This window comes from Pinus tabuliformis, chromosome 9 (assembly GCF_031772625.1).
Source record: "Pinus tabuliformis cultivar Carrire ecotype Pingquan chromosome 9, CPIR1, whole genome shotgun sequence".
Lineage (NCBI taxonomy): Eukaryota > Viridiplantae > Streptophyta > Pinopsida > Pinales > Pinaceae > Pinus > Pinus tabuliformis.
In genome coordinates this window covers 1,346,291,331-1,347,337,963 of record NC_142307.1, presented here as the reverse complement: position 1 = coordinate 1,347,337,963, position 1,046,633 = coordinate 1,346,291,331, and the positions used below count along the sequence as shown (strand labels likewise).

At 39.3% G+C, this 1,046,633-nt stretch overlaps 1 protein-coding gene across 6 annotated transcripts; it reads right to left on the bottom strand.

The window, feature by feature from the left end:
• Window positions 1-112,364: 112,364 nt before the first annotated feature.
• On the bottom strand, window positions 112,365-859,096 carry LOC149153497 (uncharacterized). Of its 6 annotated transcripts, XM_089440789.1 has the most exons (20): window positions 858,847-859,091; window positions 858,795-858,816; window positions 858,575-858,671; window positions 840,257-840,310; window positions 839,901-839,968; window positions 793,324-793,357; window positions 753,450-753,528; window positions 753,311-753,343; window positions 722,260-722,348; window positions 673,044-673,115; window positions 651,790-651,881; window positions 636,441-636,573; window positions 554,614-554,703; window positions 524,648-524,713; window positions 490,856-490,947; window positions 425,500-425,562; window positions 425,316-425,385; window positions 361,267-361,358; window positions 274,722-274,836; window positions 274,040-274,627 (listed from the first exon to the last, which is right to left on the bottom strand). In XM_089440789.1, the coding sequence occupies exons 1-20, from the start codon at window positions 858,854-858,856 to the stop codon at window positions 274,523-274,525; spliced, it is 1,476 nt and encodes a 491-aa protein (XP_089296915.1). In that variant the 5' UTR covers window positions 858,857-859,091; the 3' UTR covers window positions 274,040-274,522. The 6 variants fall into 6 exon arrangements, with proteins under 6 accessions (XP_089296916.1, XP_089296918.1, XP_089296915.1 ...); XM_089440790.1 differs by lacking the exons at window positions 274,040-274,627; window positions 274,722-274,836 and adding exons at window positions 112,365-112,610; window positions 223,924-224,001 and having other exon boundaries at window positions 858,795-859,095; XM_089440788.1 differs by having other exon boundaries at window positions 858,795-859,091.
• Window positions 859,097-1,046,633: the final 187,537 nt, after the last annotated feature.

Sequence of the window (1,046,633 nt, the reverse complement as noted above, 5' to 3'; positions counted from 1 at the left end):
AATAAGTTTAAAAATCGTATGTGAAATTGGTAAAATAGTTATGTTTGAGTGAATTTATTATATAGTTTCACTTTAACAGTTTTAGTCTTTTATTCATAGATTTTTAAGCAAGCTTCCCAAATGGATTTAGAAGTCATATTTGCACTTGTATATATTACTTGGGATTTCGTTGAATATATATGTATATATATAATATGTTTTTCTTGTTTATAAGTGTATGTTGGTATGTGTATAATCTAACATGCATACTAATAGATTTATGAGGCATTCCCACACAAATATCTTTACCAATCTAGAAGTTGGTTTGATGATTTAGATTTATGGAGGAACATAACAAGATATAGATATACACATAAACACAGAGATGCAGCAAAAATAAAACGTCATTTCATTAATATCAAAGAATTGAAATATGTTTACATACAGAAATGGAAATAAACTAGCTCGGGCGATGGTAGTTTATCTCTGAGAAGAGATGTGGCTGTTACATGCCACTTAACTGTTTTACAATGGGGCTCAAAGGCCTATTTATTATTGAGAAACAATGGAAAACCCTAAACATCCAAAAACCTAACCCTAAAAGATGAAACGCCAAATTTGTGGGCCTCGTTTAGGTAAATTAGTACATCAACATCTTGGGGTCGTAACTTTTGCATGTGATCTCTGTTTGGCTATCATAATACCTCGTTTCGAAGATCTCAAAGAGAGGGCCAAAAACAAACCGATAAATTGTTTAGTACTTTTTCAATCTCTCTGTTTCCCTCAAAACGACTCTAGAAGTTTAGCACCCGAAAAAACTACTAAAAATAATAAGTTGTGCTACAATTAAGAAAACTGAAAAGAAACAACGATGGGGGTCCAAGCCGAATAGGCGGGTGGCCACCAATATCCACATGGATCAGTCCTCCCCCTTAAGAAGCAATGGTTCACATTGTGTTGAGTGCCTCCATGAGATGGGAAACTTCTGCTGAACTTGGTCATTGGTGAGCCACTTGCCTTGGTGCAGGAGTTGCCCAGCTTTGACAACCCGATACAGTTGGATCTTCTGCTGGCGAGTGTTCTTGATTTGCCTGTCCATGATCCGATCAGTGGTGACTTGTCCAATGTAGTATGGGTTTAACTTTGTTGGTGTGAGTTGTTCTGCAATGTCTAATGTGTCTACTGATGGTGGAAAGTATGGTTGAAGGCGGTCCACATTGAACGAAGGGTGCAGGCGAAAGAATGGTGGAATGATGAGGTCGAAAGCATTGTCCCCTACAGCCTTAGTGAAAGTGTAAGGCCCATATCAGAGTGAGCGAAGATTGCAGTGGGGCCCAGCGAGGCGCTCCTTCGGCAAATGTAACCAAAATTTGTTGTCCACCTCAAACTTGTGTGGCACCCGATGTTGATCATGACAATACTTATACTTAGCATTAGCTCTATCCAAAATGTCATGGACCTGTTGGCAGATGTGCTGAATGCACTCAATGAATTTGTTAGCCCTATCAGCTTCGAATTGGACATGAGTCAAATCTGCTTGAGTAGCTGCAAATGGTATGGCCACATCAATGGGACATAGTCATTGGAATCCCAACCCCACCTGAAAGGGGTTGTGGCCAATTGAGTTATGGAGAGCTCTATTGTAGTTGTGTTGGACATAGGCGAGGCTTTCATCCCATGTACATGGATGCTTCGAGTTATACATACGTGGAATGTGTACGATCATCCTGTTGACAACCTCTATTTTGTCGTCAGTTTGGGGGTGGAAAGTCGTGGACTTAGTGAGCTTGGTATCCAACATAGACCAGAGACTTGACCAAAATGTACTTAGGAACATGTTGTCCCGATCTCAGATAATGGATTGTGGGATCCCAAGATGTACCCACACTCGTTCAAATAAGAGCTTAACAGTTGCTTCTGTTGTGATACTCTTCTTGCAGGCTGCCAGAATGCCCATTTTAGAGAATCTGTTGACGACCACGAAAACGCAGTCGTTGCCATGCTTAGTAGAAGGAAGGCCCGACATGCAATCCATGGAGATGGATTCCCAAGTTCAACTAGGAGTGGGCAGAGAAGTATATAGGCCTTGCTTCTTGATGGTCGGTTTGGCAATGGCGCAGGTAGTGTAGGATCTGATGTACTTCCTAACATCCTGTCAAAGGTTTAGCCAATAAAAATACTTCTACAACACTGCCATTGTTTTCTCTACCCCGAAAACCCAGCAACCTGACTGTAGTGCGCCTCCCAAAGTATCTTGCCACGCTCGCTTGAGAAACACAGAGTTGTCCCGAGTGGCATAACAATACATCCTAGAGGTGAAAATTTGGAACTTGCTTTCCTTCCAGGAGCATCTGGTATGTGTTGCCTAATTATGGATCGCTCTTGTAAAGATGCAGCCACCCCGCAATCTCGTGCCCACAAGAGTCGAGCACAGTGATTAGGGCCATGACCAGTGGTCGGTTGAGGCAGTCTGCAACATTGTCGGTGCTGCCCTTCTTGTACTTAATGTTCAAATGGAAATATTGCAATAATGTGTACCATTTTTTATGGCGATCGTTCTGCAACTTCCCTTGTGTCTGTATGAACTACAGGGGTCGATGGTCTGTGTGGATGATCATTTCCTTCCCCATAATGTAATGCTTCCATTGTCGGCAAGTCTGCATAATGGAATACATATCTTTGTCATAGGTGGGATATTTTCAGACTGTGTATGAAAGTGTCTCACTGTGATATGCCACTGGATGCCCCTGCTGGGTAAGAACTGCACCAATAGCATATTTGGAGGCATCTCTCTCGATCTCAAATGGTTATTGCAGGTCTGGTAATGTGAGCATTGGTGCAGAGTAGAGGTGATGCTTTAACTCTACAAATGCTCTCTGTTGGGATTCATACCAAAAGAACTTTGCTTTCGCTCCTCCCTTGGTGACTTGACTCAAAGGCTAAGTTATATGAGAGAACCCCAACACGAACCTGTGATAGAAGTTGGCAAGACCCAAAAAGTTGCGGAGCTCTGTTAGAGTGGTTGGGGCTGGCCAATCTCAAATGACGTGTATCTTGGTTGGGTCCACATGCACACTCCGCTCATAAATGATGTACCCCAAATATTGAACCCAGGTCATACCAAAAGTGCATTTCTCCAAATTGGCACACAACTTGTGTTACTGCAGGGTTTGGAGGACCTGTCGAATATGGTGGAGGTGTTCTTCCCAACTATGGTTGAAGATCAGAATGTCATCCAAATACACCACCACGAATGAGTTGGTGAAGGGTTGCAAGATGTCGTCCATCAACCTCATGAAGGTTGTAGGGGCATTTGTCAACCTGAAAGGCATGACCAGCCATTTGAAAAGGCCCTCCTTGGATTTGAAGGCAGTCTTCCACACATTGGAGGGTTTGATTGGTACCCAGTGATAACCAGACTTCAAGTCAATCTTACTGAAATATTTGGCCCCCTTGAGTTGGTCCAGAAGGTCATCACTCCATGGGATTGGACACCTATTTTGGACAGTGATCTCGTTCAACTCTCGATAGTCAATACAAAGTCTCCAGATCTCGTCCTTCTTCTATACCAATACGATCGAGATCCCACAAGGTGATGAACTTGGCCTTATGTGCCCTTTCTGCAACAACTCCTTGATCTGCCCCTTGATTTCATCGTTCTTCATAACATAGCATCGATAGATCGGTCCATTGGGTAGCGACGCACCTGGGGTTCGATAGATCGAGTGCTTAACCTAACAGTGTAGATGTACCCCTGTGGGTGAGGTGAAGATATCACTGTACTCCTCTACAACCTTGTCCATATGTTGTTGTCATGCAGAAGAGCCATATCTGGAGGTCGTGGCCACAATATTTTTCTTCCGCCGAGGTTGAATCATAAGGAAATTATATTACTGCATTGCTTCGCAGTGATCAAATAAACAGCGATAGGTGGTGCTACCTCCGATATCCTGTACAACTTATTGCCCAAAGTAATAATAACAGTGTGAGGCCTAGACTCATACATAACATGTCACTTCCACAAGTATGGTTGGCCTAATAAAACATCACAAACTTCAAGAGGAGCAACATCACACAATACCTCATCTGTGAAGGGCTTGATGTTGTAGGGAAGGCGACATTGTTGGCTGATGCGAAGATCTCACCCTTGGTGAAGCCACCCGATGGTGTATAGCTGCGGGTGTGGTGTGGTTGGTAGGCCCAACCGCTTCACGACCTCTGCTGAAATGAGGTTATTTTAGCTCCCGCTATCGACAATGAACTGTAGTGAAGAACCCTTCACCCACATCTGTGAGTGGAAGAGTTGCTCCCCCTCCTCTAGATCTTTGGGCTCATCCTTCTGGATCTTGGTGGTGGCAATAGTGGCACTAGGCTCCACATCGATAATCTGCTTCCCTTTGTCATTCCCCTTGTCGGTTTCTGACTCAGAGTTGGAACATGTGTCTGATTCGGAAGCCTTCAGCTCGGATGCGAGTGATTGCTTGACTCGACACTCACTTGTGTTGTGAGTGGAGCTCTTATGGAATCACACCATTCCCCGATGTCCTTCTTTGTCTCTATGGTGTTATTCTTTGCTTGCGTCTTCGGCGGGTTATCCTGGGTCACCCCGCCTTGGCTTTGTCCTTTGTTATGTTGTTTGGGGACGCCTTTCCCTTGCTTCAGATTCGTAAATCCAAAGTCTCGCTTCTTCTATTTAATTTATGCTTGATCTTGACAGTGTATCGATAGGCGATGCCAAGTGACAAGATGTCCAGGAACTCCATCTCGTCCTGGATGTATTTGTGTAGACAGTCGTGGTACTTGAGTACCAAATGTCACTCAGAATCCTTGATACCTAGATTCGAGCTAAGTGTATGAAAAACATTTTTGAACTCCGGCACATCTTGGTCCCTTCCCTGTTATAGCGTGGTCCACTTTATGTATTTATCTTCATAGCTCCCGACGGGGTAATATTGTTCCTTGATGGCGTCTCAGAAAGAATTCCAAGTGGGTGTGGCTAAAAACAGTGAGGATTCCCTCTCGTCCTTTTGTTCACAGTAGGTTTCCCACCAATCCTTGACATGTGGGGCAGATTTGAGAAGTGCAAAAGTAATATTTTCCCCACTGGAAAAGTCATGAACTGAAAAAATATCCTTCCAACAAATTTAACCATCTATCTATGGTGTCAACATCTATCTGTCCTTCGAATGTGGGGACTTCAAAGTTAACTTGTACCTTAAAAGGAGTGGTGCCTCCAGAGTGGTTGCTGGATGAAGATGCATTACCTGTAGGTAACTGCCGAAGGATCTGGGTGAAAATTTTCCATCATCGCGTTCCTTTATCACTCAAGGGCTTCCTCAAGCAATATTTTGAAAGGATCTCCTGTCCCCTCGTCTTTTTTTTCTTCTTCCATGGGAGGCCATTGGGGTTTGTGAGGCTGGTCTTGCAAAGGTTCAACCAGTCCGAGCCCTAACTCCTTATACCTTGACTTCGTTGGGGACATGCAAAGAAAAACAGAGAAAGAGCATACCGCTCTGATTCCATTGATATGGACTTATGGACGAACGCAACAAAATACAGACATACACATAAACACAAAGATGCAGCACAAATAAAACTTCATTTCATTAATATCAAAGAATTGAAATATGCTTACATACAGAAATGGAAATAAACGAGCTCGGACAATGGTAGCTTATCTCTGATAAGAGATGTGGCAGCTACATGCCTCTAAATTGTGTTACAATGAGACTCAAAGGCCTATTTATTATTGAAAAATAATGGAAAACCCTAAACATCCAAAAACCTAACCCTAGGAGATGAAGCGCCAAAACTGTGGACCCTGTTTGGGTAAATTGGTACATTAACTTCCTGGGGTCATAACTTTGGCATACGATCTCCATTTGGCTACCAAATACCTCATTTTGAAGGTCTCGAAGAAAAGGCTTAAAATAAACCTAAAAAATGGTTTAGGACTTTTTCGGTCTCTCTGTTTTCCCTAAAAACATCTTTTAGTCCCTCAAAATGACTCTAGAAGTTTAGGACCCAAAAAACTCCCAAAAATAGTAAGTTGTGCTACAATTAATAGAACTGAAAAGAAACAACAGTGAGGGTCCAAGTGGAATAGGCAAGTGGCCACCAATATCCACCTAGATCATTTGAAGTGCAACTTTAACATTAGTGCAATAACAACTTCCCTTGTTCTAGTGTGCCCATTGTCACTTGTAATTGTTATTCATTTGACATTTGTTAGGATTCCATAATTATTATGCATGAGATTATTTGTCAAGATTAGTTATTATCCATGTGATATTTCATTCCATGTGAACAAATACATTGCAGGGTGGAAAAAATTTACTCATCGCCCTTTTGACCACTATAAGCTTAAATCCAAGGTAAAATATCCAATTTTTAGCCTTTTGAGTTTAAATATTAAGGACACTGTTTTCCCAAACCTACATATGGGCATGGCTACTTTTAACTCATTAATGGGTAGGCATCCTTCTTCTAAATTTCCTAGTCAATGATCTTACACATGAAACATTGTGTTATTTCTTCTTCTTTTTTCTTCTTTACTTCTATCCATCATGATAATTGATTTAAGCTAAGTGGGGACTCAAACAATGTTAGTTGCATTGCAATATATCGTTTCAACAAAGAGGTTGGTGCCATTTTCGTGTTCCCAATTATCTATTCATGACTTCTTTTCATCTCCTTCGGCGATAGTTGGAAGAGGGCTCCTTCATCGTGTATGTATTTTGATGGCCCTCTATATTTGAGCAACAATGTTGTAGCCATGAGGGTATCAACTCTAATATGTCAAATCGTACAAACTTAATAGGTATTGCACATTGTATATGCAGTTTGTAGTATTTTCCTTTCTTTTAATGCACACTAATCCATGGATGCTTTGACTTTCTTAATCAAGTGAACAAAGTGGTAATATTAATCAATTGCCACCTTATTTGGTCTAGCCTTGCAAGAGGTTAAGATTCAAGCATCTAAGTGCATAAATGAAAGTTGTAGTACATCAAGGAAAACATAACTGCATAAGTAAAAGTGCTGGAAAGTAAAGCTGCAAGAATTCAACTACACTAATGGCATTCAAGAAACTAATGTATGCTGCAAGGAAAACAATGCTACACTAATGTTGCAAAATAAAGTAAAGTAATCCAATCGGAAAAACTTAAAATAAAATAATCCAGTAGACAATGTTATAGTTGTAACAACTTCTTTCTTAGACCTTCCTCATTCACTTAATAATACTAAATAGAGTAACTTAGCTGTCCTACAAATAACCAATATGAGATCCTAAAGAATCAAACAAAAATAGTGCTCTCGAGTATGTTCTATGGGAAACCCTATATTTATGCAAGAAGTCTTGTAATGTTATAAGAAACCCCATAAATGATATAAATGTTGCAAATAAGTAAAGGAAAGATGAAATCAGACACGTGAGACTGGCAATAGCTTGTGGACACTAAGATCAATACTTAGCAAATAAAAAATGTTATCTACATTCATCTTTGGAAGCATGTAATTATGTCAATATCATTGCACATCAAACAAAAATTATAACAGCTTAGAGAAACATTTGGAAATAAGGTACATAAAGTACAATATGAGTTCCAAAGTGCTTTTGGGTGGGCCCTCCCCAAGGTGCTCATGAACCTCGAGTGAAACCAACTTAGGAAACTTGTGAAAATATTTGTCCTTTCATTAATAAAAAAATGTCATTACTCAAATCAAGTGCCTCGCCAATGGGAGGTCACAGGGTCGAATCCCGAAAGCTCTTGGGGTTAGGTCAGTAAATAGGCCGAGGGGTGTTGATGCCCTTCGGGTGGCGTCCACTCAGTGTTTAAAAACCCTGGACGTAGCGGCTACCCGCTGACCCGAGTATCCGTGAACCAGTAAGTGAAAAAAAAAATGTCATTACAAAAAATGGAAATATAGAAGATAGGAAATCTACAAAGTAAGAATATCCTTTTCTCCACATCTCAATAGTCTTTCTACTAGCTCGAGCTCCCCTTTTTATACAAAATATGAAGGAGTTTCCTCCTTAATAGGAGGGTTGTGTTTCCCTGCAAAAATATCTAAAATTGTGGTGATTGTGCAGCCATGATATGAAATGATCATAAGTTAAAATTGATGTAGAATTGATTAGCCATTAATGAATTGAATGTTAGTTGAAAGTGCAGAAACCGAAAGAACTGCCTGAGAAGAAAGATTTTACGACAACTGATAAAACATAAGTAAGATGCATAACAGAAGTGAAAACATAAAAAACATAGTGATACCAGACAATAAAGTTGATTACGGAGTTCGTCCTTGATGGACTACGTCTCCAAGTCCGCTTTCAAGATGGGCGACCACTTTATTAGGATTGAAACAAAAGAGGTCGATTACACAGAGATTTGACCAAACTGAATGTGCACGTAGGCACTTCTGGTCATTGTCAACAAATATCTCTTTGAACCAACTTTCCAACGCCTGTCACGGTTCCCAATTCCAACTTCGGATGCTCCTGTTACACTGAAAACAAAACTGCCTATGACCTCCAGAATCTACATACAAAAAAACCAAAATCGCTCCAATGTCCTCCTCTATGACACAAAGGTGCATTTATAAGTTTTAAGGTTCACTCGAACTCCTAATGCCAAATTAGGCATGAATGTGTTGCATTGAATTGTTCATTGGCCTCGGTCTGGTCACCTTGTGACACCTAATGAAGAGGTTACATGGTGGTTGATTGAATTTAGAACAAAACCATAACAAAACCCAAAAACAGACTTTGGATAAGGCCATAGCCGCTGGTGGCTTGTTGACCGTGCAGAGGAGGCTGACGGTTACATGTGACTAGCCACAGGCTGCCACCTCCGCGCTTGCCTCAGCGGTCACGGCTGACGGTGCTCCAGTGGTTCTGATTACACCTAGCGGCTTTCCACCGTTCACAACCTTCGGCGCGGTTACATAAAACTCTGCAGCAAACTCTGTCACATGTCATGGTTACTCTGCTGCGGTGAAGGCCCGCGGTTAACTCCAAGCTAGGCGGTTCACACACATTTGGTCACACGAATAACATTCCCCGTTGCGGTTAACTCTGCAGTTGTTTACATACCCTGACGGTCAATTGCTAACCCGATGACCAATCCAGGCTCTGATCACATGTCTCATGACCTTCGCGCGGTTTAGGCCTGCAGTTACATGACTGTTTTGTTTGTTTTATAATGTTTTGTAATTTAAATAGGCCGAGACTTAGGTTCTTAGGTTTTAACACATAGTTTGAAATGTATTGAAGTCCGATAGGTATAGATCTTTAAGGTTTAGGTCTTTTGATGATTTGTATTGGTAATACATAGATTTGTATTAAAATATGGTTAGGGTTTAGGTTTTAGGATAGGCTTAATGTATTTTGATGCATAGGATTAGGGTTATGGTTTAGGACTTAGGTTTAATTTGTTTTAAGGTTTGAAGCCTAGGTACATTAGGTTTTTCTTTTTTAAAATAACCCATTTACCACCTAATGTCACAAAGCAACATTAGAAACATTTGTCACATGATGACGAACCCATCGACATCAAAACCTGCGAGTGGACGACAAAACCCAGATTGACACCATATCCTGCAAATTTGACGACAAAAACACGTCGACAGAAACTCTACAAGGCGACTGATCAACCCATGTTAACAATCATATCCTGGTAGAATTAACGACAACCTCATGTCAACAACCAGGTACAAAACCATATCAACCATAGTCATTACCTGAACAATTTGATCCATAAGCAACACTATCGAAACTAAACGACACTGGATTGAATTGCTGACGATAACACTGCACACTGACGATGAACCTGTGCAACTGATCTGATGAGATCCTCCTAGATCAATCCTCTCCACTTGAAAGCTTTTGGATCACAAAAGTTTGACTAAACAAATAGTCTATTACGGTAGAGCTCCCTCACTTTCCATCTTGCCCTGATGATGTACCAATACATTCGATCAATCACCTGCAAGTGATGACCCTGATGATGCTGACCTTAGCACATTTTGAGCCGGTGACCTATTCCATCCATCTGCAGTATGAACAACTTGCGACGATGGTCAAACAATCTGTTATGAACATGGCAATTGATTTCTTTCCACGAAATACCATGAGTTAGTGATTCAAAATCATCTTTGAAAACATTCTCTATGAGATATTGTTTAGTACCATTAACACGTATTAATATTATATTTTGCGGAATAACAGAGACAATCAAAGATGTTTTTGACGTTAAACCAGCTACTTGACTTGACATATTTTCCTGATTCATGATTACTAAGTGAACTTGCTGCAATGAACCCATCAAACCATAATTTGAAAACTGTTGCAACTTAGCTTGTCTTTGAAAGTATTGAATTAGTTGTTGATTTGTTTGAATCACTTTTCCCCTATTCATTAAATTATGTTTCCATTGACGAGAAATTTCCCCTGATGTATTAGTTTCCATTAGATACTTTGACACTGCTTTAGAAAAGGCTTTGATATGAAAACAAATAGGTTTCCTCTCCACTTGAAAAGAGGCTTCCAAACTGTTTGAAACATGAATACGTGACACAATACAAGAGAAATGTAACATTGATTTTCCCCAATACTAACTTGTATCCCTGTAACTGTTAATTTCCAAACTTGGACTGAATTGATTCATTCTGACATTAGGAAGAGGAGCTTTAGGCATCAACTGTAATTCATGTTGTATTCCCTGCTTATTAGTAAGATGTTTGATTTTACATAGAACTGGAATAGTTTCTACCTCTTTGATCAAACTATCTTTAAACTGAGTCTCATGACTTGAACAAACATCATGTTGATTCTTATGTTGTTCCCTTACACACATGATTACAAATTTTTTATTTGAACTTATTAATCGCTTCATCTGATTAGCAACAATATTCAAATGATCTTTACTTCGATGTGCCCTGACAATAAATTCAACCCCATCTTTCTTGAGGTGATATTTATGTTCTCTCTTGTAAAATACTGCATCATGATCACAAAGATAAGGACTTCCTAAGACAACTCCACATATGTCCACTAGAACCACATCTAATTCCACTTCATCAATGTAATTCGCTGTTATGGCAAATCTTAATCGACACTGTTTGGTGACTTTTATCTGAGTTAATTTATTTAGCCATCCTAATGGGTAAGGTCTTGGATGATTTCGTGTTTCCAAACCCAAACTTTTAACTAAATATTCAGATATTAAATTCGCCTGTGATCCATTGTCAAACATTGTATCTATCTTTGTATGCTTAGAAGTTATCCTTATGTTAAACAATTCAACTCTTTTATCCTCATTTGAAGGATTTATGTTTGATGAAGATGCAATAGTTTTCGAACTTGAACTAGTGTTAGAAGGTTTACCTGTCGTAACCATAGCAGTTATCGTCCTTTCATCACCCGAATCTGAACCTAGATCTCGCTGGACTGCTACAATTGCCTTCTTTTCATCCTTCTCCTTAAGGAACTTTTTGGGCTTAAGTTCTGGATGAAGTTTCCAACACTTAGATTCATCATGACCGATTCTCTAGTAATGAGAACAAGTAGGTCTTTCCTTCTGAGCTATCGCTGATTTCTTTCTCTTCGAATTGTTATTCCCTCTACTGTCATTGGAATCTTTGATTTCCAACTCTTTGGATGAATGCAATGAAAAATTGAATGGTCTACCACCTGATTCAATATGTATGGCCTGAACACACACTTCATCAAAATCATCAGGATTAAACATCAATAATGTATGCTGCAAATATGAATGTAAACTGCCGATGTATTTTAACAAAGTTTCGCGTATATCCAATGAAATACCAAGTGCCAAAGCTTTCTTTTTGAACTCCTGAGTAAACTCTCGAACATTCTGCCCTTTACCTTGCCTCAGATGCTACCAATCAATAACAACTTGCTGCATGTATCCTAAAGGATAGAATTGTTTCCTAAAAGCTTTTAAAAACTTAGACCATGAAGAGATGACTTTTCCTTTTCGCTTTACATCTATCTAAGTTTTACTTTCCCACCAGATTAAAGTTTTCCCCCCCATTCTAAGTGTAGCTAACTGAATTTTCATTTTATCATCAGAAATGTTCTGAATACGACAATACACTTCTAACTGCTTAATCTAGTTATCTAACTTTTCAGGATTCATTTCGCCATCATAAATAGGTAACTCAAATTTTACATCAAGTTTCAAAAGAGATGTTTTATTAGGTTTCTTTTTTGTTTCATATTCTGCACTAGAAGAAGAAGAAGGAGATGATGGAGATGAAGGTGGTTTATCAGCCTTGCCTTTACCTCTGTCCTTCATCGATGTCTCTGAAGAAGACGCTGCATCTCTCACCTTCTTGTCTTCGTACAGTTCTCCCAACATCTGTTGCATAGTCAAGAATGCTTGCTGAAACTGTTCATCACTCATCTTAGTTTCAGTGTTTTCACCTATATCAGATCCTGTCATGGTCGACTTATGAATGATTCATCGTTTTCCAATCTCTGGATCAATCTGCTCAAGGATTCCTTCTCCTCGATGCAATTTTGACTTGGTTAACATTCAATGGAAAATTCTACAAACACAACCTGCTTTGATACCAAATTATATGATCTAAAATTATCATAAGTTAAAACTGATGTAGAATTGATTAGCCATTAATGAATTGAATGTTAGCTAAAAGTGTGGAAACCGAGAGAACTACCTGAGAAGAAAGACTTTACGACAACTGATAAAACATAAGTAAGATGCATAACAGAAGTGAAAACATCAAAATCATAGCAATACCAAACAACAAAGTTGATTACAGAGTTCGTCCCTGATGGACTACGTCTCTGGGCCTGGTTTCAAGATGGGCGACCGTTTTATTAGGATTGAAACTTAAGAGGTCGATTACACAAAGATTTGACCAAACTGAATGTGCACGTAGGCACTTCTGGTCATTATCAATAGATAGCTCTCTGAACAGGCTTTCCAACGCCTATCATGGTTCCCAATTCCAACTCTTGATGCTCCTGTTACACTGAAAACAAACTACCTATGACCTCCAGAATCTACATACAAAAAAACCAAAATCACCCCAATGTCCTCCTCTATGACAAAAAGGTGAATTTATAAGTTTTAAGGTTCAATCGAACTCCTGATGCCAAATTACGCATGAATGTGCTGCATTGAATTGTTCATTGGTCTCGTTCTGGTCACCTTGTGACACCTAATGAACAGGTTACATGGTGGTTGATTTAATTTAGAACAAAACCATAACAAAATCCAAAAACAGACTTTTGATAAGGCCATAGCCGCTAGCGGCTTGTTGACTGGGCGGAGGAGGCTGACGATTACATGTGACCAGCCATAGGCTGCCACCTCTGCGCTTGCCCCGGTGGTCATGGTTGACGGTGCTCCGGCGGTTCTGGCTACACTTGGCGGCTTTCCACAGTTCACAACCTCCGACACGGTTACATAAAACTTTGGGGCGAACTCTGTCACATGTCATGGTTACTCTGCTGCGGTGAAGGACCGTGGTTAACTCCAAGATAGGCAGATCACACACATATGGTCACATGGATAACATTCCCTGCTACGGTTAACTCCGTGGTTGTTTATATACCCCGACGATCAATTGCTAACCCGACGGCCAATCCAGGCCTTGATCACATGTCTCATGACCTCCGCATGGTTTAGGCCCACGGTTATGTGATTGTTTTGTTTGTTTTATAATGTTTTGTAATTTAAATAGGTTGAGACTTAGGTTTTTAGGTTTTAACACATAGTTTGCAATGTATTGAAGTCCGATAGGTATAGAGCTTTAGGTTTTAGGTCTTTTGAAGATTTGTATTGGTAATACATAGGTTTATATTGAAATATGGTTAGGGTTTAGGTTTTAGGATAGGCTTAATGTATTTTGATGCATAGGATTAGGGTTATGGTTTAGGTCTTAGGTTTAATTTGTTTTAAGGTTTGAAGCCTAGGTACATTAGGTTTTTCTTTTTAAAAATAACCCATTTACCACCTAATGTCACAGAGCGACATTAGAAACATTTGTCACATGACGACGAACTTGTCGACATCAAAACCTGCGAGTGGACGAAAAAACCCACGTTGACACCATATCCTGCAAAGTTGATGACAAAAACATGTCAACACAAACTCTACAAGGTGACTGATCAACCCATGTTGACAATCATATCCTGGTGGAATTTATGACAACCTCATGTCGACAACCAAGTACAAAACCATATCAACCATAGTCATTACCTAAACATCTGATCCATAACTAACACTATCAAAATTGAACGACACCGGACTGAATTGTTGACGATGACATTGCACACTGACGATGAAATTGTGCAACTGATCGGATGAGATCCTCCTGGATCAAGCCACCTTGCATTTAATTATTGATAGCCCCATTTTTCTAGTGATCCTATAGGTAGATGTAACAACCCTCGTGAAAATTCCATGTAATAAAAGTTAATAAAGGAAAAATAATAACCACAATTATGGGACACTATTCCAAGTTGAATGTTGGGCAAGACACCCTAGTGTGGGTGTTCATTTGCTTTATTATGGCTAAGGAAATTGGCAAAGGCAATGACAAAGGATTTGGAAAGGCAAAATGGCATTAATTGGCATTTTATTTATGAAAATAAAGGAAATTAGGAGAAAAGGAAGGTGAAAGGTCATAGGTTGCATGTGAGGAGGAAAAGTAAGGAAAATAATGGAAAATGAAGAAAATAGAGGCCTCATTAATAAAAAGGATTTTGAGGATCAGTTCACAAACTTTTGTCAGTTTAGTTTTGGAGCTCTCTCTCTATTCTCTCTCTCACGCACTCTTGGACACTTAGAGTTTTCTTTGAACCCTTCAACATTGGATCAAGTAAAGAAAAGAAGGCAAGAGGAAGCAAAGATCAAGCAAGGAACAACAGGATCTAGCAGCTACAACGGTATTATTTGTAGGTATTGATTTGCATGTGTGATTTTCTTGCTAGATTTAGCATGCATGGTTATGCATGTGTGTTCTTGGTTCTCTTGTTGTCATGGGCATGGGTTTTGCCAGGTGTGATAGTGTTTTTCAACCTAGCCTTTCCATTTCCGGATAGGCATGGTGTGGTGGGTTCTTTTGTATGTGGTTGAGATGGATTGCTGGATGGACTCGAAGTTGAGTGGGGTGGTCCTAGGATTATTCACAAGGCCTAGGAATCATGAGATTGGATACACGGTAAACCCTAAATGTGAACACCTTGATTGAACCTAGGAGTCCCTTTACCAGTGAATGGTGGGATGCATGACAAAGCTCAGTGGTGAGTACCCTTGATTAGGCCTAGGAATCCTAGGATGGGATACACAGTAAAGCCTAGAGGGTGGAGACCTCGTAGGCCTAGGAATCCCTTTACTGTTAATGGTGGGATGCGTGATAAAGTCGAGAGGTTGGGATGGAAAAATCCTTCATGGTGTAGGTGGAGAGATCTTGTGGCATCCATGATTTTTTTTGGTCTAGTGATTCGGTGAGGGTTGCGGCAAAGCCTAGTATTGTATGTTTATTGTTTATGGCCTAATGATCCGGTGGGGATTTTGGTAAAGCCTGGTTTTATTGTTAAGGGTAAGGTGGTGTAGCCTCGGGAAGCCCTAACTGATTTTGGTTATATGTCCCACATTCATGCTTGGAATATGGCACGAGGGTGATTGGCTGAATGAAGGATTTCGTTGAGCCAATCTATGGTATTTTGGTACTTGGAAGTCCCGAACCTAGTTGGCCTAATCATTCATTAATAAGAACTATTTCTCGTTGGTATTTTATGAGCAAATGTATTGGTTCATATGAGGCATTTATGGTTGATGTATCCTTGTTATTTTTGTTGGTTATATGTTGGTTATGAACCTGTTTTATGACAGTGATGATGTTTGGCTCTTGTCATGTTTTGATTTGTAAAGGAATGTACAATGAATATATGACCTAGTATATGATAATGCAACTAATGTGATAAGGCATCATTGCTTCTTAGATATTTTGAGATAAGTATGAGACCCCTATGCTCAAATATGTTGTTATGACCTGTAAAATGCATATTTGTGACATGTTTGATGAAATGTTTGTCATGAATAGTAGGGGCCCAGCCAAGTCTTCGTTCAAGTATTTGCATTTGCATCATTGTTTTGATGTTACTTTTCATTCCTGAAAGTTTCATGGAGTTTTGGGCAATGGCTTGAGTCTTGGCCCTAAAAAAGTGGCACAAAATCCTTGGTCGCAGGCTCGGAACTAGTTGGAAAGACCCCAGTCCCTTCATGCCCATGTTGTGAGAGCGACTGGAGGGCCCCAGTCGCATGCATGCCCATGCCATGGGAGTGACTGAGGCTCTAGGGAAGTGAAGTGTCAAGTTGTCACAAGGGTTGATCACTTAGAAGGGTTGGTTGGCTCTTGTAGGTTCTATGGTATGTGCAGAAGGTCAGGTTGGTTGTGTTTTGTCAGTTCTACTTCCTTAATTGTACATGGGGAATTGCATCAGATTGTAGTAGCCTCTCATCACATGTTTACCCTAGTAGACCGATTAACTTGGGTAAATATGGGAGGAGGGTGTTATAGAGTGGTATCAGAACATGGTTCTATTCTCCTTGGGAGGTGTTTGGTTTATGTTCTCTTTGGGTGTTATTTGATACCACAGAGTGGTATCAAAGCACGGTTCACCCCTTAGACTGGATGGGAGGTGTGCGTTGGTCATGCATTCATGTCGATTGCATATGTTATTACTTATACTTGTGGTCTATGTGCTTGTTACATATGCATGGTGTTGGTCATGGTTGCAGTGATGTCACCACGTGAAAGTGGATGGTGTGTTGTTAGATGTGTTTATCATGAGTATAGGTTTGTTATGCACTCGTTGTGCATGTCAGTGTTTGTATGTATCGTGTATGCATGCATGTCGTCCATATGTTGATTATGCATACATTGACATGGGTGTAGTTGCCATGCATGAGGTCATGATGCGTGGTTGATATGGTCATGCATTGATGACTGGACTATGGTTAGGGTGATATCTATATGCTGTTATGATTATGTTTATACATGTATTGTGCTAATTTGGTTGATCTCGCAGATCAGATATCCTCCCTGAACTATACAAAGGTATGTTGATTTGTTTATATTTTGGCTTAACTGACATGGTATGCTTTGCAGGAAGAATACGACAATATTAATAGCAAGAAGGTAGACTACAGTTACCGAGACTCTGCCTATGGATTAGAGGAGCAGTGTGGTGTTGGGAATTATTCTGATTTAGCAAGCACATTGAGAAGCTTGAAGGAATAATTAAGGAGTTGCAAGTCAGATAATGACAGAATCATGCAGACACAAGAGAAACAAGTAGAAGTCAATGCAGTAATCCTTCAGAGTTTGTCAGATTTGCAGATACAGGGACCACCTCGAATCAGCCATGGTAAGGAGAATGGGACTAATGGGGCATATGACAGTAGATCTCATGGTGGGCACAAGTCACATAGGGATGACATGGTTAGAGATGGCAGGTTCTTGGATAGTCCAGATCAGAGAAGTGATGGACACAGGTACTATTATAGTTCTGGTTCCGAAAGGCACTATGATCATCATCATTATCATCCTTATAAGAGGAGTGATAAGGTATATTTTTCGAATGAGTTTAGTAAACTAAGCCACCTACATTTTATGGACATTTGAATAAACCAAAGGATGCAAAGGCTTGGTTACTTGGGATGAAGAAGTTCTTCAAGTTGCATAATTGCATAGATAATATGAAGGCCATAGTAGCTATCTTCAGCTTGAAAGGTAAATCAGACATTTGGCGAGAAGATGTGAAGCGGGTCAGAGACATGAGGAAAAAATATTTGATTTTACATGAATTCAAGGGACTCTTTAAGAAGAAGTACTTGTTGAAGAGGTACTACAACAACAAAGCCAAGGAATTCTACGAACTAAAAATGGGATCAATGATAGATGAGGAGTATATGACCAAGTTCTTGGAGCTTTCGAGGTATGTATCGTATCTTAAAGATGAAAAGGCTAAAGTTAAGATATTTGTTAGTGGATTGCCATTAGCATTCAAGGTTCAGATTGAGTATGATGAACCTCAGTCATTGGAGGAAGTTATTGGGAAATTGAAGCATTGTTATGAGCAATCAAAACGTAAGAAAAAATTTCAGCAAGGTTGGAAAGGGAAAGAAAAATTTAAAGGTAAATGGAAGCCGAAAAGAACAAGGCCTCAAAATGCATAAGAGAAAAAGAATGTTGCACCTTACAATAAGTTCAATGTAGCTAGACAGGGACATGGGTCACAACAACAGAATAGAGGTGATGATACTAGACGGTTGGAGTGTTGGATATGTGGTACAGAGAATCTCAAGAGAGATTGTCCATAGTATTAGGGTCGTAGGCCTCATAGTTACAGTGCACAGGAGACAGAGAATGTTGGGGATGTTGGGTGGAGCATTCCTCATATCTATACAACACTAGATAATTGGCAGGCAGATCATCAGGCATCTATCATTGAGAGGTATGGTGATCTTTGTGATTAAGTTGTTTCTATTTTGATTGACCATGGACCTAATTATAGTTATGTTAACCTTGACTTGGTGATTAGTGTGGTTTGAATAAATAAGTGCATGCAAAATCTTGGTTGTTACAATTGGCTACAAGTACACAAAAAGAGAGTTCATCATTGGGTAAGAGCTTGTGCATTTGAACTCAATGGTATGGCTACATCAACACATTTGAATGTAATGGGATCATACAATATGTTGTTGGGTATGGACTGATTGTATCCGCATAGGACCAAGGTGGATTGTTATGGCAAAGCCACTGAGTACTTGGATGACAATGTTGAGCAATGAATCTTACAGGGTAAGAAGAAGGAAATAGGATGGTGACAACTATGAAGGCAAAGCATAGTCATAGAAAAGGGTGTGTATTATTTATAGTACATATCTCTAGAGACAAAGGTAAGGAAGATGAGGATGCAGAGGTATTGAGTAGGTACCCAGTTTTACAGCCATTTCAAGATGTGTTTCCAGTAGAAATTTCAGAGTTGCCACCTCATAGAGAAGTGGACTTTTCTATTGAGTTAGTACGAGGAGCAGCACTGACATCAAAGGCACCTTACAGGATGGGTACTCCATAGTTAGTAGAGTTGAAGTTGTAGTAGAAGGAAATGCTTGACAATGGATACATTAGGCCAAGTGTATGTCCTTGGGGTGCACTAGTATTGTTTGTGAAGAAGAAAGATGGTACTATCAAGTTATGCATTGATTACATGCAGTCGAATAAGGTGACTGTCAAGAACAAGTATCCATTGTTGAGGATTAATGACTTGTTCAATCAGCTAAAGGGAGCAACAATATTATCAAAGATTGATCTGAGATCCGGATATCATCATATACGCATTAAAAAAGAGGTCATCTACAAGACATCTTTCCGAATTATGAGTTTGTTGTAGTTCCATTTGGTTTGACTAATGATCCAACTATCTTTACGTGGTTGATGAATAGTGTGTTACATCCTTATCTAGACAAGTTTGTTATTGTATTCATTGATGACATCGTGATAGAGTCTGTTAGCGCTTGGAATTCACCTAGGCTGAGATAGACAAACTCTCAAGGCTACATCAAACCATTTCACCTCGTAGCTAGCCCTACGAGGTATGAGAAGGCTCTCTCGGGTCAGATTCGGTAGATCTTTCAATATGATTAGGCTGACCAATTAAGAATAAAGATATTAGGCTAGTAAACTGATGAGGGGGTTTGATTTAATGATTTTTAGGGGTTTTGGTGGCAATTGGTGGAAGTGCAATTCAGGGTGCGGGGATTGAGCACAGTTTTCACAGGGGTATCTAAGGGGCAAGGTAGGAGTGAGTGCTGATGCCTTAATCTGATGATGGATGATAAGAGATGATAGAGGAGAAGCTAAAGAGGGCAAACACACAATTCGAATCCTCTCTAGACAGTAGAAAACATTAAAATTGAACAAACTAAAAAGCTGAGCATGCTAAAACATGAGTTCAAACTTTACCACTTCATCTGTCCAATTTAGAAGCATAAGAAAGATGTGAAACACATAAACAAACTTACAAGAACATGTAAAGAACACACCATCAGCACATCAATCCACAAGAATCCTCAAAGATGTCTGTAAAACCCTGGCTTTCCTCGCTTTAAATTGCAGAAATAGATGCACAATATACAATGAAGCTTCCTTCCACCAGAGTCCAACCATGAAAATGAGAAGGAGAGAGCATAATATAGACCATCTAGACCATCTAACTCCTTTCCCCACCTCTAGGGGTCGAGCTCAGCTTCCTAGGAGCAGTTTGAACTAATTCTAAACTAAGAACTAGAAAATAGGCAGCCAAACAACTTGCCTCTATTACTTAGCTAACTCATTCATGCATTAATTATTCACTTTTTACATCAAGGAAGCTTCTAAAAGGATAAAGAGAGATAAAATCTATCAAAGTGCCATGAAAATATTACATTTATCCATCATCTACACGTAGAAATCATTAACCAATGTAAAAACAGTGTTTTCTGGGCTGAAAAGTCAAAATTGCCAAAATTCAGCTCAAATGGTCGCGCCCCCTGTTCAAATGGTCGCGCCCCTTTGCAGCAACTTTTGAGTGGGTTCCACTGGTCCAAATCAGGTGCAAGATGGCTCATTGGAAAGCTTGGTCTGTCTACTTTCCATCCCAAGTGGAATTTCTGGATTTGGAGTTGATTTGACCCCTCAAAAGTCAATTCTCCCAAGGTCACTTTCTGCAACTCAAAAAGTGGGCAGAAAGTCATTTTTTTGATGTATTTTGAGCTTTTGGAGGCTCAAATCTCAAAATCAGGCTTCTCCCAAGTATTGATAATTTTCCTCTTTGCATGCCCTTTCCAAAAATGCCAAGTTTTCAAAATTCCGAGCAATCCTCCAGAATGGTCGCGTGCGGGGCGCGACCATTTCATGAGCAAAAACCTGTAATTTTACCAAAAATTTGCAAAATGCTCCAAAATTCTCAAAATTTTCAGATTTTGATGCTAGATCAAGGCTGATCAGTACCATGATGAGTGAGGGATGCCTCAACCAAAATGCGGAGTGGATTTGTCCTTTTCTTCTTCTTCTGGGCCTCTGACAGCTTCCTTTGGAGAATTTTCATTTTTGCCTTGCAAACGTGCAACCTTGCCCAATAGTGTGTTTTCATGTTGCGTAGCAGCTCTTTGTCACGATTTGCCTTCTCCAACAATCTCTCCAAGTGTGCATTCACACTGATAAGTATGGACTCCCGGTCAGCAGGCAATGGGTCACCGGGCCTCCTACGGTTCAAAGTTCGATCATTGCGGATCCTCCATAGCTCATCAAGTTCTTTTTCTTCTTCTAATTGTTTGGTGCGCTGTTCTAGATAAGTGATGGTCCATTGAGCCATTTCGAGCTTCCGCTGCAACACGAGGTTCTCCTCCTCTCTCTGTTTGATAATCTCATAAAAATCTGAAGGAGGAGAGCGGGCATCACGACCAATGAAATCATCATGTGCCTCGCCAACTGCCTCATCCTCAACCATGGGCTGCTTGCCCTCTCGTACTGCCTGTGCCGATGAAGAAAGCGAGGCCCCTTCCACCTGGTGTGGAGATAACACTCGCTGCTCTGAAGATGATGACGAGACCCCTTCCACCGGCTGTGGAGAAAGTACTCGTCGAGCTGCTGCAAATAAGGTCCTCTGACCTCTCTGATATGTGACCCTAGGAGAAGAAACCATGTGTCTCGGAATGCTGGTCTCGGGCTGATGTGATGGCCCTCCCTCCTCGTGAACTGCCTCTGGCTCTGGATGTAGCTGTGTAAAAAACTCTCGGGAGATAAAATCTGCCCAAGGAATGCCCTGCTGGCTCAGCTGATGGGAAACTACTAGCTGGATAAGACCATGATGGCATAGGCTCCGAAGTTGCTGTACTAGGGTCTGTCTCTGAAAGATAGAGACCATCCTCTGAGTGTCATGAAATAAGTATGCTGAGATGTTCATCATCCTCACTCTGGTGAAGTGCATTAGCATGCGGATATGACCAGGACCTACCCGTGAGAATCTCCCCTCGCATGTGAAGTAGTGCATAATGAGTCTCATGATATCTACATACTCCGCTCGGAGGAACTTGATAGGAATGTTTCCTGATAAATTATGCAGATATGTAGGCCTGACATATGGCTCATAGTATACTAGGTCCAGCCACTTGCGCTTCGGTCACGGCTCACCCACATTGGGTATCCCGGTAGCCTCTGTAATAGCCTCTGGAGAAAACACAAAATTCACCCCTGCAAGGGTGACCTGCCTATCATGGAGATGTAGAACAAACAACCGGGCCAACTCTCTGTGATGTTGAATGTGTGACAACCTCTCACAAAACTGATAACAACCCATGTACTGAAAACAAGTCACTGCCAATGGGCAAGCCTGCAACTTTGCCAATGATGTGGGCTCTTCTCTCCTGTGGTAACCACTTTTGCCTCCCCTACGAGGCCTCTGCTGTGTCTCAATCTCAGAAGATGATGATCGGTCATCACCTTGCTCATTAGTCTCAGTGGTTGACATGGTGTTATTGAGCAAGGTGGAATAAACAAGTCAAAATGACCGCTGCCCTGCCTGCAAAATGCTGTGAAGTATGCTGTTTTCAAGGGGAAACATCATGAGGGATTATGTTAGGGGAGGGAATTTATATATAGGAAAGGGAAAAATATATATATAAACAGGGAATTCTGAAGGAAAACATCACATAATGCTAAACATGTCATTCCATCTTTCAACATTTGCAAATTAATACTTTATTTAGGGAAACTGTGTTTTTAAGCACCAAGGGAAAGGACAATGAAAATCTTCATCATGGAGGGGAGGATGTCATGGGCATAGGGGAATAGGGCAGCATCACTTATGTACAAGTAACAGGCAGCTCATTTCATTTTGCTTTGAATGTCTTTTAAGAGAATACTCTGTTTTTTCTTGACTTTAGAATGGCCATTTGATGCTTTGGGAAACATGGATTTAGGGTATTTGATTGCAAAAGGAAGGGAAGGTTCGCTGTGATTATGTTACAATGGAAGGGAGAGGGAATTGGTAACTTGGGAATTAGGGAAAAGAGAGGATATTAGGAATTAGGTTTAGGGGGACAATGAAACCCATCAACAAAGTCTGCCAACTAATTTTCATAACAGCAGTTCATTTAAAACAAAGGCAGCTTCATCATGTTTTTGCCATGAGTGAATTAGGGTTTCACTGTATGCTTTGACCATAGGGAGGGACATTCAATTGCATAAGGAGTTTTACATGAAGGGAAATGCAATTTGACATAGATTTTCATACAGGGAATAGATAGGGAAAAACAGAGTTTTGAGGATGAGGAAGAATACCATGTTAATGTAAAACCCTAATCACAGCAAAACTGATTTCCTTTGACAACTATGCAGCTGTATTTTTAATGAATTTTGTCATGACTTTTATTGAGCTTTCAAGTCTTTGACATATACACAAGATGACCTTTTTCTTTATTTTTTCTAAGGCTATGCAAATGGCATTTTCACTGTTTTTTTTATAATTTCTTGTGTGCATGCCTTGTCATCACTTTTCTTTTTATTTTTTACAATTTTTCTTTTTCATTTCCTTGCTGTGCATTTCATATATTTGCTGTGTGTCATAATGGTGCTTAGGGTTTTAGCATGATGCATGGAGGAACTAAGGTTTGAATAGGTTTAGAAGGGGTTAGGGTTTCATAGGATTTGGGGGTAGAGTTTGTATGATTAATTTGCAAATATGATTAATGAATATGACATTTTAACACATGTGAATCTATTATGGGAAAATAAATGGAGGGACTAAGGAAAAAGTTGCCTTGAAAAACAAACACACTACCTAACATATGCATTCAAAACAACTATCATTTCAACCTATCTTCTATTAATTTTCACATGATAAAATGAGCACAAAACAACCCTTGAATCCATGGCAGCATCATAAAAGTCGTTTGGGAGGCATACCTTGCAGAAACCGCAAGCAAATTTGGGAGAAATTTGAAGTTTAATAAGTTTTCTGAGTTTGCTGGACAAATGGTCGCGCAGCTCCCAGGTGGTCGCGCCTGACCAAAATTACAAAGGAAAATGGCGCTGGAATGGTCGCGCACCTCCCAGGTGGTCGCGCAGCCTGTGAAATGGTCGCGCAGCTTGAAAAAAGCCCGAAAATTGCCTGAACTTACCAAATTCGTATTGCTGCCTCTCTCACTTTCTTTGCTTGCTATCAAATGCACAATGAGGCTCTTTAGAGAGGGAATTAGTCTTTATAAGGTCATTTAAAAAAAATTTAACTTTAGAACCCACTTTATAATGTTTCCAACTTGCTTTTCTTTTTAACACTGTTTTAGAGTCTTTTTGTCCTGAAATGAACTCTCTTGAAGCGTTTGACTCCATTCTTTTTGCAGTTTGACCGCCTGATGGACTGTAGTGAAGGAACCAGGTTTGTTGCCGGCACTTTTACAAATATTTGAAAATTTCTTTATTTTTACAAATTTCTCATGACCTTGAATTTAAAAAAACAGGGTTTTTTTAAATCCAAGGCATAAAATTAACTGTAGATGATAAAAATAATAATGAAACATCTGTACATACTTCCATCTGGCTTGCTGGGGCACTTACTGACCATGACTCATGAGTTTGTAGTGATTTTGACTCAAAACCCTAGACCTAAGACTTAGGACCTCAAGGCAAAAATAAAAACAAGTATGACTCAATTACATTGAAGTATGTCCTGATCCAGCAAAACCAAGAAGGGAACAAAGACCAGCTCCTCCATTCAGTGTTATGGCATGCCTAATGAGATGCAAAATTGACTCTGAATGAGACACCTAACTATGCATATGCAAAGAGCTATTGATCACTGATGGAGGGCTCAAGACCGACACTAACATTGGCTCCAATGGGGATGGCAGCTCCTTGGAGGTGCCAAGAACTTCAGACCTCTTGGGAGAGCAGACCAGTGCTTTATTCATTGGGCAATGGAGTCAACTAGCACACAAAAATAACCATACTCAAAAGACTTTATTTGACTTTGACTATAAACTGAAAACTCTCAAAGGACTATGACTCAAACAAACTGACCTTTTGCAGAAAGTAAACAAACTGAAAATCCCACACCAACCAATCTTCATGCTTGGAATTATAGCCTTCACTTCGGGCCCCAAACCAAGAATGAAAGATCAGTTCACACTTGCTGTAGTAAAGTAAAATGATATATACAATGAAGATGATTTAGAGCAGCATCGCTCAAGCATGATATTTCTTGAGAAGCCGGCCATTCACCGACCCACCGGGACATTCATCGCCATTCAACTCCTTAAGAATGAAAGCGTTAGGACCACGATATGCAGCAATCTTATAAGGACCTTTCCACAGATTATCAAACTTATCGTGCTTACCTTTGTCCTCATTTCGAGCATCCCATCTCAAAACAACATCCTCTAGCTGAAAATTTTCTGATTTTGCCTTCTTATCATAGATCTTCTTGATACGTTCTTGCAGCTTCAAAGAGTTTTGGAGAACTTCTTCCCTTGTCTGCTGTAAGTGGACCATTTGACTGATTCTCCGTTGCATTGGATCCATATCTTCTCCCGTTTCTTGAAGTAATTTCGCGACCGGTACACTAAGTGATGTTGGAAAGACTGCATCAACTCCGTATACAATTTCAAATGGCGACATTCCAATAGACTTCTTTTGGCTAACCCGATCAGCCCATAATGCATTGACCAACTTCTTGTGCCAACTTTTCTTGTTAATTTCCAGCATCTTCTTGATAATGTTCACTAGTGACTTATTTGATGATTCGGCCAGCCCATTACCTTGCGGATGATAAGCGGTGGAGTGACCCAAGCTGATGTTGTACTTATAGCAAAAATCAACCATCTTATTGGACTTAAAGGCAGCTGCATTATCTGTGATTATTTTGAATGGACAGCCGAAACGTGACAAGATATTAGTTTCAAGAAAAGAGATAATTACCGAATCTGTGGCCTGCCGAGTAGGAATTGCCTCTATCCACTTTGTGAAGTAATCAGTAGCAGTCAAGATCCATCTATGCTGCCCGGACGAAGCTGGGTGGATTTCACCAATGAAATCAAGGCCCCACTGCTGAAATGGCGCACTAATCTCCACCGGTTTGAGAGGCAATGGCTGCAACTTTTGTTTTCCTTGAAATATTTGGCACTCATGGCAGCTCTTTACCGCTTTGTACACATCAGAAAAAAGAGAAGGCCAATAAAAACCAGCTCGCAAAATCTTGTTGGCTGTAGTTTTCCAAAATAAATGACCTCCACAGTCACCTTTATGGAAGTCTTCTACCGTCACTTTTGCTTCCTCTTCAACCAAACAATTTAGCAAGATGCCCCCGGGATCTTTCCAATACAATGCTGATTTCATAATGCAAAATTTAGCAGCCTTTAATTTCAAAGTCCTAGCTTTGTTTTTCGACATTCCAGGAGGCGCGGACACATTCTGAAGTACATACACTATATCAGCATACCAAGGAGAATTAATAAAAATATCTGATACCTGAACCGTTGAATTTTCTCCTTCACCATCGGATAAGGCAGCGATCAAGTTGATATCAAGGGCATGAAGGTTTGTTTCAGCCATTAGTTTAGCAAGTCCTTGTCCTTTAATCAGCTTGGTGGGCTTGATTTCAACATCATATTCCAAGAGAGCAGCAATCCATTTACCTCTCCTACCTTCCGGCTCTGTTTGTACCAAGACATCCTTTACCGCTGCACTAGGAACATAAGCTAATACATGAGAGTGAAGAATATAAACCCGGAAATCTTTCAATGCCTTAATCAGGGCCAGCGCTTGTTTCTCAATGATATTATAGTTTAATGCCCCATCTCTAATGATCCGGCTGAAAAATGCAATTGGCCTTTCAACACCCTCTCTTTTTTGCATTAATACGGCTGCTAATGTATGCTCGGAAGCAAAAGAAAACACAATGAAATCCTGAGTATAATCAGGGCTGATTAAGGTCGGGGCTGAAGACAAGATTACCTTGATTAAATTGAAGGATTTGACTGCCTCTTCGGTCCATTTGATCTCGCTGTCCTTCCGAAGCATGTTGGTCATCTCTCTAAGGTGCTCTGCAAGATTAGGAATGAAGCGACGCAGAAAATTTAATTTACCATTAAAAGATTGTATCTCCTTCTTATTTCGGGGCTGCTCTAGCTGCTGAATTGCCTCCACCCGTGCGGGATCAATTCGTATACCGTCTTTGGAAATGATATGTCCCAGCAATTTACCTTCACTCATGGCAAAAAGACTCTTTTTTGGATTTAAAGAAATGCCATATTTTCTACATTTTTGGAAAACTTTCGTCAAATGAAAAAGATGCTCCTCATCGGATTTGGAAAATACTGTTAAGTCATCAAGATATACAACTAAGAATATGTCCTTTTCATTGGCAAAAGCCATATCCATAGCTCGCTGAAATGTAGCACCTGCATTCTTCAAACCAAAAGGCATTTTAGCATAGTGAAATGTTCCCCAAGGTGTAGTGAAGGCTGTCTTATCACGGTCATCCTCATGGACTAAGATCTGATTGTAGCCGGAGTATCCATCTAACAATGACATTTTTGAGGCACCCACTACCCTCTGCAATATGTGATCCATTTTAGGCAGCGGATAGTTGTCCTTTAGCGACACTTTGTTTAAATTTCTGAAGTCTATGCACAAGCGAATCTCACCGGTCTTCTTTCTCACAGGCACTAGGTTGGAGATCCAATCTGAAAAGCGAATGGGAACTATGATTCCAGACTTGTAGAGCCTATTGACCTCTTTCTCAATCAAAGGCAGCAGCTTGGGATTGATCCTCCGCAACTTTTGCCGAAAAGGCTTTTGATTTGGCTTTATAGGAATAGTGTGCTGGATGATGCTTGTATCATATGTCTTTAAATATGAATAATCCCAAGCGAATACATTAGAAAATGATGACAGCAATCTAATGTATTGATTCTTTACCTTGAGTGGCAGATCCTTTGATAATTTCACCATCTTTGGATGTTCTACTGTCCCAAGGTTCACATCTTCCACACCTTCTTCTGTTGGCATCAAAGTTGGCTTGCGAGCCACATCATCTTGATCAAAAAGTTCTTCTAAAGGAATCAGCCCTTTAGGAATATGATTATCTTTCAGCTGCAAAACATCCATTTGATTAACTCCTTCAGGCTCCATGTCTATTGAAATTTCTTCAAATTTACCTTCTCCATGCAAGAAATCTTTAATTTCCTCATCATCCTGAAAGACTTGCCAGCTCCTTTGGTTGTCCGGGATTGTAGGGCGATGCTTTACATAGATTTCAAACTTGTTGCTCGAATTCATTGGTATTTTCAAATTGCTTGCTGCCCTGGCCAAGGCATCCGCAACTCCATTTTGTATCCGGGGTATGCATGTTAAAGTATGCTCTGAAAACCGCTTCAAAATGTCTAGAACAGCATTGCGATAAGCCCGCATACGAGGATGTTTAGCTTGAAATTCCCCCTTTACTTGTTTGATCACTAACTCGGAGTCGCCATAAACTGCTATCTTCTTTGCTTTTAATTTCCGGAGGATTTTCAAACCAGCTATAAGGGCCTCATATTCTGCTTCATTATTCGAACAATCAAAAGCCAATTTGTAAGAGCAAACTTGTACCTTGTTTGGAACTTGTTTAGAGACTGAAAATGGACTGCGGATCCATACACCAATGCCTGCTCCATCGCTGCCTACTGCCCCATCGAAATCCATGGTCCAAAGACCCTCTTCATCATCATCCAAGGGCTGTACTTGTGATGTTGTTGCAGTCATGACTTGCTGCCCATTTGTCTCAGCAATTGACCTTATGGCAGCAGTCTTTTCTTCACTATCTTTCCTCAATGTTTCTCTGAAATCTTCAGCAATGCCTGGGATATCTTCTATCTGAACTAATTGACTATCTACTTCATTAAAACTATCAGCAAATAAAACATAGGATTCTAGATCTGTCTGTACATAGTTTACAGGATGATTCACAGGTTTTTCCTTGCTTGTAATCATATACTTCATCTTTTGCTCTCGATAGACTTTCCTCATTTGTCCAAACACCGGAATAGTGGCATATGAAAAGTCCAGCTGTAAAGTACCTTTAAGTTTTGATCCCCATGACCTTGAAAGGAGCATGCCAAACCTTGGAGGAATGTCTGCTACTACCACATCCATCAAGAGATTTTTTGCGGGAATTTGATCCAAGCTAACTACCAAATCTTTAATCAAACCGATGCATCTAACTCGGCTGGAATCAAATGAATATAGATCATGGTAGTTACGAGTTATATCAAGTCCCAACTTCTCCATTATTGCCTTGGGCATTAAATTGTGTGATGCTCCCGAATCGAACATAGCATTATGAAGCACATAATCATGAATTCTTAAGCTGATATAAAATGGCGGGACATCACTTTCCGAAGACTCACCGTTTAGAGCTGGCCCAAAGATTAATTCCGGCTGATCATCCTCCACATTTACCGCATCTAACATTGGATCAGTATTGAACATCTTAGAAATTTGTGCTCTGTAAGCAGTGTTCTTCATGACTTCTGTTAGTGGAATGGACAATTTCAATTTCGAGACTTCGTTCTCAATGCTGAATGCTTGACTTCTCTCACTTTCTTTGGCCGGATTATCTCTTTTTTCTGCTCTATCTTTAGGTACATTTGATGGCTGATCCATCTTATTTGCTGGAGCTGTTGGGGCTGATGAAGAATCCATGACTTCTTTACCCTTTCTTTGTGGAACAGCAGCACCATTCTTTGCCACATTTTCTGCCCTCTTTTGAAGTGGATGTATAGGTACTGTTCGGTTTCTCAGCTGTCTCTCTTTGCCTTGTTGAGCTGATAAAGCATGTAGGTAACCTCTTTGATACTCTTCAGACTCATCTTGAAGTGCCACATCATTAGATAGAATGTAATGCTCATCTTGAGGTGCATAAGCATTACTTACCAACTCATCTTCTTCCGTGATGTAAGTGGGCATGTCATCGGGAGTGAAAAAATGATTTTCTTCACCGGGTCCTTCACCCTCATCATCAGATTCTTGAGTGACATAATTTTGCTGAAATGGAGGTTGGATTGGCTGCTGCACGGCCGCTTCTTGTCCTCGTGGCTCCCGCTGTTTTATCCTATATTGGGGCTGCTGTTGTTGACCTCTGAAATTTGGGTTTCGAACTTGAGGTTCCGGTTTGCTAAGATTAAGATTTTGGAATGCCTTTTTCATCTCTTCCACTGTCCGAAGAACTTGAGAAGTGGATGCTGCCTCTTCCTTGATTGTGACCTTCTTTTCCGCTTTCATCCTTGCCCTTTTGTCATTCAAATTAGCCTCCACACTGACTGCAATTTTCTGCATTTCCTCCAAGGTAGGTGGATCTCGGTCCCGCAGTGAATAGGCCATCTCCGGATCGAAACCATCCGGGAACTTAAGCAAGGCGGACTTTCTTGATGGTCTCAAATCATCGGGTATAGCGTTATACACTGAATTAAATCTGATGATATAATCTTGAACCGACTCACCCGGATTTCGCTTGAGGTTGTTGTACTCGGCATTGATTTGCAGCGGGTCTTTCCTTATTTCCCATCGGTCCAAGAATTGATCTTCCAGTGCTTGCAAGGTGGTGATGCTGTTAGCTGCCAACCCTCTAAACCATTTTCTTACTTCTCCGGCAAATGTCTGCACGAACAACCGCATGGTAACATCTTCTTCATCTAACTCATATAGATCAAAGAAAGTGGACATTTTATCGATATGTTGCTGTGCTGTAATACTCTGTGGAGTGCCATCGAACATGGGAATTTTGCTTTGATAGTCAGCTGGCATGTCATGAAGATTAGCAGGCAATACAAGTGGGGCAAAACGGGCAGCCATGGCTCTAGGTGGAGGAGGCGGGGGAGTAGGATGAGTTTGAGGAGGGGGAGGTGGAAGTATGATAACAGGAGCTGTAACAAGGGGAAGAGAAATTTGTGGAGATGGAGGGGTAGAAGGAGTGCGAGGTGTGGAAGGAGAACCAGCCGAAGATTCGGGGTAAGTGATTATCGGTGAAATGGAAACAAAGGGAGGGGACGATGCTTCGTGAGCCGTGATAGTAGCTGCAATATTCTCAGAGATATTCTCAAGTAGATCAGCAAGAGTAGTGGTATGCAAGTCGTTTTGGAGATGTCTCAAAATGAAATTGTCAATCAGCTTGTTGTGTCTTTCGTAAGCAAGAGAAGTTGCAAAATCAGGGTCAAGGACTAAAGAATCGAGAGCACTTTCAGATTTAGCTTTAAACAAAGATAACTCAAAACTTTCGTCGAATTCAAGATCTTCAAAATATTCAATAACAGCAGGTGATGAATTAGATCTAACAATTGATCTTGAAACAGAAGCCAGCTTGCTTTTACGAATAAACTAGGAAAGAAAAAACCGCTCAGCCGTATGAAAACTCTTAGCCTATCATCCAAAGCTTAGAGTTCCATAATGATACTGGGATAAAGATGTCAATGAAGTGCGGGTTTCAAAAGCTCACGGAGATTGACTGAAGCAGCGTTTATCTACTAACGCTGATGTAAAACAAGAGCGTTTTCGAAGGCTTCTGGCGTAACTTCAGGCTCCGTCTAAGACTTAAGAAATCACACTACAATGAACCAATTACAAATTTGGTTTTCCCCAGTATGGTCGCCAATATGTTAGCGCTTGGAATTCACCTAGGCTGAGATAGACAAACTCTCAAGGCTACATCAAACCATTTCACCTCGTAGCTAGCCCTACGAGGTATGAGAAGGCTCTCTCGGGTCAGATTCGGTAGATCTTTCAATATGATTAGGCTGACCAATTAAGAATAAAGATATTAGGCTAGTAAACTGATGAGGGGGTTTGATTTAATGATTTTTAGGGGTTTTGGTGGCAATTGGTGGAAGTGCAATTCAGGGTGCGGGGATTGAGCACAGTTTTCACAGGGGTATCTAAGGGGCAAGGTAGGAGTGAGTGCTGATGCCTTAATCTGATGATGGATGATAAGAGATGATAGAGGAGAAGCTAAAGAGGGCAAACACACAATTCGAATCCTCTCTAGACAGTAGAAAACATTAAAATTGAACAAACTAAAAAGCTGAGCATGCTAAAACATGAGTTCAAACTTTACCACTTCATCTGTCCAATTTAGAAGCATAAGAAAGATGTGAAACACATAAACAAACTTACAAGAACATGTAAAGAACACACCATCAGCACATCAATCCACAAGAATCCTCAAAGATGTCTGTAAAACCCTGGCTTTCCTGGCTTTAAATTGCAGAAATAGATGCACAATATACAATGAAGCTTCCTTCCACCAGAGTCCAACCATGAAAATGAGAAGGAGAGAGCATAATATAGACCATCTAGACCATCTAACTCCTTTCCCCACCTCTAGGGGTAGAGCTCAGCTTCCTAGGAGCAGTTTGAACTAATTCTAAACTAAGAACTAGAAAATAGGCAGCCAAACAACTTGCCTCTATTACTTAGCTAACTCATTCATGCATTAATTATTCACTTTTTACATCAAGGAAGCTTCTAAAAGGATAAAGAGAGATAAAATCTATCAAAGTGCCATGAAAATATTACATTTATCCATCATCTACACGTAGAAATCATTAACCAATGTAAAAACAGTGTTTTCTGGGCTGAAAAGTCAAAATTGCCAAAATTCAGCTCAAATGGTCGCGCCCCTTTGCAGCAACTTTTGAGTGGGTTCCACTGGTCCAAATCAGGTGCAAGATGGCTCATTGGAAAGCTTGGTCTGTCTACTTTCCATCCCAAGTGGAATTTCTGGATTTGGAGTTGATTTGACCCCTCAAAAGTCAATTCTCCCAAGGTCACTTTCTGCAACTCAAAAAGTGGGCAGAAAGTCATTTTTTTGATGTATTTTGAGCTTTTGGAGGCTCAAATCTCAAAATCAGGCTTCTCCCAAGTATTGATAATTTTCCTCTTTGCTTGCCCTTTCCAAAAATGCCAAGTTTTCAAAATTCCGAGCAATCCTACAGAATGGTCGCGTGCGGGGCGCGACCATTTCATGAGCAAAAACCTGTAATTTTACCAAAAATTTGCAAAATGCTCCAAAATTCTCAAAATTTTCAGATTTTGATGCTAGATCAAGGCTGATCAGTACCATGATGAGTGAGGGATGCCTCAGCCAAAATGCGGAGTGGATTTGTCCTTTTCTTCTTCTTCTGGGCCTCTGACAGCTTCCTTTGGAGAATTTTCATTTTTGCCTTGCAAACGTGCAACCTTGCCCAATAGTGTGTTTTCATGTTGTGTAGCAGCTCTTTGTCACGATTTGCCTTCTCCAACAATCTCTCCAAGTGTGCATTCACACTGATAAGTATGGACTCCCGGTCAGCAGGCAATGGGTCACCGGGCCTCCTACGGTTCAAAGTTCGATCATTGCGGATCCTCCATAGCTCATCAAGTTCTTTTTCTTCTTCTAATTGTTTGGTGCGCTGTTCTAGATAAGTGATGGTCCATTGAGCCATTTCGAGCTTCCGCTGCAACACGAGGTTCTCCTCCTCTCTCTGTTTGATAATCTCATAAAAATCTGAAGGAGGAGAGCGGGCATCACGACCAATGAAATCATCATGTGCCTCGCCAACTGCCTCATCCTCAACCATGGGCTGCTTGCCCTCTCGTACTGCCTGTGCCGATGAAGAAAGCGAGGCCCCTTCCACCTGGTGTGGAGATAACACTCGCTGCTCTGAAGATGATGACGAGACCCCTTCCACCGGCTGTGGAGAAAGTACTCGTCGAGCTGCTGCAAATAAGGTCCTCTGACCTCTCTGATATGTGACCCTAGGAGAAGAAACCATGTGTCTCGGAATGCTGGTCTCGGGCTGATGTGATTGCCCTCCCTCCTCGTGAACTGCCTCTGGCTCTGGATGTAGCTGTGTAAAAAACTCTCGGGAGATAAAATCTGCCCAAGGAATGCCCTGCTGGCTCAGCTGATGGGAAACTACTAGCTGGATAAGACCATGATGGCATAGGCTCCGAAGTTGCTGTACTAGGGTCTGTCTCTGAAAGATAGAGACCATCCTCTGAGTGTCATGAAATAAGTATGCTGAGATGTTCATCATCCTCACTCTGGTGAAGTGCATTAGCATGCGGATATGACCAGGACCTACCCGTGAGAATCTCCCCTCGCATGTGAAGTAGTGCATAATGAGTCTCATGATATCTACATACTCCGCTCGGAGGAACTTGATAGGAATGTTTCCTGATAAATTATGCAGATATGTAGGCCTGACATATGGCTCATAGTATACTAGGTCCAGCCACTTGCGCTTCGGTCACGGCTCACCCACATTGGGTATCCCGGTAGCCTCTGTAATAGCCTCTGGAGAAAACACAAAATTCACCCCTGCAAGGGTGACCTGCCTATCATGGAGATGTAGAACAAACAACCGGGCCAACTCTCTGTGATGCTGAATGTGTGACAACCTCTCACAAAACTGATAACAACCCATGTACTGAAAACAAGTCACTGCCAATGGGCAAGCCTGCAACTTTGCCAATGATGTGGGCTCTTCTCTCCTGTGGTAACCACTTTTGCCTCCCCTACGAGGCCTCTGCTGTGTCTCAATCTCAGAAGATGATGATCGGTCATCACCTTGCTCATTAGTCTCAGTGGTTGACATGGTGTTATTGAGCAAGGTGGAATAAACAAGTCAAAATGACCGCTGCCCTGCCTGCAAAATGCTGTGAAGTATGCTGTTTTCAAGGGGAAACATCATGAGGGATTATGTTAGGGGAGGGAATTTATATATAGGAAAGGGAAAAATATATATATAAACAGGGAATTCTGAAGGAAAACATCACATAATGCTAAACATGTCATTCCATCTTTCAACATTTGCAAATTAATACTTTATTTAGGGAAACTGTGTTTTTAAGCACCAAGGGAAAGGACAATGAAAATCTTCATCATGGAGGGGAGGATGTCATGGGCATAGGGGAATAGGGCAGCATCACTTATGTACAAGTAACAGGCAGCTCATTTCATTTTGCTTTGAATGTCTTTTAAGAGAATACTCTGTTTTTTCTTGACTTTAGAATGGCCATTTGATGCTTTGGGAAACATGGATTTAGGGTATTTGATTGCAAAAGGAAGGGAAGGTTCGCTGTGATTATGTTACAATGGAAGGGAGAGGGAATTGGTAACTTGGGAATTAGGGAAAAGAGAGGATATTAGGAATTAGGTTTAGGGGGACAATGAAACCCATCAACAAAGTCTGCCAACTAATTTTCATAACAGCAGTTCATTTAAAACAGAGGCAGCTTCATCATGTTTTTGCCATGAGTGAATTAGGGTTTCACTGTATGCTTTGACCATAGGGAGGGACATTCAATTGCATAAGGAGTTTTACATGAAGGGAAATGCAATTTGACATAGATTTTCATACAGGGAATAGATAGGGAAAAACAGAGTTTTGAGGATGAGGAAGAATACCATGTTAATGTAAAACCCTAATCACAGCAAAACTGATTTCCTTTGACAACTATGCAGCTGTATTTTTAATGAATTTTGTCATGACTTTTATTGAGCTTTCAAGTCTTTGACATATACACAAGATGACCTTTTTCTTTATTTTTTCTAAGGCTATGCAAATGGCATTTTCACTGTTTTTTTTATAATTTCTTGTGTGCATGCCTTGTCATCACTTTTCTTTTTATTTTTTACAATTTTTCTTTTTCATTTCCTTGCTGTGCATTTCATATATTTGCTGTGTGTCATAATGGTGCTTAGGGTTTTAGCATGATGCATGGAGGAACTAAGGTTTGAATAGGTTTAGAAGGGATTAGGGTTTCATAGGATTTGGGGGTAGAGTTTGTATGATTAATTTGCAAATATGATTAATGAATATGACATTTTAACACATGTGAATCTATTATGGGAAAATAAATGGAGGGACTAAGGAAAAAGTTGCCTTGAAAAACAAACACACTACCTAACATATGCATTCAAAACAACTATCATTTCAACCTATCTTCTATTAATTTTCACATGATAAAATGAGCACAAAACAACCCTTGAATCCATGGCAGCATCATAAAAGTCGTTTGGGAGGCATACCTTGCAGAAACCGCAAGCAAATTTGGGAGAAATTTGAAGTTTAATAAGTTTTCTGAGTTTGCTGGACAAATGGTCGCGCACCTTCTTCAAATGGTCGCGCAGCTCCCAGGTGGTCGCGCCTGACCAAAATTACAAAGGAAAATGGCGCTGGAATGGTCGCGCACCTCCCAGGTGGTCGCGCAGCCTGTGAAATGGTCGCGCAGCTTGAAAAAAGCCCGAAAATTGCCTGAACTTACCAAATTCGTATTGCTGCCTCTCTCACTTTCTTTGCTTGCTATCAAATGCACAATGAGGCTCTTTAGAGAGGGAATTAGTCTTTATAGGGTCATTTAAAAAAAATTTAACTTTAGAACCCACTTTATAATGTTTCCAACTTGCTTTTCTTTTTAACACTGTTTTAGAGTCTTTTTGTCCTGAAATGAACTCTCTTGAAGCGTTTGACTCCATTCTTTTTGCAGTTTGACCGCCTGATGGACTGTAGTGAAGGAACCAGGTTTGTTGCCGGCACTTTTACAAATATTTGAAAATTTCTTTATTTTTACAAATTTCTCATGACCTTGAATTTAAAAAACAGGGTTTTTTTAAATCCAAGGCATAAAATGAACTGTAGATGATAAAAATAATAATGAAACATCTGTACATACTTCCATCTGGCTTGCTGGGGCACTTACTGACCATGACTCATGAGTTTGTAGTGATTTTGACTCAAAACCCTAGACCTAAGACTTAGGACCTCAAGGCAAAAATAAAAACAAGTATGACTCAATTACATTGAAGTATGTCCTGATCCAGCAAAACCAAGAAGGGAACAAAGACCAGCTCCTCCATTCAGTGTTATGGCATGCCTAATGAGAAATTGACTCTGAATGAGACACCTAACTATGCATATGCAAAGAGCTATTGATCACTGATGGAGGGCTCAAGACCGACACTAACAGAGTCTAAGAATGAGGAAGAGCATATTGAGCATTTGGCAACAGTATTGAGATTATTGAGAGAGCATCAATTGTATGCTAAGCTCAGTAAATGTAGTTTCTTTTAGACAAAGGTGCATTAATTGGGACATGTTGTTTCCAAGGAAGGCATAACAGTGGATCCAGAGAAGATAAGGGTTATCATGGAGTGGGCAGCTCCTAGAAATGTAGAAGAGGTAAGATCATTTATGGGGTTGACAGGTTATTATAGGAGGTTCATCAGTAACTTCTCCAACCTAACCATAAAAGTTCAATTCGTCCACCAAGAACTTTGGCCTCCAAAAATCAGATTTTTCCAAGTCAAACCAAGTCAAAGCTAGTCAATGGCTCGTCAAACTATTCAAGTGGAAAAGTCAACGCATAAAATGGAATTAGCCTCTTTCACTTCACAGGTGTGAGCTCAAACTCCCAAATTGCAGACCTATATGAACCAATCAAGAGAGGAGAGAGAAGAATAGATGTGTGATGATGATGTCGAAATGTGGTGACCTTGATGTGTATTTATATGTGGTTTTGGAGACCTAATTTTTACATTAGGGTGATCTATACTTTTGTGTACTTGTGGGTTTTCCATTAAAAAAAGTATATCTTCCCTTGACTTAGTTAAATTCTTTAAGGGGCAAAGAGGGGCTTCTCTGGATGAGGAAGGTTGTCCAAAGGAGGGAATTTATCCCTGAGCTGCCATATTAACAAATTGTAGAGCTAGTTGATTTAATATTATTTGTTATACTTACAAAGCTCTAAGATATTCTCTTATTAGACCTATTTTATTTTGATTGGTGAGTTGATGGCAAGTCCCTTTTATTGGTTTGGTGTTTTTTATGACATCTTGTTAAATGTAAGTAATTATTTCTACTTGAAAGAAAAGGAATTATGAATTTGTCATTGAAAAAATGAGCTAGAAACTATTGACTCCATTGCATCCATGTATCTTGAAGTTTCGTTGTAAAGGTGTATATATATTTTACATGAAACTAAAGATTTTAAGTGTTGTACAATGACACCCATTCCTTTGATCTTCCTTAATGTGGTTAGGGATGACACTAATATTGTTGTAAATTAGGTCTAGTGTAGTGTTGTAGTGGCTACAACCACCCTCCAAAATTTAGGCCTGCACCCAATTTCGAAGCCTCCCTTGAGAGTTTCACTTGATGACTACACAGCCTTAGGTTCACTCCGTGAGCTTGTGTGAGTCTTTGCATCTGCCTTGCTTGTTCATTTCATTGAATTTTTTGTATGTTGGTGTCTAAGTCATGCTTGCGACCATGTTCTGGTTATGCTCAAAGTCTTCACTTCGTGTGTACTTGTTGTCTTCGCTATGAAAGCATCTATCGCACTCACACACGGAGTCACATTGACTGTCTTACAAGCATCGTCACGGTCTATCAATGATCAATCATGAGTATCGCGCATGTCACTTGCGTCGTTGGTTAGTCATGTTGAACATGTGTGTTTGTATGGTTTGATTCATCTCGTCGTCAAGTCATGTGAGTGTGTTTGAATGTTCACCTATGCATCTTTTGATCGTTCACACACTTAGTCATTTTGCCGAAGTTCTGACGACCAAACTCCCCGCTGATAGACCATCACCCCGCCACCGACTCGATCAAGTGTCACCCAGAACAATGCAAAAGCACCAAGCAAGTCTTTCCAAGTTGTGTTTATTGCAAGTGATTCAATCATTTTTCATGCTGGCCACCCGGAGAGTCGGATCCGATAATCACCCCGGGACTGACTCCCCTAAAAGATTGCGTAGAGGTTGCTGACCTTGCCTGCTCTGTTGACTGAGGAAATTGCGTAGATAGGTCGGACAAACACCAAGTACCCATCCCTGTCTCCCTTAGAAAATTGCACAGTTTTCTGAGTCAGTCCTCCCGACATTCGACCAGCTGCTCATCCAGGAAATTGCACAGTTTTCATGAGCAGGGCTTCTGCTGCCCAGCAGTCCACTCAGCTCAAAAATTGCACAGAGATGATCAACAAGCCGAACTCCTAGCCTCAGTGCAGTTTCCCTCGCCAGTAGCTCCTAGCAGCGGACTGCCAGTTCCCTATAGGAATTGCGCAGTTTCTGCTGCCAAACTCCCAGCAGCTGATTGCATGTTCCCCTTGGTATTTGCGCAGTTTCTACTACTAGTCACTCAATAGACAACTGCTAGTTCCCTCTGGGAATTGCGCAGTTTTGGCTCCCAGGCTCCCAGTCAGTTCCTCCAAAAAACTGCGCAATTTTTGCCTACTCATCCTCCATGCAGCCCAACCTGTTCCCCCAGAAAATTGCACAATTTTTGCCTTCCAGCCCCTGCTCCTTGCTCGTTCCAAAAAATGCGTAGATTATGTCTACCTTGCCTTCCTGCAACCTAGACTGTCCCTCCCAAAATTTTCGCAGTTTTACCTTGTAGCCAAGCTAGACCTCGCAGACAGTCACTATCGACTTGGATTGTCCATCTTCATCAGCCAGTGACTCTTGCGCAGTTTTCATCAGCAATGCCTGGAGCCATCATCCCGCTTCACAACCTTGCTGCCTCTCCCAGTCACCTGCATCTGAAATGATCATGTGTCATGGTAGACTAGGCGGTTTTTGGATTTTATGTCGTCTCTTCATGAGTGACTACAGGCACAGGTACACTAACAAACATGGTGCGACAATGAATGGGATGAACAAAGGGAGCACATGTAGAAAGATAGGTTCAACAACAGACGAACGAACGATGCATGCGAAGAGAGGTGCTCATGAACAGATGATCATGCAAACATATGTTCACGGACGAACGGACGAGCAAACATGTAAGATATGCTCACGGACGAACGAACGGATAGACATGCACCTTTTGCAAATAGACGAACCTATCAAGCCTTCCAACATATGAGCAATGTGCCAAAGAAGCATCAAGCGAACCAACGAACATCGAAGACTCCACGCACCTTGCCATGCAGAGGTGAAGCTGTGACACACCACGAAAACATCCATCACCCAGCGGCACTGCAGCTCGACATGCACTCCAGCAGCAGCACGAATGTACCAACACTGTCATGTCGAGTCATGTCACCCACATCTCTACTATGGGCTATGTTGTCAATCAATGTAATGTAACGTGGAAGTCCAAGAGACCGAATTGTTGTACAAAGAGTCATGCAAAGTTGAAAAGACATGGAAGTCAAATGCTCATGAGGGTAGTCGAACTGTCATAAGGGTTAGTTTCACCATTGGCTATAAATACCCCCTCATTTGTACATGAAAGGAGTTTTCACCTCAGGTCCTCCCACATAGCCAAGATAGTCTGTAATCTTTTCTTTGAGGAGCAAGTAGTGGCTCCAACGCCCCGCACTCGGCAGTTAGTGATGTATGGTGTAATGATGTGTCTTGGAACTTTCGCTTAATTCAGAAGCCTGCTAACAGGCTAACACGTTTTCTCACATGTATTGTAATTGTTGTAAGACTAATCTTGAACACTTCTAATGCATGTTGCTTTAACTTGTGTCGAACACTTGAAGTTATTTCATTTGTTGTAATACATAATATGTTAATGAAAATTTGTTGTATATGTTGTTAACATTATCTCGCCCGTGGTGGATACCCCTCGGACAACAGACAAACCTTTCACATAAAACTTGTTGTAACAACCGTTACACTCGTGCGGACTCATCCGCTAAGTGTTGTACGTGTTATCTTACCTTGTGTGTTGTGACTGTCGCATCCGTGTGTGCTGCTCCTCTGGAAGTTGTGCACGTCCTGTTGTGTTATGTGTTCCTATCCGAGTCGGGACTTCATCCCAAACAACTTGGGACTTGTTAGGCTCGCTGACATTAGGCCCAAAATTGGATCCATATATGTTCCAAAAGTCTCCAAATTTGCTTAAAAATCACCCCAAGGGATCCAAATATGCTCCAAAGCACTCCCTAAGTCTTCAAAATTGCTTAAGCTCATCCAAAGATCGAAACAAGCGAGGGATGAGAGCCCTTGGAAGGGCAGAAATGCACTATCAGGAGGCTAATACACTTCAAAATCACAAAAAACCATTATTGCAGGCTTAAAACTCAAGAACGCACGACTGCCGTTAGATCTCGCCGATCAACGGCCTAGATCTAAGCGGAAAATCACAAATCGGCGGTCGCAGGCAGTGGTAATCGGAGCTGGACACCGTCGATCAGCGATCAGCGATGATCGCTATAGGCGGGTCGCATCGGCGGAAGTATTGGTGCAAGTTGTGTGGAATGAGCGATCGCGATCATCGATTCAACCTGGATCGTCAATCGCCCGGGGAGATCGACGGCCCACATCGCATCGGCGGATCACTATTGTTGAAAACTGAGGGGCGGGGCCTTTTGCATATACATATGGTGCGACCCAATATCTGGACCCGACGACATTATATAGGATGTTTTATAATATTTGAAATCTGCACCAAGGCCTTATTTTAATGCATTTCTCGTGTATTTCGTTACATAATGAAATACAAAGGAATCTTGGGGTACTGACGATTGCGATGAAGCCCAGACCCGAAAGGGTCCAAGAAGGGAAATACATAATTTTTGAAGTTCGCCAAGGCCGATTTTTCATGGTTTTATGTGATTTTCACGTATTTCCAAATATAAGGAAAATACATAGGTGCAGGTGTTTTGCGATTTGCGATGGCGACAAGGGCGGACCGGATAGAACACAAAGCCATGTTTGAGGACTTTTTGAGGTCCGAAAAAAGACAAAGAGGGGCGGGAATTCTCAGCGTTGCTGTGTTTTCTGTTTAAAACATAAATATACATTTTTTTCAACAGAGGTCCACAATAGGACAACACTGTTTTTCTTTAACAGAAAGCATGCATTGTTAAAACATAGAAAGAGCCACAGCACGCGCAACTCACCCCCAAACCAACAAAGCAGTCATGGAGCATTAATAGACAACGCAACTCATCCATAACAACAGAATCAATTATGGAGCATCTTTGGCACAGGAGAACTCCCAGATAGCGCAACAAAGCGCCCAAAATATCTAAAAACGATTATTCTTCTGTTAGAAGCAGATAACTATGAGCCCATGCTTGCCTAGAGGGCATCAAATCAGTTAACAATGTAGATCAGAAAAATTAAGACTCCGAGCCCCTTAGAGCACAGGAGCATTGTAAATAGGCTATAAATAGTTGAAAGTAACATTTAATAGAGGTTCAAACTTTTGGAGATTGTAGAGACTTTGCTACTCAAGCATCTCATCTTCATTCATTAGTAATACAAGCTTCTTTTGCTGTTATATGTTCAATATTCCATTTTCTCTTCTGTTCTAAGCTTGTACTTGAACAATTTGTTCATGTTTTCTTTTGTGTCTAAGGCCAGATAACTGTCATCTTATCTCTGCTTTGATAAATCAGATTTGCAAGCTTCTTTGCTGCCTGTAGCTATCCATTCATATGTGGTCATATATGCATCTGTCGGTACAGTTAGTTTTTTCTTTTGCTGCCTGTAGCTAGCCATTCATTTATGTTTATGTATGCATCTTGTTAGTGTCGGTCTTTTCAGCCTTCCTCCAGTGATCAAATATGCTCTTACAAAGTGGTCTTAGAGTGTCAAGGTCAAATTTTGTCATTTCAAAGAGTTTTCAAGCAAAATTTGGTCACTAGGCATTAGGTCTAGGGTTTGCTCTCACTGTTTTCAAAGTTGTCCAAATGTCAGTCCATGTCACCATTCAGCTGATTTTATCATCATTCAGAGGGTTTTCATTATCATTTCAATGTCTAATGAGTCATTTCACACCTTGTTCATGCTTCAGTTGCACCTAGGCAAGGTCATTTCCCTCTCCTAGGGTTTTGAAGGCAATTTCTCTTGGATGGTCAAATCACCAGCAAAACTTGTTTCCTGATGTTCATACACCTTCCCCTATCCTTAAAGTACCTTATCAAACACTTCCCATCCCTTAGATCCGCCAAATTCATCATTTTTGCACAAACCCTAGTTTTTAGCTACAACCTGGCAATTTTCTAGGTTTGGCCTGTGTTTTGTCCTTTTCGACCCCTTCCCCTCACTCAATCTCTGAGATTCCACTTTCCCCTGCTTCCTAACATCCCTCCCCACTCCCAAAAATTTCCCCAAGAATTTAGAAGCCCTCTATCCCCTTCATTTCGCTCCATTTCGACAAAATCCCTTGTTTCACACATCGGGACAAGTTTCGCTCAAAAGCTGTTTCTGAGCAATCAAAGATGAATTTTGCAAAACTAAGAGAGGTTTTTGTCCACAACATGACAAGGAAGAAAAACCTCTTTCACTTTTTACACAGGTGTCATGGTTTGAGAGAAATGTCAAAAATACCGGCGAGAACGAAGGTGCTCCAAGGACGGTTGGCCAAAGCACAAAAACGAAGGAAAACGCCCGATCCACTCCAAATTTTGGCCAAAGCCTCTTTGACTGAGCATGGTACTTGATTGGGGACTCCCAGCCCAAATTTCAAGAAATTTGGAGAAAATTTTGTCATTTGTGAATTTTTTGTGCAATTTACAGGTTTTGGCCATTGGAGTGGTCGCGCCCCGCGCGCGACCACTCGGGAGGACTGCTCAGAATCACAAAAAGTTGACATTTTTGGAAAGGGCATGCAAAAACTAGAATTACCTATACTTGGGGTCAACTTGATTTTGAGAGTTGGGCCTCCAAAAGCTCAAAATACATCAAAATTTTGACTTTCTGCCCCACTTTTTGAGTTGCAGAAAGTGACCTTGGGAGAATTGACTTTTGAGGGGTCAAATCAACTCCAAATCCAGAAATTCCACTTGGGATGGAAAGTAGACACACAGAGCTTTCCAATGAGCCATCTTGCACTTGATTTGGACAACTGGAACCCACTCAAAAAGTGCTGCAAAGGGGCGCGACCACTCGAGCTAAAATTGCCAGTTTTGACTTTTCAGGCCTGCAAACTCTGTTTTTACCTTGGTTGATCATTTGTACTTGTAAATGATGGATGTATGGATAATTTTCATGGCACATTGATAGATTTAATCTCTCTTAACCCTTCTAGAAGCTTCCTTGATGTAAATAGTGAATATTTAATGCATGGATGAGTTAGCTAAGTCTTAGAGGCAAGTTGTTTTGACTGCCTATTATCTAGTGCTAAGTTTAGAATTAGTTCAAACTGCTCCTAGGAAGCTGAGCTCGACCCCTAGAGGTGGGGAAAGGAGTTAGATGGTCTATATTATGCCTTCTCTTGCTCATTTTCATGGTTGGACTCTTGTGGAAGGAAGCTTCATTGTATATTGTGCATCTATTTCTGCAATTTAAAGCCAGGAAAGCCAGGGTTTTACAGACATCTTTGAGGATTCTTGTGGATTGATGTGCTGATGGTGTGTTCTTTACATGTTCTTGTAAGTTTGTTTATGTGTTTCACATCTTTCTTATGCTTCTAAATTGGACAGATGAAGTGGTAAAGTTTGAACTCGTGTTTTAGCATGCTCAGCTTTTTAGTTTGTTCAATTTTAATGTTTTCTACTGTCTAGAGAGGATTCGAATTGTGTGTTTGCCCTCTTTAGCTTCTCCTCTATCATCTCTTATCATCCATCATCAGATTAAGGCATCAGCACTCACTCCTACCTTGCCCCTTAGATCCCCCTGTGAAAACTGTGCTCAATCCCCGCACCCTGAATTGCACTTCCACCAATTGCCACCAAAACCCCTAAAAAATCATCAAATCAAACCCCCTCATCAGTTTACTAGCCTAATATCTTTATCCTTAATTGGTCAGCTTATCATATTGAAAGATCTACCGAATCTGACCCGAGAGAGCCTTCTCATACCTCGTAGGGCTAGCTACGAGGTGAAATGGTTTGATGTAGCCTTGAGAGTTTGTCTATCTTAGCCTAGGTGAATTCCAAGCGCTAACACATCTGCCAGTATGGTGAGTATTCTCCATCCATTCATTGAAACTACAAACTGTTGAGCATTAGTGGTCTAAAGCCTTGTAAGCTTAGGGTGTTTATGCATGTCTTGAGTAAAAACATAGTTGAAATGGTTATTTGGCTTGATCCAAACCATCATTTATTCCAATAGTTCAAAGAACAATATTGAAGATTATATGTTACCAGGCATCTCCGATCTACAACCTAGGAGAGTTTCTTGGGGTGATAACATAATTGGCGCCGTTGCCAGGGAGAGGAAATTGAAGCTCAGCTTCCCTGGGAAATGACATCGATCCAACTTTGATGATAGACAAAGTCTGGGCACTTTTTTGGTTGTAATCATCTATTTGGCGACTCTACTGGAGGCCGAACCTCTTGGCGACTCCACATCATAGTTCTGGCTCAGTTTGTGAGGCATACTCAGAGAAATCCTCAGAAGCTACAAGCTAACCCAGTACCTGACCTTGAAAAGATCATCAAAGAAAGAAAGGTATTGCAGAAAGGAGCATCAAGTTCAGGTAAACCTAAACAATCTCCTATATCTCTTTAAGAAAGGCCTGTAATAGAATAGATATATGTTGACAGTATATCATCTAATACTAGCAGTGAAGAAAAACTCTCGGAGATTCATAAAGCTCCTTATTCTTTAGGTTCTCCTTTTGTTGTAAGGGCAAAGGAAACCTCACCTCCTTTCCATCATACTCCTTTAGTCTTATCAGTCACTCCTCAACCCTCTATCATTCAGACTGCCAGTACTCTTTTAGCCACCACAGCTATGGCAGGTCCACAAGCACCTACCAAAATGGAAAGAGTCATAACTGCTAGGTATGGACCTCTAATATTGCCCACTCCTTTGAATGCCATGCCTACTGGAGAATATCATAAATATAGGCCTAAGTTCACTGGGACTGAAGGTGTTACTGCTGAAAAACATCTTGAGGCATTCTAAAACTATGCTGATAATCTGGACATTAGTGAAGATGTTGTGTGGATGAGAGTCTTTGTCGAAAGCCTAGATGGAGAGGCTAGAAAATGGTTCAAAGAACTAACTCCAACATCTATAGCAGATATTGAGGCCTTAGATGATGCATTCCTAAGCATTGGGGGGATAAGAAGGATCTCCTTTACTACCACACTGAGTTTGGGAACTTACAGAGGGAAAATGGTGGGGTGCTGTCTGATTTTAATAATAGATTTAACTGCACGTATAGCAAGATACCAGCTGAAGTGAAACCCACCACTACCTCTGCTAGACTCATCTATGCCAACGCCTTTGATTCTGACTTCTGTTTACTATTGAGGGAGAGGTGATGTGCTTCTTTGACTGATATGCAAGATGCAGCCCTGGGAGTAGAAGCAAACATCATGGCTACAGAAATCTCAAAGGTAATGCTGATAGAAGAAGACAGAGGGGCGAGCCTTCATCATCTTTAGATCCCAAGATTGATAAAATGGCCAAGATGATAGAGTCATTAGCCTCTGAAGTTTCCAAATTAAAGGTTGAGCAACATTCTGGGAAAGGAAGGGTTCCTAATTCCTTTGCTCCTCCAAATCCAAATCCATATAGAAAAGCAAATGAGCAGTTGCAAATTTTGCAAAGAAACAAAGATGCCAATGAAGACCAAAGGGTGAAGACCCCTTTTCAAAATGCAATCATGGAAGAAGAGTAGTTTGAGGAAGATGATGAGATCCATTGTATGGAAGACAACGGCAACGCAAATTGTTTAACCAAAGCTGCCTATGAGAAGTCATTATTCAATGACAAGATCAACCAAGAGTGGGACGGTGAAGCTATTCTACAAACTGTAGATCAACACAAATATAATCTGAGGTCAAAAATGAATAATGCCAAGGAGACTCCTGTTCATAAAGCTATTGTCCCTGCAGAACAACAAGCTAATAAGCAAAAGCAACCAACAGTTGATCTTATCATCCTCAAAGCTCCAGCCACAGAGGTAAGAGGCCTTGACAAGTCTCCTTCTTCTTTCAGTATTCAATCAGAAATTCAGAAGCCAGGAATACCTATGCCTGTGATTGAACCAGTGAAGAATGAGTCCTTCAAGAAATCTATCCTTGAGGCTCTTGAACCTAATGCCATCCAAGCTTCCACTGACTATGTAAATCTGCAAGATGACCAACCAACTATTATTCTCAACCCAATGATTGAAAATTGTGAAGGCAAAGCCCCATCATTCTATGTCTCTCTAACCATTCATGATAAAATCCTTCATAATTGCCTTCTGGACATTGGAGCTAGCCATAATCTAGTGCCCAAGGCTGTCATGGATAAGCTCGGTCTCGACATTACCAAGCTTTATCAGTTGGCCTCTACGCAACTTAAAAAACAAGTTTGCCAGATCACAAAGGAAGAAGGCCCACAGATTTGGGACATGTTCTGTGATGGTACTTGCTCTAAGGAAGCTGCAGGAACAGGTGAAGTCCTTGTGTCCCCCACACAAGAATGCATTAATTCATCTTTTATATTAACTTTTCAGGTCACAAATGACACAACAGAGTATGAAGCAAACCCTATCATTCAACAGGTGTACAAAACATCCCAAGCAGAACATCCAAGGCTGAAAGCATACAGAGATGAGGTGAAATACATACCATCTCTACCTGATAATGTCAAGTGCTGGAAAGTTTTTGAAGTAGATGATCAAATCAATAGCTTTTGCAAGTCTTTGATGAATTTGCCGATATGCACATTGACCAAGACATAGAAACCTTGGATAGAAAGGTAAAAAGGGTCAATTTTCAGTTTGGTGATTGTTTTGTCAAAAGGGATACATTAAAGGAAGGAGGAGATGTTTCTGATGGCCCAGTCAATGGGCTGTACTTCGAACTTTATTTCAATTAAGGCTTTTAAGCCTTGGTATTGTAAATATGTTGCTTTCAAGTTTTATTTCATGCTAAATAGACTCCATGCCCAATGCAACACTAGGAGGAAGATTTGATCATATGTTTTACAGGAAAGGCATTGATCTGTGATCCTTGAAACCTCACAGGGAGGATTTCATCCCCAGAAGGAGACAATGTTAGCCTCGCTAAGATTAGTGCCAAAATTGGATCAATATATGTTCCAAAAGTCTCCAAATTTGCTTAAAAATCATCCCAAGGGATCCAAATATGCTCCAAAGCACTCCCTAAGTCTTCAAAAGTGCTTAAGATCATCCAAAGATCAAAACAAGCGAGGGAGGAGAGCCCTTGGAAGGGCAAAAATGCACTATCGGGAGGCTAAAACACTTCAAAATCACAAAAAACCATTATCGCAGGCTTAAAACTGAGAAGGCACAGCCGCCGTTAGATCTGGCCGATCAACGGCCCAGATCTAAGTGGCAAATCGCATCGGCGGATCTGATCGGCACAGGCAAGTAGTGGCAATCGACGCAAGACACCGCCGATCAGCGATTGCCGATAATCGGATCGACGGGTCGCATCGACGATTACAATATGAAATGAGCAATTGCGGTCGATGATTAAACATGGACCGTCGATCGTTTGCGCAGATCGACGGCCCATGTTACATCGCAGGATCGCTATCAGTGCTGACCATGGGGCGGGGCCTTTGCATATACATATGTGCGACCCAATTAGCGGATCCGACAACATTTTAAATGATGTTCCATAAGATTTCAGGTCGACGCCAAAGCTAGTTCTAATGCATTTTTCGTGTATTTCGTTGTTTAGAAACAAGGCAGCACCGATTGCGATGAAATTTTCGGGTCCAGGAAGTGAAATATATATAGTTTCAAGTCCGCCAAGGTCGATTTTTCATGGTTTCCAGCGTTTTTCATGAATTTCCAAATACAAAGGGAAGCGAGGGAACCGACTGGCTCCGATATGTGAAAGCGACTCGAAGGGTGGACCCGATAAAGGAATTAATCATTTCTTAGAACTGTTGAAGTCCGAAAAGGACAGAGAGGGGCGGGATTTCTCAGTGTTGCTATGTTTTCTGTTTAAAACAAAAATGTTCATTATTTTCAACAGAGGTCCACAATAGGGCAACGTTGTTCTGTTTTAACAAAAAGCATGCATTTTTAAACTATTGAAAGGTCCACAACACATGCAACTCCTCCCTAAACCAACATAGAGGCCAAGAAGCAGGACAACACATCAATAACCCAGCGCAGCTCATCAAACAAACATCATGGAGCATCTCTAGCACGAGACAGCTCCCAGACAATGCATCAAACTACCTGAAGGTGGTTATTCCTCTGTCAGAAGGTGAAAACCTCCGAGCCATGCTTGCCCATAGAGGGAATCAAACAGTTAAGGGACATATTAGACAAGATTAAGACTCCGAGCCTCTTAGAGTTCAGGAGCATTGTAAACAGGTTATAAATAGCTCAAAGTAAGATGTAATACGGGTTCAACTTCTGGAGATTGTTCCTCCTCTGTTCCTTCAAACTTCTCATCTTCATTCTAGCAATATAAGCTTCTTTTTCTATTATATGTTCAATGTCCATTCTCTTTGTTGTTCTATGCTTGCACTTGAATACGTTATTTAGGTTTTTTGTTGTATCTAATTCCAGATAACTATTATCTTATCTCTGCATTGCTAAATTAGATTTTACAAGTCTCATTTACTTCCTGTAGCTTGCCATTCATATGTGTTTATGTATGCAATATGTTGGTACAGTCAGTATTCTCCATCTATCCATTGAATCTATATATTATTGAGCATTAGTGGTCTAAAGCCTTGTATTGGTGAGAGTGTTGATGCATGTCTTGAGTGAGAATAGAGTTGAAATGGCTATCTGACTTGATCCAAACCATCATCCATTCCAATAGTTCTGAGACTAATATTGAAGATTATATGTTACCAGGCATCTCCGAGCTGCAACCTAGGAGAGTTTCCTGAAGTGATAACAGGACTCACTCCCACCCTCTCCCTCTACAGTAAAAGAACAATTGACACAAGTACACTAGCATTCACCAAGCACGCGAACATCACTTCTCGAAGACAAAGCATACTACTCTCTTGTGCTGACAAGCAAGAGTTGAGGCAAATCTTTAAAGACAATGGCAACCAGGCCATCGTATCGGATGGGAATCCCACACAAAACGGTGCGAGGTCTAGTTGGGACTTCATACCGAGGTGATCCCATAAATGTTGGCGGGTCCAACACTGTCAACATTTTTGGCGCTAGAAGGAGGGCCGCTAGTTGTATATGGTTAAAAATACCCTCACACTCATTCATCAACCGTTTGGTCATGGCAGTAACTTGCGCTCCCTCTCACCTACACACGACTCTGCAGTTGGTTACTCCTCACCTCCTAGGATTGAGCACGAAATTTCATATCATCAACTTCGCTTCGACCATCCCATCCCTCGCCAGTTCACGAAAGTAGTCGAACTAATCCCAGGCATACAACATCTTCCATACGCATCAAGGAAGTCAAAAGGCACTCCCACAGGAGTTGTTGTATCATCGGTGGAAGAAGCAATCCTTGCCACACTTGAAGGTCTGGCATAAGCTATTGAATATGGAAAGGAACCTCCAGTCTTCCGGCAATGCGAACAAGACATTCTTGTGATCTTGGGATCAGAATCCGGTACAAGAGGCATGGGGGAAGGCAGTGGAGGAGGCGGAGACGGAGACGAACCAACAGACTCAGAGCCGGAACCGTCAGACTCTGAGAGGAAGAGGACGAAGAAGAAGAAGAGGTGGTTGACCAAAATCTTGAATGGATGACTCGGGGACCATTGGCTCTCCCAGCTGTTCTACACAAGATGCCGAAGCGAGTAAAGAGAATGAACATCAAGTTCAAACCTGACACTATGGTGAAGGCAGAAGACCACTTAGACAACTTCTGCCTACAACTCCAGACCCTTGAGGTACGGTATGATGACGTACCATGTAGATTGTTCCCATGTACCTTGGATGGTCGCGTAGCTACATGGTATCACAATCTTCCATCGAACTATATACAGAACTGGGGTGCATTCAAACACATGTTCCTTGAGAAGTTCGCCGATGACAAGACCCAAACCACGCTACCGAAAGAGTTGGGAAGCCTCAAGATGGAGGGAAAATAGAAGGTGAAAGATTTCAATAAGAGGTTTACATGCATATTGAACAAGTTTGCAGCGGACACTAAACCTCATGACTCCATCACTATCGACTACTACACGTCCGCACTACCAACCAACATTGCGTAGTTCGTCAAGTGAGCTGCGAAACCAACACTCTTAGAAAACTATGAAGAGGCTATTTTTGTTGAGAAAGACCTACACTCAATTGGAGTCATCAAGGATGACAAATCAGCAAAGGACTCCAAGGATGCAAGCATGAATTCCCAAGCAATGGCGAGAAAGGGTAGATACAAGGAAGCAACCGATATTAAGACCCTCACTCACCTTGTCAAGAGCTTGACCATTGAAGTGTCCAAACTAAAACAACAAAAAACTAACACATTTGCAAGTAGTCATCTGCCCAGGAAAAGACAAGAAAGCAACTCATCAAGCAGCAACCGGTTCGCTTCCAAAATAGCGTATAAGCCTGTGTTCCAGCTCGAACAGTGTGCAGATCCCAAGTTCTGTTCTTTCCATGAAGAACATCATCTTGAGAACTCTTGTTCAGACTGAAAGAGAGGTACAAGCGCTTTCTGAAATCATACACTCGATGTGGAAAGTAATGTGCAGGAGCAGCTAGAAGACACTGATGATGAAGAAGAGGTTGCACCTGATGAGTCATTAAGCTCTGGGCATGTGGTGAATGAGTATCAGTGCTCGTGAACAATGTCCAAGACGAATATCGAGAAGTAGCCCCAAAAGCAAACTAATCGTTACAACCTTAGGAGTAAAGGGGCTTCCCCCACACTTGGGGAAATGCAAGAGAAGATCAGATTGTTGATGAGGAAGGCCGATCCACCGACTATCCCAAAGCAGAAAACACAAAGCAAGTTTGGGAAGATAGTGGCGGACAAAGGCACATCGATGAGCAGCAAGCAGCAAAACACTCTGTCGGACAACACGAACACCAATTCTACCCGGACACCTCGGTGAGTCTAGCACCTGTGAACTACAACATTATTGATGACATGAAGAAAACTTGAGCAAACATCAGTTTGTTCGAGTTGGATAAGATCCATAGTCAGCGAGATATCATGCTGCGCGCATTGGGACAAAGAGCAACAGAGAGCGCAACCTCTACTAGCAAGGGAGCAAGCACACAAAAGTTTGTCAATGTTCAATAGCTAAATCTCTTTGGGAAAAGCTTCATAATATCTATTCAACAAAGAAATAAGGTCAAAATGTTATTGAAAATTCATATCCTTCTGATTGCGATGAAGAAATTGGAGAAATGAGTAAGACAAAATTTCAAAATCAAGTGAAGGTGATAAAGGAACTCAAAAGTCAAAAGGAAAAGACAAGACTTTTGGAAGCAGAATTGAAGACAACAAAAGAACTCATCAAAGAAAATAAAGAGTCTGAGAAGATGATTAGCAGTCTTAGAACTCAATTGGAATAAGTCAAGAATACAAAGACAAAATACCTCAATAAATAAGTAAGCACACCTCCCAGATCACTTTCCATTGTGCTCGATACACTCTGAATGGAAGAAGCAAACTCAGGTTACCCTCCATTCTTGTTATCCTTTGATATTTTCAGCTGCAATGTTCACTATTGTTTGGTTGATTCTGGCGCGGCAGCCAACGTCATGCCGCTTTCCATTGCTAAAAGGATCAATGCACAATGGAGCAAGACATCCGCGCGAATCATCCAACTTGATCGAACATCTGTATGAACCATTGGTGAACTGCGAGACGCAATCATTCGACTATATCATGACGGTCGAGTCCACCAATGCATCAACATAGTGGTTGTGGACATCCTGGAAGCATATGGTCTGCTACTCAACAGAGATTGGTCCAGTAAGTTAGACAAATATTTTGCTACAGACTGGTCTCACATGTGGCTTTCGTGCAGGGGCAAGTGCAACCAAATCTGGGTAGTGTCCGAGAGTTACATGAAACATAATGTCACTCCTCTCAATGGCAAGAATGAACCGTTGGCCTTCACAGAACTCATGTTTGGCAACTGCCTCCTTGAGACAACATTGGGGTGTTATCCTGCACGACCAGCTCCAACCCCACTAGACGCGCAATTGGGAATCCTTCCTTGCCCAACTGATGGTAATGAAACTTGTACAACACATTGTACCAATAGTAGCAACAACAATAGTAACAGTAATACTAACACATCATCAAGCGGTCTGTGTACAAATGAGTTGTGGACCATGTACTTTGACGGATCAAAGACACAAGACGGCTCAGGAGGCGAGTGTGTTCCGATTGAGCCTTACAATAGGAAGCATCTAGTGTCAAGTCATTTGGAATTCGAGTGCACGAACAATGGAGCAGAGTATGAAGCACTCGTGTTGGCCTTGCAGAAATCCATCAACCTCAATGTGGTCATACTCAAAGTGGTAGGTGATTCAAAGATATTGGTACGACAGGTACTAACACCATCCACTGTTTATCGCTGCATCTCAAAAGTTACCAACAAGAGATACTGCATTTCATGGCCAACGCTAACGTCTTCAAAGATGCAGTGATAGATGATGACGAGCAAGAGCACTCTCTGCAAGTAGAAGCTAGTAACAGGAAAGGCCACCTTATCACAAAAGGTGTGGCAACATCAAAAAAGCTTTATGACTTGAAAGAACATTTTCAGGGGCCAAGGAACAACAAGACCCACAGTTTCACCATGAGGCACGAATTAATAAACCTGGGAACAAAACAAGATCCAAAGTTTGTCAATCTTCGTACGTGTTGTACACAGCAAGAATGACAGGCCTTTGTCTGCTTGCTCAAACAGTACTGAGATGTGTTCGCGTGGACATATGATGATCTAAAAACTTATGACATGCAGATCATCCAACATATCATCCCAATCAAAGAAGGGATCAATCCATATCAACATAAGCTGATGAAAGTACATCTGTCGCTTGAACCCCTCATACAGAAAGAGCTTATTAAGCTGTTGGATGCATGGATCATATACAAAGTTTGCCATTCCACATCAGTCTCCAACCTCGTTCCTATATGTAAGAAATCTGGGGAAATCTGCTTGTGTGTCGATTTCTAGAACATAAATCGTGCTTCGGACAAAGACAACTACCATGTGCCGTCTATGGACCACATTTTGCAAACAGTATATGGGGCACATATTTTCTCTCTTCATGATGGTTTCTAAGGATACAATCAGGTTCTAAAGGACTCAAAACTACTTTTCGTACCAAGTGGGGTACGTTCGCGGATACACGAATGCCGTTTGGGCTTGTAAACGTAAGCACAACATTTCAGTGTGCCATGGACATCGCCTTTCATAGACTCATTGGATAGAGTGTGGTGGTATACCTCGATGATGTGACTGTGTTCTCAAGAAGACGAGAAGACCACATACGCCATCTGAAGAAAATCTTTGAGCGATGCTAGAGATAAGGGATTTCCTTGAATCCCAAAAAGAGCGTATTTGCAGTGTCGGAGGGGAACCTCCTCGGACACATTATTGCCAAAAGTGGGATCAAGGTGGATCCAGACCGGGTCCAAACCATTACACAGATCCCTTACCCAGTCAACAAGAAATCCATGCAATCCTTCTTGGGAAAGATAAACTTCCTCCGGAAGTTCATCTCGGATTATGTGCAGATAGTTAAGCCCATGCAAGACATGATCAAGAAATATGTAGCCTATAGCTGGGGTAAGAAGGAAAAGTATGCATTTTCCCATATCAAGCAGGCCATTACAAAAGTGCTTGTGCTGTACAGCCCAGATTTCAAGAAAGATTTCCTACTATACAACTTCGCTTCCAATAATTCAGAAGCTGCAGTACTCACTCAGAAGGACGAAGCTAATGATGAACGTCCCATCTCCTTCACGAGTGCAAGAATGCGGGGACCAAAGCTCAACTACCTCGCCATTGACAAGCAACCTTATGTAGTTTACAAGGTGGTGAAATAGTTCAGGCCCTACTTGCTGAAGAAACACTGCATAGTCTTTGTCCCCCACCCAACTATTAGCCTCACTCTCATGTGATGAAAACAATTATAAGTCCAAAATAATTAAATTGATTAAAATCAAGAAAGTTTGATTTAATCCTACCTTTAGAGATTGAGTTTGTTCCTCATGGTTAGGAGTTAGTTTAGGCTTAGTTGGTTGAGAGATTCTCTCCGGCTAGTTAGGCTCCTAGATTTTGGTTTGGTTGAGATATTTTCTCAACCATAGTGTCCAAGATAGACGTACTATATTGAGACAAACTTCCTCATGTATTTATTTGTACTATTATCATTATTTGTATATTGCGTTGCATTATGAGAGGAATATAGTAAGGCTGAGGCATTTTTCGCCATGTCTATGTCTCTGGTATTTTTTATGTGCGTTAATTTTGTTTAAATATTCTACATGTGGTATAAGAGCCAATAGAGATTCTAGATGTATGTGAAGGAGCCACCATGGAGATCTTGAAGGAGGGATATTTTTTTATGCTCAAACGCAATGCTTGAAAATTGTATCCGGAGTCATGACTGGTTATTCCATTGTGGTTGCTTCAGCGTTTGAATAACACCATCCTGGATTTGAGTGCAATATGATCACATGTATAGACTATGTGCAAGTCCATATCTTTATAGTCTTGTGCAATTGCCATTGGTGAAGGTTTGAGCTCGAAATATTTAGAGTCATTATCTCCGCATATGTATTGGGTAATATCATTTGGTTATGAATGCGAGGAGCTTGATACTTGATAATATGTGAGCTGCTACAGAAATTGTATTTGAAAAGGATCACCGAAGGAATCTCTCAATGCTAATCTACTCCGTGAAAATCCACCCCATCATGCAAAATTGCCAGCGATATAAGCCCAAGAGATTTATTGCACTCAGCAAGGCCTACAAGTCGAGGCACTTACGACCCTGTGTGAACTTTTTTCCATTGGAACTGAAGAATCGCTAAGTAGCTTTTCCGCGGATTCTTTTTTTCCATTACTCGTGCATCTTCTGAACCATGAGAGTAATGAAGATACAATGAACCATGAGCATGAAACCAACGTGGTAAAGTTACGATCCAATGTTGAAACCACTCTGTATTAGAGGGCCTGAATTATCGGTAGGTGTGTATTCGAATGTAGCAACTCATATTGTTATAGTTGTTTTTTATCTGGTTCAACATGAACCTCAATCTGTGATTCTCCTCGTTTGTACGATTTAGGTCCTTCTGAACCACAACTAGCTCGCTATTGGGTTCACCATCCATGTCATTAGGATTTGAGGTCTTCTGTGAATTAATCGGAGCTGCATCATGCTTAATTCGCAGGTTTCTGAGAATCAAACCTGTTCGACCAAACCCATGCCCTGGAAGATTTGATTGCAGAGATTTTTTCTCGCCAGGAAACAAAACCCTCACGACAATCTTGATTGCCCAAGTCAATTTCTTGATTTTTCCCTCCAGTGATGCGCATGCCGTCTTATGAATTTCGCCTATGCTGAGTTTCTCCAACCCTAATCGACGCAGAGTTTAATCCAAGAATTCTTTTCTAACATCAGCGTAAGCTCAGAAACATTCTTGATCGTATTGGCCTGCAATCAACCACTTCGCGATGGCTCTGATTTCAGGCATGACCTCAGGCCTCACCAAGTCGAGTAAAAGCCCCACATTCCGGTAGTCCTCCCATGTGACTATCCCAGACGCCGAATCTTATTTGTTGCGGCCCAAGCCTCTATCCTCCGGCCCAGAAAGTCAGTTGTAGAGCCACTTGGATATTTGTGCATTGTGTGCAAATCCACGTTGAAGAAAATCTAGGTTGAAATCTACATGAAGCAGATGTGTTCAATGTTGCGTAGTTGGATTTTTTTTCTCTACAACAGTTATTTCACATTTCCTCTCGTGCAACACTGATATGCCATTTCTATTCATTAGCCTTGAGAAGAAGAAGAAGAAATTATTTTAACGTCCACGAGGCTAAAGATAGCCTATGGGACAGATTGCTTTTTCATCTGCTTGATGTATTCGGCCCTTTTTTTGTGAAGCTTCACAATAAATGCTCCCGTCTTCTCGACAAACCCCTCGTTAAATAGATTATCCCAAGAGTTAGCTGCCAGCGTATCTGCGTAACTTTCCCTGTTGTCTTTGAAGGCCTCACATTCTAAAATAAAATGTTTTTCTGTTTCCACTTTTCCGGAAGAACAAAAAATGCATACCCTTTCCTCCCACACTTCCTTTGGCCTTTTCCAGCGCCCTGTTTCACAACGGAGTTGATGAGAATTAGTCCTTAACTGAGCAATAAGAATTTTGGCTTTCCAAGAGATATTGGCCTCTATGTATGCTTTTGGTTGATGATTATGAGTGGGATTAAACACTTCAATATAGTAATTTTTCTTTCTTCCTAGCTCCTTCTCCCAAGTACGTTTGTGGAACTTTTCCATAACAAAAGCTTTTATCTCTTTGTTGTTTATGGGGCACGCGTTCAAGCAAATATCCCATTTACTAAACCATTTGTTATTTTGTTGCATCCAAGTTTTTTTGCTCTTGCACAATCTATCATTAAAGACAACCTTAGGCCATCTACCATCTTCCATTTGCTCAATTTTTTTTAAATAACTTATGACTCGCACCATAGCAATTGCTTCAATAGGAGCAGCCCCTGTTTCACTTAACAAGATATCATAAGGCACTGCACTTTTGATCTTAAATTTGTTTGTAATCAAACGCTTCTGAATTTTCTCAATTTGTCTCCACTGCATGTCGGAAGTACTACTAGCCCACAGTTCACAACCATATAGAATCACTGGAATCACTAGAAGCCCAAAAAGAGTTTGAGTGGTCTTCCAGTCCCATAACTCTGCCTCTCTACACCTATTTTGAAAAGCATAAAATGCTTTCCAACCCCCCAAAGTTCTTTTCTTTCTACAACCATTCCAGCTTAGATTTTTGTTGAAGTCAACTCCGAGGTATTTGTATTCCGCAACTTCTTCCAGAATGTTGCCTTCAAAGTAGAACTTATGTTGATTATGTTTTCTTTTCTTAGAGAAGACCACTACTTTCGTTTTGCTGATATTGACTTGCATCCCCACACTTCTACAAAAATGCTCAAGGGATAGTAAGTGCTCTTGCAAACCAAGCGCCGATTTAGCAATCAGAATAAGGTCATCTGCATACAAAAGAAGCCTTATAACAAACTTGCACAAATAGATACCATCACCTCCTTGCGAATTTAACCACTCCTCAAGCTTGTCAATATATAAACCAAAAAGGGTCGGAGACAGTGGGCAACCTTGCTTGACCCCGATATCGCTTCTAAAACTTTCAGAAATGCCTGCCGAAGTTCTAATTTTGACTTTCACCTCTTCATACAGTCTATGCACAGCTGCTCTCAAATGTTTAGGAACCCCAAGTTCCTCCATTCTTTGCCAAAGTTTATCCCTAGGAACCGAGTCAAACGCTTTTCTGAAATCAACAAAGCAACAGAAGACTTCTTCCTTATTCTCCCAAACTTTTTCAATGATGTGCCTTAGAGTTATGCAATGATCAACTGTTGAATGCTTAGGTCTAAAACCTGCTTGCCCTTTAGCACGCTTATTTCTTTCTTCTGCCCACTTGCTAATTTTGTTTTCTAGCATGCTTCCAAATAGCTTTGCAAACAAAGGGTTTATCATGATGGTCCTATAATTGGAGGGATTATTGATGTCACCGCTCTTGAAAAGAGGTATTGCCAGACTAGTTGTCCAATCTGTGGGGAGCCCTTGTTGTATGATGTTGTTGAAGATTTTTGTAATGTGAGGTGCAAGGATCTTTGAGCCCCACTTTAGATATTCTGCTTGGAGTTCAGCTAAGTCTTTTGCTTTTCCAACACCCAACTTCTTGATACCCATCTCTACCTCTTGTACCGTGAAGAGTTTAGTATCCGTGTTGACCAAGGGGGGAGGGTCAACCTTGGGAACCTGCTCATAGAGTTGTCTTGCATAGTCAAACCATCTAGAAGCTGAAATATTATTTCCAATTTGTATCTTTTTCGGTTGGAGCTCTTTCCAAAATAATTTGGGATTATTTTTCCCTAGGAAGATTAGTTCTTCCCTCCTTGAAACCATGAAATCAGCCTTTTTCTTGCTTAATAAATGCTTGTAAGATTTGAGCGTTACGTTGTCCTTGTTTGACTCTTTCCAGATTCTCCTTGCCTTTTTGCATTCCTCGTCAAACCAAGCATTAACCGGAAAGCAATTTGTTTCAGACTTCTTAATCTTTGTTCTTTTGCACTTTGCAAGTGCGCATTGAATTAAATGTGTTAATTCATGACTATGAAGGTTGTGAGATGTAGATCATAAAAATTATGAGATGTTTTATTTGAAATTGAAGGACCTTCCCAACAGTCAGAGAACCTTAGAAGCATAAAGGAGGACAATGAAAGTATCAGTGTTGTGAAAAAAAAAAACCAACTCAACAATCGCTAGAAGGAGTGCAAAAAAGGAATGCCTTTAGTTGCTAAATGAGCCTGGCGCACTACAATTTGCAGCTTTGGCACCTTCTAAAACCAGCGTGGACCCTGTTTGACTGATGTGCGTGGAGTACCTAGCGTTAAATATCTAAATGGAAGGTAAACGATGTGGGTTCGTTCATTCAAATTTAATTTCATGTTGAGTTGAGTCGCTACAAGTGTGGAGAGATGCTAAATATATTTGATCGCTGAAAATGTATAGCATTTATTGGAAGAGAACATATGAAAGTTGTGAAGTAAAGTCATGAAATTAGTGCTTATGAGTGAATCGCATTAAGTTCATATGGTGTGACAAGTATGAGTTTTCAAATATTATTTTAATACTCATAAAGGTTTATGTTTGGATTTTTAAAAGGGTTAGTAGAGTGAACTTTTTGTAATGGGTTGCTAAGGTATAATTTGTATTATTTTGAAATTTGGAGCGACAAGGTGTGAGTTTTATAAATCTTTGGAGTAGTGGTTTGAAAAGTTCATTTTAATTTTGAAGACAAGTTGGTTCAAGAATTTGTTAGCTTGGCATTCTCATTGTTTGAGAAATTTCAATCACAATGTTGTGAAGGTTGATGTACTTCAATACTTAATAAAAACATAATTTTTGTGTGGAGTTGAATTGTCCTAGATCTGCCTGTAATTGAATAAGGGGATATTAGGTACACTGTGAGTGTGTTTGTGATCACGCATGATTCTTGATATTGTTTTTGTTTTGTGTCTAGTTTTGACACTATCCTTCTAATATGGTACACATGGAGCACACAACAAATAAGCGAATTGCATGCACATAATATATTCCATTCAAGCTTATGTAATCAAGCAAACTACAAGCAATCAAGAAGCAACAATACATAATCAAGTTGTCAAAGACGATTCTACATCAAACATCCAATCAAGTTAATGAAGTTTTCATCTACATCAACAATATTTGCATCAATTCAAGATTTTTTTTGGAAAATGAGCTTGCACCATTTTTTTAATAAGTTGGCTTGTAATCAAAGTTAAATTGAGTTGAATTGTAAGGGTGCATTCTCGGTTGAAACCGACACACAAGATTTGAATTGATAGGGAATCAATTAAACCAAGTGAATCCATTTTTTTTAACTGAGTCGTTCAAATAATTGTAAGTGTTTCTCTTAGGTGAATTTTTGATAGTATTCGACACCCTTCTTTTGATCAATCAAGAGAGTGAGTTCAAGCAAGTGAAAAGTTCACAACATCAAACGAGCCTGAAACTGGTTGAAGCAAGCATCAAGCGAGCGAGTTCAGCTCTAAAGAAAGCAAATGTGATATTCAAACAACCATCAAGCCTATTCATATCTACAACAAGCAAGTGCGAGTTCAAGCAAGCGAGCTCTAAAAATCCAACAAGTATTAAAAGTAAGCGAGCCTGAGTTCCAGCAAGTTCACATGGAGAAAAGCATTGAGTTGTTAAAGATTCTTAACAATTTGATCCTCTCAACTGCTGAAGACATGGTGCAAATCAATAAAGCAACTCTTGCTGATATTTCAATGAATCTCCAACAGGCACATGATACAATTGATTTCCTTCAACTGGAGTCACAACTTCAAAGAGATGAGTTGCAACAGAAGAGTGATGCTTCCAAGTCTTTCAACCATATAGATGAATATAAAGATGTTGATTCCAAGTCACTCATCCAAACAACTTCAAGTGTAGAAGTTGTTCATGATCAAATTGAACATGGTTCTTCCAAACCAATAATCAAGCCGTGGGAAGAACTCCAAAGTAACAAAAATCGACGAGGATTAGGATATGACAGAGATGAAAACAACTTGCATATCCCATATTATTCTTGTTGAAAAGTGTGCAACAAGAAATGCTAAATTTAGAATGTGCTAAAAATAGCATGTCTAAAAATAGCAGTTTGGCCAGTGAGGTCATTGGCCACATTGGGTGAGAGGTTAAACTGCTAAAATAAGAAAGTTATAAAAATAGCATTTCTGGGTCCCTTCGTATTTATAGCAGTCCCTAGTCTATCTATAGGAAATAAAATTAATTTTGGTCTTAACAACAGTTGGAAATATTAATTAATTAATTCAGTTGAGTTAATTAGTTAAGGAAAAGCAAACTTGAAGTCTTTGTGAGAACATGCAATTATTTTTCCACTAATTGGGGAATGTGTCCTTGATTTGCTCTACTGATTGAGGAATTAAGTATGAGTTCTATATTGAGAGGATTAGTTGACTTAGTTTAAATTAGTCAAGTTCAGTTAGATTAATTTAACAAGTTGTTAAATTAATGAGATATAGTTTGTTAATGCTTGAATGCATGTGACAACTATTATTTTAGATAACTGAGAATTCACTCATGGATAACTGTTGCATGTCAGTTCTGTCAGAGACCCAGTTGAGATTAGATGAGGGACAGTGTACTATCAGATGCTTGGATATTTCTAGTAAGTATTCCTTGCATGGAGAAGGATCTATTATAGGAGATTGGAGGACTTGTGGCCTATATATTGAGGCTTGTGTAGTCCATGATTTTCATCTTCTGATTGAAGATCATCAGAGTACAAAGAGAGCAGGATAGTTATTGAGCTGATTCTTTTTGTATGTTGAAGAGGATTTCCATTTGATTGATAATACAGTGTTGGGGTTTTATGTTGGTGCTTTCCCCAGTGATATATTTTGTGTTATGTGTGATTGATTTCTCTTGATCAGTTATGCATGTTTCTACTTGATGTTGCTCATGAATTCGATTATGCTTCCGCTTAATGTTTTGTAGAAGTAAAACAAGTATTATGCTTTAGGACATTACATATATCGGTTTGTTCTATAGGTGGGAAATTTTTACATGGTATTAGAGCTAGCTGATTTGTAGAAAAAGTTCTACATGGTATCAGAGCTAGCTTATTTGTAGAAAAAATCTACAAAATTCTACAATTCTAAGCCGATCGAGTTCATCAGTGTAAGATTTTTTGATCAAATAACATCAACAAGCCATGAGAAAGTGGAAGACAAACCCACATGCAAACATTGTCAAAGAAAAGGTCACATGAAAGATCATTGTTTTGATCTCCATCCTTGTCACCATTATGGCAGGAAGAATCATTAATCAGAGAAATGCTGCAAACAAGACCAACCTGCCAGATTAAAGATCAATTATGCATGGATTGATCCTTGGGAATGGTCGTCAACAGTGAAACGATTGTATAAGTTTTACAATAGAATTCAATCTCACCTATTGCAGCCATCAGTCAAATGAATATGGCACTCTCATGTACATGAAAGTGGGAGTACAACAAGGAAACTCTCCTACACCTGAAGGGGGGGAGTTCAAAATTCAGAAATCAAATGCAGATGATTGTCTGTCCTTTCAGTTGACAAAGGGGGGAATTAAGGGTGGTTGTCAGAATGTAAGTCTTGACAACATCATCAAAAGCAGCCAGTGGGCATCTTAAAATCAGCTAGTGGGCATCATCAACAAATCAGCCAGTGGGCATCGTCAAATCAGTCAGTGGGCGTTCATCAACATCAAAGCAGCCAGTGGACGGTCAAAATCAAAGTAGCCATTGGGTGTTCTCAATAATTTGTTAGTGGACAAAGGATGTTGATTACAAGCAAAGGACAGATGGATCATTTTCATCTTGGAACGTGATGGAGTCGTCAAGCAAAATTCAGAGATGAATTAGACTTGCAACCAATTCATGTTCTCTTCAGATTGGAGTTTTTTCAGCATCTAGCTTTGGCGGTTTTTTAGGCAACGTTTTTTAGGATCAACAGTTTCAGCATGAGAACTGGGAAGATGGTTCCTGGTTCTTATTTTGGACTTATCATTTAGGGGGGAATGTTAGGCTCACTCTCATGTGATGAAAAAAATTATAAGTCCAAAACAATTAAATTAATTAAAATCAAGAAAGTTGGATTTAATACTACGTTTCTAGATTGAGTTTGTCCCTCATGGTTAGGAGTCAGTTTAGGCTTAGTTAGTTGAGAGATTCTCTCCAACTAGTTAGGCTCCTAGATTAGTGTTTGGTTGAGATATTTGCTCAACCATAGTGTCCAAGATAGACATACTATCTTGAGACAAACTTCCTCATGTATTTATTTGTACTATTATCATTATTTGTATATTTCATTGCATTATGAAAGGAATAAAGTAAGGCTGAGGCCTTTTCCGCGATGTCTATGTCTCTGGTATTTTTTATGTGGGTTAATTTTGTTTAAATATTCTACACCAGCAGTCCACACATTGCTTGTACAACAAGAACTGGGTGAATGACGTGCGAACTGGATGACAGGCTTGCAAGAGTATGATCTTAAAATCAACCCAGTGCACACAATTAAAAGACATGAGCTATGAAGACTTGCAACTGAAGCAATACACACTCTAGATAGCGAAGAAGGGCTAGTTGGTTGGGAGTAGGAGATTGAGATGTATGAAATAAGGCGAGCAACACCCACTGAAGATAGAACCTCTTGGTACGCAAATGTGCGCTAGTACCTCGAGCATGACACCATACCCTCTTACTTTTCCATCAGACAAAAGAGGGCATTGCGCCTGAAAGACTTAGCAGATCAGTTAGTGCACAGAGTGCTTTACAAAAAGCACAGTAATGGAGTTTTGCTTAGGTGCCTGGAGGCAAATGAATCAGAGAAGATACTTCAAGATCTGCATGATGGACCTGCTGGGGGTCACTTTGTGGGACACAACACTGCACATAAAGTGATGCGAGCCAATTTCTACTAGCCCACATTATTCAAGGATGCACATGCTTATGCCCGCAAGTGCCCAGTCTATCAGCGATGCGCCGACAGAACACGAAGATCAACAACCCCACTGCATCTCGTTGCAGTGATCGAATCATTCCAACATGGGGGCCTAGACATCATTGGGGAAATTTTCCCTCATTTGTCAAAGCAACACCGCTACATCCTAACAACAACTGACTACTTCACGCGGTGTACATAAGCAGTTCCACTCAAACAAGTGAACGAATAGGAGGTCATCAACTTCCTCCAGCAGAACATCATCTCATGCTTCGACGTTCCAGTATTACTTGTTTTTTATAATGCAACTTATTTTTCGTCTTTGAAACTCTATGACTTTGCATTACAGAATGGTATTGTGCTAATACATTCATCCAACTATTACCCACAAGGAAACGGTTTAGCAGAGTCCACGAATAAAAACCTCACCCGTATAATCAAGAAGACCTTTTTCTCTTAGCAACGCAATTGGCATACCACCCTGACGAATGCATTATGGGTTGACCATGTAACACCCAAGCCCTCTTTAAATACCTTACCATACTTCCTAGTTTATGGTAAATAATCCATCCTTCCACCAAATATCTACTTGCCTGCACTTCAGCTTTCCCAAGAATCCCAAGGCAAGCCTTTCCAACTAGTTCAGCGTAGGTTGGATGCTCTCTATAAGCTTGAGGAAGAAAGGATGAAAGCAAAATAAAAATTCACACTCCACTAGAACTGTATCAAGAGGTGGTTTGATAAGAAGTCTGCAACGAAAGCTAACTTCGATGTTGGTGACTTAGTTCTGAAATGGGATAAGCCCCATGAAGACAAAGGCAAACATACGAAGTTCCAGTCCCTGTGGATTGGTTCGTACACATTCCACAAGAAGCTTGGCCCACACACGTATCATTTGCAATCACTTGACGGGAGGATTGACAACCTTCCTGACAGTGACCAAGATCTCAAGCATTACTTTTAGTAGGTCGGGCCGTGCCCGTGCCATGTACATGGTCTGCTTGCTGCTTGTTGTTTTCATCATGTTTTTTTTGCTTATTATTTTTGTTTTTACTTTGCTTGATTCTTCTTACTATTTGTGTTTACGTTTGTTTTTTTTGCTTGGTATATTACTATTTTTGTTTCCGGAAATAAGTGTTGCCAACTACTACGTTCTGGCTTTTGAATAGAGTATGCGGCTAAAATTTGAAGATACTTGTGACATTGTAGAACTTGGCGAGTCTTGTGTCCGTCTTCTCTATGATTGGTTATAACTTTCAGCCGATGAAGTCTTGACGGAAAATATAGACCGCCTACAAGGGAAGTTTTGGTCCAACCATGAGCCTGTGTCCACACTGGGAAGCCCCATGCGTGTACTGAGCCTTTCTGCTCTGTGTGTTCAAGCTCATCCAACTAGTAGAAACAGAGAAGGGGAAAATCTAAACGAGCAAACCTATGTCAGAGGTCTTACATGATTCACTGAAGGAGCAACCTCTTCTGCTTTCAATAAGTGGGGATCCCTCTTCTGCCCAAAAATAAATAAGTGCCTATACACAGTCCTCTTGAAAAATACAAAGGCGAAAGAAGAGAAAGGCTTCCTAGGCAGAGAGGTGAAGCATGCAACTCCACCGGGGTACTGACTAGGCTCACTAGCAATGGAGCAATGTGTGTGTTCCTGTGTGACTCTGCCTGGCTACTGTCTAGGCCTGCTGGCAGCGGAGCAACACCAGAGATAAAAACTTATACTCTGAAAATCTTCAACTCGCGATCTAAACTACCCTTCCCGTATTTGAAACATTGTGATCAAGCTAGACTTTTGTTTGTGTTTGACTGAGTTGGAAAAGGGTGAACCATGTACGTCCATGGGGTGAGTGGGGAAGCCAAAGTAACCCACACATCAATTCAATACTCCCCGAAAGACCAAGGGCTTGTGCTAGTAATGAACCAAAACAAAGAAGCTGGAGTTATACCAGTGTGTCGCCAAGTGTTGTAGTGATTACAACCACCCTCCAAAATTTTGGCCTGCACCCAATTTCGGAGCCACCCTTGAGAGTTTCACTTGATGACTACACACCCTTAGGTTCATTCCGTGAGCCTATGTGAGTCTTTGCATCCGCCTTGCTTGTTCATTTCATTCAAGTTTTTGCATGTTGGTGTCTAAGTCATGCTTACGACCATGTTCTGGTTATTCTCAAAGTCTTCGCTTCGTGTGTACTTGTTGTGTTCGCTGTTGGGAACGAGATCCCCAAAGGGCAGTTTTGGGGCTAAAAGCCCATATTTTGGTCAAATTTTGTAAGAAACTTGTAAAGACTCCTCATTTTGTGGTTGCGGAGCACGTAGGTGTTATAATTCATAAAGGGTTGTCCGCCCTTAGTTTTGTAAAGTAAAGTCGGCTGTAAGAGATCTACCCATGGTCCGTGGACCATGGGATTGTATAAAAAGATCTAAGCTCTAAGTAGTTTTAGGGACACACAATGTAAGAGAGTCGTAGATCTAAGGTAAGAAGTCTAAGTTTTCGGGTCGTAGCGTAGGTAGAGGCTCTACAGCTGAGTGCGCAGAGGCCTAGGGTGGAAGTCCGCAGCTGAGTGTGCGGACCCCTGCAGCTGTGTGCACAAGGTGAATAGAGTATGTAATCACTTGGAAGAGATTAATAAAGAGAAGTATTCTGCAATTTCTGTGTCTTTGTTCTGATTAATGCATCTTATCAATTTATGTATGAATTTATTTTGTAATGCTTATGTGATGCACAAATGTGTATGATTATGTTGGATAAATGAACGCATATAATAATATCTATTTAAGCGGTGCTAAATGTGAGTAACTAATAAGATAAGAAAGACACTTGGAATAATCTAGGACTCTGCACAGTACGATGGATTAGCAGTGCGAAAGGGTATAGATCAAGGGTTAGGGCTCCGCGAAGGACAACCGAGCCCTTTCGTGGAGTTATTGAAGGACGTTAGAAAAGGCTTATCTGCCAAACCCTATAGCAAAGTGACCGGTACGAAGGTAGGAATAAAGGGAATTAAATGACATCACGACCATCTCAGGGTGCGGAAACTTGGTTCCACCATCCCCCCATACTGCTTCGTGTGAGACTTCGATCCGCACTACGCGGGCTGATGCCAAAAGGGCCAGTAGTGTAGGGTTTTGTTTGGCTAACTAACACTAAACTTGGGTGAGGCACCCTCAAGCAAACAAATGGTTCTGTTGTTGGGACCAGAATCTGGATAAGAGATGTGTGATGTTGTATCACTGGAATCCAACTAAGAAAGAGAATGGAGACAGGTTGGATAGGAAGATCCACGAATTCGCGGCACAAGAGAATAGAAACCCCCGACTAACAAAGGAACAGTGGCTCGACAGGTACTTGTATATAGAGATACACGAGATCTTTTTTTGCTCTCTAATTGTGCTATCCAAGTGGATTGCGAAGCTAGCAGATAGCTAAGGAAGGTGGAAACTTGACGGTCCTATTGTGTGGACCCCAGAGCTAGTGCGAAGGTTGGAATCATCAGAGGATAAGATCACCCACGTTGTCCATCATTGGCTCGATCGCGTCATAGGAGGATTTGTAATTGAATTTGCGGTCGACACCTTAGTCAGCTACAACGAGGCAGAGTGACGCTTTTTCAAAGGACCGCGACGTAAGTACGTGAAATCTTTTAATACCTGGATTAAGATATTATTATGTGAAAAATGGGTTGTGCATCTACCTTGATTATTGGGCTTACACAAAGCGGAAAAACTTACAAAAATGAAGGAAAAAAGGGTCTTGAATATAGTCCGTTGATTTCACGTCCGCGAGGTGATGAAGAGGGAATAACGCAAGTTTGTTTGCGAAGTGCTATTCAGTTAATAAGGCAAGGATTCTCGCGAATACCACCTCCACCCACACCACCTCCAACTTCACCACCATCACCTGTGACTTCACCCGTGCCACCTCCACCTCCACCACAGTTTAGTGTGGCGAATTCAGTGAAGCTGCCTTTTTTCAAAGGCTTGGGGAATGAGGACCCTGACCAATTCTGGTTCGTTGTGAAAGTTGTATGGGAAGCTTAGGGTGTTACAGTTGACAACATAAAGAAGACGACATTGGTTAGTGCTTTGCAAGATCGCGTACTAACCTGGTATATCAAGTGTGCTAATGATAAACTGAATGCTGGAGTGGCAGACATCGAAACAACATTGAATAGAGAATTTAGTAGGCCTAAATATGAAGCACATTCTATTGTAGGGTTCAAATAAATCATGATGCAACTAGGTGAGACACCTTGGGAATGTTGAAAATGCAACAAGATGATGGAGCTTAGTGAAAAGGAGTCGCCTTCACTAAGTGGGCCCGCAGGCTATTTTTGGTGCAAAGTCTATTTTTAAACTATGTCTATTTTTAGACATATGGATCATGGTCTATGAGTTGCAGGATGCTATTTGTGGATGATTGGTCATGTTGGTAAAAATAGATGGACTTCTATTTTTAGAGATATGGGCGGAGTCTATTTTTAGACTTCCAGGCTAAAAATAGAACAGTCGAATATTATTAGCTCTTAATAATATTTGGACTATAAACATTATCTTATCGTCTTGGAGCACTTCAGTTCGAGCTACGGATGTGGCACATGCAACTGCTAGAAGGAAATATGCTTTTCTAATGGGTCAGTTGAGCTATTGCATGATGGACTTCAGTTAGAACTCAAGTGATTGAGTTTGGTGGAGTTGATTGAGGAGTTGATGGAGTTGTGTTCAGTTTGACTTAGTTGAACTAGTTGTATTTAGTCTAACTGCAGAATACACTAGTGATGAGTGATGTGAATTAATTATTAATTAATTCACTAATTATTAACTCATAAATCAACTAAAGAATACATCAGTTAACTCAGTGCATGGACAGTTCAGTGGAGACAAGTGTTAGAGGTGGAGACTACTGTCAGTTGTGACTATAGCTGTGCATGAGATTTTTACAATCATTGATTGAGATTGCCAATGAGGATTGCGTAGTACAAGCCAAGGGAAAACGAGCTTGGATCATTCCTATTCTCACATTGGATTGCGCAGTAGAGGCAGTCAAACAGTGGAGGAGATTTGAACCTGTGACTTGATTCAGATCTGAGCTAGCTTGTGTGTAGTAGGTGGAGATAGTACTGAGTACTTGTGAGGAGTATTGTACTATGTATGGTTACATGTTCTCTATCATTATAATATACAGATAGTTGGGGGTTTTCAGCTGTATGCTTTCCCCATTACATACTGTGTTAATGTGCGCATGCGATTGACTTTTCATTGTTTTTAATTCCGCAAAATTGATGATCAACGTAGAGGAGGTTATGTATTATGCATGCATTCCGCAAATAGTGTATAATCAGGATAATCTCTGTGAATAAGTGTTATATTATTCAAAATTTCTACATGGTATCAAAGAGAAGTTGATCATCAGATCTATTATTCAGAAAGTGTTTACATTTTATTTCTTCAGGCAGAGTTTGTAATCGGGCCAGGTAGCCTCTGGATTCATCCTTCTTTTGGAAGGTGAGATATCCGGTAAATGCCCATACAGTCAATCTCTGTACGAGAAATACTTTGTTCTCACGAATTTTAGATCAGAAGCGGTTGAGTTTTGAGCTGGTGGAATTCGAATTTGCAGTAGTGTTTTCTTGGTGTCGATGTTGAAATGTCTTTCAATGGATTGCGATTGGAGTATGCCCTTGAAGGCAGCTCGAATTATATTGCATGGAAAGACAGGATGGAGGCGGTGTTAGATGACAATGGGTTGAAGGAGTTCATAGATGCTGAGGTCCCAAAGCCTACTGACGCTGCTCACGTTGAGGCTTGGCAAAAGAAGACAGCAAAGTGTCGAAGGATTCTGTTGGAGGGCGTGAAGGATCACATTGTATCCAGCCTGCATGGAAAGGCTTCTCCATACTTGATGTGGAAAGCGTTGATAGATTTATTCCAAAGCAAGAGCGACCAGAGGAAGTTGGCACTTAAGGATAAACTCAGAAACATTAAGTGTGAGAATGGAGACAGTATGCCCAAGTATCTCACGAAGTTCACCCAATGCTGGGATGAGCTGGGAAGTGTGGGGGTGACTGTCGATGATGAGGACTTGGTGAGCTTGGCTCTCCTTGGTCTTCCGAAGAGTTGGCATTTCTATCAGGACTCTGTCAATGGTCGGGAGAAATTTCTAGGATGGGAGAGACTTTGGTCAGATCTTGTGAAAGAGGAGATCAGGCGGAATACCAGGGACGGATCTTCATCAAAGGCATTTGATGAAGAAAATTGCGCTTTGGCTGCCAAAGCAAAGAAGGGGAAGGAAAAGGGTTCTCTTTCCGAATCCAGTTCTTCCAATGATGGGAAGAAGGTTGACAAATTGAAAGTGCGATGCTTTCGTTGTCATGAGGAGGGCCATTATGCTGCAAATTATCCACGGAGGAAATCCAAGAAGGGATCCAGGGAAGGATTTGAAGGTGAGGCACTTGCTTCACAGTTTGAGTTGGATTTCACACTCTTTGCATGCATGGTTTCATCCATGGTGGGAAGTGGTTGGTTTCTTGACAGTGGAGCTTCTTTCCACATGACCGGTGACAAGAGTTTGTTCAGTACTTTGTAGGAGAAAGATCTCCAGATACTCATAGCGATGGGTAATGATGAGAAGTATAATGTCTCAGGTGTAGGCACAGTTATTTTTTAGAGGGAGCATGGAGCTCGCCTTACCTTGACCGATGTCAAGTATGTACCAGGACTGAAGAGAAACTTGGTGTCGATCGCGATGCTGGAAGACGGAGGCTATGATGTAGTCTTCAGTAAAGGAAGGGTTTTCCTTAGTCACATCATCACTAGACAGGTGAAGCAGATTGGTTCACGGGTCAAGAACCTGTATGCTTTTGAGGTTCAAGATGAATGCAAAGCCTTGAGCAGCGAGGCAACTGATGGAGACTTGGTGGTTGAGAGGGAGCATATATTACCTCTCAACATGCAGAGCCAGAAGAAGTCTTAGACGATTGTGGAGGAGCCACGATTGGTGCAACAGCTTCAGGAGGTTGTGGAGCAGCCACAACAAGGGAAGCTGAGAGGAGATCGAGTAAAGACATCTACTCATGCAGAGACCTCCAGTAGGGGGAAACTTCGAGCCAAGTGGGCCGAGGGATCACATCCAGCCATACCTCCAGGTAGGAGGTGGGGCGATTTAGAGTGATCGTCCCAAGGAGGAGGGGCAGGATCCTTGAGGTACCCAACCTCTTGGATGAGACCTTGCTACGGGAGCCCCGATGTGGAGTAGCAGGAACTGACTGATTGGGTAGAGACAAATGCAGATGGAGTGGCAGAGAGAGCGACAGTGTAGGGAATCCCAGGACAGCGCATAGCTAGCAGGCTGCAGCGATGTGAGAGGCACAAGTGTTTTGCACAGTGTTAGGTGGCACAGAGAAGTGTGCAATGGTGCGAGATGCATGGAGATGTTGCAGTAGCGCAGATGTCAGAGAGGGAGCACTTGTCAGTAGCAGGTAGAGCTTCAACATCAGAGTATGTTCCTAGCCCAACAGAGTGGTCAGTTGGGAGTGTTTTTGTTCCAAGTGTTGTTGGAGCAAGTTGACCGGGCAAATGTGTTGCATGCAGAACATTCCAGAGTTGCAGGATAGGGGTTGCAGATAATCCATATCTTGTTGAGAGGGAGTGTTGAAAATGCAACAAGATGATGGAGCTTAGTGAAAAGGAGTCGCCTTCACTAAGTGGGCCCGCAGGCTATTTTTGGCGCAAAGTATATTTTTAGACTATGTCTATTTTTAGACATATGGATCATGGTCTATGAGTTGCAAGATGCTATTTGTGGATGATTGGTCATGTTGGTAAAAATAGATGGACTTCTATTTTTAGACATATGGGCGGAGTCTATTTTTAGACTGCCAAGCTAAAAATAGAACAGTCGAATATTATTAGCTCTTAATAATATTTGGACTATAAACATTATCTTATCCTCTTGGAGCACTTCAGTTCGAGCTATGGATGTGGCACATGCAACTGCCAGAAGGAAATACACTTTTCTTATGGGTCAGTTGAGCTATTGCATGATGGACTTCAGTTAGAACTCAAGTGATTGAGTTTGGTGGAGTTGATGGAGTTGTGTTCAGTTTGACTTAGTTGAACTAGTTGTATTTAGTATAGCTGTAGAATACACTAGTGATGAGTGATGTGAATTAATTATTAATTAATTCACTAATTATTAACTCATAAATCAACTAAAGAATACATCAGTTAACTCAGTGCATGGACAGTTCAGTGGAGACAGGTGTTAGAGGTGGAGACTACTATCAGTTGTGACTATAGCTGTGCATGAGATTTGCACAATCATTGATTGAGATTGCCAATGAGGATTGCACAGTACAAGCCAAGGGAAAACGAGCTTGGATCATTCCTATTCTCACATTGGATTGCGCAGTAGAGGCAGGCAAACAGTGGAGGAGATTTGAACCTGTGACTTGATTCAGATCTAAGCTAGTTTGTGTGTAGCAGGTGGAGATAGTACTGAGTACTTGTGAGGAGTATTGTACTATGTATTGTTACATGTTCTCTATCATTATAATATACAAATAGTTGGGGGTTTTCAGTTGTATGCTTTCCCCATTACATACTGTGTTAATGTGCGCATGCGATTGATATTTCATTGTTTTTAATTCCGCAAAATTGATGATCAACGTAGAGGAGGTTATGTATTATGCATGCATTCCGCAAATAGTTTATAATCGGGATAATCTCTGTGAATAAGTGTTATATTATTCAAAATTTCCACAGGGAACTCGTTCAGAGGTTGAAATTTACAATACATGAAGCTAACATGAACCTAATAGATGGATAACATCGTGAGTGGTTTGTGGCTTCGCTCCTACCACACTTAAGGGTTGCGCTGTCGCAACATAAGATAACAAATCAGGAAGAGGCCTTGGAGATCGCAATGATGATGCATGAAACACCAATGCAAGATCTAAATCTGGGGGTTTAGCAGATCTATGCACAATTGAAAAATCTTTTCCTTGAGATGCAGAGCTTGAAGCAGGACAGAATAGTTCGACTAGAGGTGCACGAAGAGGTATGGTGTCTGAAATGCAAGAGTGAAGGACATGACAAAGACCATTGTTCGGTCTTTGCCAACTACCTTACAGGAGGAGGACCAATGCCTTTGAGGCCGGAAGCTCAAGTAGGACCAAGTGGAGGGCCTGCATTGTGGTGCGCTATCTGTCAGGTAGCAGGAAAACATGCCACGAATTACTGTCACTTGTTGCAGAAGTTTGTGCAGACACTGCAACAACTGTTCTACAATTTTTGTAGGTCGGTAGGGCATGATGAATGTAATTGCAGAAATTATGAACTGATGATGGATAGAACTCCCGCCCATAGGGTTCATGTCAAAACGCGCCCCCCTGACCAGAGCTCAGGGATGGCACGGACATGATTTCATGGGCGTGGACGAGGCTGAGGCGGAGGAGGACTTGAAAAAGGTCGAGGACAGTTGATCTGCTAAATTTCGGAGGGCTAGGACACTATGCCCGCGATTGCACTAACCCAACACGTACGTAGTGCAAGTATTTCACTCTCTTTGATCATGAAATGGAAGGTTGTCCTACACTGATAGCTAGGATACTTGTGTAGAAATTTTGAATAATATGACACTTATTCACATAGATTATCCTGATTATACACTATTGTGGAATGCATGCATAATACATAACCTCCTCTATGTTGATCATCAATTTTGCGGAATTAAAAACAATGAAACATCAATCGCATGTGCACATTAACACAGTTTGTAACTGGGGAAAGCATACAGCTGAAAACCCCCAACTATCTGTATATTATAATGATTGAGAACATGTAACAATACATAGTACAATACTCCTCACAAGTACTCAGTACTATCTCCACCTGTTACACACAAACTAGCTCAGATCTGAGTCAATCACAAGTTCAAATCTCCTCCGCTGCTTGCCTGCCTCCATTGCGCAATCCTGCATGAGAATAGATGAGAATGGCTGATCCAAACTCGTATTTTCCTTGGCTGAACCACGCAATCCTCATTGGCAATACTCAATCCATTGATTGTGCAAATCTCATGCACAACTATAGTCACAACTGACAGCTGTCTTCCCCTTTCACTTACCTCTAACACCTGTCTCCACTGAACTATCCATGCACTGAGTTAACTGATGTATTCTTTAGTTGATTTATGAGTTAATAATTAGTGAATTAATTAATAATTAATTCACAGCACTCATCACTAGTGTATTCTACAGTTAGACTAAATACAACTAGTTCAACCAAGTCAAACTGAACACAACTCCATCAACTCCTCAATCAACTCCACCAAACTCAACCATTTGAGTTCTAACTGAAGTCCATCATGCAATAGCTCAACTGACCCATAAGAAAAGCGTATTTCCTTCTGGCAGCTGCATGTGCCAAATCCGTAGCTCGAACTGAAGTAGAGGATAAGATAATGTTTATAGTCCAAATATTATTAAGAGCTAATAATATTCGACTGTTCTATTTTTAGCTTGGCAGTCTAAAAATAGAAGTCCATCTATTTTTACCAACATGAACAATCATCCACAAATAGCATCCTGCAACTCATAGACCATGATCCATATGTCTAAAAATACACTTTGCGCCAAAAATAGCCTGGGGGCCCACTTAGTGAAGGCGACTCCTTTCCACTAAGCTCCATCATCTTGTTGCATTTTCAACACTCCCTCTCAACAAGATATGGATTATCTGCAACCCCTATCCTGCCTCGGTGGTATTCGAATTTGCTCCTGGTGAGCGCCTTCGTCAAGATATCAACATCCTAATCCTCCGTTGGAATGTATGAAAGTAATATGATTCTCCACTGCACACAATCTCTGATATGATGGTACCTGATGTCAATGTGCTTAGATCTATCATGAAATACTGGATTAGCCGAGAGTTTAATGCAACTCTGGTTATCATAATAAATCACAGTAGGCTCCAAGTATGACCCGAACAACCCGACTAGGATCTTCCTCATCCATATACTCGGCCTCTATTGCACTGAGTGCCACGGATCTCTGCTTCCTGCTGTACCAAGAAACTGTTGTCGACCCAATACTGAAAATCCCTCCAGATGTGCTCTTTCTGGCCGTTGGGCTCCCTGCCCAATCTACATCCGTGAAGCCACATAACTTCACCTCATCCTCCTGTTTGTACCACAATCCATATCCCGATGTGCCTCTGAGATAACGCAATACATGCTTGCCTGCCTTCCAGAAGAGCTTGGTTGGCTTAACCATAGCTTGTGAAAGTTGGTTAACAGCATAACATATATCGGGTCGTGTATTGACCAGATACATAAGCGACCCCACCAACTGTCGATAAACAGTGGCATCCACTACCTCCGCTGAAGTAGCATCCTCCTTCCTCCAACCTCCAGGAAGAGGAGTATCAACAGGCTTGCAGCCATGCATGTTGAACTTCTCCAGTATCTCCCGAGCATACTTACCCTGAGAAACAAATAGTCCATCACTGCGCTGCCAAATTTTGAATCCCAGGAAATAATGAAGGAGGCCTAAATCCTTCATCTCAAACTCCCTAGCAAGATCCTCCTTGCATGAAAGTATCAACAGCTCATCACCTGTCAAAATCAAATCATCTACATAAAGTACAATGATAAGCAACTTACCCTCCACCACAATCTGGTATAGGTTAGGATCCGCCTCACTCTTGGAGAATCCAAGTCCGGTGAAATAACTGTCTATCCGTGTGTACCAAGCACGTGGTGCTTGTTTCAACCCATACAGTGCTCTCTTGAGCCTGCACACATGCGACTCGCTGCTGAAGATCTCGAAACCTTCGGGCTGCTCTATGTACACCTCCTCCTCAATGACTCCATTGAGGAACACAGTCTTCACATCCATCTGATGAATGTGCCACCCCATCTGCGCTGAGAGAGCAAGAATCGTCTGTATGGAAGAATACTGTCAGGCCAGGGTAACTCCACATTGAACAAAGGAAAACTGAGATATTATTTCATAAGAGAACAATTGTTTATATACACAAAGTGGATGGAACAGTTCATCTTCTTGATGACTGTTCACGTTCCAGTTTACCCAACCGCCTTCGGATTAGGTGTGAACATTCCCCCCCTTAATCTGAAGGGATGTTGGTGAGTCCAAGCATCGTTCTGAATCTTTCAAGCTTTTCTCTTCCAAGCGCTTTGGTGAAGATGTCTGCAATTTGCTCATTTGTGGAACAATGACGGAGATGGATTGTTTTGGCCTCAACATGATGTCGGATCAGATGATATTTAGTATTGATGTGCTTAGTACGATCATGAAACTTTGGGTTCTTGGCCAACTTTATTGCAGAAGTGTTATCAATCATGAGTGGAGTTGATTGTACTTGTTTTACCTGCAAATCTTCAAGAATTTTCCTGAGCCACACAATTTCTTTCGTTGCTTCAGCTGCTGCCACATATTCTTCTTCTGTTGTGGAATCTGCTGGTACTGATTGTTTGCGTGATCTCCAGGAGACAGCTCCTGATCCAAGACTCATAGCATATCCTGAAGTAGATACCCCAGTTTCTTTGTCTCCATCGAAGTCTGAATCATAGTATCCAATCAAGTTGAAGTCGTCCACCTGTGTATACTTGATTCCAAGGTCTTGAGTTCCCTTCAAGTACCTTAGAACTCTTTTTGCAGCAGACCAATGTCCCTCACAAGGCTTTTGCATAAACCTGGAGAGGATTCCAACAACAAATGAAATGTCTGGTCTGGTAGTAGTGAGGTAGATGAGACTTCCTATAAGCTGTCTATACTTTGTTGCATCCTCAAATTCCTTTCCTTCAATAGATGTGAGCTTCAAGTTTTGTTCCTGTTAGCGGTTGAAATTTCACCTCAGGCTGAGAAAGGTAAACCTCAAGGCTACATCAAACCATTTAGCCTCGTAGCTAGCCCTAAGGGGCAGGAGAAGGCTCTCTCCGGTCAATCTCGGTAGATCTTCAATGGGATGAGATGACCAACTAGGTAACACTGATATTAGGCTAGTAAAATGATCAAAAGGGTTGATTTGGGGTTTTGGTGGCAAATTGAGGAATTGCAATTTTGGGTGCGGGGATTGGACACAGTTTCTGCAGGGGGTTCCTTGGGGCGAGGTAGGAGATAGCGTTGATGCCTTTAACTGAAATGAATGGTCAGGAATGAAAGATGAGGAGCTAAAGAGAGCAAGCAATTACTTTGAATTCTCTTTAGACAGAAGAAAACATTGAAATTAAAAAAATTTAAAAGCAGAGCATGGCTAGCATGAATTCATACTTTAACACTTCATTTGTTTAATATGCAGAAGCAAAGAAAGGAAATGAATCACATAACAAAGCTTACAAGAACATGAAGAAACACACCATCAACACATGAGTCCACAATAATCCCAAAGATGACTGCAAAACCCTGGTCTTCCTTAGCCAAAAATTGCAGAGATACAATGAAAATATACAATGATAGCTTCTCCCTCAAGAGTCCAACCTTCCAACCCCTGAAAATGATTAAGAAAATACATAATATAGGCAATCCAACCTCTTCCCTTGCCTCTAGGGGTCGAGCTCATCCTTCTAGGAGCTGTTTCAACTAATTCTAAACTGAGCACTAAAATCTAGGCAGTCAAAACGACTTGCCTCTATAAGCTAGGAAACCAATCCATTCATTAAATATTTACCCTTGACATGAATGAATATTCTAGAAGTGTTAAACAAGAGTAAAAGTGTCTTAGAGTTACAAAAATTACATCAAAGATAATCATCTTCAACCCCAAAAAGTCAAACCAAGTCAAACTGTGCTTTTTCGAGCTGTACAGTGAAATCTAGCAAAGTCTGCTCAACGGGTCGCGCCCCCCTGCTCAACGGGTCGCGCCCCTTTGGAGCTCTGTTTGAGGCACTTCCCGGTGTCAGAATCAAGTGCAGGATAGCTCGTTGGAAAGGTCTTTGAGTCTACTTTCCAACCCAACTGGAATTTTTCAATTTAGAGATCATTTTCCTTGTCAAAAATCAATTCACCCAAGATAGCTTTCTGCAGTTCAAAAAAGTGGCAAAAAGTCCAATTTTTCATGTATTTTGACCTTCTGGGGGCCCAAAACTCCATAAAAAATCAAGTCCATCCATGGGCATATGTAACTTTGCATAAAAAATCTAGAAATGCTGAGTTTTTGCAAAAAGGAGTTGTCATGACAAAGGGTTTCACCGGGGGTGAGACCCGTTGAGGAGCCAAAACCTGTAAATTTCCAAAAAATGCCAAAATTACCCAAAACTTTCAGAATTTTTTGGGATTTGAGCTGTGGCTAGGCTAATGAGTGCCATGATCCTTGAGTGAAGCCTCAGCCAAGATACGGAGGGGATTTGGCTTCTTTCTCTGTTTTTGAGCCTCGGTCAACCTCCTTTGAAACATCTTCATTTTGGCCTTGCACACATGCATTCTTGCCCAGTAATGGTTTTTCATGTTCCTCAGCAACTTTTTATCTTGGTTGGCCTTAGCCAACAGCCTCTCCAAGTGTGCATTGACCCGGATAAGCATAGCCTCTCGCAAATCTCATAACATGACATGTGGCGGAAACATGTGACTGCAAGTGGACAAGCCTGCAAATAAGTCAAAAAGGTGGGCTCCTCTCTTACATGGTGACCACTCTTACCACCCCTATGTGGCCTCCTCTGTTCCTCAATATCGGACACTGATGCTTGGTCATCACTCTGCTCATATGTTTCGGTTTCTGACATGTTTGAGGAGCAGAGTGGACAAAATGTACTGATGTTTCTGCCTTGCAAAATGCTGATCTATATGCTGTTTCGAGGGGACCAGGAGCACGAGGGGAATGTTAGGGGAGGGATACTTTTACAAGGAAACGGGAAAACAATGTATACAGCAGGGAATTTAGGAAAATACACTGTAAACATCATTGCATATACATCATCAAATTTCATATGTTTACATGGGCATAAGGAGTAGGGTTAGGATTTCATTTTTATTTTTAAAGGGAAAAGGGGATAGGGTTCTTTTGCTTTACAAATTTAAAAGGGAAATGGACATAGAAATATAGGGAAAATGAAATGGGAATGAGGAAAATAATTACAAGGGAAAAACCATGAAACAACACTAAACCCTAGCACTCTTTTACAATGTAACATACAACCATATGGAGGTCTTGCTCTTGAACATTTTGGTCATTAAAAACACATTCATAATATCCATCAACCATAACCAGCAATCATTCCAAGCTTAGAGAACCTACCTCAAGCGATTTGATGGCTTGGAGGGCGTTTGAGCAAATTTGAAATAGGTTTGAAGGGAAACAGCTTGATGGGTCGCGCACCTCGCCCAACGGGTCGCGCGCCCTCAACGTGTCGCGCACGTTGTAAAAATACACTGTAGGCAGCCTCCTGACGGGTCGCGCGCCTGGCTCAACGGGTCGCGCTTTTACAGGAGGCTTTTGGAGGCCTTCCCGGTGTCGGAATTGGGTGAAGGATAGCTCGTTGGAAAGGTATTTGAGTCTACTTTCCACCCCAACTAGAATTTTTCAATTTTGAGTTGATTTGGCCTGTCAAAAATCAAATCTCCCAAGACTGGTCAAAAAGTGCCAAATGAGGCTGCCTCAAGGAAGAGTGCTGTTGCATTCAACTTTTGAATGCCTTCCTCAACCCCAAATTGAGCTCATGATAGCTCATTGGAAAGCTATTTGTGTATAGTTATCATTTTACCCATCAAGCAAATCATTTGGCCAACCAAGCTAGGAGAAAACTTGATTTTACGAAGGTCACGTCAGAAGTGCCTTTGATTCTCCTGAGGCAACGATATTCTTTGACATTTCTCTCAAACCATGACACCTGTGCAAAAAGTGAAGGAGGCTTTTCTTCTTTGGCATGTTTTTGACAAAAACCTCTCTCAGTTTTCCCAAATTCATCTTTTATTGCTCTGGAACATCATTTGAGTGCGACTTGTCCCGATGTGTGAAACAAGGAACTTTGTCGAAATGAAGCGAAATGAAGGGGATAGGGGGCTTCTAAATTCTTGAAAAAAATTTTGGAAGTAGGGAGGGATGTTAGGAAGTAGGGGAAAGTGGAATCTCAGAGATTGAGTGAGGGGAAGGGGTCCAAAAGGGCAAAACACAGGCCCAACCTAGAAAATTGCCAGGTTGTAGCTAGAAACTAGGGTTTGTGCAAAAATGAGGAATTTGGGGGATCTCAGTGATGGGAAGCATTTGATAAGGTACATGAAGGATAGAGGAAGGTGTATGAACATCAGGATATGAGTTTTTCCGATTATTTAGCTGCCCAAGAGAAATTGCCTTCAAAACCCTAGGAGAGGGAAATGACCTTGCCTAGGCACAACTGAAGCATGAATAAGTTGTAAAAAGACTCATTAGACACTGAGATGATAATGAAAACCCTATGAATGATGATAGACTCAGCTGAATGATGACATGGACCGCCATTTGGACATCTTTGAGAAGAGTGAAAGCAAACCCTAGACCTAATGCCTAGTGACCAAATTTTGTTTGAAGACTCACTGAAATGACAAAATTTGACCTTGACACTTCAAAATCACTTTGTAAGAGCACATTTGATCACTGGAGGAAGGCTGGAAAGACTGACACTAACATTGGCTCCAATGGGGATGGTAGCTCCTTGGAGGTGCCAAGAACCTTAGACATCTGGGAGAGCAGACCAGTGCTTGCAACCATTGGGCGATAGAGTCATTATTTACACCTTTGACACAAAACTTTGACACATTTATTGAATGAAAACTTGACTGAAAACTGACTGAAACTTAACTGAAGCTTGACTCAAACCGACTCGATGGCAAACTAAAATAACTTGAAAAAACTCACTCAATAGACCAAACACAAATGACTCATGACTGACTTAACTAAAACAAGAGAAGGGCAGCAGTCCATCGAGATGTGAAATCATGATGACAACCACCTGTGTTTCTTACAAGACAATATACATCAAACTATATCAAAATGCCAATGCAACCAATCAAGCAGATGTCTTCTTGATTGGTTCTCCTGATCAGATCTTCTGGTCAACAATACAAACCTATCACTGAGCATCCAAAAACATAGTTGACCATATTCTCCTTCATCATTGAATACTGCAATAAACACTATCACTGCTGGCTGCAACAAATCTGCCATTGGATCCTAGAAAACATGAAGACTTGACATTGCCACCTCCTGCTGAAAGAACAAGGTATCCTTTGCTTCAAATTCTAATATGCCTTCATCATGTGTTTCAGAAAGAGTATGTTCCTGGTCCTCAAAAAATTCTAAACAAGTAGATGAGCAGATCTCCTCTTGAAATAACATTTCAAAACATGAGACATATGATGAAGAATCTGAAATGGAATCCTGAATGATCTGATCTTTTGTAGTTTGAATACATGGTAAGTCATCCTCATATGATATGATAGCCAGATTCTCTTTACATTCATCAATCATAAGAGAAGAAACTTCAGATGGTCCTTGAAGCACAAGATGATCATTTATATCGTCTACCACAAATTCATGCAGAAAAACTTTTTCACTTGCTTGAGCAAAGATCTCACCTTGTTGTTCATGAGCTGACTGAATGACCTCCTCATGAAGATCTAGTTCCGGTGAGGTGGGAGCACTTAGATTTGTAACTTCGTTTTCTTCATGCCAGCTAATCTCAACAGTCGAGTTCTTCTTTATAGGATTCAACACAAGGTATTCTTGGTCACCATGATTTGAATTTTGATCTGAAATAGCTGAGTTGACTGCATTACATTCTAAAATTGAATCTTGGCTACCCTACACGCTGTCTTCTTCTGTGGGCAGATCTGAAACAAGCTCTTCTCTTTCATCAATTACAGCCATATGGCCATCTTTAACCTGCTGATCTTGACAAGTATCCTCTAAGATTTCTATGTGCTGCTGAAACGGCTTTTCATACAGGGTTTCCATGATCTCTTCATCCATGAAATTATCATCTTCATAAAACTTCTCAAGGCTTTCAATAAAACTATAGGCATGCTTGCAACAGTCTTGAACTAAATTCAATGATGGATATGATTCTTTATACTTTTTAAAGAACACGGTATGAAAATCCCTTAAACAATAAATTGAAGCAGACGGCAAACTTTCATACCAAGATTGAGCTTTACCTTCCAGAGTGGCCAAGAATATCTTCATCAAGCAATCTTCAGGAAAATCCACCTTCAACTTGTGAATATGCATATGAAATCTAACTAGATGTAAAGCAACATCTTTCTTACCATCATCATTAAATGTAGGCAAATTCCTTGACCAATCTACCTTGGGAATTTTATTCGGAAAACCAGGAATGTGATCTCGGCTCAAGGGAGCATATCTTCTTGCAATCCGATCCATCTTGAAAATCTCACAGCTACTGATCTCTCTGCAGTGAAGTCACCATGAAGCACTGATCGCTGGATTTTTCAGTGAAAGGAGTCGCCAGGTGAATGATTTCAGCCTTTCAAGTGTCTGATCGTGGTCCACCATCAACAATCAGATCTGAACTTGATACATGTACTGGGGTAAAATGCAAATGAAGTGTTGTATTCACAAGCTCACGGAGATTGACTGAAGCAACGTTTATCTACTTGCGCTGATGCAAAGCAAGAGCGTTTTCGAAGGCTACCTGGCGTAACTTCAGGCTCCGTCTAAGACTTATGAAACAAACACATCAACCCACAAACAAGTTTGTTCTCCCCAGTATGGTCGCCAGTATGTTAGCGCTTGAAATTTCACCTCAGGCTGAGAAAGGTAAACCTCAAGGCTACATCAAACCATTTAGCCTCGTAGCTAGCCCTACGGGGCAGGAGAAGGCTCTCTCCGGTCAATCTCGGTAGATCTTCAATGGGATGAGATGACCAACTAGGTGTCACTGATATTAGGCTAGTAAACTGATCAAAAGGGTTGATTTGGGGTTTTGGTGGCAAATTGAGGAATTGCAATTTTGGGTGCGGGGATTGGACACAGTTTCTGCAGGGGGTTCCTTGTGGCGAGGTAGGAGACAGCGTTGATGCCTTTAACTGAAATGAATGGTCAGGAATGAAAGATGAGGAGCTAAAGAGAGCAAACAATTACTTTGAATTCTCTTTAGACAGAAGAAAACATTGAAATTAAACAAATTTAAAAGCAGAGCATGGCTAGCATGAATTCATACTTTAACACTTCATTTGTTTAATATGCAGAAGCAAAGAAAGAAAATGAATCACATAACAAAGCTTACAAGAACATGAAGAAACACACCATCAACACATGAGTCCACAAGAATCCCAAAGATGTCTGCAAAATCCTGGTCTTCCTTAGCCAAAAATTGCAGAGATACAATGAAAATATACAATGATAGCTTCTCCCTCAAGAGTCCAACCTTCCAACCCCTGAAAATGATTAAGAAAATACATAATATAAGCAATCCAACCTCTTCCCTTGCCTCTAGGGGTCGAGCTCATCCTTCTAGGAGCTGTTTCAACTAATTCTAAACTGAGCACTAAAATCTAGGCAGTCAAAACAACTTGCCTCTATAAGCTAGGAAACCAATCCATTCATTAAATATTTACCCTTGACATGAATGAATCTTCTAGAAGTGTTAAACAAGAGTAAAAGTGTCTTAGAGTTACAAAAATTACATCAAATATAATCATCTTCAACCCCAAAAAGTCAAACCAAGTCAAACTGTGCTTTTTCGAGCTGTACAGTGAAATCTGGCAAAGTCTGCTCAACGGGTCGCGCCCCTTTGGAGCTCTGTTTGAGGCACTTCCCGGTGTCAGAATCAAGTGCAGGATAGCTCGTTGGAAAGGTCTTTGAGTCTACTTTCCAACCCAACTGGAATTTTTCAATTTGGAGTTCATTTTCCCTATCAAAAATCAATTCTCCCAAGACAGCTTTCTGCAGTTCAAAAAAGTGGCAGAAAGTCAATTTTTTCATGTATTTTGACCTTTTGGAGGCCCAAAACTCCATAAAAACTCAAGTCCATCCATGGGCATATGTAACTTTGCATAAAAAATCTAGAAATGCTGAGTTTTTGCAAAAAGGAGCTGTCATGACAAAGGGTCTCACCGAGGGTGAGACCCGTTGAGGAGCCAAAACCTGTAAATTTCCAAAAAATGCCAAAATTACCCAAAACTTTCAGAATTTTTTGGGATTTGAGCTGTGGCTAGGCTAATGAGTGCCATGATCCTTGAGTGAAGCCTCAGCCAAGATACGGAGGGGATTTGGCTTCTTTCTCTGTTTTTGAGCCTCGGTCAACCTCCTTTGAAACATCTTCATTTTGGCCTTGCACACATGCATTCTTGCCCAGTAATGGTTTTTCATGTTCCTCAACAACTTTTTATCTTGGTTGGCCTTAGCCAACAGCCTCTCCAAGTGTGCATTGACCCGGATAAGCATAGTCTCTCGCAAATCTCATAACATGACATGTGGCGGAAACATGTGACTGCAAGTGGACAAGCCTGCAAATAAATAAAAAAGGTGGGCTCCTCTCTTACATGGTGACCACTCTTACCACCCCTATGTGGCCTCCTCTATTCCTCAATCTCGGACACTGATGCTTGGTCATCACTCTGCTCATATGTTTCGGTTTCTGCCTTGCAAAATGATGATCTATATGCTGTTTCGAGGGGACCAGGAGCACGAGGGGAATGTTAGGGGAGGGATACTTTTACAAGGAAACGGGAAAACAATGTATACAGCAGGGAATTTAGGAAAATACACTGTAAACATCATTGCATATACATCATCAAATTTCATATGTTTACATGGGCATAAGGAGTAGGGTTAGGATTTCATTTTTATTTTTAAAGGGAAAAGGGGATAGGGTTCTTTTGCTTTACAAATTTAAAAGGGAAATGGACATAGAAATATAGGGAAAATGAAATGGGAATGAGGAAAATAATTACAAGGGAAAAACCATGAAACAACACTAAACCCTAGCACTCTTTTACAATGTAACATACAACCATATGGAGGTCTTGCTCTTGAACATTTTGGTCATTAAAAACACATTCATAATATCCATCAACCATAACCAGCAATCATTCCAAGCTTAGAGAACCTACCTCAAGCGATTTGATGGCTTGGAGGGCGTTTGAGCAAATTTGAAATAGGTTTGAAGGGAGACAGCTTGACGGGTCGCGCACGTTGTAAAAATACACTGCAGGCAGCCTCCTGACGGGTCGCGCGCCTGGCTCAACGGGTCGTGCTTTTGCAGGAGGCTTTTGGAGGCCTTCCCGGTGTCAAAATTGGGCGCAGGATAGCTCGTTGGAAAGGTATTTGAGTCTACTTTCTAACCCAACTGGAATTTTTCAATTTGGAGTTGATTTGACCTGTAAAAAATCAAATCTCCCAAGACTGGTCAAAAAGTGCCAAATGAGGCTGCCTCAAGGAAGAGTGCTGTTGCAGTCAACGTTTGAATGCCTTCCTCAACCCCAAATTGAGCTCATGATAGCTCATTGGAAAGATATTTGTGTCTAGTTATCATTTTACCCATCAAGCAAATCGTTTGGCCAACCAAGCTAGGAGAAAACTTGATTTTCCCAAGGTCACTTCAGAAGTGCCTTTGATTCTCCTGAGGCAACGGTATTCTTTGACATTTCTCTCAAACCATGACACCTGTGAAAAAAGTGAAGGAGGCTTTTCTTCTTTGGCTTTTTTTGGACAAATATCTCTCTCAGTTTTCCCAAATTCATCTTTTATTGCTCTGGAACATCATTTGAGTGCGACTTGTCCCGATGTGTGAAACAAGGAACTTTGTCGAAATGAAGCGAAATGAAGGGGATAGGGGGTTTCTAAATTCTTGAAGAAATTTTTGGAAGTAGGGAGGGATGTTAGGAAGCAGGGGAAAGTGGAATCTCAGAGATTGAGTGAGGGGAAGGGGTCCAAAAGGGCAAAACACAGGCCCAACCTAGAAAATTGCCAGGTTGTAGCTAGAAACTAGGGTTTGTGCAAAAATGAGGAATTTGGGGGATCTCAGTGATGGGAAGCATTTGATAAGGTACATGAAGGATAGGGGAAGGTGTATGAACTTCAGGATATGAGTTTTGCCGATTATTTAGCCGCCCAAGAGAAATTGCCTTCAAAACCCTAGGAGAGGGAAATGACCTTGCCTAGGCACAACTGAAGCATGAAAAAGTTGTAAAAAGACTCATTAGACACTGAGATGATAATGAAAACCCTATGAATGATGATAGACTCAGCTGAATGATGACATGGACTGCCATTTGGACAACTTTGAGAAGAGTGAAAGCAAACCCTAGACCTAATGCCTAGTGAGCAAATTTTGTTTGAAGACTCACTGAAATGAAAAAATTTGACCTTGACACTTCAAAATCACTTTGTAAGAGCACATTTGATCACTGGAGGAAGGCTGGAAAGACTGACACTAATAGTTCCGTTGGAGTAGAAACAGGATTGCACTCTGTCATGCCAAATCTGTTTAACAAATCTCCAATGTATTTCTTTTGAGAAAGAAATATGGATTTTGGATGTTGGGTTACTTCAATGCCAAGATAGTAATGAACATAGCCCAAATCAGTCATTTCAAAACTTTTTCCTAATTCTTTCTTTATGGATGCAATATAGCTTTCATTGTTCCCTGTCATTAAAAGATCATCTACATATACCACAAGATATACAACTGTTTTGCCAACTTTCTTGACAAATAAAGTTGCATCATCAAGATCAAAATGTTTGAAGTTGAGTTTCAGAAGATGCTCAGTTAGTTTTTCATACCAGGCTCGTGGTGCTTGTTTGAGGCCATACAAGGACTTCACAAGTTTGCATACTTTGTGTTCATGTCCTTTCACAGCAAATCCTTGAGGCTGGGACATAAAAACATTCTCTTTTAGATCTCCATTCAAGAATGCAGTTTTTACATCCATTTGATGGACTTTCCAACCGTTCTGAGCAGCTAGTGCAAAGAGTGTCCGGATGGTTGCCCATTTTGCTGTGGGGGCAAAAGTTTCCTCATAATCGACCCCTTCCTTCTGTGCAAAACCTTTTGCCACAAGCCTAGCTTTGTGCTTGTCAAGTGAGCCATCAGCTTTGTACTTGTTCTTGTAGACCCACTTGCAGCCAATTGGTTTGGTTCCAAATGGAGGATCAACCAGCTTCCAAGTGCCATTCTTTATGAAGGCATCATACTCCTTCTGCATCGCTTCTTTCCATTCATCATGAGAAGCAGCTTCTTTGAAGGAAGTTGGTTCAAAATCTATAGACAAGTTCAATTCACAATCATAAGTAACATCCATATCAACAGGTGAATTAGAGTTATCTACATCACCTCCATCTTGTCGGTTTGTATTTCTGGTTCCTGTTTTTCCAATTTCATCAGGATGAACACTTTCAAGTGTCTTTGTCAGCCACTTTGGGGGACCTTTCTGAGATGGTCCAGGCTGCTCTGTTGATTGAGTTGGGTCTGAATCAAGATTGAGTCTCCCAATTCTATCAATTACATCACTTAAAGCATCATCCGTTGTTGGAGTGTCATGCAGGGGAGATTGTTCTTCAGAAGAAGATTCCACATGTTGATCTAGTATAGGAATCCCCCCTTCAAGATGTGGAATCTGATTATCAAACTCTTGAAATGATTTCGGTTGTGTGAATCTATCCAAGTGATCAAGTTGTCGCTCAACAACACTGTCAGATTTGGATGATTCAAGAAAAATGACATCTCTAGATAAAACAAACTTTTTATTTACTTCATCATAGAGGCGGTATGCTTTAGATGTGTTTGAATACCCCAGGAAGATACACTTACGACTTCTAGCACCAAGTTTGTTTCTATGTACCTTTGGTATTAAAGCATAATAGGTGGAACCAAAGATCCTGAGATGTTTTACCGAAGGAACATGTCCATACCACAATTCATAAGGAGTCTTGTTTCTTATAGCACTATATGGACATCTATTCTTTATATATGCAGCACATAGAACAACATCAGCCCAAAACATTGTCTTTACATTTTTGAAGAAAAGCATGGATCGTACCATATTCAAGATTGTTCTATTCATTCTTTCTGCTACACCATTCTGTTGAGGATTATAAGGCACAATTGTTTGATGTTTAATCCCATGTTGGCGAAGATAGTGTTCAAATTCATTTGATGTATATTCTTTTCTATTATCAGTGCGAATAGACCCAATATGAGATTGTGCACCATTTTCAATCCATTTATGAAAATTCTTGAATGTTTGAAAAGCATCAGATTTGTTCTTCAATAAATAAACCCAACACATTCTGGTGTAATCATCAATAAATGTCATGATATATTTATTTCCATTTGCAGAAGAAACAAGCATTGGACCACATAAATCTGAATGAATGAGTTCAAGCTTCCTATGTGCTCTTGAATGTGAATCATGAAAAGGCTGTTTACTATGCTTTCCTAGAATGCAAGCATCACATTGCTTATGTTGTCTAGGAATTGTAGGCAAACCAGCAACACCATTTTTCTTCAACAAGCGGAGACTATCATAGTTTAAATGTCCAAATCTAGCATGCCATAATAAACTTGATGGAAGTGTACCTTCTTCATGATGAGAAATATATGAGAAATGTTGTGTATGAGCAGAGGTTCCTTGCAGTTTAAGAAGTCTTTCTTCTTCTATACCCCTCATGACAAGTGAGTGGTCAGATGCCTTTCTTACCTCAAGCTTTCCATCAAACATGTGAATGGAGTGACCTTGCTGGCGGATGTGGACCAGGGACAACAAGTTTCTCTTGAGCTGTGGGAGATATAGAACATGATCCAGAAGAAAGTCTGGAAGACCAGGCAGTTTAAGCCTGATTGTGCCAAGCCCTGATGGCTTGATTTTTGACTGATCTGCAAAGTATACTGCTCCATCAACATTATCAGTGAAATCTTCAAAAAAATCTTTCCTATGAGTCATATGACAGGTTGCTCCTGAATCAAGCAACCAGTCATTTTTCGAAGAAGCAAGTGAAGCATTAAACAAATCTTCATTTACTCCAATGTTACATTGTGCCTCAATATAGTGAGCGAATTCAGGTGCTTTACCTTTGTCTGTGTCATCAGTTTTACCTTTCTGCTGATTTCTTCTCTGCTCAATTTTGTCCCATGGTAGCTTGCATGTAGAAGCATCATGTGATCCATTTCGTTTGCAGCGAATGCAATGCAGATCTTCCTTTTTTGCTTGAGAATGTCTGCCCCCCCTGCCTCTGAAGTATCTTCCTCTTCCTCTTCGTCCACCTCTTCCTCTTGTAGAATATTGAGCAGGATGCTTTTCTTTATGAGCAAGGCAAACAGTCTCTTCAGAAGATTCAGGGACTGTTTTCTTTCCAAAGGCTTTCTCTCTTTCAGCAAACTTTTTTCACAAGAGACTCAAAGGTTATGTCTTTAAGATTTCCATTTGCTTGTAAAGACTCAAGATAATTGGAGTAGGTAGGATAGAGTGCTTTGAGAAAGGCAATAAGAGAGATATCCAGCTCAACCTTAGTGGATTTAATATCATGCATTATAGACTTTATTTCAGATGCAAGAGCAAGGGGATCACTATTTTTCAGTTCAAGAGTGAAGAGTTTAATCATGAGCTGAACAACTTCAAGTGCAGAATGTGAATCATAGAGTTCTTTCAGCTTTTGTAAAGCTTCAAAGGCAGTGGAATAGGATGAAATATGACGACTTACTTCTTCATTTGCAGATGCTGTGATCAATGCATAGGCTTTGCTGTTCTTGTTTTCCCAAATGACAAGTTCTTTATCTGATGTGGGCTACACAGGGTCTTTGTCTTCTTCTCCGACACACACTCCTTTCCACAACTCATTGTAGATGAGGGTGTGTTTTACCATCCGGGACCATTTAGAATAGTTCTCTTTGTTCTCTTTGCCAGTGAGAACTATTCCGACCATAGAGATGATTGAATGCATTATGTAAAAAAAAATACTTTTGCTGATAGAAAAAAATATTCTGCTGATATACAGTACTGTACTCAAAAGGGTATTCTCAAAAATTTCAAATCTCTTCCAATAAGTACCTCAATACTTCAAGCTGCAACATATTTTCTCCAAATTTATTTCTTCAAATCCCTCCAAAAGCATCCAGTATTTCAAATATTAAGTATTACATATCACTTCAATCTTTTTAAATGTAATAAATGCCCATAAAATATTACATATTACTTCAACCCTTTAAATGTACTGTAGGACAGATTAACAAAATATGTAGGAGCTTGATGTCAATGCTCAGACAACCAATGGCACAACAAAATCGATGCCGCACTTATCGACTGCAGCTCTTAGTTATAGGACTGAATCTTTCCACACACCTTTGGTTCCGATTTCGGTGAATGCTTTTCTCGGCCACGCCTCACTCAAACTGTATCGATGCAAAGATTATGCAATGCCTTCGCGGGGAAAACCCCGAAACAGCTTAAACTTTTATTTTTTGTAAATTTGATGGATGAATGCCGAGTGAAGATTTACCTTTGCGGAACTGTTGCAAAGGCCCCCATCTGCCTTTTTGCTGTTTCATGCAAAGCATAATAAAAGTCCATTCATTTTTCATAGGAAACAAAAAATTCACATGGAGGAATATACATCTATGCTTGCTGATTTGTGCAGCTATAAAATGAGGACAGACCGGCATGCAAAAAGACACCCTGAAATGTATGTTGCATTCTATGATACCATGTCCAAAATCCGCTGCGACTGCTCCTTTGTCTGGACGAAAGTTTTGAGGGCTCCGACAATGTAAAACAATGTAAAACACTCGCACAAAAAATGAATGAATTCAGATTCAATAAACCAAGCCTTCTCGCCTCTGATTTGGTGGGCGAGCTGAATATATTTGGGCATAATGGTGACGCGCTTAGCGTGAATGGCGCAGAGATTTGAGTCCTCGAAGAGGGAGACGAGATAGGCCTCCGGATGAGCAACTCGGGGACTGGACTGCGAGAGATGAAAAGCGGCTACAGCGCAACGCTCGGTGATCTTCCTCTGAGAGGGTCTCCGGGATTTTCAACAAAAACAATGTATATACGCAGACCTTATCTCAAAATTGCTCACGGTTGGTGATTCCAGATAGCTCGTTTGACTGCAGAATGGCAAAAGTCAGAAAATTTTGAAACCCAAAATAAAATGGCAGGAAATACATGAATGTCGATAATGGAATATTGTTGATGAGATTTGGAAGAGAGAGACTCGGCGAACGGCCAAAAGACGAGAGTCAATGTCAGGTATAACCGATACATTCATGGAGGGGCAGCGTTGGCAGTGTCAGGTATTCATGCGCAGAGAGGGGCAGCGTTGGCAGTGTCAGGTAAACGTTTTAGACAGATGCGTTGGCCAGGCAAACGTTCAGGCAGGCAATCAATGTCAGAGTAGCGCTCAGGACTGAGCAGCTCTCAGGACAGCAGGAGTTACAACTATTTCTGGAACCTGGCTCTGATACCATGTCAGGCCAGGGTAACTCCACATTGAACAAAGGAAAAGTAAGATATTATTTCATAAGAGAACAATTGTTTATATACACAAAGTGGACGGAACAGTTCATCTTCTTGATGACTGTTCACGTTCCAGTTTACCCAACCGTCTTCGGATTAGGTGTGAACAAATACCTTGCGACAGGTGCAAAGGTCTCCTCATAATCGATCCCCTCTATCTGTGAAAAGCCTCGGGCAACAAATCTTGCCTTGTACTTTTCCACACTCCCGTCAGCTATCTGCTTCACTTTGTATATCCATCTTGAACCCACCACTGATTTCCCCTCCGGTATTGGGACAATCTCCCATGCACTGTTTCTGACAATCGAATCATACTCTTCCACCATGGCATCTACCCATGCGGGGTCCTCCACAGCTTCCTCGAAAGAGGATGGCTTAGTCATGACACATTTGCTCACAAGAGCCATGTATCCAGTGTACCGATCAGGTGACTCTCTCTGTTTGCGTTGAGCTTTAGGTGGTCCTACAACCTTCTCTGCATCTTGAGCCAGTCGCTCAGCTTCTGTAATGCGCTTTCGCCCTCTGATGGTTGGCGCTGCATGAGTGGTCTCTTCCACTCCATGAACTTCGTCCTGTGGCTGATCCACGTCCTGAAGCTCATCCTTAGGAACTAATAGCTCCTCATCTGCATGCAAATGTGGCTTCCTCTCAAGCGAACACTTCATGGCTTTCTCCTCCTGAAATTTGATATCCCGTCGCACAACAATCTTGCAACTGTCTGGAAAATACACACGATAGTTGTGGGGCGTATCAGTGTACCCCACAAATATCCCAACCTCTGTGGTCGGATCCAGCTTCTTCCTGGCATCCTTCATCACATGCATGTAAATGTTAGAACCAAAAATGCTCAAATTAGAAATATCAGGCCTCTTACCAGAATAAGCCTCCTCGGGTGTACTCATGCCAAGTATCCTGTGAGGACAACGGTTCTGCACATATACTACAGTATTGCGTGCTTCCGCCCACAAGTGAAGGGGTAGGCCCTGATCATGCAACCTCGCCCGTGAAACATCCACGATCATTTTGTTCTTCCGCTCAGCAACCCCGTTCTGCTGTGGGTTATGGGGAGCTATGAGCTCTCTTCGAATCCCTTTTGTGCTGCAGAAGTCCTTGAACTTGCTAGAGATGAATTCACTACCATTGTCGCTCCTAAGAGCCTTCACCTTCTTCCCCGATTCCTTCTCGATCAATGCTTTGAACTCACAGAACTTTGAGTATGTCTCGCTCTTCTTCTGCATGAAGAAGATCCAACACTTTCGAGAGAAATCATCAACAAAGATCACATAGTACCTGTGCTTTGCTGTTGAAGCTACTGAGAAAGGTCCACACACGTCTGTGTGAGTTCTCCCAAGGATCGTCGTGGCGCGACTATCCTCCTCGTGAAAGGTGGCTTTCACAAATTTTCCCAAAGTACACCCCTTGCACTGATCTGACTGCACAAGAGTGCCTTTAGGAAACCCAGTAGTAATCTGCTGCAGTATCTTCAAGGCTCCATGGTGAAGGTGGCCCAATCTCCTGTGCCACAGCTCGCCATCATCCCGGCTCACCAATCCTTCTGCCTTGCCTGCCATTGCTGCGCATCCATCTACTTGCAACTGATAAAGGTTCCTGACTCGAACCCCTATCTTCCGGGTTTCTCCAGTTGTCTTACTGCGCAGGAAAGCCTTTCCCTCGCTGAAAACAACATCATATCCCTTGTCTTCTAACATCGCCACAGAGATAAGATTCTTCTTCAATCCTGGAACATGCATCACTTCCTTCAATACGAAGGGTTTACCAGACTCCCTCTCAAAGGAAATTGTACCGATACCGGTCGCACTGTATCTACCATCATCGCCCATCTCGATGTGCACTCCAAGATATTTCTCCTCCATATCAGAAAACAAATCTCGATCTCCTGTCATGTGAAAAGATGCACCACTGTCCAAGAACCATACCGATCCCATCACACTTGATACCAAGCATGCGATCAACGAAAAATCTAGCTCAAACTGTGAGGCTAAGGCCTCTCCCGCTGCAGATCCAGCAGCTTGCTTATTTTTCTTCTTCTGCGGACAATTTGTGGCATAATGTCTGTGCTGGTGACAGTGAAAGCACTTCACCTTGGACATGTCTTGCTTCTTGCCTTTCGCACCGGAATGAGAAGCTTTCTTGTTCTTCCCCTTTTTTGCTTTGGCAGCCAAAGTGAAATTTTATTCATCAGATGCCTTTGATGAAGATCCGTCCCTGGTATTCCGCCTGATCTCCTCTTGCACAAGATCTGACCAAAGTCTCTCCTATCCTGACAATTTCTCCTGACCATTGACAAAGTCCTGATAGGAATGCCAACTCTTCGGAAGACCAAGGAGAGCCAAGCTCACGAAGTCCTCATCATCGACAGTCACCCCCACACTTCCCAGCTCATCCCGACATTGAGTGAACTTCGTGAGATACTTGGGCATACTGTCTCCTTTCTCACACTTAATGTTTCTGAGTTTATCCTTGAGCGCCAACTTCCTCTGGTCGCTCTTGCTTTGGAATAAATCTGTCAATGCTTTCCACATCAAGTATAGAGAAGCCTTTCCATGCAGGCTGGACACAATGTGATCCTTCACGCCCTCCAACAGAATCCTTTGACACTTTGATGTCTTCTTTTGTCAAGCCTCAACTTGAGCAGTATGAGTAGGCTTTGGGACCTCAGCCTCTATGAACTCCTTCAAGCCATTGTCATCTAACACCTCCTCCATCCTGTCTTTCCATGCAATATAATTCGAGCTGCCTTCAAGGGCATACTCCATTCGCAATCCGTTGAAAGACATTTCAACTTTGACACCAAGAAAACACTGCTGCAAATTTGAATTCCACTAGCTCAAAACTGAACCACTTCTAATCTAAAATTCGTGAGAACAAAGTATTTCTCGTACAGAGATTGACTGTATGGGCTTTTACTGGATATCTCAACTTCCAAAAGAAGGATGAATCCAGAGGCTACCTGGCCCGATTATAGACTCTGTCTAAAGAAATAGAATGTAAACACTTTCTGAATAATAGATCTGATGATCAACTCTGCTCTGATACCATGTAGAAATTTTGAATAATATGACACTTATTCACAGAGATTATCCTGATTATACATTATTGCGGAATGCATGCATAATACATAACCTCCTCTACGCTGATCATCAATTTTGCGGAATTAAAAACAATGAAACATCAATCGCATGCGCACATTAACACAGTATGTAACTGGGGAAAGCATACATCTGAAAACCCCCAACTATCTGTATATTATAATGATTGAGAACATGTAACAATACATAGTACAATACTCCTCACAAGTACTCAGTACTATCTCCACCTGTTACACACAAACTAGCTCAGATCTGAATCAATCACAGGTTCAAATCTCCTCCGTTGCTTGCCTGCCTCCACTGCGCAATCCTGCATGAGAATAGATGAGAATGGTTGATCCAAACTCGTATTTTCCTTGGCTGAACCACGCAATCCTCATTGGCAATACTCAATCCATTGATTGTGCAAATCTCATGCACAACTATAGTCACAACTGACAGCTGTCTTGCCCTTTCACTTACCTCTAACACCTGTCTCCAATGAACTGTCCATGCACTGAGTTAACTGATGTATTCTTTAGTTGATTTATGAGTTAATAATTAGTGAATTAATTAATAATTAATTCACAGCACTCATCACTAGTGTATTCTGTAGTTAGACTAAATACAACTAGTTCAACCAAGTCAAACTGAACACAACTCCGTCAACTCCTCAACCAACTCCACCAAACTCAACCACTTGAGTTCTAATTGAAGTCCATCATGCAATAGCTCAACTGACCCATAAGAAAAGCGTATTTCCTTCTGGCAGTTGCATGTGCCACATCCGTAGCTCGAACTGAAGTGCTCCAAGAGGATAAGATAATGTTTATAGTCCAAATATTATTAAGAGCTAATAATATTCGACTGTTCTATTTTTAGCTTGGCAGTCTAAAAATAGACTCCGCCCATATGTCTAAAAATAGAAGTCCATCTATTTTTACCAACATGATCAATCATCCACAAATAGCATCCTGCAACTCATAGACCATGATCCATATGTCTAAAAATAGACATAGTCTAAAAATAGACTTTGCGCCAAAAATAGCCTGCGGGCCTACTTAGTGAAGGCGACTCCTTTCCACTAAGCTCCATCATCTTGTTGCATTTTAAACAACATGACAAAGAGGAGCTACCAGCTCTACTAACTCAGAACCTGTAGATGATGAGGTCTGAGCCGCACGAATGCATAGCACTGGGAGTAGCACTGACATAGGCCAGTGGAGAAGATCTGGATCACCCTATCACGTTTGCAAGCAGAAGGTTATCTAAAGAAGAGAAGAACTATTCCACTACTGAGCGCGAAGGATTAGATATGGTACATGCGTTCCAGAAGTGTAGGCATTACTTGCTGGGAGGCCATTTTAAGATGTACATAGATCATTCCATGCTGAATTACCTGGTCAATAAGGCTGTGTTGGGGGGGAGAATCTACAGATGGTTGTTATTGTTCCAGGAGTATGATTTCGAAGTTATTGTGAAGCCTGGATGACTGAACGTGGGACCAGACCATCTATCGCACATCGAAATAGGAGAAGAACCCACTAATTTGGAGGAAGAATTACCTGACGTGCAACTATTTGCAGTGCGCATCGTGGATGGTCATTTTGATGATATAATACACCTCTTAACGATAAGAATTACCCTAGAAGGATACGTTGTCTAGCAGAAGAAGGAATTAGTGGTGCGTGCGACAGTTTTTTGTCATTGCTGGGCATCTGTACAAAATGGGGTCTGATGGGATATTGCGATGATATGTACCCAAGTTTGAAAGAAGCAGCATCCTCGCAGATGCTTATAGGGGTGCCACGGGAGGGCATTATGTAGAGCAATTACGCATAAGATTCTACGCGCAGGGTTGTGGTGGCCAACCCTCCATCAAGACTCAAAAGTGTATTGCAGGGCGTGATATGTATGTCAAAGGACTGGCAGGCCATCGTGGAGGGATGAGATGCCTTTGAATCCTTAGATGACGTTGCAACCCTTTGAGAAATGGGTGATAGATTTTGTGGGCCCCATTCAGCCCTAAGGAAAAACGGGGCGAGGTACATTATCATCAGAATAGAGTATTTGACTCGTTGGGCATAGGCACAGCCTGTGAAGGATTGCATGGGCGCGACTGCCGCGACGTTCCTATTTGAGATTGTACTGACGCATTTTGGATGTCCAAAGATGTTGATGAGTGATTGTGGTACGAACTTTATGAATGAGATGATCAGCGCGCTAACAGAGGAATTTCAGGTATATCACCAGAAGAGCATGCCTTATCACCCGCAGGCTAACAATATGGTCGAAGCATTCAATAAAGTGTTGGAGAATGCGCTGACCAAGGTTTGTAATGCTCAGCAAAGTGATTGCGACCTACGCATACCTGTAGTACTGTGGGCTTATTGCAACATGCAAAAAGTTGTCTAGACAAACCCCCTTTCGACTTGTTTATGGCGTTGAAGCGATAATGCCTATGGAATATATTGTGCCTATTCTGCGCATAGCAGCGCTCATAGGTATGACGGATCGTGGAGCCCTGGAGGAAAGGCTCGCACAGCTGGATGAACTTGAGGAAGAGAGATTTCTAATTAGATTTCACCAACAGGTCCAAAAGCAGCGCGAAAAGGCATGGCATGATTGACATATTAAGCTACGCACCTTTAAGGTAAATGACCTGGTTTTGTTATATGATAGTAAGTTTGATAAATTTCCAGGGAAGTTCAGGATGCACTGGTTAGGGCCTTATGTCATTAAGGAGATTACCGACAAAGGAGCGGTACAGCTGGTCAAATTGAATGGAGATCCCTTCCTAGGAAAGGTGAATGGTAGTCGATTGAAGCCATACACCAGTGATCCGACCATGTGACTAAATTAAGGTAGCACAACCTTAGCACTCCAGACAGTTGAAAGGAGGCGCGGGACTATAAACTACACTACCCGGGTTGGGGAGCTACGCGGTTGGAGGATTGTGTGAAGTAAGGAAGTGTCACAGGGTCCATGGCAACGCGGAGGGAGTTGCGCTACCCAGGGAGAAATCATGCAGGTATGTTGGAAAGTGACCGTTAAGGGCACTGTTCATGATTTGACGGTTGAAATGCAACCAAATGGAGCGGGCGACCGTCATTTAAGATGAAATTTTGGCTCAGATCCTTGAAAATTTGCTGCCAATCTGGCATTAATGAACCGAATTTGGGGGGAATGATCGGATTTGAATTCAAAATGCCCTATAAATTATGAGTGGTTGTCCAACGAAAAACACTTGGCATTTTGAGAATTGAGTTGTTGAGATCTTAGGCACCCGTGAACCAGGAATTCTTCGAGGCTTTTAAGAAGACTCTTGAATTTGCAAACTTGCTAGAAACGACGTGAGCACTATTAGAAAGCGTTATGTCGGCACCTGCATAAATGATACATACCGAACAAGCAGTAGAGGAGGCAGCACATGAAATGGAAATAAAGGCAGAAGTAACTTTTCCAAAAGTAGTCGAAGTATTGGCAGAGGTCCCTAAATCACTGAGGGCGCCGAGACCAAAGCCGACCCCAACCAAGGAAACCATGAAGGACAAGAAGGGAAAGCAGCCTACCATACTAGTGCACGCATCACCAAGAAGAAACCCACCGAATCCTACTGCATAGGAGAAGGGAAAATCCATAAACTTAGAACCAGAGGAAGAAGAAATTGAAGACATCTCGATGGACGATGAGGATGTGGGAGTAGAAGTCGAGGAGGTTGAAGCCCAGGGTACAGACCCTATTACTTGGTTACCGGAGTATGTCCCTCCACGCAAGCCTAAGTCGAAGGTGTTAAAGGACATTGACGAAAGTAAGACTCCCTTGCAAACGCCTTTGCTGCCAGACGAAATTGTTTTCGACAGTCTGCGCTTGGCACGAGTGTCACTGCTGAAACTTGAAGACTGAGACTTGGTGGACAATGAGAAGTTCCCACACCTAACGACCGAGTAGTTGATACGCTGCATCATTGACACGAATTCGGGAATAACCACATTGGAGCCGCGAAGGTGGCTCAAGCGAGTAGAAAAGGTAGGGTTGCTTAACCTGCTCTGGGTTCCGCACTACAACCACACCTCGGTGACAATTTTGGTCATCAAGCAACTGTTGTGCTTGGTGCGTGATGGGTGTCTGTGGCTGGAGGAGATGATACTCATCATAGATAGGTTGATTCACCGGATAACATGACTGCCATATACATGAGAGAATTTGGCCATGATCTTTTGCGGAAAAGGTGGCGAACACGTTCTCACGGAATCAATGAAAGAAAACTTTAAGCTGGTGAAGAAGCCGCGCAGATACGCTATATCCAGTATCTGGGACCCTGCTATGAAGGTAGCCACACAGATCTTAGCAGGGAATGTAATGAGGAAGTGTCGCGCCGATGAGGTGCCGACGCTTGTCGTCGCACTTGCAGCACAATGCGTTGAAGGAGTCCAGTTTAACTGGTCAGACTACCTTCAGGGAGAGTTCTTGGCGAACTACCGCGAAGAACAAGAGCTCAGCAAGACGTTCCACTGCACGTGCCTCTTGCTGTTAATTGTGCTGGTAGCGTGGGAGCTGCTAGAGGACAACTAGTTCCCTACGGTCGCGCCAGACGTCCCTGAAGCAGCGAAGTACACTTCGTTGTGGGTGACCAAGGATGTGCAGCGAGTCAGGGACAACAAGATCTTTTGGATCTTGATGGAAATGAACATTCAGATGGACACCAATCACAAGCCGCGATTGTCACCTACGGTGTACACCAACCTGCAGGGCTACGCCGAATTCAAAGCCAACTTCCATCGAATATCCATCAGGGCGCGGAAGGACCTTGCGCAGAAATGGTACGACTTGCCATATTTGGCAACAGATGACACCATTGATGCAGTGCTTGATCAATGGCTGGCAGAGTGGCACTCTACAATAGATTTGGCAGTGGGCAGAAGAAAGTCCACGATGCAGAAGAAAAAGCAGGAGGCCAAGCTTAAGATGACACAGCTGGCCGAAAAGAGGAAGAAGGAGGCTACTGATAAGGCTTAGGCGGAGCGCGAGGCCACGAAGCAAATAGGGAAGCAGATAGGTGGGACAGAGTGGGGCTCTGATAAAGGCACGAGGTCCCCTTCACCTGAGACCGAGGAGGAAATAGATGAACAATAAGACGCGAACCCTCAGGAGACGTCCGCCTACATTAAGCACCCAAGAGATTTGGAGAAAGGAGGGCCTAGGAAGAAATCAAAGGCAACCAAGACCTCGCTGGACCCCATTACATTAACAAAGGGTGATTTACATGATATCAGTGACACAGTGAGGGACGTCACCACAGAGGCCCTGCAACAATTTGAACAGCAGCAACAGATCGTCTTAGGGGCCATCCAGACAGGGTTACAGGAGTTGCACACCCGCGTGTCGCAGGTATGTACGGTGTCGACTAGCCTGGATATCGGCACTTCAGAGGCTGCCGATATGCTAAGCACGAAGACTTCCAGTGTGATAGTGCTGCCGGACGGAGCATTAACCACAAAAACTGAAGCTTAAAGGGAGTTAGATTGAACCTGGCAGTTCTCCCACACGAAGCACTCCACCTCTTGCAGGATGGAGTAATTGTAGAGTTGAGGGCCTGAGAGCACCGCGCCCTCTAGGTCATCAGCAAACAATAGATCAATAATGAGCAGATGGCCCTACAGAGAAATGCTGCCATTGCCACTGAGATCGAGGCGACCAATTAGAGAAAGCACATTTTGTAGGTCGTTAAGGAGGCATGCAGAATGGTCCCAGAGTTGGCCATTCTAGAGGATGAGCTAGTCGAGGTACCCATCCACAAGTTGGACACAGGGGTGCGCGACACTCAGATTGAGATGGCGCAGGTTCAGTTAGAGTCGAGCCTATAGATTACAGAGTTACAGTTGAGGGCCCAGCATTTAACTCCGCTAGAAGTGAAGGAACAACGGGCGATCGCTGTCACAGAACTAGTAGCGGCGGTGGATAGTGCAGTAGCAGACTGCACGTAGCTATTTGAGCAATCATTTGAGGTCCTGAAAAGCTTGCAGGAGGACCCCAATGTACAGAGGCTAGAGACGGAAGTGTGTGAGCTACAATAACGCTACGATGAGGTTAAGGGCACAACACGAACCATTGCGCTGACACAGAGACTAGCCAAGCTGCAGGAGGCCAAGCAACTGAAGGAACAGGTGGATGTAGCACTGCACAACAAACCAGTGTTGAAGGCGAGACTAAAGCCTTGGCTGGATGAGGCTCATGTAGTAATAGGGAATATCGAAGGTAAGCTTGCGACTCTGCAGGCAACGCAACAAAAGCTTCAGGCTGAAAATGTAGGAGCAGTGACCGAGAAGACAGTGGAAGACAAGAAGCAGGCGATAGCTTAGTGCATGGCCAAAGTTGCGGTCATACGGGTTGAGCTGGAAGGAATTCATGAAAAGATCTCTGCTCCTACCGAGTGACTCGAGGGCAAGTCATGATGTTTGTGTTGGGGGCCTGTTGGGAACGAGATCCCCCAAAGGACAGTTTTGGGGCTAAAAGCCCATATTTTGGTCAAATTTTGTAAGAAACTTGTAAAGACTCCGCATTTTGTGGTCACGGAGCGCGTAGGTGTTATAAGTCATAAAGGGTTGTCCACCCTTAGTTTTGTAAAGTAAAGTCGGCTGTAAGAGATCTACCCATGGTCCGCGGACCATGGGATTGTATAAAAAGAGCTAAGCTCTAAGTAGTTTTAGGGACACATAATGTAAGAGAGTCGTAGCTCCAAGGTAAGAAGTCTAAGTTTTTGAGTTGTAGCGTAGGTAGAGGCTCTGCAGTTGAGTGCGTAGAGGCCTAGGGTGGAAGTCTGCAGCTGAGTGCGCGGACCCCTGCAGCTGTGTGCACAGGGTGAATAGAGTCTGTAATCACTTGGAAGAGATTAATAAAGAGAAGTATTCTGCAATTTCTATGTCTTTGTTCCGATTAATGCATCTTATCAATTTATGTATGAATTTCCTTTATAATGCTTATGTGATGCGCGAATGTGTATGATTATGTTGGATAACTGAACGCATATAAGAATATCTGTTTATGCGGTGCTAACTGTGAGTAACTAATAAGATAAGAAAGACACTTGGACTAATCTAGGAATCTGCATGGTACATTGCCTTGGCAGTGCGAAAGGGTATAGATCAAGGGTTAGGGTTGTGCGAAGGACAACTGAGCCCTTTCGCTGAGGTATTGAAGGACAGAAGAGAAGGCTTATCTGCCAAACCTTAGAGCGAAGTGACCTGCGCAAAGGCAGGAATAAAGGGAATTAAACGACATCACGACCATCTCAAGGTGCGGAAACTTGGTTCCAACATCCCCCCATACTGCTTCAGGTAAGACTTCGGTCTGCGCTCCGTGGGCTGATGCTGAAATGGCTACTAGTGTAGGGATTTGTTTGGCTAACTAACCCTGAACCTAGGTCAGGCCCCCTCAAGCCAACATTCGTTATGAAATCATCTGTCACGCTCACACACAGAGTCACATTCACTGTCTTACAAGTGTCGTCATAGTTGATCAACGATCAATCATGAGTGTAGCACTTGTTGCTTGTATCATCGGTCAGTCATGTTGAACATGTGTGTCTGGATGGTTTGAGTCGTCTCATCGTCGAGTCATGTGAGTGTGTGTTTGCATGATCACCTATGCATCTTTCAATCATTCACACACATAGTCATTTTGCTAAAGTTCTGATGACTAGACTCCCCTCTGACAGCCGGACCATCACCCCGCCATCAACTCAATCGACTGTCACCCAGAACAATGTAGAAGCACCAAGCAATTCTTTCCAAGTTGTGCTTATCGCAAGAGATTCAATCAACTTTCATGATGGCCACTCGGAGAGTCGAACCCGATAGTCACCCCGGGACTAACTCCCCTAAAAAATTGTGCAGAGGCTGCTGACCTTGCCCGCTCAGCTGACTAAGAAAATTGCGCATATAGGCCGAACAGACACCAAGTGCCCGTCCCTGTCTCCCTCAGAAAATTGCGCTATTTTCCTAGTCAGTCCTCCCGAAAGTCGACCGGCTGCTCGTCCAGGAAATTGTGCAGTTTTCATGTGCAGGCCTTCTACTGCCCAGCAGTCCACTCAACTCAAAAATTGTGCAAAGATGATTAGCAGGCCGACCTCCCAGCCTCATTGTAGTTTCCCTCGCCAACAAATCCTAGTAGCAGACTGCCAGTTCCCTCCAGGAATTGCGCAGTTTTTGCTACCAAGCTCCCAACAGCTGACTTCCTGTTCCCCTTGGGAATTGTGCAGTTTCTGCTGCCAATGACCTTGCAGCCAACTGATATTTCCCTTTGGGAATTATGCAGTTTTGGCTGCCAGGCTCTTGACCGGTTCCTCCAAAAAACTGTGCAATTTCTGCCTGCAGATACTCGATGCAGCCCAGCCTGTTCCCTAAGAAAATTGCAGAAATTTTTCCTTCCATCCCCTGTTGCTCGCTCATTTCGGAAAATGCGCAGATTCTGTTTGCCTTGCCTTCCTACAGCCCAGACTGTCCCTCCCATAATTTGTGCAGTTTTCCTTCCTGCTGAGCTAGACCTCGCGGATAGTCAATGTCGACTTGGATTTCCCATCTTCATCACCTAGTGATTCTTTCATCACTAGTGCCCGAAGCCATCATCCCGCCTCGAAACCTTGTTGCCTCTCCCGGTTACCTGTATCCGAAATGATCATGTGTCATGGTAGAATAGGATTTTTTTTTGATTTGATGACGTCTCGTCATGAGTGACTACGCACAAGTACACTAACAAACATGGCGCGACGACGAATGGGATGGAACGAAGGGAGCACATGCAGAAAGACAGGTTCACCAACGGACAAACAAACGATGCATGCGAAGAGATGTGCTTGTGAATAGATAATCATGCAAAGATATGTTTACAGACAAACAAATGAGAAAACATGCAAGATATGCTCACGGATGAATGAACGGACATAAATGCACCTTTCATGAACAGACGAACTTGTCAAGCCTTCCAATATACAAGCAAGGAGCAATGTGCCAAAGCAACATCAAGCGAACCAACGACCATCGAAGGATCCGCACACCTTTCCATGTGGAGCTGAAGCTGTGACACACCACGAAAACATCCATCAGCCAACAACATTACAAATCGACATGCACTCCAGCAACATCACGAATGTACCAATATTGTCATGTCAAGTTATGTCACCCACATCTCTACTATGGGATATGTTGTCAATTAATGTAATGTAACATGGAAGTCCAAGAGACCCACTTGTTGTACAAAGAGTCATGCAAAGTCGAAAAGTCATGGAAGTCAAATGGTCGCGAGGGTAGTCGAACAACCACAAGGGTCAGTTTCACCCTTGGCTATAAATACCCCCTCATTTGTACATGAAAGGACTTTTCACCTCAGCTCCTCCCACATAGCCAAGAGAGTTTGTAATCTTTTCTTTGAGGAGTAAGTAGTGGCTCCAACATCCCATGCTGGGGGTTAATGATGTATGGTGTAACAATGTGTCCTTGAATTTTCGCTTAATTCAGAAGCCTACTAACATGCCAACACATTTTCTCACATGTATTGTAACTTTTGTAAGACTAATCTTGAACACTTATAATGCATGTTGCTTTAACCTATGTTGAACACTTGAACTTATTTCACTTGTTGTAATACATAATTTGTTAATGAAAATGTGTTGTATATGTTGTTAACGTTGTCTTGCCCATGGTGGCTACCCCCCGGACAACAGACAAACCTTTCACATAAAACTTGTTGTAACAACGATTACACTCAGGTAGACTCATCCACTGAGTGTTGTACGTGTTATCTTACCTTGTGTTTTGTGATTGTCACATTCGTGTGGACTACTCCTTCGGAAGCTGTGCACGTCCTTTTGTGTGGTGTGTTCCTAGCTGAGTTGGGACTTCATCCCAACCAACTTGGGACTCACTCCCACCCTCTCCCTCTACAGTGAAAGAACCATTGACACAAGTACACTAGCATTCACCAGGCATGCGAACATCACTTCTTGAAGACAAAGCAGAGCACTCTCTTGTGCTGACAAGCAAGAGTTGGGGTAAATACTTAAGACAATGGCAACTGGGCCATCATACCGGATGGGACTCCCACACCAAACGGTGTGAGGTCTAGTTGGCACTTCATATCGGGGTGATCCCTTGAATGTTGGCACGTCCAACATCGTCAACATGTAGGTAATGTATCCATCATATTTTGTAGAAAAAGATGGAATACCTCAATGGATACGAGAATAATATACATTTTAACCAATTGTTACATAATTATTTTTAGATATTCTTCTAATATCCAAATGCAAGAAGCACACATGTTTGCAATATTAACATATTCAATAAAGAGAAATTGAATTACAACATTTAGCTACTTAGACTCCTTTAACTAATATGTCTTGGGTGGGAGGTATATTTCATGTCAAATTTGCCTACAACTTACACCTAGCCTTGACAAAATTAACAAGCATAAGCACGTGCAAAGAACATGTCATTGAAGAGACTTGAACACTAGTGGAGAATAATGATATTCCCTTTCCTTTGTTGACCTTGCAAACTATTTTCTATGGTTGTTTTTATTTCCCAAGGAAAACCTTGTAAGGAAACCCAATATATACTTCCCCACATTCATGAATAGGTTCCCTATTAAACCTATCAAAGTAGACTAGTGTGCCTCCTCCAATGGGATTTGAACTGAGACACTTTCTAGCATGTTACTAGGAAAATACGCAACAACATTAGTGACAATTGGTTGAGTTAACCACTTGGGTTCATTATTTAATTGTTACATAAATAAATAACTTCAAAACATCATTTAAATGAAAAAAAGTTATAATTCTCACATGCTCTAAAGCAAGTCTTATATTCCTCATCACAAAAAAATTAAATATCCCCTCCCATCATGAGCAAATTATATGTAAATACAAACTACAATTTGACAAAAAAATATATATCCCCTCCCATCATGAGCAAATAATAGGTAAATAACTTATAAAAAAAATCAACAATTCACTAGGAGATCTATCAAAATAACCACCACTTCATAGAAAATTTAAAAACCACCTCAAAAGTTTCTTATCGTACCAAAATGCCTTCATTTAAACCATTAACATAGGATACCATGGCACAATTAAAAGAAAGGAGGCTGATCACATTTAACTTGTTTCTCGTCCACTTCCTTTTAAATTTGCTAAATCCCATCTTCTAACATAATCACTTACTTGGATAATCCACTAGCGAGGGAGTTCCTTTTTTTTTTATAAACATGTTGAAATGAGATAAGTTCAATATGAGAAATTAAAATTTGCTTCTCTTGAAACATGAGTCTTAGCATGAAATTATCTAAAATAAACAAACCCTTCATCCAATTTATCACAAGAGCAGAGACCCCAGATATTTGATTTTTTAGCACCTTTTAATGTCACAAGAGTTAGGACTAACTTTAGAGTGATTAATTCAACTTTACTAATGAATCCCTTGCTTAATACTACTTTGACTCTATTTGAATAAACTTCCCCCAAATATAGACTTCCTCTAGCCCCACAAATATTGGGGTTAGCTTAAGTTGTTGCATTAAAGTAGGCCCAAGTCCTTGATCTATCAACATATTCCGTGGAAACATTCCCAACATGCTTCACCTGTTTTATTTGTTTAGAGCATCTTATAATATTTAGAATTTTAGATGCGGATTGTAGAACTACAATCAATTTGTCTTCAAATAAGTTACCATTTATTGCAATCGAATACCCCATGAAAAAATGATAGACAAGGCTTCGTAGGGCTCTATCATTTTGTTCTCACATCAGGCCCTTAAGCATTCCTAAATCAATTTAAGACTCACACATCTATAACACCTATTAAAGATTCAACCTCTTTCCAAACCTAAATAGAAAAAGGGCATGATATAAGCAAATGATAAATATACTCCAAAGATTCTTTGCACCATGAGCATTTGTTGGGCTAGTACCAATTCCTCTTCTATAAATTGACCCATGTAAGCACCTTGTCTCTAAAAGATAACCACATGAAATCGTTTATTTGAGGACACACTTGAACTTCCATATGATCTTAATACATCACTCAAGGTCCACTACTAGGGCATCCTCACATGGACCTTTATATCACAGTTTATGTGTATATAATCCACCAATTACATTTTTTGAACCATGATAGTTCACCCTTAGAATCCTCAATCTAAACATGACTTATCCTTGAAGAAGAAATTAAACCATTCCAAGTTGTTGATCCTCATCGACCAACCTAGTTGCATCCACTATTACCCACTCTTTACTCTAAATAAAATATTTTCAAGCTCAAATGCTTAATTAAGAGTGAATAAAACCATTGCTAAATTATCCAAGAGCTTGTCTTCACATCCTATCCAAGGATCCATACCCATTCTCATTCTATTCCCTTCACTTGCACTCTATACTAACCATGTACCATTCAAAGGAAAGGCTAAAACCGTTGCTTTGCATATAATGGAGGTATTATGAGATGAATCATCAAGATTACTTAACTATTCTTCAAGGCTATCACACATTAGACACACACACACACACACACACACACACACACACACACATATGGGATACAAATTGACTCTATAAACCATTTCCATTCAACAAACTCCAACCAGATTTTGTAGCAAATGCTTTAGATAAAAGAGAAAATATTTTTAAGGCCTCAACCTCCTAACTCCCAAGGGATAACAAGTTTCTTCCAAATAACCCATAATTCCATATTTATCTTCACCTTTTATCCAATGAATATAAAGCGAATTCTTATAGTCCTTTCAAAATCACCTTTTGGAATGTAAGCTAGAGACATCCAATAGACTAGTCACCCCCCAAAACTAATTTGGCCAAGACAATAATTAGTCCCCTTAAGAGAGCCACTTATTGCATCACACATATGAATTTTTCTCAACCTTTTCCATAAGATAGTCCCAATCCCTTATAGAATAATTGTTGGAATTTAAATAAGAACCAAAGTATTTTAAGTCGTCCTAATGTATAGTCCAATTAAAAGGAGAAATGTTGGAAAGCAACCTTTCATTCTCATCATCAATACCTGAAAAGGAGATTGTACACATACCCACATTACACTTCGCCATAATTTCAATATATTGTAGAACTAACATCTCCATTAATTTTGAAGCATCTCTCATGGTGCCTTCATAAACAAGAAGGATATCATGCATAAACAAGTGAGATAAATATAATGAGGCACCAACCTTAATACCTCTGAAAGTAACTAAACTCTTGGCCTTCAACAGGGCCCTACTTAACTTTTTAGCATCATGAGGAATAACAAGGGTGACAAGGGGAACTCTTATCTTAGCACCTTATGAGGATCAAAGAAATCATAGGTTGAGCCATTTATCATAACACAAAAAGACGCAAACATGACACAACTCATCATCTAATTAACATAAATCATCATCTAATTAAAAACCAAACACAAAAACCTAAGTGGATTAGGATCATTCTAAGGTAAAGATAGATATCCTCATCACAGGCCTTAGACAAATCTAATGTTATTACCATAACTTGCATATTTATTGTCTCAAGAGAATGTAGGCCCTCTTGTACAACTATTATGCTCTCATGTATCTACCTACCCAATAGAAAAACAAACTACACATTTAAAATATTCATAGGTAATACATCCTTCACTCTTTTGGCTATAGCCTTGGCCACAATTTTATAAAAATGTAGATACATAATGAAATAGGACTAAACTCCTCAAAAGAAGATGGATCACCATATTTAGAATAAGAACAATCAATGTTAAATTGAAGGAAATGAGCATGTTAACATAAACTCTAGACTTTTCAACCACTCTAAAAAATTCTTATTCGCGAATTTCACAAAACCCCATAAAAAATTCCACAATCCAACTATTAGGACCAACACTTTGATCCTTTTAAAATGCACGTAGAACAATTTGTAACTCCTCACTTGAAACTTTCTCTAAGAGCCTTCTATTATCCTCCTCATTGAAAAAGGTTGCATAGAATGATGTATCTTCTACTACTTCATCAATAGTTGCACTATTTTCCTCCTTGTAAATATTTGAAAAATCTTCAACACCTATTCTAACTATACATTGATGGTTGGATTACCTTTGGAAAATCACTATGATGAATTTCTCTACCTCCAACAACTAGAGAAAGACACATTGCCTCCAGAAAATTAATCTTGCAGCTGGAAAACAAAATTGTGTCTGTGACAATGCGCACTGGTAAACTGGTATTCGCACTGGTTAATTAAACCTCCCTCTTACAAAAAATAACACTAGTAAATTTATCAATGTAAATATGGAAATCAATATGGGTATTAAACCATTGGCTTCCTCTTCCAAACCCCCATGTTTATTACTCCATTAAACCTCTATGATTCATATATGCTCTAATACCATGTGAAAAATCGATAAAAATATCGCTTATTGTAATCAAATGGTAATTATCCAATGTATTTAATAATGAGAAAATTTATTAAACTGCAAATACTGAATAAAAACATGATTGGAATATTCACAAAAATGAACTATGGAAACTTTGATAGAAAAAAATCACAAAATGGACACAATATTTTCTCACAAAACATCCTTGGAAAGACTCCAAAGGGAAAACTAGTTCTTTAGAGATGATAGTTTTATTAATCTTCAACAAATTATGTAACTGATGAATATTACAATATTGCTTTCCAAACCTTGTCAAAGCTATAGCAAAATATTTCTTCACCTCCACAAGTAGATTTGATCACTAGAAGGCTTACGACCTCACTTTGCAATTTGACATGAGCTCTCCTGGTAAATATGGCCTCTACGACCTTATATGTGCAGCTCCTATGGCTCTTTGCTGCTGACGATCTAGACAGAATTAACCTCTCAGCTATGGTAGCAACTTGTACAACCCTCCTGGCAATTTGTAAGACCTCCTACTGGAAATATTGACTTCCACAAGGAATCTCAACCTCTCTTAGAGAAAAATTGGACTCTCTTAGAACCCTCACAACCTCAATAAATCGACCTCCCTACCTGCAAAAAGATGCCCAGATAATTCTCCTCTAGATGTAAAAAACTAGAAGAATATTGTTGAAAGAAAACTCCAAAAATATTCACTACTTCGACTGTTGTTGAAACCTTACTTGTGTCAATCCTTACACGATGATCATTATGATCTCCAAAGCTACCCCTCAGTTTCCTTTAAAATCTCTCGTTGAGAAATCAATAACCAAGATCTAAATCTGAAATGATCTAATCGATGGCTAAGATCAGTTAGAAATTTTACTTGAAGTCTTTAGAGGAAAATTGACCATGCCTCAATTATTACTAATTAATTAACCTATTTCCCTATGTTAAAACTTAGTAAAATAATTAAAAACTGGTTAATTAATTTAATTAAGACATTTCCATTCAAAAGAATAACTTGACTTTGGAGATATTTTTTGTTCTTCTATTCCAAGCCTAACCGACACCACCACTTGAGGCTAGAACACATGTTTGAGCTACATCAACCAATAATTTCCTTGACAAAATATCATAATGAGCCTTCTCATGAGCTATACAAATATTTGATTTCCTATCCCTATTAGAATTCTTAATCCCTCTACCATCTAAAATCCGCAAAGTGCCCTCCACTTCACCCCACCACCACCTTTTCCATCTTTTTCAGATCATGGATTATATGTTTGACCTCCGTAAGATATTTCAACATTACTAGTAGGGATAGTCTCATTTTTCTTTCCTTGTGACATATTCTTAAAATGATCCCACTTTATTACAAGCCTAGATGAAAACTCAACATTGCACAAAAAAAAAATAACATCCCCCATGCAAATCATCCAAGGGCTTAGAAAGACCATCCGTTTGTAATATGCGAGAAATATCAAACACAATAATATAATTAATAGAAGGAACATGCAAATTTAGAGGCACAAGATGTTTTATAATCTTACCTTTATTCAAAGTTTGTGATTCCCTAACAAGGTGATCATCTTATGTTATGGAAACAATATTTGAAAATTCTTGTCTAACTTCCAGAGAACACTTCTTAATATTAACATCATTTGCCATCATCTCAGAAGCCTTCTCATATTCCCTGCTTGATGGTGCAATCTATTTAGTTTTAACAATTTAGATGCATTCTTCAAAGGCTCTAAGACGACCCCAAAAGTCAAAACTTCCACATGATTATGTTGAAATGTTGTTGAAATCAATGCATGTATATTGAAAATATGTTTTCCTAAAATCATAAAGTTTTACTGACTTGCATGTCTATGTCTATTTTTTGATTGTCAAAGATATTAATAATATTTTCAGATGCTATAAACTACCTGATATTCATGGGCTTTGATAGAATTGTGATTGCAAATGGTGTTAGTCATCCTTTTCATTCTCTCCATGTATCTATTGCAATGTCGTTAATCTATGCAACCCAATGAATGTTGTTAGATGGTTATTTTCATAAGACAATGTTTTTTTTTTTTCTAATTCTAATTCCTCTGATTAGAATATAGACTCCATCACATGGTTTGCATAAATAAATGTCACTTATTCTTCTTAAGGCTATTTTATAAATTCATGTACAATGAAATCAATAATTGATTTCACTATACATGTCAATTTCTATTTCTATTGTGAGAGAGTTATCTTCTTACTACATGTTGATGGCCAAAATTAAGCATAATCAACATTGTGGAGATCACCCTATCAAGGTCCCAATTAGACCTATATCCATTTGGGATGGTGATTCTGACTGTTTAAAATGTGTCTAATTACCCTTTGTCTAAAACTAGTATAAATTAATGTTAGTCCAATCTAACTAATCTAAAATCTAAACTAACTCTAAAATTACCCTATGCTTGCTAATGTATGATATTTCTTGTTGTCATAAGGAGACAGAAGGAAATACCTACTTGTAGCTGCTTGAAGAAGGTGATCCACATTAATGTTTTCTCTCGCGAAAGGATTATTTTGAAAATGTGTTTAATTAATCTAAATGCATAATGAAATATAATTCAATATGCAAACAACAAAAATAAATCTAATCTATCTTCACCGAGAGATGGAAAAGTCCTAATCTTAATCAAGAGTAAGGTACAAAAGGAACCACATATGAACATAAGATTCAGATTGAGCTAGCAAATCATATAAATAGTTCATATGATTTGCAACCATTCGAACATATATGCATATAAAGTTATTCAATAAATAGTTATTAAATCTTTTCATGCATATACTTATATCCAATTAATATTCGTAGAATTCAAGATAAAAAAATACTCGTCATATTGTAGAAATAGTTCATATAACATAACGTCAATTCACACAATAACCAACATGCCATTAGGTTAATAAATAATTACCAACTAACAAATACAAGTGTAGAAATAGTTCATATAACATAACGTCAATTCAAATAATAACCAACATGCCATTAGGTTAATAAATAGTTACCAACTAAGAAATACAAGTCTCCTTGAATTCTGCATTCAATTGTAATTTAATTACGCTCAATTGTGCAAAGATAAGTTTACACCAATTTTTAATAAGCATAAATTATCATGTTTTTAATAATAGTGCTAAATCAACAATCACACCTCTTTGGAACATAAAATAAATCAAATCAAATGATATCTTTATTCAATACTCAAAGTTGAACAATAGTTCTCCTATGTATTACATAATAAAGTGTTTTCTCTCTATTTCAACTCAACAAAATCCTAATCTCCCTGAAGAATTCTATTCTCATTCTCTTAAGAAAATTTAAACCTTTTCAAATGCATATCCATACTCCTTTTATAATCATGTGAGTTTGTTTTGCTTTTATTTGATCTTTGGCTTCCAATCTTCCATTATTAAACTGCAATCCAAAATTCACAAAATATTATTAACCTCAATTTTCTCTTAAAATCAAAACTAAATTATAAATAAAAACTTTAAATAAAATAAAATCTAATACAATGTTTGAATAAAAGAAAAGAAAATTAAATCTAAACAAAAAAGAAACATCTTAAATAAAAATCTAATAAAAAAAACTAAATCTAAATAACAAAATTAAACTTATATTAAATTAAATTGAAATTGAAAAATAATTAAAAAAAATTAAAATTAAACTAAAATATATCTTTACTAACTATTACTAAATCTAATCGATATTAAAGTAATAAATCTAGAATTTAAATTATGGTAAAACTATAAACCTTAAAAAAGGGGAACTAAAACAATTAAATAGAAGTACTATAACAATAAAGATTCTATAGTTTTTATTTTCGCAATAAGTTGTTCGTTATTTGATATATCTTGCTATTTTCGAGTTGGTGGTTATTTTTTGCGAGCATTGCACAAAGTGTAAATTTGTAACTCCATTTACTAATCAAACCAAAGTTCGATTTTCTTGTGATTTTGTAATGCAAAATTCCGAGACTAGTTTCCCCTCACTGAATTATAACAAACCGATTTTCTATGTATAACTTTCCTGAATTGCGAGCTTTGTTATCTGACATGCAAATTTATACTTGCATGGTTTAGATATTATGAAACTACATTGAGCCTACTATGATTTTGTGTAATCTGGAACAAACGTGGTGCCTTTGTGATTTGTACATGGTAATATTCCACTATAAACTCCTTGGGGCAATCTCAACGATTTCTTTAACTCTCTCATTTTTTTTTTCTCGGTAAAAACTAATTCTATTAAGAGAAAGTATAGTACAACAAGAAGATACAACCAAGAAAAGCAAGAACACAGGCAACCAGAAAGGATATGCTATCCACCTCGGCTCCTAGAAGAAGAGAGAAGAGAGTCGAGCTGAGCAGGAAGTAACTAGAAGAACCGGGGAGCAAAAGCAAAGCATAGGATTCTACCCAACATGGGAAGAGTCAACTATTCGACATTTTTTCCCTTTCTTTTTACCAACTTTGACCCATTCAGGAGGGCACTGCTGAGCTGGCATGATTTGCAAACTGAGCTGGGCTGACTGAGAGGTTTCCTTATCTGAATCTGAGGTAGAGGATTCATGATTTCTTTTCTGAGAGATTGGCTGGACGGACAAATTTTCAGGCTTAGCCGAGGGCGGATCCTGTGCCATCTTTGCTGCCACTCCTTCCTCATTCTCCTCCTTTTCATCCGAGCTGAAATCAAAGTCGTCCATGGGGGGACATCGAGGGACAAGAGCTCTGAAGGTGCCCTGTGTGATGGCAGTTGCGGCAGCGGAAGGCTGTGTTGTCATAATCCAAGTTCTGAGTCCAATGGAAGTCTCCAATCTTGAGATTGATCTTGTCAGGGAGACCTTTGCTCATGTCTATTTCTGCACAGATTCTGGCAAAGGTGTATAGGCCCTTTTCCCCTCTAGTAATGTCTGTGTCTAGAAAGCGGCCTAGAGAATTGCCGATCCCTTGGAATACAGCAAAGTGCCATAGATGCGCCGAGAGATTAGGAAGTCTGACCCAGATTGGGAGCTTGGTGATGATTTCTGTAGATGGATCGAAGTCTGGGAACTAGGGGGTGAGGAATAAACCTGCTGAGCCCCAAAACCATGGCCCTGCTTTTAAAACTCTTTGGTAGTCCTCATCAAAAGCAAACACTGTAATGAAAAAGCCCTTTGAGCATAACAAAACCTGACAATTGTTGGTCCAGTTAGAGTGAATCCACTGGTAGAGGTCTGCTATGCGTGGCCATAGCCCATTGAACCTGCAAATAATGCCATGCTCTGCATACTTTTGGGTTTGCTCATCCAACGTTGGATGCACTATTTCAATGGAGGGGGTTTCCTCCAGTTTGTCCACCAGAAAAGGTTTGGGAGCCTGAACTGGTGGAACTGTTTTCTCCTGCTTCTGTGCATGGACAACATCTTTGTATGAAAATGCCTTGGCTGAGGATGACTGTCCTACAGCTCCCCCTCTCAAACGAAGGGCAAGAATAATGGAGGCATTTCTCTTAATGCTGTAAAAAGAAAGGGGGTAGAGATCCTCAAGTTGTTTACCTTCGTGGAGAAGTCATTGAGCTGTAGAGGGTATCCCCAGCTTGAGATCCAGAGCATGCTTGAGGTCCTCCACTAGATCCGAAGAGTTCACCCATTGTAGCAGAGTTTTGCCAGAGATGAGCTTGATTTGGATCTGAAACGAGACAGAAAGATCAGAGTTCCTCTTTCCTCTGCAGATCTGAGACGAGAGGAGGCAGGAGCTTTGCAGGGCTTTCTTTTTCTGAACTTGCCGCAGGGGCATGTGAGGAGATGATGGGGGTATCCCATCGTCATTGAGTCTGTCGTTGCATTCCGCCCCATAAAGCATCCATATGGACCATCCAGGTAGATCCAGGGATCTGAGGGAATTCTGAAGATTAAAACCAGAGTATTGGCTATTCTTGGGGGACAGAGGAGGTAATAATAAGGTTGAGCAACCTTCCAGATCATAGAATGTCTTCCCAGTAGCCGCCATCTGAGGAGAAGCGTGAGAATAATCCACCTGTTCATCCTTAACCATTTCGTTTGCAGTCTGAGGGGGGCGACGGGTGCAAGAAGCAGCTACAGAGGGCCGCAATCTGGCAACCCCAGAAACCCGAACGAAACATAAAGGAGAGAGGGGGGCGCTCAGAAGAAGTTGGAAGACCTGCAGATCATCGTTGAAGGGGGAAACCAACGCTCCATGGCTGCGTCGCGCGCCTCCGTCAACATCAGGGCCGATCAGAGGCCAGGCGGTGGCTGAAGGAAGGGAGGCGGTGTCAAGGAAGTTAGGGTTCATCGTTCAGCCTAATCAGGGAGTCTCCACACCTAAGTATATCTTTAACTCTCTGTTTAATAGAAACTATTTACGATTTATTTTTAAATACGAATCTAACATGACTTTAGAGGGATCCAATTTCTTCATGTACAATTTTTTTATGAGCATACATTATTTAAATGTTTTGTATAGTTATTTTTATTTTATTTTTTTAGATTTTTAGATTTTTTAGATTTTTTTTTTGGTCTACATGAGCAAAATTTCAACTTTGATGACGGACAAACAACATACTCGGATTTTTTTATGAGTAGAGATTATTTTAATGTTTTCTATAGTTTTTTTTTTTTTTTGGGTCACATGAGCAAAATTTCAACTTTGATGACAGATTGACAACGTTACACATCATACTGTGCTGTAGAATGAGCCTCTCGGCTCAAACTTTGAATTGGTTGCATTATTTTTGTTATTTTGATCATATGTGGTTGTTATCTTTCCCTTATTATTGGCATGATTTTACAACTTAATTGATTTCTAATCATTGAGCAGAGAGGCTCATTATACAGCTCAGTGTGATGTGTAACTTTGTCTTTCCCTCATCAAAGTAAATTTTGTTCATGTTGACCTAATTTATTTATTTTTTAAAATTAAAATAAATAAATAACTATACAAAATATTTAAATAATGTGAGTTCATAAAAAATTTACTTGTGAAGAAATTGGATCCCTCTCGGCTCATGTTAGATCCGTATTTAAAATAAATCTACACTGGTATATTCCTACTCAAACGTTCCTTTCCTCAACTCTCGGATTCAAGCTAAATTTTCCTTATCAAAATGATACCCAATTTCGAGATCCTACCTATTTGATCAATCCCATTCAATCTCTCCCATATCTTCTATCATAACCTCTTTGGTTAATCAAATTAGACTTTTAGGAGTAGTTGAAAGGTGATATCCAATTATCCCTCTCTGTGTAATCATTATTATTATGTTTTGAAGCCATGATACTCAGGATTTGATTTGTTTTGGTGAGATTTCCACTACCTGAACGATACCCAATTTCGAGATCATACCTATTTGATCAATCCCATTCAATCTCTCCCATATATTCTATCATAACCTCTTTGGTTAATCAAATTAGGCTTTTAGGAGTAGTTGAAAGGTGATATCCAACTATCCCTCTTTGTGTAATCATTATTATTATGTTCTGAAGCCATGATACTCAAGATTTGATTTGTTTTGGTGAGATTTCCACTACCTGTAGCACATTTGAAAATAGAGGAAAAGTAAAGATTTTAGTTATTAAAAGATTCAAATAATAAAGCAAAATAAAACTAAATGAAATCCTAAATTCACATAAAAATCATGTTGAAATAATGGAAAATAGTTATACATGGTGGCAGTTCAAATGACAAATGAAAATATGTGGTTGTGCTAAAACGATGGATGGAATGTTCACGTGCAGGGTTGGAATTTAGATTTCTCTTTACCTGTCATACAATTTTTTTTTTTTTTTTTTTACGTTTTGGGTCCTTATGCTTCTCGTCAAGAAATGTTATGTTTAAATTTTTTCCCTTCAAGAGTGATGTTCTCATAATAAATTAACCCTTCACCAATAAAATTTTGATTAAAAAATTACCCTTCAGTAACATAATTATGTTAAAAAATTTCATATATTTATCCTAAGGAACAAAAACCAAAATTTGAAAAAACTCAATTGTGGAGGTTTCAACAAAAAGTGTTGAATGCCACATGAATATTTAGATGCCTAATAAGACTAAGTTCCATGCAAATTCAAAGATAATTTATGACATTATCTAATATAATGTTTGATACAAAATATAAATATATAACATCTTGAAAAGGCATAAGAACGTACCACCAACTTCCAACCATCCAATAAGAGAAATACATTTGGAAACAAATTATTAATTCATACATATACATAAATGATGGTTTACTCAAAAATCCAGTTACACCAAACTAATGTCACAACTTACAAGTTTCTAAATTCCATTGCTCCAATGATAATGAAAACAATGAAATGCTTCATGTTCCATGAAAGTTATGCATTAAAGCCAAATAAAGAGGGGAATCACATACATGTGCAAAAAATTCTCCGTGTATTTAAATGCATCATTGAGAATCATAAAGGGAGAAAATTTATTCCATAGTACCAAAATGATAAAATCCAAATGCATCACATCTTTTACCACATTTTCTAAAACGTTGGTAAGATGTGGCCATTTTTCAACCTTGATGGCATTTTTCATGTGCCATCAACCTATAACAACAACACATGAAAAAACTTTCAAATGATATCTTCAATTTCTTCTTACATCAGTGATCATCCATGTAGCTATTCATGCATGTATTCCAAATTCCATCAATAAACAAAGAACATTGAAATTTCATATAAAAAATATAAATATAGTAGAGGGCAACTATATATATAAACTTTGTGCAAAGTAAAAAAACATGTAACTTAATAATTCACACCTGTCAAAGAGTCTTCTTTCCTTTACAACTTGCCAAATCTCATAAACTCGTTCCCATTCCACATTTGTTGTGTTAGGACCTATTAATGATATACACATCAATGCATAAAGTGTGTTAATTGATAGTCTTGTTCTCCTTATATCTTTGATCATATTTTTCTTAGAGAACCCTCGTTCACATGCGACAGTGCTCGCTGGTATGACAAGCATTGCTTGCCATAATTTTAGCATATTTGGATACCTAGAGTGCCAGTCTTTTGTTTGAGAAAACAATTTCCATGCATATTTCATTGGGAATCTTTCTCAATTCAAATAAACCACGTCAATAAATTGATATAATTCTCTTTTACATGCTGTAATATCAAATGTTGGTACATTTTCACTTTCATTACATGTTTTATGCTGCAAATGTGAAAAAATTATTTGAAGCCAATGCTTTGCATTATTTTTTCTGACATAAAGATTTGGCGGATAATGAAAAGGACTAAACAACCTTGCTGCATTAAAAAGATGAAGATCTGGAAATCTTGAATTGAAACTCTCAATCAATGCTTGGACATAATTTCTTGTAAGTTGTTTGCAACTCTCAAGGGAGCCATCAATGCAAGTTTCCATTGGTTGTGGCAATTGTTCATCATGGATTGGAATATACAACAAATCATGTCTATGGGTATTCCCCTCTTTGTCAACATTTTCATGGAAATCATCTTTAGAGTTTTTCAAAAATTTAGAAAGATGTACAACGCCTTCAACAAAAGAATCTGATCTGCAGAATTATCTTTTAATACTATTTAATGCATGGTCAATAGCTATTCCAAGCAATGTGACATCCAAATTATCTTCTTGAAATTTTTTGTTTAGATTATTCAGCTCCTTCAAAACATGAGCAAGCATATTCAAACAAAATTGAACTGAAAAAATTCTTGCCTTGTCATACCATGAATTCTTTCTTTCTCTCTTCCACAAGCTCAAAATAGTGGGCATTAATGTAACTAGTCTTTCAACCACTTGACCCTAGAGAGCCATCAAATCCCATGGATTTGAAGAACCTACAAGGATTCTAATTCCATTATCTCCAATAAAGAAATGAGTTCATTGTTTCTCTTGCCAAATTTCCAACCCATGAGTATACCTTGTTTGTTATTTTCTCAACAAACAAAAACTCTGGTATCTTTTTTGAAGCATCTGATGCTACAAGTGCTTCACGATGTGTAATGAAATGAGTACCAATAAGATTTGGTAGATCATTATTTAGCAATGTGACAAATCCATTTTCGCATCCAACCATAGATGAAGCACCATCAGTTGAAACTGCTATTAGTTTCTCATTTTCAACTGCCTTGTTTCCCTTAAATTAATGACGGTATCATATATAATCTTTCCTTTTCCATCAGGAACAATAATCATTTTCATAAATTGTGAGACTGGAGGGCCCAAACCTTTTAAGTCTAGATATGAAGAATACTCCACTCGAGAAGGCATATTAGGCATTTGAGGATGCATTTGAAGATGACAAAGATCTTCATAAGTAGCAATTGAAATATCCTTTTGTGCAATAAAATATGCTAACTTCATAGTGGTTATGGCCCTTTCCTTACTAGCCTCATTTATAGTCACTATGTGTTCTGTAATGGGCTTTGCCGACCTTTCTGTAGAAATTTCTCTATAGATCATATAGCTCTGATACCATGTAGAATTTTCTGCAAATTCTCTACAAATCTACCTCTGAGATCTATGTAGAAAATCTGACTGTAGATTAACTCGATAATGCAATATACCAAAGCAAAATACTATAATCTACTTCTACTATCAAAATTGCGGAAGCTTAAAGATCGAGCTGAATCAGAGCTGAACACACATAACCATAAGAAGAATCAATACACATGAAACACATAAAATACTCAGGGGAAAGGCTCAGCTAAAAACCCCACTATCTTTATTATCATACAAGGTGGAAATATATCAGAATAATACAAAGCCTTAGCTCTCACAACTAACCAGCTCTCAGTACAATCCTCCTGGATGCTCACAAGCAAACAAGGCTTCTCACAAACCTTCTCCTTTGCCCTCCAAGCCTCCTATTTCCTTGCGCTATTTCTTCTGGGTGATCCTACTGTTACCAAGCGTAACACTGATCACACTGATCTCACACCCTGTAAAACTATGCAATCCTCAAGGAACCTTATTCCTTCTGCATGGATGAGTTTTCTTTACAGGAAAACTCATGCAACTGATAGTAACCTGTCCTTGACATTTAGCTCAACTGGGTCTTTCTCTGAATAGACATGCATGAATTTTTGATGAGAGAATCTTTAGTTATCTGGAGTACACTAGCTGGATACATGCATGCATTAACTGATTGAACTCACAATTTGTTCCTCAAATAGTTTGGAACTAATTTAACTGGACTTAACTCAGTTAACTGAGCTAACTAATTACAACTCAAATATAACTCAATCTTATCTCCTTAATTAAGGGATAATCTCCTTAATTTAAGGGATAACTGTTGCATGACTTCACAAAGACTTCTAGCTTGAATTTCTCCAACTAATTAACTCAAGATGAATTAATTAATTATTTTTCAAGTAGCTGGTGAGACTGAATTCAAATTTTAATTATCAACTTTAATTCAAGGAAAAATTAAAATTGGAATATTTTGGATTATATTTTTATCATTTCTTGTTTCTATTTTCAACACCCTCTCAACAAGAAAGGAATTCAACTTGATCCCAATCCTGAACATTTGGAATGTTCTGCATGCAACACTTCTCTCTAGTGTTGATGCTCCAGCAATCTCCAGAAACAAAAAAAAATCCAACCTGAATCAGAATGATGCCTCTCTCATCAAAGTCTCTAACTGCTATTGCCTCTGTCGACTGAAAACTCTGCGCTTCTTCTCACTCTGCCTTTCTGCACTGTTGTCAATCCTTCTCTGTGATCTTCAGTTTCTGACTGCTGTAGCCTATGTCACTTTGATCTCTGACTGCATCAATCCCATTGATTCCTCCCGCTACTATGTACTTTGGGCTCCCGTAGCAAGGTACGATCCATGAGATAAAACCTCTTAATGGACCCTGCCCAATTTCAGCCTTTCTGAGACTATCACTTCACATTGCCCCACCTCACACCTACAGGTATGGCTGCACGTGCTCCCTCTGCCCACTTGGCTCAAAATTCCCCCCTATTGGAGGTCTCTGCATGAGTGGATGCCTCCACTCAGTCTCCTCTCAGCATCTCCAATTTTGGCTCCTCCACAATTGTCTGAGACTTCTTCTGGGGCTGTATGTTGAGAGGTAATTTACTCTCCCTCTCAACCACCAAGTCTATAACATTTGCCTTTCTCCTCAAGGATTTGCATGCATCTTGAACCTTAAGAGCATACAGGTTCTTGACCAGTGAACCAATCTATTTCACCTGTCTCGTGGTGATGTGTCTAAGGAAAACCTTTCCCTTACTAAAGACAACATCGTAGCCTTTGTCCTCCAACATCGTGACTGATACCAAGTTCTTCTTCAGTCCAGACACATACTTCACATCTGTCAAGGTGATAGAAGCTCCATGATCCCTCTGAAAAGCAACCATGCCCACTCCTGAAACACTAAACTTTTCGTCGTCACCCATCTCTATGTGCATCTTGAGGTCTTTCTCCTTCTAGGTACTGAATAAACGTTTATCACCGATCATGTGGAATGAGGCTCCACTGTCAAGAAACCAACCACAACCCATCATCGATGACACCATGCATGTGATGAGGGTGAAGTCCATCTCGAATTGAGAGGCTAATGCCTCACCTTCAGATCCTTCCGAGGATCCCTTCTTGGAATTCTTTGATGGGCAATTAGTTGCATAATGACCCATCTTGTGACAATTAAAGCATCTCATTTTAGACTTGTCAACCTTCTTCCCTCCATGAGAAGAATTCGATTCGGAATGGGATGCCTTCCCCTTCCCTTTCCTTGCCTTAGTTGCTAAGGCCAGATTTTCTTCATCATCCTTGGATGAAGAACCATCTTGTGTGCTCCTCCTGATCTCCTCCTACATGAGATCCGACCACAGTCGTTCCCAATCCAACAGTTTCTCCCTTCCATTCATAGAGTCCTAGTAGCTATTCCAGCTCTTTGGAAGGCCAAGGAGAGCGAGGCTCACCATATCATCATTAGCAATAGTTATTCCCACACTGGTAAGCTCATCTCTGCAAGTGGTGAGCTTGTTCATATATGTGGAAATAGTATCGCAGTTCTCCATCTTGATTCTTCGAAGCTTATCCTTGAGCGCCAATTTCCTCTGGTCGCTATTGTTCTAGTAGAGGTCCTTCAATGTCTTCCACATTGAATATGGAGTATCCTTCCCATGGAGACTCGAGACAATATGGTCTCAAACTCCCTCAAGGATAATCCATCTCGCCCTCGCCACACACTTCTTCCATTCAGCCAAATCTTGTGCATTAGTTGAGCCTGGCTTTGGGATTTCTTCATCAATGAAATCCTTCAAGCCATTGTCTTCTAATACAACCTCCATGAGATCTTTCCATGTTATGTAATTCGAGCTGCCTTCCAAGGCATACTCGAGTCTCAAGCCATAGAACGCCATTGACCAACCTTGAAGTATGAGATGAATTCGATTTGCACTTGCAACCTCGAACTTCAAACTTCGAATTCTCTTCTCTGTATACTGTTCACAGCTCTGATAAACTCAACTATGATAAACTTGGTTTCGATACCATGTAGAAATTTCTCTATAGATCAACTAGCTCTGATGCCATGTAGAATTTCCTGCAAATTCTCTACAAATCTACCTCTGAGATCTATGTAGAAAATTTGACTGTAGATTAACTCGATAATGCAATATACCAAAGCAAAATACTATAATCTACTTCTACTATCAAACTTGTGGAAGCTTAAAGATCGAGCTGAACACATATAACCATAACAAGAATCAATACACATGAAACACAAAAAATACTCAGAGGAAAGCCTCAGCTAAAAACCCCACTATCTGTATTATCATACAAGGTGGAAATATATCAGAATAATACAAAGCCTTAGTTCTCACAGCTGACCAACTCTCAGTACAATCCTCCTGGATGCTCATAGGAAAACAAGGCTTCTCATAAACCTTCTCCTCTGCCCTCCAAGCCTCCTATTTCCTTGCGCTGTTTCTCCTGGGTGATCCTACTGTTACCAAGTGTAACACTGATCACTCACACTGATCTCACACCCTGTAAAACTGTGCAATCCTCAAGGAACCTTATTCCTTCTGCATGGATGAGTTTCCTTTGTAGGAAAACTCATGCAACTGATAGCAACCTGTCCTTGACATTTAGTCACATGCATGAATTTCTGATGAGGGAATCTTCAGTTATCTGGACTACACTAGTTGCATGCATGCATGCATTAACTGACTGAACTCACAATTAGTTCCTCAAACAATTTGGAACTAATTTAACTGGACTTAACTCAGTAAACTGAGCTAACTAATTACAACTCAAATATAACTCAATCTTATCTCCTTAATTAAGGGATAATCTCCTTAATTTAAGGGATAACTGTTGCATGACTTCACAAAGACTTCTAGCTTGAATTTCTCCAACTAATTAACTCAAGATGAATTAATTAATTATTTTTCAAACAGTTGGTGAGACTAAATTCGAATTTTAATTCTCAATTTTAATTCAAGGACAAATTAAAATTAGAATATTCTGGATTCTATTTTTATCATTTCTTGTTGCTATTTTCAACACATTCAGTTTCATACAATTTTTTCTGAGTTGATATTTGATGAATAATAGATTTTGCATGAGTTGTCATGACATCGTATTGAATGGTATTACATCCATCTCCAATAGCCCATGGAGCTTGAGCTTTGTATTTCTCACAAATTTTGCACTTCATATGAGTCTTTCCATCTTCAACATCGATACTATACACCCAAGGATGTTTTATTGTCCACTCTTCTCGAAATTCATGTTTTGAGAAAGTATTCCTCTTCGAACTACTAGATCCACCATCTTGTCCTTCCTTTTCGTGGCCAAGAATTTCTAGATCAACAACAAACTCTTCATCCACATCTTCATTAGCATCATCATTCAAATCAGGTATAGATGGAATATCTTTAACATTAGAATCTTTGGTGTTTTAGAATATCCATAAAATTTGTTAATAGTTGCTTGACCCTTTCTTTTTGGAGGCATTTTTATTTAAATAATGTACCTACATGCAAAACAATTACAACAAATTAATAATTTAAAAAACTTACAAAAAAAACAACTTAATATCTACAAATAGAACTCTTAGAAACTTAAAACCCTACCACAAAAAATGCCTTAACAATGCACCATGTCACCATCTAATCTAAATCACATGACATCAATTTAGGCTTCGGTTTCAAAGGAACTCTAATTATGGTAAAGCTTTGATTTCTATTCGCTTTTATTATTGCCAAGTGTTCGGGTTATCCCACTCTGCATGAGAAGGCATTGTTTTTAGCCATCAAAATGGAGCACGATTTTGGTTAGTTATTTTAAATCCAGTGTTCTTCCTAAAAGGTTATAAGTTAAAATTTAGGAATAGAGTATTCCATTTTGCCTGGGATAGCATGGCTATTAGTAGATAAACTGTAGTAGGATTTTGATTAATTTGCTTAATGAGTGTTTTTATAGATAAGCATAAGAATTTTGTTCCCTAACATCTTAAGTCAAAGTATTTTTTTTTAACAGAAATGGCTATGAGACTTCATTAACTGGGTGGCCAAGAGCCACAAATTCGGTTACAAAATGAGAGGTAGAGTTCTGCACGAATTTTCAACCAGCGAAATATACCACCTACCCTTAATAGGCTCCTCTTTTTACATTTAACAAAGTGTGCTTCTACTGCTAATTTCCTGAGATGGAAGATACAAACAAACTGTTGTAAAAGGAGGCAAAAAAACATGTCACTTTAGGGAATTGGGTCCCAAAGAATTTCATTGTCTCTGAGAAGGGAACCGACATCTAACTGAACTGCCCTGTTTGCCTTGTTGTCTGCTTCTTTGTTATTCATTCTCAAAATATGAAAGTACTTCAGATTCATGGACATTGTTATACCTCTGATCCTTGAAATTATTCTTGCAAGCTGCAGGTCCTCTCGATTGGATTTGTTCACCAAAGCTTGGATGATCACCTAGGAGAATTCGAAGACATTTGCCTCCTTGCAGCCCAGTTCTTTGAGGAATTTAGTTCCTTGGAAGAGGGCCATCGCTTCGGCTTGTATGCTTGAGGAATGGCCTAATCTCCAAGCGAATCTATGGACAGCTGTTCCATCTGGAATGATGATAATACCCCCGGCTCCTGCAGTACCTGGGTTCCCTTTAGCAGCCCCATTGAAGAAGAGGGAAGAGAGAGTTTGATTGGACATCCAGATTTGAAAATTGTTTTCATTTTTTCTGACTTGCCAACCTTTGCAAGGAGAGGGAGAGCTGTTTTCTTTTGGAAATTTGAAATTTAGAATAGTTCCCAGCTCTATGTCCTGTTGACTTAAATTTGTGTCGTTCCCTTTATCTTCCAGCCACTCAACTAACTGACATTTTACTGCGTTAGCCACTAATCTGAAGTCCTGTTCCTTGTTTCGAAAAATCCTTCAGTTCCTTTCTAGCCAGACTTGCCAGCTGATGAATTTTGGTAGTGCGCTCCATGCTGACCTGATTGTTTTATTTTTTGGAGAATAGCCTGGGTAATTGGCCATCCAACCTGCAAACAATTCCGAAACTGATGATGGGAAGATGAATTTATGATTCCAGGAGGCAAGAAGCTCCTGCCATATGGAGACTGCGAATCTGCATTCAATCATGATGTGGAAAGCAGATTCTGAATTTTCCTTGCAAAGAGAGCATCTAGACGGCCCATAGAAGCCCCTTTTCTGAAGCCTGTCTTCAGTCAGAATTTTCTGGTGGCAGAGGAGCCAACAGAAGTGATCTACCTTGGGGATTGAAGGGATTCTCCAAATGCCAGTCCAGGGAGCAGGGTTGGGAGGCACGTGGGGCCTCTCAAGGCATTTGACATAGCCCTGGGCTACAGAATATCCTGTTCGACTTGTTCCCCAGCCTCTCACGTCATGCTTGTTTGCTTGAATTGGAGCTAGTCCATGCAACTGCGTGGTTAACGTTTTCAGGTCAAGGCGTAGATTGGATGGAACTGCGAGCTGCTTCCAACCAGCCCACAAATTGCCATTCCATGTTGAAAGATCCCACAACGAGTTTATGCTGGCCTCTGACATCCAGCGCTGCAATTCAGGCAAGTCCTTTGTCTCTGCCAGCGGGGGTCTGTTTAGGATGCTGTCATTCCAGATTTGAATGCATTTTCCATTACCTGGTATCCAGAATGAGTGGTTCCTTATCAACGAAATGGGTTTGTTGATGAACCTGCTAAAAATAGAGTTGAAATGATTCTTGGGCTGATCCAAACATTTGGTTCTCGGCCCTCTGAAGTACTTCCTCCACAACGCAATTTGCACCCAACCAGGATTTGGAGCTATGATTTTCCAAATTAATTTGGCTCCCATGGTTAAGTTTTGGGCACTTAAATCTTTAAAATTCAGACCGCCCTCCTGAAATGGTCTGGTGACTGTGTTCCAATTTACTAGAGAATTTTTTTTCTTGTTTTGTTTGCCTCCTTTCCAGAAAAAAGTTCTGATTAATTCCTCCATCTTTTTAATGATTCCCACAGGCGCCAATAGAATCGAGAATTTAAATAATGGAAGGTTGCTGAGCACTGATTTTCCAGCTATATTTAGCCAGGAGGACCCCCAGGCCTACATTTTTTATTTAAATTTGTCTAACTGTGGCAACCAGTCTTTACTCAAAGCCCTTGAATGGAAAATGGGCAGTCCCAGATATTTGAAAGAGGACCAAGAGGTTGAGATTGCGAAGCCGAGGCAACGGGAAATAGAGCTAGCAGTTGAGGCAGGAATATTCCAGCAGAAGATATGGCATTTAGCATTGTTTAGAACACTTCCCGAGATCTTACAATAATCTTCCAGAACTTCTTTGAATTTGGACGCTGAATGAGGAGTTGCAGCCCCCAGCAGAAGAGTGTCATCCGCGAAGAGAGCGTGATTGATACTTTTAACTCCTCTAGCTATGCACAGGCCAACGATGTCTTGTTCTTGTTGCTTTTGTTGTAGGTAAAAACTGAGGACAGAGGCCTGAAGAACGAATAGGAGTGGTGAAAGGGGACACCCCTGCCTCAGCCCTCTTGTGGCTTTGAAGAAGTCAGTTGCCCTTCCATTCACCAAAGGGGCAATCCAAGGCTCCGAGATGCAGGCTCTAATCCACTTAATGAAGCTTGGACCAAACCCCATTTTTTGCAGCACCTCAAACAAAAAACTATGTCTAACATGATCAAAAGCATTTGCAAGATCTAGTTTGATAACCATACCTTTTTCCTTTCGGTGCAGACTGGAATGGATCGCCTCTTGGACCAGAACGAAGTTGTCCACCAATTGCCTGCCATGTATAAATCCACCTTGATTGTCCGGGATGATTTTGGGGAGAATTCTTTTCAACCTGTTGGCTATCACTTTAGTTATAACTTTGTACCCAATATTGCATAAGGAAATTGGGCGAAATCTACTGAAAGTGTTTGCTCCTTTCTCTTTGGGAATGAGAGCAAGAAAGGCTGAGTTTGTACAGCCACCAATCTTCTGACAGTCTTGAGATTTCTGTATCATTTTGCAGAATTCTTTTTCTACTATCTGCCAACAGGCCTGGAGAAACCTGGGCGTAAAACCGTCTGGTCCCGGGGCTTTATCGGGATCCATTGCGAAGAGAGCTTCCTTAATTTCATTCTGCGTGATTTTAGCCTCAAGAGTCTGATTCATTTTAGAGGTAATCATATTGGGGACTGCGTCCAACAGGGCAGCGTTATATTCAGCGCCTGGTTCTTCTCTGTACAACTGTTCAAAATGATCTGTTGCTGCCTTTTTTATGCTGGTAAAATCCTTCAAGACGTGGTTGTCTTCTTTTATTTCGCTGATGGAGTTGTGGCCTTTCCTGGCTTGGGCTTGTTTATGGAAAAAGGAGGAGTTTCTGTCCCCAGCTTTGAGCCAGAGGCTCCTGGACTTGAGCCTCCAGTATTCTTCCTCTGCCAGACATGCCTTGTGGAAGCTTTGCTGAAGTTTGGCCTCCTTATCCAACTCATCTTTAGTGATTTCAGTTGTTTCAATATGTAGTTGTTGTCTTTCTAACGCACTTTGAGTTTTTTTCCTTTCTGCTGCAGGGTTTGGCAGGGTCTTAGCCCAGTTTTTCAGCATGCCTTTAACTCTTCTGAGTTTTTCCTCCCACACAAAAAACGCTGATCCCTTAACTGGCTCTTTCCAGCAGTCTCTGATCTTTTCCATGAAATCTTTTTCTTTGATCCAAAGGGGGCTGAATCTGAATGGTATAGGCCCCAGATCCTTGGGGGTCAACAGCTCAAGGCTGATGGGCTTGTGATCTGAAACGCTGCTTTGAAGAATTCTCATTCTAGCATCTAACCCAAGGAGAAGGAAGGAGCTTTGAACCAAAAATCTGTCAAGTCTTGCTGCTATGTGGCCCGGTCCAATTCTTTTATTTGACCATGTGAACGTGCCTTTGGTCGGCTTTATATCTAGCAAATCCCAATCTTGCATGAGATCTTCCACCCATTCTCTAGCCAGATCTCTGACTATACTCCCACCTCTTTTTTCTGATGAGAGAAGGGTGAGATTTAGATCCCCGGCTATGATTATGTTTTCCAAATTTTCTAGATCTGCCTGACTTTTGATGGAGTCCCAACAATTTTTTTTCTCACCTGCATTGTTAGGAGCATAAACATTGAAAAGACATATAATCTCCTTTGATTCTAGATGCTGCATTTTTAAAAAAATCCAATGGGTATTCAGGGACTCAGAGATTAATGAGAACTTATTTGTGTTCCAGAGTGATCCAAGTCCTCCCGATGCTCCGCGGGCAGAAATTGCATGCACTCCACTTTTGTTCCAAAATTTTTTGCTTGCTTGGAGGAAAGTTGTGTCCTCCAATTTGGTCTCCTGGATGAGGAGGATATCCGGGGCTTCCAGTCTTATTAGGCTCTTCATTGCTTCTTCTTTAGCTGTGGTGCCCATTCCCCTACAATTCCAGGAGACTATCTTCATCATTTATTTTTGCCTTGTTGAGCTCCCTTGGAGCTCTGGTTTTGAATCCTCATCGTCTTCAGAGTTTTTGCTAGGAGCTTCTCTAATGTTGGCTGGCTACCCTGGAGCTTGTCCTTGTAGGTTTCCTGTTCTCTTTTTTCCTTTGCAGACTTACGTCCTCTTGTAGATCTTCTAGGAGAGGATTGGGATTCGCCTATTTCCCCTTCTTCTTCCGATTCCTCAGACTCTTGGGTTTCCTCCTCCTCTTCTGACATCTTCCCTTTGGATTTCTCTGGAACATTTTTGGTGGAGGGGGAGGTTTTGGAGGGAGAGGCCTCCTTGATGTTTTCTGCCTCCTGGGTGATCATGATTTCAGATCCAAGGATTTCAAATTTATTCCCTTGGCTTTCCATGGATGGTTTTTGAGCAGGGCCCGCTTGAGGGGCTTTGGCGTTTCCATTTGCATTCTTCTTGTGAGAGGTTTTAGAGCGCTTTGCCTGGTTCCATCCTTCTTCCTTTCCTTTTTCTTCCACCCCTTTGGACGGGCAGTCTCTGGCAAAATGCCCGTAGACGTGGCACTTCCGGCATTTGAATGGCAGCTGCTCATAATCCAGTTTCTGTATATGGGTCTAGGGACCTACAACTATTTTGATGGCTTCCGGTAGTCCAACCTCCAGATCTACCTCCACAAAAATTCTGGCACAATCGTACTGGTCCTTACTGTTGGCCTTGTCTATAAAATTTCCAAGGGTATTTCCGATGTGCTTAAGAGAATTCCAGTTCCAGCAATGAACTGGGAGATTGGGGAGTCTCACCCACACCGGGACCGCTGTAGGCACATCCACCGCCGGATCAAAATCTGGTGTCCATTTGTTTAAATACAGCCCTTCGGGGCCCATGAAGTAGGGACCATTCCTGAAACTGAGATCTTTGTCTTCTTTTGCAGAGAATTCAAACAAAAAATATCCTCTCCCGAGGAAGTAAGAGGTTACCTTGTTTTGAATCAGAGGTGCCCAGTTCCTGGCTACCTAGTTCTCAGTCGTCTTGGGGGCCGGCCAAAGTCTTGTAAACTGTCCAACCAGAGCCCGATCTGCCAGAGAAAGAGCTACTTGGATCGGTCCTTCTGGCGGGAGGGCGATCTCAGGAATGTCATCAAGCTTTTTCACAAACTTTGTTGCTCCTGTGCATTTCTTCTTAGGCAAGGAGGCCAGCAGGGATTTGAAGGCCTTTGCTGCGGAAGATGAAGGAGGAGGGGGCGGTGGCTCCTCCATGGAGAGCCAGCAGACCCAGCCAAGGAGGTTGCGGCCTGCAGTAGATCTCTCGACGGTCCCTCGCAGGCCAAAGCAGATCCTTCCGCGGAATCCCTCGCAGGCTCCAAGCAGAACCCTCTGCGGACTCCCTCGCAGGCTCAGAACACGCGAAGAGGGGGTGCGCTCGCAGTCTTAGATCGCGCAAAAAGCGGATCTCATAGGTTGCAAAGCGCTCGGCTCCAAGGTTCTTGATTGTTTCCCAGCATTCTTGATCTTAAGTCAAAGTATTGCTTCACCTCACGCATAAGAATTTTTTTCTCTAAGTAAAATTTCACATAATGAAAACAAGCCATCCGAATGGTTTTGTTCCCTAAAATCTTAATTCAAAGTACTACTTCACCTAACACATAACATTTTTGGTTCTCTAAGTAAAATTTCACATAATGAAAATGTGTCATGCGAATGGTCAAAAGTCAATTCCAGAGTCTCTACAATAGATATCCTTAATAACTAAATTGACAGGTGGAATACGCTAATTTTTGGAATAAGTTAATTTTGGGAGAGACGTGTAGACAAGAGGATTTGACAGAGAAATAATCAACAATCAATTCATAAAAAAATTGAATCCCTAAGAAACCATGGTCTACATAACGATGGACCACCTATTTTGAAGAGCTCCTGTTTCACTGAACATCTACCCGACTATTTGCTATATATATAGTTTCCTAAACTTGATCTAATCTTGGATTTAAATGGTGTGAGCATATATCTAGGTACAATTTTTTGTATTCATGTGCTCTTATATTATCAATATGAAAAGATGGTAAAACTAACATGTGTGACAATAAGAACGATAGAAGAAAATAGTTTGAGATTAATCACAATGAAGACTATATGTAATTGACTACATTCTTATTATTCACATTTTCTATCATTTAACACCATTATATTGTCACTTTGAATTTAAAACTTTTTACATTGTCACTTTGCATTCAAAATTTTTATTTTATCATTTTTCATCATTCAAGTTATTAACAGTTTCTATCATCTCAACAAACAAGATAACTAAGCAAATTTAAAATTAAAATGACCATATTAATTTTAGACATATTTAGAAAACAAAATATTCTAAAAATGAAGTGATGAAGTGTGTAGAGTAAATTAGAATTAGGATAAAAAGGACAAAATTAAAAAAGAAAAAGAAAAAAAAAGTGTGTTATCATCCAATGTCATAGCATATATTATCATCACACTCTGGTTGCTATTATTTTCATTCTCAAAAGCCCGAAGACACTAAATATCCTTAATCACTAAATTGACATGTTCAACAATCAACAAATGTAATAGTGTAATTTTTAGACATTTTTATCTTGGGTGTTTTTCCTAGTCAATTCTCACTAAAATCCAATAAAGATTTTTTGAAATAGTAAATTTATATCAGGGAATTTGTAGAAATTGAGTTTTCTAAAGGTTTTTTTAGGGTGTCGAGTTCATTTATAAGGAACCAATCTTGGCCACTTGGTATTTTGTTATATGGAAATCTGTTTGAAGAGTTATATATAGACTTCATTACATAGAAAACACTCCTGCAACACCACCTTAACCGAATCCAATCATGGAAAGAGGCAACAACCGATAATAGGGAATTTACGGAATAGGAATACAAGAATTATCCAGAGTTTTGCATACCGCTGCAAAACTAAGTAAAATAAGAATCACAAGAATACTTAGTAAAATATGTACTTTGCACTGAATAACTTTCCTAGTTTGGTCATAATCTTCTACACAGATTGAGAATGCGTTTTTCTTTTTTAATTGAAAAAGGTTATAAGTTTAGATCTATACGAATAAAGAATATTAATATATTTGAAATGAAATAACAATAACAATAATAACTATCATTATTATTTGTTTATGTATTAGTTCAATGTTCGAACATATTTTAATTGGCATATTAAATGGAATTATTTTTTAATTTATGAGAAATAGTATTATTTACTTTTTTGTAAAAAAAAAATTAGTTGTATTGATTTAAAGGGGATTTAAATTCAGAGTTTTATGGTTTACACAATATTTCATAATAACATAACACAGTGACTAATTGAACTACCATTATGAATTTTTTAGTTTATGAGTATTAGTACATTGTTACATATTATATAACTTATTATTTAATTATTAATAGAATTTATTTTTATTTAAAATTAAAATTTATTGCTTTTGTTTAATGAAATATAGATTAAAAAGTGATTATGTGTGGGATTAGGAATATCATTGAAATTTTAACTGTATAAGTTTTCAATAAAGTCTTTATATTTCAAATAATTTCATGTTCACACATTATTTCAACCAAATAAACTAAATGCACACACTTTATGTATGCAAATGATCAATGACATGTCACCTTTTGGCCTTTATTTAAGCAGTTGTCTATAACGCGACTTTTTGAAAGTCTTTCCGGTCGAAATCCGGCAGGAATTTATTGGAATTGCAAGTTTATAGCTAGTTTCTGCACAATGAAAGCGTCACAGGGGTTTTCCAGGGTGCTGAATCCAAATATGCAGTTAAAAAACCATTTTAACTGCAACAAATCAAGATTTAGCCTCAATTTCTTCACCCGGATTCCGTCACCGGAATCTCCAAAAAGTCGCATTATAGACAACTCCTATATTTAATTCAGTGCAATTTTTAACTATTTTTCAGCATGAAAAAAGCTAAATATATATTATTCAGATGGGCCATATACATAATATCAGCATGTTTAACAGGACGATAACCGAGTTATTCCTGTGAGAATGATGAGTCAGTTCCACAAATTAAAACATATACAGTCATATACAATCATTGTAGAGAAAACCCGACAAGTGCTACATGTGGGAAAATAGCAGGTATGAAAAAGATAATTCAAATCAACTAATGTCCACAGATAGTTAGTGATGTAACCATATCAACCCATATACAAAGTATTTCTTATAAAAGTTTGTGCATCCATCTGATATCGATCCCTATAGCATACGAAAAACAAAAATTGTTATACAAAAAAGATTATAAACCATATGCAGAGACTATCCAGGAAATGTGTATTCCACCGTGCCTATCCTCTTGTCTTCCATGATAATATCCATCTGCACTTCTCCCATGTTGCCATGTAGTCCTTTTTTGGAGAGCTCATCTGCAGTCTGGTTATGTTCTTTGCCAATGTGACAGATTGAGGGTTGTCCGAGTTGAGTCCAGAGACCTTGTATTCTCAACCAGCCATGCAATTCTGGTTGCTTAATCTGAGCCTTTCCTTTAACATGATCCATAATTATCTTTGAGTCCCCATAAATATGAATCTCTGGGATATTAAGAAATTTTATAAGCCACAACATACCCCAAAAAGCCATAGCCTCAGCCTTGTTGTTTGTTCCGAGGCCAACATTCTAATGAGCCTTGTATTGTATATCCATTGTTATAACTATTCAAATCCGCAACCACATATTTTATTTTGCGCCGCACTATCAAAATAAGTGGACGAAAATTCCATGTGAGGACAATTACTCCTTTTTTAAATTTCTTTTGGGATACATTCATGTATAGGATATAGAGCATATAATGATATATTTTTTTCATGAATCAGTCCAAAATCCTCTGTCCTATTCTAAAAAATATACTTATTTCTCCATTTCCAAATAGACCAGAAGAGAAAAAGTGGAATAGCATGCCAGGCAGGTTTTTGTTTTCACCACCACCCCATACAATCTGCGATGTTCTGATATTGTGGATATGGAAAACCAAAATGTATAACTAATTTACTCCATACCTGGATCACCTTTTGACATTTGAGAAACATATGTTCGTTATCCTCCACCGCCATTTTACAAATCACGCATATATTGGGCCCATGCCATTGACGCTTTTGTAAATTCTCCCATGTAAGATTCTTGTTATGGTATACTAACCATGAGAAGCAGATGATTTTAATAGGAAGATGGTTGCTCCATATGGCAGTAAGAGTCAGGTCCTCCATGTTGTTATCGTTGCCACCGCATAGAATAGCATATACATCAACAACCCTTATGTTGCCATCCTTGATTTTCCCAGCCCATACCATTTTATCGCGATATTCCTCCCAGCATATTCCCAAAACTTTATAGGCAACACAAACATGATTCCATTTGGTAGCCAGGTTATCAATCATCCCCAATTCATTTGAAGTTTTCCATATGGGATATCTATCATTCCATGTGCTGATCAATTGATTCCATAAAAAAACACCATGTTCATGAAGAAAAGTCAGTAAATTATCAGAAAATAGCAGTCCCTACCAGCGCCTATAATCTTATCCACCCCAATTATAATTATGGAATGTCTCGATCCCATACTCCACACCAATTGCTGAATGAAGAAATGTGACACCTTATTCATATTGTTCCATATGGCCAATCCACATGATTAACCAATGTTGTGATTGCAAAACCAAAATAGAAATTCCCGATTTTTCATATATTTATGTTTTACACCTTACTCCATATACCAGAGCCAAAAATGGCACGCTAGAGTGATTTCGCCCGTAGTGAAAATCCAAAGGAATTTAAGTTCATAATACCCCATTCCCCCCATATTTCTTGGACGAGCAATATGAGACATTTTAGTTTAGTGTATTTTGTGGTGATCATTGCTACTGGTCCATATAAACTTGGCAATAATACGATTAATGCTTTTTATAATTGCCTTTAGGATCTAATATAAGTGCGCCCAGAAGACCCCAACTTGAGAAAGTACAACCTGCATGAGAATCACATGGCCCCCAAGGGACAAACAACAAAATTCCTATCCAGCAGCCTGTTTGAAGAATCGATCAACCAACCATTGCCAATCAGAGTTTCTGTAGCAATTTGGTTTAATGCGGTATCCAAGGTATTGCATACGAGGCAACATTGGATCCGCTTCAATGCCAAATAGATTCTTGATATATTCAATGACCTCCATATCTCCAGAATCATAATATACAATAGATTTGTGCAGATTCATACTCAATCCAGATGCAATAGCAAATTTGTTAAATATATAGAAAAGATGCAGCCAAGTGAAGCAATTTAACATTGCCATAATAAGCACATCATCAACAAAAAAAATATGGGAGATTTTGATATTAATACCCGTTACCAGTGCCTGAATATGTTCTTCCTCCATCGCTTTTTTAATTCGTAAACTCAATCCATCCATAGCTAATATGAACAAGAGGGGAGATAATGAGCAGCCCTGACGCAATCCTCGTCCAGCTTGGAAAAAGTGAGTTGGAAGCCCATTTATAATTACTGCATAGTTTATATTCAAGACACATGCCATGACCCAATTTACACATTTGGGTTGCAAACCAATTTTTAACAGGACCATTCTCAAATAACCCCAATCAATGCAATCATACGCTTTTTGCAAATCCACCTTCATGATGCTGACATTTATGTGCTTGGTGTGAATAGAATGCATACACTCCTATGTAATGGCAACTGCGTCATGTATTTTCTGATCCCGTAAAAACCCAAATTGTTCTGGAGTTATAAAATTTGACAAAGTGCTCCTCAATCGAACAACCATGATTTTGGAGATAATCTTATAGATAAGATTGCAGAGCGATATGGCTCTGAAATCACTAAATGTCGAAGATGGAGATTTCTTAGGAATAAGAGCAATGTAAGTTGAAATTATGTGCGGGTGAATATCCCCCCTGATTCTTGACTCCTCCACCATCTTCAAGAGATCATTTTTAAATATTTCAAAAAAGTGAATAAAGATCTCGACCAACCACCCATCCGGACCCGGACTTTTATCCCACTTAAAGGATTTTAATACCTCCAGAATTTCTTCTTCAGTGACCTCTTTAATTTATTTTTTTATTATCCTCGGCTTCAAACATAGTTGGATAAAGTTCTACGGTCCATAACAAATGACCCCCATCAGCTGCTCCTTTACATTCGTATGCATTTTGAAAATGTGCAACAACAGCACCACTTATGTCTTCCTGCGTCTGGAAACACTTGCCCTCCACATCATATATTTCCCAAAGAGAGTTGATATTGCATCGATGGTTTGCATATTGAGGATTTTTTTTGTATTACTCCAAATTGCCCGACTCTTCAAACTCCAAGAGGCTTCAATAGCTGATAAAACATCCCTTTTATTTTTATTTTATTTCAAGTGCATGTATGCGAGACCTGATATCCTCATGAAGTGTATGTGAGGACATCTGAGGCAGTAGGGAATCCAATTCACTTTGAATATCCTTAAGATCCATCTGCTGAGCCAGTGCCTTTTTGTCTTTGCCATTTTTTTACGTTCCGTTTGAGGACATCTAGCTTAGCCAAAATATGTTCCATAGGGGGAAGCCCGATGTGAGAGACCGGGCCCATATCATGTGAAAAAAATCATTAAACTCTTTGTCATCAAGCCAAGTACATTGAATTTAAATGGCAGGCCATACCTATGAATCCCCACCTGCCAATGCAGAACAATAGGTCTATGTTCAGAGAGAAAATTACTGATGACATTCGAATATACATTACCCAGGCGATCCATCAAAGTCTCATGTAGTATGAAACGATCTAGCCTTTTCGCAACGAATGCCTCCCCTTTTCTACCGTTATCCCAGGTGGGGACAACCATTGATGGACATATATCTATGAAGTTATGCTCAATCATTACCTCACGGATCATACCCCCAAAATACGAAAAAATCGAGGTAGAACTGGAAAGTTAGCCGGAAAACACAGAGCGACCAAAGCCGAGAGTTACTGCCCATAATGGGATAAATATACCAGAGATCCCAATACAAACAACCTAAATATAGCAAAAACTAAACTCCATCACAACAACAAAGGTAGAAACAACCCTTACAAGTCCACCATATATCACCTAGACGAAATCTAAACTGTGTGCATGGCTGAGAGATATAAAAAGGATTGTTGAGCTGTGTGCAGGGCGAATACCCACTAGAAACCAGACCAGAAAAAAGTTCGAGAGAGGTAGATATACAATGGCGAAGAAAGGATTCCATGCTCGGATGCATAGGGATTTAAGGGGAATGTCAGACAATAATAAATCCAGATCAGGAAAGTTAGAAGGCCGAGATAACCCACAGATCATAAAAGGTAGATACGAGATATGGTAGAAGATATATGGCATGTGTCATTTTGAATGTGATAAATAAAGGCCACCTACCGCCCCCAAAATACAAAAAAATTGAGGTAGAATGGGAAAGTTAGCCGGAAAACATAGAGTGACCAAAGCCGAGAGCTACTGCCCATAATGGGATAAATATACCAGAGATCCCAATACAAACAACCTAAAGATAGCAAAAACTAAACTCCATCATAACAACAAAGGCAGAGACAACCCTTACAAGTCCACCATATATCACCTAGACGAAATCAAAACTGCGTGCATGGCTGAGATATATAAAAAGGATTGTTGAGCTATGTGCAAGGAAAATACCCACTAGAAACTAGACCAGAAAAAGCTTCGAGAGAGGTAGATATACAATGGCGAAGAAAGGACTCAATGCCCGGATGCATAGGGATTCCTATTAGTGGATGAGAAATGAGTAGTGAAAATACAGAATAATATATAGATGGAGATAACAAATAGCACCAATATGTGAATCAACTCCGACCACAATACCCACACACAGATTTGAAGGAACATTCCCAAGACAAGACAAAGACCAAACATTGTAAATGTCAACCGCAATCCAAGTGACTCAAATATCATAACCAACATCGACTAAAGCACATATAAACCCTGTTACCATCCGAATGTAAGCTCCAATGTCATGGCTACTGTTAGTGTCAGTCTTTCCAGCCTTCCTCCAGTGATCAAACGTGCTCTTACAAAGTGATTTTGAAGTGTCAAGGTCAAATTTTGTCATTTCAGTGAGTCTTCAAGCAAAATTTGGTCACTAGGCATTAGGTCTAGGGTTTGCTCTCACTCTTTTCAAAGTTGCCCAAATGCCAATCTATGTCACTATTCAGCTGAGTCTATCATCATTCATAGAGTTTTCATTATCATCTCAGTGTCTAATGAGTCTTTTTACACCTTGTCCATGCTTCAGTTGCGCCTAGGTAAGTTCATTTCCCTCTCCTAGGGTTTTGAAGGCAATTTCTCTTGGACGGTCAAATCATCGGCAAAACTTGTTTCCTGATGTTCATACACCTTCCCCTATCCTTAAAGTACCTTATAAAATGCTTCCCATCACTGAGATTCCCCAAATTCCTCATTTTCGCACAAACCCTAGTTTCTAGCTACAACCTGGCAATTTTCTAGGTTGGGCCTGTGTTTTGCCCTTTTGGACCCCTTCCCCTCACTCAATCTCTGAGATTCCACTTTCCCCTGCTTCCTAACATCCCTCCCTACTTCCAAAAAATTCCCCAAGAATTTAGAAGCCCCTTATCCCCTTCATTTCGCTTCATTTCGGCAAAATTCCTTGTTTCACACATAGGGATAAGTTTCACTCAAAAGATGTTTCAGATAAATCAAAGATGAATTTTGGAAAAATGAGAGAGGTTTTTGTTCACAACATGCAAAAGAAGAAAAACCTCCTTCACTTTTTACACAGGTGTCATGGTTTTAGAGAAATGTCAAAAATACGATCGCTAGATCTAAGGAGGTTGGCCAAGGCACTAAAACGATGGAAAAGGCCCGATCCACTCCAAATTTTGGCCAAAGCCTCTTTGACTGAGCATGGTACTTGATTGGGGACTCCCAGACCAAATTTCAAGAAATTTGGAGAAAATTTTGTCAATTGTGAATTTTTTGTGCCAAAAACAGGTTTTCTTCACCAACGCGTAGCGCGCCGCGCGCGACCCTTAAGATGGGCAACTCCATTTCAGGAAAACTCAACATTTTTGGATTTTTCATGCAAAAATACACTTGCTCAGCAATTTCCAAGAAATTTCACCAAGTTTTGAGCCTCCAGAAGGTCAAAAAACATGCAAAAAATGACTTTCTGCCACTTTTTTGACACACAGGAAGCAGTCTTGGGAGATTGCAATTTTGGAGGGGCAAATGGACACCAAATTCAGAAATTCCACTTGGGTTGGAAAGTAGACATCTAGAACTTTCCAACAAGCCCACTTTTGCCTCATTTGGACACCTGGAAGTGCCTCAAAAGTTTCTCCAAAGGCGCACTACGCGTTCAGAATCAGGGCGCTACGTGTTGGGCAATTTTCACAGAAATGCACCTACAGCTCAGCAAAACGCAGTTTTGACTGGATTTGACTTTTTGGAGTGGATTTTGATCCTCCTTGTTGTAAATGATGTAATTTTATGATATTTTGACACTCATTTATCTCTTCTAGAAGATTCATTCATAAAATAGCAAACATTTAATGAATGAATTGGTTTCCTAGCTTATAGAGGCAAGTTGTTTTGACTGCCTAGATTATAGTGCTTGGTTTAGAATTGGTTGAAACAGCTCCTAGGATGATGAGCTCGACCCCTAGAGGCTAGGGAATGGTTTGGCATGGTCTATATTATGTATTTTCTCAATCATTTTCAGGGGTGGGAGAGGTTGGACTCTTGAGGGAGAAGCTTCTATTGTATTACTCATTGTATCTCTGCAATTTTTGGCAAAGGAAGACCAGGGTTTTGCAGTCCTTTTTGGGATTCCTGTGGTTACAAGTATTGATCGTGTGTTTCTCTTTGTACTTGTAAGTTTGTTATGTGATTCATCTTCTTACTTTTCCTTCTGCAAATTAGGCAAATGAAGTGTTAAAGTAGAATTCATGATTGCCATGCTATGCTTTTAAGTTTGCTTAATATCAATGTTTTCATCTGTTTAAGGAGAACTCAAGGTGTTTACTTGCTCTCCTTAGCTCCTCACTAGTCATTCTTGCCCATCTGACTCTTTCAAAGGCATCAATACAGTCTCCTACCTTGCCCCAAAGAACCCCCTGCAAAAACTATGTCCAATCCCCGCACCCAAAATTGCCTTTCCCCGATTTTCCACCAAAATCCTAAAAATCTCAAATCAAACCTTTTATCAGTTTACTAGCCTAAAATCAGTGTTCTTTATTGGTTATCTCCGCCCTTTGAAGATCTTTGCCGAGATATACCGGAGAGAGCCCTCTCCTGCCCCGTAGGGCTAGCTACGAGGCTAAGTGGTTTGATGTTGCCTTGGAGTTTGCCTTTCTCAGCCTGAGGTGAAATTTCAAGCGCTAACATATTGGCGACCATAATGGGGAGAAAAAATGGTTTGCTTGTTGATGTCATTTGTTTTATAAGCTACAAACGGAGCCTGAAGTTATGCCAGGAAGCCTCGAAACGCTTTTGCTTTGCATTAGCGGAAGTAGATAAATGCTGCTTCAGTCAATCTCCGGTCTAGCTTGTAAATGTGACATCTAGCTTGTTAATTACCCCAGTACATGTATCAAGTTTAGATCTGATTGTTGATGGTGGACAACGATCAGACACTTGAAAGGCTGAAATCATTCACCTGGCGACTCTAAATCATTTTCGAGATCAGATCCAAAGACTCCACTGGAGGATGATCCCGACCAGCAAAAACATGAAAGGACAACATGGACAGATCAGGTATTCAAGTTGGAATTTCATCCAAGACATTTTGTTCTTTGTTCTAAATTATGTCAAGAAGGCTTTGCAAAGTATACTGTATTTGAGAAGAGATCCTCGGCCTGCAGTTGATTCTTTCCCTTTGAAGATTGTGAATACTAAAGATTTGCATACCTTTGAGCTTGATCAAGATCCTTTTTCCGAATTTTGTGACGATCATCTTCAAATTGATGAGCCTCAAGCAACTAAGACCGATTCTATACCTGTTGTACATACCCTTACACCTTGTAAAATTCCAGATTGGTATAAACCTCTTGTTTTACCTTCTGTTCTCCATGCTTTCCCCAAAAACTACGATCTATACCTGCTGAGGTTTGATGGTGAAAGTAAGAATGTCAACGCTGAGCAACATGTGCAGAATTTTGAGTCTTTTCTAGACCTTTTTGAAGTTGATAGCGAAGATGTTAGTATAAGGCTTTTTGCTCTTTCTTTGCAAGCCAAAGTGAAGAGTTGGTTCAAAGCCCTGCCTGATGCAAGCATCTCAGATTTCCGGCAGTTTGTCAAAGTTTTTCTCGACAGGTGGATGATCGGGCAGAACCTTTTCCTTATTATAGAAGAGTATAACCAGTTGAAAAGATTGCCAGGGGAGACAGTACAACAATTTTCTGCCAGATTTAACCAAGTTTATTATTCGATGCCAGTTGATATAAGACCTTCTCCTAGATCTGCTCTCTTGCACTATCTGGGTTCCTTTGATCTGGAAATGGAGTTTCAGCTGAGAGAAAGGGATATTGCAACACTTCACGAGATGAAAAACAGTGCAGTAAATGTAGAGGCTCATCTGCTGATCCGAATGGCAAGGATGAAGGAAGAAGAGATGAAAAACATAGATCCGGCCGAATCAACATCTCTAGAGGTGAAGCTTGACATTTTGGTAAGTGCAGTGGAAAAGATGATGGACAAGATCAACGCAAGGAATGATTATGATGTTCAAGCTCATGGCTCGCTGATTGAAGAAGAACAAGTTGTTGATCCAAAACATTTTCTTTCTTATCCCAGTTGTCATATATCTGATAATGATTGTCTTATAGATCATCTTGGAGAAGAGAGATCTATTGATATGACATGTATGATTGATGATGTGTTTTATAGTGATGATTTGCCTCATTTTGATCAGTATGATGATGATTATGTTCTCCAAACAAAAGTTAATCTTACAGACAAATCAGCAGCTAGTTTGTGCGAGGAGGAAGTTCACTTACAGCAGCTCGAGTACAATGATCAAATGATGCATAGCAGCTATGACATTGACGAGGAAAGTGCAGCAAAGTTTGAAGTAAGTGAAGGATCTTTGCCTTTTTGCTTTGATTCATGTCAGTTCATTAGAGATAACTACCATGCAATCAGAAATCAAATGTCAACAAGTCTTGATTTGAATCATCTTGAGAGCAATGAAAATTTTGTTCAAGACTTCTCATATTCATATTTGCAACCCCCAAATGCCATTGGTTGTCAAGTTGTAGATGAAGGCATGGAAGCTGACATATTTGATCAAATGATACAAGAAGGTTCCCTACCTTTATGTTTTGAATCATTTCAGTTTTTGAAGGGTAGATTGCATAGTAAATCTTCAAATGAACAGCCTATAACAAATCAGCAATCTCTCAGTGTTAATGTTGAGGATGAGACAGATAACAAAATTCTTGAGCAGCCTATAGCATCAGATTTGCAGCCACCAAATGAAATTGAAGGGCAGATTACAGATGAAGATGTGGAAGATGAAATACATGATTTGATGATGCAGGAAGATTCTATACCCTTTTGTTTCGAAGCATTTCAGTTTATAAGGCAGAATCTTCGTAAAATCTCTCAAGAAAAAGATGAACAACTAGAAGGATGTCATACATTTTCAATGGGTACATTACAGCAGTCTTTTCAAGTTTTTCATGATCCAATAGCTGATGTTTTGGATGAGGTTTGCAGTCAAAGTCTTTCTCCATTGACTACATGTGAGCTTGAAACATGTGCTGATATGAATTTGATCCGGCAGCCGGTTTCTTTGTCATTTTCAGCAGAGGTCTTGTCACAAGGCTCAGATCAAAGTTTGCATTCATGGTATGAGGAAACGAGAAGTAATCCATTAGATGAGCTAGGTTCCAGTGTGCTTGAATTTCAAGATCCTTATGCAGTGTTTTTGGAGGTGGAGAGAGAATTCATATCATTCTCCGGATCTGTTTCTAAGTTATCTTGGGAGTTGCCATTCAGTAGTTCTCTCTTGTTGTTCATAAGTGAGCACTTGCGGAGAATTCGAACAACAAACGGAATACTTACTTGGTTGCATTGGTTGTTTCATTTCACTTGATCAGGTGATGAATGAAACTGTTAGAGTAGGTTGTGATGAATAAGCTCCCCTTTGAGCATCATTTGTAGTTTGTCGGTTGTGTTTAAGTATTGAGTCAGTTTTTAGTTGAGTGAGAGTCAATTTGTGTTGTCAAGTCATCAGTTTTCAGTCATGCATTTTAGTTTGAGTTTTTGACTCCATTGCCTAATGGATAAGGCACTGGTCTACTCTCCCAAAGATCTGCCATTCTTGGCACCTCCAAGGAGCTACCATCCCCATTGGAGCCAATGTTAGTGTCAGTCTTTCCAGCCTTCCTCTAGTGATCAAACGTGCTCTTACAAAGTGATTTTGAAGTGTCAAGGTCAAATTTTGTCATTTCAGTGAGTCTTCAAGCAAAATTTGGTCACTAGGCATTAGGTCTAGGGTTTGCTCTCACTCTTTTCAAAGTTGCCCAAATGCCAATCTATGTCACTATTCAGCTGAGTCTATCATCATTCATAGGGTTTTCATTATCATCTCAGTGTCTAATGAGTCTTTTTACACCTTGTCCATGCTTCAGTTGCGCCTAGGTAAGTTCATTTCCCTCTCCTAGGGTTTTGAAGGCAATTTCTCTTGGACGGTCAAATCATCGGCAAAACTTGTTTCCTGATGTTCATACACCTTCCCCTATCCTTAAAGTACCTTACCAAATGCTTCCCATCACTGAGATTCCCCAAATTCCTCATTTTCGCACAAACCCTAGTTTCTAGCTACAACTTGGCAATTTTCTAGGTTGGGCCTGTGTTTTGCCCTTTTGGACCCCTTCCCCTCACTCAATCTCTGAGATTCCACTTTCCCCTGCTTCCTAACATCCCTCCCTACTTCCAAAAATTTCCCCAAGAATTTAGAAGCCCCTTATCCCCTTCATTTCGCTTCATTTCGACAAAATTCCTTGTTTCACACATCGGGATAAGTTTCACTCAAAAGATGTTTCAGAGAAATCAAAGATGAATTTTGGAAAACTTAGAGAGGTTTTTTTCCACAACATGCCAAAGAAGAAAAACCTCCTTCACTTTTTACACAGGTGTCATGGTTTTAGAGAAATGTCAAAAATACGATCGCTAGATCTAAGGAGGTTGGCCAAGGCACTAAAACGACGAAAAAGGCCCGATCCACTCCAAATTTTGGCCAAAGCCTCTTTGACTGAGCATGGTACTTGATTGGGGACTCCCAGCCCAAATTTCAAGAAATTTGGAGAAAATTTTGTCAATTGTGAATTTTTTGTGCCAAAAACAGGTTTTCTTCACCAACGCGTAGCGCGCCGTGCGCGACCCTTAAGATGGGCAACTCCATTTCAGGAAAACTCAACATTTTTGGATTTGTCATGCAAAAATACACTTGCTCAGCAATTTCCAAGAAATTTCACCAAGTTTTGAGCCTCCAGAAGGTCAAAAAACATGCAAAAAATGACTTTCTGCCACTTTTTTGACACACAGGAAGCAGTCTTGGGAGATTGCAATTTTGGAGGGGCAAATAGACACCAAATTCAGAAATTCCACTTGGGTTGGAAAGTAGACATCCAGACCTTTCCAACAAGCCCACTTTTGCCTCATTTTGACACTTTGAAGTTCCTCAAAAGTTGCTCCAAAGGCGCTACGCGTTCAGAATCAGGGCGCTGCGCGTTGGGCAATTTTCACAGAAATGCACCTACAGCTCAACAAAACGCAGTTTTGACTGGATTTGACTTTTTGGAGTGGATTTTGATCCTCCTTGTTGTAAATGATGTAATTTTATGATATTTTGACACTCATTTATTTTTTCTAGAAGATTCATTCATAAAATAGCAAACATTTAATGAATGAATTGGTTTCCTAGCTTATAGAGGCAAGTTGTTTTGACTGCCTAGATTATAGTGCTTGGTTTAGAATTGGTTGAAACAGCTCCTAGGATGATGAGATCGACCCCTAGAGGCTAGGGAATGGGTTGGCATGGTCTATATTATGTATTTTCTCAATCATTTTCAGGGGTGGGAGAGGTTGGACTCTTGAGGGAGAAGCTTCTATTGTATTACTCATTGTATCTCTGCAATTTTTGGCAAAGGAAGACCAGGGTTTTGCAGTCCTTTTTGGGATTCCTGTGGTTACATGTATTGATCGTGTGTTTCTCTTTGTACTTGTAAGTTTGTTATGTGATTCATCTTCTTACTTTTCCTTCTGCAAATTAGGCAAATGAAGTGTTAAAGTAGAATTCATGATTGCCATGCTCTGCTTTTAAGTTTGCTTAATATCAATGTTTTCATCTGTTTAAGGAGAACTCAAGGTGTTTACTTGCTCTCCTTAGCTCCTCACCAGTCATTCTTGCCCATCTGACTCTTTCAAAGGCATCAATACAGTCTCCTACCTTGCCCCAAAGAACCCCCTGCAAAAACTGTGTCCAATCCCCGCACCCAAAATTGCCTTTCCCCGATTTTCCACCGCAATCCTAAAAATCTCAAATCAAACCTTTTATCAGTTTACTAGCCTAACATCAGTGTTCTTTATTGGTTATCTCCGCCCTTTGAAGATCTTTGCCGAGATATACCAGAGAGAGCCCTCTCCTGCCCCGTAGGGCTAGCTACGAGGCTAAGTGGTTTGATGTTGCCTTGGAGTTTGCCTTTCTCAGCCTGAGGTGAAATTTCAAGCGCTAACAGCTACCACAGATGATTAAGCTCCAAACCATCAAGTAACCAGTGACGTAGATTCGTCTACGACCAAATTCGGTAGTAAAGAGAAGGGGAAGAACAAAAACAAACAAAATTCAAAAGATAAAACGGATAAAAATGAATCTACTGACGAAAAACAGAAACCTCGCTATCCTTGTTTCATTTGCGACGAGGATCATTTTACCAAAGAATGCCCACATCGAGCAGAGGTTTTGAAATTCGTTAAAGATTCTCAAATGCCTGCCGTCTTGAAGGATCCTTTTCCTACTTAAGATAGTAAGATGGTTGCTTCTTCCTTGAATACCTCAAAAGAACCCATTTTGATGATGTCTCATGTCAGGATTGCGACGCGATCGCAAGATTATGGTAGTGAAAATCTTGTTGATGGTAAAGAAGCAAAATCTTCTAATTCAAACACATCAATGACACCTCCTACTGGTTCTGATCCGCTACAGATCGAGAAACCCAACCCTGACTTAGTAATCAAACCGCCTGTTAAAGGTATATTTCGGAAATCAGCTTTCAATCCACATGCGAGAGCTGCTCGGAATTCTAACATTGTTGAAGACTTAGCTGTTTCCCCTTCAACAATGTCAGCTTTGGAAGTGCTGCAATCATGCCCAGCATAGCGTAAATTACTATTGTCTGCTATAGTAGCTTTCGATATACAGGATTCGAACCTAATAATCTTTGATTTAGAGAATAGTACACCCCGCCTACCTCATCAAATGGCTTTCCAGATTCCAGTTTTAGTAAAAAACAGACCTTGCTTTCGGACTGTGATTGATGAAGGGAATTCTACGTGTATTATGTCAATCTAGTGTTGGAGATCTCCTGGTTCTCCCACACTCAATCAATCTCCGATAATTCTAAAGGCTTTTGATGGCCGAGGGTTCCATCCTTTTGGTATTTTGCAGGATTTACCTATAGGGGTCGAAGGCAAAACCGTCAATCTAGATGTGGAAGTGGTTGATGCCCCTCTAGATTACAACCTTCTACTAGGTCGCAGTTGGTCTTATGCTATGACTGCTATTGTTTCATCTGTCTTTCAGCTTATCAAGTTTCCTCATAACGGAAGGATCATTACGATAGACCAGCTGACTTATTTCTCATCCAACCCAGCCTCTACAGATAGTGTTCAGCACATCAATAAAACGACTATCCCTTACAAAGATGTTGGCGTAGGTTTGATTAAAGATTTTGGTTGACTGGGAACTTTTTCCTTCCCTCCTCCTAACGTATTGCCTTCTATTGCAAATATTCATATGATTTCATCGAATACTGTTAGTTTTGATGATCCTCGGATCGTACCTTCCGATTTTGAGGTGGATTCATTTGATGGCGTGATGCCTTTGAGTCCCTTTGAAATTGCACATCAGGCTGTACAGTCGTTTTTTGATTCCTGATCAAGGTCGAGGATAGTTTTTTCCTGTCTCAACCTTGTTAAAAAATGAAACCGGATGTCTCGAGGATAGTTTGTCCTTGTGTCAACCTCGCTAAAAAATGAAACCGGGTGTTTTGAGCATAGTTCCTTGTCTTGTGTCAAGCTCGTTAAAAAATGAAACAAGGAGTCTCGAGGATAGTTTGTTCCTGTGTCAACCTCGTTAAAAAATGAAACCGGGTGTTTGGAGCATAGTTCCTTGTCTTGTGTCAAGCTCGTTAAAAAATGAAACAAGGATTATGGAGCATAGTTCCTTGTCTTGTGTCAAGCTCGTTTAAAAAATGAAACAAGGGTTATGAGGATAGTTCTTTTACTGTGTCAACCTCATTAAAAAATGAAACAACTCCCTTTCCAAATCGAGTCTTTGAGTCTTTCCAAGATCTCAAAAGTGAACTTTCATTCCATCCACCTCGTTGAATGCAATGAAGCTTGGGGGGCATGTACCTTGATTTGAGTCATTATGCCGGGGGCATGCGAACTTATAACAAGCATAGTTTTTCATTTCAAGCTTGTTTAAACATGAAACTGAATCCAAGCAGAGTTCCCCTGTTAGGCCCCTATACTACTAGTGTAACCCCTTATTGTTATTAGTACAACCCACTTATTATATTGATGTACCTATGTAGTGCCCATATTGTTACTATTGTGCCCCATAGAAGCCCACTATTGTTATTATTGTGCCCTTACATTATTATTGTTATGTCGGCTCTGATTATGTTATGACCCCTTATACTCCTATATATAGAAAGGAGGTCTTTTCATTTGTATCATCCAAGAATTGTTCATTTATGTAATGTAAAGGAGGTTGCCCCCTCGAAGAGGCTGAATTCTAAGGCGTTGATCTATCTTTTCTATCTTTCCTTGAGATGGTTTCATAACATTTGGTATCAGAGCTTTGGATTCTAGGGTTTCGCTGCTCCAAACAGGTCATCGTGGAATTTTCGCTATAACTTTTTTTTTTTTTTTTTTTTTTTTTTTGACGTTTCAGAAGTCGCAAAAAAAAACCATTTGAGAAGAAATCGCGCTGAACCTTGGGTCCGAATTTCAAAGCTTTTCGCGCGATATTTGCGGAGATATGATCTGAGGAAGTTGGTCTTTTTCCAGACTCCTAAATTACATTCAAAAAAGGTGACCTGGGGAAAATCGTCATAACTTTCTCTCTGGGGATCGAATTGAAATTTCGTAAGAAGGTACAGAAAGAGAACGGACTGTAGTTTCTTGTATGCATTTTTCAGATCCAAAAGTTGAAATGGTGACTCGTGGCACATCGTACAAGTTCGCTCTACTGAACTATTCTATAATCAGGTCATCTTGGGAGATTGTGCATAACTCTTTCTTGGAGAATCCAATTTGGATCAGACTGGTGGGATTGGAAAGAGGACACATAGGGCTACTAAAGATCGCAATTTCAGAACTTAAAGATCTGAAAGTACAGAGTTACAGTCATTTCAAGATCGAGCTCCTAAAATCAAGAAAAAACAAGATGAGGAAGTTTGATGGCAAGGATCCGGTAAATTGGATACTTCAAATGGAGCAATATTTTGATCTACATGGTGTAAAATTGTTACAAAAGGTATGTATTGCATCTTCATATTTAGAACCGGATCAATTTTTATGGTATGAAGGACTTTGTTCTCGTAAAAAACTTGTTACATGGTCAATTTTCACGGAGGAAATGATAGCACATTATGAGGATACAAAGAGCAACACCTTCTTTAGAGCAACACCACAACAATTGGAAAGAGTAAAAGGGCTTTGTGACATAGTGGAAAGCAAAATTATGGAAACCAGGAAGCATACCCCTCACAACTATAAAGATGGAAATGTTGTTTCTCCTAGCCTTCCACAACCTACAAGGGTTACACCACAACAATTGGAAGAAAAAAGAGAAAAAGGGCTTTGTTACAATTGTGATAGAAAATGCACTAAAGGTCATAAATGTGCTGAGAAGAAATTATTTTACATAGAATATGAAGAGGAGGAAGACAAGGATCAAGAAACATCAAAAGAAGAAGCTATACGCCGGGACCCCACCCCAGAGAAAGAAGAAATGAATCAGACCATATCTTGTAAAGCATTGGCAAGAATTACCACTCCTCAAACTCTCAAGCTAGAAGGACATATTAAAAAGAAAAAGGTGCAAGAAGTGAAAGATCACATCGAGAAAGAAGAAATGAATCCAACCATATCTTGTAATTCATTGGTCGAAATTACCACTCCTCAAACTATCAAGATAGAAGCACATATCAAGAAGAAAAATGTTCAAGAAGTGCAAGATCACATCGAGCATCAAGAAAGGAATCTGACCATATCTTGTAAAGGATTGGAAGAAATTACCACTCCTCAAACTCTAGAGATAGAAGGACATATCAAGAAGAAAAAGGTTCAAGCAGTGAAAGATCACATCGAGCATCAACAAGAAGTTCTCCAAATTTTAAAGGATAACGCCACTTCGGTGCAAAATCAAACGAAACAACAGGTAGATCAACATCGTAGTGAAAAATGTTTTGATGTAGGGGATTGGGTATTTTTACTGCTACATCTCAAGCAAGCTATTTATGAGAAGGAAATGTTGGCAATACTACATGCACTTAAAAAATGGCGACCTTACCGAATGGGAAGACTCTTCAAGGATGAGGATGTGGAAGCATTGTTTTGTGCTATTTCTATTATCCAACCAGATTGGATAAATGAAGCAAAGGATGAATGGAAGAAGGACGAAGAAGTATGGCCACTTATTCAAAAGTTGCAAAAGATCCCAATTCAAACAATATTGCCAGAAATTGAAGAGGAAGGAAAAATCATATTGGAACCTGGCGCAGTCACAGAAACAAGAACCCGACAGCTACGAAATCGATCAATTTCAGAGTATCTCATTAAGTGGAAGAACTTACCTGCTGAAGATTCCACATGGGAGGACAAAAATTTTATACAGAAGCATCAAGAACTACTCAAGCGTTGAGGACAACGCTTTTTGAAGGAGAGGGGCATGTTAGGCCCCTATACTACTAGTGTAACCCCTTATTGTTATTAGTACAACCCACTTATTATATTGATGTACCCATGTAGTGCCCATATTGTTACTATTGTGCCCCATAGAAGCCCACTATTGTTATTATTGTGCCCTTACATTATTATTGTTATGTCGGCTCTAATTATGTTATGACCCCTTAGACTCCTATATATAGAAAGGAGGTCTTTTCATTTGTATCATCCAAGAATTGTTCATTTATGTAATGTAAAGGAGGTTGCCCTCTCGAAGAGGCTGAATTCTAAGGCGTTGATCTATCTTTTCTATCTTTCCTTGAGCTGGTTTCATAACATCTCCATGGTTCAAGCTTGTGTAAAAATGAACCCATACCGATATACATCTCGTGATCGCCATTTTTATCCACTAAATTCTACTAGATGAGCCTTGGTTGTTTTCATTCCATTGCCACCATCTCTTTGGCTGATCATATGCATTCACTTGGTTGTTTTTCCCTTCCTAAGGGACCGCAATGATGAGTGGTTTTATTAGCCAGCCTCTTAACCATTACATGTTTTGAGCAGTTCCACCATTGTCGGAACCAGTTGCTACCCTTTATACCACTCGTTCCTCTAGGACGAGTCTTCTTTAAGCTCTTTTCTGACTTGTAAAATATGAAAAGATTGCCGAGTTTTTCCCTTTTAACTCGTTAAATAGAATAAAAAGGTGGTCCACGTACAACGCTTTTCTGACCGTATAAACATGAAAATATCGCCGAACTTTTTTCATTTCAAGTTCGATACTGGTTATGAAATGATGTGTCTTCGATCACTTCTTTAATCTTTCAGATCAGAGCCACTAATTATGAAAAGTACTCCTTGATCGTAATGGTCAAGTGGTTCTCTTGAGTATTATTTTATAGTTTTTCGAGATCAAGGGACACAAATTTACGAAAAAGGACCCCCATGGAGTTTTCTTAAGTTTTTCTTCTGACTCCCTAAAATTGAAAAACACCGAGTTTTTCCTATACTGGACTCGTTAAAATTTAACAGTAAAGGACCTGTTCAATTTTAAATAGGAACAACCACTCTTTCTTAGGGTTTGAATTTTAAACTAGGTTGGACTCATCCGAAGGATGAGCTTATAAACAAGCAAATGTTATCCTCCTCAAGCTTGTCAAAAATAAAGAGGTACTTGCCAGAAATGGTGGGGGAAGAGAGAGAAAAATGAACCTATTTGTTACACTTTGTTTTTTAGAAAATTCGTTAAACACTCTTGAACACGACACTTTTTGTTCACATGGGTTGGGAAATCCTTTGCCTAATAGTTAATCAAACCACATTGAAAGTCTTCAGCTGGTTTCTGGGTATTAGCTTTGGGTCAATTGTCACCAAACCATCTGTAGTGTCGTTATGTATTCAAGAGATCAGTGCAAACAAACCATTCATCTGCAAAATATCTGTCATCCATTTTGACCATCCCTGAGTCAGTCCTTGCCGATATATTTCTTCAAAACTTGATCTATGATTTTGTGTTGTGGGCTTCCCTACGACGGATCGCTTTCTATCAAAATCAGCTCATTATCTAGGAAGTTGATCTAGAAAGCGCCAGTACCTTGAAATTTGCATGCCCTAATGGCAGGTTTCTCGCCTTCGACGATAGGTTGCATCATTGACCTTCGATCAAAGGATTCTATGACATGTTTGACATCAACTCATTCATTCACATTTCATGGATTGTACTGAGTACTTTGAGAGCCATTGACATTACTGGTGGTTTCTCTCACACTTGTTAATAGTTCACATCATTGACTGGTAATCAAGTGGTTTCTACCATGTTCGACTTCGACACATTCATTCACATGGATAGAATCGTACTAGTTCGGGAAGCGGAAATCAAGACCCTGGATTTAGTTTCTACCATCTAGGTTGCGAGGAATTTTGTTATTCATTATACAGTGGACTATTCATAAACATATGGCTACGTCCATACTATATCTACATATGTCTATACTCTTGATGTATTACAAAATCATTCCTGTATTAGGATAGTTTAGTCAGTTTTCTAGTTAGTTTTAATCTGAGTATGGGAATGCCTACCTCAACGATGATATGTCTACGTATATATATTTTGCATTGAATGTTTTTACAGGTTTTGACTGGGGTGTCCACAGGATGATCTTGAAATGATAAAGTACTTCACTCTTCATGAATGACAGACTCTATCTTCATCTATTACAGACTTCGCACTTTAGGGGGCAATCTGTTGCACTAAAAATTGTCACCTTGACATTTTGCAATCTGTGTGAGTCCATTACCACTCATACTTTCCTCCTTTGAAAGTCTTAAGCCTCAGTTCCTCATATCAAGCCTTGAAAATAAGAGAAAGCCCTCAAAAGTCTCTAAAACTCTGGTTCCGCACTTTCTCTTTGCATTACCTGCGGTCCTGCACCTAATGGTCATGTCTCCTATGCACCTGACCGCTCTGTCTCTGTGTTATGGGTGCAGACCCCTGTAAAAGTTAAAAAGGCGTGAGTACATTCTAAAAACTCACTTTCAGTCATTTCTAGAAGCTTCTGGAAGGAATCTTGAGGTGGCAAGTTTGCTCTCTTAAGGTTCATGCATCCCATACCTTAAGGAGCTAACCCCTTGATGTGAGGAGCTTATCCCTTTGAAGGAGGATTCTATCCCTTCATAGGTGGACCTGTAACCTCCTCCTCTGCACTATAAAAAGAAGCATTGGGTTGGTTACTGGGGAGGTTAGAAGCTGAATATTTTTGAGGTGAAATGCTGTTGGAACTTAGTCTTCTTAGTTGAGTTTTTATGAGGAGAGATTACATACGTCTATGATCTCATTTGGAAGAGTGCAAGGCTTGTCAAAGTGAAGGAAATTCCTGTTTCAGACCCCAGGAAGAGCTTGTTCAACATCAAGGATGAAAATGTTGTAAGGTTCTTCTACTTTAAAGTTAATACAAATAAGTTTGTTTTTCTCAATAAGCTGTTGATTCATGGTTTATTTTATGGATTCCTTGATCACCATAATAGACATGATTTATGATATTTGCTATGCAGGTGCTATTTAATGTTTGCTTGTATGTGATTGCAGGTCTTGAAAGGTAACTATTTCGAAAGATTTAAGGATGGCTACTACGAACAAGCATTGGATCTAAGGTAGGGTCTTAACACCTTTGTAGTATTTATTTATAAATCGCATATGTCTAGAGAAAGATAGATTTGTTTGTCTGTTTGTTGCTAGACTATCTTCTGATACTAGGGAGATCGGTCTTGTCCGCAAGATGGATTTATCTGACCAACACCATGGTAAACCTACTTTTCCTTTGAAATAAGTTGTACCTACCAAGAATGAATTACAAAGATTCCATGACAAAACATCTAAATGCATAACACTATGGTAAGTCAATGTTTGGCCATTGATATTAATTTTTTTGTTGAAGATAAGTGCATTAGTTTATTGTTTGCTTTACTAAATTGATGGGACAATTGGGTTGTAGCAATTGGGAGTAATGCAACCACATTTAAGTTTGATGATGTGGTTTCATCTTTGTTATCTGAAGAAATGAGGCGGAAAACCATAGTTAGAGCACAAATTCCTTATTTTTAAGAGGCTGTCCCCTAGATAGAAATAAAAAAAATCCTTAAAAAGGAGATCAAAATTTAGAGGTAGATTTAAATCTCTAGGAAAATATTTAACGAAATGTTAGAAATGTGGTAAATTTGGGCATTATGAGAAGGATTGTAGATCTAAAAATTTTGATAAAAGCAAGAGATTTAAGATGTTCCTTCCACATGAGGGAAGACCTCCTTAAAGGAAGAAGAGGATATGTACTTGGATTCTACAAGAAAAAATTCAGATCATGATGTATGGTTGATAGACTCAAGTGCTTCTTCTCATATGACTCCTCATACATAATGGTTCTGTGGATATGTAAAGTATAATGGAAGTGATATTTTTAAGAGATGACTTGACAACGAGAATTAGAATACATGGAAGAGTTAAGTTGTTGCTCAAGTATGGAAAGATTAGAACACTTCTTGGGCTTTTAAACATCCCAAAGCTAACTAGATACTTGATATCTATTAGTAAGATGAATGATGTAGGTGTACATACTATATTTGCAATTGTTTGAGAAGTAATGATGTTGATATGGGGAGTTCAGAATGGAACTCTCTACAAGTTGTTGGGAAGCACTATCGTTGATGGGCGTAACAATTATGTTCTTCTTGAGGATGGAAATGAAGATAGAACCCCTACTCCTCTTGAGGAAAAAATACAATGCTATGGCATCAAAGACTCTAACATATTGGAGAGAAAGGTATTCAAGCATTAGATAGTAAAGGTGTGGTTGAAGGTATGTGTGATTACACATTAGATTTTATATTTTTTTTGAACATTGAATAAATGATAAACATAATTGGGTGAAATTCACACTCCACAATGAAGTTTTTTTGTGAATTTAGGTGTGGTTGGTATTAGAGTTGTACATATAGCCTCTTTAAGTTTTCAAAATATTTTTGGTTCCATCTTTAGTCCAATAAAATTCTTCCTTCTTCAATAACTTTGTTAGAGGTGTTTCTATTTGTGATCTAGGTGGATATTGGTGGCCACCCACCTATTCCACTTGGACTCCCAACACTATTTCTTTTTGTTTCCTCAATTGTAGCACAATTGACTAATTTTGGCAGTTTTTTCGGGTCCTAAATTTCCAGAGCCGTTTTGAGGCCCTAAACGATGTTTTTTTGAAAAATAGGAAAACATATAACTTGCAACATGGGTTTTTAGTTGAAAGTTGTATCCCTCGGATAAATATTTCTAACAATGTATCGTATGCATCAAACAAAGATCGTATTCCAAAGCTACGAACCTGGGAAGTTAATGTACCAACTAACCCCAACAGGGCTGACAAACTTTTGGCGCTTCATCTGCTAGTGTTAGGTTTTTGGATGTTTAGGGTTTTACCTTATTTATCAATAATAAAAAGGCCTTCGAGCCTCATTGTAACACAGTTTAGAAGGAATGTATCAGCCACATCTCTTCTAAGAGATAAGCTACCATTGCTCGAGCTAGTTTATTTTCATTCTACATGTAAACAATTTTCAGTACTTTGTTATTAATAAATTGAAGTTATATTTTTGCTATAGCTCTGTGTTTATGTTTATAATATATTTCATTTTGTTCCTCCATAAATCTAGATCAGTGGTATCATAGCGGTATGTTCTTTCTTTATTTTTCTGTGAATGTCCCTAATGAGGTCTGGGTATAAGGAGTTGAGACTTGAACTAGTTGAGCCTTTGCAAGACCGTCCCCACCGACACCGACGACCTCCCATGGAAGAATAAAAGAAACATGAGAGAGTGAAAGATCCTATCAAAATTTTGCCTCAAGAAGCCCTTAAGCGATAAAGGAACGAGATAATGAACAACTTTTCCTGGACCCTTAGGCGGATGCCCACCGACGACGCATCTTCATCCAACAGTCACTTCAGAGGCACTGCCCACTTCAAGGTATAAGTTAACTTCGATATTCCTATAATCGAAGGTAAAAAAGATGCATTTGTTGTAGATAAATGGTTGAATCTACTGGAAGGTTAATTATCTATCCATAGTTTCTATGATAGGGAAAATATTACTTATGCATTGCTTAAGGTCACCCCCCATGTTAAGGCCTAGTGGGAAAATTACTATGAGAAAAGGGTGGAGGAATCCTCTTTGTTTATAGACACACCGTCTTGGAACTCTTTTTGAGACGCTATCAAGGAACAATACTACCCCGCAGAAGTTATGGCGACAAGTACATACAATGGACCACACTGCAGAAACAAAGGGATCAAGATGTGCATGAGTTCACAAATATTTTTCATATTGTACACATAAAGCTGGGTATCAAAGACTCTGAGCAAAATATGGTGCTCAAGTACCGTAGTTGTCTACACAAATAAATTCAAGAAGAAATGGAGTTCCAGGACATCTCTTCGCTTGGTGTAGTATACCAATATACTTGCAAAATTGAACACAAATTTAAAGAAAAGAAGTGCGACTTTGGATTTGTGACTCAAAAGAAGGGCAAGAGAACCCCCAAAATTCAAAAAAAAAGGAGAGAGCCAAGGTGGAGCATCCCAGGACAACCTATCAAAGATGCAAGTAAATAATGGCACCACGAAGACAAAGAAGGACACATGAAAGTGGCGTGAGTTCCACAAGAGCCCCACTCACAACACAAATGAGTGTCGCACGAAGCAGTCATTGGTGGCTGAGATGAAAGCTTCAGAGTCAGATACATGTTTTGACTCTTAGCCAAAACCTGACAAGGGGAATAATAAGGGGAAGCAGATTATTGGCACATAACCCAGTGCCACCGTTACCATCACCAAGGTCCAAAAGACTAAGCCCGAAGATCCAAAGGAGGGGGAACGTATCTTCCACCCACAGACGTGGGTGAAGAGTCCTCTATAATGGTTCATTGTCAACACCGGGACCCAAAAGAGCCTTATTTCAGCAGAGGCCATTAAGCAATTGGGCGTACTAACCACTTGACACCCGCAACCATACACTATTGGGTGGCTCCACCAAGGACGAGATATTCACATCAACCAATAGTGTCACCTTCCTTACAACATCAACCTCTTCACGAATGAGGTATTGTGTGATGTTTCTCCTCTTGAAGTTTGTGATGTATTATTAGGCCAACCATACTTGTGGAAGCATCATGCTGTGTATGAGTCTAGTCCTTGCACTGTTATTATCACTTTGGGCAATAAGTGATACAAGAGGTAGCCTCGCCTACCTCCATTTCTTTGATCTCTACTAAGAAATGCAACAAGATCATCTCCTATACTGGAAATTTTTTATTTTTATTCACTCTCAAATAAGGGGAAGATTGTGGCCACATCTAGGGCCCCCAGGAAAGCTTCCTCCATGCAACAGAAGTATGTGGATAAGGCCTTGGAAGAATATAGGAAAATATTCTCCTCACCCACATGGGTACATTTGCATTGTCAAATCAAGCATTTAATTGATCTGAACCCGATAGCACCTCTACCCAATGGGTTGATATACCACTGCTCTATTCTGGAAAATGAAGAAACCAAGCGATAGATCCAGGAGTTACTGCAAAAAGGGCACATCCGACTAAGTGCCTCACCTTGTGGGAGCCTGATTGTACTTGTACAAAAGAAGGATGGGGCCTCGAGACTTTGTATTGACTATCGAGCACTAAATAAAAACACTATTAGGAATAGGTATCGAATCCCATGGATTAATGACCTTCTTGATAAGCTCAAGGGGGGAATGTACTTCAGCAAGATCGATTTGAAGTCTGGCTATCAACATGTTCCAATAGAACCCACAGATATGTAGAATGTTGGAAATAATACTAAGAGGGGGGGCGAATCAATATTTACAAATCAATAACTTTTTCATTTCCATAATTAGATTTATATACGCTACTTCAGGGAAGGGAACTCGCATGTGCATGCAACTGTCCTTAAGGGAACCAACGTATATTTAGCGAACTTATGATTCAATTAATTTATCATATGTTGATATTTAATCAGTGCATCAGTACTTTATTAAACATTAAACAGTAACCATGTGCAGTAATAACATAATAAACCATCACACATAAACAACACACGTGAACACCAAGATTTAACGTAGAAACCCAACGTGGGTGAAAACCACCTGCTTCTGTCGTCTCTGTCTTCTTTTAATAATAAGAAAATCTATTTACAATCTTGTACTGGTGCAAACTCATACTAGTATGTAGGCACCCACCTGCAGAAGGCTACAACCTTCTCTTGTTCTCCAACTTCTTTTGGAAGGGAGCTACAACCCCCTAGTTCTTGTACTGGCCGATATATTTACTAGTACGTAGGCTCTGACCTACAGAAGGATGCAACCTTCACTCATTCTCCAGCTGCTACTAGAAGGGATCTCCAACCCCTTGATCAAATCCAACCACTACTGGTAGGAAGCTTTGACTTCCTCACTGAAGGATCCAAACCTCAGTATCCTCCAAGGACCACGTTTCATAAATTTTCAGATTGGATGCTCCTGGTACACAACAATACACATGAAGGCCTTGTTTCATCAAATTTTCATACTGGACCCATTAGTAACATTGAAGCTCAAAATCAATCACCACTGCAATACAACCATCAAATACATCTGCATCAACCAATCACTGAAACCCAATCAATCTCTGATATAACTGAAACCCAATCATCAATCTATGATATAACTGAAACAAGAAATCACTGAAATGTCTAAACCTATGACACAACTAAATCAAACAATTACTGAACCTCTAACACAACTAAATCAAACATTCATTCAAACTTGATCAAATTCAACCAATCAACTAGAACAAACATATCACTGTAACCAATACACAAATCTGAACCCAGAACACTGCATCAAGAACCAGAACTAACTGTAACCTCAAAAGGCATGTGTCAAAATGTATACGCTCCTTTAATGAAGCAAACCTGCGTGTATATGCTACTTCCTTTTGCCCAACCTGCATATACCTCTAAATATACTAAATCATAAAACCTATGAACCACAAATTGTACCAATCAGTGACATTCTGAAGATCTACTATCATATTACCACATTCTATACAGATAGCAACAAGGATCACCCTTCTTTCTCAATCAATTAATCAATGAGACACAAACTCTTTATGCATTTAGTTTTACTTTCAGATCTAAGAAGATTTCATTGACAAACAACAGTAAAGAAGCAACACTGATCTGATAGATTAGTCATCTTTGAACATCAAAATTTTCTTTTGCGTACGCTAGGAAGAGTCGAACCAGCGTGTATATGCACTTTCACCAAAGAGAAGCAATGTATAGATCTGCAAATACTTACTTATAACTTCGCTGCAATTCCCGACTTCAAACATACCTAGATCATCACATATAAATGATAAAACATGTGTTAGCAATCAGATCTAGTCCATCCATTATCAGATCACATAATGATAAGTCATTATGATCCTGATCCATCATTAGATCTCATCCATCATCAAATCAATCAAAGCATCAGAAACCCATAACATGCATATTTTATTTTGATCTAACACTTCATAAGATATTCATTACTTGTGCACTTATCCCTTTGATCTTCTCCTCCTTATATAGTTTTATGCCTTTCTCAATACCTTGGACCAAAACCACTTAGGACCAATACCTTGGACCAAAACCTCAGACCAAATACCTCGGACCAATACTTTGGACCAAATACCTCAGACCAATACCTTGGACCAAAACCTCAGACCAATACCTCAGACCAAAACCTTGATTTTCCATCCCATATGTGCTTTTCCTTCTGTGAAAGTGCGTGCATACGTATACGCTTCTTCTATTCCATGAGCCCGCGTGTATACGCTACTTGGACAAGGTGAACCAGCGTATACTTCTTAAACCATTCTCTTTCTTCAATTTCTTGATTCTAATCTGTAGTCCTTTGTTCCTTCATCTTATTCTTTTGTACCATTACTTTGTTCCCTCTGAATAGACTTGTTATAATGTGATTTTCCATATTACTTCTGAAATGATTCCTTTGAACTGCCTTGCATTTTGTCACATCTATAAACACAACTGCCATGCATTCTGTCACATCTGATATCTCTCCTGTAGATTCATCTAGTTACCATATACAAGTGAGTTGTTCTACTACAAGTGGGTTGCCATCAAGTACAACACATGTATCATAATGCCAACATAGAAGACGCCTACAAATCCAAGGATGGCCTTTTTGAGTGGTTGGTCATGCCTTTCGGGTTAAAAAATGTCACTGCAACTTTTACGAGGCTGATGGATGACATATTATGGCCCTTTACCAACTCGTTATTGGTTGTATATTTGGATGGCATCCTCATCTTTAGCAAGAATTGGGAAGATAACTTGCAACACATTTGACAAGTCCTTCAAACCCTACGACAACCCAAATTATGTGCCAACTTGGAGAAATAGACCTTTGGCATGAGCCAAGTCCAATATTTAGGTTACATCATTGATGAGTAGGGCATGCATGTGGATTCGGCTAAGATCTAAGTCATTCGGGATTGGCCAACCCCGACCACTCTAATAGAGATTTGTAGCTTTTTGGGCCTTGCCAATTTTTATCAGAGGTCCGTGTTGGGATTCTCTCATATCAATTGGCCTTTGAGTCAAGTTACCAAGGGAGAAATGAAAGCAATTTTTTTCGGGTTCGAGCCCCAACAGAAGGAGTTCATTGAGCTGAACCACTGCCTTTTCTTTGCAACAGTACTCACACATTTCCAGACCCGCAACAACCATTTTAAATTGAGACAGACACCTCCGAATATGCTATTGGTGCAGTTCTCACCCATCAAGGGCATATGGTGGCCTATCATAGAGAGAAACTTTCCAATACAATTTGAAAATACCCCACCAATGATAAAGAGATGTACTACATCGTGCAAGCTTACTGACAATGGAAACATTACATTCTAGGGAAGGAGACGGTCATCCACAAAGATCACCAACCTCTTCAGTTTATACAAACCCAAGGTAAGTTGCAAAATGATTGCCATTAGAATTGGTCCACTTATCTGCAACAATTCCACTTAAACATTAATTATACAAGAAGGGCAACACCAATCATGTTGCAGATTACCTCAGTCATCCCCCGGTTGATGCAGTTGTTGGAAATAATACTGAGAGGGGGGGGGGGGGTGAATCAATATTAGCAAGTCAATAATATTTCATTTCCATAAACAGATTCATATACGCTACTTCAGTTAATGGAAATTGCGTGTATACGCAACTGTATTTAAGGCAACTAGCGTATATCCTGCAAACTTATGATTAAGTTAATTCATTATATGTTGCTATTTAATCAGTGCATTAAAACCATATAAATAGTAACCAGGTGCAGTAAAAACAAACAAAAAATCACACACATGAACACAAGATATAAGGTGGAAACCCAATGTGGGTGAAAACCACTTGCTACAATTGTGTCTATCTTCTTTTTACAATTTTTTTTGTACTGGTGTAGTCTTATACCAGTACACAATGTTCTACCTACAGAAGGCTACAACCTTAACTCGTTCTCCAACTTCTCCTGGAAGGGAGCTACAACCCCCTAGCTCTTGTACTATCTGATATGTCTACTAGTACATAGGTGCCAACCTACAGAAGGCTACAACCTTCTCTTTTCTTCCAGGGACCACGTTTCATAAATTTTCATATTGGATCCATCAATAACATCATTCAAACATCAAATACATCTGCATCAACCAATCTCGCTTGCACCAACCACACCTGAATCAATCAATCACTTTTCAGAATGCTGTAACTAGAATATAGTAACCAGAACCCAGAACACTACAACAACAACCAGAAGTAGCTAAAGCATATTTTATGAGGTATACGCTACTTCAATGTGTCGAACCTACGTGCATATGCACTTTTCTCAAGGCGAACCTGTGTACAGATCTGCAAATCAAATTTAAGATGTATACGTTGTTTTGATATGCAGAACCAACGTGTATACGCACCTTTTCTAAAGTGAACCTGTGTACAGATCTATAAATGATGATTAAATCTTTACAACAACTCCAGACTTCAGTTATACCCAGATCATCATATTTACAATCTGCAACATGCGCTAGTTATTCAGATAAAAGATCAAAACCACACAAAGATACTTCACTTCAAGCCTTAAGATCTTGACCCATCATTAGATCTTATCCTTCATCAAGCGCTAAGGTTCATCCTTGATTCAGATCCAGCTATGCACCATAACCCAATAACCTGTATTCTAGATCTTTCTCTTCATTAGATATTCAATACTTGAGTGCTTTTGCCTAATGATCTTCTCCTCCTTTTATAGTCTTAGGCTTTACTCAATACCATGGACCAAAACCACTTAGAACCAATACCTTGGACCAAATACTTGGAGTCAACACTTCGGACAAGATACCTTGGACCAATACCATGGATCAAAATACCATGGACCAAAAACCATGGACCAAAACTAAGTTTTCCAACATGTACGCACATTTCCTTCCATGAAAGTGCATATGTACGTTATACGCTCCTTTTGGTTTGCTAACCTGCATGTACACGTGGCTTGATCAATGAGGAACCTGCGTATGCCTCTCTTTCTTCATTATGTGAGTCTGAACTGTGATCTGTCATCTGAGTGAGTTGCCATCAAGGACAACACCTGTGTCATAATGCCAACAATCTCCCCCTTTGGACTTGATGGCAACCCCAAGTCACTCTCCCCCTTTTTCATCAAGGGAAAAGGGTTATGCTCCCCCTGAGTACATGCTGAATTCTCTGATATGCTGAAGTGTGTTGATTGAGCTCCATGCTCGAGTCCATGCTCCCCCTGAATATAAGCAAGGTCTGCAAAAAGATGTTCTAAAAGAAGAACATGACTCTATACATACATCATAAATGACTTTCCTATCACCAATGGCTCATACATATACCCATCTCCCAACCAAGTGGGGATATACCAAGTTTGACTCATCCACCCAACCAAGTGGGGATATACCAATTGTTTATACATGTCAAAACAAGAACATTACATCATCCATCCCATGCATAGTGGGGAAACAAAATAGGTCATTTCATGACCTTGACATTAAAAGATATACATGACATAGAGACCAAATATCTGAAACAAGACCATGATAGTCATCAGCAACTATCATCAGCAGCATCTGTCAATCACCATCCAGACCAGCAACCATGATCTCCCCTGAGCCTGTTCCACCTGAATAAAAAACAACTTTGAATTTGTACCAAGATCTTCTAAGATAATGCCAACAACGAATTATTAGAAGTATATGCTCCCCCTGAACCTGTGCTAGATCCCACTGCTTTTCTTCAACCAACATATATGCGACTGTATCCATAGAAACTGGCGTATGTACGTAGATATGCTTCATGAAACTCGCATATAACCACTTTTCTCTGAAACAGATAAGTTTTGACAGTATGATGATGCATCGACTACTCCCAACTTCTGTCTGAGATATTCAAATGTCTTTATGGGCAGTGGTTTGGTGAATATATCAGCAACCTATTCTTTGGAGGGAACATACTCCAATTTGACTTTTTGTTCAAGCACTTGTTCACGTAGAAAATGATATTTGATGGGTATGTGCTTGGTCTTGGAATGCATGAATGGATTCTTTGAAATACTGATGGAACTTGTATTATCACATTGAATGGAGATGGGTGGAGTACATGTGATCTGAATGTCTTGCAATGTTTGAATCATCCAAAGGAGTTGTGTGCAACAAGATGCAACAACCACATATTCTGCTTCAGCTGTAGATAATGCAATTGAACTTTATTTCTTGCTGAACCAAGACACTAATCTGGAACCCATATAGAATGCACCACCACTAGTGCTTTTTCTGTCATCAACGCTTCCTGCCCAATCTACATCTGTATATGCATGAAGTGTAAGATTTGTATCTCTAGGATACCATAAACCAAAATTCTGTGTTCCTTGAAGATATTTGAAAATCCTTTTGACTGCCTGAAGGTGTGATTCCTTTGGATTGGCTTGGAATCTTCCAACTATTCCCACTGCATGCATGATGTTTGGTCGGGTACCTGTTAGATAAAGCAGACTGCCAATCATGGATCTGTAGGTTGGTTGATGTACTGTTGCTGATTCATCATTTGAGCTGAGACTGCATCCTGTTACCATTGGGGTACACACTGGTTTAGAATCTTCCATGCCATATTTTTTCAAGATCTGCTTGAGATACTTGGTTTGTGACAGAAAAATACCATCTTTATTTTGTTGAACTTGTAGACCAAGAAAATATGTGAGCTCACCAAGTAGGGAAATTTTGTTGCATTACCAAAGCAAAGTTTTGACTCATGGCTTCTTCATTGCTACCAAAAATGATATCATCAACATACACAACAAGTATTAGCAATTTATTATTTTCAATTTTTGTATATAGATTGCTATCAGTTGATCCTTTTGAAAAACCTTGTTGATGGAGGTATTTGTCAAGACGGTAATACTAGGCCCTTGGAGCTTATTTTAGACCATAGGGAGCCTTTCTGAGTCTACATACAAGTTTTGCATCATTTCCAAGGATGAATCCGTCTGGTTGCTCAATATATACTTCTTCTTCTAAGTCTCCATTAAGAAAGGCATATTTTACATCCATTTGGTATACTTTGAATTTATGAAAACTAGAAAGAGCAAGGAACATTCTTATGGCTTCAAGTCTAGCAACAGGTGCAAAAGTTTCTTTAAAATATATACCTTCTTGTTGAGGATATCCTTTACAAACAAGTCTGGCCTTGTTTTTAATAACTTCACCATTTTCATTCAGCTTGTTTTTGAATATCCATTTGGTTCCTATGATATTATTATCATGAGGTCTAGGAACTAATTCCTAAGTATTATTTTTTTCAATTTGCTCAAGTTCTTCATTCATGGCCTTGACCCAACATTCATCTTTGCATGCTTCATTTACATTTTGAGGTTCGATGGAGGAAAGCAATGCTAGATAGCTTGAAGCTTCTGTAATAGTTCTTCTTGTCTGCACACCTACCTCTTTCTGTCCCAAAATTTGAGTCTCTGGATGATTTTTCTGAACATACCTGGATGGAGTCTTTTCTTCTGTCGTTATTTGTTCTTCTGGTGCTTCATTGGATTCTTCTTCAGAATTAGTCTGATTTGATGTGGGAGGATAATCCTCATCTTCTCCACAATCTTCGGTTTTTACCTGCTTTGGATTTTTGCATGCTTCATCAACCATAACATCAATACTTTCAACAATTTTCCCAAGTATTTTATTATAACACTTATATCCTTTACTCCGGGAAGAGTAACCAAGGAGAATGCCTTCATCTGCTCTGGGTTCATACTTGCCAATTTTTTCATCAGTCCTTTTGATGTAACATTTTCTTCCAAAAACTTTGAAGTATTTTACAGTAGGAGTCTTACCATACCAAAGTCCATGCGGAGTTTGAGTGTTGTTTACCCGAACATTTGCTTTGTTGAGAATAGTGATGGCAGTGAATGCAGCTTCACCCCAGAAGGTTGCAGGTGTTCTAGACTCATCTAGCATAGCACGAGCCATTTTTTGAACAGTTATGTTCATCATTTCTACCACTCCATTTTGCTGAGGAGTCCTTGCAATGGAGAATTGCCTTTTTATTCCATGTTCTTCACAAAAGTAAAAAAATTCATCCGAGGTAAATTCCCATTGTTGATCAGATCTGAGGCATTTGATTTTGCGATCTAATTCATTCTCAACCAATGCTTTGAAGGCTTTGAATTTTTCAAATGCTTCATCTTTATGCTTTAGAAGTCCTATCCAACACATTCTCGAAAAATCATCAATGAACAATACAAAGTATTCTTCTCCACGAGGTGAGTTTTTCCTTGATGGACCACATAAATTAGGATGAACAAGTTCAAGAGGCTTACTAGCTGATGCTTCCTTTTCAGGGAATTGTGACCTGGTTTTCTTACCAAATTGACATGATTTGCATATTTTATTTTCTGGAATGCTGATATCAGGAAGATCATGAACGACCTGGAATTTGCTTGCTTTTCTTATTTGAGAGAAGCTTAGATGCCCCAATCTTTTGTGCCATATCCAGTGTTCATCATTTTTTCTTAGATAGCACTGTTGTTGTCCTCCCTTGAGTATGTATAAGTTGTTTGGAGTTCTTATACCTTTGATCATGGTTTCTCCTGTATCAAGCTCACGAACAAAACATCCATTTGATCAAAATACTACTTCATTTTCTTGATCACACATTTGACTGACACTCAACAAGTTATGCTTTAGACCATCAACATACATAACATTCCCAGCTTTAACTTTTTTCTTTTAAAAGAACAAAACCTTTACCTTTTATGACAGCAGGAGTGTCATTTCCAAATGAGACCTTATTTTCCTTTTCTAAGGCATTATATGACTGAAGTTTTTCTTTATCACCTGTCATGTGTTTCGAGCATCCACTGTCGATGTACCATTGATTTTCTTGTCCTTATGCATACAGGGCTATACCACATCTTTCTGTTTGCGGTTATTTCTTTCTCCATATTTTGGGATTTAATGAAGTTTTCTCCTTTGAGATGTTTGCCAAAATTTACTCCTGCATTCAGATTCTTCGTGACCAAAGTTGTTGCAGATAGAGCATTCTATTTCATTTTCAAGAGGAGAAAAGTTATTGTAGGTCTGTTTCATGATCCCTGTGACATTCATTTGATTTCATGCTTCTCCATTCATGATGGTCTTGTAAGCAACACATTGAGCAGCTTTGTGTCCAAAGTTATGACATGAAAAACATTGGCCATTAAAGAAGTTCCTGTGATTATTGAATCTACTGACTTGGTGATTGTAGTTGCTATTGATATTCATTCTTGAAGCAGATTGAGTATGATTTACCTGAGGTTGGTTGTAGCTTCTGCTCATCCTTGAAGTAAATTGAGCCTGATTTACCTAGTGATCTACTTTATGCCTTTGCTGTCGATTGTCAAACTGTTCACTGCTCTTTGCTGGATCAAGATAGCTTTTAGTGGAGGTTGACGGCTTTTGTTATTGGGATGATTCTTCAGTAAATCCAAGACCTGTATTTATCATAGGAGAATGCTGCACTTTGATAATTTCATTTAAGGTTTTTGATCGTTTAGTAAATCTAAGATTGAGAGCTTTTGTTTTCTTAATATCCTTTCCTAGACCCACAATTTCACATTCTAGTTTTTCATTGTGTTTTTCTCTTTCAGCAAGTTGGAATGTCAGAGTATCTATAATCATATTCTTTTCTTCTAAACAGATTTTGAGTTTAGAGTTTTCTTCATAAAAGTCATCTTCATCTAAAGCATCCAAGAAATCATCATCTTCAAAAGCCATTAGAAGTCTATAGTCATTACTATTTTCATCTTCATCACTATTTGATAAACCATCACTATCTTCATGTGTATAGTAGCTTTTCTTACTTACACTTTGTTTTCTATTCCATTTTGTTGATTCCTTACCTTTATCAAGCTTATCTTTATGAGGACATTTGGCAACATAATGACCGACTCTTCCACAAGCAAAACATTTGAAAGGTAGTTTACCTCTGAATCTTCTGGAACCCCGTTGAAGGTTCTTGAAAAAGTTTGCTTCTTCCTCTCCTTCTGAAATATGTCCTAATTTATTGAGTTCTTCTCTTCCTGAAGCTTTGAATGCTGCTTCTCTCATATTTGATGGACCTCCTTTGTTCATTTCGGAAGTAGTTAAGATTCTGTGCAACTATGTCATAGTAATAGTATGAAGATCCTGCTTTTCTTCTATGGCAGATACTTTTGATTCAAACTTTGTAGACAAGGATCTTAAAACCTTTTCAACTAAAGTAAATTCTTTTATCTCTTCACCCAAGTTCTTCATGCAATTAACAATCTCATCTATACGTAAGAATTAACTAGCGATACTTTCATCATTGTGCATTTTGAGAGTTTCATATTGAATTCTGAGAGTTTGCAATTTTTCACATTTTATCTGATTGTCTCCTTCATAGCTTAGAACGATCTTGTCCCATATTTCTTTGGCAGTTTTGAGCTGCATAAATTTGACAAATTCTGATTGTGACAGACTCCCCAATAATGTATTGACAGCCTTGGCATTGGTTTCATATTGCTTTTTACTTGCTATATCTATAGGAATTGCTGATGGAAATGTATATCCTCCTTCCACGATTTCCCATACATCTGTTCCAAGAGATTGAAGATAGGTTGTGGTTCTTACCTTCCAATAAACAAAGTTGCTCCCATCAAATATTGGTGGTCTAATGGATTCCTCCCTTTCGTAGTTACTCATGATGATAGATCTTCCTTCAAGCAATCAAGCTTCTTCTAAAGGACCTGCTCTGATTCCAATTGTTGGAAATAATACTGAGAGGGGGGTGAATCAGTATTAGCAAGTCAATAATATTTCATTTCCATAAACATATTCATATATGCTACTTCGGTTAATGGAACTTGCGTGTATACGCAACTGTATTTAAGGCAACTAGCGTATATCCTGCAAACTTATGATTGAGTTAATTCATCATATGTTGATCTTTAATCAGTGCATCGGAACCATATAAATAGTAACCAGGTGCAGTAAAAACATAACAGACAATCACACACATGAACACAAGATATAAGGTGGAAACCCAATGTGGGTGAAAACCACTTGCTGCAATTGTCTCTATCTTCTTTTTAATAAGAAACTTCTTTTTACAATTTTTTTTTGTACTGGTGCAATCTTATACCAGTACACAGGCTTCTACCTGCAAAAGGTTACAACCTTCTCTCGTTCTCTAGCTTCTCCTGGAAGGGAGCTACAACCCCCTAGCTCTTGTACTAGCTGATATGTCTACTAGTATGTAGGTGCCGACCTACATAAGGCTACAACCTTCTCTTTTCTTCCAGGGACCACGTTTCATAAATTTTCAGACTGGATCCATCAATAACATCATTCAAACATCAAATACCTCTGAATCAACCAATCTCCTTTGCACCAACCACAACTGAATCAATCAATCACTTTTTAGAATGTTGTAACCAGAATACAATAACCAGAACCCAGAACACTGCAACAACAACCAGAAGTAGCTAAAGAATATTTTATGAGGTATACGCTACTTCTATGTGTCGAACCTGCGTGCATATGCACTTTTCTCAAGGCGAACCTGTGTATGGATCTGCAAATCAAATTTAAGATGTATACACTATTTTGATATGCAGAACCAACGTGTATATGCGCCTTTTCTAAAGTGAACTTGCGTACAGATCTAAAAATGATGATTAAATCTTTACGACAATTCTAGACTTCAGTTATACCTAGATCATCATATTTACAGTCTACAACATGCGCCAGTTATTCAGATAAAAGATCAAAACCACACAAAGATACTTCACTTCAAGCCTTAACATCTTGACCCATCATTAGATCTTATCCTTCATCAAGCACTAAGGTTCAACTTTGATTCAAATCCAGCTATGCACAATAACCCAATAACCTGTATTCTAGATCTTTTTCTTCATTAGATATTCAATACTTGAGTGCTTTTTCCTAATGATCTTCTCCTCCTTTTATAGTCTTAGGCTTTACTCAATACCATGGACCAAAACCACTTAGAACCAATACCTTGGACCAAATACTTGGGGTCAACAGTTCGAACAAGATACCTTGGACCAATACCATGGATCAAAATACCATGGACCAATACCATGGATCAAAATACCATGGACCAAATACCACGGACCAAAACTAAGTTTTCCAACATGTACGCGCCTTTCCTTCCGTGAAAGTGCGTGTGTACGTTATACGCTCCTTTTGGTATGCTAACCCATGTGTACACGTGGCTTGATCAATGAGGAACCTGCGTATACCTCTCTTTCTTCATTCTGTGAGTCTGAACTGTGATCTGTCATCTGAGTGAGTTGCCATGTCATAATGCCAACAACACTAACCACTCTTCTCAATGCTTGTGGCCATGGGACCTATGGATGGCCAAAAATATATAAAAATGATCTAGAGATCACCACCACATATAAGATGCTAATGTATGGAAAGTAAGTTCCAGACTTCCATATATAGGATGCATTATTCTTCTATTTAAGCCACCTTCATGTTCCTTCAAGTGAGCGTGCCAAGCTGATTTGGGAGGTGCACTATAGTCAGGTTGCAGGACACTTTGGTGTGGAGAAAATTGTGGCCGTACTATAGAAGTATTTTTATTGGCCAAATCTCTTACAAGATGTTGCAAAATACATCAAATCTTGCATTTCTTGTGATATCGCCAAGCCAAACATTAAGAAACGAGGCCTGTATACTCCTCTTCCTACTCTTAGCCCACCATGGGAATCCATCTCCATGGACTATATGTCTGGGTTCCTTCTACCAAGCATGACAATGACTATTTATTTATGGTCATGGACAAATTTTCTAAGATGGCCATATTGGTTGCCTGCAAGAAAAGTATCATAACATAAGCCACTGCCAAACTCTTCTTTGAACGAGTGTGGGTAAATTTTTGGATCCCGTAGACCATTATATCAGATTGGGATAACATGTTACTAAGCATATTTTGGTTGAGCCTTTGCTCATTGTTGGACACCAAGCTCACCAAGTTGAATGCATTTCACCCCCAAACTAATGGCCAGACAAAGGTCATCAACAGGATGATCATGCACATACTACGCATGTACAACTCCAAGCATCCTGAACATGGGATGAGAGTCTTCCCTATGTGTAATACCTCTATAACAGATCTCTCCATAACTCGACTGGTCATATCCCTTTTGAAGTGGGCCTGGGATTTCAACCATTATGTTCCCTTGATGTTGCACTACCTTTTGCAACTACATAGGAAGAATCTTCCCATGTTCGGTTTGAAGCTGATAAAGCCACCAAGTTTATTGAGTGCATTTAGCACATCCACCAGCAAGTCCATGAAATCTTGGAGAAAGCCAATGATAAGTACAAACAATGACATGATCAACATTGGGTGCAACATAAGTTTCAAGTGGGCGACAAAGTTTGGTTACAACTGCATAAAAAACACCTTGCCAGAGCCCATTGGAAGGTTCAAGCACTTCGATACAGGCCTTACAACATAACTAAGGTAGTGGAAGACAACACTTTCAAGCTTAGTATTCCCCCTTTCCTTGGCTTGCACCCTGTATTCAATATGGACTGCCTTCGGCTATACTTTCCACCATTGCTGGACACATTAGAGATAGTTGAGTAGTTGACACCAAAATAGCTCAATCCAGACTGCATTGAACATGCCACAACCGATCAGATCATGGACACATAGATCAAGAATACTCGTAAACAAAGGATCCAACTGTATCAAGTTGACAAAGATGGCCAGCTCATGCACCAAGGTAAGTGGCTCACTAGGGACCAAGTTCAACAGAAGTTTCCCCATCTCATGGAGGCAATCAAAGCAATGGGGACCATTGCTTCCCAACAGAGGAGGACTGATCCAGGTGGTTATTAGTGGCCACCCACCTATTCCACTTGGACCCCCAACACCGTTTCTTTTTGTTTCCTTATTTGTAACACAATTTACTATTTTTGGCAGTTTTTTTTAGGTCCCAAACTTCCAAAGCCATTTTGAGGCCCTAAATGACGTTTTTCTGAAAAACAAGCAAACTTGAATTAATAAATAAGGTTTTCCATCGAAAGTTGTATCCCTCAGACAGATCTTTCTAATGAGGTATCAAATGTATCAAACAAAGATAGTATGCCAAAGTTATGACCCCGGGAAGTTGATGTACCAGCTAACCCTAATGGTGCCCACAAACTTTTGGTGCTTCATCTCCTAGGGTTAGGTTTTTGTATGTTTAGGGTTTTCCCTTGTTTCTCATTAACAAAAAGGCCTTCGTGCCTCATTTTAACATAGTTTAGAAGACATGTAGCTGCTACATCTCTTCTCATAGGTAAGCTACCATCACCCAAGGTAGTTTATTTCCATTCTACTTGTAAATAATTTTCAGTACTTTGTTATTAATGAATTGAAGTTAGGTTTTCATTGTAGCTTCGTGTTTATGTTTATATATGTATTTACTGTTGTTCCTCTATGTATCCAGATCAATTTGACCATAATTCTTAACAAACTTGTGGTAATAACGCTTCAATCCTAAGAATACTCTAGTTTTATTCAAGGTCTTGGGGATTGGCGATTCCCTCATAGTTTTGATCTTGTTAGGGTCAACTTTAACACCTTCATGCAATACAATATGACCGAAATATTCGACTTCTTGAATCCCAAAGGAACACATGGAAGACTTTGAATAAAGTTGTTTCTGTTATAAAAGTATTAAATTACTGTGTCGACATGTTGGACGCAACCCAACTTGGTCCAAGTTTTGGTCAAGGACTCTACATTTTGAGGAGCGGAGTGCACGGAGCTGGCGAAGTTCTATTCATCACGCAATTTTTAGGGGCTTTGGGGTGGGTCAAAGTCCCTTATTTTGTAACGAGTATCGGGTATTAGTCCATTGTTTTTTCAGATCCATGGTGTGTCGACCATGATCTTGTATTAAGGAAAGCTATATAAAGAAAGATGTAATAGTTTGTCGAAGATAGCTAAGCATAGGAAAAATTCGTAGATTGATCCTATTTTCTATCTTGGGTCTGTAATTTTGGGAAGGCTTCGTAGCTGAGTGCATGGACCACTTGCAATTGGGTGCACATGTTAGAGAAGTGTATGTATTGAAGATCCTTATTAATAAAGAAGAATTTTTGGCGAAGTATTGTGCATCTTTCTGTGTTCATTATATGTTGTTATAAATATCATCATGCATGCTTTTTACTGAATTATGTGAAAGAATATATGTTATATTGTTATCTATTATGTTTATGCGTTAAGTACCAATATGTGAAGTTAATCATCAGTGCAAAGTTATTCATATATGCGAAGTTGTAGATAGATATAAGGCATAAGTGAAAACACAGGTGTCAACCTGGGTCAAGCCCCCTTAAACCAACAAATTGTTCCATTTATGATACCAGGATCTTCTTAAGGGATATGTTTTGGCGTCCGTCGAAGAAAGAAATCCAGGAGTGGGTTGAACAAAAAGAAAGAGAATTTGTAGAAAAATAGAATAAAAACCTCGATTATCATCCGAACACTGGTTGTAGAATTATGTCTTTAAAGAGAAATACAAAATTTTCTTTGGTTCATTCCACATTGAATTGTATGAGTGGGTATCTAAGTTGACCAAACATAAGACTTGTTTCAAGAACGGCGAACCTAAGGAGTGGAATCTTGAATTGATACAACGACTCAAGAATGTCAATAATAGTACCTCAAGAGTTGTTGATTTCTAGATCGACAGAATTTTGGGAGGATATATCATTGAATTCGCGATAGATGCGATCATGTCTATGATGAAGCTGAACGAAGATTTTTCAATTGACCGCGAGGTAAGTTCTTAAGAACTTTTAATCTATCGATTAATATGTTATTGTGTGATAAGGGGATTTTGTGAATTCAGTTAGATTAATGTTCGGACGAAGAGGAAATAAGTCTGAACCAGGGTCTACGCACAGTGGAAAACAATATAGAACATATACAAAGAATTTTATTCAGACTGACTATAGCCCCTTATTAGGAGGAGAGTGAAGAATAAATAACTCTACAACCTTGCGAAATTCCCCTTCCCATCCTAAAGGTGCATCGAAGTTAGGGGTTGAGAAAAATTAGGGTGCCTTTGGGATTCCCCATCCATCCACCCCCCTTACACCCCATCCCCCTCCCCATAATTCCCCTACACCCTCACCCCCTCTCCCTCCACCTAGCTCCCCGAGAAGAAAAATAGATGATGATATTAAGTTTCCTATCTTTAAAGGACTTCGATTAGAGGATCCTGACCAATTTTGGTTTGTAGTTGATGCAGTATGGAAAAGAAGATAGATTACTAGTGACGATGAAAGAAGGCACAACTTGTCACATTGCTGTGAGAAAGAGTGCTAACATGGTATATGAAATACTCTGTGACTAATATGAATGCTTCATTGGATGAAATCAAGAAAGAATTGGTATTAGAATTCAAGAAGTCAAAATCAGAATCACAGTGCATCACAGAGCTAAAAGAAATCAAACAAACAACAACTAAATCTGTGTGGGAGTTGGATCAATGAATCAAGGCGTTGATGGGTCAAGTAATATTTAATATACCCCTAGAACAACATAAGGAATGGTTCATAGCTGTGCTACTGCCACATATTGGATTACCATTGACACAACATAGGATCACGACTCAAGCTGAAGCATTGAAGATTGCAATGAAGCTGGAAGCTTCGTTGATTGGAGATACTCATGCAGGAGTACAATAGATTCAGAATTAGCTAGCCAATTTGACCTTGGAATTGCAAGATCTCAAGAAAGGGAAAGAAACTCGATCAGAAGTATGGTGTACAAAATTCAAAGAAGAGGGTAATTATAAGGATCAATGCCTTGTGTTCAAAGTTTATTTGTCAAGTCTAATCTAGTAAACCTAGTGTTGTGGTGAGATATTTGTAGAATGAGAGTCCAACATCCCTCTGAATATTTCTACCTATTACAAAATTACGTGCAAACTCTGAAGAAATTGTTTTGCAACTTTTGTAGATCAGTAGGACATGATGAGAAAAATTGTCGAAGTTATGATTTGATGATGGAGTGCACTGCTAAAGCCTACAGATTGCAAGTTGAACGACATACACACGAAGAGCTAGGACAACACGCTGGTTAAGGAGGATTTCAAGGATGAGGACGAGGACGAGGAGTTGGTCGAGGACGTGGCCAAATCATCTGTCATAACTGTGGACAGGCAGGACACTTCACAAGAGACTGTCATAACCCTACTAAAACCTGCAACTACTGTAAGTCTTTTGATCATGTGATAGAAGAGTGCCTCATCCTTATTGCGGCGATGCAGGAGAGAACGAAACATCAGTCTGCAACAAATATTCAAATGATGACCATTGAGCCAAGGGAGGACGAACCGTGCATCAGTATTGTAACAAGAAGTGGAGCTGCGACTGGAGACGATAAAGCCAGTGGGAAAAAGGAAGTTGAAGATACATGGATAAGGAAAACTACTCAAAAGGATCCTGACTCTGATATTCATAAGGAAAAGCAAGTGTTCATGGAGGCAAGGTGAAGCTTTATGGATGATGGGGCCTCGACCTCTACTACGTAGCCAACTCAGAAGGATAAATGCAAGATAGTACCGGTTGCAACACAAGATGTGGATCCGGATATCTTGAAGTCTTTTCTACAGACTTGCATGAAGTTGTTGAGAAATTAGAAGGTCGTAAAGGGATTCCAGGAATTGATAGACTCTTGTTCTTCTAAAGAGGTACCGCAGAGTGAGATGCGCGAAGTGAATAATCTCCATAGACAAAAGAAGTGGACTGGAAAGGGAATGAGGCCTACATTGCAAATTGGAGAATATGACATGGATCAAGTTATCTTGGATCTAGGATATGATGCCAATGTCTTGCCGAAGCAAACTTGGGAATTGATGGGTAAGCTGGAGCTGTAATAGTCAACTATCTAGTTGAAGATGGCGAATCAATAGAATATTGTTCCTCTAGGAAGAATGTTAGGTATCACAATAGATATTGATGGAGTGCACACTACCACTGACTTTGAAGTGATTGAGATTGTGGATGATAGTAATCCCTACCCCACATTGCTTGGATTGGATTGGAAATTTGCTAACATGGCTATAATTAACTTGAAGAAAAGGAAAATGATATTTGAGAAAAACAATATGAGAGTTATTGTTCCATTAGATCCATCGGAGGGAGCGAGGTATACTGAACCTGTCAAAGAAGAGTACATCGCGAATGACATTGATAACATTTATCAAATAACAACAAAATAATAAGAATGGATTAACCCTAATGCAGATGGAAAATTGACTTGGGAGCAAGATAGTTCTTGCAATTCAGATTCAGAAGAGGAATTAGAGAACTGAAAAAAGAGGTTGCATGAAGTGTCTACAAGGTGTTGTGCAAGGACCACTAAAGCAGTGTGCTGTATGATAGCTAAGTTATGTGATTTTCCTTTGTATGATGGTTTGGGTAATATAAACACTTTATTTAGAGATTATGAAAGACAAGTACCTGAATGTCAGAGATTGTTAGCTCTGGATCAAGCACTGAGGGCTACTCTTGCTAGATGGTGGGGTACTCATAAGCAGAATATAGGAGATTGGAAAAAGTGTAGAAAGTTGATGTGGGTAAGGTTTGGTCAAGTAGAAACAGAGCTTGCAGATAAGTATGATGGCCAAACTAATCCTAGAGACCACATACAACTCTGTATGGAAGCTTGGAGAGAAATTCCGCGAGAAGAATGGGTGCATGGCTTCATCCATACCCTGGAAACAATTCCTTAGAATTGGTATCTGGAAATAGAGCTTCAACATGGAACTGATAGCTGAGCAGAAATGGTTGATGGATTTATTATGACATTCATATTTGAAGAAGAATATTTTTGAGAACGAAGTTCCAGTTATCTGGCAACCTGATTGGGCTGTGCAGATACGTAATGTAATGGAATGCTATAATCTCACTACGGAAGAGGATGAAGATCCTCACAATATTGACATCAAATAATCAGAAGGTCATCACGAATTAAATGGACTTGAGATAGAGATGCTTGATATAACAAAGCCATTGAAGACGAAGAAGGTGAATATAGGGCCAGAGGCTGAACCAAAGTATGCAACAATAGGAGATTACTGGGATGAAGACACAATCAGCAAGATAACAGATCTCTTGCATGAATATCAAGAGTTGTTCCCCATTAAGTTTTCAGATATGAAGGGCATAGTAGGGGATTTGGGAGTCATGAGGATTCCTCTGAAACCTGATGTGAAGCCTGTCAAGTAGAGACCTTATAGACTTTATCCAAAATACAAGGAGAAAGTGAAAAAATAATTAGAAAAAATGTTAGCAGTTGGGATAATCGAACTTGTCTAAGAAAATGAATGGGTAAGTTCCATGGTGGTTTAGGAAAAGAAGGCAAAAGGGGAAATCAAAATTTGTGTTGACTTAAGGAAATTGAATGATGCATGCCTGCATGACCCCTTCCCTAAACCATTTACATATAATTTATTGGATAATGTAGGAGGCCATGAGGCCTATTCTTTCACAGATTGATTTTCAGGATACCATCAGATCAGAATTGCGCTAGAAGATAGACATAAAACAACTTTTTCTACAAAGTGGGGCTCTTACCAGTACAAGGTGATGCCTTTTTTATTAAAGAATGCACCTTATATCTTCTCTAGAGTTGTAGTTGCGGCCTTTAAATAATATATACACAAGTTTATGGAAGTATACTTCGACGATTGGACAGTCTTTAGGCTATTGAAAAAGCATGTGGCAAGCTTAAGGTTGATGTTGGATACATGTAGGAAATACCAGATCTCATTGAGCTTGAAGAAGTGCATCTTTTGTGCACCTTTTGGTATACTGTTGGGAAATGTAGTTTGTAAACAGGGATTAATGGGATACTGTGAAGATCACAGTTATTGTGAACCTGGCAGCACCAAAAAACAATGAGACAACTACCTACGACACTGGGACACACTGGCTATTACATAGAGTTTATAAAGGGGTATGCGTAGATAACTGTGTTGATGGAGGAATTGTTGAATAAAGATGTGACTTTTCAATGGGATGAAGAGTGTCACAAGAGTTTGGATGTACTAAAAGAGAATATGGTAACTACGCCTATTTTAGTTTTCCCATACTGGAAGGAGTAGTTCCATGTACATGTACATGCACCCTGCATAACATTGGGTGTAGTGCTAGCATAGCTAGGAGCAGGAGAAATTGATTATCCCATAGAATTTGCAAGAAGAAAACTGTCCAAGGTGGAAAAGAACTATAACAAGACAAAAAGAGAGGGATTATCTATGGTATATGCACTACAAAAGTTTAGGCACTACTTGTTGGGGGCACATTTTAAAATGTTCATTGATCACTACATGCTGAAATATTTGGTGAATAAGTCTATTTTAGGGGGAAATATTTGTCAATGGTTGTTATTATTCCAAGAGTATGACTTCGAGGTTATAGTGAAGAAAAGGAAATTGAATGTCGGGATTCATCATCTATCAAGAATAGAGACAGGAGAAGAACCCACAATATCGAAGATAACCTGCCCGATGCACAACTATTTGCAATCAAAGTCGCATATAATCACCTTCACAGATATTATTCAGTTTCTGGCCACAAGAATGGCGCCTGTGGAGTGGAATATGAAGAAAAAGAAGGAGTTGGTGTTTTGAGCAGCTGATTTCTCGTTGATTTCTGGACACTTGTACAAAATGGGACTGAATGAAGTATTGTGCAGATACTTCCCTGAACACGAAAGACAGAGTATTCAGACAAAAGGTCATGGAGGAGTCGCAGGTGGGAATTATGGAGGAAAGGCCATTGCACAGAAAATCTTGATAGTTGGGCTATGTTGACCCATAGTACATAATGACGCAAAATAATTTTGTCAAGCATGTGATGTATGTCAAAGAACATGAAGTCCATATAGAAGAGACAAGATGTCACTAGTGCCACATGTAACTTTGTAGGCCTTTGAAAAATGGGCTATTGACTTTGTTGGACCTATCAGCCTGCTAGGAAAGAAGACTGGTGTGAGGTATATCATCCCTGCCATTGATTATTTGACAAGATGGGCTGAGGCACAACCAGTGAAGGATTATAGTGTATAAACTGCAGTGAAGTTCATATTTGAATATATATTGTCTAGGTTTGGCTGTCTAAAGATCTTAATGAGTGACCAAGGCACACATTTCTTGAATAAGACCATTAAAGCGTTAACTGAGGAATTTCAGGTTTACCACCAGAAGAGCACTCCTTATCATCCTAAGGCAAATGGAACAATGGAAGCTTTCAATAAGATTATGGAGAATGCATTGACCAAGGTATGCAATGTGAACACAAATGATTTGGATTTAAGGATTCCAGCAGTGTTGTGGGCATAAAGAACACCATGCAAGAAATTGAAAGGGCAGACACCTTTCAGGTTAGTATATGGACAAGACATAGTTATGCCTATGGAATATATTGTGCCAAGTTTGAGAATTGCAACTATCACAGACATGGCAGACCCTGAAATTATGATGGAAAGGAGAAATTGACAGGGCAGACACCTTTTAGGTTAGTATATGGACAAGATGTAGTTATGCCTATGGAATACATTGTGCCAAGTTTGAGAATTGCAACTGTCAATGATATGGAAGACACTGAAATTATGAAGGAAAGGATGTTGCAGATACTAGCTCTAGAGGAAGACAGGTTCATAACATGGTTCCATCAACAAGTGCAGAAAGCAAGGGAAAAATCTTAACATGACAGGCATATCAATAAGAAGACATTCCAGGAAGGATATCTTGTATTATTATATGACAACAAATTCCCGAAGTTTCCAAGAAAATTTAAAACACACTGGTGAGGATCATATATCATCAAGCACATCTCTAATGGTGGTGCAGTTCAACTCACAAAGATGAATGATTAACTGATTCTAGGATGAGTGAATGGTAGTAGATTGAAGATATATAGGGATGACTCTACCCCTGGAGCTTCACATTGAAAAATGAAGGGAGGAAAGTCTTAGTGCCACCTGCAGTTGAAAGTGGATGCGAGACTATAAACTACTCTGTAGGAAGGGACTTCGCCGAAGAAAGATTACTGTGCGATACTCAGGAGTATGATGAAGTCCGAAGGAATTGCGAAAAAGAAAAGGTGACTGCGCCATGAGGGAAGGTTCATCGAAGTTGGCCAGAAATATGATAGTTGGAAGGAAAAATATACCATTAAGAGGAAATTGTTGTTAAGGTTCGCTGGAAAAGAACATTTATGAAGCACAACTAGCTGTATCTAGCCCCATACCTGCATTAATTGAGAAAATATTGAACCAATCATGAGTATGGAATTCAAATTCATTATAAAAACCATATCTCTGAGAAGAGTTTTGAGGAACTTGTTAGAATATTTGCAGAAAGAGGATTAGCGGGTATTATGTAGGCACAAGAAATGAATGTACCTATGTCCACAGGTGCGTGAGGTCACCGAGAAAGTAGGTACCCACAAAACCACAACCACAGAAGAAGCAGGAGAAGGGACCAACTAAGGTCTCCGGGGCAGAACTAAGAACATCCTCGAGGAATAAAACATAAAAGGAAGTGTGCACAAATAACAAAAAATATAAGGGGAAGAATCCTATGCATAAAGGAAATAAGCTGATGCAGCAGAAGGTGCCTCAAAAGATCAATGATAGTGAAGAGGAGGCTGAATTTCATCAAATGGAGATAGGGGATGAAGGGATTCCTGTTGTGCTCCCACCTTACATGCCACTATGAAATCTCAGCACCAAGTCGGTTAAGGATCCAAAGGATGGAAAGTTTGGAACATTCACTCCATTGCCACCAGAGGAAGTTACAATTGATGGCGAAGTGTTGGGGAAGATCCCACAGTTGAATATGGAAGATTGGGACTTTAACGATCAGAGAAAATACCCAAAATTTGAACCAAGTAGATATCCGTAGCAACTTCAATACCCAGAAAGCAGATTCATGAGGCTGGAGCCATACCAATGAGCTGCAGGATTGTAGAGAGAGGGCCTCTTGAACATGTTGAATGTGCCACACTTCAGTAGAAGCTCATCTAGTACAACCTATGTGCGACAAATCCTCGCACTAGTACTTGATGGATGCCTCTGGCTAGGGATAAGGATCCTAATCGATGAGATGTCAATCAAAAGAATCACAACATTACGTCATCAAGGAAAAGACCCCGCAAAAGAATTTATGGGAAAAAATAAGGACAAGGATATGGCACAAATGATGAAGGACAAACTCAGACTAGTAAAGAAGTCGCGGGGATATGATATCAATTCCAGCGATGATCAAGGAGTGCATTTTTCCGCGCACATCTTGGCAGGTAGGATAATGAGGAAGTACATGGCCAATGAGGTGCCTGCAACTGTAGTATCTTTGGTTGCGCAGTGCAATATGGGGGTCTAGTTTAACTGGGTTGTCTATCTATGTAAGGAAATTTTGATATATTGTAGGGAAGCACAGGAAGAGGGGAAGATGTTCCACTATGCTTGGATGATAATCCTCATCACGCTAGTTGCATGGAAAAAACCAAAAGACTCGCAGTTTCCATCTGTTGAGGTGGATATTTGTGAAGCAACGAGGTATGCCTCCCTCTGGTTTACTAAGGAGCCGACACACGCAACAAAGAATAGAATTTTCTTTGTGGTGATGTCAATGGATCTACACATGGTGGTGAATCAACATCCAATGTTGTCACACTGGAGACTTCAAAGCAGACTTCCACAGAGCCTATGTGAAGGCAATGAAGGACCCGACTAGGACATGGAATCCATTGCCATACTTAGTAACCAAAGATGATTTTATTGCAGTAATACAAAAATGGTCGGAAGAATGGATGACTCCACCCAGTGGAGCAGTTGGAACAAATAAGGGTACCTTGTAGGATGCAGGTACAAGTGGAAAGGATGTAGAAACAGAGGAAACAAATCATGAGCATGAGGAACCCCTTAGTGATGTAGGAATATCAGAGGAGTCACCTTTTATTATAAAAAAGAGAGTACCAACAACTGCGGTGGGCAAGAGGAAAAATCAGAAAGAATATAAGTCTAAGGGTGTAGTACCACTTGTCCTGACTGATAGGGACATCGACGAGATCAGAGAGAATATCCAAGAGATCACAACGGAGACCTAGGACAAAATTGACGATTGCTATAGAACGATATTGGCTGAGGTACAATAGGGCATCGCGGATTTGAAGGCTTTGCCGCAAACAACAAAACACCCAGAACAAATAACTCAACCACTGCAGGTAGAGCGAAGAATAGACACACAATTTGGCGTTAGAATTTTGCAGGTGCCAGCTGGGGCACTATAGTTCTCCACACTAGAGGAAAAATAATGATCCAAAGCATTGAATAACATTAACATGAATATTTCCATGTTGCCCATGCAGGTGCTTCACGAATTCCATCAAAGTTTAACAACCGAGCTACAAGAGCAGGAACATAGAACCTCGACGTTGATGATGCAGGTGGAAAAGGATAAAGTTGTGTTGAAGAAGGAGTTGGAGAATGTGGCTAAGGAAAGAGACGATGCATGGCAGCAATGACAACAGTTGGAAAATGCTATCGAAGATACTTGCAGCACAATCCTGTTGTGGTAAAACACAACCCCCCCATATTTTTTATTTTATGTACTCAAAATGGGGACCTTTTCTATAAATTTTTGGCTAAAGAATCTTTTTTAATTTTCATTTAAGATTGTCTTACAATTTTGTCATTTTTTATTTTCATCGGATTTATGTTTTGATTGCTTCATTGAATCCAAATTTTCACAAGCTTTCCATCGATACTTGTTTCGACTCATTTGGTCAACCAGGTTGTAAATGGCACTCTTTTGAAGTTTGATCGTTTTCTCGCGTAGACTAAAAATGTAAATCACTGTACAATATTTCAATTTTCGTAGTTAATTAAGTTTAATAGTCATTCATTGTAAATATTGGCTTTTAGTTAACTTTTATTATTTTTTCATTTTTTTGCCAACGGTCCTACAAAATGACCCAGCTAACTCATACAACAGACGAAATCATGTTTCAGAATCTTCCCAATTTACTCCAATTTATTATTTTAAGACAAATTTCCAAGACTGTATTCTCAAAAATGCAAAATAGCTATAGTTCAATTTGTAAGATTAATAATTTATGTGACCCCACACATCTTCATTAATTTAATAGCCCTGAAACCTAAATCACAAAAAACTTATAAGAAAAAACATTTCTCGCAAAAAACATATCTCATATCACAAACAAAATTTCTCGCAAAAATATTTTCTCACAAAATATTATCGCAAAAAACTTAAACTTTAAGCATGAACATTTAAAAATGCGATGTGCGAAAAGCGAGTGCATTAAATCTTTGAAATCATATTTTCATTACGATTCATTTATTTCACTTTCATTTGTTTTGAATTCATTTTGGTAAAATGGGTAATGTAATATGACTTATATTAAAACATTTTAAATATAATTAATTAAATTAATTATTATATAATATCTTTTTGATTTAATTAAATTAAAATTAATGGTTAATTAGATTAATATTAATTATTAATTAGTTTATAAATAATTAATTTGTTTTATAGTTAGATTAAAATTAATTATTAGATAATTAAAATCTAATTTAGGATTAGAATTTAATTAAAATTTCTGATTTTTTAGTTCAACAACAGAGTTTCCACAATTATGCCAAATTTAACTCATTAACTTTGGAGGCTAATAGATTGGGTTTTACTTGGCCAAATGAGGCCCAGGATAGCGCATTGGAATGATAAAATCATAAAAAACATTTCTGAGGAGGTTTTATTAATAGATTTGATCATTTATTGGGTCTAAAATTTAGCAGAAGATTAAGCTTCGAATTTTGAATAAAACTAATTTTTCTTGAGTTTTATTTTCTGCAGTTTCATTTGCCCAAGCCTCTTCTGAATGCAAATCCATTCGTCAATGATATTCTTGGCCAATTAAATCATCATAGGAATCATTAGAATGCTTGGATTTCTTTTTCAATTATTTATTTAATTAAATTTGATTAGATTTGTTTTAATTCCAGATTTGGCATCTTGATTTTATTTTTACGTTTTAATTTTGTTTTGATTTGTTTTTGCAGGAAAACAGTTGAAAAGATGAGGAGAACAAGATCTCAATTAATGAGAATGCTCCAGTAATTAAAGAATGGAATTTCAACAGATGAAAATTGATTGGGAAAATCTCTTCTTCAAAAAACTTTCTTGTAAAGAATTCCTTTGCAAATATTATACATAGCAGATTGCAAAATGTAACAAGAGTTTCTCTCTTCTGCAATTCTGGAATTATAAAAGCACTTCTGTAATAGGGATTTAGAGTTGTAGGTGAGAAGAGAGGAATCTCAAATTTGGAGATTATTGAGGTTTTTTTTTAACATTCTGAGTTATGTATAATGAATAGAGTTTGCACTATTGTAGCTCTGCTTTTGAAAGCAGAAGCTCAGACACTATAAAAGACTTTTGGAGACCGGAGCTAGAGAATGTATTCAATAAATTGGTATTTATTATACTATTATTTTAAATGCTGGTTTCATTTTATGATGACAAGATTGTGCTAATTTACTTTCATATTTGTGCACTTTTGTCGATATGGGTAATTTGTCTCAATTTTATGTTATTATGTATCTCTACTCTTATGGATTAAATTCTGATTTCTGAGTAACTATTTACTTAGAAATATGTCTTATAAAACTGATTTGTTGAATAGTGATATGTTGTGAACTTCTTCCGCATATTATTATTTAATTATTCAAGTTATTGATTAAATGATCAATATCATTTTGCGAACTTCTTCCTGAGTGTTGTTGATTGATTATTTCAGTTAAGAGGTCTCAATAGGATGTGTTTCGATATTCATAATGTATTCATAATTTCAGTTAATTGAACTACTTCATTAACTTGATATTCATTATAAACTAGACATATTTAAATCCCAATTATTTAAAATTATCTTGCTCTTAATTGGGTTAGATCTATATTTGCCTAATTGAGATAGGATTAAGATAGTTCCTTTTACTTGCATCTTAGAATAAGTTTGCATTTAGATTAATTTCTACATTCTTTTAAGTCCTCTTCCCAAAGAGAAAAACTTTAGTAGTGGCTTGGCTGAGCCCCAAATCAGCTTAAGGATCACTTTCTTCCCTGATCAACAAGAAGGTTGATATGATGTCTCTTCTCCATTGGTGAATGAAAGTCAGATTTTAAATGCATTGGAGATTGAGAGAAGGTAACTGGACCTAGTTGAACCAATCAGAACCACCATTTTAAATGGAAAAGGAGCTGCTTTAAGGTCTGGACCGGGTGGTCATCCCCCATGTTGTTGCAGCGAATTTCGAGGCTTCAACATTTTGGCGCTAGAAGGAGGGCCTGAAACTTGTTGTCTAAGTGGAGTCTTTGTAGTCTAACATCTTATTATTTATCACAATGACTCCTATTAAACTTCCAATTTGGAGTTGTATCCATGGACGTGCATCTTCCAATACTCCACCCGAAGTGGTAAGACTCTTGTCTCAGGTAAAGTTTAATGGTAAGAGAAACTCTTCTGCTTTTAATCATACCTTTCAATTTATTCAAAATTTTTCAAATTATGATTTTCAAGGAATTGATGAAGGCATTTTATGCATAATTTTTATTTTCACATTCGCGGAAAAAGCCAAAAACTGGTGTTGAACTCTTCCAGTTGCCTCAATTCATAGCTGGGATAAATTTGTTACAATTTTCATTTGTAATTTTGACGACTATGATTATGAACAGGTATGTGATGAAATTGAATATCTACAAAGGTTTGAAAATGAGTCTGTTAGTGATTTTAATATTTGATTTCGTTTGAATTGTTTAAAATTTAAAATCGAAGATAAACCTCCGGAAGAAGAATCTTTAGATTGGTTTGAACGTATTTGTTCTCTTCCTCCCATTCCCAATCCATATGAAATTAGTTCAAGCTTTGTTCCATCCCCTTCCAACATAAATGTGAATTCCAATATGGATGTGCAAATAAATTATGATGAAAATGTCTCACAAAGATTGGAAAATATTTCTATCCAAATGCAAGAAGACAACAACAGCAAGTTTGGAGAAAGAGCTACCTTGAAATCTGAAAGTTACTGTGCATTGAATTCAGAAAATCAGATCGCAAATCAACAAGTACAAGTAGCAATCAAAGTAACCAATAACTCACAAATTGTTGTACATATTTTTGAATTCTTTCATGATGAGAAAATGTCAAAATCAGAGCAGCAAAGCAACCTTCTTCAAGAAAGCATGAGTACACAAAGGAATGATTTAGAATCTGAAATTTATAATGAACAAAATGCACAAGAGTTCTCAAACAGAGAAACTTTTAAGTTCATTATTCCTGATTCTCATTTTTCCTTTTATCATGATATTTTTACTGATGGTAATTTTCCCCCTCTTGGTATTAATGATATTTCAGAAAATACAGAGGTTGATCTAAATGAAATGCCAATTAGTTTTTATTAAGATAGAGAAATAATATTTGATTATTCTTTTGGCATTAATAAACATGTACTTTATATTCCTTCTTGTTTTGATACATTGGATGAGATCGAAGGGTATTTTAATAAATATAATGAAGTCATTTATGTTAATTACTCTGACAATGAAGATGTTGATTTGTATTCTTCTCAAGTCAGTCTTCATGAGAAAATTCAAAACACATATGAGGATGAAAAATGTTTTAATTCGGTCCACATGGGGTAGCTCAAGCGGCAAGGGCCGTGGAAATGAAGTCTCATCGAACCGGAGATCTTGGGTTCAAATCTTGGGCTACCCTTCCCCCGTAGAGGGGTTCATAATGGACATGTAAATCAGAGAGTCCCACCCCAGCCTACAAAAAAAAAAAGAAAAATGTTTTAATTCGGAAATTATTCCAAATAATTCTCATTCTCAAACAACAAATTATCTTCATGATTTCGACATTCAAGAAATCATTCCAATTTATGATTCATATCATGATCAAGCTTTCATTCCTATTCATGGCCATAATTCTCTTTCCAATTCACAAGTTGGAATTAGCAATCATTCAAATTCCATTATTCTGGCCAAATCTTATGAAAAAGAAATTATTTCAAAACAATACCAATTGTGTTGTAACATTAGTTGTACTAATAGTGATTTTATTTTATTTTTGTTTCCTCACTTATTTTGTCTAAAATTAGATTTAACTTCTAATTTTATTTTTCAAATGTTTGATACTTTATGCTGGCATATTGAACATTGCACTATCAAACACTCAATTGATGCATTGCCCTGTTGGGAAATTGAAGTTTCATATTATAATCATAAACATCAAATCTATCAATATTTCAATTTAAATCGATGCTAATTTTTTATCAAAAGCTTCTATCTTCTCAAAAGCAGTATCAACAAGAGAGTGTATTTTTACAATCTGACCAACAATCTAATTCAATTAATACTCTTCCATTGTATCTGACGGATTTCCATCCATTTTTCATTAACTTATTTGAAAAATATTTGGAAAGTTTTCCTTCATGGAAGATTGTTAATAGTTTAACAGTTACACAACACTAACAATTTTTTTCAAGTCTGTGAATCTAAAAGCTCATTTCCACAATCTGGCCTATTATCTTCTCTTTTTAATCTCTTCCAATCATTAATTGAAATCCATTCAGATTTCTGTGATCTAATTGAAATCCAGTTGGAAAGGGCATTTCAAAAGAAGGAGATTTTAAATAAATTGCTAACGATAACTGTACATTTAGCTTTCATATTTAACTTTATTACTCTAATTAGATTTGTATTTCTATTACTAATGTTTGAACTGTACATATACGCAGAAATTAAAATGAGAGAGTGGTTACATTGAAAATATGACTATACCCAGTCATTTTCATGTGTATAGTTAGGAGAGGAGTAGAATTAATGTAGTTAGTTTGCTTATATAGTTAATTTATTTTTAACAATTATGCAGATAAAAATAAAGCAAGTAATCAACCATTCTCATGTCATATACATGTTTAGAGAAATATTTTCCTCTCATTGGAAACTTTTTTATTTTTGCTTTCCATCTTTAAATCAAAAATTTCTTACAGCAATACCTCTACCAATGACTACATCTCTGCCTATTTCGAATAATGTTTTGACTGAATTTAATTGAGTATGCACTTGGCACACATCACCTCAAAGTCACTTTTTTCTGTTTCGACATTTCCTTCTAAGATTTTCTTCTTAGATTGTTATGTTGAGAATTTCGATGATGCAAAATCTCCCTAATATCATTGTCCCGTAAAATATATGACTCTCTAAGCTTGCAAGCTTAATGCCAATTCGATTATTATTGATCAGTCTTACTTTTTGCTGTAAACACATGAAGTTCATGTTATCTTCCTCCTAATTTGTTAAAATAACCTTAAGGGTGTCCATTTTGTTGTGGGCACACATTTGAAGCTGTGTTGATATTTTTTCATAATTAGTGGCTTTATTCTATTATGATATTTACTTTATTATATGATGTTGTGATATGCACCATATTTATTTACTAAAGGCATTATTGAACAACCACCTTATCAATATAGAATTTGGTTAAGTTAATTCATAATGAGCAAAGGTAATAATCACTGTTGCAATTCAAAGGGGAGCATATTTTCATTTACATCTCTGGTAAATTCTATGAATTTCAGATTTCTTGAACATGAATAGCTTATTTCTTTAAGCTGATTGCACACTCTAGTTTAGAATAAATAATAAGATAATCTTGAACAAAATCCGAATTTTGAGAAACCCATGGAAAAAATTAAAGATTCATGAGATAAAATATACAGACAAATTTTCTTCCAAGTATGCATTCATCAGTTCATTTTAATCTATTCTTGGTTTTTTCCTTTTTCTTAGTTTATTTCTTATTCTTGTTCTGTTTCATTTGCAGGTTTTTATTCATTTTCGAAACTTGAATTAAGCAGCAAACCCATTTCAAATCCGCAAAAGGTTCAGGGAAATTTTGTTTGTTGTTCGTTAGAATTTGAGCATTCTTTAATTTTGCTTTCATTCATTAGAAAACCCAATAGGCCTTTAAAACATTATCGCAAAATTCATATTGCAATATTTGAACTTGACTTTCATATCACTAATACTACGATGAATATACATTTGTGATATTCCTTTCCCGTTCAACTTCATCAATTCTTTCCTTTCAATATTACAACATCCATATCACAACTCTTTGTATCGCAATATTCCATCAGAAGCGGCTCTTAACATTACTGATAAAAAATTGCTGATACTAGACCTTTGATGTTATTTTACACGCCTCTCTCGCAAAATTCCACAATTATCATATCACATTTTGCATTTCCCATATCTGATAGTTGACTTTGCCAATATTGCTACGTTCACTCAATTCTAGACCTAATATAAAATTTAAATCAAGTTCATTAAAAATATCGCGTCCATTCAATCACAATAATGGTAGGGCATAAGTTTAAAAGTCTCGATGTTCCGGATCCTATACGATATTAAATTCACATAATAAATTTATCGGGTCCGTTCTTCATTGCACATAGGCGTATCAACAATGTTACATTATGTACTTAAATTTTCCGATCGCCGATTTCTTTTGAGATCCAAAGCCGGTCCCACCAATTTGCCACGTCATCAATTGCATCTACGCAGTCGCAGAATAATATCGACATTTCTGACATGACTATTTCACAATGTCCCAATATGCCGATATCGCAGTCGCTTCATTGTAATTTTTATTATATATGCTTATATCACAATTTTGAATCTGCGATGTGTGATGTGACTATTCCCCAATATAACGATTCTTTGATATTGTCATTGCCCTATCGCATCACATATTTTCACATAGCATATGTCCATATCACAAATTTGCCACCGCAACAAATATATTGCATCACAAAACTCAAATGAAGACTTACCTTAAGATTTTCCGATGTGATAGACTCTGATACATGCCCCTTTTCCATTAACATTCAATCGTTATATCCCATATCGGCAAAGGTAAAAATCACGGATTGAAATTTAAGTATGGCAAAGAAACTTGCAATACGAAACATTCACTGAGGCATTGCATTGTATAAAATATTTTTAGGCAATCTTGGGTAATCACTATGGTATTAAAGCAATTGATCATTTCGATTTCTCTTATATTTCAGTTTTAGATATATCACTCGATATTTAATATGAAATTTAAAACCTTCCCATCTATATATATAAATTTCATTATCTCAGATTTGGTCTTAATTCTAGACAATTTATGAAATGGAGTTGATATGAAACTTATAATATTATGAGAACATTCATCCTTGCAAGAAGCATAATTTCATTCTCATTTCTGATGGATTTGTTTTACTTTCGGTTCTCTGAACACAAAGCATTATCTCCTTATAGTTTACTACTTGCTTTGGTTTAAATAAAACAAATAATGATTTTGGGTTATAAGATTACGGTTAGTTCAACTTCTTCATGCTTTTGATTTTAATTAAAAGAAGTTAGCTAACATTGGAGAAGATGATACCTCACAGGTAAGATTAAATGCAATTATCTAATGGTAAGTTTCATATACCCACTTTCAATTATTTTCATTACTTAAATTTAGTTTTATTTTTGTATTTAAATTTTGCTAATATAAAAATCTGTTTTGCATCTCTTTATAAAAGCTTTCAATCCTCCACCATATCAGATTTTGAAGCCTTATATTCTTTTACTGGTTTTCTTTCAAAAAACAGCTACACTAGGAAATTTCCGAACCTTTAAGTTTGTTTCTTTAAGCATTCTTTTTATTAGAAAATGATTAAGATGATGCTTTGAAACAAGAAGATTGACACCAGACATAAAATTTTCATTGTGGCAGAATTTTAACATCACTGGTATCTGAAGCCTAAAACGCTTATAACCCTGCAAGGTAAAATTTATCTGAATCTCGACATAAGAAGGAATGGTTACATGATTATTTTCTTTTACTTCATTTTGTTGAGACATTGGTATAAACATTCTTATTGGAGTTTATCTTTTAAAACTTGAATTTTCCTTTATGCTCTTACCTTTTTCATTTTTATTTTTGTTTGTTGATTTCTTTTGTCAATTCAGATTAGGAATTCTTTTCCTATTATTTTTCAGTTTTGATTTTGGTGACTCTGTCATAATTTATACGAAAGACTTTTTTGTTACCTAACAATGGTCGTCATATGCAGAAAAAGAATGTTAATAGTCTACTATTGGCTTTTTCTTAAATCTTTTAATAAAGATAGTTTTTCTTATTATAAAGGTAGACATACTTAGGGAAGAGATTACAAAACAAGAAAAGTTGACAAAGTATCATAAAATCTGAGAAATTTCTTTTTTTCATCAAAATTGTAATTATTTTGAGATTTCAATATTTTATTAAGATCTTTCAAAATTTTATTATCAGTAAAGAAAAGTTATTTTTAACCAAGTAAAGACACTTTACAACGAAACATCTTTAACTTTGAAATTGTCATTCTTAACTCTTAAGGAGTCAATAATTCTCCCTGTCCAAAAATTCTTGTTTTTCTAAAGTGCAATCCAAAAATATATTTAAACTTAAAAAATAAGATGTCTCATCATGAGCCTGCTTACCATGATCATAGGGGAAAAATAAGCTGACATTACCAACATTGCAAAACAAACCAGGGTAATGGCTTATGATTGCAAATAATTATAAGACAAGGAGTTGCATCACGAGCCAGCTTGTTCGGTCCAATTATAACCAGTGAATGTCATTGTCAACTATCTGGCTACCAAACCAGGGCAATGGTTTTTAAGAACTAAAAATAAAAACAAATACAAAGAAAATAAACATATATAAATGGATTTATTTCTAGATCAATAATTCTTAAATAGATGGGATTTTGAAACGTTGATGATTAAAAGGTAACTCTGTCGAGACTATAGATGTTTGTTGGCAGCAGTGGATTTACCTGTGACAAATGAGTATATTTTAAGAGCGAAGTTGTAAAGTGACCCCTGCTTAATCTCTACAACTAATTAAAGAATGATATAAAGTTATGAGATATTTTGATTTATGAGGAATTTTAAGAAAAATTACAGTTAGATGATTCTTGTTTTTATTCAAACTAATGAACCTAGTCAAACATTTCAAAAATAATTCTTTCTTCTTTAATTATTTTTACTTTAATTTTAGGAAAATCTCATTCATATAAAACAAAGATAACCAGTTCTTCTCCCGTGTGTTGCCATTGTTGTGGTAAAACACAACCCCCCTATATTTTTTATTTTATGTACTCAAATAATGGGGACCCTTTCTAAGATTGATTTTTTTTTTTTTTTAAGATTGTCTTACAATTTTGTTATTTTTTATTTTTATCGGATTTATGTTTTGATTGTTTCATTGAATCCGAATTTTCACAAGCTTTCCATCGATACTTGTTTCGACTCATTTGGTCAACCGGGTTGTAAATGACACCCCTTTGAAGTTTGATTGTTTTCTCGCGTGGACTAAAAATGTAAATAATTGTATAATATTTCAATTTTTGCATCTAATTAAGTTTAATAGTCATTCATTGTAAATATTAGTTTTAGTTAGCTTTTATTAATTTTTCATTTTTTCGCCAACGGTCCTACAAAATGACCGAGCTAAATCATACAACGGATGAAATCATATTTCGAGATCTTCATAATTTACTCCAATTTATCATTTTAAGCCAAATTGCCAAGACTGGATTCTAAAAAATGCAAAATAACTATAGTTCAATTTGTACGATTAATAATTCACGCAAGCCCCACACATCTTCATTACTTTAATAGTCTCTGAAACCAAAATCAAAAAACATTTCTCAAAAAAACATCTCGTATCACAAACAAAATTTCTTGCAAAATATTATCACAAAAAACTTAAACATTAAGCATGAACATTTAAAAATGCAAAGTGCGAAAATCTGATGCGATAAATCTTTGAAATCATTTTTTCATTACAATTCGTTTATTTCACTTTCATTTGTTTTGAATTCATTTTAATAAAATGGGTAATGTAATATGACTTATATTAAAACATTTTAAATATAATTAATTAAATTAATTAATATATAGTATATTTTTTTTATTTAATTAAATTAAAATTAATTTTTAATTAGATTAATATTAATTATTAATTAGTTTATAAATAATTAATTTGTTTTATAGTTAAATTAAATTAAATTATTAGATAATTAAAATCTAATTTAGGATTAGAATTTAATTAAAAATTCTGAATTTTTAGTTTAACAATAGAATTTTCAGAATTATGTCAGATTTAACTCATCAACTTTGGAGGCTAATAGATTAAGTTTTATTTAGCCAAATGAGGCTCAGGACGGCTCACTGGAAAGATAAAATCATAGAGAACATTTCTGAGGAGGTTTTATTAACAGATTTGATCATTGATTAGGTCTAAAATCTAGCAGAAGATCAAGCTTCGAATTTTGAATAAAACTAATTTTCCTGAGTTTTATTTTCTGCATTTTCATTTGCCCAAGCCTCTTTTGAATGCAAATCCATTCATCAGTGATATCCTTGGCCAATTAAATCATCAAATGAATCAATAGAAAGCTTGTATCTCATTTTCAATTATTTATTTAATTAAATTTGATTAGATTTTTTTTTTAATTTTAGATTTGGCATTTTGATTTTAATTTTACATTTTAATTTTGCTTTGATTTGTTTTTGCAGGAAAACAATTGAAAAGATGAGGAGAACAAGATCTCAATCAATGAGAATGCTCCAGCAATTAAAGAATGAAATTTTCAGCAGATGAAAATTGATTGAGAAAATCTCTTCTTCAACAAACTTTCTTGTAAAGAATTCATTTGCAAATATTATAAATAGCAAATTGCAAAATGTAATAAGGGTTTCTCTCCTCTGCAATTCTGGAATTCTAAAAGCACTTATGTAATAGGGATTGAGTTGTAGGTGGGAGGAGAGGAATCTCAGATCTGTATATTATTGAGGTTTTTCTTTTACATTCCGAGTTATGTATAATGAACAGAGTTTGCACTATTGTAACTCTGTTTTTGAAAGCAGAAGCTCGGACACTATAAAACACTGTTGGAAACCGGAACTAGAGAATTAATTCAATAAATTGGTATTTATTATACTATTATTTTAAATGTTGGTTTCATTTTATGATGACAGGATTGTGTCAATTTACTTTCATGTTTGTGCACTTTTGTCGATATGGGTAATTTGTCTCAATTTTATGTTATTATGTATCTCTACTCTTATGGATTAAATTCTGATTTCTTAGTAACTATTTACTCAAAAATCTGTCTTATAAAACTGATTTGTTGAATAGTGATATGTTGTGAACTTCTTCCGCATATTATTATTTAATTAGTCAAGTTACTGATTAAATGATCAATATCATTTTGCGAACTTCTTCCTAAGTGTTGTTGATTGATTCTTTCAGTTAAGAGGTCTCAATAGGATGTGTTTCGGTATTCATAATGTCAGTTAATTGAACTACTTCATTAGCTTGATATTCATTATACACCATACATATTTAAATCCCAATTATTTAAAATTATCTTGCTCTTAATTGGGTTAGATCTATATCTGCTTAATTGAGATAGGATTGAGATAATTCCTTTTGCTTGCATCTTAGAATAAGTTTGCATTTAGATTAATTTCTACATTATTTTAAGTCATTTTTTTCAAAGATACAAACTTTAGTAGTGGCTTGGATGAGCCCCAAATCAGCTTAAGGATCACTTTCTTCCCTGATCAGTAAGAGGTTGATCTGATGTCTCTTCTCCATTGGTGAATGAAAGTGATATTTTAAATCCATTGGAGATTGAGAGAAGGTAACTGAACCTAGTTGAACCAGTCGAAACCACCATTTCAAATGGAAAAGGAGCTGCTTTAAAGTCCGGACCAGGTGGTCATCCCCCACGTTGTTGTAGCGAATTTCAAGGCTTCAACAAGTCCTAGACGTGAAGGTAAGTGAGAAGGAACAACTAGCAGAGAAGGTCGCAAAGCTCACCCTCTCGATCAAGAAATCAAAGAATACACTGGAAAAGGTAAGAATTTGAGTATGAAGTGCAGATATCAGAGTTGCAAATAAGGCTATAGCCAACCACGCCACAAGAAGTGTGGGATCAGAGGCAGAAAGACTTAAAAACAACATTAAAAGGCATATTTGACACAATGGCAGACTGCAGGAAATTATTGGATTACACAATGCAGATTTGGACCTCACTGTAGGAGGATCTAAACATCCAAAAGATCGAGAAGGAATTACAGGTGAAGCAGAAGCTGCGTGGCGAGATCTTGGCAACTGTGAAGACCCTACCAGTCTTACTACCAGTCTTACAGAGGCTCGCCAGTATTACCGAAGGAAAGAACCTTAAAAATAAGATAGATGATCTTCGGAGGAAGGAGAAAATTTTGTAAGCGAGGACTCATCCATGGCAGGATGACACCCTCAAAATTTCTAAAGCAATGGACGAAAGGTTCAAAGAATTGAAAAAAATGGAGAAAAAAATACTACAAAAGGTTGCTAGCCCAACCATAAAGGCATTGTTGGAAGAGGTGCGTTGAGAGGAGAAACAAATGGCAGAGACAGTTCAACAGTATAATGTAGTCTACAATGGAATTGCAACGAAAATAAAGGGAACCGCAACTGACTAACTCGGGAGGAGTCACAGGTGAGCGTTGGGGGCTTGTTGGGCACATCCCAACTTGGTCCAAGTTTTCGTCAAAGACTTCGCATTTTGAGGAGCAGAGCTGGTGAAGTTCTATTCATCGCGCAATGTTTAGGGGCTGTGGGGTGGGCCAAAGTCCCTTATTTTCTAACGGGTATCGGGTATTATTCCATTGTTTTATCGAATCCATGGTATGTGAACCATGGTCTTGTAGTAAGGAAATTTATGTATAGAAAGATGTAATTCTTTGTTGAAGATAGCTAAGTATAGAAAAAAATCAGATATTGATCATATTTTCTGTCTTGGGTCTGTATTTTTGGGAAGGCTCTGCAGCTAAGTGCGTAGAACACCTGCAGCTGGGTGTGCAGGTCAGATAAGTGTATGTATTGAAGATCCTTATTAATAAAGAAGAAGTTTTGGTAAAGTATTGTGCATCTTTTTGTTTTCATTTTCTGTTGTTATAAAAATCTTCATGCATGTTTTTTACTGAATGATTTGAAATACTATATGTTATACTATTCTCTGTTATTTTTATGTGCTAAGTACCAATCTGTGAAGTTAATCATCAACATGAAGTTATTGATGTATGCGAAGTTGTAGATATATATAAGGCATAAGTGAACACATGGGCGCTACAACGCATATATCCCTTTGGATACAGAAACCTGGTTCTGTAATCTCCCATAACCGCTTTGTGTGAGACTGCAATATGCTTGCAGGTCATTGTCGAAAGGTTTAGTGGTTGAGGGTTTTGTTGGTACGCAGTACACTTTGAACCTGGGTCAAGCCACCTTAAACCAACATGACATGTTGTACATGCTCTTCCCAAGATTTTTTTATAGATTAGGAAGTCATCAAAAAATACTAACATCAACTTTCTAAGGAAGGGTTTGAAAATATAATTCATCAAGATTTGAAATGTTGAAGCTATATTAGTAAGTCCAAATGGCATGACCAAAAACTCATAATGACCTTCATGTGTTCCAAAAGTTGTTTTGGAAATATTTTTCCTCATTCTAATTTGATGATATCCAGAACAAAGATCCAACTTTAGTAAAGAAAATGTATCCATGCAGTTCATCTAATAATTCATCAACAAAATAGGGAGCTTATCTTTGATTGTCATTTTTTTGAGTTTTTTATAATATGGAAACATATGCTATGCCCATCCTTTTTTATAACCATCACCATTGCAGAAAAGAAAGAACATTTTCGAGGTTGAATGATGCTAGCCTCTAATTTTTCTTGAACCATATGCTCAATTTCACTCTTTTGTGCATATGGATACATGTAAGGCCTAATTTTAGGTGATACACTCTAGGTTGTAAACAACTACCATGGTCATGAACTCTAGTAGATGAAAGACCCTTGGCATGTTCCCAAATACCTTGGAATGGTTGTTGATAACTTTTTGGAGATCCACTAGAACAAAGGATATAAATGTTTGAACATCTAATAAACATAATTATGTAATTACACCATGGTATCCGTTTTTTAATAATTTTGTCATGCTATTAGAGCTTATCACGTTATAGGGTTTCCCTTGGATACCTCTAAGTTCAATTACCTTTCCTTCTAAGGAACATCTCCTAAAAATATCTTGAAAAATAAGGGCCACCATTCTTGATGATTGTAACCATTGAACCCCTAATACAACAACAACATCATCCATTTAGATTGAAATCATGCGACTATCCAATAAATACTCCCCCATATTCAACTTAATACTATGGCACTTCTGTAAACAATTTGTGGTACCTCCATTTGTAATCATTACTTAAAATTTTGGTGCTAGAATTACGAAATAGTTAAGAAGTTTTTCCATTTTGCATTTGATGATGTTATGGGTCTACCTGAATCAATAAACATTCTTACCTTTTATTTTTTTATATATCCTTCTAGTTTGAGTGTTTGTAGAGTAGAGATGCTAACCAATGCATGAAAATATATTGTTGGAATAACCTCTTCTAGCTCTAGTTTTTATGACAATTTGAATTCTTGATCTTCTTGATTTTCATAGTCTATGTAGAACAATTTCTTCTCACCACTTTCATGCCCCTTATGGTACTTTATACCATAGTTGAAACATAGTTCCTTTGATTTTTTTCATCAATTTGTTGAGGTGTCAACCTTGTTAGTTTAGGAGAGGGAGCACGATGTTCTTTATAGATATTAGCGACCAATTTTCTAGTAGCCATATTTTTACTTTAAATTTTCCTTTCCTAGATAGAAGCACACTCTAGGGATTTAGGTTCAAATAGACACAACTTATGTTGGATACTTTCCTTTAAAGTTCCCATAAAGAGGTTTAACAAATTATCCTCTAAAATGTTCTTTACCCTCAGACTTAAATTTTAGGAATTGTTGAATGTGTTTGGTAATTATCTTTTTGCTGAAGATTCACCAATTGATTGAAGAATATATTGCTCTTAATACACCCATAATTTATTGTCAATTCCTTCTATAAAACAAACCAATATATAATACAATCCTTTTTTCCTTTCACAAAACCAATGATACTGTATAAATTGATCTTGTTTTAAATACATGGATGTTGTATTTACCTTTTTTAAGGTTGTACCTTGGTGTATATCAAGGTATTGCTCAATTTGGAATATCCATGTTACAAGATTGTTATCATTAAGCTTCCTCAAATCGATCTTCAAAATGTAGTGGTTCACTAGTACTGAGTTAGAGCCCTAATGATGTGGATCTTGGATTGAAATTTCATGATTACAGTTTTGTGACTCAATATGAGTGCTCCCCAATTGTGATAAAATATTCCCCATATGTCATTAAGTATCAATATTATGCTTCTCCTTATGTCCATTATTTCCTTGGATCTCCATATCCCTTTTAGGGATATTTTGGAATAGTAGTTTGTTTCTTATTTCTTCATTACTTGCAGTCATGGATTTTGTATTTCTTCCTTGACATTTTGAATTTCTTCCTTGTTTTTAGCCATGGATTTTTGTATTTATTTCTGGAAAATTTTAGTATTTCTTCCTTGGTGACATGTTTGAAGCAACAAAACCCTCATTTTGTATGCTCTAATGCCAAATGTTATGAAACATACACCTTAAAAATGATAAGAAGTTAATAATTACAACTTATTTCAAGGAGAAACATCCTAAGGATTAATAAACAATTTTATGGTTAACTAGGGTTATATAGTGCTTAGCAATATTCATAGTCTCATCTTGTTGCACTAATTATCTTAAAACCTTAAAATTTAGAAATAATTTATACATAAATGGTGTTGGTTCAACGCATATCATTTTTGCATGACTTTACTTGCTTACTAGGAATGATTCACTTATATATATATATGGTACAATAAAATATTATATCCGACATAATAATGTAACAATCGAAATGTAAGAAGTCAATGTCTGGGGATTAATACGGGGTTTTATGGTTAACTAGGGCTTATATTATTGTTTAATAGGATCCATAGTCTCATCTTGTTGCACTAATTATCTCAAAACCCTAAAATTTAGAAAGGCTTGTATACATAAATGGTGTTTGGTCATCTCATATCATTTTTGCACGACTTTAGTAGCTTGCTATATATATTGGACACAAATGGTACAATAAAATAGTCTATCTGGCATAACAATATAACAATCAAAATGTAAGACTTTAAAGTATAGGGATTAATAAGGGGTTTTATGATTAATTGGTACTTATATTATTTCTTAACAAGATCCATAGTCTCATCTTGTTGCAATAATTATCTCAAAACCCTCAAATTTAGAAAGGATTTATATGTAAATGGTGTTTGTTCATCTCATATCATTTTTGCATGAATTTATTTGCTTGCTTGGGATGATTCACTTATGTAGGAATCAATATTATCATCTTATCACATTAATTATCTTGGAACCATAGGTTTCAATAAGGCTTATGTGAAAAGAATATCAATCACCTCTTATATCTTATGCATATTTTTTATTGCTCATTTAGAATCACTTGTGGAGGGTTCTGCATGTTAGTCTTGTAACATTAATTATCTCAAATCCCCTAATTCCAAAGAGGATTTAGATGACAATAATATCTATGCATCTCATATGACTTGTATAATGATCCATCTATGAGTTTGGGATCAGTTGTATAGTGTTTTGTGGGTTCACTTCATCTTGCTAGTTGTCTTAGACCTGCAAATTCTGAAAGGGTTTAGATGGAAACAATGTTGAGTCATGTTGTCCCATTTTTTTATCACAACTTCACTGGCTAGTTTTGGATCACTTGTGTAGGGTTACACAATCTCTACTCATCATGCCAATTATATCACACCCATAAATTATAGAGAGATTTTATACCAAAATATGCTATCTCATTGGCTTGTCCTAGAGAAGTTTTATACAAAAATATTGTTATGTCTTTGGCTTGTTCATGGATTTTCCTACTAGGTGAGGATCACTTGTGCATGGCTCTTCCTTATGGTTTAAATTCTCTTATGTAAGACTCTGCAAACTTTTATCATCATACTAATTATCCGATAACTGCAAATTACATAGATGATTTAAATGGAAATGATTGTGGGTAATCTTGCCTCATTTGTGTAGATATGTTCTTGTTATATTGGAATCACTTGTGTAGGGCTCCACAAGTTAATATAATCTCATTAACTATATAAAACCTCCAAATTCTAAATAATTTTTAAACATAAATTATAGTCATTCATTTCATTTCTTCTGCATAATTTTCCTAATAGTTTGGGATCACTTGTATATGGTTCCCTAGACTTATCTCATTACACTAATTATCTTAAAACCACAAATGCCATTGTTATGAAACCAGCTCAAGAAAAGATAGAAAATAAAGATCAACGCCTTAGAATTCAGCCTCTTCGAGGGGGCAACCTCCTTTACATTACATAAATGAACAATTCTTGGATGATACAAATGACAAAACCTCCTTTCTATATATAGGAGTCTAAGGAGTCACAATATAATCCAGCCGACCTAACAATAATAATATAAAGCCACAAAAATAACAATAGAGGGATTCTGTGGGGCACAAAAATAACAATATGGGGGTAATAGGGGCACAACAATATAAATAAGGGGTATAACTACAATAGTAATGGGGTAATCACTAGTATTATAGGGGCCCAACATGCCCCTCTCCTTAAAAAAGTGTTGTCCTCAACGCTTGAGCAGTTCTGGATACTTCTGCATAAAATTCTCATCCTCCCATGTGGAATCTTCAGCGGATAAGTTCTTCCACTTGATAAGATACTCTGAAATTGATCGATTTCGTAGCTGTCGAGTTCTTGTTTTTGTGACTGCTTCCGGTTCCAATATAATTTTTCCTTCCTCGTCAAGTTCTAGAAATATTGTTTGAACTGGGAGCTTGTTGCCTATAACCTTCTTTAAACATGAAACATGGAAAACTGGGTGCAATCGAGAAGCTGCAGGAAGCTCCAATTTGTATGCCATAGTACCAATCTTTTCCAACACCTTGTACGGACCATAATACTTTGGTGATAATTTATTATCCTTCATAGCTTGCTTTAGGGACATTTGCTTATATGGTTGTAGCCGTAGGAATACCCAATCACCTACATCAAAACTTCTTTCACTGCGATGTTGATCTGCTTGTTGTTTCATTCTATTTTGTGCCAACACGAGGTTATCCTTTAAGAGTTGGAGGACTTGTTGTTGATGTTCGATGTGATGTTCCACTGCCTGAACCTTAGAATTTTCTCTTAAATATGATGTGATTGATGGTGGTTGGTACCCATAAAGTGCCATAAATGGGGTCATTTTTGTTGCTGTATGGAAGGAAATGTTATACTACCATTCAGCTAGAGGCAACCATTTGACCCATTGTGTCTGTTTATCAGATACAAAGCAACGAAGATATCCTTCCAAACATTTGTTTACTATCTCAGTTTGCCCATCAGATTGAGGATGATAAGATGAGCTATGAGCTAACTGAGTACCAAGACAAGAAAATAATTCTGTCCAAAAATTTCCAGTGAAAATGGGATCTCTGTCACTTACAATAATCTTTGGGTTTCCATGTAGCTTTTGAACTGTTTCCATAAATGCAGTAGAAACTGTACTGGCTTTAAATGGATGTGATAATGCACAAAAGTGTGCATACTTGGTAAGTCTGTCAACTACCACCATGATGACACTCTTTCCCTCAGACTTGGGTAAACCTGTGATAAAATCCATTGAAACCTCCTCCCAACGTTGGCTTGGAATAGATAAAGGTTGTAATAGACCCGGTGTCTTAATTGTTTCAACTTTATTTTGTTGGCAAACCAAACATTCCGCCACAAACTTTTGAATATCTGATTTAAGGCCATCCCAAAAAAATTCCTTCTTAACCCTGTGGTAAGTTTTTAAAAATCCTGAGTGCCCTCCTAAGGGAGAAGTGTGCAATTCCATAAGAATATTTTGTTTTAGCTGGGAATTCTTACAGAGGTATAAGCGATCTTTGTACCATAACGAATCATTTTTCCAGCTAAATGTATCATAAGTACTGGAATCTTGTTGTAGCTTCCGAATAAGTGCCCACACTTCTTCATCATTCTTCCATTCCTCCTTTGCTTCGTTTATCCAATCTGGTTGGATAATAGAAATGGCACACAACAATGCTTCCATATCCTCATCCTTTCTTGAGAGTGCATCTGCCACCATATTTTGCTTCCCTTTTTTGTAGATGATTTCAAAGTCATAACCCAACATCTTTGTGACCCACTTTTGTTGCTCTTTAGAGGATAATCTTTGTTCTAAAAAGTATTTAAGGCTATCATGATCCGTTTTTACCTTGAAGTGTCTTCCCATTAGGTAGGGTCGCCATTTCTTAAGTGCATGGAGTATTGCCAACATTTCCTTCTCATAAATAGCTTTGCTTAAAAACTTTCCCTTGATTGGACGACTTTCAAAAGCAATGGGTCTTTCATCTTGCATTAGAACAACACCAATTCCATTTCCTGAAGCATCACATTCCACAATAAAGGTTTTTGTGAAGTCCGGTGTAGCTAAGACCGGTGCTTGGCACATTGCCTCTTTAAGATGTTTAAAGGCCTTTGTTGCTTCCACAGTCCATGAAAATGAATCTTTCTTCAATAATGTTGTTAGAGGTGCTGCTATTCTCCCATAATTCTTAACGAACTTGCGATAATACCCTGTCAACCCAAGAAATCCTCGCAGATGCTTTATGGATGTGGGGATTTTCCATTCCTTAATGGCTTTAATTTTGCTAGGGTCTACCTTAACTCCTTCATGAGATACAATATGACCCAAATATTCCACCTCCTGGACTCCAAAGAAACATTTGGATCTTTTTGCATATAATTGTTTCTCCTCCAATAGTTGTAGCACCTTGTCAACATGTTCAACATGATCCTTCCAAGACTTGCTGTAGATTAGTATATCATCAAAAAATACCAACACAAATTTTCTAAGGAATGGTTTGAAAATTGAATTCATCAAACCTTGAAATGTTGAAGGTGCATTGGTAAGGCCAAAAGGCATGACCAAAAATTCATAATGACCCTCATGAGTTCTAAATGCCGTTTTCGGAATGTCTTCGATCTTCATTCTGATTTGATGATATCCCGAACGAAGATCCAACTTGGTGAAGTAAATTGATCCATGCAATTCATCCAGTAATTCATCAATGACAGGAATGGGGAACTTATCTTTAATAGTGGGCTTGTTGAGCTCCCTATAATCTGGACACATGCGCCATGATCCATCCTTCTTGTGCACCAATACTACTGGAGCTGAGAAAGAACTTTGACTCGGTTGAATTATACCAGCCTCTAGAATTTCTGCAACCATACGTTCAATTTCACTTTTTTGGACATATGGATATCTGTACGGCCTGATGTTTGGAGGAACACTTCCTGGAATCAGATGAATAGCATGATCATGATCACGCATAGGTGGGAGACCTTTGGGAGTCTCAAATACCTTGGAATGATTGTCCAGGACTTTTTGGAGATCTGGAGAAATAGATGATTCCAATGTGGAAACATCTAGCGAACATAATTGTGCAATTACACCTCTTTTCTCCTTTTTTAGAAGATTTGTCATGCCATTAGAGCTGATTATCTTTCCTAGTTTCCCTGCAATACCCTTAATTAAACTTCCTTTCCTTCCACAGAAAATTTCATGAAAAGTTCTTGAAAATTAAAAGCTATTGTACCCATTGGACTCCTAGTACAACATCAGCACCTCCCATTGGAATGGAAAGCATTGGGCTAGTCAATACATATTCTCCCATGGATAGCTTGATATTATGGCACTTTCCAGAACAATTTATTGTTCCTCCATTTGCAATCATCACTTGACACTCTGGTGCTGGATATAGGAAGCAATTCAATTCTTTTGCTACCCTACAATGAATAAAATTGTGGGTGCTTCCTGAATCAATCAACACTATTACCTTTTTCTTCTTGATTTGTCCTTCTATCTTGATGGTTTGAGGAGTGGTAATTCCTGCCAATGCATTACAAGATATGGTCGGATTTATTTGTTCTTCATCTAGGCTTTGTTCCTGGAATATGTCCTCTTCTTTTGACCTTTCTTGCTCATTTTCTTCTTCCTCTTCACAATCTATGTAGAATAATTTCTTCTCAGCACACTTATGACCTTTTGTGTATTTGCTATCACAATTGTAACAAAGCCCTTTTGCTCTTTTTTCTTCCAATTGTTGTGGTGTCAACCTTGTAGGTTGTGGAAGACTATGGGCAACAACACTTCTGTCTTTATAGTTGTGAATGGTATGCTTCCTAGTTGCCATAATTTTGCTTTCCATTTTTCTTGCTAACCTGAATGCCTTCTCTAATGAATCAGGTTCCCAAAGGCGCACATCATGTTGGATATTATCCTTTAAAGACCCTATGAACACATCAATCCTATGCTCCTCTGGAATATCTTTTACCCTTATGTTCAATTTTTGGAACTCCTCAATGTGCTCCATTATTGAACCTTTTTGTTTGAGACTTATCAATTGGCTAAAAAAAGTGTTGCTTTTTGTATCCTCATAATGTGCTATCAATTCTTCCATAAAAATTGCCCAAGTGATAAATTGTTTACGAGAACAAAGCCATTGATACCATACAAACTGATTTGGTTCCAAATATAAAGTTGCCATACGTACCTTTTGTGTGTTTTGCACATTATTGAGATCGAAGAATTGCTCCATCTGTAATATCCATGTGGCGGGATCCTTGCCATCAAACTTCCTCATATCGATTTTTGGAATGTGGTGATTCTTCGATCCAACATTAGCGTCTATGGAATCATGATTAACATTTCTTTTGTTCTCATCATGAGTTTCCTTTACTACCTTTTCACCATTAGTAAGTATTTCTTGTAGAAAATTAATCAAATCTGTCTTCAAATCTGCCATGCCTGTCTTCAAATTTGTGTTCAAATCTATCTTCAAATTGTCCATCTTAGCTTCCATGCCATTCATCTTAGCTTCCACGCCATTTATCTTAGCTTCCACGCCATTTATCTTAGCATCTGTTAACTTTTATGAGCGTGACATTTGTTGCACTTGTTCTTGTAATTTTGATATATCATGTAGCATTTCTTCCTCTTCTTCATGAGTCATGCTAGAGCTTTCAGGTTCCTTACTAGGTGTTTGCATTTTCTTTCCTCGGGGCATCAGTTACCGATAATAATGCTCTACTATGCCCTTTGAATTCCTTCAAAATAAATTTTCAAACCAAGCTTAAGCAAAAATTTAAAAAAATCTACACACCTTTTTTCACTTTGTAGGAGCTTGATATTGCCTCTGATGTATCTCTGTACTTTCCAATCATCTAGTTCTGAACTTGTGACCTGTAGTAGCTCTCTGTGTTCTCTTTCCAATGCCACAAGTCTGACCCAAATTGGATTCTTCAAGGAAGAGTTATGAGAAATCTCCCACAGTGACTTGATTATAGACTAGTTCAGTAGAGCTAACTTGTATGACGTGCCGCGAGTCACTGTTTCGACCTTTGGATCTAAAAAACACCCACAAGAAACTACAGTCCGTCCTCTTTCTCAAATTCTTACGAAACTTCAATCCGATCCCCAGAGAGAAAGTTATGACGATTTTCCCCAGGTCACCTATTTTGAATGTAATTCAGGAGTCTGCAAAAATACCAACTTCCTCAGATCATATCTCCGCAAATATCGCGCGAAAAGCTCTGAAATTCGGACCCAAGGTTCAGCGCGATTTCTTCTCAAATGGGTTTTTTTTGCGACTTCTGAAACGTCACAGAAAAAAATTTATAGCAAAAATGCCACGATGACCTGTTTGGAGCAGCGAAACCCTAGAATCCAAAGCTCTGATACCAAATGTTATGAAACCAGCTCAAGAAAAGATAGAAAAGAAAGATCAACGCCTTAGAATTCAGCCTCTTCGAGGAGGCAACCTCCTTTACATTACATAAATGAACAATTCTTGGATGATACAAATGACAAAACCTCCTTTCTATATATAGGAGTCTAAGGAGTCACAATATAATCCAGCCGACCTAACAATAATAATATAAAGCCACAAAAATAACAATAGAGGGATTCTATGGGGCACATAAATAACAATATGGGGGTAATAGGGGCACAAAAATATAAATAAGGGGTATAACTACAATAGTAATGGGGTAATCACTAGTATTATAGGGACCCAACAACCATTGAAGGAAAAAAGTTATATTAGGTCATATGACCTCACTTGTGCATGAATATACCTTCCAGTTCATAGTCACTTGTGTAGCACTTCAAAAACTTATCATGGTGATTATATTGGATCCTCACATTTTGAGAGAGTGTTTATAGAGAATACCCTAGGTGTGGTTGGAGTGTAGAGAGAGAACATGTCGGGGTGTGCTTGGAGTCTCAAACTTGGAAGTGTATACAAATAATGTGTTGGGTATACCAAAGTGATTAGAACCAAAGTGTGTATTTGTGACTGAGTATTTAGAATATTACATGCAAAACATGATAAGGATTATATGTGTGTGAAAGTTTTCTTTGAGAAAATTTGTGTAGAAGTGAGTTTTGGAACCTAACTGTAAATCAATTAGAGACTCTGGAATATTATAAAAATTTGATTGATAGGAGTGAAGTCAAACTTGGTTTGAATTCATTATTTTCCATCAAAATTGTGAAATCTATAATCACAATAAGCATGATCATTGTTAAAGAAAAAACCATGCAATAAAATTTATGAGAAAGAAGCAAGGATGATGACCAAATCATTCAGTTGATCACAATTTCTCCATATTAGTTTCCTTCAGCAGTTGCACTCAAGAAATTTTCTTTATATGTTGTGTGGAACTATACTTGATTACCTGTAGGGTTGTTAATAAGTGTAAAGTCCTACAACATCAAGATGATAAGGATGTGGCCTATATTCAAACTTAACTGGACCCACATCCCACAGGCATGCTAGTGATTGATAGCTTCGCTACTATGAAAAGTATCACATTTTGAAGATTTTATGCCAAACAAAACAAGAACATGAAAATTCAAGCCATTGTCTAGAATATGGAACACCTTTGTTATTATAAAAATAGTTAAATGGTCTACCCCTAAATAGATCTATGTTGGTCTGGTCAAATTCGAATCAATGATACCTATTTATATCTATCATTTTTGTAAATTTCTGTATAATCTAAAGCAATCTTAACATCAAAGTCTAAGTATCATATCAACTGCAAATCTAGAGTTTATGTGATTCAATCATGGGATTTGAAAACTATTAGGAACTTGATGCATTAACTAAATAACGATATATTGTCGCAAATATTTAAATAACTATGTTAATTTCAAGGCAAAATATATAGCATGAAATGTTAGTGTTACCCTACGGTAAGTCAATTTTCCAGTGGCAGTTTACAGTTGTAGGTTTCATATCCCATGGTTTTTCCCATGGTATTTTAATGTAATATAGCCTATTTAAAGGCATGATGACTCCATTGTTAATTGTCTTTGGTTCATTGTGAGGGAATGGAAAAAGTAGTGTGGAGACTATAAAAATGTTGATGACATAATAAAAGATCCAACTATTTCTTAGTGGATGTATCACATTTGAGTAAATGACATAAATTTAAAGGCTTTAGCTACATGTAATACCACCGACTTAATACCATGAGCTACCAATAGTTGGTTCCTAAACCACCATTGTTGACCTAACAACCTTTACTCTTTTACTATGTACCTAACATGGAAGCAAATCACTTGAATTCCAAATACAAAGTTTCCCTTGTGAGCAGGTATTGTCCTTCGAGAACCATCCTTTTGTGCCTTGAACCAACAAATTGAGAAGTTGTGAGGTCGATTATGTGTGAATAAGGTTTTTTGAGGTGGTCCATAATACTATTGTGTTATGTAAAACTTAACTCAATGAAAGAGCCAATGTTGCTCGATCAAACAATGGTGGTTTTAGGTACATGGCTTTGGTTGCCAATGATTTTGTGCCCATGGATTTCATGTAATGAATCCTTTAAAATATTTTGGAATACTTCATTGTAATGTGAAAGTGATGTGAGTGGTGAAGGATCACTTGGTCATTTTTTGATAGATTTTTCCAAGTGACACTAATAGAAGATTGTTTTCCGTAGTTTTTCATGGTTTGGGGTTTTCCAGGATAAACATTATGTTTCTGTGTGTTTTTTTGTTTCCGGTAAATTTATCTATCTCAATTAATTTATGTTAATAATTTTAACATGGAATCAGAGCTAGGTTAACCCAAACTCTCCAAGGAGAGTGGTTTAATCATGGATCCATGAAGAGTTTGTTAGTCAAGAGGATAATCATCGATAATTATTGCAGTGCTAGAAATTTACATAAAGAGGAAATTCACCTACATGACGAGTACATTGATGATCTCTAATTCTTAAAGCTATGAGTAGAATAATTGTGTGAATTTTTCCGTAGAAATGGTTGATTGAAAAAAAAGCACATAGTGGAGATTCTACCCTCCCTAGTGGATATTGCCACGGTTGTTGGTTGAGAATGCAACACCAAAGGAAGCATATGACCAGGTAATTTATGCCAAGGATGCAGGAAAAGTGTTTGAAAAATGATTCAATGAGATGATTTATTGTGGATTCACAAAACGTGGTTTTACACGGGTGAGGAGAGCATTGAGTGTGCCAATTCGAGAGGATAGCAACATAAGTGCCAAGAGAGAAAAAATAATAATTTAAAAATAAAATATGATGGATTTAAAATAATGTTTAAATGCATGTAAATGGGCATATGACTGTAAGCCCTGGAAAAGAATGTGTACACCTCATAAATTAATGATAAAGTTGGGAGTTATACTAGGTGATAAGGGGCATGTTGAATTATCAGATACCTTGGATATAAATATTGAGGGTTTTAGGGCCTATAGGTGAGTGTTGTTGGCTCACTTGATTAGTTTGGATGAATTTTTTGAAAAGAAACTTGAAGTGAAGGTTTAAGGAGGGATTGTTAGGCAAAAATTGACTCGGTTAAAGAGTCAATGTGGTTCGGTCAAACAATGCTAGTTTTGGACACATTATTTTGGTTGCCCATTATTTTGTGCTCATGGATTACATGTAATTAAGTCTTTAAATGGATTGGGAATACTTCATTAGATTGTTCTAGGGATGTGAGCGATGCAGGATCACTTGGTCGAGTTTGGCCAAGGGACACTAATAGAATATTGTGTTCGTTGACTTTCCCCATATTGGGGTTTTCCAGGATAACATTGTGTTTATGTGTGTTTTTTGTTGCTGGTAAATTTATCTCTCTTTGTTAATTTCTCTTGGTAATTTTAGCATACCACTACATTTATACCTTTGTTGTTGTTTATGGATTTGGTGCATGGCTTTTATGAAGTTGTTTGTAGGTTTGTGTAAAACTGTAGATGAAAGTCTAAAGAAAGTGTACAACTTGAGTGGACCTTATGGTTAAGGTCATACTTTCTCGTAAGAGATCATAGGCTAAAAATAGGGGGGGTAGAGTTTGTACATGTTAATAAATTAATATTTTCCTAATGTGATTAGGCTCGAGAGGTAGGAATCCTCCTGGTGTTATAGACATATTTGGGCACATCAACCCCAAACTTATATGTCGATGTATTAGGGCTCATCAACCCCTAAAAGAGTTGTTTCATACCCTAAAGGAGCATATTCATCTAAATACATCATTCCCCAAAAGTTCCATCTGAGAAACCATCCAGAAATTGCCTAAATTGAACCACACTGATTGCTCCACTAGCAAAGTGCGATGCATACTGAGTGGTACACTGCCTGGGTGCGATGCATACTGTTTAGGCCTTCTATAGGGTGCGATGGGCGAGGATGGACAAATGTCCGGGACATTTGTCAATTGACTATTCATGAAATCTTCCAAAACTTTCTCCTATGCCACTTGCCTCTCTGAATTCGCCCAAGGATGAATAAGGGATCTAAGAAATCTCCAATCCCTTCTCTTGTGGAACCCATTGTAACAAGTGGAATGAAACTAATCAAACCCCATGGATGACTCACACCCTTGCACACATCTATAAATGGATCCCTCATCTAAGAGATTTGGAGGCTGGAATATTGTGAATTGCAAGGAAGTACTGATAGTTTGTAATTGAGGAAAGAGCATTGTATTGTTGGAGTGATCTTGCTATTTCATGAGGTGAATAAGGATTGAAGCTGGGAGGATGATGCTAGATCAGACAATTGGGTTGTAATTCTCCCTTCTATTAATAAAGTTCTTCAAGTTTTCTTCCATATGATTGTGCAATTGTGAATGTTATCATTTGTGAATGCTATCATTTGTTCATTATATATCTGATTCTGTAATGTTTATGTTGTAATAGATCACGATGCTTTGACGGTTCTTTGTTGTTGTACTTGTGCAGGTACTCTCCAAGCGTGTTAAGTATGGGGAGGAGTTGCAGGCTCTGTCAAAGGGGAGAGAGATCAAGCAAGGGATTAAGCGGAAGTTCCAGGTTGGTTCCATTATCTTTCTCTTATCTGTTACACATAGAAGAAATCGTTGAATTGCTTTAAACTGTTGTTTCTAGGGTAGCTTCCAAACCTAGAGGGCTAGCATTCTTTAGGAATACTAGTTTTCCCAGAAACACCTGGAATAGGACGTAGTGTCCCTAGACATCTTAAGGTTTTTCAAGTTTAACATTATATTTTTGAAATTTTCTATTTTTTTCTTTTTGAAATATAAATTGCTTTTTATATTATCATTAGTCAATCAATTTGAGGTCCTTTTTGGTTTTGAATATGTTCTTTAATATTATTAAATTTAGTGTCACTACTTTTGATTGAAGCGTGCTCTTCCTTTTATGTATTAGTAGTTGCCATTAATTCTCTACTTTGTGCAAGTGCATTGGTTATGTGAAAAGGGAATGGCATCAATCCATTGTCATGTTAGGTGACAAAGATGAGAGATAAATAAATGAATCATTTACATCCCTATCTATGTCATGGTTTACAATATAAAATTATTAGTGTTTTGACCCAAAATTAGGCCAACTATTTTCCATGATATTTTGAAACTTGAATACTCTACAACTTTGAGGATTCTAGTCATCGATCAATGCTTTGGAAGCATAATTTTTTCCACTTCATCTAAAAATGAAAAATGAAACAACACAAATAACCTTTTTGATCATTTATATATTCTCTCGAGTTGCAATGTTTAAGGAGGAATACTCTAAAACGAGTGAAGTTAATTCATGGTATCAATCATCTCTCTCATATACCAAAATCCACTTGCAAGCTTATTGTTTTGTGTTTCTTTACTTATCTTGCAACCATGAAAGATAGTGTCATTATGCGGTCTTTGTTTAAATTGAAATATGTCCACAATGACAACAAGAAGTAAAGTCATTTGGTGAGTAGTTGATATGTTACTTGGAGCAAGTTGGAAGTTGTTATGGAATCGGTGGTAGCCTTGATAATTAGTTAGAAGGGTCTATAAATGTGTGGGAATTTTTAGTTATGGGGTAAAAAATGCATGAACTTTAAAAATTATTTATTAATTTCCTTTGGAATTCACCTTTAAATTGTTTATAAATTTGGTCATTTGAAATTGTAACTCACTAATTTGTCACTAACGACGAAAATGGCTTTAGTGTATTCAATTCATGTCAATAGTGTCAAATCATGATATCGATGAATAAATTATTTTTCCAGTCTAGTGTCATAGGTGTCTTGTTGGATGAAATAGGATGATTAAGGTAGATGTCTTTATGTAGCAGGGCCATGAGCCTTGCCAATCTAGGTTAATCTAGTACTACATATGGAAACAAAGAAACTTCCCTCATCCTGATCTTACCACGCCTACCAAAAATGGAGGTTGAGATTGAGGATTACATAGTGGATCCTCTCGAAGGAACCCAGATCTAGGCATCCTATGTTGGGTTGTGTTATTCTTTCCACCACTAGCCTACGTAGTGAACCGGGGGGTTAGAGGGGGGGCGGCGCCCCCCCTTTGTTGCGCCGATTGCACAGCAGGGGGGTCACAGGGGGGTTTGAGGGGGGCGAGTTGGGCAGACCTACCTATGGTTTTGTGCATGATTTTTGCACATGGTTTTGGACACGATTGTTTTCGGTCCATGGTTTTGGACGCAATGGTTTTCGGTCCATGGTATTGGATGCTTCGGCATGTATAAATATGTATTGTAACATTGAAAGGAATATAATGAAAAATCAAGCTGGGAGTCTCGGTTTTCGGATCCAGGGGAAAATCTCTGTGTATATGTGTTTTATGTGTTATGCTCTCGCATTGTTTATTTTCTGTGTTTTAGAATTCGTATTCACGTAATTTCTGTATGGGGTTAAAACCTACATTTGGTATCAGAGCAGTTTTGGCTTCAAGGGGACGCCTTTGTTGCTAAGGGGTTTCGCTCGAGCCTGTGGTAGACCCCGTTTAGTGGGAGATCTGTGGGATCGATTCTAGTGGTGAAAGAAGATGGAGAGCATTGGAAAGATAGAGATTGAGAAACTTAATGGTCAGAGTTTTGAGTTGTGGAAACTCAAGATGGAGGATCTGTTGGTGGATAAAGATCGGTGGGTCGCGGTAAATCTGGGTACTAAACCAAGGGAACTCTCTGATGAAGAATGGAAGAAGTTGGATCGGAAGGCAAAAAGCACAATACGATTATGTGTCTCAGGTTCAGTATTGCTGAATGTATTAGGGGAAGCTATGGCGAAGGCTTTGTGGGACAAGTTAGGGACTTTGTACCAATCTAAGTCTCTGGTGAATAAATTGTTCCTATAGAAAAAGATGTATAACCCGAGGATGAAAGATGGAGACTTAGTGACAGAGCATCTGAATGCATTTAATACTGTGGTAAGTCAGTTATCGTCTGTTGATGTCAAAATTTTAGATGAAGGTAAGTGCATTAGTTTGTTTTGTTCTCTACCAGATTCGTGGGATAGTCTAGTTATTGCAATAAGTAACAATGCAATTGCCTTGCAGTTTGATGAAATAGTCTCATCCTTGCTAATAGAGGAGATGAGACGGAAAAATATGGAGAGCGAGAATGGTGATGCCTTGTCTGTACAAGGACGGTCCCAGAACAGAAACAAAAATAAGCCATCGAGTGGGAGATCTAAATCTAGAGGGAGATCTAAATCTCCAGGAAAACTTGTAAAGGTGGTGTGCTGGAAATGCGGAAAGGAAGGGCACTACAAAAGGGACTGTAAATCTAAAGCTCCTGATAAAGGAAAGGGATCTGATGATGCTCTTTCTGCAGAGGCGAAAACCACCTCAGATGAAGGTGGGGATGTGTACTTGGCTTCTTCAAGTACACATGTAGATCATGAGGCATGGTTGATTGACTCAGGTGCATCCTTTCACTTCACTCCCCATAGAGAGTGGTTCTGCGAGTATGAGAAATACAATGGTGGTGATGTCTTCTTAGGGGATGATAGGAATCATTGGTCGCGGAAAAGTAAAGTTGAAGTTGCAAGGTGGAATGGTTAGAACACTTCTGGGTGTTCTACATATTCCTACATTGGCCAGAAATCTAATTTCTGTAAGCAAGATGGATGATGCAAGTGTAAAAACAGTGTTTGAGAAGGGTACCTGCAAGATGGTTTGGGGAGCACCAGTATTGATGCGGGGAGTTCTGATTGGAACTTTGTACAAGCTGCAAGGTAGCATTGTTGTTGATGGGTGCAATAGTTTTGTGGTTCCTGAAAGTGAAGCAGAAAATCTAGTGGTCTCTGGAGAGAAGACCATGCTATGGCATCAAAGGCTTGGACATATTGGAGAGAAGGGCCTTTGAATACTTCATGGTAAAGGTATGGTAGAAGGTATGAGTAATAGCTCTCTGGATTTTGATTTCTGTGAAAATTGTGTATATGGGAAGCAAAATCGGGTGAGTTTCCTCTCGGGTGGTAAGAGGGTGAAACAAATATTAGAACTTGTGCACAATGATGTGTTTGGACGTGTGAAGGTTCCATCACTGGGTAAGTTTGTGTACCTTGTATCATTTATAGATGACTTCTTAAGGAATACATGGATATATTTCCTTAAGAAGAAATCTGAAGTCTTTTACAGGTTTAAAGAATTTAAGGCTTTGGTGGAAAACCAGACAAAGAAGAAGATAAAGGTGTTGAGGACAGATAACGGTGGAGAGTTTTGCAGTAAGGAATTTGAAGAATTGTGTAAGAAGTGCAGTATAGCATGACATAGGACTACTCCATATACACCTCAGAAAAATGGAGTTGCAGAAAGAATGAACAAGACGTTGATGGAAAGGGCAAGAAGCATGCTCAGTGGTGTCGGGTTAGGACATGAATTCTGGGTAGAGGAAGTGGAGACAACATGTTACCTGGTCAATAGAACACCTTCATCAGCGTTGGAGGATAAGACTCCACAAGAGGTATGGACTAGTAAGAAACCCTCTCTTTCACATCTGAGGGTATTTGGATGTGATGCATATGTACATGTTCCAAAGGATAAACGAACCAAGTTGGATAGTAAATCTGAAAAGTGCATCTTTATTGGGTATAAGGATGGTTCAAAGGGTTATAAGCTTTGGAACCCAGTAACAAGGAAGGCTGTGTACAACCGAGATGTGGTGTTCAAAGAGGTGAAAGATGTTATTAAACATGAAGTCCAACCAAAGGAATCTGAGAAGATAGAGTTTGAGCTAAAGGAGGAAGAATCAGACTCTACAGTAGAGGAGGAATCAGAAGATGAAGAGCCACAAACTCCAGGTGTGAGAAGATCAGTTCAATAAAGAAGGTAGCCAAAAAGGTATAGTCCATTTGCTTTCTGTTCAAATTTTTCTTTATCTATTATTGATGATGATCCAGAACTGTGAAGGAAGTAGTAGATTCAGAGGATAGCAAACTCTGGAAAGAGGCCATGGTTGATGAAATGGCATCTTTGCACAAAAATGAGGCTTGGGATCTGGTGGAGTTGCCGGCTGGAAGGAAACCCATTGGCAGCAAATGGGTGTTTAAGAAGAAGACAAATGCAGAAGGAAAAGTGGAGAAATACAAAGCTCGGTTGGTAGCAAAAGGTTATTCTCAAGTGCCGAGAATTGATTTTGGAGATTTTTTTCTCTTGTTGCCAAGGTAACTTCTATTAGATTACTTTTATCTGTTGTTGCTGCTTTTTATTTTGAGGTAGAACAGATGGATGTGAAGACAACATTTCTTCACGGGGATCTGGAAGAGGAAATCTACATGAAGCAACCTGAAGGCTTTGTGGTGAAGGGTAAGAAAGAACTAGTATGCAGGTTAAAAAAGTCTTTGTATGGGTTAAAACAGTCACCAAGGATGTGGTATCAGAAATTTGATACATTTATATCGGGACTTGGCTTCACCAGAAGCAAATCAGATCACTGTGTGTATTTCAAATTAATTGGTGACTGTGTTATTTATCTGGTCTTATATGTGGATGATATGTTGCTGGTTAGAAATGACAAGGAAATTATCCAGGATTTGAAGATCCAATTGTCCTCCAAATTCGACATGAAAGATCTTGTTGCTGCAAACTATATTTTGGGCATGGAAATTAAAAGAGATCGGGCAAAGAGCAAGCTCTGGTTAAACCAGAGGAAGTATGTTGAGACAATATTGCAGAGGTTTAATATGCAGGATAGTAAACCGGTGAAGGTTCCTATTCCTGTAGGTGTAAAGTTATCTGCTGAACAGTGTCCCAAGACACAAGAAGAGGAAGAGTATATGTCCCGTGTTCCATATGCAAGTGCAGTCGGTAGCCTGATGTATTTGATGGTCTGTACTAGACCAAACATTTCACATGCAGTGGGAGTATTGAGCAGGTTTATGTCAAAACTAGGGAAGGAGCATTGGACATCAGTGAAGTAGGTTTTCAGGTATTTGCGTGGCACTAGTGATTATGGTTTGTGCTACCAAGGAAGACCAGGATTCTACAGAGTTTTGGATATCCGTGGCTTTCTTGATGCGGACTGGGCTGGAGATCTGGATCAAAGAAGATCTACAAGTGGGTATGTGTTTAACCTATTTGGAGGTGTAGTCAGTTGGATGAGTGAGAAACAAGCTGTAGTGGCACTATCAACTACAGAGGCAGAGTACATGGTAGCCACTCATGCAAGCAAGGAAGCAGTGTGGTTGCAGAGATTGTGTTCAAGTATGGAGTTAGGACAAGGAGCTATAAGGATAGATTGTGACAGCCAAAGTGCAATTTTCTTGGCAAAGAACCGTGCTTACCATTCAAAGACAAAGCACATTGATGTTCAGTGTCACTTTGTGAGGGATATGATAGAAGACAAAAAGGTGTTGCTGGTAAAGGTGGACACTTTGAAGAATACTGCATATGCATTGACAAAATCTGTGAGATCTGAGAAGTTCTCTTGGTGTAGAGAAACAATGGGCATTGCAGGGTTGGATAAATGACTAAGCTCTCTTGTGGCCCCATGTGGGAAGAAAACAACAAGTGGGAGAATGTTGGATTGTGTTATTCTTTCCACGACTAGCCCATGTAGTGAATCGGGGGGTTAGAGGGGGGGCGGAGCCCCCCCTTTGTTGCGCTGATTGCGCAACGGGGGGGTCACAGGGGGGTTTGAGGGGGCAGATAGCCCCCCTCTACGGGGTCCGGGGCAGCACCCCGAGAATTTTTTCTTGGACCCTATATTAGGTTGGGCGGACCTACCTATGGTTTTGTGCATGATTTTCGCACATGGTTTTAGACGCAATGGTTTTCGGTCCATGGCTTTGGACGCGATGGTTTTCGGTCCATGGTATTGGATGCTTCGACATGTATAAATATGTATTGTAACATTGAAAGGAATATAAATAAAAATCAAGTTGGTAGTCCCGGTTTTGGGATCCAGGGGAAAATCTCTGTGTATATGTGTTTTATGTTTTATGCTCTCGCATTGTTTATTTTTTGTGTTTTAGAATTCATATGCAGGTAATTTCTATACGGGGTTAAAACCTACATCCTAGGCCCTCACATATTTTCAACCTTCGTAGGGATTTTCAATGGTACATTATTTGATTATGTGCTTTGTCGCCTCACGAGATCTTACAGCCTGAAAAAATCCTTGGTCAAGCAACCTACTCACCATGATTTCACCCTAAATCCACTAAGCTACGCATCCATAACCGATTTGGCTCCTTTTTTTGTTTTCATTGTGGGAATTCCGTGCTTGACCAGAACTTGCCTTATTCTCCTCATTGACTTACCTCCCCTATCACTTTTAGGATCACTACTCTAGTTTTATAACCAATATTTTGACTCTCAGTATGCATAACGGCTAGAAAAACAACCCCCAACACATTCCCCAAGCAGTTCTAGATAGTGGTGATACCCTAAAACTTAATAAAAAATGCATCAAAATCAAGGTTGAAGAGCACAGTTTAACTTTGAGAAAAGATATTTAGATCAATGAAAATCACAAAATGGATGCCTCCACTATTGTAGGTAGCTTCACCAACAAGATAATGTCAATTTTTGTTATTCACAAGTGAACAAAGGCTAATTTTCTCCCCCTACTAGCTTATTCACCTTCTTGTCTATACTAAGCAAAAGGTAGGATAGGGTGGATCAAAAAATAAGTTGAGGATGCAATAGGATCCTTTGAGGTCACTGGTCCTAGGGCTCTCAAGCTCTACTCATGAAAAAATGTTCTTTTAGATTCGACACCCATATTGAAAATCTATCCATTATGTCAATTTGTGTAAAGTTTCCAAGATTTCCACTTGTCTTTTAGCTTTGGATATTTCAAGAAAATAGGTAATAAATTGGGGTTTTTTTATGAATTTGATCTCTCATTTCAACACATTGGCTATTAGGGGATAGATCAATTTTTTGTGGGTCTAAATCTAACTTATGGATTTCTAGACTCAATCTCTATGAACTCAGGAGACCTGGTGCATTGAAAAAGTGTGGACTATGAAGGGATCCCCTTCAAATGTGGTTGTTGTCACACATACAACAATATGAGCAAGGATTTTCCCATGGGAAAATCATAGAAAAAATGGGTTCATACAAAATATTTCTTATCAGTTTCTCCACCATACTCCTCCCCGTAGATTCAGGATTCACGCAAGCCATCTTTAGACACTCAAGTGGAAAATTCAAATATCACTCCGGTGGGTGACTCTAAATCTCAGCCTTCGAAGGTTCCTACGCCTTCCCTATTTTCTCCTCAAGAGGATGTAACTACTCTCTAGCCAAACACTTTATGGGAATATTCCCCCAAGGTATGCATCCCCCCTCCCCCTTTTTTTGTGTCTTGTTTATCAATATGTACACCTCCCTAAAATTGTTGGCTTTTTCCCTATACTCCCCTCTCTTTCTTCTCCCCACCCTCAAAATATTTCTCTTCCTTTATGGCCCTTTCTCTTCCTATTACCTCAGCCCTCTTCTCCATTGAATCTCCCACCCCTCCATTACCCTTCCCCTTCCCAATTGTGGATGTTTCCTTATGTTCCAAGACACCTATCAAGCCTACTGCCCACCCCTCCCCTGCCCTACCCTACAATCTTCATTCCCTCTCCAAATCCTTATCATCTCAATACTTTGCCTCATTTAAGGATTTTATTCCAGATTCATGTTTTGTTCTAAGGTTTTTAGAGTCATAGGGATCATAATCTACCCTCTCAAGGTTTAAAATCTAATCTCTCCCATGCTTAGCTACAAGGTAATTCAAAAATTTCAATTATGGAAACAACACATTGTTCTTGGTGCCCTTAGATCTATATCCCACTACCTCATTCCAAATGATACTATTATCATTCAACTCCAAGGGATTGACTAATTCCTCCAATAACTTGGCCCTAAAATGTTTGGTTTAAATTCACCATCCCCAATTAATCTTTCTATAATATTTAATGATGGATGGAGAAAAAGTGGAATCTCTCCTTGGTAATCTCATCCCACTTGGTATTTCATCTCTCAATACGCATTTGGCCATTCGGGGAACATCATCACAAGATGGAACATTCTTTACATCCACTTCCTCTTGGCCTGGTCATTTTGATCAAGGATTATTTTGGAATTATTTGACTTAGACAAAACTTTGCTATATTATAACATAGATGGCCCTTATATTTATAGGAATACTTTTTGGGAGAATTTGTTTAATCTTCTCTAGGTCGCCCAACCTAACACGATGATCTTGGGAGGTGATTTAAATTTTATATTGGGAAAGTCAAAACAAATTGGGACCCTTGTCTACTCTGGATCCCCTCTCGGACTTTCTTGTAGATCATATAAACATTGTGGGACTAATTTATTTCATTCCTCCTAAAATCCTCCCTACTTGGACCAACAAGTGGGACATGCCAAATTATTTAAACACGTGGATATCTTCTTGATTGTGGAAAACCTGATTGAACAAAACCTAAATATTCATCAATGGTTATCAGTTGAGGTGATTCATACCACAACCAGATCCTTTTGGAGTTAGTGTTGTCTTCCACAAAACCTCATATCCCTTTCAAACTCAATCCATATTGGTTTGGGTATCCCTCCTTGCATGACATTTGAAAACAAGTCTAGAGACCTTTTTCCTTTGAATCCCCAAAGACTCTGCTCCACTATAGTTTCAAAATAACCTTAAATATGCCAAAAATTCCAACCTACTCTAGGCTAAGAGAAACAAGGCCAAATACTCCCAAGGATTGGTTGACATAGAAAAATCCCTTTCCTCTCCCTTGGATAAATTGCCCGAGTTGTGGACATAATAACATTAGGACCATTTAAAATCCTTGGAATCTCAAAGAAAAAAAATCCTCCTTGATAAGGAAAAAGAGTGGCATTGGGAGAGCAAAGCCCTTTGGCTCAAGACAAGGGATGAGAACACAAAGTACTTTAATAGCCACATAAAATATATAAATACCATACGGGAAATTAGGAGACCAGATGGATCCAAAATCACATATTTCCACAATTTGTCTCAAGAGGGATGTAGACACTTCAAGAAAATTTTCCATCAAGAACAAAGAGCCAACATAGACTATATTTTGAAAGTTGCAAGCCTCTTCTATAGGTTTGTAAACTAGGAGGAAAATGCTAATTTAATGGAATAAATAACTAAACTAGAGCTTGAACAAGTTCCACATAGCTTCTAAAAAGGGAAGGGCCCAGGTCCAAAATGTATTCCCATTGAATTCAACTTATAGTGTTATGAAATACTCATAGAAAATCTATTGAGATTTATGGAATTCTCTTGCATAATAGGGAAAATTATGGCCCCCTTCAACATTACTTTTATAGCTCTAATTCCTAAATCTGACCATCCAAAATGTTTTGATCAATTCTGACTTATATCCTTGTGTAATTCCATCTATAAAATCATTTGAAAACTTATAGCATATAGGTTGAAAGATACCTTATCAAATCACATCTCCCCAGAGCAATTTGGGTTCCTAGCTAGAGGATAGATTTATGAAGACATTGGTCTTATCGAGGAAAGACTCCACTAAATACACACAAGAAGGCAAAAAAGTTGTCATGTTTAAAGTAGGTCTCTCCAAATATTTTGAGTGAGTAAGATGACTTTACATTAAACTCCTCCTCATACACCCGAGGTCCTAGCACTCTTTTATCAGTTGCATATTAAATTGTGCTAGCACCTCTTCCTTTTCTCTTATGATCAATGGATCATTCCCCCTTTCTTCAACGTGGAGTGAGTCCTCCATCAGGGATGCCCCATATCCCCCCTGTTCTTTACTTTAGTGGTAGGATGCCTATGAAGAATCATTAAAAATGCTAAAAAGAATTACATTCAAGGGCAGGTATATCTATAGATTTTGTTCTTTAACCCATCTTGTTTTTGTAGACAACTTATATTTTTAGATGGAAAAATAGAGCATCTTCAAAACTTAAAGAACCTATTAGACACTTTTATAACCGCAACAAGCATGCTTATAAACATGGAAAATTCCACTTTATATTGTTGTGGGATGTGAATGAAAATAAAATAACATATTGGAACTATCTTTGACTCCCAAGTGTAGGATGTCTCACATAACTTAAAATACATGGAGTTCATGTTCAAGCCTAACAATGAAAAAGAAGAAGATTGGAACTAGCTACTAGAAAAGATTGAGAATTGAATCAAAATTTGGTGCAATAAGTGGCTCTCTAGGGAAAAAAGGATCACTTTATGAAAAAAATTCATAGAGCTCATCCCGATATACTAGGCCTATCTAGCCAAGATTCCAATAGAGATCTTACATGAAATAAAACATAAAACTTCTTGTTTCCTTCAGGTGGGTCAAGAGGGGAAAATAGTATTTGCAATCATGACTTAGCACAACATTGCCATTCCCAAAGACTGAGGGGTAGGGTCTACGAAACCTCCTTTGATTCTTCAAAGAACTACAAAAAAGGGGTTTGGAAGCTAATCCAAGTTTAGGTCTATAGGTGGAGGTCATTATTCAAAAATATATGTAACCTACTTTGTCTATTGAATGGATCTAATCTTCTAGGAAAATGATAAACAATGGTCCAATAATATAGAAATCCATCATCGAAGATTTCCCTTTAAGTAGAAAATATATTTAAAATGTTGGAAAGTTGGAAATGGGATGCCAATAGGAAAATATTATACCTTCCCCCTACTCTAAAAGATAAATGCAAATGGAATATACACCCTCAATCAATTTTTTATCTTCAACTATATGGGAGGTTAGCAAAATTATGATTCTTTTGAAGGCCTTGGGCTAGGAGAGGAACTTGCAAATAAGTGGAACATATACATCAAAGCTCTCATATTTTGTCATGTGACATTATATGAATATGAATATATGATGAGTTGGACTCATACTCCATATGGTTTCTACACTCCTGAATTCACATATATGAACTTGGTAATGGAGGATGCCTTAAGAGAGCCACCCTGGTAGAGTAAAAATCTCTAGAAATTATAATTTCCACCAAAGGAAAAACTTTTCATGTGGCTACTACTTCATAACAAATCCAACACTTCGGATAACCTCCAAAAATGACCCTTCCATGGTCTTGGGATTTTCCATCTTTGCTTCATGAATTTGGAAAATATTAACCATCTTTTCATCAATTGTCCTTCCACCCTTGCTATTTGGAAAGACATTTAACAAAATGGAAGGAAGCTCATATCATTGGAATGCCTCAAGCAATGATGAATGCCTTTCTCTTTAGTTCGCGTATAAAAAAAATCCCACCTCAAGGCCCTTTCCCTTATTGTGGCTTGGGGTATGTGGCTGGAAAGAAATCAACCCATATTTGATGATAAAGCTACTTCAACAACCAATATTTCTATACAAAGCTTAACCGTTGCATAAAATATCCCTTGAAAATAAATAATTTCACATTCACAAAATCCTCCTATTTCTAAAATACAAATGGACATTCCTTAGGCATTCTTTAATAGGGTAGCACAAGGGACCCCCTCGCTAGGAGGAGTACGTGGAATTCTCAATATTTCTCCTACAACCTCCATATATTTCTATGCAAATATTGGTCTTGCTATAAACCAATATGCTAAACTTTTTCCTCTTAAATTACTAGTTCAAATTTCCATCTCATAGGATATCTCCTTTATTCATGTCTATGAAGACAAGATTCCTTGTCAAAGGATTCATTGGATATGGATGGAGGCACATTTGAAATCACAAAAAATAAAGAATGTCAACAACAAAAATATTTGCTTGAACCTTGGGTCTAAGTAATATTTTTTTTCTAAAATCATAAAATTGGCTTATTGATGTTTATATTTTTCCTATCAAAAATATCTTATTTTTGTAATGATATTTTTGGATGTAATATGAGAAACTCTGAAAGTGGGACATGAAGAAACTATTTTACTGGACATTTTTGTAAACGGTAGACAACTACTATATTTCTCTCATAAAGAGGAAAATATTTTTATAGGACAAAATTGTAATGAGTCTCAAATCCAATGGAATGTATATATATATATATATATATATATATATATGAATATGACATGGTTGTCATAGTGAACTATTGTCATATAAAGGGACCTATCGTACAATAGAAAGACACACGTGAAGGATTGAATAGAATTTCACATGCAGGAGCTTATTGAGTGTACACTCTTAGCATTCGCTTCTTATGCATGTGAATGATTTTATTGTCGCACATATCTAATTTCCAATAGTCATTAATGAATGATTTGTTGAACCGTAAGAATCAATATTATTTACTAAGAATGGCCTTCATTGTGGATATCATTATATTAGAATGATAGAAGAAGACACGCCTTTTGGGCTCACTAGTGCATCTTCTACATTTCATAACTTAATAAATTTTATTTTGAAGCACTTCCTAAAAAAAACTATGTTGGTAACTTTTTGAAGATATTATAATTTACAACAAATATTGGGACAAGCATGTTCAACATGTTGATAGGTTCATAAAACCACAACTATAAGTGATTCCTTCCAAATGTATTTGTGGACTTCATGAGAAAGAGTATTTTGAGCATATTGTATCCTATGAGTGCATCAAGGTCGACCTTAACAAAAATGAATTTATGATGGAATGACTAATTCCCGCAACCCTAAGTAATATTAGGGGATTCTTAGGATTGACATGTTATTCAAGTTTGTGAAGAATTATGGTTAAATAACAACTATTCTAACAAAATTATTGAAACATGATGGTTTTTTGGAACTTGTGAAACAACAGTGGTCTTCAAAAGAGCAACAAAAACAATCCACCAACATGTTAGGTTATGATTTTGAAAGTATCTAAAAAAGGAAAAGAGAATGCGGTGGTCAATGAATTTTCAAGGAAAAAGAGTATTGAGGCCTTTGTGCTATTTCCATTTAACAAGTTGATTGGTTGGAAGAAACAAATATTGAATGGAAACAAAATCAAACTACATAGGATCTCATTCAACAATTATAACATGACCATAATGCATCCTATGAATTTATGTGGATAATGTTTTCTCTAATATAAATATCATATATGTTTTAAAAAAATATCCTAAATGAAACCAAGGATCCTTTTAGAACTATGTGTTGTTATAGGTGGACACAATAAATTTCTAGAAAGTTATCATAAAATCAATCACCTTTTTGTTTTTCTAATTTTGATTTGTGGGAAGGTCATAAAACTCATGTTAAAATGTTTGTCATAGAGTGTTTGGTTTTCCAACATAACAAAGGAGAGATGATCAAACCATTGACTTGTAAAACCCTTAGTCATACCTTTTTGGAGAATTTGGTATCTACAGATAAATACTAATTCCCTAGATAAGTAGCCATATCTAGAACAACAATATAAAGTGTTTTAGTCTTTTCCTTTAAGCAATAGATAAGATGAGAAGATGAGAAGACCTACTTGTACTTCCGCTTTCCTCTCATCTCCTTTGTATCGATCCCGTCGCTCCTTCCCGTACTTAATACGCTTGAGAAGTACCTGTAAACACAACAAAAAACAAAGAATCGATCAAAGCAAAAGATCTATTGAATATAAGTGAATGGAATCAGATACATTTCACACATATAAGCATTATAAAACAATACAAACATATGGGAGAAAGGTTCAAACACTTTATTGAATAGAAGAAGGAATTACAACCATTTGTGTCTGATTCAAAGCCATTCCTCCAGCTTGGATCCCATCCACATCACATCAAAAGCATGACAAACTTGTAGCATTACAATACTTGCTTCAAAGCCAAATCTCATAGCAGCATTATCTCCTTACAATTCAACATAATCCAACCCCTGATCACTTAGATGAGTGGTCAATTTATAGGAAGATGAATGAGGTTTTGTCATAAATGGTGGAATTGAATGGCCTTACATACTTAGAATTAGTTCCATGGAGGAAGGGATGAGAGGATAGGATGCATCTTAACTCATTCCTCATCCATTTTCGAGCTCATAGGAGTTGATAAGTGAGGGAACCTTCTAGATGACTCCAAAAGATAAGAATATTCCCCAAACCCTATGTGAATTTCGCTCAAACTCGCCCATCGCAGGTGAAAGGAAGCCTAAGTGCTCTGCGAGCACCCTGTCATTGACTTAACTTCTCTGCAGCGCACCCTTACATGGGCCTACCTGCGCTGGTCCTTCTAGAGGCTATTTCTGGATGTCTTCAAGTCATGAAACTGTCTGGGAAGGAGGCATTCAAAGGGGTGACTTGTTTAGGGCATGTAGCAATTGAAATTAGGGTTTGATGAGCCCTAAAACACTGATCTGGATGGTGGGATTGATGTGCCCAAATGGATCTGTAACGACTGCCCCTTAAAGCATGAAGTCAGAAAAACGCCAATGTCGAATGAAACGCTTTACGATGTGATGAGGAGGTATCAAAGTGGAAGGTGATCTGTATCAATTACAATACATATATAATGATTTTTTATTTTTACATGAATTTCTTAGGGAAGGCATACCCATGCTCAAATTATAAACTTTCATTACATGTACATAAATAGTCGTCTACAGATATAGACCCATGATTGGAATGACCATCAATGCAAAGCCATTGTACATATGATTTAGTACTCCTGAAATCACAACCCAGATGGATGAAGCTAGATTTGGGGTCTTCTCTCTCGTTCAATTGTTTGCTCAAGTACGAGTCTAACCATGTGAATATGTGATCTGAAGTCAAACATGGGAAGACACAATTTTATTACTAGCCGATGATGTAAGTTGTTAACAGATGCAAGAGAAATCACCGATAATGATAATGATCCTCAAGGTACTACAGTACATTCTACACGGTGTGAATGGATGATTTGATGTTGAACACCGTACAAAGTCTTTTGGTCGAAGGAAATTGATGTCAACCTATCACTAGAAGCAAGAAACCTGCCATCGATGTATGCAAGTCTCAAGGTACCAGAAGGGTGTTTCTAAGTCAACTTCTTGGATAATGTGTTGATGTTGACAAGAAGCGACTCGTCACAGGAGGGCCTTGATGTATCCCACATCAATGACATGAAATGAGTGTAGTGATTTTTAGAGATGGGATTTGATTGACGACACAAGGTTTAGGAATGGTGGTCATGAAAATGAAGGTTTATGGTATTGCAAAGGATAAATTTTCACTGAATGACTTCTCTTGAATATGTCGGCGACACTTAAATGAATTGGTAGCATTGACCCAAAACAAAATGATGGATGGTATGATAGACCAACGGTATGATAACCATCAAGCTAATAACTGAACCCAAATAGTCATGGTGATGGAGTGAAAGTGTCATATTCAAGAGAGACCTGCTACCATAAAGTGGTTTTCCCATTTTTCCCATTTTCCCCAGTCATTGTTGACCAATACCTCTTTATTTTTATCAATCTTGAGGAGGATAACATATGCTTGTTGTATAATTTCACCCTTCGGGTGAATCCATTGCTATTTGATGTTTTAACGAGTCTAGCTAAGGTGAAACTCGGTCTTGTCTAAATGGACAAGTTTTTCGTTATTTGATGTTTTAACGAGTTTAACAACAAAGATAACTCAACTCTTTTCATGTTTAGAGATTTTGAAAAAGGGGCAAAAAGAAAAATCCACAAGTTCTTTTTCATAAATTAATCTCTCAAGCCCGAAAAACATAAAATAATACAAGAGAGATATCATTTCCAATGCATTAATGAGCTGGAAAGGACAAGCATTTGGCAATCTTTTCATGTTTAGAGAGTCTGAAAAGAGCTTAAAGAGGACTCCAAGGGGTTCCTTTTCGTTTTTAACAGAGCTTGAAAAATAGATAAAAGTGTGCTCTATGGTCAAAGGTACAATTTACAATTGAGCACGTCGGATTCTGTAGGTCAGTTGCAAAACCTGCTCAAAACACTACCAAATGGATTAAAAATACTTGTTTCATAGGTAAAAATAGGAAAATAACAATGTTTACTCAATTAATGAACATGAAATAAACATAAAACAAGTTTGTACCATGTCATTTTACCATTTGGAACTTACCATTCAGTTTTGTGCTCTGAGCTAGTTTTTTACCTCAAACTTCATCTGCTGATTGCGAGAGATTCTGTGGACCATTTCTCAAGTCAACCGGACCAGGTAGGAGCTTAACCTCTATTCTTTCTTTTCAGGTCATTCTTTTTTCATTTCATGCAAGTTTTAGGGTTTTTTGGGGCCCCTGGGGTTTCATTTTTTCGCCCTGGGATCAGCACAGGCTTTCACATTGAAAACTGCGCTGAAGAACACCCAAATAGAAGGTTGCATGCTTTGCAGCACACTGTCTCTATGCCTGGGCTGCGCTAGGCGAGTTTCCCAAGTTTGATTTAGCTGTTTGCTCCAAAATTTGTCATGTTTTTTGCATGGAAAGAATCCTAACTAAGCTTATGATTGTGTTTCAGGCTTTCATCAGATTAGAATGTCGATTACATAGTGAGAAAGAGAGGACGAAGAACAAGACATGGTTGCCCTAAACAATCCGGGTATAGCTGAGGCCCTTAAAAACTGTGGGTTACTCAAATACTTCAAGTTGTTTGAAATGAGGAAACAAATAGAACTACTGCAGTTCCTTGTTCATGCATGGGATTCGACAGATCAGACTTTTCACATTAGGGACAAGATGGTCCCTATTACCATTGATGATATTTACTTTCTTACTAGACTGTCGAGGCGAGGTGCCCCCATCTCACTTTCTGGATTTTCCTGTGGAGGTGAATCGGTGAGAGATTATATTAGACAATTTTGTCGGCTAGGTACACAGCCTAGCAAGGATGGGAAAATAAACATCAGGGATGTAGGTGATTTTCCTTTGAGAACGATCCTCTTCATTGCAAAATTGGCTGGCAGTGTGACACTACATGTGGCGAACAGATCATATATGCAGTATTGATGAAGGAGCATCCTGCTTCAGAAAATCATTGTATATTGGGTTGATTAGGGGGTGTAATGTTTTAATTTATTTGTATATTTTTTAATAAATTGAGTGGAAAATTTATGTGTGAGGTTTTAATTGTAAATGTTCTCAATTATGAGAGAATATGAGTGATGATAGACTTGTAAAGATCTCATAGAGATCTTACGGATTAGGGTATCCTAGAATAGAGGATTAGTTGAGTTAAAAGTGGAATTAGAGGATTTTTACAATTTGGATGAGAGATTTTAGGGATCAAGAGAGATATTGATGGAGTTTGTTAAGGGATCTAGAACCTACATTGGGTTCTCATCTATTTGTATAAATTGAGGTGAGCCTATGAAGCATAAAGGAGGAGGAGAAGAGGGCGAGAGTGAGGAATGTGAATAATTCTCCTGTAAATATTTTATTTATAATAAATTTATTCCGAGTTTTGTTTGTGGATACATATTGTGTAAAATTCAATATTATGTGTCGATTTTATTTTTGAGGCCTTAGATTTGCTGCGTAATGGATTAAACCACAGACCCGAGAATCGTTTCAAAGTTGCAGTTTTGCTGCATCAAAGTGGTATCAGAGCCCGGAAAACTGGTAAAGGTTGTGAGCAACTGTGAATACGATTGTTATTGTACGCCTGTGTCAATTCATGTTTGATTTAAATTAGATCTCATAGCACTGGATTGTAGAATTTGGCGCGTTAAAATAATCTGGGCATTGAATGGAGCTGCGTTGAAATGTTGTGAAGCTGATCGTAAAATTGTGGAGAACAATGCATGATGTACAAACTGTATTAGTGCATGGAGACTTGCAAAGAGCAGCATTGGAAAAGTGTGTACGATGATTGAAAACCTGTGTGATATTTGGTGACAACGTGGAGCCAATCCTTACCCGTGTATCTGCATTAAAGCAGAGCTAAGAAATGAGCCTGAAGTAAAGAAAAATTAGGTGGAGTTTTGAAGTGTTGTTCCGAGAAATTAGATTGTTGGATTGCACAAGGAATGTTGAACCAGGAGTGTGAAAGATGAGCGAGGTTGTAAAGCAGTTAACTACGTTGTGACGCTGGGGTAACCGAAGGTTGAAGTGTGGAGAGAACAGAGATTACCCGTGGAAGATTTGATTGCTCATGAGACATATAGCATCGTTTCCAAGCATCACGGAGTTTGCTTGGTATTATGTGTAAAGGCTCCATGTGGTTACGTTCAAAGTTAAAATTAATGGTATGGAAGTCAACGCAATTACCATAAACCTCATGTCTCGTAAGTTATTTTAAGTCATAAAGGGATAAAAGAGATGAGAGAGAATGAGTGGTGAGATTATATTATTTTACTTAATGAAGAAGGATTTGTATAGATTTTTTATTTTAAAATTGAGGTTTGGGTTTTCCATGACATATGGGGTTTTATTATGGAGGAATGAGTCCATAATGGATATTTCAGCTTTAGTTTATTTATAAGATTATTCTAAATATATTGTAATGGTCAAGCTCAAAATTAAGACTATAATGTAATAACTTGAAAGCGAGATAGGGTCACTGAAGAGGAGTTGTAATTGAGGAGTCAATGTCTATTAGAGAGTATTTTTGAAGCTGCAGTTAAATTAAAATTTGAGTTATTGTAAAAAATGGTGCATTTTCAATCATACCCGACACCTAAGGTCCACTAATGTAGAATTGATGTAAATTAAGAGTGTGGGTCAAAAAGTCAAGTCAAAAAGTTTGAGTCTTTTAATGTAATGGGTGCATGATCGGCGGAACCCGACACCCAAAAAGGTTTGGTCATTGTAGTACAATTTGAAGAGATACTACAATTGTTGTTTACAGCAAAGAGGAGCAAGGATTGCTTAGGAGATAAAGTTCACCACAACATATGAAGAAAGAGATTGATGAATTGAAAGCGCGACTTGACATACTAACAGAATGGCTACAAGGAAAAGAGAATGAAGACCAAAGACATGGATGGAGAATGAGGAAACGAGTTAGATGGAACCTGTTGCAAAAGAGATGGAATGCCAAGCTGATAAACGAGTTCAGAGAACTTGAACAAAGACATAGTGCTTTGTTGGAGAAAGAGAGACTCAAAGGAATTGAGTCACAACAAAGAGGATTTGTTGAAACCCAGAAAGTCCATTGTGAAGGATTGGTGCTTGAAGCATCAAATGTGATCGAAAAGTCTTGGATTGTTCAAACTAATAACTTGTTTATGTATGCAGGCATGGTATGAAATGAGGAGTTTGTTGCTAAACAAAACTCAGATCAAAGGATCAATGAATGGGAAAAAGAATTGTAGCTGCTGGAGGAATGGTTGAAAGCACTAGCAGGGAAGAAAAATCCTGATGAAGGCTGCAAAGAATCCACAACAAAGGAAGAGAAGGAAGAAGTTCTTCATGAGCCTGAAGTAAATGGTTATTCTTCATTCCATGAAATTGAGTTTTCAGATAAGGAATCAGAAGTAAAAATTGATTACAATTTGAAGTGGAATAGGGAAGAATCTTTGAAGAAGATGCTAGAAGAAATTTTGATGCCTGAAACATCAAATGAGGTGAGAAATATTTATATTTTAAATTTTGATAATTTGTATAAAGATTTTGTTACAGGTGCAGGAAACCCGTCTACTACTGATGTGAAGACAGAGGAAAGAAAGATGACAACAAAACATCATGAAGGAAAAAGACTGAAGGATCAACAGCAAAACAGAGTTTGGAATCCTGGAGGTAGCAAGTCATTGAGACTTGTAGTTGTCACATTACTACAGAAAAGTGACAGACCTCATAGATAGGAGTCTATGAAATTTTATTTTCTACATCGGGAGTCTGATGCAGGAGCATCTTGCTTCAGAAAATCATTGTATATTGGGTTGATTAGGGGGTGTGATGTTTTAATTTATTTGTATATTTTTTAATAAATTGAGTGGAAAATTTGTGTGTGAGGTTTTAATTGTAAATATTCTCAATTATGAGAGAATATGAGTGATGATATACTTGTAAAGATCTCATAGAAATCTTAGGGATTAGGGGATCCTAGAATAGAGGGTTAGTTGAGTTAAAAGTGGAATTAGAGGATTTTTAGGATTTGGATGAGAGATTTTAGGGATCAAGGGCGATATTGTTGGAGTTTGTTAAGGGATCTAGAACCTACCTTAGGTTCTCATCTATTCGTATAAATTAAGGTGAGCCTATGAAGCATAGAGGAGGAGGAGAAGAGGGTGAGAGTGAGGAATGTGAATAATTCTCTTGTAAATATTTTATTTATAATAAATTATTTCTGAGTTTTGTTTGTGGATACATATTGTGTAAACTTCAATATTATGTGTTGATTTTATTTTTGAGGCCTTAGATTTGCTGCGTAATGGATTAAACCACAAGCCCAAGGATCGTTTCAAAGTTGCAGTTTTGTTGCATCAAGTATGCACTATAGTTTCTAGAGCCAAAAGTTTTCAATTGGTGCGAGGTTGTGCTTTCTTCACTGAAAGAAAAACTGACCAAGGTAAAAAGTGGTACGACGAAGAATTTTTGCTATGGTTCGATCTTAATTGCTTTTACCTTAGAGAGAACCCCATTGATGTAACCACAACATGTATCACTGGGTGTAGCTGGTTCTAGAGATCCACGTATGTAGACGTGGGTCGAATTGATGGCTCGACATGTGGGTCAGTCAATAATCATTTTTTCGACTGCATTCTTCAGTTAGCTCGAGTGACAACACCTTGTCATCGAAGAGCATACATACTCAGGGATGGATTTCCATGGAGATCCAGATTTGATTCTACCAGTTAGAGCACAATGGGGTGTTATGGGTAAATTGTTTGACCAAAAGTGTTTTTTGATTTTTCAGGTTTCTACATGTTTTTTGTGTTTTTAATGTTTCCAAGACTAAATTAAAATCATTCTTATGCATGCAGATGTGGGTATTGTTCGACCTGTGGGGCACCAATAGGTTGCAGGTGGGCCAGCACAAAGAAACATTGGGAGAGCAGTTCTCTAGGACTTAGATTTGGCTGAGACCTTAACAGAGTTGCAGGATCACATAGAGGGATTAACCCTTGATATTCTGGATGTCCGGATCAAGGAGTTACCTATGAGGCTGCAACGCCACACTATTGGTGTTCCTAGCTGCTGGGTAAGGCTTTTGCGCATGATAGCATAGGCTGTGACCTGTTATCATGAGCACCACTAGATCTACTTTGGATGTTTTGCATGCATTTTGAGTTTTTTGGGTCAGATAACCAAACATGTCATGGACACAAATTTTGTAGAAACTTTTAAAACACCTATCTATTTTACTTTCAGAGTTTTCTATGGTTATATGCAATCCTATTCAACCAATGATGTGAATTGAAAATATTACTTTTACATGTGTCAAAAATGTCTATTTAACACATAATTCACTAGAGAATCAGCTAATGTGTTAATATTTCTGGAAATATGTTGATATTGAATGTGCTCAAAATGCCTTTCCAAAATACGAACTCTAAGCAACATACGAAAAATTGTTGGATTTCAGACAGTATAAATGTTTATTAGTTGTAGTATAATGAGTTGTGAGTCCAGCCTAATGATGATTCATCGAATGTCAAGTGAAATAGCATCAGAGAGAAGTTCAATCAACGTGCTATACTCAACGATGTTTTTCGTCAATCGACTGATACAAATCCCTTGAAAACTCACTTACTCGCCACTTGGAGCGAAAATAACCCATGCTGCAGAAGACAAGTTTTGCGTACTACGACTACCACCATCGGCGTAACCAACAAAAGGTTCCGAAGACTTCGACATCTGCAAAAAATGTAAAGCGGATTACTAACCAGATAAAAACTCTAAAAGACACACACACACACACATGCAATGAAAGCATATATACAGTGAGTTTTACTACACTTAATCAAGCATAGTAATGTTTGAGGTACAACCCGTTTCAGGGCTGCGATAATGGAATCCCATCACAATCTACTAACTCGTAGGCACCTTTTGCCAGAACACGCTTGAAAATATAAGGACCCATCCACATCGGTTCGAATTTCCCTGCTCCAAGTTTATCAGCTTCCTGATCGTAAAGTAAGACCAGGCCTCCTTCTGATAAGATAAGAGGCTTGACATTTCTATCATATTGCGCCTTAATTTGTTTCTTATGTTCTTCATTAGCCAAAGCGGCATCACGGCGGGTTTCATCCAGATGGATTAATTCCAAGAAACACGCTTCTTCTTCAGAAGTGTCGGGTAACAGGTCAATCGAAAGTTTGAGAGATGAAATTTCACATTATATCGATAAGATTGCTTCCAAACCATACACCATCTGAAAGGGTGTGAATCCAGTTGTATTTCTCACCAAGGTTCGATATGCCCACAAGGAAAAGTATAGGATTAAGTGCCAGTTTCGCTTATGAACCCCTATCATTCTCTGCAACATCCACTTCAGGACTTTGTTAATGGCCTGAACTTGTCCATTCGCTTGCGGGTAATAAGGGGTAGAACTATCATGTGATATTCCTAACTTAGCAGTCAACTCAGCCATCATGTGATTGCCAAAATGCGACCCATGATCTGTAACTATGGCTTGTGGTACACCAAACTAGGCAACTACATAGTTAAAAAAGAAAAGAACAATTGTTTCGCCATTGTTGTTCAATGTTGGCATTGCCTTAGCCCATTTGGTAAAATAGTCAACGACGACTATAATATACCCATGCCCCCTGGCCAAGGTGGGGTTACATGTCATGAAGTCAATGCCCCATTTGGCGAATGGTCCAACAACAACGATTGGATGCAATGGTGCAAGTGGTAATCTGTTTTTTCAGTCATATATCTGGAATGTGTGATAGCTTCTGATAGCAATAATACAATCTTTGAATATAGTTGGCTAGAAGTAACTGGCACAGAGAATTCTCTGTGCGATTTCATATCTAGTTAAGTGTCCACCACAGGCACCTGAATGGCAATCATTCAACGCTTTCTCGACTTCCTCATGCGTGAGGCACCTCCATAAAATTGTATTGATACCACGACGGTAAAGAGTGTCGCCAATGATCAGATAATCTTTGGCTTGGTATCGAATACGTCGCTATTGCGAGCGAGAGGTATCAGGCTGGAAAGTTTGGGTCTGGAGATAGATCAGTATATCTCCATACCATGCGTCAAATGATGATATCATAAACAAAGACTCATCCAAAATCGATGGTTCAGATGTTGAATCAATGGAGGTCGAGGGAAGGTCACAAAGTAACTCTGCGAAAACTAGAGATTTCTTTGATTTGGACTTGATGAATTCCATATCAAACTCCTGCAAAATGACTATCCATTTTGAGTATTTGCCCCCCAGCAATTGATGTGACAAAATGTATGTCATAGGGTTGCAATCCGAAATGACAGTTGTTTTCTGGAGCAGGATGTAATGGCGAAATCTTTGAACAGCTTGCACAGCTGCCAAAGCTAGTTTCTCGACATAAGAGTACTTACTTTCTATATCATTGAGATTGCGGCTCAAATAATAAATCGGATGTTCAATCCCATTTTCCTCTTGGACTAAAACCATGCCAATGGTTGTATTTGCAGCGATGAGATACAGGTAATAGTCATTTTGATAATTTGGAGAATACATTAATGAAGCTCTAATTAAGGTATCTTTAAGAGCATCAAAGGAAGCTTGCGCAACCTAATCCCAATGGAAGGGTATCTCCTTTTTCAAAAGGCGCGTAAAGACTAAACCCTAAACCCTATAGCCTAAACCCTATACCCTAATTGTTTTATAACATTTTAAAAAGTGTTTTGTAACTTTTATTTAAGTGTTTATTAAAAGAATTTACTAAAGTGTTATAAACCTTAAAACCTAAACTATAACCCTAAACCCTAAACCCTAAGCATTTTTATAAACCTTAAACACTATACCCTAAACCCTAAACCCCAAACCCTAAACCCTACACCCTAAACCCCAAACCCTAAACCCTAAACCCCAAACCCCAAACCCTAAACCGTAAAGCCCAAACCCCAAACCCTAAACCATAAATGCTAAGCATTTTATAACATTTAAAAAATCGTTTTGTAAATTTCATTTAAGTGTTTATTAAAAGCTTTTATGAAAGTGTTATAAACCCTAAATTCAAAACCATAAACCCTAAACCCTAAACCCCAAAAAATAAACCTCAAACCCTTAACTCTAAACCATAAACACTAAGCATTTTATAACATTTTAAAAAGCAGTCTGTAACTTTTATTTAAGTGTTTATTAAAAGAATTTACTCAAGTGTTATAAACCCTAAACCCTAAACTCTAAACCTGAAACCCAAAACCTTAAACCCTAAAGCCTAAACCATAAATACTAAGCATTTTATAACATTTTGAAAACCATTTTGTAACTTTTATTTAAGTGTTTATTAAAATCATTTACTAAAGTGTTATAAACCCTAAAACGTAAACCCTAAACCTAAAACCCAAAATCAAAACCCAAAACCCTAAACCCTAAGCATTCTATAACAGTTTAAAAAGTGTTTTGGAACTTTTATTTAAGTCTTTATTAAAAGCAGTTACTAAGGTCTTATAAACCCGAAACCTAAATCCCAAAGGCCAAACTGTAAAGACTAAACCCTCAGCATTTTATATCATTTTAAAAATAATTTTGTAACTTTTTTTTAAGCCTTGATTAAAACCATTTACTAAAGTCTTATAAACCATAAACCCTAAACACTAAACCACCCTAAACCCTAAACCCCAAACCCTAAATGCTAAACCCTAAACCCTAATCATTTTATAACATTTTAAAAATCATTTTGTAACTTTTATTACAATGTTTATTAAAATAATTTACTAAAGCGTTATAAACCCTAAACATTAAACCCCAAACCTGAAACCCTAAACCCTAAACCTTAAATCCTAAACTCTAAGCATTTTATAACATTTTAAAAAGTGTTTTGTAACTTTTATTTAAGTGTTTATTAAAATCATTTACTGAACCCTTATAAACCCTAAACCTTAAACCCTAAACCCTAAGCATTTTATAACATTTTAAAAAGAGTTTTTTAACTTTTATTTAAGTGTTTATTAAAAGAATTTACTAAATCCTTATAAACCCTAAATCCTAAAACATGAACCCTAAACCCTAAACCCCAAACCCCAAACCCCAAACCCTAAATACTAATCATTTTATAACATTTTGAAAGCATTTTGTAACTTTCATTTAAGTGTTTATTAAAGCATTTTCTAAAGTGTTATAAACCCTAAACCCTAATTGTTTAGGCCTTCCATGAATGCCTTTCCTGTGAGTGTGCCCTTGATTTTAGCAAACTTTGACCTGTCTCTAGCCTTGGTGTACAACTTATGCTGGTAGTCTTCACACTTGACCAGTTTATCTCCTATCCCTTGTAATCCAGGGAGACCCCTTTCGTGCAGTTGGTTGAATTTCCTGTGAAATATCTGAGTGATGTTTCCTAAACTGTTGCATTTACTCTCGAATTGCAGCATTAAATTCTTCTTAGTGAGAATTTTTCTCACTTCCAAAATGGTATCTGTTCTGTCTTCGATGTCTAGTTCTTCGAACTCTTCTCTGGATTTTGAATTTAACAATCTTATTAGGGATACAACATCACTTGGTTTGGTGCCAAGGTATTTCTTCACATCTGCTATAAGTTCTTTTGATTTCTGGACCAACTCATCTTGTTCAAGGATGATTTCAATAGATGGCCATATCCTTGTGATAACTTCATTGATCTCTATCCAGATGTTTTCTTTGGCTTTTTCAATGGTATCAACTATGATAGATTGGTTCTCCAGATACTCTATTCTCTGTGTGAGCTTGTGTGTTTTTTCCAATTCTGCTAGATATACATTATCTACTTTGAGTTTCTGTTCTGACAAATTATTTAACTTCTGAGTTAATTTCTCAATTTATTGCTTTAATAGTCATATTTTCCATGGCCTTAGCCAAATTTGTTGGAGTACTGTCAGACTGTCCTCCCGTTGTGACAATTGTTGTTGAAGTTGTCGCTGATGTTGATGCCTCGGCCGTCGATGTACCTTCTACTGGGATTACAACCAATGGAATGACCTGCACTACACTAGGTTGTTGCTCTTTTTCTTTCACGAGTGTCTCCATATCTTTTTCCATCTTTGAAATCTGATTGTTTTGTTCAATGATGATCTTGAACAGATTCTACTTTTGCTTCTCCTGCTCTCCATATTCCTTGGCTTGTGGATCTTCAGTGGAGGGGAGCTTAAGTTTCTTCTTCAATGCTGCTATATCTACATTCTTGCCCCCGATAATTTCTTCAGCTGCCTTTACATCATTGGGATCATATCCCAGTTTAATGATGAAATCCTCCAAAGAATTTATCTTTGTGTCTTTGGCCTAAGAATAAACTCTTTCTAACTTTAATTGTGCTTGAATATTAGTTAGTGAAACCTTAATCTTAGCTGTTGCCATAATTGTGTTTTTAATGGTGCTGTAAAGCATTTCTCCAGACTGCTTATGGAAGTCCATCTGGTCAATGGGATGGATTGTATCTATGTCAAAAGAGAAGATAGATTGCTTGTAATCTTCTACTGATCTGCGCTGAGCAACTTTAGGCTCCAAGAAGGCAACCTGCATTTTCTTCTTCTCTGCATCAAAAGCTGACAGAAGCCTATGCTGGGTGGTGGTTGTCTGTTTCCAAAACTGTGAAAAAGTGGTGGCCTTGAGTGCCTGGTTCTTTGCTTTAATTTCCCTATAAATGGAAAAAATGCTTTTATCATTACTTCTCTGGTCTTCCTCTCTTGATGGTGATGAAATTGGGGTGTATGTGGTCATTGGGGTCATCGGAGATGTAGGAATAATCTCCTCTTTCGTTGACCCTGAAGGGATACTGGTACCTATTACAACAATAGGCTATTGTTGTTCTGTATTTTGCTGCTGAGTTTCCCATGTATCTGTAGTATTTTGTTTCTTGCTGTATACTATAAAGTATTTGGCTCAGATCTCTGTTACTGAAGGGGAAATACTTTCCATTGTTCTTTTCTCTGTCTTTTTCTCGAGGTACTGAAGTCAGTGAAGTGGATTGTACCTGCTCTTTAACCTTCTGATTCATAAAATGTTCTATTTCTAGTCTAGGAGTATGGTTGTAGAGAGCATGCTTTTGTTCCATTCTTAATTTGGAGATTATTCCAAAAGGGTCATAAGAACAAGAAAAGCTGTGTTTAAAATTCATCTTTTTCAGGATAGCCTCTGCCTCTTGTCTTGCTGACCTTGCATGCCATATAAATGGCCCACCTTGTGTTTTTATTTTGAATTGTGCCTTCTTCTTAGTTGCCAGGAAGTGCAACAGATCCATGTTGATCATTTTCCTGATAAAATCCAAGGCAAATATTCAAATAGGTACAAATTTAGGCAGTTTATAGGGAGGCAATTCACAACCATATATTATGATCTCTATGTAAGATTGGTATAAATACCAGTCCCCCCTCTTGGTGTCGTCACTCAAATGCAAAATTCTCTTTATCTTTGGATGTATTACGGGCTCTGCATTACTGTTTAGTAAATTGGCTGCCATATGTACAAATTTATCTATAAAACCACTAAATGTAAATTCAGAGTTGTCCTTCCTAACCAAGGAGGTCCAGTGAATAACTGATTGAGGGTTCCCTTGACTGTCTGCCTTCTTTAGCTGGAAAGGGAACCTATTTGACTGAGAATAAATAAACAAATACACCAAAATAGATACATATCTAAAAACTCATTCGTTTGAGAATTTCATGAATTTCTCATGAATCATCTCTGCCAAGAATTCACTGTAACAGAAAAGAGTTGGTGGATTTTCACCATTGGAAAATATAGAGAGAAATGCAAAAATGTTTTCATCTACTCACTGGTCAGAGTATTATCCTAAGATGCAAGAAACCATGGAGAATATTTGTTTGGCCTTCTCAGGAAAAATAGAAGCAGGGTAGGGAGGGTTTTCTTTAGGTAATTCAGAATTATCAGGTAGGAAAATTTCAAATACTTTGGCTCTCTAAGGGAAATCCAGTTTGTTGTATGTCTCTGTAAGGGAATATGGGTGAAAAGGCTGCCCAGGGTCTGTGTTTATTATCTGGAGCATTTCTGAAATTGATTGGCCATTAATGGCAAAGAGAACTTCACCATTATAGGCCACTACTGTTATTTGGCTCGACATGTACCAGAATTGGCACCGGGTTACAAATTTGGGGAAATAGTATGTTCGTTGGAAAATGTATTGGGGCAGGAAAGAGTCCCATAATCCCAATTCATCACTAAGGTCCAGATGCTTCTGTTTGAGCCAATTGTGAAGTTCGTAAGGGTCAAATTTACAATTGGTCTCTGTAACTTGATAGAGTTGATCAACTAAAGGCTGGTGGTCCAAATCTATGGCTGGGGGCAACATGGGATTCTGTTGGGAACATATTTCTTCTTGGACGACATAATTGAGAAAACGGAGGTGTTGGTTTTCCTGTAAATATTTGATTAGAGAGCTGGACGGTCAAGCAAGGAATTAGCGAGGACGAAGAATGTGCTGAAGGTTTTGAAAATGCCGGGGTTCCTAGAGGAGACACGATGTCGATTGAAATAATTTTTAACAGAAAAATAGCTAAGGGCGGGTCAATGTTTGTGAAATCAAACTTAAAAAAAAAATAGTTGCCATTAAGAAAAAATCGTTTATTTGGGACAGGGGAATGGAGTTAATGAGTAACGGACTTCTATAACGGACAAGTGAAAATGACCATATTGTAACGGGGGGAAAAATGAAGTCACGTGGCGTTCGAGGATTGGGGGCGATATGGTGACGTGTGAGTGCGGGAGGAAGGAGTGGGGATGAAGGGGTCAGTAGGAGCATGGTGGAGAGGGAGAAGGTACGTGGTAGTAGGGGAGTGGATAGGATGGGGATGTAGTGCGATGGATCGACGGGGATGAGAACAATGAGCGGTTAATGAAGGGGAAGGTGGGTTTGAGGGGAACCCAGAGGGGGGTAGCGGTAGGAAGTGGTTTCGGGGGGGTGGGGGGAGCGGAGGGCATAAGAGGGCGCCACATAGCAAAAAGCAGAATAACGGAGACTGCTTCCTCGGAACCCCCCCCCTTATCAGATAATATTCGAAAGTGCTAGGGGGGCAGAATGGTGTGGCCATTGTTGATCTGGTCGGGCCACATCCAATCTGTTGGTTCATGCCGTTGGGTTACCCCAAAACGGCAAAGTGTCTTACCAAGCCCATTACTTCCCGACAAAAGTTCTTTGTCATCTTCCGACTTTATAATAAAACCAACATCAACCTTTATGTGCCAAAAATTTATTACAACTTGGTAAATGTGATTAAATGACATGATTACATACTCTAAACTAAACTAATCTATCTTTAAACTTGATTAATTAACTCTGAACGAGATTAATTAATCCTAAAGGCGCATTTTAATTTGCCAACCTTTTTATTGCTTTTCCTAAGGTTTTTTAGCTTCTTTTTATGTTTTTGCTAATTAACCAAGATTAAATGATTTGGTTAATCCCTTTTTATTCTACTTATTCAATTTCAACCAAGATTACACTATATGGTTGATTTATTCCCTAACCTAGACTAACTTTAGTTAATTTAGTTTAGTCATGTTTAAATAGTATGATTAAACTAGCTAATCTATTTCTAACTTTGAGGTGGCATTTGAACAAGCTGCACACTTCCTTGAAAATTCCAAAAGTCTAATTGATGTATTATTTTTTGGAGTGGAATTTAGACTTGCTCACTTTCACACACACACACACACACACACATATATATTTTTGGTGGGGTTTCTTCATTCTTTTTATTTTTATTCTATTTTTTTTCACATAGACATTTTTTATACCCTATTTTTGTCTTTTTTTCTTCTATGTATTTATATTTTTGATTTTTGTAAATCATTTGTCGAATACAATATTATTTACAATTTCATCAACTGAAAGATAATATCCAATCATCATTTCATCCATGAATCATAAGACCCTAACAGTTGCTCCAAATGGGGATGACATCCTCCCTGTGAGGTGTCAAGAATGTTGTAGATATATAGCCTTGGTCCATTGTCTTTAGTCTTCATTCTACAGTCTGTAGATATGGTAGCAACTCATAAGGAGATTATGGCCTTCTCCTCGGGCTTTAACTTCTGATGTAAGCCACTGAAACTGACAGTAGAAAAATAGAATGGTATTCACAATGATTTCAGTAAAAAGTGGTTTATCCTCGAGGAAAGTAATGTTTGAGCATTCTACCATTAACAGGTCCACCAAGTAGTTGTGCTCCAGACAAGTCTTTCAGAAAAAATGCTTTGTTTCCTTTATAAGCATCAATTTTATATGGTCCCTTCCCAAAATTATCGAAATTACCATGCTTACCTTTGTCCTCGTTCCTTGAATCCCACTTTCGTACAATGTCTTCTAATTGAAAATCATCAACTTTAGTTCTTCTGTCATAAATCTTTTTGATGTTCTCCTGGATGACTTGGGTTCTATTGTACACTTCTTCTCTTGATTGCTGCAATTGTATAGTTTGGTTTATCCTCCTTTGTAGATCATTAGGCTCAACTTGTGACTCCTGCAGTAATTTGAGAACAAGAATTCCTAGGGATGTGGGGAAAACAACGTCTATCCCATAAACTAATTGGAATAGAGATATACCAATAGACTTCTTGGTACTAATTCTGTCGGCCCACAAAGCATTGATTAATTTGTTATGCTAAGATTTTTTGTTATCTCGCAACAACTTCTTGATGATATTGACCAAAATTGTATTTGAAGACTATGCTAACCCATTTCCCTGTGGGTAATAGGTAGTAGAGTGACCCAATATTATGTTGTATTTGTTGCAAAAGTCCACCATATTCTTTGATTTGAAGGCAGCTGCATTATCAGTAATAATCTTATTTGGGCATCCAAATCTAGAAAGAATGTTACCTTCTAGGAATTTAATGATCACTGCATCTGTGGCTTGTCTTGTAGGTATAGCTTCAATCCATTTTGTAAAATAATCAGTGGCTGTAAGAATCCACTTATGCTGGGTTGAGGAATTGGGATGAATTTCTCCAATGAAATCCAAACCCCATTGCTGGAAAGGAGTTTCAACTGATATGGGTTTCAAGGGTAGGGGTAATAATTTTCTTTTTCCTTCAAATATTTGGCACTGATGACATGTGGTGACTTTCCTATGGACATCTGCAAATAAGGTGGGCCAATAGTAACCAACCCTTAAGATCTTGTTTGTTTTTGTCTTCTAGTACAAGTGCCCTCCACAATCTCCTTCATGGAATTCCTGCATAACTTTATCTACTTCATCTTTTAGTAAACAGTTAAGTAAGATTCCTCCTGCATCTTTCCAATACACATTATTATCCAAAATACAAAATCTCATAGCTTTCAATTTAAGAAATCTAGCTTTAGTCTTAGTCAAACCTGGAGGAGCTTGTAAATTTTGCAGTACAAAGACAATGTCTTCATACCATGGAGAGGTAGCAAAGCCTTCTAATACCTATGGAGTCACACGATCTTCCTGTTCATCTAGTTCAATTATGAAATTTATATCAAGTGCATGGAAATTAGATTATGCCATTAGTTTTTCCAATACCTGACCTTTGATTAGCTTAGTGGGTTTGGTTTGAAGATCATATTCTAACATAACAACAATCCATTTTCCCCTCTTGCCATCAGGATCAATTTGTGTCAAAATGTCATTCACAATAACATTAGGGACAAATGAAATTATATGGGAGTGTAAGATGTAAAATCTAAAGTCCTTTAGTGCTTTTACCAAAGTAAAATCTTGTTTCTCCATTATATTGTATTTCAGTAAAACATCCTTTAAATCTCTACTAAAGAAAGCTATTGGCTACTATTGTCTTTCATTGTTCTTCTGCAATAAAAAAGCTGCAATAGTAGGATCAGATGCAAAAGAAAATATCATAAAGTTTTTGGTGAAGTCAAGACTAATCAATACAGGAGCAGTTGTTAAAGCTAGTTTTACCTGGATGAAAGCTTTTTTGGCTTCAGAGTTCCATTTTATCTCAATATCCTTTTTTAACATGTTTGTGATGGATCTTAAGATTTATGCTAAGTTAGGAATAAATCTCTTGAGGAAATTTATTCTCCCAATGAAGGATTGAACTTCTTTCTTATTTCTAGGTGGGTCAAATTTAAGAATAGCTTCAACTCTACTAGGATCTATTCTAATGCCTTCCTTGGAAATGATGTGGCCCAAAATATTTCCCTCCTCTAAACCAAACAGTGTTTTCCTGTGGTTCAGTGAGATGCCATATTTCCTACATTTTTCAAATACTTTCCTTAGATGCAACAAGTGTTCTTCCTCGGTCTTCGAAAATACAGTGATATCATCCAGATAAATGACAATGAACCTGCCGCTCTCATCAACAAAGGAAATATCCATGTCCCTTTTGAAGGTAGCTCCAACATTCATCAGACCAAAAGGCATATTTACATACATAAAGGTACCCCATGGTGTAGTAAATGTTGTCTTCTGTTGGTCATCAGGGTGAACCAGGATAGGGTTATAACTCGAAAATCCATCCAATAGAGAGATCCTACTTGATCCAACTACCCTTTGTAATATATGATCCATTTTTCGGAGGGGATAGTTGTCTTTAAGTGATGCTTTATTCAAGTTTCGGAAGTCTGCACACAACCTAATTTCTCTTATTTTCTTCCTTGTAGGCACTAGGTTGGAGACCCACTTAGAAAATCTGAGAGGCACAATAATTTTGGCGTCGTATAGATTCTTAACTTCCTTTTCTATCAGGGGCAATATAACTGGGTTCACCCTTCTTAGCTTTTTTTAAAAAAGTTTATGTGATGGATCCTAAGATTTCTTCTAAGTTAGGAATAAATCTCCTAAGGAAATTTATTCTCCCAATGAAGGATTGAACTTCTTTCTTATTTCTGGGTGGGTCAATTTTGAGAATAACTTCAACTTTGCTAGGATAAATTTTAATGCCTTCCTTGGAAATGATGTGGCCCAAAAGCTTTCCCTCCTCTAAACAAAACAATGTTTTCTTGGGCTTAGTGAGATACCATATTTCCTAAAATTTTCAAATACTTTCCTTAGATGCAGCAAGTGTTCTTCCTCGGTCTTCGAAAATATAGTGATATCATCGAGATAAATGAAAATGAACCTGCTAATTTCATCAGCAAAGGAAATATCCATTTCCCTTTGGATGGTAGCTCCAACATTCCTCAAACCAAAAGGCATATTTACATACATAAAGGTACCCCATGGTGTAGTAAATGTTCTCTTCTGTTGGTCATTAGGGTGAACCAGGACCTAGTTATAGCCCAAAAATCCATCCAATAAAGAGATCCTACTTGATCCAACTACCCTTTGTAATATATGATCCATTTTTGGGAGGGGATAGTTGTCTTTAAGTGAGCCTTTATTCAAGTTTCGAAAGTTTACACATAGCCTAATTTCTCATGTTTTCTTCCTTGTAGGCACTAGGTTGGACATCCACTTAGAAAATCTAAGAGGCACAATAATTTTGGCATTGTATAGCTTCTTAACTTCCTTTTCTATCAGGGGAAATAGAACTAGGTTCACCCTTCTTATCTTTTTTTTTTAAAGGTTTCTGATCTTATTTAAGGGGGATAATATGTTGAATGAGGTTGGTGTCATAGGATTTTAAGTTCTCATAACTCCAGGAAAAAACATAAGAAATTTCTTTAAAAAGTTCTATGTACTTATGTTTTTCATTAGGAGGGAAGGATTTGGATAATTTAACAATTTTAGGGCTCTCTGCATTCCCTATGCTGCATTCCTCTACCCCAGCCCCTGATGGTTTGATTTTGGGCTTCTTTGCTACATCATTGAAATAAAAAAGAACTTCTAAAGGTGCTAGTCCCTTAAGCAACAAATTATCCTTTAATTGCAACACTTCTAAAGTTTCTGAATCATCATTAGCTTCTTTTAACACTACACTCTAATTTATTTATACATCATTATCTAAATCTATATGTGTACATTCAAATTCATCTTCTAATTTCAAGAAATTTTCGATTTGTTCATCATTGCCAAAAAATTTCCAATATCTGATGTTATCAGGCATAACTGGCATATGTTTAACTTCCACAACATATTTTCTATTTGGATGGAAAGGCATCTTGCAAGTACCGACTGAAACATCCAAGACATCTACTAAAATGTTCTGGGTTCGAGATATCACAGACAAACCATATTCAAGAAAACATGGTAAAAAATCCAAAACTGCATTTCTGTAAGCCCTTAATCTAGGGTGTTTTGCGTAATATTCACCCTTAATTTGTTATATAATTAGTTTAGAATATCCATGCACAAAAAATTGTTTTGCTCCTAGTCTCTTTAGAATTTGCAACTCCAAAATCGGTGCCTCATATTCTCCAATGTTATTGGTGCGTAACCATGTCCTTTTGCCCTGTTTGTTGTTGAGTTTACCACAAATACACCTGTCCCTGTTCCATCTTACACACAACTCCATCAAAATCCATATTCCACAAAGCTTCTCCCTCTAGATTTGCTTCTTTAGTATTAAATTTTATTATTTCTGTATTACTGACTTCGGCCTCTAAGGGTGAAACTTCATTTTCTACACAATCATTATTGTATAAGATGAATGAGTCCATGTATGAATGTACTGAATAGAGGGGATACTTGTTAGGATTATCTTGACTGCTGATCATATACTTCATGAGTGTTTCCCTATAAAGTCTTATAGGATGACCAAACACAAGTATGGTGGCATAGGTCATATCCATTTGCAAACTGCCCTGCAACTTTGCCCCCCATGATCTAGAAAGCAACATCCCATATTTTGGAGGTATGTCTGCTACTACGATGTCCATGACTAGGCTCTTAACAGGTATCTAAACTAGAGTGACACATAAATATTTTATTAGACCAAGACACCTAACTTTACTTGAATCAAAAGAGTACAAGTTTTTGTATGGCCTGGTGATGTCTAGCCCTAATTTCCCCATGATAGCTTTGGGCATCAAATTGTGAGAGGCTTCAGAGTCAAGCATTGCATTGTGTAGGATTTTATCATGAATGTTTATGCTTATGTAGACAGGTGGAACAATCCCATCCTGAGGTTTAACCTCAACTTCGGGTCCAAACAACAGTTCAGGATGGTAACCAGTCAAGTTCGCTGTGTCTGACCCTTCTCCTATTTTTAAGGCTTTCATGACTTGAGGCCTGTATACACTTTTGGTCATCAATTCTGTTAAAGGAATGGGGACATTTATCTTAGCTAGTTTAGTTTCCATATTAAAAGATGCTTGAGATTTATCAACTTCATTGAAATTTGCATTACATTTTTTAGAAATTTCTTTTTGAGAATCAGGTTTTTGTTGACTAGAGGAAGGGGCATTATTTTGAGTTTTACTGGAAGGAGTTCCAATAGCTTTTTTGCTTCTTAAGTTGTATTGTTTATGCAGCTCCATAATGGCATTTTGATATCCTTGTTTATAGTCTTCTGATTCTAAAGGGATCTCTTCTGGTTTTGAGAGAAAAAAATGATCTCTCTTATTTGGTCAAGAATATGTGATCTATCTCACTTTCTTCAAGTAGATTTATTTGATTTTCATCTAGTTCTTTAGATAATTCAAGTTCTTCATCAGCATAATTTTCCTGAAATGGAGGCTTAACAGGTTGCTGGTCACTAGGGCCTCTTTGTTCCTTTTGTTTAATATGTGGTGGGCTTCTCTTAAAGTTGGGGTTTCGAATTTGAGGTCCTCCCTAAGGTTCTCTAGGAGGTGTTCTATCTACCACTGTCATCTTCTCCATCATTTTTTCCATAGTTTTAACTAGATTATCTAATTTTGAGTCTGATGAAGAGGATGCCAGTTCTTCTCAAAAGCAACCCTTCTTTCTATTCTTAGTTTAGCTCTTTTGGCTAATAAATTAGCCTCTACCTTAACAACATTGCTTTTCATCTCTTCAAGAGTGGTTGGGTCTCTTTCTCTTAACTGATAGGCCATGTCTACATCAAATCCTTCTGGAAAATGAATAAGGGCTAATCCTGGTGGGGGTTTTATAACAACTGGAATGGAATTGTAGATATGGTTAAACCTAACACAATAATATTCAACAGACTCATTTGGATCCCTTTTCAAGTTTATGTATTCATTTAGAATTTGGAGGGGGTTATTTTTAGTTTCCCATCTAGTAAGAAAGACTTGGTGAAACTGAGGTAAATCAACTATGCTCCTAGCTGGTAATGCCCTATACCACTTCTTAACTTCTCTTGTTAAACTCTGAGAAAACAACTTGGTTTTAACATCATCATCATCGACTTCTTCTAAGTCCGAGCAGTCATTTATCCTATCAATATGTTGTTGTGCTGTCACAGGACTTGTACCATCAAATTGTGGCAATCTCTATGCATATTTCTATGGCATAGCATTTAAAGGTGCGTGCAATGCCAAATGAGCATATCTACCTGCCATGACTAGTATGTGAGGCACAAATGAAACTACAATAGGTGTGGGTATGGAATGTATGAAATGAGGTGTAATAAAAGTTTGTTGTGTAGATGCTAAGATGATAGTGATTGAAGATGAAATGGGTGTAGTGAAAATGGGGGTAATTACTGGAGACATAGTGGAAGTGAAAGAAAATCCTAGGGGAACAGAGATAAGAGGGGTTTGGAAAAGACTAGTATGAACAATGGGTCCTTCAGATGAAAAAGAAAAATTAGGAGGAATTATTAGTGAAGATGGAGATGAAGAAACAAAAGATGAAGAAGGTTCAGGTGATAAATGAAGGAGGGTTCCATGCACAACTTGATCTAGCCTACTAACTAAGACTTCAAGCTTAGAAAACTGTTTAAGTGGATCATCTTTAGATTCTGGTTTAGCAGCTTGAAATTCAGAAAAGTAAGACTCTATTAGGCTTTCACCAATCACTATTTTGGGTAAAAAAACTATCAGATTTACTTCTAAACAAAATATGTTCGAAAGCTAAGTCAAAATCTATATCTTGTAAAGTAAAAAAGCTCTCAAGAAGGGAATTAACCCTAGGCAGAGGACTTTGACTTGCTTCACTCTCAACAACACTCTTTTTCCTAATTATATTTTCTGGATTATCTACAATTTTTGGTGGATTAGGATATGGGAGCCAAATCTACTACAAAACATATACAGTTATCAAACTTTATACAACTTTGTGAGTGATAGATATTCTTAGCTAAGATCTTAAAAATAGATTTTTAAGCAGTGAGACAAACTTTAATCTAGGGGATCATAAATATGAATCAAGTTTGTTCTTCCCCAGTATGGTTGCCAGAATGTTAACACTCTATATTTCTTAAGATTGTGAAAGAAATGAAAAGGTAACCACAAAAGCACTTTCAAGTCTAGAAGCTAGCCCTCCTAAACTTAGAGAGGGATCTCTTTGTTAGATTTAGCTTTGTTTGCTTTTAGAATTTTAGGCTAGATGTGAAAGTTCAAGTTTTGGTTTTTGAATTGATTGTTTAGTTATTTGGTTGATAATGTAAGAAGGGACCATTGGACAATGGAGTCAATTTTCTTTAGGTGGATATTTTCAATAGTGACAGAGTTTAATAGGGAAAGGTGGGTAGATTCGTTGGATCTTATATGCTTAGTGAGATGGGAAAGAAGAAATGACTAAGTATCCATTAAACATAGAGCAATTAAGAATTCTATTGCTTAACTTTGGTTGAAAACATTGAAATTGTTCAAAAGACAGAATTGAGTGTATTTAAACAAATTCAGATGCTTTATTTTCTATGAATAAAATAGATCAGAAACACATGTGAAATTACAGAGAAAGGAAAACACAATAACAAGAGAGAATATCATTTCACCAACAACATCTGACATAGGAATCCTGAAAAGCTTTTGTATTACTAAAAATTTGTCCACTGGAACTTGTGGAGAATATTTACATCAATAGTCCTTTTCTTCCATACAAAAATCAACCCTTACTAATTCGAAATATGAAGTATTTATAGGAAAATTACAAAGCATCTTGATTTCAGAATATCAACAGAAAAATCCTAAATGATCTAAATCTGTTTACACAAATAGTTCAAACATTTAGGAAATTGAATTTCTGCATCTGATTGGCACTACTTTTTCTGGCTTGCTATTTGCGACTGGATCTAAAGAATAACAACTGGCTGTTGATGCCCTTCTAGAGATCCTATGACTGTTTACTCTAGTAACTCACACAATTTTTCGCATCTCTGTTCATCTGGAAGTTTAAGCTTGATTAACTTTCAGTAAACCTAATTTACCTCTGTGAATTTCTCGAAGGTAGGCTTACTGAGAAACAAATGACTGATTTCATGTTTGATCAACAAGTCGTAGCTTAGGCCTTCCATGAATGCCTTTCCTGTGAGTGTGCCCTTGATTTTAGCAAACTTTGACCTGTCTCTAGCCTTAGTGTACAACTTATGCTGGCAGTCTTCACACTTGACCAGTTTATCTCCTATCCCTTGCAATCCATGGAGACACTTTTGGTGCAATTGTTTGAATTTCTTGTGAAATCTCTGAGTGATGTTTTCCAGACTGTTGCATTTAATCTCCAATTGCAGCATTAAATTATTCTTAGTGAGAAGTTTTCTCACTTCCAAAATGGTACATGTTCTGTCTTCTATGTCTAGTTCATTGAACTCTTCATCATATTTTGAATTTAATAGTCTTATTAGAGCTACAACATCACTTGGTTTGGTGCCAAGGTATTTCTTCACATCTTCTATAAGTTATTTTGATTTCTGGACCAACTCATCTTGTTCAAAGATGATTTCAATAGATGGCCATATCCTTGTGATAAATTCATTGATCTCTATCCAGATGTTTTCTTTGGCTTTTGCAATGGTATCAGCTATGATATATTGGTTCTCCAAATACTGTATCCTCTGTGTGAGCTTGTGTGTTTTTTCCAATTTTGCTAGATATACATTATCTACTTTAAGTTTATGTTCTGACAAATTATTTAACTTTTGAGTTAATTTCTCAATTTATTGGTCTTTAATAGTCATATTTTCCATGGCCTTAGCCAAATCTGCTAGTGTACTGTCAGACTGTCCTCCTATTGTGACAATTGTTGTTGAAGTTGTGGCTGATGTTGATGCCTCGGCTATCGATGTACCTTCTACAACCAACGAAATGACCTTCATTGCACTATCTTGTGGATCTTCAGTGGAGGGGAGCTTAAGCTGCTTCTTTAATGTTGCTATATCTACATTCTTGCCCCCGATAATTTCTTCAGCTGCCTTTACATCATTGGGATCATATCCCAGTTTAATGATCAAATCCTCCAAAGGATTTATCTTTGTGTCTTTGGCCTGAGAATAAACTCTTTCTAAATTTAATTGTGCTTGAATATTAGTTAGCGAAACCTTAATATTAGCTTATAAAACTATGTTTTTAATGGTGTTGTAAAGCATTTCTCCAGATTACTTATGGAAGTCCATCTGGTCAATGGGATGGATTGTATTCGTGTCAAAAGAGAAGATAGATTGCTTGTAATCTTCTGCTCATCTGGGTTGAGCAACTTTAGGCTCCAAGAAGGAAACCTGCATTTTCTTCTTCTCTGCATCAAAAGTTGATAGAAGCCTGTGCTGGGTGGTGGTTATCTATTTCCAAATTTGTGAAAAAGTGGTGGCCTTGAGCGCTTGGTTCTTTGCTTTGATTTCCCTGTAAATGGAAAAAATGCTATGATCCTTATTGCTTTGGTCTGCCTGTCTTGATGGTGATGAAATTGGGGTGTCTTTGGTCATTGGGGTCATCGGAGGTGTAGGAATAATCTCCTCTCTCCTTGACCCTAAAGGGATACTGGTACGTATTACAAAAATATGTTATTGTTGTTTTGTACTTTGCTGCTGAGTTTCCCCTGTATCTGTAGTCTTTTGTTTCTTGCTGTATACTATAAAGTATTTGGTTCAGATCTCTGTTACTTAAGGGGAAATACTTTCCCTTGGTATTTTCTCTGTCTTTTCTCGAGATATTGGAGTCTGTGAAGTGGATAGTACCTGCTCTTCAACCTCCTATAAAGTATTCTCCTGCCACTCCTCCTGATTCATAAACTATTCTATTTCTGGTCTAGCCATATGGTTGTAGGGAGCATAATTTTTTTCCATTCTTAATTTGGAGATTATTCCAAAAGGGTCATAAGACCAAGTAAAGTTGTGTTTAAAATTCATCTGCTTTAGGATAACCTCTGCCTCTTGTCCTGCTGATCTTGCATTGCATATAAATGGCCCAAATTGTGTTTTTATTTTGAACCGTGCCTTCTTCTTAGCTGCCAGGAAGTGCAACTAATCCATGTTGATCATTTGTCTGATAAAATCCAAGGCAAATATTCGAATAGGTACAAATTTAGGCAGTTTATAGGGAGGCAATTCACAATGATATATTATGATCTATGTGTAATATTAGTATAAATGCTAATCCCCCATCATGATGTCATCACTCAAATACAAAGTTCTCTTTATCTCTGGATGTATTATGGGCTCTACAATACTCTTTAGTAAACTGGCTACCATATGTACAAATGTATCTATAAAATCACTGAATGTAAATTTAGTACTTTTCTTCCTGACCAAGAAATTCTAGTGAATAACTAACAGAGGGTTACCTTGACTTGCCTTCTGTAGCTGGAAAGGGAACATGTCTGACTGAGAATAAATAAACAAATACACCAAAATAGACGCATATCTAAAAACTCCTTCATTTGAGAATTTCATGAATTGCTCATGAATCATCTCTGCCAAATATTCACTGTAACAGAAAAGAGTTGGTGGCTTTTCACCATTGGAAATTATAGAGAGAAATGCAAAAATGTTTCCATCTACCCACTGGTCAGAGTAGTATCCTAAGATGAAAGAAACCATGGAGATTATCTGTTTGGCATTCTCAAGAAAAATAGAAGCAGGGTAGGGAGGGTTTGGTTTGGGGAATTTAGAATTATCAGGCAGGAAAGTTTCAAATACTTTGGCTCTCTGAGAAAAATCCAGTTTGTTGCATGTCTCTATAAGGAAATATGGGTGAAAAGACTACCCAGGGTCTGTGTTTATTATCTGGAGTATTTCTGAAATTGAGTGGCCATTAATGGAAAAGAGAACTTCACCATTCCAAGACACTACTGTTATTTGGCTCGACATGTAGCGGAATTGGCACAAGGTTATAAATTTAGGGAAATAGTAGGTTTGTAGGAAAATGTATTGGGGCAGGAAAGAGTCCCACAATCCCAATTCATCACTGAGGTCCAGATGGTTCTGTTTGAGCCAATTGTGAAGTTTGTATAAGTCGAATTCACCATTGGTCTCTGTAACCTGATAGAGTTGATAAACTAAAGGCTAGTGGTCCAAATCTATTCATGGGGGCAACACGGGATTCTGCCGGGGAGCAAATTTCTTCTTGGACGACATAATTAAACAAACTGAGGTGTCAATTTTCCTTTAAATACTTGCTCAAAGAGCTGGATGGTCAAGCAAGGAATTGGGGAGGATAGAGAATGTGCTGAAGCTTCTGCAAATGGCGTAGTTCTGAGAGGAGACACAGAGTTGATCGAAATAGTTTTTGACAGAAAAATAGCTAATTTCCGTGAAATCAAACTTTTATAAAGAAAAATAGTTACCGTTCAGAAAAAACCGTTTATTTAGTGCAAGGAACGAAATTAATGAGTAACGGACTTCTATAACGGCAAGTGAAAACGACCATATCATAACGGGGGGAGAATTGAAGGTACATGGCATTCGACGATTGGGGGGCGATATGGTGACATGTGAGCGCAGGAGGAAGGAGCGGGGATGAAGGGGTAAGTAGGAGCGTGGTGGAAAGGGAGAAGGTACTTGGTAGTAGGGGAGTGGATAGGATGGGGACCGGCGAGGATAAGACCAATAGGTGGTTAATGAAGGGCAAAGCAGGTTTGAGCGGAACTCGAAGGGGGGTAGTGGCGGGAAGTGGTTTCAGGGGGGGGGAGGGGGGAACAGAGTGCATAAGAGGGCACCCCGTAGCAAAAAGCGGGATAGCAAAGACCGCTTCCCCGGACCCCCCCCGCCCCTTGTCAGATAATCTTCGGAAGCACTAGGGGGGGGGGGGGAATGGTGTGGCCATTGTTGATCTAGGCAGGGCACATCCGATCCTTTGGTTTGTGTCGTCGGGTTACCACAAAATGACAAAGTGTCGTATCAAGCCCATTACATCTCGATAAAAGTTCTTTGTCATCTTCCAACTTTATAATAAAACTAACATCAACCTTTATGCACCAAAACTTTATTACAACTTGGTAAACGTGATTAAATGACATGATTACGTACTCTAAACTAAACTAATCTATCTTTAAACATGATTAATTAACTCTAAACAAGATTAATAAATCCTAAAGGCACATTTTAATTTGCCAGCCTTTTTATTTCTTTTCCTAAGGTTTTTTAGCTTCTTTTAAAGTTTTTGCTAATTAAACAAGATTAAATGATTTGGTTAATCCCTTTTTATTATACCTATTCAATTTCAACCAAGATTACACTAAATGGTTGATTTATTCCCTAATCTAGACTAACTTTATTTAATTTAGTTTAATCATGTTTAAACAGTGTTATTAAACTAGCTAATCTATTTCTAACTTTGAGGTGGCATTTGAACAAGCTGCACACTTCCTTGAAAATTCCAAAAGTATTATTGATGTATTATTTTTTGGAGTGGCATTTAGACTTGCTCACTTTCATATATATATATATATATATATATATATATATATATATATATGTATTTTGGTGTTGTTTCTTCATTCTTTTTATTTTTATTCTATTTTTCTCTATTTGTTTTTGTTTTTATTTTTTTTTTCTTATTTTTCACTTATATATTTTTTATACTCTTTTTTTTTTGTTCTATCTATGTATATATATATAAAATCATTTCCAAAATACAATATTATTTTCAATTTCATCAACTGAAAGATAATAGTCAATCATCTTTGATCTTATGAATCATAGGACCCTAACACAAACGATATTCTATATATCTGCGTACCTTCTCGATGCTATATGTACCCAACATCAGTTTCCTAGCATGGGTTGGACATGGACACCATCAGAGAATGCTATGAACATTTATTACAAGTTGCTTTCTAAGTGCAGCTACCGAGGAGTCATGGTGAGGTTATCTGACCTTTTAATCATCCTGTTTTACAAGTTGATATTTGAGCAAGATCCACCTTGCATGTCCCAAGAAGCGATGCAAGCATTACTTAACATTGCAGATTAGTATGCCTCACTTGGTGGCGCCTTCATCAGGATGTTTGGTGAAGAGAAGCCTCCCCATGTGCTACCAAGGTTTTCCACAGATAAGTTTTTCATGCAAGGGGTTGCATATCACATCTCCACACGATTATCAGCAGGACTGCACAGGAGGAAGAAGCCACCATGGACCGCTCTTCCTTTGCAGATTGGATTGTATGAGATACAGAGTTTGAAGGATGTTGATGCCGAGGCCAAGGACTTAGAAAAGTTTGAGTTCGACACCAAGGACTACAATTCGTATGATTCCCACTACATATGCAAGAACCATTATGCGAAGGAATATTATCCATGGATCCACAGGAAATTTCATTGGGCAGAGGAAGATCTTTGGAGGTACTGTTACAACTCCTCTAGGCTCAATGAATCGGTCATCATGGTTATAGAATGGAAAGCTGCTCTGCAGGTAGCACCACCACAGGAAGCAACAACAACAACATCAGTGAGCAACAAATTGGTGCAAGACAAAGGCAAGAGGAAGATTGCCGAGAACCTAGAGGATGAGAAAAGCTACAAGTTCAGAGAAGATCCTCTCGTTGAGAGAGTAGCATTGGAAATACATGCAAAGCGACAGTAGCGCATAAAGAGAATAGAACGAAGGAAGAGAGATAAGCAAAGGTTGGAGGATGTAGAAAGGAAGTTTCAGGAAACAAAGAAGAAGATGAAAGAAGAGCACGAGCTAAGAAGGAGAGAGAGGGAAGAGAAGCAAAAACATGAATAGGAAGAAGGGAAAGGTGCGATTACAGAGAAAACTACACCCATATAGGTGGAGGAGTTAGAAAAACCAATAGATGAAGAAGAGGGTGAGCAGGTGTAGGTTCGGGAACTTGCTCAACAGATTGAGCAAATGGTTGAAGCAATGGACATGGAGTTGGAACAGGAGCCACAGGACCAAGATACCGACCTCATGTCGAGAACATCTGAGGTCACCCCTTAGTCTCCACCACCTCCAGAATCAGAACTAGTCTCGAGTGAGCAAGGAGAGGTTGTTCTCCTTGATGACAATTCGGTGATGGATGTGTACAATCTGTCATTTGATGGGTCACAACAAAGGATTGTACAAGCGCGAAGAAATCATCTCCTGGATGATCACACGTTGCCTGCACATATGGAGGAAAGGGTGATTGTGTCAAATGTTAGGAAACATCCAGTTTCCATGGCGGATGCCTTTAAGGCTTATGCAAAAGCCACGAGCTCAAGTGCCAAGTTCTTGTTAGCAGAGAATGATTGGATGGAAAAGGACTTGCAAGAGGCCAAGCAGGGGATAGAACAATTTGCATGATTAACTATGGCAAAGATGAGAAAACGATGCTTAAGTATCGACTCTTGAGACCACCATATGGAAAGTTTATGATGGATTTGTCATCGTGCACAAGGCAGTTGTCCATCTGCATGGTTTTTAGTAGCGGTGCATGAAGATTGCCCAAACTCTCAAAGACATACACGTTGTTATCTTGCATGTACAGGAATGGACAATGAGGTACAAGGGAGCCCCTCTTTACTTGTAGAAGATAATGAAGCCACATACAAAGCTAGACAAGAACATATTTAGATGTTGATCCATAATTATGAGCAACTCCCTCCACTCATCACTAGCATTGAGACTTCCTATGCACAGTTGTTCAAGAGTCTGGATGTCATGGTGAGGACACACAAGATCCCTTCAATCGGTTCCCTCATCTAAGCCATTAAGAAGGACCAAGTCCTGCTAGAGGTCGATAGGTACATGGAGCAGTTGATGAAAGAGGCCACCAGCTATGACATGTAGCTGAGCGCAGAAAACATGCAGAAGTACATCGGTGGTCCAACTACACTCAGGACAATGTTATGCATGCTTGAGATGAGTTGGACAAAGGTTCTAGAACCACATGCCCGAAAGCCATGGAGGCAAGAGTCTGTTTCCATAAAGACATCACCAAACAATATGGGGACACAATAGCGCAGTACCAAGCTTGGTATCAGTTCATCACTAAAGACCATCAAGAGGATGTTGTCAAGTTGTTCTTTCCCCAAGCTTCCGAGTGATGGTGTTTGTCTTGTTAGGCTCAATCCTATTTTGTCCCATATGGGTATGTGTGGAAATTGTATATTATTTGTAAATATATTGTAAATGAAATTCCAAGTCATTAGTGGAATGTGAATAGTCACTATGTAATGTAAAGACTTATTTGTAAAGGAGTTGAAGAGTCATGAGGGTAGTCAAAGAGTCAAAGGGGAATGTCAAGGGTCACCCCACCCTTTGTTATATATAGAACCTCATAACTCATAGTAGAGGCTTTTGGGAGCCAAGATTTTGGCTAGGCTTAGGCTTAGAGAAGGCTTGGGAGTATTGTGATGAGCCTTGGCTTCTCCATAGCGTAGAGCGAGTACACTTCTTTGGAGGAGCAGGCATTGTTTACTGTAATGTTCCACTATTGGGGCTAGTGGCTGTCAATGGTGTATGTATGGATGAAACTCTCACTTAATAATAATATAACTAAGCCAACACATTTTCATGCATATGTTGTTATTGTAGTTCGACTATTATGGTTACTTTAGCAATGTATGTTGTTTAACTTATGCATTTGCTTATGAACTATTTTGTATGCAATTGTATGAATCTGGTTGAAGGCATGTTGTTGGATTAACCCATCATTTTGGTTTGTGGACTATTCCACTTTCTAGCTTGTGATGTCATTCCGCTCGTGTTCCTTTTAGGCTGCGTACTATTACAGGCTTCTAAGGGACATACTTCCTTTTCCCCTCCGTGTGTTAGGACCCTCATGCATCTCACTTGATTCACTGCAAGGTCACACACTTGCTTCCGACCAAAGTCATCATACTTATCTTGCGCGCTACCGCAGTCAAGGCACTACATTACCACCCACCACTGGGACTCCTACTCCAAACGGTCTGAGGTCTAGTTCGGACTTCTTACTAGGGAGATCCCATTGAATGTTGGTGGGTCGAACACCGTCAACAAAACCTTATTCTTTGGGATTGGTAAGTGAAGGTAACGAAGGAAAAAAGAATTTGAAATGATGACAGGCAGGACAAAAGAAATTGACCTTTTCCACTGACTGGTGGCTTTCTACTGTGGTCTTGTAGGGTCTGTGCAAACTGCTACAGAACTATGTGTCTTCTTGTAGCGGTCACACAAAACCTTATAATATCATATTATCCTTCAGAGAAAGCCTCCAATAACACTGATAATTCATAATAAATCTAAGGACAAGGATCAAAAGCCTTTGCTGTGGTGGAAATGATGGAAGAAGGGGTGAAAATGGGTATTTTTGAGTGGAGAAGTGGCTAAATGGTGTGGAAGATGGGTGATAGTGGTAAATCATCCCTCATTGTTCTAAGTAAGAGGGTTTTTAGTGTGTCAAATCCTAAATGATGTAATTTTCCCCTCTTAACATTATACATGAATCTCTCTATTAGATCCTCAAGGCTCTCATCTTCTGTTTGAGTCATTGTAAATATTTCTTCTTTAAGATCATGACTTTTATACTTTTCTTGAAATATTTTTTGCATATCATTCCATGATCTTATTGAATTAGTCCCTAAACTCATGAACCATTTAAGAGCTATATCCTTCAATGTTACTGAAAACAATCTCAATTTTTGAGTGTTTAATAAGTAACGATAAGATCTACAAAGGCATTAGCGGAATTTTAAGGTATAAAATGGGTCTCCTAAGGAAATTATAAATTAATAGTGAAAATAATAAAATAAGATTATGCTACATCATCAAATTTTAGAAGGAAAAAAGAAAAAACTATTTTTTCAACTCATATTTTTAACTTATATCCCTATCAGTTCACTCAAATTTTGAGCGGAAAGGCTCATTAGATTCAAAATTTGTTTCTTCATCCAAGAAGTACCCATGTTGCATACTTTTGATGGACCTTGCTACATGAAAAATGAGAAATACATGAAAAAGGTGATTGCAATCACGTTTTTTTCATGTATTTATAATTTTTCGTGTAGCAGGGTCCATAAAAATATGCAACATGGGTAATCCTTGGATGAGGAATTAAATTTACATCCAACGAGTACTCCCACTCAAAATTTGAGTAAAACCTTGGGAGATAAGTTGAAAATATGAGTTGAAAAAGTAGTTTTATTATTTTTTAATCTTTTTACTTTTTTACTCCAAAAATGTTGAATCATCCCCCATGGTTGACATAATCATCTTAAATCATATTGGTTCTTATAAAGTTTACTTTGGTTATACATTTTTCTTAAGAGGCCCAATTTACACCTCAAAATTCCCCTAATGATTTCAAGTTAAAAGAGAAAATTTTCAAAATCCTTTGACCTCACACCATGGAAGTTGGGAAGGAAAGATGGAGGGATGTTCTTCATATGAACATTGATATCAATATCTTAAATGGGAAATCCAAGAGGATCTTCCTCATTGTCATCATCTCCATCCATTTCTTTTACCTTCTCTACCACCTCTTCTTCTACCTGCAAAAGTGGATGGTGATGTGGTTCTTACTGCACCAAGTGATCAAGTGGGGGCTTGGTGTTGGAGAAGTATTTTTTTTTTTATTTGTTTTGAATAAGAATGCTAATTCAATGAAAATTTTCTAATTTTGAAATGAAATATGCTTAATCATTTTTTTTGTTTTTGCAAAAGTAAAAGAAATGAATCAACTAGGGAAGAAAACAATGCATACTTTGACACCTCCTCGACAACGAAGCCAAAACGTGATGAGCCCCAATATTGCAACAAGGATGCTACAAATCCCGATGCTACTGACTTAAATTATCAACTTGGGGTTCCTACAAACTTAAGAGGTGTCGACACTATATGTGCAACATGCAATGTGTTCTTTTTTTTTTGATCTGATGTAATGAAATGAATGTCATGAAATCCAAGCCTAAACTAATTGCAGGAATGAAAATGCTACTCTATTTGCAGAAATGAAACCTAATTACTTTTGCAGAGAGGAAATCCTAGTTACTTTTGTAGAAAGGAAAGGGTAGAGAAGCGCTTGATTGAAGCTTAGCGATACTTAAAAAATTAATTTGCTTTAGAATGTTTAAGATCAGTGCCTTATGGAGTTAATGATTAAATAATTGTTTATCAACTGCTACAGAAATATGAAATTTGTAATCTCACGATTAAGAATCATTTATCATCAAATAACCAAAGCAATGATTAATTTCACCAAATGCAAAATATTCAATAGATGCGTAATGTTCTAGCAAATAAATTTCAAAAGATCAAATACTTCAAGAGACCACGAAATTTTAAATGCTAGCCAGCTCACAAAATGATTCACCACTTTTCAATAGCTAATCTTTAAATAAACATTTAAGCGCATTTAACTATAGAGAAGTGGAACATAGATACCACAAAAGACACCAAAATGAATTTTCAATTTTTAGTTAATCTTTTCAAAAAAATTTAAATTTTATATATTTTTATATTTTTATAAAATTCTAAGTTTAAATCAAAATAAAACAAAACTAAAATCTAAATAAAATTAAAATCTAATCTAAACTAAGACCCAAAAAATAAAAAATAAAAAGGAACCTTTTTTCTTTTAAACCTTTAATGATTTTTTATTATTTTTATTTTTTATGAGATTTTTGTAGATTAAATGAAAATCTAAACCCAAAATAAATCAAACTCTAGAATTAACTTTTTATGCCTTTATATATATATATATATATATATATATATATATAAACAAAATGAATCTAATTCTAAATGAAAATCAAACTTATAGAATTTTTTATTTCAATTTTTTTTTTATATTAACACATACCTAAAAATAATATGCTAACCTAAAACTAAAATAATCTAAAGGCAAACCTAAATAAAGAAAAATCTAAATTAACTATGTTAACACTAAGTCCTAACTATACAAAGCTTAAATAAAATCTAAATAGAACAAGATAAAACAAAAATCAAACTATAACCAAAATAAAATAAATCAAACCTAAATCTAAACTTGCCAAAATCTAAACTTACCATACTTATCACCATGAAAACCCCAACCCGTCATAAAAAATCGAATTTGTTTTGTTTGTATGTTGTCACAGGTACGCATGAGGAGCAGAGGACAGAGGCAGAGAAGGTGGGCTGCGCAAAAGCTTCGATGATTGTAGGAAAAGATGAGAGCAAGGTTCGATGAAAGGCAGGTTTGGAGCGGAGGGGTTTCGATGGTAATTGTGGCTGCGGAAGAGGAGGGAGCAGTAGCTACAGGTATTAGCAAATGGGCAGGGATGCGTGGAGGATTTAGCGCGTTTTCCCTTCGCAGGTTGGATAGGCACCCAAATTTATGGCAGCATGGAGAGGATTGATGAACTCATGGAAGGAGTAGCGTATGAGGTTGGTGGTTTTTTATTGCAGGTACGTGGGAATGGGAGAGAAGCAGCGTGAGGAATTGCAGGTGGATGTGGTTGAGAGGGTTTGGTCTGCATGAAGAGAGAAAGGACTGAAGCAAAACAACGTGTCTGGCAATGCGAGAAAGGCTTCCAGATGAGGAAGATCGTAGCTGCAAGAGGTTAACTGTGAGCAGCAAATTGAGGGCGGATACAACAGCAAAAAAAAAAATTCGAAGTCTGCCAAAATAAGAAAAATGCAGCCAGAGAGAAATAAACTAAAACGATTTTGAAACCCTCAGAAAATTATCCCAAATCCCAGAAGACGAATTTCACACTTATGCTTTCAGAAATATCAATGAAACCCTCGAAAGATTGCTTCCAGATTTAAAACATTCGAAAAAACCCTTAGACTGCAAAATTAATACCCCAGGCAAAAGCAGACAGATAGCCTGAACAGACCCTCGAATTTCTTCAGAAAATCTGAAAATCCTTTGAAGAATATCCCTGCAAAAAAAGACGCTGAGGCCAGATCTTACCGTCCAAGGCCTAGATCTGGCTTCAGAACAAGACTACACCTTCAAATCTGCAACCTGTAATGACAAAAACAAACACCTAGAAACAAAATATGCAAAAAACAAAACTAAAAACGACTAAATAATTACAATATTCACAGTTTAAAGGCTCTAAATAGCCAGATTTATCAGTATGCCACATAATTTTTTTTTTTTTTTTTTTTTTTAAGAATTTAAGTTTGATATGAGGTGCTTCAGAAAACCCTTCATGCATCCGCAATAGAAATTCTAATGATAAGCCCGAGATCAAAACTAGCTGGGCTCTTCAGAAAATGCAATCCGGAAGTTAGCTGGTTTAGCCGAGAACTTCCCCGAACGCCTGGTAAACTCAAATCAAAGATATCCTGCACAGCTTAATTTAACCATTAACAAAGAGGGAGAAACGATACTAAAATCCAGATATAATGAAACTTGCCATCATATTTAGAAATTTAACTACCATTCAAACCTTAGCGACTAAACAAGATACCTGTGTTTAAAATCACTCTTCATAAAGCTATCATCAATGGCTGAAATTAAAAATAATGCACAGAAATAAAACATCTTACAACATTTCCAGAAGAGTAACACTATCAAGATTTCAACCCCAAAGTCTTTCTTTATTGCACATGAAAAATGACTACAAGAGAGCTTTCTTTAGCACACGACTCTCAGATCGAATGATCTCAAATGACCCCTGACACCCTATTTAAAGGAAAATTTCCCAACGGCTAGTTCAAGTGATCCATGTCAAAGTGATCTCGACCATCAATGAGGATCAAAATCTCTTTTAATCTCATTCGTCGAAATTTTAAATGCATTTTAATATATTAAAAAATTAAAAAATTTGCATTTATTTCCTCAAAACTTTGAGTTATTAATATTTTATTATTTTATTTTATTTAATTTATTTTAACTTATTTATTTTTATTTTTATTTTTAATTTTTTAATTTTTTAATTTTTAATTTTAATTATTATTTATATTTTTTATTATTTTTATTGAACCTTCGAACTTAGCCTTTGGAAAACACACCTAGGACTTAGGACTTATAAGGGGATAAAACATTTTCTAACCCTCAAGACACTTTACATTATGACTTTTACAATTTTACATCTCAAGGGGGAAAACCAATTTGACATAGACCCTCACAGACTACCCAGTTTTGCGACACAAACATAATCTAGCAGATCAATCAATTTGTAATAACCTAACCAAATAGTTAGGATTATTTCCAAATTACTTTCACATAGACTTTAAGCACACTAGGATTCCCCTAAGATTCTAATGACAAAATCTATTCCAGCTTTGGGGTTAGGCTGAAGGAAAACTCTGCCGACCATGTGTCGATGAGACAACAAACCTTCCGGAACATAGATCATCAGTAGAAGATTAGGTTTACCTAGGCAAATACATACATGACACAGATCTGCTAAGATTATTTACAATTTACACATGCAGACTGGGTTTACAACATAACATGATCGGGCTGATGATGATAGTCGAATGGCATAGACACGTCGATCAAGTGCTATCCCTTTTGCGAAAAAAGGGGGTGTACTGCTATGAGTAGTTGACACGTAGTGGTCCACATCTAGCTCTACTTGGGGACACGTTGCTGCACTGTAGGAATGTGAGAATCCAGAATCTGCTTCCACGCAACACACAACAAAACATAAGTAGCGGCCATCCAAAAATCATCATATAACATTAAGCACAGGAGAGATATAAGCTCTTCATTTATTAACTATTTAGTAACATGAAAAGTAAATCTTAATCTTAAAACAAAAATGAAACCGCTGAAAAAACGAGGAGTAGGGTTAGAAATACAGAGGATGCCCCATGGCATCAGATGTGTTCAATATAATGTATACTGAGCATTTGCCTGCTTTCAGGCAAATCTGTCGGCTGCTTCTTGGATGTGCCATGTCCAATTCTGCATATGGTAGGACTTTTTCCTATCCGAAAATCAAGTTGCTCGCGGCCATCTGATACATCAAATCTTCTTCTCGTTCTCTTTCTCTTGCGTTTTTTTTGTGTGGAACATTCTGCTTCAAAACTATCAGATGAAGTATGCGTGACATGTCTTTCTTCATTTTGCATCTGATCTTATTGTTTTCAATTTTATTTGGGTCACCTTCAATTAACCACCTTTCAATTGAACCAATGATCTCCTCATAATAAGATGGAGCTTGTTGCAACAGATAAGGAGGCTTCTGATCTATTGACGTTTCCTGGTTTCTTTCATCCTCTGACCGTTGTTGAAATTTCTGTACCTGTATGGTAATGGCATCCATCTAGCTAGAGTGTTCAACCTTCATAACACTGATTTCCCTGATATGGTCTTCTTCCATATCTTTTATTACTTTAACGTTCTTTTCCTTTATAGTCATCAAGCAATGCTGCATAGAGTTTATCTCTTTCTTATGATTTGCTTGCATGATAGCCAACTGATTATTATAATCGAATGTCATCATAGTCATTTCTTCATCCATAGTTAATAACTTGTTTTGCATAGAATTAATTTCCTTATCATGATTAGCTTTCATGGTTTCCATTTCCTTATCTCGCTTTTCCAGGTGGGTGTATAAAGTTTTCATATCATTGGCATAATCAGTTACAAATTTTTCTTGATTGATCCCCATATTTTTTATCAGCCGCATTAGTTTTTATATAATTTGCTTTTGATTTTCCCTTTCATTGTCGACACTGATTTTACAATTTGTCCTTGCTTTTCCACTATCATGGATTTGATGTGCAACGATACAGGTGGATGGCACATTCTGACATGAAGAATTGTCTTGAAATCTTTCATCGACAAGACCCTTCATAAAATTACTTTCATTCTGTTGTACAATTTTAGGGGCACAAGGCGAACTATCTTGATAACCGTATCTATCTTTAAAAGCATTGACAATGTCTTGTAAAGAAATGAAAGAATCTTCAGGACAATTATTAAACCAATTCATGAAAAGATGAGAAATGAGAGAAAGATGAGGAAACGTCGTTGAAACGTCGAGAATAAAATGTCATCAGCAACGACGCCAAAAAATGTTGTCGCACAAAATGTTTAAGCATCGTGACAACGCTCAGACTGGGGGCTGTCACCTTGATCCCCGATCTCTCCGTTTAAGCCGTCTCCCTAAGCTAAGGGAGATAGACCCTATGGGATAAAGTAGAACCAACTGGGAAGCAGTTGGCTTGGGAGACACAACAAGGTAGAGAAGCACTTGATTGAAGCTTAGCAATACTTAATAAATTAATTTGCTTTAGAATGCTTAAGATCAGTGCCTTATGGAGTTAATGATTAAATAATTGTTTATCAACTGCTGCAGAAATATGAAATTTGTAATCCAACGATTAACAATCATTTATCATCAAATAACCAAAGCAATGATTAATTTCACCAAATGCAAAATATTCAATAGATACGCAATGTTCTAGCAAATAAATTTCAAAAGATTAAATACTTCAAGAGACCACGAAATTTTAAATGCTAACCAGCTCACAAAATGATTCACCACTTTTCAATAGCTAATATTTAAATAAACATTTATGCGCATTTAACTATAGAGAAGTGGAACATAGATACCAAAAAAGACACCAAAATGAATTTTCAATTTTTAGTTAATCTTTTCAAATTTTTTTAAATTTTATATATTTTTATAAAATTCTAAGTTTAAATCAGAGTAAAACAAAACTAAAATCTAAATAAAATTAAAATCTAATCTAAACTAAGACCCAAAAAATAAAAAAGAACTTTTTTTTAAACCTTTAATGATTTTTTATTATTTTTATTTTTTATGAGATTTTTGTAGATTAAATGAAAATCTAAACCCAAAATAAATCAAACTCTAGAATTAACTTTTTATGCCTTTATATATATATATTTGTATTTTTTATTAAACAAAATGAATCTAATTCTAAATGAAAATCAAACTTATAGATTTTTTTTTTTTTTTTTTTTTTAACACATACCTAAAAATAATACGCTAACCTAAAACTAAAATAATCTAAAGCCAAACCTAAATAAAGAAAAATCTAAATTAACTATGCTAACACTAAGTCCTAACTATCCAAAGATTAAATAAAATCTAAATAGAACAAGATAAAACAAAAATCAAACTATAACCAAAATAAAATAAATCAAACCTAAATCTAAACTTGTCAAAATCTAAACTTACCATACGTATCACCATGAAAACCCTAGCTCGTCATAAAAAATCGAATTTGTTTTGTTTGTATGTTGTCACAGGTACGCGTGAGGAGCAGAGGACGGAGGCAGAGAGGGTGGGTTGCGCGAAAGCTTCAAGGATTGCAGGAAAAGATGAGAGCAAGGTTTGATGAAAGGCAGGTTTGGAGCGAAGGGGTTTCGATGGTAATCGTGGCTACAGAAGAGGAGGGAGTAGTAGCTACAAGTATTAGCAAATGGGCAGGGATGCGTGGAGGAGTTAGCGCGTTTTCCCTTCGCAGGTTGGATAGGCAACTAGATTTATGGCAGCGTGGAGAGGATTGATGAATTCATGGAAGGAGTAGCGTATGAGGTTGGTGGTTTTTTCTTGCAGGTACACAGGAATGGGAGAGTAGCAACGTGAGGAATTGCAGGTGGATGTGGTTAAGAGGGTTTGGTCTGCATGAAGGGAGAAAGGACTGAAGCAAAACAACATGTCTGGCAATGCGAGAAAGGCTTCTAGATGAGGAAGATCATAGCTGCAGGAGGTTAACTATGAGTAGCAAATTGAGGGCGGATACAAAAAAAAATAAAAAATCCCAAGTTTTCCAGAATAAGAAAAATGCAGCGAGAGAGAAATAAACTAAAACGATTTTGAAACCCTCAGAAAATTATCCCAAATCCCAGAAGATGAATTTCACACTTATGCTTTCAGAAATATCAATGAAACCCTCGAAAGATTGCTTCCAGATTTAAAACATTCGAAAAAACCCTTAGACTGCAAAATTAATACCCCAGGCATAGTAGACAGATAGCCTGAACAGACTCTCGAATTTCTTCAGAAAATCTGAAAATCCTTTGAAGAATAACCCTGCAAAAAAAGACGCTGAGGTTAGATCTTACCCTCCAGGGCCTAGATCTGGCTTCAGAGCAAGACTACACCTTCAAATCTGCAACCTGTAATGACAAAAACAAACACCCAGAAACAAAATATGCTAGAAACAAACTAAAAACCCTAAAACTGGCTAAATAATTACAATATTCACAGTCTAAAGGCTCTAAATACCTAGATTTATCAGTTCGCCACAATTTTTTTTTTTAGGATTTTAAGTTCGATATGAGGTGCTTCAAAAAACCCTTCATGCATCCGCAACAGAAATTCTAATGATAAGCCCGAGATCAAAACCAGCTAGGCTTTTCAGAAAATGCAATCTGGTAGTTGGCTGGTTCAGCCGAGAACTTCCCCGAATGCCCGGTAAATTCAAAATCAAGGATATCCTGCACAGCTTAATTCAACCATTAACAAAGAAGGAGAAAACGATACTAAAATCCAAATCTAATGGAGATACCTGCCATCATATTCATAAATTTAACTACCATTCAAACCCTAGCAACTAAACAAGATACCTGTGTTTAAAATCACTCTTCATAAAGCTATCTTCAATGGCTAAAATTAAAATCATGCACAGAAATAAAACATCTTACAACATTTCCAGAAGACTAACACCAGCAAGATTTCAACCCCAAAGTCTTTCTTTATTGCACATGAAAAATGACTACAAGAGAGCTTTCTTTAGCACACGACTCTCAGATCGAATGATCTCAAATGACCCCTGACACCCTAGTTAAAGGAAAATTTCCCAACAGCTAGTTCGAGTGATCCATGTCAAAGTGATCTCAACCATCGATGAGGATCAAAATCTCTTTTAATCTCATTCGTCGAAATTTTAAATGCATTTTAATATATTAAAAAATTAAAATTTTGCATTTATTTCCTCAAAACTTTGAGTTATTATTATTTTATTTTATTTTTGAATTTTGAATTTTGAATTTTATTTATTTATTTATTTATTTTGATTTTTTTTTTAATTATTTATATTTTTTATTATTTTTATTGGACCCTCGAACTTAGCCTTTGGAAAAAACACCTAGGAACTAAGACTTATGAGGGGATAAAACATTTTCTAACTCTCAAGACACTTTACATCATGACTTTTACAATTTTACATCTCAAGGGAGAAAACCAATTTGACATAGACCCTCATAGACTACCGAGTTCCGCGACTCAAACATAATCTAGCAGATCAAACAATTTGTAATAACCTAACCAAATAGTTAGGATTATTTCCAAATTACTTTCACATAGACTCGAAGCACACTAGGATTCCCCTAAGATTCTAATGACAAAATCTATTCCTGCTTTGGGGTTAGGCTGAAGGAAAACTTTGCCGACCATGGGTTGGTGAGACAAAATACCTTCCGGAACGTAGATCATCATTAAAAGATTAGGTTTACCTAGGCAAATACATACATGACACAAATATGCTAAGATTATTTACAATTTACACATGCAGACTAGGTTTACAACATAACATGATCAGGCTGATGATGATAGTCGAATGGCACAGACACGTCGATCAAGCGCTATCCCTTTTGCAAAAAAGGGGTGTATTGCTATGAGTAGTTGACACGTAGTGGTCAACACTCCTTATACTCAATGGGGGTATCCCTAATAGGATTACTAAGACTAAGCAACTAGGCACAATGTGAAGTTGAGAGTAAGCTTAGTAAAAAAGACTTTTTGGGTTTTAACATAGGTGATGAAAGAAAGTAGACATCAATGCCAAATCCAACAAGGGAAATGGAATCAAAATGAATCAAATGGTTTATGAGGTTAAGAATAATCCCTCTTAATAATCGTCTTATTTCATTCAAGGGCTAGTGCCTAGAGATTAGAATCAAAAGGAAGAGTAATCCTTCACACAATCAAGATTAACAATGGAGACCAAGATTCAACAAGAAGGTCCCCTCATACAAATAACTTTCAATAACAAGATCAACTATGGCTTAATAAATTTACTTAATGCTTTTGTTAAGGATCCAAATGAAAAACAAAGCAAAGGAACAAATAATCAACAAACCAACAAAGGAAGAAGGGATGAATTACCCTAGAGCATCTTCCTTCCAGGTGGTATATTTACCCCTCAAATGGATCAATCTTTAATCTTTGAAGAAGAATTAAGCATTTCACCATTAATCCTTATGCGCTAAATAAAAATAAGATATAGAAGCCTTAAGAATTGACAACAATCAGCTAAAAAGAAACATTTACACAACCATATGCTCCAGGGAAGATATGTCAATTAAGCTCCAAGGAGTGAAAGCACCAAAATAGCAACCATGACTGATAATGAGGAAGGGCATCCACTTGGAATCATGGTGGTCCACAAGATAAGTCAACTTGCAAGAGACATAACTTTCACATATGAGCTTTGATTAAGGTGATCTTTGCCTCTTTGGAAAGATCTTTAAGTGTAGAAAAAGATTGAGAGGTTAGAAACTTTGTTCACAATGTTTTGATCCCAAAAATGATGGTTCAAACCCTCAATCAAGATTTGAAATCAAGGCCCATGGGGCATAGAATAGACAGTGACAAGGTGCTCTATTAAGACACTCCTTAGTGAAATGGTCACTAGTTCGTAACTTTGTGGTCGAAAATACAGTCACGCTAAGGGTTGGTGTGGCCCAAGCTGGGTGCGATTGTTGGGTCATTTCAATGGTTTAGATGCAACTGGATCACAATCACTGTAGCCGCAAGTTAGGCATGCCGGCCATTTCAAATTCAAATTACCTAACAAAAAAAATAATTTGAAAGCAATACCTACCACTTACATGGCCCCAATAATCTAATAGCTCCAATTTTTCTACCTTGAAAGTACCAAAATAGATGAAAAATTATATAATGATCCATTTTGAATTAACGCTACAGGAGACACACTTCTTATGGAACTAGTTATGTTATGTGATAGTTGACATCTTCTACATGGACACATGTTAAGGATGGGTGTTTAGTACAAGAAGTTCTTGTGGAGTGCCTATCATAAGGAGGAAGGACACTTGGCCCTATTGGAAGTAAGACCATGTGGCACACATGTGGAGGAAAATTGCTTAACTTGAGGAAGTCTTTCTTGGAGGCAACTGCACTATAGGTTGCACATGGACCTAATTACACTTGTAGAGTGTTGAGCTCAAGAGCCTATTTTGGACATATGCAACTTTGTGATGAGGAACACTTTGACATGTGCAAGCTTCACATGGATAACACTACACTTAAGTGGTGGTGCCCAACCACCTATTGATGTCTACTCTTTTGGTAGAGTGCTTTACTTGTCAACCTAGCCTCGTGGCTTAGAGTAGGTTGTTGCAAACTTAGTCCACCTTTTTATCATCTTATATAGAGGGAGAAGAAAGCCATTTTAATAATATAAAGATTTAGACCTGTACTTATAATCTTGATATACTTTTATTGTACTCTTTGTGTTACAAGAGTTCGAAGATAGAGTTTGTGTGAAGTAAACCCTAGAGAATACTTGGAGCACTAAGGTTTACCTTAGGTTTTGTCCCACAAACCTAAGGTTTGTGGGACAAAACCCTAAAGTAAGATTTGTGGTACTTAGATGCAACTAGATGTTGATATATGCACACTTTGTGAATTTCTTTAAAAAGCTTGTGGGATGCCAATGAGAGATCCAAAGGAAAACTTGTTTGTGTTGATTCTAGCTAGTTGTGGACCCTTTGATGTAGGTAGATAACATGATGAGATGCCTTGCTAGGGCCTTGTATTGTTGATTAGAATTTGTTGTTGATGATGGACACAATAGCTAGGATTTGAGAAACATTTGGAGTGTCCTTTCTTGAAATGAATTAAAGGGACTTATTATGCCAGCTTGCAATGAGCCAAGATATTGTATTTTATCTTTATTTGTGTAATATATGAAATGCACCATTGTTGTCCTAAACTTATATGTTGTAGATCTTAAAATCAAAATTTAGTTTCTCATTGTCATGAGTAGTTTCATAGTTGTTTTAATGAGATGTTTTGTGAGTATATTCAAGATGAACTCTCATGTGTTTTAACATGACTGGATGAAATTAGAAATCATATTTAGCTTGGTTACACATGTTAATATAGTTCTTCCTTCATCAAGATTTTTCTTTTTGTTCATGAAGTACTAAGGAAAATTCAATCTTGTCATTGATGGAAGGGATTGAGATTCAAGAAAAATCTAGGGTTTATATATTTATTGCAAATGACATAGATACAAATGGGTGTTGTAGAATAGGTGAATTTCCTTAAACATGAGGCATTGATACCAATTGATGAACAAATGCACATATTTTATGGAATGAGGCATGGCCATTTTAATTTTTTGCATAGGAAGCACATGGCTGGAAGGTTACCATTAATTGAATTGGAAAGTGTGATATGTCAAACATGTGTTTGCACAAAAGCATCACAAAGAATAGTGCATGAAAATAATACATAAAGAAACAATATTATTTCACAACATATATGGATCAAGGCCAACATAGTGGATGGGTAGTGTTGATTACTTTATAACATTATTGATGACTTTTTGAGAAGAAATTAGATTTATTTTTTAGAAGCATAAATTAGATAAGCTTAACTTTACAAAGTTTAAGGCAGAGGTAAAGACATAGTGTGGTAGGAAGTTAAGGGTTTTTAAAACATATGGGGAAGGCGAGAATATGTCCCAGACCTATTAGCATTATTTCAACATAGATGGACTTCTAAGGAACAAATTGTAGCATATTGTATAAAACAAAATAAGGGCACATAGAGAGAATCAAACTATAGTTTAAATGGCTAAGAGTAAGTTGAAAGGTAGATTACTCGAACAATGTTGGGTGAAAGCAATTAACAATTTTTTTTTGCGTTAAATAGGTCCCCAAAAAAAGAAAACAAAGGTAAAACCCTTGAAGATGTGTGGTCAAGTGAGAAGCTTGACACTTGAATTTTATGAATTTTGCACATAAGAGCATTGCCCATGTTCCTAAAGAAAAGAAGAATAACTTAAATGTTAAAGTTACAAATGCATATTCATTGGCTATTCTAAGATACCAAAATTTTATAAATCATTTGACCATATTGAGAAGATGATTCTCATTAATAAGAAGTAGTTATTAAAAAACTTGCAAATTAGACAACATAGGAGACAAATAACAAGGCCAATAATGAAATGAAGCTTATGTTGGGATATTTGGAAGATGTGGGAAAGCTAGTGATCACCTTAAGGTGGAGAGAATAGGAATCAATGGAAGAGGTACAACAAAAGCTAAAGAGATAGAATATAGTCCAAACAAGAAGACATTGAGACTTCAATACTCAAGGGATCTACTAGAATTGCAATAAGATTTGAGGTAAACTCTATTAACTATACCCTTGTGTAAGATAGTTGATTCTACTCCATTTGAACCCAATGGTGTTAGTGAATGTGAGAAAAGTTATAAAGGGAATGATGCAATGGATGCATAGCTAGCAACATAGCAAAATAAAAAGGCATGGAACTAGGGAAAAATTGCGTAACGGAATGAAACTTTTCGGTTGCAAATGGGTCTTCCTAGAAAAGTATAAACCATATGACTATCGACAAACATAATTTTGAGAGTGGTAGTTAGAGCATATGCACAATAAGAGGTAGCGTTTGAAGAAGCCTTTGAGCAAACAATGTAAATAATAACAATAATATTAGCGTTGGCATTAGCGAGACAATGTGGTTGGAGTACTCATCAAATGGATATGAAGAATATGTTCCTAGATGGAGATATCAAATGAAACATCTTGGTAGCTTAGATGTATGTAAGGAATACCTGGTTTACTAGTTAATTAAAAATTGCATGAATTGAAACATGCCCTGTGGACATGGTACCTAAACATGGATGAGCATATGAGAATGATCAATTTATAGAGCATTGCATATCTAAATTTGTACACCAAATAAAGTAGTAACAACATTGTGAGCCTCACTGTTTAGGCATGTGACCTAATGACATGAAGTGGTGCAAGGGTGATGAAGTGAAACAAAGCTTGAGGTAAACATTTGAAGTCATGAACTTGGGGCTTTTGCATTGTTTTCTTGGTTTAGAAGTATCACAAAATGATGACATCAATATCTTCAAGGGAAAATGCAATGGAATTGCTTATGAAATTTAATATCATTGATTACAAAGCATTGACAATGCTATTAAACATTGTACCTATCAACAAAAGGAGGAACCAAATAAGGTAGATGCTACCTTTTATAGGCAATTGGTCAAAAGTTTGATCTTCTGACTTATCTTGAGTTATAGCTTAGCTTTAGAATAAGCATTATTTCCAAGTACATGACTTGACTTTATTGAGGTATGTACAAGGAACTCAAAAGTTTGCCAAAAATGGAAAATTGATTTAGACAAGATTTATACATTTAGGTTAGTCAAGTTCATATGACAATGAATCTACTTTAGGGTGTTTTTAGTTTGAGTTCAAGGGCAATTTCCTAGATTAGCAAGCAAACTTCATTTTCATTATCATATCCATAGGAGAATACAAGGTTGTTGTGGGTTTTGCATATGTGCTACTATCATTGAGGACATTGAATGTTATAGGAGTTTCATAAAATGGAGTGACCACCACATTATTATGTTATGGCAATCAAAATGTTTTTAAGTTGGTGAAAGCTCCATGTTGCCATTTAATAATAAAGTATGTATAGATTTATTGCCTCTTCGTGTCAAAGGTCTAAAGTAAAGAGATAGAACATTTATTTTGTCCATAGAGCCTTTTGGCTATGTATTTAACAAGTCTATGTCAGGATAAATTTGTAAGGTTCCATGACAAACTTGACGTAAAGGTTAACAAATTAATGATTAAGTTTGGGGAGGGGGGGTAGGGGGGTGAACTTCTTGTTGCATTATAAATTATGTAATGACTAAATGTTAATGTTGTGAATACAAAAAAGTTGGTCATAAAATTGGGTAAAGTTAATATGCTTAACTTAAGCTAGTCAATTTAATAAAAAGGTGGATATTTCAAAAGTTTGTAAGGGTCAAGAAACACTTTTTTGTTTCATTGGGCTTATGTTTGTGATGTTTGAATGATAAATACAATTTTCTAAATGAAATATTGGCTTAGATTGTGCATCTTTCTCTCTCCATTAATATTTAACAAATTCCACATCATCCATTGAATGCCAAGTGTTCAACTCGAACCAAACCATTTTAGGACCACTAAAACTTGTAACTCTAATACCAATAATTCAGAGAATGCAAGTTGAAAACCAATTATAATTTTATTGCATAGGCACATATCATCTAGCTTATGTTGTTTATCATGAATTTGAATTTCAATCACATTGAGACCAAGACTTTTGGATAAAGGTATCTATCATTTAAATACTCTTTACTCAATGCAAAGGATTACAACCAAGAGAACCAATAACCACCCATTAAATTATTGACTTAAAATCATTAATAAGTCAATGGACCAATGGGTCAATTACAAAGACTCAACAACACATTCAATCATGATAGTAGAAAACTTTGAACAATGAGCTTATCATGCAAGGGCATTGATTGAGCTCAACAACAATAAACTCCATCTCAAGTCCACCCCACCTTTGTACATTGTGTTGTGCACTAGTGGACAAAACTAAATAGACCATTGATGGCCATTGTGTATCAACCAACTTATTGATACAATGAAGACAACATATCAATCCTAAGTCCTTCAACTTTTCATAGTCAAACCCTCAATGATCCTTACACAAGTCGAAATTACCACCCTAGTGATGTCAATGTCAATATGACCATGTTGTCAACCTATGAACTTACCTACTACCATCCAAATACTTGAAATCCAACAAAACCTAAGGCTGACAATGATGCAATCCAATATTAACACCTATTACATAAGTATAATCTAGATCATACAATAGAGAAAAGAGTGTATTTATATACATACCATCAAAATATGTAACTTTTGTAAGTTGAAATCTTGATATATAATGATGATGTTTCCTTTCTAAGTACGATTCAAACAAAACGGAAAAACTTATTCAACACAATCATATAGAAGTATGTAAATAATCTTTGCGGAGAATTATACCAAATTAATTCTCAAAATTAAGACTAATTTTCTAATTTTATATTGAAATTACCAAAATGAATAACATACATACACACTACAACGTTAAGTACATAGTTAATACAATACATCATTACATTTATCACTATTTTGTAAGTCAATGCACACTCATTCTTAAATCAACCCAATCACTTTACGATCAAAACCAACTACTGGATATAGGATGTAAGGTGGTTGCCACAAATACGAGCGGTGAATATTATAATTACCAAAGTTGATTAGCACTAAACCTCATTGGTCATAGACATAGGTTGACTACTATAAATAAGGGGGAACATAACAACGCCGTAGCACTAAATGAATTCCTTAGTTAACATAAAGAGATAGGTTTAATACTATAATTTATGGGGAGACGTAAAGATGCCATAAATAACCAGGCTATACTAATAATTAACTTAATTTTTCTTTCTTCTTGAAAGTTTATTTGCTCTCGCTTTTATGCATTTTGTTGTTTCCATCCACACATGAATTGTCTTGTTATGGGCCGTAACATGAGAGTCCAACTATTTGAGAAAAGTAGGATAAAATAGGATCACCATCAATATGCTTCTAAAAGTTATCAAACTCAGCCTCGAATTAACTCTGATTACGTTTATTGTACAGCAACGACATATTAAAGGGATTTGAAGATTGTAGTAACAAATAATAATAAACAAATGGGCATCCTCAAAGAAACAATAATACATATTACACAACCTACAACCTGGACAGCTTACTACGAAAACTATAGCTGTAAAAGGGATTATTTCCTTTGCAAGTTTTAGCAAACTGCCACAAAAATTGTTGGCAAGACCAAAAAATGATGAGCTATTGGAAACTCAAGTGATAAGTTAGCTTTTCCTTTAGCTTATGTCTGAATGAACGCCCGATTTAACTTGCTCATCAGATATGGAATCCTCCCCACTAAAAGATTCATTTTTTTGTGCAATCAACACCAGGGATCCACCCTGAAAAGCATGTCATAAAAACATTTTACTAGTTATAATTTTATAATTACACCAAAGAATAATTAAAAAAATTGTCATGGAATATTGCACGTACCTCAGTGCCTCCAACAATACTTGTATTAAGGGGATGGGCAGCACAAGACACAACAGATGATGATGCTTGAAGAAAATGTCCATCCATCTCTTCAATATCTGTTTGCAAGTCATCACTGAAACGAAAAACCTCAATTGTCAGTTCAGTATTTGTATGGCTGCTGCTTTCCTTTAGAGTGTCCAGCTGTGCACTATGTAGAACTAAAAGCAATGCGTTATTAACTGCTTATTCAAATATATTCGTTATCATGACCAATGAGATCAAGAGGAGGAAAATGAACTTCAGTCATCCCTACAATAACATGATAACATAAGGAAAGTGTTGAAATTCTAGTAGAGCAATGACTAGAATAGTTTTTACACAATTTGATAGCTACTTTGTTACGAACAAAGTTTGTACTTAAGTCAAATACTCCAGAAGACTTGGAATATAAAGATCTCCATTGAAGATACAAGAATATATATTAAAATGTATGAATGAGAATGATGATACAAATGAGAGTGAAGGCTTGCTTATATACCCTAAGCAGATATCTCTTCATGGAAGGCCATGTCCCATTTAGACATGCCTCTTTAGTACTAATTACTAATAAACTAATCATTATTACAATTATCATCATTATATATATATATATATATATATATTATTCATAAAATTGTCTTCTTCCTCAAAAAGCTTTGTCCTCAAAGCATGTTGATGAAAAGGTTTGATTTCAGTTTCCAATGACTTATCGTTTCGAGACTGTCATCTTCATCGATACAGGTTGATGTGATCCTTGGAGTGATAAATAAAATTGCCGAACTGAGAAGGGATCAAACCATCCTAAATTAATCTTCTGTGAACTTGGCAATTACTTGATACTAGGATAATTTGTTATCATCAGATTATATTGTGCTGACATTATTTTTCTTTGGAACATAAGTTTATTGTTTATGTTTTGAGTGATACAAATTCGTAGATTGATTGTGGTGTCTATCCTTGTGATTAAGATGTAGATGTAACGAACATAGTTTGTATACTCGGAGAAATGCTCTGATACCAATGTTATGAACAAAGTTCGTACTTAAGTCAAATACTCCTAATGACTTGGAATATAAAGATCTCCATTGAAGATACAAGAATATATATTAAAATGTATGAATGAGAATGATGATACAAATGATAGTGAGGGCCTGCTTATATACCCTAGGCAGGGACCTCTTCATGGAAGGTCATGTCCCATTTAGACATGTCTCTTCAGTACAAATTACTAATAAACTAATCATTATTACAATTATCATCATTATTTATATTTATATTTTATATATATATATATTTTATTCATAACATACTTCTATTGATATAAATAATTACTTTATCCCTCCACCAACAAGTAGATATACATGAAAACTTCAACCAATGATTCTTCAGTAAGAGTAGTAAATAGAGAGCACAATAGATAATGAACAAGAGATGAGACACCAAGATTAGGCTTTCAGCTAGGGCAAAACCCACTCGAGAGAGCACCCTTCTATCTTATGAGGTGCCTTGAAGCACTACAATTAATAAGCCAGATTCCCAAAGAATCTGAAGGAGAGGGCCAATACAAGATAACGCTTCTTTATCTTATTAGAAACAATATTTGATTCTTCATACCTGGGGTTCCTTGCTTTCTCTGAAGAGTCAGTGATTTCCTTGATGACATGCATTACCTATCATTCCTCTGATCATTGAAGATGTCCCTGGAATGATTGTTATCATCATCAAGTGCCGTGTCCCTGCCATTCAGACACACCTTCACATAATGACCGAACTTATTGCAACCAAGGCATTTGCCTTTCCTTCCACCCTTAGATCCGGACTTCCCAATGAAGTGATCTTTAGGTAGGCCATCATAAGCTTCCACTGTGCTATTCTGATAATATTCTCTACTTCGATTTCACCCTTGGTGAATTTGAAGAGGGTTGAGGAATCCACTGATCCTTTTGTCCCTTCCCAACTATCTTCGGTGATTGCTCTTTCACTCTTGCTTGGGCTTTGTCCTCACCTCAGCTCTGATACCATGTTAAGTTTAGGTATGTTCTATGCTTAGAGCAATTTATTTCAATTTTCATAGTTAGCTCAATATCTTTTCCAGATTAGCAATCACATCAACATTAAAGTAAATTGCAGATAGAACATAAACATATATCGCAGAAGACAAGCCAAGACAAGAGGACACAAGATGTGGCGCTAGCCAGGGACAAACCCCAATGTGGGGAAACCCTTGATCAATTCTTCTTATATGTTCTTCAATAGTTCAGTAGAGAGAGAGAGAGATAGTACATTTACAACTGAAGTCAACACTTTGACTTATCTAGATGAGAGCATAGATCATCTCTAAGAAGATGATACATGAGATCAATTGAAGACATGTTGCTTCAACTGATTCTCCAAGGTGACTCCACCTATCATTGTGTTGCATCTCATCATCATGCTGTGCCTCACCGTGCTGTACCATGTTGCACCCATCATCACAATGCTACATCTCATCATGCTTCATCAATCATGACGGTACCCATCACTGTACTGCATCATGTGCCATTGTTGCACCATGTTGCCATACTGACCTATGTGTTTGCTGCACCTAGCTAGCTTGTTGTCCCTTGCATGCTAGCTGTACTTGCTGCACTAAGTATCATGCTGCTGTCCCAATGTGTTATACTAGTAGCATTATGAACTTGCTATATCATACTGTTGTACCTCACCATTGTGCTGCCCCTCATTATGCTATGATACACTTCATCGCTGTACCCATCATGCTGCAACATTCCTCAACATGTTGCTGCAATATATCTCCTGCTTCAATATATCATCACTGTTTTCTCCATCCAAGTGACTGTACTATTATCAACACAGTCCTAACATATGCTGCCTTGCTGGACAGACTTCAACGTATATCCTTCAACACTCTTCTCCATGTCATACAAGCCGCTTTTAGACCTTCCTTCCTCCATGGCTGTGACTGGCACATGCTTGAATAGTCTTCCTTTATATCACCTGGAGGACTGCGGTTAGGGCAACATAGAGCTTCTCCATAGGGCTGCGTATAGGGCAGCGTAGGGCTCTCCATAGCGTTGTGTATAGGGCAGCGTAGGGCTCTCCATAGCGCTGTGTATAGGGCAGCGTAGGGCTCTCCATAGAGCTGCGTATAGGGCAACGTAGGGCTCCCCATAGATCTGTGTATAGAGCAGCATAGGGCTCTCCATAGAGCTGTGTATAGGTCAGTGTAGGGCTCTCCATAGAGCTGCGTATAGGTAGGCTTCCTTCATTGCATTAAAATCTCCTCCATGATAGTGTTAGGATCTAGGGCATTCTCTAGGGCAATGTATCCTCTTTAGATCTCTCCTCCAACCAAAACCCAAAGACAAGTGGAGAGGAAGAGATCACCAAGAGGATGTGTGTCCAAATGACTTTCAAGGCACCTCTATTTATACTAAAATGTTGAGCACAAGTGGGGTTTATTTGGTTGTTGGCCGACCTTAACGAATTGTCCCATAACACAAATAAATTCATATCTCCATGAATACTTATCAGAATCGGATGATCTTTAGATCAATCACACCTCTTGATGAGAGGGATCCAAGAAAAATATCAACTGCCATTAATAAGATGACCCACATGGAGTTTGGCCCTAGTTGCCAATTTTAACAAGAGCATATAAATCATGAACAAGTAATGGTATCATCCACAAGGGTTAAGCTTCATGCTGGGGTGCTAATGGCACTACCATTAAGATTTCATGAAAATGTTTAGGGATTGTGGAAGAGGATGGTAATTTAAGTTATATTAAAGTCATTTTACTTCCAACTCCTGAAAGAACTTGCGTTTAGCACTCCTAGAAAATGGGAAAATTATGGAGCCCTTTGATCATAAATGTTTTTTGAAACTCTAGAAAATTTTAACTAGCATGGATGATAATGAATCATCTGCAGACTATTATCGAAGCCCAACAGAATAAAATTAAAAATCACATCATATCAGATATCAAGTATGAGGTCTAATTTGAACTTAAAAGTTCCATTGATAACCTAAGCTTCGATATTAAAAGTGAAAAAGGGCCCAACTGTTATGTCTAGCTTTCAACAAGGACTACCAACAGAAAGTAGTCTCTCCTTGGCTAATCAGGAGCTTCTGTTATCTTGGGAAACGAGGTTGATAAAAGACTTTGAATAGATCAAATGGTTAGTTCCTTGTCCTATTGCATACTGACCTTATGCCATTCATATACTACAAAATGGATGGAAAAATACTATGGTGAATTGAATTGCAGAAGAATTGGATCTATTTATTATTAGGCTAGACTCCTTCGTGATTCCAATAAATATCTGTCATGTGGCACACTAAGGATCATTGATAATTGATTTATCCCTTATAGACCAATAAAAGTGACCAAATGCAACATTTAAGGACAAATCAAGGGTCATGAGAAACACAGTTTAAATAAATTAGAATATATGCTAGTGTTGCTTACAAAATAATGGCTGAAGCAGTGGCTCTTGTGTCCACTTGATGGCCAAGAAGGTAGCTCGTGAGGAATAGACAAGTTTTTTGCAAGGGAACTTTATTCTGGTGTAATGTCCCCTTTTGAATGATCGGTAGAGGGACGACTCATTAGCTCCTTGACTTCCGTGAGCTAGAGTCAAGAGGGAGACATTAATAAAGGGGGTCAATCAGTAAATAAAACGTCATGGGGTCATGATGACTTCATAAAGTGATGTTATAAACTTAAAGTGACAATAATAAAAGTGATGGGAAACATTAGAAAAGAAAATAAAAATTAAAACAGGGAAATAAATTCAAATTGATAAAAAAGAAGGGAGATTAGAAAAGGGGGATTTAAAAGAGAGGAAACCGATTTCCTTCTTATCATTAAGCATTTTTCTCTTTGGAGTTCGATTTGGAGAGTTGGGAGCTCTAGTACTTTCTTGGATAAAAACCCTTGGAAGCAAGACTAGTTTCGATGGATGACCATCCACCCAGGGCTGCGGGGGAGCGCCCCCCTCCCCCTCTGAATCCGCTCCCAAAATGCGCTCTTCTTAGGGGTGCATCGGGGGCAACCTCAGGAGTGCGAAAATGAATTTCGGGAGCGCACTCCCTTAAAAAAATTTCCCTACCTTTTAGGGATCATTATAGGGAGCGATCGCTCTTGCACCCAAAAAAATGATCCCTGTGAAAAAAGGGCGCATGCATTTTTTTGGTGGAGGAAGGGGAGAGGCCAAAAGAAATAAAAGGCCTCCTTCCCTCCCACAATGCATCATTTGTATGATTGAGAGAGTAAGAGAGGGGTTTTGGAGCTTGAGTTGAGGGGGTGAGTGATGTGAAAATTTCGTAAACTGGAATCCCTACTGCAACAATTGATTAAACTTCTTCTATTTGTTAATTATTGAAACAAATTATTTACTGCTTCCTACAACAAATATCGAAGCTAACACACTGCAACCTACACCAATTAAATAATATGCCCAAAACAAGAACAAAACAATAGAGAAAGATACAACACAAAGGAGACGGTATTTTTTGGACAAATGTCCCCGTAAAAACCCAATGTGGGAAAACCAGTGCAACAGATCTGAGGGTTTTTATTATTAAGCAGAAGTATTTTTGAATTCAATCTCAGGATGCCCTCTCGACAATCCAGTAACAGGGAAAACCACTTACCAGAAGAAACTGGTGAGATTACCTCACTCTACACTGCAAGTCCCCGCTGATCTGACAACTGAACAGCGAGTTCCCCGGCTACTTCTGCACTGCCCTTGCATGGGCCCTGCATCAGCGTCTAGGTCACTGCGTCAGCTCAACTGAGAATTGATCTACCTTTAGAAGCCTTTTCCAGCCCTCTCGGCTCAGAAACATCAACTCCTTCAGCAAATTCAGACCTCTGTGTTGGAAGTTGCTGCGCTGCTCTACGTGGGGCTTGCATGAGCCCTTCCTGGCTATGCATCACCCTCTCTGCCCTCTGCATTGCCTCCTATATGTGTCTCTCTGCCTCTTTGCTGAGTATTCTTGGCTCTGGAGAAGATCCTCCAGCCAAAATTCCTCTGCCCCTCTCTGCACAAGCTCACTATCAATATTCAATCAACAGTTGCTCTGCTTTAGAAAATTGAACTTTTGAACTGTTAAAATTGGCAACTAGGGCCAAGCTCCATGTGGGTCACCTCATTTATGGCAGCTGATATTTTTCTTGGATTCCTCTCATCGAGAGGTGTAGGATTGATCTAACAATCATCCGGTTCCGACATGTATTCATGGAGATAAATTTATTTGTATTTCTTGACAATTTGTCAAGGTCAACCAGCAAGTAAAACAATGTTTCTCACCCCCAGTTTATCCTCAACGTGACATATAAAAGGAGGAGACCTTGAGGCATTATGGAACCCATCTCACCATCTCATTCCTCTCTCTCCTAGTTTATTTGAGTATGTGTAGGAGCAGCAAGGCGCTCACACACGGGAAGAAGGAAGGACCCAGGACTGTTTTAGGACAACGTTGACCTAGGGTTGACCATGGAGCAGTAGGGCTGCATTTTGACTACATTGACCAGTGTAGAGGAGATCTCACTGTGGTTTTGGGTTGGGCAACCTCTCCTAGGCTAGCCGCATTACAAGGGAGCCAAGCATTGACCTGTTTGACCACAAATTTGACCAGCGTTGACTGGTTAGGGCTGACCGCAGAGTTGTAGATTCGTTGGCTGTTGTTTGACCATCTTTCTTGGTCTGATTTGGGTTGCTTATTATCGCCGTTGAAGGCCGAGTTGACCAAGGTTGACTTGAGGTCATTTGGGAGCTATTTGACCAGCTTTGACTTTGCTGGTTAGGGTTGTATTGCTGCTGTTATAAAATCATAGATTTGTGATATTATACTATCTGTCTCTCTCTCTGAATTATTGAAGAATATAAGAAGAATTGATCAAAGGGTTTCCCCACACTGGGGTTTGTCCCTGGCTGGTGCCACATCTGGTGTCTCTTGTCTTGGCATGTCTTATGTTGTTTACATTTATGTTCTATCTGCATTTACTATATCATGTTGATGTGATTGCAATACTGGAAATTGACATTGGGCTAATAAGAAGATTTGAAGTAAATTGCTCTTAAGCATAGAACATACCATAATTTAACATGGTATCAGCGCTGAGGTGAAGACAAAGCCCAAGCAAAAGCAAGAGCAATCACCGAAGACAATTGGAAAAAGTCAAAAGGCTTCATGGGTTCCTCATCACACTTCCCTACCAAGGACAAACTCCATGAGGAGTCTAACTATCACAGAAGGAAGATGTCTCTTGATCTGAAGAGCAATCACCAAAGACAGTTGGAAAGGTCAAAAAGGCTTCATGGGTTCGTCATCACACTTCCCAGCCAAAGACATGTTGTTAAAATTGGCAACTACGGCCAAACTCCATGTGGGTCATCTTTTATTTATGGCAGCTGATATTTTTCTTGGTTTCCTCTCGTCGAGAGGTGTAGGATTGATCTAACGATCATCCGATTCCGACATGTATTCATGGAGATATGAATTTATTTGTATTTCTTGACAATTTGTCAAGGTCGGCCAGCAACTTAAAGTGTGTGGCACACCCCCAACTAAACCTCAACATTGCATATAAAAGGAGACATTGTGTCTCATTTCACCATCAATCATCTCATCATCTTCTCTCTCCTAATCTAATTGGGCAAGCGTAGGAGCAGCTGATCTCTCACACATGCAAAGAAGAGGACGAGTTTCTGTTTTAGGGCAAACGTCAACTGCGTTGACCGAGCTGCTGGGTAGTGCGTTGACCAGATCTTGACTGCACATTTCTATTTTGGGTAATACATTGGCCAATGTTGACCAAACATTGACCAGTGTTGACTGGTTAGGGCTGACCGTAGGCTATGACTTTCGTTGACTACTGTTTGACTATTGGCTGAGGGCTGTTCTGGGCTGCCTATGCTTGCTGTTGAAGACTGAGTTCTTCAAGGTTGACTTGAGGTCAAATTGGGAGCTGTTTGACTAGATTTGACCTTGTTGATTAGTGTTGTATTGCTGCTGATATAAAATCACAGATTTGTAATATTGTACTCTCTCTCTCTCTGCTAAATTATTGAAGAATATAGAAGAATTGATCAAAGGGTTTCCCCGCATTGGGGTTTGTCCCTGGCTATCCGCCACATCTTGTATCTCTTGTCTTGGCTTGTCTTATGTCGATTTTATTTATGTTCTATCAACATTTTACTTATATGTTAATGTGATTGCCATACTGAGAATTGGCATTGGGCTAATAAGAAGAATTGAAGTAAATTGCTCTAAGCATAGAACATACCATAATTTAACATGGTATCAGAGGTGAGGTGAAGACAAAGCCCAAGCAAGAGCAAGAGCAATCACTGAAGACAGTTGGAAAAAGTCAAAAGGCTTCATGGGTTCCTCATCACACTTCCTTGACAAGGACAAACTCCGTGAGGAGTCTAACTATCATAGAAGGAAGATGTCTCTTGATTTGACATTGGAAGAGCAGGAAGTGTTGGATTATGTGAGAGGCAGAATTACGGAGCCTCCATCAAATGCACCTGCTGCTACAAGGAACAAGTACACTAATGGTGAAGTCAAAGCGAAGAAGATCATCCAAAACTCTATTGACAAGCGTCTGGTGGCCTACGTTTCTGAGTTGAACACCTCCAAGGAGATCTACGATAGACTGGTAAGCTTGTTTAAAGTTAGCGATGCAAATCAAGTTTTGTTCCTCAAAAATAAGTTGATGGATATTAAGAAGGGCAAGGACGAGGATATTCAATCCTATTTCTTAAGGATCACTGAGATCAAGAATGATCTCTTATCGATTGGAGAAGTCATTGCTAACAAGGAATTAACTATCACTACTCTTGGAGGGCTCCCATCCGAATGGTATGTATTTAGAACCACTCTTCTCAACAACGATCGAATTCCGGGATTTGAGGAATTGATGGCAAGATGCATTCAAGAAGAGACAAGGATGGTGGAGCAAGAAATGCCTTCAAGCAAAGGCAACCCCACTGCTTTCTCCTCTCAAGCTAAAAGGAGAAATAATTTTGGGTCTAAATTCAAAGGAAAGGCCGGATCGAAGGGTGGAAGAAAGGGAAGATGCTTCGCTTGCAATAAATTTGGCCACTATGCGAGGGAGTGTCCAAATAGGAAGGACACATCTCATGACGATGATCAAAATCACTCCCGAGGCAACTCCAACCACAATCAAAGGAATGGCAGGTTCAATAGAAAAGGAAAGAGGAATTTCGGAAATCAAGGAAGTGGTCAACCCTCCAAGAAAGCAAGGAACTCCAGATATGAATCAAATGTTGTTAACAATAAGCAAGATGAATATTATTTGATATCGGCCCTCTCCACTACCTCTCCTCCAGACTCGTTGGGCAATTGGCTTATTGATAGTGGTGCCTCAAGGCATTTCACCAGTTACAAGAAAGCTCTTTCTAATCTGATAGAGAAGGAGACAAACTTGGAGATTATTCTCGGAGACAATTCCACCTATCCTGTAAAGGGTGTAGGGAATGTTACTCTTCAATTAAATCAGGGTAACACAATTCATTTGCAAGAAGTCCTATATGTACCTGATCTCAAGAAGAACCTGGTGTCCATTTCGGCAATGGAAGACAAAGGCTACAAGGTGGCCTTCATCGATGGCAAGGTATGTGTGTGGAAAAAGAATTTTAAAGATGCTTTCACTCTTGGGTTTCGAGTTGACTCTTTATATCAAGTTGGAGGAAGTCCGTTGGGAGTCATGTCTTGCGACACATCTCTCCAGTTTGAACTATGGCACTGGAGGTTTGCCCACCTTCATTATAAGGCTCTACCCGATGTGAGACAAATGGTGACAGGATGCCCGAGTTCAAAATAGAGCATGAAGGTGTATGTCCAGGATGTGCCGAAGGAAAGCTCAAAAGGGACCATTCCCCTCAATCCATAGCAAGACCTCCGACATTTTGCAGTTGGTTCACTCCGACATATCTAGTATGATGCCCGTGAACTCTTTGGGAGGATATTTATATTATCTCACTTTTACAGATGACTATTCTCGCAAGACTTGGATATACTTGAAAAAGAAGGATGAAATGTTCTCCTGGTTCCGTCACTTCAAAGCCTTGATCAAGAATCAAACCGAGAAGAGGATAAAGATCTTAAGGACTGATAATGGGGCTGAGTATGAATCCAATGAGTTCCATGAATTTTGCAAAGAGGTCGGCATTAAGAGGGAGACCACAACACCATACACTCCTGAGTAGAATGGTGTGGCGGAAACGAAGAATCGTACGATTGTGGAAGCTGTTCGTGCCATTCTCCATGATCAAAGGCTTCAGAAATTTCTATGGGCCGAAGCTGCAAATACTGCCGTATATGTTCAAAACCGATATCCTCATCAAGCATTGGATTCCAAGACTCTCGAAGAGATGTTCACTGGTAAGAAATCTGATGTCTCTCATTTTAGAATTTTAGGAAGTCCCGTATATTTTCATGTGCTGAAAGAGAAAAGGAGCAAATTGGGTGCATCTGGAAAGAAGGGAATCTTCATGGGCTATAGCGAAAATTCTAAGGGCTATAGAATCTATGTAGTTGGTCAAAGGGAAGTCGAGATTAGTCATGATGTCACCTTTGACGAAGATATGGCTCTTAGCGAGGTTGACAATCTTCCTATTCTAAGGAAAACTAAAGAAGCTGACACCAGGAAGTCGGATGAGAAGGAAGATGAGACGATGCCCAATGTGGAAGAACCTATGGATCCTAGTGATCCCCCTCTGCAAGAGGCTTCCTCTTCTAGGAAGAGGCCCTCATGGCTTAGGCGGACACTTGATGATGCTGAAGGACATATTGCACCCAGAGGGACTTTCCGTGAAAGTAAGAAGCCAACCAGGTATCAAGGATACTTGACCATTATGAACACCATCATTCAAAATGAGCCCTCATCATTCGAAGAAGCCGTGAAGCATCAAGTATGGAAGGATGCTATGAATGAGGAATACGAGTCCATCATGAAGAATGATGTCTGGGATGTGGTCCCCAGACCTAGGACAAAACAGTTGTCACCTCGAAGTGGCTTTACAAAATAGAGCATGGAGTCGATGGGAGTGCTGAAAAGTATAAGGCTCGCTTTGTTGCTCGAGGCTTCTCTCAAAAGGAAGGTGTAGATTATGACGAGATATTTACACCTGTTGCCTGATACACCACTATCCGCTCTATCATAGCCCTTGCTGCTTCGCAAGGATGGAACCTACATCAGATGGATGTCAAGACCGCGTTCTTGCATGGTTCGATTAAAGAGGAAGTCTATGTGGAACAACCTGAGGGGTTTGAGATTTATAATCGGGAATCTCACATGTGCAGGTTGAAAAAAGCTCTCTATGGGCTGAAGCAAGTACACCAAGCTTGGTATGAGAGGATCGATAGCTACTTGATGAAGCTGGGATTCACGAGGAGTGAAGTCGACCCAAACCTTTACTTTAAGGTTGAGGATGACAAGCCTCTCATATTGGTGTTGTATGTTGACGACCTCTTCCTGACAGGCGTAGACCCTCTCATTCACAAATGTAAGAGGGAGTTGGCTTCCGAATTTCAGGTGAAAGACCTAGGACTGATGCACTATTTCCTAGGGTTGGAAGTCTGGCAAAAGCTAGGAGAGATTTTCCTATCTCAAGGAAAATACATGGTGAAGATATTGGAGAGATTCGGTATGGTGGAATGCAAGCTCCTGACTACCCCGATGGAGCTTAACTTCAAGAAGTTATGCAGTAGTGTTGCCGGACCTGCTTTGGGAAATGCTACTGAGTATCCCCAACTCATAGGAGCATTTATGTTCTTGGTGAACTCCTGTCCAGATATATGTTTTGCAGTCAACACGTTAAGCTAATATATGGTTGAGCCTCATCACTCACATTGGATTGGTGTCGAGAATCTTTTGAGATATCTTCGGGGCACAATCATCATGGGTTGAGATACACTGCTGGATATGTGAGGCTACATGGATATTCCGATGCTAATTGGGCAGGGAATGTGGTGGACCGAAAGAGCACTTCTAGGTTCTGTTTCTCTTTGGGTTCTGCCTCGATCTCCTAGATGAGCAAGAAGCAGAAGTCGGTGGCTTTCAGCACTGCTGAGGCAGATTACATTGCTGTGAGTATGGCCTCCTGTGAGGCCGTCTGGTTGAGGAAGCTCTTCAGTGAGTTGTTTGGACATACATTGGATACTACCGTGATCCTCTATGACAACCAAAGTGGGATTCGTTTATCCGAGAATCCCGTATTTCATGATAGCTCCAAGAACATCGATATCAAGTAACACTTTATCCGGGATATGGTACAACGAGGAACAATAAGGCTCCATCATATTGGGACAGATGAGCAGGTCGCCGACATTCTGACGAAGCCCCTGGGAAAGGTCAAATTCTTGACTTTTCAAGAACAACTAGGAGTCGTTGAGAGACCCTCTTATGAGGGTCCTGTATGATGCATACATTGAGCTCTAGGAGCTCCGGGGGGCTTCAGATACTTCTTGGAGCGACAAGCGACCATAGGGTGACTCATACTCCCCTAGTGGTGCGCTTTGTACAGGGTGAATGGTTCAACCTTCCCTTGTGATACCCCGTGGCGACATGTAGGTAGGATGAGTGGTTCATCCTTCTCCTGTCGAGACACCCTACCCATGCAGTCTGAGACTCATGGGAAGTACCTCTCATCTGGCCAATGAGTAGGGAAATGAGGATAGGGACCATAGTAGTACCAATGGACGCATCGTGTATCTACCGTACTCCCTATGCTAGGATGACATTGATCTAGGATCAATTGGAACTGACATCGGATCAATAAGAGTGATATAAATCACTCTCTTTTGGAATTGATCTGGGATCAGTGAGAGTGGTATGACACACTCTCTTCATTGGGTCTGACTTTAGATCAGTAGAGGAAGGTATGATACATTCTCGATCGTTTCTTCTTCTTCGTAATTCAGCAGAGCAGAGAAGAGCCAAATAGTGCAGGGCAGTGCATTTGATGTCAGAGACAGTACCGACAGACAAATGGATTAGCAGATGGAGTTCTCCCTAGTTGAGAGGGAGTGTTAAAATGGGAAACTAGGGCCAAACTCCATGTGGGTCATCTTATTTATGGCCGCTGATATTTTTCTTGGATTCCTCTTGTCAAGAGGTGTAGGATTGATTTAACGATCATTTGATTTCGACATGTATTCATGGAGATATATAATTTATTTGTATTTCTTGACAATTTATCAAGGTCGGCCAACAAGTTAAAGTGTGTGGCACACCCCAGCTAAACCTAAACATTGCATATAAAAGGAGACATTGAGTCTCATTTCACCATCAATCATCTCATCATCTTCTCTCGCCTACTCTGATTGGGCAAGCGTAGAAGCAGCGGATCTCTCACATGTAAAGAAGAGGACGAATTTATGTTTTAGGGCAAACGTTGACTACATTGACCAAGCTGCAAGACTGCTGACCGAGTTGTTGGGTAGTGCGTTGACCCTGCGTTGACCAGATCTTGACTGCGGATTTATGTTTTGGGTGATACGTTGACTGGTTAGGGCTAATCGCAGGTTGTGACTTTCGTTGATTGTTGTTTGACTGTTGACTGAGGGTTGTTTTGGGCTGCCTATGCTTGCTGTTGAAGACTGAGTTCTTCAAGGTTGACTTGAGGTCAAATTGGGAGCTATTTGACTAGCTTTGACCTTGCTGATTAGTGTTGTATTGCTGCTGATATAAAATCATAGATTTGTGATATTGTACTATCTCTCTCTCCGCTGAATTATTGAAGAATATAGAAGAATTGATCAAAGGGTTTCCCTGCATTGGGGTTTGTCCTTGGCTAGCCATCACATCTTGTGTCACTTGTCTTGGCTTGTCTTCTATCGATTTTATTTATGTTCTATCAACATTTTACTTATATGTTAATGTGATTGCTATATTGATAATTGGCATTGGGCTAATAAGAAGAATTGAAGTAAATTGCTCTAAGCATAAACATACCATAATTTAACACAAGCTCCATGAGAAGTCTAACTATCACGGATGGAAGATGTCTCTTGATCTGACATTGGAAGAGCAGGAAGTGTTAGATTATGTAAGGGGTAGAATTACGGAGCCTCTATCAAATGCATCGGCTGCTACAAGGAACAAATACACTAAGGGTGAAGTCAAAGCGAAGAAGATTATCTAAGACTCAATTGACAAGCATTTGGTGGCCTACATTTCCAAGTTGAACACCTCCAAGGAGATCTACGATAGACTGGTAAGCTTGTTTAAAGTTAGTGATGCAAATCAAGTTCTGTTCCTCAAAAATAAGTTGAAGGATATTAAGAAGGGCAAGGACAAAGATATTCAATCCTACTTCTTAAGGATCACTGAGATCAAGAATGATCTCCTATCAATTGGAGAAGTCATTCTTGACAGGGAACTAACTATCACTACCCTTGGAGGGCTCCCATCCGAATGGTATATATTTAGAATCACTATTTTCAACAATGATCGAATTTTGGGATTTGAAGAATTGATGTCGAGTTGCATTCAAGAAGAAACAAGGATGGTGGAGCAAGAAATGCCTTTAGCAAAGGCAACCCCACTGCTTTCTCCTCTCATGCCAAAAGGAGAAATAATTCTGGGTCCAAAGGACATTTCAAAGGAAAGCCCACATTTAAGGTTGGAAGCAAAGGAAGATGCTTTGTTTGCAATAAATTTGGCCACTATGCGAGGGAGTGCCCAAATAGAAACGATTCATCACATGATGATGATCAAAATCACTTCAGGGGAAATTCCAACCACAATCAAAGGAATGGCTGGTTTAATGGCAAAGGAAAGAGGAATGTGGGACCTCAAGGAAGTAGTCAACCCTCCAAGAAAGCAAGGAACTCCAGGTATGAATCAAATGTTGTTAACAATAAGCAAGATGAGTATTATTGACATCGGCCCTCTCCACCACCTCTCCTCCAGACTCATTGGGAAATTGGCTTATTGATAGTGGTGCCTCAAGGCACTTCACTGGTTACAAGGACGCTCTCTCTAATCTGATAGAGAAGGAGATAAACTTGGAGATTATTCTTGGAGACAATTCCACCTATCCCGTAAAAGGTGTAGGAAATGTTACTCCTCAATTAAATCAGGGTAACGCAATTCATTTGCAAGAAGTCTTATATGTACCTGATCTCAAGAAGAGCCTGGTGTCCATTTCGGCAATGGAAGACAAAGGCTACAAGGTGGCCTTCATCGATGGCAAAGTAACTTTATGGAAAAAGAATTTTAAAGATGCTTTTACTCTTGGGTTCCGGGTTGACTCTTTATATCAAGTTGGAGGAAGTCCGTTGGGAGTCATGTCTTGTGACACATCTCTTCAGTCTGAACTATGGCACCAGAGGTTTGCCCACCTTCATTATAAGTCTCTACCTGATGTGAGACAGATGGTGACAGGGATGCCCGAATTCAAAATAGAGCATGAAGGTGTATGTCTGGGATGTGTCGAAGGAAAGCTCAAAAGGGGACCATTCCCCTCAAGCCATAGCAAGCCCTATGACATTTTGCAGTTGGTTCACTCCGACATATCTGGTATGATGCCCGTGAACTCTTTGGGAGGATATCTATATTATTTGACATTTACAGATGATTATTCTTGCAAGACTTGAATTTACTTCTTGAGAAAGAAGGAGGAAGTGTTCACCTAGTTCTGTCACTTCAAAGTCTTGATTGAGAATTAAACCAAGAAGAGGATCAAGATTTGAAGGACTGATAATGGGACCGAGTATGAATCCAATGAGTTTCATGACTTTTGCAAAGAAGCTGGCACTAAGAGGGAGACCACAACACCATACGCTCTTGAGCAAAATGGTGTGGCTGAAAGGAAGAATCGTACGATTGTGGAAGCTGTTCGTGCCATGCTCCATGATCAAAGGCTTCCGAAGTTTCTATGGGCCGAAGCTGCGAACACCGGCGTATATGTTCAAAACTGATGCCCTCATCAAGCATTGGATTCCAAGACTCCCAAAGAAATTTTCACTGATAAGAAACCTAATGTCTCTCACTTTATAATTTTTGGAAGTCCCGTATATTTTCATGTGCTGAAAGAGAAAAGAAGCAAATTAGGTGCATCTGGAAAGAAAGGAATCTTTGTGGGCTATAGTGAAAATTCTAAAGGCTATAAAATCTATGTGGCTGGTCAAAGGGAAGTCGAGATAAGTCATGATGTCACCTTTGACGAAGATATGGCTCTTAGCAAGGTTGACAATCTTCCTATTCTAAGGAAAGATAAAGAAGCTGACACTAGGAAGCCGGATGAGAAGGAAGATGAGACGACGCTCGATGTGGAAGAACCTATGGATCCTATTGATCCCCCTCCGCAAGAGCCTTCCTCTTCTAGGAAGAGGCACTCATGGTTTAGGGGGACTCTTGAAGAAGTCGAGAGACATATTGCACTCAGAGGGACTTTTCGTGAAAGCAAGAAGCCGACCAGGTATTAGGGATACTTGACTATTATGAGCACCATCATTCAAAATGAGCCTTCATCATTCAAAGAAGTCGTGAAGCATCAAGTATGGAAGGATGCTATGAATGAGGAATATGAGTCCATCATGAAGAATGATGTCTGGGATGTGGTCCCTAGACCCCAGGACAAATTAGTTGTCACCTCGAAATGGCTTTACAAAATCAAGCATGGAGCTGATGGGAGTGCTGAAAAGTACAAGGCTCGCTTTGTTGCTCGAGGCTTCTCTCAAAAGGAAGGTGTAGATTATGATGAGATATTTGCACCTGTTGCCCGATACACCACCATCCGCTCGATCATAGCCCTTGCTGCTTCGCAAGGATGGAACCTACATCAGATGGATGTCAAGACCGCGTTCTTGCATGGTTCGATTAAAGAGGAAGTCTATGTGGAACAACCCAAGGGGTTTGAGATTCATAATCGGGAATCTCACGTATGCAGGTTGAAGAAAGCTCTTTATGGGCTGAAGCAAGCACCCCGAGCTTGGTATGAGAGGGTCGATAGTTATTTGATGAAGCTGGAATTCACTAGGAGTGAAGCCGATCCGAACCTTTACTTCAAGGTTGAATATGATAAGCCTGTCATACTGGTGTTGTATGTTGACGACCTCTTTCTGACAGTTGCGGACCCTCTCATTCACAAATGTAAGAGGGAGTTGGCTTCCGAATTTGAGATGAGAGACCTAGGATTGATGCACTATTTCCTAGGGCTGGAGGTTTGGCAAAAGGCAGGAGAATTTTTCCTTATCTCAAGGAAAATAAGTGGTGAAGATATTGGAGAGATTTGGTATGGTGGACTGCAAGCCTGTGACTACCCCGATGGAGCTTAAATTCAAGAAGTTATGCAGTAGTGTTGCCGGACCTGTATTGGGAAATGACTCTGAGTATCGTCAACTCATAGGAGCATTGATGTTTTTGGTGAACTCGGATATATGTTTTGCAGTCAACACGTTGAGCCAACATATGGTTGAGCCTCATCACTCACATTGGATTGGTGCCAAGAATCTTCTGAGATATCTTCGGGGCACAATCACTCATGGGTAGAGATACACTGCCAGAGATGTGAGGTTGCATGGATATTCCGATGCTGATTGGTCAGACAATGTGGTGGACCAAAAGAGCACTCCCAGGTGTTGTTCCTCTTTGGGTTCTGCTTCGATATCTTGGATGAGTTGGAAGTAGAAGTCGGTGGCTTTGAGCACTGCTGAGGCAGAGTACATTGTTGCGACTATGGCCTCCTGTGAGGCTGTCTGGTTGAGGAAGCTCTTTAGTGAGCTATTTGGACATACGCTGAATACTACCGTGATCCTCTGCGACAACCAAAGTGGGATTCGTTTATCAGAGAATCCCATATTTCATGATCGATCCAAGCACATCGATATCAGGTACCACTTTATCTAGGATATGGTACAACGAAAGCAATAAGGCTCCATCATATTGGACTGATGAGCAGGTCGTCGACATTCTGACAAAGCCCCTGGGAAAGATCAAATTCCTAACTTTCCAAGAACAACTAGGAGTCGTGGAGAGACCCTCTTATGAGGGTCCTGTATGATACATACATTGAGCTCTGGGAGCTCCGGGGGGCTTGGGGTACTTCTTGGAGCGACGAGCAACCATAGGGTGACTCACCCTCCCCTAGTGGTGCGCTATGTACAGGGTGAATGATTCAGCCTTCCCCTGTGATACCCGTGGCAACATGTAGACAAGAAGAGTGGTTCATCCTTCTGCTGAGACATCCTACCCATGCAGTTTGGGACACATGGGAAGTACCTCTCATCTGGCCAATGAGTAGGGAAATGAGGATAGGGACCATAGTAGTACCGATGGACGCATCGTGTATCTACCGTACTCCCTATGCTAGGATGACATTGATCTGGGATCAATTGGAACTGACTTCAGGTCAGTAAGAGTGATATAATTCACTCTCTTTTGGAACTGACTTCGGGTCAGTAAGAGTGGTATGAGACACTCTTTATTTGGAACTGATTTCGACCAGTAAGAATGGTATGACATACTCTCTTCTTTGGGACTAACTTCGGATCAGTAAGAGTGCTATTAGACACTCTCTTTTATTTGGGACTGACTTCGGGTCAGTAGAGGATGGTATGATACATTCTCGATCATTTCTTCTTCTTCATAGTTCAGCAGAGCAAAGCAGTGCAGGGCAGTGCATTTCATGGCAGAGATAGTACCGATAGGCAAATGGATTAGCATATGGAGTTCTCCCTAGTTGAGAGGGAGTGTTAAAATTGGCAACTAGGGCCAAACTCCATGTGCGTCACCTCATTTATGGCAGCTGATATTTTTCTTGGATTCCTCTCATTGAGAGGTGTAGGATTGATCTAACGACCATCCGATTTCGACATGTATTCATGGAGATATGAATTTATTTGTATTTCTTGATAATTTGTCAAGGTCGGCTAGCAGGTAAAACAATGTTTCTCACCCCCAGTTTATCCTCAATGTGGCATATAAAAGGAGGAGATCTTGAGGCATTATGGAACTCATCTCACCATCTCATTCCTCTCTCTCCTAGTCTATTTGGGTATGCGTATGAGCAGCAAGGCACTCACATGTGGTAAGGAGGAAGGGTGCAACACTGTTTTAGGACAACGTTGACCTAGGGTTGACCATGGAGCAACAGGGCTGCATTTTAATTGCGTTGACAAGCGTAGAGGAGATCTGACTACGGTTTTCGGTTGGGCAGTCTCTCTTAGGCTGGACGCATTGCTGGGCAGCCAAGCGTTAACCTATTTGACCACAGATTTGACCAATGTTCATTGGTTAGGGCTGACAACAGAGTTGCAGATTTGTTGACTGCTGTTTGACCATCTTTCTTGGTCTGATTTGGGCTGCTTATTATTGCTGTTGAAGGCCAAGTTGACCAAGGTTGACTTGAGGTCATTTGGGAGTTGTTTGACCAACTTTGACTTTGCTGGTTAGGGTTGTATTGCTGCTATTATAAAATCACATTTGTGATATTGTACTATCTCTCTCTTTCTCTCTCTGAATTATTGAAGAATATAAGAAGAATTGATCAGAGGGTTGGGTTTCCCCACATTGGGGTTTGTCCCTGGCTGGTCCACATCTAGTGTCTCTTGTCTTGGCTTGTCTTTTGTTGTTTACATTTATGTTCTATCTGCATTTTACTATCATGTTGATGTGATTGCAATACTGGAAATTGATATTGGGTTAATAAGAAGATTTGAAGTAAATTGCTCTTAAGCATAAAACATACCATAATTTAACATGAACTCACTTTGTGATGTTTTCCAAATGACCCTCAAGCCTCCTTAAATAATCTCTTCGTTGACATTCAACGACCCAAATTAGAAGCTAATCAATGGCTAAGATCATTTCTGCTTGATCCTCGTCTTCTTCTAGAAGTTACACCCACAGTTAGATTAATACCCATTAATTATTTTATTTTCCTAAGTTTAGACTTAGAGTTCCATTAATAATAATTAATTATTTTAATACAATTGTTTTTGGGTGGAATTTCCCAAAACGCTTTCTGGATTCTTTGGAATACATGTGCCTAAGCTTCCCTGCAAAATTTGAGACTTAGAGCGCATCCGATGCTACCAGAAATAAACACTCCTTCATAGTGAGGAATGTGTTCTATCAATGTGACATGCTGAAGCATCACTTTGTTCTGTAACATCTCCCATTGCGCTGCTGATGTTTGACATGCTGTCCACCAACCACTACGCAAATGCTGCATCTTTACTGCCGCTGACCCTGCCATTGTCAACATTGCATCTGTACTGCAACTCCCTTTGAATTTCTGCATCAGTGCTACTGCTGACCCTGCCATTGTCAACATTGCATCTGTACTGCAACTCCCTTTGAATTTTTGCATCAGTGCTACTGCTGCCCCTGCAACTGCACTGCAACTTGCTACTACTACTACATCAACAACTGAAAAAATCCCAAATTACTAAACTAACTATGTTCAGTATGATACCATGTGAATGCTAGAGCCTGACTGCAGCCAGTCTCTGCGCTGATCCTCTGAATCTTCTACGTTGTTGTTGACCTTTGCTCTGTGCCATTTGTACTGCTGCGAAATCTGTTCTGCGCTGTTCACTCTCTAATGATCCTAGCCACTGCCACTGTCTCTTCGACACTCCTCAACACCATCTGATACTAGTTGATCCTGCTACTTCTGATTTGGGCTCCCATAGCAAGGAATTGATCTAAGGGGTGGGCTCCTCAAGGATCCTGCCCATCTGTAGCTCTTTGGAATACATGTGCCTAAGCTTCCCTGCAAAATTTGAGACTTAGAGTGCATCCGATGCTACCAGAAATAAACACTCCTTCATAGCGAGGAATGTGTTCTATCAATGCGACATGCTGAAGCATCACTCTGTTCTGTAACATCTCCCATTGCGCTGCTGATGTTTGACATGCTGTCCACCAACCACTGCGCAAATGCTGCATCTTTACTGTTGCTGACCCTGCCACTGTCAACATTGCATCCGCACTGCAACTCCCTTTGAATTTTTGCATCAGTGCTACTGCTGCCCCTGCACTGCAACTTGCTACTGCTACTACATCAACAACTGAAAAAATCCCAAATCACTGAACTATGTTCAGTATGATACCATGTGAATGCTGGAGCCTGACTGCAGCCAGTCTCTGCGCTGATCCTCTGAATCTTCTACGTTGTTGTTGACCTTTGCTCTGTGCCATCTGTACTGCTGCGAAATCTACTCTGCACTGTTCACTCTCTAATGATCCTAGCCACTGCCACTGTCTCTTCGACACTCCTCAACACCATCTGACACTAGTTGATCTTGCTACTTCTGATTTGGGCTCCCATAGCAAGGAATTGATCTAAGGGGTGGGCTCCTCAAGGATCCTGCCCATTTGTAGCTCTTTCGAACTACAACTCCAAATCAGCCCACCTCCCTCTTGGAGGTATCTTGGCTGTCATGGGGAACTCCTCTTCCTCGATCTTCACGGGTGCAGCCTTCAGAATGTGCTTCTCATCTTTGTCCTTCTTCCTGAGAGGACATGTGCTACGTAGTGACCATCTCACCACACCTGAAGCACTTTTTCTTCGAGATGTCCTTCTTACATCTTCGTTGCTCCTACTGCCCCTTCGATGCAAGGGCTGCATTATCCTCCTCCTCCTTGGGCTTCGACCCACTATTGCTGCTTCTGTCAAGCTTACAGTTGACCAAGTCTCTCCTCTATTGAAGTGTCTAAGTTTACTTAGTTAGAAACCCTCCATGAACTTTATCTAATTTATTCCTACCTACTTGTTATTTTTCTTAACAAGTTATTTACAATGTAAATACTGAAAATAAACACAGGTGCATGCTCAACATATTACAGATCAACAACTAAAAGAAACAAAAACAAACACGCCATATGACACCATTATTTTTGGACTAATGTCCCCGGAAAAACCCAATGAGGGTTTTCTTATTAAGCAATATCATAGTACAATCTGGGTGCCAAAACTGGCCTACCCAACAAAGAATTTCCTTGGTAGTAATACCTCTCAATTTCTGACAAATCTCCTGGCTAAAACCCTGGATAATCCTTCCGGTAGCTACTCAGCACCAATCTGCCCCAGAAACCCTAGCGTCAGCCTCTCTTTGGATTGTGTCAGCCCCTCTCTGTCCCACGTTGGCCCTGTGTCACCCCGGATGGGTTTGCGTCAGCCCACTGGCCCTCTCCATCAACAATGCTGGCCTATTTGAGGCTCTGCGTCACTCTCCTCGGCTACTGCGCTGCTCTCCCGACACTATCTCTGTCTCTCTGTACTCAAATGCCCTCAGCTGCATCTCCCGATCACTAATTCTATCTCTCTTAGCAAACCCCGCTCTAGAGAATAGAATGACAGATCACTTTGGTGTATTCTCCAAGTGACCCTCAAGCCTCCTCTTATACTTTTCTCATTGACATATCAACGACTGAGATTAAGTCCCTAATCAACGACTAAGATTAGATTTGGCTAGATCCGTGTCTTTTGGACCATTCTAACATAGTTTCATATTAATACACTTTAATATTTTATTTTCCCTAAGTTTAGACTTAGGGTCTCCATTAAAAATATTAATTATTTTAATATCTGCTGAACTGTTTAGACTCTGCCCAAACCCTTTCTGGGTATTGGAGATCTCATGTGCCCCGACCTCTCCACCAAAGTTCATGGCTAGAGCACATCCGATGCTACCCCAAATCAACACTCCCTCTTAGCAAGGACTGTGCTCTAGCAATATTCCTCACTGAGTATTACTCTGATCATCCAGCATCGGTACCTGTGCTAATGCTAGGCCTTCCTGCCCAACATCCTCTGCACTACTATATCCTATACTACTGCCTATGGTTCTGCCACTGCCATTGCTACATCTGTACGACAACTCTCTCTGCATCCATGCTGCTGCTGGTCCTTTCTCCTAGCACTACATCCGCACTGCACCTCCTCTCATCATGTTGCATCGTGCTGCCCATTGTTGCATTACAAGTCAGTTACTAAGAAGTAAGTCACTGATCTCCCAATCTGACCTCCCTGTTGGGCTAGAGACACCCACTGATGCTGAAGCTACGTCTGCCGCTGACACGTGCTCCCTCTTTGACCTCTGCACTGCTGCAACAACTCCCTGCATCTCGCACCGTTGCACACCTCTCTGTGCCATCCTGCACTAGTGCAACACTCTTGTGCCTCTCGCACTATTGTAGCTTGCTAGCCTCACGCCGTCTCGGGAATCCTGCATTGTAGCTCTCTTTGCCTCTTCATTCGCATCTGTCTCTACCCGACTCAGTAAGTCCTGCTACTCCTCCTTGGGGCTCCCATAGCAAGGTCTAATCCAAGAGGCTGGGTACCTCAAGGATCCTGTCCCTCATCGCCTGTAGTCCGCCTGACTATAGCTCAATGTCCCCCACTTCCTCTCAAGTGGTGCGTGTGCACTCATGGCACAGTCATCGTCTGTCAAAAATTCCTTCTCTACCCGTGCTGGCGCTGCCTTAGTCTCGGAAGACTCTCCCTTACTCTTCTTCCTTGGACACTGGGTCACATAATGACCCAGCTCCCCACAATGGAAGCACTTGATCTTGGAGAGATCCTTCTTCTTCTATTTTTCTTGCTTTCCCTCAAATGCTAGGGCAACATCTTCCTCCTCCTGCTTGACTTTGATCCCCTTGCTACTGCTACTCGTCTTCGACTGCCGTTTGATCTCTTCCTGGTGAAGAGCTGCCCACATCTCGTTCCAAGGTGGGAGAGTCCCTTTGCTCAGTATACTCTAGACAAATACCTCCCAGTCTTCTGAGACAACATTCAACACTGTCCTCACCATCAACTCTTGATTCGGTGTCGCTTCTATAGCAGTTAACTGATCTCGGATCTCATTTAGCTCTTTGAGGAAGGTGTCAATCGGTTCTCCCTTCTTCATTTGATACGACCTCAACTGATTCTCAAGCAACATTCTTCTCTGCACAAAAGTATGCTAGTACAATTTCTTGAGAGCCTCCCACATCTCGAATGCTGTTTCCTTCTCAGCTATGTGTGGTGCTACATGATCCTTGACCCCGTCAAGGATGATGCTCTTGGCCCTCGCCATTGCCTCCTTGTACTTGTCGTTATCATTGGGGTCGACTGGGATAGCTATTACCTTCAAGGCGAAGTTCTTGACACGATTTCTGTCAAGTACGGATAAGATTCTGGGCTTCCAGACTGCGAAGTTCAACGCTCCGTCCAGTCTATCTTGGTCTCTTACTCTGTGTAGTGCCATGATGCTCCTCTACTTCCCTCCTAGAAGTTCTCTGCTTGACTCCTCTGAGTCTCTACTTCCCATCTGGAAGTTCTCTTCTAGACTCCCTCTGAGTCCTGATTTCCCTCCTGGAAATCCTTCTGCCGCTCTCAAGATGCCCCCTACTCTGATCGTCTTGTGCAACCGCACCACTGATTCGGGTTCCTCGGCTAGAAACCCTTGGTAGTAGCTCCTTTGGCCTTGCTCTGTTAGGTACTGTTCTGACTACAGTACCTCACCAACTCTACTCTGCAATATTCCCACAGCCTTCTAAACCCCAACAACCTGAAGGTGAGAGCTCCTAGGCTCTGCGCAATCCCGACACCAGCAACCCGGCCTCCTCAGCCAACTGCATCAGCCTTCGCAGCCACTGCGTGGCTCTACGTGAGGCTCTCTTTGCCTTACTCAGCTTCTGCGCTGCCTCTTCTCGGTTCACCCTTGATGACGTCACCCTTCCCTTGTTACTGCTTTGCTAGAAACAACTTCTGTCACCTCGGGACAGTGGTTTTCTGCTGCTATTGCTCCACTCGGCTGATGTCTCTAGTCCTCTTGTGATCTGCAATCACGCTCTGATACCAAGTTGAAGTTTCTAAGTTTACTTAGCTAGAAACCCTCCATGCACTTTATCTAATTTATTCCTATGTACTTGTTATTTTTCTTAACAATTTATTTACAATGTAAATACTGAAAATAAACACTAGTGCATGCTCAACATATTACAAATCAGCAACTAAAAGAAACAGAAACAAACACACCATATGTCACCATTATTTTTGGACTAATGTCCCCAGAAAAACCCAATGTGGGAAAGCCAGTGCAGCTATCTGAGGGTTTTCTTATTAAGCAATATTAAAGTACAATCTGGGTGCCGAAACTAGCCTACCCAACAAAGAATTTCCTTGGCAGTAATACCTCTCAGTTTTTGACAAATCTCCTAGCTGAAACCCCAGATAATCCTTCTGGTAGTTACTCAGCACCAATCTACCCTAGAAACCCCAACGTCAGCCTTTCTCTACACTGCGTCAGCCCCTCTCTGTCCCACGCTGGCCTTGCGTCACCCCGGATGGGTCTGCATTAGCCCTCTGGCCCTCTGTGTCAGCAACGCTGGCCTCTCTGAGGCTCTACGCAGCTCCCGGCTGCCTTTGCGTGGCCCTAGCTAGCTCTGCGTCACTCTCCCTGGCTACTACATTGCTCTCCTGACACTATCTCTATCTCTCAGTACTCAAATGCCCCTTAGTTGCATCTCCCGATCACTAATTCTATCTCTTAGCAAACCTCGCTCTAGAGAATAGAATGACTGATCACTCTGGTGTATTCTCCAAGTGACCCTCAACCCTCCTCTTATACTTTTCTCATTGACATATCAACGACCGAGATTAAGTCCCTAATCAACGGCTAAGATTAGATCTGGCTTGATCCATGTCTTTTGGACCATTCTAACACAGTTTCATATTAATACAGTTTAATATTTTATTTTCCCGAAGTTTAGACTTAGGGACTCCATTAAAAATATTAATTATTTTAATATCTCCTGAACTGTTTAGAATCTGTCCAAAACCTTTCTGGGTATTGGAGATCTCATGTGCCCCAACCTCTCCACCAAATTTCTTGGCTAGAACACATCCGATGCTACCCAAATCAACATCCTCAGCTCCTCTTGCTTGATTGCTGCCCACATCTCATCCCAATTCAGCAAAGTCGGCTTGCCCAAGATACTCTGGACAAAGACTTGCCACTCATCTGAGACAGAATTGAGGGCCAATCTAACCAACTTGGAATCTTGAGGTGTAGACCCCACAACCGACATCTCGGGTCTCTTGAAGCTTCGTGAGCAAATGGATCCACACGCTCCCCCTTCTGCATCTAAGCAAATCTCAGTTTTTGCTCAAGGTACATCTTCTGCTGCTTGGAAGATCCCTACTATAGCGTAGACAACACATCCCACATCTCCTTAGCAGTCCCTCTGCTAGCGATGTGATAAACAACATGATCCTTCACTCCATCGAGGATCATTCTCTTTGCCTTCGCCATTTCTGTCTTGTATTTCTTCAACGGATCTGCATCTACAGGCACAACCACCACGTTGTCGACATATGTCTTGAGGGCATGCTCATCTAGAAGGAATGACATTCTTGCCTTCTAGATGACATAGTTGGATGCTTCATCCAATCTATCTTAATCCCTCAAGCCACTGGTTGCCATCTCTACCACAAAAATCTATCGAACTACTCCTCTCTACTTCTTACTGTTGCTGCTCAGCCAATAAGAAAACGGACTTCTCGACGGGAAGTTTATTGAGGAAAAGTTCCCTCACTATGCTTCTCTTCTCTTCTGATGTCTTTTTGCCCAACAAAACATCCTGTAGAAAAACTGCGTCCTACTAGCTCCTCCTCACGTTGAGGCTTCAGTGTTGCTCCCTCTGCCACGACAAGATCTCGATCTGGAAGCCCTTCTCTCTGTCGACTCACTCAGAGAGAGACTGTGTTGAAATTCTGCCCTCCAGTTAGGACTGCACAAATCCTCTGGGGTTTCAAACTGCTGCCTTCTGCAGCTTTTTCGATCTCCCACTTCTACTCAGCGCTGGGTTCTCTAGCACTGTTCTTCTTGCTTCACCTGCACTGCTCTGATACCATGTGAAAATTCCGTAAACCGAAATCCCTACTACAAAAACTAATTAAACTTCTTCTATTTGTTAATTATTGAAACAAATTATTTACTGCTTCCCACAACAAATATTGAAGGTAACACACTGCAGCCTACACCAATTAAATAATATGCCCAAAACAAGAACAAAACAATAGAGAAAGATATAACACAAAGGACACAGTATTTTTTGGACAAATGTCCCCGGAAAAACCCAATTGGGAAAACCGTTGCAACAAATCTGAGGGTTTTTATTATTAAGCTGAAGTATTTCTTAATACAATCTCTGGATGCCTTCTTGACAATCCAGTTACATAGAAAATCACTTAGCGGAAGAAATTGGTGAGATTACCTCACTCTACATTGCAAGTCTCGGCTGATCTGACAGTTGAACTGCGAGTTCCCTGGCTACTTCTGCGCTGCCTCTGCGTGGGCCCTGCGCTAGCCTCTAAGTCATTGCGTCAGCTCAACTGAGAATCGATCTGCCTTCAAAAGCCTTTTCCAACCCTCCCGACTCAGAAACGTCAGCTTGTTTAACAAATTCAAACCTATGCGTTGGAAGTTGTTGCGCTTCTCTGCGTGAACCCTTCCTGGCTTTGCGTCACCCTCTTTGCCCTCTGCGCTGCCTCCTTTGTGTGTCTCTCTGCCTCTCTACTGAGTATTCTTGGCTCAAGAGAAGATCCTCCAGCCAAACTTCCTCTGCCCCTCTTTGCACAAGCTCACTATCAATATTTTCCAGGCAGTTGCTCTGCTTCAGAAAATCAAACTTCTAAACTCACTCTATGCTTTTTTCCAAATGACCCTCAAGCCTCCTTAAATAATCTCCTCGTTGACATTCAACAGCCTAGATTAGAAGCTAATCAATGGCCAAGATCATTTCTGCTTGATCCTCATCTTCTTCTAGAAGTTACACCCTCAGTTAGATTAATACCATTAATTATTTTATTTTAATAAGTTTAGATTATTTTAAAAATAGTTAATTATTTTAATAAAACTGTTTCTAGGTGGAATTTCCCAAAACGTTTTCTGGGTTCTTTAGAATACATGTGCCTAAGCCTCCCTGCAAAATTTGAGACTTAGAGCACATCCGATGCTACTAGAAATCAACAAGTGAGAGGAAGATTGAGAGGATTTGAGCTTGAGGAGCTTGCAAGGGAGATTGAACACTGCCATTTGAGAGAGTTTGGGATTGAAGGCACGGAAATTGGAGAGCCAAAGAGGTAGGGTTTAATCCAATTTCTTTTTCTTTCCATGTACCATTTGTGTTTTTTATATGTTGAATGAAAGATGTTCTATTCTCTCTTTCCCAATTCCCATTCCCCCATTTTATTGCAAGCAAGAAACTATAAATCCACCAAACATGATGGGTATATCAATATGGCTTGGCATTCTTTTGTTGGTTTCTTTTTTGTTACGATGGTGTTGCAGAGTACAAGGAGTGATGAAGATGATGAAGAAGTGGGTAGTGGTGGATTTGAAAACCTTGGAGAAGAGGAGTACCAAGAGGAAGAGGAGGATGAGGAGAATGAGAGTGGAGATGATAATGGAAAGAAAAACAAGGTAGACCAAACCCCCTTGTGGAAATATGTTACTAGGATTTCAGGAGGGAAAGGGGGTGGAACCACTAAATTTACATGCCCCCATTGTAAAATCACTTACACGGGTTCATATACCCATGCCAGAAAGCATCTCTGTGGGAAAATGGCATGGGATGGAACTAAGCAAATAGGAATCAAAACCTGTGGAATTTTGTCAACATAATACATAAGGGAAGAGCAAATCCAATACAAATCTAAAAGATCAAAGGGTGATTTTGAACATGACACCACTAGTCCACAATCACATAGACTAAGTGTGAAAATTCCTAAACCAGGAATCCCTACTGTAGCAAATTGATGTTACTTCTCCTACTTATTAATCTATACAAGTTATTTACTGTGTTCTACGGTAAATATCGAAGTAAATACAACAACAACATTCACTATTTAAAATAATATGCCGAAACAAGAAAACTGAGCAAAAGAAAAAAACATCACACAGGACACCGTTATTTTTGGACAAATCTTCCCGGAAAAACCCAATGTGGGAAAACCGGTGCAACATATCTGAGGGTTTTATTATCATGCAGTAGTAATTTATGAATACAAACTTGGGATGCATTGCTAGCAATCTAGTACAGAGAATATCACTTGGCAAAAAAAATTAATGAGATTACCTCACTCTACACTACATGTCTCGGCCAATTCGAGTGCTGAACCAACGAGTCCTCGACTACCTCTACGGTGCCCCTACGCAGTCACTGCGTGGGCCTGTGTCACCTCTTTGCTAGATCGATATTCTCTCAGGAGCTTTGACTTCAGCCCTCCCAACTCATAATTTCAAACCCCCAACAAAATATCGGACTTCTGCGTGGAAAGCACTGCGTTGCTTTGCGTAACCCTCACTGGGCACTGCGCTACCTCCTTTTCGTCTTTCTTTGACTCTCTACTGTGTATTCTTGGCTCCGGAGAAGATTCTCCAACCAAAACTCTCCTTTCCATCTTTCTCTGCCTCTTTGTTGTGTATTCTTGGCTCCAGAGAAGTTTCTCCAGCCAAAACTATCTCTGGCCCTCTCTGCGTGATCATCACGAAATTACTGCTCTCCTCTCTGGCTCAACAATTCGATTTGACTGATCAACTCTCGGTGTGTCTTCCAAATGACCCTCAAGCGGCCTTAAATAATCTTCTCGTTGACATTCACCGGCCCAAATTAGAAGCTAATCAATGGCTAAGATCATTTCTACTTGATCCTCGTCTTCTTCTAGAAGTTACACCCATAGTTTAGATTAATACCCATTAATTATTTTAATTTCCTATGTTTATACTTGGTTTTATTAAAATAATTATTAAAACTATTTTTAATGGGACCCTGTCTCCGGGGGGGAATTTCCCAAAATGCTTTCTGGTTTCTTTGGAATACATGTGCCCAAGCCTCCCTACAAAATTTGAGACTTAGAGCACATCTGATGCTACCAAAAATCAACACTAAGAACCCCATTAGCATCCCACCCATGGTAGTGGATATGGAGGCACATGCACAAACATCCCTTTAAGGCATTGAACCATATCAAATTTCCTTGATCAAGGGTGTAGGGATGATGTGGATGCAAAAAAATTTCGGTTTGTCTATGCATATGTGATACCATTCAATGTTCTTCACTCACCTTATTGGCATGAAATGGTTTCCACCATCAATGATGCCCTAAAGGATACAAGAGCCTTGGGCATGACAAAGCTAGAACCGTGGGACTTGATCATTATAAAGCCAAAGTAACAAATGCTTTGGGTAAATTCACAAATGGTTGGAATGACTATGGGGTATCCATTGTATCTGAAGGCTGGAAAAATGTAAAAGGAAGCCATTGATAAGTGTTCTTGGTGTGTCTGCTACTCATGTAGTCTTCCTTTCAGCACATGATTACTCAGAAAAGTTCAAGACCGCCATCAACATTGCAGAAATTCAAACAATTGAAAGTATTGGGTCATATCATGTCATTCAAGTCATCTCTGGTAATGCTTCTAATTGTAACGCAGCGAGAGCAATCATTGAGGATAGATACCCCAACATATTTTGGTTTGGGTGTTTGACTCACACAATGAACCTTTTGATGCATGACATTATTAAGATCACAAAACCTCAATACAAATGGATTGGTGACTTGTACAAGAGAGGCAAGAGAATGATAAAATTTATTGGTGACTTGTACAAGAGAGGCAAGAGAATGATAAAATTTATTACTAGTCATAGCAATACCCATGGGCTTTTTCTCAGTCACCCAAGCCTGGAGCTATTGAAGCTTGGGAAGACTAGATTTGTTAGCTATTACCTCACCTTCAGGTGCCTTTTGAACGTAAGAGAGTCATTGGCTAGGATGGTATCAAGTTCACATTGGCAGGTATTAAATGACAGGGCTCCAGTTGCAACTGACAGGGAAGATTTTGAATATGTGGAAGAGACCACTCTTGATGGTCTATTTTGGGCACATGTGAGGGATGTTTTGCACTACACCAAGCCCATTTATAACATGATTCGTTTTGCAAATACAGATGCACTAGTGATTGGGGAGGTGTATGAGAAGATGGATAACATATTGGGGCAAATAAAAGATATTTTTCAGCCAAAAGATCCCGACTTGTATGATCAAATTTACGAATATGTGTGTGCATGGTGGGATAAACTTAATGTTCCACTACATGCCTTGGTGTATATCCTTATGCCAAAATACTACTCTCCATCTTGGTTGGGAAAACCTGCACCTGGGGGTGGGGTTAGGACCAAATCCCATACAGATCCAGAGGTACAAGTTGGGTATATGGCTGCATTAGACAAGATGGTCCTTGACAGGGAGGAGAGTGCTAGATTGCGTGGAGAATTAAGCAAATAATTTAGTAGCACTAGAGTGTTTGGTTCTTTGCATGCAATGGAAGATAGGGACAAAATGGATGCTGTCACATGGTGGGACATGTATGGCAGCAGGGGACCTTTGGTAAAATTGGCAATAAAAGTGCTTTCATAGGTTGTTAACTTCTTCTACAGAGAGGTGTTGGAGAACCTATAGCGCCATCCATAACGTGAGAGAAATTTCCTTAATGAAAACCGAGCGGAAAGCTTGGTTTTTGTGCACTAAAACTTGAGGTTGTTGACACATTATTGTGAGTGGGCTCATGCCAATAGATCATATATGACTTGGGACAACAACCCAGAGGAAGATAATTTGGAGGATGGAGCTATACATTTAGAAGAATTGGAAGCAGAACTTTTGAAAGGTGATGATGAAGCAACAACAACAACAACAACAACCATGCCACCCCCATCATCCAGTAGCAATATTTGAGTTCCAAATGCTTTGCCTCCTGTTGTTGCTCAAATTGTACAGGCATGATGCGACAATGATTAGGGCAGGGACTTTCACTTTGATCCCCGCCCTCTCCATTCTTGTTGTCTCCCAACAACAAGCTATGGGGGATAGTCCCTATGAAATGTGAAGATGAAAAGAACTGTTGGTAACCAACAAGTTTGGGAGACACAACTGAATGGCCTAGAAACTTGGTTAATTTAGCAAGATTAATGATTAGATCAAGTTACCTTGAGAGACCAGTGCCTTAATGGAGTCAAAACACTTGCTTAATTGAATTATCTACCAAGCTATTGGATGAACAATTGCTTCTTCAGGATGCTTCATTATCCTATATAAGATGCAATACCTAAAATCTAAGTGAGTTGCAAGATCTTGCTATATTTTAACTTATATGCCTAATTAGGTGAATCCTTCCTCTTCGCTATTTTGAGGCTAGTTTCTAGAGTAAGTTGTGGAGAGAAACCAAGGGAAGCAAGCTATGGCTTATTAATGATCCCTCCCCCTGAGTTCTAACCACCCGATGCCTCCAGCGTTGTAGAGATTGTCTCTGATGGCTGCAAAGTCACCGTGTTAACCACCAAAGAGGGTTTATCCTTCACAAGCTAAAAGAGAAAAGGTGGTCCTACCTTTCTATCAACTAAGCTTATGCTTGGAGGTAAATTGTTTAGTGCAAGACTATGCCTAAAATGTAGATGCAAGATGAGAGAATGCTTCAATAAGATTATTAATTAGATTAAGTACTCCAATAAGATAAATTATTTAAATTCACACGCTTGTAGTGATATTCAATATGAGAGCAATTAAATGAAGCACTTAAAGAGCAATTGAACAACTATCTCAAGTGAAGCAAGATAAACAATTGCAGTGAAACACAAGTGCACAATTATCAAGAGATTACTTATTATTGCGCTACTTAATGTTACTTAAGAACAAACTGAAGCACTTAATGAGACAAGGCTAACAATTCAAGTGAAATGAAATTAACAATTCCAATTAGAGCTTATCAATTATGTCAACAAGACCTTATCTTATGATTAGCAATATTATTCAGTGATTAGGCAAGTTACCACTTATATCATAAACCAATGAAGCACATTAGATGACAATAGAGACAAGCTCAAAATGAGATTGCTAATAGTGATAAACAATGGATGCTAATGCGATGATGCAAAGATGCAAGAGGAAAGTCAAGACAAGACTATTATCAAGATACCAATGCAACTTAAGACATTAGAGAGCTCCTTTTGCAATAACTCACTGTTATAGATCAGCAAACAAGTTACTCAATAGCAACCCCAAAAATCACTTGAAAACAATCACTATTTCAATGTTAAACCTTTAGCAGTTAGAGAGATGACCTTTAGACTTGTTAGGTTTATTAAAATTTAGTCTTAGGGACTGATCTTTAAATCTGATTAAACTTCTTTAACAATGATAACAATCTAATATTTTGATTGCAAACGAAGAAAATTAATGACCAATTCAACCCTTTAATCAAAATGATGATTTCTGAGTGTATTAGGTTTATTTAGATGAGTTTTTAAGAGCAATATATCAGCAATTATGTTGTTGTAACACTTATATCAAACAGCTAAAAACTTATATCAGATTTCTGCAATATATATCAGACCTCAAGAATACATAGGCCAACCAACATAAATCAACAAGATTGATGAATTAAACCCCTATAATGAAAGTATGATGCCTTATATGAGTTATTAGCTTATTAAGGGGTTACTTTAGCTTATTCTTTGATTTGTCAGCCACTGTTAACAGAAATTCAGATTGTTGTAGGTTATTATCCATTAGATTGCAATTAATTATATGCCAATATGGACTCTTAAATGCAGATATAGAAAAGCCAGTGCGCAAATAATACTTTTAATGACAAGAAGAACAAGTTAGGTTAGGAAAAGACCACTGAAACCTCTAGATAAAATCTTTAAAATTTGTATCAGACCTCTGAATATTCAAATTAGTCAATTGTTAACAGAGAGATCAACATTATTTTGACAAGATCTATTCACATAAATGCATGAAAAACAAAGCCAAAACACTTATAATGTTCTTGAGATTAATATGTGATGATTTTAGAGTGTTTTTAGGCTTGTTTCTCTTGAATTTAAGGTTTGCAATAAAATGTTCAGATCTGATTTGATTTATGCAGCAAGTGAAAGAGAAAGTAAGGAAAGAGATCAAACCCTCAAGGCCTCTAGGCCTATGTCCAATGGCTGATTTAGCTAGCCAAGGAACCAATGAGGCTAGTCTTGGTCTTGAATTGCAAATTGTGGGCTTGCCAACACCTGCAACCACAAATGTAAGTCTGAAATAAAATAGATCAACCACCAAAACCCCACATCCAAGTTATAGAATGCCCTCTAAACCCAGTGGCTAGGCCAACAATGGTCTCTAGCCCTTGCGGCTAGGCCAAACTAGCCTCAAAACACCAAAAAATGCCTTCAAACTCAAGAATCCACCTGCAAAACAACTTCAAAATATAATTTTACCAGAAAAACTCTAGTTGTTGTAGCAAAAAGGCCCTCTAAGGCTAGTGACTTACACTTCTAGGCCCAACGTCCAAATTTGGTGATATGGGTTTTGTAGATTGGGGCCCAATAAGGGCCTATATACTTTGAAGCCCCACAAAATCCTTTCCAAAATAAAAACGCTAGCCAAAAAATGGGTAAAAACCCTCAAAACCCTAGTCACTAGGCAAGAATCTTTAGATTTGCAAAATAACTCACTTCTTCAAATCAATGGGGCTTTCACCTGCCAAAAGTCTTTAAACACAAAATCCTCACAACTAAAAACTAGATTTAGACAATCCACGTTAGATAGATACAAAAATATACATACAAAATATCAAAAATCCCAAAAATTCCAAGATTTACAAAAAATAAAACAAGGGTTAGAAATAATTTACAAATATTAACAATATTTACAAATTAAAATTACAAGCTCTCATTAGCAAAATAATTCTTTTTAGCCCAAGATCAAATTATTTTCTTTTTGAGAATTTTGAAGTAAAATTTATGGATGAATAATTTCATAAGACAACCAAGCCAAAATCCTGATGCAAAATAATTTACCAAAATGAAAGCTTAGAGCCCAAGGGCTAGCATAACCGTTAGCTCATACGTTGAATCAGATCACCTAAGATACTTGTATCAATAGAATGTTCTTATCACCAACAAATGTTATACTAAAATACTTGTATCAATATAATGTTCTTATCACCAACAAATGAAATAACAATGCAAAAAATCATTTAGCACAATATAGGATAAATACATAGCCAACACATACCACAGATCAATAGATAAAAGAACACCATGAACTGAACCCCAAAGTCTTTCTATTATGATAAAAAATGTTCTTAGCAGAGCTATAGCCCAGTACAAAAAATCACCTCATCCAAGGATAATCCAATAGAAGCTCAATAGCTTCTTTATATATAGAGAAACCCCTCCAAGTGGAAAATAATTGCTAGTTGGCTTGATCCTTGTCAAAATAATCTCAACTGTCGAAAATAATTTGATCATTTTTTAATCTCCACCATCGAATTTTTATTTTCGAGGAAAAATTCGAATTTTTCTTTAAAACCATTTTTTATTAGTCCAGAAATTAATATTTTGGATTAATTTCCTCAAAAAATTGACTTTGACTTAACCACCAAGGTCCAAGGGCTCAAATTTTCTTAAAATATCCATTTTTCCCTTAATGGAGGACCTTCAAAAATTGACTTCCTTTTGAACCATGATTTTTTTTATTATTTTCCACTTGGAGAGAAATTAATTTCTCTATAATTGTTTTTTTAACTCAAAATTAATTAATATACAGGCTTAAGATTTTAATTTAATGTCGCCAGAAAAATTAATTAATTGACTCTAGAGGGGATTAAGAATTTTTCCACCCTCAAATATTTTAGCCATGGTGTCTGACTGCGAGGGACCATGTGTGAAAAATCGGAAACCCAATTCCTATTGCAGCAACTTGAAATAATTCTCTTATTTGTTAAATTAATTTTAACAATTTATTTACAGTTTTCTACAACAAATACTAAATCAATCACACTACAACCTACACAAATAAACTATAGAAGAAATAAACGTTGGAAGAAATACTAGCACACACACACATAAAATGATAGTTATTTTTGCACCAATGTCCCCGGAAAAACCCAACTTGGGAAAAGCAGTGCAACAACTGAGGGTTTTATTATTATGCAACAGTGAAATAATCTGAGTATAACTGGATGCCAAAACTGGCAATCCTACAGAGAAAAAATGGTAAGAAAAATCTAGTGAGGAATTTCCTCACTCCACAGGGAATCCAGGCTCTGACCTCAGTTCAAATTGAGTCGTCCAAACTGGCTCTACGCAGTCACTGCATCACCGTAGCGCAACCACTTCATCTCTCAGCTTTGAACTACTTCTCCTCAAGCCGTCTGGTTAGCTGTTGTTTGGGAAAATGTCTCTCTTGGCCTCTGGAACCGTTGCCCAACTTTTGGCACTGAAAATCTGCGTCTCCCCAACAATTTCAAAATTGCCTCTAGAGGCTATTGCGTTGCTCTGCTTCAATCTCTTTGTGGCTCCTTTGCCTCTCTGCAAATGCACTCACTGGAACTCGAATCCTTCCTCCAACTTCATTGTCCCTGCCCCTCTCTCACTGCTTTGATTTCTCTGGTTCTCTCTCCGGCAACTGAATATTGCTACTAAGGAAATCGATCTTATCATGAAATCAAATTGTACAATGATATCTCCAAGCCCCATCGACTTCTTATAATCCTCTGTTGAGACTTCACAACCAAGAGTAGATTTTAATCGATGACTAAGATTAACTTGAAGAGATCCGTGTGAGTTTCTAAAACATTCACACCATAACTTAATTAATTCTGATTAATTAGTCATATTCCCTAAATTTAGACTTAGGAAATATTTAAAAACTGACTAATAATCTAATTAAGTCATTTCTAGGCGGAATTTCTAGAAATGATTTCTGAGTTTTGGAGATCTCATGTATTTTAGTCTCTCCACAAAATTTCAAGGCTAGAACACATTTGATGCTACAAAAACTAACACCATGCACCAAAATATTTTTTACATCAAAATAACTACAAATTCAACCCTTGAAAGGGGAAAACACCTTTAGACATAGACCCTCAATAATTTATCCAATTTTGCAACACAATATGATCTAGTATGAAACCAAGTATGTTTATAATAATATAATTCAGCCATGGTGTCTGACTACGAGGGACCATGCACTAAAATTATTCTTAAACACACTTTTACAATAGACTCTATAAACACTATGACTCACCTAAGACCTTGTCAACGGATTCCACCCTAGCTTTGGGGTTATAGCTGGAAGAAAAACTCTACCAATTAGGCGTGTTTAGAAACACACATAATTCGGGGAGGTTAAAAAATCATACTAAGATGAAATCCTTTGCCAAAATCAAAGGCTTACCTAGATGTTGTTACATAATTAAATGGTCATTTTAGCATCATTTACAATAAAACTTGCAGAAATTGGGTTTACAATGACATATTTATGTTGGCTGATAATTTTGATCCTTGAAAAAAAATTATACACTGCTTCCTTGGACTGTTGAAAAAATTGTGGATGACACTGCCACCTCCATCTGCAGCCTCATGTGGAGGTCATGTGCCTTCTAGTTCTGGTTTTGGACATGGTCGTTCCACTATGTGGGAGGAGACTCCCAATAGACCATGAGAAAAAAATTAGAAGTTTCTCGTGGCAAGAGCTAGAGGAAGCAGTAGATAATAGATTTACTTGTCTTTTCTAGTTTCTAGTAGTTTTTATAGTTGTTGACTCTTTCATATTTATTATGATATTTTTTGTAAACAATATATGGCAATTTGATTTTGAAGTTTGAAGTTGGCAATTATAACTCATTCGTAATGAATTATGAATATGATGCTTTATGAAAGTCGAAAGTTGAAGCATTTCATTTCATGTTATTCTTTGTTATAGTTTCGTAATGGTAATGGTTACAAGTACAAGTTTAGTGATGACAAATGTTATATATTGAATTTTGAACACTTGAAACTTTAAGATTGATGAATCATGAATGATGAGACTCGATATGCTGTAACATGTAACTTGTGGAAATGTGGTTGATGAAGATTATAACTTCTAGATGATTGATGTTATGTGGTTTAATCCATGTTTTTATGCTCTTTATATCTAAGTCATCATTCTACATGCTTATTTTGACATATATGCATCAAAATATATATTATATAAAAAATTGCTCTCGACCTAGGAGCTTTTGAAAATGTCATTCCCCGCTCCCGCTCCCAAGCAGCCCTGCATCCACCCTAGCTGGTATCGACGAAGGATTATTTAAATCTTTCATTTGCATTAAATGTGGAAAGATTAGCCTGATTAGGGAGTCCGGGGATCAAATTTCTTGTCAGAGAATCCTCATTTTCCCTAACGCAGGCCTGAAGTAACACAATAGGGAGCCTGGGGATCGAATTTCTTGTAAGAGAATCCTCATTTTCCCTCATGCAGGCCTGAACTAACACCTGATGGGTTGTTGTGAGCAATCACTGTGGTTGTAGTGTTGGGAGGCCATTCTCCCATTTCAAGTTTACATCTGCCTGAGGGAACTCAGACTACTACTCGTGGTCGATTTCGAGAATTTGAAGGGAGTCTAACTATTGCGTGTGGCAGCATGTGATTGCACGAGGTACAATAAGGAGATTGAGGTACTATTGTGATGATATGGGGCACTAGAGGTGCGAGTTTGATAACATAGATTGCCAACACTCAGATCAGTGGGTTCCCATTGTTAAACGTGACCGTAAGAAGGCCCAAGGGATTTGTATCACTGTAGGAGAGAAGAAAGGGCAGTGTTATGCCACTATTGAGGCTACCCAAGTATCCAGGCAAACCAAATCAACTGTTGTGCAAATAGAACATTCCATGGGTGGCCGAGGGTTCTAAGAAGAGATGTCCCCATTTTCAGTTTCCTCCATGATGCAGTTAGGATGGACTTCCAGAATTGGTAGTAGCCAATTTATAGGAGTGAGATTATGTCATCAAAGGTCCCAACGGGTTTTGGAGGAGTTTTATGGTGTCCAATGGAGTTTGCTTTGTTGTATTTCATCATTGGGGTCAGTTCCACATAGTTTGTTCTTGGTTCCGTTGTATTATGATGAATCCCATAAAATGGGGTTATTATTAGTACAGTTTAATTAAAAATGCTAAAGGTGTTGTTTGGAATGAAGAGATCTACAGGATGGGATGGTGAAAGGTGACCTCCAGTAGCTGGAAAAAGAATGGTGGCTGAATAATAATTTCTCGGGGTTAAAAAGTGATTTCTGTTAATTTTTCTTAGGGCTATGTTGTTCTTTGCTTTAGATAATTGCATTTACAGACTTTTCAACATTTACATGTTGCATTCACCCCATTATATCATATCATCGTAACAACAATAGAAATTATGTAGAAAGAACAATACTATCAACAGTGCAACGGAACAGAAAGGAACAATAGAAGAAAAACACACACAAATAGAGACACCGTGATTTTGTCAGAGACCAAGGCAAAACTCCACAAGGGGAAAAACTCAAAACTCAATTCTTCTTCTTCTATTAGAGATTCATCAATTGTTCCGTTGAGATACAAAGTACATCCATAGTAAGATACATCATCACATCAGGCGCCATGTCAACTATTGTCACCGGGCCACCTTGGACCATGCGAACCGAGCCACCCTAGGCCATGCGAACTGGGCAACCTTGGGCCATGTGAACCAGGCCACCTTGGGCCATGCAAACCGAGCCACCCCAGGCCATGTGAGACACGAAATGAGTAGGCCATATGGGCCATACCATGTAATAAGTGAGCTATCTGAGCCATACCATGTAATGAGTGAGCCATATGAGCAGGCTATTTGGGCCTAAGGAATCATGCCATGTGAATCATACTATGCCTAAAATGTATGCCATGTCATATGAATCTTCTTTGCCATAAATGTCTGATGTGTCTGCCATGATATATCTGAAGTGTCAGCCATGTGAAACTGTCATCCAAACCATGCCTATGTTGTCATAAATACATTGTAGTTTGTATAGCCACATATTTCATGATTATTGTCATAATCAAAGGCAATATTGACATATATCTTATGAAATACGAATTGTTGACCATGTACATATCAACGGTCCAGGATGCAAGGTATATAGCAGCAAACAATCTTTTTTAAGTCAATTTCATCATTGTAATCCCAAATTATACAAAATTATTGTAAATGGTTCTAGTATGACTAGTAAGAAATGTAACAACACCTAGGTAAGCCTATGATTCTTCTCAAATGGTTTCATCCTAGAGAGCCTTTTACCTCCCAAAATTATGTGTGTTTGCAAACACAGATAATTGGTAGAGTTTTTCTCCCAGATATACCCCAAAGCTAGGCCAATTTAGCTTCTAAACCCTAGATATACCCCAAAGCTAGAGACCAGTGCCTTGGAAATTAATTTCTTGCTCAATTAGGGGTTGGTCTCCAAACCCTAGATCAACCCTTATAGGTTGAATGACTTTCTTCTTTGGATTGGATGACTCCTCTTTGGAATAAATACCCCTCCAAACCCTAGCCTTCTAGGTTAGGTGAAGGTTAGGACCTTCACACTTGAATTTCTCGTCAAAAATTTAGTCCTTTGGCACTTGCAAGATGAATAAATAGAGCCCAAGACAAAAGATCTAGAATAATCTAAAGTAAAACCTCAAGATTATTATTTACAAATGAGAAAAGTGATTTACAAGGGTTAGAATATCTACAAATTATCTACAATAATTTACAAAAGAAAATAGGTTCCAATTAGCAAATAATTCATTAATAGCCCAAGAATGAAAAAATTCAAGATAATTTGATGGAAATAATTTTAATTTTAATGCACAAACCCAAACTTTGCAAAACAAATTCGTTAGATAAGCTCAGGGTCCAAACAAAATACAATCACCTTGAAGTCCATGTACTGGGTCATACCCAAGGGTTGAATATCTGAAGATCTCTAGACATAAGATAGATCATTATTCTCAAAGGGTCTCGATTCACACAATGTGCTTATTCTAACCCAATACCTAAAGCAATATACCTGTGCTAATAGATAATCCAACCACTGGCTATGGAACAAATAATCTTCAGTTAAGTAGTTAGAGCATTAAACTTAATTCGAGACTTGTTCCAAAAGAATTGAGGAAAAGGAATCACTTAGAGTAGGCATATAATAAAAAATAACCAAGAGCTTGCATCTCACATAGCCTTAAGTTTTGCATTTCATATAGGATAGAACTTGCATACTGTAGCAATTGTTCATCTGGTAGCTTGGACTCTAATCCTAATTGAGCAAGAAATTAATCTCCAAGGCCCTGGTCTCTAAAAATCTTAAGAAATTTAAGCAAAGTATGTGTTGAAGAATCTAGGGCATCTGGGTTATAGTGAGATTCTTCTATTAATGATAACAATTTGTGAAGTACTTTTACTTTTCTTATTAGCACAATCTTCTGTTAGTATTATCAGTGTGTGTTCTCTTACTTCATCAAACAATTATCAAAATAAAAGGAGACAACAACAAAGATGTTGGTTCTTAGCTAGGGAAAAACCTCTCTCACCTAGAGAGGAAAACCCTTCTGCAAATTTCTCTTATTGAAACTTCAATTGACAAATTCCAAACCCTAGACCCTTGACCAGTTGATCCTCCAAGCACAAGACAGAATCTCTCTTCCTTCTGTCCTTCAATCAATGCCTCCTTCCTTCACACTTCTTCTGGCAACTAACAACTCTTTTTCCGGTAACTGTAGAAACCCTAGATCTCCTTAGAGACCTCTTCTTTGGTGTCCTTTTCTTCTCTTCCTTGCTTGATAGTCTTCCTTTAATGTGACACTAAGGCTAGATAACAAGACTCTTCCTTGAGGTATACTTGTGATTTAGAGGTAGGTCCTCTAAACCCTATTGTAGATCTGGATTCTCGCATGTGTGGCTGATTTAGGCTTGTAATTGAACTCCTTTTGCTTCTCCCTTCCTTCGCTTGAGATGGCACCTATTTCGTTGGAGATGGAGGCCTATTTGGAGCCTCCCTTTGGCCTAATCAAACTCTATTATGTTGCTGCTCTTGTGGATCTGATGTGACTGCAAAAAAACCCTCCTTTCTTCGCACGTGTGATAGAATTAGGCCCTAAAACAGTCCCAAAACTTCGGATTTCTTTCTTCTCTTCTTCGCTGCCCTAGAAGCACCCTTCTTGCTCTTTTTCGCACCTCTTTCTTGCCTCTTCTCTTCGTTGATTTCAGAGATCACTTCATGGTCCAATGGTGAGGTCATACTGCTCTATATATAGGAGTCTGTCCCTCCTTTAGGCTAACTTGATTACCTCGTGAGGCCGACATGACATTTGTGCATAAAAATTCATTTCTTAAGCCGATTTGAAGAAGAGACCCGTCTTTGCTTTGGAGGATGTTCTTTGACATATTTCTTTGACTCTAATACATATGTTTACATAGTGTAACATGCCCACATGGGTCTTCAACAATTACATTGACTCTTTGACTTTCCTAGAAGCACTCAAACATGTGCTTGACCTATTAAATTAGCAAGAAACTCATTTTTACAATTTACAGAAACAATATTTCTTTTCTTTTACAAGTACAAAGATCAAAATTACATTTATGAAGACCGAACCTAGTTACACTTTCTTCAACACTCCCTCTTAACTAGGGAGGTATTCACAAATCATTACAAGGTGTTTAGCCATTTTCAATCTGAAGAATTCACATAAGAGAAATCGGATTGGAAATCCATTTGTTATAGCATCATAGTAACCAACATTGTTTCCACAGCAAGGCCTTGCCTGGCAGCTTTATCTCTCAATTAGATCAGAGCACAAAGTTGGCGAGACCAATGACTATAGACACCTTCATCCTTGTCTCTCAAGGTACATACCCACCAGGGTGTTCACTGAGTATGACCTTCTAGGAATATTCTTATCTTGGGTTCCCAACCCTCAAAGAATATCGGTCCTCTTGCATACTCTTATCTTGGATGCCCTACACATCCTCAAAGAGCATGGAATGCCAGATGATTACTCAATCCTCCATTTTTTCTTCCCTAGTGAAGAAAAGAATGTTGTGTCTATCTCTCCCTCTCAACCAGGGAAGATATGCCTATTCTTGGAAAGGAATGTACCCAAGCTCCTTCTGACCAGGAACTTGCCCAAGCTCCCTCTTAACTACGAACTCTCCTTTTCATCAACAACTTCTTCTTCATGCGTCCTTCAACTGCTTGATCAATTTCTTTCCTTGATGTCATGAAATTCAATCAAGCTTCTTCCTTGCAGGGCATTAGCCATCGATCACTTTCCTCCTTGGTTTGTCATATCATTTCTTTCTTCATGGAAAGTGGCCTTCTTGGTACATATCTGGAACCTTCTTCATATGGCTACTTCTTTCTCATCATGCTTCATTTAGGAATTTCCATCCACCACATGAATGCTAGTTGTACTTGTACTTACAACCCTTGTTCCAATAGCCCTAGATGAACCTATCCAGATATTGTTCAAGAAATCAAAAGATAACATTAAATCAAATAGTACCTTACGAGATGGATTTCCATCATGACATATTGTTGGCTTGAATCATTAACATCCTGCATTTTCACATCTCTAAGGCCTTTCCAGGTATCAAGGGTCCTTTGATCTTTTTCTTCTCTAATCAGAATTCTCGTGCCTTCTTCTGGGAGATGGCTTCAACAAATCTGTCAGATGTTGATTCCTAGTGTCCATGGTGTCCTTTTTATCCCTGATCTATTTTCTTATGTGCTTCTTAGTCAACCTCCTCATACTGCATATGAGGACATTTCTCATATTGACCTTCATCAGTGTGTGAACCACGCCTTCATGTACATTTTCAATGAATGAGTTCTATCCCTTTCTTCTTGATCATGCTTCCAGAGAAATTCCCCATGCTCATTAACACAGATGATGACATGACTTAACTGAAAACATAGATGCATACATACCTCATCTTAGTTCTTTCCTTGATCATCTCAGCTTCCTTTAACAACTTCCTAGATTGAGATTACCTCAATCCCCTTTGCTTTCCTACATCTTTCCTTGCCTGCATATCATCCTTTCTTGAATCCCCATAAGTGGAATTCCTATCGAGGCATCTGCTTTTCCTAAAAGTCATGAACCTTCTATTGAAGATTCCATTGGAGGATCCTAGTAGTCTTCATCCTGCAAATGCTCCTTTCTGTTGATGATAATGGCCTTCTAAGATGATTCTTCTTGATCATGATCATTCCTTTATGCCTTGATGAGGTTATCCAATGGCTACATCATTCCTACATGAATATCTTTATTTGAGTTATCTCTACATAATGCTCCTATATTCCTGAAGATGCCATTCTCATAAATCATGCATTCTATCCTACTGCTACATGTTCCTATGATACCCAAAACTTTAAAGAAGACTTATGTGAAGAAGTTGATTTCAATCATAGTAGAGATTTGGAGGGTCCTCCTTCTTTTGCTTCTTATCTTCTTCTTTCACTTCTTGGGTAATGTGAGCTTCTTCTCGTTTCCTCTTATTGTTGTCCTTCTTAAACTTAGGACAATCCCTCTTATAGTGTCCATACTCTTGGCAGCCAAAGCATTGGACTTTAGACATATCTCTTTTACCCTTTCTCTGTGGACCAAATTTTCCAAATTTCCCTTTTCTCTTGGCCATAGCAGAAAATGCCTACTCCTTTGATCCCACATCATCTTTGGCTTTGAGTTTAGTTTCCTCAATCTTGCATAGAGACCAAAGTTCATTCAATGGGGTGGCTTCCTTCTTGGCATATATACTTGATGTGAAGTTACCCCATTCCTCAAGTAATGCATTGAGCACTACAGTTGTCATCTCTCTGTCTGACATAACTTCTCCTAGTTCTTGCAGCTAGTCTCTCATCTCAGAGACCTTCATGAAGTAGGGAGCTATTCCTTCTTCCTTGGATATCTTCATTTTATATAGTTCATTACGCAACGATATCACTTCTCCAATTGTACTAACTGAGAATAGCTCCACCAGCTTATCATAGATTTCTTTAGATGTTTCAAGTTTGGAAACATAAGGAATGAGAGGGTCCTTGATGGATTCTATCAGAATCCTTTGAGCCCTTGTTTCATCCTTATTATACTTTGCTAGGGCTTGAGTTTGTTCCTTAGCAGGAACAATGACACTCCCTTTGACATAGTCCAAAAGTTCATTCTCCTTTAGAAGTAGATCAATCCTCTTTTTCCATGCAAGGAAATCAGCAGTGCCAACCAATTTGTTGCTTTCCTTGCAAAAAGACATTTTGATATTTTCAGATACTTACTTGAGAGTGTTGGTGATGAAGTGATCTTGTTGCTTTCTTGAAGATTTCATGACTTCACTTCTTAGATCTTGGAGTTCTTCTAGATGTTTACTTCAAAGTGCCTTATGATAGGTTTGCTTGTTGATGAAAACTTTTCAATGAGTAGATCTGGAGATCTTCAATGATGGGCCTGGAACTGAGTTCCTTCTTTTGAAGATGATGAGTTTTAATGCAATCCCTTCTTGGATGAACCTTCTTGTAGATACCTTTAGATGGAAGGCTTCCTTCTTTCTTTGTTCCTAGGATGGTAGTCCTTCTTGATGGATCTAGGAGAGGGGGTGTCCTCCTTGTCTTTGATGGATTTGGAACTCTTGCTTGTAGATCTGATGCTTCAACCTTTATGTGCCCTTAATTCTTGATCTTAATGCTTCAATCTTCTATGTGCTCTTGAGATGCCTTTCCTTGATGTGTCACCTTAGCTCTGATACCATGTTGAAGAATCTAGGGCATCTGGGTTATAGTGAGATTCTTCTATCAATGATAACAATTTGTGAAGTACTTTTACTTTTCTTATTAGCACAATATTCTCTTATTATTATCAATGTGTGTTCTCTTACTTCATCAAACAATTACCAAAATAAAAGGAGACAAGAACACAAGATGTTGGCTCTCAGTCAGGGCAAAACCTCTCTCACCTAGAGAGGAAAACCCTTCTACAAATTTCTCTTATTGAAACTTCAATTGACAAATGACAAACCCTAGACCCTTGACCAATTGATCCTCCAAGCACAAGACGCAATCTCTCTTCCTTTTGTCCTTCAATCAATGCTTCCTTCCTTCACATTTCTTTTGGCAACTGACAACTCTTTTTCCGACAACTGCAGAAACCCTAGATCTCCTTAGAGACCTCCTCTTTGGTGTCCTTTTCTTCTCTTCCTCGCTTGATAGTCTTCCTTTAATGTGACACTAAGGCTGAGGCTCTTCCTTAAGGTATACTTCTGATTGAGAGGTAGATCCTCAAAACCCTTTTGCAGATCTGGATTCTCACACGTGTGGCTGATTTAGGCTTGTAATTGACCTCCTTTTGCTTCTCCCTTCCTTCGCTTGAGATGGCACCTACTTCATTGGAGATGGAGGCCTATTTGGAGCCTCTCTTTGGCCCAATCGAACTCTATTATGTTGCTTCCCTTGTGGATCTGATGTGACTGCAGAACAACCCTCCTTTCTTCGCACATGTGACAGAATTAGACCCTAAAACAATCCCAAAGCTTTAGATTTCTTTATTGTCTTCTTCACTGCCCTAGAAGCACCCTTCTTGCTCTTTTTCGCACCTCTTTCTTGCCTCTTCTCTTCGCTGATTTTAGAGATCACTTCATGGTCCAATGGTGAGGCCGTACTTCTTTATATATAGGAGTTTGTCCCTCCTTTAGGCCGAATTGATCACCTGGTGAGGTCAACTTGACATTTGTGCATAAAAATTCATTTCTTGAGCCGACTTGAAGAGGAGACCTGTCTTTGCTTTGGAGGATCTTCTTTGACATATTTCTTTGACTCTAATACATATATTTACATAGTGTAAGATGGCCACATGGGTCTTCAACAATTACATTAACTCTTTGACTTTCCTAGAAGCACTCAAACATGTGCTTGACCTATTAAATGAGCAAGAAACTCATATTTACAATTTAAAAAAATAATATTTCTTTTCTTTTACAAGTACAAAGATCAAAATTACATTTATGAAGACCGAACCTAGTTACACTTTCTTCAACAGTATGCTTGATAATCATTCTTGCCTATAAATTCTATCCAAGTTACTAGGCCATTTAGTTGTGTCTCCTTACTTGTTGGTTTCCAACAAGTTGTTTTGCATCTCATCCATAGGGACTACCCCCCTTAGTATAATGCAACTAAGTATTGCATTATACAAGATGGTCTGATCCAGAGGGGGTAATACTTAGATGTGTTGATGAAGTTGAGGCAAAGAGACTTCTTACGAAGTTTCATTCATGATTTTGTGGAGGACATTATGCTACAAAGACAACTACTCACAAAATCTTGAGAGATGGATATTATTGGCCAAAAATATTTTCTGATGTGCACAAGTTTGTGACAGGGTGCCAAGGATGCAAAAGTTAGTTGCTTTTCCCTTACAGCCAATGGTTGTGGAAGCTCCTTTTCAACATTGGGGGCTTGATTTCATAGGGAAATTCAATGAGATTTCTAGTAATGGCTACTCCTGGATCATAACGCTACTGATTATTTTACCAAGTGGGTAGAAGCCATCCCTACAAAACCTAAGTTACCAGAAACTCCCTCCCAAACCGCAGAGACTTCATTCGACGTTTCGGAAACGGAATCAGGTACGAAACGACACAAAAACGACATGTTAACGACACATAAACATTTCAATTTTTTGGAAATGCAAGATCCTATTTATGAAACATTTTCGTTTTTTCCGAAATGCAGGATCATATTTTTGAAACGTTTCAACCATTTTTAAGGGTTTTGGATCCATTTCCAAAGTTTCTTGACTTGGATATGACATTGAATGCCATGTCTAATGTGACTTTGTTTGATGAGGAGGCACAAATAATTGCATCTTCAAGTGGGCATGGCAGCGATGCTCCCACTCATGGAGAGGATCCAAATGATGATGTGGATCTAAATTACATGGATGAAGACATATTTGATGATATGTAAATGTAATTTATGATGATGTTTTAAACTTTTGAACAATGAACATTGAATACCATAATATGTCATATGATAATAGACTGCCAGTCATAGTTCATTTTGCAATTTGTGCTATGTAGTGTGCATTTAGCATTATTGATTTTGGTGATGATTGAAATTGGAAACAAAAACTTGATGATATGTTGAATGTTATAATAATCACTAATGATGATGACAATGTTTATGCTGAATTGATGATGATGATTTGTTTATGTGGAATTCATGATGATGATTATGTATTTTTAAATATAGAATATAGATTCTAAAAGATGAATGGTAATATGAAAGTTTTATTTTGTCATATATATATATATATATATACCGTTTCCTTTCCATATCATATACAGATTTTTTGAAAATTTGCCATATCCATTCTCGTATCTATTTCAATGCAACTTAGTACAAAACAAGCCATTGACAAAATAGTAATGTATTTTATAGAAGATAAAATTATCACTTGATTTGGTGTCCCAACCAAGATTACAAATTACAATGCCAAAGATTTTAGCTCTTCAAATTTTTCATCCTTTTGCTTTAAGTATGGTATTTTCTAGTCCCACTCAAACTACTATCCCTAAGGTAATGGTTTGGCAGAATCTAGCAATAAGAATTTGATTACCATTATTAAAAGAAAGTAAGGGACACCAAGAGGGCTTGAGATAGCAAGATCAAATATGTGTTGTGGGAAGATAGGATATTATTGGCCAACAATATTTTCTGATGTGCACAAGTTTGTGAGAGGGTGCCAAGCATGCCAATTATTCACTGGGAAGCAAAAGTTAGTTTCTTTCCCTTACAACTAGTGGTTGTGGAAGCTCCTTTTCAACATTGGGGGCTTGATTTCATAGGGAAATTCAATGAGAATTCTAGTAATGGCTACTCCTGGATCATAACCACTACTGATTATTTTACCAAGTGGGTAGAAGCCATCCCTACAAAACCTAAGTTATCGGAAATATCCCCCCCAAACCACAGAAACGTCGTTCGACGTTTCGGAAACGGAATTAGGTACAAAACGAAACGAAAACAACATGTTAACGACATGAAAATGTTTCAATTTTTTGGAAATGCAACATGCATTTTTGAAACATTTCCGCTTTTTTGGAAATGCGGGATCATATTTCTAAAACGTGTTAGGCATTTTTAAGGGTTTTGGATCCACTTCCAGAGTTTCTTGCATTTTTAAGGGTTTTGGATCCGCTTCCAGAGTTTCTTGACTTGGATATGACGTTGAATGCCATGTCTAATATGACTTTGTTTGATGAGGAGGCACAAATAATTGCATCTTCAAGTGGACATGGCAACAATGCTCCCACTCATGGAGAGGATCCAAATGATGATGTGGATCTTAATTACATGGATGAAGACATATTTGATGATATGTAAATGTAATTTATGATGATGTTTTAAACTTTTGAACAATGAACATTGAATACCATAATATGTCATATGATAGTAGACTGCCAGTCATAGTTCATTTTGCAATTTGAGCTATGTAGTGTGCATTTAACATTATTAATTTTGGTGATGATTGAAATTGGAAACAAAAACTTGATGATATGTTGAATGTTATAATAATCGCTAATGATGATGACAATGTTTATGTTGAATTGATGATGATGATTTGTTTATGTGGAATTCATGATGATGATTATGCATTTTTAAATATAGAATCTAGATTCTAAAAGATGAATGGTAATATGAAAGTTTTATTTTGTCATGACAATGTTTATGCTGAATTGATGATGATGATTTGTTTATGTGGAATTCATGATGATGATTATGCATTTTTAAATATAGAATCTAGATTCTGAAAGTGAATAGTAATATGAAAGCTTTAAGTATGGTATTGTCTAGTCCCACTCCTCAAACTACTATCCCCAAGGCAATGGTTTGGTAGAATCTAGCAATAACAATTTGATAGATAGTAAGGGACAAGAAGAGGGCTTGGGATAGCAAGATCAAATATGTGCCGTGGGAAGATAGGATAACAAAGAAGAGTTCAACTGGAAAAAGTCCCTTCGAATTAGTGTATGGCTTGGATGCTATGCACCTTAGGCTCCCAGCTTACCAACTCCTCCAAAGTTTTACATTCGAAAAAAATGTTGTGCAGCATAGAATTAGCCAAATTGTGGAGTTGGATGAAACCAGAAGAAAAGCCTTCAAGCATAGTCGTAGAAATCAGACAAAGATTAAAAAGAATTTTGACAAATCATGGAGATATTGTTTTTTTGTGGGATCGTAGGAATGAGAAGCCAGGTAATCATGGTGAGTTTGACATCTTATGGCTTGGACCATACATCATCAGAGGAGCATCAGGACAAAATTCATACCACTTGAGCACTTTGGATGGAGAACCACTTGAGTTACTAGCGAATGGCCAAATGCTCAAACTGTTTTACAAGGAAAACATTTGAAGCCATGGGGCATCTTTGTATTGTATCTCTTGTCCTCCTCTGTCATTTTTGTTATTAAAATAGTTTCATTTTATGCTACTAGATTATTTCCCATTTTCATGTTACTAGAGTAGTTCTTTATTTCATCATGTTACATTAGTATTTCATTTTGAGTACTTGATTTTATATGATGACTTCCTAAGTGAACACTACTGATATATGCCTTTTTGTGGATGTGGATTCCAGGTTCTTGCATGCTCTCACTTCCTATCTAGCATGCATTCCTATGTGTAGCCAAATGTTGACCACTAAAATATACTTGAAGACTTCATGACCAAGGATATGTCAGAGGATTCTTCTATTTGCAGATTTCAGATATTATCAAAGCTTTTAATCTCTTTCTTCTCCTTCTTTTCTATTGTACTCAAACTCCGCAAGCCTTGCGAGGATATTGTAAAGTGATGCTAGCATGATGAAATAGAGTAATGTAACAAGCCTAGGTAGCTTAGGACTTTGTTATCAAGTGAATTCACTCTAGGGAGTTTTTTTTCTTGGTTAATTATTGGTACTTTTTAGCACTTAATAATTAATTGAGTTTTTTCTCCCAAATAGAACCCCAAAGCTGGAGTGCAGCTTGATAGCGAAGCCTTAAGAGAGTCCTAGTGTCTAGAGTCGATGTATATTACCATGTTAGATCACTCGTAAAATTTCGTGGAATTTGATGAGGTCCAGGGGTCAATTTTTACTTTTTTAAAATTTCCCGCAACACGAGAATTTTGATTATTGTCTTATGTCATTTGTAATAAGTGATGTCTAGAGAAGTTGTATGGGGTATGGGTGCTCAAAATTACACCGCTACTCCTCAACTTTCTACTAAGACAAACTTTGAGGGGTAAAAAATAAGTTATAAACCCTCAAAATCCATTTTTCTTAAATATAGGGGAAAATGTGGCAATAAATCAGCCAACAAATAAATAAATGGGAAAAAAATAAATATCCACGTATGCTAGAATGAGGTGAAAATTCACCAAGAGATAAGAGTTGAGTTCTAAGATGATGTGGACTCCACCTAAGCCAAGGATCAAGGAGAAACATGTGCTAAATTGAAGAAATATAATTTCCTTGATAAGACCACGAGTTCCAAGAGGCAAATCACATTTTTTGTGGACTGGAGCTCGAGTTAGAGGATGAGTCATGAGTTTGGTGGAGATATGGTGGAGTTGCACTAGAGTGAAGTGGAGAATGGTCTCCTACCACTGTACTTCACTCATCCACATGTTCCCTTCCATTCCCACGAGTTCCTCAATCATGGCTAGCATGGACCTTCTTGGAGATTCGAATTGCATGAGGATATTTCTTTGGGATTGTCATCATTCCACCTTGGGATCATCTCTCATTTTCCTATTTATATGAGCCTTTGCCTCTCATTATGTATTCTTGATACAAGCTCTAGTGCTTGCGGAAGATCTGCTCTTCTATATTCTTAATGCAATAAAGACTTTGGGGTTACATTTGAGATGTTGTTCTTCTTAAGCATGGTAATATCTTGATCATTTGTTTCAATTCTTCTACTTATGTTGTTATGCTATTCTTTCCATTATGCTTCTAAAGTTATGTTAATGTAGAGTTAGCTTACATTGGCATAAGGTTTTGAGATTTTCTCTAGATAGAGAATGCATTAGCTAATTCTCCTATAAATCTCTAAAATTTTCTTTATCATTGTATGTTGCTAAACCCATATAGATCTAATCAGTTTGTGTGAAGTTGTGTAGAAGACATATTTTTTGAATCAAACTTCAAGCGTGAGGGAAAGTTCTAGGAGGAACCACCCACTCTTGAACATGCTCATAGGAGAACCCACAATTGTTGACTCTCAAGGCCTCATCATTCAATTTCTTTTGGCATGAATTCTTGGCCTTGACTCATATTTCAAGATAAATTCATCTAAATCATTTACTTCAAACTATTGTGCTTACAATTGTTCATTTTGCTATTAAGAGCATGAGGATGGCTAGACAAGCAGGAGAGTTCCACTTGCATCCCTTGGTTTAGCCTTTTGTAGATTAGTTGTAAATATTTACCTTCATTCTCTTATGCATTTTCCACTAACTTGGGATTTTCCTTGCAGGCTTGTTTTGAGGATTTTGTAACTCTTTCTTGTGGTAGGCTTGAAGGAGCAAGTGCTTGAAACTCGTAACACATTCATGCAGGAACTTTAGCAAAGAATTGAGGCCAAGTTGACTAGGTCGAGAGCATTTGAGGGGCAGATTTTATGCCTAGGTTGAGAGCTCTAGAGGCAACTTTACTCCATTGACAAGGCCGCGGACTTTAGGGGGCTTAGCCTCTCTCCTCTTGCGTTGATTGAAATCTTTTTGATGGCTGATTGGTGAATGCAAGACAATCCTTTGACCTTTCATATTTCGAACCTCTCTTTTGTACTCATTATTTTCTTATAGTTTGGCTTTTCAAGGGAGAGATCTCATGCTTAAGAGAAACAATAATTGTAAATACTCCCCTTGATTTCATTTGAGGCCTTTGAGAGGCTCATTTTCTTGTAACAAGCTCATAAAAGAGCTAATTTCTTGAGGGAGTTCGGGAAGTTCTCCCATGGTATCCCATCTCCTTATTTAGGAGGAAAAACTTAATTAGTTCATTTGCATGCTAATCTAATCTACCTCAATGCATGGTTAATTCATAAAATTAACACATACCACTCACATTCTCCTAACTTTCCAAACAAACTTGCCATTTCATTTATTAGTCTCTTCTATTGTGCAATCAGTGTTCATAGTTGCTTGTGTTGAGAAATCTAGGGCATTCAATGTTAACAATTTCTCTGCTTGATAATTGCTTGTGATATGTTTTTACTTCTTAACTTATGATCTTTCTTTGTTATCTTCTTAGTGTGTTCTTTTCATCAAGACAATTATCAATAAATAAAGACAAGTGACACAGTATATAGGCTTCTCCAGCCAGGGCCAAAACCTCTCACCTCTTGAGAGGAAAACCCGATAAAATTCTTCTTCTAGATCTTCAATTGATAAGTACCAAGACCATGACACGGACCCTTGACTATAGTATCCTTCCAAGAACCTTGTCACCCACCTTGATGTTCTGCCTCTTCCTTCCTTTGCCTTTCCTCCTAGAGAAACTCGGTCTCTATCTCTTATACTGCACCTTCACAACTTCCCTAGAGAATCTCGGTCTCTAGGTCTTCTAGAGAGAACCTTGGTCTCTACTTTGATCACTTAGAAGAGTCTCTCTCTTGCTGCCTCAAGAATTTCACTGCCTTAACTTCGCACTGCCCAGATTTCACACTTCCCAGAAGAATTTGCTGCTCAGCTTCCCACTTCCCAGAAGAATTTGTTGCCCGGACTTCGCACTGCCCAGAAGAAACTTCGCTATACCCAGAAGATGATGTCCCAGAAGAACCTTCACACTTCTCTTTTGTTGCTCCTTCTTCACTCTCCTTTTTAGCTCTCTTCTTGGTGACTTTCTTCTATCTTCTCTTCGCACTTTTCCAGTGAATGCTTGTCCGAATTGTATGTCTCCAAATGAGGCCGAGTAGGGCTATACATACCCTTTTTCGTTGCCCTTTAGGCCGACTTGACAGTTGGAGTTTAGACCGACTTCATCTTGTAGGTTCTTCATAGTTTGTAGGCCGACTTGAAGGGGTTTGGTGACAAGTTCTTGGAGGATACTTTACATAGACAATATTGACCTATTACAAAGTGTAACATGACTTCATTTACATGACAATGACTCTTTTATGTCTAGATGAATAAACCCTAAAGACTCTCAACAAGAGTTTTGACTCAAAAACAAAATCCCTTGCTCATGAAACCCATGAAGCAAGTCAACATAATAATTACATTTTTCTTATTTACATCTCTTTACATAAAATCATAATTACATGTCATTATGAAGACCGAACCTAGTTACACTTTTCAACACTCCCTCTTAACTAGGGAGGTATTCATAATGGTACCTTGGACTTTCTCAATCTGAAGAATCTCTCATAAGAAGAATTCGGATTTGTATATCATCATACCAACCAACATTTATATAGCAAGGCCTTGACTAACAACTCTATCTCTCCACAAGATCAGAGCAAAATGTTGACGAGACTAATGATTTATAGACATACTCATCATTGTCTCTCTCAGAACATACCCCACCCAGGTTCTCTCAGGATATGCTCCATAAGGACTATTCTTTTCTTGGACTCCCCAGTCCCAAAAGAATATCAGTCCTCCACGACTACTCTTTCATGGGATTCCTTATCTCATCCCACAAGAGCATCAGATGCCAAATGATTACACAATCCTCCATTTTGTCTTCTCAGGTGAAGCACAAAACAACATGTCTATCGCTCCTTCTTATACCAAGAGGTTTTATTCCATTAAAGGAATGTACTCATTCCTATCATAGAGGAATGTACCTAAGCTTTCAGCTTAGGAATTTCCGAGTTTCTTCCAAGTAAGAAACTTCTTCCCGGGCTCTCTCTTAACCAGGGATCTATAGCAGCTCTTCATGTGGAGATCCTAAAACAATCAACTGCACGAACTCCTTTCTTTGATGTCATGAATTTTTTTAAGGAGTCTTCAACTTTTGGGAACTTCTATATATAGGGCACAGATCATCCATCACTTTTATCCATGAGTTAGTCATGTCCTTAACTCATCAAAAAGTGATCTATCAAATTTTCCATTTGGATTTGCTTCATGTCATTCTGCTTTCATGCCATATTTCTCGGAAGGACATTACATCCTTCTATATGGTCTTGGAAGTCATTCACAGATCTTCCCTTTGATAGTCCTACATAAGCCCAACCAGATGTTAGTTCAAAAATAATCACTGAACACTTCAAATCAGATTTACCTTTGTGATGATCTTTCACCATGACATCTTCCTGTAAGTATCAACATCTTGCATGCAGATTGACACATCTCCCACAGATGTCCAGTGTCAAGCGTCTCTATCTTTTTGCGACTTCCGTCAAAGTCTTCACATCCTTTCGGGAGATCTTCTAGTCAAATATTCTTAGACTTCGGATGTTGAATGCCTTCTACCTTCATTTCATATTATCACGATCTCTTCCTACCTTTTCACACACTTCATTCCTAGGGGCTTCCAATCAAAGTTCCTCAATTAGAGTCAACCACCTCATACTTCATATGAAAACATATTATGTTGATTTCATCTAGTGTGACTCATCCCTTCTGACATTCTTTCATAGGAGGAAATTCCTTTCCTTTGATCATGCTTCTCAAAATAATAGTGGTCCTTGTTACCTGCAACCATACAACATGACTTTATAATATTAAATACAAGTAGACATACCTCATTTTACCTTAAGGTCATCTAGGCTTCTTTCAACAACTTCATTGATTGAAGAGATCTTCAACCCCTTGATCTGCTTCATCTCTCATGTCATCATACCATCATCCCATGAACTCCACAAGTTGGAGTTCTTGATTAAAACCTTGCTTCCTTTCTAGATCGGTGAATCCTTCAATGAGGATTCCATCTCGCATTTCCTTATTCAGCGAATGTTTCCCTTTTTTAACTGATGTATGATGAAACTTATCCTGGATGACTTCTTCCTTTGATCTTCCAATGAGGTTACCAAGAGCTATATCCTTCAAAGTTGACTATCATAGATTTTGTTCCTGCGGTCCTTCATGTTTCCCTATGGTGATGTCACAAGCTCTTGCTTCTAATGCTTCTCTTCCCTAGGCTTTCTTCTTTCAGCCTCCTCCACTTCTTCGATGAAATGGAATTCTTCTCTATCCTTCTTGTAATTGTCCTTCTTAAGCTAAGAAAATCTTTCCTGTAATGTTCATAGTCTTTGCATCCATAGCATTGAATCTCAGCTATGCTCTTCTTTTCTTTCTGAGAACCAGAATTTTCCAAACTTCCTTTCCTTCCAGCAAATGTTTGAGTCCTTAACCTTCAACACTGTTTCCCTCAACGTGTCTTCTTCTATCTTGCATAGAAATCACAAGTTGTTGAATGATGTAACTTTCTTTATCCCATGGATATTTGTTACTTTGATTATCAGTTAGTGCATTATAGATCAATGATGATTATCTTATTTCCTAGATCTTGTAGATGAGATCTTATGAAGATATCCTTCATTCTTTGATACCTTTACTTTTGTGTAGATCATATCTAAGTCATGTTACCTTCTTTTTCGCATCTTCAGAGAGTATTCTTACGAGTTTATCATATACATCTCTTTGATGTCTCCAATATTGCCATATGAGGGGATCTTTCGTATGAATCCCTTTCCATGAATTCAGAGGAGACCTTTTAATATGTTCAATGACTTCACCTTCTTAGAGGACTATGTCTATCCTCCTTTTCATGTAAGGAATATCGATGACCCATCCAACATAGAGATCTCCTTGCAAACATGAAATCATTTTACCAAATTGATTAAAGAATGAAAGATACTTACTTGACAAATAAAGATGAAATCTTCACCTTGATCACTTTGATGATGGTTGAAGAAGATGTATTAGAGCTCCCTCTTGGATGACCTTCTTCCAAATGAACAAGCCTTTCTTCGATTAAAAAAGGTTGCTCCTTTTGATGAGGAAGATTTGTTGCCTCCTCAGATGATCTTCTTCTAGGGCAAGGAGAGGAGCCTTGCTTGCTTTATAACATTGAAAATGATGATAATGCCTTCTTGCCTTCAATATACTACTACTTCTCTTGTAGTGTAGATCAGAAATGCTTCTAGGGTTTCAACTTTCTCCAAGATGATGTGATCTTCATCTTTAAAATCCTTTGAGCTATCTTTGCCTTGTAGACAAGTTGATGAGGGTCTTTATGGCCTTTTGATGATAGCTATAGAAACAAAAGCTATTGTTGTTGCAGATTGCTTCTTCGATCTAGGGTTTGATTTTTCAATGTAGATCTTGATCTTTTGCTTTGATAACCTTCACCTTGCTTTGATGCCCTCCTTGAAACTTGATCCTTGAATGTCTCTTTGATTAGATGCCCTTCCTTTGACTTCAGCACCTTTGCTCCGATACCATGTTGAGAAATGTAGGGCATTCAATGTTAACACTTTCTCCGCCTGATAATTGCTTGTGATATGTTTTTACTTCTTAACTTATGATCTTTCTTTGTTATCTTCTTAGTGTGTTCTTTTCATCAAGACAATTATCAATAAATAAAGACAAGTGACATAGTATATAGGCTTCTCTAGCTAGGGCCAAAACCTCTCACCTCTTGAGAGGAAAACCCGAAAAAAATTCTTCTTCTAGATCTTCAATTGATAAGTACCAAGACCATGACACAGACCCTTGACTATAGTATCCTTCCAAGAACCTTGTCACCCACCTTGATGTTCTGCCTCTTCCTTCCTTTGCCTTTCCTCCTAGAGAAACTCAGTCTCTATCTTTTATACTGCACCATCACAACTTCCTTATAGAATCTCGTTCTCTAGGTCTTCTAGAGAGAACCTCGATCTCTACTTTGATCACTTAGAGGAGTCTCTCTCTTGCTGCCGTAAAAGAATTTCACTGCCTTAATTTCGCACTACCCAGAAGAATCTGCGGCCCAACTTCGCACTTCCCAAAAGAACTTGCTGCCCAGACTTCGCACTACCCAGAAGATGATGTCCCAGAAGAATCTTCACGCTTCTCTTTTGTTGCTCCTTCTTCGCTCTCCTTTTTAGCCCTCTTCTCGGTGACTTTCTTATGTCTTGTCTTCGCACTTTTCCAGTGAATGCTTGTCTGAATTGTATGTCTCCAAATGAGGCCGAGTAGGGCTATATATACCCTTCTTCGTTGCCCTTTAGGCCGACTTCATCTTGTAGTTTCTTCATAGTTTGTAGGCCGACTTGAAGGGGTTTGGTGACAAGTTCTTGGAGGATACTTTACATAGACAATATTGACCTATTACAAAGTGTAACATGACTTCATTTACATGACAATGACTCTTTTATGTCTAGATGAATAAACCCTAAAGACTCTCAATGGGAGTCTTGACTCAAAAACAAAATCCCTTGCTCATGAAACCCATGAAGCAAGTCAACATAATAATTACATTTTTCTTATTTACATCTCTTTACATAAAATCATAATTACATGTCATTATGAAGACCGAACCTAGTTACACTTTTCAATAGCTTGAGTTACAACATTTGCAATCTTTTGGAGCAACTCATTTTTTTCCCTTTAATCTACAACACAAGAAATTACTTTGTATTTCCTTGGCAACTTTGATTTGTTGATTGATCTAATTTCTTTTAATTGGCAATTGTTTCACATGCTTATTGGTACGTGCTTTATCATTTCTTTCATGTGTCAATTTATGAGATACCATCTTGAATATCACATTTTTCATTGACATATATATCTTGGAGCATCTTATTTTGAAACAAACTTGCAATTTGTGTTTTGATCTAGCTCATTTCATTTACAAGCAACTCATTTGGCATAAGATCTATTATATTATGATGAAACTCTCATTTGAATACTATATCACATGAGAAGATACATTCTTCAAAGCTTATGAGTTGATGTTGAACTAATTTCCATTTCATTGTTTCCATTGAATTGTTGATACATGTTATTTTGAGCACCATAATTATTAAAAGCACTTTGTCATCAACATATATCATTGGAAGCAAATCGCTCAAATTTAGGCATTCTAACATTAGACTTGCATCTCTAAAAACTACCTCCAAGCATAAGCTTGGTTGTATAAACATCTTAGGACAATTTTTTCCTAATTTTTCTTTAAGCTGGTACGAAGTAAGGTTCCAACACATGACCTCACAGTTCTCTTAGTGGCTATGTCCCCTTGCAAGAATGAAGGCACGTGGATTGTAAGGATTATGGAAAGGGTATTGTTAACAACGGACTAGTGCCTCCTTAGCCCATCTTCCTTGCAACTCACCCCAATCTTTACGTTGTGGCAAGAATTTGAAAGGGGAATTTCTCACCTTAGATTAGGCATTTAAAATTAACCAAGATAATTGTATCTCGCATAGTTTAGTTTTGACACCATCCCATAAAATTGTTTTATGAGCATTTTCCATTTCAATTGCAATATTGTTATATAAATCTTGAACTTGTCATCTAGAGATTTACTTTGCTCGTGATTATTTGATGTTGTATCTTTCCATTTGAGGCATTTCCTTTATAAGTGCAACTTCCATTTACATTTGCAAGTTTTACTTTTATTGCTCATATTTCATGTCTTAAGCTAACATTTTGTTTTGCAGGGTTACTTTTCATTGTAACTTGAGTTTCTATATTGCAAGCACTTGTTTTGAGCATTGTTTATAAGGCACTGGTTTATACTCTTTATTGCTGAATTGCTATATTGAAATATATCTCTTACATTGCTCATCATTCACTCGCTAAAATCTTGAATCAAGCTGCCTTTGAGAAGTAGTTCCCTTAACCTTAGTCTCCAAGAACTTCTTGTTCAAACAAGTTTCACTTTACTAACCATTCTTAGGGACCACGCCCCTTAGCTTAACTAGGAGAGAGCTTTTACGGAGAGAGTTGGGATTAGGTGACAACCCCTTCTCTGAGCTTTTCCACCAAGGCCACACCTTGTGGGGTTGAAGATTTTTTTCCCACATTAACGTAGGAGTGTAAGCGAGGCGACAACAATGCTAATATAACAAAGCTGAGATTTGTTGCATTTGTCTCATATTGTGATTGCCGTAATTTTATTTTCAATTTGCTAGAGTAGGAACATTATTCATTTTTGGGTTGTTATGTTATCAATTTTTCTGGCATAAATTGATGAATTTTCATGCTAATTTTGAATAGAAATTCACAACATATTTTTCAGAAGAAAAAATTCATAAATTTAACAAAAATATTCAAAAGGGATATCATAGCATGAGTACATAGGGATAGCTACGTTAGTGTGGGAAGGAGGTGGCTGGGATGTAAGGTGTGAATATATTGAGCCCAAGCTGAGTTCGAGATAGATCGTGGCCCATCTTAGCATGCAACACTCAGTTTTCATGGCTATTGGCGTCACAGGGAATCTCAAGGAGAAATACATGGGACAACAACCAGGATCGTGGGTAACCCTCCATGCAAGAGTAGTTCTGATCCATTACAATTAACAACATATAGCCTTTAAAAAGCGGGGATCACTTTCTATGTGCGTGTGCTTGAAATCTAATTTTGTGGGTAGCTAGTGACCTCCCAGTTACAGTGGTAGCTTCAACTTATTTTGATGTACTCTAGTAACCTTCTACAGGCATGTAAATAGTCTCTTTAATTGAGTAAGCTTCAGATCTGCAATCTCACTGTAATCTGAGTATTTTATTTTAGTGTCAAAATTCTTGCATATGTCAATTGCATGCAATTGTGTCACCTTCTATGAATGATACCCTTCAAAAAACTCCAAAATAATCACCTAAATCAAACCAGCAAAACAAAAATTTTCAGGACAGATTGGCAGGGGTTCTTTACAGTGGTATAAGATCCGGTAATTTTTCCAGCTTGTGGGTCAAGTGATTGAATGTTTCCTGAAGACACAACATACATGATTAACTGGAGATAGAGGGGAAGGGGAGGTTATCCTTTTCCAGCAGAATTAGGTTTCAAAGAAGCAGAGAGCATGGGGGACATGCATGAAAAGCCAAGGAAAATTACCTTGGACATGTTGAATGATCTAGCATGGGGACAACAAAAGTTGGTTCAACTGATCACAAAGTTGTTAACAAACAACCAAAACCAACATGGCAACAAACAAGGAGTAGGTGGGCCAATGGTCATAACAGGGAGCAGAGTGAAAGCAGTAACTCCCATCCACTTGTACAACAAAAAGTGGGGTAGAACACCGGTTCCTTGAGTAGAACAACCCCTAGACCTCTTCTACGTAAGTTTTTAGATGGGATGCAAATAGGGAACCAAGGACAAGCAGGCCAAAATGAAGGATTTCATGACTACCTATGGGAATATGAGTCACTTGGACAAGATTTTCATTGAGCTATGACGTTCCTGTTGATTTTTGGTAGCATAAGATGTGCTCTAGCCATGAAAATTGATGGAGAGGCTAAAGCACATAAGATCTCCAAGACCCAAAAATGGTTTGGGGAAATTCCACCCATTTGGAGAGATATTAAAATAATTAATATTTTTAATGGGGTTCCTAAGCCTAAACTCAGGAAAATTAAAATATTAATGGGTATTAATATAAAACTGGGTGAGAATGCTCTAAATGACATTGATCAAGCCAGATCTAATCTTAGCTGTTGATTAATCTCGGTTGTTGAAGACTCAACAAGAAAAGTATAAGAGAAGGCTTGAGGGTCAGTTGGAGATATAGAAAATTGATCAGTCAATTTGATTTGCTGGAGCGGGGTTTGCTGAGAGAATCGAACTAGTGATATGTTGCAGCGAGGGGCAGTGCGGCACAAGGCCGAGAATACATAGTAGAGAGGCAGAGATAGTGCCAGAGAGACAGCGCAGAGCTTGGAGAGGCTGATGCAGAGGCAGCTGGGAGCCATGCAGAAGTTGTATAGGTCAGCGTGGGTCACGCAGAGCGTCTGAGGGCTGACACAGAGGCTTCAGTAGCTGCGCAGGGGCTAGCAGAGCTGACACAGGGCCAAGAGGTAGCGTTGGGAGAACTTTTCGTGGGGCAGACTGGGTGTTGGTGAGCTGGGAAGGGTGATGCAGTCCCTACAGAGTGACGCAGAACAATAGAGAATCTTGGAGCAGCTTTCGCTGTCCAGCTAAGGAGCTGCAATTGTTGTTGAGGGATCGTTCATCTGGTGATTGATCAGCCGAAATATCTGTCTCTGAGGAGAGGTATTACTCCCGAGGGCATTCTTAGTTGGGTGAGCCATTTCTAGCACCCTAGATGTATTCAGAAACTGCATAATAATAAAACCCTCACATCTGCTGCACTGGTTTTTCAGCATTGGGTTTTTCCGGGGACGATTGTCCAAAGATAATGGTGTCCCTTGTGTGTTTGTCTCAGTTATTTTGATTGTTGATCTGTATATGAGTTAAGGTTGCATTTGTGTTTATTTCAGTATTTATATTTATAAGTAACTTGTTATGGAATGAACAAGTAGGAGAAATTAAACCAGATAATGCAGTAGGGATTTCTAACGTGTCAGACTTAGAAATTTCAACATGGTATCAGAGGATTGCAAATCACAGGAGAACTGAAGGCACTAGCAGAAATCTGTAGAATTTGCAGTAGTAGTAGCTGTCTCGAGAGACATCGATGTTCCAGAGCAGAAGCAGGAAAGAAGAAGTGACGCAGAGGGCCCGTGTCATCATTTTGAGCTAAGAGGAGGGTCAGCGCAAAGGCAGAGAGGGGCAAATCAGACCTACGCAGTGCTCGGTCATCTCTCTCAGCTAGGAAGGATCGATGCTGTGGCTGGGAGGAGCAAATTTTGCCATTGCTGGGATTGCGCAGATCCTAAAAGGCTCAATTTCTTCAGTTGCTGGGGCTTGGGGAGCTGTGGGTAGATTGTGATTGAGAAGCTGGTGGGGTGTTGTTTCTATCGATGCAGAACAGTACCTAAGGGGACAGAACTAAGGTAGAGGGAGTCGCTACCTTGACGGATTTCTAGCCAAGAAATCCAGATCCAAGTTGCAGTTGCAAGAAGAACTGGAGATGAGCGGTTCAACATTTGGCAGGAGGATTTCCAACAGGGAAATTAGGACTTAGAGGGTGATTTCTAGGAGGGAAGTCGAAACTCAAAGGGAGTCTAGAAGAGGAGTTGAAGTGGTAGTGATCGGACTGAGGGATTAGGATAGGTTGGACGGGTTTCCAACTTTGTCATCTGGAAGGCCAGGATCCTGGCAGTCCTGGATCGACATCGCATCAAGGACTTTTCCTTGAGAGCCGTGGCTATCCCAGTCGACCAACTGAGAATGAGAAGTATGAGGATGCAATGGCGAGGGCGAAGTGCATGATCCTTGACGGGGTCAAAGATCATGTCATACCACATATTGCTGAAAAGAACACAACAAAGGAGATGTGGGATACTTTGACGACCTTGTATCAGGGCACTTCTGTGCAGCGGAAGATGCTATTAGAGAATCAGCTGCGGTCGTATCAAATGCAGAAGGGAGAGCAAATAGATCTGTTCCTCCTCAGATTGCAGGAGATTTGTGACCAACTTACTTCCATAAGGTTTACGCCAGATCTGGAGTTCATGGTGAGGACCACCCTGAATGCAGTATCCGAGGAGTGGGAGACATTTTTCCAAGGCATTTTGGGTAGAGCTACTCTTCTAGGATGCAAGGAGATGTGGGGAGCTCTTCACCAAGAAGAGATCAGGAGGTTGACTAAGGCGCGGAGTAGTGGCAAGGGAAGTCGAATCAAGAAAGAGGAGGAGGAGGATGCGACTCTAGCATCTGCTAGACAACAAGGGAAGAGGAAGAAGAAGGACATCTCTAAGGTGAAGTGCTTCCACTGTGGGGAGCTGGGACATTATGCATCCCAGTGTCCTAGGAAGAAAAGCAAGGGAGAGGCTTTCGATTCCAAGGCAGCTCCAGCTAAGGCGGAGAAAGAGGTTGAGACTAACGACAACTATGCCATGAGTGCTCATGCACCTCTAGAGAAGAGGTGGGGAGACATCGAGTTGTAGTCATGAGGACTAAATACTAGGGGCAGGATCCTTGAGGTACCCAAACTCTTGGATCACATACGGCTATGGGAGCCTTTAATGACAGTAGCATGATGACAGGTGTCGGGTGGAGCAAGGTGTGATGGAGCGGCAAGGCAGTACTAGAGTGCAAAAGTCTGTAGCAGCGCAATGGAGGTTGCAGTAGTGTGAGAGGCACAGAGGTGTATGCAGCAGTGCAGTGGCAACAGAGGGAGCACAGGATAGCACCAAAGGCAGCACAGGATAGCAGCAGAGGCAACTTCAGCATCACTAGGCTTTCAGACTGATTGGGATGTCCATATTTGGGGGAAGTCAGTTACCTACTCCTCGGTAACTGAGTTGCAGTGCAACAGTTAGCAGTGGCAGTGCTAGGGGTAGCATGGCAGCATGTTGAGAGGGAGTTGCAATACAGATGTAGTAGTGGCAGTGGTAGTGTCATGGGCAGCAGTATAGGGAGCAACAGTGCAGGGGATGTGAGGCAGCAAGCCAAGCATTAGCATAGGTACCGATGCAGAAGATCAATGTGATGTTTCTATGGTGAAAAATTACTGGAGCACATTCCTCGCTAAAAGGGAGTGTTGATTTTTGGTAGCATCGGTTGTGCTCTAGCCATGAAAATTGGTGGAGAGGCTAAGCAACATAAGTACCCCAAGCCCCCTCGGAGCTCCTAGAGCTCAATGTCCATACTCCATATCATACAGGGCCCTCACAAGAGGGTCTCTCCACAACTCCAAGTCATTCTCAGATGACCAAGAACTTGACCTTCCCCATGAGCTTTGATAGAATAACGGCAACCTTCTCATTAGTCCCAATGTGATGGAGCCTTATTGCTCCTCGTTGTACCATATCTCGAATAAAGTGTTACCTGATATCTATATGATTGGAGCGATCATGAAATACGAGATTCTCTGATAATCAGATCGCACTCTGGTTGTCATAGAGGATCACAGTGGTATCCAACACATGTCCAAACAGCTCATTGAAGAGCTTCCTCAACCAGATAGCTTTACAGGAGGCCATACTAGCAGCTCTGTATTTGGCCTCGACGGTGCTCAAGGCAACCGATTTCTGCTTCCTGCTCATCCAGGATATCGAAGCAAAACCCAAAGGAAAACATCATCCATAAGTGCTCTTGCGATCCACCACATTGCCAACCCAGTATCAGAATAACCATGCAGCCTCACATCTCCGGCAGTGTATCTCAGTCCATGAGTGATTGTGCCCTGAAGATATCTCAGAAGATTCTTGGCACCAATCTAGTGTATATGATGAGGCTCAACCATATATATATTGGCTCAGTGTGATAACTACAAAACATATGTCCGGACTGGAGTTCACCAAGAACATCAGTGCTCCTATGAGTTGACGATACTCAGAAGCATTTCCCAATTCAGGTCCGGTAGCACTACCACTTAACTTCTTAAAGTTAAGTTCCATCGAGGTAGTCACAGGCTTGCAGTCCACCATCCCAAATCTTTCCAATATCTTTACAACATATTTTCCTTGAGATAGGAAAATTTCTCCTGGCTTTTGCCAGACCTCCAATCCTGGGAAGTAGTGCCTAGGTCCTTCATCTCAAATTCAGAAGCCAACTCCCTCTTGCATGAGAGGATCTCAATAAACATCATGGCTTCCTTTAAACATTGGAAATGTATGCTTGTTCATAGTATATTCATCAAGCCATCTGCACCCTGCTATTCATCCTTCGGTCTATACATCAAAGTCAGCCAATCATGCTGCCTCTTAAGTAACAAGGATATCATTTTAGAGTCATCAGATATCATATTATAATTAGCTATCATGAATCAGCACCCTTTGACATGGTTATCTTTCTTGAAAAACTCTATGGCTCCCTCTGAGGCCATACATCAGATGGTCATTTAGCTTTCAACGATGAGCTTGCTAAATGATTTCTACCATGTGCATGAAACTACTCAATAAGGATGATTTTCTCATCCAGCCATTTGTATCCATATGACCATGATAAGTGACTTTTCTTTGACTTCTGAATTTCATCATCTTCCTTTGAATTGAGGAAGTATAACATCAACTACTGCATGAGAAATAAACAGTGCTGCTATATCAAGGATATCCAGTTTCAAATCATCTTGTTGAGATGAGCGATATGTCGAAGCTGTTCCTAACTAGGATATTCCTTTATGTTGTATTCCTCCCAAAACTTGTCACACAGCTACTTTTGTACTCCATTAAAAGATGTCAAGGACAAAGAATTAGATCTGTCCTTAAGTTCATCAGACTATTTCGAACTTACACATCTTGTTCACAACTTCGATTGTGAACAAGATCCATTGCCAATGCTCCTATCATTGATGACCTTCCATGCTTGATGTTGAGTTTCTGAATATAATTGCTAATGTACTGAAGTACTTCCAAGAAACAATCTTCAGATTTATGCATCTTCAGAACACTTGTTTTAGGGCATCAAGGTAAATGACTGATTCTCCTTAAAATTGAATGAGGATCGAAGTGCTGACACTGTAGAAGGAATACATCATGATTATGAACAGAATTAACACTGCCCATGCAATACAGTGATCAATAATGACAGCAGTACTGATATGTAGCTACATCACTGTGTCATTTTTGTATGGGATTCCTGATGCCATACAACTTGAGCTCAGCAGCGAGTTAGCTCAGTGCATAAACAGTGAAGTATATATCCATTGTACTGTTGTATCTGACATGCCCTTATATATATATACACGTATTGTGCTGAGACCATCATACATAGCTAGAAAGTAATAATAACGTACTGGAGCTGCTTTAGCAGAGACAGTCATATGTAACATAGAGTACGATGAATCTTGATACCCATCGTTTCTAATATCGGAAAGCCATATCACTGTGAATTGATGACATACATATGACAGAAGTCGATGTATAACTTATTGAGTTGATAATTGTGACAATGTCACAATGCAAAGAAGCAGGTTCTTATGTCAAAAAAAAAAACGATCATATGTCATTACATACCAGGATCAAGAGCATAGCCATATAGCGAACGTCCAATCAGGAGTAGATCTAAAAGACTCCTATTTGCTGTTAGAAAGGTCCTTTAATCCTTCACGACTGTGCACAGAATGCCTCCTGGCTTTGCTAAACTGAGTACAGCTCTTGCTGACCTTGTTTTCTGTCTTTTGAAGAAACTACAGGTCTAAATCTCCTTTGCACATCTTCGCTTTCCACATCAGCATCTGGAAGATCTGCTTCTAACGTTGATGATAGAGGTGCTGGATACGTTATTACTTACGCTCCTAGCTTGAGTGACAGTGCTACTGCTTGAGGTGGCTATAGGTAAGGATCTCGCCATCCTCTTGCTCTCAACCTAGATATGAAAATGCTACTACCCTGGTTGATAGGAGAAGTTTGCATGCAAATTGTAGCAGCAACAGTCCACTTGCACCCTTTACACCTGTTGACCACTACGTGTCAACGACCGATAGCAGTACACCGCCTTTTTTCGCAAAAGGGATAGCGCTTAATCAATGTGTCCATGCCATTCGACTATCATCATCAGCCTGATCATGTTATATTGTAAACCCAGTCTGCATGTGTAACTTGTAAATAATCTTAGCAGATCTGTGTCATGTATGTAATTGCCTAGGTAAACCTAATTTTCTGGTGATGATCTACATTCCAGAAGGTTTTTTGTCTCACCAATCCATGATCGACAGAGTTTTCCTTTAGCCTTACCCCAAAGCCGGAATGGATTTTGTCATTAGAATCTTAAGGGAGTCCTAGTGTGTTAGATCGAGTCTATGTAAAAGTGATTTGGGAATAATCCTAACTACTTGGTTAGGTTATTTTATTATAAATTGCTTGATCTCTTAGATTATGTTTGTCTCGCAGAAGTGGGTAGTCTATGAGGGTCTATATCAAATGGGTTTTCCCCTTGAGATGTAAAAATGTAAAAATCATGATGTAAAATGTCTCGAGGGTTAGAAAAATAATTTATCCCCTTATAAGTCCTAGGTCCTAGGTAATTTTAAATTTTCCAAAGGTTAAATTCGAGGGTCCTTTAAAAAATTAAATTTTAAAAGGTCCAGGGACTAAAGTTAGTTGATTATTTTGCTAAATTTTATGCCCTTGGTCCCTAAGGTTAAGTCAAAGTCAAAATTTTGAGGAAATTAATTCAAAAATTTAATTTTTGAATTAATTAAAATGCTTTTAATTGATAATTTCGAAATTTCCTCAATATTTAAAATTTTGACGGATGAGATTAAAAGAAATTTTGGTCCTCATCAACGATCGAGATCGATTTGACAAGGATCAATCGAACTAGCCGTTGGAAGATTTGTCTTTAAATTGGAGGTCAATTGTTAGTTGAGATCATTCGATCTTGGAGTCGTGTGCTAAGTGAAAGCTCTCTTGTAATCGTTTTTCATGTGCAATAAAGAAATACTTTAGGGTTAATTTCTGTTTGTGTTACTCTTCGTGGAAATGTTGTAAGATGTTTTATTTTCATGCATAGATTTCCTTTTAGCCATTGATGATAGCTTTATGAAGAGTGATTTAAGCACAGGTATCTTGCTTGATCACTAGGGTTTGAATGGTGGTTTAGATTCTGAATATAATGGCAGGTATCTCCATTAAATCTGAATTTTAGTGTCATTTTCTCTCTCTATGTTAATGGTTGAATTGAGTTGTGCAGGAAATTCTTGATTTTGAGATCATCGGGCGTTTGGGGAGGTTTTCAATTGGACTAGCCAACTCCTGATCAACATTTTCCGAAAGGCCTAGCTTGATTGAATCCCAGGCTTGTCATTAGAACTTCCATTGTTGATGCATGAAGGGTTTTTTCTGAAGCGCCTCACTTTAAACTTAAAATTTTAAAAATATGTGTGGCATAATGATAGATCTGGCTACTTAGAGCCTTTAGCTTGTAATTACTGTAATTATTCACTGGGTTTTCGGGGTTTTAATTTCATTATTGTATATTTTGTTCCTGGGTGTTTTGCTTTTGTCATCACAGGTTGCAGTTCTGAAGGGGAATTCTTCGTTGAAGCCAGGTCTAGGCCTTGGAGGGTAAGATCTGGCCTAAGAATCAGCTCTTGCAGGGGTATTTATTTCAGATCTAGAAATTTTTTGTGGGGTTTTTATCAGGCAAATCTGAAGCAAGACAATTTTAAATTTTTTTTGAAGACTTCTAGAGAATTTTTTGAGGGTTTTCTGGGCCAACTGTTTGCTGCTGCCTGGGGTTTCATTTTTACAGGAAAATTTTCGAAATTTTTTTAAGCAGGCTATGTAAAGCCCTCTCTCCTGCCCAAACCTGCGTCTTTGCCTCTCTGCCATTTCCACGTTGCCTGTCAAAGCCCTCCATCTGCGTGTTGCCTATACCTTGATGCAGTCCTAACTGCTACATATTTGCAGTCCTTCTAAACCACGCATTTCTGCCCACCTACGCGCTGCCAAGACTGTCCAACGCACCCTCAACCCGCTTCTTATCTCCATTCCACTACAGCTCTCTCCAAGTAGTTTTCGATTCTGCTCGTCGTTTCTCCCTAACCCCTCAGACCAGCTCCACGTTGCCTTCACTCTCATTTCCCCACGCTGTCCAGCTGCCCTCGCCACCTGGGTCTATCCTCCTTTATCCCTCAACGCAACCATCCAAACCCTCCCACGCATACTTGCCCTTTCTCTGGTCTGAGCTACCACGATCCCTTTCATAACTCACGCCATCTCTCACGGTGCCAGCATACCCACAATTAATCTTTTCCCCTTCATCGTCCAACATCCTCACACAGTCTATCACTGTCTTACACTGCTATCCAGCCTCCAAACCGCACCCTTCTCAACCTTCCATCCCAGGCAGCAGCTTGTAACACCTTCACGCAGCCTTCCCCATCGTCCCTCTCCACCTACGCGAAGCCTTCATTAGAGTTGCTCCTCATGCGTGTTCAACTGCAAACTCTTTCCGCCATCAAGTTCAAACCTGTGTTCACCCACATAGCAAACAACATTAAATAAAAAAAATTGAAATCCTTTTGATTTGGTTTCATGTATATGCATTAAGTTATATTTTGTTTAGGGTTTTGTTAAGTTAGGTGTTTTTTTTTTTAGTTTAATTTTGTATTTTATTATAGTTAGGGTGTTGGGAGATTAGTTTTCATATATTTTGATTTTATGATAGTTGTTTCATTTGAAATTAATAAATCATAAAAAATAAATAAATAAATAAAAAATATTAAAAAAAAATTAAGAGAAGGATTTTGATTTTTCATTTCTCGCATTAGGTCTAGCTTAGCACACTGAGAAAGTTTTCCTAAGGATCAATTAAGTTGGCAAATCTAAAGTTTCTCCTTGGTGTTTTTATGCTAAGGAAAGATCTAACAACAAATTTTTGTGGTGTTTGTCATTTTACTATAGTTAAATGTGCTTAAATTTTTATATCTAGATATTAACTATTTGAAGGTGGTGAAATTTTCCTAGATTTGGTTTTTTAAGCATACATCTTTTAGTTCTGGGATCAAAACTAGTTAGCATTTAAATCTCATGGTTGTTTAAAAGCGTTTGCATCTCTTGAAATTAATTGCTAAGACATTGTGCGTCTATAGAAAATCTTTTGTTATCGTTTGGATTGTTTAATGCTTGTTACATGTTAGATGTTTTGCAAATTTTTCAAGCAATCATTAATTATTTCATAAGCAGCAACAGCTAATTGATTACCTTGGATCATTAACTCCATAAGGCACTGGTTGTAATCATTTAAAAATTAATCAAATTCTAAGTCTCGCTAAGCCTTAATCAAGTATTTGATTGCTTCGCTGTGTCTCCCGAACTGGCTGATTCACAACTGGTTCTCTTTTATCCCACAGCATCTACCCCCCTTAGCCTGCTATAGGGAGACGATTTAAACGGAGAGATCGGGGATCAGGGTGACAACCCTCGGTCTGAGCATTGTTGCGGTGCCTAGACACTCTGTGCGACGACATTTTTTGGCGCCGCTGCCGGGGGTAGAGTTTTTTCTGTCCTTGGTTTATTCGACATTCATCTCATTTCTTTCCTCTCATCCTTTCGTCTCTTACAAGGATAAGTTCCTTGTCCTTGGCTCCTTGCTTTCAGATTATTCCGTGTTAGACTTTTTGTCTGGGTGGCGGCTCCACTTCATATCAATGTCTTTAAAACCGGAACTGGTGACCAGACCGGTCCACCTAATGAACTGGTTTACCAACCAGAACTGGTCTATCCGGGACTGGTTTGGTTTAAACGAACCGGTTTTAAAAAAATACATTAAATAATTAATTTTTAATGAAACAAAACTATTTTTAAGATGTAAAACCATGATTCCAAGCCAATAGAGATAAAATATGCAAAGTTTGCTCATTTATATACCATGTAAAGGTGAGTATATCAAAATGGCACCGAGTGCAATACATATCATCGACAAAATAGCAAAATACATAAGAAATGAGGCTCTAAATGGCCTATAAAGTCCAAAAACAATGCTGCAAGCTATAAGGCCAATGGCCTACTACAAGTCTACAATATACACATGATCAATCATCAAGTTCATCACCACTACTAGACACAGGATCATCATCAGGAGCTACATAGACATCATCTGGTTTAGAGTCTGAGGATGCCTTAGCCTGATCTACAACCTTAGTATCAATGCCACCAATGACAATAGAAGTGGACCTAATGGAAGCATGAGTTTGTCGACCTGCACGACTAGTGCCTTCCATTGGTTCTTTGCCTTTCCTTGATGCCGCTACTAATCCTGGTTTTGATGCTGCCACATAATCTGCTTCATCCCCCGCTAAAGCCATGTCGATATCAAAATCAGCCTCAAACACAGGATCTTTAGTCTCCTACACCCATTCTAATGTTGGATCCATATCGTCCAACACAATGGGATCTAGATCAGGTGTTTTGCTCATCATTTGGTTCCTCCTCAGTCGAAGGTTGTATTGCATGAAAACAAGATCATTTCACTGTTTTTGTTCCAAACGGTTTCTCTTCTTCGTGTGTATGCGCTCAAAAACAGACCAATTGCGCTCACAACCTGAAGCACTGCAAGTTTGACTGAGGACTCTAATTGCAAACCTTTGCAATTGAGGACACTGGCCACCAAATGACTCCCACCAATGTGTTGCAAAGAAAAAGACATTAATTAGTAACTTAGTTTATAATTTCAATTGTAAAGAACGTAAACAATTTTAACTTGAAAGGAAAAACAAATTGGAAATTGGAATTGCTTACCTGGTTGGTCCACATCTCTTGCCATCTTTGCCAAGTTTTTGCCAAAAGTACCACATGCCATATTGAAAACAGTAAGCTGTCTATGTATTTCCCACTGGTCTACATGGCTAGGGACCATGCACTCCAAGCAATCAATCAATCCAGCTCTGACCTCCCCATCATGCAGATCTCCTAGCCGATTTTTATAATGATACTTTGGGTTCAAAAAATACCCAGCTGCATGTATAGGACGATGGAGTTGATTGTTCCATTTGTTATCAATGATCTCCCATATACGGCCATATTTAGCTAACTTGTCCTTGTAAGCTGCCCGTATCTGCTCCTTTGCCTAATCCATAGCCTCATAAATGTAGCCCATGGCCAATCTTTTCCCATCCACCATCCTTAGCACCTTAACGAGGGGCTTGGTAATTTTCACAAGCTCTAAAGACCTTTTCCAAAAATAAGTGTCTAACACTTTCTTTTTGGTGTCTTTTCCATCTGGTCTACAAGCCCACCGAGATTCAGACCATTCTTCAAAGGAAAACATTTTCTGCAAGTTTTTATGTTGACCATTGAGACATTGCAACGTGAGGAAGTGAGTTGCAAATCTCGTAATTGTAGGCCTAACAATATCTTTGCCCCCAGTGTGTTTCCTCATTAGGCTCAATACCCATAAGTGGTTGTAAGTGTATTTTGTAATGCACTTGGCATGCTCTACAGTGTTTTTTACCCACTCCACTTTGGCTATATCCTCAAGCATGAGGTCTATGCAATGCGCAGCACATGGAGTCCAAAATATGGTCTTATATTTGGTCTTAAGCATCTTTCCAACAAGAACATAGTTTGAGGCATTATCAGTGATGACCTGCACAACATGCTGCTCCCCAACTTCCTGAATAATGTTATCCAAAAGCTCAAATAGAAGGGCTGCATCCTTTACCTTATCAGATGCATCAATTGATTTCAAAAACATGGTTCCTTGAGGGCAAGAAACAAGGAAATTAATGATAGTGTGGTTCTTTCCATCAGTCCATCCATCTGACATGATGGAACAACCTATTTTGAGCCATGAATCTTTAAACTCAACCAAATACTCATCAATGGAAGATATCTCTTTTTGCTTGGTAGTAAGGTGAGCGAGCAACATTAAATGGGATATCTGAATCATACCACCATCTAGCAATGTATTGATGAGAAGTTTCTTTGCATTGTCTTTTCCAATGTTGATCCAAAGTGGGTTGAGAACTTGGCTGGGAGGAAGTGGGATTAGAAGAGGCAATGTTGGCAGAAGATGAGAAATAACTTTGGATGTTTGTTCTCTTTGTTCCTTTTGATGGTTGGCCAAAAGAAGGATGAACATAGTGAAAAGGGTCATTGGTGAAAGGGATAGAAAAGGAGTCTTGAATCTCATAATCATCATACCCACTCTCTTTCATGGCTTCTAATAATTCCCTCTTCCTTGCAATGTCATCTTGGATGGCCTTCTCCCTAGCCTTATCCTCATAAAATTTTTCAAGCTTGGAAAGCTATTCTGCCCTAATAGGACCTAACAGTGCATCACATGGCTTTACTTGGCCTCTTATCCCAGCCAAGTGTTGTTTCAACCTAAGAATACCCCCACCTCCAATAGATTTATGGCATAATTTGCATATCATTTTTCCATCAATTACATCACAATGAGCCCATGCACCGTCCTTTCCTTTTGGAGCCATGTTTTCTTGAAATAATAACAATTTGCAAAGAAATCTGCCATTTAAAAAAAAATTTGCAGCTAAGCAACATGGAAAACCAAAGATAAATGTAGGAAAACAAATGCACATGCAAGCTACAAAATTTGATAGCATAGAGCTAGAGAGTTCATAGCATAGATGATAGATCATAGAAGTGAGAAGTTTATAACACATAAAAAAAATTGTTTCATGGATAGCAGTCAAATGAGGAATTTTCAAGTGCAAATCCTTACCTGGAAATGCAAACTAGCTTCCTTAGCCTCCTCTTGAAGATGGCAACTCCACTGACAGCTACACACTATCTCCAAAATAGCTCCAACTCCAACTCCAAGATGACTACTTCAGCAAAAACTCAACACTCTCCAAGCTCACAAACAAACTCACAAACACTCACAAACACTCCAAATCAGTTGTGTGAGACAAATGAGAGTGAGAGGGGCCTCTTAAAGGCTTGGAGAGGGTGTTTTTGGAGGGAAAACACCCTTAGTTTCCCCCCAAAACCCCTAAACCACAGTCAGAAGTCCGCTTTTTTTCACTTTACGGTGGGCGTGCCTAAAACCGGCCGGTTTAGGACGGAACCGGCCGGTTTGATACAAACTGGCCAATTCCGTCATAAACCGGTCAGTTTGATACAAACCGGCCAATTCCGTCCTAAACCGGCTGATTTTCACTGGTTAGGGCAAAAAAATGGAGAAATGGGCATTCAAACAGGGTTTTTTGGCCGGTTTAGGCTGGCGGGCTTGCTAACAGGCCGGTTAGACCAGTAACCGATTTTTAAAACTATGCTTCATATATCCTCTGCAAGAGTGTATATTAGAAGACACCCAAGCAGTTTGGTTAATCCTGCTCCTGATCCTGAAAGGGCTCTCAGAGTACAATTACACAAACTCTCTTCTCGTACATTTCTTGTCAATCTCGGACAAGAAGCCCTCTCCGATATCCGCTTGCTTTTTACTGGCCTAGTCAAGCAAGACATCATGGACATATTCGCCCCTTGCGATTTTTCTAACATTCAAGGTTATCCCAATAATATCCCAAAGCATGGGATGGATAAATTGCCTATCTTTCAAGGAAATAATGCAATCAGTGCTAACTCTCATCTGAAATCTTTTAGTTCATGGCTGGGTATGTATGCAAGGGCTGCTGATTTTAATCACGAAGATGTTAAAATGACCCTTTTTGTTCTTACCTTGGAGGGCGATGCTTTAGATTGGTTTATGGAAAAGCCTCCAAATTCATTTGATTCTTTGCAATTTATTGTTAATGCCTTTAAGGAAAAGTATGGAGATAAGAGAGAAGGGAGACATCTCATAAAAGCTATCAGTATCATTAAAAAGAGAAAAAATGAGACCATAGAAGAATTTAACAAGAGGTTTAATGATATTATTAAGGAATTACCTCAAGATTATAAACCTACTGATAAATCTCTTTGGGACTTTTATATTGATGCCATTAGCCTTGAGCCCTCTTACGAGTTAAGACGTGCTAAACTTCTTGATTATAGGGATTGTCAAGCTTTAGCAGTAGAGCTTGAAAAGGATAAGGCAGCATCTGGGAAGTCTGAAATCCCAGGTTTTGATAGGGCTTCAACGAAATTGAAAGAACCCAAAGGAAAAGAGGTTCAAGAACCTAATAATGACATTGTTCAGAAACTGCTACAAAAATTTGAAAGCATGGAAATTAACCAAGCGAAATTAACCTCTAACCATGCTAAGGAAATCCTACTATGCAGAATAGGTTGGTCCAAATGGAAAGAGCTCAAACGCAAAATTTCCAGCCTAGAAATAATAATAATAATCGAAACAATAATTGGCAGAAGAAAGGTCAATCTAGTGAGTAGAGACTGCCTAATCCGCTTGAACATAGTAATTTGGTCGATGATGCTCCGCCTTACTATCGGGCTTGTGATGCTCTTCATGAGGAGGCTACTTGCCCCATAGTTAGGAGGATTTTGGATAATGGAATGTTTGGGGCAGGTAATCAAATAAATGTAGTGGGTAAAGAGTTTCCTTTGTCTATGAGAGACTGGATGGAAGTTAAGGAAAACAGTCGAGATGTTATGCATCCCACATCAGCTTTTAGTATAAATAATTTTGAGAACAAAAATGATATCATGATTAAATTATATGGTGAAAAACCTTCTCTAGAGCAAATCATGGAAATTGCTAAAGATAAGGGTTTAACTTATCAAAGAAGGGATAAAGATCAAAGTGGGAATCAAATTCCCCCTCGAATTTTTAACCCAGGTTCAAACTCTGGATTAGATGTTGATTTGGGAAGTTAGTTTAATAATGCAAGAATCTGGGTTCCTGTCTTTGAGATTGTGAAAATTCCTTCCCAAAGAGCTAAGTTACTAAAAGCTATTGAAGGTCCTCAAGTAAATGTTTCTCAACAGAAAGCCCCGGAGGTTGATTATCAGGATGCTCCTATATATTTGCAAAGTTTAGATTCAGATAACAAGGATTATCAGCCATTCTTTATCACTTTGATGGTCAATGGATATAAATTGAATAATTGCATGCTGGATTCTGGTGCATCAGCCTGCGTCATGACCAAGAGGGTCATGGAACAGCTTAATTTAAGAGTTTCTAAGCCTTACTACAATATATGTGCCATGGATTCTAAGAAGATTGAAGTTCACGGTCTGATCAAGGATTTACAGGTTCATTTATCAGTTTACCCTGACATTATGATTGTTATGGACATTGTTGTTGTTGATGTGCCTGATCCTTGGGGTATGCTTTTATCTAGAAAATGAGCCTCTGATCTAGGAGGGAGTATTCAAATGAATTGGTCATATGCTATGATCCCTTCTCCTAGGGGTGATGGATTTGTGAGACTTAATAGAGAGCCTGAGAGAAGATTCCATGTTGAAGACCCTAAGAGACCTCATAATGAGATAATTAAAGAACAATCTGACATTGGGAATTATGCTATCATGTCTAATTTCATAGTTCTTCCCGATGATAAGGTTGATAAAAAGATTAGGGATCTCAATGATAAAGTTTGGTACATGTATTTTGATGGTGCATTGTCTAGGCATGGTAAAGGTGCAGGAATAGTATTAAAATCACCCCTTGGTCATATTTTCAAGTTTGCCTATCAATTGGAATTTGAAGCAACCAACAATGTCGCTAAATATGAAGCTTTGTTGTTGGGTCTTGAGTTGGGAAAGGCTTTAAGAATTAAGTTGCTTAGCATCAAGGGGGATTCTGAATTAATTATCATGCAGCTTAAAAATAAATTTACATGTAAAAATCAAAGGTTAAGGAATTATCGAAATGCTGTATGGGATACTATGGAATACTTTGATGCCCTCGACTTGGAGGCTATCCCAAGAGAGCAGAATAATTCGGCAGATGAGCTTGTTGTAGCTGCTTCTACTTTGCAGTTATCTGATGGGCTGATTAAGGATAAGATAAAAATGGAAGTTATATTTAGGCCTTCTGTTCCAGATAACTCAGAGCATTGGCAAGTTTTTGATGATGAGAAACAGGTGATTCGTTTTCTTGACAATTTGGATGAGTTTGAAAATTTTCAGATAGATTCTAAGGAGGATGGATTTGATGATCATGAGGATACCATAATTCCTACTCCTAGGAATGTGGTTTCTTTAGAGCAGCACTTTGATCGGCATGATGCCACAAAGTTGAGAGAGGAAAATAAAATGGATCTAGGTGAATACATCGAGGTAAACATTGGTACTTCTAGGGATCCAAAGATTGTTAAAATTGGTAAGGGTACTAATGTTGAAGAAAGAAAAAAGTTAACCAATTTACTTTGTGAATATCGAGAGGTTTTAGCATTTTCTTATGATGAATTGAAAGGTTATAGGGAAGATATCGTGGAACAGACTATCCCCTTGAAAGATGAAAATGCTAAACCTTTTCGTCAAAAGCTTAGGCAGATAAATCCTAAGTTAGCCCCTCTGGTTCAAAAGGAGCTTTCAAAGATGCTTGCAGCAGGGATTATTGCTCAGACGAGGCATTCAACATGGTGTTCCAACCTGGTGATTGTTAGGAAAAAGAATGGTACAATAAGACTTTGTGTCAATTTTCGAAACCTTAATCTAGCATGTAAGAAAGATAATTACCCTTTGCCGAACATGGAGACTATGTTGCAAAGAGTGACTGGTTCTGGAATGATGTCATTGCTAGATGGTTTTTCTGGATATAATCAAGTATGGGTTAAAAAGGAGGATCATCACAAGACTACATTCACCACACCATGGGGTACTTTCGAATATATTAGAATGCCCTGTGGATTAACCAATGTTGGGGCTACGTTTCAAAGGACTATGGATTATGCCTTCAAGGGTTTAATTGGGAAGTTTATCGAAATTTACCAGGATGATCTTACTGTTTTTTTCTAAGGATGGTATTAGTCATATAAGTCATCTTAGGCAGGTTTTTGATAGATGTAGAGAGTACGGGATTTCTTTAAATCCGGCTAAGTCTGTTTTTGGAGTAACTGAAGGAAAATTACTTGGTCACATCATTTCTAAAGATGGAATCAAGATTGATCCTAAAAGAGTGGAGGCGATCCAAAAGATTCCTCTTCCCCACAATCCTAAGTCCCTTTAGTCTTTTCTTGGAAAAACAAATTTTCTTAGAAGGTTTATTCCAAATTACGCAGAAGTAGCTAAGCCTATTCAGAGTCTTCTGAAGAAAGATGTAAAATTTGTTTGGAAAGAAGACGGCAAAAAGGCTTTTCAAGAAATCAAAGGTGCTATTGCACGAGCCCCTATTTTAATTAGTCCCGATTACTCTAAGGATTTCATGATTTTCTCTTTTGCTTTTGAAGATACCATTGCTGGTGTCTTATTGCAGAAAAATAAGGATGGTCACGAGCAGCCTATTGCTTTCATGAGTAGAGCGCTTCAAAATTCTGAATTAAAATACAATACCATGGAAAAGCAAGCCTATGCCTTAGTCAAATCTCTTAAGCATTTCAAGACTTATGTGGGTTATTCCAAAATCATTGCTTTTGTCCCACATTCTGCGGTTAAAAAATATTAACTCAAACCAATTGCTTAGGGACTTGTGCTAGGTGGGTTACTAAAATACAAGAATATGATTTAGAGATTAGACCCACCAAGTTAGTCAAAGGCCAAGGCTTGGCTCAAATGATGACCGAAGGTAATGAAAAAGCTCTTGGTTTGATTTGTCTTAATGATTCATCTTCACCTGAGTTGCAAAGATTAGGAGAGCATGAGTGGTACAAGGACATTGTCTATTACTTGATAAATCTTACATGTCCTAACCATTTAGTCGCTCATAAGAGAAGGGCTCTTAGATTAAAAGCCACTAAGTATTGCCTCATGAAGGATGGCCTTGGATGGAGAAATCATGAGGGCATTGTACTTAGGTGTGTTGATGAAATTGAGTCCAAGAAGTTAGTTTTTGAGTTTCATTCAGGATTTTGTGGTGGTCATTATGCTGCCAGAACTACTACCCACAAAATTTTGAGAGTTGGTTATTATTGGCCTTCGATTTTCTCTGATGTGCATAAGTTTGTTAGAAGTTGTCAAACCTGCCAACTGTTCACTGGGAAACAAAATCTTGCTGCCTTGCCCTTACAACCTGTCGTTGCGGAGGCACCTTTTCAGCATTAGGGTCTGGACTTCATCAAGAAGTTTCATGAAAATTCTAGCAATGGCTACTCATGGATTTTGACTGCTACTGATTATTTCACTAAAGGGGTTGAAGCCATCCCTACTAAGAATTCCAATGAAAAGGTCATTATGGATTTCATTGAAAATAATATCATTACTAGATTTGGTGTCCCTGCGAAGATCACCACTGATAATGCTAAGGCCTTTAGTTCTTTAGAATTTTCATCTTTTTGTTTCAAGTATGGCATTGTCTTATTTCATTCATCAAATTACTATCCTCAGGGTAATGGTCTTGCTGAATCAAGTAATAAAAATCTCATAACCATTATCAAGAAGATAGTAGGAGATAATACGCGGGCTTGGGATAGCAAAATCAAGTATGCTTTATGGGCAGATAAGATCACTAAAAAGAAAGCTACTGGTAAAAGTCCCTTTGAATTGGTTTATGGCTTGGATGTAACCTTACTTGTGCACCTGAAATTGCCATCTTATCAACTCCTTCAACATTTTTCCACTAATAAAGATGTTGTTCAAAATAGAATTGATCAAATTGTGGAGTTGGATGAAGCTCGTAGGACAACTTTTGATAATATATGTAAAAGTCAATCTAGCATTAAGAAAATCTTTGATAAATCATCTCAATCTAGATCTTTGCAGGTTGGAGATATGGTGCTCCTTTGGGATCGCAAGAATGAAAAACCAGGTAAACACTAGAAATTTGACAGTTTGTGGCTGGGACCATACATTATCCGAGACATTGCTGGACCAAAATCATTCCACTTGAGTAGATTGGATGGTGAACCACTTGACTTAAGTGCAAATGGCCAAATGCTCAAGCTATTCTTCAAAGATGACATTTGATGCCATGGGGCATCCTTTGTATTATATTTCTAACCATACACCTTGTCTTTTCAGCATTTCATTTTTGTTTTAGGATTAGATTTACTTTTCATGTTACTAGATAGTTAATAAATGAAGAGCTTATATCTTTCCTGTGCTTAATGTTATATGATGATTTTTGGATGGACGCTACTTATGTTTTGCTGTGTGTTGCGTTGATGCAGATTCTGGATTCTCACATTCCTACAATGCAGCAACGTGTCCCCAAGTAGAGCCAGATGTTGACCACTACGTGTCAATGACCCATAGCAGTACACCCCCTTTTTCGCAAAAGGGATATCGCTTAATCAATGTGTCCATGTCGTTCGACTATCATCATCACCCTGATCATGTTATATTGTAAACCTAGTCTGCATGTGTAAATTGTAAATAATCTTAGCAGATCCGTGTCATGTATGTAATTGCCTAGGTAAACCTAATTTTCGGGTGATGATCTACAATCCAGAAGGTTTTTTGTCTCACCGATCCATGATCGACAGAGTTTTCTTTCAGCCTTACCCCAAAGATGGAATGGATTTTGTCATTAGAATCTTAAGGGAGTCCTAGTGTGTTAGATCGAGTCTATGTAAAAGTGATTTGGGAATAATCTTAACTACTTGGTTAGGTTATTTTATTACAAATTGATTGATCTACTAGATTATGTTTGTGTTGCAGAACTGGGTAGTCTATGAGACTCTATATCAAATGGGTTTTCCCCCTTGAGATGTAAAAATGTAAAAATCATGATGTAAAATGTTTTGAGGGTTAGAAAAATAATTTATCCCCTCATAAGTCCTAGGTCCTAAGTAATTTTAAATTTTCCAAAGGCTAAATTCGAGGGTCCTTTAAAAAATTAAATTTTAAAAGGTCCAGGAACTAAGGTTAGTTGATTATTTTGCTAAATTTTATGCCCTTGGTCCCTAGGGTTAAGTCAAAGTCAAAATTTTGAGGAAATTAATTCAAAAATTTAATTTTTGAATTAATTAAAATGCATTTAATTGATAATTTCGAAATTTCCTCAATATTTAAAATTTCAACAGATGAGATTAAAAGAAATTTTGATCCTCATCAACGGTCGAGATCGCTTTGACAAGGATCACTCGAACTAGCTGTTGGAAGATTTGTCTTTAAATAGGAGGTCAGTTGTTAGTTGAGATCATTCGATCTTGGAGTCGTGTGCTAAGTGAAAGCTCTCTTGTAATCGTTTTTCATGTGCAATAAAGAAAGACTTTGGGGTTAATTTCTGTTGGTGTTACTCTTCGTGGAAATGCTGTAAGATGTTTTATTTTCATGCATAGATTTCCTTTTAGCCATTGATGATAGCTTTATGAAGAGTGATTTAAGCACAGGTATCTTGCTTGATCACTAGGGTTTGAATGGCGGTTTAAGTTCTGAATATAATGGTAGGTATCTCCATTAAATTTGAATTTTAGTGTCATTTTCTCTCTCTACGTTAATGGTTGAATTGAGTTGTGTAGGAAATTCTTGATTTTAAGATCATTGGGTGTTCGGGGAAGTTTTCAGTTGGACCAGCCAACTCCCGATCAACATTTTCTGAAGGGCCCAACTTGATTGAATCCTAGGCTTGTCATTAGAACTTCCATTGTTGATGCATGAAGGGTTTTCTCTGAAGCACCTCACTTTAAACTTAAAATTTTAAAAATATGTGTGGCATAATGATAGATCTGGCTACTTAGAGCCTTCAGCTTGTAATTACTGTAATTATTTACTGGGTTTTTGGGGTTTTAATTTCATTATTGTATATATTGTTTCTGGGTGTTTTGTTTTTGTCATCACAGGTTGCAGATCTGAAGGGGAATTCTTGTTTGAAGCCAGATCTAGGCCCTGGAGGGTAAGATCTGGTCTCAGAATCAGCTTTTGTAGGGGTATTTATTTCAGATCTGGAAAATTTTTGTGGGGTTTTTATCAAGCAAATTTGAAGCAGGACAATTTTTTTTTTTTTTTGAAGATTTCTGGAGAATTTTTTGAGGGTTTTCTGGGCCAACTGTCTGCTGCTGCTTGGGGTTTCATTTTTACAGGAAAATTTTCAATTTTTTTTTTAAGCAGGCTGTGTAAAGCCCTCTCTGCTGCCCAAACCTGCGTCTTTGCCTCTCTGCCATTTCCACACTGCCTGTCAAAACCCTCCATCTGCGTGTTGCCTATACCTTCATGCAGTCCTAACTGCTACATATCTGCAGTCCTTCTAAACCATGTATTTCTGCCCACCTATGTGCTGCCAGGACTGTCCAACGCACCCTCAACCCGCTTCTTATCTACATTCCACTACAACTCCCTCCACACAGTTTTCGATTCTACCCTTCGTTTCTCCCTAACCCCTCAGACCAGCTCCACGCTGCCTTCACTCTCATTTCCCCACGCTGTCCAGCTGCCCTCGCCACCTGTGTCTATCCTCCTTTATCCCTCAATGCAGCCATCCAAACCCTCCCACGCATACTCTCCCTTCCTTTGGCCCGAGCTACCACCATCCCTTTCATAACTCACGCCATCTCTCACGCTACCAGCATACTCGCAATTAATCTTTTCCCCTTCACCGTCCAGCATCCTCACGCAGTCTATCGCTGCCTTACGCTGCTATCCAGCCTCCAATCCGCACCCTTCTCAACCTTCCATCCCATGCAACAGCTTGTAACACCTTCACATAGCCTTCCCCATCGTCCCTCTCCACCTGCGCGCAACCTTCATTAGAGCTGCTCCTCATGCGTGTTCACCTGCAAACTCTTTCCGCCATCAAGTTCAAACCTGCATTCACCCACACAGCAAACAACATTAAATAAAAAAGTTCGAAATCCTTTTGATTTGGTTTCAAGTATATGCGTTAAGTTATATGTTGTTTAGGGCTTTGTTAAGTTAGGTGTTTTTTTAGTTTAATTTTGTATATTATTATAGTTAGGGTGTAGGTAGATTAGTTTTCATATATTTTGATTTTATGATAGTTGTTTCATTTGAGGTTAAAAAATCATAAAATATATATATATATATATATATATATATATATCTATATATATATATATATATATATATATATAGATATATATATATAAAATAAAATATTAAAAAAAATAAAAAATTAAGAGAAGGATTTTGATTTTTCATTTCCCGCATTAGGTCTAGCTTAGCACACTGAGAAAGTTTTCCTAAGGATCAATTAAAGTTGGCAAATCCAAAGTTTCTTCTTGGTGTTTTTATGCTAAGGAAAGATCTAACAACAAATTTTTGTGGTGTTTGTCATTTTACTACAGTTAAATGTGCTTAAATTTTTATATCTAGAGATTAACTATTTGAAGGTGGTGAAATTTTCCTGGATTTGGTTCTTTAAGCATACATCTTTTAGTTCTGGGATCAAAACTGGTTAGCATTTAAATCTCGTGGTTGTTTAAAAGCTTTTGCATCTCTCGAAATTTAATTGCTAAGACATTGTGCATCTATAGAAAATCTTTTGTTATCGTTTGGATTGTTTAATGCTTGTTACATGTTAGATGTTTTGCAAATTTTTCAAGCAATCATTAATTATTTCATAAGCAGCAGCAGCTAATTGATTACCTTGGATCGTTAACTCCATGAGGCACTGGTTGTAATCATTTAAAAATTAATCGAATTCTAAGTCTCGCTAAGCCTTAATCAAATATTTGATTGCTTTGCTGTGTCTCCCAAACCGGTTGATTCACAGCTGGTTCTCTTTTATCCCATAGGGTCTACCCCCCTTAGCCTGCTATAGGGAGACGGCTTAAACGGAAAGATCGAGGATCAGGGTGACAGCCCCCGGTCTGAGCGTTGTCGCGGTGCCTAGACACTCTATGCGACAACAACAGCAAACCCTTTACCCTAGGTGGCCCTTCATTCAATTGAACTTAGGAAGAAGCCACAGGAGGGAGACTAGGAGCCTTTAACATTCAACCCCTTGCTGCTTTAAGGATTGAATCCAACTGAGCCTTAGCGCTTTTCACCACAGAACTGATTTTGAAAATATCATGCCAGATCTTTGAAGAGGAGATCGAATTTTGTCAATCACTTCTGGTAGATCACAAAAAAAATTTAGTGATTGCATTCTCTCTTGCTTGGGCTTGTCCTCACCTGAGCTCCGATACCATGTTAAATTTAGGAAACAATGGTATGTTCTATGCTTTAGAGCATTTTTACTTCAATTTCTCTATTAGCCCAATATCCATATCCCGATTAGCAATCACATCAACATGATAGTAAAATGCAGATAAAACATAAACATAAACATAAACAGTAGAAGGCAAGCCAAGACAAGAGGACACAAGATGTGGCACCAACCAGGGACAAACCCCAATGTGGGGAAACCCTTGATCAATTCTTCTTATATATATTCTTCAATAGTTCAGCAGAGAGAGAGAGAGTACAATGATTTAAAGTCAATACTGATTTGCCAAATAGGATATCTGACATCAAAGTTCTTAACCATGAAGTTGACTCAATGAAATTGCAATTCTGGCACCAAGGGCTGCAATTTTGAATACTTGTCACTGTTGTTCATGGACTGAGTTTTGATTACTGGTTAGGGCTTCTACTGAAACCTACAGCAACCCACTAACCCAACCAAAACTCACATAATCTATTGTGGCTTCCTTCCCTTTATCACATCTGGGAACTCGCTCTCCTAGATGACTACTCCTGCACTCCTTTTAAGCTTGTTTAGACCTCTAAACAACTGCTACAGGACTGCGGCAAGTTCACCATAGGTATGTCCCCTATTTGGAAGAATTCCCAGCCATAACTATCCCAGAACAACCCTCTTTTATTGCAGCCTCCCTTTTATAAGCTCCTATCCTCCACACTGATTGACCTGGGCACTTCTTGCCCTCAAACAAACCCACACAACCCTGCAATAAGGTGATTAAGGCCTGTGGCCTACCCACATCTCCTTTCTGTGCTGCAGCCTACATGAGACAATGGATACTCACCTACAAATATGCCCCAACAGATTTGCGGTTATACCTCTCCTTCTCGGCCTTCCTGTAGGTGCAACTGCCCTTCAAACAATCATGAGAAGGCTCCAACCACAACCTCTCTACCTCGTTGAAGTACCTTTCTTCCTACAGCCCAAACAGAAGTATGAATGCCCTAATCCGAGTTTCTCCAACGAGCTCCTTTTTCTCCCTTGCGTTACTACTAATGGATGAGTACTTGGATGTATCAAATGAGGGAGAAAGCACCTCTATATATACCAATCGGTGGGGGTCAAGAGACGTGACTATTGGATTAGGTGAGCCGACATATAGAAGAGGCCGACCTTGATAATTTGACCATAATCAAAATAAATTCATAACTTCATTTGTACATGTCGGAATCGGATGATCTTTAGATCAATCCTACACCTCTCGGAGAGAGGAATCCAAGAAAATTATCAGCTGTCATAAATAAGATGACCCATGTGGAGTTTGGCCCTAGTTGCCAATTTTAACATTTTTGGACTCTAGAGGCCATTTGGAGCCTCATTGATTATGTATTTTGTTGCTGATATGTATTGCACTTGGTGCCATTTTGATATATTCCCCCTTACATGGTATATAGATAAACAAACATTGCATATCTTGTCTCTAACGTTTTGGAATCATAAAATTATCTTTTTCATTTAAATTCAATATTTTATGTATTTTTTTAAAATGGTTTATTGAATCTGCTTTGATCCAAATTGATCCAAGTTCAGTTCAAAACCCGGTTTGATAGGTGACCGATTCGAAGACCAGTTCTGAGTTATAAAACTATGGGCAGAATGAGGTATGTCACCACTGACCAGTTGTTGGCCAAAGAGGCCTTGCTGATAAGAGATGCCAAACCCTTAGATGAAGTAGGTTATTCTGCTTTTATTTCCACATTATTAGTTCCGAGGTAGAGAACATAAGTTCCATTGTATATACCCATCAACTTTCTTGAATTTCCATTTGTAAATACTTCATGTAAATATATGACACTTTTTCTAAAAAACACATTGGGATGTATTCTATTAAGCTGGTCAAGAACTGCATAGTCAACACCAACGCCTTTCATAGCATGGAGAATAGCAACAACCTTAGCCTTTTTTTTTAGAACTTTCTTTTGAGATGGAAGAGTATAAATTCAGGGAGGCTGCACAGTTTATTGTATTAACAAAAGTAAATAGCTGATGGAGGTACTGACAGTAACAATGCTTACCTATCATAAGTCACATAACATGATGATTTTTTATCTGGAGAAAAATCCAAAAAATTGATTCCATTTCCAAGGGAAGAGCCAACTGCATAAATCTGGCAAAACAGAATTTCAATCAAGATTAGGAGATACTCAAAAAATGGATGGTGTGCTAGATTTAAAAGAATGCTCCATTTTTAATATACATGGTGCACAAAAAAGTTTAAGATCAGTGACTGAATATAAAGATTTCATAAAAACATGTAGTAACAGAAAAAAAATGTGTGCCCTTATCATTGTAGCTTTGGACCTATGTTGCAGGAAACATCCCCTTACCCTGTGTACCAGTATCAAAAGCACTGAAATGCGTTTTAAATGCCACGGCAATGCTGCTGGCTGTACCATATGACATTTCCCGATTTGGAAACCCCATATGGTATGGCCAGTGGCGTTTCCGTGCTGTTTTGGTGCAAATTCAACTCGTTTCCAAACCTTCTTTTGCTTGTGTGGGCCCATTCAAGCGCCAGAGAGAAAAGTTCAGTAAGAGGAAGACAGAAACTTGGCCACCCTTTGCAGAGTTTCCATTACCAGCTGCAATGGAGCAATTGTTTTTTGAGATTTAAAATCCAGTTTTTGAGAAGTCCATTAATTTTGTGTGTACAGTGTGGAGTAGTCAGTGTATAATTTATACGGTAGAAATTGTGAAATATGCAGCCTTGCTGCATAATTAACAACATTGGAATAGTGAAATCATGGAAATTATATTAATTGATGCCAGCAGTTCATGTCCTTGCTTATTAACTGCTGAAATAGTGGAAATCACATTAACCATGTCTATGCCCTGAATAAATTGCTTCCAGATATGTCTGTACCAATGTGATATTAATTGCTACCATGTCACTGACTGACAGGAACCAATTTAATGCTGAATTTTTGAGTTTGTTAGCTAGTTCAGCAGAATTTTGTAACTACAGTCCGTAAATAAGGATTGCAAATATCCTTCCAAAATGAACCATTGATATCCAATTTGATGAGTTGTATATTGGGGATAATAAAGAGGCAAGAAAGAAACAACCATTTGTTGATAATTATGCAGTACGAAATAAAGTAGTGATGTTGTTGTAGTGGTCTTAAAAGGACATGAGAATCGACCCTGTCCCATACAAGTGTCACCACAATGATTTTAAATATGGTCTCTAGAAGAAAAGGTTACGGACCTAAACTCTTTCAGGACAATATTGTATGTCAAAGATATTGTAACTTGTATCTATTTAGTACATTATGAATAAATAATTAAAGGAAACATAATACAAATACGACGCCAAAGAATACATTTCCAGGGGCTGCTGTTTTGGAATCTTCTAAATGTTTCCATGTTTCATGCAACTTAGCTTTGGATATTTGTGTTTTATGATAGTTTTTGGTTTGAAATGTTGATTTCTAGTAGCATTGGATGTGCTCTAAGTCTCAAAATTTGCAGGGAGGCTTAGACAAATGCATTCTCCAATACCCAGAAATAGTTTTGGGAAATTCCACCAGGAGACAGTTTTACTAAAATAATTAATTATTTTTAATAGGACCCTAAGTCTAAACTTAGGAAAATAAAATAGTTAATGGGTATTAATCCAAACTGTGGGTGAAACTTCTAGAGGAAGGCGGAGATTGAGTCAACATGATCCTAGCCATTGATTCAGAAGCCGGGAGTTGGGGTGTGAGACTGGGAGGTTGGAAATCGAAGTTTCTAGGTAGCAGAGAATCCAGAGGAAAAACAGCGCAGTCCCGAGCAGAGGTGACGCAGAAATTGCGTAGTTTTGCGTAGAGGCCGATGTGGAAGGGACGCAGAGCCTCTTTCCAGCGAGATCAAGGTCAGATTCTTCCAGTGACAGGGTGAGATTATCTCACTATTTGTTTGTCTAGTTTTTCTCTATATCGGATAGCCAGTTGGGCATCCAACGAATTGTACTCAGAAATCACTACTGCTTAATAATAAAACCCTCAGAGTTGTTGCATCGGTTTTCCGGCATTGGGTTTTTCTGAGGACATTTGTCCAAAAATAACCGTGTAGATGTGTGTGCTTATTATTTCTCTCTTGTGTTGTATTTAGTTTCCGCAGTTTATTTTGGTGTAGGCTGCAGTGTATGTATTTCAGTGTTTGCTATAGAAAACTGCAAATGACTTGTTCAATTAATTCAACAAGTAGGTGAAATATTATCAGCTTGCTGCCATAGGAATCGGGTAATTCACTTGGTATTAGAGCACAAATTGTAAGCAGAAGAGCTCAAAAGTAGAAAGGAAGAGGGAGTTCAAAATTCATGCAGAGGCAGCAATTCAAAACCCCAGGAGGCAACGCAGTTCGAAGGTCTGAAGGGCAAAGTCTGAGGAGAAATTGATTTCTCTGAGAGACTCGACAGAGAAATTCGATTTCCAATTCGAAATCTTCCAAAGGTAGAACCAGCAATGTATTTTTCCTTGCAGAGCAGGTCTTTAGCTGGGATGTAGATATCTTGCAGCAGTTACCGAGAGAATAGCGTCAGTGGGAGGGAAGGAGACACACTAAGGGAATTTCTTTCTCAGAGAATTCCAAGCCAAGGAATTTGATTTCTCTATTGTTGAGTAGCAGCAGAGAGGAGCAGATCTACTAACTCCAATAGTGAGTGTGTAGGCTAGCCTAGATTTGCGCAGAGGAGAGAGGAGGCAATTCGACATTTTTGCAGAGATGGCCACAGATGGGCAGGATCCATGGAAGAGCAGCAAATTAGATCCAATTGCTGCAAATTTCTCACATGGATAAATATCCTTGCAAATGGAGCCCAACTGAATCAGTAGAAGAAGGATCACAGTGTCAACAAACGTAGCTAGTCATTCAAATGACAATTGCAAAGCTAGTTGCAGTGAGTTTCCAGAAGACAATTGCAGAACTAGTTGCAGTGACACAGGCAATGTGAATTGCTTAGTTGCAGTATGCAAGTGCAGTCCCAACCAAGAGATTCCCAGCGTAGAGCTTCGCAGTCCAGTTTCTAGTACAGGAGGACTATGTGAGTTGCCAGGAGGGAGTAGAGAGATTTCCCATAGAGAGATCAAGACTCGGAGGGAGTCTATTTTGAAAGGGAGCTACCTTATGGAAGCTAGTACTTCGGATCTAAGGAGATCAGACTCATTATTGCAGTAGTTGTAGTAGTAGTGCAAAAGCGTCAACAGAGCAATAGCAGCCGCAGTACGAGTACATCATATTTCGCCATGTTGGCAACCAAGATACCTCCAGGAGGGAGGTGGGCTAATTTAGAGTTGTAGTTCGAAAGGATTGCAGTTGGGTAGGATCCTTGAGGAGTCCACCTCTTGGATCAATTACTTGCTACGGAAGCCCAAATTAGAAGAAGCAGGATGGACCACTATCAGTTGGTGCAGAGGAGTGCCGAAGTGACAGTTGCAGTGGCTAGTAGCGCTAGAGACTAAGCAGTGCAGATGGCACAGAGCAGAGGTCAGCAGCAGCGCAGAGACTTCAGAGGGTCAGCATAGAGACTAGTAGTAGTCAGAACCCAGCAACGAGATGAATCATACTGAACACTTGTTCAGTAATTTGGGATGCTTTTCGGTTGCTGATGCAGTAGCAGCAACAGTTGGAGAAGGTTGTAGTGCAGATGCAGTTGGCAATGGCAGTGCCAACAACAACATGGATGCAGAATTAAGAGGGAGTTGTAGTACGGATGCAGTGTTGATAGTGGCAGGCTCAACAACAGTACAAAAGCAGCATTTGCGTAGTAGTTGGTGGATAGAATATCAGACATCAGCAACACAGAAGGAGATGTTACAGAACAGAGTGATGCTTCAATAGGTTGCATTGTTAGAGCACATTCTTCGCTAAGAGGGAGTATTGATTTCTGGTAGCATCGGATGTTCTCTAAGTCTCAAAATTTGTAGAGAGGCTTAGACACATGCATTCTCCAATACCCATAAATCTATTTGAGAAATTCCACCCGTAGACAGCTTTATTAAGATAATTAATTATTTTTAATGGGACCCTAAGTCTAAACTTAGAAAATTAAAAAAATTAATGGGTATTAATCTAAACTATGGGTGAAACTTCTAGAAGAAGGCGAAGATCAAGTCAATGTGATCCTAGCCATTGATTAGGATCTAATCTGGTCGTTGATTGATCAACGAGAGGATTATAAGAGAAAAATTGATGGGCACTTGGAGAACAAAGATAGAGAGGTTCAGAAGATCGAATTTCTGAAGTAGAGAGGCCGCCGATGAGAAATTCTAAGTGAGTTTTTGCAGTGAGGGGCAGAGATAGTATCCGAAAGAGAGAAGTTTTCCTGGGTCGGAGAGTACAAGGCAGAGGGGCAGAACGACATCCAAAGAGAGGTTGACGCTGGCCCACGCAAAGTTGATGTAGTGGCAGTGCAGAGCCTAGAGGGAGATTGAATTCCTGGTGAGCAAATCGAGTTTCAGAAGCCAGGAGCAGGGGTGTGAGACCGAGAGGCAGGAAATCGAAGTTTCTGGGTAGGAGAGGATCTAGAGGAAGAGCAACGTAGTCCCCAACAGAGGTGACATGGAAACTGCATAGGGTTGACACAGTTTTGTGCAGAGGCTAACGCAGAAGGGACACAGATGCTCTTTCCAGCGAGATCAGGGTTAGCATCTTCCAGTGACAGGGTGAGATCATCTCACTATTTGTTTTGTCCAATTTCTCTCTATATCGGTTAGTCAGTTGGGCATCCAACGAATTGAACTTAGAAATTACTATTGCTTAATAATAAAACCCTCAGAGCTGCTGCACCGGTTTTCCCGCAATGGGTTTTTTTGGGGACATCTGTCCAAAAATAACTGTGTAGATGTGTGTGCTTATTATTTCTCTCCTGTGCTGAATTTAGTTTCCGCAGTTTATTTTGGTGTAGCCTGCAGTGTATGTATTTCAGTATTTTCTGTTGAAAACTGCAAATAACTTGTTCAATTAATTCAACAAGTAGGTGAAATATTATCAATTTGCTGCAGTAGGAGTCAAGTAACCGATTTTTCACATGAAATGGATGTAGTATCTTTCATATGAGCCTTATCCATCATCATTGTTTCATACATAAATAATTTTCCCCGTGTGGTGATCCAACTGTTTGGATCCATCTCAAAACAGATCCTGAATTTGGTAATTTTGGGTCCTGAACTTCCAAAGCCAGTTTCGGGACTTTCCCATTGTTTTTTGGGTCCAAACAGGGAAAGTGATCTAGATGACTTTCCTCACGGTAGAGCTCATCAACTCTTTCTCAGCTTATGCAAATCCAGATCAGGAGATTGCAACATATGCCAGCATGATGAAAGGTATTGGTTATTAGATTTCACCACTTATACTACACTTGGGGACATGTGTTCTATTTAAAAAATGGAAATCAATGAGATGTGTTTTCTATTTTAAAATGGAAATCAATGACACATGTTTTCTATTTAGAAAATGGAAATCACTGACACCACAGATCTGGGATTGTTAGAGAGGAAGCCAGATTGCTGTTTGCAGATCGAAAATGGTATAGGAGAAGGTCTTTGACTTCACAAAATTCAAGCCAGTTGGAAGCCGTGAAATTCCTTGACCATTATAGATGGTATTAAGTTTTAACTGGATATGGTCAGTTCTTGTCCTATAAACCAAAAAAGAAGCTAAGGATATTTTCCTCCCAGAGTCCACTCAAGAATTTCATTTTTTAAACCATGGAAGTAGAGACATTATAGGGATAAATTCTATAATGTTCATCCCTCGACCAATCCCAGTATGTCAGAACTCAGGCCATTACTGGCACATCATTGATAATACAACCATATCTAATAGCATTTGTTACAATAAACAATGAATCACAAAACTCAAAAAGAAGCACTTTCGACCTTGCATAATCTTCTTATGACTACTTAATAAAGAAGGAAAACTATCACTATATCTTCATTTTGATAATAGAAGATAAAGACATTAGCCTACCTCATAAGAAAACACTTTTTGCATCGCAGCAGACAACTAAATATATGGCAGAATTTGAGACAGAACCACAAAAGTTGAAACTTGAAACACAACCTACAACACAAATAGTATGGCAAATAGACTAATTTTACTTCTGAAACTCTCATTCACGTTCTTGAATTTCATTCTAAAATAGGGCATCCAGATGGATGAATCAAATTTATTGACTCTGAAATCATGGACATGGTAAAGAATATTGTCTTCATACATGAGATGCTATGCATCCAATGCACATCAATGCAACCACTTACTGCATGTCAAACTAGAGAGCAAAATAAGTCATCCATAACACCTGTGGTTTCATTTATCCTAATCCAATGATACTCTATGTAAAATGAAAAATCCCCTTTTTTTAGACAACCAACTCAACCAATATACCCAAAACCAAATATCACAGCAAATAAATTCAACCAATATAGCAGATATATTTATTAATACCACTGTGAAATCCCTTCTTGCTATTTAAATATGAAATATTCCTTTTGTTAATTTTCTAGTATTCTGTGCTTAACACAATCATTTATTCCAATTTTTCCTCAATTAGCAATCAATTTATCCAGTATAATTCAATCTTCCAGCAACAATAAGCAATTGTAGATAGAACAGTAAACCAATGCACAATAGAAGACAGCCAAGAACAATAGAGACACAGTATTTGGTCAAAGACCAGGGAAAACTGCACAAGGGGGCACTGGAAAACCCTTTGAAAGATTTTCTATTAGATTGTCATCAAATGTTCAGCAAAGAGATACAATGTTCCAATTCATCAACAATGAGTCAAAGTCAAACCTTTGACTATCCAAGAAACAACTAACCAATATCCAATCCAATGATGAGCCCAAAAGTCAAATATGGTCAACAAGTCAAATATGCAATTCTGGTGAAAGTCAACAGCATTAGCAGCAGCCCTAACCAGTCAACAGTCAATGGTCAAACCTCCTTCACAGCAGCTCAGTCAACAGTCAAAAGATGTGGCCTTATTTTCTGGTCAAAGTCTAGTCAAAACAGTCAACAAAAGCTTGGTCAAATGAGAGGGAAGATCTGCAGTCAAACTTCAGAAATTCTGCAGTCAACTGTGGTCAAGGTATGCAGTCAACCTTGATCAAACTGCCCTGAAAACTTTGGCCTCTTGACCAATCAATTCGGCCTTCCAAAATAGAGATTTTCCCAAGTCAAACAAAGTCAAACCAAGCTCCCAGATCAATAACCCAATGCTGGTCAAAGACCCAAAACAGAAAATGAATTTCAGCCAACAGAAAAGGCCCTCTCTCCTTCGCATGTGTGAAAAGAACCTGCAATTTCAAAAGTAGTCGAACCAATTCAAGAGAAGATGTGATGTGTTGATGATGCTCCAAAGTGATGTGACAAGAGGTCTATTTATATGTGTCTGAAGGGGTCAAATTAGCTTCCCCAGGCCGACTTGTACTTTTGTGCACATGTAGGTTTCACCTTAAAATACTATTTTTTCCTCGACCAAGTTAAATTCTTCCAAGGGCTAGAAGGGGCTTCTCTAGATGAGGAAGGCTTCCCAATGGAGGGAATTTTTCCCTGAGTTGCCAAATTAACACCTTTCGGACATATGGCAACCAATCTAAAAATAAAACTCAGAAATCCCCGATAAAAATTTAAAGGAGACAAAACCCTCGTTATAAATAAAATATTCCAACCAATTATTCTTATCCAACAATTAGATAAAAACACTGCAATTACAAATAACAATCAGCTTTATTTTATTTACTAGAACAAGGTTACATGCCAATACAAAACTATCAATAGCTCTTGCTAAATGGCATTGTTACTGCAAAATCTAGTAGGCCTTGGAGAGAGAAACCCTACGAGGTATAAACTAAAAAATGGGACAACAATGGGGTAGAGGTGCAATGCCACCTCGGCTAAAACTCCTTGCTCTTTACGGATTTTCACCCATGGAAGGAGTTTCAGTAAGACAGGTAGAGATCAATTCCACAATAGATAGGCTATAAATAAGGTATTAGATAATCTCACTAGGGCTCATTCAAGAGAGAGGCACAATAATGGTTCAAGGCTTCAAAGAAGCAAATTGCTTTCAAAGAAAAGCCCTAGAAAACAAGGCTCAAGACCTAGGTTTTTGAGGCTTTTGATGATAATATGTGTTCTCAAGGTCAAGGCCACAAGGGTGGGTTTCTTATGATGATAACCAATTAATCCAAGGTTCATAAGACCCTCAAGGAAATCCTTAGGTTGAGAGAATGAAGACTAGGGTTTCCCTCTTAGGGCAAGAGAATTAATGGATGAAATTCGAGTGGATGCCCACCAAATTGAGATATCTTGTGGCAAATCAAGTCACCTTGATGTTTAGAATCTCCAACCTCCAAAAGCCCTCTTCCCTAGAAATTGACACCAAGCCCTAGTTTCTCCGCTATCCTTGAAATGGTCGAAATTCTAAAGAGAGAGAAATTGGATAAATATTTAGATTGGTCACCAAAGACTTGGAATAGTGCCTTGTCCTTTGGGCATATGGAGTCATGGATGCTTTAGATAAGCCTAATTCGTTTTTAAGGAGGCCAAAATTTGCTGCCCTAAGTATCAAAATTCCAGCATTTACCCATGCAATGATAAATGGAGTTTCTTGGGAGAGCTTTTAAAAAGATTCACCAATAGGAACATTCATTAATGTCATGCATGAGTAATGTTAGTTTTTGGTAAACATTGGACAGGTGTTCTCGTCTCAATTTGTCTCAGTGAGGCTAAGGAACACAAGATCTCCAAAACCCATAAAGGTTTCGGTACAAAACACCTAGAGACCACTCAATTAAGTTAATCGAACAATAATTAAAAAATGCCTAAGTCCAACTTAAGAAAATTGATTAACTAGTAGCAATTAATTGAGAAAGATCGAGAAAGCTCTAGAGACTCACACAGATCGAATCCAAGATGATCTTAGTTGTTGATAATGATTTAATCATGATTGTTGGTGCTCCAATGAGAGATTATAAGAGTAGATCAATGGGATGGAGATAGACACATCAAGCAAGAAGGAGAGTGAGTTACCTTGGTGTTGATTTGGGGTAGCATCGAATGTGCTCTAGCCACGAAATTTGGTGGAGAGGTTGGGGCACATGAGATCTCCAATACCCAGAAAGGGTTTGGGCAGATTCTAAACAGATCAAGAGATATTAAAATAATTAGTATTTTTAATGGAGTGAAAATAAAATATTAATGGGTATTAATATGAATCTGTGTTAGAGTCGTCCAAAAGACACGGATCAAGCCAGATCTAATCTTAGCCGTTGATTAGGGACTTAATCTCGGTCGTTGAGATGTCAACAAAAAAAGTATAAGAGTAAGCTTGAGGGTCACTTGGAGAGTACACTAGATGATCAATCATTATATTCTCTAGAGCAAGGTTTGCTAAGAGAGATAGAATCAGTGATCGGGAGAGCAGCTAAGGAGCATTGAGTACAGAGGAACAGAGAAGGCAGAGATTGTGCCGGGAGAGCAGCGCAACAACCAAGGAGGGTGACGCAGAGCCAGCAAAGGCTCACGCAGGGCCACGCAGAGGCATCCGAGTGCTGTGCAGAGCACAAGAGGGGCTCGCGTAGCTGACGCAAAGGCTCCCTGAGCTGACGTAGGGCCTCCTAGGGCTGACACAGGCCAAGAAAGGCTGACGCAAGGCCAGTGTGAGACAGAGAGGGGTTGATGTAGTCTAAAATGGGTAGACGTTGGGGTTGCAGGAGTCGTTTTGTGCTGAGGAGCTGCCGGAAGGGTTTTTCGAGGTTTCAGCCAGGAGATTTCTCTCAAACTATGAGGTATAGCTGCTAAGGAAATTCTTTGTTGGGTAGGCCAGTTACGACACCCAGACTGCACTCTGATATTTCTTAATAAGAAAACCCTCAGATAGCTGCACCAATTTTCCCGCATTGGGTTTTTCTAGGGACATTGGTCCAAAAATAATGGTGTCATGTGGTGTGTTTGTTCTTGTTTATTTTAGTTGCTGATCTGTAATATGTTGAGCATGCACTCGTGTTTATTTTCAGTATTTACTTTGTAAATAACTTGTTAAAGGAAAATTAACAAGTAGGTAGGAATAAATCAGAAAAAGTGCATGAAGGGTTTCTAAATTAAGTAAAGTTAGAAACTTCAACATGGTATCAGAGCGTGATTGCATATCACAGGAGGACTAAAAGACATCAGCCGAGCGAAGCAATAGCAGCAGAAAACAGATGTCCCGAGGTGACAGAAGCTGTTTCTAGCAACACAAAAGCCAAGAAGTGTGACGCAGAGCCAAGCAGAAAAAGTTGGGAGCTGCGCAGAGCCTTAGAGAGGCTAGCGTTGCTGACGCAGAGGGCTAGAGGGCTGATGCAGGGCATCCCAAGGCTAACACAGACCCATCTGGGGTGACGCAGAACCAGCGTGAGGCAGAGAGGGGTTGACACAGTTCACAGAGAGGCAATTGCTGGGGTCTAGAAGGCTACAGGAATATAGTAGAGTGGAGCTCGTGAGGTACTGTAGTCAAAACAGTACTTGACAGAGCAGGGCCAAATGAGTTGTTACCAAGGGTTTCTAGCCGAGGAACCCGGATCAGCAGTGCAGTTGCACAAGACGATCAGAGTAGGGGGCATCTCGACAAGCGGCAGATGGATTTCCAGGAGGAAAATCGGGACTTAGAGGGAAAACATAAGAGAACTTCCAGATGGGAAGTAGGGACTCAGAGGAGTCAAACAGAGAACTTCCAGGAGGGAAGTAGAGGAGCATCATGGCACTACACGAGGTAAGAGACCAGGATAGACTGGATGGGGCATCGAACTTCGCAGTCTGAAAGGCCAGAATCTTATCAGTGCTTGACAGAAATCATGTCAAGAACTTCGCCTTGAAGGTTATAGCTATCCCAGTCGACCCCAATGATAACGACAAGTACGAGGAGGTGATGGCGAGGGCCAAGTGCATTATCCTTGACGGGGTCAAGGATCATGTGGTACCACATATAGCCGAGAAGGAAACGACAGTTGAGAGGTGGGAGGCTCTCAAGAACCTGTACCAGCATACTTCTGTGCAGAGAAGAATGCTGCTCGAGAACCAGATGAGGTCGTATCAGATGAAGAAGGGCCAATTGATTGACTCCTTCCTCAGAGGAATGAATGAGATCTGAGATCAGTTGATTGCTATAGGAGCGACACCGGATCAGGAGCTTATAGTGAGGACAACCCTGAATGTTGTCTTAGAAGAGTGGGAAGTGTTTGTCTAGAGCATCCTGGGTAGAGGGACTCTCCTACCTTGGGACGAGATGTGGGCAACTCTTCGCTAGGAAGAGATCAGATGGCAGTCAAAGACAGGTAGCAGCAGCAAAGGGATCAAGGTCAAGCAGGAGGAGGAGGATGTGGCCCTAGCATCTGAGCGAAAGCAAGAGAAGTAGAAGAAGAAAGATCTCTCCAAGATCAAGTACTTCCACTGTGGGGAGATGGGTCATTATGCAACCCAGTGCCCAAGGAAAAAAGTAAGGGAGAGTCTTCCGAGACTAAGGCAACGCCAACACGGGCAGAGAAGCAAATTTTGACAGACGATGACTGTGCCATGAGTTCACACGCGCCACTTCAGAAGAACTAGGGAGACATCGAGCTATACTCAGATGGACTATAGGCGATGAGGGGCAGGATCCTCGAGGTACCCAGCCTCTTGGATTAGACCTTGCTACGGGAGCTGCGACAAGGAGTAGCAAGACTGGCTAGGTGGGTAGAGACGGATGCGGATGGAGCAGCAAAGGGAGCTACAATGCAGGAGTCCCGAGACAACGCAGAGCTAGTAGGCTGCAGTAGTGCAAGAGGCACAGGAGTGTTGCACTAGTTCAAGAAGGCACACAAAGGTGTGCAACGTTGTGAGATGCAAGGAGTTGTTGCAGCAGTGCAGAGGTCAAAGAAAGGGAGCACTTGTCGGCGCAGAGGGAGCTTCAGCATCAGTGGGTGTTTCTAGCCCAACAGGGAGGTCAGTTGGGAGATCAGTTACTTACTTCTCAGTAACTGGGTTGCAATGCAACAGTGGGCAGCACGATGTAGCATGATAAGAGGAGGTGCAGTGCGGATGCAATGCTGGGAGAAAGGACCACCAACAGCACAGATGCAGAGGGAGTTGTCGTACAGATGTAGCAGTGGGAGTGCCAGAACCATGGGCAACAGTACAGAAGGCAATAGTGCAAAGGATGTTGAGCAGGAAGGCCTAGCATCAGCACAGGTATTGATGCGAGATGATCAGAGTGATACTCAGTGACGAGTATTGCTAGAGCACAGTCCTCACTAAGAGGGAGTGTTGATTTGGGGTAGCATTGAATGTGCTCTAGCCACGAAATTTGGTGGAGAGGTTGGGGCACATGAGAACTCCAATACTCAAAAAGGGTTTGGGCAGATTCTAAACAGATCAGGAGATATTAAAATAATTAATATTTTTAATGGAGTCCCTAAGTCTAAACTTAGGGAAAATAAAATATTAATGTGTATTAATATGAATTTGTGTTAAAGTGGTCCAAAAGACATGGATCAAGCCAGATCTAATCTTAGCCATTGATTAGGGACTTAATCTCGGTCATTGAGATGTCAACAGGAAAAGTATAAGAGCAGGCTTGAGGGTCACTTGGAGAGTACACCAGATGATCAGTCATTCTATTCTCTAGAGCGAGGTTTGCTAAGAGAGATAGAATCAATGATCGGGAGAGAAACTGAGGGGCATTGAGTACAGAGGAACAGAGAAGGCAGAGATTATGCCGGGAGAGCAGCGCAACAGCCAAGGAGGGTGACGCAGAGCCAACAAAGGCTCACGCAGGGCCATGCAGAGGCAGTCGAGTGCTGCGCAGAGCACCAGAGGGGCCAGCGTAGCTGACGCAGAGGGTCCCAGAGCTAACGCAGGGCCTCTTGGGGCTGATGCAAGCCAAGAAAGGCTGACGCAGGGCCAGTGTGAGACAGAGAGGGGTTGACGCAGTCCAGATTGGGCAGACGTTGGGGTTGTAGGAGCAGTTTTGTGCTGAGGAGCTGCCGGAAGGGTTTTTTGGGGTTTCAGCCAGGAGATTTCTCTCAAACTGTGAGGTATAGCTGGTAAGGAAATTCTCTATTGGGTAGGCCAGTTATGACACCCAGATTGTACTCTGATATTACTTAATAAGAAAACCCTCTGATCGCTGCATCGGTTTTCCTGCATTAGGTTTTTCTGGGGACATTGGTCCAAAAATAATGGTGTCATGTGGTGTGTTTGTTCTTGTTTCTATTAGTTGCTGATCTGTAATATGTTGAGCATGCACTGGTGTTTATTTTTAGTATTTACTTTGTAAATAACTTGTTAAAGGAAAATTAACAAGTAGGTAGGAATAAATTAGAAAAAGTGCATGAACGGTTTCTAAATTAAGTAAAGTTAGAAACTTCAACACTTGGCAGATTGAGCTATCCAGCACAGTGATTCAACAAGGAAGTGAGCTTGAGCTAGAGCAATAGTGATTGAGGGAGCAACAAAGGAGTTTTCAATACAGTTCCCAGCAACATATCAACGGTAGCAGGGAGGCTAAGCATTTCTGCAAAGAGGGCTGCATAGCCAGAGCGAGTGGCCAAAAACCTAGTTCGAACAACCAGAGGTCAATTCAGTTGTCGGAGGTTGGGAGATCACCTGGAAGGCAAAGCGACTTCTTTATAAAGGCAGAAGGCAAGGCGGCTCATTTAGATCCACTTAGCAGGAAGTGAGAAATTCCCAGGCCAGGTTGTGCTAATTCTTGGAGGCCGAGTTTTCGCAATGGGGTTCGAGTAGGTCAAAGGGAGGTAGAGATTATTTGCAAAAGGGAGAAAATTTCTCCAAATTATTTTGCTAATAGATTTGCCGGAGGATTGCTAGTGAGGCATCCAAATTATTGTATTTAGATTTTACTGTTGCATAATAATAAAAAATAAACCCTCATTTGTTGCACTGGTATTCCCTTCAGGGTTTTTCTAGGGTCGTTTGTCCAAAGATTATTGTGTTAATTTTAGATGTGTGTGCATCTATTTTCTCAGTTCCAACATTTTATTGAGCTTTCACAAAATTTATTTGTGAAGAATTGTAGTGTGATTTTTTTGATATTAATAAGAAAATTAATAATTTGCTAACCAGTTAGAAGAGTAAATTCCAGTTACTACAATTCAAGGAAATTTCACATGGTATCAAAGCATTGAAGATAAAATTAGAGGCTCAACACCGAGAAGAAGAAATTTTGCAAGTTTAGAGGGAGTTCTGAGCACGAATTTCTAAGATATGAGCAAGCCACCAGGAAGTGCGAATTTGCAGATGCAAAGGGTCTGATTTCTAGATCTAGGTTAGAGGAAAATTCGACCAGCCTCAGAAGCAGAGTTTGCAGGGAGTGGATTTGTCGGATAGAGTGTTCCAGTGAGCAGATCTGGGCGCAATTGGTTTGCAACAATAGATTGTTGATTTGGGTTAGCATTGGATGTGCTCTATGTTGAATTTTCTAAGTCTATCTGTTGGAAAATTAATTTATATTCTGCTGGTTTATTTCTTCTACTTGTTTAAATTCGAACAAGTTATTTAAAACATTTAAATAACGAAATAAACACAATACAGTCACAACATCTACAGATCATCAACTGAAAGAAAACAAGCACACAAGTGACACCGCTATTTTTGGAAAAATGTCCCCAGAAAAATCCAATGGAAGAAAACTGGTGCATCTATTTAGAGGGTTATATTATTATGCAGTATTTCTGAGTACAATTGGGTGCTTAACCGGCTCACCCGACAGAGAAAAATACATGGCAGCAATACCTCCATATTCGGAAACAAGGATTCAGAAAACCTATTCCACGAAGCCCTTTCCAGCGCAACTGAAGCTCAGCGCTGGCCCTTCTGGCCTCTGCGTCAGCCTCCTGTTGACCTGTGTTAGTGCTCTGACCCTCTGCGTCAGCCCTCTGAGGCACTATGAAGCCCCTGGGACCCTCTACGTCACTCCAACAGCCTCTGCGTGGATGACGCAGTCCCTCGGCCTCTGCGATGTCTTTGTTGGGCTCTGCGTAGCCTGGACGGCTTGCTGCTCTTGCTCTCTCTGCTTTTGCGCTCGTCTCTCAGCACTGTCTCTGCCTCTCTGCCGCGTACTCACTGCCCCTCGTTGCTGATCACTGATTCAACTTTGCTTAGCAACCCTGCTCTAGCAAAATGAATGACAAATCACTCTGGTGTTTTCTCCTGTTGGAATTTCTAAGTCTAACTGTTAGAAATCCTTTCTATACTTTCTGAATTATTTCTTCCTACTTGTTTTGTTAATTAATAGGTTATTTACCATGTAAATACCGAAAATAAATACAAGTATAGTCTCAATACATACAGATCATCAACTGAAGGAAAAACAAGCACACAAGTAACACCGTTATTTTTGGACTAATGTCCCCCGGAAAAACCTAATGCAGGAAAACTAATGCAACTATCTGAGGGTTTTATTATTAAGCAGTTTCAGAATACAATCCGGGTGCCAGAAATGGCTCACCCAAGAGAGAATGCCCTCGGAAGTAGTCCCTCTCAGTGGGAGACAAATATCAGCCCCACAAAACCTCCCAGCGTCAACCTTTAGGGTCTACGTCAGACTCTCTGGCCCAACGTCTGCCCAGCGTCAGCCTCTCTGGCCCAACGTCAACCTCTCTAGGCTTTGCATCTCCCGTGCTGGCCCTCCTCAGGCTTTGCGCAACTCCTAGCTGCCTCTGGCTACTTCTGCGTGGCCTCTAGTTGGCTTTGCATCAACCCTCTCCCGGCTTCTACACTGATGCTCCCAGTACTATCTCTACCTCTCTGCTATTGCATTCACTACCCCTCAGCTGCAACTCTGATCACTCCTTCAGTTTCCTCAACAAGCCTTGCCCCAGAAAATCAAATTCTTGAACAACTTAGTGTGTTCTCCAAGTGACCCTTAAGCCTCCTCTTGTACTTTTCTCGTTGACAATTCAACGGCTAAGATTAAGTCCCTAATCAGCAGCTAAGATTAGATCTGACTTGATCCATGACTTTTGGACCATTCTAACTCAGTTTTATATTAATTCACATTAATATTTTATTTTCCCTAAGTTTAGACTTAGGGACTTCTATAAAAATATTAATTATTTTAATATCTCCCAAACTGGTTAGATTCTGCCTAATCCATTTCTGAGTATTTGAGATCTTATGTGCTTTAGCCTCTCCACCAATTTTCGTGGTTAGAGCACATCCGATGCTAACCCAAATCAACATCTCCAACTGACCCTCAAGCCTCTTCTTATACTTTTCTGGTTGGTCCTTCAACGGTTGAGATTAAATCTCTAATCAACAGTTAAGATTAGATTTAGCTTGATCCATGACTTTTGGAACCTTCTAACCCAGTTTTATATTAATACCCATTAATATTTTATTTTTCCTAAGTTTAGACTTAGAAACTCCATTAAAAATATTAATTATTTTAAAATCTCCCAAACCAGGTACAATCTGTCCAAACCATTTCTAGGTCTTGGCAATCTCATGTGCTTTAGCCTCTCCACCAATTTTCATGGCTAGAGCACATCCGATGCTACCCTAAATCAACACTCCCTCTTAGCGAGGATTGTGCTCTAGTAATACTCCTCACTGAGCATCACACTGATTATCCGGCACTGGTACTTGTGTTGATGCTAGGCCTCCCTGCCCAACAGCTTCTGCACTATTTCATCTTGTACTGCTACCCATGGCCCTGCCACTGCCACTGCTGCATTCGTACGACAACTCCCTCTACATCCTTGTTGCTGGTCCATCCTCCCAACACTGCACCTGCACTGCAACCCCCTCTCATCATGTTGCATCGTGCTACTGCATTGCAACTCAGTTACTGAGAAGTAAGTAACTGATCTAGCCAACTTCTAACATCCCTGTTAGGCTAGAAACACTCCCAATGTTGAAGCTCTCTCTGCCACTAACAAGTGCTCCCTCTATTGACCTCTGCGCTGCTGCAAGGAGTTCTGCCACTAACAAGTGCTCCCTCTACTGACCTCTGTGTTGCTACAACAACTCCTTGCATCTCGCACCATTGCACACCTCCTTGTGCCATCTTGCACTCGTACAACACTCTCGTGCCTCTCACACTGTTGCAGCCTGCTAGCCTTGCACTGCCCCTGGACTCCTGCACTGTAGCACTCTTCGTCGCTTCATCTGCATTCGTCTCTACCGACATCCGCCAGTCCTACTACTCCTCTTTGGGGCTCCCGTAGTAAGGTATAATCCAAAAGGTTGGGTACCTCAAGGATCTTGGCCCTCATCGCCTGTAGTCTTCCTGACTATAGCTCGATGTCTCCCCACTTCTTCTCAAGTGGCACATGAGCACTCATGGCACAATTGTCATCCTCCTCGACTTCTTTCTCCACCCTCGCTGGCACTGCCTTCAAGTCAGAAGCCTCTCCCTTACTCTTCATCCTCGGACACTAGTTCGCATAGTGACCTAGTTCCCCACAGTGGAAGCACTTGACCTTGGAGAGGTCCTTCTTCTTCCTCTTCTCCTACTTTCCTGCAGATGCTAGAGCCACATCCTCTTCCTCTTCCTTCTTGATCTTGACCCCTTTGTTGCTACTCCTCGCCTTGGTTAGTCGTCTGATCTCTTCTTGACGAAGAGCTGCCCACAGCTCTTCCCAGTCCAAAAGACTCGTCCTGCCTAGTATGCTCTGGAAAAATGTCTCCCAATCCTTGGAGACTGTGTTCAGTGCAGTCCTTATTATCAATTCTTGATCCGGCGTGGCCCTTATGGAAGTTAGCTGGTCACGAATCTCCTTCAACCAACCGAGGAAGACATCTATCTGCTCTCCCTTCTGCATCTAGTATGACCTTAGCTGATTCTCCAGGAGCATCTTCCTATGCACGGAAGTATGCTGGTACAATGTCTTCAAAGTGTCCGACATCTCCTTTGCCGTTTCCTTCTCGGAAATATGTGGTACCACATGATCCTTGACCCCATCAAGGATGATGCACTTTGCCTTAGCCATTGCTTCTTCGTACCTTTCATTAGCTACTGGGTCAATTGGGATAGCCATCACTCTCAAGGCAAAGCCCTTGATACAATGTCTGTCAATGGAAAAGATCCTGGCCTTCCAGACCACAAAGTTGGACGCTCCATCTAGCTTGTCCTGATCTCTCAGCCCATTCACGGCCATCTCGATGCTCTTCTGTCGACTCCTCCGAGTCTCTCTACTTCCCGTCGGGAAGTTCTCGGTTTGACTCCTACTGAGTCTCTCTACTTCCCATCTGGAAGTTCTCTTTTGGACTCCCTCTAAGTCCCGATTTCCCTCCTGGAAATCCTTCTGCCAACCGTCAAGTTGCCCCTCTCCAATCATCTGTGCAACTGCAACACTGATCCAAATTCCTTGGCTAGAAATCCGCCTCGACAGCAACTCCCTCTACCTTGGTCTTGCCCTGTTAGGTACTGTTCTGACCACAGTATCCCACCAGCTTCACTCCCGCAAACTGCCCACAGTTTCCTTTGCCCCAACAACTGAAGGACTGAGCCTCTAGGCTCTGCGCAATCCCAACACTGGCAAAACAGCTCCCTCAACCAACTACGTCAGCCCACTTGGCCTCTGCGTGACCATGTTTTTGCCCTCCTCAGCCTCTGCACTGCCTCTCTCTGGCCCAGACTGACGACGCAGTCCCTCTGCGTGACTCCTTCCTTTGTCGCTTTCTACAAGGATCAGCTCTGTCACTCGGGACAGCTGAATCTGTTGCAAATGCTCTGCTAAGCTAATGCCTTCAATTTTCCTATGATCTGCAACCACGCTCTAATATCATGTTGAATTTTCTAAGTCTATCCGTTAGAAAATTACTCTGTATTCTGTTGGTTTATTTCTTCTACTTGTTTAAATTCGAACAAGTTATTTAAAACATTTAAACACTGAAATAAACACAATACAGTCACAACATCTACAGATCATCAACTGAAAGAAAACAAGCACACAAGTGACACCGTTATTTTTGGACAAATGTCCTCGAAAAAACCCAATGCGGCAAAATCGGTGCAACTATTCAGAGGGTTATATTATTATGCAATCTTTCTCAGTACAACTGGGTGCCTAACCGGCTCACCCAACAGAGAAAAGTACACGATAGCAATACCTCTATATTCGGAAACAGGTATTCAGAAAAACTGTTCCATGAAACCCTCTCCGACACAACTGAAGCTCAACGTTGACCCTTCTGGCCTTTGCATCAGCCTCCTACTGACTTCCGTCAGCCCTCTGACCCTCTGAGGCACTACGCAGCCTCTGGGACCCTCTGCATCACTCCAGCAACCTCTGCGTGGATGACCCAGTCCCTCTAGCCTCTGCGTTGTCTCTGTTGGGCTCTGCATAGCCTAGAATGGTTGTTGCTCTCGCTCTATCTGCTTCTACATTGGTCTCTCAGTACTGTTTCTGCTTCTCTGCCTTGTACTCACTGCCCCTTGTTTCTGATCATTGATGCAACTTTGCTTAGCAACGCCGCTCTAGCAAAATGAATTACTGATCACTTTGGTGTGTTCTCCAACTGACCCTCAAGCCTCTTCTTATACTTTTCTCGCTGGTCCTTCAACGGCTGACATTAAATCTCTAATCAACGGCTAAGATTAGATTTGGCTTGATCCATGACTTTTGGAACCTTCTAACTCAGATTTATATTAATACCCATAAATATTTTATTTTTCCGAAGTTTAGACTTAGGAATTCCACTAAAAATATTAATTATTTTAATATCTCCCAAATTAGGTAAAATCTGTCCAAACCATTTCTAGGTCTTGGAGATCTCATGTGCTTTAGTCTCTCCACCAATTTGCATGGATAGAGCACATCCGATGCTACCCCAAATCAACACTCTAGTTATGAAAATTGGTGGAGAGGCTAAAGCACATGAGATCTCTAAGACCCAGAAATGGTTTGGGGAAATTCTACTCGGTGAAGGAGATATTAAAAGAATTAATACTTTTAATGGGTTCCTAAGTCTAAACTTAGAAAAATAAAAATATTAATGGGTATTAATATAAAACTAGGTTAGAAGGTTCTAAATGACATGGATCAAGCCAAACCTAATCTTAGACGTTAATTAGAGATGTCATCTCGGCCATTGAAGACTCAACAGAAAAAGTATAAGAGGAGGCTTGAGGGTCAGTTGGAGAGACACTAGAGTGTTCAATTAGTTCAATTTTCTAGAGCGGGGTTTGCTAGGAGAAATTGAACCAGTGATCAGTATTGCAGCGAGGGGCAGTGAGTACGATGCAGAGAGGCGGAGATAGTGCCGGAAGATCAACGCAGAGGCAAAGAGGCAGAGGTAGTGCCAGAGGGAGGCACGCAAAGGCCAGCAGTGACTACGCAGAGGCCAGAAGGACCTGCGTGACCCACACAGAGGTTACAAAAGTGACACAGAGGGCCAGAGAGGTTGCGCAGAGCCTCAGAGGGCTGACGCAGAGGGTTTCAGGTTGACGTAGAGGCCAGGAGGGTTGATGTAGTGCTTTAGATTGTGTTGGAGAGGGTTTCGTGGGGGCAGAATTTCAGAGTATCTGCGTTCGAAGAGAGGGATTACTGCCAGATTTTTTATCTCTGTCGGGTGAGCCAGTTTGGCACCCAGTGTACTCAAGAAAAGTTGCTTAATAATAAAACCCTCAGAACTGCTGCACCGGTTTTCCCAAGTTGGGTTTTTCCAGGGATGATTGTCCAAAAATAACGGTGTCCCTTGTGTGTTTGTCTATTTCTTTTCGCTGTTGATCTGTAGATGGTTGAGACTGTATTGTGTTTATTTCAGTGTTTATATGGTTAAATAACTTGTTAGTAGTTAAAAAAGTAGGCGAAATAAACCAGAGAATATAGATAAAATTTCTAACAAGTAATACTTAGAAATTTCAACATGGTATCAGAGCGTTGCAGATCACAGGAGAGCTGAAGGCATCAACTAAATCAAAGAATTTGCAGCAGAAACAACTGTCCCAAGTGACAGGAGTTGTTCCTAGGGAGAAAATAGCAGAGAAGGGTTCATGCGGAGGGCCCGCGTCATTAGTTCAAGCCAGGGAGAGGCCAACGCAAAAGCAGAGGAAGGCAGAAGAGGCTCTTCTATTCCGGTGTTTAGAAGATTGTCTACATATAGGATTATAATGACAGGTTCATCATTTTCTATTTTGATGTAAAGGTTTGGATTTGTCGTGCTTTTCCTGAAACCCAATCTTTGCAAGTATGCATCCATTCTGGCATACCATGCCCTAGGAGCTTGCTTGAGGCCATAGAGTGCCTTCTTTAATCTGCAAACATGAGTCTTTCTATCCTTTACTTCATATCCCAATGGTTGTTCGATGTAGACTTCTTCATCTATGGTACCATTCAAAAATGTTGTTTTGACATCCATTTGATGTACCTTCCATCCCATGGATGTTGCCAGAGATATCAGAGATTGGATCGTGGTGTACCTTGCTGTGGGAGCAAAGGTTTCTTCATAATCAATGCCTTCTTCCTGAGAGAAGCCTTGAGCCACAAATCTTGCCTTGAGTTTGTCAATGCTTCCATCTGCAGTGTGCTTGATTTTATATAACCATTTAGAGGTTACCACTGATTTGTCATCTGGTCTTGGGAAAATTTCCCAAACTCCATTCTTCATGATAGATTGGTATTCCTCATTCATTTCATCTTTCCATTCTTGATGTTTGGCTGCTTCTTCAAAGGTAGAAGGTTCTTCTTCAATGAGCTTTGATATGTATGTTGCATATCCTGAGTACCTTTTTGGTTTCTTGCTTTCCCTGAAAGTTCGATTTGTCGTGTGACCTTCTGCTTCTTGAAGAGTGGTTGTTAACCAGTTAGGTCTTTTCCTTCCTTCAGGGAGAGTGATTGGTTCACTGGGACCTTCTTCTTCTTGATGAGAGACTTCTCCTTCATTAGTAGCTTCTTCCTCAAAAATAGGAAGATCCTCCTCATCAGAATCAGATGGGAGATCCTTGGATTTCTTGAAGGCAATGCTTTCATCAAAGATTACATCTCTGCTTACTTCTATTTGATGTCCTTCCTTTATGTAGATTCTGTAGGCTTTCGAAGAGTTGCTATATCCAACAAAGATTCCTTTCTTGCTTGCAGGATCTAGCTTCTTCCTTTTGTCCTTGGGAATGTGAATATATACTGGACATCCAAATATTCGGAGATGATCAATATTAGGTTTCTTCCCAGTGAAGACTTCTTCTGGAGTTACATTGCCAAGTGACCTATGAGGACTTCTATTTTGAATATATATTGCAGTTTTTGTTGCTTCTCCCCACAAGAATTTAGGTAGATCTTGATCATGGAGCATAGTCTTGACACTTTCTTCTATAGCTCTATTCTTTCTTTCAGCTACTCCATTTTGTTCAGGATTGTAAGGAAGAATAAGCTCTCTCTTAATCCCAGCCTCCTTACAGAAAGCAATGAGTTCTTTGGAAGTATATTAACCTCCATTCTCTGATCTTAGGATCTTTATCTTTCTTTCTGTAAGATTCTCTACCTCTCTCTCGAATTCTTGAAATCTTGTGAATACTTCATCCTTGGATTTAAGTAGATAAACCCAATTTTTTCTTGAATCATCATCGATGAATGTAACATAGTATAGATGACCTCCAACAGATTTGGACATGGGTCCACATACATCAGAGCGAATGAGATCTAAAATCTCTTGAGCTCTAGATGTACTATTTGCAAATGGTTTCTTTGCAATCTTTCCCAAGGCACAACCTTTGCAGATTCCTTCATGTTCTTCTTTAAGATTTGGAATCCCATTTACAATGGAATTTAGCGTTGGTAGAATTTTGTAATGGAGATGGCCCAATCTTCTATGCCATAATTCACATGGGCTTATTTCGATGTGGACAAGTGCTTGATTTTGAGGAGATGAGAGTTTGTATAGTCTGCCTTCTCTAACTCCAATGACCCTAGCCTTTCCAATGCTTGATTCTTTCACCCAAACCACTACTTTACCATCTATAAAAGAAACTCTATCTCCTTTTTCTTCTAGAGATGAAACTGAAATTAGATTTTTGTACAAACCTGGAACATATAATATGTTGTTGAGATGAATGTTTCCTCCACCTTCCAGCGTAAGTGATGTTGATCCAATTCCTTTCACGAGATAGCTCTTGTTGTCACCAAGCTCCACTGAGTAGGAGGATTTTCCTTTAGAAAAGGTCTTGAGTTGCTTGTAATACCCGGTCATATGCCTTGAAGCTCTGATGTCTATTACCCATATGTTTTCATCTTGCAATGTTTCGGAGAGAGCTAGGAGCAGTCGTTCGTTTCTTGAAGCTTTGAGATCTTGGGAAGAGAAGAATTTATTCCACACTGTTTTGAAGTATTGCTTGATTAGGCCAGCTAAAGATGAACACTTCTTCACAAGCTTTTCCATGATATAGTTGATCTCCTTCATGCCCTCCATGAACCATAGCTCTGATACCATGTTGAAGAATCTAGGGCAATTCATGGCTTAGTGATTCTTCACAGACTTATTGATAACAGTTTGTGTTGTCTTCTTCAATTAACTTTGTTATGTTAGTGTGTTCTTCAATTATCAAACAGTTATCAAAATAGAAGATCAACAATAGTACAAGTACACAAGATGTTGGCTCCAAGCCAGGGCAAAACCTCTCCTCTTGAGAGTAAAACCCTTGAATCTCTTCTTATAGATATTTAGATGATGAATACCAAGACCCTTGACAAAATAGACACAAGGTTACCTCCAAGATGTTTGTCACTATCCTCTGCTCTGTTTGGTCTACAATTCACAGTCTATAGACTTGATATCACTGTACTCCTTCTCCTTATGTCTTCATTGTCCAGTCACAGTCTTCGACTCCTTTTCTCGGCTGCCACAGTTCTTCGTTTATGTTATTAGTCCTTCATGCTCTTCGTTGGTTATAATAGTGATAAGATAGGCCACCACCGAGAGTTATATTGAACGCAGTCACTGTGTATATATACATAGTCCTTCGATGACTTCCGAGAGCTATCACAGTGAATGGATACAGACTTCTGAGAGACTTCTGAGAGCTTGACACGATGTATATATATCGTAGGCAGACTTCCAAGATATTACCCCTGCTCACTATGTATGTGTACCTTTCTTCGCTCACTGTATTATGAACTGATCCAAAGACTTGTTACATTTGACTCCACATCACTCCTTATATATATGGGTCAACAATGGTGCATTGAGCTGACAGGAGTGCCTTGAATCTAGGTCGACATATCATCAAGGAGATCAATGTATTTTTGTAGAGCCGATTTGCACGAGGATAGTGACACTTGTTCTTGGAGCGTAAACCTTTGACCTTATGACTTTTATAATACTTATGATGAAACATAAAATCCTAAAGACATCAAGAAGAAGTCTTTGACCTATGGTAAACACATCTTGCTTATGAAACCCATGATGCAAGGAATAATAATTTTCTTCATAACATTATAATTACAAGTCATAACAAAAATCGAACCTAGTTACATTTTCTTCAACAAAGCGAAGGTCACAAGAAGCCATCCACAAGTTTCAGAAATCAGAGAAACCAAGCGAAGGTTTAAGGAAGCTCTGGGAGGCTAAAAGAAGCTCACACCTGTGGCAGTAGCAACTGTAGGAGGGCCGAAAATTTTAGGTTTCCAGTACATGCTGAAATTCTATAGCTAGAGGTCGAAGTTGTGCCACTGCAAGAGATTTGACTAGGTTTGACTTGGACAAGGAAATCACATCATCAAGAAAGGTTGGACTTGATCTTGGAGGGTATTGGTCTTGGTCTAAAGGTCTTGGAATTCATCAATTGAAGAATCTATAAGAAAGAGAAGAGATTTATGAGTTTTCCTCTCAAGTGGAGAGGTTTTGACCCTAGCTTGCAACCTATATTCTGTGTTCTTGTTCTTCCAGTTTTGGTAGTTGTTTGATGATACACAAACATAATAATAAGAAAAGAAGCTAATAAGTAAGATAAGTAAAAAGACATCACAAGCAGTTATCAAAGAAAGTGAAATCACTCTAAACACTGCCATGTAGATTTCTCAACACTGTAGAGGGCTAGGACCCTGTATAGAGAGACCAAGCCCGAAATGGAGACCCACCTGCAATCCTACATAAGATCCAATGCGGCGCCCTCCAATACAACAAATCATTAGGATAATCAAGTAAAAGAGCTTACAAATCATGGAATCAATGGGGCACTTCATGGTGGCATGCCCTTCCATAGTGGGCTTTGGCATGTACCAGTGTGTCCAAGCTCAATAAGGGGGTTAACCAAGGACCCTATTAGGTGGTTTCAACCTTTAAAGGGGGTGACATGTCCATGGTACATCCATCGGGTGGTAGGTGGCAAGTGATATAGTGATGCAACAGAACGGGGATTAATGGAAGGATCCAAGCCACATGTTATGGGGCAAGGGTAGCTATAATGAGGGAAGCCCACACTAGGTTACATGAGTGCAAAAGGGAGAAAATTGTGGTACATGAGTTACCCTAGCCTTTGTTTTTCCACCCTTCTTCATATGTCTTTTGCCTTCGATTGATTTTTCTTCATAATTGCTCGGGGCTCCATGCGATGAGAGCCTAATGTGTAGTATATAGCAGTGAACACCCCCTTAAGGTGGAGCATTTCATTGCCCACTAGGGGTTGCGACAATCATGGGTCCCTTAATGTGGAGGGGGCTCATCTAGGGCCTGTGGACCATTAGAGTGGCACCTAATGATTATATGAAGACTTCATGCCCAAGGATGATCCAGATGACACTTGTACCATCAGATATCATCATTCAACAGAGTTTTTTAACTCTACTTCTATCTTCTCATCATCTTTCTTGTACCCAAATTCCACACCATGCGGGGAATTGTAATAAGTGATACTAGTAATGATGACTTTTTGAGTTTGTAACATGCCTAAGATGTTGGGACTCAATCAGCAAATGAGTACATCTTAAAGTGTTTTTTTTTTACCTGGGTAATTATCCTTTCTTTTTCAGAAGCGAATAATTTTCTAGTTTTTTCACTCACTTTTTACCCCAAAGTCGGGGTGACGGTTTGAAGGTTGAGCCCCTAACACATTTTAGTGTCTAGAGTCAATGTATATTACTATACTAAATCACACAAAAAATTTCATGGAATTTGGTTAGGCCTAGGTAGTCATTTTTAAAATTTTTTAGATTTTCCACACTACGGAAATTGCTAATAAAATTGTATTTGTAATGTAATAAGTGATGTCTAGAGAAGTTGTATGAGGTATGAGTAATGAAATTTGCATCTATCATCCTCAACTTTCTATTATGATACACTTTGATGGGTTAAAAATGTGTTTTGAACCCTCAAAACCCACTTTTCCTAGGTTTAGTGGGAAATTTGGCAATTAATTAAGCTAGAAATTAAATAAATAGAGAAAAATAAATATCCACACATGCTAAATGTTATGGAAATGAGGTGGAAAATTATGGGGAAGTTAGAGTGAAGTCCCAGGGTGATGTGGACTCCTAAAACCAAGGAAATGACATGTGCTCAAATAAAATTGAATTTTTGGCATTAAACGAGAAAGCTGCTTACTTGGAAATTCGAATTTGTGAAGTTAATGCACATTTGGGAGGATTTGGGAGAATATTTGGTGGATATTTTTGTGGGAAATTGTTCCCACATGTGTTACCACCCATATACACTTGTCATTCTATCATAAAATTCGAATTTGGCACATAAGGGAAAAAGAAAATGATGTCCACTTGCCAGAATTCGATTTTTACACTTGGCATTGGAGCTTCATTCAACAAATTTGAATTTTTCTTTGGGATTGTCACCTCATGCCACTTGTTTAATCACTTCTACATTGGGATTGGCTCTAATGCCATTTGTTATTGTCATTCTTCATTAGGATTTGATCCCACCTCTCTATATAATAGAGCCATGGGCTCTCATATTGTATCATGTAATAAGCTATTGGGCTTAAGGAAACTCTGTCACTTTGTACTTGCATGGTTTTTTAATATAATCAAGAATTTGGGGTTATCTGGCTGGTGTTCTCTTGGCATTATGAGGTGATGTCCTTTCATACTACTGCTATTGTGTTTAAATTCTTTCGCATGTTGAATTAATATTAGTTTATGCTTGCGATTTTGCTTGGATTGATGTGTTCAAACTATCTTGCACATATCATTGATTTATAGTAGTATTCTAGGGATAAGCTTGCCAATTCATTTTAGGAGTAATGTTTGGTTTATCTTATTCATTATATTGCTCTAATCTTGTGCAAACTAATATGTGTTCAACTGTGTAGGAAAGATTTTTTGTATTATGTGTAGGAATCCATCTGAAAGTGGGAGAAATCTCAATTAGATCAACTCATTCCTAGAGTCACAACGATCCAAGACTCAACCATTTTTTCGCTCCAAGTTTTCCATCCAACGAAGACCAAAAGGGAGTTTTCCTAGTCTATAGCTACCTGATCATCCATTTAAAATTCAAAATACTTCTTTGGTTCTAGTTCTTTCAAATTTATATCTCCTATTCAAGAGTCATTTCTAAAGATAGGCAAGTATGGGGGTTCACTCCCATTACTTGAGCTAGTACTTTGTAAATTAAATTCTAAGTTTAGTTTTCATTTCTTTTTCCTAATTTCACACTAACTATTAGTATTTTTTGTGTTTTGCAGCCCATAGGCTTGAGCATTGGGCAGCAAGGAGCTTGAGGAGAAGCTTTGGAAAATTACTAACTCGTGTGTAGGTAGGACCTTCTCATGTTATCTAAAGACTGATTTCTAGGGAGGCCATAAGCACTTGGGAGAAAGTTGGAAACTCATCTAGGTTGTGGGCCTTTTGAACCTTGTGAATCTCTTTTGGAGAGCTTTTTCCATCTTCAAGTTTGTTGTTGTTATATTTTCAGGGAGAGAGTCTAGCTTTGTTAGTGTCTCATCTTTGTAAAGATCTTTCTCATATTGTGGGTTGCCCTCTTAGAGGCATCTTTACCCGCTTTAAGCGCTAATAAAAGATAAAAAAAAATGTTGGATGGAGCTTGGGATTTTTCCCATGGCATCCCCCTTCCTCATTTAGAGGAGGGATTCTTATGGGTGGCCTAATCTTGCTTTTAGTTTTTTCTTAGCTTTCTAGCTTTTAATTTCATATTGTGCATGCTTAAAATCAATACATTTCACTCCACATGCAAATTTTTACTAATTTTGTATTTAAATTCCCACATGAATATGCTGTCAAGTTTTGCAAACTATTTCTCTTTAAAGCATTTGCATGAAGCATTAGTTTAATTTGGGGAATTAATACAATTTGCACTTCATCTAGGCATTTTAGTATAGGAAGGCCCCAAGCCTCATTAAAACTTACCTCCAACTTAAGTTGGTTGAATAGACTTTTAGGGACCCTCTACCTCTATTGACTCCTCATTGTGAGATCCAAACATTTGGGCAAGGATGAGGTCTGAGGGCCAGAGTTCAATTGTAACTTTGCCTTAGCGCTAATTAATAAAATAAACCAAGAACTTATTCCATCGTATTTCCATCATATTTGCTTTGTTTGCAAAGTTCTTAAATTTCTTGCTATCTTGATGGTTTAAAGTCTCACATGCAAATCTTATTTCAAGAGACACTTTGGATGCAAGCATTGTAATTCCTTTTAATTTTGCAACAAGTTTAATTTTTCTTGTACTTGGAAATTGACTCATCTTGTAGTTTAATTATTGTCATAAATAGTTGATTTCACTTTCAAGTACTATTATTTTGGGTTGCAAACTTAATTGCATGTTGTCATCTTGGTTTAACATTTGAATTATTTTGTATCCTTTTGAGCAAGATAGTTTCCATGCTTTGATTTGTAGACTTATTCATCTTGAAAGCATTTATAATATCTTGTGCTAACAATTTATTGTTTCACTTTCAGGATTATTTTGGCTCTCCATTTGAAAGCATTTCACTTCATTTTAAGTAAATACAATTTCATTTCTTAAAGAGTAATACTTTGAAGGCAATGGTTGTTTATGTATTTCATGCTTATCTTATGTATTTATGGTTATTGCTCATATCAGTTTTGCTTATAAATCTTAAAGAAATAATCTATTTAACTCTAACAATTCTCCTAGAAACTCACATTTTTTAGCTTAACTTTTCATTAAGGACCACCACCCTTAGCTAACCTAGGAGATAGCTCAAACTGAGAGAGTCGGGATTAGTTTGACAACCCCTTCTCTTAATTCCCTGCCACCAACCACACCTTGTGGGGTTGAAGGCTCTTCTCACTGACTTGTAGGTAGGAGTAGGTGGCAGGGTCAACAGGGCCCATAGGAACTAGGGTGATGGCCATAAGTAAGGGGTAGAGCTCATGTTTGGCTTTTGCCCACATGCTAAATTTGTATGTCTCGACCATCTTTTTCATTTTGTGATACATTTCCTATTGAAAGTGGCCAAATTATGCTTTTTCCTTTCTTTAACAGATCAACCTCTGAGGTATCGTTCTAGGCCCGACCAAAGTGTGGGCAAGGAGAGGGGGAGGCTAATCCCATGTGGACCCAAATGGGAAAAATGATGAATGCAGTTTGTTGACCACTACGGGTCAACTGCCCATAGCAGTACGCCCCCTTTTTCGCAAAAGGGATAGCGCTTGATCGACATGTCCGTGCCATTCGACAGTCATCGACAGCTTGATCAATCTATGTTGTAAACCCAGTTTGCATGTATAAATTGTAAATAATCTTAGCAGATATGAGTCATGTATGTAAATTGCCTAGGTGGACCTAATTTTCTAAGTGATAATCTACGTTCCGGAAGGTTTTTCATCTCACCGATCCATGATCGGCAAAGTTTTCCTTCAGCCTAACCCCAAAGCCGGAATGGATTTTGTCATTAAAATCTTAGGAGAATCCTAGTGTGTTAATCTGCTAGATTATAGTTGTGTCGTAGAATTGGGTGGTTTATGAGGGTCTATGTCAAATGGGTTTTCCCCCCTTGGGATGTAAAGTTGTAAAAGTCATGATGTAAAGTGTCTTGAGGGTTAAGAAATGTTTTAATCCCCTCATAAGTCCTAAGTCCTAGGTCCTAGGTGATTTTCCCAAAAGCTAAGTTCGAGGATCCATTTAAAAATAAAATAAAAAAATAAAAAAATTAAAAAATTAGGAAAAAATAAAAAAATAATAATAAAAAAATATAAATAAAGTAAAAAACCTAAAAATAATAAAATAATAATATTTTGAGTAAATAAATGCAAAATTTCAATTTTTTAATACATTAAAAATTCGACGGATGAGATCAAGAGATATCTTGATCCTCATCGACGGTCGAGATCATTTTGACGTGGATCACTTGAACTAGCTGTTGGGAACTTTTCCTTTAAATAGGGTGCTAGGGGTCATTTGAGATCATTGGATCTTGGAGTCTTGTGCTAAAGAAGCTCTCTTGTAAACTTGTCTGGTGCTAATAAAGAAAGACTTTGCTGGTGTTACTCTCTGGAAGTGTTGTGAGCTATTTTATTTTCTGCATATTTTAATTTTCAGCCATTAGTAACAGCTTATTGAAGAGTATTATTGAGCATAGGTATCTTGTTCACTTGCTAGGGTTTGAATGGTATTAGGTTTTCTGAAGTAATGGCGGGTATCTCCATTGCTGTTGAGATCTAGTACTGTTTTTCCTCTCTTTATTGATGGTTGAAGTGAGTTGTGCAGGAAACCTTTATTGAAGAAGACCAGTGGGCGTTTGGGGAAGTTCTCGGCTGAACCAGCCAACTCCTGCAAGCATTTTCTTGCAGAGCCCAGCTAGTTTTGATCTTGGGTTTATCACTTAGTTTATTTTTCTGAATTGCATGAGAGATTTTCTGAAGTTTTTCATAGTAAATCTGGAATTTTCGATAATATTACTGCTGGTTACTGATCAATCTGGCTGTTTAAGAGTCAAGAGTTGTAAATACTGTTTAGATCATCTAGGGTTTTAATTTTGTTTTATGCACATATTATTTTTAGCGATTTTTCGTTTCAGGTTTGCAGGGTTTCTGAAGCACCCGAAGGTTTATCAACGCTGCACAGCTGCCGGGCCTGCGTTCTATGCTCTCTCTCACACTCATCTGCAGCTACCAAACCATAGACTTCTGCGTTTTCACTCCGAGCCACCAGCGTATTCCCTTATCCTCCACGCAGTGTTCACGCTGTCGATCCAGCAGCATCTCCACCATCGCGCCTGCGTCTTCACCATTCCATACGCTGTTACATCTCCTCTCCACGCTTCTGCTTCAGCTGTTCTCATCGCGTCCATCTATTTAGCCGCTGTCAAACGTCCAACTTGCAGCATATTCAAGCGAACTCCTAGATTGTCACGCAGCTGTTCTTCCTACCCATCGAACGCTGTTGCCATTCCTTGCCGCTGTCGCTCCTTGCCTTACCCACGCACTGCAAAACCTGCACACTTGTGGTTTAAACCCCGTGAACTCATATACGGCTTCCACCAGCAGTTTTTGTCTGCCGTCAAGCTAAACCGCGTTGTTTCCTCCCCTCCTGCGGCAAATCAAATTTCTGTTTGGAAAAATATTCTGATATCGGGCCGGTTCGTGTGTGCGTTTTGGTATATGCATAGACCTCAGCGTGCTGCGTGGAACAAGCACGCATTCTCCATCAGCTCCGCCCCTCAATCCTTCAATGCCTGCCTGTGCCCGTCGCACCTGTAAGAAGTCACGCAAGCCAGCATATCTGCGTTCCGTTTTATGATTTAGCGTAAGGGTAAATCGATCTGGTTGAATAGTTTCGTTTTTCAATAGTTTCGTTTTCCTTTTTTTAAGAATTATCGTAATGTTGAGCTTTGTTTCTTGTTTTTTTTTTATATATATGAAATCGATTGCTTTAGACTGAGATTTAGTTTGATTGTTATATATATAGTTTTAGACTAGATTTTAGTTTTTGTTAAAGTTTTTTTTTTTAGATTTTAATTTTAGTTTTATTAATCATAAAAATTATAAAAAATAAAAAAGTCGTTAATAAAAGCCCTTTTTAGACTTTAATTTTTAGTTTAAATTTTGATTTCAAGTCCTTTTTATAATCATAAAATTCTTAAAAAATTATAAAATCATAAAAAAAAGGGTTCTAGATTTTAATTCTATAGTTTAGTTCAAGTTTTATTTTTTTTTTCCAAGGAAAAAAGCATAACTTTTTATTAATGACTATAAAAAGTTTTTGTACATATTGTTCATGAGCCATGCAATGGCTCATAAAGGTCCCAAGCTGCTCAACCCATAGGGAGCTATTCTGCTGTTATAAAAATCTGTAGGAGTCTTCCTCCCGGGAGGATACAAAGTCAGTATACAATCATGACATAAAGAAACCTGGGGTCACCTTCTACGAAGGATAAACAACCCCATACTACATCAAAAAGAATGTAAAAGTCTGTTATCCAGTGATAATATAGCAAAAAGGAATATATAGAGTCTGTTATCTGTATGCTATAAACCGGAAAAAGAAAACTGTAAAGTAAAATATATACAAAAGCAAAATCAGATATCAATATCTGAGAGAAAAGCTGTCAAAAATGTAGTAATAAACTGAGATCAAAGAGGCTGTGCATATGGAGGCTGATCTGTTCTGTAAGACTGCCCCTGTCTGGTCTCTTCTATTGCCCAGCTGCCCGGAACCTGTTGTAGACCAGCTTTAGAAAGCTGATCTGCCTCTTCGTTCCTGTCCCTGTATATATGGCAAATTGTAAACCTGTTAAAATAAGTCTTCAGATAAGAAATTTCTTCAACAATTGTTTTCAAAATCTGGTTTTGACATGTTGCAGTTCCATTGACCCAATTAATGACATTTAGTGAATCTCCAAAAATCTGAATGGTGTTGATGTTTCTGTGATGAAGCCAGCATAAAAGGTATCGTAAAGCCGAAAGTTCAGCAAAGTTGTTTGTGCCTGTACCCAACCCAACAGAAGCTTTTAAAGAATGTTCCGAATTGATGTGTATGCACAGTCCTGCACCAGCTCTATTATTTTGGGAAGCCCCATCAAAGTATCCACACGGTATGCCCTCCTGAATATTGATATGTGTTTGTTTTGATTTGGGTTTTTTGTCCTCGGGAGGAGGCAAGGCAGAATAAATGGCTGAGATATTAGTGGCTATAACAGAAGAAAGTGTATCCTTATCATGAAACAGGCTCTTGTTTCTGGCAAGCCATACTCCCCAACAGAAAATAAGGGGCAGGTTCCTCATATTCCCTTCAGGATAGGATTTCCACCATTTCCTCCACGCCACATCCAAAGGATCATGCCCCCACTGAGCTTTTACCTTGAGAAGAGCCGTGACCTCCTCCCAGATCTTCCTTGAGAAAACACAGGTGGTGAAGATATGGCTGGTGGTTTCCTCATCAGATTTACATAAGGGGCATCGCCCTGGCCCAACTAAAAACCTTGACTGTAATGTTTCCCATGTTGGAACCTTCCTTTTTAAGATGCACCAGAGAAAGAGCCTTGACTTGGCAGGGCATTTTAATTTCCATATATCTTTGGCCCACCAATCCGGAACTCCCCAGCCTTTCTTTCCCATGAGAAAAGAATAACCATCTTTTGGAGAATACTCCCCAGAATTGCTTTGTGCCCATAACAAACAATCTGGTTCCTCCTTAATCCTGACATTGGATCTTTGCAATTCTTTAATGAAACCCGCCCATTCATTCTTCCATCTAATGTTTAACCCTAATTCTTCATCATCCTTCCAAGCCTGTCCCCAGATAGTGGACTGGCCCACTCTTTCCACCTGATTTAGTGATGTAATACCTTTAGAATCAAGGTGTCGAAGAAGCCCTGGGGATAAAGCAAAAGCTTCATTGCATCCTATCCAAGGGTCTCTGCCAATCCTGATCTGTCTCCCATCTCCCACCTTCCAAGCTAATCCTTGCTCAATCACTGAAAAGGCTTCCACCGTGGCCTTCCAGACAGCTGAAGAATTTTTTACCTTCTTGTTTTGACTCCGGATCCACTCTTCCAAAGGCATTGGATCTATGTACTTCCTTTTCACCACCCTTGTCCACAGGTTTTCCATGGTTATTAGTCTCCATCCTGATTTAGCGGCTAATGAGATGCTAAACTCAGGGAGTCGTTTTATCCCCCATCCTCCCCATTCTTTAGGTCTGGCTACTTTGTCCCAAGCTACCCATGGTAAACCCGAGGAATCCTTTGTTCCTGCCCATAGGAATCTGCAACAGATTCTTCTAATTTTCTCCATTACTCCTTTGGGAATCCAAGTTAGGGCTGCCCAATACACTGGGATGGCTAATAGGACTGATTTAAGAAGGGTCAATCTACCAGCTCTGGACAGCCATCTAAAGCTCCAGTGAGATATTCTGGATTCTATCTTTGCTATGAGCCAGTTCCAATCATCTTTTTTGTAGGCAGCTGGCTTTAACCAAAAGCCCAGATATTTGAAGGGAACTTCCAGGGGTTGACTAGGGAAAGGAAATAGTTCAGCCATTTGATTCCTTCCCCTTCTTTCAAAATCTGCCATACAAGCTTGTGATTTCCCAAAATTAATCTGCATTCCAGTTGCTTTTAGAAATAGATCAAAGATACATTTTAATTCCTTTAATTCACTACCAGTACCATTGGTGAAAATCAAGATATCATCAACGAAAAGAAGGTGAGTGATGTAGAGATTAATTGCTACCTCGATACCTTTTACCTTTTCCTCTCTTCTGGCTTTGTGAATCAGTCTACTGAGCCCTTCTGCCACAAGGAGGAACAGGAGAGGGGATAAAGGGCACCCTTGTCTGAGGCCCCTCTGGCTGTTAAAGAAGGAGGAGGCTGCTCCGTTGACCAGTACAGCAAAGCTAACATTTGTGATGCACCCCATGATCCAGCGGACGAAAGGATAGCTGAAGCCCACATGTGTTAGTAGCATCCTTAGATATAGCCAGCTGATCCTATCATATGCTTTGGAAAGGTCGATTTTAAGAACAACTCCCTTCTTTTTCTTCATTTTGATACTGTGGATAACCTCCTGGGCTACACCAATGGCTTCATGTATCTGTCTGCCATCCAGGAAACCAAATTGTTCCATTGATATATTTCTTGACAGGATTGGTGCAATTCTGAGAGCTATAACCTTTGAAATAATCTTGTAAATGCAATTACATAAAGAGATAGGTCTAAAGTCTTCAAAACTGTCCGGCTCATCCTTTTTGGGAATAAGGGCAATAAAAGTAGAGTTAAAGGGTCTGTAGACAGCTCCTTTCAGCCTGGACTCTTCAACTACTTCAGTTATCTCTGCTCCAATCTGTTCAAAAAAATGGAGAAACAATTCTATAGTCCAGCCATCAGGGCCTGGACTTTTGTCTTTGCCCATAAGCTTCATAGCTGTTTCAATCTCCTCCTTAGTAACCGGAATTGTAAGGTCTTCTGCTTCATCTTCCTCAACGAATCTAGGAAAACTTTGCACAGTTTTGAATACTTCTGCAATAGTAGCCTCCCCCGGATCTGCAAAAATATTTTGAAAATGTCTTTTTCCTAAGCCAGAAAGCTCTGGAAAGGAACTGACTTCTCTCCCTTCTTCATCTTTAAGGTGCCAGATAGTATTTGAAGATTTCCTTCCTTTTGCAAAATTATGGAAAAACCTAGTGTTCTCATCTCCAGATTTTAGCCAAATTGCCCTACTTTTAATCCTCCACTCCTCTTCCCTTTCCAACAGAATTTTGTTTTGCTGCTTTTCTAATTGAAGGATTCTGTCCTTTGAAACTTGTGAAGAGTATCCATCTGACTCCATACTCTCCAACTGCTTCAGCTCCTCCCTTATACTGATCAACTCCTCATTTTGTTTTATTTTCCTGTCCTTTGCCCAGGAAATTGTAGCTTTCTTCAATCTTTTTAAATTCTCCATGAATAAAAAACATTTATCCTCTCCAGCATTGAGATCAGGGTGGTTCCAAGATTCTTTAAACAGATTGCCATAAGTAGGGTCTTGTAGCCATGCGGGATTGAACTTAAAAGGAGCCGGAGGTTTGTGAGGAGGAATAGATATGTCTAAGAAAATTGGGAAATGATCCGAATTCCCTATTTCCTCCACCCACTGTCTGATCAAAGGAGCTTTTGAAGATAATGACTCCGTTAACAGAAAGCGATCTATCCTTTTGGCAATCCGTCCTTCTCCTATCCTGCGATTTCTCCAAGTAGGCTTAAGCTTAATTGGGGAGGGATCGATTAAATTCTTCTCTGTGATGAGGTTATAGAAAAAATCAGTAAGGGGATCTTCTCTCGCAGATGGGCCCCAAGCTTCAGCTCTACCCATAGAAAAATTTAAGTCACCTCCCATGATCATCAAGTGTGAATTCATAATAGATTTTGTCATCAATTCTTCCCAGAAAGATTCCCTGCCCTGACATGGCCCATAGATATTTACAAGGGTGATGGGAAAAGAGAAGTCTGGGGATATTATCTCCATACCCAAAACATTTTTCATCCCCCAGTGATTTAAGACTTTAACCCGCCCTTCTCTGTACCCGATTGCAATGCCCCCCGAATGGCCAGAGGCATCCATAGCAATGAAAACCCACCCAGGCAGAAGGGTTTTAAGCATAGGTTCAATCTCAGAAGCCTTCCCCAGGGTTTCTTGTAGAAAAATAACATCTAATTTAGAATTAGTTATCCAATCTTTCAAGGCCAGTTTTTTAGGTTTGCTGGCCAAACCTCTGCAATTCCAGGATGTCAGGATCATTTAATAACACCCTCTGGGGGGTGTATTGCTCTAAGAACCCCCGTGATCGAATGTTGTTTTCCATCTGCAACATCCAATTTGGCTTTTAGCTTTGCCTTGGATATGTCTGATTTCCTTCCTCGTTTGTTTTTGGAACTGTTTTGTAAGTGTATTGGTCCCAAACCACCTACAGACCCCTGACCCTCATGGTTCCCTCCCGATGACCTCAGGTTATAAGGGCAAGGTGGTCGGGTTACAGTGAGTGAAAGTGGAGGCCATTTGTCTTCACAATTTATATCCAGGGACGGTAAAGCTTCGGCTATAGTTTCCACACTTGGACATGTCATTGTATGATCCATATTATCATCATTAATATTATCTTGCTCTTGATTTGATAAAGAAGCAGTATTTACATTAACAGAGTTTTGTTCAGGAGGATTAAGAGAAGGAATAGGAGTCCCGGAAGACATACCCTTTTCCGGTTCGTCGATTAGAACTTGTTTTGTATATTCTTTCTCAACGCACTCTTCCACCGCTTCCGCTTCTGTATTGGTCTCCTCCACAGCTGCCTCCGGATTCATGTCATTTACCACAGCATCCTCCTGAGTTTGAACTCCTTCGTCCTCTGGCTCCTTTACAATCTCCTCTGTCTCCATATTCTTTGGTACTTGTGTTCCCGGCCTTTCATGCTCCATCGTCAACTGAACCTCTGCTTGTGCATTATCTCTATTAGCAGTAGTCCTTCGGAAATGTCGTCTTCTTCTCATCTGTGGGCAATCTTTTGCCAAGTGCCCATACTCATGGCACAGATGGCATCTGAATGGCAGGTATTCGTAGTCTAATATCTGCTCGTATACATAGTCACCGAATTGGAGGTTGATTTTTTGTGCCAATCCTCTACTTGGATTGAGCATGACAAGAATGCGTGCTATTGCCCTGTTCTTCGATGTCAAAAATGTCATATCCGCTTCCAGATAAGCCCCCAACCTGTTTCCAATAGTTTTGAATACTTCCTCTGTCCATAGAAAAGATGGTAACCCCGGAGCACGCACCCAAACTGGAAACTCGTCTGTTCTCTCCTTTATTGCATCAAATAGAGGGTTCCATTTCTTTAGCAGAACTGGAATGTTCCCTATGTGCCAATTTCGCTGAAGCACCCAATCTGCCGAATCTCTATCTTCGAAACGAAGCTTAAACCATCCCTTTGCAAGTACTAATGCTTCAAACTGTAAAGGGCTATCTGTTACGAAGCATTTCTCACCCCAATCTTGTAGAAAATCAGAAGTAAGTTTCTTACCTCTGGCCCTGCCGACCAAGGTGCAATCTGCAACAGCTAGGGCTTCTACCATGGACACCTCCATCCCAAGGATCAAATTGCCTGCAATCGCCTGAGATCCAATGGGTCTCTGCGGCTTCCTTTTTGCCCCTTTGTATCTACACTCTTCCTCCGGCGTTCTTATGCCTTCTCGTCCATCGTTCCTCGCAGGTGTTAATTGTGCAGTGCCCAAATGGGGTTCTGACTCCGGCTGAGACGGGATCTGACCCAAGAGCCCCGATTCGCCATTCCCAGAGGGGAAGAAATCCGACTCCAGCCCATCATAACCTACCTGCCCCCCTACTGTAGAAACTCCGGGATCCCTTGCTGAAAAACCTATTTGGTTTTGGGATTCTCTTGGAAGGGAAGCCCTCGAAAGTGAAGTAATGACTCCTTGAGCCCGAGTATGTACATTGCCTGCCGAAAGCCCTAAGTGGGAGATATTTCCTAAACCCTGCGAGGCTGTAAACCGTGAAATCGGAGTTTTCCCTTTTGGGTCAGTGGACAGACCACCCACATTCGCTCCTCCCGGCGCTATTGCTTTCGCTACTTGTATGGGGGTTCCCTCTGAACCAGAACTGTGTACCCCGTGTCCCGAATCCTTACCATGGGGCAAAAACTGTTGGGTTTCCACCTGAGATAACGCCTCCACACTTGGCAGTTCAAAGGGTCCAAAGTAATGTACAATGTTGTGTTCAGTGACATCCTTCCCCCACATGGAAAGGAGGTCTTCTACATCCGGGTCCAGTGCTAACAACTCGGCGGGGTTAACCATGGTTGGGGCCGTTCCAATGCAACCGACAGTCAAAGGAGGTAACCTTCACGGGATACTTGTTTTTGTAAACGGAAAATACTGGCGGATGAAGGTAACAGTATGGAGATTAAACTTACAAAACAAGAGCATTTACCAAACTCGTGAAACCTCCACCTGCCAGTTGACGAAGCTGAGAGGTATTTCCCCGCGACGGCAACTGTGCAGAGCTTCTGACCCGTTCACCTAACCGAGACCTGTGCGCGGTTCCGCCCTCTGCCCAGGTATCGAAACCCTAACCAGCTCCATTCCCGCTTTCTCAAGCTGTGCCCGTTCAAGTTTTATTTTTATTAATCATAAAAAATAAAAAATATAAAAATCAGAAATCATAAAAATCATAATTTTTTTTTTTTGAAAAAAGATATAAAATTTTTCTTTTCTATAGTCTCATTTATTTAGACTTTAGTTAGCCTAGTCTTGTTTTATTTGAAAACATAAAAATATTTTGAAATATTTTGCCAGATTCAATCTTGGTTCGGGGACTTATCACGTTTTATTTTTTCCTGCTGAGGTTAAAATTTTGATGTGGAATTAATGTTCATCATTTTGATGTGATTTAATATGCTTGAATGATTATGAGTGTGATATCTAGTTAGCATTTAAAAATTTCGTGGTTGTGTATCGAGCTTTATCTTTCGAAGTTTTGAATTGCTGGAGTATCATTCTCACATTTAATAAAAAATAGATCTTTGTTTGAGTTATTTGATGATAAATGATTATTCTACATGGTTTATATTTCTGCGGCATCTGATAATTAATCGGTTAAACATTAACTCCACAAAGCACTGGTCTGTTAACTTAATAAAATCAATTTAGTGCTGGTTTCCTTTCGTGTCTCCCGAACCAACTGATTCACGGTTGGTCGTCCTTTTTCCTATAGGGTCTACCCCCCTTAGCCGCGGGAGACAGGCTTAAACGGAGAGATCAGGGATCAGGGTGACAGCCCCCGGTCTGAGCGTTGTCGTGACAATCTGTGCGACAACATTTTTTGGCGCCGTTGCCGGGGATAGAGTTTTTCTGTCCTTGGTTCTTTCATTTCGAGCTTTTTCGTGTTTCACTTCTTGTTCAGGTGGCGACTCCACTTCATATATTATCTTCAAGAGTGTATACTAGAAGACATCCAAGCAATCTGTACAATCCTACTTCTGATCCTGAAAAGGTCCTCAGGGTACGATTACACAAACTCTCTTCTCATACACTTCTTGTTAACCTTGGACAAGAAGCCCTCTCTGACATTCATTTGGTTTTTAAAGGTCAAGTTAGGCACATCATCATGGATATGTATGCCCCTTGCAATTTTTCTAACATTCCAGGGTATCCCAATGCTATTCCATCAGTTGGGATAGATAAATTGCCTAACTTTCAGGGAGATAATGCTATTAGTGCAAATTCGCATCTAAGAGACTTTAGTATATGGATGGCTAAATATGCAAGGTCTCCTGATTTCGATCATGAAGATGTTAGAATGACTCTTTTCATTTTAACCTTGGGGGGTGATGCTCATGAATGGTTTACTGAAAAACCCCAGAATTCATTTGATTCCTTAGAATCGATCATTAATGCATTTAAAGAAAAATATGGAGATAAGAGAGAAGGAAGACACCTCGTAAAAGCTATTAGCCTAATAAAAAAGAGAGAGGATGAAACTGTTGAAGAATTTAATAAAAGATTTAATGGTATTGTTAGAGAATTACCTCAAGACTATAAACCTATAGACAAAACTCTCCAAGATTTTTACATTGATGCCTTTAGTCCTGAACCATCTTATGAATTAAGGCGTGCTAAACTTAATGATTATAGAGATTGCCAAGCCTTAGCTATAGAGCTTGAAAAGGACAAGGCTGCATCTGGGAAGTCTGAGATCCCAGGTTTCGATAGGGCTGCTGCGAAACTAAAGGAACCTAAAGGAAAAGCAGTTCAAGAACCTGAAAGTGAGCTTGTTCTCAAATTGCTTCAAAAAATTGAAACTATGGAAATTAATCATAATAAGGAGATAACCACTTTGCAGAATAGGTTGATCCAAATGGAAAGAGCGCAAACGCAGAATTTTCAACCTTGAAATAATAATAATAGAAATAACAATTGGCAAAGGAAGGGTCAATCTAGCGAGCAGAGACCTCCTAATCCGCTAAGTAATTTGGTTGATAATGCTCCTCCTTACTGTCGGGTTTGTGCTGCTCTTCATGAAGAGGCCACTTGTCCCATCGTTAGAAGAATTTTAGATAATGGAATGTTTGGAATAGGTGATCAAATAAATGTAGTAGGCAGCAAGTTTCCTTTGTCTATGGATGATTGGATAGAGGTCAAGGAAAAGAGTCATGATGTTGTGAATCCTTCATCAGCTTTTAGTATAGATAACCTTAAAAATGAAGATGATATTTTGGCTAGGTTATATGGTGAAAAACCCTCTCCCGAGCAAATCTTGGAAATTGCTAGAGATAAGGGTTTGACCTATCAAAGAAGGGATAAAGATCAAAGCGAGAATCAAATTCCCCCCTCGAACTTTTAATCCTGGTGTAAACTCTGGAATAGATGTCGATTTGGGAAGTTGGTTTAACAATGCAAAAATCTGGGTTCCTGTCTCCGAGATTGCTAAAATCCCTTCCCAAAGAGGCAAGTTACTAAAAGCGATTCAAGGTCCTCAAGTCAATACTTCTCAACAGAAGACTCGGGAAGTTGACTATCACGATGCTCCCATATATCTGCAAAGCTTAGATGCTGATAACAAAGATCACCAGCCTTTCTTTATCACCTTATTAGTTAATGGATATAAATTGAATAATTGCATGTTGGATTCTGGTGCATCAGCTTGTGTAATGACTAAAAGGGTCATGGAACAGCTTAACTTAAGAGTTTCTAGACCCTACTATAACATATGCGCCATGGATTCTAAGAAAATCGAAGTACATGGTTTAATCAAAGATTTGCAAGTTCATCTTTCAGTTTACCCAGACATCATGGTTGTCATGGATATTGTTGTTGTGGATGTGCCTGATGCCTAGGGTATGCTGTTATCTAGAAAGTGGGCCTCTGATTTAGGAGGAAGCATTCAAATGAATTGGTCATATGCTATGATTCCTTCTCCTAGGGGTGATGGTTTTGTAAGACTAAATAGAGAGCCCGAACGAAAATTTCATGTTGAAGATCCTAAGAGACCTCACAACGAAATAATCAAAGAGCAATCTGACATTGGGAACTATGCCATCATGTCTAATTTTATAATTCCTCCCGATGATAAGATTAGGGATCTCAAGGGTAAAGTTTGGTATATGTACTTCGATTGTGCATCATCTAGGCATGGTAAAGGTGCTGGAATAGTGCTTAAATATCCCCTTGATCACATTTTCAAGTTTGCCTATCGATTAGAATTTGAAGCAACCAACAATGTCGCTGAATATGAGGCTATATTGTTGGGGCTTGAGTTGGCCAAGTCTTTGAAGGTTAAATTGCTTAGCATTAAGGGGGATTCTGATTTAGTTATCATGCAGCTTAAAAATAAATTCACATGCAGAAATCAAAGATTAAGAAATTATCGAAATGCTGTGTGGGATACTATGGAGCATTTTGATGCCCTTGACCTCGAAGCAATTCCAAGAGAGCAAAATAGTTTGGCAGATGAACTTGCCATAGCTGCTACTACTTTCCAGTTATCTGATGAGCTAATTAAAGATAAGATCAAAATGGAAGTAATATTCAGACCATCTGTTCCAGATAACTCAGAGCATTGGCAGGTCTTCAATGATGAAAAGCAAGTCATTCGTTTTCTTAATAGTTTGGATGAGTTTGAGGATTTTCGGATAGTTTCTGAGGAGGATGGATCTTTAAATCATGAGCATATCATAAATCCTACTCCTAGGAATGTGGTGGCCTTAGAGCAACATTTTGATCGGCATGATGCCAGGAAGCTGAGAGAAGAAAATAAGATGGACCCAGGCGAATATATCGAGATAAACATTGGTACTTCTGAAAACCCAAAGATCGTTAAAATTGGTAGAGGTACTAGTGTGGAGGAAAGAAAAAGGTTAATTGATTTACTTCGCGAATATCGAGATATTTTAGCTTTTTCTTATGATGAATTAAAGGGCTATAGGGAAGATGTCATGGAACGTACTATCCCCTTAAAAGATGAAAATGCTAAACCCTTTCGTCAGAAACTTAGGCAGATTAATCCTAAAATAGCCCCCTTGGTTCAGAAAGAACTTGCGAAAATGCTTGCAGCAGGGATTATCGCTCAAACAAGGCATTCGACATGGTGTTCGAATCTAGTGATTGTTAGGAAAAAGAATGGTACGATAACGCTGTGTGTCGATTTTCGAAACCTCAATCTAGCATGCAAGAAAGATAATTACCCTTTGCCAAATATGGAGACTTTGTTGCAAAGAGTAACCGGTTCTGGAATGATGTCGCTGCTAGATGGTTTTTCTGGGTACAATCAAGTATGGGTTAAGAAGGAAGATCGTCATAAAACCACGTTCACCACACCATGGGGTACCTTTGAATACATCAGAATGCCTTTTGGATTAACAAACGTTAGGGCTACATTCCAAAGGGCTATGGATTATGCCTTCAAAGGGTTAATCGGGAAATTTATTGAAATTTACCAAGATGATCTTACTGTTTTCTCTAAAGATGGTATCAGTCATGTAAATCATCTTAGGCAGGTTTTCGATAGATGTAGAGAATACGGGATTTCTTTGAATCCAGCTAAGTCTGTTTTTGGAGTAACGGAAGGGAAATTACTCAGCCATATCATTTCTAAGGAAGGAATCAAGATTGACACTGAAAGAATTGAAGCAATCCAAAAGATTCCTCTCCCTCATAATCTTAAATCCCTTCAATCTTTCCTCGGAAAGATAAATTTTATTAGAAGGTTTATTCCAAATTATGCAGAAATAGCTAAGCCTATTCAAAATCTTCTAAAGAAAGATGCAAAATTTGTTTGGCAAGAAGACGGCAAAAAGGCTTTCCAAGAAATCAAATGTGCTATCGCAAGAGTTCCTGTCTTAGTTAGTCCCGATTATTCCAAGGATTTCATGATTTTTTCTTTCGCTTCCAAAGATACCATTGCTGGTGTCCTGCTTCAAAAGAATAAAGATGGTCATGAGCAGCCTATTGCTTTCATGAGTAGAGCACTTCAAAATTCTGAATTGAAGTACAATACCATGGAAAAAGCAGGCTTATGCCCTGGTCAAGTCTCTTAAGCACTTTAAAACTTATGTGGGTTATTCTAAAGTCATTGCTTTCGTCCCACATTCTGCTGTTAAGGATATATTAACTCAAACTGATTGCTTAGGGACTCGCGCTAGGTGGGTTACTAAAATACAAGAGTATGATTTAGAAATCAGACCCACCAAGCTGGTCAAAGGCCAAGGTTTAGCTCAGATGTTAACTGAAGGTAACGAAAAGACTCTTGGTTTGTTTTGTCTTAGCGATCTATCTTCGTCGGAACTGCAAAGATTAGCAGAGCATGAGTGGTACAAGGACATAGTTTATTACTTGATGAATCTTACATGTCCTAACCATTTAGTTGCTCATAAGAGAAGGGCTCTTAGATTAAAAGCCACTAAGTATTGCCTTATGAAGGATGGCCTTGGGTGGAGGAATCCTGAGGGCATAGTGCTTAGGTGTGTTGATGACGTTGAGTCCAAGAAATTAATCTTTGAGTTTCATTCAGGATTTTGTGGTGGTCATTATGCTACTAGAACTACCGCCCACAAAATCCTGAGAGCTGGCTATTATTGGCCTTCAATTTTTTCTGATGTGCACAAGTTTGTTAGACCCTGTCAAGCCTGTCAACTATTCACTGGGAAACAGAAGCTTGCTGCCCTGCCTCTACAACCTATCATTATAGAGGCACCTTTTCAGCATTGGGGTCTGGACTTCATAGGGAAGTTCCATGAAAATTCTAGCAATGGCTACTCATGGATTTTGACTGCTACGGATTATTTTACTAAATGGGTTGAAGCCATTCCTGCTAAGAATGCCACTGAAAAGGTTATTATGGATTTCATTGAAAATAACATCATTACTAGATTTGGTGTCCCCGCTAAGATCACTACTGACAATGCCAAAGCTTTTAGTTCCTTAGAGTTTTCATCTTTTTGTTTCAAGTATGGCATTGTCTTATCTCATTCGTCAAATTAATATCCTCAGGGTAATGGTCTGGCTGAATCAAGTAACAAGAATCTCGTAACCATTATCAAGAAGATAGTAGGAGATAATAAGAGATCATGGGACAACAAAATCAAGTATGCTTTATGGGCAGATAGAATCACTAAGAAGAAAGCTACTGGTAAATCTCCCTTTGAATTAGTTTATGGCTTGGATGTAACTTTACCTGTGCACCTCAAATTGCCAGCTTATCAGCTCCTCCAGAATTTTTCTACTAATAAAGATGATGTTCAGAATAGAATAGATTAGATTGTGGAGTTAGATGAAGCTCGTAGGACAACTTTTGATGCTATATGTAAAAATCAATCTAACATTAAGAAAAGCTTTGATAAATTCTCTCGATCTAGATCTTTGTAGGTGGGAGATATGGTACTACTTTGGGAAAGCAAGAATGAAAAACCAGAAAAACATAAGAAGTTCGACAGTTTGTGGCTGGGACCATACATCATTCGAGACATAGCTGGACCAAACTCATTCCATTTGAGCAGATTGGATGGCGAACCACTTGATCTACCTGCAAATGGCCAAATGCTCAAGTTGTTCTTCAAAGATGATATCTGATGCCATAGGGCATCCTTTGTATTGTATTTCTATCCCTACTCCTTGTTTCAGCATTTTATTTCTGATTTAGGATTAGATTTACTTTCCTTGTTAATAAATGAAGAGCTTCTATCTTTTATGTGCTTAGATGTTATATGATGCTGTTTGAATGGACGCTACTTATTTCTGTTGTGTGTTGCGTGGATGCAGATTCTGGATTCTCACATTCCTACAGTGCAGCAACGTGTCCCCAAGTAGAGCCAGATGTTGACCACTACGGGTCAACTACCCATAGCAGTACGCCCCCTTTTTCGCAAAAGGGATAGCGCTTGATCGACATGTCCGTGCCATTCGACAGCTTGATCAATTTATGTTGTAAACCCAGTCTGCATGTATAAATTGTAAATAATCTTAGCAGATATGAGTCATGTATGTAAATTGCCTAGGTGGACCTAATTTTCTAAGTGATAATCTACGTTCCGGAAGGTTTTTCGTCTCACCGATCCATGATCGGTAGAGTTTTCCTTCAGCCTAACCCCAAAGCCGGAATGGATTTTGTCATTAGAATCTTAGGAGAATCCTAGTGTGTTAATCTGCTAGATTATAGTTGTGTCGCAGAACTGGGTGGTTTATGAGGGTCTATGTCAAATGGGTTTTCCCCCTTTGGGATGTAAAGTTGTAAAAGTCATGATGTAAAGTGTCTTGAGGGTTAAGAAATGTTTTAATCCCCTCATAAGTCCTAAGTCCTAGGTCCTAGGTGATTTTCCCAAAAGCTAAGTTCGAGGATCCATTTAAAAATAAATTAAAAAAATTAAAAAATTAAAAAATTAAGAAAAAAAAAATAAAAAATAAAAAAATAAAAATAAAAATATAAATAAAGTAAAAGACCTAAAAATAATAAAATAATAATATTTTGAGTAAATAAATGCAGAATTTCAATTTTTTAATACATTAAAAATTCGACGGATGAGATCAAGAGATATCTTGATCCTCATCGACGGTCGAGATCATTTTGACGTGGATCACTTGAACTAGCTGTTGGGAACTTTTCCTTTAAATAGGGTGCTAGGGGTCATTTGAGTTCATTGGATCTTGGAGTCTTGTGCTGAAGAAGCTCTCTTGTAAACTTGTCTGGTGCTAATAAAGAAAGACTTTGGGGTTGAAACCTTGCTGGTGTTACTCTCTGGAAGTGCTGTGAGCTATTTTATTTTCTGCATATTTTGATTTTTAGCCATTAGTAACAACTTATTGAAGAGTATTGTTGAGCATAGGTATCTTGTTCACTTGCTAGGGTTTGAATGGTATTAGGTTTTCTGAAGTAATGGCAGGTATCTCCATTGCTGTTGAGATCTAGTACTGTTTTTCCTCTCTTTATTGATGGTTGAAGTGAGCTGTGCAGAAAACCCTTATTGAAGAAGACCAGTGGGCGTTTGGGGAAGTTCTCGGCTGAACCAGCCAACTCCTGCAAGCATTTTCTTGCAGAGCCCAGCTAGTTTTGATCTTGGGTTTATCACTTAGTTTATTTTTTTGAATTGCATGAGAGATTTTCTGAAGTTTTTCATAGTAAATCTGGAATTTTCGATAATATTACTGCTGGTTACTGATCAATTTGGCTGTTTAAGAGTCAAGAGTTGTAAATACTATTTAGATCATCTAGGGTTTTAATTTTGTTTTATATTTTTTTAGCGATTTTTCGTTTCAGGTTTGCAGGGTTTCTGAGGCACCCGAAAGTTTATCAACGCTGCACAGCTGCCGGGCCTGCGTTCTATGCTCTCTCTTACACTCATCTGCAGCTACCAGACCATAGACTTCTGCGTTTTCACTCTGAGCCACCAGCGTATTCCCTTATCCTCCACGCAGAGTTCACGCTGCCGATCCAGCAACATCTCCACCATCGTGCCTGCGTCTTCACCATTCCATACGCTGTTACATCTCCTCTCCACGCTTCTGCTTCAGTTGTTCTCATCGCGTCCATCTATTTAGCCGCTGTCAAACGTCCAACCTGCAGCATATTCAAGCGAACTCCTAGACTATCACGCAGCTGTTCTTCCTACCCATCGAACGCTGTTGCCATTCCTTGCCGATGTCACTCCTTGCCTTACCCACGCATTGCAAAACTTGCACACTTGTGGTTTAAACCCCGTGAACTCATATACAGCTTCCACCAGCAGTTTTTGTCTGCCGTCAAGCTAAACCGCGTTGTTTCCTCCCCTCCCGCGGCAAATCAAATTTCTGTTTGGAAAAACATTCTGATATCGGGCCGGCTTGTGTGTGCGTTTTGGTATATGCATAGACCTCAACGTGCTGCGTGGAACAAGCACGCATTCTCCATCAGCTCCGCCCCTCAATCCTTCAACGCCTGCCTGTGGCCGTCGCACCTGTAAGCAGTCACACAAGCCAGCATATCTGCATTCCGTTTTATGATTTAGCGTAAGGGTAAATCGATCTGGTTGAATAGTTTCGTTTTCCTTTTTTTAAGAATTATCGTAGTGTTGAGCTTTGTTTCTTGTTTTTTTTTTTATATATATGAAATCGATTGCTTTAGACTTAGATTTAGTTTGATTTTTATATATATAGTTTTAGACTAGATTTTAGTTTTTGTTAAAGTTTTTTTTTTAGATTTTAATTTTAGTTTTATTAATCATAAAAATTATAAAAAATAAAAAGTCATTAATAAAAGCCCTTTTTAGACTTTAATTTTTAGTTTAAATTTTGATTTCAAGTCCTTTTATAATCATAAAATTCTTAAAAAATTATAAAATCATTGAAAAAAAAAAGGTTCTAGATTTTAATTCTATAGTTTAGTTTAAGTTTTATTTTTATTAATCATAAAAAATAAAAAATATAAAAATCATAAATCATAAAAATCATAATTTTTTTTTGAGAAAAGATATAAAATTTTTCTTTTCTATAGTCTCATTTATTTAGACTTTAGTTAGCCTAGTCTTGTTTTATTTGAAAACATAAAAATATTTTGAAATATTTTGCCAGATTCAATCTTGGCTCGGGGACTTATCACATTTTATTTTTTCCTGCTAAGGTTAAAATTTTGATGTGGAATTAATGTTCATCATTTTGATGTGATTTAATATGCTTGAATGATTATGAGTGTGATATCTGGTTAGCATTTAAAAATTTCGTGGTTGTGTATCGAGCTTTATCTTTCGAAGTTTTGAATTGCTGGAGTATCATTCTCACATTTAATAAAAAATAGATCTTTGTTTGAGTTATTTGATGATAAATGATTATTCTACATGGTTTATATTTCTGCGGCATCTGATAATTAATCGGTTAAACATTAACTCCACAAAGCACTGGTCTGTTAACTTAATAAAATCAATTTAGTGCTGGTTTCCTTTCGTGTCTCCCGAACCAACTAATTCACGGTTGGTCGTCTTTTTTCCTATTGGGTCTACCCCCCTTAGCCGCGGGAGACAGGCTTAAATGAAGAGATCGGGGATCAGGGTGACAGCCCCCGGTTTGAGCATTGTCGTGACAATCTGTGCGACAACAGTTATAATGAGCGAAAGGACATGATGTATATGGTGTCGAGAAGCGGGACCACGCAACCAAAATCGAGATTTCCCATGTAGTGCCAACCCTAAAGCTAGTGGCTAGTAAAGGAGATCCCATAGGACTAGGATACAAGGCTAACCACCCAAATCGGGTAGACGAGATAAGAGTATAGACCTAGCCCACTGTTTCTGCCGAATCCTCCCACCAATCTATGCCCAAGACTGTCCATTATAAGTAAGGAAAATTACTCAATTATATCAATGAAAAGTTATACCTTCGAGGTCGGGAGGTGCACCTTCAAACATAGAATCATAACAAGTGGGCGAGGAACCACATGGTTGGCTCAGGTGACACAAATAAGGGCACATCGAGCTATTTAGTGGCTGCAAGGGGTCATTGGCTGCTAATTGAGGACCATCTAGGAGAAAAAAATTCTCCTATACATAATACCTATCGGTGGTGGGTAACAGAGCCTACATCAAATCGACGTCAAAACTGCTTTCTTGCATGGCTCCCTTAAGGAAGAAGTCTATTTGGAACAACCTCAGGGGTTTGAAGTACAAGATAGAAGGAGACATGTCTGTCGACTGAAGAAAGCCCTCTATGGGTTGAAGCAAGCCCCTAGGGTTTGGTACGAAAGGATTGGCAGTTATCTTATGAAGCTGGGATTTACCAAACTTATACTTCAAGGTTGAAAAGGACATGCCTCTTATTTTGGTCCTTTATGTTGATGATTTCTTTTTGACCGTTACAAACACTCTCATTTATCAATGCAAGAGGGAGTTGACTTTCCCTATAGTTGATGATGTATAAATAGGATGAGTGGTTCACCTTCTCCTATGGCATATGAGTAGGATGAGTGGTTCACCTTCTCCTGTGGATGCCTCAGCATACATTCTACCCATGTAGTTCGAGACTATTGCGAAGTACCTCTCATCTGACCAATGAGCTGGGAAAAGAGGACAGGGACCATAGCACTACAGATGGACACATCGTGTACTGTCGTACTCCCTATATCTAGGATGCATGATGTTCAACAACTTGATCAGTGAGGATCAAGTTTGATTGGGGTTTTACCCCTGGTTGTGTGGACTGACTTTTGTTAGTGGAGAGTGGTGAGGTCTTGCAACTCATTCTCGATCGATTCTTCTTAAAATCTGTATCAGTGTTCCACAGAGTTGAGACAAGATGCACAGATGATACATGATGACAAGATGGCATCATGATCGATGGTCAAATATTAGCAGGTGGAATTCACCCTAGTTGAGAGGGAGTGTTGAAATTGGCAACTAGGGCCAAATTCCACTTTGAATAACTCATTTGATAGAGATAATTATTGCAATGAATTCCTCTTTTCATGAGGACCAAAATTGACCTAAAAATCACTAAATTTGGACAAAGGGAAATATGTTTTGAAGTGAAGATGTTAGTTTTTGTAGCATCGGATGAATTCTAGCCACGAAACTTGGTGGAAAGGCTAGAATACACGAAATCTCCAAAACCCAGAAATTGCTATAGAAATTCCACCTAGAGATGACTTAATTAGATTATTAACCAGTTTTTAAATATTTCCTAAGTCTAAACCTAGGGAATATGGTTAATTAATAAGTATTAATTAAGTTAGGGCGAGAATTATCTAGAAACTCTCATGGATCGATCCAGAGATGATCCTAGCCATCGATTATATTTTAATCTTGGTTGTTGGTGCTCCAACAGAGGAATATAAGAAGAAGTCGATGTGGTGATGGAGAGAACACTTGAGCAATTCGATTTCTTGGCAGATCAATTTCCAGAGTAGCAACAATTAGTTGCCAAAGAGAGCTAGAGATTGAAGCACTGAGTGAGGAGCAGGGACAGTGATCTGGAGGGAGTTTTCCAAATACGAAGAGGCAGCAGCAAGAGGGCTGAGTTATCCCAGAGAGGCAACGCAAAGCTCTACGTAGTAGCTTCAGAGAGGGCAGTTCGATTTGTTGGAGAGAAAATCGTTCTCTACCCAAAGGTCGGGAAGAGGTTCCAGAGGGCCGAAGAGACGAATTTCTTAGTAGCAGAAGGCAGAACAACTTCATCAAAAACTAGTTGGAGGCTTGACATCAAGCAGACTGCGCATAGGGTGACGTAGAATCTTCGAGAGGCCAAGTATTTTGTTGGCAAGTTGTGTCGGGATTGCTTGTGGAGGAAGCGTAAATTCCCTTCAATAATTTTTCCTAAATATTCATAATGTTTGGATTGCCAATTGGGCATCCATAGATGTACTCAGATTTTCGCTGCTGCATAATAATAAAAACCCTCACTGTTGCACCGATTTTCCAAAGTTGGGTTTTTCTGGGGACTTTTGTCCAAAAGTAATTGTCTCATATTTTATGTGTGTGCTCACATTTCTCAGTTTCCAGCGCATTATTTTTCCGCGGTATTTTATTTGTGAAGCTTGTAGTGTATTTATTTTGATATTTGTCATAGCAGATAAATTGTTAATTAATTAACAATTCAGAGAAATATTATTAGTTGTTGCAATAGGATTCTGGGATTGGAATTTTCACATGGTATCAGAGTGCAGTTGATCAGCTAGAGAGCTCAGAGGTGAAAAGAAGGATTTTCGCTGCACCGTGTGGGCAGCACGCTGAAATTCCCAAGGGCAGCACAATCTTTTGCTAGAGAGCTCGAGTTGCTTGAGGAAGACTGACTTTTCTGAGAGGGGCAAAAAAAAATTTGATCATTCCAAATCGAGTGATTCCACAGGCAGAGGGAGCAACTCAGATTTTTTGTTGAGCAAATCTCTAGCTGGACGCAGTGGTTTTTGCAGCAGTTCGCTACAACGGAGCCAACATCGAGGTGGAAGATAGAAGAGCACACACAGAGGGAAAATTTTCCTCAAGGAACTTCTAGTCTCAAGAAGTCGGATTTTCCCTGCAGATCGGTAGTAGTTGTGACCATATCTTCTCACTCTAGAAGGGAGTGTGAATAGCAGAGCAGCAACCGAGCAGAAGGAAAGAGGAATTTTTCGAGAGTTCGTTGAGATGGCCACTGTTGGGCTTCGTGATCAGGACAGGTTGGATGGAGCTTCCATCTACATCATCTGGAAGGATGTCCTTCCTTCTAAATGAATATGGCCTGAAAGCCTATATTGATGCAATGGTGGTAGTTCCTCACGATGTCGATTAGCTGAAAGAGTACAGAAAGGAGATGGCAAGAGCGAAGCAGTAGATCCTAGACGGAGTCCGGGATCATATAGTTTCGCATATAGCTGGCAAAGATACTTCCAAACAGATGTGGGATGCTCTCTCAACGTTATACCAAGGTACTTCCGAGCAGCAGAAGATGTACCTCGAGGAGAAGTTAAGGCTCATCCAAATGCAGAAAGGAGAAGGCATAGACCCCTTCCTCACTAGGATTTAGGAGGTCCAAGACTAGTTTCCAGTTGTTGGGGCAGTGCCTCAACCCACAGAGCTAGTGAGATTGGCACTCAACAGTGTCTTTGAGGACTAGCAAGTCTTTGTCCAAAGCATATTGGGGAGAGACAAGTTACCAGAGTGGGAAAAGATGTGGGTTGACTTGCAGCAGGAGGAACTGAGGCGAGCTCTTCTAAAGAGCTCCATCAATGGCAGCAGCAGCAGACAGAAGCAGGTGAAGGAGTAGAATGTGGCCCTTGCATCTAAGGGTCCCAGTCAGGAACATGGGGAGCAGAGAAAGAAGAAGCAGGACCTATCATAGGTTAAGTGCTTCAAGTGCGGTGAGCTTGGTCACTATAGTACCCAGTGTCCTCTAAGGAAGAAGGATAAGGAGAAGAAGCAGGACCAGCACCCAGCTTCATCGGGTATCGATAGGCTTTCCTCCAGGTTGGAGGAAGACTTTGCTATGTTTGTCGATGACCTCCAGGAGTGAGGTGGGGCGACTTGGTGTTGTAGCTCCAAAGCGCTACAGATGGGCAGCATCATTGAGGAGTCCACCTCATGGATCAATACTTTGCTACGGGGGCCCACAGTATTCAGTAACAGGATGGATCAATGACAGTTTATGCAGTCAGATGCCAGAGTGACAGTTGCAGAGACTAGTAGCAGTCAGATGCTGGGAAGCGCAGTGCAGAGTTGGCAACAGTGTAGTTGGCATAGTGCAGAGTCAGCAGCAACACAGATTCTTCAGTGAAAGTGCAGATACTAGTAGTAGTCAGAGACTCAGATGACAGATGCATTATACTGATCAGAGTTGATTCAGTATTTTGGAGGTTTTTCAATCGCAGATGTTGTAGTTGCAGTAGCAACAGATGAGAGGGAGTTGCAGTGTAGATGCAATGTTGGCAGCAGTATGGCAGTGTCAGCAGTAGCACAGATGCAGCATATATCAAAGTTGTGCAGTGCTTGGTGGGCAGCAGCAGCCAGACAAGCAGCGTGACAGTGTTGAAGTTTCTACGTCTACTTAGTTAGAAACCCTCCATGCACTTTATCTGATTTATTGCTACCTACCTGTTATGTTACTTAACAAGTTATTTACAATGTAAATACTGAAAATAAACACTAGTGCATGCTCAAGATATTACAGATCAACAACTGAAGGAAACAGAAACAATCACACCATATGACACCATATGACACCATTATTTTTGGACCAATGTCCCCGGAAAAACCCAATGTGGGAAAACTGGTGCAACTATCGGAGGGTTTTCTTATTAAGCAATATCAGAGTACAATCTGGGTGCCAAAACTGGCCTACCCAATAGAGAATTTCCTTGGCAGTAATACTTCTCATTTTGAGACAAATCTCCTCGCTGAAACCCCGGATAATCCTTCTGGCAGCTCTTCAGCACCAATCTGCCCCAGAACCACCAGTGTCAGCCTTCTCTGGACTACATCAGCCCCTCTCTGCCTGTGCTACCCTGGATGGGTCTGCACCAGCCTTAGGAGGCCCTGCGTCAACCGTCTGGCCCTCTGCGTCAACAACGCTAGCCTCTCTGAGGCTCTGCGTAGCTCCCAGCTGCCTCTGTGTGGCCCTGGCTGGCTCTGCGTCACTCTCCCCGGCTACTGCGCTGCTCTCCCAGCGCTATCTCTGTCTCTCTGTACTCAATGCCCCTCAGTTGCAACTCCTGATCACTAATTCTATCTCTCTTAGCAAATCCTGCTCTAGAGAATAGAATGACTGATCCCTCTGGTGTATTCTCCAAGTGCCCTCAAGCCCCCTCTTCTACTTTTCCTGTTGACATATCAACGGTTGAGATTAAGTCCCTAATCAAAGGTTAAGATTAGATCTGGCTTGATCCATGTCTTTTGGACCATTCTAACACAGTTTCATATTAATCCACATTAATATTTTATTTTCCCAAGTTTAGACATAGGGACTCCATTAAAAATATTAATTATTTTAATATCTCCTGAACTATTTAGAATCTGTCCAAACCCTTTCTGGGTATTGGAGATCTCATGTGCCCTAGCCTCTCCACCAAATTTTGTGGCTAAAGCACATCCGGTGCTACCCCAAATCAACACTCCCACTTAGCGAGGATTGTGCTCTAACAATACTCCTTACCGAGTATTACTCTGATCATCCGGCATTGGTCCCTGTGCTCATGCTAGGCCTGTTGCCCACCATCCTCTACATTGTTGTATCTTGTACTGCTACCCACCTCCTCTGCACTGCTACATCTGTAAGACAGCTCCCTCCGCATCCGTGTTGCTGCTGGTCTTTCCTCCTAGCACTGCATCCGCACTGCACTTCCTCTCATCATGTTGCATCATGCTACCCACCAATTGTTAAAAGCGCGAGCGGGATTTAATCGGCGCCGGGAAAAATGCGGAAAAAATCGGTAAAAGCGGGAAAAAAGCGTTTGGCACAAAAATATTCATTTTTTTTCAATTTTTTTAATATCTAAACCATCTACAACATAAAATAAATACATTGACACATAAATATGATAAAAAAACTAATATATAAGATGTTTAATATCATTTCTAGCGCTAAAATCACACATAACATTGAATCATGTCCTGAATAGTAAGTCCTGAGTCCCAACTCAGCCTCAAAATATCAACAAAAAATATGATAATGTATCTCATCATGTCATAATGTCATATACAATAAAATGAAAGTCTAATCCTATTGATTTCCTCTGCCCCTCTTGCGAGAAAATGGCACAACTTTCTGTTTCCCTCTAGATGTAGAAGCTGGTGCCTGTGCTGGTGGAAATGGCAGTGGAGTCTGACGTGCTCTAGAAGCTGAAGAACTAGTAGCAGCAGCTATAGGAGGCTGAGGTAGACGGAGACCACGTCCTCTACTGGTGGTAGTGGTAGCCCGGGTAGGCGGTGTCACCTCCTCCTCCTGCTCCTCCTCCTCCACCTGCTCCTCCTCCTCCTCCTGCTCCTGCTCCTGCTCCTGCTCCTCCTGCTCCTCCTCCTCCCCCTCCTCATCCTGCACTAACCAATCTTCAGTGGGATCCATGAGAGGCCTCTCGGTCTCAACCCTCCATTCAGCAGTGGTGTCAATCCCATCCAATGAGATGGCTTCCGTATCAGGTGTCCTCTCTAGTTGTCTCACCCACAATCGAAGATTGTAGTAGACATAGACCATGTCATTAAGTCTATGGGACTCCAACCTGTACAAAGTTCATGAAATAATAATTAATAATTAATATTATAAAAAAAATATTGTTTAAAACTTTAATGAATTCAAAAATTTATTTGGAAATTTGCAATATTTTAAATGTTTAAGTGTTAACCTATTGCGCTTCTTGTTGTGTATTTTTTCAAATACACTCCAATTGCGCTCACATCCCGAGGAGCTGCATGTTTGGCTGAGGATGCGTACGGCAAGCTTTTGCAAAAGGGGTACTCTGCCACCATACATCTTCCACCATGTGTCTACAACAAAATTACAAATAAAATTTTAAATAAACATAAGAAAAAAATGGAATTTGAAGAGACAATGAAATTTGAAACAAAGTTACAAAGTACAAACTAAAAAATACCTGGCATTTTAATAGTCCTATCAATGACAGCCATCTCAAAGCCAAATGTGCCACCTGACATCTTATATGTCTCAATTTGTCTAGAGATCTCTATACGTTGTTCTGGAGATCTCACCATCTTCTGGACACAGGCTAATAATCCTTCCACGACCTCAACATCAAAATCAAACCCACATGCATAAGAAAATGCAGGGTTCAGGAAAAGCCCAGCAGCATGAATGGGACGATGGAGTGTGTTGTTCCATCGCTCATCAATGACTTCCCATAGAAGGAGTTGTCTCTGAAATCCATCATCTCCCTTATCATCATAGTAGGACCGAATGGCTTCTTTGGCCCTGTCCATGGCTTCATACAAATAGCCCATTGCGGGTTTCTCACCATCAACCAACCGAAGAACCTTTACCAAAGGTTCAGTAATAGCGCACACCTCCTGCACTCCCGCCCAGAAGTCTTCCTGGTATGAAACTAGTCTGCACACGGCCTCTCCTTCTGGTTTGCGGCTCATTGACGAAGCACGCCACTTCTCTGAAAGAAACATTCTCTTCAAATCCCACATAGAATTCAAGAGGGATTGAAGAGATATGAAACTCGTCGCAAACCGTGTAATGGCGGGGCGCACCAACTCTTTGTTGTTGGTGCATTTTCTCATCAAGCTAAGCACAGATGTGTGATTGTAAATAAATTTTGTGATGCTTTTTGATGAGTCAACAATCTCTTTGACAAAGGGAATTTTCCCTATGTCCTCTAACATCAAATCAATACAATGGGCAACACAAGGTGTCCAAAATAAAGTAGGATGCCTGTCCATAAGCATTCTACCAGCAGCAACATAATTTGCAGCATTGTCCGTTATGACTTGGACAACATTTTCTGCACCCACCTCCAAAATAAACACATCCAGCAAATCACATAAAGTTCTTGCATCTTTGATTTGATGAGTTGCATCAATAGATTTGATAAACATAGTCCCCTTGGGACAACTAACCAAGAAGTTTATAAGGGTTCCCCCCTTTTGGTCAGTCCAACCATCTGACATAACAGTGCATCCTGTTTGTGCCCATGATGCCCTAAAATCCTCCAATCTTTGGGTGCAGTCACGCTTTTCATCTTGAAGAAGTCGGCCTCTGAAATCATGAAGAGAAGGGATTTTGTACCCCGGGCCAACACTGGCAATAGCATCAACAGTAGGTTGGAAAAATGGATTATTCCTTACAATGCTGAAAGGAATATCACTCCAGAGGAGAAATTTTGTCATCAACCTGTCAGCTTGTTCTTTTTCAGTTCTTTTTAGCATTGAACCGATAGTTGGTTGTGAACCAGGTGTGGTTCGAGGAACAAAATATGATGATGCAGCTACCGGATTGACTGACGCTGCAGTAGAACCAGTGCCACTTGGCCCACTTCCTTCAGCTGACCTTTTTAGTTGCCTTTTGAGTTCTTATTTGGCCTCTCTACTGTGCTCTAATTCTCCCAATGCTCTCATGGCTCTTTGGATAATTTCAGGATTTGTATTTATACAGGGCCCCACATCATGTCCAGGGATTTGTGCAAGGTGGTACTTCAACCTGTACACCCCCCCGAATATCTCCTTTCCACACAACTTGCAATACAAGTTTTGTCTATCATTCGGAGTTTTAGGTTCACCATATTCCCAGAAAGGATCCAATTTCCTTGGCATGTTTGTTTTTGAATTTTGAATTTGCAAACCTATGGAAAAATAAGGATTAGGAAATAGGAATTTAGGATTACATAATACAAATTACAATTTAGCATTTACAAAATTACAAGTTAATTATTTCCAAAATCCCAATTTCCAAACCCAAGTTACCCAACCAAATGCCAATGGCAAATGCCAAAAAACAATGAAAATTCAAAAAAAAAAACAATGTTTAAAAAAAATGAGAAAATAAAAATAAAAAATTGGTTCTCATAGTCATAACAAATTACCCATCCCAAATCAATGAAAAATTACAAAAAATTCTTTAAAAACAATGAAAAACAAAGTTTTTATAGAAGCAAAACAAAAAAAAATTAATCTACATACCTTTTTTATGGACAAATTGTTGATCTTGTCTTGGATTTCTCCTAAAAACACTTGGATTCGCTCCCAAATTCGACGGAAACCCTTCAGCTCCTCTCCCTCACCTCTTCTCCTCCTCCGCGCGGCGACAGCATAATGACATAAAAAAAAATCGTTTTTGCCTATTAAAAGCCCGCTGCCCCGCGCCTCTGCGATTTTTACCATAAAAATCGCGATTTTTTCGAAAAAATCGCGATTTTTTAAAAAAAAACGCGATTTTTTCCGAAAAAATCGGTATAAAAAAAAAGCCGCGATTTTTTGGGATAAAAATCGCGATTTAAGCGGCTGGGGGTTAAAAAATCGCGATTTTATCGCGATTTTAACAACACTGCTACCCACTACTGCATTGCAACTCAGTTACTGAGCAGTAAGTAACTGATCTCCCAATCTGACCTCTCTGTTGGGCTAGAGACACCCATTGATGCTGAAGCTCCCTCTGCCACTGACAAGTGCTCCCTCTCTGACCTCTGCGCTGTTGCAAAAACACCCTGCATCTTGCACCGTTGCACACCTCTCTGTGCCATCCTGCACTTGTGTAACACTCTTGTGCCTCTCGTACTGCTGCAGCCTGCTAGCCTCGCGTTGTTTCGAGACTCCTGCACTGTAGCTCTCTTTGTCGCTCCATCTGCATCCATCTCTACCCGACTCAACCAGTCCTGCTACTCCTCTTTGGGGCTCCCGTAGCAAGGTCTAATCCAGGAGGCTGGGTACTTTGAGGATCCTGCCCCTCATCGCCTGTAGTCTGCCTGACTACAGCTCGATGTCTCCCCACTTCTTCTCAAGTGGCGCATGTGCACTCATGGCACCGTCATCGTTTGTCAACACTTCCTTCTCTGCCCTTGCTGGAGCTGCCTTCGTCCGGGAAGACTCTCCCTTACTCTTCTTCCTTAGACACTGGGTCACATAATGGCCCAGCTCCCCACAGTGGAGGCACTTGATCTTGGATAGATCCTTCTTCTTCCGCTTTTCCTGCTTTCCCTCAGGATGCTAGGGCAACATCTTCCTCCTCCTACTTGACTTTGATCCCCTTGCTACTGCTACCCATCTTCGACTGCCGTCTGATCTCTTCTTGGCGAAGAGCAGCCCACATTTCATCCCACAGTGGAAGTGTCCCTCTGCCCAATATACTCTGGACAAATACATCACAGTCTTCTGAGACTGCATTCAGGGTCGTTCTCACCATCAATTCCTGATCCGACGTGGCTTCTATAGTAGTCAACTGATCTCGGATCTCGTTCAGTCCTCCAAGGAAGGTGTCAATCGGTTCTCCCTTCTTCATCTGATACGACCTCAACTGGTTCTCAAGTAACATTCTTCTTTGCACAGAAGTATGATGGTACAATTTCTTGAGGGCTCCCACATCTCATATGTCGTTTCCTTCTCAGCAATGTGTGGTACTACATGGTCCTTGACCCCGTCAAGGATGATGCTCTTGGCCTTCGCCATTGCCTGCTCGTACTTGTCATTATCATTGGGGTCGACTCGGATAGCTATAACCTTTAAGGCGAAGTTCTTGACACGATTTCTGTCAAGTACGAATAATATTCTGGCCTTCCAGAATGCGAAGTTTGATGCTCCATCCAGTTTATCCTGGTCACTTACTTCGTGTAGTGCCATGATACTCTTCTACATCCCTCCTGGAAGTTCCTTGTTCGACTCCTCCGAGTCTCTACTTCCCGTTTGGAAGATCTCTTTTGGCCTCCCTCTGAGTCCCGATTTCTCTCCTGGAAATCCTTCTATCGCTGTCGAGATGCCCCCTACTCTGATAGTCTTGTGCAATCGCACCACCGATCCGGGTTCCTCGGCTAGAAACCCTCGGTAGCAACTTCCTCTTCTTGGCCTTGCTCTGTCAGGTACTATTTTGACCACAGTACCTCACCAGCTCCATTCTGCAATATTCCCACAGCCTTCTAAAGCCCAGTACCCTGAAGGTGAGAGCCCCTACGCTCTGTGCAATCCCGACACCAGCAACCCAGCCTCCTCAGCCAACTGCATCAGCCCTCCCAACTTCTGTGTAGCTCTGTGTGAGGCTCCCTTTGCCTTCTTTAGCCTCTACGCCGCCTCTTCCCGGATCACCCTTGATGACGCATGCACTGTGTCACCCTTCCCTTGTTGCTGCTATGCTAGAAACAGCTTCTGTCACCTCAGGACAACTATTTTCTACTGTTATTCCTCCGCTCGGCTAATGTCCTCAGTCCTCCTATGATCTGCAATAACGCTCTAATACCATGTTGAAGTTTCTAAGTCTACTTAGTTATAAACCCTTCATGCACTTTATCTGATTTATTCCTACCTACTTGTTATGTTACTTAACAAGTTATTTACAATGTAATTATTGAAAATAAACACTAGTACATGCTCAACATATTATAGAACAACAATTGAAGGAAACAAAAACAATCACACCATATGACACCATTATTTTTGGAACAATGTCACGAAAAAAACCCAATGTGGGAAAACTGGTGCAACTATCTGAGGGTTTTCTTATTAAGCAATATCAGAGTATAATCTGAGTGCCGAAACTGACCTGCCCAATAGAGAATTTCCTTGAAAGTAATACCTCTCAGTTTGAGACAAATCCCCTGGCTGAAACCCCGGATAATCCTTCTGGCAGCTCCTCAGCACCAATCTGCCCTAGAAACCCCAACATCAGCCTTTTTTGGACAACATCAGCCCCTCTCTGCCCAGCGCTGACCCTGTGTCACCCCGGATGGGTCTGCATCAGCCTTAGGAGGCCCTGCGTCAGCCTTATGGCCCTTTGCGTCAGCAACGCTGGCCTCTTTGAGGCTCTGCGCAGCTCCTGGCTGCCTCTGCGTGGCCTTGCGTGAGCCCTGGCTAGTTCTGCTTCACTCTCCCCGGCTTCTGCGTTGCTCTCCCGACACTTTCTCTGCCTCTTTGTCTCTCTGTACTCAATGCCACTCAGCGACAACTCCCGATCACTAATTCTATCTCTCTTAGCAAACCCCACTCTAGCGAACAGAATGACTGATCCCTCTAGTGTATTCTCCAAGTGACCCTCAAGCCTCCTCTTATACTTTTCTTGTTGACATATCAACGGCCGAGATTAAGTCTCTAATCAATGGCTGAGATTAGATCCAGCTTGATCCATGTCTTTTGGACCATTCTAACATAGTTTCATATTAATCCACATTAATATTTTATTTTCCCTAGGTTTAGACTTAGGGACTCCATTAAAAATATTAATTATTTTAATATCTCCTGAACTGTTTAGAATCTGCCCAAACCCTTTCTGAGTATTGGAAATCTCATGTGCCCCAGCCTTTCCACGAAATTTCATGGCTAGAGCACATCTTATGCTACCCCAAATCAACAGACAGGAGATGATGCAGAGACAGAGTGTTGTGGTAGGATGTGCGGCAGTAGAACACATTCCTCGCCAAGAGGGAATGTTTGTTTTTGTAGCATCAAACGTGTTCTAGCCACAAAACTCGCTGGAGAGGCTAGAATACATGAGATCTCCAAAACCCATAAATCGTTTATGGAAATTCTACCTAGAGATGAGTTAATTAGATTATTAACCAATTTTTAAATATTTCCTAAGTCTAAACTTAGGGAATATGGTTGATTAATTAGTATTAAATAAGTCAAGGCGAAAAATACCTAAAAGCTCACACGGATCGATCCAGAGATGATCCTAGCCATCGATTATGTTTTTATCTTGGTCGTTGGTGCTCCAACAGAGGATTATAAGAGGAGGTCAATGTGGTGATGGAGAGTACACTTGAGCAATTCGATTTCTTGGCAGATTGATTTCCAGAGTAGCAGCAGTCAGTTGTGAGAGAGCTAAAGATCGAAGCAATGAGTGAGCGCAGGGACAGCGATCCGGAGGAAGGTTTCTAGATCCGAAGATGCAGCAACAAAAGGGCCGAATTATACCAGAGAGGCAGCACAGAGCTCTGCGCAATAGCTTCAAAGAGGATAGTTCGATTTACTGGAGAGAAGATCGTTCTCAGATCTAGAGGTCGGGCAAAGGTTCTAAAGAGCCAGAGAGACAAATTTCTTAGCAACATAACAATTTCATCAGAGACTAGTAGGAGGCTTGACGTCAAGTAGACTACGCATAGTAGCGCAGAGGGTGACGCAGAAGCTTTAGGAGGCTGAGTTTTCTGTAGGCAAGTTGTGATGGGATTTCTTTTGGAGGAAGGGTAAATTCCCTTCAATAATTTTGCCCAAATATTCTTGCTATTTGGATTGCCAGTTGGGCATCCATAGATGTACTTGGATTTTCACTGCAGCATAATAATAAAAACCTTCACTGCTGCACCGGTTTTCCCATGTTGGGTTTTTTTGGGGACTTTTGTCCAAAAATAATTCCCTCATATTTTATGTGTGTGTGCTAGCATTTCTCAGTTCCCAACACATTATTTTTCCACGGTATTTTATTTGTGAAGGTTGCAGTGTATTTATTTTGATATTTGTTGTAGCAAATAAATTGTTAATTAATTAACAATTAGGAGAAATAACATCAGTGGCTGCCATAGGATTCTGGGATTGGAATTTTCATAGCCCACACGTGCAAATTGTCAAGGTCGGCCACATCATCATGTAGGCTCATAAAAGCCAACAGACGTGTCTTTTGACCCTCAACGATTCATATAAATAAAAGAGACCTCCACCCTCATTTGGCATCATCATCTCACAACACATTCTTTTCTCTCCTCATCTAATTGGTTTGTACACCTCATTGGGCAGTTGTTCTTTTCACATGTGTGGCAGAAAATCTGAAGGTGTCTGCAACTTTTACCAGCGTTGACTTTGACTTTCTTCACAAAATTTCAATTCGATCTTTTGGGCATATTTCTGTTTGGGCAGGTCATACTATTTGGCACAGAAACTGAGGATTTCTGGGCACCTTGAACTGCATTGACCGCAGTGTGGACTTCAGGTTGACCAACTTTGACTGCAGATTTGTTGATTGTTTTGGGTTGAATTTGACAAGCAAGAGAGGCCAAGTTCCTCTCTTCTTTGAATGCGCTGTTTAGGAGAAGTTTGACCAGACTTTGACTGCTGTTGACTTTCTGGTTAGGGCTGATTTGACTGCTGTTGACTGAGAGCAGAATCACAGATTTTACAGGGCTGTTTTGGACAGTGATTTTGCAAGTCAATTCTGACTTTGACTTTATATTATTGTACTCTCTCTCTCTCTCTGCTGAACATTTCATATTTATAATAAGAAGAATTGATCAAGGGTTTTCCCTAGCTTGAGCCAAACACTGGTGTTCTCTTGTTTTGGCTTGTCTTCTGTGTTTTATTGTTTATGTTCTATCTGCAGTTACTGTCAATGTGATTAATGGTTTATGTGATTTCTATTGGAAATTAAGTGAAAATTATCATTGGGCTAATAAAAAGACATTGAAGTAATTGTTGCAAGCATAGAACATACCATTGTTATCTAAACTTACCAAAACTGCTATCCAGTTAGAAGAGTAAATTCCAATTACTGCAATTCGAGGAAATTTCACATTACTGTTGTTATTTTCTTCAGTTATTGCAGGTTTTATGGTTTCCTACTGATTCCATTCAATCACTTTCTCTCCTATGGATCTCAATAAGCGCAATTTGAAGAAGAAAACACAAGCATATGCACTAAATCTCATTTAGCATGGGTGCAAGTTAGATTCTAGACAAGTGCAGGGACTTGCAATGTCTGACAATGTCAAGCAAGCACAGGATGCTGAGATAATCATTCACTGGCACAAGGGATTACATATATACAAAATATAAACTTAGCTTCAACAAATCTGGTTGTGTATTATTTTACTATTATAGTAAAAATGCCTTCTGTTAAAAATGATTGCAAGCAGAAGTGAAACATTAACATATTTTAGTCAACTAAGTTGTCCTCACAAGCTGTCCCAACTGGGAAAGATCTAAAACCAATCAAAATTCCAAAGACAGAACTAATATACAGTATCATATGTTACCTATTATAGGTTTAAAATCAAATTTCTCAAGGAGCTCAACTTTGTGTTTGTCCAATCACAAAAGATACATGAAAAGACAGTAATGTACAACTAGAATACGTGTCAACAATACAACTTGCAGAAGCACTGCAGAATCATACCGACTCTGTATGTAGCCATGCAGGTTTCCTCTTGTGGTAGTAAACATACGCTATTGAAGAATCCTCTTTTCTGATTTGAACGTCAACAGTAAAAAATTCCAAAGTCAATATTTAACATAGGGGAAGCCAAGCCATTGTAAAGGGAAAAATTTTAGCTCATCTAACATTATAGCTACTCACTTACATCCGTGGTGGAGGGCAATGCATATGAGTCACTTTTAAACTGTTTAAATTAAGGATTCCAGACCTGTATAATGAGGATAGACCAGTCACCAATGACTTTGAGATCTCATTAAGATGAAACCAAATATAACACATAAACTAAACAAGTTTGTGCCAATTAAGAGACCAGATCAAGCAACATGACACGGTAGTTGAGTTGGAATCACATCAAATAAGAATGGAGTAATTGCATAGGTTTTTAAGTTTTGAAAGATGCTTTCAGAGCACTAGAAACTAGAGTCATAGTTTGAACATATACTACACTCTAGTCAAAAGGCCACTACACAACATAAAAACAAACAAGAGATAGAAATGAATGCTAAAATTTTGTCATTCTGCAAAAAGTACCATTTTCATAACACTGTTACCATGAAAATAAATATAATGATTCTTGCTTGAAGGACGTACTCTGTTTTTTTCTGGTTGAAAATTTTCATTTATCAGCATCATTATTAGCACCGGTTACCATTGGATCAAACCCCCAAGAACTAGTCAATTATGCATTACCTTAATATTGAATGAACCTACTTTTCTGAGGGTTATCAGTTTGAGACTGCGAAATTAATAGTTCTTTTGCTCATGTTTTATTGAACTACTATCGTATTTTGTCTATTCAGAAATGTTAAAAGTGACATCTAATGGTAAAAAAAAAATATGGTTTTAAATTTTTCTTTTTTGGTAAAGGAAGAGACAATCATTATAATTGGCAGGAATGTAATGTCCCTTCTTGAATGATCAGCAAAGGGATGGCTCACAAGCTCATTTTCGACTCTGATGGGCTAGAGTCTCAATGGAGGAATTAATAAAGGGGGTAACTTAATAAATAAACATCAACTTTATAAAGTGACAATAATAGAGTGAGGGGAAAACACATTAGAAAGAAATTAAAAAGAGAAAAAGAAATTCAAATCGTAAAAAAGGGCAGAAATTGAAAAAGGAGAAATTAAAAGAGAGGAAATTGATTTCCTTCTCAACATTATGCATTTTTCTTTTTGGAGATTGGATCGAACAGCTCAGCGTCTCATCTCTTCCTTGGATGAGAACCCTTGGAAGAAAGCTGGATACAGTGGACGATCACCCACCATAGCTACTTGGAGGAGAGATCAGTCAGATCTCTAATCAGATTTAATTGTTGAAAGAGATCAGCACTGCAAAACACTGTTGAGATCAAATTTTCTGCCAGAGGAGACCCTTTCCCGATCACTCAGAGCTGGTTAAAAAGCAGGTGGCATCACTTTATGTGTTGATCGAGGAAACACAACCTTGGAGAGGCAGCTTCCTGTTGAGAGATCTATAGGGCAGTAGTTAGGATGATTTCTCTTTACTTGATAACTGCTTGTGATATCTTTTTACTTTTTCTTACTTATTAGCTTCTTCTCTTAAAATTATGTTTGTTCTTATCATCAAACAACTACCAAAACAAGAAGAACAATAGCACACAAGAACACAATATATAGGTTGCATGCCAGGGCCAAAATCTCTCCAAATTCAAAGGAAAACCTGTAAATCTCCTCTTCTTATAGATTCTTCAATTGACGAATTCCAAGACCTCTACATCAAGACCAATACCTTTCAAAGACCAAGTCCAACCTTACAGATGATGTGCTTCTTTTGTCCAAGTCAAACCCAGTCAAATCTCTTCCAGTAGCACAACTTCAACTTCTAGCTACAATTTTTCAGCGTCTACTTCAGGTCTGAAATTTTTGGCCCTCCCAGAAGCAGTTGTTATGACACATGTGAGATCATTCTAACCTTCCAAGGGATCTTCAGATTTTCGCTTGACTTTCTCCTTCTTCTAGGACTTGAGGATGACCTAATGAGCCTTCTTCTAGGACTTGCGGATGACTTAAGGAGCAAATGGCAGATAGAAGTCAATGTGAAGCACATGAGGATGTGATTAACAATCTCTCTCCTTGAAATCTAACATACCCGGTGCCTCCGGCGCTGCAGAGGTTGTGGCTCTGATGATTGCAAGGTCACCGTTTTAGATACTAAAAAGGGTAGACTTCTCAAGAGAAGACGCAAAGGTGTTCCTATCTCTCTATCAACCAAGCCTATGCTTGAAGGTCGATTATTAAATGCAAGACTAACTTAGGATGCAAATGCAAGATGAGATTAGCGGATGATTAATGAAGCACAAACCTCGAAGCACCTAGATTACGATTTAATCTGAGTTATACGCTAAGTACTTTATCCAAGAAATTCGATAGATAAGCTCAATTATGCAGAATTCTCACAATATGAAATGAAAATACTCAATTTGAGAACTAAAAGATACACAATTTACCACAAATCCATAATGGACTGCTTATCCAATCTCAAAAAATGTCAACGATAATTATCCAAGGAATGCACAATTATATCTCAAATCATTCAATTATCTGGAAACACAAATTACTCAATGACATGCAATTGCTTTCAATGCCACTTGGCTCAAAGAGAATTAGCCTTCAACACAATTACCATTCATTAATCAGGGAAACGAGAATGCTTAAGAACAACAAATTCCATCAAATTCTCAGAGTTACTTGCTAGACCAAATATATGAGATTAAATGTTCTTTAAACCAACAAGCGTATGTGTGTGATCTCAAGCAAATATTCAAATTCAAATTCTAATACCACTAAACCTTACCTATGTTGCCAGGAAACGTGGGTGCGGGGACGGGGACGGGGACGGGGACGGCATTTTTGGAAACAGGGTGCGTGGGTTCGTCGGGTAATATAATAATATTAAATTTTAATAATTATAATTTATATTTTATAATAAATTATTAAATAGTAAATAATAAATTATTAAATAATAATTTCAGGTGGGCCCCTCATATCTTGTAAAGAGAAAACCAAGATAGAGTCCTAACAGGAAGATGATAAAAAGAATTCTAGCTCAGGGACTAAGCGACCAAGATTACAAAGACACTAAAGCTGGAATAGGGAGACAAATCAACTGAGAATCTGAATAACAGTTGGAAGGTCACTGGAATAACTCACACAAAGGTGTCTGAACAGTGAACACAAATAACCTGAAGGCTGAAATAATTGGAACTTGGAAGTGAAACACACCTTAGCAAAGTAGTCAACACTAAACAAATAGATAAAAAGTTTTTGAACCCAAATGAATGTTTCACACAGTTTTCTAATTCAATTTATGAAATATCAAATATCTGTTCATGGAATAAAAACAAAATCAATTGAAAGAATTCAAGCTACGAGCTTTCCATCACTGGTAAAGTTGTGCTTGCTGTAGGCATGCGTGCATGAGCTAAAACAATGACAAAATTTTTAAATGTTATTTCAAATGTGGGATCATCCATCCCTACACCTGTGCATTCAAGGAAACTTGTAAGCTTGGAGATGCCTATTTTATGGTGCAAAATTAAATTTTAAAATTATCCCTTACTATGGGAATGCATCACAAGTCTGACTCATCTTTATTTGCAGATTTTCCATTACAGATGTTTTGAACAGGTATATGCAGCAAGCCAGTGTGGGTTTGATCACTGCCAACTAACTCTCATGAGTCATTTCTATAGAATCTGATGATTTGTCTGATCATAAAATGTTGATGTTTTACATATTTCACAATGGTTATTGTAGGTTACTTTTATAGGCAGAATAAGTCCTCTGTAATAGATTCTAAGCAGCTCCAGTCTCCTTCTATGATGAAGCCTGAAGGTTATGTCGAGACTCGAAACCTACTGCAGCAGCAGCTCGAGAACACCGTACTTCAGATAAACTTTGTAGAAAAAAAACATTATTTACTTAGATCACCAACCCAGATTTTGAAATCCTGAACTTCTCATAAAAGTTTTTGTTTTCATGCATGTTCAGTGATAAACACTGTCAGTTATAAACAATTTCAACCAGTGAAAAGCATGTGCCCTCTTTAGTGTCGGCCAGAATTCAACAAGGTTAGAGATACTTAATGCAAGACCTTGAACCCTGCTGAGGGAAAGAATCTACATGACATCCATAACAAATCGCTGAATGCGTAAGATAATAAACAGCCTGTTGTTACAGTTATATGAAATTATATGTGGATTTCTGAGTACGAGTCAATTTATGGGCCAAACGAGATTGACATAGAATAGTATAAAGTTTAAAACCTTTTCAAAACAGGTGACCATGCAAGAGGCTGCTGTTAAAAATTTAAAGTACTGATAGAAAAACAAAATACTAAATAGAACACACGCTGTAAATACTAAATAGAACACACGCTGTAAATACTAAAGAGTAAATACGCACTGCAACTGTCCGCCCACTGCTGCCGGAAGCTGCCCACGGTCCAGACTCCACGCTGAAGCTGCCAACTGCTATGCCGCCAAGAACCTCTGCCGCCAAGGAAGCTGCCCACGGTCCAGACTCCAAGCTGAAGCTGCCAACTGCTATGCCGCCAAGAACCTCTGCCGCCAAGAACAATGCGTATAGTGTTTACGGTTTCACTTATTTTTTAAACAATGATCTTTCCCTTTAAGATTTAGGGTGTAAAAAATAATTTCTTAAATTTCATTGTTTCAATAAATTTTTTTTATTTTTTTTTTATGGAAGAACCCATTATTTTTTAATGAAGAACCCAAAGAACCCCGAAGAACCCCGAAGAACCCAAAGAACCCCGAAGAACCCAACTTGAAGAACCCGAAGAACCCAAGAACCCAAGCACCCGAAGAACCCAAGAACCCAAGAACCCGTCAAAGGCGAAGAACCCAATTTTTTTTTTTGAAGAACCCGGTTCTTCACAGAAGAACCCGGTTCTTCACAGAAGAACCCGGTTCTTCTGGGTGCGTCTGAGAAGAACCCGTACCCGTTTCCGGGACTTGGGTGCGGGAACCCGGTGCGGGTTCGAGAACCCCACCCCCGGGTGCGGGTACCCGTGCAACACAGAACCTTACTGAAATGAATAATGTGAACAATCACCTCTACAATGAGCCCAAAACAAAAATTATACTTATGGAAGCAGTGAGATTAAGATGCCAAACTAGTGTCAAATATGTCAAGAAATTTTGAATCAATGAGCTAACAACAAAGATATTATTTAGGAAAGTAGTAAGCCTTCTTATAACGCCTGAAATTTCAGACACCAAACTAATGCCAAATCAGTGATCAATTAAACAATTTTGAATTTAACTGCCTTCTCAAATGTACCCAAAAGAAAGATGCAATTTAGTATACTAATTAGACTTCAGAAAGCATGTGACAGTTATTCAAGTTGTAATTTTTATCCCTAATGATTATCTTGCTAATGTGTTTAATTAATATCACAGTTTAGATATCTTTAAAAGTCATTGTTATGCAAGTTTGTCAACTTGATTAATTAGATAGTGAAGCAAAGAAGGGCTTAGGAAATCAAACCTGAGGCCCTAGGCCTAGAAAATACTTGCTGAATTAGTGGACCAAACACCCTCAATTTTGAACCAAACCTTTATCAAAATTTTGATTTCCCTCACAGTGAATAATCTTCCCAGGTCTACGTTAAATTTGAGGGTTGCTACAGGCAACAAGATATAGTGTTAAAGACTGAAGGGTTGTTATAGGCAGCATTTGAAGGCCTTGAGGCCACGGCACAACAAGGGAAAGTAATGCTAAGGGTTGGCAGCTAAAGCCACAACAGAGTAGGAGGAAAGAGCCGAGGACTACAGTGGGTAATGCGAGGGCTAAAGGAGCAACGGCAAGCAGATTGAAGGGATGGTTTGGGACCGGTGAGAAAGGAGAGGAGGTTGGGTTAGGAGAAAGCAGAGCAGAAGAGAAGGGAAGGCAGAGCGGAAGAGGGAAGAGGCAATGACAAAGGGGTTAAGGAGCAGGGAAGAGAAGAGGCAATAGCGAGGAAGAAGGAGGAGGAATAAGGTTGTCGTGAGGGCTTTATGGGTGGTTGGAGGACCACGGTAGACAGATGGAGGGTTGCAGCAAGGTTTAGAAGGGTTTACGACAGGAAAGTATGAGGGATAAGGGTGCAATGGAGAAGGAAAGAGTTGTGGATTTAGGAAGAGGAGGCAGCGGCAAGGTTAAAGGCAGCATCAGGCAGAAGAAGGAAGGGTAATGCGAGGAAGGAGATGGAGAGCGGAGGAGCAAATGGAGACAGGTCGAGGGGAAGTTGAGGCTAAGCAGGTTGCTGAGAGAAATAAGCCAACATAAGAGGGATAGGAGGGCCAGTGAAGATCTGCATTAGGCCTCTAGGGCCCTAAAAATTTTGCCCAACATTTCACAATTTTTTTTATCAAACTCCAATCTTCTTCCTTCACTAGACAAAATTTGATTTGTGGCCTTGCAAACAATATTTGAGACAAGATTTTGCCCTCTAGGGCCTAGATCTGTCTCAAAACTCCAAAATTTCCTTGAAGAATTTCAGATCTCCACCTGCACAAAATAAAAATAAAAAATACCCAAGACGAAATATATATACAAAAGTTTTAAAAATGAAACCCCAATGTTATAAAATTAAAACAAAATTACTTCATATCTATACAATTAAAATACAAATCTACTAGATCTGAGGAGTATGAGGATATAAGATCTATCAATTAAACTCAGTATATGAAAAATAAATAATTTTAGATGAGGCACTAAACAAGAAACCCTGCAAGATAAACTTCTTTAGATAGATTTCGGGGTTTCATCGGGAAAGCTCTTTTGATCTTATGCCCTGGGAGTTGGTTGGTCCAACCGAAGACTTCCCCTAACACAAGCTTTTTGAATACAAATGATTTCTGCACACTCAAGATCAAGCAGTAAGATCAACAGAGATACAAAATAACAATGTAATCTTAAAGAATTAGAGATACCTACTAATTAAATTAAATTAAAATGCTATCTTAAATCCAATAACCTATGCAAGATACATGTGCAATAAGTTATTCCATGAAGGCCAATAATCAACAACTTATAAAAATATTATTCAACAGAACATGAAGGATAGTATTACCATAAGCAACAGAAGAGGAACACTGTCATCAATGAAAATCCCAAAGACTTTACATTATTATTATTACAGAAAAATTACAAGAGAGCTTCAAGAGTTAGTACATGATTCAATGATCAGACCCTTTCTGAGACAAATGACTCCTAATTTATAGATAAATTATGCAAACGGCTAGTTGGATTGATCCCTGTCAAAGTAATCTTGACCATTAATAAATATTTAGTTATTTTTTAATCTCCACCGTTGAAATATTTATTTTTTGAGAAATTTTCGATTTTCTTTTTTAATTCCTTTCTAATTAGCTCAAAATTAATTATTTTTACCTAGTTTTCTAAAAAATTTGACTTTGACTTAACCACCAAGGCCCAACAGTCGAAAATTTTCAATATTTCCTTGGTGGGGGACCTCTAAAAATTAATTTCTCTAGAACCCACGAATTTTTAATTTTGGAGATTTTATTTTTCCTAAAACTTAATTGACTCTAATAAATAAAATTTTTTGCTTAGGATTTTAATTTATTTTTGCCAGAAAATTTAATTAATTGACACATGAGGGAATTAATAATTTTTTCCAACCCTCTAATATTTTAGCATCATGGCTAAAATATTATTTTCATAGATAATTACATTTCAACCCTCAAAGGAGGAAAACTCATTTATTATAAACCCTAAATTATTTTACCCAATTTTGTGACTCAATATGATCTAGTAGACCAAGTGATTTGTAATAAAATAATTTAGCCAATCAGCTAAAATTATTCCCAAATCACTTTACAGAAGACTGAACTAGAACACCAGGACTTACCTACGATCTTGATGACAAAATCCACCCTAACTTTGGGGTGAGGCTAGAAGAAAAAACTCTGCCAACCATTTGTGTTTAGAAACACAGATGAATTAGTGAGACGAAAAAACTCCTAGGATGAAAATCACCATCAAAATGATAGTCTTACCATGGTTGTTACGTACATTATGGTCTTACCAAGATCATTTACATTACAAACTGCAGAATGGGTTTACAACTCTGATAAAATGATGACAGATGAGTGATGAATCTAAGATGATCTGAATGCTCGAACATGACAGAATCTCCATGTGAAAAAGTGTATTGCTATAGGGTAGTTGACACCAAGTGGCGACTCCATTTTCTTTTCATTTATTTTTCCTAGACAAGAAGCCTCCCTCATATCAGCTTGTTGGTTGCTTTTTGGATCCTAGAATTAGATTCATTGTTCAGGTGGCGACTCCACTTCCTTCATCTCTTGATTTTCTTGAGCAGAGATCTCTTTCCATCATCCATTTGGTCCCTCGTTATTCATCATGGATTATTCGTTTAAACCATGTCATTTTACTGATGATCTCCATGATTTACCAGAAGTGGCCATTTCTAAATTACCTTTGTTCTCGGGTGGTGGTTCAGTTGCTGTTAGAAGGCATTTATGGAGTTTTTATCATATAACGTTCATGTATTGTAGACTTCCTTAATATGATCATGAAGATGTCAAAATGCGTCTATTTGTCCTTTTTTTAGAGGGTGATGCTTTGAATTGGTTTAATAATTATCCTGAAGACTCTTTCACTTCTTTACAAGACATTTTCAATGATTTTAAAGATAGATATGGTGATCCAAATAGCTCGCCTTGTGCCCCTATAATTGTGCAACAGAATGAAAGTAATCTTATGAAAGGTCCAGCTGTCGATGAAAGATTTCAAGACAATTCTTCATATCAGAATGTGCCACCCACCTGTACCATTGCAGATCAAATCCATGATAGTTGAAAAGCAGAGACAAATTATAAAATCAGTGTCAACAATGAAAAGGAAGATTAGAAGCAAATTATACAAGAACTAATGCGGCTGGTAAAAAATATGGAGATCAATCAAACTAATTACGCCAATGATGTGAGAACTTTATGCACCCACCTGGAAAAATGTAATAAGGAGATGGAGATCATGCAAAATCAGCATGCTAAGGAAATTGAGGCCATGAAGACTAATCATGACACAAAAATTAGTTTTATGCAAAGCAAGTTATCAGGCTTAAAGGAAAATATGACGACCATGAAAGCTAATCATGATAGGGAAATTAATTCTATGCAAAATAAGTTATTGACCATGGAAGAAGACCATGCCAGGGAAATCAGTGTTATGAAGGTTGAACACTTTAGTTAGATGGATGCCATTACAATACAGGTTCAGAAATTTCAATAGCTGTTAGAGGATGAAAGAAACTAGGGAATGCCAATAGATTAGGAGCCTCTTTATCTGTTACAACAAGCTCCATCATATTATGAGGTCCTTTGTTCCATTGAAAAGTGGATAATTGAAGGTGACCTGGATAAAAGGGAAATTAATAATCAGGTTGATGCTCACACGGTTAATCCACCAGTCATTGAAGATCAAGTTATAACTCATGGCACCTGTGAGATTGGTCCATCATCCTTGACAGGGCAGATGCAGAATGAAGAAAGACATGTCATGCATATCTTACATACTTCATCTGAGAGCTTTGAAGCAGAAAGTTCCACGTCATCAGTGATACAGCCTGCCACGAAGAAAAAGCGCAAGAAAAAGAAAATGAGAAAAAGATTTGATGCATCAGATGGCTGCAAGTAGCTTGATTTTTGGATAGGGAAAAGTCCTACCATATGCAGAATTGGACATGGCACATCCGAGAAGCAGCCGATAGATTTCCCTGAAAGCAGGCAAATGCTCAGTATACATTATATTGAACACATCTGATGCCATGGGGCATCCTCTGTATTTCTAACCCTACTCCTTGTTTTTTCAACATTTTCATTTCTGTTCTAAGATTAGATTTACTTTTCATGTTACTAGATAGTTAATAAATCAAGAGCTTATATCTTTCCTGTGCTTAATGTTATATGATGATTTTTGGATGGAAGCTACTTATGTTTTATTGTGTGTTGCGTGGATGCAGATTCTGGATTCTCACATTCCTACAGTGCAGCAACGTGTCACCAAGTAGAGCCAAATGTTGGCCACTATGTGTCAACTACCCATAGCAGTGTACACCCCCTTTTTTTGCAAAAGGGATAGCGCTTGATCGACGTGTCCGTGTCATTCGACTATCATCATCAGCTCGCTCATATTATGTTGTAAACCCAGTCTGCATGTGTAAACTGTAAATAATCTTAGCAGATCTGTAGCATGTATGTAATTGCCTAGGCAAACCTAATTTTCTAGTGATAATCTACGTTCCGGAAGGTTTTTTGTCTCACCAATCCATGATCGGCAGAGTTTTCCTTTAGCTTAACCCCAAAGCCGGAATGGATTTTGTCATTAGAATCTTAGGGGAATCCTATTGTGCTTCAAGTCTATGTAAAAGTAATTTGGAAATAATTATAACTATTTGGTTAGGTTATTACAAATTGCCTGATCTGCTAGATTATAGTTGTGTCGCAAAACTGGGTGGTCTATGAGGGTCTATGTCAAATGGGTTTTTCCCCTTGAGATGTAAAATTGTAAAAGTCATGATGTAAAGTGTCTTGAGGGTGAGAAAATGTTTTATCCCCTCATAAGTCCTAAGTCCTAGGTCCTAGGTGTTTTTTCCAAAGAATAAGTTCGAGGGTCCAAAAATAAAAATAATAACAAATAAAATAAATTAAAATTTAAAAATAAATTAAAAAATAAATAAAAATTTGAAAAATAAAATAAAATAATAAAATAAGTCAAAATTTTGAAAAAATAAATGCAAAATTTTAATTTTTAATATATTAAAATGCATTTAAAATTTTGACGGATGAGATTGAAAAGGATTTTGATCCTCATTGATGGTCAAGATTAGTTTGACATGGATCACTCAAACTAGCCGTTGGGAAATTTTCCTTTAAATAGGGTGTTAGGGGTCATTTGAGATCAGATTCGATTTGTGAGTCTTGTGTTGAAGAAATCTCTCTTGTAAACTTTTCCTTGTGCAATAAAGAAAGACTTTAAGGTTGAAATCTTGCTGGTGTTACTCCCCTGAAATGTTGTAAGCTGCTTTACTTTCTGCATAAATTTATTTTCAGCCATTAGTAATAGCATGGTGAAGAGTGATGTTGAACACAGGTATCTTGTTTACTCACTAGGGTTTGAATGGTAATAAACTTTCTGAAAAATAATGGCAGCTATTTCCATTAGTTTTGGATTTTACAACTATTATTTTCCCTCTTTATTGATAGTTGAAGTGAGCTATGCAGGAAAATCTAGATTGTAAGAATCAACGGGCGTTTGAGGAAGTTCTTGGCTGAACTAGCCAACTCCCAAAAAGCATTATCTTGTAGAGTCCAGCCAGTTTCGATTCTGGGTCTATCATTTAAGTTTATTTTTGAATGCATGAGAAATTTCTGAAGTATTTCATAGTAAATCTGAAATTCTGAAAATATTTCTGTGGATTATTGACAAATCTGGCTACTTAGAGTCATTATTTTGTGAAAAGCTGTAATTATTTAGTTAAATTTTGGGTTTTGTCCTTACATATTTTGCCTTTGGTTTTTCTGTTTTTGCAGGTTACAGGAAGAGATTCTTGTTGGAAGCCAGATCTAGGCCCTGGGGGGTAAGATCTGGCCTCACAACCAGTTTTTGCAGGGTCACCGTTTTGAAATTCAAGGGGTTTTTCCAGGCTATCTGTTTGCTACCTGGGATTTCATTTTGACAGAAATTTTCGAATTTTTATTTTTATTTTATTTATTTTTATTTTTATGCTGTGGCATTCTGGGGTTTCATTTCATAGAAATTTTTCTTCGAAATTTTAAAAGGCAGGTTGGGTGATTGTTGTTTCACTTCCATGCGTTTTCTCTCCATGCAATCTCACTCCTTCAGCAATCTGCCCACGCATCCTCACACACTGTCCAGTTTCCACGCACACCTCCACCCATCCTTTCACCTGCAAATTAAATCAGCGCAGTCTACCCACCGTCCATGCTGCCCAGCCTCATTGCAGCTCTACGCTGCCTTTCGCCCTGATCCACGCAGCAACCTCACTCCATTCTCTGCTAAAACCAGCTTCCTTTCCTGCGTATCCTCTCCAAATCTTCGCTGTTCCACGCATCTACGTGCAGCTACCTCCCCACACTGCCGGAAATCCACAATTTTTTTTGTCCACTGCCATCATACCTGCAAACACAAAAAAAAACCTCCACGTAGCTCTCTCTCTCCCTACGTTCAGCAAGCTGCGTGCACACTTCTCTAGCTCCCTTCCTCACCTGCGTGCTGCATTTCTGCTGCAAACCTATCATCCCTTGAACGCTTCCATCCATGTCCAGCGCTCACGCAAACTTGCAAACAGTCACGCAAACAATAACCAACGATTTTTGATATGTTTGCGTTTGGATTTATGGTTTAACGGGTAATGCATCTTTTTGTATAGTTTAGTTTTAGATTTTAGAATTAAATCTTTAGTTTAGATTTTAATTTTTTAGTTTATGTTTAGTCATATGTTTGCCTTTTCTTTTGTTTCATTTAGTCTTAGATTTATTTATTTATTTTTTTAACTTTAATCATAATAAAAAAAAATTAATAAAAACAAAAAAGTTTTTAGTGTTTTGTTTTATTTTCTGAGTTAGCGTTAGTTCATATAGATCGATTTTAGTTTAGATTATTTTTTTTAGTTTTAGATTTATTAAATTCTTGTTTTAGTTTGAGACTTCTTTAAATTTAGATTTAATTTTGTTTAAAGTTAGAATTCAATAATAAAAAATCATAAAAAGTTTGAAAATAAAAAATCGATTTTCTTTTTTTAGATTAGCTGTTAGTTTCAAGTTTAGTTTTGTTTTATTTTTTAATAAATCAAAAATCATAAAAAATATAAAATATAAAATATAAAAAATCATAAATGGTTTTTAAAAAAAAATATAAAAAAGGTTATTTTTCTCATTTTTTTAGTTTCGAATAGATTTTAGCTTTATTCTGATTTTTTTTAATTTTAAAGTTTAAAATTTTTTTAAAAAAAGTTCTTTTAGGATTTAGTTTACTCTAATTTTTGCTTAATTCATTTTTGTTCTATTTAAAAAAAAAATAAACAAACTAAAATTAAAAAATTAAAATGGGCACCAAAAAAGTTCCTTTATGGGTTAGGATTTAAATTTGGTTTAAATTTAGATTAGATTAATATTTAAGATTTTGAGTTATTTTGTTTAGTTTTTCTTTTAATTATAAAAAAATCTAAAAAAATATAAAAATACATATTTAAAAAATAAAAAAAATTCTGAAAAAAGACTAATTAAAAATTGGAAATTCTTTTTAAAGTCTTTTTTCTGTTGTGGTACAGTTAAATGTGCTTAAAATGTTTATTATCTGGAGATTAACTATTTGAAATTCGGTCAGCATTTAAATTTCGTGGTTGCTTAAAGCATTCAATCTTTAGAAATTTAATCACTGGATCATTATTAATAATTAGAAGAAGTCATATTAATCACTGCAGTAGGATTTCCATTTTAGAAATTTTCACAAGAGGTATGTTGCCTGAATCACTGGAGATCCTCCAATTCCAAGTGCTAAAGCTTCAAAAAAAAAAAAAAATTATTATTAAAAAAAATAAGGGAATTTTTTTTAGAAAAAAATTATGAACAAATTTTTTGGTGAGGAGGGAAGCTTGAGGGTGGAAGTCGTAAGGCTGGAGGGATAAGGACAAGGGGCTACAGTGAAGGAGGTAGGCCAAAAATGAGACGAAGGCCTTAGGGCCCTACAAAAAAATTTGCACATGATCCTTTCGAAATTTGTCCTCAAACTACAAACAAAATGGAGATGCCCTTCGGGGCTTGAAGCTTTCTCCAGAATCCACAAAAATCACCTGCAATCTTCAGAAATTGTTCCTGCAACAAACAACAGATAAAAACCCAAAACATGTATATGCAAAAATATGAAATACCCAAAACCACAATGAATTAGAAATTTTCTATTTACAAATCTACAATGATATTCTACAGATCTAGCAGATTTGCAGATGAAGGCCCTCTATTAGCCAGATTTAAACAAATTTTGCACAATATTTAGAAATAAATTTGAAATTTTAAACAGGCACAAACCCAAGAAAAACCTTGCAAGTAAAATATTCTATAAAATGACTTCATAAATTAAAAAGACAGTGGGCTCTTCCAGATTCTATAAACTGAGAGTTAGTTGGTTCAGCTGAGGACTTCCCCAAAAGCCCAAATTCTGAATGATAATTTCTGCACACTTAGATATGATTGTTAAATTAATAGAGATTTAAAAATGATCATCAAGTCATCAAGAAATAGAGATACCTACTACTTCTATCAAATTAAAATGATACTCTAAAAACCCAGAAATCTGTGAAAGATACCTGTACACAGATCGATCTTGAAAGGTTATTAACCAGAGAAAACAAATAAAAGTAGCAAAGTATTAAGAACAATATTACCACATAAATCTGAAAGAGGAACACCACGATCTGAAACCCCAAAGTCTTTGTGTTTTATTAACCAAAAAAAATTACAAAAACTTTCTTAGAGCAAGTACACGATTTAGAAATCGGATCCAAATAATGGAGAAAGGCCTCACATTTATAGAAAAATTCTCCAACGGCTAGTTGGCTTGATCCACATCAAAACAATGTCAACTATTGATGAAAATCAAATGATATTTTAATCATCACCGTTGAAATAAAGTTACTTTTTGAGGAAATTCGAATTTCAGTTTTAATTTCCTTTTAATTAACTCAAAAATGATTATTTTGAGTTAATTGCCACAAAAAGTTGACTTTGACTTAACTACTATAGCCCAACGGTTCAAAATATCTTGAAATCTTCAATATTCCCTTGGCCGGGGACCTCCAAAAATTAGGAACTTTAAAACCCATGAATTTTAAATGTTGGAGAATTTAATTTCTCGTAGGACCTAAATTAATTAAATTTTTGGCTTTAGCATTTTAATTTATTTTAGCCAGAAATTTTAATTAATTGACTCATGACGGAATTATTAATTTTTCCAACCCTCTATCATTTAGCCATAGTGTCTAACTATGGAGGACCATGCACTAAATATTTTTTACATGAAATATTACATTTCTAACCCATGAAGGGGGAACACCCGTTCGTTATAGACCCTCAATAATTACTCATTTCTGCAACACAAAATATGATCTAGTAGACTAAGTGACTTGTAATAAAACAATCTAACCAAATAGTTAAAATTATTCCCTATCACTTTAAAGAGATTCGATAAATAACACTAGGATTCATTTAAAATCCTAACGACAAAATCCACCCTAGCTTTGGGGTTAGGCTGGAGGGAAAAGCTTTATCGATCATCTGTGTTTAGAAACACACATGAATCGGTGAGACTAAAAATCTCTTAGGATAGAAATCATCATCAGAAAAATAAATTTACCTAGGTTGTTACATACATTTGTCTTACTATGATCATTTACATTACAAAATAGAGAATGGGTTTACAAAACTCGAGTGTAAATGTAGCTAATAATGATGAATCTGTGGATCATCTGAGTGCTCGAACATGATGGAAATCCATGCACGAGGAAAAACTTTGTCCATCATCCATGTTTAGAAACACACATGAATAAGTGAGACTAAAAACCTCCTAAGAAAGAAATCATCATCAGAAAAATAAATTTACCTAGATTATTACATACATTTGTCTTACTAGGATCATTTACATTACAAAATGCATAATGGGTTTACATTGTACAAAACTCCAGTGTACATGTAGTTGATAATGATGAATATGTGGATCCTCTGAGTGCTCGATCATGATGGAAATCCATGCGTGAAAAAATGCATAGCTATAGGGTAGTTGACATGGAGTGCTCAACATCTGGCTCTACTTGGGGACATGTTGCTTCATTGAAGGAATATGAAAATCCAAAATCTGCACCCAAAGAAAACACAGAATGACATAAGTAGTGTCCAACTAAATATAATCCAAAAATTATCATATAACATTAAGCATATGAAATAAAAGATCTATAACAATTCTATAAACATGAAATGTAAACTTAATCTAAGAATAGAAATAAAATGTTGAAATGACAAGGTGTAGGGTTAGAAATACAATACAAAGGATGCCCCATTGCATCAGATGTCATCTTTGAAGAATAGCTTGAGCATTTGGCCATTTGCAGGTAAGTCAAGTGGTTCACCATCCAATCTGCTCAAGTGGAATGAATTTGGACCAACAATGCCTCAGATAATGTAAGGTCCCGGCCACAAACTGTCAAATTTCTTATGCTTTGCTGGCTTTTCATTTTTACGATCCCATAGTAAAACCAGATCTCCAACCTGCAAGATCTAGACCGAGAAGATTTGTCAAAGTTTTTCTTAATGTTAGACTGATTCTTGCATATACTATCAAAAGCCCTCTTGCGAGTTTCACCCAACTCTACGGTTTGATCAATCTTGTTTTGGACAACATCTTTATCACTAGCAAACTGCTCAAGGAGTTGGTAAGATGGTAATTTAGGATGGACGGGTAATGTCACATCCATGCCATAGACAAGTTCAAAGGGACTTTTACTAGTAGCTTTCTTTTTAGTTATCTTATCTTCCCATAAAGCATACTTGAATTTGTTGTCCCAGGACCGCTTGTTATCTCCTGCTATCTTCTTGATAATGGTTATAAGATTTTTGTTACTTGATTTAGCCAGACCATTACCCTGAGGATAGTAGTCAGATGAACGAGATAACACAATGCCATACCTAAAACAAATAGACGAAAACTCTATAGAACTAAAAGCCTTGGCATTATCAGTGGTGATTCTAGCTAGGACACCAAATATAGTAATAATATGATTTTCAATAAAATTCATTATGAACTTTTCAGTGGCATTCTTAGCAGGAATGGCTTCAACCCATTTAGTAAAATAATTAGTAGCCACCAAGATTTATGAGTAGCCATTGCTAGAATTTTCATGGAATTTTCCAATGAAATCTAGACCCCAATGCTGAAAAGGTGCCACAACAGCAACAGGTTGTAGGGGCAGGGCAGCTAGCTTCTGCTTCCCAGTGAACATTTGGCAAGTTTGGCAACTTCTAACAAATTTATGAACATCAGAAAAATATATAAGGCCAATAGAAACCAACTCTAAGGATTTTGTGGGCGGTGGTTCTAGCAGCGTAATGACCACCACAAAATCCTAAATGAAACTCGGAAATCAACTTTTTAGACTCTATCTCATCAACACATCTAAGTAAAATGCCCTCAAGATTTCTCCATTTGAGGACATCCTTCATAAGACAATACTTAGTGGCTTTTAATCTAAGAGCCCTTCTCCTATGAGCAACTAAATGGTTAGGGCATGTAAGATTTAACAAATAATAAATAATATCCTTGTACCATTCATGCTCTCATAATCTTTGCAGTTTAGGGGAAGATGAATCGTTAAGACAAATCAAACCAAGAGCTTTTACATTTCCCTTGGTCATCATTTTAACCAAAACTTGACCTTTGACTAAGTTGGTGGGTCTAATCTCTACATCTTATTCTTGAATCTTAGTAACCACCTAGCATGAGTCCCTAAGAAATCAATTTCAGTTAATATATCTTTAACAACAGAGTGTGGGACAGAAGCAATGATCTTGGAATAACCCACATAAGTCCTGAAATGCTTAAGAGATTTAACTAAGGCATAAGCTTGATTTTCCATGGGAGTGTAATTTAAGTCAGAATTCTCAAGCACTCTACTCATTAAAGCTATAGGTTGTTCGTGATAGTCCTTGTTCTTTTGTAACATGACACCAGTAATGGTATCTTCATAAGCAAAAGAGAAAATCATGAAGTCCTTCGAATAATCAGGACTGTTGTCGCGCCGATTAGCACGACAACGCTCAGACCGGGGGCTGTCACTCTGATCCCCGATCCCTCCGTTTAAGCCTGTCTCCCGCGGCTAAGGGGGGTAGTCCCTGTGAGATGATGAGGCCAACTGTCGACCAGTTGGCTGGGAGACACGAGATACGATTAAGATAAGCACTAGAAAGATTTAATTAATTTAGCAGACCAATGCCTTATGAGATTATAGTTAAGATGATTACTTGTTAGATGATATGGAAACGTAGATCGTGAACATCAATCATTTGTCATTGAAAGATATCAGCTAAATCACATGACCAAAACGATATCCGGCAACTGAAAATTTTGAAAAGATAAATGCCTTAAAACACCCCGAGAATCGCAAATCATTAACCAGATATCAATTTCGTATCTCGGCTTGAAAATTTAGATCCCAGCATGAAAGATATAACATGGAAACCACTGAAACTGGCAAAAATAATTTTCCACAAATTTTTTATATATATATTTTTTTAATTTTTTGAATCTTTTTTAATTTTTTTTTTTTTTTTTTTTCAATATTATAAAAAAAAAAAAATAAAAAAAAATTAAAAAATCTAAAAATTTAAAATTTAAAATCTATTTAAAACTAAAATCTAAAACACTAAACCTAAGCCTAAATTTTTTTTTAAATAAAATCTAACCTAAAGAATGAATTACAAAGCTAAAGTTATCAAAGTCTAACATTTAAAACAATTAAAATCTAACACCAATTAAATATATAAAAAAAACAAAACTAATACATGAAATATACATATGCTTACGTCTAAAAAAAGAAACTAAAAATACAATAACGAATCTAAAAATTAAAGCACAAACCTATAACTAAACCCTAGAGAACTACGACTCACTAAACTACGACTGAGCAAAATAAATCAAGGCTACGACAGCGGAACGCATCCAAAACTGGGCACGAAAATTGCAGCTAAACCCTAAGAACTACGGCTTGACCCATACGGACAATAAGACTCAGATTTCCCTGCGACTGACCCTTCCAGATATACGTTTTGACTCAGCATGAGATGGAAAAACGACTGAAAGCTGATGCCCAAATCGAAATAGAACAAATGCAAACGATATTGAAACACCACGCAAATATATTTCATAAATACGATACCTGTGGCAGTCTTCAAACGACGGCGGATATCTGTGGCGAGTCTATACATAAATGCAGCTATTCGAAAGAGGAAAAACGCGAAAATGTAACCCTTAGCTGCCGACGTGACTGCGTGATGGACGATTGCGGAAATCATAAAACCTTCGACCAGGGAAACAACTGAATGCCTCGACTGTCGGCTTTTCTTGAAATCTGATGATATGCGTATGTATTATCCATACACGGATTATCAAAGCTCGATATGCAGATCTATTTCCTTATACGCAAATGGTCCCGCCTTTTATGCAAGTAATCAGCGTCGAATATGCGGGTTATATCATGTTATGCGAGCTATAAGTGTTCATACGCGAATTAACATAAGTTTGGGCAGGTTATCACCGCGGATTTGCTGATTGTTACTGATCCACAGGTTTCTCAGTCTCGTATCAGTACTTTGGCAGCCTCGTTTTCAAACATCTGGTGCTGAGATTTGCATTTATGTTCCTCCAACAGCGATTTTATAAAACGCATCAACATTTTTCTTTCCTCATTAGCCAGATAATAATAGATCAGCACAATATGAAATGCCCTAGGGCATCTGAAACCTCGAGCTTAGTGCGGAAGGACTGCTGGCGTAACAAGATCACCCAAGGAAAAAATACACCTGAAACCAAAAACTGGAAAACCCTAATTAAACCTGATAAAAGCAAAACTCAAAACCCTAGATCAGCTTAATTAATGTACAAATTGTGGCCCCTGAAATGCCAGATTTAGAAATAACAGCAGTAATGTTTTCAATATATCAGAAATTTTGAACTTCACTGTGAACAGAAAGAAAATCTCTCAATGTAAAACAGAAAGGAAAATCTTAATGATTAACCCAGGGCACAATCAGCTGGGCTCTGCACAGAAAAGCCTGTGGGAGTCGGCTGGTTCAGCCTAGAACTTCCCCAGACGCCCACAAATATCCTTCACTTAAAGATTTCCTGCACACCTCAAGCAAACATCAGTAAAGAGGGCAAGAAATGCTGCTAGATTTCAAGAATAATGGAGATACCTGCCATTATTCCAGAAACCCTACAACATTCAAACCCTAGCACGTGAGCAAGATACCTGTACTCACAATACTCTGAAAACAAGCTATTATTAACTGCTGAAAACTGAAATATGCAGAAAAACAAACATCTCACAGCAATTCCAGAGAGTAACACCAGCCAGTTTTGAACCCCAAAGTCTTTTTATTAACCAGAAAATCAGATTACAAGAGAGCTTTTTCAGTACAGACTCACAGATCAGATGATCTGAAAATGACCCCTAGCACCCTACTTAAAGGAAATGCCTCCAACGGCTAGTTCGAGTGATCCATGCAGAAATGATCTCGACCGTTGATGAGGATCAAGACATCTCTTGATCTCATCCGTCGATTTATTCACTTAAAATATTATTATTTTATTAGTTAGGGTTTTTGCTTTATTTTTTTAATTTTTTACTTATTTTATTATTTTTATTCATTTTTTTAATTTTTTAATTCATTTTAAAATGGATCATCGAACTAAGCCTTCAGAAAACATCACCTAGGACCTAGGACTTAGGACTCATGAGGGGATTTAAAACATTTTTCGACCCTCAGGACACATTACATCATGACTTTTACAATTTACATCTTAAGGGAGAAAACCCCTTTAACATAGACCCTCACAAATCACCCAGTTCTGCGACACAACTATAATCTAGCAGATCAACACACTAGGATTCTCCTAAAATTCCAATGACAAAATCAATCCCGGCTTTGGGGTCAGGTTTGAAGGAAAACTCTGCCGATCCGTGGATCGGTGAGACGAAAAACCTTCCGGGACGTAGATTATCATTAGAAAGTTAGGTCCACCTAGGCAAATTACATACATGACTCATGTCTGCTAAGATTATTTACAATCAAGACATGCAGACTGGGTTTACAATCAAAAAAGATCAAGCTGCTGATGATGGGAGGATGGCACGGACATGCTGATCAGGTGCTGCCCCTTTTTGCCAAGAAAAGGGGGATGTACTGTATGGGTAGTTGACCGGTAGTGGTCAACATCTGGCTCTACTTGGGGACACGTTGCTGCTTGCAGGAATGTGAGAATCCAGAATCTGCATCCATACAACACAAAAATAAGTAGCGTCCATCCCAAAATCAGCATATACATTAAGCACAGGAAAAAAAAGCTCTTCATTTATTAACTATCTAAAGCAGAAATAAAAATGCGGAAAAAACAAGGAGTAGGGTTAGAAATACGATATAAAGGATGCCCTACGGCATCAGATGTGTTCAATATAGTGCATACTGAGCATTTGCCTGCTTTCAGGCAAATCTGTCGGCTGCTTGTCGGATGTGCCATGTCCAATTTTGCATATGGTAGGACTCTTTCCTATCCGAAAATCAAGCTGCTCACAGCCGTCTGATGCATCAAATCTTCGTCTCATTCTCTTCCTCTTGCGCTTTTTCTTTCTGGCAGGTTGAATTACTAATGATCTGGTACTTTTTGTTTCAAAACTATCAGATGAAGTATGTAAGATATGCGTGACATGTCTGACTTGCATCTGATCTTTATCATTCTTAAGTCTGTCTGGATCACCTTCAATCAACCATCTTTCAATTGAATCAATAACCTCCTCATAATAAGATGAATCTTGTTGCAGCAAATGAGAAGGCTCCTGATCTGTCGATGTTTGCTGGTTTCTCTCATCTTCCAATTGCTGAAACCTTTGAACTTGTATTCTAATGGCATCCATCTGACTAGAATGTTGAACCTTTATATCACTGATTTGTCTGGCATGGTTTTCTTGCATGTCAGCCACCTGATTATTATGATTGAACGTCATGATGGTCATTTCCTCATCCATAGTTAATAACTTGTTTTGCATAGAGTCAATTTCCTTATCATGATCAGCTTTCATGGTCACCATATTTTCCTCTAAGACTGACAACCTGCTTTGCATGATTCTAATTTCTGTTTCATAATTAGTTTTTATGGCCTCAATTTCTTTAGCATGGTGACTTTGTGTGACCTCAATCTCCCTGTTACGTTTTTCCAGATGGGTGCATAAAGTTTTCACATCATTGACATAATTAGTTTGATTGATTTCCATATTTCTCACCAGCATCATTAGGTCTCGTATAATTTGCTTTTGCTCTTCTTTTTCATTGTCATTTGTCCCTGATTTTTCACTATCATGAGCTTGATCTGCTATATTTCCAGTGGATGATGAATCGTCTTGGGATCTTTCAGCTGAACCTCTTATCAAATTACTTTCATTCTGTTGCACAATTTTAGAGGCAGAAGGCAAGTTGTTTGGATAACCATATCTATTTTTAAAAGCATCGACAATGTCTTCTAAAGAAGTGAAAGATTCCTTTGGAAAATTGTTAAACCAATTCAAAGCATCATCTTTTAAAGAAAGGACAAATAGACGCATTTTGATATCTTCATGATTAAACTGAGGGGATCTACAGTATATGGTCATGATGCGAGTAAACACGACTATATGCCTTCTAACAGCGATTGGATCACCATCCGAGAAAATAGGTAACTTAGGAATGGCATCTTCCGGAAAATCATGGAGACGTGCAGTAAAACGACATGGCTTAAATGAATAATCCATGATGAATGATAAGGGATTAAAAGGATGATAGAACTAGATACCTGCTCAAGAAAATCAAGAGATGAAAACAGTGGAGTCGCCACTTGAACAATGAATCTGATTCTAGGATCCAAAAAGTAACCACAAGCAAATATGAGGAAAGCTTCTTGTCTGGGAAAAATGAGAAAGTGGAGTCGCCACCCAAACAAGAAACAAATCCAAGAGATGCTGCTGATATGGGACGAAAATATGCCAATAATATTGAATTTGCCAGCTCAAATGAGAGATGAGAAGATGAGAAGATGCATGTCGATGAAAATCCAGGAACATAAAAACTCTGTCCCCGGCAACGGCGCCAAAAAATGTTGGCGTTGCCGACTCAAACGAATGATAGACAGATGAACGATGAATGATGAAAAGATGTTGAAACACCAAGGACAGAAAAACTCTATCCCCGGCAACGGCGCCAAAAAATGTTGTCGCGCCGATTAGCACGACAACGCTCAGACCGGGGGCTGTCACTCTGATCCCCGATCCCTCCGTTTAAGCCTGTCTCCCGCGGCTAAGGGGGGTAGTCCCTGTGAGATGATGAGGCCAACTGTCGACCAGTTGGCTGGGAGACACGAGATACGATTAAGATAAGCACTAGAAAGATTTAATTAATTTAGCAGACCAGTGCCTTATGAGATTATAGTTAAGATGATTACTTGTTAGATGATATGGAAACGTAGATCGTGAACAGCAATCATTTGTCATCGAAAGATATCAGCTAAATCACATGACCAAAACGATATCCGGCAACTGAAAATTTTGAAAAGATAAATGCCTTAAAACACCCCGAGAATCGCAAATCATTAACCAGATATCAATTTCGTATCTCGGCTTGAAAATTTAGATCCCAGCATGAAAGATATAACATGGAAACCACTGAAACTGGCAAAAATAATTTTCCACAAATTTTTTATATTTTTTTTTATTTTTTTTATTTTTTGAATCTTTTTTTTTTTTTTAAAATCTTTTTTTAAATTTTTATTATAAAAATGAAAATTAAAAATCTAAAGATTTAAAATTTAAAATCTATTCTAAAAAAACTAAATTAAACTAAAACTAAACTAAACCAAAATTTAATAAATAAATAAAAAATCTAACAAAACACTTTTTGATTTTTTTATAACAAAAAATTAAAAAAGAAACTATGCCAAAATCTAAATAAAAAGAAACTTAAACTAAAAATCTAAAAAAAAGAACATTACGAAATGAATTTAAAATCTAAAAAGCTAAACCATATTTAAATCCTAAATAAGAAAATTTTACAATCTATTTTAAATGAAATCTAAAACATTAACTATATGAAAACGTAAAACCTAGCTACCCTTCAAAATGAAACCGAGCTGAAATCATTTACGCTATCTTATCAAAAAAAATAAAAAAAAATTGCAGCCATACGCATATCTAAAACCTTGAACGCTGAGACTATTACGCCTAACCCTCAGCAAGAAAATCAAAACACAGGACGGATGGCTAACCGCAATACGACTGTCTCTTGGTCACCGGAGGAAGGGAAACCCAGCACCGAAGCTCAGCGAAGGGATTTTGCAGTCGACGGCAGAATGATAAAAACTCGAAATCAATCTCTCAGCAGAATTAAAAAAACGAGTTGCATTGTTACCTGCGTGATGGCCTGAAATCTTTGACGGATAGCTGAATGCGGATTTGTTTAAAGCTTGCCTGAGGTTTAATACCTTGTTTCCACGCAAATCTGGCACTGTCGGCAGCTTGAAAACGATGCTGGAATAACCTTTTTATACAGTCATTCCCACGAGAGATTGAAAGCACGACGTTGCACTGGACGTGAACTGTCTGCTACGCAAAATGGAGAAGAGATCAACGCTCATTTGATAATGAATCGATTGCACAGATCTGTCTGTTGGCAGCGTAAAATTTATTCAATTCTTTCAGCCAGCAACTGACATTTCATTACAGCATTCAAGACCATGAGCTAAGAAAAAGGAACCCTCCTGCTCACGCTCATGCCACGGCAGTGATCTGAAGAATTTTTGTCTTTTGAAATACTGGAGCAGAGTAATTTCACGCCATAAGATTTGATTTATCAGTGCACAGAATGCTGAAGCTACAGAAAACTGGTAAAAAGCTTATGGTCCCAATAACAATTTAACTTTCCTGCCAACATTGTGCCTGCAAGAAGAAAAACAAAAACTCGGCAGATAATATGCAAAACCTAAAAGTAAAACCCTTCACAATTAACCTAGAATCACAAAAAAATTATAGCTCTGGACAGCTAGATTTGACAATAATTGCAGTAATATTTTGAAATATCAGAAACTTGAACTTTACTGTGAACATAAAGAAAATCTCTCAATGTAAAACACGCAATAAAATTTAAAAGATTAACCCAGGGCACAATCAGCTGGGCTCTGCACAGAAAAGCCTGTGGGAGTCGGCTGGTTCAGCCCAGAACTTCCCCAAACGCCCACAAATACCCTTCACCTAAAGATCTCCTGCACACCTCAAGCAAACATCAGTAAAGAGGGCAAGAAATGCTGCTAGATTTCAAGAAATAATGGAGATACCTGCCATTATTCCAGAAACCCTACAACATTCAAACCCTAGCACGTGAGCAAGATACCTGTACTCACAATACTCTGAAAACCAGCTATTATTAACTGCTGAAAACTGAAATATGCAGAAAACAAAACATCTCACAACAATTCCAGAGAGTAACACCAGTCAGTTTTGAACCCCAAAGTCTTTTTATTAACCAGAAAATCAGATTACAAGAGAGCTTTTTCAGTACAGACTCACAGATCAGCTGATCTGAAAATGACCCCTAGCACCCTACTTAAAGGAAATGCCTCCAACGGCTAGTTCGAGTGATCCATGCAGAAATGATCTCGACCGTTGATGAGGATCAAGACATCTCTTGATCTCATCCGTCGATTTATTCACTTAAAATATTATTATTTTATTAGTTAGGGTTTTTGCTTTATTTTTTTAATTTTTTACTTATTTTATTATTTTTATTCATTTTTTTAATTTTTTAATTCATTTTAAAATGGATCATCGAACTAAGCCTTTGGAAAACATCACCTAGGACCTAGGACTTAGGACTCATGAGGGGATTTAAAACATTTTTCGACCCTCAAGACACATTACATCATGACTTTTACAATTTACATCTTAAGGGAGAAAACCCCTTTAACATAGACCCTCACAAATCACCCAGTTCTGCGACACAACTATAATCTAGCAGATCAACACACTAGGATTCTCCTAAAATTCCAATGACAAAATCAATCCCGGCTTTGGGGTCAGGTTTGAAGGAAAACTCTGCCGATCCGTGGATCGGTGAGACGAAAAACCTTCCGGGACGTAGATTATCATCAGAAAGTTAGGTCCACCTAGGCAAATTACATACATGACTCATGTCTGCTAAGATTATTTACAATCAAGACATGCAGACTGGGTTTACAATCAAAAAAGATCAAGCTGCTGATGATGGGAGGATGGCACGGACATGCTGATCAGGTGTTGCCCCTTTTTGCCAAGAAAAGGGGGATGTACTGTATGGGTAGTTGACCGGTAGTGGTCAACAAGGACTAACTAAGACAGGAACTTTAGCAATAGCACCCTTGATCTCCTGAAAAGCCTTTTTTCCATCGTCTTTCCATAAAAATTTAACATTCTTTTTTAGAAGACTTTGAATAGGCTTAGCTATTTCTATGTAGTTTGGAATAAATCTTCTAAGAAAATTGGTTTTCCTAAGAAAAAGCTGAAGGGATTTGAGATTATGAGCGAGAGGAATCTTTTGGATTGCCTCAACCCTCTTAGGGTCAATCTTGATCCCATCCTTGGAAATGATGTGACCAACCAACTTCCCTTCTGTTACTCCAAAAACAGACTTAGCGGGATTCAAAAAGATTCTAAATTCTCTACATCTATTAAAATCCTGCCTAAGATGACCTATATGACTGATATAATTCTTAGAAAAAACCGTAAGATCATCCTAATAAATTTCAATAATTTTACCAATTAAACCCTTGAAGGCATAGTCCATAGCCCTTTGAAAGGTAGCCCCAACATTAGTTAACCCGAAAGGCATTCGAATGTATTCAAATGTACCCCATGGTGTGGTGAAAGTAGTTTTGTGTCAATCTACTTTCTTAACCCAAACTTGATTATACCCAGAGAAACCATCTAGCAAGGACATCATTCCAGAACATGTTATCCTTTGCAACATGGTCTCCACATTTGGCAAAGGATAATTATCCTTCTTACATGCTAGATTAAGGTTTCTGAAATCGACACAAACTCTGATTGTTCCATTCTTCTTTCTAACAATCACCAGATTGGAACACCATGATGAATGCCTAGTCTGAGCAATGATTCTAGCTGTGAGCATTTTTGCAAGCTCCTTTTGGACTAAGGGGACCAACCTAGGGTTTATCTGTCTAAGCTTCTGACAAAAGGGCTTAGCATTCTCATCCTTTAAAGGGTTAGTATGCTCCATGACATCTTCCCTATAACCCTTTAGCTCATCATAAGAAAATGCTAAGAAATCTTGATATTCATGAAGTAAATCGATTATCTTTCTTCTTTCTTCCTTACTAGTACCCTCACCAATTTTAACAATTTTATGGTCACCAGGGCTACCTATATTTACTTCAATAAATTCACCAGGATCCATCTTATTTTCTTCTCCTATCTTTTTGGCATCATGTCGATCAAAGTGTTGCTCTAAGGCAACAACATTCCTGGGAGTAGATTTTGCAATATCTTCATAGTCACCAGACCCATCCGCCCTATATCTTACCTGGAAATTCTCAAACTCATCCAAGTTATTTAAAAAGCAAATCACTTCCTTTTCGTCGTCAAAAACTTGCCAATGCTCTAAGTTATTTGGAATAGAAGTTCTGAAAATAATTTCCATTTTAATCTTATCCTTCACTAATTCATCAGACAACTGCAAGGTAGAATGTGGCTACAGCAAGCTCATCGGCCAAACTATTTTTCTCACTTGGGGCAGGTTCAAGGTCAAGAGCATCAAAATATTCCAAAATATTCCAGACTGCATTCCGATAGTTTCTCAATCTTTGATTCTTACAAGTAAATTTATTTTTAACCTGCATGATAACCAAATCAGAGTCTCCCCTAATATGAAGCAATTTAACTCCTAAGCCCTTTGTCAATTCAAGGCCCAACAACAAGGCTTCATACTCAGCGATGTTGTTGGTTGCTCCAAATTCTAATCTATAGGCAAATTTGAAAACATGCCCCAGGGGAGACTTTAAAACAATCCCAACACCTTTACCATGCCTAGATGATACACCATCGAAATGCATATACCATACTTGACTCTTTAGATCATTTATCTCCTCGTCAACCCTAACTTTTGAGGGGATTATGGAATTAGACAAAGTAGCGTAATTCCACAAGGCAAGCTTGTCGGTGATCACCTCATTATGGGGTCTCTTAGGATCTTCCACGTGGAATCTCCTTTCTAGCTCCCTATTTAGTCTAATGAATCTGAAACCTCTAGGAGAAGGAATCATAACATATGACCAATTCATTTGGATACTTCCTCTTAGATCAGAGGCCCATTTCCTAGATAATAGCATACCCCAAGCATCAGAAACATCAACTACAACTATGTCCATCACGATCATAATGTCAGGGTAGACAGACAAATGGACTTGTAAATCCTCATTAACCCATGAACTTCGATTTTCTTAGAATCCATGACACATATGTTGCAGTAAGGCCTGGAAATCCTTAAATTTCGTTGTTCCATGACCCTCTTGGTCATAACACAAGCTGAAGCACCCGAACCTAACATGCAATTGTACAACTTGTAACGATTAACCATCAAGATAATGAAAAATTGTTTATGCTCATTGTTGTTAGAATCCATACTTTGAAAATACACAGGAGCACCCTGGTAGACAGTCTCAGGAGCCTTGTCTTCAGTAACATTAATACGAGGGTTCTCAATGCCATTTAACAACTTAGCCCTTTAGGAAGGGATTTTCAAAACTTCAGTGACAAGAACCCAGATTTTGGAATTGTTCAACCATCCACCCAAATCAATATTCATTTCAGAGGAGGAGTTAAAATTTCGAAGGGGAGCATGTCTATCACTTTGATCTATGTCCCTTCTTTGATAAGTTAGGCCCTTATCCCTCGCAATTTCTAAGATTTGAACTTAGGAGGGCCTTCCACTGAATAATTTAACTAGCATATCATTGTCATGGTCAAAATTATTGATACTATAGGAAGACATGAAAGGCCTGACATCATGACTATGCTCCTTAACCCCTTCCCAGTTTTCATTTGATAGGTGATATTCCCTACCAACGACATTAATCTAGTTACTTGCCCCAAAAATACCATTATCCACAATTCTCTTAATAGCAAGGCAAGTAGCTTCTTCATGCAAGGCATCACAAGCCCTACAATATGGAGGAGCATCCTCAACAAGATTGGTAGATTGAAGGGGATTTGGCAATTGATGTTCAATTGATTGCCCTTTCCTCTGCCAAGCATTATTATTTTTGTTATTATTTCTAGGTTGGGAACTTTGAGCTTGTGACCATTCCATTTGGACCAACCTAGATTGCAGAGTACATATCTCTTTAGCATGGTTAGAGATTAATTTTTCTTGGTTAAGCTCCACGCTTTCCAACTTTTGAAGTAACTTTTGCATACGATCATCCTCATATTCCTCAACTTCTTTACCCTTAGGCTCTTTTAGCTTTGTGGAAGATCTATCAAAGCTTGGAATCTCAGATTTTCCAAATGCCTTCTTATCCTTCTCAAGCTCTTCGACTAAAGTTTGACACTCCTTACAATCAGAAAGTTTAGCACGTCTTAATTCATAAGAGGTGTCAGCGTTAAAGGCATCAATGTAGAAGTGCCGAAGATATTTATCAGGGGGTTTATAATCTTGAGGTAATTATTTAACAATACCATTAAACCTTCTGTTAAATTCCTCAACAATTTCATTCTCTTTTTTCTTTATGATACTTAAGGCTTTAACCAGCTGTCTTTCTTCCCTCTTATCCCCAAACTTATCCTTAAAGGCATTAGTAAGAGCTTGTAATAAATTGAAGGAATGATCAGCTCTCTCAGTGAACCATTCTAAAGCATCCTCTTCCAAAGAGAGCACAAAGTGCTTCATCCTCACATCCTCATGAGCAGCATTAGAACCACCCCATTTGTTAATGAAATGCCTAAAGCGATTAAGATGATCTTCAATGTTGAAATTTCTAAGTCTATCCATTAGAAATTTTATCTATATTCTTCTAGTTTATTTCTCCTACTTGTTAATTACAAACAAGTTATTTAAACATATAGACTTCGAAATAAACACAATATAGTCTCAATCATCTACAAATCAGCAGCTAAAAGAAATAGCAAACACACAAGTGACACCATTATTTTTGGACAACTCATTCCCGGAAAAACCCAATGCAAGAAAACCGATGCAACAATTTTGAGGGTTTATTTTATTATGCAGTCTATCCTTGAGTACAACTAGGTGCCAAACTAGCTCACCCGACAGAAAAAAATAATCGGCAGTAATACCTCTCTATTCGAAAGCAGTTATTCAAAAAACTTGCCCCACGAAACACTCTATAGCAACACTGAAGCACAGTGTTAGCCCTCCTAGCCTCTGCGTCAACCTCAAAACCCTCTGCGTCAGCTCTCTAAGGCACTGTGCAGCCTCTAGAACCCTCTGCGTCACTCTTGCTGCCCTCTGCGTGGATGACGCAGGCCCTCTCGCCTCTATGTTGCCTCTGTTGGGCTCTGCGTGGCCTGCTCTGGCTTCTGTGTCTGCCTCTCCGCCTCTGCACTGGTCTCTCGACACTATCTCTGCCTCTCTGTCTAGTACTCACTGCCCCCCGTTGTTGATCACTGATTCGACTTTACTTAGCAACCCTGCTCTAGTAAATCGAATGACTAATCACTTTGGTGTATCTCCAACTGACCCTCAAGCCTCCTCTTATACTTTTTCTATTGAGTCTTCAACGGCCGAGATTACATCTCTAATCAACAGCTAAAATTAGATTTGGCTTGATCCATGTCCTTTAGAACCTTCTAACCCAGTTTTATATTAATATCCATTAATATTTTTATTTTTCCTAAGTTTAGACTTAGGAACTCCATTAAAAATATTAATTATTTTAATATGTTCTTAACCGAGGAGAATTTCCCCAAACTATTTGTAAGTCTTGGAGATCTCATTTCCTTTAGCCTCAACACCAATTTTCATGGCTAGAGCACATCCGATGCTACACCAAATAAACATTTAACAGTTACACATTATTGCCTTGGAAAGCAGGCAACTTATCCAGACCTATAGTAGGAAGATCATGCGAGTAACCCTAAATGTTAGCAAAATTGCAAGGAAGATACAAGTCATCCATGATGTCTTGCTGAATGGGATCCGAAAAAAGCGAATGGATATCAAAGAGAGCTTATTGTCCAAGCTTATCAAGGTGTGCATGGGAAGAGAGCCTATTTAATCGAACTCTAAAAAACTTTTCAGGATCCGAAGTGGGATTAATGTAATATCCCGTTTCAGAGATATCCTCCAAAACCCCAGTACACTTCAACTAAATATGTACAAATGATATAATAACCGAGAAACTCAAAATGATAAAAATGACAGTGGTGCAATATATAATAATATAAACGTGCAATATAAGCAGATACTCAAGAAATGCATAGAGAAATGCTAAGCCATTTTATTATACTGAGCAATAGAATGAGTATAGGAGGTGATCAGAAAGATGGCACTTCGACTTGCACAAAGCAAGTGAAGAATTACACTTAGAATAGCAAAGGAATGGCCTCTCTCATAACTGCGTGGAAGCTGCTGGAGAACAGTCGTACTGTTGCTGCTATTAAAAAGAAAATGAGGATTTGGGGTTGTTCCCCTCCTCGGAAAATGCTGAAACTTTGGAATCGGACTCTACTCAAGAAACCCAGAAAGCTTTCCTAGAATAGCCGACCCTCGAAAATCACCCCCTTGGGGTTCTGCGTAGTCCCTCAATGCTCTGCGCTGCCACTGAATGAAACCCTCCAGAAATCTGCCTGAAACCTCTGCCAAAACTCTCCAATATGCAAGGGCTGATCCCCTGCTCAATCTCCCAGCACAAATCCTACTGCAAACCCTCAATCCAAAACTCCTGCCAGAAAGAACTGCGTCATCCCTCTCAGTGCTGCGCAGTCCTCCAAGGTGCTCAATCCTCCTGCCAAAAGGCTGATGAAACTACTACTGAAATGCTAATGGAAATACCTTGCCCGAGCAAGCACTCGAAGTCCCCCGAGGCTAAGGGTGAGATCTCCGAACGGAGACACTCAATGCACTAAACAGTGCTGCAGACTAGCTAAACAACCAGCGTGCTCTAAGTCGAAGTGACTATCTCAAATGCTCCTAACTGAATGCTAAAATGAGGAAACTCTTTTTCCTTTATAGCCTTTGCCTTTCTCAATCCCAAGGCCCACCTTCTCCAGCATAATTCCTCTCTTGCCACGTGTTTCTTTCCTTTTGCGCAGTCCCTCCAAGTGTCTGCGTGGGCTCCATCTCTGTGTCCCCCTTTGGCCCCCTTGGCTTCCCTTTAAGTCACAACGTTGTGCTACTAGGAAGTGACTTTTATTCTAAAGGTGAGTCATGTCCCCTTTTCCCCACCTTTTTATTCATAAATAACTATAGAAGGCAAAAATAAGCAAAATCAAATATTCCAATTAGTCATGGCTAATTAGGAATATTACAATCTCCCCCAGCAAAATGTTGCTTGTCCTCAAGCAAATGAAGTGATGGATGCTGCAATATTTTCTCACTCTCCCAAGTGGCATCTTCATCCGGCAAATTCTTCCACCTCACCAAGAATTCCCGGACCGTCCTACTCCGCAGCTGCCTCTCCCTAGTATCAATAATAGCCTCTGGTTGCAACACCAAATGCCCCTCATCATCCATGGGTGGTAGCTCATCTGTCACTATCACTTGCTACCCCAATGCTTTCTTCAGGCATGATACATGAAAAACGTTGTGAATCTTGCTGCCTTGGGGCAGCTCCAACTCATATGCAACTTGTCCAATCCTGCGTATCACCCTGTATGGCCCATAAAAGTGGGGCTTGAGCTTCTCAACCCCCTTCTGCTTCAGTGACGACTGTCGGTATGGCTGTAATCGTAGGTAGACCATGTCCCCTACCTCAAACTGTCTCTCCACCCGACCCCTGTCAGCATACAACTTCTGCTGCTTTTGCACTGTAGCCATGTTATCCTTGAGAGCTCGGAGGATACCTTGACTCTCTTGGATCCAAATCTTGGCTCTCGGAGCCTTGCTATCACCAAACATCATGTCAACAAAAGATAAAGGATGATACCCATACAAAGCATAGAATGGTGACATACCAATGGACATGTGATGTGTAGTGTTGTAGCAGTACTCCCCTAGATGCAACCACTTCAGCCATGCCCTCTGCTGCCCACTGACATAGTTACGCAAGTAGCCCTCCAGCCACTTGTTAACTATCTCTGTCTGTCTGTCTGTCTGTGGGTGATAACTGGTACTCAGTGTCAACTCTGTCCCCACTAGCCGAAAAATCTCCTGCCAAAACCCGCCCATGAAACAGCTATCCCTGTTACTGGCGATGGTCTTAGGAAGACCATGTAGCCTGAAGACCTCTTTGAAGAATAGCTCGGCCACCTATGCTGCTGTGTAGTGTGCAGATATGGCAAAGAAATGTGCGTACTTCGTCAGTCAGTCAATGACGACAAAGATACAATCCTTGCCCTGTACCATGGGCAACCCTGTGATGAAGTCCATCGAAATACTCTCCCATTTCCCCTCCGGAATGGGAAGAGGCTGCAATAAACCCGCGGGATGGCTCATCTCCCCCTTGTTCCTCTGACAAACGTCGCACTCCCGGATATGTTGGAGTACGTCCTCCTTGAGGCCCTTCCATGAGAAACTCTCTCTGATGGCCCTGTAGGTTTTGGTAAGCCCCTGATGGCCGGCCAATGGTGAATCATGTGATGCCTGGAGTATCTTCTTCTTGAGTTGAGCCCCTCACTCAAGAAGACCCGATCCCTGTAGTAGATGATTTTATCGACCACCTTGTACTTGTCATCTGCAACCTGACCATCCAAAACCTCACATGCAAACCTGTCCTTGGAGTACTCAACTAAGAGTCGAGCCCTCCAATCTATGTCCAAGCTCATAAGAGACAACGTGGCTGGTCTACGTGAAAGAGCATCTGCTACCACGTTGTTCTTACCCTTGACATACTCAATGTTAAAGTCATATGCTTGGATTTTGTTGATCCACTTCTGCTGCCTCTCCTGTAGCTGCTTCTGCTCCAAAAAGAATCTGAGGCTGTTGTGATCAGTCCTCACCCTGAACCTATTACCTACTAAATACTGCCCGAACTTGGCTAATGCATGCATGATGGCCAGCATCTCCTTGTCATATATAGAATACAATCTCTCGTGCGGAAGGAGCTTCTGGCTCTCATAGGCTATAGGGTGACCTCCCTGCATCAATACTACGCCAATCCCCTCTCCCGACATGTCACACTCCAAAACAAATGGCTGCGTGAAATTTGGCAATGCAAGCACTGGGCAGCTGCTCATAACCTCCTTGAGCCTGTCAAAGGCTCGCTGTGCTATATCTGTCCAACTGAAAGCCCACTTCCTCGTCAAATCTGTCAGGGGTGCAACAAGCTGTGAGAAACTCTTGATGAACTTCCCGTAGTAAGTACAAATGCCAATAAATCCCCGGAGTTCTATCACGTTCCTTGGCTCCGGCCACTCTCTAATGGCCCTGATCTTCTCCTCGTGGACTCTCACTCCGTCCACCCCTATGATGTGCCCCAAATACAACATCTCCATCAACCCAAACTCACACTTGGAGAGTGTTGTCGCGCAGATTGACACGACAACGCTCAGACCGGGGGCTGTCACTCTGATCCCCGGTCTCTCCGTTTAAGCCTGTCTCCCACGGCTAAGGGGGGTAGACCCTGGGAAATGATGAAGGCCAACTGCCAAAAAGTTGGGCTGGGAGACGAGATGCACTAAAATGATTTTATTAATTTGATAGACCAGTGCCTTGTGAGATTGGTGCTTAAATGATTAATTGCTAGACGATATAAGAACATGAACCATAAACAACAATCATTTATCATCAAATAATGAGAACAATGTTTTAAATATCCAGTAAAACCACAAAGTTCCTCAAATAACGATATCCAGCGACTAAAAAGAAATAAATGCTTAAATCAATCACACAGTCATTGACTAGATACCATATGCAGCTAACATTCATGGACGAGTAAAAATTCATTCCACATCAGTAACTTTTGAATCTGAACATGAAAATTTATGCAAGCAAGAAAATTTTCCAAAAGTTTTTTTTTTTTTTTTTTTAAATAAATTTAAAAGAAAATGAATCTAAAATGAGACTTAGCTAAAAAAAATAAAAATAAAAAATAAAACTAAAATTTTAAAATCTAATTCTAACTAAGATCTAAAACATTAAAATCTAAAATTAAAACTAATCTAACAAAAGCCTAAGAGTTAAAAAACAAATCTAAAACTTAATCAAGCCAAAAACAAATCTTTTTATTTTTTATTTAATTTTTATTTTAGAAAAATTCCTAAAAAAAAAGGAAAACGATTTATTATAAAACTTAAAACCTAAAAATTAAAATCAAACAAAAGTTAAATCTAAAACTAATTAAAATCTATTTCAAATATAAAACAAAACTAATAAAATTTTAAATCTAACATAAAACTGAAGTCGAGATTTTAAAATATCTAAAGTCTAAATCAAAAAAACTTGAAATTAAAATTTGATATGACCAATCTAAACCTAAAATCTAATCTATTGCTAACCTACGAAAACTTATTAACATTTCATTCAACGTCTAAACTAAATAACATCAAAACCATGACTAAAACCATAAACGTAAGGAACTGAGGAAACAAAGAAAAAACGTGAAACGCAATTGGCTGAGCGTGATGGGTAATTCGACGGCAAACAAAGGATGCGTTGATGGCGTATATCGTGATGGATGCACAGTCGACCGCGTGACAGAAATCGATTTGAGACTTACAGAGATTACCTGGCTGATGGCTCACGCTGGCACGAGAGCGGCTTTCAACCGACGCTCTTTTTTACCTGATGCTCACGCTTTCTGATCACTGCAACCTGCGATGAGCCAATCCACCGATTTGACGAATGCCAAAGTCGTAACCCCTGGCTCAAACAAAAGAATTTAATGCAAGCAAAGGAAACGATGACAAAGTCGATGGCGAGAAAGAAAAATGCGAACCGGATCTCAGATGTTACCTGTCGGCGGCCAATAAAAAAAAAAAATTTCGAATTTGATTGCAGGGTTACCTGGATACGATGGCACGCAGGGATTTGAAAAAAAATTACCACACCTGATGATGGATATCGTGCGTCTTTTAAATGTTTTTTGAAGGACCCACGTGAAAATGTAACCCGACAGCACATGCGTTTTCCAGTTTTAGGAAGGAAAAATGCACACACGCAATTCAAATCCCGCTTTTCCTCTACCACTGTGTTTATTGATTGAAGGTATACACAATAGTTTGCAAGTGTTAAATCAGATTGCTTGATCTCTATTCTGAAACAGTGTTTCCTCCGAAGCTTAGTTAAAACCCTTTGACTGGACTATATTCCTTTCAGTGCACGGTTCCTCGACAGCCAGCCCAGCAGATTGGCAGACAATCAACACAGCACTAGAGAAAAACCTCTTCCCGATTTTATCTCAGTAACCTGCAGGAAAAGAAATCTGGAAGATATACACAAAATTTTGCAGTAAACCCTTCAAAATTTACCCAAAGTCACAAAAATTTATAGCTCTGGCACAACCAAATTTAACAATAATTGCAGTGATATTTTCGAAATATTGGAACTTAAATTTTGGTGTGAACAAACTGAAGAAAATTTCTCATGTAAAACAGGAAAGAAATTTTAAATGATTAACCCAGGGCAAAATCAGCTAGGCTCTGCAAAGAAAAGCCTGTGGGAGTCGGCTGGTTCAGCCTAGAACTTCCCCAAACGCCCACCAATATTCTTTACTAAAAAAATTTCCTGCACATCTCAAGCAACCATCAGCAAAGAGAGCAAGAATGTTGCTAGATCTCAGGAAATAATGGAGATACCTGCCATTATTTCAGAAACCCTAGCAACACTCAAACCCTAGCAAGTGAACAAGATACCTGTGCTCACAATACTCTAAAAACAAGCTATTATTAATGGCTGAAAACTGAAATATGCAGAAAATTAAAGATCTCACAGCAATTCCAGAGAGTAACACCAGCAAGATTTGGACCCCAAAGTCTTCTTTTATTAACCAGAAATCAGATTACAAGAGAGAGCTTTTTTAGTACAGACTCACAGATCGAATGATCTGAAATGACCCCCTAAGACCCTATATAAAGGAAATGATCCCAACGGCTAGTTCAAATGATCCATGTTGAAGCGATCTCGACCGTCGATGAGGATCAAGACATCTCTTAATCTCATCCGTCGATTTTATTAAAAAAAGATATTTTGCATGCATTCAAAAAAGATATTATTATTTTATTATTTAGGGCTTTTGCTTTATTTTATGAATTTTTTATTTATTTCATTTTTTAATTTTTTAATTTTTTTTTAATTTTTATTTATTTTATTAAATGGATCATTTGAACTAAACCTTTGGAAACATCACCTAGGACCTAGGACTTAGGACTCATGAGGGGATTTAAAACATTTCTCAACCCTCAAGACACATTATATCATGACTTTTACAATTTACATCTTAAGGGGACAAACCCACTTTAACATAGACCCTCATAAACCACCCAGTTCTGCGACACAACTATAATCTAGCAGATTAACACACTAGGATTCTCCTAAAGTTCTAATGACGAAATCCATCCCGTCTTTGGGGTCAGGTTTGAAGGAAAACTCTGCCGATCATGGATCGGTGAGACAAAAAACCTTCCGGGACAAAGATCATCATTAGAAAGCTAGGTCTACCTAGGCAAATTTACATAAACGACACATATCTGCTAAGATTATTTACAATTCATACATGCAGACTGGGTTTACAAAAAAGATTAAGCTGCTGATGACTGAAGGATGGCACGGACGTGTCGATCAGATGCTGCCCCTTTCTGCAAAGAAAAGAGGAAAGTACTGCATGGGTAGTTGACCGGTAGTGGTCAACAGAGAGTTTGGCATAGAACTGTTGCTCCTGCAAGATGCGCAACACTGTCTCAATGTGCTGGAGATGCTCCTCCCAAGTCCTGCTATAAATGAGAATTTCATCAAAGAATACCAACACAAACTTCCTCAAGTGACTGTGGAAGATGTGGTTCATGCAGGACTGAAATGTGGCGGGGGCGTTGGTGAGCCCAAAGGGCATCACCAAGAACTCAAAGTGCCCATAATGACATCTGAAGGCGGTCTTGGGAATATCCTGCTCCCTCACGCGAATTTGATGGTACCCAGATCTCAAATCAATCTTTGAGAAGAACTGTGCTCCTCTCAACTCATCCATCAACTTGTCGATCCTGGGTATGGGGTACCTGTTCTTCAGTGTCTTCTTGTTCAGGGCCCTGTAGTCAATGCACATCCTCAATGTGCCGTCCTTCTCCTTCACCAACACCACGGAAGAAGCAAAAGGACTCGTGCTTGACTGAATGTGCCCAAGAGCCAGCAACTCCTGAATGGCCTGCTCAATCTCATCCTGATAGGCCTTGGGATGCCTATAGGGGGTAGTAATCACTGCCTGTATACCCTACTCCAGCTCAATGGTGTGCTCAAATCCCGGTCTGGTGGTTGTCCCGGCGGAATCTCCCCAAACACTATGGCATACCGGTCAAGGATGGACTGTATCTCTGGATGCACCATCTGCCCTATAGTCCCTGCCTCTGATGCACACAGCTCCATTGCCCACTCTACATCTCCCTTCCGAAAGACTGCCTCCATCCGATGAGCCGAAACAGTCTGACGCAGATATGTGTGCTGTCCCCGTATCTTCTCATGCCTCCCTGTCTTCTCATCATCCCACTCCATCTTTAGGATCTTCCAATCCGTCGTGACCTTCCCTAGAGTGATGAGCCACTGAACACCCAATATCATGTTGGTGTCCGGAATATCGACCACAAAAAAGTGGTCAGTCAATGTGTAGGTGCCCATCGTCACTGATAGCTCTGGAACATAACGAGCACACATCATGGTTTGATCTCCTGGGACCAAGACTGAAAACCCATCGAAGCCCTCTGTCTGTATACCTCTCCACTCAACCATCTGTGCATCAATGAAGTTGTGGGTTGCCCCATTGTCAACCAAGACTGATACTCGCTGGCCACGTACTGTCCCTCGTACGCATAGCGTTAGATACTTGGGAACTCCTTGCAATGTTGCAAGGGTCCCCCCAGTAGGTGCAAAAGATCAATGTTCCACCAAGGTTCCGGGACGAGGGGGCGAGGGAGCGAGGGGGCGCGGGAGCGGCCTATGCAAAAGCTCCCTACCGTTTTTTAGGAAACGTGGGGGAGCGTCAGGGTCTTAAAAATTTATAAATATAAAATATAATTTATTAATTGAGTCCACTATGACAATTTGGGTTGAATTGAAAAGCTGCAAAGCATGATCATTGATATGAATTCCTGGAGCAAGAAAGCAATGAATTTGAAAATTTGCACAATCCTTCTTAGAAGAAAACTTAAGCAAAGAGAGAACTGTCCTTCTTAGAAGAAAACTTAAACATAGAGAGAACTCAGAACTATAGTGGATTATGTATAATGATTTTGAGAAACTGGACTTCTAAGTTCTTGACATATTAGTTAGGCAGGGCGTAGATTTTCAACTGATAATATTAATATATGAATAGCCTATTTGGCAATGCTTCCATAGGACTAGCCCATAGGTCTGATATACCTTCACAATTCTGTTTTAGACACTGCTAACCTAGAGAAAAAGTCTAAAAGAAATCATTTTTGGAACTTGGACTAAACGGAACTTGGATGCTTTTTCCACAGGTAAAGACCATAGGCCTAATATAGTAATAGGTTGACTGTCTATTGTTTATTCAGTTCCCAGGTAACCATTGCGACAGCCATAACCTTGTGCCATAGATTTTTCCATCGGCAATCTCATGCAAAAAATGATAGACACGTAAGTGGAAGCTACTTTCTTCTTTTCATGTTGTTAGACTACTTAGTTAGTTTCCATTTTACAGATCTTGCTAGTTTCTTTCTTTGAGTGAATATTTATTTTGAACCCTTTAAGTTCTCATGGGATCAAAATTAGATGTCAAGGCAGAATTTTGAGAAATCATATAGGAAAGTAGTTGGGTGGCTGGTGGAATATTAACATTCTGTATTTTAATCAGGTCTTATTATATCAACAATATTATATTTCAGTCAGGTCTCATCAACACAACGCATGGTAGTCAAGGAGGCAGTCTTTTAAGTTTTTACAAGTCGGATTTTTCACCCATACTTGTGGTTAATTGGTTCCTGGAAACAAAATAGTCAGATCCACTTTTCAGAACATGTGACAATAGGCTCTTTTCCTAAACCTACTATCACCATGAACGGGGAGAGCCCATATTGAACCGATTCAAGGTCTTGGTTTTCCTAGCTTGCACTTTCAACTAATTGTATTAATTCACTGACTTTTTTTAGGTAATTTACCTTTTGTATACAATTCCTAATACAATCAATAATGATGCAGGCACTGTTTATTAAAATCTGAACAATGAAATCCAACGCTGTGAGTGGAGTGCTCAGCGAACTTGCAAAGGCTGTGAGTGTGTTGTTCATGGTTCAAGGTGCCATTTTTATAACATGAAACAACGATTTCCAAAACCCTAAACGTTAATTAACTCTTAATTAAAGATTAAGTTCAGCATTTAGTTAATTAAAATGGTTTTTAATGCATTAAAGGTGTGCCACGTCCCCCCTCGTCCCCCCACGCCCCCCCACGTCCCCCCACGCCCCCTCACGTCCCCCCACGTCCCCCTTTTTGGAAACGCCCCCTCAAGGAAGGGAAACGTTTCCCTGGCACGTCCCCTCGAGTTTCCTCCATTTTGGGAGCGTGGGGAAACGTCCCCTACTCGTCCCCAAGTCCCCGGAGCGTGGGGGTGCGAGGAAACTAGACTCCTAGGGAGGGGGGCGAGTGCCCGTGGAACACTGCAAAAGATGCACCACCTGTTGCTGGCAGTGGAGGTGGCAAAGGTCCCTGCACGGCATCACTATCTCCTGCTTCCACATCATCCTCTTCCCCACTGCTCTCGGAGAAGAACTCAATAAAATGTGATTTGCCAACAGCACATCTATGTCCTGGTGCCCATGACTCTTGACAGGTGAAGCACAACCGCTTCTTCTTCAGCTCCCTCCTGGCATCATCGTCAATCTGTACTCGTCCTGAATTCCCCTTTGGAGGTGGAATCCTCACATCCTTCCCCTTAGACTGGAAAGTCTGTCTCTGGGGGTAAGGTGTCTGGGTCCTGGGTAAGACATCCTGCAAGTCTCGGGTCCTGCTAATAGCATCCTGGAGTGTGGACATCCTGCAAGTCCCAGGTCCTGCTAATAGCATCCTGGAGTGTGGTTGGTCTAGTGGATCGGACTAAACCCCAAAGTGGCTCTGCTAACCCCTCAACATACATATAGATCCTCCGTGCCGTGGATAGATCTGGCACCATCACTGAGACCCTCAAGAAATCTGCAATGTAGGTCTCTGGGCTCCCTGTCTGTTTGAGCCTCGTCAGCTCAACAAAATGCTGCTCTGGATCCCTCCGATCAAATCACTCCATCAATCTCCTGGTGAACTCAGCATATGTCGTCACTGTGGAGTGTCCGAGTGTAACCATCCCATGAAACCACCAATCCTGAGCCTCACCATCCAAATGCAATGTTGCCACCTTGATGGCCTCTATCTTCGACATTTGGTTAAGCTGGAAATAAATGTCCAGCTTCTCCACCCAAGACTTCGCTGAACTGTTTGATGAACCATCAAACGTAGGCAAGTGGAATCTACTAGCTGCATGGTGGGTGTCACCATCATGATAATGTCGATATCCTCTGTGATGATTGCGGGGTCTACTATCCTGCTGGAGCTGAACAAAGTCTCTGAATGAAAGAGCCTCCCTGAACTCCTGCCCATAGGCCTGGTACTCTGCAAAATAATCGCCCATATGACCGGACTCTGCCTCTTGCTGGGCTCCGGCCCCTGTGTCTGCTCCTAAGAAAGTGGGCATGGTGGAGCGTGTAGGGGCATGTGACGCCACCTGCTAAGTAGTATCACGCTGCTCTGGCAAATGGTGAGATGCACCCGATCCCTCACCAATATGAAAAACCCGTGGGCTCTCACGCTGTCTAGCCTCTACTGCTGTGAATCTCTGCCCCATCACCTCAATCTACCTCGACAGATCCTGCACTGATTTGAGGAGCATATCCGCAAATCTCTTCCCGTCCTCGTCTGCCATCTACTCTGCGTCCACCCCAGGCTCCTTCTGTTCTGCGTCCACCACAGGCTCCTCCTGTTCTGCGTCCACCACCGGAACACAGTCTCCCTCTCTGTAGGTGTTCTCCAACCTACACCCAGTATCTCTATATCTCTTACCTCTGTAACAGATGTAGGGTTTTTCCCTTGGTGTCGTAGATTTCTAGCTCCACACGCTGAGCCATATCTATGCTCTGATACCACTATAATATCCCGTTTCAGAGATATCCTCCAAAACCCCAGTACACTCCAACCAAATACGTACAAATGATATAATAATCGGGAAACTCAAAATGATAAAAATGACAGTGGTGCAATATATAATAATATAAACGTGCAATATAAGCAGATACTCAAGAAATGCAGAGAGAAATGCTAAGCCATTTTAGTATACTGAGCAATAGAATGAATACAGGAGGTGATCAGAAAGATGGCACCTCGACTTGCACAAGGCAAGTGAAGAAATACACTCAGAATAGCAAAGGAATGGCGTCTCTCAGAACTGCGTGGAAGCTGCTGGAGAACTATCGTGCTGCTGCTGCTGTTGAAAATAAAATGAGGATTTGAGGTTGCTCCCCTTCTCGGAAAATGTTGAAACTATGGAATCAGACTCTACTCAAGAAACCCAGAAAAACCCATAAAGCTTTCCTGGAATAGCCGGCCCCCTGAAATCACCCCCTTGGGGTTCTGCGCAGTCCCTCAATGCTCTACGCTGCCACTGAATGAAACCCTCTAGAAATCTGCCCGAAACCTCTGCCAAAACTCTCCAATATGCAAGGGTTGATCCCCTACTCAATCTCCCAGCACAAATCCTACTGCAAACCCTCAATCCAAAACTCCTGCCAGAAAGAACTACGTCATCCCTCTTAGTGCTGCGCAGTCCTCCAAGGTGCTCAATTCTCCTGCCAAAAGGTTGATGAAACTACTGCTGAAATGCTAATGGAAATACCTTGCTCGAGCAGGCACTCGAAGTCCCCCAGGGCTAAGGGTGAGATCTCCGAATGGAGACACTCAATGCACTAAACAGTGCTGCAGACTAGCTAAATAGCCAGCGTGCTCTAAGTCGAAGTGACTATCTCAAATTCTCATAACTGAATGCCAAAATGAGGAAACTCTTCTTTCCTTTATAGCCTTTGCCTCTCTCAATCCCAAGACCCACCTTCTCCAGCATAATTCCTCTCTTGCCATGTGTTTCTTTCTTTCGGCGTAGTCCCTCCAAGTATCTGCGTGGGCTTCATCTCTGCGTCCCCTTTTGGCCCCCTTGGCTCCCCTTTCAGTCACAACGTTGTGCTACTAGGAAGTGACTTTTATTCTAAAGGTGAGTCATGTCCCTTTTTCCCCACCTTTTTATTCATAAATAACTATAGAAGGCAAAAATAAGCAAAATCGAATATTCCCATTAGCCATGGCTAATTAGGAATATTACAATTAATCAAGGTATTTGGATTCCTTCTAGTGCAAACCCTTGTAGTAAATGAATAAAGTGGAGTCGCCACTTGGATAGGAATCTAACTCAAACACCTGAGGTGAAAAATAAAAGATAGAAGATGAAAGATGAGAATTGTCGTAAAGCCAAGGTCCAATAAATTGGTCCCCAGCAACGACGACAAAAAAATTTGTCGCACAAAATGTCTAGGGACTGCGACAACGGCTCAGATTAGGGTTGTCACACTGATCCCCAATAGCAGACTAGACTAAGGTGGATAGACCCTATGGAAATGGAAAAAGGAAAGATTAGTTGGGAGCCAACCAACCTGAGAAACACAGCTAAGCGACCTATACTTGTTTTAGATTGCGCAAGATTTAAGGATCCAAAATGATTTGAAGAAAATAATATCAGTGCCTTGTGGAGTCAACCATCTTGAAGAGAAAATAAGGTTCAAGTAAAGGATGGAAAACTGTTGTTGAAAAGACTCGATTGTCTCATATGAAAATGCAAACTTAAAACTATGTGAAATGCAAAAACTTTGTTAGGTTTAGTTAAATGAAGGCCTAAAATTATTTCTGAAATGTCTTAAATGATATTTAACTTAAGACTCAGAAAGGTGGCGATCTAAATCTGAAAACAGGTACTTATACCAACACTGCAAAATGCAAAATCTGCACAAATAATTACTGAAATGAAAAATGGACTGAAATGTCAAATGTTGGAAATAAAACACTTTTAAATTCAACAATTCATTTGTATGAAATACTCAATCAAGATCATTAGATGTATAAGTAAAACTAGATTAATCCTACTTGCATAAACATGTAAAAACAAATGAACTTCAGAAATTAAACTATATGTTTTAAGCTCAAGTCATATTAATGAAATAATAGTCTAGTAATCTGCTCTTAAATTAAATGTTAAAACCAACAATATATTCTAAAACAACAGTCATGTAACCATGCAATATTTAGAAATTTCTATGTATAACAACAGAAAATTTTAAATGACAAACTGATAACTACAATTCAAAAAATTTCTGAGTTTAATTATTTCTGATCTATTGATGTATTTGATCTAAAACCTCATAAATAAACTAATGAACAGCAGTAAAACAATTTTCAAAAATTAGTTTGCAAAAGTTACCGAAGCTAACTTCTATTTCTACAATTATACAATAGTAAAAATATAAATTAAAACCGCTGCTAAATTCAAAAGAAATCTGAGTTCAATTCTTTCTGATCTATTGATGTATTTGATCTAAAATCTAAGAAATAAACTATTCAACAGCGCTAAAACAATTTTCAGAAATTTGTTTGCAAAAGTTACTAAAGCTAACTTCTATTTCTGCAATTATACGACAATAAAAATGTAAATTAAATTTGTTGTTAAATTCAGAAAAATTTTGAGTTTAATTCTTTCTGATCTATTGATTTATTTGATCTAAAAACTCATAAATAAACCACTGAACAGTAGTAAAACAATTTTCAAAAATTTGTTTGCAAAAGTTACTGAAGCTAACTTTTATTTCTGCAATTATATAGTAGTAAAAATGTAAATTAAATCTACTGCTAAATTCAGAAAATTTACGAGTTTAATTCTTTCTGATCTACTGATGTATTTGATCTAAAAACTCAGAAATAAACTACAGAACAACACTAAAACAATTTTCAGATATTTGTTTGCAAAAGTTACTGAAGTTAACTTCTATTTCTGCAATTATACAACAGTAAAAATGTAAATTACATTTGCTGCTAAACTCTAGCTAATTGCAAATCTATGTCAGTATTAACCTTGTTTTTAAAATGGAACGAGGAAAGGTTAGAGGCTAAGTTGCATGATATGGAGAAACAAGTACGAGTTTCCAAAACATGAACGGGTACGGAACATGCCCCCTCCCACTCCCTAAATTTTGGAAACAAGGAAACGCAATATATATATATATATATATTTGGACATTTAAGAAATACGTGCAATCATAAAGCATACATGATACATTCTAATCTATTACATTATGATTAAATTGTCAATTGTCAATGCATAAACTTAAGTCTCTAAATTTACATCACATTTACTCATGAATGATCACATAATGAAAATAGCAATATCCAAAATCAGGCATGAGAAATCTCTAATTTCTTGTCTCGTACTTGATTGCGAGTCACCTCCTACATAGTCGAACGACCTTAGTGCTCTTGATTAAATAAAAGTTTCATACCCTAGTACCCTAGGTGCTCTTGGTTATTGGGAGTCTCCCCTACATAGAGGGATTGGTTCTCTTGATTAAATACAAGTTCCATACCCTAGTACATGACAAAATCCAATGGAAACATTGCAATCCCCCCAATCCTAAAATCCTGAAAAACAGATAAGTCTGTTGAATTTCGAGCGAAATCTAAAATTCTACTTTCTCCATATAAAATCCAATGAGGGCAAAACCATTCTCAAACATCCTGAGGCATTTCATGGTAATGTTAAAAATTTAAGTAAAAGGATGAAAATGAAAGATAAAGGCGAATGTCACTTTTACTTTAAGAATTTTACATTACCATGAACTGCATATCAACACTAGAGCCATAGGCTTGAACATTAGGTTGCCCCACTCAAAAAAACCTTCTTTTTTATAGCTTTAGAGAGGCATCTAGATGCATCCAGAAGATATTTTAGCCGCCCAATAAAAAATTAGAAGTGAAAAAAATTGAAAAAAAAATAAAAGAAAATGTCAAGTGTTAATTGGAAACTCTGTTATACGGCCTGGAAACTCGTTTCCGGTCGTACTGGCCCGTTTAACACTGGAACGTGGCCAGTACGTCCGAAAACGAGTTTCCAGGCCATACTATACGAGTTTCCTCGCTTTTGTTTCATTTCCAACTGGAAACAAACCCCTGAGCAACATTTCCTGCAACTTAGGTTAGAGGGTGTGCACCAGTCCGCCCTTAGTGGCTTCAAGCCACTTGAAGGTCTGCTGCATGAATCACTGGAGATCCTCCAATTCTAAATGGCAAGCTTTAGATATATATATAAAATTGAAAAAAAAATATTTAAAAAATTTGTTAAAAAAATTTAGGAACAATTTTTTTGGTGAGGAGGGAAGGCTTAAGGGTGGAAGCAGTAAGGCTAGAGGGGTAAGGAGGAGGGGCTGCCGTGAAGGAGGGAGGCCAAAAATGAGAGGAGGGCCTCAGGGCCCTAAAAAAATTTGCCCATGATCCTTTCGAAATTTCTCCTCAACCTGCAAACAAAATGGAGATGCCCTCCAAGGCTTGAATCTTTCTCTGGAATCCACAAAAATCACCTGCAATCTTCAGAAGTTGTTCCTGCACGAACAATAGATAAAAACCCAAAACATGTATTTGCAAAAATATGAAATACTTAGAACCCCAATGAAATAGAAATTTGTTATTTACAAATCTAGCAGATCTGCAGATCAAAGCCCTCTATTAGTCAGATTTAAACAAATTTTGCACAATATTTAGAAATAAATTTGAAATTTTAAAAAGGCACAAGCCCAAGAAAAACCCTGCAAGTAAAATATTCTATAAAATGACTTCAGAAATTAAAAAGACAATGAGCTCTTTTAGATTCTGTAAACTGAGAGTCAGTTGGTCCAGCTGAGGACTTCCCCAAACGCCCAAATCCTGAATGATAACTTCCACACACTTAGATTTGATTGTTAGAGTAATAGATATTTAAAAATGATTATAAGATCATCAAGAAATAGATATTCCTGCTACTTCAATCAAATTAAAATGATATTCTATAAACCCAAAAATTTGTGCAAGATACCTATACACAGATCAATATTCAAAGGCTATTGACCAACAAATGCAAATAAAAGTAGCAAAGTATTAAGAACAATATTACCACATAAATCTAAAAGAGGAACACCACGATCCAAAACCCTAAATTCTTTTCTTTTTATTAACCAAAAAAAAATTACAAGAGATTTCTTAGAGCAAGTACACGATTTAGAAATCAGATCCAAATAATGGAGAGAGGCTTCCCATTTATAGAAAAATTCTCCAACGACTAGTTGGTTTGATCTCCATCAAAGCAATCTCAACTGTTGATGAAAATCAAATGATTTTTAATCTTCCCTATTGAGATAAAGTTAAGTTTTGAGGAAATTCGAATTTCACTTTTAATTTCATTTTAATTAACTCAAAAATGATTCTTTTGAGTTAATTGCCGCAAAACGTTGACTTTGACTTAACTACTATGATCCAAGGGTTCAAGATATCTTGAAATTTTCAATATTCTCTTGGTTCGGGACCTCCAAAAATTAGGAACTTTAAAACCTGCGAATTTTAAATGTTGGAGAATTTGATTTTTCCTAGGACCTAAATTAATTAAATTTTTGGCTTTAGCATTTTAATTTATTTTAGCCCGAAATTCTAATTAATTGACTCATGAGGGGATTATTAATTTTTCCAACCCTCTAATATTTAGCCATGGTGTCTAACTATGACCATGCACTAAATACTTTTTACATGAAATATTACATTTCTAACCCATAAAGGGGGAACACCCATTCGTTATAGACCCTCAATAATTATCCATTTCTGCGACACAAGATATGATCTAGTAGATTAAGTGACTTGTAATAAAATATTCTAACCAAATAGTTAGAATTATTCTCAAATTAGTTTTACAGAGACTCGATAAATAACACTAGGACTCATTTAAAACCCTGGCGACAAAATCCACCCTAGCTTTGGGGTTAGGCTAGAGGAAAGACTTTACCAACATCCTTTTTTAAAAACACACATGAATCAGTGAGATTAAAATCCTCCTAGGATAGAAATCATCATCAGAAAAATTAATTTACCTAGGTTGTTATATGCATTTGTCTTACTAGGATCATTTACATTACAAAATGGAGAATGGGTTTACAAAACACCAGTGTACATGTAGTTGATAATGATGAATCTGTGGATCATCTGAGTGCTCGGACATGATGGAAATCCATGCGCGAAAAAATGTATAGCTATGGGTTAGTTGACATGCAGTGGTCAACAGGCCTAATTAGCCCCAAAAATTATAAAATGATATGCAAATAACAAATCTTGGTGACAAGCCCACCAAGTAGCTCCAAAATTATAAATAAATCATCCAATAATAGGCTGAAATGATGACATCATGATGAAATGAGTTTGTTGCAAGGCCATGTTGAGTCCTCAAAGTGCCAAAATGAGAGAGGGAGAGAGAGAGAGCTCCATAAATGATGCACAAGGGGATGGCCCCTGTATGTCCATGCAATTCATCATGTGGTGCTCCAAAGTGGCTATAGGGCACAAACACTGGTCTGACAAGTCTCCTGGTGAAAGATAAGCCTATAGACTACACCAAATGAGGGCATTGACAATGGTGGTTGCCCTCCCATGTCTCAAGAGTGCGATAAATCTCCAGGCCTTGGATCACTCGCCAAACCATGTGTACACAGCTAAGCGGGCTAGGGGCTACACTGGTCCAAGTGCATCATCTCATGAATAATGTCAAGCAATGAAAAAACTGCTAAAGGTGTTGAGGGTGCCCATGAGATGAGATAATGCTCTATCAAATGATGGAGTCCCATGGCTCTCAACGCATCCTCTACAAGTGTCAATATGATCCTTTGGTGAGCTTGGGCCCCAGTTAAGTTGCCCAACCCATGATGAAACCACCTGCCAATTACATATAAGATCCAATGCATCTTCTCACCATCAGGTACAATAATTCATTAGTACATCTAAGTGAAACAAGCTTGTTAATCCAGGGCACAAATGAGACTTCATAATGAGCTTCCCTTCCAAATTTTGGGCTTTGGGCATGTAATGGTGTTACCTCCATAGGTAAGAGTGGCTAATAAACAATCCTATTAGGTGTTCCCAACCCCTAAAGGGAAAGACATGTCTAATGTACATCCTTCAAGTGATAGGGGTCATGTGGATAATGATGAGGTGGATTGGGATACAGGGGTCTCAATGTGAAATGCCATGGGTTCAAAGGTGGTAATGATGAGGGATGCCCACACATTTGGGTGTATAGATGTAGGAGGGAGCAAGCGTGGTACATGAGTTACCCCAACTTTTTTTTTTCCACCCTTCTTCAATCTTCCAGTAACAATAAGCAATTGTAGATGGAAAAGTAAATCCAATGCACAATAGAAAACAACCGAGAGCAATAACAAGAGACACAATATTTGGTCAAAGACCAGAGAAAAACCCCACAAGGGGGAAAACCCTTTCAAAAATCTTCTTCTATTAGATTGTCATCAAATGTTTAGCAGAGAGATACAACGTTCCAATTCATCAATAATGAGTCAAAGGTTAACAACTTTGACTTATCCAATTCAACTAACCAATATTTAATGAGAGATGAGCCCAAAAGTCAAATCTAATCCAAAGTCAGAGTCTAACATTTTTGTACAAAGTCAACAACAGTCAAAGATGCCCTAACCAATCAACATTCAACAGTGAGAGTGCCTCCAGAATAGTTTGATCAACAATTAAAGAATGTGGCCTTCGAAGCTTGATCAAACCCAATGAAAATAGTAACCAAAAGGTCAGTCAAAGGAGAGAGAAATCCTCTGATCAAACTTCATAATTTTCTGCAGTCAACTGTAGTCAAGGTTTGTGGTCAACCCAAGTCAAACTGCCTAGAAAAGATCGGCTTCTTCCCCAATCAATTTGGCCTTACAAAATTGAAATTTTCCAAGCCAAACAAGAAGTCAAAGCTAGTCAATGGTTGGTCAAACTGTCCCAATCAGAAAGTCAATGCAAAAAACAGAAATGACTCCTTCCATTCACATGTGTGATCTCAGACCTCCTAGTTTCAATCCTATACAAATCAAATCAATCAAGAGAGAAGAAGTGATGAGTTGATGATACTCCAAAGTGATGTGACATGATGTGTATTTATATGTGTTGGAGAAGACCCAATTTGACCTTTAGGCCAACCTATACTTTTGTGCACATGTGGTTCCATCACTAAGAATAATATTTTTCCTTGACCAAATTAAATTTTTCCAAGGGCTAGTAGGGGTCTTTCTTGATAAGGAAGGTTGTCCAAAAGAAGGAATTTGTCCCTGAGTCGTCAATTTAACAATCTCCAAGCGTTAACTTAGTTGCCCAACTATTGTAAAATTTGCCTATGTAGTGCCTCTAAGATTGACTGCGTGGGGCAGCGTAATGCCAAATGTGGGTTGCATCTTGTCATGAGGAAGCAATCCACGATAGGAGGGAAAGTGGCACTGCCAAATGCCTCCCTAACTCGTGACTCACTAAAGTCTAATTTCAGCTTTGTAAAAAGTCAACTAGCAGCCAATTTAAATGAGGGAACCCAGCCTACTTGAAATAAGGAACTCATCCCCTCTTCTAGCAGTTGACTTGGCCTCCACATGGAAATGAACACAACCCTCTCGTGTGGCCTCCAAATCAACATTGAACTCAAACTTCCTTTGCAGGGTCACTTAAGTGATGGAGTCACTAAGTCAACTCAAAACATGTCTCTGGGTTGTCCCCAGTTTATTTATGACTTATTTTCCTTGTCTGTTTTCTCCACCCCAAATCGGGTACTAGGATGATGTCAGTACTCTAAGTATGAATTTTGAGTACTCACATCCCATATAATATTTCCTTGTGCCACTCTTTAATTATTACATACAAATTTAATTAAAAATCCCTATTCTATAGGAAATATTTAATTATTAAAAAATCCAAAAAATACCTAATGCAATTTTGTAAGACTCCAGGAAATGCCTAGCATGGTAATATACATTGACCCTCGACCTAGAAACACACTCAAGGCCCATCTATTAAGATGCACTCTAACATTGGAGGTAATGAGTGAAAAAACTCGACTCGTTATTTATCACTGAAAACCGAAAATAATTAATCAAGTGAAAAAAACACTCTATAGTGACTTCCTTACTAACGAAGTCCGAAGGGTCTAAGCTTGTTACATAAATTCATCATGCTAGTTTCTTTTACTACAATTGACCCACAACAACATAGAATTTGCATAGAAGAAGAGAGAGAAGATAGAGACGAGAAAAAGGAGTAAAATGCCTTGATGACTTCTGAAGTCAAAAGAAATTATTGGTGCCTTGTCCATTGAGCAATGGAGTCTAGTTCCTTGCTAAGTACATTTGAGCAGCATAGAATTTGCATAGAGGAGAGAGAAAGGAGAAAAATACCTTGATGACTTCTAAACTAATAAAATTTTATTGGTGCCTTGTCCATTGCGCAATGGATTCTAGTTCCCTGCTAAGTACATTTGAGCAGGGAACAAAGGTCACTATTTCCCACATGTGTGGCCTATTTTTTGTAGTCATGTCATGTTTCTGAGCTATCCTAAGATTGGCTTTTGTCCTTAGACTTGTTGAACACTTAAGAAATCTTGTTTTAGAGCTTTACTTGTAAAATTATGAAAATAAGGCATGTTGGACCTAATATAAATAGAGGAGGCCTTATTTCATGTTATCATCATCAATCACTCATCACACTCTCCTCTCTTTGGGAGTAAACATTAGTCCTTCTCTCTTCTACTTAGTTGAAATGTGATATTTGTGGAGAAAAATTCTCTAGGAGATGGAACTTTGCTTGAAGATGGTTTCCTAGATTGATTGAAGTGATTCTTGTGAGAATTTTGTAAGTTTATTGCATATTATCTATATTCTGCATGTTGCATTTATGAAGTAGGTTTTCTACAAGCTGTTAGTTTTTGTAGCATCAGATGTGTTATAGCCTTGAAATTTTGTGGAGAGACTAGAATACATGAGATCTCCAAAACCCAGAAATCGTTTCTGGAAATTCCTCCTAGACATGACTTAATTAAAATATTAGTCAGTTTTTAAATATTTCTTTGGTTTAAACTTAGGGACTATGACTAATTAATCAGAATTAATTAAGTTAAGGTGTGAATGTTCTATAAACTCACACGGATCGACTTCAAGTTAATCCTAGCCATCAATTAACATCTAATATTGGTCGTTGAAGTCTCAATAGAGGATTATAAGAAGAAGTCGATGGGGCTTGGAGAAAACACTAGAGCAATTTGATTTCTTGGTAAATCGATTTCTAGAGTAGCAGTAGTCATTTTCCGGAGAGAGAGCCAGTGAGATCGAAGCAGTGAGAGAGGGGCAGGGGCAATGAAGTTGGAAGAAGGATTCCACTTTCAGTGAATGCATTTGTAGAGAGGCAAGTGAGCCACAGTGAGGCTAATGTGGGGCAATGCAATAGCCTCTAGAGGCAATTTCGAAACTGCTAGGGAACATAGAGTTTTAGTGCCATAAGTTGGGTAGAGCTTCTAGAGCAACGTTACACAAAGCGAGGACGTTTTTTGGAAGTGGGGCCACGGAACAGTCATTTCCCAAAAATCTAGGAAACGAAGCGTCTCGGAAGCGTCTAATACTATATATATATATATATATATATATATATAGATATAGATATAGATATAGATATAGATATATATTATTAGAATATATCTCTATATTTCTATTTAGTAATGCTCAGTCTTTTAGATGTTTCTATTCTTATTCTTTTAGCAGTTTCTTAGATGAAACTGTTTGTTCGATATTCTACATAGAAACCTAATGTTTCTATTCTTGTAAATATCTTTGTATTATTATTGAGCTGTTTGCTCTATGTGAATTAATTCATTGAACATTCTTTTATGGTATCAGAGCAAGGTTAAGAGATTCTTCTTGAAACAGTAATTCTATCTGCATCGCAATCTCTTGAGTCCTTTCTAAGGTCGAGCCCTCTGTAAGCCAAGCAGCCTTCACTGAGTCTTAGCCTCGGCTTTGCTCGCTGTGATAAAAGCTTACAGTCGTCCATCTCGATACAGAAATGGATTCTTCCCTTGCATGATTTTTTTTAAGAAAATAACTTTGGGGCGGTGACTGTTTTCATGGGAGCGGAATCCGGCTATCTTCGTCTTCGCTTGGCGGCTACTCGACCACAACGTGGAATTCCTCAGCAATCGTGATCCAGGTGTTTTCCCTCAAAACTCATCCTTGAAAGTCAGAGTCGTGGTTTGAAAATTCGATCTGCAGGCAAAATCGTGGTTTTTTCAACTCTGTCAAAATCCCGTGGTTTTCATTTTAACTCTGTCAAAATCCCGTAGATGGAAATGCACACTATTTTTTGTTATATCCGCTATGCTATGAGATAAGAGGTGGATATCACTACAGGCGTCTTGATATTTGAAACCCGTGGCTAATATATATTTTTAAAACCCGTGGATATATTTTGAAACCCGTGGTCATTATATTTCAATCCCGTGGATAGATATTTGAAACCCGTGGTCAATACATATTTCTTTTTGAAACGCGTGGATATATTCTGCCGATCCGTGAATATATATTTGCCAACTGTGGCTCATTCCGTGGATATATTTGAAACCTGTTATTCTCAAATGCTGTCAATGTTGTAATTCGCGTGGATATACGCGTGTGCTATGACCTGTGCAAATGCCGTTATATTGCCTCAGTCAAACTCTGATCTGAAACCCGTGCTTTTTAATCTGATACGTAACCTGTTGTAATACGTCAAAACGTATCCTGTCATCCGTGTGTGATAAATCTCGCAGGTGGTTAATCTATGCTGTAGAACCGTGGATACTTGAAAACCGTGGTTCATTCCTGAGATATATACCTGAGACAAGAGACGTATATACTGAGACGTGATACCGTGACACGTATTTCAAACTCGTATATACCTGAGACGTATATACCTGAGACGTGACGTAAAGCTCACGTGGGCCAATACATCCGTGGTGGTTGCCGGAAGCATAGATCGTTTTTTCAGATCTGCGTATTTGTTTTGTGGGCCAAATATATCCGTGGTATTTACCAGCAGTGTAAGCTTGAAACTGAGACAGCATATGTGGGTCCGTATTTCAAAATTTGTATTTGTTGTATGTATGGTTCTGATTGCCAGCAGTGGGTTACCAATCAGTGGAAATTTTTTTTTTTTTTTTGTGATCCTGACAGTCTTCATTATATCTGACATTGCATAAGTATACTCTTATGGTAGACCGGCATTTTCTTGTGGCAAACTGTATTCTCAGAACTGTATTAGCAGTCCTACTATTGTTTTAGACAGCGGAAAGTCCGTTCTTTAAATTTTCACCAGCATAAGCAGTCAGCTACATTGTTCTTGTGTGTCATACTTTTGTATTCTCTTTGTGAAAATGGCCACACTTACCAATCTGATGTTAGAAGGAAATCAACGGTTTAATGGCAGCAACTATAACATTTGGAAACAAAGACTGCTGACCATTTTTGAGTACAGGCGTCTTGATCAACTCATTTTGGGCAAAGAGCTTCGTCCAGGTACAGCCGGGACCGATCAAGATAAATTTGATGATCGAAATCGAGAGGCTGTTATGCTTCTCAAGCTCTCTGTAGCTGATGATCAGTTACCTCAGATCCCTTCTGGCAAGACAGCTGCTGAAATCTGGGAACAGTTGAAAGAATTGCATGAGACATCTGATAAAAGCAGAGCTTTTTTTCTCAAAAATCAGTTGTTCTCCATCATGATGGATGAACATATGTCTTTACAGGAACATCTCAACAAAATTAAAGACATTCGAGATCAGCTCGACGCCATTGGTCGGACCATGGAGGAAGAAGATATGGTAGTCATTACCCTGAAGAGTCTACCAAAATCTTATGAACACTTCATTGAAACACTTAACATTACAAATGTTGATCTGAAGTTTTCAGATTTATGTACCAAACTTCTGCAGAAAGATAGGTGGAAATAGCAGTTTGGTAGTGGTACTTCATCAGTGCCCTTGGAAAATGCATTTGCTGCAAAATATCAGTCCTCTCAGTCTTTTCAGCAGAGAGGATCATCTCAGTCTTTTGATCCTAACAGGAAGAAAAGTGTACAGTGTAATTACTGTCACAAGTTCGGTCACATGAAGAAAGACTGCAGGCAGAGGATTGCTGCTGAACAAAAGAAACAGGGAGGGTCACATCAGACAGCGAATGTTGCAGAACATTCCGAGCAGACAGATTCTGCCTTTTACGCCTTTATGGCTAAAAGGTCTTCAGAACATGTACCTTCCTCTGCATGGTACATTGACTCTGGTGCATCACGCCACTTCTCTCACAGGCGTGACTGGTTTATTGACTTTTCACCTTTCAGTGACTCAGTTGTATTTGGTGGAGGTGAAAAGTACACTGTTGCTGGCAGGGGTACAGTTCAAATTCAGTCTGGTGGACGCACGCTCATATTTCTAAATGTATACTATGTTCCTGGTATGGAGATTAATCTGCTCTCTGTCAGTCAGATTATGAGGAATTCTCCTCAGCTTGATGTTATGTTCAGTGCACACAAGTGCTCCATCATTGACAGGGAGACCAGTCTGACAGTTGCTACTGGCCTCGAGGACCATGGTCTATACAGGCTACTTGACACCGGTGACTTTCCAGAAGTGGCACTAGCAGCTCGTGTCTCTCCCATCAGTACTCTATGGCATCAGCGATATGGGCATCTCAATATGCAGTATCTCTCTCAGCTCTCTCGGGAGGGACTTGTGTCAGGATTACCTGATATTCAGACTCAGCAGTTGGGAGTATGCAGCGCCTGTCAAGCGGGAAAGCAACATCGGTCATCATTCAAAAATGGAGAATCTTGGCGCGCATCCCAGGTACTTCAGTTACTTCATGCTGATATTTGTGGTCCTATGAATACAGCTTCTATAACTGCTTGCAAATACTTTTTACTTATTGTAGATGACTTCAGTCGAAAGATGTGGGTGTATTTTTTAAAAAATAAATCTGATGCTCTTAGTACCTTTCAGAAGTTTAAAACTTTAGTTGAAAACGAATCTGGTTGTAATATCATGACCCTTAGGACCGACAATGGGGGGAATTTTGTTCCTCAGCTTTTGCCAACTTCTGTGATATTCATGGCATCAAACGTCAATTCACCACACCTTACACTCCCCAGCAGAACAGTGTTGTCGAGCGTCGCAATCGCACGGTTGTTGAAATGGCTCGTTCCATGTTACAACACCGGAGTGTTCCAAACAAATTCTGGGCTGAAGCAGTGTTTACTGCTGTTTATCTTCTTAATCGATCCCCTACTCAGGCTGTTAAAGGGAAGACTCCTGAAGAAGTGTGGTCTGGTCGTAAGCCTAAAATCAGTCATCTCAAAGTTTTTGGCTCAGTTGCATATGTTTGGATTCCATCGGCTAAGCGATCTAAGTTGGATTCCAAAAGTCAGAAACTCATGATGACAGGATACAGTGATCATCACAAAGCTTATAGGCTGATAGATATAGCCACTGGTCGACTTAGCTTCAGTCGAGATGTAGTATTTGATGAAGACAGAGGATTCTTTCAGTCTTCTTCTTCTGAGCAGCGTTCTGAGGATCCGCCTCACAGTGTTCTTCTTCCAGTCAGTTCATCTGATGGGAGGGATGATGTAGCATCAAGATTTGATACTACTCTATCTGAGCTTCCTCCAGAAGCTAATCCCCCTCTTGCTATCCCTATTGCTCTTGAGCCTGCTTCTCTTCCTCCTGATATTGGTCCCTCTAATCTTGATATTGGTTCTTCTTCTCTTCGGCCAAAATGGTGGGCTAAAACCATAGGTGATCTCCGGGATGATGAGCTCCTTGAAGGTAGAACTTCTAGGCATAAGAACAGACAACAGTCTTCAGTCAATTTTGCTCTTATGGCTAACCTTCACAGTACTTTTGAGCCTCAAACATATTCAGAAGCTAAGGGTATATATGAGTGGGAACAGGCTATGAAAGCAGAATTTCAGAGTCTTCAAAAGAATCACACATGGGCTCTTTCTGATCTTCCCGCAGACAAAAAACCCATAGGCTGCAAATGGGTGTATAAAGTCAAATACAAAGCTGATGGAACCTTAGACAAGTATAAAGCTCGGCTTGTGGCTCGAGGATTTTCACAGCAGGAAGGCATAGACTATGAGGAGACTTTTGCTCCTACAGCCAAGATGAGTACTATCAGGCTTGTGCTTGCCCTAGCAGCTCAGTTCAAATGGAAAGTTCATCAGATGGATGTAAAAAGTGCTTTCCTAAATGGTGATCTCCAAGAAGAAGTCTACATGACGCAGCCTCCAGGATTCAAGGTTGCTGGTCAAGAACAGAAAGTGTGTCGGTTAGTTAAAGCTATCTATGGATTGAAACAAGCTCCTCGGGCTTGGTACATAAAAATTGATCAGTATCTGACAAATCAAGGTTTTCAGAGGAGTCCATCTGATGCAAACCTGTATATCAAGCATACTGATGATGATATCTTGTTTGTAGTTGTCTATGTGGATGATCTTATCATTACTGGCAGCTCTGCACATTTGATCCATGGGATCAAACAAGATCTATGCAGAACTTTTGAGATGACAGACTTGGGACTTCTTCATTACTGTCTGGGGGTTGAAGTATGGCAGACTGAAAATCAGATCTTTCTTTCTCAGTCCAAGTATGCCAAAAATCTTGTGGAAAGGTTCAGAATGCAGGATTGCAAACCGGCCACGACTCCTATGGAACCAGGGCTCAAACTTTCAGCACAGTCATCTTCTCCTCTTGTGGATGAAACTTTATTCAGGCAATTAGTGGGCAGTCTCATCTATCTTACTGCTACCAGACCTGACATCAGTTTTGCAGTAAGCTACATTTCTCGCTTTATGTCAGCTCCTAAAGCTGATCATTGGATAGCAGCCAAGCGGGTGCTACGATATGTGCGTGGTACTTCTGATTATGGACTCTTATATACTCACAGCTCCACTTCTACTCTCAGTGGCTACACTGACTCTGACTGGGCCGGTTCGGTTGATGACCGTAAATCTACAGCTGGGTATGTGTTTAGTCTAGGATCTGGAGCTGTTACTTGGACTAGTAAGAAGCAACAGGTTGTGGCTCTCTCCTCAACAGAAGCAGAGTATCGGGGAGCAGTTAAGGCAGCCTGTGAGGCAGTTTGGCTTCGTCGTATGCTTGCAGATATGCATGTTTTTCAGACAGGGCCTACTTCTTTGTTTTGTGATAATCAGGGAGTGCTCAAACTTGCCAAGAATCCTGTCTTTCATGAACGAACAAAGCATGTGGAAACTCACTGCCACTACATTCGACAGTTGGTTGAAGACGGCTCAGTTCAGTTGCACTATGTTCCCACCACAGAGCAGCCCGCCGATATCTTTACCAAGCCTCTTGGTCCTGATAAATTTGTAAAATTTCGCGGGTCTATTGGTGTTGTAAATAGATTGAGCATTAAGGGAGGGTATTAGAATATATCTCTATATTTCTATTTAGTAATGCTCAGTCTTTTAGATGTTTCTATTCTTATTCTTTTAGCAGTTTCTTAGATGAAACTGTTTGTTCGATATTCTACATAGAAACCTAATGTTTCTATTCTTGTAAATATCTTTGTATTATTATTGAGCTGTTTGCTCTATGTGAATTAATTCATTGAACATTCTTTTATATATATATTTGCATTTATATTAAAACAACATCCAAAATACCAAATTAGTTGTAGAAGACATGAAAACATGCATGTTTTTACATAAATCAAGATAGATATGGCATCCATTGTACAGCAATGATAAGTTATTCCAGCATCAACCGTCTAGAATCTAGATTCCCCTTCTCCTGTCTAGCCTTTGCCTCTACCTCAATTCTATAAGGATATTAGTCAACATTGCCTAATTTTGATCAAACAGCCTAATCCAAGCCTTATAATATGCTAGAGAAAGCTTAACATGTCTGATCAAGGATTTTGACTTGCGTGAAGGGTACATAATTGCTAAGGCCATGACAAATGAGTTCAAAGATCAACAACACCAACACTGGGGTACATATAGGGCTTGGTGCTCTTGATTAAATGCCAATCACATGCCCTTATACATGATATAATCCAATGAAATGCCACAATCCTATTGATCCTGAAAACTGTTATGTCTATTGAATTTTGAATGGGATAAGAAATTCTATTTTCTCCATATGAAATCTGATGAGGACAAATGCCCCCGGAAAAACCCAATGCGGGAAAACCGGTGCAACAGATCTAAGGGTTTTTATTATTATGCAGAAGTATTCTAAATACAAATCTGGATGCCCTCCTGGCAATCTAGTTCCAAAGAAAATCACTTGGCAAGAAAGACCGGTGAGATTAACTCACTCAACACTGCTGATCCCGACTGAACCGACAGCTGAACTGTGAGTTCCCTGGCTACTTCTGCATTGCCCCTACGTGGGCCCTACGCCAACCTCTAAGTCACTGTGTCAACGCAGCTGAGAATTGATCTGCCTTCAGAAGCCTTTTCCAACCCTCCCGGCTTAGAAACGTCATCTCCTTCAGCAAATTCGGACCTCTGCGCTGAAGTTGTTGCGCTAGTCTCAGTGGGGCCTGCATGAGCCATTCTTGGCTCTATGTCACCCTCTCTGCCCTCTGCACTACCTCCTCTGTGTGTTTCTCTGTGTCTCTACTAAGTATTCTTGGCTCCGGAGAAGATCCTCCAGCCAAACTTTCTTTGCCCCTCTCTACACAAAATCACTATCGAAATTCTCCCGGCAACTGCTCTGCTTTAAAAAATCGAGCTTCTAAACTTACTATGTGTCTTCCAAGTGACCCTCAAGCCTCCTTAAATAATCTCCTCGTTGATATTCAACGGCCCAGATTAGAAACTAATCAATGGCTAAGATCATTTTTGCTTGATCCTCGTCTTCTTCTAGAAGTTACACCCACAGTTAGATTAATACCCATTAATTATTTTATTTTCCAAAACGCTTTCTAGGTTCTTTGGAATATATGTGCCTAAGCCTCTCTGCAAAATTTGAGACTTAGAGCACATCTAATGCTACCAAAACTCAACACTCCCTCTTAGCGAGGAATGTGCTCTAGCAATGCCTTCAATTTGAACCATCACACCGACTTCACAACATCATCCCCTGCGTTGTTGATGTCTGCCATGTTGTCCATCAACTGCTACGCAAATGTTGCATCTGTACTGTTGTTGACCCTGCCACTGTCAACACTGCATCCGTACTGCAACTCCATCTGAAATTTTGCATCTGTGCTGCTGCTGGAACTGCCACTACCAACTGCCACTGCACTGCAAATTATTGTTGCTACTCAATCAGCAATGGAAAAAAAACATCCCAAATTACTAAATTAATTGTGTTTAGTATGATACCATGTGAATATTGGAGCCTGACTATTGTTAGTCTATGTGTTGACCCTCTGAATCTATTGTGTTGTCGCTAACTATTGGTCTGTGCCATCTGCACTACTGCCAACTCTGCTTTGCGTTGCCCAATCTTTGGTGCTCCTAGACACTACAACTGTCTCTCCAACACTCCTCGGCACCATCCGACACTAGTCCATCCTGCTACTTTTGATTTGGGCTCCCGTAGCAAGGAATTGATCCAAGATGTGGGCTTATCAAGGATCCTGCCCATCTATAGCTCTTTCGAACTACAGCTCCAAATTAGTCCACCTCCCTCCTGGAGGTATCTCAGTTGTCATGGCGAACTCCTCCTCCTCGATCTTCGTGGGCGCAACTTTCGAATCATGCTTCTCATCTTTTCCCTTCTTCCTAAGAGGACACTATGTAGCATAGTGACCCCTGAAGCACTTTATCTTCGAGACGTCCTTCTTCCGCCTCCACTGCAACTGCTGCCCCTTAGATGCAAGGGTTGCATTCTCCTCCTCCTCCTTGGGCTTCGACCCACTGCTGCTGCTTCCGTCAAGATTACACTCGATTAGATCTCTTCTCAGCTCCTCTTGCTTGAGAGTTGCCCACATATCATCCCAATTCAGCAAAGTCGCCCTGCCCAGGATACTCTGGACAAAAACTTGCCACTCATTTGAGACAGAATTGAGGGCCAATCTAACCAACTCGGAATCTTGATGTGTAGACCCCACAGCTGACAACTCATCTCGGGTCTCCTGAAGCTTCATGAGGAATGGATCCACACGCTCCCCCTTCTGCATCTGAGCAGATCTTATTTTCTACTCAAGGTACATCTTACACTGCTCGAAATATCCCTAATACAGCATAGACAATGCATCCCACATCTCCTTAGCAGTCCCTCTGCTAGCGATGTGACATACTACATGATCCTTCACTCCATCGAGGATCATACACTTTGCCTTCGTTATTTCTACCTTGTATTTCTTCAACGGACCTGCATCTGCAGGCACAACCACCACGCTATTGACATATCTCTTGAGAGCATGCTCATCTAGAAGGAACGAAATTCTAGCCTTTCATACGACACAGTTGGATGCTCTGTCCAACCTATCCTGATCTCTCAAGCCATTGGTCACCATTTCTACCACAAGACCTATCGAATGACCTCCTCTCTCCTTTGCACAACACTAGATTGCCCTACGCACTCCTTGCTGGAGCTTGTAGATCTGCCCCTTTCGCCTGCTTCTCAGCAAGTGAGAATTCGGACTCCTTGGCTGGAAGTCCTCTAACGAAGAAATTCCCTCAACCGAGCTTCTTCCTTCTCTTCTAACGTCTTTCTGCCCAGCAGAACGGCCTGCAGAAAAGACTGTGTTGCACCAGCTTCTCCTCACGCTGCAGCTTCAGCACTGCTCCCTCTGCCACGACAAGATCTCAATCTGGTAGCCCTTCTCTCTGTTGACTCACTAAAAGAGAGCTTGCCTCGAAATTCAGTGCTCCGGCGAGAACTGCACAAACCCTCTAGGGTTTTGAACTGCTGCCTCTTGCAACTTTTTCGATCTCCCTCTTCTGTTCAGTGCTAGGTTTTCTGGCACTGTTCTTCTTGCTTCACCTGCACTGCTCTGATACCATGTGAAAATTCGAAAACCCCACCCAAATCTACTACTGTAGCCACTGATTAAACTTCTCCTATTTGTTAATTACTGAAACAAATTATTTATTGCTTCCTACAGCAAATATCAAAGCTAACACAACTGTAGCCTTCACTTAATTAATTAATTTTCCCAAAACAAGAACAGAACAATAGAAAAAAATACACACAAGTGACAGTATTTTTTGGACAAATGTCCCGGGAAAAACCCAACGCAGGAAAACTGGAGTAGTGGATCTGAGGGTTTTTATTATTATGCATAAGTATTCTGAATACAATTCTGGATGCCCTCCCAACAATCTAGTTACAGAGAAAATCACTTAGCAAGAAAGATTGGTGAAACTACCTCACTCAACACTGTTGATCCCGGCTGATCTGGCCGCTGAACTATGAGTTCCCCGGATACTTTTGCGCTGCCCCTACATGGGCCCTGTGTTAGCTTCCAAGTCACAGCGTCAGCCCAGCTGAGAATCAATCTACCTTCAGAAGCCTTTTCTAGCCTTCCCGGCTCAGAAACGTTAGCTCATTCAGCAAATTCGGACCTCTGCTCTAGAAGTCATTGCGTTGCTCTGTGTGGGGCTTGCGTGAGCCCTTCCTGGCTCTATGTCACCCTCTCTGCCCTCTGCGCTGCCTCCTTTGTCTGTCTCTCTGCCTCTCTGCTGAGTATTCTTAGCTTCGGAGAAGATCCTCCAACCAAACTTTCTCTACCCCTCTCTGCACAAGCTCACTATCGAAATTCTCCTGGCAGCTACTCTGCTTCAAAATATTGAAGTTCTAAACTCACTGTGTGTCTTCCATGTGACCCTCAAGCCTCCTTAAATAATCTCCTTATTGATATTCAATGGCCCAGATTAGAGGTTAATCAATGGCTAAGATCATTTATGCTTGATCCTCGTCTTCTTCTAGAAGTTACACCCACAGTTAGATTAATAACCGTTAATTATTTTATTTTCCTAAGTTTAGACTTAGGGTCCCATTAAAAATAATTAATCATTTTAATACAATTGTTTCTAGGTGGAATTTCTCTAAACACTTTCTGGGTTCTTTGGAATACATGTGCCTAAGCCTCTCTACAAAATTTGAGACTTACAGCACATCCGATGCTACCAGAAATCAATTGGAACCGTGCATTTGATTTTTGGATCCACAGTTTTGCCAAAGGATCGGTGGCGGATCTATAGGCCAGGAGAGACATTTTCCCAGACAACAACAGACCAGACAGCTTGAGGAGAAGCTGATTCGAGCCGAGTGCAGAAGTGACTGTGTTAGGGTGACGGAGTAGCTATGTAGAACCAATTTGCACAGCTCAACTTGAGTTGAGGTCAAAGCTCCAATTTTCCTGTGGAGTGAGGAAATTCCTCACTAAATTTTTCTTGCCAGTTTTTCTTGTAGGATTGCCCGTTTCGGCATCCAGTTGTACTCATATTATTTCACTGTTGCATAATAATAAAACCCTCAGTTGTTGCACCAATTTTCCCAAGTTAGATTTTTCCGGGGACATTGGTTCAAAAATAACTGTCATTTTATGTGTGTGTGCTCGTATTTCTTCCAACATTTATTTCTTCCGCAGTTTATTTGTGTAGATTGCAATGTGATTGATTCAGTATTTTCTGTAGCAAAGAGTAAATAAATTGTTAATAATTAATTTAACAATTAGGAGAATTATTTCCAGTTGTTGCAATAGGATTGTGAGTTTCGGAATTTTGACACATGCGCCATGATTAAAATTGTCGAATTTATCTAGAAATGACATTGCTTTCTGATATGTAAATTTGTTTTCCTTGAATCCTTTAAGAGAACTCTAACTATGAAAGCCAATAGAGTTTATAAGTGGATGCCCTAGTCATCTCACCCTCTTCAACAAAGACGTTCTCATTGAATTTTACCTAGAAGACTTCATTTTCCCATTTAGAACAAGGAACTAGTCAAAATGGTGTTGATCAAACCCTGTTCTTTAATAAAATCTCCTCCTCTCTCTTAATTTCTAGATATTTAGGGTTAAGGTTTATATAAAATATTTCTAAAAATGTATTCTTCTTTGATTTGCCATTTCTCTGTAAATAGGAATTGCATTGACTAATTGCCTGAAAACAAAATCTGTCATTATTTGCATGTTAAACCCTATTTCTAGGGCTGATATCATCATTCTATTGTTGTTTTATGCAATTTCAGCAATAAAAAAATCATTCTAACCCTTAGATCCTTCAAATTTAATTGAAAGTCTTAATCATTTGTTGATCTATCCATAAGACTTTTTCTTCCAGATGTTATATGACATCACTTGCCCAATCATTGAGAATCTTCTGCAAAACCCTAACTTATAACAGCCCTATAATTCACTTAATTGATCTAAGAATAGAGTGCTTGAACTTTAGTAAAGACTATATTGGCCATCTAGGCTCTACTGGTACTACATCCCAACTAATAGGCCTCATCCTTCACCTTGAGCCATTCTTATTGAATATCTTTTAGCCAATCCTTTTAGGGAAGCCTCCCTTGTAGTTGAATCCCACTAAACAGCTGAAGAAAGGCTGTTGAGGTGACAGTGGTAGCTAATCTCTTGTTGTCGTGACGTCTAGAACTACCTAGTGAGGCTTTTCTCTATGCCTACTAGATTTTGTGGCCACAAGCACATTTGACCTGTGCCTTGTATCATGGAGAGGTTTTTGTGCCAAGTACTACTTCAAATATTTTAAGCCTGACTGATGGGTTTGTTGCCAAAAATTGCTTTATAACATATGCCCCCTGACAACTGTGCATTTTATAAAGATGAAATTCTTTCATACGCACTTGTCCAACAATTTTGAATTGGTCATTTTGCTGAAACATCAAACTGATACATTTGGTATTCAACCCCAACACGTCTATATGGTAGTTGTCCATACATTGAAATCATCTAAGCAATAGAATGGAATGCCCACTGATACCAAAAAGATGGATCAAAATCAATTTATTGTATTCTACTTGATTGCCAAAAAAAAAAAAAGTTGATAAATATGACAACGAACACCAATTTGCATGCAGTTAGTGTACACATCAAAAATTTTCAGCTTTAAAGTTAGAAGAAAAGGAAAACTACACACAATAGAAACTTACCATCCATTGCTAAGATGAAATGCCAACTGATGTTGACAAGATGGATCAATATTGATGGACTGTATACCACTTGATCCAATTTCTGTTTGAGCCTGCTCATGAAAACAATCTATCAGTCCAGATTTACACAAAAAATCATCTAGAAGCACATGTTCAATCAACATACTGGTTGCAGAAACACTTCAAAATAATATCAAGGACCCTTTTCACACTCTCAGCAAAAGTCAAGGAGTTTTTCCTAAAATTCTGAACACATTCTAGTTGACTTGTGGAAACAACCCAGTTATGCTTCTTGTTAATTTGGCAGCTCAGTGACAAATTCCAGGCATTGCATTAAATTCCTCTTTCCAACAGGACCAAAATTGACTTTGAAGCACTCAATTTGGATAAGAGAAAGTGGATTTTTGAAGTCAAGCCTACGAGTACAAAATTGTCAAGGTTGGCCTTGGGTCAAATGGCACCTCTCAAGGACAAGATGGCACCCCTCAAGTTGCATATAAATACAAGTGACCTCATGGCTCATTTGGACATCATCAAAACAACCATTTCTTCTATATCCTTCATTAATTGGTTCATAGTACGTACAGGTCTGGGGCAGCCTATTCTTCTTCACACTTGCGACGATTTGGAGACATCTTTGACTTCTCTCTTTGGCATCATTGACTTTTGATGATTGGGCATTTGGTTTGGCTTGGTTTTCTTGGGTTTTGGATCTGAGAAAGGAGGCTGAATTCAGTGAGGAAGGAAGGACGAAATTCTGAAGCAGCTAGACCACCTTTATCCAGCGTTGACTTTTCTGAAGATGAAGTTTGACCTGCGTTGACCAAGGTTCTAAAGGAGACCTTTGACTTCGATTTTCTTGGACAAGGTTTGTCCCATCAGGCCACAATTTTGGGCTCTAAGACCAAGGAATTTTGAGAAGTTTGACTGCTGTTGACCGCAGGTTTGACCACAGAACAGAGCTGTACTTTTTCTCTCTCCATTGACCAAGTTTGACCAAAGTTTTTGGAGCTGTTTTGACTGATCCTTGACCAGCAAAAGAGGCCACATTGACTGGGCTTTGACCGAATTAAATTGAAGCAGATTTGACCATGATTTGACTGCTGTTGACTTGACTGGTTAGGGCAGTCAACTGCTGTTGACTTTTTGCAGATTCAACAGTTGACCAGATTTGACTCTTCCTCATCATTTTGACATTGGTATATTGATTTGACATAAGATTGATTGGATATTGGTTTTGGATATTGGCTAGTCAAAGTTTGACTTTGACTCTTGGATGATGTACTCTCTCTGCTGAACATTTGAAGACAATCTAATAGAAGAAGATTTGTGAAGGGTTTTCCCCCTAGTGGGTATTTTCGCTGGTCATTGACCAAATATTGTGTCTCTTGTCTCTTGGTTATCTTTCATTGTGCATTTGTATAATTGTTCTATCTATATTGCTCTACTGTCATTGGCTAATTAAAGAAGTAAAATTCTTAAATTGGATGCTATTGGATATTGTTGAAGTAATAGTTGCAACATAAAACAATTGATGAAATATTAACAATTCTGCAAGTGTACATTGGTCTTATAACTTTTTCTTCTATTGCCAATGATATAGGGAAAATTCAAAACACTAACGGTTAGGGCAGCAAGAGATGACGGCAAGAGAGCATGGATTTATAAAGGCAAAGCTGTGATAGCATGATTTGGACCTCCTTCCAAAACAGAGCAGCAAGATGGTAATAAAGAAGAGGCAACAAACTCTTCAATAGGAAATCAGAAAGCAAGGTCAGTATGGGAAAGCAGGGACAAAGACTCAAATGTGAGTCTTGCATGTCAAGATAAATAGCAATCAAGTCATACCCAGGTTTCCTTAAGATTAGTTTGTTGGAACAGCAGAGGTTACCCATGGAGACGAGGACTTGGGTTAGGGCCTATTGCGGAAGATAGAGACATAATTTGCCTCATAGAAACACATGAGCATGAACAGTGCAAGACACCTCTATTTGAAGGCTACTGGAAGACGACAATGTGGAACAAGGACACAGGGAATGGAAAAGGGCACAGGGGTATCATGGTTTTAGTAAGAGAAAAAGGAGGTCATCTCATTCAGTTAGAAAAAGAAGACTCAAATAAGCAATTCATTTGGTTTAAAATATCAGAAAATGGAAACCACATCAGAATTACAGCATGCTATTTTGTGCCGCAGGTTTCAAAAATCTACAAATGTAGAGGGCTTGACCACAAAGATCCATTTGCAGCCTTAAAAGCGGATATTGCAACATATTCGCAGCTAGGAGAAGTCCTTATAGTGGGTGATTTCAATGCTAGGACTGCAAGTGAGCAAGCTAGCATTCTTTGTTGTAAAAATGATTTTGACCCTATTTGGCCTACAGAAGAAAGTAATCATCAGTGGGAAAGTAATCATATGTGGGGCTTTTGATTTAGTCATTTGTAATGGCTTGACTAGATGGGCAAAGTCTGGTAATTTCACTTCCAATACTTACAATGGAGCAAGTGTGGTAGATTATGTAATTTGCTCATATGGTTTGTGTGAGAAAATGGAGGAAGTTTTGATTGAAGATCAGCTGTGGGACTTGAAATCAGATCACAAGCCAATTTATTTATGTTTCTCTTGGATTGGAAGGAAACAATTAAAGGCAAAAATTCAGCATGTCCAACAAAATCTCCCACAAGGCAGAATTCTTTTGACCCTAGAAAATTGTAATACCTTCAAAATGACGCTAGAGACGCTCTTCGAGAAGCAGAAAATTACAATTCACAACCTTCATAGTCCTGAATTAACACACTTAATTCAATGTGCACTTGCAAAGTGCAAAAGAGAAAAAATTAAGAAGTTTAAAACAAATTGCTTTCCGGTTAATGCTTGGTTTGACTAGGAATGCAAAAAGGCAAGGAGAATGTGGAAAGAGTCAAACAAGGATAACATAAAGCTCAAAGCTTACAAGCAATTATTAAGAAAGAAAAAGGTCGATTTCATGGTTTCAAGGAGGGAAGAGCTAATCTTCCTTGGGAAAAATAATCCCAAATTATTTTGGAAGGAGCTCCAACCGCAAAAGATATAAATTGGAAATAATATTACAGCGTCTAAATGGTTTGACTATGCAAGACAACTCTATGAGCAGGTTCCCAAGGTTGACCCTCCCCCCTTGGTCAACACTAATACTGAACTCTTCACAGTACAAAAGGTAGAGACGGGTATCAAGAAGTTGGGTGTTGGAAAAGCAAAAGACTTAGCTGAACTCCAAGCAGAATATCTAAAGTGGGGCTCAAAGATTCTTGCACCTCACATTACAAAAGTCTTCAACAACATCATACAACAAGGGCTCCCCACAGATTGGACAACAAGTTTGGCAATACCTCTTTTCAAGGGTGGTGACGTCAGTAATCCCTCCAATTATAGGACCATCATGATAAACCCTTTGTTTGCAAAGCTATTTGGAAGCATGCTAGAAAACAAAATTAGAAAGTGGGAAGAAGAAAGAGATAAGCGTGCTAAAGGGCAAGCAAGTTTTAGACCTAAACATTCCACAGTTGATCCTTGTATAACTTTAAGGCACATCATTGAGAAAGTTTGGGAGAAAAAGTATTTTGTTGCTTTGTTGATTTCAAAAAAGCGTTTGACTCAGTTCCTAGGGAGAAGCTTTGGCACAGAATGGAGGAACTTGGGGTTCCTAAACATTTGAGAGCAGCTGTGCATAGGCTATATAAAGAGGTGAAAGTCAAAATTAAAACTTTAGCAGGCATTTCTGAAAGTTTTAGAAGGGATATCAGGGTCAAGCAAGGTTGCCCACTATCTCCTACCCTTTTTGGTCTATATATCGACAAGCTTGAGGAGTGTTTAAATTCGCAAGGGGGTGATGGTATCTATTTGGGCAAGTTTGTTATAAGGCTTCTTTTGTATGCAAATGGCCTTATTCTGATTGCTAAATTGGCTCTTGGTTTGCAAGAGCACTTACTATCCCTTGAGCATTTTTGTAGAAGTGTGGGGATGCAAGTCAATATCAGCAAAACGAAAGTAGTGGTCTTCTCTAAGAAAAGAAAACATAACCAACATAAGTTCTACTTTGAAGGCAACATTCTGGAAGAAGTTGCGGATTACAAATACCTCGGAATTGACTTCAACAAAAATCCAAGTTGGAATAGTTGTAGAAAGAAAAGAACTTTGGGGGGTTGGAAAGCATTTTATGCTTTTCAAAATAGGGTGGAGATGCAGAGTTATGGGAGTTATGGCTTCTAGTGATTCTAGTGATTCTCTATGGTTGTGAACTATGGGCCAATAGTACATCCGACATGCAATGGAGACAAATTGAGAAAATTCATAAGCGTTTGATTACAAACAAAATTAAAATTAGAAGTGTAGTTCCTTATGATATCTGTTAAGTGAAACAAGCACTGCTCCTATTGAAGCAATTGCTATGGTGCGAGTCATGAGGTATTAAAAAAAAATTGAGCAAATGGAAGATGGTAGATGGCCTAAGGTTGTCTTTAATGATAGATTGTGCAAGAGAAAAAAAACTTGGATGCAGCAAAATAACAAATGGTTTAGTAAATGGGGTATTTGCTTGAACGCGTGTCCCATAAACAGCAAAGAGATAAAAGCTTTTATTATGAAAAAGTTCCACAAGCGTACTTGGGATAAGGATCTAGGAAGAAAGAAAAATTACTATATTGAAGTGTTTAATCCCACTCATAGTCATCAACCAAAAGCATACATAGAGGCCAATATCTCTTGGAGAGCCAAAATTTTATTGCTTAGTTAAGGACTAATTCTCATCAACTCTGTTGTGAAACAGGGCGCTGCAAAAGGCCAAAGGAAGTGTGGGAGGAAAGAGTATGCATTTTTTGTTCTTTCGGAAAAGTGGAAACAGAAAAACATTTCATTTTAGAATGTGAGGCCTTCAAAGACAACAGGGAAAGTTATGCAGATATGCTAGCAGCTAGCTCTTGGGATAATCTATTTAGCGAGGGGTTTGTCAAGAAGCTGGGAGCACTTATTTTGAAGCTTCACAGAAAAAGGGCTAAATATATCAAGCAGATGAAGAAGCAATTTGTCCCATTGGCTATCTTTAGCCTCGTGGATGTTAAAATAATTTCTTTCTTTCTTTCTAAACAAATATTATCTAAAACAAAGTAACAAATTAATCACCAAGTTATCAATACTTGAAAGTTCACCCACTCTAGGATGACCAATATACAAGAGTTCAAAAACATCAAAACAGAGCCTTTTTTTCAAAAAAAAAACAATATATATTTACACAAAAAGATATACATCAATAGAGCAGAAGGATGGAAAGGATATATACAGGGAACATATATCTTCTTCCTCAACAGTGTTTGTTTTCTTCTAAATCTGGACCTATCAAATATTCAAGCCTAAGGAAGAGTCCAAACCTAAGGCAACTCACTGGAAACCCTGCCCAATGTCAAATTAGTTGGATTTCCCTTCACTTTAGGTGGGTTCTCCTTTGGCACAAGGGGCAATTCCCTATGTGTGATTGGTAAATCATCCTTTAATCTTCTTCAAGAATCACATATAGCAAACAGGAAAGTTTTGATGGTGAATTCAATATCCTCATGCCAAATGGAGTCAAAACACTTCAAAGCATGAAAAACAATGTTTAACAATATCAAACACAAGTTTAAAAAGTTAAAATAGTGATCAATCCTAGTCATAACAATGCTGTAAAATTGTATGTCAGCCAACCATACCACAATCATAAAGATGCACTAGCATTTTCATTGCACACTTGCCTCAATATAGAACTCAGCCGGTTCATTTACCAAATGAGTCCATGTACCCTTTAGATGGCCAAATCAAAACATGCATGGTTGACTCAATCAACTTAGCCAAGTCCAACTCTAACATGAAAAAGTTCTAAAACATTGTTATTTTTTGTAGCATCGGACAATGTTATGAATATAGTTCATAACAAAATAAATAAATATAAATAATATAAATACTAAGTAATCAAGTAATGATTATGTTAAGAAATCATTAGTTAAGTGAAAAGGCATGTCTAAAAGACATGCTCGGTCACGAAAAGACACTTGCTTAGGTATATATGCGGGTCCTCATTGTAACATTTGTCATCATTTATACATTTTTATATATAATTAATTATTATTACAAAATACCTCTTGTGTATTTTTACATTCAAGCCTACAAGCTATCAATTTTATGCTTCAGTGGTATCGGAGCCATGGTGCACAATATAATCATGCGGTGATCCAGGTGGATATTGGTGGCCACCTGCCTATTCCACTTGGACCCCCAACACCGTCTCTTTCAGTTTTTCGGTTTCCTTAATTGTAGCACAGTTTACTATTTTTGGCAGTTTTTTGGGTCTTGAGCTTCCGGCGCTGTTTTGAGGCCCTAAACGGCATTTTTAGGGAAAACAGAGAGACCAAAAACATTCCAACCCGGCTTGCTGGTTGTTTTCGGCCTTCTCTTCGAGATATTCGAAACGAGGTAGTATCATAGCCAAACGGAGATCGTATGCCAAAGTTATGACCCCAGGAAGTTGATGTACCAATTTACCCAAACAGGGCCCACAGTTTTGGCGCTTCATCTCCCAAGGTTAGGTTTTTGTATGTTTAGGGCTTTTCATTGTCTCTCAATAATAAATAGGCCTTTGAGCCTCATTGTAACATAGTTCTGAGGCATGTATCCGCCACATCTCTTCTCAGAGATAAGCTACCATCGCCCGAGCTAGTCTTATTTCCATTCGGTCTGTAAGCATATTTCAGTGTTTGATATTAATGAAATGAAGTATTATTTCTACTGCATCTTTGTATTTATGTTTATATTTGTAATTTGTTGTGTTCCTATTTAAATCCGGATCATGTGGGTCTTTGAACGTTGTTTACCAATTTAGTAAAATTCAACAAGCATTTCAGTGTTTAGAAGAATCATTTGCAGAAGTTAAAGCATGTCAAAAGGAAATCGATAATAAGGAAGATACTAGCAACAGTGAAGAAACAAAAAAATATCAAGATGATGATCCAGATGAAGTTGATGTTGAAAGTGAAGGAGAAGGGGAGCACTCTAATTCTAATCAATCTAAAATGACCACATTACAATCATCTGATAATTCCAATTTAACTACAAGTAGTTGCAACACTCACACTACCTATGACGGATGTAACAATCACAATTCCACAAAGAATAAAAATGAAAGAAAAAGACCAGTGCTTGACTATGACTCTAAGATGGACAAGGATCCCTCACCAAATGAACGTGAAGATGAAGCCAACACTATATTAAATACAAAATCTTCTTGAAGTCACACAATCTTGATGCTAAATGTCAAAAAAGAGATGTATGGAAGGCAAGATAAAGAGTCAGCTCTGTCAAATGAGAATGCAAGGAATGCTAAGGCTTTGCAAAATGTTGAAGAAGAGCGGGATAGAATGGTCAGAGAAGCACATAATTGTGCCATCGAGGCACAAAATAAGACAAGAAAGTTAAACCCATCTTTGCCATTCGGTGAGCATCGCAGAAAAACGATTCATAGCCCTTACAGAAAAAAAGAAATGGAACTGGAAGGACGATGGACAACTGAAACCTCTCACCTGCAATAGGATGGTGATGCGACTGAACCAGTGTCACTTGTTAGAGAAGAAAATGCAGGCAACACAAATTCAGCCTCTACTAGTGGAGCTTTTAATATCCAACAAGAAGAGGGAGAAGGAAGAAGTCCCAGTATTGAAATTATGGTTACCACTGATTCAGATTCAACTATTGGAGATGAGAGTTACCATACAGCGTCAATTGTTGGAGATTTTGTTTTTCAAACTACAGATCATCACTCAGAGAATGAGAATAGGAACAACAGTGAGAACGGTAATATTAGGTCCTCAGTTTCAGCAAGAAGGCACCGTCAAGATCTTCCTACTGTGTCAAAATTAACGCAACTCTATAAAGAATTAGTGATGAAGAAAATAAAATCAATGTCGCTGCCAATCGGGCAGTTCTAGGAAATAGTGCATGACAACAATGCATTCGTTGCTACCACGTCGAATGCCCCTTACTATGTGATCAAGGGGGGGGCAATTTGCAAATCGATTCAAGTGTTGAGCAGGGAACCCCTGAAGCCCTCCACTGTCATTCCCTGCACCGCCAATTGAAAGTCAAGGTCCCTTTTCTCTGACACCGAGAAAGAAACTAGTCATGACCCATCACACGAGTGTTGCATTCATTGGCGTCGAGGGGGTCTAAATTCGTTCAGATATACACTGGGGGAGGATCCCCAGATGGTTCGTGATGCATTTGTCATCGTGCTGTGAAGTCCAAAACCTGTTGCAATAAAAAAAATTGCCACCCCACCATTGTCCTCATGTAAAATGTTGTGATGCCAATACACTGGTCATTGTTCTGATTGTCGACGAGCCAGTTTTCATAAAAAACTTGGCTTCTATGACGTGTGATGAAATCATGCTCGTACCAGAAACTGCAGCAGTTGGTATGCGGTTGGTAAAGGCAGATACAATGGGAACACGATCACTGCCAAACAATGTGACCACCGTCAAAGTGCATCACTCTCAGTCAAACAGCGTTCAAGTCAAGCGTGACTCCCCGTCAAACAACGTGACAGTCAGGTGTGACGTCCATGGATTATACATAAAAACTATATATAATACTATATAGTTTCATAATAGTTCAATTATATAATTAAAATTAAATTAATTTAAATAATATATATATATAGTTACTAGCGAATTATAGATGCTTAGCCACCAGTGACGGCGAATTTCCATATGTCGAGACGACAATCGCAAAGACAATTGCCGACAATAAGCTTTGAGGACAAAGCTTCTGAAGGAAGGGGCTATGTTATGAATATAATTCATAACAAAATAAATAAATATAAATAATATAAATACTAAGTAATCAAGTAATGATTATGTTAAGAAGTCATTAGTTAAGTGAAAGGTCACGAAAGGACACATGCTTAGGTATATATGCGGGTCCTCATTGTAACATTTGTCATCACTAATACATTTTTATATATAATAAATTATTATTACAAAATACCTATTGTGTATTTTTACATTCAAGCCTATAAGCTATTAGTTTTATGCTTCAGATAGGTGTTCTAGTCTCAATTTGTGTTTAGGAGACTAAGGAACATGAGATCTTCAAAACCCAAAAAAGGTTTTGGGAGATACTCTTGTGAAATGCCTTAATTAAATTAATTAAACATCATTTAAATTTTTCCTAAGTCTAACTTAGGAAAACTAGTTAATCAATAGTAATTAATTAAAGGTGAGAAAGATCTAGAAACTCACACAGATTGAGTTTAAGATGATCTGAGTCATTGATACGATTTAATCATGGTCGTTGATGATCCAACGAGAGATTATAAGAGCTGGTCCATACGGATGGAGATGAGACACTTGAGTGTTAGTCTTTGTAGCATCAGAAAGGTGTTCTAGTCTCAACTTTGGTCAGAGAGGCTAAGGGACACAAGAGCTCTAGAACTCAGAAGAAAATACTTAGAGATGTCTCAATTAATTTAATTAATCAATAATTAAATATTTCCTGAGTTTAACCTAGAAAAAGTGATCAATTAACAATAATTAATTCAGAAAGGTGAGATTTCTCTAGAAACTCACATGGATCAACTTAGAGATGATCTTAGTTGTTGATGGGGATCTAATCATGGTCGTTGGTTCGCCAACGAGAGATTATAAGAGGTCAATGGGGTCGGAGATATATACACTAGAGAGGTCAATTTCCTTGGCAGATCAAGCATCCAGTAGTTGAGCAGAGAGAGTTTGAGCCAATGTGGAAGCAGAGACAGAGGGAGCAGAGACAGTCAGTCCGAAGGAAGATTTCCAGTTTTGAAGAGGCAGAAGCAGGAGGTTGAGTTATTCCACTAGAGGTTGTGCAGGGACTGCGTAGGTAGCTTCAGAGTAGCAGATCGATTTGACTAAGCAAGGGGTGGATTCAACTTCCAGAGGCCGGGAAAACTTTCCAGAGGATTGGAGGATCACTTATAGCAGTAACAGCAGGCAAGATGCATGACCCAAAGGCAGATTCCAAGAGTGCGAGTTACAGGTTGTGCAGTGTCTGTGCAGGGGTTTTGGACTGCCAATTTTTTTGAGTGTTGTGTCAGGATTGCAGGAGGAGGAGAGAGAAATTACCTCAATAATTTTGCTAGATTTTTTTGCTGAGGATTGCCAATTTTTCGGCACCTAGATTGTAGCCAGATTATTAACTGTTGCATAATAATAAAACCCTTATCTGTTGCACCGATTTTCCCACAATGGGTTTTTCTGGGGACAATTGTCCAAAAATAATTGTGTCAATTTTATTGTGCGTGCTAGCATTTTCTTAGTTTCCAGCATTTTATTTTTTCACAACATTTTTATGGTGAAAATTGCAATTGTGATATTATTCGTTATGTGCCGTAGCAAATAAACTGCACTTAATTTTTAATCAATTAGAAGAATAACTACCAGTTGTTGCAATAGATTGCATTGAGCATAGTAGTGAGACATAGGAAGAGAAAGTTCCTTGGCGGATCGAGCTATCCAGCTGCAAAGTTCAATCAGGGAAGAAGAATTTGAGCCAAAATGAAAGCAGAAATAAGATTGAAGAGCATCAAAAGAGAATTCCAGTAGAGATTCTTAGCAACAAGGCAAGGTGGCCGAAATATTTCAGCAAGAAGGCCGAATAGCCAATGTGAGTAGCCAAAAACCCAGAGCAATTTGTCGAAAGAGGGTTGGCAGAGTTGTCAGAGATCTGATTGAGCTCTAGAAGGCCAAGCAATTTTTTTCCAAAAGCAGAGGGAGCCAAGATGGTTCAGTTGAAGCCAGCTAACAAGTCATATGATTTTCCCAGACCACGCAATGCGAATTCCAAGAGGCCAAGTTTCTCAATGGGATTCGAGCAGGTCAGAGGGAGGCCGAGATAATTTGCAAAAAGGGGGAAATTTTCTTCAAAATTATTTGGCGAAATTATTTTGCAAGAGGATAGCCAGATTGTCATCCAGATATTGTACTCAGAATTTTTAATGTTGCACAATAAAATAAATCCTCATTTGTTGCACTGGTTTTCCCTTCAGGGTTTTTTCTGGGGACTATTGTCCAAAAATATTGGTGTCATTTTTATTGTGTGAGTGGATATGTTTTCTCAGTTTACTTTATTTTTCGCACCGTAATTTTATTGTTTGGAATTGCAGTGTGATTTATTCGTTATTTGTCGTAGCAAATAAAATGCATAGTTAAACAATTAGAAGAATAAATTTCTAGTGGCTGCAATTTCAAGGAATCTTCACATGGTATTAGAGCAATAAAGAAAAGATCGGGAACTCAATAGTAAGAGGGAGAAAATTTCGCAGTTCAGAGGGAGTTTTAAAGAACTTTTCTTCATATCTGCGCAAGCCACCAAGAAGTGTGAATTGCAGAGGCAGGTGTTCGATTTTCAATTTGTAGTCAGCAAAAAATTTGATCAACCTCAACTGCAAAGGTTTACAAGTGTCGATTTTCCGGACAGAGGGTTCTAGTGAGCAGTTTAGTCAGTTCATTGAGCAGATCTAGGCGCAGTTGATTTGCATGAAGTTTTGTAGCAGCAGATCAACACTGGGTGGAAGAGAAAAACACACTTTGAAGGAAACTTTTAGTTTTCTCAAAGGGTTTCCAAGTCCAGGTTCAGGAGGAAATCCACAAATTCCAGTTGTAGCAAGTCGTCCAAGTTTGCCAAAGTAGCCAGTTCAATTTGTTGAGATTGCAGATTGTGTGCCAGTTCCCAGAGTGGGACATCTTGAAGATTGAGTGAGTAGTCTCAGTGAGCAGCTGAAGTAAGTTCATTATTCAGAGAAGGACATTCAGATGCAAGCAGAAGCATATTTGTACATTCCTCAAGGAGTGCGAGCAATAGCAGCATGGTCGCAAGGAAGAGAGGGGGCTTCGAGGTTTATTTTCCTAGTTTTTCAATTTCGCAAGAATGGCCACAGCAAGACTTTGTGATCAGCATAGGCTTGATGGAGCCTCTAACTATGGCATTTGGAAGGCCGGGATGACCTTCCTGTTGATGAGCAAGGTATGAAGATGTATGCAGAAAACATTGTAGTTTTACCTACATATCAGCAACAACTAGCGAACTATAACAAGGTGATGTCCAAAGTCAAGAGCATGATTCTCGACAGGGTTCAAGATCATATCGTTCAACATGTTGCAGATAAGAATACAACAAAGGACATGTGGGATGTCATCGCAAAGCTTTATGAGGATACTTTTGAGAACCGGAAGATGTTTTTGAAGGAAAAGCTTAGGGCTACAAAAATACACAAGAGTGAAGGTGTTACATCCCATCTCTCCAAGTTTCAGAGTATTAGGGATGTACTTGCAGTCGTTGGAGAAAAACCAGTAGATAGCGAGCTAGTCAGAACAACTCTCAATGGTTTCACCAAGGAGTGGCATACTTTCGTCCAATTTAATTTTGGGCAAGATATGCTACCCAGTTGGGATCGTTTGTGGAGTGATTTCACTCAGGAAGAGATGAGACTTAGACTCGTAAATGGTACCAGCAACAACATCAAGATACTGAAAGAAGAGAAGGATGAGGAAAGTGTGGCCCTTGCAACCAAAGGGAAGGCGAAGGAAGGTCCCGATCAGGGACAAGGCTCAAAGGGAGGAAAGAAGAAGAAGAAAGAATTGTCAAAGATCAAATGCTTCAAGTGTGGTGAGTTTGGTCACAACAACACCCAGTGTCCCAAGAAGATGATGAAAAGAAGGGGAACAGCAAATCACAGCTTTGACTGAAATAGATGAGTTAACCTCCAGGTTGGAGGAGTTTGCATTGATGACAACTATACCTCTAGATGGAGGAGAAGCATAGTAATTCAAATTTGCAAGATTGGGCAGAGTCCAAGGAGGATACCATCAAACAAATGTTTCCTCTTGGATCATTACCTTGGCTACAAGGGCCCACCGTTTTCAGTAGCGACAAGATCAATTTTAGTAGGCGCAATCAATTCTTGAGAGACAATTGTTGAGACTAGTTGTAGTCAATTACTAGAGGGGAGCAGAGACAGATGCAACGCAGAAAGTTCCTCAGTAGACAGTGCAGATACTAGTTGCAGTCAGAGACAGTTGCTGAGCCAGTGCATGGACACAGTGGATCCATAGATCAGTTCTTAATTGCAGTAGTTGCAGCAGCAGCAGCATGAGATCAGATGCAGCGTAGTGAGAGTTGGCAGCAGTGCCGGATGGCACAGTGCAGTGTTAATAGCAGCCCAGATATAGGATGGTTCAACAATAGGGTTAGCAGATGAATCAGAGTATGTGCAAAGGCTTGATGGACAATGATAGCATGTTACAGATGTCAATCATCAACAACGTGAGGGAAGATGTTATGGGAGAGAACACCTTCCTCGCCATTCGGGAGTGTTAGTTTTTGTGGCATCGTATGTGAAATTTTATCTATTGCAGCTACTGGAAATTATTCCTCTAACTCAAAAATTAATTATACAGTTTATTTGATACAGCAAATAATGAATAAAATCACAGTTGCAAATTTCACCATAAAAATGTTACGGAAAATAAAATACTGGAAACTAAGAAATTCTAGCACACGCAATAATTTTGACACAGTTCTTTTTGGACAAATCTCCCTAGAAAAACCCAATGTGGGAAAATAGCGAAAATTTCTAACATGAAATTCTACTGCAGCTACTGATTTATTTCACCTACTTATTCTTCACAATAAGTTATTTACGAAATCCCTTCAACAAATATTAAAATAAATTAGACTGCAGTTATCAAATAATTACACAGAGAAAATACATACACAAGAACCAATCACATCAACACGGTTGTGTTTGGACAATTGTCCCGAGATAAACCCAATGTGGGAAAACCAGTGCAGCACATGAGGGTTTTATTAATCTTCAGCAACAATCGCTTTTACAAGGAATGATTTTACGGAGAAACTGCGAGAAAACACTTGAGTCTTTCCCCTGGAAACTTTCCAACACCTTGGAGACCCTTCTCCCACTTCTGCGTCACTTTTGCGTCACTCTGCGTGACTCAGCATGGCTCTGCGTCCCTCTACGTCAGCCTGCATGAGGGTTGTGTTTCCCCTGGACTGCGTCTCCCTCTACGTTGTCTCACAATGTACCTGTCTCACCACCTCCTCAGTCACTGAATGTTGCTAATGCCCTCCTCTTCCTCCACCCTACAACTCTCCTTTTGAAATCAATCTACTTCTCTTTGAGAATTGATTTTCCTTGAGATACTGAGTATTTGTCAGTGTGTCTCCAAATGATCCTCAAGTCTTCTCTTATACTTTTCTTGTTAATGAATCAACGACCGAGATTAAGTCTCTAATCAACGTCTAAGATTAAAATAGACTTGATCCTCGTCTCTTAGAAGCTTCTCACCCTTATCTTTATTAATACCCATTAATATTTTAATTTTCCTAAGTTTAGACTTAGGAACCCAATAAAAATATTAATTATTTTAATAACTCCTCATCTGGGTGGAACTTCTCCAAACGATATCTGGGTCTTGGAGATCTCATATGCTTTAGCCTCTCCACCAAATTTCAAGACTAGAGCACATCTGATGCTACCAAAAAATAACACTCCCTCTTAGTGAGGAATGTGCTCTAGCAATGCTTCACCATAGAAGCATCACACTAATCTTCTGCATCGGCCCTATGTGTTGATGCTTGGCCTGCTACCCCACATCCATTGCACTACTGCTTCCTGTACTACTTCCCATGACACCGCCACTGCCACTGCTACATTTGTACTATAGTTCCCTTTCAACATGCTGCATCATGCTACCCATAGCCCTGCCACTGCTAACTGTTGCATTGCAACTCTCGATAGCTATCCATTTCTGCTACTGAAATGGATTCTTCACCATCCCCATCTTCTCCCTGAAATAAACAAACTTTGTTCTTCCTAGAGCCTTGGTGAGGATGTTTGCCACCTGTTCTCCTATAGGAGTGTACCTCAACTATAGTGCCCCTCGTCAGACACAGTCTCTGATAAAGTGACATTTGATATCAATATGTTTCAACCGATCATCAAATACTGGATTTTCAGAGAGCTTGATGCAACTTTGATTATCACACAAAATCCTAGTCGCTTCCATCCTTCTCCTGAATAGATTCATAAGCAATTTCCTAAGCCATATGGCTTAGCACGAAGTTGTGCTAGCTGCCATATATTATGTTTTAGCTGAGCTTAGAGCCATGGATTTATGCTTTCTACTACACCAAGAGTTCATTCCTGATCCAATGTTAAAACAATACCCAGTTGTACTTTTTCGATCTACTGAACTTCCAGCTCAATCTGTGTCAGTGAACCCACTCACCCTGATGTCATTGCCTTGGGTGTACAACAATCCATGCTCAATTGTTCCTTGTATATATATCTGAGAACATGTTTGGTTGTTGCCCAGTGCGCCCACTTAGGTTCCACCATGAACTGACTGAGGGTGTTGACAACATAACAAATGTCTGGTCTGGTATTGACCAGATACATCAGGGACCCTATACACTACCTGTACAAGGTGGGATCAACGTCTTTGTCTTCTGATGCATCAATCTTCTTCCAGTTGGTGATCATTGGAGTAGCCATAGGTCTACAGTCCTGCATCCTGAATCTCTTCAAGAACTCTGTAGCATATCTCCCTTGTCCAAAGAAGATCTCACCCTTATGCTGCCAAACTTCCAACCACAGGAAATAATGCATCTGTCCCAAATCCTTCATGTCGAATTCTGTGGCTAGGTTCTTCTTGCAGTCTTTGATGAGCATGGATGATCCTGTCAGAAAAGATCATCCACATATAACACCAGGATTAGAGGCTCATTCTCTACAACAAGATAGTAGAGATTAGGATTCACGTCACTCTTGAAGAACCCCATCTTCTGCAAGTAGCCATCAATTCGACCATACCATGCTCTAGGTGCTTATTTAAGCCCATACAAGGCTTTCTTTAATCTACATACATGAGATTTCTTCTCATGTGTCTCAAAACCCTCTGGTTGTTCAATGTATACTTCCTCTTCTATCACCCTGTTCAAGAATGTCGTCTTGACATCCATAGGGTGAATCTCCCACCCCATTTGTGCTGCAAGGGGTATCTCGTTTCTAATAGAAGTATACCTGGCTACCGAGGCGAAGGTTTCTTTGTAGTCTATCCCTTCGTTCTAAGCATACCCCTTAGCCACAAACTTGGCTTTGTATTTCTCACTATCGTCTGCAGCATATTTGACTTTGTAGATCCATCTTGAACCTACCACTGACATGTCTTGAGGCCTAGGTACCACTTCCCAGACATCATTGACCATTATAGAACTGTATTCCTCCACCATAGTATCTACCCATACTTGATGCTAAACGGCCTCCTGAAAACTAGATGGTTCCCCAACCTGAGCTACTAGGGTCCGGTATCTGTCTGATTGTCTTTGCTCCCTTTTGTCATTCCTGGGTGACTCAATGAAGTTCTCTGCATTCCGTAGAATTTGTCGGAGTTCCCAGCTCATTCTTCCATTGGTAGTGGGTACATCTATCAGCCCTTCCTCTTCCTAAGATTCCTCCTATTATGAAGCTTTCCCTTTAGGAAAATTGTTGGTACTAGTTTCTGCTGGTCGAAGTGGTTGGACCAATAGATCGTCTTTTGACTGCTCCTCTGAAGGCATTTCTCAGGACTTCCTGAAATCTCTATCCTCCACGAACTTTACATCTCGTCGAACTACTACCTTCCTACTCCATGGAAGATAGACTCTATATGCCTTAGCATTCTCGCTATATCCCACAAGATATCCTTTCTCACCAATTTGATTTAATTTCTTTTTCTTTTCTTCGGGTATACAACAATACGCCAAACTCTCAAATATCCTGAAATGACTGACTTCAGCTGTCTTCCCGGTGAAGACCTTTTTTGGAGTGATTTTGCCCAATGCCCTGTGTGGAGTCTTGTTCTGCACATAAATTGTCGTGCTGCATGCTTCTGCCCACAGGAATTTGGGCATATCCTGATCATACAACATTTCCCTAGCTACTTCCACAATAGTCCTGTTTTTCCTTTCTGCTACTCCATTCTTCTCCGGATTGTAGGGAGTTGTCCACTCTCTTCTGATGGCTTCCCTAACGCAGAGATCGGTGAAGTCCTTGTCAACATACTCTACACCATTGTCTGAGCGCAACACTTTTATCCTTTTTCCTGTTAGATTCTTCACTAGGGCCTTGAACTCTTTGAATCGACCAAAAACCTCATCCTTGGTTTTCATAAAGTAGATCCAAGTCTTCCTGGAATGGTCATCGATGAAGGTGACGAAGTATTCAGCACCACTAAGAGCTTTTGTGGACATCGGTCCACAGATGTCTGAGTGTATCAATCCTAGAACACTCTTAGCTCTATTGTTACTTCTGGAAAACGCTGCTTTGGCATACTTGCCTAGAGCACACCCTCTGCATACATCATCTCGTTCGGTACTTAGTTTTGGAACTCTTGATACTGTTTTCCTGAGAATTCTCAGAGCCCCATGGTGTAAGTGTCCCATCCTCCTGTGCCATAGTTCATTCAAATATTTATCCCCATTGCTACCTATCAGTGCCATTGGAGATTCTAGCTGTAATCTATACAGTCTGTTACTTTTGATTCCAATCTGGGCCTTCTTTTTCCAACTCGGGTGTTTGACATATACTTTCTCCTTAATGAAGAAAACGTCATAGCCCTTGTTTTGAAGTTAAGATACGGAGAGTAAGTTCATCCCCAATTCTGGCACATGCAGCACATTGGTTGCTAGAAGCCGTTGTCCTGCTTCAATTTGAAAGACTGCAGTACCTCTTCATATGGGGGTACACTTTGCCTTATGTCCCATGGTGATCTGAAAATTCATCCTTTCTTCCTGATAATCTGAAAAACATTCTCGAATTCCTGTCATATGCCAAGAAGCTCTACTATCTATATACCAAACCTCAGAGGAGGCAGAGCTTGCTAGGCAAGCTACTTCTTCTTCTAGTCTGGAAGCTAACATAGAATAATCGTGATCCATGTCTCTTGTGCTATCTTTTGGAAATCTGTGTGAGTCCCTTTGAGTTGATGCCTCTAAATCATGCTCTTGACCCATAATCAATTCTTCTCTCCTGTTGTCGGATCTCTACTCTAATACCATGTGAAAAGTTCTAACCTGAAATTCTACTGCAGATACTGATTTATTTCACCTACTAATTCTTCACAATAAGTTATTTACGAAATCCCTTCAGCAAATATTAAAATAAATTCTACTGCAGTTATCACATAATTACAAAAAGAAATACATACACAAGAACCAATCACATCAACACAGTTGTTTTTGGACAATTGTCCCCGAAAAAACCCAATGTGGGAAAACTGGTGCAGCGAATAAGGGTTTTATTAATCTTCAGCAACAATCGCTTTTACAAGGAATGATTTTATAGAGAAACTGAGAGAAAACACATCAACCATTCCCCAAGAAACTTTATGACACCTTGGAGACCCTTCTCCCACTTCTGTGTCACTTTTGTGCCACTCTACGTGACTAAGCGTGGCTTTGCGTCCCTTTGCGCCAGCCTGCATGGGGGTTGTGTCTCCCCTGGACAGCGTCTCCCTCTACATTGTCTCTCAATTTCCCTGTGTCACCTCGTCCTCAGTCACTGACTGTTGTTGATGCCCTCCTCTTCCTCCACCCTGCAACTCTCCCTTTGAAACCGATCTCCTTGTGAAAATTCTATCACTGCAACAACTGATTTACTTTTCCTATTTATTTCATCAAAAGTTATTTATGAAATTACTTCAACAAACATTAAAATAAATACTGCTGCAGATATCACACCATAATACAGAAACAAACATATGCACACATTGACACAGTTATTTTGTACTAATGTCCCCGAAAAAACCCAATGTGGGATAACCGGTGCAGCGAGGGAGGATTTTATTATTCAACAATTTTCTAGTACAACAAGGTGCCAAACTGGCTTACCCACAGATAGACAAATTTCCAACACTTCTTCTGGACACTGCATAGGCCCTACTGACCTCTACGTCAGCCCGAAACCCTCTGTGTTAGCCTATTGAGACTCTGCGCAACCTCTCTAGCCTTTTGCATGGATGACACAGGCCCTTCTGCCTTTGCACAGTCTCTGATGCCTCTGCGTGGCTTCCTCTGGCTCTGCGTCTACCTCTGCGCTGATCTCCCATCTCTCTGTTCCGTACTTGTTGCCTCCTAACTGCTCTCCAAAATACTGGTTCAATTTCTCAGCAAACCCCGCTCCATAAATTGAACTGACTGGTCTCCTTCAGTATGTTCTCCAAGTGACCCTCAAGCCTCCTCTTATACTTTTCCTATTGACATCTCAATGACCGAGATTAGGTCCCTGATCAACAAATAAGATTAGATCTTGCTTGATCCATGTCTTTTGGATCATTCTAACACAGATTCATATTAATACACATTAATATTTTATTTTCCCTAAATTTAAACTTAGGGACTTTATTAAAAATATTAATTATTTTAACATCTCCTGATCTATTTAGAATCTTTCCGAACTCTTTCTGGGTATTGGAGACCTCATGTGCCCCAACCTCTCCACCAAATTTCGTGGCTAGAGCACATCCGACGCTACCCCAAATCAACACTCCCTCTTAGCGAGGATTGTGCTCTAGCAATACTCCTCACTGAGTATTACTTTGATCATCTAACATCGGTACCTACGTTGATGCTAGACATTCCTGCCCAACATCCTTTGCACTGTTGTATCCTGTACTGCTGCCCATGGTTCTACCACTGCCACTGCTGCACCTGTCCAACAGCTCCCTCTGCATCCGTGCTGTTGTTGGTCCTTTCTCCCAACACTGCATCTGCACTTCAACTCCCTCTGCATCTATGTTGTTGCTGGTCCTTTCTCCCAACACTACATCTGCACTGCAACTCCCTCTTCATTCATGCTACTAACACACTACTTCTGAAATTGGTTCTTTAACATCCCCATCTTTTCCCTGAAGTAATCAAATTTTGACTTTCCAAGGGCCTTGGTGAGAATATTTGCCACTTGTTCCCCTGTAGGAGTGTAGCTCAACTGTACAGCTCCTCGTTGGACACAATCTCTAACAAAGTGACACTGGATATCAATATGCTTCGACCTATCATGGAATACTGGATTCTCAGAGAGTTTGATGCAACTCTAATTATCACACATGATCCTGGTCGCCTCCATATTTCTTCTGAATAGGTTTACTAGCAGTTCTCTAAGCCATATGGCCTCACACGACGTTGTTCTTGTTGCCATATATTCTGCCTCAGACGAGCTCAGAGCCACGGACTTCTATTTCCTACTGCACCAGGAGGTCATTCCTGATCCAATGTTGAAACAGTACCCAGAGGTACTTTTCTGATCCACTGAAATTCCTGCCCAATCTACATCAGTAAATCCACTCAACCTAATATCCTTCCCCGTGGTGTATAAGAGCCCATAATCAGTTGTTCCCTGTAAATACCTCAGAACGTGTTTGGCTGTTGCCCAGTGAGCCCTCTCTGGTTCCACCATGAACTGACTGAGGGTGTTGACAACGTAGCAAATATCTGGCCTGGTATTGACTAGATACATCAGGGACCTTATGAGCTGTCGGTATAGGGTGGGATTGACATCCTTGTCTTCTAATGCATCAATCTTCTTCCAATTGGTGATCATTGGCGTAGCCATAGGTCTACAGTCTCCCATCCCGAACCTTTTTAGGATTTTTGTAGCATACCTTCATTGCCCAAGGAAGATTTCTCATTTCTGCTGCCAAAATTCCAACCCCAGGAAATAGTGCATTCGTCCCAGATCCTTCATATCGAACTTTGTGGCTAGATTCTTCTTGCAGTCTTTAATGAGTCTGGATGATCCTGTTAGGAAGAGATCATCCACATATAATACTAAGATAAGTGGCTCGTTCTCTACGACCAGATAGTAGAGATTCGGATCCGCATCACTCTTGACAAACCCCATCTTTTGCAAGTAGCCATCTATTCAACCATACCATGCTCTTAGTCCCTGCTTCAGCCCATACAAGGCTTTCTTTAGTTTGCATACATGAGACTTCTTCTCATGAGTCTCAAAGCCCTCTAGTTGTTCAATGTATACCTCTTCTTCTATTACCCCGTTTAAAAATATCGTCTTAACATCCATCTGATGGATCTCCCATCCCATCTGGGCTGCAAGAGATATCACAGTCCTCATAGATGTATACCTGGATACCGGGGCGAAGGTTTCCTCATAGTCAATCCCTTCCTTTTGAGCATACCCCTTAGCCACAACCCTGGCCTTGTATTTTTCAACACTGTCGTCCGCAGCATATTTGATCTTGTAGATCCATCTTGAATCTACCACAGATCTGTCTTGAGGCCTTGACACCATCTCTCAGACATCGTTTACCATTATGGAGTTATACTCCTCCACCATCGCATCTAGCCAGACCTGATGCTAAGCCGCCTCCTTGAAGCTGGCATGTTCCCCATCCTGAGCTACTAACGCCTCATACTTGTCTGGTTGTTTTCGCTCTCTTTTATTGTTCCTTGGCTCTCCAATGAAGTTCTCTGCATCACACAGAATCTGACGAAGTTCCCTGCTGGTTCTTCCTCTGCCAGCAGGTGCTTCTATTTGCTCCTCCTCCTCATCTGAGAATCTTCCTGATCTGAGGAAGAATTCTTCACTTTTGTTGGTTGAAGAGGCATGACCAACGGATCCTCTCTCAACTGCTCCTCGGAAGGCATTTCGCGAGATCTTATGAAAGCTCTGTCCTCCATGAACTTTACATCTCGTCGTACTACTACCTTCCTGCTTCCTGTAAGATAGATTCTGTATGCCTTAGCGTTCTCGCTATATCCTACCATATACCCCTTTTATGCAGTCTGATCCAACTTCCTCCTCTTTTCTTCGAGTATGTGACAATATGCTAACTCCCAAATACACTGAAATGACTGACTTCAAGCATCTTCCCAGTGAAGACTTTCTTTGCAGTAATCTTTCCCAATGCTCGATGAGGAGTCTTGTTCTAAACGTAGCCAGCTATGTTGCATGCTTCCTCCCACAGGAATTTGGACATATCCTGATCATACAGCATGGCCTTAGCTGCTTCTACAATAGTCCTGTTTTTCCTTTCTGCCACCTCATTCTGCTCCGGATTGTAGGGAGTTGTCCACTCTCTTCTGATGCCCTCCTTAGCGCAATAATCAGTGAAGTCCTTATCGACATACTATCCACCATTATCTAAGCGCAAGAGTTTTATTTTCTTACCTATTAGATTCTCCACTAGAGCCTTGAACTCCTTGAATCGACAGAAAACCTCATCCTTGGTTTTCAGCAAAATAGATCCAAGTTTTCCTCGAGTCGTCATCAATGAAGGTAAGGAAATACTCAGCACTGCTGAGAGCTTTGACGGACATAGGTCTGTAGATATCTGAGTGTATCAATCCTAGTACACTCTTGGCCCTGTGGTTGCTCCTAGGAAATGCCACCTTGGCATACTTTCCTAGAGCGCATCCCCTGCATACATCATCTCGTTCCATACTCAGACTCGGAACTCTGATTACAGTGCTCATGAGAATTCTCAGAGCTCCATGGTGCAAGTGACCCATCCTTTTGTGTCATAGTTCATTCAAGTCTTTGTCCCCATGACTGCCTATTAGTGCCATTGGAGATTCTAGTTGTGATCTATACAACCAATTACTTTTGATCCTGATCAACACTTTCTTTTTCCAGCTCGGGTGTTTGACGTATACCTTTTCTTTGATGAAGTAAACATCATAGCCCTTGCCTTGCAGTTGTGACATGGAAAGTAAGTTCATCCCCAATCCTGGTACATGCAGCACATTTGTGGCACGGAACTGTTATCCTGATTCTATCTGAAAAACTATTGTACCCTTTCCTATTGGAGTACACTTTGCCTTGTTCCCCATGGTGATCTGAAAATTCATTTTCTCTTCTCGATATTCTGAGAAACACTCCCTGACTCTCGTCATATGCCATCAGGGTCCACTATCTATATACCACACTTTTGATGATGCAACACTAGTCATGCATGCCACTTCTTCTTCCAACCTAGAAGCCAACATAGAGAAATCGAAATCTCTCTCTCTTGTGCAATCTTCTGAAAATCTACGTGAGTCCCCTGAGGTGGATGCCTCTGCATCGTGGTCTCGACCCATAACTGATTTTCCCTTTCTATCTCTACTTACTTGCTCTGGTACCATGTGAAAATTCTATCACTGCAGCAACTGATTTACTTTTCCTACTTATTTCATCATAAGTTATTCATGAAATTACTTCAACAAACATTAAAATAAATATTGCTGCAAATATCACACCGTAATACAGAAACAAACATATGCACACATTGACACAGTTATTTTGGACTAATGTCCCCGGAAAAACCCAATGTGGGAAAATCGGTGCAGCAAGGGAGGATTTTATTATTCAGCAATTTTCTAGTACAACAGGGTGCCAAACTGGCTTACCCACAGATAGACAAATTTCCAACACTTCTTCTGAACCCAGCGTAGGCCCTACTGATCTCTGCGTCAACCTAAAAACCCTCTACGTCAGCCCACTGAGGCTCTATGTCAGCCTACTAAGACTCTACGTAGCCTCTCTGGCCTTCTACGTCACTCCTGCAGCTTCTGCATGGATGGCGCAAGCCCTTCTCGCTTTGCGCAGTCTCTGCTGCCTCTGTGTGGCTTCCTCTGGCTCTATGTCTACCTCTTCTGCCTCTGTGTGGCTTCCTCTAGCTCTGCGTCTACCTCTTCTGGCTCTGCGTTGATCTCCCGTGTAATGACCCACTTATAGTAAATTAATATTTATGAAATTAAATAAAATTAATTAAGTTATAAATTATAAATTAAATAAATTAAAATAAATCATTAAATAAATAAATAAACTTTATTTCAAATTAAGATATGCAGATAAAATCAAATCAAATTTTGTTTATAAAAATCGACACGCATCATAATTTAGACACAGTGAAGGAGAATGTCGGTAAATGGAAACTTATAAGAAGGAAGGGACGGTTGGAGGCAGGGGGAGAAAAAGGAGGAGAAAAACTTATACACAGAGTTTGTTTATCATCAGGAAGAGTTGAGGCCTTACTTGTTCTGAGGTTTCTGGGCACGGGGGAACAGTCTGCTTCAACTGAGAAGTTTACTGGACTGAGTAGCGAGGTTCTGCTCAGTTTGGCTGGGTGGTTTCGGTCTTTTGGTAACCGAAGCAGGAGTAGTTTGAGGCATCATCGACCGTAGGATTACAGGTAAGTACTTTCATTGGTTCTGTCAATTAAATTTATAAAATTCAGGAATTTTTATCACAGGATCATGATGTGTAATTCTAGAAGCATTTATTGTCTCTGCAATGGCTGTAATATTCTGTTATTTCATACTCTGTTCATAGGGAATAGTTGTTTAAATTATTCACAGTTCTTACATCCCGTCTCTCTGTTTTGTACTTGTTGCCTCCTCACTGCTCTCCAGACCACTGGTTCAATTTCTCAGCAAACCCCGCTCCAGAAATTGCACTGCCTAGTCTCCCTCAATATGTTCTCCAAGTGACCCTCAAGCCTACTCTTATACATTTCTTGTTGACATCTCAACGGCCGAGATTAAGTCCCTAATCAACGGCTAAGATTAGATCTAGCTTGATCTAGTCTTTTGGACCATTCTAACACAAATTCATATTAATACACATTAATATTTTATTTTCCCTAAGTTTAGAGTTAGGGATTTCATTAAAAATATTAATTATTTTAATATCTCCTGATTTGTTTAGAATCTGCCCAAACCCTTTCTGGGTATTGGAGATCTCATGTGCCCGAACCTATCCACCAAATTTCGTGACTAAAGCACATCCGATGCTACCCCAAATCAACACTCCTCTTTGAGAATCGATTTTCCTTGAGAGACTGAGTATCTTTCAGTGTGTCTCCAAATGATCCTCAAGTCTTCTCTTATACTTTTCATGCTGATTAATCAACGGCCGAGATTAAGTCTCTAATCAACGGCTAAGATTAAAACAGACTTGATCCTTGTCTCTTGGAAGCTTCTCACCCTTATATTTATTAATAGTCATTTATATTTTAATTTTCTTATGTTTAGACTTAGGAACCCATTAAAAATATTAATTATTTTAATAGCTCCTCATCCGGGTGGAATTTCGCCAAACAATTTTTGGGTCTTGGAGATCTCATATGCCTTAGCCTCTTGATCAAATTTCAAGGCTAGAGCACATCTAATGCTACCAAAAATCAATGCAACAGTGAGGGCTTTTATTAATAATATTCAACAGCAAATCTAAGTACAATTTGGATGCCAAAAACTAGCAATCCACAGCAAGAAAATCTGGCAAAGATATACCCTAAGCAACCTCGACACTCGTGCTTCCTACACTAGTGTTCCTTGACTCGCGTATTCCTGAACTGGAAATAACTCATCCTCTTGTTGTTGCCTCTTCTCTTCCACCTACTACTCACCCTCTAGCTCTATCTTCTCTGTTGATTTGTTGCTTCTGAGAAAATTAAATTGCCTAGGCAACTAAGTATCTGCAGACTTCCTCTTATAATCCATTGTTGGAGCACCAAAGGCCAAGATTAAAATTTAATCAATGGATAGGACAATATCTGGATCGATCTGTGTGAGTTTCTAGATGATTCTCACCTTATCTCAATTAATACTGATTAATTAACGATTTTCCCTAAGTTAAGACTTAGGAAATATTTAAAAATCGGTTAATAATCTAAATTAGTCACTTCTAGGTGGAATTTCCAAAAACGATTTCTAAGTTTTGGAGATCTCATGTATTCTAGCCTCTCCACAAAATTCCATGGCTAGAACACATCCGATGCTAAAAAAATAACACTCCATCTTAGCAAGGAATGTGTTCTAGTGCTCTACTACACATAATGTGACAGTGTCGTGTCTCTGCATCATCACCTGTCACGTTGTTGATGTCTGGTCATACTGCCCACCAACCACTGAAAACCTCTGATATACATTGCATCTGTGTTGTTGTTGACCCTGTTGAACTGCTGCAACACTGCATCTGCACTGCAACTCCCTCTCATCTGTTGTTGCTACAACTACAACAACTGCAACTGAGAAGCATCCAAAATAGCTTGTCCCTACTACTAAAACAGGTTCTCCACCATACCCATATGTTCTGTAAAAGAAACGAACATAGCTCTCCCTAAAGCTTTTGTTAGTATATCTACAACCTGCACTTCTGTGGGAACATATTGTAGCTGGATTGCTCCTCGTTGTACACAATCCCTGAAGAAGTGACACCAAATATTGATGTTCTTTAACTTGTCATGAAACACTAGATTCTCAGAGAGCTTGATGCAACTTTGATTATCACAATAGACATTGGTTGCTTCCATCCTCTACCTGAACAAGCTCACTAGCAGTGTCCGAAACCATACAGCTTCTCACGTGGATGTGCTGGTTACCATGTACCCTACTTCTGCAAAGCTCAATGCTACTGACTTCTGCATCCTACTACACCAAGAAACCATCCCTGATCCAACACTGAAGCAGTACCCAAAGGTACTTTTCCTATCCACTGAACTGCCTGCCCAATCTGCATCTATGTACCCACAAAGTCTGACATCATCCCCTCGAGTATATCTCAATCCATACTCTACTCTGAAGCAAATATATCTCAGAATATGCCTCGCTGCTTCCTATGAAAATTTCTAGCCTGAAATTCTACTGCAGCTACTAATTTATTTCACCTACTTATTCTTCACAATAGGTTATTTACGAAATCCCTTCAACAAATATTGAAATAATTTCTACCGCAGTTATCACATAATTACACAGAGAAAATACATACATAAGAACCAATCATATCAGCACAGATGTTTTTGGACAATTGTCCCCAGAAAAATCCAATGTGGGAAAATCGATGTTGCGAATGAGAGTTTTATTAATCTTCCGCAACAATCGCTTTTATAAGGAATGATTTGCAGAGAAACTGAGAGAAAACACCTGAGACTTTCCCTTGGAAACTTTATGACACCTTGGAGACCCTTCTCCCACTTCTGCATCAATTCTGCATGACTCAGCGTGGCTCTGCATGGCTCTGCGTCCCTCTGCATCAGCCTACGTGAGGGTTGTGTCTCCCTTGCGCTGTCTCTCAATGTCCCTGCATCACCTCCTCAGAGATTGACTGTTGTTGATGCCCTCCTCTTCCTCCACCTTACAACTCTCCCTTTGAAATCGGTCTCCTTCTCTTTGAGAATCGATTTTCTGTGAGATACTGAGTATATGCCAGTGTGTCTCCAAATGATCCTCAAGTCTTCTCTTATACTTTTCATGTTGATGAATCAACGACCAATGATTAAGTTTCTAATCAACGGCTAAGATTAAAACAGACTTGATCCTTGTCTCGTAGAAGATTCTCACTCCTATCTTTATTAATACCCATTAATATTTTAATTTTCCTAAGTTTAGATTTAGAAACCCATTAAAAATATTAATTATTTTAATAACTCCTTATGCGGGTGGAATTTCTCCAAACGATTTATAGGCCATGGAGATCTCATATGCCTTAGCCTCTCCACCAAATTTCAAGGCTAGAGCACATCCGATGCTACCAAAAATCTAGACTCCCTCTTAGCAAGGAATGTGCTCTAGCAATACTTCACCATAGAAGCATCACACTGATCCTCCGCATCAGCCCTCTGTGTTGATGCTTGGTCGATTGCCCCACATCCATTGCACTACTGCTCCATGTACTGTTGCCCATGACACCACCACTGCCACTGCTACATCTGTATTGCAGCTCCCTCTCAACATGCTACATCATGTTGCCCATAGCACTGTCACTGCTAACTACTGCACTGCAACTCGCGATACCTATCCATTTCTACTACTGAAATGGATTCTTCACCATCCCCATCTTCTCCCTGAAATAAACAAACTTTGTTCTTCCTAGAGCCTTGCTGAGGATGTCTGCCACCAGTTCTCCTGTAGGAGTGTACCTCAACTATATTGCCCATCGTTGGACACAGTCTCTGACAAAGTGATAGCTGATATCAATGTGCTTCGATCAATCATGAAAAACTGGACTTTCAGAGAGCTTGATGCAACTCTGATTATCACACAAAATCCTAGTCGCTTCCATCCTTCTCCTGAATAGATTCACAAGCAATTTCCTAAGCCATATGGCTTCGCACGAAGTTGTGCTAGCTGCCATATATTCTGCTTCAATTGAGCTCAGAGCCACAGATTTATGTTTTCTACTACATCAGGAGGTCATTCCTGATCCAATGTTAAAACAATACCTAGTTGTACTTTTCCGATCTACTAAACTTCCAGCCCAATCTGCATCAGTGAACCCACTCACCCTGATGTCATTGCCTTGGGTGTACAATAGTCCATGCTCGATTTTTTCTTGTATATATCTGAGAGCATGTTTGGCTATTTCCCAGTGCACCCTCTTGGGTTCCACCATGAACTAACTAAGCGTGTTGATAGCGTAACAAATGTCTGGCCTAGTATTGACCAGATACATCAAGGACCATATAAGTTGCCTGTACAAGGTGGGATCAACATCTTTGTCTTCTAATGCATCAATCTTCTTCCAGTTGGTGATCATTGGAGTAGCCATAGGTCTACAGTCCTGCATCCTGAATCTCTTCAAGATCTCTATAACATATCTCCCTTGTCCAAGGAAGATCTCAACCTTCTGCTGCCAAACTTCCCACCACAGGAAATAATGCATCTGTCCCAAATCCTTCATGTCGAATTTTGTGGCTAGGTTCTTCTTGCAGTTTTTGATGAGCTTGGATGATCCTGTCAGAAAAAGATCATCCACATATAACACCAGGATTAGAGGCTCATTCTCTATGACAAGATAGTAAATATTAGGATCTGCGTCACTCTTGACGAACCCCATCTTCTGCAAGTAGCCATCAATTCGACCGTACCATGCTCTAGGTGCCTATTTAAGCCCATACAAGGCTTTCTTTAATCTACATACATGAGATTTCTTCTCATGTGTCTCAAAACCCTCTGGTTGTTCAATGTATACTTCCCCTTCTATCAGCTCGTTCAAGAATATTGTCTTGACATCCAGCTAGTGAATCTCCCACCCCATTTGTGCTACAAGGGATATCACAGTTCTAATAGAAGTATACTTGGCTACTGGAGCGAAGGTTTTTTCGTAGTCTATCCCTTCCTTCTGAGAATACCCTTAGCCACAAACCTGGCTTTGTATTTCTCCACGTTGTCGTCTGCAACATATTTGACATTGTAGATCCATCTCAAACCTACTATTGACCTATCCTGAGGCCTAGGTACCACTTCTCAGACATCATTGACCATTATAAAATTGTATTCCTTCACCATAGCATCTACCCATACTTGATGTTAAACAGCCTCCTCAAAACTAGACGGTTCCCCAACTTGAGCTAATAGGGCCTGGTATATGTCTAGTTGTTTTCGCTCCCTTTTGTCATTCCTGGGTGCACTAATGAAGTCCTTTGCATCCCGTAGAATCTGTCGGAGTTCCTAGCTCATTCTTCCACTAGTAGTGGGTACATCTATCGGCTCTTCCTCTTCCTATATTCCCACTGTTCTGAAGTGTTCGCTTTAGGAGAATTGTCGGTACTAGTTTCTGTTGGTGGAAGTGGTTGGACCAACAGATCGTCTTTTGATTGCTCCTCTGAAGGCATTTCTCGGGATTTCTTGAAAGCTCTGTCCTCCATGAACTTTACATCCCGTCAAACTACTACCTTCCCACTCCCTAGAAGATAGACTATATATGCCTTAGCATTCTCGCTATATCCCACAAGATATCCTTTCTCACCAGTTTGATCTAATTTCTTCCTCTTTTCTTCGAGTATACGGCAATACACCAAACTCCAAAATATCCTGAAATGACTCACTTCGGGTGTCTTCCCAGTGAAGACCTTTTATGGAATCATTTTGACCAATGCCCTGTGTGGAGTCCTGTTCTACACATAAACTGTCGTGCTGCATGCTTTTGCCCATAGGAATTTGGGCATATCTTGATCATACAGCATTTCTCTAGCTACTTCACAATAGTCTTGTTTTTCCTTTCCACTACTCCATTCTGCTCTAGATTGTAGGGAGTTGTCCACTCTCTTCTGATGGCTTCCCTAACGCAAAAATCGGTGAAGTCCTTGTCAACATACTCTCCACCATTGTCTGAGTGCAACATTTTTATCTTCTTTCCTATCAGATTCTCCACTAGGGCCTTGAACTCCTTGAATCAACCAAAACCTCATCCTTGGTTTTCAAAAAGTAGATCCAAGTCTTCCTGGAATGGTCATCGATGAAGGTGACGAAGTATTCGGCACCACTAAGAGCTTTTGTGGACATCGGTCCGTAGATGTCTAAGTGTATCAATCCTAGAACACTCTTAGCTTATTGTTACTTCTGGAAAATGCTGCTTTGGCATACTTGCCCAGAGCGCACCCTCTACATACATCATCTCGTTCGGGACTTAGTTCTCGAACTCCTCATACTGTTTTCCTGAGAATTCTCAGAGCCCCATGGTGTAAGTGTCCAATCCTCCTGTGCCATAGTTCATTCAAATCTTTATCCCCATTGTTTCTTATAAGTGTCATTGGAGATTCTAGTTGTAATCTATACAGCCTGTTACTTTTGATTCCAATATGGGCCTTCTTTTTCCAACTCGAGTGTTTGACATATACTTCTCCTTAATGAAGAAAACGTCATAGCCCTTGTTTTGAAGTTGAGATATGGAGAGTAAGTTCATCCTCAATCCTGGCATATGCAGCACATTGGTTGCTCAAAGTTCTCCTGCTTCGGTTTGAAAGTCTACAGTTCCTCTTCCTACAGGGATACACTTTGCCTTATTTACCATCGTGATCTGAAAATTCATCCTTTCTTCCTGATAATCTGAAAAACATTCTCGAATTCCTGTCATATGCCAGGAAGCTCCACTATCTATATACCAGACCTCGAAGGAGGCAAAGCTTGCTAGGCAAGCGACTTCTTCTTCTAGTCTGGAAGCTAACATAGAATAATCGTGATCCATGTCTCTTGTGCTATCTTCTGGAAATCAGCATGAGTCCCTTTGAGTTGATGCCTCTGCATTATGCTCTTGATCCATAGTCGATTCTTCTCTCCTATTGCCAGATCTCTTCTCTGATACAATGTGAAAATTTCTAACCTGAAATTCTACTGTAGCCACTGATTTATTTCACCTACTTATTCTTCACAATAAGTTATTGACGAAATCCCTTCAGCAAATATTAAAATAAATTCTACTACAGTTATCACATAATTACACAGAGAAAATACATACACAAGAACCAATCAGTTTGTCTCTTTTGTTGGGTTGTAATCATCTTTCCATGGCCTCCTAGTGAGCATTGTGGGTACACTGTGAAGGCTACCAAGGCTTTGGCAATAGATGGAAGTATTGCAAGAACGAAGCAAAATGTGTGACAAGGGGATTCTCCCTTGAGTGATTCATCTTAAAGAGGAAGAAAAAATGTATTGATATCTCGAATCATGTTGAAAGGCTCCTAGTTCAGAAGAAACAAGTTAGCCAACAAAATTTGAAGGACTCGTCTGTCAAAGGGAGCAACAATGGCAAAGAGATTTGCCTCTACTATAGAGGGAGCTACCTAGATCACCGAGATGACTAGAAAGCAATTGTGGTAATGGATCCAACGAAGAAAGCTTGTTAGTTTATGATTGAGACAAGGCATGTGTTGAGTACAGCTGCTAGGATTCACGGATTCCATTTGGGGATCTGCTATGATGAGCAGGAAGATGACAACACTACTGAAATAGAGTATACTGCAAGTTGCTTGGCAAGTTGTGAAGACAAGTAGCTTTAGGATTCTTTGAGCAAGTGCAGAGACAACTGTGATGACCGGTCAAAGCACATGGAGCAGTGAGGCTCCTATGTATTTCTATGATCAAAACCTTTGTCCTTGGATGAGGTTGGCATACCACTAGGACAAGCTGGGAGTGGTTGATAATCCCTCCCTTGGTGAAAGGGAGTATTGATGTTATAAACATCAAGGCCTAGATTGCTCTCTTAGGTCATGGGGTTTGATCGGGAAACCATGACTTATGATTGCAAAGATTGGCCCAATGAGCATCAAAGCTTGGATTGCTCCATTAGGTCATGGATTTTGAATGGGAAACCATTGTTTATGGTTGGGGAGATTGGCACAGTGAGCCTCAAAGCCTGGATTGCTCCCCCAATCATGGATTTTGACCATATTGTCATGGGGTTTGGCTAGTGGGTTGAGCTTGTGCCTCATAGCATTGGACAGGTGTTTACCATTCATGACATGTGATGACATATGGGAATGGTAAATGGGCCCGAGGTTCACCTTCGGTCAAGTGGGGTTCGTGACATGTCTCCAAATGACGACTTGTTGAGTTGGTAACCCTAGGACTAGTGGGTGACTTGTTCCTCCTGTGATGCTGATGCGACGGTGCTTTCCACATCGTTCTGGTGTTGAACATGTGCTGGATGGATTCATCAACATAGCTGAGCTCATTCAACCTTTTCTTGGAATATAGAAATTTTCAACAAGAGAACATTTGTGGAAGTCATTATGAAAACCTTCTTAGCTAAGAGGGAGTGTTGAAGTTTTGTGGCTAAGGTTGGTCTTCATAATTTGTTTTAGCCCTCCAAAATGACAAATATGAATTGTACTTCAAGTCAGCTTTAAAAGAAGTAAAATCTGAATTTTCAAATTGTGAATTTTTGCCTCCAAATGAAAGGTTGGCTTCAAGTCAGCCCCAGTGAAGGGACACAACAATTCGGCTCATTCAACAACTATATATTGGCATTCATCCTCTCCATTTTGGATATAAAAAATTTGAATCACATATGAGGCTAATTCGTATCATCTAAGGCAGAATTTCGGGACTTAAAGGATGAATTTGAGGTTGCCAAAAGGACAAATCTATTGGAAGAATTGAAGGACAAATTCTTTGTGGCAGGCCGAAATTTCTGAGGCACTGTTGACTGAATTTCGGAGGCTATTCATGGGAAGTTTGACTAGGTTTGACTTGGGCTTGGTCACAGGACAGTTTAATTTGATTTGATTTGGCAAAGGTCAGCCCTCCTTAAAAGGCAAGTGAACATTGCTTTCTTTCTTCTAACTATCACAATACAAGGGTATATTCCACATATTTCATCTTATTTATCTCTTGTATCTAGTTTCCTTCATTTATGATCATATATATGGTTTGTGCTTCAAGTCTAGAGTTTAAGGATCCTACAATGGAACATGGAGTGTAAAATTTGTTGGAAGCAGTTGATTGATAGTACAATGTTGCAATTTATAATCAATAGGTCCTTACTATTGTCATTGTTGTAAGGATAGAACCAAAAGGTGTTCATTGAAAGACCTAGAATATGATAAATGAAAACAGTATCCTAGGCAGTCAGGATGATAGGCATTAATTACCTCCATTGAACCTAAAGACCAAAAAGAGAAAATGTCTCATGTATGTCAATGACAATGGTTGGAATAAAACACCTCAATCACTACACTAAGAAAATCCTTACATATAAAAGATACTAAGCCAAAATAATTGAAGAAAGTGAAGCCCCAATTGCTAAACAAATGTTTAAGACTATGCAACAAAAATAGGTATCTTTAACTCCTCGATATTTCACTTAAAACATTTTAGATAGCCTCAATCCAAGTTGCTTAGGTTCATAAATACAAATTACAAGATGCAAATCTTCTAGCAATAATGCTTAAACTGCCACACCAATAAAATACAATAAAGTTAGTCACCTTCAAACTTGAAATTTTCCCCAACAGTGATCCTATATTTATTGTGGCCAAAGGTGGGTGATAGACCTGCAGAAAAGTAATTTATATAAGATTTTAAAGAATATTCAACATAAATGGTTTAAAATATTTCTGCTGCTATATGTCGTAAATTAGAAAACCAAACCCATCACCTACATAAACAAATTAAGAGTCACATCAAAACACTTAATCTAAAATGTACTCATAACAAAACAACAACAAAATAGAAGACACATACATGAGGTGCTTTTCTTGACTACATATATAAATAGTATTTGCATGTATCCAAACAATGTTAGATCTTTACACACTAATTTGGGTATGTTTCAAATATTTTGAATTTAGAAATAAGAGTCTTCTTAAGAATTAAAACCAACTAATAAAATATCAACTCTCAACAAACATGCACTCACCATTTATAATTTTTAAAATTTTATCACAACATTCAAGAAGATAGACTACACAGCTAAATAAGAAAATTTGTGATAATGGTAGATTTTCTATTTGAAGCTTCGCCTATCCAAAATTAGAATCATAATGAAAAGCAGCATATGCCTAAGGACATCTAATGCTACCTATTATCTTTCAAGTTTCAGATTACCCCTAGAGGAAATTCCTAATCTCTCCACTAGAAAAATTGAATGAAACAATCAGTCAAGTTGTCCACTGATACCTCGGCAACCATGCCCTCTCTTGTGGGCTAAGTTTCACTGAAACAGATACAGGAACGGATACGGATATGACAAATTTTCAAAAAAATCGGATACGATACGGCAAGAAAATGGCGCACACACACATATATAAAAAAAAATAAGAACTTCATATTACCATTCATCTTTTAGAATCTTGATTCTATATCTAAAAAGACATAATCATCATCATGAATTCAACATAAACAAATCATCATCATCAATTCAGCATAAACATTATCATCATCATTAGTGATTATTATTGTGAAATTTTTATCTATTGCAGCAACTGGAAATTATTCTTCAAGATGAAAAATTTAATTATGCAGTTTATTTGCTACTGCAAACAACGATTAAAATCATAGCTGCAATTTTTGCCATAAAAATACTACAGAAAATAAAATACTGAAAACTGAGAAATTCTAGCACACACACGAGAATTTTGACACAGTTATTTTTGGACAATTGTCCTCGGAAAAACCCAATGTGGGAAAACCAATGCAGCAGATGAGAGTTTTATTATTATTCTTCTGTAGAAATTCTAAGTACAATAATTTAGATGCCCAACTGACAATCTAATCTAAGGAAAATACTAGCAAAATTATTTTGAGAATTTTCTCTCACCCCACAACTATTTTCTACCTCCGAAATTGCCTCCCTAGCCTTTGCACTAAGCTCCCTGTGTCACCCTCTACGCAGAGCTTATGCTGGCCCTCTGAGAATTTCGGCCTTCCTTCCTTCCTTTGCCTCTTTTGAGGACTTGAAACCTTCCTCCCGGAATGTTCATACCCTCCTCTTCCACCTGATACTCACCCTCTAGCTCTATCTTCTTTGTTGAGCTACTGCTACTAAAAAAATCGAACTGCCTAGGCAATTGAGTATCTGCAGTGGTGTATCCTCCATCACCACATCGACCTTCTCTTATAATCCATTGTTGGAGCACCAACAGCCAAGATTATAACTTAATCAATGGCTAGGATCATCTATGGATCGATCAGTGTGAGTTTCTAGATGATTCACACCTTATCCAATTAATACTAATTACTTAACCATATTCCCTAAGTTTAGACATAGGAAATATTTAACAAACGGTTAAAATCTAATTGAGACACTTCTAGGCGGAATTTTCATAAACAATTTCTGGGTTTTGGAGATCTCATGTATTCTAACCTCTCCACCAATTTCGTGGCTAGAGCACATTCGATGATACAAAAACTAACACTCCCTCTTAGCGAGGAAAGTGTTCTAGTGCTACTGCACACCTTGTAGCAGCACCTTGTCTCTGTATCATCTTTTGTCACGTTGTTGATGTCTAGCAATATTGCCCACCAACCACTGTGCAACTTTGATATTCGTTGCATCTATGTTACTGCTGACCTGCTACCAACAGTGCATCTGCACTACAACTCCCTCTCATCTGTTGTTGTTGCAACTGCAACATCTGCAACTGAAAATCATCCAAGGTAGCCTATCCCTGCTACTGAAATGGGTTCTCCACCATACCCATTTGTTCTCTAAAATAAACGAACTTAGCTCTCCCTAGAGCTTTCATGAGTATATCTGCAACCTACTCTTCCATAGGAACATACTATCACTGGGCTGCTACACTTTGTACACAATCTCTGATGAAATGACGCCGAATATCGATATGCTTTGACCTATCATGAAACATTGGATTCTCGGAGAGCTTTATGCACTCTGATTATCACAACAGACACTGATCGCCTCCATCCTCTGCCTGAACAAGCTTACTAGCATCTTCCAAAGCCATATAGCTTCGCACGTAGCCGTGTTGGTTGCCATATACTCTGCTTCTACAGAGCTCAGTGCTATTGACTTTTGCTTCTTGCTACACCAAGAAACCATCCTTGATCCAACATTGAAGCAATACCCAGAGGTACTTTTCCTATCCATTGAATTGCCTGCCCAATCTACATTTGTGTACCCACAAAGACTGACGTCATCCCCTCGAGTATATCCCAACCCATACTCGATTGTGTCGCGAACATACCTCAAAATATGCCTCATTGCTGCTCAATGTACCCTCTTCAGCTCTACCATGAACTGACTTAGGGTATTCATTGCAAAGCAAATATCTGGCCTAGTGTTGATCAAATACATGAGAGACCCAATAAGTTGTCTATACAAGGTGGGGTCGATATCCTTGTCATCTGACACATCTATCTTCTTCCAATTGGTGATCATGGGCGTAGACATGGGTCTGCAATCCTACATTTTGAAACTCTTCAGAATATATGTCGTGTATCTTCCTTTCCCAAGGAAGATCTGCCCATCCTTCTACCACACTTCCAATCCTAGAAAATAGTGCATCAACCCCAAATCCTCCATGTCAAATTTTGTTGCTAGGTTCCTCTTGCAGTCCTCTATGAGCCCTGATGATCCTGTTAAAATGAGATCATCCACATACAAAACTAGAATGAGTGGCTCACCCTCTACCATCAAATAGTAAAGTTTGGGATCTGCGTCACTCTTGATGAATCCCATCTACTCGAAGTAGTTGCCAATCCTACCATACCATGCCCTGGGAGCCAACTTGAGTCCGTATAGGGCTTTCTTCAATCTGCGCACATGACTGTGCCTCTCATGAGTCTCAAATCCCTCTGGTTGTTCTATGTACACTTCTTCCTCTGTCACCCCGTTCAAGAAGGTTCTCTTGACGTCCATCTGGTGAATCTGCCATCCCATCTCAGCTGCCAAGGATATAACTAACCGAATAGAAGTGTATATGGCAACTGAGGCGAAGGTTTCCTCATAATCTATCCCCTCTTTTTGTGCATACCCCTTTGCCACGAACCTAGTCTTTTACTTTTCCACACTGTTGTGTCGCATATTTGATGTTATAAATCCATCTAGAACCTACAACCGATCTGTCTTTTGCCCTTGGCACTACCTCCCAAACATCTTTAGTCATGAGAGAGTTATACTCTTCTACCATGGCATCTATCCACACTTGATGTTGTGCGGCCTTCTGAAAGCTGGAAGGTTTTGCAACGTAAGCCACCAATGCTTGGTACCTGTCAGGTTGTGAACGTTGCCTTTCATTCGTCTTAGGAGTTTCAATAAACTCCTCTGCATATCTTAATGTCTGACGAACCTCACCGCTTGCTCGAACACTATTTGTGGGAGGTTCAGCCAGCTCCTCATCCTGCCTCTACAGCGCCATCTATTGAGAACTCCTCAGATTTCCTGCACCTGAGGAAATACTGCTACTGGTCATAGTACTCGATCCTTATGACTATCCTCCTGCCTATCCCACCAGCTGCCCTTGTGGTTTCCCCTACTACTGGACCAAAGGAGCTTCTGCTGATTGATTTAGATCACCTACAGGCATATCACGAGATCTCCTGAAAAGCTCGGTCCTCCATGAACTTCACGTCTCGCCTTACTACAATCTTTCTATTGCTAAGAATGTAGATTTTGTACGCCTTTGAGGTTTCGTTGCACCCAATGAAGAACCCTTTCTCTGTAGTTTGATCCACTTTGGTACGTTTATCATCTTGCACATGGCAATAAGCAACGCTGCCAAAATTCCTGAAGTGCCTAACTTCTAGCTTCTTCCCTGTGAAGACTCCTTCTAGCGTTTTCTTCCCCAAGGATCTATGAGAAGTCCTGTTCTGAATATATACTGTTGTGTTACATGCTTCTACCCATAGAAATATGGGTAGATCCTGGTCATATAACACAGCCTTTGCAGCTCCAACAATGGCCTTGTTTTTCTGCTCCGCTACACCATTCTGTTGTGAATTCTATGCAGTTTTCCATTCTCTCTTGATGCCTTCCTTCAGAAAAAAAATCTATGAAGTCTTTATCAATATATTCTTCACCATTATCTGAGCGAAGCACCTTGATCTTCTTCCCTGTCGCATTCTCCATGAAAGTTTTAAACTCTCTGAAACGATCAAATACCTCATCTTTGGTCTTTAAGAAGTAGATCCAGGTGTTCCTAGAATGGTCATCAATAAAGGTGACGAAATATTTGGCGCCGTTGAGAGCTCTAGTGGACATCGGGCCGCAAATATCTGAATCTATGAGTCCTAACATGCCATTAGTTCTGTTGTCACTTCTTGGAAATGATGCCTTACCATACTTCCCAAGTACGCATCCTCTGCACAAATCATCGTGTTCCATGCCAAGTTCTGGAACCCCTATTACCATTTCACTCAACATCCTGAGTGCTGCATGGTGTAGATGTCCCATTATCCTATGCCACAACTCATTCAACTCCTTCCCACTGCTACTGTCACTACCTATTACTGCCATTCGAGAATCAATCTATAATCGATATAATCTATTACTTCGAACTCCAATCTGTCTTACCTTTTTCCAGCTTGGGTGTTTGATATACATTTTCTTCCCTACGAACTAAATATCATACCCCTTATCCTGTAACTGGGATACTAAAATCAGGTTCATACCCAATCCTGGCACATGCAATACATCTATAGTGTTGGTGCTTGCTCCTGACTCCCTCTGAAAATTTATGGTACCTCTCCCTACTAGAGTACATTTCGTTATGTTTCCCATAGTAATTTGGAACTCCATCTGCTCCTCTTTGTAGCTAGAGAAATATTCTCTAATCCTTGTCATGTGAGCTGATACTCCACTGTCTATATACCAAACTCCTTGTGAAGTTGATCCTGCTAAGCAAGCAAATTCGTCCTCCAATCTGGAAGACAAATCTGAAGTCTCCTTAATGTTACTTTTGTCCATGGTTATGCTAAAAAATTTATAGTGTGATTTTCCTCTTTAACACCTCGACGTTGGCTCTACTCTAGCAAACTGTTGCAAAATCCTCTATGTCTAGCTAGAGATCTGCCCAACGAAGGTATTGAACTACTCCCTCTGCATTTGGAATCACTTGATATTTAAGGATCGAATTTTTCTGCCCCTCAGAAAAATCGATTTTTCCTCAAGCAACTCAGCCCCTTAGCAAAATACTGCGCTGCCTTTAGGAATTTCGGTCTGTCGCCCTTCTTGAGCAGCGAAATTCCTTTCCTTCATTTTCCTCATCTCTCTAGTTGATCAACCTCGCTCTAATACCATGTAAAATTTTTATCATTGCAACAACTAGAAATTATTCTTCTAACTGAAAATTTTAATTATGCAGTTTCTTTGCTACTGCAAACAACGAATAAAATCACAACTGCAATTTTCACCATAAAAATACTAGAGAAAATAAAATACTGAAAACTAAAAAATTCTAGCACACACACAAGAATTTTGACACAATTAGTTTTGGACAATTGTCCCCAGAAAAACTCAATAAGGGAAAATCAATGCAGCAAATGAGGGTTTTACTATTATTCTTAAGCAACAATTCTAAATACAATAATTTAGATACTCAACTGACAATCTAATTTGAGGAAAATACTGGCAAAATTATCGTGAGAATTTTCTCTCACCCCACAGCTATTTTTTGCCTCTGAAATTGCCTCCCTAACCTACTCCATGTGTCACCCTCTATGCGGAGCTTACGCTGGCCCTCTGATCATTTCGGTCTTCCCTCCTTTGCCTCTTTCGGTGACTAGAAACCTTCCTCCCGAAATGTTGTTGCCCTCCTCTTCCACCTGCTACTCACCCTCTGGCTCTATCTTCTCTATTGAGTTGTTGCTACTGAAAAAATCGAACTGCCTGGGAAACTGAGTATCTGCACTGGTGTATCCTCCATCACCACATCGCCCTCCTCTTATAATCTATTGTTGGAGCACCAACGGTCAAGATTAGAAATTAATCAATGGCTAGGATCATCTTTGGATCAATCCGTGTGAGTTTCTAGATGATTCTCACCTTATCTCAAATACTATTGATTAATTAACCATATTCCTTAAGCTTAGATTTAGGAAATATTTAAAAAACGATAAATAATCTAATTGAGACACTTCTAGATAGAATTTCCATTTCCAAAGACGATTTATGGGTTTTGGAGATCTCATGTACTCTAGCCTCTCCACCAAATTCCGTGGCTAGAACACATTCGATGCTACAAAAACTAACAATTATAACATTCATGATTTAACATATCATCAAGTTTCTTTGTTTCTGTTCCAAATTTCAATCAACACGACAACATGATCATGAAATTTAATAATGCACACTACATAGTACAAAGTACAAAATGAACTATGACTGGCAGTCTACTATGATACTATCATATGGCATATTATGGTATTCAATGTTCATTGTTCAAATGTTTAAAACATCATCATAAATGAAAAAATATATCATCAAATATGTCTTCATCCATGTCTTCTCTAGGAGTGGGAGCATTGTTGCCATGTCCACTTGAAGATCCAACTATGTGTGCCTCCTCATCAAGCAAAGTCATACGATACATCGCATTCAACGTCATATACAAGTTAGGCAACTCTGATTCTACAGCCCATAGTTTGGTGGGCCAAATTTGTATTCATTGTAATGGATGACCTACAATTACAAACAGAATGTGAATATTAACATGCATACGAGGCATCCATACAATAGCTACATATGCATGAACTGCATGTAATGCACTAGTATACATACTAGCAAATATTAGAAAATGTCTAAGTTTAGGTTAATGAATTGATTATCAAAGTAAAATAATAATCAGAATATAATAAATATATCGAGTGGGGTCCTTCATATGTGCACCAACCTTATATATATAATCCTTCAATCAAAAACATATATATATATATATATATATATATATATATATATAATGAGTTATAAATTAAATTTATTTAATTTATAATTTAATTTAATTAAAGTAACTAAAATAATTTATTTAATAGTTAAAATAAAGTGATTTGTTTAAATCTATAAATAAAGCAACTTAATTAATATGAAAAATTAAATAAGACAATATATTATTAACTCTTTAACTAAATAAATTATTTCAACACTTCATTGCAATTATGAATATAACCACCTCTAACCAAAGGGAAAAGAAGGGTCGAGAAGGTAGGAGAGTAACAGCAAAAGTGTTAAAATTGGCAACTAGAGCCAAATTACACCTTAGGACAGCTCATATGATGGAGATAATTATTGCATTGGATTCCTCTTTTCTGTTGATTTTTCTGAATCTAACACATCAGAAATTCCTACTGCATTATCCGATTTATTTCACCTACTTGTTTATTCCTTAACAAGTTATTTAACCATATAAATACTGAAAATAAACACAAATGTGGTCTCAACCATCTACAGATCATCAACTGAAAGAATAGACAAACACACAAGAGACGTCGTTATTTTTGAACAATCGTCCCCGGAAAAATCCAACTTGGGAAAACCAGTGCAACAGTTCTGAGGGTTTTATTATTAAGCAACTTTCTTGACTACAACTAGGGTGCCAAACTGACTCACCTAATAGAGATATCTATCTAGCAGTAATACCTCTCTTCAAAAGCAAATATTCAGCAAGCCTGCTCCACGAAAATCTCTCCAACGCTTCTCTGAGGCTCTTCGTCATCCCTCCCGGCCTCTACGTCACTCTAAAGCCCTCTAGGTCAACCTTCTGCTGCTCTGCGCTCTGCGTCACCCACGCAGGCCCTGTTGGCCTCTGTCCAGTCACTCTGGCCCTCTGCGTGGCTCCTGCTGGTTCTGCGTAGCCTCCTCTGCCTCTGCATTGGTCCTTTGGCATTATCTCTGCCTCTCTGTTATGCACTCACTGCCCCTCGCTGCAACTCAAATCACTTGTTCGAATTTTCTTAGCAAACCCCACTCCAGAAAATCGAACTGACTAATCAATCTTGGTGTGTCTCCAACTGACCCTCAAGCTTTCTCTTATATCTTTTCTATTGAGTCTTCAATGGCCAAGATTAAATCTCTAATCAATGGCTAAAATTATATTTGGATTGATCCATATCTTTTAGAACATTCTCTCTCAGACTTATATTAATACCAATGTTGCATTAATCGTTATCGGGATAATATCGGCGCGAGGAAAAAATTGGAAAAAAAATCGTAATTATCGGGAAATAATCAAAAATAATCGGAAATAATCGGGAAAAAATCGTTTGGTACAAAAATATTCTTTTTTTTTTCATTTTTTTTCAATTTTTTTAATATCTAAACCATCTACAACATAAAATAAATACATTGACACATAAATATGATAAAAGAACTAATATATAAGATGTTTAATATCATTTCTAGTGCTAAAATCACACATAACATTGAATCATGTCCTGAATAGTAAGTCCTGACTCGTGAGTCCCAACTCAGCCTCAAAATATCAACAAAAAATATAATAATGTATCTCATCATGTCATAATGTCATATACAATAAAATGAAGAAAATAACTAAAGTCTAATCCTATTGATTTCTTCTGGCCCTCTTGCGAGAAAATGCCACAGCTTTCCCTTTCCCTCTAAATGTAGATGCTGGTGCTGGTGGAGTTGGCAGTGGAGTCTGCCATGCTCTAGAAGTTGAAGAACTAGAAGTAGGAGCTATAGGAGGTAGACCACGTCCTCTACTGGTGGCAGGGGTAGCCCGAGTAGGTGGTGTCACCTCCTCCTCCGGTTCTCCTCCTCCTCCTCCTCCTCCTCCTCCTCCTCGACTACATCCTGCACTAACCAATCATCAACAGACTCCATGAGAGACATCTCAGCCTCAACCCTCCATGCAGCAGTGGTGGCAATCCCATCCAATGAGATGGCCTCCACATCAGGTGTCCTCTCAAGTTGCCTCACCCACAATCGAAGATTGTAGTAGACGTAGACCATGTCATTAAGTCGTTGGGACTCCAACCTGTACAAAGATCATGAAATAATAATTAATAATTATAAAAAAATATTGTTTAATGAATTCAAAAATTTATTTGAAAATTTGCAATATTTTAAATGTTTAAGTGTTAACCTGTTGCGCTTCTTGTTGTGTATTTTTTCAAATACACTCTAGTTGCATTCACATCCTGAGGAGCAACATGTTTAGCTGAGGATGCGAATGGCAAGCTTTTGCAGAAGGGTACCCTGCCACCATACATTCTCCACCATGCATCTACAACAAATTTACAAATAAAATTTTAAATAAACATAAGAAAAAATGGAATTTGAAGAGAATGAAATTTGAAACAAAGTTACAAACTAAAAAATACCTGGCATTTTAATCGTCCTATCAGTGACAGCCATCTCAAAGCCAAATGTGCCACTTGCCATCCTATATGTCTCAATTTCTTTAGATATCTCTATACGTTCTGCTGGAGATCGCATCATCTTCTGAACACAGGATAAGAATCGATCCATGATCTCAGCATCAAATACAAACCCACATGCGTAAGAAAATGTGGGGTTCAGGAAAAGCCCAGCAGCATGAATGGGACGATGGAGTGTGTTGTTCCATCGCTCATCAATCACTCTCCATAAGAGGAGTTGTCTCTGAAACCCATCATCTCCCTTATCATCATAGTAGGCCCGAATGGCTTCTTTGGCCCTGTCCATGGCCTCATACAAATAGCCCATTGCGGGCCTCTCACCATCAACCAACTAAAGAACCTTTACCAAAGGTTCAGTAACGGCGCACACCTCCTGCACTCCCGCCTAGAAGTTTTCTTGGTATGAAACTAGTCTGCATACGGCCTCTCCCTCTAGTTTGCGGCTCATTGGAAAAGCACGCCACTCCTCTGCAAGAAACATTATGTTCACATCCTACTTAGAATTCAAGAGGGATTGAAGAGATATGAAACTGGTGGCAAACTTTGTAATGGTAGGGCGCACCAACTCTTTGTTGTTGGTGAATCTTCTCATCAAGCTAAGCACAGAGGTATGGTTATATATAAATTTTGTAATGCTTTTGGATGAATCAACAATATCTTTGACAAAGGGAATTTTCCCTATGTCCTCCAACATCAAATCAATACAGTGTGTAGCACAAGGTGTCCAAAATAAAGTAGGATGCCTGTCCATAAGCATCCTACCAGCAGCAACATAATTTGCAGCATTGTCCGTTATGACTTAGACAACATTTTCTACACCCACCTCGAAAATAAACACATCTAGCAAATCACATAAAGTTCTTGCATCTTTGATTTGTGCAGATGCATCAACAGATTTGATAAACATAGTCCCTTTGGGACAACTAACCAAGAATTTTATAAGGGTTCTCCCCTTTTGGTCAGTTCAACTATCTGACATAATAGTGCATCTTGTTTGTGCCCATGATGCCCTAAAATCCTCCAATCATTGGGTGCAGTCAAGCTTTTCATTTTGAAGAATCCGGCCTCTGAAATCATGATAAGAAGGGATTTTGTACCCTGGGCCAACAGTTGCAATAGCATCAATAGCAGGTTGGAAAAATGGATTATTCCTTACAATACTGAAAGGAATATCACTCTAGAGGAGAAATTTTGCCAGCAACTTGTTAGCGTGTTCTTTCTCAGTTCTTTTTAGCATTGAACTGATAGATGGTTGTGAACTAGGTGTGGTTCGAGGAACAAAAAATGATGTGGCAGCCACCGGATTGGTTGATGTTGCAGTAGAACCAGTGCCACTTGCTTCAACTGACTTTTTTAGTTGCCTCTTCATTTCTTCTTTGGCCTCTCTATTCTGGTCTAAAACTTCTAATGCTTTCATTGCTCTTCGGATGAGTTTAGGATTTGTTTTTGTGCAAGGCCCTACATCAAATCCAAGGATTTGTGCAAGGTGATACTTCAATTTGTACACCCCCCTAGGACATTTGGAACCCACACAACTTGCAAGTCAAGTTTAGTCTATCATTCGGAGCGTTAGGTTCACCAAATTCCCAGAAAAGGTCCAATTTCCTTGGCATGTTTGTTTTTGAACTTTGAAGTTGAAAACTTGAATGGTCTTTCGGTGAAATTGTGAACCTATGGGAAAATAAAGATTACAATTTAGTATTTACAAGTTACAAACTTACAATTTAGTATTTTAATTTTTACATTGTACAAAAACTAAAAAAAATACATATATTTTAAGAAACCCCATTCCAAACCCAACCAAAAAACTAAAAAAACAATACATCAAAAACCCCATTCCAAACCAACCAAAAAAACTAAAAAAAAATTACATTGGGCAAATTTCATAAACCCCATTCCAAACCCAAGTTACCCAACCAAAAACAATGAAAAAAACAAAAACAAAAATTCAAAACAATGTAGACAAAAAGAAATTGGTGCCCGTACCGTTTCTATGGAGATAATTGGTCTCCTCGTCTTGATTTTCTCCTCCACGCACTTGAAATAACTCCAATCCTCTCCAAGCAAAATCTCCAAGCCCTCTCCAACACTCCACTGCCCTCCGCACGCCTAACTGTGCAAATGAAATGAAAAAAACTGACTTTTGCCTTATAAAACCGCACTGCTCCAACCCTCGGCGATAAATTTGGAAAAAATCGCGTATAAAAAAAAACACGAGTATTACTTGCGATAATATCGGCTTTGGGAAAAAATTGCGATAAAGCGATAATATCACGATATTATCGCGATTTTAACAACACTGATTAATACCCATTAATATTTTAATTTTCCTAAGTTTAGACTTAGGAACTCCATTAAAAATTTTAATTATTTTAATATCTCTCTAACTGGGTGGAATTTCCCCACACCATTTCTGGGTCTTGGATATCTCATGCGCTTTAGCCTCTCCACCAATTTTCATGGCTAGAGCACATCCGATGCTACCCTAAATCAACATTTTCGAGAGGTCCAATTTTGATACAATGATCATCTCATTTTGACAAGCAGAATTGGAGTTTTGAATTTATTCTTTCTAATGGACAAATTGTCAAGCTCAGCCTCAGTCAAATGTAGGCTCATGAAGCCCAATCGATGTGTCTCCTCACCCTCAACAAAGTGCATAAATAGGAGTGACCTCTCTCATTTGGACATCACTCATCTCATCACATCTCTCTCTCTTCTCTCTTGGTTGGTTCGTACAGCTTGGAGGTACCCTCTTCCTACTTTGCAAGTGTGAGAGAAGGACACTTTTCTGGGTTAGTCTGTTGACTGAAAATTTCAGGAAACAGGGCAACGTTGACTAGGACTATTTGACCAAGCATTGACTTCGATCTTGAGGGTAGAATTCCTATTTTTAAAGGCCGCATTGATTGGCATAGTTTTCGACGTGGTTGGGACAATTTGACTAGTTTGACTTTAACGTTGACTTCAGCCTTTGACTGCAAAAAATATAGCAGCATTTCACTGGGTTGACCGAACTATTTTTGGGCTGACTTTGACCCTTTTGGAAGGCCGAATTCTTCTATTGTTGACTGAGCTGGTTGAAGGACATTTTGGGGGTTGCTTTGACCACCGTTTACTTTCTGGTTAGGGCTGCATTAACTGTTGTTGACTGCTAATTTGGTAGCACTGTTTTGGGCATGTAATTCTAATATTTGTACACTCTCTCTCTCTCTGTTGAACTATTGAAGAATAATAAGAAGATTTGATCAAGGGGTTTCCCCACATTGGAGTTAGTCCCTGGCATCTGCCATATCTTGTGTCCTCTTGTCTTGGCTTGTCTTCTACACATGTTTTTATGTTCTATCTGCATTTACTGTCAATGTGTTTAAACTAATGTGATTGTTACTAGTCATAACTGGAAATTGTCATTGGGTTGCTAAAGGAACATTGAAGTGAATTGTGCTAAAGCATAGAACATACCATTGTTATCTCAAATTAACACAGTATCAGAGCTCAGGTGGAGACAAAGCCCAAGCGATAGTGAGGAAAAGCAATCAGTAAGGGAATTTGTTGGACAAGGATTTGGAACTAGTCCCAATGATGACTACATCTTTCTTCAAATCTGAGGACACACTTAAGGACAAATCCGACTATCATGCATGGAAGATGACTCTAGATTTGACATTGGAAGAAAATGATGCTATGGACTATGTCAAAGGAAGAGCAGTGAAGCCTCCTTCAAATGCATCCGTAGTTGCACAAACAAAGTACAAGAAAGGTGAAGTTAAAGCTAAGAAAATTATTGTTGATTCTATTCACAAGCCGTTGGTTGCCTATATTTCTAATTTGAAAACATCTAAGGAGATGTAGGACAAGACGGTTGGGATGTTCAAAGTAAATAATGCAAATCAAGTTCTCTTTCTCAAGAACAAGTTGAAAGACATCAAGATGGATAGAGGAGAATCCATCCAATCCTACTTTATGACGTTTACCGTATTGGAGAAGTCATTGGTGACAGGGAGCTTACTCTTATTGCATTTGGAGGCTTTACAAGAGAATGGGATGTGTTCAACACCACCATCCTCAACAATGACAAGATTCCGAGATTTGATGAATTATTGGCTAGATGTACTCATGAAGAAATAAGGATGATGGAAAGAGACAAGCCCTCAAAAGGAAACAACCCTACCGCCTTCTCCGCTCATTCTAAGAGGAAGAACAATGTTGGTCCAAGGAATCAAGGACAAGGGTTCAAACCGGGATTCAAAGAAGGAAGAAAAGGAAGTTGCTTCAATTGTAACAGGTTTGGCCACTTCGTTATAGAGTGTCCTCACAGAAAGGATACTCCAAAAGATGATGACAACAATAACAACAACTTCAAGGGCAATGGCAATCAAAGGAACAACAAGTTCAACAACAAAGGAAAGAGGAATGCTCCCACTGCTTGAAATGGAAATGATCGTCCTCCCAAGAAGTCGAGAAACTCTAGGTATGAAGAAATTAATGTTGTAAAGCAAAAAGAATTTTATCTTATTTCTGCCCTCACCACCGCCTCTCCTTCGGATACATTAGATCATTGGTTGATTGATAGTGGTGCCTCAAGGCACTTCACTGGGTACAAAAAGGCTCTCTCAAACTTGATTGAAAAGAAGACAGATATGGAAATTATACTTGGGGATAATGCCACTTATCCCCTGAAAGGAATTGGGATTGTTACTCTTCACTTAAATCAAGGTCAAATTCTTCATTTAGAGGAAGTGCTATATGTAGTTGATCTGAAAAAGAACTTGGTTTCTATTTCTGCGATGGAAGATAAAGGTTTTGAGTTTCCATTCTTTGATGGGAAGGTTTGTGTTTGGCAAAGGAACCCGAGAGATGCATTCACTCTTGGATTCAGGGTTGAAGGTCTCTATCAAGTTGGAAGAAGTATGTTGGGAGCAATGACTTGTGATACTTCTCTTCAATCCAAATTATGGCACTGGAGATTTGCTCTGTTGGCATTATGATTCTGGTTTGGCTCTATGGTACAGGTGTTGTACTTGATGGAAACTCACTCAAGTGGCAAAACTCTGTTCAGGCTCTCAAAATGATGAAAATTACGAGGTTCGCAGGTGAATGGTTCAAAAGGTGCGGACCCGCAGGTTCGTCGTTCATGAAGTGCGGTCATACCCGCAGGTTACCCGTTCAGAAAGTGCGGTCCCCAGTTCACTCACTTCAAGGCAGAGAAGTGCACTCACGTGGGGTTTCTTATGTTTGGCCCGTGGTATTTAGCCCGTCGTTCATGATCCTATGGTTTTGGCCCGTGGTATAGGATCTAATTTAGCCCCGGTTTGGATCCCTTGTATTGGTTATCGATGGTTTTGTCCCATGGTGTGAATAAGGGCTTGACTATAAATAGGGAAGGAGATCACTTCGCTGAGACATCTTTGAAATTGGAATATCTTAAGATCTGAATTTTGGGTTATCAGTTTTAAAAGCCAGATCTAAATCAAGGTAAAATTTAAAGGCGAATCTATTGCTAAGTCGTGATCTCTCGGGCGCTTGATCAGATCTATGGATCTGACTGTCTGTGGTACATTGGAGGACTGTTAATTTGGCCCTAATCAGAGGTTCGCAGGCGATCTACAGCGTGAGTGCAGGGGTACGCAGTACAGAAGAAGGCGCAGTGCGGGTATACGCAGCGCAGTTGAAGGCACAGTGCGTGGTACGCAGTACAGAAGAAGGCGCAGTGCGGGTATACGCAGCGCAGCTGAAGGCACAGTGCGTGGTACGCAGTACAGAAGACGGCGCAGTGCGGGTATACGCAGCGCAGCGGAAGGCGCAGTGCGGGTATACGCAGTGCAGCTGAAGGCACAGTGTGGGGTACGCAGTACAGAAGAAGGCGAAGTGCGAGTATACGCAGCGCAGCTGAAGGTGAAGTGCGGGTATCCGCAGGATTATATTGGTGAAGTTGCGGACCTGTTTTGAAATATTTGTTGGCTGCCTGTTTTCTATTTGCTGCTGTGTTCTGGGTTTAGGTTACTCGTGATTGGTTTTCTGTTTACAGCATTCTGAGATGTTTGGGTGGCTCATTGGATTGATTGTATAAAGAGATTGGTTGATTCACATGTACTTGATGTTTATTTGATGTTCTTGGATCCAGTCTGAAAATTAATGAAACGTGGTCCTTAAAGAAGTTAAAGAAGTAGGGGGTTGTAGCTCCCTTCCAGGAGAGACTGGAAAACGAGAGAGAGTTGTAGTTCTCTGCAGGTTGCAGCCTGTGTACTGGTAAAGGACTGCACCAGTACAAAATCATTGTAAAAGGAGTTTCTAATTGAAAGAAGATAGAGACATATTGCAGCAGGTGGTTTTCACCCACATTGGGTTTCCACCTTATATCTGGTGTTCTTTGGTGTGACTATCTGTTTCTCTTGTTTATGCTCATTATTTTATGGTACTGACATACAAAGTAACGATCAATATCTGAAGAATAATTCAAGTATAAATAAGAAAGATATATTGAAAAGAATTTGACAATACTGATTCACCCCCCCTCTCAGTATTATTTCCAACAATTGGTATCGGAGCCAGGTTCTTCTGAAGGAGCTTGATCGCTTGAAGGAAGATCTTTCATCATGAGCAACTACGAGAGGGAAGCATCAATCAGGCCACCGATTTTTGATGGGAAAAACTTCGTATATTGGAAGGTAAGAGTTACTGCCTATCTTCAATCTTTGGGTACAGAAGTCTGGGACATCATAGAAACAGGGTATACTTTTCCATCAGCTACTCCTACAGATCTAGCTGAGAAGAAGAAATATGAAACAAATGCAAAGGCGGTCAATACTCTTCTAGGATGTCTATCTCAATCAGAATTTGTGAAAGTTATGCAGTATAAATCCGCAAAAGAAATATGGGACAAGATTGTTCTGAGCTATGAAGGAGATGATTAGGTAAAACGTGCAAAACTTCAAACCCTCAGGATTCAGTATGAAAATCTCAAGATGTATAATGATGAAAGTGTGGCTAACTATTTTCTTCGTGTGGATGAGATTGTTAATTGTATGAAAAATTTGGGTGAAGAAATAAAAGAGGCTGTTGTGGTTGAAAAAGTTCTAAGATCTTTGTCACCTAGGTTTGAATCTAAAGTTTCTGCTATAGAAGAAAAGGAGAATCTACAACATCTTAAAATGTCACAACTGCATGGAATTCTAACTGCTTATGAAATGAGGAAAGGAGGTCCATCTGACAGGAGAGAAGCTGCCTTCAAGGCTTCAGGCAAAGGAGAGTACTATGAATCTGGACATGGGTCAGAAGAAGAAGAAGAATCAAATTTTGTCAGAAATCTTCAACGGGGTGCTAGACAATTCAGAGGTAAGTTACCCTTCAAATGCTTTGCTTGTGGAAGAGTAGGTCACTATGCTGCCAAATGTCCTCATAAGGATAAGATCGACAAGGGAAAGGAACCTATTAGATGGAACAAGAAACAGAATGCAAATAAGAAAAGCTACTACACTCATGAAGACAGTGATGGTCTATCAAATAGTGATGAAGATGAACGAGGTAATGACTATAAACTTTTAATGGCCTTTGAAGATGATGATTACATGGATGCTATAGATGTGGATAGCTTTTATGAAGAGATTTCTAGACTCAAGACATGTATAGAAGAAAAGAATGTGATCATTGATACTCTACAATTTCAAATTGATGAAAAAGAAAAATTTCTTGAAAAGTTAGAATGTGAAATTGTTGGCCTTAGAAAAGAAATTGAGAAAACAAAGGCTATTAATCTTAAGTTTGTAAAGGATCTAAAACTCTGGATGAGATCATCAATGTACAGCGTTCTCCGCTAAACAAGACAGGTCTGGGGTATAATGGAGAAACATCTCAAGCATCCACCTCAAAGAGCTATCTTGATGCAGCAAGAAGGAATGAGCAAAAGCACAATGGAGATCACCAAGTAAAGCAGGGACGAATTACATCAAGAACAAACAAAGACTACCAGGTAAACCAGGGGCAATCCGTCTTAAGGGTGAACAAAAGCTACAACCAGCCACAGGTAAAATCTTCTCAATTTGTTTCAAGAATGGATGACAATAGAAGTTACAATCATTTGGCCGGTAGATTTGATAACCGCAGAAGTTTTTTCAATGGCCAATGTTTCTCTTGCCATAACTTTGGTCACAAAGCAGCTCAATGTGTTGCATATAAAACAATCATGACTAGAGAAGCTCAAAAACAAAGAAGTATGACTGGTATTACAAAAGGGACCTATAACAACTTTTCGGCTCTTGAAAATGAAATTGAATGTTCTATTTGTAATAACTTCGGTCATGAAGATTCTGAATGCAGGAGAAAGTTTCAGCGGACAAAGGAACAAGCCTCAAGCACCAGAACATGGAGAATAAAGGAACCACAATCAGAAAGATGTGGGATAGCCTTTTATGCAGAGGGACAGGAAAATCTATGGTACATTGACAGTGGATGTTCGAAGCATATGACAGGTGATAAAGAAAAACTTGAATCATATTCTGCTTTAGAAAAGGGAAAGAAAGTTTCTTTTGGAAATGATACTCCTGCAGCTATAAAAGGAAAAGGCACAGCTCAATTGAAAGAAAAGGTCAAAGCTGGAAATGTTTTGTATGTTGATGGCTTGAAGCATAACCTTCTGAGTGTCAGTCAGATGTGCGATCAAGGAACCGAGGTAATATTTCGATCAAATGGATGTAGTGTTCGTGATCTTGATACAGGGAAAACAGTGATCAAAGGTAGAAGAACTCCAAATAATCTATACATATTTGAAGAAGGACAACAACAATGCTATTTGAGCAAGGATGATGAACATTGGCTATGGCACCGGAGGTTGGGGCATCTAAGCTTTTCACAAATAAGGAAGGCATGCAAATATCAGGCAGTTCGTGGTCTTCCAGATATCAAAATTCCAGACAAAACCATATGCAAACCATGTCAGTTTGGTAAACAAACCAGAACCAACTTCCCGGAGAAGGAAGGATCAGCCAGCAGGCCTCTTGAACTAGTCCATACAGATGTATGTGGTCCTTTCAGGACAAGGTCACCTCGAGGAGAAGAATACTTGATATTATTCATTGACGATTTCTCCAGGTTTGTTTGGTTAGGACTTTTGAAGCACAAAGACGAAGCATTCGAAAAATTCAAATCCTTCAAAGCCTTGGTTGAAAATGAATCAGGTTACAAAATTAAGTGCCTCAGGTCCGACAGAGGTGGGGAGTTTACCTCAAATGAATTTTTCGATTTCTGTGAAGAACATGGGATAAGAAGGGAATTCTCTACAGCTAGAACTCCTCAGCAAAATGGAGTGGTGGAAAGGATGAACAGAACAGTCCAACAAATGGCTCGTGCTATGCTTGATGAGTCTGGAACTCCCGCAACTTTCTGGGGTGAAGCTGCATATGCTGCGGTTGTTATTCTCAACAAAACAAATGTCCGAGTGAACAGCACTCAAACTCCTCATGAGCTCTGGTATGGTGAGACTCCTTCGGTAAAGCATTTCAAAATTTTTGGGAGCAAATGCTATATTAAGAATACTGATGAGCAACTTGGCAAACTTGAACCTAGAGCAGATGAAGGCATTCTTCTTGGTTATTCTCCACACAGCAAAGCATATAAGTGCTACAATAAAAGACTTGGAAGAATTGTTGACAGCATTGATGTAGTGGTTGATGAAAAAGGATACATTCCTAGGCAAGTAAATCATGAAAATATCGAAGAAAATGAAGACTACCCTCAAAGACAGAATGATGAAGAAGAAGAACCTCAAGAAGCACCAGAGGAACAGATAAGGATAGAAGAGAAGACTCCATCAAGGTACGTTCAGAAGAATCATCCAGAATCTCAGATTTTGGGGCAGAAAGAAGCAGGTGTACAAACAAGAAGAACAATTGCAGAAGCTTCAAGCTATTTGGCATTACTCTCCTCCACTGAACCACAAAATGTAAGAGAGGCATGCAAAGATGAATGTTGGGTCAAAGCAATGGATGAAGAACTTGAGCAGATCGAAAAGAATAACACTTGGGAGTTGGTTCCTAGACCAAAGGATAAGAATGTTATAGGGACAAAATGGATCTTCAAGAATAAGTTGAATGAAAATGGGGAAGTAATTAGAAACAAGGCCAGACTTGTTTGTAAAGGGTATGCCCAGCAAGAAGGAATAGATTTTGAAGAAACTTTTGCTCCTGTTGCAAGAATTGAGGCCATCTGAATGTTCCTTGCTCTCTGAAGCTTTCAAAAGTTCAAAGTATTTCAAATGGACGTGAAATCAGCCTTTCTGAATGGAGACTTAGAAGAAGAAGTATACATTGAGAAGCCAGATGGTTTCATTCTTGGAAATGATCCAAATCTTGTATGCAGACTGAAAAAGGCTCTCTATGGTCTTAAACAAGCTCCAAGGGCTTGGTACTATCGTTTGGACAAATATCTTCATCAACAAGGTTTTTCAAAAGGATCAGCAGATAGCAATCTTCATATAAAAATTGAAAATGACAAATTGCTAATACTTGTTGTGTATGTAGATGATATTATCTTTGGCAGCAATGAAGAAGCTATGAGTCAAAGCTTTGCCTTGGTGATGCAGAAAGAATTCGAAATGTCTTTGCTTGGAGAACTGACATATTTTCTTGGATTGCAAATCCAACAAAATGAAGGAGGGATCTTCTTGTCTCAAACCAAGTATCTCAAGCAGATTTTGAAGAAATATGGTATGGAAGATGCAAAACCAATATGTACACCCATGGTCACAGGATGTAACCTCAGTACAAATGATGAATCAACAGCAGTGCATCAACCAACCTACAGATCTATGATTGGAAGTCTACTTTATTTGACAGGTACCCGACCAGACATTATGCATGCAGTGGGAATAGTTGGAAGATTTCAGGCAAATCCAAAGGAAACTCATCTTCAGGCAGTGAAGAGAATTTTCAAATATCTTCAAGGGACTCAAAACTATGGCTTATGGTATCCTAGAGATACAGATCTCACACTTCATGCTTATACAGATGCAGATTGGGCCGGAAGCGTGGATGACAGGAAGAGCACAAGTGGTGGTGCATTCTTTATGGGTTCCAGATTAGTATCTTGGTTCAGCAAGAAACAGAGGTCAATTGCCTTGTTTACAGCTGAAGCGGAATATGTGGCTGCTGCATCTTGCTGCACTCAACTCCTTTGGATGATGCAGACCTTGCAGGATTTTCAAATCACTTGTACACCACCTATCTCCATCTTATGTGATAATACAAATGCAATAAGCATTTCAAAGAACCCAGACATGCATTCAAAGACCAAGCACATACCAATCAAGTATCACTTTCTCCGGGAACAAGTGCTTGAACAAAAGGTCAAGTTGGAGTATGTTCCTTCTAAGGAACAAGTTGCTGATATACTCACCAAACCATTGCCCAGGGAGACCTTTGAATACCTCAGGCAAAAGCTGGGGGTTGTTGATGCATCATCTTGTTGTTGACTCTCTTCTGATTGTTGGTTGTACGCAAGGTTCATCTGGGGTATATGCGTACATTTGCTGAGTTGCGGATTGGTCGAAGATCGAATGGCACAAGTTCAGGGGGAGCATATAATGCATTGTTGGCATTATGGAGGAAGTACAGAAGGAATATTGCTGCAATATGTCTCTATCTCTTTCATGGTCATTTATGGTGTTTGATGGATTATGGTTTTCCTTTGCAGATCTGGTTTATAGTCAGGGGGAGCATGTTCTTAGGGGGAGCATAACCCTTTGCCCTTGATGTCAAAGGGGGAGAATGATGTTGAGGATCTTGAGGTTGCCATCAAGTTCAAAGAGGGAGATTGTTGGCATTATGATTCTGGTTTGGCTCTATGGTACAGGTGTTGTACTTGATGGCAACTCACTCAAGTGGCAAAACTCTGTTCAGGCTCTCAAAATGATGAAAATTACGAGGTTCGCAGGTGAATAGTTCAAAAGGTGCGGACCCACAGGTTCGTCGTTCATGAAGTGCGGTCATACCCGCAGGTTACCCGTTCAAAAAGTGCGGTCCCCCAGTTCACTCACTTCAAGGCAGAGAATTGCGCTCACGTGGGGTTTCTTATGTTTGGCCCGTGGTATTTAGCCCGTCGTTCATGATCCTATGGTTTTGGCCCGTGGTATAGGATCTAATTTAGCCCTGGTTTGGATCCCTTGTATTGGTTATCGATGGTTTTGTCCCATGGTGTGAATAAGGGCTTGACTATAAGTAGGGAAGGAGATCACTTGGCTGAGACATCTTTGAAATTGGAATATCTTAAGATCTGAATTTTGGGTTATCAGATTTAAAAGCCAGATCTAAATCAAGGTAAAATTTAAAGGCGAATCTATTGCTAAGTCGTGATCTCTCGGGCGCATGATCAGATCTGCGGATCTGACTGTCTGTGGTACATTGGAGGACTGTTAATTTGGCCCTAATCAGAGGTTCGCAGGCGATCTACAGCATGAGTGCGGGGGTACGCAGTACAGAAGAAGGCGCAGTGCGGGTATACGCAGCGCAGTTGAAGGCACAGTGCGTGGTACGCAGTACAGAAGAAGGCGCAGTGCGGGTATACGCAGCGCAGCTGAAGGCACAGTGCGTGGTACGCAGTACAGAAGACGGCGCAGTGCGGGTATACGCAGCGCAACGGAAGGCGCAATGCGGGTATACGCAGTGCAGCTGAAGGTACAGTGCGGGGTACGCAGTACAGAAGAAGGCGAAGTGCGGGTATACGCAGCGTAGCTGAAGGTGAAGTGCGGGTATCCGCAGGATTATATTGGTGAAGTTGCGGACCTGTTTTGAAATATTTGTTGGCTGCCTGTTTTCTATTTGCTGTTGTGTTCTGGGTTTAGGTTACTGGTGATTGGTTTTCTGTTTACAGCATTTTGAGATGTTTGGGTGGCTCATTGGATTGATTGTATAAAGAGATTGGTTGATTCACATGTACTTGATGTTTATTTGATGTTCTTGGATCCAGTCTGAAAATTAATGAAACGTGGTCCTTAAAGAAGTTAAAGAAGTAGGGGGTTGTAGCTCCCTTCCAGGAGAGACTGGAAAACGAGAGAGAGTTGTAGCTCTCTGCAGGTTGCAGCCTGCGTACTGGTAAAGGACTGCACCAGTACAAAATCATTGTAAAAGGAGTTTCTAATTTAAAGAAGATAGAAACATATTGCAGCAGGTGGTTTTCACCCACATTGGGTTTCCACCTTATATCTGGTGTTCTTTGGTGTGACTATCTGTTTCTCTTGTTTATGCTCATTATTTTATGGTACTGACATACAAAGTAACGATCAATATCTGAAGAATAATTCAAAGTATAAATAAGAAAGATATATTGAAAAGAATTTGACAATACTGATTCACCCCCCCTCTCAGTATTATTTCCAACATGCTCACCTTCATTTAAAAGCCTTACCTGATGTAGGGAAGATGGTCACAGGTATGCCTGAATTCAACTTAAATCATGAAGATGTTTGTTGGGGATATGAAGTTGGAAAACATACAAGGGGACCATTCCCCTCAAGTGAAATTCAACCCACCGATATTCTTCAGTTGGTCCATTCTGATCTATCAGGTATGTTGCACGTGACATATTTGGGTGGTTATTTGTACTAAATGGAATTTTGAAATTATTCTCTCATGGACAAATTGTCAAGGTCGACCTCAGTCAAATGTAGGCTGATGAAGCCCAATAGATGTGTCTCCTCACACTCAACGAAGTGTATAAATAGGAGTGACCTCTCTCTCATTTGGACATCACTCATCTCATCAAATATCTCTCTCTCTTCTCTTGATTGGTTCGTACAGCTTGGTGGTAGCCTCTTTCTATTTCGCACGTGTGAGAGAAGGATGATTTTTTGGCTTAGTCCGCTGGCCGAAAATTTCAGGAAACAAGTTAGCATTGAGCAAGACTGTTTGACCAAGCTTTGACTTCAATCTTGAGGGAAAAATTACGATTTTTAAAAGCCACATTGATTGGCACAGTTTTCAAGGCGATTGGGACAGTTTCACTGGTTTGACTTCAGCATTGACTTCAACCGTTGACCACAGAAATTACAGTAGCATTTCACTGGGTTGACAGAACTGTTTTTGCACTAATTATGACCCTCTTGGAAGGCTGAATTCTTCTGTTGCTGACCGAGCTGCTTGGAGGACATTTTGGGGTTGCTTTGACCAGCATTGACTTTCTAGTTAGTGCTGCATTGACTGTCGTTGACTGCTGATTTGGTAGGACTATTTTGGGCACGTAATTCTAATATTTGTAAACTCTCTTTCTCCGTTGAACTATTGAAGAATAATAAGAAGATTTGATCAAAGGGTTTCCCCACATTGGGGTTTGTCCCTGGCATCCGCCATATCTTGTGTCCTCTTGTCTTGGCTTGTCTTTTGCACATGTTTTTATGTTCTATCTGCATTTACTGTCAATGTGTTTAAGTTAATGTGATTGCGACTGGACATAATTGGAAATTATCATTGGGTTGCTTAAGGAACATTGAAGTAAATTGTGCTAAAGCATAGAACATACAATTGTTATCTCAAATTAACAAAAAGGAATCGGGAAATGGTGGAAGGAGGAGACTGACATCAAAGAGGTTGGAAGACGGTGTGTTTGGGTATATAAGGGAGTCGAGGAGGCCATAACGAGGGGAAGTTATTTTTGTAGTTTTACAGAGACAGACTAGGAATTTCTAACAGAATCACAGACAGAGAGGGATATTAAGCTTGATTGTTCTTGGAGTTACGGACACGGGGGCTAGAAGATCTCCATTTAAAGTCTTTTAGATCTAGGGACCATATAGGTAGACCCTAGATAGAATGGGAGGAAAAAAGGGTGGTTTGGTAGTGGAAGTGGGAGCGACAATAGCTCGGGAAGATCTCCAAACGAAATCCCTGGTAAGTAAGTACTCACCAATGAATTGATAAATTTTTCTTAAAAAATTCATTGTAGGGTTACTAAGCATTAAATTTGTTATAATTAGGGCTTCACACACACACTGGTACATTTTGAGCATAAATGTTGTTAATGTATGTTAATTTCTGAAATCTAGGGCTTCATATTCATTAGTCTTGTGTGACAGAAAGTGAATGTACGAATGAACATAAACTAGTCCCTCAGCCTTCTTCGAGCCCAATCTATTTTGCTTCACCGAATGGATGAAGCCATATGTATTCCAAATCCTTTCTACTAAAGAGGAACTAGCCACCTGTGACAAGATCCTGATGGCCAATTTTTCGATATGTGGAATTCCCCACCATAGTAGTTCCACCAATCAATTGGACTTAATTTGGTCTTGTCCCACATAGAATCAATATCAACGTCCAAACCCTCTGATCCCACAAAATCAGAAAACTCTAAACGAATGTGAATCCCAATTTCAAGATCTACACATAGCTTTCTAAAAGCTTTCTTAAATCCTTGTGAGACTTATGGGTCTTTGTTTGGTGTGGTTCTTTCTGAATCACTTAGCAACTCTGCAGAATAATATTTTGGATTCACTGCATAGGCCAAAAGGTTCAATGGGGTAGCCATCTTGTTCCACATTTTGGTCAATACATCTTTTACTACTCTGTAAAAGACTTCATCTAGGTCATTCTACTTGGTATTTATAACCACTCTTATCTTCTTTATCACAGACTCAATGCCCTGATAAACCTCTCCAAATTAGGCATGTATGTGCCAAACATGAAGAGAAAATCCATAATTGGCTTAGTAAATGCCAAGAGGTACTCCACCCTATCCCACTATTCATCATCAACAACCAACCTTTTCACTGCTTGTGCTCTTTCAAATTGGGATTGTCTCCATTGATTCCAAAAAGAACTGCATACCATTGATTGTAATGTTTCTTTCACCTGCATAAGCCTTGTTAAGACTATGATGTGAGAAGAAAAATGAGTCTCGGCAACCTACAAGTTCCAATGTTTCAATATATTAAAAATCATAAATGATTGAACACCTTTTATGATTCATGAATCATGACATTTGAGAATCCAATTTACATATTTGAATTTAGAGCCATAGAAATTAGAATTTATGAAATAAACTTTAAAGTTTAGGTACCTTAAGGAGCTCCAACCTCGCAAATTCCCTGTAAATTCCGTGGGACATGTAGTGGTTTTTGATGAAAGCTTTGTGAAAATTCCTAAACCCGGAATTCCTACTGCGGCAAACTAATGTTACTTCTCCTACTTGTTAATTCATACAAGTTATTTACTGTGTTCTACAGTAGATATCGAAGTAAATACAACTGCAACATTCACTATTTAAAATAATATGCCGAAACAAGAAACTGAACAATAGATAAAGATACACACAAATGACATAGTTGTTTTTAGACAGAAGTCCCCGAAAAAAACCCAATGCGGGAAAACTGGTGCAGTAGCTATGAGGGTTTTATTATTATGCAATAGTAATTTCTGAATACAACTTTTGGATGCCTTCCCGGCAATCTAGTTATAGAGAATATCACTAATAGAGAGATACGTGAGATTACCTCAAACTACACTAGAAATCCTGGTTGATCCAACCCCTAGCTGCCTCTACATTGCCTCTACGCAGTGTTTGCGTCAACCCAGCATCACACTATCTAGGGACTGCATCACCCCTTCAGTTGATCAATTTGCTGCTCAGGAAATTCGATTTTCACCTCCCGGTCTCACACCTCAGCTTCCGACTTCTACAACCGATTCCTTCGGCTGATTTTCGGATTCCCTCTTGGCTTCTGCGTGGCCCTGTGTCAACCTCTCTAGCTTTGTGCTACCACTGCTCGATCTCTCTCTGCCTTCTCTATTGAGTATTCTCCGGTCGAGAAAGATTTCCCTCCAGATACTATCCCTGCCCCTCACTACAAAAGATCACTATCGAAAATCTCTCCAGCGGTTGCTCTGCTTCGGAAAATCGAACTTCTAATCTCCCCTTTATGTGTTCTCCAAGTGCCCATCAAGCCTTCTCTTATAATCCTCTCGTTGATCAATCAATGACCTAGATTAGATTCTAATCAATGGCTAGGATCATATTGACTTGATCTCCACCTTCTTCTAGAAGTTTCACCTACAGTTTAGATTAATACCCATTAATTATTTTAATTTCCTAAGTTTAGACTTAGGGACCCATTAAAAATAAATAATTATTTTAATAAAACTCTCTCCTGGTGGAATTTCCCAAAACGATTTCTGAGTATTGGAGAATACATGTGTCTAAGCTTCCCTGCATAATTTGAGACTTAGAGCACATTCGATGCTACCAGAAATCAACAGGCTTGAATTACATTTGCCTCTTCAAAAATAACTCGAATCCGCACAAATTGCTTCCCCATCTTGCTCAACATGAGGTTCAATGAATGTACAACACAAGGGGTCCAAAAGATGTGTTGATATTTGCCTTCAATAATTAGGCCTGCTACTCTACACACCGTTGCATTGTCAGTAATTACCTGGACAACATTTTCTAGCCCCACCAATTCAATTGCTTCAATCAAGATGTCAACAATGAATTGGGAATCTTTCAACTGCCCCTCACAATCCACTGCCTTCAAAAACATTGCCCCCTTAGGGCTCTAAGCAATCACATTGATTAAATGCCTATTACTTTGATCTTTCCATCCATCAAAAGTGATGGACATCCATGAAATGCGCCACGAATTACGAATGGGGCTTAACTTAGCCTCAAATCTAACTTCTCAGTGCTCAACAACGTAGTGCGGACCTTCCCATACCCAAGGCTCTTGTATCCTTTTGGGGCTTCATTCATTGCTTTAATAATCATTGCCCAATAAGGAGATCCCACAAGGTTAAAGGGACGCCATTTGCATAAATGCATTGACCTATAGCTGCATTTGCCTTCTCTCGAGCATCATTATTAAAACTATTTTCAAGTTGTCCCAAATTAGACCGCTTTGAACCAAGGTTGCGAATTCCATAATAGGAAAGTGGAGGCCTTGATGAAGATGTGAAATGTAACGTAACCAAAAGCAAGTTGTGTGGAACTAACCCTGTTGATGGAATATACCAAGTGAACATCGTCGGACCCCATAAAACCCCTCAAAACTGCTTTGGGATCTCTAATGACGTAATCTTGCTCCTCTGTCCTGACCACTATTGAAATTTCTAAGTCTAACAGTTAGAAACCTTCCATGCACTTTACTGATTTATTCCTACCTACTTGTTATGTTAATTAACAAGTTATTTACCATGTAAATACTGAAAATAAATACAAGTGCATGATCAACACATTACAAATCATCAACTGAAGGAAATAGAAACAAGCACACAAATGACACCGTTATTTTTAGACTAATGTCCTCGGAAAAACCCAATGCGGGAAAACCGGTGTAGCTATCTGAGGGTTTTATTATTAAGCAACTCTTTTCTGAGTACATTGGGTGCCAAACTGGCTAACCCGACAGAGATAAAAAATCTGGCAGCAATACCTCTCTTCGGAAACAAGTATTCGGAAAGCCCGCTCCACGAAATCCCTCTCCAACACAATCTGAAGCTAAGCGTCAGCCCTGCTAGCCTCTGCGTCATCCTGAAACCCTTTGCATCAGCCCACTGAGGCTCTGCGCAGCCTCTCTGGCCCTCTGCGTCACTCCTGTAGCCTCTGCGTGGATGACGAAGGCCCTTCTGGCTTTGAGCAGTCTCTGCTGCCTCTGCGTGGCTCCCTCTAGCTCTGCGTCTACCTCTCTCTGCTTCTGCATTGGTCTCTCGGCAATGTCCCTGCCTCTCTGCCTCGTACTCACTGCCCCTTGCTGCCACTGATCACTAAGTCTATCTGTCTTAGCAAACCCCACTCTAGAGAATAGAATGACTGATCACTCCGGTGTATTCTCCAAGTGACCCTCAAGCTTCCTCTTATACTTTTATCGTTGACATATCAACGGTCGAGATTAAGTCCCTAATCAACGGCTAAGATTAGATTTGGCTTAATCCATACCTTTTGGACCATTCTAACACAGTTTTATATTAATTCACATTAATATTTTAATTTCCCTAAGTTTAGACTTAGGGACTCTATTAAAAATATTAATTATTTTAATATCTCCCAAACTATTTAAATCTACCCAAACCCTTTCTGGGTATTGGAGATCTCATGTGCCCTAACCTCTCCACCAAATTTCGTGGCTAGAGCACATCCGATGCTACCCAAAATCAACAACCACCACGTACCCTGGAAATCCATCATGGGTGTATTGTAGAGAAAACTGACAATCGGGACATTACATCCTCAAAGCATTAAAGGGATCGGCTCCAAATAAATCTAGAGTAGAATACACCCTTCTCATCAAACTATATCCTAGATCTAGAGGAGCAATGAGAGATCCATTTGACATTTTGTGCTTCCAACCTACGATGTTAGGAGAATCCCTCACCCGTACACTCACCTGGATTTTGCAGCTAGGCTTCACAATCGTTCCAGAAGACTTCGACAATGAGCCAATGCCCCCTTGCCTATGTCACCCCATCCATCAAACTTAGGAACATTAACATAAGTGGCCCCATTGTCTCATCTCCCTCTATCTCTCTCTCTCTCTTGACAAGTTCTTTGCTTGGGTTTTCCACCTTTCTAGTCATTGGCAAACTCACTTAGTGTTTTGTAATATTGTGTATTCATCACAATTGTATACATATGTTTTGATACTACACATGCAAGTTTCTTTCTTTGTATTATTTTCGGCATTTTCTACAAATTATGTTGGCACTACCACATTGTATTCATACTAGTTGTACTCTTTAGTCCCATTGGCCTACTTTTGTGGTCATTTGTCGGACATTCATATCTCATTTTATCTTATCTCAAAGGAATTTACTTTGTCGTAACAAGGTTCTCAACTATTTGTTTCTAGTCCTTCACACCAAACTCTGAAGCCATAAATAAATAGATGGCAACAAACCACAAATCAGCATAAGAACACCATAGATACATATACACTATTAAAAAGACCAAACATTGTGATTCAACATGTACCATTCTAGCATAAACTTTTTTCACTTGAGTTGTTTCCAATAACATGAACAATGAAATAATGTAAAAACATAAATGCCGAAATAATGTGAAAACATAATATGCAGAAACAAGAAATCAAACCATTTTTTCTTGCATATATACTTCCTTAGTTTCGTACCTCCTTATGAGATAGAAAAGGAGCAGATGTTCTTCCTCCACGAAGATCCCAAGCATAAACATTACCATATTTACTTCCAACAATTGCAACCTACATAATAAAGAAACGAATTGATAAACTCATTCATATATATGATAGAAACATGCGTTCTGTAACACCTTATGATCCAAATATATATGTGTGTGTGTGTGTTAAGTATTCTTTGCCTATAAAGATTTAGCATAATTGTATTTAACATGAAGTATTCGAATGTTAAGTTATATTAAGTGCTCCTCATGTGAGAAAAATTATTGAAGTAAGATGTTCTACACTAATTTTATAAAAAAAATCAAGATCTGAGGCCTATTTATTATTAGAGCCATTGAAACTTCATCAAGCAGAAAATCCAAATGGTTAATGCGATGAGATTAATACTATATCCTGCCCTTTTATTAAGGTTTGCATTGAATGGAATCCTGAGCACTCTAGTATCATAATTAAAATTGTATGGGATGGAAAAGATGCTACATAATTCAATTATATTATTTTCTTGAAGTAATTTCTCTTATTCAATTTGTATTTAGTGCATCTGTAAAAAGAAATTTCATGCCTTTGGCAATTTTCGAAGAGATTTCATGCATCTCATGAAGTCCATCATGTATGTACTGAAATTACATCGATATAGTGTTGAGAAGTTTTGAAACATATATTTCCCTCCCCATGTGCAAATCACTAAATTAGTCCATAATACTTGATATGCACACAATGGCTATATCATAGACTTTATTCTTACTATATGTGTTTGGTGAAAAGGTTAAACTATCCAGAACTTCATAATATTCTGCTACTCATGAGAATGGTGTGCCCATGATAAGGAAATGGATATTCATTCCCATTAATAGTGGATCAGCCACATATAACTTGGAACATTTTTCTTTAGTTTGATGCACTTTAACAACACCTACAAGTATTCTGTTTTAATTTTCTATTTTAAAGTATGGTTGTGCTGTATGAGAAACTGAGAAGTTGTACACCTTAACTTTCACAGTTACTCCAAAAGTGTCTGCACCATCCTTTGAGTGCTCGATCAGAATTGTGATACATGGTGTGCACTCAGCCCCTTGATTGCCTAAAATGTATTGGCACATGAGACATAGAACTTAATGGATGCTTGTGTCATGTCCCTTTTTGAGTAATGACTACAGGAGTTGACTTAGTAGCCTATTTGATTCCCGTAGGCTATAGTCGAAAGAAGGGGATCAATTAATTTAATTATTTAATGTCATTTGGGTGAAAAAAAAAACAACATTCCTAATCTGATGTTGAGTAATTCAATTAAAATGGGGTGTTATTTTATTGAGCAAATGACCCATGGTATTCTAATGATAAAGTTATAAAAAGAGGAATTGGAGTTCACTTTTGATGATGTAATGATTATTTTTATAAATGATTTTGGTGAGTTCTCGGTGCTTTTGAGTAAAGGGCAAAAGCCCTAGTGAGGATTAGTTTTTGTGGTGAGACACATCCACTGTAGCTAGTCAAGGAGGAGGAACCATTCAGATTCTTCACATGTACTCAACGTCCAAAGGAAAGATAAATTTTGCCAAAGGAGATCAAATCTAGTAGAGGCTCATTTTAGTCTTTGGGAAGGACGAATTTCCTTAAGAAGCCGAATTTATCTTGGGGAAATCCAAATTAAATTGTGGAGGCCAAATACATCTGTAAAAGCTGAATTTTAAAGGGAGGCTAAATTAATTGTGTCAGGGCCAATCTTTTAAAACTCCGACTCGGCCGAGGGTCGACTCCTACTCCGACTCCGACTCGGTATCGACTCGGGCGGCTCAATTTCAATGACTCGGTTGTTGTAAAAACTACATTAAATATTTATTTTCTATAAAAACACATCATTTTAAAGATTTTCATTCATGTTTCCAAACACACAGCATTAGAATATAGATAGAAGACAACATATGAATATATCCATTATATCAAAATGGCACCCAATACACTGTCCAATACATACGCGATGACGATATAGAGATCAAAACAAAAACACATAATGAAGAAGGCTAGAAATGGCCTCTACAACAAAAGTCTGTGACCAATACTACTGGCTACTGCTAGAGTTGCCAACATCATCTGGCTCAGTGTTACTTGGGAGCGGGAGCGAAAACGGGAGCATGAACGACATTTTCAGAAGCTCCCGGTTTGGGAGCGAATCCCGGAGGAGTTCGACAACCAATGTCACTAACATCAAGGTACATAGAGGGATTGGTGCTCTTGATTAAATACGAGTTCCATACCCTAATACATGACAAAATTCAATGGAAACATTGCAATCCCCCAATTCTGAAATCCTGAAAAACTGATTACTCTGCTGGATTTTGAATGAAATCTAAAATTCTACTTTCTCCATATGAAATCCAATGAGGTCAGAACCACTCTCAAACATCCTGAGTCATTTCATGGTAATGTTAAAAATTTAAGTAAAAGGATGAAAATGAAGATTAAGGAGAATGTCACTTTTAATTTAAGAATTTAACATTACCATGAATAGCATATCAATACTAGGGATCAGAGTCAGACAGGGAAACCCATGAGTCAAACAAGGAAGCCCATGGAGTCCCCAAAAATGAAATTTCAAAAAAAAATGCCGCTGAAGTGACTTGACCAGCCGCTGTTACTGAGCCAGCCGATTTAGTTCGGACTCGGGCGAGCCGGCCGGGTTGCTACCAAGCTGGCCGGGTTGTTACCGAGCTGGCCGAGTCGTTAGCCAACTCAACCAGCCCGGTAACAATGCAGCCGGCCGATCCGGTTCAAAGGCCGAGTCGACCCAGTTGGGCTATGACTAGGACCAACTCAGCCGAATCGAAGTCGAAACGACTGGTTTTTAAAATAGCGGTCGAGGCCAATCGATTTTTGGAGGCAATTTTTTATTGAAGGAGTAGAGTTTAATTTGTGGAGGCTGAGCTCAGTGGGGAAGGCTAGTTTAATTTCTAGAGGCCGAGTTCAACGGGGAACCCGAGTTTTATTGGGAGGCCAAATTAATTTTGTGAGGGCCGATTTCATTAAGGAAGTTAAATTTTATTGTCGATGTCAAGTTCCTTAAGGAGCTTGTGATCTTCTTCTTGTGGGGACGCATTTCTCTGGAGGGGCCATATTTCTTCAGCCAATACTTGTCATTTTCCAAAGGTATCCATAGGTTTTAATAATTATATTTATACATCTTTGAGGAGTTGTCTTGCATGTAATTTCATGAACAAGGGTAATAAAATTTGATTGAATTACTGTTGTTATTTGGGTTCAATTATTGAACAAGGGTTTCAATTTAATTGCATGCAAAATGTTTGAAGAAATGTCTCTACAATAAAAGCCTCTTCTTGTTTGCATACAAGTGTTTGAAGAAATGTTTAAATGCAAAGTGTTTCACAAAATACATGAAAGAAAAATTAAAAAAAAAAAAATTAATAATTGCAACTTGAATAAGCCTATGTTAGCAAGGGATATTACAATGGTATTAAAGTTGGTTTTCCTACAAGCCTGTGACCACATGTTACTTTGACGAAAGGGTAAAGACCTCCCCCATTCTAAATCAGAAGGAGAAGAAGAAATGGGTGACAAAAAAGAACAACAACTTGGAAGCATTATGAATGCCTTAAATGACTTGGCAAGAGGGCAGCAAGAGTTGGTGTTGGTTATCACTCAGTCTATGGCAAGCATTCAGGGGAACCAACATAATTCCAACAAAAATGGTGCAAGAAGGTCGAATGATCACAATGGGGATCATGTTGAGGGAAGCAACACCCATATTACAGCTCAAAATAATCCTCAGACATCTAGCATAGCACAATGTTACCAGAACCAAAACGATGATCAAACTGAAAAACCTTGTGGACCGCAAACCAGTCAAAACTGGACTGGAACCGGCAAAAATACCGGACCAAAAACACGGTTGACCAAAAACACATAAAATATTCAAATTCTAAAGAAAAACATATACATACATGTGCATCCATATGAATCCAAACCATCTATACATAAATAAGCAAAAGTTATCATTTATATAACACGTAAGGGTGCACATAACCAAAATAGCATCGAGTGCAATCTATCTCTGAACCAAAAATACATCAACAAATAAGCTATAGATGGCCTCTAGCATCCAAAAGAAATCATGCTATAACAAATGCCTATATATCATCAAAATCATTGCCTATATTGGGATCTTCATCATCAATATAACCTTCTAAGCATTAAAATAAGATAGAAAAAGCGTAGCATGTCATGTTAAAATTTTGTTTGAGTGATGGGTACATTTTTAGTAGAGTCGTGACAGAGGAGTTCGACAACCAATGCCACTAACATCAAAGTACATAGAGGGTTTGGTGCTCTTTATTACATACTAGTTCGATACCCTCGTACATGACAAAATCCAATGGAAACATTGCAATCCCCCCAATCCTGAAATCTTGAAAAATTGTGAAGTCTGTTGGATTTTGAGTGAAATATAAATTTCTACTTTCTCCATATGAAATCTAATGAGGTTGGAACCACTCTTAGAGATCCAGAGTCATTTCATGGTAATGTTAAAAATTTAAATAACATGGTCATTTCATGGTAATGTTAAAAATTTAAGTGACATGGTCATTTCATGGTAATGAGAAAGTGACATTCTTCTGCTTTATCTTTCATTTTCATCCTTTTACTTTAAGAATTTAACATTATCATGAATTGCATAGCAACACTAGGGCCACAGGCTTTTATATTAGGTTGAAGGCCATAGGCTTCAATATTAGGTTGGCCTAAGAGAGACTTAGAAGTGGACCAACCAACTGAACAAACAAACAAACAAACAAAAAAATCAAAAATTCAAAAAATCAAAAAGGGATTTTTTTTATGTTGGGTCGTGCAAAACTGTACAGAACCGGTCCTGAATCAGTCGATTAAGTGAAATAGGCTAGTTCAATACCAAACCAATCGGTTTGGTGAAATAGGCCAATTCAATACCGAACTGACCAATTTGGTGAAATAGGCCAATTGATACCGAACTGGTCAGTTTGGTGAAATCGGCTCGTTCAGTACCGAACCGGCCTATTACGATTTCGAAGCCCTAATCAGACAAGTTTTGAACCCAAACCGATCGGATCGGCCAGTTCTGCCGGTTCTAATAGCATTGGCAGAGCATTGTCTAGGCGTTTCTTACCAAAATTCTTAGAAGAACAAGAAGCAGAAAATCAAGGACAGCAAGGGCAAGGAGAAGGGTCTTTTGAGTATCTAAGGGAGTATCAGGCACTAGGGGAGGAATTTCATGTAGCTATTTCCTTGCAAGATTTTTGCACCATTGAAAACAAGCACAAGACAAGACAGTACAACAGGGGTTCAGTAAATTACATGCTCCCAAGGAAAATGAGGAAGCTAGCCATTCCTCCTTTTTATGGGTCATCTAGCTACACTGTCAAGGCATGGTTATGAATGGTGGACACATATGTCCAATTCAACCCCATGAAAGAGATAGAGGCCATCAAGTATGCTACATGAGTGGTTGTGCCAAGGTCTAGTCACCTTGGGACATTCTAGCATCACCTCTTACCTTGAATTCACATGGATGTTGATCAATCAATTTGATAACAAGAAACCTGAGTTAAATTATAGAGAGTTGGCGCAACTCAAGCAGGCAAGTATGCCAAATGCATACATTTTTAGGTTTCGGAGCTTAGATCTTCTAACCTCCGAAACACGGGAGGATCTAATAAGCAATGTTCTCAGGAAATGGGAGGGTGACTTAAGACATTTGGATGAAATATTTGTTGAATAGGTTGTCATTGATGTTAAAGTGGGAGCAACTGCAAGATGCAGAGTATGTGCAGATAATGATGATGCAGGTGATGTTTTGAGGTCATGGATATTGTTGGTTTTGCAATGGGATGATCCAGGGTGTTGAAACCCTAACCATTGGTTGAAACCCTAGCCTTAGGGTTTGGGTTTCTAGACAATCAACGCACCCCGCAGTTGTTGGAGTTTTTCAAGCAACAGATCAATGAACTTGTATTGGCAACCCTTGCCAATGGATTCTTCTCGTCCTACTAATTCTGGTGGTGTGTGGAGTGTTTCGTGGGCCTTCTCGGTTTGAGAGAAACGTTCAATCAAAGTTGAAGACCCAATTAGGGGTTCAAAACCGCAAAGGGCTACTAAGGTGGCATCATAGTATTGGTGTGATAGTTAAAACTTAAAACTAATGATGTGGTAATCTTCATATTGGTTGGCAGTTGATGATATCCTCTCATCAAACATCAAATAAATTTTTATGAGGGCATTTTTTTGTTCAACCCTAAATCGGCTAGAGTTTTGGACCTTCCATACAAATTAATTTTAAAATCAAAATTCCCTCCTAAATCCGCAAGTCCGCCTTATCCTGAGTTCAAAATTTAAATTTATTTTAACACTGAATATCGACCTTCCAAATTGGTTATGTCGGCTTCAACCAAAAGTCACGTATAATATCCTCCAAGAAAACTATATAAAGGCCAGTGATTTGCCAAAGAATAATGTGTCTTGTGTTGCAGGTCTCAGATGGTCTGAGGCAAAACAGTTCAAATCAAATTCTTTTCAGTAAATATATAGATCTCTATGAGACATGTTTGAAGTCCTGAAGAGTTGGACGAAATTTCTCAAGGATTTTGTTTAAATTACTGGTTGTTCATACTCCTCCATCGAATATCAGAGATCAACGATGAAATTATTTATGTCGTCAAGGACTTCGAACGCTATAGATTTCGCATCACATTAGTTTAGAAGTGATCGTCGCCTTGAAATGCTCCCAGCCATTCTACTAGTGAAAATCGCACGGATTTCCTTGAAGGATGTAATCGTAATTTCTATTTCTCTTTATTGTTGGTAACTATTGTTGCGCGTCTATAGAGAAAGACACTGAATGTGGGCACTAGTACAGACTTTCTGTGAAAAACTTGAATGCCTACCTGTGACTTTGAGAAGGTCGATATGTTCTGATTTCTCTACAATCAATTTCGGGTCTTTTGAACAATGAATGAAGGGCAGATCTCTAAGCCTTCAAGGGTCTTAAATTTTTGTAGTTTAAGTTTTGGATTCGTTGGGTTACCCTGCTTCTGAAATGATTGATCCCTGCGGCCACTAAGAAGCAAATTCCCTCTGTGGCCAAGACTTGCATTTATTTTGGGAAGCAACGATTCTAATTCAAAGGATCGCTTGAATTTCATCTCTCCGTTGAGCCCTATGTAGAGCAACGATTCTAATTCAAAGGATCGCTTGAATTTCATCCTAGGCTTTGCTATATCTCCATGATGTCAGTGTAACACTTTGTGGCATCTCTATGGTTGCATTATGTTGATAGTGGATCACACCTATTTTGTATGGTTTGAATCTGCAATGGATTACAATATCTCTGTAATATCCCCAATTTTGATTTTCAAAATTATAGAGGAGTTTGGGAAGAGGACACAATTCTGGCACCGGGAATTAGGAGGAAAAGAGAATATTGCGGCTCTAGTGGAAAGTGTGGACCACAAGAAAGAGAAATTCGACCCAACGAGGGAACTCACACTCTTGGAAGAGAGAGGAAAGAGAAAGGAGTGCGAATTAGGGGAGAGAGATAGAGTGGGGACCACAAGGAGAGAAGGAGCCATGAATTATAAATAGAACAAGAGGCACTCATTTTGGTCATTCATTCATCTATTCAGAAACTTGTCTTTGACATAGCATGCTTGAGCAGAAGCCAAGTCTGCAAGTGTCTCCAAGCGGAGATCTCAACCCTTACTTCAGTGGACTTTGAGTGCCAACCCAAGGAGGGAGTTCCATCCATTTCCGATTGTTCCAGTAGCGGGAGTGTGAGTTTGAGTGGAGGAGAAACTAGCAGAGCAACGCAGAGACTATGCAGTGCTTAGAGGAGATATACTTGGGAGTTGAGGAGTAAAGGGAGTTCGGGCCTAAAACTTGAGGTGGAGTCCGGGAAAGTATTGTGGGGGCTTTTCCAACATTTTGGCGGAGCAGCAAACACAGCATCTACTACAGGCTACATCGTTTATTTGTGGAGGAAGGCCAAGCATTTGGGGTCAATTTTGGAGCGTCAAAACTAGGACAAACCTTTTCTAGGTTTTTCTGGGTTGTTGACAAGGACCTCTGAAATAATTTGGCTCAATTTTCTAGGCAGATTTGTGGGGTCAAACAAGGGTTCCAATCCAGGCAGCAGATAGAAAAGCTAGGGAGAATTTTGGGCCGAAATTCCAAGGTCAACATTTGGCCAATTCCTCCGTGGATTTTTGTGGGTTATTGGTGGAGAGGTCGAGGTTAATTTCCTGGAATTTTCTAAGCACCAGAGGAGGCCTAGCAGCAAATCTTCACACCCAGCAGTGTATTTATGGGCAGTCCAGCACAGAGCCAAGAGATAGAGCAGTAGCATATTTGAAGGGGGCTTCTTATTATTCTTTTGGGCTTAGCTAGCTTGCCTTGAGCAAGCCCAGGTGCACTCTTTCCAACACCTCATTGTACCCTCTTCATATTATAATAAAATGGCTCAATAATGCAGTTTTTGGATTTAAAATGGTGTTTTGATACTTGAGTATTTTTCTATGTGTTTTTAGTTATGCTTGTTTTGTTTATCACTGTATATTTCCATTAGGAATATTACAGTGGTATCAGAGCCATAATTTTGACTCAGCCTGTGGGAAACCCTTTGTCCTATTACAAGACCAAAATAAAATAAAAAATAAAACTAAGAAATCATGTGATCCAAAGAAAGGTTAAAATCAAACAACATGGCGGTAACCTTGAAGGAGGTGATTAGGATGCAACAAATGATGATTGATGTGGGGGGCGAAGTTGATTCATTCTGCAATTGGGAATACAGACATGATTGCAACTGATGTGGAGTGATTGGGAGCAAACTGGAGGGCATATCAATCATTGGGTCATGGTATTCAGGCATCCCTCTCTTTTTGGGAGTTCTGTGAACTAAGAGGCATGCACAAACCAATGGAGATTCATTGGAATTTTGCAAGGATGATGAGGAGGATTAAGGAAGAAGCCGAGAGAGTAGTTGAAGGAGAGAGTTGAGCATACACTTGTTCATGAGATGCTATCCATTGTTGAGGTATCTTGGTTTGTGACCAAGTTCTCAAGTGATAATAGCGCACCACGGGTTGACAAGGTGTCGAGGGACATCTCCACTGTTGATGAGGAACCAATAGGTATAGGGGCATCCAAATCTATGACAAAGTTGTCAGACGACAGTCACCTACAGCTGACTGGTGAGCATGTCTTGCATGTTGGGTTGTCTATGGAGTAGCAATTGGAGGCTCATGTTGAGCCCGTGATCGAGGAGGATGTGCAACCATCCCTTGGGCTAGCCATTGATGAGGGGCAGCATAGAGACCACACGTTCGGATTTCAACACAATTCGCTTCAAAGGCGCACTTATAGGATCTAGAGCGTTATCAATCCATCCCTACGCATTAGATTGAGAGAGGCGGAGTTGTCTAGGCATACCAGAGGAGATGACAATGTTAGCAACACTCTTGGGTCACCTTTGCCCATTGGAGAGAGAGACAAAGCTACCTCGTAAGATCTCATGTGTTGACCTGGGTAGCAGGATGAGACGATTAGAGTTGCACAAGGTGTAGCATCCGCGTGTTGGGGTTGTTCTATGTGCAGGAGTTCGTGCATTCGATCCCTCTCTTAGGGTTGGATGGCGAGATATTCTAAGTTGGTACCCTGTGGAGTGGGCTATGGAGATGGTGGTGGACCTGGGTGTAGCTCAACAAGAGCTTCCAGGCACTAGAGATACCAGCAGCGCAGACTGGATTAGGTTCTGGGTGGAACTACCTATCATTTTCCAGATATGTTGTCTAGCTACAACCTGGATGTTACAGTTGACCTAGCAGTTGAGCATGCATATTCACTAGGGGAGTCTCGATAAGCAGCGGTGGCCAACCAGTTTATGGACAAACTCCTTTGGTTGTCTTGGTATGATGTTTGTACACAGGATCACGAGGCGATTAGCGTACTCTGGCAGGAGTTTGTCAGAGGAGGTGGCATTGGCAGGCCACTGGATGGTGCCTTGTATGGAGTTGGGGACTATTCACTTTTGTGTGGGGCACAAAGGATGCAGAGAAGTAGCGCAGTGGTAGCATCACTGTTGACACATAGGGAAATTCACTTCTCGGATCACTCAGGGGGGATTTGGAGTAAAGATCCATTCATCGACAGGTATAGTGATGCGATGGTGGAGATGATGATGAAATCAAGTGTGGGTCGACATGTAGAGACACAACTCTAAGCCATCACATCTAGGGATGTGTGGGAGCATCTAGTATTGAGCAGTCGACTACAAGTGGACAGGGAGATGCACGGTGGTGTACCGTAGTGTGCTGGATTGCGTTGTAGAGTAGGAGTTCCTTACATCACATTGAGTACACACGGGGAGAGACTATTGCCTTGACACAAACAAGGCTTCGAGGGAGTTATCAGCAAATTTGAGGCGAAGAGATTGTCGTACGTAGGATCACTCTTGAGCATTCTGGCATACTTTTGATCATACCCTTTGGGACATACCCACCCATCATCCTCTAGTGTTGCTTACAATCACAGAGTGTTTGGTTGTTTCCCCTTGACACTCTCCATTCAGGCAACAAGGCATGGGAGGCTCATGCAGAGCATAGTGGGGTCAAGCTGTACAAGACAGTGCATTTGATGGATGGATAGCAGCGACAGTCTGACAGATTGCAGATGAAGTTCTCCCTAGTTGAGAGGGAGTGTTAAAATTGGCAACTAGGGCCAAACTCCATGTGGATCACCTTATTTATGGCTACTGATAGTTTTCCTAGATTCCTCTCATCGAGAGGTGTAGAATTGATCTAAAGATCATCCGATTCCAATAAGTATTTATGGAGATTTGAATTTATTTTGATTATAGGCAAATTGTCAAGGTCGGCCAGAAAACTTATGTAGGCTCAGAAGTCCAACAGTCACATCTATTCATCCTCAACGTTTGCATATAAATACAAGGAGCCTTCCTCCTCATTTGGACAATTTATTCACTCATCTTCTCTCTCTCTCTCACACGTGTGGCTGAAAGGAAGACGTCCTAGGGCAAGGAAGACGCAGAAAGAAGGATGCTAGTGCAGCAGGTCTTCTCTTTGACCAGCATTGACCAAGCATTGACCATCCAGAAATGTGGATTGGATGTGGTTGCCTCTCCTAGGCAGGCCATAATTTTTGGCACGAAAACCAAGTTGATCTGACCTCTGGTTTGACCGGTGTTGACTGCCCTAGTTTAGGGCTGCAAGTTGACTTCAGAAATTTGCAACTTGATTGTGCTTTTGGGGTTGTTCAAGGGTTGTTTCTTCAGGCTGTTCGAGGACAAGTTGACTAGAAATTGACCAAGCATTTTAAAGGTCAATTTCAACTAGTTTGACCAAGTTTGACTTTGCTGATCTAGGGTTTGTTGCTGCTGATATAACATTACAGAATTCAGATTTTGTATTATTTCTCTCTGTTGAACTATTGAAGATAAAAGAAGATTTGATCAAAGGCTTTCCCTGCATTGGGGTTTGTCCCTGGCTAGCCGCCACATCTTGTGTCTCTTGTCTTGGCTTGTTTTTTGTTGATCATTTAATGTTCTATCTGCACTTTACTTAATGTATATGTGATTGCTATCTATGGGTAATAAGAAGAAAAATAAATAAACTGCTCTAAGCATAAAACATACCATAATTTAACATGGTATTAGAGCTGAGGTAAAGACAAAGCCCAAGCAAGAGCAAGAGCAAGAGCAAGAGCAATCATCGAAGAGAAGGTTGGCAAGGCTATCTTAAAGAAATCATGGGGTCCTCAACACACTTCCCTGCTGAAGACAAACTCCGTGAGAAGTCTGACTATCACGGATGGAAGATGTCTCTCGATCTAACATTAGAAGAACAGGAAGTGTTGGACCATCTGAGAGGCGGAATTGTTGAGCCTCCATCAAATGCATCCACTGTTGCTAGGAACAAATGGACCAAGGGAGAAGTCAAAGAAAGGAAGATCATCCGGGACTCTATCAACAAGCGCTTGGTGGCCTATGTTTCCGAGCTGAACACCTGCAAGGAAATCTACGATAGACTGGTGAGTTTATTTAAAGTTAATGATGCAAATCAAGTCTTGTTTCTTAGAAATAAGCTGAAGGAAATTAAGAAGGGCAAAGATGAGAGTATGCAAGCATATTTCTTAAGGATCACCGAGATCAAGAACAATCTCCTATCTATTGGGGAAGTAATTCCTGACAAGGAAATGACACTCACAACTCTTGGAGGACTGCCATCTGAATGGTATATATTTAGGACTACTCTTCTCAACAATAACGTAATTCATGGATCTGAGGAATTAATGGCCAGATGCATTCAAGAGGAAACAAGGATGGAAGAGCAAGAAATGCCCATACTTAAAGGTCATCCCTCTGCCTTTTCTTCTCATACTAAAAGAAGAAACAATTACCAGGCTAAATTCAAAGGAAAGGTTGGACCAAAGGGTGGAAGAAAAGAACGATGTTACAATTGCAATAAAATGGGTCACTATGCAATGAAGTGCCCTGATAAAAGGGACTCACACTAGGACAATAATCAAAATCCCTCTCAAGGAAATTAAAGGAATGGCAAGTCAAATGGCAGAGGTAAAAGAAGTGCCAGAAATCAAGGAAGAGGACAACCATTCAAGAAGACAAGAAATTCCAGGTATGAATCTAACACTGTTAACAATAAGCAAGATGAATATTATCTACCAGCAACTCTATCTACTACTGCTCCCCCGGACTCGCTGGGAAATTGGCTTATTGATAGTGGTGCCTCAAGGCACTTCACTGGTTACAAAGAAGCTCTCTATAATCTGATAGAGAAGGAAACCAACCTGGAAATTGTTCTTGGAGATAATTCAAAATATCTCGTGAAAGGTGTAGGAAATGTCACTCTTAAATTGAATCAGGGTAATACCATCCACTTACAAGATGTATTATATGTACCTGATCTCAAAAAGAACCTGGTGTCCATTTCGGGAATGGAAGACAAAGGCTACCAAGTGGTCTTCAGCGATGGCAAGGTACGTGTATGGAAAAAGAACTTTAAAGATGCTTTTACTCTTCGATTTCGAGTTGATTCATTATATCAGGTCGGAGGAAGTCCGCTGGGTGTCATGTCTTGTGACACATCTCTTCAGTCCGAACTATGGCATCAGCGGTTTTCTCACCTTCATTATAAAGCTCTACCCGATGTCAAAAAAATGGTGACCGGGATGCCCGAGTTCAGATTAGAGCAAGAAGGTGTATGTCCAAGATGTGCCGAAGGAAAGCTCAAAAGGGGACCATTCCCCTCAAGCCAAAGCAAGACCTCTGATATACTGCAGTTGGTTCACTCAGACATATCCGGTATGATGCCTGTGAACTCCTTGGGAGGGTATTTATATTACCTCACTTTTACAGATGATTATTCTCGCAAGACTTGGATATACTTCTTGAAAAAGAAGGATGAAGTGTTCTCCTGGTTTCAGCACTTCAAAGCCTTGATCGAGAATCAAATCGAAAAGAAGATCAAGACCTTAAGGACTGATAATGGGACTGAATATGAATCCAATGAGTTTCATGACTTTTGCAAAGAGGCCGGCATTAAGAGGAAGACTACTACACCATGTACTCCTGAGCAGAATGGTGTGGCGGAAAGGAAGAATCGTGTAATTGTGGAAGTTGTCCGTGCTATGCTCCATGATCAAAGACTTCCGAAGTTTCTATGGGCCGAAGCTACAAGTACCACCATATATGTACAAAACAAATGCCCTCATCAAACATTGGGTTCCAAGACTCTCGAAGAAATGTTCACCAGTAAGAAACCTGACATATCTCATTTTAGAATTTTTGGAAGCCCTGTATATTTTCATGTGCCAAAAGAGAAAAGGAATAAATTGGGTGCATCTGGAAAGAAAGGAATCTTCATGGGCTATAGCGAAAATACTAAGGACTATAGAATCTATGTAGCTGGTCAAAGGGAAGTCGAGATTAGTCATGATGTCACCTTTGACAAAGATATGGCTCTTAGCAAAGTAGACAATCTTCCTACTTTAAGGGGATCTAAAGAAGCTGACACTGGGGAACCGAAGGAAAAGGAAGATGAGACGATGCCCGATGTGGAAGAACCTATGGATCCTATTGATCCTCCTCCGCAAGAGCCTTCCTCTTCTAGGAAGAGGCCTTCATGGCTTAGGGGGACACTTGATGATGCTGAAGGACACATTGCACCCAGAGGAACCTTCCGTGAAAGTAAGAAGCCGAACAGGTATCAGGGATACCTGACCATCATGAGCACGATCATCCAAAATGAGCCTTCATCATTCACAGATGCTGTCAAGCATCAAGTATGGAAGGATGCTATGACCGAGGAATATGAGTCCATTATGAAAAACGATGTTTGGGATGTGGTCCCCAGACCCCAGGACAAAGCAGTTGTCACTTCAAAATGGCTTTACAAGATAAAGCATGCAGTTGATGGAAGTACGAAAAAGTATAAGGCTCGTTTTGTCGCTCGTGGCTTCTCCTAGAAGGAAGGTATAGACTATGACGAGATATTTGCACCTGTTGCCCGATATACCACCATCCGCTCGATCATAGCCCTTGCTGCTTCGCAAGGATGGAACCTACATTAGATGGATGTCAAGACTGCGTTCTTACATGGTTCGATCAAAGAGGAGGTCTATGTGGAGCAACTCAAAGGATTTGAGATTTATGATCGAGAATCTCATGTGTGCAGGTTGAAGAAGGCCCTCTATGGGCTAAAGCAAGCACCCCGAGCATGGTATGAGAGGATCAATAGCTACTTGATGAAGCTAGGATTCACTAGGAGTGAAGCCGACCCTAACCTTTACTTTAAGGTTATAGATGACAAGCCTCTCATACTAGTGCTATATGTTGATGACCTCTTTCTAACAGGTGCAGACCCTCTCATTCACGAATGTAAGAGGGAGTTGGCTTCTGAGTTCGAGATGAAAGACCTAGGACTTATGCACTATTTCCTAGGACTGGAAGTCTGGCAGAAACCAGGGGAGATTTTCCTATCTCAAGGAAAATATGTGGTGAAGATATTGGAGAGATTCGGCATGGTGGAGTGCAAGCCCGTAACTACCTTGATGGAGCTTGAATTCAAGAAGTTAAGCAGTAATGCTGCCGGACTTGTTTTACGAAATGCTACCAAGTATCGTCAACTCGTCGGACCATTAATGTTCTTGGTGAACTACCGTCCAAATATATGCTTTGCAGTCAACACATTGAGTCAACATATGGTTGAGCCTCACCACTCACATTGGATTGGTGCCAAGAATCTGTTGAGATATCTTCGTGGCACAATCACTCATGGGTTGAGATACACAGCCGGAGATGTGAGACTACTTGGGTATACTAATGTTGATTGGGCAGGCAGTGTGGTGGACCGAAAGAGCACTTCCAGGTGTTGTTTCTCTTTGGGATCTGCCTCAATATCTTGGATGAGCAGGAAGCAGAAGTCAGTGGCTTTGAGCACCGCGAGGCAGAGTACATTGCTGCTAGCATGGCCTCCTATGAGGCAGTCTGGTTGTGAAAGCTCTTCAGTGAGCTGTTTGGATTTACATTGGATACCACTGTGATTCTGTGTGACAACCAAAGCGGGATCTGTTTATCAGAGAATCCTGTATTTCATGATCGCTCCAAGCATATCGATATCAGGTACCACTGTATTCGAGATATGGTGCAGCGAGGAGCAATAAGGCTCCAACATATCGGTATAGATGAACAGGTCGCCGACATTTTGACGAAGCTGCTAGGAAAGGTCAAATTCCTGACTTTCCGATAACGACTTGGTGTCGTTCAGAGACCCTCTTATGAGGGTCGAGTATGATGAATTGAGCTTTGGGAGCTCCAGGGGGGCACAAGGTACTTCTTCGAGCGACATGTGACCACAAGGAGACTCACCATCCCCTGTTGGTGCACTATGTACAGGGTAAAGGTTCAACCTTCCCCTGTGACACCCCATGGCGATTGTGGAACAAGATGATTCGTTCTCCGTGGCGACTGTGGAACAGGATGATTAGTTCTCCTGTGGGCCAGGATGATTCGTTCTCCGTGGCGACTGTGGAACAGGATGATTAGTTCTCCTGTAGGCCAGGATGATTAGTTCTCCGTGGCATCCACTACACAAGATGATTCATTCTCCTGTGGACAAGATGATTAGTTCTCCTAGTGAGGCATCCTACCCATGCAGTCAGCGACTCATGAGAAGTACCTCTCATCTGATCAATGAGCAGGGAAATGAGGATAGGGACCATAGTAGTACTATCGATGGACGCATCATTGTATCTACCGTACTCCCTATGCTAGGATGACCTCCATTGATATGGGATCAGTGAGAGTGGTTCACACTCTGAGACTGATTTTGGGTCAGTCAAGGATGGTATGATACATCCTCGATCATTTCTTCTTCTTCATAGTTCGAGCAGAGCAGAGTGGGGTCAAGCTGTACAGGAAGATCCATTTGATGGATGGATAGCAGCAACGGTTTGACGGATTGCAGATGAAGTTCTCCCTAGTTGAGAGGGAGTGTTAAAATTGGCAACTAGGGCCAAACTCCATGTGGATCACCTTATTTATGGCTACTGATATTTTTCCTAGATTCCTCTCATCGATAGGTGTAGAATTGATCTAAAGATCATCCGATTCCGATAAGTATTTATGGGGATATGAATTTATTTTGATTATGGACAAATTGTCAAGATCGGCCAGCGAACTTATGTAGGCTCAGAAGCCCAACAATCACATCTATTCATCCTCAATGTTTGCATATAAATACAAGGAGCCTTCCTCCTCATTTGGACAATTCATTCGCTTCTCTCTCTCTCTCTCCAATGCATAAAAGGAGCCTCTCTCTCTCACACGTGTGGCCGAAAGGAAGACGTCCTAGGGCAGGGAAGACGCAGAAAGAAGGATGCTAGGGCAGCAAGTCATCTCTTTGACCAGCGTTGACCAAGCGTTGGCCATCTAGAAGTGCAGATTGGGTGTGGTTGCCTCTCCTAGGCAGGCCGTAATTTTTGGCACGAAAACCGAGGTGATCTGACCTCTGGTTTGACCGATGTTGACTACCCTAGTTTAGGGCTGCAAGTTGACTTCAGAAATCTGCAAATTGACTGTACTTTTGGGTTGCTCAATGGCTATTTCTTCAGGCTGTTCGAGGACAAGTTGACCAGAAATTTACCAAGCATTTTAGAGGTCAATTTCAACTAGTTTGACCAAGTTTGACTTTGCTGATCTAGAGTTTGCTGCTGCTAATATAAAATTACAGAATTCAGATTTTGTACTATTTCTCTTTGCTAAACTATTAAAGATAAAAGAAGATTTGATCAAAGGGTTTCCCCGCATTCGGGTTTGTCCCTAGCTAGCCGCCACATCTCGTGTCTCTTGTCTTGGCTTGTTTTTTGTTGATCATTTAATGTTTTATCTGCTCTTTACCTAATGTATATGTGATTTCTAATCTGTGGGTAATAAGAAGAAAAATAAGTAAACTGCTCTAAGCATAGAACATACCATAATTTAACAACAGTTGGATGAGACACCGCGTGTCATGAGCCAGGAGGAGACTCTCCAATTGAGACCCTTGGTAGGTGCACGAGTTGTTGATAGCCGAGGTAGCATATGTTTCACCATTGAGCTCACACTTGAGCAATAGTGAATGGTGGACTTCGTCTTTAGGAGGGTACCCAGACTCCGAACAATGTCCAGGTGTACTGTCAGAAGTTGGGATAGCAGATTTCTCTGCGTAGTTTGGCAGGAGAAGGGTAAGTTCACATGCGTGGGACATACTCCTGATACTTAGGGTCCACCCAGGGGATACATACAGGGGTCAGAGATGAGGATTAGATTGGTTCTAGTAGATAGCAGCACTACGCACCGACATCCTGTGAGGAGAGGGACTTATGAGCTCCCCGTATGTTTGAGGGATCCAGGGACCTGGTTGGCAGGTGGATCACTCCCCTTTGTGATGAGCAGGGTCGTGGCAGAGGGTGATTTAGTTCACTTTGGGTTTCACACATGGGGGATCACTAAGACCTCCACGGCATGGCGAGGCAGACTTATCTTGTTATGGCTCAGGGTCGAGATTGGCAGTGGAAGGGTATATATTGGCATCATGGGGATGCCCAGGCAGAACGAGCTTGGCTCTCACAGATCTTTCACCACTAGGCCTCATGAGAGGAGGATATATTCCGCACACGGTGGGGAGTATGTTATGATCAGAGTAGCACAGCTTCAGTGTGGTGGCACCACTCTGATATTAGCAAGGGACATGATCATCACCGCTCTTCACAACTCAATAACCTTTAGGGATGAGCTGACTACTATAAGGGGAGATCATGCAGATCTTCCATTGGGCTTTAGTGAGTCATCGATGGCGTGGGGAACTTCATTAGCATGGCAAGTGGTCTAGCAAGATGATATCAAGAGAAGCTCACGTGAGCAAGATGTTGATTTGGGGTAGCATCGAATGTGCTCTAGCCATGAAAATTGGTGGAGAGACTAAAGCACATGAGATCTCCAAAACCCAGAAATCGTTTTGGAAAAATCCATCCGGATGAAGAGTTATTAAAATAATTAATATTTTTAATGAGTTCCTAAGTCTAAACTTAGGGAAATAAAAATATTAATGGGTATTAATAAAGATAAGGATGAGAAGCTTCCAAAAGATAAGGATCAAGTCTATTTTAATCTTAATCGTTGATTAGGGACTTAATCTCGGTCGTTGATTCATCAACAGGAAAAGTATAAAAGGGTACTTGAGGGTCAGTTGGAGACACACTGAGGGAGACCAGTCAGTTCAATTTTTGGAGTGGGGTTAGCTGAGAAATTCGAACTACAGGTCTGGAACGCAGCAAGAGGTAGAGGGTACAGAACAGAGAGTCAGGAACAGCACCAGAAGATCAGCACAAAGGTCAGAGAGGCTAAAGCAGAGCCTCTCAGGCAGACACAGAGGCAGCAGAACTACGCAGTCACTGGAGGGCCTGCGCGGGTGACGCAGAGAGGCCCAATGCTGAAGTAGAGCCTCTCAGGGAGACACAAAGGCAACAGGACTACGTAGTCACTAGAGGGCCTGCGTGGGTGACGCAGAGAGGCAGGATCTGACGTAGAGGGCCTAGGAGCTGCGCAGAGGCCAGCAAGCCTAACACTGAGTCTGTGAGAAGTGCTGGAGAATTTTCTCTGTTGGGTAAGCCAATTTGGCACCCAGTTGTACTGAAGAATTGTTAAATAATAAAATCCTCCTCTGCTACACTGGTTTTCCTGCATTGGGTTTTTCCGGGGACAATTGTCCAAAATATCCGTGTTGATGTGTTTGATTCATGTGCATGTATTTGTTTATGTATTATGGTGTGATATCTGCAGCAGAATTTAGTTTAATGTTTACTGAAGGGTTTTCATAAATAACTTATTGGGAAATAAGTAGGTAAAATAAATCAGTTGTTGCAATGATAGAATTTTCACATGGTATCAGAGCAAGTAATCAGAGACAGGAAGGGAAAATCAATAATGGGTCGAGATCATGATGCAGCAGCATCTACGTCAGGAAACTTGCACAGATTTTCAGAGAATTGCACAAGAGACAACGATTTCGACTTCTCTATGTTGGCTTCCATATTGGAAGAAGGAGTTGCTTGTGTGACTAGCTCTGCATCATCAGAGATATTGTATATAGACAATGGAGCCTCTTGGCATGTGACAGAAATCCGAGAATGTTTCTCAAATTATTAGGAGGAAAGGATGAATTTTCAGATCACCATAGGGAATAAGGCAAAGTGTACTCCAGTAGGGAAGGGTACCATAGTTTTTCAAACAGAAACGGGAGAACAATTCCATGCTACCAATGTGTTGCATGTAACAAGATTGGGGATGAACTTACTTTTCGTGTCGCAACTTCAGGGCAAGGTCTATGACGTTTTCTTCATCAAGGAGAAAGTATACGTCAAACACCCAAGCTGGAAAAGGAAAGTGCAGATCAGGATCAGAAATAACAGGTTGTACAGATTACAACTAGAATCACCAATGGCGTTGATAGGCAATCATGGAGACAAGGATTTGAACAAACTGTAGCACAGAAGAATAGGACATTTGCATCATGGGGCTCTGAGAATTCTCAGGAAAACTATAATAGGAGTTCCGGATCTTAGCACAGAACGAGATGATGTATGCAGAGGATGTGCTCTGGGAAAATATGACAAAGCAGCATTTCCTAGAAGTAAAAACAAGGCCAAGAGTGTAGTAGGATTGATACACTCAGACATCTGCGGACCTATGTCCACTAAAGCTCTTAGTTGTGCCGAGTACTTCGTCACCTTCATTGATGACCACTCATGGAAAACTTGGATTTATTTGAAAACCAAGGACGAGGTTTTCTATCGATTCAAAGAGTTCAAGGCTATGGTGGAGAATCTAACAGGGAAGAAAATAAAAGTTTTGCGCTCATATAATGGTGGAGAGTATGTCAATAAGGACTTCACTGATTTTTGCACTAAGGAAGGCATAAGAAGAGAGTGGACAGCTTCTTACAATCCGGAGAAGAATGGAGTAGCAGAAAGAAAGAACAGGACTATCGTAGAAGCAGCTAGGTCCATGATGTATGATCAGGATATGCCAAAGTTCCTATGGGCAGAAGCATGCAACACGGCAGTCTATATTCAGAATAGAACTCCTCATCGAGCATTGGGCAAGATTACTATAGAGAAAGTCTTCATAGGGAAGACACTTGAAGTCAGTCATTTCAGGATATTTGGGAGCTTAACATATTGCCGCATACCCAAGAAAAAGAGGAAGAAGCTAGATCAAACTGCAGAAAAGGGATATCTAGTGGGATATAGCGAGAACGCTAAGGCATACAGAATCTATCTTCCAGGCAGCAGGAAGATAGTAGTTCGACAAGATGTGAAGTTCATGTAACAAGGGCTTTTAAAAAATCTCGATAAATGCCTTCCAAGGAGCAATCAAAAGATGAGCCATTGGTCAAACCTCTTCAACCAACGGAAGTAAAGAATTCTTCCTCGGATCAGGAAGAATCACAGGAGGAGGAGCTAACAGAAGCACTTGCTACCAGAGGCAGAACGAGCAAGGAACTTCATCAGATTCTCCGAGATGCAGAGGATTTCATCGGTGCACCAAGAAACATTAAGAGGGAACGAAAACAACCAAATAGATATCAAGCATTAGTAGCTCAGGATGGGGAGGCTGCTCAACATCAAGTATGGTTGGATGCGATGGTAAAAGAATACAACTCCATAATGGTGAACGATGTCTAGGAGGTAGTGCCAAGGCCTCAAGACAGAACGGTGGTAGGTTCGAGATGGATCTACAAGATTAAATACGTTGCATACAGCATTGTGGCAAAATACAAAGCCAGGTTTGTGGCTAAGGGACATGCTCAGAAGGAAGGAACTAACTACGAAGAGACCTTCACCCTAGTAGCCAAGTATACATCTATTAGAACTGTGATATCTCTTGAATCTCAGATGGGATGGGAGATTCATCACATGGTTGTCAAAACGGCATTTCTAAACTGGGTGATAGAAGAAGAAGTATACATTGAATAGCCAGAAGGCTTTGAGACACATAAGAAGAAGTCTCATGTATGCAATTTGAAGAAAGCCTTGTGTGGGCTGAAACAGGCACCTAGAGCACGGTATGGTCGAATTGATGGCTATTTCCAGAAGATGAGATTTGTCAAGAGTGACGCAAATCCAAATCTATACTATCTAGTTGTAGAGAATGAGCCTCTAATCCTAGTATTATATGTGGATGATCTCTTCCTGACAAGATCATCCAACCTCATCAGGGATTGCAAGAAGAATCTAGCCACAGAATTTGACATAAAGGATTTGGGACAAATGCATTATTTCCTAACGTTGGAAGTTTGGCAGCAAAACAGGGAGATCTTCCTTGGGCAAGGGAGATATGCTACAGAAATTCTGAAGAGATTCAGGATGGAGGATTGTAGACCCATGGCTACTCCAATGATCACCAACTGGAAGAAAATTGATGCATCAAAAGACAAGGATATTGATCCTACCTTATACCGACAGCTCATATGGTCCCTAATGTATCTGGTCAATACCAGGCCAGACATTTGTTATGCTGTCAACACCCTCAGTCAGTTCATGGTGGAACCGAAGAGGGCGCATTGGGCAGCAGCCAAACATGTTCTCAGATATATACAGGGAATAGTCGATTATGGACTCTTGTACACCAGGAGTAAGGATATCAGATTGAGTGGATTTACTGATGCAGAATGGGCTAGAAGTTCAGTGGATCGGAAAAGTACCCCTGGGTATTGTTTTAATATTGGATCAAGAATGACATCCTGGTGCAGTAGGAAACAAAAATCCATAGCTTCGAGCTCAGCTGAAGCAGAATATATGGCCGCAAGCACAGCTTCGTGCGAAGCCATATGGCTTAGAAAACTGCTTGTGAACCTATTCAGAAGGAAGATGGAGGTGACCAGGATCATGTGTGATAACCAAAGTTGCATCAAGCTCTCTGAGAATCCAGTATTTCACGATCAATCAAAGCATATTGATATTCGGAGTCACTTTGTCAAAGACTGTGTCCAACGAGGAGTTGTACAGTTGAGCTACACTCCTACAGGAGAACGGGTGGCACACATCCTTACCAAGGCCCTTGGAAGAACCAAGTTCGATTATTTCAGGGAGAAGATGGGGATGATAAAGAATCCATTTCAGTAGTAGAAATGGGTATGATGTTGCAGTGCAATAGCGGTTAGAGTAGCACGATGCAACTTAATGAGAAGAGGTTGCAATGCAAATGCAGTGTTGGGAAAAAGGACCAGTAGCAGCACGGATGCAGAGGGAGTTGCAGTGCAGATGCAGTGTTGGGAAGAAGGACCAGCAGTAGCACGGATGCAGAGGGAGCTGTAGTACAGATGTAGCAGTGGCAATGATAGAGCCATGGGCAGCAGTACAGGATGCAGCAGTGCAGAGAATGCTGGGTAGGGAGGCTTAGCATCAGCACAGGTACCGGTGCCATATAATCGGAGTCATGCTCAGTGTGGAGTATTACTAGAGCACAATCCTTGCTAAGAGGGAGTGTTGATTTGGGGTAGCGTCGGATGTCCTCTAGCCATGAAAATTGGTGGAGAGGCTAAAGCAAATGAGATCTCCAAAAACCAGAAATCGTTTTGGAAAAGTCCATCCGGATGAAGAGTTATTAAAATAATTAATATTTTTAATGAGTTCCTAAGTCTAAACTTAGGGAAATAAAAATATTAATGGATATTAATAAAGATAAGGATGAGAAGCTTTCAAAAGATAAGGATAAAGTCTATTTTAATCTTAGCTGTTGATTAGGGACTTAATCTAGGCCGTTGATTGATCAACAGGAAAAGTATAAAAGGGGACTCGAGGGTTAGTTGGAGACAGACTGAGGGAGACCAATCAATTCGATTTCTGGAGCAGGGTTAGCTAAGAAATTCAAACTAGAGGTCTAGAGCGCAGCAAGAGGTAGCGGTTATGGAACAGAGAGTTAGGAACAGCACCAGAAGATCAGCACAAAGGTTAGAGAGGCAGACGCAGAGGCAGCAGGACTGCGCAGTCACTGGAGGGCCTACACGGGTTATGCAAAGAGGCCCAGTGCTGACACAGAGAGACAAGAGCTGACGCAGAGGGTCTGGGAGCTGCGCAAAGGCCAGCAAGCCTAACACTGAGTCTATGAGAAGTGCTGGAGAATTTTTTCTTTGTTGGGTAAGCTAGTTTGGCACCCAGTTGTACTAAAGAATTGCTAAATAATAAAATCCTCCTCTACTACATCGGTTTTCCCGCATTGGGTTTTTCTGGGGACAATTGTCCAAAATATCAGTGTTGATGTGTTTGATTCTTATGCATGTATTTCTTTCTGTATTATGGTGTGATATCTGCAACAGAATTTATTTTAATGTTTACCGAAGGGTTCTCGTAAATAACTTGTTGGAAAATAAGTAGGTAAAATAAATCAGTTGTTCCAGTGATATAGTTTTCACACGAGATGCTATCTCTGCAGGGATTGGGTGGTATCTTCAAGAGTATACTCTTGGAGTGCATGGGATGGCCTACGTGGTAGGACAGCTTCCCGAAGAGTTGGGCACGGTGCCACATTATCATGATCCCCTACTCATTGATGGTATACAGGGGACTTCTTGTACTTATACCAGGACAAGATGGATTGGGATCCTAGTATTGAGGGATTCTTTCATGTTTGGACAGTGCAGAGACCTAGGATGACTCAGTGGCAGGTTTGGACCCCGGTATTACTTATGGTGATAAGGGTGATTAGCAAACAGAGGAGATGTTGGTTCAAGCATTGCTTGAGGACAAGCAATTTTTGGCAGGGAGGATTGTAATATCCCCAATTTTGATTTTTAGCATTACAGAGGACTTTGGGAAGAGGACATAATTTCGACACTGGGACTTAGGAGGAAAAGAGAATATTGCAGCTCTAGTGGAAAGTGTGGACCGCAAGAAAAAATATTCGACGCAAGGAGGGAACTCACGCTCTTAGAAGAGAGGGAAAAGAGAAGGGCGTGTGAATTAGGAGAGAGAAAGAAAGTGGGCACCAGAAGGAGAAAAGGAGCCACACATTATAAATAGAGCAAGAGGCATTCATTTTGGTCATTCATTCATATATTCATAAACTTGTCTTTGACATAGCACACTTGAGTGGAAGCCAAGTCTGCAACTGTTGTTTAGCACACGAGTGTCTTCGACCGAAGATCTCAACCCTTGCTTCGATGGACTTTGAGTGCCAGCCCAAAGAGGGAGTTCCATCCTTTTCGGATTGTTCCAGCCGTGGGAGTGCAAGTTTGTGTGAAGGAGAAACTAGTAGACCAATGCAAAGACTGCGCAGTGCTTGGAGGAGACACACTTGGGAGTTGAGGGGTGAAGGGAGTTTGGGCCTAAAACTTGAGGTGGATTCCGGGAAGTATTGCGGGGGCTTTTCCAGCATTTTGGCAAACCAACAAACGCAACATCTACTACAGGCCACATCGTTTTCTTGTGGAGGAAGGCCAAGCATTTGGGGTCAATTTTGGAGCGTCAAAACTAGGACAAACCCTTTATGGGCTTTTCTGGGTTTTTGACAAGGACCTCAGTGACATGGAAGCAATGATCTTGTGACCTTATTGTATAGTTGATGTGACAGGTTATTGTCTAGGGCTCAACATGTATAATGAGAAGAAATGTTATTGCAGCATAACTACAGTGGATGAGCAGACGCAGAGGCAAGTTGATATGTGTAGTAGCAATATCAGCAGAGGACAGATTGGGCAGTGGTGATAGTGAGTGGAAGCAGTGAGAGTGGTGGCAGTGGAAGTCGCAGCAGCAGTCGCTTGCAGAAGAAGTGACTATGGGAGCAGTAGCATAGGGAGTACAATGGCAGTAGTAGTGGCTTGATGATATGTATCGGCAATAGCAGTGAGTGTGGTAGCAGAGGTAGTAAGTAGCAGTGACTACAGCAGCAGCAACAACAACAACAACAGTTGACATAGGCAGTAATAGTATGTTGTAGCAGTGATGAACAGCGGTGAGCAGCAGAAGTACCAGCAATGAACAATGTTGGACAACCGTGGTAGCAGCAGAGAGAGGGAGTTGTCATCAATGGCAGCTGTAGTAGAGATGGCAGCAAAAAGAAGCAGTGAATAGTGGTGGCGTGGCAGCAGCAGAAGCAGTGGATGTTGTAGTGGCAGTAGTTGAGTGACTTATTGTACTTGGGCCATTATCCTTAGTACGGGAGCCCAAACCTTCAAGAAGCTTTTTCTTCCTTCCAGCTTGATTAGTAAACCTTGGGAGTCTTGTACTTCCTTCCAGATTTCTCTGGAAATTGTTGTATGTCCATTCATATATAACTAAGCTTAATATCGAGTCATTCTTGTGTATAGTCTATTTGATGTGATGATGATGAGATGTTTTTCATGTTTGTATGTATGCTTTCAATGTTCAAGTAAATTAACTAACCAATTGTAAAAGGAAAAGGAAATATTGATTCACCCCCTTCTCAGTGTTTTAACCAATATTAAGTATCATGGAGGAGAAGTCACTACATGCCAAGGAGTCAAAAAGTGAATCTGGCATGGTAGGGATCATGTATTTGGGCCATGTGATCAAAGTGTAGTACAGGTGCATTTGGAGATAATCCAGGCCATATTAGATTAGCCAACACCGAGAACCCTTATAGAGTTACAAGGACTGAAGGATTGATTCTACTACTATAGGTCCTTCGTTAAGGGGATTTCGCAATTAGGTACACCCTTAACAGATTTGACTAAGAAAGGAGCTTTTGCATGGACAGAGAGAATTCAACAAGCATTCGACAAGCTAGACATGGCTTTCCAATTTTAGAAATTCATATTTGAGATGCTAGACATGATTTTCTAATTTTAGAAAGTCACTCCAGAATTGTCAAGAATGTAATTAAAGATAAGGAAATTCATCCCTGAGCTGCCAATTTTCAACACTCCTCAGCTAGGGAGGAATTTCTTTCTACATCAAAGATCTCTACTTTCTCTGCTCATCTTTGTTCATCTCTTCTATGCTTCATCTGAAACAATGATGTCTCAATCTAAAGAAGAAGAATCATCATAGGGGATTACCACACATGACAAGGATCGTGCACAACAAAGTCTCATCTTTGCTTGGGGGGATTACCACTTGTCAACACATGACAAGGATCATGCACAACCAAGTCTCATCTCTGCTTGGGGGGATTACCACTTGTCAACACATGACAAGGATCGTGCACAACCAAGCTTCACCACACCCATTGTCCAGATGGGTGGCAATCCCAACAAGCCTAGCTTCTGGGTAGGATCCATACTAGGGTATACTCTTGGCAAGTCTCAGACTTGATAGTAGGGGGCATTGCCACTTGCCAACACATGACAAGGATCACACACATCCTATAGTCAAGAGTTCCCTCAACACCAGGAGCTCTCCTGGATCAATTCCCAACTTGTGAGCTCAAACGAGAGGGAAGAACATAGCTCAATGTTCTCAATCATCCATGACCACCCCCGCAAGGAAGGGCCACATCCGCTAGTCCAAGTTGCTCTCTAAATACCAAAACTTCTCTTTCAGCAAAGGCTTGGCAAGTATGTCAGCTATCTAATTATTAGTAAAATATTATGGAGCCTCATTGCTCGTCTCTGCACCATATCCTGGATATTTAATCTCAATGAGCTTGGGCTTGCCATGCAACACAGGATTTTCTACAAGTCAAATCCCACTCTTATTGTCACAGTATATTACTACCGTATCTACTACATGCTCAAACAACTCTCCAAAGAGCTTCCTCAGCCATATTGCCTCACAGCTACCCATGCTAGCAAGAATGTACTTGGCTTCAGCGGTGCTAAGGGCTACAAACTTATGTTTGCCGCTCATCCAAGATATCATGGAAAATCCCAAGCTAAAGCAACATCCAGATGTGCTCTTTCTGTCAGTAGAGTAACCAGCCCAATCAGCATCAAAGTACCCATGTAGTCTCACATCTCTGGCAGTATATCTCAATCCAAGATTGATGGTCTCATGTACTCTCACATCTCTAGCAGTGTATCTCAATCCAAGATTGATGGTCCCATGCAGGTATCTCAGAACATGCTTTGCAGCAATCCAGTGTGCATGTGATGGCTTAATCATATATTGGCTCAGAGTATTGACTGCAAAACATATGTCCGATCTAGTGTCCAATAAGAACATCAGTGCCCCAATCAGTGGTCGATACTCAGAAGTATTAGCTAAATCAAGTCTTGTAGCTTCACCACATAATGTTTTTTTAAATTTATTTCCATTGGTGTATTCATGGGCGTACATTCTGTCATACCAAATCGTTCCAGAAGCTTGACAACGTATTTCCTTGAGAAAGGAAAATCTCACCAAGTCTCTACCATAACTCCAGGCCCAGAAAGTAGTGCATCAAATGAAGATCTTTCATTTCAAATTCAGAAGCTAACTCCCTCTTACACTGGAGGATACGAGGTTCTCCACCTGTCAAGAATAAGTGGTCAACATATAATATCAAAATAAAAGACATACCTTGGACCACTTTGAAGTAGAGATTTGGATCAGCATTGCTTCAAGTAAAACCAAGCTTCATCAAGAAGTTATTAATGCAAGCATACCAAGCTCTTAAGGCTTGCTTCAATCCATAGATAGCCTTCTTCAATCTACACACATGAGTTTTCTAGCCATGTACTTCAAAGCCTTTTGGTTGCTCCACAAATACTTCTTCCTTGAGGAAGCCATGTAGAAAAGTAGTTTTCACATCCATTTGTTGAAGAGTCCATCCCTAGCTAGCAACTAGAGCCACAATTGATCGAATGGTAGTATATCGAGCAACAGGTGAAAAAATGTCATCATAGTCTACTCCCTCTTTCTGAGAGAAACCTCTAGCCACAAATCTAGCTTTATAGTTATCAATAATGCCATCTACACCATGTTTAATTTTGTGCAACCATTTAGAAGTCACAACAAACTTACCTTTGGGTCTTCGAACTACTTCCCATACATCATTATGTATGACGAACTCATATTCTTTGGCCATAGCTTTTTTCCATACTCGTTCTTTCACTGATTCTTCAAAGTGCATGGTTTACCCTAAATAATGTTGCTCATGGCTACAACGTATCCCTGGAACTAGCATGGTTTCTTGCTTTCTCTTCCTCTCAGGGCAGTGTATCTATCAGCGTCTTGTAGAATGTCATGAAGCCATAATGGTCTCTTTCTAGAAAGAGGATCAAATGAAGGAGGATTCGAAGGGTCTATAGGTTCATCAGCAAGACCAGCCTCAGGTTCAGGATGTTCTTTTATATCCATGGGATCATCCCGTCTTTCAACATTAGTAGGGGGAGTGTCTCTTTCTTTTCCTGTTGAAATGTGTAACTAGGTTCGGTCTTCATAAATGTGAAATGTACTCTTGATTCTTGTATATTGTAAAAATAAAGAAAAAATATTATTGTTATTTTTGTAGCATGGGTTTCATGCTCAAGGTCATTTTATTTATAGGTCAAGCACCCATTGAGTGCTTCTAGGGTATGTCCTAGTGTCAAGAAGTCAATAGAGTCATTGCCATATGAAAAAGACCCCGTTGGGCACAGTGTTAAATGTCAAAACAATTATTTTCATATTTAAAAGTGTCAAAATACCCTCCAATACCAAGTCAACCTGGCAGCTAAGAAGTCGGCCTCATTAGGGCATGTCGTCCTCCTTGGAAGCCCATATATATGAGGGAACTCAACCTACTATGGACACTCACACACTTCTCATCATCCAAGCAAAGGTGAAGCAGAAGAAAGGCAAGCGAAGAAGGATAGAAGGACACACGACGAAGTTGTTGGGTTATTTCTCTCTCTCTCTCCCTCTCTCTCTCTTCCACACATGCAAAAAGAAGGCTAGTGTTTTGCAGCAGTAAGGTCGAAGTTGTGAAAGTTGCATAAAGAAGGTTGAAGAAAGAACTGTAAGGTCACACACAAACCCTAAAAGGAGAAGAAACCCAAGCGAAGGTCAAAGGAAGCCTTGGAAGACCTAAAATTGCTCACACGTGTGGAAGCAGTAATTGTTGCATGGGCCAAAAAATTCAGACCTACAGTGGAGGCTAAAATTCTGTAACAGGGGATCGAATTGTGTAGCTGGAAGAAATTTGATTGGGTTTGACTTGGATAGAAGAAACACATCATCATGAAGGTCTAGCTTGGTCTTGGAAGGGTATTGGTCTTGGTCTAGAGGTCCTGGAATTCATCATTTGAAGAATCTATAAGAAGAGAAGAGATTTGTGGGTTTTCCTCTCAAATGGAGAGGTTTTGGCCCTAGCTTGCGGCCTACATCACGTGTTCTTGTGTATTGTTGATCTTCTTGTTTTTGGTAGTTGTTTGATGATGAGAACAACATAATAATAAGAGAATAAGCTAATGATCAAGAACAAGTCAAAATACATCAAAAGCAGTTATCAAGCTTAAGAGAAATCATCCTAATTTTAGCCCTATAGATTTCTCAACATGGTATCAGAGTTAACATTGACCAAGGGCATGATGAAGATCACTACATCTTTGAAGTCAATGAAGCAGTTTTCTATGGTTGCAAGTCATCTTAACCAAGGCATCAAAGCATTATGGAATCTCCTATTATCTATCAAGAATCGCATGACCAGACTTCTACAAAGGACAAAGGGTCATTCTCAGCACTTATGGGAACGTTTGAGGATGAAAATATATCAGTAATTAACAGTAGAGCATCCAGACATATGACAGGTGAGCACAAACAACTAAAGACCTTATCAAGAGGAAATTCTTCCTACTTTGTTGAACTTGGTGACAAGAAGAGCTATCCTGTAAGAAGAATTGGATCAACCTCGCTGGAGCTGGAGAATGGTGTAACATTCCAAATTGAAATTTAAAGTAAATAATAGATGCATGAACTAAGCTATAGCAAATAAATATTTCTACACAGGCACCAGTCAATAAAACACAAGAAATAGGGCGAATAATTGAGCCATTTTATTAATGTGGAGATTTGGGTACATAATGAGTAAGAACAATGGAACTTGGGCTTGCTATGCAAGCTATGCAAACCTCAAGTAAAATCTCGCTGACCCAAGTGGTAGAAATGGCCCCAGATCACTACATCTTTGAAGAATTCAATGAAGCAGTTTTCTATGGTTGCAAATCATCTTAACCAAGGTGGCATTAAAGCATTTTGGAATCTCCTATTATCTATCAAGAATTGCATGACTAAGACTTCTACAAAGGACAAAGGGTCATTCTCAACGCTTACAGGAACATTTGAGGATGAAAATATATTGATAATTGGCAGTAGAGCATTCAAACATATGAAAGGTGAGCACAAACAACTAAAGACTTTATCAAGAGGAAAATATTCCTACTCTGTTGAACTTGGTGACAAGAAGAGCTATCCTGTAAGACGAATTGGATCAACGTCGTTGGAGCTAGAGATTGGTGTAACATTCCAAAATGAAATTTACAGTAGATAATAGATGCATGAACTAAGCTATAGTAAATAATTTTTTCTACATAGGACCAGTCAATAAAACACAAGAAATAGGGTGAATAACTAAGCTATTTTATTAATGTGGAGAATTGAGTACATAATGAGTAAGAACAATGGAACTTGGGCTTGCTATGCAAGCTATGCAAACCCCAAGTGAAATCTCGCTGACCCAAATGGTGGAAATGGTCCCAGAATAAACTGTGTCCTCCTCCAACAATTTTTATTGCTAACTGCTAGATGGAACTAGTCGTCCTACTCAAAATAATGCCCGGATTGCTCTAAAATTGCAGCGGCAATCTCCTCTCCTCAAACCCAAAAATACCTAGAAAAGGTTTGGCTTATCTCCAAAGCAAAGTCGAACCACAAAATGGTGTAAATTCCCTAGCTAACCAACAATTTTCCCTGCTATAAGAATGAGGATTTCAACCCTAAATATCACCCAGAAAATTCTGTAAGATTAGTCGGAAACTCCTCTCAATAAACCCACAAAAACCCAGAAAGGGTTTGTGCTTAATACACCGAGGCCCGGTGATTCCCAACAAGTGCAAATTACCCAATTTGGCCAGAAAACGTCCCACAAAACTGATATTGTTGAATTAATTCCAAATCCACCACTAGAAATCTCCCCCAACTCTAGCTAAATTCGCCCTTGAGGAATACCTTCAATATTTGGCCCTTATATCTCCTCGACCTCTATTCCTCCAGCCCCCACACAAGCCTGCCTAGAGACCCCTGCACACTTCCAGAAATGTAGAATTTTGGCCCTGAGAATTCTTTGAAACTCAACCCTGCTTATCACCACAAAATCTCTTAATAAATTAGGGGAAAACCCATGCAAATCCTCCAGTGCTCTACTCCTCCGTAACTGATCTCCCCACAAGCAATTCAAACCACTTATGCGCTTTGGAAGAAAAACGTACCAGCTGAAATAACCTACAAATACGCCCAATAGAAATTCTGAATTGGGCTCCCCAAATTGCCTCACTATGGAGACACTCAAAGTTCTTTGGAAGGAGGGTGGAATTCCCGCTTGGAAATTCCTTGTGCTGAACAGCATGGTTGTCTTGGCTAAGTATCTTAAGCGAACTAATGTTAAATTATCAAATGATCAAAGATGTCCCAATGAGAGCCTCCTTGCACTATTTATAATTGTTGGTCTCTCTCTCCCTTGGTGGCCCCTACTTTCCACTAGTTCACCCCCTTTCTTTTTCTCTCTCTAGCTCCACAAGTGCGCATTCCCTTTTTCTCTCTCTTATGGGCCCCACCTGCCAATGAGCTGCAATCTTGACTTTTCACCCAAGCTCCTCAAGCCGAAATCATCTCCAAAACTCGAACTACAAAATTGTGCTATGCCTAGCACCTCCCCAATAAACTTTGTTAATCTCCTCAAATGAAAAATCAAAATTGGGGATATCACAGTCCTTCCCACCAAAAATTGCTTGTCCTCAAGCAATGCCTGAACAAGCACCCTCTCTAGATGTTGATCCCCACTGTTACTGAAAACTATGCCAGGGTCCCAAATGCACCACTAAATCGTCCCTAACCTCTGCACTATCCTATCATGAAGGAATCCCTCAATACCAAGATCCCAAGCCAACATGTCCAACGTGAAGCTCCCCTTGCTCCACTCACTATCCTACCAAGTATAAGTACCAGAAGCTCTTTGCATACCATCAATGAGCAGGGCATCATGATCATGATAATATAGCACTCTGTCCAACTCCTCATGAAGTTGCCCTAACAAGTGGTCCACTCATACAATCCAAGAGTAAACTCCTGAAGATACACCCAATCCCTGCAGAGATAAAGTCTTACTCGCATGAGCTTCCCCTAATATCTTCCTGTTGATGCACCTGCTATGCTGATTAAGTCCCCCACACATCAGTAAATCACTAAAGCCCAATGGAAGATCTAAATGATCTCCCCTTGTATAAATTAGCTCATCCTCAAAGGTAGTTGTACTGCCAAGTCCTGTGATGCCCGGATTACATGCTAGTCTATAAAGGGTACCACCATGTTGTCATTGCGCAACTCTGACCATGACGGTCTACCCACCATGTGCAAGTTGTATCCTCCTCTCCTGGGACTTGATGGCAAAATATCTATAGAGCCCCAATGCATCTAGACCAGGCATCTCCACAATGTCACGGCCTACCCATCCGACACTCACCATGATCCTTAGCAGCAACAAGGAAAACTAGCCTTGCCATGTGACAAAGGCCTCAACTCCTCCTACCAACCCCTGCCAGAATAGGTTAATCATCCTACAATCCCATGTACACCTAACATGCCATGACATCTCATGAAATCTGCTTGCTCCCCTATCAATCCATCATTTCACTAGTGCTATCAGGAAGTCTGAAGGGGATGTGAAAAGGTGTGTGCACCCAACCACCGAGTCCATCACGTGGCTACTACCATCACCTACTAACTCCACGATGTGATGTAGAATCCCACCCCAATCCCAACAACAGTCTGGCCCTCAAGCCCCTCTAGTAATCCACAATCTCTGTTGAAATATGGCCATGGATGCATCTAACCTCCTAGCCAGCCCCACCGAATACCAACTCAATATCTCTCGCCATCCAACCCCAAGAGAGGGATCGAATGCACAAACAACCATACATGAAACAAGTCCTCCATACTGCGAATGTTGCACCCTGCGCAACTCATCTCGCCCCATCTCGCTAGTTTAGCCAATCCATGTAATCTGCTTAGTTAACGCGACCTCTCTCTTACCAACATGCAAATGTGGCCCAATAATGCTACAAGCCCCATCGATGTATGCCTGAAGGGGATTGTCATCTGAAATTATGACAGCTCTACTAGTTACCAATGGATCTGACAGCTCCTCATCGATGGCTGATGTTATGAACATAAATTATGTAAAAATAAATAAAAATAGATAATAAATAACAATCATAATAATATAAATATAATAATAAATAAAAGTAAATTAACTAATGGTTAATTAGTTAATAATGAAAAGGCATGTTTGTTTGTGAAAGGGTACTTACTTGGCTATATATACAGGACCCTCATTCTCATTTGTACTCATCCTACATCAATTATTTTATTCAATATACAATTACAATTACTATCCTACGATGCATGTCTTTGTTTACGAAGTATTTTAAATATTTCCGTTGCGTATATGACTTTTGGTCGTTACATTGGTATCAGAGCTGTTCGATCCTCTAGTTGTTCAACCGTTGCACAGAGGCGTGTTTTCCGATCCAGGTCTTTGACCATCAAATTCATCAACATTGTTGTCATTGAAGCGTTTCGCTACAAGAATTTGAAGTTTCTCCATTTCACTATCAAGCATTTGGCCATTCAAGAAAAGAAAAAAAATTAATATATATGGATAGATAAAAGTTTAAAAAGAAAAAAGATTAAAAAAAATATAGAAAAAAATCAAATTGAAAAAAAGAAAAATAGAAAATAAAATAAGTACATATAAAGATTAAAAAAAATAAAAATAAATAAATAAATAAATTTAGTCTGATGTAAATTTTGAAGGAGAACATTCATATATATAAAAAAGGTTCTACATTATTGATAAAAAGTGCATAATAAAGATAAGAGGGAATCTTTCCAAATATATTTAAAACTATACGTAATAGAAGTAAGAGAAGGAAGAGTAGATAATATTATCTTGATTCTTCATTAAGTGGTTTACAAGCGCGTGGTTATAGAAACCCATGTTAATTGCCCATGGTATTTTAAAAGTAAAAGAAAAACAAAAGGAATACAAAATCTCTTTATGTGAATGGTAAGTTTTACTTTTTATGTGGAGAAGCCCGTGGTTTTAGAAACCCATGGTAATTGCCCATGGTATTTTAAAAGTAAAAGAAAAACAAAAGGAATACAAAATCTCTTTACGTGAATGGTAAGTTATACTTTTTACGTGAAGAGTAGATAATATTATTTTGATTCTTCATTAAGTGGTTTACAAGCCCATGGTTTTAGAAACCAATGGTAATTGCCTGTGGTATTTTAAAAGTAAAATAAAAACAAAAGGAATACAAAATCTCTTTATGTGAATGGTAAGTTTTACTTTTTACGTGGAGAACATTAACGGAGTACATAAGTGAACATATATTTTATAATATACGCCAAAGGTGAAGAGCCACGTTTCACTAGGGTTGTAACTTTTCAAAAAGAAAAAAGAAAAAAGAAATATTATAAATAAAAGATATATAAAGAGAAGTATTATATTATAAAGGGGTATTTAAAGAAAAGTTCAAGTCATAAAATTATTGAAAATATATATAAGTACAAAGCGGGTATTATTATAAAAGGTTACATAAGGAGAAAATATCAGTTAAGAGTTTATGTTAAAGTGAAGTTGAATTAAAGTTTAACGAGTTATATGAAATTTAAAAAATAAATACAAAGGACAATAAGATATTTAAAAGAAGCCAATTGAAACAATATTTAAATATTCTTTTTAAAATACAAAAGGAAAAAAATATAAAATGAATACAAGGGGGTTGAAATATTAAGGATAATAGGACTTTGGATTAAAAGAGTTTTGAAGAATTATATATATATATATATATATATATATATTAAAAAGGCACTTTTAAAGGAGGTTTGAAGTACAAAGTCCAAAGGAACTTTAAATATAATACCTTAAGTCATCTCGACAAAACAAATGGGATCAATCATTGAAAAAAAATGATGGAGCTCAATTCTAAAATGATGAAGGAAGAAAGGTTTTCCTATAATGGTCTTTCAATTACAGATCACACAGTAATTACATTAAAAGGAAGTATCCAAGAAAGAGAAGTTAATGTCGCCATCAACCCAAGCAATGATAAAAATTATATCAACATCAACTTGGCAAATCAACTATTAATTCCAGAGCTAAGCATTGGTGTAAAAAAGAAAAATATTTTTGACCAAAACGAGTATAAAATTAGTGATCTACAAGTGACAATAGGTCTATTGTTGCACAGGGTGTTTGGGCAAAGCGACAACGCTCAGACCGGGGGCTGTCACCCTGATCCCCGGTCTCTCTGTTTAAGCCGTCTCCCAAGGCTAAGGGGGGTAGAACCTATGGGAAGAAGGAGGACCAGCTGTGGACCAGTTGAGTTGGGAGACACAGCATGGCAATACCAATACTTGATTGATTTTAGGAATTAATGTACTAGTGCCTTATGGAGTTAATGATTAAATGATTATTTATTAAATGTTGCAGAAATATGAACCTTGTAAAACAATCATTTATCATCGAATATCCCAAGCGATGCAAGATGTTCAATAAATGCACAACGCTTTAACTATGCTCCAACATTTAAATTTCCAAAAAAATCAAATACTTTGAACATCCACGAAATTTAAATGCTAACCAGGTTCAAATAGTTAATCTCTAGATATAAACATTTAGGCTCATTTAACCACAACAGAAAAAGACTTTAAAAGGAATTTTCAAAATTTAATTAGTCTTTCTTTTCTTTTTCTTTTTTTTAATTCTAAGCTAAAAATCAAAATAAAACTAAAATCAAATTTAAATTTTAACTAAAGTCTAATCTAAACACTTTTTTTTTTTTAAATTTTAAAAATCAAAATGGAAGAACTAAGATTCTAAAATAAATAAAAAGGAACCCTTAACTTTTATGGATTTTTTTTTTTTTTTTACGAGATTTATTAAAAAAATAAAACAAGACTAACCCTGAAAATCGATTTTTATTTTTTTTATTTTTTAAGGTAAAAAATAAAACAAAACTAAAATCATTTATATCCAATGTTAAAACTAAAACTAAAATCTAAATATCTAAAATCAAAACCTGGGCTAAACTAGGACCAAAAACAAAATTTAAATCTAAAGCGAACAAAATTTAAATCTAAACCTAACACCTAATAGAAAAAATGAAACTCGAAATTTTTTACGTTTCTATTTTTTTATTTTTTATATATTAAAACATACTTTATATACATAAACAAGATCTAACTCTAATCGCATATACATATGAAAATAGAACTAAAACTAAAGCATATTACATTTACAATGTAAAAAATAAAATTTGAAATGGAAATTTGTTTTGAGTGTTTATTGTGTGCAGGTCTGGAGAGTTCAACGGCAGACGGCTGAAGAATACTCAGGTGATGGAGCTGGCTGCGTGGAGCAAAACTGCAGGGAGAGTTGGAGTTAGAGCTGTGTAAGTCTTAAGATCGCAGGGACAGTGAAAGGGAGCTTTGGTTGAACGTTGATGGTGAAAGTCGCAGAGACCAAAAGACTGCGTGAAGATGTGGGTGTTTTGAGTTTTGATTTTGTTTGCAAGTTCGATGAAGTTTTGACGGCAGAGAGAGAACAGCATGGAGGGTTTTCGACCTGCGGGTTTGCTGGAGGATTGACAGCAGCGTGATATAGGTTTGGAGCAGCGAACGAAGAACGTAATGGATGGGCAGCAGCAATGACAGATGAAGGGGCAACGCTGGAGGCTGAGAACTAGCTGCGAGAAGCTAAATGCTGCTCGACGGATAGGAAAATCAATGTGTGCTTGCAGGTTTGAAAACGCAGAGAAAGGTGATGAAATGTCTGCGGATTCGAAGAGAATGCAACAGGATAGCACATGGAAGGGCTCCAAAGGAGAATGCGGCTAGAGAAAAAAGGCAGCGGGATTTCAATGTTTTTTGCAGGTGCGCGTGGATGAGGGCAATCATAGGGAGCTACGTAGGAACGTAAAGGAGATGGCTGAAGGCAAAGGGTTGTGACAGCGAAAGGGCGTGGGTAGTGGCTACAGCAACAAGAAAAAATTTCTAAATTTGCCAAAACAATAAAAACAATCTTGAAACCCTCAGAAGAATATTCGAATTCCAGAAAACAGATTTCACACATGTACTTCGGATTTTTTTTTATGAAACCCCAGGCAACAGTGAAAAATGAAAACGCAGGTAGCAGACCTGTAGCCCAGAAACTTGATTGAAATTTTAAATCTTTCCTGCTCCAGATTGCCTGATGGAAACCCTGAAAAATTTTCAAAAACTGTACCTGCAACGTGCAAAAAAACGAAAACCCAGAAGTAAAATGTGCAAGAAACAAAATTAATAATGAAACCTTAAAACCCTAATTAAATAATTACAATATTCACAAAATGCAAGCTCTAAAATAGCCAGATTTATCATTATGCCACAGAAATATCTTCAGAATTTTAAACTTAATGCGAGATGCTTCAAAAAACCCTTCATGCATTCATTAAAAAAAAAAATTCAAATGATAAGCCTAGGATCAAAATTGGTTGGGCTCTTTTAGAAAATGCGATCCAGGAGTTGGCTGGTTCAGCCGAGAACTTCCCCGAACGCCCGGTAATCTAAAAAAAAGGATTTCCTACACAGCTTAAAATCAACCATTAACATAGAGGGAGAAAATAACAGCGAAATTCAAATCAAATGGAGATACCTGCCATTATGTTTCAGAAATTAAACTATCATTCAAACTCCAGAGATCAGACAAGATACCTGTGCCTAAATTAATCTTCATCAAGCTATTATCAATCGCTGAAAATAAAATTATGCAGAAAAATAAAACGTCTTACAGCATTTCCAGAAGAGTTACACCAACAAGATTTTCAACCCCAAAGTCTTTCTTTGTTGCACAAAAAATGACTACAAGAAAGCTTTCTTTAGCACCAGACTCTAAGATCGAATCTGATCTCAAATGACCATTGACACCCTATTTAAAGGAAAAATTTCCAACGGCTAGTTCGAGTGATCCATATCAAAATGATCTCGACCATCGATGAGGATCAAAATCCCTTTTAATCTCATCCGTTGAATTTTTAAATATTAAAAAATTAAAATCTTGCATTTATTTTCTCAAAATTTTGACTTATTATTATTTTATTTTATTTTTCAAATTTTTATTTATTTTTTTTAATTTTATTTTAATTTTATTTTTTATTATTTATATCTTTTATTTTTTATTGTTTTTTTTTTTTATCCTCGAACCTAGCCTTTGGAAAAATCACCTAGGACCTAGGACTTGGGACTTATGAGGGGATTAAAACATTTTCTAACCCTCAAGACACTTTACATCATGACTTTTACAATTTTACATCTCAAGGGGAAAACCCATTTGACATAGACCCTCATAGACCACCCAGTTCTGCGACAGACATAATCTAGCAGATCAAGCAACTTGTAATAACCTAACCAAATAGTTAGAATTATTTCCAAATTACTTTTACATAGACTCAAAGAACACTAGGATTCCCCTAAGATTCTAATGACAAAATACAATCCGGCTTTGGGGTTAGACTGAAGGAAAACTCTTCCGATCATGGATCGGTGAGACAAAAAACCTTCCGGAACATAGATTATCACTAGAAAATGAGGATTGCCTAGGCAATTTACATACATGACTCAGATCTACAAAGATTATTTACAATTTACACATGCAGACTGGGTTTACAACATAACATGATCGGGCTGATGATGACAGTCAAATGGCACAGACACGTCGCTCAAGCACTATCCCTTTTGCAAAAAAGGGGGTGTACTGCTATGGGTAGTTGACACGTAGTGGTCAACAAGGTCATTATGACTACATATCTCAATTTCATGTTGTAATGATAGATAAAAACACTGACATCATACTCAATCAACCCTGGTTTAAGGATTTGGGTACATTCATGTTAAACATAAAGAAACAAGTTTTGACGTTTCCTTATAAAGGGAAGATGGTCATGTTTTGAAACATAACAAGTAAATCAAAATCAATAAAATCTTCATTAGAAGACCTTAAGGATATCTCAGACTTGATGTTTCAAGATAACAAAAAAACGATATCAAAGAAGCAAAAAGAACTTGAAGAAGTCATTTGCAGCAAAGACAGAGAAATTTCGCACCTCAGAGTTCACCAAGAAAAACTACTCTAACAAGTCAAGAAAGCTCAAGCATCCAAAAAGGAAGTCAAGGAGCGTTTATGTTAAAATTGGCAACTAGGACCAAACTCCATGTGGGTCACCTTATTAATGGAAGCTGATATTTTTCTTGGATCCCTTTCATCGAGAGGTGTAGGATTGATCTAAAAATCATTCGACTCCGATAAGTATTCATGGAGATATGAATTTATTTGTGTTATGGGACAATTCGTCAAGGTCAGCCAGCAACCAAATAAACCCCACTTGTGCTCAACATTTTAATATAAATAGAGGTGGCCTTCAAGTCATTTCAACACACTTGGGATCTCTTCCTCTCTACTTGTTTTAGTAGGAGGAGAGATCCTAAGGGATAACGCTGTCCTAATCCAGAGGACAGAAGCCGAAACTGCCAAGAATAGCCGGAACTGCCGGGAAAAGCCGGAACTTCCAGGAATAGCCAGAACTACCGGGAAAAGCCGAAACTACTAGGAATAGCTAGAATTGTCGGAACTACCGGGAATAGTCGGAACTGCCAGAAAAAGTCGGAACTATCGGGAATCGCCATAACTACTGGGAACTGCTGCAACTGCTGAAACTGTCGGAACTACCGGGAAAAGTCGAAATCGTCGGAACTGCCGAAAACAGTGTTTTTAAAACCAAAACCAGTGGTCGGACCGGTCCACTTAATGAACCGGTCTAACCAGGACTAGTTTGGTCTAAACGAACCGGTTTTAGAAAAATACATTAAATAATTAATTTTTAATGAAAAAAAATTATTTTTAAGATTTAAAACCGTGATTCCACGCCAATAGAGACAAAATATGCAAAGTTTGCTCATTTATATACCATGTAAAGGTGAATATATCGAAATGGCACTGAGTGGAATTCATATCATCGACAAAATAGCAAAATACATAAGAAATGAGGCTCTAAATGGCCTATAAAGTCCAAAAACAATGTTGCAAGCTATGAGGCCATTGGCCTACTACAAGTCTACAGTGTATACATGATCAATCATAAAGTTCAACACCACTACTAGCCACAGGATCATCATCAGGAGCTACATAGACATCATCTAGTTCAGAGTTTGAGGATGTCTCAGCCTAATCTACAACCTCAGTAGCAATGCCACCAATAACAATAGAAGTGGACCTAACGGAAGCACGAGTTTGTCAACTTGAACGACTAGTGCCTTCCATTAGTTCTTTGCCTTTTGTTGATGCCGCTACTGATCCTGGTTCTGATGCCGCCACAAAATCTGCTTCATCCCCCGCTAAAGCCATGTCGATATCAAAATCAGCCTCAAACACAGGATCTTCAGTCTCCTCCACCCATTCTGATGTTGGATCAATATCGTCCAACACAATGGGATCTAGATCAGGTGCTTTGTTCATCATTTGGTTCCTCCTCAGTCGAAGGTTGTATTGCACGAACGTCGAAAACAAGATCATTTAACTGTTTTTGTTCCTTAAAGGCTTGGAGAGGGCGTTTTTGGAGGGAAAGCACCCTTAATTTCCCTCTAAAACCCCTAAAATACCTTGGAAAAGCATCACTGTGGGTCCTCGGTGGGCATGGCAGGTAACCGGCCGGTTTAGGACCGGTTAGGTCAAATTTTTCGCCACACAGCCTATTAAACCCGGTTTTTTCACCGGTTCCAACCGATGGGCCTGCTAACCGGCCGGTTAGACCAGTAACCGGTTAGCTAGGCCAGTTTTTAATACTATGGTCGAGAACAGCCGAAATTGTTGGAATTGCTAGAACTGCTGGAACTGCAGTAAATATCCGGGATTGCCAGAAATGTCGGGATTGCCGGAACTACCGGGAACTGCTGGAACTGCCAGGAACTACTGGAACTGTCGGAACTCCCAGAATTGTCGGGAATAGCTGGAACTGTCGGGAATAGCCAGAACTGCCGGGAATAGACGGAACTGTTGGGAAAAGCCGGAACTGCCGGAACAGTCGGGAATAGCAAGAATTACCAAAACTGCCGGAACCGCTAAGAAAAGTCGGAACTGCCAGGAATAGCCGGAACTGCCGAGAACTACTAGAACTGTCGGGAATAGCCGGAATTGCTGAAACTGTCGGAACTGCCGGGAACTATCGGAACAGGCAAGAATGCTGATGCAGAGGGCAGAAGCCAGAACTGCCGGAACAGGCAAGAAAGTTGACGCAGAGGGCAGAAGCCAGAACTGCCGAGAACAACCGAAATTGCCACAACTGTCGAAACAGCCGGAATTGCTAGAACTGTTGGAACTGCCGAGAACAACCAGAACTCCTGGGAACTGCCGGAACAGCCAGAGCCTCTGTCTCCAAAGGAGAACAGCATGCAAGGGACAGCTAACTAACATTGGGACAGTTGTATGGTACATAGCAACAAATACACCAAGCATGCAATGTTACAGCTAGCATGCAACAGCAAGCATGCAAAGGACAACAAGCAAGCAAGATGCAGCCAGCACATAGGTCAGTATGGCAACATGGTGTAGCAATGGCACATAATGCAATACAGTGATGGGTACAGTCATGATTAATGACGCATGATGAGATGCAACATAGTGATGATGAGTGCAACATGGTGCAGCACGGTGAGGTGCAACATGATGATGAAATGCAACACAACGATAGGTGATGGAGTCACCTTGGAGAATCTGTTGAAGCAGCATGTCTTCAACTGATCTCATGTATCATCTTCTTAGAGATGATCTATGCTATTATATAGATAAGTCAAAGTGTTGACTTCTGTTGTAAACATACTATCTCTTTCTCTCTGCTGAACTATTGGGATTTGTCCCTAGCTAGCGCCACATCTTGTGTCCTCTTGTCTTGGCTTGTCTTCTGCGATTTATGTTTATGTTCTATCTGCAATTTACTTTAATGCTGATGTGATTTCTAATCTGGAAAAGATATTGAGCTAACTGTGAAAATTGAAATAAATTGCTCTAAGCATAGAACATACCTAAAATTAACATGGTATCAGAGTTGAGGTGAAGATAATGCCCAAGCAAGAGTGAAAAAGCAATCAACGAAGACAGTTGGGAAAGGACAAAAGGATCATTGGATTCCTCATCCCTCTTCAAATTCACCGAGGGTGAAGTCGAAGCAGAGAATATTATCATAATGGCGCAGCGGAAGTTTCTGATGGCCTACCTAAAGATCACTTCATTGGGAAGTATGGATCTAAGGGTGGAAGGAAAGGCAGATGCCTTGGTTGTAATAAGTTCGGCCATTATGCGAAGGAGTGTCCAAATGGCAGAGACACATCTCTTGATGAAGATAACAATCATTCCAGGGACATCTTCAATGATCAAAGGAATGACAGGTAATGCAGGTCATCAAGGAAATGGCTGACTCTTCAAAGAAAGCAAGGAACCCAGATTCTCTGGGAATCTGGCTTATTGATTGTAGTGCTTCAAGGCACTTCATCGGATAGAAGGGTGCACTCTCTAATTTGGTAGAGATGGAAACAATCGTGAGATTATATTTGGAGTCGATGCCACCTATCCCGAAAAGGGTGTAGGGAATGTTACCCCTCAACTGAATGAGGGTAACTCGATTCATTTACAGAATCTCTTTTATGTACCTAATCGCAAGAAGAACCTGGTGTCCATTTTGGCAATGGAAGTCAAAAGTTACAGGGTGGCACTCATCGATGGAAAGGTACGTGTTTGAAAATAGAATTTTCAAACATGTTTTTGAGTTCAAGGTTGTATCAAGTTACAGGAAGTCCACTAGGGACCATGTCCATTGACACAGCACCGGAGGTCTACGAGTCAGATGGTGACAAGGATGCCTAAATTCAAAAAGAGCATGAAAGTACATGTCTGAGATGTACCGAAGGAAAATCTTACAAGGGGACCACTCCCCTCATGTAGCAGGTCCACAGGTTTGGAACAACTCGAGGAGTTTGAGATTGATGATCAGGAATCTCACGTATGCAGGTGGAAGAAAGCCCTCTATGGCTTGAATCAAAACTCGCCGGGCGTAGTTTGAGAGGACTGATAGCTATCAGATGAAGCTGAGATTCACTAAGAGTGAAGCTGATCCAAACCATTGTTTGAAAGTTGTGGATGATAGACCTCTCATACCAGCACCTTATGAGGACGACCTATTTCTAACAGGTGCAGACCCTCTCATTTACAGAAGTAAGAGGGAGTTGGATTTCGGATGTGGAATGATAAACTGCAAGCCTGTGACTACCTCAAGGATATTAACTTTCAGAAGTTATATGGTAGTGATGTCGGATCAAATTTGGGAAATGCCTTTGAGTTTCATAAGCTCATTCGCGTTGATGTTCTTGGTGAACTTTCGTCCAGATATATGTTTTGCAATTAACATGGTGAGCTCATATTTGGTTGAGACTCATTGGATTGTTGCCAAGAATCTTCTGAGATATCTTCGAGGCACAATCTCTCATGGATTGAGATACATTGTCGAAAATATGAAACTACATGATTATTTGAATGCTGACTGGGTAGGTAGTGTGGAGGATCACTAGAGCACTTCTCAGTGTTGGTTCTCTTTGGATTCTACTTCGATATCATGGATGAGCAGGAAGCAAAAGTCGGTTGCTATAAGCACCGTCGAGACTGAATACATAGCTACGAGTATGATCTCGTGTGAAGCTGCATGGTTGCAGAAGCTCTTAAGTGAGCTGTTTGTACACATGATGAATACCACTGTGATTCTCTGTGACAACCAGAGGGGGGATTCGATTATTGAGGAATCTCGTATTCGATGATTGCTCCAGCAGATAGACATCAGATATTGCCTTATCTAGGATATGGTAAGTCGATGAGCGAGGAGGCTCCATCGCATTAAGACTGATGTACAGGTCGCAAACATTTTGTCAAAGCCCCGAGGAAAGGTAAAATCTGTGACTTTCCCGAACAACTTGGAGTCGTTGAGAGACCTTCTTATAAGGGTCCTGCATTTTGCATGCATTGAACTCTGGGAGCTCTGGGGGCTTGGGGTACTTACTGGAGCAACATACGACCACAGGGCGACTCACCCTCCCCTGGTGGTGCGCTATGTACAGGATGACAGGTTCAACCTTCCCCTGTGATACCCCGTGGCAACTGTGGAACAGGATGATTAGTTCTCCTGTGGGCTGTGATGATTAGTTCTTGCATGGCAACTGTGGAACAGGATGATTAGTTCTCCTGTGGGCCAGGATGATTAGTTCTCTCGTGGCAACTGTGAAACAGGATGATTAGTTCTCCTGTGGGCTGGGATGATTAGTTCTCCTGTGGGCTGGGATGATTAATTCTCCCATGGCAACTTTGGGGCAGGATGATTCGTTCTCCTGTGGACAAGATGATTAGTTCTCCTGTTGAGGCATCCTACCCATGCAGTCTGGGACTCATGGGAAGTACCTCTCATCTGATCAATGAGCAAGGAAATGGGGTTAGAAACCATAGTAGTACTATCGATGGACGCATCGATATATCTACCGTACTTCCTATGCTAGGATGACCTCCATTGATCTAGGATCAGTATGAGTGGTTTGAGACACTCTCTTGTGATATTGATCTTGGATCAATAAAACTGACTTTGAGCCAGTAAGAGTGATGTGACACACTCTTCAGATGAAACTGACCTCGGGTCAGTAGAGAATGGTATGAGACATTCTCGATCAATTCTTCTTCTTCATGGTTCAGGAGAGCAGAGGAAAGCAGAGCTCAGCACAGCAGAGTAGTGCAAGGCACTGCTGACTGAGATAGTACAGTCGGACATATGGATCAACGGATGGAGTTCTCCCTAGTTGAGAGAGAGTGTTAAAATTGGCAACTAGGGCCAAACTCCATGTGGGTGATCTTATTAATGGAAGCTGATATTTTTTTTGGATCCCTCTCATCGAAAGGTGTAGGATTGATCTAAAGATCATCCGATTCTGATAAGTATCCATGGAGATATGAATTTATTTGTGTTATGGGACAATTTATCAAGGTCGGCCAGCAACCAAATAAACCCCACTTGTGCTCAACGTTTTAGTATAAATAGAGGTGGCCTTCAAGTCATTTCAACACACTTGGGATCTCTTCCTCTCTACTTGTTTTAGTAGGAGGAGAGATCCTAAGGGATAATGCTGCCCTAATCCAAAGGGCAGAAGCAGGAACTACCGGGAATAGCCAGAATTGCCGGAATTGCCGGAATTGCCGAAACTGCTGGAACTGTCGGGAATAGCCGGAATTGCCAAAACTGCCGGAATTGCCGAAACTGCCGGAACTGTCAAGAATAGCCGGAATTGTCGGAACTACCGGAACTACCAAAAATAGTCGGAACTATCGGGAAAAGCCGAAACTGCCAGGAATAGTCGGAACAGCCGGGAATAGCCGGAATTGTCGGAACTACCAGAACTGCCGGAACTACCAGAACTGTCGGGAATAGCCGGAACTGCCAAGAAAAGTCAGAACTGCCGAGAATAGCCAGAACTGTCGGGAACTACTGGAACTGCCGGAACTACCAGAAACTGTCGGAACTACCGGGAAAAGCCAGAACTGCCAGAAATAGACGGTATTGTTGGAACTGCCGGGAATAGCCGGAATTGCCGGAACAGCGAGAACTGCCCGGAATAGCCGGAATTGCCGGAAAAGCCAGAACTGCCGAAAATAACCAGAACTGCCGGAAAAGCCAGAACTACCAGGAATAGACAAAACTGTAAGGAAAAGTCGGTACTGCCGGAACTGCCAGAAATAGTCGGAATTGCCGAAACTGTCGGGAATAGCCGGAACTGCCAGGAACTATTGGAACTACTAAAACTACCAAGAATAGCCGGAATTGCCGAAACTACCGGGAACTGCTGGAACAAGTAGGAAAGCTGACATAGAGGGCAGAAGTCGGAACTGCCAGGAACAGCTGGAATTGCCGCAACTGTCGGAACAACCAGAATTGTTGGAACTGCCGGAACTGTCGGGAACAGCCGGAACTATTGGAACTGCCAAGAATTGCCGGAACAGCCAGAGCATCTGTCTCCAAAGGAGAGAAGCATGCAAGGGACAACTAACTAACATTGGGACAATTGCATGGTACTTACCAGCAAATACACCAAGCATGCAATGTTACAGCTAGCATGCAAGGGACAACTAGCATGCAACAACAAGCATGCAAAGGACAACAAGCAAGCAAGATGCAGCCAACACATAGGTCAGTGTGGCAACATGGTGCAGCAATGGCACATAATGCAATACAGTGATGGGTACAGGCATGATTAATGAAGCATAATGAGATGCAGCATAGTGATGATGGGTGCAACATGGCACAGCACAGTGAAGTGCAGCATGATGACGAAATGCAGCACAACGATAAGTGAAGGAGTCACCTTGGAGAATCCGTTGAAGCAGCATGTCTTCAACTGATCTCATGTATCATCTTCTTAGAGATGATCTATGCTCTTATATAGATAAGTCAAAGTGTTGACTTCTGTTGTAAACGTACTATCTCTCTCTCTACTGAACTATTGAAGAACACATAAGAAGAATTGATCAAGGGTTTCCCCACATTGGGGGTTGTCCCTGGCTAGCGCCACATCTTGTGTCCTCTTGTCTTGACTTGTCTTTTGTGATTTATGTTTATGTTCTATCTACAGTTTACTTTAATGCTGATGTGATTGCTAATCTGGAAAAGATATTGAGCTAACTGTGAAAATTAAAATAAATTGCTCTAAGCATAGAACATACCTAAAATTAACAGTTTATTAGAACAAGAAGAAGAAAATTTATGTTTAAAGAACCTTAACCAAAAAAGTAGAACAAATCAAGTGTTTAAAAGACGAGAAGCGTAAAGGCCAAAATAAAGTTGACTCGGAGAATGAGGAATGCTTATGTCTCAAAAATCATAATCAAAATCTGCTCAAACAGATTAAAAAAACTTAAGGACGAAAAGAAATCATTGACAAATAGGTTCAAAGAACTTGTCGCAAAGGAAGCATCAAAATCTCCAGATGTAGCAGTCCAAACTGAAGAAACAAACATCAATACCAGTAATCTCGTAGTTCAGGCAAATCCAAACCCTATTGAAGTAAAAACGTACTCAGAGGTTGTCATCCAAATAGAGGAGACACCAAATAAGAATTCAGTAGTTAAGTCAACAACAACAATGCCTGATGGAAATCAAGGCACTGCCATAAAAACGTTTAAGGAAGTTCAAACAAGAAAAATTCCTTATCTACATCCGAATCACAAGAGTAGACACCTTAATCAATCTACAAATCTATATCACGCAGAACATAAACAAACTTATGTTCCGAAGAATATTGAAGTGAGCTCAATCCAGTCATACGATAACTATTCACCACACATCTCCAAGGATTGAAAGATTCCCCAGATGATTAATCTAAGATGGTCCGATCCATTTTCAGTACGACAATTATGTCTATCACTCAGAACATCATATCGTCTTGTATCAACAAAGATGAAAGCTCAGAACAAGAAGATATTCTGAACAACAGAAGAGATCTGATTCTTCATCAGTAAGCTTTGAGGACAAAGCTTTTTGAAGGAGAAGGCAATGTTATGAACATAAATTATGTAAAAATAAATAAAAATAGATAATAAATAATAATCATAATAATATAAATATAATAATAAATAAAAGTAAATTAACTAATGGTTAGTTAGTTAATAATGAAAAGACATGTCTATTTGTGAAAGGGTACTTACCTGGCTATATATATAGGACCCTCATTATCATTTGTACTCATCCTACATCAATTCTTTTATTCAACATACAATTACAATTACTGTCCTACGATGCATGTCTTTGTTTATGAAGTATTTTAAACATTTTCGTTACGTATATGACTTTTGGTCGTTACAACTGACTCCAAGGACAGTTGCTCATCCTCCTCCACCATGGGCTCAACATGAACCACTAACTGCCCCTCCACAGATAGCTCATCATGCATAACATCCTCAACAATCAATGATAGGTAGCTATCGTCTGAAAACTCTATCACAGATCTGCATACCTCTGTACCTATCGGCTCCTCATCAACAGTGAATATGTCTCCCGACACCTCATCAACCTGTTGTGCACTGTTATCTCCTGAAAACTCAAACATGACCCTAGACACCTCATCAATGGATCCCTCAACAACGGACGACACCTCATCTATGGGTGGCAACTCATCAACAGATGGCCCTCTTAGCATATGCTCTACTCTCTCCACTAGGGTGTCAACCGAAGCAACCAAAGGGATATCCAACAAGGGTGACTCCTGTGTCACACTAGACACATTGACATGCTCCTCACACTCATGTGTGCCCACAATCTCATGCTCAACCTCCTCCTCAAGCTCCTAATATCTAAAGCCAGGTCTCCACCAGCAAAAGCGCCTCCTAGTCTCACCCTCTAACTGTCCATGTCATGTCTGCTCCTTTTGAGGAGATCTTGTGCCCTGATTTTGTAGGCTTTCCCCACACAATGTAGATTGTTGCAGCCCCACGGCTTGTGCACCTCTAGTGTCTCTGTTGTAAGGATGAGGATGGATCTGGTCCAACACCTTCCTCAACTAGGCTAATCTCTCATCGTTTTGGCAAATTCCACCCCAAAATTCCTGCATACTAAATCTTCCTAGAGCCATGGGTTGTCTATGGTTTAACCTGTCACTATGCATGCATGCCCAAATCTTACCTGATCTAGTTTCCTACCCCACAACTGGCCAAGATCATGGCTCTGATACTACTATAATATTCCAAATTGAAATTTATAGTAGATAATAGATGCATGAACTAAGCTATAGCAAAATTAAATTTTTCTGCAGTCAATAAAACACAAGAAATAGGGCGAATAACTAAGCCATTTTATTATGCGGAGAACTGAGTACATAAGAAGAAGAAGAAGAAGAAAAGAAGAAATTATTTTAACGTCCACGAGGCTAACAATAGCCTATGGGACAGATTGCTTCTTCATCTGCTTGATGTATTCGGCCCTTTTTTTGTGAAGCTTCACAATAAATGCTCCCATCTTCTCGACAAACCCCTCGTTAAATAGATTATCCCAAGAGCTAGCTGCCAGCGTATCTGCATAACTTTCCCTGTTGTCTTTGAAGGCCTCACATTCTAAAATAAATGTTTTTCTGTTTCCACTTTTCCGGAAGAACAAAAAATGCATACCCTTTCCTCCCACACTTCCTTTGGCCTTTTCCAGCGCCCCGTTTCACAACGAAGTTGATGAGAATTAGTCCTTAACTGAGCAATAAGAATTTTGGCTCTCCAAGAGATATTGGCCTCTATGTATGCTTTTGGTTGATGATTATGAGTGGGATTAAACACTTTAATATAGTAATTTTTCTTTCTTCCTAGCTCTTTCTCCCAAGTACGTTTGTGGAAATTTTCCATAACAAAAGATTTTATCTCTTTGTTGTTTATGGGGCACGCGTTCAAGCAAATATCCCATTTACTAAACCATTTGTTATTTTGCTGCATCCAAGTTTTTTTGCTCTTGCACAATCTATCATTAAAGACAACCTTAGGCCATCTACCCTCTTCCATTTGCTCAATTTTTTTTAAATACCTTATGACTCTGACCATAACAATTGCTTCAATAGGAGCAGTCCCTGTTTCACTTAACAAGATATCATAAGGAACTGCACTTTTAATCTTAAATTTGTTTGTAATCAAACGCTTCTGAATTTTCTCAATTTGTCTCCACTGCATGTCGGAAGTACTGCTAGCCCACAGTTCACAACCATATAGAATCACTGGAATCACTAGAAGCCCAAAAAGAGTTTGAGTGGTCTTCCAGTCCCATAACTCTGCCTCTCTACACCTATTTTGAAAAGCATAAAATGCTTTCCAACCCCCCAAAGTTCTTTTCTTTCTACAACTATTCCAGCTTAGATTTTTGTTGAAGTCAATTCCGAGGTATTTGTAATCCGCAACTTCTTTCAGAATATTGCCTTCAAAGTAGAACTTATGTTGGTTATGTTTTCTTTTCTTAGAGAAGACCACTACTTTCATTTTGCTGATATTGACTTGCATCCCCACACTTCTACAAAAATGCTCAAGGGATAGTAAGTGCTCTTGCAAACCAAGAGCCGATTTAGCAATCAGAATAAGGTCATCTGCATACAAAAGAAGCCTTATAACAAACTTGCACAAATAGATACCATCACCCCCTTGCGAATTTAACCACTCCTCAAGCTTGTCGATATATAAACCAAAAAGGGTAGGAGACAGTGGGCAACCTTGCTTGACCCCAATATCGCTTCTAAAACTTTCAGAAATGCCTACTGAAGTTCTAATTTTGACTTTCACCTCTTCATACAGCCTATGCACAGCTGCTCTCAAATGTTTAGGAACCCCAAGTTCCTCCATTCTTTGCCAAAGTTTATCCCTAGGAACCGAGTCAAATGCCTTTCTGAAATCAACAAAGCAACAAAAGACTTCTTCCTTCTTCTCCCAAACTTTTTCAATGATGTGCCTTAAAGTTATGCAATGATCAACTGTGGAATGCTTAGGTCTAAAACCTGCTTGCCCTTTAGCACGCTTATTTCTTTCTTCTGCCCACTTGCTAATTTTGTTTTCAAGCATGCTTCCAAATAGCTTTGCAAACAAAGGGTTTATCATGATGGTCCTATAATTGGAGGGATTATTGATGTCGCCGCTCTTGAAAAGAGGTATTGCCAGACTAGTTGTCCAATCTGTGGGGAGCCCTTGTCGTATGATGTTGTTGAAGATTTTTGTAATGTGAGGTGCAAGAATCTTTGAACCCCACTTTAGATATTCTGCTTGGAGTTCAGCTAAGTCTTTTGCTTTTCCAACACCCAACTTCTTGATACCCATCTCTACCTCTTGTACCGTGAAGAGTTTAGTATCAGTGTTGACCAAGGGGGGAGGGTCAACCTTGGGAACCTGCTCATAGAGTTGTCTTGCATAGTCAAACCATTTAGAAGCTGTAATATTATTTCCAATTTGTATCTTTTTCGGTTGGAGCTCCTTCCAAAATAATTTGGGATTATTTTTCCCAAGGAAGATTAGTTCTTCCCTCCTTGAAACCATGAAATCAGCCTTTTTCTTGCTTAATAAATGCTTGTAAGATTTGAGCTTTATGTTATCCTTGTTTGACTCTTTCCACATTCTCCTTGCCTTTTTGCATTCCTCGCCAAACCAAGCATTAACCGGAAAGCAATTTGTTTCAGACTTCTTAATTTTTGTTCTTTTGCACTTTGCAAGTGCGCATTGAATTAAATGTGTTAATTCATGACTATGAAGGCTGTGAATTGTAATTTTCTCCTTCTCAAAGAGTCTCTCTAGCGTCATTTTGAAGGTATTACAATTTTCTGGGGTCAAAAGAATTATGCCCTGTGGGAGATTTTGTTGGACATGCTGAATTTTTTACTCTAATTGTTTCTTTCCAATCCAAGAGAAACATAAATAAATTGGCTTGTGATCTGATTTCAAATCCCACAGTTGATCTCCAACCAAAACTTCTTCCATTTTCTCACACAAACCATGCGAGCAAATTACATAATCTACCACACTTGCTCCATTGTAAGTATTGCAAGTGAAATTACCGGACTTTGCCCATCTAGTCAAGCCATTACAAATGACTAAATCAAAGGCCCCGCATAGAGTAAGCAATTGTTCACCAAAGAGATTGCAGCCCTTGTCCTCTGAAATTCTTTCCTGCTGATGATTGCTTTCTTCTGTAAGCCAAATAGGGTCACAATCATCTTTACAACAAAGAATGCTAGCTTGCTCACTTGCAGTCCTAGCATTGAAATCACCCACTATAAGGACTTCACCTAGCTGAGAATATGTTGCAATATCCGCTTTTAAAGCTGCAAATGGATCTTTGTGTTCAAGCCCTCTACCTTTGTAGATTTTTGAGACCTGTGGCGCAAAATAGCATGCTGTAATTTCGATGTGGTTTCCATTTTCTGATATTTTAAACCAAATGAATTGCTTATTTGAGTCTTCTTTTTCTAACTGAATGAGACGACCTTCTTTCTCCCTTACTAAAACCATGATACCCCCATGCCCTTTGCCATTCCCTGCTGCCTTGTTCCACACTGCCATCTTCCAGTATCCTTCAAACAAAGGTGTCTTGCACCCTTCATGCTCATGTGTTTCTATGAGGCAAATTATGTCTCTATTTTCCGCAATAGGCCCTAACCCAAGTCCTCGTCTCCATGGGTAACCTCTGCAGTTCCAGCAAACTAATCTCAAGGAAACCTGGGTATGACTTGATTGCTATTTATTTTGACGTGCAAGACTCACATTTGAGTCTTTGTCCCTGTTTTCCCATACTGACCTTGCTTTCTGATTTCCTATTGAAGAGTTTGTTGCCTCTTCTTTATTACCATCTTGCTGCTCTGTTCTGGAAGGAGGTCCAAATTGCGCTATCACAGCTTTGCCTTTATAAATCCATGCTCTCTTTCCTTCATCTCTTGCTGCCCTAACCTTTAAAATTTCCTCTCTTCTTTCCTCCTGTTGTTTTACAGTTAAATCTTCTTCTAGGAAAAAATGAGAACCCCTCAAGAGATGCTTCTTGCTTAGAATAATATATTTATCACGCAAGCTAGGCATAATGACTTTTATGGGCCTGGCTCTCTCCCCGTTAAACTTACCCACCCTCCATGCTTGGCATATTTGTCCTTGCCATAGCAACTTGTCTTTCAAGAAGTCTCTTGCAAGGTCAAGAGTACATTCATTTTTTCCATAGTCTTTCACCCCTTTAATAATTATGTTTGCTGCCCTATTTTGTCTTTCCTTGCCTTCACTATCTTGCATGTTGTCAACCTGAATATTTGTTTCTCCTTCCTTATTAGCAGAATTGCTAATAACTTGAGCCCAAGTTTTGGAAACTTTGGTAGAATCTTCTTTCATTTCTTCTCTTGCGTTCTCTTCATGGTTGTTTACTTAGACAATCATTTTCCCTTTATCCTGGGATGATTTCACATTCACCACCTCTGTACTTTCCACTACAGATTTCTTTACATTTTGCACATCTGCCTTCATGCGTTGCCATTCTGTCTTCCCTATCAGGAGAGCTTCCTGTAGCAATGCCACTTGTTCTTCTAAAATTTTATTGCTTTCTGCTAACGCCTTGTTCTCAGCCGTTATTATATGAATTTTATGATCTCTTTCCTGCCCTTTAGCTTCTAAAACCTCCAACCTTTGTTTTGCATTTAACAATTCTTTCACATAAAGATCAGATGACCAGGTGAGAGGTGTGGATGTGGGACTATATAAGGCAAAATCATCAATGGTTTTTCCTTTGGACTTCTTGTTGCCACGTGCTTGTGGAGGAGACTTGTTTGGGTGCTTTTTGCGAAGGAGTTTCTTCCTTGTTTGCTCCCATTTTAGACGAGCTATTCTTCGTTTTAAAATGCCCCGATATTGTTTGGCATTGACCCAAACCCACTTCCCAGCTTTGGCGGATGAGGCAATTTTCACTTGTCCTAAATCATTTGTCTCCACATGTTCTGAAATTTCTGGTTCCTTTGTCATGTTTGAATGCATTTGTTGTTGCTTGCTTGCTGCTCAATACTTCCGCTGCATAAAAACTCCCTGCTTTCACACTGCTCACTGTTCGCTGCTCGCTGCTCTTACTGCTGCCCAAATTGCTCTGCTCACTGTTCACTGCTCACTGTTCGCTGCTCGCTGCTCTCACTGCTGCCCAAATTGCTCTGCTTTCACACTGCTCACTGCTCACTGCTCGCTGCTCTCACTGCTCACTGCTCGCTGTTCGCTGCTCGCTGCTCTCAGTGTAATAAAAAGGCAAAAAAACATGTCTCTGCAAAACATCCACGCACATTCCATTTCAGAACAGAAAAGTGATATGTTTATTGGGGGCACAGGGATGCTAATCATTCCACAGGGATGTTTATTGTATCTGCAAGAATAAACGTGCTCTTTTGACGGAGCCAGTTAGGCGCGTAGGGCGGGCGACCTCGCGGCGACAGGCTAGGCTCAATGTGCGGAGCACTGCGGAGGCTGCCTGGTCCGATCTCAGATCTCAGCCGATATAATCCATATAGATCGGTCGGAAATAAAATTACTGTATTCACGTAATTTTACTGTAAGTAGCTTGAAATAAAGCTTCACACCCTCAAACCCAGCGTGGTTTAGTTATCAACAAGCTGACAAATGAGTAGATAAATATACAGGCGGGTCGTGCCTTTTTTATCTGAACTGGGTAGTGTAAATCAAATTAGATCTGTTGTGTACCGATGGCAAGCAGTCTTCGAATTTGGCATTAAATGCCAACGGCCATTCCTGTCCGACGAGTTAGGTGAATAATGAGTAAGAACAATGGAACTTGGGCTTGCTATGCAAGCTATGCAAACCCCAAGTGAAATCTCGCTAACCCAAGTGGTGGAAATGGTCCCAGAATAAATTGTGTCCTCCAACAATTTTTATTGTCGACTGTTGAATGGAACTAGTCATCCTACTCAAAATAATGTCTGGAAGGCTCCTAAATTGCCGCTGCAAGCTCCTCTCCTCAAACCCAAAAATACCCAGAAAAGGTTTGGCTTATCTCCAAGCCAAAGTCAAACCCACAAAACGGTGCAAATTCCCCAGCTAACCAACAGTTTGCCCTGCTATAAGAATTATGATTTCAGGCCCGAACATCACCCGAAAAACTCTGTAAAATTAGTCAGAGACTCCTCTCAATAAACCCACAAAAATCCAGAAAGGGTTTGGGCTTAATCCACCTACCCCTGATGACCCCCAACAAGTGCAAATTACCTAATTTGGCCAGAAAACGTGCCACAGAACTGATATTGCTGAATTAAGCCCAAATCCACCACTGGAAATCTCCCCCAACTCTAGCTAAATTCTCCCCTGAGGAATACCTTCAATCTCTAGCCCATATATCTCCTCAACCTCTATTCCTCCAGCCCTTGCGCAAGCCTCCCTGGAGACCCTTGCACAGTTCCAAAAATGTAGATTTTCGGCCCCAAGAATTCTCTCAAATTCAACCCTGCTAATCAACACAAAATCTCTAAATAAATTAGGGGAAAACCCAAGCAAATCCTTCGGTGCTCTATTCCTTCGTCACTGATCTCCCCACAAGCAATTAGAACCACTTCTGCGTCGTGGAAGAAAAACGTACCGTTTGAAATAACCTACAAATAAATAAATAAATAAATAAAAAATGAAAAATAAAAAAAATAATAATAATAATTAATAAAATAATAAAAAACTTAGAAATAATAAAATAATAATATTTTGAGTAAATAAATGCAGAATTTCAATTTTTTAATACATTAAAAATTCGACGGATGAGATTAAGAGATATCTTGATCCTCATCGACGGTCGAGATCATTTTGACGTGGATCGCTTGAACTAACTGTTGGGAATTTTTCCTTTAAATAGGGTGCTAGGGGTCATTTGAGATCATTCGATCTGTGAGTCTTGTGCTGAAGAAGCTCTCTTGTAAACTTTTTCTGGTGCTAATAAAGAAAGACTTTGGGGTTGAAAACTTGCTGATGTTACTCTCTTGAAGCGCTATGAGCTATTTTATTTTCTGCATATTTTGATTTTCAGCCATTAGTAACAGCTTATTGTAGAGTATTGTTGAACACAGGTATCTTGTTCACTTGCTAGGGTTTGAATGGTATTAGAATTTCTGAAGTAATGGCAGGTATCTCCATTGCATTTGAGATCTAGTATTGTTTTTTCTCTCTTTATTGATGGTTGAAGTGAGCTGTGCAGGAAACCCTTATTGAAGAAGATCAGTGGGAGTTTGGAGAAGTTCTCGACTGAACCAACCAACTCCCGCAAGCATTTTCTTGTAGAGCCCAGCCAGTTTCGATCCTGGGTTTATTATTTAAGTTTGTTTTCTGATTTGCATGAGAGATTTCTGAAGTATTTCATAATAAATCTGGAATTTTGATAATATTACTGCTGATTATTGATAAATCTGGCTATTTAAGAGTCAAAAGTTGTAAATGCTGATCTAGGGTTTTAATTTTGTTTTATGCACATATTATTTTAGGTTTTCCTTTCTTTTGCAGGTTACAGGTGCAGGTGTTTGAGAAATTTTCAGGGTTTTATCAGGCAAATTTGGAGCAGGGAATTTCAAATATTGATTTTGTGGAGAGCTTCAGTGTTTTTTCCGGGCAAACCTGTTTACTGTTGCTTGGGTTCTTTAAATTTTTTTGAGAGAAAACTCAAATTTTGGACCTGCACTTCTCCATTTCATTCCTCTTGCCTCGCGCTGTTTCCGTCGCTGAATATCCATATTACACACATCTTTCACGCTGCCAGTCTTTCTCTTCCTCTCCAAATGCATCATTGCTGATCTCTGCCATCGCCCCGTTTCCTCTTGTTGTTCGATTTCAGGGTTAACACCTGCAAAAACGCACCATAAGCTCCATACACGCATCAATCTCCACGTGATTTCCATTCCGCCGTCTTGCATACATCGAAAAACTCAACGAATTTTTTTAAAATTTCGATTCTGGAACAAGGTTAACACAGTTTATTTGACCGACGGGCCACCTGCAAACCTGCGTGGGCCTCTTTTTTTTCCACGTTGCTGCTACTCCTCGCTGCCGCCGTCAAACTCCGTGGGCCTGCACCTGATCAACGCAGAAATCATTGAAGCTTTACGTGGGTAACGATTCAAGGTTTTTCGTGGGCGCTGGTTAAATTTTTTTAGGTTTCGTTTCAGCGCTCTATGCTTTTTGTTTTTTTTTTTTTTAACTTTGTATGGTTAATGCATTCTAGCGTTAGATAGTTTCATTTAGATTTTAATTCAAATACTTCATATTGTATGTTTTAACATATAAAAAGCAAAAAAATTGATTTTCATTTTTATTTTTATTTTAGTTGTATTCGTTTTTGACTTTAGATTTAAAATTTTATTTAGGCTTTATTCAGTTTTCATGCATTAGATTATTTTTGATTTAGCTTTAAATTTATTTAAAAAATAAAAAATTCATAAAAAAATTTCTTTAGTCTTTAGTTAGGGTTTAGGTTTTATATTTTGTTTAATTCTTTTAGGATTTAAAGCTTTTACTAATTTAGATTTAAATTTTTATAGTTTAGTCTTAGATTAGATTATTTTTTTTTTTTTTCATTTTTTAGTTTTAAGTTTAAAGCTTTAAAAAAAAACATTAAAATTTTAAAATTTTAAAATCATAAAAAATATAAAATACAAAAAGCCCCTTTAGTTAGGGTTTTGGTTCTGTTTTTGTTTAATTTTTTCGAACTAAAATTTTAGTTTTAGTTTAGATTTAAGTTTCAAGTTTTTCTTTTAAATATATAACAATAAAAATTTGTAAAAAATTATAAAATTATAAAAAGGGAGTTTCTTTTCTTTTAAAGTGTAGATTTAGATTTTTAAGTTTCATTTAGTTTTAATTTTTGTTTTAAATTTGTCTAAAAAAAAACATAAAAATATTTTGGAAATATTTTGCCAGATTCAGTCTTGGCTCAAGGATTTATCACGTTTTATTTTTTCCTGCTGAGGCTAAAATTTTGATGTGGAATTAATGTTTATTATTTTTGATGTGATTTAGCATGCTTGAATGATCATGAATGTGATATCTGGTTAGCATTTAAATTACGTGGTTGTGTATCGAACTTTATCTTTCGAAGTTTTAAATTGTTGGAGCATCATTTAAGCATTTTCTCGCATTTGATAAAATTTAATCTTTGTTTGAGTTATTTGATGATAAATGATTGTTCTACAAGGTTTACATTTCTGCAACATTTAGTAGGTAATCATTTAAACATTAACTCTATAAGGCACTGGTCTATTTACTTAGTAAAATCATTTTAGTGCTTGTTTCCTCGTGTCTCCCAACCCAACTGTTTCACAGTTGGTCATTCATTTTCCCATAGGGTCTACCTCCCTTAGCCGCAGGAGACAGGCTTAAACGGAGAGATCAGGGATCAGAGTGACAGCCCCCGGTCTGAGCGTTGTCGTGACAATCTGTGCGACAACATTTTTTGGCGCCGTTGCCGGGGATAGAGTTTTTTCTGTCCTTGGTTCTTTCATTTCGAGCTTTTCCGTGTTTCACTTCTTGTTCAGGTGGCGACTCCACTTCATATATTATCTTCAAGAGTGTATACTAGAAGACATCCAAGCAGTCTGTGCAATCCTACTCCTGATCCTGAAAGGGTCCTCAGGGTACGATTACACAAACTCTCTTCTCGTACACTTCTTGTTAACCTCGGACAAGAAGCCCTCTCTAATATCCATTTGCTTTTTACTAGTCAAGTTAGGCACAGCATCATGGATATGTATGCCCCTTGCAATTTTTCTAACATTCCAGGGTATCCCAATGCTCTTCCATCAGTTGGGATAGATAAGTTGCCTAGCTTTCAGGGAGATAATGCGATTAGTGCAAATTCGCATCTGAGGGATTTTAGTATATGGATGGCTAAGTACGCAAGGTCTCCTGATTTCGATCATGAAGATGTTAGAATGACTCTTTTTATTTTAACCTTGGGAGGTGATGCTCATGAATGGTTTACTGAAAAGCCTCAGAATTCATTTGATTCCTTAGAATCGATCATTAATGCCTTTAAAGAAAAATATGGAGATAAGAGAGAAGGAAGACACCTCGTAAAAGCTATTAGCATAATAAAAAAGAGAGAGAATGAAACTGTTGAAGAATTTAATAAAAGGTTTAATGGTATTATTAGAGAATTACCTCAAGACTATAAACCTACAGACAAATCTCTCCAAGATTTTTACATTGATGCTTTTAGTCCTGAGCCATCTTATGAATTAAGGCGTGCTAAACTTAATGATTATAGAGATTGCCAAGCCTTAGCTATAGAGCTTGAAAAAGACAAGGCAGCATCTGGGAAGTCTGAGATCCCAGGTTTTGATAGGGCTGCTACGAAACTAAAAGAACCTAAAGGAAAAGCAGTTCAAGAACCTGAAAGCGAACTTGTTCTTAAATTGCTTCAAAAGATTGAAACCATGGAAATCAATCATAATAAGGAGATAGCTACTTTGCAGAATAGGTTGATCCAAATGGAAAGAGCGCAAATGCAAAGTTTTCAACCTCGAAATAATAATAATAGAAATAACAATTGGCAAAAGAAGGGTCAATCTAGTGAGCAGAGACCTCCTAATCCGCTAGCTAATTTGGTTGATAATGCTCCTCCTTACTGTCGGGTTTGCGATGCTCTTCATGAAGAGGCCACTTGTCCCATCGTTAGAAGAATTTTAGATAATGGAATGTTTGGAAAAGGTGATCAAATAAATGTAGTAGGTAGCAAGTTTCCTTTGTCTATGGATGATTGGATAGAGGTCAAGGAAAAGAGTCGTGACGTTATGAATCCTTCATCAGCTTTTAGTATAAATAACCTTGAAAATGAAGATGACATTTTGGCTAGGTTATATGGTGAGAAACCCTCTCCCGAGCAAATCTTGGAAATTGCTAGAGATAAAGGTTTGACTTACCAAAGAAGGGATAAAGATCAAAGCGGGAATCAAATTCCCCCTCGAACTTTTAACCCTGGTATGAACTCTGGATTAGATGTCGATTTGGGAAGTTGGTTTAACAATGCAAAAATCTGGGTTCCTGTCTCCGAGATTGCTAAAATCCCTTCCCAAAGAGACAAGTTACTAAAAGCTATTCAAGGTTCTCAAGCGAATACTTCTCAACAGAAGACTCGAGAAGTGGACTATCACGATGCTCCCATATATCTGCAAAGCTTAGATGCTGATAACAAAGATCACCAGCCTTTCTTTATCACCTTATTAGTTAATGGATATAAATTGAATAATTGCATGTTGGATTCTGGTGCATCAGCTTGTGTAATGACTAAAAGGGTCATGGAACAGCTTAAGAGTTTCTAGACCCTACTATAACATATGTGCCATGGATTCTAAGAAAATTGAAGTGCATGGTTTAATCAAAGATTTGCAAGTTCATCTATCAATTTACCCAGACATCATGATTGTCATGGATATTGTTGTTGTGGATGTGCCTGATGCCTGGGGTATGCTGTTATCCAAAAAGTGGGCCTCTGATCTAGGAGGAAGTATTCAAATGAATTGGTCATATGCTATGATTCCTTCTCCTAGGGGTGATGGTTTTGTAAGACTAAATAGAGAGCCCGAAAGAAAATTTCATGTCGAAGATCCTAAGAGACCTCACAATCAGATAATTAAAGAGCAATCTGACATTGGGAACTATGCCATCATGTCTAATTTCATAGTTCCTCCCAATGATAAGATTAAGGATCTCAAGGATAAAGTTTGGTACATGTACTTCGATGGTGCATCATCTAGGCATGGTAAAGGCGCTGGAATAGTGCTTAAATCTCCCCTTGATCACATTTTCAAGTTTGCCTATCGATTGGAATTTGAAGCAACCAACAATGTCGCTGAATATGAGGCTATATTGTTGGGGCTGGAATTGGCAAAATCTTTGAAGATTAAGTTGCTTAGCATTAAGGGGGATTCTGATTTAGTTATCATGCAGCTTAAAAATAAATTCACATGCAAAAATCAAAGACTAAGGAATTATCGAAATGCTGTGTGGGATACTATGGAGCATTTTGATGCTCTTGACCTCAAAGCTATCCCAAGAGAGCAAAATAGTTTGGCAGATGAACTTGCCGTAGCTGCTACTACTTTCCAGTTATCTGATGAGCTAATTAATGATAAGAGCAAAATGGAAGTAATATTTAGACCATCTATTCCAGATAACTCAGAGCATTGGCAGGTTTTCAATGATGAAAAGCAAGTCATTCGTTTTCTTAATAGTTTGGATGAGTTTGAAGATTTCTAGATAGATTCTGAGGAGGATGGATCTTTAAATCATGAGCATATCATAAATCCTACTCCTAGGAATGTGGTTGCCCTAGAGCAACATTTTGATCAGCATGACGCCACGAAGTTGAGAGGAAAATAAGATGGACCCAGACGAATATCTCGAGATAAACATTGGTACTTCTGAAAACCCAAAGATAGTTAAAATTGGTAAAGATACTAGTGTGGAGGAAAGAAAAAAGTTAACTGATTTACTTCGCGAATATCGAGATGTTTTAGCTTTTTCCTACGATGAATTAAAGGGCTATAGGGAAGATGTCATGGAACATACTATCCCCTTAAAAGATGAAAATGCTAAACCCTTTCGTCAGAAACTTAGGCAAATTAATCCTAAATTAGCGCCTTTGGTTCAGAAAGAACTTGCGAAAATGCTTGCAGCAGGAATTATTGCTCAAACTAGGCATTCGACATGGTGTTCAAATCTGGTGATTGTTAGGAAAAAGAATGGTACGATAAGGCTGTGTGTTGATTTTCGAAACCTTAATCTAGCATGCAAGAAAGATAATTACCCTTTGCCAAACATGGAGACTTTGTTGCAAAGAGTAACCGGTTCTGGAATGATGTCATTGCTAGATGGTTTTTTTGGGTACAATCAGGTATGGGTTAAAAAGGAAGATCGTCATAAAACCACATTCACCACACCATGGGGTACCTTTGAATACATCAGAATGCCGTTTGGATTAACAAACGCTGGGGCTACATTCCAAAGGGCTATGGATTATGCCTTCAAAGGGTTAATCGGGAAATTTATTGAAATTTATCAAGATGATCTTACTGTTTTTTCTAAAGATGGTATCAGTCATGTAAATCATCTTAGGCAGGTTTTCGATAGATGTAGAGAATACGGGATTTATTTGAATCCAGCTAAGTCTGTTTTTGGAGTAACGGAAAGGAAATTACTTGGCCATATCATTTCTAAGGAAGGAATCAAGATTGATCCTGAAAGAATTGAAGCAATCCAAAAGATTCCTCTCCCTCATAATCTTAAATCCCTTCAATCTTTCCTTAGAAAGATAAATTTTATTAGAAGGTTTATTCCAAATTACGCAGAAATAGCTAAGCCTATTCAAAATATTCTAAAGAAAGATGCAAAATTTGTTTGGGAAGAAGACAGCAAAAAGGCTTTCCAAGAAATCAAATGTGCTATTGCAAGAGCTCCTGTCTTAGTTAGTCCCGATTATTCCAAAGATTTCATTATTTTTTCTTTCGCTTCCGAAGATACCATTGCTGGTGTCCTGCTATAAAAGAATAAAGATGGTCACGAGCAGCCTATCGCTTTCATGAGTAGAGCGCTTCAAAATTCCGAATTGAAGTACAATACCATGGAAAAGCAGGCTTATGCCTTGGTCAAGTCTCTTAAGCACTTCAAAACTTATGTGGGTTATTCTAAAATCATTGCTTTCGTCCCACATTCTGTTGTTAAAGATATATTAACTCAAACCGATTGCTTAGGGACTCGTGCTAGGTGGGTTACTAAAATACAAGAATATGATTTAGAAATCAGACCCACCAAGCTAGTCAAAGGCCAAGGTTTGGCTCAAATGTTGACTGAAGGTAACGAAAAGACTCTTGGTTTGTTTTGTCTTAGCGATCTATCTTCGCCGGAGTTGCAAATATTAGGAGAGCATGAGTGGTACAAGGACATAGTTTATTACTTGATGAATCTTGCATGTCCTAACCATTATTAGGAGAGCATGAGTGGTACAAGGACATAGTTTATTACTTGATGAATCTTGCATGTCCTAACCATTTAGTTGCTCATAAGAGAAGGGCTCTTAGACTGAAAGCCACTAAGTATTGCCTTATGAAGGATGGCCTTGGATGGAGAAATCCTGAGGGCATAGTGCTTAGGTGTGTTGATGACATTGAGTCCAAGAAATTAATCTTTGAGTTTCATTTAGGATTTTGTGGTGGTCATTATGCTGCTAGAACTACCGCCCACAAAATCCTAAGAGCTGATTATTATTGGCCTTCAATTTTTTCTGATGTGCACAAGTTTGTTAGAGCTTGTCAAGCCTGTCAACTATTCACTAGGAAACAGAAGCTTGCTGCCCTGCCCCTACAACCTGTCATTATAGAGGCACCTTTTCAGCATTGGGATTTGGACTTCATAGGGAAGTTCCATGAAAATTCTAGCAATGGCTACTCTTGGATTTTGACTGCTACGGATTATTTCACTAAGTGGGTTGAAGCCATTCCTGCTAAGAATGCCACTAAAAAGGTTATTATGGATTTCATTGAAAATAATATCATTACTAGATTTGGTGTCCCTGCTAAGATCACTACTGACAATGCCAAAGCTTTTAGTTCCTTAGAGTTTTCATCTTTTTGTTTCAAATATGGCATTGTCTTATCTCATTCGTCAAATTATTATCCTCAGGGTAATGGTCTGGCTGAATCAAGTAACAAGAATCTCATAACCATTATCAAGAAGATAGTAGGAGATAATAAGAGATCATGGGACAGCAAAATCAAGTATGCTTTATGGGTAGATAGAATCACTAAGAAGAAAGCTACTGGTAAATCTCCCTTTGAATTAGTTTATGGCTTGGATGTAACTTTACCTGTGCACCTGAAATTGCCAGCTTATCAGCGCCTTCAAAAAATTTCTACTAATAAAGATGTTATTCAGAATAGAATAGATCAGATTGTGGAGTTAGATGAAGCTCGTAGGACAACTTTTGATGCTATATGTAAAAATCAATCTAACATTAAGAAAAGCTTTGATAAATTCTCTCGATCTAGATCTTTGCAGGTGGGAGATATGGTACTGCTTTGGGACCGCAAGAATGAAAAACCAGGAAAACTAGGAAAACATAAGAAGTTTGACAGTTTGTGGCTGGGACCGTACATCATTCGAGATATCGCTGGACCAAACTCATTCCACTTGAGCAGATTGGATGGCGAACCACTTGATCTACCAGCGAATGGCCAGATGCTCAAGCTGTTCTTCAAAGATGATATCTGATGCCATAGGGCATCCTTTGTATTGTATTTTTATCCCTACTCCTTGTTATTTCAGCATTTTATTTCTGATCTAGGATTAGATTTACTTTCCTTGTTAATAAATGAAGAGCTTCTATCTTTTATGTGCTTAGATGTTATATGATGATTTTTGAATGGACGCTACTTATGTTTTATTGTGTGTTGCGTGGATGCAGATTCTTGATTCTCACATTCCTACAGTGCAGCAACGTGTCCCCAAGTAGAGCCAGATGTTGACCACTACGTGTCAACTACCCATAGCAGTACACCCCCTTTTTTTGCAAAAAGGGATAGTGCTTGATCGACGTGTTCGTGCCATTCGACAGTCATCGTTGACTTGATCATATTATGTTGTAAACCCAGTCTACATGTGTAAATTGTAAATAATCTTAGCAGATATGAGTCATGTATGTAAATTGCCTAGGTGGACCTAATTTTCTAGTGATAATCTATGTTCCGGAAGGTTTTTCGTCTCACCGATCCATGATCGGCAGAGTTTTCCTTCAGCCTAACCCCAAAGCCGGAATGAATTTTGTCATTAGAATCTTAGGAGAATCCTAGTGTGTTAATCTGCTAGATTATAGTTGTGTCGCAGAACTGGGTGGTTTATGAGGGTCTATGTCAAATGGGTTTTCCCCCTTGAGATGTAAAGTTGTAAGAGTCATGATGTAAAGTGTCTTGAGGGTTAGGAGATGTTTTAATCCCCTCATAAGTCCTAAGTCTTAGGTCCTAGGTGATTTTTCCAAAGGCTAAGTTCAAAGATCCATTTAAAAAAATAATAATAATAAAACAATAAAAAAAAAAAAAAAAAACAATAAAAAATAAATAAATAAAAATAAAAATAAAATAAAACAAAATAAAATAAAAAATAAATAAATAAAAAATAAAAATAAAAATAATAATAATAATAATTAATAAAATAATAAAAAACTTAGAAATAATAAAATAATAATATTTTGAGTAAATAAATGCAGAATTTCAATTTTTTAATACATTAAAAATTCGATAGATGAGATTAAGAGACATCTTGATCCTCATCGACGGTCGAGATCATTTTGACGTGGATCACTCGAACTAGCTGTTGGGAATTTTTCCTTTAAATAGGGTGCTAGGAGCCATTTGAGATCATTCGATCTGTGAGTCTTGTGCTGAAGAAGCTCTCTTGTAAACTTTTTCTAGTGCTAATAAAGAAAGACTTTGGGGTTGAAATCTTGCTGGTGTTACTCTCTTGAAGTGCTGTGAGCTATTTTATTTTCTGCATATTTTGATTTTCAGCCATTAGTAACAGCTTATTGTAGAGTATTGTTGAACACAGGTATCTTGTTCACTTGCTAGGGTTTGAATGGTATTAGAATTTCTGAAGTAATGGCAGGTACATTTGAGATCTAGTACTGTTTTTTCTCTCTTTATTGATGGTTGAAGTGAGTTGTGCAGGAAACCCTTATTGAAGAAGATCAGTGGGCGTTTGGGGAAGTTCTCGGCTGAACCAGCCAACTCCCGCAAGCATTTTCTTGCAGAGCCCAGCCAGTTTCGATCCTGGGTTTATTATTTAAGTTTGTTTTCTGATTTGCATGAGAGATTTCTGAAGTATTTCATAATAAATCTGGAATTTTGATAATATTACTGCTGATTATTGATAAATCTGGCTATTTAAGAGTCAAAAGTTGTAAATGCTAATCTAGGGTTTTAATTTTGTTTTATGCACATATTATTTTAGGTTTTCCTTTCTTTTGCAGGTTACAGGTGCAGGTGTTTGAGAAATTTTCAGGGTTTTATTAGGCAAATTTGGAGCAGGGAATTTCAAATATTAATTTTGTGGAGAGCTTCAGTGTTTTTTCTGGGCAAACCTGTTTACTGTTGCTTGGGTTCTTTAAATTTTTTTGGGAGAAAACTCAAATTTTGGACCTGCACTTCTCCATTTCATTCCTCTTGCCTCACGCTATTTCCGTCGCTGAATATCCATATTACACACATCTTTCACGCTGCCAGTCTTTCTCTTCCTCTCCAAACGCATCATTGCTGATCTCTGCCACTGCCCCGTTTCCTCTTGCTGTTCGATTTCAGGGTTAACACCTGCAAAAACGCACCATAAGCTCCATACCCGCATCAATCTCCACGTGATTTCCATTCCGCCGTCCTGCATACATCGAAAAACTCAGCGAATTTTTTTTAAATTTCGATTCTGGAACAGGGTTAACGCAGTTTATTTGATCGACGGGCCACCTGCAAACCTGCGTGGGCCTCTTTTTTTCCACGCTGCTGCTACTCCTCGCTGTCGCCGTCAAACTCCGTGGGCCTGCACCTGATCAACGCAGAAATCGTTGAAGCTTTACGTGGGTAACGATTCAAGGTTTTTCGTGGGCGCTGGTTAAAATTTTTTAGGTTTCGTTTCAGCACTTTACGCTTTTTGTTTTTTTTTTTAACTTTGTATGGTTAATGCATTCTAGCGTTAGATAGTTTCATTTAGATTTTAATTCAAATACTTCATATTGTATGTTTTAACATATAAAAAGCAAAAATTTGATTTTCATTTTTATTTTTATTTTAGTTGTATTCGTTTTTGACTTTAGATTTAAAATTTTACTTAGGCTTTATTCAGTTTTCATGCATTAGATTATTTTTTATTTAGCTTTAAATTTATTTAAAAAATAAAAAATTCATAAAAAAATTTCTTTAGTCTTTAGTTAGGGTTTAGGTTTTATATTTTGTTTAATTCTTTTAGGATTTAAAGCTTTTACTAATTTAGATTTAATTTTTTATAGTTTAGTCTTAGATTAGATTAAATTTTATTTTTTTTTTCATTTTTTAGTTTTAAGTTTAAAGCTTTTAAAAATAAAAAAAACATAAAAAATTTTAAATTTTAAAATCATAAAAATTATAAAAGATATAAAATACAAAAAGCCCCTTTAGTTAGGGTTTTGGTTCTGTTTTTGTTTAATTTTTTAGAACTAAAATTTTAGTTTTAGTTTAGATTTAAGTTTCAAGTTTTTCTTTTAAATATATAACAATAAAAATTTGTAAAAAATTATAAAATTATAAAAAAGGGAGTTTCTTTTCTTTTAAAGTGTAGATTTAGATTTTTAAGTTTCATTTAGTTTTAATTTTTGTTTTAAATTTTTGTCTAAAAAAAAACATAAAAATATTTTGGAAATATTTTGCCAGATTCAGTCTTGGCTCAGGGATTTATCACGTTTTATTTTTTCTTGCTGAGGCTAAAATTTTGATGTGGAATTAATGTTTATTATTTTTTATGTGATTTAGCATGCTTGAATGATCATGAATGTGATATCTGGTTAGCGTTTAAAATTACGTGGTTGTGTATCGAACTTTATCTTTCGAAGTTTTAAATTGTTGGAGTATCATTTAAGCATTTTCTCGCATTTGATAAAATTTAATCTTTGTTTGAGTTATTTGATGATAAATGATTGCTCTACATGGTTTACATTTCTGCAACATTTAGTAAGTAATCATTTAAACATTAACTCTATAAGGCACTAGTCTATTTACTTAGTAAAATCATTTTAGTGCTTGTTTTCTCGTGTCTCCGAACCCAACTGTTTCACAGTTGGTCATTCATTTTCTCATAGGGTCTACCCCCCTTAGCCGCGGGAGACAGGCTTAAACGGAGAGATCGGGGATCAGAGTGACAGCCCCCGGTCTGAGCGTTGTCGTGACAATCTGTGCGACAACAATACTAACATCTAATAATGGAGGAGAATACACTTCAAAGGAGATCATAGCTTTCTGTAAGAAGGTTGGAATTAAGAGGGAGTTGATAGTTCAATATAATCCAAAGCAAAATGGAGTAGCAGAACGAAAGAATCGCTCGATTGAGGAAAGTGTTAGAGCCATGTTACATGATCAAGACTTGCCTAAATTTCTTAGGGTGAAGCAACAAAAATTGTTGTCTACATTTAAAATCAAAGTCCTCACAAATCACTAGACAACATGACTACTGAAGAACCATTCACTAGGAAGAAATCAAGTGTAGACCATCTCTGGATATTTGGTTGTCCTATCTACATTCACATTCTAAAAGATAAAAGAAAGAAGTTGGATCCTACAAGCATGAATGGTATATTTGTTGGCTATAGTAACACTTCAAAGGCATATAGGATCTACATAAAGGAAGGGCACCGAATTGAAGTAAGTCGAGATGTGATCTTTGATGAAAGTATTGCATTCAAGAAATCTAAGGATCTCCCGATTGACTCTGATGATGAAGAACTTCCAATATTTCAAGAATGTCCTAGGGAGGAAGAGGATTCAAATCATGAGGAAGAAGGTCCCAGTGAACCTATGTAGCAAGTCATCATCCCTAAAAATAGAAAGAGACCTAATTGGTTGCAGTCTACTCTTCTAGATGCAAAAGGACACAGAGCAGCCAAAGGAATGTTCAGGGAAAGTAAGAAGCCTAAAAGATATTCAGGTTATGCAGCCTATATGACAAAGTTAATTGAAGAAAAACCATCCACCTTTGAAGATGTTGTCAAACATCAAGAATGGAAAGATGTTATGAATGAAGAATATCAATCAATAATGAAGAATGGAGTTTGGGAAATCGTTCCTAGGCCTGAAGACAAATCTGTGGTGACTTCCAAGTGGCTCTACAAGATTAAACATGCAACAAATGGAAATATTGATAAATATAAGGCAAGATTTGTGGCTAGGGGTTTCTCCCAACAAGAAGGCATCGATTATGAAGAGACATTTGCACCTACAACTAGGTATACAACTATTCGATCATTGGTCTCTTCAGCAGCATCTATGGGATAGAACATCCAACAAATGGATGTCAAGACAGCATTCGTGAATGGTACTATCGATGACGAAGTCTATATAGAACAACCCTTGGTATTCGAAGTGAATGATAGAGAGATTCATGTTTGCGGGCTGAAGAAGGCACTTTATGACCTTAAGCAAGCTCTAAGGACTTGGTATGCAAGGATGGACACATATCTACAAAGATTGGGCTTCTCAAAGGGTTCTGCTAATTTGAATCTCTATATCAAGGTTGTGAAGGATGAGCCTGTAATCATTCTTCTATATGTGGACGATCTTCTCATAACAAGTGTGGAAGGTCGTATTCAAAAGTGCAAAAAATCAATTGGCAGCAGAATTTGATATGAAGGATCTATGGCTAATGCACAATTACTTGGGGTGGAAGTTTGGCAACAACCTGATGAGATATATCTAGGTCAAGGAAAATATGTGATTAAGATGATGCAGATGTATGACATGATGGATTGCAAACTTATGACAACCCCTATGATCACAAATTTGAAGAGGCTAATAAGTTCTTATTCAAGCCCTGTGGATCTGACAAGGTATAGGAAATTGGTTGGCTCTCTGATGTATTTGGTGAACACTCGACCAAACATTTGTTTTGCAGTAAATATTTGTTGATTTGGGGTAGCATCGGATGTGCTCTAGCCACGAAATTGGTGGAGAGGTTGGGGCACATGAGATCTCCAATACCCAGAAAGGGTTTGGGCAGATTCTAAAAAGTTCAGGAGGTATTAAAATAATTAATATTTTTAATGGAGTCCCTAAGTCTAAACTTAGGGAAAATAAAATAGTAATGTGTATTAATATGAAATTGTGTTAGAATGGTCCAAAAGACATGGATCAAGCCAGATCTAATCTTAGCTGTTGATTAGGGACTTAATCTCGGCCGTGGATAAGTCAACGAGAAAAGTATAAGAGGAGGCATGAGGGTCACTTGGAGAGTACACCAGAGTGATCAGCCATTCTATTCTCTAGAGCGGGGTTTGCTAAGAGAGATAGAATTAGTGATCGGGAGTTGCGGCTGAGGGGCATTGAGTACAGAGAGACAGAGAGGCAAAGATAGTGCCGGGAGAGCAGTGCCGGGGAGAGTGACACAGAGCCAGCTAGGGCTCACACAGGGCCACGCAAAGGCAGTCAAGAGCTACGCAGAGCCTCAGAGAGGCCAGCGTTGCAAACGTAGAGGGCCAGAGGGCTGACGCAGGGCCTCCTAAGGCTGATGCAGACCCATTCGAGGTGACGCAGGGCCAGCGCTAGGCAGAGAGGGGCTGACGCAATCCAGAAAAGGCTGATGCTGGGGTTTCTGGGGCAGATTGGTGCTGAGGAGCTACCGGAAGGATTATCCAGGGTTTCAGCCAAGAGATTTGTCTCAAACTGAGAGGTATTACTGCCAAGGAAATTCTCTGTTGGGTAGGCCAATTTCGACACCCAGATTGTACTCTGATATTGCTTAATAAGAAGACCCTCAAAATGCTGCACCGGTTTTCCCACATTGGGTTTTTCCGGGGACATTGGTCCAAAAATAATGGTGTCATATGGTGTGATTGTTTCTATTTCTTTTAGTTGTTGATCTATAATATGTTGAGCATGCACTAAAGTTTATTTTCAGTGTTTACATTGTAAATAACTTGTTAAGTAATGGAACAAGTAGGTAGGAATAAATCAGATAAAGTGCATGGAGGGTTTCTAAGTAGACTTAGAAACTTCAACAATATTCTCAATCAATAATAGGTAGAGCCAAAGTATGACCATTGGATAGTAGCCAAGCATATACTCAGATATTTGTGGGGAACAATCCACTATTGCCTGAAGTATGATAGAAAGAATGATGTCCAATTGATTCGATATATAAATTTTGGTTGAAGATGCAGTGAGATGGATCGGAGAAACTAGAGGAAGTTTTAGTTTGGGATCCTCTATGATATATTGGATGAGTAGAAAGCAATAGTTAATTGCTTTGAGTAGTGTTAAGGCTGAATCCATTGCAGCGTGTGAAGTAAGTAGAGAAGTTGTCTGGTTGAGGAAGTTGTTGTCTGACTTGTTTGAAGGACCAATGAACCCTACGATTATACATTGTGATAACACTAGTTGCATATGGTTGTCTGAAGACCCAATTTTCCATGGAAAGACAAAGCACATAAAAAGCAAGTATAATTACATATGAAATTTGGTGCAAGATGGAGTATTGCAGCTACAATATATCTCTACCAATGAGCAGGTAGCTAACATTTTGACAAAATCTCTTCCTAATAAGAAGCTTATGTATTTGAGAGACAAGCTTGGATTGATTGATATATCCTCCCTAGTTGAGAGGGAGAGATAGACACATCATTCTTGTCTTCACATTGTGAAGAAAGAATGGAGGATTGGTTAAGCATTTGGTTTCTGATACTCATTGAGGATGAGGTAGGGCATCCAATAGGTAAGAGTAGTCGAAGAAGAAATTCCTTGAGGATGTGTTATTCCAAGACAGGAATTTTCCTAAAAGGACATACCCTTTGAATACTCGGGTGGGGTATGTGCCTTGAGAGACAATGATGAAGGTGTCTATGAGTCATTGGTCTCGCTAACATTGTGCTTTGATCTTGTGGAGAGATAGAGTTGCTAGTCAAGGCCTTGCTATTTGACAATGCTAGTTGGTATGATGAGATGCAAAGAGGTAAGCTAAAATGATAGCTTATAAGATGGCTTACCAATCCGATTCTTCTTATGAGATCTCTTCAGTTTGTGAATGTCCACATACCATTATGAATACCTCCCTAGTTAAGAGGGAATGCTGAAATGTGTAACTAGGTTCGGTCTTCATAAATGTGAAATGTACTCTTGATTCTTGTATATTGTAAAAAGAAAGAAAAATTATTAGTGTTATTTTTGTAGCATGGGTTTCATGCTCAAGGTCATTTTATTTAGAGGCCAAGAACCCATTGAGTGCTTCTAGGGTTTGCCCTGATGTCAAGAAGTCAATAGAGTCATTGCCATATGAAGAAGACCCCATTAGCCACATTGTAACATGTCAAAAGAATTATGTTTGTAATTTGTATTCAAAATTGTCAAAATACCCTCCAAGACCAAGTCGGTCTGGCAACTAAGAAGTCAGCCTCATTAGGGCATGTCGTCCTCCTTGGAAGCCTATATATAGGAGGGAACTCAACCTCCTATGGACACTCACACACTTCCCATTATCCAAGCGAAGGAGAAGCAAAAGAAAGGTAAGCGAAAAAGGATAGAAGGACAAAGGACGAAGTTCTTGGGTTATTTCTCTCTCTCTCTCTCACGTGTGAAAGGAAGGCTAGGGGTTTGCAGCTACAAGATCGAAGTTGTGAAAGTTGCAAAAAGAAGGTCGAAGAAAGGACTCTAAGGTCACCTAAAAACCCTAGAAGGAGAAGCAACCCAAGTGAAGGTAAAAGGAAGCCTTAGAAGCCCTAAACTTGCTCACACATGTGGAAGCAGCAATTGTTGCAGACGCAGAAAATTTCAGACCTGCTGTGGAGGCCGAAATTTTTTAGTTGGGGGTCGAATTGTGTAACTTGAAGAGATTTGACTAGGTTTGACTTGGATAGAAGAAGCAAATCATCAAGAAGGTCTGGCTTGGTCTTGGAAGGCTATTGGTCTTGATCTAGAGGTCTTGGAATTCGTCATTTGAAGAATCTATAAGAAGAGAAGAGATTTGTGGGTTTTCCTCTCAAGTGGAGAGGTTTTGGCCCTCGCTTGCAGCCTACGTACTGTATTCTTGTGTATTGTTGATCTTCTTGTTTTCAGTAGTTATTTAATGATAAGAACAACATAATAATAAGAGAAGAAGCTAGTAATCAAGAACAAGTAAAAATACATCAAAAGCAGTTATCAAGCTTAAGAGAAATCATCCTAATTGTAACCCTATAGATTTCTCAACATTTCCAAGAGTTGCATCTTCATCAAATGTTAGATTCCTGCTAAACTCTATAGTTCTTTGACTAGGCAAATATATTTTGTAAGCTTTAGAATTTTTATAATAACCAACAAGCATACCTTTCTTACCTGAAGCTTTCGGCTTGGTCCTCTTTTCCTTTGGCACATTAAAGTAGACAGAGCAGCCAAAGACCCTAAAGTGTCCAACCTCGAGCTTTTCACAAGTGAATGTTGATTTGGGGTAGCATTGAATGTGCTCTAGCCACGAAAATTGGTGGAGAGGCTAAAGCACATGAGATCTCCAATACCCAGAAATGGTTTGGGCAGATTCTAAACAGTTTGGGAGATATTAAATTAATTAATATTTTTAATGGAGTCCCTAAGTCTAAACTTAGGGAAAATAAAATATTAATGTGAATTAATATAAAACTGTGTTAGAAGGGTCCAAAAGTCATGGATCAAGCTAGAGTTAATCTTAGCAGTTGATTAGGGGCTTAACCTCGGCCGTTGAATTGTCAACGAGAAAAGTATAAGAGGAGGCTTGAGGGTCACTTGGAGAACACACCAAGTTGATCAAGATTTCGATTTTCTAGGGCGGGGGTTGCTGAGGAAATCGAAAAAGTGATCAGAGTTGCAGTTGAGGGGCAGTGAATACAAAAGCAGAGAGGCAAAGATAGTACCAAGAGGATCAGCGCAGAAGCCGGGAGAGAGGGACGCAGAGCCAACCAGAGGTTCACGCAGAGCCAGCCAGGGCTCACGCAGAGCCAGCCAGGAGCTGCATAGTGCCTTAGAGAGCCATCATGGGTGACGCAAAGGCTCTAAGGGCTGACGTATTGCCTCTAGAGGCAGACGCAGGGCGAGCTAGGGTGACGTTGGGCAGACACTGGGCTAGAAAGGGCTGACGTAGTCCCTAGAGGTTGACGTTGGGGTTTTCGTGGGGCAGATTGGAGCTGGGAGCTGTCGGAGTGTTTATCCGGAGTTTCAGCCGGAACATCTGTCTCCGACTGAGAGGTACTACTGTTGAGATTATTCTCTATTGTGTGAGTCGGTTTTGGCACCCAGATTGTATTCTGAAACTACTTAATAATTAAAACCCTCAGATAGCTGCATTGGTTTTTCCGCATTGGGTTTTTCCGAGGACATTGGTCCAAAAACAACAGTGTCACTTGTGTGCTTGTTTTGTTTCCTTCAATTGATGATCTGTAATGTGTTGGGCATGTACTTATATTTATTTTCAGTATTTACATGGTAAATAACTTGTTAATTAATCAAAACAAGTAGGCAGAAATAAATTAGAAAAGTATATGAAGGGTTTCTAACAGTTAGACTTAGAAATTCCAACAGTGAAGACTTCTTCAAGAGTCTTGAAGTCTTTGAACATGCCAAATGGTTGACCTAACTGGTTCCACTTTTTCTTAAAGGGAAGGTTTCATCATGATCCACTCTAATCTCAAGCATTCCAAAAACTATATTTCTCACAAGAGGCAATGCTTTATAGTTAAAATAAGTGAACCTACCATGCCAAAGTTCACATTGATGATTACTATCATGAATCAATGCATGGATAGGTCTTCCATTGATTTTATAAACATCTTCAACTCTTGATCCCAGAGTGAAGGCATGTAATAATAATTATACATATTGAATCCATTGTCTGCAATTCTATTAGTTATAATCCATCTTTGATCGTTGCAAAAGAGGTTAGTTTAAAAAACTATCATTCCATCCTTTACAAAAGTCACGATTCTTTCTTGCAATTACTATTGTCAGTAAACTCTAATATCAAAGTAGTTTCAATGCCAACCTAGGGGCATGTTAAGGTTCAATGGTACATAATCAAGAATCCTCCATGCAAGGCAAGAGAAGCCCAACATTTTGGCTCCTGGGGGTGCTCTGGGATGTATATCAACTGCTCAAATCATCAAAAGGGCTAACACTCTGCCAAAAGTAGGCAACGCTCCCTTTATTAGGTCATCATGCTCTCTATGAATGTAATGCATATCATGGGCATCATGTGGACTAGGGTGCCCTCAAGGCTTCTGCTACTCCGGACCACCTAGCAAAACCAACTCAAACTCAAGTGAAAGCAACCATTCTTTAGTCACTAAGATCATAAATGCATCTAAGTGGACCATACTTAAGTGTTAAAGGCATATTAATACTTCAAAATGAGATCACCTTCAAATATCTAACTAGACCAAGTCTCGTAAAGGTGTTCCCTACCTTTTTCAGGGTGGCTAAGCAGGCAACACCAGTGCCCAAGGGGAGGTAGCATTTCCAAGGTTAACTCTTCTATCAATAGGTGTTTGTGTAAGTAACTAGCAATGGAGGGGAAGACTTCATGTTCAAGTGCCATGGTCAAGGTACCAACTAATGGGAGTCCACATATTGAGTGTATAGATGTAATGGAGGGAGCAATCGTGGATGCATGAGTTACCTTGCTCGACCTGCTTTTTCACCCCTCTAGAATGCCCTTTACTTCTTTTTTATTAATGCTTTGTATTTCGGTGCACAACACAAGGAAAAAAGCTTGCTTTTTATGATATAGCAATCAATTTGCCCCTTAACATGAGGCAATGTATCGTTCATCAACGTTGGGACATGCAACGGCTCCTTTTGATGAAATGGAGCATGAAGTGCTCAAGAATCGAGTGATGGCTAATGCGGAGGGTAGAACTCATGCTTGGCTTTTTCCCACGTGTTGAACTATGTCTCGGCCATCTTTTACATTTTGATCTTCCTTTTCTTTTCTTGTGGCCATATTATGCCTTTCCACTTTTTTAGTTGCATCAACATCCAGGGGTTTTCTAGCCCTACTCAAGGATGTGGATAAGAAAATGCCAAATCTCGAAGAACCAATCATAGTTGAACCAAAAGAACAGAGATGGTATCAATGGCTTATAACACGATATGGAGTCTTAAGTGTGGTAAAATGGAGAATGAACACGTTATTTCAATCCAAGTCTTCCAAGTAGTGTCCCTCCTATAACCCTAAGGCCTTAGGGGACGTCCCACTGGACTAGGGCTAAGAATTAATCCACCTGATAATGTGAAAGAACAAGTTTACGATCAACATCAGTCAATCATCTACATCACCCTTTTATCCATACTAAATGCCCAAAACATCAAGTAAAAGCACCCAATTGCAAAATGGTCAAATTACCTATTGAGTGCTAGCCCACCTTCATTCAAAAGGAATGTCAAATGGTAAGAGGTGTAGTGACTGGTGCAAATGCTCGAGGAGCTAGCATATCTAAGGCTCCTTGGAAACGGGAAGCAAGAGCGGAAGCGGGAAGCGGGAGGAGAAGCAGGAGTGGGGAGCGACAATTTTCAAAAGCTTTGTAATGTACCTTCTACTAAAATATGATATTATAACCCAATATAATTTTTAAAAATTCTTTGAAGACTTTTGTCAAACATTTAGTGAATAAGCATTTCATCAAACACTTTGCAAACAAAGAAATAAACACAAATAGCAGACTTTTTCAAGAGTACAACCAATACTTTTATTACTTCAACTAGAGGGTTTACATGCAAATGAGAATTTTGAAACCTATGATATAGCCCTGCCAACAAGATAGACCAAATCGGCCCTCTGAAAAGATGGTACGGACCGACAAAAAATGGACTTGTGCCTTAAGGAAACACAACTTGGTAGATATGAGAACTCAGCCCTCTTGAATAACTTAGCACTCCAAAAAATAATCTCGTCATCCTAGTGAACTCGACACCTCAGAGAATGATCTCAACCTCTAGCAATAAAATTAATCTACGATAAATATGTGAGCACGCATTCAGCTTCCAGTAAGTGACTGATCTGGTCCTCCTTTGGCACTAGAAACTCGACCTCCAAGGGATGTATAATTTGGCCTCTAAATGCCCAAATAATTTGAACCCAACAATCAAGATTTGTCCTCTAACAAATAAATAATGATTCAATCCTAGTAACAACAATATGATCTCCATGGAATGAACAACAATATAATCTGCCACAGATGAATATCAACTCAACACCAGCAATAATAATAGGATCTCCGACAAATGAAAAAAAATATAATCTCCAACAGATGAATACCGACTCAGCCCCAACAATAATAATATTATCTCTGGCAACTAATCAACAGTATAATATATGGTAGATGAATATCAACTTGGCCCCAACAATAATAATATTATCTCTGGCAAATTATCAACAGTCTAATCTTCGGTACATGGATATCAACACGACCCCAGCAATAATAATATCACTTTAGCAATTTGGCCCAATGTGTCAATGAAGTCGGCCCTCTTAAAGTTCGACCCAACAGCACAACTCAATCTTCTGGAAATAATATCAATTCAACCTTTTGGGAACTGCTACAAATATCACCTGCAATTTCGAGCACAAATGGGAAATCTAAAGAATTTCCCCGCAATGCCAACTAGGGTGGGTATGTATCACCATCGAAATTGACCGAATACTAGCTAGGGTGTAAAATGAATGTCCACCAAAACTAATTTGAGTCTCACCTAAAACCCCTGAGAGGAAACTCGCATGAGCTCTAAACTAATCACTAAAAATAATTATAAACCAATATGAATGAGAAATGCCCTTCTCTCCCCTTTTATAAGATTTTGTCGGATCTTCTCCAATCTTCTAGAAATCTCCTTTTATTATTTTATTAATAAGTCACTTAGTGCATTTTCCTCGTATTTTCCAAGTGACTTTCGCCCCCTTTTATTTACCCTTTAGATAAAAAAACTTTTTCTCCTTTTATTTAATAAGTGACTTTTTATTACTAATTAACGTCAATTTTATCTCCAGAAAATGCTTAAATCGCCACCATGATCACACCAACCTCCCAAAGTCCCTTTTCATCATTTTGTCTTGGAGATATTTTCATCCTAATTCTGAGCTATTACACTAAGGTGTTTCTCCAAGTAATCAGCCTAAAACAACACCTTAAGCATAATTAATTAAAATACGTCCATTAATAATTGTGTTTTACGGAAATCGTGGGAATGCAGCGGAACCAAGATCGAACCATGTGGAACTGATCTTGATGATGAAAAAAGGCAAGCAATCCTAGTTGGCCCCCATAAAACTCCTCAAAATCCTAGTGACAAGGCTAAAACCTAAGACTGATGTTGTTGAGAGTTGAGATTGATAACGAATGTATTGTTGATTTGAGCAGCTAGGGTTGCGAGTATAAGTTGATTTGTTCCATATTAATGCTAGGGTTTGTTGTTGATATTTAGAGGATGGTGTGGTCCATGTGTTGAGAATAGCAGTGGACTTGGCAATGAGAGTTTATGTTGCCTAGGGTTTGATCTTGAGCAGAGTTTATGTCACACAAATTAGATTGGTTACTGATAGAGATGCTGAGCAGACTTTTTCTACATGTTCAGATAGTTTTTGCACATTGACAGAGATAGCAGTTGTTTTGATTTTAAGCACAAGTGAATCCAAACTGAAAATATATGAAATGTGTTATGTCAGTGGATTAGGGTACCAGGGTGGTGCAAGGCAATAGAGTGAAGTCTCCTTCAGATTGGAGCTTAAGAACACGTCACGGCGGCAAGGTGTTGTTAGGGCAGGTTGGAGCCTGCACTGGGCATCAGAGCATCCTTCTAGTTAGAGCTGGTAAACCAGGGCATTGGAACATCCTTCAGGTTGGAGCCTGTAAACCAAGGGGTTGCAGCCTCCTTTAGTTGGAGCTGAAAATATTAGAAGTTGGAGCTTCCTAATTGATGTAAATTTGTTGAAGACAAATATTAAGAAGCGTTCGGTGGTTTTTATCCCTAAAGGGTTTCCACCTAAAAATATGTTGCAATTGTCTTGATGTTTGTGCATTGTTGAATGGTGTTGTTTATTGATGTGATAAATGTTTTTGTTTATTTAATGATAATGATAATTAATGCTCTATGAAGTTAAAAATTAACTAATTGGAAGGAAATATTGATTCACCCCCCTCTCAGTATTTCGAACACTTTCAAGTACTACATTTATCACTTAAGCATTTTCCAAGTTAATGAGCATTTATTTCATTCTCAAGCACTTGTTCCATTTGTTGCACTCGCTAAAGTTATAACTTGCCAGCATTACTTTTGGAAGCATCTATCTTGGATCACTTTGTTTTCCTTTCCAAGCTTTTGCAAAGTTGAATCTTTACTTGGAATACCATTAGCAAGTATCTATATTTGGCCACTGGTCTTATCTTGCTATATTTGTGGATGTACGTGCTCACCGAGCCTATAATTACAATTGATGTTGTATATTTGAAGGGTATATTGATCATATTGTATTAACCCCTTGAAAACTGACTTGTTAGCCTTGAGCTAGTTGAACCTTATATATCTTTTAGAGTCCACCCCCCTTGGCTTCACTAAGAGTAAGCCTAGACGGAGTAGTTGAGAATTGAATGACACCCTCAACTCGAAACTTGCTCCCAAAGCCACACCAAGGGGAGTTAAGATTTTCTCCATGATAATCTTAGGTGTGAATTAAGGCAGCAACATCTCTCACACATTGTTTGTTTATATAGAGCTATAAGGTTGAGGAGAGACCCATCAAGGTGGCTTCTCATCACAAGAAACCCCTTCACTAATGGATCCTACATCACAACTCAACATTAGACTAGAATTGTTTACCCCACTATTGGGTGAAAAACGTCAATCAATAAACAACTCAAACCCACTCTATAAAAAATAAATCTCTCCATCCTGGGGCACAATGTGACTATCGTGGGTCATTCACCCCTAGCCAAATCAGCATTGCCCCATGGGTGAATGTATCAATCTCCCCTAGTCAATTCAGCATGACCCCGCGGGAGAAAGTCTGGCCCTAGGCCATTCACTCCTAACCATCAGCATGGCCCCATGGATGAATGTACCATTCCCCCACTAGTCAAATCAACATGACCCTGTGGGAGAATGTCTGCCCAATGTGGCAAAAACATCAACAAAAACTTGTGTGTAATGTGTTATTGTGCATGATCTAATTGTCAGTTTTAAAGTTTCTGTTGTGTAAAGGTTAGGCACATCAGTGTGTTTCGGTTAATTATTTGGGTTAAAGTTAATTTAATACTATTATCAGATCTGGTGTGTGTGTGGATGCACTGAGTCTAGTGACCACAAAATTTAACAGCTACTCTGTTGGTATACATAGCTATGAGTGCTTTCCTAACATCCTGCTCAGAGAAAAGGAGGCAAGTGGAGGGGCAGAGGAGATGAGGCTGGGAGGTTATCTAGGAGTACCATAAAGGGAGGTGGTGTAGGAGAACATGGTCTGGGGATCTAAGACCAGGTGAAATGGTATGGGATCGAGGAAAAAGGGACAGATAAAAGGCTTTCAGGGAGTGGCAAAGGGCATAACAAAGTTCCCATCTCCTCCGTGAGAAATGCTGAATTTTTAATGTTGAAAGAGGTTATTGTATGTTTTGTGGAGGTGGGGAAGAATATGGGTCGCGTGTGAGAATAAGATGGAGCTTATTGTGGAAGGATTTAAGAATAAATAAATAAAATGAAAAATGAAAAGAAGAAAGGGGGAAAGTGTGTCATTAAGGAGCTTGTCTTCGTCATCTCCCTCTTTCTCCTATTCTTTCCATGTGAATAAATTCTCGCTGGTTGAGTCCAAGTAGTCTGGTATGCAGTTTGTGTATAAGATTTTTTGTGTATGCTGTTGCATTCCTTGTTTGACTGAGATAAGAAAATTATGTCTGTATGCTGTTACATGGCCCTGATAGTGACTGTCAGGCCAAGAGGGGGAGAAAGCCAGTGCAGAGTTGATTGTGACTTAGACAAAAAAATTTGGAAGACAAGGGAGATAGTATAATTTTATGATGGTAAGCTCAGGGCTCCTTGGCCTTCCTGGTTGAGGGTTTGTTTTTTGAAGGAGTTTTTTGTCCCCCACCAGTTGCGCGAACCATAGAAGACCACCCGTAGCTGAATTCAACCTTGGACTTGGACACTACTTGAACAGGTAAGTTTATTTTGTTCCTTTTTATAAATTATCAGTTGATGAAAATTAGTGATTGTATTGTGTCATATAAATTCTATTGTAAAATGTTCACAGCAACGTAGAATGGATATAATATTAATTTCTGTAGATAATAAAGTAATGTGTGACTCTATTGTCTCCTAAAATCGAACTTGAATGCATGAATAGTGAATTTAAAACAATTATGATCTGTTTCTTCTACAATTAATATCAGATTTTATGCAAATACCACAGGAGATTTAATTAATAATCTCAATCTAATAAACTGATTACGAATTGTCTACTCTGTTAAGAGCATTGCACAAGACTGACAAAAAGTGTATTGCAAGGAATGGTCTCTACACACACAACAATTTGTCTCATGCGAATTAACAAAATCAATTTAAATTAGTCATCATGTTTTAAATCAATTGAGAGTGTATAAAAGTGAGAGCTTAATCCCTTGATGCTATTTATCAATTTATCAAAATTCTTGGTATGAAGAGTTTCAGCTTCAGACCTGTTCATCAGAAGTCAGCTCAAGACTGCTAAAGGGACATAAAGGAGATGGAACAGACATAACTGAACATGATGATTTGCTAGCTCGTCTGTCCCATAGATGTAGATAGCCATCCAGACCACATGCAAGTATTCTGTTGCCAAAAAATCATTCATGTTCTAAAATCAGCATTGAACATGTACAAAAATCAAAAACCTACATCACTAGAGCTTCAGTGAATTACTCTTAACTAATGAGTCGTGCATCACCAAGGCCAAAACAATTTCTGAAAGGAATTAACAAGATTTGCAATATAGAAATGTGAGAATCCAGATTCAATAATTTTTTCTCAGGGCCTCCCATGATTCCAGAAGGAAGAAACAGATGTCTTTAGGATTGTTCAGAGAATACACAGCTTCATTCATTGTTTGTCTACATTTATTATCCACGTCAGGATCCATATTCAGGACAGTCAGCGAGAGAATAGAAGAGAAACTAATTAATTGTAATGTATCTATTTTATTATATTATCTTATTATTATTATTTATTGTTTTATATCTATTATCTTTTCTGGTTGTGTTTTCCTTTAGTTTTCTTTTGTCCTGATGTCTTCTCTATTGTATAGAGCCAACGTCTTTGTTTCCTGTATGTATTTATGTGTTTCTCTTCTCCTATTCTCTCTCTGACCTTTTGCATCCTAAAGATGGATCCTGATATGGATCCGAAACATCAACAAACAATGCGTCAAACAGTGGATTCTTCAAACAATCCTAAAGATAACCCTCACCACAGAAATATTAACTCTCTTAGAAACGGATACAAATAATTTCTCTCAAGAAGAGATGCCCGTACCTAGAAGCTAGTATAACAGAAACATAAAGCCAATCAAGCCAATAAAGCATCAGAAAATTATTAATCTCCTAACAGAAACCCATTGTATTCAAAGCCATTACTCACCAGTATCCAGTACACCACAATAACAAAAACAAAGCTAAAGTCCAAAAACTGGACTACAAAAAATGCTGTTCATAGAGCTGCTTGCAAATTAAGATTGCTTGCCATCAATAGGGTTCCCTTTTCCTGAGTCACCCATGATTTTGAGAATCTCTAATATATATTTGAATTTTGAAGTCATTACCAATTTCTATAGAGCATTTCAGAACAACCAAAAGAAAGATCAACACAAACAAAATGAGATAACAAACTGAGCTTGACGTAACACTTTCAATAATGTTGCTAGCAAATCATTCACTTTTGCCAGGTTATCTACTAGTTTGCACCTCTCAAGTGGAGACATACTAACCTACTAATAAAACTCGTATGACATATAACTCAATGATCTAAACCAATCCAAATGCCCCATTTTAGTATTTCTTGCTAGCTTGACTGCCTTGTGCCAAAATATGCATTAGTATTCAGGGTATCCAATACTCGAGCAAAAAGTAAAGGCTTGGGAGGAAACCTGTAAACAGTTTCTGACCACCAGCATGATCACAACACAAGAGAAACTGGCATTGCAACCTACCAAAACCTCTCACAGGTGCAAGTGCTCATCTGAAACACAACAGGGTTTCACAACCCAATAATCTCAAATAAGGTCAAGGACCAATACCCGTCATTCTGAGCTCAAATACCAACACTCTCATACACCTAAAATGATTTCAGCCACAAAAACTCTGAAACCGTGTAGAAATTTATGCTCTTCCTAACTTTTATTGCAATTCAAAAATTGCACCACACGAGATTTTCCAGATTTAGCTGTAGTGCTGGCATAAGGTATTAATTTATAGCAAACAATGGACAATATTTCATTTCACTCCAACCCAACACCTAGGCAGCCCAGAAGAAAATATACCAAACAACCAACAAGTTTTAACCCTTAGGGCACATTTTTCCAAACACAAGCCAGATCTGAAATCACTTATAATTGCTGCAGATTTACAGCACTAAATATGCTCTATTATCTTCAAGATCTTTCTCAAATAACTCAACAATTTCAGCCCTTAAATATCTCAAACCAACATGTACGATCAAGAAGACAATGAATGTTGAAAATCAAATCTCCAATTACACAAGTATAGAACACTTCTTATATATATATAATAGCATTATCATAAAGCTGGCATTCGAGCTCTCCAAAACCCAAGAAGGCAAAACAATGAAAAACCTAGACACCACTAAAAATTGTTAAATATTGTAGCTCAGACTGGTGTTCTAGCCTTGAGAGGTGTCATTGAGGCTACAAACATGGAGGAATTAATTATATCCAAGCCCATGTAATATATCCTAAGTTTCACCTAAGGGAAATATCTTAATTATGTTAATTAATGATTTATTAGATATTTCCTAAGTTTAAACTTAAGAAAAGTGGATAATTAATTGGCATTAGTTGGGATAAGAGATTTTCCTCTAGAAGCTTGTAGAAAGTTTCCAAGTTGATCTTAGCCATCGATTGGATCAAATGAACTTCTAATCATGGCCATTCATTTGTAAATAAGATATTATAAAGGGAGATCATTTGGCAAATTTGGAGACACATCGAGTTGGTGATTTTTTAGAGAGACACTAAGAGAGTTTTAGCAGCAGTGATTGGGAAGAAATTTGCCAGAGTTTATTCTGTTGATTTGGGGTAGCATCGGATGTGCTCTAGCCACGAAATTTGGTGGAGAGGTTGGGGCACATGAGATCTCCAATACCCAAAAAGGGTTTGGACAGATTCTAAACAGACTAGGAGATATTAAAATAATTAATATTTTTAAGGAAGTCCCTAAGTCTAAATTTAGGGAAAATAAAATATTAATGTGTATTGATATGAATCTGCGTTAGAATGGTCCAAAAGACATGGATCAAGCCAAATCTAATCTTAGCCGCTGATTAGGGACTTAATCTCGGCCGTTGAGATGTCAACAGGAAAAGTATAAGAAGAGGCTTGATGATCACTTGGAGAACACACCAGAGTGATCAGTCATTCTATTCTCTAGAGCAGGGTTTGCTAAGAGAGAGAGAATCAGTGATCATGAGAGCAGCTGAGGGGCATTGAGTACAGAGAGATAGAGAGGTAGAGATAGTGCCGAGATAGCAGCAAAGCAGCTAGAGAAAGAGACGCAGGAGCAGCTAGTGTTCACGCAGGGCCACGCAGAGGCAGCTAAGTGCTACACAGAGCACCAGAGGGGCCAACATAACTGACGCAGAGGCTCAGAGAGCTGACGCAGGGCCTCTTGGGGCTGACGTGGGCCAAGATAGGTTGACGTAGTGCCAGCACTGGGCTAGGAGAGGTTGACGCAGTCCAAATTGGGCAGACGCTAGGGTTTCTAGGGTAGATTGGTGCTGAGTAGCTGCCGGAAGGATTATCTGGGGTTTCAATGAGTAGATTTGTCAGAAACCGAGAGGTATTACTACTAAGGAAATTCTCTGTTGGGTAGGCCAATTTCGGCACCCAGATTGTACTATGATATTGCTTAATAAGAAACCCTCAGATAGCTACACCGGTTTTCCCGCATTGGGTTTTTCCGAGGACATTAGTCCAAACATAATGGTGTCATATGGTGTGTTTGTTCTTGTTTCTTTTAGTTGCTGATCTGTAATATGTTGAGCATACACTAGTGTTTATTTTCAGTATTTACATTGTAAATAACTTGTTAAGGAAAAATAACAAGTAGGTAGGAATAAATCAGATAAAGTGCATGGAGGGTGTCTAACTAAGTAAATTTAGAAACTTCAACATGGTATCGAAGCGTGATTGCAGATCACAGGAGGACTAAAAGACATTAGCCGAGCGGAGCAATAGCAGCAGAAAACAGTTGTCCTGAGGTGATAGAAGTTGTTTCTAGCAGCGCAAAAGCCAAGGAGTGTGACACAGAGCCGGCCAGGGCCATGCAGAGGAAGTCGGGAGTTGCGCAGAGCCTCAGAGAAGCCAACAGTGCTGACGCAGAGGGCCAGAGGGTTAACACAGGGCATCCCAGGGCTGATGCAGACCCATCCAAGGTGACACAAAGCCAGCGTGAGGCAGAGAGGGGTTGACACAGTTCACAGAGAGGCAATTGTTGGGGTCTAGAAGGCTGCAGGAATATTGCAAAGTGGAGTTGGTGAGGTATCGTAGTCAGAACAATACCTGACAGAGCAGGGCCAGAGGAGTTGTTACCGAGGGTTTCTAGCCAAGGAACCCGAATCAACAATGCAGTTGCACAAGACGATCAGAGTAGGGGGCATCTCGACAAGCAGCAGAAGGATTTCTAGGAGGGAAATCAGGACTCAGAGGGAGTCCAGAAGAGAACTTCCAAATGGGAAGTAGAGACTCAGAGGAGTCAAACAAAGAACTTCTAGGAGGGAAGTAGAGGAGCATCATGGCACTACACGGGGTAAAAGACCAGGATAGACTGGACGAAGCATCGAACTTCGCAGTCTGGAAGGCCAGAATCTTATCAGTGCTTGACAGGAATCGTGTCAAGAACTTCGCCTTGAAGGTAATAGCTATCCCAGTCGACCCCAATGATAATGACAGGTACGAGGAGGCAATGGCGAGGAACAAGAGCCTTATCCTTCACAGGGTCAAGGATCATGTAGTACCACATATAGCCGAGAAGGAAACGGCATTTGAGATGTGGGAGGCTCTCAAGAAGCTGTACCAGCATACTTCTGTGCAGAGAAGAATGCTGTTGGAGAATCAAATGAGGTCATATCAGATGAAGAAGGGAGAACTGATTGACACCTTCCTCGGAGGACTGAATGAGATCCAAGACCAATTGACTGCTATGGAGCGACACTGGATCAAGAGCTAATGGTGAGGACAGCCCTGAATGTTGTCTCAAAAGATTGGGAAGTATTTGTCCAGAATATACAGGGCAGAGAGACACTTCCGCCTTGGGACGAGATGTGGGCAGCGCTTCGCCAGGAAGAGATCAGACTGCAGTCGAAGACGGGTAGCAGCAGCAAGGGGATCAAAGTCAAGCAGGAGGAGGATGATGTGGCCTTAGCATCTGAGGGAAAGCAGGAGAAGCAGAAGAAGAAAGATCTCTCCAAGATTAAGTGCTTCCACTGTGGAGAGCTGGGTCATTTGCGACCCAGTGTCCAAGGAAGAAGAGTAAGGGAGAGTCTTCCGAGACTAAGACAGCGCCAGCACAGGCAGAGAAGGTTGTTTTGACAGACGATGACTGTGCCATGAATGCACACATGACACTTGAGAGGAAGTGGGGAGACATCACATTGTAGTCAAGCGGACTACAGGCGATGAGGGGCAGGATCCTTGAGGTACCCAGCCTCTTGGATTAGACCTTGCTACGGAAGCCTCAACGAAGAGTAGCAGGATTGGCTGGGTGGGTAGAGACAGATGCGGGTGGGGCGGCAGAGAGAGCTACAGTGCAGGAGTCCCGAGACAGAGCGAGGCTAGCAGGCTGCAGCAATGCGAGAGGCACATGTGTTGCACCAGTGTAGGATGGCACAGAGAGGTGTGCAACGATGCGAGATGCAGGAGAGTTGTTGCAACAGCGCATAGGTCAGAGAGGGAGCACTTGTCAACGGCAGACAAAGCTTCAGCGTCCGTGGGTGTCTCTTGCCCAACAGGGAGGTCAGTTGGGAGATCAGTTACTTACTTCTCAGTAACTGAGTTGCAGTTTAGCAGTGGGCGGCACGATGCAACATGATGAGAGGAGGTGCAGTCCAGATACAATGTTGGGAGAATGGACCAACAGCAGCACGAATGCAGAGGAAGTTGTCGTACAGATACAGCAGTGGCAGTGGCAGAACCATGGGCAGTAGTACAAGAGGCAGCAGTGCAGAGGATGTTGGGTTGGGAGGCCTAGCATCAGCACAGGTACCGATGCCGGATGATCAAAGTAGTAATCAATGAGGAGTATTGCTAGAGCACAGTCCTCGCTAAGAGGGAGTGTTGATTTGGGCTAGCATTGGATGTCCTCTAGCCACGAAATTTGGTGGAGAGGTTGGGGCACACAAGATCTCCAATACCCAGAAAGGGTTTGGGAAGATTCTAAATAGATCAAGAGATATTAAAATAAATAATATTTTTAATGGAGTCCCTAAGTCTAAACTTAGGGAAAATAAAATATTAATGTGTATTGATATGAATTTGTGTTAGAATTGTCCAAAAGACATGGATCAAGCCAGATCTAATCTTAGCCATTGATTAGGGACTTAATCTCGGTCGTTGAGATGTCAACAGGAAATGTATAAGAGGAGGCTTGAGGGTCACTTGGAGAACACACCAGAGTGATCAGTCATTCTATTCTCTAGAGCGGGGTTTGCTAAGAGAGATATAATCAATGATTGGGAGAGCAGCTGAGGGGCATTGAGTACAGAGAGACAGAGAGGCAGAGATAGTGTTGGGATAGTAGCAGAGTAGCCAGAGAGAGATACGCAGAAGCAGCCAGTGCTCATGCAGGGCCACGCAGAGGCAGCTAAGTGTTGCGCAGAGCACCAAAGCGGCCAACGTAGCTCACGCAAGGCCTCCTAGGGCTGATGCAGTGCCAACGCTGGGCTAGGAGAGGCTAATGCAATCCAGATTGGGCAGACGCTGGGGTTTCTGGGGCAAATTGGTGCTGACTAGCTGCCGAAAGGATTATCCGAGGTTTCAGCGAGTAGATTTGTCAGAAACCGAGAGGTATTACTATTAAGGAAATTCTCTGTTGGGTAGGCCAGTTTCGGCACCCGGATTGTACTCTGATATTTCTTAATAAGAAAACCCTCTGATAGCTGCATCGTTTTCCCGCATTGGGTTTTTCCGGGGACATTAGTCCAAAAATAATGGTGTCATATGGTGTGTTTGTTCTTGTTTCTTTTATTTGTTGATCTGTAATATGTTGAGCATGCACTAGTGTTTATTTTCAGTATTTACATTGTAAATAACTTAAGGAAAAATAACAAGTAGGTAGGAATAAATCCGATAAAGTGCGTGGAGGGTTTCTAGCTAAGTAAATTTAGAAACTTCAACATATTCTTCACAAAGGTTTCCAATTTCTAAGTGATAGAAAGAGGCCAAATTATTTTTGTAGAAGGAGGTCAAATTTGCCAATTAGAGTTTTCAGATTATCAATGCGAATTGCCAGATCAAATTCCCAAAGGCAGTGCGAGTTGTCAACAAGGGAAGATTAAGTTTCCAGTGGTAATGCAAATTGTCAGGAAGGTAGTGTGAATTTCAAGGGGTTGCCAAATCGCCAATGCGAATTGTTGCAGGCTATTAGTGCAAGTTCCAAAGGGTGGTGTGAATTGTTAGAAAGGGACGAGCTGATCTACAGATGGAGACAGAGAAGTTTCCCAGTTCGATTTGCTTAGAAGTAAAGATAAAATTATTGTCAGAGCTCTATTAGCATTGGATAAACCAACCCTCCCCGTGTGTTTCGCAACATGGACTAACCAACTCTCATGGATCCTTATCTCTGGCTATGCGATCTTTGACAAACACCTGCGAGTTTTGGTCTTGTTGACCACTGGAGTGGCACCTGATGATTATATGAAGAGTCCATGCACAAGGATGATCCAGAGGACACTTGTACCATCAGATATCATCAGTCAACAGATTTTTTTAACTCTACTTCTATCTTTTCATCATCTTTCTTGTACCCAAATTCCACACCCTGCGGGGAATTGTAATAAGTGATACTATTAATGATGAGTTTTGAGTCTATGACAGGCCTAGGATGTTGGGACTCAATCAACAAACGAGTACATCTTGGAGTGTTTTTTTTATCCAGTTAATGATCCCTTATTTTTCAGAGGCAGATAATTTTCTGGGTATCTTCACTCACTTTTTGCCCCAAAGCCGGGGTGACGGTTTGAAAGTTGAGCCCCTAACACATCTTAGTGTCTAGAGTCGATGTATAATACCATACTAGATCACACAAAAAAAATCGTGGAATTTGGTAAGGTTTAGGTAGTCATTTTTAAATTTTTTAGATTTCCCACAAGTCAAAAATTGCAAATAAAATTGTATTTAAATTGTAATAAGTGTAGTCTAGAGAAGTTGTATGTGGTATGAGTAATCAAAATTAAACCTCTCACCCTTAACTTTCTACTATGACACACTTTGAGGGGTTAAAAATGTGTTTTGGACGCTCAATACCCACGTTTCCTAAGTTTAGTGGAAATTGTGGCACTTAAGTAGACTAGGATTAAATAAAATAGAGAAAAATAAATTATTCCATGTGACAGAATGACGTGGAAATGACTTGGAAATTATCCTAAGTCAAAGAGTTGAGTCAACGGACATGTGGAAGATGACTGAGCACACTACATCATAAATACACCATTATTTCATAAAATCGAATTTCCCAAAGATAAAGCAGCAGTTGCACGTGGAAAATCAAATTTATTAGAGCTCATGCACTGAAGGAATATTCCATGGTATATTTGGACTGAAGATTAGGTGGGGCCTCATCTCACACTTATCTCAGGTTCTTCTACTCTTAGCACTCCACTCTGGAGGACTACGAGTTGCACATGGAGGAATCACGCAGAGCTATCTAGGGATCATCTACATATGTGGCATCACTTAGTTCGAGTTTGCATTTGTTGACTGGAGTTATCACAGTACTTGGATTCACTCATGGATGACTTTACTATGCCATATATGGAATTCGATTTCCCTTTATGTGCACATATGGAATTCGATTTTGCTCTGATGTCTCTATCTTCTCCACATCGAACTTGACTTATCTTTCCTTGGGATTTGCTCCAAGTTCAGTTCTCACATGCATTCTTCCTTGAGATTTGCTCCCAACTCTCTATATAATGAGGCTATATGCTCTCATATTGTATCATGTAATGAGCTATTGGGCTTGAGGAAACTCTGTCATTTTGTACTTGCATACTTTCTTAATACAATCAAAACTTTGGGGTTATCTAGCTGGTGTGCTCTTGGCATTATGAGGTGATGTCCTTTCATGCTACTGCTATTGTGTTTAATTTCTTTCATATATTGAATTAATATTAGTTTATACTTGTCATCTTGCTTAAATTGATGTGTGCAAGCTATCTTGCACATGTCATTGATTTAGAGTAGTATTCTAGGGATAAGCTTGCCAATTCATTTTAGGTGGAATGTTTGGTTTATCTTATTCATTATATTGCTCTAATCTTATGCAAACTAATACGTGTTCAAGCGTGTAGGAAAGATCTTTTGTATTGTGTGCAGGAATCCATCTAGAAGTGGAAGAAATCTCAATTAGATCAACTCATTCTTAGAGTCACAGCGATCCAAGACTCAGCCATTTTTTCGCTTTCAGTTTTCCATCCAATGAAGAGCAAAAGGGAGTTTTTTTACTCTATAGCTACTTGATCATCCATTTAAAATTCAAAATACTTTTTTGATTCTAGTTCTTTCAAAGTTATATCTCCTATTCAAGAGTCATTTCTAAAGCTAGGCAAGTATGGGGGTTCACTCCCATTACTTGAGCTAGTACTTTGTAAATTAAATTCTAAGTTTAGTTTTGGTTTCTTTTCCCTAATTTTACACTGACAATTGGTATTTTTTTTTGTTTTGCAGCCCATAGGCTTGAGCATTAGGCAGCAAGGAGCATGAGAAGAAGCTTTGGAAAACTACTCACTTGTGTGTATGCAGGACCCCCTCACGCTATCCAAAGATTGATTTCTAGGGAGGCCATAAGCACTTGGGAGAGACTTGCAAACTCATCTAGGCCATAGGCCTTTTGAGCCTTGTGAATCTCTTTTGGAGAGTTTTTTCCATCTTCAAGTTTGTTGTTGTTATATTTTTGGGGAGAGAGTCTAGCTTTGTTAGAGTCTCATCTTTGTAAAGATCTCTCTTGTATAGTGGGCTACCCTCTTAGAGACATTTTTACCTGCTTTAAGCACTAATAAAAGATAATAAAAAAATGTTGGAGGGAGCTTGGGATTTTTCCCATGGCATCCCCCTTCCTCATTTCGAAGAGGAATTCTTGTGGGTGGCCGAATCTTCTTTTTAGTTTTCTTAGCTTTCTATCTTTTAATTTCATATTGTGCATGCTTAAAATCAACACATTTCACTCCACATGCAAATTTTACTAATCTTGTATTTAAATTCCCACATGCATACGCTCTCAAGTTTTGCAAACTATTTCTCTTTGAAGCATTTGCATGAAGCATTAGTTTAATTTGGGGAATTAACACAATTTGCACTTCATCTAGGCATTTTAGTATAGGAAGGCCCCAAGCCTCACTAAAACTTACCTCCAACTTAAGTTGGTTGAATAGACTTTTAGGGACCCTCTACCTCTATTGACTCCTCATTGTGAGATCCAAATATTTGGGCGAGGATGAGGTCTGAGGACTAGAGTTCAATTGTAACTTTGCCTTAGCACTAATCAAATAAAATGAACCAAGAACAACATTCCATCACATTTGCTTTGGTTTAAAGTCTCACATGAAAATCTTATTTCAAGAGGCACTTTGGATGCAAGCATTGTAATCTCTTTTAATTTTGCAACAAGTTTAATTTTCTTGTACTTGGAAATTGGCTCATCTTTTGGTTTAATTGCATATTGTCATGAATGGTTGATTTCACTCTCAAGTACTATTATTTTGGGTTGCAAACTTAATTGCATGTTGTCATCTTGGTCTAACATTTGAGTTATTTTTGTATCATTTTGAGCAAGATAGTTTCCACGCTTTGATTTGTAGACTTATTCATCTTGAAAGCATTTATAATATCTTGTGCTAACAATTTATTGTTTCACTTTTCAGGGTTATTTTGGCTCTCCATTTGAAAGCATTTCACTTCATTTTCAAGCAAAACACAATTTCATTTCTTAAAGAGCAAATACTTGGAAGGCACTGGTTGTTTATGTATTTCATGCTTATCTTATGATGGTTATTACTCATATCAGTTTTTTGCTTATAAATCTTAAAGAGATAATCTATTTAACTCTAAATATTCTCCTAGAAACTCACATCCTTTTTAACTTAACTTTTCATTAGGGACCGCCCCCCTTAGCTAACCTAGGAGATAGCTCAAATGGAGAGAGTCGGGATTACTTTGACAGCCCCTTCTCTGAGTTCCCTGCCACCAACCACACCTTGTGGGGTTGAAGGCTTTTCTCACTAACTTGTAGGTAGGTGTAGGCGGCAGGGTCAATAGGTCTAATGGAAATCGTGATTCCCAACAAATGGTATCAGAGCGTAGGTCACAAGTTTGATACACATTCGACTTGCACTGGGAGGGAGATTGTTGGACATTGAATAAGCCAACACTCCCCGTGTGTTTCGCGACATGGACTAACCGCCTCTAGTGGATCCTTATCTCTAGCAATGCGATCTTTGACTAACACCTGCGAGTTTTGGTCTAACGGCAATTGTGATTCCCAACATGCTTGGATAGTTTCAGGCAAACAGTTGTAATTTCTCAATACTAGTTTTTGTTGAAGATATTAATATAAACCCTCATATCTGAAAATTGGTTTTCCCCACATCAGGGTTTTTCCTGGGACGTTTGTCCAAAAATACTTGTCTTCATGGTGGGATTGGTTTCTCACATTTTCTGCTGTAATTTAATTTCGTTAATGGTGTTGTTCAAGTTTTTATTTATTGCTTTTAGCTGAAGATTGAAACATGGTGTGTATAAGTAATAGAAATAATAAATTGGGTGAATAGCACCTTCTGGGTAACTAGCAAATTTCACAAAGATCTCCAACAAGCAAGAATCAACTTTGGCCAGCGCTCCTTCGCTTCAACAACAAGGTTGGAATCTGGATCACACAAACTCTTCACACTAGCACGATTGTCTTCCTTAAGGTTTGCAAACACTAGCCATGTTGCATGATACAAGAACATGGGTAGACAACTCTAGTACTAGCCTCCATATCTACATGTCCATCCAACGGTTTGAATACTCAAACCCTAGGTCTTCCACTCTTGCATCATCACAAACACAAACACCTTCATGGATTGTCAAGAATACAAGAATGCCATAATCTTACCCCAATATTACATCCCAAAACAACAAGTCTCTAAAATCATGCAAGGTGTCTATGTCTTCTACTAAGGTAGAAAAGCTAGAGTTACAACAAGAGGCATAACAACAATCACCATCTTCAATGTCATGTTCTTCTTTGGAGTTTACATGTATAGCTCAAATCCAAGTCTTCACAAGCAATAACCCTAGCATCAAACAAGAACAATCTCTCCAAAAACATCAAAAACATCTCTCTTTCCCCTTATCTTCTCCTAGAGTTTCCTCATGTGCCTTGGCATCTAGCTCCTAGCTTTTCCTCATGATGAATAAAAGGACTCTCTCTCTCTCTCTCTCTCTCTCTATATATATATATATGAATATGAGAAAGGTACAGGAGAACAACAACAGATATGTTCGCCTGTTGCCACAAAATCTCGCAAGCCTACTACAAAGCTCCCTAAGGCAAATTTAGACTTTATGGCAACAAGAGATCAGCCTCCGCTATCACCTCAGCAGTCTTTCTCCAATTGTTTAGTGGTGAATTAAGTCCCACAAGGGAGGCTTCCCTATCTAATTCACCTAAAGGATATTCAACGATAAACGTTTAAGCCAATGCAAGATCTATAAATTGGAACAAGCTACTAGCAAAGGCTAGAAGGCTGAGATGATCTTTACCAGGGTTCAAGTACTCTATCCTCGAACCTCTTCGATAGATTGGCAAGTTGTTATAAGTTAGGGTTTGATAGACATCCAATGATATGGCTTGCAATATGATATAACAACTAGAAAAAATAACCCTCTAGGGATGGATCAATAAAGTTATAAGGCTATCAATTAGGCATGCAAGGTTTAGGGTATGCGAGCGAGGTTTTATGGCTAAAACATGCAAAAGACAATAACAGAAAAGATGACCCTGATTAGAAGGCGTTATTATGCAATTAATGTTATATTTTACCTTTTTCAATCCAATCCCCATTAAAAGGTCAATAACACATTAGGTTAAATTAATATTTAGCATAATTTCAAAAAAAACTAACCCTAACCCTAGATACGTAGAATTTAGAGAGAAGAGAAAAAATATATAAAGAAGAGGTTGATCCACAACTACCATACTAGTTCCTTGATCTAATAGAGCAATGGACTTTTTTGGGCAAATTCAATGGAGACAGCCTTGATGAAGAGGGTGAGAAAGCAATAGTCTCCTCGTACAAACCCTAGGGACTTCCTTAAATGGGACATCATTAGCCTTAATTACATGTGAAAACCCCCAAGACAAGATGCATCTCCAAACACTCTAAGCTAGGTGCAGCTGCCATGAGAAAAGTGGTACCATGGAAAGAGTGTCTTCATGACTTCCCCATCATCATCATATAGGATAAGTGAATAAGAGGTCTCCACTTTAGCCTTCAAAAGTTAGGGGTTGTTATTATTAGTTTTGTTGAGAAATCTAGGGGCAACTAGATTAGATGATTTCTCTTTACTTTGATAACTTCTTGTAATGTATTTTTACTTAACTTGATTAGCTTCTTCTTTCACTTGATTATGATTAGTGTTCTTATCATCAAATAGCTACCAAACAATAAAGAAAAATGAGACAAAAGGACACAAGATATAGGCTATCATCCAGGGCCAAAACCTCTCCTCTTGAGAGGAAAACCCACAAGAAATCTTCCCTTCTTATAAAATTTCAAATGACGAATTCCAAGACCTACGACCCTTGACCAAGACCCCTCCAAGACCAAGTAAAACCTCTCCTTTGAAGAACTTCTTCTAGCGAAATCAACTCAATTCAAACCAGCCTCACAACTATTGCAACCCTTCTTTTGAGCTCAACTTCGGACCTGCAACTTTGGCTATAATTTTGGTGTGCAACTTTCAACCCTTGCTGCAGAAACCATAGGTAGCACGTGTGAGGGATTTATGGTGAATTTGGCTTCATTTCTTCTTCGCTAGGGAAACCCTCTCTTCCTTGATTACTTGGCTTGCAAACTTGTCTTCCTTTGCAACTCGTCCTCACTGCAATAAAGTGATACCCTAGATCTCACACGTGTGAAGATAGGTAGCCCAAAACAGATCAGAATTTCAGTTTTACTTCTGCTTTTGTTTCTCCTTCTTCTCTTCGCTCTTCTTAGGTCTTCTTGTCTTCTTGATAGAACTTGTTGTGTGTGTTTCAAATGAGGCTGAGTGCTACTTATTTATAGCCTTCCATGGTGGTCGAATAGCCCTGTCTTGAATTCGACTTGTCCTCTTATAGTAGGTTGACATCTCCTTGAAGGTCGATTTGTTGCTTGCATGTTTGACAAAGTCTTGGAGGGCTTTTTATTCTAACTTTGACTCAAATAAACTTTCTTTACAATATGTAAAATGCCCAAAAGAGTCTTCCATACATGATAATGACTCTTTATGACTTGTAGACTCAAAGACAAGCCCAAGAAGCACTCAATGGGTGCTTGACCTATAAATCAAATAACCTTGAGCATGAAACCCATGCCTCAAGAATGACAATAATAATTTTGTTTTTCTCTTTACATCAAATTCATAAAAACATGATTACATATGTCATTATGAAGACCGAACCTAGTTACATATTTCAACAAGTTTCCAGAAGTGTGCCTTTAGAGGAAGCACTTGGCATCGAGTTACCATTTATTAGCTTTTTTTATATTATTTTTTCTTCTTTTCCTTTTATGCCTGCTTGGTGCTTTCTTCTATGTTCTTTTTTTTTAATTTAAGAATGGAACTTAGGGATTAAGGCTTTTTTGCAAGGTGGCATGGCTCGTGTGTATAGTAATATGACTTAAGTTGCTTCTCCCTCAAGCATTTTAGCTCTTTGATTTGATTCAAACATCTTCATACATGGGACCTATCACAGAATTTTAGACCTTGCCACATGACATACGGTTAGTCAATCATGAAAACGGGAAATGATGCAAATGCATGAAAATGGTGATGAAATGATGGGTTGTTAAAAATGGCTAGGGAAAATGAACGAAATGATTGAAACACCTACCTAGGTCACTGGTGGTAAAGCTCAACTCATAGGACACACTTATCTAAAAGTAAATTATGAACACACCATGGAACAACCTATTAAGGGAACAATTCAACAGTTATGAAGCCATTATAGAATACACCAATGATCACTAGTGGTCATGACCCTCATCCAAGAAGCAACATTATCATATGTGACAGGCAGAACATAAGGTAAAACACTATCTGGTACAATCTCCATCAAACACCTGACATATGGAGGTTAGCTTAGCAAATTCTACAAAGGTCTTTGGCAAACATCCATGGATAATCAAAACATCTCATCTGTGGAACTACTTGATGTGATCATCAGAATCACAGGTGCACGGATCCTTCAGTCACCCCTACAACTCAGTGGGTAATATCTGGCTCCAACATAGGCGCGTGCACACAAAACCTCTTGGATTTTCCCTCCACAAATCATATAAAAGAAAAAATTGCCACACCTGAACTTGTCATTGTGAGAAAATGCCATATCAGATAAACCAGTATGATCCATATTTTGCAGCAGTGATGATTTAGGCTTCCTCTTCAATACCTGGAATAAAACAAGACATCATATTTTTTTGTCATCATACAAATCATGCAACCCTGGATATATAAACTAGTACGTCCTCTTGCAGTAAAAACCAGATCAAATATATCTGTCCAAAGTTTTATACACTAAAACAAAATAGGAGCATAGAATTAAAATTCAATATGAATGCACCAATAATAAAAAAACTGAACAATGTTCCACATGCATTCTATTTCATTTTTATCCTTCTTCAAATTCCCATCTCGAAATGACTAGATGAATCGATGACTGTTTAGAGGACATAATCAAGCTCAGCATTGACATGTTCATGGTGTTCACATCGATGATGGCTCTTCTTCTGATTTTGATGCTGACTTATGTTGCTTTTCTTCATTATTCTACTCATGAGTCATGACTAAGTCAGTTTCTGTTCCTATGGGAGCATTTTTCAGATATATTATCTACTACACTGTCTAGGGTTTACCTTCTTTGGTTCAACCCCTTTCCACCTTATTGTCTACTCATCCTACAGTCTAGATGTTACATTCTAGTTTCTCGCTTTCGGGTGATCCTCTAGTAACTCCATATTGTTGTTAATTATTGTTCTTCTAAGTCCCATTGAACTATTTTGGTCATTCCTAGACATCAATATGATTTCATTTCATCTTACTGTTATTATCCTCTTAACCAAACCTATACTAGCAGATCTGCGTCATGGCTTCCTTGAACAGTTTCAGCTCAAAAGGCTCTAACAAAGTGTACAATACAGCAAATGTTCAAAAATATGGACTTGCAATCTTCACATACTTTATATAGCAATCAAAAGGGAATGCATTGCAATTACAATTTTTTGCTAAATTTTGCTCATTGCAGATGCACGCAATTACAATCTCTGCCACATTTTGCTAATTGCAGATGCTTGGAAGTCAACCTTGCTAATATTAAGATAATGCCACCTAGCCAAAAGTGGGTTGTCAGATGGTCTATTCCCCGTTTGTTATTGTTCTGAGAATTTGAAGCATCTTCTATGTGACTATACTTTCCCAGATCATGCTTGAGGTTTGTTGCCCCATATAAGTAGAGGGAAGTCGATTTAGGAAGTTTCATTGTCACAAAGACTCATTTACTAATCTAGAGAGACTCTGCACTAGTATTATTTTCTCTTGGATGCAATAGAGCACTAAGGTAGCAAATTGTCTTGGGGAGGATATTATTGCTTGGAGGGATTTTCTCTTCGATTGATGAAGTCATACTATGGTGAATTGTCCTATTTTATTGTGAATATCTATTCCACTTTGCAACCATTGTAGAATTATGGTGTCTATGAAGTTTTCTTAATACATTGAATATTTTATGGCTCTAAAATATCCTTTGCAAAATTTGTCAGCAAGTATCCATCTATGAAACTTAGTATAGCTTTGCTTCACCTTATATCTCCAATTGATTGAAATCCGTTAGGGTTAGATTGAGATAAGATAAGATAAATTTATCAAAAGTCCAACAAATGACCACAAAAGTAGGTCAATGGGACTGAAGAAGAGTAAAAACCATATAAATACAATGTTGGAGTGCAAGTGCAACTCCTAGAAAAATGTTGAAAATAACAGAAAGAATGAAACAAACAAGTGTTATTGTTGTCGCGACGTGCATATAAAAGATTGTGGCATGATACAAAATAATCAATAGTCTACCAAGAAAGAATGAGTGAGTTAGGAGATCTAGCAATGGAGCTAAAGGTGTCAAGGGCTCCTGTGTTTGATGATGATGGCAAGGGAGGCGAACTAGACATTGGCTCACTTTTGAAATCCCCTGAAACTAGCGGTGGCTTCAGCCTTATGATCCTGGGGGGCTGTAGGAGCAAGGGATGCTCCTAGCATCTAAGGTCAAACAAAAGAAGCTCTTAATTGATATCTAGTCACTCATATGGAACTAGGAGGTAATCAGATGGGTCAGGGGTGCCCTACTATGAAACTGTAAGGACCTCGTTCTTTTGGTGCTCTAAGAACATGTGAGCTAATGTACAGTTTAGCATCATCGAATTGGTCTTGATGATATTTGTTGATCTCCCGAAGTGGGAGACTAAGAAAAGACTCGAGATCACCCTTCTATTGTCTAGTGCACCATGAACTTCTGCCCATTGCTTGTGGTTCTGATGTGGAAAATCCACATGAAAGGAAGAGGTGATCATGTAGGTCATCCCAAGGTGAGGCATGGTTTGTAGGAACTGAGATTTGTGGCTGAAAATTTCCCTGTTGAAGAGGGCTAAGCATTGATGATCCTAGTGCTTGAAGAAGGTAGCAAGGGAGCCTCTTGAACCTTGATACAGGCAATGATAGCATCCTCTGATCTCATAGTATATGGGTAATCTAAAAATGAGGTGTGTCTCTGTCTCCAACTCTTGTATGTGGCACATTTGGTGGATCCTTTCCAACAGTGGTATATCGTGGTACAAACCTTGCCTTGTATTTTTTAATGCTTCGATCAGCCCCATGCTTGATTTTGCAAAGCCATTTTGAAGTAACCACAGATTTCCCATTCAGTCTCGACACAACCTCCCATATGTCGTTCTTTATAATAGATTCGTATTCTTCGGCCATAGCATCCTTCCAGACTTGTTCTTTAATGGCTTCTTCAAAGGTGGGAGGCTCAGCTTGAATCATATTGCTCATTGCTACAACATATCACTGGTCCCTGAACGGCTTCTTGCTTTCTCTAAAGGTTCCTCTAGCAGGAATGTGTCTCTCAGCATCTTGTAATGTGTCACAAAGCCAAAGTGGCCTCTTCCTGGCAGGAGATCACATGGAGAAGGATCCAAGGGTCCATAAACTCCATGGGATCATCAACAATATCTTTCTCAGATTCTGGCACGGAAGGACATTCTAGAATATCCATGTCATCACCCTTCTTCTCAAGAGGAGGAGGCGAAGGAAGGTCCCTTGGTTTCCCAAGAGCAGCGCTTTCATCGAATGTTACATCCCTGCTAATTCAACATTCCTTTGACCAGGAATATATATTCTAAATGCTTTATAATCTTCACAATATCCAACAAACATACCTTTTCTTCCAGTGGCTTCCAGCTTGTTTCTTTTGTCTTTCGGAACATAAAAATATACGAGGTAGCCAAATATAAGGAGGTGACTAATGTCGGGCTTGACACCTATTAATACTTCTTCAAGGGTCTTATTGTCTAATGCTTAATGAGGCAACCTATTTTGAACATATATCGCTATATTTGTTGCTTCACCCCAAAGGAACTTTGGTAGCTTTTGATCATGGAGCATGGCTCAGGCAACTTCCATAATCGACCTATTCTTCCACAATAGACCTTTATTTTCTTCCCTATTTGATTTTTTACCAAAGGCTTGAAATCTTTGAATATTTTGAAGGCCTCATCCTTATGCTTCAAGTAATATATCCATGTCTTCCTGGAGAAATCATCAATGAAAGTTATGTAGTAGAAATGGCCTCCAAGAAAATGCACAGGCATCGGTCCACATATGTCAGAATGAATGAGTTGGAGGATTCCCCTGAGTCCAAGTGAAGAATTGTTCATGTTGCAACTATTACTTCAATAATTTCCAAAAGCATCCAAATTACAATTTTCACTTCTTCAATTAACCAATAACAATAGAGCAATAGTAGATAGAAGAATTATACAATGTCGACAATGAAAGACATCCAAGAAACAAGAGACACAATATTTGGTCAATGACCAAGAGAAAACCCCATAAGGAGGAAAACCCCTTGCAATTCTTCTTCCATTAAATTGTCTTCAAATGTTCAGCAGAGAGAGTACATCATTCAAGAGTCAAAGTCAAGCTTTGACTAAGCAATATCAAAAACCAATATCCAATCAAGTCAATATGTCAAGCAACTATCCATATCAGAGACAAGAGAGAGAGAGAGAGATGAAGTCAACAACAGTCAAATCTGGTCCTCCTGCAATCTTCCCAAGTCAACTACTGTCAAAGTGCGCCCTAACCAAAATTAAGTCAATGGTCAAATGATCTCCAAAAGAGCTTGGTCTTGGATCAATTAATGTGGCCTCCTTTGTTGATTAAGATGAGCCCAAAACAATCCAATTCTAAGCAATCAAACCAGGTCAACAAAGACAGGAAACCTGTGGTCAAAGTTCTGCAATTAGGTCTGCGGTCAAAGTGCCCAGATTGCCTCGGATTTTGTGTCAATAAAAGCGGCATGCTAGTACAGCGATACTCCAAAAAAAAGTAGTTAAACCATGCCAAACACACCCAAATCAATGTTCGCCAACATCCCAAAACAGAAGATTGACTCGGCCAAACAGAAAAGATATTCCTTCCTTCACACGTGTGAAAGAAAACTAGGATTTCTGAGCTATACGAACCAATTTGTTCAAGAGAGAGAATAATGTGATGTTGATGTGATGCCAAATGAGGAGGACTTGATTTGTATTTATATGTTTTGGAGGGTTGCTCATTTTGCTTCTAGGTCAACCTGAACAAATGCGCCAACGTGGCTTTTCAATCAAAAATATATTTTTCCTTGTCCAAATTGAGTGCTTCAAAAGTCAGTTTTGGTCCTCTCAGAAAGAGGAGTTTAATGCAATGGTTGGAATTTGTCACTGCACTGCCAAATTAATTGTTTCATCATGGGCTAGGCAACTTAATTGGGGCCCAAGTCCACCAGAGGATTATATTGACACTGCGGGGGATGCATTCAGAGACATGGGACTCCCATCATGTGCAGAGCACCATTCCACACCATGGGCACCCTCAGCATCTTCAGCAATTTATTTATTGCCCCACATTATTTACGAGATGATGCACTTGGACTAGTGTGCCCAAAGGGCGTACCATTATGGAGTGGCAGCTAACGCGAGGCCCAGAGGAGGTTTGTCTCACCCTTGAGACATGGGAGGGTAAGCACCATCACCAGAGCCCTCATTTGGAGCATTATATGGGTTTATCTATCATTAGGAGACCCATGAGACAAACAATTGTGCCCCAAAACCACTTTGGGGCCCCACATGATGACTTGCATGGAGCAATAGGGGTCATTCCCTACTTTGTGATTTATAGAACCCTCTCTCACACCTTGGCACTTAAAGGACTCAACGGGGCCCTCAAATGACCCTACATCAACATGATGTCATCAATTCGACTAGCATATGGATGGCTAATTCATAATTTATGAAAGCTACTTGGTCGGCTTGCAACCAAGGCTTGTTTCTTGCTCATTATTTTAATGTTTAGGGGCTAATTAGGATAATTTGACTTAGTGAATCTCAGATAAATAGAACACAAGTTCATTTGTGAGAGATCAATATCACACTTGGGAATTTCGACTTTCTTGGCAAATTTGCACTTTTTTTGGTTAGCTATTGGATCTCTTGGATGCATTTTGACATTTGGAGCTAAATTTTTCAATATTCTTTGGAGCTATCTCATGACTTCTAGATGGATATATCATATTGTCATCTTGTAAGTGTTGTTTGGTGAATATTTTCTTGGAATAATGTACAATGTATGGAATTGCTACAACTACTCTAATGCTATTATGCCCTAATTTGTTGAAAATCATTTTGGAAAGCTATTTGGTTGGCAATTGCATATGTTACTCATTGTATGACAAATTATGAATGTTCCTAGTGGCTGAAACTGTCTTTCTTCCATAAAACTCCATAAATATTGGGTGGGTAAATGTTGAAGGTTGGTAGCTAGGGCATCAATCTTTAACCTCCTTAAGGGAAATTTTGGCTAATTTGAAGCATCTTGGACTCCATAGCCCAAAGGAGAAGACACTGGTCCAAGCCATTTAGTGATCAACTCTTCTTTTCTCCATATTGCTCTTCCATAAAATTCTAGCCCCTTTCTTTTGGACAGCTAGGCTAGGGCAGCAAGTGAAATCCTTTAGAGAGTGAATTTGTGAATTCCGAGGGCACAGATGTTAGGTCCCTATACTACTAGTGTAACCCCTTATTATTATTAGTACAACCCCCTTATTATATTGTTGTGCCCATGTAGTCCCCATATTGTTATTATTGTGCCCCATAGAAACCCACTATTGTTATTATTATGCCCTTACATTATTATTGTTATGTCGTCTCTAATTATATTATGACCCGTTAGACTCCGATATATAGAAAGGAGGTCTTGTCAATTGTATCATCCAAGAATTGTTCATTTGTGTAATGAAAATGAGGTTGCCCCCTCGAAGAGGCTTATTTTGAAGGCGTTTATCTATCTTTTCTATCTTTTTGTGACTTGGTTTCCTAACATTTGGTATCAGAGCTTTGGATTCTAGGGTTTCGCTGCTCCAAACAGGTCATCGTGGCATTTTCGCTATAACTTTTTTCCTGCGACGTTTCAGAAGCTACACAAAAGCCTCATTTGAGCCGAAATCGTTCTGAACTTCGGGTCCGAATTTCAGAGCTTGTTCCACTATATTTGTGGAGATATGATCTGAGGAAGTTAGGGGTTTTGCAGACTCCCGAATTACATTCCAAACAGGGGACCTGGGGAAAATTGTCATAACTTTTGTTTTGAGCATCAGATTGAAATTTCGTAAGAAGTTTCAGAAAGAGGACGGCCTGTAATTTTCTATGTATCAGTTTCAGGTACTAAGGTCAAAACAATGACATGTGGCACGTCGTACAAGTTCACTCTGCTAAAGTAGTTTATAATCAGGTCACCGTGGGAGATTTGGCATAACTCTTCTTTGGAAAATCCAATCTTGATCAGACTTGCAGGGTTAGAAAGAGGACTCAAAGGGCTACCACATGACGAGATTTTAGTATTCGAGATCTACAGTTACAGAGATACAGCAGATTCAATATCGAGCTCTTACAAAGTGAAAAAAAGTTGTGTAGTTTTGTTTAAATTTCGCATAAGATTAGTTTTCAAAATTAGTTTCAAGCAATTCAAAGGGAATAGTGAAGAATTATTAGCATTAATTAATGCCCCGAAGAAAGAAAATGGAAACACCTAGTAAGCAACCTGAAAGCTCTAGCATGACTCGTGAAGAAAAGGAAGAAATGCAACATGATATATCAAAATTACAAGACCAAGTACAACGAATTTCACTCTCACTAAAGGTAAATGAAGCCAAGATGAATGGCATGGAAGCTAATATGAATGGCATGCAAGTTAAGGTGGATGACGTGGAAGCTAAGATGGATGGCATGGAAGCTAAGATGAATGGCATGGACGATAAGATGGAAGAATTGAAGATAAATTTGAATAACTTGCTACGAGAAATGGTCACTAATGGTGAAAGGGTAGTAAATGAAACTCATGATGAAAACAAAAGAAATGTTAATCATGATTTCATAGACTCTAATGTTGGATTTAAGACTCACCATGTTCCAAAAATCGATATGAGAAAGTTTGATGACAAGGATCCCGGAACATGGATACCACAGATGGAGCAATATTTTGATCTACATGAGGTGCAACTGTTACAAAAGGTACGTATTGCATCTTCATATTTAGAACCAGATCAATTTTTATGGTATAAAGGGCTTTGTTCTCGTAAACCACTTGTTACGTGGTCAATTTTCATGGAGGAAATGATAGCACATTATGAGGATACAAAAAGCAACACCTTCTTTAGCCAATTGATAAATCTCAAACAAAAGTGTTCAATGGCAAAACACATTCAGGACTTTCAAAAATTGAATATAAGAGAAAATGATATTCCAGAGAAGAAGAGGATTAATGTCTCCATAGGGACTTTAAAGGATAACATTCAACATGAGGTTCGTCTTTGGGAACCTGATTCATTGGAGAAGGCATTCAGATTGGCAAGAAAAGTGGAAAGCAAAATTATGGCAACAAGGAAGTCTACCCCTCACAACTATAAATATGGAAGTGTTGTTTCTCCTAGCCTTCCACCACCTACAAGGTTGACACCACAACAATTGGAAGAAAAAAGAGCAAAAGGGCTTTGTTACAAATGTGATAACAAATACATTAAAGGTCATAAGTGTGTTGAGAAGAAATTATTTTACATAGATTATGAAAAGGAGGAAGAAAAGGATCAAAAAACATCAAAAGAAGATGATATACACCAAGAACCAACCCCAGAGAAAGACGAAATGAATTTGACCATATCTTGTAAAGCATTGGCAAGAATTACCACCCCTCAAACTCTCAAGATAGAAGGACATATCAAGAAGAAAAAGTTTCAGGCAATGAAAGATCACATCGAGCATCAACAACAAGTTCTCCAACTTTTAAAGGATAACACCACTTTGGTGCAGAATCGAATGAAACAACAGGCAGATCAACATCGCGGTGAAAGAAGTTTTGATGTAGGCGATTGGGTATTTTTACAGCTACATCTCAAGCAAGCTATTTATGAGAAGGAAATGTTGGCAATACTACATGCACTTAAGAAATGGCGACCTTACCTAATGGAAAGACACTTCAAGGTAAAAATGGATCATGATAGTATTAAACACTTTTTAGAACAAAGATTATCTTTAGAAGAACAGAAAAAATGGGTCACAAATATGTTGGGTTATGACTTTTAAATCATCTACAAAAAAGGGAAGCAAAATGTTGTTGCAGATGCACCCTCAAGAAAGGATGAGGATGTGGAAGCATTGTTTTGTGCTATTTCTATTATCCAACCAGATTGGATAAATGAAGCAAGGGATGCATGGAAGAAGGAAGAAGAAGTGTGGCCACTCATTTAAAAGTTGCAGAAGATCCCAGTTCAAACAATATTGCCAGAACTTGACGAGGAAGGAAAAATCATATTGGAACCTGGAGCAATCACAGAAACAAGAACCGGGCAGTGACGAAATCGATCAATTTCAGAGTATCTCATCAAGTGGAAGAACTTACCCGCTGAAGATTCCACATGGGAGGACAAGAATTTTATACAAAAGCATCAATAACTACTCAAGCATTGAGGACAACACTTTTTGAAGGAGAGGGGCATGTTAGGTCCCTATACTACTAGTGTAACCCCTTATTGTTATTAATACAACCCCCTTATTATATTGTTGTGCCCATGTAGTCCCCATATTGTTATTATTGTGCCCCATAGAAGCCCACTATTGTTATTATTATGCCCTTACATTATTATTGTTATGTCGGCTCTGATTAAATTATGACCCGTTAGACTCCTATACATAGAAAGGAGGTTTTGTCAATTGTATCATCCAAGAATTGTTCATTTGTGTAATGAAAAGGAGGTTGCCCCCTCGAAAAGGCTTATTTTGAAGGCGTTTATCTATCTTTTTGTGAGCTGGTTTCATAACAACAGAATACAAGCCCAGGGTCTTGTATAGAGAACCTCAAGGTTTGGTGATCATCCCTTGTGTTTTCATCCATAAAATCATGTGCCCTAGAAGGGAAAACCTAGCTCGCATTTCCTTAAGGGACTTCTTTGAGGGTTGTATGAGCATAGTATTTAGTGGAATAAATCTTACGAAGAACTTGCTTCTCCTTGCCTTGACCTTCACAGTGCCTTTGTCCATGCAAACTCACAAAACCCTAGGTCTATTAAAGGAAGCAAAGAGCCTTTAGAAAGCATCAAAACATCATATAGAGCTTCCCTAAGAGGTCCTACCTCATCACCTAGCACCATAAACCCTAGAATATCAATCAAAGGTGATTATCTATCTACCGAGACTCCTCCCATCGGTGAAAGTCCATAAAGAGCAGGGGGCATTGATTTTGGTAACAGTGGGTCATTGTCCCATTGTATCACTAAGTCTAGCTCTTTGTACTGTAGGGTTTCCCTCCTTAGGGCGTGCTAGAATGTGTGGTAACAGTACCTTTCAATTATATAAATATCCCAAGTCCCCTAGTTAGGTATATATATTTACAAATTATATTTAATTTTATACACATAATTGTTGAGAAATAAAGAGAATCTATATTAGCGTGATTTCTCTTACTTTGATAACTGCTTGTGAAGTTCTTTTACTTAACTTAATGTACTTTGTAGTTAGCTTCTTCTTTGCTTGATTATTATAGTGTTCTTATCATCAAACAGCTACCAAACTGTGAATATCAATGAGACGAGAGGACACAAAATGTAGGCTACTAGCCAGGGCCAAACCTCTACTCTTAAGAGGAAAACCCACAAGAATTCTTCTCTTCTTATATAATCTTCCAATGACGAATTCCAAGACCTAAGACCCTTGACAAAGACCCATCCAAGACCAAGTCAGCTTCTCCTTTTGATGAGCCTATCCTTCACAAAGTCAACCCTAGTCAACATGCTCCAAACTTCAGATTTTGACTTTTTCTTCAGAATTTTGGTTGTTGCTTTAGGACTGCAATTTTTGGCCTCTACTGCAGAAACCCTAACTTACCACATGTGAAAAAAGATCGTAAAATATGTCTCTTTCTTCCTTCGCTTGGGGAGTTGTTTCTTCCTTAATAACTCGACTTGCAAGATGATCTCTTTGACTACTAATTTTGACCTCCTAGTATGACGGTAATTTATTGTTCTTTGTTAAAATTGGCAACTAGGCCAACTCCATGTGGGTCATCTTATTTATGGCAGCTAATATTTTTCTTGGATCCCTCTCATCGAGAGGTGTAGGATTGATCTAAAGGTCATTCCATTCCGATAAGTATTCATGGAGTCATGAATTTATTTGTGTTATAAGACAATTCGTCAAGGTCGGCCAGCAACTAAATAACACCCACATGTGCTCAATGTTTTAGCATAAAAAGAGGTGGCTTGTTAGTCATTTGTACATACTCTTCTTGTGATCTCTTCCTCTCTACTTGTCTTTGGGTTTTGGTGGGAGGATAGATCCTAAGAGATATGCTGCCTTAAGAAGAGTTGCCCTAGATGTTGGCATGGGGAAGAAGGATCTATGCAACTCCTAGAAGATAACGCCCTAGCTCTATGTACCCTATATCTAGAACGTTGTCATGGTGAAGCTACCTAAGACAAAGTCATGTTGAAGTTGTCCAAGTGACAAGCATATTTGGAGGGTTGTTTGAGGACTATTGAGAGGAGTTTAAGGCTGCCCAAGTGCCCTAACCAGAACAGTTAGGAACAGCGAAGTGACAAGCAGATTTGGAGGGCTATTCGAGGACTGTTGAAAGGAGTTTAGGGATGCCCAAGTGCCCTAACTAGAACAATTAGGAACAGCAAAGTGACAAGCAGATTTGGAGGGTTGTTCAAGGACTGTTGAGAGGAGTTTAGGGTTACCCAAGTGCCCTAACCAGAATAGTTAGGAACAGCAAAGTGACAAGCAGATTTGGAGCAGTGTTAGAGGTGTGTTGGGTCAAGGATATTGACCAGATTTGGATCAGATTCGGAGCAGCCTGTGGGAGCCACGTGTTGGGTTAACATGGAGTGTTGAATACCCCAAAGGAATGCAGCATGATGTGATGGATGCAACAGTATGGTATATTGCAGCAGTATGGTGCAGTAAGGTGCATGGAACAACATGTTTAGATGCAGCAGTTGGACAACAACAAGCAATGCAAGGGACAACAAGCTAATACAAGGGACAGCTGCAAGCATGGTGACACATGAGACAGCTACAAGCATAATGAAACATGGGACAATTCCAAGCATGGTGAAGCCTGAACAGCAGCACGAAGCTTGGGATAGTTGCAAGCATGGTGAAGCATGGACAGCAGCAAGAAGCATGGACAGCAACAGCATGGTAAAGCATAGACAGCAGCAAGCACAGTGTTGCAAGTACATTGGGACAGCAGTATAGTACTTGGTGCAGCAAGGACACAAAGCAGCAATGGTGCAGCGAGCAGATGGGTGACAGCATGGTGCAGTCGTGGCACTAGGTACAACAGTGCTAAACACTGGGACAACAACAGCATGAGGTCCAGCATTGTGATGATGGGTGCAGCAAGGTGCAACATGATGACAAGATGTAGCACAATGATAGGTGAAGGAGTCACCTTAGAGAATCAATTGAAACAACATGTCTTCAACTGATCTCACGTATTATCTTCCTAGAGATGATCTATGCTCTTATCTAGATAAGTCAAAGTGTTGACTTTTGTTGTAAACGTACTCTCTCTCTCTCTCTCTCTCTCTCTCTCTCTGTGTTGAACTATTGAAGAACATATAAGAAGAATTGATCAAGGGTTTCCCCATATTGGGATTTGTCCCTGGCTAGCGCCACATCTTGCGTCCTCTTGTCTTGGCTTGTCTTCTATGATTTATATTTATGTTCTATCTGCAGTTTACTTTAATGCTGATGTGATTACTAATCTGGAAAAGATATTGAGCTAACTGCGAAAATTGAAATAAATTGCTCTAACATAGAACATACCTAAAATTAACATGGTATCAGAGCTGAGGTGAAGACAAAGCCCAAGCAAGAGTGGAAGAGCAATCACCGAAGACAGTTGGTTAAGGACAAAAGGATCAATGGATTCCTCATCCCTCTTCTAATTCACCAAGGGTGAAGTCGAAGCAGAGAATATTATCAGAATGGCGCAGTGGAAGTTTCTGATGGCCTACCTAAAGATCACTACAATGGGAAGTCCGGATCTAAGGAAAGGCTAATGCCATTATGCGAAGGAGTGTCCCAATAGCAGGGACACATCACTTGATGATGATAATAATCGCTCCAGGGACATCTTCAATGATCAGAAGAATGACAGTGTAGGTCATCAAGGAAATCGCTGACTCTTCAAGAAAGCAAGGAACCCCAGGTATGAAGAATCAAATGTTGTTTCTGATAAGATAAAGAAGTGTTATCTTATATTGGACCTCTCCTTTAGATTCTTTGGGAATCTGGCTTATTGATTGTAGTGCTACAAGGCACTCCATCGGATAGATGGGTGCTTTCTCTCTAATTTGGTAGAGATGAAAACATTCGTGGGATTATACTTGGAGCCAATGCCACCTATCCCAGAAAGGGTGTTACCCCTCAATTAAATGAGGGTAACTCGATTCATTTATAGAATCTCTTTTATGTACCTGATCGCAACAAGAACCTGGTGTCCATTTCGGCAATGGAAGTCAAAGGTTGCAGGGTGGCATTCATCGATGGAAAGGTAAGTGTTTGAAAATAGAATTTTCAAAGATGCTTTTACTCATGGGTTCAAGGTTGGCAATTTGTATCAAGTTGCAAGAAGTCCAATGGGGACCATGTCAATTGACACATAGCACCGAAGGTCTATGAGTCAGATGATGACAGGGATGCCTGAATTCAAAAGGAGCATGAAGGTACATGTCTGAGATGTACCGAAGGAAAATCTTACAAGGGGACCATTCCCCTCATGTAGCAGGTCCACAGGTTTGGAACAACCCGAGAAGGCTTGAGATTCATTATCGGGAATCTCATGTGTCCAGGTGGAAGAAATCCCTCTATGGCTTGAAGTAATTCACCCTGGGTTTGATATGAGAGGATTGATAGTTGTCAAATGAAGCTGAAGAATGAAGTCGATCCAAACCATTGTTTGAAGGTTGTGGATGATGGACCTCTCATACCGGCACCTTCTGAGAACAACCTATTTCTGACAGATGCAGACCCTCTCACTTGCAGAAGTAAGAGGGAGTTGGATTCCGGATGTGGAATGGTAAACTGCAAGCCCGTGACTACCTCAAGGATCTTAACTTTTAGAAGTTATATGGTGGTGATGTCGAACCAGATTTGGGAAATGCCTCTGAGTTTCATAAACTCATTTGCATTGATATTCTTGGTGAACTTCTGTCTGGATATATGTTTTGCAGTTAGCATGGTGAGCTCATATTTGGTTGAGCCTCACTGGATTGGTGCCAAGAATCTTCTAAGATATCTTCGGCGCACAATGTCTCATGGATTGAGATACACTGCCGGAAAAATGGCGCTGCATGATTATGCTAACTGGGCAGGCAGTGTGGAGGATCACTAGAGCACTTCTCAGTGCTGGTTCTTTTTGGGTTCTGCTTCGATATCATGGATGAGAAGGAAGCAGAAGTCGGTTGATATAATCACCGTCGAGACCAAATACATAGCCACGAGTATGATCTCGTATGAAGCTGCCTAGTTGTGGAAGCTCTTCAATGAGCTGTTTGTACACATGATGAATACCACCATATCCTCTGTGACAACCATGGGAGGGATTCGATTGTTCAGGATTCCCATATTCGATGATTGCTCTAGCAAATAGACATTAGAAACTACCTTATCTGGGATATGGTAAGTCGATGAGCGAAGAGGCTCCATCACATTGAGACTGATGTACAGGTCACAAACATTTTGTCAAAACCCCGGGGAAAGGTCAAATTGTGACTTTCCCGAACGACTTGCAGTTGTTGAGACTCGAGAGACCTTCGTATAAGGGTCCTGCATGTTGCATGCATTGAGCTCTGGGAGTTCTGGGGTCTTGGGGTACTTACTGGAGCAACACACGACCATAGGGAAACTCACCCTCCCCTAATGGTGCGCTGTGTACAAGGTGAATAGCTCAGCCTTCCCCTGTGATACCCCGTGGCGACTTTGGGACAGTATGATTTGTTCTCCTGTGAGCCAGCATGATTTGTTCTCCCGTGAGCCAGCATGATTCGTTCTCCTGTGAGCCAGGATGATTCGTTCTCCTGTGAGCCAGGATGATTAGTTATCTTGTGGGATAGGATGATTAGTTCTCCTATCGAGGCATCCTACCCATGCAGTCTAGGACTCATGGGAGGTACCTCTCATCTGATCAATGAACAGGGAAATGGGGTTAGAGACCATAGTAGTACTATCGATGGACACATCGTTGTATCTACCGTACTCCCTATGCTAGGATGACCTCCAACTAATCTAGGATCAATATGAGTGGTTTGAGACACTCTCTTGTGATATTGGTCTGGGATCGATAAAACTGACTTCGGGTCAGCAAAAGTGATATGACACACTCTCATCATATGGAACTGACTTTGGGTCAGTAGAGAATGGTATGAGACATTCTCAATCAATTCTTTTTCTTCATGGTTCAGAAGAAAAGAGCAGAGCAGAACTGAGCAGAGCAAAGCTAAGCAGAGCTCAACAAAGCAAAACTGAGCAGAGCTAAGCAGAGCAAAGCTTAGCAGATCAGTGCCGGGCACTGATGGCAGAGATAGTACAGCCGGACATATGGATCAACAGATGGAGTTCTCCCTAGTTGAGAGGGAGTGTTAAAATTGGCAACTAGGTCCAAACTCCATGTGGGTCATCTTATTTATGGCAGCGGATATTTTTCCTGGATCCCTCTCATCGAGAGGTGTAGGATTGACCTAAAGGTCATCCAATTCCGATAAGTATTCATGGAGCTATGAATTTATTTTTGTTTTAAGACAATTCATCAAGGTCGGCTAGCAACTAAATAACACCCACGTGCTCAACGTTTTAGTATAAAAAGAGGTGGCTTGCTAGTCATTTGTGCACACTCTTCTTGTGATCTCTTCCTCTCCACTTGTCTTTGGGTTTTGGTGGGAGGATAGATCCTAAGAGATATGCTGCCTTAAGAAGCGCTGCCCTAGAAGCTGCCATGGGGAAGAAGGATCTACGCAGCTCGTAGAAGATGATGCCCTAGCTCTATGTGCCCTAGATCCAGGACGTCATGGTGAAACTGCTTAAGACAAAGTCATGTTGAAGCTGCCCAAGTGACAAGCATATTTGGAGGGTTGTTCGAGGACAGTTGACAGGAGTTTAGGGCTACCCAAGTGCCCTAACCAGAACAGTTAGGAACAACAAAGTGACAAGCAGATTTGGAGGGTTGTTTGAGGACTGTTGAGAAGACTTCAGGGCTGCCCAAGTGCCCTATCCAGAATAGTTAGGAACAGAAAAATGACGAGCAGATTTGGAGGGTTGTTTGAGGACTGTTGAGAGGAGTTTAGGGCTGCCCAAGTGCCCTAACCAGAATAGTTAGGAACAGCAAAGTGACAAGCAGATTTGGAGCAGTGTTAGAGGTGCGTTGGGTCAAGGATATTGACCAGATTTGGATCAGATTCAGAGCAGCCTATGGGAGCCACGTGTTGGGTTAACATGGAGTGTTGAATACCCCAAAGGAGTGCAGCATGATGTGATGGATGCAGCAGTATGGTATATTGCAGCAGCATGGTGCAGTAAGGTGCATGGAACAACATGTTTAGATGCAGCAGTTGGACAGCAGCAAGCAATGCAAGGGACAACAAGCTAATACATGGGACAACTGCAAGCATGGTGACACATGAGACAGCTACAAGCATAGTGAAACATGGGACAGCTGCAAGCATGGTGAAGCATGAACAGCAGCAAGAAGCTTGGGACAGCTGCAAGCATGGTGAAGCATGGACAGCAGCAAGAAGCATGGACAGCAGCAACATGGTAAAGCATGGACAGCAGCAAGCACAGTGTTGCAAGTACATTGGGACAGCAATATAGTACTTGGTGTAGCAAGGACACAAAGCAGCAATGGTGCAGCAAGCACATGGGTGACAGCATGGTGCAGCCGTGGCACTAGGTACAGCAGTGCTAAACATTGGGACAACAGCAGCATGAGGTCCAGCATTGTGATGATGGGTGCAGCATGGTGCAGCACAGTGAGGTGCAGCATGATGACGAGATGTAGCACAATGATAGGTGAAAGAGTCACCTTACAGAATCAGTTGAAGTAGCATGTCTTCAACTGATTTCACGTATCATCTTCCTAGGGATGATCTATGCTCTTATCTAGATAAGTCAAAGTGTTTACTTCTGTTGTAAATGTACTATCTCTCTCTCTCTGCAGAACTATTGAAAAACATATAAGAAGAATTGATCAAGGGTTTCGCCACATTAGGGTTTGTCATCGGCTAGCGCCACATGTTGTGTCCTCTTGTCTTGGCTTCTCTTTTGCGATTTATATTTATGTTCTATCTGCAATTTACTTTAATGCTGATGTGATTGCTAATCTAGAAAAGATATTGAGCTAACTGTGAAAATTGAAATAAATTGCTCTAGCATAGAACATACCTAATATTAACATTCTTGTTGCAATAAATGTTGCCCTAATCCTTCTACACATGTGGGAGATTCAACCCTAAAACAATCATCAAATTCAATTTTGGTTTCATTTTATTCTCCTCCTTTGCTCCTTTAAGGTCTCCTTTCCTTCCTTGATTGAACTTGTTGGATGTCTTCCAATGAGGTCGAGTACCTCTTGTATATAGACTTCCCTTAGAGTTCAAATTGTCATCATAAGGCTGACTTGTCCTTCCTTGTAGGCCAGCTTGTTGATGGCTAGGCCAACTTGATCTTGGAGGGTCTTTATCAGTGTTGCGAACATCGCGATTAAATTGCGGTTTTTTCGGTGTTTTTTTTTTCAAAAAATCACGATCCGACGAGTAAAAATCGTGAGTGGCGGAAACAGTTGGTTTTAAAGCCGATTTTTGGTTCTTTTTTGTCATTTTTTTCAGGCAATGGGCAAGTTTGAGAGCTGAGGAGGAGAGGAAGTCATCTACAAGGGCGGAGAAGGAGAAAAGCGAAAGATTTTAGCATCCCAAGCAAGAAAAATTCGAGTTTGGACCAAATTTCTTTAGCAAATCCTGGTTTCCAAGTATGAACACCAAATTTGGCCTTTTTATTTGTTTTTTTCTTGTTTTTGTTTGGGTTTCTATAACCCATTGATTATCAATGATTTTTGAATGGATTTGATTGTGTTTTTCTTTTCATTTTTGTTGCATAGAGTGGAGGGGGTTCATTTTGGTCAAAAATGTAAAAACTTGATTGTTAGATTTATAAGTTTAATTTCTTCTTATGCTCTATTTTTTTTGCATTATTTTTGTTTGGGTTTGAATGTGCATTTTTTCCATTATTGTCTCATTGAGTTGAGGTTTATTTTTGTCAAAAATTCAATGTGTTGTATGTAAAATTTATTTTAATTTTTTTAACTTGCAATTCTTCTTGTGCCCTTGGTTCAACTTCAAACTTCATCTTATAAAACTGAAGAGTTCAACCAAGTTACAAACATGCCAAGGAAATTGAACCCTCTATGGGAATTTGGTGAACGTAATGGAAGGTTTGAAAAATCAAACTTGACTTGAAAGTTGTGTGGGCATCATATGACAGGAGGGGTATACAGATTGAAGTATAACCTTGCACAAATCCCTGGACATGAGGTAGGGCCTTGCACCAATACAAATCCAGATATCATCCAAAGAGCCCTCAGATAATTGGAAGAAATAGAGCAAACCAAACCGTCCAAGTCAGCTCTGAAGAGTCAACTAGCAGGGAATAGAGCGTTAGGAGGTGAATATGAGAGTGCCACTGGTTCTACTTCGGCATCAATATCTGCAACCAATCCTGTCACTGCCTCATCATATTTTGTTCCTAGAACCATGTATGGTTCACAAACATCTATCTCTTCAATTGTTAAGAAAAAGGAGAAAGAAGAAGCAGACAAGTTGTTGGGCAAGTTTCTTCTTTGGAGTGATATTCCTTTCAGCATTGCAAGGAACAATCCATTTTTCCAGCTTGCTGCTAATGCTATTGCAATTGTTGGCCCAGAGTTTACAAAGTCCCTTCTTATGATGACTTTAGAGGCCGCATTCTTCAAAGTCAAAAGGTTGACTGCACCAAGAGATTAGAGGAGTTTAGGGCATCATGGGCACACACAGGATGCACTGTGATGTCAGTTGGTTGGACCGATCAAAAAGGTAGAAGCCTTATAAACTTCTTGGTTACTTATCCCAAGGGGACAATGTTTATGAAATCTGTTGATACATCTGCACATATCAAAGATGCACAATTATTGTGTGATTTCCTGGATGTGTTTATTTTGGAGGTGGGTCCAGAACATGTTGTCCAAGTCATAACGAACAATGTTGAAAATTATGTTGCTACTAGCAAGATGCTTATGAAGAGGCATCCTACTTTATTTTGGACACCTTGTGCTGCACATTGCATTGATTTCATGTTGAAGGAAATAGAAAAATTTCCTTTTGTCAAAAATATTGTTGATGCATCAAAAAGCATTACAAAATGTATATATAATCATGCATATGTGCTTCATTTTATGAGAACATTCACCAACAACAAGGAGTTGGTGCGCCTCGCCATTACACGGTTTACCACCAGTTTCATATCTCTTCAATCCCTCTTGAATTCTATGTGGGATGTGAAGAGAATGTTTCTTTTAGATCAATGACGTACTTTGGCATTTAGCCACAAACTAGAGGGAGAGGCCATATGCAGATAAGTTTCATACCAGGAAAGCTTCTGGGCGGGAGTGCAGGAGTGTATGAGGCCATGGACAGAGCCAAAGAATCCATTCAGACCTACTATGATGATAAGGGAGATGAGGGGTTTCAGAAACAACTCCTCCTATGGGAAGTGATTGATGAACGATGGAACAACACACTCCATCATCCCATTCATGCTAAACGGATCTACCTAAACCCCGCATTTGCTTACCCCTATGGGTTCTTATTTGATGCTAAGGTCATGGATGGATTCTCCACCTGTGTTCAGAGAATGGTGCCATCTCCATCATAATGTACAGAAATCTCCAAAGAAATGAAAATATACAGGGTGGCAGGTGGTGCATTTAGCTTTGACATGGTTGAGGTTGATAGGAAGACTAAAATGCCAGGTATTTTTTAGTTTGTTTCAAATTTCATTATCTCTTCAAGTTCATAACTTCATACTTTGCTTCAACTTTCAAATTTCATTTTTTTCTTATGTTTATCTTATTTGTAATTTTGTTGTAGATGCGTGATGGAGAAGCTATGGTGCCAGAGTACTCAATCTGCAAAGGCATGCCATTCGAGTGCTCAGCCAAACATGTAGCTCCTCAGGATGCAAGCGCAACTGGAGTGTATTTGAAAAAATACACACCAAGAAGCGCAACAGGTTAAAACTTAAAATATTCCAAATTTCCAATTAATTTTTTGAATTCATTAAATAATATTTTTTTTATAATTATTATTTTATGACCCTTGTACAAGTTGGAGTCCCACTGACTTAATGACATGGTCTACGTCTACTACAATCTTCGATTGTAGGTGAGGCAACTTGAGAGGACACCTGATATAGAGGCCATCTCATTGGATGGGATTGACACCACTGTTGCATGGAGGGTTGAGGCCGAGAGGCCTCTCATGCAGTCTGTCGCTGATTGGTTAAAGCAGGAAGTAGTGGAGGGGGTAGAGGAGGAGGAGGTGACACCACCTACCCAGGCTACCCCTGACACTAGTACAGGACGTGGTCTACCTCCTGTAACTCCTAGTTCTTCAACTTCTAAAGCACAGCAGAGTCCACTGCCAACTCCACCGCCATCTACATCTAGAGGGAAAGCTATTGCATTTTCTCGCAAGAAGGGCAGAGGAAATCAGTAGTATTAGTTATTTGGTTCATTTCATAGTATATGACATTATGACTCATGATATGAGATACATTATTATATTTTTTTTGATATTTTGACGCTGAATTGGGACTCGGGACTTACTATTCAGGACATGATTCACTGTTATGTGTGATGTAGCACTAGAAACGATATCACACATCTTATATATTAGTTTTTTTATCATATTTATGTATCAATGCATTTATTTTATGTTGTAGATGCTTTAGATATTAAAAAAAATTGAAAAAAAAATGAATATTTTTGTATTTGCCGATTTTTTCCCAACTTTTACCGATTTTTTCCGATGTTTCCCCCTCGCCGATTTAATCCTAGTCGCGATGTTTGCAACATTGGTCTTTATGACTCAAATTGACTTACATAAATTTCTTTGACTCCTAGACTTTATGATAAATCCCTAGAAGCACTCAATGGGTGCTTGAACTATAAATAAAATGACCTTGAGCATGAAACCCATGCTATAAAAATAATAATAATAAAATTTACTTTTCTCTTTACATCTAATACATAAAATCATAATTACATTAGACATTATGAAACCAGACCTATTTACATACTTCAACAATAACATTGAGATATTCCAGCTAGTATGTTAAACAACATTGCATACTATCTCCTTGAAACATTTGTCCGACAAATGAAACATGCATAGGTTTCTTGAGATCTGATTAGTTAACAGCATCATCAATACCAAGCACTTTTATTACCGATACCCTACTCTTCCAGAGCATTTAGTGTCTAAAAGAAATAGAAACATTAAGCATGCATGGAATAAGCTCCAAAGTCTCAACATGAAATCACAACCAGCAAAAGAGAATAAGAACATCAGATATTAACTACAACATGGAATTAAACAAATTTTATCATCCATGCCTTCAAGGATAAGCAAAAGCGAAAAACATGATGCAAATGAGGCATGACTCACTTCTGAAGGTTCCACTGAGTTGCCTATATCAAATAAAAGAATTTTGCTGCTTCGTTCAGATACACAACCAACCTACACAACACAAAACCAACAAATAATAAGTTCTGGATGCACTTAAAAACATGAGGTAACAATATTTGATATTATTAATTGACTCAAAATAACCAAGACAACAAAATACTGAACATGTTTACGTCAACCAGAATTCTTGACACGTAACCGTGAAGTAGAGCCAGAATATACACATATATGCCTGTCTAAACTACATGTACAAAGAGGTGATCTGATTTCATCAATATTCACTATTCAAACAAAATTAGGAATTAATAAAACATAGGCATTTCAAAATCAAGATTTTCAAGTTGATTTTAAACAAACACATGCACACCATGCATAGAAGTTAAATTGATGTCCAACTTTATGCCCCAAAAACTGAGATCCAAAAGATATTTAATACAGTACAATAAAAATAGGATAGCTGCAATGCCATTGGAGATGTTGTATGGTATCTCTTGCAGGTATTCTACAAAATTATTCGTTCACGTTGGATCACACCTTCTATTGTTAATAACATGACAAGAATGTACTAAAAGAAGTCAGGTCATCCAAAAAATCAAATCTTAAGGTAACAAGTAATAATTAATGATGCACCAATAGCATGACTATAAATAATGAATCAAGACACCGAGGCATTTGTTGAACAAGGTTATAAATTAAGTTGCAAATTGTTTATATAGCGAGCATATCATAGCCTAGCATGTTAGCAAGAGTGGTAAGAGTGATTTGAATTTCACGCAGCAAGACTTGGGCTCGATTATCGGAGTTGGTTTCCTTCGTTGCATGCCTCACTCAATGTCCCGACTATTCCCACTCAAACTAGCAGTATTGGCAAGGTTAAACCAAGACTGCTATGTGGCTTAAAGAAATAAATCAAGATACATCATAAATGAAGGCCCATGCCTATACTATAATGTTGGAAATAATACTAAGAGGGGGGGGGTGAATCAGTATTATCAGATCAATAAAACTTTTTCAATACTCAGAAACATATACGCTACTTCAGTTAAGTGAACCAGCGTGTACACGCTACTGTGTCTAAAGCAACCAGCGTATAACCAGAAATCTTATGATTCAGTTAGTTTATCTTCAGTAAATGCATCAGGACATTATTAACCATATTAAAAGTAAACAGGTGCAGTATAACAAAACAGATCAAAAGCCACAAACATGAACACCATGATATAAGGTGGAAACCCAATGTGGGTGAAAACCACCTGCTGCAAGTCGTCTCTATCTTTCTCTAATAAGAAACTTCAGTTTACAATCTTTTGTACTGGTGCAGCCTTATACCAGTACGCAGGCTACAACCTGCAGAAGGCTACAACCTTCTCTCGTTTTCCAAACTCTCCTGGAAGGGAGCTCCAACCCCCCTTTGCTCTTGTACTAGCTAAGATACTAGTACGTAGGTGCTGGCCTACAATCTTCTTTCCTTCAGGTACCACTTTTCATCAATTTTCAGACTGGATACTCCTGAAGCACAACATTACAATCTGAAGACCACGATTCATTCACTTTTCATAGCAAATCATTGAAGCATAAAACAACCAATACTAGCATCATCAATCTTTGAATCACTGAACCACTGAAACCCTGTCAACACCCAGTCACCAGAACACAGAGCAGACTACAAAACTCTGCAATAACAGTCAGACCCAACTGCAACCCCAAAAATTAAGCTTCAAAAGATATACGCTACTTCAATGAAACCAACCCGCGTATACAGGCGCTTTTATCAAAGACAACCTGCGTACAGATCTAAAAATAATTTCTCATAACTTGCAGTTGTACCAGACATCAGTCATACCCAGAACATAACATTGCATCAGTATGCAGATCTAAAGATAAGCGTAATCAACCATATACCGATAGTTTATTTCAAACCATTTGATCCCGATCTATCCTTAGATCTAGTCTTCCATCAATTGGTGTGATCTCTCCTTGGCTTAGATCAAGCAACCCAGAACCTGCATACTAGATCTCTTTGTTTTTCAGATATTCAAGACTTTTTCAGTACACATGCCTAATAATCTTCTTCTCCTTATATAGCCTTAGGCCCTTCTCAATACCACGGTCCAAAACCATAGTAATACAATACCATCAACTTCAAAACTCGGGATCAACACGACTGTCGAGATACCTTGGTCAGAAAACATAGGCTCAAGTACCGAGGACTAACTACCACGGACCAAAGGGAAGCTTCTCGACATGTACGCTCTTTTCTGTTCATGAAACTGCGTGTATACGCGACTTTGTATATAGCGAGCCTGTGTATCCGCGACTTAGTATATAGCGTACCAGCGTGTATACGCACCTTGGGCTTAATGAACCTGCGTATATGAAATTTCTCTTCATTCTTGTAGTCTGGACTGAGATCTGTCATCAAAGAGAGTTGCCATCAAGGACAACACCTGTACCGTAGCGCCACACCTGTGCCAAAATGCCAACAATCTCCCCCTTTGGACTTGATGGCAACCCCAAGATCCTTAGAATCATTCTCCCCCTTTGTCATCAAGGGCAAAGGGCTATGCTCCCCCTGAGAACATGCTGATATCTCTGCTCTGCTGTGCTGAACATGCTCCCCCTAACTGTAGGCAAGATCTGCAAAAGATGTTCTTCAAAAAGAACCAAGACTTATACATCATAAAGGACCTTCCTATCACCAAAAGACTCAATACATACATCCATACTCCCAACCAAGAGGGGATACATCAGAAATTTACATATAACAACCAATTACATTACATCATTCATCCCAGGCATAGTGGGGAAACCAACATAGGCCGTTACATGACCTTGACATCATAAAAGAGATATCACAAAAGAGATACATGACATAGAGACGAAAAATCTAGACCAAGACTTATGAAAGTCACCAGCAGCATCTGATAATCATCTTTTTCGATCAGCAACCAAGATTTCCTTCTGTGCTCCTTCTCCTGAAACCAACAACAGTTGTGAACTAGAACCAAAAGCATCTAAATGCCAACAATGCTTTATTAGACTTTAAGTTGCTCCCCGTGAAACTGTGCTTGCTGCTCCCCCTGAAACTGTGCCTGAAGGACTCTGTCATACCCATCTCAGACCTTCTCCAACCAGAATCTGCCCTTGCTGTTCAGAACTCCATATACGCGACTTAACCTGCATAAATCAGCGTATGTACGCGGATATCCCTTACACAACTCGCGTATACCAACTTTTCTTTAGAACAGACAAGCTTCAACAGCAGGATGAAGCATCAACTACTCCCAGCTTTTGTCTGAGATATTCAAAAGTCTCCCTGGGCAGTGGTTTTGTGAGAATATCAGCAACTTGTTCTTTAGAAGAAACATACTCCAACTTGACCTTTTGTTCAAGCACTTGTTCCCGGAGGAAGTGATACTTGATTGGTATGTGCTTGGTCTTTGAATGCATGACTGGATTCTTTGAAATGCTGATCGCACTTGTATTATCACATAAGATAGAGACTGGTGGAGTGCAAGTGATTTGAAAATCCTGCAAGGTCTGCATCATCCAAAGAAGTTGTGTGCAACAAGATGCCGCAGCCACATATTCTGCTTCAGCTGTAGATAAAGTAATCGAACTCTGTTTCTTGCTGAACCAAGATACTAATCTGGAACCCATGAAGAAAGCACCACCACTTGTGCTTTTCCTGTCATCCACACTTCCGGCCCAATCTGCATCTATGTAAGCATGAAGAGTGAGATCTGTATCTCTAGGATACCATAAACCATAGTTTTGAGTCCCTTGAAGATACTTGAAGATTCTTTTGACTGCCTGAAGATGAGTTTCCTTTGGGTTGGCTTGAAATCTTCCAACAATTCCTACTGCATGCATAATATCCGGTCGGGTACCTGTCAAATAAAGCAAACTCCCAATCATGGATCTATAAGTTGGTTGGTGAACTGCTGCTGATTCATCATTTGCACTGAGGCTGCATCCTGTAACCATGGGGGTACAAACTGGCTTTGAATCTTCCATGCCATACTTCTTCAAGATCTGCTTGAGGTACTTGGTTTGAGACAAGAAAATACCTCCTTCATTTTGTTGGATTTGCAATCCAAGGAAGTATGTCAATTCTCCAAGTAATGACATTTCAAATTCTTTTTGCATAACCAAGGCAAAGTTTTGACTCATAGCCTCTTCATTGCTGCCAAAGATAATATCATCTACATACACAACAAGTATTAGCAATTTGTTATTTTCAACTTTCATATAGAGATTGCTATCTGCTGATCCTTTTGAAAAACCTTGTTGATGAAGATATTTGTCCAAACGATAGTACCAAGCCCTTGGAGCTTGTTTGAGACCATAGAGAGCCTTTTTCAATCTGCATACAAGGTTTGGATCATTCCCAAGAATGAAACCATCTGGCTGCTCAATATATACTTCTTCTTCTAAGTCTCCATTCAGAAAGGCTGATTTCACGTCCATTTGAAATACCTTGAAGTTTTGAAAGCTTGAGAGAGCAAGGAACATTCGGATGGCCTCAAGTCTTGCAACAGGAGCAAAGGTCTCTTCAAAATCTATTCCTTCTTGCTGCGCATACCCTTTACAAACAAGTCTGGCCTTGTTTCTAATTACTTCTCCATTTTCATTCAATTTACTTTTGAAGACCCATTTTGTCCCTATGACATTCTTATCTTTTGGTCTAGGAACCAATTCCCAAGTGTTATTCTTTTCGATCTGCTCAAGTTCTTCATCCATTGCTTTGACCCAACATTCATCTTTGCATGCCTCTTTCACATTTTGTGGTTCAGTGGAAGAGAGTAATGCCAAATAGCTTGAAGCTTCTGCAATTGTTCTTCTTGTTTGTACTCCTGCTTCTTTCTGCCCCACAATCTGAGATTCTGGATGATTCTTCTGAACATATCTGGATGGAGTCTTCTCTTCTATTCTTGTCTGCTCCTCTGGTTCTTCATGAGGTTCTTCTTCTTCTTGAGGTTCTTCTTCATCATTCTGTCTTTGAGGATAGCCTTCATCTTCTTCGATGTCTTCATGATGAACTTGCCTAGGAATGTATCCCTTCTCATCAACCACAACATCAATGCTGTCAACAATTCTGCCAAGTCTTTTATTGTAGCACTTGTATGCTTTGCTATGTGGAGAATAACCAAGAAGAATGCCTTCATCTGCTCTTGGTTCAAGTTTGCCAAGTTGCTCATCAGTATTCTTAATATAACATTTGCTCCCAAAGATTTTGAAGTGCTTCACCGAAGGAGTCTTACCACACCAGAGCTCATGAGAAGTTTGAGTGTTGTTTATTCAGACATTTGTTTTGTTGAGAATAATAACCGCAGCATGTGCAGCTTCACCCCAGAAAGTTGCGGGAGTACCTGATTCATCAAGCATAGCACGAGCCATTTGTTGGATTGTTCTGTTCATTCTTTCCACAACTCCATTTTGCTGAGGAGTTCTAGCTGTAGAGAATTCTCTTCTTATCCCATGTTCTTCACAGAAATCGAAAAATTCATTCGAGGTAAACTCCCCACCTCTGTCAGATCTGAGGCACTTAATTTTGTATCCTGATTCATTTTCGGCCAAGGCTTTGAAGGATTTGAATTTTTCGAATGCTTCATCTTTGTGCTTCATAAGTCCTAACCAGACAAACCTGGAGAAATCGTCAATGAATAATATCAAATATTCTTCTCCTCGAGGTGTTCTTTTTCTGAATGGACCACATGTATCTGTATGTACTAGCTCAAGAGGCATGCTAGCTGATCCTTCCTTCTCAGGAAAATTAGTTCTGGTTTGCTTTCCAAACTGACATGATTTGCATATGGTGTTGTCTGGAATTTTGATATCTGGAAGGTCACGAACTGCCTGATATTTGCATGCTTTCCTTATTTGTGGAAAGCTTAGATGCCCCAACCTCCGATGCCATAGCCAGTGTTCATCATTCTTGCTCAAATAGCATTGTTGTTGTCTTTCTTCAAATATGTATAGATTATTTGGAGTCCTTCTTCCTTTGATCACTGTTTCACCTGTATCAAGATCACGAACACAACATCCATTTGATCTAAATATTACCTCTGTTCCTTGATCGCACATCTGACTGACACTCAGAAGATTATGCTTCAATCCATCAACATACAAAACATTTCCAGCTTTGACCTTCTCTTTCAACGGAGCGACGCCTTTTCCTTTTATGGCTGCAGAGATATCGTTTCCAAAGGAAACTTTCTTTCCCTTTTCTAATGCGGTATATGATTCAAGTTTTTCTTTGTCCCCTGTCATATGCTTCGAACATCCGCTGTCAATGTACCATAGACTTTCTTGACCTTCTGCATAAAAGGCTATCCCACATCTTTCTGGTTGTGGTTCCTTTATTCTCCATGTTCTGACATTTGAGGTTTGTTCCTTCTGAGTTGTCTTCCAGAACCTGCTCCTGCATTCAGAGTCTTCATGACCAAAGTTATTACAAATAGAGCATTCAACTTCATTTTCAAGAACCGAAAAGTTGTTATAAGTCCTTTTCATGGTTCCAGTCATACTTCTTTGCTTTTGAGCTTCTCTAGTCATGATTGTCTTGTAGGCAACACATTGAGCTGCTTTGTGACCGAAGTTATGGCAAGAAAAACATTGGCCATTAAAGAAATTTCTGCGATAATCAGATCTATCATCCAACCGATTGTAGCTTCTATTGACATCCATTCTTGGGGCAAATTGGGTAGATTTTACCTGTGGCTGATTGTAGCTTCTGTTTGTCCTTAAGGCAGCTTGTCCCCGAATTTCTTGATAGTCTTTATTTGTTTTTGAGGTAAACTGACCCCGATTCACCTGATGACTTTTATTTGGTCTTTGCTCGCTCCTCCTTGCTGCATCAAGATAACTTTTAGAGCTAGAAGCTTGAGATGTTTCTCCATTATATCCCAGACCTGTCTTGATCAGAGGAGAACGCTGCACATTGATAATCTCATCCAAGGTTTCAGATCCTTAGCAAATTTAAGATTAATCGCTTTTGTTTTCTCAATCTCCTTTCTAAGACAAACAATCTCACATTCCAATTTTTCAAGATGTTTTTCCTTTTCCGCCAGTTGACATTGTAGAGAATCAATAATAGCATTTTTCTCTTCTAAGCAAACTTTGAGATTATTCATTTCTTCACAAAAGCCTTCTACATCTATAGCATCCATGTAGTCATCATCTTCAAAAGCCATTAAAAGTTTATATCTATTACCCTGTTCATCTTCGTCACTATTTGAAAGACCATCACTATCTTCATGAGTGTAATAGCTTTTCTTCTTTTCATTCTGTTTCTTGTTCCATTTAACAGGTTCCTTTCCTTTGTCATTCTTATCTTTGTAAGGACATTTGGCAGCATAATGACCTACTCTTCCACAAGCAAAGCATTTAAAAGGTAACTTACCTCTGAACCTTCCAGAACCCCTTTGAAGATTTCTGACAAAATTTGATTCTTCTTCTTCATCTTCTGGCACGTGACTTGCTTCATAATAATCTTCTTTGCCTGAAGCCTTGAAAGCAGCTTCTCTTCTGTCTGATGGACCTCCTTTTCTCATTTCATAAGCAGTTAGAATTCCGTGAAGCTGAGACATAGTAAGAATTCGTAGATTTTCCTTTTATTCTATTGCAGACACTTTAGATTCAAATTTGCGGGACAATGATCTTAGAACCTTTTCAACCACAATAGCCTCTTATATTTCTTCACCCAAGTTTTTCATGCAATTAACAATCTCATCTACCCTAAGGAAATAGTTAGCCACACTTTCATCATTATACATTCTGAGAGTCTCATACTTAATCCTGAGGGTTTGAAGTTTAGCACGCTTTACCTGTTCATCTCCTTCATAGCTCTTGACAATTTTGTCCCATATTTCTTTTGCGGATTTATAGTGCATTACCTTCATGAATTCCGATTGGGATATACATCCTAATAGAGTACTGACTGCTTTCGCATTTGTTTCATATTTCTTTTTCTCGGCTGGATCTGTAGGAGTAGCTGAAGGAAAAGTGTGGCCTGTCTCTACGATGTCCCAAACTTCTGTACCAAGAGATTGGAGATAGGCAGTAACTCTTACCTTCCAATAATTGAAGTTTTTCCCATCAAAAACCAGTGGCCTGATTGATGCTTCTCTCTCGTAGTTGCTCATGATGAACGATCTACCTTCAAGCGATCAAGCTTCTCTGAAGGACCTGCTCTGATACCAATTGTTGGAAATAATACTGAGAGGGGGGGGGGGGGTGAATCAGTATTATCAGATCAATAAAACTTTTTCAATACTCAGAAACATATACGCTACTTCAGTTAAGTGAACCAGCGTGTACACGCTACTGTGTCTAAAGCAACCAGCGTATAACCAGAAATCTTATGATTCAGTTAGTTTATCTTCAGTAAATGCATCAGGACATTATTAACCATATTAAAAGTAAACAGGTGCAGTATAACAGAACAGATCAAAAGCCACACACATGAACACCATGATATAAGGTGGAAACCCAATGTGGGTGAAAACCAACTGCTGCAAGTCGTCTCTATCTTTCTTTAATAAGAAACTTCAGTTTACAATCTTTTGTACTGGTGCAGCCTTATACCAGTACGCAGGCTACAACCTGCAGAAGGCTACAACCTTCTCTCGTTTTCCAAACTCTCCTGGAAGGGAGCTCCAACCCCCCTTTGCTCTTGTACTAGCTAAGATACTAGTACGTAGGTGCTGGCCTACAATCTTCTTTCCTTCAGGTACCACTTTTCATCAATTTTCAGACTGGATACTCCTGAAGCACAACATTACAATCTGAAGACCACGATTCATTCACTTTTCATAGCAAATCATTGAAGCACAAAACAACCAATACTAGCATCATCAATCTTTGAATCACTGAACCACTGAAACCCTGTCAACACCCAGTCACCAGAACACAGAGCAGACTACAGAACTCTGCAATAACAGTCAGACCCAACTGCAACCCCAAAAATTAAGCTTCAAAAGATATACGCTACTTCAATGAAACCAACCCGCGTATACACGCGCTTTTATCAAAGACAACCTGCGTACAGATCTAAAAATAATTTCTCATAACTTGCAGTTGTACCAGACATCAGTCATACCCAGAACATAACATTGCGTCAGTATGCAGATCTAAAGATAAGCGTAATCAACCATATACCAATAGTTTATTTCAAACCGTTTGATCCCGATCTATCCTTAGATCTAGTCTTCCATCAATTGGTGATCTCTCCTTGGCTTAGATCAAGCAACCCAGAACCTGCATACTAGATCTCTTTGTTTTTCAGATATTCAAGACTTTTTCAGTACACATGCCTAATGATCTTCTTCTCCTTATATAGCCTTAGGACCTTCTCAATACCACGGTCCAAAACCATAGTAATACAATACCATCAACTTCAAAACTCGGGATCAACACGACTGTCGAGATACCTTGGTCAGAAAACATAGGCTCAAGTACCGAGGACTAACTACCACAGACCAAAGGGAAGCTTCTCAACATGTACACTCTTTTCTGTTCATGAAACTGCGTGTATACGCGACTTTGTATATAGCGAGTCTGCGTATCCGCGACTTAGTATACAGCGTACCAGCGTGTATACGCACCTTGGGCTTAATGAACCTGCGTATATGAAATTTCTCTTCATTCTTGTAGTCTGGACTGAGATCTGTCATCAAAGAGAGTTGCCATCAAGGACAACACCTGTACCGTAGCGCCACACTTGTGCCAAAATGCCAACATATAAGTCAAGCCACTTCCATGAGGCATGGGAATGACTCTCCAAGCTCAATAGTTGGTGATAAAACCCTCAATCAATAAAGTGACCTCAAAAATAGAATAAATAAATTTTCCTTGAGGATGCAACATTCCCTTGAATTCTCTCTTGATTTGGCTTGGAGAAATTGAAATAGCCCTTGGGGGCTCTCCTTCACCCATACACTTCCTTACATTTGCCTGAGAAAGGCCTATCCTTGCCCCAAGAGTAATGTTATCGAAACAGAACCAGTGATCAAACCGAAAAACCCTTTGAACTGGTGACCATTCAGAACTAGAACGAAACCATATAAAAAAATTAAAAAACCAGTCAACCAAAAACACGTAGAATATTCAAATTTTAGAGAAAAACATATATATTCATGCGCATCCATATGAATCCAAAACATTTACACACAAACAAGCAAAAGCTCTCATTTATATAGCATGTAATGGTGCACATAAACCAAAAATACATCAACAAACAGGCTCTAGATGGCCTCTAGCATCCAAAAGCTATCATGCTACAACAAGTACCTACACATCCTCAAAAACATTGCCTATATTGGGATCTTTGTCATCAATATAACCCTCTAAGCATTAAAATATGCTAGAAAAAATGTGGCATGCCAAGTCAAGATTTTGTTTGACTGATGGGTACATTTTTAATAGGGTCATGATAGAGGAGTTCAACAACCAATGCCACATACATAGAGGGCTTGGTCTTCCTAATTAAAAACTAGTTCCATGCCCTCGTACATGACAAAATCCAATGGAAATGTTGCAATCCCCCCAATCCTGAAATCTTGAAAAACTGTTAAGTCTGCTGGATTTTGAGTGAGATCTAAAATTCAACTTTCTCCATATGAAATCCAATGAGGTCGGAATTGTTACCCACCACCAGTGGGTGACACCCACAGGAGAAAATTTTCTCCTAGATTGTCTTTAGCCAGCAGCCAGCAACTCCCAAATAGCTCGATCTGCCACCATCTCCGCCACCTGAGCTAACCATTATGTGTTCTCGCCCATTCTTCCATGATCATATATTTGAAGGTGGGCCTTCCAATCCGAAAGATATGGCTTTCCATTAGTAATTGGGTATTTTTGCTTACTTATTATGGACACATTTGGACATGGATTAGTGGGGTGGTTCGACGAAAAGAATGGGCTTGGTCTATACTCTTGTCCCCCTTGTCCAATTTGGTGCTTAGTCTTGTATCCTAGTCCTGTGGAATCTCCTCTATTGGCTACTAGCTTTAGGAGTGCCACTACATGGGAAACCCTGATTTTGGTTGCATGTTCACGCTTCCCAACACCACATACATCACTCCACTCCGCTCATTATAGCCCCTCTCCACAAATTTCCCATTTGGGTCCACATTTGTCCATTGGTTCCACAAGGAATTAGCCTCCCCCTCCCCTCGTCCACACTTTGGGTCGGCCCTGGAACAATGTCCTAGAGGTTGATGCAGCTAAAAACAAAAAAAAAGCATAATTTGGCCACTCTCAATAGGAAATGTACCATAAAATGCAAAAGATGGCTAGGACATACAAATTTAGCACATGGGAAAAAGCCAACATGAACTCTAATCCCTATCATTATGGCCATCAGCCTGGCTCCTAAGGCCCTTACATGAGCCCCTTGCATCATTAAGGAACCCATGATTGTCCCAAACCCTAGTGGGCAATGAACTGCACAACCTTAAGGGGGTAATCACTGCTATATCTTGCACATCATGTTCTCATTCCCTGGAGCCCCGAGCAGTTGAAAAAAGAAAAAATCAAAACGCATATGAAGACGGGTGGAAAAACAAAGGTCAGGGTAACTCATGTAACATGATTTCTCCCTCCTTCATCTATACACCCATGTGCAGGCTTCCCCTCATTATTGTTGCCCTTGGACCATGGCATGTGGCTTGGAGCCTCCCCTGATGCCCCCAATCCATTCCATCATTATGTCACGTGACACCTACCATGTGAGGGATGTACCACGGACCTATCACTCCCTTGGAGGCTGAAACCCCCTAATAGGGTCCTCAATTAACCTCTTTCTTGTACCTAGGAACACTTGTACATTCTAAAGCCCATTATGGAAGGGCATGCCACTATGAAGTGTCCACTTGGTTCCATGATTTGTAAGCTCATTTACTCAATTGCACTAATGAACTATTGTACTGGAAGGTGATGAGATGCATGGGATCTTACAGAGGATTGCAAGTGGGTCTTCATCTTGGGATTTGGTCTCCCTATATGGGGTCCAAGCCCTCCAGAGGGTCATATTGCCAGTAAGGTGTGCGTTGAGAGCCATGGGCCTCCACTAGAGTAGAGACCAGATTGTCATGCCATGGAATCCTTCAGCACCATTAATTGCTCGTTCATGTTCCGCTTGTTTGATGATGATGATGCACCTGGACCACCTTGCCCGGCCAGCTACACACTTGCACCACACACTTGGCAATTGATCCAAGGCCTAGCTGGGGTTTTGTCTCACCATGGGAGACAAAGGGAGGGCTTGCATCATTGTTCCAGCCCTCGCAGATGGGATACATGCTTGTTTGAATCAATGGGAGACCCATGAGGTTGTTTTTGTGCCCCCACAACCAATTGGGAGCACCACAAGTCATTTGCTTGGAGACCAAAGGGCCATCCCCTTCATCGCTATTTTTTGAGCCCTTCCACTCATTTTGGCACATGAGGGACTTCACTAGGCCTTTCAATGGCCCTCCTAGCTATTGTATATATCATTTCGACCCTCTTGAGAGGCTTATTATTCCCATTATGGAGCTATTTGTTGGGCTTGTCACCAAAGTGTTGTTATTTGTACATTATATAATTATTAGGGGCATCATTAGGCCTAATTAGGCAATTTGAATCCATTAAAGGATCATATAAATTGATGAGGTTCATTTCATTTCTCATCATCACTCGAACTTGTATCTCTTTGGAGAAAAGAATTTGGACTTGCTATTGTTCGACGAATTGGATATTATTTGATGCATTTTGATGTTTGAATAATTTTTATCTTGTCTTGGAGCTTCACTCTTGCAATTCTAACGAATGGATATAAACTTCTTCTCTTGTAAGTACTCTTTTATGCAAAAAATTCCATGTTTATTGTCTAATGTATTGAAAGATATGCTGACAAAATCAAGAGGGCTACAAAAGAGGTCATTTCTCCTAGACTTGACAATTGCTTCTAATATTCTTTTACTTTTCTTGATTATTAGCTTCTTCTTTTCTTATTATTATGTTGTTCTTATTATCAAACAGCTACCAAAACATGAAGATCAATAGTACACAAGGACACAAGATGTAGGCTGCTAGCCAGGGCCAAAACCTCTACTCTTGAGAGGAAAACCCACAAATCTCCTCTTCTTACGGATTCTTCAAATGATGGATTCCAAGACCTCTAGACCAAGACCAATACCCTTCCAAGACCAAGTCAGGCCTTCTTGATGATGTGCTTCTTCTATCCAAGTCAAACCAAGTCAAATCTCTTCCAGCTACACAACTTCAACCCCCAACTACAAATTTTTGGCCCCCACTGCATGTCTGAAATTTTCAGCCCCTTGCAACTCGCTGCAACTTTGCACATGTGGTAGAATTGAGGCTTCTAGACCTCCTCCTTCCTTCGCTCGAACTGCTTCTTTTATGCCTTATGAGAGATCAAATTGTCCACCTTTCTTCTAGTGTCGACCCTTTCGTTTCTCCTTCACAAATTCAGCTTTGATGTTGCAGAAACCCTAGCTTGCCTTCACATGTGTAAGAGAGTGAGAGTGTAAAAACCTGAAAACTTCATCTTCCTTCTTCCTTCTTCCTTCGCGTGCCTTCTTCTTCTTGTCCTTCGCTTGAATGATGAGTGAATGAGTCAATGAGTCCATTGGAGGTCGAATGCTCTCATATATATAGGCTTCCAAGTAGGACGACATGCCCTAATTACGCTGACTTCTCTGCTGCCAGGCCAACTTGGTCTTGGGGACGTATTTTGACTATTTTGACTCAAAAATAGTTCTTCCGACATGTTACAAAATACCCAATGGGGTCTTTTACAAATGACAATGACTCTTTGACTTCTTGACTTAATGACAAAACCTAGAAGCACTCAATGGGTGCTTTGACCAAAAATAAAATGACCTTAGGCATGAAATCCATGCTATAAAAAATAATATTAATAATTTCTTTTTCATTTGACAATATATAAGAATCAAGAGTACATATGAAGACCAAAACTAGTTACATATTACAACACTCCCTCTTAACTGAGAGGTATTCATAATGGTACATGGACATTCTCATACTGAAGAGATCTCACAACAAGAATCAGATTGGTAAGCCATCTCATAAGCTATTATTTCAGCTTAGCTCATTGGACCTCATCATACCAACCAGCATTGTCACATAGCAACGCCTTGACTAACAGCTCTATTTCTCCACAAAATTAGAGCACAATGTTGGCGAGACAATCACTTATAGACACCATCATCGTTGTCTCTTAAGGAACATACCACATCCAGATGTTCACAACGTATGTCCTTCTAGGACAATACCTATCTTGGACTAACGCATCCTCAAGGAATATCCTCTTCAACTACACTTACCTATTGGATGCCCTACCTCATCCTCAAAGAGTGTTGAAAACTAGGTGCTTACCCAATCCTCCATTCTTTCTTCACAAAGTGAGGAAAAGAACGATTTGTCTATCTCTCCATCTCAACTAGGGAGGAGATATCAACCAATGCAAGCTTGTCTCTCAAATACACAAGCTTCTTATGAGGAAGAGACTCTGTCAAAATATAAGCTACTTGCTCATCGATGGAGATATATTGTAGCTGCAACACCCCATCTTGCACCAATTTTCGTATGTAATGATACGTGTTGTTTATGTACTTCGTCTTTCCATGGAATACAAGTCTTCAAATAACCTGATGCAACTGGTGTTGTCACAATGTATAACAGTAGGGTCCATCAGTCCTTCAAACTGATCGGATAATAGCTTCCTCAACCAGACGACTTCTCTGGTAACTTCACATGTTGCAATATATTCAACTTCAGCGTTACTCAAATAAATTGACTCTTTCTTTCTACTCATCCATGAGATGATACAGGATCCCAAGCTAAAACATCCTTCGGTAGTGCTCCTTCCATCTATCTCACTGCTTCCCCAACCAAAATTTGTATATCCTATCAATTGGATATCGTTCTTTCTATCATACTTCAAGCAATAATGTATTGTTCCTTGCAAATATCTCAGTATATGCTTGGTTGTTACCAAGTGGTCATGTCTAGGCTCTATCTGAAATTGATTGAGAATATTCACTACAAAGCAAATGTTTGTTCGAGTGTTCACAAGATACATCAGAGAGCCAACCAATTGTCTATAACTTGTAGGATCCACAAGGCTTGAATCGTAACTGACCTCTTCAAATTTCTAATCATGAGGGTTGTCATAGGTTTGCAGTCCATCATGCCAAACCTTTGCAGCATCTTAATCTCATACTTTCCTTGACCTAGATATATTTCACCAAGTCTCTGTCAAACTTCCAATCCCAAGTAATAGTGCATTAGCCCTACATACTTCATATCGAATTATGTTGCCAATTGTCTCTTGCATTCTTGAATATGATCTTCCACACCGGTTATGAGAAGATCATCCACATATAGAAGAATGATCACTGGTTCATCCTTCACTATCTTGATATAAAGGTTTGGATTAGCAAAACTCTTTGAAAAGCCCAATCTTTTTAGATATGTGTCCATCCTAGCATACCAAGCCCTAGGGGCTTGCTTAAGGCGATAAAGTGCCTTCTTCAACGTGCAGACATTAGTTTCTCTATCATGTACTTCAAATCCCAAGGGTTGTTCGACATAGACTTCTTGATCAATGGTACCATTCAAGAACGTTGTTTTGACATCCATTTGATGGATGTTCCATCCCATAGATGTTGCCAAAGAGACCAACGATCTTATAGTTGTCTATCTAGTTGTGAGTGCAAAGGTTGTTGGAAATACTGAGAGGGGGGGTGAACCAATATTTCTTTTACAACTGTTACTTTACCAGTTTAGATCACTTAGATAAAACACAAAATGAACAATAACAAGATAAATGATTTTATTAATAAGAAATTAGCGAGGACTCCAATCCTCTTTACAACATATCAAGTATAATAATGTTTACGGCTCCAACCCTAGATGAAGACACCAATCTCCAATCCACCAAGCTCCAACCTATACTTTGCCAAGCACCGACTTGGACTTCACGAGACTCCAACCTCTAGGGCTCCAACCCTCTCATTGGTACAAGCTCCAACCTTAACTTCTTGAGGACTCCTATCCTCTATGGTTCCAACCCTATGCTTCAATTCTTCAAGATAAGGTCAGTGGTTCTTCAAGGCTTCCAATGTCTTCTGCAACAAGCCCGGCAGTATCTTCAAGTTCCCCTTCAACAATGCCCTCAAAATAATCTTAAAGATACTTTATTCGTCAATGACAACTTTATTAATTGTAAAAGGTGTCTTCACTATTCTTCATGTCACTCAAGAAGTCTTCCACAAGGCTACCCCATGAGGGCTTCAACAAAGCTCATTCTACATAGATAATTCCTTCAAGATTGCCTTCAATGGTACTCCAACGCAACTGCTTCAAAGGTGTACAATATGTCTTCTCCAAACAAGTCTTCAAGTATGTTGGAAAAAGTAACTATGTTTGGTCTTCAATAATGTACTTGAGTCATCATGTAATGTACTTGTCAAAAGAATAAAGAAAAGAAATTTTATTATTATTATTGACTTATTAAAGTGTGGGTTTCATGCTTAGGTCACCATCTTTTAGGTCAAAGTCCCCATTGAGGACTTCTAGGATTTATTCTGAGTCTATAGACTTATTGTACATTAAAAGAGACCCTTCTTGGGCTTTCAAATCATGTAAAAGGGTTAAGTATTGAGTCAAATATGAATTATGTAACCTCCACTCCATGTCGGGCTAAGGATATGCCAAGTTGGTCTAAGGACCCTATCCGACCCCACAAGAACCCTATAAAAGAAAGTGAGTATCGGGAAGTCTAAGTAGACAAGTAAAATCGAAGTTTTAGTGTCTCTCTCTCCCTGTTTCGTGTCTTGGATTGGGAGATCGAAGTCTTCCAACCTTCACAGTTGTTGGATGCTGCCAGTTGTCGTAAGTTGCTGCATAGTCGAAGTTGTTGGGAAGAGGTTGAAATTCTTGGAGGCTGACTTGGTGTTGAAGAAAGGTCTTGTCTTGGTCTAGGGTGGAGAGTCTCAATTCATACTATTGAAAGGAAGAATTATCTTGACTGGGTTTTCCCCTAGAGGGGGGTTTTTCCCTGGCATGTCCCTAAATCTGGTCTCTATTGTTTTATGTGTTGTTGCTTTTGGTAATTGCTTGATGAACTGGAGAAAGAAGACATAAAGAATTGTAATAATAAGAAACATCACAAGTAATCATCAAAATCAAGAAAATCTTTACTACCTTTTTTATTTTCCAAAATAGTATCAGAGCTTCGGTGAAAAAGGAGGAAAAAGGCGGATTCATTCAAAGGCACTATCTCAGGGAAGGAATCTATTATATTCAAGGAAGATGTCTAACTCAATCAAGGCTGAGAACAAACTTGAAGGAGCATCTAACTTCAAATCCTCGAAGAAGAGGATTGACCTAATCCTCGAAAAGAACAAGGTGTTGGATTTGGTAAAAGGAAATGTTAAGAAGCCTACTAAAGAAGCCAGTGATGCTGACAAAGAGAAATTCAGAGATTTAGAATTGGTGGCTATGACTCTGATGGTAGAAGGGATAAAAGTCAATCTTGTCCCATTCAGAGCTAACATCGATCATGCACAGGAGATGTTTGAAGCCTTGTTGAAGTTGTTCACAATCAAGAACATTGGTCAAGTAGCAAGTTTGAAGAATGAGCTGAGGACTACGAAGATGACTAAAGAAGATATTGTGGCAACTTTCTTTGTGACGATAGCAAGACTCAGGGATGATCTCTTGGCCATCGATGAGATTGTTCCGGACAAAGAACTAGTGATCACTGCTCTATTAGGATTGCCACCTTCTTGGGGTGCATTTGTTGTAGGTCTCAACAGTTAGAAGGTAGCTCCCACCTTTGAAGAATTATGGACCGCCTATAGTCAAGAAGAATTAAGGATCTCAATGGTTACAAATCCTGAAGGAGTATCAAATGCCTATGTTGCTCATCATAAAGGAAAGAGATCGGAGGGACCGAGGAAGAAAGTTGACATGTCCAAGATAGAGTGTTATCAATGTCATAAGAAGGGTCACTAAAAAAGTGATTGTCCCAAGAATCCAAAGAATAAGAAGAGAGGAAGAGATCAAGCCAACCTTGCTATAGAAGGAGACTCTAAGAAAGTCAAGCCCGAAGAAACTGACATTAGGGATTTACACTATTAAGTTCTTTGCTTGTAGCTTTACATATCTTGTTTATATGTTTTAGAATTTATAGGTTTTTAACACATTTTGGAAAAGACATTTTTTGTATTATTTTAAGTTTGTAGGTTTCCCTCAAGCTTTGGAGGGAGCCCTCAACCACTCCCAAAGATAAGTATTTCATGTATTTTCAGTCTTAAATTCATGTACTCATTTAGTTGTGATTATATTAAATACTAATTACCTTTCTCCCTCTGTTTTCTTGATTAGGAAAAACATCTACAAGGAGGATCTCTCAAGACAAGGTTAGTCAAGAAACAAAGGTATGCTTTGAATACAGTGATTGAAAGGATATTCATTTGATGATCTATTACTAACTTTATTATGACTTAGCTATATTGAATCTTAGTGATTCTTGTTTGGGTGATTCATCTCTTGATAAATCTACCCACCCCACTCTTATTCTTGATTGACTATGTAGAACCCTAGACAGGTTCTGGAAAGCCCTAACCGAAGGGTATGCTATTGTGAATATCTGAAATCTTAAAAGTTGATTAGGGATATTGTGAAATGCTAGTTGAAGTTTTTATTGATGATGTCATGTTTGGGATTTTGGTATGATCAGGAAATCCTAACTTGTTAGGGTTGAGTGATAAGGTCTAAAATCCCGGAACCTTTGGATTTTTTGGTAATGTAGGGTTTGCTATGTTTCTACATTGGAACCCTAGCACATTAGGGTTTGGTGGAATGTGTGTTCTACATTGGAACCCTAGCTCATTAGGGTTTGGTGGAATGAGTGAGAAAGACCCTTATATTGTCTTCGAATTGATTTACTTGGTATGTGTGTATTTGTCTAATCAACCCTAGTGCAATCAAGATGATTTTGAGTGTAACTCTTATTGATATTTGTAAAGTTAGATTTAACTAACACATTATATGAAATGTATCATGATTAAATCTAGGCTTATATGGATATGTCCTTTTTGGTTGAATCCCTAGCTTAGTCTAGATTAGATGTATTAATATTGTAGGACATATGATATGCTTATGAAAGATTATGAATTCCTAGTTTTGTGTGTTGACCTAGTCATTCATGGTCATGAGTTTTAGGATTTAATGGAAGTCCTTGTCTGAGATTCTAGGATGATGATGTTTGGAAATCTAGGGTTTTGTAGCTAAAACCGAGTGAAGTTAAACTATTTAGTCTGTATGATATAACAATCTGAAATCTATTAAGTGATTGTTGAATATCAAAATTCTAGGAATTTGGAGTTAAACCTTAGTCAAAAGAAAAATCTCTAAAATACGATGGTTTGAGATCTATGTAAGAATGTTGAATCTGTGAAAATAGAATTCTAGGGTTGTGGAGTTAAACCTTAGTCGAAGAAGAAACCTCAAACCTCTTATATATGATGACTATATGATAATTTGAGATTTCTGAGCGATTGTTGAAATTTGAATTTTTTGGTTGAGATTGATGATTGAACGGAAAATCTAAGGGTTTGCAACTAACCCTGGTAGTAGTTGGTCATGTTGATGATTGATTAATGATCGATTCAAATCCAGGGTTTGAAACTAACCTAGTGCAAGTTGGTCAAGTTAATGACTAAGCTGTGATTGAATTTGATTGATTTGTTTGTATGAAATCTAGAATTTATATGAATCCCTAGTGAGAAGTCTAACATATGTATTTTGAAAGGTTGTTAGATGTTTTTGTATATCTATATTTGCGTGAATTATTTCTCGGGTTTGCTATATGTTGTAGTAAGGTATGTCATACCTTTGGAAGACACATTGAAACCCTAGATGGAGCGAATATCATTATGAAGTAGTCTAGGGTGTATAACAAAGTCCCTAGCAAGATGTTGGAGAGTATATGTCTCTCAATTGTAATTGAGTTTGGGTATCTTATGTAAATATGAAATACTTCCGTAATTCTGATATGGCTAACATCATGCCTCTATAGATTGGGTTGTGCTTGCTATTGAAGTTGTGCTAGTACACAAATCTTCAACTTGGTGAAGATGCATGTTGATATGATAAGCATGATGAGGATGATGATAACTCTGATGAAATGGTTGGAAGCCTCGAAAGATTCTCCGATATCAAAAGGAACAAGCTGATCTCCCAGAGGAAGCATGAATAGAAGAGATCTCCCTAAGATTAAGAGGGAATCAGGATAAAGTGGTGCTTCCTTGTTGACAAGGCAGGGCATAGCTTGGTATTAATTGAAAAATGAATTTCGAAGGATATGTTGTTGTATGGGAAATAAGAAGGAAAATGTATGATTAAGGAATCGTCTGTTAAAGATTCAGTTGATAGTCCTACTATGAAAAGTTGAGGAACAACATCAAGTTGCCTGGAAGACCCCAGAGGTTTGTATTTGATTATGTACATGTGAAAGTATATTATTGATTGGGGTTGTGTTTGTATAGGTAAATCTCTCGAAGGATTTGATAGCATGTTGGTTACCAATCAGTTTGATTGGGAGAGATTGATCATTCTTGATCTGTTGGATCAAGAGGTATTGAGGATTTGTGAGTGAAGCATTGCATCAGAGGACATATGGTTGGCACATTTTGTTGATGTCTAGAAGTTGGAAAGGTGGTGTTGATTATTGAGATATGTTTTGGACACACACCCGGATTTTTGGGTTGATGGTTAGCAAGTAAGCCTGAAGGTACCTAAAGGGGCTGAAAGCTTGAGTCCATCTTAGTCCCACCTGGATAGATTGCCTTGGTCAGGAATCTAGTCCATGGCATTGCGGTGCCTAAACTATTTTGTGACTGCTTCTATAGATTGCCCTGGTCAAGAATCTAGTCCATGGGATTGTGGTGCCTAAAGTTCTTCATGGCTCATATAGTTTGAGATCTTCCATTGTATTTGTACATTATGAACACCTCCCTACTTAAAAGTGAGTGTTGGACAAAGTAATTGTGTTCAGTTTTCAAAATGTACTTGAGTCATCATGTAATGTACTTGTCAAAAGAATAAAGAAAAGGACTTTTATTATTATTATTGTGACTTATTAAAGCATGGGTTTCATGCTTGGGCCACCATGTTTTAGGTCAAAGTCCCCATTGAGGACTTCTAGGATTTATTCCAAGTCTATAGAAATATTGTACATTAAAAGAGACCCTTCTCGGGCTTTTAAATCGTGTAAAAAAGTTAAGTATTGAGTCAAATATGAATTGTGTAACCTCCACACCATGTCGGCATAAGGGGTTGTCAAGTCAGCCTAAGGACCCTATTCAACACAGCAAGAAGCCTATAAAAGGAAACACGTCGAATTCATTTGGAGAATCATTCTCTCATCAAGTTTGAATTCTCTTGTAACTGGGCAGAAGTGCGAAATTCTCTTGTTGTTGGGCAGAAGTGCGAAGTTCTCTTATAGCTGGGAAAGTTTGTTATCGGGAAGCCGAAGTGAGTGCGAGTTTGGGGAAGTCTAAGGAGACAAGGAAAATCGAAATTTTGGTGTTCCTCTCTCTCTGTTTTGTGTCATCGATTGGGAAGTCTTTGAACCTTCACAGCTGTCGAAAGTTGCCAGTTGTCATAAGTTGTTGCATAGTCGAAGTTGTTGAGAAGAGGTCAAAATTCTGGGAGCTTGAGTTAGTGTGGAGGAAAGGTCTTGTCTTGGTCTAGGGTGAAGAGTCTCAAAGCATACTATTGAAAGGAAGAATTATCTTGACTGAGTTTTCCCCTCGAGGGGGGTTTTGCCCTAGCATGTGCCTACATCTAGTGTTTATTATTTATATGTTGTTGCTTTTGGTAATTGCTTGATGAACTAAAGAAAGAAGATATAAAGAATTGTAATAATAAGAAACATCACAAGTAACTATCAAGATCAAGAAATATTTACTGCCTTTCTGATTTCCCGACAAAGTATTCTTCAAGGGATGCTCCAAGCTTCAAAATGGTCTCCAATAAGCTGCTTAAGAGGTATTTCAACAAGTCAACAATGCTCCAACAAAGTATCTTCAAGGGGTGCTTCCAAAGAACGCTTCAAAGGTTATTACTAGCTTTTCCACAAGGTTTATCTCAATTCATAGGCTTCCTCAAGTGCTAGACCACAATCTGCTTCAAGAACTTAATTCAAAAGTGTGCTTCAATTCTCCACTCCTAAGGGCTTGCTCAAACAATGCTCCAAGTTTGCTACAATTCAACTATCAACCCAATAGATGCTCCAAGTTTGCAACAAGGAAGTGACTCTTCAATCAATTCTTCTGGAAGCTACTTCAAGAAGAATTTTATGTTTCCAGGTGATGTCTTCAATGGTGTTTTCCGAGTATCAACAGGTCCTCCAACAATTCCTCAAGCAATAGTCTATGAACCAGCTCCAAAGAGGACTTCAAACTCTGTAACAAATATGAGAGTATCTACTCCAAAAAGGTTTCAGGAGGTTGCTATACAGATGTCTCCAAGGCTACTCAAACGTATGTCTTTAGGTATGCTCATATATACCTCACATAACTCCCTAAGTCTGTACAATAGATCAATCTCAACCAGCGTCAAGTGTTCTTCAAGATACCCTCAACCTTCTCGGCCTACCAAATATGATAATCATGCCCAGAAATGCTAGAGCTCCCTTCCTCAATGAAGGAGTGTATTTGGCCTCTTGGATGATAGGAACTCAACCACTGTATAACACAGAACTCGACCCCTTTCAAGAATTTGATATTCGGTCTGCTTCAATGACTAGAACTCAGCCTCCAAATAGAAAGATATTCTCTGCATATTCTCCGCCCAATTAGAACAAACTCTAGCAAATGTACTGATAGTTTTGTTGATTTTTGGTAGCATCGGATGTGCTCTAACCTTGAAATTTGGTGGAGAGGCTAAGGCACATGAGATCTCCAAGACCCAGAAATCGTTTGGAGAAATTCCACCCGAATAAGGAGTTATTAAAATAATTAATATTTTAATGCGTTCCTTAGGAAAATAAATTATTAATGGGTATTAATAAAGATAAGGGTGAGAAGCTTCTAAGAGATGAGGATCAAGTCTTTTTTAATATTAGCCATTGATTAGAGACCTAATCTCAGTCGTTGATTCATCAACAAGACAAGTATAAGAGAAGACTTGAGGATCATTTGGAGAGACACCGACAGATACTCAATATCTCAAGGAAAACTGATTCTCAAGAGAATGAGATCTATTTCAGAGGGAGAGTTGCAGGGTAGGGGAAGAGGAGGGCATCAGCAGCATTCAGTGGCTGAGAAGGAGGTGAAGCAGGGACATTGATAGACAGCGCAGAGAGAGACGCAATCCAGGGGAAACGTAGCCCTCATGCAGGCTGACGCAGAGGGACACAGATCCATTCAGAGCCACGCTAAGCCACTCAAAGTGACGCAGACGGGATGCAGAAGTGGGAGAAGGGTCTCCAAAGTGTCAAAAAGTCTCCAGGGGAAAGTCTCAGGTGTTTTCTCTCAGTTTCTATGTAAAATCATTCCTTGTAAAAGCGATTGTTGCTGAAGATTAAAAAAACCCTCATCTGCTGCATCGGTTTTCCCACATTGGGTTTTTCAGGAACAATTGTCCAAAAACCACTGTGTTGATGTGATTGGTTCTTGTGTATGTATTTTCTCTGTGTAATTATGTGATAACTGCAATAGAATTTATTTTAATATTGGTTGAAGGGATTTGTAAATAACTTATTGTGAAGAATAAGTAGGTGAAATAAATTAGTGGCTGCAATAGAATTTCAAGTTAGAAATTTTCACATGGTATCGAAGCAGAGATCCGGCGACAGGAGAAAAGAATCGGCTATGGGTCAAGAGCATGATGCAGAGGCATCAACTCAAAGGGACTCACTCAGATTTCCAAAAGAAGGCACAAGGAACATGGATCACGATTATTCTATGTTAGCTTCCAGATTGGAAGAAGAAGTCGCTTGTCTAGCAAGCTCTACCTCCTCTGAGGTTTGGTATATAGATAGTAGAGCCTCCTCGCATATGACAAGAATTCGAGAATGTCTTTTAGATTATCAGGAAGAAAGAATGAATTTTCATATCACCATGTGAAATAAGGCAAAGTGTACCCCAGTAGGAAGAGGTACTGTAGTCTTTCAAACCGAAGCAGGAGAGCGACTTCAAGCAACCAATGTGCTGCATGTGCTAGGATTGGGGATGAACTTACTCTCTGTATCTCAACTTCAAAACAAGGGCTATGACGTTTTCTTCATTAAGGAGAAAGTATATGTCAAACACCCGAGTTGGAAAAGGAAGGCCCAGATTGGAATCAGAAGTAACAGGTTGTATAGATTACAGCTAGAATCACCAATGGCACTGATAGGCAACAATGGAGATAAAGATTTGAATGAACTATGGCACAGGAGGATGGGACACTTACACCATGGGGCTCTGAGAATTCTCAGGAAAACAGTATCAGGAGTTCCAGAACCAAGTACTGAACGAGATGATGTATGTAGGGGGTGTGCTCTGGGCAAGTATGCCGTAGAAGCGTTTTCCAAAGTAACAATAGAGCTAAGAGTGTTCTAGGATTGATACACTCAGATATCTGTGGACCAATGTCCGCAAAAGCTCTTAGTGGTGCCGAATACTTCGTCACCTTCATTGATGACCATTTCAGGAAGACTTGGATCTACTTTCTGAAAACCAGGGATGAGCTTTTTGGTCAATTCAAAGAGCTCAAGGCTCTTGTGGAGAATCTAACAGGAAAGAAGATAAAAGTGTTGCGCTCAGACAATGGTGGACAGTATGTTGACAAGGACTTCACCGATTTTTGCACTAGGGAAGGCATCAGAAGAGAGTGGACAACTCCCTACAATCCGAAGCAGAATGGAGTAGCAGAAAGGAAAAACAAGACTATTGTGGAAGTACTTAGGGCAATGTTGTATGATCAGGATATGCCCAAATTTCTGTGGGCAGAAGCATGCAACACGGCAATTTATGTCTAGAACAGGACTCCACACAAGGCATTGGGCAAGATCACTCCGAAAAGGGTCTTCACCGGGAAGACACCTAAAGTCAGTCATTTCAAGATATTTGGGAGTTTAGCGTATTGTTGTATACCCGAAGAAAAGAGAAAGAAAATAGATCAAACTGCTGAGAAAGGATATCTTGTGGGATATAGCAAGAATGCTAAGGCATATAGAGTCTATCTTCCAAGGAGTAAGAAGGTAGTAGTTCGGCGAGATGTAAAGTTCATGGAGGACAAAGCTTTCAGGAAATCCTGAGAAATGCCTTCCAAGGAGTAGTCAAAAGATGATCCGTTGGTCCAACCACTTCGACCAGCAAAAACTAGTACTAGGAATTCTCCTAAAGGCGAAGCTTCAGAATAGGAGGAATCTCAGGAAGAGAAAGAGTCGATAGATGTACCCACTACCAGTGGAAGAACAAGTCGGGAACTCCGACAAATTCTATGAGATGCAGAGGACTTCATTGGTGCACCCAGGAATGATAAAAGGGAGCGAAGACAGCCAGACAGATACCAGGCCCTAGTAGCTCAGGTTGGGGAACCTTCTACTTTTCAGGTGGTTGTTTAACATCAAGTATGGGTAGATGCTATGGTGGAGGAATACAGTTCTATAATGGCCAATGATGTCTGGGAAATGGTAACTAGGCCTCAGGACAGGTCAGTGGTAGGTTCGAGATGGATCTACAAAGTCAAATATGTTGCAGACGGCAATGTGGAGAAATACAAAACCAGGTTTGTGGCTCAGGGGTATGTTCAGAAGGAAGGAACAGACTACAAAGAAACCTTCACCCCAGTAGCCAAGTATTACTCCTATTAGAACCGTGATATCTCTTGCAGCACAGATGGGGTGGGAGATTCACCAGATGGATGTTAAGATGACATTCTTAAACGGGGTAATAGAAGAGGAAGTATACATTGAACAACCAGAGTGTTTTGAGACACGAGAAGAAATTTCATGTATGCAGGGTAAAGAAAGACTTGTATGGGCTTAAACAAGCACCTAGAGCATGGTACGGTCGAATTGATGGCTACTTGCAGAAGATGGGGTTCGTCAAGAGTGACATAGATCCTAATCTCTACTATCTTGTCGTAGAGAATGAGCCTCTAATCCTAGTGTTATATGTGGATGATCCTTTCCTGATAGAATCATCCAGGCTCATCAAAGACTGCAAGAAGAACCTAGCCACAGAATTCGACATGAAGGATTTGGGACAGATGCATTATTTCCTAGCGTTGGAAGTTTGGTAGCAAAAGGGTGAGATCTTCCTTAGACAAGGGAGATATGCTATAGAGATCTTGAAGAGATTCAGGATGCAGGACTGTAGACCTATGGCTACTCCAATGATCACCAACTGGAAGAATATTGATGCATTAGAAGATAAAGACGTTGATCCCACCTTGTACAGGCAACTTATAGGGTCCCTGATGTATCTGGTCAATACGAGGCCGGACATTTGTTACGCTATCAACACCCTCAGTCAGTTCACGATGGAACCCAAGAGGGTGCATTGGACAACAGCGAAACATGTTCTCAGATATATACAAGGAACAGTCGAGCATGGACTATTGTACACCCAAGGCAATGACATCAGGCTGAGTGGGTTCACTGACGCAAATTGGGCTGGAAGTTCAGTAGATCGGAAAAGTACAACTGGGTATTGTTTCAACATTGGATCAGGAATGACCTCTTAGTGTAGTAGGAAACAGAAATCCGTGGCTCTGAGCTTAGCTAAAGCAGAATATATGGCAGCTAGCACAGCTTCATGTGAAGCCATATGGCTTAGGAAATTGCTTGTGAATCTATTCAGGATAAGGATGGAAGCGACTAGGATTTTGTGTGATAATTAGAGTTGCATCAAGCTCTTTGAGAATCCAGTATTTCATGATCGGTCGAAGCACATTGATATCAGGTGTCACTTTGTTAGAGACTGTGTCCAATGAGGCGCAGTATAATTGAGGTACACTCCTACAGGAGAATAAGTGGCAGACATCCTAACCAAGGCTCTGGGAAGAACAAAGTTTGTTTATTTCACGGAGAAGATGGGGATGGTGAAGAATCCATTTCAGTAGCAATAATGGATAAGTATCATGAGTTGCAGTGGCAGTGCTATGGGTAGCATGATGAAGCATGTTGAGAGGGAGCTACAGTATAGATGTAGCAATGGCAATGGCAGTGTCATGGGAAGCAGTGCAGGAAGCAGCAGTGCAATGGATGTGTGGCAATAGGTCTAGCATCAGCCCAGAAGACCGATGCAGAGAATCAGTGTGATGCTTCTATGGTGAAGCATTGCTAGAACACATTCCTCGCTAAGAGGGAGTGTTGATTTTTGGTAGCATCGGATGTGCTCTAGCCTTGAAATTTGGTGGAGAGGCTAAGGCACATGAGATCTCCAAGACCCAAAATCGTTTGGAGAAATTCCACCCGAATGAGGAGTTATTAAAATAATTAATATTTTAATGGGTTCCTTAGGAAAATAAAAATATTAATGGGTATTAATAAAGATAAGGGTGAGAAGTTTCTAAGAGACGAGGATCAAGTCTGTTTTAATCTTAGTCATTGATTAGAGACTTAATCTCGGTCGTTGATTCATCAACAGGAAAAGTATAAGAGAAGACATGAGGATCATTTGGAGACACACAGGAAGATACTCAGTATCTCGAGGAAAATCGATTCTCAAGAGAAGGAGATTGATTTCAAAGGGAGAGTTGCAGGGTGGTGGAAGAGGAGGGCATCAGCAGTAGTCAGTGACTGAGGAGGAGGTGACACAGCGACATTGAGAGACAGCGTAGAGGGAGACGCATTCTAGGGGAGACGTAGCCCTCACGCAGGCTAATGCAGAGGGACGCAGAGCCATTCAGAGCCACGCAAAGTGAAGCAAACATGACGCAGAAGTGGGAGAAGGGCCTCCAAAGTGTCAGAAAGTCTCCAGGGGAAAGTCTCAAATGTTTTCTCTCAGTTTCTATGTAAAATCATTCCTTGTAAAACTAATTGTTGCTGAAGATTAATAAAACCCTCATCTGCTACACCGGTTTTCCCACATTGGGGTTTTTCGGGGACAATTGTCCAAAAACAACTATGTTGATGTGATTGGTTCTTGTGTATGTATTATCTCTATGTAATTATGTGATAACTGAAGTAGAATTTATTTTAATATTTGTTGTAGGGATTTCGTAAATAACTTATTGTGAAGAATGAGTAGGTGAAATAAATCAGTTGCTGCAGTAGAATTTCAGGTTAGAAATTTTCACAAGTATCTTGGCCCACTAAAATAGATATTACTGCTGAAGCAGCTCGGCCTTCCTGGGGAATAAATCGAATGCCTCACACCTGCAAATCAATGTAACTCTGGCAATAAGCTTTTCTTCGGCACTTGGGGACTGAAATCCAGAGATGAGAATATCGATTTGCTTCAGAAGACAATACTCGCATATGTTTCAGACATTTGTGGTTGAATAACCTCAGAGAATTATTTTTTTTTGCATTGTATCTCCAATTATTGCTTGATTCAATTGGAAAAATTGTGTTTTCATCGATTGATCCCACGTCATGTATATATATACGCATTTGCAAGGTTGAAACGACATATGGAGGAGTCAACTTGTTAGTGCTTGAAGTGGACAGGAAGACATATAAAATTTGTGTCTCATAAATTTTATAATGCGTAGAAATGAGGTAATGGTATGATTTATTTAATTAAATACTTTTATTAGATTAATTGCTTTAATTTAAAAACTTTTTATTAAATTATTTGTTTTAATATAAAGTTAAATTAATAAATTTGTTATAGTGTAAAGTTAAGGGTTGAGAGATATTTTAGGATAGCTTTTAGGGTTTTAGGATTTAGGGTTAGATTTTTAGGATTTAGGAATTACGGTTAGGGTTTTAGAGTTACAGTTTGGCTAGGGTTTTTTGAATTAGGATAGAGTTTAGAGTAAGGGTTTGGCTAGGGTTTTCTTAGAATTAGGATTAGGGTTTTGGCATTATTAGGGATTCCAAGAGATTAGGGTTAGGGCATTATTAAGGTTTTCCCATCTTCAACAATGCCATACTGACATCAATGACAATTTTATCTAGCAATCTCCCCCTTTGTCATTGATGGCAATATTCTCGCCCTTTCAACATTCTCTCCCCCTTTGACATCAATGACAAATGGGTTGTCCGACATCACCTTTTTCCATCAAGTGTTTCCCCAATCATGCTTTTTCTTGTTATGTTGCTCCCCCTGTCATCCTGCTTTCTTTCTTTTTGGCAATATGGTACAAGAGATATCTTTGTGTTTCTTCATGATAAACTAGCTCCCTCTTCCCGCATAAACTCCTCTTGTTCTTGTTTTTCTCTTATGGAACCCAAGACAAGAAAGATTGTTACCTTGTAATCAAGTGATTCAACTATGGTCTGTCGGATGAGTAGTGGGGACAAAGAATCATGTTCTTAAATGGAGTTGTTCCCCCTAAGTCTTTTCATGTTATCATGAAAAGGAATGAAGTAGATGATGTCTATATGCAGGAGAGAGACCAATGTTTCAAACAAGATTTTCTGCAAAATTTATGAGAGTTGATCCATCACGATTGTCCATGTGTGACTCATCAAGGATTTCATAGGGCTCTTCATGGACAGCCTTTGCAAGAGTGATCAAGAATCACAAGCTCCCCCTAACAGTATGCATGGTCTCCTCTTTGGCAGAATTTCATCATTGAAACTTGGAATATCATATCTGCCAGAGATGTACTTATTAGATTAACAAAATGAGTTGATGCCTTGAGTGTCCAAGACACTTTTTGATCCAATTTGCTTTCTTCTCCATACTTGTGTAACTTTCTCTTCTTGCTTGGTAGTCATGGTTTTAGCTTGTTTAGGAACCAAAGTCAAGTTACAATCATGAGCCACATGTCCAATGTTATGACATTTGAAGTATTCCATCTTGTTCATGAATGAGGAAGCATGAATTCTTCTTGCAAAGTTGCTTCTTCTTGAGATCCCCTGGAAATGCCAACAGTCACAAATGTTGTGGGCTCCAGTGTGAGATGACGACAATACACAATGAATTCGACCCAGCCTCAATGTCTCACGCTCCACATTCCATCTACCCTTCATCAGTTGAGAAATCAATAGACTTGTAGATTAGGTAGATTTCTCTTACTTGATAATTACTTGTGAATGTTTGTTGGCTTTTTTTTTTCTTTATTATGTTCTCTTCATCAAGCAATTACCAAAATATAAAAACATGAAGATCACAAGAGACAAAGAACACAAAGATGTAAGCTCCAAGCCAGGGCAAAACCCCACAAGGGAGAAAACTCAAGAAAATCATCTTCGTATAGAATCAGATCAAAGTGAGATATCCAAGACCCAAAACTTGTTGAAATATGTAACTAGGTTTGGTCTTCATAATGTCTATTGTAATCATGATTTTATGCATCTGATATTAAAAAGAAAACAAATTTATTATTGTCATTCTTGAGGCATGGGTTTCATGCTCAAGATAAGAGTATTTATAGGTCAAACACCCATTAAGTGCTTCTAGGTTTGTCATAGAATTATGAAGTCAAAAGAGCCATTGTCATACATGTAAGACCCCTTAGGGCGTGTTGTATCTTGTAAAGAAAATTTATGTAGAATCAAAAATGTCATAAAGACCCTCCACGACCTTATCAAGCAAGTCGGCCTACATGAAATATCAAGTTGGCCTCATGAACGCAATTCGTACCCCTGGAAAGCTTATATATAAGATGGAACTCAACCTCATTTGCACACAACAAGAAGCAAGTTCAATCTCCAGAAGAAAGAAGCAGCAAGACCAAAAGAAAAGGACGAAAATCAAGGATAAGAAGAAAACAAGCAAGATCGAAGTTTTTCGATCTCTCTCTCTCTCTCTTGTGTTAGGGTTTCTGAAGTTGTTAGGCAAGTCAAAGTTGCTGGAAGTTGCTACATAAGTCTAAGTTGTTGGAAGTTGTTGGGCAAGTCGAAGTTGTTGGAAGTTGTTGGGTATTAGAAAATGTAACTATGTTCGGTCTTCAATAATGTACTTGAGTCATTATGTAATGTACTTGTCAAAAGAATAAAGAAAAGAATTTTTATTATTATTATTGTGACTTATTAAAGCATGGGTTTCATGCTTGGGTCACAATGTTTTATGTCAAAGTCCCCATTGTTGACTTCTAGGATTTATTTTGAGTCTACAGAGTCATTGTACAGTTAAAGAGACCCTTCTTGGGCTTTTCAATCATGTAAAAAGGTTAAGTATTGAGTCAAGTATGAATTATGTAACCTCCACACCAAGTCGGCCTAAGTACCTTATTCGACCCCACAAGAAGCCTATAAAAGGCAGCTCGTCGAATTCATTTGGAGCATCATTCTCATGTTGATTTGTGGTAGCATCGAATGTTCTATAGCCATGAAAATTGGTGGAGAGGCTAAGGCACATAAGATCTCCAAGACCCAGAAATGGTTTGGGGAAATTCCACCCGATTGGAGAGATATTAAAAATAATTAATATTTTTAATGGGGTTCGTAAGTCTAAACTTGGGAAAATTAAAATATTAATGGGTATTAATATAAAACTGGGTGAGAATGTTCTAAATGACATGGATCAAGCCAAATCTAATCTTAGTCGTTGATTAGGGACTTAATCTCGACCGTCAAAGACTCAACAGGAAAAGTATAAGAGAAGGCTTGAGGGCCAGTTGGAGATACACCGTATTGATCAATCAGTTCAATTTTCTGGAGCAGGGTTTTGCTGAGAGAATCGAACTAGTGATTTGCTGCAGCAAGGGGCAGTTTGGCACGAGGCCGATAATACAGAGCAGAGAGGCAGAGATAGTACCAGAGAGACAACGCAGAGCCGAGAGAGGCTGACACAAAGGCAGTTGGGAGCTACGCAGAGGTTGAAGAGGCCAGCGTGGGTGACGAAGAGGGTCTGAGAGCTAACGCAGAGAGCCTAGGGGCTGACACAAAGGCTTCAGTCGCTGCGCAGAGGCTAGTAGAGTTGACGCAGGGCCAAGAGGCAGCGCCGGGAGATTTTTTGTGGGGCAAACTGAGTGTTGGTGAGCCGGGAAGTGTGACACAGTGCCTGCAGAGTGACACAGAGCAATAGAGAAGCTTGGAGTAGTTTTCGTTGTCCAACTAAGGAGTTGTCGTAGCCGCTGTGGGATTGTTCATCCGGTGATTGATCAGCCGAAATATCTGTCTCCGAGGAGAGTTACTACTACCGAGGGCATTCTCTGTTGCGTGAGCCATTTCTGGCACCATTTATAAATAACTTGTTAAAGAAATGAACAAGTAGGAGAAATTAAACTAGATAATGCAGTAGGGATTTCTAACGAGTCAGCCTTAGAAATTTCAACATGTTATTGGAGCATTGCATATCACAGGATGGCTAAAGGCACCAGTAGTAATATGTAGAATTTGCCGCAGTAGCAGTTGTCCCGAGAGACAACTTTGTTCCAGAGCAGAAGCAATAGAGAAGAAGTGGCACAGAGGGCCTGCGTCATCATTTCGAGCCAGGAGGAGGGTCAGCACAAAGGCAAAGAGGGGTAGATCAGACCTACACAGTGCCCGGTCATCTTTCTCAGCCAAGAAGGATTGACGTTGTGGCCAGGAAGAGCAGATTCTATCGTTGCTGGCATTGCGCGGAGCCTAAAAGGCTCAGTTTCTTCAGTTGCCAGAGCTTGGGGAGCTGTGGGCAAATTGTGATTAAGAAGCTGGTGGGGTGTTGATTCTGTCAGAGCAGAACAGTACTTAAGGGGACAGAACCAAGGTAGAGGGAGTCGCTACCTTGACGGATTTCTAGCCAAGAAATCCAAATCTGAGTTGCAGTTGCAAGGATGATTGGAGAGGAGCGTTCGACAGTTGGCCAAGGGATTTCCAGGAGGGAAATCAAGACTCAGAGGGAGATTTCCAGGAGGGAAGTCAAAACTCAAAGGGAGTCCAAAAGAGGAGCTGAAATGGCAGTGAATGTACTGAGGGATCGGGACAGGTTGGACAGGGCGTCCAAATTTGCAATCTAGAAGGCCAAGATCCTGGCAGTCCTGGATTGACATCGCATCAAGATCTTTGCCTTAAGAAACATGGTTATCCCAGTCGACCCAACTGAGAATGAGAAGTATGAGGAGGCAATGAAGAAAGCGAAGTGCATGATCCTAGACAGGGTCAAAGATCACGTCATACCACATATTGTTGAAAATAACACAGCAAAGGAAATGTGGGATACTTAGAAGACCTTGTATCAGGGCACTTCCGTGCAGTGGAAGATGCCATTGGAGAATCAGTTGTGGTCATATCAGATGCAAAAAGAAGAGCAGATAGATCCGTTCCTCCTCAGATTGTAGGAGATTCGTGACCAACTTACTTCCATGGGGTCTACACCGGATCCGGAGTTCATGGTGAGGATTGCCCTGAATGCAGTCTCCGAGGAGTGGGAGACATTTGTCCAAAGTATTTTGGGTAGGGCTACTCTTCCAGGTTGGGAGGAGATGTGGGCAGCTCTTCGCCAAGAAGAGATTAGGAGGTTGACCAAGGCAGGGAATAATGGCAAGGGAAGTCGAATCAAGAAAGAGGAGGAGGAGGATGCGGCTCTAGCATCTGCAGGATAGTGAGGTAAACGGAAGAAGAAGGAATTCTCCAAGGTGAAGTGCTTCCATTGTGGGGAGTTGGGACATTATGCATCCCAGTGTCCCAGGAAGAAAAATAAGGGAGAGGCTTCCGACTCCAAGGCAGCTCCAACTAAGTTGAAGAAAGAGGTCGACACTGATGACGACTGTGCCATGAGTGCTCATGCACCTCTAGAGAAGAGGTGGGGAGACATCGAGTTTTAGTCAAGAGGACTACAAACTAGGGGGAGGATCCTTGAGGTGCCCAAACTCTTGGATCACTTCTGGCTACGGGAGCCCTTAAAGACAGTAGCATGATGACATGTGTCGAGTGGAGCAAAGTGTAGTGGAGCAGCAAGGCAGTGCTTGAGTGGAAAATTTTGAGGCAGCGCAGTGGAGGTTGCAGAGTGCGAGAGGCACAAAGGTGTATGCATCAGCGCAGTGGCAACAGAGGGAGCACAGTATAGCAACAGAGGCAACTTCGGTTTCACAAGGCCTCCAGACTGACTGGGATGTCAGTATTTGGGAGAAGTCAGTTACCTACTTCTCAGTAACTGAGTTGCAGTGCAGCAATTAGCGGTCGCAGTGCTAGGAGCAACATGGGCAACATATCGAGAGGGAGCTGCAGTACAGATGTAGCAGTCGCAATGGCAGTGTCATGGGCAGCAGTAAAGGAAGCAACAATGCAGTGGATGTGAGGCAGCAGGCGAAGCATCAGCACAAGTACCGGTGCAGAGGATCTGTGTGATGTTTCAGTAATGGAGCATTACTAGAGCACATTCCTCACTAAGAGAGAGCATTGATTTGTGGTAGCATCGGATGTGCTCTAGCCATGAAAATTGGTGGAGAGGCTACCGCACATAAGATCTCCAAGACCCAGAAATGGTTTGGGCAAGTTCCACCCGGTTGGAGAGATATTAAAATAATTAATATTTTTAATGGGGTTCGTACGTGTAAACTTAGGAAAACTAAAATATTAATGGGTATTAATACAAAATTGGGTGAGAATGTTCTAAATGACATGGATCAAGCCAAATCTAATCTTAGTCATTGATTACGGACTTAATCTCGGCCGTTGAAGACTCAACAAGAAAAGTATAAGAGGAGGCTTGAGGGTCAGTTGGAGATACACCATATTGATCAGTGGGTTTAATTTTCTGGAGTGGGGTTTTGCTGAGAGAATCGAGCTAGTGATCTATTGCAGCGAGGGGCAGTTTGGCACGAGGTTGAGAATACATAATAGAGAGGCAGAGATAGTACCAGAGAGACAGCGCAGAGTCTGGAGAGGCTGACGCATAGGCAGCTAGGAGTTACGCAGAGGTTGAAGACGCTAGCGTGGGTAACACAGAGGGTCTGAGAGCTAACGCAGAAAGCCTAGGGGCTGACGAAGAGGCTTCACTAACTATGTAGAGGCTAGCAGAGTTGACGCAAGGCTAAGAGGCAACACCGGGAGATTTTTCGGGGGGCAGACTGAGTGCTAGTGAGCCGAGAAAGGTGACACAGTCCCTGCAAAGTGACGCAGAGCAGTAGAGAAGCTTAGAGCAACTTTTGTTGTCTAGCTAAGGAGTTGTCGTAGCTGTTGTGGGATCGTTCATCCGATGATTGATCAGCCGGAATATCTATCTCCAAGGAGAGGTACTACTGCCGAGGGAATTCTCTGTTGGGTGAGCTATTTCTGGCACCCTAGTTGTATTCAGAAACTGCATAATAATAAAACCCTCATATCTGTTGCACCGGTTTTCCCGCATTGGGTTTTTCCAGGGACAATTTTCCAAAAATAACGGTGTCTCTTGTGTGTTTGTCTCAGTTATTTCAGTTGTTGATCTGTATATGAGTTAAGGCTGCATTTGTGTTTATTTCAGTATTTATATTTATAAATAACTTATTAAACAAATGAACAAGTAGGAGAAATTAAACCAAATAATGCAGTAGGGATTTCTAACGAGTCAAACTTGGAAATTTCAACATCTCACACACAAGTTTGAATTCTCTTGTAGCTGGGACGAAGTGCGAAAATCTCTTATTGTTGGGCAGAAGTGCGAAGTTCTCTTGTAGCTGGGAAAAGGTCTTCGTCATGTGGAGGGAAGGTCTAGTCTTGGTCTAGGGTGAAGAGTCTCAAAGCATACTATTGAAAGGAAGAATTATCTTGACTAGGTTTTCCCCTCAAGTGGGGTTTTGCCCTGGCATGTGCCTACATCTGGTGTCTATTGTTTTATGTGTTGTTGCTTTTGGTAATTGCTTGATGAACTAAAGAAAGAAGATATAACGAAGAGTAATAATAAGAAACATCACAAGTAATTATCAAGAACAAGAAAATATTTACTACATTTCTGATTTTATAACATGGTTTCATAGCTTTGGTGAAGAAGGAAGAAAAAGGTAGTCCCAAGTATTTGATCCATTCATAGGCACTATCTCAGGGAAGGAGTCGATTATATTCAAGGAAGATGTCTAACCCAATCAAGGGTGAGAACAAACTTGAAGGAGCCTCTAACTTCAGGTCCTGGAAGAAGAGGATTGACCTAATCCTCGAGAAGAACAAGGTGTTGGACATGGTAAGAGGAAATGTAAAGAAGCATACAGAAAAAGGCAGTGATGCTGACAAAGCGAAATACAGGGAATTAGAATCGGTGGCCAGGACTCTAATGTTAGAAGGGATAAAGGACAATCTTGTCCGTTTCATAGCTAACATTGATCATGCGCATGAAATGTATGAAGCCTTGTCGAAGCTATTTACTATTAAGAACATTGGACAAGTAACAAGTTTGAAGAATGAACTGAGGACTACGAAGATGATTAAAGAAGATATTGTGGCAACCTTCTCTGTGAAGATAGCTAGACTCAGGGATGATCTCTTGGCCATCAATGAGATTGTCCCGAACAAAGAACTTGTGATCACTGCTCTATAAGGATTGCCACCCTCTTGGGGTGCATTTGCTGCAGGTCTCAACAACTGGAAGGTAGCACCCACCTTTGAAGAATTATGGACCGCCTATAGTCAAGAAGAACTAAGGATCTCTATGGTTACCAATCCTGAAGGAGTATCAAATGCATACATTGCTCATCATAAAGGAAAGAGATCAAAGGGACCAAGGAAGAATGTTGACATGTCCAAGATAGAGTCCTATCAATGTCATAAGAAGGTCACTTCAAAAGGGACTGTCCTAACAATCCAAAGAATAAGAAGAGAGGAAGGGATCAAGCCAACCTTGCTATAGAAGGAGACTTAAAGAAAGTCAAGCCCCAAGAACCTGAGATTAAGGACTTACACTATTAAGTCCTTTCCTTGTAGCTTTATATATCTTGTTTTACATGTTTTAGAATTTATAGGTTTTTAACAGTGTTGATAATATCGGTATCGGGAAAATATCGGCGAGGCTCCAGAAAATATCTTATCGGCAATATCGGCGAAAATATCGGCAAAATATCGGCAAATATCGGCAAGCATAAAAAATGCATAATATATTCATTTTTTAAGATTTTTAAACATATAAAGCAATAACAACATGAAATAAACACATTGGCACATAAATATGAAGAAAACACTGATATATATGATGTCAAATAGAAATGATACATCAAAGGCGATACCAAATCCTGCTGATCCCTGATAATTGTCCATTCAAGGACTCAAATGTGGAGAACCAATACAAAATAACATCACATATATAAAAGTATCTCATCATCATGAGTTATATGTAGCATAACAAATAAAACTAGCAGCTATCTATCTGAAATCACTGCCCTCTCCCCCTTTTACGAGAAAACATGATGGGCTGTTTGCCAGGCCTGCCCCTAGTAGTAGGAGGCCCTCACCCTGCCTCTGCACCTAATGTCAAATAATGAGTGCTAGGTATGGGGCTATGCTCTCCTATATCTATAGCAGATGGTGTTGATGCTGATGCTCCCGCAGTGTCCTCCTCCTCCTCCTCCTCCTCCTCCTCCTCTGAGCGCTGCTGCTCCTCTGACTCCGAGTCCTCCTCTTGTTGCCCCTGCTCTAATGGATCATCTGCCACTGGCTCTAACCATGAAGGTGACTCCTCCAAGAGGGGCTCCTCAGACTCCACCCTCCACAGAGACAATACATCAATATTGTCTAAGCTAAGTCACATGACACGAGGACACGAGACACGGAGGACACATAAATATGAGTATTCAATACGAAACACAACGACCTGGAAACAAGACACAGGGGACACGTTTTATATATATATATATATATATATATATATATATATATATATATATACCGAAATATAGTTTTTTATCCATATTAAATTGCAGGTTGCAGCTTATCTAATCAAATTAAAATATAATTACTTCTCAAAGTTCATAGTTCACTTTAAAAAAATAAATAGAATCAAAATTTACTATTTAGAAATTAGAATGTGAATATTCAATGTTCATTGTTCATGTACAACTTACAAGCACATAAGAAAATAACTAAAGTCTAATCCTATTGATTTCCTCTGCCCCTCTTGCGAGAAAATGCCACAGTTTTCCCTTTCCCTCTAGATGTAGATGCTGGTGCTGGTGGAGTTGGCAGTGGAGTTTGCTATGCTCTAGAAGCTGAAGAATTAGAAGTAGGAGCTATAGGAGGTAGACCACGTCCTCTACTGGTGGCAGGGGTAGCCCGGGCAGGTGGTGTCACCTGGAAACATTACAATCTCCCAATCCTGAAATCCTAAAAAACTGATAAGTCTGCTGCATTTTGAATGAAATCTAAAATTCTACTTTCTCCATATGAAATCCAATGAGGCCGGAACCACTCTCAAACATCCTGAGTCATTTCATGGTAATGTTAAAAATTTAAGTAAAAGGATGAAAATGAAGATTAAGGAGAATGTCACTTTTACTTTAAGAATTTAACATTACCATGAATAGCATATCAATACTAGGGCCTAGAACGCTCAAACCCTCCTTGGCAGCAACCACATAGCTCTCCCCTTCCTTCTCCAGCAATCAGAAATGAAAATGATATGAAAAAAAACCAAAATCAGATTTTTATAGGCCATGCAGAAATTTTTTACAGTCACCGGGCGATATTTTCGATCGTCGCGCGATATTTTCCGAAATATCGGCGATATTTCGGAAATCGCGCGATATTTTCAAAAGCCGAAAATATCGCGATATTTTGTCAGCGATATATCGGCTCGCCGAAAATATCGCGATATTTCCGAATATCGCCGATATCTCGGCGATATTATCAACACTGGTTTTTAATATATTTTGGAAAAGACAATTTTGTATTATTTTTATAAGTTTGTAGGTATCCCTCTAGCTTTGGAGGGAGCCCCCAACAACTCCCAAAGATAAGTATTTCAAGTCTTTTCAGTTTTGGGTTCATCTACTCATTTAGCTTTGATTATACTAAATGCTAATCACCTTTCTCCCTCTATTGTCTTGATTAGGAAAAACGTCTGCGAGGATCTCTCAAGACGAGGTTAGTCAAGAAACAAAGGTATGCTCTAAATACATTGATTGAAAGGATCATTCATTTGATGATCTATTACTAACATTGCTATGTCTAAGCTATATTGAATCTTAGTGATTGTTGTTTGGGTGATTCATCTCTTGATAAATCTACCCACCCCACTCTTAAATAATTTTGTAGAACCCTAGACAGGTTCTAGAAAACCCTAACCAAATGGTATGCTATTAGGAATGTCTGAAACCCTAAGCTGATTAGGGATATTGTGAAATGATGTTTAAAGTTTTTATTGATGATGTCATGTTAAGGATTTTGGTATGATTAGGAAAATCTAACTTGTTAGAATGATACGGTCTAAAATCCCAAACTTTTGAAGTTTTGGTAATGTTAGGTTTGCTATGTTTCTACATTGGAACCCTAGCTCATTAGGGTTTGGTGCAATGTGTGACCAAGACCCTTATACTGTCTTAGAAATGTTTTCCTTGCTATGGGTATGTTTGTCTGATCAAAGCCTTGTGCGATCAAGATGGTTGTGTGTCTAGCTCTTGTTGATATTTGTGGAGTTGGGTTTGACTAACACATGATATGAAATGTATTTGCACGATGAACTCTAGACATATATAGATATGTCCTTTTGGTTGAAAGTTTGAAACCCTAGTTTAGTCTAGGTTATATGTAATAATGTTGTTGGACATATGATATGATTATGAATAATTATGATCTCCTAGATATGTGTGTTGACCTAGTCATTAATGGTCATAAGTTTTAGGATTTAATGGAAGTCCTTGTCTAAGATTCTAGGATGATGATATTTGGAAATATAGGGTTTTATAGCTAAACCCTAGTGAAGTAAGGTTGTTTGGTATGTGTGATATAACAATCTGAAATCTATTTAAATGATTGTTGGAAAATGTAAATCTAGGGTTTTGCAGTTAAATCCTAGTAGTGACATTGTCTTATATGTGTAATATAACAATCTGAGATCTATGTATTTAATGATTGTTAAGATGGTGAAAATAGAATTCTAGGGTTTTGGAGTTGAACCTTAGTCAAAGTAAAATCTCTTAAATATGATACTTTGAGATTTGTGTAAGATTGTTGAGATTATGAAATTGGAATTCTAGGGTTTTGGAGTTAAACCTTAGTCGAAGTAGAAATCTTTGATATATGATGACTATGTGATAATTTGAAATTTGTAAAAGATTGTTAAAATTTGAATTTTTGGTTGAGATTGATGTTTAATCAGAAATCTAGCGTTTGCAACTAACCCTAGTGGTAGTTGGTAATGTTAGTGACTGGTTGATTGAAAATCTAGGGGGTGGAACTAACCCTAGTAGAAGCTGGTCAGGTTAATGACTAAGTTATGATTAACTTTGATTGATTCTTTTGTATGAAATCTAGGATTTGTATGAAACCCTAGTGAAAAGTCTAACATATGTATTTTGAAAGGTTGTTAGATGCTTTGTAGATCTATATTTGTGTGAATTGTTTCTAGGGTTTGCTATATGTTGAAGGAAGGTATGTCATACCTTTGGAAGAAACATTGAAACCCTAGATGGAATGAGAAGTGTTTTGAAGTAGTCTACAAGATGTTGAAGAGTATAAGTCTCTTGTTTGTAATTGAATTTGGGTATCTGATATCTATAAAGATGAAATGCTTCCGTGATTCTGATATGGCTAACATCTTGCTTCTATAGATGTGGTTGTACTAGCTATTTAAGTTGTGCAGGTACAAAATCTTCAACTTGGTGAAGATGCTTGTTGATGTGATAAGCATGATGAGATTGATGATAACTCTGATGAAATGGTTGGAAGCCACAAAAGATTCTACGATGTCGAAAAAGAAGTTGATCTCCTGGAGGAAGCATGAATAGAAGAGATCTCCCTAAGATTAAGAGGAAGTGAGGATAAAGAGGTGCTTCCTAGTTGAGAGGGACATCATAGCTTGGTGTTAAATGAAGAATGAATTTCGAAGGATATGTTGTTGCATGAGAAGTAAGAAGGAAAACATATGATTGAGGAATCTTATGTCAAAGATTCAATTGATAGTCCTACTGTGGAAAGTTCAGAAGCAACATCAAGTTGTCTGAAAGACCTCGGAGGTTTATATTTGATTATATACATGTGAAAGTATATTATTGATTGGGGTTGTGTTTGTACAGGTGAATCTCTCGAAGGATTTGATAGCATGTTGGTTACCAATCAGTTTGATTGAGAGAGATTGGTTATTCTTGATCTTCTAGATTGAGGCTTTCTGAGTGAAGCATTACCTGGGAAGACATCTAGCTAGCATTTTGTGCTGATGTCCGGGTCTCAAAGTTGGAAAGGTGGTGTTGATTATTGAGGTATGTTTTGGATACACACTTGGATTTTTGGGTTGATGGTTAGCAAGTAAGCCTGAGGGTACCTAAAAGGGCTAAAGGCTTGAATCCATCTTAGTCCCACCTAGATAGATTACCTTGGTCAGGGATCTAGTCCATGGAATTGCGGTGCCTAAACTGTTCAGTGACTATATGGATAGATTTCCCTGGTCAAGAATCTAGTCCATGGCATTGCAGTGCCTCAAGTTCTTCATGGTTCATATAGTTTGACATCTTCCATTGTATTTGTACATTATGAATACCCCCCTAGTTAAGAGGGAGTGTTAGAAAATGGGACTATGTTCGGTCTTCAATAATGTACTTGAGTCATTACGTAATGTACTTGTCAAAAGAATAAAGAAAAAAAAAATTATTATTATTATTGTGACTTATTAAATCATGGGTTTCATGTTTGGGTCACAATGTTTTAGGTCAAAGTCCCCATCGTAGACTTCTAAGATTTATTTTGAGTCTATAGAGTCATTGTACATTTAAAGAGACCCTTCTTGGGCTTTTGAATCATGTAAAAAGGTTAAGTATTGAGTCAAATATCAATTATGTAACCTCCACACCATGTCGGCCTAAGAGAAGATCAAGTCAGCCTAAGGACCTTGTTCGACCCCACAAGAAGCCTATAAAAAGAAGCTCATCGAATTCATTTGGAGCATCATTCTCACACACAAGTTTGAATTCTCTTGTTGTTGGGAAGAAGTGCAAAAATCTCTTGTTGCTAAGCAGAAGTGCGAAGTTCTCTTGTAGCTAGGAAAAGGTGCAAAGTCTGTTGTCGAGAAGCCAAAGTGAATGCGAGTTTTAGGAAGTCTAAGGACACAAGGAAAATCGAAATTTTGACGTCTCTCTCTCTCTGTTTCGTGTCCAGATTGGGAGATCGAAGTCTTCCAAGTTTCACTGTTGTCGGAAGCTGCCAGTTGTCGTAAGTTGCTACATAGTCGAAGTTGTTGGGAAGAGGTCGAAATTCTGGGAGGCTGACTTGGTGTGGAGGGAAGGTCTGGTCTTGGTCTAGGGTGAAGATTCTCAAAGAATACTATTGAAAGGAAGAATTATCTTCACTGGGTTTTCCCCTCGAGGGGGGTTTTTTGCTTTGGCATGTTCCTACATCTGGTGTCTATTGTTTTATGTGTTGTTGCTTTTGGTAATTGTTCAATGAACTAAAGAAAGAAGATATAAAGAATCGTCATCACAAGTAATTATCAACAACAAAAAATCTTTACTGCCTTTCTGATTTTCTAACATTCGGCAAGTCGAAGTTGTTTGAAGTTGTTGGGCAAGTTTGTTGGAAGTTGTTGGGCAAGTCGAAGTTGTTGGAAGTTGTTGGGCAAGTCGAAGTTCCTAGATGTTGTTGTGCAGGTCAAAGTTGGTAGATGTTGTTGGGCAGGTCGAAGTTGCTGGAAAAGATGTTGGGGTCAAAGTTGGAGAAGTCGTTGGGGTTGAAGTTGTTGTTGGGAGGCCAAAGTTTGTTCTTGTAAGATGTAAGGAAATATCATCAAGAAGGAAGGTTGACTTGGTCTTGGAGGGGTCTTTGTCAAGGGTCTTAGATCTTGGAATTCGTCATTTGAAGATTCTATAAGAAGAGAAGAAATCACCTAATTTAATTGCCCCTAGATTTCTCAACATGGGATCAGAGCTAAGGTGACAAGTCAAGAAGAGGCAGCTTGAAGATCACGTCATTGAAGAAATATACATAAGGGTCGAGCACAAGGAAATCATTAAAGAGAGCTAAGAAGCACCAAGGACAAGTACTCATCTCAAAAGATCACATCATCACAAGGAGAAGAAGAACTCAAGGACCCTACGTCCACTCAAAGAAAGAAGCACTAAACATTTGAAGCATCTTGAAGCCTCCATATTCTACATCCCAAGGAAACAAGAAGCATTTCCATCATCATCAATGAAATCAAGGTGTTCTCCCTCTCTTTGAAGAAAGGATCACATCTCAAGCATATTTGAAGAAAGGCATCTCCAGAAAAAGAAGTATTGTCATCTTCAAGGAAGCAAAACATCATCAATCATCATCAAAAATCAAGAAGGCATCAAGTTGAAGATATCATCATCATAGGAGCATCTTCACTTGACAAGTAAGTATCTTTATATTTGTGTCTAAATCTACTATCAAAATGACTTCATTCTACAAGGAAAGCAATAAACTGGTTGGGTCATCAAATTTCCTTGCACGGAAGAAGAGGATAGATTTGATCCTCATAGAGAATGAAGTTATTGAATATGTGAAGGGTTCAACCTCCAATCCATCTAAAGAGCAAGCTCAAGCACTATCGAAGTATATGAAAGGGGAAATAAGGGCTCAAAGAATCTTTAATAGAACCAATCGAGGGTTCCCTCATCGCTTATGTAGCAAAGTTGGAAAAATCAAAGGATATCTATGAGAAGTTAGTAGAATTGTTTTCTGTAAGCACTGCAGGAGAAGTTATATCATTAAGAACCAAATTTTACAAAATGAAGGTATCAAAGGAAGAAGGGATAGCCTCATACCTTATGAGGGTGTCACAAATAAGAGATCAACTACCAGAATTAGGAGAAATAGTGTTTGATAAAGAAAGGAACATCGTTGTGCTCAATGCACTACTTGATGAATGGGGCAACTTTGTATCAAGTATCTATGGAAAGAAGGAAGCCACTCCATTCAGTGAACTTTGGTCATTACATAAGATTGAAGAAACTAGTTTAAAGGAAAAAACGATGTTGGATCAAATGAACAAGTTCAAGCATACGCTGCCATGGCTAGGAGAAAAGGAAAGTTTGGAAAGTTTGATCCTCGGAAAAAGAATAAGATCGATATGTCAAAAATACAATGCTATGAGTGTAATGAATATGGACACTTTAAAAGGAACTATCCAAAACTCAAGAAGGACAACAAGAAGAGAAAGGAAAGAAATGAAGCCCATGTACCCGAAGAAATGTTAGAATCAGAAAAGAAGAAATCAAAGGAGGAGGAAGTGTAAGATCTCTACTATGATTGAGATAATCTCCTTCACTTAGTTTTTTTCAGTTTTAGAAAGCATCACAAGTATGATAGGATGCATTATATCAGGATAGAGATGACATCATCATAGAAGCATGGAAGGATAGCTGAAGTAGAAAGTCTACATGGTTGTAGCAGTCATCCCAATAGAAAGAAAGTAGCTCATGGCATCTCCATTGAAAGCATATAAGGACAACCAAAGTAGCAATCTATATGGTTGGAGAAAGTCATCTAGCAAGATAAAGATAAAGAGATGATCATACATAATCATCATTAGAAAGGATCATTTGCAGAATGAGGATCATTAAGATCCTCCATTGGAATATTTGTTAGAAGATTCACCTCTACTTAAGAAGAAGCAAGTGTCTTGCACATGGTCTACATTCCACTTTATGTGGGATATATAGGTTAAAAGGATGGTGGTATGATGACAAAGATGTGCAGCATAACAAGTTGGTTGGAGTACTTTCATCTTCAAGCAAGGAAAGGAAGTTGCCCGAAGGAAGCCTCAATGACCACATGAAGGAAGAGATATTTAAATATTTGATAGATAAAGTCATGTCATATGGTTGCAGATAGAATGGGTAAAATGATCTATCTCATGAGCATGATAAAAGAAGAAGAAACTCTTCCTTTAGAAAAATGCATAAGGCATGTAGACAAGGTGCATTGAACTCTTCTACATATTGATAAGATGAAATCAACATAATATGACCTCATATGGAATATGAAGTGGTTGACAATCATGGTTCCTATGGTGAAAGAACCATGTAAAGAAGATCCTATGGAAAGCAATATGTGAAGAAAGAAAGGGGACTTCGTGAAAGATGCAACTATGGTTACATAAGATAAGATAAGTGATCAACATCTAATAGCAAGAAGGATTAACTATGACATCTCCATGAAGAAGGTATGAAGACCTTGATAGGTATGTTGGAAAAAGAGAAACTTGGTAATGGATGCTGTCTTGGAGATGGATTCATATATGTGCAGGATGTTGATGTTGCAAGAAGTTGATTTCATGACAAAAGGCCATCATAAAAAAGTAACTTTAATTTGATGTTCATTTTGAATTTTTTAAAACATTTGGATGGGTTGTTACAGGCCTACCGAAAGAGAGTTGTAGATGTCACCTACAACTAGTACTCATGTGATTGGATAGAAGATCCTAAAAGAAACATGAATTGGAAGAGCTAGTTGTATGAAGAAAAGCAAGATGTGAACTAGAAGATCACTTTCAAAATGAACAAAGAATGACTTTGATTTGGCACGGAAGTGTGCAATCAAAAGCTTCTCATTCCCCAACAGGCAACATGCTAATAACAAGATCTGAAAATACTATTTGACAGTAGTAATAACAGCAGTACAACAACAGTATGACAGTTGGAAAATAAACCCCCTATATTCTTCACTTAGATATCAAAGCACTTAACAATTGTCATTTTATTTATGTTTAAGCAACAAGACATATATGGCTCTAAATAAGCACGCATAAAGAACATATATAGCTTAAAATCAAATCTCGAAATTGCACAAGTGTTGGACAACTCAAAACTTCATTAATATGCCAAGATGAAGCACATGTACATACCATATCCCATAGTTTTAAAATTGGAACCCGGTTTCGAACCGGTCGCCTATCTAACCGGGATTCAAACCAAAACCGGATCAAAGCGGATTGAACCAGATTCAATAAACCAAGGAATTGAAAAAAATATATAGAACAAAAAAAATTAATGAAAAAAAATTATTTTTAAGAGTAAAACCATGATGAAAAACCATTATAGAAAAATATGCAAAGTCTTCTCATCTGCATACCATGTAAGGGTGCATATATCAAAATGGCACCGAGTGCAATATATATATCATCAACAAAATACATAACCAATGAGGCTCTAAATGGCCTCCAAAGTCCAAAAACAATGCTACAACTCAAACTAGTACACCACTAGCCTACTACAAATCACTAATCAACAAGATCACTCATCAAACTCATCACCACTACTACACATGGGATCATCACCAGGAGCTACATATGTCATAAACAACATCTGCCTCAGAGTCTGCGGACTCCTCAAATTCCTCTCAAACCTCAGTAACAGTACTAGGCTATTAGCGGTAGCAAGAGCAACAACACTAGGCATAGTAGAACTAGAAGCATGAGTTTGCCGAGCTGCACAACTACTGCTACCCTCACCATGTGCCATGCTTGGTCTTGGTGGTTCGCTTCCTTCATCTCCTAGTTCAAATACCAGATCTGCATTGGGATCAACACCCCCCAACTCCATGGCAACAATATCAAAATCACAATCAAACTCAGCTGGTTGAGTCTCATCCACCCATTCTAAACTTAAAGTGCTTGAAATTTATATTTCATAGTAATAAACACACCTGCTTGATGTATTTGAATCTTTTCCTTAATTAGCACCTTAAACATTTTTCTGCATTTTGGGACAGCGATATAAGAATGCCACAATTTAGTTATTGGGATCTCAATTAGCCCTTATTTTAGTGGAAAAAGATCTTCAAGACATCAGTTCGTACATTCCATTTCCCCAATAAAATTTCTAGGCACTAGTAATTCTTCCCAACCCTCTTAAAATCATAATCTTATTATCATACTTTGCTGGTTTGAAATCTGAAGTTAGATATCATTCCTAGCAGCCTAAATGTACCAATCTGTGGGCCTAAATGGGAATTTGTATAAAATAAAATAAATCAGCCGGTGTAGACATCCTCTTTCCCAGCAAAAGACTCCCTCTTTCGCTGTCCTAAAATCCAAAATATATTAACTTGTTCATAAAATCAGAATTTTCTTTAAGCCTAAAAACGCTATTGTTTTATCATCCTTTGCTAGGCTTATTTGATGGGTAACAAATATGGAATTTACAGCAGTAATTTACATTAAAATCCAAATTAAAATTGAACCTAAGAAGCCTGCCATTTCACCATATCTTGTAGGCTCATTTTCTGTCTTGATAATTCTGGAATTAACAGTTGGATATCATCATAAAACAAGATTTACATTCAGTCCCTTCAAACCCCTTTTTATTCATCTTCTTGCCTCCAGGACTTAGAGTTTAGGGATTCCCCGCTTTGAGTTGGAAATCAACCAACCTAAAGAGCAGGAATGGGTTATTGAGGTGACAGTGAATGACCCCTTCAAAGTTGCCTTTAGGTCTTTACCTTGTGAGCTAGGACTTCACCTTGTCTGAGCACTTCAGCAGTAACATCCTGGTGTCATTGACATGGATAAAGTCCATTTATGGGATCATGAAGAGTATGCTTCAACATTGTTGATGAATCAATCATTGGAAATATATTATAAGAACTCATCTGACTACTCCACAAGAAGAAGGTACACATAGGAGATACTCCACAGGAAGTTCATCTAAAAGACTTTTTCCTATTGCTGAACTGGAATATTACTATAGAAAAATAATTAAAAAGGCTTCTCAATCTTCAATCATAGAAGGCCGGTTTTTTGCGGGCCCGACCAGTTAGGACCGTTTAGGTACCAAACCAGCGAGTTTGGTACCTAACTGGTCCTAACTGGCCAATGAATCAGGTTTATTGCTCCACTTAGCAAGCTTGGGAGTCTTAGCAAGATCGGTCGTCTGACCAGCTGGCTAATTTCTGGTACAACCCATCTGGTTTCTAAAACCATGCCATAGCCTTATCTCAAGGCTAGTAGGCCAACAGAAGTGAGGCACTACACTCTAAAATACATGTGTCATGCTCCAAGGTGATCTAGCTATGGAATGAAAGTCCACATCCTCACATCCTAAGTCTTCACAGACTCCATTGATCCTTCTAAGCAATGTACTCCACTAGATCAGCTGTCCCTGCAAGAACACTGCAGAAGCCACAAGTCTCCCTAAGCCATCTCCAATCCTCTGAATATAAATTTAAGCTGCCACATGCCAACTAGGGCCTGATGCCTTCCTCCAAATCACACATTATTCCTCATTCCATGTAGGGTGTTGTCCAAAGAAGTGGATCCTTCATGGGCCCCTACAAAGGGTATCCACCAAACTATCAAGAGAACTCCAACACCTAAGGGAAGAACACTAAGCCAGCAAACATCTAAAATTAAGAATCCACTGAGAAAGCCATCTCAACTATGCACATCTATCAAGAACTATCTCTCATGTGCCAACCCATCTTGAACCATTCAAGGGCTGAATATAAACCACATACCCCAACTCAAATGAAACATCCAAAGCATGATGTAAGCACTTTTAAAGTAACCCCAAAAGTTAACAAGCAATTCCTTTGGTCACTTGTTGAACATTACTAAAATGATCTTATCTTATTAACACTCTAAATCACCAAAGTCTAATGCAATGAAGGAACTTTACTACCATTAGATATATCATATAAGTTGACCTTAGTTAAGAAAGCAGTTAGGTAAAATGGTAGCACAACTTCCTCATAAGAGAAATAAAAGGAGAACCCCCTCGTATTAAATGACTCCATTTCAATAAAGTTTAGAATCTCAGACTACATTATATTCATTTTTAACACTTTGTATTTACTTTGTTTCACTGTCAGTACTTTGAACTAACAACCTTAAGAGATACACTTTCAAGAGGATTGACCCTCCTTCAATACTCTATTCAATTAAAAGAACAATTCTACATATTGTAGTTAACCCATCCATGTTTATATACATGGATACACATTAAGATAAAGTATATTTGGAACAAAAGTAATCCTTAATTAACCAACCTCGTCTTGATTAGTTGGATTCCAGTGGACAGCATCAAACTTCTCATGTGTAGAAATGTGAAATATGGGTTTTGTATCATTTCTAAAATCTGTTTTAAACAAGAAAACCCAAAGAAAGTGAGAGTATAAAACACATTGAATGAAAAAGTTAAAAATTTCTACAAGGCTAGTCAAGCGCTCTGATAGACAATCCTATAGAAATCAATTTTTTGATGTGTTATAATGGTATCTCTAACACATTGGTATTAGATAGATTCACACAATGGTCTACAGTATCTACATTCAGAAGAAGTATGAGCCAAACCCAAACCATGACCTAAATATGCATACATGGAAATGAAAGACACTAATTTAATGAAAGCAATGACATTCATGTAATTTTCAATCAATCAGAACCAATCGAGAAATAAGTTCTACAAGCAATATTCTTGTGTTCCCTTCCGAGAGTAATGTGTGATATTCCCACTTAGCAATATTGCTAAGGAGGAATATCAATTTTGCCAATTTTGTCTTATATTGCATTTGCACTTAGGAAAAGTGGGTTATGGGGCCCCACTTGAGTTTTGAAGCTAAGGAAAGGCCCAAAGATTAGAGAAAAGGAAGAAAATCCCCAGAGCACCAGCACCACACAGGCAGGGGTTCTAGCAGAGGGGGAGAGACATTAGGGCTCCACCACCGAGAGCCAACTAGGGGCGAGGACAGTTGGATGAGGAGACCTGAAGAAATCTCTGGAGGAGGAAGCTATGCTTCACTTGTCAAGAGTCGTGGGCACCAGGGCATAGATGCACAACGGGCAAGGCCCACTACATTGAGGTCTACTCGGACAGTGACCAGGAGAACGATGTAGAGTTGGAGGCAAGTGGAGATGACAGTGTGGCACACGTGGGGAGGGGACCACCACCATCAGGGGGGCCCTTTCGCACCAATAGAAGGGGTCCTTGCATCCTTACGTGGGGTACCGAATTTTTTGACATTGAGGATCAGAGGCACAGTGCAGGGGCAGCGTGTCTCAGTTTTGAGCAGACAGATGGGGCACAAGAGGCTTTCGAGTGCCTCAAACAGGTTATGAGCAACGCCCGGTGTAGACACTTCCAGATTTCACACAGCCCTTTGTACTTGAGTGTGATGCATCAGGGAAGGGCGTAGGAGCAATCTTGATGCAGGGGGGACACCTGATAGCTTTTGAGAGCTGAAAGTTACTACCCCACGAGAGGTTGTACTCCATCTAGGACAAAGAGATGCTAGCCATCATGCATGCGCTAACCAAGTTCAGGCAGTACTTAGTGGGAAACAGGTTCCAAGTGAAGACAGGCCACAATAGCTTCAGATTCTTCTTGGAGCAGAAGCAGCTGCAAGAGAGGCAACAGAAGTGGGTGAGCAAGCTTCAGGCATACGACTTTGACATTGAGTATGTCAAGGGTAAACACAATGTGGTAGCTGATGCGTTGTCCAAGAGGTCAGCCACCATTTCATTGATGAGCATTGCGCCAGATTGGAGGGCACAGTTGCTAGTGGAGTATTCCAAGGACCGATTTGCATGTGAGGTCCTTGATGGTGCAGTGACAGATGACTGGTATAGGGTGATGAACGAGGTGATTTACTTTCGAGACCGGATTTATTTAGTGCCCAACTCCCAGTTGAGGGAGAAGATCATGTAGGTTGTCCATGACTCATCGTTAGTCAGACATCAAGTGTCCACCAAGACACATAGGGCTATCAAGGAGCGCTTTTCATGGGGGGGCCTTAAGGATGATGTTTTGAGGCACGTCCAGGAGTGTGATACGTGCCAAAGGAACAACAGTGAGCAGACACACCCTGTTGGGTTACTACAGCCTCTTCCTATCCCTGAGGGGAAATGGCAGAGCATATCGATGGATTTTATTACTGGGTTGCCTACAGTCCATCGCGGTGGTAGACAGATTGACGAAGTTTCCCCACTTCTTCACTATTTCAGCCTAGTCTTCAGCCTCACAGGTAGCTGAACTGTTTTTTAGGGAGGTATTTTGGCTTCATGGTCTTTCGAAGACCATTGTCAGTGATCAGGATAGCAGGTTCATGGGGGATTTTGGCAGGAGTTATTTTGACTGGTGGGTACAAAGCTCACCTCGAGTACTAGTTACCACCCCTAGATTGATGGGCAGACAGAGATCATGAACAAATGGATGGAGGGCTACCTAGACAACTATGTGACGGGCCATTAGAGTGCATGGATACGATGGTTGCATTTGGGCGAGTACTGCTACAACACAATGTACCACATGTCCATGGGTATGTCCCCATTCAGAGCTTTGTACGATTATGATGCATTATATTTCGCTAATGTGATGTTTGGAAACAGCGAGGCCCCTAGGGCCAAGGATTGGTTTCAGGAGGGCCAAGATATTTTGTGGGCTCTCAAGGATAACCTACAACTTTCAACAAGTAGAAGGAGTAGCTGGTAATATTTCAGCAACAAAGTAATATTTCATAAACAAATAGGAAGGGACAACAAGAGTTAGTTCAGCCGAAAATGAGCAGGAAATAGAAGGGACAACGAGAGATATTTCCACAAAAAATGAGCAGCAAATAGAAGGGACGACAAGAGATATTTCAGCAGAAAATGAATTGCAAATAAGAGGGACAACAAAAGATATTTCAACAGAAAATGAGCTGCAAATAGAAGGGACAACAAGATATATTTCAGAAGAAAATGAGAAAGGGAGAAGCTCTTGACTTCTTATACTTGTCTTCACCAGAGCTATGATACCATGTTGAAAATTGATGTTTTGTACTGAAACAATTACTTAAAATGAAACTTTTTCCAACTACAATATTGTTCTTCATTTTCTTGATATCTCATTGTATTTTGTTTTTCTGCTTAAAATTTGATTTCTAATAGAACAATCTAGTTGGGTTTTCCCCTTGTGGGTTTTGCCTTGTTCATTGGACCTAATTTCTCTGTGTCTCATTGTGTTCTTGGTTGTCTTCTATTTTGCATAAGGTTGTCTTCTATTTTGCATAAGGTTTATATGGTGTATGTTCTATCTACTATTGCTAAACTGATATTGTAGTTGGAAGAAGTTTCCTTTTAAGTAATTGTTTCAGCATAGAACATCAATTTTCAACATGGTATCATAGCTTTGGTGAAGATAAGTACAAGAAATCAAGAGCTTCTCCCTTTCTCATTTTTTGCTAAAATATATTTTGTTGTCCCATCTATTTGCAGCTCATTTTCTGCTGAAATATCTTTCGTTGTCCCTTCTATTCGCAGCTCATTTTCTGCTAAAATATCTCTTGTCGTCCCTTCTATTTGCTGCTCATTTTTGTGGAAATATCTCTTGTTGTCTCTTCTATTTCCTGCTCATTTTCTGCTGAACTAACTCTTGTTGTCCCTTCCTATTTGTTTCTGAAATATTACTTTGTTGTTGAAATATTACCAGCTACTCCTACTTGTTGAAATTTGTTTGACTAAATCAAGATGTCTTCTTAATTTAAGAATGAAGAGAAGCTAGTTGATGCTTCGAATTTCTTCGCTTGGAAGGCCAGATTGGATACGTGATGTACTGGAGTATGTTGAAGGAGAGGTAGCAGAACCAGCGAAAAACTCTAATGCTACCATAAAGCCCAGATACAAGAAAGGAGAAGTTAAGGCTAAAAAGATTATACTTGATTCTCTTGGAGACCATCTCAACACCTATGTCTCCAACTTGAAGAAATCCAAAGAAATGTATAAGTTGATTGGAATGTATCAAGTGAATAACTTGAGCCAAATTCTTGCTTTGAAGAATCATCTCAGGGATGTTAAGATGAACATAGGAGAGACCATTCAAGCATACTTCATGTAATGACAAAACTTGAGTCACTGATTATTAGCATGCTTACGAGACGTGTGTATGATAGCTACATACACATGCATCACAGGCATTGCACTAGTATGCATCCTAATTTAATCATATAAACGTCTATGTAAGAAAATGAATTAGTTTTTAAAAGTATTAATTAATACCTTATTTATTAAGTAGAACAATAAAATATATTTATTTATTTTATTAAATAAAATTTTATTTAAATAATAAATAATTATTATTACAATGGACAAGATTTACTTTACTTCATAAATCTTTGGACAATTCATGATAAGGTACTTAAAAGAAAATACTATTCTCGAAGTCGGTTGAGATGATAAGGTTAAAATCTCATTTAATGAATAATGACCAACTCAAGTGAAAATATCTTAATGGATAAGGTTAAATCTTAAGATTAATTGGAGGCTAAGTCACAGGACACGTCCCCTAGGGTCCCGTGTCCCGTATTTTACGTATTGGACACGAAAACGGCCCTAATACGTGTCCAATACGATTTTTAACGTGTCATAAAAATCGAATACGTATTCGACGTTTTCCATTCGTGTCATAAATTTTGAATACGCGTATTTTGTACATAGAATACGTTGCCCTAACGTATTTCGATGTTTTGAATACGTATTGAAAAAAAAACATGGTTTTAGATTCTACATTTTTACATGGTAATGTTCCTTCATGCTGATCAGGAGTATATCATCCAATGACATTGACAGAAAAGGATATTATCAGAGATAAGTATCTGGTCCGAGCATAGGCCGCTGGCCCTTAAAAGAAAAAACGACAGTGTCCTTATACATCTAAAAGTCAGAATATTACATTAAGTTCCGCAGTATGAAAATATAAAAAGGCTTTAAAAAAGTTGCACAGGAGTAAACAGAGATATGATGATCTTGTTTGTCCATTATAATCCGTTCTCCTCTGGCGAGGTTCAGTCCATCCTTTGATAGTCCACCATCAGCTTCCTAATTTCACTCCCTGTAGATGTGCTTGAATGTGATATATGAAAAAGTTGCTTCTAATGCCCGTGTCTTATTAAAGAGAGTTTGCAAAGTGAAGTTTCTTGTTACATAGTACATACTCCTTCCTCATCCATATTATAATTAGGAGGGAATCACTGAAGACCTGTAAATGTGTTAATCTTTGTTCCCTTTCTAATGTCAGAATAAGTTTTAGCCTTAAACACTGAACAGTGATACATTTTGATTTTGATGACTTAATGGAAAATCTGCATTTTATGGTTTTAATATCTAAGTTCTAAATTTATAATTAGTAGTAAGTACTTACTAAGTTACTACTTAGTTTCTTATGTGCATGTAAGTTGTAAATTTTGATTCTATTTATTTTTTTAAAGTGAACTATGAACTTTGAGAAGTAATTATATTTTAATTTGATTAGATAAGCTGCAACCTGCAATTTAATATGGATAAAAAACTATATTTCGGTATATATATATATATATATATATATATATATATTATTAAATATATATAAAACGTGTCCCCCGTGTCCTGTTTCCAGGTCGCTGCGTTTCGTATTGAATACCTCGTATTTACGTGTCCTCCGTGTCTCGTGTCCTCGTGTCATGTGACTTAGATTGGAGGAAAGGGAGGTGGGGTTTCTTGGGAGGGGAGAAACCTTCCCTATATAAACATAATCGAAAGGAGAAGTAAGGGGGGGAAAGAAAATCAGTCTGTTTGAGGGATGAGCCGAGGGCTCGATTTTGGAACTGTAAATTGGGAAATTTTGAGCTGTTCTTGGAGTTTTGGGCACGGGGGCCAGTGGACTTCCATTTCGAAGTCCTCTAGATCTGGGAACCGCAGAGGTTGATCCCAGATAGGCAGGGAGGAATAAGTTGGTTTGGTAATGGACTCAGAAAACTTGGAGCAATGTGATCAACACCAGACGGGAGAACCAGGTACGTAGAGAATCAGGTACGCAGATGCATTTAATTTGATAGAATTTTGAAAAAGGAAATCTGTCAATCTGATTAAAATATAAAACTTAATATCAGTCTTTACAGTCTTTACATTTGATTGAAATGGAAAAACAAGCCTTACACTTCATGAGTGTATCTAAAATTAAAGATCAGCTTTCTACAGTTGGTGAAATTGTATCTGATAAAGAGCTTGTGTTGATTACAATTGGAGCTCTTTCTCCAACTTGGGAAACTTTTATTACTACCATTAGCAACAATGGCAAGTTTCCTTCATTTGATGAGGTCCTGGGAAATTGTAGTCAAGAAGAGGCCCGAATAATTTCCAGAGGAAGAATCCCTAAGCATGAGGAGGGAGAACCTATTGCCTTTGTTGTCCAAGGCAAGAAGTAGAAAGGAAGAAGAGGCCATCACTATTTGATAAATTTTGCTCCCAGTTCCTTTAAATGGAACAGAGACTTGTCAAAAGTCCAATGCTACAATTGCATAAGCATGGTCATTATGCCCGTGAATGTCCAGAAAGTAGAAGAGCATCAAGATCCAACTACAACAATCGTACCAATAAATTTGATTATAGAAGAAGAAGAGAAGCTCTTTTTTCTCGTAAAAAAAGCTATCGTTCTTCAAGGAACCCAAGGTTGATAGTGGTGCCTCAAGCCACTTTACTGGTTATAAAGAAGTGCTCTCAAATTTGGTTGAGAGGGAGACAGATTTGAAAATCATTCTTGGAGATAATTCTACATATCCTATAAACAAATCTGGTTTTGTTTCTTTCCGTCTATATCAAGGTAAAACTATATCACTTCAAGAAGTTATATATGTACCTGGTTTGGAACACAATCTTGTATCCATATCTACTTTAGAAGATAAAGGAACGAAAGTTGTTTTTTATAGATAGTAAAGTTCTCACTTGGCCGATGAGATATAGCATGAGAGATGCCTTCACTCTAGGTTCAAGATGTGAAGGTTTGAATAAGGTCAACGGAAGACTAATTCATGCGCTAATCCATGACAACAATCATCAAAGTGAACTTTTGCATTGGAGGTTCATTCATTTACACTATAAAACATTACCTCATGTGAGAAAGATGGTTTTTGAAATGTCAGAAATTAGAGCAGATCATGATGGAATTTGCCAAGGATGCACAAGTGGAAAGCAAGTAAAGGGACCATTTCCTTCAAGCAAAAACAAAACTAATCAGGTACTTCATCTTATACATTCTAATTTATGCGCACCTATGCCTATAACTTCTCTTGGTGACTACTTCTATTATATAACCTTTGTAGATGTTTTTTCTTGCAAGACATGGATTTATTTTTTGAAAAATAAAAGTCAAGAATTTAACATGTTTAAAGACTACAAAGCTCTGGTAGAAAAAGAAACTAGAAAGCATATCAAAATCTTCAGATCTGACAATGGGGAAGAGTTCACTTCCAATGATTTCATTGACTTCTGCAAAGAAGATGGAATCAAGAAAGAGGCCATTATACCATATAACCCAGAACAAAATGGTATGGCCAAAAGAAAGAACAAAATTATCATGGAAGTAGTCAAAGTTATGTTGCACGGTCATAAATTACCAAAGAACCTATGGGGAGAAGTTGTTAACACAATTGTCCATGTCCAAAATAGATCTCTTCACCATGTCCTAAACAACAAGGCCCCTGAAGAAGTTTTCACTAGTGAAAAGCCCGAGGTTGGGCAGCTGAGGATCTACGGTTGTCCTGTCTACTTCCATGTACCAAAATAAAAGAGGAACAAGTTGGAAGATTTAGATAAGAAAGGTACGTTTGTTGGTTATTGTGAGAATTGTAAAGGATACAAAATATACATACCTGGTCAAAAAAATATAGAGTTTAGCAAGGATGTAACATTTGAGGAAGATACAGCTCTTGGAAAGGCAAGAGACACTACTATTCCTCTTGCTAATGTTGATAGACAAGATGATGTATTTGAAATAAAAGAAGATCCTGAGGTTGAAACTAATCTTGTTAATGAACCCATGGAGGCCATGGACCCCTTGGATCCTCCTCCCTATGATCCTCCTGCTAGAAAAAGACCATTATGGCTTCATGACACTCTACGAGATGTTGATAAACATGTTTCCCCAGAGAAACCTTTAGAGAAAGTAAGAAACCATGTCAGTTCCAGGGATATGTTATAGCCATGAGCAACATTATTCAAGTTGAACCATGCACTTTTGAAGAAGTTGTGAAAGATCAAGTGTGGAAAGATGCAATGGCTGAAAAATATGAGTCCATCATTCATAATGATGTATGAGAAGTAGTTTCAAAACCCCAAGGTCAGTCTGTTGTGTCTTCTAAATGGTTGTATAAAATTAAGCATGGTGTTGATGGCACTATTGCAAAATCTCGTGTTCCATGACAAGTCTAAGCACAGTATGATCAAATATCACTATATCCAGGATATGGTGCAGAGGGGAGCAGTGAGACTCCATCATATTGCTCCTGATGATCAAATAGTTGAAATACTTACCAAGCCTTTGCCGAAAGGGAAGTTCTTGGTTTACAGAGAGCATTTTGGACTAGCGAATGTGACCCTTACTAGAGGGGGCGGTCATGGATAGCAAAGATGAGACTTGGTTGTGCATGACCTTTGTAAAGTGGTAACCCCCCCAAGCAGAGACTTGGTTGTACGTGATCTTTGTCAAGTGGTAATCCGCCCAAGCAGAGACTTGGTTGTGCTTGATCTTTGTCAAGTGGTAATCCCCCCAAGCAGAGACTTGGTTGTGCGTGATCTTTGTCAAGTGGTAATCCCCCCAAGCAGAGATGAGACTTGGTTGTGTGTGATCCTTGTCAAGTGGTAATCCCCCCAAGCAGAGATGAGACTTGGTTGTGCGTGATCCTTGTCAAGTGGTAATCCCCCAAGCAGAGACTTGGTTGTGCGTGATTCATTATAAGAATTAATCCCCCCAAGAAGAGATGAGATTTGGTTGTGCGTGATCCTTGTCAAGTGGTAATCCCCCCAAGTAGAGATCAGACTTGGTTGTGCGAGATCCTTGTCATGTGTTGGCAAGTGGTAATCTCCACAAGTGAATATAGGGTGATGGATGAATCTCCCCTATGATTATTCTTCTTGATTAGATTGTAACACCATTGCTCCAAAGCAGAGATCCTTGTTTCATAAAGAAACTCCTCCCTAGCTGAGAGGGAGTGTTGAAAATTGGCAACTAAGAGATGAATTTCCTTGCATAAAATCTCATTTCTAACAAGTCTAGAGTGAATTTCCAAAACAATAAAGTCATGTCTATCATTTCAAGCATGACTTTCCAAAAATAGCAAATCACTTTCCTTCAATTGGTAATCAAGTATAGATGATGGAAAATCACTTAACTTATCCTTAATCAATCTTAATTGTTCAATTTTTACTTAATCATCAATATTATTATTATGATTATTATTACAATAGCATAATATTATTATCAAAATGGAAATACATGTCACCTTTCCTACTTGGCACTCAATCATGCCACCTCACACCTCTCTCTCTCCTTGATGGCACTTGTACCTCCCTCTCTCACTCAATGATGTGTTACTCTCCGTCTATTAATGGATTCGTTGCACTCCTCTTACACTTTCTTACGCACATTAAAGACTCGTCATAAAAGATTCCTCCTACACACTCTTCAATGCATATGTTACACTCTCTCCTTCAAGGCATGTGTACCTCTCTCTTTATGGCATGAGTTACAAGGCATTCATACCTCTCTCCCTAAATTGGAATATGTTACTCTCCCTCAAGGCATGTGAGTTACTCCTCCTTTATGACTCGAACTCCTTGCTCCTATACTAAGTCACATGACACAAGGACACGAGACACGGAGGACACATAAATACGAGTATTCAATACGAAACGCAGCGACCTGGAAACAGGACACGGGGGACACGTTTTATATATATTTAATAAAATATATATATATATACCGAAATATAGTTTTTTATCCATATTAAATTGCAGGTTGCAGCTTATCTAATCAAATTAAAATATAATTACTTCTCAAAGTTCATAGTTCACTTTAAAAAAATAAATAGAATCAAAATTTACTATTTAGAAATTAGAATGTGATATGCTTGGTCTTGATTCTTGAATATTCAAAGTTCATTGTTCATGTACAACTTACAAGCACATAAGAAAATAACTAAAGTCTAATCCTATTGATTTCCTCTGCTCCTCTTGCGAGAAAATGCCACAGTTTTCCCTTTCCCTCTAGATGTAGATGCTGGTGCTGGTGGAGTTGGCAGTGGAATTTGCTATGCTCTAGAAGCTGAAGAACTAGAAGTAGGAGCTATAGGTGGTAGACCACGTCCTCTACTGGTGGCAAGGGTAGCCCGGGTAGGTGGTGTCACCTGGAAACATTACAATCTCCCAATCCTGAAATCCTGAAAAACTGATAAGTCTGCTGCATTTTGAATGAAATTTAAAATTCTACTTTCTCCATATGAAATCCAATGAGGCCGGAACCACTCTCAAACATCCCGAGTCATTTCATGGTAATGTTAAAAATTTAAGTAAAAGGATGAAAATGAAGATTAAGGAGAATGTCACTTTTACTTTAAGAATTTAACATTACCATGAATAGCATATCAATACTAGGGCCTAGACTTGATCATTAAGCTGCCCCACTCAAAAATTATTTGTTTCTTTAAAAAAAATTGCAGCTTATGCAGGCAACGTTTTCTATCAACAGAATACGCGTTTTCCAGATGCAGGACACGACGAAAACCGGCGAATATGTTTTACATTTTACAAGACACGATGAAAAACGTTTTCGACACATTTTAGGGTCGTTTTCATGTCCGACACGTAAAATACGGGACACGGGACCTTGGAGGACGTGTCCTGTGACTTAGCTCCTATATATATATGCATCATATCTTCACTCTTAGTCACTTGTGCATTGTAAGAGGAAAATTCGAACTTGTGAAAGAGAGAGTTGGAGAGACTAGAGAAGGATTGAGAGAGAGAGAGAGACTTGGAGAGTAAGAGCAAAACTTGGTGAGCTAAGGTGATTCAGTGTTTGCATCAGTTGCTGCTATCTGAGATCTTCTAGCACAACTAGTATAGATTTGGGTGAACTTCTTCATTCTCTTGATATCTCATTGTATTTTGTTTCTCTGCTAAACAATTGATTTCTAATAGAAAAAATCTGGTTAGGTTTTCCCCTTGTGAGTATTGCCCTAGTCATTGGACCTAAATTCTCTATGTCTCAATGTGTTCTTGGTTATCTTTTATTTCGCATATGGTTTATATGGTGTAAATTTGTAATTGATATTGTTGTTGGAAGTAGTTTCATTTTAACTAATTATTTTAGCATAGAACATCAATTTTCAACATGGGACTCCATACCCCAAAGGAGAAGTCATTGGTAAAAGTCGCTTGATGATCAAACCTTCCTTTCTCCATACATTTTCATTCTATATTTTTGGTCCCCTTCTCTTGGAGGACTAGGCTAGGGCATAGAGCAAAATTCATTAGAAAGGGAATTGGTGGATTCTAAGAGCATAGTCATCAAGTTTAGGGTCTTGTCTATAAGACTTCAAAGTTTGACAAGCTTCCCATTGGCTTTCATCCATAAAAATTTGTGTCGTAGGTGTGCCCTAAAAGGAGAAGCCCTCGTTTGTGTTTCCTTGACTTGGCGACTACTTTGATGGTTGTATGAGCTTAGTATTCATTGGAATAAATCAAAAGAATTCCTTTCTTCTCCTTGCCTTGATCTCGGCAGCCCCTTTAACTGCAATATATCATGAAACCCTAGGTTTTGTGCAAGATTTCTCTAGGTTTCTTAAAGGGAGCGAAAGCCCTCTTAAAATTATTGAAACATCATATAGAGCTTCCTTTGAGAGACTTTTCCTTATCACCTAGTACCATAAACCATAGAATATCAATCAAAGGTGATTATCTATCTATCAAGACTCCTCCCATTGGTGAAAGTTTGTAAAGAGTTGGGGACACTAACTGAGGTGACAATGGGCCATTGTCCCATTGTTATCACTTAGTCTAGATTTTGAACCATAGGGTTTCCCTCCTTGGGGCTCGCTAGATTGTGTGGTAATAGGTTGTACAAGAATCTCAAGCTCAAGGCACGAGTACCAGTACAGTGACTAGTACGAGCACAAGTGCAGGTGGTTAGGAGAGTTCGCAGCACGTGGAGCAGCAACAAGATGAGGAGCTTGAAGCTCTACCCACCACAAGTGGGAGAAGGAATTACGAGTTGCTTCAGATGTTGAGAGATGAGCAGGAATTTGTGGGAGTTCCTAGATCAAGCATTAGGGACAAGAGACCACTAGAGAGATATTCCAAGTACAAGGTAATGAGTGAGCTTATTGACAGTGAGCCTTTCAGCTACCAAGAGGCTGCACAGCCTCAACTGTGACGGGATGCTATGGTGGAAGAGGACAACTATGTTCCATGATTTAATACGCATTTAATGTGAGGACATTTAAAAATTGGTGTTTGAACACTTCTAGGTTTATGTTAAAATTGGCAACTAGGACCAAACTCCATGTGGGTCATCTTATTTATGGCAGCTGGTATTTTTCTTGGATCCCTCTCATCGAGAGGTGTAGGATTGATCTAAAGATCATCCAATTCCGATAAGTATTCATGGAGTTATGAATTTATTTGTGTTACAAGGCAATTCATCAAGGTCAGCCAGCGACCAAATAACCCCCACATGTGCTCAACGTTTTAGTATAAAAGGAGGTGACTTGATAGTCATTTCTACACACACTTCACTCTTGATTTCTCTCCACTTGTTTTGGGTTTTAGTGGAAGAGAAATCTAAGAGAGGAAGCCCTATACGCTCGTCTCTACAAGCCCTAGACGCAGTCAAGAAGGAAGCCTACATGCTTGATCCAAAATGGATCCAGTTTTGCCTACAGATCAAAGTCTTCAAATGCAGATGAAAGTGGGATCAAGTCGAAGTGCTCGTCGATACGATTCCAACGGTGCGTAAATCCGAGTCCGGATGGAGAAGTTAGAGCTAGTCAAAGTTTATGGAGAATTAGGGCAAAAAAGTCAAAAGTCAAAGGTCAACCAGGTCAACGATCAACCAAGTCAATGCCTACATCAGCAGGGACATGTGTCAACCCGGGAATGAGCCACGGGTCCTGGATGATGTCAGCAGAGGAGGTGACATGGCAGGTTGTGATTGGTTCATATGGGCCAATCCGGTGCTGACACATGGCAGCCCGAATTTTGCCCAATTTGGCCTCATTTCCAAAATTTTGGGGATCAGGGAGGATCGAACCCCTGACCTCCTAGAGTGGCAACGTTTTCGCTAGAGAACCGCACTGGACGAGCTACGATGGGACTTGTTAAGATTTGCAGTGAGGGTGTATTTACTTTGGATCAGGAATGGTTGCCAGAAAAAGGCCGGACAGTCGGGATCAACCCCATGACCACCAAACTTTTGATTTAATGTTATCGCATATATCCCACATTCACCGCAAATATCAACCACATATGGTATATTAATACCATACAAACCATGTATAACCAACATAACAGCGGAGTAATATGTCACATATCCAATGTATAACGTAACCAATGGCAGAATGGTCGGGCGGGGGTTTCGAACCCTCAACCTTCCAAAATTATATATATGCTACGACTTCACATACCTCCGCTAACCAACATGTCAGCAGTTCGGGCTTGAAACAAAGCCGAACTAATTTTTTAATAAACATTGCAGGTGCCAAACCCGCCATACCACCAACGTGCAGTCCAAGGTGGTTTTGCACAGGCCAAGGTGGTTTTTGCCAAACAAAGGGTGGTTTTGCAAAGACAGAGGTGGTTTTGGGCCATTCCAGGGGGTCTGGAGGTCACAATGGCCAAATATGGTCGAGTTTATACTCGTTTGACTCGAAATTTCGAGCTGAACACAGTGGTGAGGTCCATTTTCTTATTTGAGACTCTGTTTTCGAGCTCATACTTGTAATAGTATTTTGAAGACAAAATAAAGAGGTCAGCACTGGAAGCGAAAGGACCAAGAGACGTAGCCAAAAAGTCTGGTGAACTCCTTTATTAAATTTGGCTATGTTGATGTGTTTGAATGTGTTTTCAACTTGTTTATGTGTTTATGTTATTTGCAATCTTTTCGATCCGTTGCACTAAGTAACATAAGCAAATTCACACATAGTCTATAATAACTTTTTCATTAACGGATCAAGTGGTATCAGAGCAACAAGGTTTTTAAGGTTTGACAAGTTTGTGTGAAGATTTGAATGCTTACTAGGTTGAGGCTCGGACGAGGTGAAGTTGAACTTGTTGAGGCGAATCCAGAGATTGGAATGGTCTTTTCACAAAGAAGGATGGCAGAAGAAATGCCACTTGGATCAGAATCTCAATTATTGGATAGTTTCATGACCATACGTGCAATGGTGCAAGAGATGTATCGTGAGTTTAAGAAGAACAAATATGAAAGCACTTCATCACCTAAAGATCAAGAAGATAAGGGAAAGGGAGGAATGTTTCCTCCACCATCTCCTCCATCCTCACCATCATTGTCATCATCATCCTCTTCTTCTCATAAATCTAGTCCTTCTAAGAAGAAAAAGAAGAAATCCTCTTTGATCAAATTAGATGTAAAATTTGATTTGCCAATTTATGATGGAGAACTTAACGCTAAAAAGCTTGATAATTGGATAAGACAAATTGAAGTATATTGCAGGGTGCAGAAAGTTGTTTCAGAAAGGAAGAAGATCCAGCTTGCTAGCCTTCAACTTGAAGGAACCGCACTTGTATGGTGGAAAGGCAAGACACAAGCAGATCTCCAAAAGCATGGTAAAATCATTTCAACTTGGAATGAATTTGTTTCTGCTATTAAAAAGCAATTTTATCCTTTGGCTTATATGCAACAAGCAATGATGAGTTGGCAAACACTACGTCAATTAAAAGGTCAAAGTGTTCAAAGTTATACTCAGGAATTCCGTAAGAGAGCTTTAACATTAGGCATATCATTGGACTCACCAGAGACATTGTTGAAATACATAGGTGGTCTTCATAGTTATTTGAGGCATACCATACTTATGTTTAATCCAACTAGCTTAGATGATGTATCGGTTCAAGCAACTCATCTAGAAGCTAGAGGTAAAAATGTAACCCAAGATGTTGGGAAATCATCCAAACCTATTGAAAGCAAGAATAAAGGCAAGAAAAAACTTAAATGTAAGAAGAAGAAAACAAACACTGTGAAGAAATATAAACCTTCATGCACTCATTGTAAGAAGGACACGATGAAGCACATTGATGGCCATTGCATCCGGAATTGAAGCCTAAGAAGTTTGGGAGTAAAGAGCGAAAGAATGTTGCTGCTATTCAAAAGGACTTGGGATCAGATTCAGGTGACGAGACAACGATTACAGCTACAGGTATAAAAGGTAAAGATTCTAAAGCATCTACAAGTACTTCTTCGCATTTTGTTGATAATGATAATGATGAGAGGAAAATAAATGAGCTATTTCACATTAGAGTCATTTCCAAGCATACTAAAATTGATACTTTATTTGATAGTGGGTCACAAGTTAATTTGATTTCTGAAGCAATTGTAAAGAAGTTGGGCCTAGAAACAAAACCTCATAAAAAGCCATATCCATTAGGTTGGGTGTGTGATAAAACTAAGCTACAAGTTACGAAACAATGTAAACTTCGTTTTGCTATTGGGTCAAAGTTTGTAGATGAGGTTGAGTTAGACATAGTCCCATTGGATATATGTGGAATTGTATTAGGAAGTCCATACTTGAACGATAGAAATGATATCTTCTATCGACCTGAAAATAAGTATCAACTCACTAAGGATGGAATTGAATATATTGTAAGGGCTGATAAACTCAAAGATAACTTTTCTCTCATAAATTCAGGACAGATGAAAAGAATTGTGAATTCAAGTAAACAATTTTACTTATGATTGTAAAAGCAAAGGATATTGATAAATCCGATGCATGCCAAGTCTGTAATCCTAAACAGAAAGTAGATCTAGTTAAAGTTGTTTCCGATTATGATATTTTGTTTCAAGAGCCTAAAGGGCTTCCACCCAAGCGAGAAATAGAACATGAGATTTATTTGCAGCAAGATGCTCCACTACCTAACATTGGAATGTACAGATTATCAGCTCTAGATAATGCAGAGATAAAGAAGCAAGTACAGGAGTTGCTCGATCAAAGGTTTATTCGACCAAGCACATCACCGTGTAGATCACCTATTGTGTTAGTGCGAAAGAAAGACGGTTCGTGGAGAATGTGCATTGATTTTAGAGCATTAAATAAAATCACAATAAAGAATTGTTATACTCTTCCTCGTATTGATGATTGGTTAGATCAGTTAAAAGATGCAGTTTATTTCTCTAAATTGGACTTACGAAGCAGCTACCATCAGATCAGAGTTGCAGAACAAGATGTATGGAAGACTGCTTTCAAAACAAAGCAAGGACTTTATGAATGGATGGTTATGCCTTTTGGCTTAACTAATGCTCCAGCGACATTCATGCGAGCCGTGAATGATGTATTTAGACCATTCATTGATGATTTTGTAATAGTCTATTTAGATGATATTCTTGTTTTCAGTAGAACATGGGATGACCATGTAAAGCATGTAAAGCAGATTTTAAATGTTTTGAAAAGAGAAAACCTCTATGTAAAACTGTCAAAATGTGAATTTGGCAGAACATCTTTGAATTATTTGGGTTATATTGTAGGGGGTGGTGAATTGAAGATAGATCCCTCTAAGGTCAAATTCATTGTAAATTGGCCTAAGCCCAACACTGCTACAGAAGTTAGAAGTTCCTTACGGGCAGCACAATATTGGAGAAAGTTTATTGCTAACTTTTCTTTGATTGCAGCGCCTTTACATGCTTTGACAAGTGTGAAACAGGTGTTTCAGCGGGGAGGCAAACAGTAGAAAGCCTTCGACACATTGAAAGAAAGGATCAGTATAGCACCAGTACTAGCACTGCCAGATCTTCAGCTTCCATTTGAGATCGAGCCAGATGCAAGTGAATATGCCATGGGGGTAGTGTTGATGCAGCACAGAAAGCCTATATGCTTTCATTCTGAGACATTCACATCAGCAGTAGTTAATTATCCTACATATGATAAAGAATTGTATGCATTAGTTCAGAGTGTTAAAAAGTGGAAACATTACATAATGGGTAAAGAAACAATCATACACACAGATCATCAACCACTTCAATATTTACACTCACAAACTAAATTGCAAGAATCACGACATTATAGGTGGATGGGTTTTCTACAGCAATTTCATCTTGTTATCAGATATAAGAAGGGCATACATAATAAGGTTCCAGACATGTTATCTAGACCAATCATAAATGCATCCACAATACTTGAGCATAATTCAGTAATACAAGAAAGATACATTAAACAATATGCTCAAGACACAGATTTTAAGGATGTATATGCAACTTTAAGTCATGGCAAGCAGGGAGAAGAATTGGATTATTTCATAAAGGATAAACTCTTATATCATTTGGGAAAGTTATGCATTCCACAAACTGAAAGAGTTAATATAATTCGAGAAGCACATACTTCTCTCATATCAGGTCATTTTGGTGTAAATAAAACAGTTGCACAATTACAAAGATTCTGTTGTTGGCCACGAATGAATGAGACAGTTTCTAGATATATTAAAGGATATACTATGTGTGCTACACGCAAGCCAAGTAATAGAAAATTAGGCTTGTATACTCCACTTCCAATTCCTTCTCGTCCTTCGGAAAGTGTTTCCATGGATTTTGTTGGGGGATTGCCAAAGTCTAGAAAGGGTCATGATTATTTGTATGTAGTTGTGGATAGGTTCAGTAAGATGTGTATTTTGACACCATGCAATAAACAAGTCACAGCAAAACAAACTGCAAAGTTGTTCTTTCAAAATGTATGGGTTTATTTTGCGTTACCCACTTCTATTGTATCCAATCGAGATTCTTGATTTGTCGGGAAATTTTGGTCAAGTCTATGGGAGTTAATGGACACAAAGTTAAAGAAGAGCACAGCATTTCATCCACAAACAGATGGTCAGACAGAAGTGGTCAACAAGACAGTGATACAGTTGCTTCGAGGATATTGCAGCAAGCATCCCAAACTTTGGGATGAGCATTTGTGTTATGTGCAGCATGCTTACAACCATGCAAAACATTCTTCTACTCATAGATCTCCTTTTGAGACTTGTTTTGGTTTTATACCAAAGTCTCCCTTGGATTTTGTCTTTGGTAAACACACAGCGATTGATGGACACAGTGATGTGGACAAAGCGACCAAGTTCATTAAAGAAATCCAGGAAATTCACCAGGCAATACAGGAACAGCGGGAAAGAAGCCAAGCAAAGTATAAGGCGCGACATGACAAGCATCGAGTTGAGCATAGTTTTCAAGTTGGTGATCAAGTCTGGTTGTACATCAGCAAAGAAAGACTGCAAGGGGAAGGTAAAAAGTTGAAACCAATTAGATATGGTCCTTTCAAAATACTTGACAAAATTGGTGAAAATGCTTTCCGCCTAGATCTACCAGCTTATATGCAAATCTATTTTGTCATAAATGTTGAAAACTTGCGATTGTATGAGCCTTCATTAATTGAAGATCCTGAAGAGCAAGGTCAGCTACCTTCCATTGAAGATCTTTTGCCCGAGTATCTCAATGAGCTACAAGAGGACACAGTTCTTAACAAGAGGATAAGGACTTCGTGACGGGGAAATGTTGAGTATCTTTGAGTGGGACTCAAAGGTACAAATCCAAGTAAAGCGCGAAGGATAGAGATTGGAAAAGTGAAGGAAATTTATCCCCACTTACTCGACAGCTAGAACCAACTTTTGGTGGTCCAAAAGCTTCCAGTGGGCAGGAGTGATCCAAAATGGATCAAGTTTTGCCTCCAGATCAAAGTCTTCAAATGCAGATGAAAGTGGGATCAAGTCGAAGTGCTCGTCGATACAATTCCAACGGTGCGAACGGCGCGTATATCCGAGTCCGGATGGAGAAGTTAGAGTCAGTCAAAGTTTATGGAGAATTAGGGGGCATAAGTCAAAAGTCAAAGGTCAACAGGTCAACGGTCAACCAAGTCAATGCCTACGTCAGCAGGGACATGTGTCATCCCGAGAATGAGCCACGGGTCCTAGATGATGTCAGCAAAGGAGGTGACATGGTAGGTTGTGATTGGTTCATATGGGCCAATCCGGCACTGACACGTGGCAACCTGGATTTTGCCCAATTTGGCCTCATTTCCAAAATTTTTGGGATCAGGAAGGATCGAACCCCTAACCTCCTGAAGTGGCAATGGTTTCGCCAGAGGACCGCACCGGATGGGCTACGATGGGACTTGTTAATATTTGCAGTGAGGGTGTATTTACTTTGGATCGGGAATGGTTGCCGGAAAAAGGTTGGACGGTCGGGGTCAACCCCACGACTGTCGAACCTTTGATTTAATGTTATCGCATATATCCCACATTCACCGCAAATATCAACCACATATGGTATATTAATACCATACAAACCATGTATAACCAATGGAACAGCGGAGTAATATATCACATCCAATGTATAACGTAACCAATGGCGGAATGGTCGAGCGGGGGGTTCGAACCCTCGACCTTCCAAAATTATATATATGCTACAACTTCGCATACCTCTGCTAACCAACATGTCAGCAGTTCGGGCTTGAAACAAAGCAGAACTAATTTTTTAATAAACATTGTCGGTGCCGAACCCGCCATACCACCAGCACGCAATCCGAGGTGGTTTTGCATAGGCCAAGGTGGTTTTTGCCAAACAGAGGGTGGTTTTGCAGGGACAGAAGTGGTTTTGGGCCATTCCAGCGGGTCTGGAGGTCACAGTGGCCAAATATGGTCGAGTTTATACTCTTTGACTCGAAATTTCGAGCTGAACGCAGTGGTGAGGTCCATTTTCTTATTTGAGACTCTGTTTTCGAGCTCATACCTGTAACAGCATTTTGAAGACAAAATAAAGCGGTCGGCACTGGAAGCGAAAGGACCAAGGGACATAGCCAGAAAAGTCTGGTGAACTCCTTTATTAAATTTGGCTGTGTTGATGTGTTTGAATGTGTTTTCAACTTGTTTATGTGTTTATGTTATTTGCAATCTTTTCGATCCGTTGCACTAAGTAACATAAGCAAATTCACACATAGTCTATGATACCTTTTTCATTAACAGATCAACGCTGCCCTATACGCTGGTCTCTACAAGCCCTAGACGCAGTCAAGAAGGAAGCCTACACACTGCCCTATACACTAGTCTCTACAAGCCCTAGCCGCAGTCAAGGAGGGTTACTATGATGCCCTAACCGCAGGTCCATGATGCCCTAGCCGCAGGCCACTTCAAGTGACTGAATTGATGGATGGAGGGCCAAGGATCTAGGGCCGAGAGGGCAGGCTACTAGGCCGAGTAGAGGGAAGCTAAACGTTGGAATTTGAGTGGCTGTTTGGGCACGTTGAGGAGGTTGAAAGCTACAGCAAGCTAGGTCGCAAGCCATAGCAAGCTGTTGGAGTTATTCCATGGCTGCGTTGAAAGGATAACGTGGCATGGGAGGAGCCTCTTCAAGGCTGGCCGCTAGAGGGCTAGTCTTGTTGTGTGTTGGGTGCAGTCACAACAGCGACAATGGGACAGCAGCACAATGGAACAGCAGCAACAGGGTTGGAGCAGCATGCCAAAGTGTGAAGATTGTTGATGATAAAGGCTACCCAGAATACATGGAATAGTATGGCAGCGGTATGGCAAACATGGAATAGCAATGTCACTAACAGTCGGACAGCGGTGCTAGTAGTATGACAGCATGGTAAAAGGGACAACAAGGTTATGATGCTCGTTGGATTGTTGTAAGTTACAATGGGACAGTAGCAATGGTGCAGCAAGCACATGATGGCACAACGGGACAGCAGCAATAGTAAGGTGCAGCAAATGAAATCATGGTGGAGCATGGTAGATGGGACAGCTAGGACATGGTGCTTGTTGGGGCATGGTACTTGGGACAGCAAGCTATGACATGGTACAGCAATGCTACAATGGGACAGCAAGCTATGACATGGTACAGCAATGCTAAAATGGGACAGCAGCAAGCACGGTGTTGCAAACACAATGGAGCAGCATGATAAGCAAGGTGCAGCAAGCACATGGTGACAAGCACGGTGTCGCTACCACATGGGACAGCAGTATGGCAACATGGTGCAGCAATGGCACATGATGCAGTACAGTGATGGGTATGGTGATGATTGGTGAAGCATGATGAGATGCAACATAGTGATGATGGGCGCAACATGGTGCAGCACAGTGAGGTGCAACATGATGATGAAGAGCAGCACAAGGATGGGTGCAGCAAGGCAATGGAGTCACCTTAGAGAATCAGTTGAAGCAACATGTCTTCAACTGAGTTCAGCTACCTCATGTATCATCTTCTTAGAGATGATCTATGCTCTTATTTAGATAAGTCAAAGTGTTGACTTCTGTTATATATGTACTATCTCTCTCTCTCTTTGCTAAACTATTGAAGAACATATAAGAAGAATTGATCAAGGGTTTCCCCACATTGGGGTTTGTCCCTGGCTAGCGCCACATCTTGTGTCCTCTTGTCTTGGCTTGTCTTCTGCGATCTATGTTTATGTTCTATCTGCAATTTACTTTAATGCTAATGTGATTGCTAATCTGGAAAAGATATTGAGCTAACTGTGAAAATTGAAATAAATTGCTCTAAGCATAGAACATACCTAAAATTAACAGTTTATAACCTTAATAGTCATGCCATTCTCAAGCTATCCTAGAATCATCCTATCCTTCCTAATATCTTCCACTCTCATCCTATCCATCCTCTACTAGAATATGCCATGGCGTAAGCTATACTGAGATAACCATTCATAGACCTCAAGGATGACACCGTCGACCCAATTTCCCAGTGGGCATACGGCAGTGATCATCACACGTCTAGGGGAGCATGTCTCGCACAGTCCTTTCATGACTCTAGGTTTTGAAGGATAAACGATGGGCAACACCTCCACCCCTCCTAGTAAGACCAAGGTCAACACCCTATCGTGGAATCTCATTGAGTCTCAATTGTTCTTGGAGTTTTGTCATCACGTGGTCGGTTTGGTAATGATACTATCTGCAATACAAACACCTGTCTACACATTATAGCATATGCATCAATATATTCGAAACAATTTGTATTCACATAACAGTTTCTATGCATTCCAAATGTGTTGTTATCTACGATATTGATCTTTGAGTTCATATAACATATTTGGCTATGTTTAGCCAATGCATCTATAAGTTCGTTTTCATATTAAGTAGTCAAGTGTAGTCATTCTTTTTCTTTTTTCTTTTTTTCCATCTTATCAAAATAAAATTAGAGATATCGCATCTATAACATAATTCATAATTCATATTAGTATCATGTACTAGCAATGTTAAGAAAATAATAGACTTCATTCTAGTATCCATGTACCGGCAATGTTAAGCAAATAACATATTTTATATTGGTATCCATGTACCAACAATGTTAAGCAAATAATTTGAAATTATTCTTACAAGCAATCTTTCATAGTTATAGAACAATTCAAAATGATAGTCTCAAGTATCTCACCAAAATAAAGTAAACATATACAAATAAGGTTTCAAGTGCTTCAAAATCAAAATAAGTTGGGGTATTTCTGGCATATGGTATTTATATTTTCCCAAGTAGTCGATCCAGGACTATATTTGTCCCACTGGACCTTAACTTGGTCTGCCAAGCGATTCTTGAGTTGTCGAACCCTATGTTCCAGTATACGAAATGGTTTGACCGAAATGGTTCCTTCGTCTAATACCAGCAATTCTTCCATTGAAGGTTATGTGATTTGTCAACTATATAATGTGAAATTCATTTTTAACAATTAACCAAAATCTAGAATTGTACCCTAAATTTGTCAATCCAAACAGTAACATTCTAAAGCAAAATTTATCAATTTGCTAGTGAGTACTTACCTGGAATGCTTTGTTTGAAGATGTTTCTGACCCGTTGTGGCTCCCGCTCCCATTACCAAACCGCCCTTTTTCCTCCCAACCTATTTGGGTCTACCTATATGGTCCCCAGATCCAAAAGACATCAAATGGAGATCTTCTAGCCCCCGTGCCCAAAACTCCAAGAACAATCAAGCTCAATATCCCTCTTTGTTTGTGACTATTAGAATTTCTAGTCTGTCTCTGTAAAAATCAAAACAACTCCCTTTTTTAATAACCCCCTTCCTCTATTTATACACGCACCGGGTCCCTTCTCTCTTCACCGCCCTTGTCTCTCCACCATTCATGCATACAGCCTTCTCGGCCCTTCTCCACTACTTGCCACTTGGTTATCCTTTCTAACTTTTAGTCCCCCTGCCTTCTTTGTATTAAGTTGTGTGTATGTGTATATATATATATATATTGAATGCCTCATGAAATCTATTTAAAATAATTCGGTTAATTGATTTGAGGTCGTCACCTTTGGTTGACAACCAAGTCTTTACTTTAGATATCCTGTTTGAGTTATATTTCCCCTTAAACTTTGTATTATATTTTCTTTTGATTATATAATGCCTAAAATATGGTTTCTTTTTAGTTAAAACTTAATATCATATATATATATATTATAATTTCTTTTGGTTTGTGTAACAAATTAATATAGATATTATGATTCCATTTTTATACAATGTATATTATATTCCAGTTTATTTTGTATAATCTATTGTATTTACCTTTCATTTTATATAATCCATTGTATTTACCTTCTATTGGTATGATATATTCTAGTTATATATTATGATGGTGATACCTACATTAAGTTCCCCTACTCAAAACATTCATTATATTCTAATGACTTAAGTGTTTACTTAGTACTTCCATAATTTATTCATTACCCTATACTTGGACATTTTTCATAATTAGTTAGTACGTATATTAGTACAGTACATGCGATGTATGCATATGTAATTATCATATGCATGCTAATAATAATGTTCTATCCATAATTTGAGATGGTCATTACAACAACTCCATCATGTTGAACGAAGTTTGAGGGGTGGTGCCTAGAACGTTGGACAGAGCAATGGTTGGTTTCCTCTAGATCTACAATATCAAGCACATTGTAGATGTTAGTTTTTGGTAGCATCGGAAGTGCTCTAACCTTCAAAATTGGTAGAGATGCTAAGGCACATAAGTTCTAATGAACCCATAAAATGTTTGGTGAAATTCCACCCAGATTGTATTTTATTAAATTAATTAATATTTTTAATGGAGTAAATAAGTCTAAACTTAGGGAAATTAAAATATTAATGGGTATTAATCAAAATGTGGGTGAGAATGATCTGGAAGGCAGATCAAGTCATGTTTTAATCTTAGTCGTTGATTAGAGATTTAATCTCGGTCGTTGAAGACTCAATAGGAAAAGTATAAAATGGAGGCTTGCGGTTCATTTGAAAACACACAAAGATATTGAGGAAATCGATTTTCTGAGGTGAGAAGTTCTCAGGAGGAAAATCGATTGGGGAGATCTTGCAACTGAGGGGCAGAGAGAATCCCGGAGAAGGACTTTCCGGAAAATACAGAACAGAAAGGCGGAGAGAGCTTGCAGAGAGGCAGCGCAGTAGCCGGGAGAACTGACGCAAAAAAGTTGCCTGTCACGCAAAATCCAGAACTGTCGGAACAACCGAAACTGTTGGGAACTACCGGAATTGCCGGGAACTGCTGGAACTACCAAGAGAGCTGACACAGAGGCAGCGCAGTAGCCGAGAGCGCTGATGCAGAAAATTTGTCTGTCACGCAAAACTGCCAGAACTGTTGGGGATTGTCGGAACTGCCGAGAATTGTCGGAACTGCCGAAACAGCCGGGAGAGCTGACGCAGAGGGCAAAGAAGGTGATGCAGGGCTGACACAGAGCCAGCGCAAAAATAGCCGAGGTTAGCCAGTCTTGTGCCCAATCAGCGGGAATTCTGTTGAGTGAAGTGAGGTAAAACTCACTAATATTTTCCGCCAATATTTTCTCTGTAAAGGATTGCTAGATGATCAACCTAGAGTTGTATTTAGATATTTCTCCTGCATAATAATAAACCCTCAGAACTGCTGCACGATTTTCCCACATTGGGTTTTTCCGGGGACTATTGTGTCCAAAAATAAGTGTGTTCTATGTATCTTGTTCTTTGCTTTGTTTTCTATTTCATGAGATCAAATATTTAATTAGCATAGGCTGCAAAAGTAATTTGATTCAGTATTCAGAAGAATAACTTGATGAATGTAATTCGAAAATCAAGTAGGTGAAGTAGATTCAGATTTGCTGCAGTAAGGGTACCTTCAAGTCTAGAAATTTTCACATGGTATCAGAGGCTTGATTTTCAAACGGGAAGAGCACATCCAGTGCTGAGCAGTGAGGCCGAAAGTTGCACTTGGCAGCAATTCGAATCCCCTTGAAGGGATTGTGCAGTCCTTGCCGAGAAGCAAATCCAAGGAAATCTCTCTCTAAGTGAGACGACAAAGGGGTACGATTCCCAATTCGTGAGTTTGCAGAGGCAGAGGGAGTGATGCAGAGCCTCAGTGCAGTGCTTGAAGGGCACAGTTTCTACCGAGGCAGAAATCCACTGGAAAAGAACGAAGACACGTAGGGGAATTTTCTCCTCAGAGAAATTTTCGCCCAAAAGTTCGAATTTCTCACTTGCTGAGCAGTGATTAGAGGAATCAGTTCGATAGTTGGGTGAAATGGCATTGCATGGGCTCAAAGATCAGGACAGGTTGGAAGGAGCCTCCAACTATGTCATATGGAAAACCATAATCTTAGATGTTCTGGAGGAACATGATCTCGAGGCCTACGTCAATAGTGTTGTAGTTGTTCCTGCTGACAACGATCAAAAGAAGAAGTACAAGGCCGAGCAGGGGAAGACAAAGAGGCTCATTCTCGATGAAGTTTGAGATCATGTGGTCTCACACTTGCAAGGAAAGGATACAGCCCAAGAGATGTGGGAAGTCTTGTCTTCTCCATATGAAGGCTCTTCCGAACAGCGGAAGATGTATTTGGAGTAGAACTTGCAGCGGACTTTGATGCAGAAAGGAGAAGGGGTGAACCTCTATCTTCAGTGTCTTCAGGACACTAGAGACCAGCTTGCTGCAGTGAGGTCCACTCCTCAGCCAACCGCGATAGTGAGGATAACCCTGAATGGAGTCTCGGATGAATGGCAAGTTTTAGTCCAAAGCATATTGGGCAGAGAAAAACTACCTTCATAGGAGGAGATGTGGGCGGATCTTCAATAGGAGGAGTTAAGGAGGGACCTAGTGAAGGTCAACCTCAGTGGCAGTAGTGAGAGTGGCACAAAGACGAAGGAGGAGGAGGAGAGCACAACTCTAGTGTCGAAGAGATAGCAGAAGCCGAAGCAAAAGAAGGACGTTTTGAAGGTGAAATGTTTCAGGCAGATTTTGATGCAGAAAGGAGAAGGGATGAACCTCTATCTTCAGCGTCTTCAGGACACTAGAGACTAGCTTGCTGCAGTGGAGTCCACTCCTCAGCCAACTGCGATGGTGAGGATAACCCTGAATGGAGTCTCGGATGAATGGCAAGCTTCTGTCCAAAGCATATTGGGCAGAGAAAAACTACCTTCATGGGAGGAGATGTGGGCGGTTCTTCAACAGAAGGAGTTAAGGAGGGACCTAGTGAAGGTCAACCTCAGTGGCAGCAGCAGAAGTGGCACAAAGATGAAGGAAGAGGAGGAGAATGCAGCTCTAGCATCAAAGGGATAGCATAAGCTGAAGCAAAAGGAGGACATTTCGAAGGTGAAATGTTTCAGTTGTGGCGAGTTGGGCCACTGTGCATCCTAATGTCCTTTGAAGAAAAATGACAAGGATGAGAAACATGATCCTAAGGCTACTTCAGCAAAGATTAACGAGGATGAGTTTGCCATGAGTGCCCACGCATCTACTGGGGGGGGATGGGGTGATATTGAGTTGTAGTCGGGAGGACTACATGTGGGTAGGATCCTTGAGGAGTCCACCTCTTGGATCAATTCCTTGCTACGGGAGCCCAAGATTTAGCGGTAGCTAGATGGACTTAGTGTTAGATGATGCAGTGGAGTGTTTGGAGGACAGATGCAATAGCTGGGGACCAAAGACTGATCAGTGCAAAGCAAGGTTGGTAGCAGTGCAGTTGGCACAGTGCAAGAGCCAACAACAGCGCAGAAAATTCAGAGGGTCAAAATTAGCAGCAGTCATATTCCAACATTCATTGTATTACGATGAACACAGTTAAGTTCAACTAATTTTGGATGTTTTTCAGTTGCTTCTCTCAGCAACTGAGTTGCAATACAGATGCAGTGTTAGCAGTGGCAGTGCTAGCAGAATAATAGATGCAGCCTTTGAGAGGGAGTTGTAGTACAGATGCAACAGTGGTAGTGGCAGTGTCATGGGCAGCAATACAGTAGCAACAACAGCGCAACGTTGGTGGCAACAGCAATGCAGAAAAGAGGTGCTTCAGAAACAGAACAGCATGCAAGTGGACATTGTTGTTAGAGCACTTTCCTGGCTAAGAGGGAGTGTTAGTTTTTGGTAGCATCGGAAGTGCTCTAACCTTGAAAATTGGTAGAGAGGCTAAGGCACATGAGTTCTAAAGAACCCAGAAACCGTTTGGTGAAATTCCACCAGGGTTGTATTTTATTAAAATAATTAATATTTTTAATGGAGTTCCTAAGTCTGAACTTAGGGAAATTAAAATATTAATGGGTATTAATCAAAATATTGGTGAGAATGATCTAAAAGGCAGATCAAGTCATGTTTTAATCTTAGCCGTTGATTAGAGACTTAATCTCGGTTGTTGAAGACTCAACAGGAAAAGTATAAAATGGAGGCTTGGAATTCATTTGAAAACACTCAGAGAGATTGAGAAAATCGACTTTCTGAGGTGAGAAGTTCTCAGGACCAAAATCGATTGGGGAGATCTTGCAGCTGAGGGGCAGAGAGAATCCGAGAGAAAGACTTTCTAGAAAATACAGAACAGAGAGGCAGAGAGGCAGCGCAGTCGCTAGGAGAGCTGACGTAGAAAAGCTACCTGTCACGCAGAATCCAGAACTATCAGGACTCGGAACAACCAAAATTGACAGGAACTGCTAGAACTATCGGGAACTGTTGTAACAGTCGAAAAAGCTAACGCAGAGGCAGCGCAGTAGCCGGAAGAGATGATGCAGAAAAACTACCTATCACGCAGAATCCAAAACTATCGAAACTGTCGGAATTGTTGGAACAACGGAAGAGTTGACGCAGAGGGTAGAGAAGGTGACACAGGGTTGATGTAGAGCCAGCGCAAAAATAGCTAGGGTTAGCCAGTCTTGTGTCGAATCAACCGGAATTTTGTCGAGTGAAGTGAGGTAAAACTCACTTAGATTTTCAACTAGTATTTTCTTTGTAAAGGATTGCTAGATGAGCATCCTAGAGTTGTATTCAAATATTTCTCCTGCATAATAATAAACCCTCATAACTGTTGCACCAGTTTTCCCACATTGGGTTTTTCCAGGGACCATTGTGTCCAAAAATAAGTGTGTCCTATGTATCCTGTTCTTTGCTTTGTTTTCTGTTTCATGAGATCAAATATTTAATTAGTGTAGGCTGCAGAAGTAATTTGCTTCAATATTCAGAAGAATAACTTGATGATTTAAAAATCAAGTAGGTGAAGTAGATTCAGATTTGCTGCAATAGGGGTTCCTTCAAGTCTAGGAATTTTCACAGTAGATGGCAATGTAGAAAAGTTCCAAGGCTAGGTTCATCGCCAAGGGGTTCTCTCAGAAACAGTGAATAGATTATAAGGAGATCTTTGCTCCCATGGCCAAGTATTCTTCCATTAGGGTCATAATCTCGTTTACAGCATGGATGGGATGGCAAATCCATCAGATGGATGTCAAGACGATGTTCCTAAGCGAAGTTATACAAAAGGAGCTATACATTAAACAGTCAGAGGATTTTGAGATGCATGGGAGGGATACCCACGTATGCAGGTTGAAGAGAGCGCTATATGGACTCAATCAAGCTCCCAGGGCTTGGTATGGTCAGATTGATAGCTACTTGTAGGAGATGGGCTTCGTGAAGAGAGAGGCAAAATTCAAACCTCTACTATCTCAAGGTTAGAGGTGAACCACTCATTCTCGTTTTGTATGTGGGTGATCTATTTTTTACTAGGTCACCAGGGCTCATAGAAGACTACAAGAGGAACTTAGCAGTAGAGCTCGAGATGGGCTTGGGGTTGATGCACTATGGGTATATCTTTCTGGGACAGGGCAAGTATGCAGTTAATATTCTAAGGAGATGAAGGATGGAGGGTTGCAAGCCGATGGCTACACCGATGATCACCAGCTTCTAGAAGCTTAGAACTTCTAAGGGAAAGGTAGTGGACCCCACTTTATATCGTCATCTCATCGGGTCGTTGAATTATTTGGTCAACACCAGGCCAGACTTGTGTTTTCTTGTTAACACTCTCAGTCGATATCTAGTGCAGCCTAGGAGAGTGCATTGGACTTGCAGCAAAACATGAGTTGTGATACATGCACGCTGCAGTGGACTATGGACTAGACTATGTGCGAGGGGATGGAATCCACCTGGTTGGCTACACATATTCTGATTGGGCTAGCAGGCAGTGAAGTGGACTGGAAGAGCACTTACGGGTGCTATTTCAGTTTGGGCTCGGCAATTGTGTCTTGGTTCAGTCAGAAACAAAAGTCAGTCACACTGGGTTCTGTAGAGGCAGAATACATGGTAGCTAGTTTGATGAGTTGTGAGGCCATTTGGCTTCACAATCTATTGGTGGGTCTATTTAATCAACGATTGGAGGCCACCACGATTTACTGTGTTGATCAGAGTTTCATCAAACTCTCGAATAATCCAGTATTTCATGATCGATCCAAACATATGGACATTAGATGCCATTTCATCAAAGATCATACCCAGAGAGGAGCAATGAAGTTGAGATGCATTTCCACTGATGCACAAGTTGCGAACAATCTCACGAAGTCCCTTATGAAGGTAAGATTTGTATTATTCAGGGACAATATGGGAGTGGTGAAAAACACTTCCCTCGCTAAGAAGTGTTAAAATTAGCTAGGATAAGTGTCTTCCACATTAGCTTAGGGTTAGCATGTGGGAGAATATCCTAAAGTGACTTGGGAAATAAATTAACTTTATGAGATATAAAGTTATGAGATAAAGTGCACTTTAAGTGAAGTCAATGAAATATTAAAACACAGTTGTTGGATCATGAGGGGCTAAGATCAAATCTCAGCCATTGATCTTGGAGGCTAGCTGGAAGGTCAAGAGACACACCCATTTGGCTTCTTAAGTGGCATGAATCCCAAGGAGATCTCATTCTTCAATTGTGTGAAAGACACAAGAGACCAAGAGTAGAGGTCGGGCTGAGGAGAAGGTGAAGACAACGAGGCACACATTCCAAGGCAGATGAGCACAAATTTTCAAGAAAAATGGCATGCAAATCAAGGAAGAGGTACCAGCCTGAGAGGAATGTACAGGAGCACTAAATCAGACTGTACAATGCATTTATTGCAGGTCATACAATCCATTTTGTCTGTTGTTCATGCATAGACATTGAGACAGATTTCAGAGTTGGCTTGGCATGTATTTCGAGGCAGATTTGAGCTGTTTTTTGGGCACAAAAATCGAGGAGGCGCTGCTAAATTTTAATGCTCTAGCTGGCTGTACAGTTGTGCGAATTCTGGGCAGAGTTTTGCACAAAACTCGAGGAGCGTTTGTGGCACAAATTTCGAGAAAAAGGGCTGCTAATTGGTTGAGATAAGTTGTTGAATTTCTCTGTTGTAAGGAATTTTCTGAGAGCTCAAAGAATAATAAAATCTCACTCTTGTACTGGTTTTTCCTCCGAGGTTTTTCCAGGGACATTTTGTCAAAAAATTCTAGGTTTTGTTGATGAGTTTGCTATTGTCTTCTGTGTTGCTGTTCAAAAAAATCAGTTCTTTGTTTGATCAGTTGTGTGCAAACTTTCTAAGTAATTTTTATTGGAACAATTACTTGTGTGTCAATGAAGTGTTTGACAAAATTACTACAAGATATTTCTTAACTGTAGCTTAATTTATGAGCGTATTTTCTCACAATCTTATCAATCAAAACATTGTCTATTAGCGACAGTAGTGGAAAAAACATGATGGGCATACGAATTCAATAACTTGGTCTTATATATTAAGGTTTTTCATATAAAGGATTTAAACAAAAACTTAAAAATATAGGAAAAAGGTTTTGCAATACCTTTTTCTTTTCTTCCATGCTTTATTTGATTGCCTATGTCACATTCACAAAAGCGTCAAAAAGAATTCATTCTTACTATGATTCCGAATGAAAAGAATTATGGCTATTAAAGCATGAAAAAGAGATATTTAAACTTAACTTGTGCTCTTGCAATAAAGGGTTTCGTAATCATGCACAGATAAGCCTCCAATCGTCGTTACCGATGCCAAATGAACTCCCTGACAGGAAAATGAGTATTTATTGCACTATAAATAGATAGTTCAGTAGAATTAAGTATCCTACGATAGAAAATAAATTTTAGTGAGAATACACGGATCACATTAAAAGCATTTTTGTGAAAACTACACAAGAAAACACTAGCCTTATAATTCAAGTACAAACAAGACACCTTAACATAGAGTACAAACAAGACACCTTAACATAGAGTACAAACAAGATGTCTTAACATGATTACATTATGCTATGCAAATTGAAGAGCATTTCTTCATAAAATGGAGAACTAATATTAAAGAAAGTGTAAAGTAGTTATACTAAACTGTTATGTCAGTATTTCTCCACAGGATGAGTTGAATGTAAATAGCATACAATAGAATACCAAAAGTGAGAAAATACAGAGATTGCATTGAGGTGGTAGTAAAGTTTTATTTACTCCAAGGCATGATGCAAAATGCATAGTTAGTGTTGTAGCTCCCAGAGACAGCCTTGGATTGCTTACAAGACCATTGTCTGAGCTCATCTAGATTGGTGTGTCTCAAATGATTTACAGGAAACTTGACACATCACTTATGTTCTATAGTTACATATATATGAAATGGGTTGGTTCATTTATCCAAAGAAATAAGACATGGATTTCTGGTATTTCTTCACAAGTTCAGATCTCAGAAATATGCAAGAAAATAGCAGAGGTCGAGTAATTCAAGGGCTTACAGCTTAATAAGCTTTTGCAGAGCATATGAGAGAGGACAAAGAGAAGAAGCAACTCATCACATAGAGCATAAGGCTTCAAGCATTCTACACTTAACATATAGAGCTTAAGGCATTAAGGATTCCTATACTTATTTGAGTTACAAGCAGAAATAATGTGTGGAGGGGCGGAATGCTATGATTCATGTGTTGCAGATTTAAAGATATGATTTCAATAACACACATAGGTATATACATCAACAGTATTGAGACAAGTGAATATGTGATATAATTACAGGCACTTGCATTCACATATAAATACAAATAAATCTATGAGGAAGCTTGAAACATTTCTAGAAACTATAATTTGCATGAATACAGAGAGGAAAGATGAACGTAAAATGAGGTTTAACGGAAGGAACACATATTGTAATACTTGAAGGGGGAATCACCACCATATCCTTGATATTCTGAAAAAGATTTGGGTTACAAAGAAAAAATAGTCTGAAAATGACAAGTAGTCTTTTCTATAGAATTTATGAACCTTTTCTAAGTCTTACTTTCCCCTATTTATCTGGAGAGGGGAGCTAGAACATACATTACAACAAAAATATCTATGGTCTAGATTCAACTATCAGGTCGACTAGTTGTATCAATCATTTATGGCTCTGCGGCCCAAAAATATTACAGAATTAAATGTCACCTTGGAAAGAAGGCATGTTACATGACAAAAATAAGTAAATGAAAATCTTTGTGTCCATCTTGTATCGCCTCTGCCTCAAGCTGTAATTTGTTCACGTTCTGCTCAACCGACCCCGTCACTTCTGCCTTTACCGCTAGGATGCCTTGTTATGTGAAGTGGGGGTTGGGTCAACTGTAAGTGCCCGTCTTGGTGGTCTTTTGCTATGTAGAGGGATGGGGCTCCATGCTGAGCCATTAATCTTCCTGAGTCCCGTGTACTGCTCCAATGTTGTGCCATGCTCCATTTAAGTCTTCTAGTTGTCGGCCCATCTGCCCATTAAACCTCTGTACTGCACTATCGGTGCCTTGATGTAGTGGGTGATATGCATTCCAGTGTAACAGCGCAGTCTCATAGGCACGGGATTTTTTCCTCTAAAATAGGTGAAACGGGCATTTTTTATTTCCCCCTTAGCCCCCTTTATTATAGCCCCTCGTGTGGCTTTCCTCATATGACCGGGGGCTGGAACCAAGGGCTTAGCCCTCAAGCGCTAAGGCCTTCAGACCCGTGTCTGGGAGCCTTTTCCTTTGTATCGCAAAATCTCGCATATCGGCGCTTTACCGTGCTTTTGCCTTAAGCTACTTTTGCCTTAAGCTTCTTCCCCAGACACTTGCGATCGTTGATCTGCGGGATCGGGCCCACCTAAGACATCACAATCGCACTGCAGGAGAGGGGGACCCTTTACCTTTTTCCTTAGCGCGGGCCGACAATCCGGACGCAAGATCCTTATAGATCATGTCGTAATAACTTATTGCATCCGGGGGGGCCTTTTCCCTTTGTCACTTGGAATCCCGCATCCCGACGCTTGATGGCCTTTTACCTTTAGCTTTTCCCCTTAACAGCTGTGATCGCCGATCTACAGGGTGACGTCATCACTGCCACGTGTCACCTTGTGAGTGGTGACATGTGGCACCCGGAATGGCCCCATTTCACCCCTGAAAACGCTGAAACTGAGTGACACGTGTCTCCCGTATGGCCACATCACCCTCCGTACTACCACGTGGAGGAGAGAGAAAGGGGGTCGTGCACCTTGGTTTGGCAGGCATTTCCTTTGTTAATGAATTTTGGCCTTTCCCGAAACTTTTACACTATACTGCAAAATCAGCCCCCGCATAGTCTTGGAATGAAAATCCTGTCGATCCGCCGATATTGCGGGATGCGGGATGGCGGGAGTGCGGGATTGCGCCACGTGGAGGAGAGAGAAGGGGGCCGGCCCGGCCTTTGTTTTTGCATGCTTTCCTTTGTTAACTCTTTTCAGCCCTTCCCCAACAATGCAACACTATATCGCAAATTGGCCCCCGCACAGTCTTTAGAGTTTGTTGTGACTGCGGGGTCGCCAAGATGCGGGGTTGCGGGAGTGCAAGGTTGCGCCACGTGGAGGAGAGAGAAGGGGGGGCACTCTTGTTTTGTTCCACGTTCCCTTTGTTAAACTTTTTCAACCTCCCCCGGCAATGTTGCATTATATTAACATAGAATTGGCCCCCACAAGGTCTTTTAAGTTTAGAACCAGTCGATCCACCGATATGCCGAGCTGCAGGATTGCGGGGCCATCGGGATGCAGGATTGCGGGAGTGAGGGATTGCGAGATTGCGCCACGTGGAGGTGAGAGAGAGAGGGGGTCTCCCGCCTTGGTTTTTTCATGCTTTCCTTTGTTCACCTTTTTCAGCCCTCCCCCGGCGATTTCACATTATATTGCAAGATTGGCCCCTGCAAGTTTGGGAGTTTTCTGTGACTGCGAAGCTGTTGTGACAGCCGATTTGCGGGATGCGGGATTGGCCTCATACTTAGCCATTTTCCATGTTTTTGAGGCTTTCCAAGGCAATCTTCAACAGGCTCTAACTTCTGATCTAGGAGTCCTTTTCTAGACTTCTATATACAATTGGAAAACTCTTTCTGAGCACTAGGCACTGGAGGGGTCTGATCAAGCTCTGAGATCTTTTGTGGCTTGGGAAAGTGGCTCCAAACTTCACTGCTCTTAGGCAACATTGACCAAATGAAACCCACAATGCAGTGAGTGACAACAGTTAGCATCATGCACAATACTTGTAATACAAGATTGCTAGCCTCCCTTTTCATTGTTAGAAGCAGCACTTGGTTCACGATGGGTGTCCTCACTAGCTTTTATATTCTAAAACTAGAATGACAGAAAACTGCAAATTTTGGTTACTTTGGGGGTATTAGCCCTAAGATAAGACAAACATCAATTGCTCAACAGTCTCGTGATGCAGTTAATCTTATTCATTGTAGAAGGGCATTGTGAGAATATCTATGTTATCATATGTTCTGCATTGGTTAGTGATAGGATTTAAGCATGTACTGAGAATTAAAAATGAACTATTAAAATGTTGTTTCTTTATACCTAAAATTAATCTCATATTCTTAACATAATTCTTGCCTTTAGATCTAAGTTGCACGAAGCGCTGAAACGTTTCGGAGTTTCCGAAATGGGTACGTTTAGAAACGTCACCTCCTAAAAATGGAAATGACGCTGAAACATCGTCTGAAACATCATAAATGTTTATATATATATATATATATATATATATAAATTTAAAGTGAATAACACAATACCTTGCAAAAAAAAGTAATAAGACCCATAGATGACAATTTAGAAGGAAAACCAAGTCTATATTAACTCTCATAGATGATTACATTATGGTCGAGTTTTAGAGTTTCGAGTATGGGTACGTCTCGAAACGCCGGGTTCCTAGAAGTTTCATGCAACATAGCTTTAGATAAATATAAAGGGGATTGGTGGATATGGTGGTCTTAATCATTGAACTGTCACAATTAGTTTAGCAGCCACTTTGCACACCAAAACTACTCTGCAACCAGCATGTACAAATGTTGATGTTAGGGAGAAAAATGTAATAGCAATTAAGCAATGTGAAAATATAAAAAGGCCATAGTCAACGAAAAGGTGAATGAGAATGAAAGATAATTAAATAAATAAGTGAGACTCATCTAGATTGTACCAACCACATTACCCCACGATCAAGGTTGCAGGGGAGCGGCGCCCCCCCCCCCGAATTGCTCTCGGAGCACACTCCGAATGGGAGCGACTCAAGAGCGCGCTCCCGAAATTCGCTCATGTCACGCTCCCGCAATAAAACAAAATAAGCCACTAATTGCGCACACATGTGTAATGTTCTTGGCCAACTGTTGACTGCAATTGGTATAATTTTCTTGCATGCCTAGTTTTTTTATTTTTGGTGGTTTATATTGTTTTTGTGATTTTCTTGCAACTCTTGTATGCATGCAATGAATTCTACTCCAAACACAACATAACAAATAAAAAGAATACATATAGGCAGGACTATTGAATTTTCATTTCAATGAATGGACTACATGTACATGCCCAATAAAATCCTTAGTTGATTAAGTGTTGAAACATGAAGCTGCTAACCCGATCTGGAAATTAACGCAGCCTCTCAGACTGTATTCAATCTTATGTAATTTGCAAGAACCCCAAATTGCTAACACAGATTCAACACTTGATTGTTGTCTCCTTGTTAGCGCCTTCAGCTCCCCAAAACAATGAACTCGACGTGTGTCATGGCACCTACAGCAATGTTGTGTCACTTCTACTGGCTAGAGACGCTTTTATCAATCGTTTGGGTCCATGCATTCACTCCCTATAACCCAGCTATCCCTTTCCTCTTCAACAGGACCCTCCTGTGCCCTTATACAACCACAAAATAGCTACTCACTCCTCCTTCCTATGCGCTTGGCCAACCACGAAACAACCAAAATAACTCCGCTGTCTTCCTCTCTATAAATGCGGCCTTTCTGGAAACTCACGCAGCCATAACAACAACCCATTGCCCCCTCCCCCTGCCATGCAAATCTCCTGTGCTCTCTAACATCCAAGTACAGCAACTCAATCTTCCTTGTATGCACTCTTGCAGCCCACGGAAAGCAAATCGACACACCTAGTAACAATGTGGCCCTCTCACAGTCACACATGGCAACTTGATCCTCCCCCTGGGCACCTTGCAGCCACGATTAAGCAGGTCAACCCTACAAACAACTTGACCCTCTGCCTATGTGATCTGAGCAGCAATATGATCCCCCTCCTGTGCGTCCAGGCAACCACAAACAGCCTATCTGCATATGTCTTCTGGCAATTATGGGCAACCCGTAAGTTTTCATTAAGGCTTTTGAGGACATCCTAATTCTCTTGAATCCAATCCTTGGCTTTGGGTACCCTGCTATCTCTAAAAACCAATTCCAAAAATCATAAGGCTTCATACCAATACAAGGCCTTGAAAGGAGTCATACCTATAGACATGTGGTAGGTGGTGTTATAGCAGTATTCCCCTTGTTAGAAAATCAAAGGAAATTGAGATTTTCTTACTTGGCAATTACTTGTGATAGTTAAACTTCTTTCTTTTATTATTTACTGTTCCTTTTTCATCAAGCAATTACTCTAATTGTTCATTCAAGATCATGAAGAAGAAAGAGACAGAGATTTAGGCTTTCAAGCCAGTGCAAAACCCCTCAACAGGGGAAAACCCAAAAATCCTATTCTTATTGAATCAATCCAAAATGAGATATTCAACCCAAGGCAAAAAGACTTCCTCCAAGTCATCTCTCTTCAAAGCCAAAGTTGAAGTTTGGTCAAGTCAAAGTCAGAAGCACCTTCAATTCTGTTTGCAGTCTTTAAGTTCTTGTCACAATACTTCAACTTCCAGTTGCACAATCGTTTCCTTCTATTCTCGGTCTTCCACTGACAAATTCTCAATTCCTTACCACAGACCTTCAGACTTCAAACTCTCGGCTCCTTCAGTTATTCAGTTCCTTACCGCAAACCTTACCACAGACCTTCAGTTTCTCGGCTCCTTACCACAGACCTTTAGATTCTTGGCTACTACAGACATTCGGTTCCTTACTACAGACCTTCGGCTCCTTATCACAAAACTTTTGCACAGTTGCTTCAGATATCTTTCAAGATTTTGTATCATGGAGCATACAAGAAGATTTGGTTTATTGTTATTGCAAACTTCTTTATACCTTTGCTCCTTTTATCAATTACAGGAATTGAGTTATTGATTGACTTCTTACTTCTTTTTTTGCATGCTAGTAGCCCATATATATACGTCCAGGAGAGTGTACGTAGCCACACAGGCCAACTTTATCAGAAGGAGGGCCAACTTGGACAACTGATCAACAAATTTACAAAAATAAAATTCCTTCCTTTTTCTTTTACAAATGTCAAAATTTGACATGACCCTATTATAAATTCTTTTGACTTTTATTGACTCAAAGAGCATGAAGAACATGCCAGATCAAGGAATAAAAAATAAATTCAATAATTAATCTTATCTTTCATTATGAAGACCGATACTAGTTACATTTTCCAACACCCCTAAATGCAGCCACTTAATCAACGCCTTTTGTTGCTCAGTCACATAATTAAGTAAATACTCTTCCAACCACTTATTTACAATTTTTGTCCGTCCATCAGTTTGTGGGTGGTAGCTGGTACTACGTGTTAATTTTGCGCCCACCAATCTAAAAATATTTTGCCAAAAGGAGCTAAGAAAATGGTTGTCCCTGACATTGACAATGGATTTTGGTGGACCATATAGTCTGAATAACTCCCTACAAAATGAATTTGCCACATGCAATGTTGAATAATCTGATGAAATCGCGTAGAAATGTCCAAATTTGGTTAGTTTGTCTACCACCACATAGATACAATCTTTTCCCTGTACTTTGGGCAGATTTGTAATAAAGTCGATCAATACACTCTCCCACTTTCGTTTTGTAATAGGAAGATGCTGAAGTAATCCTTTTGGGTGAAGGTGTTCGGGTTTATTCTGTTGGCACATTGTACACTCCTCATATCTCAATACAACCTCCTTGAGGCCCTTCAAAGAGAACCTCTCTATCACATGCCTGCAGGTTTTAAAATAACCCGGACGCCTACTAGAGGTGTGTCGTGCATAGCTCTGAGGATCTTCTCTTTAAATCTAGATACTGGAACGAAATAGATCCTCCTTTGTAGTAGATAACATCATCCACCACTGTATAACGGTAATCCCATACAATCCCGCCCATTACCTCACAAGCAAATGTGAAAATTCTATCACTACAACAACTGATTTACTTTTCCTACTTATTTCATCATAATTTATTCATGAAATTACTTCAACAAACATTAAAATAAATATTGCTGCAGATATCACACCGTAATACAGAAACAAACATACGTACACACTGACACAGTTATTTTGGACTAACGTCCCCGGAAAAACCCAATGTGGGAAAACCGGTGCAGCAAGGAAGGATTTTTATTATTCAGCAATTTTCTAGTACAACAGGGTGCCAAACTGGCTTACCCACAGATAGACAAATTTCCAGCAGTTCCACTAAATCTAGCGTAGGCCCTACTGACCTCTGTGTCAACCTGAAACCCTCTGCGTCAGCCGATTGAGGTTCTAAGCAGCCTCTCTGGCCTTCTGAGTCACTCCTGCAGCCTCTGCCTGGATGACACAAGCCCTTCTGGCTCTACGCAGTCTCTGTTGCCTCTGCATGGCTTCCTCTGGCTCTGCGTGGCTTCCTCTGGCTCTGCGTCTGCCTCTACGCTGATCTCTCATCTCTCTGTTTCGTACTTGCCACCTCCTGACTGCTCTCCAGACCACTGGTTCAATTTCTCAACAAACCTCGCGCCAGAAATTGAACTGACTGGTCTCCCTCAGTGTGTTCTCCAAGTGACCCTCAAGCCTCCTCTTATACTTTCCTCGTTGACAAATCAACGGCCGAGATTAAGTCCCTAATCAACGGCTAAGATTAGATCTGGCTTGATCCATGTCTTTTGGACCATTCTAACATAGTTTCGTATTAATACACATTAATATTTTATTTTCCCTAATTTAAACTTAGGGTCTCCATTAAAAATATTAATTATTTTAATATCTCCTGAACCGTTTAGAATCTGCCCAAATCCTTTCTAGGTATTGGAGATCTCATGTGCCCCAACCTCTCCACCAAATTTCGTGGCTAGAGCACATCCGATGCTACCCCAAATCAACACTCCCTCTTAGCGAGGATTGTGCTCTAGTAATACTCCTCACTGAGTATCACCCTGATCATCCGGCATCGGTCCCTGTGCTGATGTTAAGCCTCCTTGCCCAACATCCTCTGCACTGCTGCATCCTGTACTGCTGCCCATGACTCTGCTACTGCCACTGCTGCATCTGTACGACAGCTCCCTCTGCATCCGTGCTGTTGTTGGTCCTTTCTCCCAACACTGCATCCGCATTGCAACTCCCTCTGCATCTGTGCTGCTGCTGGTCCTTTCTCCCAACACTGCAACTCCCTCTTCATTCGTGTTGCTAACACACTACTTCTGAAAGGGGTTCTTTACCATCCCCATCTTTTTCCTGAAGTAGTCAAATTTTGACTTTCCAAGGGCCTTGGTGAGGATATCTGCCACTTGTTCCCCTGTAGGAGTGTAGCTCAACTGTACAGCTCCTCATTGGACACAATCTCTGACAATGTGACACCGAATATCAATATGCTTTGACCTATCATGGAATACTGGATTCTCAGAGAGTTTGAGGCAACTCTGATTATCACACATGATCCTGGTCGCCTCCATATTTCTTCTGAATAGACTTACCAGCATTTTTCTAAGCCATATGGCCTCACAAGAAGCTGCGCTTGCTGCCATATATTCTGCCTCAAACGAGCTCAGAGCCACAAAACTTATGTTTCCTACTGCACCAAGAGGTCATTCCTGATCCAATGTTGAAACAGTAGCCAGAGGTACTTTTCCAATCCACTGAACTTCCTGCCCAATCTGCATCTGTAAATCCACTCAACCTAATATCCTTACCCTTGGTGTATAAGAGCCCATAATCAACTGTTCCCTGTAAATACCTGAGAACGTGTTTGGTTGCTACCCAGTGAGCCCTCTTTGGTTCCACCATGAACTGACTGAGGGTGTTGACAGCGTAGCAAATATTTGGCCTGGTATTGACTGGATACATCAGGGACCCTATGAGCTGTCAGTATAGGGTGGGATTGACATCCTTGTCTTCTGATGCATCAATCTTCTTCTAGTCAGCGATCATTGGCGTAGCCATAGGTCTACAGTGTCCCATCTCAAACCTTTTCAGGATTTCTGTAGCATACCTCCCTTGCCCAAGGAAGATTTCTCCTTTTTGCTGCCAAACTTCCAACCCTAGGAAATAGTGCATTCATCCCAGATCCTCCATATCGAACTCTGTGGCTAGATTCTTCTTGCAGTCCTCAATGAGTTTGGATGATCCTGTCAGGAAGAGATCATCCACATATAATACTAAGAGAAGTGGCTCGTTCTCTAGGACTAGATAGTAGAGATTCGGATCCGCGTCACTCTTGACAAACCACATCTTCTGCAAGTAGCCATCTATTCGACCATACCATGCTCTTGGTGCCTGCTTCAACCCATACAAGGCTTTCTTCAATCTGCATACATGAGATTTCTTCTCATGAGTTTCAAAGCCCTCTGATTGTTCAATGTATACCTCTTCTTCTATTACCCCATTCAGAAATGTCGTCTTGACATCCATCTAATGGATCTCCCATCCCATCTAGGCTACAAGAGATATCACGGTCCTAGTAGATGTATATGATCCAGGTCTGGGTGTGATAAAGGATGCTTCCAAGACCTTTTACTTTCGTGATGTGTTAAGTTGCATTTTTAAAAGAACATAGATGAATACATGTGCATGCTGTAAAGAAGAAGAGGAACATATCAATCATCAACACATGAAAACATAAGCCGTTGATAACAGAGTTTGTCCAGGAGGGACTACGTCTCCGGGCCCTGGTGTCAAGATGGTGTAGGCCATTGCATTAAATGTTGTCAATAGTGATGATGTACATAAGAGGTGATGTCGCTATCATATAAGGAAAATGCCCTCACGCGGGAGTGGCTCCAAGAGATGTTTCGTTAGAGGGACTCTCAATCAAAAGACTCCTATCAGTATGACACAAACTCATGCATGATGAGCATCCCGCCAACATAGCATAAAAGGGATCTCAATGCAAACATACATGACGACAATATGAGTATCCCATCAACATACAACAAGAAATCTCAAGAGTCAAAACACAACATGACGAATCATGACAACAAGTACATCATACATATGATTTTGCATCACATCAAGCAGGAATCATGAAAACGAGTAAGAAACAAGATCCCACATCAAGCATCAACAGGGACCTCTGCAGCACAATGCATAGCAAAAGTACATGAACACACTGCATATACCTCACAACCAAGGGCCATTTGAAGAAGCGGATGCCAAACTGTTGAAGTTGCTCGGACCATCGATCTGACGGCATCAATCACATGGAAATGGTTGCTTGCACATGAATGCTGACACTTGCATTCCACTTAGAAAAGTGGTTGAAGAATAGAATGAGAAAATGAAAAATCTGAACACACCATCAGATTTGTGACATCGAATAATGCAAAATCGATTGTCCAATTTTTGAATTCTAAGAAGCTGAGAATCTGGGGCTCAAGGAATCTTTTAGATTACCCCTAGATTCCTCAAAGATTCTGCTCCATGGGTACACTGGAAATCTGCAACTCAAAAGACAGTTCTGACCCCGCCATTGCGATCCCGGCGAAAAACCATGAAAAACGACTGTAAAGTTGACTATATTCCAACATGGAGAAAAGTTACCTCCTCGGGAAAATTTCAAGGATCATGGTTTTGCTCCCTGTTTCTGCAGCAATCATGGTTCCACCTACGTACTGAAAAATGACCGAAAAATGCAGAACTCGGATGGAGACACGGACAGCACCATTGCGTTCGTGGCATCGAGACGTGCTGAAACCATATAAAATTTGTCAAATTCTGACAAAGTGAAATTTCACCCCCTGCAAAATGTTGCCTCGAACTGTGTGCCAAGATTCTGCCTCCTCTGTCTCGAAATTTGTGCTTGCTCCTGGTTCCTCCATCTCCCCGGCGCACTGATGAAATAAGCGTTTTAAAAAAATCTCCGGCGGATTAAGCAATGTAGGCCGTTGGGGCACAATGGCAATATTGGGTATTAGTTGAGGAGGGATCGGGTGGTCAAACCCCGCCCCTCCCTTTTTTATACACAATACAGTTTTAAAAACTGAACGAAATGTTTATAAAGGGGGTCGGGTCCGCATTGGGCAGCCCACCCCATGTCTCCCGCACTCACATTAATGTTTGGGCGCATTATGGTGTTATGTACCGTTTATGGGGCCTCCCTTTTTTATACACAATACAGTTTTAAAAACTGAACGAAATGTTTATAAAGGGGGTCGGGTCCGCATTGGGCAGCCCACCCCATGTCTCCCGCACTCACATTAATGTTTGGGCGCATTATGGTGTTATGTACCGTTTATGGGGCCGCCCGCTCGGGGGCCAGCCCACGTGGGCCGGGCAGGTTCGACCCCCACCAGCACCCTTAACCTTTTCCGTCGTCACATTGAGGTTTGTTGGGGTGTGGGTCAGGTCCACCGAAGGTGGCCCGCCCAGCCCCTTAATACTTGGTTTCAATGATATGCGGGGGTTGTGGTTGGAGGGCTCGGCGGGGTAATCGTCATCGAGCCAAATAAAATTTAAAATTTTGTTATGTGGAGGGTTGGCCGGCGGGGTTCATGGCTCGTTGGCCTTTTCTTAATTCAAAAGTTTTTAATATGGTTTGGGGTGGTGGGGGTGGTGGCCCGCCACCTTGCATATATATATTTTTATTATTATTTTTATTTAAAAAGGGGAGTAATTTTTCAAACTTAAAGAAAATAAGGGACATTGGGCAAATTAATGAGGCTGCATTTTTGACTGATTTCAGGAGCTAGGCTTCATGACTTGGGGTCGGTCAAATTGTAGGACACTTAACCCTGGCCCACAGCCCAACTTTGACCAAAAATTTGATTGGCTCGTTCTCCTTCATACAAGCTCGGATTGACGAACCGTTCGCACCTCCGCATTCAGGACAACAAGATCTATGCTCTGGTCCTGGGTTGAAGTCATTTTGAGCACTTTGATTTTCAAGCATTCATAAGCCCTCTGTCCTGTGTGTTTCTGGAGCCAACTGGATCAGTGTACCTGGCTATCGGGGCGAAGGTTTCCTCATAGTCAATCCCTTCCTTTTGAGCATACCCCTTAGCCACAAACCTGGCCTTGTATTTTTCAACACTGTCGTCCGCAACATATTTGATCTTGTAGATCCATCTTGAACCTACCACAGATCTATCTTGAGGCCTTGACACCCCTTCCAGACATCGTTTACCATTATGGGATTATACTCCTCCACCATCGCATCTACCCAGACCTGATGATGAGTTGCCTCCTTGAAGTTGGCAGGCTCCCCATCATTAGCTACTAACGCTTGATACCTATCTAGCTGTTTTTACTCTCTTTTGTTGTTCCTTAGCTCTCCGATGAAGTTCTCTACATCACGCAAAATCTGACGAAGTTCCCTGCTGGTTCTTCCTCTGCCAACAGGTGCTTTTATTCGCTCCTCCTCCTCATCCTGAGAATCTTCCTGATCTGAGGAAGAATTCTTCACTTCCTTTGATTGAGGAGGCATGACCAACGGATCCTTTTTCGACTGCTCCTCGGAAGGCATTTCGCGAGATCTTCTGAAAGCTCTGTCCTCCATGAACTTTACATCTCGCCGTACTATTACCTTCCTACACCCTGGAAGATAGATTCTGTATGCCTTAGCGTTCTCGCTATATCCTACCAGATACCCCTTTTCTTCAGTCTGATCCAGCTTCTTCCTCTTTTCGTCGGGTATGCTACAATATGCTAAACTCCCAAATATCCTGAAATGACTGACTTCAGGCGTCTTCCCAGTGAAGACTTTCTCTGGAGTAATCTTGCCCAATGCCCGATGAGGAGTCCTGTTCTAAACGTAGACAGTTGTGTTGCATGCTTCCGCCCACGAGAATTCTAGCATATCCTGATCATACAGCATGGCCCTAGCTGCTTCTACAATAGTCCTATTTTTCCTTTCTGCCACCCCATTCTGCTCCGAATTGTAGAGAGTTGTCCACTCTCTTCTGATGCCCTCCTTAGCGCAATAATCAGTGAAGTCCTTATCGACATACTCTCCACCATTATCTGAGCACAATACTTTTATTTTCTTACCTGTCAGATTCTCCACTAGAGCCTTGAACTCCTTGAATCGACAGAAAACCTCATCCTTGGTTTTCAGAAAATAGATCCAAGTTTTCCTCGAGTGGTCACCAATGAAGGTAAGGAAATACTCGGCACCGTTGAGAGCTTTGACAGACATAGGTCTGCAGATATCTGAGTGTATCAATCCTAGTACACTCTTGGCCTTGTGGTTGCTCTTGGGAAATGTCGCCTTGGCATACTTTCCTAGAGCGCATCCCCTGCATACATCATCTTGTTCCATACTCAGATCTGGAACCCCTATTACAGTGCTCCTGAGAATTCTCAGAGCTCCATGGTGCAAGTGACCCATCCTTCTGTGCCATAGTTCGTTCAAGTCTTTGTCCCCATGACTGCCTATTAGTGCCATTAGAGATTCTAGTTGTAGTCTATACAACCAATTACTTTTGATCCCGATCTGCACTTTCTTTTTCCATCTCGGGTGTTTGACGTATACCTTTTCCTTAATGAAGTAGACGTCATAGCCCTTGCCTTGTAGTTGTGACAAGGAAAGTAAGTTCATCCCCAATCCTGGTACATGCAGTACATTTGTGGCACGGAACCGCTCTCCCGATTCTGTCCGAAAAACTATGGTACCCTTTCATACTGGAGTACACTTTGCCTTGTTCCCCGTGGTGATCTGAAAGTTCATCTTCTCTTCTCGATATTCTCAGAAACACTCCCTGATTCCTGTCATGTCCCACGAGGCTCCACTGTCTATATACCATACTTCTAATGATGCAGCACTAGTCATGCATGCCACTTCTTCTTCCAACCGGGAAGCCAACATATAGAAATCAAAATCTCTCTCTCTTGTGCAGTCTTTTGAAAATCTATGTGAGTCGCCTGAGGTGGATGCCTCTGCATCGTGGTCTCGACCCATAACTGATTTTCCCTTTCTGTCTCTGATTACTTCCTCTGATACCATGTGAAAATTCTATCACTGCAGCAACTGATTTACTTTTCCTACTTATTTAATCATAAGTTATTCATGAAATTACTTCAACAAACATTAAAATAAATATTGTTGTAGATATCACACTGTAATACAGAAACAAACATATGCACACAATGATAAAATTATTTTGTACTAATGTCCCCAGAAAAACCCAATGTAGGAAAACCGGTGCAACAAGGGAAGATTTTTATTATTTAGCAATTTTCTAGTACAATAGGGTGCCAAACTGGCTTAGCCACAGATAGACAAATTTCCAGCAGTTCTTCTGAATCCAGCGTAGGCCCTACTAATCTCTGCTTCAGCTTGAAACCCTCTGCATCAGCCTACTGAGGCTTTGCGCAGCCTCTCTGGCCTTTTGCGTCACTCCTGCAGCCTCTGCATGGATGACGCGGCTCTTTTGGCTCTGCGCAGTCTCTGCTACCTCTGAGTGGCTTCCTCTGGCTCTACGTTTGCCTCTACGTTGATCTCTCGTGTCTCTATTCCGTACTTGCTGCCTCCTGACTGCTCTCCAGACCACTAATTCAATTTCTCAGCAAAGCCCGCTCCATAAATTAAACTGACTGGTCTCCCTCAGTGTATTCTCCAAGTGACCCTCAAGCCTCCTCTTATACTTTTCTCGTTGACAAATCAACGACCGAGATTAAGTCCCTAATCAACGGCTAAGATTGGATCTGGCTTGATCCATGTCTTTTGGACCATTTTTACACAATTTCATATTAATACACATTAATATTTTATTTTCCCTAAGTTTAGACTTAGGGTCTAAATTAAAAATATTAATTATTTTAAAATCTCCTGAACTGTTTAGAATCTGCCCAAGTCTAGGCATTGGAGATTTCATGTGCCCCAACCTCTCCACCAAATTTTGTGGCTAGAGCACATCCGATGCTACCCCAAATAAACAGCAAACCTATTCTTTGAATAATCCACCAGAGACTCCCTTTCCAATCTTCGGCAACTGCACTGAGTGAACATACAATAGGCTTCCTGGAGAGGGCATCAACAATAATATTCTTCTTGCATTTTATATACTCTATGTCAAAATCAAATGCTTGTATTTTACATACCCACTTTTGTTGTGTTTCATTTAAGTCCTTCCATTCTAAGAAATACTTCAAACTATTATGATCTGTTCTAACTATGAATTTGCCTCCTACCAAGTACCTGTGAATTTGATCAAAGCATGCATGATTGTGAGCATCTCCTTGTCGTATATGGAATAAAGTCTCTCAACATCCCTGAGTTGTTTGCCTTCAAATGCTATCGAGTGCATGTTCTACATTAAGACTGCACCTATGCCTTCCCCCGATGTGTCATATTCCAGCACGAAGGGTAGTGAAAAATCTGGAAGAGCTAATACTGGACATGTATTCATTGTTTCCTTCAATTTGTTGAATGTTTTTTGTGCAACTTCCAACCATCGAAATACCCCTTTCTTTGTAAGCTCTGTTAACGATGCACCCAACTATGAAAATCCCTTTACAAAGCGTATGTAGTAGTTGCGTAATCCATAGAAGCCCCGCAACTCTGTAAGATTCCTGGGAGTAAGCTAATCTAGGATGGTTTGGATCTTTTCTTGATACACTTGTACCCTGTGTGCACTAATCATATGCCTCAGGGCCCAAATACAAGATCTTTGTCAACCCAAACTCACACTTTGAAGCCTTGGTGTACAAGAATTGTTCTTGCATGATTCCCAAAATCTCCTCCAAGTGTTCATTCCAAGTCTGGTTGTAAATCAATGAACCAACAAGTGTTTATGCAGCTAATTGTTCATAATATGATTCACGCATGACTAGAAAGTAGTTGGTGCATTAGTCAACCCAAACGGCATGACTAAGAACTCATAGTTCCCAAAATGGCATATGAATGTTGTCTTCAGCACATCTTGTTCCCGAACCCTAATCTGATGGTACCTTGATCAAAGATCTATCTTGGAGAAGAACACTACCCCATGCAACTCATCTAACAATTCATCGATATGAGGGATAGGATACCTGTTTTTGATAGGTTTCTTATTTAAGACCTTGTAGTCAATGCACATAGGCATTGTTCCATCTTTCTTCTTGAATAATACCACCAAGGAAGCAAAAGGGTTGGAGTTGGGCCTAATGAGACCAATGTCTAATAACTCCTTTATGGCTTTTCCAATTTCGTCTTTGAACCTCTTGAGATGCCTATACGAAGTCGTGATGACCAGCTTTGCTCCCCATTCCAACTCAATGATATGCTCAAACCCTTTGTCTAGTGGTCAGCTTGGAGGAATCTCCCCAAAAACCTTTCTGTGCTTATCCAACAGGGTTTGTATGTTTGGGTGATGCTAGGTGGTGCTACCTATATTTTCCTAAGTGGTGATGATGCACTCTACAACCCATGCTACCTCTCTATGTTGAAAGACCCTCTCCATCCTTTTTGCTGAAATTACTCTTGGAGCACCATTGGACATGCCCCTTAAAAACACCTTTTTTCCATCTTTCCCTATAAATTCCATCTTCATAATTTGATAGTTGGTTAGGATGTCCCCTGAGGAGCATAACCATTGTACTCCCAGCACTAGATTTGATTCTACTCAGTCAACTATGTAAAAATCATCCGTAAATGTGTAGTTACCCAGGCTAACATCTAACTAGGGAACCCTGTGTCTGCATGTCAAATTATACCCATCTGCTACTACCACATCAAATCCTTCAAATTCCACAACGGAAATGCCCCTCTTTCTCACCAAAGAAGCATTGATAAAGTTATGGGATGCCCCAAGATTGATCAGCGTCGTGATCCTCTAGCCCTATATTTTCCCCTTGACTTTGAAGGTGTAATATCATGGAACTCGTAAAAGTGTAGTGATAGCTCCACCCTTCACCTATGGTTTGATATCCTCTCTCATCTCCACTTGTGGTTTCTCCTCTTCAGTTATGTTATACTCAATATCCTGGTTTTGTCTGTATCTTCCTCTTCTTCCTCACTGTCCGATAGCACCTCGATGTAGTGTACCTTTCCTTTTCCCATGCATCTAAGCCCTGGCAACCATGGCTCCTTGCAACTCAAAAATAGTTTCTTCCATCTTAATTCGTTTTGAGTGACATCTTCCATCCTAGCCTTCCATGTCCCTCCTGTCTGTAATGGCTTCTTCTCCTTGTTCTTTTGAGGTATGGGGGTGTTGAGAAATTCTTAGGGCAACTTATTAGGGTTTCTTTGATTTGATTTCTCTTTAACATGAAAATTTCTTGTGATTTCTTATTATATCTTTTTCTATTACTATTTTTTTATCATCAAGACAATTGCCAAAACAATAAAGATCACAAAGGCAAGAACACATGATGTAGGCACTCAACGAGGGAAAAACCCTTTTCCTAGGGGAAAACCCAAAATTCTCTTCTCTTCTTCAAGAACCAAATCAAATGAGACAACCAAGACCCTTTGACCAAGACAAAGACCTCCTCCAATCCACCAAGTCAGCGCCCCAAGAAGATTAGTCAAACTCTAGCCAAACTCTTCATAAGTCAACACAAGTCAACTCTTCAAGATAAGTCAAAAAGGGTCTCAACCCTCTTTACAACTCTGAAATTCGACTTGTACCTTCATCCCTGCAATTCACCTCAGTCCTTTTTGCACGTGAGGTAGAAAAACAAAGAATCTCGGCTCCTTCCTATATATTGTTTGATGGGCATTCTTATAGACATTGTTTGATGGACATTCCTATATTGTGTGACAATGATTTTGATGATATGATGGAATGAGGGTGCCCTCAAGGCCTCTAATTCTCTGTGTAGAATTACCTGGAAAAATCATTTTAAACTCAAGTGAAAGCAAGCAATCATTAGAGACAATGACCATGGATGCATCATGGTGGACCATACTCAACTGTTAAGGACATAGTAAGAAGGTTCGCATGAGAATCTTCCGCAAGGTTATCTTCCGCAGGTTCGCATGAGAATTTTCCGCAGGGGCATACATAAGCTTGGGAATTGTCGATCCGCCTTGATCCAGATGGCTCCCAGCTTCGCGAAGATAGCTGTTGGCTTAGTTCCGTCCACCTCTGGGGGTTAAGCTCCTGCCCATATCGTCAGTGAAGCCCCAGCTCCCACTGTCTAGGTGGTCCAAGCCTCACTCGATGAGGCTTTGAAGTTTTCTGAAAGTGCCCTAATCTGTCGGTTCAATGGTTTTTGGCCGCGACTAACAGCTCTCCACAGTTGGATCTCAGAGGTATGGAAGCCTGTCATTTCTGATGAAATTAATATCTACCCCTGTGCTAGGGGTTTCTTTATAGTAGATTTTGAAAACCCTGAAAGCAGACAATGCATTCTAGATTCTGGCCCTTGGTTTTGGGAAAACTCAGGCCTATTCGTGAAGCCATGGAACCCATCATTTGATCCCTCAACAGCAATCATAACCTCAGCACCAATTTGGGTGAGATTGCCAAACCTACCCTTGCATCTCTGGAATTTCTCCTCGCTAAAAGCCATTGGAAATGCAATTGGGAAAGTTTACTACAGGTGCCCAAAAACAAAGGAATATGCCAGAACCACCTATGCACGTATATGCGTGGAAATGGACTTCAGCGCTGGATTCCCAGCTGAAATAAACCTAACAAGTAAAGACTATGTGTGGAACCAGAAACTCAATTATGAAAGTGTCCTCTTCAGATGTCAATCCTGCTTTGAGACAGGCCATCTAGCCAAAATTGCCCAAAAGCCTCCCAGAAAAACTCTACTAGAAAGAATCACCATAGATCTACATGGTAGGAAGGAGCACAAAAAGAACATTACACTGTCATCAAGGAATAATACTCTCTAGAAAACTCTAAATCACAAGAAAACGGGCAAGAAAGAAACAACTCTCAAGTCAAGCAGGGGGAAAGCCCCGCCCAACAGCAAAAAAGTGAACTCGACAACCCCTCGAGCATCAACAGTTATGAGGATTTGAATACCGCACAAAATAAATCTTCATTTAACAGCAAAGCAGATCTCCCAAACCAAACTTCTTCTTCAACTATCTTCAAAAGGACGAACACAACAGATCGCAAAGCTAAGACACCAATGTCCCAAGAACCAAAAGAGATGGAGGAGATGTAAGATAAAGTTGGAAGACCGTAGAGAAAAAAAAGAAAGCTATAGCACCAATCTCACCAAGAAAGACGAGAAGCCAAACAATTAAGAACTAAGAAAATTATAGGTCCGATAGACCAATTTGGTCTCAGTGGACGTTAACCACCCTCATCATCATCATCATCATCATCAAGACTTTAAATCAGGATCACCTTTAAATATCTAAGTAGACCAAGTACCGTAAAAATATCCCCTACCTTGTTAGAGGTAGCTAGGAAATCAATGCAAATGTTATCAAAACTGGTCAGGTCATCAAACTAGTAGACACCCCAGACTGGGAATCGGTGAAAACAAAAACAAAATCGGTAAAAAAAACAGAACAAAAAACTGGTCAACCAAAAACACAAAATATACAAATTTTAAAGAAAAACATATATATTCTTCAGCATCCATATGAAACCAAACCATTTATACATAAACAAGCAAAATTTCTCATTTATATATCATGTAAGGGTGCACATAACCAAAATAGCACCGACTGCAATCCATCTCTAAACTGAAAATACATCAACAAACAAGCTCCAAATGGCCTCTAACATCCAAAAAAAATCATGCTACAACAAATACCTACATATCATAAAAACCATTGTCTATATTGGGACCTTTGTCATCAATATCACCCTCTAAGCATTAAAACAAGATAGAACAAACGTAGCTTGTCAAGTCAAGATTTTGTTTGAGTGATGGGTACCTTTTTAGTAGGGTCATGATATAGGAGTTTGACAACCAATGCCACTAACATCAAGGTACAAAAAGGGCTTGGTGCTCTTGATTAAATACTAGTTCCATACCCTCGTACATGACAAGATCCAATGGAAGCGTTGCAATCCCCCCAATCTTGAAATCCTGGAAAATTGATAAGCTTGTTGGATTTTGAGTGAGATAAGATAAGATAAGATAAGATAAGATAATTTTATTAATGTCCAACGAATGACCACAAAGTAGGTCAATTAAGGGGGCCGTGCCCAGTAGGAGAACCAATCGGTCTCCTCAGAAAGACAAATGCTGAAAGGAAGATAGACACTAAAAACGAGGCGGGTTGGGAAGAGCGTATGGAGCTCCGCTCCCGACCACGCCTGTTGATCTCTAGACTGCGTCGTAGTATCACTGGTGAAGAAGACCCTGGGGGGCGCGGATGTGGGAGTCTGCTACTCCTAACATCCGAGGCCGAGAGAAAAGAGTTGTGGGTAGTTCAGTAAGGTTTGCTGGTTTGAAGTGGTGGGCGCTGGTTGCCTCCCATTGTGTTGTCTCCGTGATCTAATGATCCTGGGCCGCCTCTCGGGGAGATGCCTGGAACGGTTCTGCTACTGGGCCCTCGTAAGCAAGGGGCCTCTCCTCTTAACTGCACGAGGGTCTGTCGATCTGTGTGAGCCGGATTGATCGGTACTCGGACTGGTTGATCTCTTAACTCCTCGGGCTGAGGGGAGTATGTTGAAGAAAGAGGTGATCTGACGAGTAGTGTTGGGTCGGACGGGAGGCTGGAGGATATGCTCCCGATGCTTTAGAGTCTCCTGGATGTAAAGTGCGACGCATCTCTGGTCCGTGTAGCTGAAGAAGTTGGATAGGTTCTGTGGTCCTATGAACAGACAGTGGTAGCGACCTCTGATCTCATAATATATCGGACAACCGAAGATGAAGTGCCATTCGGTTTCCACCTCCTGTGTATTGCATAGCCGGCAAGTCCTGTCAACTCTCTCTATCTGGTGGTCTGTCTCTACCCGAAGCCTATGTGATCCAACTCTGAACTGCCCGAGGGGGATCCAAAGAGCATGCATCCAATGTCGAAGCGTGTACTAGGGGCGAACTATAAGCCCGTCTCTGATACTCAAGAAGTGCTCTGCATAGAACGCCATCTTTGGACGCAGGCCCCCCGGGGGGTTAATCCATGTGACCTGGATAAACTGCCTGTAGATGTCTTCCTTGATGATCTTATTTAGTTCCTGCCTGGGGGGGAGTCCTCTGGGGGCGTTCAGGGAATACCGAAAGGGGGGGAGATGATCTATATGGAGTCCCACTGCCTCGAGGAACTTCGAGACCCCTGTATACCAACACTTGGCTTTTCCTGGTTGGGTGCAGTCGATGGCCTTAGAAGAGCAGTAGGCTAGATAAGGGTACCTTTCGCGTCCTTTCAATGTATCTGCAAAGCTCCGGGCTCGGTGAAGAAAGGAGACCAGTCTGAAGGCTGTCTCAAGGCGGAAGGGCTATGCACCAAACTCGGCCAGTGTGATTTGTTGTGGGATAGTATGCTTGCAGCGGATAATAAGTCGGAGGAGAAGGGTTTGGACTCTCTCAACTGCTGCCCAATCTGACTCAAGCAAGGAGGGGCCCCAAATTTCCGATCCGTACAGGACCGTGGGTCGGATCAGGGCGTCCATAAGGCTCAACTTTGACGAGATGTCCTGGAAGTGATGGCGGAAACATTGTCTCTCTAAAATGGCTAGAGAGCCATACCCCTTGTTGATCCGAGGTTGCAGAGCTGGCCGCATACCGGGGGCCCGAAAACTGTACTCCCAAGTACGTGTAGCTATTGGTAATCTCCACTCTCTCTCCCTTGAAGAGAAATCGGAGATCCTGAGACTTCTTCGTCCCGTTGAAGACTATTACCTTTGTCTTACTCAGGTTCACTGTCAATTTCCGGAGATCACAGAATAGGGCTAATGCATCCAGCTGCCTCTGGAGACCTTCTGGTGATGAGGATAAGAGTGCAATGTCATCTGCAAAGAGTAAGATATAGATCAAAACCTGATGAAGATAGCAACCATCAGACTCCTGTATGTGTTCCCACAAAAAGGTTTCGAGCTCATCAATATATATCCCAAATAGGGTGGGGGAGAGTGGGCACCCCTGCTTAACTCCAATCGTGCTCTGGATGAACTCAGATAGTCCCCCCACAGTGCGAAGACGGCCCAGGACAGACTCGTAAAGACGCATAACAGCAATCAGCCGGGAGTTTGAGGTATTTGTGTCTTTGAGTCGCTGTAGAAGATCCTCTCTCGGGACTGAATCAAAAGCCTTCCGGAAGTCCACAAAGCAGCAGTACACCTTCGAGGACCGGTGGCGTGCTTCCTCGATCACAGCACGGAGTATAAAAATGTGGTCAATGGTCTGATGATCTGGCCTGAAACCAGCTTGGCCTCTGGCCCTGAGATCTCTTTCTTCAAAATCGTCGGAAAGCTTTCTATGAAGGATAGTGGCATAAAGTTTTGAGAATGTATGACCCACCATAATTGTCCTGTAGTTGTTGGGGTCCGAGGTATCCCCTGACTTATGGATGGGATATATAATATGGTGGGACCATATGGGGGGGAACCCTTCTCGGACCACATGGTTGAAGAGATCTGCCAGGTATCCGACTAAGGGTCGGAGGCCTTGTTTGAAGAATTTGGCTTGGAATCCTTCCTCGTCCGCTGCTTTGCTGCTATTCATCGACCAGATGGCTTCCCTGACATCTTTATCGGTGAACAGGTGGCAGGAGAGGGGAGGAGATGTGACTTGGATCTGGGACTGTCCGGGAATGTCGTAAAGGCGGGAGGTGTGTGAGAACATGGAGACTGGGTCGAGATCAGCGGGAGGAGGAGAGCGTCGGGGGAGGATCTTGCCCCAGAATTGCTTGGGGGAATGGGTAAGGAGGGCGGAAAGCTCCCGTCTTTGTTGGGAGATGAACTATCATTTTTTGAGATCTAAAATTCTACTTTCGCCATATGAAATCCAATGAGGTCAGAACCACACTCAAACATCCTTTAACATTAACATGAATTGCATAACATTAATAGGGCAATACGGTCAAATACTAGGCTTCCCCTATCATAAATCATTGCCTTTTTGAAAAAAAATTGTGTTCAATGGGTCCTTGGTAGCATTGTACTGAACCAACTGATTCAGTGAAAAAAGGCCAACTTAGTATCGAACCAGCAAAAAACAATCTGGTTCATCAATCCAAACCAGTTTTGCCCTCCAAACGATCAGACTAGCCGATTCAAACTGGTTTGGTCTACTTCTCATAACATTGATCAACGTTAGTTATTTGGTGCTTCCAGCCCCTGAGGGGATGTGACATTTCCAAGGTCAACCCTTCAATTCATAGGTGTTAATGATAATAACGGAAACGGAGGGGAAAGACTTCATGGCTAAGTGTCATGGACATAAGACCAACTAATGTAGGTCAATATCCTTAGTGTATGGATGTAATGGAGGCAGAAATTGTGGAGGCGTGAGTCACCCCTTTCCTCGGCTTGCCTTTTCCACCCCTATGATGTGCCTTGTACTTCTTCTTCATAACACTTTGATATGGAACGTAGCTTAGGTGTCCAATCTTGCTTTTATGACACAACATTTATTTACCCCTTAAGGACGAGTTAGTTTCTCGCTCATCAAGGTTGGGGCATGCAAGGGTTCCTTATGATGAGAGGGAGCATCTAGTGCTCAAGAACCAGGTGACAGCTAATGAAGGGGTAGAGCTCAGTGCCAAATCCCCATGAACCAATGACAATTAACCCGAAGGATGGGTGTGATATTAATTAATTATGCTTAAGGGGGGGGTGTCCATTGTATCTGATGGATGGGCAAATGTAAAAGGCAAGACATTGATAAGTGTTCTTGTTGTGTCTGTTAGTGGTGCCATCTTTCTTTCAGCATATGATTACTCAGACAAGTTTAAGGCTGGCATCAACATTGCAGAACCATTATTTGAAACAATTGAACGTATTGGATCATACAATGTCATCCAAGTCATCACTGATAATGCTCCTAATTGTAACATAGCGGGAGCAATTATTGAGGATAAATACCCCAACATATTTTGGTCTGGGTGTTTGGTTCACACAATGAACCTTTTGATGCATGATATTATTAAGAACAAAAACCAACAATACAAATGGATTGGTGATTTGTACAAGAGAGACAAAGAAATGATAAAATTTATTACAAATCATAGCAATACCCATGGCCTTTTCCGTAGTCACTCAAGATTGGAGTTGTTGAAGATTGAGAAGACTAGATTTGCTAGCTATTACCTCACCTTTAGGCGCCTTTTGAAGATAAGAGAGTCATTGGCTAGCATGGTATCAAGTCCACACTGGCAAAGGAAAGAGCTACAAATGCAGCTGATAAGCAAGGTTTTGAATAAGTGGAGGAGACCGCTCTTGATGGTCAGTTTTGGGCAAGTGTGAGGCAAGTATTGGAATTCACCAAGCCCATTTAACACATGATTCGTTTTGCAGATACAGATAAACCAGTGATTGGGGAGGTGTATGAGCAAATGGATACCATGTTGGGGCAAATAAAAGATATTGTTCAAAAAGATGATCCCAACTTGTATACACTGATTCACAATTGTGTGTGTACACGGTGGAATAAACGTAATGTTCCACTATATACCTTGGCGTATATCCTTAGGCCAAAATACTACTATGCATCTTGGTTAGGCTAACCTGCACCTAGGGGTGGTGTTAGGGTCAAACCCTATATAGATGAAGAGGTATCTACAAGATATTTGCAAGCATTAGACAAGTTGATACCTGACAGGGAGGAATGTGCTAATCTGCGTCATGAATTAGGCAGATACTTCAGTTGCACTAGCTTGTTTGGTTCCTTCCATACAAAGGAAGATAGAGACAGATTTGATGCTCTCACATGGTGGGAAGCATATGGCGGCCAGGGACTTTTGCCAAAATTGGCAAAAATAAGTTCTCTCACAGGTTGTAAATACTTCTTCTGCAGAGAGGTGTTGGAGCACCTACAGCTTCATACATAATGTGAAAAGAAACAGACTCAATGAAAATTGGGCAGAAAGCTTGGTTTATGTGCACTACAACTTGAGGTTGTTGAGTCATTACTGTGATCGGACTTATGAGGATCCAGCATATAAAATTTGGGACAACCACATAGAGGACGATAATTTGGAGGATGGCACTATACATCTTGAAGAACTGAAAGCAGAACTTATAAGAGAGGAAGATGAAGCAACAACCATGCCACCCCCACCATCAAGTAGCAGTGCTCGAGTTTCGAGTGTTGTTCCTTTGTTGTCACTGCCTCCATGTACATCCTCACGTGGAGGGCATGTGCCTTCTGGTTCTGGTCGTGGGTCTGTGCGGGAGGAGACTCCTAGAAGACCACCACAACCTGCTCAGAAATAAGACATTATTCATGGTGGCAAGAGGAAGATGTAGATGATAGATTTACTTGTCTTTTCTAGTTTCTAGTAGTTTTTATAACTATTGACTCTTTCATATTTATTATGATATTTTATGTAAACAATATATGACAATTTAAGTTTGAGTTTGAAGTCCGCAATTATAACTCATTGGTAATGAATTATGAATATGATGTTTCGTGAAAGTTGAAAGTTGTTTCATTTCATTTCATGTTAGATATTATTTGTTGTAATGGTTACACTTAGCTTACAAGTACGACATTGGTGATCAATGACGATAAATGTTATATATTGAATTTTGAAAGCTTGAAACTTTAAGATTGATGAATTATGATTCATAAGACTCAATATGTTGTATGTTACTAACTTGTGGATGTGGTTGATGAAGATTATAACTTCTAGATGATTGTTGTTATATGGTTCAATCTATGTTTTTTATGTTTTGTATATCTGATTCATCATTCTACATGTTTTTGTTGACATATATGCATCAAAATATAAAATATATATATATATATATATATATATATATTATATAAAAAATGCTTCGGGATTCGCTCCCAAACCGTGAGCTTCTGAAAATGTCGTTCCCGCTCCCAAGTAACCCTGACTTGGATAAACACCTTAGTGTAATAGCTCATTCGAATCGGGATAAAAATATCTACAAGATAGGATATGAAAAGGAGCTTTGGGAAGCTAGTGTTATCATGGTGGTAGTTTAAGCATTTTTTGGAGATAAAAGTGACTCTAGTCAGTAATAAAAAGGAACAAAAAGGTTTTGCCTAAGAGGTAAATAAGAAGGGGCAAAAGTCACTTGGAAAATAGGTGGAAAATGCACCAAGTGGCTTATTAATAAAATAACAAAAGGAAAATTCTAGATGGTTGGAGAAGATCCAACAAAATCCTTATCAAAGGGGAGAGAAGACCCTTTCTCATAAATTCTGGTTTATTATTATTTCTTGTTGATTGATCAAGAGCTCAGGCGAGTTTCTCTTGAGGGTTTCAAGCGAGACTCTCAAACTAGTTTTGGTGGACATCATTGCCACCCTAGCTAGTACTGACCAATTTTGGTGGACTTCATTGCCACCCTAGTTGCCATTGCGGGAAAATCACATAGGTTTTCCATTTGTGCTTCAAATGCAGGTTATTTGGGAAACATTTCTTCAGTGGGCAAATTGGTTATTATTGCCAGAGTTGGAGATTGGATCGTTGCTAAAGACATTTGTCAGAACTGAAGATTATTAGCTGAGGTCGAGTTAATTGATGGGTTGAATTCATATTCTATAGAGGTTGAATTTATCTGTTGGGGCCAAGTTTATTTGTTGGGCTAAGTTTATTAGCTGGAGCCCAATTTATTTGTTAGGGTCGAATTTAACTACTGGGGCTGAGTCTATTTGTTGGGTCGGGTTTATTTGTCGGAGCCCATTTATTTGTTGGGGTCGAATTTATCTATTAGGGCTGAGTTTATTTACCAGAGCCCAATTTATTTGTCGAGGCCATATTTATTTGTTGGGGCCGAGATCATTTGCCGAAGTTGAGCTTATTTGTTGAGGTTGAATTCATCATTATAGGAGCGTCGAGTTGCTAAAGACAGGAGTGCGGCATTGACTGAGTTATTTGTTGGAGTTGTATTACGAGTTCTCAAATTAATATTCTCCATGTTAATCTCTTAATCAAATTAATAAAAGTCTGGTTGTGCCTTAAAATATTTTTGTTGTAAGTGTTTCCTTGTTTTGCATACAAATTGTTCAAAGAAAAGATTACACACAAAGTGTATGGCAAAATTCCTAAAAGACAAAATCTAATATCTTGCAAGTTGTGCTATCATATTTCAGATAAGGGATACTACATAATTCAAGCAAGCAAGATAGTAGAAAATTTTAGAAGATATCTTTACCCGCAAGGTATTTAATTCGTTCTCCAAACACATCCATCAGATATTTCATTAAGATCCAAGGGACTTCTCCCAAATCCAACCAAATAACTATAGGACAAAGAAAATCATTCGATAGGTTTCAGCTCAACACGTTCTATGATAAAGTAATGGCTTAACTAAAAGCACTTTCCAAAAGTAGCCAAATAACTATGGAATCATTCTATGGTACATCAAACAAGTAAGAATGAAGGCCACAGCGTCATATCATCATCAACCTACTGCAACACAAGGTGGCTCCAGTAAAGATGTAAATTGTGTTGAGAAATCTAGGGTATTATTAGTTAGGTTATTTTTCTTCCATTAGTAACTGCTTAAGTTATTAGTGTTCTTCATCAAACGGCTACTAATGCATAAACATAAATAGACAAGAGACACAAAATGTAGGCTATGAGCCAGGGCCAAAACCTCTCACTCTTTGAGAGGAAAACCCACACCAATTCTTCTTATAGAGATTCCAATTGACAAATACCAAGACCAAGACCCTTGACCTATTAGCCACTCCAAGACCAAGACACGCATTCTCTTGTCAATACTCTTCTTGATTCCTCTTCCACCGAGATCTTCATCACTATCTTAACAACACTATTTCCTTTATGAGCCCTTATCACAAAGATAATACCTTATCATAATAGTATTACCAACAACGAACTGTTATGTCATTAATGATGCCTTATTGCGCTTGATGTAACACCAAGACAAAGGTACTACAAGGTAGCATCTATATTGTGATAATATCCACTATGATTATATCCACTTCATAGATCCAAACTTCTTAACTGTGATTACTGCCACTGTGATCCGAACTGTAGAGGGATTTGATTTCCCTTCAACGGTTACTGCCCATCCAAAATAAAGAGACATTTGAACTGTCTTCTCTGTGGAGATCCTTACTGCCCATCCGAAATAGAGATATGCAGCAAAACTTCTTTCTTCTAATACCCATCCGAAATCACAGAGATATGTGAATTGTATTCTTCCACTGTCCATGCGAAGTTCTGTTTCTATCACCGAAAAACTCAAAGAAAAGATATCTGAATTTTCACTGTGGAATAGGCCAAGGTTGCCATATATGTGTTGATTTTTAATGTACCTTGGACAAGCGGTTTACTATGGGTTAGTCTCTACCTAGGGAAAAGTGTCCAAAATAATTCTTTTCCTAAGTGTCCAAAATAATTCTTTTCCTAAGATATATGCTTTGCAGTGAACACACTTAGCCAGTTCATGGTTGAGCCCAAGAGGGTGCACTGGGTAGTTGCAAAGCACATTCTTCGCTACTTGCAAGGTACAGTTGATTATGGTCTGGACTATAGGCGCAGAGATGGAGTGAGGTTGGCAGGTTACACAGATTCAGATTGGGAAGGGTGTGCTTCTGACATGAAAAGCACTTTAGGGTGTTGCTTCGAATTGGGATCAGCAGTTGTGTCGTGGTTCAGTCGAAAGCAAAAGTCAGTTGCTTTGAGCTCTTCCGAGGCTGAGTATATGGCTGCTAGCCAGGCTAGTTGTAAGGCCATTTGGCTTCGCAAATTGTTGTATGGCCTATTTGATCAAGTGTTGAGACCAACGGTTATTCACTGTGATAATCAGAGTTGCATTAAACTCACGGAGAATCCAGTGTTTCATGACAGGTCAAAACACATTGACATCAGATATCATTTCATCAGGGACTATGTTCAGAAGGGGGCAGTGAAGCTGGAGTATATATCGACAGATGAGCAGGTGATCGATGTTCTCATTAAGTCCTTGCCAAGAGGCAAGCATGTCCATTTCAGGGACAAGACAGGTGTGGTGAGAAACACTTTCCTTGGTAAGAGGGAGTGTTGATTTTTAATGTACCTTTTCCCATGGGTTAGTCTCTACCTAGGGAAAAGTGTCCAAAATAATTATTTTCCTAAGTGTGACTTTATAAAGTGAAAGTGTCTTTATAAGTGGTAAAGTCAATGTTAAATTATAAAGTGAAAAGTGACTTTAGACAAAGTACAATGTGGGTACTTCATTTAATGGGTGAGTTAAAAAAAGGAAAATGAGAATTAAATGCACATTTATTCTCATCCCTTGATCTAAATGAATCTGAGCCATTAGATCTTAGGGTTGCCCAAAAGTCATTTAGGGAAACAAAAGGGGGAAAGAAAAAAGAGATTGCATTCATTCTTCATGAGCAGATTGGAGAAAGGAGGCTGAGAGCTAGAGAAAAGTTCTAAAGGAGAAATTTGTTGCAGCAAAGTTGAAGGAGTGATTTCTAGGCAAAGATCGACACGGAAATCAAGGCATAAAAGACAGCAAAAGGTACAGTGCGAACAACATTTAATGTTGTGAACTGCACATCGTTCGATAGAAGTTTTTGAAAATAATAAGAAATGAAAAATCCGAACAATCTGTATAGCGATATGGAAATTTGTACAGTGCGTATGGAATCCGTACAATACAGTCTGTACAGTCCATATCCGTATAGTACATATTTTCAGCTTCAGGTGGGCATGGAAATCAAGGCAAAGTGGGCACGGTTTTCAAGGAGTTCTGGGCTGAAGAAATAAGTTGTATTTTGTTTTTTTGTTTTGCCTGCAAATATATTTTCCCTGAACTTGAAAGATAAATAAATTTGAAGAGCTCTCTAACAGGTTTCCACCGGAGAAGATTGAAGGCGTTTTGCCTGAGTCTAAGTTGACCAAAAACCTGTGTGTATTTTTATGTGTGTTGCTGGTTTGTTTATGTCCATATTTATTTTCAGCATGTGTTGGTATTCCCATGTGTTTTAATCTGAAAATTTCATTTCCAGAATTCTATATGTTGAATGCATGTTTATGGAAAAGGGCATTTAGATGAATGGGAGTGATAAGGTGAAACTAAAACCGAGTTGGGATTGCAAGAAACTTTTTAGCCATCAAATTTCAACAATATAGTGGCATGTCTGAGTATATAAGCCGACATAAGTTTATGAACCGGTGTGTCTCCATAATGTGAGCCGACATGAGTTCCTTCATTTATCTTGAGGCCGACATAGGAAGAGGAGGAATGTTCTTGTCTTTGGAGGGTTATTTTACTAGAATACATTTGACATATCTTTATACATGACACTGAATCTTTGACAAATCCTAAGGCTTTCAACGGGAGCCATCTAAAATAAACCTCTTGCTCATGAAACCCATGAAGCAAGGCATTACAAAAATAATTGTATTTTCTTCTTTTCATCATTTACAAAGATCATAATTACATGTCATTATGAAGACCGAACCTAGTTACATTTTACAACAAATTGAATTGTGTCATCCCTCATGCTCCAACTCATGAATTGATAAATGTTGAAGTCAAAGGGAGTGCAGATATACAACATCATAAGCACTAAGATAACACATGAGGTAGCCCCATCAATGGACTACAATAATAATTTATCTGAGCATATATGCCAATTCACAATTTCATGGGTGTATATGGAAAGGAGTCATGCTATGCAACTGCTAACCCACTTAGAGAACAATCATCATATGAATAGGAAAAGTGTGGCAAACCAATCAGATTCATATCATAACTATCCAAAAATTTTGCAATATAATAAAGAAATCCATCTAGATTAAAATATTATATTGAATAAAGATATGAGAGATAATTGAATTACAATGAGGGCCCCATATAATGTGACATTTTAATCTAATTGCAGCAAGTGTAAACTAATTCGAAAACAATTTCGGAAGAAATCACATTGGTAGATTTAGTGTAAATTAATTATGCAGTTTATTTGCTACAGCAAATAATGAATAAATCACACTGCAATTTTTCACCATAAAAATACTGCGGAAAATAAAATACTAGAAATTGAGAAATATAGAACACACACACAAAAATATGATGACACCATTATTTTTGGACAAATGTCCCCGAAAAAACCCAATGCAGGGAAATCGGTGCAACAAATGAGGGTTTTATTATTATGCAGCAGCGTAAATTCTAAGTACAATAAAATTGGACGCCAAACTAGCAATCCTCTCTGAGAGAAATACTGGCAAAAATATCTGAGGGAATTTATCCTCCTCCACAAGCAATCCTTGCCCCCACTAGCCACAAACAACTGCTCCGGTGAACTCATGTGTCAGCGTTCTGCGCAGACCATGCACAGGCCAAACTCGCACTCCTCCAGAACTGCCTCTGAATCAGTTGTTCTTCCTATAGCTGCTGCTGGGAGTCACTAGCTCGGCCTTTTGGAAATTTTCCCGGCCTCCGGCACCTGAAACCTCCTCCTGCTCAACCAAATCAAAATGCCCTCTTGAAGCTCTACACAGGCCCTGCGTAGCCTTCTGAATAAATAATACGAACTCCTCTCCTAACTCTTCTAGAACTGGGAACTTCTCTAGAAATCTGCTACTCTGCCACCTACTACTCGATCACTAGCATGATCTCACTGTTGAATCACTTGCTACTGGAAAATCGAACTTCCTTGATCACTGAGTATCTACACTAGTGTGTCTCCATCTACCCCATCGACCTCTTCATATAATCTCTAGTTGAGACTTCAACGGCCATGATTAAATCTTAATCGATGGTTGAGATCATCTCTAAGTCGATCTGTGTGAGTTTCTAGAGAATTTACACCTTTCTCAATTAATCACTGTTAATTAATCATTTTTCCTAAGTTAGACTTAGGAAAATTTTGATTATTGATCAATTAACTTAATTGAGTTGTCTCTAGGTGTTTTCTCTAGAAACAATTTCTAGATTTTGGAGATCTTGTGTTCTTGAACCTCTCTAACCAAAGTCGAGACTAGAACACCTGTCCGATGCTACAAAATTAACATATAATAACTAGGGGGTGCCTTTTCAATAAGAATTGTGCCCTTTAATAAAGATATGTCTTTGGATTATGATGTGTTTTTTGTGATTAATTATTAATTATTTTATATTACATGTTTATGTTTATTACGTTGCCTTCCCCTTTTCAAATGTTTTATCTTCAAAGCATATTCATGAAACAGTTTTACATTTTTGCTCTGGCTTGTAATGTCTTTGCATGATTCTTTATTCTTGATGTTGTCGTAATTGATGATACAAAATGGTACGAACTTCTAAGTGTTGACCAATTCATCGAATAGTAAAAGGATCTAACATCTTAATCTGATTCTTTGTGGAACATTGTACTTCTAGTATTTCCAATATGAATTGTTATTATGAGACTTGTTACCCACCATTTTGTGGGTGATATCCCTAGGAGAAAAAATTTCTCCATGATGGTCCTCAGTCGGCAGCCACCAAATAGCTCATTATGCCATTTCTCCACCACCTGAGCCAGTCAAGTGGTCCCTCACCCATCTGTCATGATCGTATGTTTGAAGGTGGGACTCCCAAACCTAAAGGTACGCCTTGTCATTTGGTAATTGAGTATTTTAGTTTACTTATCATGGAAACTCTTGGGCATGGATTAATGGGGGGATTCGGCAGAAAGAGTGGACTAGGCCCATGTTCTTGTCCCCTAGGTCTCGTTTGGAAGTTAACCTTGAACCCTAGTCCCGTGGGATCTCTTTTACTAACCTTTGGGTTTTAGGGATGGTACTACACAAGAAACCCTGATATTGGTTGTGTGGTCCCGCTTCCTGATCCACATATATCACTCCCCTTCCACTCATTACAACCCCATTCATCTATCCGCCCACCTGGCTCCACATTCCTTCACTAGGTCCACATATGGTTAGCCTTCTCCTCCCCTTTGCCCACAACTTGGGTTGGGCCTGGAACGATGCCCGGAGGTTGATGCAGCTAAAAAGAAAAAAAAAGCATAATTGGCCACATTCAATAGGAAATTGTACCACAAAATGCAAAAGATGGTCTAGACAAACACATTTAGCACGTGGGCAAAAGCCATTACATGAGATTCTACCCCCTTCCACGGCCATCACCCTAGTTCCTATAGGCCCTAGATGAGCTTCCTTTATCATTCAGGAACCCATGATTGTGCCAACCCCTGGTGGGCGATGATTTTCCCCACCTTTAAAGGGGGTATCCACTGCTATACTTTGCACATCATGCTCTCATTCCTTTGAGCCCCGAGCAGTTAACCAAAGAAAATCATAAAAGGCAAAAGGCATACGAAGAAGGGTGGAAAAATCAAGGCCAGGGTAACTCATGTACCACGATTTCTCCCTCCTACACATCATTTACCCAAGTGTGGACTTCCCTTTTATTAGCTACCCTTGTACCATGGCATGTGACCTAGGTTGTCCCCCTTCATCCCCTACTCTGTTCCATCATTTTATCACATGCCACCACCATTTGAAGGATGTACCATGAACATACCCCCCCTTTAGAAGCAAAAACCACCTAATAGGGTGCTAGGTTAACACCCCTTAGAGCTTGGAGACATTAGCACATGCCAAAGCCCACTATGGAAGGGCATGCCATTATGAAGTGCCCACTTGTTCTCCATGGTTTGTAAACTTTTTTACTTGGATTTCTTGAATAACTCGATATGCTGGAAAGCACGAGACGCATTGGATCTTATGCAGGATTGCAGATGGTCTCCATTTTGGGTTTGGTCTCCCTATACGAGGTCCTAACCCTCTAAAGGGCTAGATTGGCACACATAGGGTGTATGTAGAGAGCCTTGGACCTCCACAGCACCAGACAACATTCCATGGATCGCCAAAGTCATTCATAGATTGCTCGTGGTTCACCTATTTGACAAGGAAGATGCATCTGGTTCACCATGCCCAATCGGCCCCACAACTACATCATGCACTTGGCAGATGACCCAGGACCTGTATGATGATGTGGCATCACTTGTACCATCATCCTAGCCCTTCTAGATGGTCTACAAGCATCTTCGATCTGTTTGAAGACCCATGAGGGCACTTGTGTGCCCCCACACCCATTTGGGAGCACCGCAAGTTTATTACTTGGAGAACAAGGGGCCAACCCCTTGTCCACTGCTTTTGGGAGTCTTATCTCACATTATGGCACCTATGGGCTTCATTAGGCCTCCTTTAAGGCCCAACGACACATGTTATTGATCATTTGACCCTCTTGAGAGGCTTTACTCTTTTATTATTGAGTTAGTTTAGTGGGCTTGTCACCAAACGGTTGTTATTATGCACATTATTTTATTTTAGGGGCTCAACTTGGTCAAATTAGCTAAATTAAACTCATTAGAGATTGTATAAATAGATGAGAGGTGATTCATTCTCTCATCGTCACTTTGGATTGGATCTCTCTTCTCTTTAGAGAATTTCGCACTTTTCGGATGAATTTTGATGTTTCGATTGGAGTATTTTTTATCTTAGAGCTTCTTTATTGTCAAATGTCAATGGTTGGATATGTTCGATTACATGTAAATACACACTTTCAATGTTATTTTTGTTTTACTTTTGTCATGTGCATTGAATGGGATTTTCGCTATAATAGGGCTAATTGCAGCATTGCATAATTGCAAATTTGTGGAATTGTTGTTTCTATATAGCATCTCTCAATGTTTGGGCCATGTATGTGAATTAAATCTCCTAGGGATAATTCCATCAAGGAATTGATCTTGATAAGCCATCTCCTTTGCCAAGCAAAGTATAAAAGTTTTGAGGTCTCTTCCTCTTGCCCTAAAGGTTGAGTGAAGAAGTCCTTAAGGCCTCCTTGACCAAAATACAAGGTCCTTTCTCATCATTATCCTAGACTCCATTCTCCCCAAGGATTAAGGCACTAATCCTCCAATAGGTGGTCACTCAATGAATAATTTTATTCACCTTCCCCTCTCTTTTCTAGGTCTAGCCAAGTTGGGTCACCTAGGGCATCATTTTCCAGACAAAATGGCCAAGAAAAAGTTCGATCTCCTAGCATCTCCTACGTTGATGTGTCCTCAAGGCCTCCTCCAATTTTGAAGCTATTCCGACGGTGGAGTTGTGAGATAACCCAAGTCCTAGCTCTGAGATCAAACTTTGCCCTAGTGTTCTTAAGGCTAGTGCCTCATAAGATCAATTTGACACCTCCAAGTGAAAATTCTTGCTTTGATCCTTTCCCCCTCCTTGTCTAGGTTAAAAACATCATTGGTTGTTAGATTCTTCCCCTTTAACCTAGGCTGGGACCACTTGGTCTCGTGTGGTCCCACACGTTTAAAAAGTCAAATCTTCGAGAACCATTCGGGAAGTCAAGTCCAATAAGGATTTTAGGATTGGGAAATTCCTTCATAAGGCATATTCCTCTAACCTAACCCTCAAATCCTCACCTCCTCATCCTAGAAAGCGTTGTACCTTGCTTAAGAAGCAAGTAAGTTGTATTCATAAAACCCTTCTAGGAAAAGGATTATTAGGGTCACCTCACATCCATTGGTTGATTCATCCTTCACAAGTGACCTTCTATATAACGAGTATCCTCCCATCGATGAAAGTCCGTAAAGAGTAGGGATTCTTAGCTAAGGTGACAGTGGGCTAAGCCTCCATCGTTGCCCTTTGATCTAGCAGTTGCCCTTCAGGAGTCCCTTTTATGCCTCCTACTAGTTTGAGCGGTAACAAGACTCAATTGCACTAGTGTCAATACTCTTCAAAAAATAGGTCAATTATTTTTGTTCTAAGCGATGTTGATATATCGATTAAGGTTCTTGCTTTTGTGATTAGAATGAAAATAAGTTGTCTTTGTAGCATGATTTTCCCTTATTGTACTTGTAGCATTTTCTAAATTTACTTTTGGTATTAATGTTCTTAATGCACTAATGTTGCTTTGTTGATTGTTGAATTTATATTAGTAAGTACACTTGGAATTTCCATCATTTGTACTTCAACATCTCAATACATGTTTACTTCAACTGGATTAGCATCTTCTTGAGTTGTGATGTTGATTAGCACTATATTTGTTCCTTTCTCCACAACTTACATATTTTCATTTGAAGACTTCGATGTTTCCTTCAAGTTGTTCTAACTTATTTTCCAGTGACTCCTTACCATTCTTAAGCTTCCTAATTTGTGTAAGTTTTGATTATGATTCCTTAAATGTGAAAGTTTTTCAATTTCTAATTTGTCGATTTTAATATGTTTTGATTCTCATGTTTCTCACCTTTTAACTGTCTGATTTCTCCTAGCAATGTTTGACTAAGGATCCTTTGGCAAGAATTTCCTTCACCTTTCTCTAAAAGGCTCTTCTTAAATTTCTTCTCGAGATCTTCCTTCTCTTGTTCTAATCTTTTATACCCTGCTTTGTAACCTTTGTCTTATTAATTTGTGCAAGTAATTGTTTACAGTGATCTTTTGGGCAAGAAATTTCCTCGTTCTTCTCTAATAATTCGTAGTCAAACATATTTTCTAGATCCTTAAATTTTTCTTGTTGTTAACTAGTTCATCCTCTATTTTTTCTATTTACAATTGTATTTGTGTGTCACTTTGATTTGATTAGAGTAAAAGTTCTATCACAATTTTTGCAACTGACTATTTGTTTTCTGAATGACATGACATTTAAACTCCTTTGCACAAAAAGGGCATTTCGCCAAAAACGTGAAATTTTTTGTGGAATCCATAATTCCAACCTCATAATAAATGATGAATTGGTATACCTTTATTATTTCCGTTGAATATATATATATATATATAAAGAACTTTGAATAATTTTTTTCTGTATAACTTTTGTAATTGGTGATCAATATCGTCTTCATAAATTTCGAAAAGACTCTTTGTTAAATCCCTGTAGGCTTTAGAAATACCTTTAGAAATTTTGACTTATGAAATGGTTATACTACTATTAACTTTTAAGTATGGTTTTCTTCTTATGCCAACTTGAATGTACCTTGACTTGGGAATTGAACAACCCTACAGTTGTCAAATTGAAACTTGGATAAAACGTATAAAACCTCCACTCAATTACCCTTTTAATTTAACTATTTACCAATGATGAGGTGCGTCATATACTTTTAATATATTTTTAATGACTCTACCACCACCTTCTATGATGGTACAATGAGGCACAACTTCCTTTTGGCAGTTAAGGCAACAATTGTGATTAGACAAAACTCTAGCCACGATGATTAAAGAAGGCATGTGAAGTTTCTTCTAGTCTTCAATATTGTGGCGACATGCACAACCCTAGATGGTGCAGTCCTCTTCAACATCAGCTACAAAGCATTGCAGATTTAATTGACAACCATATCTTCATAGTTTTAATACAAAGAGCCAACAATCAAACTGCAAAGGCACCTACTTGTACCAGGTAGAATTGACAGAGACATAGTTGAAAAATGAAACACTTACTCTAAATTCTCTTCAAAGATAGAATTACCTAAAAATATACTAACTAAACAAATATGTGATATTTACTTGTCATTTCATGTGTGCATATTTTCAAAGGCATAGGCCATGGGAAACTACACCTACAGGGGCTGCATCCATATAAACAATACTTTGGGAATGATTTGATCATTGTGGGGGCATATTAATCACATGGATATTGTCCACTCATATTTTTTAGTTATTAAAGTGGGTTTCATCACCCATGTTTTCAACATGTCAAGATGAGTAGCAAATCTTGCTAGGGAGGAAAGAGTTGTGCCCTATCTGTACAACCCTATTTCTTACTCATATGTAAGGAACTCAGAAGAAATGTGATATAATTATATTGTACCCATCTGTAAATGGTGATTGTTAATGTGGCAGCTCAAGGAAAAATTCCCTCCATTGAACAACCTTCCTCATCAAGGAAGACCCCTTCTAGCCCTTGAAAGAATTTAATTTGGTCAAGGAAAAATATGATTTTTAAGGTGAAACCCACATGTGCACAAAAATACAAGTCGGCCTGGGCAAGCTAATTTGACCCCCCTAAGGCTCATAGAAATAGAGCTTATATCACATCACATTGGAGCATCATCATCATACATCACATCTTCTCTCTCTTGTTTGGATTGGTTCGTTCAGGTCTGCAATTGGAGGTCCAATCTCACATGTGCAAAGTAAAGGAAGGATATTATGTCTTTACCAGTGTTGACTTTCCATTTAGGGCTGCTTTGACCAGCAAGGAAAAGGGTTTGTTTGACTTGGATTTTGACCTGTTATTGGAGGCCGAGTTGATTGGCATTTGGACGGAATTTTTCTGGGCAGTTTGACCAAGGTTGACCAAAAAAAATGCCTGAAGTTGACTGCAAAATTTCTGAAGTTTGACCACAGGCTCTCTCTCTTTTGACCAAGTTTTTGCAGGCTGTTTTGACTGGGTTTGACTGAGCTTGGAAGGCCAAATTATTTGACTGTTGACTAAGCTGATTTGGAACGCTGTTGACCATTGACTTTTGGACTGGTTAGGGCATCATTTGCTCATGTTGACTTTGACAGAATTGCAGATTTGACTTTGAGGCACATCTTTTGTATATTGGTTGGTTGGTCTTTTGGATAGTGACATAGTCAAAGGTTTGACTTTGACTCTTTTGTTGATGAATTGGAACATGGTATCTCTGTGCTGAACATTTAATGACAATCTAATAGAAGAAGAGTTTTGAAAGGGTTTTTCCCGGGTATTTGACCAAATCTTATGTCTCTCTTGTTCTTGTTCTTGGCTGTCTTCTATTGCATTTGAATTACTATTCTATCTACAATTGCTTACTGTCATTGGAAGATTGAATTTATTTGAAAAGTGATTGCTAATTGAAGAAGAATTGGAATAAGTGATTGTGCAGAACTGGAAAATTAACAGTCATGAGGCAGAATCATGTGCAAGCCGTCCTTAAATAAATGATGTCCCGTGATCAAGGACCAATCAAAGGAAGGTCTCGACAAGAGGCCTGGCTGACATTGCAAAATTTCCTAAAAGTGAGACTATTCGCTAGATAAACAATATCAGACTTCATCATCACATACCCCTAGTAAGTGAGTAGGTCCATTTATGCTAATACTAACATTCTTTTGCTTGTTCTTCAAATGTTGAGAACCGCTCCCTAACAAGCATAATAGTAGTCAAAGTGAACAATTATTGATATGCTAACGTGTGTAGTTCCCAATGCCCATAAACATGGATCTCTAAAGAACATAATAAATGTTTCAATCATTTTCTCCACGGCATCCCCTCTCTAATCAACCAACATAAATAAAACAAGATGAAGCGAGTCAACATGAGCATTTCATTTACCTTAGAATCAAATTCAAGACCTGATATCCATTCCCTGCAAAGAAAGAATGTAATCAAAGCATAAATGAAAGGATAGTATTTGTCACGGTACCCATCTATCTTTAATCAAACCAATAGCTCTCAATGTTAAGAACAAAGCAATAACTTCCTAAAACAATAAAGAGCAAAAAATCTTACTGTCCTCAATTAATTTTATTTCACCATAACACTTGTAACTATTAATTTTTAATAGAGTAGATGGAATTCAAATTTTAAATGTAGTTTTAAAAGTAATAAATGGCAACTAGTCGATATACAATGGAAGAAATATCATCTTTAGCATATGAAACACAAATCAGCTCCCAAGAAAGAGAAGCAACATGAACAATTTTATAGTGAATATACTCTAGCATGTTTTCTATTGAAATCACCGTCTTCCTATGGAGTAACAAAAATGTTGTTATTTTCAAGGGTGTAATGTTTGTTCAAGCTTTTATGAAGCTTTCTATAGACAAACTTTCTTCACAAACCATGCAAGACTGTGAATTCTTCATTAAAATTATTTGAACTTTTATAGCCATAATGCATGCTCTTTCTAAATATCACAATCTAAATATACTAAGGAAAAAAAATATTATTTAAAAATAACAAGAATAATTGCATGATTATGGATAACAAATCTCACTGCAATAAACTGAAATTCGACAAGGTGAAACTAATATTACGTGAGGACAATGTTCTTGAACATGTAATGGCACTGCAGGAGTTGATACTAATTAGTAAGTTCTATGGTAGAATTATTTCAAAAAGTATTGTCCTTTTGGATTCAAATATTGTGGCATCCTATGTTGGGTTACATCCCATATTTTAGCCAAAACCTACCTTGCATTTACCTATAGAACAACAAGGGACGTAAATCACATCCTAGGCGGAAGATGGTACTGGGGGAGCTCGTTGCTAGCTCAAATACATTGGTCAAACTACTTTAATATGAGCATCGAGGCATGAGAAATAGAACATTCATATTGTATGGATCAAACTAACTGCGTTGACTCTCATATTACGGAACAAGCAATGCCTGCAAGCAATTGGCGAAAGTATGAGTAGCTTTAAATATTTTGGGAAAAGGAATGCAAATTAGGGAAGGTCAAATTTGGGGCTAGGGGTTTTGTGGAGAACGATTTGGATGGCAAGCAACCAGATAGTTTGGATGTTGAAATTGGGACCTAGACCTATTATCAATCACTAGGCTATGTTGGAATACCTTATAGATGTTCATACTTCCACCTGTACAAAGCCAGCAGTCAAAGATGCTCAAGCAATTAGAAAAATGAAAGAATAAGAGTATAATCACAATACACAAAGCATGAAAGTCGAAGTTGGTATGTCCTAGGACCTGTGAAGGGAAGATGAACATAACAATGTACTAGGACATTCACAAGGTTCTCCATTTAGGCCATAACCAAATGCATCATAATGGAACCTTCCAATGCTCTTAGCTTAACTTCCAGCATGTACCCAGAAGCTCTCATGGTGTTCAACCACATGCAAGTGATGGAATATTGTTGCAACAATCTATTAGAGGACCGACCTATAGCAACAAAAAGCATGTTATGCAAATATAATTTTGCTCAATTGATTCCAAATAATTTGTTGGAAGTTGTAGTGCTTGTGGAAACTCCCTTAATTCTCAAAGTGATTGTGGTAAACATATTCTGAATTCCCCCTCTAAGAAAAAGAGTAGCTCCAATCTAAACCAACCTCAAAATGGGACTTATATTCTACCTAACAGTCCCTTGGTAAACGTTATAGGAAACCCTCTTTTCTTACCCCACAACACTAGGTTAAAGGAGTCAAAACTTGGCTAGTCATTTTCCTTAAAGTTGATACGAGTGTTCACAATGAAAATTATATCTTCTTTGTTCCTTTAAAACCCGTAATTCAAATCACGAGGAGGTGGGTATTCAAAGAGATATAGGATTAGATTTTGGGAATCACCCAACTTCGAAAAGAAAATCATACCTTACCCAAGTGTGAAAAATCGGTTACCTGATTCCTACTGCAGTGAACTGATAATATTTCACCTACTTGTTAAATTACTTGAACAAGTTACTTGCAGTTTTCTACGGCAAATACTGAAATACATACACTGCAGCCTACACAAAATTAAATACTGAGGAAACTAAATACTGCACTAAAGAGAAATAAACACACACATCAACGCAGTTGTTTTTTGACAATGTCCCCGGAAAAACCCAGTGTGGGAAAACCAGTGCAGCAGCTAAGAGTTTTAATTATTATGAAGTAGTAAATCTGAGTACAAATCATTGGATGCCCAAACTGGCTATCCGATACAGAGAAATGTTGACAAAGAGTTAGTGAGAAAAATCTCACACTAATTCGGGAGATCTGACATTGATCAGGGGCTAGCTAGCTGGCTAGCCCCACGCTGCCTCTATGCAGCTTCTGCACCAATCCTATGCAGATCTGCGTCACCTCCTTTGTTGATCTCTTGTTGTCTGGAAATTCGACCTTTTGGCCCTCTGGTCTCACACCTAGGCTTATGGCACTGGATCTCGACTCTCCCAGCTGGATTTCGAACTCGCTATGAAGCTTTGCGTTGCCTCTGCCTGGCATTGCGCTGCCTCACTGAACTGCTCTATGCCCTTTTTGTTTTGCAATCTCCGCATCTGGAAAACTCTCTTCTGGACTAATATCCTTGCCCCTCACTGCAAGAAGATCACTCGATCTCACTCCGGCAACTCAACGTCGCTACTTGTTAAATTTTGGTATGTTTTATGCTTAGCACAATTTACTTCAATTTTTCATATTAGCCCAATGACAATATTGAAATTAGCAATCACATCAGCATGATAGTAAAGTGCAGATAGAACATAAACATAAATCGCAAAAAACAAGCCAAGACAAGAGGACACAAGATGTGGCGCCAGCCAAGTACAAACCCCAATGTGGGGAACCCTTGATCAATTCTTCTTATATTCTTCAATAGTTCAGCAGAGAGAGATAGTACATATACATTAGAAGTCAACACTTTGACTTGACAAAATAAGAGCAGAGATATTCACCATGAAGATGAGGTTGCAGATCTGAGGACATGGACTGCAGTTCTAAACTCGGATGAAGGCAAATATTCTCCAAGGTGATTCCATCACCTTGCTGCATCCATCACCAAGCTGCACCCAACATCATGTTGCATCTCATCATGTTGCATCGTACATCATGTTGCATCTCATCATGTTGCAACGTACATCATGTTGCATCTCATCATGTTGCATCCTTCACCATGTTGCATATCATCATGCTGCATCCTTCACCATGCAGCATCTCATCATGTTGCATCCAAGCTGTTAGATAACTAAGCCCTTCAAGGGTTGCAGACCACCTAGGAGAGACTCTTAATCCATGTTGCCATCCAAACTCAAAGCAAACTGTAACACTGCCTTGGAAGAGCCTTAGTTGCTTGCTATCGCTTGCAGCCTAGCAAAGCAGCTAGTTGTAGTTGTAGACTAAGAAACCATTCAAATCAAGCTCACGGATCATCACCAATATGCCCAGACATTCCTTAATTAGGCCAAGTTGTCATCTACAGCAATGTGGCATCATGACAACAATTAAGGGTACTGCAACAAGGTCTCTTTGAGCTACTAATAGACTGCGGTTTAGTTCATCTTAGGATAGCATGTAAGGATCTCTTTGAACAGCAATACGAGTCTTCACAAGACTATTAATGGGCCTCTCTTAACAGCAGATTAGGGTTGCGTAATAAGGACCTTGAGACAGCAGATTAGGGGCCACTTTCATGCTGCGTATAGGTACTCCCTTTTTCACCACTACAGGTCTCCCTTTTAACTGTGGCCAGACATCCTTGTAACAGTAGCAAGGTCCTTAGATGACTGAGGCTTAGATCCCTCCATGGACTGCGTATACATCTCTTCCTTGACTGCGTCTACGGCACCAACTTGCTTGTGACACTTGATAAGACTACGGTTAGGGCTTTTCAAGGCCCCCTCTTTATAGCAGATACTTTTGCTACATATGAAACCCTCACTGACTGCATTCTAGGTGACAAGAACAGTGGCATTAGACCTGCGTTTAGGTCACTTCCAACTGTGTTATGGAAGCCTTCTTCCCTGACTACGTTTGGGCTCCTTCCATGACTGCATTAGAGTCTAGGGCATCCTTCATGACAGCGTTAGCCTTCATGACTACATATTAGATTTAGGGCATCATTAGGCAGAGGTTAGGGCTTCTCCATACTAGCGTTAAGGCTTCTTCTTGGTCTGCGTAGGAGAGCCTTCTTTAGGGCAGTGTAGGCGCCTCTTCTTCAACGTGATACTCATGCTCCATGACTATAATTTAGGGCAACGTATAGCTCTCTTCAAACAACGTCTAGAGCTAGGGCAAACCCTCTAGGGCAGCGTATCCTCTTTAGATCTCTCCTACCACCAAAAACCCAAAGACAAGTGGAGAGAGATCACAAGAGATGATTGTCTCAAATGACTTGAAGACCTCTTCTATTATGGTGAAACGTTGAGAACAAGTGGGGGTAGTTTGGATGTTGGCCGACCTTGATGAATTGTCACATAACACAAATAAATTCATATCTCCATGAATACATTTTGGAATCGAATGATCTTTAGATCAATCCTACACCTTTCGACGAGCGGAATCCAAGAAAAATATCAGTTGCCATAAATAAGTAGACCCACATGGAGTTTGGCCCTAGTTGCCAATTTTAACACTCCCTCTCAACTAGGGAGAACTCCATCAGCTAATCCATCTGCCAGACTGTACTATCTCTGTCATCAGTGCCCTGCACTGCTCTGCTCTGCTATGTTGAACTATGAAGAAGAAGAAGTGATCGAGAATGTATCATACCATCCTCTATTAACCCAAATTCAGTCCCATATAGAAGAGAGTGTCTCATACCACTCTTACTGACCCAAAGTCAGTTCCAATAAAGAGAGTGTGTCATACCACTCTTACTGATCCGAAATCAGTTCCAAATAAAGAGAGTGTATCATACCACTCTTACTGATCCGAAATCAATTCCAAATAAAGAGTGTGTATCATACCACTCTTACTGATCCAAAATCAAATCCAAATAAAGATAGTGTATCATACCACTCTTACTGATCCGAAATCAGTTCCAAAAGAGTGAGTTATATCACTCTTACTGACCTGAAGTCAATTCCAGTTGATCCCATATCAATACCATCCTAGCATAGGGAGTACGGTGGTAACACGATGCATACATCAGTCCTACTATGGTCCCTATCCTCATTTCCCTACTTATTGGCCAGATGAGAGGTACTTCCCATGAGTACCAAACTGCATGGGTAGGATGTCTCAGCAGGAGAAGGATGAACCACTCATCTTGCCTACATGTCGCCCGGGGTATCCCAGGGGAAGGCTGAACCACTCACCCTGTACACAACAAATCAGTAGGGGAAGGCTGAACCACTCACCCTATTATTGTATCTCAGCAGGAGAAGGATGAACCACTCATCCTGCCTAAATGGCAGACTACTAGGGGAAGGATGAACCACTCACCCTATGGTTGCTCATCGCTCCAAGAAGTACCCCCAAGCCCCCGAAGCTCCCAGAGCTCAATCTCCACCATATTCTACTAGACCTTCAGCAGAGAGCAGTGTTGATAATATCGGTATCGGGAAAATATCGGTGAGGGTCCGGAAAATATCTTATCGGAAATATCGGCGAAAATATCGGCAAAATATCGGCAAATATCGGCAAGCATAAAAAATGCATAATATACTCATTTTTTTCAGATTTCTAAACATATAAAGCAATAACAACATGAACTAAACACATTGGCACATAAATATGAAGAAATCTTCCTTTGTCATGTCATCACTAGCAAGCTGCCCCTAGACTCCACAGTTGTCCAAGAACATGCTCTGATACTACTGTAAAATCCCCTCTTAAAAATGACCCCAAGTTATCACTGTAATTTTTGGGTTTTGATTGAGTTTTCAGCGAGGCATTTCTTCAAACAGTTTGTTTACTATTGGCTGTAGGTGCACTTTTCTTCAACTTAACCCAAGTAGTCTAAACCAAAACTTGATAAATGATTTCAAATAGCAATATATTGTTATTAAAACACCCAACAAAGGATTACACCACTGATACGCACCATGTAACAAGAGAGTGAACACCTTTCATTAATGGGAACAAACCATAAATTATAACAGCAACAACTTTATCGACACACAATCATGAAAATAAATGCTACAAGACAGAACTCATATTGGGACCTGATAATTACTCCAGCAAGCTAAGCTGGTATATACGTTGTCCAAGAAGTTCCAACTAACGGTTTTCTTCAGCGATAGGTGTTCCAGAGGTTCGTACCAACTACAATAGGACATTCGACCTCATTTTCTGTGTGTAACCAGCAAACAAGATATGGAGATACATTGCCTTCACCAGCATACAAATTCAGTGTCTTCCAACATATAAAACTCGACCTTATAGGCCCAAATACAGTCCAACAATTATAGTATACTTAGCCCACAATAAAGGTAACTCGACCCACCGTTTCTGACTGATAATAATCAACAGTAAGTAAAAAACTCCATTCTTCTTCAACATATTAGTTCAGCCATGAGGTGACCACAACTCGTTCAACAAAGGGAGGTACTCGACCCATTGACAGGATCAACTCGAACCACAAAGGATCAGTTCAACCAACAAATTAGTTAAGAGAAACCTGGCCCCACTCACTAGAAACTTCGACCCAATAAGTAGAGAGCTCGACCAGCAGTGTAAATAAACAGAACTCAACCCTTTTTGGCTGGAGATTTCGACCCACAAAATTCGTCGATACAACCTAACCGGCGATATTTACCCTCGTCTCGTGATTTTTACCAAAATATCGCCGAAATTTCGTATTTCTCGCGCGAAATTCAAAACTTGAAAATATCGCGATTTTTTGGGGGCGATATTTCGGCCCGCCGAAAATATCGCGATATTTGCGAATATCGCCGATATTTCGGCGATATTATCAACACTGGCAGAGAGTCTCTCCACGACTCCTAATCGTTCAAGGAAAGTCAAGAATTTGACCTTTCCCAAGGGCTTCGTTTGAATATCAGCGACCTACACATCAGTCCCAGAGTGATGGAGCCTTCTTGGTCCCTGTTGTACCATATCCCAAATAAAATGGTACCTGATGTCTGTATGCTTGGAGCGATCATAGAACACGAGATTCCTCAACAATCGAATCCCCCCCTGGTTGTCACAGAAGATCACGACGGTATCCATCACGTGTTTAAATAGCTCACTGAAGAGCTTCCACAACCAGACATCTTCAAAGGAGGCCATACTCACAGCTATGTATCCAGCCTCATCGGTGCTCAAAACAACCGACTTCTGCTTCTTTCTCATCGAAGCAAAACCCAATGAGAACCAAAACCCATAAGTGCTCTTGCAATCCTCCACACTGCCTGCCTAATCAGCATCAGAATAGTCATGTAGCTTCACATTCCTAGCAGTGTATCTCAATCCATGAGTGATTATGCCCTGAAGATATCTCAAAGGATTCTTGACACCAATCCTGTGAGGCTCAACCATATATGAGTTCAACATGCAAAACATATATCCGGACGAGAGTTCACCAAGAACATCAATGCTATTTGACGAAACTCAGAGGCATTTCCCAAATCAGATCCGGCAGCACTACCGCATAACTTCTTAGAGTTAGGCTTCATCGAGGTAGTCACGGGCTTGCAGTTCACCATTCCAAATCCGGAATCCATCTCCCTCTTACTTTTGCAAATGAGAGGGTTTGCAGCTATCAGAAAGAGGTCGTCCTCACAGGGTACCAGTACGAGAGGTCTATCATCCACAACCTTCAAGCAAAGGTTTGGATCGGCTTCACTCCTAGTGAATCTCAACTTCATCAGATAGCTATTAATCCTCTCATACCAAGCCCGAGGAGCTTGCTTCAAGCCATAGAGGGCTTTCTTCCACTTGCATACATGAGATTCTCAATCATGAATCTCAAATCCCTCAGGTTGTCCATATTTGTGGTCTTGCTTTTACATGAGGGGAATGGTCCTCTTGTAAGTCTTCCTTCATTACATCTCGAACATGTACCTTCATGCTCTTCTTTGAATACAGGCATCCTTGTCACCATCTGTCTCACATCGGGTAGCATAAAGATGGGCATACCTCCGGTGCCATTGAAGAGATGTGTCACACGACATGGTCCCCATTGGACTTCCTGCAACTTGATACAAATTGCCAACCTTGAACCCCAAGAGTAAAAGCATCTTTAAAATTTCTTTTTCAAACACGTAGCTTTCCATCGATGAAAGCCACCTTGAAACTTTTGACTTCCATTACCGAAATGGACACCAGGTTCTTCTTGAGATCAAGTACATAAAGAACTTCTCGTAAATGAATCGTGCTACCCTCTTTCAATTGAAGGGCAACGTTCCTTCCACCCTTTCCGGGATAGGTGGTATCGTCTCCAGGAATAATCTCCATGATTGTTTCCTTCTCTATCAAATTAGAGAATGCTTTCTTACATTTTATGAAGTGCCTTGAAGCACTATTATCAATAAACCAGATTCCCAAAGAGACATCATTTGATTCTTCATAAACGGAGTTTCTTGCTTTCTTGAAGAGTCGACCATTTTTATGATGCCCTGCATTCCTTTTCCCTTTGCCATTTTACTTGTCATTCCTTCGATCATTGAATATGCCCCTGGAATGATTGTGATAATCATCATGTGATGTGTCCCTTCTATTTGGACACTCCCTCGCATAATGGCCAAACTTATTGCAAACAAGGCATATGCCTTTCCTTCCATTCTTAGATTCGGACCTTCATTGAAGTGACCTATAAGTAGGCCACTAGATGCTTCTGTTGCGCCACTTTGATAATCTTCTTTGTTTCAACTTCACCCTTAGTGAATTTGAAGTGGGATGAGGAACCCATTAAGCTTTTTGTCCTTTCCAACTGTCTTCGATGATTTCTCTTTCACTCTTGCTTGGGCTTTGTCTCCACCTCACCTCTAATACCATGTTAAATTTTGGTATGTTCTATGCTTAGCAAAATTTACTTCAATTTTTCATATTAGCCCAATGACAATATTCAGATTAACAATCACATCAGCATGATAGTAAAGTGCAGATAGAACATAAACATAAATCGCAGAAAACAAGCCAAGACAAGAGGACACAAGATGTGGCGCCAACCAAGGACAAACCTCTACTTTTCTTATTGGCGACTAAGGGGCTGAGTCAGTTGATTCTCTCGGCTAAATGAAGAGGCGATGTAAAAGGGATTGAGGTAGCCACCAATCTTTTTGTAACACATCTCTTGTTTGTCGACGATATTCTCCTTTTCAACGATGGATCCAGAGGGGATATTCAACAGCTAAAAGATTCCCTCAACATGTTCCTTAAAGCTACAGGCATGTGTATAAATGAGCAAAAGTCCTAATAAGCACGCATGTGTATTGATAAAATCAGTCCTACTAGCAATACTTGTTTACTCAATCACCCTCACCTAGATTCCCAAAGGAATTCTCTCCTAGATAAGGAAATTGTGTGGTCGATTTTTATGGCTTGGAGCAAAGGAGGAAGCAATACTCCCTTAGGTGGCATGGGATAAGATAGCTCTCCCTAAGGCATGGGGAGGATGGGGTATAAAGGACATTCCTATTTTTGCAACATCTCTGGCAGCAAAATCTAGGTGGCGTATACTCTCGTCAAATAGTCTTTGGACTGCTGTAGTCAAAAGAAAGTATATTGACCCCCTTCCCATTGAGAAATGGGTGCGCGGGCTAGACAAAAAATCTCCAAATGCATCTGTCATTTGGAAAGCCACTATAGAATATTTCAGGGTTATCAAAGACAGACTAGTGTGGGATAGAGGGAACAAGGAAAAGGTCAAAATAGAATTGATCCTTGGGTAGGATGTAACGAAGGATATGAACACCTAAGGGAATTAATAGTCTCTCTTAACGATCAAGGAATTATATTTTTGAATCAGGTAGTAGACGCCAAGGGATCCTCGATCTGGCACCAAGGCTAGAAATCAACAGAAGATCTTCACTTAGACCCTATTTGGGGAGTTGTTTGGCAGGACTATACCAGAGAATTGCAAAGAACACATGTCAGGATAAGGGACCGGCCAAACGATCTTAGATGGGTCCATGTGCCTTCAGGTCATTATACTCCAAAGTATGGATACATCTATCAAATGGACAAGAGAGTACAGGGGGTGCAGGCATGGTGGCAGAAATCGCTATGGAAACAGAAATGCCCTGCAAAGTCAAGACTTTTCTTCTGGTGTCTCCTTAGAAACAAGGTACCAACATGGGACAATCTTCAAAAAAGGAACAAACATGGCCCTGGATGGTGTATGCTATGCAAAAACCCAGAAGAATCAGTAAACCATCTTTTCTTAAGTTGCCCTTTCACCTTAAAAGTGTGGGAGACCTCTCAGAGGCTCCTGGGAATCAGACTGAATTGAAGAGGTTTAAACATTAAAGAAGCTTGGCAAAATTGGTGGAACTCAGTGAAAGATGAAAATTTTAGGAACGTTCCACCTATAATCATATGGGGTATATGGTTGGCAAGGAACAAAGGCATTTTTCATGACATTCCTTCGACCCCCTCCCTCGTTGCTATTGAAAGTGTTGTTATTTTCTCTTTACTTCCAATTTCCTCAGCAACCCCGATTCCTCAAATCATTAGAGAGGAACAAATAAACCCACAGATCCCGTGGGCTTATTTTGATATGGCGTCCAATGCATAGAACAGATGTGGGGTTGGATTGCTTATACACATCAATAGTCACAGAAACTTAAAAGCATCAGTTGGCCTTGGAACTGGAACAAGCAATTTTGCTAAACTTCTCTCTCTAAAATTATTATTATGTTGGGCTCTAGAATTGGGAATTGATACAGTACAAGTCTTTGGAGATTCTTTAAATGTTATATATTGGTTTAATGATGTACAGAGATGTCAAAACCATACTTTGTTTCCTCTCATTGAAAAAATTTCAAATATAAAACAGGTTTTTTATTTCATCTATGTTTGCCACATATACATGGAACAGAACTCAGAGGCAGATATCTTTTCTAAGGAGGGTCTATGAAGCGACAAAACTTAAGAGTATTTGTGCTTTTAATAATATATACACAAAGGTAGTGATAAATAATATTTTATTAATAATATGAAATGTACAAGGATGTTGAATTTTACAATGAGGCCCTGCTTATATACCTAGGTAGGTGTCCTTTCATGATTAGGCATGTCTTTTAGACATGCCTTTTCACTTAACTAATGACTATTTAAGATAATCATCATTTGATTATTTATTATTTATTATTTATTATTTATATTTATTTATATTCATTTTATTTTATATAATTTATATTCGTAACATTGCCCCTTCCTTCAAAAGCTTTGTCCTCAAAGCTATATTGCTGACAATTTTCATCTTGAGTTTGTCATCTCGGCATATGTAACTCGACGTTACTGGTACCTCAGCTTGTATAATTTGATGGTAACACAGTCTTGAAACCACGATCATCTATTTTCCCTTTTTTTTATTTAATTAACTAGTTATTTCTCTCTCTTTTTTAGTTAACTAATTATTTCTCTTTTTTTTAGAGTAACTTTATAAAAATATTATAAAGTAACTTTATAATTTTATAAACTTTAATAATTTTTATAAGGTGACTTAATCATTTGAAATTCTTTTATTATTTATGTAACTAATATGCACCCTAGATGCATACGTTCGTGTCTGTCCTAATAGTTGTGTGATGCTTATGGTATGCTCATGACAGATGTGTTCAGCATTATTCGACAGCTCCATAAGTAAATTCGGTTTTGAATTGTTTGTATCCAACAGTGTCAAGTCATACACCTCCGCAACTCGTAGATATCTGCAACCATCTCTAAGACGACGTGATTACGAGCAATGAACAATTCACACTCTCGCTTCAGCGAAAGGATGCCATAGAAGTCGGCGGCTCTGAGAATGTCGCAATACTCAAGGGGTCTGACGTCTGACCCTAGTTGACCTATGTAGATGAAATCCATGCCAGTCTAAATGTTGAAAACCTTATGTTGGAAATATGTGTGATACCACCAGTGTCCTGGAAATAGTCATCAGTCAGCAATACAGCGAATACCAGGAACGCCTCCCTAAGCACGCGCTTGTGGCCTCGAATCTGTTTAGTGTCATCGTCAAGCAAGAACATCACGTCGAAGGGCAAACTAATATTGTGTGGCGGCCTCAGCGAAGAAAACTCCGGCAATGCTCTATTGAACTGATAACTGAAGACTTTGTCAACTATCGGCTTCGGGTCGAGGTTATTGGTCAAAGCATGACTATGAAAAAATTGCGTGGAGCGACATGCGATATTGTAGAGCGCTTTTGTCAATTCAAGCAGAGATTCTAAGGAAGGTGACCCAGCATCTCGCACAGCGATTACCTCCTTTGATTCAATCCCTTTTGGAATATGAACATCGATCTCTTTAACTTGGATAATAATCCCAAGGCCTTTGCAAGTATAGCACAATCCCTTTATAACATGACTTACACCTTCACATGTCACACATGCTGACGTAAAGGGGGAAATGGGTACTCCTCTAACACCCTTGCAAGTTGGACATGTCTACGGATTTATTCCACATTGATAGCCACTTCCATCACATGTATTACAACATCCAGGGGCAATGAAGGATAGACATTTGATGCCACCATCAATAGATTCCAAAGATGTCAATTGGGGATTTAACCCCATATGAGGTGCTCATCTTTTTACTCCAATGTCAAAGAACTCGTTGAAGGCTTTATGGAATTCATCTGTATCAGTTGTTTTGCGTAACCCTTCATCTGTCTCAGTTGTTCGCAAATCTGTTGATGTCCCTTCCTCAAAACTTGCAGGTCCAACCCTATCATATACAGCTCGTTTCTTTGTGTCTTTCAAATTCTCATAAGCATAGTGTATCTTCTGAAACTTGATCCTTGTTTTGGCATCACCCATGATCAGATCTGGATGATATATTTTTTCCAACTTGTCAAAAGCATTCTTTATTTCATCTTTGTTGGCATCTCTACGAACCTCGAGGGTTTCATACAAATCTTGGTCCGCTATTTTATGAAAACCCCTCTAATAAAAATTTTGCTTTTTTGAAACAATTATTAAAGATGGAATTTCCCTGGATCTGTCAGCAACATAGTGTGTCCAAATGCAACTAGTTGGCCTATGGCCTGAATGTACTGAGCCAACATGGAGATGAAGCCTTCTTTGTTGCTTGGAACAGATTTTATCTTTAGATATTCTTCCTGACGCCTATCGCAATTGAGTTGATTGAGGAGTAGTTTTTCTTCGAAGGACATTGTAATACCTGCAGAGTTTTCCATTCAAGATATATGTATATTTTGGCTCTTTTGAGTATACCAAAAATCTCGCTGCAAGCCTTGCCACATATTCATCTTCACTATCATAATTCGTATTTGACATAACCTCTTCTTCAAAATTGATCATATTCATATTAGTTTCTTCATAAAAAGTATTTTCTTCTTCTTTTTCTTCTTCCACATTTTCCTCTTCATCATCATCAATGTCTTCTTCAGCATCTTCCTCATTGTTATGATATTGTTCTCTTCTTGTTTCTCAAGACCGTCCTCATCCACATCATCTTCATCTGGATCATCATCTTGATCTACATAATCTTCATCGACATCATTTTCTTCTGGATCATCATCTTGATCTACATAATCCTCATCCACATCATCTTCATTTGAATCTGTTGAAAAGTGTAACTAGGTTCGGTCTTCATAATGACATGTAATTATGATTTTATGTAATGTGATGTAAAAAAGAAAAATAAATTTATTATATCGACTTGCTTCATGGGTTTCATGAGCAAGGGATTTTGTTTTTGAGTCAAGACTCCCATTGAGAGTCTTTAGGATTTATTTTGTCATCTAGTCATAAAATGATAGAGTCATTGTCATCTAATGAGGTCATGTTACACTTTGTAAAAGGTCAATATTGACTATGTAAAGTATCCTCCAAGAACTTCTCATATATCCTCTTCAAGTCGGCCTACAACAATGAAGGAACTCTCTAGAACAAGTCAGCTTACCTCCAACAGTCATGTCGGCCTAATGGACATGAGAAGAAGTGTATATATAGCCTACTAGGCCTCACTTGAAGAACAACAAATCCGATCAAGCAACTCAACTTGAATTTGGAGAAGCAAAAGAACGAAGAGAGGGTCAAGAGAAGTACGAAATAGAAGTGCGAAGAAGATGTATCGAAGATAAGGTTTCTTCTGAACAATACGAAGGAATTTCTTCTAGGGAATGTGAAGTTAGAGTTTCTTTTGGACCAGTGAAAAGACTTTCTTCAGGGGTAGTGCGAAGAAGAGTATCTTTTGGGGTAGTGCAAAGAAGGACATCTTCTGGGCAGTATGAAGAAGGGTTTCTTCTACGACAGCAAGGAAGGATTCTTCTGGGAAGGTCGAAGTAAAGACCAAGAGACCGAGACTCTCTAGGGGAAGACGAGCAGGAGCAGTAAGAAGGATAGAGGCTAAGTTTCTCTAGAAGGAGCCAAGGAGAGCAGTTCAAGATCAAGAAGAAAGACGAAGGAAGGAAGAGGCAGAGCATCAAGGTTAGTGACAAGGTTCTTGAGAGGATACTAGAGTCAAGGGTCTGTGTCATGGTCTTGGTACTTATCAATTGAAGATCTAGAAGAAGAATTTTGATCGGGTTTTCCTCTCAAGAGGTGAGAGGTTTTGGCCCTGGATGAGAAGCCTATATACTGTGTCACTTGTCTTTTATTGTGCATATTGGTAATTGTCTTGATGAAGAGAACACATTAATAAGCTAACAAAGAAAAGATCATAAGCTAAGAAGTAAAAGTATATCACAAGCAATTATCAAGCAGAGAAATTGTTAACTTTGAATGCCCTAGATTTCTCAACATGGTATCGTAGCTTAGGTGCTAAAGACAAGAAGGGGCAGTCAAAGCAAGTTGACACACAAGAATCAATCTTCAAAGAAAGCATCAAAGCAAGTCAAAGGCTATCAACGAGATCAATATCTACATTAAAGAAACCCTAGATCGAAGAAGGCAGGAAGAGAGACTAAAACCCTAGAAGCACTTCAGATATCATCACATCATCAAAGAAAGTGGAAGCTCTTCAAATCTAAGGAAGATTGAATCAATATTCTCTCTATTGAAGCAAAGATCTCATAGAAGGCAGTCCTCCCTCACCGAAAGATTTGAAGTAAGAAGCAACAAGTTCATCATCAAGTTGAAGATTTGATCTTCACAAGTAAGTACCTTTTATTATAATACAATCTAGTAAAAATGACTTCATGTTTTAAGGAAGACCAAAAGCTGGTTGGGATATCAAACTTCCTTGTATGGAAAAGAAGGATAGACATTGTCCTCGAAGTAAATGAAGTCATTGATCATGTCCATGGGAAGGTCTCCAAGCCATCCAAAGAACAAGCATTATCTGAATACATGGAAAGGGATCTCAAGGCTCAAAAGATTCTTAAGGAGTCTATCAAAGATCCACTCATTTCCTATGTAGCCAAGTTGGAGACATCTAAAGAAATATATGATAAGCTGGGAGAACTTTTCTCTAGAAGCACGATAGAAAAGATCTTATCACTTAGATCTGATCTTCATAAATTGAAGGTGTCGAAGGATGAAGGGATATCGTCATGTCTCTCAAAGGCATCTCAAATAAAAGGTCAATTGAAGGATCTAGGAGAGATGGTATCTGATAACGAAATAATCTTTGTTATTCTAAATGCATTAACTGATGAACAAGGTAACCTCATTGCTACTAGGGAAGAGGAAGTTATCCCATTCATCAAATTATGGTCTCTCTGCAAAGCAGAGGAAGACAAGATGAAGAATGAAAGTGACGTAGGATTGGATAGAAGGGAACAATTAGTGTCAAGAAGAAAATAAAAATTTGGAAAGTTTGGTACTCCAAATAAGAAAAAGAAGAACATGGCTAAGAAAAGATGTTATGGTTGTCATAATCTTGGGCACTATAGGAAAGATTGCCCTAAACGTAAGAGGGATGGGGAAGAAGACTACTCTATTGATGAAGTGAAAGAATCAAAGACAAAGAAGCATAAGAAGGAAGAAGCAAAAGGACGATAAAGATAATCTTCTTCAGAAAATACCCTTCACTTATAATAGGTAAATTAGAAAGAAGCATCCTGATAAAAGTATTAGAAGTAAGAGATCGTGACATGGGAAGCAGAAAGTATGTCTGGTACAAATCTCACTGATTACAAAGAATAGGAAGCTCTTTAGGAAACCTCATTGAAACCTATAAAAGAAAGCAAAGGGCATCATCGATTGGGATCATCATGAAGAAAACATTTGCCAGGTTAGGATATGAAACATCCTCAAGTTTCTCTGATAGAATTCTCATCAAAGGATTCACCGATCTAGAAAGGAAGCAAAGGTTTTCATCAGGAATTCCAACTCGTGGGATTCAAGATGATATGATGACATAACAAGAAAGCAAGTTTGAAGGATAAAGTCTAGATGACCAAAAGAAAGATAAGCTATGTATGCTTACATCTAAGTTGCAGGAAACGTGGGCAGGGGGTCCGTTTCCCCAGGGGAAACGAAACGAAACTCGTTTCCCCGTACCGTACGGCCTGGAAACGCGTTTCCGGCCGTACGGCCACGTTTCCCGAAACGGAAACTTGGCAGTATGGCCGGAAACGCGTTTCCAGGCCATATGTGCCACGTTTCCCCCAAAAAAACACTTGTTTTTTAATTTTTTTTTTAATTTTTTATTTTTTTTAGGGTTTCTAGGTAGGGTTTCCAGGTATATAATAATAATTTTTAAATATTTTTAATATATATATATATATATTATTATATATATTCGCGTTTCCCCGTTTCCAAAATTTGGGGAGGTCGCGTTTCGTTTCGCTTCCCCGTTTCGTTTCGCTTCCGCGTTTCCCCGTTTCGTGCAACTTAGGCTTACATAGATTATTATGAAAGTCATGTCATATGTTTGCAGATAATATGGATCACTATCTCCATCCTAGGAAATATGATCAAGAAAAGAATAGATCTCCTCCTCTAAAGGATTGCAGCAAAAGCATAAGTCGCACTAGATGAAATCAACAAAATATATTCTCATATGAATCATGACGAAGCTGACTACAATCAAGGAACTCTGATTGGAAGCTCCTAGGAATAAAAATGTGTGACAAAAGAAAGGAAGAGATCGGAATAATATGCAACGAAGGAAGAAGGCATTCAACATCTAAAGTCCAAGAAGATTTGACTAGAAGATCTCCCGAAAAGATGTGAAGACTTTGTTGGAAGTCAGAAAAAGATAGAGACCCTTGACAATGGATATTAGTGGGAGATGTATCAATCTGCATGCAGGATACTGATACTTACAGGAAGATGTCATGGGGAAAGATCATCACAAAGGTAATTTTGATTTGAAGTGTTCATTGATTATTTTTGAACTAACATCTGGTTGGGCTTATGTAGGACTGTTAAAGGGAAGATCTGTAGATGACTTCCAAGTAGACCATATAGAAGGATGTAATGTCCTTCCGAAAATTATGGCATGAAAGCAGAATAACATGAAGCAAAGCCCAATGGAAAATTTGGTGGATCACTTTCTAATGAGTTGAGGACATGACTAACTCATGGACAAAAGTGATGGATGATTTGTGCCCTATATAGAAGTTCCCAAAGATGAAGACTCCTTGACGAAGTAGAAATTCATGACATCGAAGGTAGGAGCTCTTCAAGCAGCTAGTTGTCTCAAGATCTCCACATGAAGAGATATGAAAGGTCCCTGGTTAAGAGGGAGCCTGAAAAGAAGTTTCTTACTTGCAAGAAACTTGTGAAATTCCTAAGCAGGAAGCTTAGGTACATTCCTCTGTGATAGGAATAAGTACATTCCTTTAATGGAATATAACCTCCTGGTTTGAAAATGAGAGATAGACATGTCGTTCTGGTCTTCACTTGGGAAGACACGATGGAGGATAGTGTAATCATTTGGCATCTGATACTCTTAGGGGATGAGGTAGAGCATCCCAAGAAAGAGTAGTCGTGGAAGACCGATATTCTCTTTGGGATTGGGGAGTCCAAGAAAAGAATAGTCCCTATGGAGCATATCCTGAGAGAACCTGGGTGGGGTATGTTCCGAGAGAGACAATGATGAGTGTGTCTATAAATCATTGGTCTCACCAGCATTGTGCTCTAATCTTGTGGAGAGAAAGAGTTGTTAGTCAAGGCCTTGCTATATGACAATGTTGGTTGATATGATGCTATACAAATGAGTTACAAATCCAAATTCTTCTTATGAGAGATCCTTCAGATTGAGAAAGTCCAAGTACCATAATGAATACCTCCCTAGTTAAGAGGGAGTGTTGAAAAGTGTAACTAGGTTCAGTCTTCATAATGACATGTAATTATGATTTTATGTAATGTGATGTAAAGAAGAAAAATAAATTTATTATATTGACTTGCTTCATGGGTTTCATGAGCAAGGGATTTTGATTTTGAATCAAGACTCCCATTGAGAGTCTTTAGGATTTATTTTGTCATCTAGTCATAAAATGATAGAGTCATTGTCATGTAATGAAGTCATGTTACACTTTGTAAAAGGTCAATATTGACTATGTAAAATATCCTAAAAGAACTTTTCATCTATCCTCTTCAAGTCGGCCTCCAACAATGAAGGAACTCCCTAGAACAAGTCGACTTACCTCCAACAGTCATGTCGACCTAATGGACATGAGAAAAAGTGTACATATAGCCTACTAGGCCTCACTTGAAGAACAACAAATCTGATCAAGCGACTCAACTTCAATTTGGAGAAGCAAAAGAACAAAGAGAGGGTCAAGGGAAGTACGCAATAGAAGTGCGAAGAAGATATATCGAAGATAAGGTTTCTTCTAAACAATACGAAGGAATTTCTTCTAGGGAATGCGAAGTTAGGGTTTCTTCTAGACCAGTGAAAAGACTTTCTTCAGAGGCAGTGCGAAGAAGGGTATCTTTTGGGGTAGTGTGAAGAAGGATATCTTTTGGGCAGTAAGAAGAAGGGTTTCTTCTATGAAAACAAGGAAGGATTCTTCTGGGAAGTTCGAAGTAAAGATTTATGCATCTTCCTTATTATGGATTTATGTATATTCTTCATCATCCTCATCATTTTGATTTTCTACAGTTTCAACTTCTTCAATATCTTGTTCCACATCATTTTCTTGGTTAGAACATTCTTTAATGTTAGTCTCCTTCATGTCAATATATTCTTCCTTTAGACATGTTGTAATTTCTGCACATGATTTTTTTAATTGCTGAAACGTTTCTTGAATTTCACTTAACTGCTCAATGAATTCAGGACGAAAACTTAACGGCATATTGTGCAGCGGATAACGTCCAAAGGCTCGCATGGCTCTGATACCACTGAAGCGACAAAACTTAAGGGTGTTTGTGTTTTTAATATGAAATACACAAAGGTATTTATAAATAATATTTTATTACTAATATGAAATGTACAAGGATGTTGAATGTTACAATAGGGCCCTACTTATATACCTAGGCAGGTGTCCTTTCATGATTGGGATGTCTTTTAGACATGCCTTTTCACTTTACTAATGACTATTTAAGATAATCGTCATTTGATTATTTATTATTTATATTTATTTATATTCATTTTATTCTATATAATTTATAGTCATAACTGTATACAACAGGATATGGGCAGATGGCATATAAGAGAGACCGCGGAAGGGAGGATCCAGGATTCTAATCATCTGTCGAACAACATACGACAGTTTTTTCTTCATGCTTTACTATACAAGCAGCATTTTTCTATCCAACTCTTCTCATGCAGTATTATCAATTTTTGTAACTTTTACAGGGTTTAGTGTTTCACTGGTAAAGTATTGTTACGTGTATTTTTACATGTTACAGTTTTTAAATATTTGAACAAGACTATATGCGGGCTGTTTTATCCAGTGTATGGAGAGGTCCAGTTTTGTTTCTTGCTTATTTTGAGTAGCGCAATTCCTTTTGGTTTTGTCATAGACTACTCGGTTTCTCTATGTCTTTTGTGGACACACAGTTCAGCAATGCATTATGCATCTACAGATGTAACTTCTTATCTTAATAAAAAGTTCGATTTTTCACTGAAAAAAAAAACAATGCTAGAACACCAATTAGATAATGGCGATTAACAATAGAGCGCCAATGTGTCAATTAGATACATAAGAGAGAGGTTAAACACAAATACAATTCTTTTAGATTATCACGAGAATATTCTTATCACGATTATGATTATCAATTAAGTGCTTTATGAGTGACTTGATTATCAATAATGGAAGCTCATTTGCAATACACAGTATTAGTTACACTTGTCACAAAAGAAAGAGTTCCACAAGGAATGCTTATTCAATATGAACACAAGAAACAATGTAACCAATTTATCCAATTATCCAATTCTTTAGCAATGACAAGTAAAGAAATTCCTTAGAACCAATGTCACAATGATGATAGTAATTAATGAAAGAAATAGATCATTAATCCACAATGTTATTTATTAGAGCAATTAGCCAATCATAGCAACTCCATTAACCTTTTAGAGCACTTGTGAGGGATCCACAACACATAAGCCAATTACGTTCTTGAAGCAAGAATGCCAAATCAATGAAAAACACTTGTATGCAAATTGCAAAGATGCCAAAGGATGAATGCAAAATGCTCATGCAAAAATGACAAGACACTAATGAACCTTTGACCAAATTTTAGGCGCAAATCACTTCAACAATGAATGCTCATGAATTAGATTTGTTCCTTAGTCACTTTTAGAGCCTCTCATGCAATTTATTACTGCTGCAGCCTTATATTCAGAGGTCTGCAGATTTATATACCAGCACTTAGAAGATGATGCAGGATGTCAAGAATGAGCTATAAAATCAAAGCAAGAGACCTTCCAATGACTGCCAATTAGTTTTATGACCACTTATAAGCTATAGATCAGAATTTTAACATGCATATCAGACCTTAAAAGAGCATATATCAGACCTATATCAACTCAGAAAATTAATGATTCAGTCCTTCATTGTGCCAAACAACCAATATCAAATGAGTTCCAAGGATTAATAAATGAAAATAAGTGATTGTCTAATGATTTTTTTTTATCATTTTTTATGTTTTTTTATTAACATTATGGGACTGAATGAATGAATGTAGCAAAACAGAGAAGAAAATGAGGGATAGAGAAGCAAACCATGTGGCCAAAGGGCCTAGTTGAGGGCTAGAAGGCTTGGTGATGACTTCCACTTCCTGCAGCCACAATGTTAGCAATAAAATCACTGCAAAACAAGATGTTAGTCCACTAAAACAATGCAAAAATCAGAGATGACTGAATATAGGGCTAGGGCAAGGCTACAAGGCTAGGAAAACCCCAACACTAGGGCTAGAAGAGGCAAAGGGGCTAGAAGGCCAAGGAAGGGCAACAATGGAGGCCACAAGGCCTAGAAAGACCTTGGGTGAGGGAAACAAGCTCATAAGGGCTGACGTCAAGCCCTAGAAGGCTGACATAGAGCAAGGGAAGGCCCTAAATGGGGCCGTAGCACAAGGAGAAGGCACTTTAGGGCATGCGGCCAGGACTTAAGGGGAGTTCAAGGTCTAGGCAAGGCTCCCCAAGCCTGCAGCCAAGGGAAAAGAGGGGGTCGAGGACCCTTGGAGGGTGCTCAAGGCATGCGTCCAGGCAAAAGGAGGAGGTTGAGGGCCTAGGAAGGGGTTGCGACACCCCTAGAAGGCAAAAAAGGGCAGTCGTAGGGAAGAGGGGCACGACTAGGCTAGAGGATGGAACTGTTAGGCCTTAGAAGCCTAGAAAAAATTCGGACCCCTGCAATCACAAGACTTTGGCCACAAAATGCCAAAAATCACTTCCTTAAGGCCTCAAAAGGCTTAACGGCTTCCCTCTTCAGTTTGACGTTGAGTTTCTAGAAGCTGGGGAGGCTAGATCTTACCCTCAAGTGCCTAGATCAGCCTTCCTTGCTTGGATGAATAGCCCAGAAAATAATTGTTGCTTCAAACCCTTGATCTATCACCTACACAAATGAATGAAAGAATTCCAAACCCCAAATATATACAAAAATTTCAAAAAATCTCAAAACCCCAAGAGCTATAAAATATTAAAATAAAACAAGGGTTAGAAACAATTTACAAAATTTACAAATTAAAATTACAAGCCCTTATTAGCAAATTCATTCTTTTTAGCCCAATATCAAATAATAAAAAATTTGAGATTTTTGAAATAAAAATTTTGGATGAATAATTTTGAAAGATAGACCAGCCAAAACCATCCTGCAAAATAATTTACCACAAAGAAAGCTTAGAGCCCAAACAAGGTCGGCTCTTCCCCACAGTTTGTGAACTTGGAGCCCAAGGACTAGCGTACCTGTAAAAAAATTCTCAAGATAAACTGTTAATTCATATGGTGAATCAGATCACCTAAGATAACTCATACCAATAGAATATTCTTATCACCAACAAATGAAATAACAGTGAAAAAATTATCTAGCACAATATAGGATAGACACGTAGCTAACACATACCAAAGATCTACAGATAGAAGAACACCATGAACTGAACCCCACAGTCTTTTTATTATGATAGAAAAAGTTCCCAGCAGAGTAGCAGCTTAGTACAAGCGCTACAAAATCACCACATACAAAGATGGCAAATAGAAGCTAAATGACTTCTTAAGTTCTTTATATAGAGAAACCCCTTCTAGTGGAAAATAATGGCTAGTTGGTTTGATCCCTGTCAAAATAATCTTTGTTGTCGAAAATAACTTGATCATCTTTTAAGCTCCACCGTCGAATTTTTAATTTTGAAGAAAATTTCGAATTTTTATTTAAAACCATTTTTTATTAATCAAAAAATTAATATTTTGGATTAATTTCCTCAAAATTTTGACTTTGACTTAACCACCAAGGTCCAAGCGCTCAAAAACTTTTAAATATCCATTTTTCCCTTGGTGGAGGACCTCCAAAAATTGACTTCTTTTTGACCCACTTATTTTTTATTATTTTCCACTTGGAGAGAAATTAATCTCTATAATTATTTTTTGACGCAATTAATTAAGGATTATTATTTAATTTAGCCAGGAAAAATAATTAATTGACTAAAAAAGGGATCAATAATTTTTTCCACCCTCAAATATTTTAGCCATGGTTTCTGATTGCGAGGGTCCATGCACTAAAATATTGTTTTCATCAAAATAATTACAATATGAACCCTTGAAAGGGGAAAACGTCTTTAGACATAGACCCTCAATAATTTACCCAATTCTGTGACAAATTATGATCTAGTATAAAACCAAGTGTGTTTATAACAAAATAATTTAGCCACAGTGTCTAACTACGAGGGACCATGCACTAGAATTATTCCTAAACACACTTTTACAATAGACTCGATAAACACTAAAACTCACTTAAGACCTCGTCGACAAATTCCATCCTAACTTTGGTGTTTAAGCTCGAAGAAAAACTTTGTCGATTAGGCGTGTTTACAAAACCCACATAATTCGTGGAGGTTAAAAAACTTCCTAGGATGAAATCTTTGCCAAAATCAGAGAGGTACCTAAGTGTTGTTACATAATTAAATGGTCATAAAATAAAACTTGCAAAAATTGGGTCTGTAATGACATATTTACGCTGGCAGATGACTTCGATCTTTGAAAAATTTTGTACACTACTTTCACAGACTGCTAACAAAACTGTGGATAACAAAGCTTACACCATTTCCAATAAGGACAAATAAAAATTGAAGTTTACACCAATTTCAATGGGAAGGGTGGTGTAGCGACATTGATTTATCCCCAACAGACTTCAAATCTTGTTGATTTGGGATTTCATCACACACAATGGAGTTTACTCAATTTGGATCATCATTTACTTGGTCTAGGCAATATCGACACATCTAATGATGTAGAAGAATGGGTAGCCTTTAAAACAAAGAGGTTGATGTAGAAGAATGGGTAGCCTTTAAAACGAAAAGGTTCCTGTATCTTGTCCATTGTTACATTAACATGGTTGAAAATAGATTGTAAAAAAGACATGTTGCCAAATCCAAATATCCTATTGGAAAATGGATATGCTCCTTATTTGTAAGTGGAGGTCAAGTTGACATAGTCAAATTTGATAATTCAATTAAGAATTAGGTTTGTTACCCCTCATTTCAATAGGGGTACCCATAGCAATATTTTCCTTTTGAGAACACCATTGTAAGACGAGAGAGATGCAAGTCTAAATCCTTGTAGCCCATGTGATGATTATATATTATCGTATCTTAGGGCTATTATGGTCAGCCATGTCGAGCCTTCTAGTACTTGCTCTCAACTCCTTTCATCCTAGATAGGATTAGAGGACTTGGGGTGGATCTGTTGGGATAAATAGCTTAGGGGAGCCATTGCTTTTGTAGAGGTGATCACACTATGTAGGGTTAATCCAACCCATGTCTTGAGCACACCTATGTCTTCTCCACATGGCCATGTGTCATAGATTATATGTGCATCTCCTTGGCCTTCATGAAGTATTCATTTTACCGTTCGCAACATGGCAGTCTCACAGATCACAGCATTTCAACTTTCCCGAGGTAGTTCATTGATCCCAATGCACAGGGTCCTAGGTCAATAAATCAATAAAGGCTCAAAATGTTGAAAATAATGTATACTTGACATGTCACCAAGAAATTTCAACAAAATGTGAAAACCTTGGAGAATATTGTGTTTAAAAGGTGGCCATACCCTCTCTTTTGGCACGTGTGTGTAAAATGGCCAAAACAAGGCCATTCCTTAACATGCATCAACAAACTTTATATCAAATTGAAGAAAATCATATTCCAAACAAAACTCGGATGCCATACGCCATCAATCCAGTAGGACATTACCCATGCAAGCAAAAATCGACCTCATTTCTAGCTCTCACATGGAAAGATTAAAGTGGGCCTAGAGGTAACATCCAAGATCCAAATTGGGCAAGTGATACCTCGTTGTAATATTTGTGGTGTGGCCTACCTCCCTCAAGCAAAAATGTTGGACAAAGTTGGTAGGGCATTTTCTCCATCAGGCAATTTTTGGAAGTTTGGAACTAGTCAAAATGCAAGAAAACTAACACGTGCAAGCAAAAGGTGACAAATAAGGGTCCATACTTGACATGTAGAGACAAATTTTAAGTTAGATGTTATGTAAAATTTCTTCTGAACAAAACCCATGTGTTAAGTTTTATCAATGTTTTCCTGTAGATAAATGGAAATTTTCCCTCTTTGTAAAATTCTAAAGATTACCCTTTCACTGAAGATAATAAAAGACACACAAAGTTGCAGGATTTCCCCAGAGTTGGGGTTTCCTGGGTATATCTTGTGTTCTATGTGTTGAATGTGTTTGTCTTCCAATCCATTTATTTCCATTATGCATGCTAAGTTAGAAAATTCAATGTATTTGTAATTTACGTTTTTGAAACAACAATTGTTTGTATTTTTTGTTTTACACTTAGATAATTGCGGATTAGTTATTGGGTTTTAAGGAAATCTAACACATGCCTTGGGATTCATGGCCTTCCCAAGCTGCTTTCTCTCCTTTCTCCTGTGCTCTTCTCTTCGTCTCTTCTAAAAAAAGTATGCCTCTTCCACTCCCTTTTCTCATTTTATCTCTCTTTAATGACCAAAATCCCTAAACCTAGATCTCAATGACTAAAATTAAATCTCACCATCTCAAGATCAATGGTCATGACTCAATTTCACATTGGACCCACTTGAATCACTTAAGTGACCCAACTCTATAAAGTTACACTCAATTTATAAAAAGTCACTTTTTAGTCATTAAATATAAAAAGCCACTTTCTAACTTTATAAAATCGCTTTATAAAGTGCCTAGAGAGTTGATTATGCTAGGTCAATTATGCATGATAGGCACTACCAAGGTAGAAGTACCTCCTAAGCTACAAAAACTTACAGTATCATCCATGATGGGTGCAATGTTGAAACTAAGATCAATGAGTACATCAACCCTGTCAATCTTTGGATCGAAGAAGCATGTAGTAGTTCAAGAGCACTACAGTATTTCTTTGCATGTCTTCTACATGATGATCATCCCACTGAAGGGCTGATCTGAGTCATGAAGGACATTTTAACATATGCTTTTTGCCAGTTAGATGTTTCATTGTTTTGTTTAGCAACCAAGCACAAAGTTAAAATCAATGGACATGATAAATTCATTTGTTGGTTACACTAGTTATTTGATTTCACTTGAGATATGTTACTTCTTTGATTATAGTAGGGCAGGATAAATAAACTCTCTATTATGAGCATTAGATTAGTTTAGATGTTTTCTTCTCATTTATCACAATTTCCTTTTTCGCATAGATCCAAATTAGGTTTGCGTAATTTCACTTGATGAAGTATTACTATTTCCAGCTCTTAGATTAGATGTGCATTTTGGTTTCAATTTATTCTCTCTTAGGAAGGGATAAGGCTTCAAGTCCTATTTCACCCCTTGTATTTAATGCAAATTTTGTGAGATTGTTTTAGGGTTTACAAGTGGAGACCCTAGGGTTCTCACACCCTCCTGAGTGGAGCACATGTCCCGTGGTTGGAGATAGATGTTACCTCATTTCAGTAGGGGTACCTATAGCCATATTTTCTTTTTATCAAAACCATTAAAAAACCAAAGAGATGCAAGTCTAAATCCTTGTAGGCCATGTGATGATTATGTATTATGGTATCCTAGGCCTATTATGGTCAACCATGCCTGATGCCTCTAGTACTTGTTCTCAACTCCTTTCATCCTGGTTAGGATTGGAGGACTTGGGGTTGATCTTTTGGGTGCATGGTTTAGGGGAACCATTGGTATTATAGAGGTGATCATTAGGCTCAATCCAACACGTCTTGAGTGCGCATATCTTTTCTACATGGTCATGTGTCATAGACTCTATATGCATCTCCTTAGCCTTGGAGTAGTATTTATTTTATAGTTTTCAACATGGCAATTTCACAATTCATAGCATTTCATGTTTCCCGAATCTTGCATCCAAAAATCAATAAAGGCTCAAAATGTTCGAAATAATGTATACTTGACATGCCATGTACAAATTTTGGCAAAAGGTGTAACAAATATTCCTATTTAAAAGATGGTTGTACCCTTTGGCTTGTGTGGAAAAAAAATGGCCAAAAGAGGGTCATTCATTGAGATGCATGGACAGTTTATATCAAAGTTGAAGAAAATCACGCTCTGGACAAAACACAGATGTGAAAATCCATCAATCAAATAGGGCATTACCCATGCAAGCAAAAATTGACCTCATTTCCAACTCTCATGTGGCAATATTCAAGTGGGCCTAGAGGTAATGACCTAGATCCAAACTGGGTAAGTGATAGCTTGTTGGGATGCTCATGGCGTGGCCTACCTCCTTCAAGAAAAATGTTGGACAAAGATGGTAGAACATTTTCTCCATAAGGCAATTTTTGGAACTAATAAAAACACATGCAAACTGACACGTGGGTGAAAAAGTTGGCAAATAAGGGTCCATAATTGACATGTACAGACAAATTTTGAGTGAAAAGTTATGTCAAATTTCTTCCAAATAAAACCCATGTGTCAAATTAATCAAATCAACAAAGGGAAATGGAGATCTAGCAAATTACTCATTCGTGCAAGGTGATTGTTGGAAATACTGAGAGGGGGGTGAATCAGTATTTCTTACCAATTAGTTAATTTTAATTTTCAGAGCATTAAGTTCACATTAATCAGTATCAGATAACGGATCAATAAACAACACCATTCAACAATGTGCAATAATAAAGACAGTACACACGAGATTACATGGAAACCCAATGCGGGAGAAAACCACAGAATTATTTTTATATTTAATTGTAATGTTCCTAAACAGGAATGTAGGTGATATATAGCATGCAAACAATCCAGCAATCAGAAAATCGAAATATACATTAAGCACCCATAGAAACACTGGAAATAGAGAACTGTTGAGCCATTTTATTACTTCTTCAGGAGCAAATACAATAGTAAAATAGAATGGTGCACCTAGGCTTGTCTCAATGGACAAGCATGGCAAAACCCCGATGAGAAAATGTTGAACTAAAGGCTGCTACAACTACTGCACCAAATTAAACTGCGCTGCCCCAAAAAACTACTTTGTCTGCTGACTTCGAAGGGCTAGAATCACTACTTCCCGTGCTCAAAAAATTATGAGATTTCAGCTCCTATCTCCTTGGCCTAAACCCAGAAAAACCCACAAAGGAATTGGCCAAATGTTGACCTCGGAATTTTGGCCCAAATTCCCCTTAGCTCCTCTAGCTACTCGCTGAGTTGGGACCCTTGTTTGACCCCTTAGATCTTCCTAGAAAATTCTATAAAATTAGGAGTGTGATCCTTGTCCAAAACCCAAAAAAACCAAAAAGGGTTTCCCTTGCTTCCAACCTGCAAAAATCGACCTTTCACAGCTTGCCCCTCCTCTAATTTCGAATTTTGTTGCTGTGACTGATCCTGTCAATCTCTGCTCTCCCAACTCTAGCAATCCCCCTCAAATGGCCCTCCAAGTGATCTCCTACTTCTCCCGGCCAGCTCCAGCTCTACAATTCCTCCCTCCAACTCCCATGTGAGCCTAGTGATGGCTCTCTGCGCAAGCCCCGGGTAACTGTAAATCGAACTGCTGGGATGCTGGCTCTGCTGGCTCCAAAACTCGCAAGAAAGGTTGGCCCTTTGTTGCTCTCCCAATCCTCTAACTCTCCCGGAAAATGCTTGGTCACTAATAGCTCCAAACTCCCCCTACGTATTCTCCAGCTAGCTGGAAATACACACTCCCTGTTGTGGTTGAATGGTAGTGTTGTAACACACTCTCGGAACTCCTGAAATACTTATGAAACTGCCTCTCTAGGGCGGGCATGGATGGTCCCCCGAAGTAGAGGTTGAATCTCCCACTTGAGAGATTCGTGGCTAAATAGCTAGTTGACTCAGCTAAATAGCAGAGCGAACAATCAAGTAATTTTGATTGCAAGGTGAAAGAATGAATCCAAATGAGAGCTCTCTCCTCCTTTTATCTTTGTGGGCCTTCCTTGCCTCACGTGGCCCCCACCTTCCACTAGCAACCAAATTAAGTCGAATTTCCTCCTAAGTCCCTAAAAGTCGAAAATGTTGGGTTCTTTCCCTTAGCCAAAATTGTGCAAAAATGTGTGGCAACACCCTGTTACAAATGTGTTTGAGAAGAGACATGACAGTCCTCCCCTCCCAAATGTTGCTTGCCCTCAAGCAACCTCAAAGTTGGGTGCTCGAAAATGTGCTCACCCTCCTAGGTGGCATCCTCATCCGACAAGCTCCTCCAATGCACCAAAAATCGTTTGTCCTCAAGCAATGCCTGAGCAAGCATCCTCTCTAATTGTTGCTCCCCATTGTCACTGTAAAATGTGCCAAGGTCCCAGATGTGCCACTGGATCGTGCCTGACCTCTGCACTGTCCTGATATGAAAGACTCCTTTAATACCAGGATCCCAGGCAATCTTGTCCAACATGAAGCTCCCCTCGCTCCACTCAGTATCCTGCCCGGTGCAAGTACCAGAAGTCCCCTGCTCCATCAGTGACTCACTAAAGGCCAATGGAAGATCTGTATGATCTCACCTTGTAGTAGCCAATGCATCCCTAAAGGTTATTGAGATGTGAAGAGTTGTGATGCCCCAATTTCCTGCTAGCCCCATAGTGGTGCTACCATGCTGATGTTGCGCTACTATGACTATGACATACTCCCCATCGTGCACAGACAATATCCTCCCCTCTTGAGGCCTAGTGGCGAAAAATCTATGAGAGTCAAGCTCATCCTGCTCGAGCATCTCCATGATGCCAATATCTACCCCTCCATTGCCAATCTCAACTCTAAGCCATAACAGGACAAGTCTACCTCGCCATGCAGTGGAGGTTTCAATGATACCCCATGTGTCAAACCCAAAGTGAACTGGATCATCCTCTGCCATGACCCTACTCGTCACAAAGTGGAGTGATCTGCCCGCCAACTAGATCCCCGAATTCCCCAAACATACGGGGAGCTCATAACTCCCACTCCTCATAGGATGTCGTTGCATAACGTCGTTACCAGCTAGAACCCATCTGGCCCTCATCTCCAATCCCTGTATGTATTCCCTGGGTGGACCCCAAGTATAAGGAGTAGGTCTCATGCCTGTGAACCTGCCCTGCTCCTGCCAGACCACACAGTGAAATCCGCTATCCCAACTCCTGATGATACAACTCGACACTGCTCGGAATCTGGGTACCCTCCTGTAGACGAATTCTACCATCCACCATCCCTCAAGTGTGAGCTTAGGGGTGGAATATATGTTACCTCAACTATCAACCACAGCATCCCTAAGCTTGTATCTAACAGCTCGTGCACCTACCAAGGGTCTCAACTGAAGAGTCTCCTCCCAACTCATGGTACGCAGTGTCTCATCCAACTGTCTAGGGTGAGCCTCCCATACCCTATTGCCTGAATCGAGAGTGTCAAGGGGAAACAACCAAACACTTTGTGACTGTAAGCAACACTAGAGGACGATGGGCAGGTATGTCCCAAATGGTATGATCAAAATTTTGTCGGAATGCCCAAGAGTGATCCTACAGACGACACTCTCTCCGCCTCGAATCTGTTGATAACTCCCTCGAAGCCTTGTCTCCGCTAAGCATGGTGTCCCCAAATGCTCAACAATGTCCTCATCGAGCCTACGTGAGTTGCATCCAACAATAGACCTAATGCCCCTGTCCATATGCCTCCTTGGAGGCAACGCCCCAAGAGCCCATTACGCCGCACCATGCATCACTACACACCACCAAGCAACACTGCATTCCTCGACATGCCATTGTATACCACAACCTATCCATGTACACCACTGGATATCCCCAACTACGGCTATGCCATCCTGTACCATTCTGTGTCCCGCTTGTGTCACTGCACCGGTCACTCCCCGCATGTACTCAATGTGATGTGAGGCAATCCCACTCCACAATGCAGTCCAACATACTACATCACACCACCATGCATCTCCATGCCCACCTATAGACCACTACTCAATGCTAGATGCTCCCACACATCCCTAGATGTGATGGCCTAGAGATATGTCTCTATGTGTCAGGCCACACCTAATCAGTATCATCACCTCCACCATCGCATCACTATCCCCACTGATGAATGGATCTTCTCTCCAAATCCCCCTTGAGGGATCCGAGAAGTGACTCTCCCTATGTGTCAGCAGTGATGCCACCATTGCTCCGCTCCTCTGCATCCTCTGTGCCCCATACAAAAGTGAAGAGTCTCTAGTTCCATACAAGGCACCGTCCGGTGGCCTGCCAATGCCACCTCCTCCGACAAACTCCTGTCAGAGTATGTTGATCACCCAGTGATCCCGTGTACAAATGCCATACCAAGAAAACCAAAACAGTCTTTCCATAAACTGGTCGACCACTAGTGTTGATCGAGACTCCCCTAGCGAATGTGCATGCTCAACTACTGGGTCAACTGAACCATCCCGGTTGTAGTCAACCAGCATAACTGGGAAATGATAGGTAGTCCCATCCTGAACCCAATGCCAGTCTGCGTTGTCGGTATCCCCAATGCCTGGAAGCTCTTGCTGAGCTTCACCTGGGTCCACCGCCATCTCCATAGCCCACTCCATCGGGTACCAACTCAGAATCTATCGCCATCCAACCCCAAGAGAGGGATCGAATGCACGAACTCTAGCACATAGAACAACCCCAACATGCAGGTGTTGCACCCTATGTAACTCAGGTCGTATCATCTCACAATCTTGGTCAATGCACACAATCTAACTAAGTAGCTTTGTCTCCCTGTCCAATGGGCCAAGGTAACCTAACAGTGTTTCCAACCCCGTCTATGTTTGCCTAAAGAGAGATGCTCTCATGCTCCAACATGCACTCTAGCTGCACCAGTAGCGAATCCAACTGATCCCCAACGTGAGTCAATTTGGCCGTGGACTCGGCATAAACTGCTCTCATGCCCTCCAGCTCCTCGTTCTGCTGCAGAATCGCCTATCGCACTAACGCGACCTTACTTTTTAATGCAAGAAGGTCGGCCTGAAACTGATGGAACTGTCATGGGCATCTATCACCTGTAAACTCGGTCATGGCTCCAAATACCTTAGCAACTGTTGGCATCTCGTCCATGGGTGGCACCCACTAAACAGATGGCTCTATGTGTGTAGGCTCTATCCTCTCCACCAAGGTGTCAACTGGGGTTATCAAAGAGGTCTCTAATAAAGGTGACTCCTACGCCACACCGGGTATATCGATGTGCTCCTCACCATCCTTTTGGATCTCAACATCATGCTCAACCTCCTCCTTAGGCTCCTGATATCTAAAGCCAGGTCTCCACCAGCAAAAGCGCCCCCTAGTTTCACCATCTAACTGTCTATGTCCTGTATGCTCCCTTTCAAGAGATTTGGTGCCTTGATCTGGTCGACTTTCCCCACATGATGTAGATGGTTGCACCCCCACGGCCTGCACACCTCTCACATCTCTGCTATAAGGGTGAGGATGGGTTTGGTCTATCACCCTCCTCAATTGGGCCAACCTCTCATCATCCCAATGAATTCTACCCCAGAATTTCTGCATACTGGATTTGCCTTGAGCCATGGGTTTGTCTAATTCTAATATTTCCCATAGGCTAAGCCAAGATTATAGCTCTGATACCATTGTAATGTTCCTAAATAGGAATGTAGGTGATATACAAAGCATGCAAACAATCTAGCAATCAGAAAAACAAAATATACATTAAGCACCCATGGAAACACTGGAAATAGAGAACTGTTGAGCCATTTTATTATTTCTTCAGGAGCAAATACAATAGTAAAATAGAATGGTGCACCTAGGCTTGTCTCAATGGACAAGCATGGCAAAACCCAGGTGAGAAAATGTTGAACTGAAGGCTACTACGACTGTTGCACCAAACTGAACTGCGTTGCCCCAGAAAACTGCTCTGTCTGCTGACTTCAAAGGGCTAGAATCACTGCTTCCCGTGCTCAAAAAATTATGAGATTTCAACTCCTTTCTCCTTGGCCTAAACCCAGAAAAACCCACGAAGGAATTGACCAAATGTTGATCTCGAAATTTTGGCCCAAATTCCCCTTAGCTCCTCTAGCTACTAGCTGAGTTGGGACCCCTGTTTGACCCCTTAGATCTGCCTAGAAAATTCTATAAAATTAGGAGTGTGATCCTTGTCCAAAACCCAAAAAGGGTTTCCCTTAGTTCCAACCTTGAAAAATCGACCTTTCATAGCTTGGCCCTCCTCCAATTTCGAATTTTGGAGCTGTGACTGATCCTGTCAATCTCTGCTCTCTCTTAAATCTAGCAATCCTCCTCAAATGGCCCTCCAACTAATCTCCTACTTCTCCCAGCCAGCTCCAGCTCTACAATTCCTCCCTCCAACTCCTACGTGAGCCTAGTGATGACTCTCTACGCAAGCCCCGGGTAACTAAAAATCGAACTGCTGGGCTGCTGGCTCTACTGACTCCAAAACTTGAAAGAAAGGTTGGCCCTGTGTTGCTCTCCGAATCCTCTAACTCTCCCCAAAAATGCTTGGTCATTGATAGCTCCAAACTCCCCCTACGTATTCTCCAGCTAGCTGGAAATACGCACTCCCTATTGTGGCTGAATGGTAGTGTTGTAACACACTTCTGGAACTCCTGAAATACTTATGAAACTGCCTCTCTAGGGCGGGCACAGATGGTCCCCCGAAGTAGAGGTTGAATCTCCCACTTGAGAGATTCGTGGCTAAACAGTTAGTTGACTCAACTAAACAGTAGAGCGACAATCAAGTAATTTTGATTGCAAGGTGTAAGAATGAATCCAAATGAGAGCTCTCTCCTCCTTTTATCTTTGTGGGCATTCCTTGCCTCATGTGGGCCCCTCCATCCAGCACTTCGAATTCCCTCCAAGACATTCGAATGGCCTAGTTCGAATTCCCACGTGGGTGGCCCCACCTTCCACTAGCAACCAAATTAAGTCAAATTTCCTCCTAAGTCCCTAAGTCGAAAATGTTGCGTTCTTTCCCTTAAGCCAAAATTGTGCAAAAATGTGTGGAAACACTCTGTTACAAATGTGTTTGAAAAGGGACATGACATTAATTTAGTACATCAATTTAGTGCTACACAAGGAAGGCCCAAACTCCCTGAATATAAATATGGAGGTTTGTTTTACCAACACCAACTGGATGGAGGCTTTGACCCCCAGTAGGCTACGAGTTCTATGGTTTATCAACTACAACTGAATGGGGACACAATTCACCAACTACCATTGGTTGGAAGCTCCAACCCCCATGACAAGCTGCGACCTGTCTCGTAACACCACCCTACCACCCTGGCATTGTGATGACTGATCTTCAGAAAAGCATTCAAACCTAGATGCGTTTTATCAACTTTGACTTAAGGGATGCACCAACACCCTATGCAAGCACCAACCTATCCTAGCACCACCCTACCACCCTGAAGTGTTCTCAGGCTCCAACTTGAAGGAGACTCCACTCTCCTACCTTGCATCCCCCTGCCACCCTGATCAGCGAGCAGACCACATTTCACAATTTTCAGACTAGATCCACCTTGCTTTGAATCAATATAAAACAAACTGAAATATAATCATTGTTGCTTTTGTTTAGTATGTATATCAATGTCAAACCCTGACAGCCTCATTGCTCAATGTCGCTTAATCCGCTCATTAAACCCTAGCTGTCAATGTTGTACCTCTTGTCATATTGTTAACATTGTATCTACTCTGACATCACAAGTTGGTAATACTGCGACAGATAACACTGTATCTACTCACAAATGAATATGCATTAAGAAGCTCATCGAGCAGTTGCTCAAACCAACAGTGCCAAGCTGCTTTTGATCTTTTGTTGTTGGCACTGATGTCCAATGATGGCTCAGTGATAGATGTCACTAAAATCTCCATATGCAAGAACTGTCACCAATTGTCCATCAAGGAAACTTAAAATAACATTCCTTGACCTTAAATCTCTTCTTTGTGAAAGTCACTAGGGTTAGATTGAGAGGCTTTCCTCTCTCTCTCTCTCTCTCTCTCTCTCTCCATTCAAGGCCTTCCACCCTTGACCTTGCCCTTTTGACTCCATATACACAATTGATTGAAGCCACTAGTCAATGTGTGCCAATTTTCTTTAAATTTTATCTTTTCTTATTTTCTTTATGGTAAACTAGAGTTGGGGTTTTGAAAAATCAACATTAACTAACATATAACACCTTAAATGGTGCATACCTAGGATTAGGATTTAGATGTCATCTATTAAATTGAAATGAAAAATACCATTTTTATGCATTTTCAGCCATAATTCTAAGGTTTTCTAGCTGCTTTCTGCATTTCAGCCTTTGAAAATTTTGCTTTAGTCTTTCTCTTATTTACCTATTTTATAGCCTTGATATTTTGTTGTCTATCATGGATTATAGACTATTGTATTGTTGTTGTCATAAAGTTTGCGTGCTGAAAAGTGTCTTTATATCAAACCGTAATTTATAACAGCAATTGTTTAATTAAAAGGTAGCATGTGTTTGGAATCTATTTGAGTATCTCCAGACCAAAATTCTTTCGAGGTCGATTTCCATTTGCCCGATTTTCCTTGGGTCAAATTATTCCAATGGGGCCAAGTTGCAAGTTCTAGCCCTGCATTTTTCTTTGCAAATTCTCTGTGGATTAAAACCCTAATTTTCCATATTAATAAAAGATGGAGAATTGTTGTGGGTGAATTATTTCTATTGCAATGTGTGATTGATCTCTCTCATTTATTTTCGCTACATATATTTCTAGATGGTATAATACTAGTGATTTTATTTTTCAATAATTCAGGAATTATTCATTTGCTTGATGTATTCGGCCCTTTTTCTGTGAAACCTCACAATAAATACTCCCAACTTCTCGACAAACCGCTCACTGAATAGATTATCCCAAGAGCTAGCTGTCAATGTATCTGCATAACTTTCCCTGTTGTCTTTGAAGGCCTCACGTTCTAAAATGAAATGCTTTTCTGTTTCCACTTTTTCAGAAGAACAAAAAATGCATACTCCTTCCTCCCACACTTCTTTTGGCCTTTTCCAGTGCCCTGTTTCACAACGAAGTTAATGAGAATTAGTCTTTAACTGAGCAATAAGAATTTTGGCTCTCCAAGAGATATTAGCCTTTATGTATGCTTTTGGTTGATGACTATGAGTGGGATTAAACACTTCAATATAGTATTTTTTCTTTCTTCCTAGCCCCTTATCCCAAGTACACTTGTGGAACTTATCCATAACAAAAGTTTTTATCTCTTCGATGTTTATGAGACATGTGTTCAAGCAAATACCCCATTTACTAAACCATTTGTTATTTTGTTGCATCCAAGTCTTTTTTCTGTTGCACAATATGTCATTAAAGACAACATTAGGCCATCTGCCCTCTTCCATTTGCTCAATTTTTTTTAAATACCTTATGTGTTAAAATTGGCAACTAGGGCCAAACTCCATCTGGGTCATCTTATTTATGGCAGCTGATATTTTTCTTGGATCCCTCTCATCGAGAGGTGTAGGATTGATCTAAAGATCATCCGGTTCCGATAAGTATTCATGGAGTTTTGAATTTATTCATGTTACAAGACAATTCGTCAAGGTTGGCCAGCAACCAAATAAACCCCACATGTGCTCAACGTTTTAGTATAAAAGGAGATGACTTGAGAGTCATTTCTCACACACACTTCTATCTTGATTTCTCTCCACTTGTCTTGGGTTTTAGTGGAAGAGAAATCTAGGAGTGGAAGGCCTAGACGTTGGAGGATTAAGGCTGCCCCAGCCGCAGTCAAGAAGAACACTGCCCTAATCTAGAGGACGCAGTCAAGTGAGAAGCCCTAACACTACAAGGAGGACAGCCCTAGTATCTACGCAGTCTAGAAAAAGAAGCCTAAGCACTAACGCCATCAAGATCAAGCCCTAGCCTATACACTAGCCTCTACGCGGTCAAGAAGGAGGTTGCCCTAGACATCGTAAAGAGCTGTGTGGACAACGGAGCTTAGCCGCAATATGAAGGGTCAAAGGGGCAGCGTAGAGACTGCCCTAGACAGCGTGAAGGGTTGTGGTGACAGCATGGTGTGAAAGGGCAGTTTTAAGGGTAAGGTTTAGGGTTGTTTCTAGGTACGGTTTAGCGCTAGAAAGGCAAACAGCCAGGCCAAGGAGAATGGGAACCATACGCTGTTGTTTTGGGCATCATTCCATGGAGGCAGCAGCTACAAGGGAAGAAGCTTGCCAAGGTGGGCCGTAGTCCTTAAGGGGTTGTTTGGCTGGGTGTGTAAGGGCTGCCAGATACCCTAACCAGTCACCACATAAGTAGTGGTGAAGGCAGCGTTGGAACAGCAATGTTGTGGACAGCTAGGCAATGGAGCTTGGTGGAACAAAGATGCATGGACAGCAAGGCTACATAGTGCTACAAAGATGCATGGACAACAAGGCTACATAGTGCTGCAAAGATGCATGGACAGCAAGGCTACATAGTGCTACAAAGTCACATGGGACAGCAGCAAGGTATAGCAAGTTGTGAGGGGACAGCAGCAAGGTATAGCATGACTAGTAGAGCCAACAACAAGCATGGACAACACAATGATGGGACAGCAACGATATAGTGCAGCAATGTTTAATTGGACAGCTGTAAGATGTTGGGACAGCAGTATGATGAGACAGAAAAATGTTGGGACAGCAAGCATGGACAGCAGCAAGCATAGTGCTGCAAGCACATTGGGACAGTTGTATGGTACTTGGTGCAGCAAGTACACGAAGCAGCTATGGTGCAGTAAGCACATGGGTGACAGTCTGGTGCAGCAAGTACACAAAGCAGCTATGGTGCAGTAAGCACATGGGTGACAGTCTGGTGCAGCAGTAGCACAAGGTACAGCAGTGCTAAACACTGGGACAGCAGTGCAGCATAAGGTGCAACAGTATGATGTGTACAGCATGGTCATAACGTCCAACATTGTGATGATGGGTGCATCATGATGACGAGATGCAGCACAATGATAGGTGGAGTCACCTTGGAGAATCAGTTGAAGCAACATGTCTTCAACTGATCTCATGTATCATCTTCTTAGAGATGATCTATGCTCTTATTTGGATAAGTCAAAGTGTTGACTTATGTTGTAAATGTACTATCTCTCTCTCCCTCTGCTGAACTATTGAAGAACATATAAGAAGAATTGATCAAGGGTTTCCCCACATTGGGGTTTGTTCCTGGCTAGCGCCACATCTTGTGTCCTCTTGTCTTGGCTTGTCTTCTACGATTTATGTTTATGCTCTATCTGCAGTTTACTTTAATGCTGATGTGATTGCTAATCTAGAAAAGATATTGAGGTAACTGTGAAAATTGAAATAAATTGCTCTAAGCATAGAACATACCTAAAATTAACATGGTATCAAAGTTGAGGTGAAGACAAAGCCCAAGCAAGAGTGAAAGAGCAATCACCGAAGACAGTTCGGAAAGGACAAAAAGAATTGGATTCCTCATCCCTCTTCAAATTCACCAAGGGTGAAGTCGAAGCAGAGTATATTATCAGAATGGCGCAGCAGAAGCTTCTGATGGCCTACCTACAGATCACTTCAATGGGAAGTCCGGATCTCAGGGTGAAAGGAAAGGCAGATGCCTTGCTTACAATAAGTTCGGCCATTATGCGAAGGAGTGTCTGAATGGCAGGGACACATCTCTTGATGAAGATAACAATCATTCCAGGGACATCTTCAATGATCAGAGGAATGACAGGTAATGCAGGTCATCAAGGAAACGACCGACTCTTCAAGGAAAGCAAGGAACCCCAGGTATGAAGAATCAAATGTTGTTTCTGATAAGATAAAGAAGCGTTATCTTGTATTGGCCCTCTCCTTCAGACTCTTTGGGAATCTAGCTTATTGATTGTAATGCTTCAAGGCACTTCATCGGATAGAAGGGTGCTCTCTTTAATTTGGTAAAGATAGAAACAATCGTGGGATTATACTTGGAGTCGATGCCACCTATCCCAGAGAGGGTGTAGGGAATGTCACCCCTCAACGGAATGAGAGTAACTCGATTTATTTACAAGAATCTCTTTTATGTACTTGATCGCAAGAAGTACCTGGTGTCCATTTCGGCAATGGACGTCAAAGGTTTCATGGTGGCATTCATCGATAGAAAGGTGCGTGTTTGAAAATAGAATTTTCAAAGATGCTTTTCTTCATGGGTTCAGGGTTGGCAATTTGTATCAAGTTGCAGGATGGTCCATTGGGGACCATGTCAATTGACACATCTCATCTATAGCATCGGAGGTCTATTATGGGGCCCTACCCGATGTGAGTCAAATGGTGACAAGGATGCCTGAATTCAAGAAGAGCATGAAGGTACATGTCTGAGATGTACCGAAGGAAAATGTTACAAGGGGACCATTCCCCTCATGTAGCAGGTCCACGGGTTTGGAACAACCCGAGGGGTTTGAGATTCATGATCGAGAATCTCATGTATGCAGATGGAAGAAAGCCCTCTATGGCTTGAAGCAAAACACCCCGGGCGTAGTATGAGAGGATTGATAGTTGTCTGATGAAGCTGAGATTCACTAGGAGTGAAGCCGATCCAAACCATTGCTTGAAGGTTGTGGATGATAGACCTCTCATGTTGGCACCTTGTAAGGACGACCTATTTCTGATAGGTGCAGACCCTCTCATTTGCAGAAGTAAGAGGGAGTTGGATTCCGGATGTGAAATGGTAAACTACAAGCCTGTGACTACCTCGAGGATCTTAACTTTCAGAAGTTATATGGTAGTGATGCCGGACCAGATTTGGGAAATGCCTCTGAGTTCCTCATTCACATTGATGTTCTTGGTGAACTTCCGTCCGGATATATGTTTTGCAGTTAGCATGGTGAGCTCATATATGGTTGAGCCTCACTGAATTGGTGCCAAGAATCTTTTGAGATATCCTTGGGGCACAATCTCTCATGGATTGAGATACACTGCCGCAAATGTGAAGCTGCATGATTATTCGAATGTTGACTAGGCAAGTAGTGTGGAGGATCTCAAGAGCACTTCTGAGTGTTGATTCTCTTTGGGTTCTGCTCAATATCTTGGATAAGCAGGAAGCAGAAGACGGTTGCTTTGAGCACCGCTGAGACTGAATACATAGCTACGAGTATGACCTCGTGTGAAGTTGCTTGGTTGCGGGAGCTCTTCAGTGAGCTCTTTGAACACATGATGGATACCACAGTGATCTTCTGTGTCAACCAGGGGGGGATTCGATTGTTGAAGAATCCCGTATTCTATGATTGCTCCAGCATATAGACATCAGATACTACCTTATCTGGGATACGGTACATCGATGAGCGAGGAGGCTCTATCGCATTGAAACTGATGTACAGGTGGCGGACATTCCATCAAAGCCCCCGGGAAAGGTCAAATTTGTGACTTTCCCGAACGACTTGGATTCGTTGAGAGACCCTCTTATGAGGGTCTTGCACGATGTATGCATTGAGCTCTAGGAGGTCTGGGGGGCTTGGGGTACTTCTTGGAGCAATAAGCAACCATAGGGCGACTCACCCTCCCCTAATGGTGCGCTGTGTATAGGGTGAATGGCTCAGCCTTCCCCTGTGATACCCCGAGGCGACTTAAGGACAGGATGAATGGTTCTCTTGTCAAGGCATCTTACCCATGCAGTGTGGGACTCATGGGAAGTACCTCTCATCTGGCCAATGAGCAAGGAAATGGGGTTAGGGACCATAGTAGTACTATCAATGGACGCATCATTGTATCTACCATATTCCCTATGCTAGGATGACCTCCATTGATCTAGGATCAATGAAACTGATCTGGGATCAATATGAGTGATTTGAGACACTCTCTTGTGATATTGATTTGGGATCAATGAAACTGACTACGGGTCAATAATAGTGGTATGACACACTCTCTTCATATGGAACTGACTTCGAGTCAGTGGAGAATGGTATGAGACATTCTCGATCAATTCTTCTTCTTCATGGTTTAGCAGATCAGAGCAGTGCAAGGCACTGATGGCTGAGATAGTACAGTCGGATAGATGGATTAGCGGATGGAGTTCTCCCTAGTTGAGAGGAAGTGTTAAAATTGGCAACTAGGAACAAACTCCATGTGGGTCATCTTATTTGTGGCAGCTGATATTTTTCTTGGATCCCTCTCATCGAGAGGTGTAGGATTGATCTAAAGATCATCCGATTCCGATAAGTATTCATGGAGTTTTGAATTTATTTGTGTTATAAGACAATTCGTCAAGGTCGGCTAGCAACCAAATAAACCCCACATGTGCTCAACGTTTTAGTATAAAAGGAAATGACTTGAGCGTCATTTCTCAGTCAACACTTCTATCTTGATTTCTCTCCACTTGTCATGGTCTTTGGTGGAAGAGAAATCTAGGAGTGGAAGCCCTAGACGTTGGAGGATTAAAGCCGCCCTAGCCGCAATCAAGAAGAAGAACGTTGCCATAATCTAGAGGACGCAGTCAAGTGAGAGGCCCTAACACTACAAGGAGGACATCCCTAGTATCTACGCAGTCTAGAAGAAAAGCCTAAGCACTAACGCTATCAAGATCAAGCCCTACCCTATACGCTGGCCTCTACACAGTGAAGGAGGAGGCTGCCCTAGACAGCGTAAAGAGCTGTGTGGATAGCGGAGCTTAGCCGTAATATGAAGGGTCAAAGGGACAGCGTAGAGGCTATAAAGGGCTGTGGTGACAGCATGGTGTGAAAGGGCAGTTTTGAGGGTAAGGTTTAGGGTTGTTTCTAAGTACGGTTTAGAGCTGGAAAGGCAAGCAGCTAGGCCGAGAAGAATGGGAAACATACGTTGTTGTTTTGGGCATCATTCCATGGAGGCAGCAGCTACATGGGAAGAAGCTTGCCAAGGTGGGCCGTAGTCCCTAAGGGGCTGTTTGGCTGGGTGTGTAAGGGTTGCCAGATGCCCTAACCAGTCACCACATAAGCAGCAGTGAAGGCAGCATTGGAACAGCAGTGTTGTGGACAGCTAGGCAATGGAGATTGGTGCAACAAAGATGCATGGACAGCAAGGCTACATAGTGCTACAAAGATGCATGGACAGCAAGGCTACATAGTGTTGCAAAGATGCATGGACAGCAAGCCTACAAAGATGCATGAACAGCAAGCCTACAAAGATGCATGAACAGCAAGGCTACATAGTGCTGCAAAGATGCATGGGACAGCAGCAAGGTATTGCAAGCTGTGAGGGGACAGCAGCAAGGTATAGCATGACTGGTAGAGCCAACAACAAGCATGGACAGCACAATGATGGGACAGCAATGATATAGTGCCGCAATGTTTAATGGGACAGCAGTATGATGAGACAAAACAATGTTGGGACAGCAAGCATGGACAGCAGCAAGTATAGTGCTGCAAGCACATTGGGACAGTTGTATGGTACTTGGTGCAGCAAGTACACAAAGCAGCTATGGTGTAGTAAGCACATGGGTGACAGACAGCAAGCATGGACAGCAGCAAGTATAGTGCTGCAAGCACATTGGGACAGTTGTATGGTACTTGGTGCAGCAAGTACACAAAGCAGCTATGGTGCAGTAAGCACATGGGTGACAGCATGGTGCAGCAGTGGCACAAGGTACAGCAGTGCAGCATAAGTTGCAGCGGTATGATGTGTACAGCATGGTCATAACGTCCAGCGTTGTGACAATGGGTGCAGCACGGTGAGGTGCAACATGATGACGAGATGCAGCACAATGATAGGTGAAGGAGTCACCTTGGAGAATCAGTTGAAGCAACATGTTTTCAACTGATCCCATGTATCATCTTCTTAGAGATGATCTATGCTCTTATTTGGATAAGTCAAAGTGTTGACTTCTGTTGTAAATGTACTATCTCTCTCTCTGTGTGCTGAACTATTGAAGAACATATAAGAAGAATTGATCAAGGGTTTCCCCACATTGGAGTTTGTTCCTGGCTAGCGCCACATCTTGTGTCCTCTTGTCTTGGCTTGTCTTCTGCGATTTATGTTTATGTTTTATCTGCAGTTTACTTTAATGCTGATGTGATTGCTAATCTAGAAAAGATATTGAGCTAACTGTGAAAATTGAAATAAATTGCTCTAAGCATAGAACATACCTAAAATTAACATTATGGCTCGCACCATAGCAATTGCTTCAATAGGAGCAGCCCCTATTTCACTTAACAAGATAGCATAAGGAACTGCACTTTTAATCTTGAATTTGTTTGTAATCAAACACTTATGAATTTTCTCAATTTGTTTCCACTACATGTCGGATGTACTGCTGGCCCATAGTTCACAACCATAGAGAATCATCGGAATCACTAGAAGCCCAAAAAGAGAATCAAATAGGCTATTGAGTAGTTCTCCAAAAGTGATCATTCGAGAAGGGACATTACATGGACGCAACGGATCACTAGGCTAGCAAATTGTCTTGGGGAAGACAAAATTGCATGGATGAACTTTCTTCGGATTGACGAACTAATGCTTTGGTGAATGGTGCTAATTTATTATGAGTATTTTTCTTCCTGATATAATGTATATTTATTGGCTCTAAAATCTCCACATGCAAGAATTGTCACCAATTATTTATCAAGGAAACTTAAAATAGCATTCCTTGACCTTAAATCTCCTCTTTGTGAAAGTCGCTAGGGTTAGATTGAGAGGCTTTCCTCTCTCTCTCCATTCAAGGCCTTCCACCTTTGACCTTGCCCTTTTGACTCCATATACCCAATTGATTGAAGCCAATAGTCATGGTGTGTCAATTTTCTTTAAATTTCATCTTTTCTTATTTTCTTTATGGTAAACGAGAGTTGGGGTTTTGAAAAATCGGCATTAAATAGCATTTAACAACTTAAATGTCATATACCTACGATTAGGATTTAAATCTATTAAATTGAAAGGAAAAATATCATTTTTATGCATTTTCAGCCATAATTCTAAGGTTTTCTAGCTGTTTTCTGTATTTCAGCCCTTGAAAATTTTGCTTTAGCCTTTCTCTTGTTTACCTATTTTATAGCCTAGATATTTTATTGACTATCATCAATTATAGGCTATTGCATTGCTGCTGTCATAAATTTTGCATGCTGTTTATCAAACCCTAATTTATAACAGCAATTGTTTAATTAAAAGGTAGAGCATGTGTTTGGAATCTATTTGAGTATCTCCAGGACTTATCTCAGCCCTCTAGACTTATCCATAAGTTCTTTGAACTCACTACCTTATTCCCACTCGGAGCCCTACCTTACTGAATATGTTTTTGGTGTGTCTAATGAATAGGTTCCTAGGAGAGTATTTAGCATGGGATTCCCTGAGTTACTTAATCTTTGAGGCCTGTCGAGGAAGCCTCTCTTGTGGGGATAATATCCAACCACAAAACAGCAGGAGAACAGCCACTAAGGTGACACTGGTGGCTGATCTCATTGTTGCCCTAGACCTAGAGTGCCTAGTGCTGCAATATTTTGCAGTAATAATAACCACCAAAAAATAATTTTCAAAGAGTTCTAAAAAAACAATTATTGACTATGTGAAAGCCTAGGGATTTTTTGATGGGCTTGCCAAGAAACCCCAGGAGTATCTGAGACAGAAATGGTCCTTTTTCTTGAATCTGAACATTATTTTTCCTTGAAATTTGCTGCTGGGCAAGCAACAAATAATCAAGCCAAGTTATATGCTTTGTGGCTTCTTATGAAAATCAAACTGTACAGATATAAAACAATTGCAGGTATATGGAGACTCAAAGACAGTGATAGATTGTGCAAAAGATAAATGCAGACTAGATAACATGCTGTTAAATCCAATCATGAATCAAGTTCTGGAAATAAAAAGCTGTTTTGATGATATTTCCTTCATTTGTATCTACAGGGAGTACAGTACAAACGCAGATCAGCTTTCTAAAGAAGCTATTTTTCTGAGGAATAATTCCGAAGAGGGACTCAATTATCTCTATATAAAAGATCTCTTTACTGAAGCTGGAGCTGAGAGGAGTCTATATCGATGTCCTTTCTTTATTGTTGCTTCTGTTTTGGTTTTAAGTCTAAGCCATAGGGCTCATATGTAAATTTTGATAACCGCCACAATGGAATCCTCTAAGAAAGACTTATATATAGGGCTCGGACTATTACAGGACAGTGCAGAGTCACAGCTTTTGCTTTTTGAGCCTTCAAATTCTGATTTCACATTTGAGGTATTCATTAGAAAGATTTTTACCTTGGGAAAAAGAGGAAACCAATGTTAAAATATAAAGAAAGAAATGCCACAAAAGTCTTCAGGTCAAAAAAACCATAAAGAAGTAAAATAATCCAAATATGCAACAGAGCAGAAGCTAACCTGTGTTGGCAATCAACAAAAAACACTTGGCCTTTAGCAAAAATCACTCCCTACAAGTTTTGGAGAAGCAATCATGCAGAATCACCAAAAAGAGGCAAATCTTGCATGACAATAATTTCACTAAAAATATATAAATTGAGATTTTAGCCCACAGAAATCAAGGTAACTATAAAATCCTACAAGATTAAAAACCTGCAAGGAACCAAATTTTATTTTGTTAGATAAGCCACACAAGCACTAATAGCAAGAGAGGGGCACTTAATATCCTCCAAGAAAATGAATCTCTAAGTAAGAAGGCCATGTAAAAGGAGACAGCAAGGAATCGATCTTGATCAGGAGCCTGAAAATCCAAAGCCAAATTCCCCATGAACCAAGAAAGCAACTAAGTATGAAAGCTTGCAAAGCAACATCCCCTGGGTTTTGGCAATGTATTTCTATATCCAATGGACCAATACACCACCAGGCCAACATGTGGCACTAAAAGTGACCCATGTTGACATCAGGGTACTACACATCATCATATTAAACATGGTCCTACGTGGACAATAACTAACTTGGGATCCACAAAACCTCATAAGGTTGAGATCATTCTTCAGCCTGCCAAAATGAAGTTTGAAGCCTTCTTAGCTACAGATCTAAAGATCTCAAGAAAACAAACTTAAGGCTCAAGCAAATGAAGTTAAATGGCCAGTTCAAAGGACATTGTGGTGCTGATTCAAATCGACTATTTAAAAAGGAGGGCAGATTCATGCAAGTGAGGAATCAAGTCCATGGAAGAGAAAAAAATGCCTCCAAAACAAAACAAAAAATAATGCAAGAACTTGACTTCAACACAAGCTAGCAACATCGACCACATTAGCAGAAGCTGCAGAAGTTTTGAAGATAACAGAAATGCCTGTATTTGTAGAAAAATGAAATTGAGGCCATAAAACTAATAGAAAGGCATGTTTGGTTTCTCAATTTTTAACAGATTTTTTAATCAAGGGTCAACATTTTGGGCCTTACAAATATTCCAAGCCATCATAAATATGGTCCACTAAAATATGTTTTCTTCCCGGAAAAAGAAACAAAAAAAGAGAGGATAAACTAAACCTAAGTTAAGAATCATAAAGAAAGCCATAATCAGCATATTTACCTCCCATTTAGGTTTCTTCTGCGAGGTTGCAAAACATCTACCGCTACAAACTCCCCCATGGGGTTTATCTGCAAAACCAAATACTGACTTTTAAAAGAATCAAATTATCTTAATAAACTAAGCTGCAAAGAATCTAAAATAGAAGATACTCTCATCCTAGTTCCAGTTAAGTAAGTCTGTGGCACTTAATCAAATCTGCCACAGCCCTTGACCAGAGGTAGAAATGAAATTTTCTAGGGAATGCTGTCTGATAGCATTTCTCGTCTTAAGTTAAAATTTTAAAAAGCAAAAATAAATGGGATAAATAAAAGAAAAGTTTGAAACAGAGTAAACTTAATACTTGAAATATCTCATACATGCACTGGAGAATGATGCCCAGAACTTGAATCTGAATGAGAAAAAATCCCAGTCTGCAGAAAAGCAAGCACCAAGACATTTTAAATAGTGCTCAAGAACAAGTTTAACATACTTAAATCATAAACAGAAAAAGGGGAAAAGTTTAATGTATATCCTTTGAAGAGATTTGAGCCAGTATAAAAAGCTTTTTAAGTGGAGTTAACAGATCCGAGGGTAAGAATGAAAGACAACAATATAACAATGAGACCATATGTCCTGGTCTTTAGCTATCAACTAAGTGCCATCTTTTGAGACACATCATGCATTCTTTTTGTCCTGATAGCATTTCACAATTTTGATTGCACTATTCTTGTGTGGCCAGATAACCAAGACTAACTCATCTTCTTGTTAAATTTTTGCATATATTGCTACCTTATACCAGAATTGCCATCTAGTGAGCCAATCCAATAACTTATTTTTGCATAACACAAATTACACATTCTCAAATTTCAACATAATTTTCATTTGCATTTTCTTAGCCGCATAACAGCTACTACCCAAAATCTTGTCAATGGGCTAAGGCAGACATTCATTCTGCAAATTTTGTTTTTTAATCTCAGCATTGCTCTCTAGAAACTCAAATCAATAAAGTCTATATCCAATATTTCCTACAACATATTCTCAAACTTCTCAAAGATGAAGAATATTTGCAATTTCTAGTAATTCTAAAAATAACAATACAGGAAGAATCTTTCTTAGGTATGGTGTACAAAGATGTACATCATGCACACAGAGACTTCAGATATGTAAGTGATACATAGAGAAATTGATACAAGATGCAGACCTGCCTGCACATTTAGATTCTAGACAGTCATACAAAACCTAGAATGCGTATTCATAATTTCATACTGATTTGTTAAAACTTAAAACTCAATTTAACTACTACAAGAAACCCAAGAAGAAGAGATTAAATGCATGTGTAAGTGTGTTAGTGTGTAGTCCGCTTAGCATAATTTGCCAGCTAACCGAAATTTGGATGAGGAAAGAAAGAGACACAAGAAGCAAGATCCACAAATGGCATCATATGACAGTAGTTTCAAACTTTCAAACACAAACAAGCCAACAAATGATCAAATATGCAATTTTTACTGTCCAGAAAAGCATTTTGATCTTCACATAAGTGCAATTTAGTTAACCCCAAGGGATAGCTCATTTGGTCAAACTTTTTCTACTAAGGCATAATGCTCAGGGAGGTCACAAGATCCAATCCCACCACATCCTACAGGATTACCATCTGCTATTGCCTCTAGTGATCAATAGCATTCTCCATCCAGAAAACCAGCAAAAAGCGTGGTTGAGGGGGGTGGGAAAATCCACAGGCACTAGCACAGTACCAACTTACAGATTTGAATCCTTGATACACAGTAGAGTGAAGGATGGTTATGACTTTCAAACAAAAAGCAACAACATAGATCTCATCCCTGAAGTGTTTGATTTGTTGGAAACATGTTAAATTTGGATTAACATATTCCTTGCTTAAGTCAATCACTTCATTAGCCCATTATTAATTCTATTATTCCATTACAAATCATATTTACCAATGACTGAAAGAACATCCAATGTAAATGCAAAAGACAAGCCAAGACAAGAGAACACAAGGATTGGCTCAAGCCAGGGAAAAACTCCAAGATGGGGAAAACCCTTGAACAATTCTTCTTATTATCAAAATCAAATGATCAGCAGAGAGAGAGAGAGTACAGTCAAAGTCAGAACTGATTTGCCATGAATGATGATTTGAACCACTATCCAAATGGCAAGGAGGCAGCCCAATCAAGTATGCAATTCTGTCCTCAAGTAGCAGCAGACAAATACTAACCAGAGATCAGGAGTAGCTTAAGCAACGACGGAATGATATCCTAAAGGAAATTGGTCCTTGATCATATGATGCGGTCTTCTTTCCTGAATGGAATAAGCTCAAGACAGTCCAAGAATGGATATTCAAACAAGGTCAATGAGTTGTTGTCTAATGTCTGCAATATGGAGCTCAAGTGTTCAGTCCTGTAGTAGCAGTAGACTGCTACAGACAAAGGTTACACCCTTTGTATTCACTGTGGCCTACCCTCCTTGACTGTGATTGACATGGAGGATACAAACAAGCCCATTCAGCCCTTCCACAAGTGCCTTCAAACGTGCTGTAGTGGAAACCCTATCTGCGACCCAAACTGAGATATGTACAAAACACAGAAAGCATTATCACTTGAACTGCGGCCTGAAAAGAAGAGCACCCGAAGCTTTAAACTGCCTCCAAACAGTCCTCAGAGCCTCCTTGCTGGCTATGGCAAACCTCAAACAACTGCGGCCCTCTTTTCCACAGAAAGCTGTACACAAACAGAGATATACTTCTCATCAACTCGGCTCTTTTCCTTTGTATGCCCTAGCCTCAGATCCACACCTTATTTCAGAGGAATTATGTTCCTTGTTGTTGTATCAAATGAGGTTGGAAGCACCTCCATATATAGGAATTGGAGAGGGTCAAAAGACATGTCGTTTGGACTTGAAGGTGGTGAAGCTGACCTTGACCATTTTACTTATGAGAGTGCATAAAATCAAAAACACATTTCTCCTTAACCAAATTTGATGATCATTGGATCAATTTTGGTCCTCTCGAAAAGAGGAATTCAATGATGGCAGAGGCAAATATCTTCCTCAAAGGAGCTGTCCAAAGTGGAATTTGGCCCTAGTTGCCAATTTTAACAAAACATCCACAAATTTTGTCTCTGTTTGACCAGGTTTGACTTCTGGGTAAATTGATTTGTTTTTTACTGAAAAGCGCTGGATGTTTTCCTTGTTGAATGGACAAATTTCTCTAAGAAATGTTGTTGGGTTTTTCCCCTGGTTTGGGGCTTTCCCAAAATAATCCTTTTGTTTGGCTGTCTCTTCATGTTCCTATTGTTTTTATTGTCGATTGTTGAAGATTTTCTATGTGTAATTGCTTAATGTTGAAATATGTAATGAATTAGCTAAATAAACATCAGAAGTAATTACCAGTTAAAGGAAATCATGTAAAATTTTCAACATGGATAGTCAAGAAATGGCACTTCATTTAAACTTTACTGATCCACATCAATGCCATATGAACCTATTCATGCTCTAGCCTAGTGAGATTGGAATTTGAGACATATTAGAGACGGTATTGTGTTTGTCAAATTTTGAGTCATCAACTATCAGCATGGTTTTAGGGACCTTACAACTTTTTTGTCCTTGTGGCTGTTGATAAATGCCATAGGCTTTCCTCAGCCTAGACAGAAATTGTTTTCTCACTGACGTTTTTCCACCAAGCTATCATGCCCTTAAAAGATCATTTGTATGTGAAATCTATTACTCCAACAAGGTAACAGTCCAAATATTCTTCAAATGTCCAAGCAGCAAACATGTCCACTCACAATAATTTGAATATGGCTAGTTAGTAACATGTGGGAATCCCTATAGACATCTAGAAGCATTATGAAGGTTCCAAGAGGGCCTCAAAAACCTAATCCTAACCCTAATTCTAGTTATCAAATACCTCGCAAAAGGAAGGAAAATGATTCGCTTATTCACTAGCTATCAACTATTCTGTTATATGAGCAAGAGTGTAGAGGAGATACAAACATAGCAGACAGACAAAAGCATATTATAGAGGATTGTAGATGACCATAGCATCTCCTAGCTTTGTAGTAAGCTTGGATGGCTTTGTCATCTATACTGTAATCTCCAAAATATAAGAAGATGGAATAAGTAGTCCTTCATTCCTTCTTGGTTATCTCATATGGGTTCCATGGGTAATATTTGTATTACATTGTGTGGGCTTTGCTAGTTTATTTCACATGTCGTAGTAGTTAAATAATTTGAATAGTATATTTTTATTTCTATTGAAGCATTAAAAGAAGTTGCGTACTCAAACATAGGCTCATTGTAGTTGTCTTAAGTTCGGAGCTGGCCACTGGAATATCCAAGGAAGTTTATGAATAATTTATGAAAAAATATATGTTAAACATCATCAAAATGCTTCTTATTACTGAGCACTTTGTCCAAATATGTAACTGTAGCAATTATATATCTTCGAATATCAATAGTTGGTGATACCCCAAGAATCCGTCTAACATAGACATCATTCCCATTCTAGTTATCGATCATAGCATGTGTTCCATGTTAGGAAGAGAGCAATTATCTTTAAAAGAGGTGAGATTGATGCTTATGAAATCAATGCAGATGTGAATCTTACCATTCCTTTTTCTGATCGGAACAATGTTCGCCACCCAATTTAGATACCTAATTGGTGTAATGATGCAAGCCTCAAGTAGCTTCAGCCTTCTACAACTCTCTTTGTATAATGAGAGCTACCATGTGATTCATTGCGCATTGTCATTATCTGAAAACCTCGATCTCTTTCCTCAAAGAGATCGTATGTTCTATTACCTTTGGACCGTATGCTTTCAAATCATCATAAGACCATGCAAACACATCTTTGCACTCACATACCAAAGCTTCCAATCTCCTCTCCACTTTGGTGCAACCTTGGCCAATTTTTATTATCCTACAGGACACCTTGGAACTCATGTTCATCTCCCTGTTCATCCAATTTAAATTTGTCAACTCCTTTAGAAGTGTCAAATTCATCAAATGATTTTTCTAACGTAACCAAACCTCTTGGTATCTCATTAATCAGAAATTGAACTAGTGGGGGAGACTCACCTTCCTATACTTCATCTATCACATGAGAAGACAATTAATTCACACAATTCAAAAAATTGAACATGTCTCTCATCTTTGAATGCCTACCAACAACCTATGTTATTAGGGATAGAAGGTATAAATATCACTTGGACCAAATACTAAGTTTGAGGGATAGCCCGACATGGCTAATAGCAATCAACTAATGACACCATGGAATTTGCAAGGTAATTATGGTCCCTCGGCATAGCAATGATGGAAAAGGCTTGAAAACATTTGATCCCATCCCAAACTACATCTTGATACTTCTTCAGCTATGGATTCTTCACTTCACACAAATACCTTACTTGATTAATCACCAACTCAAAGTTCCCACGAACTTTCAATAGCCTAATACCCATTTTTTGTCCCTAGTTAAGACCTAACAACAAAACCTCATACTCAGCCATATTGTTAGTGCAATCAAACTCTAAAAAAAATGAAAAAATTAAATAAATAAATAAATAATTACCTGAGGGTATGTGAAAACAACACAGACACCAAGTCCAAAACGAGATTGTGTACCATCCAAGTGCATAGTCCATAAATTGTCTAGACCACTCTTGGTAACAAATTGACAGCAATGACTCATCATGCACACATAAGTCCCCAAATCAAGTTCCAATATCTCTAAATACAAAGGTTCATTATTTAACTTTTGAGGGTCCTCTACATTGAGGAGTGCCTTCTTCTCGCCAAACAATCTCATGTATCATGAATCCACAAGAATATATGCATATGACCAGTCCATCTGGGTACTAACCCTTGCGTCAGCCACCCATTTTCGAGATAAAATCATGCCCCAATTGGTGAGGCAATCGATGACTACAATGTTCATGGTCAAAAAAAATTCTAGGTACCCTTGCAATCTGACTTGAAGAACCTTAATTACTCTATATACCCACTCTTCATGTGAACCCATTACCTGTGCATTTCTATATGGTCTAGAAATTGTTAGCCCTAACTAATTCATCACCTCCATTGTCATAACATTGGTTGAGGTTCTTGAATCAAACATACAATTTGAAAGTAAAAATCCATTTACCGATAAAGAAATATAAAAGGGAGGAGGTTCATTGATCTTGTTCTTAGCCAAGTATACCTATGGAAAATCATATGATGGATCAATGGAATCACCCGAACCGAGGAACTTGCTCATGGCCTCATTTTGTCCAAGCAAATGAACTAATTCTCTCAATCCCACAAGAATCTTTAACTTCGACAACTCAACCACCAAGCAAAAACTCAAACAATGCAGAAGTGGTGGGTTATAGTGTTGTTGGAGAATGCAATAGGGCAACTATTAATTCAAATTCTCATTAACCTTAATAATTGTTTGTGAACGATAGAAAGAAGATTCGGGATTCGGAATGGCGAACCCTAGCTCCCCCGTCTCCTTGCCCTCGGCCGCCGTCAGCTCCTGGATTGCGCTGCGTGAGAAAAGGTTTGAGAGATCGGAGCATCGACTCCGGGGCTGTCTCTCTGCTGCAGATCAGCAACAAGGCCACGCCATTTTCAATGGCTCGAACCCCAGCTTTGATGCTTCCAGGCCCCAGGCCGCCGTTGGGTCACAAATCGCTCCGACCGCGAAGGGATTGAAGAGATCTGGGCAAAGTTCATGGGGTCTTCTCTCATCGGCAGGTACTCAAGATCTCCATGCCATGATCACTGGGGTTGTAGATCTAGAAGAGCCTGCTATCCTCTTATCGGAGAGCTCCGGGAAAACTTGGCCCCGTCCCCCTGCTTCCACGGCGCGACGGAGCAGCCCCCTTTCAACTGCTGAAGCAGTGGACAAGGAAAATCGTGCGGCTCCCTTAGCCTATCCTCGGACCAGCGCTTCCAGAAAAGAAGGGACGACACTAATCAGATGCATGCCGCCCCTGCACACTAGACCAAGGCCGGATTCGAAACTCTATCAAGGCATCTGCCTTCCCGCTCCTCAGATCGGTAGGGGAAAAAAGCCTTCAGAATCATCCGCAGCTTTCCAGATTCAAATCAGGCTTCTTTCAGGAAAAACTATGCTTCAATGGGTTTGCCAGGCGGATCCAGTGCGGAATCTCAAGCATGCATTGGACATCAAATTGGGAATCCCTTCGGCAGACCAACGGCTTCTCTACCAAGGTAAACATCTTGAGGATCTCTTTCCTATTTCTTTTTATGGCATTGAGAAAGACGCATCTATTATCCTTTCCCTTCGTCTTAGAGGAGGAGCTGGGGGAGAGCCTTCCTCAGCTAAGGTTTTTTCGTACAAAGATGCAGTCCATGGCAAGCAGGCTGAAAAGACAGAGCCACCAATACAGACTTCACCCAAGCCCTTTTTGGTTGACAAAGTGGAGGAGATCCCATCAGTTGAAATCTCCTACCCTGATCTTGAAGACGAAACCCAGAAATTTGCTGAAAGAGCCATCATCTGCAGATTCAATGGGCTCTGGCCGCGCTCACAGGATCTTTATGACTAGATCAAAGACAACTGGACTGATCGTTGCAAGGTTTATTTCTGTGCAAAAGGATATTTCATAGTGTTGTTCGATGACCTAGAGCATTGCTACAATGCCCTAGACGAAGGCCCTTGGTTCATGGGTTCAGCTGGTCTCTTCCTAACTCCATGGTTTCCCGACTTTGACCCAGCTTCAGCAGTCATCACCAAGGCTCCGGTATGGATCAGGCTTCCAAATCTCCCAGTTCACCTGTGGCGTACAGAAGTATACAGGCAAATAGGCAATGCCTTGGGTAGCTTTTGGAAGGGAGACTACCAGAGAGAGAGGCAGGGTCTCTATACATACGCCAGAGTTTGTGTGGAGCTTGATTTAAGTAAGGGACTGCCAGAGTACATCAATCTCAAGATCAAGGATGCTATCTGGACCCAGTTTCTAGAGTACGAGAACACTGCCTTCAGATGTCGTCATTGTCACCAAACAGGGCACCTACATATCTCTTGCCCATCGCTGTCAGCAAGAGCAAAAAAGGGCCTCTTTGCTCATACTAAGCCCAAGCGTTGGGCCCCCTGCCCACCGCCGCCAACCGGAAGCTCCAGCCCCCCTAGTATGGAAAAGGTTCCAAGTATGGAAAAGGAGGAAAATCAGTCAGAACCAGATCAGATGCCGCAGACGATGGATCCGCCCACGAACATTATGGAGCACACCCATGTCTCAGCAAATTCCCAGAAACGTCCCCATGAGACTTCCTCCTCTGACTCAGAGAAGGAGTCCCCAATGATAGAGAACTCCAGTCTCCAAGTTGTTCTTGCCCATCCTCCTCATGAGGGCTGGACAAAAGTTAACAAAAAGAAAGGGAAAAAACATTGTGGTGTAATCACTGTCCCGCTGGGGTAACAGCCTGACAGTTAGTATTTGCTATCGAATCTTCAGGTGTAGCAGAGTTTGTTTCTTCCTTCCGAGACCGAGGTTGGTGAATTTATCATTTCCGGTCTGTCGGCCTTTTGTCTTTCCTGTAGCTCAGTGATTGTATCTCTCTTCCGGGACCGAAGTTGATGTATCTATCATTTCCGGTCTGACGGTCTTTTGCCTTTCCTGTTTGTACCATATTGATTTTTCTTAATAGATTTAGTCTTTACCGAGAAAAAAAAAATAATTGTTTGTGAACTTTATTTATCTTCTTATGTTTCTTTATTAAATATTTTCATCAAACAATTATCAAGAGCAGAAATAGTAAAGACAGTGGACATAGAAACTAGGGTCCAAGCCAGGGAAAAACCCCTCCAAGGGGAAAACCCAGAAAATCTCCTCTTCTTATAGAATCTACTTCAAATGAGAAAACCCAGACCCAAAACCCTAGACCAAGTCCTCCAAGCACCAAGTCAGCCCTCCAAGAAGCCCTTCCAATTAGATCAGAGATCAACCAAATCAACAAGGATCAATTTTGCTCCAACCAGCTTCAACTTCGGCCAGCTTCGACCTGCAACTTCTGCTCTGTAATAGCTGCAAAAACCCTATATTTTTCACACGTGTGAGAGAAAATGGCCCAAAAACATATTTTCTTACTTCTTCTTGATTTCTCCTTGCTTCAAAGACTTTCGCTCTGGCTTTCTCTTTGTGTTCCCAGCTTCAAATCAAACTTCTTCTTGGGAGAGATTGATTTGGTGCTAAATGAGGTCGATGTTGCTTCTATTTATACACATTTGTGGGGTTTGAATACCCTATTTTAGGCCGACTTCTCATTGTCAGAGCCGACTTGTCCTTGGAGGGTCATAGAACTTTCTAGACTCAAAATCAATATCTTTTACATGTTGCAACTTGCCCAATAGGGTCTTATACAATTAACACGACTCTCTTGACTGAAGAAAAATATTCTTTTGACAGGACAAACCCTAGAAGCATGAAGAACATGCTTTACCTAGATGACCATCAAAATGGAGCATGAAACCCATGCTCAAAAATAATATTTTTCTTTCTTTTGTTTCTTCTAACATAAGATATACATAATGATTTGAGTGTATTGACAAATATGAAGAACAAAACTAGTTAAATTTTCCAACACTCCCTCCTAACTAGGGAGGTATTCATAATTGTACACTTGGTACAAGGTTATTCTCAAACTGAAGAGTTCTCATAAGAAGAGTTGAATTGGTAAGCCATCTTTAAGCATCATTGTTACAACCAGCATTGTCAACATAGTAAGGCCTTAACTTGACAAGCTCTTTCTTATACAAGAGCATAATGTTGGGAGGCTTTACGTGAGATACCACACTACCTCTTCAAGGCACATACCCCATCCAAATGTTCACTAGGTATGTCCTTTTAGGACTATTCTTATCTTGGATTCCCAATCCTCAAATAATATTGGTCCTCTTTGACCACTCTTGTCTTGGATACCTGTCCAATCCTCAAAGAGTGTCGGTCCATTTCCTATCTTGGATTTTTCTATCCTCAAGGAAATCACAAATGCTTATCCAATCCTCCATTCTCCATTCTCCCTTCATGGCCTTCACTTAGACTTACGGTTGTTAGTCTTGGTCAAGTGCATGACACATGAAGGAGAGAATACAAATGTGATGTTCATCATCACTCCCTCTCAACCAGAGAGTAGATCCCCATTCCCTTTTGATTAGGAACAGATCCTTGCTTCTATTTAATTGTTCAAGGAGACTTCTTTTACTCCATCTTAAGCATAGAGAAGATTCCTGCGCTTCATTTCAATTGGGAAGTCATAACCACAAGCTCTTTAGCTTGTCTTCATAAGTGTATCTGCTACCAATTCTTTATGGAGATAGTTGCATGGCTCCCTCTTTCCTTTTGTATCTAATCATATTGAGCTTCTTCATGCCTAGATATTATGAAATCATCCTCTTCCTTCAATCTTGTGACAGGGTTCAAGCCATCAAATTTGCATATCACTTTCCTCTAGTCATCATCAATGAAGGCATTATATTGAGCCTTATCAAACTTCAAGTTAGTCATAGCTCCCTCTAAACATGAAAGTGATCTTTGTTGATGTAGAAACATGAAAATCGGGTTATCTTCTTACACTGTTACCTTTTAATTTCAAGATGATGATATGAACATCTTGAGTTCACAGTCCTTTAAGGATTACTGGAAATAGTTACTCAATCCATATGTTCTTTGAATCGAGTACAATACCAATAGTTGAACTTGCCTCAACTGTCATCATGTATTCTTGCCACATCTTTCTAGGAAGCGAAAAAATATGTTAACCAGATAACCAATACAAAATATTAAATATCATATTTACCTTATCATGATGGCCCTTTTCATCAAAGTATTTACTTATTTGAATCCTTCGATTCGAGATCAACATCCTTCGCATGATTCATTTGCACATTGTACAAGAATCCTTTTCCATTGCATCCATTTCAATCAAGGTGCCCATGGATTGAACTTGATTACCAAGCTACAATATCTTCCTTGGAGTTGTCATTGTTAACTCCCTTTCTTTCTTTCGGAAACTATACTTGATGTTGATCAATATTATTGTATTTATGCCATGCAATCTTTGTGAGAGAGTCTTGATCTCCATTCATGTCAAATTTCTTCTTTCGAGCATCATGCACCCATATAGAAGACTTACCGAGCACACTTCTATATCCAACTCTTTTTGCAAGATCCTTGTAGAAATGAACCTTACCCTAGAGAAGAGTTACTTACAATATGCATACCTTTGCTTCCATACAATCTTTTAGCCATCCTTTCTTAAATGAACTTGCTTCTTATACCTGTCAAAGATAGGTTCCTTCTCCCAAGAAAGACTTTCATTATGCCTTTCATATTGCAATTTTGACCATCTGCATTACTTCATCCTTCAAGAGTATTGTTTCCATACTAGATGGAATATATACCAGTCATAATGTTGCTTCCAAGAATCTTCCAAAATGATGATTCTTATAGGATCTTGATGATCCCTCTTTGCAAAATGACTACCTCTAACATGATGTTAGAAAATGCTTGGATGAACAATAATATGCAATATGGTTCCAATCTTCTCATTCTCTTTAAACTAGATGATCTTTCCCAAAGCAAATTAAACAAGTAGATTCTAATTTTTCTACTATCATGTGCTTCTATCTATGATGCCATGTCTTTACAAAAATCAAGACTTCTACTTAGAGAATGCAACTATACATGCTACTCTACTTTCTATAAATTTCATAAGGAACCTAACAGTGATGGAGCTTCCTTCAATGGTAAAGATCCTTGGAATCTTCTCCTTTCAGCTTCTTCTCAAGTTCTCCCTTTTCTTCGGCTATATGAGCTTCATTTCTTTCCTTTCTTTTGTTGTCCAATTTATTGTTTGGACAATCCCTTTCAAAGTGTCCATACTCATTGCATCCAAAGCATTGAATCTTATACATATTTGTTTTCTTCTTGGACTTTCCAAACTTTCCTTTCTTTAGCTTCTTGGTCCTTGCAATAAAGGCTTGAGACCTTTCATTTGATTCAGTGTCATCCTTTGCCTTGATCCTAGATTCTTCCAAGATACATTGAGCCCATAATTCATCAAAAGGTGTGGTATCTTTCTTTGAGTAGATGCTAGTTGCAAAACTACTCCAATCAAGTGGCAAGGCATTTAGTACACAGATAGTCATTTCAGAGTCTTAAATAGTCTCCCCAAGCCTTTGCAACTAGTCTCTTATTTGTGACATCTTCATTAGATAGGTGGCTATTGTGAAAATGCAAAAATCCCACCTGAATCAACTACTGCAGCAATTGATTAAACTTCTCCTATTTGTTAATTACTGAAACAAATTATTTACTGCTTCCTACAGCAAATATCGAAGCTAACACACTGCAGCCTACACCAATTAAATAATATGCCCAAAACATGAACAGAACAATAGAGAAAGATACAACACAAGTGACACAATTATTTTTGGATAAATGTCCACAGAAAAACCCAATGTGGGAAAACCGGTGCAGTAGCTCTGAGGGTTTTATATTATTAAGCAGTAGTTTATGAATACAACTTTGGATGCCCTTTCAGCAATCCAATTACGGAGAAAATAAACAGGCGGAAAAACTTAGTGAGATTACCTCACTCTACTCGGCAATTCCCGGTTGTTCCGACAGCTGAACCAACTGTCCCCGGCTATCTCTGCATTGGCCCTGCGTCAGCCTCAGAAGGCTCTGCGTCAACTCAACTAGGAAACGTTTTCCCTCTGGAGCAGTTTCCAACCCTCCCGGCTCAGAAATGTCAGCGCCCTCAGCAAACTCGGACTTCCGCGCTAAACACTGCACAGCTTCTGTGCGATCCCTCTTGGCTCAGCGTCAAGCTCTGCGTGGGCCCTTCTGGCCCAGCATTAACCCCTCCTGGGTCTGCGTTGCCTCCTCCTGGTGTCTCTTTGCCTCTTTGTTGTGTATCCTGGGCCCTGGAGAAGATACTCCAACCCAACTATCCCTGCCCCTCACTGCAATAGCCCACTATTGAAAATCTCTCGGTAGCTGCTCTGCTTCAGAAAATCGATTCTCTGAACTCTCTGTGTGTCTTCCAAATGACCCTCAAGCCTCCTTAAATAATCTTCTCATTGACATTCAATGGCCCAAATTAAAAGCTAATCAATGGCTAAGATCATTTATGCTTGATCCTCGTCTTCTTCTAGAATTTACACCCACAATTAGATTAATACCCATTAATTATTTTATTTTCCTAAGTTTAGACTTAGGGTCCAATTAAAAATAATTAATTATTTTAATAAAACTGTTTTTGGGCGGAATTTCCTAAAACGCTTTTTGGGTTCTTTGGAATACATGTGCCCAAGCCTCCCTGCAAAATTTGAGACTTAGAACACATCCGATGCCAGCAGAAATCAACACTCCCCCTTAGAGAGGAACGTGCTCTGGATATGCAACCTGCTGAAGCATCACTCTGTTCTGTAACATCTCCCTCTGCGCTGCTGATGTTTGACATGTTGTCCACCAACCACTGCGCAAATGTTGAATCTATACTGCTGCTGACCCTGCCACTGTCAACACTGCATCCATACTGCAACTCCCTCTGAATATTTGGATCTGTGTTGTTGTTGGCACTGCCACTGCCAATTGCCTCTACACTGCAAATTGTTGCTGCTACTGCATCAGCAACGGAAAAACATCCCAAATTACTGAACTAACTGTGTTCAACATGATACCATGTGAATGTTGGAGCCTGACTGCTGCTAGTCTCTGCGCTAACTCTCTAAATCTTCTGCGATGTTGCTAACCTCTGCTCTGTGCCATCTGCATGGCTACCAACTCTGCCCTGCGTTGTTTAGTCTCTGGCGCTCCTAGCCACTGCAACTATCTCTCCGACACTCCTCGGCATCATCTGACACTAGTCCATCTTGCTACTTCTGATCTAGGCTCTCGTAGCAAGGAATTGATCCGAGAGATGGGCTCCTCAAGGATCCTACCCATCTGTAGCTCTTTCGAACTACAGCTCCAAATCAGCCCACCTCCCTCCTGGAGGTATCTCAGTTGTCATGGCAAACTCCTCCTCGATCTTCGCGGGTGCAGCCTTCCGATCGTGCTTCTCATCGTTGTCCTTCATTTTGAGAGGACACTGTGTTGCGTAGTGACCCATTTCACCACACCTGAAGCACTTTATCTTCGAGACGTCCTTCTTCCGCCTCCACTACTCCTGCTGCCCCTCTGATGCAAGAGTTGCATTCTCCTCCTCCTTCTTGGGTTTCGACCCACCACTGTTGCTTCCGCTAAGCTTACACTTGACTAGATCTCTCCTCAACTCCTCTTGCTTAAGAGTTGCCCACATCTCATCCCGATTCGGCAAAGTCGCCCTACTCAAGATACTCTGAACAAAGACTTGCCACTCATCTGAGACATAATTAAGGGCCAGTCTAACCAACTCGGAATCTTGAGGTGTAGACCGCACAGCTGATAACTCAACTCGAGTCTCTTGAAGCTTGCTGAGGAACAGACCCACTTGCTCCCCCTTCTACATCTATGCAAATCCCAGTTTTTGCTCTAAGTACATCTTTCGTTGCTCGAAAGATCCTTGATATAGCATAGACAACGCATCCCACATCTCCTTAGCAATCCCTCTACTAGCGATGTGACAAACAACATGATCCTTCACTCCATCGAGGATCATTCTTTTTGCCTTTGCCATTTCAGCTCGATACTTCTTCAACGGATCTACATCTGCAAGCACAGCGATCACGTTGTCGACATATGTCTTGAGGCATGTTCATCTAGAAGGAATGACATTCTAGCCTTCCAGATGACATTATTGGAAGCTCCGTCCAACCTATCATGATCCCTCAAGCCACGGGTTTCCATCTCTGCCACAAATGTCGAAAATTTCCTCTTTGCTTCTCACTGTTGTTGCTCAGCCAATGAGGAAACGGACTTCTGTCGGGAAGTCTTTTGAGGAAAAATTCCCTCTTTGTCCTTCTCTTCTGACGTCTTTCTGCCCAGCAAAACGGCCTATAGAAAGGATTGCGTCCCACCAGCTTCTCCTCATGCTGAGGCTTCAACGCTACTCCCTCTACCCCGGCAATCTTTTGAACTGGGAGTCCTTTCTCTCTATCGACTCACTCAGACAGAGACTACCTCGAAAATCAGCCCTCCGGCTAGGACTGCACAAACCCTCCAGGGTTTCGAACTGTTGCCTCCTGTAGCTTTTTCGATCTCCCTCTTCTGCTCAGTGTTGGGTTCTCTAGTACTATTCTTCTTGCTTTACCTGCACTGCCACCGAGCCATCGTGGGCAATGCCAACCGCTATCACTGGGCCACCTTGGGCCATGCGAATCATCAAGGATTGCTAACCACTAGGCACTGCTAACCATCAGGCACTGTTGACCACTAGGCACTGCTAACCATCAGGCACTGTTGACCACTAGGCACTGCTAACCATCGAGAATTGCTAACCACTGGGCACTGCTAACCACTTGGCACTATTGACCATCGAGCATTGTTGACCATTGAGCACTACTAACCATCGGGCACTACTGACCACTGGGCACGGCTAACCATTGGGCTCTGCTGACCACTGGGCACTTTTGACCACTGGGCACTGTTAACCATCGAGCATTGTTGACCATCGGGCATTGCTGACCATTGGGCACTGCTTACCATCGAGCACTATTGACCATTATGGACTGTTGACCATTGGGCACTGCTGACCACTGGGCACTGTTAACCAATACTGCAAGCCATCCACTTGAGCCATGTGAACCACTATTGCAAGCCATGCACCTGGGCCAAGCAAACCAATACTGCGGGCCATCACCTGGGCCATGCAAAACAATACTACGAGCCATCACCTAGGCCAAGCGAACCAATACTGCGAGCCATCACCTGGGTCGAGCAAACCAATACTATGGCTGATGCACCTGGGCCATACAACCAATATTGGGAGCCATCACCTGGGTCGAGTGAACTACAGGCCATTATTGAATCATACCAGAGCGAGATCATTCTATGCCATTACTATGAGAGATGTGAGAACATGTCATAGCCATTGCAGATATATCATTCCAAGAAAAAGGTACCAAGAACGAGATCATACAAATCAAAACCATACGTTATCAAAACAAGACCAGATGTAATCAAAAGCAGAAGTTATGTAACGAGAGTGAAGTCTTGTAACCATATACGAGAGCAAGCCTAATTGATACAAGGAGTGAGACCTCTACAAGTGCGGGAATCCTGTAGCCATATGCGAGACTTGCGGATATAATGCGAGACCTGTAGTTATAATGCAAGAGTGTTGTAGCCATATGCAAGACCAAAGGATATAATGCGTCATACGCAGCGAGAGTCCTGTAGTCATTACAATCATGCCAAAAGCGAAAGATTTGTGCCATACCAAGAGCGAAAGAGAAAACCTATGTAACCGGAAATCTCAGACCAATCTCTGCCATCCGAAGCGCCTTTGGAAGATCATCTCAATGGGATATATATAGTTGTTTCTGTGAAGGGTCGTGACCCTTCGAGGAAGTCGACATGAATCCCTCTTAAGCCAACCTTGAACTTTGGCGAGAGATATTAAGAATTTAAATTCAAATGATCATTTGGATATAAGAGTGTTCATAGTTATTTTCAAAATAAAATTTGTGCCAAGTAATAACAAGTTTCTTCATCCATTTGAATTTTACTTTTGGGGATTAATGGATTTCTCAAGGGAAATTCTTCCCAACGCTATCTCATATTTTAACATTTAAATGGTCATAGGGTACAGTTTTGATGTCATATATCAAAAAAGGGGATCTTGATAAGATTCCTAGAAATACATGATGAAGTTTTGCAGAATATAGATTATGAGATCTATGTTGCAAGTTATAGATGCTCAATCTTGAATCCTATTCCTTACAGTCAAAACAATAGTATTCAAAATCGGCCAACTCGAACAGTAAACTAGTCAAACCGGCTAGTTCATTAGCCCAGGCCATCGAACAGATTGAAAAACCAAGTTATTTGAGCGGACCCCCTAGTTCTTTGGTCTAATCGGGCATAAACTGGTCGGTTTATGACCAAACGGGTCAGTTTCGTCATAAACCCCACAAAATGCGGTTTTGTGAGTTTTGAAGCAGTTGAGGGACAGATGGGGTTGTTTCCCTCAAAAACATGCCCTCCAAGAAAAGAATGCCTCTCCTCTCATTTGCCTCACACATCTCAACCATAGCAACTTTGGCAATCAATCGTAATGTTAAATTCTTAAAATAAAAGTGACATTTCCTTTATCTTTCATTTTCATCATTTTCCTTAAATTTTTAACATTACCATGAAATCACTTAGGATGTTTGAGAGTGGTTTCGACCTCATTGGATTTCATAAGGAGAAACTAGAATTTTAAATTTCACTCAAAATTCAACAGACTTAACGGTTTTCAGGATTTCATGGTTTGTGGGTTTGAAAGGTATTTCTGCATAGGCCTAAGTGTTTAGGCGTGTAGAAGTCGCCCAAAGTCTCCTTAAACGCTTGCTCTAGTGTGAGCAAGTTGCATTTGTAACTTAACCTAAGTTTAACTTGGGAAAAACAAATAATTGTTATGTTGGCTTACTGAACTAAAGAAACATTAGAAAAAGTAAAGCCGAGATCTCAAGTAAGACAAGATCTAATCTCAGTCGTCAATCACTTTGGAGATTAGGGTTAGGGATTTTGCTCGACAAAAAGTTATAAAAGCAAGGCTAAGGAGAGCGAAAGGACACTGCCATAGAGCAGCACAAGGTTGAGAGAGGCGTAAGGATTGCGATACTCTAGTGTGTTGGGTCTGAGGAAGGAGGCAGCCAGGAGATCCAGATCAGCTACGGAGGGCTTGGTCAGTTAGATCAAATCTAGTGTTGTACATGTGTTTCCTCAGTTGGGCCATTATCCCAAGACGAATCCAAATTTATTTTGTTAATGAACCTAGCTGTGCAATTTATCAATAAATCTGCAATCTGCTAGGAATTAAGTGTCTGATTCTAGGTTTGCAGGAAAATTAACAATTTAATTCAGGTGAACAGCAGAGGAGGATGAAGAAATGGGATGTACAATATACTCTGCTGGTTTTTCTTGCTGGAATTGTTAGCGGTGACCGGCAGTAGTCATTTAAAGGAAGCAACCCTCAGTGTACAGCTTCAGTGTTCAAATTTTCAACTCTCAGGAGTCCAATTGTTCACTTACAATTTCAGCTTTTCAATTTCAGTCTTCTTACTTACAGTCTCCACGTCACTAGTGAAGTCGGCAAATCATATTTCATGATTAATTTTCTTAATTCATTCAAAACATTCCCTTTCTTTAAGTACGTACTGACGTCCCCCAGCACCGTGATTTCGAAAAGTGGCTAGCATGCCCATCCTAACGTACCCTGGCCAGTGGCAAGTTAGACATTTAACTAAGTGGAGATAATTAGAAAACGTAAATATGTAAATCCGCTCACGGTGTTTAAACCACAGAACGCCAAAAAATAAATTAAAAAGGTGTTCTTGATATATTTCGATGTCATAAATAAGCATTTACGTAAGGAGCTACATTGAGAGATTTATGCAGAGGAGCCTCCGTTGGCTTTGCCATTATTTAAGCGTAATTCGGCTCTGCCCCGTCTCTCATAATAGAAACAGTTTAACTCTTACCAAGAAAATACAGTCATGTGGTGTTCAAAAAGACTTGGTTTCGGGAAAGAAATAAGCGCACCTCTTCGTATGAGCGCAAGAGCAAACTTAAAAGATTGCGCCTATGCGTAAATAAAAGTCTGCCTTCGATTTCCCGCGTTCCTATTTTCCAGCTCAGTCTTCCCAATCGAACACAATGTAATTCGATAATTAAAATATTTCTCCACCTCTATGGTTTCTCAACAATATCTGCAAAATAAATTCCAGATTTAAAGATTTCGATGTTGAACGCAATACCGTACCTTTTTAGGGGTTTGAGATTAGGGGGTGCAAATATGTCCTGCCGAACAACAGATGTGTCCATCTCTGTATGTCTGTGTCTCCTATTCAACTCTAACCAAAAAGCAGTGTTTATTAGTAGAGGTTTCGAATTGGATGAGATATTAAATCCCCAATGGTGCTATTTCTGGTAATGGGCCAAGCTTGGAAATCGGATGCGGGATTTGAAAGAGTTCAAGCAAGCAGAGCAATGTTCGTATGATAAAACGTTCATATCTTCCGGCCTTCGCCTCAATGTCGTGTAAGACAGCAAAACGACGGGTTATTTGTACACATTCCAAACCCAACATAATTTGTCATTTGACATTAAAAATCTGTATTTTCATAACTATCGTTTTTGTTTTTTATTTACCTTTTTGGTTAATTTAAAACTACTTTCATCGTGGTTCTTTTGAATCTCCAAAACAACACACTTTATAATAGCACAAATGGTAATGGGTGGATTTGAACGCTTTTGACTCTAATTTATAGGGATAAAATTTGCAATGGCTTCATGTGATACATTTTGTGAATATCCTTAATATGTACACTTTTAAACAGAAATAAAAATAAAAAAATAAAAATTTAATGGTTTCATATGGTATCTCTTGTACATATTTTTTTTTGTAGTGGGTGTTAGTTTTTTCATTTCTAAATAATTTATATATATTTTGAAATATTTTAATTAATATAAGTTTAAAGATCATATGTGAAATTGGTAAAATAGTTATGTTTGAGTGAATTTATTATATAGTTTCACTTTAACAAAAACTTTAGTCTTTTATTCATAGATTTTTAAGCAAGTTTGCCAAATGGATTTAGAAGTCCTATTTGTACTTGTATATTTTACTTGGGATTTCATTGAATATATATATATATATATATATATGTTTTTCTTGTTTATAAGTGTATGTGGGTATGTGTATAATCTAGCATGCATACTAATAGATTTATGAGGCATTCCCACACAAATATCTTTACCAATCTAGAAGTTGGTTTGATGATCCAGATTTATGGAGGAACATAACAAGATATAGATATACACATAAACACAGAGATGCGGTAGAAATAAAACGTCATTTCATTAATATCAAAGAATTGAAATATGTTTACATACAGAAATGGAAATAAACTAGCTCCGGCAATGGTAGTTTATCTTTGAGAAGAGATGTGGCGGTTACATGCCACTTAATTGTGTTACAATGGGGTTCAAAGGCCTATTTATTATTGAGAAACAATGGAAAACCCTAAACATCCAAAAACCTAACCCTAGGAGATGAAACGCCAAATTTGTGGGCCCCGTTTGGGTAAATTAGTACATCAACATCTTGGGGTGGTAACTTTTGCATGTGATCTCTGTTTGGCTATCATAATACATCGTTTTGAAGACTTCGAAGAGAGGGCCAAAAACAAACTAATAAATTGTTTGGTACTTTTTCAGTCTCTCTGTTTTCCCTAAAAACGGTTTTTAGTCCCTCAAAACGGCTCTAGAAGTTTAGCACCCGAAAAAACTACTAAAAATAATAAGTTGTGCTACAATTAAGAAAACTGAAAAGAAACAACGATGGGGGTCCAAGCCGAATAGGCGGGTGGCCACCAATACCCACATGGATCAGTCCTCCCCCTTAAGAAGCAATGGTTCACATTGCGTTGAGTGCCTCCATGAGATAGTGAAACTTCTGCTGAACTTGGTCATTGGTGAGCCACTTGCCTTAGTGCAGGAGTTGCCCAGCTTTGACAACCCGATACAGTTGGATCTTCTGCTGTCGAGTGTTCTTGATCTGCCTGTCCATGATCCAATCAGTGGTGACTTGTCCAATGTAGTATGGGTTTAACTTTGTTGGTGTGAGTTGTTCTGCAATGTCTAATGTGTCTAATAATGGTGGAAAGTATGGTTGAAGGCGGTCCACATTGAACAATGGGTGCAGGCGAAAGAATGGTGGAATGATGAGGTCGAAAGCATTGTCCCCTATAGCCTTAGTGATAGTGTAATGCCCATATCAGAGCGAGCGAAGATTGCAGTGGGGCCCAGCAAGGTGCTCCTTCGGCAAATGTAACCAAAATTTGTTGCCCACCTGGAACTTGTGTGGCACCCGATGTTGATCATGACACTGCTTATACTTAGCATTAGCTCTATCCAACATGTCATGGACTTGTTGGCGGATGTGCTAAATGCACTCAATGAAGTTGTTAGCCCTATCAGCTTCGAATTGGACATGAGTCAAATCTGCTTGAGTAGCTACAAATGGTATGGCCACATCAATGGGACATAGTTGCTGGAATTCCAACCCCACCTGAAAGGGGTTGTGGCCAATTGAGTTATGGAGAGCTCTGTTGTAGTTGTGTTGGACATAGGTGAGGCTTTCATCCCATGTACATGGATGCTTTGAGTTGTACATACGCGGAATGTGTACGATCATCCTGTTGACAACCTCTATTTTGCCGTCAGTTTGGGGGTGGAAAGTCGTGGACTTAGTGAGCTTGGTATCCAACATAGACCAGAGACTTGACCAAAATGTACTTAGGAACATGTTGTCCCGATCTCAAATAATGGACTGTGGGATCCCAAGATGTACCCACACTCGTTCAAAGAAGAGCTTAACAGTGGCTTCTGTTGTGATACTCTTCTTGTAGGCTACCAGAATGCCCATCTTAAAGAATCTATCGACGACCACGAAAACGCAGTCGTTGCCATGCTTAGTAGAAGGAAGGCCCGACATGTAATCCATGGAGATGGATTCCCAAGTTCAACTAGGAGTGGGCAGAGAAGTATATAGGCCTTGCTTCTTGATGTTCGGTTTGGCAATGGCACAGGTAGTGTAGGATCTGATGTACTTCCTAACATCCTATCAAAGGTTTAGCCAATAAAAATACCTCTACGGCACTGCCATTGTTTTCTCTACCCCGAAATGTCCAGCAACCCGACTGTAATGCGCCTCCCAAAGCATCTTGCCACGCTCACTTGAGGAACACAAAGGTGTCCCAAGTGGCATAACAATACATCCTAGAGGTGAAAATTTGGAACTTGCTTGCCTTCTAGGAGCATCTGGTATGTATTACCTAATTATGGATCACTCTTGTAAAGATGCAGCCACCCCGCAATCTCGTGCCCACAAGAGTCGAGCACAGTGATTAGGGCCATGACCGGTGGTCGATTGAGGCAGTCTGCAACATTGTCGGTGCTGCCCTCCTTGTACTTAATGTTCAAATGGAAATATTGCAAGAATGTATACCATTTTTTATGGCGATCGTTCTGCAACTTCCCTTGTGTTTGTATGAACTACAGGGGTCGATGGTCTGTGTGGATGATCATTTCCTTCCCCATAATGTAATGCTTCCATTATCGGCAAGTCTGCATAATGGAATACATATCTTTGTCATAGGTGGGATACTTTCAGACTATGTATGAAAGTGTCTCACTGTGATATGCCACTGGATACCCCTGCTAGGTAAGAACTGCACCAATAGCATATTTGGAGGCATCTCTCTCAATCTCAAATGGTTATTTCAGGTCTGGTAATGTGAGCATTGGTGCAAAGTAGAGGTGATGCTTTAACTCTGCAAATGCCCTCTGTTGGGATTCATACCAAAAGAACTTTGCTTTCACTCCTCCCTTGGTGACTTGACTCAAAGGCCAAGTTATATGAGAGAACCCCAACATGAACCTGCGATAGAAGTTGGCAAGACCCAGAAAGTTGCGGAGCTCTGTTAGAGTGGTTGGGGTTGGCCAATATTGAATGACTTGTATCTTGGTTGGGTCCACATGCACACTCCGTTCATCAATGATGTACCCCAAATATTGAACCTAGGTCATAACAAAAGTGCATTTCTCCAAATTAGCACACAACTTGTGTTACCGCAGGGTTTGGAGGACCTGTCGAATATAGTGGAGGTGTTCTTCCCAACTATGGTTTAATATCAGAATGTCATCCAAATACACCACCACAAATGAGTCGGTGAAGGGTCGCAAGATGTCGCCCATCAGCCTCATGAAGGTTGCAGGGGCATTTGTCAACCTGAAATGCATGACCAGCCATTCGAAAAGGCCCTCCTTGGATTTGAAGGCAGTGTTCCACACAATGGAGGGTTTGATTGGTACCTAGTGATAACCAGACTTCAAGTCAATCTTGCTGGAATATTTGGCCCCCTTGAGCTAGTCCAGAAGGTCATCACTCCATGGGATTGGACACCTATTCCGGACAATGATCTTGTTCAACTCCTAATAGTCAATACAGAGTCTCCAAATCTTGTCCTTCTTATATACCAATACGATCGAGATCCCACAAGGTGATGAACTTGGCCTGATGTGCCCTTTCTGCAACAACTCCTCGATCTGCCCCTTGATTTCATCGTTCTTCAGAACAGAGCATCGATAGATCGGTCCATTGGGTAGCGGCGTGCCTGGGGTTCGATAGATCGAGTGCTTAACCTAACAATGTAGATGTACCCCTGTGGGTGAGGTCATTCCTCTACAACCTTGTCCATATGTTGTTGTCATGGGGAAGAGCCATGTCTGGAGGTCGTGGCCACAATATTCTTCTTCCACCGAGGGCAAATCATAAGGAAATTATATTACTGTATTGCTTTGCAGTGATCAAATAAACGGCGGTAGGTGGTGCTACCTCCAATATCTTGTACAACTTATTGCCCAGAGTAATAATAACAGTGTGAGGCCTTGACTCATACATAACATGTCGCTTCCACAAGTATGGTTGGCCTAATAAAACATCACAAACTTCAAGAGGAGCAACATCACACAATACCTCATCTGTGAAGGGCTTGATGTTGTAGGGAAGGCGACATTGTTGGTTGATGTGAAGATCTCACCCTTGGTGAAGCCCCCCGATGGTGTACAACTACGAGTGTGGTGTGGTTAGTAGGCCCAACTGCTTCACGACCTCTGCTGAAATGAGGTTATTTTAGCTCCCTCTATGGACAATGAACTGTAGTGAAGAACCCTTCACCCACATCTGTGAGTGGAAGAGTTGCTCCCCCTCCTCTGGATCTTTAGGCTCATCCTTCTAGATCTTGGTGATGGCAATAGTGGCACTAGGCTCTGCATCGATAATCTGCTTCACTTTGTCATTCCCCTTGTCGATTTCTGACTCAGAGTCGGAACATGTGTCTGATTCAGAAGCCTTCAGCTCGGCCACGAGTGACTGCTTGGCTCGACACTCACTTGTGTTGTGAGTGGAGCTCTTATGGAACTCACACCATTACCCTATGTCCTTCTTTGTCTCTGTGGTGTTATTCTTTGCTTGCGTCTTCGGCGGGTTATCCTGGGTCACCCCGCCTTGGCTTTGTCCTTTGTTCTATTGTTTGGGGCGCCTTTCCCTTGCTTCGAATTCGCAAATCCAAAGTCTCGCTTCTTCTATTTAAATTTATGCTTGATCTTGACAGCGTATCGATAGGCAATGCCAAGTGACGAGATGTCCAGGAACTCCATCTCGTCCTTGATGTATTTTTGTAGACAGTCGTGGTACTTGAGTACCAAATGTCGCTCATAATCCTTGATACCTAGATTCGAGCGAAGGGTATGAAAAACATTTTTGAACTCCGGCACATCTTGGTCCCTTCACTGTTATAGCGTAGTCCACTTTATGTATTTATCTTCATAGCTCCCGACAGGGTAATATTATTCCTTAATGGCGTCTCAGAAAGAATTCCAAGTGGGTGTGGCTAAAAATAGTGAGGATTCCCTCTCATCCTTTTGTTCACAGTAGGTTTCCCACCAATCCTTGACATGTGGGGCAGATTTGAGGAGTGCAAAAGTAATATTTTCCCCGCTGGAAAAGTCATGAACTAAAAAAATATCCTTCCAACAAATTTAACCATCTATCTACGGTGTCTGCATCTATCTGTCCTTCGAATATGGGGATTTTAAAGTTAACTTGTACCTTAAAAGGAGTGGTGCCTCCAGAGTGGTTGCTGGATGAAGATGCATCACCTGTAGGTAACTGCCGAAGGATCTGGGCAAAATTGTCCATCATCGCATTCCTTTATTGCTCGAGGGCTTCCTCAAGCAATATTTTGAAAGGATCTCATGTCCCCTCATCCTTTTTTCTTCTTCCATGGGAGGCCATCGGGGTTTGTGAGGCTGGTCTTGCAAAGATTCAACCAGTCTGAGCCCTAACTCCTATACCTTGACCTCGTTGGGGACATGCAAAGAAAAACAGAGAAAGAGCATACCGCTCTGATTCCATTGATCTGGACTTATGGACGAATGCAACAAAATACAAACATACACATAAACACAAAGATGCAGCAGAAATAAAACTTAATTTCATTAATATCAAAGAATTGAAATATGCTTACATACAAAAATGGAAATAAACGAGCTCGGACGATGGTAGCTTATCTCTGATAAGAGATGTGGCAGCTACATGCCTCTGAATTGTGTTACAATGAAGGCTCAAAGGCCTATTTATTATTGAGAAATAATGGAAAACCCTAAACATCCAAAAACCTAACCCTAGGAGATGAAGAGCCAAAACTATGGACCCCGTTTGGGTAAATTGGTACATTAACATCCCGGGGTCATAACTTTGGCATACGATCTCCATTTGGCTATCAAATACCTCATTTTGAAGATCTCGAAGAGAAGGCTTAAAATAAACCTAAAAAATGGTTGAGGACTTTTCTGGTCTCTCTGTTTTCCCTAGAAACATCTTTTAGTCCCTCAAAATGACTCTAGAAGTTTAGGACCCAAAAAACTGCCAAAAATAGTAAGTTTCGCTACAATTAAGAGAACTGAAAAGAAACAACAGTGAGGGTCCAAGTGGAATAGGCAGGTGGCCACCAATATCCACCTAGATCATTTGAAGTGCAACTTTAACATTAGTGCGATAGCAACTTCCCTTGTTCTAGTGTGCCCATTGTCACTTGTAACTATTATTCATTTGACATTTGTTAGGATTCCATAATTATTATGCATGAGATTATTTGTCAAGATTAGCTATTATCCATGTGATATTTCATTCCATGTGAACAAATACATTGCAGGGTGGAAAAAAATTACTCATCGCCCTTTTGACCACTATAAGCTTAAATCCAAGGTAAAATATCCAATTTTTAGCCTTTTGAGTTTAAATATTAAGGACATTGTTTTCCCAAACCTACATATGGGCATGGCTACTTTTAACTCATTAATGAGTAGGCATCCTTCTTCTAAATTTCCTAGTCAATGATCTTACACATTGAAACATTGTGTTTTTTCTTCTTTACTTCTATCCATCATGATAATTGATTTAAGCTAAGTGGAGACTCAAACAATGTTAGTTGCATTGCAATATATCATTTCAACAAAGAGGTTGGTGCCCTTTTCGTGTTCCCAATTATCTATTCATGACTTCTTTTCATCTCCTTCGGTGATAGTTGGAAGAGGGCTCCTTCATCGTGTATGTATTTTGATGGCCCTCTATATTTGAGCAACAATGTTGTAGCCATGAGGGTATCAACTCTAATATGTCAAATCGTACAAACTTAAGAGGTATTGCACATTGTATATGCAGTTTGTAGTATTTTCCTTTCTTTTAATGCACACTAATCCATGGACGCTTTGACTTTCTTAATCAAGTGAACAAAGTGGTAATATTAATCGATTGCCACGTTATTTGGTCTAGCCTTGCAAGAGGTTAAGATTCAAGCATCTAAGTGCATAAATGAAAGTTGTAGTAAATCAAGGAAAACATATCTGCATAAATAAAAGTGTTAGAAAGTAAAGTTGCAAGAATTCAACTACACTAATGGCATTCAAGAAACTAATGTATGCTGCAAGGAAAACAATGCTACACTAATGTTGCAAAATAAAGTAAAGTAATCCAATCGGAAAAACTAAAATAAAATAATCCAGTAGACAATGTTGTAGTTGTAACAACTTCTTTCTTAGACCTTCCTCATTCACTTAATAATACTAAATAGAGTAACTTAGATGTCCTACAAATAACCAATATGAGATCCTAAAGAATCAAACAAAAATAGTGCTCTTGAGTATGTTCTATGGGAAACCCTATATTTATGCAAGAAGTCTTTTAATGTTATAAGAAACCCCAGAAATGATATAAATGTTGCAAATAAGTAAAGGAAAGATGAAATTAGACACGTGAGACTGGCAATAGATTGTGGACACTAAGATCAATACCTAGCAAATAAAAAATGTTATCTACATTCATCTTTGGAAGCTTATAATTATGTCAATATCATTGCACATCAAACAAAAATTATAACAGCTTAGAGAAACATTTGGAAATAAGGTACATAAAGTACAATATGAGTTCCAAAGTGCTTCTGGGTGGGCCCTCCCCAAGGTGCTCATGAACCTCGAGTGAAACCAACTTAGGAAACTTGTGAAAATATTTGTCCTTTCATTAATAACAAAATGTCATTACAAAAAATGGAAATATAGAAGATAGGAAATCTACAAAGTAACAATATCCTTTTCTCCACATCTCAATAGTCTTTCTACTAGCTCGAGCTCCCCTTTTTATACAAAATATGAAGGTGTTTCCTCCTCAATAGGAGGGTTGTGTTTCCCTACAAAAATATCTAAAATTGTGGTGATTGTGCAGCCATGATATGAAATGATCATAAGTTAAAACTGATGTAGAATTTATTAGCCATTAATGAATTGAATGTTAGTTGAAAGTGTAGAAACCGAGAGAACTGCCTGAGAAGAAAGACTTTACGACAACTGATAAAACATAAGTAAGATGCATAACATAAGTGAAAACATCAAAAACACAGTGATACCAGACAACAAAGTTGATTACGGAGTTCGTCCCTGATGAACTATGTCTCTGGGTTCGCTTTCAAGATGGGCGACCACTTTATTAGGATTGAAACAAAAGAGGTCGATTACACAGAGATTTGACCAAACTGAATGTGCACATAGGCACTTTTGGTCACTATCAATAGATAGCTCTTTGAACCATCTGTCCAATGCCTGTCACGGTTCCCAATTCCGACTCCGGATGCTCCTGTTACACTGAAAACAAAACTGTCTATGACCTCTAGAATCTACATACAAAAAGACCAAAATCGCTCCAATGTCCTCCTCTATGACAAAAAGGTGAATTTATAAGTTTTAAGGTTCACTCAAACTCCTGATGCCAAATTAGGCATGAATGTGTTGCATTGAATTGTACATTGGCCTTGGTCTACTCACCTTGTGACACCTAATGAAGAGGTTACATGATGGTTGATTTAATTTAGAACAAAACCATAACAAAACCCAAAAACAGATTTTGGATAAGGCCATAGTCGTTGGCGGCTTGTTGACTAGGTGGAGGAGGCTGATGGTTACATGTGACCAGCCACAGGCTTCCACCTCCGCGCTTGCCTCGACAGTCATGCCTGATGCTGCTCTGGCGGTTCCGGTTACACCTAGCGGCTTTCCATCGTTCACAACCTTCGGCGCGGTTACATAAAACTCTGGGGCGAACTTTGTCACATGTCATGGTTACTCCGCTGCGGTGAAGGCCCGCGGTTAACTCCAAGCTAGTCGGTTCACACACATCTGGTCACATGGATAACATTCCCCGTTGCGATTAACTCCGCGGTTGTTTACATACCCCGACGGTCAATTGCTAACCCGACAACCAATCCAGGCTCTGATCACATGTCTCATGACCTCCGCGCGGTTTAGGCCCGCGGTTACGTGACTGTTTTGTTTGTTTTATAATGTTTTGTAATTTAAATAGGCCGAGACTTAGGTTTTTAGGTTTTAACACATAGTTTGCAATGTATTGAAGTCCGATAGGTATAGAGCTTTAGGGTTTAGGTCTTTTGATGATTTATATTGGTAATACATAGATTTGTATTAAAATATGGTTAGGGTTTAGGTTTTAGGATAGGCTTAATGTATTTTGATGCATAGGATTAGGGTTATGGTTTAGGACTTAGGTTTAATTTGTTTTAAGGTTTGAAGCCTAGGTACATTAGGTTTTTCTTTTTTAAAATAACCCATTTACCACCTAATGTCACAAAGCAACATTAAAAACATTTGTCACATGACGACGAACCCGTCTACATCAAAACCTGCGAGTGGACGACAAAACCCAGGTTGACACCATATCCTGCAAAGTCGACGACAAAAACATGTCGACACAAACTCTGCAAGTTGACTGATCAACCCATGTTAACAATCATATCCTGGTGGAATTAACGACAACCTCATGTCGACAACCAGGTACAAAACCATATCAACCATAGTCATTACCTAAACAATTTGATCCATAAGCAACACTATCAAAACTGAATGGCACCGGATTGAATTACTGACAACGACACTGCACACTAACGATGAACCTGTGCAACTGATCTGATGAGATCCTCCTGGATCAATCCTCTCCACTTGAAAGCTTTTGGACCACAAAAGTTTGACTAAACAAATAGTCGATTAGGGTAGAGCTCCCTCACTTTCCATCTTGCCCTGATGATGTACCAATACATTCAATCAATCACCTGCAAGTGATGACCCTGATGATGCTGACCTTGGCACATTTTGAGCCGGTGACCTATTCCATCCATCTGCAATATGAACAACTTATGGCGATGGTCAAACAACCTATTATGAACATGGCAATTGATTTCTTTCCACAAAATACCATGAGTTAGTGATTCAAAATCATCTTTGAAAACATTCTCTACGAGATATTGTTCAATACCATTGACACGTATTAACAATATATTTTGCAGAATAACAGAGACAATCAAAGATGTTTTTGACGTTAAACCAGCTACCTGACTTGACATATTTTCCCGATCCCTGATTACTAAGTGAACTTGTTGCAATGAACCCATCAAACCATAATTTGAAAACTGTTGCAACTTAGTTTGTCTTTGAAAGTATTGAATTAGCTGTTGATTTGTTTGAATCACTTTTCCCCTATTCATTAAATGATGTTTCCGTTGACTAGAAATTTCCCCTGATGCATTAGTTTCCATTAGATACTTTGACACTGATTTAGAAAGGCTTTGATATGAAAACAAATAGGTTTCCTCTCCACTTGAAAAGAGGCTTCCAAACGGTTTGAAACATGAATACGTGACATAATACAAGAGAAATGTAACACTGATTTTCCCCAATACTGACCTGTATCCCTGTAACTGTTAATTTCCAAACTTGGATTGAATTGATTCATTCTGACATTAGGAAGAGGAGCTTTAGGCATCAATTGTAATTCATGTTGTATTCCCTGCTTATGAGTAAGATGTTTGATTTTACATAGAACTGGAATAGTTTCTACCTCTTTTATCAAACGATCTTTAAACTGAGTCTCATAACTTGAACAAACATCATGTTGATTCTTATGTTGTTCCCTTACACACATGATTACAAATTTTTTATTTGAACTTATTAATCGCTTCATCTGATTAGCAACAATATTCAAATGATCTTTACTTCGATGTGCCCTGACAATAAATTCAACCCCATCTTTCTTAAGGTGATATATATGTTCTCTCCTGTAAAATACTGCATCATGATCATAAAGATAAGGACTTCCTAAGACAACTCCACATATGTCTACTGGAACCACATCTAATTCCACTTCATCAATGTAATTAGCTGTTATGGCAAATCTTAATCAACACTGTTTGGTGACTTTTATCTGAGTTGATTTATTTAGCCATCCTAATGGGTAAGGTCTTAGATGATTCTGTGTTTCCAAACCCAAACTTTTAACTAAATATTCAGATATTAAATTCGCCTGTGATCCATTGTCAAACATTGTATCTATCTTTGTATGCTTAGAAGTTATCCTTATGTTAAACAATTCAACTCTTTTATCCTCATTTGAAGGATTTATGTTTGATGAAGATGCAATAGTTTTCGAACTTGAACCAGTGTCAGAAGTTTTACCTGTCGTAACCATAGCAGTTATCATCCTTTCATCACCTGAATCTGAACCTAGATCTTGTTGGATTGCTGCAATTACCTTCTTTTCATCCTTCTCCTTAAGGAACTTTTTGGGCTTAAGTTATGGATGAAGTTTCCAACACTTAGATTCATCATGACCGATTCTCTGGTAATGAGAACAAGTAGATCTTTCCTTCTGAGCTATCTCTGATTTCTTTCTCTTTGAATTGTTCTTCCCTCTACTGTCATTGGAATCTTTGTTTTCCAACTCTTTGGATGACTGCGATGAAAACTTGAATGGTCTGCCACCTGATTCAATATGTATGGCTTGAACACACACTTCATCAAAATCATCAGGATTAAACATCAATAATGTATGTTGCAAATATGAATGTAAACTGCCGATGTATTTTAACAAAGTTTCGCGTGTATCCAATGAAATACCAAGCGCCAAAGCTTTCTTTTTGAACTCCTGAGTAAACTCTTGAACATTCTGCCTTTTACCTTGCCTCAGATGCTGCCAATCAATAACAGCTTGCTACATGTATCCTAAAGGATAGAATTGTTTCCTAAAAGCTTTTAAAAACTTATACCATGAAGAGATGACTTTTCCTTTTTGCTTTACATCTATCTAAGTTTTACTTTCCCACCAGATTAAAGTTGTCCCCCCCATTCTAAGTGTAGCTAGCTGAATTTTCATTTTGTCATCATAAATGTTCTGAATACGACAATACACTTCTAACTCCTTAATCTAGTTTTTTTTTTTTTTAGAAGAAGGAGATGATGGAGATGAAGGTGGTTTATCAGCCTTGCCTTTACCTTTGTCCTTCTTCGATGTCTTTGAAGAAGAAGCTGCATCTTTCGCCTTCTTGTCTTCGTACAGTTCTCCCAACATCTGCTGCATAGTCAAGAATGCTTGTTGTAACTGTTCATCACTCATCTTAGTTTCAGTGTTTTCACCTGTATTAGATCCTGTCATGGTCGACTTATGAATGATTCATCGTTTTCCAATCTCTGGATCAATCTGCTCAAGGATTCCTTCTCCTCATTGCAATTTTGACTTGGTTAACATTCAATGGAAAATTCGACAAACACAACCTGATTCGATACCAAATTATATGATCTGAAATGATCATAAGTTAAAACTGATGTAGAATTGATTAGCCATTAATGAATTGAATGTTAGCTAAAAGTGCGGAAACCGAGAGAACTGCCTGAGAAGAAAGACTTTACGACAACTGATAAAACATAAGTAAGATGCATAACAGAAGTGAAAACATCAAAAACATAGCAATACCAAAAAACAAAGTTGATTACGGAGTTCGTCCCTGATGGACTACGTCTTCGGGTCCGCTTTCAAGATGGGCGACCGCTTTATTAGGAATGAAACTTAAGAGGTCGATTATTCAGAGATTTGACCAAACTGAATGTGCACGTAGGCACTTCTGGTCATTGTCAATAGATAGCTCTCTGAACGAGCTTTCCAACGCCTATCATGGTTCCCATTTCAAACTCTGGATGCTCCTATTACACTGAAAACAAAACTTCCTATGACCTTACTTTCGGCATTGTGTGAACTTTTTTCCATTGGAACTGAAGAATGGCTAAGTAGCTTTTCTGTGGATTCTTTTTTTCCATTACTTGTGCGTCTTCTGAATCACGAGAGTAATGAAGATATAATGAACCATGAGCGTGAAACCAGCGTGGTAAGGTTACGATCTAATGTTGAAACCACTCCGTATTCGAGGGCCCAAATTATCGGTAGGTGTGTATTCGAATTTAGCAACTGCATATTGTTATAGTTGTTTTTTATCTGGTTCAACATGTACCTCAATCTGTGATTCTCCTCGTTTGTATGATTTAGGTCCTTATGAACCACAACTAGCTCGCTATTGGGTTCACCATCCATGTCATTAGGATTTGAGGTCTTCGGTGAATTTATAAGAGCTACATCATGCTTAATTCGTAGGTTTCTGAGAATCAAACCTGTTCGACTAAACCCATGCCCTGGAAGATTTGATTGCAGAGATTTTTTCTCGCCAGGAAACAAAACCCTCACGAAAATCTTGATTTCCCGAGTCCATTTCTTGATTTTTCCCTCCGATGATGCGCATGCAGTCTTATGAATTTCGTCTATGCTAAGTTTCTGCAACCCTAACCGACGCAGAGTTTCATCCAAGAATTCTTTTCTAACATCAGCGTAAGCTTGGAAACATTCTTGATTGTATTGGCTTGCAATCAGCCACTTCGCAATGGCTCTGATTTCAGGCACGACCTCAGGCCTCACCAAGTCGAGTAAAAGCCCCACATTCCGGTAGTCCTCCCATGTGACTCCCAGACGTCGAATCTTATTTGTTGCGGCCCGAGCCTCTATCCTCCGGCCCGGAAAGTCAATTGTAGAGCCACTTGGAGATTTGTGCATTGTGTGCAAATCCGCATTGAAGAAAATCTGGGTTGAAATCTACATGAAGCAGATGTGTTCAATGTTGCGTAGTTGGATTTTTTTTCTCTACAACAATTATTTCGCATTTCCTCTCATGCAACACTGATATGCCATTTCTATTCATTAGCCTTGAGATGTAGATCATAAAAATTATGAGATGTTTTATTTGAAATTGAAGGACCTTCCCAACAGTCAGAGAACCTTAGAAGCATAAAGGAGGACAATGAAAGTATCAGTGTTGTGAAAAAAAAAAAACCAAACTCAACAATCGCTAGAAGGAGTGCAAGAAAGGAATGCCTTTAGCTGCTAAATGAGCCTGGCGCACTACAATTTGCAGCTTTGGCACCTCCTAAACCAGCGCGGACCCTGTTTGACTGATGTGTGTGGAGTACCTAGCGTTAAAAATATAAATGGAAGGCAAACGATGTGGGTTCGTTCATTCAAATTTAGTTTCATGTTGAGTTGAGTCGCTACAAGTGTGGAGAGATGTTAAATATATTTGATCGCTGGAAAATGTACAACATTTATTGGAAGAGCACATATGAAAGTTCTGAAGTAAAGTCATGAAATTAGTGCTTATGAGTGAATCACATTAAGTTCATATGGTGTGACAAGTATGAGTTTTCAAATATTATTTTAATACTCATAAAAGGTTTATGTTTGGATTTTTAAAAGGGTTAGTAAAGTGAACTTTTTGTAATGGGATGCTAAGGTATAATTTGTATTATTTTGAAATTTGGAGCGATAAGGTGTGAGTTTTATAAATCTTTGGAGTGATAAGGTTGTAACTTGTGGTTTGAAAAGTTCCTTTTAATTTTGAAGACAAGTTGCTTCAAGAATTTGTTAGCTTGGCATTCTCATTGTTTGAGAGATTTCAATCACAATGTTGTGAAGGTTGATGTACTTCAATACTTAATAAAAACATAATTTTTGTGTGGCGTTGAATTGTCCTAGATCCGCTTGTAATTGAATAAGGGGATCTTAGGTACACTGTGAGTGTGTTTGTGATCACGCATGATTCTTGATATTGTTTTTGTTTTGTGTCTAGTTTTGACACTATCCTTCTAATATGGTACACATGGAGCACAAAACAAATTAGCGAATTGCATGCACATAATCAATTCCATTCAAGTTTATGTAATCAAGCAAACTACAAGCAATCAAGAAGCAACAATACATAATCAAGTTGTCAAAGATGATTCTACATCAAACATCCAATCAAGTTAATGAAGTTTTCATCTACATCAACAACATTTGCATCAATTCAAAGCAATTTTTTGGAAAATGAGCTTGCACCATTTTTTTTAATAAGTTGGCTTGTAATCAAAGTTAAATTGAGTTGAATTGTCAGGGTGCATTCTCTGTTGAAACCGACACCCAAGATTTGAATTGATAGGGAATCAATTAAACCAAGTGAATCCATTTCTTTTAACTAAGTCATTCAAATAATTGTAAGTGTTTCTCTTGGGTGAATTTTTGATAGTATTCGACACCCTTCTTTTGGTCAATCAAGAGAGTGAGTTCAAGTAAGTGAAAAGTTCACAACATCAAACGAGCCTGAAACTGGTTGAAGCAAGCATCAAGCGAGCGAGTTCAGCTCTAAAGAAAGAAAATGTGATATTCAAACAACCATCAAGCCTGTTCATATCTACAATAAGCGAGCGTGAGTTCAAGAAAGCAAGATCAAGCATTCAAGCAAGCGAGCTCTAAAAATCCAACAAGTATTAAAAATAAGCAAGCGTGAGTTCCAACAAGTTCACATGGAGAAAAGCATTCAGTTGTTAAAGATTCTTAACAATTTGATCCTCCCAACTGTTGAAGACATGGTGAAAATCAACAAAGCAACTCTTGTTGATATTTCAATGAATCTCCAACAGGCACATGATACAATTGATTTCCTTCAACTGGAGTCACAACTTCAAAGAGATGAGTTGCAATAGAAGAGTGATGCTTCCAAGTCTTTCAACCATATAGATGAAGATAAAGATGTTGATTCCAAGTCACTCATCCAAACAACTTCAAGTGTAGAAGTTGTTCATGATCAAATTAAACATGGTTCTTCCAAACCAATAATCAAGCCATGGGAAGAACTCCCAAGTAACAAAAATCGACGAGGATTAGGATATGACAGAGATGAAAACAACTTGCATATCCCATATTATTCTAAGCCGATTGAGTTCATCAGTGCAAGATTTCTTGATCAAATAACCTCAACAAGCCATGAGAAAGTGGAAGACAAACCCACATGCAAACATTGTCAAAGAAAAGGTCACATGAAAGATCATTTTTTTGATCTCCATCCTTGTCACCATTATGGCAAGCAGAATCATTAATCATAGAAATGCTGCAAACAAGACCAACCTGCCAGATTAAAGATCAATTATGCATGGATTGATCCTTGGGAATGGTCGTCAACAGTAAAACGATTGTATAAGTTTTACAACAGAATTCAATCTCACCTATTGCAGCCATCAGTCAAATGAAGATGGTACTCTCACGTACATGAAAGTGGGAGTACAATAGCGAAACTCTCCTACACCTGAAGGGGGGGAGTTCAAAATTCAGAAATCAAATGCAAATGATTGTCTCTCTTTTCAGCTGACAAAGGGGGGAATTAAGGGTGGTTGTCAAAATGAAAGTCTCGACAACATCATCAAAAGCAGCCAGTGGGCATCTTCAAATCAGCTAGTGGGCATCTTAAAATCAGCCAGTGGGCATCATCAACAAATCAGCCAGTGGGCATCGTCAAATCAGTCAGTGGGCGTTCATCAACATCAAAGCAGCCAGTGGGCGTTCTCAATAATTTGTTAGTGGACAAAGGATGCTGATTGCAAGCAAAGGACATATGGATCATTTTTCAGCTTGGAACGTTATGGAGTCGTCAAGCAAAATTCAGAGATGAACCAGACTTGCAACCAATTCATGTTCTCTTCAGATTGGATTTTTTTTCAGCATCGAGCTTTGGCGTTTTTTCGAGCAACGTTTTTTAGGATCAACAGTTTTAGCATGAGAAGTTGGAAGATGGTTCTTATTTTGGACTTATCATTTAGTGGAGGAATGTTAGCCTCACTCTCATGTGATGAAAACAATTATAAGTCCAAAACAATTAAATTAATTAAAATCAAGAAAGTTGGATTTAATCCTACCTTTCTAGATTGAGTTTGTTCCTCATGGTTAGGAGTCAGTTTAGGCTTAGTTAGTTGAGAGATTCTCTCCAACTAGTTATGCTCCTAGATTAGTGTTTGGTTGAGATATTTGCTCAACCATAGTGTCCAAGATAGACATACTATCTTGAGACAAACTTCCTCATGTATTTATTTGTACTATTATCATTATTTGTATATTTCATTGCATTATGAGAGGAATACAGTAAGGCTGAGGCCTTTTCCGCGATGTCTATGTCTCTGGTATTTTTTATGTGGGTTAATTTTGTTTAAATATTCTACACTAGCAGTCCACACATTGCTTGTACAACAAGAACTGGGTGAACGACGTGCGAATTGGATGACAGGCTTGCAAGAGTATGATCTTGAAGTCAAGCCAGTGCACACAATCAAAGGACATGGGCTATGAAGACTTGCAGCTGAAGCAATACACGCTCCGGAGAGCAAAGAAGAGCTTGTCGGTTGGGAGTAGGAGATTGAGATGTATGAAATAAGGCGAGCAACACCCACTGAAGACAGAACCTCTTGGTACACAAATGTGCGCCAGTACCTCGAGCACGACACCATACCCTCTCACTTTTCTATCAGACAAAAGAGGGCATTGCGCCTGAAAGACTTAGCATATCAGTCGGTGCACAGAGTGCTTTACAAAAAGCACAGTAATGGAGTTTTGCTCAGGTGCCTGGAGGCAAATGAATCAGAGAAGGTACTTCAAGATCTGCATGACGGACCCACCGGGGGTCACTTTGCAGGAAGCAACACTGCACATAAAGTGATGCGAGCCAATTTCTACTAGCCCACATTATTCAAGGATGCACATGCTTATGCCTGCAAGTGCCCGGTTTGTCAGCGATGCGCCGACAAAACACGAAGATCAACAACCTCACTACATCCCATTGCAGTGATCGAATCATTCCAAAAATGGGGCCTAGACATCATTGGGGAAATTTTCCCTCATTTGTCAAAGCAACACCCCTACATCCTAACAGCAACTGACTACTGCACGCGGTGGATAGAAGCAGTTCAACTCAAACAAGTGAACGAACAGGAGGTCATCAACTTCCATCAGCAGAACATCATCTCACGCTTCGGCATTCTGGTATTAATTTTTTTATAATGCAACTTATTTTTCGTCTTTGAAACTCTATGACTTTGCATTACAGAATGGTATTGTGCTAAAAAATTCATCCAACTATTACCCACAAGGAAACGGTTTAGCAGAGTCCACGAATAAAAACCTCACCCGTATAATCAAGAAGACGTTTTTCTCTTAGCAGCGCAATTGGCATACCGCCCTGACGAATGCTTTATGGGTTGACCATGTAACACCCAAGCCCTCTCTAAATACCTTACCATACTTCCTGGTTTATGGTAAAGAATCCATCCTTCCACCAAATATCTACTTGCCTGCACTTCAGCTTTCCCAAGAATCCCAAGGCAAGCCTTTCCAGCTAGTTCAACATAGGATGGATGCTCTCCATAAGCTTGAGGAAGAAAGGATGAAAGCAAAAGAAAATTTCACACTCCACTAGAACCGTATCAAGAGGTGGTTCGATAAGAAGTCTGCAACGAAAGCTAACTTCGATGTTGGTGACTTAGTTCTGAAATGGGATAAGCCCCATGAAGACAAAGGCAAACATACGAAGTTCCAGTCCTTGTGGATTGGTTTGTACACATTCCACAAGAAGCTTGGCCCACACACGTATTGTTTGCAATCACTTGATGGGAGGATTAACAACCTTCCTGACGATGACCAAGATCTCAAGCATTACTTTTAGTAAGTCGGGCCGCGCCCGTGCCATGTACATAGTCTGCTTGCTACTTGTTATTTTCATCATGTTTGCTTTGCTTATTATTTTTGTTTTTACTTTGTTTGATTCTTCTTACTATTTTTGTTTACGTTTGTTTTTTTTGCTTGATATATTACTATTTTTGTTTCCAGAAATAAGTGTTGCCAACTACTATGTTCTGGCTTTTGAATAGAGTATGTGGCTAAAATTTGAAGATACTCGTGACACTGTAGAACTTGGCCAGTCTTGTGTCCGTCTTCTCTATGATTGGTTATAACCTTCGGCCAATGAAGTCTTGACGGAAAATATAGACCACCTACAAGGGAAGTTTTTGTCCAACCATGAACCTGTGTCCACACTGGGAAGCCCCGTGCCTGTACTGAGCCTTTCTGCTCTGTGTGTTGAAGCTCATCCAACTAGTAGAAACGGAGAAGGGGAAAATCTAAACGAGCAAACCTATGTCAGAGGTCTTACATGCTTCTCTGAAGGAACAACCTCTTCTGCTCTCAATAAGTGGGGATCCCTCTTCCGCCCCAAAAATAAATAAGTGCCTATGCACAGTCCTCTTGAAAAATACAAAGGCGAAAGAAGAGAAAGGATTCTTGGGCAGAGAGGTGAAGCATGAAACTCCACCGGGGTACTGACCAGGCTCACTAGTAGTGGAGCAATGTGTGTGTTCCTGCGTGACACTGCCTGGCTACTGTCCAGGCCCGCTGGCAACGGAGCAACACCAGAGATAAAAACTTATACTCTGAAAATCTTCAACTCGCAATCTAAACTACCCTTCCCGTATTTGAAACATTGTGATGAAGCTAAATTTTTTTTTGTGTTTGACTGAGTTGGAAAAGGGTGAACCATGTATGTCCATGGGGTGAGTGGGGAAGCCAAAGTAACCCCCACATCAATTCAATACTCCTCGAAAGACCAAGGGCCTGCGCTAGTAATGAACCAAAACAAAGAAGCTGGAGTTCTACCAGTGTTTCGCCAAGTGTTGTAGCGATTACAACCACCCTCAAAAATTTTGGCCTACACCCAATTTCGGAGCCTCCCTTGAGAGTTTCACTTGATGACTACACACCTTTAGGTTCATTCCGTGAGCCTGTGTGAGTCTTGGCATCCGCCTTGCTTGTTCATTTCATTCAAGTTTTTGCATGTTGGTGTCTAAGTCATGCTTGCGACCATGTTCTGGTTATTCTCAAAGTCTTCACTTCGTGTGTACTTGTTGTGTTCGGTGTTGGGAACGAGATCCCCCAAAGGGCAGTTTTGGGGCTAAAAGCCCATATTTTGGTCAAATTTTGTAAGAAACTTGTAAAGACTCCACATTTTGTGGTCGCGGAGCACGTAGGTGTTATAAGTCATAAAGGGTTGTTCGCCCTTAGTTTTGTAAAGTAAAGTCAGCTGTAAGAGATCTACCCATGGTCCGTGGACCATGGGATTGTATAAAAAGAGCTAAGCTCTAAGTAGTTTTAGGGACACACAATGTAAGAGAGTCGTAGCTCTAAGGTAAGAAGTCTAAGTTTTCAGGTCATAGCGTAGGTAGAGGCTCTGCAGCTGAGTGCGCAGAGGCCTAGGGTGGAAGTCCGCAGCTGAGTGCGCGGACCCCTGCAGCTGTGTGCGCAGGGTGAATAGAGTATGTAATCACTTGGAAGAGATTAATAAAGAGAAGTATTCTACAATTTCTGTGTCTTTGTTATGATTAATGCATCTTCTCAATTTATGTATGAATTTATTTTGTAATGCTTATGTGATGCACAAATGTGTATGATTATGTTGGATAAATGAACGCATATAATAATATCTGTTTACGCGGTGCTAAATGTGAGTAACTAATAAGACAAGAAAGACACTTGGACTAATCTAGGAATCTGCATAGTACGATGGATTAGCAGTGTGAAAGGGTATAGATCAAGGGTCAGGGCTCCGCGAAGGACAACAGAGCCCTTTCGTGGAGGTATTGAAGGACGTTAGAGAAGGCTTATCTGCTAAACCCTAGAGCGAAGTGACTGGCGCGAAGGTAGGAATAAAGGGAATTAAACGACATCATGACCATCTCAGGGTGCAGAAACTTGGTTCTAGCATCCCCCCATACTGCTTCGTGTGAGACTTTGGTCCGCGCTACGTGCGCTGATGCCAAAAGGGCCAGTAGTGTAGGGATTTGTTTGGCTAACTAACGCTGAACCTGGGTGAGGCCCCCTCAAGCCAACAAATGGTTCCATTGATGGGACCAGAATCTGCATAAGAGATGTGTGATGTTGTATCACTAGAATCCAACTAAGAAAGAGATTGGAGACTGGTTTGATATGAAGATCCACGAATTCGCGGCACAAGAGAACAGAAACCCCCGACTAACAAAGGAACAGTGGATGGACAGGTACCTGTATATAGAGATCCACGAGATCTTTTTATGCTCTTCGATTGTGCTATTCGAGTGGATCGCGAAGCTAGCAGATAGCCAAGGAAGGTGGAAACTTGAAGGTCCTATTGTGTGGACCGCAGAGCTAGTGCGAAGGTTGGAAGCATTGGAGGATAAGATCACCCGCATTGTCGATCATTGGCTTGATCGCGTCATAGGAGGATTTGTAACTGAATTTGCGGTCCACACCTCAGTCAGCTACAAGGAGGCAGAGCGACGTTTTCAAAGGACCACGACGTAAGTACGTGAAATCTTTGAATACCTGGATTAAGATATTATTGTGCGAAAAATGGGTTATGCATCTACCTTGATTATTGGGGCTACACAAAGCAGAAAAACTTACAAAAATGAAGGAAAAAAGTGTCCTGAATATAGTCCATTGATTTCACCTCCGCAAGGTGACGAAGAGGGAATAACGCAGGTTTCTCTGCGAAGTGCTATTCAATTAATAAGGCAAGGATTCCTGAGAATACCACCTCCACTCACACCACCTCCAACTTCACCACCATAACCTGTGACTTCACCCGTGCCACCTCCACCTCCATCGCAGTTTAGTATGGCGAATTCAGTGACGCTGCCTTTTTTCAAAGGCTTGGGGAATGAGGACCCAGACCAATTCTGGTTCGTTGTGGAAGCTGTATGGGAAGCTCAGGACATTACAGATGACAACATAAATAAGACGACATTAGTTAGTGATCTGCAGGATCGCGTACTAACCTGGTATATCAAGTATGCTAATGATAACCCGAATGCTGGAGTGGCTGACATCTAGACAACACTGAATAGAGAATTCAGTAGGCCTAAATATGAAGCACAATCTATTGTAGGATTCAAATAAATCGTGATGCAACTAGGCGAGACACCTTGGGAACTCGATCAGAGGTTGAAATGTACAATCCACGAAGCTAACATGAACCTAACAGATGGATAGCATCGCGAGTGGTTTGTGGCTTCGCTCCTACCACACTTAAGGGTTGCGCTGTCGCAATAGAAGATAACAACTCAGGAAGAGGTCTTGGAGATTGCAATGATGATGCATGAAACACCAATGCAAGATCCAAATCTAGGGGTTCATCAGATCTACGCACAGTTGAAAATCTTTGCCTTGAGATGCAGAGCTTGAAGCAGGACAGAACAGTTCGATCAGAGGTGCGCGAAGAGGTATGGTGTCTGAAATGCAAGAGTGAAGGACATGACAAAGACCATTGTTCGGTCTTTGCGAACTACCTTACAGGAGGAGGACCAATGCCTTTGAGGCTAGAAGCTCAAGTAGGACCAAGTGCAGGGCCTGCATTGTGGTGCGCTATCTGCCAGGTAGCAAGAAAAAATGCCACGGATAACTGTCACTTGTTGCAGAAGTTTGTGCAGACACTGCAACAATTATTCTACAATTTTTGTAGGTTGGTAAGGCATGATGAACGTAATTGCAGAAGTTATGAACTGATGATGGATAGAACTCCCGCCCATAGGGTTCATGTCAAAACGCGCCCCCGTGACCAGAGCTTAGGGATGGCGTGGGCATGATTTCATGGGCGTGGATGAGGCTGAGGTGGAGGAGGACCTGACAGAGGTCAAGGAAAGTTGATCTGCTACAATTGTGGAGGGCTAGGACACTATGCCCGCGATTGCACTAACCCAACACGTCCGTCGTGTAAGTATTTCACTTTGTTTGATCATGAAACGGAAGGTTGTCCTACACTGATAGCTATGATACATGACAAAGGGAAGCTACCACCTCTATCGACTCAGAACCTGCAGATGATGAGGTTTGAGCCGCACGAAGAGGATCCAAACATGAATATAGTGCTCCGAAGCAGAATCACAACACGAGATGACAAGGGGAAACAACTAGAAGACGTTACATGGGTTCACAAAGCTCCAACAAAGGAAACTGAGTTTGATTTGGAGTGTGCACGTGAAACCTTCATGGAAGCAAAGAAGAGCTTCACTGAGGCCTCCACCTCAGGAAGCAAGGATAAGCCTGATCAGGAGTTGGACCCGTCTATGCTTAAACTTTCTTAGAAACCTATATGAAGTTACTGTGCGATAGCAAGGCTGTGAAGGGGTTGCAGGAGCTGATAAATAGATGCATTTTAAACACTCTGATTGAGCTGCGCATAGTGCGAAAGATAGGCAAGCATAAAACAAGGATGAGACGAGAGATGAGACTGATCACGCAGATAGGAGAGTATGGGATGGATCAGGTTATTTTGGACCTGGGGTTAGATGTGAATGTCCTACCTAAATAGACTTGGGAACGAATGGGGATACCTACGCTGCAATGGTCTCTGATACAGCTAAGGATGGCGAATTAGTAGAAGATAATCCCCATGGGATGGCTGTAGGGGGTGACTGTGGATATTGAAGGTGCGAGCGCATTGGCTGATTTTGATGTAATAGAAATTGTGGATGACAACAACCCCGACCCTGCGCTCCTTGGAATCGATTGGGCCACTGATATGAATGGGGTACTCAATATAAAGAAGCGAAAGATGATATTTGAGAAGAAATCGCTACGCGTAATAGTACCCCTAGACCTTGCTGAGGGATCGCACTACACTGAACCAATTCGCAATTATGAGAGTGATGACGATCTGGATTGCATCTATAAGATGACAGCGCGAGACCAAGATTGGGTGAACCCAACAGCGGATGGACGAATTACATGGGATCGCGAGAGTTCATGCACTTCAGAATATAATGAAGAACTAGAGTGCTGGCAGAATCAGTTACATGAAGTAACTATGCTGAGTTGTAACATGATGACCTGGTCACTGCACTGTGTGTCGTCAGAGGTAAGAAATATTCCTAATTATGATGGCCTGAATGATGTAGATATTAATCTGGATGCATTTGATAGGGATGTACCATAAAGGCAGTGCTTCCAGGTGTTGGACTGGGCACTGTGTGCTATGCCCGCAAGGTGGTGGGGTACGCACAAGGGAAGCTTTGATGATTGGCGTGAATGTAGGAGAATGATGAGAACTCGCTTTGGGAAGCCGAAGATGCGAATGACAGACAAGTATGATGGGAAGGATGACCCGCACGCACACTTGACCAAATGGGCCCAAGCTTGTGGAGAGAAGCCTTAACTAGAATGGGTGCACTTGTTCTGTCATACCCTGGATATTGTCCCGATGAACTGGTATATAGAAACAGAGCTCCGCCATGGGATAGGTGAATAGGATATCTTGCGTGAAGGATTCATGATGACATTCATTTTTGAAGACGAGTTTGACATTATTGATGAAGCACTACAAGAGGTGAAAGCAACAATCTTTAGGATACTGTAAGATCCTTTAGACCTGATGCAACCTGAATGGGCTACGCAGCTGAGTCACGCGCTAGAATGCTATAATGTAACCGCTGAGGAGGAAGATAGGATCCGCGAAAAATTAATATCCCTGAGATAAAAGGTCACCATGAGGTTGAAGGATCGCAGGTTGAGAATCCAGATATAATCGCGCTGCTAAAAATGAAACAAGTGAACACCGGTACAGAGGTAGAGCCTAAATTTGTGAAGATTGGAGATTACTGGGACAGTACGACGATGGATAAGGTCGTTGAATTGCTCCATGAATACCAGGGTTTATTCCCTACCAAGTTTATGGACCTGAAAGGGATAATCAGGGACATAGGTATGATGAAGAGCACGTTGAAACTTGACGCGAAGCCAGTTAAGCAAAGGCCTTACCATCTCAATCCAAAATATAAGGAAAATGTCTGCTTAGAGCTAGACAAGATGCTCGCAGCAGACATTATTAAGCCTGTTGAAGAATCTAATTGGGTAAGCCCAATGGTGGTGTTAGCACTTGAAATTTCACCTCAGGCTGAAAAGGCAAATCTCAAAGCTACATCAAACCATTCAGCCTCGTAGCTAGCCCTACGGGGCAGGAGAAGGCTCTCTCCGGTCAAATCTCGGCAAATCTTCAATGGGATGAGATGACCAACAAAGGTAACACTGATATTAGGCTAGTAAACTGATTTGAAGGTTGATTTGGGGGTTTTTTGGGTTTTTGGTGGCAAATTGAGGAGCTGCAATTTAGGGTGCGGGGATTGGACACAGTTTCTGCAGGGGGGTCTTTGGGGCAAGGTAGGAACCTGTATTGATGTCTTTAGCTGAAATGGATGATTAGGAAGAAAGAAAGGAAGGCTAAAGAGAGCAAACAATGGATTTGAATTCTCTTTAGACAGCAGAAAACATAGAAATTAAACAAATTTAAAAGTAGAGCATGGCAAGCATGAATTCTGACTTTATCACTTCATTTGTTTAATATGCAGCAGTATAGAAAGGAAATGAATCACATAACAAAGCTTACAATAACATGAAGAAACACACCATCAACACCTGAGTCCACAAGAATCCCAAAGATGACTGCAAAACCCTGGTCTTCCTTAGCCAAAAATTGCAGAGATACAGTGAAAATATACAATGATAGCTTCTCCCTCAAGAGTCCAACCATGAAAATGAGCATGAAAGTACATAATATAGATGATCTAACCTCTTTCCCTGCCTCCATGGGTCGAGCTCACTATCCTAGGAGCTGTTTGAACAACTTCTAAACTAAGCACTACAAAATAGGCAGTCAAAACAACTTGCCTCTATAGACTTGGAAACCAGTTCATACAGTCAATTTTACCCTTTTACATGAGAGAAACTTCTAGAAGAGTAAAACAAGAGTAAAAGTATCCAAAAAGTGTCACAAGTATAGTCAAAAGGACCACCATCGACCTCAGCAAGTCAAACTGGGGCTAAACTGCAAATTCTGGGCTGAATTGGTCAAATCTGGCACAAATTCCTCAACGGGTCGCGCACATCGTCCTCAACAGGTCGCGCACTTTGGAGCCCTGTTTGGAGGCCTTCCCGGTGTCAGAATGAGGTGCAGGATAGCTCGTTGGAAAGGTCTCTGAGTCTACTTTCCAACCCAACTGGAATTTTTGGATTTGGAGGTCATTTTCCCAGTCAAAAGTCAATTCTCCCAAGACTACTTCTGCAGCTCAAAAAAGGGGCAGAAAGTCAAAATTTGGCTGTATTTTGACCTTTTGGAGGCCCAAAACTCCATGAAAACTCAAGGTAATGCATGGGCATATGTAACTTTGCATGAAAAATCCAAAAATGCTGAGTTTTTGCAAAACGGAGCTACGATGACAAAGGGTCTCACCGGGGGTGAGACCCGTTGAGAAGCCAAAACCTGTAAATTGCCCAAAAATGCCAAAAATGAGCCAAAACTTCCAAAAATTTTTGTGCTTGGTGCTGTGAAGAGGCTAGTGGGTGTCATGATGAGTGAGAGAAGCCTCGGCCAAGATGCGGAGGGGGTTGGTCTTCTTCTTCCTCTTAAGAGCCTCGGTCAACCTTCTTTGGAATATTTTCATCTTTGCTTTACAAACCTAGCCCAATAGTGGTTTTTCATGTTCCTCAGCAGCTTTTTCTCTTGGTTGGCCTTAGCCAACAGCCTCTCCAAGTGGGAATTCTCCTGAATAAGCAATGACTCCCGGTCAACAGGCAATGGGTCACCGGGCCTCCTACGGTTTAGGACTCGATCACTACGAATCCTCCAAATCTCATCAAGTGCCTTCTCCTCCTCCAGCTGTGTGTTCCACTGCTCTAGATATGTGATGGTCCATTGGGCACCCTCAAGTCTCCGCTGCAAAACATCATTCTCGGCCCTGAGCTGCTGAATGATCTCCTTTGCCTCTTGGCTAGGAGAACTGACCTCAAGATCAATCACCGGATCCTCATGAACCATGGGCTCTTTGCCCCTCTGCAATACCTGTGCTGGCGAAGAAAACAAGGCCCCTTCCACCTGCTGTGGAGATAACACTCGCTGCTCTGAAGATGAAGGCGAGAACCCTTCCACCTGCTGTGGAGATAATACTCGCCTAGCTGCTGCAAATAAGGCCCTTGGGCCTTTCTGATAGGTGACCATAGGAGTGGAGCTGACATGTCGAGTGATGGGAGCATCAGGCTGCTGAGATGGTCCTCCCTCCTCATGAATAGCCTCCTGATGTGGCTGAGGTGGCACTGTGAAAAACTCACGGGAGATGAACTCCTCCCATGAGATGCCCTGCTGAGTCAACTGATGAGAGACTATAAGTTGGATCAAACCATAGTGACAAAGGCTCCTGTACTGCTGGGCCGGGGTCTTCCTCTGCAACATGGGTACCATCCTCTGAATATTCTGAAACAGGAAGATCGGGAGGTTCATCATCCTCACCCGGGTGAAATGCATCAACAGGCGAATGTGATATGAATACACCTGTGAAAATCTGCCCTCACATGTAAAATAATGCATGATAAGTCTCATGAGGGGAGCATACTCACTCCGAAGAAATCTGAATAGGAAAACACCCGTCAACAGTTTCACAAATGATGGTCGGACATAAGGCTCAAAGTGAACAAAATCAAGTAATCTGCGCTTAGGCCACACTTCACCCACATTTGGTATCCCTGTAGCCTCTGAGATCACCTCGGGTGTCAATATGAAACTCACCCCTGCAAGAGTGACATGTCCATCATGGAGGTGTAAGACAAACAAGCGGGCCAACTCTCTATGATGCTGAATCTGAGAGAGCCTCTCACAAAACTGATAGCATGACATATACTGGAAACAATTCAGTGCCAAAGGACAAGCCTGTAACTCTGCCAAAGAAGTAGGCTCCTCCCTCTTATGATGACCTCCCTTACCCCCTCTACGAGGCCTCCTCTATTCCTCAATCTCTGTAGATGATGAATGGTCATCACCTTGCTCATAAGTCTCGGTATCTGACATGGTTTTGGAGTAAGGTGGACAAACTGAAGGATAAATTGAGCTGCTGCCTCTGCCTGCAAAAGTACTGAACTCTATGCTGTTTCAAGGGGAAAAAACATGAGGGGAATGTTAGGGGAGGGAACTTCTTAACGAGGAATGGGAATATATGAAAATAACCGGGAATTTTCAAGGGAAACTTTACAAATTGTCATGCATATAAGAACACATTCTAACATTGGGAAATCGTTTGCAAAGAACATCTCATATGGGACAAAAACATGTATGATAATGAACATGGAAGGGGCATACATGTATCAGTAGGGACATAGGGACACCATACACCAAATTTGCTTATAGGAATTCATGTGTGTCATAAGGCAAATTTTTGCTCTTTTGTTCTTAAGGAGTACATGCACATTGTTTTCACATAGAGGGAAGGTTTTCATGTATAAGGGGATGTCAAGGGTATATAGGGGTTATGTACATGCCTCTAGATATACAGCAGTATTTATTTTCACATGACTCTTTCTTTATTTACAAATGTATCTTTTCTTTTTGTTTTATTTTTTGCATGTGTATGGTAGAGGGAATTAGGGTTTTGTGTGCTTGTGAGAGGGGTAGGGTTTATAGCTTAGGGATGGGGAAAAAATCAACATTTTATGTACAAATAATATGGGAAAGAGATGCAAGCATGACTATGAATGAAAGAGGAAAAGAGGGAAGGGACCAAATGGGACAAAAACACTTGAAACAGTCACAAAACCCTAGCATTTTACAAACATTAGCAAGCAGCCATATTAATCCATTCATTTGCAAATTTAGAAGATGAAATCATAGCATACATCCTTATTTTCACCACCAATATCAACAACCATGCATTTAAGAGCCTACCTCGACCGATTGAGCAAATTTGAAGTGGAATGAAGGAATTTGATTGAAGTTTGGTGGCAGATAGTTGAACGGGTCGCGCACAGCCCAACGGGTCGCGCCCGTTATGATTTTACACTGCCAGAGTGTGCTGGACGGGTCGCGCACCGCCCAACAGGTCGCGCACAAGCCTGGACGGGTCGCGCACCTGCAAACTGCCCGAAACCGTTGCAATTTCGCCTCCTTCGCCTATCACTCTCTCACACTCTCTCTTGCAAGCTTGAAATGCACAATGAGAGTGAAAGGAGGGAACATTACCTTTTATAATCTCATTTAAAAAAAAATTCATCCAAAAACCCACTTTATAAAGTCTATTTTGACACTTTTTTAAAACATTGATTTTCTTGGTTTCCTTTATCCTGAAGTTGACTTTTTGAGTGCTTTGACCTGATTCTTTTTGCAGGTAGATCATCTGAAGGACTGTGGCAAGGGGACCAGGGTTGTTGCTGCCTTTATGAAGATATTTTGGAAATTTGTTCTTTTTACAAAAATTATCATGACCTTGGCTTTAAAAACAGGGTTTTTAAATCCAAGGTTAAAAATGAACTGTACATGATGAAAATTTCAAAGGAACATGTTTACCATCCTCCCTCTGGCTTGCTGGTCAATCAAGGACTTTCAGAGACATGACCTTGCTAAGACAACTGACCAAAACCCTAGACCTAGAATTTTGACATTAAGACCAAACAAGAGCAGCTTGACAAACTCAATGACTGATATGACCTGATCCAGCAAAGCCAAGAGGGGTATGAATAGACCAGCTCCTCCATCAGGGTTATGGCATGCCTAACGGGATGCAAATTTTGACACTGATGAGAAACCTACTAATGCAAATGCAAAGAGCTTTGATCACTGATGGAGGGCTTTCAAGACCGACACTAACAGGTGGTACAGGAGAAAAAGCAGAAGGATGAAATAAGGATTTGCATGGATCTCAGAAAGTTGAGTGATGCGTGCGTACATGATCCTTTCCCGACTCCGTTCACTAATGAAGTGTTGGACAATGTATGTGGTCAGGAAGCATATTCCTTTACTGATAGGTTCTCGGGGTACCACTAGATCAAAATTGCGTCGGAGGATAGGAGCAAGACAACCTTCACGATTGAGTCGGGTTGTTTTCAGTACACTGTAATGCCATTTGGATTGAAGAATGCACTTGCGATCTTCTCGTGCGTAGTCATTGCTACGTTCAAGGAATTTATTCATAAGTTCCTAGAGGTATACTTTGATGACTGGACTGTGTTTGGGCTGGTAAAATGCCATGTAGCGAGCTTGCGCCTGATGTTGGATACCTATCGAAGATACTAGATCACACTCAACCTAAAGAAATGTCTGCTCTATGTTCCTTTTGGGACCCTATTGGGTCATGTGGTTTGCAGATAGGGACTAACGGTAGATCCCACGAAGATTGCAGTGATACTGAACTTGGAAGTGTCGAGGAGCGTGAAATAGCTGCGTGCTACCCTGGGACATACGAGATATTATAGAAAGTTTATCAAAGGCTATGCCCAGATCACCGCGCCTATGGAGAAATTGTTAAATAAGGATGTCACGTTCTGCTGGAATGAAGACTGTAAGAAGAGCCTGGATGTATTGAAGTAAAAGATGGTCACTGCATTGATCCTAATCTTCCTGGATTGGAAGAAGGAGTTTCACATACATGTCGATGCATCATGTATAGCACTGGGAGTATTACTGACACAGGCCAGTGGAGAAGATCTGGATCACCCTATCACGTTTGCAAGCAGAAGGTTATCTAAAGAAGAGAAGAACTATTCCACTATTGAGCGCAAAGGATTAGCTATGGTATATGCGCTCCATAAGTGTAGGCATTACTTGCTGGGAGGCCATTTTAAGATGTACATAAATCATTCCACGCTGAATTGCCTGGTTAATAAGCCTGTGTTGGGGGGAGAATCTACAGAGGGTTGTTATTGTTCCAGGGTTATGATTTCGAAGTTATTGTGAAGCCTGGATGACTGAACGCGGGACTAGACCATCTATCGCGCATCAAAACAGGAGAAGAACCCACTAATTTGGAGGAAGGATTGCCTGACGCACAACTATTTGCAGTGCGCATTGCAGATGGTCATTTTGATGATATAATACACCTCCTAACGACAAGAACTGCCCCGGAAGGATACATTGTCTAGCAGAAGAAGGAATTAGTGGTGCATCCGACATATTTTTCTGTCATTGCTGGGCATCTGTACAAAATGGGGTCTAATGGGATATTGTGATGATATGTACCCAAGTTTGAAAGAAGCAACATCCTCACAGACGCTCATGGGGGCACCGCGGTAGGGCATTATGCAGGAAGAGCAATTGCGTATAAGATTCTACGTGTAGGGTTGTGGTGGCGAACCCTCCATCAAGACTCAAAAGTGTGTTGCAGGGCGTGCGATGTATGTCAAAGGACTGACAGGCCATCATGGAGGGATGAGATGCCTTTGAATCCTTAGATGACGTTGCAACCCTTTGAGAAATGGGTGATAGATTTTTTGGGCCCCATTCAACCCTAAGGAAAGATGGGGGCGAGGTACATTATCACCAGAACAGAGTATTTGACTCGTTGGGCATAAGCATAGCCTGTGAAGGATTGCATGGGCGCGACTGTCGCGACGTTCCTATTTGAGCATGTACTGACGCAATTTGGATGTCCAAAGATCTTGATGAGTGATCGTGGTACGCACTTTCTGAATGAGATGATCAGCGCGCTAACAGAGGAATTTCAGGTATATCGCCAGAAGAGCATGCCTTATCACCCGCAGGCTAACGGTATGGTGGAAGCATTCATTAAAGTGCTGGAGAACGCGCTGAACAAGGTTTGTAATGCTTAGCGAAGTGATTGGGACCTATGCATACCTGTAGTACTGTGGGCTTATCGCGACATGCAAAAAGTTATCTAGACAAACCCCCTTTCGGCTTGTTTATGGCGTTGAAGCGATAATGCCTATGGGATATATTGTGCCTAGTCTGTGCATAGCAGCGCTCATAGGTATGAGGGATCGCGGAGCCCTAGAGGAAAGGCTCGCACAACTGGATGAACTTGAGGAAGAGAGATTTCTAATTGGATTTCACCAACATGTCCAAAAGCAGTGCGAAAAGGCATGGCATGATCGACATATTAAGCTGTGCACCTTTAAGGTAAATGACTTGGTTTTGTTATGTGATAGTAAGTTTGATAAATTTCCAAGGAAATTCAGGATGCACTGGTTAGGGCCTTATGTAATTAAGGAGATTAACGACAGAGGAGCGGTATAGCTGGTCAAATTGAATGGAGATCCCTTCCTAGGAAAGGTGAATGGCAATCGATTGAAGCCATACACTGGCGGTCCGACCATGTGACTAAATGAAGGTAGCACAACGTTAGCGCTCCAGACAGTTGAAAGGAGGCGAGGGACTATAAAATACACTGCCCGGGTTGGGGAGCTACGCGGTTGGAGGATTGTGTGAAGTAAGGAAGTGTCACAAGGTCCACAGCAACGTGGAGGGAGTTGTGCTACCTAGGGAGAAATTGTGTAGGTCTGTTGGAAAGTGACCGTTAAGGGCACTGTTCATGATTTGACGGTTGAAATGCGGCCAAATGGAGCAGGTGGGCGGAATTTAAGATGAAATTTTGGCTCAGATCCTTGAAAATTTACCGCCAATCTGGCATTAATGGACTGAATTTGGGGGGAATGATCGGATTTGAATTCAAAATGCCGTATGAATTACAAGTGGTTGTCTAGCGAAAAACACTTGGCATTTTGAGAATTGAGTTGTTGAGATCTCAGGCACCCATGAACCGAGAATTCTTCGAGGCTTTCAAGAAGACTCCTGAATTTGCAAACTTGGCAGAAATGACACGAGCACTATTAGAAAGCGCTATGTCAGCACCCGCATAAATGATACATACCGAACAAGTAGTAGAGGAGGCAGCACATGAAATGGAAATAAAGGCAGAAGTAACTTCTCCAGAAGTAGCCGAAGTATTGGCGGAGGTCCCTAAATCACTGAGGACGCCGAGACCAAAGCCAACCCCAACCAAGGAAACCGTGAAGGACAAGAAGGGTAAGCAGCCTACCATACCAGTGCGCGCATTGCCAAGAAGAAACCCACCGAAGCCTACTGCATAGGAGAAGGGAAAAGCCATAAACTTAGAACCAGAGGAAGAAGACATTGAAGACATCCCGATGGACGATGAGGATGTGGGAGTTGAAGTCGAGGAGGTTGAAGCCCAGGGTGCGGACCCTATTACTCGATTACCGGAGTATGTCCCTCCATGCAAGCCTAAGTCCAAGGTGCCGAAGGACATTGACGAAAGTAAGACTCCCCTGCAAACCCCTCTGCTACCAGACGAAATTGTTTTCGACGGTCCGTGCTTGGCACGAGTGCCGCTGCTGAAACTTGAAGACTGGGACTTGGCGGACCATGAGAAGTTCCCACACCTAGTGACTGAGCAGTTGATGCGCCGCATCATTGACATGAATTCGGGAATGACCGCATTGGAGCTGTGGAGGTGGCTCAAGGGAGTAGAAAAGGCAGGGTTGCTTAACCTGCTCTGGGTGCCGCACTACAACCACACCTCGGTGACAATTTTGGTCATCAAGTAGCTGCTGTGCTTGGTGCATGATGGGTGTCTGTGGCTGGAGGAGCCAATACTCATCACAGATAGGTTGATTCATCGGATAACGTGACTGCCATATATAGGAGAGAATTCGGCCATGATCTTTTGCAGAAAAGTTAGCGAACACGCTCTCATGGAATCAATGAAAGAAAACTTTAAGCTGGTGAAGAAGATGCGCGGATACGCTATATCTAGTATCTGCGACCCTGCTATGAAGGTAGCCACACAGATCTTAGCGGGGAATGTAATGAGGAAGCGTCACGCCGATGAGGTGCCGATGCCTGTCGTCGCACTTGCATCACAGTGCGCTAAAGGAGTCCAGTTTAACTGGTCGGACTACCTTCGCGGAGAGTTCTTGGCGAACTACTACGAAGCACAAGAGCTTAGCAAGACGTTCCACTGCACGTGGCTCTTGCTGTCAATTGTGCTGGTAGTGTGGGAGCTGCCAGAGGACAACCAGTTCCCTTCGGTCGCGCCAGACCTCCCTGAAGAAACGAAGTACGCTTCGCTGTGGGTGACCAAGGATGTGCAGTGAGTCAGAGACAACAAGATATTTTGGATCTTGATGGAAATGAACATTCAGATGGACACCAATCACAAGCCGCGATTGTCGCCTACGGTGTATGCCAACCTGCAGGGCTACGCCGAATTCAAAGCTGATTTCCATCGAATATCCATCAGGGCGCGGAAGGACCTTGCGTAGAAATGGTACGACTTGCCGTATTTGGCAACAGATGATGCCATTGATGCAGTGCTTGATCAATGGCTGGCAGAGTGGCGCTCTACAACAGATTTGGTAGTGGGTGGAAGAAAGTCCACCATGCAGAAGAAAAAGGAGGAGGCCAAGCTTAAGATGACACAGCTGGCCGAAAAGAGGAAGAAGGAGGCTACTGATAAGGCTTAGGCAGAGCACGAGGCCGCGAAGCAAACAACTAAGCAGATAGGTGGGACAGAGTGGGGCTCTGATAAAGGCACGAGGTCACCTTCACCTGAGACCGAGGAGGAAATAGATGAACAACAAGACGTGAACCCTTAGGAGACGTCCGCCTGCATCAAGTGCCTAAGAGATCTGGAGAAAGGAGGGCCTAGGAAGAAATCAAAGGTGACCAAGACCTCGCTAGACCCCATTACATTAACAAAGGGCGATTTACATGATATCAGTGACACAGTGAGGGATGTCACCACAGAGGCCCTGCAACAATTTGAACAACAACAACAGATCGTCTTAGGGGCCATCCAGACAGGGTTGCAGGAGTTGCAGACCCGCGTGTCGCAGGCAAGTACGGTGTCTACTAGCTTGGCTATCGGCACTTCAGAGGCTGTCGATATGTTGGGCACGAAGACTTCCAGTGTGATAGTGCTGCCGGACGGAGTGTTAACCACAAAAATTGAGGCTGATAAGCCCACTGTTAGCGCCTTAAAGGGAGTTAGATTGAACCTGGCAGCGCTCTCGCACGAAGTACTCCACCTCTTGTAGGATGGAGTAATTGTAGAGCTGAGGGCCTGAGAACACCGCGCCCTCTAGGTGATCAGCGAACAACAGATCAATAACGAGCAGATGGCCGTATAGAGAAATGCTTCCATTGCTGCTGAGACTGAGGTGACCAATTAGAGAAAGCACATTTTGAAAGTCGTTAAGGAGGCATGTAGAATGGTCCCAGAGTTGGCCATTCCAGAGGATGAGCCAGTCGAGGTACGCATCCGCAAGTTGGACATAGGGGTGCGCGACACTCAGATTGGGATGGCACGGGTTCAGTTAGAGTTGAACCTATAGATTACAGAGTTATAATTGAGGGCCCAGCATTTAAGTTTGCGAGAAGTGAAGGAACAACAGGCGATCGCTGTCACAGAAGTAGTAGCGGCGGTGGACAGTGTAGTAGCAGACTGCACACAACTATTTGAGTAGTCATTTGAGGTCCTGACAAGCTTCTAGGAGGACCCCAATGTACAGAGGCTAGAGACAGAAGCGCGTGAGCTACAATAACGCTACGATGAGGTTAAGGGCACAACACGAACTGTTGCGCTGACACAGAGACTAGCCAAGCTACAAGAGGCCAAGCAAATGAAGGAACAAGTGGATGTAGCGCTACCCAAGGAAGCAGTGCTCAAGGCGAGACTAAAGCCTTGGCTGGATGAGGCTTACGTAGTAATAGGGAATATCGAAGGTAAGCTTGTGACTCTATAGGCAACGCAACAAAAGCTTCAGGTTGACAGTGTAGGAGCAGTGACCGAGAAGACAGTGGAAGACACGAAGCAGGTGACAGCTTAGTACATAGCCGAAGTTGCGGTCATACAGGTCGAGCTGGAAGGACTTCGCGCAAAGATCTCCGCGCCTACCGAGTGACTCGAGGGCGAGTCACGATGTTTGTGTTGGGGGCCTGTTGGGAACGGGATCCCCCAAAGGGCAGTTTTGGGGCTAAAAGCCCATATTTTGGTCAAATTTTGTAAGAAACTTGTAAAGACTCTGCATTTTGTGGTTGTGGAGCAGTAGGTGTTATAAGTCATAAAGGGTTGTCCGCCCTTAGTTTTGTAAAGTAAAGTCGGCTGTAAGAGATCTACCCATGGTCCACGGACCATGGGATTGTATAAAAAGAGCTAAGCTCTAAGTAGTTTTAGGGACACACAATGTAAGAGAGTCGTAGCTCTAAGGTAAGAAGTCTAAGTTTTCGAGTTGTAGCATAGGTAGAGGCTCTGCAGCTGAGTGCGCAAAGGCCTAGGGTGGAAGTCCGCAGCTGAGTGCGCGGACCCCTGCAGTTGTGTGCGCAGGGTGAATAGAGTCTGTAATCACTTGGAAGAGATTAATAAAGAGAAGTATTCTACAATTTCTGTGTCTTTGTTCCGATTAATGCATCTTCTCAATTTATGTATGAATTTCCTTTGTAATGCTTATGTGATGCGTGAATGTGTATGATTATGTTGGATAACTGAACGCATATAAGAATATTTGTTTACGCAGTGCTAACTGTGAGTGACTAATAAGATAAGAAAGACACTTGGACTAATCTAGGAATCTACACGGTACGTTGCCTTGGCAGTGCGAAAGGGTATAGATCAAGGGTTAGGGTTGTGTGAAGGATAATCGAACCCTTTCGCGGAGGTATTGAAGGACAAAAGAGAAGGCTTATCTGCCAAACCCTAGAGCGAAGTGACCTGCGCAAAGGTAGGAATAAAGGGAATTAAATGAAATCACGACCATCTTAGGGTGCGGAAACTTGGTTCCAACATTCCCCCCTACTGCTTCGGGTAAGACTTCGGTCCGCGCTCCGCGGGCTGATACCGAAAGGGCTAGTAGTGTAGGGATTTGTTTGGCTAACTAACCCTGAACCTAGGTCAGGCCCCCTCAAGCCAAGATTCGTTATGAAAGCATCTGTCACACTCACACACAGAGTCACATTCACTGTCTTACAAGTGTCGTCATGGTCGATCAACGATCAATCATGAGTGTAGCACTTATTGCTTGTGTCGTCGGTCAGTCATGTTGAACATGTGTGTCTGGATGGTTTGAGTCATCTTGTTGTCGAGTCATGTGAGTGTGTGTTTGCATGATCACCTATGCATCTTTCAATCATTCACACACATAGTCATTTTGTTGAAGTTCTGACGACTAGACTCCCCTCTGATAGCCAGATCATCACCCCGCCATCGAATCGATCGACTGTCACCCAGAACAATGCAGAAGCACCAAGAAATTCTTTCCAAGTTGCGCTTATCGCAAGAGATTCAATCAAATTTCATGATGGCCACCCGGAGAGTCGAACCCGACAATCACCCCAGGACTGACTCCCCTAAAAAGTTGTGGAGAGGCTGTTGACCTTGCCCGCTTAGCTGACTAAGAAAATTGTGCAGATCGGCCAAACAGACACCAAGTGCCCGTCCCTGTCTCCCTCAGAAAGTTGTGCAATTTTCCCAGTCAGTCCTCCCGAAAGTCGACTGGCTGCTCATCCAGGAAGTTGCACAGTTTTCATAAGCAGGCCTTCTGCTGCCCAGCAGTCCGCTCAGCTTAGAAATTGCGCAAAGATGATTAGTAGGGTGGCCTCCCAGCCTCAGTGTAGTTTCCCTTGCCAACAACTCCTAGCAGCAGATTGCTAGTTCCCTCCAGGAATTGCGCAGTTTCTGCTGCCAGTGACCTTGTAGCCAACTGATATTTCGCTTTGGGAATTACGCATTTTTGGCTGCAGGCTCCCAGCCAGTTCCTCCAAAAAACTGCGCAATTTCTGCCTGCAGATCCTCCATGTAGCCCAGCTTGTTCCCCAAGAAAATTGCAGAAATTTTTCCTTCCAGCCCCTGCTGCCCGCTCATTCCGGAAAATGCGCAGATTTTGTCTGCCTTGCCTTCCTGCAGCCCAGACTGTCCCTCCCAAAATTTGTGCAGTTTTCCTTCCTGCTGAGCCAAACCTCGCGGGCAGTCACTGTCGACTTGGATTTCCTATCTTCATCACTTAGTGATTCTTTCATCACCAGTGCCCGGAGCCATCATCCCGCCTCACAACCTTGCTGCCTCTCCTGGTTACCTGCATCCGAAATGATCATGTGTCATGGTAGAATAGGAATTTTGGATTTGATGGTGTCTCGTCATGAGTGACTACGCATAGGTACACTAAAAAACATGGCGCGACGACGAATGGGATGGAACGAAGGGAGCACATGCAGAAAGACAGGTTCACCAATGGATGAACAAACGATGCATGTGAAGAGATGTGCTTGCGAATAGATAATCATGCAAAGATATGTTCACAGACGAACGAATGAGCAAACATGCAAGATATGCTCACGGACGAACGAACGGACATACACACCTTTCGTGAACAGATGAACTTGTCAAGCCTTCCAATATAGAAGCAAGGAGCAATGTGCCAAAGCAACATCAAGCGAACCAACGACCATCGAAGAATCCACCATGCGGTGGTGAAGCTGTGACACACCACGAAAACATCCATCACCCAAGAACATTACAACTTGACATGCACTCCAGTAGCAGCACGAATGTACCAACATTGTCATGTCGAGTCATGTCACCCACATCTTTACTATGGGATATGTTGTCAATTAATGTAATGTAACATGGAAGTCCAAGAGACCCACTTGTTGTAGAAAGAGTCATGCAAAGTCGAAAAGTCATGGAAGTCAAACGATCGTGAGGGTAGTCGAACAACCACAAGGGTCAGTTTCACCCTAGGTTATAAATACCCCCTCATTTGTACATGAAAGGACTTTTCACCTCATCTCCTCCCACATAGCCAAGATAGTTTGTAATATTTTCTTTGAGGAGTAAGTAGTGGCTCCAATGTCCCGTGCTCGGGGTTAGTGATGTATGGTGTAACAATGTGTCCTGGAATTTTCGCTTAATTCAGAAGCCTACTAACAGGTCAACACATTTTCTCACATGTATTGTAAATTTTGTAAGACTAATCTTGAACACTTGTAATGCATGTTGCTTTAACCTATGTTAAACACTTGAACTTATTTCACTTGTTGTAATACATAATTTGTTAATGAAAATGTGTTGTATATGTTGTTAACGTTGTCTTGCCCGTGGTGGCTACCCCTCGGACAATAGACAAACCTTTCACATAAAACTTGTTGTAACAACGATTACACTCATGCGGACTCATCCACTGAGTGTTGTACGTGTTATCTTACCTTGTGTTTTGTGACTGCCACATCTATGTGGACTGCTCCTCCGGAAGCTGTGCACATCCTGTTGTGTTGTGTGTTCCTAGCCGAGTTGGGACATCATCCCAACCAACTTGGGACTCACTCCCACCCTCTCCCTCTACAGTGAAAGGACCATTGACACAAGTACACTAGCATTCACCAGGCATGCGAACATCACTTCTCGAAGACAAAGCAGAGCACTCTCTTGTGTCGACAAGCAAGAGTTGAGGCAAATACTTAAGACAATGGCAACCGGGCCATCATACCGGATGGGACTCCCACACCAAACGGTGTGAGGTCTAGTTGGCACTTCATATCGGGGTGATCCCCTGAATGTTGGCGCATCGAACATCGTCAACATGTAGGTAATGTATCCATCATATTTTGTAGAAAAAGAAAAAAAAATGGAATACCTCAATGGATATGAGAATAATATAAATTTTAACCAATTGTTACATAATTATTTTTAGATATTCTTCTAATATCCAAATGCAAGAAGCACACATGTTTGCAATATTAACATATTCAATAAAGAGAAATTGAATTACAACATTTAGCTACTCAGACTCCTTTAACTAAGATGTCTTGGGTGGGAGGTATATTTCATGTCAAATTTGCCTACAACTTACACCTAGCCTTGACAAAATTAACAAGCATAAGCATGTGCAAAGAACCTGTCATTGAAGAGACTTGAACACTAGTGGAGAATAATGATATTCCCTTTCCTTTGTTGACCTTGCAAACTATTTTCTATGGTTGTTTTTATTTCCCAAATAAAACCTTGTAAGGAAACCCAATATATACTTCCCCACATTCATGAATAGCTTCCCTATTAAACCTACCAAAGTAGACTAGTGTGCCTCATCCAATGGGATTTGAATTGAGACACTTGCTAGCATGTTACTAGGAAAACACGCAACAACATTAGTGACAATTGGTTGAGCTAACCACTTGGGTTCATTATTTAATTGTTACAAAAATAAATAACTTCAAAACATCATTTAAATGAAAAAAAAAGTTATAATTCTCACATGCTCTAAAGCAAGTATTATATTCCTCATCACAAACCACAATTTAACAAAAAAAATTAAATATCCCCTCCCATCATGAGCAAATTATATGTAAGAATCCTCACACAATCTGGAAATATTCATTGATTTAACTGCAAATAAAACCCTCACTTGTGTCAATCCTCACACAATGATCATTATGATCTCCAAAGCTACCCATTGATTTCCTTTATAATCTCTCGTTGAGAAATCAATGACCAAGATCTAGATATGAAATGATCTAATCGATGGCTAAGATCACTTAGAAAATTTACTAGAAGTCTCTAGAGGAAAATCGACCATGTCTTAATTATTACTAATTAATTAATCTATTTCCCTAAGTTAAAACTTAGGAAAATAATTAAAACTAATTAATTAATTTAATTAAGACATTTCCATTCAAAAGAATAACTTGGGCTTGGAGATATTTTTTGCTCTTGTGTTCCTAGCCTCACTGACACCACTTGAGGCTAGAACACCTGTCTGAGCTACATCAACCAACACTCCCTCTTAGCGAGGAAGGTGTTCTACATTGTACACCATCGTGCTCCATGCTCACATCTGGAACACCTATCACCTTGAGTATCCCATGGCCCATTTCACTATGCCACAACTCTCCTGAATTGCTGCTATAAGAGATGAGTGTAAAATCATCCTCGAGTTGACTAGAAAGATCATTTACGACTGTCACTATCTACTTCTTGACCTTCTTGTCACATTTCTTCTTGTGTAAGAAATTATTGCAGTAATGGCCAAACTCGTCATATTCATAACAGTTGATCTTTCACATGTCCTTCTTCTTTTCCTCCTTGGAGTTGGACCCTTTATTGAATCCCTTCTTCGCTTGTCCCTTACTCACAAGAGAAACATTCTCGCTATCATATCCCTTCTACTCAGAACTATTGCTAATACCATTATTTCCTTTTACGAGTCTCAGTTAAATCTCCTCATGTGTGAATTCATTCCACAACTGCTCCCATATAGGAAAATCCGATCTTCCATTAACCACTTGCACGAAAACATCCCACTAATTCTGAAACCCATTTAGGGTTGTTCTCACAAACTCTTTGTCATCGACCTTCTCTCCAATGGTTGCTAGCTGATCTCTGACTGTCCTGATGTGGGTTAGATAACTGACAATGTTATCTCCATTATTTTGTTTGGTGCTTCTGAGCTTCTCTCTTAGGATCATTTTCTGATTCATATTTTTATCCTGGAAAAGTTTGTTGATGGCATCCCACATCTTCTTTGGAAAAATGTGGCCCTTGACCCCATCTAGAATAATACGCCTAGCCTTGGAATCATCTTTTTGGTACTCATGCAACATGATATGATCTGTTGGTATATCGATATATTTCATAACAAACTCCTTCATCCCATGCTCTTCTAAAATAAGGATGCACCAGATTCTACAGACATCAAATTTAGATGCGCCATCTGACTTTTATTGATCCCTCAATATTGTTGAAGCCATTGTTGAAGCCCTCGAGAGAAAATAAAAAAGAATATCCCTTTTACCATCTAATAAAAGTACCTAGAAAACCTCATGGTCTCCCTCTACAAGTGATCTTAGTTGCTACTGGGAAACTCACACTTCCCTTGTGAACTCGTACTGCCCACTGGAACTGCGCATTGGCCCTCCTATAAACTTGGATTACCTTTGGAAAATCACTATGTTGAATTTCTCTGCCTGTAACAACTAGAGAAAGACACATTGCCTCCGAAAATTAATTTTGCAGCTGGAAAACAAAATTTTGTCTGTGACAACGCACACTGGTAAACTGGTAATTCGCACTGGTTAATTCAACCTCCCTCTTATAGAAAATAACACTGGTAAATTTCTCAATGTAATTATGAAAATCAATATGGGTATTAAACCATTGGCTTCCTCTTCCAAACCCCCATGTTTATTACTCCATTAAACCTCAATGATTCAAATCTGCTCTAATACCATGTGAAAAATCGATAAAAATATCGCTTATTGTAATCAAATGGTAATTATCCAATATATTTAATTATGAGAAAATTTATTAAACTGCAAATATTGAATAAAAACATGATTGGATTATTCACAAAAATGAACTATGGAAACTCTGATAGAAAAAAATAAAAAATGGACACAATATTTTCTCACAAAACATCCTTGGAAAAACTCCAAAGGGAAAACTAGTTCTTTAGAGATGATAGTTTTATTAATCTTCAACAAATTATGTAACTGATGAATATTACAATACTGCTTTCCAAACCTTGTCAAAGCTATAGCAAAATATTTCTTCACGTCCACAAGTAGATTTGATCATTGGAAGGCTCACGACCTCACTTTGCAATTTGACACGAGCTCTCCTGGTAAATAGGGCCTCTACGACCTTATATGTGCAGCTCCTATGGCTCTTTGCTGCTCACGATCTAGACAGAATTAACCTCTCAGCTATTGTGGCAACTTGTACAACCCTCCTGGCAATCTGTAAGACCTCCTACTGGAAATATTGACTTCCACAAGGAATCTCAACCTCTCTTAGAGAAAAATTGGCCTCTCTTAGAACACTCACAACCTCAATAAATCGAACTCCCCACCTGCAAAAAGAGGCCCCGATAATTCCTCCTCTAGATGTAAAAAACTAGAAGAATATTGATGAAAGAAAACTCCAAAAATATTCACTACTTCAACTGTTGTTGAAACCTCACTTGTGTCAATCCTTACACGATGATCCTTATGATCTCCAAAGCTACCCCTCAGTTTCATTTAAAATCTCTCGTTGAGAAATCAATAACCAAGATCTAAATCTGAAATGATCTAATCGATGGCTAAGATCACTTAGAAATTTTACTTGAAGTCTTTAGAGGAAAATTGACCATGTCTCAATTATTACTAATTAATTAACCTATTTCCCTATGTTAAAACTTAGTAAAATAATTAAAAACTGGTTAATTAATCTAATTAAGACATTTCCATTCAAAAGAATAACTTGAGCTTGGAGATATTTTTTGTTCTTCTATTCAGAGTCTAACCGACACCACCACTTGAGGCTAGAACACATGTTTGAGCTACATCAACCAATAATTTCCTTGACAAAATATCATAATGAGCCTTCTCATGAGCTATACAAATATTTGATTTCCTATCCCTATTAGAATTCTTAATCCCTCTACCATCTAAAATCTGCAAAGTTCCCTCCACTTCACCCCACCACCACCTTTTCCATCTTTTTCAGATCATGGATTATATGTTTGACCTCCGTAAGATATTTCAACATTACTAGTAGGGATAGTCTCATTTTTCTTTGCGCATGACATATTCTTAATATGATCCCACTTTATTACAAGCCTAGATGAAAACTCAGCATTGCACAAAAAAAAATAACATCCCCCATGTAAATCATCCAAGGGCTCAGAAAGACCATCCCTTTGTAATATGCGAGAAATATCAAACACAATAATATAATTCATAGAAGGAACATGCAAATTTAGAGGCACAAGATGTTTTATAATCTTCCCTTTATTCAAAGTTTGTGATTCCCTAATAAGGTGATCATCTTATGTTATGGAAACAATATTTGAAAATTCTTGTCTAACTTCCAGAGAACGCTACTTAATATTAACATCATTTGCCATCATCTCAGAAGCCTTCTCATATTCCCTGCTTGATGGTGCTGTCTATTTATTTTTAACAATTTAGATGCATTCTTCAAAGGCTCTAAGACGACCCCAAAAGTCAAAACTTCCACATGATTATGTTGAAATGTTGCTGAAATCAATGCATGTATATTGAAAATAAGTTTTCTTAAAATCATAAAGTTTTACTGACTTGCATGTCTATGTCTATTTTTTGATCGTCAAAGACATTAATAATATTTTCAGATGCTATAAACTACTTGATATTGATGGGCTTTGATAGAATTGTGATTGCAAATGGTGTTTGTCATCCTTTTCATTTTGTCCATGTATCTATTGCAATGTTGTTAATCTATGCAACCCAATGAATGTTGTTAGATGGTTATTTTCATAAGACAATGTTTTTTTTTCTAATTCTAATTCCTCTCATTAGAATATAGACTCCATCACATGGTTTGCATAAATAAATGTCACTTATTCTTCTTAATGCTATTTTATAAATTCATGTACAATGAAATCAATAATTGATTTCATTGTACATGCCAATTTCTATTTCTATTGTGAGAGAGTTATCTTCTTACTACATGTTGATGGCCAAAATTAACCATAATCAACATTGTGGAGATCACCCTGTCAAGGTCCCAATTAGACCTATATCCATTTGGGATGGTGATTCTGACTGTTTAAAATGTGTCCAATTACCCTTTGTCTAAAACTAGTATAAATTAATGTTAGTCCAATCTAACTAATCTAAAATCTAAACTAACTCTAAAATTACCCTATGCTTGCTAATGTATGATATTGCTTGTTGTCATAAGGAGACAGAAGGAAATACCTACTTGTAGCTGCTTGAAGAAGGTGATCCACATTAATGTTTTCTCTCGCGAAAGGATTCTTTTGAAAATGTGTTTAATTAATCTAAATGCATAATGAAATATAATTTAATATGCAAACAACAAAAATAAATCTAATCTATCTTCACCAAGAGATGGAAAAGTCCTAATCTTAATCAAAGAGCAAGGTATAAAAGGAACCACATATGAACATAAGATTGAGATTGAGCTAGCAAATCATATAAATAGTTCATATGATTTGCAACTATTCGAACATATATGCATATAAAGTTATTCAATAAATAGTTATTAAATCCTTTCATGCATATACTTATATCCAATTAATATTCGTAGAATTCAAGATAAAAAAAATACTCGTTATATTGTAGAAATAGTTCATATAACATAACGTCAATTCACACAATAACCAACATGCCATTAGGTTAATAAATAGTTACCAACTAACAAATACAAGTGTAGAAATAGTTCATATAACATAACGTCAATTCAAACAATAACCAACATGCCATTAGGTTAATAAATAGTTACCAACTAACAAATACAAGTCTACTTGAATTCTGCATACAATTGTAATTTAATTACGCTCAATTGTGCAAAGATAAGTTTACACCAATTTTTAATAAGCATAAATTATCGTGTTTTTAATAATAGTGCTAAATCAACAATCACACCTCTTTGGGACATAAAATAAATCAAATCAAATGATATCTTTATTCAATACTCAAAGTTGAACAATAGTTCTCCTATGTATTACATAATAAAATGTTTTCTCTCTATTTCAACTGAAGAATTTTGTTCTCATCCTTTTAAGAAAATTTAAACCTTTTCAAATGCATATCCATGCTCTTTTTATAATCATGTGAGTTTGTTTGGCTTGATCTTTGGCTTCCAATCTTCCATTATTAACCTGCAATCCAAAATTCACAAAATATTATTAACCTCAATATTCTCTTAAAATCAAAACTAAATTATAAATAAAAACTTTAAATAAAATAAAATCTACTCCAATGTTTGAATAAAAGAAAAGAAAATTAAATCTAAACAAAAAGAAACTTCTTAAATAAAAAAAACTAAATCTAAATAACAAAATTAAACTTATATTAAATTAAATTGAAAATGAAAAATAATTAACAAAAAAAATTAAAATTAAACTAAAATATATCTTTAATGACTACTACTAAATCTAATCGATATTAAAGTAATAAATCTAGAATTTAAACTATGGTAAAACTATAAACCTTAAAAAAAAGGGAGAACTAAAACAATTAAATAGAAGTACTATAACAATAAAGATTCTATAGTTTTTATTTTCGCAATAAGTTGTTCGTTATTTTGATATATCTGGTTATTTTTTGCAAGCATTGCCCAAAATGTAAATTTGTAACTCCATCTACTAATCAAACCAAACTTCGATTTTCTTGTGATTTTATAATGTAAACTTCCGAGACTAGTTTCCCCTCACTGAATTGTAACAAACCGATTTTCTATGTGTAACTTTCCTGAATTGCGAGCTTTGTTATCTGACATGCAAATTTACACCTGCATGGTTTAGATATTATGAAACTACATTGAATCTACTATGACCTTGTGTAATCTGGAACAAACGTGGTGCCTTTGATTTGTACATGGTAATAGTCAACCACAAATTCATTGGGGCAATCTCAACGATATTTTTAACTTTCTGTTTAACAGAAACTATCTACGATTTATTTTTAAATACGAATCTAACATGAGTCTAGAGGGATCCAATTTCTTCATGTACAATTTTTTTTATGAGCATACATTATTTAAATGTTTTGTATAGTTATTTATTTTATTTATTTTTTTAGATTTTTTTTTTGGTCTACATAAGCAAAATTTCAACTTTGATGACAGACAAACAACATACTCGATTTTTTTATGAGTAGAGATTATTTTAATGTTTTGTATAGTTTTTTTTTTTTGGTCCACATGAGCAAAATTTCAACTTTGATGACAGATTGACAGCATTACACATCATACTGCGCTGTAGAATGAGCCTCTCGGCTTAATCTTTGAATTGGTTGCATTATTTTTGTTATTTTGATCATATGTGGTTGTTATCTTTCCCTTATTATTGACATGATTTTACAACTGTATTGATTTCTAATCATTGAGCAGAGAGGCTCATTATACAGCTTAGTGTGATGTGTAACTTTGTCCTTCCCTCATCAAAGTAAATATTGTTCATGTTGACCTAATTTAAAAAAAAATTAAAATAAATAAATAACTATACAAAATATTTAAATAATGTGAGTTCATAAAAAAATATACATGTGAAGAAATTGGATCCCTCTCGACTCATGTTAGATCCGTATTTAAATAAATCTACAGTGGTATATTCCTACTCAAACATTCCTTTCCTCAACTCTCAGATTCAAGCTAAATTTTCCTTATCAAAACGATACCCAATTTCGAGATCGTACCTATTTGATCAATCCCATTCAATCTCTCCCATATCTTCTATCATAACCTCTTTGGTTAATCAAATTAGACTTTTAGGAGTAGTTGAAAGGTGATATCCAATTATCCCTCTCTGTGTAATCATTATTATTATGTTCTGAAGCCATGATACTCAGGATTTGATTTGTTTTGGTGAGATTTCCACTACCTAAACAATACCTAATTTCGAGATCGTACCTATTTGATCAATCCCATTCAATCTCTCCCATATCTTCTACCATAACCTCTTTGGTTAATCAAATTAGACTTTTAGGAGTAGTTGAAAGGTGATATCCAATTATCCCTCTTTGTGTAATCATTATTATTATGTTCTGAAGCCATGATACTTAAGATTTGATTTGTTTTGGTGAGATTTCCACTACCTGTAGCACATTTGAAAATAGAGGAAAAGTAAAGATTTTAGTTATTGATTCAAATAATAAAGCAAAATAAAACTAAATGAAATCCTAAATTCACATAAAAATCATGTTGAAATAATGGAAAATAGTTATACATGGTGGTAGTTTAAATGACAAATGAAAATATGTGGTTGTGCTAAAACGATGGATGGAATGCTCACATGTAGGGTTGGAATTTAGATTTCTCTTTACCTGTCATACATTTTTTTTTTTTTTTTTGGGTCCTTATGCTTCTCGTCAAGAAACGTTATGTTTAAAATTTTTCCCTTCAAGAGTGATGTTCTCATAATAAATTAACCCTTCACCAATAAAATTTTGATTAAAAAATTACCCTTCAATAACATAATTATGTTAAAAAAATTCATATATTTATCCTAAGGAACAAAAACCAAAATTTGAAAAAACTCAATTGTGGAGGTTTCAACAAAAAGTGTTGAATGCCACATGAATATTTAGATGCCTAATAAGACTAAGTTCCATGCAAATTCGGAGATAATTTCTGACATTATCTAATATAATGTTTGATACAAAATATAAATATATAACACCTTGAAAAGGCATAAGAACACACCACCAACTTCCAACCATCCAATGAGAGAAATACATTTGGAAACAAATTATTAATTCATACTACATAAATGATGGTTTACTCAAAAATCCAGTTACACCAAACTAATGTCACAACTTACAAGTTTCTAAATACCATTGCTCCAATGATAATGAAAGCAATAAAATGCTTCATGTTCCATGAAAGTTATGCATTAAAGCCAAATAAAGAGGGGAATCACATACACGTGCAAAAATTCTCCTTGTATTTAAATGCATCATTGAGAAGCATAAAGGGAGAAAAGCTATGCCATAGTACAAAAATGATAAAATCCAAATGCATCACATCTTTTACCACATTTTCTAAAAGGTTGGTAAGATGTGGCCATTTGTCAACCTTGATGGCATTTTTCATGTGCCATCAACCTATAACAACAACACATGAAAAAACTTTCAAATGATATCTTCAATTTCTTCTTACATCAGTGATCATCCATGTAACTATTCATGCATGTATTCCACATTCCATCAACAAACAAAGAACGTTGAAATTTCATATAAAAAATATAAATATAGTAGAGGGCAACTATATATATAAACTTTGTGCAAAGTAAAAAAACTTGTAACTTAATAATTCACACCTGTCAAAGAGTCTTCTTTCCTTTGCAGCTTGCCAAATCTCATAAACTCGTTCCCATTCCACATTTGTCGTGTTAGGACCTATTAATGATAAACACATCAATGCATCAAGTGTGTTAATTGATAGTCTTGTTCTCCTTATATCTATGATCATATTTTTCTTAGAGAACCCTCGTTCACATGTGACAGTGCTCGCTGGTATGACAAGCATTGCTTGCCATAATTTTAGCATATTTGGATACCTAGAGTGCTAGTCTTTTGTTTGAGAAAACACTTTCCATGCATATTTCATTGGGAATCTTTCTCAATTCAAATAAACCACATCAATAAATTGATATAATTCTCTTTTACAAGCTGTAATATCAAATGTTGATACATTTTCACTTTCATTACATGTTTTATGCTGCAAATGTGAAAAAAGTATTTCAAGCCAATGCTTTGCATTATTTTCTCTGACATAAATTTTGGCAGATAATGACAAGGACTAAACAACCTTGCTACATTAAAAAGATGAAGATCTGGAAATCTTGAATTGAAACTCTCAATCAATGCTTGGACATAATTTCTTGTAAGTTGTTTGCAACTCTCAAGGTAGCCATCAATGCAAGTTTCCATTGGTTGTGGCAATTGTTCATCATGGATTGGAATATACAACAAATCATGTCTATGGGTATTCCCCTCTTTGTCAACATTTTCATGGAAATCATTTTTAGAGTTTTTCAAAAATTTAGAAAGATGTACAACACCTTCAACAAAAGAATCTGATCTGCAGAAATATCTTTTAAGAGTATTTAATGCATGGTCAATAGCTATTCCAAGCGATGTGACATCCAAATTATCTTCTTGAAATTTTTTGTTTAGATTATTCAGCTCCTTCAAAACATGAGCAAGCATATTGAAACAAAATTGAACTAATTTTTCTTTTGCCTTATCATACCATGAATTCTTTCTTTCTCTCTTCCACAAGCTCAAAATAGTAGGCATTAATGTAACTAGTCTTTCAACCACTTGACCCCTAGAGAGCCATCGAATCCCATGGATTTGAAGAACCTACAAGGATTCTAATTCCATTATCTCCAATAAAGAAATGAGTTCATTGTTTCTCTTTGCCAAATTCCCAACCCATGAGTATACCTTGTTTGTTATTTTCTCAACAAACAAAAACTTTGGTATCTTTTTTGAAGCATATGATGCTACAAGTGCTTCACGATGTGTAATGCAATGAATACCAATAAGATTTGGTAGATCATTATTTAGCAATGTGACAAATCCATTTTCGCATCCAACCATAGATGAAGCACCATCAGTCGAAACTGCTATTAGTTTCTCATTTTTCAACTGCCTTGTTTCCCTTAAATTAATGACAGTATCATATAGTCTTTCCTTTTCCATCAGGAACAATAATCATTCTCATAAATTGTGAGACTGGAGGGCCCAAACCTTTTAAGTCTAGTTATGAAGAATACTCCACTCGAGAAGGCATATTAGGCATTTGAAGATGCATTTGAAGATGACAAAGATCTTCATAAGTAGCAATTGAAATATCCTTTTGTGCAATAAAATATGCTAACTTCATAGTGGTTATGTCTCTTTCCTTATTAGCCTCATTTATGGTCACTATGTTTTCTGTAATGGGCTTTGCCGACCTTTATGTAGAAATTTCTCTATAGATCAGCTAGCTCTGATACCATGTAGAATTTTCTGCAAATTCTCTACAAATTTACCTCTGAGATTTATGTAGAAAATATGACTGTAGATTAACTCGATAATGCAATATACCAAAGCAAAATACTATAATCTACTTCTACTATCAAAATTGCGGAAGCTTAAAGATCGAGCTGAATCAGAGTTGAACACATATAACCATAAGAAGAATCAATACACATGAAACACAGAAAATACTCAGGGGAAAGCCTCAGCTAAAAACCCCACTATCTGTATTATCATACAAGGTGGAAATATATCAGAATAATACAAAGCCTTAGCTCTCACAACTAACCAGCTCTCAGTACAATCCTCCTGGATGCTCACAGGCAAACAAGGCTTCTCACAAACCTTCTCCTTTGCCCTCTAAGCCTCCTATTTCCTTGCACTGTTTCTCCTGGGTGATCCTACTGTTACCAAGTGTAACATTGATCACTCACACTGATCTCACACCCTGTAAAACTGCGCAATCCTCAAGGAACCTTATTCCTTCTGCATGGATGAGTTTTCTTTATAGGAAAACTCATGCAACTGATAGTAACCTGTCCTTGACATTTAGCTCAACTGGGTCTTTCTCTGAATAGACATGCATGAATTTTTGATGAGAGAATCTTTAGTTATCTGGAGTACACTAGTTGGATACATGCATGCATTAACTGACTGAACTCACAATTAGTTCCTCAAATAGTTTGGAATTAATTTAACTGGACCTAACTCAGTTAACTGAGCTAACTAATTACAACTCAAATATAACTCAATCTTATCTCCTTAATTAAGGCATAAAGGTGTAATCTCCTTAATTTAAGGGATAACTGTTGCATGACTTCACGAAGACTTCTAGCTTGAATTTCTCCAACTAATTAACTCAAGATGAATTAATTAATTATTTTTCAAGCAGCTAGTAAAACTAAATTCAAATTTTAATTCTCAATTTTAATTCAAGGAAAAATTAAAATTGGAATATTCTGGATTATATTTTTATCATTTCTTGTTGCTATTTTCAACACCCTCTCAACAAGAAAGGAATTCAACTCGATCCTGGTCCTGAACATTTGGAATGTTCTGCATGCAACACTTCTCTCTAGTGTTGTTTCTCCAACAATCTCCAGAAACAAAAAACATCCAACCTGAATCAGATTGATGCCTCTCTCATCAAAGTCTCTGACTACTATTGCCTCTGTCGACTGAAAACTCTGCGCTTCTGCTGACTTTGCCTTTTTGCACTGTTGTCAATCCTTCTCTGTGATCTTCAGTATCTGACTGCTCTAGCCTCTATCACTTTGATCTATGACTGCATCAATCCCACTGATTCCTCCCGCTACTATGTACTTTGGGCTTCCATAGCAAGGTACGATCCATGAGATAAAACCTCTCAATGGACCCTACCTAATTTTAGCCTTTCTGAGACTATCACTTCACATCACCCCACCTCACACCTGGAGGTATGGCTGCATGTGCTCCCTCTACCCACTTGGCTCGAAACTCCCCCCTATTGGAGGTCTCTGCATGAGTGGATGCCTCCACTTGGTCTCCTCTCAGCACCTCCAATTTTGGCTCCTCCACAATTGTATGAGACTTCTTCTGGGGCTGTATGTTGTGAGGTATTTTACTCTCCCTCTCAACCACCAAGTCTCTAACATTTGACTTGCTCCTCAAGGCTTTGCATCCATCTTGAACCTCAAGAGCATACAGGTTCTTGACCAGTGAACCGATCTATTTCACCTGTCTCGTGGTGATGTGTATAAGGAAAACCTTTCCCTTACTAAAGACAACATCGTAGCCTTTGTCCTCCAACATCGTGACCAATACCAAGTTCTTCTTCAGTCTAGGCACATACTTCAAATCTGTCAAGGTGATAGAAGCTCCATGCTCCCTCTGAAAAGAAACCATGCCCACTCTTGAAACACTAAACCTTTCGTTGTCACCCATCTCTATGTGCATCTTGGGGTCTTTCTCCTCCAAGGTATTGAATAAAATTTTATCGTCGGTCATGTGGAATGAGGCTCCACTGTCAAGAAACCAACCACAACCCATCATCAATGACACCATGCATGTGATGAGGGTGAAGTCCATCTCAAACTGAGAGGCTAATGCCTCACCTTCAGATCCTTCTGAGGATCCCTTCTTGGACTTCTTCGATGGGCAATTAGTCACATAATGACCCATCTCGTGACAATTAAAGCATCTCACTTTAGACTTGTCAACCTTCTTCCCTCCATGAGAAGAATTCGATTTGAAATGGGACGCCTTCCCCTTCCCTTTCCTTGCCTTACTTGCTAAGGCCAAATTTTCTTCATCATCCTTGGATGAAGAACCATCTCGTGTGCTCCTCCTGATCTCCTCCTGCATGAGATCCGACCACAGTCGTTCCCAATCCGACAGTTTCTCCCTTCCATTCACAGAGTCCTGGTAGCTATTCCAGCTCTTTGGAAGGCCAAGGAGAGCGAGGCTCACCATATCATCATCAACAATAGTTATTCCCACACTGCTAAGCTCATCTCTGCAAGTGGTGAGCTTGTTCATATATGTGGAAATAGTATCACAGTTCTCCATCTTGATTCTTCGAAGCTTATCCTTGAGCACCAATTTCCTCTGGTCGTTATTGTTCTGGTAGAGGTCCTTCAATGTCTTCCACATTGAATATGGAGTATCCTTCCCATGGAGACTCGAGACAATATGGTCTTGAACTCCCTCAAGGATAATCCATCTCGCCCTCGCCACACACTTCTTCCATTCAGCCAACTCTTGTGCATTAGTTGAGCCTGGCTTTGGGATTTCTTGATCAATGAAATCCTTCAAGCCGTTGTCTTCTAATACAACCTCCATGCGATCTTTCCATGCTATGTAATTTGAGCTGCCTTCCAAATCATACTCGAGTCTCAAGCCATAGAACGCCATTGACCAACCTTGAAGTATGAGATGAATTCGATTTGCACCTGCAACCCCGAACTTCAAACTTCGAATTCTCTTCTTCGTATACCGTTCACACCTCTAAAAACTCAGCTCTGATAAACTTGGCTCCGATACCATGTAGAAATTTCTCTATAGATCAGCTAGTTCTGATACCATGTAGAATTTCCTGCAAATTCTCTACAAATCTACCTCTGAGATCTATGTAAAAAATCTGACTGTAGATTAACTTGATAATGTAATATACCAAAGCAAAATACTATAATCTACTTCTACTATCAAACTTGCGGAAGTTTAAAGATCGAGCTGAATCAGAGCTGAACACATATAACCATAAGAAGAATCAATACACATGAAACACAGAAAATACTCAGGGGAAAGCCTCAACTAAAAACCCCACTATCTGTTTTATCATACAAGGTGGAAATATATCAGAATAATACAAAGCCTTAGCTCTCACAGCTAACCATCTCTCAGTACAATCCTCCTGGATGCTCACAGGCAAACAAGGCTTCTCACAAACCTTCTCGTCTGCCCTCCAAGCCTCTTATTTCCTTGCGCTATTTCTCCTGGGTGATCCTACTGTTACCAAGTGTAACACTAATCACCCACACTAATCTCACACCTTGTAAAACTACACAATCCTCAAGGAACCTTATTCCTTCTGCATGGATGAGTTTCCTTTATAGGAAAACTCATGCAACTGATAGTAACATGTTCTTGACATTTAGCTCAACTGGGTCTTTCTCTGAATAGACATGCATGAATTTATGAAGAGAGAATCTTCAGTTATCTAGACTACACTAGTTGGATGCATGCATGCTTTAACTAACTGAACTCACAATTAGTTCCTCAAACAATTTGGAACTAATTTAACTGGACTTAACTCAGTTAACTGAGCTAAATAATTACAACTCAAGTATAACTCAATCTTATCTCCTTAATTAAGGTATAATCTCCTTAATTTAAGGGATAACTGTTGCATGACTTCACAAAGACTTCTAGCTCGAATTTCTCCAACTAATTAACTCAAGATGAATTAATTAATTATTTTTCAAGCAGTTGGCGACTAAATTCGAATTTTAATTCTCAATTTTATTTCAAGGACAAATTAAAATTAGAATATTCTAGATTCTATTTTTATCATTTCTTGTTGCTATTTTCAACACTTTCAGTTTCATACATTTTTTCCTGAGTTGATATTTGATGAATAATAGATTTTGCATGAGTTGTCATGACATCATATTGAATGGTATTACATCCATCTCCAATAGCCCATGGACCTTGAGCTTTGTATTTCTCACAAATTTTGCACTTCATACGAGTCAACGTTGATACTATACACCCAAGGATGTTTTATTATCCACTCTTCTTGAAATTCATGTTTTGAGAAAGCCTTCCTCCTCGAACTACTAGATCCACCATCTTGTCCTTCCTTTTCATGGCCAAGAATTTCTAGATCAACAACAAACTCTTCATCCACATCTTCATTAGCATCATCATTCAAATAAGGTATAGATGGAATATCTTTAACATTAGAAGTATTTGGTGTTTTAGAATATCCATAAAATTTGTTAATAGTTGATTGACCCTTTCTTTTTGGAGGCATTTCTATTTAAATAATGTACCTACATGCAAAACAATTACAATAAATTAATAATTTAAAAAACTTACAAAAAAAAACAACTTAATATCTACAAATAGAACTCTTAGAAACTTAAAACCCTACCACAAAAAAATGCCTTAACAATGCACCACGTCACCATCTAATCTAAATCACATGACATCAATTTAGGCTTCAGTTTCAAAGGAACTCTAATTATGGTAAAGCTTTGATTTTTGTTCGCTTTTATTATCGCCAAGTGTTCCAGTTATCCCACTCTGCATGAGAAGGCATTGTTTTTAGCCGTCAAAATGGAGCAAGATTTTGGTTAGTTATTTTAAATCCAGTGTTCTTCCTAAACGGTTATAAGTTAAAATTTAGGAATAGAGTATTCCATTTTGCCTGGGATAGCATGGCTATTAGTAGATAAACTGTAGCAGGATTTTGATTAATTTGTTTAATGAGTGTTTTATAGATAAGAATAAGAATTTTGTTCCCTAACATCTTAAGTCAAAGTATTGCTTCACCTCACGCATAAGAATTTTTTTCTCTAAGTAAAATTTCACATAATGAAAACAAGCCATCTGAATGGTTTTGTTCCCTAAAATCTTAATTCAAAGTACTGCTTCACCTAATGCATAAAATTTCACATAATGAAAATGCGTCATGCAAATGGTCAAAAGTCAATTCCAGAGTCTCTATAATAGATATCCTTAATAACTAAATTGACGGGTGGAATACGCTAATTTTTGGAATAAGTTAATTTTGGGAGGGACGTGTAGACAAGAGGATTTGACAGATAAATAATCAACAGTCAATTCATAAAAAAATTGAATCCCTAAGAAACCATGGTCTACATAACAATGGACCACCTATTTTGAAGAGCTCCTGTTGTGGTGAACATCTACCTGACTATTTGCTATATATATAGTTTCCTAAACTTGATCTAATCTTGGATTTAAATGGTGTGAGCATATATCTAGGTACAATTTTTTATATTCCTGTGCTCTTATATTATGAATATGAAAAGATAGTAAAACTAACAATTGTGACAATAAGAACCATAGAAGAAAATAGTTTGAGATTAATCACAATGAAGACTATATGTAATTGACTATATTCTTATTATTCACATTTTCCATTATTTAACACCATTATATTGTCACTTTGAAGTTAAAACTTTTTACATTGTCACTTTGCATTCAAAATTTTTATTTTATCATTTTTCATCATTCAAGTTATTAACAATGTCTATCATCTCAACAAACAATATAACTAAACAAACTTAAAATTAAAATGACCATATTAATTTTAGACGTATTTAGAAAACAAAATATTCTAAAAATGAAGTGATGAATTGTGTAGAGTAAACTAGAATTAGGATAAAAAGGGACAAAAAAAAAAAGAAGGTGTGTTATCATCCAATGTCATAGCATATATTATCATCACACTCTAATTGCTATTATTTTCATTCTCAAAAGCCCGAGGACACTAAATATCCTTAATCACTAAATTGACAGGTTCAACAATCAACAAATGTAATAGTGTAATTCCTAGACATTTTTATCTTGGGTATTTTCCCTAGTCAATTCTCACTGAAATTCGATAGAGATTTTTTGGAATATTAAATTTATATCAGGGAATTTGTAGAAATTGAGTTTTCTAAAGGTTTTTTTAAGGGTGTCAAGTTTATTTATAAGGAACCAGTCTTGGCCACTTGGTATTTTATTATACGGAAATCTGTTTGAAGAGTTATATACATGGTTTCGGCTAGACTTCATTAAAACACTCCTTCAACACCACCTTAACTGAATCCAATCGTGGAAAGAGGCAACAACCGATAATAGGGAATTTACGGAATAGGAATACAAGAATTATCCAGAGTTTTGCATACTGCTGCAAAACTAAGTAAAATAAGAATCACAAGAATACTTAGTAAAATATGTACTTTGCACTGAATAACTTTCCTAGTTTGGTCATAATCTTCTACACAGATTGAGAATGCGTTTTTCTTTTTTAATTGAAAAAGGTTATAAATTTAGATATATACGAATAAAGAATATTAATATATTTGAAATGAAATAACAATAACAATAATAGCTGTCATTATTATTTGTTTATGTATTAGTTGTTCGAACATATTTTAATTTGCATATTAAATAGAATTATTTTTTAATTTACGAGAAATAGTATTATTTACTTATTTTGTAAAAAAAAAATAGTTGTATTGATTTAAAGGGGATTTAAACCTAGAGTTTTATGGTTTACACAATATTTCATAATAACACAATAACTAATTGAACTACTATTATGAATTTTTTAGTTTATGAATATTAGTACATTGTTACAGATTATATAACTTATTATTTAATTATTAATATAATTTACTTTTATTTAAAATTAAAATTTATTACTTCTGTTTAATGAAATATAGATTAAAAAGTGATTATGTGTGGGATTAGGAATATAATGGAAATTTTAACTGTATAATTTTTCAATAAAGTCTTTATATTTCAAATAATTTCATGTTCACACATTATTTCAACCAAATAAACTAAATGCACACACTTTATGTATGCAAATGATCAATGACATGTCACCTTTTGGCCTTTATTTAATTCAGTGCAATTTTTAACTATTTTTCAGCGTGAAAAAAGCTAAATATATTATATTCAGATGAGCCATATACATTATATCAGCATGTTTAACAGGAAGATAACCGAGTTATTCCTGTGAGAATGATGAGTCAGTTCCACAAACTAAAACATATACAGTCATATATAATCATTATAGAGAAAACCCGATAAGTGCTGCATGTGGGAAAATAGCAGGTATGAAAAAGATAATTCAAATCAACTAATGTCCACAGATAGTTAGTGATGTAACCATATCAACCAATATACAAAGTATTCCTTTTATTGAACTGAGACTTCTGTGATCCATATCAATTTTTTGAAGAATCTTCGGCGAAAATCACATAGAAAAACTTATGTCGACGCATTTCGAACCATCCAGTGTGGTTCATCGTCCTATAAAGTATTTCTTATAAAAGTTTGTGCATCCATCTGATATCGATCCCTATAGCATACAAAAAAACGAAAACTGTTATACAAAAAAGATTATAAACCATATGCAGAGACTATCCAGGAAATGTGTACTCCACTATGCCTATCCTCTTGTCTTCCATGATAATATCCTTCTGCACTTCTCCCATGTTGCCATGTAGTCCTTTTTTGGAGAGCTCATCTGCAGTCTGGTTATGTTCTCTGCCAATGTGACAAATTGAGGGCTGTCCGAGTTGAGTCCAGAGACCTTGTATTCTCCTTAACCAGCCATGCAATTCTGGTTGCTTAATCTGAGCCTTTCCTTTAACATGATCCATAATTATCTTTGAGTCCCCATAAATATGAATCTCCGGGATATTAAGAAATTTTATAAGCCACAACATACCCCAAAAAGCCATAGCCTCAGCCTTGTTGTTTGTTTCGAGGCCAACATTCTAATGAGCCTTGTATTGTATATCCATTGTTATAATTATTCAAATCCGCAACCACATTTTATTTTGCACCGCACCATCGAAATAAGTGGACGAAAATTTCATGTGAGGACAATTACTCCTTTTTTTAAATTTCTTTTGGGATACATTCATGTATAGGATATAGAGCATATAATGATATATTTTTTTCATGAATCAGTCCAAAATCCTCTGTCCTATTCTAAAAAATATACTTATTTTTCCATTTCCAAATAGACCAGAAGAGAAAAAGTGGAATAGCATGCCAGGCAGGTTTCTGTCTGCACCACCACCCCATACAATTTGCAATGTTATGATATTGTGGATATCGAAAACCAAAATGTATAACTAATTTGCTCCATACCTAGATCACCTTTTGACATTTGAGAAACATATGTTCGTTATCCTCCACCGCCATTTTACAAATTGTGCATATACTAGGCCCGTGCCATTGACGCTTTTGTAAATTCTCCCATGTAAGATTCTTGTTATGGTATACTAACCATGAGAAGCAGATGATTTTAATAGGAATATGGTTGCTCCATAGGGCAGTAAGAGTCAGGTCCTCCATGTTGTTATCATTGCCACTGCATACAATAGCATATACATCAACAACCCTTATGTTGCCATCCTTGGTTTTCCCCGCCCATACCATTTTATCACGATGATCCTCCCGGCATATTCCCAAAACTTTATAGGCAACACAAACATGATTCCATTTGGTAGCTAGGTTATCAGCCATCCCCAATTCATTTGAAGTTTTTGATATGGGACATCTATCATCCCATGCGCTCATTAATTGATTCCATAAAAAAATACCATGTTCATGGAGAAAAGTCGGTAAATTATCAGAAAATAGCAGTCCCTACCAGCGCCCATAATCTTATCCACCCCAATTATTATGGAATGTCCCGATCCCATACTCCACACTAGTTGCTGAATGAAGAAATGTGACACCTTATTCATACTGTTCCATATGGCCGATCCACATGATAAACCAATGTTGTGATTGCGGAACCAAAATAGAAATTCCCGATTTTTCATATATTTATGTTTTACACCTTACTCCATATACCAGAGCCAAAAATGGCACGCTAGAGTGATTTCACCTGTAGTGAAAATCCAAAGGAATTTAAGTTCATAATACCCCATCCCCCCATATTTCTTGGACGAGCAATATGAGACATTTTAGTTTAGTGTATTTTGTGGTGATCATTGCTACTGGTCCATATAAACTTGGCAATAATATGATTAATGCTTTTTATAATTGCCTTTGGGATCTGATATAAGTGCGCTTAGAAGACCCCAACTTGAGAAAGTACAGCCTGCGTGAGAATCACACGGCCCCCTAGGGACAGACAACGAAATTCCCATCCAGCAACCCATTTGAAGAATCGATCAACCAACCATTGCCAATCAGAGTTTTTGTAGCAATTTGGTTTAATGCGGTATCCAAGATATTACATACTAGGCAACATTGGATCCGCTTCAATGCCAAATAGATCCTTGATATCTTCAATGACCTCCATATCGCTAGAATCATAATATACAATAGATTTGTGCAGATTCATACTCAATCCAGATGCAATAGCAAATTTGTTAAATATATAGAAAAGATGCAGCCAAGTGAAGCGATTTAACATTGCCATAATAAGCACATCATCAACAAAAAAACTATGGGAGATTTTGATATTAATACCCATTACCAGTGCCTGAATATGTTCTTCCTCCACTGCTTTTTTGATCCGTAAACTCAATCCATCCATAGCTAATATGAACAAGAGGGGAGATAATGAGCAGCCCTGACGCAATCCTCGTCTAGCTCGGAAAAAGTGTGTTGGAAGCCCATTTATAATTACTGCATAGTTTATATTCAAGACACATGCCATGACCCAATTTACACATCTGGGTTGCAAACCAATTTTTAACAGGACCATTCTCAAATAACCCCCCAATCAACGCAATCATATGATTTTTGCAAATCCTCCTTCATGATGCCGACATTTATGTGCTTGGTGTGAATAGAATGCATACACTCCTATGCAATGGCAACTACGTCATGTATTTGCCGATCCGGTAAGAACCCAAATTTTTCTGGAATTATAAAATTTGACAAAGTGCTCCTCAATCGAACAACCATGATTTTGGGGATAATCTTATAGATAAGATTGTAGAGCGATATGGGTCTGAAATCACTAAATTTCGAAGATGGAGATTTCTCAGGAATAAGAGAAATGTAAGTTGAATTTATGTGCGGGTGAATATCCCCCTGATTCTTGACTCCTCCACCATCTTCAAGAGATCATTTTTAAATATTTCAAAAAAGTGAATAAAGATCTCGACCGACCACCCATCCGGACCTGGACTTTTATCACGCTTAAAGGATTTTAATACCTCCAGAATTTCTTCTTCAGTGATCTCTTTAAAAAAGTTTTTATTATCGTCGGCTTCAAACATAGTTGGATAAAGTTCTACGGCCCATAACAAATCACCCCCATCAGCCACTCCTTTACGTTAGTATGCATTTTGAAAATGTGCAACAACAACACCACTTATATCTTCCTGCGTCTGGAAACACTTGCCCTCCACATCATATATTTCCCAAAGAGAGCTGATATTGTGTCGATGGTTTGCATATCAAATTTTTTTTTTTTGTATTACTCCAAATTGCCCAACTATTCAAACGCCAAGAGGCTTCAATAGCTGATAAAATATCCTTCTTATTTTTATTTTATTTCAAGTGCATGTATGTGAGACCTGATATCCTCATGAAGTGTATGTGATGACATCTAAGGTAGTGGGGAATCCAATTCACTTTGAATATCCTTAAGATCCATCTGCTAAGCCAGTGCCTTTTTGTCTTTGCCATGTTTTTACATTCCGTTTGAGGACATCTAGCTTAGCCAAAATATGTTCCATAGGGGGAAGCCCCGATGTGAGAGACCAAGCCCATATCATGTGAAAAAAATCATTAAACTCTTTGTCATCAAGCCAAGTACGTTGAATTTAAATGGCAGGCCATACCTATGAATCCCCACCTGCCATTGCAGAACAATAGGTCTATGTTCAGAGAGAAAATTACTGATGACATCTGAATATACATTACCCAGGCAATCCATCAAAGTCTCATGTAGTATGAAACAATCTAGCCTTTTCGCAATGAATGCCTCCCCTTTTCTACCGTTATCCCAAGTGGGGACAACCATTGATGGACATATATCTATGAAGTTATGCTCAATAATTGCCTCACAGATCATACCCCCAAAATACGAAAAAATCGAGGTAGAACCGGAAAGTTAACCGGAAAACACAAAGCGACCAAAGCCGAGAGCTACTGTCCATAATGGGATAAATATACTAGAGATCCCAATACAAACAACCTAAAGATAGCAACAACTAAACTCCATCACAGCAGCAAAGGCAGAAACAACCCTTACAAGTCCACCATATATCACCGAGATGAAATCTAAACTGCGTGCATGACTGAGAGATATAAAAAGGATTGTTTAGCTGCGTGCAGGGAAAATACCCACTAGAAACCAGACCAGTAAAAATTTTGAGAGAGGTAGATATACAATGGCGAAGAAAGGACTCAATGCCCGGATGCATAGGGATATAAGGGAAATGTCAGACAATTATAAATCCAGATCAGGAAAGTTAGAAGGCTAAGATAACCCATAGATCATAAAAGGCAGATCCAAGATATGGTAGAAGATATATGGCATGTGTCATTTTGAATGTGATAAATAAAGGCCACCTACCGCCCCCAAAATACGAAAAAATCGAGGTAGAACCGGAAACTTAGCTGGAAAACATAGAGCGACCAAAGCCGAGAGCTACTGCCCATAATGGGATAAATATACCAGAGATCCCAATACAAACAACCTAAATATAGCAAAAACTAAACTCCATCACAACAACAAAGGCAGAAACAACCCTTACAATTCCACCATATATCACCCAGACGAAATCTAAACTGCGTGCATGGCTGAGATATATAAAAAGGATTGTTGAGCTATGTGTAGGGCAAATACCCACTTGAAACTAAACCAGAAAAAACTTCGAGAGAGGTAGATATAGAATGGCGAAGAAAGGACTCAATGCCCGGATGGATAGGGATTCCTATTAGTGGATGAGAAATAAGTAGTGAAAATACAGATTAATATATATATATGGAGATAACAAATAGCACCAATATGTGAATCAACTCCGACCACAATACCCACACACAGATTTGAAGGAAAATTCCCAAAACAAGACAAAGACCAAACATTGTAACTGTCAACCGCAATCCAGGTGACTCAAATATCATAAGAAACACCGACTAAAGCACATATAAACCCTGTTACCATCCGAATGTAAGCTCCAATGTCATGGCTACCACAGATGATTAAGCTCCAAACCATCAAGTAACCAATGAAAATATAAATAATACGACTACAGATATTTGTATCCTCAGAGAAGAAAAAAACATACCTCCTGAGAGCAGGGTGTTCCTTGAATTTTTCTGTGTCACTTTAAATTAGAGTCGATAGACACCCACTTAAGAAACCAGTAACGGACAGTAACTTCATTGTCATATCCCTCACGTAAACGTAATTAACTCAACGTGAAATAAGTTCCGAATTAGTTTTGAAAACTAATTCTTGTTGTTGATAAAACTAATTGAGGGGAATATTTTAGTGAATGGCGTGTGGAACCCATTTGTCCTATATACCGGCGATAACTGATTCTGATTATTGGAAACGAGATGAGAGGTTCTTGATCTCACGATTGTTAGCCATGATTACGGTTAACAATTACACCTTCATTTTAAAACGGAAGTACAGGTGTTGTCCAACCATGGATGGCTACCGAGAACGCTTTATCTGGAATTAAAACGGGCCAAGAAGTTGGGAATTCTGGTGGAGAATCTTAAAGAAAAACCAATCAATGTTTAGGGGGAATATTTACTCTCCAAAGATGAGCTGCCACCACGTCGAAGGCGGAAGGATTGGAAGGTCCGCCTTCCTCAATGGTTTTCTTCTTTTAACTGTCGCACCATTTCTTTGGATACACTGAAAGTTTTCAAGGCATAGCCGCCCTGGCTCGCCCAACTCATCCCATTGAAACGACATTCCCATAGTTTTTTCTCCTCGGAATTAATTCCACGTTCTATCAGTTCGATTAGGTGCTTGAAGGGTACCACGCTCTTTAGGTTTGGAGGGCTTGCACTTCCTGATGCTGTCACAAAAAGCCGAGTGCGCTCAGGAATTGGCTGAGGTCCTCTGTGCGGTCAACGCTACTCTGTATCTTTGTTGGGTCCTGCGTTGGATCTTTGTTGGAAGAGCGTGAGTCTGCGTCAGACCAAATATATGAAGGTCGCGTGTTTGATCAACGCTCAACGCAGCTAGCACTTCATAATTCTACCTCGAATCACGTTGGAGGTGAACAATGGCCACGAGCTTCGGCAAGATGGATTGCGATGAACAAGATAAGTTGACCTCGTGAAATATTCTTTGTTTATGTGCAGTAAAAGGATGTTAAATTATATGTTTTCTTAGTGGAAAACTTGTTGATGCATGCCGTTAGAAATGATTATTTGATGTATTTTCTTGGTGAAGAAAACATATGGTAAAGCATGCGGTGAAAGATTATCATTATGGTTATCATATTTATAGTTTGAAATTATTTGCTTATGCTTGTTTACTTGAACAAAGGTCTTCTCCGGCTACGGTTAAATCTGAAGTTGATTCCCTGCCCTTTTAATCTGATCTATGGCTACTCCTGTAAGGAGGTGCTACGGGAAAGTAACAGAAGCTTAGCCCGAAAACACATGCATGTAGTTATTCATGTATTTATGTTGTTATAGATCTGTTTGCAAGACCATGTATTTATGTTGTTATAGATCTGTTTGCAAGACCATGTATTTATGTTGTTATAGATCTGTTTGCAAGACCATGGGAATACCCGTGTTCAGGTATTAATTTCAGACGTGGTTGTAGAATGCAGTTTAATATACAAGAACGACCAGGTTATTCACTCTTTTGCTGCTCTTTATGAAGACTTATCTTGGAAAATAGGAATCTGGTTTTGATTCTTTCCTCGGTTTTACATGAGTTAACGAGTTAGAACTCTTAAAGAGAGTTATGCATTAGTAAACATTGTGGAGGTCAAACAGTATTATTTGGGTATATATATGCTAGTTAGCTAGTATGTTATGCGTGCTCATGCATATGAGTAGATGTTAAAAGATCTCTTTAGATGTTGATTATTGTTTGAATAATATTGTAACTAATCTTGTTGCCAAGATTGTTGATGACTGCATTGACAGGAAACGATGGCAGATGGTGCCAAGGAAAGTGATGTTTAACATTATGGCAGGAAAAAGGATTATTCGTCCATGCAGATGAAGTCAAGCTGCAGTATTGTCCAATGCTAGAACAATTATGCCACAAGGAATGTTGCATGTGGCGGTATGTAAATAAAAGATTACATGTAAATTGTATTAGCTTTAGCTAGTTATGTGACAGCTTAATGATAATTCATTGTAAAGATTTTAATAACAATGGTTAAGGGATGGAATCCCTTATGAGCCATTGAGTGAGGGGTGAAAACCCTCACGAGCGTTTAATAATAAGATTAAACGTTTGCTGGTTTTCACCCTACGGGGTTTCCAGGGTATATCAGTGTTCCATGGTGTGATTGATGTGATTGCCTTTTTGTGTCAGTTGGATGACGTTGAATCCTTGATGTAGATGGCTCTTTATTTGATGGCATGATTATAATGTTCAAGCATGAGATTAATTAATATGGTTGTGGAAATCATGAAATAGATTAATTAATATGGTTGTGGAAATCATGAAATAGATGCAAGGATTCATGAGATATATTATATTATTACACTACCACAGTGGTGGTTAATGGTTATGTAACTTACCGTCTGTTATTGCAATTTACTTGATGCATTAATGAACTCTATGTCTAATGGTTAATGATGATTGTGGAGTTATGAATATGATAAATTACTGGTGGGTAATTTGTATAAAAATGCTAATCTCCTACTTTTACCTGCGAGGTTATCGGGGTATGTGACATTCATCCACATGACCTTCCCTGGAAGAATCAATCCTCTACCAACCCAACGAAATATATGATACTGAGAAGTTCACCATCTAACAAGGAGACGAAAACCAGAAGAATCACTATCAATTAAAACTATATTAGAATACATAAATTGTATAATTTAATTTGACAAAATAAATTGTAAAACTATTAAAACTATATTAGAATACATAAATTGTACAATTTAATTTGACAAAATAAATTGTAAAACTAGTTAAAAATAGAATAAAGTAAATCCATTATTATTATTATTATAATTAGGTGTGTTTATGTGATTTCAATTAGAACTCCTCTATTTGTTTGTTTTCCGTCTCCAAATGCAAACACCCCCTATCAGGGGAACCTCCTCAGAAAACCATTGAAACCGCAAAGTCTTTGAAAATAACAGCTACACCACCTCTACCCAGGGTGACCCCTATGAAAATAACACCCACAAATATACACCACACCCATACACAACTAGGAATTGGGTCACTTACACCACTCAAGTTACTGTGGGTGTGTTTCACCACCCATCAGGCTACAAACAGACTATCAAACTCCCAAATTACAAATATACAAAGCTAACAAAAATGCCCCTTACCAAGCATCCACTTTGCCCAGATAAACATGGTGAAAATAGATGCAATAAACACAAAATTAATTATCTCAGCAGGAAATATTAGGCTTAAAATTTTATACACTGTTTGGATTACCCATAGGATCTTTGTGTGATGACTCAGAGAGCTTGCATCGAGATTATAGACTGACCAATCCTCAAACAATTTCACATTGCCCATATTACAATTTCCCTCACTCTAGATCTCTTGCTTGCTAGAGCGTCGAAGTTAGATTTCTCTGAGAATTCCCCCTACTGTCATAGGACTGGAACCAAAAGACTTCCCCTCATATTCTTTGTGATTTCAGGCACATAAACATACAAATTATAATCCACCTTTCCTCCCATTTTACACTAAAAAACCGTCGTCATCGGACAAACCACCAACTGCGCTGCTGGTACAAATATCTGAGATCGAAATGACAATCTTTAATGCTCTTAATTTCCACCTTGTCGTGGCTTGTGGCTTTGTAGGGAGTTCATGCAAACCATTTGCCACAAATTAAATTAGTTGATACCATAAGGATTCATGGGGTAGTGAACCCCAACCTTGATCCTCATAATCTTATAATCTGACACCCCCACTCGGAAATATATTTGCAATACATTAAAACTATATAATTACAAATCATATTATAATGTAAAATTTAAAATATTTTTTTCTTTCAAAAATAATTAAATAAATAAAAATAATTACATTAAAATTATATTTACAAATTAATTAAATTACCAATTAACTAAACTAATGAAATCAAATAATAAATGAATACATTAAATAATTAATTCAATTATATTTACATATTTAAATTAATTTTATTTAAAAATTTCTAAAATAAAATATAGAATACATATTTACATGGTTTGATGCCTAGGCGGTGAAAATGATCAAACTTTGCCCAATCATAAATATCAAACTGTGTGACGGAATCAAGCGAAATTGAACCGTTGGAAAGCTTGGAGGAGAAAAAAAGCAATGGAGCCATCAAAACGAAAATCAAATAATGACAAAAATCACCCAAAATATAGAAAATTAAAATATCTTAAAAGCGATATTAGCAAAATTTACATGGAGGGCCCCATAATTTCTAAGCAATTAAAGGGGGTAGTTGAGGCCTCAACAAATGGTGACACATGAGGACGAAGTTGTTATCTATTGTTTAGAATAATAGAGCTAAATTTATCAAAGACCGAATAAAGTTTCCAAAATATTCTCTCATATTACACCTTTTCCAAAGGTCCCACATAAGATGAATCAAAGTAAGATAAACTCTCAAGATATTAAAGTACTTGAATTCCTAACTCTAAAACAATGAATCCAAATATAAGGAACGATTATTATTTTTTTAATCCTCTATACTATTGGATAAGAAAGATAGCTAAGAGGTTTTTTAGAATTAGTATGCATCTAATATATTAGATTATTATTGAATTTCATTAATTAACCAATACTAATATTATTAATTAATTTATACTATTTTATTAATTAGTTATTTCTAAATTTGTAATCAATTAATCCTAAAATATTAATTCCCTTATGTTGTCGCTTCGACAAACACCCTCCAAAATTTTGCCTACACTCGAATTTTGAAGCCAACTGTGGACCTTGTGATTAGTCGTTCCATAGTCACTTTTTGGTTAGTTGATGCTTTTGAGGTGCCTTCTTGTATTGAAAGTGTCGAAGTTGCTTTCTCACAAATTCTTAGTCCACAACAAGTTCATGAGTGCATTCTTTTACACAAATTTGAATAAGCATAGCACGGTCCATCAAGACTGTGCTTGTGTGATTATCAACCTATGTCGACAGTCAGTGCGTACTTTCATTAACGTTTTCTCACTTTTGGCTGCGATTGTACTTCTATTTCGGTGATTTTTTTCAAACTGTCACTTTTGCATGCCTATGCTTTCGTGAATGTCATTTTCATGTTTTCTATTGTCGCTTTTGCTTGCTTTCACCTTAATTAGTGTCATTTTCATGTTATATTTTCTCTCGCATGTGTTTCTTTCACTGTCGTTCGCATATCGCAAGTGTCGTTTGCACTTTTCTATTCATATAGCATATGTCATCTTTTGGCATGGGAAGTGTCACTTATCATGTACATTGGAGTTTTTGTTTGTTTCAAAGGGTAAATTTGGTGTTTATGAGTCCTTCTAGCTATGTAGACATGTTTTCCTAAAGTTTCATGCACTGTCGCACACGTGTCGTCACTTTCATCGCAAAGCGTAACTTTTGTGTCGCACTTGGAGAGGTATGTTACATTATCATTGCATTGAGGGTGCCATGTTGTTATTGTCTTCTAAGTGATCAATGTTGTTCCATTAAATATTCTTTGTGTGTGATCATGATATAGCTTTGTCTTGGTTCACTTCAGCCTCACTGATCCCACACTTAGCCTTATCCAGGAAATTCCACTCTTGGGAAACCTGACTTCACTCAGCCTTCCTGAATTGAGCATTGCGTAGTATCAACCCTCAAGCCCTGGCCCTGCCTCTTGGAACTATGCATTGTGCAGTCAAAGTGCCCAACCTTGATCCTTGAGCTCCAAAACTGTGCAATTTCTACCTCCCAGTCAACCACAACTTCACACTGCGCAATGTCAATTCTCAAGCCTCTAGCCTGACACCTTGAGCTGTGAAACTACGCAATCCATGAGATTATTCTCTCTCTAGTACTACGCATTGGGTAACTTCAAGCCTTAAGCTTGAGGCCTTGAACCCCTCAACTATGCAATCTCCCAACCTATTCTCCTGTATGAACTGCGCATTAGGTAACTTTAAGCCTCAAGCATGACCTCTTGAGTTCCTCAATTGCATAGTCACTCAACCTAGGTTTTTAGAACTGTACACTGTGCAGTCTTAACCCTTGAGTCCCTCAACTGTGTAGTCTCTCTGCCCAAACCTCCAAAACTGTGCATTGCGTAGTCTCAAGGGTCCAACTTGAGTCCTTGAGTCCCTCAACCACACAATCCTTTGAGCCTAGCCCTCCTAAACTGTACATTACGCAGTCTCAAGCCTTAGTCCTAGACTTTTTCCTCTGGAACTACGCAATCCTTTAGCTAGTCACTCAATTAGTCACCAGTTCTAGCCCTAATAAGAGATTCCATGAAGCATATTAGGCTAGGGGTTTATCAAACTGATGTCGTCTTGTCATGGGTGGATTGCAGTCGCATGTTTTCTATTATGTCATGACAAGATGATGATGAAGGGGATGGAAAAGGATACCATGCTAGAATAAACCTAACGAGCTAAGGATATAAGATGAAAATAAAGCAAGAAGACGAAGGAACACTAAATTACAACATAATACCAAAGACGAGGACGCATGAAGACTCCATCTGATTCACAACCCTTTGGAGGGTAGATATGAAGAACAAAGTATATCTTTCATGAAGATGAAGTGTTGGATACATCCTTTATGGAAGACAAAACAACAAAATGACAACTTGTCACTACCACATCATCATGCAACCCATGCCATGAGTGTCATGTCATGCCATGTCACAAGTCATCATGTGTCACATAACTTTGTGGATTATGTAAAATTCTATATTGAAGAAAATGTAATGGAAAATGGAAGTCCAAGAGACATCTAGGTAATGTGAAAAGTCATTTAGGAAGTCAAAGGTCACAATAGTAGTCAAAGAGTCACAAGGAAGGTGATGAATCACCATTTGTTATATATACACCCTCATTGCTCATTTAAAGGACTTTTCACCTTGGTTTCTCCCATAAGGCATCAGAGAGAAAAAGTCAGTACTTTTGGGAAGAAAGTCGTGGCTCCAACACTCCACTATCGGAGCTAGTGATGTTCATTGTATTCATGTATCTTGAAAATTTTACTTAATACTTGAAGCCTGACGGCCAACACATTTTCATGCATGGATTGTGACTATTTGTAAGATTGCTATGTGAATGTTTATGATTCATGTTTTCTTTCACTTGTACTAAAGTAGTTGAACTATTTCAGTTATTTTAGTGCTTATCTTATTGAAAATGTGTTGTAATGGTTGTAACAATCGTCGCATCTATGTGGAATATTATGCTTGATGTCAAGAGATTCTATTTTCACTTATGTGCGCCTCTACTAGGGTGGTATTTTTACCTCTCTCTTAGAGGCTCACTTTTCCTCCCTCTGCAGTATAAGAACCTTGATACACCTGCAATCGAACATTCACCATGCACACTCGATTTTTGCAAAGGCACATATGCGTCTCTATCTCTTGCTAATAGCTTAAGCTAAGGCAAATCTATAAGAATATACAACAGTCGAGTCGATACTCTGGATGGGGCTTCTATTCCAAACATTTTGAGCTCTAATTGGGACTTCACATCGGGGAGACCCCCTTGGTTGACGGATTTCTTGCACCCTCAACAAATAGCGCTAGAAGGAGGGATAAATGACAAGATGTGCCGGTTGAGTATGTTTTGAATCTATTATCTTAAATGGATCATCCTAAAATCATACTACAAGGATGTTTTTCTAACCTATCCCCTCGTAAAATTTCAATCTCGATGAGCCTCTTTATCACTTGTCCCAATTGAAGTTTGATGGTGAGGATGGAACGTCCATAACTGAGCACATTTCTAATTTTATTAAATTTTGTGAATATTACGAAATCGATGATGAAGATTTTTCATATGTGACTTTCTTCCTCATCGTTGAAGGTCATGTTAATCAATGGCATCATACCTTACCATCTACTTCCATCCATTATTTTCATCATTTCCTCCAGGAGCTTTATCAAGCCTTTGATAGGTATGATTACTGGGATGTTCTTAACAGAATTAATCAATTGAGAATGAAGCCTAATGAATCAGTCGGGGATTTATTTGACCGATTCCTTCACCTTTGTTGTGAATTTCCTAAGATATGGATTGGGATTTCTTGAAACAAATGTTTCAGTGTTTCATTCATATATCTTTGCACAATGAACCTGAACCCCCTAATGTTTCTACTTCCCCAAATCTTGTAAATCATGAAACACCTCTAATTTAAGAGGAGGAATTTACTACTCCTTTTGTTCCTCATCCTCCTTTTCCATTTCTGATGAGGGTGCCTCTGTGCGATTATAATAAAGTTTGGAAATCTGCACATCAAATTCCTAATCCATCTTCTCATTCTCCTTTTGCTTTTCATGATTCAAATTCAATAAAGGAAATTATGGAATGGTTCATGAATCCTATTGTGAAAACCAATTTTTCCATTCCTCAAGATGATATTAACACTCATAACTATTGACACCTAATCATCAGAATTGGGTGAATAACTGAAATTGATGTAAATAAATAATGGAGAATATGAATAGTCACTGGGAGATGAAATGAACAATCTCTCCCTCATGTATATAACAAACACCAACCTAAATGAAATCAATGAATTGTTTTGAGGAGTTACTGCATGACTTGACATGGTATCAGAGCCAGCTCCATTTTTGGCATCTACTTCTAGTCTTGTAACTCCCTTCTGCCATTTTCTTGCAGTTTGTCCACTGCTCCCTATGGAGTCTGTCCACTGCCCCCTCCACAGTGGCTGCCCATTAAACGCTGCCACTGTTTAAACGCTGCAAATCTCTGACATTATCTTGGTATGACAAACAGTTTTTGTTGATCACCGTGGTGTTGTTCCTATAACAAATTGGTGTTGTTGCTCGAGGGGAAGAGTTGAAGAAGCAAATTGGTGTTGTTCCGGATCCAAACCAGTGAACCGAATGCAATTTCCAGTTGGAAAGATTACTCAAATGTGAGACTAAGCTATCTGGTATGAATATGCTCTCCCAACCGAGCTATCTGGTGCATCTGCGCAGGAGGAAACAATGTTTGGTTTGCTCTTGATATACGCTGTGGTATTCACCCGTATTACCATACCATTGTTTATGATGTTGCTGGTTTGTAATACGTAATACCGCCATTACCATACCATTGTTTATCTTTAACGCTGCCCCACCCATATATTTACGCTTGATATTGCTGGTATTACATATTACACAGTTTTGTCCACCCATATTACACAATTTTGTCCATCGTTGCGTCAGCGCAGCTTGTTGTGAGTGTGCTGTTGAAATGTGAGGGAGTGCTGCGGGAGTGGTATTATGTTGGTACACTTTTGATACACAGTTTTGTGTATTACCTTGTTACTCACCATATATTTACGTTGCCTGCCATATATATACACCGTTACTCACCATATATTGAATGTGAATTGAAATTTTAATTTGTTGTCCCGTCATATCAGAATTATATTTTTTCCCATTAGGAGTAAAGTTTTGTAGCAAAAGTTTTTGTTACAATATGCATTCAATCATATCCATTGTGGGAATAGTTCTTACTAGCAAGAAGAACTATCCTGAGTGGTCCCGGATGATGAAACACACCCTCATTTTCAATGAGTTGTGGAAAGGAGTGTGTATTGGAGACAGAGACAAATAGCTAGAACGACCTACATTAGACAAAGAGCTTTCCATTTGGGAAAACAAGAACAACAAAGCCTATGCATTAATTGCAGCATCTGTAAGTGAAGAGGTGAGTCACCATATTATGCCATTTTCAACTGCTTTCGAAGCCTTACAAAAGGTGAAAGAACTCTATGACTCACATTCTGCACTTGAAGTTGTTCAACTCATGATTAAATTCTTTACTCTTGAATTGCAAAATAATGATCCTCTTGCTCTTGCATCCGAAGTAAAGTCTATAATGCATGATATCCAAGCCACTAAGATTGATTTGGATATTCCTCTTATCGCTTTTCTCAAGGCACTTTATCCTACTTACTCCAATTATCTTGAGTCATTGCAAGCAAATGGAAATCTTAAAGATCTTACCTTTGACTCTCTTGTGAAAAAATTTGCTGAAAGAGAGAAAGCTTTTGGAAAGAAGACAGCCTCTGAATCTTCTGAAGATGCTGCGTGCCTTGCTCATAAAGAAAAGCATCCTACTCAAGATTCTTTCAGAGGAAGAGGTGGTCGAAGAGGAAGAGGAAGATATTTCAGAGGCGGGGGGGCAGACACTCTCAAGGAGAAAAGGCAGATTTGCACTACATACGCTGCAAAAGAAATGGATCACATGATGCCTCTACATATAAAATACCTTGGGACAAAATTGAGCAACAAAGAAATCAACCCAAAGGTAAAACTAATGACACAGACAATGGTAAAGCACCTAAATCTACTCATTATGTAGTGGTACAATGTAATATTGGAGTAAATGAAGATTTATTTAATGCTTCACTTGCTTCTTGGAAAAATGATTGGTTGCTTGATTCAGGAGCAACTTGCCATATGACTTATAGAAAAGATTTTTTGAAGAATTTACTGACAATGTTGATGGAGAAGTATACTTTGCAGACCAATAAAAAATCAAGCCATCAGGGCTTGGCACAATCAATCTCAAATTGCCTGGTCTTCCAGACTTTCTTCTGCATCATGTTCTATATCTCCCACAGTGATCAGGTGCTCATGTCCTAAGTGTCGTAAAATTCTCAAAATATAAAGAGCTCAGAACTGGTTCAAAGTTAAATGACTGGAAAGTGCTCGTCCTCTTGATTCCGGCGCTGCAAATGGTTTGAAAAATGGTCGCCGTATGAGAAAGTTATGGCAAAAAGAAGAATTTCTCAATAACATTGAAAACTTGAATTTTTCAAAAAAAAATTAAAAAAGAATATTCCTGGGAATATTCCAGGGAATATTCCTTTTCGGCAACCAATCACAGGCTGCCATGTGGCAGGCCCGGAGGCCTCCACGTGGCCCAGGATGACGTCAGCATATGTGGGCGCATATATTTAAAAGTTGGGTCGAGCATGGTTTGAACCCACGACCTGCCAGAAGCAAACACCACGCCTTACCAACACACCACGGGAGTGGATCTTGTTTGCATTGTGGATCAAAGGGTAAAAGAACCTTGTAGTAAGGTTGGGCGGGGCCCGAAGGGGGCCAGCCCCCACATACCATGTGACCTTACGCCCAAAACCGTGGGCCGAGATCCTTATCCACCGGGCACGAAATCCAATGCAAACCACCCGCCGAGATTGCAGTCACATACGGGCAGTTAACTAACAATCAGGATTTGGCGGAGATTTTTGGCGGAGGTGGTGAATTTGGCAGACCCGCCATAATTGGCGGAGTTAACTGGACTCCAACTAAAGTTAGTTGGAGTGTTTCTAGGCATAACTGGAGGAAAACTTTAATGGGCCATAACTTTGGCTAGGAAAGGCGGTTTTGGACGATTTTTTTTATTTTTTGTTTTGGGTATTTTCGACCTTCTGAAGCCATTGGTGTAGGTCTTACAGCCATTTGAGGTAATTTGCAGAGGTTTTGGAGCCGTGAAAGTTCTAGGAGTCACCAGGGCCTAGTATTGTGAAGACTGTATAGGGTTGCAGGTATCCATTGGAGGTGAACCAGTAGTCAATCCTGAAGGATTCAAGTGTTCTGAATCCATTTTTACCATCTATTCCACCTGTAGATGCTTCTATTCAGCTGTATATTCAATTTGAGCATTTAATTAAAACAAGGACAGGCCCATTTGGGAGCCTTGGACCCAGCAGACGTAGCCCAGGAGGGGTGAACTGCTTCATCAACTTCTTTTGTATCTGTGGTTGATTTATTTTGCAGAACAAATTCGTTTTAGTGTGTTAAACATTAAAAGGAAATAAATCTGCTATACTTAAATGGGTCATGAACAACTGAAAATTTCATTTGTTTCTTTTCTGCAAGACATGGACATATTTTAAACATGTATATTTCTGAATTGAATACCTTGCAAAAAATTTACAAGTAGTTTCAAATTCAGATCAAGTTGGTATCAGAGCTATGTTGTTGTTTCTTTGTATCAAAAGCAGTCAAATAACCTATAGACAGAGCCTGAAACGAGCCAGGAAGCCTTCGAAATGCTCTTGTTATACAATTGCAAAATAGATAAATGCTCTTTCAGTCAATCTCTGGTGTGGTTGTCTTTTGATTGTTTTTGTGCAAAGATCTTCTAACTGTCTTGCAAGTATTGATGCTTACCAGGTTGAAACTTAAAAGAGGGGAAGGACAGTTGACTAGAGAACGAGGGAATCCTCAGTCAAGGAAGGCCAGAGAGCCATCACCTCCACCTTCAATTTCACCCTCAAGAGTCTCAGCAGAAGCTTGAAGAATGTCTGCACATGAAGGAGAAATTCCTGCAGACATGGATCCAAAAGAAAAAGAAAGAGTCTTCAGAAAGGTTTTCTTGGACCTCACTGAAATGGTGAGGATATTGTACCAAGAAAGAAATGAGAAATTGGCTGGAGAAGGGTCCAAACATCCACATGAAGGAGAGGGCTCTTCAGGAGGTAAGAAGGATGATGATCATTCCAAGAAAGGACATGGAGGTAATGGTGATCCACCACCCCCATCGTCACCTTCTTCCTCTTCATCCTCGTCTTCTTCTTCTGTTCATAAGCATAGATCCTCTGGAAAAAGTCCTTTTTTGAAGCTTGATGTAAAATTCAAATTACCTATGTTTAATGGTGAAGTGAATGCAGAAAAGCTTGACAACTGGATTAGGCAGTTGGAAGTTTACTTGAGGATCCAGAATATGCATGATGATGCCACCAAGATTTAGTTGGCTTCTTTGAGAATGGATGGAGCAGCATTGGTCTGGTGGGAGGCCAAGACTAAAGAGGAGATCAAGAAATTTGGTAAGGTTACCTTAACATGGCCTGAATTTCTGTTAGCCATTAAAAAACAGTTTTATCCTCTTGCTCACATGCAGAAAGCCATTATGAACTGGCAAAATTTCAGACAACTCAAGGGTCAGAGTGTCCAAGACTACACCCAAGAATTCAGGAGAAGAACTCTCTTGTTAGGGGTAGATTTACAGACCCAGGAAACCTTGCTGAAATACATTGGTGGCTTGCATAGCTACCTTAGACACACCATCTTGATGTTTAACCCTACTAGCCTGGACGAGGTTTGTGTCCAAGCTACCCATTTAGAGGCAAGGGAAAAAAACACATTTGAAGAGGGTAGAAACAAGCCCCCCAAGGGGAAAAACAAAGAGAAAACCTCCAAGGGAAAGGGCAAAAAGAATGCATTTGTCAAATAGGAGAGTGAGAAAGTGATCTGTAAATACTGTTCTAAACCAGGCCATGAGGAGAAAAACTGTTGGAAATTACATCCTGAAAAAAGACCTCAATTTAACAAATCCAAAGGGAAACAGAAAACTGCTGCTACTACATCTACACCACAGGATTTAGGGGATGATTCAGGTGATGAAACCAAAATTGCAGCCATGGGTTTGAAAAACTTGAAGGGGAAAGAAATTGAAACTCAAGCCAACACTAGTACCTCAAACTGTCATGTACAAGCTCCTAATGAGGAAGAAAGAATTGAACTGTTTCATGTGAGGGTGATTTCAAAACATACTAAAATTGACACACTTTTTGATAGTGGGTCACAAGCAAACCTTATATCAGAGGACTTGGTAAAGCAGCTTAAACTTGAGACCGTTCCACATCCGAAGCCATATCCACTTGGATGGATTTGCAAGGATGCAAATTTACAAGTTTCAAGAAAGTGCACATTGCGCTTTGCAATTACTGCACATTTTATTGACACAATTGAACTTGATGTGGTACCTTTTGATATAGCAGGAATTGTTTTGGGAAGTCCTTACTTGTTTGACAGGAAAGCTATCTTTCATCGCCATGAAAAAAAATATCATCTTTTCAAAGATGGCAAGGAGTTCATTGTTAGAGCTCATCGCAAGAAGACAAATATAGCGATGGTGAATGCAGGACAGGTAAAAAGGCTAGTCAATTCAAGTAAGAATTTTGTTCTTCTTATGATTAAGCCCAAGGTTGATGTGAATCATGAGTCATTTGACAATTGTGATCCAAAACTTAAATCAGATCTATTTGATGTAGCTTATGCATATCATGAGATGTTTCAGGAGCCAACAGGTTTGCCTCCTAAGAGGGAGATTCAACATGAAATCCATTTGCATCCAGATTGTCCTCTTCCAAACATAGGCATGTACCGCATGTCTATTATGGAGAATGCTGAAATAAAGAAGCAAATCAAGGACTTGTTGGACAAGGGTTTCATAAGGCCAAGTACTTCACCATGTGGGTCACCGATTGTATTGATTCCAAAGAAAGATGGCACTTGGCGTATGTGTGTTGATTTCAGGGCCTTGAACAAGATAACGGTAAAGAATCGTTACCCACTCCCAAGGATAAATGATTTGCTAGACCAGCTGAAAGATGCTCGATATTTCACTAAGCTAGACTTGCGCAGTGGATATCATCAAGTAAGAATTGAAGAAAGTGACATTTGGAAGACATCCTTTAAAACCAAACAAGGACTCTTTGAGTGGCTTGTGATGCCGTTTGGTTTGTGCAATGCACCTGCAACTTTCATGCGGGTAATGGATGATGTCTTGCGTCCTTTTCTTGATGATTTCGTTATTGTCTACTTAGATGACATCTTAATTTTTAGCAAGTCTAGAGAAGATCATGTCATGCATGTTAGGAAAGTACTTGATGTTTTGAAGAAGAATCAATTATTTCTTAAAATGTCAAAGTGTGAATTTGGAAAGACTTCTTTGGTTTATTTGGGACACATAGTAGGAGGAGGTGCTTTGAGAATAGATCCTGCTAAAATAGAGGCTATTGTGAATTGGCCTACTCCCAAATCCATAACAGAGGTAAGAAGTTTTTTGGGTGCAGCTCAATATTGGAGGAAGTTCATCTCTAACTTCTCTTCTATAACAACTCCTATGCATGCAGTGACAAGTGTGAAGCATGCTTTCCAATGGGGAGGCAAGCAGCAAAAAGCTTTCGAATCTTTGAAAGAGAAGATTAGTTCAACTCCGGTCCTTGCATTACCAGATTTGAGACAGCCATTTGAGATACAAACCGATGCTAGTGATTATGCCATGGGTGTAGTTCTTCTACAACATGGTAAGCCTATTGCTTTTCATTCTGAAACTTTTAATGGTGCTGTTGTAAATTATCCTACATATGATAAGGAGTTTTATGCATTGGTACAAAGCGTCAAAAAGTGGAAACACTATTTGATGGGCAAAGAAACCGTTATACATACCGACCATCAGCCCTTACAGTACTTGCAATCACAAAGCAAGTTACAACAGTCACGACACTTCAGATGGATGGGCTTCTTGCAACAGTTCCATTTGGTAATAAGGTACAAGAAAGGTACTTTGAATAAGGTTGCTGATATGCTTTCAAGGCCTATTATTGGTGCTGTTACTTTACTTGAGAATGATTCCATTGTACATGATAGTTACATAGAACAATATGCATCTGATGATGACTTTAAAGATGTGTATGCTAACTTGAGTAAAGGGAATCATGTAGAGGAAAATGACTATCACATGCATAACAATTTGCTGTTTCATTTGGGCAAGTTGTGTATACCACAGGGGGAGAGAATAAATGTAATAAGAGAAGCTCATTCTTCTCTTATTGCTAGCCATTTTGGGGTAAGCAAAACAGTTTCACATCTACAGAGGTATTGCAATTGGCCTTGCATGGTAGATTCTATTTCAAGGTTCATAAGAGGATGTTCATTATGTGCTACAAGCAAGCCTAGTAATAGGAAGCTTGGTTTGTATACTCCTTTTCCAGTACCTTCTAGACCATGGGAGAGCATCTCTATGGATTTTGTAGGAGGTTTTCTAAAATCTAGAAAGCAACATGATTATTTATATGTAGTAGTTGATCGTTTCAGCAAAATGTGTATACTTATGCCTTGTAAGAAAACTATAACTGCTGAACAAACTGCTGAATTATTTTTTCATCATGTATGGATTCACTTTGGTTTGCCTACTTCCATTATTAGTGACAGGGATTCCAAATTTGTGGGGAATTTTTGGTCCAACCTATGGGAGATGATGGACACAAAGTTGAAGAAAAGTACTGCTTTCCATCCGCAAACAGATGGACAAACAGAAGTTGTGAACAGAACCATTGTGCACCTCTTGAGAGGATATTGCAGCAAGCATCCCAAGCTGTGGGATGAACATTTGCACTACATACATCATGCTTACAATCGTGCCAAGCACTCTTCCACAAACACCTCACCGTTTGAAGCTTGTTTTGGTTACTTGCCAAAATCACCTCTTGATTTCATTCTTGAGAAAGATGTTGCCATTGAGGGACATAGTGGTATTGACAAAGCTCGTTCATTCATTGAAAGAATTCAACAAATACATCAGCAAATTCAAGAACAGCTTGAGAAGAGTTAAGGCAAGTACATGGAAAGACACGACAAGCATAGAGTCGATCACAAGTTTCAAGAAGGGGATGAGGTATGGCTGTACATTAGTAAGGAAAGGATGCAAGGAGAAGGTAAAAAGCTGAATCCTATTCGTTATGGTCCATTCAAAATCCTCAAGAAGGTTGGAAATAATGCTTTTCAATTAGATTTGCCTTCCTACATGCAAATGTATTCTGTTGTCAATGTGGAGAACTTACGTTTGTATGAACCTCCTTTGATTGCTGATCATGAAAGTGCTATTCAGCTGCCATCTATAGAAGATTTCTCGCCAGAATTCTTAGATGAGCTGAAAGAAGATACAATCCTTGACAGAAGGACACGCACTTCAAGGAGGGGCAGTGTAGATTATGTTCGGGTTGGTTTCAAAGGCAGCAAACTGAACAAGGAAAAGTGGATGGAGGTGGACAGAGTTAGGGAGCTGTACCCTCACCTATTTAACAGGTAGTTGAAGGCTTTTGGGGTCCAAAAGCTTCCCAATGGGGAGGCGTGATCAGGTGCTCATGTCCTAAGTGTCGTAAAATGCTCATAATTTAAAATGCTCAGAACTAGTTCAAAGTTGAACGACTGGAAAGTGCTCGTCCTCTTGATTCTGGCGCCATGAACGGTTCGAAAAACGGTCGTCGTATGAGAAAGTTATGGCAAAAAGAAGAATTTCTCAATAACATTGAAAATTTGAATTTTTCAAAAAAAAATTAAAAAAAGAATATTCCTTGGAATATTCTAGGGAATATTCCTTTTCGGCAACCAATCACAGGCTGCCACGTGGCAGTCCCGGAGGCCGCCACATGGCCCAGGATGACGTTAGCATATGTGGGCGCATATATTTAAAAGTTGGGTCGAGCGTGGTTTGAACCCACAACCTGCCGGAAGCAAACGCCACGCCTTACCAACGCACCATGGGAGCAGATCTTGTTTGCATTGCGGATCAAAGGGTAAAAGAACCTTGTAGTAAGGTTGGGCGGGGCCCGAAGGGGGCCAGCCCCTAAGGGCCAGCCCCCGCATACCATGTGACCTTACGCCCAAAACCGTGGGCCGAGACCCTTATCCACCGGGCATGAAATCCAATGCAAACCACCCGCCGAGATTGCAGTCACATGCGGGTAGTTAACTAACAATCAGGATTTGGCGGAGGTGGCGAATTTGGCGGACCCGCCATAATTGGCGGAGTTAACTGGACTCCAACTAAAGTTAGCTGGAGTGTTTCTAGGCATAACTGGAGAAAAACTTTAATGGGCCATAAGTTTGGCTAGGAAAGGCGGTTTTGAACGATTGTTTTTTTGATTTTGGGTATTTTAGATCTTCTGAAGCCATTGGTGCAGGTCTTACAGCCATCTGAGGTCATTTGCAGAGGTTTTGGAGCCGTGAAAGTTCTAGGAGCCACCAGGGCCCAGTATTGTGAAGACTGTATAGGGTTGCAGGTATCCATTGGAGGTGAACCAGTAGTCAATCCTGAAGGATTCAAGTGTTCTGAATCCGTTTTTACCATCTATTCCACCTGTAGATGCTTATATTCAGCTATATATTCAATTTGAGCATTTAATTAAAATAAGGACTGGTCCATTTGGGAGCCTTGGACCCAGCAGACGTAGCCCAGGAGGGGTGAACTGCTTCATCAACTTCTTTTGCATTTGTGGTTGATTTATTTTGTAGAAAAAATTCATTTTAGTGTGTTAAACAGTAAAAGGAAATAAATATGCTATACTTAAATGGGTCATGAACAGCTGAAAATTTCATTTGTTTCTTTTCTGCAAGACATGGACATATTTTAAACATGTATATTTCTGAATTGAATACCTTGCAAACAATTTACAAGTAGTTTCAAATTCAGATCACACAGCTGAAGAGAAACTTGCTGTCCTTGGTCCACAGTTGCCAGCAAGGTCACTCCATTCATATGTTTGATGGCAAGCTTGAGGTGAGAAAAGCATCTGACCACTCACTTGTCATGAGGGGACTATAAGAAGAAATTCTTCTCAAGCTGCAAGGTACCTCTGCTCGTGCACAACATTTCTCATACAATTCTCATTATGAAGAAGGTACACTTCCATCAAGTTTATTACGACATGCTATATTTGGACATTTGAACTATGACAGCCTCCGCTTGTTGAAGAAAAATGGTGTTGCTGGTTTGCCTACAATTCCTAGGAAATTTACGCAATGTGATGCTTGCATTCTAGGAAAGCATAGCAACCAGTCTTTTCATGATTCACATTCAAGAGCACATAGAAAGCTTGAACTCATTCATTCAGATTTATGTGGTCCAATGCCTGTTCCTTCTGCAAATGGAAATAAATATCTGATGACATTTATTGATGACTACACCAGAATGTGTTGGATTTATTTATTGAAGAACAAATCTAATGCTTTTCAAACATTCAAGAACTTTCATAAATGGATTGAAATTGATGCACAATCTCATATTGGGTCTATTCGCACTGATAATGGAAAAGAATACACATCAAATGAATTTGAAAACTATCTTTGCCAACATGGGATCAAACATCAAACGACTGTACCTTATAATCCCCAACAGAATGGTGTAGCTGAAAGAATGAATAGGACAATCTTAAATATGGTACGCTCCATGCTCTTCTTCAAAAATGTAAAAATAATGTTTTGGGCTGATGTTGTTCTATGTGCTGCATATATAAAGAATAGATGTCCATCTAATGCTATTAGAAACAAGACTCCATATGAAATGTGGTATGGGCACGTTCCTTCGGTAAAGCATCTCAGGGTCTTTGGTTCCACCTGTTATGCCTTGATACCAAAGGTACATAGAAACAAACTTGGTGCAAGAGGTCGTAAGTCTATCTTCCTGGGGTATTCAAACACCTCCAAAGCATACTGTCTCTATGATGAAGTCAATAAAAAGTTTGTTATATCTAGAGATGTAATTTTTCTTAAATCATCCAAAATTGACAATGTTGTCGAGCGGCAACTTGATTGCTTGGATAGATTCACAAATGCAAAATCATTTCAAGAATTTGATAATCAGATTCCACATCTTGAAGGGGTGATTCCTATACTAGATCAACATGTGGAATCTTCTTTTGAAGAACTCTTTTCCTCACATGAAACTCCAACAATGGATGATGCTTTAAGTGATGTGATTGATAGAATTGGGAGACTCAATCTTGATTCAGTCCCAACTCAATCAACGGAGCAGCATGGACCATCTGAGAAAGGTCCTCCAAAGTGGCTGATAAATACACTTGAAAGTGTTCATCCTGATGAGGTTGGAAAGACAGGAACTAGAAATTCAAACCGGAAAAATGGAGGTGATGTAGATGAATCTAATTCACCTGTTGATATGGATGTTTCTTATGATTGCGAATTGAATTTGTCTACAGATTTTGAACCAACTTCCTTCAAAGAAGCTACTTCTCATGATGAATGGAAAGAAGCAATGAAAAAGGAGTATGATGCCCTCATAAATAATGGCACTTGGAAGCTGGTTGATCCTCCATTAGGAACCAAACCAATTGGCTGCAAGTGGGTCTACAAGTACAAGTATAAAGCTGATGGTTCACTTGACAAGCACAAAGCCAGGCTTGTAGCAAAAGGTTTTGCACAGAAGGAAGGTGTCGATTATGAGGAGACTTTTTCCCCCATAGCAAAATGGGCTACCATCCAGACACTCTTTGCCTTAGCAGCTCAGAACGGTTTGAAAGTCCATCAAATGGATGTAAAAACTGCTTTCTTGAATGGAGATCTAAAAGAGAATGTTTTTATGTCCCAGCTTGAAGGATTTGCAGTGAAAGGACATGAACATAAAGTATGCAAACTTGTGAAATCCTTGTATGGCCTCAAACAAGCACCGCGAGACTGGTATGAAAAACTAACTGAGCATCTTTTGAAACTCAATTTCAAACATTATGATATTGATGATGCAACTTTATTTGTCAAGAAAGTTGGCAAAACAATTGTATATCTTGTGGTATATGTAGATGATCTTTTGATGACAGGGAAATGAAAGCTACATTGCATCCATAAAGAAGGAATTGGGGAAAAGTTTTGAAATGACTGATTTGGGCTATGTTCATTACTATCTTGGTATTGAAGTAACTCAACATCCGAAGTCCATATTTCTTTCTCAAAAGAAGTACATTGGAGATCTGTTGAACAGGTTTGGCATGACAGAATGCAATCCTCTTACTACTCCAATGGAACAAAACTTAAAGCTCACATCTATTGAAGGAAAAGAATTTGAGGATGCAACAAAGTATAGACAGCTTGTAGGAAGTCTCAACTACCTAACTACTACTAGACCAGACATTTCATTTGCTGTTGGAATCCTCTCCAGGTTTATGCAAAAGCCTTGTGAGGGACATTGGTCTACTGCAAAAAGAGTTCTAAGGTACTTGAAGGGAACTCAAGACTTTGGAATCAAGTATACACAGGTGGACGACTTCAGCCTGATTGGATACTCTGATTCAGACTCCGATGGAGACAAAGAAAATAGGGTATCTACTTCAAGATATGCAATGAGTCTTGGATCAGGAGTTGTCTCCTGGAGATCACGCAAACAATTAGTTCCAACAGATTCCACAACAGAATCAGAATACGTGGCAGCAGCTGAGGCAACAAAAGAAATTGTGTGGCTCAGGAAAATTCTTGAAGATTTGCAAGTAAAACAAGTATAATCAACTCCACTCATGATTGACAATACCTCTGCAATAAAGTTGGACAAGAACCCAAAGTTCCATGATCGAACGAAGCACATCAATATTAAATATCATCTTATTTGACATCATGTTGAGGCCAAAACAATCCATCTCCACCATTGTTCCACGAACGAGAAAATTACATACATCTTCACTAAAGCACTTGGAAGAGAAAAGCTTGAAAGATTCAGAACGATGCTTGGACTCACGAACATCCCTTTAGATTAAGAAGGGGGGGGGGGAATTTTGACACCTAATCATCAGGATTGGGTGAATAACTGAAATTGATGTAAATAAATAATGGAGAATATGAATAGTCACCAGGAGATGAAATGAACAGTATCTCCCTCATGTATATAATAAACACCAACCTAAATGAAATCAATGAATTGTTTTGAGGAGTTACTGTCTAGCCTGACAATAACTCTATTCCTAAATATGATTTAGATTTATGTCATCCTCTATCATCTAGATGTTGTGACTCTTTTGTACAGTGATCTGCTTGATCAATCTGCTCCACCATATAGTTTTTCACACTCTCCTTATTTTCAGGTTGCTGGTCCAAATTGTGATCAAGTTCAAGGTAGTCACATTACATAGGTAAAGGAGTAGGAAGGTGAAGATCCTTTCAATATTTCTTCTCTTTTTCAAAATCCTTTGTGTGAACATTGTGCTTCGTCATTGTTACACAACATTTTGTCACTGTCCCTGTACTCCACATTCCATGATCCTGGAGGACCTCTACAGTGAACCCTACATGCTTCCCCTTCATGAAGAAACTCCCATTGTGTCCCTCTTCATGAGCAGAACAATTCCCTTTTGCACCATTTCCCAAAAATCTTCTGTTTTTCCTAGTTTACAATACTGTCGCTAATGAACCTTGTCCTCCTCGCACTGATATGCAGGGTGTCACACGGAATGAGTCAATATTGCGGACAAGATCGACCTCCCTAGTATCTAAAGATATCTAGTGACAAGCAAGCTAATAAAAAACTATCTTTCTCTAAATATGCAATTATAAACAAAGGCAAACAAGTGTTTTAGGCCTACCTTGGGTCCAATGCAAGTTTGTGGAAGCCTCGCTCCTTTGATCCAAATGAGCTCCCTTGTCGCGAATATGCAAACACAAACAAGCAAACAAATTAAATAGCACCTGAAAAGCCAATATCATAAAGCATACTTATCATGATGATCAAGGAATTCATGAAACAAATGACATAAGACAATTTGTTGAGAAAAATGAATCCGATTGTATTAATTCAAATCAAAGGAGAACTTTACAACCTGTGCCTTGATGCTGTACAAGCTCCTCCCAGGGTCCAACAAGAAGTCTCCTCTACTTTGACAAGTTTCACTCTCTTCCCAATGAAGCCAAAAAGGTATGTGATCTCTCCTCTCAAGCTTAACTAGGAAGTCTCAATTCCACCAGCATTTACCCTAAAAAATGTTCAGCTTCCAACCTCCCTAGCAACCAGCCCACTGCCTTAATTTATAGTGCAATGGAGGGAAGTTACTAGGTCCACCTTCAAAGGGATAAGCTCCTCCTTCAAAGGGATAACTCCTCTTATCAAGGGATTAGCTCCTTTACTTTTGGGATGCATGAACCACCTAGGAGCGAACTATCCACGTCAAGAATCCTTCTAGAATCATCCAGAATCAACCACAAGTAATTTTTTTGAAGAAAAAATTGTGCTTTTTGACTTTTACAGGGGTCCACACCCACCCCTTTAGAGACAGAGCGAGCAGGTCCACAGGCAACATGAACCAGGGGTGCGGGACCGCAGGTAACAGTGAGAGAAAGTGTGGAACCAGAGCTTTATTGATTTTCAAAGTTTTTCTCTCATTTTTAAAGCTTGACATGAAGAGCTGAGGTTTGAGACTTGCCAAGGAGGACAATATGAATGATGATAGACCCATACTGACTGCAAATAGTCATGGTGACAATATTTTGTGTAACAGATTGCCCCCTAAAGTGCGAAGTCTGTAGTAGATGAGGATTTCATTTATCATCTATGAAGAGTGAAGTACTTTATCATTTCGAGGATCATCTTGTGGAGAGCCCGGTTGGAACTTGTAAAAACATTCAATGCAAAATATATATATGAGATCATATCATCGCTGAGGTAGGCATTCCCATACTCAGATCAAAACTGACTAGAAAACTAACTACTGCTATGATATAGGAATGATCTTGTAATACATCACAAGTATAAACACATGTAGACACAGTATGGACGCAGCCATATGTTTATGAATAGTCCATTGTATAATGAGTACAAAATTCCTCGCAGCCTGGATGGTGGAAACTAGATCCAGGGTCTTCATTTCTACTTCCCGAAACAGTACGATTCTATCCATGCGAATGAATGTGTTGAAGTCGAACATGGTAGAAACCACTTGATTACCAGTCAATGATGTAAACTGTTAACAAGTGTGAGAGAAACCACCAGTAATGTCAATGGCTCTCAAAGTACTTAGTACAATCCATAAAATGTGAATAGATGTGTTGATGTCGAACATGTCACGGAATCCTTTGATCGAAGGTCAATGATGCAACCTATCGTCGAAGGCGAGAAACCTGCCATTGAGGCATGCAGATCCCAAGGTACTGATGATTTGTAGATCATCTTTCTAGATAATGAGCTGAAGTCGATAGAAAGTGATCCGTTGTAGGCAAGCCCACAACACGAAATCATAGATCAAGATTGAAGAAATTTAGTTGCAAGGACTGACTCAGGGATGGTCAAGATGGATGACAGATATTTTGCAGATGAATGGCTTATTTGCACTGGCCTCTTGAACACATAACGCCACAACAGATGGTTTGGTGACAATTGACCCAAAGTTAATACCCGGAAACCAGCTGAAGACTTTCAATGTGGTTTGATCAACTGTTAGGCAAAGGATTTCCCAACCCAGGTGAATAACAGTGTCGTGTTAAAGAGTGGTTACAAAGTATGACAAACAGGCTCATTTTTATCTCTTTTCCCCCACCATTTCTGGCAAGTACCTCTTTATTTTTGACAAGCTTGAGGAGGATAACATTTGCTTGATTATAAGCTCATCCTTCGGATGAGTCCAACTAAGTTTAAATTCGAACCCTAAGAAGGAGTGGTTCGTTCCTGTTTGTAATTGAACAGGTCCTTTACTGTTAAATTTTAACGAGTCCAGTATAGGAGAAACTCGATGTTTTTCAATTTTAGAGAGTCTGAAAAACTTAAGAAGACTTCATGGTTGACCTTTTTCGTAAATTTGTGTCTCCCAAGCCCGAAAAAGTATAAAATAATACTTGAGAGAACCGCTTGATCATTACGACCAAGGAGTACTTTTTGTAATTAGTGCCTCTGATCCGAAAAAGTAAGAAAACGATCAATGACACGTCGTTTCATAACCAATATCGAATTTGAAACGACAAAAATCCGGCAATCTTTTCATGTTTTTATGGTCAGAAAAGAGCTCTAAGTGGACCGTCTTTTTAGTTTCGTTTTAACGAGTTTAAAAAGAAAAACTCGGCGATCTTTTCATATTTTAGGAGTCAGAAAAGAGCTTCAAGGTGACTCTAATGTTTCACTTTTTCTTAAGTTTTAACGAGTTCGAAAAAATGATAAAAATGTACTCATGGTTTTCACTTTTTTGTAAGTTTTAATGAGTTCGAAAAAATGATAAAAATGTACTCATATGGCCGACTTTCAATTTAATTTACGAGCAGGAAAAGACGGAAAGAACTCAACATTTTCATTTGTTTCACGAGAATGAAAGATAACAAAGTAATCTCGGGATTTTCATGAGTTTAACGAGTCTTGAAAATAATTGAAATTGACTCGAGATAGGTTTCATTTTTACAAAAGCTTGAAACAGAGAAAAACTATGCTTCAAAGTAGTTTCATTTTTACACAAGCTTGAAACAGAGAGAAAACTGTGCTTGATGCCCCCTAAGCATAACTGCTAGAGCGCATTTCACTTTTTCGTAAGTTTTAACGAGTTCGAAAAAATGATAAAAATGTACTCATGGTTTTGAATTTTTCGTAAGTTTTAATGAGTTCGAAAAAATGATAAAAATGTACTCATATGGCCGACTTTCAATTTAATTTATGAGCAGGAAAAGACGGAAAGAACTCGACATTTTCATTTGTTTCACGAGAATGAAAGATAGCAAAATAATCTCAGGATTTTCATGAGTTTAACGAGTCTTGAAAATAATTGAAATTGACTCGAGATAGGTTTCATTTTTACAAAAGCTTGAAACAAAGAAAAACTATGTTTCAAAGTAGTTTCGTTTTTACACAAGCTTGAAACAGAGAGAAAACTGTGCTTGATGCCCCCTAAGCATAACTGCTAGAGCGCATGCCCCCCAGCTTCATTTCATTCAACTAAGTACACTGCTGGTAGTTAATAGCTGGATGGAATGAAGGTTCAGTTACGAGATCATTTGAAAGACTCGACCTAAAACTATAAGAAAATTATGCAAAAAACTGAAATAACTAACGTAAATATACAACTTAACATTTATGAGATCTAGTCAAACTCTCAACTCAATTAGAGGAGGTTTGTTTCATTTTTTAACGAGCTTGACACAGGAAATAACTATGCTAAGATTCGGTTTCATGTTTACGCAAGATTGAAACGAAAAACTATGCTTGTTATAAGTTCACATGCCCCCAGCATAATGACGCAAATCAAGGTACATGCCCCCCAAGCTTCATTGCATTCAACCAGGTGGATGAAATGAAGGTTTACTTTCAAAGTCTTGGAAAGACTCGTGGGAGTTGTTTCATTTTTTAGTGAGGTTGACACAGGAAAAGAACTATCCTCAAGACAGCCTGTTTCATTTTTTAACAAGGTTGATACAAGATAAAAAAAAACTATCCTCGCGCTCACTGATCATGGCTTCCAACTGGAAGAAAGACATGTCAATGGACACACCTTGATCATGGCTTCCAAGAGGTCTTCATCAGAAGGAAGAATAGTTCTCTAGAAGGAACACATGTCAAGGGACTCAAAAGGGATAAGAACATCGCGTTCAAATAATCCCATAGAGTTTTCCATGTCAATTACCGGATCTAAATCAAAGGAAGATGAGCAAACAGTGAGAGGCTCACTTACATCGGTAACTGAAAACATGGGACCAGTTGCCACATAATTAACTTGTGGCGAGGTAGGTACGACTTTAGAATTAGGAACATTTAGGGGTGTCATATTATTGGTAGTTGAAACAAGACTAGGGAACGAAAGCTGGTCTACAGTCACAATATTGCCATTGTGAGGGAAAGACATCACGCGAAAGAGTGTCGATACGACAGCTTTCATTGCATAAACATAGTCTCGCCCAAGTAGTAAATTGAAATCCAAGGGACCTCGAACTACCATAAGATCAATACAGACAGTTTTACCTTCCAAGGTAATCGAAAACTTAGGAAGGATCCCTAAAGGTTCACTAATGGTTCTGTTAAAAGCTTTCAGATTCTGCGTAATAGGCGCAAGCTGAGGGGAACCCAAAGCTTTCCAAGCAGTTGAGGATAAAATACTAACAGAAGCACCTTCATCTACCTGTGTGTGATGCATGTCCCTACCACCAACCTTGACAATGATTTGGAAATGGATGGAGGAAGGAAGACGAGGTTCTATAGAAACAGGTGAAATGCCCCCTGACGTAGAGGAATCTGATGTAACAAAAAGAACCTGAGCGGTATGAAGTTCACTCTCTAAAGGGAGAGTGGGACCGATCGAATGTGAAATTGAATCGACCACTTGATCAACTAATGGATCATCAACCTGAGTGATATGAGTTTCACTCTCCAATGGAAGAGTGGGAATTAGATCAATCACTTCGTCAGTTGACGGTAGGTTGGGAGAAAGTTTACGGTAACCAGTTGGAAATTCTTGCTCTAGAACAGTAAGGTTTTCCAACAATTTTGAGGCTTCATCCATGTGAGGGCAAATGTGAGTTTGATGACTCCCTTTGCATAACTTACAAGGAAACCTAACTTTACCCTTTTTCCCAGGAACCTGACTATCACTGGTTGATGGATAGATGCAAAGTTGATGAGATTTTTCTGAACATACTTCCAAGACCTTTGGAATACCAGGACAATTGATAAGGAAGTGGTCACCCTTACAAAGCCTGCAAGGGTATTTGGGTTTACGATGCATGTTGGTGGTTTCCTCAACACAACTAACACTTACAGCCATGGTTGGTTGGTTGACTTCTTTCTTATCTTGCTTCTTCTTATTCTTCTTCTCCTTCCCTTTCTTCTTCTTCTTAGACACCTGGTTACTAGCGTCAAGGATTTTACCAAGCGAAGAGGAAGAAATGGAGGAAGAAAAATTAGGCGAAGAAGGTAAAGGGTTAACAGAAGGTTGGTGATGTTGAGATGGTGAACTCTGTTGAGGTGAAGCATTCAGTTGAGGTGGAACAATTGGAGTATTTGGGGCCAACGAAGTTGAAAATAACCATATTGGTAAACCTATTGTAAATCCAGGTAATGACAAAGTAGCGATATAAGGAGGACCAACATTTCCAAAGTAAGGAAAAGTACTAGGATTCTCGTTAAGAGGGGTTCCTTGGTTGGTAAATTCCAGAACATTTGCCATTATATTCAACTTCAGTGAATTTTATTAACAATTTAAAACTAAAATTAACAATTAACAATTCACACCTATGGTCTCGAAAAGTAAAAACAAACAAATTAACACGCACTATCAAATCTAGGAGTCAAACCACACACAAACAGTAACTTTCCGTACCGAAAACACTAGTTGGTGATGAAATCCAACGTTGCAGAATTCAATACAGAAATGGCGGTTGGAACAGTTACCCCGAAAACTTGCTTAATGAATAGACTGGCACAAGTTCCTCCACTAAACCGTCTCGAGTGAAGAGAACCCCCCAGAAAATCCAAGTGAGTCTAGTCGACGTCTGCTCCAGGTAAAGTGGGATCTTCCCTCCACCATCACCTTAGGAAAGAATCCGATAGAATATGGTCACTATGGTTACCAATGGAAACAAATATACCTGGGGGAACAGTCTACGATCCGATACGCACGCAAGGGCAGAGTAACAAGCTCAATCCCCTTGAAGGCTCCTTGACATAATCCAAGGTTTACCAACAAGTGACCCCAGGCTCCTCGACAATGGTTAATCCGAGGTTTACCATTTTTAATACGTGAATATCTGGCGTCGTTCCCAATGAGGAAGGATTGATTCCCACACTGGTTCAGATATGATCTCGTGCTTCTCCTTTAAGAGGAGCTTTCCCAGAGCATAGATGTAACAATTGGAATTTCTTTCCTACCGCAAGATCGACTACTTCTTTGTTTTGCTGTCTTGGATAGTTAACTAAAACCTATTCCAAGACACTAGCCTAAGCTAGATTGGTGGAAAGAGCCCTAAAAATGTAAAAATTACTAGATGAATTTTAATTAAGCGCTGTGTTATTTAGGCTGTTATTATTCAAAAGTGTAAATGGATATGAAACCAATGGTGTTATGACCCGACCCAAAACTGAATGCAATCGAATATGATAATGTAATCTTTTCAATTCGATGAATCCTAACTAAAGTAAGGAGAGAGTTTCCATTCACTTCCAACAATGCAAAAAATTGATCACTAAGAGAAAATATAACAAATTCTCTAATGCACTAATTTCATCAAGAAAAACTAATGCAAATCAATTCCAAAACATTTTATTTTTATTTTTATTTTTGTGTGTTAAAAACAAGAATAAAAATATGTAAATTCAAATCAAAGAAAGCTGATCTAAATCTACGATTGATTCTTCAGAATGTAAACTATGCAATTGTAATCTATGCACAATTCATTTGAAAAGTATGCAATTGTAATCTATGCACATTTTTCATTCATATTCTGAAAATGAGAATTCTAATTATGCAAATGTGATCTATGCAAGAGAATTCTCAAACACAAGATGATTCTAATGTAATCTAAGAACCAATCAAGTGCAAGTCGAGAAAATTGGGTGAGAGTTCCAAAGATAAAAAATAAAAACACTCAAAGGCGATTAACACTCATACACAATTTAGCCCCCCCCCGGTGAATGAGGGGGAAATTTTTTTGCAAAAACAAAAGCAAAAAGATGCAAAATTGTGAAAAGACTGAGACAAACCTCCAATTAATGACCAAAGGAAATCAAATTAAGAATTTCTCAAAAAAGAGACTCAAAACACCCAATTGATAAATGCTTAAAACAAAAATGCCAATGGAACTTACCTCACAAGGAACTTTTGTCAAGACACGTGCAGATCTAGGCAGAGGCTAAAACACATAAACAAATCCTAAGCTGACTGAAAGAGAAAATCTTAAGTTTTTCAAAATTTTGACAGGGTCCGCAGGCTCCCAGTTTACCCAGGTGCGGGACCCTGTCAAGGCAAAAACAGAAACAAAAACACAGTTTCTCAAGTCAAAGTAAAACAAAGGAAAAATAAAAAATTCAAGTCCCCAATGGAGTCGCCATTTTGTCACACGGAATGAGTCGTTCTTGCGGACAAGATCGACCTCCCTAGTATCTAATGATATCTAGCGACAAACAGATCAATCAAATCCTATCTTTCTCTAAGTATGAAATTTATAAACAAAGGCAAACAAGTGTTTTAGGCCTACCTTGGGTCCAATGCAAGTTTGTGGAAGCCTCGCTCCTTTGATCCAAATGAGCTCCCTTGTCACGAATATGCAAACACAAACAAGAAAACAAATTAAATAGCACCTGAAAATCCAATATCATAAAGCATACTTATCATGATGATCAAGGAATTCATGAAACAAATGACATAAGACAATTTGTTGAGAAAAATGAATCCGATTGTATTAATTCAAATCAAAGGAGAACTTTACAACCTATGCCTTGATGCTGTACAAGCTCCTCCCAGGGTCCAACAAGAAGTATCCTCTACTTTGACAAGTTTCACTCTCTTCCCAATGAAGCCAAAAAGGTATGTGATCTCTCCTCTCAAGCTTAACTAGGAAGTCTCAATTCCACCAGCATTTACCCTAAAAAATGTTCAGCTTCCAACCTCCCTAGCAACCAGCCCACTGCCTTAATTTATAGTGCAATGGAGGGAAGTTACTAGGTCCACCTTCAAAGGGATAAGCTCCTCCTTCAAAGGGATAACTCCTCTTATCAAGGGATTAGCTCCTTTACTTTTGGGATGCATGAACCACCTAGGAGTGAACTATCCACGTCAAGAATCCTTCTAGAATCATCCAGAATCAACCACAAGTAAGTTTTTTGAAGAAAAACTTGCACTTTTTGACTTTTACAGGGGTCCGCACCCACCCCTTTAGAGACAGAGCGGGCAGGTCCGCAGGTAACATGAACCAGGGGTGCGGGACCGCAGGTAAAAGTGAGAGAAAGTGCGGAACCAAAGCTTTATTGATTTTCAAAGTCTTTCTCTCATTTTTAAAGCTTGACATGAAGAGCTGAAGTTTGAGACTTGCCAAGGAGGACAATATGAATGATGATAGACCCATACTGACTGCAAATAGTCATGGTGACAATATTTTGTGTAACACAGGGATTAACACTGTCACGCTGATGCCCTTCTGGCGCTTGTTGTTAGTTAGGCAGTCACGCTAATGCCTGTAAGTGAAGATTAGGGTTCACCCCAGATCTTGGCCAATGTGTTTTGCTCTCATGATTTCTACCCTATAAGATGGTTAGACCGTCTTCTCCATGACTAGAAAACTACTTTTCATCTGGTTTGTTTGCTTGTTGATTCACCATCTTTTCGCCTGATTTCTTGGGTCTTTGGATGGTTAGTGGAACTAGGGCATCTATATTGTCATCCATTCAGATGATTGTGAACTCAGTGAGTCAATTTGTTGGTGCACTTACTCCTGGCATTTCGTTTATGTTCCTTCTATGGATTTTACCTCCATTATACAAGTGTGAAAAGTTTTCATCTACTTGTCTAAACGCCTTTTTTCTAGCATAGATTACATAATTTGCTTGTCTTGTTTTTGGTAAAGCCGTTTTTTCATTAGTTTGAAAGAGATTCTCTTTTCGTGTTTTTCATTTTCTTGAGAATCAATTGCCTCGAAACTTTTTCATTGAAGTGTTTTATGAGAAATTCATTTTGTCATTTCATGAAAAGTACAAAATTCTCGTTTGCTGCATCAATATGTTACAGTAGTTAGCATCATTGAAAACTAGGATTGCATTGGCATTTGAAAAGAAAAAGAATTCTCTTTGCTTTTGAAAGGACTGTTAGAGTGTACTTGTTAGGGAATTAGGAATTAGAATGTATTTTTCATTAGTTTATTTTCTTGAAAAGTGAAGTAGTGAAAAACCATTTTTCTTTCGGTTGCTTGGTTGTTTGCATTTGATTGTGTTTTCTACCCTCTCTAATGCAGACAATTCATCAAATTGAAAGGGTCTTGTCTCATTTAGCTGCATTTAGGGCTTTTCGAGTCACATTGATAAGGCCTGAAAACTGAGACATAATTCAAGATAAACTTTGAAATGAACTCAATTAACCTAAGGTGCATTTGAAACCTAACTATCACATCTAGAAGGTCTAGGTTAGAGACGTGTTTCGACGTCATTAAACCTAGCAGCTGTCGTTAGCTTCGGCACTAGACATCGCTAGTACAGATTTGTGCTCCCCGTACTATCAAGTATATTACGGGAGACCCCTCTAGGCTGCATTCCTTTATGCATAGGAAGCTGAGTCTATTGCCTTGCAAATGTGATACACCAAACACAACATTTGGGGAGATTGCTTGCCCGTACTTCTCAGTTCGCCGAGAGATATTCTGCAGTTCACGATTGCCTGGTAATCCATTTTACCTAGATCATTCAGAGTAGTCATTTGATCTTTTTGACTCGTTAAACTTACAATATCATCCGAGCGCTTGTCCTTTCAAGCTTGTTTCCAATCGAAAGTGATAGAGTCATCTTTGTTTCTTTCTCGACTCTTAAAACATGAAAGAGCACTAGTTTATTTATGTGTCTTAAAAAACTGATTGCCCACAATATTATAGCATCCTGTTAGTCTTTTCCAGACAAAATCGTGAGTTTTCCCTAAAGAACATTTTAAAGCCTTGAAATTTATCTCTCTTTTCATGTTAACTAAGACAAGGTCATCGTGGCTGAACCATTTGGTTCACCTAGTCCCTCTTCCTCTCCTCCGTCTGAAAGATTATATGAGGAGCCTTTTCCTAAATTACCATAGTCACTCAAGGACCAAGGTGTTGAGCTCGGAATTGTTTTGAGCATTCAACCTTTGTCATCTCGTCCTCTGCCTACTTTAGATACTGGGTCACCTGCTGATATTGGCCCGGAATCTTTGGACAATACTGTCCAAACTCTTGAGAGTTCAATGACTACTGACGGTCAACTTAGACTGGTTATATATCCTCCAAATCCTTTGTTCGACCCTGTTGTGATATCACCGTAGCGTCCATACAGTGTGTACGATCAACCGGTTCCTTTGGAATTATACCCTCATACATCTTTGGTCATTCGTCGTTGTTTTTTCCCAGCTGTGGAACTCGAAGGCGATGCTCCAATTACCTCTTCGGATGAATCAGAAGTTTCTACTCCACACAATGTCGAAAAGGAAGAACATCAATTTCCTCTTAAAGGTTTCCCCTATACAGGGAGCATTCCCATAAGTGTGTATCAAGATTTACCGCCTAATTATGTGACTTTGGCACAAGTGGTCTCAGGCACACCCAATGCCTCATCACTTTATCATAACTTGTTTGGGCATAAGGCGCGATGCCTACTACAGGTCCGTTCATTGTTAACCTGACCTCCCAACAGGCCATTACCTTAGTCCTAGTGCAACCCACCATTCCGAACCCTCTTGTCTCATCTGCCCCAATCACCTATTCGGTTCAACCGACGGTCTCGAAGAATGTTACTGTCAGTTCTTCGATCCCTCTTGTAAGTGGCCAAGATGTGCCACCACCTGTGGGAAGAATCTAAGTGTTTCTATGGTGTCAGGAAACACCAATGTTAATATCTCACAGGCTCACATGGTTGGCATGAACCAGCCTTCTTTTGGTGTTATCCATAACCCTGCTGGTTCTGCTGGATCAAGCAATGTCTAGTACCAACAGGTTCAAAATCCCGTTGGTTCGTTTGGGTCAAGAAATTTCCAGTATCAGCAATCTTATGAGGCTCAGGTTTAGTACCAAACTCCTTACATTCCATATGGTTCTCAAGGAATGGTCAATCTGCCTCACATCCTTCAGTCTAGGCAGTACGTTTAGCCTGGCTCATCCACTTTTTAGGGTGACTATGGCCATATTCAATTCAGAAAGTTTCTGGGAACTATTCAAGTACCCTTGCAACAATAAGGAAAACCTCTGCAACAACAAGGGAAACCTTTTTTGCAGCAAGGGCTGTCCATGCAACAACAAGGGTAGATGATACCGCAACAAGGACAACTGCCACAACCACAGGGGCAACCCTTGCAACAGTTGCAGCAAACCATGCAACAACAAATGCAGCATGCTCTGCAAACCTCCCAGCGTATGTCTTCGTAGGGCCAACCTCTTCAGCCACAGGGACAAACTTTGTAGCCGCAAGGTCAACCCTTGCAGCAGCAGGGCCAACCTGGACAACAACAACCCTTATATACATATCAACAGAGTCAACCCTTGCAAGGACAAGGCCAAGGTTAGGTCCTGCAACAACAGACCCAATATCCTACTGTTCTAGGGAAACAGGCCCAAACTCCTTTTGTCCAAGGGCAACAGGTCCAAAATCCCTATATCCGAGGGCAACAAGTGTATAATCCTTATGTCCAAGGAAAGCAGGTCCAAAATCCTCTTGTTCAGGGGCAACAGGTTCAAAACCCATATGTTCAGGGACAACAGGTGCAATATCCATATGTCCAAGGTCAACAGGCTCAACAACCTCTTAACCCGTATGTTTCTTATCAACAACCTATGACCGAACAGTTTCAAGGTGTTCAAGGTCAAAATCCTCCCTACGGCCAAGGTATCCTACATTGGGGGCATAATCAAATGCCATATGGCCAAAACCCTCCACTATGGGGCCAAAATCCTACCGGCAGGGATGGGCTCCTCCGGTTGGACCCGCTTATCGACCTCTAATGTCTTTTAATACTAAGTTTCCATTCTTTCCCACATTAGAGTTGCAAGATGTGTCTCTACTCACGAATGATCCAATTCTTCATTCGCTATACTGGCCTTCGGTTCTGTCCAAGATCCTGAGCGATTGTCCTAAGTTTGATGGAAAAGCAAAAGAAGATCCTCAAGCCCATGTGATGACATATCACCTTTGGTGCTCTTCGAATTCTTACGTTGATGATTCTATTCATCTCCGTCTTTTCCAACGAACCCTCACAGGTGCTGTAACCAAGTGGTACATCGAGCTTCCTTGAAGTACTTACCATGACTTCAACTCTTTAGCCATGGCCTTTCTCACGCATTTCTAATTGTGGTTTGTTATGAAACTGGCACCTATTTTCTCACATCACTTAAGACAGATACTGCGACACACATCTCCAATCACATCCATGAATGGAGACGTAGAAGTTTCCTAATCAAATTCGATATTGATGATTAGTTTCTCATCGAAGGGTTTACCAAGTCATTCGTCACTCCAATTGCTTGCGATATAGCTATGGGTGGATGTGTTACCAAAGAACAAGCCATTGCTTATGCCTAGTACTCAGATCTTATTTATTCTCAGTCTGGCACTTTGTATGAGTTATTACTCGATGCTCCGTGACCATCATCCGATCCCACAACGTCGAAGTCACAGGCTACACCTCCTGTTGATGGAGTAATTGGTTCAGTGTCCCAGACCCCTGCGAAATCTTCTTCGAAACAGAGGTCGATCTTGAACACTGCTTCCAATAGTTCCTCCCAGAATCCACCTAGCCCCAGTAAAACCTCTGAGGTCCACGCTGTCCAGTCTACCACGGCGGACAAATCCTCTAAAGGTAAGAAGAAATGCAAAGGTAAGGGTAAAGTTGTTGCCCCAAAATAGGGTCCTCCTAAGTCATCTGTCAGTGACTCTTCACAACAGAAGCCTAAGTATCCATGGCTCATTTGCGAGGAGGATCACTATACTAAGGATTTTCCTCGATGGTCCGAAGTTATTCGTTTGCTCAAAGGGACCCCAACTGTCCTAAAAGAGCCATTTCTATTCCAGCAGACTCAAATGGTAGACCAACCTCAATCATCTGCTTCCTCAGGATCTCAAGTGTTCATTATGAGTACGACTATCAATGTGGTTACTAGATCAAAATATTACCAAGCTCCTACTCTGACAGTCGGGAAAGAGAAAGAGGCCACCCCTTCTTCTTCTACCCCAAGTTTTGGCCCTCTTCATATTGAGCACCCTAACCTTGATTCCACCAGTCGATCACCTTCTCGAGGTGTGCTAAGGAAATCCTTATACAATCCCAACATTCGAGCCACTCAACAATATAATATTGTTGAGGATTTGGCTCAGGTGCCATCAGCTATGTCAACTCTTGACGTATTCCAAATCTGTCCATCTCAGTGGAAATCCTTGCTGTTAGATATTATGGTTATTGATCCTACCGATTCCAATTTGATATGTTTTGATCTAGAGAACCACGTTCCGTGCCTGCCTCAATAGATTGCCTTTCTCATTCAGGTAATCATCAATTAGAAAACTATTCATAGGACTGTCATTGATGAAGGTGCTTCTACCTGCATCATGTCGGTCGCTTGCTGGAAGGCAATTGGTTCTCTGAATTTTAACCAATTGCCTAACACTTTGGAAGCTTTCGATGAGCGCAATTCACGAACCTTTGGTGTCTTACCTAACCTTGCCATTACTTTGGAGGGCAAGATAGTACAAGTCACGACAAAGATTGTTGATGCTAATCTCAATTATAATCTTCTACTCAGACGGAGCTGGACCCATGCCATGCATGTTGTAGCCTCCTCCCTATTCCGCGTGATTCATTTTCCCCATCAAGGGAAGATTGTCACTGTCGACCAACTGTCCTTCTTTGCCTCTTCCTCCTTAGATGGCAATGTTCCGTATGTCAAGCACACTGGTGCTCCTTATGAGAGTGTGGGGGTAGGTCTTTTTAAAGATTCTGCCTTGATGGGAATTTTTCCTCTCCCACCTCCTCATGTTGCCTTTGTCAACATGATCTCAGTCAAATTTGATCCTTGGGTCATACATTTACTGAAACTTGTCGATACTTGGGGTGAGGTTATGCCTCTTAGTCCTGCCAAAATCAATTACATGGAAATTGTTTCGGCCTAAAGTTCCGCATCCTCTGATTCTCCTGTTTCGAGGACTTCTCTTGATATGTATTCTCAATCCCCATGGCTTGGTGCTTCAGAATCTCCTGATCCCTTAGCCGAGACTTTTCTTGCTGACGAAAGTATCATGGAAGTAATGTCTCTTGAGGAACCACCTTGGAACGATACTCATCATCGTTCCTCATTCCTGCCTCGCCCGATGGTCATGTCTACTAGTCTCGAGGAGTTCTCTTCTTAGTTTCCTTCCCTACTACTTCTAACACCGATCCTAACTCATGAAGTATGGTCAGAAGGAAATTTGGGTAATATTACCCAAAAGATGTTGATTGATATTTCTGTCAAACCTGGTATCGTTGAACATGTCCATATCAAGGTAACTTGTTCTTTGGATGAGATCAAGACCTATACTCGTCTGTTTCAAGAATTCTATGATGTGTTTGCATGGTCATATGAAGAAATGTGTGGCATTGATCCTAGCATTGTTGTGCACAAAATACCAACTTATCCTCATGCGAAGCCCGTTCGCCAATGGCTCTACCCAGTGCACCCTAGGAAAGCTGCCGATAGAAGTTGAAAAACTTCTCAAAGCTGGGTTCATTTATCTGATCCCTCTTATAGATTGGGTGTCAAATATTGTACCGGTGACAAAGAAACAAGGCACGATCCGCATTTGTGTTGATTACCATGATCTCAATCATGCTTGTCCTAAGGATAACTACTCCACTCCCTTCATTGATAAAATCATTGATGAATGTGTTGGGAGTGAAATTGTTTTCTTTATGGACGATTTTTCTAGTTACAACTAGATTAACATTGCGTCGGCCAATCAAGAAAAGACAAATTTTATCTGTCCGTGGGGTACTTTCGCGTACAAAAAACTCCCTTTCAGCCTAAAAAATGCTGGGGCTACATTTCAGCGGGCGATGTCCTATGCGTTTCATGATATTCGCAACATCGTTCAACCTTGGATGATCTTCCCGCTCATTCTCGTAAGTGCCAAGCTCACCCTAACCATCTTCAGTGGATTTTTCTTCGTTGTAGACACATAACATTTGGTTAAACCTGCATAAATGTGTTTTCTGCATTGAATGTAGACGAATTCTCAGCTTTCTCATTTCCAAGGACACTATTCACCTTGATCCACTTAAAGTCAAGGCCATTGTAAATTTACCCCCTCCATCTGCATTGCACCAACTCCAGACCCTACAGGGAAAAGCCAATTTCCTCTGTCGTTTCATACCCAATTATGCTGGGCTAGCTTCAGGATTTACCTAGTTTCTCAAACAAGGAACACCCTTTGTCTGGGATGAGGTTTCCCAAAAGTCTTTTGATGACCTCAAGGTTATCCTCGTAAATTCTCCTTTGCTGCATCCTCCAGATTATCATTGCGATTACTTCCTCTACCTCGCTCAGCCCTTAGCACCATTGGTAAGGTATTTGTACAAGATGATGACAAAGGCAATGAACATGTTATCTATTACCTTAGTTGTATTATCCTTGACACCGAAACGCGTTATGCCCATGTCGAGAAGTTGGCTTTGGCTGTTGTATAGGCTATTCAACACTTTCAGCACTACATTCTCTTACACACTACTACTATAATTTCTAAATGCAACCCCATGACCTACATCATGACTCGTCAGTTGCTGGGGGGCAAGTATTCTAAATGGATTGTCATCTGGCAAGAATTCGATTTGGTGTTTACCATTACCAAATCTAAGAAGTCACTAGTTTTTGCCGAGTTGATTTGCTCCCTTCCTTCTACATCTCTCCCCATTGGTGCAGATGAATAGCTTCTGGACGAGTCTCTTTTCCCGATCAGCACCCTTGACCCATGGTATGATGATGTCATCGTTTATCTCCATACATCCATGTTCCGGTCCGCGTTGACTAAGGATGATCGTCGACGGATTCGGCATCACTCCGAACCCTATCGTATTATTGGCAATACTTTATACTGTGTTGGTGTCGATTTGGTTCTTCTCCGAAGTCTTACTCTTGAGGAGGCTGAGAGAGTTCTCAACGGCTGCCATTTTGGGGCATGTGGTGGTCATATGTCTGGCTATGCTACCATACAAAAAATCCTTCGTGCTGGTTATTTATGGCTGTCCATTTTCAAGGACTGCATCCTTGCTGTTCGCAAGTGCCATGAATTCCAAATTTACCAACGCAAGATGCGCGCCCCGCCCGCTCACCTACACCCCATCATTACCGTTGGTCCTTTTTCCAAATGGGGCATTGACTATATGACATGTAACCCTTGCTTGATTGGGGGGCATGGTTATATTATTGTTGCTGTGGATTATTTCACCAAATGGGCTGAAGCGATGCCTACATACTCTGCAGATGGTAAAACGACAACTCAATTTATTTTCAATCACATTATTTCTAGGTTCGACGTACCTCAAGCCATCGTCATAGACCATGGATCCCATTTCCGCGATAACATGATAGCTAAGTTGACCTCTACGTTGGGTTTGCGCCACGATGGCTCAACCCCATATTACCCTCAGGCCATCGATCAAGTTGAAGCTGTGAACAAAGTTTTGGTTACAATGATTCATCGTACTATTGGGATGCACAAGTCAAATTGGCATCTCAAGCTCTTTTAGTCTCTGTGGTATTACCGAACCTTGACCAAGGACGCAACTGGTTTCACACCATTCCAGCTTGTCTACAGTCTAGAAGCAATGTCATTGAATGAATGCGAAATTCCTTCATTCAAGCTAGCTGTCGAACTTCTCCCCGAAACATCACCTCAGGAAGAGTACCTTTTATATTTAGAATGGTTGGATGAGACTCGTCGTCTCACTACTTTGGTCATCAAAGCACAAAAGAAGGAAGTCAAGTCCCATTTCAATCGATTGGTCTCCCCCCGCACGTTGTCTGAGGGTTATTTGGTTTTACTATACGATCAAGCTAATGATAAGCTAGGGGCAGGCAAGTTCGAATCCATGTGGCATGGGCCTTAAATTGTTAAACAAGTTTTACGAAAAGGGGCCTATGAGATAATTGATTATGAAGGCAATCCTTTGGACAAGCTGCGAAACAGGCTTTATCTCAAAAAGTACTATGCTTAGGTCATCTTGCATGGTTACTTGTGTACATTAGTGTGTCATTCATTTTTGTGTAGTGTGGTTTGGTGTGTTAGTTTTCAAACAACTTTGATGTTTACTATGTTTTCCATGCTTTGCAGATGTTTTTGACTCCTCACATTAGTTTCGTTGATGGTGCTTTCCGTAGTACCCGAAATCTATCCTCCGTGGTGTGGGCCATTTATGACCCTCATGGTGAGTTGATTGATCTTCAAGGTATTTCTTTAGGTCGCACGACTAATAACATTGCTGAATACATCGTAGTCATCAAGCTATTGTTAGAAGCCATTGTTCTCGACATTCGAGAGTTGGTTGTCATCCTGGATTCACAACTTGTTGTCCTTCAACTCAACAGGCAATATTCCATCAGAAACCCTCAGATATTGAGAATGTATCTACGTATTCATCTACTGGAAAGGCATTTTGATTACATCACATATCATCATATTCCTAGACGCATGAATACATTGATAGATGCATTAGCTAATTATGTGTTGGATAGAAATTTACGAAACATGTGAAAAACCAAAACAAATCATTTGTACCATAGTAAGCAAGAAAAATACAACAGATATATATATATATATATATATATATATATATATATATATATATATATATTTATATATATATGGTGATAATGTTTGATACATCAAAACCACAAAAAAATAACATGTGTGTTCATAACATCAGTGGCTCGCAGGCCTCATATATCAGTGGCACGCAAGCCTAAAAAATTTAAAATGTTGGACCTAGGAACTAATTAGCATGGTGATCGTGGTAGCATGAAACTGCTCGTGCAACATGAGTAAGCAATTGACAGATCCGGTCTGATACTCCCACCGTATGCCTCTGGTACTGGCGTGGGATGCCTGCCACCCAGGAATACTTTGGGATACCATGAGTCAACCCCTCAAGGCTCCTCGAGATCTCCTCCTCATTGTCACTCCCTTCTTGGTAAGGAGTGACATCAAACTGGCGGGCAACGCGCCTCGCTATTGGGGACATCCCGACAGGATGCTCTGGTCCAACATCTGCATTGATAAAACAAAATGTTATAAACACATATATATAACAAAATTATAAAACCACAAAATTAAAAATTGATTTTTTACCTTCGTCGTCGAAATCCTCCCCATATGGTAGTGGCATGTCTGGACCTCTGCAGAAGTCAGTACTACTGTATGGCCATTCCTCCATGACGATTAGCTATCGTCGTAGCCATGAAAAGAAGGCGAGCCTGTAAGACATATGCTGGCCCCCAGTGATCCTACGCATCAAACGACTCCAATGGGCCATCCTTGGGTCTCGTGGCATTGACAGATCCACCTTAGTCAGCTGGTACTAGAAAAGTGGCACTCGTTCCAAGAAAAAGGTCACTAGTACAGATCTGAAGCAAAATTGCTTCAGATTCCCTACCTTAGCTTTTGTTAGCTGGTGTTTTATGTTAATCTTCATGGCTTTCACCTAATTGAAGATCATCAATGTTGTACAGTCGATAACATATAGAAATTTCAACTTATTAGTTTTGTGCATTGCTTGGAACCCCGCCACTCTGTTGATAGTCAATAGTAGCACTCTCAGTGTCAGATCTTGCACAGTGGCAATCTCAATATTGCCACTCTTGGATTTGAGGGCTTCAGGGCAATGTTCAACAAGTAGCATGGATATGCTTGCCCCATTCGGTCATGACCCATATAGGTTGATTATTTCCCTCCTCCAGGGCAGTCCTGTGATGAAATATATGTCTGAAGTTTCTAAATTCAGCTCCTGGTCACCAATGATGAATATTTCCTGATTTGTGTCCCAGAGACTAATCAGGTATCGAAGTAGCTCAAGTTGAGACTGCATCCCTAGTGTGAGAAATAACTTAAGGAGCCCACAGTTCCTTAAAGCATTCAGGCAATTTGGATCATTCAGTGCATGAGTGTCCACATCTTTATGCTCACGTTCTTTCGAGTCTACCATTTTTGACGATTCTTTCTTGCAAAAACCATGTATTCAAGTCAATAATCATTTTTGGCCAGTAAAATTTGGATTCAAATGGTGGTTTTGAGAGGAAAATGGTTTTTTCCTTGTTCATGGCACCAGTGCGCCTGTTTTAGAAACAATTGCACTGATGGCATGATTGGGCATTTTAGTTACCCTTAGACTAACACGAATCCATTCTTGGAAATTACGCCCATCGAGGGCGATTTGTTTTTGCCAAAACCTCCCTCCGAAATCCAAAAAATGGATGAAAACAGGAATAAATAGTATAGAAATAGAGCTTATGGACTTGGCTCTTACCTGCAACTAGCGTCTCGGCAAATGACGTCCCGGATCTCCCTCAATATGCTTTGGAAAAATTAGGGAAAAAGTGGGTGAAATGTTTTTCACAACAAGGTAAAATGGTAAATGGTAAAAAAATATTTACTTTTCCCTCCTTTTATTTAGTTTTTCATTTTAAAGTATTTTGACATATTTTGCCTCAAAAATTGGATAATGCACTTTACCCATTTGCGCAACAATAGGTGATGGATGTTCAACGATGATGTCGAGTCACGTTTCAACTCTTTTCTCGACTCGTGAAAATTAAATGAAAAGATTTCCAAGTTTTTCCCTTTTGACTAGTAAAAAAGAGTAAAATGGGGGGTCCACTTTCCAGCTCTTTTCGACCCTTTAAACACGAAAAGATAGTCGAGCCCTTAACGGATGCGAAACTTCATGCACCCAATATACATTTATCCGTTTTTCGGGCTGGGATGCACTATTTACGAAAAAGGCACTCCTTGAATGAAATGGTCAAGCGGTTCTCTCAAGTATCATTTTCTACCTTTTCGGACTCAAGAGACACAAATGTACGAAAAGGGACCATCTGGAGTTTTCTTTTCCATGTCTTTTTCAAACTCTCTAAACATGAAAAAGATGCCAAGTTACACCTTTGTTAGACTCGTTAAAATATTAAACGACATTATATTTGTCACCATGACGAACATGATCTTCTGCTTCCTAGGGCTCCTTAAACTTACTAGGTCAGATTAGTCTGAAGGATGAACTTACAGTGCAAGCATATGTTATGCCCTTCAATATTGCGATTAAAAAATAATTGGGGTACCTGCTAGAAATGGTGGAGGAAAATTTGGAAATCTAATTAGTTGTGTTGGCAGCTCACTCTTGAACATGACACTTTCTTCTTCGTGTCAGGATGGGATATCCTCCTTTGTATCGTTGACCTTCCTGGGTTGGGCCGTTCATTTTTTCCTTCCATTTTATATATGTCACATCATCATGACCACCGATCCTATGGATCTAAAATTTGCCAAACTTCCAGTCGTGTCACTGATATGTTCAAGAGTTGTCCTTCTGCAGTTACACTTACCCCTGATTCTCTATATCATCCAAAATCATTTTGCATCCCTTTGTCTCATGTTGATGATGTGGGATACATTATGGCCCTCCTTCGACACGGTCACTTCCTGTTGACTTCATCTCATTATCTGGAAAGTTGAATGAGAGACTCCTTTCCAGTACCTTAGAGCTTGCATGCTTTAATGGCAAGTTCTTCGCACTCCATGACAAGTTCACATCCTTGGATTTCGATCGAGTGATTTCACGAGTGTTTGACTACAGTTCCCTTATTTACATTCTGTGAATTCTGTTGATAGTACCTTGAGGACCATTGTCATTATTGATGGTTTCTCTCATACTTGTTAACAATTTACATCATTGGCTGGTAATGAAGTGATTTTTTAGCATGTTCGACATCAACACATCTATTTACATGTTAAAATTTGTACTTTGATCGGGTTGTGTTGGAGCGCAAGACCCTGGGCTTAGATTACAAAATTCTAGGTTGCAAGGCGATGTGACGTGATTATATTGATATACATGTCTCTCTCAGATGGATGGTGGCGACCATACCTTGGTTTCGATATGGTCCTCTTTATCGGATGGTTGCACCGATGCCTGGATCCATTTACATGATCATTATTTGGATGAATGTGTCCATGCCATGATTCATGTATCATTTGATAGAGTTTTCAATTATGTATATGTATCTATACTTTCTTGTGGGTTTTCCGATGACAGACTCTACTTCCCCGCACTGATTCATAAAGCATTTCATCCCTCACTCTAGTTCGGCCTTCACACTTTAGGGGGCATCTGTTACACATGATTTTTTCACTGTCCCTATACTCCCCATTCCATGATCCTAGAGGACCTCTACAGTGAACCTTACATGCCTCCCCTTCATGAAGAAACTCCCATTGTGTCCCTCTTCAGGAGCAGAACAATTCCCTTTTGCACCATTTCCCAAAAATCTTCTGATTTTCCCAGTTTACAAGACTGTCGCTAATGATCCTTGTCCTCCTCGCGCTGATATGCAAGGATTAACATTTTCCCTAGCACCGATCGGAGTGACTAAGCTTTGTCTCAGTCACGCCGATCCTCTTTTTGAAAGTTTTTTAAATAAGGAGCCGAAGCTTCCAACTCTAGAAGCTTCGTAACGAAAGTCTGGTAAATGGTTGAGCCGAATGGAGTTGAGGATGTTAGATTGGGCTCTTTTCCCCTATAAGGATGGAACTACCTCAAGAGATAAGACCTTCTCCCATGAGAAGAGGAACCATCTCCCATCCATTCATGCTATATAAACCTCCATTTTTCCCAAGCACAGGCTAGTGTTAATGTTGGTGTGCTAGTGCTAATTAAGTTTGGAGTAAACATAAAGCTATTCATAGTTGTAGCTCTCTAGTTGTGTGTGAGGGAGAAGTGTGAATTTGGTTTAGTGTGAAGCCTAAAGGGAAGAGCCTTAAAATTATCATCGTTGAGGCCATCATGGAATGCTAACGGAAGTGTGTGGGAACCTGATTTTGTCGGAAGAGAACATCAACGTCAAGACAATGGTTGTAATCTCTTTTTGATTTAATATATATGCAACTATCGATTGATTTCCCACATAATGTGTCATCTCACATGTTTATGGCTTAATGCTTCTTGACTTGTCAAGTAGGTTGAATTACAATTTGTTTATTATCATGTTTGTTGTTTTCTATTGTTTACTTGTTTCAGGTGTTCGAAGAAGGAAACGGGAGATAGTTGGAGCGAGCAAGCAAGGTCATCACCAAACGGGATAAGCGTACTAAGAGGTAGGCCCTCTTAATCGGTTCTAACGTAAGGAAATCTTCCATAGAACGTCTTGTTAGTGGCTAGACCCACTATCAGGCTAGAGGAATTGTTTGTGTCCGCACTTACAGTTTTACTTCACCACACTCATTCTTGGATGATATTGAACATGGTAATCTTGGTAATCAATCAAATGCGATCAATTTTCATAATCAATGTCAAGACTTGGGCAACAATCATTATGATGAGGATGACTCCATCGATATCTATGATGATGAATTCCAAAGTGAACCAACTGATATTTTGATTCCTTAAGAAGATTTTAATTTGGAAGATTTAGAATCTTATCTAATCAAAGGAGGTGTTCTTACCGAAACCTCCTCTTCATCTCACTATCCCTTGTGCCCTACTATTTGTGATGCATCTACTTGCGATGGATACACTCCATGCTCTTCAAGTTCTTCATCCAATGAGTTAACTTCTCAATTCGAACAAGGTGGTGAAGATATCCATGATTAAAGAGAAAACAATCAAATCATTGAGTATTTTTTCCATCCCTCATCATCTCTTGTTTTGCATGAAGATAATTCTCCAAATAATCTTGCTCCTAAAATTTCCCCAATTCATTCGTCTTTGGATTTGTGATCAGAAGAATCTTTTGACTTGAGTAATCTTGTTGTTGACGCTGTAAAATATGATTGAATCAGTGACTCAGATGGTTGCCATCCAGTTAGTAGTGGTCTTATTGAAATCAGTGGAAGTAGTTATCCTCACACCCTGCATGATATGGTTCAATCTCCAAAATGTGATTTTACAATCCTTGAAAGTTTTGGGAGTTGTCATGGAGTTGAGGCACTTCAACTTCCGTTGATGGTTATGTCAGGATCTCGCAAGTATGGTAAGGACCCTGAACTAAGTCAGATCTATTTTCTCTCATGAAATCCTTCTCTTTGCATGATTTCATTGGATGTAAATTCCTTCTTGAAAGATGTTTGGTATTTCAGATGTAGTATTTCAAGCTTTCAAGATTTTTATTTTTGATCAGATTCATGAATCTTCTTTAGTTGATTCAACTTCATACAAATCTCTTGCATCAAACTCGGGTTTGGAATGTGTATCTCTCATCGAATCATGGAATTTTGAATTTGATCACTTCAAAAATAAACTTTGGTTGCTTCAACCAAAGTTTATCATATTCATTTCAGAATAGTCAGCTCTCGATTTTTCTTGTGAATGCTATACGGTTAATCTATTCCTTCATAGCACTTGAAATCCTCTTGAGTGCTAGTGAATGCATGAGTTATTGCGTGAATCAAATTCTTCTTCATTCACTATGGTCTGATTGGTCTCATGTGTTTTGTTAGAGCCTAGATTTACCACCTCAGGCTGAAAAGGTAAGATTCTAGGTCCACATCAAACCACGCTCAGCCTCGTAGCTAGCCCTACGAGGACAGGAGAGGGCTCTCTCCGGGTCAATCTCAGCAAAAGATAATCGGATGGGGCTTGAGATGACTGATTTAACAACTGATCATAGGCTAGGTATGAAGTGCAAGGGTTTAATTTGAGTTTTTTGGGGGTTTTTGTTGGAAAAAAGGGAAAGGCAAATTTGGGTCCAGGGGTGAGGCCAAATTTTTGTAGAGTTCCGGTTTGGGTGAGGTAGGCAGTAGTTTTGATGCTTTAGATTAAATGAATGGATGGAAAAGATCACTGAGGAGATGAAGAGGGAAAGAGGGTACCAAGAATCCTCTTCAAACTGAAGAAAACATTGAAAATTAAACAAACTAACAGGCAGAGCACAACAAGCTAATGAATTCTACCTTTTGTCACTCATTTGTTTAATTCAGAAGCAAAGAGAAGGGAAATGGCATACATAAAACATCAATGAACTTACAATTACATGAAGAAAAACACCATCAAAACACAGAGCCACAAGGATCCCAACAAGTGCTGCAAAACCTTGGTCTTTCCTTTGCCAAAAATGCAGAAATCAGATGTACAATGGAGTGCCAAGCAATCCCAAGTGTCCAACCCTGAAAATGACTGAGAAAATACATGATATAGACAAGCCTAACTCCTTCCCATGCCTCTAGGGCTCGAGCTCATTATTCTAGGAGCTGTTTGAAACAATTCTAAACAAGGCACCGAAATCTATGCAATCAAACATCTTGCCCCTATATGTTAGGAAATTAATTCATTCATTTAATTTTCACTTTCTAGTGAATGAATCCTCTAGAACAAGTAAAAATGTGCCAATATTACATCATGGTTATCAAATTACATCATGGTAGATCAATAGTTACATCAAAAAGTAAAACTAGTCAAAACTGGGCGAATTTCTGAGCTGAAGAGTGAAAATGAGGCCAAATTTCTCTATGCGCTGCGCCCAAATTCTCTATGCGTTGCACCACTTTGGAGCTGATTTTGAGGCACTTCCCGAAGTCCAAATTGAGCTCATGATAGCTCGTTGGAAAGCCCTACCTATCTACTTTCCAACCCAAGTGGAATTTCTGGATTTGGTGTCCATTTTCCCCTCCAAATGTCCAATCTCCCAAGACTGCTTCCTGTGTGTCAAAATAGGGGCAGTGAGGTCATTTTTTGAGTGTTTTTTGACCTTTTGAGGGCTCAAAACCTGCCCAAATTTCTTGTCCATAGGTAGGGAAACGTAATTTATCATGAAAAATCTATAAATGCAAATTTTTTTGGATTTGGAGCCCTCTAGCGAAAGCGAGCGCCACGTGGCGCGGCGCATAGGGAGGAAAACCCTGTTTTTTAGTGCAAAAAATTTTCAAAATGAAAAAATTGCTCCAAATTTCTTGAAATTTGGGCTGGACCTCCTTCATCAAGAGATATGATGGTCCAAGGATGCCTCGGCCAATATCCGGAGTCGATCATGCTCTTTTTGCCTTTTTTTCCTTTTTGATGCCTTCCTTAGTTTTGCCTTTAAATTTCTTATTTGTGCCTTGCAAACTTTGTTCTGTGCCATGTAGTGGAAAGCCATGTGTCTCAGCAACGCTTTGTCCCTATCGGCCTTGTCCAGCAGTCTCTCTAAGTGGATGTTGACTCTCTCGAGCCAAGACTCCCGATCATCATTAATCTCTTACTCCAATGAAGTGAATTCAATCCTCCTCCTTTGGGCAGCTTGACGATTCTCCCTGATGTTTTGTAATTCCATAATCACCTGCTGATCTTCAAGCTGCTTATTCCTCTGCTCCAAGTATTTTTTAATCCACTTAGCCCTCTCCAAGTTGAGGGACAAGGCTTTGATCTCTGTCTGTTGCTCCTGGATGATATCTCTAAGGTTGGCACTTTGCGAGCCCATGTCTGTATCGTCATCCTAAATGAGAATGAAGTCGGTCTCTCGTTCACCTGAAGGCCCCTCATCCTGATTGGCCTCTTTCCTTTGTCCTGTACCTATGGTGCTAATGTCGGAAGCGAGGCCCCTTCCACCCCAGGTGGAGATAACACTCGCTTTGCTGCTGCAAATAACTGTCTAGCGCCCTTCTGATAAGTAATGAATACTGGCATAGTAGCAATATGTGTCTCATGACCTTCATACTGATAAGAAGGTCCACCTGTCTCATGACCAGCCTATGAAGATCCCTATGAAGCTCTGAAAAACTCACGAGAGATAAAATCGTCCCAAGTGATGCCCTGTAATCCAAGCTGATGAACCACCACAATCTTGATGAGAGAAAAATGATAAACACTGTTAAGCTGCTGCTGAGGGGTCTTGTGCTGCACAAGGGTGGTCATCCTTTCTATGTTTCGGCATATGAAATAAGGAATGTTCATCATCCGTACCCGAGTGAAATGCATTAGCAACCTGATGTGATAAGCATACAAGCGGGAGAACCGACCCTCACAACTGAAATACTTCATGATCAATTTCATTAAAGGCGCATATTCATCTTTGAGGTACCGAAATGGAAACACTCTCTTGAGCTGTCTCAAAAAGCCGGGCTTGATGTACGGTTCATAGTGCTGCTGGTCAATTTTCTGCCTCTTGTTCCATGGTTCTCCAATGTTTGGTATGCCAGTTGCTAATGAAATGGAATCTGGTGTTAGTGTGAAAGTAACACCCGCTAGAGTGGCTTGGTCCCCATGTAAATGCAGTACAAACAGACGAGCCAATTCATGATAAAACTGAACATTAGCAACCTTCTCACAAAACTCATAACATGAGTGATGTTGGAAACAAGAGATGGCAAGAGGGCAGGACTGTCATTCAGTAAGGGTGGTTGGTTCTTCTCTAATATGTCTGCCACCTCTATGAGGCCTCCGGGGTGCATGTCCTTCTGTAGGTGAGTCACTTTGGGTCTCCACTTCATAATCAGATGAAGGATTAGATGCCATGACTACTGGTAAACAAATTGCCCTGGAGAAATAGATGCTGATGTATGAAAACTGTGTTGGACTGCCTTTTGGTGATGTGCTTGACCTCTGCTACCAAGGGAACAAACAGTGAAATGAGGGGCTGCAAAGGGAGGGGAAAATAGTGAGGGATTAGGGACTGTTGGGATAGATTTAGTTAGGGGAATATGGGATGGTTTGAGGGTTTATGTATAGGATTAGGGTTTAGGATTTCACATTAGGAAAATTGGGAAAGGGAACTTGGGATAGGGGATGAATGAATTTAAGGGGTAGTGGAACTTAGGGAATAATGAAAACAAGGGACAAGTGAGATGAGGGAGTGAATTTGGTGACAAAACAGGGAATTGAAACCCTAGCAGCAATTTTCCTTGAGGTATTTTAAAAGGTAGGGTTTGATGTTTTTTGTTTTAACCATTACCATCCATCAACCACCATACCCTAGCACAAACTTGGATGAAACACAAAGATGGAGGCTTTACCTGGCAGATCCGAGCGAGTTATTGGCAATTTGGAGCAATTGTTAGTAGTTTCGGGCCTTTAGCTGTGTGCGCCGTGCAGCACGCCCAATGCACCATGCCTCCCCAGTGCGCCACGCCTGTGTAAAATAACACTGCGTATTCACGCCCAGTGCGCCATGCCTCCTGCTTAGTGTGCCGCACCGGTCTTCTTACAAATATTTTTGCCCAAACTTCACTCTCACTCTCCCAATTTGCTCAATCTTGCTTCTCTTTTGCAAATGAGCTTATCACATGAAGGAATCACTTATAAACAAAGAGATTTTGAAATCTTGGCTTATGAAACCCACTTTTATAATGTTTTGTATTTGACTTCATTTTACAAACTCTGTTTTTGGACATTTTTCACTGCTTTTTCACTTTGTGATGAATTTAATGACCTGAGCTTGCTTGTTTTTGCAGGTTTTGGAGTTTCTAGGCTAAGGGAAGAAACCAGGGTGCAGATGAATGAATTTACAATGAGGGAAAACGAAAACTTTGATGATTTCGTACAATAAATGCTAAATACTCTGTTTTTTCCTCAAAACAGAGTTTTGAGGACAAACACATTTGTGAACACTTGGCGATGAAATTTATTGATGTTGAAACGTCCTCATGGCCTGCTGGAAATTATTGAACACTCTAACACATTTGTTGACGAAACCCTAATAAAACCCTAGACCTAAGTGACCATGAAACCCTAAAGACAACTTTTGCCATTTTCAAGATAAAAAGACTGTATAAGTTTTTTTTTGTAAAATGAACACACATGAGCTAGCAGGTATATAACATGAGGGGAATGAGTGACAAGGCCCTTTCGTCAGATTATGGCATGCCCCTAATGGAATGCAGATGAATGAACTGTATGAGACACCTAAAAAATGAAATGCAATAAGAGAAATGATCACTGACGGAGGGATGTAAAGACCGAATCTAACATGTTTGTTGCGCTGTCTTTCTATTTAAATTATGTTGATAATTACAATGCTTGTATAATTTGTCACCAGTTAGAGGAAACTGGTTTGTCACATTCAACATGTGAGGAAGTTGGTTCTATTATTTATAGATTTCGTGGAACTCTTCAAAGTGATTTATCCTTGTTAATTGCAAATGGGAATCTGATGCTTTAATCAACCCATACGATCATGTTTCTATCTCTCATGACTATAATTCAACTTACCAATTTCCCATTAGCACATATAATGACAATTGTTTTACATCCTTTGGTATTTACAATTTATCATCAAAATATCTAGATACTAGCTAAGCAGTTGAGGCACTTCAACCTGTGTTGATGGTCATGTTAGGTCCTCATTGTCTTGACATGCCAACTAAATATGATGAAATCCATTTTCCTTCACAAGATTATCACCCTAACTCGGTGCTTCTAATTGAAAATTCATCTTTTCAAGGATTGTGGGGTTTTCAAGAGGATTGTTTTGAATTTCATGAACCAATCTATGATTCCCTGGAAACATCTTACTTAGCAAGCCCTTTTGCTAATGACAAGTTTTGGTCTTTTCTCATGATTGCTAAGAAGGATGGCACAGATGAAGCTGCATTCACAGGAAGCTTTCAAGGTTTATTTGTTTATAATTTTCATCAAAAAGGTAATATCACAAGTATGGTAGAAGTAGTGACTATGACACTTTTTTCTGCTAAAAGACAAGACCTCCTCTTTGTTATGCATGTTACTCAAGCTCTTATCTTTTCTGTTGCACATTACCTTATATTAGTTTTAATCGATTGTATCTTTGTGATTGTAGGTTGGGGACAACTATGGTGGCTTCACGAGAAAGTTTATTACACTTGACCCTGACATTCTAGTTGTTTAGGTTAGGAGTAGGACTAACTTCATTCTAGTTTCCCCTCTCTTGCACTCATCTTGCACTTGTTCTCCTTAGTCTTTCTTGTATTCTATTACTTTCGTCTTACATCATGTTTTGGTTTAGCCTCCTTTTGGTTGTGATTTGTTTTTTCTTTCTTGTTGCGTCATGTATTTTCCTTTTGTTATGTCAATGAGACTTTGCATGAAGGGTGTCATATTTGGGCCCAAAAGATAATGTGGAAAAATAGAAAAGAACTTTGTGACACTGCAACATTTGGCTAACTCTCTGTCCTTCTTCCTTGTCTTGGTTACACCTATAGTCGATGATGTTCTGACGGAAAATACAATCATTGTGTTATGAAAGCCTTGTGTTGAACCATGATCTCCATGTCTATTATGGAAACCTCATGCCTACATTCAGATCTTTATGTTTTGGTGCTTTCATGTTGATCCAATCAAGTATAGAAGGACAAGGGGAAAATCTAAATAAGAAAAGCAATATCAGAGGTATTATATATGCTTCTATGAAGGGACAAAATATTCTTCTCTCACTAAGTCAGGATCTCTGTTCCGCCTATGAATTAAATAAGTGTCGATGCATAGTCCTATATAAAATAAATAAAGGTGAAAGAAGAGAAATACTTCTTGCACAGAGAGGTGAACCAAGCAACTTCGTTAGGGTACTGTCCAAGCCTACTTGCAATAGAGCAATGCTTGTGTCCCTGAAGTGACTATGTCAGAGTACTTTCGAGGCCTACTGGCAATGGGGCAACACCAGAGATGAAAAGCTATACTCTTGAAAATACAAAACTCGCGAACTTAATTACCCTTTCCCGATTCAAAACATTGAGTGATCGTTGATCTTGTTTTTGTGTTTAACAGAGTAAAGAAATGAAGGGGACTATGTTTATGCATGGGGTAAGTGGGGAAGCCATGGTAATATGTATGATGAATCAATACTCCTTGAAAAAGTAGACCCTACATGAAAGATTCGACCAAGGCAGAGAATCTAGAGTTCTACCAGTGTGTCACCAAGTGTTGTCATTACGACAAACACCCTCCAAAATTTTTCCTACACTCGAATTTTGGATCTTGCACCTTGCGATCAGTTGTTCCGAAGTAACTTCTTGTTCATATGATGATTTTGAGCTCCCTTCTTGGATTGAAAGTTTTGAAGTCACTTTCTCACACATTCTTAGTCCACAATAAGTTCATGAGCACATTATTTTGCGCGAGCTTGAACAAGCATAACATGGTCCATCAAGACTGTGCCTGTGCGGTGACCAACCTATGTTGTCAGTTAATGCACACTTTCATTAACGTTTTCTCACTTTTGTTTGCGACTATACTTCTATTTCGGTGAGTTTTTCAAATTGTTGCTTTTGCACGCCTTCACTTTCGTGAGTGTTGTTTTCATGTTTTTGAATGTCACTTTTGGTCGTTTTCACCTTAATTAGTGTCGTTTTCATGTTATATTTTCTCTGGCATGCGTTTATTTCACCATAGTTCGCATATCGCAAGTATCGTTCACATTTTTCTATTCATATAGCAAAAAATTCGTCTTTTGACATGGGAAGTGTCGCTTATCATGTAAAGTGGACTTTTGGTTTGTTTCGAAGGGTAACTTTGGTGTTGATGATTCAGAAGTGTCGCCGCTTTCGTCGCAAAGCGTAACATTTGTGTCACACTTGGAGAGGTATGTTTTAAATTCGTTGCATTGAGGGTGTCATGTTGTTATTGTCTTTTGAGTGATCAATGTTGTGTCCCTAACTGTTATGAGTGTGTGATCATGATCTAGTTTTGTTTTGGTTCACTTGAGCCTCATTGATCCCACACTTAGCCTTATCTATAAAATTCCACTCCTAGGAAACTTGACTTCACTCAACCTTCCTAAACTCTGCAATGCGTAGTCTCAACCCTCAAGCACTGACCCTTCCTCTTAGAACTATGCATTGTGCAGTCACAATGCCCAACCTTGATCCTTGAGCTCCAGAATTGCACAAATTTTTCCTCCGAGTCCACGACAACTACACACTGCGCAGTTTCAAGCTTCAAGCCTCCAGCTTGACACCTTGAGCTACACAAGTGCACAATACATGAAACTATACAAGTGCCTTGTCATGGGTGGTTTGCAGTTGCAGGTATTCTATTATGTCATGACAAGATGATGATGAAGGAGATGGACAAGGAGACCATGCTAGAAGACGCCTAAAGAGCTAAGGAGATAAGATGATCATCAATCAAGAAGATGAAGGAACACTAAATTACAACAGAAGACCAAAGACCAAGACTGCATGAAGACTCCATCTGATTCACAACCCTTTGGAGCGAAGATATGAATAACAAAGTATATCTTTCATTAAGATGAAGTGTTGGATACATCCTTTATGGAATACAAAGCAACAAAAGGAAAACTTGGCACTACCACATCATCATGTAGTCCATGTCATCGGTGTCATGTCATGCCCTGTCACGAGTCATCATGTGCCACATCATTTCATGGATTATGTAAATTCTATATTGAAGAAAATGTAATGAAAAGAGGAAGTCCAAGAGACATCTTTGTAATGTGAAAAGTCATTTAGGAAGTCCAAAGGTCACACGAAGTCAAACAATCATGAGGGTAGTCAAAGAGTCACAAGGAAGGTGATGAATCACCATTTGTTATATATACACCCTCATTGCTCATGTAATGGAATTTTTACCTTGGATTCTCCAATAAGGCACAAGAGAGAAAAAGTTGTACTTTTGGGGAGCAAGTCGTGGCTCCAATGCTCCACTATTGGAGCTAGTGATGTTTGTTGTATTCATGTATCTTGGGACTTTTACTTAATACTTGAAGCCTGATGGCCAACACATTTTCATGCATGGATTGTGAATATTTGTAAGATTGTTCTGTGAATGTTTATGATTCATGTTTGCTTTCACCTGTACTAAAGTAGTTGAACTATTTCGGTTATTTTAGTGCTTATCTTATTGAAAATGTGTTGTAATGGTTGTAACAATTGTCACATCTATGTGGACTATTATGCTTGATGTTAGGTGATTCTCTTTTCACTTGTGTGCACCTCTACTAGGGTGGTACTATTACCTCTCTCTTAGAAGCTCACTTTTCATACCTTTGCAATAGAATAACCTTAATACACTTGCAGCCGAACATTCACTAGGCACACTCACTTGCTTTTACAAAGGCACATACACACGTCTCTCTCTTACTGACAACTTAAGCCAAGGCATATCTATAAGAATATATGGTAGTCGGGTCGATACTCTGGATGGGGCTCCTATTCCAAGTGGTGTGAGGTCTAATTGGGACTTCATATTGGAGATAACACATCGTTGACATATTTCCATCACCATCTACACCTTACATCATTATATCATAATTAAGTAATTAATCATTCTAATTCCTTTTAGTTTTTAGGTTCTCATTTTTCATGTAATTTCGACTTAATTTAATCCTTTTAATCTATTTAGACCTTTTTTCTCTCCTCTTTCTCTCATCAATTACTCCTAATGATGGGCCTTGGTCTGGACTTGAAACATCGTTTAAAAATGTTCACTATGGATAAAAATCAAGAATTAAATTCTTCAATATCTGAAAACCACAGAAACAACTTGCAGACTAGTATGCATCTATTGAATATAAAATTACCTAATTTTTCCAACATTGCTTCCTTGCCCAGGAGTGTCCATATCCTTGACAAATATGTCTTGGAACTATACAAGCATAGCCCAGCTGCCAGCGAGTGTCTATATCTCTGGCGACTTTAATTGTACTTTCCACATCTATTGTTGCTTTCAACTCTCTTATGTGCCACCCTTTTGATTAGCTATATTTGAAGAAATACTTTAAACAATTGGGTGAAGAGAGCAGGGTGGTACAAAAGGTTTTCTAATTAAGGAAATAGATCCGATACAAGTTAAGTTTTATCCCACTAGTCTTCTCTTCATCAGAAACACCTATAATCTCTTTTTCTATCTCAACAAGCTCCTCCTCCTCTCTATTTTGGTTCTTTTTAGCCCTGTTTGTAGCCATACCCTTTATATGTTTAAGATTATCTTCGCATTGCTTAGTAGTCAAAGATCCAATAACTGGGTCATAAGAATTCCAACCTTCATTGAACAACTTGACAAACTCTTCATATTTTAACCATGAAGAGTTGAATTTACAAGGGCTACTAGGTTTAAGACCAATATCTTTAACCTCCATAAGAATAGGATAATGATCCAATTCCCCCTTGAGCCTATCCACTAATGTAGGATATTGAAATGATCCAAAAGATCTTATGTCACCAGAAACCTATCAATCCTTTTTGCAATTTGATCTTCCCAAATAAATTTATTTCTCCATGAAGGCGTTAGTTTTACGGATTCTACTTCCAGTAATTTCTTAGTCACTAGCTTACTGACAAAGAAATTAGAAAGGTTATCAGCGCTAGCCCTGGGCCCACAAGACTCAGCAGTGCCCAGAGAGAAGTTTAAATCCCCCCTGATATTTAGATTCCCTACTTCTATCACCTTCAACCCAAAGAATTGTTCCAAAATTCCACTCTGCCTTCACAAGGCCCGTAAAGATTTATGCAAGTAAATGGAGCACCCAACTCATAAGAGAATGCTTTGATCCCCAGTCCAGAAAATAAACTCCAGACATTAAGTGCAAGATATTTGTGCATCTCCAAACCAATAGCAAGATCCCCTGCATGACTTAAAGCATCCGAGGCTATGAAACTCCAACCTCATAATGCAAGAGGGCACAAATTTAATGTCTAGACTTTGTAAGAGTGGCTAAGGGACATGATTGCCCAAAGGTGAAAATCCTCTTGAAATTTTCTTATTAGTGAAGGGTTGGATACAGATTAACTTTAGTTCACACGAGGAGGTAGAGCAAATTGCCAAAATTGTCTGGTCTATAGATTTGACCTCAGTCATGCTCAAATTTTGATCCTCGCTCTTTGATGTATCCCGTGAATGACTAGACAATGTACCCATTTGGGAGTGACCACCTGGTTTACCTTCTAATACGTGGAATGATAAGAGCTTCAAATATCTGGGACTCCTCCATTCTGCCACCCCCCTACAAACTTGGTCAAAGCTCCCGCACCTCCCTACCACCCATCACCATCCTGATACCTTAGCTCTCTCCATCATTCAGATCCTTGAATTCAATCCTTCTAAGGATTATACTTTATCCTTATTATCAAAATTTTCTTGAATTTTACCTAATTAATTTTAATTTTCACACTTTATTTTATATTTTATATTATTATTTTTATTATTCTCTATTTTACCTTTTTATTTTTATTGTTCATAATTTTTTATTTATACTTCACTAGCTATATTATTATGTGCCATATTGATACTTTTTAAATGATGTTTTTCATTAATTTGTAATTTTTATGTAATTGTAATGAAAACATTATTTTCAAGTTTAACATGTTAAAATTTGTGAACAATTTGTTTATATTGAGATTAATTGTCTAGTTCTATACATCAATTTCAATCTAATTAATTATAACACTCTATAATAAAATGATTATTGTGGGAGAAATTGTGCACAATAGCATAGGGACTAACATATTACTTTCAGATAAAAACAAAAAACAAAGTGCTAAGTTTTTATGTGATTATCTTTGTTTTATTTTATATTTTTTCTTATTTTTTTAGTCTATATTTCACTATTTACATTCTTATAGTCTATTTTTTACATATTTTCATTGAGTACTCTTACTTTCATCCTTAAATTATTTCTTATTATTTTATATTTTATTATTTCTCTTCCCTCTTTAAAATTATTCTTTATTTTTTTATATCCCTAAGCTTATAATTTATCTATTTTTTGTAAGCTTGTAGAATGCATCTCTTGACATACTAAAAAAATCCATCCTTTTTGCATGCCGATAGCCATAATCGAGAGTTGTTGATTACTTAAATCTTGAGTGTGTTTAAATACTTGTGCGAATAGGAAAGTTTAAAGGTTTAGAACTATTAAATCTAGAGAAATTGTAACACCAAATCTCCATATCTTTTAAAAAACAAGGAATCAATATACAATGATATTTGGTGGAATTGGTATCTCAACATTTTACATGACCCATTCTTAGCTCAGATATGCTTAAAAGGGATGTCAGTTTGTAGCATGTTTATGTAGGGTAAAAATCTAAAATCATTGGAAGCTACCAAATATGAAAATGTTAGCAATCATTTTGATATAAGGTAAGTCATTTCAGATAAATATTTTGTAGGTCATTGTACTGGGAAGGTAAAAATAACGAGCATACTTGGGATCAACAAAGCTTTGTTAGAGACTCCTTGTTTAGAGATAAACAATAGGGAGCATTCTTGTAATATTTATGTAACCATAATGTGTATTTAACTAAAAAATCCATTCCATTAAAAAATAAATCATACTCTTCATAAGCAAACAAACCAAACTTGAAATAGTGTAGATGAATTCAACCATGAAGAAACATCAACATATTACTAGTCATAACTTATGACCCATGTTAATGCTTATAATTTATTGAAATATATAGGAGATAAACTCATCAATTTAAATGTTAAATACTAGATAATTAGTTGAGACTAAGTGATTTCCACCTAACTATAAATTGTCCTTTGTGGACACCACCCCATAACCGAGCTATGATACCACCATGGCGAAGTGGAAAATAAGGTTTTGAAATCTTGCACAATAAATTCCAAACCAAGACAATATCATTGCTAAGATTGTTCTTTGAGAATAGAGCAACTCTTAGAAACCCACATTACTTGCACCACATAGCAAAAGGAGGACTTATCTGCTAAACAAAAACTCATGAATTGCTCTCTCTAGTGCTCTTCAGTGTGGGCATAGGAAGTTCTGAGAAGATATCTCAAACTTTTGCATATTTTTCTTAGTCTCTTAGCTCTTTTAACAAGTGTAATGGCTCATTTACTTCACTAATTTGATCTATATGGTAGTAGCTCTCTCTTTTTATCCCTTAATGTCTCTCAAGCTTCTTCCCCCCCCCTCCTTTTACAATAACCTCTTCCATTCCATTCAAATTTTCCATGCATGAATGCAAGTAAGAAATCTCCCCCCCCACCAAGTATTTGTTTCTTGTTCCAAGAATGTAGGGAAGACAATTTGTGAATTTTTAAAAAGTGATGGTCTGGATTGAGGGATTTGTTTCACTCACTCCTCATATCCTCTTTCAAATTGAGAACTAAGTTTGTGAAGACGAATGAAGATTATTGATAACATGAGATATACGTTTGTAAGCATACCCCCCTAGACCCCCTTACCTTTTCCCTCTTGTGGTAATAAAGCCCCTTTATGCAATTATGCTTGAATTAATCCTAGTTAATTCATCAATATGAAAAATAAAACATACAATGTTATTCAAAATATTCAAATCACCATACCTCATAGCGTGGAGTAAAGTATTTAAACATATACCCAATATTTCCAATATTGCAAAAGCGGTGCATTATATTCCCTCCCACTTGGAATAACACTGTCCTTGGTGTTCTTTTACTACAACAATTTTTGTGTATTTATACTTTTAGCTATACCTACCATGTCCTTCTCTTGATTGTCTTTGTACACAACATTATAGCATTTTCCTACAAGAATAGTCAAAATAAACATATATAACAACCATTTTTTTTCATAAAATATTTCATCAATATAAATTTCAACCTATGAATTTTAAATTATCAGCTAACACATTTATATTCAAAATTCAAGGTTAAGTATGTAATTCAATACAATATTTATCTTAATAAATATGTATATGCTCCATAGCATTCGACTCATTGTTTTATGAAACACACCCAATTCACTGATGATCCAAGGTAGCATTTAACATGAATCTCCCACAGTATATTCATTCATTTCTCTTCCTTGTAGCACTCATTCTCTAAGATCAGGCATCCCCTTCTTTGTTACTCATTCCCTTGAGCAATGCGTCATTTTCCAAGACTTTTTTTTGCATAGGAAGGTTACAAAGACTTATAGAGTCTTACAACTAAGACATTCATTTGGCTTGTTCTAACATAACATAACACATATCAAACATCAATTAAGGCATATAATAGGGTTTCAGTGTCATTACAGTGGCATTCTCTCTGTACTTTTTAGTTTCAACAACCATCACCTGTCTTTCCAAGAAAAATCCATCATTTCATATGTATTATATACATATAGTTTTCATGAGATATTAGCATGATAATTTCAATCGTAATTTTTTTTTCAAACCCATTTCATATAAAGATCAGATTTCACAAGTATGCGATTCTCTTCATAATGTTTGGTTGTTGTATGTGGTAGCACACAATATTCATTGTTGATTTACAATCATTTCCATATCCAAGACCATTCTACCTACAATTTGAACTTTCATTCAATCAAAAAATTATGAATATTCATCCATATAAGCCTTTCATACCAACATAAGTGTAAACCTTTCATGCACTATTTTTTCATATTTGTGTGGTCTTCATCAACATTCCTAACTTAATCAACTAATGCCTCTTGGGAATTCAAATTATCCCTTCCTCAATCTCTTGACAAGCATCAATTAATGTATGTCACATTGGTCATAAATCAAGTCTAAAATATAATCCCATTGCACTAAGAGAAACAAGGTGCACTCTAGAACCTACTGTTACTGAGGCCTCAATTATCAAAACCCTCGATGGTTCACTTGGTGGACATCAATTCTTTTCTAGCTCTCTTTCTTCCATGATGTTGCTCATTTTCACATTCCTCACCATCACGCCTATACACTTTTGCAGATGGTGATTTATTATCGATCCCCACCCATTTTGTTATGATCTTATACACTTATGGTCACCATTGAAGATTATATAATTTCACTCTACAAGCTGAGCATTTGTACCAAAAAATTGTAAAGTACAAGGAAAATTGTTGATAATTGAAACTGACCATAACATGAGACTTGTGCATGTTGCCCTTACACACTTGATTGATTTTCAAAGAGTCTATCTATGCCAAACTTTCCTTACTCGTAAGGACCATCTAGTCAACTGGATTTCAGTTTGTCATGAGTAAAAGCATCATGATGGTCTTCCCTTAAAAATCCTTGGTGAATATTAACACAATCTTGTTCATTTTGGTTGTCCCTTACTTTATTTAAACATATATTTAAAAAACTAATAACATTCCTTCACAATGTGTATATTTTAAATGCCATAAACTTGCATATACTCTTTAATTAATTATTATCTTGAAATGTATTAAATGTTGCATTTCTTGTTTGCCTATACACTTAGAGAGAAAAATTTAGTCATGCAAAACCTAAAAATACTCAAACATTTATATGTAAATGGAGCACAAAACATCCAACGATAATATATATGATTTTACCACATTAATAAGAAAACCAAATGGAAATATAATAAAGATATTGTCTAACAATGACATTATGGAATGAAAAATGCAACTTTTATTAACCTATATCAATACTAAAAATGTATTCATTTCTACCATTACTTTTATACATACCACATGAAATCTTGAAAAATAGTGGTACAAAAGTCACACTTGCAAGAAGAAGCCATAACACATCATACAATAGGTCTCCTCTTCATTTATCTCCCGATGTGGTAATTTTTCAACAAGATTATCCACTAGTTTAGGAATCCTCTACAACTCCCTTATAAGAGGCCTTACAGTAAATTTGACCTTGTTATATACCTAGGGGGGATAATATGGGGTACCAAGGGAGGTACCCAAGGTAATAATGTAATAATGGGATGGGCCATAGTAATAAATAAGGTGGTTAACCCATGTCATGTAAGGGACCACAAGTAGTTAATAATAATGTAATGGGCCCATGGTATTAGTTGATGGTATGAGGAAACCATGGTAATGATACATGGTATTGTATGTATGAGGCCTATATAGAGGCTAGAGACTCCACATGGAGAGATATGAAGATGAAGAGAAGTATTATTCTATGAACAGGCATATGGCTTGTGGAGTATTCTCCTTCCTTAAGGAGTGAATGTATGGTGTTGCCCTACCTTAAGGGTTTGATATTAATAAAGAATCATTTCATATTATTTTTGGGTTTACTTGCATTATCTTATATTTTTGTATCTGATCTATAATATTCCGGGTTAGATCCATAACAAGTGGTATCAGAGCAACAACAAGTGGTATCAGAGCACTTTATTGGGCAAAACGTTTCTGGGTTATTTGTATTATCTTATATTTTCATATCAGATCTATAATGTTCTTGGGTTAGATCTACAACAAGTGGTATCAGAGCTACAACAAGTGGTATCAGAGCACTTTCTTGGGCAAAACGTTTCTGGGTTATTTGTATTATCTTATATTTTCATATCAGATCTATAATGTTCTTGGGTTAGATCTACAACAGACCTCTTTCAATATGAGTCACAATCCATGTTGGCTCCATTGTTTGTGCCATTCTTTCCATGGCGTTTTATTCATTCATTGTCTAACTGGATGTATTCAAAATTGTTAAAAGACAAATATAATGTGAAACACAAGCATATTTATATCCTAAAATTACATGTTCTAAACAAGTAAATGTAACACTCATCGATTCACAACAAATAAACATGCTTTTGCCTTGTGATCATCATATCAATGTCTTTGTCTAATTTGATCCTAATAGGTAACTGCCAGAGGTAGCATGGCACAACAACTGTTGTAACTACAAATTCTAATTGAATAGAGAAGTTTATAACCCCTTTGCCTTCTCTTTCTAAGTCCTAACTAACACTGTAGCAAAAGGGGCATAAAAAATTTGATAATTTGTTTAGGACTCTATTGTAGGTGGAAGCTTGGGGACATAATTATATGAAAGTTAACTAGTTAGAAAATCCAACGTATTCATTTTTGAAAATTTTCAATAGCTTGGCTAAGTTTTTCAATCTTTTCTTTTATATATACATGCTATCATAGCATACAAATTTTTTACCTTAACCATTTCAAGCCATTAAAAATTGATTCTACTTCGCTAGCCATATCAACATTGACATAAAATGTAATCATTCAATTTTTTCGAAGGACACCTAAGACATCCACATTTTTTTTTTTTTTTATCTTTTCATATGTTTTTTGAAACCCTCAAATGATCAATCCTTATACCTAACTAAAGAGCAGTGTATTGTGTAGTTATCGATAATTATTTTAATATAAAATATGATTGAGAGTTTTATATATATGCTACTTGCTAACTCATTTTTAGACAATTTTCAATAACATGATTATAGTTTCTTTAAGTCAAAATCAATTATGTTTCCCAATTATTATCAAACATTTTCATAGGAAATTTTAATTTCTCCATCATTCTCAGAGATTTAAAACTATTTGTAGATCTAGGTTAATTAAGTACATTATTGGAGGACTAACAAGTGCACCTTATGCTTCAATTATCGATCAAAACCACATGGATTATGTGTGTTCCTTTTACACCTGCTACCTCAAAGTATTGTACTTTAAAGGCTAACTAAGGCCAACTAATGCAAAAAATTATGCTCTTGTAATGGCAACATCTTACATTCAAATGCGAGTTCCAGTGTTAGGCCCAATAGAACTTCCCTAAAGGATGGAGTATTGCAACCCGAGCTCTGATACCAATTGGAGCTATCCTATATTAACTTCGAGTTCAATCACTTTATTTTGTAATTCGAAATATATGTCTGCAGTGTTAATTTGGAAGCTCAGTGACAAATTCCAACCATGGGACTAGATTCCAATTTTCGAGAGGACAAATTTTGACTATTTCTGCGCTCAATTTGGACAAGGGAAGGTGTATTTTTGAAGAAAATCCCACACGCACACAAAAGGACAGGTTGGTCCCAATAGGAAAATGGACACCCTTGCAAGCCTATAAATACAAGTGACCTCAAGCTCATTTGGAAATCACCAAGGATATTCTTCTTCTCTTCTTCATTAATTGTTTTGCACAGGTCTGATACTGGGTTCCGGAGATTGGTTCATACAGGTCTGAAATTGTAGGGCCTGAAGCTCACACATGTGTTTAGGGTTTTGGTTTCCAAACACATGCTTGACACAACCAAAATTTGGTTACAACCACATGCATGTAGCTCCTCTGTGCGGTTGGAATCTATCAAATGCAAACATACCTCTTCCTCCATGCGGTTGGGATCTAGGGTTACAATTTGACATTTGATCGCAGTTGACCGCAGGTAGGAAAAGTTGTCTTTGATCAATATTGATGTTGGGAACATATTTTTGAATGTTGTTGGGTTAATTTTGCTAGCTGATTTTGTATTGGATCATTGTACTCTATACTGATTGGAAATATTAATTATTGTTGAAAGATTAGTAATTAAAGAATTGAATCGACATATAGAATTGTTAAATTGAACATGGTATCAAAGCTAAGGTGAAGGACAAGCCCAAAAGGAGATAATAATTGAAGCAATCATCTTTGGAAAGTTCAAGGATACTATCTAATCAAGTCAATATGCCTTCCTCTTTCTTGAAGGAAAATGAGAACTTGGATGACTCATCTAAATTTGTCGCTTGGAAAATCAAGTTGGAGATCATAGCTGATAACAATGATGTTTTGGAATACATTCAAGGAAAGGTGCCTAAGCCTTAAGAGAATGTTTCCATTGTTTCTAAGAGCAAGTACAAGAAAAGTGAGTTAAAATCAAATCAAATTATAGTTGATGGTTTACAAGATAATTTACTTGCTTATGTTGGGAATTTTAAGAAGTATACAGACATGTATGATAAGCTAGATGGCATGTATGAAGTCAACAATTTGAATGAAATCCTCTCCTTGTAAGATCAACTCAAAGACATGAAGATGAATAAAGGAGAATCGTTGCAATCCTACATTATGAGGATATCACGCCTTAAAGATGAATTTCAGAGAGTTGGGTAAATTGTGCCCAACAAAGAATCGGTGAATGTAACCCTTATAGGTCTCCCTCCTATTTGGGAAACCTTCATTTCTACTATAAGAAACAATAATAGTCTCCCGTCATTTGATGAGATCGTTGGAAATCTCACTCAAGAAGAATCAAGGATGATGTCAAGAGGCAGGATACAAAAGCATGAAGAAGGAGAGCCCATTGCATTCATCACTCATAACAAGAAGAATAAATGAAAACGAGGTCCATCAAATTCAAGGAAGCCTCCTCCTTGAAATTAAAAAAGAAGGAATGAAAGAGAATCATTGCACATTGAATGCTACAATTGTCACAAGAAAGGTCACTATGCTCAAGATAGCCCTGAGAAGAACAATGGTCCACGCTACAATACTAGAAGCAACAATAATAGGTTCAATGATCAAAGAAGAAGAGATGATTGTGTAGAAATTCTATGTAGATTCAAAATTGCTCATGTAATTTCCTAAAACATAAAACTTGAATCTACTCTACTCATCTGCGGAAAGAAATTCATGATCGTGAAAGAAAATCATAGAAATGCGACTTGATTCAATGCACATACACAAATATTTATTTAGGTGAAAACAACTGCTCAAAACCCCTTCCTATCTGTATTTCATTAATCAAACAATAGAGAAGAAATGCAATGCTTGCTCAAGACTGAGCAACCTCTGCACTAGTATAGTCTATCTCATTGCTTCACTGACTGACTCTGGTCAAGACTTAACCAATTTATAATCCTACCAAGCTCCTATTTCCTTGTGCCGTTCCTTGAGGAATTAGGCCCCTACAAATTAGGAAATTCCTCAATCTGGTTTGCGCAATTCCTTCAGGGAAATCTCTGACTGCATGCACCACCTATACAACTTGGAATAATCTACAACTGATAGTACATTTCCCTTGAACTCCAATCTCAACTGGGTAACTCAATTTTTCTGCATGCATCAATTATTCTAGGTCAATTTATTAGTTAACTGGTTGATCATTGAGGTACACACCCCACCACTGGACCCTCCACTAGTTCTCTAATAGTTAAATTAGTTTAACTCACAATAACTCAAATTAACTTAATAGATTGCTAGAAATTAGCAACCAATCATACTGAAATGAAATCAAGTGTCTCCAACTCAGATTAACTGAGTTAACTGAGTGACAAGTGCCATGTCACCTCAGTTAATTACCTCCAGTGTTCTGTTGAAATTGAAATTGAAATTTTAATCTAGTTTGACCAAGGCAAAGTCAAAACTAGATTTTCCTTTTGCATTTTCAAAACTCCCTCTCAACAAGAAAGGGATTATCTAATACCCTGATCCTGCCTCTATGGAACTAGAATTTTCACTTTGACAAAGCCTTTGTCAAAATATCTACATCTTGTTCCTCTGTAGGAATGTACTCCGACAACATAATCTTCCTCTGCACACAATCTTGTAGATGATGATATTGATGTCGATATTCTTGGATCAATCATGCAATACAAGATTCCTAGAGATTTTGATACAACTCTAATTATCACAGTAAATCACAGTAGGATCCATCATCTGAGCAAATAACCCAACATGAATCTTTCTCATCTAGATTGTCTCACATGTTGCTTGTCTTGTAGTTATGTACTCTTCTTTTGCTGAGCTAAGTGCCACATATATCTACTTCTCATTGTACCAAGAAACTGCTACGGACCCAACACTGAAAATTCCTCCTGATGTGCTCTTCTTGTCTGATGAACTCCTCGCCCAATCTGCATCTATAAATCCTTGCATCTTGAATCCCTTTTTTGTCTGTACCAAATACCAAACTAAGTGGTGCCTCTTAGGTATCTCAACACATGCTTTTCTACCTTCCAATACAGTTTGGTTGGCTTAACCATTGCTTGACTAATCTGGTTAAATTCATAACACATGTATGTTTGTGTGTTCACAAAATACATAAGTGAACCCACAAGCTTCCTATAAATGGTAGGCTCCACTTCTTCACCTGAAGTGGCATCGCCTTTCCTCCGACTTCCTGCTAGAGGAGTGTCCACGGGTTTTCTAATCTCCATGTGTAACTACTTCAGTATCTCATTGGCATACTTTCCTTGAGAGACAAACAATTTCCCATCTCCTTGCCATACTTCCAAAATGAGGAAATAATGCATGAGCCCCATGTCCTTCATCTTGAATTCTCTTTCAAGATACTCTTTGCAAGAACTAATCAACTTCTAATCATCGGTTAAAATTAAATCATTGACATATAGCACAATAATCAATAATTTACCTTCAACAAAAATATGATAAAAGTTTGCATCTGCTTCACTTTTGGTGAAGGCCAACCTTGTCAGATAGTTGTCAATCCTGGTTTACCAAGTACATGGTGCTTACTACAATCCATACAATGCTTGTTTGAGTATGCACAGATGCGACTCTCTGTCAAAGGTATCAAAACCTTTTGGTTGTTCGATGTACACCTCCTCCTTAATAACTTCATTGAGGAATGTTGTCTTCACATCCATTTAATGGATCTTCCATCCCATTTGTGCTGCAAGTGATAGAAATGATATTATAGAAAGTACCGTGCTACTAGAGTGAAGGTCTCCTTATAGTCAATTCCCTCCACCTGAGATAACCCCTCGGCCACAAATATGGTCTTGTGTTTATCAACGCTTCTGTTTGCTACTTGCTTTACCTTGTATATCCATCTCGAACCCACCAATGATTTGTCCTCTAGTCTTGGGACCACTTCCCAAACATTGTTTCTAATAATGGAATCATATTCCTCTACCATAGCATCAACCCATACTGGTTGCTCTACATCTTCCTCGAATAAGGATGGCTCAGCCTCTACAATCTCACTCATGAGAGCCATGTAACCACTGTACTGATCCGGTGACCTCCTCTGCTTGCGCTGAGAAGTGGGTGCTCCCACAGCCTCTCTAGCATCATGCAATATTTTTTTAGCTTCTCTGGTTCATTTCCTTCCTTCTCTAGATATCTCTGCTTGAGTGGATGTCTCCACTATATGATCCTCTACTTGTGGCTGCTCCACAAATTCCTGAGGTTCTTCCTTTGGAGCTAAAATATCTTGATCTGAATGCAACTAAATCTCCCTCTCAAGAGAACACATCATTTCCTTCTCCTCATCAAACTTCACATTCCTACAAAAAATTGTCATCCTGAGGGATGACAAGTACACACGATAGTTGTGAGGTGTTTATGTGCACCCCACAAATATGCGCAACTCTGTTGTTGGCTCTAGATTTTTCTCTAAGTCCTTGGAAACATGATGGTAAACTGATGATCCAAAGATCCTGAAGTGTGACACCTCTGGTTTCTTCCCTAAAAAATATTCCTCTGGTATACTCATGCCAATAATCTAATGAGGGCTCTTGTTCTATAATTAGATTGCTGTGTTGCATGCTTCAACCTGTAAGTGCAATGGTAGGCCTTGGTCATCCAACATCGCCCTTGCTACTCCTAAAATACTTCTATTCTTCATCTAAGCCACCCCATTCTACTGTGGGTTGTGGGTGTTGTCAACTCCTATCGAATGCCTTCCTTTGCACATACATTTTTAAACTCATTCAACACATACTCACCTCCGTTATCGCTCTTGAGAGCCTTCACTTTATTTCCAGTTTTTTTCTCAACAAGTGCTTTAAATTCAACAAAATTGGAGAATGTTTGGTCTTTCTTCTGCATGAAGAAAATCCAACACTTCCATGAGAAATCATCTACAAATATTACATAATACCTGTGCTTGGCAGTGGAGGATATCGAGAAAGGGTCACACACATTAGAGTGAATCCTTTCAAGGAAAGCTTGTGCTTTACTATCCCAATCATTGAAGGTGGCTTCTGTGTACTTCCCCAAGGTACACCATTTGCATGTATCTTGCTGCTCTAATTCTCCTTTGGGCAGGTCTATAGAAATATGCTACATGATCTTCAAAGTGCCATGATGCAAATGGCCAAGTCTTCTATGCCATAATTCACTGGTATCTCGACTTTGCACCTTCTATGCTTTTGTGCTCAATGACGCATAGTCTACCACATCTAAATTGCAGAGGTTCTTCACACTAACCCCGATCCGCTTCACTTGTCTCGTGGATATGTGTCTTAGGAATGCTTTCCCTTTGCTGAAGATCACATCGTAGCCATGGTCTTGCAACATAACAACTAAAACAAGATTCTTCTTCAGACCGAGAACATACATGACATCCTTGAGAGGGGAGCCAGACTCCCTCTGAAAAGTAACTGTACCAATATTGCTCATGCTATAACTTCCATTATCTCCCATCTCGATGTGCATCAGGAGGTCTTTTTCCTCCAAGTCACTGAAAAATTGTTTGTTTCCCGTCATATGGAATGAGGCTCCATTATCCATATACCACACACTACCCATCACCGTGCTCACCATGCATGAGATGAGGGTGAAATCAAGCTTTAAATGTGAAGCCAAAACTTCCCCTACCACTCCTCCTAAGGGATTCTTACCCGCCTTCTTGTGTGGACACTTTGTGGCATAGTGCCCCAGTTCATGATAGTGAAAGCATTTGATTTTGGACAAGTATTTCTTCTTCCCCCCTTGACCATATTCTAATTTGGATTGGGATTTATTCCCTTTCCCTTTATTTTCCTTTCCATCCAAGGCATATTTCCCCTCATCCTCAACCTTGGATGAGGTCCCATCTCTGGTGTTGTGAATTATCTCTTCCTGTACCAAATCAAACCATAGGCGTTCCCAATTTGGTAGCTTCTCCCTCCCATTTACCGAATCCTGGTAGCTATGCCAGCTTTCCAAATCCCTTGATTTCATCACGACATTGCATGAACTTGCTCAGGTACTGTTGAATAGATTCAACATTCTGCATATTGATATTTCAAAGCTTATCTTTGAGCACCAGTTTCCTGTGGTTGTTGCTGTTCTATAAAAACATGTCAGTGCTTGTGACATTGCATACATGGTTTCTTTTCCATGGATATTGGATACAATGTGGTCCTTCACACCCTCAAATATGATTCTCCTCGCCTTGTCTACACACTTTCTCCATTCTGCTAGATCCTTGAGGTCAGATGATCCTAGTTTTGGAATGTCATGCTTGACAAATTCCTTCAACCCATTGTCCTCTAGTACTGCCTCCATGCGGTCCATCCAAGCAACAAAGTTCAAGCTAGCATCAATCCTTAGACCATAGAATGATATCCTACTAGATCTGAAGAATTGATCCCACAAATTTGATCCTCTTGCAATAACAACTTCGAATTCTCTTCTCTACTGCGAATCCTGCTTTGATACCATGTAGAAATTATATGTAGATTCAAAAGAACTCATGTAATTTACTAAAGCATAAAACTTGAATCTACTCTACTCATCTAGGAAGTCAATTCACGATTGTGAGTTGCTTTCCGCATATGAGTAGAGTTGATTCAAGTTTTATGTTTTAGTAAATTACCTGAGCAATTTTGAATCTACATAGAATTTATACAGACCAAAGGAATGATTGTAATGGAAGAGATGAAATAAGAAGAAGAGATGCTTCAAGTGATCATGAAGAATATCATCATCCTCAAAAGAAGTTAAGATATTCTAGGTATGAAAGTAATGTTACTAATAAATATGAATATATCCCTATTTCTGTTCTCACTAGCTCCTCTTCTTCAGAATCATGGGATAGTTGGTTGGTTGATAGTGGGGCCACTCATAATTTCTCTGGGTATTGTTATCACCCCAAGAAACTCTCCTAGGTTGTATATCAGAGATGCTCGGGAACATTACAAACTCAACGAAAATGCTTGAAATAGGTGGATGAATGGAAAGAATGATGCATATTAAAGTCAGATAACCACTTCTACTATGCTTAACCCCAGACATGGGTGAACACCCCCAGACTACAAGGCTTTAGACCACCAATTACTCACAGTTTGAGGAACAGGTGAAGATGGAGAATACTGACCACACCAGCAGATGCACAGGACCCTGTGATGGCCGCCTGCAAACAATAGAGAGGTATGAAAATCTATTTCCTAATGCACAGAAAGGATGACAGCTCTCTGGCACTAAGCAAACAGAAACCTGCATAGCATTTTCAATTATACATACCAGATTCTAACATAGAGGTGGGATGACAACCCCTCTAATGCTAAACATCAAGAGCACATAAAAAATACATAACAGGCACAACCTAGAACATAGCAGAAATGGAAAGTGAGCAATTAACAACAAAAGAAGCTTGTATTAGTTGAGAATGAAGACCAGACGCTGCAGGTATCACAGTAGTTACAGTCTCCAGAAGTTGAACCTTACATCAGAATAACATCCATCAACGCCATTACATCTTGTTTTTGGGTATATATGGAGGTTGATTACAAAAATATCTGCTATCCTATGCGTGGAGAGGTCATAATGGACCACCAACCACCTTAACTTTCTGATATGGGTCACTGATACAATCTACTGTTTCAATAAATTCATTGGACATTCTCTACTACTTGGCCGTCCTTCGTGCACAGGTGGACTATAATATGAAATAGGCTCCATTACTGATAAGTTTATTTAGCCGCTCGAGGCATGTCCTTTCCTTCTTTGGCCATACTGTCCCTTGAATGCGGTCGTTGAAGAGTAAATGTGCCAAATACTGATGGATGGCTGTTTTTGTCCTTCGGGATCATGGTACATGACGAGGGTGGCACGGACAGTATGGCGGGGCAAACTAAACACAGGAATGAAGCTCAGCTATCAGATCGCACAGATCGATGGTGGAGATCGTTTTACAAGAGGAATCGGGAGATGACGCGGATGGAGAAACGTGGGTCGTCGGATCGCAGTCGGGCAGATCTGACAGTCATCAGGAGGCAAAAGTACGTGGGAGATAACGCACGGGGGACGTACGGGTAGGCGGTAAGCGGTATTTCCCGCACCGCTTACGGGGGTCCAGCGGTATATGATACCATTTATCGGTTGACGCGTGGCCGACGGGACGTGGCGAAAACCGTCGATATCGCGAGTTAACGTGTAGGCAAGTTTCAGCGGCGGGAGGAGCGATCACCGTCGGATCATGCGATGAACAGTCAGATGGCGTGGAACGTGCATGAGGCTTAACGTGCGGAAGAAGACAACGACGACCGTTAGATCAGGACGCGGCAGATCAACAGCTGCGATTGTGGCTGGGGCTATATGGGCGTAGAATCAAATGGTTGCTAAAGCTTAACGCTCGGGCTTAGAGGAAACATGGAATTTCGAAGAGTTTTAGAAGGATAAAACATAGGCAGTGGAATACAAGGGATTAAGCGAGGGCGAAGGGGAATATAGGTTTACAAAGGATTTTGGAGGAAAACAGGGATAGCGGGAGTCAAGAGAGTATAAGGAGAATGAAGGGGAAGAAGGAAACAAACCGTTGTGAGCTTCCTTTTAGCATAAAACAACACGGCCAAGCTGTCTTTAACCCTCAAATGTCGAAATTTGTAGCAGAGCTAACAGGTATAAAGAAGTTCTCTATAATTTTGTAGAGAGGGAGTCAAATTTGAAAATTATTCTTGGAGACAATTCCACTCATCCTGTTAAAGGTTTTGGGTCTATCAAATTTCACTTGGATTCTGAGGAATTTGTTTTGCTCCATGATGTGATGTATGTGTCAGGGTTGAAGAAGAATTTGGTATCAATATATGCTTTGGAAGAGAAAGGGATAAGGGTTTCCTTGATCAAGGGAAATGTTCTTACTGTTAGTGTCAGTCTTTGAAGCCTTCCACCAGTGATCAAATATGCTCTTACAAAGTGGTCTTAGGGTGTCAAAGTCAAATTTTGTCATTTCAGTGAGGTTTCAAGTAAAATTTGGTCACTAGGTATTAGGTCTAGGATTTGTTTTCACTCCTTTCAAAGTTGTCCAAATGTCAGTCCATGTCACCATTCAGCTGAGTGTACCATCATTCAAAGAGTGTTCATCATCATTTTAGGTTCCAATAGGTCATTTTACACCCTTTTCGTGCTTCAGTTGCACTTGGGTAAGGCTCATCTCCCTCTCCTAGGGTTTTGAAGGTAATTTCTCTTGGATGGTCGAATCATCAACAAAAATTGTGTCCTGATGTTCATACACCTTCCCCTATCCTTAATTTACCTTATTAAACATTTCCCATCACTGATATCCCTCAAATTCCTCATTTTCCCACAAACCCTAGTTTCTTGCTACAATTTGACAATTTTCTAGACTAGGCCTGTGTTTAGCCCTTTTGGACCCCTTCCCCTCACTCAGTCTTTGAAATTACACTTTCCCCTATTTTCTAACATCCCTCCCTACTTCCCAAAATTTCCACAAGAATTTAGAAGCCCCTTATCCCCTTCATTTCCCTTCATTTCGACAAATCCCCTATTCCACACATCGGGGTAGGTTTTTCTCAAATGATGTTTTTGAGAAATAGAAGATGAATTTGACAAAAGTGAGAGAGGTTTTTGTCTAAAATAGGCCAAGGAAGTGAAACCTCCTTCACTTTTTACACAGGTTTCATTTTTTTAGAGAAATGTCAAAAATAAAGTTGCGTCAGGAGGGTTGCTGCACTTCTGGAGTGGCTTTGGGAAAATAAATATTTCTCCTAGATTTATTGGAAAAATTACTTTCTTGATGAATGAAATGATATTCAGATAGAGAGAGATTTCCAATGAGCTATCCTAAGCTCAAATTGGAGTTGAGGAAGACCTTCAAAGGTTGACTGCAACAACACTTTGCATTTAGGCAGCCTCATTTTGCACATTTTGACCAGTCTTGGGAGATTGGACTTTTGACAGGGAAAATGACCTCCAAATTTGAAAATTCAAGATGTTCTGGAAAGTAGACTTGATAAGATTTCCAAAGAGCTATCACAAACCAAATTTGGACACTAGGAAGCCTCCAAAAGTGTCCTGCAAAAAGCGCTACGCACTTGTCAGCTGGCGCTACACACCTGGCACAGGTTTTACACTGAGTTTTGTTCGGGTGCTACGCATACAAAGTGCGCTATGCACCTGGGAGGCAGCGCTACGCACCTAGAATTTGGGCTACAAATTGTTGAAAATTTCACCATTTTTCCTCAAAAGTTCAATTTCTCCCTCTAAACAAGTAAGTACATGAATCCTATCTTGTGTGTTAGGGTTTGTTTACTACGATTGGTGTTTTGTGTTCTTCAAACTGAAACCCTAGCTTCTAGTGTGAAACCCTATTTTTATTCATTGAACTAGTGGTTTTATACCTTATCCCCTTAATCCAATTCCCCTCATAAATTTTCGCCTTAATCCCATTCTCCACATATAATTTCCCCAAACTCTACACTCCCCAAACCCTACTCAGATCATCAAACTCTACCTACTCTCCCTAAAACCCTACTCATCCCTAAACTCTGTTCATCATACTTTTCCACACACACCCTGCCCATTTCATTCCTTCACCTTATTTCCACACTATTATCGATAAAACATCCATATACAACCAAATTTTTCAAAACCAAGGGAAAACAATGGAGATGGACAGTGAGTATGAAATGGAGGAAGAAACCCTTAGTGACAGTTCCATGGAAGGCCTTAAGGAGCAAAGAAAGAGCATGATAAACTCAAGATCTTGGCTGAAAGCATCATTGGCCCAGCAAAGAACCTAAAAAACATCACTCATGCCAAATTTCAAGGAATTTAGAGCATTTTTTGTCATTTTTGAAATTTTTAATGCAAAAACAGATTTTTTCAGCAGTGCGTAGCGCCACTGGCGCTACGCTTTTGATGGGGGCCTCCATTTGCAAAAAAGTTTACATTTTTGGAATTATCATGTAAAGTTATGCATGCTCAGAGACGGCTAAGAAATTTTGACAAGTTCTGGACCTCCAGAAGGGCCAAAAACACCCAAAAAGTGCCCTCTCTGCCACTTTTTTGCCACACAGGAAGCAGTCTTGGGAGATTTCATTTTTGGAGGGGCAAATGGACTCCAAATAAAAAAATTCAAGTTTTCCCAAAAAGTAGACTCACCAAGATTTCCAATGAGCTATTCTGCACTTGATTTTGACTTCGGGAAGCCTTCCAAAACTGGTATGGAAAATGCGCTACACAACGATCAGTGGCGCTACGCATAGGAGAAAAATTTGCTAGTTTTGCCTGTTTGTTCAGAATTTCGCCCAGTTTGCTGTCAGTTTGACTTTTTCTTCTCTCTTGGTCAATTAATGATGTAATATTATGTAACTTGATGTACTATGATGTAAATATGATGAAATATGACTTGAGGAGGTAGATACATCAGGTTAGAGTTGGTTTAAGGATGAATGAATCAGTTTCCATAGTTTTAGAGGCAAGCTGTTCCACTGCCTATTTTTCAGTTTCTAGTTTAGATCTTGTTGAAACAGCTCCTTGACTCATGGATTAGACCCCTGATGGCCAGCATAGGTGTTTTGATGCCTATATCTTGTACTTTCTTAGTCATTTGTCAAGGTTGGACTCTTGTGGATGCATTGAGCACTATCGTAAATCACTTCTACAATTTGGCAAGGAAATGAACCAGGGTTTTGCTGCATTTTGTGGGATTCTTGTGGTAATGTGAATTAGCATTGTTTTTCCTCTATTATTTCAGTTGATCTTATGTTTATATGTGCCATCATCTCTCTTATTCTGCATAACTAAATGAATCAAGTGTAAAAGGTGGAAATCATTAGTGTTTCAGTGCTCTACCTTGGGGTTTATTTATTTGTATTTGAAGAGGACTCATGAATCTTGCACACCCTCTCCAACTCCTTACTAGTCTTTAGACTCACCATCACATTCATTTCAAAGTGCTAAAACACTTGCCTACCTTTCCCCATAGAAACCTCTGCAAATCTGTGTTGATTTCTCGGACCTAAAGCTGCCTTCCTCATCTAATCCAGCAACCAACCATAAAAATCTATCAAAATCCCTTGAGCATATACCTAGCCTCAATTTAGTATTCATACCAGTCATCTCAAGCCTTATTTGCCATATTTTCTTTTAGACTGACAAGGAGAGAGCCCTCTCCCGACCTGGTAGGGCTAGCTACTAGGTTAAGCGTGGTTTGATGTTACCCTAGATCTGCCTTTCTCAGCTTGAGGTAGATTTAGGCCCTAACACTTACTTGGAATATTAAATCCTTTATGAGAGATTCATTCACATTGGGATCGAGATTGGAAGGACTCTATAGAGTCACTGTTAGACCTCTTCTAGCATTGGTCCATGATACTAATCATCTAAGTGAGCTAGGGAACCAAAGATTGACCCACATTCATTATGATTCTCTCCCAAAATTGAATAAATTGGTCTTTGGAATTCTTGATGTTCAAGCCCATCATGCTGGAGTATGTTTGGGTTATGCCATTGGAAAGAAGAAAAGGGGACCATTCGTGTCTGGAAAGAATAAGTTGAATGATGTCCTCCAACTCATTCATTCTGACATATGTGGACTGATTCCCATACATTCTATTGATTTCCATCTCCACTACATCACCTTCATTGAAGACTTCTGAAGAAGGACATGGATATATTATTTGAAGCACAAGGATGAAGCCTTCAAAATATTCAAGGAGTTCAAAGCTTTGGTCGAAAATAAAAAAAGGGAAGATGATTAAGATCTTCAGGTCCGAAAACAGTGGAGAGTACTTTTCAAATGAGTTCATTGATTTTTTCAAGAAGGAAGGTATCAAGAAAGAGACAATTGTGCCCTATAACCTTGAACAAAATGGAGTGGCTAAAAGAATGAACATATCTATTGTAGAAGCGACTCATGCCATGCTCCATGATCAAAATTTTCTGAAGTTCCTTTGGGGAGAAGCAACAAATGCTTTCATGTATGTTCAAAACAGGGTGCCTCATCAAGAATTAGACAACAAGACCCATGAAGAAGTATTCATAGGTGTCAAGCCTGATGTTGGCCATCTTCGTATCTTTGGCTGTTAAAATATGAAACTACAGTAAAATTTAACTTTAGACAACTCACTTGATGGAGATAATGATTGCATTGAATTCCTCTTTTCGAGAGGACCAAATCGACCTAAATATCACTCAAATCAAATAAGGGAAAGTGTACTTATGAAGAAAATCCCACATGTGCATATTTGATTAGGTCGACCCTAAAGAAAAATGGACACTCTTAGAAGGATTTAAATTTAAGTGACCTCTACGTCACTTGGAAATCATCATGAGGTACACTTCTATTTTTGTTTTTGGTTCAGACAGGTCTAAGACTCGTCCACGGAGGAACAGGTTCACTCTAAGGTGAAATTGCAGGGTCTGAAGCTCGCATATTTGTTTTAAGGTTTTGGGCCTCAGTCGTTGGCACAATACAAGAAGAATTTGGTTGTAGTTTCTCACACAAAATCTCATCTGTGCCACTGGAGCCTTCCATTCTCAAGGACAACTCTCCATCCATGCGGCTAGGAGTTAGGGTTTTAGAATATTAGTCGCTTTCTTGCTGCAATCTATATATGACCCCAGCCGCTCGAATACCAGCCTTAAGGGAGTGGATGGGGTGCTACAGTTGCTTGTATGACTCCTCCTCCGTGCGACTGGGACCTAGAAGTTGAAATTTCAGTATACCAAATATTTCACTCAATTATCGCAGTGTTCGACAGTTAACCGCATACAGGGACAATTCATTACATGCTTCAGAATTAGAATTTATAAGTATAAGAATTGTTGGGTTCATTTCATGGATGTTGTAGTTGTTTTTTTGAATAGTTGTATAGATATGGATTATTGTAATCTCTTTTACTGAATCATTTGATGCAGATCTAATAAGAATAATAACTTGAAAGGGTTTTCCTCATAGCGAGTTTTGCCCTGGTCTCTAACCAATCTTGGTGTCTCTATGTGTGAATGATTTTCTTCTATTGTTCATTTATGTTCCGCTACATTGATGATGATGATATTGTTCTTTATATATAGCTGCATATGCTTCTGAATAATAATGTAAATATGAATAATTTTATGATGTTATGGGGTGAAATTAATGTGTTAATGAAAAAAATCAAATTATCAAAGCAAAGAAAAATATAGCCCTAAGAAAAATTAACATGGTATCAGATATGGGTTGAAGAAAAGTCATGGAGATCACCCCTATGATGACACCATTGATGGAAGCAAGAAGAGGATGGTGGAGACCTAAAATAATTCTAGGTTTTTGAGAAAACCTTAGGCAATTTGAATATTATGGTTTGATGGATATTATGAGGTTAGGGTTTGAGAGAAACCTTGGTTTATGGAAAAGATATGAGATATGAAATCTAGCATAGTCAAAGTGAAGATGTTCAAGCACTTGTGACAGAATTGATGAAGCCCTAGATGGGATAATCTATATTAGGCCTAGTTGGTGATAGAGTTGGTTGAAATATTGAAGGCAACACTGTTATATGGACAATGGATAGTGATGGCTCTTGAAGGTTGGTTGAAGAGGGAGATGATCACCTCTCATTGAAGATACATACTTTTCGATTTATGATGCTTCTTTATGTATTTACTTTTGTTTATTCTTATGGATCTGATTATTGTTTTGATTATTACTTATGATTCTTGCATATATATTTGAGTATTTGGATGCTTCTAACATCTTGATGAGACATGACATGTGGATCCTTCTTGAGGATCATGGCTAGTGCAGGAAGCAACATCTGAGGAAAAAGGTAACAAAGCACTACAAGCTACCTATGTAAAATAAGAAGGTGCACATGTATTTGAATACTACAAGATATGCATGGTATATTGTTTCATATGCAAAACTGGATGACAAGATAAGCCCTAAGGTATGATGAGAATGTCTCCTTCTCAAATGGCTCTTGCATGCATATGAAAGTGATTTAGATTCATGGTAAAATAGTGCACTTGGTATTGAATTTAGACATAATGAATTTCTTGACTCTATGGAGCTATTTGGAAATATTGATCTTTGATATAGTGGTATACTTGATGTTTGACTAACATCTATCATTTTTAATATCTTTAAGGTCAGCAACTTGATTCTAATATATGGTAACTTGATACTATTGATATTATTTGTGAAAAGCATGGTATCCATGATTATAGAAGTGTAACTATGATATTGATATTCAATATCTTTTTTTGACCATGGTTATGTTTTGATGTGTTTAGTAATCCTGGCATTGAATGCCATGACTTGATGGGTTAAGTTATATGACATATACTCCTATTAGATAATTGAAACTAACCCTTGGTGAAATATTGATGTCATGATGTAATGGTGAATTAGCTAATGCTACCATATATGACAATGATGAATATGTGTTGATGAATGACAATATTATAGACAGGTTGATGACTTGAATGAAGATGACTGAAGTGGATTCCCATTCAGAGGGAGAATCTCTCCTATTAGCATTTGAATTATATGTATATTCTTTACTGTTGAAGCTTGATTTATGGACATGGACAATCAAATATCCAATATTGTTGGTTTGCAACAGAGTTCTGATCCGAGTAGAGAGAAATTTCCCTTATTATAAGCCTCAGTTGCACGGAAGTAGGCTTACAGGTATGACTATAGCCTCTCAGCAGCGCCAAAATAAGGTAAAGGTTGTGATTGTATCTTGCCAACCACTCGCAAGGAAGGCCTATGGGTGCGACTATGCCTGCTAGACACAAAAATTAAGTTTTGTGCATAAAATTAGATGTTCACCTGAAGGATGTCAGTCCCACAGACATGAAGCAGAAACCAAAAAGTTTGATGACCAGGGAAGTTTGAATGTTTAATATAATATGAATATGTAGATTTAACTTGTGTTTGCAAGTGATCGAGATATGCATATAGATGTGTCATTATGATTGAAGTTTGTGCTGCAAGAGTTTGACATGATTTGGTTGATTGATATAGATGAGCAGTGCTTGGATTTCTGACACGATACTTGATAATGACTTAGAACTTTTACTTGATGTTGAGATATGTTTTGGACTATAGATCTCTCTATGATAGAAAAATTGGGATTTGACCTAATGATTTAACTTGAAGACTGGAGAGTTTCCTTGAGAACAATGATATATGTGGGCATAGTGACTTTCAATAATTCATATTGGTATTTTGTGTTGACATCATTAGCTTTGACACACTGGTTAAAGTATAAACAATTGTGATTCAGTATGAAGCCATCTCTCAATGAATGGATGGAACCTGCATGACTTATCCTTGGTGTATGCATTTGCATCTAGTGACAAAAATTGTTTATATTATGATCACGAGGATGACTTGATAAAGTTTGGTTTGGTATTGCTTAATAAATGACAGTTTGTTGATAGATGAAATCATAACTTGATGTTTAGATATGAGCTCTACCTATCACTTGATCTAAATAATTTGATACAAATTATATTGATGAGTTTGATATTAGTTTTTATTTGACGACATTGATTCACGTAAGGCTAAGAATATTTATTTGGTAAAGTGTTATGTTTGCAGAAAGATTTGTCTAAAGCAAGCTCCCCGATCCAGATATGTCTGCATTGACAGATATTTGGTGAAGCCAAGATGATGTGTTGATCCAAACCTCTACTTCAGAAGTTTTTCAAGGTATGATTTTTATTTTGGTTTTGGTTTTATATGCTGGCAATCTACTATTGACAAGTAATGAGCCTATGATGATCTAAGTAAGAGGGAGATGGAATTTGAAGCTCAAAATACTGAATCATGGCATGATGAATCTATTTCTGAAGTTGGGAAAATAATATATATATTGCAAAGCTAATGAAGAAGTGGAAATGCAAATCCTTGGACACTCTGATTGAATTTTGAGAAGTTGTGAAGAGATATTGTTAAACTCAACTTGGCAACCGACGATTGATTGAAGCAATGATCTTCCGCTTTGAACACCCCTTCGTATATATACATGATGTGCAAAAACATGAATGAATTTATTATTGAACCGCTTCATTTAAATTGAGATGTCACTAAGTACCATTCAAGATATTTGCATGAAATGAACAATTTTTGGACTGAGACATTCATCTTGTGAGATGTGACTACTTGTATGTACAAATGATGATTGGGATCGTTATTGATGAGATGAGCACTTCTTAGTGCTTCCTTTGGATGAGATATGCCATGATGTTTTGGATGAGAGGTTCGTAGCTTTAAGCATGACCGAGGTTGAGTACGAGTTTGCTAGCATGGCTAGCTATGAGTCAGAATGAAGAAGATTTTTGGAGAGATGTTTGAGGAAGTTCTGGATACATTATGATGACAAAGAGTGGGAACCGATTGGCAGAGAATTCCTTATATAGATGGGACTGAAATACCTTCATATATTGAGACAATGCTGATGTATGAGACAAGATTAGGCTTGTGTTTGGCACCTCCTTGAGAGGGACGATGACTATGGTATCCTTTTTGTGATATATATGATTATTTATGTTGTAATATGATATTTGATTTGATGACCTAAATGAACAGGAGACTGTTGCTATTGCAACATGATGATCAAGCTAATACCAGATATGAGTATGATGAGAGCATTTCTAATCTTGGATGTTGAGCCAACTCTCTCCCCCTGTTGAGATCCTATGGTGAGGAATTGAGATAGAGGTCTCCTGGGGTTGAGGGAACTTTGAACAATAGGGTTGTAGATGTTGCTCCCCTATCTATTACCCATTAGGTTGGATATGTTGCTCCCCTATCTACCCATAGGGTTGAATATGTTGCTCTCCTATTTGGTCTATGTAGAGTATACCCCAGTTAACATCATACCCATAAGCCAAGCTTGTTGGGAATACCACTCCCTGCCTGACCAACAAGTTGAGAGTGTACTTTGGGTGTACAACCCAAGTTGATTATGATGCAGGTGTTCTACCACATGACTGCTTAGAGTGATCGATGGAAAGATCAACGGGCAATAGGATTGGGTTGATATTTTCTCCCTTATGCAGTTTCAAGTTGAGAATGAGCTCCCCGATGTGATTCCAGGGTTGATATGTGCTCCCTTGTGTGTTTGGATATCTTATTGTTCTATATGGGGTCATAAATGTGTAGCTCCCCCATGAGATTCTGGGTTGAGATATGCTCCCCGATGTGGTTCCATGTTGAAATTTTATCCCTGATTATATGCTCTCCAATGATGATGAAGGTCATACGTTTAACTTGTCATCAATATCCCTGGGTAGTAGCCTTCTGGCAAAGATTCTAGGTAGTAGCTCGATGAATAGAGGGTGGTAGCTTAGGTTCCCTTCTGATAAAAGATTCTTCTTCTTTTAGATTCAAGAATATTCAAGATATGAGCAGAGACAATCAGGATATAAGGATGAATAAGCAAGAGATAAATTGAGATGATCAGTGATGATACACGATGATGAGATACTTGAGATTGGATATGATTTGATGACAATATACATGTGACATGATGCAGGTGGAATTCTCCCTAGTTGAGAGGGAGTGTTAAAATATGCAACTGCGGTGAAATTCCTCTTTTGACAACTCACTTTATAGAGATAATGATTTCATTAAATTCCTCTTTTTGAGAGGACCAAAATCAACTTAAAGATAACTGAAATTGGATATGGGAAATTGTACTTATGAAGAAAAGCCCACATGTGCATATTTGATCAGGTTGGTCCTAAAGCGAAGTGGACATTCATGGAAGGCTAAAAATACAAGTGACCTCTACGAAATCATCATGATACACTCTTCTATTTTGGTTTTTTGTTCTCACATGTCTGAGGTTCATCCGCAAAGGAACATGTTCGCTCTGAGGTGAAATTGTAGGTTTGAAGCTCGCATCTTGGTTTTAGGGTTTTGGGCCTTAGTCGCTAGCACAACACAACAAGAAGTTGAAAGCATTCGCTCGCACAAAAGCTCATCCGTGTGACTAGAGCCTTCAAGTCACACAAAAAAATCTCCATCCATGCGACTGGGCTTCAGGGTTTTAGAATCTCAATTGCTCACTTGCCGCAGTCCAAATCTGACCCGAGTCGCTCACATACCAGGGTTAAGGGAGCAACTGGGCTGCTACACTCGCTCATATGACTCCTCCTACACGTGACTGGGACCTAGAAGTTGAAATTTAAGTCTATTAGATATTTCACTCAATGACCATGGTGTTTGACAGTTGACCACAGACAAGGACAATTTATTACAGGCTTCAGAATCAAAATTTAGAAGTATTAGCATTGTTGGGTTCATTTCATGGATGTTGTAGTTTTTTTGTTGGATAGTTGCATAGATATGGATCATTATACTCTCTTTTTCTGAATCATTTGATGACGACCTAATAAGAATAAGAATTTGAAGTGGTTTTCCCCATAGTGGGTTTTTCCCTAGTCTCTGACCAATCCTGGTGTCTCTATGTGTGAATGATTTTCTTCTATTGTTCCTTTATGTTCTGCTGCATTGATGATGATGATATTATTCTTCCTATATAGTTGCATATGCTAGTGAATAATGATGTAAATCTGAATAATGTTATGATGTTATGGGGTGAACTTAATGTGGTAATGAAGAAAGGAAACTATTAAAGCAAAAAAATAAACCCTAATAAAAATTAACATTGGTTGCTCCCTATATTTCCATGTGCTGAAGGACAAAAGAAACAAGTTGGAAGCCACATGAAGAAAAAGTATGTTTGTTGGATATTTTGAAGATTCTAAAAAATTTAGAATATATATTCCTGGTCAAAATAAGGTTGAAATTAGTAGGGATGTAACATTTGACGAAGATGTTGGCATTAGGAAAGCAAGGGACCTTCCTCCACCTCCTCCCCCTAAGAAGAATAATGATGATATGGATACTTTAGATGGTCCTTCCATGCCTGAATATGAGAGGGACATTTTGATGATCCCATGGAGCCCGTGGAGCCCTTAAATCCTCCTCCATGTGATCCTCCTACCAAGAAGAGGCTACTTTGGCTTCGTGACACATTACATGATGATAAGAGACGCGTTCCCCTTAGAAGATCATTTAGGAAGTAAGAATCCATGCAGGTACTAGGGATATGTTGCATCTATGAGCACTATGATTCAAGCCAAATCTCCCACCTTCGAAGAATCCATGAAAGAGAATGTTTGGAAGGATTATATGGCTGAAGAATATGAATCAATTATGAAGAATGACGTATGGGATGTTGTGCTGAGATTGAAGGGAAAAACTTTGGTGACTTCAAAATGGCTATTCAAGATCAAAAATGGAGTTGATGGAAGCATTGAGAAATATAAGGCAAGGTTCGTGGCCTAAGGATTCTCTGAGAAAGAGGGAGACGATTACAAAAATATACTTGCACTTGTGGATCGATATACAACCATTCATTCAATAGTTTCTCTTATTGCAAGTCAAGGATGTACCGTTCATCATATGGGTGTGAAGACAACATTTCTTCATGGTGTTTGTCAATTTAATTGTCTTAAATTGTTACATAGATTGTCGACAGGAGTTTGTAAACTTGTGAAGTGCAAGTGCACCATATATGCTAGAAGTGCTTTTTATTAAATCATATTATTAATGTGCATGATTGATTTATTGAAAATTACTTCCAAATATGTTTATCATTCCTATCTTACTCTTCAAAGAAAATGGATTTAACACATTAAATATTTCTAAAATTTCCTCCTTTCTAATGAAATAAAAAATGCTCTTCACACTTGCAAAATGAAACTTAAAACAAACTCACACTATCTCATTAAGAAAACTTAATTGATCTATTTCAACATAAATTTAATCTCTAAAAGCAGAATTATTCATCTAACATTCTAGCAATCCTTTGCATAAAAACCAAAATGAAATTGACTTCTATTCAAAATGAAAACCACACATTTACTCATTATCAATCACTCATGCTTTGAAATGAAAACCATAAATAAGTCACACATGATTTGAAATAAAATTCTGTAAAATGAAACTATAAAGAAATCATTCAAGCTCTAAAATGAAATACTCTAAAATTATAAAGAAATATATGGAAAGTGATTACACTACCATTAGCATCATTATAAATCAACTTGAAAAAGGAATGATTAGTGAAATCTTGCTATCGCTATCTAATTGAAATCAAGGCTGTAGAACACTTCTAAAACATGTAAATAATTGCAATAAATGATAAAGAAAAGATATGAAAATGAAAAACCTTCACTGTTTGTAGGGGCCCTCCATAAACATGCGATCACAGAACTTTAATCGAACAGTCAACTACACATCAAAGCTTCATTCTTCATTAACAGATAAAACAGAGTTTGAAACAATACTGTTGCATATATAAATTAACCTCTTGTTCATGTTTGCTGCACGATATTTATAAAAGCCCATGTCAATAATTGTTCGAGGCTTTTATGCCTACCTAGCTAACAAAGTTCTAAATTAAGCTTCTAACAAATATCGAGATATCGCTGGTCATGATTTTCTATTTGGCAAAGAAAACCATGAAGTGCAGGAGTTTCAGACTCTAGCTTGTCTGTTTAGCAACAACTTGACTTTACCCTTTGACCACACAATCGAACAATCCTTTGATGATCTGGTTCGGATGAATAGGAGGAAATTGTTAAAGGGATCAATCTCGACCTGTCCATATCTTTCTTCTCTTAGCTGGTACCTCCGATCTAGGTAAAACTTGGAGTTAGCTACAGAAATATAGATTAATTGCAGAATCGTGCGAATTCGGTAGCTAATACAAATATTAACTCAATAATAAGGAACATTATTAAATATGAAAGATAAGACAATTAAATACCTCACCATGTCAAAAACCTTGTAGTTTGATGCCTATTGAGTTGATGATGATGGTCAAGGAAAGGAAAAATAGGTAAGGAAGAGTGTTAAAATGCAGCAATCATGAGGCTCAACATTCCCCCACACGAAGGCCATTGCATGTCCTTAAGCAAAAATTCAAAACTAGAAGTCTTTCTCTGTCATTGCTCTCTCTCAGAAACTTGGGTTAGAACATCCAAGTTTGTCCTTCTTAACTTCTTTCTTGTAACTGTCATTCTGGGCTTCTTCATCAAACTCCTACATTTTAGACTCATGGCCTTCCTTTTTAGAGATTTACTCTTTTCTTTAACTTCTTATTATTTTCATACCATAATCCCATATGTAGAAGAATGTAATCATTCTCAGTCCTTTGTATCTAATTCTGCATCTTTAATGTCTCATGTTCTTTATTCAGTGTCTCCAACTCAAATATTTCTTACTTTAGTGTTTTGATGAGCGGAGGTTCTTGTGGACCGTTAGACTAGATTTCTTTTTCATGGACTGTAGAACAAGGCGCCTTTTCTGTAGCTCTCCTTTCCATATACTCAATGTAGTCATATATTTCTTGCTGTACTGGATCTATTTCTGGTGTTTTTCGGCCTGGGCTATGAATAGGTGAGATGGCAGTAGGTGATGGAACTTTTATTTTCTCTTCTTCCTCCAAATTAACAACATCTGTCGATTGTTGATATGGTTTTTGATTAAGCCTGGTGCTTATTCTTACATATTATGGAAGAGGGCTTTTAGTTTTAACTCTTTTCTTCTTTGTTTTAGCTTCCTCTGTTTTCTTGGATGTGCTTTCTTCCTTTTTACTGGCTTTCTTTCTTCTAACATATTTCCTTTTAATGCTTCCAAAAATTTCTGCAATAGGAGTCTCATCTTCTGACTGTTCTTGTAGTTGTTGTTGAGGTAAGATTTTAATAGGATTCTCAAATATTCTCTTCCTTCCTCTTTTTCTTTGTTGCTGCGAGGTGGCTCTTGATCCTCCTCCTTAAAATTATTTCTAACTAGGAAGTTGTCCCAATTATCTCCTAGTCTTTCAAGATGAATTTCAATAAGTATTTTTATAAGGCTGTGGTGATACATGGTGTTTTCTATGAATCGAATCCTCTTCTAAACATCCCCAGACATTTTTCTTAAGCTATTTAATAAAAAATAAGGAAGCTTGATTTCATTCTCTTCGAGAAAATGCATCATCAAATGAATGTGGTAAAAGAACATACAACCAAATCTTCCTTCACAAGTAGCAAATTTATGAATTACTAGCAACAAATTTCTCCATTTACCCTTAAGTGTTGTACTGGGAATTCCTTTCTTAAAAATAATGATATCCATACCTGAGTTTTTCAAGAAAGTCTTTCATTTTTTCATTCTTCTCCTTCAATGCCCCTGTTATTAAACCATTTTTCTCTGACTCTTGACAATCCGGTAGCTTCAACAATAAGAGATTCTGTCACTACAAACTTGATGTCTCCAATTTCAACTTCTACGACATCAAAATTTCTAGCAAATGATTTGGTTACTTCCTTGTTAAATCCATCCAACTTTTCCACGAACTCTAGTCACTATGCTTTCTGCAACATTTCCTTCACTTGTGGAAATCCTCCCATGAATTTTATTCCATTTGGTTTTGTTCTTGCTATGACGCCCATGGTTGAGAAGTTTTACCTCAAAATTTGTTTCTTGACAGGGTATGAGTCAAGGTTTCGGGATAATGGCTTTAGTGAGAGTATAAATGAGAGTGACGGGAAAAACAAGTGAAGTGACTGTTAGGGTATGCATGGATGTGAGTTCGGTAATTTCAACAATGAATTTGAAATTTGAGATGAGTGTTGTGTAATGATGAGGAATGAATGGGCGGTTTATGACTTTTATTTTGATATGACAAGATATTTTCACCTCACTTTCGCCAATGATAGTTTTTGAACCGATGGTATATCATTCATATCATTCATATATTAATGTTTTGACCCTTATTATTAAATTAAATATTTGCATACCTTTTGAATTGATGATTCTAACATTTGATTGCTCCTTTTTGTATTGCCTTTAGGTGCTTCTGAGGATGGATTTGATCATTTCTTCAATTGCTCCAATTAGTTGTCCCTGTCAAACATCAACTGGAGAATTATGTCAAAGATGCAGATAATTAGCAATTAGCTATTTTGTTCTAGAAAGAAAAAGAGGGATAAAAAGAAATGGGAATGGGAAAGAAAATTTAGGATGTCAAAATTACTTGGTTTTCACCCTAAATTTTTTGTATAAACATGCCAACAGCATGGAAAATTTTAGGGGCGAATGTTCGCCCTTAGGTGAAATTAAGGGGTTTTAAAATTTTAGTGGGGGAATATTTTGTATCATAGTACATTTTTACAAATCGCCTCAAATAGCCCACCTTATTTTAAGGGAGAGGGTAAAAAAGGTAAATATAGCCCTTGAAATTAAGAGTTACAACCTTCCATTCGCCCTAATACCATATTTATAAAAGAGGTATGGTAAATTAATAAAAATATAAATAAATGAGAGGTATGGTAAATAAATAAAACATTTTTTTATATTTACTCCATAAGTCACCTTATATACATGCAAGGGTGTAAACAAATAAAAATATAAATAAAGTGGAGGTATGATAAATAAATAAAACCTTTTTTTATACCTACTCAAAAGGTATGGTAAATAAATAAAAATATAAATAAACTAGAGGTATGGTAAATAAATAAAACCTCTTTTTATATTTAGTCCATAACCCTCTTTCTATTTATGAAGGCTCAAAAAAGAAGTTTTATTTAACTGAATCCTATGGGCCAAATACCATATTTGTAAAAGAGGTATGGTAAATTAATAAAAATATAAATAAACGAGAGGTATGGTAAACAAATAAAACATTTTTTTATATTTACTTCGTAAGTCACCTTATATTTAAGGACACTCAAAATACTATGGGCCAAATACCATGGGCTAGATTATTATTAATACCATGCAAAAAAACATTATTAACCCTAATATTAGTATTAATAAAAATAAAAATGGCACATGGTATTGACCCATGGTATTCACGTGGAATGTAGCCTATTTAAACGGGGGAATTAAACCAACATAGATCCATCTTTACTCTGATCTACTAAGCCCTGAGAGGGATATATGCGAACTAGCATAGAGTGAAAAAACATTTGATCCCTCTCGGGGCTTGGTGGATCAAGAGTAAAAATGGATGTTGTAATTTAATATATGTTAAACATTTTAACTTGGTTAAAATAAAAAATAAAATAAAAATCAATTATTAGTTTTATTAATTTTTATAGATTACTAATAGTAATTTTTAAGCTCTAGGTTTATGATAACCCATGGTGTTGAACCATGGTAATACCATGGTATTCATGTGAGCATAGACTATTTAAAGGGAAAATTCTATCATCTTAGATCCATCTTAATTCTGGGTCTACCAAGTGCTCAGAGGGATAAATAGATTTCATCCCCCTAACAGTGGTAGATGTGGAGTTAGTTTTTATGATAATGAAGATATTAAATAGACTTAGGAAATTATATTGTAAAAACATCTTAAGGTGAATGGTTAAAGCTACATTTAGTCACTTCACAAAATTTAGTAAAAAATACTAGTATCTCCATTAATATTGGTTTTTAACTTTTTCTGATTTAACAAAAAAAAATTAAAACAATGAAACCTTATCACTCTTTCCGCATCACCCTCGTAGAAGATTTCTCACCATTTTTCAAACATTCTCAAAATGATATCTTCATGAAATTTTTTTCCTAAAAGGTGGAGATTGTTCACCAAAAAGGAAATTAATCTACATGTTACAACACTGTTAAAAAATGCAAGACCTACGAGGGTAGTGAATTATGCTAATAAGAAATTTAGATTGGGAGAGACGTAATTAAATTTTATTATTTAATTGAGGATTTCCAATTAAAATAATAATAAATCTACATTTATATATTCATATATTGATTGGAAGGATTCTCACAATGGTCACTTCTTTCAATTAGATCCCCTTCAAGCCTTTGGGATACCTAATACTTTCTTATATAATATAGTTGGGGCTTGCTACTTGTTGGCGTGTTGGGGTAAACAAACTTGATGTGTTTTTTTTTTTTTTTTTTGTTTTTTTTTTTTTTTTTTTTTTTTTGTTTTTTTTTTTTTTTTTTTTTTTATTTTATTTTTTTTTTTATTTATTTATTTATTTTTATTTATTTATTTATTTTATTTTTATTTTTATTTTTTTATCTCGCAGTTGGAGTCTATGGAATAAGAAAGAAATTTGATAACTTGAAAAAAGTGGTAGCTTGACAAAAGTTGTAGAGAAAAGATTAATCTCTCATACCTTGACAGAACTCGTTGTCAATATTAACACCTACAAGAACTTTGTTGTGGAATATTATCAAAACTAATAGAAGGATATGAAAGAGTGTATTGTAAGAACCTTGACAAACACGACCACTGAAACTTGGAACATTGTTTGTAGGAAGAGAAAATTATGTTTCTTTTTTCCAAACATGTATGTTAGTATATTACAGTTTAATGAATATGTTTTCTTATTATCATATATGGTTTCATACTTTAACAAAACATTCGCCAAGACTTCACAATGTTTTATTATTTAGTAAAAGATTTGCCAAGATCTTACAAGATTTTATAATTCAGTGAAAGATTCTCCATCACTGTACAAGATAATATAATCTGGTGAGAGATTCGCCAAAAAATTATATATACATATTATATTATTGATAAAGTCACCTCCCATTTTTCCTATGTATCATGGGGATTAGCCCATCTATTATACATATAAATTTAGGGGGGTTCTTAAAATTTTCCCTGGCCAACAGTGTTGGTTTTCATGTTTATACAAATATTATTATCATTATTATTATTATTTTATTTTTATGAAAATAAACCAACTCGAAACGAGAGTTGTCTTGCAAATGTTTGATAAAATCCTCCTTTATCAATGGATTATGATAGATTCTTAATCGATGACCATTCACAAGAAAGGTGGTCCTTTCTTCATCAATAGTTCTGATCCTAACTTCACCATTATCAAAGATTGTTTCAATCTGATAGGGCAGATTGACTCGGGGGCGAGTCACGATATTTTTGTTGGGGGCCTATTGGGACAGGGTCCCCTAAGGTTAATTTTGGGGCAAAAGCCCAAGTTTTGGGGTTGAAAGCCCAAATTTTTGTATATAAAGAGTAAAGTTTTTGCAAGATGTGGTCGCAGAGCGTGTAGATGTAAAGTTTCATAAAGGGTTTTTACCCTTCTTTTATGTAAGATGTGTCGGCTTTAGAAGATCTACCCATGGTCCGCGGACCATGGGATTGTATAAAAAGGAAAGTCTTAGAGAGTCTAAGGAAAGTTTTGGTAGCAAATGATATGACTGTAATGGGTCAGTAGAAGTGAAGAGCAAAGAGTCTTAGAGTAGAAGAGAGGCTCTACAACTATGTGCGCAAAGGCCTAGAGTAGAGTCTGCAGCTGAGTGCATGGATCCCTGCAGCTAAGTGTGCAAGGTAGTTTGAGTCTGTAAGAAGATCTGAAGTATCAGTAAAGAGATCATTCTAGAAATATCTGTGTTTTGTCCATTTACTTCTGTTATGAATGAATGCGTTTATGTTATGATGAATATTGGGTTTATGATTTAATACTGTATTGATGCACGATTCTGCATGGTTTACATTGTTATATGAACGCAAGTAATAATATCTGTTTACGTGAAGAATATCTTAATGCACACTAAAGATATCAGACAATTAAGTTGATTTGAGTAATAACAAACTTAGGAGTGATTACAGAGGCACGTAAGTGGTTGGTTTGCCTATTTAGGGTCCGCGAAAGATAGCCGTAGACCTTCGCGAAGGTTTAGAGGCTGATAAGAGGAAGTCATATCGATAAGCCTTAAGGGCTTATCGATCTATGCGAAGGGAGATAAAGGGTATAAAACAACATCATAACCATCTTTGGGTGTGGAAACTTGGTTCCAGCATCCCCCCATACTGTTTCAGGTGAGACTTCAGTCTGCGCTCCGTTGATTGATGCCAAAAGGGCTAGTAGTGTAGGGATTTGTTTGGAAAACTTAACTCTGAACCTGGGTCAGGACCCACTAAGCCAATAAATGATTCCATTGCTGGGACTGGGATCTGCATAAAGGGATGTGTGATATTGCATCACTGGAATCCAACTAAGAAGGAAATTGAACATTGGTTGGATAGAAAGATCCACAAATTCGCGATGCAAGAGAACACGAACCCGTGATTGACGAAAGAGCAGTGGTTGGACAGGCATCTATACATAGAGATACACGAAATTTTCTTCTATTCCTTCCCAGTTGAACTACACGAGTGGATCGCTAAATTGGCAGATGGCCAGGGAAGGTGGAGGCTTGACAGTCCAATAGTTTGGACCTCGGAGCTAGTGCGAAGGTTGGAAGCCTCTGAAGATAAGGTCGCGCACGCTATTGGTCACTGGCTTGAGCGTATCCTCGGAGGGTTTGTGACAGAGTTCACGGTCGATACCTCGGTTAGATACAATGAAACAGAGCGATGCTTATTCAAAGGACCACGAGGTAAGTATTTAAGATCTTCGAATACTTGGATTAAAATGCTCTTGTGTGAAAAACAGGTTATGTAATTACCTTGATGTTTAGAGCTAAGCAAAGTGGAAAGTTATTCAGGGATAGAAAGGGAACAAGACCTGAATATAGCCCATTGATTGAGCCTTCTCTGAGTGACAATGAAGAAGCAACACAGGCTTCTCTACAGAGTGCTGTCCAGTTAATAAGGCGAGGTTTCCCACGAATACCACATCCACCCACACCACCTACATCTTCACCTCCATCGCATACACCTTCGCCCACACTGCCACCACCTCCACCACCGTTCAATATGGAGAATTTAGTAAAATTGCCTGTTTTCAAGGGCTTGGGCAATGAGGACCCGGACCAATTTTGGTTCATTGCGAAGGCTGTGTGGGAAACCTATGGAATTACAGATGATTAGATGAAGAAAGCAACATTGGTTACTACTTTATAGGAATTCGCACTAACATGGTACATTAAGTACTGCACTGACAACCCAATGGATGCATTGGTGGACATTTAGACTGCACTGAATAAGGAATTCAATAGGTCCAGTTTGAAGTGCAATTGACCATTGAATTCAAGGAGATTATGATGAAGCCCAACGAGACACCCTGGGAGCTGGATAAGATATTGAAATGCAAGATCCGTGAAGCTAAAATGAATCTTATGGATGGGAAACACCATGAATGGTTTGTGGCTTCGCTCTTGCCTCATCTAAGGGTTGCTTTATCACAACAAAAGATTGGGACCTAGGCGGAGGCCCTGGAAATTGCGATGAGATTGCACGAGACACCAATTGAAGATGATGCTTTGGGAGTTTAGCAGATTAACGCAGAGTTGCAGAAGCTTTGCCTAGAATTCGAGAGTCTGAAGAAGCATAGAGAGGCTCGGCCAAAAGTGCACGAAGAAGTTTGGTGTTTGAAATGTAAGAGTCAAGGGCATGATAAATATCATTGCCCTGCCTTCACGAATTATGTTGCAGGAGGAGCGCTGATGCCTCTGAGGCTGGAAGCTCAAGTAGGGCCGAGTGCAGGGCCTGCGCTGTAGTGTGATATCTGTTAGGTAGCTGGAAAACATGCAACAGATAATCGCCACTTGCTGCAGAAATTTGTATAGACACCCAATAACTCTTTTGCAACTTCTGCAAATTAGTAGGTCACGAGGAGCACAATTGTCGTAGTTATGAGTTAATGATGGAAAAAATGCCCACGTATAGAATGCAGACATAAACTCTACCTTCAGCTCAAGGTGCTAGGGGAGTGTGAGGAGGATATTCGGGGCATGGATGAGGCGAGGCAGAGGAGGACCTGCGACAGGTCAGGGGCAAGTTATTTGCTACAATTGTGGAGGCCCAAAATGCTATGCATGAGAATGCACGAACTTGACGTGCCTGTCATGCCGATACTGTACCTAGTTTGACCACATGACAGAAGACTGCCCTGTATTAATAGCTAAGATGTGCAAAAAGGGGACGCAACCTCAACAGCCTACACAGAACCTGCAGATGATGAGGGCCGAACCCCGCGAAGAGGATCCCAATGTGAATATTGTGCTGTGAAATGGAATGACGACTGGTGAAGATAAGGGAAAGTGGCCTGAAGAAAGTGAATGGGTCTGCAAAGCTCCATAAAAGGAGGTTGGCTTTCATTTGAAGCGCACGAAGGAAACCTTCATGGAAGCAAAGAAAAGCTTCGCTGAAGCTTCTACCTCAGGAAGTCAGGATAAGCAGTTTGAAGAAATGGACCCATCCATGCTTACTACCTTTTTGGAGACCTGTATGATGCTGCTACGCGATAACAAGGCAGTAAAGGGATTATAGGAGTTGATCAATAAATGTGTTGGTAATGCTCTTGAGGGACCGCACGTGGTCAGGAAAATTGGTAAGCATAAGGCAAGAATAGGTGTAGGAATTTACAGGGTAAGTTCCTCAGATAGAACACCAAAGGACATCGCTCACAAACAGATCACAGATCAATACACCAGTATTTTGACGTGGTTAAAACCCTCAAAGAGGGAAACAGTCCACGGCCTGAGCCAACGCGGCCACTTCAGGAAATTTATTAATAAAAGAATGAAATTTTACATAAGCTTCTCTCATGAACAGTTAACCTACAAATGACCCTCCATGCTCTTTAAATAGAGATCATGGACCAATCGGGTGTTAAGCCACGGATCAAGTGTCGATAATACCGAGGAGAGAATGAACCTTCGGATCACTACATATCGTGACCGTCGGATTGTAAGTTACAAAATGTACATAGTAAAGAAACACACTTTACCTAACTCTATACTAGACCAAGTTATACTTAACTATTTCCTATGTGTCGGAATATCCTAACATCCCCCCTTAAGAACAACTTGGGATAGGATTGAAGGATTTACAAATATGACACAATAGGAGAAGGAAGGAGGCACTAGAGCCTATCCCCCCTTAGTGACAACTTCCTAAACTCCAACCATAAATCGAAGTTTAGTGAACTTCGCCTCTGTGAGAGCCTTTGTAAAGATGTGTGCAACTTGATCATCTGTTGAACAATATTGCACTTCAAGAACATGGTCGTGAATGAGCTTTCTGATGAAGTGAATGTGTAGTTCAATGTGTTTGCTGCGCTGATGTTGGACTGGATCTTTGCATAGTTGAATGGCACTTTGATTATCACACCAAAGTGTAGTCGGATGCTGCGGCTGAAAGCCAAACTCTGACAGGATCTGACAAAGCCACAAGGCTTCCTTACTAGCTTCTACGGCACCACGATACTCTGCTTCTGCTGAAGAAAGAGAAATGGCACCTTGTTTCTTGCAAGCCCATGTAATAGGTCCTGAACCAAGAGTGAACACATAACCTGCAGTAGACTTCCGATCATCAGGGTCACCAGCCCAATTGGAATCAGTGAAACCAACCAATAGAGGAGCTGCTTCGGCACTGTAATGAATCCCAAACTGAACTGTACCTCGAACATAACGTAGTATTCTTTTAGCTGCTTTCCAATGACTTTCATGTGGGTTTTGCGTAAACCGAGCAACAAGGCCAATGTCAAAGGAAAGGTCAGGACGAGTATGGGTTAGATACAAAAGTTTTCCTACAAGTTGACGGTATAAGGTAGCATCAACTTCAGGAGAAGTACAAGTGACTGAAAGTTTGACTCCAGATTGAAAGGGAGAAGGGGCTGGCTTACAGTCTTCCATGTGAAAATGGCGTAGAATATCACAGGCATACTTGGACTGGGAAAGGGAAATACCTTCCTTGGATTGCAAGACTTGAAGACCAAGAAAATAATGTAAGTGTCCTAAGTCTATCATTTCAAACTTCCTTTTAAGGCTGGACTTCACATGGTTTATAAGGTTGGGATCACTACCAGTGAGGATAAGATCAACAACATAAAGAACAAGAATGATAAGAGACTTGCCCAATTTCTTGGTGTAGACAGTATTGTTAGAATGACACCTAGAAAAGCCAGATTCTAAAAGAAAGCTATCCATTTTGGCATACCAAGCCCGAGGAGCTTGCTTGAAACCATAAAGGGATTTCTTAAGCCGACATACAAGGCTGGAGTCTGTTTGTATAAAGCCAATAGGTTGTTCCATATAGATTTCTTCATGCAAGTCCCCATGCAAGAAGGCAGATTTAACATCCATCCGATGGACTTCCCATTTGAAAGAGGCAGCAAGGGAAAGAACAAGGTGGATAGAGTTCATTTTGGCAACAGGGGAGAAGGTTTCAGTGTATTCAATGCCTTCAACTTGTGAAAAACCCTTAGCAACAAGACGAGCTTTATGTTTATCAACTTTCCCATCTGGTCCATACTTGGTTCTATAAACCCATTTGCATCTAACAAGTTTTCGTCCCTTTGGTAGAGGAACAAGATCCCATGTATCATTTGCCAATAATGAATGATATTCTTCATTCATAGCTGCTTCCCAATCTGGATGGCCTGAAGCTTCTGCAAAGGTGTCAGGATCATAATTCACTGAAGCTTGAGCCAGTAAAGAAGAGGCTCTATCAAACTGAGAACGTGTACGTCGCTGATCTGTAGGATCACCGACAAGATCACCTGCTGCATCCCGAGTAGCATGGACCCATTTTGGAAGTTGAGGAGTTGAAGGAGGATCCTGAGAAGGTGGGGGAGGATTTTCATCCTCGCTTTCATCATCTGAAGAAGAAATATTTTCAAAAGTAGAAGAGATAGGGAGAGGTGGCACATTCGCTGAACTAGGCTCGTAGGCCAATATATTTTCAGCAAACTTTACATCTCTTCTAATGATAACATTTTTGGACTTAAGTGGAATAAGTCTATATCCTTTGACATCTTCAGAATATCCAACAAAAATACATTTTTCACTCTTAGGTTCTAAAGCTTTATGTTTCTCATCTGGAATATGGGCCCATGCTTCACTTCCAAAAACACGAAAGTGACTTACATCTGGTTTAATTGAGCTCCATGCTTCTTTTGGAGTGATATTCTTTAAAACCTTAGTAGGAGTGCGATTTATTATGTAATTTGCACAGTTAATTGCTTCTGCCCAAAAATTAAGACCAAGTCCTTTAGATTGAAGCATACAATTAGCCATTTCCTTTAAGGTGCGATTCTTCCTTTCAGCTACACCATTTTGTTGTGGAGTATATGGAACAGTATGTTGCATTTGAATTCAATTCTCAGTGCAAAAGTTGATGAATTTGTTGTTAACATATTCTCCGCCATTATCAGATCTTAGCTTAAGAATTTGATGTCCAGATTGTTTTTCAACAAAGGCCTTAAAGGCCAAGAACATGTTAAATACTTCACTCTTGAGTTTTAAGAAGTATACCCAAGTGTGTCTGGAGAAATCATCAATGAAAGTTAAGAAATACTTGTAGCCAGAGAATGAAACAACTGGAAGTGGACCACATAAATCACTATGCACAAGCTGTAAAGGGGCTGAGGCGTGCCAAGAGGCACGTTTTTCAAAACTGTCCCGATGATGTTTTCCGAGTACACATCCGGAACAAACACCATCTCTGCAAGATATCATTGGAAGACCTGTCACCATATTTTCTTTACATAGATTCTGAAGGGAGCGATAGTTTAAGTGACCAAATCGCTCATGCCAAAGTTTGCTCACTTCATCGTTATGAGCAACAAATACTGAGGGAAGATTTGATGACCCAAAGTTGTGAAACTTATACAACCTTGTAGAATCATCAACAATGCCAGTAGCTAAAATCTGTCTAGGATCTCTTAGGTCCTTAATTACAACATCGTGAGGTGAAAATTCAACGATTTTACCTTCACCTGAATGAGTTATCTGATATACAGATAGAAGGTTGCAGGATAAGGTTGGAACACATAATACATCATTAAATTGACCATTGTCTATATGAACAGTTCTAGCCCCTACAACACTAAGAGATCTATCATCACCAACATATATATTTTTGGTGTTACAATCCTTTAAAGAAGAAAACATGGCTTTGTTTTTGGCCATGTGATAAGAAGCTCCAGAATCAATGAGCCACTCATGAGAATGAGAAGAAGAAGATACATTTAGTGCATAGCCAGACCGAGATGCTTGACAACCACATGCAGAAAGTGCTATTCCTGAAGATGAAGTTGAAGTTGAAGAGTGCTCCAAATGGATGTTATGCTTCTTCATTGCTGCTTCCAAGGCTTCCATCTTCTTAAAGCATTTGGATTCTAAGTGGCCATCTCGATTACAAAAGTTGCAATGTCTATCAGTCTTCTTCCCTTTGTTTTTATTTGTCTTATCATTTTGTTGAAATGATTTTTCATTTTGAGGCTGAAATTGCTTAGGACCCTTGTTTGGTTTAGGACCATTCCTTTTAGGATACAACTTCTTAGGATTCTTTGAATTTGGTTGCTGCTGGGCGGCTAACGCTTTCTTAGAAGAGTTTCCAAGATGAAGAAGACCAAGGTGTAAGATTTTTTCTTGTTCTCTTATTAAATAATCACAAAAGGAATCAAAGGAAGGGGACTTGTAGGCTTGTCCTTGAGAAATGAAGGCTTCTCTTGTAGAATGGAAGGTGGAAACAAATACAGAATAGGTTGGTCCCAAGTAAGAATGGAATAGATAAGGCTACTATCTTCTTTCTTAACCTTAACACCTTCCAAGAGAAGTCTAAGGGTCTTGAACTTGGACAAAAAATCTTCAATGCAAGAAAAATTATTGAGGTCCAATGTGAGAAACTCATTTTCGAGTTGATGGGCTTTAAGTTCATTTTTAATTCCAAAAACTTTAGTGATCTGTTTCATTGCTTCCTCAGAAGTATCAAGTTCTGTAATATGGAATCTAAGATCTGGAGAAATAGACATCCCTATCAACCCTCATGCTTGATCTTGCCTATTTTCCCATTTAGCTGCCTTATCTTCATCTTTCAGTTTAGTTTCTTGGCCTGAGGCTATTCTGTAGAGACCTTTACTTCTAAGTAAATCCACAATGTAGGACCACCATTGGAAGTAGTTGGTGTTGTCAAGAATAACTTGGCATGGACTTTCCATTTTAACAAAAACTAAAGCTATAAATGCTGAAACTAAGTGTTCCAATGGAAAGATCTCGAAAAATTAGGCTGGTTCAAAAAAACGGCTCTGAAAACGGCTTCCGGATGAAGAAGTTATGGCTTTTTGAAGAAAAGTTGTTGAAGATGCCGATGAGGTGCGGGAATGTGCAGAAATGAAAAATCCACCCCCACAAAAAGGAGACTTGAACTCAAGACCTCTACTCTCATAAATTAGCTTTGAACCAAGTGAGCTAAACTAAAAGTTTGAGAGAGAGAGGGGGGGGGGGGTGTTTTCTTTGTCACTGAAGCTTTGGGTTGCGTGCTTTCTTGAGAAAGCTCTTTTTCCCTACAAAACAAAAAACACAAAACCCAACACGGACATACAAAAAAAAACGAACCTTACGGCTCGAAGTTAGCTTTAGCCGGAAACTAAATATTTTCCTCTATGTTTTTGATTTTCCGAGATCACACTAAGGCGCAACGGAAAAGAGCATACGCATGAGAAAAATCCTTCCTTTCTGTTTCTGATTTTCCCAGATCGCACAGAGTCGCGGGGCAAAGAGCATACGCAGAAATGAAAGATATAGATCCGGCAATAAAAAAACAAAAAGCTAAATAAACCGAAATCGAAATAAACAGAGAGAAAATAACTGTAAACTGCAAATAAACACTGTATACCACCAGATCTTAAAAATGACGTAGCTAGGGCTACCAGAAACCTTTTCGCGTGAAATGAAAGGGGTTCCTCACTGGAACAGATGCTCCCAACACAATAGAGCAGTCCTCTCGGCCTGAAAGTAGTCAGAAACAGTAGATCTAGGAAACGACAGTCGGATGCAGTTCTACCGGCTTCAGATTTGGATCACCAATGGATGCGGCCCTCAAATAGCTCTGATACCATGTAGGAATTTACAGGGTAAGTCCTCAGATAGAACACCAAAGGAAACCGCTCACAAACAGATCATAGATCAATACACCAGTATTTTGACGTGGTTAAAACCCTCAAAGAGGGAAACAGTCCACGGCCTGAGCCAACACGGCCACTTCAGGCAATTTATTAATAAAAGAATGAAATTTTACATAAGCTTCTCTCATGAACAGTTAACCTACAAATGACCCTCCATGCTCTTTAAATAGAGATCATGGACCAATCGGGTGTTAAGCCACGGATCAAGTGTCGATAATATCGAGGAGAGAATGAACCGTCGGATCACTACATATCGTGACCGTCGGATTGTAAGTTACAAAATGTACATAGTAAAGAAACACACTTTACCTAACTCTATATTAGACCAAGTTATACTTAACTATTTCCTATGTGTCGAAATATCCTAACAACAGGGCGTGAGATGAGGCTCATCGCACAAATAGGAGAGTATGAAATGGACCAAGTTATTTTGGATCTTGGGGTTGTTGAAATGTGGCAACAAGAATATTCCAATTTAATTTGTCCTTGAATTAAATTGTGAATTAAAATCAAATTTAGTCTTAACAACTACTTGGAAATAATTAATTAACTTATTTCAAGTTAATTAGTTGGAGAAATTCAAGTTAGAAGTCTTTCTGAAGTCATGCAAGAGTTATCCCTTAAATTAAGGAGATAAGATTGAGTTATATTTGAGTTGTAATTAGTTAACTCAGGTTATTGAGTTAAGTCTAGTTAAATTAGTTCCAAACTGTTTGAGGAACTAATAGAGAGTTAATAGTCAGTTGATGCATGCATGCACTCAACTAGTGCTACTCCAATTAACTGAAGATTCCCTCATCAGAAACTCATGCATGTCTATTATGAGAAAGACCCAGTTGAGATTAAGGTTAAGGACAATGTACTATTAGTTATTCTGAGAAAGACCCAGTTGAGATTAAGGTTAAGGACAATGTACTATTAGTTGCATGTGTTTTATTATAAAGAAAACTCATGCATGCAGTCAAGGCATCATTCCTTGCAGATTGTGCAGTTCTGACAGTGTGTGAGATCAGAGTGTTCCACTTGGTTGAAGGAGAATCAACTGAGAGGAGCAACGTAAGGAAATAAGAGCTTGGAGGGTAGAGAGGAAGGCTTGAGAGAAGCCAAGATTTCATGTGAGCATCTGTGAGGATTGTACTGAGAGCTGGCTAGATGTGAGAGCTAAGGCTTTGTATAATTCCTATGTATTTCCACCTTGTATGATAATACAGACAGTGGGGTTTTTAGCTGAGGATTTCCCAAAAGTATTTCATGTGTATTGTGCATTGATTCTTCTTCTTCTGGTTATATTGTTCAGCTCTATCTTTAAGCTTCCGCAAATTGATAATAGAAGTAGGTTATAGTATTCTGCTTTGATTTATATTGCATTATCGGGTTAGCCTGCACCAGATTTTCTACATGGTATCAAAGTTAGATTTGTAGAAATTTTCTACATGGTATCGGAGCTGTGAACCATATACTGAGGAGAGAATTTGAAGTTTGAAGTTCGAGGTTGTAGGTGCAAATAGAATTCATATCATACTTCAATATTAGCCAATGGCATTCTATGGATTGAGACTCGAGTATGCCTTGGAAGGTAGCTCGAATTACATAGCATGGAAAGATAGAATGGAGGTTGTATTAGAAGACAATGGCCTGAAGGAATTCATTGATCAAGAAATCCCAAAGCCAGCTTCAACTAATGGACAAGAGTTGGCTGAGTGGAAGAAGTGTGTGACGAAGGCGAGACGGATCATCCTTGAGGGAGTTTGAGACCATATTGTCTCGAGTCTCCATGGTGTTAGTGTCGGTCTTGAGCCCTCCATCAGTGATCAATAGCTCTTTGCATATGCATAGGTAGGTGTCTCATTAGTGTCAGTTTTGCATCCCGCTAGGCATGCCATAAAACTGAATGGAGGGCTAGTCTTTGTTCCCTTCTTGGCTTTGCTGGATCAGATCATACCATAATGAAATTGAGTCATGTTTGTTTTTATTTTTGTCTTGAGGTCCCAGGTCTTAGGTCTAGGGTTTTGAGTCAAAATCACTGCAAGGTCATGAGTTCAAGTTCAGTGAGTGCCCAGCAAGCCAGAAGGAGGTATGTACATATGTTTCATTGTTATTTTCATCAGCTACAGGTCATTTAATGCCTCGGATTTAAAAATCCTGTTTTTAAATCCAAGGTCATGAGAAATTTGCAAAAATAAAGAAATTTTCAAAAGTTTGCAAAAGTGCCGGCAACAACCCTGGTTCCTTTGCCACAGTCCATCAGATGGTCAACCTGCAGAAAGAACGGAGTCAAAAGCATCAAAAAGTTAATTTCAGGACAAAAGACTCCAAAACAGTGTTAAAAGAGAATGCAAAATGAAAACATTATAAAGTGGGTTTCTAAAGTCAAATTTTTTTAAAATGACCCTATAAAGGTAAATTCCCTCCTTGCAAAGTTTCATTGTGCATTTGAGAGCGAAAAATTACAAGCAAGAGGCAAAGAGGGCGAATTTGGGCGATTTCCAGCAAATTCCAGGCTTTGGAGGGTGCGCGACCACTCCACAGGGGTGCGCGACCACCTGGGTGGTGCGCGACCACTCCATCCAATTTTCGCAGTGTATTTTTGGTCGCACGCGACCACTCCAAGGGTGCGCGACCACTCCAAGGAGGGGCGCGACCACTCGTTCCGCCTTCACAAAAACTCACCCAAACTTCAATTTTCTCTCAAATTCGCTCGTGGATTCTACAAGGTATGCCTCCTTTATCGAGTTTTGAATTGTGTCATGGATCCAAAGGAGGGTTATGGTCATAAATATCATGCAAGAAATTAATGAAAAATAGGTTAAGTGACTTGATGTCTTTGCAAGCTTATGTTAGGTTGTATTGTTTGTTTTTCAAGGTAATTTTTCCTTTATTCCCTTCCATTATTTTCCCATTATAAATTCACATGTGTTAGAGTGTCATTTTCATTAATCTCATTTGCAAAGAAGCGCTAAAACCCTACCCCAAATTCCATGAAACCCTAACCCCTCCTAAACCCTATTTCAAACCCTAGTTTTCTACCATGCATCATGCTCAAACCCTACACTATTACACACAGCAAATTATATATGTAGATCGCACAGCAAAAGAATGAAAACAAATATAGTAAAAAGAAAAGAAAATGATGACAAGGCATGCTTATAATCACACAAAAACAGAGTAAAAAATATAACTTGCATAGCCTTATAAAAAACAAAAGAAAAATGTCATCTTGCTGTAAATATCAAAGGTTAGAAGCTGTGTGAAAATCATGACAAAGTTTATCAAATGTACCAGCTGCTAGCTATCAAAAAGGAGCAGTTTTGCTGTGCTAGGGTGTGTGCATTAACATGGTATCATCTCCCTTTCCCTAGACTCTGTTTTCCTACCTATTCCCCTCATGAAAAACCTAATTCAATTGCCTATCCCTTCTTCAAACTCCCTATGCAATTGAATCTCCTTCCCTATTGTCAAAACATGCAATGAAACCCTAATTCACTCATGACAAATGCAATTATGAAGCTGCTAGCACTATTGAAAGACTGCTGTTGTGAAAATTGGTTGGCAGACTTTGTTAATAGGTTTCATTACTCCCTAACCCTAATTCCCTATATCCCCTCATACCCCATACCCTGATACTGATGCCCTCATTCCCTCCATCATGTAAATTTTTATTGTCCTTTCCCTTGGTGCTCAAAATACAAATTTTCCCTAATAAAGTATTAATTTGCAAATGATGAGAGATGGGATGACATGTTTGACATTGTGTGATTATTTCCTTCAAAATTCCCTATTTTTTGTATATATTTTCCCTTTCCTTATGTAAACTCCCCCCCCTAACATTTCCCTCATGATTTTTCCCCTTGAAAACAACATACTTCTCAGCATTTTGCAGGCAGGGCAGAAGTCATCTTTGCCTATTTGTTCCACCTTGCTCAATAACATCATGTCAACCACTGAGACTAATGAGCAAGGTGATGACCGATCTTCATCCACAGAGGTTGAGACACAGCAGAGGCCTCGTAAGGGTGGCAAAGGTGGTCATCACAAGAGAGAAAGATCTTGATGAACTATGGAGGATCCGCGGTAACAGAGGCTTGAACCGCAGGAGGCCCGGGGACCCATTGCCCGCTGATAGGGAGTCATTGCTCATCCAAGCAAATCTTCGCTTGGAGAGATTGTTGGAGAAGGAAAATCATGACAAAGAGCTGCTCCACAACATGGAAACACACTATTGGGGAAGATTGCATGTTTGCAAGGCTAAAATGAAAATTCTCCGAAGGAAGCTGTCAGAGGCCCAGAAGAAGAAGAAAAGGAAAAACCCACTCCGTATCTTGGCTGAGGCATCCCTCACTCACCATGGTACTCATCAGCCTTGATCCAGCAGCAAAATCTAAAAATTTTGAGAGTTTTGGAGCATTTTGGAATTTTTTTGGAAATTTACAGGTTTTTGCCTGTGGAGTGGTCTCACCCCCCGCGCGACCACTCGTGAGGATTGCTCGGAATTGCAAAAAGTTGACATTTTTGGAAAGGGCATGAAAAAACTAAAATTACCTATACTTGGGAGAAGCTTGATTTTGAGATTTGGGCCTCCAAAAGCTCAAAATACATCAAAAAAATGACTTTCTGCCCACTTTTTGAGTTGCAGAAAGTGACCTTGGGAGAATTGACTTTTGAGGGGTCAAATCAACTCCAAATCCAGAAATTCCACTTGGGATGAAAAGTAGACAGACCAAGCTTTCCAATGAGCCATCTTGCACCTGATTTGGACCAGTGGAACCCACTCAAAAGTTGCTGCAAAGGGGCGCGACCACTCGAGTAGGGGGCGCGACCACTCGAGCTGAATTTGGCAGTTTTGACTTTTCAGGCCAGAAAACACTGTTTTCACCTTGGTTGATGATTTTTACTTGTAGATGATGGATGAATGTATAATTTTGATGGCACATTGATAGATTTTATCTCTCTTTACCCTTCTAGAAGCTTCCTTGATGTAAAAAGTGAATAATTAATGCATGGATGAGTTAGCTAAGTAATAGAGGCAAGTTGTTGGACTGCCTATTATCTAGTGCTTAGTTTAGAATTAGTTCAAACTGCTCCTAGGAAGCTGAGCTCGACCCCTAGAGGTGGGGAAAGGAGTTAGATGGTCTATATTATGCTCTCTCTTTCTTATTTTCATGGTTGGACTCTTGTGGGAGAAGCATTATGGTATATTGTACATCTATTACTGCAATTTAAGGAAAAGGAAGGCCAGGGTTTTGCAGACATCATTGTGGATTCTTGTGGATTGTTGTGTTGATGGTGTGTTCTCTACATGTTATTGTAAGTGTGTTTATGTGTTCCATCTCTTTCTTTGCTGCTAATTGAACAGATGAAGTGATAAAGTTTGAATTCATGCATGCCATGCTCAGCTTTTAATTTTGTTCAATATCTATGTTTTCCACTGTCTAAAGAGGATTCAAAGTTGTTGTTTGCCATCTTTAGCTCCTCCTCTATCATTCCTGATCAACCATCTCAGATTAAGGCATCAACACTCACTCCTACCTTGCCCCAAAGATCCCCCTGCAAAAACTGAGCCCAATCCCCGTACCCTGAATTGCACTCCCTCCAATTGCCACCAAAAACCCCAAAAATCTTTAAATCAACCCCCTTATCAATTTACTAGCCTAAAATCTTTATTCCTAATTGGTCAGCTTATCATATTGAAAGATCTACCGAATCTGACCCGAGAGAGCCTTCTCATACCTCGTAGGGCTAGCTACGAGGTGAAATGGTTTGATGTTGCCTTGAAGGTTTACCTTCCTCAGCCTAGGGTGAAATCTCAAGCGCTAACACATGGGAAGGATACTCCATTTTCAATGTGGAAGACATTGAAGGACCTCTACCAGAACAGTAGCGACCAGAGGAAATTGGCGCTCAAGGATAAACTTCGAAGAATCAAGATGGAGAAGGGTGATACTATTTCCACATATTTGAACAAGCTCACCACTTGCAGAGATGAGCCTTGCAGTGTGGGAATAACTAATTCCGATGATGATATGGTGAGCCTCGCTCTCCTTGGCCTTCCAAAGAGTTGGAATAACTACTAGGACTTTGTGAATGGAAGGGAGAAACTGTCGGATTGGGAACAACTGTGGTCGGATCTTATGCAGGAGGAGATCAGGAGGAGCACATGAGATGGTTCTTCATCCAAGGATGATGATGAAGAAAATCTGGCCTTAGCAAGTAAGGCAAGGAAAGGGAAGGGGAAGGCTTCCCATTCATATCGATTTTTTCTCATTGAGGGAAGATGGGTGACATGTCTAAAGTGAGATGCTTTAATTTTCATGAGATGGGACATAATGCAACTAATTGCCCAACGAAGAAGTCCAAGAAGGGATCCTCAGAAGGATCGGAAGGTGATGCATCAGCCTCTCAGTTAGAAATGGAATTTACCCTCATCGCATGCATGGTGTCATTGGTGATGGGTTGTGTTTGGTATCTTGATAGTGGAGCCTCATTCCACATGACCGACGATAAAAGTTAATTTAGTACCTTGGAGGAGAAAGACCTCAAGATGCGCATAGAGATGGGTGACGATGAAAGGTATAATGTTTCAGGAGTGGGCATGGTTGCTTTTCAGAGGGAGCATGGAGCTCCTATCACCTTGACAGATGTGAAGTATGTGCCTGGACTAAAGAAGGACTTGGTATCGGTCGCGATGTTGGAGGACAAAGGCTACGCTGTTGTCTTTAGTAAAGGAAAGGCGTTCCTAAGACACATAGCCACGAGTCAGACCAAGAGGATAGGGATTCAGGTGAAGAATATCTATAAACTAGAGGTAGATGATTGTGCAACATTGAGAATGAAAGAAAAATTGGTACAAAGCCAAGACATTGGCGAGTTGTTGCACAGGCGGTTGGGCCATTTGCATCATGGGGCTTTGAAGATAATGCAACAGATATCTGCAAGACTTCCCAAAGGTAAACTTGAGCAAGTTGACACATGCAAAGGTTGTACCTTGGGAAAGCACACTAAGTCTTCCTTTCATGATCGAGACACTCGAGCAAAGGCTATCTTAGAGTGAGTTCATACTGATGTGCATGGACCATTCTCGACAACATCCATAACGAAGCAAATATATTATGTGATTTTCATTGATGAGTATTCTTGTAAATGCTGGATTTATTTCATGCAGAAGAAGGACCAAACTTTTACAAAGTTTTGTGAGTTCAAAGCTTTGGTCGAGAAAGAGTCAGGGAAGAAGATCAAGGCCTTAAGAAGTGGCAACGATGGAGAATATGTCTCTCAGGAGTTTAAGGACTTCTGTGCAGTGAAAAGAATTAAACGAGAGTTGACAGCACCTCATAACCCACAACAGAATGGGGTGGTCGAGAGGAAGAACAAAACTATTGTAAGGGTAGCACAGGCAATGCTGCATGACCAAGGCCTACCACTTCACTTGTGGGTTGAGGCATGCAACACATCGGTCTATTTGCAGAATAGAAGCCCACATCGCATACTTGGGATGAAGACACCAGAGGAAGCTTTCTTCGGTAAGAGACCAGATGTGGGTCACTTCAGGATCTTTGGCTCATCGGTATATTTCCATGTGAGAAAGGATACATGGAAGAAGCTTGAGTCGACAGCAGAGTTGGGGATATTTGTGGGGTACACTGATACACATCATAACTATTTTGTGTACTTGCCTACCAGTAAGAGGATAGTGGTTAGCAGAGATCTCAAGTTTAATGAGCAAAAGGCCATGTGAGTTTCCCTTGAGAGGGAGCTCCAACTACATGCTGTGTAGGAACTGTTGGTTCCTAGGGAGGAGGAGCCTCAAACTGATGCGAAGCAGCCACATGCAGAGGTTATAGGAGTGGATACATCCACTCAAGCAAAGTCTTCCAGAGATGGATGAAAGTGCACAAGAGAAGCTGACAGATTGTTGAAGGATGCAAAAGAGAATGTGGGAGCACCATCTTCTCAGTGCAGATAGAGGAGGTCACCTGAGAGGTACAATGGATACATGGCCCTTGCTAGGGAAGTGTTGAGACCGAGCCATCTTCCTTTGAGGAAGTAGTACAACAACCGATTTGGGTTGATGCTATGGTGGAGGAGTATGACTCCATAGTTCGTAACAATGTTTGGGACATGGTTTCGAGATTGGAGAACAAGTCAGTTGTGAGTTCCCGTTGATGGTAGTGTGGAGAAGCATAAGGCAAGATTTATTGCTCGTGGCTTTTTACAGGTCGAGAGGATCATGTTGTTGTAGTATATTTCGACAGAGGAGCAATATGTTGACATTTTGACAAAGGCATTGTCAAAGTGTAAATTCGAGTTCCATAGAGACAAGATCGGGGTGGCAGATAATCCTTTTCTTGTTGAGAAGGAGTGTTGAAATGTGGAAAAAAGAATATTCCAATTTAATTTTTCCTTGAATTAAATTGTGAATTAAAATTTAATTTAGTCTTAATAACTTTTTGGAAACAATTAATTAACTTATTTCAAGTTAATTAGTTGAAGAAATTCAAGTTAGAAGTCTTTCTGAAGTCATGCAAGAGTTATCCCTTAAATTAAGGAGATAAGATTGAGTTATATTTGAGTTGTAATTAGTTAACTCAGTTTACTGAGTTAAGTCCAGTTAAATTAGTTCCAAACTATTTGGTGAACTAATAGAGAGTTTACAGTCAGTTGATGCATGCATGCACTCAACTAGTGCTACTCCAGTTAACTGAAGATTCCCTCATCAAAACTCATGCATGTATATTTTGAGAAAGATCCAGTTGAGATTAAAGTCAAGGACAATGTACTATCAGTTGCATGTGTTTTCTTATAAAGGAAACTCATGCATGTAGTCAAGGCATCATTCCTTGAGGATTGCGTAGTTCTAACAGTGTGTGAGACCAGAGTGTTCCACTTTGTTGAAGGAGAATCATCTGAGAGGAACAACACAAGGAAATAGAAACTTGGAGGGCAAAGAGGAAGGATTGAGAGAAGCCATGATTACCTGTGAGCATCTGTGAGGATTGTACTGAGAGGTGGCTAGCTGTGAGAGCTAAGGTTTTGTATAATTCCTATGTATTTCCACCTTGTATGATAATACAGATAGTGGGGTTTTTAGCTGAGGCTTTCCCCAAAGTATTTTCATGTGTATTATGCATTGATTCTTCTCCTTCTGGTTATATTGTTTAGCTCGATCTTTAAGCTTCCGTAAATTTGTAGTAGAAGTAGGTTATAGTATTCTGCTTTGATTTATATTGCATTATCGGGTTAACCTACACCAAATTTTCTACATGGGATCAGAGTTGGATTTGTAGAAATTTTCTACAGGGGTAAGATGTGAATGTTTTTCCAAAATAGAAATGGGAGAGAATGGGGAGACCCTTAGTGTCGGTATCTTCATCCCTCCATCAGTGATCAAAATTCTCTTGTTGCATTGCATTTCAGGTGTCTCATCCGATCATCTACATTCCATTAGGATCATGGATCATCTGATGGTAGGGGCATTTTATAAATTTTTCTCTCATGATCTTTACCTGCTGGTCCATTGTCAGGTCATTTACAATCATTTTTGTCTTTACACCTGCAAAAAGTCATTTTTAGGGTTTTAGGTCTCATTAGGTCTAGGGTTTGTCAATAAGGTCTTGAAAACGCTCAATAATGGTCAACAGGTGCATGAGGAGGTCAAATAAAGTCTCAGCAACAAAAATTTCAATAATCACATGCTTAGTGATTGATTTTTCTTCAAAACCCTGTTTTGAGAAAAAACAGAGTTCTTTTTATGTTTCATGTAATTTTATTTTCTCCATATGTAATAATTTCAGAGGTAGCCCTGGTCACCTTGCCAAGCCTTTGCTACTTCAGTTCCTGCAAAAAAAACAAAATGCCAAAGTATTTAGTCCATCAAAAGAAAAAACCAAGCAAAATGCAAAAACAGAGTTTTAAAAGAAAGTGAAATAAGCAAACATTAGAAGAGTGGGGTTTTGTAAATGAAAAATCAAAAACATATGTATTTAAACTAATTTTCATGTTAAAAAGTTCATTTTTGCTCAAGGGAGAAAGAGAGCAATAAAAAAAAAATCGTTCTGAGGCAAAGGAGGCAAAATTGCAGCAAATTTGACATTCTCCTTGTCGCGGCACACCTGGGCATGGGCGCAGTGCACCTATCCAGTGCGGCGCACTGGGCAGTAGTTTATAGTGTATTTTTATAAGGGGTGCGACGCACCAAGGCAGCACGATGCACCTGTGAGGTGGCGCGGCGCACAGGTCTCCAAAGCCTGAAATCGTTCACATCTTCCTCCAAAGGCTCTCAAATTGTAAACTCCTCATCTTACAAGTAAGTTGATACCCCCTCATGGCCAATGAATGAGTTTGTCTTAGTGTTTATGGTGATTCAATAGGGAAATATTGAAACCCTAGCTCCTTGCATTGCTTGTTAAAAACACTGCCTAGGGTTTAAAAATTGTTGTTTTTGTTGCTAAATCTTACCCCTATCATTTTCACTCCCTTACTCCCTCACTTCATTTTCTCCCTCCCTTTTCACTCATATTTACCCATTCCCTATTCCCCATATCCCTAAAACTACCAACCCTAATCCTTAATCTCATTACCCCAAACCATAATTGATATCCCTAAACCCTAAATATCATTCCCAAACCTTTCCATTTTCCCTTACCCTACAAATAGCATCCCCAATTCCTCATACATAGTCCCTCCACAGTCCTTATCATCAAACCCTTTATTTTAGCAACAAATTCCTATTGTCACTCTAAAATCTCTTCATACTCATCTAAGAAAACTCAAGCATTGCCAAACATGGAGTCAGATTCTTCCTATGACAGAAATGAGGAAACAGTCAGTGACTCTTCTAGAGAAATTCATGCACCAAGGAGACCTCACAAGAGTGGAAAACATAATCAAGAGGAGCCTCTTCAGTTGCCGAGCTGTTTGCCCGTCCTCTTGCTGTCACATGCTTCCAACATCAATCTTGTTACCAATTTTGTGAGATGGTGGAAAGAGTCAAATACCACCATGAGCTTGCCAGATTGTTTTTACTCCATCTTCACAATGGCCAAGTCAATTTGGCAGGTGTGACATTTACCTTGACACCTGAGACTATATCTCAAGCAATCGGTATTCCAAATGTAGGTGAGTAGTGGAATACGGGGCAGTTGGTAGACATGGAACATTATGAGCCTTATATCAAGGCTGGTTTTCAGAGGCAGATTAATAGAGTTTTCCCTTTTAGGTACTTTCAGGACACATATGCTCCCTTGATAAAACTCATAATTAAATATTTCAGCTGTGAGGGCAGATTTTCTCGCCTGTATGCCTACCACATTAGATTGTTGATGCACTTCACTAGGGTGAGAATGATGAACATCCCCTATTTTATTTGCTAGAATATTAAGAAGATGACCACATTGGTTCAAAGGAAGCCTCCTCACCAACAGTATAACAACATCTATCACTTTGCACTAATTAAAATTTTGGTTTTGCATCAGCTCAATTTACTGAATGTTTCATGGGAGGATTTCATTGCACATGAGGTCTTTATAGGTCCATAAGTTCCCCCATCAGTTTTTCATAAGGTAGGAGAGCCTTCACATCAGCAAGAGGTGCATGAGACACAAACCACCAGTGTGCCAGTGTTTTTCACATACCAAAAGGGCACTAAGAGATTGTTTGTAGCAGCAAAACAAGTACTATCTCCACCCGGGGTGGAAGGGATCTCGTTTCCTTCAACAACAAAGCAGGTACATGACAAGGGTAAGCAACCATTACATGATGAGGGGCCTTCAGAAGGTCAAGAGAGAGATTTCATTCTCATTCAGGATGATGACACCGATTTGGGCTCTCAAAGCTCAAAGCTCAAAGCTCAAGGAGATCATTCAGGAGCAGCAAGATGACATTCATGTTTTGTCCCTCAACCTGGAAAGAGCGAAGTGGATAATCAACTATTTGGAGCAAAGGAACAAATAGTTAGAGGATGAGCAAACCATCATGGAACTCCAAAACATAAGAGAAAACCAGCAAGCTACCAAGAGGAGGAAAGTCAAGTTGACACCACTTGAACAAGAAATTGAAGTTGAATGTGAATCTTGGCTTGAGAGAGAAAATATGCACTTGGAAAAGATGCTAGAGAAGGCCAACAAAAATATGCTGAGGCACATGGCCTATCACTACTTGGCGAGAAACAAGGTGTGTAAAGCAAGAATTAGGATTTTGAAGGCCAAGTTGAAGAAAGCATTGAAGAAGAGAAAAGAGAAAGATGGACTCCAGATCTTGGCTGAGGCTTCCTTAGCCCAACACAGCACTTGATGAAGGACACTCAGCCCAAATTTCAAGAAAGTTGGGAAACGTTTTGCAAATTTTGAATTTTTGGCCTAAAAAATAGGTTTTCTGCCTGGTGCGTCGCGGCACACGCTTTTGATAGGGACCTCCTTTTGAGGAAAACTCATCATTTTGGATTTCTCATGGAAAAATATGAATTCCCTCACATGGCCAAGAAATTTTGACAAGTTTTGAGCTTCCAAAAGGGTAAAAAACACCTCAAAAATGACCTTTCTGCCCCTTTTTGGCCACATAGGAAGCAATGTTGGGAGAACTCATTTTTGAAGGGGAAAATGGAGACCAAATTCAAAAACTCCACTTGTTCTAGATATTAGACAGGTAGATCTTTCCAACAAGCCCACTTGGAGCAAATTTGGTGCACGGGAAGGCCTCCAAAATCATCTCCAAAGTAGTGCAGCGCACAGGGACAAGAGCACAGTGAAAACATGTTAAATTTTCACTCATAGAGGTAGATTCATCCATGAAAAGGTAGTTCGCAACCGAATGAATTAGTTTCCTAGTTTTTAGAGGCAAGCTATTCCACTGCCTACTTTTTAGTTCTCAGTTTAGATCTTGTTGAAACAGCTCCTAAACTTATGAAATCGACCCCTAAAGGCTAGGATGAGTTGTTTTTTTCCTATATCTAGTAGTTTTTTAGTCATTGGCAAAGGTTGGACTCTTGTGAATGTTTTGAGAATTATTGTACACTCATTTCAATAGTTTGGCAAAGGAATAGACCAGGGTTTGCAACACTTTATGGGATTCTTGTGGAAACTTGATTTGGTATTGTGTTTCCTTTTGTAATTGCAAGTTTACATGTGTTTTATGTATGCCATTATCTCTCTCTATTCATCTCAACTTAATGAAACAAGGATAAAGGTAGAATTCATTGAGATTGCAGTGCTCTACCTAGGGCTTGTTTAGTTATTTATGTTTTCAGCTGTTTGAAGAGGATCCTTGAGAGTTTCATGCCCTTTTCAACTCCTCACCAGTCTAAAAGCTCTCCATCTCACTCAATTTGAAGTACTAAGCCATTTGCCTACCTTGCCCCATAGAGATATTTGCAAGACTGTGTCCATTCCCCGGACCCAATCTGCCTTTCACATTTGAGCCAACAAAACATCATCAAATTCAATCACAATCCTTTGAGCACATACCTAGCCTAAAATTATTCTTTACATCAGTCATCTCAAGCTTTAGTGATCATATTTTCCTGAGATTGACAAGGAGAGAGCCCTCTCTTGACCTGGTAGGGCTAGCTACCAGGTTAAGCGTGGTTTGATGTTACCCTAGTGGTGAGCTCCAGTATTGTAGCAATAATGCTACAACTCCTGGGGCTTCCTGTCTCTTAATTTTATCAACCCGGTAGTTCGTACAAACTTGGAAGCGGCGGTGCTATATGCACAAGTACTAGCTCTTATCGCAGCTGTCACTTGGTCAGCTGGCACAAGTCCGCTAGGGCTCAAGCCAACTTCTTTAGGCTCTCAGAAGAAGCTTGCTAATTGATGGACGAAAGCTATTCTCAAAGGAAAGCTACTCTACTTAACAAACTGAACTGAAAGCAAATCAAAGCATGTAAACCTAGGAAACCCTAATTTAACTAGTCTAACCTCTATAATGCAAAGAATGTGAATGAAACTTCTACCAATGCTGCTATTACCTCTAACAAGTGTAAATGCATGGATCTAAGCTGCTTGCATCATAAAAGACATGTTTTTGTGTTTTTCCTTTAAGTGTGTGGAATGATTGTGAGTTTGTGCTAATTAGGGTTTGGTTGTGCAGATGGGATGGAGAAGGAAGGAAAGCGTGGGAAAGGTTGGGGAGGCTAGGAGAGGTCCCTAGGGATCCTTAGCATCTATCCACAGAGGTTCCTCACGTTCAGAAGCTCAGCAACCGAGTGAGTGGCCTCCTACAGGAAGTCTGCAGGGGATCCTACAGGATACTCTGGTTTCTACAGGATGTCTACAAACTGCTACAGGATGACCTACCGTGAGTGTTTGGAGTGATGGAGGAGTGATGGAATGGTCGGGGGAGATGTGCAAGGTAGGAATAAGGCTGGTGATGGCTTTAGAAGTGGAGGAATAGGATAGGGAGTGAGTGTAGGGAGTGGGTTGGAAGATAGAGGGCTAGGTCAACCAAAGGGCTAAAGAATGAAGTACGTGAGGAGTGGAAGGCTTTGGGAGCTAACAGAGTGGAGCAGAGGTCAGAGATGCAGTTGCATGCGTGATCAAGGTGAAGGATGAAGTAATGGAACGAGAGATAGCAGTGTAAATGAAACACATGCTTATGAATGTCACCAAACCGAAAATGCATTAACCTAGACTACCTGTACTTTGAATTAAATGAACAACAATCCAAAAATGCGAAGAAGAAGATGCATGAAGCAGTAATGAAGGTGTGTGGTGCAGGTGTGAATCATGTGGAAGCATCTAACATAACCGTGACTGTGTTTGCAGCAACCATGAAGTAAAGAAATGCGTATTTTTGGTGGTTAGTTATGGACTGCACCCCAATCCCAAATGAGATGGCAGTGAGCCTTAACAACCTTTTTGCTGGAGCTCCAAGAGATTATATCTATCCTTTGCTAACCTAAGCAACTGGAAACAAATTCACCATAAGTAAAGCCTATCTAAACACGTGAAAGAAAACTAATTTAACAACCTGTAATTCGAATTGCATGTGAAAATGGAAACTCAAAGTGCTGAAACGAAATGGAAACAACAGTACAACACCGAGGAGATCTATTGCTATCTTAGAAACTCAGAATTAGATCAAAATCTGCTGCCTTTATTCATAATCGAAAGTCTGATATCATGCCAAAACTGGCTTACAAACAAAAGACTAATTGGCTAACCAAAATGACTAACTAGCTAATCCCAAGAATGACTAACTACTAGCTACAAAAATGACTACTAACTAGCTAACCAAAATGAGGCCCCAAGCCTTCTTATTTATACAATTTGAGGACCCAACAGTCCTCCTAAAAGTTAGGGACTTGGCTGCCCAAGACTTGGAGTTAACAGCAGTCCAACTTGACTTGCTTGGCTGCCCTTGAGCTGATTGATTCGGTGGCCCTTGAACTCCGAGCTGATGGTGGAGAATTCGAGGTAAGGGCCCATAAATGAGGGGGACACCTTCCTACAAATCCTCTAGCTTGTTCTCCCACGAATTTGGTTGCCAAGTGCTCATTAAGACCTTCAATTTTGTCTCCAAGTTGACCAACAAGGCTACACAAAGCACCCATTAGACTTGTTGGCATAATGACTAACCAAATTCACTCTATTAACATAAAAATAATCAAAAACATGCAATAAACAAATGAGAATGGTGGACCAAGCCAAATTAGGAGGTTGAATGAGCCCAAATAATTGTACATTTTTGGGGCTCATCATCACCCCCCTACTGAAAGTGTTGCTCATCCTCTGAGCAACCAATCTCTCTCCTTGTCTTTGATGGCCCTGGTGGCTTCCTTGGCTAATCATCTCGTCCGATTTCTCCTTTGGATTCCTTCTTTCAAACTTCCTGTAGAACTGTTTGCTGGCTTCCTGTAGAAACAGTGCTTTCCTTTCCTGTAGAAACAATCCTGTAGCTGAGTTTTGGCTTCCTGTAGAAACAAACAGCACCACTATATCCTGCCAGATGGGCTGTGTCAGCCTTCATCTTCTCCTCCTTTCTGCTCTTCTTCCTTACTGTCTGCTACTTTTCTTAGTGAATCCTCAGCCTTGTTATGAGTGCACAAGTTTATGCAATCATATGGAAGAAATGGTGCCCTCTTCTCTGTCAAAGACAATTTACCAGCATTTTGTGTGAGAGCAAATATACCATCAAACTATCACCTCTCAGCTCCAAAGTAAGACCTTCACAGAAATCACCAAAGATGAACATCTTGCCAACAATTCCTCAAATGCTAAGTTGGACCAGTTAGCAGAATGAAGCCATCACCAAATCACCCCACTTTTCAAAGGCTGTGGTAAGCAGGTTATTGTGCTTAAGCATATTAGTAAATGGAATAAGTAGCAATATACGAACACACCCAAGTCCCAAGTTGAAAACACCTTCCTCTTTTATAAATTTCACAAACATAAGTGAAATAAGGAGACACAAGACAATCAATCAGAACCAAGCCAAAATAGTGTTTTCAGGACTTCCTGTAGAAAGTCTTGTAGCTGATTTCTGGCTTCCTGTAGAAGCCGTTTTTTACACTTCCTGATTTGGCTTGCATGGCTGGGGGTGTCTTCTTCTTTAATTTTGCTGTGGTTGCCTTGGTTTTGTCTTCACTTGGTTGGCCTTTTTCAGTCTTCTCTGCTCGTGCTTGCAACCGCTTCCCCTTTGGCGTTTGTGTTTTTACTTCACCCATAGCAGCTTGTCATTTTTCTTGCTTCTCTTCTAGCTTTTCTTGTTCCTTTACCTGTGGCTTTTCCTTTGGTGGTCTGTTTGGTTATATTGCTGCTGCTGCTCCAAAACTTGACGGTTAAAATGAAATATGGCTCTCACAAACAGAGTGCAGAGCTTAATTTTCACACCCACCATCATACATATAACCGTCTAAAATTCACATTTTTCACACAGGTTAGCCCTGACAGTGATTTATCTTTTCTACAAGAGAAAAAATGTTGTAACAGGAACTATGGAGGAGAATATTGATGTAGAACCAACGAAGAGATTTCATGAAACCACAAGTAAACTGCTATTTTGACCCACAGACAGATTTCTTTCATACTTTCTTACTCAAAAATAGTTTTAATTCACCACCTTTCAGATGTATCATGCATGGAGGAGTGTTTTTTCGAGCCTACCACTTTCGGGCTTCCCGATTTGTCGGGAAAAAAAAATAAAAAATCCAAGCTTTTCTGCTCTAGGAGGCTCTGCTGTACTTTCCTGTAGAACGTCTTCCTGTAGGCGGCTCTCGTTTCCTGTAGAACGAAACAGTGCTCCCTGTAGAATGCCGATAAGCTGAAGGGTCTTGAAAAATGGCCGAGAAAGATCGGTGGAGGATATAAAGTTCATAGATTGTGGAAACTTCAGTGGAGGACGTGGAAAGTGCAGATGGACATTAGTTCACGAGTTTCAGCCAAGCCGTCTTTAATTTCTCCGTGATTTGTGATGAGGTGGAAAAACACATGCACGCTGGCTTTTTCGAACTGAAGTGATTTTATGAACTGCATGTCTTCTATTTGTTAATCAACTGCACTAGAGTTAAACTTCTGATCACTGTTTTTTTCTTTTAATTCTTTTTTTTTTTAAATTTTTGCTTGAGTCCATTGTCCACGTGCACTGCGTGGCTGCCGGCGGAGTTCTGAAGCAGACAATTAGTTGAGCCTTGCTACATTCGTGGCTTAATCCCTCATCCCATTCGTTTATGCAGTTCCCAATTAAATCTATGCAATAGAAGAATGAGATTAGTCACATACCTCGAAGTCGAATGGTTGCCGTGAGCTACTGTGGCCTGTCCTTGCTGCATGCATTGATTTTATGATTGCATGATGGCTTGGATGCTAATCTTTGATTGTGTTTTTCACGTGCAGGTGTCCTCTGGCCGGATCCAAGCTCCAGACAATTGTTTCCACTTCAAATCTGCACGTTCAAGCTGCTGTTGCTGCATCTTCACCGAACCAGAACTTGTTTTCGACATTTCTCCCAAACGACAAAGCGGATCGATCGGAAACTTGCTGAGCATGTTTCTACCATCATGATGCATCTCCCATAGCAAATTCGTGATCAATGGATGCACGGATTTCGAGAAAACTGAAAAATGGCTGAAGATTTCAGAGCTCGATTTCTCGGAAACCGTGCATCGGAATTGGCTGAAACTGCTTGGGTAGGCTACTATCACCCACGTGCATCTCCCCATGAAACAGGTTTTGAAACGGATGCACGGTTATGGAGAAAATGCAAAAATGGATGATGGTGATGGAGGCTGATTTCTTGGAAACCGTGCACCGGAATTGCATGAAACTGCTCAGGCATGTTGTCATCGACCTTGTACAATCCCCCATAAAATGGTTTGTCAAATGGATGCATGGTTCTCAAGTTATGGCAAAAACAAATTATGCTCTATGGTTTTTGCTTCAAGGTACTTTGCATGTGCTTGCATGGGATGACAAAATGAATTTTGGCTGTGATGCAGGTATGGAGATGATGGAGGAGGAGTTGGAGGATTGCAGGAGGACTTCTGAACCTTTGAGGAAGCTACCATGCTTGCCAAACCACTTTTTGAAATGCATGCCTAGTTTCCCACAATTTCTACAGGAAGTTCCTGTAGAAACACAATGAGAAGCACAAGGAGGTGAAAAAATGATGGATGAAGGCAAGGGATGGACACACAAGTGCTTGTAGGCCTATTCAACAGATTCCCACCATCAGATTCACTTTTGAAATTGGATTTGGCTCGTCCAAAGGTTCTACAGGATGTTTCCTGTAGAAATACAGAGCTTTCCTGTAGAAGGCACAAGAAAGTTCCTTTGCCCTTGATTTGAGTGCTCCTCCTGTCATGAGACATCCTTCTTTAACCTGCAATGTCATTGCTGCAACATGAAATTATTCAATGGAGATTAGCTTTATTTTTCTTTTTTTTTCCCTTTTTTTTTTTGAAAAACAACTAGGGCGCCTCGTGGAGGTTTTCACCCTAATTGCCTGCCTTGGGCGCCTCCAAGGGAGGTTTTCACCCAAAGATCTTATTCCATTTTTATTTCCCTTTTTTTCCAACCCATTGACCGCCTCATGGAGGTTTTCAATCAATGAGCCAATCTAAGGCGCCTCCGAGGGGGTTTTCACCTTAGATTTTTATTTTTCTCTTTTTTTCATTTTTTCATTTACTTTTTTCTTTTTTTTTTTCATTTTTTCTACCCTACCCTACTTGAAAAACAAAAATCATTTTCAAGTATAAGAATACTTCCAATGGAGCCATGTGCACATCGAGATTAGAGAAAAAATGACGTGAAGGCTCGAAATGCATGCTTGGACAACTATCCAACTTTCAGAGACAAAATGATCTGACTTTGAGAGTACAAAACATAGCTGAGGAGGAGAGTGCTGCTGCAACTTAGTGACCTTCTGAAACCATATCTCAATATAGCTTTGATATCCTTGGTCATCTTGCTGATTTGGATCATTCTTCATGTCACCTTCTATCGTGACCTTCTGATCTTCCTCTTTTTGCTGATCTTTCTCTTGAACACATGGAAGATTTGATGGTAACCATGAGGAGGCTTTCTCGATCTCTGATTCTGATCTCTTTTCTTCATCAAGTGCAGCCCATGGTTCTTTGATCTCCTCTTTTGAATCTTCTTTTGCTTTTGGTCCTTCAATGCTTTCAAGATGATCTCTTTTTTGCATTACTTTTCCTGAGCTTTGGTGAACATCATTGAGCTCACGAGGAATCATTTGCACATGTTGTGCCTCAGATTTGCAATTGGGTTGAGCTGCTCCATTGCATGGTTTTGGAAATGGAGGTACGGGTAGCTGAGTGGAGGTGTGAAATTGAGATGGAGATGGATGGCATTGTGGTTGGGTAGGCATTTGGGGTTGCCTTGGTGGAGGAGGAGGCGATGGTTGTGGATGAGCAGGTGGTGGAGGAAAGTGAGTGGGATGAGAGTTGTACTGGGGCCTCCACTCCTGATAAGGTGCATTCCACTGAGGCTGTGGCTGAGCATACGAGTGAAACGAATGAGCAGCTGGTTGGGCATAATATGGATCTGTGAAGGAATAAGGAGGAGGTGCGAACCAGGAAGGATGAGCAGGGGGACCCCAAGAAGGCATGAAGGTGGCTTGGTAAGGGTCATAATAGGTCTCGGGTGTCCCTTGTAGTTCCTGCTGGTAGGGTATGGGTCCATGTGGCCTCCTTTGGTTCATATAACAGAGTGCTTCAGTGGCTCCCTTGGCTCTTTGATATGTAGCTTTGATTCTGGGCAAGGAGGGGCACTGATTTGTAGGATGGTATTCTTCATAGATGAAACACACTTCTAGAGAGTGCATTGGACATTCGTTCCAAGGATGCTTTCTAGTGCACCTAGGACAAAAAATGGCCAAAGCCCTCTTGGCTTCTTCTTGCTTCTTTTGGATCCGCAAGGTATCCAGTTGCATGGCAAGAAACTGCCTCATATCACTCTTGAAACCTTCGATCTGATTTTCAAATTCATCTTTGGACAAGAGATTGCTCCAATCATTTCTGCTTGTAGCCATTTGCTTCAGAGGAGTGTTTCTTTCTTCTTCTCCCCTAGAGGTTCTTTAGATATGTCTTGATGTCCACCCAGGGGTTCTTTCATCACAGCCATCGAAGAAGAACGTTGGCTGTGTGAAGCAGTGGGGGGATTGTGCAATCATTTTTCTAACTTATCTCTACTCCTACAAAGCATGAAATGAAATCTTTTTGGTTTTTTTCTTTTTTTTTTCTACTTCTACTTGCAAAACTGAAAGAGATTGAACTGCAACTAACTATCTTGTTGAAATGAAAATGCGGAATTGAAATGAAAGCAGGAAAGGACTAATCTATTTTGCTCAAATGAAATTGCAGGAATGAAATGCTAGGCTACGCTTGCGAAATTGAAAGGCTAATCTACGCTTGCAGAAATGAAATTGCGGAATTGAAATGCTAATCTACGCTTGCAGAAATGAAATTGCGGAATTGAAATGCTAATCTATGAAAGCAAGAAATGCTAATCTAGGAAAGCAGGAAATGCTAATCTATGAAAGCAGGAAATACTAATCTACTTTTGCATAAATGAAATTGCATAAGGGAAATGAAATAAACTACTTAGCAGAAGGTTGTAAAGGAAAATAGAAGAATAGCAACAATCACCAATACTCTGCCGCTTCCCCGGCAACGGCGCCAAAAAGATGGTGAGCTCCAGTATTGTAGCAATAATGCTACAACTCCTGGGGCTTCCTGTCTCTTAATTTTATCAACCCGGTAGTTCGTACAAACTTGGAAGCGGCGGTGCTATATGCACAAGTACTAGCTCTTGTCGCAGCTGTCACTTGGTCAGCTGGCACAAGTCCGCTAGGGCTCAAGCCAACTTCTATAGGCTCTCAGAAGAAGCTTGCTAATTGATGGACGAAAGCTATTCTCAAAGGAAAGCTACTCTACTTAACAAACTGAACTGAAAGCAAATCAAAGCATGTAAACCTAGGAAACCCTAATTTAACTAGTCTAACCTCTATAATGCAAAGAATGTGAATGAAACTTCTACCAATGCTGCTATTACCTCTAACAAGTGTAAATGCATGGATCTAAGCTGCTTGCATCATAAAAGACATGTTTTTGTGTTTTTCCTTTAAGTGTGTGGAATGATTGTGAGTTTGTGCTAATTAGGGTTTGGTTGTGCAGATGGGATGGAGAAGGAAGGAAAGCGTGGAAAGGTTGGGGAGGCTAGGAGAGGTCCCTAGGGATCCTTAGCATCTATCCATAGAGGTTCCTCACATTCAGAAGCTCAGCAACCAAGTGAGTGGCCTCCTACAGGAAGTTTGCAGGGGATCCTACAGGATACTCTGGTTTCTACAGGATGTCTACAAACTGCTACAGGATGACCTACCGTGAGTGTTTGGAGTGATGGAGGAGTGATGGAATGGTCGGGGGAGATGTGCAAGGTAGGAATAAGGCTGGTGATGGCTTTAGAAGTGGAGGAATAGGATAGGGAGTGAGTGTAGGGAGTGGGTTGGAAGATAGAGGGCTAGGTCAACCAAAGGGCTAAAGAATGAAGTACGTGAGGAGTGGAAGGCTTTGGGAGCTAACAGAGCGGAGCAGAGGTCAGAGATGCAGTTGCATGCGTGATCAAGGTGAAGGACGAAGTAATGGAACGAGAGATAGTAGTGTAAATGAAACACATGCTTATGAATGTCACCAAACCGAAAATGCATTAACCTAGACTACCTGTACTTTGAATTAAATGAACAGCAATCCAAAAATGCGAAGAAGAAGATGCATGAAGCAGTAATGAAGGTGTGTGGTGCAGGTGTGAATCATGTGGAAGCATCTAACATAACCGTGACTGTGTTTGCAGCAACCATGAAGTAAAGAAATGCGTATTTTTGGTGGTTAGTTATGGACTGCACCCCAATCCCAAATGAGATGGCAGTGAGCCTTAACAACCTTTTTGCTGGAGCTCCAAGAGATTATATCTATCCTCTGCTAACCTAAGCAGCTGGAAACAAATTCACCATAAGTAAAGCCTATCTAAACACGTGAAAGAAAACTAATTTAACAACCTGTAATTCGAATTGCATGTGAAAATGGAAACTCAAAGTGCTGAAACGAAATGGAAACAACAATACAACACCGAGGAGATCTATTGCTATCTTAGAAACTCAGAATTAGATCAAAATCTGCTGCCTTTATTCATAATCGAAAGTCTGATATCATGCCAAAACTGGCTTACAAACAAAAGACTAATTGGCTAACCAAAATGACTAACTAGCTAATCCCAAGAATGACTAACTACTAGCTACAAAAATGACTACTAACTAGCTAACCAAAATGAGGCCCCAAGCCTTCTTATTTATACAATTTGAGGACCCAACAGTCCTCCTAAAAGTTAGGGACTTGGCTGCCCAAGACTTGGAGTTAACAGCAGTCCAACTTGACTTGCTTGGCTGCCCTTGAGCTGATTGATTCGGTGGCCCTTGAACTCCAAGCTGATGGTGGAGAATTCGAGGTAAGGGCCCATAAATGAGGGGGACACCTTCCTACAAATCCTCTAGCTTGTTCTCCCACGAATTTGGCTGCCAAGTGCTCATTAAGACCTTCAATTTTGTCTCCAAGTTGACCAACAAGGCTACACAAAGCACCCATTAGACTTGTTGGCATAATGACTAACCAAATTCACTCTATTAACATAAAAATAATCAAAAACATGCAATAAACAAATGAGAATGGTGGACCAAGCCAAATTAGGAGGTTGAATGAGCCCAAATAATTGTACATTTTTGGGGCTCATCACCTAGATCTTTCCTTTCTCAAACTGAGGTAGATTTAGGCCCTAACAGATGCATGCATGCACTCAACTAGTGCTACTCGAGTTAACTAAAGATTCTCTCATCAGAAACTCATGCATGTATATTCTGAGAAAGATCCAATTGAGATTAAAGTCAAGGACAATGTACTATCAGTTGCATGTGTTTTCTTATAAAGAAAACTCATGCATGCAGTCAAGGCATCATTCCTTGAGGATTGTGTAGTTCTGACAGTGTGTGAGATCAGAGTGTTCCACTTGGTTGAAGGAGAATCATCTGAGAGGAACAACACAAGGAAATAGGAGCTTGGAGGGCAAAGAGGAAGGATTGAGAGAAGCCATGATTTCCTGTGAGCATATGTGAGTATTGTACTGAGAGTTGGCTAGCTGTGAGAGCTAAGGTTTTGTATAATTCCTATGTATTTCCACCTTGAATGATAATACAGATAGTGGGGTTTTTAGCTGAGGCTTTCCCCAAAGTATTTTCATGTGTATTATGCATTGATTCTTCTCCTTCTGGTCATATTGTTTAGCTCGATCTTTAAGCTTCCGTAAATTTATAGTAGAAGTAGGTTATATTATTCTGCTTTCATTTATATTGCATTATCGGGTTAACCTACACTAGATTTTCTACATGGGATCAGAGCTGGATTTGTAGAAATTTTCTACAGGGGTAAGATGCGAATGTTTTTCCAAAACAGAAATGGGAGAGAATGGGGAGACCTGCACTGCAGTGATCTCCTATTCAATTGAGGATGGCAAATTACCAAAATATCATCCCCATGGGAAGATTGTAGGGAGTGACAATCAATATTGAAGGCATGAGCACGTTGGCAGATTTCGAAGTAATAGAGATTGTCGATGACAACAATCCCTACCTCGCGCTCCTTGGGATTGACTGGGCTATCGACATTAACAGGGTGATCAATTTGAAGAAGCAGATGATGTCATTTGAAAGAAAATCGCTCTGTGTAGTAGTACCTTTGGACCCTATAGAAGGACTGCGCTATACTGAACTGGTCCACGATTATGAAAGTGACGATGATTTGGACCAGATTTATAAGATAACGACGCGAGATCAATATTGGGTGAATCTGATAGCAGATGGACGTATTGCATGGGACCGCGAAAGCTCCTGCACATCAGATTTAGATGCAGAATTGGAACATTGGCAGAATCGATTGCATGAAGTGTCTACGCTACGCTGTAACATGATGACCAAATCACTGCACTGTATATCGTTAGAGGTAAGAAGTCTACCTTATTATGATGGTTTAACTGATGTTGATAAATTTTTGGATGCATTTAAAAGGAAAGTGCTAGAGAAGCATCACTTCTAAGCCTTGGATTTGGCGCTGCATGCTACGCCCACAAGATGGTGGGGGTACGCATAAAGGCAATTTCGATGGATGGTGCGAATATAGAAGAATGACGAGGGTACAGTGTGGTCGCCCAAAGGTATGATTGATAGAGAAATATGATGGAAGGAGTGGTCCACGCGATCACTTAGCCAAATTGGTCGATGCTTATGGAGCAGAACTGCAACCGGAGTGGGTGCATTTGTTCTGTCACACTTTAGACGTGATACCAATGAATTGGTTCTTGGAAACAGAGCTCCACCACGGCACGAACGAAGGGGATATTTTGAGACATGGATTCTTGATGATGTTCAGGTTTGAGGATGGTTTTGAGTGCATCGACAAAGCACTGTAGGAGGTCAAAGCAATGATCTTTAGAATCCCGTAGGATCCCTTGGATTTGATTTAACTAGATTGAACCACCCAATTGTGCCATGCGCTGGAGTGCTACAATGTGACTGCTGAAGAAGAAGAGGAGGATCAAAGGAACATTAATATCCCTGAGGCAGAAGGTCACCGCAAAGTTGAGGGGCCACCGATAAAGAATCTTGATATCATTGCGCCACTGAAAACGAGACAAGTGAACATTGGGACAGAGGCGGAGCCGAAGTTTCCGAAGATAGGGGACTACTGGGATGATGCCATGGTGGATAAGGTCACTGAGTTGCTTCGTGAGTACCAGGCCTTGTTCCCTACAAAGTTTTCAGACCTGAAAGGGATGATAGATGATTTAGGAGTGATGAATATAATGTTGAAGCAAACGCGAAGCTTGTGAAACAGAGGCCATATCGCCTCAATCCTAGGTACAAAGAAAGGGTCCACTTAGAATTGGACAAACTGTTGACAGCGGGAATCATTGAACCAATGGAGGAGTCCGACTGGGTAAGTTCGATGGTCATTTAGGAAAAGAAGCAAAAGGATGAAATAAGGATATGTGTAG

Coding starts and splice junctions, on each gene's coding strand:
- LOC149153497 (XM_089440788.1), bottom strand. CDS start 858,856: ATGGACACATCTGTTGTTCGGCAGGACATATTTGCACCCCCTAATCTC. Junction 839,969..840,256: donor GGCATCATTCTCCAGTGCAT/GTATGAGATATT, acceptor TTGGTTTTGCAG/ATAAACCCCATGGGGGAGTT. Junction 425,563..490,855: donor TTTCATCTTAGCAATGGATG/GTAAGTTTCTAT, acceptor CTCATTATACAG/GTCTGGAATCCTTAATTTAA.